Here is a 1153433-nt window from a genome sequence, read left to right as displayed (position 1 = left end):
GTATTTGCATGAGTATATAAGGCTAATAACTTCATGCCTACGTCTATATTATTATAACGTGTTTTTTTTTTTTTTTCTGATTTTCCCTAAGGGCATTAAAAAGTGCATAGAATAAGAACAATTTCATATGTCTGGAGGCCACTATATCATCCATGATACCCAGTAGCACCATACATGGATCAGGCTGTAGAGACCATTTACAGAGTGCATTGAGAGCCTCAAGCACCGACTCCTAATAGGTCCAAATAACAAGATACTGCCAAAATAAGTGGAAAAAGGATCCAGTAGAGGAAAAGCAACATGTACAGACCAAACTAACCTGCGGGTAAATGACCGATAATCTTTGTTGGGTGTAGTAAGCCCTATAAAGGAACTTCAACTGAATAAATCTGTCTCTAGCTGAAATCATATTTGTGATGTATGATCCCATACAGTCCTCTTAATCATCAGTAGTGATGTCTCATTTTCCATTTATCAAAAGAGTTTTTCGTCGTTTGGGCATATGCGACCGAGAGCCTAAGGTAGAGGGAAGATAAGGGTTTTTCTAATAGTCTGGAAATTAGCAATGTTTCAATCTGATCCGGTTCCAGTGTGATCAGTTCTTGGAGCTGGGCCCGAAGAGCATGGGGTAATCAAAAGAAACAGAAGGACATAGATGGAGGCAGAGAGAATTTATCTTGGTAGAGATGATCCTGTCTGTAATCACATGCTTTAGGGCCACAACTCCCTTTGCCGCCCACAACTGAGGTTCCGGGATCCAAGTGAGATGCTTTAACTTGGGGTTACCCCATAACGGGATATGGGGTGAATAGGTGGCATCTTTCCAAAAAACACCCCTTGCCTGCCAAGTAGGGTGTACGCATGGGCATGATGACCTGTGAGTGGGCCCTAGGACCACAATAGTCTAAATTAGTCAATGCAGTGTATGATCCAGGAAGGGCAGCCACCACCGTGCTGTCACTAGCACTGCTGCCCAGTAATACAACTGTAGGTTAGGCATGGCCACGCCTCCCTGACTAAGGGGCAATTGAAGGGTGGTCCTATGCAATCCAGGGGTCCTTCCTGCCCAGATGAAAGTAAAAAATCATATTGTCCAATTTCACAAAGGTCTCTTTAGAGACCGGGACTGGGGTGTTCCTGAAGAAATAAAGACATTTTGGTACATAGATCATTTTGATCAGGTTCACCCTACCCACTGGAGACAACAGAAGAGTTTGCCAGGACTGGCCTTTACAGGCAGATTGGAAGATGAGAAGGGGCCAGGTTATCCTCAATGTAAGCGCTCAGATTAGCCAGAATCCTGACACCCAGATATATGAATTTGTCTACCCATTGTAACAGCGTGTGCGTCACTCCACCCAAACTTGAGGGATGAAGGGAAAAGAGGACCGATTTCTCCCAGCTGATGCAAACCTCTGAGAAATGACCAAACTGATTTATAATGTCCAGTGCAGAGTATAAAGATGAATCCGCATCCTTGAGATAAAGCAACGCATTGTCTACATAGAGTGAAAGTTGGGGTCCCATCTGAATTCCTTCATCCTGGGGTCCCCGCGCAAGGCCAAACAGCCCACTGGGAAAGGTGGAAAGTTTTGTCTTTAGTTATTCAGTATTTTAAAGGATAAGATCGCTTTAAAAAAAATTGCACATTTTTTTGCCGGTAAAGAAAAATGTGCGTGTATTATTTTTTGATGCAGAAGCCCGTAAAGCATTGCACCAGTGATCAGAAGATCACTGGTGCCATGCAGGTCTGCTGCAGACTTGTCAGTGTATCGGCTTGCTCACACCTCATACGAGGATGCCAATACATGCTGACAGGAAGAACTCATGACGCTGTGGCAGTTCATTGAAAACTACAAGCCGACAGCTGCAAAAGTTGCCGGACCTTGTAGGTTTCCATTCACAGAGCGATGTAAATGAGCGATGTGGCCAGGTGGGCAGAGCCCCACTTGGCCGCGTTTTTGTAAAATTGTGACAGCTAGCGGGGGGGGGGGGGTTAGATCCCAGTTAGCTGTCAGATGGGGGATCAGGGGAGGGATGCTGGGCAATGTGGCCAACCATCAGTATTTTTACTGGCAGCCAGGAGAAAACAAGCACTTTTCTCCTGCCAGTAAATGCCAGTGACAGGTAAAGGTTGCCAGTAACAAATATGGCTGTGACACTTGGCCAAGACTATCAAAGCAACTGCTACAGTGTGTTCTGGCAGCGCCGGCAGAGGGGGGTGTGGCAGAGGCGGTGCCTGAGTGTGTTGTGTTATGTCATGTCATGATTCGAGGGAGCTGAACGGAGCGGCCAGAGCCTCATGTGTGGGTCTTGGGGATGGGAGCGAGGCAAGCCAGGAACGGGACTGTGAGTGCTGTTTGAATTGAAGTGGACTGAAGGGACCATCTGGCGTGTAAAGAGACTGTCACTGTGACTCAGGAGGGACGTGTCATGTTGGTAAGATGTCATCAACATCATGTGTGCTGCTGCACACTACTGCCAGTGTCACTGTGAGAGTAAATATCATGTGTGTGTGCGCCTGCTCATTCTAATTTCTCACCCTCCTGAGTCCTGTCCCTGAGCTACTTACTTACTGTATTGAAAATAAAATAAGAAATATGTTTTTTGCCCTAATATTTACCTTAAATCAGGTTTCTAATTGCATCATGTACTTGTTTGTAGCCTAAATACTGAAATTTGCACCTAAAACTGTAATTTTGTAACTTTTGTAAATGCCAATAAAAAAACTGTGCCAGTAAATTTTGGGTGTCGTGTCAGTAAATTTCAATCTGGTAGGTTTGCAACACTGGTGCGGAAGGGCGGTCCATTCGTAACATGTTACATGTTACACCCCGAATATGAAAGGTGAATTTATCCTTTAGGTTGAAGATATATTTACATTTTTCAACAAAATTCTGGGTCAATCTAATGAAGATCGGGTTCTTTTTTCAAGATTCTTTTTTTTCATGCATTTCCTTTGGGAACTTGAAATTTTGCAGATTACATTTAACAACCTCAGTAATAGTTTGGAACCTTGCCGTGCGCATTTAGAGTTAATGTTTTGCTAATTAAATGTGCACTTGGGCCTGGACACAATTGGCATTTCCATATATTCTCAAGCTGTCTAGATTTATGGAGAAACTATTTAGACTGAAGCCAAGGAAGGTAAACTTTTTTTTTTTTTTTTTACAAATAAATTTTTCTTTTATTAAACGTATAAACAGAACAAATAATTACAGCTACAATACATTACTCTGCACAAAAAAAAAAAAAAAAATATTTTGGGAGAGGAAGGGAAGGGGAATACCAACAAAACAATTTAAGGGCTGAAAAGGAGAAGAAAAAAAAAAAAGGGGGAAAAAAGAGAAAAAAAAAAAAAAAAAATTTTTAATAAGTTCCTGCTTCTATCATTATGGAACAGGTGACATTGGCACGTCTACAGCATCAATCCAGGCTGACCACACTTTATCAAATTTTTTTGGGCAATTCCTACTACCGTATGTAAAACGGTAGAATGGAAGTGTCTTAGTAACGGCAGCTATCCAGGTTTATCGGGTGGGAGGTTCGGGTAACTTCCATCGCAAAAGGATTTCTCTCCTAGCATAAAACAGGGTATACATAATGCACATTTTATCATATTTATCCCCACCCACTTCTGTAAGGTTACTCAATAGAGTTACCTTTGGGTCCAAAGGAATCATAATGTCAAAAATTTCCCCAATAGTATCCGTCACCGCCTTCCAAAAGGTTGCCAACTCAGGACACGACCAAACAACATGTATAAAGGTACCAATTTCATGCCCACATCTGGCGCACAAGGGATCCTTCATAGGATATATCCTAGCAAGACGTTGCGGCGTATAGTATGCTCTATGTAAGAATTTGAGTTGTATAAATCTATCCCTAGCCGCTATCATTGAGGGAATATAATTATTAACCGAATCCTCCCAATCTTCAACCGTCAGATCTGGGATGTCATCCTTCCATTTATTATAGGTTTTCTCAAGAGACTGACTATGATCTGTTGAAAGTATAAAATATATAGCAGAGAGAGTTTTCCCTATTACCTTGAACGTTAGCATTTTCTCCAAAGGGTCTGATTCCAAGACAACAGGGCCTTGGAACTGAGCCCGCATAGCATGACTAAGCTGGCGGTAACGAAAACCCATAGTGGGAGGCAATGAGTGGGTAAACTGGAGAGCATCAAACCCTAGAAGTCTTCCATCTTTAATAACATGTTTCATGGTCACAATCCCTCTGGCAGCCCATACCTGGGGATCAGGAAGTTGGTACAAATGTAATAGATTAGGATTACCCCACAACGGAGTGTGGGGGGATATATGTAGAGGTGTGTTATATATCACCCGCGCCCGAGTCCATATCCGCAGCACCGTCTTCATCAGACTGGTTATTTGAGGATGTGCCCGTTCACCCCGGAAAACCAGATTACTAAGGGCCGCATAGGAACCCAGCCATGCTGCTTCTAGTGTAACTGCGGAGTTAGTTTTGGGTTGGGAGAACCACCACCGGACCGTCACCAGTACAGCCGCCCAAAAGTACAGCTTAAAGTTAGGAAACGCTAAACCCCCTCTTGCAAGTGGAAGATATAACGTACGCTTTGCGACTCGTGGAGTACGCCCGGCCCATACAAAAGTTGTTACCATACTATCTAATCTCGAAAAAAAGGTTTTAGTCATATCAATAGGGGAATTACGAAAAAAATACAGAAATTTCGGAAGATAACTCATTTTTAATAAATTGATTCTGCCAACCGGGGATAAGGGAAGCATGCGCCATGACGCACACCTTTTATTTAATTGTAAAACTAAAGGGTCGATGTTATTTTGCTGGTACACATCCAATGTTGGACCCACTTTGATACCCAAGTACACCATATCCTGTAGCCATTTCAACGGTGTCTGAGTATCAATTAAAGGTACCGATGGATGTAGTGGAAAGAGGACAGACTTAGACCAGTTAATACATATACCTGAAAAACGACCAAAGATGTCGAATAATTGTAGGGCCCTATGTAATGAGGTGGAAGCATCAGCCAAATAAATCAAGGTGTCGTCTGCATACAAGGACAACTTCTCTTCAATGACACCCACTTTAATGCCTCGGACTTGTGGGTCCGCCCGCAACATAATCGCGAGCGGCTCCAGAGCCAAGGCAAACAAAGCCGGAGATAACGGACATCCCTGCCGGGTACCCCTCAATAGAGGGAATTTATCCGACAGCGATGAGTTAGTGCGGACCCTAGCCGTGGGGTTCCCATAAAGAAGCTTAATCCATGACACAAAGTTAGGGCCAAACCCGAAGCTGGCTAGGATCTTCCAAAGAAATGGCCACTCAACAGAATCAAATGCTTTCTCGGCGTCGAGGGAGGCGACCACACCTGCTCCCTCCCCCGACGCCAAGGCCATATGTGTGAACAATCTCCGGATATTGATATCCGTGCCCCGTTCAGGTATAAATCCGGTTTGGTCCGGATGAATCAAGTCTATAATAACACTATTAAGTCGAGTGGCCAAAATCTTTGAAAGAATCTTCCCATCTACATTTAATAAAGAGATAGGTCTATATGATGAACATAAAGATGGATCCTTCCCTAATTTAGGGATCACGACGATAACCGCTTCGCTCATTGTTTTAGGGAGTTCCCCGTCGTTTAGAGATCCTACAAGAGTGGCTAATAGATGCGGGCCCAAGAGGTCCATATGGGCCTTATAGAATTCGACGGGAATTCCATCCGGTCCTGGTGTTTTATCCGGTTGTAAGGAAGCCACTACTTCCTGGATCTCCAAAAGAGTAATAGGGGCATCTAATTTGGCCCTATATTTATCGGTTAAGACCAAAAGTCCACTACCTGCAAATAGTGATCCAATTCATCTCCTGAATAATTGACCCTAGTATTATATAGGGCCTGATAATAATCAGAGAAATTGTGATTGATGGTTTCTGGATTAGAATGAAGAGTGCCTGATTGATCCTGAATGTGTGCTATACTATACCCAATTGTCTGTTCCCTAGAAATTTGCGCAAGCATTTTACCGTTATACTCTCCTTGTACGAAAATACGTTGGGATTGAGAAAGGAGTTTTTTCTGTGTAAAAACTGTACGTATTCCCATTACCTCCCTGGTCAAAGATTGAAATTGTATATAATGAGTGGGATCTCTAGTTTGAATATACAAATTTTCCATGTCTCTAGCCTCTTTTTCTTTTTGCAGTAAATTTGTTCGCCTATATCGTTGGATCTTCCCAATAGCTGTCTGATAATACCCCCGGGTGCAAACCTTAAAGGCATCCCAGACCATAGCCACTGATGCCGTGCCCGGGTTTATCTCCCAAAAGGCCGCTATTTGGGGCGCCACTAGAGGGTTTATATCAGGATCAGAAATCCAATATCTGGATAATCGCCATAATCTATCAGAGGGGTTGCCAGATAGTTCCATATTTAGGAGAAGTGGAGCATGGTCAGAGATCACACGAGGAAGAACCCGAATCTCCCGCACCCGAGATAGGAGTGAACCACCTGCAAACATTAAATCAATTCGAGAAAAGGATTTATAAGTGGCGGAATGGCAAGTATATTCCCTAGAGTGGGGATGGTGCCAACGCCATAGATCCGACAACCCATAAGTCTCAGCCCATTCGGCAAGATCCGATCTGGTGGAAGAATCTCCAGTCATTCTATCCATTTTCGGGTCTGGAACCATATTAAAATCACCCACAATAAGTATGTTATCATTCTCGTATTTTGCAATTTCTTTCAAGATTTTATGCAGCAGCCTGACTGAAGCCGGCGGGGGTATATATAACCCTACCAGCAATAAAATAAAAGATGATATCTGCAGATTGAGCAAAACAAATCGTCCATCCGGGTCTAGGGAAAGATCCAGTAGTCTAAACGGAAGAGACTTATGGATAAGAACGCTGACTCCACGAGCATACGTAGAAAACGTGGAGTGGTAATGATGCCCAACCCATGGTTTCTTGAGAGCCAGAGTTCGGGTACCCAGCAAGTGGGTCTCCTGAAGGACACATATATGGGGATTAAAAGATTTTAAATATTGGAACACTAAGGAGCGTTTCTGCGGGGAATTCAAACCCCTAGTGTTCCAAGAGATCACCCTTAAAGAATCCATATCCACTCATAAAACAGTATATTAAGGATAATGAATGAGTAATAAATATTACAGTATTCCCCAGGACCCGGGTGGAGGCTGCTCCATTTGGTATTCATCTGCATTCTTAGTAGCAGTTTTGGTATGTATAGATTTGTGTGCCAATGCAAAAAACAAAAAAAAAAAAAAAAAAAGGAAAAAATTGACTAATAAATACAATAACAGAGTAATGTTCAAACATCCCCATCCCCCCCACCCCACCCGTCTCCCCAAAATTGGAGAGGGTTTGTATCCCACCCACCCTAGAGGGTAAAAAAGGCACTATATTACCCCCCCCCCCTTAGGAAAAAAAAAAAAAGGGAGAGGGGAGAAGACTCCGGCGTTCAAAAAGGACAAAAGTAGTTATATATCGAATCACCCAAATATCGGATAAAATTTGGGAAAGTAAACTGTGAGAAGAAAAAAAAAAAAAAAAAACATGTACATATATATTATCACTAATCATATATATATATTATAAATTATCACAATTTATCATGCATTACAGTTTTCCAGGAAGTCCCAAAAAAAAAAAAATCCTTTAGGTTGAAGATATATTTACATTTTTAAACGAAATTCTGGGTCAATCTAATGAAGATTGGGTTCTTTTTTCAAGATTCTTCTTTTTCATGCATTTCCTTTGGGAACTTGAAATTTCGCAGATTACATTTAACAACCTCAGTAATAGTTTGGAACCTTGCCGTGCGCATTTAGAGTTAATGTTTTGCTAATTAAATGTGCACTTGGGCCTGGACACAATTGGCATTTCCATATATTCTCAAGCTGTCAAGATTTATGGAGAAACTATTTAGACTGAAGCCAAGGAAGGTAAACTTTAGCCTAATACTGATTCTATTGTTTAATTGTTTTAATAGGTTTTTTTTTTTTCTTCAGAAAATAGATTAGGAAATTACCATGCCTATTTAAAGCATCTACGTGTATCAAATTCTGTTACCTCGAAGATCTGCATGCATTGAGCTAATAAAAGAAGTAGCTCATAAATGAAAGTAGTTGTGAACATACAATGTTATAGACACGTTCTAATACAGTTCCAACTACTGTATGCAGGTACCATTACCAATATAGCTTAGTTTCAGAAACTATCTTTATTACTTACAAGATTTAAAGTTCTGCCATGTGGCCATGCATCTCTTCTTCCTGGCAGTAGGGGGGGGGGGGGCAAGGTAACAGGACAGTGCCTGTCTGTTTAACCCAAAGCAAGGCTGAATGCAGTCTATGCTTAAAGGGTAACTCCACTTTTGTGGGTTAAAAAATCAGCAAATAAAGAAAAAAACAATATAGTGTATACAATTGTGACATCATATTATCATTAAATGCTATTAAACATTACCTTTTCTTTTCAATCTGCAGCTGTTGTAATTTTCTAAAAAAAAGCAATGCAATATGGCTACCTGGATCTGTTCTGCACACAGAATGTGTACTGACAACACCCCAGAAACATAATTTCCTGCTTGTCTGATTGGCTCCCCAATCTTCCCAGAAGTCTGCACTAAGTCAGATTTCGGGCATCCCCTGCAACAAAAATGTAATTTTTGGTGAGATACTCGCAATAGGAACACATCTAAAGGGATGCAGGCCCAGCAGCTTTCCTCATTAGTGCCCTGCAGCTGCCACAGCTGATAGATAATTATGAAACCACTCCCATTCGGCCCACTCAGCACAGAGGCACAGAGGAACAAACAGTGATTTCTTTAGAATAACAAATGGTAAGAATCTGCAACAACGTTTGTTAAAATCCCTTTAATGTACATAGATCACCCAGAGGGGAATGTTTTTTTCTCAACAAAAGTAGAGTTACGCTTTAAGAAGGGGGAGTGTTCAAAAGGGAAAATGTGATTGGGAGGGGGTGTGTGCCAGAGGCAGGCAGTGATTGGTCAGGGGATGTGGTGACTGAACAAATTACCAAATGCAGGCATGCTGTGTTTCTGCACAGTGTCCTGCACCTCTGAATGGCTAGGCAAAGGATGAAAATTGACTACACAAGAACAGATGAACTTCTGTGCTTTTTGTGGTCAGTTTAGAACAAGGAAAAAAGGTTCCTGACTGGATTAACCAGATACTTTAGATGGAAGAAGGTCAAGACTATGATTTATAAAATATACATACACTATATTACCAAAAGTCTGCCTTTACACGCACATTAACTCTAATGGCACCCCAGTCTTAGTGAGTAGGGTTCAGTAATGTGTTGGCCCACCCTTTGGAGATATAACAGCTTCAACTCTTCTAGGAAGTCGGTCCACAAGGTTTAGGAGTGTGTGTTTGGTAATGTTTGACCATTCTTCCAGACGTGCATTTGTGAGGTCAGGCACTGATGTTGGACAAGGAGGCCTTGCTCGCAGTTTCTGCTCTAATTCATACCAATTCATCCCAAAGGTGTTCAATCGAGTTGAGGTCAGGACTCTGTGCAGGCCAGTCAAGTTCCTCCACCCCAAACTCTCTCATCCATGTCTTTATGACCTTGCTTTGTACATTGGTGCGCAGTCATGTTGGAACAGAAAGGGGCCATCCCCAAACTGTTCCCACAAACTTGGGAGCATGAAATTGTCCAAAATGTCCTGGTATGATGACACCTTAAGAGTTCCTGTCACTGGAACTAAGGAGCCAGCCCCAACCTCTGAAAACAACCCCACACCATAATCCCCCTCCACCAAATGATTTGGACTGGTGCACAAATCAAGGTCCATAAAGAAATGGATAAGGGAGTTTGGGGTGGAGAAACTTGACTTGCCTGCACACTCCTAAAACTTGTGGACAGCATTCCCAGAAGAGTTGAAGCTGTTATGGCTGCAAAGGGTGAGCCAACTCAATATTGAACCCTATGGACTGGGGTGCCATTAACCACTTACAGACCGCCCACCGCAGTTTTACGTCGTTACTTTGACGTTAGATACTGGGGTTGTGGCAGCAGATAGCTGCCATAACCCCAGTATTTTTTTAAACTGCGGATGGTCTGCTATAACATAAGGGTGGTCCCAGTGGCGGATTTGCCGCTCATTTTCCCCACCACACGTCGCTTCCTAGCAACGGATTTAAAGAGCCCATTTTTTTCATCATGAAAAAAACTGACTTTTTTTTTTTTCTTTTTAAGTGTAGATGTGAGATCTGAGATCTTTTTGACCCCAGATCTCACATTAAAGAGCTTATGTCATGCTTATTTCTATTACAAGGGATGTTTACATTCAGGAATAAAGGTGATCAAATTTTTTTATTTTTTTTTTATAAAAACAGTGTAAAAATTAAAAATAAAATAAATAGGAAAACAAATTTAAAGCACCCCATCCCCGTTAGCTCGCGCCCACATATGTAAACGGTGTTAAACCACACATGTGAAGTATTGCCATGATCATTAGAGCAATAATTTGAGCCCTAGACCTCCGCTGTAACTCTAAACTGGTATCTTGTAGAATTTTTTAAAATGTCGCCTATGGGGATTTTTAAGTACCAATCTTTGTCGCCATTCCAAGAGCGTTCGCAATTTTGAAGCATGACGTGTTTGCTATCTATTTACTCAGCGTAACATTATCTTTCACATTATAGAAAAAAATTTAGTTAACTTTACTGTTTTTTTATTTTTTCATTTAAAAAAAATTGAATTTTTTTCCCAAAAAATTGCGTTTGTAAGACCGCTGCGCAAATACGTTGTGATAATAAATATTGCAATGATCTCTGTTTTATTTTATAGGGACCCTGCTAAAAAATATATATAATGTTTAGGGATTCTAAGTAACTTTCTAGCGAAAAAACTGATTTTAACTTGTAAACAACAAGTGTCAGAAAAAGGCCCGGTCCAGAAGTGGTTAAAGATCATGTGTGTGGAAAGGCAGGTGTCCCAATACTTTTGGTCATTTAGTGAATATTCCCACACCCTTTCTTCTATATTTAACCTGATTTCTTTTTTTTTTGTCTTTGAAGAAAAAAAAAAGTTAGAGAGTAAAGCCCCGTACACACGTACCGATTGTCGGCCGTAAATATTCGGCCGCCGAACGATCGGCCGATTGTCGGCTTGTTAGTATGATGCGTCCGACAACCGACATCGACTTTTCGGCCGAACATGAATCGGGTGTGCATGCTATAAAATTTTTGTTAGCCGTCACCAGAACGGCCGATTGTTCGCCAGTCAGTACAGAATTCGGCCGACAAACAGCAGATTAGCAAGACTGGGCATGCTCAGAAAAGAAAAAAGACAAGGAAAGTTAACCATCACATGACATCACTTCTGCAGTCGGCTGTTGTTGGCCAACAAAATTCGTGTGCAGTCTTTTGCAGTTTTCAACAGACACGACAGCCCTGGACAAAAGACGGCCGATCGTTTGGCCGACGATCGGTACGTGTGTACGGGGCTTTACTCCACTTTTGTTGAAAAAAAAAAAAACATTCCCCTCTGGGTGATCTCTGTACATTACAAGGATTATAACAACCTTTGTTGCAGATTCCTTCCTTTTGTTATTCTGAAGAAATCCTGCTGTGTCCATGTGGGAAAGTTAAACTAATGGGAGAGGTTTCATAATTATCAATCAGCTGTGGCAGCTGCAAGGCACTAATGAGAAAAGCTGCTGGGCCTGAATCCCTTTAGACATGTTCCTATTGGGAATATTTCACCAAAAATGAATTTTTTGTTGCAGGGGATGCCAAGATATCTGACTTGTATCTTAGGAAGACTTCTGGGAAATATGGTGAGCCAATCACACAAGCAGGAAATTATGTTTTTGGGGTGTGGTCAGTACACATTCTGTGTATAGAGCAACTCCAAGTAGCCATATTGCATTGCATTTTCAGAAAATGACAACGGCTGCAGATTGAAAAGGAAAAGTGATTTTTAAAAACATTTAAGCATAATATTATTTTTGTCCCAATTGTATACAATTGTTTTTTCTTTATTTGCTATTTTTTTCCCCACGAAAGTGGAGCTACCCTTTAAGATTTTATTATTTTGTAGTATGTGGTTAAATTATATAAGATGTATAGAATTGTGCTACCACAAATATCTTTTTTATGTTATTAACACCTAAGGCTAAGAAGAGACTGATAACAAATCCAGCCCTGTACAATATTATGTGCATCAGTCTAGAAATATGTGTGTACGCAAACCCACAAAAATGTGGTTTAAAAAATTAACCGATTTTTAAAATGTAAATTAAAATTAAAGTATTTTGTGTGAGCTTAATACAAAAAAAACATGATTACCACTTATTTTGTTTTATTGCTGACACATAAAATACAGATTAAAACATATCTCTTGCCAACAAAAAGCCATATAAAAAGATAAGCATTTTGTCAAATAGACACTAAGTAAATAAAACTTTTTCATTTCATAAACAAGCTGTAAACATGCCGTCTGCAGCTTTCTTTCCTGCGTACCCTAGTACTGCTTCAAATTTGGCAGCAACATCCACATACTGGCTCAGATATATACTACCTAGAAGCATCTTTTTCTATTGCTTGGCTGGGTTGTAAAAGCTCTACAAACATCTACTCTACAACAGATGTCATCAGCATATGGCAGAAGTGTCACTAAGGAAGCACAGTCAGCATGCACTCAACAGCTAAATGACTAGTGCACCAACTTGTGTTTCCTAAAATCATGGTAATAAAAAAGTAACATAGGCTCCCACTAGTTTTTATTTTTTTTTTTTATTATTTGCATGGATATCGCACAACATTTTAGAAACAGGAGGTGGCCACATAGTGACGATAGCTCCCCTTTATCTGAATTCTAGTAGTTTCGTGGTAGCAGGCATGGCAAGACCTACTGACCTCAATGCCAAAACAATTCTAGTGATGTTCATGGTGACCATTCAGGACTGTATAAAGCCATAATTTAATAAGTCCCAAATGATAAGTAAGCAAAACTGAAAAGTACACATAAACACAAAGACTGACTGGTTCTTTGTAACCGATGTGCCTAAGGCATGAGAGAGCCACATTAGGAGGGACTGTTGATGCATTTGAAGCATACTGTATGTGTGTATGTGAAAATAACACAGATCAATCACTGTATTTTTAAGCACTTGACCTACAGAAGGTTTTACCCCTTTCACGACCAGGCCATTTTTTGCTATTTAGCACTGGTCTACTTTAACTGGTAATTGCACAGTCATGCAAAGCTGTGCCCAAATAAAATCTATGTCATTTTTTTCACACAAATAAAGCTTTCTTTTGTGGTATTTGATCACCACTAGGTTTTATGTTTATATAAATGAAAAAAGACTGAAAATGTAAAAAAAGAAAAACGACAGTAAACCCCCCTCCATTGCGGGGGTTACGTTCCGGACCCAGCCGTGAAAAGTGAAAATCCGCAAAATAGAAAAACCCTATTAAAATGCACTGTAGGCATGTTTTTTTTTACTGTCACTGTACGTGTAAAAGCATTTTAAGGTCTTTAAACACACTTTTAAAACAATAGAAACTCATTTAAACACATAAAAGATACTAAGAGACAGAGCAAGAGCTATGGAAAACACAAAAATATTTCATTTTTAATGATTTATATAGTAAAATAACATTACAAAAAAAACCGCAATATACCGGGACCGCAAAAACTGAACTGCGATGGAGCGGGGGTTTACTGTATATTGTTTTACTTTCTGTTATAAAATATATCCAATAAAAAAAAAAAAACTAATACATTTAGGCCAAGATGTATTCTACCACATGTCTATGGTAAAAAAAAAAAAAAAAAAAATCCCAATAAGTGTATATTGATCTGTTTGTGTGAAAATTATAGTGTCTACAAACTATGGTATAAATACTGGAATTTTTACTTATTTATTTATTTTACTAGTAATGACGGTGATCAGTGACTTATAGTGTGACTGTGATAGTGCGCCAGGCAATCTGACACTAACTGACATTTGCTGGGAGGTACACTAACTGACACTGACATCACCAGTGACACTAATACAGTAATCAATGATATAACTATACAATGCCATTGTTGTATTGACACTGGCTGGGAAGAGGTTACCATCTCTATATCTATCTAATCAAGGGTTTAGGTGCGCACCTAACAAGTGTTAATGTCTGTAATATGTACTGCTTATTATTAAATATCTGTTTGTTCCTTCTCCCTAATTTTCAGGGAGACAAAAAAAAAAAACACAATGTCCACTGTGTACAGAACCCTGTGTGTTTGTCAACAGAGGGCTCTGGGCTGTGATTGGACACAGGTGATCAGCAGGTCTCAGCCATTAGCTGAATCATTATCTGATGCCTATTTTCAAAATCCAGCTGTGTCCAATCACAGAGGGAGTAGAATGGCGGAGAAAAAGCTCAATTTCTTTAATAAAAAACATACTTACAAACATGCAATAGTCTTGGGCATTAAAACAGAGTATTCAAAATGGCAGCAGCTTGTAGCATGCTTGCATCATGTGTCAGGTCCTGGCTAATGCGTTTCATCATCATATGACATCATCAGAGGGTCATTAGGTCGCTCCAACAAAATTTTGCAACGGGGACCCCACAATCTGCAGTTATGCCTCTGCCCAGCTGTAATAGCACACAAACTGCAGTAGGTTAAAGCAGAATTTAACCGTATCTGAGTACCACAAACTTAAAGCGCAATGTTTTTTTCTTTATTATTCAAAGTAAAGTCACCTGTCCATCCATGTCCCCATGGTTTATTTTGTTGAGAACTCACTTTGAAAAACACTCTAACATTTATAGCTGCAGCCATCTTGAATACGGGCAGATGATTCATGTAGGATTTACTTCCCTGAACCCATCTGCATTTAGCTCAGGCATGCAGGCAGGAGGGAATGCTTGGCTCAGAAAGTGCCTCACACCAATCCAGAAAACTCCTGGGATTTTTGGCCTAGGCCAGAAACCAGGAAGCAACTGAAGAAATGCAAATAAAAAGTTTAAGCCGTGCTTACTTTGAACACCAAGTCATGTGCAGATGACATAACTAAACAAACAGGAATTCTTTTTTTTCAGTGACTGGATAATTGAAGTGAAGATTCTCAATGTCCTTAGTAGATCAGCCTCAATGTAACAAACGCAGCAAGCAAAAAGGCAAGCTTGCCCTCAAGCACTGCTATCGATGCAAAGAAGTTGCATATAGGCTGGACAAATGTATGATTCCATTCCTTGCATTCTGGATCTTCCTCTTATAGAGGTTAATGCTCTACTTTAACCAGGTTAGCCCCGGAGTATTTTGCTGCTTAATGACAAGGCCCTATTTTGCGATTCGGCACTGCGTTACTTTAACGGACAATTGCGCGGTCATGCGACGCTATACCCAAATACAATTGATGTCCTTTTTCTCCCACAAATAGAGCTTTCTTTTCGTCTATTTATTTTCTATTTGATCACCAGTGCGATTTTTATTTTTTGCGCTATAAACAAAATAAGAGAGCCAGTTTTTTTAAAAAAAACAAATTTTTAACATTGTAGGCCAATCTGTTTTCTGCTACATATTTTTGGTAAAAAAAAATCGCAAAAGGCGTGTTTTGATTGGTTTGCGCAACAGTTATTGCGTCTACTAACTACGGGAAAGATTTATTTCATTTTTATTGTTTTTTTTTTTTTTTTTTTTTACTAAATCTGCAATTTTTTGTGGGACTGCGACATTGCGGCGGACAGATTGGACCCCTAACTGACATTTTTGACACTTTTGGGGGTACCAGTGACATTACTACAGTAATCAGTGCTAAAAATATGCACTGTTACTGTAATACTGGCAGGGAAGGGGTTAATACTATTAGTGATCAAGGGGTTAAATGTAAGCCTAGGGGAATGAATCTAACTATGGGGGGTTGGGCTTGTGAGATCATCACAGAGACATGTGATCCTATATAGCAGGATCACATAGCCTCTGTGATCACTTCAGGGAGGATGACAGACGGCTGTGTTTACATCAGCCATCTGTCCTTCTCTGTCAGCGGGGGGGAAATTTTAAGTGGCCGGCGGCCATCGGAGCCGCCTGTCACACGCACTGGCTCTCCGGCTGAGGAGCGGGGGTGGGAACGTGCCGCCGGCAGCGTGTGCTCGCCCCTAGAGTCTCCTGAGCAAGTGACGTAGTACTACGTCGGTTTGCCCAGGAGCGGCCGCCTGCCGCAGTAAATCTACGGTGGGCAGTCGTCAAGTGGTTAAAAATCCACCAATACAACAATGTTTGGTGACAGAATTGGTTTCTGTAAGAAGTAGGATATCTAAAATAGACTGAAAGCAAGCTGACAGTTGCCTGACACTCTTTGGCAAGTATAATAAAGTGTAGAGTGTGATGGAAAACTGCAGTAGGTGTCTACAGAATTTTTGTAATGGGTATGGTCTATCAATGGCACCATGGTCTATCAATGGTGTTTTTAGTAGGAAGTGACATGTTATCTTTTTGGTGAAAATAAGTGGAGGAACGGCGCTCTTATATCATAAAATACATATCACCATCACCATAGTGAGTAAACAATAGTAAATAAACAAATAAATAAATACATCTTCATTTAAATTATAGAAAATAATAAGAAAAGGGGTGCTTCATGAACCCCACTTCTTTATGGGATGGTGGTAAGGGTATTTAAATAACTTGGCAGTAGAATATTAAAAATTTTCTAGTCAGGGCCTGGTCAATTATTCCTATAGTATAGGTATAGTGAGAGGTTGAACTTTTGACCCAGGTCAGTGGTTTTTTGAGCTTCCCGCCTGTTTTCAAAGCTGTATCCAGGCAGTTTTTAGCCTTCCCGCTTTTTTGTAGTTATCTCTGGGCAGTTTAGCGCGTGGAGAGTTATCTCCCGCTCAATTATCCCGCTCTTTTTACAGAAATCCAGTTTTTTCTGGCTTCAGTAGGACTATATAAACAGGTGGCCGCGGGGCTCCGGGTCACTTTCCTTACCTCAAGACCTTCTAGCAAGATCCCTGGAGTCGTCTCTTCATGAGTCTGCTACGTCAACTGATCGAGAGAGCTGGCGGAGCCAGAGGCGAAGAGTGGGTGCGGAGATGTCTCGACCTGCCCATCCAGGAAGATCCGCCGTCGCTGTCAACATCTTCGGAGCCGGGTGTTCAAGCCTCAGTGGAGTCGGAGATCGTTCCACCGGAGGACCCGAGCGCTGGAGAAGATGTGTCATTCCCGGTGGAAGCCGTCCATAGAAGATCCGGGTCAGCGCACATGCGCAGTGTGGTCTCTACCGTCATGTCCGGTCCGGAAGACGTCACGGCAAAACGGAGAAGACAGCCCCGGAAGAGGTACTCGCCGGTCACCGGAAGGGCTCCGCGGTTGGCTACACCTCAAGGATCGCCCGGAAGAAGACGGAGAGGTCGGAGGTCGTCACCTTACCGCGCGGAGACACCTACAGAGAGGAATCCTTCCCCTGGGCGCAGGGCAGCATCTGTCGGAGCTGGAGCGGAACGGCAAGGAGCAGCAGCCACAGCCAGAAGCGGACCGGACGCATCCTATCGAGAGGAAGCTACAGCGCCTCAGATCCCGGGTGAGTCCTCTGCCCCGGAGTCCATGGTCCTCATGATGGCAAATATTCTAAAAGAGTTCAAGTCCCTTACCAGTCAGTTTAGGAAGGAACCTGCAGTTAGAGACGCAGCGGAGGTATGGGTGGCCCCTACAGTGGAGGATCCCCAATTCAGTCAGCCCGTAGCTTTTGAATTGGCACAAAGCCAGAATTTGCCTGAAACCTGTCTAAAAGAATCAATGGTTTGTGAAATTTCTCCCCTCAGTTTTCACATTTCAGATACCATTAGGGACAAAATATGGCAGGGAGCATTTATAGATATTCTTTCCCTGCTCCCATCTGCCAAAGAATTCATATGTAAGGCTGACAAAAAAGAGGATGATGACAGGAAAAGACCTATAACTAAGTCTTTTACTAATTGGCTTCAGGCATTTTTAATATACTCTAGTATTATATGTGAAAAATTCCCACAAAAAAGTGTAGGTTTATTACAGCACATTGACATTGTGCTGGAAGCCTATAGAAATTTCGGGGGTACTGCCTGGTACTCATATGACGTTGCTTTTAGGCAAAAATTAGCGGTTCAGCCTTCCTTAAAATGGGGGGTTAAGGAGGTGAGCTTATGGCTTGACTTATTTTTGCCTCAACGATCCTTTCAGCCCAGGCAGGCTAGCAACCCTCAACAAGCTAACTTGCAGTCCTTTCGGAAAGGCATTTGTTTCAACTATAATGAAACAGTCTGCAAGTGGCCAGGCACGTGCAAGTTCAAGCACGAATGTGCGTTCTGCTCAGGAGCACATCCGCTTTTTAAATGTTTTAAGAGGATGTCAATCTCACAGCAACCTGGAGGTCTGCAAAAAGGCACCCACGTCAGTGAAATTAGCAGAAATGCTCCCGTGGCTACTCCAATATCCAAACCAGGAGAAGGCCCGCTTGTTAATTGACGGCTTCGCTTTTGGCTTTCTATTACCTTCTTTTCAAGGTAAGGGTTGTGTTATTCACAAAAATCTAAAATCTGTTGAAGGTTTAAAAGAAATTGTAGCGGAGAAAATTAAATCTGAACTGGAATTAGGTAGGTTTGCTGGCCCTTTTTCTGAACCCCCTTTTAACAATCTTAGAATATCTCCATTAGGCATAATACAGAAAAAAGAGCCCAATACATATAGATTGATTCACCATCTGTCATACCCTATTGATAATTCACTTAACGATGACATCAGTGACAAAATGTCGTCTGTTAGCTATGCCACATTTGAAGACGCTTTAGATAAGCTAAGGTCGGCAGGGAAAGGAGCGCTTTTGGCTAAAGCTGACATTAAATCAGCATTTAGACTTCTGCCTATACACCCCAGTTCGTTCAATTCGTTAGGTTTTTATTTTGACAACAAATTTTATTTTGACAAATGTCTCCCAATGGGATGCTCCCTGTCTTGTTCTCTTTTTGAGAGCTTTTCCACATTTTTGGAATGGGTGGTGTCTCAGCTGACAGATTCTTCTTCCATAGTGCACTATTTGGATGATTTTTTATTTATCGGTCCTCCTTCTTCTTCTTTATGTTTATTCTTGTTGAACACATTTATGCAAGTTTGTAACCTTTTTGGGGTCCCCCTGGCCCTAGACAAAACTGTTTTTCCTTCCACCTCATTGGTTTTCCTAGGTATAACAATCGATACAGTAAGGATGGAATTTTGGCTTCCTGAGGACAAGTTGGATAAACTGCGCAGATCCTTTTTAACTACAATCCGATGGAGGAAGGTTTGCCTAAAAGATCTGCAATCCTTGTTAGGTCTGTTAGCCTTTGCTTCCAGGATAATCCCCATGGGTAAAGTATTCTCCAGAAGAATTTACACCGCAATTTCAGGTTTGAAGTCTCCTTCCTCACATGTGCGTATTACTGCAGATCTGAGGGAGGACTTGTTAGTTTGGTCCCAATTCCTGCTTTATTTTAACGGAGCCTCCGTGTGGCGGGAACAGTTTATCTTGGATGAAGAGTTCTTGCTATTTACGGATGCAGCTGGTTCACAGGGTTTTGCGTCCATTTGGGGCAATCATTGGTGCGCTGCTCCATGGTGTACCAAATGGGTAAAAGCAGGTTTTGTCCGTAACATAGTATTGCTGGAGCTATTCCCCATTGTAGTGGCTTTAGAAATATGGGGACAACAATTTGTAAACAAAAGCATAATGGTGAGGACTGACAACAAAGGCGTGCTGTTTGCAATCAACTGCTTGTCTTCCAAGTCACTGCCTGTTACCATTATGCTTAGATACATGGTAGCCAAATGTTTACATTACAATATCTGGTTAAAGGCTTCTTTTGTGCCTGGGAAGTCTAATACTCTGGCAGATTGTCTGTCTCGATTCCAGATGCAACGTTTTTTCCACCTGTTGCCGGAAGCAGACAAGACTGGACATCCTTGCCCTGCACATCTTTGGGATTTGATATGACTGGAATAGTTGAAAACATTGAAAGGTCTCTGGCGCCATCGACTCTAGCTGGATACCGATCAGCTTGGTGGCAATGGTTACAACACCTTAACGGTTTTAACTTGCAGTCAGATGGTTTTTCTGAGGGTGTACTTTTATCTTTCTTGGACTCATTGTTCAAGAAAAATTTATCTTGGTCACACATCAGCAAGACCTTGGCCGGTGTTTCCTTTTTTAACAGGGTCAAGGGCTATCCGAGTTGTTTATCCTATTTCTCTGTGCGCCAAGCGCTAAAGGGTTATAGGAAACGCAATTTCAGGAGGGATGACAGGCAACCCATATCATTAGATCTGCTAGTAAATTTGTGTGCAGTTTTAAAGGATGTATGCTTCTCAGCTTATGAGGTAACTTTATTTAAAGCTGCATTTTCACTGATGTTTTTCGCAGCTTTCAGGATTTCTGAGCTGCTGCCAGACAAAAAACTGGGTTTTTCAGGTTTGAAATATCGGGACATTGTTTTTTCAGCCAAAAGCGTTTCCATTTTTTTATCCCGTTCTAAAACGGATCAGCTAGGTGTGGGAACGAGAATTTTATTACACGAATTTAAAAATTCAGATATATGCCCAGTCAAGCTTTTACAAGATTTTGTGGCTAAAAGACCACTTTTGAATGAGGCTTTATTTATTCATGCTTCAGGAAAGGAGTTGACCCGTTATCAATTTAGTGCAGTGCTTAGTATGTGTTTGAAAGTTTTGAATCTGGATGCTCAAAAAATAACCACTCATTCATTCCGCATCGGAGCAGCATCTGAAGCTTCTAGATTAGGTTTAGATGTTAATGCGATAAAGCACATTGGTAGATGGGCATCTGACTCATATAAATCTTATATTCGCCCTAATCCTTTTGTTTGAATTTCAGGTCAACGTTTCGTAATTTGGATCTTAGGCCACTCCTTCATACACTGGGCTCAATTGAGGGCGAAGATGAGAGTGTATACAGAAAACCTAGGATTGGAGGAACAAGCATATAAGGTTTTTTGGTTTAGTAAACGCAGTATGCTCTGGGCGGAATTGATCCCTTTTATTTCCCAGCTAAGAGATTTTAATCCATCCCCAAATATGATCATTATTCACTTAGGTGGTAATGACATAGGAAAGTTCAAAACGCTGGATTTGATTTTTAGATTTAGGGATGATCTGGTTATCATCCAGTCATTTTTTCCAGCAGCGCAGCTAGTTTTCTCAGAGGTGATACCACGTCTAATTTGTTTTAAATATCATAGCTTGAGACAAATGGAGAAAATGAGAAAACGCCTGAACAGGGGGCTTTCCAAATTGCTTGCGGTTTTGGGAATCTTCCCCTACAGACATTTGGAATTGGAGGGTGGTCTAGCTGGTCTATATAGGAGAGACGGTGTGCATTTATCAGACATCGGGCTGGATATTTTTAACAATAATTTAGGTTCCTGCATAGAATTGGCCGCGAGTGGGGTGTGTGGGGACAGGCGAAAAAATTCTGCCTGTCTTGTGGATAATGGCTATTAAAAGTTTGAGTCAGTTTTGTCAACCCGAGTCGTAGGACTGGGTTGTTTATTTATGTAATCTGAAGTTTTAATGTCAACAAAGTCTGAAGTTTATTTATATGTTTTAAAGCCATTAATTAAAGCCGCCGCGGCCTTTTATATCCAACCGATGTCTGGTGTTTTTTATTTAATTTATTTATTTATTTATATATTTATTATAGGTAGTATTTAAATTATTAAGGTATTACATCTTGCCTACCATTCCATAATAAGAAAAGGGGTGCTTCATGAACCCCACTTCTTTATGGGATGGTGGTAAGGGTATTTAAATAACTTGGCAGTAGAATATTAAAAATTTTCTAGTCAGGGCCTGGTCAATTATTCCTATAGTATAGGTATAGTGAGAGGTTGAACTTTTGACCCAGGTCAGTGGTTTTTTGAGCTTCCCGCCTGTTTTCAAAGCTGTATCCAGGCAGTTTTTAGCCTTCCCGCTTTTTTGTAGTTATCTCTGGGCAGTTTAGCGCGTGGAGAGTTATCTCCCGCTCAATTATCCCGCTCTTTTTACAGAAATCCAGTTTTTTCTGGCTTCAGTAGGACTATATAAACAGGTGGCCGCGGGGCTCCGAGTCACTTTCCTTACCTCAAGACCTTCTAGCAAGATCCCCCGCCCTCCCTCCCCTTTTGGTCGTCGCGGCCGGCTATTAATTATTTGGTTAATGAGATCGCCATAGCACAGTGCTAAGGTGGATTAAAGTTATTGTCAATTTAAGTTTCAAGTATTGTGGATAATGGCTATTAAAAGTTTGAGTCAGTTTTGTCAACCCGAGTCGTAGGACTGGGTTGTTTATTTATGTAATCTGAAGTTTTAATGTCAACAAAGTCTGAAGTTTATTTATATGTTTTAAAGCCATTAATTAAAGCCGCCGCGGCCTTTTATATCCAACCGATGTCTGGTGTTTTTTATTTAATTTATTTATTTATTTATATATTTATTATAGGTAGTATTTAAATTATTAAGGTATTACATCTTGCCTACCATTCCATACATAAAAGTTGGGAAGTCCATGTCTAAATCCCACACATGAATAATGTCCTCAGTGAGTATAGGAAAGGTTACTCTCCACCAGCATGCAGACAAACTAGTCACTCACCAGACTTAATTGACCTCTATTACAGGGAGTCAAATTACGCATATGGAAAAATCCAAAATGTCATACATGAGGTCACAGGAATGAATTCAAATGGTTGCTGTCATCCATTATATATATATATATATATATATATATATATATATATATATATACATATATAAAATTAGTGTATTCAAAGCTCCAGTGTTGCCATATAGAGAAGGAGAGGAAGGAACACTTTCATGGTACAATATTTCAAATCATTGATTTAAAAAAGAAGGTTGTGTTGCACACATCAAACAAGACAGGGATCAGCATGTATCATATGGGAATCACCGATTTGCGCCCCACCTGTGTTCCAGCTGACAGAAAATTATGTATCTCAAACACCACCCTTCGCCGTTTCCTTAGCCTAGGACAGTGATGGCTAACCTTGGCACCCCAGAAGTTTTGGAACTACATTTTTCAAGATGCTCATGCACTCTGCAGTATGACTAAGCATCATGGGAAATGTAGTTCCAAAACATCTGGGGGGCCAAGATTTTCCATCACTGGCCCAGGACATTCCTATACAATACATGCTGATCCCGGTCTTCTTTGATGTAAGTGCAATACAACCTTCTTTTTTTAATAAATTATTTGAAATACTGCACCATGACAGTGTTCTTTCCTCTGCCTCTCTATATAGCAACACTGGAGCTTTGAATACGCTATATATATATATATATATATACTGTATATATATATATATATATATATATATATATATATATATATATATAAAATGGATGACAGCAGCGGTTTGAATTAATTCCTGTGACCTCATGTATGACATCTTGTATCTTCCCATATGCGTAAATTGACTCCCTGTAAAAAGGGTCAATAAAGTTTGGTGTGTGCATAGTGTGTCTGCATGCTGGTGGAGAGGAACCTTTCCTATACTCACTGAAGACATTATTTACGTGTGGGATTTATACATGGACTTCAACTTTTATATATTTTCTAAAATTTAAATGAAGATGTATTCTTTTATTTGTTTATTCACTATTGTTTACTCACTATGGTGATATGTATTTTATGATATAAGAACACAGTTCCTCTGTTTCTTTTTACAGTATAGGTATTTTTACACTTCACAACATGCAGCTCTTTATTGTAGTTTATTTGTTTTTGATTATTGATTTGTATGGCTTTTGAACCTATTGGTTCCTATATTTTCTTTTATTATCTTTTTGGTGACTGGTGTGTTAAATATTCATCATCTTGAATAGCTTCAGGTACTACAGTTATCTGACAAATCCACCAGGAACTGGGGTTCCTCTTGCCAACCACTACACCACTACTGTGTTCTGTCACCAGCAGAAACCACAGACCCTAGTGGGGAAAACGCACACCCAGAATTGTGAGATAGTAGTGAACTGTAGATAGCAAAGTTTTAACATACCACTTGTCAGAAAGCTATGTTTTTTTTTGTATAGTAACAGGGTTGCTTTTAATGGACACTATTAGATTATTGTTTTAAATGTTATTATTTAATCAACGCATTTTCAATAGTTGAAAATAACATTAAAACCTGTATCTAAAAAAATGTTTTTACCTATATAGTGTTCAAAATGTATTTTAGTGTTTAATATAATTATCTCATTGGGTACATTTTCTCTTCCTTTCTGTCTTTGTGATGCCTGTACAGCAAATTAAGGATGCACTTGTCACTGGAACTGGAATGCACAAACAGGAATACAAACATTGGCAGAAATTAAAAAATGTCCTTGTTGTGTTAAAAATGCATTTATGATTGTTACTAATTTGAAGAGACTTTATTTCCTGTCCTGACATAAAGGGGGGAAACATCCCCCTGGTAGGAACATAGATAGCAATAAGAACCTGGCAGAGGCCCTCAACCTTCCTTTCTTTATGTAAGTAAAAAAACAACAACAACTTGGCTGGAGTTGAGCTTTAAAGCTTTAACCACTTGCTGACTGCCTAACGCCGATCTACGTCGGCAGTCAGCCCCTCACAGGCAAAGTGACGTAGGGCTACGTCACTAGCTTGTGAGGGTCTAGGGAGCGAGCGCGCGCCCCCGGAGGCGCGCTCCCGCGTAGTCACGGACCCCCCCGCGCGTGTGACCGGCATAAACCTCCTGAGGGGCAATTTTTAAACAAAAATTTAAGGAGTAAATAGCATTTTAAGCAACAATTTAGATGTTATTCTAACAAAATGATTGTATTTTTGAATATTTTTTCATTTATCTATAAATCAGTAATAATGAAAGAACATCTAATGTGTGCATATCATCTTGGCGGTAAACCAGAGCCATTAATGTGACATTACGCTGTAAGTATTTTGCACAATAATATTTATAGTATATGGCATGAAATTCATATGTCCCCTGCTACCCATATATGATCTTTATTGCTCAATTTCTACACCAAGACATTTTTAGTTTAGGCAGTTTCTTTATTTCTGTTTTGCATTCACTTTTGTTAAAATCATTTTGATGCAACAGAAATCCATATCTGTCTTGCTCAAATACAATAAGAGTATAATGCATATTATTTTTATGGACTGTTACAAATTAAATATATCTTTCCTATCCTTCTTTGTAATAAGGTGCTTCACAGTTTTATTATTGCATATTCCACAAATTGGATCTCTTATCTGTAGCAGTTTTCAATTAACGTCCATAAAGTTAAATAGAGGTTTGCTGGGATTCCACAACTCATCTATCTTTTATCTTTGAATTAATGTCATTGAAGCTGGTTAAAAAGGCAGAATCTTCCCCTACTTGTATTAAAGCTTTGTTGAAATAATAGCCATTACCTTTCCTTATAGTCATCTTTTGTTAAAATTGCTATGACAAAAAAGTTCTCTTTGGTTTAGTAATATTGAAGATTTATTGTAAGTAAACCTGTCATGAGAGAAATACATCACAAAGTTGGGAGAAGAAAGAACCAAGATTTTGTTAAAAAATAGGTTGTATGAAAACAGGTGACACATTTCAAAGGTTGCATGATTCCCCTATATCAGAACTTGACAATGCTGGACTGAAAAAGAAGGTCTGAAAGTTGTAATTTTTGAAAACAGCCTATGGTCAGCTCCGGTCAATGGTTAAGTAGCCTGAGAGAAACACAAGTACTACCATTGCTTACTTCATTCTGACTATGCTAGTTGCCTGGCTGCTATACTGACCCACTTGCTTCAATACTTTGACTTACTGACCCAGAACAAATATGGAGACCAGGAGAGTCAGGCATAAGTCAGAAGACTTTTTATGTATGCTTATTCTGGCTTAGCGACTCAATTAATTAAAACATAAGTGTTAAGATGGTAGCCAGACATCTAGCAATTGCAGAAGTAAAAGTTAATGGCAGCTTCAATAATTGTCCCCGGACATGTATATTCTGTCCAAACTGAGAATTAAGTGTTGAAATGCAAACAGGAGTCACAATCAAGCAAACAAAAATTCCTGCGAGCAACCTACCTAAATCAGATTTTAAATGCCGCAAACACCTCACTTCTCATGCAAGTGTAAAAGACAAATAAATAATATAATAGTGTTGCGCAAATAAAAATCTATAAAGATGTGTATAAAGAATAAAATATGAAATATAGAAAAAAGGTGTATATAAATATCAACCAACAAGCAAAAAATATTCTGAATGTAAAAATATGACAATATAGTATTAATAAAATTCAGTGCTAAAAGACAAAAAAGTGCAAGGTGCAAATTATTAATAATTATTGCAACAAGTCCCAGTGATTAAAATATATATCAATCCATGCAATATGTAAAATAAAATGATGAGTTATCCAAAAGGTCTTTAGTGATGATCAGTGCAAAGTGGTAAAAAATCTTCTATAGGTGCTCAAGCCACCTGGATGTGGCTGGTGTTTCCCAAACAAAGTGAGTGACCAAGGTGTCACAGCTCAATCATAACCATGCATCCCCTTGTGAGTGGGTGCTCACCTTAGAACTGATACAGTTAGGCTCAAATGCCTTTCTTTCTTCAAGTGATTTTCTTCCTTTCCTAATGTCGGCCTGTCCATATACCTTTTTGATAGGTAGATGGTCCAGTTCAGTAGTAACCAATTTTTTGAACATGTCAACACACTTGTTATCCGTGATTTTAGGGTTAAAAACAGATCTGTTCCTTAATAAGGAGTGAGAATTGGTTATATTGGAACGTTCATAGGGATTCAATTCATAGTATTATCTAATGTTAATTTGTCTTATGAATTTTTGGATACCTACATAGGTCTCAAACTTGTTCAACCCTTTATTAGGGGCAAATTTGATGCCTTTATCTAGAGTGGCCAACTCTTCTTGAGTGAGAGTTGCCCCACTCAGATTATAGATCCCTTCTCCTATTGGTACCTTCTTCTTTTTCTGCTGTAATCTCCTCCCTGATCTACATCCTCTCCTTCGTCCTTTCTTCCCTCCCTGGTGGGTGCGCCCCACCACGTCCCTAAAAAAGGAGGGCTATCTTCTAAATTGTTCCGTTCCTCATTCCTTAAAGGGGAATACCTGTTATTTGTTGGGATAGAAAAGGGAACCTGATCCGGTTTGCATGGGTTCATCCTCTGAGGCTTAGGGGTATAAAAGCCCTCATCGGGGTCTTCTCTGTTAGGGCCTTGGGCTGAATCTACACAGCAGAAAGGACACAGCTGCAGCGTCTCCCACTACGCCACCACGGTATTCTTATGGTTGTCAAACCTATTTTATATGGTGGTCTAAAGGTGCATGGATGCACCGTTACATGTGAGTGCATTACCTTATGTTTTTTATATGAATTAAAGGTTTTAAAGGTATAAGCACTATTGTAAGCTTCTTTATTCACATGATGCGTTGGCTGTTACGTTGAGATTTGCTGATATTGGGATAGGATCACCCGGAAGTGTCGCCCATAGGACATCCTGCATTTGAGCCTAACTGTATCAGTTCTAAGGTGAGCACCCACTCACAAGGGGGTGCACGGTTATGATTGAGCTGTGACACCTTGGTCACTCACTTTGTTTGGGAAACACCAGCCACCTCCAGGTGGCTTGAGCACCTATAGATTTTTTACCACTTTGCACTGATCATCACTAAAGACCTTTTGGATAACTCATCATCATTTTATTTTACATATTGCATGGATTGATATATATTTTAATCACTGGGACTTGTTGCAATAATTATTAATAATTTGCACCTTGCACTTTTTTGTCTTTTAGCACTGAATTTTATTAATACTACGTATATTGTCATATTTTTACATTCAGAATATTTTTTGCTTGTTGGTTGATATTTATATACACCTTTTTTCTATATTTTATATTTTATTCTTTATACACATCTTTATAGATTTTTATTTGCGCAACACTATTATATTATTTTGGAGTCACAATCAACTTTCTTTGGACTTCAGCATTTTATCTAGGCCCGCTGTTTTGACCATTCCAGCCTATTTAATTTTCTTAGTAAACAGGTAGCCCTGTTTGCTTAGCTAGTTTGTAATGCAGGAGAAATATGTTCAACCATTCCAACTGGATTCTCGCTGTAGGTCAGCATACCAAGACATTTTGGAAAATATAATGCTCCCAACTTTGTGGGAACAGTTTGGATGGCTCCTTCCTGTTCCAACGTGATTGTGCACCTGTGCACAAAGCAAGGTCCATAAATGAGCTAGTTTGGGGTAGAAGAACATGACTGGCTTGCACAGAGTCCTGGCCTCAACCCCATAGAACACCTTTGGGATGAATTTGAACGGAGACTGCAAGCCAGGCCTTCTCGTCCTACACCAGTGCCTGACCTCACAAATGCACTTCTGGAAGAATGGTCAAACATTCCCATAGACACACTCCTAAACCTTGTGGACAGTCCTTCCCAGAAGAGTTGAAGCTGTTATAGCTGCAAAGCGTGAGCCAACATAATGTTGAACCCTACGGACTAAGACTGGGATGCCATTAAAGTTCATGTGTGTAAAGGCAGGCGTCCCAATACTTTTGGTAATATTGTGTATGTGTGGTTCATAAAGTGTTGCTAAACAAAACTAGGCAGTGATAATGTAAGCACAGTCTGTGTAGGAAAATTTCAGCCCCAGCTGATCATTTTACATTTGCAAAAAAGATATATTAAAAAATAAGTGTGGATCTTCATCCTCTTTTAAGCAAAAGCAACATAAATTATATGAAAAAACAGCAGTCAAAATTGTAAAGCACATGCTCAAGGGGGCCATTCAGAATATGTAACAATCAACAATGTATTCAACCAGGGAGAAACCTCTGTGACTTAGGCTGGCCCATATCGTTCTTTATTTGTTACAATAAAAGGTTCTTCAGAAGAATGACAGCCAACCCGTTTATAGATTTTTAAAATATTTTATACACAATTAATATCTATGTCTGGAAAGCTATCTGTGGCTTGGCAATCAGTTTAGTTAAAAGCAAATCTTCGCTGTATCTGAGCACCATAAACCAAAAACGCTATTTAATTCATTTTTAGTATTTAAAGCAAACTCCCCCATCCATCCATGTTTCTATGCTTTATTTTGTTGAGAATTCACTTTGAAAACACCCCCCTAGCATTTATGGCTGTCGCCATATTGAGTAAGGGAAAATGATTCATGTAGCATTTACTTCCTGGAATCAACCTACCCTGAGCTCAGCTTGTATGCAGGAGAGTGTGCTTACCTGAGAGAAGCTCTCCTCTCCTGAAGACCCTGGGATGTATGACATCATTTGCCTAGACATGAAACCAGGAAGTAACTGAAGAAATGTAAAAAAAAAAAAAAAGAAGTTAATTAAACAAGTAAATATAATATACTTTCCTATCAATTTACTAATGCTAGGAGCATGAGAATTAAAAATTGTCAATGTTGATTGGGAGAGTGAAGTTCCAATTTAACATACAAAAGTTGAATATCATGAGGACCCTGGTAAAGAGTATCCTCCAGGCACTGGAGAATTAAACTGATAAAAATGTATCCTATTAGATTTAATCCTTTATTTGCCCAGGACTCTAGTGCTTCACTACTCTAACCTCAGAATATACTCTGAAGGACAACAGACTGGTTTAGTTTAAAAAGCTTTAACACAAGAATAAGGCTCTTTATTTTAGTTACCAAATATCCCTGGACTCAATACAAAATACATTTAATTTTGTAAAAATAAGTATCCTTTTTCTAGTGCATTAGCTATGCGAATTAAAGTGTATCTCTAGCCAAAACGTAATTTTGTTTTTGATAGAGTGGGTGAGTTAGAACTGCTGTCAAGTTGAACTGATTCGGTAGTACTGTCTGGTAGTAAGGGTATCCCCCAGGAGACAAGGAATGAAGGAAACTTTCTCTAAGAGCAAAACAAACAGAGGTAATTTGTTTTTAATTTAAAGTGTTACTAAACCCCTTACCTGCATTCACTATATCTGGTTTCCCACAGTACACAGAACATGGAAATGTAATTATTTTGGTAAATATAAACTACTAAATCATCATCAGCGGTTAGAGCAGTCTTGTGACTTCTATCATTGTCCAGCCAAGCACTGGTTAAAGCTTGTAGGAGGAGCTTTCTGACTGACCTATGAGACTGCAAGACTCCTGACCTTCTGTCTGGACAGTGCTGATTGGCCCTGTGTTGATCACATGCACCCTCCCAAGGAAAACAAATCTCTCTAGCAATACACACCAAACTGAGCATGTGCAGCCTGACTCCATAGGCTCTTTGTTATCAGGAAATTATTAAGAGCCAGTGGAAGGAGGGGAGGATCAGAGAAGACAGGATCAAACAGCCTTTTTGCACAAAGCAGAGGATTCACCCCTTAGGTTCCACAGTGAGTATAACAAGCATGCTTTACTGCATATACACACTGATTTTACTGGTGTGGGTTTAGTAACACTTTAAGTATGGGGGATGCTAGAACATGTGTCAGCTTTTTACTGTTACACAAAAATCCATTCCACACCATACATTTCAATGCCTTGGGAAGGTGCACAGTCAAAAGTGATCCTGTGGAAGCACAAACACAAAGTAGCCAGTACACCAATAGGTGACAACCTTGAATCTTTATTGAGGTCTCTATTGCAAAAAAAGCATACAAACCACTAACATTTTGTTTTTAGTTTTTTTTATTGTTGTCTGCCTTCCTGGTGCAGATTTTTCCTAAATTACTCTCTGGACAAATTGTCAGTGGGTCAAAAAGTGAGGGGAGATCTCTCTAACAGTAAAACATGGGTTCTAACCTTTTTCCATTCTGTCCAAAAAAAAAAAGAAAAGGGGTAAAGATACGCTTTTAATATTACTGCCCAATGCCAAGGAAACGAAAAGTCATATGTGACTTACATATCACCTTGAATATCAGACATTTTTATTAGTATAAGCATAGGCGGCTCTCTAATTAGGCAAATTAGGCGGTCGCCTAAGGCCTCGCACCTACAGGGGCCTCGTGGCCAGTGGCGGAGCGACAACATTTAGAAGGGCGCAGTCAGGGAAATCTCCCAAGTAAAGATTGTTTTAAATCCTCGGATATAAAAGTTGCAGCAGTGTGCTGCAGTCCCTTCACTGCGGCTTCCAGGTATCTGTTGTCCGCTGACACTTACCCCACCTTCTCTGCCTGGGGATTGGCCGTCTGATCATGTAATCCTAATATGTGGAGGAAATATGTGGGCGTGTACCTGCATCAGTAGGAAGTGACTGCCCGTTCAGCTCACTCTGCTATCATCGGTTGTTGCTCTGGGAGGAGAGCTCTGCCCTGGCCCAGGAACATACAGGTAACCAGGCCCCGACTTGTCACTCTGCAGGCTGGTCATAGATTTGTGGTGTCTACTACGCAAAGGGGGTGAGTAGCCCCAGGGAAGTTGGAAGAGTCTTAGAATGGTTGGTGGAGGAGAAGAAGAAGGCCCTGGGTGGCTGGGGGAGTAGAGGGTGGCTGGAAGAGAAGGAGAGGGTCCCTGGGTGGCTAGGGGAAAAGGAGAGGGTCCCTGGGTGGCTAGGGGAAAAGGAGAGGGCCCCTGGGTGGCTAGGGGAAAAGGAGAGGGCCCCTGGGTGGCTAGGGGAAAAGGAGAGGGCCCCTGGGTGGCTAGGGGAAAAGGAGAGGGCCCCTGGGTGGCTAGGGGAAAAGGAAAGGGCCCCTGGGTGGCTAGGGGAAAAGGAAAGGGCCCCTGGGTGGCTAGGGGAAAAGGAAAGGGCCCTTGGGTGGCTAGGGGAAAAGGAGAGGACCCCTGGGTGGCTAGGGGAAAAGGAGAGGGCCCCTTGGTGGCTAGGGGAAGAGGAAAGAGCCCCTGGGTGGCTGAAGGAGAAGGAGATGGCACCTGGGTGGCTGAGGGAGAAGGAGAGGGCCCCTGGGTGGCTGAGGGAGGAGGAGAGGGCTCCTGGGTGGCTGGGGGAGAAGGAGATGGCCCCTGGGTGGCTGGGGGAGAAGGAGATGGCCCTTGGTGGCTGGGGAAGAAGAAGATGGCCCCTGGGTGGCTGGGGGAGAAGGAGAGGGCCCCTGGGTAGCTGGGGGAGAAGGAGAGGGCCCCTGGGTAGCTGGGGGAGAAGGAGAGGGCCCCTGGGTAGCTGGGGGAGAAGGAGAGGGCCCCTGGATGGCTGGGGGAGAAGGAGAGGGCCCCTGGGTGGCTGGGGGAGAAGGAGAGGGCCCCTGGGTGGCTGGAGAAGCAGAGGGCCCCTGGGTGGCTGGAGGAGAAGGAGTGGGCCCTGAGGTGGCTGGAGGAGGAGAAGGAGAGGGACCCTGGGTGACTGGAGGAGGAGAAGGAGAGGGACCCTGGGTGGCTGGAGGAGAAGGAGAGGGCCCCTGGGTGGCTAGGGGAAAAGGAGAGGGCCCCTTGGTGGCTAGGGGAAGAGGAAAGAGCCCCTGGGTGGCTGAAGGAGAAGGAGATGGCACCTGGGTGGCTGAGGGAGAAGGAGAGGGCCCCTGGGTGGCTGAGGGAGGAGGAGAGGGCTCCTGGGTGGCTGGGGGAGAAGGAGATGGCCCCTGGGTGGCTGGGGGAGAAGGAGATGGCCCTTGGTGGCTGGGGAAGAAGAAGATGGCCCCTGGGTGGCTGGGGGAGAAGGAGAGGGCCCCTGGGTAGCTGGGGGAGAAGGAGAGGGCCCCTGGGTAGCTGGGGGAGAAGGAGAGGGCCCCTGGGTAGCTGGGGGAGAAGGAGAGGGCCCCTGGGTAGCTGGGGGAGAAGGAGAGGGCCCCTGGATGGCTGGGGGAGAAGGAGAGGGCCCCTGGGTGGCTGGGGGAGAAGGAGAGGGCCCCTGGGTGGCTGGAGAAGCAGAGGGCCCCTGGGTGGCTGGAGGAGAAGGAGTGGGCCCTGAGGTGGCTGGAGGAGGAGAAGGAGAGGGACCCTGGGTGACTGGAGGAGGAGAAGGAGAGGGACCCTGGGTGGCTGGAGGAGAAGGAGAGGGACCCTGGGTGACTGGATGAGGAGAAGGAGAGGGACCCTGGGTGGCTGGAGGAGGAGAAGGAGAGGGACCCTGGGTGGCTGGAGGAAAAGAAGGAGAGGGCCCCTGGGTGGCTGGAGGAGAAGAAGGAGAGGGCCCCTGGGTGGCTGGAGGAAAAGGAGAGGGGCCCCTGCGTGGCTGGGGAATAAGAAGTGGGCCCCTGGGTGGCTGGGGGAGAAGGAGAGTGCCCCTGGGTGGCTGGGGGAGGAGGAGAGGCCCCCCATGATGCCAGAGTCAGTTGCCAGGGAAGAGAGTGGAGCTGAGCCAGTCCTGCATATCTGACATCAAAGCCAAACATGGTGGAGCTGGAGCCCTTTGCCCTACACAATGACAGCACCCGAGGTGGAAGGTGAGGGGTAGCGGGGCTGTGACATGTATGGCATATGGACGCTGTACATTATTGGTAGTTTTGGTTGGAGTTGTACTTTGTTTTTTCCCCAGCTGTGAGGGACTGAGGAATGACAGCCTACTATGCTGGGACTTAAAGTGCCCTAGAATGTGGAGGACTGAGGAATCCTCAGTCCCTCACAGAGGGCACTACAAGTTCCAGAATAGCAGGCTGCCATGCCTTAGTCCCCACAGAGGGCACTACAAGTCTTAGCATAGCAGGCAGTAGTTCCTCAGTCCCTTACAGAAAGCAGTACAAGTCCAAGCATAGCAGGCTTCCATTCCTCAGGGAGGAATGGCAGTGCACTATACTGAAATTTACAGTGCCCTCTGTGGGGATTCGGGTATGGCAGCCTTCTGCAGTGGGACTTGTCATGCTCTAGACTGTGGTGGACTGAGGAAGGGGAAGTGTAAGGGGGGTCTCTGGAAACTTTCATGCAAGGGGGAGCTTTGGTGACCACAGAGTTCCCTTTTACACCAGAGTCCCCAGGTTTCCCCCTCAAATTAGGGTTCCCAGAACTCCCCTTACTTCAAAGTCCCCAACATTCCCCCTAAATCAGGGTTCCCAGAACTCCTCTTACATCAGATTCTTCAGAGTTCCCTCTGACAGTGTAAGGGGGAAACTCTGGAGACTCTGATGTAAAGGGGCCTCTGTGAAATTTGATTTAAGAGGGGGACTCTAATGTAAAGAGGAATTCTGTGGACTCGGATGTAAGGGGGAGATGCTGGGGGAATCTGATTTAAAAGAGAACTCTTATGTAAGGGGGGACACTGAACTCTGATGTAAGGAGGGACTCAGGGAATCGTGACCTATAGGGAAATGCTGGGGACTGTGATGTAAGAGCAGACATATATATATAGATACATACCCGATGTTTAATGATCTTTCATTAAAGAAGAATTGGTTAGAGAAAATTCTAGAAACTGTGAATTCATAGTACAAAGGTTAAGACTCTTAATATATGCAATTTATACAGTTAATTTTTATCGCTTGAATTATTTTTCCCATTATGGGCGTGAGTGGGGCCTCATGTCCAAGGTTTGCCTTAGGCCTCACAAAGCCTAGAGCCGCCTCTGAGTATAAGCTTCCTGAAGGTGGCCAGTGCATTAAGTGAACCAGATTAAAAAAAACCTGGAAGCTATAAGAATTACAGTCTAAGGCCCATGTACAGGGGACGCTGGAAATGGCAGTTTAGGAGCAGTTGGGCGTTTTTTTTTTAGAAGCCCCTGAACCCATCTACATTTTATCTTATCTGTCCATGTACACCAGGTTGTTTACAGTCATTTGCAGGCAGTTGAGTTCAGGGACGCTTTTTAGAACGCAATTATTTGCGTTCGAACGTGTGTTTCCCGGTGTTTCAAACGCAGAAACGCGGCTGAACATGACCAAACGTGACTGAACGTTATGAACATATGTTCAGCCACGTTATACGTTTTTTCTGCCTCCATTGAAAATCAATGGTTCCCTATGGGAGCCTATTGATTTGAATGGAATTCGCACCACAAGTCGGATCAGGATGATCCGACTCGCGGTGCGACGTGCGCTGTGAGAATCTTGAGGGGGAACTCCACGCCAAAAATGGGAAAAAAACTGCGTGGGAGTCCCCCCCAGGTTCCAAACCAGGCCCTTCGTGTCCGGTATGGAATTTGAGGGTAGCCCCACGCCGAAAAAACAGCGTGGGGTCCCCCCAAAATCCATACCAGACCCTTATCCGAGCATTCAGCCCGGCAGGCCAGGAAAGGGGAGGGGACGAGCGAGCAGCCCCACCCCCCCTGGACCATACCAGGCCACATCCCCTCAACATCTTCCCCACAACCCTGGACGGTGGTTGTGGGGGTCTGCATGCAGGGGGCTCATCGGAATCTGGAAGCCCCCTTTAACAAGGGTGGCCCCCCAGATACTGGACCCCCTCCCTATGTGAATGGATATGGGGTACACTGTAACCCTACCCATTCACCCCATAAAAGGCAGTGTATGTAAATAATGACAGGAGACGTTTTGGAAATTTTATTAAAAATCTTCATCTGGACTTCTCTGCTCCGGTCTTCTCCTCTCAGCTCTTCTTGTCTTCTGCTCTTTTGCTTTCCAATCTTCTGCTCTTTTGCTGTCCAATCTTCTGCTGTCCAATCTTCTGCTCTTTTGCTGTCCAATCTTCTGCTCTTTTGCTTTTTCTTGAGCAGAATCTACTGAGTGCTGAAACTATACTGCCAGAGCACATTTATGGGGGGCAATGTTAGTCCTAGACCAACTGGATAGGCATTGTCCAAAAGAATAGAAGGATGGTAGTAGAGAGGGCAGGGGAACAATGGGGACTTGCCGAATAATTTTTATGGGGGAGGCAGTCCTTTGAGATGTTCTTCTGCCAGCTGTCATTAGGGCCATCTTTGCACCTAAAAACAGTCCCAGTTAACCTGCACGCAGTATAGGTACAGTATGGGTAAGGCATAGTCTCAGCACATGTGCAAGGTAGATGTGATTCAGATGGAATAAAGGTTCAGTATAATGCAGTATATGGTTGGTATTTTGCAGTCCAGGTTTGGAAAGGTGCAATGTAAAGTGCAGAAAATATAAATACAAAGTACAGCGCCAACATAAAAAACACAATTGCTGGGGATTTCAGTATGATGAAAAGTCCAACAAATGCAGGTAATAAAGGTCCAAGGTTGAAGGTTATAGTCCAACACCACAGAATGTAAACAATGAAGCTGGAAAAATGATCAGCGCGTGCACCAAATGGAAGGGGTGTCTGCTTACCAGAACCTCATGACCCCCGGTTAGGGTGGGTCAAATGAGCATGTAGTGAAGATATCCAATGGGATCCTCTGGGATAGATGGAACCAATCCAATGGGATCCCCCCGAAACAGGCAAGCCTCCAATATTCAAACAGAGCAGTGCAGTGGTGACAGCCTTGGTATGCCATATACCTCAAAATAAAGAGGAAAACTCCAATGGCATAGTAACCAAATCTTTAATGGGTAAATACATAAAATTGGCAACTCACAAGTTCGTCCAAATCAATGCGCATGGAAAAGTAGGGAGCCTGGATCAGCGTGTCAGCGTGCGGGCATGCCTGACGTTTCGTCCTACTCAGGACATTCTCAAAGGCAAAGCCTGCACATGCCATACACACTATTTAAATGATACTAACCAGAAATCGTCACACGGGGTCCCGGAAGTCCGCTGCTGTATCTCAGCCAATCAGGAGAGAGAGTAGCAGACAGCCGAGGGACTCGTGTACATGGCTGGACAGAGAGGGGGCACAGGTAAGTATTAGGGGGTGTTGGGGAGGCTGCTACACACAGAAGGCTTTTTATTCTAATGCATAGAATGCATTAAGATAAAAAAAACCTTCCTGCCTTTAAAACTCCTTTAATAAAAATCATCCCTCCATACCTCCTAGTGCACAGTGCATATTGGGTCCTGTAGCATAACCATTATAGTGTAGCCATTATACAGGTGCTGTCTCACACTACCATTCCCGGGATTTTCAGCACTTTGCATAGATGTCTATAGGCTTGCTTGGCTTTAGTTCTCCACCTGCTGGTCAGAGAATGATGGTGCAGCATAACATCAATATCTCAGTAGAGGGAGAGAAGAATAAAGGGCAACGGCTCCATCTCCATTTTGCTGTAGACCAACAACTGGCAATATAATAAATACATTAAAAAAGAAGAATAGCGCGCAAATGCAAAAGAAATAACTACCAAATCTGAAGACAATCCATAAATAAAAATGGGGGTTTGGTCCCACCATATGGCCATATCGTGCTCAAGCCCACTACTGCGTCAAAGTACCCCATTATCAGTGGGTCCTACACTATCCATGAAAAAGAGATGAATCCAGCCTTTCTTACCGTTGGAGATAATACTCCTTGCTGGGAAGGATGTGCAAATGCACTACAGGGGACTCCTCCTATATCCACTTGATGGTGGACACTGATTGAGTACAGGTGTGTGTGGGGGGTGGGGAGGGTTGCTCAACCTCGATAGTCTGGTCAGACCGAATACATAATAAACAGGCAAAAAATTTGGGGGAGCATACCCTGTCCAATATAATAAATACATCCCTAGAAAAAAATGAAAGTAAGGAACCTAAAAAGAAGCCTGAAAATGTCCTGTACATTGGTTACTAAGCAGCAGACTTTATCATTGGCAGGTTCTTATAGTGTGTGTGCATAATTCAATACTTTTTTTAAGCAACTACAAACACATGCTTTTTACTTAGACTGCCTTGTGCATGTCTCTACATTGTTAAATATATAGTATGTTTCCAACTTTGTGTCAACTCATGCAGCTATTGTAAAGCTAAAAGGCTGCATTTTTTGGGGGGGGGGGGGATTTATGCATCTGAGTACAAGGGATCGTACTATAAAAATGTTATACCTTGTATTTTTGCTATTTAAGTAGGCCTCCAGGGTTTTGCCTTTTGCCCTTGGACTACCTGCTCTGATTCACTGTAGCACTTTCCCAGAGGCTGAACTGGCTTCCTGTATTTATGGATTCTACTGTGGGAGAAAGGGGAACCTTCCCAGTGTGCTGGGGTGCATCCGGATACCAGCTAAGTGGTGCTCTGCAGCTCTCTTGAGTCAGCGGCTCCCCACTGACTATGTGCACCTACTAAATTTCCTTCTTTTGACATTTTGAAAATGAGATATTCCCTTCCAGAAAGATACTTGATGTGGTATATTCAATTGCAAAATGCTTTCTCTGCTCAGTATAATTTAGCCTCTTTTAACTTAGGGTCAAAAAGTATAGAATCTCTTCTGAGAACTGAGTCCTTAACCAAGGTTCATTTAACTGTGTATAAGGCTATTCCACAGCCTACATCGTGGGGCCTGGTTAAATGTAGAGAAAATGGGCCCTAGATCCTGTCACTTGGGATAATATCTTGGACGATCCGTTCAGTTCTTTGATTTTGGCTAGAGATCGTTCTACTGTGTAAAATTGTCCATTGTTATTACCTTACCCCAGCCAGGACAGGGAGATTTTTGGCTTCCCTGTCTACAGAGTGCTGGAGGTGCTCTGCTGTCAGTGCAGAATTCCTCCATATCTTCTTTACTTGTCCAGCTATTGTTGACTATTGGACATAGGTCCTGCACTCCATTAATATGGTCACAGCTGTCAGGGTGCCCCTGGAGAATACATATTGTTTGTTGGACCTTGTAGATTCCTTGGCTGCTGGGAGAGCAACCAGAACCTTGCTTAGAACTTTGCTTTTTTACAGCAGGAAAGCAATTGTCCTTCACTGGAAATCCCTTCCCTTACCGACTTTAGACAAATGGAAATTGATAGGGAATATTGTTCTTCCGTTGTATAAAGCCACATACAACAGCAGAGGATTGCCCTTTGAATTTGAAAAGGTATGATCCCTATGGCTTGAAAGCCCTAAAACTGTGATTATGACTTGACTTCCCCTGCTGTTGGGCTGCTTGATGTTTGTCCTGTGGAATTACTTTCTCTGTGGGTTTACAACATGCTGCCTAGTCTATCTAGCTCTATGTTTTATATGATGTATGGGGGAGTAATAAATCATCTCTTACCTTGTCGATGATCCTGACGAGGGTACAGAGGGATGGAGTACAATTTTTCTTTGCTACTTTCTCTGTCTTTTGTAGATAGTTTTGTATTGAATCTTTAATGTGCTATTTCTCTGAAAACTCAATAAAAAAGAATTTTTAAAAATTGCCACTATTACAAAAGTAATGTTTTTTCATTATATTAATGTGTTTTATAAACACATTAAAAATACTGCTAAAATCTCTGAAAATTCCCTTTTTATTAAATTGCTTCATTTTTCCTCTCATTGGCACTTCCCAGCTGAAAAGTGATAGCAACAGAGAGAATGTACTATGTGGGCACAGTGAGTTGTGACAACACTTAAAATAGAAGAATCTTTTTTTATTTGTATTTATTTTCTATTCTGTGTTAGTTTGATGCTGAGGTCTTCTCAGGCCTAATTATGGCATTGTCTTCACTGGCTCTATAAGGGCCTACTATTTGTCATAAGTCAAGTAAATTATCTACAGGTTTTCATTGTGTGATGTATAGTCACTAGGGTTGAGCGAACACGGACTGTATTATTCGTGTTCGTACCGAATAATTGGATTTTTGTTACCCGAACACGGACCCGAAAACTTTACTGTATATTCGGGTAAAAATCCGTGTTCGGTTGTTTTATTTCCGGGTTTTGCATGCATTGGCGCGCTTTTCATGGCGGGCTTTCAACAGCCAATCAACAAGCGTTTAACTGGTGTGCCTAAGCCATCCCAGCCATGCCTACAAATGTATTAGTAGCTGTGATTGGCCGTCTGAAGCATGTGACCCAGTCTTTATAAGTTCGAGGCAGCGCTGCTGCGGTGTCATTCTGCTGTTTAGTTCAGGGACAGAGCACACATCAACGTGCTGGTTGCTGATTAGGGACAGACAGGAAAAAAAAAAACATTTGTGTCCGGATAGAATTGAGGGACAGGTCGGAGTGTGTTAGGCAGGGCGAGTTGTAGGCATTTTAGGGCGAGGCTGCTGCTGATTTTTAGGGTCAGTGTGTTCTACAAACTACAATCGATATTGCTGTGTGGGGTGGGGTTTGCAGTCACCCGATCTACGATCATCATCTTATCAATCCTTTTAGGGAGAGAGTCTGCTGATTTTTAGGGTCAGACAGTGTGTTCTACAAACTACAATCGATATTGCTGTGTGGGGTGGGGTTTGCAGTCACCCGATCTACGATCATCATCTTATCAATCCTTTTAGGGAGAGAGTCTGCTGATTTTTAGGGTCAGACAGTGTGTTCTACAAACTACAATCGATATTGCTGTGTGGGGTGGGGTTTGCAGTCACCCGATCTACGATCATCATCTTATCAATCCTTTTAGGGAGAGAGTCTGCTGATTTTTAGGGTCAGACAGTGTGTTCTACAAACTACAATCGATATTGCTGTGTGGGGGGGGGGGGGGGTTTGCAGTCACCCGATCTACGATCTTATCAATCCTTTTAGGGAGAGAGTCTGCTGATTTTTAGGGTCAGACAGTGTGTTCTACAAACTACAATCGATATTGCTGTGTGGGGTGGGATAGGAGATAGGCGGGTGTCAGTGGTCCACATCTATTTTGCTGTGTGTGGGGTGCAGTGAACACAATCTTTTTGGGGTGCAGTGAACACAATCTTTTTGGGGTGCAGTGAACACAATCTTTTTTGCCCACTGAGGAGGAGGGAGAAAAGTATTTTTCTATCAGTCACTGTGTGCAGCATTTTTCCTTCAGCTGTGCTGTGCTGACTGATCATACACTGCTGTGTTCAGTTCACATGTGCTATTATTGAGTGGTTTCAAAAATCATACACTTTTTTTCTATTCCACTATTCAATATACAGCCTTGGGTTAAAAAAAATTAAATTGTGGCCTGCAGCAGAGCTGAATGATATTTGGGGTTTTTGGGGTTCATCTCATATTTCTGAAGATTTGAGGGTGCTGCCTGTTCCAAACTCCTCCTACTCCTCATCCAGCCTTTTAGGGGTACAAACAATAGTAATTGGGGCCTAGTGTGCTTCTGTACGTGTGAGATACATACACTTTTTTTGATCATATTTTCTATTCCGCTATTCAATAAAAACCTTTGGGGATCAGTTAAATTGTGGGATAGTCTTTGTTGGTACGTGTGAGATCCACCTTTCCAAGTTTTTGGGGTTCATCTCATACTTCTGAAGATTTGAGGGTGCTGCCTGTTCCATACTCCTCCTACTCCTCATCCAGCCTTTTAGGGGTACAAACAATAGTAATTGGGGCCTAGTGTGCTTTTGTACGTGTGAGATACATACACTTTTTTTGATCATATTTTCTATTCCGCTATTCAATAAAAACCTTTGGGGATCAGTTAAATTGCGGGATAGTCTGTGTTGGTACGTGTGAGATCCACCTTTCCAAGTTTTTGGGGTTCATCTCATACTTCTGAAGATTTGAGGGTGCTGCCTGTTCCAAACTCCTCCTACTCCTCATCCTGCCTTTAGGGGTACAAACAATAGTAATTGGGGCCTAGTGTGCTTCTGTACATGTGAGATACATACACTTTTTTTGATCATATTTTCTATTCTGCTATTCAATAAAAACCTTTGGGGATCAGTTAAATTGCGGGATAGTCTGTGTTGGTACGTGTGAGATCCACCTTTCCAAGTTTTTGGGGTTCATCTCATACTTCTGAAGATTTGAGGGTGCTGTCTGTTCCATACTCCTCCTACTCCTCATCCAGCCTTTTAGGGGTACAAACAATAGTAATTGGGGCCTAGTGTGCTTTTGTACGTGTGAGATACATACACTTTTTTTGATCATATTTTCTATTCCGCTATTCAATAAAAACCTTTGGGGATCAGTTAAATTGTGAGATAGTCTGTGTTGGTACGTGTGAGATCCACCTTTCCAAGTTTTTGGGGTTCATCTCATACTTCTGAAGATTTGAGGGTGCTGCCTGTTCCATACTCCTCCTACTCCTCATCCAGCCTTTTAGGGGTACAAACAATAGTAATTGGGGCCTAGTGTGCTTTTGTACGTGTGAGATACATACACTTTTTTTGATCATATTTTCTATTCCGCTATTCAATAAAAACCTTTGGGGATCAGTTAAATTGCGGGATAGTCTGTGTTGGTACGTGTGAGATCCACCTTTCCAAGTTTTTGGGGTTCATCTCATACTTCTGAAGATTTGAGGGTGCTGCCTGTTCCAAACTCCTCCTACTCCTCATCCTGCCTTTAGGGGTACAAACAATAGTAATTGGGGCCTAGTGTGGTTCTGTACGTGTGAGATACATACACTTTTTTTGATCATATTTTCTATTCCGCTATTTAATCAAAACCTTTGGGTATAAACAATTAAATTGCGGGATAGTCTGTGTCGGTACGTGTGAGATACACCTTTCCAATTTTTGGGGCGCATCTCATACTGCCGAGGATTTGAGGGTGCTTCAGTCTGCCTCCTACCTGTTCCGAACTCCTCCTACTCCTCATCCTGCCTTTAGGGTACAAAAAATTGTAATCGGGGCCTAGATTGTGTTTGTACGTGTGAGATACACCGTTTTGTAAAATTTGTCCTATTCCGCTATTCAATATACACCCTGTTTGAGTGTAAAAAATTAAATTGCGGGATAGTCTGTATCGGTACATGTGAGATACACCTTTTTAAGTTTGTTTGGCGCATCTCCTTCTACCGCCGAGGATTGCAGGGCGCTTCAGTTTGCCTCCTGTTCCCAACTCCTCCTACTCCTCTTCCTCATCCTGCCTTTAGGGTACAAAAAATTCTAATCGGGGCCTAGTTTGTGTTTTTACATGTGAGATACACCGTTTTATAAAATTTGTCCTATTCCGCTATTCAATATACACCCTGTTTGAGTGTAAAAAATTAAATTGCGGGATAGTCTGTATCGGTACATGTGAGATACACCTTTTTAAATTTGTTTGGCGCATCTCCTTCTACCGCCGAGGATTGCAGGGTGCTTCAGTTTGCCTCCTGTTCCCAACTCCTCCTACTCCTCTTCCTCATCTTGCCTTTAGGGTACAAAAAATTTTTAATCGGGGCCTAGTCTGTGTTTGTACGTGTGAGATACACCGTATTATAAAATTTTCCTATTCCGCTATTCAATATACACCCTTTTGGAGTGTAAAAAAATTAAATTACGGCATAGTCTGTATCGGTACGTGTGAGATACACCTTTTAAATTTGTTGGCACATCTCCTTCCCCCGCCAAGGATTGCAGGGCACTTCAGTTTGCTTCCTGTTCCCAACTCCTCTTACTCCTCTTCCTCATCCTGCCTTTAGGGTACAAAAAATTTTAATCGGGGCCTAGTCTGTGTTTGTACGTGTGAGATACACCGTATTATAAAATTTTTCCTATTCCGCTATTCAATATAAACCCTTTTGGAGTGTAAAAAAATTAAATTACGGCATAGTCTGTATCGGTACGTGTGAGATACACCTTTTAAATTTGTTTGGCGCATCTCCTTCCCCCGTCAAGGATTGCAGGGCGCTTCAGTTTGCCTCCTGTTCCCAACTCCTCCTACTCCTCTTCCTCATCCTCCCTTTAGGGTACAAAAAATTTTAATCGGGGCCTAGTCTGAGTTTGTACGTATGAGATACACCGTTTTTTATCCTATTCCGCTATTCAATATACACCCTTTTGGGGTAAAAAACATTAAATTGCGGCATAGTTTGCATATTTGACTGTGAGATACACCCGTGCGATACTGTTGTTGTTTTGTTCCGCTATTCAATAAACACCTTTCTAGGGCAAGATCTTAAATTAAAGAAATATGAGGAGACCGTCAAATTGGGGCCGTGGCCTGGGTCGTGGTGCTGCTGGTAGAGCTCCTGTTGCAAGGAGAGGATGTGGTCGATCTGTGCCAGCTACACGCACAAGTGAAACACCTTCCTCAAGTGTTAGTAGGCGACAGAACCTGCATCAGTATTTGGTAGGGCAGTATTTGGAAGATGATGTGGAGGACGATGAGGTCCTCGACCCCACATGGAATGAACGTCATGCAGGTGACCTGAGTAGTTTTGAGGAAGAGGCGGTGGTCGCACAGAGCCACCAGCACAGCAGAAGAGGGAGCAGGGTGCAGAAGCAGAGCGGCCGTGCCCTAGACACTACGCCTGCCACTGCCCAACGCAGCAAGGGAATGAGCGCACCAAAGTCAGCTCAAAGGAGTTCTCTAGCGTGGAAGTTCTTTAGAAAATGTGCTGATGATAGGACACGAGTGGTTTGCACCCTGTGCAATCAGAGCCTGAAGCGAGGCATAAACCTTCTCAACCTGAGCACAACCTGCATGATCAGGCATCTAAGTGCAAAGCACGAGCTGCAGTGGAGTAGACACCTTCAAAACCAAGAAACGTCTCTGGCTCATCCTGCTTCCTCTTCTGCTGCAGTCTCGGCCGCTCCAGCCACATCTGTAGTGATACTGGCACCTGCCACCCCGCAAACAGAGGATCTGTCAGCAACACCACCACCTTGGTCACCAACCATCTCCACAATGTCCCGTGGAAGCGTTCAGCTTTCCATCTCCCAAACACTTGAGAGGAAGAGGAAGTACCCCCCTACCCACCCGCGATCCCTGGCCCTGAATGCCAGCATTTCAAAATGATTGGCCTTTGAAATGCTGTCATTCCGTCTGGTGGAGACGCACAGTTTTAAAAACCTTATGTCGGTGGCTGTCCCACAGTACGTCGTGCCCAGCCGCCACTACTTTTCCAGGCAAGCCATCCCTTCCCTGCACAACCAAGTGGGGGAAAAATCAGGTGTGCACTGTGCAACGCCATCTGTGGCAAGGTCCACCTAACTACCGATACGTGGACCAGTAAGCACGGTCAGGGGCGTTATATCTCCCTAACAGCACACTGGGTAAATGCAGTGGTGGATGGGCCTGAGGCGGATAGCAATTTGGCGCATGTCCTTCCACCACCGAGGATTGCAGGGCGCTTCAGTTTGCCTCCTGTTCCTAACTCCTCCTACTCTGCTTCCTCATCCTCTACCGCCTCCTCATCCGGACAGCGTAACACCTTCACCACCAACTTCAGCACGGCCAGGGGTAAACGACAGCAGGCAGTTTTAAAACGTGTATATTAAAAAAGAATAGCGCGCAAATGCAAAAGAAATAACTACCAAATCTGAAGACAATCCATAAATAAAAATGGGGGTTTGGTCCCACCATATGGCCATATCGTGCTCAAGCCCACTACTGCGTCAAAGTACCCCATTATCAGTGGGTCCTACACTATCCATGAAAAAGAGATGAATCCAGCCTAACCCTTGGAGATAATACTCCTTGCTGGGAAGGATGTGCAAATGCACTACAGGGGACTCCTCCTATATCCACTTGATGGTGGACACTGATTGAGTACAGGTGTGTGTGGGGGGGTGGGGAGGGTTGCTCAACCTCGATAGTCTGGTCAGACCGAATACATAATAAACAGGCAAACAATTTTGGGGGAGCATACCCATGTATTTCTAAAGCTGCTGCAGCTATGAACCAAAAGACATGTATATTAAAAAAGAATAGCGCGCAAATGCAAAAGAAATAACTACCAAATCTGAAGACAATCCATAAATAAAAATGGGGGTTTGGTCCCACCATATGGCCATATCGTGCTCAAGCCCACTACTGCGTCAAAGTACCCCATTATCAGTGGGTCCTACACTATCCATGAAAAAGAGATGAATCCAGCCTAACCCTTGGAGATAATACTCCTTGCTGGGAAGGATGTGCAAATGCACTACAGGGGACTCCTCCTATATCCACTTGATGGTGGACACTGATTGAGTACAGGTGTGTGTGGGGGGGTGGGGAGGGTTGCTCAACCTCGATAGTCTGGTCAGACCGAATACATAATAAACAGGCAAACAATTTTGGGGGAGCATACCCATGTATTTCTAAAGCTGCTGCAGCTATGAACCAAAAGACATGTATATTAAAAAAGAATAGCGCGCAAATGCAAAAGAAATAACTACCAAATCTGAAGACAATCCATAAATAAAAATGGGGGTTTGGTCCCACCATATGGCCATATCGTGCTCAAGCCCACTACTGCGTCAAAGTACCCCATTATCAGTGGGTCCTACACTATCCATGAAAAAGAGATGAATCCAGCCTAACCCTTGGAGATAATACTCCTTGCTGGGAAGGATGTGCAAATGCACTACAGGGGACTCCTATATCCACTTGATGGTGGACACTGATTGAGTACAGGTGTGTGTGGGGGGGTGGGGAGGGTTGCTCAACCTCGATAGTCTGGTCAGACCGAATACATAATAAACAGACAAACAATTTTGGGGGAGCATACCCATGTATTTCTAAAGCTGCTGCAGCTATGAACCAAAAGACATGTATATTAAAACCAAACCCCCATTTTTATTTATGGATTGTCTTCAGATTTGGTAGTTATTTCTTTTGCATTTGCGTGCTATTCTTTTTTAATATACATGTCTTTTGGTTCATAGCTGCAGCAGCTTTAGAAATACATGGGTATGCTCCCCCAAAATTGTTTGCCTGTTTATTATGTATTCGGTCTGACCAGACTATCGAGGTTGAGCAACCTTCCCCACCCCCCCACACACACCTGTACTCAATCAGTGTCCACCATCAAGTGGATATAGGAGGAGTCCCCTGTAGTGCATTTGCACATCCTTCCCAGCAAGGAGTATTATCTCCAAGGGTTAGGCTGGATTCATCTCTTTTTCATGGATAGTGTAGGACCCACTGATAATGGGGTACTTTGACGCAGTAGTGGGCTTGAGCACGATATGGCCATATGGTGGGACCAAACCCCCATTTTTATTTATGGATTGTCTTCAGATTTGGTAGTTATTTCTTTTGCATTTGCGCGCTATTCTTTTTTAATATACATGTCTTTTGGTTCATAGCTGCAGCAGCTTTAGAAATACATGGGTATGCTCCCCCAAAATTGTTTGCCTGTTTATTATGTATTCGGTCTGACCAGACTATCGAGGTTGAGGAACCCTCCCCACCCCCCCACACACACCTGTACTCAATCAGTGTCCACCATCAAGTGGATATAGGAGGAGTCCCCTGTAGTGCATTTGCACATCCTTCCCAGCAAGGAGTATTATCTCCAAGGGTTAGGCTGGATTCATCTCTTTTTCATGGATAGTGTAGGACCCACTGATAATGGGGTACTTTGACGCAGTAGTGGGCTTGAGCACGATATGGCCATATGGTGGGACCAAACCCCCATTTTTATTTATGGATTGTCTTCAGATTTGGTAGTTATTTCTTTTGCATTTGCGCGCTATTCTTTTTTAATATACATGTCTTTTGGTTCATAGCTGCAGCAGCTTTAGAAATACATGGGTATGCTCCCCCAAAATTGTTTGCCAGTTTTAAAACGTGCCTGTTTGGGGGACAAACCACACACCGCGCAGGAGTTGTGGAGGAGCATGGTAGTAGTTATTTGGTTCCTCGGACCAGTGGGTGGGACTTTGAGGCAAAAAATGAGAAAACAAGAGTAATATGCGTTTTGACGTTTATCATAAAACAATGTTTATCGTAAAGCAATATTTAGCATGTACAAGACATGAAATGTAAAGTGCTGGATGGGTAAGAGGCCCATCCGTGATGGTGCACGAAAGAAAAAAGAGAGTGACACTGTGATAATTGGTGACTTTTTAGAGACGCAAGATCCTGTCATCCATTGATGTTGGATGTTGCAGGATGCGTTTCCATCCAACGCGTTTCGGCTGTGCCTTTTTCAAGGATTTTCACCATATCTATATAAAGATATTTAGTCTTTATTAGTGTCAATTGAAGATTTTTGAGCAATTTTATTAGTATAGTTTGAGGTCTTAGCTTACATTGAATTTTTTTGTGTGCAGTTACTGGATCGGTTATGGAGGAGCCCCCTCTTGTTTCCCAAAGCAACCACAAGATCCCAAAGGGGGAGAGGAATGGCGGTAACGTTTTGGTTCTGAAAGTACAAAAAATTATAAAGGGCATATAGTGTAAAAAAGTGTACAGCCCTTTGGGTTTACAAAGTTATACTCACAGGGTCCAGGTGTTACTGGTTTTCCAAACGTGAGTGCCCTTGGTTATGTAGGCTGTCCCTGGAATTTTATAGATATTTTGATTAACTATATGTGTCCAGATGTTTAGGAATTTTTTGGGCCGCTAATGCTTGGGTAATAAAATACCTGATGAGCGTCTTGTTTTGTCAGATGGTCTCTCTGTGAGAAAGAACACCTGCGATGCTTCTTGGTTGCCAGCCGTTCTCACTATCTAGAAAGGACATGTACCATTGTGACAGAACTATGGGAATTCCATGTGCCTGAATTTGGGTGTAAGGTAATGTAAAGAAGTTTACCTTGTGATGCTGCAATAAAAAAAAAAAAAATGGTTGTTTTGACTGCAGAACATAAGCCTGTAGCAGGGTGACCTTTCTGTTGCAGGATGATCTCTCCTGTGGAAGGATACATCATTGTAGCAACAAAAGATAAATAAAGAAAGGAGTCCTGTATTATGCAGGGCTATATGGAATTCTCAGGAGGCTGTATTTGGTACCTGTGTCCAGTAGAGGGAGTCCTGTCTAAAAGTAAGGATGGTCCGCCGTCCTCCAGGAGGTGCTTTCACTCCACGGTCTGGAGATGAATGGCACACTGCTGGGATCCCCGGCACCTTAAGTATAGGCCGCGCATGCGCAGTGGAGGAGCATGGCACAGCAGACAAATGAGTGGTTGCTGCCAGCGAGCCTCAAGCCCGGCCTGGTGGTGTGCGAATAACGGGTGAAATCTCATAGCAGCTCTGGGCCTAGCCGGTTTGACGCACATCCCTTGCCTGGCGCATGTGCTGAATTTGGTGGTGCAGAGGTTCCTTAAAAACGACCCCGATATGTCAGAGCTGCTGCAGAAAGTGCGGGCCGTCTGTGCGCACTTTCGGCGTTCTCACCCTGCTGCTGCTCGCCTGTCAGCGCTGCAGCATAACTTCGGCCTTCCCGCTCACAGCCTCATATGTGACGTGCCCACAAGGTGGAACTCCACCTTGCACATGCTGAAAAGACTGTGCGAGCAGCAGCAGGCCATAGTGGAGTTTCAGCTGCAGCACGCACGCGTGAGTCGCTCTGCGGAACAGCACCACTTCACCACCAATAACTGGGCCTCCATGCGAGACCTGTGTGCCTTGTTGCGCTGTTTTGAGTACTCCACCAACATGGCCAGTGCTGATGACGCCGTTCTCAGCTTAACTATCCCACTTCTATGCCTCCTTGAAAAAACAATTCGGGCGATGATGGAAGAGGATGTGGCACAGGATGAGGAGGAGGATGAAGAGGTAACATTTCCAAGGCTTTCAGGGCAGTCATTTGCAAGGGGCTCCGAGGGTGGGTTCCTGCACACACAAACGCCAGGGACACAATTGTCCAGCAGGGGCACAGTTCTGGAGGATGAGGAGGATGAGGAGGAGGAGCTGGAGGAGGAGATCGAAGCATGTTCACAGCAGGGTGGCACCCAGGCCAGCTCATGGCCATCACTGGTGCGTGGCTGGGGGGATACAGAGGACACGGACGATACACCTCCCACAGAGGACAGCCTTTCGTTGCCTCTGGGCAGCCTGGCACACATGAGCGATTACATGCTGCAGTGTCTCCACAACGACCGCCGAGTTGCCCACATTCTAGCTGATTACTGGGTGGCCACGCTGCTGGATCCCGTTTACAAGGACAACGTACCGTCCTTAATTCACTCACTGGAGCGCGATCACAAGATGCGCGAGTACAAGCGCACGCTGGTAGACGCGATGCTGCTGGCATTCCCACCTGACAGCGGGGCCACAGTGGAAGCACAAGGTAGAGGAGGAGGAGGATGAGGAGGAGGCAGAGGAAGAGGTTGCCAATGAAACCAGGGCACCGCCAGCACCTCAGAAGGCAGGGTTAGCATGGCCGAAATGTGGAAAAGCTTTGTCAGCACGCCACAACAAACAGCAGCACCAGCAGCTCATATGGAACGTCTTAGCAGGAGGCAGCATTTCATGAACATGGTGGAGCAGTATGTGTGCACACGCCTAGACGTACTGAATGAGGGGTCTGCCCCCTTCAACTTCTGGGTCTCCAAGTTGGGCACATGGCCTGAGCTTGCCCTTTACGCCTTGGAGGTGCTGGCGTGCCCTGCAGCTAATGTATTATCTGAACGGGTATTTAGCACGGCTGGGGGCGTTATCACAGACAAGCGCAGCCGCCTGTCCAGAGACAATGTGGACAAGCTCACGTTCATTAAAATGAACCAGGCATGGATCCCACGGGACTTTTCCGTACCTTGTGCAGAATAGCGATAGATACCGACCTTACCCAGCCATTGTTCCATTTTTGCTCTTTCTCACTCTTTTGGGGTGTACCCTCATTTAAAATTTGTGAAAAGAAGCAGTGTTGGCTACCTCGTCCTCCTCAGGGCCAGATTAACGTAGGGGCTATTGGAGCTGCAGCTCCAGGCCCCTACCTTTATATAGGCCCCGGGTTGGCCATATTCACTGTTACCGCTCTTCTGTCACTTGTAAACACAGAAGTCTGGCTTCTATGCTCGCATCCCCAGGCAGCTCCCTCAGAACCTCCCCACACAGCACGAAGGCCGGACAAGGAGGGACAGTTGCCGATGCATGGATGTGTTTATGGGCTTCAGAGACAGCATCCAATGTTGAATTAGGCAGGCATGGCTGCACCCTTCCTCCTCTGGGTGCATGCCAAGGCACGGCCCTTAAGGCCCTTCAAAATCCTCAGCACCAAGCCCATGATGCTCTTAATCCGGCCCTGGTCCTCCTCCACCGCCGCTTCCACCTACACCGCCCATAGGTGTGCGCAGTCTATTGCATTAGGGTGTGCACCCCAAAGTTGAAATACACATGCATGTGTTTGCCTACATGTACATGGCCCCGATACATTACTCTCCCTGCTGGCAAAGAGAAATAGAGCAGGGAAGGTCCGAGGGAGATCTTTCCCATCTCCTCACTGGCAAACAGAGCGATAATGCTATGTGCCCTAGGTGATTAGGGTGTGCCCAGGCACATCCGGCACACCCTGTGCGCACGCCTATGAGACCGCCACATCCACCACCACCTCAACCTCCCTCCTACTCCATATGGGCCTCGTCCTTCAGAGATGAAGAACATTGTTTTATTTTTCTGTTTTTTTTTTTGTTGTTTTAAGTTATTTCCCTATCCACATTTGTTTGCAGAGCACTTGCCATGCTCTTAACAACGTTTTGCTGCCATTTGCAGCACTCTAGCCCTTTCCATTGGTGTTTTAGAGCCATTTTAGTGCCTGAAAGTTCGGGTCCCCATTGACTTCAATGGGGTTCAGTGTCCAGGAAAATTTCGGAAAAAGTCCGGGACACGGACCCGGACTTTTTTTTAAAGTTCGGCCGAACCCGCCGAACACGGACATCCAGGTGTCCGCTCAACTCTAATAGTCACACATGAACTTTAATTCTAAGCACAAAAAAAAACTATCACTTTGTGGGTGGGACCTATTCCCCTGCACGCAGGGGTACCTTTGGTGCAGAGCGCAGTCATCAATGGCTGGGACCAGGTGGAGACTGCGGTCATGTTAAAAATCTAACATTAGGGTAGTTCCCTGACTTAGAGATGAGCTTCCACACTGTGTGCAGTAAAATACAGATGTAGCAGATTTTCCAGGCATTGGACCTGATGTGGGTCTGCCATTGTTATCGGTGACACCTTTGGCCCATTTAAGCTGAATACCCAAGTGTGAGATTGTAGACAATTGATAATAGGGATGGGAGAAGGGAATGAGTGGGATACTCCTCTGGCTCAACTAGGTACAACTGGGACACTTTGAAGAAAAATGCCTGTTAGCGCTGTCCTGACGCCAGCTGGATGCCGACCAACGCTTGCTGGCACTTGAAAAATACTGGCTTGCTGAACTGTGCATGAACTTGACTTTTGCAACCCTGGTTAGCTCAAAAGTCCTGTAAACAGCTCCCTCCAGCCCTTCACTGACTGAGGTAGCTCTTTGTAACTGCTGTGCTGCTGCAACTCTCAACACTGTACACTACACATTGCACGCTGTACACTTTAACTCTTTAGGGCCCAAATGCTGGTGCCCCCTTTACACTTCAGGGTCCTCTCACTAGGCACCCCCTCTGAACTTCAGGGTCCACTTACTAGGCACCCCCTCTACACTTCAGGGTCCTCTCACTAGGCACCCCCTTTACACTTCAGGGTCAACACTGGCACACCCTTTACAGCTAGCTGGCTCCTAGATCCCTTGGAGCTTTACCGTAGTGTTCCCCTCTGCGAGGCAGACCCCCAGGGGCAGTTTACAGTACTCACAAACTGGGAATGCTTTCCTGAAACAGGACCCCCTCTGCTCTGCTGGTCCTTGGCACACCGGATCCTCTCTGCAGCTCAGCTCACTCCGTCCCCTCAGGCAAGCTGCCCAGGACACCCGATATTGCTGACAGGAGGAGAGACAGCCATACTCTCCCTCCTGGGACTCTGCTTCCCACCAAAGATGCTGTGTCATGCGCTCCCCTCAAACTTATACCCACTTCCAGAATCTTGTGCGGCACAATCTGCCTTTCTGAGGTAGATACAGGCCTGAATGTGCCATTGGCTGGGTTTCCTCCACTGCCCAATGAGAGCCCTCCCATGGAGCACAGTGGGGAAACTCCCCAGTCTCAACAGCTACACCTGGGAGACAGGACATAGCAGCTGAAAATCATGGCCCTGCTGTTAGGCAGCTAAGGCCCACTATACTTTGCCTAGCACCTACCTTGCAGGGTGCTACACAGAGTTCCTCTATGAAGTGTCTTGTCTCATGTCACTAAACAATTTAACTTCATGTATGTTGCATTAGGAGGGACGTGCTGAGCCTTTGCCCTCTCCACTAGTCCAGCGTACCTCTGTTACCTCACTCCCAGTAACAGAATGGGGTCCCGTAGAGCACATAGCGCCGACCTCATGCCTGCTTATTATTAACTCTGTCAATTCCCGTACCTATGTGACCAGGCCATGGATCTCATATCATGGGCTGGGATCCGGTTGCTATTGGATACTGACCACTAGGGAGGGAGCCAGCCAACGACCCTCTCGCTACTACAAGACCTGTCACCTTACCAGGTACCAGGATTTTTGACTGATTTCTTGGTGTCTTGAGCTTGTGCTTGGCTACTCTTAGCAACCACACTCCTCTTCTTTGTCTTGCTGGGTAACCTTTTTTTTTAAGTGGTGTTACCTCATACCCCTTTTGTGCTTTACAGGCCCTGGTTTTTGAGATACACCAGAACTGACATAAACCCCTTTGAATAACTTTAGACCAGGCTTTGAACAGTTAATGTAACTTTACTGGAGAGATTTCAACATTACAGTCCAATATGAACAAGTCCCATTCCTATTCCTAACTACAGTTGTGTGGCTGCCCAGTGATACATTCATGAGGTTGTAGCCCACGCTGGTATCCTCCATGGCTTGAATTTCCCCTAGAAAACTCAGTGCCTGCAGCAGACTGCAAGATACAACAGTCCCAGTATCTTGAGCCAAGAGCAGGAATAGAACCCACCAAGACCCCTGGACCTCAGCTTTCCCCCTTTTTTTTACCACAAGTGGGCTAGATGGGACCAAAAAACTTGGGATCTGGGCACACATAACTTAACCCTTTCCCCAAGCCTGGGCCAGCCACTAGCTTACTGAACCAACATTGACACAGTCTGCTTACAACTTTGTAACTCCAATATAAGCATTGAAGAATCAGTTCTTTTATTATGACATGGCTACCCATTGTATTGCTTTTTTCGTGGCATTAATTAGGAAATTCCTTGCTTCTCATCTCGTTTGAAACAATCTGGGTTATCCACAGCTCTTCTTAAGCAATGTTTAGTAGGCAGAAAAGTCAAAAGTTGGACTTTTTGGTTGACAAATACATCATTATACTTGAAGAAAACATAGAGGTTGATTTACTAAAGGCAAATAGACTGTGCACTCTGCATTTGCACTCTGCACCTGCAGTTTCTGCAGAGCTTAGTAAATGAACAGAAGCTTTGCTGACTTGCATCACGCAATCATGTGCTATCAAAAATGCTATCGTGTGCTATCAAAAATAGCAACCAATAAGGGCCATGGTGGACCAGGGAGATCAACACTCTCGGGGGAGTTGGCTTCCCTGAATTCTACTGAATAGAGCTATGTTTGGCTGCCAAGAAAGTGGGAGAGGAAAGTAGTTAAGGAGGAGCTTCACTATGTTTTTAAAAATAAAAAATAAAAGTTAGCAGCTAAATCACTATAGCTGGAAAAATAACAAGGGGAATTGTGGGACTTTTGTAGGTGCCTGGCTAATGCAACAATTATACGATAAAACAGACTTTATTATATTAAAGTAAAAAGATTATTTTATTATATATCAAAAAGTAAAAAAAAAAAAAAAAAACACTTATACATAGAATAAAACTATGGGCTGAACAGGATCATTATTACGTAAATTGGTCCATTACACTTTACAAATTGACCAGTTTCGCCAGAGAGGCTTCTTCAGAAATTGAGCGTGAATATGGATCCCACTATTGAATAAACATACATAATCAATGTAAATAGTTTCACAAATGGAAAACATCATCATGTATACATATAATAATATATATTAAATAATGCCACTGCACACTAATGTTAACTGCTCTGCAAACTCTGAAAAAATGGAGAGGAACTGGTCCATACCTGTGGTGTGGAACATATATTGTAAGGCAGGGAAGTATGAGCCCAGACCAGGGAGCTGAAGGCACCCGATGAGTGCACCAGCCTCGCCGCGTAGTGTCTCCTTCCGATCAATGTGCTGGAGTTCAGGGCGACCAACCCCTGTCTGCTCCTTGGCCGTCTCAGCTGCACGGTCTCCCGTTTCCGGGTGCAGTCCGATATTGCCATGGTTTTGGCTTACTTCGATCATCATGGGGGCACCTGGAGTGCCCGGGCGGCCACGGAGGTGGCCAAGATTCCGCCTTGGGCCGCGGCGCATGTTCGAGCTCTCTCTGCTGTTCACATTCCTGGAGTGGAGAACTGGCAGGCGGACTATCTGAGTCATCAGTCCTTGGATCATGGGAATGGTCCCTGCATATGGAGGTCTTTCGTCTCCTGTGTGCCCGGTGGGGGACTCCGGACGTGGATCTGTTCGCGTCTCGTCTCCACAGTAAAGTGGAAAGGTTCATGGCCAGGGCTTGAGATCCTCTGGCAGATGCCATGGACGTGTTGGTGGTGCCTTGGCACCAGTGTCAACTGATCTTTGCCTTGGCTGGTTGGTGTTGGAACAGGTACGGATGTTTTTGGTGGCCCCAGCCCGGCCTTGCCGGTCCTGGTTCGCAGACCTCGTGAAAATGGTCGTTGAACCTCCCTGGCGGCTACCCCTGAGGTTAGATCTGCTGTCTCATGGGTCGATCTTCCATCCTGCCTTACGGTCTCTAGCTTTCACGGCTTGGCGGTTGAAGGCCAGGTGTTGAGAGACAAAGGTCTCTCCGATGCTGTCATTCCTACCTGGCTGAGAGCTCAGAAGGCTACCTCCAGGAAGATTTCTCGTCGTACCTGGAAGGTATACATTGCCTGGTGGGGTCGCCAGGGTTGCATCCTCGCTCCTTTTTGGTGGCGAGGGTCTCGGCCTTCTTACAGGAAGGTGTGGCACAACGTCTGGCACTGGGTACGATTGAAGGTCAGGTGTCGGCCTTGGCCTTTTTCTTCCAGCGTCCCTTGGTGACTACTTCCCTGATTCACCCCTTTATTCTAGGAGTGCGTCACCTGGCTCCCCCGCGGAGGGCTTCTTTGTCTCCGTGGGAATTTGGTTTTGTCCATTTTGCGGCCTTCCTTGGAACATACCAGAGAACTTGGCCGCAAAGTTTTACATGCTGCGGTTTGTTGAAGAGACATGTTTTTTTCTCTTCTTGGGGTGAATTTTTGTCCTGGGGTTAGCTCCTGTTGGTTGAGCTTTGGTTGCCCTGTTGGCCACGTTTTGTTTTCTGGCCTTGTTGGCATGTTACCGTTCTGTTGGTTGCGTCTTTTGCCACCCCTCACACCTGCACTGCTTTGGGACATCCCAATAGTGAAGAATACTTGGAAGGGGTGCATCTGTCAGAGGACGTAAGAGAAAATAGAATTTTTGTAAGAACTTAAAATTATTTTCTCTGAGTCCTCTGACATACGCAGCCCCCGCCCTTCTATCTTGGGGTTGGTTGTCTTCCTGTACTGCTTGCTACGAAACTGAATAGTAGCTCTGAGGGTAAAGTCTAGAGGGACAGCCCCTAAGGTGTGTCTAAGTAAAAGCTTTTAATGAAGTTTTCACTACCTAGCCTGCTCCTTTAGAGGGCGCCATTACCAAATAGTGAAGAATACTTGAAAGGGCTGCATCTGTCAGAGGACTCAGAGAAAATAATTTTATGGTAAGTTCTTACAAAAATTATATTATTTTTGTTGGTCATCAGGATCAGTATACACTGATCAGACATAACCTTATGACCACTGACAAGATAAGTAAACAACATTAATTATCTCATTATAATGGCATCTGAACATCAGTGGGATATATTAGGCAGCAAGTATACATGTTGTACTTGAAACTGATGTGTTGAAAGCAGAAAATTGGCTTTGCTTTTTGCTGTGTTTGGGACTGCATAGCTACAGACTGGTCAGGGTAACCATGCTGACTGAGGTCCTTAGCCTAATGTACCTACAATAGTCATGTAAGCATCAGACCTGGACTACAGAGTAATGGAAGAAGGTGGCCCGGTCAGATGAATCACATTTTCTTTTACATCATGTTGATGACCGACTTCATGTGCATCGCTTACCTGGGGAGGAAGGCAAGCCAGCGGAGACAGTGTTATGCTTTGGGCAATGTTCTACTGGGAATCCTTGTGTCCTGCCATTCATGTGGATGTTACTTGACACGTACCACCTACCTAAACATTTTTGCTGACCAAGTACACCCATCCATATTCCCTGATGGCAATGGCCTTATTCAGCAGGATAATGCACCCTGCCACACTGCAAAAATGGTTCAAGAATGGTTAAGGAATACAATAATTAGCTTGAGGTGTTGACTTGGCCCCTAAATTCTCCAAATCTCAATCTAGTCGAGCATCTGTGGGATGTGCAAAAAAACAACTCCAATCCATGGAGACCCCACCTCACAACTTACAGGATTTAAAGGATCTGTTAATAATGGCTTTGTCACAGCCTACATTCAGAAGTCTAGTGTAGAGATCGACCGATTATCAGCAACACCGATATATCGGGGGCTGATATGCACTTTCCCTGATATATTTGTGAAGTCATTGTGTATGTTGCATGCACACGTTCGGCCTTCTACCACCGCCTCCCACGCCTGCGCGGCCCATACATGACACCATTTCACCGCGCGCTGCACACATTCTCTGCCTTAAGACCACCTCCCATGCCTCAGACAGCCTCGTGCACAGCCAGATGCAGTCCAGTCCGGTCACAGTGCCAGCCATCCATCCATCCTTCACCCACAGGCCCTGGCCTCAGCCACCCACCATAGGGTGCCAGCTGCCAGCCATCTGACCTACAACAACAGAAAAGGCCAGGGTGAGTGAGTGACACCAAACCAGCCACCCACACAACAGGGTGAACCCAAGCCAGCCACCCCACCACAGTGTTCCAGTAAGCCAGCCATAACAGGGTGACACAAAGCCAGCCAGCCACCCATAACAGGGTGAGACCAACCCAGCCAACCACCACAGTGTTCCTGCAAGCCAGCCAGCCAGCCACCACAGTGTTCCTGCAAGCCAGCCACCCATAACAGGGTGACACCAAGCCAGCCACTACAGTGTTCCTGCAAGTCAGCCACCCATAACAGGGTGACACCAAGCCAGCCACCACAGTGTTCCTGCAAGCCAGCCACCCATAAATGGGAGACACCAACCCAGCCAGTCACCACAGTGTTCCTGCAAGCCAGCCACCTATAACAGGGTGACACCAAGCCAGCCAGCCAGCCACCACAGTGTTCCTGCAAGTCAGCCACCCATAACAGGGTGACACCAAGCCAGCCACCACAGTGTTCCTGCAAGCCAGCCACCCATAAATGGGAGACACCAACCCTGCCAGTCACCACAGTGTTCCTGCAAGCCAGCCAGCCACCACAGTGTTCCTGCAAGCCAGCCACCCATAACAGGGTGACACCAACCCAGCCACCCACCACAGTGTTCCTGCAAGCCAGCCACTCATAACAGGGTGACATCAACCTAGCCAGCCAGCCACCACAGTGTTCCGGCAAGCAATCCACCAACAACAAGGTGCCAGCAAGCAACCCACACTGCCAGGTGTCAGCCACAAACCCACACCAGGGTGCCAGCAAGCAACCCACACTGCCAGACATCAGCAACAAACCCACAACAGGGTGCCAGCAAGCAACCCACACTGCCAGGCATTAGCCACAAACCCACAACAGGGTGCCAGCAAGCAACCCACACTGCCGGTAATCAGCCACCAACCCACAACAGGGTGCCAGCAAGCAACCACACTGCCAGGCGTCAGCCACCAACCCACAACAGGGTGCCAGCAAGCAACCACCCACACTGCCAGGTGTCAGCCACCAACCCACAACAGGGTGCCAGCAAGCAACCGACACTGCCAGGCGTCAGCCACCAACCCACAACAGGGTGCCAGCAAGCAACCGACACTGCCAGGCGTCAGCCACCAACCCACAAGAGGGTGCCAGCAAGCAACCCACACTGCCAGGCATCAGCCACCAACCGACAACAGGATGCCCGCAGCAGCAGCAACTTCAGAAAGCCCTTTTTTAAAATCTTTTTTGTGTCTTTCAAATTTAAATGGAGATGGCTGAGGAGAGAACAATTTAAAGTGTGGTCTGGGTCTATTTTTTGTCTCAACCTTCTCCAGGAAAAGCAGCAGGGTGCAAAACATGTACAAACAACAAAAAAAGGAACATGGGATCAGTAACTGCAAAAAACAAAAATATGTCAAATCTTTGGGCCCATCTAAGAGTTCATCGTATTGAATTGTATCATGCAGCACAGAAAAAAACAAAATGAATATCAATGTGATTTTGATTCAATACCTCCTCCACTATCCCAGGCAACAATAACAGATATGTTTGTGAAAAAAAAACACATGTCACTGTCTAGATTCAGATGGAAGATCCCAACTGCTGGACAGAGTAATAACAGAGATGATTGTCACTGATAACCAGCCATTTACAATGGTGTCTGACTCAGGATTTCAGCGGTTGATGTCCATACTTGAGCCAAGCTATACACTGAAAGGTGAGCAGTATTATCGAACTGAAATGCTGGCAAAGCTTCACTAAAAGGTCGTTGACAAAGTAAAGGCTATGCTGCAACCAGAGAATGCTGGCAACTCACTCTCATTCATGATGGACTGCTGGTCACAAACAGAGTCAGAGTCACTAATGATTCTTACATGCCACTTCATTGACAGTGGATGGACAAAAAGGCAATTGGCGTTAAATACAAAGGTGATGCAAGGATCCCACACTGAGTACAGTAGAGAAATGTTTCTAGGCATGTTTGAAGAATGGGGAATCAACAAGACTGAGTGATCCTTGTGCAACTTCGAGACAGTGGAGCAAACATGCGGAAAGGAATAAGGCTTGCTGATACTGTATGTCAGACCTCTGTGTCATGGCACACAACACCCTCCAACTTTCAAATGATGGTCTGTCAAGCCAAAGAGCTTTGATTGATATATGTTTTGAGAAGCATGAAGAGATTAAAAATGTTGTGCTTGCAAGTCTTTTGAATCCTCGATGCAAGAACAATGCTTTCTCTTCTGATGATGTATTGGCTAAGGTGAAACAATGGCTGACAGAAGATATTCAACAGGAGGTGTAGGAGGTTCCTGCTAAAAAGACAAGTCCAGAACACTATTTTTATGCAGAGCAGCATGTAACAAAAACAAGAAAATGTCCAAAAATACGTCAACGAACTGAAGAGAATCTTCTTCATCATTGTCGAATATATCAGTGTTTTATTGGGGCCTCATGCGGAGGATTCAATTTCTTCTGAATCTGCAACTATGAGCCTGGATGATGAACTTCCTCTCTATTTGAAAGAAGCAGTAATTGACAGAATAAGTGATCCTCTTCAGTGGTGGAAAGAAAATGAGGCACGCTACAAAAGACTTGCTTCCCATGCTAGAAGATACCTCTCTCTCTCTGCTCCTCTGTCCTTCACTCCTCCTGAGCATGTTTATGAAGTGGGAGAATTGTATGAACAAAACAGAAGACCTTTAACAGGTGACCATGGACATGCTGAAATGTTCTGCTTTCTGCATTATAATATTGTTCTACTTAACTGGGAGTATTGAAAAGAGTAGTGTCCACTCCAATCCACTGTAGAGCTTTTGTCTAGCTTTTTTTCTAGCAGTTTTGCACTGACTGCTGTAGTTGCAGTGAGTGCCCTACTGCAAAGAGTCCAATTCAATCCAATCCAATGTCTGGCTGTTGCCTAGCTTTTTTTTTCTAGCAGTTTTGCACTGACTGCTGCAGTTGCAGTGAGTGCTCTACTGCAGAGGTAGTCAATTGAGTGACTACTCCAATCCAATCCACTGTCTATCTGTTGCCTATCTTTTTTTCTAGCAGTTTTGCACTGACTGCAGTAGTTGCAGTGAGTGCCATACTGCAAAGGTAGTCCACTGAGTGACTCCAATCCAATCCACTGTCTAGCTGTTGCCTAGCTTTTTTTCAAGCAGTATTGCACGGACTGCAGTAGTTGCAGTGAGTGCCCTACTGCAGAGGTAGGACACTGGCCCCAGTCAAATCCACTGTGTAGCTTTTGCCTAACTTTTTTTCTAGCAGTTTTGCACTGACTGCAGTTGTTGCAGTGAGTGCCCTACTGCAAAGAGTCCAATCCAATCCAATGTCTAGCTGTTGCCTACCTTTTTTTCTAGCAGTTTTGCACTGACTGCTGCAGTTGCAGTGAGTGCCCTACTGCAGAGGCAGTCCACTGACTCCAGTCCAATCCACTGCAAAACTGTTGTCTAGCTGTTGTCTTGTCTAGCTTTTTTTTTCTAGCAGTTTGGCACTGACTGCACTGCAGTAGTGATTTATTTCAGTGAGTGAGTGCAGTACTGCAGCAGTTTATTTATCCATTAATGCACAATCAGATGATGTGAAACTGATGTCCCTGCAAGTGCACGTTTCCTATGAGTTTTTATGCAGTTAAGAATGTTAAAAATGTTATTAAATAAAGATTAACATGTTTATTAACAGTTTTTTGTCGAAATTTGTGTTTATTTTGCAAAATTTTAAATGTGTGAAAGTATCGGCCAATATCGGCCGATACCGATATGTGATCAGCAATAAATCAGTATCGGCAACGAAAAACCGATATCGGTCGATCACTAGTCTAGTGGAGTCCATGCTTCAATAGGTCAGGGCAAGAGAAAAAGGAAAAGAGAATGTTTAGGTGAAAAAAGGGGGTCCTACCTAATAATATGGCTGTTCAGTGTATTTGTATATCTAAGAATCCACCTCAAATGTTGGAAAATGTTAATATTGTTTTGGCTTTATTTTTTGATTGTTTGTCACATATGGAATGACCTTCATGGTATGCTGAAATTAGTAATTTTCTTATACAATTACATTTGGTAGTTTGGGGTAAGCTGTTAAATTTCCATTTTAAAAAAATATACTGCTTGCTCCTGTTTATGGGAACAGCATGACCAGTGTGTGTGTGACAATGATCCAAGCATTGGAACAAAGAGGACCGAGGAAGTGACAGTGATATATTTTTACTGCAACAGAGGTTACTCTTACCTCTGCTTCATCTCCTCAGACCAAGATTTTCTTCTATATATTTTTTTTTTTACAGTTTAGTTCTTTATCAAAATATGTATTGCTTTACAGTAACTGTGTCATGCATTAGTTACAGTATATTAGTATGCCATTGACATTCTGATAATAGATTATATCATTATAAATAAACAGAAATTACTGTTCTGCTACAAAGATGCAAGGGATCATTAATAGAATGGCTATTTACAAAAGTATTTAGAAAATTATTTTTTTAATATTTTTTTTTAATCAGATTTATTTTATAACATTGAATATATTAATGTTATATTTAGAAAATTAATTGTTTTAATATTTTTTTTAATTTAGATTTTATTTTTTAACATTGAATATATTTATGTTGATTTGGAAGCTATGAAATACAACTTTTTGAGTGAATAAGGGAATAACCTTATCTATTCTGAAGACACAGTCAATGAGAAAGCAATGTAACTAAATATAAGTGAAGTACAATTTAATCATGATGCACAATATGTGCAATAGTTATGAGACTTCCTTTTGACAGGCTTCACCCAATATGACAGGCATCTCAAAACAATTATTGGAATAAACTGCATTAAATGTACTTGCTGTTTTCAAATGTATTTTTTCATAGAACCAAAAAACAAAAAAAGTACTTACTATGCTAGAATAATAATGGAATATTCAACATATACATATAATGAATTCATATTATACATAACAGGAATATACCCCTGTTAGTCTTGCACTTTTTATTATGTTGTTATACCATTACTAATACAGTATAGCTGAGGCAGGTTCGCATATAATTTAATACATGTGCCTCTTTACCAAGACTGGAGAGTACACAAAATAATAAGGGTGGCCTATACTGTGCTATATTAATACATTTTTTAGCCCATCGGGCCGATTTGACATGCGATTTGACATGATTTGTGTTTCATCTGCTGCACCAAGTTTTCAAGGCCAGCCACTGAAGTTTTACATTCTCAGTGCTGCTTCTTTATTTATGTTTCTGCTACAGAATGTGGACAGTACATCTGGAAACACCTATTTCCCTTGAAAATGTCTGCCTGTGAGAGACCTTATTACTTTGAACATTATTACTTTGCTCTTTTAGGGGGTTTCTTTTCTTCTTTTTTCTCTTTTTGGCCGAGTTTACACATGTCTGACTATGGTTTGCAGTCCGGTGTCTGGTGCTTTTCTGTTCACCGGTTCAGGTGCGATTCAGATGCAAATTTTCCCTGAATTCGCACATGAAACGGACCCAAAATTGCACCACAGCCACCCTAGACTTGTGTGAACTGGCTTCATTGAAAGCAGGTCACCCTTACATGTTATGCAAATTGGATGCGGTTAAATGCATCCAATTTACATATATGTGAACCCAGCCTAAAAAATTAAACAAAAGTCCTTCGATCTACATACACTTCCATTTGGTAGGTTTTCCTTTTCAGTTTAACAATCTATTGAGAATCCCCTCCCCTTTTGGTCACTGAGCATTTTTGATTTTTTATTCCTATGGGCATTTATATATTGTTCAATCAGATTTCAATGGGGAAAAATATCATGCTGGATTATTTGCTGATATGGACTGGTTAATGTGTTAGGAACGAAAGGATGCCACAATGTTTAAAGGAATGATCAACCTACACAGGGCTGAATTCAAAGACACCCTGAAATTTAAAGTGAAAAAATTATGCAGCAGGCTAGTGCATTTTGTTGAAATTCCATTGCAGCAACTCAAAATGGTACTCAGTAGTTTGTATGGCCCCCACATGCTTGTATGCATGCCTGAAAACACTGGGGCATGCCCCTAATGAGACAACAGATGGTGTCCTGGGGTTTTTCCTCCCAGATCTGACCCAGGGCATCACTGAGCTCCCAAACAGACTGAGGTGCAACCTGGTGGCGTCAGATGGACCAAAACATAATGTCACAGAGGTGTTCTATAGGATTTAGGTCAGGCAAGCGCGGGGGCCATTCAATGGTATCAATGCCTTCATCCTCCAGGAACTGGCTGCATACTCTCGCCACATGAGGCTAGGCATTGTCGTGCAACAGGAGGGATCCAGATCCCACTGCACCAGTGTAGGGTCTGATAATGGGTCCAAAGATTTCATCCCAATACCTAATGGCAGTCGGGTGCCCATGTCTAGCCTGTAGAGGTCTGTGTGTCCCTTCATGGATATGCCTCCCCAGACCATCACTGACCCACCACCAAACCGGTCGTGTTGAACAATGTTATAGGCAGCATAACAGTCTCCATGGCTTGTCCAGACCCTCTTACGTCTGTCACATGTGTTCAAGGTGAACCTGCTCTCATCTGCGAAAAGCACAGGGACAGGGCGCCAGTGGCAGACCTGACAATTCTGGTGTTCAATGGCAAAGGCCAATCAAACTCAACGGTGCTGGGCAGTAAGCACAGTGCCCACTAGAGGACATTGGGCCCTCAGGCCACCCTCATAGAGTCTGTTTCTGATTGTTTGGTCAGAGACATTCACACCAGTAGCCTGCTGGACGTCATTTTGTATGACTCTGGCAGTGCTCATCCTGTTGCTTCTTGCACAGAGGAGCAGAGTCCAGTCCTGCTAATGGGTTAAGGACTTTCTTTGGCCCTGTCCAGCTCTCCTAGATTAACTTCCTGGAATCTCCTCCATGCTCTTGAGACTGTGCTGGGAGACACAGCAAACCTTCTGCCAATGGCAACGTATTGATGTGCCATCCTGGAGGAGTTGGACTGTGCCTGTGCAACCTCTGTAGGGTCCAGGTATCGCCTAATGCTACCAGTAGTGACACTGACCCTAACCAAATGCAAAACTAGTGAAAAACAGAAAAGATTAGTATGCAAAAAAGTTTCAGTGGTCTCCACCTGAAAAACCATTCTGTTTTGGAGGTTGTCTCATCGTTGCCCATCTAGTGCCCCTGTTGTTCATTTCATTAACACCAAAGCAGCTTAAACTGATTAACAACCCCCTCTGCTACTTAACTGACCAGATCAATATCCCAGGAGTTTAATTGACTTGATGCTATACTCTGATTAAAAAGTGTTCCTTTAACATTTTTGAGCAGCTTACTATACAGATATGTAGGGGACTTTTTGGTTGACCTGTGCCCCTCTTATTGTTCACTAATACTTACCCATGGGGCGATGCTTGGATGTACAGTGGATGGTTAATAGTTGCCTTTGTTGATACAATTTCACATCAAGATTCCTGGCAAGATAACTAACTATAAGGTCCATGATATTTCATTATGTATGTCTTTTATTATAATGTTTATATTTAATGATTTTCATGATCATTACGATATTATATATTTCATTAATATGTTTGTATCTTACATTTTGTTTCCGTTTTTTCATTTCAGTGGTATAATATGTAGTATTCATAAATCTCCTGAAGAAGCCAGTGATTAGCAAACATGAAGAGTGAAAGTAACTACATACAGTATCTCACAAAAGTGAGTACACCCCTTACGTTATTGTAAATATTTTATTATACCTTTTCATGTGACAACACTGAAGAAATGACACTTTGCTACAAAGTAACAGTGTAAATTTGCTGTCCCCTCAAAATAACTCAACACACAGCCATTATTGTCTAAACCCCTGGCAACAAAAGTGAGTACACCCCTAAGTGAAAATGTCCAAATTGGGCCCAATTAGCCATTTTCCCTCCCCGGTGTCATGTGACTCATTAGTGTTACAAGGTCTCAGGTGTGAATGGTGTGGAGCAGGTGTGGTCAATTTGGTGTTATCGCTCTCACTCTCTCATACTGATCACTGGAAGTCAGAGATGTATAGTAACTAAGTAGAACTACTTCACTACTGTACTTAAGTACCGAAAGGCGGTATCTGTACTTTCCTAGAGTAGAATTTTTTTCTCCTACTTCCACTTTTACTTCACTACATTTTTTCGATGATTTCAATACTCCTACTCCGATATTTTTTTTTTGTGCTGCATAGTTACTCGTTACTATTATAAAAATGACCACTGCCAGAACAGTAGATGGCAGGTTTCATGAAGCTCAAAACATGTGTATTATCAGCGCATACGAAAATAAATGCTACTGTATGTATAAATAAAAGCTGCATTTTAAATAATAAAAAACAATATGATGTTCAAACTTTTGACTTCTTTCTTTAATACCTACATAACACAGTACTTGTACTTTTACTTTCAGTACTTGAGTATCAATTTTTTTTCAAAACTACTGGTACTTTTACTTTCTGTACTTGAGTAGCAAAATGTTTAAAAAAACTACTTGCAATACTTAAGTACAAAAAATGTTGAATACTTTAGTACTTCTACTCAAGTCACTTTTTGATTGAGCACTTCCACTTCTACTCAAGTCACTTTTTGATCGAGCACTTGTACTTTTACTCAAGTATGGGTTTCGAGTACTTTATACAACTATGCTGGAAGTTCTGCATGGCACCTCATGGCAAAGAACTCTCTGAGAATCTTTGCTCTACATAAAGATGGCCTAGGCTATAAGAAGATTTCCAAGATCCTGAAACTGAGCTGCAGCACCATGGCCAAGACCATACAGCGGTTTAACAGGACAAGTTCCGATCAGAACAGGCCTCGCCATGGTCGACCAAAGAGGTTGAGTGCACTTGCTCAGCATCATATCATGTGTGAGTGTCATGGCCTGGGGCTGCATGAGTGCTGCCGACACTGGGGAGCTACAGTTCGTTGAGGAAACCATGAATGCCAATGTGTACTGTGACATACTGAAGCAGAGCATGATCCCCTCTGGGCCACAGGGCAGTATTCCAACATGATAATGACCTCAAACACACCTCCAAGATGACTACTGCCTTGCTAAATAAGCTGAGGGTAAAGTTAATGGACTGGCCAAGCATGTCTCCAGATCTAAACCCTATTGAGCATCTGTGGGACATCCTCATGCTGGGTTGCGTGTTCATGTGAATAGACACCATTGAAAATAATGTGACTTCCATTGTCATGCGACTCTGTGTGACTCAAGTCACATCCACAATTGCACTTCTGTGAATGAAGCCTAACTGTGTGCAAGTGTACCTGGAAGAATTGATTCTGTTTCATAGGCAAAGAGTAGATGCATCCAATTTTAATTTTATGCTTTGTAGGTTGTAAATTGATAAAGACATTTTTTTCAATGCATTATTTTTGAAAGTAGCCTTTACTTTACAGCCTAAAACGTTTTCACAGTTCTGCATCTTATGTCTATAACGTGTATTTTTGGTAGAGGCCTGTTTGGTAGCTGTTCTGGAATTAGGCATCAGAGATCTGATAATATTGTAGCACTGGCAATATGGCACTAGGGATGAATGAAAATGATCTTCATTTCTCCAAAATTTTGGAGAATTAGGCTATTTAATGGATATTTTGCTATATCACCAAAATGGACTGAAGTCCGTAATATAAAGTTAAGGTGATTTTAAATGGCAAAATTAAATGGTGCCTGATTGGGTGATGACATCATGATCTACAACTTGGCCACTCAGGGGAAGCTTTGTATTCACTGATGGAATACAAAGCTGCCTAAGAATGTCTGAGTGCCACCCAGTTCGACACTATTATATTCCGGGTGTGACACAGAAAGGTCTCATCTCACACCTGGAACACAGTGCTGTATACTGTACATAGCTGAGGATACATACAGTTTATTTAGCATGCGCAGCGGTGCACAGAAGGAAATATTTTGCTTGGGCCAGCTTGGCCCAAATTAACTATTTGGCCCCATGCACACGGGGCGTTTTAACGCTGCTGTAAGCAGCGTCAGGCGTTTTCTTTTTGCAGCCTAAAAACGCCCCTCCATGTTATTTTATGGCCTCATGCACACTCAGACGTTTTTGAGCTGTAAGTGGCCTAGGCGTTTTTAAGCTGCAACAAGAACCCACGACCTGCGCGTTCTGAGGACCAGTGTTACAGCTGTAAAAACGTCTGATGCTGCTAAAAGCTGAATAACGTTGCTATAACGTTGCTTAACGTGCGTTAAGCCACATTATACGTTTTTTCTTCTTCCATTCAAAATCAATGCTTCCCTATGGGAGCCTATTGATTTGAATGGAGGTCGCACCGCAACACCGCAAGTCGGATCCGACTTGCGGGGTGACTTGCGCTGTGGGAATCTTGAGGGGGAACTCCACACCAAAATGGGAAAAAAACGGCGTGGGGGTCCCCCCCAAGGTTCCAAACCAGGCCCTTCGGGTCTGGTATGGAATTTGAGGGTAGCCCCATGCCGAAAAAAACGGCGTGGGGTCCCCCCCCAAAATCCATAGCAGACCCTTATCCGAGCATGCAGCCCGGCAGGCCAGGAAAGGGGAGGGGATGAGCAAGCGGCTCCACCCCCCCTGGACCACACCAGGCCACATGCCCTCAACATGGGGGGTGTTGGTGCTTTGGGGCAGGGGGAGCTCTGCACCCCCCAACTCAAAGCACCTTGCCCCCATGTTGATGAGGACAAGGGCCTCATCCCCACAACCCTGGCCGGTGGTTGTGGGCAGACTTGTATAAAGTACTAAAAATTTCTACTTGAGTAAAAGTACAAGTGCTCGATCAAAAAGTGACTTGAGTAGAAGTGGAAGTGCTCGCAGAAAAAGTTACTTAAGTAGAAGTACTAAAGTATTCAACATTTTTTTTACTTAAGTATTGCAAGTAGTTTTTTCAAAAATTTGCTACTTAAGTACTAAAAGTAAAAAGTACCAGTAGTTTTGAAAAAACATTTCTACTCAAGTACTGAAAGTAGAAGTACAAGTACTGTGTTATGTAGTTATTAAAGAAAGAAGTCAAAAGTTTGAACATCATATTGTTTTTTATTATTTCAAATGATTTATTAAGTGATTAACCTGTGTTTGTTAGTAGTTTCTTGATGCACTTTAAGGGCTGTAGCACCATTTATTTGTTTGTTTCATATTTTCTTTTTATTGGAAAGATTTGGTATAGCAGCTTTTATTATACACAGCCTTTATTTTCGTATGCGCTGATTTACAAATGACATTATACACATTTTTTTGAGCTTTATGCAACCTGCCATCTACTGTTCTGGCAGTGGTAATTTTTTTAAAAGTAACGAGTAACTATGCAGCACAAAAAAAAAAAATATCGGAGTAGAAGTATCAAAATCATCGAAAAAATGTAGTGAAGTAAAAGTAGAAGTAGGAGAAAAAAATTATACTCTAGGAAAGTACAGATACCGCATTTGGGTACTTAAGTTGTTAAAGGGGGCTTCCAGATTCCGATGAGCCCCCTGCCCGCAGACTCCCACAACCACCGGCTAGGGTTGTGGGGATGAGGCCCTTGTCCTCATCAACATGGGGGCAAGGTGCTTTGAGGTGGGGGGTGCAGAGCTCCCCCTGCCCCAAAGCACCAACACCCCCCCCCCCATGTTGAGGGCATGTGGCCTAGTATGGTCCAGGGGGGTGGGGCCGCTCGCTCGTCCCCTCCCCTTTCCTGGCCTTCCGGGCTGCATGCTCGGATAAGGGTCTGATATGGATTTTGGGGGGGACCCCACGCCGTTTTTTCGGCATGGGGCTACCCTCAAATTCCATACCAGGCCCAAAGGGCCTGGTTTGGAACCTTGGGGGGACCCCCACGCCGTTTTTTTTCCCATTTTGGCGTGGAGTTCCCCCTCAAGATTCTCACAGCGCAAGTCGCCCCGCAAGTCGGATCCGACTTGCGGTGTTGCGGTGCGACCTCCATTCAAATCAATAGGCTTCCATAGGGAACCATTGATTTTGAATGGAAGGAAAAAAAACGCTGCTAAAAGCAACGTGGCAAAACGTGCAATAACGCCAATGGAAAAAGCTACTGAAAGCACGTTTTTACAGCTGCTTTTTCCGGCGTCAGAACTAACTTTGAGGTACGTTTTTTCTAACGCCCCGTGTGCATGGGGCCTTTAACTACTTCAGTATTGCGCACCTTCACTCCCTTCCTGCCCAGGTCAATTTTCAGCTTTTAGCGCTGTCACACTTTGAAAAAAAATTGCACGGCCATGCAACACTGTACCTATATCAAATTTTTAGCATATTATTTTACACAAATAGAGCTTTATTTTGGTGGTAAACTAATGTTTTTTTTTTATTTTTTTGCTAACCGGAAATTTGGAAAAAAAATAAGCATTTTTCTATGTTTATGTTATAAAGTTCTGCAAATAAATAATTGCTCTTCATAAATTTAGGCCAAAATGTATTCTGCTACATTTCTTTATGAAAATCTGCTAAATTAGTGTTTATTATTTAGACTGTATGAATGTTTTAGAGTCCTTAAACTATGCTATATATATCTCTGAAAATCAATCAATCCTGATGTACTGACGGCCAATAAATCTCTTAAGGCCCAAAAATACCAGGACATTACAAATATCCCCCAATTGACCCCTTTTTGGAAAGTAGACAATCTAAGGTATTTAGTAAGAGGCATGGTGAAGTTTTTAAAGTTGTAATTTTTTTGATACAATTTAAAGCGGTTGTATCCCGCTTTTTGACACTTTTACCTACAGGTAAGCCTATAATTAGGCTTACCTGTAGGTACAAATAATATCTCCTAAACCGGCACGGTTTAGGAGATATTTACAGTGCATGCAGCCGCTTGCGCGAGCGAGCGGCGCATGCGCTCTGAAGGTCCGGGGGGACCTTCAATTAACTTGGCAGCGCCCGCATCGATGTCCGGGGGTCCGTGTCGGGGCTTCGTTTTAAGGTAAGTTAAACATAATGGGCTAGTATGCGATGCATACTAGCTCATTATGCCTTTGTCTTGCAGGGTTTTTTTTAATTTTTTTTTATAGGGTTTACAACCGCTTTAATGGAAAATTAAGCCATTTTACAAAATTATTTTTTTCACAATTTTTTTTTTTTTTACAGACTATCACCAGTGCAGTACAGCCCCATCATATAACTGTTGTGGCAGTGATCAGGAACACTGACTGGTGACAGTATGTAAAAAAATATATATTATTTTTTTTTACAGTTTTTTTTAAGTAACACTGTACTACTCCAGGGAGGTGATCAGGATAAACAACAATTTTTACTGAGTGAAATAGATTCATTCAGTGTTTACTATTGTGACTAGCTAATCACATGGTACAAATTGGCTGTGTATGCAAGTATGTATACAGTGATCAACACAATAGTGCACAATAAATGGCATGCATGGAAGCCATCAGTTGTGTACAATTGTCATTTGATCTGCTGTGATTGGTCACATTGCTCACATGGTACCTGTAGTGGGCTGGTACACTGATCTGTCATCTGTCTGGTGGATCATGCCTTAGCGTGGGCCGTGGGTAGTCATTGTACTATAGGCCGGGCTGGAACTGGTTAAAGTGAAAGTAAACCTGAACATCAGCTTTAAAAGATAACTAAAGGCAAAACTTCTTTTTTGTTGTGGACAGAGATAGATTAGAATACCTGTCAGGTTTTTATTGGTACCTGTGTTCCATTAGGGAGATTTACCCTTTCTATCTGTCCTGTTTATAATTATCATTGACAGTTAAAGTGAAACAAAATCACAATTTTGGATTGTCCCCAGAACAGTAATAGAGGGCAAATTTTCCAATTGGGACACTAGTGTCACACTAGGATTACCTCACTTTGGGGGGATTTCTTGTCACTTCCTATTGTAGCAAAGGGACATACAGTGAAGGAAAATCCCATCAATGGAAAACAGGTGGTCAAAAAAAAAAAAAAAAAAAAACAAGGGTAGTAGCCCTCCCTTACTCTATCCAAAATAAAAATAAAAAAAGTTTTGCCTACAGTTCTACTTTAAGCCTATATCATATAGCTGTATAGGGAATACAGCACAAATAGAAGCAGTCGTTTGACAAGGAATTTATGTCTGGTGGTAACAGGACACTGGTACAGGGCTTTGGTGCCATGACAATTTTACTGTGGAGACACATATATGTGTGGTTTAATTCTTCACGTTTTGATGATCAGGTTCTTGCATCTGAGAAAATTGTAAAGACCAATATCATTATCATGGTATGTATATTACAGTGAAAACGCAAAGTCGAGTAAAGTATATAACGTAGATTGAATTATTGTTTTTCCTAGTTTTACTGCAACGTTTTGCTTTGAGCTTCATTGTTCTATTGCAGAGACACATCATAAAGCTGGAGAGTACATGGCTTGACTGGATCAATCAATTTAACAATTGATTTTGAAAGTGCATTAAGCATTTAATTAAAGCACAAAACAGTAGCTATTAAATTAAGATGGTGTTACATTTAATAATCAATTGTAACAGCATATATTGCTGGGGCTAGCATTTTAACAACAGATAAGAAGTAGCTTATGTCCATTATCACTCATTATATACCTTTAACTAATTTGACAGTATTATATGTGATAGAGGTAGGAGCACACAGTCACTCTGGCGTGTGCGGTGGATGGGGAAGGGTGGCCTGGAACCATAAGCTGTCCAAGATATACTTAAAGCCCAACTACAGGAAACTATAGAATTATAGTTAAATATATGTATAATAGAATTTTAGTTATATATAGAATTTATAATTTTAGCTATAGACTCTGCACAGCTGTAATGTAACCAATAGATGCCTTACTCTACAGATCCCAAAAGGCACGAATGGAAAAGAAGAATGGAGAGATGATTTTTATTCAATTGTCTAAGAACGTTCTTCATCTTGGCACCAAAGGAGTTAGAGAAAGCGAGCACCTCTGTCTGGATGTTCACCGACCTGTAAGAGACCATACCATTGCACATCCGAGCCTAAGACTGGGAGTGAGGACACCCAAGGGTGGTGTAATGTTGATTACTGGAGGATTTAGGGAGAGACCGGGGGGACCTCCATTGTACTGCAAAAAGTCACCGCAGCATCCCAGGGACTAGTGAGAGGGCTATTCGCCCATTACTGATACTACTAGCAGGGACTGAGCCACTGAAAGCAGTACCCAATCGATACTGCACTCATACTGCACCCTGTGCTGCACTTATTCTAAATCTAGTCTGCCCCTATACCAACCCTATACCACATTATACAACTGGTTCAAAAGGGCTGGTAAATAGGAAGTGATGTTGGCAGAAAATGAGGGAGGAAGGAGATTAGATCACACAACCATGTTCCTGACACACAGAGCTGGACACTGGAAGAATAGGACCAGATATGCTTGTAATGATTTCATGTACTGGACACACTAAAAGCTGTAGCAAGTGGCCATGTTGTTCAGTTATCATAGTTTAGCCATGACAGTCTTGCAGAACAGTTACACATTGCCACAGCGATTACCCCCTCTCTCCTCCTTTAATTCGAGGAATGCATAGGTTTTTACACTTCAAAAGAGCCGTTATCTCAACTCAGAGACATCAGAAACCAGTCAGAGCTGCAAACAGCTAATTGAGTTCTGGCAGGATGTCTGTTTCTGCTGTCTAGGCATATCCTAAAACTATGACCAAATCCATTAGGGATAACCAGAACTAATGGGGATCGTAAAAGGCAATCATAGAGCTCTGCCCAATTCAAAATGTAACAAATTCACACACAATTCAAAAACTCAGACAAGAACATGATACATTAATAATATGTATATATTTAAATGAGAAATATTGTACTGAATGAAATATGGTCATGCATGACCACATTAGCACATACAGAAGGGAAGATAGCTGTCAGATATTCTCTGGGTGACAAGTTTATCTGCGCTACCCTATGTTTAGTATCCCTGGACATGAAATTCAATGCTAAACAATAATCTATCAGTTTCAAGAATGCAACTGGTACATATTGGAAGATATGAATAGTGGTATAAAACTGTCTGCAGAGGAGGGATCTGATTGTGTCAAGAACCCAAGACACTCTGTTTTATTAGTCATTGGCATCTGTTAACACTCCTTTGATCCCAGAAGAAAAGGAAGATGCCTAACCAGTTGAGAGTGTTCTCATGGTACCATCAAAGCAGCAACATCTGTCAAGTTTGAGAACCGATAACACCTGGCTCATCGGCTAAACTCTGATAACACCCAGGACATTGACTGCAAGTACTCTTCCTCCTCAATTCTACCTTATCTCTCTATTGCTGAATTATGTCTCTATTTCTTTGAAACACTTTTTTTCTGTAAATATTTTATTTGCACCAACTTTGACCTTTTCATTATTAAAAACCATATAAAGTGTTAACCTTGTCCCTAAGCTCTTAATGCAAGCTAACAAAGAACCTGTCTCTTGAAGAGTGCTACTGTATAAGATAAATCCTACGAACATACCTATCTGTGGTGACAGTGTGTGTTACAGCCGATTATTCTAAAATCATAATAGGTATTGCTAAAATTACGAGTTTCCCTGAGCAAGTGGTGGCAGTTAAAGGGTTAATTGCTTAATTAGCCCAGTGACATTCGCTCTCAGACTGCTGGCACTTAGATTGTGGTCACGCGAGCTGGAAAATCTTTATGCAGGGTGCAGCTGAGAGTGTAATTGTTACATAAGTGACAGCGCGGTGTGAGATTGGCCAGTTTTACGAATTAGTGAGGAGGGCAGGGACCTGATACCCGCATCCGTCACAATGCTCCCTGAGTAATCAAAGACATCCTAATCATCGCAAAACCAAAAACCATCAGAACTGATTGTAAATAAATGGCAGCACCAAAAATAATAAAATGAATCCTTATACCATTACATAATTAAATAAATCTTCAGTGCTGAAAATAAATTCACTATGAGATATCCTGCAGTGCACATAATGAAATACATACATATAAACTAAAAAAAAAAATAAAAAGTCAATCATTAAAAAAAATTAATAAATTAAGTGCAATAATGAAATAATAAATAAATAATAAACACAATATTCACAATCAATAATCTTCCTCCATGCCTTTTATAAAATGAAGAAATAAGTGTCAACCATAAGGAAAATACACAAGTTCAGTGATCCCAACACCAAATGTAGATAATATGTTTATCAAACATAAAGTGGCTGATCGCAGGTGTGTGACTGATCCTTACAGACACAGATGCACAGTCTAGAGGTGAAAGTTCTCATCTAGCCTCTGGGACATGTGTGTATTTTACTTTTTCAACATTTAAAAACCCTTAACTTCAAAACTGTACAGTTCACAATTACAAAACTTTACGCAAGCGCCGGGTTTTACAGAAACAAAATAATCTCAAAAGGTGCCAGATTTATTGAAAAATTTGGAAGAGCTATTCATATTTGCAACCTTGGTACTGATTCTGATAGGTATTAAATGTCTGTGTTTGGTATCTACGCATAGAAGAACAGCTGAAACCAGCATGCTTATTTTCAGATTTGGTATTTATAAAACACAGTTAAATTTATCACCGGTGGTACCTGACAACCTACAGGCTCTCTAAAATCTATCCCTCCTCCAGCAAGCTTTGCTGGAGACATTGCAGTCAAATAGGGAATCTATACCATATCCATTGGGACTGTACTGCTATTCAACCATTCTGGAAGGTTGTTGGGAACTTAATTGGGGAAATTATGGGCACAAGTATCTGCATCCAGCATTTCCGGGCTCTATTAAATGTGGGAATCGATTCTATTCCTAGAAGATACTGTACGGTGGTGTTACATATATTATTTGCTGCTAGACTCACTATCACCCATCATTGGAAGTCAACAGCACCCCCTACCATAAAGGAACTTATAACACAGGTCAATACCCAATGTCAGTTTGAAAAACTATAAGCCATTAAAGACTATAAAGTATCTATCTTTAGATCGACATGGGCTCACTGGATTTTGCATCCTAGAGCTGCCAACAACCTCTGGATCTGTTAGATTGTCTTGCCTTATAACCAAAGAGTATCTCCTTATCATTGTCTGCAATTGCCACATATGTTGGCCTGAATTTCTATCCCCCCCATATACTTGGAGCTCCGCTGGCTCTTATCTTATGGAGGGGCCTCTCCCCACCAAACACAGTTTTAACCCATTGGGGTGTCCAGATGGGATAGTAGAGGGCCTGTTAGAGTGCAGAATCAAGCGGCTCCATACTATGGGTGATTGTACCACATTTATACTTACAAATAGTAAGCACTTCTTTACATGACTGTACCTAGATTCAGTAGTTACGTTGTTTGACTGCACCACTGTACCATATGCTATGTTTTTGCAATATATTTTTTCCTTTGTTGTTATTATTTTCTTTGTTTTCGCGTCCTTGTTTGTCAGTTTTTGAAAAACCTTCAACAAAAAGATTTAAAATAAACACAGTTATAAGTATTTGAATATTTGACCAGAATACTGCCTTTGCTAATTAGCTAAGAATCAATGGCCAGCTTAGTCCTTCATATTAGATAGAGTGAATGTGTGGCAACTCACTTTCATCTCCAAAGTGTTAAAATGGATATTTGCAATCAAATCTTTGTAATTTCTCAGGGGTCCCATCCACCTTAGGGGTATGGTCCACATCTTTTATTCAACCCCACGTGCAGGATTAACACTTTCACTGTAAGTTTTATTGTTTTTTTTTTCTCTGTTTGCTTATGCGTGCCTCAACTTTTGTTTTTGTAATGTTTTTGCAGCCTTTTCTATGGACTGCCTGCCTATGGATATTTAATATAAAATTAACAAACTATTTTTTCATTACTGTAGAGAAAACACAAATCTAAAGAGACTGTTGTGTGTGTAGTTGTGTAGTTCAGTGCCTATAAGCTCAGTCAATATCCAATCATGTGCAACAGAATAAATAAAATAAAAACAAGAGACACGTATATGCTTCTTTGGATGATTGACACCAAGCCCATTTTTTTCTGGGGACTAAGTGGAAAAATATTTTAGTACATCACTTCCATTGTCATTTAAATATAATTGTGAGTATGACTGCATGGGCAAATGACACTTGTATGCTCTCTGTTGTAAAATATGTAAAATCATATTTGCTGTAGTTAAAGAAACTGATACCAGCTTTAAAGAACCTATTAAATACAAATTCACATCTGTAACAAATTGAGTTTTGTACATTACATGTAATTAGCTTATTTTCTAACATTCCAGTAAAGAAAGATTTTACATAGTATTAGGGTCAGCTAAAGTAAAAGCATCAATATGAAATAATATGATGTTTACTTGTGAAGAGCAGACTCTGGCAATTAAAGCAATCATTTGCATGAAACCTATTCCTTGCTATCTATTGATTGCAAATTACTTGTGGCATGTGTTCAGTAAAATGTCAAGAGAGAAGGCTGACCAGTAGAGCTTATTACAGCTATGCTATGTCTCTTCTGTTTCACAGAGCTTTGAAGTGGTCTCTGATTCCCAGAATCCGAATATTAAAGCTTTTAAAGTATTACTGAAATTCAACCTAATTTCAAGGAACTGAATATGTATTACACATAATTAAACATGATAATAGATGCATGCAATCATTTTAAATAGGTAATTTTCCAGAAATGCACAATCTTCACATTATTTGCTGAATTGAAAACTTGTAACAGAGCATTCCACGTTTCTTCAAATAATTCAATGGATAAAAAAAAAAAAGCCTATTATTCAGTGGGTGCACCAAATTATGGAGTATAAAGATATCAGCAATATTCAGATTATCCAGAATGTATTAGAAAAGCTATTCACTGTTTTTTTGATGCCACACACACCATTCAAATAGTAGGGCAAAAAATAAACGAATGTACCTCTAGTACTCACTAAATGTCTTCTAGAAGTGTTCAAAGTATGATGTTTATTATGAGTATGTAGCACCAATTGATATCCTTTTTGAAAGTGTTGTGGTAATTCATGATTTATGGAGTTTTTAATTGATTATAAAGCAATAGACATAATTGAAAAGTTTATGTGTTTCAGATATGCAATCTATTCCCTGAAGAAGTAATTGACAAAACACATTGCTGTTGTCTCACACAATGCTAATGTTATATACTGTACAGGATCTGTTGATGTTCTGCTGATGTGTTGTGGAAAAAGAGTGTTAAAATATACACCATCCTTATTTTGCGGGGAGCGCGTGGCTCTGAGACCCCAATTCCCTGCTGTACCATTATAGCCGGGTTAGGGAGGTCGTGATGGACAGAATGCACTACCCTTTGCTACACACCTTCACTCCCCTGTGGCATAACGTGGTCCTGGCGGAGTTTTGTTCACTACCGGATTCTGCGATGTGGAGTAGCAGGGGAATCTATTACTTCTCACACCTCCTGCGGGGGACTGCCCTGGCCACGTTCGATGCTCTGTGTACAACCTTCTCTCTACCTGACCATATGCTCTTCCGATATTATCAGGTTAGACATGCATTTTGGACCCAGTTCCTATCTGCCCCCCCCCCCCCCTCAGATTGAGCCCATCCCTATACTGGAGTTACGTAAAAGCACTGACCTGCACCACCTTATCTCTATCCTATACGCAGAACTACATACGGCCCCTTCCACTGTCATAGCCTACACTGTTAAGACTCGCTGGGAATCCAACGTGGGTGTCATGGAGGATGAAGACTGGAGTGAGGCCCTTGAGACGTGTCAATGGGTATCCTCTAAGTTATCTGATCGTCTCACCCAGCTGTTTATTTTACACCGGTCCTTTCTCACTCCTCTTGGCCTGGAGCGATATCGATCCGGTGTCCCTCCAGATTGCCCAATGTGCCGCTCGGCCCCGGGCACGTTCTTCCACTTGCTCTGGCGGTTCCCACTGATACAGGGATATTAGAAACAAATTGTGACCTTCCTGTATGACAAGATGGGGACTCCCATCCAGCTGGACCCCAAACAGAGTCTGCTGGGTGTATACCCAGATGAAGACATGGACAAGTTCCTGACCACTTTTCTACAAGTCACACTTTTCCTGGCACGTAAATTGATTGCTAGGCAGTGGATGCAGGAGCATCCTCCCGCGTTCGCTGCGTGGCTAACGGAGGTATATAATGTTCTTCGATATCACAAGCTCATGTATAAGCAAAGAGGTTGTCTGGCTAAGTTCAACTGGGATAGATGGCTTCAGATTTCAGATACCTGCAATTAATGTAGCATGGGTGTCTCCCTGTATCTGTTCCTTGTAGATGTGGAGATCTCCTGCCTGTGTTGTCTTCTGCTATAGTAATTTATCATGTCCTGCATGTAAGCGCTAATTGTTCTTTTATAAGCACAGTCTTGGTTATTGTTTTGTATTATGCTGACGTTTTTAAATAAAAATCTCTGTTTTAAAAAAAAATATATATATATATATATACACCATCCTGCATGAGGATTGAGTCTCTTGTCAGCCTTCAATCTTATATGCTTTTATTGATTCATTGTACAATAAAATGTGTATATTTAGATACATATAATATTGGTATGTTGGAGATATGAGTTGCATGTAATGGTGCTTAAAAATCCTTCCACACAATTTCTTTGAGTTATTATAATATTTTTGGGTTGTTAACACATTCTTCTATATACAGTATGTGAGGTTTAATATAGATAGAGATTTAGTTGACCTTTGCATTGCACGGATAGTCTGTGAGGAAATACTACAGGATGAAATGTCCCAAGGCATCTAGACAAAACTAGTCTTGTTTTTATTTTAATGTCAGCTTGCAGTTAGTTGTCCCTTTTATGTTGATATATGTACATTTATGCACATGCATGCTTCATACTTTCTAGGAGGAGAACAGCTGGGGAGTCAATGGTCTAGAAGGATCTAAATATTCTGGTAGATCAAAGGCTTAAACAAAAATTGTATGTTAGACCAGTGTTTCTCAACTCCAGTCCTCAGGGTTACACTAACAGGCCAGATTTTAAGTATTACCTTGAGGAGATGCAGACTAGAATACTGCAATCACTGAGCTGCTAATGATATCACATGTGATGTATTTCAATTTTCTTGCAAACCTGGACTGTTAGTGTGCCCTGAGGACCGGAGTTGAGAAACACTGTGTTAGACATAAACAGAAATGTAATATATAATGCAACTTAACAATCCTTAAACATGGTGGCTGCATTTATTTCCTTTTTTTTAGGCTTCTTTAACCTTTATTTCATGTAGCGACATTCCTAACACTTCTTGTCTTAGGGTGTCTGTATTCTGGTAGAAGTAGTAAAGCAGATATAAGAGAAAAAGAGCTGCAGGCTCAGTGCCACAATAAGTCATAAGACTCCCTGCCACATCCCTAATACAATTGGAAAACAAAAATAGGACTTCCCCATGGGACTTTGAAGGCAGCAAACAAAGAGGTATAAAATGTATAGAAAGTTTATTGAATATAAATCATGTAAAAGTGATAAACATCTTAATATAATAAAGAGCAATGGGTGAATCATACAAAACATGTATATAAATGCTACTTAACATCCACAGAGGTCAGAGCCCTACTGGTTCTCACAGTAAGGAGACCTATAGAGTAGTAGGGTTCACAACAATTCATTCAATTAATGAGTTCATCATTATGTCACTTGAATACATCCTTCATCACAATATATTCACCTTCAATGGCTCCCATTTGCTCCAGGTGAAGGGCGTGGCTATGGGGACTTGTTGTGCCCTGGCTTACACCAATCTGTACCTGGGGGAATGGAAGCATTTATTATTCACTGATGATGATTTTTCTGTGTACGCGGGCCACATTCTTATGTGCTATAGCTACATAGATGACATTCCTGTCCAATGGGACGGCCCTGAAGACGTACTCCCAACATGTCTTGATGTGTTGAATCATAACTTTAATTTGGGATTCACTATGTCCCACAATACATCCAGTTTGACATTCCTGGATGTGACCATCTCAAAGAATATCAATAATTCTCTCACATGTGAACTATTTCGCAAATCAACAGAAGGTAACAATATTCTGCATGCCACAAGCTTCCATCTGGAACCATTGGTGGCATCCATCCCCTATAGCCAGAATCTATGCATTAGAGGAAACTGTTCAAATGAGGAGGCCTACCTGAGAGAGGCTAACTCTTTGCGGGATCATCTACTTGCAAGAGGATACAGTCATAAATGCTTGAAAAATGAATTTGAAAAAGCTAATTTAAATTCGAGACATGATCTCCTTTTTGTTAAAAAGAATAAACCTGAACAATCTATAAGCACTAGAATTATTACTAAATATTCCACTAAACACATGGAGGTCAAAATATCCTCAACAGATACTGGCACCTACTTACGTCAGACCCCATTGTGGGTCCATTTGTCCCTCCCACTCTGTTGGTCACCTACAGACGAGTTTCCTCTGTGGGTGACCAACTGACACAAAGTGAATATCGAGGGGACCAACGGGAAGATAGGTGCAAACTGCTTGGTACATTTCCTTGTGGCTCATGCCCCTACTGTCGATTTATCGACAGAAGAGACATGATTTATTTACCGGATAGTCAAGTATTTCACCCTAGATACTTTTCTAACTGTCAGACAACAGGGGTTATTTTTTTACTAAGTTACAAATGCGGCTGCTTCTATGTGGGCAAAAGTGTCCAAAAATTCTGTAAATGGATGTAGACACATAGTATGCGGAAAAGTGACCCTGAACTCCCTTTGGGCAGACATGCGGCATCTGTTCATGCAGGTCGATTCCCCTCCATATCTTTTCATTGTTTGACCAAATCCACCCCAGTTCCCGGGGAGGAGATTATAATAAAGCTCTCCTCCAGCATAAATTGCATTGGAGTTCAGACCTTAATGTCACCAAACCCCCAGGCCATAACAAAGCCTTTAACTTTAAGCCATTTTTACAAGGCTTCACTTCTGGAGGGTTTGAGAAAGATCTATGACCTCCTTTAGCAGATCTTATTACAACATCCTTTACTTACCTATGGTCCTGTTCTGGGCTTTTTCCTTCTTGATTTTTCCATCTGAAAGTTCTCTCTTTGCTATTGTGTGCTTCATACAACCTTTTTTGAATATTGTTTTGGTTGGTTTTATCACTGTACTATAATTGTAAACCTAGATTATCATTGTAAACTTAGACCACCATTGATGGATATTTATTATATCTACAATGATGTCATGTATACATTACTGTGTTTTATGCCTGTTTTTTATATGTCCCCTCACATTCGTTCTTATTGTGACCACTGGGTGCCGCTGTGGTCCCCACTGGGACTCCCCGAGCACATGTAGGCCTTTAGCCTCTCATTACACTTTGGGCCTGTCATTAGGGCTGCCTGGTCCGCCTGGCCAACCGGCTTCTCTGGATTGCGCACGCGCAACTCTCCCTTACCATCCAATGTTGTTGCGGCCTTTCACTTCTGTGTCAGCGGTCCTTTGACCACTGTTGTGGCTGTGCAGCCAGACCGAACGCCACGGGGACCAGGGGATCTTGGATGCACAAACTAATTTGTGGACTGTAGTCCACTGGCTTGGGAGGTTCTTTGATGCATGGACTTCAGGGCTTATACCTGGTCTCTTATGAATAAGATATACTTTGCTTCTTTACACTCCCCTTCTATAGTTTATACTTAACCTATTTACCAGCATATACATATAGAGGGCTTGGTCACTGGTCAGACTGGGATCAGTCCACCTGTGAACCATTGTATCTCCTTCCGCGCAGCCATTTAATATATGTAAGTGCTTACTATTGTTTTGGCATATAACGCTATACTTATATGTGTTATGTATGCCCCCCATGTATACTGTTCTTCTCCCCCATTTTACTAGATAGGGGGGGTTTTGAATTCAAAAAGAGAAGCACCCATATTCCATTTGTTACCGTGCGCCCCTTTAATCCTTTGCAAGTTCCTTTATGTGGTCCTCAGACTTACATCCGACTACCACCCACTTCCTCCCATTTTCCATCTGCCCCAGTCCTCTGGTTGGCCCTTGAGAAGTTCTGTATGCAAGGAGACATGTTTCGTTCAGGTGTGCGCTTCATACCACTGAGCAGTGTTATACAATGTGAGTATATGTTTTTCCATGATCTTTAATAAATGTATCTATAAATGTCAACACACTATTGAAATACCTTGCATACTAATCTGCTGATTTATTATGCGTATAGATTAAAGTATTGTGCTTTCATCCTACTCCCTTATGAAGAAGGAATGATATATGGGATGGCAGACATGACTTGTTATTAGCTTGACTTAATACTAATTAAATAAAGAGACCTTACACAGCTGTGGAATTTAAAGGCTGCGGCCGTTTAATGCTTGTTAAAATTATCATTAACAAATTCATAAATCAGAATTGACCTGATTACCAAAATCCGGGTCAAACAAATCCAACTTAACTTTTTAGAAATTATCCACATCAAAATTCAATATTAAAACATACACAAGTATCGTCCACCTTTGCATTACACACAGGTGACCAAAACAGGCATAAACTGACCGCGACAAAAGGAAGAAAAGTGGGAGGGGGGGGAGGGAGACAAAACTTGAACTTGACACGGCGATCTCTTCTGAGGTAATTGAAGACTTGTGTGAATGAGCCCCCCTTTTATAACATAGGCAGGCTCTAAAGGCGGGATAAAAAACAGGTTAAAACCAGAATTAAACCTAAACTCCCTAGCTACACATATCCCTTAATATGATTGGGGGTTATCTGACCAAACAAACACCTGAATCCTTAATCTGACCTAGCAACAGTTTAAAACTATAGACTGTCCTCTAACTGCCTTGTTAAAACTTAAATTGGCCTGTCACCATCCCATCTGCAAAAAGGGGCTTATTCAAAACCCCTTTTTCCTTACATGGGATGTCAGACAGGACTTGTTATTAGCTTGACTTAATACTAATTAAATAAAGAGACCTTACACAGCTGTGGAATTTAAAGGCCGCGGCCGTTTAATGCTTGTTAAAATTATCATTAACAAATTCATAAATCAGAATTGACCTGATTACCAAAATCCGGGTCAAACAAATCCAACTTAACTTTTTAGAAATTATCCATAAGACAGGAGGCTCACGCCCTCCTGTCACCACCCCACCACGCGGCCTTTTCTATACATGTACCCAGGTTAGCATTAAAAACATCTATACCCAGATCCGACAGGTGTACATCGTCAGACCTGTAAAAATCGGGGGTCCCACCTTCCAGCTCTAAGTGTCTGAAAGAGAAGACACCGATCCCGCTTAATAATTTAGATACGGCGCGGTTGATTCTCCTCCTGACTCTTTCAAGGGGCTTGAACTGACCATGTTTAAACCATAAGAGTCTGGGTATAATTTAGGAAAATACAAACCGTATACCTGGATAGACAGACCTCAAATAGTTAAAATCGTCACGAATTTTGAAAACAAGGTCCAGAGTCCTAAACTTCCCGATGTCGTTCCCCCCCAGATGAATTAACATCACATCCGGGGGAGGAAGGACTCCAAGCAGCCTAGAAATTTCCGGTAAAAACTCATGCCAGAGCATGCCCCGCTTACTAAACCATTGAATACGATCCTTCCGTGGATCCAAGCCAATGTTTTCGGTATAACAGCGTCTCCTGGCCCTTGCGCGTGCCCAGTGTACGAACGAGTGGCCGATGATCCAAATCGATAAACATTGATACCCTGAAAATATCAACAAGACACATTAGGACGAACATGCGTACGAAATGCATCCGATTTCCATCTACCAATATTTTTTAACATTTGAACGTTAACTCCTAATCTGGCGGCCTCCGTGGCAGCGCCAATCCTGAAAGAATGAGAAGAGATACAACAGTGATCTAATCTCAGGTATTTCAAACATTTTTTCAGCACCGCGTCAAACTGATACTTGGTCAAACTCCTACCAGTTTGATGAACAAACAAGGAACCACTGCAGGGTAACCTCACAGACAAAAAACGCTTCAAAAGCAAAACTGGACATACATCTGAATTCACGTATTGGTTAAGATGAATCCATTTGCCGACACCTAGCTGGTCAGTTTTGGAGGATCGCAGTAAAATACTGATAGAGGACGCAGAAGTTTTAACATCCGAAAATCGCAAACCGGAATCGCTATGAACATCGTGTATTAGCTCGGAAATTCTCAGCACCGCAAAAAACATAAGCGAAAACGCCGCCTGAAACATATCCGACTCGTACTCGGAAAAACAAACATGCCCAGTTGCACGACACAACCGCTCCAAAAGGCGGGGGGGTAACCGCCTCCCTGCGATCAGGGTGCCAATTCGACCTCCTATAATCTTTTAGTTCCTGACGCACGGAAAAAAACGACGAACAAGGTGGATGATTATCCAATTTCACAAAAAAGGAAATACCCGCCAACAATTTGTTAATATGCGACCAAGAGTAATGTTTAGAGAACAAAAAATTTAAAAATGAAAGAACCAAAGACTCGGAAAAGGAATCATGAGAGTGAAATGTGATTTCCAGACCTGCCAGGCCGATAGATATCCGGCCAGTGTAGACGGGGCGAGCGAAAGTGCAATATTATGCGACACCAAGTCTAAACTATGTCCCAAAGCCGATCTGGATAAAGGCAGCTGGTCCGGTCCGCTTCTGGAAACAGCTGAAAAAACCGCTCCATCTGCAGACGAGATAAAGAATCTGCCATACAGTTGTCTTTACCAGGCACATAAGAAGCCTTGATCCATATGTTCAACCGCAGACATCTGGAAACAAGGTATCGCAACAACCTAATGACAGGTGGGGATCTGGAGGAAAGACAGTTGATAGCAAACATCACTCCCCTATTATCTGTCCTTACCATTAAACGTTTATTCCTAAAATGGGTTCCCCAAACTTCCAGTGCAACCACAATTGGAAATAGCTCCAACAAAACGCTGTTCCGAGTATAACCCAACTGCAGCCATCTGTCCGGCCAGGAATCCGCGCACCAGTGGGTTCGCCAAATAGCGGCAAAACCCACTGAGCCCGCAGAGTCCGTGAAAAGACAAAAGTCCTTGTCAATAACAAAATCTTCTTGCCATATTGTCTTACCATTAAAATAAAACAAAAACTGCAACCAGACCAGCATATCTTCCTTAACTTCAGAAGACAGCCTAACATGGGATGAGGGAGATTTCAGACCAGAGATAATACTGTACAACTTACGGGAAAACAACTTACCTAGCGGTATGATCCTGGAAGCAAATGCCTAGCAACGATTGCATTTCTTTTAGCGTCGTCTTTTTCCTGCGAATCATCTGCAGCAAGCTATCTTGTAACTTTTCAACTTTTTCAAGTGGTAGACTAAATTCCATGAGTTCGGTATCAATAGTAATACCTAAAAATTGAACCCTAGTAGAAGGCCATTCCGTTTTTTCATGAGCCAAAGGAACCCCAAACTGCTCGCATACCTCAAAAAATGTTTGAAGCAAATGCAAACAATCAGTGGAATTCGCCTGACCCATAAACAAAAAATCGTCCAGATAACGAACGATATCATCGAGACCAGCCCTGAATGAAACTACCCACTCTAAAAAAGTAGAAAAGCATTCAAAATAAAAACACGACAAGGAACAACCCTTAGGGAGACATTTGTCGAAAAAATAATGATTCAAAAAGAAAAAAACGAGAGAGTTAAAAGAATCAGGATGAACCGGTAAAAGGCGAAACGCGGATTTAATATCGGTCTTCGCTAAAAAAGCCCCCTTTCCCAACCTCCTCAAAACCACCAGAGCATCCTCAAAAGAAGAGTATTGAACCGAAGCTTCATCCTCGCCAATCTCATCATTCAGCGACCCCCCAAAGGGAAACGACAAATGATGGATAAGGCGATAAGTATTAGGTTCCTTCTTCTGCACAATGCCCAACGGAGATATACGGAAATTGGGAAAAGGGGGGGAAAGAAAAGGACCTGCAAACCTACCCGCAGAAATTTCCTTACCTATTTTTTCTATCACTATGTCCTCAAGGTGATCAACCGACTTGAGGTTCTTAACAATTGTGCAACCATAACTCGAAAAGGAAGGCAAATAGAACCCGTCAGAAAAACCATCAGTTACCAGAGTGGCTTTCTCCCGGTCTGGGTACAGCTGCAGCCACGGTAACATTGCGCGAAGTTTCACCGGGGTTATGGCCTTTAGAAAAATTACTGGATTGTTGTGAACTGTGCATCTTTTTGAAGCACTTGGCGATGGGGTGGGAACCTGCGCAAAAGGAACATTCGTGTTTATATTTGCAGGTTCCCGGCCACTTACACTGGGAGTCATTGTATGAAAAACAAACTCCTTTACGAAAAGAGTGGGGGGCGGGCTGCTGCTGAGCCCCCGGGATGGCCTGTCTACCGAAATTGGATTTGGGCAAAAACAGATCCAGCCAAAGGCTGACATCCTTCACACCCCATTTTAAATGCTGTTGTACGGACAACTTCTGGCGGAAGGCTACGTCATAAGAAAACCAAGCCGTTCCGCCAAAGTTTTTATAAGCCTCCAAAATTATATCTAAGTGTTGAAACAAACCAACACTCTTACCCGGGTGCTTCTCACATAATACAGCAGCATAAATAAAAAATGCCTGTAACCAATTGTTGAAAGTCTTAGTAACAGGCCGCCTCCTGTCGTCCTCATCTTTCTTATCCCTCTTTGATACAAACTCCCTGACTGATGGCAGAAGAGAGAGGAGATCGATAAACTTACCATTCCATATCTTCTCCTTTATACCATCAGAAAGGTGATAACCCAATGGGGACAACTCGCACGGCAGAGCCTCCCTAAGACATGTCTCTGGGAGATTCTGTGACTTGGCTAGGGCAATAGAAGCAGGAGGAACCGGAGGAGAAGCAATGCTGGGGGTCGGGTGACCCACCGGAGATTGCACATTTACAGCTAAAAGCCCGCCAGATGGTGCCCAAACGTCCAAAGGGGAAGGTTCATGTACCGCAGTCAACACAGGTGTGGAGGATACAGGAAAGTTGTGAAGACTAGAAGCTACAGGCACAGCTGCTACTGCAGCCGCAGAGGACACAGGCATAGGTGAAGAAATAGGCATAGCAGCAGAGGAGAGTGAGTGTGAAGGATTGACATCGGTAGATGAAGCAGGCAAAGGATTGGTGGACTGTAGAATAGCCTGGAAAGAGCTTAAAAACCCCTTCATTAATTCTGACAGTGCCTCCGCTGTGTTGGGCCCGGTAATAGGCCCCCCTGGAGCCCCCTCTACCCTGCTGATCGCATCGGGAAGGGGGGGGCAAGCGGACCCTCCTATCGCTGATCGGGGAACAGCAGTTGAACTCCGAGCAAGTGAGGGTGATGTAAAAGCTGGGCCCTCCATCAGGGCCTGAGAAGTGGAAGCTGGTGTGGTAGAGGGGCTCTGAGACCCTTGTAGCGCAGCAAGCGCGGTACCCTGGGACCCTTGTACCATGGCAATTGTGGCACCCTGAGACCCCTGTAGCGTGGCTCGAGAGGTGTAGGCAGTAGTAATCTCACCTGGCCCTCGGACGGGCGGACGTTCCCGGAACCCTCAGGCGACGATCCTCTTCTGGTGCAGGAACCGAAGAACTCCCGGCGGAACGAGGAGTAGGCCCGCTCCTCTCCGATGTTCGCGAAGGTGGACGTGCCGACTGCACCCGTCCGGCGTCGGTGGGTGGCGAGAAGCGTCGTCGCGGAGCCCGTCTCCTCTTCGCCGGGGCGGCATCCTTCGCTGCAGGTCCTCTCGATCCTCTTCTGCGCAGGTCCGCGCTCCGGACGTCAGGATTCTGCGCCGGAGACCTCCGTCCCTCACCGATGACGACATCCGACACCCGACTTGACCCGGCGACCGGCTCCGTCACAACCGCGGGACGAACGACCTCTTCCGGTGACGTGCCTTGACTCGCGGCGGACGGCATCTCCAGGCAACGTCGGATCCACTCCTCGGCTCCCGCTTCGCCGGCCCGCTCGATGAGGCGCCGCAGAAGACTCATGTTGCTAGACGACCGGAACCGGTAAATTGACCCGAAGCTCCAATGCTATCCAGGGAAACGAAACTTGACCCGAAGCTCTTCCTTCTTCAGCGGTACCGGGGCCTTGACCTGAAGTCTTCCTCCCGACAGAAACACCGGCAGCTTGACCCGAAGCTCCAGGAACACCAGCACGGCAGTTGACGCGAAGAAGCTGCAGACACCGGAGGCAAGAAAGCCCGACAGCCCGTGAGAAAAGGTCAGTCAGACAAAACTTGAACTTGACACGGCGATCTCTTCTGAGGTAATTGAAGACTTGTGTGAATGAGCCCCCCTTTTATAACATAGGCAGGCTCTAAAGGCGGGATAAAAAACAGGTTAAAACCAGAATTAAACCTAAACTCCCTAGCTACACATATCCCTTAATATGATTGGGGGTTATCTGACCAAACAAACACCTGAATCCTTAATCTGACCTAGCAACAGTTTAAAACTATAGACTGTCCTCTAACTGCCTTGTTAAAACTTAAATTGGCCTGTCACCATCCCATCTGCAAAAAGGGGCTTATTCAAAACCCCTTTGTCCTTACATTCCGAAACATGTTGGGAATTGTTTTGAACCCTACTACTCTATAGGTTTCCTTACTGTGAGAACCAGTAGGGCTCTGACCTCTGTGGATGTTATGTAGCATTTATATACATGTTTTGTATGATTCACCTATTGCTCTTTATTTTATTGTGATGTTTATCACTTTTACATGATTTATATTCAATAAACATTCTATAATTTTTATACCTCTTTAATTGTTTGCTGCCTTCAAAGTCCCATGAGGAAGTCCTATTTCTGTTTTCCAGAAGTAGTAAAGCAGACATCTTTGGACAGCAGCATTGTTAGTCTGGGGAGATGGCAATGTTAGACTAGCAAATTTTGATGGACTTGAATAACAAACTAAAACCGAACTCCAGCTAACACTTTATGAGCAGTTACACAAACTTTTTTTTAGTTTGGGATAAGGGTTTTACATAAATGAATAAATGTAGACCATCGTAAACATCCATGTTAGTGTTAAATGGTTTGTCTCAACCTAACTGCTACTGTTGCTAGACTGCTTGGTCTGTTAAAGAATGTTGAAAAATAACAGACTAACTGGATCAACAAGTGAAGAGAAGGCCCTTTTCACACTTGTGCGACTTGTCATGTGATTTGGGACTGCAAAATCGCATGACAAGTCGTTCTCCATTATTTCCAATGAGTACCATTCATATCTGTGCGACTTGAAGTCGCACCGACTTCAAAGTAGTCCCTGCACTACTTTGGCACGATTTTGAAGCGTTTTAAGACCAAAGACATTCAAGCCCAGTCAAACTCGCATCAAAATCGCAGCAACAAAGTCGCGGCAAAATCGCGGTAAAATTGCGCGCCTTTGAAGTCACACAAGTGTGAAAGGAGCCTAAAGGAAAAAATACTTAAAAAAGAAAACAAATAAAGGTACCACTTCTAAGAATCGGTAAGCTGCAATTTATTACATTTTTGTTTTGGGGTTTAATGCCGCTTTAATAATAGCATGCAATGCCCAGCTGCATTTCTACAGCTAGCAAAATACTTACTTGTATTAAAAGAGGTGTATACTCTAGAGAGAGAAACAGAGACATAATTTTGCCCTGTATAGAGCATCAGTAAGACCTCATCTGGAATATGTAGTTCAGTTTTGGGCACCAGTTCACATAAAGGATATCGGGGAACTGGAGAAAGTGCAGATAAGAGCAACCAAACTTAGAAGAGGCATGGCAGAGCTCAGCTATGAGAATAGATTAGAGCAGGGTTTCCCAATTAATTTTTCTCTTGCAACCCTTTGACATGATATAGCAAAACTTTGGAACCCCAACAAAAAATTGTGCCATAGAGTAGCGTGGCGCTGCATGGCACGGCTCAGCGCAAACCTTTCAATGAGCAGAGTGTAATGTTCTCTTTTGCTGGCAAATTCTTGTTATATCTGGTTTAATTGTTGACAAATGTATTTGCATGTCTACAGTTGCGTTAAGTCAATTTCGATACTTTGTTTTTGTTGCAGAGTAAAGCGAGAATCCAGTTTCACATAAGTATGTGCTGGCAAATGGCAACAGAACTTTGATTGCCCGTTCGGACAATTCTGGGTATTCTTTGCGTAAATCATCCCAAAAAGCAATAAGAGAAACTTCTTCAAATGTTTGGCTTAGTTGACTGTCAGAAGTTATATCGATCAGATTCTAAAAAATCTACATCAGAAAAATTGTCTGGCTTGTCTATTATGAATGGATTTCGAACCCAGTCATTATTGTTTTCATTCAAGAATGGAACATACTGATTAATAGATGTGATTAAATGGCGAAGAGGATCTACAATGTCATTGTGAATTTCATCCTCAAGTTCAATTTCTGATTCTTCAAGAAAATCCTTAAGTGTTGACAAAGAGTTCAAATTATTTGGCTCAACAGATGAGGTCCAAAACTGCAGCTTACTAGACAGTAAAAATATATTATCTCTTGCATTAAAAATATAAGTGTTTTTTCCTTGGAGTGATAAACATACGTCATTTAATTTTGTGAATATGTCTGCAAGATACGCTACTTTGGATAGCCACAGAGTGTTTGTTAACCACTTGCCGACCGCCGCACGATTATATACGGCGGCGGTCAGCCCCTCCTGGGCAAAGTGACGTACCGGTATGTCATTTGCCCACGAGCCTCTAGGGGGCAAGCGCACGCCGCCAGAGGCGCGCTCCCGCCCCCGCTCATTCCCTGACACCCCCGCGCGAGTGACCGGCGGCTCTGATATCCGCCGGCCACTCGCGATCTCCCGCTGGAGAGGGAGAAAGGCAGACGGCTGATGTAAACACAGCCGTCTGTCATTCTCCCTGATGTAACCTGCTATGTAGGATCGTATGTCTCTGTGGTTACATCACTAGCCACGCTCCCCACATTTAGAAACACGCCCCTAGGGATACATTTAACCCACTGATCACCAATAAAGTTAACCCCTTCCCTGCCAGTGTAATTTTTACAGTAACAGTGCATATGTATAGCACTGATTACTGTAGTAATGTCACTGGTACCCCCCAAAGTGTCAAAAATGTCAGTCAAGGGTCCGATCTGTCCGCCGCAATGTCACAGTCCCACAAACAAAAATGCAGATCGCCGCCATTACTAGTTAAAAAAAAACAATAGAAATGACATAAATCTTTCCCGCAGTTAGTAAATGCAATAACTTTTGCGCAAACCAATCCAAAAATGCTTATTGCGATTTTGTTTACCAAAAATATGTAGCAAAAAACAAATTGGCCTAAAATGAAAAAAAAATAGATTTTTTACATTTTTTTTGGGGGGGGGGGGAATTTCATATAAATAATTTGAAAAATATTGTTATTTTTTCAAAATTGTCGCTCTTTTTTTGTTTATAGCGCAAAAAGTAAAAATCGCACAGGTGATCAAATACCACCAAAAGAAAGCTCTGTTTGTGGGGAAAAAAGGACGTTAATTTAATTTGGGTACAGCGTCGCACGACCGCGCAATTGTCCGTTAAATTCATGCAGTGCCGAATCGCAAAATAGGCCCTGGTCTTTGAGCAGCCAAATCCTTCGGCTGGTCTTTGAGCAGCCAAATCCTTCTGCAGTATTTGCATGTATTTGCAAATGTGTGCAACTAAACCCATGTTTTTAATGCATACTGTTAGACAGGTTAATTTGGCTGGTTGCTGGCTGGTTGGTAAGTAGTGACTGGAAATCCCTTCGTTTTTGATCTGCGTTTGCCCTTCCAGTGCTCCTTACTATCTAGATCAGTTATAGATGGAGGAGGTGACCACTTTTTGCAATATCGTATAACGTTTATATTGGTCAGGCAACGCACTGACACCTTCGCTGCCATTGTGCTATGTGCTGGGTGTTCAGTGTGACCCTGCGCCTTTAAGGAGGGGTGGGCTCCCTCCAGTCACCTGTCCTCCATCTATCTCATCAGAATGCATGTGCTCCCATTGTGGAGACTCTTTAAAGGTAGAGTTAGGGACTGCAGATATCAGGGTGCCTTGGCGGCGCGTGCGCGGTGACATGTATGCGACGGGCGGCGCCATTTTTAAAGCTTAAGCCCGTCGGAGCCGCCAGGGACGTTTTTTTTTCCTTGACTCGAGTATGAGCCGAGGGGGACGTTTTCAGCACAAAAAAATGTGCTGAAAAACTCGGCTTATACTCGAGTATATACGGTAAGTGGTTAATCGATCAGATAATCCAAATTTATGATCCTGGAAATATGCAAACAACTCTTGACGCAGTTCAAACATTCTAACACGGACTTTACCTTGTGATAGCCAACAGACTTCTAAATGCAAAAGCAGAGTGGTGACTACCCATATCTTCACATATAATTTTAAATATTCGTGACTGTAATGGTCGACTTTTTATAAAATGAATAATCTGGACCGATTCGTCTAGCACAGTTTTAAGGGAGATTGAAATATTTTTAGCTACCAGTGCCTGTCTGTGAAGAACATAGTGAGAACTGGTGCTGTTTTTTGCTACATTTCTTATTCGTGTCACAGCACCTGCCACTTTCCCAACCACTGCTTTGGCACCATCACTGCACACATCTACACATTTGTCCCAATTTATACTGTGTGTGTTCATGAACTTCTGGATACAGTTAAATATGTTCTCACCAGTGGTATGAGTTTTCAAAGTTTCACACAGAAGCAAGTCTTCTTCAATCTGTTTGTCAAAATTATATCTAACAAAAACCAACAAAATTGAAAGTCCAGCAACCTCTGTGGATTTGTCTAATTGCAGTGAGTACCCATCACATTGATGCATTTGAGAAATTAGTTCAATATGGATGTCATCAGCAAGATCATGAATTCGGTGCAAAACTGTGTTGTTGGAAAGTGGCACAGCTTAAATTTTTTTATTCAACTTCTCACTTAAAATACATCACACTATTTATTTTGCACATGGTTTTATTAGTGACTCCACAATTGTGTGTGCTTCTCCTGCAAGTGCTATGCGGTAACTCACTCTGTAAGAAGCCTCTGTGGCTTTTTCATTAGCATTTTGAATTTTTTTTTGCTCATAAATTGTTTAAAATTAAATAAACAACTGCGCTAAACCAACCAAATAAATGTGAAGCTGCAACTTCAAGTGTGACTGTCACCTTAAAAGAAATATATATATATAAGTTGCGCTATAAAGTGAAAAACATATGTGATAATGTAATAAAGTCCAAAATAGAGTCCAATATGGGTAAAACAGCACGTCTGACGAAATATTCTGTACAGGTACCGCTTACCAAAGGTGAATAGTATGTAGGCCCAATGTACTTCAAAGGATCCACAGGAACCAGATATCAATCGGACTCCGTATTTATAAATGGATCTCCTCAGTGTTGGGTATTCATGTGGAATAAATGAAAAACGCCATAGCGTAAAACCACAATAAATTAAATAAACACCCCGAGTGATTGGAATATCAGGAAAGTGCTGAAGTAGTGTAGATAGAAGACACAACACCTCCAATCTTGTGAAAATACTCCTTACCAGAGTAATAAATTGTGCAGAGAAAATAGAAAGAGACCTCCCCCAGTAGGACTGCAGCTTACCAAAAACAAACCATATTAAGCATATAGGTCCCAATCGTGTCACCAAAGAGGGCTGACATATAAATGCCCTTACCAGCTCCAGAAATTGAAAGGCAGAAAAGATCCAAAATCCGACTGAGTACTTCAACTGATGGCACAGCTCCAGATATATGTCAAAAGCACTCCAGATCAGATCAAACACCTCCAATGGGAACGCTAGTAGAGGCTCAGCATACAGGGGGTATCAGCCATAAATAAAAGAGAGGTAGACCATAACGTAAAACCCCACAAACAAATTTATTAAAGAAAGGGCAAACACTTACAAACATGAAGATCACAATAGTCGAAAGAGGAAGGTAAATAAGCCGCCGGCCGGACGGCTCCACTCGCCCGTTCCTTCGTGAGACTGTAGCGTATGGGTGACGTCAGCACGGCGTGACCTTTTTTTGCTCATAAATTGTTTGCTCTTCTGATACTCCTTTGTTCTCTGTGTGGCTTTGCTCAAAATGACAACGTAATGTAGCAGGAGCTAATGAAATGTTTGGCAATATTTCATTGCAAAGTACGCATTGTGCTTCAGGACAACCTTAATTTCTGGCACTTATGAATGCAAATGACAAGTAGCTATCATATTTCTTTTATTTGTTTAAGAAGAAGATTGGCTAGCCTTGTGTGCTTTTCTTTTTTTTTTTTTTGACTTGTCACGTGTCTCTGCTATTTGAGGAACAGTGAATACAACTATTTCAGGCGTGTTTTCTGGATTTTTAGTTGTATCTTCTTTCTCAATTTCTATAAGTGCTGAACAGGTTGAAGTAGTAATAATTTTTCTCTAAAGAGTTCCCTGCTTTAACCAGATTCCAAATTCATGGTTGTTTATTGGTAAAAAAAAATAAAAACACATCTTACAAACTGACTGAAAAGGATACTGATTTTTATAACACTCTTAAAAAGAACTGAACTTAAGCAAGATTTTTGAGTTAGACGTGAAGCAAAAAGATTTGAACACTGAAAAACACAGTTAACACTTTTTTGCCGTTCACTGAGTCATTCAATGTCCCTGCCAGAGTCTTTCCTTTCAATGCCCTTCACAGAATCTTTTTTTTTAATGAATCTGTATTTAGTTTTAACAAGAAAACAGATAAAAATGAGACAACAACGTCAAAGGTGTGGGGGAGGGGTGTTAGCCAAACAGTGCCACAACCCAGGGGGTACAAAAGTGCAATGTGGTACATAACACAATGAAAAAGGAGCAGCAAATGTCAACATAGTACAATGTAAAAACCGTCATTCCGCAGACAATAGAGGGCGGCCTTCCGGAGGCCATAAGCCAAAGTCAGCCATTAACATCCTCAAGTCTCCAGGAGGCATGGGACGCAGCCCAGGGGAGCCCCATGCCCAGGCACACTGCAGGGGGAGGGGGGCCAACAGCCTCCATCAGACCACCCCCAGCGCGGCGCCCCCGCCCGTTGCCCCCCCCCCGGCACACCCAACCACCCAAAGCGGGGGGAGGGGGGGGGGTACGTGGCAACAGATCAGGACCCCACAGGAGAACAGCACAACCCTCAGGCCAGCTCAATGGCCTTAAGGGGCCAGAGGAGAGGGAGAAACAACATAGCTAACTCCAGCAGTCTGCCCAATTCATTCGCAAAGTCGCCCACCAGAGCTAGATTGGGCTGTATGTGGGGAGAGAAAACAAATAGGGGAGACAAAGAGAAGGGGGAAACCGAGAAGGGAAAGAGAAAAGGAGAATGAGGAAGTAGGAGAGATACCTAGGGAAGGAAAAAAAGAAAGGAAGGTCATACCTGCTGGAATCTGGAGCACCTCCAGCACCACGCCTCCAGGAGGTCCTCCCGTCCACCTGAAAGTCAAAGACACCCTACGGAAAAGGGCCTAAGGGTTGGACAGGGGGAGGGCTGCCATGATCCTAATACAAAAATCAATCAGCGCAGACAGATGATGAAAAATTATATAAAATATTGCAGCTGAACACAAAAGATAAATCACTGTTATCTCATAAAATATTCCATAAACAATAAAGTGCAGCGCAAGATAAAAAGATAAAAAGATAGTCCATAGACAGCAAGATCCCAATCCAATTAGGGTTGTGCAGGAAATAAGGAAAACTCAGTCACCTCCACCAGTGAATACACCGCGTTCACCTGAAAATGAAATGAATAGCGCTTTCCCCAAGGGGTTAATCACCAGGAACACTCCTCAGTAACCACTGCTCAGGCAAGGGATTCTATCAGCTGCTCAAATCCAGACTCATCAATGTGCATACCATATATAAAAGAGAGAAGTGCTCTCTGTAACACACTTTATTTTTAAACATAAAAGCAGGTATTGCACTTACATACAGCTTGAAATAAAAGTATATTAGAGCATAGTGTTCTCTTCATGTCACCATGCCTCTAGACCGGAGAGACACGGTGCCGATGCATACAGCACAGCTTCAAGATGCAGCTGATCCAAAGGATGGCGGCAGGTGACGAGTGGCTCCACTTCCCGTACACGTATCGTCCAATAAGGGGACTTCATCAGCGGGAAGCGGAGCTCGTCACCCGCCGCCATCCTTTGGATCAGCTGTATCTTGAAGCTGTGCTGTATGCATTGGCACCATGTCTCTCCGGTCTAGAGGCACAGTGACATGAAGAGAACACTATGCTCTAATATACTTTTATTTCAAGCTGTATGTAAGTGCAATACCTGCTTTTATGTTTAAAAATAAAGTATGTTACAGAGAGCACTTAGAGTATCTCTCTCTTTTATATATGGTATGCACATTGATGAGTCCGGATTGGAGCAGCTGATAGAATCCAATCCCTTGCCTGAGCAGTGGTTACTGAGGAGTGTTCCTGGTGATTAACCCCTTGGGGAAAGTGCTATTCATTTCATTTTCAGGTGAGCGTGGTGTATTCACTGGTGGAGGGGACTGAGTTGTTTCCTTATTTCCTGCACAACCCGAATTGGATTGGGATCTTGCTGTGTATGGACTATCTTTTCATCTTGCGCTGCACTTTATTGTTTATGGAGGGCTGCCATGGACGGGTCAGCCAACATTAACAGGGCATGACCAAGGATGGGAGATGGGAGTGTCCTGGGTGAACAGACGTTCAAAAGGCTTAAGAGAGGCCTGGGGGCGGATGGCAGGGCCATGAACAGCAAAGAAATGGTGGAGCTGCCTATATTTCCAAAAATTCATAGGGGACCCGCCGTGGCGTGCTTTCAATGTGTTATAAGACAGGAACTTACCTCGTTCCATCAATTTCCCGCAACTGGGGTTGCCATCATCCACCCATGGGTCAAAAAAAGTCATCTGTTCCCCCGGAGGGAACCAAAGGTAGCCCCCAAGGGGGGCCAACGGGGAGACAGGGGGTGCCAGATCCAGGAGCTTGTTCACCCGGTCCCACACAGCAAGCGCATGGACCGAAAGGGGAGAGACATGTCTGACAGCCCCCGGTACTCTCGGGAAAGCCAAGGGGCATAGGATAGATTCCTACCTGCCATAAACTTTTCGAGCGGGACCCAAAGTTTAGAGTGGGTATGGAAGCACCAGTTGAGGATGCGCTGAAGGACAATTGAGCGATAGTAGCGTTGAACGTCCGGAAGGCCGAGACCTCCCAAGTGTTTAGGGCACTTTAGGGTAGCCAGGGCAATGCGGGGGCGTTTACCATTCCAGACGAAGCCCGTAATCAGGCCGTCCAGAAGTCGGAAAAAACTACGAGGCAAGGGGATAGGTAGCATCTGCAGGTAGAACAACACCCTGGGGAGGACATTCATCTTAATGATGTAAACTCTCCCTAACCAAGTAAAGGCCGTCTTGGTCCAATGCAAGGGGTCCTGTTTGATGTCTGCTAAGAGGTGGGGATAGTTGGCCGCATAAAGTGTGTCGAAACGGTCCGTAAGTTGTACTCCGAGGTATGTCAGGGAGGAGGTGGTCCATGTGAAGGGGAAGGCAGCCCGCAGGGAACCAGACAAGGAAGCAGGCACACAGATTGGGAGTATCTCGGATTTGCCAAGATTAATCTTGAAGTTGGAGACGTGGCTAAAGCGCTCAAGCTCTCACATCAGGACCGGCAAAGAAAGCAGGGGGTCGGTAAGATGGAACAAGATGTCGTCGGCATAAGCCGAGAGTTTATGTTCCGTCATACCGACTCGCACACCTCTAATGTTGCCATTCGCCCTGACCTTAGCCAAAAAGGGCTCTAAGACCAGGGCGAAGAGAAGGGGCGAAAGAGGGCATCCCTGTCTGGTACTGTTCCGGATCCGGAACCTGGCGGAAAGGCATCCATTAACACGGACCCTAGCGCTAGGGTCTCTGTACAGTGCCATGATCCAGGTTAGCATGTGTAGACCTAGTCCCAGCGACTCCAGATCCGGAACCTGGCGGAAAGGCATCCATTAACACGGACCCTAGCGCTAGGGTCTCTGTACAGTGCCATGATCCAGGTTAGCATGTGTAGACCTAGTCCCAGCGACTCCAAAACACCCCGCAGATAAGTCCAGTCCACCTGATCAAACGCCTTTTTGGCGTCGGTCGAGAGGATCAGGTATGGCGGCGAGTCAGGACGGGTGGTGGCCCAATAGATTAACTGTATTGCCCGAATGGCATTATCCCGAGCCTCTCTGCCGGAAATAAAACCGGTCTGATTGAGGTGGATAACCTGGGGCATAAGGTGTTTCAGGCGATTTGCAAGGAGCTTAGCCAGAATTTTGATATCCACGTTAAGCAATGAGATGGGACGGTAGCTTTGTGGTACCATTGGATCTTTATTGGCCTTCGGAATCACCGTAATATGGGCCATCAAGGCTTCCGAGGGTATCTCCCCATCTGTGGCCAACAAGTTAAAATAGTCACACATGGGTTGCTGTAAGAGAGGGAGGAACGTTTTGTAATAGGCCTTTGTGTATCCGTCAGGGCCAGGGCTTTTGCCTTTGGGCAGGGAGAGTATCATGCGTTCCAGTTCGTCTAGCGTAATGGGAGAGTCTAGTTCAGAGCGCTGGTCCGTGGACAAGGAGGGGAAGACATGGTCAGAGAGATAGTCTCTGATTGCCGTCAACTTAGCAGTTTGGGAGTCCGCCGTGGTGGAACCTGACAGTTCGTAAAGGTCAGCATAATAGGTGCGAAACTGGTCAGCGATCTCCGAGGGCTTAAAAACCGGACCGCCTGAAGGGGAGCGCAGCTTGTGCACACACATCTGTGCACGTTTCCGATGCAGGGCCTGGGCAAGAATGCGGCCACATTTATTGCCCTGTTCATAAAACTTGTGAGATACGTGGCGCAAGCGAGCACGGGTATGTCTGTCCAAGAGACGGGAAAAAAGGAGGCGCAAGTCGACCAGTCTTGTCAGTGCGTCAGGGGCACCAGTCTGCTTGTGGGAAAGTTCAGCCTGTTGTAAAGAGGTCAGCACGCGGTGGAAGTCCGCCTGGCACTCATGTTTAAGCTTAGCCCCCAGGGAGATGAGCTCCCCCTGCACGACCGCTTTATGCGCTTCCCATATCAGTCCCCCACCCAGATCCTCAGACGCATTCTCCACAAAGTAGTACCACAAGACCTCTGAGACCCTGGAGACCACCTGCGAGTCGTCCAACAAGTTTTCATTCAGCCTCAAGGTCCAGGACCTAGAGGAGCCAGGAGGCAAGGCAAGCTCCAACACAATTGGAGCATGATTGGAGATCGTGATATTACAGATGGACGACCGCATGAGGAACTCCAGGGTGGGGTGATCAATGTAGATGACGTCAATCCTCGTATACACCTCATGCATTGAAGAGAAATAACTAAAGTCCTTTTCCTGGGGATGTAAAATCCGCCAGGAGTCTACAAGGAGATGGGACTGGAGAGTTTTACAGTAGTGTTTTAGGAAGGAGAATGAGTGGGAGGAGCGACCGTGAGAGGTATCAAGGAGGGGATCAAAACAGACATTGAAGTCGCCACCAACGATCAGGGAGCCTTCCCTGAACGAAGCCATGCGCTCAAGGGTCACATCTATAAAAGTAAACTGACCTGTGTTGGGGGCATAAACAGAAGCGAACGTGTACATTTTACCCATGATCGTGCCTTTCAGGAACATGTAGCGGCCATGGGGGTCCACCAAGTGATCTGCAGGCTGAAAAGGACATGTTCTGTGGATAGCTATAGCCATGCCCCGCGATTTACTGATCGGGGAGGGACTGTGGAACCACTGAGTGAACAGGTGGGTGGGGAGCTTGGGGAGAGACTGAGGGGTAAAGTGGGTTTCCTGCAAGAGGACCACCTGTGCTTTGATCTTTTTCAGCTCCCACCACAGCCGGTTACGTTTATGAGGAGAGCACAAGCCATGGACATTGTAAGATATTACTTTAAATGATGCCATCAGCAGACAGGTGGGGGGGGGAGGATCCGCAGGAGGCGGCAGGCTCGACAGGGCTGATCGTCGGATGCATCCAGACCAGCAGGCACGACAGGAGTCAGAAAGGGAAAGAGCAAAAGCAATAAGAGGTTAGGATATGGAAACAAATGTGCATAACATAGAAAATATACATAAGCCACAATAAGTGGCAAACAGGGCTCACCATCAGGTGAAAAAATATCTAAGGTTTCGGCCAGGGGTGCACCCCCAAGGGGGGACACATCCCAGGTTGGAGCCATTGTCCAACAAAGGAGACTAAAGAACCCGTAAAGGTAGGGCCTACTGGGGGGTATTGTGGGCTAACCACAGGGGGGGAGTCATGGCTCCCAAAGATAGAAGAGGGGAACAAGGGGGGACACACACTCTGCACCCGCCAGCCTAGCCCAAGGAAAAAGTGCAGCCAAACCCAGGAACCTTAGGAAGAGCCCAGGCCAACCAGACCAAAGTCCCAACCAGTCCCCCCCAGCATCAGTCCAAGGCACCAGAAACAGGGGTCATAAAAGGGGTGGGGGCAGGGGGGGGACCAGCAGGGACAAAGAGCCTCGGTCACAACTGAGGGGCAGAGGGAAAAGTGCAGAGGGCCAACAGTTCTATCAGTCAGGGATCCTCGGCCGGGGCTGCTGATGTTGGTGCACCCGAAGAGCGTGGACGATTCCGCTTGCGGTGTTTGCGCGAGACGGACTGCCAGGGTTGAGGAAGAGTCATTGCAGGAAGATCAGAAATGGTTCTCCAGTCGGGAAAATCCACAGGGTCCAGGTCCAGGGTAGACAGGAACTCGTGGAGATCATCTTTGGTAAGAAGGGTAGCGGAAACCCCATTCCTAGAAGCCTGAAGATAGAAAGGGAAACCCCAGGTAGGTGAGGTCAGCAGCATGGAGGGATTCCAGGAGGGGGCACAGGGCCCTGCGCTGCATCAGCATACGGCATGATAGATCTTGGTAGAAATACAAGCGGGCACCATCAAATTAAAAAAAATGTTTATTGCGCATTTTCAGCATGATGCTGTCCTTGAGAGTGAACTTGTGGAGCTTGCAAATGATATCACGTGGGTTTTCCACATCCTGTGATGGAGGCTGCAGGGCCCTATGAGCCCTGTCAATTTCTATCAGGGCAGTGGCAGGGAGTTCCAGGATGGCCCGGAAGACATCAACCAGGGTGTGAATGATGTCTTTCGGTGCTGTGGCCTCGGGAAAACCGCAAATGCGGATATTACTGTGCCTGCTGCGATTCTCAAAGTCATCAAGCTGACATAATAGGGCCTCAATCCTCCTGTCTTGGTCCACACACCGGGCCTGGAGCTGAGAAATAACAGGGATAGTCTCATCCCTGTTCTAGGGTTTCCATGCGGGACCCCAAGTGGGAAGTATCAGTTTTGAGCTGTGCAATGTTCTCCTTAAATGCAGTTTCCACCCTGGTAATGAACCTGTCTAAATCAGCCTTAGTAGGCAAGGCCCAAATCTGCTTCCTCAAATCTCCATCTCCCAGAATGTCAGCGACATCAGAGCCCCCCTCCCGGGACTCTGAGGAGGGGGGGATGTGAAAGGGGATCGGTGTACTCACGGATCGTTGCGGGGAGAGTCCTGGGTCAGTGCTCCACGATGGGCTCGCCTCATGGTGTGGAGAGGCCGGCATGGCCGGCGCCATCTTGGATGTCCTGGCCTCCCTGCCGCGGGTCTCCGGAAAGAAGGAGGGAAGGCGCCCCTGTTTAGATCGGTCGGGCCGCGGTGGTTGCGAGGCAGTCCAGCGGTGCTGGGACATCTCTGGGTAGGTGCTAAGAGCCGGGGAATCCCGGGTTACTGTGAGTTAGAGGCGGCGGGAGCAGAGCTGGAGCACTGTGCGTCCTCACTCCTTAACAGCCAGGCCACGCCCCTTCACAGAATCTTTTAATGTCCCTTACAGAGCCTTTTAATATCCCTAACAGAGAATTGCAATGCCCAAGACAGAGCCTTTTAATGTGTCTTACAGAGCCTTTTAATGTCCCTAGCAGAGAGTTTCAATGCCCCTAACAGAGTCTTTCAATGCCCCTCAAAGAGTTTTTCAGTGCCCCTGACAGAACCTTTTAATGGCCCTAGCAGAGAATAGCAATGCCTCTGACAGAGTCTTTCTATGCCCCTGACTGGGCCTTTTAATGTCCCTTACATAGCCTTTTAATGTCCCTAACAGAGCCTTTAAATGTTCCTTAACAGAGAATTTCAATGCCCCTATGAGAGAATTTCAATGTCCCTGACAAAGCCTTTCAATGTCCCTAACAGAGCCTTTTAATGTCCCTGACAGAGTATTTCAATGCCCCTCAAAGAGTCTTTCAATGCCCCTGACAGAGTATTTCATTGCCCCTCAAAGAGTCTTTTAATGTCCCTAACCGAGAATTTCAATGTTCCCGACAGAGCCTTTCAATGTCCCTAACAGAGCCTTTCAATGTCACTAACAGAGAATTTCAATGTCCCTGACAGAGCCTTTCAGTGTGCCTAACAGAGAATGTCAATGTCCCTAACAGAGAATTTCAATGTTCCAGACAGGGCCTTTCAATGTCTCTAACAGAGAATTTCAGTGTCCCTAACAGAGAATTTCAATGTCCGTGACAGAGCCTTTCAATGTCTCTAACAGATAATTTCAATGTCCCTGACAGAGCCTTTCAATGTCCCTAACAGAGAATTTCAATGTCGTTAACAGAGAATTTCAATATCCCTTACAGAGAATTTCAGTGTCCCAGACAGAGCCTTTCAATGTCCCTAACAGAGCCTTTCAATGTCCCTGACAGATTATTTCAATGTCCCTAACAGAGCCTTTCAATGTCCCTAACAGAGAATTTCAATGTCCCTGACAGAGCCTTTCAATGTCCCTAACAGAGAATTTCAATGTCGTTAACAGAGAATTTCAATGTCCCTTACAGAAAACTTCAGTGTCTCTGACAGAGCCTTTCAATGTCCCTGACAAAGCCTTTCAATGTCCCTAACAGAGAATTTCAATGTCCCTGACAGAGCCTTTCAACGTCCCTAAGAAAGAATTTCAATGTCCCTGACAGAGCCTTTCAATGTCCCAAACAGAGAATTTCAATATCTCTGACAGAGCCTTTCAATGTCCCTAACAGAGAATGGCAATGTCCCTGACAGAGCCTTTCAATGTCCCTAACAGAGCCGTTCAATGTCCCTAACAGAGAATTTCAATGTCCCTTACAAAGAATTTCAATGTCCCTGACAGAGCCTTTCAATGTCCCTAACAGAGAATTTCAATGTCCCTAACAGAGAATTTCAACCTCCCTAACAGGGAATTTCAATGTCCCTAACAGAGCCTTTCAATGTCCCTAACAGAGAATTTCAATGTCCCTGACCGTGCCTTTCAATGTCCCTAACAGAGCCTTTTAATGTCCCTAATAGAGAATTTCAACGTCCCTAACAGAGAATTTCAATGTCCCTAACAGAGAATTTCAATGTCCCTGACAGAGCCTTTCAATGTCCCTAACAGAGAATTTCAATGTCCCTGACAGAGCCTTTCAATGTCTCTAACAGAGAATTTAAATGTCCCTAACAGAGAATTTCAATGTCCCTGACAGAGCCTTTCAATGTCCCTAGCAGAGAATTTCAATGTCCCTGACAGAGCCTTTCAATGTCTCTAACAGAGAATTTAAATGTCCCTAACAGAGAATTTCAATGTCCCTGACAGAGCCTTTCAATGTCCCTAACAGAGAATTTCAATGTCGTTAACAGAGAATTTTAATGTCCCTTACAGAGAACTTCAGTGTCTCTGACAGAGCCTTTCAATGTCCCTAACAGAGAATTTCAATGTCCCTGACAGAGAATTTCAATGTCCCTGACAAAGTCTTTCAATGTCCCTTACAGAGAATTTCAATGTCCCTGACAGAGCCTTTCAATGTCCCTAACAGAGAATTTCAATGTCCCTGACAGAGCCTTTCAATGTCCCTAACAGAGAATTTCAATATAACTGACAGAGCCTTTCAATGTCCCTAACAGAGAATGGCAATGTCCCTGACAGAGCCTTTCACTGTCCCTAACAGAGCCGTCCAATGTCCCTAACAGAGAATTTCAACGTCCCTAACAGAGAATTTCAACGTCCCTAACAGAGAATTTCAATGTCCCTGACAGAACCTTTCAATGTCCCTAACAGAGAATTTCAATGTCCCTGACAGAGCCTTTCAATGTCTCTAACAGAGAATTTAAGTGTCCCTAACAGAGAATTTCAATGTCGCCGATAAAGCCTTTCTATCTGACAATAACGGAGCTAACTGAGCTTTAGCAATGAACTCCACTCTCTATGAGTGATAGAGTGATAGAAAATGGCCGATGGCAGGGCTGGCTGACTGCTGGGTGGGTTCTCTCATGGACGAGCTTTCTAAGTGGCTGGCTGATAATGGCAGGGCTGGCTCGCTGACTGCTGGACGGGCTCTCTCATGGACGAGCTTTGTAGGTGGCGGCAGGGTGTGTACTAGGGCAGGCTGGCTGAATGGGCTGGCTGAATGCAAGGATGACGTCACGACCGGATTAAGATCCCGCTCCCGCAATCTCATAAGAGATCGCGGGAGCGGGATCGTAATCCGGCTCGGAAACAGCAATCTCTGCTGTTTCCAACCTTCCGGTATACAACCTTCTTGTATGTGGCAAACCACTACGGAACCCCAATTTTGTTCTCTCTGAACCCCAGAGTTCCGCGGAACACCAATTGGGAAAAAGCTGGATTAGAGGAACTGAATTTATTCTCTCTTGAGATGAAAATAATAAGGAGGGATATATTCAACGTGTATAAAAACATAAGTGGACCATATAGTTAACTTGGTGTAAAGTTAATAACTTTAAGGTCATCGCAAAGGACAAGGGAGCATTCTGTATATCTGGAACAAAAAAGATTTAAACTCCATATATTGAAAGGCTCTTTTACAGTAAGAGCTAAAAAAAAGTGGTACTCAGTAGTTTGTATGGCCCCTACGTGCTTGTATGCCTGACAACGTTGGGCCATGCTCCTAATGAGACGACTGATGGTGTCCTGGGGTATTTCCTCACAGATCTGGACCAGGGCATCACTGAGCTCCTGAATAGACTGGTGGCGTTGGATGAACATAATGTCCCAGAGGTGTTCTATTGGATTTAGGTCAGGCAAGCATGGGAACTATTCAATGGAATCCATTACTTCAACCTCTAGGAACTCACTACATACTCTCGTTACATGAGACTGGGCATTGTTGTGCACCAGGAGTAACCCAGGAACCACTGCACCAGCCTAACGTCTGACAATAAGTCCAAGGATTTCATCCCAATACCTAATGGCAGTCAGGGTGCCATTGTCTAGCTTGTAGAAGTCTGTGCATCCCTCCATGGATATGCCTCCCCAGACAATCACTGCCTCACCATTAAACCAGTCATGCTGAATGATGTTACAGGCAGCATAACGTTCTCCATGGTTTCTCCAGACCTTTCACGTCTGTCACATGTGCTCAGGGTGAACCTGCTCTCATCTGTGAAAAGCACAGGGTGCCTGTGGCAGACATGCCAATTCTGGTGTTCAATGGAAAATGCCAATCGAGCTTCGCAGTGCCGGGCAGTGAGCACAGGGCCCACTAGGGGACGTTGGGCCCTCAGGCCATCCTCATGAAATCTGGTTCTGTTTGGTCACAGACATTTACACCGGTGGCCTGCTGGAGGTAATTTTGTAGAGCTCTGGCAGTGCTCATTCTCTTTCTCCTTCCATAAAGGATCAGATACTGGTCCTGCTGATGGGTTAAGGACCTTCTACGACCCTGTCCAGCTCTCCTAGAGTAACTGCCTGTCCCCTGGAATCTCCTCCATCAGAAAAGATGAGTAGGAAAAATGTCAGTGGCCTTCACCTGAAAAAACAATTCCTATTTTGGAGGTCATCTTGTTGTTGCCCATCTAGTGCACCTGTTGTTAATTTCATTAACACCAAAGCAGCTGAAACTGATTAAAAATCCCCTCTTCTACTTAACTGACCAGATCAATATCGCAGGAGTTTAATTGACCTGATGCTATACTCTGATTAAAAAGTGTTCCTTTAATTCTTTTGAGCAGTGTATGTTTGCATACCTGTGAATAATTGGTGGAGGCCAAGGTTTTGTGGGTGTGATTAGAAATGGGCTTGGTTATTAGGATGTCCCTGGATTTCATTTTGAAAATTTGGTTACCCTACTTTATTACATGTATTATAATATTGTCTGATTTTAATAATGAGCATGCCTTATGGAAGAAAAATATTACTTACTAAAATGATGAAGTCTGGCTGTAAGAAGATTAATGATAAGTGAAATTCACCTGCCATGCTAAGGAAACTAATAAATATATACTTGGGACCCCTTGTGAGTTCACTCAATGAGTGCCAGTTATGTCAAAGGGACCAAATTCTTCTTCACAAGAGGAATCCCAACAAAATTTCACAAGGAATCCCTACTGAATTTCACACATTGAGCTCATTAAGCATATCCGTTGTTATGGTAAATGGGGGATCCACAACGAACATTTGTTTGCAGCAAATTCATTTTATCTTCAGCAATTCCCAGTTTAGATGATTTGTCCCAATCAACAGTACACCTTTCGGTTTCTTTGTAGTCATTGTATCAGGTATCTATTCCACACAATTAGGGTTGAGCGGACACCTAGATGTCCGTGTTCGACGGGTTCGGCCGAACTTTAAAAAAAAGTCCGGGTCCGTGTCCCGGACTTTTACCGAACTTTTCCCGGACACCGAACCCCATTGAAGTCAATGGGGACCCGAACTTTAAGGCACTAAAATGGCTCTAAAACACCAAAGGAAAGGGCTAGAGTGCTGCAAATGGCAGCAAAACGTAATTAAGAGCATGGCAAGTGCTCTGCAAACAAATGTGGATAGGGAAATAACTTAAAACAACAAAAAAAAACAGAAAAATAAAACAATGTTCTTCTTCATCTCTGAAGGACGAGGCCCATATGGAGTAGGAGGGAGGTTGAGGTGGTGGTGGATGTGGCGGTGACATAGGCGTGCGCACAGGGTGTGCTGGGTGTGCCTGGGCACACCCTAATCACCTAGGGCACATAGCATTGCCAGTGAGGAGATGGGAAAGATCTCCCTGGGACCTGCTCTGCTCTATTTCTCCTTGCCTACAGGTACATGGCCCCGATACATTACTCTCCCTGCTGGCAAACACATGCATGTGTATTTCAACTTTGGGGTGCACACCTTAATGCAATAGGCTGCGCACACCTATGGGCGGTGTAGGTGGAAGCGGCGGTGGAGGAGGACCAGGGCCGGATTAACAGCATCATGGGCTTGGTGCTGAGGATTTTGAAGGGCCTTAAGGGCCGTGCCTTGCCATGCACCCAGAGGAGGAAGGGTGCAGCCATGCATGCCTAATTCAACATGGGATGCTGTCTCTGAAGCCCATAAACACATCCATGCATCGCCAACTGTCCCTCCTTGTCCGGCCTTCACGCTGTGTGGGGAGGTTCTGAGGGTGCTGCCTGGGGAAGCGAGCATAGAAGCCAGACTTCTGTGTTTACAAGTGACAGAAGAGCGGTAACAGTGAATATGGCCAACCCGGGGCCTATATAAAAGGTAGGGGCCTGGAGCTGCAGCTCCAATAGCCCCTACATTAATCTGGCCCTGAGGAGGAGGACGAGGTAGCCAACACTGCTTCTTTTCAAAAATTTTAAATGAGGGTACACCCCAAAAGAGTGAGAAAGAGCAAAAATGGAACAATGGGTGGGTAAGGTCGGTATCCATTGCTATTCTGCATAAGGTACGGAAAAGTCCCGTGGGATCCATGCCTGGTTCATTTTAATGAACGTGAGCTTGTCCACATTGTCTCTGGACAGGCGGCTGCGCTTGTCTGTTATAACGCCCCCAGCCGTGCTAAATACCCGTTCAGATAATACACTGGCTGCAGGGCACGCCAGCACCTCCAAGGCGTAAAGGGCAAGCTCAGGCCATGTGCCCAATTTGGAGACCCAGAAGTTGAAGGGGGCAGACCCGTCATTCACTACATGTAGGCGTGTGCACACATACTGCTCCACCATGTTGGTAAAATGCTGCCTCCTGCTAAGACGTTCCATCTGAGCTGCTGGTGCTGCTGTTTGTTGTGGCGTGCTGACAAAGCTTTTCCACATTTCGGCCATGCTAACCCTGCCTTCTGAGGTGCTGGCGGTGCCCTGGTTGCGTTGGCGACCTCCTCCTCCTCCTCCTCTGCCTTGTGCTTCCACTGTGGCCCCGCTGTCAGATGGGAATGCCAGCAGCATGGCGTCTACCAGCGTGCGCTTGTACTCGCGCATCTTGCGATCGCGCTCCAGTGAGTGAATTAAGGACGGTACGTTGTCCTTGTAACGGGGATCCAGCAGCGTGGCCACCCAGTAATCAGCACAAGTTAGAATGTGGGCAACTCGGCGGTCGTTGTGGAGACACTGCAGCATGTAATCGCTCATGTGTGCCAGGCTGCCCAGAGGCAACGAAAGGCTGTCCTCTGTGGGAGGTGTATCGTCCGTGTCCTCTGTATCCCCCCAGCCACGCACCAGTGATGGCCATGAGCTGGCCTGGGTGCCACCCTGCTGTGAACATGGTTCCATCTCCTCCTCCAGCTCCTCCTCCTCCTCATCCTCCTCATCCTCCAGAACTGTGCCCCTGCTGGACAATTGCGTCCCTGGCGTTTGCGTGTGCAGGAACCCACCCTCGGAGCCCCTTGCGAATGACTGCCCTGAAAGCCTTGGAAATGTTACCTCTTCATCCTCCTCCTCCTCCTCATCCTGTGCCACATCCTCTTCCATCATCGCCCGAATTGTTTTTTTTAAGGAGGCATAGAAGTGGGATAGTTAAGCTGAGAACGGCGTCATTGCCACTGGCCATGTTGGTGGAGTACTCAAAACAGCGCAACAAGGCACACAGGTCTCGCATGGAGGCCCAGTTAAATTAAATAGCGGAATAGAAAATATGATCCAAAAAAAGTGTATGTATATCACACGTACACAACCACACTGGGCCCCAATTACTATTGTTTGTACCCCTAAAAGGCTAGATGAGGAGTAGGGGGAGTATGGAACAGGCAGCACCCTCAAACCTTCAGAAGTATGAGATGAACCCCAACAACTTGGAAAGGTGGATCTCTCTCACACGTACCAACACAGACTATCCCCCAATTTAACTGATCCCCAAAGGTTTTTGATTAAATAGCGGAATAGAAAATATGATCCAAAAAAAGTGTATGTATATCACACGTACACAACCACACTAGGCCCCAATTACTATTGTTTGTACCCCTAAAAGGCTAGATGAGGAGTAGGGGGGGTATGGAACAGGCAGCACCCTCAAACCTTCAGAAGTATGAGATGAACCCCAACAACTTGGAAAGGTGGATCTCTCTCACACGTACCAACACAGACTATCCCCCAATTTAACTGATCCCCAAAGGTTTTTGATTAAATAGCGGAATAGAAAATATGATCCAAAAAAAGTGTATGTATATCACACGTACACAACCACACTGGGCCCCAATTACTATTGTTTGTACCCCTAAAAGGCTAGATGAGGAGTAGGGGGAGTATGGAACAGGCAGCACCCTCAAACCTTCAGAAGTATGAGATGAACCCCAACAACTTGGAAAGGTGGATCTCTCTCACACGTACCAACACAGACTATCCCCCAATTTAACTGATCCCCAAAGGTTTTTGATTAAATAGCGGAATAGAAAATATGATCCAAAAAAAGTGTATGTATATCACACGTACACAACCACACTAGGCCCCAATTACTATTGTTTGTACCCCTAAAAGGCTAGGAGTAGGGGGAGTATGGAACAGGCAGCACCCTCAAACCTTCAGAAGTATGAGATGAACCCCAACAACTTGGAAAGGTGGATCTCTCTCACACGTACCAACACAGACTATCCCCCAATTTAACTGATCCCCAAAGGTTTTTGATTAAATAGCGGAATAGAAAATATGATCCAAAAAAAGTGTATGTATATCACACGTACACAACCACACTAGGCCCCAATTACTATTGTTTGTACCCCTAAAAGGCTAGATGAGGAGTAGGGGGGGTATGGAACAGGCAGCACCCTCAAATCTTCAGAAGTATGAGATGAACCCCAAAAACTTGGAAAGGTGGATCTCTCTCACACGTACCAACACAGACTATCCCCCAATTTAACTGATCCCCAAAGGTTTTTGATTAAATAGCGGAATAGAAAATATGATCCAAACAAAGTGTATGTATATCACACGTACACAACCACACTAGGCCCCAATTACTATTGTTTGTACCCCTAAAAGGCTAGATGAGGAGTAGGGGGAGTATGGAACAGGCAGCACCCTCAAACCTTCAGAAGTATGAGATGAACCCCAACAACTTGGAAAGGTGGATCTCTCTCACACGTACCAACACAGACTATCCCCCAATTTAACTGATCCCCAAAGGTTTTTGATTAAATAGCGGAATAGAAAATATGATCCAAAAAAAGTGTATGTATATCACACGTACACAACCACACTAGGCCCCAATTACTATTGTTTGTACCCCTAAAAGGCTAGATGAGGAGTAGGGGGGGTATGGAACAGGCAGCACCCTCAAACCTTCAGAAGTATGAGATGAACCCCAACAACTTGGAAAGGTGGATCTCTCTCACACGTACCAACACAGACTATCCCCCAATTTAACTGATCCCCAAAGGTTTTTGATTAAATAGCGGAATAGAAAATATGATCCAAAAAAAGTGTATGTATATCACACGTACACAACCACACTGGGCCCCAATTACTATTGTTTGTACCCCTAAAAGGCTAGATGAGGAGTAGGGGGGGTATGGAACAGGCAGCACCCTCAAACCTTCAGAAGTATGAGATGAACCCCAACAACTTGGAAAGGTGGATCTCTCTCACACGTACCAACACAGACTATCCCCCAATTTAACTGATCCCCAAAGGTTTTTGATTAAATAGCGGAATAGAAAATATGATCCAAAAAAAGTGTATGTATATCACACGTACACAACCACACTAGGCCCCAATTACTATTGTTTGTACCCCTAAAAGGCTAGATGAGGAGTAGGGGGGGTATGGAACAGGCAGCACCCTCAAACCTTCAGAAGTATGAGATGAACCCCAACAACTTGGAAAGGTGGATCTCTCTCACACGTACCAACACAGACTATCCCCCAATTTAACTGATCCCCAAAGGTTTTTGATTAAATAGCGGAATAGAAAATATGATCCAAAAAAAGTGTATGTATATCACACGTACACAACCACACTAGGCCCCAATTACTATTGTTTGTACCCCTAAAAGGCTAGGAGTAGGGGGAGTATGGAACAGGCAGCACCCTCAAACCTTCAGAAGTATGAGATGAACCCCAACAACTTGGAAAGGTGGATCTCTCTCACACGTACCAACACAGACTATCCCCCAATTTAACTGATCCCCAAAGGTTTTTGATTAAATAGCGGAATAGAAAATATGATCCAAAAAAAGTGTATGTATATCACACGTACACAACCACACTAGGCCCCAATTACTATTGTTTGTACCCCTAAAAGGCTAGATGAGGAGTAGGGGGAGTATGGAACAGGCAGCACCCTCAAATCTTCAGAAGTATGAGATTGTGTTCACTGTACCCCACAAAGATTGAGTTCACTGCACCCCACAATGATTGTGTTCACTGCACCCCACAAAGATTGTGTTCACTGCACCTCACAAAGATTGTGTTCACTGTACCCCCCAAAGATTGTGTTCACTGCACCCCACAAAGATTCTGTTCACTGTACCCCACAAAGATTGTGTTCACTGCACCCTAAAAGGATGTTGTTCACTGCACCCCACAAAGATTGTGTTCACTGCACCCTAAAAGGATGTTGTTCACTGCACCCCAAAAAGATTGTGTTCACTGTACCCCCCCAAAGATTGTGTTCACTGCACCCCACAAAGATTGTGTTCACTGCACCCCAAAAAGATTGTGTTCACTGTACCCCCCAAAGATTGTGTTCACTGCACCCCAAAAAGATTGTGTTCACTGTACCCCCCAAAGATTGTGTTCACTGCACCCCACAAAGATTCTGTTCACTGTACCCCACAAAGATTGTGTTCACTGCACCCCAAAAAGATTGTGTTCACTGTACCCCCCCAAAGATTGTGTTCACTGCACCCCACAAAGATTCTGTTCACTGCACCCCACAAAGGATTTTGTTCACTGCACCCCAAAAAGATTGTGTTCACTGCACCCCAAAAAGGATTTTGATCACTGCACCCCAAAAAGGATGTTGTTCACTGCACCCCAAAAATGATTTTGTTCACTCCACCCCAAAAAGATTGTGTTCACTGCACCCCACAAAGATTGTGTTCACTGCACCCCAAAAAGATTGTGTTCACTGTACCCCCCAAAGATTGTGTTCACTGCACCCCACAAAGATTCTGTTCACTGTACCCCACAAAGATTGTGTTCACTGCACCCCAAAAAGATTGTGTTCACTGCACCCCAAAAAGGATGTTGTTCACTGCACCCCAAAAAGGATGTTGTTCACTCCACCCCAAAAAGATTGTGTTCACTGCACCCCACAAAGATTGTGTTCACTGCACCCCAAAAAGATTGTGTTCACTGCACCCCAAAAATGATTTTGTTCACTGCACCCCAAAAAGGATTTTGTTCACTGCACCCCAAAAAGGATGTTGTTCACTCCACCCCAAAAAGATTGTGTTCACTGCACCCCAAAAAGATTGTGTTCACTGCACCCCACAAAGGATTTTGTTCACTGCACCCCAAAAAGATTGTGTTCACTGCACCCCAAAAAGGATGTTGTTCACTGCACCCCAAAAAGGATTTTGTTCACTGCACCCCAAAAAGATTGTGTTCACTGCACCCCACAAAGGATTTTGTTCACTGCACCCCACAAAGATTGTGTTCACTGCACACCAAAAAGGATTGTGTTCACTGCACCCCAAAAAGATTTTGTTCACTGCACCCCAAAAAGATTGTGTTCACTGCAGCCCAAAAAGATTGTGTTCACTGCAGCCCAAAAAGATTGTGTTCACTGCAGCCCAAAAAGATTGTGTTCACTGCAGCCCAAAAAGATTGTGTTCACTGCAGCTCACACACAGAAAAATGGATGTGGATCACTGACACCTGCCTATCTCCAATCCCACACCACACAGCAATATCGATTGTAGTTTGTAGAACACAGTTTCCCTAAAATTCAGCAGACTCTGTCCCTAACAGGATTGAGAAGAGATCGTAGATCAGGATTGAGTGCAGATTCACCCCACCCCCCACACAGCAATATCGATTGTAGTTTGTAGAAGACACTGACCCTATAATTCAGCAGACTCTATCCCTAAAATGCCTACAACTCGCCCTGCCTAAACACTCCGACCTGTCCCTCAATTCTATCCGGACACAAATGGTTTTTTCCTGCCTATCTTTCCCTAATCAGCAGCCAGCACATTGATGTGTGCTCTGTCCCTTAGCTAAGCAGCAGAATGACGCTGCTGCGGCGGCTGCCTCGAACTTATAAAGACTTGGTCACATGCTTCAGACGGCCAATCACAGCTACTAAGACATTTGCAGGCATGGCTGGGATGGCTTAAGGCACACCAGTTAAACGATTGTTGATTGGCTGTTGAAAGCCCGCCATGAAAAGAGCGCCAAAGCATGCAAAACCCGGAAATAAAACGACCGAACACGGATTTTTACCCGAACATACAGTAAAGTGTCCGTGTCCGTGTTCGGGTAAAAAAAATCCAATTATTCGGTACGAACACGAATAATACAGTCCGTGTTCGCTCAACACTACACACAATATACAGTACATTCATATTAAATGTTTACTAGGTTTGATGTGTTCTGTGATTATTAAAAAAATGCTTTTGCTGTATTTTCCTCTTTTCCTGTGATAACATTGGCATTTTATTCCAAAATATACTGACATGCCATCTAATTTGAACACAGAAACTAAAGCTTGAATCTGAGCAGCCTGTACTAGTATAAAATTGAGGTTTTTCTAATGGGCCATACACACTATAAGATTTTCTGAAGACTTTTTTCTTTAGATTTACCAAAACCATATAATAAGAGTTTAAACATAAACACTTTCAATTTGTATGCAATCTGGCAGGCCCTTGCACTACATAGAAAAGGTAAATCTGAAGGAAAAAGTCTTCAGAAAATCTTATAGTGTGTATGGCCCTTTAGACAGCTGCACATACCCTGAGTGAATTAACCACCAAAGCATTGTGCATTTGTCTCAGATCTAAAGCCCCGTACACACGTAGCGATCGTCGGCCGAACGATCGGCCGTCTTTTGTCCAGGGCTGTCGTGTCTGTTGAAAACTGCAAAAGACTGCACACGAATTTTGTCGGCCAACAACAGCCGACTGCAGAAGTGATGTCATGTGATGGTTAACTTTCCTTGTCTTTTTTCTTCTCTGAGCATGCCCAGTCTTGCAAATCTCCTGTCTGTCGGCCGAAATCTGTACTGACTGGCAAACAATCGGCCGTTCTGGTGTTGGCCAACAAAAATTTTAATGCTTGCACGACAGATTCTGTTCGGCCGAAAATGCGCTGTCGGCTGTCGGAAGCATCATACTAACAAGCCTACAATCGGCCGATCGTTCGGCAGCCGAATATTTACGGCCGACAATCGCTATGTGTGTACGGGGCTTAATCCACCCTACCACCACCAAAAAAAACACTGACACTTTCATTAAAGCCTATAGAAAAGTGATCTAATTGGGGGATTTACTGAAAATAATGAAGCATATTGCCTTGACCTTGTTATACTAGATTCAAGTATGATTCTAGCCCAAATGTTTTTTTTTTCTGGTTTGTTATAAAGCAGGGAAGGGTCAAAAGCTTTTTCAGGTTTTAAAAGTAAAGCCCTGTACACACGTACCGATCGTCGGCCGAAAATATTCGCCCGACGACCGATCGGCCGATTGTATGTTTGTTAGTATGATGCTGCGGACAGCGCATTTTCGGCCGAACAGAATCTGTCGTGCAGGCATTAAAATTTTTGTTGGCCAACACCAGAACGGCCGATTGTTCGCCAGTCAGTACAGATTTCGGCCGACAGACAGCAGATTTGCAAGACTGGGCATGCTCAGTTGTTGGCCGACAAAATTCGTGTGCAGTCTTTTGCAGTTTTCAACAGACACGACAGCCCTGGACAAAAGACGGCCGATCGTTCGGCCGACGATCGGTACGTGTGTACGGGGCTTATCCTTGGAGAGGCTTCCCTTTGTTTCCTCAGAATTAATGGATAGCCTGAAACAGATAAAGAGCTGTAGGTTTACAATATAGTATTCTTCAGGAGCTGATACCTCTGGAAATAAAAAGTGTTTGTAAGACCATTTGTCAAAACAGCAAGACTCTTTAGTTTATTAACACTTCTTTCATATCAAAGTGTGACTTATGAAAGTGGTACAGGCTTTTTGACTGACATAGTCCAGATCCTAGTACTAAAACAATATACGCTACATACACAGCTTTTCTCCAGACTAATGTGATTGGATCCCAAGTCAAGGTTATTTCTGTTCCTGAGGATCATACACATCAGAAACATAGCACATAGTGGAATTTGTAATCTGGTTGCCTATCATTATAGAGGTAATCTCCAAGGCAACCAAAGAGATCTTATGTAGTCTCCACTTGAACTCTCAGAGATTCAAACCAACACCAAAAAGGTCCCCATGAGTGACACCAAGATCGCCATGAGTAAGCTCCGGTAGTTGGAGTGAAATGCATTGGGGGCGTGGCCTGGCGGGGGTCCAGTCTGAGACTGCCATTCACTATCACACAGCAGGCTTTGACTTAATGTTTCTGTCTTTATCTGTGGTAGACAGTCTTGCTTGTTTTATAGTCTTGTTAGCTTAAACATTATATGTGCTTCAGTGTTTTCCTAAAGCTCCTATCACTTTCATGTAATTGTCCTCTATACCAATGACTTTATTTTACCGACAAACTTTATACATTTTTCTTGCCTATTACATTTAGCGTAAATTGTTGTTGTGGATCAGTGGTACTATGAAGACCTTACTGGATAGTATACAGTATCATCAATATAATATATTCCTAGCAACCCTTATAACCTTGATCAGACCACACATTGTTAGAATTTTATGTTTTGAGCTGACACTTTACATAATTCTTGTTGTATATACAGTATGGTATATATACATGTGCATATTATAAAATTAGAATATCATCATAAAGTTAATTTATTTCAGTAATTAAATTCAAAAAGTGAATACATATTTTTTTAGATGCATTACACACAGAGTGATACATTTCAAGCATGTCTTTCTTTTAATTTTGATGATTAATGCTTATTGCTAGTGAAAACCCAAAATTCGGTATTTCAGGAAAATTAGAATATTACATAAGACCAATAAGAAAAAGATTTTCAATACAGAAATGCTGGCTTACTGAACAGTATGCCCATGTACAGTATATTATGCACTTAACACTTGGTCGGGGGTCCTTTTCAATGAATTACTGCATCAATGTGGCGTGGCATGGAGGTGATCAGCCTGTGGCACTGTGTTATAGAAGCCTGGGTTGCTTTGAATAGCATCTTTCAGCTCATCTGCATTGTTTGGTCTGGTGTCTCTCATCTTCCTCTAGACAATAACCCACAGATTCTCTATGGGGTCTAGGTCAGGCAAGTTTACTGGCCAATCAAGCACAGTGATACCATGATCATTAAACCAGGTCATGGTACTTTTGGCAGTGTGGGCAGGTGTGAAGTCCTGCTGGAAAATGAAGTCAGCATCTCCATAAAGCTGGTCAGCAGAGGGAAGCATGAAGTGTTCTAGAATTTCCTGGTAGAGGGCTGCTCTGACTTTAGACATGGCTTCCCAAATCATCACTGACTGTGGAAGCTTCACACTGAACCTCATGCAACTTGTATTCTGGGACTCTCCACACTTCCTCCAGACTCCGGGACCTTGATTTGATGAATGAAATGAAATGCCAAATTTTCCACAGTTCGCGATCATTTGGGGAGCTATGTCATCTGCTGGTGTTGGTCCACTGTGTTTTATCAAGTCTAAAGTCAGCGCAGCCTTCTACCGGGAAATTCTAGAGCACTTCTTGCTTCCCTCTGCCCACACTGCCAAAAGTACCAACACCTGGTTTAATGCTGATGGGGTATTGTCAAGAGTAAGATGAGAGACACCAGACCCAACAATGCAGATGAGCTAATAGTGCAGCGCAAAGAAATATATCATCAGCAGAACATGAGCAAACGTCTCAAAAAAAGGTAATAATGTAGCCCAAAAGTCCCTTACAGATAACACCCAGATCCAGCTGGTTAGTGCAGAAAGATGTAAAAACCCCAGGTGATAGGTCCCTTCATCCACAGCAATACACCGCTCTCACCCCATCCAAAGTCCCCTGAATTACCAGTGGGTCATAAGCACTTTTTACCTTGATTAGGATCACAGTGTGAGCAGTAGCGATAGTTTCAAGTTCCTTTCAGGTGGATAAAGGTGGCAGGGCCTCCTAGACATCGCTCATGCACGTGTGAACATGAAAGAACATATCTAAGTGCTCTCTGCTTGTAAAAGTAAACAGTAGTTTATTGTAATAAAACTCACAAGAACATCCTCTTGACAAACAGCGTTTAAGAGATGTCATAATGCTGGTTACACGTGTCGGCCGAGTAGGATAGCAGCAGGTGATGTGTAGCGCTACGACATCTCCTCCTCCCATATGCGTTACATCCTACGGCACTTCATCAGCGGGGGTGGAGTCACACATTCACCCTTCTCTCTCATATACACGGTGGGCTACCATGGAAACCATGGATTATGCTGAGCCCGTTATGACCTCTAGTGGTAGGATATGGGGATCACAGATTACTACAGATTACTCTCATATCCACAATGTCAGAGCGCAGCAACAGGCTATTATATTCCCCTATACAGCTCCAATAAGGCCAGTGCAACCTCTAGTGGCAGCAAAACGGAGCGACGCTCTCTCATATATAACACTTTAAAAACCCAATGCAAAAAAATAAAAATTACCCAAAAGGAATAAAAGTTTACCGCTAACAACCAAATATGCACCTGCGGCTATCCTTTACACAATCTCTTACATCAATAATAAACAGTAAATTAAAAAATATATATAAAATACAAATTATCTATCAGATATAAAACAATTAAGATCAAATTCAACATTAAGCCCTGAGGGTACAAGTACTCCTGTCTCATAAATCAAGAATGATTCTCTTTGGCTAAGTTGCCTAATAAAATTCCCACCCCTCCAATGCTTGCTTACTCTTTCTGTTCCTGAAAATCGTAATCCTTTCGGATCCCTATTGTGGTGGTATCTAATGGGATTTGGAGCCTATTGTTCACATGTTCCCCTATGCGTATATATAATGCCCTTGAAGTTCTCCCAACATATTGGAGTCCGCAACGGCATTCCAACATATAGAACACTCCCTTAGTACCACATGTAATCTGATCCTTAATTGCATAGTTCTTACCTGTCCCTGAAGCAGAAAACTCTTTCCGTTTTTTAATATTAGATTTTGAATGTTTACAAGATGAACACCTACCACACGCATAGAAACCTGATAGGAAAGAGAATAATTTACTCTACTTCTGAAGTTCTGAACAGGAGGGTCAACAACCCCCGGGGCAATCTTATCCATCAGGGAAAGTGCCCTTCTATAGATAAAAGGTGGGCAGGTCGGCAGAACAGGACCCAAAATTCTATCCTTCTGCAGAATACCCCAATGTGTGGAGATGATCCTTTCAACCTTTTTGAAATGGACATTATAATCTAGGACAAATTTTAATTTCTTGCCTGTTTCAGCCTGGAGGCTGGTCATATTTGCCCCCAGTGTAGCAAACCTTTTCATGGCCCACTGGGAGGAGGAGGTAGTTTTTCTGTCCAAATACAAAAAATGGGCAATTTGGGACTTTATGTGAGAACTGGCGAGCACTGCTCAGTGTCTCCATCCCTGTGAATAGTCAATTGAAAAGCAAGATGGGATAAATGAAGGTGTGTGAAAAACAGCCGGTCCCTAGTTGTCCAGTCCCAGCTGTTTTTCACACACCTTCATTTATCCCATCTTGCTTTTCAATTGGTAGTTTTTCTGTCATCCCCCAGAACAATGTCTTTGTTACCAAAGGTAAATTGAAGATTTGTTTAGGGTGTGTGTGTGTGTGGGGGGGGGGAGGGGGGGATATGACCAGCCTCCAATCCTTTATGGACAGTCTTAATTCCAATAACAAGAACATAGTGTTCATCAGGAATAGGGATCTGGAGAGAATGGTTTTCCTGGATCTTGAGATTTTTAGAACTCACAATTATTTTAAGCCCACAGACAGGAATGGAAAAAGTTAAAAGCAGGAGTTTAGTTAACACATATTTGCAAATGCATGCGGAAGCTGCAAGGCCAACGACAAGGCATCCTGCGTTACCTGCAGAACCTAACACTAAATAACACTACTCAACCTGAGTGTCCAAGTGTCTTCACAAAGGGAAGTACATGCTTGCTAATATATGGATGGGAAACAGATGAGATTGGAGACCGCCCAATCCTCCCCCACCTGCTCCAATCCATGACTGGCAATGAAAAACACATGGCTATATAAAAAACCATGGGGTGCAAACTAAATGTGATCAGCTGGGAGACACACACCCCCATCCCTTTAGTAAAGATGTTATAGGCAAATGGGGACTTTGAGTGAGACACCCGCCTGTAAAGCAAGCGTCTCCATCCCTAGTAAGATACAAAAAATGGGCAATTTGGGACTTTATGTGAGAACTGGCGAGCACTGCTCAGTGTCTCCATCCCTGTGAATAGTCAATTGAAAAGCAAGATGGGATAAATGAAGGTGTGTGAAAAACAGCCGGTCCCTAGTTTGAAATACTTACCCACCAGTCTGCTAACAAACCAAAATAAACCTGTCTAACAATATAAGTTAAAAGCAGGAGTTTAGTTAACACATATTTGCAAATGCATGCGGAAGCTGCAAGGCCAACGACAAGGCATCCTGCGTTACTTGCAGAACCTAACACTAAATAACACTACTCAACCTGAGTGTCCAAGTGTCTTCACAAAGGGAAGTACATGCTTGCTAATAGATGGATGGGAAACAGATGGGATTGGAGACCGCCCAATCCTCCCCCACCTGCTCCAATCCATGACTGGCAATGAAAAACGCATGGCTATATAAAAAACCATGGGGTGCAAACTAAATGTGATCAGCTGGGAGACACACACCCCCATCCCTTTAGTAAAGATGTTATAGGCAAATGGGGACTTTGAGTGAGACACCCTCCTGTAAAGCAAGCGTCTCCATCCCTAGTAAGATACAAAAAATGGGCAATTTGGGACTTTATGTGAGAACTGGCGAGCACTGCTCAGTGTCTCCATCCCTGTGAATAGTCAATTGAAAAGCAAGATGGGATAAATGAAGGTGTGTGAAAAACAGCCGGTCCCTAGTTTGAAATACTTACCCACCAGTCTGCTAACAAACCAAAATAAACCTGTCTAACAATATAAGTTAAAAGCAGGAGTTTAGTTAACACATATTTGCAAATGCATGCGGAAGCTGCAAGGCCAACGACAAGGCATCCTGCGTTACTTGCAGAACCTAACACTAAATAACACTACTCAACCTGAGTGTCCAAGTGTCTTCACAAAGGGAAGTACATGCTTGCTAATAGATGGATGGGAAACAGATGGGATTGGAGACCGCCCAATCCACCCCCACCTGCTCCAATCCATGACTGGCAATGAAAGACACATGGCTATATAAAAAACCATGGGGTGCAAACTAAATGTGATCAGCTGGGAGACGCACACCCCCATCCTTTTAGTAAAGATGTTATAGGCAAATGGGGACTTTGAGTGAGACACCCGCCTGTAAAGCAAGCGTCTCCATCCCTAGTAAGATACAAAAAATGGGCAATTTGGGACTTTATGTGAGAACTGGCGAGCACTGCTCAGTGTCTCCATCCCTGTGAATAGTCAATTGAAAAGCAAGATGGGATAAATGAAGGTGTGTGAAAAACAGCCGGTCCCTAGTTGTCCAGTCCCAGCTGTTTTTTACACACCTTCATTTATCCCATCTTGCTTTTCAATTGGTAGTTTTTCTGTCATCCCCCAGAACAACGTCTTTGTTACCAAAGGTAAATTGAAGATTTGTTTAGGGTGTGTGTGTGTGGGGGGGGGGGGGAGGGGGGGATATGACCAGCCTCCAATCCTTTATGGACAGTCTTAATTCCAATAACAAGAACATAGTGTTCATCAGGAATAGGGATCTGGAGAGAATGGTTTTCCTGGATCTTGAGATTTTTAGAACTCACAATTATTTTAAGCCCACAGACAGGAATGGAAAAAGTTAAAAGCAGGAGTTTAGTTAACACATATTTGCAAATGCATGCGGAAGCTGCAAGGCCAACGACAAGGCATCCTGCGTTACCTGCAGAACCTAACACTAAATAACACTACTCAACCTGAGTGTCCAAGTGTCTTCACAAAGGGAAGTACATGCTTGCTAATATATGGATGGGAAACAGATGAGATTGGAGACCGCCCAATCCTCCCCCACCTGCTCCAATCCATGACTGGCAATGAAAAACACATGGCTATATAAAAAACCATGGGGTGCAAACTAAATGTGATCAGCTGGGAGACACACACCCCCATCCCTTTAGTAAAGATGTTATAGGCAAATGGGGACTTTGAGTGAGACACCCGCCTGTAAAGCAAGCGTCTCCATCCCTAGTAAGATACAAAAAATGGGCAATTTGGGACTTTATGTGAGAACTACATCCCCCTAGATAGTTGCCATCACCATTCATGGCTGTGTAATATCCCCAGAGGGCAGTTTATTTGTTTAAAAAGGAATTGCTCTTCTGAAGTTGATTATATATCGCAATCATATATCCTTACGGAAAGGTATCCAAAAAGGTTACAAACAAGAGGAATGGCAGACGGAGATACAGTGCCTTGCGAAAGTATTCTGCCCCCTTGAACTTTTCGACCTTTTGCCACATTTCAGGCTTCAAACATAAAGATATAAAACTGTAATTTTTTGTGAAGAATCAACAACAAGTGGGACACAATCATGAAGTGGAACTAAATTTATTGGATATTTCAAACTTTTTTAACAAATAAAAAACTGAAAAATTGGGCGTGCAAAATTATTCAGCCCCCTTACGTTAATACTTTGTAGTGCCACCTTTTGCTGCGATTACAGCTGTAAGTCACTTAGGGTATGTCTCTATCAGTTTTGCACATCGAGAGACTGAAATTTTTGCCCATTCCTCCTTGCAAAACAGCTCAAGCTTAGTGAGGTTGGATGGAGAGCGTTTGTGAACAGCAGTTTTCAGTTCTTTCCACATATTCTCTATTGGATTCAGGTCTGGACTTTGACTTGGCCATTCTAACACCTGGATATGTTTATTTGTGAACCATTTCATTGTAGATTTTGCTTTATGTTTTGGATCATTGTCTTGTTGGAAGACAAATCTCCGTCCCAGTCTCAGGTCTTTTGCAGACTCCATTAGGTTTTCTGCCAGAATGGTCCTATATTTGGCTCCATCCATCTTCCTATCAATTTTAACCATCTTCCCTATCTCTGCTGAAGAAAAGCAGGCCCAAACCATGATGCTGCCACCACCATGTTTGACAGTGGGGATGGTGTGTTCAGGGTGATGAGCTGTGTTGCTTTTACGCCAAACATAACGTTTTGCATTGTTGCCAAAAAGTTTGATTTTGGTTTCATCTGACCAGAGCACCTTCTTCCACATGTTTGGTGTCTCCCAGGTGGCTTGTGGCAAACTTTAAACAACACTTTTTATGGATATCTTTAAGAAATGGCTTTCTTCTTGCCACTCTTCCATAAAGGCCAGATTTGTGCAGTATACGACTGATTGTTGTCCTATGGACAGAGTCTCCCACCTCAGCTGTAGATCTCTGCAGTTCATCCAGAGTGATCATGGGCCTCTTGGCTGCATCTCTGATCAGTCTTCTCCTTGTATGAGCTGAAAGTTTAGAGGGACGGCCAGGTCTTCGTAGATTTGCAGTGGTCTGATACTCCTTCCATTTCAATATTATCGCTTGCACAGTGCTCCTTGGGATGTTTAAAGCTTGGGAAATATTTTTGTATCCAAATCCGGCTTTAAACTTCTCCACAACAGTATCTCGGACCTGCCTGGTGTGTTCCTTGTTCTTCATGATGCTCTCTGCGCTTTAAACGGACCTCTGAGACTATCACAGTGCAGGTGCATTTATACGGAGACTTGATTACACACAGGTGGATTCTATTTATCATCATTAGTCATTTGGGTCAACATTGGATCATTCAGAGATCTTCACTGAACTTCTGGAGAGAGTTTGCTGCACTGAAAGTAAAGGGGCTGAATAATTTTGCACGCCCAATTTTTCAGTTTTTTATTTGTTAACAAAGTTTAAAAATATCCAATAAATTTCGTTCCACTTCATGATTGTGTCCCACTTGTTGTTGATTCTTCACAAAAAATTACAGTTTTATATCTTTATGTTTGGAGCCTGAAATGTGGCAAAAGGTCGAAAAGTTCAAGGGGGCCGAATACTTTTGCAAGGCACTGTAGAGAAGGTTAGAAATTTGGATAGGGAAGATTTCATCTTGGGCCCTAAGATCGCCAGGGAAAGCAGACAAGAATTTAAAATTGTCCTAGATTATAATATCCATTTCAAAAAGGTTGAAAGGATCATCTCAAGACATTGGGGGTATTCTGCTGAAGGATAGAATTTTGGGTCCTGTTCTGCCGACCTGCCCACGTTTTATCTATAGAAGGGCACTTTCCCTGAGGGATAAGATTGCCCCGGGTTTGTTGACACTCCTGTTCAGAAGGAGAGTAAATTATTATCTTTTAAATCAGGTTTCTATGTGTGTGGTAGGTGTTCGGCTTGTAAACATTAAAAATCTAATATTAAAAAACGGAAAGAGTTTTCTGCTTCAGGGACAGGTAAGAACTATGCAACTAAGGATCTGATTACATGTGGTACCAGGGAGTCTACATGTTGGAGTGCAGTTGCGGACTCCAATATCTTGGGAGAACTTCAAGGGCATTACATATACGCATAGGAACACGTGAACAATTTCCAAAAAGGCTCCAAATCCCATAACGTGTCCAAACACTTTAGATACCACCACAATAGGAATCCAAAAGGATTACAATTTTGGGGAATAGAAAGAGTAAACAAGCATTGGATGGGTGGGAATTTTATTAGGCAACTTAGCCAAAGAGAATCCTTCTGGATATATGAGAGAAGAGCACTTGTACCCTCAGGGCTTAATGTTGAATTTGATTTTAATTGTTTTTATATCTGATAGATAATTAGTATTATATATATATATACATATTTTAATTTACTGTTATAGCCGCGGGTGCATATTTGGTTGTCAGAGGGACACTTTTATTCCTTTTGGGTCATTTTTATTTTTTTGTATTAGGTTTTTAAAGTGTTATATATGAGAGAGCGTCGCTCCGTTTTGCTGCAACTAGAGGTTGCACTGGCCTTATTGGAGCTGTATAGGGGAATATGGTAGCCCGTTGCTGCCCTCTGACATTGTAGATATGAGAGTAATCTGTGATCCCCATATGCCACCACTAGAGGTCATAACAGGCTCAGCGTGATCCATGGTTTGCATGGTAGCCAGCCGTGTATATGAGAGAGAAGGGTGAATGTGTGACTCCACCCCCGCCGACGAAGTCCCGTAGGATGTAACGCATATGGGAGGAGGAGGTGTCATAGTGCTACACATCACCCGCTGCTATCCTACTCGGCCGACACATGTAACCAGCATTGTGACATCTCTTAAACGCTGTTCGACAAGAGGATATTCTTGTGAGTTTTATTACAATAAACTACTGTTTACTTTTACAAGCAGAGAGCACTTAGATATGTTCTTATTTCATGTTCACACGTGCATGAGCGGATGTCTAGGATGCCCTATCAACTTTATCCACCTGACAGGAATCTGAAACTATCGCTGCTACTCACGCCGTGATCCTAATCAAGGTAAAAAGTGCTTATGACCCACTGATAATACAGGGGTCTTTGGATGAAGTGAGATTGGTGTGTTGCTGTGGGTGAAGGAACCTATCATCTTGAGTTTTTACTTCTTTCTGCACTGACCATCTGGATCTGGGTGTTGGATTTAAGGGACTTTTGGGCTACATTATTACCTTTTTTGAGAAGTTTGCTCATGTTCTGTTTATGATATATTTCTTTGCGCTGCGCTATTTGTTTTTATTGTAATCTTTAGTTTAGTGATGTGCCATTAGTGTTCAGCATGCATTACTTTTCATAGAGTTCAACCGTCTGTGCTCACTGTCTTTCTGTATAATCCAGATGAGCTGAAGGCCATTATCAAAGTAACCTGGGCTTCCACAACACCTCAGGAGTGCAACAGGCTGATCACCTCCATGCCACGCAGTAGTGATGTAGTAATTCATACAAAAGGAGTCCCGACCAAGTATTAGTATAGTGCATACTATACTATACATGGGCATACTTTTCACTAAGCCAACATTTCTGTATTAAAATTCCTAATTTTTATTGGTCTTATAGAATATTCAAATGTTCTGGGATACTGAATTTTGGGTTTTCACTAGCCGTAAGCCATAATCATCAAAATTAAAAGAAAGACATGCTTGAAATATATCACACTTTGTGTAATGCTGCCAAGCATCTATTTAAAATATATCAGTTTCACTTTTTGAATTGAATTACAGAAATTAATGAACTTTTTGATGACATTCTAATTTTATGAGATGCACCTGTATATAATAAACTACTGCTTGCTGATTTATACTTTTGTTGAGCTTTCTTTCTGACTCCTGGTAAGTGAAATAATACATACAGTGCTGAGAATATTAAGTAGATGGTACAACACATTAATACATGTGTCAATTAAACCTAAATTGCTATCTGCAAAAACCTGATTTAATTATCCACTTAAGATACATACATTTTTGATTACATCTCTCATTCTGCCAATAACACTGCCAATTGATTTCTTTCTATGCAATTTGTCATTATTTCCCAGACATAATTTTGCACAATATTCCTTGGTGATTTGATTTAAAGGACACAGCCTTCCTACTAAATATTGCTCACATAGCAGTATTTTTAAAGTTTGATATTTCTTCTTTGTACATGAGTGAGATTAAGCAGTAGTAATAGGTTATTATTTTTATTTTTAGCATTTGATATACAATGAGATTTATTCTGCCTGTATTTTATAGAAGTGAAAATGAACTAAATGTACTTATAAACCAATAACCACAAGTGTTCTTTGGAAAAGCATTCTGTAAGATTCATTGCTTAGTGTTTCTATTGTTCGTGCACCTCATAGATTGTTAGCTAGCACAGGTAGGACCCATTCCTTACGTGTTACATCTTTGTGTTTGCTTTTTCCTGAAGTCTGTAATTCACTATTTTAACAGTGCTACATAATATGAATGTATTACAAAGGACAATTTTTACATTCAAATATGTATAAGTGTAGGGTTCATTTATCAATGTGAATTCATTGTGTTCATTGTGAAAATCAAAAATGAATCAACTTTCAAAGCATTTATTCACAAATATCAATTGATCCACAAGAAGCACTTATCCTTTATATCTTTTTGTAGTCATTTTTTAAAACTTTTAAATACATAAAGGGAATCAACTCGGTAAAGGAGGAGAGCATATTTAAAAGAAGAAAAACTACCACAAGAGGACACTGTTTTAAATTTGAGGCGCAAAGGTTTAAAAGTAATATGAGGAAGTATTACTTTACTGAGAGAGTAGTGGATGCATGGAATAACCTTCCTGCAGAATTGGTAGCTGCAAATACAGTGAAGGAGTTTAAGCATGCATGGGATAGGCATAAGGCTATCCTTCATATAAGATAGGGCCAGGGACTAATCATAGGATTCAGATATATTGGGCAGACTAGATGGGCCAAATGGTTCTTATCTGCCGACACATTCTATGTTTCTATGTTTCTAAAACAAATAAGCATCCCCATATCCTATCAAATTATTACCATCCTGGCATATCAAACAAATAGATTGTCATATAAGATTTCCTTTACCTGGGAAATTCTATGCGACATTGCAGTTCTTCACAGTAAGCATTCTGAAATGATTTGCTTGTTAAATGTTTACAGACTTGTTTTTAGCAGCCCTGGTTTGAACATATAGAACAGATGGAGAGTGGCTTTGCAGTTGCATATAGATGTTAAGTTGTGGCATACAGGGTAGATACATTATCCATGTACTGACTGCCCAATAGCAGATTTACTGCTACAAGGCGGCTCTCCTGTGTAGAATCACGTATATATATTTGTATATATATACGTGATTCTACACTTCCGCCTGCAGAGGGCATGTGCGTCGTTGGTGGGCCTCTTCTGCTGTCATTATTCACAGCAGAAGCCGATCTGCAGTCGCCGGGCACTGGATATCCTCTGGCACCCGCTAATTGTTGGTGAAACACACAGAATGTAGTTCAGCCTATGTAAACAAGGCAGATCTCTGTTCTATCTAAAATCCATTTCTTCCCTTAGTAAAAGCCGCACATATTGTACAGTAAAACACTGGCTAGGCACACAGTAAACCCTTTGATCGCCCTAAATGTTTACCCCTTCCCAGCCAGTGTCATTAGCATAGTGACAGTGCATATTTTTAGCACTGATTGCTGTGTCGATATCACTGGTTCCCGCAAAGTGTCAGTGTTCGTCACAATCTCGCAGTCCCATTATAAGTCGCTGATCGCCACCATTACTAGTATAAAAAAAAAGAAATCAATAAAAATTCCAGTATATATCCCATGGTTTGGAGACGCTATAACTTATGAACAAACCAACAATTATACGCTTATTGGGATTTTTATTACCAAAAATATGTAGCAAAATACATATTGGCCTAAATTTATAAAGAAATTCGATTTTTACATTTCTTTTTTTGCATATGTCTTATAGCGGAAAGTAAAAAATATTGTGTTTTTTTTTTAAAAAAAAAATTGTCAGTATTTTTTTGTTTATAGCGCAAAAATAGAAAATGCCGGGGTGATCAAATACCACCAAAACAAAGCTCTATTTGTGGGGGAAAAAAAAGACATACATTTTATTTGAGTATAGCATTGCATGACAGTGCAATTGTCAGGTAAAGTAAAGCAAGTGTTGCCTGGTCATGAAGGGTGGTAAATCTTCTGGAGGTCGAGTGGTTATTGTATTTTTATAAACAAAAAAACTAGGGTTGAGCGGACACCTAGATGTCCGTGTTCGACGGGTTCGGCCGAACTTTAAAAAAAAGTCCGGGTCCGTGTCCCGGACTTTTACCGAACTTTTCCCGGACACCGAACCCCATTGAAGTCAATGGGGACCCGAACTTTAAGGCACTAAAATGGCTCTAAAACACCAAAGGAAAGGGCTAGAGTGCTGCAAATGGCAGCAAAACGTAATTAAGAGCATGGCAAGTGCTCTGCAAACAAATGTGGATAGGGAAATAACTTAAAACAACAAAAAAAAACAGAAAAATAAAACAATGTTCTTCTTCATCTCTGAAGGACGAGGCCCATATGGAGTAGGAGGGAGGTTGAGGTGGTGGTGGATGTGGCGGTGACATAGGCGTGCGCACAGGGTGTGCTGGGTGTGCCTGGGCACACCCTAATCACCTAGGGCACATAGCATTGCCAGTGAGGAGATGGGAAAGATCTCCCTGGGACCTGCTCTGCTCTATTTCTCCTTGCCTACAGGTACATGGCCCCGATACATTACTCTCCCTGCTGGCAAACACATGCATGTGTATTTCAACTTTGGGGTGCACACCTTAATGCAATAGGCTGCGCACACCTATGGGCGGTGTAGGTGGAAGCGGCGGTGGAGGAGGACCAGGGCCGGATTAACAGCATCATGGGCTTGGTGCTGAGGATTTTGAAGGGCCTTAGGGCCGTGCCTTGCCATGCACCCAGAGGAGGAAGGGTGCAGCCATGCATGCCTAATTCAACATGGGATGCTGTCTCTGAAGCCCATAAACACATCCATGCATCGCCAACTGTCCCTCCTTGTCCGGCCTTCACGCTGTGTGGGGAGGTTCTGAGGGTGCTGCCTGGGGAAGCGAGCATAGAAGCCAGACTTCTGTGTTTACAAGTGACAGAAGAGCGGTAACAGTGAATATGGCCAACCCGGGGCCTATATAAAAGGTAGGGGCCTGGAGCTGCAGCTCCAATAGCCCCTACATTAATCTGGCCCTGAGGAGGAGGACGAGGTAGCCAACACTGCTTCTTTTCACAAATTTTAAATGAGGGTACACCCCAAAAGAGTGAGAAAGAGCAAAAATGGAACAATGGGTGGGTAAGGTCGGTATCCATTGCTATTCTGCATAAGGTACGGAAAAGTCCCGTGGGATCCATGCCTGGTTCATTTTAATGAACGTGAGCTTGTCCACATTGTCTCTGGACAGGCGGCTGCGCTTGTCTGTTATAACGCCCCCAGCCGTGCTAAATACCCGTTCAGATAATACACTGGCTGCAGGGCACGCCAGCACCTCCAAGGCGTAAAGGGCAAGCTCAGGCCATGTGCCCAATTTGGAGACCCAGAAGTTGAAGGGGGCAGACCCGTCATTCACTACATGTAGGCGTGTGCACACATACTGCTCCACCATGTTGGTAAAATGCTGCCTCCTGCTAAGACGTTCCATCTGAGCTGCTGGTGCTGCTGTTTGTTGTGGCGTGCTGACAAAGCTTTTCCACATTTCGGCCATGCTAACCCTGCCTTCTGAGGTGCTGGCGGTGCCCTGGTTGCGTTGGCGACCTCCTCCTCCTCCTCCTCTGCCTTGTGCTTCCACTGTGGCCCCGCTGTCAGATGGGAATGCCAGCAGCATGGCGTCTACCAGCGTGCGCTTGTACTCGCGCATCTTGCGATCGCGCTCCAGTGAGTGAATTAAGGACGGTACGTTGTCCTTGTAACGGGGATCCAGCAGCGTGGCCACCCAGTAATCAGCACAAGTTAGAATGTGGGCAACTCGGCGGTCGTTGTGGAGACACTGCAGCATGTAATCGCTCATGTGTGCCAGGCTGCCCAGAGGCAACGAAAGGCTGTCCTCTGTGGGAGGTGTATGGTCCGTGTCCTCTGTATCCCCCCAGCCACGCACCAGTGATGGCCATGAGCTGGCCTGGGTGCCACCCTGCTGTGAACATGGTTCCATCTCCTCCTCCAGCTCCTCCTCCTCCTCATCCTCCTCATCCTCCAGAACTGTGCCCCTGCTGGACAATTGCGTCCCTGGCATTTGCGTGTGCAGGAACCCACCCTCGGAGCCCCTTGCGAATGACTGCCCTGAAAGCCTTGGAAATGTTACCTCTTCATCCTCCTCCTCCTCCTCATCCTGTGCCACATCCTCTTCCATCATCGCCCGAATTGTTTTTTCAAGGAGGCATAGAAGTGGGATAGTTAAGCTGAGAACGGCGTCATTGCCACTGGCCATGTTGGTGGAGTACTCAAAACAGCGCAACAAGGCACACAGGTCTCGCATGGAGGCCCAGTTATTGGTGGTGAAGTGGTGCTGTTCCGCAGAGCGACTCACGCGTGCGTGCTGCAGCTGAAACTCCACTATGGCCTGCTGCTGCTCGCACAGTCTTTCCAGCATGTGCAAGGTGGAGTTCCACCTTGTGGGCACGTCACATATGAGGCGGTGAGCGGGAAGGCCGAAGTTACGCTGCAGCGCTGCCAGGCGAGCAGCAGCAGGGTGAGAACGCCGAAAGTGCGCACAAACGGCCCGCACTTTCTGCAGCAGCTCTGACATATCGGGGTAGTTTTTAAGGAACCTCTGCACCACCAAATTCAGCACATGCGCCAGGCAAGGGATGTGCGTCAAACCGGCTAGGCCCAGAGCTGCTATGAGATTTCGCCCGTTATCGCACACCACCAGGCCGGGCTTGAGGCTCGCTGGCAGCAACCACTCATTTGTCTGCTGTTCCATGCTCCTCCACAACTCCTGCGCGGTGTGTGGTTTGTCCCCCAAACAGGCAAGTTGTAAAACTGCCTGCTGTCGTTTACCCCTGGCCGTGCTGAAGTTGGTGGTGAAGGTGTTACGCTGTCCGGATGAGGAGGCGGTAGAGGATGAGGAAGCGGAGTAGGAGGAGTTAGGAACAGGAGGCAAACTGAAGCGCCCTGCAATCCTCGGTGGTGGAAGGACATGCGCCAAATTGCTATCCGCCTCAGGCCCATCCGCCACTGCATTTACCCAGTGTGCCGTTAGGGAGATATAACGCCCCTGACCGTGCTTACTGGTCCACGTATCCGTAGTTAGGTGGACCTTGGCACAGATGGCGTTGCGCAGTGCACACCTGATTTTTTCCCCCACTTGGTTGTGCAGGGAAGGGATGGCTTGCCTGGAAAAGTAGTGGCGGCTGGGCACGACGTACTGTGGGACAGCCACCGACATAAGGTTTTTAAAACTGTGCGTCTCCACCAGACGGAATGACAGCATTTCAAAGGCCAATAATTTTGAAATGCTGGCATTCAGGGCCAGGGATCGCGGGTGGGTAGGGGGGTACTTCCTCTTCCTCTCAAGTGTTTGGGAGATGGAAAGCTGAACGCTTCCACGGGACATTGTGGAGATGGTTGTTGGTGACCCAGGTGGTGGTGTTGCTGACAGATCGTCTGTTTGCGGGGTGGCAGGTGCCGGTATCACTACAGATGTGGCTGGAGCGGCCGAGACTGCAGCAGAAGAGGAAGCAGGATGAGCCAGAGACGTTTCTTGGTTTTGAAGGTGTGTACTCCACTGCAGCTCGTGCTTTGCACTTAGATGCCTGATCATGCAGGTTGTGCTCAGGTTGAGAAGGTTCATGCCTCGCTTCAAGCTCTGATTGCACAGGGTGCAAACCACTCGTGTCCTGTCATCAGCACATTTTCTAAAGAACTTCCACGCTAGAGAACTCCTTTGAGCTGACTTTGGTGCGCTCGTTCCCTTGCTGCGTTGGGCAGTAGCGGGCGTAGTGTCTAGGGCACGGCCGCTCCGCTTCTGCACCCTGCTCCCTCTTCTGCTGTGCTGGTGGCTCTGTGCGACCACCGCCTCTTCCTCCAAACTACTCAGTTCACCTGAATGACGTTCATTCCATGTGGGGTCGAGGACCTCATCGTCCTCCACATCATCTTCCACCCAGTCTTCACCCCTGCCCTCCTTGTCGGTCTCCACAATGCTGAACACCGCAGCAGTTGGCACCTGCGTTTCGTCATCATCGGAGACGTGCTGCGATGATCCTTGCATGTACTCATCTTGAGAAATAAGTGGTTGGGCATCGCTGCACTCAATCTCTTCCACTTCTGGGGCAGGGCTAGGTGGATGGCCCTGGGAAACCCTGCTGACAGAGTCCTCAAAAAGAATAAGAGACTGCTGTATGGCTTGGGGCTCAGACTGCTGGCCTGATTTGCAAGGGGGTGAGGTGAAAGACGGTTGGACATTGGCTGCAGGTGCCAACTCTGACCTTTCTGCAGTAGACTGGGTGGGAGACAATGTGAAGGAACTGGAGGCACTGTCAGCAGCAAACCAATCTACTATCGCCTCAACTTGTTCTGGCCTCATCACTTCTAGGGGCGTTTGATGCCCTACCAAATACTGATGCAGGTTCTGTCGCCTACTCACACTTGAGGAAGGTGTTTCACTTGTGCGTGTAGCTGGCACAGATCGACCATGTCCTCTCCTTGCAACAGGAGCTCTACCAGCAGCACCACGACCCAGGCCACGGCCCTTATTTGACGGTCTCCTCATATTTCTGTAATTTAAGATCTTGCCCTAGAAAGGTTTTTATTGAATAGCGGAATAGAAAATATGATCCAAAAAAAGTGTATGTATATCACACGTACACAACCACACTAGGCCCCAATTACTATTGTTTGTACCCCTAAAAGGCTAGATGAGGAGTAGGGGGAGTATGGAACAGGCAGCACCCTCAAACCTTCAGAAGTATGAGATGAACCCCAACAACTTGGAAAGGTGGATCTCTCTCACACGTACCGACACAGACTATCCCGCAATTCAATTGATCCTCAAAGGTTTTTATTGAATAGCGGAATAGGAAATATGATCAAAAAAAGTGTATGTATCTCGCACGTACACAACCACACTAGGCCCCAATTACTATTGTTTGTACCCCTAAAAGGCTAGATGAGGAGTAGGGGGGGTATGGAACAGGCAGCACCCTCAAACCTTCAGAAGTATGAGATGAACCCCAACAACTTGGAAAGGTGGATCTCTCTCACACGTACCGACACAGACTATCCCGCAATTCAATTGATCCTCAAAGGTTTTTATTGAATAGCGGAATAGGAAATATGATCAAAAAAAGTGTATGTATCTCGCACGTACACAACCACACTAGGCCCCAATTACTATTGTTTGTACCCCTAAAAGGCTAGATGAGGAGTAGGGGGGGTATGGAACAGGCAGCACCCTCAAACCTTCAGAAGTATGAGATGAACCCCAACAACTTGGAAAGGTGGATCTCTCTCACACGTACCGACACAGACTATCCCGCAATTCAATTGATCCTCAAAGGTTTTTATTGAATAGCGGAATAGGAAATATGATCAAAAAAAGTGTATGTATCTCGCACGTACACAACCACACTAGGCCCCAATTACTATTGTTTGTACCCCTAAAAGGCTAGATGAGGAGTAGGGGGGGTATGGAACAGGCAGCACCCTCAAACCTTCAGAAGTATGAGATGAACCCCAACAACTTGGAAAGGTGGATCTCTCTCACACGTACCGACACAGACTATCCCGCAATTCAATTGATCCTCAAAGGTTTTTATTGAATAGCGGAATAGGAAATATGATCAAAAAAAGTGTATGTATCTCGCACGTACACAACCACACTAGGCCCCAATTACTATTGTTTGTACCCCTAAAAGGCTAGATGAGGAGTAGGGGGGGTATGGAACAGGCAGCACCCTCAAACCTTCAGAAGTATGAGATGAACCCCAACAACTTGGAAAGGTGGATCTCTCTCACACGTACCGACACAGACTATCCCGCAATTCAATTGATCCTCAAAGGTTTTTATTGAATAGCGGAATAGGAAATATGATCAAAAAAAGTGTATGTATCTCGCACGTACACAACCACACTAGGCCCCAATTACTATTGTTTGTACCCCTAAAAGGCTAGATGAGGAGTAGGGGGGGTATGGAACAGGCAGCACCCTCAAACCTTCAGAAGTATGAGATGAACCCCAACAACTTGGAAAGGTGGATCTCTCTCACACGTACCGACACAGACTATCCCGCAATTCAATTGATCCTCAAAGGTTTTTATTGAATAGCGGAATAGGAAATATGATCAAAAAAAGTGTATGTATCTCGCACGTACACAACCACACTAGGCCCCAATTACTATTGTTTGTACCCCTAAAAGGCTAGATGAGGAGTAGGGGGGGTATGGAACAGGCAGCACCCTCAAACCTTCAGAAGTATGAGATGAACCCCAACAACTTGGAAAGGTGGATCTCTCTCACACGTACCGACACAGACTATCCCGCAATTCAATTGATCCTCAAAGGTTTTTATTGAATAGCGGAATAGGAAATATGATCAAAAAAAGTGTATGTATCTCGCACGTACACAACCACACTAGGCCCCAATTACTATTGTTTGTACCCCTAAAAGGCTAGATGAGGAGTAGGGGGGGTATGGAACAGGCAGCACCCTCAAACCTTCAGAAGTATGAGATGAACCCCAACAACTTGGAAAGGTGGATCTCTCTCACACGTACCGACACAGACTATCCCGCAATTCAATTGATCCTCAAAGGTTTTTATTGAATAGCGGAATAGGAAATATGATCAAAAAAAGTGTATGTATCTCGCACGTACACAACCACACTAGGCCCCAATTACTATTGTTTGTACCCCTAAAAGGCTAGATGAGGAGTAGGGGGGGTATGGAACAGGCAGCACCCTCAAACCTTCAGAAGTATGAGATGAACCCCAACAACTTGGAAAGGTGGATCTCTCTCACACGTACCAACACAGACTATCCCCCAATTTAACTGATCCCCAAAGGTTTTTGATTAAATAGCGGAATAGAAAATATGATCCCAAAAAAGTGTATGTATATCACACGTACACAACCACACTAGGCCCCAATTACTATTGTTTGTACCCCTAAAAGGCTAGGAGTAGGGGGAGTATGGAACAGGCAGCACCCTCAAACCTTCAGAAGTATGAGATGAACCTCAACAACTTGGAAAGGTGGATCTCTCTCACACGTACCAACACAGACTATCCCCCAATTTAACTGATCCCCAAAGGTTTTTGATTAAATAGCGGAATAGAAAATATGATCCCAAAAAAGTGTATGTATATCACACGTACACAACCACACTAGGCCCCAATTACTATTGTTTGTACCCCTAAAAGGCTAGGAGTAGGGGGAGTATGGAACAGGCAGCACCCTCAAACCTTCAGAAGTATGAGATGAACCCCAACAACTTGGAAAGGTGGATCTCTCTCACACGTACCAACACAGACTATCCCCCAATTTAACTGATCCCCAAAGGTTTTTGATTAAATAGCGGAATAGAAAATATGATCCCAAAAAAGTGTATGTATATCACACGTACACAACCACACTAGGCCCCAATTACTATTGTTTGTACCCCTAAAAGGCTAGGAGTAGGGGGAGTATGGAACAGGCAGCACCCTCAAACCTTCAGAAGTATGAGATGAACCCCAACAACTTGGAAAGGTGGATCTCTCTCACACGTACCAACACAGACTATCCCCCAATTTAACTGATCCCCAAAGGTTTTTGATTAAATAGCGGAATAGAAAATATGATCCCAAAAAAGTGTATGTATATCACACGTACACAACCACACTAGGCCCCAATTACTATTGTTTGTACCCCTAAAAGGCTAGGAGTAGGGGGAGTATGGAACAGGCAGCACCCTCAAACCTTCAGAAGTATGAGATGAACCCCAACAACTTGGAAAGGTGGATCTCTCTCACACGTACCAACACAGACTATCCCCCAATTTAACTGATCCCCAAAGGTTTTTGATTAAATAGCGGAATAGAAAATATGATCCCAAAAAAGTGTATGTATATCACACGTACACAACCACACTAGGCCCCAATTACTATTGTTTGTACCCCTAAAAGGCTAGGAGTAGGGGGAGTATGGAACAGGCAGCACCCTCAAACCTTCAGAAGTATGAGATGAACCCCAACAACTTGGAAAGGTGGATCTCTCTCACACGTACCAACACAGACTATCCCCCAATTTAACTGATCCCCAAAGGTTTTTGATTAAATAGCGGAATAGAAAATATGATCCCAAAAAAGTGTATGTATATCACACGTACACAACCACACTAGGCCCCAATTACTATTGTTTGTACCCCTAAAAGGCTAGGAGTAGGGGGAGTATGGAACAGGCAGCACCCTCAAACCTTCAGAAGTATGAGATGAACCCCAACAACTTGGAAAGGTGGATCTCTCTCACACGTACCAACACAGACTATCCCCCAATTTAACTGATCCCCAAAGGTTTTTGATTAAATAGCGGAATAGAAAATATGATCCCAAAAAAGTGTATGTATATCACACGTACACAACCACACTAGGCCCCAATTACTATTGTTTGTACCCCTAAAAGGCTAGATGAGGAGTAGGGGGAGTATGGAACAGGCAGCACCCTCAAACCTTCAGTATGAGATTGTGTTCACTGTACCCCACAAAGATTGAGTTCACTGCACCCCACAATGATTGTGTTCACTGCACCCCACAAAGATTGTGTTCACTGCACCTCACAAAGATTGTGTTCACTGTACCCCCCAAAGATTGTGTTCACTGCACCCCACAAAGATTCTGTTCACTGTACCCCACAAAGATTGTGTTCACTGCACCCCAAAAAGATTGTGTTCACTGCACCCCAAAAAGGATGTTGTTCACTGCACCCCAAAAAGGATGTTGTTCACTCCACCCCAAAAAGATTGTGTTCACTGCACCCCACAAAGATTGTGTTCACTGCACCCCAAAAAGATTGTGTTCACTGCACCCCAAAAATGATTTTGTTCACTGCACCCCAAAAAGGATTTTGTTCACTGCACCCCAAAAAGGATGTTGTTCACTCCACCCCAAAAAGATTGTGTTCACTGCACCCCAAAAAGATTGTGTTCACTGCACCCCACAAAGGATTTTGTTCACTGCACCCCAAAAAGATTGTGTTCACTGCACCCCAAAAAGGATGTTGTTCACTGCACCCCAAAAAGGATTTTGTTCACTGCACCCCAAAAAGATTGTGTTCACTGCACCCCACAAAGGATTTTGTTCACTGCACCCCACAAAGATTGTGTTCACTGCACACCAAAAAGGATTGTGTTCACTGCACCCCAAAAAGATTTTGTTCACTGCACCCCAAAAAGATTGTGTTCACTGCAGCCCAAAAAGATTGTGTTCACTGCAGCCCAAAAAGATTGTGTTCACTGCAGCCCAAAAAGATTGTGTTCACTGCAGCCCAAAAAGATTGTGTTCACTGCAGCCCAAAAAGATTGTGTTCACTGCAGCTCACACACAGAAAAATGGATGTGGATCACTGACACCTGCCTATCTCCAATCCCACACCACACAGCAATATCGATTGTAGTTTGTAGAACACAGTTTCCCTAAAATTCAGCAGACTCTGTCCCTAACAGGATTGAGAAGAGATCGTAGATCAGGATTGAGTGCAGACCCCACCCCCCACACAGCAATATCGATTGTAGTTTGTAGAAGACACTGACCCTATATAATTCAGCAGACTCTATCCCTAAAATGCCTACAACTCGCCCTGCCTAAACACTCCGACCTGTCCCTCAATTCTATCCGGACACAAATGGTTTTTTCCTGCCTATCTTTCCCTAATCAGCAGCCAGCACGTTGATGTGTGCTCTGTCCCTGAATCTAAGCAGCATAATGACGCCGCTGCGGCTGCCTCGAACTTATAAAGACTTGGTCACATGCTTCAGACGGCCAATCACAGCTACTGAGACATTTGCAGGCATGGCTGGGATGGCTTAAGGCACACCAGTTAAACGATTGTTGATTGGCTGTTGAAAGCCCGCCATGAAAAGAGCGCCAAAGCATGCAAAACCCGGAAATAAAACGACCGAACACGGATTTTTACCCGAACATACAGTAAAGTGTCCGTGTCCGTGTTCGGGTACAAAAAATCCAATTATTCGGTACGAACACGAATAATACAGTCCGTGTTCGCTCAACACTAAAAAAAACCCAAAAAACAAAAAGAGGTAATCCCTATAATAGGTTAGCTGCAGTAGAAATCATAAAAAGTTTTCAGGGCAAAGGGCCTCTTCTTCTGGTTGATTACTAGCACTGCTCTATACAAATAGGACACAAAGATTATCAAAGTTTAGTATTTGACAGAAAAAGAATTAGAAAACGATCATGGTCTTTTCTTACACAATTAATTAAAACAAATATTCTTTAAATGAAAAACGCATCTTTCCATTGAATGTTAGACCTTTATCTATAACCCATTACAATGTCACAGTTTCTGAAGCTGGTAACACTACTAATATGCAAATTAGCTCAATTCCTGAATCAGTGATACAGTATAAATTGTTGAAATCTTTGGGAGCCAAATGGGAGGCACGTCATTATTTGCTATACCGTGCTGTGAACGATAAAGACTAGAAGATCCTTTTTTGTGAAGTTTTCCCATATTCATGGCTGTTAGAAGCAATAGCCATATGACTGTTTTTTTTTTTAATTTTTTTTTTTAAGAGGTTAGATTAGTTTAGCTGCAAATAGTCTTTAGTGGAGTTTTACTTTAAAACCAAGCAACAAAGAGTGGGCACATCTTATACCTTTAAAGTCTCAACCATTAGGTTTTCACGAACTGTAAATTCCATAATCTATTCCATTCTATGTTAATAACCAAAACAAAAAACGTGGCTATAGAAGTGAAGAAAATAGAGTTTCACAGGCCTGCATGAGACACAATATAGTTTCACTACTCTTAAAGCCACAAAATGTCTTGAAAACATAAATGAATAAGGATTAGGACGTTAAATTATTTTTTGGGAAAGATTTAATTAACCAAGTCATACCACCCAATGCCAGTTCTTCATCTGTATTCATTTCACTATTGGATGCATTATTGTTTTGTGTTTCTACCCCTCTTGCTTTGAAACTATAATTTTTCTTGCATATACCCCCCCCCCCCATCCTCATTATGGTCCGAACTGTGACTGTCATATTTTACTTAAAAAAAACTAACTTAGAATTCTGCCAAACAAGACATTGTTTTGTGCATCCTTAAATGGACTAAGAACTTTGTCTATTTAGGGCACTGTGACAAAGTCACTTTAAAGTATTTTTATGTGTGCCAGGGGCGGGCTGGGCCGGGGGGCAGGGTGAGAATTTCCCCCCAGGCCGCCTAATCTATAATCAAAACGGCCGCTGTCACGGCCGCTGTCTGCTGACATATTTTTTATTTTTTTGTGAAGGAAGTTAGCCATGGCTGCCACCGATTGGCTGGGTTACTGCCGCACTGCATTCTGGGAGTTGTAGTCACAGCCGTGCTTAAGTTTCTGGTGGTAGCGGGTGGAGAAAACAAAGCAGGGGCGCACAGCAAGAAACTACATTTCCCGGAGACGGAGTCTTCAGGAGCAGGCAAAGACAGGGTACGTGGCGTGTCAGGGGACAGGTAACGCACATCACATGACCCACTCGGGCTGGGCACTGGATGGCTGCAACAGTGAGTGAGTGAGAGCAGCTTACTCTCGCACCTCCCCAGGAGGCCATGCAAGGACCTGCTGAGCTGCCATCAGCATCGCTGAGGTGAGAGACCCTGACACCTCCAGCTGACCCCCACATCCCAACCCCCATACATCCCATTTACCCTGCCCACCCAGTAACCTCAAAAAAGGAAATAGCCCTCAACACTGTCTGGATGTAAGGTCCTGTGCTGGCCCTGGCCTGTTGGTCCTCCTGGCCACGGCCTGTTGGCCCTGCTGGCAATGGCCTGTGGGCCCTGCTGGGAGCTGGCCATGGCCTGTGGGCCCTGCGGGAAGCTGGCCATGGCCTGTTGGTCTTGGTGGTCTTGGCCAGTTGATCCTGCTGGCCATGGCCTGGAGGTCCTGCTGGCCATGGTCTGTGGGACCTGCTGGGAGCTGGCCATGGCCTGTGGGTCTTGCTGGGAGCTGGCAATGTCCGGTGGGTCCTGCTGGCCTGTAGGTCCTGCTGGGAGCTGGCTTTGGCCTGTGGCCCACAGGCCATGGCCAGCTCTCAGCAGAACCTACAGGCCAGTGGCCAGCAGGACCCACAGACCATGGCCAGCTCCCAGCAGAACCTACAGGCCCCACAGTGATGGGCACTGGTGAGGCTGAGCTGATGGGCACTGACAAGGCTGCATTCGTGGGCACTGGTGAGGTTGTATTGATGGGCACTGATGAGGCTGCACTAAGGGGCACTGATCAGGCTGCATTCATATACACTGCTGAGGCTGCGCTGATGGGCACTGATAAGGCTGCACTGATGGGCACTGACCAGGCTGCACTGATGAGGCTAAGCTAATGGGCACTGATGAGGCTGAGCTGATGGGCGCTGGAGAGGCTGCATTGATGAGCACTGGTGAGGTTGCATTGATGGACACTGGTGAGGCTGCATTGATGGGCACTGGTGAGGCTCCATTGATGGGTACTGGTGAGGCTGCATTGATGGGCACTGGTGAGGCTGCATTGATGATGGGCACTGGTGAGGCTGTGCTGATAGACACTGGTGAGGCTGCACTGACGGACACTGGTGAGGCTGCATTAATGCAGTATTTTTGTTAAACCTCCTTTGTTGCTATTAACATTAAATTATGTTACCACATTGTTTTATATTTGTCTTGATTCATAACATTAATATCCGGTATAAACCATGTGGGCATGGATGGTGAGCTGGGCCACTTGACTGGACTTGCCCCCCAGGCCTAAGGCTGTCAGCCCCCCCCTGGTGTGTACCCAGTGCTGTCTAACCATAAGGTGCTTAATATGTGTATCTATTTATTATTTGTGCAGAAACATAATATTTAAATCACAATACATAATACTTTTTTAAAAAAAATTAAAGTGCAATCAGTGCAAAAAATGTGCATGAACAATAAGTCCTTGAAAGTGCTGGTTATCCTATTCTTCCAGTGCCAGTATGTTCCAACAAGTGCCGTTCTGCTCCCCTACCTTATGTGCCCTTACTCACCGACTAGTGATGGGTTAAACGCCTGTGTTTCAAAAATAAATCTTCCAGTGGCAAAACATTTTTTTTTTCTTTCTTTTGTGATTTCGGCAGGTAGGTCCAAGAACCTCATATGAGTGTAGGGAGATAGAATCAGGGAAAATCCATAGTGTAATTCTATTTTTATTGTTAAAAAAAACATATAACAGCCAATTGTGTACTTACAAAACTCTCCTCTTGCATGTGAGCAAGTAAGGACGCCGCTCTGGAATTTAAAAGTCGGGGTTTGCGTTCCAAAGAGCGGACGTGACATAACCAGAAGTATTCGCCTGCTTAATGCATTTCCCTCCACCCAGGAAGCGTCCTCAGAAGCTGGGGGATCCTGGTATCTGATTCTCTATTTATATGGTTAGCACCTCCTACTACATCCATACCTACTTCCTCCTTTACCTATTACACCCATACTTACTCCTTCCTATTTGCTCGATTATTTCCCTCCCACCTGCAGTCCCTTACTCTCCACACTGCGTGACTATATTGTATGGATTTTCTTTTGTGTCACTATAAGTTATTTCTATGACTGTACCTTTCTATCTTTTTCCCACTTACTTTGTATGTAATCTGTTTCAGAGCGGCATCACACATCTCCACATTCACATTATTAGAATCATAATTAACATAATTAATGTGCAAAAATACAAACAACAATGAAAAGGAAATAAAATAGAAATAAAAATTTAAAATAAAAATATGTTTTTAAATATATTAAAAAATTATTTGTCATAAAAATTTTGTTTAGAAAAAAAAAAAAAAAAAAAATGTTGATATGTTACAATCAGTTTTCTCTCTTCCTTTTTTTCTTTCTTTTCCTTTCCTTCTTCCTCTTTTTCCTTCCTTCCCTCTTCCCTTTTATATCAATGAAAACATAATTGTACATATGAATATGCACGTGAGTCTTAGAACTTTTCCCTGTAAAAATATATAAACCCTCCCCTTGTTTATCCATTGTTCTATACTACTTTTAAATGTTTGTATATGTTATATTTCATATTTCTTATTATGAATTGTGGTTTCTATTGCCTAATAATTGTGTATGAAACAATTTATATCTATTTCAACGTTTATAGTATTGAGCCTGTGGATCCAAAATGTTTCATTTTGTGAAATGGCCTGTTTTTTTATGAACCTGTATTTAAAACCTTATGTGTTCTCTTAACCACTTAAGCCCCGGAAGGTTTTACCCCCATTCCGACCAGGGGGTATTTTGCGATTCAGCACTGCGTGACTTTAACGGACAATTGCGCGGTCGTGCGACGCTGTACCTAAACGAATTTGGCGTCCTTTTTTTCCCACAAACAGAGCTTTCTTTTGGTGGTATTTGATCACCTGTGCGATTTTTTGATCACGCGCTATAAACAAAAAAAGAGCATCAATTTTGCAAAAATAGCAATATTTTTCACATTTTTTTATATGAAATTCCCCAAAAAAAAAATGTAAAAATCAACATTTTTTAACTTTTTCGGCCAATTTGTTTTATGCTACCTATGTTTGGTAAAAAAAATCGCAAAAAGCGTATTTTGATTGGTTTGCGCAAAAGTTATCGCGTTTACTAACAAAGGGAAAGATTTTTGTCATTTTTGTTGTTTTTTTTTTTAACGTGTAATGGCGGCGATCTGCGATTTTTTTTGCAGTACTGCGACATTGGGGCGGACAGATCGGACCCTTGACTGACATTTTTGACACTTTTGGGGTTACCAGTGACATTTCTACAGTAATCAGTGCTATATATATGCACTGTTACTGTAAAAATACACTGGTAGTGAAGGGGTTAACTTTATTTGGGAGGGAGGGGCTGTGTGTATCCCTAGGGGCGTGCTTTCTACTGTGATTGGCTGTGGCTTCAGCTGTAAGGACACTGATCAACGGATCTACATACTAGATCAGTTTCTTAACAGCAAGGAGAATGACAGGTGGCTTGTTTACACAAGCTGCCTGACATTCTCCCTTTCCCCCGCCGATCGCCGAGTGACCGGCGGACATCGGGTCCGCCGGTCACACGCGCGGGGGGGGGTCCGTGACCACGCGGGAGCGGGAGCGCGCCTCCGGGGGCGCGCGCTCGCTCCCTAGACCCTCACAAGCTAGTGACGTAGCCCTACGTCACTTTGCCTGTGAGGGGCTGACTGCCGACGTAGATCGGCGTTAGGCAGTCGGCAAGTGGTTAATGTGACTCTCAATTCTCGGGTAGTTCTACCGACGTACTGTAACCCGCATGTACATTCTAATAGATAGGTGACGTGTGTAGTACAGCATGTGATTTTTTTTTTTTAATCTCAAATGTCTCTCCTGTATTAACCGCTTGCCGACTGCTCACAGTATATTTACTGCGGCAGTCAGCCCCTCACAGGCAGAGTGACGTAGGTCTACGTCGCTCACCTGTGAGGCTCTGGGGAGCGAGCGCGCGCCCGCGGAGGCGCGCTCCCGCTCCCGCGCGGTCACGGACCCCCCGCGCGTGTGACCAGCGGACCCGATGTCCGCCGGTCACTCGGCGATCGGCGGGGGAGAGGGAGAATGTCAGGCAGCTTGTGTAAACAAGCCACCTGTCATTCTCCTCGCTGTAAAAACACTGATCACTCGGATCTAGTATGTAGATCCGTTGATCAGTGTCCTTACAGCTCAAGCCACAGCCAATCACAGTAGAAAGCACGTCCCTAGGGATACACACAGCCCCTCCCTCCCAAATAAAGTTAACCCCTTCACTACCAGTGTATTTTTACAGTAACAGTGCATATGTATAGCACTGATTACTGTAGAAATGTCACTGGTAGCCCCAAAAGTGTCAAAAATGTCAGTCAAGGGTCCGATCTGTCCGCCGCAATGTCGCAGTACCGCAAAAAAAATCGCAGATCGCCGCCATTACGCGTTAAAAAAAAAACAACAAAAATGACAAAAATCTTTCCCTTTGTTAGTAAACGCGATAACTTTTGCGCAAACCAATCAAAATACGCTTTTTGCGATTTTTTTTACCAAACATATGTAGCATAAAACAAATTGGCCGAAAATGTTAAAAAATTTTAATTTTTACATTTTTTTGGGGGGGAATTTCATATAAAAAAATGTGAAAAATATTGTTATTTTTGCAAAATGTACGCTCTTTTTTTGTTTATAGCGCAAAAAGTAAAAATCGCACGGGTGATCAAATACCACCAAAAGAAAGCTCTGTTTGTGGGAAAAAAAGGACGTCAAATTCGTTTAGGTACAGCGTCGCACGACCGCGCAATTGTCCGTTAAAGTTACGCAGTGCCGAATCGCAAAATACCCCCTGGTCGTTTAGCAGGAAAATCCTCCGGGGCTTAAGTGGTTAATAGATTTAAACTGTGTGTTTTTTCTGTTGTTATTTTTGCATGGCCTACATGCCATGTATCACATTTGTAAAAACCAATCTGATCTAAAAATGGAACGGTTTTGCGTGGTGGGTCCGGGATACTTTTGACCAGTTTATTCTTTAATATTGATGGTCTTTTATATATGAATTTGGGGCCTTTAGGGAGGATTTTCTGGAGTATAGGTTCTCTACATAGTATTCGCCAATGTTTTTTAAAAGCCTTTTCTATCTGTTTGTACTGTCTATTAAATTCTGTATTAAATGCTATGCTATCATCCTTTGCTTGTTTTTGTTTGGGTTGTAACAATTGTTCTGTGTTTATGTTTTGTACTTATTGGTTTATTTTTTCCAATTCCTGTGCCATATATCCTTTATCTATGAATTGATTTATAATTGTATCTGCTTGAGATTCAAAATCACTTTGTCTTGCACAATTCCTTTTTATTTAAAGTCATTTAAAGTCCATCCACCCATCCAGTTATACTAACATTGCCTGTACTCACATGTTGCTCTGTTGCTTTGTCAGAACCGTGGTGAAAACACATTTTCTTCCAGTATGCTGGAGTACATGACCCTTTCCATGATGCAGTACTTGAGTCCAAGTAGCCAGGGAGGATGTGGCATCATTAACCACTTTACCACCGGAGGATTTTGCTGTCCTACGTCCAGGCCACTTTTTACGATTCGGCACTGTGCGACTTTAACTGACAATTGCGCGGTCATGCAACGCCATACCCAAACTAAATTTACGTCCTTTTTTTCCCCACAAACAGAGCTTTCTTTTGGTGGTATTTGATCACCTCTGCACTTTTTATTTTTTGCGATATTAATAAAAAAATTTGAAAAAATAACAATATTTTTCTACTTTGACAGTTAAAAAATATCCAATATATTCAATTTTTGTCATATATTTAGGCCAAAATGTATTTCCTGACCAGGCCATATTTTGCGATTCGGCACTGCATTATTTTAATGGACAATTGCGCCATCGTGCGATGCTGTACCCAAATTAAATGTATGTCCTTGTTTTCCCCACAAATAGAGCTTTCTTTTGGTGGTATTTGATAACCTGTGCGATTTTTACTTTTTTTACTTTTACAAAAAAAGAGCAACAATTTTGAAAAAATAACAATATTTTTCACATTTTTTTATATGAAATTCCCCCCCAAAAAATGTAAAAATCTAATTTTTTTTACTTTTTTTGCCAATATGTTTTCTGCTACATATTTTTGGTAAAAAAAATTGCAATAAGCGTATTTTGATTGGTTTGCGCAAAAGTTATCGCAGCTACTAACTACGGGAAATTTATGTAATTTTTATTGTTTTTTTTTTTTAACTAGTAATGGTGGCGATCTGGCGGCGATCTGCGATTTTTTTTGCGGGACTGCGACATTTACGCAAGCAGGCGGATCTCCACACTCGATCCCCGATGATCGGTGGAAGAGCAGCGGTGATCACGCCACTCCTCCCCTGGCCCTACTCCCACTGTGTCTGAATACAGCAGGAGCGAGCCTCCGGCGGCACGCGTGTGCTGCCCACAAGGGGAGGAGTCCAACGACGTAGGTCTACGTCGCAGGACGGAATCGAACCACTTTGCCGCTGTACCACCAATGTGAGCGGTCGGCAAGTGGTTAACCTTGTGTAAGCTCCACAGCTTATGCAGGGTTTCATTCCTAGATCCAATTGAGACACAGAACAGTGCAAAAGCTATTACATGTGGGTTGAGGTGGACAAGCAAAACAGACTCTCTGTCACAATGCCTTAACCACTTTAGGACCGGAGGATTTTCCTGCTTAACGTCCAGGCCACTTTTTTCAACTTGGCACTGCGCAAATTTAACTGACAATTGCGAGGTCATGCAATGCGGTACCCAAACTAAATTTATGTCCTTTTTTTTCACACACAGAGCTTTCTTTTGGTGGTATTTGATCACCTCTGCACTTTTCATTTTTTGCGATATTAATAAAAAAAGTGCAAAAATGTTGCGAAAAAATTGACATTTTCTACTTTGACAGTTAAAAAATATCCAATATATTCAATTTTTGTCATATATTTAGGCCAAAATGTATTTAGCTACATGTCTTTGACAAAAAAATTCTCAATGAGGTATTTTTAACCACTTTAAGACCGGAAGATTTTACCCAATTTCTGACCAGGCTATATTTTGCGATTCGGCACTGCGTTACTTTAACGGACAATTGTGCAGTTGTGTGACGCTGTACCCAAATTTAATTTATGTCCTTTTTTCCCCCACAAATAGAGCTTTCTTTTGGTGGTATTTGATCACCTGTGCGATTTTTAATTTTTGAAAAAAAAACAAAATTTTTCACATTCTGATATATAACATTCCCCAAAAAAATTATAAATCAAAATGTTTTAACATTTTAGGTCAATTTGTTTTCTGCTACATATTTTTGGTAAAAAAAATCACAATAAGCGTAATTTGATTGGTTTGCGCAAAAGTTATTGCGTTTACTAACTACGGAAAAGATTTCTCATTTTTATTGTTTATTTATTTTTTACTAGTAATGGCGGCGATCTGTGATTTTTTTTGCGGGACTGCGACATTGCGGCGGACAGATCGGACCCCTAACTGACATTTTTGACACTTTTGGGGGGGACCAGTGACATTACTACAGTAATCAGTGCTATAAATATGCACTGTTACTGTAATAATGACACTGGCAGGGAAGGGGTTAACACTGTTGGTGATCAAAGGGTTAAATGTGTGCCTCATGCTTACTGATGTGTGTTGGGGGAGGGGATTGTGTGACACAGACACAGAATCTTGTGATCTGTCCCTGCCTGTCACAGAGGAAATCCGCCTGCTTTGTTTACACAAGCGGGCGGATTTCCTCACTCTTCTCCAGACGATCACCGCCTCTCCTCCCCTGGCCCGTTTCCTGCTGTGTCTGAATACAGTGGGAGCGAGCCTCCAGGCGGCACGCGCGCGCCGCCGAGAGGGGGAGGAATCCAGCAATGTAGGTCCCAGCCGAGCCGCTCTGCTGCAGTAGCAGCAACGTGAGCGGTCGGCAAGTGGTTAAATCATCAAACTGACTCAAATACCTATACTCAAGTGGGGGTGTGGTCAGGTAATGGCGCCGTGAGGACGCAGATAGCCGGAGCTCTGTGAATCAGAGCGGTGCTCGTACCTCTGCAGCCAGCGATCCGGACCCCGTATGCGCTGCCTACATGCCTGCAATTGAATCCTCAGTACTGTCGGGCGGAATTGAGAAACGATCAGACATCACCTCATACTTTCTTAGACGCTCTGCTGCCCCACAAGGTATTGCAGCTTCTAAGATGGCGCCGACGCGATCCCCGGCTACCGGCCCTGCAGGCTCTGCTTCACAAAAAAAGGCATCTAAAACGAACACAGGCCAGATAGGAGATTCCCTCCTCTCCATACAGGGCTCCCCTCCTTATGATCCAGCAACGGAAGAACAAGGGGCAATACAGGCCCCACATACCTCATCATCCCAATATCTTCCTGTCACAGAATGGAAGGAGTTAGTGTCCCGCATCCCAACTAAACAGGACATCAGTGACATGGCGACTACAATCGTGAGTAACCTAAAAGGTGAAATTAACTCTATTAAGCTAAAAGTGGATCAGGTGGATGACAGGGTAGGTTTGGTGGAGGAGGCACAATCCCTATCCGACCCTAGAATTCAAGAGTTAGAACACTCACAGATACTACTACAAAAACAGATCACTATATTACAGCTCAAGCAAGACGATAACGAAAATCGTAATCGCAGAAACAACATCAGACTTAGGGGTCTATCGGAGTCTATTTTGGGCCCTGATCTTAAGGGGTGCGTGGTGAGGATTATTAATGGACTAATGGATCGGCCTCTTACTGAGCCTATCGAAATAGATAGAGTTCATAGGGTTAAAGCCCCACGCAGTACAGGAGCAGACCATCCATGTGATGTCTTAATTAGAATTCATTTTTTTGCTTTCAAGGAGGAGATCATGAGGCGCGCCTGGAACCATGGCCCATTAGACTTTGAGGGAACTTAATTGCAATTTTGCCAAGTCTCTCCCACAGCACTCTGAGGATGAGGGCTATGTTGAAACCCCTGTTAGAGGAGATCTGCAGGGCAAAGGCCACTTACCACTGGGGCCATCCGTTTCACTTAGTGGTGGTGCGAGATGAAAAGTCGTTTGTGTTAAGATGGTATGACCAACTTCCTGATTTATTTTCCTTTCTTGGGATTTCTCCAATTCCTGTTCATGACTGGTTGGGTGCCCACGGAGGTCGGGGTCTTGGAGGACTTTTATCAACCCGCTCTCAACGCCGTCGGAGAATTCGATCAGGGACAGTAACAGAGGAAGCCCCTAATGTATCTCAGGACCTGCAAGGACCTCCGGCCCTTAGAGAAGCTGGGCCCTAGCAGGGGAGATAAACCCAGGGCCCTTTTTGACTTTTTTTTTGTGGTTGCTAAACATATTGGATTGCTGCTGTATAGAGGCTCATGATCTCTCCCCCCCTTTTTTTTTTTTAGAGGGGGACGGAGAGTCAAACTGAAAGGTCATGGGGTGAATTCGGCTGGGCAATACTGGGGTGCCGACATAAGAGGGGGGGGACAGGGAGGGGGGAGTGAGAGGGGGGGAGTGAGGATCGTTTTTTTTTTTTTTCTGTTCCCTTCTCTCTCTCTCTCTTCCCCCTCTCCTCTTCTCCTGCCTTCTATAGTGGTGGGGGAAGAGGAGGGGGGAGGGGAATTCTTCCCTTTTTCCTTCTTTCTTTATATGAGAGGTGGGCCCTCTCTGGTCACGGCTCCGTGCATATAGTTTGTGACTTTTTTCTTTTCCCAATTTTTGGTTCTTTTTTTTTTTGGATCTTATTCCTCATGGATCCTGCCAGCCACATTTACCCCATAGTAGGCCAGGCCTGGTTGCGCGTAGTTAAGGTAAACTTTTCTTTTTTAGCCTGATTGTACATATAAGGGTAGGGAAGAAGGAGGGGGTATAGATTTTCTCTTTTTTTTTTCTCTCTCTTTTTTTTCCTTTTTTTTTTTTTTTTTGTGTTTAAGGCTTAAGTTGGGCCTGAGAGAGGGGGAGGAGGGGAAGAGAGGAGGGGGAGGGGGAGGGGAGAAAATAAAAATGTCTATAATATCCTCATAGACGAACAGCTGCTGGCTGTAAGATCTCCACATTTAATGTCAGAGGCTTGTCTACTCCACAGAAATGTACACGTCTTTTGCAGGACTTAAAACGTAGTCATACTCAAATAGCATTCCTACAGGAAACATATTTTAGGAAGGATTTTTTACCCAAACTTTACAATAGAGACTTCCCCTGGGCATATCATGCCCCCTCTCCTATCACTAAATCCAAGGGGGATAGTATCCTCATTTCTAAAGTGATTCCTTGGACTTTTAAGGAGGAACTTGCAGACCCTATGGGTAGATACAGTGCCTTGCGAAAGTATTCGGCCCCCTTGAACTTTGCGACCTTTTGCCACATTTCAGGCTTCAAACATAAAGATATAAAACTGTAATTTTTTGTGAAGAATCAACAACAAGTGGGACACAATCATGAAGTGGAACGAAATTTATTGGATATTTCAAACTTTGTTGACAAATAAAAAACTGAAAATTTGTGCGTGCAAAATTATTCAGCCCCTTTACTTTCAGTGAAGCAAACTCTCTCCAGAAGTTCAGTGAGGATCTCTGAATGATCCAATGTTGACCTAAATGATAAATGATGATAAATAGAATCCACCTGTGTGTAATCAAGTCTCTGTATAAATGCACCTGCATTGTGATAGCCTCAGAGGTCCGTTTAAAGCACAGAGAGCATCATGAAGAACAAGGAACATACCAGGCAGGTCCGAGATACTGTGGTGGGGAAGTTTAAAACCGAATTTGGATACAAAAAGATTTCCCAAGCTTTAAACATCCCAAGGAGCACTGTGCAAGCGATAATATTGAAATGGAAGGAGTATCAGACCACTGCAAATCGAAGACCTGGCCGTCCCTCTAAACTTTCAGCTGATACAAGGAGAAGACTGATCAGAGATGCAGCCAAGAGGCCCATGATCACTCTGGATGAACTGCAGAGATCTACAGCTGAGGTGGGAGACTCTGTCCATAGGACAACAATCAGTCGTATACTGCACAAATCTGGCCTTTATGGAAGAGTGGCGAGAAGAAAGCCATTTCTTAAAGATATCCATAAAAAAGTGTTGTTTAAAGTTTGCCACAAGCCACCTGGGAGACACACCAAACATGTGGAAGAAGGTGCTCTGGTCAGATGAAACCAAAATCAAACTTTTTGGCAACAATGCAAAACGTTATGTTTGGCGTAAAAGCAACACAGCTCATCACCCTGAACACACCATCTCCAATGTCAAACATGGTGGTGGCAGCATCATGGTTTGGGCCTGCTTTTCTTCAGCAGGGACAGGGAAGATGGTTAAAATTGATGGGAAGATGGATGGAGCCAAATACAGGACCATTCTGGAAGAAAACCTGATGGAGTCTGCAAAAGACCTGAGACTGGGACGGAGATTTGTCTTCCAACAAGACAATGATCCAAAACATAAAGCAAAATCTACAATGGAATGGTTCGCAAATAAACATATCCAGGTGTTAGAATGGCCAAGTCAAAGTCCAGACCTGAATCCAATCGAGAATCTGTGGAAAGAACTGAAAACTGCTGTTCACAAACGCTCTCCATCCAACCTCACTAAGCTCAAGCTGTTTTGCAAGGAGGAATGGGCAAAAATTTCAGTCTCTCGTTGTGCAAAACTGATAGAGACATACCCCAAGCGACTTACAGCTGTAATCGCAGCAAAAGGTGGCGCTACAAAGTATTAACTTAAGGGGGCTGAATAATTTTGCACGCCCAATTTTTTAGTTTTTTATTTGTTAAAAAAGTTTGAAATATCCAATAAATTTTGTTCCACTTCATGATTGTGTCCCACTTGTTGATTCTTCACAAAAAATTACAGTTTTATATCTTTATGTTTGAAGCCTGAAATGTGGCAAAGGGTCGCAAAGTTAAAGGGGGCCGAATACTTTCGCAAGGCACTGTATTTGCTAGTGAAAGGGAGTATTGGCCATACAGAGCTCACACTGGTAAATGTATACCTACCTAATTCAGATCACCTGACATTCCTACAGCAGTTAACACCAGTCATTTTGGGATTCCGGGAAGGTCATCTAGTGATGGGGGGAGACTTTAACTTTGTCCCCGAACCCCTCATAGATACCTCAAAGAAGACCTCATGCACATCGTACGTTCGGCTGCGGCGCCTACAGCGAGAACTTTCTCTCCTGGACTTCGTCGACCCCTGACGGGTAATGCACCCGAGCGAACGAGATTTCACTTATTACTCTCCGATCCACAACGCCTACACCCTAATTGATCGTATTCTGATCTCTCAGTCAGACCTACCGCTAGTTCTTTCATCCTGCATTGACAATTTTTCCATGTCAGACCACGCTCCTGCACATGTGTGCATGGATTAGGACTCTAGACCACCTAGACCTGCTACGTGGCATCTGAATGAGTCACTATTACAGTCACCAGAGACTAGGGCAACAATAGATGAGGCGTTAGTCAATTATTTTTTGGAAAATAAGGATAAATCTATGTCTCCCTCAACAATTTGGGAGGCACATAAATGTGTTGTTCGTGGGGTTATAATGCGATTGGCATCTCAACGCAAAAAAGCCCATGAGAACAAGGTAAATGAGCTGCTTTCTCAAATCGAATATCTTAGTAAACAGCACAAAAGATCATTGGCAGTTGAACATCTAGCCCCTCTCACTCGAGCTAGAGAGGAGCTAAACTGCCTTCTTTTCCAAAAGACAATTCGGAGACTGATATGGTCTAGAAGACATTTTTATGAATTTGCAAACAAACCAGGGGTGATGTTGGCACGGGCACTAAGGGGTCCGAGAAAACAAACACACATCTCCCGTATAAAGACAGCGGGTGGTGAGGAGGTGCATACCTCGTCGGCTATTGCAGGCAAGTTCTGCTCATTTTACCACTCCCTGTATAACCTACATACCTCAGGGGGGGAAAAAATGAATCTTGGAAAAAAATTAGAACGGATAGAAACCTATCTTCGAGACTCCGGAATGCCCATATTATCTACGGAACAAACATTAGCTATGGAAGAGAAAGAACTAGATCTTGCTATATCACAGGCCAAAACACATAAAGCCCCTGGCCCTGATGGGCTTACACTACCTTATTATCAATGAAAAAGGAACTCCATGATACAAAACAAGTTTGCTCAGGGAGATAAAGGTTTAGTGGACTTTAAAGGCACATATTAAGTAGGCAAAAGACTACCATAAGTATAAAAAACATATATTCTTTTATTTAACCAAAGTTTTTTTTTTTTTTTTTTTTTTTTTTTAAAAAATAGAACAAAAGTTCAAGAAGCAAAACTATACAATGACATACATATTATTTGAAATAAGAACATTCATCATATCTATAGGTCAAAATATTGGATACACAGATATTGTAGTAGTTACACTTTGTGAGTATTAGGATCGTGGTCTGAAGAGGTCGACGCGTTTCGCCTTAGCTTCTTCTGGACCTCAGACGCTAATATACAATTTTAGCTCTTTTAGTAGAAACAGAAACATGCAATTAGTACAAAGCATTTTATGTTACATTTTATTCCTATATCTTTTATTAATTTGTTAATCAAAACAACACACCTCTCAAAATGCAGAAAAACCGTGTGATCCGTGGTCATCAGTATCAGTATATCATATTGATCATAGAGTAGTAAAAAATAGGCGGGAAGTGAAGAGGGAGAAAAAGGCCCAAAAACTGGTGGAATGGGCCACCTATATATATGGGGCAAAGGGGAAACATATAAATCTCAAAAAGGTATTTCAATATCCTCAAATATTAGTAATGATTTATGTTATATTTACCTCAAATTCCCACACTGGAATCTATCGAGGATTCAGGTCGGGATCAGAGTAGTGATATGGAGGCTGCTATTGGCTGTATCACATGAAGGTCTAGTAAAAGAAGTAGTGTATATATTTATTTGTTTCCATCTCATCCATTCAATAGAAATGGAGAGACAAAAAACATAAAACCACAGGGTTCTATACTTATAAATATATCTCCAAATTAATTCATTTTACCTTTGTATCCTTCTGTCTAATCTTAGACCATATTGGGACCCAGTCCCCTTATAGCAGTAGATATTGATGTCTTGTAACGTTAGATGGAAAAGGTCCCCCCAGATTTGTAGTGTATCCGCTAGGGTGTAATAAGATAGTAGTAGATTATATTCACAAAAAGGGGGTATATATCTCAATTTAAATCCCTTATGTTAATGTATATATTCATATATACATATATTTTATTACTTACATAGTAGAGTATATTCCAGTGTAAAACAATGGTATTATGGATATTGCAGCTGAAATTGCTTGTGAATATAGTTCCCAGGGATAGAAAAGGTATAGTCATCTGGTTCAAAAGGGGGCGACCTAAGACAATTTCAATAGAAAAGCATGTCTAGATTAGTTGGACTATATTGCCAAGATTGGGGTAGGTAGTTTTAAAAAAGCTCAAAAAACTTACTGCGCCAAGAGCCTCCATCAGCCTGTTCGTATCCCGCCATGTCCTAGGTGTGTGTGTGTGTCGCATATATACCTGATCATTACCTGATGAATTGTGATCTGGTGTTTGTTTGTTGTCTCCGCGCACCGGAAGTGCGTCACTTTCCCGCCTTTGTCTCTTACCTTAGGACGCAACCGGAAGTGCGTCCTTTGTTTACATCCGGTCATGACGCTCGGCGGAAAGAGCACCCGCCGGAAGCGTCAATGAAGCCAGGAATGATCTGCGGAAGTGACGTGCGCTCACCAACAACCTCGTAAGAGGGTGGGTCATCGCCGCCCTGTCACTAAACGCAGATAGGTCCTTGCTGGCTCAGAGTGCAAAATAAGATCGCTGTGACCAGTATAACAACGGCTTCTGCATAAAAGAGAGGGGTCAAATTATCATTATGTCATTTGCACTTTTATTGCATATTATAATCTATATATCCACTCTATTGAGAGAACATTTTATATTTGTTTGTTCTGAGGCATATATAGTACTTTTAGTTATAACTTGCATATACATCATATATCAACATTTGAATTAATATTCTTTGAAAGGTATTTTTACATTATGAATATGGCTTGTATCTAGGACTCTTTACAGGAAGTCAAGGAGAAAGTCATTGCTACAAATACATCGTATAGTAAAAAACAATGAGAGGAAAGGAGAAAAAGGGAAATAAAAGAGATCGGATAACATCATAATTATTATGTCTCTTATCACCCCAAAAATCACTTTAGAAAAAGTTGTTTTTTTGGGGGTTATTTTATTTTATCTGTGAAGAAGGATTCCACATATGAGGGGGGGGGGGGTTTATTATTATTTCCTCAGGGGGGCCCTTCTAGAGAAGCCCCTCAAAGGAAAGGTTTGAAACTTAGTGCCTCATTTAGTCCTGGACTTATTGTAGCTTTTAACAAATAAATCCAACGTGCTTCGCGCTGTAGTATAATTTTATCAAATTCCCCCCCTCTCGGGTTTTCCAATATACGTTCTAAGGCTGCGAATTTCACTACTTTTGTATTATTTTTGTGATACACCCCCAGATGTCTTCCAATGGGTGTAGACAAAAGATTATTTTTTCCGTATCCTATATGGTCCTTGATACGGCGCCAGAAATTTCGTTTTGTTTTTCCTATATAGTATGCGCCACAGTCGCAGAACATAATATATACTATGCCTATTGTTTGACAGTCAACATAATGTTTTATAGAATGAAGTTGTCCATTAGGTAGATATAATGATTGGTTTTTGTAGATCCATTCGCAAAATTTGCACTTCCCACAGCGCCATGTACCTGGTATATCCTCGACTGGTTTATCTCTTTTATCATCAAAATGACTTCTGATGACTCTATCCCTGATTGACTTAACTTTTTTAAAAGTAATCTCTGGGTAATCGTTCACATATTTACTTAAAATACTATCATTTTTGAGCAGGTACCAATGTTGCTGTAGGATATTGCGAACTAAGTGATGTTGACGATGATATGGAGTGATAATACGTACCCTTCCCTCTTGATTTTTATCTTTTTTGTAAAAGAGAGTTTCCTCTCTCGTTTTTTGGAATGCCCTGTTATACGCTTTTCGTAATGTTGTGGTTGTATATCCCCTTGCTCGCAACCTGTTTCTAAGTTTGTTTGCTTCCAGACGAAACTGATCATCATTTGAGCATATTCGTCGAAGTCGCAGGTACTGCGAGTACGGTATACTTTGTACCAGTGATTTTGGATGGAAGCTATGTGCATGGAGCACAGTGTTTCCAGCTGTTGGTTTACGGTACAGAGTTGTCTCTACTTTTCCTGTTTCTGTGATGGATATTGTGATATCAAGAAAGGGAATAGATTTGTGACTCCATTGATTAGTAAATTTCAAGTTGAATTGGTTATTGTTTAAAGATTTGAGGAATTTCCGCAGGTCCTCCTCCGGCCCCGACCACAACATGAACACGTCATCTATGTAGCGGAGCCAGAGGAGGACATGCGGAAAAAATTGGGCTAGGCCTTCGTCTGAGAAAAGGGTTCGCTCCCACCCCCCCAGGTACAGGTTGGCATACGATGGGGCACAGGAGGTCCCCATCGCCACCCCCTGCACCTGGAGGTAGTGGGAGCGATCAAAGACGAAGGCGTTCCCTGTCAAAATAAAGGCCAAGGCCTCCAGAATGAAATCAATATAGCCCCTCTGTTTGAGGGGACGTTCATACAGAAATTCCTCTATCACAGACAGACCCCTGGTATGCGGTATGCTACTATATAAGGCCTCAATATCAACAGCCACCAAGACCGTGCCCGGTGGTACCACTAGGCCTTCTAAACGTTTGAGAAGGTCCGGAGTATCTTTTATGTATGATGGCAGAGAAGTAACATGTTCTCTAAGAATTAGATCTATGTACTGGCTGGTTGGCTCTGTGTATGATCCTATTCCTGATATTATCGGTCTACCCGGGGGTGATCTTAAATTTTTATGCGTTTTCGGTAACGCATAAAAAGTTGGAACTTTAGGATTTTTAACATATATCGCCTGGTAAGTATCCTTATCTATAAGGCCTCCAAATTGTGCTCTGAAGAGTAACTGAGCAAAATCTTTTTGTAGTGTATTTATCATTTCTGATTCTATCAGCTTGTACCATTCCCTGTTATGTAGAATATTCAAGCACATGTCTCTGTACTGTTCCACATCCATTACGACAATGTTGCCGCCTTTGTCGGCAGGTTTCACCACAATTTTGTCGTTGGTACTCAGAGACAACAGGGCTTGTTTTTGCTGTTGGGTAAGATTGTTTTTACTGTTTTTTGGTATCTGAATAGCCTCAATTTGTTTTGTCACCTGCGTTATGAATGCTGCAATATTGGGATTCGTCTGTAGAGAGGGGAATTTTTCTGATTTCTTTTTCACTTTGTGAATTGGCAAATCTTTTCCTTTTAGGGTAGGTGTCTCAGTTGTATTGTCATTAGATGTTCTCATATTAGGGAGTTCTATTCCACTTGCTTGTGAGGACAAATCAGCGGTCTCATTTTCCTCAAGGAGATCCATGAGGTCTTTGAGAGCCCTGAAGTCCCTTACTTTGAAATCCTTCCACTGTTCTTTTAATATGTGGTCCTGTTTCCTCTTTTTTCTTTCCTCATCAAATAAATATTTGTAAGTTAATTTCCTTCCAAAAAGGTTTAGATCTTTGACAATTTCAAAGAGGTTCATCTCCTGAATTGGGCAGAAAGTAAGACCTAAGGAAAGAACTTCCTTTTCATTTTTCGTAAGGACATAAGATGATATATTTATTATATCTAGGCCTGTAGTTGGTTCAGTTTGATTGTGAATCTGTCTATCGTGCTTTGGTTTAATGTGAGATCTGTTTGTGGTTTGGATAGATCCAATTGACTGTTCATTAGATCTAAAAAACCATCATCCTCTAGTGGTTCGGCTGTGTGATTGTGTGTGTTGGGTGTAGTGGACATCGTTTTGGGGCGTACCGACCCATCCCCGTGAAGTACGTGCATTAAGGTAGATGGAATTTGTGCATTTTGTGAAATAGGTGTAGCTTTTTTATTTGCATGTTCCATAGTGCGTTTTTTACCGCCGCCTTGTGTATTACCATCACCCGATTTTGAGCGTTTACGTGTCTGTCGATATTTCCAGTGGTTACCGTGCGAAAAATGTGAATTGTGAGACATATTAGACGTGTTTGATGAGTCAGATTCATGGCCTCCTTTTTCAAAATCTCTATTTCTTATGTTTTGTTTAAACGTCCTAGGTCGTCTAAAACCCCCTACTGGCCACCTATATGCTATGTTGTTGTTAAAGGCTAGTTTGTCCCGGAGATACTTTTGTTCCTTTCTATCTACAATCTCTCCATTATATTTCTCCAAGAAAGTCTGGAGCGCATTATTGCGCACCAAATATTCTGGGAGTAACCGAATATCCTGGTTTTTGGAATAGATCGTTTTAATTTCATCATTTAACTCTAGCATTTCAGCCCTATATTGTTCCAATAATTGGGTAATCATCTGTTTTGAACATAATTTAAGGGTATTTTCCCAGTTTTGTCTAAATTCAGGTGATATTATTCTAAGGTTTGGAAAGATCTGCACTCTTAAGCCTATGGGGTTTAATCCCTCCTCATTATAGCGCTCAAAATATTTGATGTGCCAGTGGAGGTTTGATTTTTTGATCAAGTATTTTTTTAGTTTGAAAAAGAAGTCATTGATGTCTATATTACTCAGGCCTTCCTCCTTAGTACCTTTTTGTGCCTTCTGCATCAGTCCTTCCCAAGATGTGCCTAGATAGTCCGCCATTATATATGTGTGTGTATATAGTTTACACCCACATATATAGAATATGTATATATATATACTTTTTGAGATTTCTTCACAATATATCTTTTTTACAACAAAGGTCTTCTCCGTTCTTATCAAGAAAGAAACAGAGTTGAAATAAGTGGGAAAGCTCTTGAAAAAATGGGTGGGTAACACCCTATGTCTACTATAGAAAAGAGGGGGGTTTTTGGTTGAGCTGACCCTTGTGTGCCATAATCCTATTAATTAGAGAAAAAGGAACTCCATGATACAAAACAAGTTTGCTCAGGGAGATAAAGGTTTAGTGGACTTTAAAGGCACATATTAAGTAGGCAAAAGACTACCATAAGTATAAAAAACATATATTCTTTTATTTAACCAAAGTTTTTTTTTTTTTTTTTTTTTTTTTTTAAATACAACAAAAGTTCAAGAAGCAAAACTATACAATGACATACATATTATTTGAAATAAGAACATTCATCATATCTATAGGTCAAAATATTGGATACACAGATATTGTAGTAGTTACACTTTGTGAGTATTAGGATCGTGGTCTGAAGAGGTCGACGCGTTTCGCCTTAGCTTCTTCTGGACCTCAGACGCTAATATACAATTTTAGCTCTTTTAGTAGAAACAGAAACATGCAATTAGTACAAAGCATTTTATGTTACATTTTATTCCTATATCTTTTATTAATTTGTTAATCAAAACAACACACCTCTCAAAATGCAGAAAAACCGTGTGATCCGTGGTCATCAGTATCAGTATATCATATTGATCATAGAGTAGTAAAAAATAGGCGGGAAGTGAAGAGGGAGAAAAAGGCCCAAAAACTGGTGGAATGGGCCACCTATATATATGGGGCAAAGGGGAAACATATAAATCTCAAAAAGGTATTTCAATATCCTCAAATATTAGTAATGATTTATGTTATATTTACCTCAAATTCCCACACTGGAATCTATCGAGGATTCAGGTCGGGATCAGAGTAGTGATATGGAGGCTGCTATTGGCTGTATCACATGAAGGTCTAGTAAAAGAAGTAGTGTATATATTTATTTGTTTCCATCTCATCCATTCAATAGAAATGGAGAGACAAAAAACATAAAACCACAGGGTTCTATACTTATAAATATATCTCCAAATTAATTCATTTTACCTTTGTATCCTTCTGTCTAATCTTAGACCATATTGGGACCCAGTCCCCTTATAGCAGTAGATATTGATGTCTTGTAACGTTAGATGGAAAAGGTCCCCCCAGATTTGTAGTGTATCCGCTAGGGTGTAATAAGATAGTAGTAGATTATATTCACAAAAAGGGGGTATATATCTCAATTTAAATCCCTTATGTTAATGTATATATTCATATATACATATATTTTATTACTTACATAGTAGAGTATATTCCAGTGTAAAACAATGGTATTATGGATATTGCAGCTGAAATTGCTTGTGAATATAGTTCCCAGGGATAGAAAAGGTATAGTCATCTGGTTCAAAAGGGGGCGACCTAAGACAATTTCAATAGAAAAGCATGTCTAGATTAGTTGGACTATATTGCCAAGATTGGGGTAGATAGTTTTAAAAAAGCTCAAAAAACTTACTGCGCCAAGAGCCTCCATCAGCCTGTTCGTATCCCGCCATGTCCTAGGTGTGTGTGTGTGTCGCATATACAGTGGGTACGGAAAGTATTCAGACCCCCTTAAATTTTTCACTCTTTGTTATATTGCAGCCATTTGCTAAAATCATTTAGGTTCATTCTTCTTCCTCATGAATGTACACATAGCACCCCATACTGACAGAAAAACACAGAATTGTTGACATTGTTGCAGATTTATTAAAAAAGAAAAACTGAAATATCACATGGACCTAAGTATTCAGACCCTTTGCTCAGTATTTAGTAGAAGCCCCCTTTTGATCTAATACAGCCAGGAGTCTTTTTGGGAAAGATGCAACAAGTCTTTCACACCTGGATTTGGGGATCCTCTGCCATTCCTCCTTGCAGATCCTCTCCAGTTCTGTCAGGTTGGATGGTAAACATTGGTGGACAGCCATTTTTAGGTCTCTCCAGAGATGCTCAATTGGGTTTAAGTCAGGGCTCTGGCTGGGCCATTCAAGAACAGTCACGGAGTTGTTGTGAAGCCACTCCTTCGTTATTTTAGCTGTGTGCTTAGGGTCATTGTCTTGTTGGAAGGTAAACCTTCGGCCCAGTCTGAGGTCCAGAGCACTCTGGAGAAGGTTTTTGTCCAGGATATCCCTGTACTTGGCCGCATTCATCTTTCCCTCGATTGCAACCAGTCGTCCTGTCCCTGCAGCTGAAAAACACCCCCACAGCATGATGCTGCCACCACCATGCTTCACTGTTGGGAATGTATTGGACAGGTGATGAGCAGTGCCTGGTTTTCTCCACACATACCGCTTAGAATTAAGGCCAAAAAGTTCTATTTTGGTCTCATCAGACCAGAGAATCTTATTTCTCACCATCTTGGAGTCCTTCAGGTGTTTTTTAGCAAACTCCATGCAGGCTTTTATGTGTCTTACACTGAGGAGAGGCTTCCGTCGGGCCACTCTGCCATAAAGCCCCGACTGGTGGAGGGCTGCAGTGATGGTTGACTTTCTACAACTTTCTCCCATCTCCTGACTGCATCTCTGGAGCTCAGCCACAGTGATCTTTGGGTTCTTCTTTACCTCTCTCACCAAGGCTCTTCTCCCCGATAGCTCAGTTTGGCCGGACGGCCAGCTCTAGGAAGGGTTCTGGTGGTCTAAAACGTCTTCCATTTGAGCATTATGGAGGCCACTGTGCTCTTAGGAACCTTAAGTGCACCAGAAATCTTTTTGTAACCTTGGCCAGATCTGTTCCTTGCCACAATTCTGTCTCTGAGCTCTTCAGGCAGTTCCTTTGACCTCATGATTCTCATTTGCTCTGACATGCATTGTGATCTGGAAGGTCTTATATAGACAGGTGTGTGGCTTTCCTAATCAAGTCCAATCAGTATAATCAAACACAGCTGGACTCAAATGAAGGTGTAGAACCATCTCAAGGATGATCAGAAGAAATGGAAAGCACCTGAGTTAAATATATGAGTGTCACAGCAAAGGGTCTGAATACTTAGGACCATGTGATATTTCAGTTTTTCTTTTTTAATAAATCTGCAACAATGTCAACAATTCTGTGTTTTTCTGTCAGTATGGGGTGCTATGTGTACATTCATGAGGAAGAAGAATTAACTTAAATGATTTTAGCAAATGGCTGCAATATAACATAGAGTGAAAAATTTAAGGGGGTCTGAATACTTTCCGTACCCACTGTATACCTGATCATTACCTGATGAATTGTGATCTGGTGTTTGTTTGTTGTCTCCGCGCACCGGAAGTGCGTCACTTTCCCGCCTTTGTCTCTTACCTTAGGACGCAACCGGAAGTGCGTCCTTTGTTTACATCCGGTCATGACGCTCGGCGGAAAGAGCACCCGCCGGAAGCGTCAATGAAGCCAGGAATGATCTGCGGAAGTGACGTGCGCTCACCAACAACCTCGTAAGAGGGTGGGTCATCGCCGCCCTGTCACTAAACGCAGATAGGTCCTTGCTGGCTCAGAGTGCAAAATAAGATCGCTGTGACCAGTATAACAACGGCTTCTGCATAAAAGAGAGGGGTCAAATTATCATTATGTCATTTGCACTTTTATTGCATATTATAATCTATATATCCACTCTATTGAGAGAACATTTTATATTTGTTTGTTCTGAGGCATATATAGTACTTTTAGTTATAACTTGCATATACATCATATATCAACATTTGAATTAATATTCTTTGAAAGGTATTTTTACATTATGAATATGGCTTGTATCTAGGACTCTTTACAGGAAGTCAAGGAGAAAGTCATTGCTACAAATACATCGTATAGTAAAAAACAATGAGAGGAAAGGAGAAAAAGGGAAATAAAAGAGATCGGATAACATCATAATTATTATGTCTCTTATCACCCCAAAAATCACTTTAGAAAAAGTTGTTTTTTTGGGGGTTATTTTATTTTATCTGTGAAGAAGGATTCCACATATGAGGGGGGGGGGGGGGTTTATTATTATTTCCTCAGGGGGGCCCTTCTAGAGAAGCCCCTCAAAGGAAAGGTTTGAAACTTAGTGCCTCATTTAGTCCTGGACTTATTGTAGCTTTTAACAAATAAATCCAACGTGCTTCGCGCTGTAGTATAATTTTATCAAATTCCCCCCCTCTCGGGTTTTCCAATATACGTTCTAAGGCTGCGAATTTCACTACTTTTGTATTATTTTTGTGATACACCCCCAGATGTCTTCCAATGGGTGTAGACAAAAGATTATTTTTTCCGTATCCTATATGGTCCTTGATACGGCGCCAGAAATTTCGTTTTGTTTTTCCTATATAGTATGCGCCACAGTCGCAGAACATAATATATACTATGCCTATTGTTTGACAGTCAACATAATGTTTTATAGAATGAAGTTGTCCATTAGGTAGATATAATGATTGGTTTTCGTAGATCCATTCGCAAAATTTGCACTTCCCACAGCGCCATGTACCTGGTATATCCTCGACTGGTTTATCTCTTTTATCATCAAAATGACTTCTGATGACTCTATCCCTGATTGACTTAACTTTTTTAAAAGTAATCTCTGGGTAATCGTTCACATATTTACTTAAAATACTATCATTTTTGAGCAGGTACCAATGTTGCTGTAGGATATTGCGAACTAAGTGATGTTGACGATGATATGGAGTGATAATACGTACCCTTCCCTCTTGATTTTTATCTTTTTTGTAAAAGAGAGTTTCCTCTCTCGTTTTTTGGAATGCCCTGTTATACGCTTTTCGTAATGTTGTGGTTGTATATCCCCTTGCTCGCAACCTGTTTCTAAGTTTGTTTGCTTCCAGACGAAACTGATCATCATTTGAGCATATTCGTCGAAGTCGCAGGTACTGCGAGTACGGTATACTTTGTACCAGTGATTTTGGATGGAAGCTATGTGCATGGAGCACAGTGTTTCCAGCTGTTGGTTTACGGTACAGAGTTGTCTCTACTTTTCCTGTTTCTGTGATGGATATTGTGATATCAAGAAAGGGAATAGATTTGTGACTCCATTGATTAGTAAATTTCAAGTTGAATTGGTTATTGTTTAAAGATTTGAGGAATTTCCGCAGGTCCTCCTCCGGCCCCGACCACAACATGAACACGTCATCTATGTAGCGGAGCCAGAGGAGGACATGCGGAAAAAATTGGGCTAGGCCTTCGTCTGAGTAAAGGGTTCGCTCCCACCCCCCCAGGTACAGGTTGGCATACGATGGGGCACAGGAGGTCCCCATCGCCACCCCCTGCACCTGGAGGTAGTGGGAGCGATCAAAGACGAAGGCGTTCCCTGTCAAAATAAAGGCCAAGGCCTCCAGAATGAAATCAATATAGCCCCTCTGTTTGAGGGGACGTTCATACAGAAATTCCTCTATCACAGACAGACCCCTGGTATGCGGTATGCTACTATATAAGGCCTCAATATCAACAGCCACCAAGACCGTGCCCGGTGGTACCACTAGGCCTTCTAAACGTTTGAGAAGGTCCGGAGTATCTTTTATGTATGATGGCAGAGAAGTAACATGTTCTCTAAGAATTAGATCTATGTACTGGCTGGTTGGCTCTGTGTATGATCCTATTCCTGATATTATCGGTCTACCCGGGGGTGATCTTAAATTTTTATGCGTTTTCGGTAACGCATAAAAAGTTGGAACTTTAGGATTTTTAACATATATCGCCTGGTAAGTATCCTTATCTATAAGGCCTCCAAATTGTGCTCTGAAGAGTAACTGAGCAAAATCTTTTTGTAGTGTATTTATCATTTCTGATTCTATCAGCTTGTACCATTCCCTGTTATTTAGAATATTCAAGCACATGTCTCTGTACTGTTCCACATCCATTACGACAATGTTGCCGCCTTTGTCGGCAGGTTTCACCACAATTTTGTCGTTGGTACTCAGAGACAACAGGGCTTGTTTTTGCTGTTGGGTAAGATTGTTTTTACTGTTTTTTGGTATCTGAATAGCCTCAATTTGTTTTGTCACCTGCGTTATGAATGCTGCAATATTGGGATTCGTCTGTAGAGAGGGGAATTTTTCTGATTTCTTTTTCACTTTGTGAATTGGCAAATCTTTTCCTTTTAGGGTAGGTGTCTCAGTTGTATTGTCATTAGATGTTCTCATATTAGGGAGTTCTATTCCACTTGCTTGTGAGGACAAATCAGCGGTCTCATTTTCCTCAAGGAGATCCATGAGGTCTTTGAGAGCCCTGAAGTCCCTTACTTTGAAATCCTTCCACTGTTCTTTTAATATGTGGTCCTGTTTCCTCTTTTTTCTTTCCTCATCAAATAAATATTTGTAAGTTAATTTCCTTCCAAAAAGGTTTAGATCTTTGACAATTTCAAAGAGGTTCATCTCCTGAATTGGGCAGAAAGTAAGACCTAAGGAAAGAACTTCCTTTTCATTTTTCGTAAGGACATAAGATGATATATTTATTATATCTAGGCCTGTAGTTGGTTCAGTTTGATTGTGAATCTGTCTATCGTGCTTTGGTTTAATGTGAGATCTGTTTGTGGTTTGGATAGATCCAATTGACTGTTCATTAGATCTAAAAAACCATCATCCTCTAGTGGTTCGGCTGTGTGATTGTGTGTGTTGGGTGTAGTGGACATCGTTTTGGGGCGTACCGACCCATCCCCGTGAAGTACGTGCATTAAGGTAGATGGAATTTGTGCATTTTGTGAAATAGGTGTAGCTTTTTTATTTGCATGTTCCATAGTGCGTTTTTTACCGCCGCCTTGTGTATTACCATCACCCGATTTTGAGCGTTTACGTGTCTGTCGATATTTCCAGTGGTTACCGTGCGAAAAATGTGAATTGTGAGACATATTAGACGTGTTTGATGAGTCAGATTCATGGCCTCCTTTTTCAAAATCTCTATTTCTTATGTTTTGTTTAAACGTCCTAGGTCGTCTAAAACCCCCTACTGGCCACCTATATGCTATGTTGTTGTTAAAGGCTAGTTTGTCCCGGAGATACTTTTGTTCCTTTCTATCTACAATCTCTCCATTATATTTCTCCAAGAAAGTCTGGAGCGCATTATTGCGCACCAAATATTCTGGGAGTAACCGAATATCCTGGTTTTTGGAATAGATCGTTTTAATTTCATCATTTAACTCTAGCATTTCAGCCCTATATTGTTCCAATAATTGGGTAATCATCTGTTTTGAACATAATTTAAGGGTATTTTCCCAGTTTTGTCTAAATTCAGGTGATATTATTCTAAGGTTTGGAAAGATCTGCACTCTTAAGCCTATGGGGTTTAATCCCTCCTCATTATAGCGCTCAAAATATTTGATGTGCCAGTGGAGGTTTGATTTTTTGATCAAGTATTTTTTTAGTTTGAAAAAGAAGTCATTGATGTCTATATTACTCAGGCCTTCCTCCTTAGTACCTTTTTGTGCCTTCTGCATCAGTCCTTCCCAAGATGTGCCTAGATAGTCCGCCATTATATATGTGTGTGTATATAGTTTACACCCACATATATAGAATATGTATATATATATACTTTTTGAGATTTCTTCACAATATATCTTTTTTACAACAAAGGTCTTCTCCGTTCTTATCAAGAAAGAAACAGAGTTGAAATAAGTGGGAAAGCTCTTGAAAAAATGGGTGGGTAACACCCTATGTCTACTATAGAAAAGAGGGGGGTTTTTGGTTGAGCTGACCCTTGTGTGCCATAATCCTATTAATTAGAGAAAAAGGAACTCCATGATACAAAACAAGTTTGCTCAGGGAGATAAAGGTTTAGTGGACTTTAAAGGCACATATTAAGTAGGCAAAAGACTACCATAAGTATAAAAAACATATATTCTTTTATTTAACCAAAGTTTTTTTTTTTTTTTTTTTTTTTTTAAAATAGAACAAAAGTTCAAGAAGCAAAACTATACAATGACATACATATTATTTGAAATAAGAACATTCATCATATCTATAGGTCAAAATATTGGATACACAGATATTGTAGTAGTTACACTTTGTGAGTATTAGGATCGTGGTCTGAAGAGGTCGACGCGTTTCGCCTTAGCTTCTTCTGGACCTCAGACGCTAATATACAATTTTAGCTCTTTTAGTAGAAACAGAAACATGCAATTAGTACAAAGCATTTTATGTTACATTTTATTCCTATATCTTTTATTAATTTGTTAATCAAAACAACACACCTCTCAAAATGCAGAAAAACCGTGTGATCCGTGGTCATCAGTATCAGTATATCATATTGATCATAGAGTAGTAAAAAATAGGCGGGAAGTGAAGAGGGAGAAAAAGGCCCAAAAACTGGTGGAATGGGCCACCTATATATATGGGGCAAAGGGGAAACATATAAATCTCAAAAAGGTATTTCAATATCCTCAAATATTAGTAATGATTTATGTTATATTTACCTCAAATTCCCACACTGGAATCTATCGAGGATTCAGGTCGGGATCAGAGTAGTGATATGGAGGCTGCTATTGGCTGTATCACATGAAGGTCTAGTAAAAGAAGTAGTGTATATATTTATTTGTTTCCATCTCATCCATTCAATAGAAATGGAGAGACAAAAAACATAAAACCACAGGGTTCTATACTTATAAATATATCTCCAAATTAATTCATTTTACCTTTGTATCCTTCTGTCTAATCTTAGACCATATTGGGACCCAGTCCCCTTATAGCAGTAGATATTGATGTCTTGTAACGTTAGATGGAAAAGGTCCCCCCAGATTTGTAGTGTATCCGCTAGGGTGTAATAAGATAGTAGTAGATTATATTCACAAAAAGGGGGTATATATCTCAATTTAAATCCCTTATGTTAATGTATATATTCATATATACATATATTTTATTACCCACCTTATTATCAATATTTCAAGACACGTTTAACTCAACCCCTTTTAAGGCATATGAATTCAGTTCAGGATGGTACGGTGCTGCCCACAGACTCACTAAGGGCTTATATTACCCTTATACTCAAGGAGGGGAAAGACCATCTATTATGTGGCAGCTACCGGCCCCGTCTCACTTCTAAACTTTGACACCAAACTTTTTGCAAAAATACTCGCAAATCGTCTCTTGCCTCACATTCCCCACTTAATTTATTTTGATCAGGTAGGTTTCCGTCACGGGAGGCAAGGGACAACACGACGCGGGTAATAGATATTATTCATGCGGCCCATGAATCCCATAATAGAATCGTGTTACTGTCAACAGATGCGGAAAAGGCTTTTGACAGGGTGGCCTGCAGTTTTATCGAGGCCACCCTGTCATATATCGGATTAGGCCCACAGATGCTGACATAAAGTATATCCTATCATTATATGCTAAACCTTCAGCAGCAGTACATGCCAATGATTGGAGATCAGATTATTTTTTCATTTCGAACGGGACTAGGCAGGGATGCCCATTATCGCCTCTCATTTTCATCTTAACACTTGAGCCTTTGCTATGCTCAATTCGCAGATCACCTGATATTGCAGGGATGTGGGTCGCTGGCGAACAACACAAGGTGGCCGCTTTTGCGGACGACCATGTGTTCTTCGTCACCAATCCAACTATATCACTCCCAAACATCTTGGAGGCACTTCGAGTATATGGAGCATTAGCCAATTATAAGATCAATCTTACTAAGTCGGCGGCGCTGAGTATTTCTATGTTATTACAGGAGGAACTCCAACTACGTGCATCTTTCCCGTTTCACTGGGTTGAGGGTTCATTAAAATACCTGGGGATTCAAATTACAGCGGATCCTCTGGATCTGTATAGAAAAAATTTTCTTCCTCTATTAGGGAAGATCAAAACCGACCTGAGGATATGGCAGCCACTAACCCTAACCTGGTTTGGTAGGTGCAATGCACTTAAAATTAATATCTTACCTCGGATTTTATATGTATTGCAGGCCCTACCAATCGCAATCCCCCTTTCTTTTTTTCATCGGATTAGGGCAATGTTTCGCTCTTTTATTTGGGTCCAGAGGTCTCCGCGGATCTGGTTACAGATACTATCTCTAACAAAATCACAGGGGGGGATAGATCTGCCAGACGTATTTCGATACTACAGGGCTATACATTTGACACGGGTAGTGGACTGGAACTGTAATATGGCTGATAAACGTTGGGTTGGATTGGAGGTCTGTGAGGCAGGCCAACCAACCCCCCCCCCCCGGCAACAGGGTCGATTTATCGGTTAAGATTATTTTGCACCCTACTATAGGGGAGACAATACGAGAAACTCAACACATTCAGCAGTATCCCAAAATAGCTCCAGTCCCTTCCCCTTTAACACCAATCTTGAGTAACCCGGAATTTCCTCCAAGATGTATGAATGCTAAAATACGAAGCCTGGCACAGGTTGGTAAAACCTGTATATTATTTATTTTTTTAATTAAGGGTTTGAGATAAGTCTGTACAACAAAAGTATACATTATAATCATGTAATTTAACAATGTAGGAAAAAGTAGGGTTCTTACATAATTTTTAATATAAATATATAGCAATCACAATCTCTTATCCCAATTTATCTGCATTACCCTACTTCTATTCCTATACAGCCAACTTGTCTTCATGATAAAGCTACACATAGTACAGTCTCTTCCCACCCCAATTTTCCTTCTTTTATACCTACATAAACAACCCTCAAAACCCCAAAAAAAAAAAAACCCCAGAGGGGAAGGAAAGAGGGGAAAGGGAAAAAAAAAGAAAAAAGGGGGGGGGGGAAGGATATTGATCCCTTCCATTTCCTGGCGGGCAAATGTTACCTCTACCCAAAGAAAAATACTCAACGCTTACATCATACTTCCATTCAATTTTTCAATCTAGTAGTGCTATACCTTCTCTCGATAAGATAAATAGATTCCATGCTCCCCACGTCTCTATATATTTTTCCCTCTTATGTTGAGCTGTCATTACTAAATCCTCCATTTTGTTTATTTCCTCTATTTTCCAAACCCAACCTGCTATTGTTGGAGATGTTTGTTTTTTTCCAGTTAAGGGGTATACAAAGTCTGGCCGCATTTGCAAGATGACATGTTACTGATTCTCTATATTTCCTCATTGATGAGTTATTTAGTTGTAGAAGAAAAAAAGCCGGATCTTCCGGAATCTCAACTTCTGTAAACTTTTGCATGATCACTCTAACCTTTTTCCAAAAGTCCGTCAATTTGGGGCAAGACCAAAAATTATGGATTAACGTGCCCTCCTCTACCGAGCAGCGCCAGCATCGATCCGAGTTATTAATCGAGATTTTGTGTAATTTATATGGAGTGTAAAACCACCTTGTCAATATTTTAAAATTTGTTTCTTGATATTTAGTACATATAGAGGATTTATGGACAAGGTTGATCATACTCTGACGCTGCTCCGGTGAGAAGGCACAAGACAACTCCCTCTCCCATTTGTCAAAATAAGAAAATTGATATTGCCTTTCAGGTGTATTTATCAGATCATATATTTTGGATATCACGTGATAAATATTTCCTGTATCTGAGCAGTATCTTTCAAAGGTTGTCAATTGACGGTTATAATTCTGAGGGTTAGGGATTGAGCGAAGAAAATGTGATAATTGAAGTGCGTTCCAGAAGTCTAAAAACATCCATCTCATTCATTAATGTCTCCAGAGAAGGCCATTTATCTTCCCTTAAGAAATGTACGGCTTGGAAATGACCCGTCATACTGAGAGATCTAAAAGATTGTGCCTCCATGCCTATGGGAAATTTTGGGTTCCCAATATTGGGAGTAATGGCGAATCATATGTAGATAAAGAGTCCTGGAAGCATAGTTGTGAGCAAATTTGTAACGTTGTACCAATTAACTGATGTGATTTCAACTCTGTTGGTAATTCATCGTAGCACCATAGTGCTCTATTAAGTGGAATAAGTGTAAAGATGCTCCTCCCGATCTTTTAGACAGCGTTAGTAACTGTCTTGAGAGACAGGGTTTCTTATTTGCCCAAACAAATTTGATAAATATTGAATTTATTTGTTTGAAATAATAAGCTGAGACCTTAATGGGTAGTGTTTGGAAAAGGTATAAAAATCTAGGTAGTATAGTCATCTTTTGCAAATTACACCTACCAAACCATGTATGTAAACCTGTGTTCCATTTCTCCAACTGAAGGCGGGTTTCGGTTAAAAGAGGGATAAAATTAAGTTCAAAAACTTGAGAGGGATTAACCGGTATAATAGTACCTAAATATCTTAATGCCCTATTTGTCCATTTGAATTTAAAGTTCTGTTTTAAATTCTGTAAAGTTCTACTAGGTAAGTATATTCCCATGGCTTCTGATTAGTTAAAGTTTATCTTCAAGTTGGAGATGGTACCATACTGTTCAAATTCTCTGATAAGGTTTGGTAGTGAAATCAATGGGTTAGCGATTGAAAAAAGAAGATCATCTGCATAGGCAGAAATTTTATATTGTTTCTTCCCCACTGGGATGCCCTCAACATCTTCATTTTGTCTTATTTTACATAAAAATGGTTCCAGGGAAAGAGCAAAGAGTATGGGTGATAGGGGACACCCCTGTCTCGTCCCATTCTTAATCAGAAAAGGTTCAGAGAGAATCCCATTAACCTTAACTTGGGCTGATGGAGCAGAGTATATGGAAGATATCCATTGTAACATAGTGTTTCCTAAGCCAATATGCTTAAGTGTAGATAGCATAAATTTCCAGTTAACTCTATCAAATGCTTTTTCTGCATCAGTTCCTAAAAAGACACATGGAAATTGGATTTTGTCTGCGGCATATAAAAAGTTCAATGCTTTTGTAGTGTTGTCTCTCACTTCTCTGTTTGTTATGAATCCTTCTTGGTCTAAATTAATTAGGGAATGTAAATGTTGCGTCAGTCGGGTTGCTAATATCTTAGTGAAAAGTTTTAAATCTATATTGAGCAATGATATTGGCCTGTGACTCCCGCATAACATTATGTCTTTATCCTCCTTGGGTATAACTACAATGTGTGCTCTCTACAAAATATAGTATTCGATCCTACACCATTAAACAGATTCAGTAAATATGGTCCCAGAATCGGGAATAAAAACCTTATAGTATTGGAGAGTAAAGCCATCTGGCCCTGGAGCTTTCCCAGCTTTCATCGCATTCAGAGCTTGTTGAATTTCTGTCAATTTTATTGGTGAATCTAATTCTTTACAGATTTCCGCTGATAATTTAGGAAGTTGAGATAATTTAATATAGTCTTCCATCTGGGCTGCCGAAGAAAATTGATCTGGAAGGTTATATAAATCAGAATAGAAGTCTCGAAATGTCTGAGCAATTTGTTTGGGTAGTGATAGTTTTTTTCCTTTAGGAAATAAGATTTGAGGGATATATGTAGCTGCTTTGATATCTTTTACCGCTCTAGCAAGGAGTCTCCCGCATTTATTACCAGATTCATATCCAATTTTACGGCTCCTTTGTAAGGAAGCTTTAGCCTTATAACTTAGAAGATCAGTAATTTGTTTCCGCACAGAAATCATCTCTATCTCAGTGTTAACTGATCTTTTATGTTTAATCTCCATCTCATGTAGTAGAGAGAGCAACGATGCCAATTTTTTCTCTCGTTCTCTTTTAACCCTGGAACCATGTTTAATCAATACACCCCTGATTACTGTTTTGTGTGCTTCCCATAGTATGCCTGGATCTCCTTCTGGGGACTCGTTTATTTGAAAATATTGTTGTATTTCTTCTGTTATATCTTTGAGGATCTCCGGAGTCTGTAATAAGCTCTCATTTAATCTCCAAAATCTATTTGTAAATGATAAAGTATCAGAAAGTGAATAAAGTAAAGTATTTGGGGCATGGTCGGACCAGATTATACTTCCAATTTAAATTTTTTGTTTGCATGTAACTGTCTATGAGGAATTAAAAAATAGTCTATTCTTGTATAGCTCCCATACCGAGGAAAAATATGTGTAGTCTTTTTCTCCAGGGTGTATTAAGCGCCATGCATCTACAAGTTGATGTTTATGTAATTCTTGCATTACGCGTTTGCTTATTCGTAAAGGAATAGAAGAAGATCCTAATGAAGTGTCTATTGTAGGCATTATAGGGACGTTTAAGTCTCCTCCCGTTATCAGTTGACCTTCTGAAAAATTCAACAGGTTATCTAGAGCGTGTGTCAGAAAGGTATCTTGTTTGTAGTTTGGTTCATATACAGTTGCTAAAGTCACTCTCACCCCTCCTAATGAACCCTTTACAAAGGCATATCGTCCCTCAGGATCCAGTTGCGCTTCCTGTAGAGTCCATGGGATTCTATTGGAAATAAGTATGGAGACACCCTTCGACTTGAACTCTGTATTAGTCGAATGGTATCCCAATGGATAGTTTTTATTCCTCAGTATGGGTAGTTTACTTTCCTTAAAGTGTGTCTCTTGAATTAATGCTACGTCTATCTGAGAGCGTTTTAAATCATTTAACCCTCGGTGTACAGAATGCCTCCAGAGACTTCTCATCCTTATTTCTTGCTTGATTGGCTCATTGATTTCCTCAAAAGTTCTTACAAGTTAAAAGTAAACTTTCAGGCACCCCTTGAAATCGCAATTTCATTTTTGGTGATACTCCCTAAGGGTTGACTACTTCTATAGGGATGAAAACACTGCAACTTTTCTCATTTGAACATGATGAAACAAACAGCAATCTCTTCAGAACAGAAAAAAATAGGATTTTTGTACTCACCGTAAAATCCTTTTCTCTGGGTTTATTGACAGACACATCTCCATAATCTTTACCATAGGGTTATGCTGCCCTCTACAGGAGTAGGACTAGGCAGACAACAGAAAAGCTTGGCTATGCCCTGTAGGCCGTCCTCAGCTGGCATAATCCCCCTCTCTACTTAGAGATATTCAGTTTTGTAACAAGCAGTAACAGAAGCAAAAGTATTTTACAGTGAGTACAAAAATCCTATTTTCTCTTCTGTTCGTTGACAGACACAGCTCCATATTCTTTACCATAGGGACGTCCCATAGCAGTGCCAAACATGAGGAATGGGAACAACAAGCCTAAGGTTAAACACAAGCCAATCCAGGCAATAGTAGCCAAACTAGAACAACAGCCTGCAACACTTTGCAGCCAAATGAGGCAACTGCAAATGCCAAAACATCCACTTTGTAAAACTTTGAAAAAGTATGCACCACCGACCAAGTGGACACCTGAGTCACTGACGTCTGATGACAGAAGGCCCAAGAAGGGGGGAACCCAACCCTTAAGCCAATAAGCCTTGGCTGCCCTCTGTCTGATCTATCTGGAAATGGTAGCAGAGGAAGCAGAAATCCCCTTCCGCGGCCCGTTCATAATCACAAAGATTGAGTCTGGCCTCCGAAAGGCCTCGGTGGCTGCCAAATAAACCCAAAAAGCTCAAACAACATCCCGAGTATTCAAGGCAAATTTCCTGGGATGAGCTAGCCTGGGACACAAGAACGGCAACACAATATCCTCACTTAAGTGGAAATCAGAGACAACCGTCGGGAGGAGACTGTGGAAGGAAGGTACTCTTATTCTCGTCAGACTCCTAATGATGTCATCAAGGGTAGCCCTGAACAGGCGCTTGCCCTAAAAAAGGAAATTCAATCAGGGCCTTCTTGGAAATTTGATCCGCTGTCCAACACTTCAGCCACAAAATGCGCCTAAGCACCACTGCCGAGAGAGATAGCTTAGTGACTCATGGGAACTGTATCCAAAGATGCATCGCAGACAAACTGCAGACCCTGGACCAACCGATTAGCCAGTTTGCCGTAGGTGGGACAAACTGGCCACCCCCCATGGCCAGACACAAAAGCGTCGCCCACACCGTCAGTGTCAGAGATAACCAGAGCGGAGGCCAAAACAGGCCACAAATAAGGCACCAGCCATAGTAGACATGTAATGGGTCTTAGAGATTCTGCCCAACTGTAAGCCGGATTTCCACCACCGGAAACATGTTTGCCTTAGTCAACCTGGAAATAGGGGAACCCACAGCCGATGGGACTGTCCACTTCCTATGAAAGGACTCCTTAAAGGGATACCAGAGAGCAAAGCGTCTTGGCACTATCAAGGGTTGTATTGGACGCACCCAGCACCTATAGACACAATTGGCAAAATAAACTGGATAAGAGAACACCATAACCGCACGGGATGGCTTGTGGGTGACAAACGGAACAGATATGTCCGCAGCAGCCTCAGCTGCATCCTTAAACATAAATGGCTTCTGCACTGACGCAATCAGTGCATCTACCAGCGCCTTTGTGGCACAGCAGCCATAGAGGAATCACCCTCACTGTCTGATGGGTCAGGGAAACGTAGACTCAGACCCCGTAGGGTGGTCCCATCCTCGACGACCAAACCAGATGCAGGATCTGATGAGACAGGAGAGAGTGGGAGGTGCATTTGCTAAGCCAGCGCCCAATGCCCTCCTTACTCCTCACAGGGAGGTCGATGACTCAAGCCCCCCCACAGGTGGCGCTCACTGAGGCCTGCAAAGGAGGGGCAACAAACAGGACCCGTGGCTGCCCTTCCAAGAATGCCCACAGGAGGCCGCCCGCCGCTGATGCAGGAAGTCCTGCAGACAGGCTACCCCCACAGTGGCACTAGGCAAGGTGGATGCCCCACAGTACCATGGCAGCTAAACCTGCCTAGGACCCTGTTCTCTACCCCCCCAGAGCCGTCCTACCAGAAGGGGTCAGCCTAATAGGCCGCAAAGCTGTGGCCTAAATTTTCAGCCACCCAGCCGCAGAAGCGAGATCTGCAGAGAACCTGTGACCAGCCAGGGGAGCAAAGGGGAAGCAGATGTCCCAGGGTACAATGGTGGCTTCAGCAGCCGCAACTGGGGCCATCCCATACAAGGTCCAGCTAGTAGGCTGCAAAGACATGGCCTAAATTTTCGGCCTGCCCGACCGCTTAGTACTCAGACCCACAGATACCACGCCACCGAGGGCGACAGGGGGACAGCGCACCCGCAGATACCAAGGCCAGGGGCAACCACAGCCTGGGCACCAGCCACCCCCCCCATAAGCACTGGCAGGCAAGTCAGCTCAATGCCACCCAGGGAGGGGGAAGGAGGGGGAGAGGGGGGGGAAACCCCGGAGGGATCGACCACCCCAGGGAGTACCCGCGCCCCACACTGCATCCAGGGAAGGAGAGGAGGGGGCCCTTGCCGATCCAGCGAAGCATGTAGGTAACACTCTCAAGACAGAAACCTACTAGCCACCGAAGTTGGGGAGCTGTCGGCCAGAAGGAGCGCTGCGAATCAGGCTGAGACCCGGTTGTATGCGACCTTGTGAGGACTTTATGCGTCCAGTGGGGCTATGTCGTGGCCGAGTGAGCGCAGAGCTACGGTCTGCATGCACTCGCTGGCGGGGATCACTGGAACTTCAAAAGTCCAGCTTGTCGCTTAGCCTGGCAATTGCTAGAAGATCTCCACAGGAAAAAATCCAAATACAAACAGCAAAAAATAGACAAAAATGGCAGGACATAGGGTCCAGCAGGGAGACTAGGTCCTACTCCTAAACTAGGCAAACAAAGAGTATCTCTAAGCAGAGGGGGATTATGCCAGCTGAGGACTGCCCATGGGGTGTAGACAAGCTTTTGTGTTGTCTGCCTAGTTCTTTTTTTTTTTAACGAGTAATGGCGGCGATCTGCGACATTGCGGCGGACAGATCGGACCCCTGACTAACATTTTTGACACTTTTGGGGGTACCAGTGACATTACTACAGTAATCAGTGCTATACATATGCACTGTTACTGTAAAAATGACACTGGCAGGGAAGGTGTTAACTTTATTAGTGATCAAGGGGTTAAGTGTGTCCCTAGGGGCGTGATTCTAACTGTAAAGGGGCATGGCTTGTGATGTAACCACAGAGACATATTATCCTACATAGCAGGATCGTATGATCTTTGCAGTTACACCAGGGAGAATGACAGGCGACTTTGTTTACATCAGCCGCCTGCCTTTCTCCCTTTCCAGTGGGAGATCGCGAGTGGCCGGGCACATTGGAGCCGCCGGTCACACGCGCGGTGATGCAGGGGAACGAGCGGGGCGGGAGCTCGCCCTCCTGCAGGCTCCTGGGCGGGCGACGTAGTACTACGTCGCTTTGCCCAGGAGGGGCTGACTGCTGCAGTAAATATACTGTGGGCGGTCGGCAAGTGGTTAAAACAGTGAAATTGTGAACATCGGTAGGTTGAGAGAAGTCACGTGTCAAATCTGTTAGATTGGTTGCCATGTTTTGTGTACTCTTGGTAGGCTATTAATCATATTCTTGAAGTCATTGGTTTTGATTACCTTGATATTCTGTAATAATATTCTTTGATTACATTTTTCACATTATCTGTGTGATACATCTTATTGTATTTTATTCCACATTTTGTGTTTATCACCAATTATATTTTTGACATTTTATTCTGCACTGAAGTATTTAAAAAATATACAGTATATATTTTTGCACAAAATTGTGTTCTTCTTATCTTCAGGTTAGTGCCACTTTAAACGATCTCGTATTTTTGCTGATTTATGGAAATGAGTTAAGAATCTTGATTTATGGAAATAAGTTAAGAATCTCCTTACACACAGATCTTTGCTTATTTGCGTAAATAGACACTGTTTATCAGAGCGGCATAAACATTCTGACAGATCACACAGTTTGAATTTTTTTTTCCAACCAAAGTGGAGTTATGGGTGTTTTGGTCTTGTCCTTTTTGCCAATACATCATCCATTTGAGTTCATTAACCACACATGAACCCAACAAGGTACAGATGAGCACATTTGTTATTTGCTCCTTTACACCTACAAGCATTCTAGAACACCTAAAACCAGTTCATTAAGGATAGCTGGAATGTAAGCCACCCTCTTGTAAGATCCTTCTCTTAGGCCCCATCTCCTGAGTGCCAAAGATCTAGGTCTCTGTCAAAATGAAGCACTAGTGAATTAGGAAATGTCACTTTTTTTGACCCGCTTAAAGCACCCCTCCAGTGCTGAAGGGATTTGGAACATGGGTGTTGGAATCAACATTGCACATTTGCTGCACCATCGCTATTGGGATACCAGTACACGTCTGGCATACCAGGTTGATATATTTAAGTAGTGTGGAATGCACAATTTCACATTTGATTGATAGTACTGCTATAATTCAATAACTATTTGTTAGAAGCCATGGAACCACTATGCCTAAAAGGTGAAAGCATGCACCGTGCAAGAGGTGCATGGCAGTGGTTGTGGTCTGCAAGCTTCTGAATATTGTTGCTGTGCAATGCACAGATTTTCAAAGTCCTTCCTGTTCACAGTAATGCTGCTAATTCAGATGAATTCCTCTGCTATAAGTCACTGCCTTATGTAGCAGTCTGTATGTTGGCAGGTGCAGTTAGCTTGCTTGCCGCTGGGTGGCTCTGTTCCCAATATAGTATAGAAAAGGGAAGATTGGAATTAGATGTTAGGTCCCCTTTCAAAAGGCCTTCTAGGCCAGACCAAAGTCCTCCGATGTGAGTAGTGGTGAAGTCTTAGTGTGCCCGGCTGGGCAGAACTATGGAAGGGGCATACAGTTGGGCTCATAAGTTTACATACCCTGGCAGAATTTTATTTCTTGGCCATTTTTCAGAGAATATGAATAACACAATAAACTTTCCTTTCACTCGTGGTTAGTGTTTGGCTGGAGCTATTTATTATCAACCAACTGTGTTTACTCTTTAAATCATAAAGACAACAGAAACTACCCAAATTACCCTGATCAAAAGTTTACACACCCCTGGTGATTTTGACCTGATAACATGCACACAAGTTGACTCAAAGGGGTTTGAATGGCTATTAAAGGTAGCCATCCTCACCTGTGATGTTTGCTTGTAATTAGTGTGTGTGTATAAAAGGTCAATGAGTTTCTGGACTCCTGACAGACCCTTGCATCTTTCATCCAGTTCTGTACTGATATCCAAGGAATTGAGAATGCCAATCAGCAGTGTTAAAACTCTAATCAAGAAGTGGAAAATAAGGGGTTCTGTTGAAACCAAACTACGGTCAGGTAGACCAACTATAATTTCAGGCACAAAATTGTTCGGAATGCAAAGAAAAACCCACAAATAACTTCAGATGAAATACAGGATTCTCTTAAAACATGTGGTGTTGCTGTTTCAAGATGCACAATAAGGAGGCACTTGAAGAAAGATGAGCTGCATGGTTGAGTCGCCAGATGAAAGCCATTACTACGCAAATGCCACAAAGTATCCCGTTTACAATACGCTAAACACAACAGCACAGAGACAAGCCTCAAACCTTCTGGCACAAAGTCATTTGGAGTGATGAGATCAAAATTTAGCTTTTTGCAACAACCATAAACTCTACAAGTGGAGAGGAGTCTACAAAGCATATGATGAAAGGTACACAATTCCTACTGTGAAACACAGAGGTGGATCGCTGATGTTTTGGGGATGTGTGAGCTACAGGGGCACAGGAAATTTGGGCAGAACTGATAGCAAGATGAATGCAGAATGTTATAAAAAATTACTGGAGGAAAATGTGCATTCATCAGCCCGGAAGCTGCACATGGGATGTACTTGGACATTCCAACATGACAATGATCCTAAACACAAGGCCAAGTCGACCTGTCATTGGCTACAGCAGAATAAAGTGAAGGTTCTGGAGTGGCCATCTCAGTCTCCTGACCTCAATATCATTGAGCCACTCTGGGGAGATCTCAAAACGACAGCCCAAGAATTTACAGGAACTGGAGGCTTTTTGCCAGGAAGAATGGGGCAGCGTTACCATCTGAGAAGATAAAGAGCCTCATCCACAAATACCACAAAAGACCTCAAGCTGTCATTGATGTTAAAGGGGGCAATACACGGTATTAAGAACTGGGGTATGTAAACTTTTGATCAGGGTCATTTGGGTAGTTTCTGTTGTCACTATGATTTAAAAAGAGCAAACACAGTTGACTGATAATTAGGGTTGAGCGGACACCTAGATGTCCGTGTTCGACGGGTTCGGCCGAACTTTAAAAAAAAGTCCGGGTCCGTGTCCCGGACTTTTACCGAACTTTTCCCGGACACCGAACCCCATTGAAGTCAATGGGGACCCGAACTTTAAGGCACTAAAATGGCTCTAAAACACCAATGGAAAGGGCTAGAGTGCTGCAAATGGCAGCAAAACGTAGTTAAGAGCATGGCAAGTGCTCTGCAAACAAATGTGGATAGGGAAATAACTTAAAACAACAAAAAAAAAAACAGAAAAATAAAACAATGTTCTTCATCTCTGAAGGACGAGGCCCATATGGAGTAGGAGGGAGGTTGAGGTGGTGGTGGATGTGGCGGTGTCATAGGCGTGCGCACAGGGTGTGCCTGGTGTACCTGGGCACACCCTAATCACCTAGGGCACATAGCATTATCGCTCTGTTTGCAAGTGAGGAGATGGGAAAGATCTCCCTCGCACCTGCTCTGCTCTATTTCTCTTTGCCAGCAGGGAGAGTAATGTATCGGGGCCATGTACATGTAGGCAAACACATGCATGTGTATTTCAACTTTGGGGTGCACACCCTAATGCAATAGGCTGCGCACACCGGGTGTAGGTGGAAGCGGCGGTGGAGGAGGACCAGGGCCGGATTAAGAGCATCATGGTCTTGGTGCTGAGGATTTTGAAGGGCCTTAAGGGCCATGCCTTGGCATGCACCCAGAGGAGGAAGGGTGCAGCCATGCATGCCTAATTCAACATGGGATGCTGTCTCTGAAGCCCATAAACACATCCATGCATCGGCAACTGTCCCTCCTTGTCCGGCCTTCGCACTGTGTGGGGAGGTTCTGAGGGTGCTGCCTGGGGAAGCGAGCATAGAAGCCAGACTTCTGTGTTTACAAGTGACAGAAGAGCGATCACAGTGAATATGGCCAACCCGGGGCCTATATAAAAGGTAGGGGCCTGCATGGAGCTGCAGCTCCAATAGCCCCTACGTTAATCTGGCCCTGAGGAGGAGGACGAGGTAGCCAACACTGCTTCTTTTCACAAATTTTAAATGAGGGTACACCCCAAAAGAGTGAGAAAGAGCAAAAATGGAACAATGGCTGGGTAAGGTCGGTATCCATTGCTATTCTGCACAAGGTACGGAAAAGTCCCGTGGGATCCATGCCTGGTTCATTTTAATGAACGTGAGCTTGTCCACATTGTCTCTGGACAGGCGGCTGCGCTTGTCTGTTATAACACCCCCAGCCGTGCTAAATACCCGTTCAGATAATACACTGGCTGCAGGGCACGCCAGCACCTCCAAGGCGTAAAGGGCAAGCTCAGGCCATGTGCCCAATTTGGAGACCCAGAAGTTGAAGGGGGCAGACCCCTCATTCACTACATGTAGGCGTGTGCACACATACTGCTCCACCATGTTGGTAAAATGCTGCCTCCTTCTAAGACGTTCCATCTGAGCTGCTGGTGCTGCTGTTTGTTGTGGCGTGCTGACAAAGCTTTTCCACATTTCGGCCATGCTAACCCTGCCTTCTGAGGTGCTGGCGGTGCCCTGGTTGAGTTGGCGACCTCCTCCTCCTCCTCCTCTGCCTTGTGCTTCCACTGTGGCCCCGCTGTCAGATGGGAATGCCAGCAGCATCGCGTCTACCAGCGTGCGCTTGTACTCGCGCATCTTGCGATCGCACTCCAGTGAGTGAATTAAGGACGGTACGTTGTCCTTGTAACGGGGATCCAGCAGCGTGGCCACCCAGTAATCAGCACAAGTTAGAATGTGGGCAACTCGGCGGTCGTTGTGGAAACACTGCAGCATGTAATCGCTCATGTGTGCCAGGCTGCCCAGAGGCGACGAAAGGCTGTCCTCTGTGGGAGGTGTATTGTCCGTGTCCTCTGTATCCCCCCAGCCACGCACCAGTGATGGCCATGAGTTGGCCTGGGTGCCACCCTGCTGTGAACATGGTTCCATCTCCTCCTCATCCTCCTCATCCTCCAGAACTGTGCCCCTGCTGGACAATTGTGTCCCTGGCGTTTGTGTGTGCAGGAACCCACCCTCGGAGCCCCTTGCGAATGACTGCCCTGAAAGCCTTGGAAATGTTACCTCTTCATCCTCCTCCTCCTCCTCATCCTGTGCCACATCCTCTTCCATCATCGCCCGAATTGTTTTTTCAAGGAGGCATAGAAGTGGGATAGTTAAGCTGAGAACGGCGTCATTGCCACTGGCCATGTTGGTGGAGTACTCAAAACAGCGCAACAAGGCACACAGGTCTCGCATGGAGGCCCAGTTATTGGTGGTGAAGTGGTGCTGTTCCGCAGAGCGACTCACGCGTGCGTGCTGCAGCTGAAACTCCACTATGGCCTGCTGCTGCTCGCACAGTCTTTCCAGCATGTGCAAGGTGGAGTTCCACCTTGTGGGCACGTCACATATGAGGCGGTGAGCGGGAAGGCCGAAGTTACGCTGCAGCGCTGCCAGGCGAGCAGCAGCAGGGTGAGAACGCCGAAAGTGCGCACAAACGGCCCGCACTTTCTGCAGCAGCTCTGACATATCGGGGTAGTTTTTAAGGAACCTCTGCACCACCAAATTCAGCACATGCGCCAGGCAAGGGATGTGCGTCAAACCGGCTAGGCCCAGAGCTGCTATGAGATTTCTCCCGTTATCGCACACCACCAGGCCGGGCTTGAGGCTCGCTGGCAGCAACCACTCATTTGTCTGCTGTTCCATGCTCCTCCACAACTCCTGCGCGGTGTGTGGTTTGTCCCCCAAACAGGCAAGTTGTAAAACTGCCTGCTGTCGTTTACCCCTGGCCGTGCTGAAGTTGGTGGTGAAGGTGTTACGCTGTCCGGATGAGGAGGCGGTAGAGGATGAGGAAGCGGAGTAGGAGGAGTTAGGAACAGGAGGCAAACTGAAGCGCCCTGCAATCCTCGGTGGTGGAAGGACATGCGCCAAATTGCTATCCGCCTCAGGCCCATCCGCCACTGCATTTACCCAGTGTGCCGTTAGGGAGATATAACGCCCCTGACCGTGCTTACTGGTCCACGTATCGGTAGTTAGGTGGACCTTGGCACAGATGGCGTTGCGCAGTGCACACCTGATTTTTTCCCCCACTTGGTTGTGCAGGGAAGGGATGGCTTGCCTGGAAAAGTAGTGGCGGCTGGGCACGACGTACTGTGGGACAGCCACCGACATAAGGTTTTTAAAACTATGCGTCTCCACCAGACGGAATGACAGCATTTCAAAGGCCAATAATTTTGAAATGCTGGCATTCAGGGCCAGGGATCGCGGGTGGGTAGGGGGGTACTTCCTCTTCCTCTCAAGTGTTTGGGAGATGGAAAGCTGAACGCTTCCACGGGACATTGTGGAGATGGTTGTTGGTGACCCAGGTGGTGGTGTTGCTGACAGATCGTCTGTTTGCGGGGTGGCAGGTGCCGGTATCACTACAGATGTGGCTGGAGTGGCCGAGACTGCAGCAGAAGAGGAAGCAGGATGAGCCAGAGACGTTTCTTGGTTTTGAAGGTGTGTACTCCACTGCAGCTCGTGCCTTGCACTTAGATGCCTGATCATGCAGGTTGTGCTCAGGTTGAGAAGGTTTATGCCTCGCTTCAAGCTCTGATTGCACAGGGTGCAAACCACTCGTGTCCTGTCATCAGCACATTTTCTAAAGAACTTCCACGCTAGAGAACTCCTTTGAGCTGACTTTGGTGCGCTCGTTCTCTTGCTGCGTTGGGCAGTAGCGGGCGTAGTGTCTAGGGCACGGCCGCTCCGCTTCTGCACCCTGCTCCCTCTTCTGCTGTGCTGGTGGCTCTGTGCGACCACCGCCTCTTCTTCCAAACTACTCAGGTCACCTGCATGACGTTCATTCCATGTGGGGTCGAGGACCTCATCATCCTCCACATCATCTTCCACCCAGTCTTCACCCCTGCCCTCCTTGTCGGTCTCCACAATGCTGAACGCCGCAGCAGTTGGCACCTGCGTTTCGTCATCATCGGAGACGTGCTGCGATGATCCTTGCATGTACTCATCTTGAGAAATAAGTGGTTGGGCATCGCTGCACTCAATCTCTTCCACTTCTGGGGCAGGGCTAGGTGGATGGCCCTGGGAAACCCTGCTGACAGAGTCATCAAAAAGAAGAAGAGACTGCTGTATGGCTTGGGGCTCAGACTGCTTGCCTGATTTGCAAGGGGGTGAGGTGAAAGACGGTTGGACATCGGCTGCAGGTGCCAACTGTGACCTTTCTGCAGTAGACTGGGTGGGAGACAATGTGAAGGAACTGGAGGCACTGTCAGCAGCAAACCAATCTACTATCGCCTCCACTTGTTCTGGCCTCATCACTTCTAGGGGCGTATGATGCCCTACCAAATACTGATGCAGGTTCTGTCGCCTACTCACACTTGAGGAAGGTGTTTCACTTGTGCGTGTAGCTGGCACAGATCGACCACGTCCTCTCCTTGCAACAGGAGCTCTAGCAGCAGCACCACCACGACCCAGGCCACGGCCCCTATTTGACGCTCTCCTCATATTTCTGAAATTTAAGATCTTGCCCTAGAAAGGTCTTTATTGAATAGCGGAACAAAAGAACAACAGTATCGCACGGGTGTATCTCACAGTCAAATATGCAAACTATGCCGCAATTTAATGTTTTTTACACCAAAAGGGAATAGCGGAATAGGATAAAAAACTGTGTATCTCACACGTACAAACACAGACTAGGCCCGATTAAATTTTTTCCTACCCTAAAGGGAGGATGAGGAAGAGGAGTATGGAACAGGCAGCACCCTCAAATCTTCAGAAGTATGAGATGAACCCCAAAAACTTGGAAAGGTGGATCTCACACGTACCGACACAGACTATTCCGCAATTTAATTGAGCCCCAAAGGTTTTTATTGAATAGCGGAATAGGAAATATGATCAAAAAAAAGTGTATGTTTTTCACACGTACAGAAGCACACTAGGCCCCAATTACTATTGTTTGTACACCTAAAAGGATGGATGAGGAAGAGGAGGAGTATAGAACAGGCAGCACCCTCAAAGCTTCAGAAGTATGAGATGAACCCCAAAAACTTGGAAAGGTGGATCTCACACGTACCGACACAGACTATTCCGCAATTTAATTGAGCCCCAAAGGTTTTTATTGAATAGCGGAATAGGAAATATGATCAAAAAAAAGTGTATGTTTTTCACACGTACAGAAGCACACTAGGCCCCAATTACTATTGTTTGTACACCTAAAAGGATGGATGAGGAGGAGGAGGAGGAGTATAGAACAGGCAGCACCCTCAAAGCTTCAGAAGTATGAGATGAACCCAAAAAACTTGGAAAGGTGGATCTCACACGTACCGACACAGACTATTCCGCAATTTAATTGAGCCCCAAAGGTTTTTATTGAATAGCGGAATAGGAAATATGATAAAAAAAAAGTGTATGTTTTTCACACGTACAGAAGAACACTAGGCCCCAATTACTATTGTTTGTACACCTAAAAGGATGGATGAGGAGGAGGAGGAGGAGGAGTATAGAACAGGCAGCACCCTCAAAGCTTCAGAAGTATGAGATGAACCCCAAAAACTTGGAAAGGTGGATCTCACACGTACCGACACAGACTATTCCGCAATTTAATTGAGCCCCAAAGGTTTTTATTGAATAGCGGAATAGGAAATATGATCAAAAAAAAGTGTATGTTTTTCACACGTACAGAAGCACACTAGGCCCCAATTACTATTGTTTGTACACCTAAAAGGATGGATGAGGAAGAGGAGGAGTATAGAACAGGCAGCACCCTCAAAGCTTCAGAAGTATGAGATGAACCCCAAAAACTTGGAAAGGTGGATCTCACACGTACCGACACAGACTATTCCGCAATTTAATTGAGCCCCAAAGGTTTTTATTGAATAGCGGAATAGGAAATATGATCAAAAATAAGTGTATGTTTTTCACACGTACAGAAGCACACTAGGCCCCAATTACTATTGTTTGTACACCTAAAAGGATGGATGAGGAGGAGGAGGAGGAGTATAGAACAGGCAGCACCCTCAAAGCTTCAGAAGTATGAGATGAACCCCAAAAACTTGGAAAGGTGGATCTCACACGTACCGACACAGACTATTCCGCAATTTAATTGAGCCCCAAAGGTTTTTATTGAATAACGGAATAGGAAATATGATCAAAAAAAGTGTATGTTTTTCACACGTACAGAAGCACACTAGGCCCCAATTACTATTGTTTGTACACCTAAAAGGATGGATGAGGAGGAGGAGGAGGAGGAGTATAGAACAGGCAGCACCCTCAAAGCTTCAGAAGTATGAAATGAACCCCAAAAACTTGGAAAGGTGGATCTCACACGTACCGACACAGACTATTCCACAATTTAATTGAGCCCCAAAGGTTTTTATTGAATAGCGGAATAGGAAATATGATCAAAAAAAAGTGTATGTTTTTCACACGTACAGAAGCACACTAGGCCCCAATTACTATTGTTTGTACACCTAAAAGGATGGATGAGGAAGAGGAGGAGGAGGAGTATAGAACAGGCAGCACCCTCAAAGCTTCAGAAGTATGAGATGAACCCCAAAAACTTGGAAAGGTGGATCTCACACGTACCGACACAGACTATTCCGCAATTTAATTGAGCCCCAAAGGTTTTTATTGAATAGCGGAATAGGAAATATGATCAAAAAAAGTGTATGTTTTTCACACGTACAGAAGCACACTAGGCCCCAATTACTATTGTTTGTACACCTAAAAGGATGGATGAGGAGGAGGAGGAGGAGGAGGAGGAGGAGTATAGAACAGGCAGCCCCCTCAAAGCTTCAGAAGTATGAGATTGTGTTCACTGTACCCCACAAAGATTGTGTTCACTGTACCCCACAAAGATTGTGTTCACTGTACCCCACAAAGGTTTTGTTCACTGCACCCCACAAAGATTGTGTTCACTGTACCCCACAAAGGTTTTGTTCACTGCACCCCACAAAGATTGTGTTCACTGTACCCCACAAAGATTGTGTTCACTGCACCCCAAAAGGATTGTCTTCTCTGCACCCCACAAAGATTGTGTTCACTGTACCCCACAAAGGTTTTGTTCACTGTACCCCACAAAGATTGTGTTCACTGCACTCCAAAAGGATTGTCTTCACTGCACCCCACAAAGATTGTGTTCACTGTACCCCACAAAGGTTTTGTTCACTGCACCCCACAAAGATTGTGTTCACTGTACCCCACAAAGGTTTTGTTCACTGCACCCCACAAAGATTGTGTTCACTGTACCCCCCAAAGATTTTGTTCACTGCACCCCACAAGGATTGTCTTCACTGCACCCCGCAAGGATTGTCTTCACTGCACCCCACAAAGATTGTGTTCACTGTACCCCACAAAGATTGTGTTCACTGTACCCCCCAAAGATTTTGTTCACTGCACCCCACAAGGATTGTCTTCACTGCACCCCACAAGGATTGTCTTCACTGCACCCCACAAAGATTGTGTTCACTGTACCCCACAAAGATTTTGTTCACTGCACCCCACAAAGATTGTGTTCACTGTACCCCACAAAGATTTTGTTCACTGCACTCCAAAAGGATTGTCTTCACTGCACCCCACAAAGATTGTGTTCACTGTACCCCACAAAGGTTTTGTTCACTGCACCCCAAAAAGATTGTGTTCACTGTACCCCACAAAGGTTTTGTTCACTGCACCCCACAAAGATTGTGTTCACTGTACCCCACAAAGATTGTGTTCACTGTACCCCACAAAGGTTTTGTTCACTGCACCCCACAAAGATTGTGTTCACTGTACCCCACAAAGGTTGTGTTCACTGCACCCCACAAAGATTGTGTTCACTGCACCCCACAAAGATTGTGTTCACTGTACCCCACAAAGGTTTTGTTCACTGCACCCCACAAAGATTGTGTTCACTGTACCCCACAAAGATTGTGTTCACTGCACTCCAAAAGGATTGTCTTCACTGCACCCCACAAAGATTGTGTTCACTGTACCCCACAAAGGTTTTGTTCACTGCACCCCACAAAGATTGTGTTCACTGTACCCCACAAAGGTTTTGTTCACTGCACCCCACAAAGATTGTGTTCACTGTACCCCCCAAAGATTTTGTTCACTGCACCCCACAAGGATTGTCTTCACTGCACCCCACAAGGATTGTCTTCACTGCACCCCACAAAGATTGTGTTCACTGTACCCCACAAAGATTTTGTTCACTGCACCCCACAAAGATTGTGTTCACTGTACCCCACAAAGATTTTGTTCACTGCACTCCAAAAGGATTGTCTTCACTGCACCCCACAAAGATTGTGTTCACTGTACCCCACAAAGGTTTTGTTCACTGCACCCCACAAAGATTGTGTTCACTGCACCCCACAAAGATTGTGTTCACTGTACCCCACAAAGGTTTTGTTCACTGCACCCCACAAAGATTGTGTTCACTGTACCCCACAAAGATTGTGTTCACTGCACTCCAAAAGGATTGTCTTCACTGCACCCCACAAAGATTGTGTTCACTGTACCCCACAAAGGTTTTGTTCACTGCACCCCACAAAGATTGTGTTCACTGTACCCCACAAAGGTTTTGTTCACTGCGCCCCACAAAGATTGTGTTCACTGTACCCCCCAAAGATTTTGTTCACTGCACCCCACAAGGATTGTCTTCACTGCACCCCACAAGGATTGTCTTCACTGCACCCCACAAAGATTGTGTTCACTGTACCCCACAAAGATTTTGTTCACTGCACCCCACAAAGATTGTGTTCACTGTACCCCACAAAGATTTTGTTCACTGCACTCCAAAAGGAATGTCTTCACTGCACCCCACAAAGATTGTGTTCACTGTACCCCACAAAGGTTTTGTTCACTGCACCCCACAAAGATTGTGTTCACTGTACCCCACAAAGGTTTTGTTCACTGCACCCCACAAAGATTGTGTTCACTGTACCCCACAAAGATTGTGTTCACTGTACCCCACAAAGATTGTGTTCACTGCACTCCAAAAGGATTGTCTTCACTGCACCCCACAAAGATTGTGTTCACTGTACCCCACAAAGGTTTTGTTCACTGCACCCCACAAAGATTGTGTTCACTGTACCCCACAAAGGTTTTGTTCACTGCGCCCCACAAAGATTGTGTTCACTGTACCCCCCAAAGATTTTGTTCACTGCACCCCACAAGGATTGTCTTCACTGCACCCCACAAGGATTGTCTTCACTGCACCCCACAAAGATTGTGTTCACTGTACCCCACAAAGATTTTGTTCACTGCACCCCACAAAGATTGTGTTCACTGTACCCCACAAAGATTTTGTTCACTGCACTCCAAAAGGATTGTCTTCACTGCACCCCACAAAGATTGTGTTCACTGTACCCCACAAAGGTTTTGTTCACTGCACCCCACAAAGATTGTGTTCACTGTACCCCACAAAGGTTTTGTTCACTGCACCCCACAAAGATTGTGTTCACTGTACCCCACAAAGATTGTGTTCACTGTACCCCACAAAGGTTTTGTTCACTGCACCCCACAAAGATTGTGTTCACTGTACCCCACAAAGGTTGTGTTCACTGCACCCCACAAAGGTTTTGTTCACTGCACCCCACAAAGATTGTGTTCACTGCACCCCACAAAGATTGTGTTCACTGTACCCCACAAAGGTTTTGTTCACTGCACCCCACAAAGATTGTGTTCACTGTACCCCACAAAGATTGTGTTCACTGCACTCGAAAAGGATTGTCTTCACTGCACCCCACAAAGATTGTGTTCACTGTACCCCAAAAAGGTTTTGTTCACTGCACCCCACAAAGATTGTGTTCACTGTACCCCACAAAGGTTTTGTTCACTGCACCCCACAAAGATTGTGTTCACTGTACCCCACAAAGATTTTGTTCACTGCACCCCACAAAGATTGTGTTCACTGTACCCCCCAAAGATTTTGTTCACTGCACCTCACAAGGATTGTCTTCACTGCACCCCACAAGGATTGTCTTCACTGCACCCCACAAGGATTGTCTTCACTGCACCCCACAAAGATTGTGTTCACTGCACCCCACAAAGGTTTTGTTCACTGCACCCCACAAAGATTGTGTTCACTGTACCCCCCCAAAGATTTTGTTCACTGCACCCCACAAGGATTGTCTTCTCTGCACCCCACAAAGATTGTGTTCACTGTACCCCCCAAAGATTTTGTTCACTGCACCCCACAAGGATTGTCTTCACTGCACCCCACAAGGATTGTCTTCACTGCACCCCACAAAGATTGTGTTCACTGTACCCCCACAAAGGTTTTGTTCACTGCACCCCACAAAGATTTTGTTCACTGCACTCCAAAAGGATTGTGTTCACTGCACCCCAAAAAGATTGTGTTCACTGCAGCCCACACACAGAAAAATGGATGTGGATCACTGACACCTGCCTATCTCCTATCCCACACCACACAGCAATATCGATTGTAGTTTGTAGAACACACTTTCCCTAAAATTCAGCAGACTCTGTCCCTAACAGGATTGAGAAGAGATTGTAGATCAGGAGAACTAAGTGCAGACCCCACCCCACACAGCAATATCGATTGTAGTTTGTAGAACACACTGACCCTATAATTCAGCAGACTCTATCCCTAAAATGCCTACAACTCGCCCTGCCTAAACACTCCGACCTGTCCCTCAATTCTATCCGGACACAAATGGTTTTTTCCTGCCTATCTTTCCCTAATCAGCAGCCAGCACGTTGATGTGTGCTCTGTCCCTGATCTAAGCAGCATAATGACGCCGCTGCGGCTGCCTCGAACTTATAAAGACTTGGTCACATGCTTCAGACGGCCAATCACAGCTACTGAGAAATTTGCAGGCATGGCTGGAATGGCTTAAGGCACACCAGTTAAACGATTGTTGATTGGCTGTTGAAAGCCCGCCATGAAAAGAGCGCCAAAGCATGCAAAACCCGGAAATAAAACGACCGAACACGGATTTTTACCCGAATATACAGTAAAGTGTCCGTGTTCGTGTTCGGGTAACAAAAATCCAATTATTCGGTACGAACACGAATGATACAGTCCGTGTTCGCTCAACACTACTGATAATAAATGGTTTCAGCCAAACACTAACCATGAGTGAAAGAACAGTTTTTGTGTTATTCATATTTTCTGCAAAATGGCCAAGAAATCATAAATTCTGCCAGGGTATGTAAACTGTTGAGCAAAACTGTAGTATTTAAAGTCCAACCTAACTTGCATTTTATATAATCAAAATACATTCCAAAAAAAAAAAAAAGACTCTCAGTTTATTTTGTTTAGTAAGCAGCCACAGCTTGAGTAGCACAGCTGGTCCCCTGCCAGCATGCTGCAGGGAAGGATTCCTGCTCTCTGAGTGAAAACAGAGGTCACTCTACAGAGGTCCAACACACCTCTGATGAGTTAGGTTTAGGACTTATCAATAGGGTTGAGCGAACACGGACTGTATTATTCGTGTTCGTACCGAATAATTGGATTTTTGTTACCCGAACACGGACACGAACACTTTACTGTATATTCGGGTAAAAATCCGTGTTCGGACGTTTTATTTCCGGGTTTTGCATGCTTTGGCGCGCTTTTTATGGCGGGCTTTCAACAGCCAATCAACAAGCGTTTAACTGGTGTGCCTAAGCCATCCCAGCCATGCCTACAAATGTTTCAGTAGCTGTGATTGGCCGTCACATCAACGTGCTGGCTGCTGATTAGGGACAGACAGGAAAAAAAAAACATTCATGTCCGGATAGAATTGAGGGACAGGTCGGAGTGTGTTAGGCAGGGCGAGTTGTAGGCATTTTAGGGAGAGAGTCTGCTGATTTTTAGGGAAAGTGTGTTCTACAAACTACAATCGACATTGCTGTGTGGGGTGGGGTTTGCAGTCACCCGATCTACGATCTCTTATCAATCCTGTTAGGGAGAGAGTCTGCTGATTTTTAGGGAAAGTGTGTTCTACAAACTACAATCGATTTTGCTGTGTGGGGTGGGGTTTGCTGTCACCCGATCTACGATCTTATCAATCCTGTTAGGGATAGAGTCTGCTGATTTTTAGGGAAAGTGTATTCTACAAACTACAATCGATATTGCTGTGTGGGGTGGGGTCTGCAGTCCCGATCTACGATCTTATAAATCCTGTTAGGGATAGAGTCTGCTGATTTTTAGGGAAAGTGTGTTCTACAAACTAAAATCGATATTGCTGTGTGGGGTGGGGTCTGCAGTCCCGATCTACGATCTTATAAATCCTGTTAGGGAGAGAGTCTGCTGATTTTTAGGGAAAGTGTGTTCTACAAACTACAATCGATATTGCTGTGTGGTGTGGGATAGGAGATAGGAAGGTGTCAGTGATCCACATCCATTTTGCTGTGTGTGGGCTGCAGTGAACACAATCTTTTTGGGGTGCAGTGAACACAATCCTTTTGGGGTACAGTGAACACAATCTTTGTGGGGTGCAGTGAACACAATCTTTTTGGGGTGCAGTGAACACAATCTTTGTGGGGTGCAGTCAACACAATCTTTTTGGGGTGCAGTGAACACAATCTTTGTGGGGTACAGTGAACACAATCTCATACTTCTGAAGATTTGAGGGTGCTGCCTGTTCCATACTCCCCCTACTCCTCATCCAGCCTTTTAGGGGTACAAACAATAGTAATTGGGGCCTAGTGTGGTTGTGTACGTGTGATATACATACACTTTTTTGGATCATATTTTCTATTCCGCTATTTAATCAAAAACCTTTGGGGATCAGTTAAATTGGGGGATAGTCTGTGTTGGTACGTGTTAGATCCACCTTTCCAAGTTTTTGGGGTTCATCTCATACTTCTGAAGATTTGAGGGTGCTGCCTGTTCCATACTCCCCCTACTCCTCATCCAGCCTTTTAGGGGTACAAACAATAGTAATTGGGGCCTAGTGTGGTTGTGTACGTGTGATATACATACACTTTTGTTGGATCATATTTTCTATTCCGCTATTTAATCAAAAACCTTTGGGGATCAGTTAAATTGGGGGATAGTCTGTGTTGGTACGTGTTAGATCCACCTTTCCAAGTTTTTGGGGTTCATCTCATACTTCTGAAGATTTGAGGGTGCTGCCTGTTCCATACTCCCCCTACTCCTCATCCAGCCTTTTAGGGGTACAAACAATAGTAATTGGGGCCTAGTGTAGTTGTGTACGTGTGATATACATACACTTTTGTTGGATCATATTTTCTATTCCGCTATTTAATCAAAAACCTTTGGGGATCAGTTAAATTAGGGGATAGTCTGTGTTGGTACGTGTGAGATCCACCTTTCCAAGTTTTTGGGGTTCATCTCATACTTCTGAAGATTTGAGGGTGCTGCCTGTTCCATACTCCTCCTACTCCTCATCCATCCTTTTAGGGGTACAAACAATAGTAATTGGGGCCTAGTGTGGTTGTGTACGTGTGAGATACATAACACTTTTTTTGATCATATTTTCTATTCCGCTATTTAATCAAAAACCTTTGGGGATCAGTTAAATTGGGGGATAATCTGTGTTGGTAGGTGTGAGATCCACCTTTCCAAGTTTTTGGGGTTCATCTCATACTTCTGAAGATTTGAGGGTGCTGCCTGTTCCATACTCCTCCTACTCCTCATCCATCCTTTTAGGGGTACAAACAATAGTAATTGGGGCCTAGTGTGCTTCTGTACGTGTGAGATACATACACTTTTTTTGATCATATTTTCTATTCCGCTATTTAATCAAAAACCTTTGGGGATCGGTTAAATTGGGGGATAGTCTGTGTTGGTACGTGTGAGATCCACCTTTCCAAGTTTTTGGGGTTCATCTCATACTTCTGAAGATTTGAGGGTGCTGCCTGTTCCATACTCCTCATCCATCCTTTTAGGGGTACAAACAATAGTAATTGGGGCCTAGTGTGCTTCTGTACGTGTGAGATACATACACTTTTTTTGATCATATTTCCTATTCCGCTATTCAATAAAAACCTTTGGGGATCAATTAAATTGCGGGATAGTCTGTATTGGTACGTGTGAGATCCACCTTTCCAAGTTTTTGAGGTTCATCTCATACTTCTGAAGATTTGAGGGTGCTGCCTGTTCCATACTCCTCCTACTCCTCATCCTGCCTTTAGGGGTACAAACAATAGTAATTGGGGCCTAGTGTGCTTCTGTACGTGTGAGATACATACACTTTTTTTGATCATATTTCCTAATCCGCTATTCAATAAAAACCTTTGGGGATCAATTAAATTGCGGGATAGTCTGTGTTGGTACGTGTGAGATCCACCTTTCCAAGTTTTTGGGGTTCATCTCATACTTCTGAAGATTTGAGGGTGCTGCCTGTTCCATACTCCTCCTACTCCTCATCCTGCCTTTAGGGGTACAAACAATAGTAATTGGGGCCTAGTGTGGTTGTGTACGTGTGATATACATACACTTTTTTTTATCATATTTTCTATTCCGCTATTTAATAAAAACCTTTGGGTATAAACAATTAAATTGCGTGATAGTCTGTGTAGGTACGTGTGAGATACACCTTTCCAATTTTTGGGGCGCATCTCATACTGCCGAGGATTTGAGGGTGCTTCAGTCTGCCTCCTGCCTGCTCCTCCTACTCCTCTTCCTCATCCTGCATTTAGGGTACAAAAAATTGTAATCGGGGCGTAGTTTGTGTTTGTACGTGTGGGATACACCATTTTGTAAAATTTGTCCTATTCCGCTATTCAATATACACCCTCTTTGAGTGTAAAAAATAAATTGCGGGATAGTCTGTATCGGTACATGTGAGATACACCTTTTTTAATTTGTTTGGCGCATCTCCTTCTACCGCCGAGGATTGCAGGGCGCTTCAGTTTGCCTCCTGTTCCCAACTCCTCCTACTCCTCTTCCTCATCCTGCCTTTAGGGTACAAAAAATTGTAATCGGGCCTAGTCTGTGTTTGTACGTGTGAGATACACCGTATTATAAATTTTTTCCTATTCCGCTATTCAATATACACCCTTTTGGAGTGTAAAAAACTTAAATTACGGCATAGTCTGTATCGGTACGTGTGAGATACACCTTTTAAATTTGTTTGGCGCATCTCCTTCCCCCGCCAAGGATTGCAGGGCGCTTCAGTTTGCCTCCTGTTCCCAACTCCTCCTACTCCTCTTCCTCATCCTGCCTTTAGGGTACAAAAAATTGTAATCGGGGCCTAGTTTGTGTTTGTACGTGTGAGATACACCATTTTGTAAAATTTGTCCTATTCCGCTATTCAATATACACCCTCTTTGAGTGTAAAAAATTAAATTGCGGGATAGTCTGTATCGGTACATGTGAGATACACCTTTTTAAATTTGTTTGGCGCATCTCCTTCTACCGCCGCGGATTGCAGGGCGCTTCAGTTTGCCTCCTGTTCCCAACTCCTCCTACTCCTCTTCCTCATCCTGCCTTTAGGGTACAAAAAATTGTAATCGGGCCTAGTCTGTGTTTGTACGTGTGAGATACACCGTATTATAAATTTTTTCCTATTCCGCTATTCAATATACACCCTTTTGGAGTGTAAAAAATTAAATTACGGCATAGTCTGTATCGGTACGTGTGAGATACACCTTTTAAATTTGCTTGGCGCATCTCCTTCCCCCGCCAAGGATTGCAGGGCGCTTCAGTTTGCCTCCTGTTCCCAACTCCTCCTACTCCTCTTCCTCATCCTGCCTTTAGGGTACAAAAAATTGTAATCGGGGCCTAGTTTGTGTTTGTACGTGTGAGATACACCGTATTATAAAATTTTTTCTATTCCGCTATTCAATATACACCCTTTTGGAGTGTAAAAAATTAAATTACGGCATAGTCTGTATCGGTACGTGTGAGATACACCTTTTAAATTAGTTTGGCGCATCTCCTTCCCCCGCCAAGGATTGCAGGGCGCTTCAGTTTGCCTCCTGTTCCCAACTCCTCCTACTCCTCTTCCTCATCCTCCCTTTAGGGTACAAAAAAATTTAATCGGGCCTAGTCTGTGTTTGTACGTGTGTACACAGTTTTTTATCCTATTCCGCTATTCAATATACACCCTTTTGGTGTAAAAAACATTAAATTGCGGCATAGTTTGCATATTTGACTGTGAGATACACCCGTACGATACTGTTGTTCTTTTGTTCCACTATTCAATAAACACCTTTCTAGGGCAAGATCTTAAATTACAGAAATATGAGGAGACCGTCAAATAGGGGCCGTGGCCTGGGTCGTGGTGCTGCTGGTAGAGCTCCTGTTGCAAGGAGAGGACGTGGTCGATCTGTGCCAGCTACACGCACAAGTGAAACACCTTCCTCAAGTGTGAGTAGGCGACAGAACCTGCATCAGTATTTGGTAGGGCATCATACGCCTCTAGAAGTGATGAGGCCAGAACACAGAGAGGCGATAGTAGATTGGTTTGCTGCTGACAGTGCCTCTAGTTCCTTCACATTGTCTCCCACCCAGTCTACTGCAGAAAGGTCAGAGTTGGCACCTACAGCCGATGTCCAACCGTCTTTCACCTCACCCCCTTGCAAATCAGGCAAGCAGTCTGAGCCCCAAGCCATACAGCAGTCTCTTCTTCTTTTTGATGACTCTGTCAGCAGGGTTTCCCAGGGCCATCCACCTAGCCCTGCCCCAGAAGTGGAAGCGATTGAGTGCAGCGATGCCCAACCACTTATTTCTCAAGATGAGTACATGCCAGGACCATCGCAGCACGTCTCCGATGATGACGAAACGCAGGTGCCAACTGCTGCGGCGTTCAGCATTGTGGAGACCGACAAGGAGGGCAGGGGTGAAGACTGGGTGGAAGATGATGTGGAGGACGATGAGGTCCTCGACCCCACATGGAATGAACGTCATGCAGGTGACCTGAGTAGTTTGGAGGAAGAGGCGGTGGTCGCACAGAGCCACCAGCACAGCAGAAGAGGGAGCAGGGTGCAGAAGCGGAGCGGCCGTGCCCTGACACAAAGTCAGCTCAAAGGAGTTCTCTAGCGTGGAAGTTCTTTAGAAAATGTGCTGATGACAGGACACAAGTGGTTTGCACCCTGTGCAATCAGAGCCTGAAGCGAGGCATAAACCTTCTCAACCTGAGCACAACCTGCATGATCAGGCATCTAAGTGCAAAGCACGAGCTGCAGTGGAGTACACACCTTCAAAACCAAGAAACGTCTCTGGCTCATCCTGCTTCCTCTTCTGCTGCAGTCTCGGCCGCTCCAGCCACATCTGTAGTGATACCGGCACCTGCCACCCCGCAAACAGACGATCTGTCAGCAACACCACCACCTGGGTCACCAACCATCTCCACAATGTCCCGTGGAAGCGTTCAGCTTTCCATCTCCCAAACACTTGAGAGAGATCACCCGCGATCCCTGGCCCTGAATGCCAGCATTTCAAAATTATTGGCCTTTGAAATGCTGTCATTCCGTCTGGTGGAGACGCACAGTTTTAAAAACCTAATGTCGGTGGCTGTCCCACAGTACGTCGTGCCCAGCCGCCACTACTTTTCCAGGCAAGCCATCCCTTCCCTGCACAACCAAGTGGGGGAAAAAATCAGGTGTGCACTGCGCAACGCCATCTGTGCCAAGGTCCACCTAACTACCGATACGTGGACCAGTAAGCACGGTCAGGGGCGTTATATCTCCCTAACGGCACACTGGGTAAATGCAGTGGCGGATGGGCCTGAGGCGGATAGCAATTTGGCGCATGTCCTTCCACCACCGAGGATTGCAGGGCGCTTCAGTTTGCCTCCTGTTCCTAACTCCTCCTACTCCGCTTCCTCATCCTCTACCGCCTCCTCGTCCGCACAGCATAACACCTTCACCACCAACTTCAGCACGGCCAGGGGTAAACGACAGCAGGCAGTTTTACAACTTGCCTGTTTTGGGGACAAACCACACACCGCGCAGGAGTTGTGGAGGAGCATGGAACAGCAGACAAATGAGTGGTTGCTGCCAGCGAGCCTCAAGCCCGGCCTGGTGGTGTGCGATAACGGGCGAAATCTCATAGCAGCTCTGGGCCTAGCCGGTTTGACACACATCCCTTGCCTGGCGCATGTGCTGAATTTGGTGGTGCAGAGGTTCCTTAAAAACTACCCCGATATGTCAGAGCTGCTGCAGAAAGTGCGGGCCGTCTGTGCGCACTTTCGGCGTTCTCATCCTGCTGCTGCTCGCCTGTCAGCATAACTTCGGCCTTCCCGCTCACCGCCTCATATGTGACGTGCCCACAAGGTGGAACTCCACCTTGCACATGCTGCAAAGACTGTGCGAGCAGCAGCAGGCCATAGTGGAGTTTCAGCTGCAGCACGCACGCGTGAGTCGCTCTGCGGAACAGCACCACTTCACCACCAATAACTGGGCCTCCATGCGAGACCTGTGTGCCTTGTTGCGCTGTTTTGAGTACTCCACCAACATGGCCAGTGGCGATGACGCCGTTCTCAGCTTAACTATCCCACTTCTATGCCTCCTTAAAAAAACAATTCTGGCGATGATGGAAGAGGATGTGGCACAGGATGAGGAGGAGGAGGAGGATGAAGAGGTAACATTTCCAAGGCTTTCAGGGCAGTCATTCGCAAGGGGCTCCGAGGGTGGGTTCCTGCACACACAAACGCCAGGGACACAATTGTCCAGCAGGGGCACAGTTCTGGAGGATGAGGAGCTGGAGGAGGAGATGGAACCATGTTCACAGCAGGGTGGCACCCAGGCCAGCTCATGGCCATCACTGGTGCGTGGCTGGGGGGATACAGAGGACACGGACGATACACCTCCCACAGAGGACAGCCTTTCGTTGCCTCTGGGCAGCCTGGCACACATGAGCGATTACATGCTGCAGTGTCTCCACAACGACCGCCGAGTTGCCCACATTCTAACTTGTGCTGATTACTGGGTGGCCACGCTGCTGGATCCCCGTTACAAGGACAACGTACCGTTCTTAATTCACTCACTGGAGCGCGATCGCAAGATGCGTGAGTACAAGCGCACGCTGGTAGACGCGATGCTGCTGGCATTCCCACCTGACAGCGGGGCCACAGTGGAAGCACAAGGCAGAGGAGGAGGAGGAAGAGGTCGCCAATGCAACCAGGGCACCGCCAGCACCTCAGAAGGCAGGGTTAGCATGGCCGAAATGTGGAAAAGCTTTGTCAGCACGCCACAACAAACAGCAGCACCAGCAGCTCAGATGGAACGTCTTAGCAGGAGGCAGCATTTTACCAACGTGGTGGAGCAGTATGTGTGCACACGCCTACATGTAGTGAATGACGGGTCTGCCCCCTTCAACTTCTGGGTCTCCAAATTGGGCACATGGCCTGAGCTTGCCCTTTACGCCTTGGAGGTGCTGGCGTGCCCTGCAGCCAGTGTATTATCTGAACGGGTATTTAGCACGGCTGGGGGCGTTAGAACAGACAAGCGCAGCCGCCTGTCCAGAGACAATGTGGACAAGCTCACGTTCATTAAAATGAACCAGGCATGGATCCCACGGGACTTTTCCGTACCTTGTGCAGAATAGCGATGGATACCGACCTTACCCACCCATTGTTCCATTTTTGCTCTCTCACTCTTTTGGGGTGTACCCTCATTTAAAATTTGTGAAAAGAAGCAGTGTTGGCTACCTCGTCCTCCTCCTCAAGGCCAGATTAATGTAGGGGCTATTGGAGCTGCAGCTCCATGCAGGCCCCTACCTTTTATATAGGCCCCGGGTTGGCCATATTCACTGTTACCGCTCTTCTGTCACTTGTAAACACAGAAGTCTGGCTTCTATGCTCGCTTCCCCAGGCGGCTCCCTCAGAACCTCCCCACACAGCACGAAGGCCGGACAAGGAGGGACAGTTGCCGATGCATGGATGTGTTTATGGGCTTCAGAGACAGCATCCCATGTTGAATTAGGCATGCATGGCTGCACCCTTCCTCCTCTGGGTGCATGCCAAGGCACGGCCCTTAAGGCCCTTCAAAATCCTCAGCACCAAGCCCATGATGCTCTTAATCCGGCCCTGGTCCTCCTCCACCGCCGCTTCTACCTACACCGCCCATAGGTGTGCGCAGCCTATTGCATTAGGGTGTGCACCCCAAAGTTGAAATACACATGCGTTTGCCTACATGTACATGGCCCCGATACATTACTCTCCCTGCTGGCAAAGAGAAATAGAGCAGAGCAGGTCCGAGGGAGATCTTTCCCATCTCCTCACTGGCAAACAGAGTGATAATGCTATGTGCCCTAGGCGATTAGGGTGTGCCCAGGCACATCCGGCACACCCTGTGCGCACGCCTATGAGACCGCCACATCCACCACCACCTCAACCTCCCTCCTACTCCATATGGGCCTCGTCCTTCAGAGATGAACATTGTTTTATTTTTCTGTTTTTTTTTTTGTTGTTTTAAGTTATTTCCCTATCCACATTTGTTTTCAGAGCACTTGCCATGCTCTTAATTACGTTTTGCTGCCATTTGCAGCACTCTAGCCCTTTCCTTTGGTGTTTTAGAGCCATTTTAGTGCCTGAAAGTTCGGGTCCCCATTGACTTCAATGGGGTTCGGTGTCCGGGAAAAGTTCGGCAAAAGTCCGGGACACCCGCCGAACACGGACATCCAGGTGTCCGCTCAACTCTACTTATCAAAGCTCAAACTCACTGTAAAGCAGGGGGTACTGGACCTCTAGAAAGACTACTACTTCCCCCCAGAGAGCAAAGGTCCTTTTCTGCAGCTTGCTGGCAGGGGACAAGCTTTTTTAATCAGGATGTGGCTGCTTTCTAAAGAAAACATAAGATTTTACATACCTTAAGTTTTTATGCACCTGGAATATATTTAACTCATGCAAGCTTAAAGATCAGTTGGGCTTTAAGATAAAAACATATTTTGATTTCACTATAGACAAAGAAATACAGCTTACTACATTCATAAAACTGAAAAAGAATGTAGACATTTTTTTTTAGCAAACCATATTCAACTGAGATAAAAAATTAAAATACTCATATGATCCCTAAGCTACTTTGGGTCATGATAAGCCTGATCATTGGAAGAAAAAAAACATTAATAGCACCCATAGCATAATGCATAGCGGCATTAGAGGTTGCAGTACTCCATGCAAGTGCAAATATTCTGCTTTTTCAAGGAGATCATTTACTAAAAGGTTAGAATAGATTCTTTTTTATTTGACTAGACATCCGACATGAAGATAATAAAGGATATTTTTTTATGATAAATCTTCAGTAAAACATTTTTACCTCACCTAAATATCTACTTTTTTATGCATGTATGTGTAGTATATTTATATTTATAATAAAAACACAGGAAACAATGCAAATGAAATACATTTGTTTTATTTCTTGCTAAAGTTTGTACATATACATATGTCATATACACACTTTTTTAATTTAGATCCTTCATTAATTTGGATGATTTACAGTACATAAAAATTTTTTTTTGATGCTGTAAAGTTGTTTTCATTTCCTTTTTTTTAAAGCAACAATATCCCAACTTATAAAAACACAAAGAAACTGAATATTTAAAGACCATTTACACAATAGAGAAATGTACTATATCACAGCTTCTATAAATATGAGGGGTGTTGTTATTTAATTTACAACAAATTGGAATGAGTAGGTTGCAGGTAAAATGTACATACATATAAGAAGTAAACCAAATACAAATGTAAACGTAATAAAACATAGGATGCCTCTAAAGCGATCCTATTTGAATCTATTATTATTATCATTATTATTATTATTATTTTTTAATAAAAAGTGCTCCATACAGTATTGTTTTTGCACTCGTGTCATATCCTCACTTAACTAGAACTCGATATTTTGAAACAAAATTCAGGCTTATATTTTCATGTCTCACAAGGCCAGTCAAAGCAATCAGCCACCACAAAACTGTCAGCTGTGATGTATTGAAAGAAGTGTGAAAATTACTTTCTCCTGCTACCTTCAATCTAATGCAATCTTTTATTAGAAGTACAATTATACACCAAAGCTCCATTGCGGGAAACTATTCCTTGAAAAGATGATTTGAAACTCTAAGGGCTTTCCATTTTTAAAGGAAACTTGTTGTAGTTCTTGCTAGGCTAACAAATACAAGTAAATGTACAGTATCTCCCGGGAATTGGAATAGGTGCTTTGCAAAGCAGTGTTTTTCAACTCCAGTCCCTAAGTACCCATAATACACAATGCTTTGAGAATTATTCTCAGTGGGAACAGATTTGACAATTACTGATCTTTGGAAACTGATAAAATCTCAGTGAGCAGTAGATCCTTTTTCCTGTAAACGTTCAGCTTGGTTTCTCTCCTTCTCCACCTTCTAGCCTCCCTATTGCTTTTTAATGTGATAGGTGACTTTGCTGACCAACAGGGAGTTAGAAATGGGTGTGGCCAAGCTTGCTTTTACAGGACAAATTTAGATTTGCATATAACATCAGCAGTCTATAGCTCTAGATTTTCTGATCCTTTCAAAGTTTGGTTTTCTCTAAAGGTTACCTCTGCTTATTCAATTATCATCAGATGCCTACTCAAGTTTGTGACATATTAAAGTACACAATGATAAATATTAAATGTAACTTCTAGCTAAAACTACCAATTCTGTTTTAGGCAAAATTAGGATACTCATCTCTGCGATGCTAATATGAAGATAGAAGGTTGTGAAGTTCCACTGCTACCTTTTCCTTGCTGCACTGTCAGTGCCCTATTCATTTGAATCTGAATATTGAAATATATAGTCATTGGTAGATAAATGTGGAGCTGATAAAGGAAGAGTTGTATTGTGCTGGATGTTCGTATTTTGTCTAAGGATAATTTAAAACACTGTCTGTGCCCATAACAATCCACCTGGAACAAATTAATTGTTTTAGGTGAATATCCAATTTTTAGTAGTAAACAATCTTCTTTTAATTACAAAACATATTTTTGTGTAATTATCCCAAAACTGTTATGTATCTTTGGGAGGGCAGTAATGAAAAATGAATCTCTACTAAAATATTTTTGGTCTTCTGCAATGTAAAATAGAATGTACAACAGTCTTGATTTGCAAGACAGATGAGAAATAAATACTGAAAGGGTGACAAAAATGTGTGACAGTTATAGAAGCAAATCCACTAAGAGACTTAGTTTGTTAAATCTTTTAATAAAACAACAGCTATCTTGTAAATTGACTGTGTGACCTGTTAAGATTCTCACTTTCTCACTTTTAGACACAATGCAGTTAATAGGGGTTTACTTGCAATCACCAAGGGGACTTAGAATATCTTATCGGGATAGACAAGCAACAAGCTTCTAGCTCTTCAGAGACATGACTTATTTAAAGCTTAAGCAGTCACCTTCTTTTGAATGTTTAGAGCTGTAAGTCTGCACAACATTAATAGGCCCTTTCAACTGGACCTGTCTTGACAAAATATGTTGTCTAAGGCAAGAAAAGATTCGGCTAATCTGTGTAATATTTTATTTTTTATATCGCTCTGTATGCTTTCAGCCTTTGCCAGTAAAAAGTATCACGCCAGTCCTACTGTCACTAAATATATGATGATTTCCGACACATAACTAACTCTAGCCTCTGTGGTCAGTCAATTTTTTATTGCCATCTCTGATACTTGGAATATATATTTAAATTTCTGCTGTCTAGATGTTGGCAGCTGAAGCCTGTGATCTTGAACATTGGTCAATGTCTCAGCTAATTCTAATCTACCTAGTGATGACTGAGCTGAAACCTCTAATGAAGGCTGTAGGGAAGGCAAGGCTCCTTGTAATCACTTTGCCTTTGGCACTAGAGCTACAGCTGCCAATTTCAAGTCCCTACTCATTGAACAGTGACAAGCAAAATGTTCTGCTTGTTGGGTCCTTACCAGCTTTTGGGGCCTAGAGTGACTGCCTTAAGGCCGGTGTCAGTCAACTTTGGGCTTTATGTCAATGTCATCAACTTGACATCAGTTTGAAATTCTTCTGAGATTATTAAGTGTTCATTGACAGGTGCGTTTGACCTGCAAGTGACCTTCTCCTGACCTGCTTCAAGTGGGTTTTGCATTTTGCAAAGACTTGTATGGGAAAGCAAAACCCCTTTTAAGCAATCAAAAGCCAGTCAACACAGGCTCTTAGTCACTTTGGCCTTAGGGTGGCCCTATTTTTAAATGCGGTACATGGGTATAGGTGATTGTACTCCAAATAAATCAGGTCATTTAAAGCCTTGTATTTATTTTCAAAGCTGTTCTATAAAATTAAAATATAAACGGCTGCTCTAATGCACAAAGCATTTAAGCATTTCACACACTACTAAATACTAACTATTTGATGTGATATCAGCAGACACATTTGGCCTCATTCTATCCACAGCAAAAGTAATGCTCCCATTACTACAATTCTTAGTTCAATTCAAGGCCATGTTTACTGCATGGGTCCAGCAAATCTAAATAACAACTGTTTTATATAAAAGAGCAATACATATAATTTATAAACTGTAAAATACCATAAAGTTTTATGCTATCTAAACTAAAGCTAAAGGAGGTGCATTTTATTTTCTTTGTATTGATCCCATAGAAGGACAGTTGTATGCCTCCACTAGCCTCTAATAATCTTAAAACATATTACAATAACCTACCCCCCAGCAAATCTATACATATAAATAAGGTCAGTTATTTCAAGATCTGCAACAAGCAAATGAGAATTTTATGAATTTTGTGAGCTAAACACCATTTACTGAAACCACCACAATCCTCTAAAGGTCTAGTGCTCATTTACTTGTACCTGGGTGCCTTTTCAAAGTCCCATTGAATGTCTCTGTATTTAATGCCTATTTACTTGACCGACATATAGTATTGGTCATGTAACCTGTGTAGATCTTGAGGGACTGATAACAGAAAACTGTTCAGATGACTCTTCAGACTTATTAACTGCCCTGGTCTACCGGAAAGCAGGCCCCAAGAAAGTGACCAATAGCTCTCAATCTTCACAAAATGCAATTTTTTCATAAAAGATGTGCTTTTCTCATATGATACAGTTGGGATTGTACAGTATATGTGGCTTTTATTCATACCAAATATCTAAAGTGATAAGGGGTGTTTTGCATAAAGGTGGCTTTTTTTCTGTTAACTGATCCCTTAATATTTATAGTGTGGACAAGGTACAAGGTACAGAAGAAATTTGTTTTTAACATTCAGAAACCACCAATACCAACACATCGGTTTGAACGGGGTATGACAGTTCTGCATATTAGAAAGCATTATGACGTAAACACTTGACTCTGCTCTGTGTACCTTCATTTTGGTTCTATGGATTGTATACTCATCCAACAATTTACAGCTTTCTGTTAACATATCAGTACTGATGCTTAGCTTTACCCAACAAAATTCAAATATTTATTCCCAAGCTAGTCTGGTAAAAAAAGGCATCATGTTTTGTTCTCCACAAAGAAAAAAAAAAATGTTTACCAATTTTTAACATCTGAGAAGTGTGAATGTTGCTAAATGGACTTTTCCCGTGAAGTGCAGCAGGGATGTATCTGTCAGACGGAATATGACCTGCAATAGCCTCTAAACTTTTAAAGATGGATAGACCGTGTTTAGTTCAGCATTCTACATTTTTAAACAAATAATCCCACTACATTAAGGAGTCTATTTATAAATGTTTTACCCATGATTCACCCAATATTTACCCAGGATCAAATAGAAAATTGTTTATATCTTGGGTAACCAGTTGTACGATATATTGGTATATTTGTAATTCACAGACATTAGTCTCATCACCCAGTACTATCAAATTAATTGTGATAAAAAATGAGGTGCGCAAACAAATAAAGGAGTTTCCAGCAGCAACCGAAACTCTATAAAGGAAAAGGAATTGGCAGCACTCCGGGTTGAGTCAAAATCCAGATTTATTGACTGGACATCCAAATAATGACAATCGTGACAAGGTAGACGCGTTTCACACACTGACTGTGTGCTTAATCATTACCGTAATGATTAAGCACACAGTCAGTGTGTGAAACGCGTCTACATTGTCACGATTGTCATTATTTGGATGTCCAGTCAATAAATCTGGATTTTGACTCAACCCGGAGTGCTGCCAATTCCTTTTCCTTTATCAAGTTTTCACGGAGGCGAGCCGGGGCATGCACCTGTGTGAGTCATCAGGCAATTACACCACCTTGAGCAGTGAGTCCTTGTCTGTTCAACCGAAATTCTAACCTGGGTAGAGTGAAATGTGTAATGGTGATAAATAGGTGCGCTAGATAAGATCAGTGTATAACCAAAAAGAAAACACTGAATAAATGAAATGTTACCTTTTGTGGATGTGAAAAAACAAGAAATATTCACAAAGTATAACAAAAAAACAATGCAAACATTTATGAAATGTGAAGCAAATAAATATATAAGTCCCAAAAGTCCATCAACAAAAAAAAGCTGGAGTCTTCTTAAAGGTGAGTTGTGAATGAGAATAAGGCTGTGCCAACACAAAGTCCCTCTCAGCACCAACGTGTAGAAATAAAGAGGTAATGCCCTACCAACTAGAAGATATCATGCACTTAGTAGATGATAACACCCAATGTGATGTAACAGAAGAACTTCCCAACCTTTCACTCTTCCACCCGATGTGAGGTATGCAAAGATTCTTACCAGAGGTAAGTATATCACAGATCAGATGGGGAGTGATGGTGACCTCCAGATTTCCAGGAAATATGTTCCCTTGTAAATCCTGCTTTGACTCCTATTGCTGTGTGGAGGTGCACTCCTTTCTTGGACCCCTCACAGACACAGTCGCAGACAAGTATCCACATATAAAAGTAAAAACGTGCAATAGTGCATTACCTCTTAAAATAATTTTATTGAAAGGTAGAGCACTTACATGTAAGCTGGATTTGAAAGGCGGGTATACTCTAGATCGTGGCCGCTCTGCAGCGCGGACCACAGATAGTAACAGCGCAGGCTTCTACTCTCTGGGAGAAGCAAGGCTAATGAAATGTAATCAAGGAGGAAGCATCCTTTCAAGCCATCCTAATTTTAAATATTCAAGCTATCCCAATTTTAAATATTTAAATTTAAAAGAAATTAGTCAAATCAATGCAATAAATGTATCGGGTATTTAGCAAACTGGCAAATTAAAGGGTATGAGAAGTCTGAAGCATTAACAAAGTCAACATTTCAGGTTATTTCTTTTTTTTCTGTGTACAAAGCAACTGTGCTGCATGGACAACTATATATCAGAGAGACGTCTGTTCTCTTTTTACAAACTTAAATTAGGAGTGCATATAGTCTTGAGAGGTTTTAAAACTTGTTTGAAACTTGTAAAAAGATCATCTTAAAAATTCTGTATGAAACAAGAATGAAAGAATAAATGTAAGTACCTTAGGAACCCCAGCTTAGTGAAGCCAGGAGCACTAATCTCTCAAATGTGCCATGTACTGAACCATTTCAATCCAGCACAGTCTCTAGATTAAATTTGAAATGTACACCTATTACATTTAGTGTGCGCTTAGCTATCATAGATTGTCATGAAATAGAAATGCTACTGTAGAAAAAAAGAGCAATTTTCTTTGCTGCAAGCTGGCATTTTTAGAACATCTAGAACAGCCACACATAGTGTACATTAATCTTAAAAAAGTGAATTACCAAGCCAGCCCATTAATCCTATCAAATTAGACAAGAAGACATGAGCTAACACATATTTTAAGAAAGCAGCAGTGAGACTAAAATGTGACTTACTACTTCACATCTGACCTGTCTTAGTGCTGTTATTTTCATGCTGTAAATAAGAGCACTGACAGTTCCCTTAAAGTATATCTGAACCCAAAATCAAAAATGTAACTTATTGCAGCTTACTAAATCTTGAAGTGGTGGATACATTAACTTTTTTTTTAGGCATCTTTCCTTTCATTTTCCGTGCTTGTCTGGCGAAGTCTGCATTAGAGGGGTTAGACAAACCATCTAACACTGGCAGGGGTGCGTATAACATTTAGCTTTTTTTTTTCTTTTAGTTAAAACTTTTATCGCAAAAAAGAAAAACTTTTTTCTGTAGCTGCTTAACGAGTTAGCTGTAGCTAGGATATAATTTATTAGTCACTTATGTGAAGCCCATCCAAATCTAATAATCAATACAAAACTGCATTCTCCACAGGTTGACAATGTTGCTGTCCAAATGTGGCCATGCTGCTCCTCTAGAGATAAAGTGAAGTACAGGGTTTAGCCACCCTAAGAAAGATGTGTGTTTCTGGCTGAATCACCAAATAAAGATAAAGGAAAAAAGGGCAGAAAAGCAAACGCAACTAACAGCATTTACAGACTAGTAAGCTGCAATATATATATATATATTTTTTTTTGGGGGAGGAGGAGTTAAGATACATTTTTAAGTACATTTGAGGGTCCTTTTTGTCAGGTTGGTAAGCATGAATATGTAATGCAAACTGCCCTGTTAAAGTAGTGAAAAATATTGGTTTTGTGCCAAGTTTATTGGATCCACAATTTGCCTGAAAGTCAGCTGCTGCCAGATAGTTAGGGAGAGGTGTGAGGGATTGAACAGTGCTTGAATGTAATTTGTCCATGATGTGCAAGCATATCCTGAAAATAAATCAACCACAAACCTGTAGCCAACCAGCGTAGATGGTGAAGTGCTAACTCGAGGGGGCTTCTGGTTCAAAACGCATATTTTATGGCTCATCCTCATACTTCCTGAAGTATTAAGAAAACAGAGTTTTCCATTGGTGTCTTCTCCCTCTGAAAATGCTAGCTGCCTCGCTGTCATGCTCACCCACTGGGTCTTATACTTTCTAAGTGACTAACCCAGAACAAGTATGTAGATTCAACTTTCTGACTTCATTTGATGGACTCTTGTTCCAGGACAGTCACTCAAAAAGTAAGGGCTATCAGGTAAGAAGCAATGGCAGCCTTCATATTACTCTTTGTACAGGCTTCTTGTAAGGGGCAATTGAACTAAAGCATTAGCATTCAAAATAGAGTGGAGTGTGATGTGGAAATATCATTAACCCATATAACCTTAACACTGCTAATGTAAGCCCCATGAACATCATTCGACAATCTGTTGCTACCTTTACGTAGATGAATCAGATTTCCCCTAGAGTTCTATGGTCTCAGCATGCTGAGCATACCTGAAAACACCTGCAGCAGTAGTCTAAACCTATCAAAGAGGGCTATGGGGTAGAGTAATATTCACACTACACACACAGGCCTTCTCCATACACATTAGTGTCAGCATATAAATTGTATGTACTCCTGCCCTTATTGACCAAAATAAAAACTGTTCTTGTTTCTAATAGAAAACATGAATTACTTCTTTTGCGCTTATAGTCTCCTTTTAAAGAGTAACAAGGAAAAAATAACTGGTTGACATGGGAACCATTTTCTTATTATAAAGCCAGTTTAATACATGCAAGCTGCCAGTACGGGATGGGCTTTTGCAACTACAACATATTTCAATCATATTTACATTAAGATGTCTACGTCTTAATAGAAATGTGTAATTCTGTAGTCATGGATTAAGCAGGCCATTTTATTTGTTCATATGGAACATGGGGTCAATCTAAATGCAAAAACTTCTTTAAAAGTAATAGACTTCTATAGTGCACCTTCCAATAATAAAATATTTTAAAATATGAGTTTTTGAGGCACATTGTTTATGTACTTCATGTATATATCATCTTTTGATATAGATTTTATGCTGTTTGCTATATGAATAAATATTGTAGCTGGTCATAGAAACATCACACTGTATACAATCTATCAAATGATGATCTTAATGCAATCTGCTGTTTGCCTACATGGTACTGAGATGATAAATTGCACCAAGAAAGTAATTTTAAGTTTAAAGAAATGATTGCAACTATGTGTCAGCTTTTTTAAATGAATGTAATATCTTATTTGCATTAGTAGTAGTTTGACATGGCAGACAGTTTCTATGGTGTTGTTTTACAGTATGGGAAATGCAGACAAGTACCATCTGTGCCTAAGAAGTTTTTTTTTTTTTTTTTATATAAAAAAGTTAATGCAGGAGCAGGCAATTGTGAACAATGATATGTAATGTTTTTGCCATCTTTGTGACTGCTCTTACTTCTGTTCATATTCCAATGAGAGGGGAATACAACAAAAAAACTAGATTTCTCTTTATGAAATCATATATCAAATATTTATTGGTAACTCTGTATCTGTAGGATGTACACCAAATAGCTAAGTCTGGTCAATATACTGTATTATCAATACATCTGCAATACCAACGCTGTTTGCTACAGAATCTTATTTGATACAGTACTTGAGACATGACAGAATCATAACCGAGTGGAAAGGAAATTCACCAAAACATTCAAAGCTGTACTTCATAACAATACATACTGTATTATCCTAATAACATTTTATTTCATTTAAAATAAAATATTAAAAACCATAAAATATTAAGAACCATCTATTACACATGAGCTTAAAACACTTCTTAAATATCAACTTGCAAACTCCTTAGTCTGCTGCACTTTACTGGAAAGCCTCTTGCCTGAACTTCCACAGTACCCTTCTTAAAATGTCCTACTGCCTAATGTGAGAATATAATAGCGGGACAAGCATTGCTTCTGTTCATAGCTTTTACATATAATCAGGCTTATTAAATAAAACAGTCACAGAGCAAAGAACATTACAGCCCATTCAGACTGGCGCGATCCGACTTCGAGGGGCGACCTGTGCACCGGGACTTGCAGGGACTTCACATAATGGAAGTCAATGCAAGTCGCCCCAAAGTAGTACAGGATCCTTTTTCTAAGTCGGAGCGACTTGTGTCGCTCCTATTAGAACGGGTCCTGTGCTAATCAATGGCGAGCGACCGAGCGCGACTTGTCAGGCTGACAAGTCGCGCTAGTCTGAATGGGGTCTTAGTCAAGTAATAATTCTATCCAAATCTTTCTAGTATTGGTTCAGCGTTGGTAAAATTGATTGCCAGAGATTGGGCACATTGCACTGTCTATTAAAAAAGACAGTAATTGTAATGAGAAAACTTCCTGTATCTAGTAAATTTGTCGTTGCATATATTTTGCAGTTTTACACATTTGAAAACAGACTAAGACCAAGATGAATAACTATGTGATCAGATAGAATCTGACGCTAATAAGCGATTTAACCTTTAGTTGGTAATCATGCTAAAATTAATGAGCTGCAAATTCTATTACTACCATGCTAGTGGGTATATTACTCACTAGCATTTTTCAACTGCCACTGAAGCTTAGACCTGTATCTAGGTCTAAATTATTGCATGTCATCGCTGCAATAGACGTATCAAGGGTTACAATTCCCAGTCAAAATGCATTAGATATGTCAAAACCTGACTCCACATTTTGAAACAAATTGATAGAAAGCAGTCGTCATTGTCATTGCCTATTGCTTGTACCAAATTCCTGATGTATCCACAGTACTAGCTGGGAAATTCAGGGTCACTGATGAGCTACAACACGCTTACCATGTTAATGGGAATCATTTCTAAATTCCCAACAGCTGCTTTTGCTCACAGTTAGGTCTTGAATATTGTGGCCTGGCCAGAAAAAAATAAAGTGAACATTTCTCACTGGACACTGGAGAATTTGCATAAGTATCAAACAATAGGATACATAGCAAATAATATTGCATGGCCCCATCTTACAGAAGAAGAGACATTGGAGAGGTTTGCCCTTGCATTCTCAAATCTGTTCACCTGTTGCAGTAACTATGGCGGTTTCCAACTCTCCCTGTGTGATTTTTACCTTATTTTAAACTAATGTGGAATGCAACAGAAAGTAAAAATGCCTGGCAGTTCTTCTGTTATATCAGCTTCCAAGATGGACAGAGCACAGCAGGGAACTTTGACAGTGGTTAGACTACACAGGGGCCACAAAAGCCTGCCACACAACTTTAACTGAAATTACTTGGGATGGACTGATCTTAAGTGCAATATAGAGTGAAACACCAGTCTAGAATGATAATTTTAGATAATTTTCAATAATAAAGCACTGTTTTCACTGAAGGAGTATTAAGTTTGAATTCCTACAGAAAAAAATAAAAAGTAATTAAAAAACTATAGGTTATATGAAAATGAAGAGAAAAATGAAAATGAAGCTGCATATGTATTGTATATACATCACAGTATAAAATAAGAAGTATAAAATCAGGAAAATAAGTACCATGTAAACAATATATAAACCCCAATGTAAAACTATTGAGGGATTGTACCTTTCAAAAAAGTAAATAATCATCACAAACAACACTTATGCTTTACATGTATCCACATCACCGTCTATACATAGTACAGATTGTCACAATGAATAGAATGAGTCCTTCACCTAATTCCTATGGGTTATAGATCATAAACTAGCTGTACTGGTAATTTAGGTTATTCATATATATATATATAAATATGTACCTTGGTAAAGTTCAATTATATACAAGATAAAAAAATAAACAGGAGGAATGATGTTTTGTCTTTGATGAAAAATGTGCCATATTTTTACAGGTCTTTGCACCAACAGTTCTCTTATATATACACATCAGCCTCCAATGTAAAATCTTGGACAATGTAATTGAAAGGGAAATGGTGGTGTAGCAATAATATTAAACTCTAAAAAGGTGTTAACTCTATCTATACAATACAACATTTAGTAACTGTCCAAGTTATGAGATGCCATTAAAATTGAACTAGCTTATAAGATCAGTCAAGTATAACCCCCCCCCCCCCCCCCCACCATTGTCACTAAGCATATTTTTTGAACTAGCACCAATACTTTCACTATCCAGGCTTTTTATATTACGTTGTTAATACTACAAAATACTAATATAATTTCCTAGTTTCGCTTTTCTCTCATCTGTACTGAAGGTATCAAAATCTGTTGTTTCTTGTGGGCTACAATTAATACAACATGACCCTACAACCTGCCTAAAGTGGATCTTCACCCTCAGATTTAAGTTCCCTCCTCTCCATAAAGAGCACACTTTTGTATTATGCCTGCTGTGCTTCCTGGGATATGCTCGTCACATATACCAGGACGCATAGTCCTTCATTGAGAAAGGAGGAGGGGGATTGGCTTAGTAGCACATCACTAGTAGGACTGGCGTCTGAACCCGAGGATGTCATACAAAAAATGGTGTATCTGAAATGTTCAGAACCCACAAAAATGTATGCAGGGGTTTGAAAATAAAAATAAATGGGGGGGGTGGAGATCCACTTTAAACTAAATACAGAATTGTATTTATTTTCTCCCCGCATTAAAGTATTGATGTTCACTGTTCAATATTACTGGAAATTCTAGAAGGCCTGCACAGTGAGACCATGAATCATGTCAACATTGTAAAAGGATTGCTAGAGTATAGAGCAGACACCTCCAAGTATATGCATAAATGTTTCGTTTATTTCCATAGTGTCCTAGCAGGCCCAACCCCCAGAGCACTATATTATGAAGATTGTGACCAGAGATTGTATAGTCTTGCTCTGACTATTGCATCTGTTCCCCTTTACTCTCCTATTGGCAACAGTGGTATTAACCAACAGGAAGGCACATGTGGCAGGAGGGTAAATGCTATTGGAGCTCATGGGACACTCTAAAAAGTAATTAAACATGCATGGAGATGCCTAAAATACACTTCACCAGTCAATTTACCATACTGAACCAAACCACAGGTTGGCTTTATTATCATAGCTTGAAGTTGATCAAAATGTGTATAATAAAGAAGTCATGCTTTTTACATCATCAGTACCTTTCACACACCTACAGTACATAAATTGCGGAACATTGAATGCTAACATTTGGTACACACGCCAGGCACTCTCAGCAAGTCTAGAACTTCCTTGTGCTGCCATACCTTTAAGGAGATATGAATATCTACTCTCAATTTCTTTTTTACTTTATGCATCTCAGTATAAGTGTTCCTGTAGACTAGAATATGATTACACTTTCTAGAGGCATCCTAATGTAATTTGTGGTGCTCACATATACTTCTAAATGTATGAAACTGAGACCTCTGCTTATATGGGTCTTAATTAGGATCCCTTTCCGATTAGTAAGTCCACATGCTAGGGAATTTTGTCTCATGCAAAAGTAGTGTACTGTCCTTCCCACGTGCAACTGTTTCCTAGTTATAAGCTAAGCTGCTTGCCATACTTTACATTTATTGATATTAGTACACATATAAGATGGTTTTCAGCTGCCCTGGGCAAGTCTGGAGTTGGTTAGGGTACAAGCACAATGTGCAGAAGAACCTTGACATGGTATGTGGATTTCACATATGTCTATAGATGTACACAACCAATATCTGTTTTTACAATAAAAAAATAAGTTTGAATTAATTCTACTTTGTTGGGTTCTTTAAGTAGAAAAAAAAGTCATAGGCTTCCCCACACCCAAAACAACCACCTATTTATTTTCCTACCTGGTGGCTTTTATAAGATGTTGCAGGGGATGGGTGATTAAGACGGCCAAAGGCCCGGTACCTGGAAAAAGCTGGGCAGATGTCTGTGACGGAGCTTGCAGGTGTCACAATCCTGGAGTGGAGGTGAGTATTAGAGGACTTTTATTTCACTGTAAACTTTTTAATCAGCCCAAGTAGTTAAATATGGTATTACCTTGACTACATCCTAAACCCTCATTTCCTCAGATGTATTTATTTTCTCTTTACCCAAGAATAAAAAATACTTAATGCAGCTCAGGGCTGCAATTTTAACAGTTTGTTTTCTTTGTGCTCTCAGAAACAAAAAAAAAAGCAGTTAGCTAAGCTGCTGAGCAAGAAAAGACGGTTTCATTAATTAAATAGCCAGTACCCTTGGCTCTGGGCTGAGGAGTAATATATATTACAGGCTGCAGAAATTCAATAGATGTATAATTTTCTTAATGTGTTTTTTGGAAAGTTTAAAATTTGAGTGCTTTTTGTTTGTAGAATGCGATTTTACAAAGATCTTGCATTTTCTTAAAGTAATAATCAGTTCTGTCCTGACCCTTCTACTACACTACATACACAAATGATAAGGAGGCCTTGCAATACCTATCCTGAAAAAAAATGCTATTTCAGGCTATCACAATAGCTGGTCAGGTATTCTGACCCAAAGGTGCTTAGTGATTCAAGTGAGTCTGCTGTTGTGCCTGAATTCTGACTCTCCCTTTCTGGTACAAGGTTTTGCTGGGATGAAAACTAACAGCAAGGCTGAAATACTTACTAATCCTGAAAAAAAAATGTGTTTTTATGTACCAGGTTTCCTTGAGTGCTGATCCTATAATGAAAGCCTAGGCATCTGATCACGTCTTGATTTCAGCAAATCTGAGATCGCATAACCTAGTTCCTGAGGTTTTTGTTATTTGAGCAGAGCTGGAGGAAACCAGGAACAGAATTTTCTGCAGGAAAGATAATTATTCCCTTTTATTAAGCTCAATTTAATTATTATCAGAGAAGTTAACAGAGTAGTGACTAACTTTAGGTGGTAGGCAGTTATCCCTTTATTGCAAGGTTTACTAAAGGGCAAAACTACAAAGCTGATAGTAACTACTCACATTTTACTTAAAAAGGAAAATGCATATTTAATTAATAAGCTCAACTAGATCTCCACTATTTGGTTAATTACATATTCTAGCTCTGCAGATTTCTTATGTTGGTATAGTGACATGTACATTTTTACTGACCTCTCTCTAAACTGGACAGCAAACAGTGTAACATTGTACCAAGGTCTGGGTCAAGGGTTTGAAGACATTCCAATGTACTGCTGTAGCTAGTGAAAATGCTAAGTACATATCAAAATGTGATTTGAAACCTACCAATGGTCAAGAGCCTATCAATCTGAAGACTCTCGATAAGACTTCTTTGAGACTGGTAATCCACTTTAGACTTAAATTTTCCTTGGGTTACGTAAGGCTATCAACACTAAGGATGATCTAATTATGCTTAGTTATGCAATATTTGTAAGCCATATCTTGTAAACAGTAAATTTCTTCATACATTTGTAGGTATATGACTTCTGCATATAAATGTAGCTTTTGAAATGGCTTTCAAAATGTACAAGCATTTGCACAAAAAAGTACCTAAATGACAACAAAAAACTGCTGTGTAGGGAAGCTGTATAATGCAAAGAATCACTTTGTTGCACATCATTTCAAAATAATCAACTAAAGTGATGGCAGTCTTGGCCTCTCATCTGTTATCCTTCTCTGAAATTCCCATAGCTATTAAAAAAAACAAGATGTTATGTTCCAGTCTTTTGTGATCCATCAGTAATTATACCCTTTAGATTCCTACATCCTTCATTTTGAATGAACTACAACGCTTTAAGCTAGTGAAAAAAATAGAAAAAAATAAAAGAAAATACATGCCTGTAAATGAAGGCTTCATTTATAACCTGTGCTAGATATACAGTATGTCTATCATAGAACATTATGAGCAGAAGTGCAAATAAAATGCACTATAAATAGAAGTAGAATTGTTTAATTATTTTTAAAGCAAATTACTATTTCAATTGTCTTGTATTGATGGTATTCCGCAGAATCTTCTGCTGTTTGTATAGTCCTTCAATTATGAAAGAATATAAAGTCTACCAACTTTATTCAGCAAAGCAGTGATACAGTAGATGACAACAACAAATCAGATTTCAGTTTACTGAGAAAATACTCAGTAAATAACTGAGAAGTAAATACTTCTGATAGGTTGTTATGGGCAACTGCACTTGACACACTGCTTTCTTACTTGCTGAATAAGCCTCACAATGGCAGAGATTTATTATATGCCTAAATTTCCTTTAAAAAAAATACCTTGACAAACGTAAGCGAATAGCTGCTGGTCTGATTTGCAACTGACAAAAAAATGTATTCAAGAAATAAAATTGTGTATACTGCTTTCCTAATGATTGAGATGAAAACTGTACAGTACATTCATAAATTGATTGGCCTGGAATAATGTTTAACACACATGAAAATCCTTGTGCAGATTGAAATTGGATGTGTTATCCTCATCCAGTTTTGGGTAGACAGCATAGAACGGCATAGACTAAAAAAATAATAACACAAGTCCTGCAGCAAATAAATGGCCTGCTCTGTTCAGGCTCAAATGTGAATTTGTCTAAATGTCTAACGTCAGTAAAGTTGGTGCATTAAAGATACCAGAACTTGCACTGGCCCCCATTTTACCACCAATTCCCTCTATAATTCCAGCAAAAACTTGTGTCTACAAATAATTTATATCTGGGTTTACAATAAATTAGTTAAAAAAAAAAAAAAAAAAAAGAAAGGTCAATTACAGTAAACCAATATCTGTTGTATAAATTAGGTTAAAAAATATAACTTAAAAATATTTGACGTGAAGGTGAACAACAGTGGACTCTGGGATAGGCACAACATTTTGTTGTCCAGATAAATATCCCCTATGAATATAGGCGCATTACTTGCTATACCTTTCAGCGCTGGACTGAATCTGCAGTGCATGAGGTGTTATAAGCCAAACTACCACACTCTGCAGATTGGGAACAAAGACATCTACAACATAGTGAGCAGTCAACAGCAAGAAGGAATGTGCAATAGAAAATGCTATCAAGCTCCAGTCAGTCACAGACTCATTTTGTTGTTTGAATGAACCACAGATAGTAACAATTGTGACAGACAATATATTTTGCTGCTCTTGCTGACTGACTTCCAGCTTATTGTCATCCCATGCCTCTTAAGTAACCTTCTGCTTGATGCTGGGTGTCTCTGGCCGGTAATCTTTCCTCTCCGAAACATTACGCTTAACCTTGGCACTGGCTGGTGATGAATCTTGAGTAAGAGATGGGCTTGAATGCGATTTCTTCAGGCCAGAGTTGTCATTTTCACCACTGCTCAGAAGCTCTTTGCCTCCTTCCTTCAGAAGTTTCACATAAACTTCATAACGGGTTTTCTATAAAAGGGAATCAACATCAAATATTTAGCAGCAGAATATAAAGATAATTAAGCAGCTGCAACTGATTAATAAAAGGGGAATCGTCAAAAGGATGAACAAAGACAATACCATTTAACTATAAACATTCCTTACTAAAAGAGTGCAAAGAACAAGGATGTGCAAATGCAGTAACAAATTGCAAATCATATTCTCAGCAGATCAGCACACATCACGCAGTCAACTGCAATCTGATTATTGCTTTGGGCTACTTTACAATTTATTTTACCGCTCTTTGTATTGCCTTAATGTTTAAGCCCAATAATTGCTAAAGACAACCAAAAAAAGTGTAAAGGTACCACTCAACAAAAATGTGCTAAAGCTGGATACACACTATACAACTTTTGTTGTTAGATTTCCATTAGATTTACCTTCAACTATGTAGTGCAGGGGCCTGCCTGATTGCATACAAATTGAAAGTGTTTAGATTTGACCTCATATTATATGGTTTTGGTAAATCTAAAGGAAAAAATCTAAAGAAAATTATATAGTGTGTATGGCCCATAACAGGGAAAACTATTGTTGCCCACAACAACCAATTCACTCCTCATTTAGGTCTTCTAGTCTAAAAGTCAAATAAGAATACTGATTGATTTCTAAGAGAAAAAAAAAAAGAAATTATTAGTATTTTTATGTGAAACTGTTTCAGTCTTCAGATCTCATACCCAATTCAGAGGAAAACTAATGACAAAGGGCTGTGAAAGATGCATGGCCCTGAATTATTTACTTTACAGTGCTATGGCAAAACAGAAAAAAATAAAATTGTAACTAACAGGGAAGGCCTTTGTTATATTTTCCTGGTTGCCACAGTGAAAAAAATAGGTTTCTTTAGTGCTTTTATTTAAATTTGCAATTATATACAGTGCCTTGAAAAAGTATTCATACCCCTTGACATTTTGTCATGTTACAACCAAAAACAAACTTATTTTATTGGGATTTTATGTGATAGACCAACACAAAGTGGCACATAATTGTGAAGTGGAAGGAAATCGATAAATGGTTTTCAAAATTTGTGAAGTGTGGTGTGCAGTTTTATTCAGCCCCCAATACTTTTTAGAGCCACCTTTCACCGCAATTACAGCTGCAAGTCTTTTTGGGTATGTCTCTACCAGCTTTGCACATCTAAAGTGTGAAATTTTTGCCCATTTTTTGCAAAATAGCTCAAGCTCTGTCAGATTGGATGGGGAGCGTCTGTGAACAGCAATTTTCAAGTCTTGCCACAGATTCTCAATTGGATTTAGGTCTGACTTTGACTGGGCCATTCTAGCCCATAAATAGGCTTTGATCTAAACCATTCCATTGTAGCTCGGGCTGTAGGTTTAGGGTTGTTGTCCTGCTTGAAGGTTAACCTCCGCCTCAGTCTCTTGTGAGAGGGATGAGAGGGTCCCACAGCAGACTGGGGTCTCTACAATCTCTCACAAGGTAATGGGACTTTGGAGGCTAAGAGTGGGTATTGATCCTGATGAAAATAAATACACCAATAATATAAAAAATATATTTATTTATAAAGACATAAAAAGATTCGTATCACAAAAGCGTATATACAAATGACAAATAATGCATGTGCATAAGACAATACAGGTTAAACCACTGGATCCCAAAAAGCCACTTAGAGCAAAGGCAATTGATGTAAAACATCTAATGAGTCATGATATGATCATGATACCAGTATATAATGGTATGGGATACATCAGTGGAAACTATGTATAGCGTTTAGCTTTTAGGTCAAAAAGTTACATTTTGGTCTCATCTGACCAGAGCACCTTCCTCCACATGTTTGCTGTAACATGGCTTCTCGCAAACTACAAATGAGACTTCTAATGGCTTTCTTTCAACAATGGCTTTCTTTTTGCCACTCTTCCATAAAGGCCAGATTTGTGGAGTACACGACTAATTGGTTTCCTGTGGATAGATTCCCCCACCTGAGCTGTGGATCTCTGAAGCTCCTCCAGAGTTACGATAGGCCTCTTCACTGCTTCTCTGAATAATGCTCTCCTTGCCCGGCCTGTCAGTTTAGGGTGGACAGCCATGTCTTGGCAGGTTTGCAGTTGTGCCATACTCTTTCCTGGATGATGGATTGTAGAGTGCTCCGTGAGATGTTCAAAGCTTGGGATATTTTTTTATAACCTAACCCTGCTTTAAACTTCTCCACAACTTTATCCCTGACCTGTCTGGTGTTTTCCTTGGCCTTCATGATGCTGTTTGTTCACGAAGGTTCTCTAACAAACCTCTTTGGGCTTTGCAGAACAGCTGTATTTATACTGAGATTAAATTACACACATGTGAACTCTATTTACTAATTAAGTGACTTCTCTAGTCTATCACATAAAGCCCCAATAAAATAAATTTACGTTTTTGGTTGTAACATGACAAAATGTGGAAATTTCAAGGGTAATGAATACCTTTTCAAGGCACTGGAAATACTGATAGAAGCAAGTATTAATACAGAATGCAGATTAACCATCATCTATGTGATATTCCAAGGCTGGTATCAGTCTGATAGGGTAGGTGGATGCTTGTTTTAAAAAATGACTGTAGCAAAAGAAATAAATCACTTCGAATCAGGCCCTACTTTGTGTCTAGATACCCAAAAATAATTCAGTATAACAATCATCCCTTATGCCAAGTCCTATCTTGTTCACAACCTAATGATGGTGTCACCTGCGTCTCTTACTTTTCAAAATCCTATTGGAGTTAAAAACAGCAGATATTGGATAATACATTGCCTTTCAGTATCATGAGACCATCTCTTGTGTTTTCCAGTGCACACAGCAAGACTAAACATTCCTGTAACTACAATGCTCACACTAACCCTAACCTACATAAACTGAATCCCTCATTTGCATACTCACCTGTTCGCTCCAGGATTTTTTTTTGCGCTAAAGACCAATCCTATTCCCAAGACTGGAATCCACTGAATTAGATTACAGAACATGAAGCGCATTTGAAAAATTAGAAATACTGGTTTATTCTGTGCAGGAAATGACACGAGCAGCCAGTTGATAAATAATGCCCCCCAATGTTCAGGAGAAGATACTCAGCGATACAATCACTGAGTAGTAAAATGCCATCCCCACTCTTCATCAACAATAGCATAATGATTATATCAGGTGGGTTGGTGGGTTAACAAATAAACAGACACCTTTAATTCTGATACATGCTTGGTTGAAATAGAATTGCAGATTCCCTAAATCCATAAAGACTGCTTTCCTGCTGTCCAAATAAAGCAAAATAGTTAACTTATAAGTCCGCTTTGTGCAAAAGTATCTTTATTGCTTACTGTTATGTTCAAGTTGTGGCCCTGTGACTTCTTTTCTTTTTCTTACAAGAACAAAGAGATGCAGAAGAACAATCATATTTAAATGCACTTAGTTTCATGGGGTTTAAGAACAGTCATCACAGCTAGAGATACCTGGAAAAGCTTTATAGCTGTAGTTGGTGCACTTTACTGCACTGCCAATGAATGCCTGTGCGTGCATTCAATCATAATTTTTAATACAAAGGTGCTCTGCAGCAGCTAATCTTTCTCTATTCATATGTGTGAGACTGAAAGTTCCGTCCATAAAATACATGAGTGGAGGATTCAGCAGGGAGCAGTGAGGGGGCGCGTTTCAAATGTTTTGCAAAAAAATTTTATATAACCTTTTCGTTGTATTGGATGGTAAAATTTCTGAAAGCTGTCGTGTACAGACAAAAAAATACAGAAAGGTCTAAGCAATTGAAATTTTTATACACCTCTTTCATTTAGAGTTTACAAAAAAGCCAAAGATAGCAATGTATTAGAAGTCAGTAATTTTGATATCAAAAGGTTGCAAAAAAAGAAAAATAGATTAGTACATCCCCTCTCCTATGCACTGAACTCAAGTCACAGACTGCAACAAGAAAGGAAACTGAAAAGAAAAAGCCATTAGGGGATATGGTGAAATAAAGGTGTCTAAAAGCGTTCCATTAATTAGAATGCAATTTTAAAGAATGGAGATTCCCTTATTTAAGGAGCTGTGGCTTATTTTCACATGACTATATGTATAAGCATAATATAGCTTTTTGTCAGTTGATTTTGCTGTAAGGCAAATCAATGAACTAATGAACCGCTGACAAATACTTGTGAATGACTGTAAAAAATGACCTTCTGGCAAACTTTCTATTGCTGTCCTAAGTCGTTTTATCTACTGCCCTTCTTTTCTCCCATAATAAGAGTGCCCTTTTCCCACCCTATAACTAAATACTGATTCTGCAGCAATTTCAGGCACCTGAAAATTATATCCTGTTCAAGAATAGAGAGCAAAAGTAATGTTTCAATAAGGAACCATTGTCATTTCAAACATCATGCTCCATCAGTCCAGCCTTTGGATAGAATTACAGAATGATGCTGGCAAGCAGCCCAAAAGAGATTTCTAACAAGCACTTTAAGAAGCAGTTTATTTTTTTGGTACCTTTTCACTTTTGTTTTTTATTTTACTCATTTATAAATTCTGTAGTGAGTTTGCTAAACTCACAGACACACTTGTCATCTAGCAGTTCATCATTAATCAGTTTATGTTCATGGAGTCTGGGAGGGGTTTGCAAAAAGATAACGGGATATGTAATTTTTTTTTATATTGGCGGTTCTGTGGTTTTGAAATATTGTAACTACATGTCAACCTAACACCTGCCTATATACGCCACCATTGCGGGACAGGACGATTTCTGATTGTTCCTTTCAGTTCTGGAGGGGATGTCAGTTACTGGACCACCAGAGTACTTCCAGCCAGTTTACCACAGTTTGCACAGAATGTGAGAAATCTAAATATTAATCTGCTCGAAATAATGAGATCTTAAAGCGGAGTTCCAGCCATTTACTCACCTGTCCAACGGTCCAGCGATGCGGCCGCCGGAAGCCTCGATCCTCTCCCACGGCGCCGGCATCACTGCTGTGGGCACCCGGCTGTTACAGTTTGCGGCTTCACAGCCGGGTGCCCACTGCGCATGCGCGAGTCGCGCTGCGCGCCGTGATTGGCCGGCAATCTTCTGGGACCTCTGACGTGTCCCAGAAGATTGCAGGGAGGGAGGGGGAGAGGAGAACTTCCGCTCAGGGCGCCGTGGCGCTCCGAGTGGAAGTGGGAGCGGGTACCTGTCAAAACTAGGTACCCGCTCCCCCCCCCAAAAAATGACATGCCAAATGTGGCATGTCGGGGGGTCAGGACTCCCTAAAGCGGAAGTTCCACTTTTGGGTGGAACTCCGCTTTAAGTATGAGTGGATTGATCCAGTGTCATGCTAACAGAATTTTACATATGCATGCCCTAATAGTCCAGAAAAAACCTAGATAATCCAAAACATATTAAATTTTTGTTAGGGAGTGGAAAGTCATTTTAGGACTTAGGCAGCAAAAAGGATAGATTTACCTCTGGCTAAACCATGAACATTGATCTTTGATCCTGTAGGAGCATAAAACTGAATGTCCCCATCACAGTCTTAGGCTCTTCTACATGGGGCAGGCTCAGTTGAAGTCAGTGTAATCTGTCTGCTGAACTCCGTTGAGCAGGTGGATAGCTGGTCCATGTGCACTCTGTTTATGCAGAGCGGACACAGACACAGCCCTGACTGCCATCTGATCAGCCACATGGATGGGAAACCCCCCATCTGTCTGTTTTAGGCAGATTGGATGTAAACAGACACCCACCGATCATAGAGGAGACTGGAGGGTCCGATCTGAAAAACTGACATAGGATGTTGGGGAACTAGAGAAAGTGAAAAGAAGGGCAACCAAACTGATAAGAAGCATGGAGGAGCTAATCTATGAGGAAAGATTAGAGGAAGTTAATTTATTCTCTCTTGAGAAGAGGAGATTCGGGATGGGGGGTGGGGGTATGTTTAACATATATAAATACATAAGTTGTCCACATAGTGAACCTGCTGTTGAGTTATTGACGTTAAGGTCAACACAGAGGACAAGGGGGCAATCTATACGTCTAGAGAAAGAGATTTCATCTCCAAATATGGAAAGGTTTCTGCAAAGTAATGACTGTGAAAATGTGTAGTAGACTCCCTCAAGAGCTGGTAGTGTCCAGCTCAGAAGATTGCTTTAAAAAAAGGCCTGGATTCTTTCCTAAATGTACAATATAACTGGATACCAACGTTTATAGGTAAAGTTGATCCAGGGAATATCCAATTGCATTTTGGGGATCAAGAAGAAATTTTTTCCCCTGGTGGAGCAAATTGGATCATGCTTTGCTGGGTTATTTTTTTTGCCTTCCTCTGGATCAACTGTGGGTAAAGAATTGTGTATATAGACTTGGATATTTTTTCCCTACTTTTATTGGTTGAACTTGGATGGACGCGTGTCTTTTTTCAACCAGACTAACTATATGTAACTATATGTGAAATGGGCCTTACAGAATAGGGGCAATCCGTGTAGAAACAAATTAACCAAATAGCAGTATGTTTATGAATTCTGAGAAGAAACTGCAGTCTGGATGCAAACTCAGGGAAAACCAAGAAAAACTATGCAGGCAGCGGAGTTGATTTACTGAAGGTGAACAAACTGTGCACTTTGCAAGTGCAGTTACACTCATTTTTCCCAGAACTAAGTGAATGTAGTGAAGACCTGCTGATTTCCATGATCCAATCATGTTCATGCAAAAATGCATTTTTTTCTTCTTTTCCTTACACCTGCTTGTGTTTTCTTTACAAAGTGAAGATTCCCCACATTCACTAAGCTTTGGGGAAAATGAGTTTCCATCTATGTGCCTTTAGTATATCAACCCCAGTGTCTGTATCATAGCTCAGGTGGGTGACCACAATCCAAGCACTCCTCAGCTCACCCCTAGTTTTTTCCTCTTCCAAGCATCACAATAATTAACTAGATTTTTTTAAATGTTATCCCTGCAATTTACCTAAAAAAAGCTAAATATCAATTATTGACTATACTACTTCTCTAACCTAAACAAACATCTAGGTATGTTCATGTAGAAACACAAACCAGAATCATAATTATGATCCAGAGAAAGCAAGAATGTCATTTTAGGGCATAGTGCTATAACAAAGAAAATCTTTTTAAATGTGACTTGGCAGTCTCCACATGCAAGGCTTACTGATATGGTCATGAATGCTCTGTATCCTCCCTGCCTGTACCCTGGATGCAGACAGATAACTGACCCATGATCAAACCAGCTTCTTGGGACACATAATGTTTGCACCAGCACCCACATAAGTATTGTTCAAAATATTCAAATCTAATAAATGCAAAAAACAATTATCTTATTTGAAATTTGACAAAGATACCATACCAAATGCCATGAGCCAAATAAAGTCTGATATTCGATCTTTGAACCAGCAGTGAGAACAATAAACCTGGTTTACTGGTTCTTTTTACAGACAGATACATATTACCAGCACAGTTTTACCTGTGAATAGAAAGGGGAAAAAAATAACTCCCTTCCTAAATAAGCTCTTACAGAAAGCACTTCTTTGCTAAGATTCAATCTTTTGTTCTACTATTACCAGTAGTGTTGCCAACCATCATTTCTTGCTCATTTCTCAACCAGAGGAGCCTTTACACATTTCCAATGTTCTGCTGAGTTGTAATAGTTTTATTGATTTGCACTTTCTCTTTATATAGAAAACAGCTGCAGTTTTCAAAATTGACTAAGGTAATATGATGATTTGATTCCACGGTTGCTTTCAAGGGGAGCATTTAAACCACTTCACATCCATGAAAGGATGCAAATAAAAGGTGAAAATGTGTTGTTATTCTGCAACTAAATTAAGATTTTGAGAGAAAATAGGATATACATTTTATAAAGCATCCCTACTAATTAAAGTGTATGCCTTCATACCCCCCCCCCCAACCAATCCAGATTCAGCGGGACTTTCCAAGGATTTAAAAATATTCCTGAGGTCCCACAGATTTGGCCCTTTGTATCAGGGCCAACTGCTGGATTAATTGTTCGACTTCCAGCACTCGGCTCTGTTCCTCAACAATATCGCTGCTGGGTGGAGTGACCTCCTGGCCCACAGAAGCTGCACAGTCCTAGCAATGAAGTCATTGCACAGTGGCGTGGGACACAGATCTCCAGCTTAGGTAGGTAATTCCTACTCAATTTAATACTAATATGTTAGAATTTGAAGATACATTTACTGCCAAATTAATTCACAACTGTTCTATCCTTTTCAGCCAAGGTTGTTGCAATCTTTGCCTCTTTTTACTCTGAAGCTGCGATGGTGCTGCACATGTGATCAGTTATGACACCAGCCAGTTGAGGGTTTGACAGTTTGGTTGAGAGTAAATGTGACAATTAGCATTCCTGGCATGCCTGGAATATAACTGTTTTTTGAAACCGTTAAATTGATTGGTTTAGTTTAAGGAAGAAAAAGAAAAAAAAAAAGTGTCATATGAAATGCATAATAGTGAACTTTGGTCTTCTTTAACCACTTGCCGACCGCCACAAGTACATATACTGCGGCGGTCAGCCCCGTGCAGGCAAAGTGACGTATGGGTACGTCACTCGCCTGTAAACCAATAGGGGGCGAGCGCACACCGCCGGAGGCGTGCTCCCGTTCGTTTACAGGCATCCCCGCGCGAGTGACCGGTGGCTCCGATGTCTGTCGGTCACTCGCAATCTCCCGTTGGAGAGGGAGAAAGGCAGGCGGCTGATGTAAACAAAGCCGCCTGTCATTCTCCCTGATGTAACAGCAGAGATCATATGATCCTGCTATGTAGGATCATATGTCTCTGTGGTTACATCAAAAGCCACACCCCTTTTCAGTTAGAAGCACGCCCCTACCTAGAGACACACTTAACCCCTTGCTCTCTAATAAAGTTAACCCCTTCCCTGCCAATGTCATTTTTACAGTAATAGTGCATATGTATAGCACTGATTACTGTAGTAATGTCACTGGTACCCCCAAAAGTGTCAAAAATGTCAGTCAAGGGTCTGATCTGTCCGCCACAAAGTCGCAGTCCCACAAAAAAAAAAAATCGCAGATCGCCGCCATTACTAGTTAATAAAAAAAAATCAATAAAAATGATATAAATCTTTCCCATAGTTAGTAAACGCAATAAAATTGGCCTAAGATGTTAAAAAATTTAGATTTTTACATTTTTTTGGGGGGGAATCTCATAAAAAAATGTGAAAAATATTGTTATTTTTTCAAAATTGTTGCTCTTTTTTTGTTTATAGCACAAAAAGTAAAAATTGCACAGGTGTTTAAATACCACCAAAAGAAAGCGGTTTGTGGGAAAAAAGGACATCAATTTAATTTGGGTACAGCGTCGCACGACCGCGCAATTGTCCGTTAAAGTCACGCAGTGCCGAATCGCAAAATAGGGCCTGGTCTTTGAGCTGCCAAATCTTCTGGGGCTTAAGTGGTTAAAGCAGTTGTGAACAACGCAGTTTTAAACAGTGTGTTTGATTTTTTCTACCAAATATATGAACTTCAGAACACTTCCTTTATGCTTAGATTTATTATTGCATATTGATCATGTTATAATTTTGACTTTCTATCCTTTTTCATAGTACTGCTTTCTAGTGGCTATAATCTACCCTTCATTCATCCCAGCATCCACGGGACTGTCCCAGGAAAAGATCTTTAAAAATAAAGCTTTTGCCAAAAAAATGTTTTAAAAATATTTAGAAAAAATATATTTTTCACCAATTAATGCGCTGATCAGCAATGCTACAATGTTGGCTGATGAGTAGTCCTCCTTTGACCAAAGGTTCACTTTGTAAAAGTCTGGTTGTTGCAGCTCTCCTCAATTCCACTGGGTGGCGGACAAGTGTTCTATACAGGAAAGGCAAAGGAGACACAAGCACACAGCCGACCTCGCCTGATACATTTTTATTAAAAAATCAGACGTAAAATACAGATGCACTCACATGTATACAGACGTTTCTGGGCACGTACAGACACCCATCTCCTTCATGACCCCTTCAAGTTCAGCACAGATCTCGATCACCATTCCTGCACTATCGACGATGGAACCCCAACGGTCCTCTTCGTCGTATACATGTGAGTGCATCTGTATTTTACGTCTGATTGTTTAATAAAACTGTATCACGCGATGTCGGCTGTGCGCTTGTGTCACCTTTGCTTTTCTTGTTTAAAAATATTTACCCTGCTCCAGCTACCATCGCTTCTGGGAAGCACAAATGATACCACCATGTCCCACCACTGCCTCCTAGGAAAGCCAGGCACTCAGAATCCCACAAGAATGAGCTCCAACCCATTGCAAAATGAAGCACATTTTCAAAGAAAGAATGTGAATATTTTTAAACTTTATTTTCAAGGGTTTTCATTTAATGTTACCTATTTGTAACTGGGGAGGCAGGAGGTAAGATAGGATTCTGGCAGTAAAGTGGCAGCAAAAACTTAAAAGAGCAAAATGAACAGCTCAACGAATTATTAATAATAGATCACTAAAAAATGATAAAAATATTAAAGCTGTGAGTATATCAATTAGAGTCTTTCCTGTTACATGAAAAGTAATTTTTGATCATATTGATATTTATAGGAAAAATATAGAATACTACTGGGAAACGATTTCCAGAGAATCCACAATAAAGGTAAAAGTAAATGTTATGAAGAACCTTGTAAATATCAAACAAAATAAACTATGAACCCCCCTCGCATTATGATCAAGGTTTACCCTACCAAGTAACAACAGATCTTAACTGCCATGCAAAAAAGGATGAAAGGTTGGAAATAAACTACTTTGGAACCATAAGGAGAATAAGACAAAAATAAAAGGAATGCAAACTTTGTGAGTTACCTGGAAAGACGCGCTTGTTTTAGTGTGTGCTCAGGGTTAGCATCAGTGATTAGCACTTACGCCTTGCAGCTTTTGGATCATTGGTTCATATTCCAACCATAACACTAGCTGCATGGCATTTGCATGTTTTTCCATGTACTTGCCTGGGTTTCCTTCTGAGAACACCGATTTCCTTCCACTCTCTGAAGACATGCTAGCAGGTTAATTTACTCCAGTCTAAATTGTCCTAGTATGTATGCATGTGAAGTAGGGACATTAGATTGTAAGCTCCTTGAGGGTAGAGACTGATGTGAATGTACAATTTATACTGTATGTAAAGTGTTGCTTAAATTGCCAGTGCTATATCATTGTTGCCAACAGTCCTGCTTTTAGACAGCTGTCTAGTTACTGCTTTATCCTGGGATCCCAGCCAGCTGTAGTGAGTATCCCTGTCAATGCAACTAAATATACTGGGGTTGCAATCCAATCAGCATGGAGGCTGTTTTAGCTCCCCCTCTCCTCCCACCACTACATACATCTCACTGACCACTCTGTCCTTACATACTGCTCACTAGTATGTGTATGTGTATGTGTGAATGTTAGTTAGGGACCTTAGATTGTAAGTTCCTTGAGGGTAGGGACTGATGTGAATGTACAATGTATATGTGAATTGATGCGTAAATTGACGGCGCTATATAGGTACTTGAAATAAATAAGTATAGTCTGTAAAAAAAAATCATGATCAACTCCCTAGAATCGTACAGTGTTATTATGGTAACACTGTATTGCTCTGGTCACGGTATGTAAAAAAAAAAAAATATATATATAAAAATTATAAAATATAAATATAAAATATATAAATATAAAATATATATATATATTTTTTTTTTTTACATACTGTCACCAGTGTCCCTGGTCACCGCCACACCAGATATATGATGATGCTGTACTGCACAGGTGACAGGATGTAAAAAAAAAATTAAAATGTGAAATCAACTATTTTTTCTTCATTTTAAATAAAAAAAGTGACAAAAAAATTACAACTTAAAAAAAATACACTATGACTCTTACTAAATACCTCAGACTGTCTACTTTACAAAAAGGTCATTTGGGGGTATTTGTACTCTCCTGGCTTTTTTGGACCTTATATATATACACACACATACGCAATTATGTTGCCAGTGGTTTAAACAATAATGGCTGTGTGTTGAGTTATTTTGAGGGGACAGCAAATTTACACTATTATACAAGCTGTACACTCACTACTTTACATTGTAGCAAAGTGTCATTTCATCAGTGTTGTCACATGAAAAGATATGATAAAATATTTACAAAAATGTGAGGGGTGTACTCACTTTTGTGAAATACTGTATATATACCATAGATTGTAAACGCTATAACTTTCCTACAGACTTAATAATATACACTAATTTGGGTTATTTTCACCAAAGAAATGTAGCAGAATACCATTTGGCCTACATTTATGAAGAAAGATTATTTGCAAAATTTTATAACAAACTAAAACACGTTTTTCCCAAGATTTTTGGGCCTTTTTTTTTTGTTTATTTAGCAAAAAATAAAAAACCCAGTGGTGAATAAATACAATGAAAAGAAAGCTTTATTTGTGTGCAAAAAAAAAAAAAAAAACAATAAAAATTTCTTATGGGTACAGTGTAGCATCACCGCACAGACTCTGGGCTGTGCACATGTAAGACCAATTTATTTTTACAAATTTGATAATTTCTAACATTCTAGGAAATAAAACAACCTTCTATCCCAAATAAATAGAAAAGGAGTTAAAAATGTTGCAAAGTAGTATTACAGATGTGGTTGCCCTCTCTTTAATCCATAGGTTCAAAGAAGGATTCCTCATTAATCTTCCTCCAGTCCAATTATGGATGACAGGTTAAATCACCTTAGTAAGCACAGTAAGGAACTGAAGACTTGAGATACTTACTGAATATAACTATTCTTTCATTAGGATACATTTGCTTGATATAAAACATTTACTCCATGTGCTAATGTTGTCATTGAATAATCGGGCATAAGAAATTAAAAATCAACATGCAGACTACTTGGCTTTAGGACACATTTTAGGTTAAATTTTGGATAATTTTATCAGTAATGAGTGATTCTGGATAATTTTACCAGTAATGAGTGATTTAGGGAAATTACTACTTTTTTTCCACTAATCATTACAAGAATATAATTTACAAGTAAAATATTATGACAAACTTTCAACCCTTCCTAACCACTTGCTCACTGGGCCCTTATACCCCCTTGATGACAAGGTAACATTTTTCAGTTTTTAGTGCTCTCACACTTCGAATGACAATTGCGCGGTTATGCAACACTGTACCCATTTTTTTTTCACACAAATAGAGCTTTCTTTTGGTGGTATTTATTCACTACTGGGTTTTTTATTTTTTGGTAACAAAAAAGACCGGAAATGTTAAAAGTTTTGCAAACATGCATTTTTTTCTTCTTTAGTGATGGGCATTGATGAGGCGGCACTGATGGGCTGCACTGACGGGCACTGATCAGTGGCACTGATGGGGACTGATGAGGTGGCACTGCTGGGAACTGATAGGTGGCACTAATGGGCACTGGTAGATGGCACTAATGGGCACTAATAGATGGCACTGGTAGGCAGCACAGAGAGGGGGCACTGATGGGCATTGATCGGTGGCACTGATAGTCAGCACTGATAGGTGGCACTGGTGGGCACTGATTAGCAGGACTGGAGGGCACTGATTACCAGCACTGGTGGGCACTAAGGGGACTGATGTCCCACTAACAGAAGCCGGTTAACGGTTTTCTTCTTTTCTTCACGGTGACAGTGTGAGGGGAAAAAAAAGTAGATAATCGGCTTCTGTTTACCTCTGTAAACAAAACTGGACAGAGTGGGACTCGGCTACTAACACATGGGAGTCAGTGTGCACCAGCATATGGTTATCCTTTCCAGCAGCCCGTACAGCCTGATGAACATTACCTTGTATATAGCAGTGTATGAAGATCGTTTCCAGCAGCCTATACAGTTTGGTGTGCATTAAAGAGGTTGTAAACCCATACAACTTTTTTTTTTGCAACCTGTAAGAGAAACACATAATGAGCTAGTATGCATCGCATACTAGCTCATTATGAAATACTTACCTTAGAACGAGCCCCCGCCGTGCCGCCCGCTTACCTTTATGACGGGCGACATGTCCAGTCGCCTGTCTTCCAGGATCGCGGCATCCGGCCATCTGATTGGCTGGAGCCGCGGTGACGTCACTCCCGCGCACACGCGTGGGAGCCGACAGTCACGGCACGGGGCTCTGAAGAAACTGCACCAGCGGCCGTTCCTTCAGAGCGCATGCACCAGTGACGTCACTGGCTGCATTTAATGTAAATATCTCCTAAACGGTACATGATTAGGAGATATTTACAGTACCTATAGGTAAGCCTTATCATAGGCTTACCTATAGGTAAAAGTGTCAGAGGAGGGTTTACTTCCTCTTTAACTTGTAATTAGAGGTGAGCGGCTATTGTCTGGATTGAGCACTTGATTGCACCATTTGTTTGGAATTTCACCGTGACCACAGCATGGCACACTTTTATACAGAATTTGGAACATCCTGCCCCCAACAACCGCTTTCCTATTGGTCAATTGTAAAGTACCTGCAGTTTCCATTCAGGTCCTCTCCAGACATGCAATTGAGGGCTTGAAAATGAGTCAGTAGTGATTGGTCAGATAGCTTGACCAGGAAATGCAAATGAGGACTTGAAAATGAGTCAGTAGTGATTGGTCAGATAGCTTGACCAGGAAATGCAAATGAGGACTTGAAAATGAGTCCACAGGGATTGGTCAGATAGCTTTGACCAATGCAAGAAGACAGAAGCCCCAGGGGGCAATCAATGTACATAATAGTCAGTCACAGAACAATGGTTCCCTAACGAGCCCTCAATACACATTACTCTGTGTCAATACCTCCCTTAGCAGACAACAGGTGCGGTCATTAGCACACCTGACAACAGCTGAATGGGGAGCCACCTTAGACAGTCCGGCTCCTCAGAACTTCCTGGGATGATCATATTAGGAGTGGGCTTCCTGCTCAGAAACCTCATGGCAAAGGGAACAATTGACCTTGCTGACAAAATGAAGCAATTCAACCCCTCACCCATCTGTCCTTAAATTCCAGTGATGGTGAACACCATCACACTATACCTTTGCGGTAATTTCATGTGAAATTGGAACTACCACTATTTTATTCTGTAGGGAGTCTGCTTTCAGAAAATATATAATATTTTGGTAATTTTATGCAATCTTCAGGTTTAAAATTGTTTTTTAAACATGTGGCAGCGAAAGGGATAAAGGCAGATCATTTTTTATGATTAGACACTGGTGCATTCAATTATCTGTTAGCTTGTAAAAATGTTCAATAATTTGAGAGAGATCATTTTATCAACATGCCACCAAAATCTGGGTCTCTGCCTCTTACCGTCATATATCTAGTTTGGATTTATGTTGCATAATATTCATTTTTCAGAAAAAAGAGAAAAGATTCCACCAGGGTTTTTTTTGGCAGCAAAAAACTATTTAAAGACAAATTTTATAGAAAATAATTACATTTTATTTAAACACGTTGTTACAAAATTAGTTCCACGTAGAAATAAAATATGAGCTCTGCTTACAGTGTTTAAAACCATCCAATATAGCAGGGGTGGGGAACCTATGGTCGGGGGGCCGTATGCGGCCCTCGAAGTCATTTGGTCCGGCCCCCCGTGCAGCTGAGTCTCTGTCTCTCAGCTGATCTGTCAGAATGGAGCCGATTCCTCCTGTATAGTTTCGGCTCTGTTCTGACAGTCTGAGTGAGTCACAGGCAAAGTGATATCAAATGCACTCCGCCTGTGACCAATACAGGAAACATCACCTCTTCCTCCAGCGCGGCCCCGCTGCTAGCCAGCATTTCCCACCAGCAGCACACACAGCAGTACCAGCCAGAGCCAGCAGTACTCACAGCAGTACCAGCCAGCTGTACCCACGAGCAGTACCAGCCAGCTATACCCACCAGCAGTACCCGCCAGCAGTTCTTTTCAAAACTTACCACCACAAAGAGTCGACTGCACTCCAGACTAACCGACTCAAACCTGGAAAACCAGTTGCGAGTAGCAACATCATCAATACCAGCTAACATCATACACCTCACCAAAGAAAAGCAGTTGCAGCCATCACATTAGGGGTGAGTTAATTAAATGTTTGACCAAATATAGCAGGCACATTTTTAAGTTGATAATTTTGTACGGCCCCCGAATGATTTTATAAATACCCAAATGGCCCTTGGCAGAAAAAAGGTTCCCCACCCCTGCAATATAGCAACAAGGAAAATAATTAAACAAATGCATAGGTGGTTACATAAATCACTACCAAAAAATGGTTTCCCCAGACCTGTTTCGATCTATTGGGGTTGTGGTCTTCAAGGAAATTGTGATATCTACAAGATACATTATTACATTAAAAATTGCAGTACATAGGTCATGTCAGTGTATCCATTATATTGCACATATATTTATCATTGGTAAACGAAGGAACACCTTGCAACCAGAGATTTTGCTTGCCCAGATTGATCCTTGAGTTGCCCCTAGAGCTCTAAGGAACTGGCTTACAGAGGATCACGCTTAGGGCAACATATGAGGCAGGGAAGAGCATACCTGCAAGCATATTCCCCATCATAGAACAAGTATATCATATGTAAAAAAAATGGTTTAAAGAAGAATCTTTTTTTCATGTTTGATGGTTCCCACTACCTCCAGGTTGTGCCCCATGTTACACTAATTTGTACCTGGGGGAGTGGGAACGTTATTTCCTCTCAGATGTAGAGCTCGTCAAGTACACGAGTCACATATCCATGTGGCTCAGGTACAGTGAGGACATTTTCATCATCTGGGAGGGACCAGAGGATATGCTTACTGACCGTCTCCAACAAATTAATGTCCTATGACAAAACCAACATCACATTGCTGGATGTCTGGATAAAACGGGACCTTGATGGTCGATTATGCAGCACTTTGTTCAGCAAACGCACTGCTGGGAACACAGTGCTGCATGCCAAAAGCTTCCACCTTAGACCTCTTATAAGCTCAATTACTTTTGGCCAATACCTCAGTTTACAGAGGAATTGCTCGAAATATATTCTATTTAGGGAGGAAGCGAGTAAACTTTAAATCAGGCTATTAGAGGCTACAGCCGCTCGTGCCTACGAAAGGCATATAATAGAGCTATTCAAAAATCACGTCATGATTTATTGTTCAAAAAACAAAAATAGAATAACCCAGATCCCTCCAGAATCATTATGCATTACTCTAGGCAACACATACAAATTAGGAATATTATCTAAAAGCATTGGTCCACACTAACGGATGATCCTAAGGTGAAACATTTTGTGTCTTCAACCCTGCTAATTACCTTTAGGAGAGCAAGATCTCCTAAAGACAAATTAGTTCAACGTGAATATCGAGGCAAACCCAGGGGGAAACATTGCCCATTGGCAGGATCTTTTCTATGTGGACATTGTTCATATTGTCCCCTCATTGATAAAAGGAGAACACTTAAACTTTAGTCCAAAGAACTTTGCAAATTGCCAAATGCGAGGTATTGTGTATTTAATGGTCTGTGAATGTGGAGCCATTTACGTTGGGCAAACCCCCAACCGCTAAAGACGTCAGCACGCCTGACGAAACGTGCGTCGGGAGCGTGAGACCGTAGAGTTCCGGTGTGGTGGAGCGCAGATGCGGAAGCGGCGTCCCATCCACCTGACCAGCCGAGTGTATTGTACTTTAAGGCGTTTTCATACCGCTATGGAGTAAGTGCAATCTTTTATATTAAACCCACATTATCTGACGGTATTACACTATTGGAGTTTCCTTTATTTTTGCATTGTGATGTCCGGAGCCCCGGAGCTTCCTATGGCAACTGGTTTATTATCTGCATGAGGTGGAGACAGTGTTGAGGATAACCCATAGCTTCTGCGGAGACATATGCTGGTTACGACCCCCTGTAATTTAAGGGGTCAACTTCTTCTGGTAAGAAGTATTTAATCTGAGCACTGGGTGGAGGTGAATGGTGAAGGCTTTTCTCATCAAGTCTAAAGTCTGCTGCTGAGACATCAGTTTGCACTGAGCACTTTAAGGACTGTATATATTTATTAAATTACCATATAAAGGACTTTATTAATCATTTAAATAATTCATTGATGTACTGAGTAGGTTTGCTTATAAATGCAGTTTCTATTTGTGATACATCATCACCTGAATGCACTATAGCACCTTACTGTGAGATTTGATTGTTGAGCGCAATACCCACTTTCATATCACAACGAAAGTGAGGGCAGCGGTTGGGGGTTTGCCTTCTGGAACCCCGGGAGGGTCACAAGGAGGCTGCCATGCACGGCCCCAGGCACCAAAAAAAAAAAAGGATTGGAGGGCACCTGCATCTAATTCCCCATGATGATCTCAATAATTACCTATGGGTGACTATATAAACCACTTCCTATAGTACACATTTGAAAACCCTTCTTGGATTCAGTGCAAGGAGGCTGCAATCGATGCTATCTGTGGTGGTCCGCGTAAGTAGGAACTCTCATATACTTCCTTAATTCTTCTATCTCACTTTATGGCATTTAGGGCTTCTCCATTTTTAAAAATATGAATTGGGGTTTATGCCCAAATAGCCAGTCTATAGTAACAGTAATATATACTGTATACACATCACTATTGCAATCATTATTATCACCCTAATTCATTATTTCTTTTTTTTTTCACCTCAACCATTTTCATTTTTTACTATTTCATCCATTTACTAATATTTCTATTTAGTATAATTTTTTTTCTAGTGTGCGCTGGCTTGCACCTTATTGCTACATGTAGATTCTTGATATCACAATTATTGACAACACATCCTTTTGGCATTGTCAGTCAAGTCATTGTGATTCACATCCCAGGTAATATTGTCACTTTATTTTAATCCTCCCCTTTTTTCCCTCAATAGTCACTTTCTATTTTCATACCTTTTGTGTACTTATTCACTTCACACTTTTTATTTTTTTGTTGCTTGGCTTTATGGGATGACCTCCCTAGATGCATCTGTCTAACCACCCTGTTTGATAATCACCTTGTGCTTTGAGTAATTTTTTATACATATGTTCTATGATGGGGAATGTGCTTGCAGGTATGCTCTTCACTGTCTCATATGTTGCCCTAAGCGTGATCCTCTTTAAGCCAGTCCTTTCTTGAATCTGACCTGGGAGCTCTAGGATCAATCTGGTCAAACAAAACCTCTGGTTGCAAGGTGTTCCTCCGTTTACCAACGGTAAATATATGTGCAATATAATGGATAAGCTGACATGACCAATATACTGCAATTTCTAATGTAATAATGTATCTTGTAGATATCACAATCCCCCTGAAGATGACCACAACCACAATAGGTCGAAACGCGTTCGGGTAACATTTATTGGTAGTGATTATGTAACCACCTATGCATTTGTTTAATTATTTTCCTTGTTGCTATATTGGATGATTTTAAACACTGTAACCAGAGCTCATATAGTTACATAGTTACATAGTTAATGAGGTTGAAAAAAGACATCAGTCCATCCAGTTCAACCTATGATGTGTGTGTGTGTTTGCTGTTAACCGTACATTGTATACCCCTGTATGTTGTGGTCTTTAAGGTGCCCATCTAATCGTTTTTTGAAACTATCAATGCTCCCTGCTGATACCACTGTTTGCGGAAGAGAATTCCACATCCTTACTGCTCTCGCAGTGAAGAACCCCCTGCGTATTTTAAGGTTAAACTGCCTTTCCTCTAGTTTTAGTGAGTGGCCACGTGTCTTATTGTATTTCCTTTCTCTGAATAGGTTTTTCCATATGCTAGGGTTGCCAGTACAATATTTGTACAATGATATCATATCCCCCCTCAATCGTCTCTTCTCCAGAGAGAATAAGTTCAGTGCTTGTAGTCTTTCCTCATAGCTGATGTCCTCCATTCCCCTAATTATTTTTGTTGCCCTTCTCTGGACTTTCTCCAGTTCCAGCACATCCTTCCTGAGGACCGGTGCCCAGAACTGGACAGCATACTCCAGATGTGGCCAGACCAGAGTCTTGTAGAGTGGGAGAATAATCTCTTTATTTCTGGAGTGAATCCCCTTTTTTATACATCCCAGTATTCTGTTGGCTTTGCTTGCAGCGGCTTGGCATTGCATGCCACTGCCAAGCCTGTTGTCTACCAGTACCCCCAGGTCCTTTTCTCTCCAAGACTCACCCAGAGGTCCCCCCCCCCCCCCAGTGAGTAGCTTGCTTTCTGGTTTCTGGCACCCAGGTGCATTACTTACCATTTTTCAACATTAAACCTCATCTGCCATGTAGTTGCCCACCCCATAATTTTGTTCAGGTCCGCTTGTAAGGTTTCCACATCCTGCCCAGAAGATATTGGCCCTGCTTAGTTTAGTATTATCCGCAAATACTGAGATTTTACTCGATATCCCTTCCTCTAGATCATTTATGAATAAATTAAATAGGATTGGCCCCTGGACAGAACCCTGGGGGACCCCGCTTTCCACACCCACACAATATGAGTACTCTCCATTAATCACCACCCTTTGCAACCTCCCCTGGAGCCAGTTCTCTATCCAGGTACCCACCTTATGGTCCATACCTACCTTCCTTAGTTTGAACAGTAAGCGTTTGTGGGGAACGGTGTCAAAGGCCTTTGCAAAGTCCAGGTACACCACATCCACATGCTTACCTTTATCTAGGTGGCAGCTCACTTCATCATAGAAGGTTAATAGATTGGTTTGGCAAGAACGATTTTTCATGAATCCATGCTGATTACTACTAATAATACCATTTTCATTACTAAAGTCTTGTATGTGGTCCCTTAACATCCCCTCCAAAATCTTGCAGACTACTGATGTTAGGCTGACCGGCCTATAGTTACCCGGGATATATCTAGGCCCCTTTTTAAATATTGGTACCACGTTGGCTTTTTTCCAATCAGCTGGCACCATACCTGTCTGTAAACTATCCTTAAAGATCAAGAATAATGGTCTGGCAATCACCTGGCTGAGCTCTTTAAGAACCCTCGGGTGCAAGCTATCTGGTCCCGGTGATTTATTTATGTTAAGTTGCTCTAGTTTAGTTCTAAGTCTATCTTCTGTTAGCCATAGCGGTATTTACTGAGGTGTGTTGTTTAGTTTGGCCTTACAAGCTGGGTTAGTGTAGCCCCCCCCAATTCTTTTGTGAAGACTGAAGAGAAGAAATTATTTAACACTACCGCCTTTTCCCTGTCCTCTGTGGCCAAAACTCCCTTATCATCTTTTATGGGGCCAATGTGTTCTGGCCTCGCTTTCTTACTGTTTATATACTTAAAGCTCATATTTTAATCCTATGTGGAACTAATTTTTTAAAAACTTGTTTAAATAAAATTGAATTATTCCCTTTAAAATTTGTCTTTAAATAGTTATTTGCTGCCAAAAAAAACCCTGGGGGAATCTTTTCTCTTTTTTCTGAACATTGATTTGGGGTGTGCAGTCCTCTCCTTTCTTTATGTGTTTTCCCATTTTTTGCATGATATTTATTTTTCCTCTACCCGAGTCTTTATTTACCCATATGAAGAATCTAGTACTGGAGGGTGACAACACTTTTAGCTTAAGACCTTACCAAGTATATTACCATCATGGTAAGGGCAATGGCAAAGCTTTCGTCACAAATCCTTACAAGCCAACTAATAATCACACCTGACAAAGTCCACCAAACTATATGACAAGATTCCTATGAGTGTAACCTTTAAAAAGATGCCCTTGGCTGTACATGTAAAACCAGAAAATAAACTAGCGCATCCAATTAGTTCTGATGACTGATATTTGAGATATCAATTTCAGAAAAATGGAAGCTTCAAGTTACATTTCAACATTTGATAAATTGGCTTGCCATTAGAAAATTACAGACTATCAGCTACTATCTACTAAATAAGAATAAACTATAATGAATAACGTTATTTATCTGTAAACACAGTCACATTAATTTACCATCTTCTACCAAGGCAAGAAAATTAGTTGCAGCAAAGAGTTTTTGCACAACCAAAACAATGTTGGCACAGCTACAAAATAATCAGTAAATAGAAGGTGTTAACAAATCAAAGCCAACCCTCTGAGCAACAGAACCATCCTACACAGTGCAAACTGATTTTACACAACTGCACAATACAGCCTATGAAGAATTTGCCCAATTTACACTAAACATCATATAGGAACATGGGGTCAGAATCAGATTTTCTGAGGATCACATCATTACTACAGGAATATATCTGAAGAATTTATTTTGTTCTACTTCTAAAAAACGTATACATTTATAATAATTCCAGCGATAGTTTTTGTTTATTTGTAGCATAAACTTTTGCTAAACAAAAGGTACAGTAGATTTCTATGTCTCCAGTTTGTTTGTAGCATAAACTTTTGCTAAACAAAGGTACAGTAGATTTCTATGTCTCCAGCTTTAAAGGGAGATTGCATTTGTTCTTTATGTAAAGAAACTATAATGGTCTTCGATCAATTTGACTTTTTTTTTTTTTTTTACATCTATATTCAATCCCTGTTCTGCAAATAAACACTTTTTTCACAACAATGGATACCCAGTGCAGTGTAGCTTAGCTGAAGTCGCAAAAGGTGTAAAAAAGGGTGCAGTGCTAAATCGTGTAAGAGGGGTGCCCAAGTGATCAGCGTAAGGGGGTGCAGAAGAGATACCCAGGAAATTTCCACTGATCTGGAAGAAAGGGCACATACAAGCGCAAGAGGAGTTTTGTACCAAGATTTTAAGCTCCAGCAATCAAATTTCATGATGGAAGACTTGGAAAAAGTGTCTCTTGGGAGGTCCTGAGGAGAGCACAAATATGGAATCTGTCTGCCTGATCGAAACTGTATCTTTGAGGTAGACTCTAATGGCTCTGACAATGTCCAGGCAATAAAGAGAGATTTCCTTGGGATGCTTTAGAGAAGGGCAAAAGATTGGTGGGACTATGTCCTCATTAGGGTGGAAGACTGATACCACCTTAGTAAGAAAGAATGGACTTGGGCATAAGACAACCTTGTCTTGAAGTATGAATAATGGCTCTTTACAAGAGAGACATAATAGCAACCATAATGACTACTTTCCAGGAGAGGTAATCTAAGAGAATATTTCTGATTTAAAGGGCTGATGGATCCCCAAGAAGCACAGGGTGTTGCAACAGGGGCTTAACGTGAAATATACCTTGCAGAAAAGTTTCTACAATAGAGAAAAAAGCCAGTGGTGTTTAAAAAAGAATGGACAAGACTGAAATCTGTCCTTGCAAGGTGCTTTAAGCCATGTTGTGGTCACAATCTGATTGTAGAAAGGCCAGAATGTGAGGCACAGAGTAATCTCTGGGACTGAAGTGTCTGTGTTCACACCAGGCAAAGAAGGATTTTCAGGTGCAATAATAAATCTTTCTGAAATTGGCTTTTCTGGATTTCAGCACGGTAGAGGATCGGAAGACCCCGCTATCTTTTAGGACCTGGGCTTCAATAGCCATGGCAATAAAGCCAGAGATTAAGACGCAGGATAGAAAAGAGGGCCCTGAGACAACATATCTGGCAGATGTTCCCAACAGGCCAGGGGTCATCTGCTAGAAGTCTGTGTATGTGTGTCTACCAGCTTCTTTGGGGACAGTTCAGTGAAATGAGAATCACAGTTTTCCTCTCTGTTATCTTTTTAAGCAGATGAGGCAGAATTTGCACTGAAGGGAATGCTCAGATTAGCCCTAACTGATAACAGGGAATTATTAAGGCATCCGGGGAATTATTAAGGCATCTAAGGCCAGTGCTAGAGATTCTATGGTCCTGACTACAAAAAGAGGTAGTTTTTTAAAACTGGAGGCTAGGATGTCTACATCCGAAGTCCCTAATTTCTTACAAATAAGATTGAAGATGTTTGGGTTTAGGGCCCAATCCCCTTGATCCAGGCAAACAGTGACTGAGGTAGTCTGCTTTCCAGTTTTCCACTACTGAGATATCGATGGCAGAGAACACTGGACAGCAAGTTTCTATCCAGGAGATTATCTGGTTTGCTTCCTTCACGGAAGCATAACTCCGGGTGCATCTCTAGTGGTTGATGTAGCCACAGCTGTGTCACTGTCTGACTGCACTGATTGGGTGAGTTTACAGAAGTGTTGCAGAGCAATCTGAACTACTCTGAGCTATTGTTAATGGGGTGCTTGGCTTCCACAGGTGACCATGTTCCTTAGACAGTGAGGGACTGGAACACTCTTCCCCAGCCTGAAAGATTGGTATTTGTTATCTTTTTACATTAATTGCTAAAGCTCAGCTGGAATCCACTTTGTTAGGACATTCCCTGCATGGCACACCTAGAACATGGGTAGGTCAAGAGAAGGACCATACTTGTTACAGGTTGAAAAGATGTTGTATTGGAGGGGTCTTTAAAGAAATTGGGAAAATGGTACAGCCTTGAAGGAGGCTACCATGAGGTCTAGAACTCCCATGGAGAATCTAATTTTTGAATGTCTCTTTCAATTCTTGAGTGTGGGATCTGTTTTTAATCTGGTAACCTGCTGGGGTACCCAATGGAGGTTTGCCTTTTCTGTTGTGAGCAGCCCAGCATAAGCCAGTGAGCTCTTTGAATATGTTTGTCCTCTCCTGATGTTGTATGAACTTACATCAAAGTTCCAGCACCTGAATGCTTTTTTTCTTCACTGGAGTCAAATGAGAGTCTGCCTTGTCTAGGGCAGGCTAAGGTAGAGAAATGGGAGTAGGAGAAGAGATGTGGTATTTTTGAGCTTGGGGTAACGATGGCTGTATTAATGTAATTATTTGTACAAGGAATTGTGACATAGATGCAAAAAAGTCTGCTTCTGTCAGGATAGCCTCTTGTTGCATGCCTGAAATGGTGCTAAAATCAGATACAGACAGTGTTCCAGCTTCAGTACATTAAGGGCGCATCGTCACTCTGAGATTGAGTGCTGCGCGGGCCTTCGGCAGAGTGAATTTTAACCTGCGATTTTACAATGGTTCCCTTTTACCTGGTCTCCACCATAGCTTTATGTGAGAGGATTTCCTTGTGAGGTATGGATTATAGGGAAAGAGCATCTAGAAGGAGAGCACAGCATATCATCTTATGGTTAAAGGGCAGGAGAAAACCCCTGAGTATAAGGGCTCTGGCAGAAGTGGCAGTAAAATGTGTGACCTGTGAAATGATGTCACAAGTAGTGATCCACCAGAGACTAAGCTCTCAGTGGTTGAGTTTTAGCTCCAAATTTGAAAAGTTTACACTGTACTGAATACATTTAAAATACAGCTCTAGTCTTTTGCAGTAACATTTAGGAACATACAGAGTGACCCGGTCTTACCTGTCCACAACACTGGACTGTATATAAAGTCCAGGTGTTATTCATATTAGTAGACATAGCCCCGAAAGGGTCTTCAGGGACTACCGGTAGGTTCTACAGGGATAGACCTTGGACTTGTATAGCACCTTGTGGCTGACTACACGCATTGCACTAAGTGCCAAGGTGAGCACCCATGCAGGATTCAGTACCTAGAGCAACATTACAGGCTCCCCCCACAGCCTGGGTCTGGGTCCAGCTCCCAAGTTTTTTTACTGAGATTGCGCCGATCCAGATGCACTGCTTCTATTTGCGGCATTAGACAGCGGTGAGTTGATCGAAGAATCCTTAGATAAAATAATAAATAAAAAATAGTTCAGTAATGAGTGATTTTTCCACGAAAGGAGAAAAGGTCCGTCACCTTAGCACACTAGCACAAAACTGAGGATTCTGGGAGTGGGGAAGGCTTATAGGGGAAGTATCAAGTGAGTGTTTCCTTAAAAGCCTGTGAGTATCAAGTCAGCTGAAAGTATGAGCCTATAACCCAGGATCTATAAATACTTTGCTTGTGTCCTGTACTATACACTTTAGATCTTTTAACATGAAAATAAATTCAAATCACACTAGCAAATCCACCAAGGAATGGTTAAGAAGAAAGAAATCAAAAGTTAGGGACTGGCCTAGCCAAGGCTCTGATTAACTTCCCACTGGAATGTTTTGGATAGATTTGAAATGGGTACCTCATGCAAGGAAACCTGCAAACATCCTGCAACTGAAGGCATTTTGCATGAAAGAGTGATCAAAAAATTGATGTTAAGAGACTGGTGGCCAGTAATGTAAAATGTCTACAAGAAGTTATTTCTGCCATAGGGGTAGTACCAACTTTTGAGGCCAAGCGTGTGCTTATATTTTCCAAAGTACACTTTATATTTTCTAACATCTATTGACATATATGAATAAGTAATTGAAAAGGCAAATTTAGTGAATATCAATTCCATTTGCAAGAACGTTTGAGAAAAGATATAATGTTTGCCTGTTTAAATATGTTGAAATAGTCAACAATTGTTATGGGTGTAACTGTGTATATATATATATATATATATATATACATATTATTTATTTTTTATATATATATATACCCCGCCACACACTTTTTTTTTAATCTTTGTGTGGATAATAGTCTTAGTATGAAATACTTGCACTGAAAAATTTGAACAAATGTGCTGCCTCCAAACTAAACAGCGATTCACTTTTTTATCTGAAATTATTGAGGGCTGACAAGTGTCCTGCAAGTACATAATGTACACAATGAACAAAATAAATGACCCAGAAGGTACGTCCCTGGAAGTTATTTTTAAATCCTGCCAACTATGATTACCACCTAGGACATCAGGCTATTGTAATCCACCTGCTAAGTGAAGACTGCTAGCATTCACAATCAGAGCAATCCAAGCCAACACACACTTATAATGATAGAGTGCAGCATCATGTAGAGCACCCCACAGCTCAATAAGTATACAAATCAAAGCACAAAAAATGTACAGCTGCTCACACAGCTATGCAAATTATGAAATATAGACTTTAATTAAAATGCAAAGGCTACCTACAGTAAAATATTTCTGATGAGCTCAGATTTCTTCAGCTACAGTATGTATAAAAAAATGATATATATATATGTATATACAGTGCCTTGCGATAGTATTCTGCCCCCTTGAACTTTTCGACCTTTTGCCACATTTCAGGCTTCAAACATAAAGATATAAAACTGTAATTTTTTGTTAAGAATCAACAACAAGTGGGACACAATCATGAAGTGGAACGAAATTTATTGCATATTTAAAAACTTTTTTAACAAATAAAAAACTGAAAAATTGGGCGTGCAAAATTATTCAGCCCCCTTAAGTTAATACTTTGTAGCGCCACCTTTTGCTGCGATTACAGCTGTAAGTCGCTTGGGGTATGTCTCTATCAGTTTTGAACATCGAGAGACTGAAATTTTTGCCCATTCCTCCTTGCAAAACAGCTCGAGCTCAGTGAGGTTGGATGGAGAGCGTTTGTGAACAGCAGTTTTCAGTTCTTTCCACAGATTCTCGATTGGATTCAGGTCTGGACTTTGACTTGGCCATTCTAACACCTGGATATGTTTATTTGTGAACCATTCCATTGTAGATTTTGCTTTATGTTTTGGATCATTGTCTTGTTGGAAGACAAATCTCCGTCCCAGTCTCAAGTCTTTTGCAGACTCCATCAGGTTTTCTTTCAGAATGTTCCTGTATTTGGCTCCATCCATCTTCCCATCAATTTTAACCATCTTCCCTGTCCCTGCTGAAGAAAAGCAGGCCCAAACCATGATGCTGCAACCACCATGTTTGACAGTGGGGATGGTGTGTTCAGGGTGATGAGCTGTGTTGCTTTTACGCCAAACATAACGTTTTGCATTGTTGCCAAAAAGTTAGATTTTGGTTTCATCTGACCGGAGCACCTTCTTCCACATGTTTGGTGTGTCTCCCAGGTGGCTTGTGGCAAACTTTAAACAACACTTTTTATGGATATCTTTAAGAAATGGCTTTCTTCTTGCCATTCTTCCATAAAGGCCAGATTTGTGCAGTATACGACTGATTGTTGTCCTATGGACAGAGTCTCCCACCTCAGCTGTAGATCTCTGCAGTTCATCAAGAGTGATCATGGGCCTCTTGGCTGCATCTCTGATCAGTCTTCTCCTTGTATGAGCTGAAAGTTTAGAGGGACGGCCAGGTCTTTTCGTAGATTTGCAGTGGTCTGATACTCCTTTCATTTCAATATTATCGCTTGCACAGTGCTCCTTGGGATGTTTAAAGCTTGGGAAATCGTTTTGTATCCAAATCCAGCTTTAAACTTCTCCACAACAGTATCTCGGACCTGCCTGGTGTGTTCCTTGTTCTTCATGATGCTTTCTGCGCTTTAAACGGACCTCTGAGACTATCACAGTGCAGGTGCATTTATACGGAGACTTGATTACACACAGGTGGATTCTATTTATCATCATTAGTCATTTAGGTCAACATTGGATCATTCAGAGATACTCACTGAACTTCTGGAGAGAGTTTGCTGCACTGAAAGTAAAGGGGCTGAATAATTTTGCACGCCCAATTTTTCAGTTTTTTATTTGTTAACTAAGTTTGAAATGTCCAATAAACTTCGTTTCACTTCATGATTGTGTCCCACTTGTTGTTGATTCTTCACAAAAAATTACAGTTTTATATCTTTATGTTTGAAGCCTGAAATGTGGCAAAAGGTTGCAAAGTTCAAGGGGGCCGAATACTTTCGCAAGGCACTGTATATACACACACATATACACACACACACACACACAATCTCACCAAAGTGAGTACACCCCTCACATTTTTGTAAATATTTTTATTATATCTTTTCATGTGACAACACTGAAGAAATGTCACTTTGCTACAATGTAAACTAAAGTAGTGAGTGTACAGCTTGTACAACAGTGTACATTTGCTGTCCCCTCAAAATAACTCAACACACAGCCATTAATGTCTAAACTGCTGGCAACAAAAGTGAGTACACCCCTAAGTTAAAATGTCCAAATTGGGCCCAAATGTCAATATTTTGTGTGGCCGCCATTATTTTCCAGCACTACCTCAACCCTTTTGGGCATGGAGTTCACCAGAGCTTCACAGGTTATCACTAGAGTCCTCTTCCACTCCTCCATGATGACATCACGAAGCTGGTGGATGTTAGCGACCTAGTGCTCCTCCACCTTCCGTTTGAGAATGCCCCACAGATGTTCAATAAGGTTTAGGTCTGGAGACATGGCTTGGCCAGTCCATCACATTTGCCCTTAGCTTCTTTAGCAAGGCAGTGGTCGTTTTGGAGGTGTGCGGCCCAGTCTCCAAAGGGAGGGGATCATGCTCTGCTTCAGTATGTCACAGTACATGCTGGCATTCATGGTTCCCTCAAAGAATTGTAGCTCCCCAGTGCCGGCAGCACACATGCAGCCCCAGACCATGACACTCCCACCACCATGCTTGACAGTAGGCAAGACACACTTTTCTTTGTACTTCCCACCTGGTTGCCGCCACACATGCTTGACACCATCTGAATCAAAAAAGTTTATCTTGGTCTCATCAGACCACAGGACATGGTTCCAGTAATGCATATCCTTAGTCTGTTTGTCTTCAGCAAACTGTTAGCGGGCTTTCTTGTGCATCATCTTTAGAAGAGGCTTCCTTCTGGGATGACAGCCATGCAGACCAATTTGATGCAGTGTGCGGCGTATGGTCTGAGCACTGAGAGGCTGACCCCCCACCCCTTCAACCCCTGCAATGCTGGCAGCACTCATATGTCTATTTCCCAAAGACAACCTCTGTATATGACTCTGAGCACGTGCACTCAACTTCTTTGGTCGACCATCTTCCCATCTTCTCTACCCTGACCTGCTTTTTGTTTCGGTCTCTTTCTGGTTTCACCTTCTTCTTCATCACCTCACTTTCACATTTCCACAGTAGTTTCAGCACTGGCCAATATTTATATCACTTGGAGACTATTTTGATGTTTTTTCGCCTCCTGATCTTGGTATCCAATTATAGTTTGACTATACTATATAGGTAATTATATATAATTCCTGTACCTTATATACAATTAATACTCCTTATAGAATTTTATTTGGACGGCCAGGCGAGGCTTTACCATTTTCTTCATCGAGATGGCATTTGTCTTTGTACCCCCTTTGGACCATCCTCATGTGTGTAGATAAAGCTCCCACAGTTCCCGTACAGACACTCTCAGCATACCCATACACTCAATCTCTTGGGGCCATTCTTTGTATTTAATTGTCAGTACTACCCATGATGGGCACTGTGTTTGCTACATGTATATTTATGTACTATTACTTTTATACCTGTATATGTTTTATAGATTTGTGAATTGCACCCGCTCCTGAATAAGTGAAATGTCACGAAACGCGTAGAGAAATTTGGATGCAATTACTGTGATTTTTTGATTACTACCATATCTCTGTACATGTATTCATCCTTTGTATTCATCATGTATGTCTATATGCATCCATTATTTTGGTTTCCTATTGTCACGGCTCCACTTTATCATTAATGTACCAAGTTGTTACATCATACGCCCAAGTATGTTTTTATTTTTCCTACAACATAATAAATTACAGTTTTTACATACGGTTGTACATTTTACTCTGTTTATTTTGTTATTTATTACACTCATGGTACCAGGCACACCTCATTTAAAGTCTCACGTCTTCCTTTTTCCTTCTTTGGGCGACCATGGGGAGGCCTGTTCTGAGCGGAATCTGTTCTGTTAAACCACTGTATGGTTTTGGCCACCGTGCTGCAGCTCAGTTTCAGGGTATTGGCAATCCTCTTATAGCCTAGGCCATCTTTATGTAGAACAACAATTCTTTTTTCCAGATCCTCCGAGAGTTCTTTGCCATGAGGTGCCATGTTGAACTTCCAGTGACCAGTATGGGAGAGTGAGAGCAATAACACCAAATTTAACACACCTGCTCCCCATTCACACCTGAGACCACATGACACCGGGGGAGGGAAAATTGCTAACTGGGCCCAATTTGGGCATTTTCGCTTAGGGGTGTACTCACTTTTGTTGCCAGTGGATTAGATATTAATGGCTGTGTGTCACGTTATTTTGGGGGGACAGCAAATTTACACTGTTATACAAGCTGTACACTCACTACTTTACTTTGTAGCAAAGAGTCATTTCTTCAGTGTTGTCACATGAAATGATGTAAAAATGTCTTTACAAAAATGTGAGAGGTATACTCACCTTTGTGAGATACTGTATATATACAGTTACGTGAAAAATAGGTACACCTATAACAATTGGCTTAAAATCTTGTAATTTATTCAAACAGAAAAGACTCAGTTCACCCAAGACTAAATTGCAATGTTTGGCAGATATTAGTTGGTTAAACCACTCACTAGTGCTTTTTCTCTCTCCGGATTTCAGATGGTTAGATCTCTACATTCATAACGATTGCAAGTCTACCAAAATATTCAGTTATTAGGTGGTTTCACGCTCACCTTTAAATGATTCTCTGGTTTTAAACAAGACTCATTTGTAGTAATGGGAGCCTGCATTAATACATGTTCTGGAGCTTCAGGCAAGCAATTGCCCCTACACACAGACACCCAATGTCTACTTGAAAAAGGAATCTGAAAGATTTATGCTATGCATCTCATGCAGGCAGTACGAAGCATTGCCCCAAGGTCTACAATGTACCTTTGTTTCACCCCAAATGTTGGAAGCAGCGGCAAAGGGAGTGATCAGTGTGAGAGAACATGTGCACACACAATCAGGATAAAGGCTCTAGGAGCACAGGATTTACATGGCTGTGTCATCTGAGCTACATCGTAGTTTAGGGAAGTAGATGCTGACGTCTGAACAAAGATGGTAAAAGTCTTTGGGAGAGAAAGGAAGATGTATGCATTTTCAAAAGGAATATTGTACCAGAATTCCAAAAACAACATAAAACACAATGCAATGATTTGCAAATTTCCTAAACTCATATTTTATTCTCAATAGAAAACATACCAAACATTTAAACTGAGATAATGTACCATTTTAAGAAACAAATTGGGTAATTTTGAAAATAATGGCAGCAATACAGCCCAAAAAAGTCAGGACAGGGCATTAAAAATCTGGCAAAGCAAGTGGTACTAATAAGGAAGAGCTAGAAGAACATTTTGCAACAGGCCAGTTACATAGTTGGGTATAAAAGGAGCATCTTAGAGAATCAGAGTGTCTCAGAAGTAAAGAGGGGCAGAGCTTCACCAATCTGATTTTAAAAATTGTCAAACGATTTCAGAATAATATTCCTCAATGTAAAAGCATCAAGACTTTAAATATGTCATCATTTATAGTACATATCATCATCAAAAGAGTCTAAGAATTTGCAAAAATCTCTGTGTGCAAGGGTCAAGGCTGAAACACTTTAAATGCCATCAGGAGGCACTGCATTAAAATGAAAATCACTGCATGGGCTCCGGGATACTTTCAAAAAACACAATTCGAAGTGGCATCCAAATATTCAAGATAAGGCACATCTGAAGCTGGGTCAAAGATAATTTAAAATGGTCTGTTGCGAAGTGGGAAACTGTTCTTTGGTCAGACAAATTTGATATTTTTTGGCAACCATGGACACAGCATTCTTCCCACTAAAGAAAAAGAGGGACCTTCAGGCTTTTTATCAGTGCTCAGTTAAAAAGACTGCATCTCCTATGGTATGGGGGCACACTAGTGCATCGGGAATGAGCAGCTTGCATATCTGGAAAGGCACTATCAATACTGAAAGATATATCCAGGTTTTAAAACAGCATATGCTCCCATCCAGATGACATCTTTTAAGGGAAGGTATTGCATATTTCACCAGGACAATGCTAAACCACATACTACATCTATAATAACAGCATGGCTTTGTAGTAGAAGAGTCTGGGTTCTTAATTGGTCTGCCTACAATCCAGACCTTTAGCCAACTGAAAATATTTGTTGTATCTTGAAACGAAAAATAAAACAAAGAAGACTCAGGACTGTTGAGCAGTTGGAATCCTGTATCAGGCAAGAAAGGGGCAATGATCCTTTCCCAAAACCCCAGCAACTGGTCTCCTCAATTCCCAGATGTGTACAGAAAAAGGGATGCTACACCATGGTAAACAGGGCCCTGTCCCAACTTTTTTGAGACATGTTGCTGCCATCAATTTCAAATTACAATTGTATATTTTCTCAGTTTAAACATTTGATATGTTTTGTATTTTCTATTGTGAATAAAATATGGGTTTATGAGATTTACATATTATTGCATTCTGTTTTTAATATAGATTTTACACAGCGTCCCACCTTTTTTGCAATTGGCTGCAGGTGCAACACATACATTTTAACTTAGCATGCATGCATTTTACATGAGATATATCTAAGATTAGGTCCCCTTTAACAGAAACACAGATATCAAATATATTTACCAGTTTAAGTCTTTCTGTTGCCTAAATCTAGTCCTAAACATATCTAATTTTAATGTTCTCCAAGCAACTATCTTTACAACATTGGCAGCAATATAAAGCAACCACGAGCAATTGGATGTACTGGGACCTTTCTAAAGTTGTTGCACCTGAGATGGATGTGAAAGGTGGTGCGAAGGGATGGGCTTTCAGTGTAGCTTAGAACACTGTACAGAAATAAGGCAATGGTTTAACAATGGTGTGTGTGGTTCACCGTGGTCAAATATTGCGATCACAGTACTGTGGTGTGATAGTGAAAGGCCACCAGGGGATTACATTGTATAGTGTAGCACAAGGTACAAGGGTGGTTTACACCAGATTTTGGGAGAAGCAACCACATCAATTGCTCAGGTGTGTACTGGCTTCATAATAGAGGGCTCCACCCTACTGAGGGAAGTTAAAAAGTGTGATGGGAGCTGTGTGAGATGCTGCTGTGCATCAAAGTCAAGTTGGGACAGAGGAAGGCCCAAGTCTAAAAGAGGAGTTCAAGAGGGACAAGCGCAGTTAGGGAGCTGCAATGAAAGACACAGAGCTAAAGTACAGCATCTGCACATAACCCTGGGATGTATTTAATGGTCAGGAAGACCAAAAGGTGTTTGATGGTCAGAAAGACCCTGCAGAGGTACTCAAAGCAGTAAAGATACCACAAAAGAGCCAGGAGGCTGAATGTTATGTCTTTGCAGTGATGGTGAGAACCCTCTGCCTGGAAAGAGCTATCTGTATAAACTTTAACTTGCTTTTAAATAAAAGTTGGCTGCCATGCCCTTAAAAATTGGATTTTTGACTTACCGTAAAATTAATTTCACTGATGTTCATTGACAGACACAGCTCCTGATCTTCATAACCATTGAGTTATACTGCCCCCTACAGGAGTAGGACACTAGGCACAAAAAGAATTTGACTGCGCCTATGGGCAGTCCCAGGAGGTATTCTTCCTCTCTCTGCTTTAGGTACTCAATTTAGTTACAAGCAGTGTCAGGAGAATTACAACTCCACAGAGGGGTGGGTGCTGTGTCTGTCAATGAACATCAGAGAAATGGATTTTACGATAAGTCAAAAATCCCATTTTCTCTTTTGTTCATTGACGGACACAGCTCCTGATCTTCATAACCATTGGGACGTCCCAAAGCAGTGTTAAACATGAGGGGTGGGAACAACAAAAAAAATTAGCAAGGCTAAAAAGTAGCCAACCAGGCAACAGGAGCTCAACCAAATCAACTGGTGCCCATCTGAAAAAAAAAATACACCCTCAAAGAGGGTCAGGTCCTAAAAAAAGCAGCCTGTAAAACCTTGAGGCCAAAAGAAGCATTCGCAGATGCCAACACATCTACTTTATAAAACTTTGTGAAAGTGTGCATCGATGACCAGGTGACCGCCTTGCAAACCTGTGTCACTGACACCTGATGACGGAAGGCCCAGGAGGAATTAAGCCCCCTAGCAGAGTGCGCCTTGACAGGGAAAGGAGGAACCTGGCCCCTGAAGGAATAGGCCTGAATAACCATCTGCCTGATCCATCTGAAAATGGTCGCAGAGAAAGCGAACAACCCTTTCCGAGGCCCATCTGTGAGCACAAATAGGGAGTCTGACTTCCTAAAAGACTCCGTAGCTTCCAAGTACACCCTAATTGCCCGAACCATATCCAAGGCTTGCAAGGCAATACCCTTCAGATGTATAGGCCTGGGACACAGGGAAGGCAACACAATGTCTTCATTCAAATGAAAATCAGAGACAATGTAAGCAAGGGAATCTCCCGAAGATTCTCAAAGGGAGACTTCTGGAGGACCGAAAGCACCAAATTGAGCTCCCAAGGTGGCAACAGAGACCGCACTGGAGGAACCAAATGTCAGACACCCTGAAGAAAAGTACTTACCAGGGAGTGTGTGGCCAAGGGTCATTGAAAGAAGGCCGCCAAAGCCGATACCTGGCCCTTGATGATACTCAATGCCAATTTCTGTTCAATCTCCCGTTGAAGGAAGGTCAAGATCCGAGCCACCGAGAAGGAGCAAGGATGAACTCCAAGAGACTCACACCATGCAATGAACGTCTTCCACATACGATAATAGATCTTCCTAGAAGTAGATTTCCTAGCTTTAAACAGTGTAGGTATCACCAACTCAGATAAACCTTTATCCTTCAGCACCTGGCGTTCAATAGCCAAGTCATCAAAGCCAGCGACTGTAAAGCACGATGGAGGATTGGTTCTTAGGACAGCAGATCCTCCCAGAGAGGAAGCCTCCAAGGAATGTCGGCGACCAGCCACACCAGATCGGCGTACAAAGCCTGGTAAGGCCAGTTCTGGAGCCACTAAGATGGCTGGAATCCCTTCTGCCTCGATCCTGCGTAGAATTCCTGGCAGAAGTTTGAGAGGAGGGAAGACGTAAAGCAGATGATACTGACCCCACGGGGCCACCAGAGTGTCTGTGGTGTCTGCCAGAGGATATTGTGACCGAACCACAAACTTCTGCATCTTTCTGTTGAGCCGAGAGGCCAACAAATCCACCTCGGGGATACCCCACCGGTGACAAAACTGACGAAACACCTCCGGATGAAGGGTCCACCCCCCCCTTGTTCCAACGCCTGCCGATTGAAGTAATCCGCCTGCCAGTGTACTATGTGTGCACGGCGGAGAGGGCTGGAACTAACTGTTCTGCCCACCTTAGAATGTAGGCTGCCTCCAGAGCCGCCAGGACACACAGGTTTGAGTAAAAACCCTGAAAACGTTACGAAGTTGGAACAATCACCCCTTGAATCAATAGGTCTTGTACCGCCCCGAAACAGACCCTGTAAGTGCTCAAGGGAAAGGCGCAAGTTAGAAGGAAAGAACCTTGCCAGGGGACAAGAGAGAAACATGATCTTGAGGCTGAACTGGATGACTTCATAGATCCACTTGTCTTGTTCCGGGAACCAGGGAAGACCCCCCCCACCCCAATAAGGGTGAGGGAGCATCTTCATGCAGAAGGAGCCTTGTCTGCGGATCTGGAGAAGCCGCTCTCGGCTTGCCAGATCAGGTTCATTTGGATCCTCCAGAGGAGGCCCTAAAAGGCTATGAGCCCTTGTCAGTCGAACTTGAGGGACGAAAAAACGTCTTATGAGCCGACAAGGAGGGCCCACGTCTACAATGAGGTTCCTTGCCCTTGGTAGCCTGCGGAAGAAAGGTACTCTCCCCCCCCTTAGGACCTATAATTAGGTCATCCAGGGTAGCTCCAAACAGGCGATCTCCTTGAAAGTAAAGATCAGTTAGGGCTTTTTTAGAAGTCTGGTCTGCAGACCAGCATTTGAGCCAAAAGACACGTCAAAAGACCACTGCCGAAACAGAGAGCCGAGCCACTAGGTGAGCCTCATTCAAAGAAGCATCAAAGATAAACTGCAGCCCCTGGACCAGCTGGTCTGCCAGCTCAGCAAAGGCTCAGCAAAGGGAGGGGGGAGCTGTTCTCCCTCCAGGTCATGGCGTAAATGCTTAGCCCACTCGGTCAGAGTTTGCGACACCAGGGCAATGGTGAATACTGGCCTTAGTGCCGAACCAGCCAGAGTGCACATATTGCAGGCCACAGCCTCTGCCTTCCTGTTAGCCAGATCCTTAAAGGCCGGGGACTCTTCAACCCGAATAAAGGTCGCCTTGTTCAATCTGGATCGGAGGGTCCACACCGGATCAACAGTCCACTTCTTAATAAGGGACTCCTTATAGGGGTAATCCCTAGAAAATCACTCAGGGACCCCCAAAGGAAACACCTTTGCCACTCACCTTTACCCCTGTGACCATCTCCATTTAGATAAAATGTGTCAGCGTGACTATTTGCAACTGATGTCCCTGCAGCTGTGCAATTCCGGGTCGCCAGCAGCAATTTATGTGAGTGTTATGTGACTTGCTTTTGTTTTGTCCTGGTTTTATGGTTGTTTTTAATAAACGTACTACAATATGATTGTACCTTCTGGCTCTGGCTGAGCTGCTTCATTCCAGTTGGATACTTGTGTGGTGATTCAGCGGAGGTCTCTCTTCCATCCCATATCCAGGTCATGTACGTTTGAGGCATTCCAGCTACTGTAATAGTAGCCATATCATCTGGTGAGTGTCCAACTTATCTGGTGATGGCGGTGACTCATGAATGATATACATTACTGCACCTTGAAGTGATTATTGTCACACATACTACTGCACCTTGAAGTGATAATAATCACATTTAAGATCTTCGCTTCGGACACCTGATTGCTTGGACTTTTTATGAGCATTTATTTGTACTTATCTAGTGTGCTACACTGTTTTTATTCTTGTATTACTTTATGTTGGTTGGGTACGCCACACCTAATCCTAGCACACTGCGCAGAAATGTTATTATGGTATTTAGTAAGTAAATATGATATACTTTCCTATCTATTTACTAATGCTAGCAGCATGAGGATTACAAATAATCAATGTTGATTGGGAGAGTGAAGTTCTACTTTAAGTGCTAGTCATTAAACTTAACCTACCAGAGCTCAGAAATACATACCTACCCATCAGGTGGCTGAAACAGAATAGACACATCCCAAGGTCAAAATATCCAATAATCTCCAGTATAAACAGTGGGAACTCACTCATTCCAATCTCAGCTTCTAATGACTGCATATATGGGATTCCAAAAATGACATTAAGTTATGATCTATACATTTAACTCAAAGGAGCATCTATGATCTTTTCTAATGTACATAAGATATTAATACCAATATTTTAGAAAGAGATTACCCAAACTGTACAATGTATAAGCCAACAAGCAAAATGTGTGATTCTGCAATGTTTTTAAGCTTGCAGAGCAGATTGTAGCTTTAATGCAATGTCAATAAGCTTTGCTAAGTGGGAATGGTGATTTAAACCACGGCATATCTGTCTTCTGCTGTAACAAAGAGATTATCGCAGTTGAAAGCACTGTGGGTACAGCAACTGAAAGATCGGAATCTGTGAAACTGTATTTTGTCTTCAAAGCTCTGCTGATAGAAAATGCTTCAAAAGATCTCTATGTCTAAATTAATGAAAACAAAGTAATAAAAAGAAGTAATGCTACAAGAGCAGTTGAATATTGTTTTAACCCGACGCACCAGTGTTTTGGAACTACATTAATCATTCGGCTCCCTAATCTTTGGTCTTCAGCCTATGCTTTATCTTTCAATTAAATGCACTCAGGATTCTCAGTTGTCTCAGGTAATAATATATTATTTAGTAGGAGAATTTGTTTTTAAGTATTACTTGGTCATGTGTTCTTTTTGCAAGGCCAGGGTTGAAAAGAAAGCAGATATATTAAAAATGAATGAAGCACAGTTAATACTTTCTATCAAATTTATGGTTAAACAAATGCATTAATGATTACAACTGTATAAACAGGAAGGGGTGTTTTCACCTCCTATTGACTCAAACACGTAGTCTGTGTACATTGTGGCAATAGGCAGCAAAGAGGGGGGCTTTTAGGCTTTTATGGTAATCAGCCACACATTTTTCTCATTACCAGTAAAAAAAACTGTGATTTCCTATAAGTGCAAAGCTGAATTCTGGGAGAACCAACTATTGTCACAAGAGATGTGTATTTTTACTTAAAGTGTCACTAAACCAATAACCTGCATTCAATATACCTGGTCTCCCACAGTACACAGAACATGGAAATGCAATTATTTTAGTAAATATATACTGCTAAATACTTTTCCTTATCAGGATATAGCAGCCATGTCACTTGTATCAGTTCCTAGTAAAGCTTGTAGGATGAGTTTTCATTCTCCCCTGATCCTCTGTCTGGAAAGCACTGATTGGCCCTGTGCTGATCACATGCACCCTCGCAGGAAAAAAAGAAAAACTCTCTAGCAATACACACCAAACATACCCTTAAAACTTAGAGACGTGATCAATATGACCCAACTCCATCATACCTATGAACTCCTAACAGCGGATAATCGTCCGTTGTTACAGGAAAAAAAAGCATTGTCTCTCCGGTCTGAATGGTACGACAATTTTTTTTGAGTGATTTCCCACTAACTTATTACACACTGTTGATATAAAAATATGTAATTTATGCTTTAGATCTCAATCACTGCAGATGATTGGATGGAAAAAGTATGTAGCTCCTTGGATTTCCCATCCCTGTTAGTTTACTGTAAAACCAATTACTATTTATCCATTTCAAGTAGCTACAGTGCTTTGCGAAAATATTCGGCCCCCTTGAACTTTTCGACCTTTTGCCACATTTCAGGCTTCAAAAATAAAGATATAAAACTGTAATTTTTTGTGAAGAATCAACAAGTGGGACACAATCATGAAGTGGAACGAAATTTATTGGATATTTCAAACTTTTTTTAACAAGTAAAAAACTTAAAAATTGGGCGTGCAAAATTATTCAGCCCCCTTAAGTTAATACTTTGTAGCGCCACCTTTTACTGCGATTACAGCTGTAAGTCGCTTGGGGTATGTCTCTATCAGTTTTGCACATCGAGAGACTGAAATTTTTGCCCATTCCTCCTTGAAAAACAGCTCGAGCTCAATGAGGTTGGATGGAGAGCGTTTGTGAACAGCAGTTTCAGTTCTTTCCACAGATTCTCGATTGGATTCAGGTCTGGACTTTGACTTGGCCATTTTAACACCTGGATATGTTTATTTGTGAACGATTCCATTGTAGATTTTGCTTTATGTTTTGGATCATTGTCTTGTTGGAAGACAAATCTCCGTCCCAGTCTCAGTTCTTTTGCAGACCCCATCAGGTTTTCTTCAAGAATGGTCCTGTATTTGGCTCCATCCATCTTCCCGTCAATTTGAACCATCTTCCCTGTCCCTGCTGAAAAAAAGCAGGCCCAAACCATGATGCTGCCACCACCATGTTTGACAGTGGGGATGGTGTGTTCAGGGTGATGAGCTGTGTTGCTTTTAAGCCAAACATAACGTTTTGCATTGTTGCCAAAAAGTTCGATTTTGGTTTCATCTGACCAGAGCACCTTCTTCCACATGTTTGGTGTGTCTCCCAGGTAACTTGTGGCCAACTTTAAACAACACTTTTTATGGATATCTTTAAGAAATGGCTTTCTTCTTGACACTCTTCCATAAAGGCCAGATTTGTGCAGTATACGACTGATTGTTGTCCTATGGACAGAGTCTCCCACCTCAGCTGTAGATCTCTGCAGTTCATCCAGAGTGATCATGGGCCTCTTGGCTGCATCTCTGATCAGTCTTCTCCTTGTATGAGCTGAAAGTTTAGTGGGACGACCAGGTCTTCGTAGATTTTCAGTGGTCTGATACTCCTTCCATTTCAATATTATCGCTTGCACAGTGCTCCTTGGGATGTTTAATGCTTGGGAAATCTTTTTGTATCCAAATCCGGCTTTAAACTTCACAACAGTATCTCGGACCTGCCTGGTGTGTTCCTTGTTCTTCATGATGCTCTCTGCACTTTAAACGGACCTCTGAGACTATCACAGTGCAGGTGCATTTATATGGAGACTTGATTACACACAGGTGGATTTTATTTATCATCATTAGTCATTTAGGTCAACATTGGATCATTCAGAGATCCTCACTGAACTTCTGGAGAGAGTTTGCGGCACTGAAAGTAAAGGGGCTGAATAATTTTGCATGCCCAATTTTTCAGTTTTTTATTTGTTAACAAAGTTTGAAATTACCAATACATTTCATTCCACTTCATGATTGTGTCCCACTTGTTGTTGATTCTTCACAAAAAATTACAGTTTTATATCTTTATGTTTGAAGCCTGAAATGTGGCAAAAGGTCGCAAAGTTCAAGGGGGCCGAATACTTTCGCAAGGCACTGTAAATAGCGCCGTCAATTTACGCAGCAGTTTACATATACATTGTATATTTACATCAGTCCCTGCCCTCAAGGAGCTTACAATGTAAGATACCTAACTCACATTCAGACAAGTATGTCTTTGGAATGTGGGAGGAAATCGGAGTATCCGGAGGAAACCCACGCAGGCACAGGGAGAACATGTAAACTCAAGGCAGGTAATGTTGTGGTTGGGGTTTGAAACAGCGACCCTTTTCCTGCTAGGCGAAAGTGCTAACCACTACACCACTGTGCTGCCCACTCATATGCTTATCACGTAGCCTAGCTACTATGCATTGTTTTGACTTGTGATTAAAAATGTTCAATAAAAATCTACAGAGAAAAGAAAAACACACCAAACTGAGCATGTGCAGCCTGACTCCTCTGCTTTATCACCAGATGGATTGGAGTCAGCTAAAGAAGAGGAGGATCAAAGAGACAGGATCACACAGCCTTTATACACAATGCCTTTAACCCATTTGGTTCCACAGTGAGTATAAAAAGCATGCTTTACTGCATATATAGAATGATTTTACTATTGTGGATTTAGTAACACTTTAAATCTTGGTGTGCTTTGTGTATTTCTTCCAGATTCGTGAAGGAGCTTCCTGTAATAAAGACCAGTCACTGCTCCTCTCTCTCCTTGTGCAGCATGGCTGGTCTTGTACCTGCCCCCTCCTGTATATTTCTGTAGAGGGTGGGGCTTGCTTTGTCCCTCCCACAGCTCAGCTCCCCAAACAGGCTATGTGCAGCCCAATAATGAGGTCATCACTACTTTACCAAGGTAATAAATGGCCTTGCAAAAGCATGTGGTGCACACAAAGTAGATGTCCTTTCCTTTGTAGCTATTGAGGAATATATATTTAAGTACATTTTATTTTAGTAATTTTCTGTGCCCAGAGTTCGGCTTTCGTTAAACAATGTCATCATAACTGTGCTAGACCCAACTGGGACAGGGGCTGGGGGTTTTATAATTTTTCATTAGATGTACTGTTACATGTACTGAATATATTACTGTTTACAGTTTGCATTGTTTAGGGTAATGCGATCAAGCTGATTTTATGTGGTTTATATTCTGTGTGAGTTTACAATAAAGTGAGTTCCTGTTTGCACCTGAGCTAGTGTTGTCTATTTGTTGGGTGCAATGCTCAGCTATAATATCTGATTCCTAGTTCTACAGTGGAGGAATCTGTATCTTAGAGGAAGCACCCAGGTGGTGTGCCAGGCAGTCCGTCACAATAACATTCTAAGCCATGTTAGTTCCAGATAAATAAGCAAATGCTTTCTGTGAAAAGGTGATCCTAACACAGGGAGGCAAAGGTTGTGTACCTAACAGGCTCCAGAAAGACAGTCATCCCTGACTAATTCAATAGAAGCACAATGAAGTATATGAGCTGTTCGTAAAAGACCCTTCCAGTAAAACAGCATTAGTACTTACAGTTTGCCCCACTTGTTTCCTAATCCACTCTTTCTTCTTATAGTTACACATACTGTCGTTTTCATATGAATTTGACATTTTTAGAAGTGCTGGATACAAATCTCTTTCGGGGGCCCTCTCTGCCATCCCCATCCTTCTACATCATCTGGTTTCATTAGCAGCTATCAGCACAGCCCTGTGTATTGGCAAAATTGATACTAACTACAGAATTGTCAAGTCCTCAGACCATGTCAGTGCTTTAATTATTTTGGATCACTTTTTGTGATTATGTGGTGCACTGAAAAGTACAAGGGCAAAAGGTATGACAACTCTGTATCCTCTGAGGTAGCTGACATCTTGTCCAAGATGGTGTTGTACCCAACCAAGGGTCTAAGAGCAGACGCCTGAAAATTTCACCTATTTAACATGGGAAGGCAAAGATACTTTAATGAATACACAAGGAAAACGATTATGATAAACTGGTGAAACATACATTTTATAGTAAAAAAAAATATCTGGGGAAAGGTTGCTTGAAAGAATGGAGTGTAATATTCCCTGAACTAAGGCTAACAATAAAAACTGTGTGATGATATTTAAAAGTAGAGCTCATGGAGGGTAGCAATCTCTTTAATGGAAGCCTGTTTACATACAAAAATGGGAGCTGCCTTTTTTCAAGCAGTAAGCTCACAGCTGTCAGCATCACCTTTGCTTTCTTCATGCAGAAAAGCTCCCTGAAGGGGGAGAAATTTCAGCACCTGCAATTTAAAATACATTTTACAGAATAATGTACTTTTCTAGATGTAGCGTGTCCTATTTAGTTACATTGGTTTTTTCTTATATTGCTATCAGCAGAGATCCATTTTTAATGTGTCTGAAAGCATGCATTGTTATAGAAGCATTATCCTTGCTGACCCCATACTCCCTGTACTAAAATGGCCCTGGTATTTAAAAATTACGCAAAGACTTTCGACTTCACTGGCTCAATGATTCAAATAAGCAGTGAAGATAGTGGCTAAGTGGTTAGCACATTTGCCTGACAGCACTAGGGTTGTTGATTCGAATCCCAACCACGGCACTACATGCAACATTTTGGGTTCAAGGCCAGAAAACTCAGACCTTAATCCCATTGAGAACTTGGTCAATCCTCAAGAAGCGGGTGGAAAAAAACCCCACAATTTCTGACAAACTCCAAGCATTGATTATGCAAGAACAAGCTGGAATCAGTCAGGATATGGTCCAGAAGTTGATTGACAGCATGCCAGGGCACATTGACGAGCTCTTGAAAAAGAAGGGTCAACACTGCAAATATTGACTCTTTGCATAAACTCAATGTAATTGTCAATAAAATCCTTAGTTACTTATAAAATGCTAGTAATTCTATTTCATACTATAGTAACATGACAAAAAAGATCTAAAAACAAAGCAACAGACTTTGAAAATTAACATATGTGTCATTCTCAAAACTTTTGGCCAGGGTTGTATAAATATTCTTTCTTCCCTCTTAAATTATTTGTCAAAACACTGCAGCTTCTTAGAAGTCTATAGCTACCTGCTTGGATGCCACTTGTGTCTCTTTGCTCAGGTGCATTTCTATAAAATGTAGAGAGATGAAAATCTGCAGTGGCCATTGGTACAACACACAGCTCTCTTTAAAAAAAAAAAAAAAAACACAGATTGCCCATCCCTACAGATCACAATCTTAACAGAGAAGAAGTGTAAAAAAAAAAAAAAAAAACTATATGCTGAGCTTTTCAATGACAGTTCTTTGTTTCTTGTACTTCAGAAGATCAGAAGGGACAGGGAATCCAGTTTTACATTTACAAAAAGTATTTTGTCCTGTCTCTTAACTGTCTCTAAACCATTCTAACTTTTATTTTTGAAAAAAAGCAGAGGTGCAGGAGAGTTTGTCTAAACCATGTCAACATGCCCAAAGATTGAATAGTTTCCTGCCATTCTTTCTATACAAAACTAGGCTACCATTTTTGGGTAAAACCCCCTCAGCTTTGTCAACATCAAGAATATATAAACGACTTTGTATTTTGCAAATGAAGACACTCATAAAAAGTCTTGCCACTAGCTGCATATCACACACATCTCATATATCCATGTATGTACTATGTATGCCCTAAGACATGACATTATATCTATCTATGGTTCGTTATAACTTTCTAACATATTATGAAGATCATATATAAAGTTACTTTCATCATGTATATAGAAATACACACAAGAGGGATGGATGCTTTTCTTTACTGAATACACCATAACATTTGTAACCCATCCCCATGTAAAGTAGAACTTCGATTAGAGTAAGCTATAACCTCAGTCAGTTTATTTCTCTTTTGCCATTTGTGTCTCATAGCCAAAACTGGAAGTTAGTGGAAATCCCTCCAAAGTGAGGGAATCCCGGGGTGCCTACATAATCACCAGATATAGTGTCCCCATTGGAAGATTTCCCCTCTATTCCTGTTTTAGTGTGAACCCAAAATGTGGGACTTTGTTTTACTTTCACTTTCGACGATAACGGTAAAAATCACAATCAGAGAATCTACCTAATGGGGGCACAGACAGCAATAAAACCTGTAAAAGTGTTTAGATTTTATTCCTCTCCACTCTATCCAAAACTTAAACTTGTTTTTAGTTAGGTTTTAAAAAATATCAGCTTCACCTGCATTAAAATATTGCTCAAAAAAAAAAAAAAAAACTTTAATCCATATCATTTCACATACACTAAAAGGCTTTTAACATTTTTAAAGCAATGGATGGAGCAGCAAAGAATCCTTAGCAACAGTAAATTTTCATGATTATCAACTATGGCCTCTTTCACACGGAGCGGACCGTATTGCGATCCGCTCTGGCACTTTTATTTTTTTTTACGGACACGGATGACATTTGTGTTATCCGGTCCGTATGTCCGCATATCATCCCATACGTTTGCGAATGATATACGGACATAATGTATGTCTATGGGATTGGGGATGTCAGCGGATGACACTGCTGACATCAGATTTTGCGTCCTGTTTTTTAACCACTTGCCGACCGCCGCACGACTATTTACTGCGGCGGTCAGCCCCGTACAGGCAAAGTGACGTAGTACTATTTCGCTAGCCTTAAAGCCTCTAGGGGGCAAACGCGCGCCTGCCGGAGGCGCGCTCCCGCCCCCGCTCGTTCCCCAACATGTCCGCGCGTGTGACCGGCGGACCCGATATCCGCCGGTCACTCGCAATCTCCTGGTGGAGAGGGAGAAAGGCAGGCGGCTGATGTAAACAAAGCCGTCTGTCATTCTCCCTGATCTAACTGCAGAGATCATACGATCCTGTGGTTACATCACTAGCCACACCCCTTTACAGTTAGAAGCACGCCCCTAGGGACACACTTAACCCCTTCATCACCAATAAAGTTAACCCCTTCCCTGCCAGTGTAATTTTTACAGTAACAGTGCATATGTATAGCACTGATTACTGTAGTAATGTCACTGGTACCCCCAAAAGTGTCAAAAATTTCAGTCAAGGGTCCGATCTGTCTGCCGCAATCCCGCAAAAAAACCGCAGATCGCCGCCATTACTCGTTAAATAAAAAACACCAAAAATGACAGAAATCTTTCCCTTAGATAGTAAACGCAATATCTTTTGCGCAAACCAATCAAAATAAGCTTATTGCGATTTTTTTTACCAAACATATGTAGCAGAAAACAAATTGGCCTAAAATGTTAAAAAATTTTGATTTTTACATTTTTTTGGGGGGAATTTCATATAAAAAATGTGAAAAATACTGTTATTTTTTCAAAATTGTTGCTCATTTTTTGTTTATAGCGCAAAAAGTAAAAATCGCACAGGTAATCAAATACCACCAAAAGAAAGCTCTGTTTGTGGGAAAAAAAGGACGTCAATTTAATTTGGGTACAGCGTCGCACGACCGCGCAATTGTCCGTTAAAGTCACGCAGTGCCGAATCGCAAAAAAGGGCCTGGTCAGGAATGGGGTAAAATCTTCCGGGGCTTAAGTGGTTAAACAGAAGAAAAAATAGGGTTCTGTTCCGTTCCAAAAAACGGAACAGAACTGAAAGGATGCAAATCGGATGTCAGCAGATGGTCATCCGCTGACATCCACAATCCCATTGACATGCATTATGTCAGTATATCACCCGCAAACGGATGGGGTGATATACGGACATACGGAACGCCCGTGTGAAAGAAGCCTTACTGTATCTCAGCATGAACAAGAAAAGAATTCAATTCCATGGTATGTTAACACTGAAAAAAAAAAAAAACTATTTGTGTGCATGCATATGACAGATCACTGGTTTAAATATAAAATACTCAACAAAAAGCTATGAAAACACTTAAAGTGGTAGTAAACCACATAAATAAAAAAAAACAAAAAACAAAAAGGCACCAGGCAGTTTAAGTCATTATGTGCTAGTATGTATGGGCTTCAGCAATATGGATGGCTGGGCTGGTGATGACGACATGCACCTATAGATAAGCCTTATTATAGGCTAACCGATAGGTAAAAAACCATATAGGGGGTTTACTCCCATTTTAATAGGCAAACGTGTGTGGACACCTGGCCATCACACCTAAATGAGCTTGTTTAACCACGGGCAAAACCATTACAAAACCATGGGCAATAATTTGAAGTCCTCTCCTTTGAAGCTATAACTGTCTCCACTCTTAAGTTGGCCATACACTAGTAAAATCTTGTTTGAAAATGCTCATGTTAAGAACGTTCATTTGATTTTCTGATCATTTGTGGGGTCAAATCAATGTTTGTTATTATTTGGTAAAGTCCATTCATTCCAAAATCGAATGTTAAAAGGAAACAACATTTTGAAATACTTTGAAAGGACATTCATTAGGTCATCAAATACACTAGGAATTTTCATACAAATATTTGTATGAATAGTTGTACAAAAGCTCTTTCAAAAATCTACTAGTATATGGACAGCTTTAGGTTGGACCTTCCACAAGATTTTGGAAAGTGTCTGGTGAAATTTTGACCAATCAGCCATAAGTATTTTTAAAGTTAGGTCCTGATGTGGGGCAAGAACACCTGGCTCACAATTAGCACTCTATTTCAACCCAAAGGAGTTCAATATTGTTAGGATCAGGCCTATGTGCACAACAACCATGTCAAACTATGTTTTTATAGACCTGGCATTATGCACATTGGTACAGTAATACGCAGGAATAGGCCCTTCCCACAATGTTACCAGATTGGAAGCAACATTTTCTAAAATATAATGTAGCATTAACTGTGCCCTTCCTTGGAAACGCCTAACCCAACCTATTTTGAGGGCCTGGGATGGTCACGCGTCTACAAAACCATCGAGACCATTGTGTAAATATACTGTATGCTTGATGCAACTACAGACTAAACTCCATTAGTGTTCTTTTGAGATTCATGTATTAAAACAAGTGTTTTTATGCACCATTTTAAATTGTCTTTGCACGTTTCACCCAATTCTCCTAAGTATGAGGGATTACAGGAGGCTGATATCAAGGTATAGTATAGATCAAGGTGAGTATAGATCTGTGTTTGTCCCAAGCCTGTTTGTATCCATGTACTGTTGGCTGACTTCCTGGCTCTGCTGGAAGTCTATTCCAAGCATCAACTACTCTTTCTGTAAAATATTACATTCTAAGGTTAGTTTTGAACTTTCTTCTTGCTAGATTCAGGTCATGCCCCATGTGACAAGTCTTCCTAGCAGATTCATAGACATCCTATCCAAATCTTTAAGAAATGTTAATGTTTTTGCTATCTTTTAGAGTTCAGCTCTAATGCTCTTTAAATCAGTTTAATGAACTGGTATCATATCAATACAGCACCAATGCTATGGGGAAGATAAAGAACATACCACAAAATGAAATATTCAAATACAATAAGGGCTCTTTCAAATGAGCGATTAAGCCTATCCTCCACACAGAGCTGCTGACAGATACATGTGCATTCCTCTAGAACAGTGGTTCTCAACTCCGGTCCTCGGGACCCACCAAAAAGCCAGGTTTGCAAGATAACCAAATTACATCACAGGTGATCCCATTTGCTGTTCAGTGATTGCAGTATTCTAGTCTGCATCTCCCCAAGGTAATACTTAAAATCTGGCCTGTTAGCAGGTTCCGAGGACCGGAGTTGAGAACCACTGCTCTAGAAGCTGCGTGTGGGCAGCCCATAGAAATGGATGCACATGCTGTGGCTGCATAGAAACCATCTCATGTCAAAGTTTGACACGAGGTCAGGAGCAGGTGCACTGATCCAAACACAGAGCCTTTAACTGGCTCAGTTGCCCACCTGAATGAGTCCTTAAAGAGAAAATCAAAAGTCCAATCAACCCAATTCCAGGTTCTGCAGAGCATGCTGGAACACACGGTTAACAGAACCCTATAAGTGCTGCATATGGTGACGTGCATTTTAAGATTTTCCCATTTCAGAACACATACCTCAAATTCCAAGTAGTGATCTTTCATCTTGTACTCATCTATTTCCTTGGCTTTTACTTTCTTGTCAGGTGGATAGGATCGATGCTCAGCCAGCTCAGTGGAGATCTGTTTGAGCTTTGTTTCATGTGATTTCAGCTGTTCCTCCTGAAAAGCAGATGAATGACATCTAGTTTAATGCTTCAGGACTTGCGGAGATATATTAAATCAGAAATTTCCCTGAAATTTCATTGCAGACAACTTAATATACTGTAGCAGAATGACTTCACACTGTAATATATGTGGGACAATCTGACTAGTACAGAAGATTGATTTATTTGATGAGCTCATTATTGAGAAATAATGTATACTAGCAGTGAGAAAATGCAGCTCCTGCCTTGCGGCACACGTCCAAAGGTCAAAGTATGCCATCAGAGCAGAAGCAGTTATAAGAGAGGAAAAAATACTTTTTTTTTTATACACTTTTAAAAATATTTTCACAAAATATTTAAACAACTACACACTTAGGCCCCATTAATGGTCCATTCAGACTAGCGCGACTTGTCAGGCGACTTGTCAGCCTGACAAGTCGCAATCGGTCGCACGCCATTGATTAGCACAGGACCCGTTCTAATAGGAGCGACACAAGTCGCTCTGACTTAGAAAAAGGGTCCTGTACTACTTTGGGGCAACCTGGAGGCGACTTGCATTGACTTCAATTATATGAAGTCCGTGCAAGTCGCGCCGAAGTCGCGGTGCACGCTGTGCACCGCGACTTCACAGGTCGCCCCACAAAGTCGGATCGCGCCAGTCTGAATGGGCTGTAACACTTTGGAATTGCGGGTGAAATCAGTGGGATTCCAAATCACGTGGTAATCACTAAAAAATGCGTGTTTGGGTGCCATTCATTCTAAACATTATGCCAAACTGTGCAATTTTGTACAGCAATTGCGGCACAACGCGCCCTTAAAAATCACATGAAGCTTGTCACCCAAAAATAAGCAGGAGCTTCTTTGGGGCAACAAATGCACATACGGCAGCTCATTGGAGTTCCCGCTACACGTAAAGTGAATGGGGCCTAACAATGCATCTAGTAAGTCAAGGCATGCAACATGTTACAAAAGGGAATCGAGTTGCTTTTAACGGCAACATATTTTAATTTTACATTACATATATAAATACATTAATTCCTAATAGTGTACAAATGAAATTCAAAACAACATATGCAAAGTGAGAGCTAGAAATTAGAACAGCAGCTAGCACCAAAAAGGTGAATATATAACCTCCAAGAGACTCTATAATATAAAAAATGGGTGTTAGTTTTTATATGTACAAATGAAAGTGCAGAGTTCCATAGCACCATATGTTTATTCCTGGGGCTGCTCTAACCTGATAAAAAGTGAGCAGTGCTTGCTGTGGGTTTCCATACTTTGCACAATATCATTTCTTTTTGCACTACCGAGTTAAAGTGACGATATCCTTATTCTCCAAAAATAATCCATACACATGCACTACCTAATGACCCTGTATGAGATCTTCAATTAAACTGTTTCTGTGTGTAGCACTGCCCCCTAGAGGACTGCTGAAAATTGCACTTTCTGGGTTCCCCTGGGTTACCCATAGCAACAGTCTGTAGAATCGTATCACTTTAGATGCTTGGCTCAGACAATGAACAGTCCAGGGGATTTGGTTTTTGTGTTTTATTTAGAACTGGGATAGGAGAAGGGATGAGTGGAATACTCCAATTATGAACTATGCACAAATCTTGAGGACAACTAGCTGTAGTGTGTGACAAGGCCGCTGCTTCACCTTGTCACTTAAGTGAAGCTAAAGAATATGATCCTGTTATAGTTTCTCTTCAGGGTCCTAACTTGGCACCGCCTTTCTCACTTGCTGTGTATGCTAGCCCCTGTCCACTGACTCTCCACTGGAGTGGCCCCCTTCCTGGGCAGACCCCTGGCAAGCTTCCCAGTACACACGGACACTGTTTTTCCCAAGGTTGTTCTGCCTCCAACTCCACTTGTCAGCATTCACTGGACCTCCTGGCTCAGCACCACACTTTTGGCTCACTGGGCCGACAGCCTGTGACCACCTTCCATACAGACAGGAGGAGCGAAAGCTGTCACCCTCCTCCTGGGACCTGGCTTCCCGCCCAAAGATACCCTGTCACATGTGCCCTTGGCTTTTATAATGTATCCCAGGATGCCCCACTGTTTGTGCCAATCCACTGGGATAGTTACAAAGCCTGTGTGTCACTGGCTGGGTTTCCTCCACTGTCCAACATGCCCCCCAATTGGATACAGCCCAGATGAATCACACATGGGCACATGCAACAGGCATAACTATTGATCAGGCTCCCCTGTTAAGCAGATGGAGCAGGCTATATTTTACCTGCTACTCCCCTGTTAAGCAGGCAGAGCAAACTACTCTCATTCCTAGCACCTATCTAGGAGTGTGCTACATGTGTTTTTCTGCCTCCTTGTAAGATCCTCTGTGAGCGCCCGATCCTCTCCTTTTTCCCTTCACTGCTGTTTGTTTGGGATGAGCGATGCATGATAGTTGTGGTCTTGTGCAATGTCCATAGTCCCTAATCCATCTTGAGAGCAAGCAAAAGAGAGTGGCTGAAAGAGTAGTCAGCCTATGAATGAAAGTCAGATCACAACAGAAAAAAGAAATCTGGAGATTTGGAGAAAGCGGAGAGCAATAGAAGGTACTTTTTTGAGCTAAGAATACATACTTGTATAGAATTTTGTTTTTTAGGTCAGAGATTAGTGTCACTTTAGGACCACAACAGTTATATTCAATAATGCAGATTTCCACACTAAATGAACCAGCATTAACCACTTCCCTACTGGGACATACATGTTAAAATCAGCATTTTGCTGAAAACTTCTTCCAAAAATTAAATTCTGAAACGTATATTTTCTGACAGCAGAGACCCTAGAGAATAAAGTGGTAACCGTTGCAGTTTTTTATCACACGATATTTGCGCAGCCATTTATCAAATGCTAATTTTTAGGAAAAAACATGTTGCATATAAACACAATATAGAATCAATGGTGATTCTAACCTAATGAACAAACTATTCAGTCTCAGGGAGTGTAAGAAGACACGGGGCCAGTGGTTTAACCTTAAACTGTGTAGGGGTTTTTTCACTGTTAGGGTGGTAAGGGTGTGGAACTCACTTCCACAAAAAGTGGTGTCAGTGGGAAGTATTGATAGTTTAAAAAACTCTTAGATGGGCATCTTAGCGAGCACAATATGCAGGGATATGAGACAGGGTAAACTGGATGGACTGGTGTTTTTATTCAACCATACCAACTATGTAATACCATATTTTTTGGAAAACATAAAACATGATGGTGCATCGAGTAAATTGATACCAAACATGTCAAGATTTAAAATTTCACATACCGGTTTATTTAGATGCTTCTTGGCTATAACAGGCAGAGAGTACTGAAATCAGAAGTGACAAAATCTTTGTAGGCAAGGTCATGGGCCCCTGCAGTGGAATGGGGGAGCCCAGTAAAAGCAGTGGGCAGCAGCAGAGGAGGGGGCTCGGTTTACATTGGTGCGATGCGGGGAACCCTGTGAATCCGCTGCGGGTTTCTGCATTGCACCCAACTCGCAGGCAGTTCACACTGCCATATGCTAACCACTGGGAGTGTCAATACAAAGTTATTGACACCGCCAGATCAGTTTGCATATCGCAGTGCGAATGGTCAATTCGGACAGGAAACGGATTGAATCAGTGTGAACACCTATGCGATCCAATTCTGGTGCAGACCAAAAAAAGGGGTCCTGCAGAAGTTTGGTCCGAATGCGATGCAAATTTAGCCATACAATCTAATCTGTATGGCTGAATTTGCATCGCACAGACATCGCATGTGATTTGCACAGCAGTCTTCATGAATCACATGCGATGTCTTCCATCTCACCAATGTGAACCCAGCCTAAGGAAGCTTAAATGTATTCATCAATGAACTTGGTAAAACCTACCTAACAAAAACAAGGTTTAGGCCCATACTGCAAAAATATTTACATAACCTTCAGAGAGCGAAGCTGTTGGAGTTGCTTAGATTCCAGGCACATTACATACATAAACCCAAATGGTGAAAATTTCTACATTTGAAAAAGAACACTTTTCTATGCAACGAGTGGTAGGATGCTCTTTTTAAGCAAATATGTTTTGTATAATTCAATTCTAATGCTGAATTGTACCCTAGGGACAAATAAAATAAACAACTGCGTGAAGCTAATTCTCTAGCATTCCCATATGGAAAAAAACAGTCACAATATTCCTCAACGACCTTCTCATGATTAATCTAATTAATAAAGGAGGTAAAACTGATTATTATAGAAGAAAAAAGTCGAAATTATTGTATAAGTGTAACTAATCACATATTTTAAAGTGGTTTTAAAGGCTGGAATTAAAATAAAATAAAAAACAAACAAAAAAACAAACATTATTACAGCTCTGTGTAATGGTTTTGCACAGAGCAGCCCTGAGCCTCTTCTTTTTGGGTCCCCAACTGATGGTCCTGGCCCCTCCCCCCTGCTGAGTGCCCCCAATCGTTGCCACGTGCTACAGGGGCACTTGAGCAGGCTTGCTCCCAAGCCACGCTCCTGTGAGTGGACATTATCCATTCACACACGGAGCACGGCTTGACCGCCACTCTCTCCTCATTGGCTCACTGGCTGTGATTGACAATGTAAGGAGACAGGGACCTGGGAGAGACCCTACTCTTACAGACATCGCTGGATTGAGATGGGGCTCAGGTAAGTATAGGGGGGGCTGCATCCAGAATATTTTTCCCCCTAATGCATAGAATGCATTAAGGTAAAAAACCTTCTGCCTTTAGAACCACTTTACTGAGGTTTTACTAATCTGGCTATGGTGTTTGAAAGGGCTCCTTCAAAGTTATAGACCCTCTTAATGTGGACAAACCAACAATCTAATATAGGGCATTATTTAAACACATTTTATATTGGTTAGGTATAGTAAAACCAAGACCTTTGAGTTGTAAAGGCCTCCTAAGCGGGGGTGATATAAAACCTACAGCATACGTATCTGTTTTCTGATCCAGAGACCTTCATGTGTAAACTTTGGCAGTACAGTTCCACTTAATAGTGTTCTATAGGGCTGACAACTAATTCTGGCTGCCAGCAGTGCAGCACATTGGGGGAAACATGTCAGGTGCTGAGTTTTACACATAAAGATCTTTAGATTGAGGGGATGGAGATAAATGTAATATATTTAATTATACTATACCTCATACTAGAGTCCCTTACAACCTAGGTCTCCTAATTAAATGAGTAGGGACATCTTAACTTAGACAAACAACAAAAGGGTTGGGGCAAATTAGACCCACGTGTTTTTTTTTCCTTTTTTCCCTTTTTTAAAAATCACACATTTTACTACTATCTTTCAAAAACCCGTTTCCTTTATGAGTTTATTAGGCTATAGATGGGCAGATATTTCTCTAAAAAATGTGGAAAGGCAGCTGCTCTACCCTTAAAGCAATTTGCATGAATGCTACGGCTTGCCCTAACATTCATTGAATAATGATGAGAATGGCACACGTGCAGTACTTTGATCCTTTTTCTTATGAAATCAGGAGATTTTTCAACAAAATAGACAATCCCCCTACACAAAAAAAACTGCTCCTTCAAATGCCAGAAACATTTGTAATTATACTCTTGTGGTCAAAACTCCACTAATCATGAATGCTGCCTAAAACTGTTTCCATCACTTGTTCTTATCAGCCTGTCTGTGGCCAAACAAAGTTTGAGGCTAATCTGTGTTGTGGCAGTCATTGGCTAAAATACATAGTATCAGTAAAAGGCGGTCATTTTTTTACAATTCTATAAAGCTGCAATGAATTCTATTATTCCATAAGCTTTACATTTATCAGTAGCTTGCATTCTTGTGGCAGTACAACAGGAAAAAGTTTCTTCCAATATTCTAGCGTTTTTTTTGTTGAGAAGACCTTTGGGCAGACTGCAACCTACTCTACGCAATTTCGTGAGAGTGGAGGAACAAAGCGAGAATAGTCTAAGCTTCTGATCCAATATTTTCCAATCCAATATTAAGAAAAGCAAGCTTGAAATAGGGGTCGAATTATAAATCCAGAAGCCTTGCCAACAGAAACTATTTAGATTTCCATTTTACCAGTTTTCATAAATTAGCCCAAGCATTCTCTGCTACAGAAGAGTGGTGTTACCAACCTTAGACAGTTTAGTGGTGGTGGCAGGGAGTAATGGGCGGCTGAATTTTTTCTGGGATCCAATAGCTGCTGGGAAAGGTGGAGCAGAAAACACTGCGGCCACACAGTTAATTTTATTAATCCACGACTCCATCTCCTCAGTGCTCCTATAAGACAAAAAAGATCCTTATAACACAACCATACACACTTACTAGCTCAAATTTAAAAACTGCAGGTTTCCTAACCAAGTTTAAGGCTGGATTACAATGTTCCCTGTGCATGCCACGGGTATCGTAATAGACACGTGTAGATGTGGGCTCACAGATTTTCCATTCATCTTTCACACTAAGCTACAGCACATTGATGTAAATCAACCAGGATTTTACCTTGACATGCAATTTCATGGGGCTGCATCAAAACAGAAATGTGTAAATAGGTCCTTAAAGGGTAATTCCACTTTTGCAATTAATTTTGAAGAACCCCACTATTTTCTTATTAATATTCAGGATTTATATAGCGCCAACATTTTGCGCAGTGCTTTACAACTGGATCTTTTGTTTGTATGTCTTTATAATCATTATCCACTTGCCTTCCGGGCCAATTTTGACATTTCTCACATACCTGTTAAGATTACTTAGAACCCCCACACATTATATATTTTGGTAAGCTATAAAAAAATATGTTGCACTGAGTAAATAGATACCAAACATGTCATGATTTAAAATTGTGTACACCAGTGAAATGTCGACAACCTACAGTACCAAAAAATCTCTATAGGTGCCGCTTTAAAAGCCTTTGCTGGTAACCAGTTTAGAGTTAAATGTGAGCTCTGGTGCTAAAATTATTGCTCTTATGATGATGCTTGTGGTGATACCTAGAATGTGGGGTGCAGTCACTGTTTACATATGCATTCGGGACCTATGTGCCCATTTGCACATGTGCCATGGGGGATGGGAGTGATTACAAGGGATGAACAACATTCCTTATCATAACTTGGGCAGTGACAGGTACTTTGAGAAACTATTTTTGAGAAATAAGGGGTCTAGAAGATTCCTGATCCCTCCTCTGCACACCAAGGCAACCAATCAAACATAGATTTGGTTTATTTGGCTGCTTTCCTGGCCAGTACCAGCCAGATAAGCAAAGAACTGATACCAGAAGCGGAAAAATCCTTGTTGCTTCCTGCTTTATTTGTCACAGAGGGGGAGGAATGGGACGGAAGAGCCTAGGAATGATGGCAGACAGTGGCGGGGGGAATGCACCTTCCGAGCATTGTAAAAGTGATCAGGCAGCTGTACAGCTGCTGAGATCACTTTTACCTGAAAGCCAGTCACCGGCTGGAAAATTTGACACCAGCTGCAGCCATCCTGGTATAACCACTTGATTCTGAGGCCAAATATATATATATATATATATATACATACCGCCAAAGAATGGCAAGTGGTTAAAAATCAAAAACTCTGCACAATTTTGAAGTGGGAGAGGAGGGACAAAGTGAGGACAGTCTAAGTTCCCCTTTATTAACAAACAATGCAAAACCCCCAACCCTTGGATTATTTAACCCAGTTTTTAAATCTAGTTTACAGCTGATGAGATATGCCAACACAGCACAGACGGGGTTAATTATAGTCCACAGCCCCCTCCTTAGCAACACATAACAGGGGAAAATGTAAGTTTTTGGAGTTTTTAGAAAATATCAAGAAAAAATGTAGGCGGCCATTTTTATAATTTTTCTTTTTAATTACACTATGTGAATAGGAACACATAACAAATTCAAAATTGTGTTATTCAAATGTGGTTGCAAAAATGAATTACACTTAGTAATACTTGCTATGGGTTACTGCTTCCAGCACATCACCCAAGCCCTTAGTACTTGGCATCAATATTACAAAATGATTATGTGCACAGCTGTAATCGTGTGTCATTTCTAGTATTTCTTTTTTATAAATTAAAATTTTTATGTTTTTTTTGTATAAGACAATACACAGTATACATTTGAAAAAACAATCAACGGATGTCCGCTCATGGTCAGGTAATGCTACATCTTGACGACAACCAATAATGCCATACAATATAGTATAGTACAGCACAGCATAGAAGTCAGTATTGTATACATTTTGACAAACAATATGAACAACATAGTGTAGGAGGAATCTGTACCAAGTGTACCGTACTCTATATTGCAACCAATAAATCTATGCTAAGAATATGACAGTTTCTAGTAGGTTTGCTTCATTTAACAAACATAAAGCATCATGCAAGTATTTTTCATATTTTTATACATAATTGAACACGTATTTATTCACATTTTCTCTACCCGGAAGCTGCAGCATGCCTCAATTGGCCCCGCATACGATGTATATTGGCGTCCTTTCTGTTGTAGCGTGCTTCCTTACAGTTTTACAGGGCAACTGTATTTCTCATCCCACCCTCCAGGAGTGAAGCCTTGGTTCTCCCACCTGCATCCCTTTAAGACCATGCATTTATCTGCCCGTGTCTGTAAATCTAGTGCTTTTGTAGCTGATGTGAAAAAAACGATGGTTACACAACAACTGGCTTAACTGCTAGAGGTGGCAAGGGGGTGAGGGACAGGGATCCTGCACTGTGACTCTCCATTTCCCATTGGCAATACAGCAGAAATGACAAGACATGACACCCCATCGAAAGGGTTACACTGCCAACATAAACTAGCACATGTCCGAAATGTTGTGTGATATCATCTGACATTTACAATACAAAATATTTCTAGGGATTCAAACACAAAGCAGATACAATTTTCACTCAACAGGGATTTGTGCGATTAGCATAATTATTAAACTTACTGTGCTTGAAAGAGGAAAACTCTCCAGTCTGCTGTCTTCAGTTTGAGGACATTGGGTCTCTTCTCATAATCTGTCGCCTTTGAGGCCAAGGCGTGATGCACACTTACAGCATTCTTTAAATCATCTTCAGAAAGAGCCTTCTCTGGCTTGTATTCATCCTGTGTTTTAAAAAGATGGAAGATGTTTCTTAAGCAAATAAGAAGTGAACTGTTGCTATTAAATACACAGTGACTACAAAATATATTTATATAAACTATTCACCTTAAAGTTGGCATGAAACAAAACCAGATTTTTCATTTTTGTTCTTGCAGCAAATTAAAAAAGTAACCAGTTGCTGTAGCAATACAACGCACTTCCTTTTTTTTTTTTTTTTATATATATATATAAATGCCCCCTGTCTTTTTTTCTGAAATACACTATATTACCAAAATTATTGGGACGCCTGCCTTTACACACACATGAACTTTATTGGCATCCCAGTCTTAGTTCGTAGGGTTCAATATTGAGTTGGCCCACCCTTTGGAGCTATAACAGCTTCAACTCTTCTAGGAAGGCTGTCCACAAGGTTTAGGAGTGTGTCTATGGGAATGTTTGACCATTCTTCCAGAAGCGCATTTGTGAAGTCAGGCATTGATGTTGGACCAGAAGGCCTGACTCACAGTCTCCACTCTAATTCACCCAAGAGGTGTTCTATTGGGTTGAGGTCAGGACAGTCAAGTTCCTCCATCCCAAATTTGGTCATCCATGTCTTTATGGACCTTGCTTTGTTTTCTGGTGCACAGTCATGTTGGAACAGGAAGGGGCCATCCCCAGACTGTTCACACAAAGTTGGGAGCATGAAATTGTCCAAAATGTCTTGGTATGCTGATGCTTTAAGAGTTCCCTTCAAGGGAGCTAAGGGGCCAGGCCCAACCCCTGAAAAACAACCGCAAACCATTATCAGCCCTCCACCAAATGATTTGGACCAGTGAACAAAGCAAGGTCCATAAAGACATGGATGAGTGAGTTTGGGGTGGATTCTGTGGGGAAAAAAAAAAAAACACAGTGGACCAACACCAGCAGATGACATGGTTTCCCAAAACATCACGGACTGTGGAAAATGTTGAATTTAATTTGGAAATCAAGGTCCCAGAGTCTGGAGGAAGAGTGGAGAGGTACAGAATCCAAGTTGCATGAGGTCCAGTGTGAAGTTTCCACAGTTCGTGATGATTTGGGGAGCCATGTCATCTGCTGGTATTGGTCCAATGTGTTTTATCAAGTCCAAAGTCAGTGCAGCCCTCTACCAGGAAAATCTAGAGCATATCATGCTTCCCTCTGCTGACAAGCTTTATGGAGATGCTGATTTCATTTTCCAGCAGGACTTGACACCTGCCCACACTGCCAAAAGTATCAATACTTGGTTTATTGATCATGGTATCACTGTGCTTGACTGGCCAGCAAACTAACCTGACCTAAACCCCATAGAGAATCTGTGGGGTATTGTCAAGAGAAAGATTAGAGACAACAGACCAAACAATGTAGATGAGCTAAAGGCCGCTATCAAAGAATCCTGGGCTTCCATAACACCTCTGCAGTGCCACAGGCAGTTCGCCTCCATGCCACACCACATTGATGCAGTCATTCATGCAAAAGGAGCCCTGACCAATATTGAGTGCATACTGTACTGTACATGGACATACCTTTCAGTAAGCCAGCATTTCTGTATTAAAAACCTTTTTTATTGGTCTTATGTAATATTCTAATATTCTGAGATACTGAATTTTGGGTTTTCACTAGCTGTAAGCCATAATCATCACAATTAAAAGAAAAAAATGCTTGAAATATATCACTCTTTATGTAACGCATCTATATAAAATATTGGAGTTTCATTTTTTTAAATTAAATTACTGAAATAAATTGATGATATTCTATGAGATACGCCTGTGTATATATATATATATATATATATATATATATACATACATACATACACACACACATACACACTCTCTTACTGTTATGGTCATTATAAACAATGGGTTTGGGCAGATTCATAATAGTGTATGAAACTGGTAATGCACATGCGTTAATAGATCCGTCTATCCAAAACAAATATTTACATATAGGTTAAACAGCTTCTAAAATAGTGAACTATTCATCAACAGGGATTGGCAAGCACATGCTACATTATCAATGTTTAAAATAATTATGTATTTAAACATCCCTTTTTCACTGTATGTAACATAAAGCATTCAGCATCTGCACAATCAGCCCTGCAGAAGATAATAAGAGATGTACATCAAATGCCAGCTCAGGTTTAAGACCTCTAACAGATGTGTTGACATTCCCTATGAAGCAGGGCAATAATATATATATGGAAGTATGCAAGATTACAACACAAGATGACATCTTAGCAAAGAAAAAGATAAAAAAAAAATCTGCTAGCCCTGTCTGTCTGCCCTTTCTGGATAATAGAACAATAATATACTCCACATTTCTGCACAAGATTTTCAGTAACCCTCTGAGGTTTGCTATAAAAAGCTTAAATTGAAATAAAGGTTCACTGTAATCTAGTACAGCAAGAAAGGCTTTAGAACAATTTACCTATATGAATTTGATGCAAAATACATCTTTAAAACATATACTGTATTTCATACATGTGCCACTGAGAAGTGTGGTAGGAAAGATCAAGACACAGGTCAATGATTTATTGACCATATTTACTTTGTCCTTTACAACACTGACCCATCTCACCTTTCACCTATGAAAGAGGTTTATTTTGTTTAGTCTGTCATGTGCCTGGACCAATAAATCACCATCTTTTGCCTTGAATTCCCAAGAGTTTGCTCATCCTTCTATTTAGAGGGTACTATTGAAAGCCCTACATAAGCATTCACATAGAATCTGTTTATCCTTTTTAACTCTAAAGATCATTTAAAGGGCAGTGTGTTTAGAACCTGTACAGCTATTATTTGTCATGTGCCTAGCTAGTGGGGAATTATTCTCATTGCATTAACCTTCTCATCTATCTAAAAAGCATTTCTAGTGGGAGAAATTAGATTTGATATGTTTACAGGTATTTTCAGTGTAAAATGTCAAAAGTCCAAAAGAATCAAAGAAAAAATAAAATGAAATAGCTGTATTTTTAGGAGAAAAGGGGAAAATAATTTAATTATATCTTGACTGTTAATGATTGTACTTATTACTGGTTTATCAGACCTCAAATGATCAGACCAGCACAAGATAATTTTCTATTGTCAATACACATATAGCATGCAGCTATTTACACCTTCAAAAGTGATAGACTATCAACCTTGGCAGGATTCTAATCTTTGTACTGTCCTTCAGGGCAGAACTCCAGCCCATTTTTGAGTTTTTCACAGAGTGTGAAAGGGTGAGAACCTTTGTCTGGCTTTTATTTTATGGCTGGACTAGGGTGACTTTCCTTCACTTGCTGTCTCAAACACACAACCGGAAGCAGTGAAAATGTGAGGGGAAATCACACTTTTGACAACTGTCAACAGAATAGGTAATCCCAACGTAAGATGCCATCTAAACAAATAGGGTAAATTTGTAACAGTAAAAAAAAATAGCGCTAACGAGCAGGGCCCTCTGATTTCCTCCTGCATCAAATTGTATTGTAACTGTACTGTCTCCCCCCATGTTGTAAAGCTCTGCGCAATCTGTTGGGGCTATATAAATACTGTATACTAATAATAACCTTTGCACACTAACCAGAAGTAGAAGAAAAATCTGTTTTGGGTGCAGTTATACTTTAAAAAATATTGGGAAAACGTCCTTTACTTTTTTCGGACACTACCACTCCTTCCAGACAACTTAGCCAAAATTCAGCGATCTCTCAACCCCTTTTTTTGGACAGCTCTTAGACCCCAACTGAAAGCTTCAACTCTAAGCACACCCACGGCCTGTGTGGACCTAGGAGCCCCCAATGTTAAAGCATACTATAAGGCAGTCATCTTGGACCAAGCAAAACACTGGTGGACTATACACTCAAACACCCCATGGCTTCAACTTGAATCTACAGCAGCAACCTGCACCCTGAACCTGCTACTTGTTGCAACTTGGATGAACACACACACACACTGTTTTTTTTTACCCACATTGAATGCCACTAATAAAACATGGAAGGCTATCTGTCAGACATCTCGAGAGATACATGTCGAAGCACTTCAATGCCTCCCTTTACTTTCCCTGCAACTCCTTTCTCCGGACCTACCAGTTTAACACTGGCACACAGCCGGAATCACAACAATTGGGGACCTATTCCATCTCCAAAGTATCAGGAGCTTCCAAAAAATTCCTTGACCTATTGACTTCCTAGTAAGGACTTTTACATATACCTAACAACTGACATCCTCTCATCCCTACAGATATTTACGAAAACGGCTATCAAGGAAGTGCTTTCATTTTATGCCAAAACCTTGAATAAACCTAAGAGAATATCCCTTCTCTACAATATTTTAACCCGTCCCTCTGCCACAGACAAACCTGCCACTATGACCCTCTGGGAACGCAAATTGCAAATCTCCCACTCCTATGAAGTATGGTATCGCACCCTTCGACTGCCACTTACTCTATCTAAAAATGTCTCCCACTGGGAAAACCTTATGAAAATATACCATAAATGGTATTACACACTGGACAGACTAGCGAACATTTAATCCTCCTACTCTCGAAATGTTGGAGGAATTGCAACGCAACCGGAGATATCTTCCATATCTGGTGGGAATGCCCAATGATACTCCCCTTCTGGAAAGGAGTATCAGCCCTTATTTCTAGTGTGACTAAGTGCATGCAATGTCTTAATCCACAACTGGCTCTCTTTGGTCTAAACCCCCTGCCATGGCCCAAAATCTGCCCTCAAATTACTCATCATATTCTAATCTCAGCACGCATAGTACTAGCTAGGGCATGGAAAAACCCCTCTCTGCCAACCATCACTGCACTAGTTAATACTATTAATGAGCATTGCAATATGGAATACCTCTTCTCCAGAGCACACTTAATAGAAGATAAATTCCACAAACACTGGTCATGGTTAACCCACCCCAGGAGCATTAAACTCTGACAACTATTATAACATTTCCTACTGATACCCCTGGAATTACTAATTATTAAACCCCAACTTTAAGACCAAAGGGAGTTAGAGTGGAGCACATGTCTATGTCAAAATCAGCTGTTTGCTCATATACGATCATTTGACCTCCGACAAAATGCACAATCTCTTTATTCTCTCATCCTACATTCAAACTCTTCATCACTTTCAACTTTTTAGCTTTCTTATACTCTTTCTAGACGGGCATTGTCGCCTTACCCTCCTGGGATGGGTGTTGAATATTATACCTACCACAAAGTTGTTACGTTACAGTTGGTATAATCGTTATTCGCAAGTTCTGACCTTGACTATTGGTTGCTATTGTTTTTGTAACTTTGAAAGTAACAGTCTGTTAATTCTTAAATATGTACATACGTTACTTTGTACTGCTTGCTTTTACTTCTTGTATTAGTGAAAAGAAAACAATAAAAAGGTTTAAAAATGTTTTATTTATTTATTTATTATTATTCAGCACTAGAGACCGTAGCTGGATGCTCTCTAAGGCTCCATGTACACGGGATGCTGGAAATGGCCGTTTAGGAGCAGTTGGGCGTTTTTTTCAGAAGCCCCTGAACCCATCTACATTTTATCTTATCTGTCCATGTACACCAGGTCGTTTACAGTCGTTTGCAGGCAGTTGCGTTCAGGGACTTTTTTTAGAACGCAATTATTTGCGTTCGAACATGTGTTTCCCGGCGTTTCAAATGCAAAAACGCGTCCGAACGCAATGACCCGCGTTTAGCGTTCGCGTTTTTCCATTTTAAAGGGGAATCATTTTTTTGACCTCTAGGAACGGTTCTAAACGCAAACGCCCGCTAAACGCGGGTGCAAACGTGACCTAACGGACGTTTCAAACGTCCTAAAAATTCCAGCATTCAAAGGGACTTTTAACAACGTCCCGTGTACATGGAGCCTAGCAGGATGTACTACTACAGGGATTCCTTTAGTACAGTGAAAATTGAGGTCTCTTCCTGGATGTTATTTCATGTGACAATGTGAGTTTATAAAGAACATTTGTGAGTATGAGATTTTACTATTAATAATAAAGGTTTTATGAAGATCTCACAGAGTAATTATGTGCTTTTTGTTCTATACTGGTGCATCTCAAAACATTAGAATAGCATCTTAAAGTTAATTTATTTCAGTAATGCAATTCAAAAAGTGAAAATCTTATTTTTTAGATTCATTACACACAGAGTAATATATTTCAAGCATTTCTTTCTTTTAATTTTGATGAATACGGCTTACAGCTAGTGAAAGCCCAAAATTCAGTATCTCAGAAAATTAAAATATTGTGAAAAAGTTAAATATTGTAGACTCATGGTGTCACACGCTAATCAGCGAATTAACTCAAAGCACCTGTAAAGATTTCCTGAGCCTTTAAATAGTCTCCCAGTTTGTTTCAGTAGGTTACACAATCATGGGCAAGACTGCTGACTTGACAGTTGTCTAGAAGACAGTCATTGACACTCTCCATAAGAAGGGTAAATCACAAAGTTCATTGCTAATGAAGCTGGCTGTTCACAGAGTGCTGTATCCAAGTATATTAATAGGAAGTTGAGTATAAGGAAAAGGTGTTGTAGAAAAAGATGCACAAGCAACAGGGATAACCGTAGCCTTGAGAGGATTGTGAAGCAAAGGTCGTTCAGGAATTTGGGGGGGGGGGGATTCGCAAGGAGTGGACTACAGCTGGTGTCAGTGCTTCAAGAGCCACCACACACAGACATATCCAGGACATGGGCTACAACTGTCGTATTCCTGGTGTCAAGCCACTCCTCAACCAAAGAATGTCGGAAGCGTCTTACCTAAGCTATTGAGAAAAAGGACTGGACTGTTGCTCACTGGTCAAAAGTCCTCTTATCAGATGAAAGTAACTTTTGAATTTTTTTGGAAATCAAGGTCTCAGAGTCTGAAGGAAGAGTGGTACAGAATCCAAGTTGCAAGAAGTCAAGTGTGAAGTTTCCACAGTTCGTGATGATTTGGGGAGCCATGTCATCTGCTGGTATTGGTCCAACGCAGCCCTCTAACAGGAAATTCTAGAGCAGTGTTTTTCAACTCCGGTCCTCAGGGCACACTAACAGGCCAGGTTTGCAAGAAAACTGAAATACATCCCAGGTAATATCATTTGCTGCTCAGTGATTGCAGTATTCTAGTCTGCATCTCCCCAAGGTAATACTTAAAATCTGGCCTGTTAGTGTGCCCTGAGGACCAGAGTTGGGAAACACTGTTCTAGAGTACTTCATGCTTTCCTCTCCTGACCAGCTTTATGGAGATTCTGAGTTCATATTCCAGCAGAACTTGGCACCTGCCCAAACTGTTAAAAGTACCAATACCAGGTTTAATGATCATGATATCACTATGTTGATTGGCCAGTAAATTCTGGAAGTGACGCCATGTGTGTTTAGGAAGACGGACGGTGTAGTGGCTGTGGAGGAGTGCTGGCTGCAGAAGGGGCCAGCCTGAAGTTATCAAGTAGGACTTCACTTTTTGACTAAAGTTCCACTTCTGTTGTGGGCTGTGTCCTCCGCATCCGCCTTAACAGGAAAGCCACCGTTGACAGCTCGGTGTGGGACCAGACCGGCTTCAAAATAGACCGAATCCGTGAGTCCATGAGGGATATTGATCTGGCAAGAGGTATCTATTGATCTGAGCTCACCCTGATTGAGGATTCATTGCCTGTATATCATCTCAGTGAGGTGAGAGGCCATCTTGTGGCTAGATGGTGGTGGTGTTACGAGCACTTTTGTTTCATTGAGACACCTATCAAGCACCTTATATTTATTCCTTTTCACGGCTTGATCCATCTGTGGATTGGACTTTATGCACATTTATATTGAATGCACTTTATGGACACTTTATATATGCACTTTATGGAATATCTTGTTGTATATACTTGAAGCACCTTGTCACTTTAGATTTTTATCCAGCACTCTTGGTTTTATATAGCGCTGTATATATCTATTTATTACAGTAAATTCGCCTGACCTAAACCCCATAGAGAATCTGTGGGGTATAGTCAAGATGAACATGAGAGACACCAGACCCAACAATGCAGATCAGTTGAAGGTCGCTATCAAAGCAACCCGGGCTTCCATAAAACCTCAGCAGTGCCACAGGCTGATCACCTCTATGCCACGCCACAGTAATTCATGCAAAACGAGCCCCGACCAAGTATTGAGTGCATTCTATATTGTACCTGGACATACTTTTCAGTAAGTCAACATTTCTATAATAAAAATCCTTTTTTAAAATGTTCTTATGTAGTTTTCTTGGATACTGATATTTGGGTTTTTGCTAGCTGTAAACCATAATCATCAAAATTAAATTAACCACTTCAATATCAGGCACTTTTCCCCTTCCCGCCAAGGCCAATTTATAGCTTTTAGCGCTGTTGCAATTTGAATGACAATTGCGTGGTCATGCAACACTGTACCCAAACCAAATGTATGTCATTTTTTTCCCACAAATAGAGCTTTCTTTTGATGGTATTTGATCACCGCAAGGTTTTTTCTTTTTTGCTAAACAAATTAAAAAAGACTGAAAAGTTTGAAAAAAAAAAAGTTTTTTTATGTTATACAATTTTGTAAATAGATACGTTTTTTTCCTGCACTGATGAGCACTGATGAGGCCACACTGATGGGGTGGCACTAATATGAGGCACTGATAGGAAGCACTGATAGGCACTGATATGTGGCACTGATAGGTAGCACTGATATGCAGCATTGGTGGGCACTGATACGTGGCACTGCTGGGCACTGATAGGCGGCATTGATGGGCACTGGTAGGCGGCACGGATAGACGGCACTGATAGGTCGCACTGATGGGCACTGATAGGCAGCACTGGTGGGCAATGGGCACTGGTGGGTGGCACTGATAGATGGCAATGATGGGCACTGGTGGGCAGCACTGATGGGGAGGGCACCCTGAGCCCTGATTGCCATCCCTGGTGGCCATCCCTGGAGTCATGGGTGGGCATCCCTGATGGTTCTAGTGGCACCCCCCACCCCCCCAAGGGTCTGCACTGGTAATAAATGCTCTGTCAGGCACGGACTGAGGAAAGCCGGTCAATGGCACTTCCTATTTACTAAGTAACCTGCTGTGATTGGACACAGCTGGTCACATGGTAAAGAGCCTACATCAGCGTGACACACCGCAGCACCGATCGCCGATCTGCGTAGCCACCGGGGGCACGCATAGCGCATTATCCTGCCGCCGTCATATGACGTCCGGTCAGGATAATGCAACCACCTTCCCGCCGTCATTTGCCTACAGGGCGGGCGGGAAGTGGTTAAAGAAATGCTTTAAATATATCACTCTGTGTGTAAGTTTCTGAGTTTCACTTTTTGAATGGACCTACTGAAATAAATTAACTTTTTGCTGATATTCTAATTTTTTGAGATGCACTTGTAGTGTTTTTTTAAAGATTCCCAGTCTGAAGAAAGCAGCATAGTTGTGGATAATGTGTATTGCAATCACAATTCAGAAGACAACTTTCAAAAGACATATTCCAAAGTTTCCCTGCGGCAAGATTGTATATTTTTTCCACCTTAACACCAACTGTTTGTATTTAATACACCTGGTGAGGCTTAGAGAATGTTTAAACAGAGGATCAGGTGGCAGCCTTGCAAATCAGAGAAACAGTTCCCTGATGCCTAAGGGCCCAATCACATGAGCATTCCGATCATGTCTGCATGCCAGTTTTTCAGGTGGACATGATTGGAAGATTAATGCAGCCCTATGGACAGATGTACAGTATCTCACAAGAGTGAGTACACCCCTCACATTTTTTTAAATATTTTATTATATATTTTCATGTGACAACACTGAAGAAATGACACTTTGCTACAAAGTAAATTAGTGAGTGTACAGCTTGTAGAACAATGTAAATTTGCTGTCCTCTCAAAATAACTCAACACACAGCCCTTAATGTCTAAACCGCTGGCAACAAAAATGAGTACACCCCTAAGTGCAAATATCCAAATTGAACTCAAAGTGTCAATATTTTGTGTGACCACCATTTTTTTCCAGCACTGCCTTAACCCTTTTGGGCATGGAGTTCACCAGAGCTTCCTCTTCCACTCTTTCATGATGACATCATGGAGCTGGAGGATGTTAGAGACTTTGCTCTCCTCCACCTTCCGTTTGAAGATGCCCCACAGATGCTTAGTAGGGTTTAAGTCTGGAGACATGCCTGGCCAGTCCATCACCTTTATTCTCAGCTTCTTTAGCAAAGCAGTGGTTGTCTTGGAGGTGTATTTGAGGTCGGTATCATGTTGGAATACTGCCCTGCGGCCCAGTCTCTGAAGGGAGGGGATCATGCTCTGCTTTAGTATGTCACAGTACATGTTGGCATTCATGGTTCCCTCAATGAACTGTAGCTTCTTAGTGGCCGCAGCACTCATCCAGCCCCAAACCATGACACGCCCACCACCATGCTTGACTGTAAGCATGACACACTTATCTTTATACTCCTCAACTGGATGCCACCACGCAAGCTTGACACCATCTGGACCCAATACGTTTATCTTGGTCTCATCAGACCACAGGACATGGTTCCAGTAATCCATTTCCTTTAAAAGAGGCTTCCTTCTGGAACCACAGCCATGCAGACCAATTTGATGCAGGTTGCAGCATATGGTCTGAGCACTGACAGGCTGACCCCCCACCCCTTCAACCTCTGCAGCAATGCTAGCAGCACTCATACATCTATTTCCCAAAGACAACCTCTGAATATGACACTGAGCATGTGCACTCAACTTCTTTGGTCGACCATGGCGAGGCCTGTTCTGAGTGGATCCTGTCCTGTTAAACCGCTGTATGGTCTTGGCCACCGTGCTGCAGCTCAGTTTCAGGGTCTTGGCAATCTTCTTATAGCCTACGCTATCTTTATGTAGAGCAACAATTCTTTTTTTCAGATCCTCAGAGTTCGTTGCAATGAGGTGCCATGTTAAACTTCCAGTGACCAGTAAGAGAATGAGAGCGATAACACCAAATCTAACACACCTGCTCCCCATTCACACCTGAGACCTTGTAACACTAACGAGTCACATGACACTGGGGAGGGGAAATGGCTAATTGGGCCAAATTTGGACATTTTCACTTAGGGGTGTACTCACTTTGGTTGCCAGCGGTTTAGACATTAACTGTGTGTTGAGCTATTTTGAGGGACAGCAAATTTACACTGTTATACAAGCTTTACACTCACTACTTTACATTGTAGCAAAATGTAATTTCTTCAGTGTTGTCACATGAAAAGATATAATAAAATATTTACAAAAATGTGAGGGGTGTACTCACTTTTGTGAGATACTGTATGTAAGCTTCCTTGTGTCTGTTTAAATACTGCCTACCTTTGAATCCGTCCAGGTCCAGAATCTAAATCTGATGGATGGGAAGTAACTTTATATAAACAGACAGCTGAGTTTACATAGAGCTTTCATGGGTCTGCCAAGCACAAAATAAATGGGCAAGAAGGTAAAAAAAAAAAAAAAAAGACATCCGTCCCATTGAGCAGATCAGCTCACAGATCTGCTCGAGCCACTAAAAAAGGCTTCAACATTTAAAAGAGATTTTTCTCTAAAAGAAGAAAAAGACAAAACAGTTCCACCTATCACTACTAATCCTATCTCCCCCCCCCCATCACTACTAAACCTATTCCCCCCCCCGCTCTGTTGTTTTTAAGTTTAAAACAGATATCATAGATACTCTTGATACACTGTCCATAGATGATGGTTCCCTGAGCCTGTTCACACAACATATACCCACCTCCCCATCCATCGTTCACACATCTCTTAAACCCAAGTCCATTTTATACCCATCACACGTTAAAGGTCAATACCTACAGAGTTTTTACAGAGTAGTCTATGCTGACTTTCTTAAACTATGTCGACATCCTTCCACCTCTACTCCCAGAAACAATAACCTATCAAAATTGGAGATGAAAGCTCTCAATCTCTTAATGTACAATGAAGATATTATCATTAGGCATGCTGATAAAGGTGGAGGGATAGTCATTCAAAACAAAATTGATTACATGGCTGAGGCCCATAGACTTTTGTCTGACCACACTGTATATCTTAAACTTAATAAAGACCCCATCACTGACTTCTCCAAGGAAGCAAAGTTACTGGTAAAATCAGCAGTAGAGAATTAAATATTAAACAAATCCGAGGCTTCATTTTTTCATAAGGATTTTTATCAGACCCCATATTTTTACCATCTCCCAAAAATTCACACGAACCAAACCACCCCTCCAGGGAGACCTGTAGTAGCAGCCATGGACAGTATCACTACCAGCTTCAGTCAATATATTGACCAATATTTACAGCCACTGGTCCATCAACTCCAGTTTTATATCAGAGACGTTTTACATCTTTTGGAGATATTGTCCCCTTACTGGTGGGAAACCACATACACATGGCTGTCCTTGGATGTCAACTCCCTTTACACCTCTATCCCCCACCAATTGGGCCTACAGCTTCAACGAACAGCTATGGGAGCAAATTTTGCACCCTCATATGCAAACTTAGCCATGGGTTTTTGGGAAACCAATTACATCTGGCAAAACAATCCCTTTTCGGCCAACATTGTCTTCTTCGGAAGATATATTGATGATATTATCATTATTTAGGAGGGACCCACTGACTATATCCATCCCTTTGTAGAGCATTGCAATAACAACCCCTTATGTACTCGGAAACGACACCTTGGCCTTTCTAGATCTCGAACTGGACCACTCTGATGCTACAATATATGCCAAAAACTACACCAAGCCTACTGCTGGCAATTGCTTCTTACATCATAATAGTTGTCACTACCCCAAATGGATTTGGAATATTCCTAAAGGACAGTTTTATAGACTGCGACAAAATTATACCAGAGACAGATTATATTGAACAGAGTAATATTCTTAAATGAAAGTTCCTTGATAAAGACTACCCTGAATCTCTAGTCAATCAAGCCGATGAGTTTTATCTCAAAGGAAAAACACCTAAAAAAAGCAACAAATTCCTGGACCATTCCACCAGATTCACCACTACCTTCCATTTTCAACACAAAAAATTGAAGGAATTTTAGCTAAACATTGGAATATTCTACTAGAGGACCCACACCTTAAGACCATAATCCAAAACCATCCTAGAATCCCTTATCGTAGGGCGCCAAACCTCAAAAACAAAATAGCTCCCAGCAAACTCAAGCCCCCTAACTCTGGCCACCAGTCAACTTGTCCTTATACCATTGGTAGGAATGTATCAATGCCGCAAAGCTCTCTGCAAAATGTGTTCATTCATCAATCATGGACAAAAAATCATCCAAATCAAAGATAGAATCTTTACCTTAGATAATTTTTACAACTGTTCCTCTGAATTTGTGACTCTCCTGCCCCTGTGGATTAATATATGTAGACGACCCATTCGCGCCATCAGGCAGCGCTTCGGTGAACACAGATGTTTCATCGAATTGGGTAAAGATAAAAACAGCGTCCCGCGCCACTTTGCCGAATTTCATCAAAAATGCACTGCTGGACTCCAAATATGGGTTATAGAACAAATACCCAGAACACTCCCAGGGGCTGAACGATATGAGAGATTATGTGCCAGAGAAACCTTCTGGATTTATTCCCTTGATACCCTCTCGCCAGGGGGCCTTAATGAAGGGATATAAATTGCTGCTATCCTCTAACTACATTCTCCTTCCATTCACTTCATCATCATCTCCATCCCTTCCCTTTTTCCCTTCCCTACAATCATCACCACTTTGCACATGTTAACGTGTGTTTTTTTTTTGCCTCTCCCCAGGCAAAAGTTTTCTTCCTCTGGTCATCATGGGGGGAGGAGGGTATTCCTTACCAGTGAGTATCTTTTCCCTCTCCTCTCCCCCTTTCCCCTCTACTCTTCCCCCCTCCCCCCCCATTTTTTCCTACTTTTCTTCCTAGTTTTTTCCCTTCCCCTCCATCTTTCCATTCTTCCCCCCCCCCCCCCTTTTCTTTGATATCCAACAAATATTGCTTTCTCTACTATACAATGTTGGCCCAAGAACAACTTCACTATACAGGTATACCCCATATACTATAGGCATATTATTTCCTTTTATGCACAACACATATGATGTATCTATATACATACCGTAGTAAGTTCAGAAGGTTATAGGACTCATGGATTTTATATACATTTATTTTAAACTTATATTATCAATTCTCAGACCTACGCTGTCACTAGAATGAAAATTACAGTCGTATCTTTTTTAAAAAAATGTTTTACTTCATTGATTTTATCTTATTCCATGAGCATTATTATTTTTTTTACAAACAAGTGTATTTTAATTCAATTTCCACTTTTACTATTCATCATTATTAAGTATTATTGGTATTATTGCTCCTTCATGTTATATATAATTCCTTAATCCCTTTTTACCTAGTGCAAGCACAGGAAAAAGAAGCTATATGGTAGACAAAAAAATATTCAGAGGGAAGTACCCTTAAAATTAAAGACTTTTATTAATGCAACAATGAGCAAAATGCAAGATGTCCTGGCTGCAGAACAATAAATGTACTGACACATATAAGAGAGGCAACCTAATGCACATAAAACAAAAAAGACAAAAAACAAACAAGTATACCAACGCGTCCAGACGGAAGGTGCTTCTTGCAATTGGATGGAATTCCAACGGCACTGCCGTGTCAATCAATGTATCAATGCAATTTCTTACTTGGAATACCTCCGATGGCAAGCCCCTGGGAGCTTGAGCTGGGGTTAGGGTGGAAAGGGGGTGCACAGGAGATGGAAGAAAAGGAGGATGGGGAATGGAGATGTGACCTATGGGAATGAGATATCAATTGTGGGTCATCTTCAGTCTAACCGATTAAGGAAATCCAGTCCTATGTGATATTATGAACTGCCAGCATACCGGTGATGTCGCGATCCCCCGCCACCAAAGCCATCAGTGTCTCAAGCCTCATTTTGGTTTGATCCACATCCACCGTTCAGCCAGCTTTCCAACAGTGATCAGCGAGGCTGCATGAATTATACATCTTTCTGCAGGACGCCGCCAGCGCATGGGAAGTGACCCCCCACCGAGGACCACTTGATTCTATCACAGATGTGCATGATTTTATTCACCTCATTGTGAGGTACAAATAGTTTTTTACTACATTAAACTGTCAAAGTCTGCACTTAGAGGCTCCTCTCTCTTTTATCTTATTGCTGGCAGAGCAAGTGCCTGAAGGGCCCAATTCTAGTAATGTCCCACAATCTTTGGTCCAGTGAGGTCTGGGTACGGCTTCCAAGGCATCGAAGAAATGCCAATCAGGGTAGCTGAATATAAAGCCCATCTCACCAGCATATAGATGAGGTCTTCATTGAACAAAATGTATTGTTAGGAAGAAATTATATGTCTATTTAAAAGGGCAAACTTTTCTCAGTAAAGAAAATAAATCAATCCTATTTTGACACTAGGAAAAAAAAGAGAATACTGGGAGTAGGAGGGGTTATACCTGGTTGGACAACAGTTTTTTTTTTGGTTTGCCAGTGTTCCAGTTCTCTTGCTTATTGGGAAATTTTGTGACAGATCTAGTACAATACCTTGGTTAAGTGCCTAAATAAAGCACTTTAAAAAATAATGGGTCTCTAGAATTTAAAATATTTTATCAATTGCAGCTCTATCAGATGGACTCTATTTAAACTATATTCACTGCATCTTTATAGAACTATAATGCTATGTAAAAGGAAAAAAAAATCCTAAAGAGGCTAATCGTAAATGCCAAATAGAATTCATGCTTTTTCTCACTCAAGCAGCACTAACACATCTGCTTCTGTTCTCAGACAGAGCACTAGACCACTTACAGAGCAAAACTTGGCTTCTATACAGAGGCCGAGGGATCGGCATCATAAAACAACTGTGTGTGAAGGTGAGAGGAAATGATATTTGAAAAGTAAGTCTACTAAAGGAAAAGTTTAATTTGTGTTTTTCAAGTACAACCAAGCTGAAATGATGGGGAGAAACCGAGAAAAGGACAATGTGACACGTTGTTTAAATTTACAAAGCAGAATACATTTCTTACAGTAAAAAAAAACTATTTTAGATTCTGTTAAGAGGTATTCAAATATATTATAAGGAGCAAAAATATAAAATTAATCAAGATATCAATTAATTGTATCTATGGATTCAAAAACATAAAGCTGGGCAATAAGCAAAAAGTGAGGATATTATGAAAAATATCATAAGCAAGGGTCACCTTCAGTGAAAACCACTTATCAAAAATATGAACTTGGCCCTGCCCCCTTTCACCTGTTTTTGAATGTCACGGAGAGCACCACTAACCGACACGGAGGCTTGGAAGGCGTAAGGGATGAGGCCAAACACTAATTTTACAAAGTCAAGAGCCACATACAACTGCAGCTACCTATATCTCTGGAATGTATTATTTTCACATGCAGTTTTCAAAGGTAAGCACTTCAGCATAAGTGTGTACCGAGGTTTGTGAAAATGACCTTAAATCAAGTCTGACATTTTTTAAAATGGTTTGCTTAAAAAGTAGAGCTGCACAATTCTGGATAAAATGAGAATCACAATTTGTTAGCTTAAAATAAAGATCACGATTCTCTCAGGATTCTGAAGAACTTTTTTATTTTAAAGATTTACAACCCCCTAACTTTAGGGTATCAAACAAGATGTCAATAAAATAAGACATAATACTCTTTGCTTTAATTAAATTTAAATACATATAATGAAAAATAATGTAATGTGTAAAGAAATAAAAAAATTACCATTAAGTTTCATTAGGTTTTTTATTTTTTTTAGTACTCGCCAATATACCAATTACCGATACCTACTGCAACTTTTTTGTTTAAAGTTCAGCTGTCAGGAATGGTACAAAGCATTGAAAAGTTATTTTACAAATGAAATACATTTATTTGTTTTTAATCTTGTGCTTTTTTCAATGTGAAACGTGTAAAAAAACATTTTTTTTTAACTTGATAAGGATGCTTTAAACTGACTTAATTTGCAGACTGAAGTTTATCCCTTTGATCTGTAAACGGACAGAAAGATCTCCCTTCCAGCACTGAGCAATGTTGTTGATAAACATTGCCGGCTGCTTTTTTTTGACAGCTGTGAGCACTTTTTACATGAATCATGGAAATGCTGGATTAAGATCGTGTGGGGGGTTGAATCAAGATCGCGATCTTTTAACAATAAATCGTGCAGCTCTACTTAAAAGTACAGTACATTAATTGTGTTCTTTATGGCTCCTAAGTGGACTGAGAACTGATCGGTTATGTGATCACTCAGGCTTAGAGGCAGGGGACAGCTGCAGCACCATGCCAATGCTGCAGCATGGAGGGGAGCATAGATGCTGGGTTTATTTTTTAAACTCCAATTTTCTCCTTTAAATAACGGAATTTTTGTAAAATCTTACCGTAAAATTCCTTTCTCTGAGTCCTCCGACAGTCGCCGCCACTTCATAATCTTCACTAATGGGGTAATTGACCTTTGCTCCGCAGGAGTAGCTAGGCAACAAGATTTGTTAATATCAAAGCTTTTAGCATATCACACCCCTAGGGGGTGGTCCCCTCAGTCAATACCTCCCTGCTTCCAGCATTCTCAACTCAGTTTCAGTAGCATAGCAGTAGAGTACATAAACAAACCCCAAAAGAGGGCGGGGGCGGCGACTGTCGGAGGACTCAGAGAAAGGAATTTTACGGTAAGATTTTACAAAAATTCAGTTTTCTCTTACGTCCTCCGACAGTCGCCGCCACTTCATAATCTTCACTAATGGGGACGTCCAAAAGCAGTGTAGACATGAGGGGTGGGAAAAAAAAAAAACGCAGCCGCGCATAAAGCAACGCAGTACCCACATCAGAGAAAGGAACCTTACCAAAGTAAGAGAACCAACCTGGCAACAGGAAAACGTGCTCAACAGGAGCAACAACCCAGGAAGAACAAGTAACCCAGGGGTTAAAACACCCCAACAGCCAAGGGCCCAAACAAGGGACCCTAAGGCACTGCCGCACTAAGAACTTTACGGCCAAAGGAAGCATCTGCCGATGCCTGAACATCCACTTTGTAAAATTTTGAGAAGGTGTGAACGGACGACCAAGTCCCCGCCTTACACACCTGGGCCACAGAAGCCTGATGACGATAGGCTCAAGACGTACTCAGAGATCTGGTAGAGTGCGCCTTCACAGGGAAAGGAGAAACCTTCCCCCTCAAAGCATAGGCTTGCACAATCGCCTGTCTGATCCATTTGGCGATGGTAGCAGCCGACGCCGCCATGCCCTTCCGAGGTCCCTCTGGAAGGACGAATAGGGAATCCGACTTGCGAAAGGACTTAGTCGACGACAGGTAAACCCTGATCGCCCGAACAACATCCAAGGCATGCAAAGCCACCTCCTTCGGATGCTTAGGCTTTGCGCAAAGCGAAGGCAGGACAATGTCCTCATTCAGGTGAAACTCCAAGATCCGTTTCGGAAGAAAAGATGGGTTAGGTCGCAAGACCACCTTATCCAAGTGAATCACCAAGTAGGGAGAGCTGCAGGACAAAGCCGCCAGCTCCGACACCCTGTGAGCCGAAGTGATCGCCACCAAAAAGGCAACCATTTTGGACAACAGAGACAACAAGATCTCCCTGATCTTTTCAAAGGGAGCCCGTTGTAACACGGACAGAACCAAGTTCAAGTCCCATGGAGGCAAAGGTTCCCTCCTAGGAGGGGCCAAATGTCGCACCCCCTGAACAAAGGTGCTAATCAATGAATTAGACACCACTGGGTGCTGAAAAAGAACGGCCAGCGCAGAAATCTGACCCTTAATTGTGGCCAGCGCCAAGTTTGGAGGAAAGCCAATACTCTCGACACCGAGTTTGAGCGAGGGGAATACCCCCTGGACTTACACCAGGCAAAGTACGCTTTCCAAGTACGGTAGTAAATTTTTCCCGAAGAGGCTTTTCTAGCCTTGATCAAAGTGGGAATGACCTCAGGGGAAGAGACCCCTATCCTTCAGGACCTGGCTTTCAACAGCCAGGCCGTTAAAGCCAGCGACTGTAAAGCAGGATGGAATATCGGCCCTTGAGACAGAAGGTCGTCCCGAAGCGGCAGATGCCACGGAGCGTCGACTGCCAGATTTACTGCGTACCAAGACCGGCGAGGCCAGTCCGGTGCCACCAGAACCACCGCGTGCGGTTCCGAGGCCAATCTGCGAAGCAGCCTGGACAGCAGCTGAATCGGTGGAAAGGCATACATCAGACGATACTGACGCCAGGGCGCCACTAACGCGTCTGAGGCGTCTGCCCGAGGATCACGCGTCCTTGCTACGAACCTTTCCACCTTGTTGTTCAGACGAGACGAGAACAGGTCCACATCCGGAAGACCCCACTTCTCGCACAACATCTGGAAGACATCCGGGTGAAGGGACCATTCCCCCTGGTCCAGGGTCTGGCGACTCAGATAGTCCGCCTGCCAGTTCTCCACCCCCGGAATGTGCACAGCCGTTATCCCGGGACGTGCGTCTCGGCCCACGACAGAATGCTGTTTACTTCCCGAGCAGCACGGGCACTCCTGGTGCCCCCTTGATGGTTGATGTAGGCCACCGCTGTGGCATTGTCCGTCTGAAAACGAACCGGACGGCCCTGAAGCCGTTCCGACCAATGCAGAAGGCAAAGTTTTATCGCTCGCAATTCCAGAATGATGATCGGAAGGGAGGATTCCTCCTCCGACCAAGTTCCCTGGGCGGACAGAACGCCCAGAACACCACCCCAGCCCGACAGGCTGGCATCCGTGGTGATCACCATCCACGACAAGGGACGAAAGGACTTGCCCCCCGACACCGCCGGGGACTGGAGCCACCACAAAAGACCCCTTCGGGTGTGGCGGCTCAACGAAAGCTGCCGATCCAGAGATTGTGGACGCCCGTCCCACTTGGCCAAGATCTCTGCCTGAAGACCCCGCGTGTGAAACTGGGCGAAGGGAATCGCCTCGAAACTCGAGACCATTAGACCTAGACATCTCATACATGTCCGGAGGGACGAGCACTGAGTGTCCCTGAGGGACCTGACCTCGTCCTGAAGTGTCCGGAGCTTGTCTTTCGGCAGGAAGACCTTCGCTTGAGCAGAGTCCAGGATCATCCCCAGGTAGGGAAGACGAACCGACGGACACAACGTCGATTTTGGAAAATTTATCGTCCAACCAAACTCCTGCAGAGCCTGCATCGTGGTGGACAGGTCGTTCACCAGGCCCTGACTGGTCGCAGACCGAAGCAAGATATCGTCCAGATATCCCAAGACAGAGACGCCCTAGGCTCTCAATAAAGCCAGGAGCGGCGCAAGCACCTTGGTGAAAACCCGCGGAGCCGAAGCGAGACCGAAGGGTAACGCCACGAATTGGTAATGATCCTCCGCAATGGCGAATCGAAGGTACCTCTGGTGACCCTCGAAAATGGGGATGTGAAGGTACGCATCCTTCAGATCGATGGAGGCCATGAATTCCCCCGGACTCAGGGCAGCCACCACTGAGCGCAGGGATTCCATGCGGAACTTGCGAACCCGCACAAAGCGGTTCAGAGCTTTCAAGTCCAGAATCGGACGCACTTTGCCCTCCTTTCTGGGCACAGTTAACAGATTGGAGTAGAACCCCCGAAACCTGTCCCGATGAGGCACCGGAACCACCAGTCCCTGGGCCCGCAGGTCCCGCACCACCAGGTGCAGATCCTGCAAGCGCTCCGGAGACAGCTGAAGATTTGAGGGAAAAAATCTGCTCGCCGGCCGAGAGAGAAACTCGATCTTGTATCCAGATCGAACGATTTCCTGAACCCACCTGTCCCGAATGCGGGCCAGCCAGGGTTGAAGAAAACCGAGCAAACGTCCCCCCACCCCAGAACCGGGTGAGGGCGCCCCTTCAGGCCGAATTGGTATGGGCAGCGGACCCGGACTGGCCGGACTTCTGCTTACCCGCCCACGGCTTCTTCTGGGAGCCTTGGCCCTTGAAGGGCTTGCCCTTGTATTGCGACTGAAAGGCACGAAAGGACCCCTGAGAGGGCCTAAACAAGGTATTCTTCTTACCGCGAACAAACTTATTCTTGTGAGTTTGGGGTAAGAGAGTGCTCTTACCCCCGGAAATTCCCTTTATCAGAGAATCCAAAGACTCGCCAAAAAGGCGAGATCCCGCGTAGGGAAGATTAGCTAGAGTCTTGCGAGAAGATTGGTCAACTGACCAACATTTCAGCCATATCAGGCGACGGTTCAACACCGCTACACTGGAGAGGCGTGCAGCCAAAGGGACTAAATCCAAGTCCACATCGCACAAATACATGACACCCTGATGAATTTGATCTACCATAGCCAACGTTGTCGGCAGAGCAGAGTCAGCCACCAGGGTGCGCCTGAGCACCTGCGTTCAATCTGCAATAGCTTGGGCTGCCATAATGGAAGCAAAAATAGGCTTCAGCATAGAACCAGCAACCAAATAAGTATGACGGGCCAGAGACTCCAATCTCCTGTCCATAGGGTCCCGGAACACCGGGGTATCCTCAGCAGGAATCGCAGTAGATTTATTCAAAACTGTCACCGCGTGATCCACCTGAGGCGGCACACACCAACGCTCATCAGTGGTGGGTGTAAATGGATAACGCAGCTTGAACTTACTTGGCACAGAAAAAGGCTTCTTTAAATTGTGCCATTGCTCATCAACCGCGCGCTGAAATTCCGCAGGGCAGGGAAAAACCTGCGCTGATTTGCGTTTCCTTTTCGTCCCATAAGAGGACATCAAAGCAGGACGACACGGTTCATCCTGCAGATGCAGTGTTTCCTTGATAGAAGTAATCAACTCATCCATGAGTGCAAGCTCTTCAGGCGAGCCGGGGGGAGAAGTATCAACTCCTTCTACCTCAGCCTCTCCCTCAGACCCCACAAGGTCCAGAGATGAACGAGACCCTGAGAAGGGCACTCCAGCCATAGCAGCCCCATCGCCCTCTGAATCAGAGGAAATAGATAACCTGGGCCGTTTTGCGGATCGATCAGCCATTAGCATCTGCACCTGAGAAGCCAAGTTCGCTACAACAGCAGCCAGATCAGCCCCCTCGGGGGATACAGCAGCCCCTTGGCCCCCCACCAAGGTGGGAGGAAACTTGCAATCCTGAGAATCCATGCCCCAGTATCAACTGAAAATAAAGTACTGCCCCTTTAAGACCGCGGCGAGCGCAGCCCACCGCACACTACTGTATGTACCGACCCCCGCAGGGATAAGGAGCACTGAGCAAGGAAATACAGGATAAGGAAGGCAAAAACCTGGAGAGAGCACACAGCTGCTGCCACCGTTCGCTGTTCCAGTGAAAAAGGAAGTGATGCAATGACTGACCGCCCTATATAGCCTATGAAGGCTTCACAAACATGGCCGCTCGGCTGAGGGAATCAAGGCAATAAGAAAATGGCGCCGACATGTGCTTGCAGGAGCGATCGCCGCCAAAATGGCGGCGTTTGGCGCCAAAACACCGCGCTGTAACACACAGGGCCGGTCACCACAGTTTGCCGAGAAAAATGGCAGGCCGCATCAGCGGTCGCCGCATAGCATGTCTGAGCCCAGCCTGCCCCATACATCTCACACAGCAGAGCGGGAGAGCCCCCCCCCGCAGCCCACAGAAAGGCAGCTATTCCACACAGGAATCTGACAGGGAGCTCAGCACTTACACACACATGCAGGGTCACACAGTCACAGACTGACACCCAAACAGACAGGTTCCCACATAGAAATTTACTTACCAGTCCGGATGGCGTGGGGAGCCTTCTCTAGCGACCAAACCGCTGTACTGAGGACAGGGAGTGTCGCAGCCAGGACGCAGTGGACTGCGGTGCGAAACCGCAAATGGCGTCTGGTGAGGTAGCCACCTCACAGGCAGCATCCCTGCAGCGAACAGGGATGGGTCGTTCAATATGCCAGGGAAACCTGAGCTGAACGCTCTATGGCAGGCTGGGGAAACCCCTGGCTCTCAGCCCTGGGATCCAGGGCGGCCAGACCGAGACCCAGCTCCGCATGATCATCTTCATCCGAAGAAAACTAAACTAATGCTGAGAAAAAAACAGCTAAGTAAAAGAAAGAGAAAAAACACTTGAAATAAAATCAAAAAGAGAATAGAAGGCTGAGACTGAAAGCCCCAGCACAGGAACAGCCAGCTACTCCTAAGCTAGGCAATTGAAAACGGAGTTGAGAATGCTGGAAGCAGGGAGGTATTGACTGAGGGGACCACCCCCTAGGGGTGTGAAATGCTAAAAGCTTTGATATTAACAAATCTTGTTGCCTAGCTACTCCTGCGGAGAAAAGGTCAATTACCCCATTAGTGAAGATTATGAAGTGGCGGCGACTGTCGGAGGACGTAAGAGAAAAAAATGGTTTTCACTGGATTTGAAATTTAAAGAAAAGTTTACTGTCTCTCCCAACATAAATAATTTCAACCTGTTTATAGAAAATAAAAGCAGTGAAAGGCAGACCAGCCTCATTTCATGAAAAGATCCCCATATCTCTAGTAGTATAAATAAATTTCTGTATAAACAAATACATCATAGCAGACAACATTTATAATGGTTTGGTTACATGTCACATTGTAGTCACTGTCTGTAGTGTCTAATACATTACTTACAGGAAGAGATGAAAGATGACTAACAAATTAAATAGTTACACCAGTTCCAAAAGCTATTATTCAATGGATGTATTTAAATGATTAATTCTGCCATAACTGCAAGCAAGGGGTGTTTTTTTAGATTGCCAGCTTTGTAAAATCTGTGCTGTTAAGGGAAATGAATACAGACATTGTTTAAACACATGACACTCGGCATTAAATCAATGGTCTTCAACGTAGAGTTCTAATTCAATTCGGATGGTACAGCAATTCAAGGCAATGGTCTGCATTAGGCCAATTAATGCATGGGACATCATTCATCGCCTATTCATTATAAAGGAACAAAAATCAAACTCGCTGGATTCTTTACATTAGATATTCAACACTGACATACACAAGATAATGGCCTGTCTATGCATTGTGGTCAAATATATTTAGCTAAATGATTTGGAACAAGCTAAATATCTGTATTATATAAAAATGTGAAATAATTAAGACCGTGCATCCAAACTATCATATTGCTTTGTATAAACAGAAACAGTATGGAGCATTTAACTCTTTGTGACTGACTACGTTGTGCTCTAACCATGGAAAGGGAATAAAGTCCCACTCCAGTCAAAATTACAAAATTAGAAATTAAGCCTTGAGAAACATACAGTAGGCATTTCCTGCCTGTCTAGTGTCCTTGCTACTCTACCAAATGAGCACACAGAGAAGTACATGCTTCAGAAAGTAGACTTTCAGTGAACCTCTGTAAAGCTGCATAAAGTTTGGGTACATTGAGTTAAAGATACAATAAAGCCCAACTCTGGGCTCCCCTCTAGTTGCCTCACCATCCTCATCCCTCAGAGGCCCCCCTGGTAGCAATTTTTGCCTTTTTTTTAAGTCTTACCTTTTTACATCTAGTCATGGGATACAGTGGGTTCTCTTCATTTTTGGATCTTCTCCAGCACTGAGCAGTTCTCAATAATGCAGAGACTGCTCTTTGCATTATTGTGAGTGCAGGGTGCTGTGGTAATGCCCCTTCATAGGATGTCTTCGCTCTGCTGGGTCAAATGATACTGAGCTAACTACTGTTAACCACTGTAACCATACTAAAATCCCAAGCTGGAGAGTGTGTTGGGGAATTTTTGTATTGTTCAATGTCTTGTTCTGCCCATATTTACAGTTCCTTTTGCTAGTTTTAAAATGATCCAAGCGGCTGCCATTTTTGCTTTGCTGGATTTGGTAGAGATCAGCAGGTGGGGGTTCCTTGAGCGAGTATGGGCTTTTGGTGTGTTGCTGTAACTTTAACCCTTTTACTCAATATGTATAGTATAGTATATATATAGAGTATATACTAAGCTAAGGTATGGGAATAAGGGGAGCTTGTATTTACTTTTAAGTGCCAGGTGTGCTTTGTGTAGTATAAAAGATTTGGGCACATCCCAATCATTGCATTGGAAGAACCTGAAATGCTTAGCTCTGAGCGCTTCAAAGTTTAGAGCTGTCAGTCCCTAACCAGAATAGCTGAGTAAATATATTGGGAACTCTCAGTCTTGGATCTGGTTGGGTACAGAGGAGGTATTAGGGGTCTTAAAGACTCTTGATGCCTCTATAAAGAAGACCTGCCATGGCCATTTGAGGCTTGACATATTTGGCATCTATTTACTGTACTTTACATAGTCTTGCCTTTTATATGTAACAGAATATATTATGTTTGTGCACATTAAAATTAATTTTAGAATATGTTTTACTAATTTTGGATTTCATGGAACATTTAGCAGTTTTAAGTAGGTTTTCATGTAAAAAATGAGCATTTAACAATGCATGTGAAAACTAGTTAACCACCTCCCACCCGGCCACTGTACATATACGGCCGGGTGGGAGTCTCGTCCTTCTGATCGGATGTTCCAGAACATCCTGCAGAAGGAGCGAGATTGCGCCGCCGCGGGCACGCACAGGGGCGCAATCTCGATGTGCCTGTGTACCTCGGACACATAGCAACAAGTTTTGGCAGGAGGGCCCTGTGATTGGCCCTCCTGATCACATGACGGCTGTGTCCAATCACAGCCGTCATGTAATGTAAATACAGCCGTTGTAACGACCTTGATCTCTTCTTCTCCTCACACAGATCCTGTCAGTGAGGAGAAGAAGAAACGATCTGTGCTGCAGCCAGGGGATCAGTGAGTTTTAAGCATTATTTTTGCTAATTACTCACTGATCACAGGGGGGGTCTGTGTTGGTAATCAGAACATTGATTACCAGTGCAGCCCTGGGGGGATGCCACTAGAGCCACCAGGGATGCCCACCCATGACCACCAGGGATGCCCACCATGGCCACCAGGGATGGCAATCAGGGCTCAGAGAGCCTGCCAGTGGTGCCCTCCCCATCAGTGCCATCTATCAGTGCTGCCCACTAGTGCCCATTGCCATCTATCAGTGCTGCCCACCAGTGCCCATTATTGCCCACCAGTGCTGCCTATCAGTGCCCATCAGTGCCACCCCATCAGTGCCTCCTCATCAGTGCCTGTGAGTGTGGCCTCATCAGTGCTCATCAGTGCAGGAAAAAACGTATCTTTTTTCAAAATTTTATAACATAAACAAAAAAAACTTTTTTTTCAAACTTTTTGGTCTTTTTTTAAAAAAGCTGAAAATTGGCCTGGGCAGGAAGGGGGTGTAACTGCCCTGTATTGAAGTGGTTAAGCAGAATGGTTTAAGTAAAATAAGTATAAGAACCTCCAGGTAAGACTGCTCTCACAAATGATACATTCCTGCAAATTTGTCCTTAATGCGGGAACTCTGGGAGTTTTGAGATAGGGAACACACCTTATAGGGGTGTTTTGATGCGGCAGTTTCATATGCATTTGCAAATGTATGCAACTAAAATCCCCATTTTTAACCTAAATGTTGAAACTTTTTACATACTAACGGAAGAATGTTTTTCATTCCTATTTTAATCAGAAAGAAAAAAAATATCAGCACAAAGCATACATTGCTAACATAGTTACAACAAAACCAGTCCACAGTTATTACAACATAGGAATACACAGAGCTGAAATATATCCCAGCCACTGAGTCAGTATACATCCAGTAATACAGAGTGTAAAGCAGTGGGGCCCTGACAGAGTAAATAGAAAGAAGGTGGGCAGAGATACAGAGCATACCAAAATCCAGTAAACAGCAATAAGAAACACAATGTAGGAATACACATTATCAAAACAATCTGTCCATTAAAAGGGCCAATGGGTGATAAACCTGGTACAGTTAGCCACTCTCCGGAACCTCTATGCTGGTAAATAAGTTTTTCTAAGTGAAGCGTGTGCCCCCCCATATGATCATTTCATTCTCCATGGGTTGGGGCCTGGTCATATCTACAGTACTGAAAGATAAGCTTTCGACCCTGAAATCGTGCTCAATTTAAGACTGCCTGTTGACATTCAGTAAAGTTATGATCATGCAGAACAAGGGGTCTCCACAAAGGGCCAGTGTACTGTCATTCAGACTTTAGAGGGGCCGGACTGTGGCCTTTGGGAGTAGAAAATGTCCTGGTGTCAGTGGGAAATAAGGGAGTAAACAATGCAATTGTTGGTGTCAGTTGGAAGAATAGTGCCCCATTGTTGGTTTCATTGGGAGGAATAGTGCCCCTCATTGGAGTCAGTTGGAGGAATAGTGCCCCATTATTGGTTTCTTTGGGAGGAATAATGCCCCTCATTGGTGTCAGTGGGTGGAATGGTGCTGCTCATTGGAATCAGTGGGAAGAATAGGGCCCCATTGTTCATTTCTTTGGGGGGAACAATGCCCCTCATTGGTGACAGTGGGAGGAAAAGTGGCCCAAGGGCCAGATAAAGGCGGGCAAAGGGCCACATCTGGCCACCAGGCCACAGTTTGGAGACCACCAATCTAGAACCCCCTGCACACAGCACTTGGGATCCAAGGAGATGGTGCTTTGAAACACCATGTAAATAGTGTCTACAAGGTCATAACAGTAGCAGTGTAACTTATGACAATGCCCTATCAAATGGATGAGATCACCCTAGGCAGTTGCACACTTACAAAACAATTTCAATGGGGCATAATGCGCCCTAATAACGATAAAAAGCTGGAAGAGTCACTGTGTGGAATTTAGGGAGCTAGCTGGCACAGATTTTAAGACATTCTTCCATTGGTTTTATGCAAAAAATGTGCATCCTGTTGTAATGTTCTGGTAATGTTCTGAAGACTGCATTCAGAACCAGATACGGATTGTTCGAATATCTTGTAATGCCATTTGGGCTATGCAACGACCCTGCAGTTTTTCAACGATTTATAAACGATATTTTCAGAGACTTACTAGATGTCTGTGTTGTGGTATATCTGGACGATATACTTATATATTCACGATCCCTGTCTGAACACATAAGACATGTAAGACTAGTATTATCGAGATTGCTTGCAGTCAGATGAAGCAAATAAAGCTTTTCACCTGTTAAAGACAAGGTTTACTTCTGCTCCCATATTACGCCATCCAGACCCATCCCTCCAATACATTCTGGAAGTAGATGCGTCAAACATGGCAGTAGGAGCAATACTCTCCCAACGACCAACTCACACTTCACCACTTCATCCAGTCGCCTTTTTTTCTAAATCCCTAAGCAGTCCCGAGATAAATTACCCCGTGGGTGAAAAGGAACTGCTTGCTATAAAATTGGCTCTGGAGAATTGGCGACATCTACTCGAAGGCACCCAATTACCAATACTTATATACACGGACCATAAAAATCTCCAATATCTTCAGACTAACAAAACTCTCTCGCACCGACAGGTACGATGGTCACTATTCTTTTTAAGGTTTAACTTCCTAGTGACCTACACACCTGCAGATAAGAACAAAAAGGCGGATGCACTATCACGACTAACTGAAGAAAACTACTTTGAAATCCCTTCCGTTCCTATAATACCTCACAAACGCATTATTGGAGTTGTCCGTTCCTTGAAGGAAGAGGTTTTGCATGGTATAGGTTTGGATTCACCCCCACCACAACTAAATACTGATGCAGAAGGCTTCCTCTACTACAACGACAAACTTTACATACCACCTACCATACGCACCAAGATCTTGGAATTATCGCATGATGTGCCTATGGCAGGACATATGGCTATGACAAAGACTCTTAATCTGATTACCAGGCAATTCTGGTGGCCTGACATGAAAACATCTATACAAAAATTCGTCTCTTCATGCAATGTCTGTGCCAGGTCCAAAATTGACACTACGAGACCATCCGGTCTACTATGCAGTCTACCAATACCCCAAACTCCATGGGAAGTTGTGTCCTTGGACTTTATAGTGGAATTGCCTCCTTCCAAAGGATTTAATACCATCTTAGTGTCAGTGGACCATCTGACAAAAATGGCACATTTCATTGCTATTCGCAGACTACCTTCGTCCAAACAAACGGCAGAACTCCTGATGAAACATGTCTTTAAGTTACATGGTATCCCAAAAACTCTTCTGTCTGACCGTGGATCACAATTTATTTTCAAGTTCTGGCAAGAACTATGTCACATACTACGGATCGAGCGGAAGCTCACTTCTCCTTACCATCCGCAGACCAACGGACAGACTGAAAGAGTCAACCAATGCATCGAGCAATATTTACGTTGTTACACTTCTTACCAACAGGATGATTGGGTGGATCTTCTCCCTCTGGCAGAATTTGCCTACAACAACGCAACCCACAGTACGACCAAGCAGAGTCCGTTCTACTTGAACTATGGGTTTCATCCCTCTATTCTTCCACCACGCATCCTTCCTTCAAATAACCCAGTAGCTTCAGACTATCTTACCCAAATAAAGGACTCTCTGGGTTTGCTTAATACTACCATTGCACACGCTCATAGTCAACAAAAGAAGTACTATGATCTTCGCAGAAGACCTTCTCCTCAGTACGCTATCGGGGACCTCGTTTGGCTCTCAACAAAAAATTTAAGACTGAAAATCCCTAGCAAAAAGCTTGGACCTCTGTTCTTGGGACCTTTCCCAATCAAGAAACTTATTGGAAAAGCTGCAGTACAGCTTACATTGCCAATAGACCTCAAAATACATCCCATTTTCCATGTGTCGCTACTGAAGCCCCATGTTCCTGACCAAGGAATAAGGCCTACTATCCCACCTCCTCCTCCTGTACAAGTTGAAGGTGGAGAAGAATACGAGATAAAAGAGATTCTGGATTCTCGTATCCACAGAGGAAGACTTCAGTACTTGGTTCGATGGAAGAACTATGGGCCCCAAGACGACACCTGGCTAAACACCTCTGACATACATGCCTCTAGATTAAGCCGCAATTTTCATGCGAAGCACCCAGACAAACCAGCTCCAGAGGCCTTCAGGAACCGGCCTTAAGGGGGGGGTACTGTAATGTTCTGGTACCTTTGGGTACCCTAATTACTCTTTCATAAGTGTATGCGCCCCACCATTCTCTTTTGGTAAGGTGCGCATACACCTTTAAGACTGATGCTGTCATCACTGAGCGCCGGACTGGATGGCTATTTAGATCGCCGGCTCTCACTCACATGTGTTCGTTCAAACTGCTTTGTGCCTTGATGCTAACCTGTCTTGAAGCTCTCATGCTTGCAAGCATACCTCGCTGTCGGAACCACGCTGCGCTGATCCCTGTATCCCGCTACCGGATCATCCGCTCTTGCCGAACCTCTCCTCTACTACATTGCTATTAGTGATAAGTACCCCACAGGGGAAACCTCTATAACTTTCATACTAAAGCTTACACTATCTAGCTCTGCATACTAAGGACTATTACTACATCTGCATTATCTAAGATTGCTAGCTCTTGAGCCTACTACCACCTGTTCTTGCACTGGGTTAATCTCTCTTGTATGTCCACCTGCTACTCTGTCATCTGCTACCATACATGATTGCTAAACCTATCTGCATCCCATCTGCTACTATCTTACTTTCAAGAACATTTCCTTTCAAGTGTCTGTCATCTACCATCTCTACCCAACCTGTCTCTTCAGCCTATCATCACTGTGTTACTATATACATAAGTCACTCTAGGAAACATCTTATTGAGTGTGTGTATTTACTTGCTGAATTGAGATCATCCACACATGATGAGTCATTGAGAGTTGGGATTGGTGTCTCAGCGTTTCTCTACATGACTACTGAAGTGGAATATTTCTGCAGCTGAAAATCCACATCATACATAAAACGCAGGAGCGTTACACCTGTTCCCATTTTTCTTTAGCAATACAAGGGCAGTCCTTCCAGTCAGAAAGGAGGAGCATAGAGTAACAGCGGGAGATGAATCCCTTGATTGTATACCAAGCTTTGCCACGTAGCATAGCCCTGTCTGACAAAGCAGGAGCTACTTTCTTTCTGTTGCAAATCCCTACTACTTACAGGTGTCCCCCCACTCCCAGTTCGTGACAGGACAGTGAAACGAGAAGCAGGATACTGAGGAGCTTGTCTTACTGACATGCTACTCTCTCCTCCTATTAGCATGTCCCTTGCACTTCCAGCACAACTGATCGGCTCCTTGTGCTTATTTTCCTTCCCCCAGTCTAAACCCTGCTTTATTTGTTCTAACTTTTTTCCTCATAGGTATATTTTTCCATTACTATTATGCTGCAATTTTTACATTTTTAAAGTGCAACTAAAGGCAAATTTTTTAGTTTTAGATAGAGTTGTGAGGGATTAGAACACCTGCCAGTTTTTTACTGCTGTCTCTGCCCCTGTTAGGGAGATTCAGCCTCTCTATTTGTCCTGTTTACCATTATCATTGAACATGAATGTAAAAAAAATAAAAAAAAAACAAATAAATACTATATTTTCACACCGATAAATACAAGTAACACAATATTAGCAGTAAACGCTCTCCACACTAAAATTATACACACAGCAGAGTTACAAGTCAGAAAGTTATGACCCTCAAATTATTGGAGCACATAGTTAGCAATACATTTTCTTTGTCTCCAAAACAGATATTCATCTATCTTTGAGCTTAATTTTAAATTAAAAACCTTTTGAGGTCTATACCAAAACGTCCCATATTGCTCTAGAAGGCTAGATTTATGACATATGCAAGGGCAATGCTCAATAAAGTGACCTTATGGTACACAAAAAGTAACTATTGATATTTTTGTTTTCATTTTGTTGTGTATTTTGCAGAAGTGAACTGTTTACGTCTCACTCCTGAAAGTGTTTATAATTTAATGACTATACCATGCACTTTGGAGTGTGAAAAAAAACGAAAATAATTGAGCAAAATGTTTGGCATAGGCTTTAAAAAGTGTATATGACAAATCGTAGAATGTAACTCAGAATCTGACTATACAACATATTTTGTCTTAACAACCTGCACCCATGTTATATTCATTGGTAAATTCACAGAGCAACAAGGAAAAACTGTTGTGCATTAACACTATATACTGTATAAATTGCTATTTATTCGGAAAGGATCTTATACACAAACAAAACTGTTCTTTGGTAATTCTATAACTTATTAAAATGGCTATAATTCCTGTGATAGTATATCGTATACAATATTGATTAAAGTATAAAAAGTGAGGCATACTTGTTGGCATAGATTTTTTAAGATTTTACCTTTTGCAAGTAAAGAACAGTTCCCTTTAAAATGGCATAAAACGTTTTCCATCCTCGTTTTCCCCTTGGAGCTGCAAGTAAAAAAAAACAAAAAAACATAAATATAAGTCCTCATTTCCTCTGTTGTATTTTTTAAATTGTATTGAATCAAACAGACTGCCTTGGAAAATGATCCTAAATAGCACAATATATTATATAAATTGCATCTAAATAAAATAAAAATGATGAAACAATAAAAAATGTTGCATTGGCACTACATGGATACCATCACAGCACAACAACAATCTCCCCCTCCTTCTGTATAAAGCCACTAGCACAAAATATTTAACTGCATAGCTCAGTCAAAATATAGAGCCTTGGCCTTGAAAGCCTACTCAGAAGCAGTAGATCTGTTTGTCATAGTATGACTCATTTCTGCTATTTGCGTAAAAAAAATGTACTTGACAAATCAGTAAAAGAATAATCTATAGATATTTTTTTTTGTAATGAGCCGATATTAAAACTATCCTAGCTTATGGTTTAAAAAAAAAAAAAAAAAAAAAAGATACTACTACTGACTATTCCCTCTACAAATACTAGCTCCCTGGCTGTCATGCTAATCCAATGGTTTACACAGTTTCTAAGTCACTGACTTAAAACAAATATGCAGATACGGACATCACTCTGACTTTCCTGTCTTGCATGCTTCTTCCAGGTCAGCATGTTAAGGCACTGAAGCTAGAGACAAGCAAGTAACTAACTTAACCACTTGCCTACAGGGCACTTAAACCCCCCTCCTGCGCAGGCCAATTCTCAGCTTTCAGCGCTGTCGTACTTTGAATGACAATTGCGCCGTCATGCAACACTGTATACAAATGACATTTTTATCATTTTTTTTCAAAACAAATAGAGCTTTCTTTTGGTGGTTTTTAATCACTAATGGGGATTTTATTTTATTGCTGAACAAAAAAAAAACGAAAATTTTGAAAAAAACTGTTTGTTATAAAATTTTGCAAACAGGAAATTTTTCTCCTTCATTGATGTGCGCTGATGATGCGGCACTGATGGGTCTGATAGGCTGCACTGTTGGGCACTGATAGGCTGCACTGGTGGGCACTGATAAGGCAGCACTGATAGGTGGCACTGCAGGGCACTGGTAGGTGGTGCTGAAGGGTACTAATAGGCAGCACTCATGGGTACTGATGGGCACTAATAGGTGGCACTGATGGGCAATGATAGGCACTGGTAGGTGACACTTATAGGGCACTGACTGGCACTGATAGGAGGCACTAGTAAGCACTGATATATGGCACTGGTAGGTGGCGTTGGACACTGGTAGGTGGCACTAGTGGCCACTGGCAGATGGCACTGGTGGGCACTGGTAGGTGGCGCAGGTGGACACTGGTAAGTGGCACTGGTGTGTGACACAGGTGGGCACAATTTGCCCACTCTTCTTCGGGACCGATGTCCCTCTGACAGCAGCCGGCGATCGTTTTTTTTTACTCCTTACACTGACAGTGTGAGGATAAAAAAACAGCTGATCGCTGGCTACTGTTTACTTCACATGATCAGCTGTCATTGGCTGATAGCTGATCCCGTGGTAAGGGGGCGGGACCACTACCTTACTCCGATCTGTGATCAGGCGAGTCTCAGACTCCCTGATCACAGAGCGAGCTGGGGGCCCTCCGCAGGGAGCATGCAGGCCGCTTGTGCACAGGACGACATCAATGTACACCCTCTCTGCAATTAAGGTCCACGTTGTAGCCGTCTTTCGGCTATAGCGCGGGCGGGAAGTAGTTAAAGTGGTAATATTCAAAAACTCTCTCTCTCATTACAAGTTTCCTTCAAGAAGAATATCTCTATACAAATTTCATTTTTTTTTCTTTGCAGCAGCATATTACCTATTTACAAATATTAAAGTAATAAAAAAAAAAAAAAAAAAAAAAGAATAACTACAATTAATATACTTTTTTTTATTGATAATCTGTAGTCGTATAGTAATACACTACTGGCAAGACATTATATAGAAAAATGACGCTCTTTCTATATTAACCCATTGTATATTTTACACTCCGATCTACATGTGAGATATGCACTATCACTATATTACCAAAGATATGGAGATGCCTGACTTTACACGCACAAACTTTAATGGCATCCCAGTCTTAGTCCGTAGGTTTCAATATTGAGTTGGCCCACCTTTTGCAGCTATAACAGCTATAATTCTTCTGGGAAGGCTGTCCCCAAGATTTAGGAGTGTGTCTATGGGAGAGTTTGACGATTTTTCCAGAAGCGCATTTGTAAGGTCAGGCACTGATGTTGGACAAGAAGGCCTGACCCGCAGTTGCTGCTCTAATTCATTACAAAAGTATCGGTTGAGACCAAGACTGGACCTTTGCAGGCCAGTCAAGTTCCTCCACCCCAAACTTGCTCATCCATGTCTTTATAGACCTTGCTTCATGCATTGGTATGTAGTCATGCTGGAACAGGAAGGGTCCATCCCGAAACTGTTCCCACAAAGTTGGGAGCATGAAATTGTCCAAAATGTCTTGGTATGCTGACACCTTAAGAGTTCCCTTCACTGGAACTAAGGGGCCAAGCCCAACCCCTGAAAAACAAACCCACACCATAATCCCCCCTCCACCAAATGATTTAGACCAGTGTACAAAGCAAGGTCTATAAAGACATGGATGAGCCAGTTTGGGGTGGAGGAACTTGACTGACCTGCACATAGTCCTGACCTCAACTCAATAGAACACCTTTGGCATGAATTAGAGCGGAGACTGCAAGCCAGGCCTTTTCGTCCAACATTAGTGCCAGACCTCACTAATGCGCTTCTAGAAGAATGGTCAAACATTCCCATAGACACACTCCTAAACCTTGTGGACAGCCTTCCCAGAAGAGTTAAAGCTGTTTTAGCTGCAAAGGGTGGGCCAACTCAATATTGAACCTATGGACTAAGGCTGGGATTGCATTAAAGTTAATGTGCATGTAAAGGCGGACGTGCCAAAACCTTTGGTAATATAGTGTGTATATTTATACCAATGGTGTGTGTGTGTGTGTGTGTATATATATAAATAAACAACACTCACAATCCCATACAAATATCCTTGGTTCAGACAACATGGAAACAGGTTGTTTGCATTCCTCACTATACACACAAAAATAAAAAAAAGCTCCTTAGATTCAACTGGCACAATGCCCAGACAATGCTCTGATAGTGATGCCCATTTAGAAAACTTAAAAAAGGTCAGTTTACTAAATCTTAACGCATGAGCTGTTTTGTTACTATAGACTCAATTCAAAAAGTTATTACACCAAGATAAGGATTCTTTTTTTTTTTTGTTTTTTTTTTTTTTTAAAGTGACAGATTTATTAAGTCTGAGGTCATTTGAAAATCACAGTAAAAAAAAAAACAAATTAAATGTGTCCTTGTGTTAAAGCTTTGTGAACTGAATGCATACATCTAACTTTCACAATAAATTTTTTGCAATAGTCTTTCAGATCCATGATTATACCGTGGATGTTTCCAGGATTTACATACTGAGTATACACGTTAAATTATCCCAAGCTATTGAAAGGTGTACACATAGGTGGCATGGGGTGGCACTTTGGGATAATAAAAGAAAGGTGCACAGAGACGGTTACATGTTCTACATGTTGGTACAAGATTTTATTTTGTGCAGCAAATGTATTTAAGACTTCAGAGATTGTGAAAATATACGTTTTATCTGGTACAGCAATAGAAAATACCTTAACAAGTAACTAGAGCTTTTACAGAGAGACAATAGTGATGTCTCCTGCATAATCATTTAGGACATAAAAGAGGTAAAAATATATTAAGAGTTTTCTTTTGTATAATCCTAATTTTACAAGGTTATAAAAATAAAAAAGGCTTAGCTTTGAAATCAATTGAATGACCTTGTAATTTACAGTTCAGTAGCACACCTGTGCACAAGTGTATCACACACACATAGGTGTTAATTTGTCTATCTATCCCCTAGATGGATTGAAATTCAGTCATTTCAGCAGGGACCAGCTGAATTTTGATTAGTGTGTTGCTTTCTGCTATTGAAGGAATATGTTGTAAATCTTTTATCGTTCAGCGGCTGGAGCCAGTCAGCTGCAGCTGATCAGTGTATTCTGACAGCAGCAAGTCTTGCTCTCAGAATACAATGTCCCTGGGGTGGAGAATCCACTTCCCTTTTTGGATAGAAGGATCTGTTAGTTTAATTTTTTATTTGTTTTCATTCAGTGCTATGGCCAACAATGAATGGCCAGCATTAGTCTTTAAGGCATTGTTCACACAGGGTTTATGAACCGGCTCCATGCATCCCTGTGCCGGCAGTCCCATAGCTTTAAATTGGGACACAGCAGATTCATCTCACCCTAACCTGCACGGATGGGAGCAGCCGCTAAGTCCCAGTTGACAGATATGGGACTAGCCATATAAAAGATAAAAACTTTGATCACAAGGCCCCACATAAGGTGAGGGACCAGCATAACAAATAATATGTGATTTTTTAACAAAATAAATTGTTTATAAACATGTCTTAGATGAAGTGACTGTCTCATCTGTACCAGTAAAGTCCTATTATAGAATTTTGGTTTTGACCAGTAGGATATCACCCAATAAGCTACAGATCTGCTGGTCAAAATGTTCTGAGCCAGAGAACACAATACAAACTTTCCATAGGACAAAATAGAGAATGCACAGCTTATGTACAGACTCAGCTCAAAAGAGGACAATGGATGTGGCTTTGTGGGTAATACCTCACTGAATTGGGAGCAGATAAGTATAAGGCTGGCAGAGGAGCTGGAACACAGCAAGTTGAAAAATATATAAATACAGGTATGTCTATTAGCATTGTACATGTCCCCACCAATAGGATCCCCCATACTACTTTTTGAGTGCTCTGACCAGCACCTAGTTAGTTTAGTAGAAATTAAATTAGATCTGTGAGAGCCACAAATCAATGTCTGTAAAATATGTGTCAGAATAACCCACTCAATGTACAAATTCTAGAGAGAATAAGACTTGAAAGTAAAGTGATAACTGAGGCCACAGAGTCCAGAACTAGAGGGACTGCTAATATAAAGTTATTGTAAATTGTGCTACAATGAACCATGTCCTTAATAAAATCCTTGGAATTATGAATTCATGCTAAAAATGTACCAGGAAAAGACTAAAACATGGTTTAATTTTTAAAACCTACTCCAGGTAATAAATGAAAAGACAGTAAAGGTTACTTGGGATGACAACAGATATAGTGATTTGGTTTGTAGGCCTTCAGCAACAAACTGCAGCACAGCAGTGGGTGGTATTGAAATATCTGACTCTTTCAAATAGTGTAGTTGCTTTTTCAAGAAAACTAAGTAAATGGCAAAAAAGTGATTTCCTGCACTGGGATAGCCCTGCTGCAGGAACAGTTGTGGAAAACGATGTTCCCAATTTTGTATACAGTTAAAAACGTTAGTTTAGTTTTACAGTAATGAGGCTTTCAATATGCTTTGTAAAGTTCTGCCCACCTCAATAATATAAAGGCACGTCCACCAAATGGGTATTATTTTTTATAACCCTAAATTGTTCTGAATTTTTACAAGTTTGTCTGATTATAGGTACTTAAAGAAAGAAAAAGGACTAGTGTTTGAACAAAAAAACAAAAACATGAATGCATGACATATTTCCAACACATGCACGTTTCCCTATGCTTAACCCTTCTAAAAATGCTGCAAATACAGAAAAAGAGCTGGTAATATTGCCAGAAATTCAATGAGCGAACTAATGAAGTACACCTGTTGATCTCTACTCCCAACAGATGCCCTTGCAGAAAATTTACAAGGCTGATGTGGACATAACAGGGAGTAATAAAATATGTTTATTGGCACAGAAACAGGGTAAAAGAAGGAAAAACCTAATGCTAGGGGTGTGCTCTACAAAGTGAGAGCAAGGTTTAGGGGGTAATTTTTGAGCATGCCTGGAGATCAGCTTTAACTTCTTATATTGTGAAAAATGCAATGCCCAATAATAGAAATAAATATAACAGTGTTTTACTGTGATGAAGCAAGGACATAGGGTTCCACTGTGGTTAATCATTTAGCAAGCACACATTGTAAATAAATGGGGAAATGTCAAGAACATTTGGGATTAACATCCCAGCAATTTCCGCAGGGCTACTTTAGGTACCTTGAATCATAAATCTACAGGACCACCCACAACAACTCGACCAGGCATCAGATACAGCAGCAGCAGGGAGCCATGCAAATCTACTAAGCTACCCCTTGGCTCTGATGTGCCATATGAGACAGCTTGAAGGGAAACTTGGGAGGACCTCTCCCAGCCAGGTGTGCTGTATCTGTGGTCTGGTGAGTGTTTTGATAGAAGAATGGAGGAAACATCTGCTGGACGGGATTTCCTGGAAAAAAGTGTGTGTGTGTGTGTGTGGGGGGGGGGGGGATCTCTTAAAGGTGGGAATATTTTTGCTGATGAGCAGTTTTATTCTGGATGAAGGTTTTGCTGGGAGAGGGAGGAGTTTTGTTAGTGGGGTGGATAAGTTCTAGGGAAGAGGCGGACTATGGCTGGGGAGGAAGGATTTTTTTTGGTGATGGGGTTGAGGATTTTGTGGCTTTATATTTTCACAATTGCCTGTCTGTTGCTCACATATTGCCACAATTGCCTTTTGTAGTCTGAATGTTGTCACAGTTGCCATTTTGTTGTCTAAATATTGTCATTTGTGTACATGATTATATTAAACTTTCAGATAAAGAAAATCTTCCTTGTTTTCATTTTTTTTAACATTATTGGTATTTATTGCATGATTACTATAATATTTATAAACACTACCTGTCAGGAAAGAGCTCACCTGCTAGTGGCACTGTAGCTCCCAGATCCATAGGCTGCAGTTCCAGTGTCCACCAGCGGGTGTCTCTCAGTAGTCAGAAGCAAACATCTCATGCAATCAGTCATCACCTGATGCTGGTTGCAGGAAGTATATTTAAACCCTGTGTATGCTTCTCCTCACTGCCTTGGTATTGTCTCCATGTGCACCTGGCCTGCATTCCTGTGGCCCTGCATCCTGATCCTGGACTCTGATCCTGACCCTGCAGCCTGATTCCTTCCTTCCTGCTTGCTTACTCCGTCTCCTGTAACCCTCTCTCTGTTCTGTCTTGTTCCCAGCTCCCTCTGCTTGATCTCCCGTGTATGACCCCGACTCTGTTACAATTACTATTCATTTCTCCTGTTTTTGTATATATTTGGTTTGAGCAGTTGTTTGCTGTGTGTCACTATTGTTTGGTTATCTGGTTGGATTTACACAGTTATAGTTTTCTGGAGGTGCGTTTACATTTGTGTTATTCACTTATTTTTAAATAAATTATATTCTTTACACCTTAATTATGTGTAATATTCTCTGTGTCAGTCCACACATTTCTGGTCACACCTGTTGCTGACACTACCGTTCCAAAGTTTGGGGTCACCCAGACAATTTCATATTTTCCATGAAAACTCCCACTTTTATTCCTCAAATGAGTTGCAAAGTGAATAGAAAATATAGTCAAAACATTGACGAGGTTAGAAATAATGATTTTTATTTGAAATAATAATTTTGTTCTTCAAACTTAGTTCTTGCATAGTTTGGAGGTGTGTTTGGAGTCATTGTCCTGTTGTAGGAGGAAATTGGCTCCAATCAAGTGCTGTCCACAGGGTATGGCATGATGTTGCAAAATGGAGTGATAGCCTTCCTTATTCAAAATCCATTTTCCCTTGTACATATCTCCCACTTTACTAGCACCAAAGCAGCTCGAGACCATCACATTACCTCCACCATGCTCGACAAATGACGTCAGGCACTTCTTCAGCATCTGTTCACTTGTTCTGCATATCACAAATGTTCTTCTGTGATCCAAACACCTCAAACTTAGATTCAGCTGTCCATAACACTTTTTTCCAATCTTCCTCTGTCCAATGCCTGTGTTCTTTTGCCCAACTTAATCTTTTCCTTTCATTAGCCAGTCTCAGATATGGCTTTTTCTTTGCCACTCTGCCTAGAAGGCCAGCATTCCGGAGTCGCCTCTTCACTGTGGATATTGAGACTGGCGTTTGGCGGGTACCATTTAGTGCCGGTTCACACTTGTGCGATGCGGGAAGGCTGCGAATTTGCAGCCTGTTCCCGCATTGCAACCGCACAAGAGGCAGTTCACACTGCCATATGCGATACGCAGGGGGTGTCAATTAAATGTTAACGACACCCCCAGTTTTATTGCATATCGCAGTGCGATCCGACAGTTCGCACAGGATCGGATCGCACAAGTGTGAACCACTGTGCGATCTGATCCTGATGCGGCTGAAAAAAAGGGTCCTGTGCGTCTTTTGTGCGGGTGCAGTGCGAATTTCAGCCATACAAAGTGTATGGCTGAATTCGCATCCGCACAGGAGATCGCATGTAATGAAGGAGCAGTGCGCTCCGAATTACATGCGATCAGCGCACCCGCAGTAGTGTGAACTGGCACTTAATGAAGCTGCCAGTTGAAGACCTGTGAGGCGTCCATTTCTCAAACCAGAGATTCGAATGTACTTGTCCTCTTGCTCAGTTATGCATCGGGGCCTGCCACTTCTCTTTCTATTCTGGTTAGAGCCCATTTGTGCTGTTCTCTGAAGGGAGTAGTACACACCATTGTAGGAAATCTTCAGTGTCTTGGCAATTTCTTGCATGGAATAGCTTTCATTTCTCAGAACAGGAATAGAATGTTAAGTTTCAGAAGAAAGTTCTCTTTTTCTGGCCATTTTGAGAGTATGATCAAACCCACAAATGTTCATGCTCCAGATACTCAACTAGCTCAAAGGAAGGCCAGTTTTTTAGCTTCTCTAATCAGCACAACAGTTTTCAGCTGTGCTAACATAATTGCACAAGGGTTTTGTAATCATCAATTAGCCTTTTAACACTATTAGCTAACACAATGTACCATTAGAACACAGGAGTGATGGTTGCTGGAAATGGGCCGTAGATGAGTGTAGATATTCCATTAAAAATCAGCCGTTTCCAGCTAGAATAGTAATTTATCACTTTAACAATGTATAGACTGTATTTCTGATTAATTTATTGTTATCTTCACTGAAAAAAACAGTGCTTTTCTTTCAAAAATAAGGACATTTCTAAGTAACGCCAAACTTTTTAACGGTAGTGTATATAAGAGATAGGGGGGGTTAACACAAATAATTCTAACATGGGTGTCAACTATGGTAGCTCATGAATCTCTCTAATAAACACATTTCAAATTAGCTAACAGTTTTCAGAGTAAGACCACCCACCATAATGTTGGGCCAGTGGAAAAGGTGAAAGGCAGGCCAGCTCCAAACACTATTTGAAATATTAAATATTCTATATTTGACAGCCCTTATAGTTCAAGCTTTCCGACCTTTAAGAAAGTGTCCGATTTACTATGCATTTTAGGGTCCTGCATTTTATTCCTAGAGTGCACTTTAAATTTAACTTGTGGGTTCACCTTAACTTCTAAGGTGGCCTTGCATCCATATAGTGGGCTTTATCTAATGAAACATAGAAACATAGAATGTGTCGGCAGATAAGAACCATTTGGCCCATCTAGTCTGCCCAATATATCTGAATCCTATGAATAGTCCCTGGCCCTATCTTATATGAAGGATAGCCTCATGCCTATCCCATACATGCTTAAACTCCTTCACTGTATTTGCAGCTACCACTTCTGCAGGAAGGTTATTCCATGCATCCACTACTCTCTCAGTAAAGTAATACTTCCTCATATTACTTTTAAACCTTTGCCCCTCTAATTTAAAACTGTGTCCTCTTGTGGTAGTTTTTCTTCTTTTAAATATGCTCTCCTCCTTTACCGAGTTGATTCCCTTTATGTATTTAAAAGTTTCTATCATATCCCCTCTGTCTCTTCTTTCTTCCAAGCTATACATGTTAAGGTCCTTTAACCTTTCCTGGTAAGTTTTTTCCTGCAATCCATGTACTAGTTTAGTAGCTCTTCTCTGAACTCTCTCTAGAGTATCTATATCCTTCTGGAGATATGGCCTCCAGTACTGCGCACAATACTCCAAGTGAGGTCTCACCAGTGTTCTGTACAGCGGCATAAGAACTTCTCTCTTTCTACTGCTTATACCTCTCCCTATACATCCAAGCATTCTGCTGGCATTTCGTGCTGCTCTATTACATTGTCTTCCCACCTTTAAGTCTTCTGAAATAATTACTCCTAAATCCCTTTCCTCAGATACTGAGGTCAGGACTGTGTCAAATATTCTATATTCTGCCCTTGGGTTTTTACGCCCCAGGTGCATTATCTTGCACTTATCCACATTAAATTTCAGTTGCCAGAGTTCTGACCATTCTTCTAGTTTTCCTAAATCCTTTTCCATTTGGCGTTTCCCTCCAGGAACATCAACCCTGTTACATATCTTTGTGTCATCAGCAAAAAGACAAACCTTACCATCGAGGCCTTTTGCAATATCACTTATGAAGATATTAAACAAAATTGGTCCCAGTACAGACCCCTGAGGTACCCCACTGGTAACATGACCTTGTTCTGAATGTTCTCCATTGACTACAACCCTCTGTTGTCTGCCACTCAGCCACTGCCTAATCCACTCAACAATATGGGAGTCCATGCTCAATGACTGCAGTTTATTGATAAGTCTTCTATGTGGGACAGTGTCAAAAGCCTTACGAAAATCTAGATATGCAATGTCTACTGCACCTCCATCTATTATTTTAGTCACCCAGTCAAAAAAATCTATAAGATTTGTTTGACATGATCTCCCTGAAGTAAACCCATGTTGTTTTCATCTTGCAATCCATGGTATTTAAAGCAGAGTTCCACCCAAAAATGGAACTTCCGCTTTAGGCATTCTAACCCCCTGACATGCCACATTTGGCATGTCATTTTTTTTGGGGGGAGCGGGTACCTAGTTTTGACAGGTACCCGCTCCCACTTCCGCTCGGAGCGCCGCGGCGCCCTGAACGGAAGTTCTCCTCTCCCCCTTCCTCCCTGCAATCTTCTGGGACATGTCAGAGGTCCCAGAAGATTGCCGGCCAATCAAGACGCGCAGCGCGACTCGCGCATGCGCAGTGGGTACCCGGCTGTGGAGCCGCAAAGTGTCACAGCCGGGTGCCCACAGCAGTGATATCGGCGCCGAGGGAGAGAATCGAGGCTTCGGGTGGCCACATCGCTGGACCGTTGGACAGGTGAGTGAAATGGCTGGAACTCCGCTTTAAGATTTTCCACAATCCTATCCTTTAATAGGGTTTCCATTAATTTGCCTACTATTGATGTCAGACTCACTGGTCTATAGTTGCTTGATTCCTCCCTACTACCTTTCTTGTGAATGGGCACGACATTTGCCAATTTCCAATCTTCCGGGACGACTCCTGTTACTAATGATTGGTTAAATAAATCTGTTAATGGTTTTGCCAGCTCACCACTAAGCTCTTTTAATAATTTTGGGTGTATCTCATCAGGACCCTGTGACTTATTTGTCTTCACTTCAGACAGCAATCTTAGAACGTCTTCCTCTGTAAAGACACATGCATCAAACAATTCATTAGTCATCCTTTCAAGTGGAGGTCCTTCTCCTTCTTTTTCTTCTGTAAAAACTGAACAGAAGTATTCATTAAGGCAGTCGGCTAGCCCTTTATTCTCTTCTACATACCTTCCGTCCTTTGTTTTTAATTTAGTTATTCCTTGTTTTAATTTCCTTTTTTCATTTATATATCTGAAGAATGTCTTATCCCCCTTTTTCATAGACTGAGCTAGTTTTTCTTCTGCCTGCGCTTTAGAAGTTCTTATAACTTGCTTGGCCTCTTTCTGCCTAAATCTTGTAGATTTCCTTATCTTCATTGCTCTGGGTTTTTTTATAATTACAAAATGCTAGCTTTTTATTTTTAATGATTTGGGCCACTTCTGCTGAGTACCACAGTGGTCTCTTCCTTTTTTTGCTTTTACTGACAAGTCTAATGCAATTTTCTGTTGCCTTCAATAATGCACCTTTTAAGTAGTCCCATTTCTCCTGGACTCCATGTAATCCGTTCCAGTCTGATAAGGACTCATTTATGACTAATTTCATTTTTGAAAAGTCTGTTTTTCTAAAATCTAAAACTTTTGTTTTTGTGTGGTGTGACTCTTTTACAGTTCTTATATTAAACCACACTGACTGGTGATCACTAGATCCCAAGGTTTCGCCTACAATGACATCATATACCGAATCCCCATTTGTGAATACCAAATCCGAAATGGCCTCCCTCTGGGTTGGCTCCTCAACCACTTGTTGCAGAGACAACTCCAGTAGGGAATTTAGAATATCTGTACTCCTGGTAGAACTTGCTATTTTGGTTTTCCAGTTTATATCTGGAAGATTGAAATCTCCCATAATGATAACTTCTCCTTTCATTGTCATTTTAGCTATTTCCTCAACTAGTAGATCATCTAGTTCTTTAACTTTAACAGGTGGTCTATATATCACACCTATACAAGTTACTGCATGATTAGCAAACTGCAACGTAACCCAAACTGACTCTATGTTGGCCTCACCAACTTGTATTAGGTTAGATTTAATGCTATATTTCACATACAGGGCCACTCCTCCTCCTTTCTTGCCTTCTCTGTCTCTTCTGTATAAAGAGTACCCTGGTATGGTTATGTCCCAGTCATTTCTTTCATTAAACCATGTCTCCGTAACAGCCACTAAATCTACATTCTCAGATGCCATTATTGACCCAAGTTCATTGATTTTTTTACCTAAACAGCGAGCATTTGTAGACAGGACTCTGAGCTTATCATTTCTTAACCTCTGTGCTTCTGACCTGTTCTGGCATTGTTTTGGGGGGCAATTGGACTCTTGTATTTCCACTCTTTTGCCCCCCCTTCCTAGTTTAAATACTCTTTCGCAAATTCTTGGAGTTGTTCACTAAGTACATTTGTTCCTTTGAGAGAAAGATGCAAACCATCTTTTTTGTACAGTTCCTTTCTATTCCAAGTAGAGCTATCATGAGAAACAAAGCCAAATCCTTGCTCTTGACAACATTTACTAAGCCATATGTTGAACTCCTTCATGCGCCTCTGCATATCATTCTGAACATTATGCACAGGCAGAACTTGAAATGAAATGGTGGATGCAAAATCCTGTACGTCATTACCAAGTGTGATAAAAGATTTTTTCACCTCTGACACTTCATTGCAAGCCAGGTCATTTGTCCCTAGATGGACAAGAACATCCACGTCCCCTTCCTGCTTTGCTTGCTTAACAATATTAATAATACGTCTTCTATCTCGTCTAGCAGTAGCACCAGGGAGACATCTCACAAAACCATTTTCTTTAAGCTCCACACTTCTTATGATTGAATCACCCAGCAACAGCTGCTTCCTTTGAGACTTCACTTTATCTTTTTTGTCCTTGGCTGCAGTCTTGCATACATTAGACATAGGAGTCGATGGTGTCTCACCCTCTGTGCTTGAGTCCATATCCATGTTGTCCTTACATTCTGAGAGTGCTGCAAATGAATTTTGGAGAACCACCGACTGTGGGACATGTCTTCTATCCACCTCTCTAAGTCTTCCAGAACCTTAGAGAGGTGCTCAAATTCTCAGTTTATCTTCAGCGTACCTGTTTTTAAATGGCTAGGTGCTTTATTATGCAATTATTGAACACAGCTTTTATGATTGATATCTGGTCTGCATCCCCCCTCTGTAACCAAAGCTCAACAATGGAAACAGTGGTTGATAGAAACATAACAGAATATTGCATTTTAAGGATTGCTAAGTGCTGTGAAGATAATCCAAGCAAGTGGGAAGCCACCTAGGGGTGTCTTGAATATGAATCTTGAGCTACTTTAGAAAGTGAACCCACATGTTTATACATATGTTGAAAGGCACATATGCACAAATATGTAAAGGTGTTCAATTTGCAGTGCTACAACAGATAGTTAAATATTTCTAAAGAATGCATTACAACATACAGTGGCAGAGTAGGAAGAATTTATAAACAGACCCCATTGACATGGACTGCTTATAAACTGGCCTCTATAAAGAAGACCATCTGGTTAGAAAATAGAAAAGCTTTAGGGAAGAGTTGCTTAACATCTAAGGCTGTCACACTGTTTTTCTCCTTTCTTCCTGCTGTATCCTTCCAACAGTATATTACCAAGACTGCTTTGTATCTATTGGACAAAAGAGCTAGCACAGAAGAACATTGAGTAGTTTGTTTTTCTTTACTCCATATAATGACACCTATTATTTTGAACAAGCAAGTAGTACAGTATGTATCCACTTTTAAGGAAAAGGGGAAGCGGTCTATCTGGGAGAATTTTATTTTGTACTACGAACATACAGACGCATGCCTTCCTTTGGATAGTAACACATGTACTCCATAGATGGTCCTAATTGAGAATGATCCCTTTCCTGACACTTTTTACACCATTTATGAAAGATGGAAAATGATGCAAGAATAAATCTTGCATTGACTGTTAATACAGGAAACCCTAGAGAAAATGCTGTGGAATGTTAAGCTAGAACTGGTTGAAATCAAGCCATCAGACATGAATACTAACTACAATGTGGGGTCCATTTCCAAATATATTGCTATCAAATATTAGCTGGTAAAGTATAATCATGCCCTTGAATTACAAAGCAGTGATTTAAAACTGAATGCATGTAAATGTAATCTATTCAATTGCACAGAATGCTTAATGGAGTCCCCGAGATGTAAAATGGATCAACTTGAAGAATTTTAAAATGTTCATTAATATTTATCTTTGATTACTTAAATGCTGTCCCCTCATCAGCCTTCTGCTTGGAAAGTACGCTGTAATACCCACTTCAGTATGAGGAAAATAGGACATAAATTCTTGTTTTATGCTGCTGTGTAAGTCAAACACATCATGCATATCCAAATTGTAAATAAAAACATTAATTAAAAAAAAAGAAAAAACAGAACTTGATGGTATCATTACCACGATTAAGCAGCTTGATGGTTTGAAAACACATCCTTTGTAGACAAGTTTATTCTGTATTTTAATTCCTTCAATGTTATGGTACGGCTCATTTTGGAGGGCTAAGCCACGCGCTAACTAATCACTTTTTACATACTTAAAAGTTTACCAAGTAGTGAAAATACTTGAATTTAAATCTGCTGCAAAAATACCAAGTTCATTTGAAATAAATTGAATGCAAGACAATGTAAAAAATTTAAATACATGACACTGTAAATAGGCAACATACAGTACTTAGAAACTGTTTCTACCTCACCTTTTTGTATTATATTAAAAAATGGTCTTAAAAATTTCTTAACCTTTAAGTGTCATTAAACCCGGACATAGAAGCCCCTCCCAAAGTTATTTCCCTGTAGGAGCCAAAAAACAGGGAAAGATCATGTGACCATGCAACAGGGCTGCAGGAATAAGGTAGAGGATTACAAGTAATCAAATACAGTGATATGATATATAATGATTTATGTGAAAGAATTATGGCAATTAACGCTTCTCTGTTTAGTATCACTTTACCATATGTTGCTATACATGTTTGGAGTAATATTGGTAAATTTTCCATACGTAAAAGAGAAGGCGCATATACAGTTGGCAAAGGAATAGAGACTTTACAGTTATATCCATGAAGTCAGAACCATAGTGAAACAATGTACATTCAGTGATGAACTGTAGGTAAAACTATGGAAACAAAAACAAGTCAGAGAAACAAACCATACTGCACATAAAAAATGTGTATACAGTATATGTACAGTATGGATAACATATTTGATCGCATATTCATGCTCTAGACTCAAACATTTGGCCGCAGCCCATTAGAAAGGAATCCATGGTCGATGCTAGCTTAGAGAGGAGACCAATGTATTTCACACTGTCAACATAAGATTAAATGCCTCTTCAGTACCCCTTTCCCGAGAGACCATTTATTCCATATGGCAGATAGAATCCAATTCACACCCACTCAGATAAAGGTGGAGAATGGGGTTTACACTAGTATCTAGAGATAACAGTCCTTGCTGAGGTTAGGAAATGGCACAGAAATTCATGTTAATGTGTATAAAAGAACCAGGTATCAGAGAGAGTACAGTGATTTAAGGGGCATTAGGTACATTATTGCCCACAAGCTTATTAAATAATTGTTATAATTGAAAAAATGTATCCCAGAAAGAAACAATTAGTGGGCACATATCCCAGATATGGATAATTGTGCCTGGAGCCGGAAGGCATTTCCAAAATCATTTCAGTACAGAAGGGTCAGTGTTATATAACAAAAAAAGGGCATTTGATACCACCTGGAAATATTTTATAATTATGCCCCTGCATTTTCAATGATATTGAAGCTTTATGGGTAAAGATTTTGTCCCACTCCAATTCATCTGATGCAGCACAACCCACTTGGAAAAGAAGTGTGGCATGGCTGGGAAGGATTCCCTCATAAGAAGCTGATAAAGGTAGTGAGTGCTCCGGCTTGTGTTGTTGTGTGAGCATAGCTTCAAAGTCTGAATATGGTTTTGAAGGTGGGCCTGGTGGCAATGCAGTCTAGAGATAGTGTTTTTTAATACATTTAGCATGATGTGATATGATCCTTTTAACCACTTGCCACCCATGATATAGCCAAATGACGGCTACAGCACGGGCTTAGTTTGCCTATTGACGTCCTCCTGTGATTTCGCTTCCCGTGCACCCCCTGCGACCGAAGATCACAGATCAGGGGAAAAGAGCCAATCACAGCTGCCCTTCACCCCCTGATCAGCTGTGTCCAATGACAGCTGATCACGGATGTCAACACAAGCCAGTTATCGCTGTTTTTCTCTTTCAGCATGAGGAAGGAAGAACAAAGCTGATAACCGGCTTGTGATAAAGGGACATGAGTGTAGTGAATATCAATTAAGTCCCAACAGTGCCACACCAGTGCTGCCAAAAAGTGCTATCAATTAGTGCCTCTTCATCAGCCTCACCTCTCAGTGCTGCCTATCAGTACCGCCCATCACTGCCATTTATCAGTGCCACCTATCAATGCCGCCTCATTAGTGAACATCACTTTTTTTTTTTTTTTAATTATCAACCTTTTTTAGTTTGTTTAGCAAAAAAAACCCCAGTGGTGATCAAATATCCCCAAAAGAAAGCTCTTTTTGTGTGAAAAAATTATAAATATTTGTTTTGGTGGAGTTTACACTGTAGCCAAACACATTTTTTATGTAATTTGATATAACTGTGTTAGGGATAAATAGAAAAAAAAGAAAAGAAAAATGGGTTTTGATTTTTATAATGAAAGTAAATGTGTCATGAGAGACGTATAGAACGGTCATTAACCACTTCCTGCCTGCCCGCCAACTAATGACGGCAGAGAGGTGCGGCTCTTATTCTGGGACGACGCCATATGATAGCTCCCAGTTTAGCCGCAGGCACTCTGTGTTCCTGGGAGATGGCACAATCCCAATCTCGGCAAAGAGCCGTGGCCACAGCTCTTTACTCATATGGTCCAATCACAGTCGATCACTTGTAAACAAGGAAGTGCCATTTATTGGCTTTTCCCATCTCACACTGACTGCACCATGCCCGAAGCCCCTGTTTTTGGTCTCGTGGTGGTCCAGTAGCTGCTGCATTTCCCACCCTAGGGTTATACTCGAGTCAATACGTTTTCCCAGTTTTTTAGTGGTAAAATTAGGTGCCTCGGCTTATATTCGGGTCGGTTTATACTCGAGTGTATACGGTAGATAAAAAATTAATTTAGGTACAGTATTGTATGACCACGCAATTGTCATTCAAAGTGCGACAGCATTGAAAGCTGAAATTTGGCCTAGGCAGGAAGGGAGTAAAAGTGCCCAGTATTGAAGTGGTTAATGACTTCTTTCAGAAAATGCCAATTAGCTGGCTTTCATAATGATATAAACAAAGTAAATCTATTACGATAGAATTACAACTGCCATTGATGATCTCTTTGTGAAAATGCTAGCTCGCTGCCTTTCATACTGATCATTTTACTTCAGTGCTTTTACTCACTGACCCTGAATAAATATCCAGAAAAAAAGTCAGAACTTCTTATCTGGATAGTTACCCAGACATTTTACTGAAAGGACTGAAGCTAGAAGGATATCATAATAGCCAAGTACAGGCGGTCCCCAGGTTACAAACAAGAAAGGGACTGTGGGTTTGTTCTTAACCACTTAAGCCCCGGAAGATTTTACCCCCATTCCGACCAGGGGGTTTTTTGCGATTCAGCACTGCCTGAATTTAACGGACAATTGCGCGGTCGTGCAATGCTGTACCTTAAGGAATTTGACGTCCTTTTTTTCCCCACAAACAGAGCTTTCTTTTGGTGGTATTTAATCACCTGTGCGATTTTTACTTTTTGCGCTATAAACAAAAAAAGAGCGTCAATTTTGCAAAAATAACAATATTTTTCATATTTTTTATATGAAATTCCCCAAAAAATATTTTTGGCCAATTTGTTTTCTGCTACATATTTTTGGTAAAAAAAAAAAAAAAAAAAAAAAAAATCGCAAAAAGCGTATTTTGATTGGTTTGCGCAAAAGTTATTGCGTTTACTAACTAAGGGAAAGATTTCTGTAATTTTTGGTGTTTTTTTTTAACGCGTAATGGCGGCGATCTGCGATTTTTTTGCGGTACTGCGACATTGTGGCGGACAGATTGGACCCTTGACTGACTTTTTTGACACTTTTGGGGTTACCAGTGACATTACTGCAGTAATCAGTGCTATACATATGCACTGTTACTGCAAAATGACACTGGCAGGGAAGGGGTTAACTTTATTGGGGAAGGAGGGGTTAAGTGTGTCCCTAGGGGCATGCTTCTTACTGTGATTGGACATGGCTACTAGTGTAGGAACAGTGATCAACGGTCCTACATAGTAGAACCGTATGATCACCTTTCCTACACAGGGGAGAATGACAGGCGGCTTGTTTACATCAGCCGCCTGCCTTTCTCCCTTCATGGAGGATGATCGCGAGTGATCACACGCACGAACTTCCCAGGGAACGAGCCGGGACGGGCGCGCGCTCGCCCGCTATTGGCTCACAAGCAACTGACAGACTAGTGACGTAAATATACGTCACTTTGCCTGGCCGGGGCTGACCGCCGCAGTATATGTACTTGCGGCGGTCGGCAACCGGTTAAGTTGAAATTGTTTGTAAGTCAGAACAGGTCCATTTTTTTTTTTTAAGTGTAGCCCCAGCCAAAAAAATGTTTTAGGTTTTTTTGGATAGCATAGGGAAGGGTTAACACCCCTGTAACATTTGTTTTGCTGTCTGTGCCCCTTTTCAGAAGATTTCACTTCACTTTCTGTCCTTGTGATAATTCCATTTTAAAAATGTTGGGTTGTTGTGGAAAGAAGGATTAGTGATAAAGCTTTAGTGGAGACACCTTTTTCCCATGAGGACTCTTACAGGAGTGCATTTCCCTTCCTAGGGGGTGATTTCCTCTTACTTCCTGTTGTCTCCCTCCATTTGGAAGTAGGAGTCATTTGTAAGTCGGCTGTTTGTAACCCGGGGACCGCCTGTATCTGCCATTTTCAGAAAGAAATAATGCAGGCAAGTAGAACATTCTTGTTGATTTGATGATGAGTAATACCAGAGAAGAATATGACAAATGGAAGTGAAACTTAGGCACACATTGTCTCTCCAGCTGCTAAGGAGCTAAATGTCTCAGTATGTTCTTACACTCCGCAAACATAAAGGCAAAATGAGTCATTTAATACTACATGGTCTGGGAGAAACAGTGCTTCTATATAAATAGAACTGCGGCCAAGTAAAAGATTAGCATTACCTAGAAAATACATCAGCGAGGGAGAAGACACTCCAGTGGGGGATAAGTGAAGTAGGAGTCAAGGGGATGTTGTTATATTTTCCTGATTAAACATCTAAACCATTATCGTAATACCGACCTGAAAGTAATTTTTTATTTTCAAGCTTAATTTTCCATATTTGAATAACTGAATTTCGTAATAGGATTTGTAAATGCTCTCTTAGTGATTTTCTGTATAAAAGTGTTTAAGCATATACAAAGCCAACAATGAACTTCTATGCTCTCCTTTTTTACTCTTTTAAATATACAATTGAAAGCGTTTTGTTATATCTGTTTGCTAAGTGCAAAAAAGAGGTTTTTTAATCCTGCCAGAAATCTCACGAGATGACAACTTCCTGTGCTCTCTGCCTGTTTTGCACTCTTCTCACAAATGAGGTTTCTATATAGATAGAGTACAGTGAGTGAGCTTTGTCATTCTATTCCACAAAATGTGTTACTCGCATAATCAACAAATGAAGATGTAGCAAGGTTTCCAGGCCTATGGCCTGATGTGGGTCTGCCATTAGTACCGGTAATCTCTCCAGCCCATGTGAGCTGTGACCCTGGGTGTGATAACTGAAGCAGCGACAACTCTGGCATCTTTGTTTGTGGTTTTTATTGGAATTAGGGATGGGAGAAGGGAATGAGTGGGATACTCCTTGAGGCTTAAACTAATTACAATTGGGACATTTACTTCTGAAATGCCCGTTGGCGCATCCTTGACGCCAGCCGGCTCCAGCCAATGCTCACTGACACTGAGAATATTCTGTAAAACATAAGAACAGTGTTGAATCCTCGACTTATAGTCCAGAAGATCCAAGACTGAGAACTGTAGAACTCCAGACACTGTTGCACTGTGAAAGTCACTGAATACTTCCCCCCCCCCCCCCCCCGCCTGGCACAGCTTGAGGTAGTATATAATAGAACTCTGTATAACTGTCACTGTAACTGGCATGCTATGTACAATTCAGGGCCCAGACTGCAGGTGCCCCCTTTAACTTCAAACTCTTCAGGGTCCACTGACTATGTACCCCCTCTGTAGCTTCAAGGTCCTCAACCTAGGTACCCCCTTTACAGCTAGCTGACACTGGATCCCAGAACCTCTTCCGGAGTGGTCTCCTCTAACTTCAGGCAGACCCCCAGGGGCAATCCTCAGTACTCACGACCTGTGTAGGCTTTCCTGGGACTGGACACCTCTCTCTCTCCGCAGGCTCTCGGCACACCGGATTGCCTCAGCTCAACTCCGCACTCTCTGGACACTCAGGCAACACCCTGAGTCAGCCGCCTTCCTCAGACAGGAGGAGAGACAGCCGCACTCTCCCTCTTGGGACTCTGCTCCCGCCAAAGACACAGTGCCATGCACTTCCCCCCAAACGTATACCCACTCCCAGAAACCTTTGCAGCATAATCTGCCTTCTGGGGTAGTTACAAGCTGGGATGTGTCCCCTGATTGGGCTTCCCACACTGCCCTATGAGAAGCCTCTCACAAGAGCCAGTGGGGATACTTCTCCCCTCAGCAGGCACATCTGGAAGCCCTGACACCCTATCTAAACAGATCACAGCCCTGCTGTTAGGCAGACAAGGCCCACTATACATTTACCTAGCACCTACCTGTAGGGTGCTACAAAGATAAAAGAGAAAAAAGCCTGGAAAAAGAAAACAGATGAAGATAAAAGAGAAAAAAGCCTGCAAAAAGAAAACAAATGCTCAACCACATATAAGAAATGGTAAGCTGCAAAATATAGCATTTTTTGTTCTTGCGTTTAGGGTTTATTTTATCATAATAGAGACATTGCATGTTTGCCTGCTCCTGTTTTTTTTTTTTTTAAATCCGACTTTAGTTCCAGTTTAACAAGCAGTTTAAAAAATTCCAGAGTTCATCTTTAAAGTGGAACTGCACGGTATCTGAGCAGCACAAACCAAAAACGCTATTTAATTCATTTTTTAAATTGAAACCAATCTCCCCCATCCATCCAAGTCTCCGTGCTTTATCTTGGTGATAAATCATTTTCAGACTACACTGGACGAAGGGTGCGTTCCCTTACGTACCTTTTGCCATAGGTATTAAAATATTACTTTTTTAATTTCAATAAAACATAATCTGGACTGTATATGTACATAAAGGGAGGGTGTATTTTTTTGGTTGGCCAACAATGTACTAGTGATTATTACATACGTATTGAAAAATAGAATGAGAGCAGAAAAGGTACAAAAACTCCCCTTCTATACAATCCAGCGATTTAGTAGCTGCAAGTCTCAACTTACTGTTCCTGCTGACCAGATCTAAAGGCTGCAAAAACCACAATCTCTCTAACTTCTATTCAAAGTATCCTCTCTACACCTGATTGTCTGCCAGTAAGGCTGGGTTCACACAGGGGTGGCTTCAAAGTCATCCGACTCTGAAGCCGCCCCATGCAGCGTGACTTCAGCGCGGATTGCAAATTACTTCTCTAATAGAAGTCAATACAAGTCATCCCCAAAGTAGTGCAGGAACCTTTTTCTAAGTCAGAGCGACTTGAGTTACTCCGGTTAGAACTGTTCTATTGCACTAAATGGAGTGTGACTTATCAGGTGGCTAAGTCACCTGACAAGTTGCCCCAGTGTGAACCAGGACTTACTGATGTCTGCGTGTAAATACTGCATGCCAAGTAATTCTTGGGCGGTGTGAGAATATATCTCACCTGACCCAAAAGGCTATACTGGTCAATGAAAACCTGCCCAAGGCCCCTTTCACACGGGCTTTCCGATCAGGTCAGCCTGTCAGTTTTTCAGGATGGGATGCTCCATGCAGCCCTATGGAGCAGCGGATGTCAGCGGTGACATGTCTGCTAACACTCGCTGCTATCCTATCCGATCCTGTCCATGAAATCCAGACGGATGGAAACCATGTTTTCATCCGATCTCCCATAGAGGAGAGTGTTAATCTGACAGGTCTGTCTTAGCAAAGAAAGCGGAGGCAGACCTGTCATCCCCCTGCTCAGTGGATCGATCCCCACTAAGCATAATGGAGTCTGCCGGGCTGAAAGCCCCTGTGAAAGGACCCTTATTGAAGCTCTCTCTCTATCAAACTCTATCTCAAATGATGTGGCCGATCTGTTTCTAAATGACCACGGCCTACACACTTGGCTGGCTGATCTTGTTCTTAAAGCCTCCTACCATACTAGCAATATCCAAATGGAATGGCTGGCTAGCAACTAAACTGATATGCCAAATTATCCTGCCTATTGAATTCTGAAGGCTGAAATAGCTACTCAGGCCTGCCTCATCAAAATGCTAAGGCCCTTAGCACTTCTCCCAAACTAGAACTATTCAAAAATAGCTGACTAGCAGCTAAACTGACATAACAAATTGTCCTGCCTAATGAAGGTTAGAAAGGTACTCAGGCCTGCCTCATGAAAATGCTAAAGCCCTGAGTACTAACATTGCCTGCCAACCCTCCAAAAACACCCTCCCCACAAACCATGCTTAACCCCAAATCATAAAGGTGCTCCCATAAATTCTACATATTTCGCTTAACCACTTCTGGACCGGAAGGATTTGCCCCTTTAATGACCAGGCTATTTTTTGCGACCCGGCACTGCGTTAATTTAACCGACAATTGCACGGGCGTGCAAGGCTGTACCCAAATAAAATTGATGTCCTTTTTTTTTCTCACAAATGGAGCTTTCTTTTGGTGGTATTTGATCCCCTGTGCGATTTTTTTTTTTTGCGCTAGTAACAAAAAAAAAGCGACAATTCTTAAAAAAAAAAAAAAAAAAACAATATTCTACATTCTGCTATATAACATGCATAAAAAAATAAATAAAAATAAAATTTTTTCATCCTTTTAGGCCAGTTTGTATTCTGCTACTTTTTTTTTGGTAAAAAAACAAAAATCGCAATAAGCATATTTTGATTGGTTTGTGCAAAATGTATCATGTCTACAAACTAGGGGAAAGATTTATGTCATATTTATTTATTTTTTACTAGCAATGGCGGCGATCTGAGATTTTTATGCGGGATTGCGACATTGCGGCCGACAGTTTGGACACCTAACTGACATTTTTGACACTTTTAGGGGGATCAGTGACATTACTACAGTAATCAGTGCTAAAAATATGCACTGTTACTGTAATATTGACACTGGCAGGGAAGGGGTTAACCCGGTGGTGATCAAAGGGTTAAGTGTGAGCCTAGGGGAGTGTTTTCTAACTGTATGGGGGAGGGACTTGTGAAATAAACACAGAGACCTGTAATTCTATATAAGAGGCTCACAGGTGCTCTGTGATAATTTCAGAAAGAACAACGGTCTGCTGTGTTTACAACAGCTGACCGTTGTTCTCTCTCAGCGGGGATTCCAACCACATGGTTGGAATCAAAAAAGGATAAATCATTTTGAAAAACACCCCCTGGCATTTATAGCAGTGGCCATCTTGAGTAAGGGAAGATGATTCAAGTATCATTTAGGCTGAGCTGAGAACCCTCCCTCCCCTCCTGAAGACTCCTGGGACGTATGACATCATTTGCCTAGGCATGGAAACCAGGAAGTAACTGAAGAAATGTTAAAATAAAGTTTGAAACAAGTGTATACAATATACTTTCTTATCTATTTACTAATGCTAACAGTATAAGGATTAAAAATAGCCCATGTTGATTTAGAGAGTGAAGTTCCACATCAACCACTTCAGCTCCGAAAGATTTAGGCTCCATGTACACGGGACGTTGTTAAAAGTCCCTTTGAATGCTGGAATTTTTAGGACGTTTGAAACGTCCGTTCAGTCGCGTTTTTACCCGCGTTTAGCGGGCGTTTAGGGGCGTTTGCGTTTAGAACCGTTCCTAGAGGTCAAAAAAATCATTCCCCTTTAAAATGGAAAAACGCGAACGCTAAACGCGAGTCATCGCGTTCGGACACGTTTGTGCGTTTGAAACGCCGGGAAACACACGTTCGAACGCAAATAATTGCGTTCTAAAAAAAGTCCCTGAACGCAACTGCCTGCAAATGACTGTAAACGACCTGGTGTACATGGACAGATAAGATAAAATGTAGATGGGTTCAGGGGCTTCTGAAAAAAACGCCCAACTGCTCCTAAATGGCCATTTCCAGTGTCCCGTGTACATGGAGCCTTAAACTCCTTCCTGACTAGGCCATTTTTTGCTACACGGCCCTGTGTTACTTTAACTGACTTGCGCAACTGAATTGCGTGGGCGTGCGACGCTGTACCCAAAAACATTTTTTTTGCCTTTTTTTTCCCACAAATAGAGCTTTATTTTGGTTGTATTTGATCGCCTCTGCGTTTTTTATTTATTGCACTATAAACAAAAAAAGACTGACAATTTTGAAAAAAAAAAAAAAAACAATATTTTTTACTTTCTGCTTTAAAACATATCCAATAAAAAAAAAAATGTCTTTATCAATTTAGGCCAATATGTATTCTGCTAAATATTTTTGGTAAAAAAAATCCCAATAAGGGTATATTGATTGCTTTGAGCAAAAGTTATACAAAGCAGGAGAGCACAGCATGGTCAGTTTTCTAGCTATGCTGGGAATTCAGGCTGCTCTCCTCCAATGATCAGACTTGCCCTGACACACCCCGCTGCACAGCCTTTCACTGGAAAGATCAGTGTGCTGCTCCTTCTCCTCCCCCAGCTCTTATGCAGCTGAGAACAGAGGATATGTGACCACTTATAAAAAGGGGGAAAAAAAGGTATTTATAATGTTTTTTATATCTATAAAAAAATGTTTTTTGCTTTTCAGTTTTATTTTAAACTGGATGGGTTGTTTAACAAGGGTTATGGGTGTTAATTATTTCATTAGCGCAAGCATAGGTTTCTGCTACTTTCACACCTATATAAGTGTATGTGTATATACACATACGTGTGTGTGTGTATATATACCCCTACACAGAAGTACAGATGTTATGCCTGCCTCCAAAGACGCCCAAAAATGCCCAAAAAAACGCCAGCTACAAAAACGCCCAGGTGTGTATTTGCAGCAGGCGTTTTTTTGGGCATTTTTTGGAGGTCTTTGGAGGCAGGCAAAACATCTGAAATTCTGTATAGGGGTATATATACACACACACTTATATGTATTTATACAAATACACATATATAGGTGTTATAGCAGAGAAGTCATATGGGTGTTAATTATTTAATTAGCGCAAGCATAGGTTTCTGCTACTTTCACACCTATATATATGTGTGTGTATATATACATACATGTGTGTGTGTATATATACACCCCTACACAGAAGTACAGATGTTATGCCTGCCTCCAAAGATGCCCAAAAATGCCCAAAAAACGCCAGCTACAAAAACGCCCAGGTGTGTTTTGGCAGCAGGCGTTTTTTTTGGGCATTTTTTGGGGGTCTTTGGAGGCAGGCAAAACATCTGAAATTCTGTATAGGGGTATATATACACACACACTTATATGTATTTATACACATACACACCTATAGGTGTGAAAGGAGAGAAGCCATATGGGTGTTAATTATTTCATTAGCGCAAGCATAGTGTTCTGCTACTTTCACACCTATATATGTGTATGTGTATATATACATACATGTGTGTGTGTGTGTGTATATACCCCTACACAGAAGTTCTGATGTTATGCCTGCCTCCAAAGACCCCCAAAAAATGCCCAAAAAAATGCCTGCTACAAAACCGGCAAGGTGTGAAAATAGCGGAGCCACTATCCTGTTCTATTGCAATTCTAATACAAAACAAACTTTTTTTTCTGGTTCTGGACATGCTACAGAGCTGAAACTTCACAGGTACATTTTTTAGACCCCCCAGACACTAAATCCAAAGAAATCTCTTTTTTTTTTTTCAATAATTGTCTCTCTATCAAAAATGACAATTTTTAAGAACGTTTTTTGTGTGATTAATAGTCCCTGGGGCATGACCCAGAACCCTAGGCACTTTTAGGGGCATTTATTGGGTTTTAGGGCTTCAAAATGGTGTTTTTTGATTACTGAAGTTCGGGTCCCATTGATTTCAATGGAGTTCTGAAATCCGGGCCGAACTTTCGGGAAGTTCGGGTGTTCTGGTCGAACCGAACTTTTGAAAAGTTCCATCATCCCTACCCATTGGAGGGGGAAAAACATGAGGATTGCGGTATCACGCAATGAATCAAAATGGATTTATCAATTATCTACATTACATCTGAAAGGAATGAATATAGATATGGACATAAACTGCTTTATATCAAATCCTTAGAAAAAAAAAAAAATTTTTAATATATAATTTTAGTAATTTTAATTAAAGGCACCCCCCCCATATAACAATTATATATTTATTAATGTAACATCATTGATTTTAATAGTTACTGTTCTAAATACATTTTATACATTTTATTATATAATATTATAATTACTGGTTTATTTATTTTTAATGTTACAGAGTAAATAGTATTTTACATTAAAACTGCATATTTATATATTAATTCTAAAAATAAATATTGCATCTTCATTAATAAATTGCTAATAGGGGACATAGTTATTGAATTGTTTAAAAATATTTTAAAAAGAGTCTAATAATGTAGTTGGGCGGCTATGATTTAAATCATGAACTTGGGGTATAATATATATCCATTTTAAATTTACCCATTTAACCTATATTTCTTTTTTGCAAATTACAGCCTAATTCATTGATTTTAATATATCGCAAATGTATGTGTTATATAGTGTGTCATTACATGTATGTAATGTGTGGCTGCATGATCACTCATATAAGGAAATGTATACTTGGGGCTTATTTGAAGAAGAAATTGGCTTCCTATAAGAGAATTAATACTATGGGGACACTTCCGCAATATCTTCTCCTTCCGGCTTCTTAATTTGCATAGTTGCAGGAGGGAGTAGGGGCGGAGCTCTTAATATTTATGTGTCTTGCTATGCATTCCAAGCTCTGAGGACGTAAGGAAAGTGACGAAACGTGTCAGTTTGGAACGCATAGCGTCGTTCCGTTACGTTGGTGGAGCGCAAGCCGGAAGCCAGCTCCGTGAGGAGGACGTGCAGCCCGCACCAGTGACCACTAATGCTATTGTCTACATACTTTTAAATGCTTTAACCCACAAATTGGGAAAATAAACTGCCTTTTAAACCTAATACTACACCATTTGTAGCATTCTTTCTCCCTCCCTATTGGATCTGACCGTACATATTGGAGCCTAGGGAGCCGTTGCCAGCCCACGGGATAACGTCCAGAGGGGATCCATTTAGCCCAGGGGGCTTACAAAGTTCGTTTGGTCCTGGTGCCGTATGGCATTTAGGACCCACTACATTTGGTAAGTGACCCAACCTATTACCCACTTGGGATCAGAAACAGCTGAGACTATATCAATCAAGCCTGAGCACGAGCACTTTTGTTTGAACTTTGAAAAATCACCTTCACTAAGGACATTTGTATATTTATATCTGAGCACCAAAAGTCACTGTTTTATTCTGAATTTCTTAATTTATTATTGCTTGTGATTTATTTAAATATTAATTTTAATCTAACACTGATGCACTTTATAATCACTGAAAACTGATGATTTATAAGATTTATACTATTTGTTTTAATTTATATATTCAATCACAGTTTATTTGATACTAGTATACATATTAATTATCACAGCAAGCGCTGTATTTGGTCCTCTAGACCAATCACTTGCAGCATGTGGTGATACCAGGACCCTATAAAGTTTGCACAGGCAGTCCAACTCCTCCAGGATGGCACATCAATATGTGCCACTGCCAGAAGGTTTTCTGCGTCTCCTAGCACAGTCTGAAGAGCTTTGAAGAGACAGGCAGATACTCTAGGAGAGCTGGACAGGGCCATAGAAGGTCTTTAACCCATCAGCAGGACAGGTATCTGGTCCTTTGTGCAAGGAGGAACAGGGTGAGCACTGCCAAAACCCTACAAAATGACCTCCAGCAGGCCACTGGTGTTTTTTTATGACCAAACAATCAGAAACAGACTTCATGGGAGGCCAGAGGGCCTGACGTTTTCTAGTGGGCCCTGTGCTCCCTGCCCGGCACCGTGGATCTCGATTGGCATTTGCCATGGAACACCAAAGTTAGCAGGTCCACCACTGGAGCCCTGTGCTTTTCACAGATGGGAGCAGGTTCACCCTGAGCACATGTGACAGACGTGAAAGGGTCTGGAGAAGCCGTGGAGAATGTTATGCTGCCTGTAACATCGTTCAGCATGACAGGTTTGGTGGTGGGTTACTGATGGTCTTGGGAGGCATATCCATGGAGGGTTGCACAGACCTCTACAAGCTAGACAACAGCACCCTGACTGCTATGAGTTCTCAGGATGAAATCCTTGGACCCATTGTCAGACCCTATGCTAGGCGTGGGTCCTTAGCTGTAGCATTTTGAGTACTCTGGGCTCTATACCACTCCCAGACTGCTTAGGGAGGATGCTCCACCCTGGAACCAGATTTCTGTGCTGGGCAGACTGGGGGGCATCCATTTGCTTGTATGGCGTGAGTAAGTATGTGTGACTATGGGCTCTCAATTGTTTGAGTTTGAGGAAGTGGTGTGACATCCAAGCTCATATGTCTGTAAATTTGTGATACATGAAGAGACTGAAGGACTGAAATATAGTAATTCTTTTGATTACATCTCTTTTTTTTTTTTTGCGAAGTATGCCATTCTACTCATCAATTCTCCTAGGGTATGTGGTTAATATTATTTTATTTTTGGGTTACAGTTTTTGAAATACAATCATGGGAATAAGGATATTTTTTTGTACAATATTGGCTTTTGGTTTTGTGTTTTTTTTTAGGTTACTGTGGGACATTTTAAGCTCTTCACATACAGGTGCATCTCAAAAAAATTTGAATATAATCAAAAAGTTAATTATATAGATTCATTACACACAGAGTGATATATTTCAAGCATTGCTTTCTTTTAAATTGAATGACTTACAGCTAGTGAAAACCCCAAATTCAGTATCTCAGAAAATTAGAACATTAAGAGCATTAAAAAAGGATTCTTAATACAGAAATGTTGGCTTACAATATAGTATGCACGCAATACATGGTCGGGGCTCCTTTTTCATGAAATACTGCATCAATGCGGCATAGTATGGAGGCGATCAGCCTGTGGCACTGCTGAGGTGTGCCCAGGTTGCTTTGATAGCGGCCTTCAACTTGTTTGCATTGTTGGGTCTGGTGTCTTTCATCTTCCTCTTGACAATACCCCACAGATTCTCTATGGGGTTTAGGTCAGGCGAGTGTTTGCTGGGCAATCAAGTACAGTGATACCATGATCATTAAACCAGGTATTGGTACTTTTGGCAGTGTGGGCAGGTGCCAAGTCATGCTTAAAAATTTAATTAGCATCTCCATAAAGCTGGTCAGCAGAGGGAAGCATGAAGTGCTCTAGAATTTCCTGCTAGAGGGCTGTGCTGATTTTGGACTTGATAAAACACAGTGGACAAACACCAGCAGATGACACGGCTCCCCAAAATATCACAGACTGTGGAAACGTCACACTGGACCTCATGCAATTTGGATTCTGTGTCTTTTCACTCTTCATCCAGACTCTGGGACCTTGATTTCCAAATGCAAAATTTACTTTCATCCGAAAAGAGGACTTTGGACCACTGAGCAACAATCCAGTCCTTTTTTCGCCTTAGCTCAGGTAAGACACTTCTGACTTGTCACTGGTTCAGGAGTGGCTTGACACAGAGAAAGCCACAGTTGTAGCCCATGTCCTGGATACATCTGTGCATGGTGGCTCTTGGAAGTATTGACATCAGCTGTAGTCCACGCCTTGTAAATCTCCCCCAAATTCTTGAATGGCCATAACTTTATAATCCTCTCAAGGCTGCGGTTATCCCTGCTGCTTGTGCACCTTTTTCTACCACACTTTTTCCTTCCACTCAACTGTCTATTAATATGCTTGGATACAGCACTCTGAGCAGCCAGTTTCTTTAGCAATGACTTTTTGTGACTTACCCTCCTTATGGAGGATGTCAATGACTGTCTTCTGGACAACTGTCGAGTCAGCAGTCTTCCCCATGCTTGTGTGACCTACTGAACCATACTGAGAGACCATTTAAAGGCTCAGGAAACCTTTACAGGTGTTTTGAGTTAATAACCTGTCAAAAATACTGAACCTTTTCACAATATTTAAATTTTCTGAGATACTGCATTTTGTGTTTTCACTAGCTGTAAGCCATAATCCTCAAAATTAAGGGGAAAAAAAGTGAAATATATCTCGCTGTGTGTGTAATGAATCTATATAATATATGAGTTTCACTTTTTGAATTGAATTACTGAAATAAATTAACGGTTTGATGATATCCTAATTTATGGAGATGCACCTGTATTATTACTTCCACTCTTTCATAAGCATCCCACAATAAAGTTTTACTATTCTTGGAAAACATATTATATATGTTATAAAACGTGGGTATTCATTAGGCATTTTATATGATTTCCATAATCTGAATGAATTCCATAACCCACGTGTATATATTATATAATATTCTTATACAGTACAAATTGATACTATATTGCATTACAACCGATCGATGATAAAATCAAATTAGCAAATACGTTCTTTGTTCTCTAATAACTTTCTTTTTATCGTATAAAAAATGTAATTCTACCATATTCTTAAATTTTCTTTTTCTTCAATAAAATTTCTATTGAAAAAAAAAATTGCTTGGTCTAAATATATAGCTAACAAAACATATTTATTGTAAAAAAATAAAAATAAATAAATAAAGCTACATAAAAGAGCAAGATATTGTGAAAAAAAAAAACTAATGAATTTATAAGTTTACACTTTACCTATATTCCTGGCAGAGCATCTACAATATAAATGATATGCCTTATATACTCATATGCTCATATTTTACATGCTAGCAAGAGGGAGGAACTAAAATTCAAACTTGTACACATGTATTTGGCAGTTTACGGAATTCTAGCATCATATAAACTATGGATAATTTTGGTAATTAAAAAACAAATATTTTCAATTACACAGAAGTTGGACAAAAGTATGTGGCCACTTAAAAAGAACAAACTGTTATAAAATGCCCGCAGTAAAAAGAGGAAAAAAGAAAAATACAGTGTTTATGAATAAAAGCAAAGGAATAGAAGCTGCATGGTACTTAACAGCATAGCACAGTGATAAGAAACCCTAGTCAAACTGAGAAGAAAAAATTACGGAGTTAGTGCCTTTATTCAACTTGTTCTCTTTTGGAAATAGATATAGCTACACAGCTAAATACAGCAACCTTAGCACACAGCCTTGCTAGGGCTGCAATTAAAGCACAATTACTATTCAGAATGAAAGTACAGTAGACCGTTCAGGGCTTTTATTCAGTGCACATCATCTAGTTTGGAACAGAGAAAGAAAAGTGCATTTAATGTAAACATTATTCATTGCAATACAATTTAGGAGCTGAAGGGCATCAAAAACAAACTGCGTGACTAAGCAAAAATGTCAAAAGCAATTATGAGAAGTAAACATAATTCAAAAGTCATGAAATGAAAGAACACTGGTACATATTGGATTTGAGATGGGAAAAAAATGAATTGGAATTATAATCCCATGAAAGGACAGCTTTTCAGTGCAAGGCTCTCAGCGCTGGGAACCAATAATAATATAAACTGGCAAGTATCTTACCTCCAAACTAAAGCAGCTACCTAATGTTTAATCATACCTGCCTACACACATAACCATGACCAAAGCTTAAAGTGGAGCTCAAGTCAAAATGTTCTTTATGGTTTTGAATGTGAAATGGCTAGAATCTGTCTGTAGCTTACTACTCAGTTATTAAATATTAATGTCCCCGAGCTACGGTATGTATACTATTGTTGGAAAATAGATTGCTGCTGTGGTGGAAGGTTCTGTGCCCTTTTAAAATTAAGGTATGTGTGCCCAGCACTGTCTACTAAAAATCCTGTGCAAAAAAAACATATTAAATAATACATTTGCATGGAGTGATTATATGTCATTTTTTGCACAGGAGTTTTAGTAGACAGCGCTGGGCACACATACTTTAATTTGTATCTTACTACTGCTTGTGTCCCTTTGGGAGGATCCTTACTAATTGATATGGTGACCATCATCTCAGAATACTTAGTTAGGGAAAATACAAAGTATTTGCAGTTGTCACTGGAACAAATGTAGAGGGGATACTTTCCAATGAGAACACGGGTCAGAGTGACAGTTAAAGGTGGTATTCTCCCTCGCTTCACAGACATTTCCACTCATTTCCCCACACTTATGAAACACTGGGGTCCTAATCACATTTTCTCTGGCCAATTGCAGAGATCAGCCTTTGGGAGCTTCTCCGACAGCACTTTCTCAGGAACCAACTTGTTAAAGCGGAGTTCCGGCCAAATTTTACACTGCCTATCATGCATAACTTTTTTACATGCTAAAAACGACTTGGCTATTTTTTTTTTTCGGTTCCTTTACATTATTTTTGCTGTAAAATCTCTTCACTTCCAACTTATTGCGTTGCGGCCACCTATGTAATTTCCTGCTTTGCATCGACTCCTGGGAGATGAGTGTCATTATTCCCAGGAGTCAATGGGCATCGCCGGCTCATAGCAAGCTGTGGGACTGGCTTGCGCGGCACTGAGCATGTGCGAGTAAAGGAGGCGCATGCTGGGTATCCAGCATGCACGTAATCCCGGAAGAAGAACAGTGCGGCTTCAGATGGCCAGACTGCAGATGGCCGCGCTGTACAGGAGAAGAATAAAGTAAGTGAGACACGCTGCACAAAAACAAAACGGGACAGTTTACAGGATGACTTAGTGTAAATACACGAACCCTAACTATACTATGGGTTTTTTTTAAAAATAAAATTCGGCCGGAACTCCGATTTAAGATACAGAACAGGACCAGTAGTGTGAGCAAGCACAGGAGTATGAATTTATGAACTTGGGCAGCCTACAACTACTCACTGACATGGACACTTCACAGATTTGGTTGCATTGATTGTTAATGGAACTCCAAATACATTTTGCAAAGGTGACAAGTTTGCAGCCATCAAACCGCATGGTGCAACACAATTTGCAAAAGTAGTCCTTTCATTACCTTTTGTGTGTTCCCATGCATTTGACAGTCTATTAAAATGAATGGGCTGTTGAAACCAAAACACAAGAAAAAACAATACAAAAACAAATTAAAGGAGAAGTATCATTAAAAGTGCTGCGCAGTAAGTGATATACTAATTAAAATACCCAGTGATAAATAAATTCATAAGATATATAAAACACACACATGATAAATCATCATAAACAAAGATAAAAATAAAAAGTGATAGCGGTATCAATAAAAAAAAATAGTGAATGATTATAAAAATTGATGAGAAGGTGATATATGAATCCAATCATCAGTGCTGTGAAACTAGTTGAAACAATATGACAGCTTGTCAGCTCCACTCTTGTGACCCCCCTAACGCAGGGATCCTCAAACTATGGCCCTCCAGCTGTTGCAGAACTACACATCCCATGAGGCATTGTAAAACACTGACATTCACAGACATGACTAGGCATGATGGGAATTGTAATTCCTTAACAACTGGAGGGCCATAGTTTGAAGACCCCTGCCCTAATGGGTGGGTTTTCACCTCACTGAATATGACTTCGCAATTAAGCTTGGTCTGAAAAAGCTGGTATACCCTCACAGGGTAATGGTGGATGGTTTCCTTTATTCCTCTTTTAGTCCAAGCTCCCAGTCTTAGATATATAATTCCAGCAGCTCTCTCACATATGGGGAGAAACATAAAACCATGGTGCAATTTGGTAAAATCAACTTTTATTAAAAAACAAATTCACTCACATGCAGTTAGTGCTTGAGCGCATCAATCTATCCCAGCAGGAATTAAAAGAGGAATAAAGGAAACCATCCACCATTACCCTGTGAGGGTATACCAGAGCTTTCAGACCAAGCTTAATTGCTAGGTCACATTCAATGAGGTGAAAACTCACCCATTAGAGCAGGGGTCTTCAAACTATGGCCCTCCAGTTGTTCAGGAATTACATATCCTATCATGACTAGTCTTGTCTGTAAATGTCAGAGTTTTACAATGCCTCAATGGATGTGTAGTTGTGCAACAGCTGCAGGGCCATAGTTTGAGGATCCCCGCATAAGGGGGGTCACAAGAGTGGAGGTGACACATCTGACAAGCGGTCATACTGTTTCAACTATTTTCACAGCACTGGTGATGGGATCATATATCACATTCTCATCAATTTTTATAATCATTCACTATTTATTTTTATTGATATCGCTATCACTTTTTATTTTTATATTTGTTTATGATGTTTTTATATATCTTATGAATTTATTTATCACTGGATATTTTAATTAGTATAGCACTTACTGCGCAGCACTTTTAATGATTACCATTTGTTTTTCACACTAATTGATTGGGAAGTGATTAGTGCAGGCTGCAGTTTTAAGACATAGTAGCTCACAGGATCACTCTTATAAAAAAGAAGTGTCGCCAAAGCTTTTTTGGTCATACTTCTCATGTGGGCCACTGATGGCTGACGTCACAGAGCCGGTCCAGCCTGCAGGGATCCCGACAATAATGTCAAGATCCACCAGGATGCCTGACCAGCAGCTGACTTAGCCTCTTAGTGTGCCACTGAGAGTCTGAGCCAGCCGCTTCTGCTCCCTCCACATCGCCCTTTGTGAAAACCAAGCAATCATGTGATCATTCTTATTCTTAGAGCCGCCAGGGGCAACAGAATGATACTGCAGCCACATAGGTGATTATGACTGTTTGATTCGTTTTTTTAAATTCCACACTTCTCTTTTAAATCACAGCACATCAGTTCTGAAATGTGATGAGTGACAGCACTAGTTTTCTTTTTTTTTTTTACTCCCTTTATTTTAATCTGGTGATTCAGCCAGTAAGTCTATTATTTTTTAACCATTCAGACCATGCTGTTAGAGGGTTGAGACAAACAATTTAACACTGACAGGGGCGCTTACAATGGTAAGCTTTTATTCATTTATGTGAAATCTTTTTCCCAAAAGGAAAAAAAAATACCCGTTTGATGTACCTGCTTATAAATGTTAGCTGGAGCTCAGTTTCAATTTGTTAGTCAAGTCCACCAAAATCTGCCAGTACATCTAATACTACCCTCCCCCCCTACTGACAATGCCGCTTTTCCGAAAGGTGTCTGTTTTCCTTCTTCATCCAGAATGAAGAAATTTGATTTTTTTGTTTGATACGTTTTTTACAGATAGTAATATATATATATATATATATATACACATATATTATATATATATACATATACAGTGCCTTGCGAAAGTATTCGGCCCCCTTGAACTTTTCAACCTTTTGCCACATTTCAGGCTTCAAACATAAAGATATAAAACTAATTTTTTGTGAAGAATCAACAAGTGGGACACAATCATGAAGTGGAACAAAATTTATTGGATATTTCAAACTTTTTTAACAAATAAAAAAACTGAAAAATTGGGCGTGCAGAATTATTCAGCCCCCTTAATTAATACTTTGTAGCGCCACCTTTTGCTGCGATTACAGCTAAAAGTCGCTTGGGGTATGTCTCTATCAGTTTTGCACATCGAGAGACTGAAATTTTTGCCCATTCCTCCTTGCAAAACAGATCAAGCTCAGTGAGGTTGGATGAAGAGCGTTTGTGAACAGCAGTTCTTTCCACAGATTCTCGATTGGATTCAGGTCTGGACTTTGACTTGGCCATTCTAACACCTGGATATGTTTATTTGTGAACCATTCCATTGTAGATTTTGCTTTATGTTTTGGATCATTGTCTTGTTGGAAGACAAATCTCCGTCCCAGTCTCAGGTCTTTTGCAGACTCCATCAGTTTTTCTTCCAGAATGGTCCTGTATTTGGCTCCATTCATCTTCCCATCAATTTTAACCATCTTCCCTGTCCCTGCTGAAGAAAAGCAGGCCCAAATCATGATGCTGCCACCACCATGTTTGTCAGTGGGGATGGTGTGTTCAGGGTGATGAGCTGTGTTGCTTTTACGCCAAACATAACGATTTGCCTTGTTGCCAAAAAGTTCGATTTTGGTTTCATCTGACCAGAGCACCTTCTTCCACATGTTTGGTGTGTCTCCCAGGTGGCGTGTGGCAAACTTTAAACAACACTTTTTATGGATATCTTTAAGAAATGGCTTTCTTCTTTCCACTCTTCCATAAAGGCCAGATTTGTGCAGTATACGACTGATTGTTGTCCTGTTTGGGTACAGTATTGCATGGCCGTGCAATTACCAATTAAAGTAGCACAGTGCCAAATAGCAAAAAATGGCCTGGTCATGAATAGGGTAAAATCTTCTGGAGCTCAAGTGGTTAAAAAGCATAAGAGCCCTTTCACACTGGGCGCCTCAGTTTGATGGAATCCGCTTGCTCGGCGGGTATCGATCCGCTGAGCAGGCGGATGACAGGTCGGTCTCAGCTCACTGTGCTGAGACTGACTTGTCAGAGTCCCCCTCTCCTCTATGGGGAGATTGGATGAAAACAAACTGCCTGCCCGTTTTTATCCAATCCTATCTAATCTGATCCTTGAGATGGATGGAAAATAGGGTCACCATCTGTCTGGATTTGGTGGACTGGATCGGATAGCGGTGGGTATCAGCAGACGTCACCGCTGACATCTGCTGCTCCTTAATGAATGGAGGGAAAAACCGACCCTTATATAGTTCTAAAGAATTAGCAGGATGCCCCAGTCTACAATAATTAATTCAAGAACAATGCAAAAAGAATAATGAATACAAATTAAAATCGGTTTATGGGGTTATTGTGATTTATACAAATTCCCACAGTACACAGGAATGTCATTTCTAATTACAGTGTATGTATAGGCAAATCTTTTTTGTTTTTGAATAAAGAATAAAATGGTTCAAATTTGCTAGCTTATTTCTGCCATCTGTGTCCCATTGGGAAAAATTCCCTTTATTTTATTTTCCAAAAATGCACAAGAGAATATATTTTTACAAAAAAGCAAATTTTCAATCCAGTCAGTTGTTACTGGAACAGATGTTCCAACTGGAAGATTTTCATTCAACTCTTGTTCTGAATATTTGGGTTTCTAATCATTTATGTTTTGGGTTTCTAATCATTGATGTTGAAAGCTAACAAACAGGGTGAGTCTACCTAGCAGGGACACAGACCGCAATAAAACAATGATCAAGGTTTCAACATTTTCTCATTTATAAAGACTAGAAAAAAAAAAGGTTTTGACTATAGATATACTTCAAGCAATTATTTTCCTGGTTGAGAAATCCAGCTTTCTTTGTCACCTTTTGGTTCCAATCTGCTCATTGGACACTGAAACTGGGGCTTTGTCCAATGAGCAGGGAGCTGACACAAAAAGTGGTGAAACTAACCCAGGAACCAATCAATTTTAAGATTCGACAGGTAAAACAGTAATCATGTATGTAACATTTTAACCACGTAATTAGCTGTTTGCCTGAAGTTCCACTTCTAAATAAACAGTGCTATGGGTAACGCAGGCACTTTTTTCCACTATTTATAAATCACCTTTTATAATGTGCCATCAAAAATGTAGAGAACAATTTCAAAATGGTAAGCCGAGATTAAATAAAGGCCTATATTTCATTATATGCACCAACCACGTCCTCATAAGGATGAAGATCATTATGATGCATAGACTTAGGAATCAGTCACTGATTATAATCTAGATGAATTCATCCATGAATACAAGTAAGCGCCCACGGTTAATTTAATTTTGTAGAGCTGTCAGTTGAAAATAGCTTTTTCATTTGTGGTACATTGAAGAAAAGCTTTTTGGCTTGTTCTTGCTTCACTGCTTTGTTGTGGGTGAATAATATAAATGTCAAATCTCCAAAAATATTGCTCAAGGGTACCCGATGCTAGCACTGGTGACTGTAAAGTTTCAGTGGTCAAATATGCGATCTTCTGCTTATAATCTTAGCTTCATAGGTTTACAGTAAGTAAGCAGCATTCACTATCATGCAAATAATATGTGAAGTAGATATGAATCCGAAATTTTTATTAAGATCGAATGTGTTTTTAAAATTTTGTATGAATGCAGCTTTTATTAAAAAAATGTGTTCAGGCATTTGCTATTATGGGGTGACAACTTTCCTCCTGCATTGTCACTCTTTCACATTCACCCTGGTTAAGACTACAATTAGCCGTGCCAACACACCTGTATGGTCCACCATGGTTAGGGTTTGTGTTGACTTTGACATTTTTCCTTTGAATGCAGGCTTTGATGGGAAAAAGTATCAAAGTTATGAGAGACACTTCTAAGAGCATTCAGATTAAGTGCAGCTAACTCACATTTGACTTTTTTTTTTTTTTTCATTCCCATACACTTGTATGGAAAAGAAGCAGTTGTGTAATGATCAAATTCCCATTGACACTGACCCTTACTATACTAAGTAAATGGGTCCATAGAAATAATGTAGAGTGTGCACACAGACAGAAGGTAGCTGAGAAAGGTTGGAGGGGATCAAAGACTAAAGCTGGGCATAGATAAATCGAAATTCGGCTGGTTGAGCAGGGAGCGACAGAATTTCGATCCACGTGTTACAGTTCCTGCTTGACAGAAGTCAGTGTAAGAATTGACGTCTCCTAAAATGGCTTGTTGTAAATTTTCTGTTGATCAGAGGCTGCAGCCACTGTTCAATGTATTCTGACAGCAGAGAGTCCACACTGTCAGAATGCAATGAGGCTGATTTACTAAAACTGGAGAGTAAAAAATCTGGTGTGACTGTGCATTGTAGCCAGTCATCTTCTAACTTCAGCTTGTTCAACTAAAAAGTGTCATTAAACCCACAGCATTAAAAAAATTCAATAAATACTGTTCATACTCAGCCACTATGAGATTCATAGTAACGGTATAGTTCCCCTTCTTGTGGACAGCCTTCCCAGAAGAGTTGAAGCTGTTATAGCTGCAAAGGGTGGGCCAACTCAATATTGAACCCTACGGACCAAGACAGGGATGCCATTAAAGTTAATGTATGTGTAAAGGCAGGCGGCTCAATATTTTTGGTAATATAGTGTTCTTGTGTGTGTGCTAAGAGTGTGCTGCACAACAGCTTCGGGTCTCCTACTAAGGATCGGGAACCGAAAGTCTCAGTTTCTGATCACTGTAATAGTCTCTGATTGACAACCCCATTGCTCAGTCACTGTGCAGTCTGCCCCTGTTTTCTTTTTTTTTTCTCTGAATACATTGTAAAAAAAATAAAAAATAAAATACAAATAAAAAAATAGCTTTGATCTAAGTCATCGTCAGAGTCAGAGTAATTTAGGTAGGATTTAAAAATATAAAATGCAATTTTTCAAATTTAGTATCAGTATCAGTGTGTTTTAGGTAGGATAAAGAAAAAAGCAAAATGCGCACCACTGTTTATGGGACCTACTATGAGTACAAACAACAAATGCATCCACATATGTAATATTGATGTGGTCGTCAGGAGCAGGGTCATTTATTTAAGGTTGTTCTTTGGTGAGAAGTTATGGTAATAGCAAGAAATATACAGCTAAAATATATATAATGTTTTACTATTTTGGATCAGTTTTCCATTATTCCCACCAAATGAAAGCTCTGTTTGTCCTTAAAAAAAGCATAATCAACCTGGATACATTAAGTAGCTGCGATGATATGTACAGTTGTACTAACACTTGTCAAAATTGCAAAAATTGGTTTGGTTGTTAAGGTTTGTTTTACCCTACATCATGAAGGGCTTAAGGGAACTACCACCAGAAAACTGTTGTAGGCACCATTTTGAATTCCCCTGAATGATCCTCATTTACTAAAGAAATGTAACATGTTCACTTTGCAAGATTAATTTTCCCTAAGCTTAGCGAATGTGGAATGTAAGGAAGATGTGCTGGTTTTAATTACCAAATCATGTGCAACCATAAATACTCTTTTTTCTTTATTTTCCCTGCACACGATTGGGAATTCTGTGCAAAGAAAATTTTCACTTTGTCACTTGGCTAAGTGAAAACTCCATTGCAAAGTGAAAATGCTCAATTTTTTTAGTAAATCAGGGTCACACTGACAAGCATCCAGTAAAACAGTGAATGCTGTATGCTTCAGATTAATCCAGTACTCAGGTGTACATGGCCCAAAAATGAGGACTGTGTTTTCAATATGAACCAAGAAAAAACTGTTTTTTAATAAACTGTTTTTTAATAAACAAACACAGATATATTTCTTTAAAGAGGCTTGATATGAAACTGTTCCCCATAAGCTGTGCGTAGTATAACTTTAAAGCTCCAAGGGTAATTAATGTAATTCACTGCTTATATGTGCTTGTATGCTTTTTGTTAATTATATATTTTTATCTACGTTTTTATAGCAAATTTAATTTGTTTATTATTGCACTTACAGTTTCAGAAGTTGACTGTGAAAAAGAATCACAAAAAAGTGCATTGCAAATGCAGTGCTGAAATTTGCCCCAAAAACACACTTGAAATAAATTCTAATATACATTTCTATGTTTACTTGATGGCCATTAAAACATTTTTGACTTAGTGTTTACGTTGAAATATCTGTACTATTAGCCCAAGTCTGCATAATCATGCAAATCAACAGACTCAGAAGTAATACATAGAAAATAAAGTCATTATGTGGCTTACTTTTTTTCCCATCCATATCTGCATGGAGTTTGCGTGCAAGGAAACCAGCCTTGTACACTGCTGCATTTGGATCATGGGGAATATCCAGGAATGGATTGCTGCTGCTGCCGATCCGACTAACGCTCTTTGACTGAGTACCATTGGCTTTTTCATCAGCACTGTCTGATGGGGATTTCTTCATTGCATCAACATCATCTCTGTTGAGAGAAAAAAAACATTTATATTTTTAATAACAGTTAAAAAATCTAAGCTAAGTGAAATAACTTTAATTTCTTCACATCATCATTAGTCAGCCTGTCCTTTGCCCCAGCAGCTCACACAGAGGCCCTTTGCTCAGCCTGCATACAACTCCTTTCAGGTACAAGGAAAGAAGCGAGGAAACCCTTGTAAGCTCCAAGTCATGACAATGCTATCTCCACCCCAATGTGACAGTGCTGGACCAAGTACCAATGCTGCTACTAGAAGAGAGTGAGTAAAAAAGCTTGACCTGACCTGAATGTACTGGGCATTCTCTTTGTTTGCAGCAGCTGAACAAAGTGTTGGGGGAGGGGAGGGAAGGAAAGGTGGGTTTGTGCGTCTGGGGAGAATTGAAGTTAAAGTGATACTAAAGGATATAATTAATTGTTTAAAATAAAAAAGACAGTTAACTTACCTACTCTGTGCAAAAAAATCCCTTACCTTCTCCTCTGGCAGTCCCCCACTATGCCTGTCCACTCCTACGGCTACCTCTTTAGCAAGCCGGGTGCTAAGGAGACACCTGTGCGTGCACACTCCCAAGCCAAGATGTGTGTGTCTATAAATCAACACAGAACTGGTAAACCACGCCCCTGCTCCTTTCTCACAGGAGTTTGACTGAAAGCACAATGACCCTTTGGCTCTTATGTGAGACCAGGAAGTGAGACAAGCTGTGCTGGAGCCGAGACAAGGCTGGAACGGTGACAAGAGCAAGATGTTGGTAGGCCAGGTAGGGGGGATGTTTTTTTACCTTAATACAGAGAATGCTTTAAGGTCAAAAAACTTTAGACTTAAGAACATTTAAAAAAAAAATAAAAAATGTCTGAGTGCAGCCCCCCCTCTTATACTTACTGAGCTCAATCTGGATTTAACTATGTGCACAAGAGCAGCAGCTCTCTTGGCTTGCTTCCTCTTCATAGGATCAGAGACAGCCATTGGCTCCTGCTGCTGTCGATCACAGCCAGTGAGGAGGTAATGGAGAGCAGGGCTGAGCCATGCTGCGTGTCTCTATGGACACACAGAACCAGCTTGGGAGTGAGCCTGCATGAGTCTCCCCATAGCAAGCAGCTTGCTATGGTAATTATTCAGCGGGGGAAGGGGGGGAGCCAGGTATGCTGGGTGCAGAATAGGTAAGTACAGCGATTTTTGCTTCACAGGGTTAGATAGATTAGGGTTAGAACGTGGCACAGAGCAGATTTAGCATTAGTTAGGTTTTGCCCAGAATTATCCTTTAAAAAATGGGATTTTTGACTTATCGTGAAATCAATTTCTTTGTTCTTCAGCTCCTGATCTTCTTAAACATTGGGTTATACTGCCCCCTACAGAAGTAGGACACTAGGAAGAAAAAAAGTCTGGCTACGCCTATGGGCAGTCCCAGGGGGTATACTCCCTCTCTCTGCTATAGGTACTCAGTTTTGTTACAAGCAGTGTCAGAAGAAATACACCTCCACAGAGGGGTGGGTGCTGTGTCCATCAATGAACATCAGAGAAATGGATTTTGAGGTAAGTCAAAAATCCAGATTTCTGTTTCGTTAATTGATGGACACAGCTCCTGATCTTCTTAACCATTGAGACATCCAAAAGCAGTGTTAAAAATGAGCGGTGGGAACAGCAAAATATTCCCAAGGCTAAACCGTAGCCAACCAGGCAACAGGAGCTTGCAAAAACAGCTAGAGCCAACCTGAAAAGAACAATACACCCTCAAAGAGGACCAAGTTCTCTAAACAGCAGCCTGCAAAACCTTTGCGGCCAAAGGAAGCATCCGCAGATGCCAACACATCGACTTTATAGAACTTTGTGAAAGTGTGCACCGACGACCAGGTGGCCACCTTGCAAACCTGTGTCACTGCCCAATTAAAGTGTGCCTTGACAGGGGCCTTGACTCCTTATGAAATAGACCTGAATCATCATCTGTCTGATCTATCTGGAAATGCTGGAAATGGTTGCAGAGGAAGCCGACAACCCTTTCCGAGGCCCATCTGTGAGCACAAAAAAAGTGAGTCTGACTATCTAAAAGACACCGTAGCTGCGAGGTACACCCTAATTGCCTGGACCACATCCAAGGCATGCAAAGCAATTTCCTTTGGATGTTTTGGCCTGGGATACAGGGAAAGCAACACAATGTCTTCATTCAAATGAAAATCAGAAACAACCTGAGTAGGGAACAACAGACAGGGTTGAAAAACCATCTTATCACTGTGAACCACCAAGTAAGGTAAAAGACAGGATAATGCCGCCAATTCTGACACCCTTTGCACAGAGGTGAAAGCCACCAAAAAGGCCACCTTCTGGGACAGCGTAAGCAGGGGAATCTCCCGAAGATTCTCAAAAGGAGGCTTCTGGAGGACTGAGCACCAAAATGAGGTCCCAAGGCTGAAACAGAGACGGCACTGGAGGGGTCAAGTGCCTAACTCCCTGAAGAAAGGTACACACCAGGAAGTATAAAGAAAAGAAGAAAGATCCGCGCTTAGGATAAACTATCTATAAAATAGTGCGTAAAATTTCTATAAATAAAACACTAATGGCTGCTGCCCACTCCAAGAGATGCACCCCCAATGGGGGAGCGTCAGGTGTAAATGTCAAAAAGGGGAGTGATTGGCGCTGCCAGGAAGTTAGGTTAATGTGAAATCTGGGTTAGGCTCCTATAGTTCAAGACCAAGTTCAACACATGCAAATGCACATAGAATGTATGTGGGAATGAGAACTATATAAGTAATAGGATATAAAAACACAATGGGTTTGTAATATGTGTGTAAAATTAACACTATGTGCTGATACCAAATCAATAAATAAATAAATGTGTTCAATACCTAATACGCTTATTGAGACTCAACATAAATATGCAAATATATGTAAATGTAGGTATACAAATATAAAAGCATATAAAGATAGTATTAATAAATTATGGTGATATAGAGAGTTAGTGTGCAAAAGTGCTAAAAAATAAATATAGTGCACTAATCAAACTAAATAAGGTGCATTCCGAATAGTCATAACCATCTATTCAATAAAGTGCAACTGCATACTCATAAGCAATGAAAATAAATAAGTGGGTGAACTATGTGCATCCCACACTGGTGACAATATAAACACTAGTAAATAAATAAGTGCAGCCGTGCAAATAACTATATAAATTATGAAAGTGAGAACCATATAAATTCAAAGGCTCAAAAAGCAGGTTCTGTGTATTTTAAAATTGTCCAAAAATAGTGCAATCAGAGTTGGTACAGAAATCATAAAGTTCTATAGTCCATATAAGGATGGAGTAAGGTGCTCTTTTTTTCTATGAAGCCGGGAGTGCAGTGAGTGATTGGAAGATAGGGTGCTCCCCCTCTCCTGGGGTCCTGTGCTTACCGGATGTCCGTACCCCTACAGGGGTAAATGGCGGGTCGATAACAGGGATCGCTCCCATACACCGGCTTCTCCAGATGACGTCAGTGTGACGAAACGCGTCGAGAACGTGACCACATCACTTCCGTCTGAACGATCCCGAGGCTAGGAACGCACGCTGATCCCAGGCGAGCACCGCGAACGAGGTAGTTGCGGACCCTATGCCATACGGATGCGCTGCATGTTGATTTTATGTGAGTACATGTCTTTTTTGGAATCTAAATAAAAGTTTTAAAGGCAATCCTGCACTATCGGAGGCTTCTGTTTTTCCCCTTTTTCATATACCCGGGAATTGTACTGGAGCTCTCTCCCTGATGCTTTAACCCCTATGTGTACCGGAGCAAGGAGTGGATACGAGTGGTAATAGGAAGGATAGGACGGAACCAGATTGCCGGTGTATGGGAGCGATCCCTGTTATCGACCCGCCATTTACCCCTGTAGGGGTACGGACATCCGGTAAGCACAGGACCCCAGGAGAGGGGGAGCACCCTATCTTCCAATCACTCACTGCACTCCCGGCTTCATAGAAAAAAAGAGCACCTTACTCCATCCTTATATGGACTATAGAACTTTATGATTTCTGTACCAACTCTGATTGCACTATTTTTGGACAATTTTAAAATACACAGAACCTGCTTTTTGAGCCTTTGAATTTATATGGTTCTCACTTTCATAATTTATATAGTTATTTGCACAGCTGCACTTATTTATTTACTAGTGTTTATATTGTCACCAGTGTGGGATGCACATAGTTCACCCACTTATTTATTTTCATTGCTTATGAGTATGCAGTTGCACTTTATTGAATAGATGGTTAGGACTATTTGGAATGCACCTTATTTAGTTTGATTAGTGCACTATATTTATTTTTTAGCACTTTTGCACACTAACTCTCTAGATCACCATAATTTATTAATACTATCTTTATATGCTTTTATATTTTTATACCTACATTTACATATATTTGCATATTTATGTTGAGTCTCAATAAGCGTGTTAGGTATTGAACACATTTATTTATTTATTGATTTGGTATCAGCACATAGTGTTAATTTTACACACATTACACACCCATTGTGTTTTTATATCCTATTACTTATATAGTTCTCATTCCCACATACATTCTATGTGCATTTGCATGTGTTGAACTTGGTCTTGAACTATAGGAGCCTAACCCAGATTTCCCATTAACCTAACTTCCTGGCAGCGCCAATCACTCCCCTTTTTGACATTTACACCAGGAAGTATGTTGCCAAGGGCCGTTGAAAGTTGAAAGAAGACCGCTAAGGCCGACACCTGACCCTTGATAGTACTCAAGGCCAGTTTATGCTTAACCCCCCATTGAAAAAACGTCAAGATCAGAGCTACCGAAAAAGAGCGAGGATGAACCCCAAGAGACTCACACCATGCAATGTACGATTTTGTGGTAAAAATTACTGTGCTAACAAAAATAGTGAACAAATAGCCACTGTCACTCCAACAGACTGTGATGGCAACCAAATATAAACATAAATTGTGCAACGCTCAAATGTAAAACTGAGTACAATAGGATACACACTAAAATGCAAAAATAAAGTCCAATATTCAAAATTAGACAAAAAAGGAAGGTGACCAGTCCCACATAGAAGAGTGAATACTTGTGATAAATCCCACACCAAAAAGAATATAATTCGCTCACCAGATGGCATGGACCCAAATTACCTTACAGCAATTGGGTCATGCAGGCTGAAAGTGATGATCTCCTTGGAACAGATGGCAGAGGCTTCCACAAATTCTCCTCCAAATGGTGGATAGAGGAAGGTCACTCAAGGATGGTACACGTATGGATATCTGGAAATCCCCACTCAGAAAGGTGTATGTGGGATAAATCGAAAAGACACCATAGCGTGATACCGTTTAAATGGTTTATTAAAGCAAAGAAAGTAATGCACTTACAATGGGTCAGATGGTAGGAAGCATTCAATACAATTCGGCACTCTTGACAAATCGAACGCGTTTCATTACACATAACATTTTCAAAGGAATTAGCCTGGTGCCTGAATCAACATACTTTGTATTTATAGAGGTGTATAGGAGCAGCTGATAGAAATCAGAAAATGATGACAAACCGGACCATTCCAATATGGCGTCGGAATGTAAATCAAGCCTCCTTTTAGTGCACCAATTAGGAGGTATCTTCATTATTAAGAACCAATCCAAATGGGCATTGTTTCAATATCTCACATTGTTGTGGCCATGCCACATTGGCTTGCGGTTCAAGCCTCCCTATGAATTCAATCAAAGGGGCCGTTCCGTCGCCAGGAAATGACACTCTTAAAAGTAAACATGTCCAATTGGTTGGAAAACACTAAGCATCATCAGAAAGTGACACTGTCAGCTTCTCTCATTGGCCAAACAGTGATTGTGTACATCTAGCATCACTTCCTGTGGCGCCAGGAAATGACGCAATCATGTACCTGGAAGTGACCCTAGGATGCACCCAAGCCTCCATCTCATAACAGGAAGTGACCATAAACCATGATAAGGAAGCCATAGATCAACAGCAATTCACCAACAATGGCTGGTGATAAATTAAGTTATTAAAAACATTGAAATGGGGAACAATAGATTACATAGTAAAAATCTCATAGAATATACATAAAAATTGTGCCAATAGGTCACATAAATAATCGTATAAAACCGCATAAAATTACATAATCCCATGGAGAGGAGGGTCTGGTAAACGGGGAGTTTTCCGCCTTGAAACCTACTGGATTTATACCTTGCAGACTTATGTGCCCTATGGCTTAAATGTTGAGTTGGACATCAACGCTTTTATTAGTACCTCTTAAGTTTTGATGTTCCCACCCACATTTGTCCTGGGATTGGACACATATTTGTACACAATTTATTTTAATTAACCTTTAATATTATGGTCCTTTGTCGGCGTTGCTTTTTAATGTACCTTTTAGATTAATATTTTATAACAAATCCAGAGGGGTTCTATATGCTTTTACATGGTTTTATCATTCTATTTATGGAGTTTTTATAAATCTATTTATGCGGTTTTATACGATTATTTATGTGACCTATTGGCACAATTTTTATGTATATTCTATGAGATTTTTATTATGTAATCTATTGTTCCCCATTTCAATGTTTTTAATAACTTAATTTATCACCAGCCATTGTTGGTGAATTGCTGTTGATCTATGGCTTCCTTATTATGGTTTATGGTCACTTCCTGGCCTGAGATGGAGGCTTTGGTGCATCCTAGGGTCTCTTCCGGGTACGTGATTGCGTCATTTCCTGGCGCCACAGGAAGTGATACTAGATGTACACAATCACCGTTTGGCCAATGAGAGAAGCTGACAGTGTCACTTTCTGATGACGCTTAGTGTTTTCCAACCAATTGGACATGTTTACTTTGAAGAGTGTCATTTCCTGGTGACGGAACGGCCCCTTTGATTGAATTCACAATGTAAGATATTGAAACAATGCCCATTTGGATTGGTTCTTAATAATGAAGATACCTCCTAATTGGTGCACTAAAAGGAGGATTGATTTACATGCCAGCGCCATATTGGAATGGTCCGGTTTGTCATCATTTTCTGATTTCTATCAGCTGCTCCTATACACCTCTATAAATACAAGGTATGTTGATTCAGGCACCAGGCTAATTCCTTTGAAAATGTTATGTGTAATGAAACGCGTTAGTTTGTCAAGAGTGCCGAATTGTATTGAATGCTTCCTACCATCTGACCCATTGTAAGTGCATTACTTTCTTTGCTTTAATAAACCATTTAAACTGTATCACGCTATGGTGTCTTTTCGATTTATCCCACATACACCTTTCTGAGTGGGGATTTCCAGATATCCATACGTGTACCATCCTTGAGTGACCTTCCTATATCCACCATTTGGAGGAGAATTCGTGGAAGCCTCTGCCATCTGTTCCAAGGAGATTATCACTTTCAGCCTGCATGACCCAATTGCTGTAAGGTACTTTGGGTCCATGCCATCTGGTGAGCGAATTATATTCTCTTTTTGGTGTGGGATTTATCACAACTATTCACTCTTCTATGTGGGACTGGTCACCTTCCTTTTTTGTCTAATTTTGAATATTGGACTTTATTTTTGCATTTTAGTGTGTATCCTATTGTACTCACTTTTACATTTGAGCGCTGCACAATTTTTGTTTATATGCAATGTACGATGGTAGATCTTCCTAGAAGTGTATTTCTTAGCTTTTAACAGTGGAATCTCTGACTCAGGCAAACATCTATCCATCAGTATAGAAAAAATATACTATGTATATTAGCGCGCCAAGAAGATTTGTATCAGAAACCTGGTATGAATAAATATATGTGTAAATAAATAAATACTGTGATTAATAAATTAAGATGGGCGGAGTGTAGAGCGGCAGCTCCGGCATATAAGATCTGGGCTAGACGTGAGACTCCACCTCTGAAGACGTCTAACCAATGACGAAACGCGTTAGATGGAACGCACGTCGTGACGTCATATGAGCTCGGGTGGAACGCAAGCCGGAACTACCGCTCTCCACTGCCTAAGCTCACGTGTATGACGGTCCCGTCCGTTTGTCTGATACTGCTTGGATTTTATCAGGTTTTTGCCTCACCTTTGCTGTATTTTGAACTTTGGATGTGCATGTCACCTATTTTTATTCACCTATTGGAACTTTTTATGGCTTTGTACCGTTGAAGTGTGCGGGGTGTGTGAAATAAATATATTGGAAAACAATACCACACTATCCGTTTATTCCCCCATCACGGTTTGTGATTGGAGGTGATTTACAGGGGAAGCACATCCCAGGAATTGGATCGTGGTTGAAGGAGACACATCCTATGGTTGAAGTCTAATCGTAGTATATTGGCACTGCAGAGGAACAGCTGTTTACACCCAGGGAGAGTGAATCCGAACCTGGAAAGGATTTCCTATTAAGCACGAATGGTTCTAATGTCGTAAGGCATATAGGACCCACAGTATCTGGTGAGTGGGCAATTCATTTATTTTCACAGTGAAGGGAGCACCAAAGAAGTCAAGGAAGAAGCACCAGCACACTAGTCCTCTAAGTTGTGTTTGGACTGTATACTACAATTAATATTTTAGCAATTGATCACTTTATCACCATACACTGGATGGACATTTATTCATGAATGGTTTATTAATTTATTTATTATTCATATTTATCAGTGCAATTGATTTATTTATTTTTAGCATTATATATTTAGCACTATTGTGATCTATTAATTTTTCAGAACACAGCAAGCGCTATAGGTATCACTGTTGTGATTACTTTTCTTTCATCATCTATCCATCAGTACCTGGCATTCAACAGCCAAGCCGTCAAAGCCAGCGACTGTAAAGCAGAATAGAAGATTGGTCCTAGGAGCGCGCAAGCTCGCTGGGAGCTTGGCGCATGCTTTGAAACGCGTTGTTTTCCATTTGACTTTGGTGATGTCACGCGGCTTCACGCTGCGTTCCAGCCCGACACGCGGAAGTACCGGATCCCGGATGACAACAGCCGGCTTAGTTTGTCCTCCTGCCGTATCCATCAGCTTCCATTTGCACTCCATCTTCGGCCACTGGATTCCACTACTATCTGACATCACCATCCTTTGAGCCTTGTATTACTGTACCCCATGTGAGTTTTTAAATCGTATGTGTAACCTTGGATTAAAACATACTGCACTTAGAGGCACTCCGTCTCTCTCTTCTTATCCAGAGAGGGGATCAGGTGGGGAGATGTGCTCCAAAGACTCCATGAGTCACAAGGAGGACCCCACAAAAAAGTGTATAACACTGCTAAGGGACAACCCCCGCCGCTCTGGCAGCACCCCCAGATTGCCAGTCACAAAGCACCCATTGATCCTCAGCAGAGAGGGAGAGGACCCACAAGACTCGCCACCCCGCAGAAACCAGACACCGCAGGCACCAGGAGAATCTGCACTGCACGAGTGGCGATCAGGAAACAAAAGGATCCAGTAGATGAGGAGGGGCTCCCACCACCAAAATCGCCACCCAGAAGGCTCCACAGACATGGCTGCCACTGTTTTCTATGGCAGACCACCGCAAAATGACCACCGGACTACACAAACATGGTTACCGTGCATTGCAGCACAAGGCTACAATAAAATGGTGGCACCACAAGGCTCCCAGGGACCCAGGAGGGATCCTTAGGTCTCAAGAACAGGCCCAGGCAGGACGGGGGGCCCTGGCAGGAGCCCCCCACTGCACAGCCAATCGTCAGGTCACCGGCCGCCCCCATCGCCAGCCTAGCGCCCTTCCCCCACCCCAGGAGGTGGACCAGACCACCCACACAGCCCAAGCATAAGTGGAGGGGACAGATGAAGGGGAGTGCCGACGGGAAGGAGGGGAACCCAGGGGATCAACCATCCAATGGAGGGGCCCACGTCCACCTCCAAAGCCCTCCAGGGGAGAGGGGGGAAAGCTACTCACCATACCAGGAACCAGGCAGGCACCGCTCCTTCGAAATGGGGGGCTGTTGGCCAGGAGGAGCGATGCATTTCCGACCTCATGAGGTGTTGAACTCACAGGCCAGCCCTCATCCGGTGGGGCTATGTCGCTGCCGACCTAGTGCAGAGCTGAGGTCTGCACGTGCGTGCTCGCTGGCCAGGCTGGGGTGACCACTGGATCTAGATTATCCAGCCCATTGCCCAGTTCGGCAGTTAATTGTAGATCTCACACGAAAGAACCAGGAAAAAAAAAATCTATCTAAAAAGAAAAATTTGCCAGGACCAGAGATCCCAGCAAGGAACTAGGTCCTTACTCCTGATCAGGCAGAAAAAAAAAAACAGAGTACCTATAGCAGAGAGGGGGAGTATACCCCCTGGGACTGCCCATAGACGTAGCCAGACTTTTTTTTGCCTAGTGTCCTACTCCTGTAGTGGGCAGTATAACCCAATTGTTAAGAAGATCAAGAGCTGTGTCCGTCAATGAACGAAAGAGAAAACACATTTCTGTAACATTAGACCTTCCTTTGCTGGTGGGGTTTAGATGTTTTTAAACTACTGAATAACAAAGCTTTTCTTAATACTAAATAAGCCAGGTTTGGGCAAACAAGTTTATTTATATTACGTAAGGACATGTAGGGTGAATTCAGCTTCTTATCCAGTCACTGTTGGTGAGTTATGCATGTTACAGTCAGCAAATTACTTAATCACCTGGTTCCTAAGGTTGACATGTCTGTAAAGAAGGCCCTTTATGCTTGCTTCACACATAGTGTTTTGCCTACCTTTGTGCCCTATACAATCTAATTGCACAGGAGAAAAGCAATGTTATTAGCAAACTCAATTGACTTGTTAATTAAACATGCCATTCATGGCAACCAACAGCACTACAATCGTTAATTCCCTAAAAAAAAAATATACAAAAAAAAAACCCCTCAAAAGAATTGCTTTTCTTTAATTACTAAAACACTACTACATACAGAATCAGGGCCCTTTCACACTTATGGACATTAAATGATGCACATTTGCGCTCACCAACATGCATTTTTAAGGATACAAGTGCACAAAATTTTTGATCCCTTTATTATTCATTTTAGTAGGCTGGCTTAACATGCATAATCAAAGACAAAATGCTGTATTCTGAAATTGAAACAAAATGTATGTCAATTTACAAAAAAAAAAAAAAAAAAAAAACAGTAACCTCGTGAGGAATGAACTGCCTGCAAAAGTCAGTTCATAAACGCAGTCCATCAGAGCTGGTTTTTAAAAATATCCTATTCTGTGAACATTCCTTGAAGCATTGTTAAGTCTATAATGGAAAGCACAACTGCAACTCAAAGAGTAGGAAAAATGATATTTGCTAGGGAAGCAACCATGGAGTCAATGGTTATCCTGAAGAAGCTGCAGTGATCAACAGCTGAGATGGTAGAATTAATCAATGGGAAAACTATAACCCCAACAGACCAAAAACTAGGTGGAACATTTATTAAAACTGGAGCAGCCAAAATTTGGAGAAGATGTGCAATAACAAATAATCAGGTTCTATCCTTCATTTTTCAAACCTAAACAAGCTGAAGATAGAAGCTGATTGGTTGCAATGTCTAGCTGCTCCTCATTCTGTCTGCTCCTGTTTTGATAAATTCACTCTTATGTGTTAATAAAGGGACAAGAGAAAAATTAGTTCATATTAAAAAAAAGGCTGTTTGGAATTTTCCAGAATACAAACATTGTTTTTATTGGTATGGACTAAAAAACTGCTCAGGACCAAGATCATGATGGAGTAATGGAACAAAATACAGGACAATTTTAGTTGATTCAGTCTGCAAAATAAGACTGGACCCTCCAACAGCACAGTGACCACAAAGCACAGCCAAAGCTACTGTGTACAGGAGTGGTTTAAAACCTATAGCATGAATGTTTACAGTCAAAGCCCAGGCATCAACCTAACTGCAAATCTCTGATAAGACTGCTGTTCCCCAAGTGATTCCATCTACCCTGACAGATCTAAAGCAATGTTTCCATAAAGCATGGGCAAACATTTGGGTTAATTACTACCAGGAGTAAGGCTATAAAATCATCATCCGCTGGTATTGCACCTCGAGCAAACTTCACACAATGTAGCCTAACTTTCCCCACAGCATGCTGGTGGTGTGGTCAGGGTACTGGGGACATGTTACATATCTTCTTGTCATATCCTGTACTAGACTCTTTTTGGTCCAAAGTCCATGAAATAAACTAAATAAAAAATGTATGGACAGACACATTCCAAAGTTACCGAGATTTTACCCAGTACACATTACACACTACACTATCACAACTCCATACCCACTAAGGCATACCGAAACTCTATTCTTAGACATCTTGTCAACGAGGTTCGCTCATGAATTCCTTCATTGTGGAAATCCTCCTGACCCCCGACAATTTCCCAATGGATAAGAGGGATGGAGGACATCAGGAAGATGGAGAGTCTAACAAGCTCTCTAAAAGACACAAATTTGCAATACACTGCTGCATGATTTTACTTGATTGACATCATCTATACCAGGGGTGTCAAACTCAATTTAATCACGGGCCGCATCAGCATTATGATTGCCCTGAACAGGGCCGGTTGTATCTGTTAGACTAGATATCCAGAGCATTCTCTACCCTTACATAAGACGTCAGGAGCCTCTCCACCATCAGAAGTTGAGTCCCCCACTCTCCCTTACATCACAGTGCACCCCCATTGCCTTGTGCTGATGCTTGGAAGAAGCTGGAGGCAATGCTGGAAAGCAGAAGGTACAGGATCTAGAGGAGGGCTGGAGCTCTTCTGCAGCTGCAGGAGAGGTGTGAGGGCCACATTAAATGGCCTGGAGGGCCGGATTCGGCCCGCGGGCCTTGTGTTTGACACATTTTATCCAAGATGATTTCAAATATTTGCTGAGTGACTGACACTGGCCCTCTTTATCACTGTACAGTCAGCTTGGACCCATCTTGGTAGATGCCCCTTGCCTGGCTCGCCCCCATCCCTGTCCCCCTCCCCCTTCTCCCGTCTTTTCTTTTCTTCAACTTCCTTCCTTTTCTTTTTCATCTGCCCATCCTCCCTCTTCTAAGTTGTCCCTCTCTTCCTGTATCCTATGTAAAAATCATCATCCTAACTACAGTGTCTGTCTCTTTTTTGCCTTTTGCACACTATTCACTGCCGTGACATTATATTTTGGACCTTCTTGAATTGATACATCATATAAGTCCTAAGAATAATGAAAAGGTTTGATTGTTAAACATTTTTTTGTTCCATTTACGTTCCCCTCCAAGAAACCGTTTACATTCAGCCTGATTTATACTGTTGTGTCCATTCTTGGAATTATCAAAATTACTGTGACCTTATGTGTAACATTATGTGATACATAATAAAAAAGAATGCATTAATAAAATGCAAACATAGAAGATCCATCATTATACTTTTTTTGTTAAAGTTCTGTTCCTTATGGGACAAAGTACCTAACAGTACTTTGTCCCATGTTGCGAAGTGCTTTATAACCATAGTTATAAGTTCTGAGATATCACCCTCTCCTCCCGCTGCAGCTGGTCCAACAATAGCATTGAAGAAGATGGCATATTCATAAGTGCTGCTTGTCCTAGCTGTGGACACTTTCCAAGAAGCAGCAAAAGGAATGCAGAAATAGGTAGGATGTGTCAGGTCCTGCATTCCTCTTGCCGTTGCTTGTTAAAGCTATTGTCAGGTTGGCCGTGTCCATAGAGGAGGGGGACGGGTCAGACCTCATAACTATGGTTAGAGAGCACTTAGCAGCATAGGACAAAGTACTACATGTACTTTTCCCTATAGCAGACAAAAACATTTTGAGGATAGATCTTTATTAATTCCAGGCTGTAATACTGCCAACATCCATAGGGAATGGTACTTACGCAAAGTAATGTATCTTTCTTTTAAGCAAGCATAAGGGCAAATACTGAATCCAAAGAATGACTGCAAGGGCAAACGGAGCTTTTTACATGACTTAAAGTGGAACTTCACTCTCTTAATCAGCACTGACTATTTTAATCCCATAATTACTAATGCTACCCTCTACTGCTAGCATTAGTAAAAAGACAGGAAAATATAACATATTAACTTGTTTTAAACGTTTTTGTTACATTTCTGCAGTTACCTCCTGGCTTCCAGACCTAGGCAAATGATGTCATACATTCCAGGAGTCTTCAGGAGTGGAGGAGGGGTTTTCTCAGCTAAGAAAACCCTCCTGCTTACATGCATGAGCTAAGTAAGGGCAGATGGATTTCAGAAAGCAAAAGCTACATGAATAATCTGCCGTTACTTAAGATAGCCACAGCCAGAAATGCTAGAGGGTGTTTTTAAAGTGATTTACCAGCAAAATAAAGCATGGAGACATGGATGGATGGATGAGTTTGCTTTGAATAGTAAAAATGAATTCAATCACGCATTTACCCACAGTAATTGCCTCTACCGATCGGATGATTCAATTACGATATTTACACTAGACATATACCCTTGCACATCTATGGGGCTCTGCGTTGTTTGAGGGTACCTTCTTTCACATGCTTTGGAAATCATCCAAGGTGAGGTCATATATGGTCTCAGGTAACAGGGTTCATAGCTGACACCTTTGGCTTCCCTAATAAATGTTAACCCCCTTAACTGTCTGGGGAAAAAGGTTGACCCCAGGATAAGAAATGAGGCGATCTCTCTTGAACAGCAACAAAGTAAAAACACAGTTTAAACTTAAGTAGTCTAGAAACCCTGTCAACTTTTTATTGTTGATGGCTTTCCTGTTGCAGAAGTGTCATTCCTTCCTGTAAGGTAACAAGTTGTCCCCAAATAGAAAGTGAAGGGAAATCTCCCTAGATAGAAAAATACCTGATAGGGATCCTAACTTTTCTCAATGTTCAGCAAAACTAAAAAAATTGTGGGGAAATATGGACTCTAAAGCTGAACCACAGGAAAATTAGAAATCCTCCCTTGGGACTGCACCCACAGTGCTCCTTTATGTCTAGGGGACATGGAAGAGAGGTGTACTTATCGGTTTATCCTCTCCCCCAGACTCTGCCATGCTGCTAGAGGGGACCCTGCAGCTTCTTCCCTGCACAATGGCAATCAGATATCCTCCGACTTCATCAAAATTGATGCAGGGCCCATAGCCAACACTGGAGCACGTGGGAGAACTGTCTGCTGGGGTAGTAGAGGTTCAATAAAGTAAAATTGATTTACCCGCCCCCTAAATATAAATAAGTCTTTATTCCTCACACTGCAGGCTTAGCCCCACTGCAAGGGAATGTTTTTACTGTTACTAAAGTCGGGCTTTAAGGACATTCCTCTCTCATTTAATTTTGCATTGCCCTTTCAAAAGCCCTTTCATGCCTCTAAAGAAATCAGTGCCTGGCTAAAAAGATTGCCAAGCCTAGCCTTATAGCGCAGTTTATTTGCTTTCTCAATATTGATTTTAACTAAGTAGATGTTGTACATAAACCAATGTTGTCCGAATATATAATAAATAATGCACTTCACCATAATTTGTGGTTGTCTTTTTTATTATTAGCGAGGTTATATAAAATACAACCAAACCAGAAATTTTTATCAGTATATTAACATCAAAGCAAACCAAATCACAAGACTAACGCAGCAGCTGTCAGATTAGTGTATACAGTCAAGGCAATGTAATTAGCTGTCTGTAGCAGTTTTCTCTAGGCTCCTTTCACACGGCATTTCCGATCAGGTCCGCCTGTCAGTTTTTTCAGGCGGACCTGATCAGATGCTCCATGCACCTCTATGGAGCAGCGGATGTCAGCAGTGACATGTCCGCTGACACCCGCTGCTATCCGATCTGATCCTGTCTGTGAAATCCAGACGGATGGAAACTCTATTTTCCATCTGTCTGGAAGTTTGGATCAGATAGGATTGGATGAAAATGGACAGACGGTCCATTTTCATCTGATCTCCCATAGAGGAAAGCAGGGATCTGACAGCTCCGTCTCTGCAAAGTAAGCAGAGACAGACTGGTCGTCCGCCTGCTCAGCGGGGATCGGTGGATCGATCCCCGCTGAGCAAAACGGAGTCCACCGGACAGAAAGCCCATGTGATAGGGACCCTTAATGTTCTTTAGCAATTCCCCCTTTACTAGAGGCTCTACCTATAAAGTGTCCCTACATGCAAAGCTACACATGCTTTGCACATTAGAGTCTTCACTAATGTGGGCAAAAGACACTCAGAGTAACATGCTCCTGGTATAAAAAAATCATAGGCGGAGGTGTCAATCTGATCATGGATTTGCCATCATATCACTGAAAGCTGGCTTGGACAATTGTAAGCTGTACAGGGCTGATTTTACATTTAATTATACACTAAATGTGGCTCCCTTAATTTTCACAATGGGTTATAAACGTTGAGCTGCCAACTCTGACCTCATCAATTGGAAAATGGACTATGAATGGAATATGAATTATTTTGCTCCATAATGAATTGGTTATCTCCGTTTTGCTCCATAATGAATTGGTTATCTTTTGTATTAGAAAACATGATGGGGCAGTGTAAAGGGAATACTGTAGCAATATGACAGTATGTACCTGCCTTATATATTTTATGATGACATTTTAATGAATAATAAATATATGCATTTTAAGAAATCTTTTGTGTAATGGTAGTGGTACCTGTAAAGTCCCATGTTTAGTTATAGACTCTATCACACACAGCAATAGGATTAATATGCAAGATCTAAAATGAAAATTACATACGAGGGGTCTTCAAAAAGTCTTCACACTTCTATATTTTCGTTGGAAACGATGAGGGCAGGAATAGTAGTAGTTGGTCGTGTCGGACAGTGTCATGTGACTAGTCTGTCCAGAAAGCCAGCTAACCTTGCAGTTTAGTATAAGAGTTATTATGCTGTAGTGAAGATGGCTGCAAAACACCTAGTAGGTTTCTGCTATTTTCTGTGTATTATATTCAATACTAAAAAAAAACAGTTATCATAAAAACTAGGGTACTCTTTAGATAAGCTTGACAAATTTAGTAAATTCTTGTGCGCCTTATTGCTAGTACTCTTAAATGGAAAATATTATGGTCTTTGGTCCATTTTATTTATTTTGTTTTTTATGGTATAATTAAAGGCAGCATGTGTATTTTTAATAAGTTGCATTAACCCCCCTGAATGTTCCCCATATATCAAATTTTCATTAAAATATATGTAAATCAGAACAAGTTGTAAAATGCTGCGAGGTAGTTCCTTAAATCACAAACGTATCCTTGGCAGTGAAAAAGCGAAATAATGTGATCATCCACAGGTGGTTCAAGAGCTTTAAATTAAAAGTCATTAGCAGCAACAACAAGAAGGGACTCGTGGTTTAAATGTTTTTTAAGGCACAATGTATAAACAATAAAGATTCATTTTATTCATAAGTGATCGGTTTTTAAACATACCGGAGCACAGGGAAATCATTTCACTGCCAGCTATAAAGCACAAAGGCACTTTATTTAATCTCTTTCTGTAATCAACATAAATAAGTAGAAATGCTTCAAAAGCATATTTACAATTTCAAGCAGTAAATTATAATCAAATACCACTTACAATCCCAACTTTAAATCCATGGAGGCACAGCACATAACACATTTTAAAAAGTCTTAGGCTCAGTTCACACTCCTGCAACTTAGGATCGAACTTGTGAGACCCAAATTTGCAGCATCTCTATGAGAGTTGTTTCAATTGACACTACTGAGGTAGCCGTGACTACTTTTACCCGACTTTCACACGACTTAAAATTGCCAGAGAGTGTAAAGCCAGGTACACAGGAATGTTCGGAGACATTTGACAGTTTAAAAAAAAACAAAAAAAAACAGCCGACATTCAGCCCATGTGTAAAAATGCATTAACATTAGTGGAAACCACGTATCAAAAAGATATGTAGATCCAGATACACATGAGATTGTATCCAAACAGTGACCTCTTCTGTCAACGTATAATAAAAAAGTCTATTGAAGCTTAGCCCCACTCCTCCTACTATCTAAACCTGATTATTTGTCTTTTGGTTTAATGAGTGGTCTCACTGACCAATACTGAAACTTGGGAGGTGGGAAGGGTGGGGCCATGCTGATCTTTTGATAAAAAGTAATGATTTGCATATACATGTATCTGCCTATATCTGATTGATTTAACTGGTTTGACAGACAGGTTTACCACTTAGCCACTTTTTCCGCATGCATTAATTTCAAATATAAACTCAATACTTTTGCACTGTGTTTATATTTGAAATGACATCACATGGGACGTCACAGCAGTTCTTCCTTGTACAGAACCCCAGGTAGAACTAAAGCAGCCCTTACTTGCATCTTCTTGCAGCAGCTCACTCCTATAGTGATCTGTTGTTGTCTGAACACACAGAAGCTGGTTAGGGGCGAGACAAGTATGTTTTAGCAAGAGGCAAATGGACACACCCCATTAAGTATCCACAGGATGGGTTTGAAACACCACTCAGGTGCGAATGGGACAGAGCAGTGCAGAAACACTAGTGAGCAGAATTAAAACAACAAGAGGGAAGCAAATAGAGTAGTGTATAGATGGCCAGCACAGAGGTAGGAGCAATTCAAAGTTTGCCACTAAACCATGTTCAACCATTGCCTGCAGCCAGGTCATTCATCAGTTTTCCTGACTGAAAAAAGTATGTCCGGGTCACAAAGGGTACCAGTTTCTCCAAATATAAATATATAATGGACTGGTGTTTCATGGCCATTTTCAGAAGCAAATAGTGATTTGCAGATTTGACTGTATATTAAGTTTTACAGTTTTCTAACATAATCCTGACACAAAAGTTCTACCTAACAACGAATTGCACTGATCCACTTGATTCAAACTAGAATCCCTTAACTAGACCAGGCTTTGTACTTACTTACCACCTAGCTAGGTAGTGCATGTGCCTATCCTATTTATAGACAAAATGGCACACAAATAAACAATACTGTATACAAAAAACACTATTCCAACATATAGACCTACTATTCCAACTAATAAGTAAATCAATTATGTGTTTAATAACTGCTTGCCAACCAGCATTTTAACTATTAACGCTGGCCAGCGACTTTGTTGTTCCCCCACAACGTACCCGTACGTCGCATGGGAACTTCATGGTTTACAGGTGCGTGCACTTCCTGCTCGGTTGGATGCAGTACATGTTTGTCAGCAGGCTCACAGCCAATCATTTTGGCTGTGAACCTGCTGATGGCTGTGGCCAATTACAGCACAGATCTGTGTGTGCTAGTAAACACAACTCAAACTGACTGTTTTTTTCTCCCTGATTTCACTTACTGTTCAAAGCTAAAGTCAGGAAGAAAAGCCAGCCAGCCAGTCTGAGTAAAATTAACACACATACACTTGTTAGGCACACAGGTAACCCATCGATTGCCCTCCTGATCACCCGTCACCCACCCAGTGCCATTAGTACAGTTACAGTATTATCACTAACCACTGTATTAGTGTCACTAACGATGTCAGATACTGTCAGTTAGCATCCTTCCCAGTCAGTGTCAGCTAGTGCCAGTCCCGGATTGCCCACCACACTATCATAGTAACACTATAAGTCGCTGATCACCGCCATTACTAGTGTCCCCCAATAATATAATGTCCCCAAAAATGCAGTGTTGGCATGATATTTATATGATAAAAAAAACCCATTGGTGATCAAATGCAAGCAAATTAAATCTCTGTTTGTGTGAAAAAAGGATATACATTTCATTTGGGTACAGTGTTGCATTACTCAGCAATTGCCAGTTAAAGTAGCACAGTGCTAAATAATGAAAAATGGTCTGGTCATGAAGAGGGTAAAACTTTCCAGAGGTCAGTTGGTTAATAAAATACTCAGCAATAACCCATATTTACCAAAGACTAAACAAAAACCATTCTGCATTAGTGAAACTGGGCTGTAAAATTTTGCATGGTTGAAAACAAACCGTTAGTAAAACATTGTGCCTATGGCTTTCTTAGATATAACATCTTACTTCCAGACTCTATTGCTATGTTTGTTTTAATATCATTTGTTGCCATATGAGTTAGGCGTAATCTCCCTTACCGTGTTGTGATGATGAGGAGATTATGTATAAATCTCCATTTTAGAGATTGTAAATATTTATGTAAATATATATATGTACGAGATATTGAGTTTTGATTTTACATTTAGTTGAGATATGATTGTCACTTATATGAAGTTGTGTGATTTTCAGTCGGCAGTCAGTCCTAGGAACCTGATTAACCAGTCCATTTAAAATGCATGCCTGAGCTACCAGGGGGCAACTGCTATTTACATGTAAACACATACTGATAGTATCATCCTGTAACTACATCTCTGGAAGCCAGACTTTCTGGAGCCAAGGCACCACAGGTAGGAGTAAACCCCCCAACAGAAAGGAGTGGTTAGAAAGAGGCGTAACTATGGGAGGGGGAAATGGTCCTATCCTGAACGAGATACGCCCAGAGGAAGGGACAGAGCAAGATAGCTGAACCAATCACTATAGCCCTATACAAGGCAATGCAAGATGGCTCTATATTAGCCAAGGTGAGATAGAGTGACTTCCTGTTTGGCATGGGAGAGCGAGAGGAATCACTAAGGGTAATTATGAAGGAGTAAGGGTTACATTGTATATTCTCTTTGAAGGGTCATAGTGTGTTTGTATATGAGTATACACTCTATGCATTGTATTTGTTCAGTTAAACTAGGAATATTTTACATTTTGTAGTATGTACAATAGTTAGATTGTTGTAAATTAAGTAGGCTTTTCAACCTATATACAAATAAATAATTGCTGTGTTAAAGTTTTTATTCACAGTCATAGAACTCTCATTATTAACCCAAATATTGTCTGAGATAAATTAACTCTCATATTGTTCGGGTAACACATTAAATCTCTTCAATTGTGAATTCCTTCTAGGCAAAGGAGATCATTTACAGAAAAAGTCCTCAAAGACAGAGAGAAAACACCCTTTTCTAGTAAAACACAATGTAAACTGGCAGCAAAACAAAAGGATACCATAATGTAAAATAACTTGCATACACATTTCTCATTAATATGTCATTCTTCATGCCAGAGATACTGAACTCCCTTGGCAGGCAGACTTACTATTAGGGAGAAGCTTAAGTTATTTTCACTGAAATGCAATGCTCCAAATTTGTACCCATTTACACGTAACATTAGTAACAAATGTATTCATTAAATTATACCAATGTATTAATACTTTGTATATTGCGAACATGCACAAAAAACTTTGTCTATTAGTATCTTTGCCCAGAAGAGCCATACTGTATGCATACGAACCAGAATTATTTCTCAATGTTTTATGGGGTACAGAAAAAAGTATATGTTCTATCATGTTGGAACAGGAAGGGGCCATCCCAAAACTGTTCCCGCAAAGTTGGGAGCATGAAATTGTCCAAACTGTCTTAGTATGCTGAGGCCTTAAGAGTTCCCTTCACTGGAACTAAAGGGCCAAGCCCAACGTCTGAAAAACAACCCCACATCATAACCCCCCTCCACAAAATGATTTGGACCAGCGCACAAAGCAAGGTCTATAAAGACATGGATGAGCAAGTTTGGGGTGGAGGAAGGTGACTGGCCTGCACAGAATCCTGGCCTCAAATAGAACACCTATGGGATGAATTAGAGTGGAGACTGCGAGCCAGGCCTTCTCATCCAACTCAAAAAAGAAGGGAGACATCAGGAAGTGAGAGGAAATCTATCCCTTGGAAGGGAAATTCACTCCTGTGAGAGTTATCATGGGAAAAAAGTGACTTCACTGAAGCTTTATCACCCATCCTTCTTTCCACAGCAACCCCAAATTTTCAAAATCCAATTGTCATAGAGACAGGAAGTGAGATGAAATCTTCTGAACAGGGGCACAGACAGCGAAGCAATCATTATAGGGGTGGTAACCCTTCCTTATGCTATCCAAAAAACGTAAAAATAATTTTTTTGGCTGGAGCTACACTTAAAAAATGTAACTGTTCCGACTTACAAACAAATTCAACTTAAGATAAAACCTACAGACCCGATCTTGTGTGTAACCCGGGAACCGCCTGTATACATGTATATATATATATATATATATATATATATATATATATATATATATATATATATATATATAGTTCATGTGTTCAGCAACAGTGCAAAACATTTAGGTCAAACTTGTATTCTACTGCATGTTTTTGGAAAAAAAAAATCCCAATAAGCGCATATTGATTGGTTTGCGTAAAAGTTATAGCGTCTACAAACTATGGAGTATTTTTATGGAATTTTTATTTATTTATTTTTACTGGTAATGGTGGCGATCAGCGACTTATATTGGGTCTGTGACATTGCAGAGGACAAATTGGACACTAAATTACACTTTTAACATTTTTTGGGGACCAGTGACACCAAAACAGTAATCAGTGCCAAAAAATATGCACTGTCACTGTACTGACACTGGCAGGGAAGGGGTTAACATCAGGGTTAAATGTGTTCCTAGGGAGTGCTTTCTATTTGTGTGGGGGTGCTTTAACTGTGGGAAGACAGAGGTTTGTGTTCCTGCTTAGCAGAAACACAGGATCTCTATCTTCCCTTGTCACAGAATGGCAATCGGCCCTGTTTACATAGGCAGACCGCCGTTCTGCCTCTCTCTGGAATGATCAGCGGGTCCCGGTGGACATTGGGTTCGCTGGACCCGCTGGTTGGCTCCAGCTGTGCCCAATCATAGTGGGAGCAGGTTGGCGGCAGCAAGCCCAGACCCAGAAGTGTAGAATCACGTACAGAACCTGCCACTCCACAGTAAATAAATAGGGATTAAATACATAAAAAACACATTTAATTTTACCAGAGCAGAATAGTTGCTTCATTATAAATTATGTTTAGTTTAATTAAAATGGGTGTGTAACTACATATTAGTCATATAAACATTAAATGTGGAAAGGGGGCATCCCCCCAAAAAAAGAAAAACTTCTTTATAATGAAAACTGACACATTACTGTGCTCTCGTGAAAATATACAGAAACTGGAGGATGTGTTGAGGTAATTAACTAAAGACAAATAGGCTGTTCCCTTTGCAAGGGAACTTTCCCCAGAGCTTAGTAAATGAGGTGACGCTCTGCTAACATCTATCCTCCAAACATGTGCAATCAAACATGCTTTCCTTTTTTTTTCTTGCAAGGGATTGAGTATTCTTTGCAAAGTGAAATTTCACCACATTCACTAAGCTCTTAAAAAAACCCGCTTGCAATGTGCAAAAGCCAATTTGTCTTTAATAAATCAAGCCCATTTTAGCAAATCAGCCACACGGCAAGGTAATTCTAAACTGGAGCAATGTGGCTGATTAAAGCGGATTTCCGGCCACAGAATCGTTTTTTTTTTTTTAAATACTTCCCAAACAGTGATCCACCTCCCTTCATACATCAGCTAATCCGGTGATATACAGTGTAATAATAGATTTGCAATCATAAATTCTTACTTTATATAATGTTTGCAGAGCACCGCCATCTTTGTCTGGGTTTCCCGAAGCCGCAGTATGGAAATGTCTGCCCTGTGTCCTTGCTGTAGAGGAAGGAGGCCGGTGAATGCAGTGCGAAATCTCGCGCATGCTCAGTACTATGCGATCGGCATAGTATAGGGACGCCTATCATCGCGTTATTTCCTGTTTGCAAATAACGCGATGAGAGGAGCGGCCGGCCGCCTTCGTCACTGCCCATTGCATCCTGGGAGTGATGAGTAAGAGCTCCCAGGACGCATTGCGGGACAGGAAGTGACGGCGCGGGCCGCAGCCGAGGAGGGAGGAAGTAGAAGGAAAGGTGAGTATATTTTCTACAGAAACAAGGTAAGTAAAAAAAAAAAAGAAAATGCAGGAATATCCAATACTGTTACAGGTGACAATAAGGAAGCGGATGCCACAAAATCTATTGTAACGATTTTGTGGCCAGAACTCCGCTTTAACTATAAAGAATACAGTTTACAGTACTCTTGTAATAATATAAAACCCACCCCTGTCCACTTCCTAAATGTGCTCTAATTGAATATATGTCTTAGTGCTATAAATTTTGCGGGTCCTTGCAAAACTGTTGGTCTCAGTTGGTTGCCCAAAATTCCAGACACAAGGGCTGCAATACAGAAAAATCTGTTGCACATGGGATGGCAGCCTGAATTGTGTGTCTAAGTTTGTCACTAATTATTTATACAAGAAAAACATTGTCCATTAAAGAATAATTCCAGGATTGGAATAATTGACCTCACCGCCTATTCTCCCCACCTTGACCAATCAGAGAACGCTTTGCAAAGCATTCTCTGAATGATGCCCATACTGAGTGGCCGACCATCCTGTATTAACAGTGCATCAAGCCAGCTGCTCAGGACTGGACCCGGAGGCAAGTGGAGATCACTGAAGTAGCGAGTAGTCGACCAGATATGTTATATACATAAAGCTGGATACACACTATACAACTTTTGTTGATAGATTTCCATTAGATTTACCTTCAACTATGTAGTGCAAGGGCCTGCCTGATTGCATACAAATTGAAAGTGTTTAGATCTGACCTCATTTTATATGGTTTTGGTAAGTCTAAAGGAAAAAATCTAAAGAAAATTGTATAGTGTGTATCCAGCTTTACTGTCCCCAGACAGACCAAAAAGGCAGCCAAAATGGCAGGTCTTTCTTAAGATTCTGACTTTCAGACAGTTTATTTGACAAGGTTGTAATGGAAACAAACAGTAAAAAATACTTGACATCCAGTTCTTTCTCTTACAGAGCGATTTTGTAATGCAACTCTCTTCGGTAGCTTCCTGGGCCCTAGGCCGTAGCTCCCTCAAGTTCCAGCCCTTCCTTATTTATTCCACCTGAAGGTCAAATGTGTGACACTCAAATTACACACTGCCAATGTGACTTGGAAAACCCAGACTGAATTCCACCTTGGTTTCCCACGTATGAAAGCATGTGAGGTGAAGTACACCATCCCTCAACCACTTTGGCTTTTATTATGTCTTTAAGGGGTTTAGGATCCCGGGAGACAGGGCAGGGTTTATAAACATGTGACTGCCTTGATTGGCTGTCACGGCAGTCACAGGAAGGGAAAGCTCCCGATCAGGAGCTTTCCGTTAGCTGCTGGTTACTGTGCCAGTAGCGCGCAGGGTACACACTCTTGGTACAGCTGTATTTACACTTATTCACGCAAATATGCGGCCGCTCGGCACCAAGGCCCACCCACCGAGAGGCCGCATAATTGCCTGGGCCTGGAGCCATTACTATTACTTAGACACTTCCCTTAAAAAAGTGACAATGCTTGTCCTTTTGCAGAGAAATCACAGCAGTGTTTCACCCTTGATGCTGCCAAAGATATTTAGCTGTTGGCAGGATTATGGATTGTTGCACTTTTAAAATTTACTACAAATGTTTTATTGTTTTGTTCTTTGTTCACTACACCTTTAAAAACAATTGAAGGATGTAATAAATTGGCAGGTATAAGATTTCAATTTGTTGAAAATGCAGCTATAAGTACAAGATGAACAAATCAAATAGGTTTATGTTTATTTGATTCCAACTTTTTCCTAGGTCACAATAATTGGAAAGACGAACATCAGACAGAAGTACCAACAGAGATGCTGCACATCTTCTATACTAAAGAAGTATTGAATCCCAAAAACTAGAATTAACAGACATAAAGAGACAAGGCAACAGTATTGGTTTAAGGGATATGACATACAGGACAAATATGGGGATAATAATGAGGAGGACACATTAATAAATACTGAAAGCATAGTTTCTGCTAAGAATAGGAAACTGACAAGATAACCCATGTGGTCATATATTTCTGCAAACCGTTTTAAGTCCAGGTACATTTTTCAACTAACTAGGGGTCAAAAAATCTGTGAATCTATTATGGAGAGGTAGAGGTTTGTCTTTCACTTTTCTTATATTTCTGAATATAGATGAATAAAAAACATCATAACTCCCGAAAGAAGGTTTTTTTTATAAATACATTCTTATATAAATGTATTTACATAGAAATTACATTTCTTTACAAGCAAATATATTTCTATTTCAGAAGAGTGGGAAGCAAAAGGATTCTAGAATGACAGATTTAAGGCCTCACACACATGGGCATATGAATCTATGCTCCAAATATGCTGCATTTTTCTTCCAGATATTGGCAGAAAAAATGCCTCTGTTGTCACATATGTACAGGGGTTTAGATATGTATGGTGATAATCATAAATGTAGACTTAATTTGTTCTGGACAATGGAATACTTACATTACGCTAAATTATGCTTGTAAGCATAAGGGAAGGGAGGGTTATAATCCCTGTCAGATTTTTTTTTTTGCCATCTGTGTCCCATTGCCGAGATTTCCCCTCACTTCCTGTTCCATAGCCAAACGGAAATTGAGAGGAAATACCTGCAAATTAAGGGAATTCCTTGGGGAACCCCAAGTCACCAAATCTAGTGTCCCCCTTGGAAGATTTCCCCTCTATTACTTTTCTGGGGACAATCCAAAATTTGGGATTTTCTTTTACTTTCACTTTCAATGGTAAATAGAACAAGTAGAGAGGGTGAATCTCCTTAACGGAGCACAGACAGCAATAAAAACTGACAAACGTAATCCATCCACCCTATCCAAAATGAAAGAAAAAAAAAAAGTTTGCCTTTTAGTTAGCTGTGAAAGCAGCATTTTTTTTTTTTTTTTTTTGCCTAAATGCATATATATATATATCACCCTGTCTTCTGTCCTCTCCCAATTACTGCTCCTACCAACTCTTGCTAATTTTACATCCATATACTGAGAAAACCTCCAGGAATCTGGGGCATGTCCCTTCATATAAATCACACTCCCACATTACCTCCCTCCTGCTTCTCCTTACCTCTGGCGACATATCCCCAAACCCTGGGCCTCCATTTGGCTTTGCCCGATGCTCCAATCACCCTACACCCTCTGGTAGTAGCCACAACCCACAGAACTTAGTCTCCATTCCTCTTCTTCCCAAACCCAGCCTCCCCTTCTCCTGTGCCCTCTGGAATGCACGCTCTGTCTGTAACAAACTCCCCTCCCTCCAAGACCTCTTCATTACAAATTTCTTTAACCTACTAGCAGTTACCGAAACCTGGCTTCATGATTCCCATACTACTTCCCCTGCTTCCCTCTCCCATGGTGGCATTCTCTGGACTTACTCCACCAGACCAAGTGGATGGAAGGGAGGTGGAGTGGAAATCCCTATAGCCCGATGCAGCACCTATCAGGTACTTCAACCACCTCCCTCTCTGACATTCTTCTCTTTTGAGGTGCATTGTATTCTCTCCTGTATTGTATTCTCTCCTGCTTCTCTAAGAATTGCTGTCATCTACTGGCCCCCTGGACCGGTATCGACCTTCCTTGGTGACTTCTCTGTCTGGCTACCCTTCTTTCTCTCTTCTGAAATCCCCACAATCATTCTCGGTGACTTCAACATCCCTGTTAATGCTAAAACTTCTCAGTCTAACCTCATCTCTTGACCTCAAGCAAAGGATACAGGTTCTTACACACTCAAATGGCAACACCACTGACCTTGTCTTCTCCTATCTATCCATTCCATGCAACCTCTCCAATAATCCTCTCCCCCTCTCTGATCACCAACTTATTGGTTTCACTCTCTCCCTGCCTCCCACCTCCTCTCCCTTCAACCGCCTAACAGTTACCCATAGAAAGCTTTGCCACCTCAAGCCTTCTATTCTCTACTCTGCTACTGACCATCTATTTGACAAAATCACACCCCTGTCATGCCCCAACCTAGCCACTTCAATCTAGAACAGCTCACTGTCATCCTCCCTAGTCAAGCTTGCTCCCCTCAATACACGCAGAATCTAGCCCCGACCGCTACAACCCTGGCAAACAAACAACACCAGAAGTCTCAGAAAACAAGGCTGCGCTCTTGAGCGCCAGTAGCATAGGACTAAGTCCCAGGAAGACCTCAACCAATATAAATCTGCCCTCCTAAAATACTATTCCTGCCTCCTCACTGCCAAGCAAACCTATTTTATCATGTTCATTAACACTCTCATCTAGGCCCCGTCAACTCTTCTCTACCTTTAACTCTCTACTCTGTCCGCCACCAACTCCACCCACTAACTCACTCACTTCCCACAAATCACTTCAAAAATAGGATTGATCCAATTTGCAAGGAGATCTCCAATGTGCAGATACCTTCTCCACTTAACAACTTATGTCCACGGGTGCAATCATTACTTCCCTCGTTCAACCCTACTAGTATTAACGAGATTGTTGGACTTTTTTCTAACACCCATCTAACCACCTGCCCCCTGGATCCTGCTCCCTTGCAATTGTTACGCTCACCATCTGACTCATTCTATGCTCTCTAACTCATATCTTCAACCTCGCCATCCCTTCTGGCATCTTCCCCAACTTTCTAAAACATTCGCTAGTCACACTAATGCTTAAAAAGCCCTCACTGGAGCCCACCAATCATCACAATCTATGTCCCATCTCCTTACTCCCCTTCTCCTCCAAACTCCTTGAAATACTGGTCTATAACCGACTGAGTGATCATCTGACTAACAACAACCGTCTTGATCCCCTTCAGTCCAGATTTTGCCCTCAACACTCCACAGAAACTGCTCTCCTTAAACTCAGAAATTACCAATGGCTAACAGCAACGGACACTATTCTGTACTACTCTTCCTGGATCTCTCTGCTGCCTTTGACACAGTGGACCACCCCATCCTCCTCGAAAAACTCCACTCCCTTGGTTTCCGTGACTGTACTCTTCACTGGTTCTCATCCTACCTATCCCAACACACCTTCAGTGCTACTTACAACTTTACTACCGCCTCTCCTCTTCCTTTCTCCGTCAGGGTCCCCCAAGGTTCTGTTCTTGGACCTCTCCTTTTCTCAATCTACACCTCCTCCCTGGGTCAGCTGATTGCCTCCCATGGCTTTCAATATCATCTCTACGCTGACGACACCCAAATCTATCTCTCCACCCCTCAGCTCACTCCATCAGTCTCCTAACACATCACCAACTTACTAAAAGACATTTCAGCCTGGATGTCACATTACTTCCTCAAACTAAACCTATCCAAAACGGTGCTCATGATCTTTCCTCCCCCACATTCCTCTTCCTCTGATTTCTCTGTCAAAATCAATGACTCAACTATCAACCCATCCCCTCATGTCAAGGTCCTAGGTGTAATCTTGGAGTCTGAACTATCCTTTAAGCCCCACCTCTAGCCACTGTCCAAAGCTTGCTGCCTCAACCTCCGCAACATCTCCAAGATACACCCCTTCCTAACCGACCACACCACAAAGCTTCTAATCCACTCTCTGGTCATCTCTCATCTTGATTATTGCAGCTCCCTCCTCATTGGTCTACCTTTAAATAGGCTATTCCCCCTTCAATCCATCAGGAACGCTGCTGCAAGGCTCATCCACCTTACAAACCACTTGGTCTGTGCTACCCCTCATTGCCAATGCCTCCATTGGCTGCCACTCAACCTACGAGTTAAATTCAAAGCCATCCATAACCTGGCCCCCAGCTACATCACTGACCTGGTGTTAAAATACCAACCAAATTGTTCTCTTTGTTCCTCCTAGGACCTCCTGCTCCTTAACTCCCTTGTCACCTCTCCCCAAGTTCGCCTCCAGGACGTCTCCTGAGCCTCTTCCACCCTCTGAAATGCTCTACCCAAACCTGTCCGACTATCTCCTACTTTGTCCACTTTTGGACAATCCCTGAAAACAGATCTCTTCAGTAAAGCCTATGAACCCCCTATCTACCAACTGTACATTTATTTTCTCCATCAGCACATCCCCCCATAATTAAATACCTTGTGTATTCTGGGGTGCATATAGACTGGAAGTGGTTGCAAGGAGGCTGCAGGGGATCAGTAAAACAAATATGGGTCAATAAGGTTTAAACCAGGGGTGCTCAACATTTTGATAAGTGAGGGTCACTTAAGTGATTTGGTTGAAGCACACAATAAAAGGTTTCAGATTTTTTTTTCCATTTTCAATAGCATAATGAAGATTTTAAACAGAGTCATCCTTCTCCGTAAAACCAATCCCTGTTGGATGTTTACCCACTGCTTAATTATAATCACAAAAGTCAAATTGTTTATTAACCAGATAACCATTAAACCCACTCTCACGCTCAGGTGTGACCAACCAAAAAAGAAGATCTAAACCAGTGTTGCAGCCTTCACTACATCAGGGTCTGTGCAGCCATCCCTTGCATTGCCTAAACAAGGACTGTGGACAATCTAAACAAAAACAGCAGACCAGGAAGGTGATGGAGGCGCATGCCCTAGTAGTGCAATAAACTTCTTTATTAAGCAAAGATAAAATGACATATAATGCAATCACTTGCTCCCAGAATGACACCAAGCTCATTACACAACTGTGAGAATCCATCTGTATGGATGCCACTAGATGTAATCCACTCAGTTAAAGGCTCCTCTTCATTGTCCCCATTTGCAGTATAAAGGAAGGGAAAATAAATTCTACATAGTTTTGAAGGCTGTTTAAAAAAATTAAAATAAATGTGTATAAATCCAGAGATAAGCTTTTTACAAACTCTGTTTTTACAACTTGTGGATGTTTAACTACAGATATCTTAATTTGATGACGCTAGCTTGATTTTATACAAAAATACGGTTATATGAATATTAAAAATAATAATTACTGCTTGATATAAACCAAGCTAAGTGAGCAGTATGAAATATTCACAAAATATGAAATGGTCTGTACAGTGTTTTCACACACATTTTTTCTGTTTACTTATTATGCTCAGGATTAAAATTTAAAAGAACATTTAAAAAGCATATACATATGATTTTCTTCTAGTCAGGTAAATATGGGTATTATTTATGAATATCTGCGACTTGCAGCAATCAGCAGTTGCATTCTTGTCAGGTCTCCACCACCTTTGCTGAGTCATTTTACCGTTCTGCTGTAAACAGGCTGTGCTTTGTTCTGCTACTGTATGCTCTCTATGTAAAGGTGAGCTGCCACTGCTGGGTTTTCTTACTGGGAAGTCCAACATGTTCTGCAGACGCTGTATTGCAAAATCTCTTTTAAATATTTTTGAACAAAGCATGACAATCTATTACTATTTATTTTCTAAAGACTTCTACTGAACATCTTTATTAATTATTGATAAAAGCTTAGGTGATTGAGGTAACTAAGAATCTCTCTCTGGTTTTGAACCATGTATGCAGCCTGTAAAAGAGAATTTAATTTAAAATTTAATTTTGTATAAAAAAAAATCTCTTTCACAGGCTGTATACATGGTTCATAAAACATTTATGTAAAAGGAGCGAAAAAGGACATTTTAGAATTCAGGCAGAAAATCTTCTGATATGAGAGAATATGCTTATGACTTAAATGTCAATACTGGTTTTCAGCCATGATGTCTGAATATTGAAAAAAAAAAAAAAAAAACAATTTATCAGGGGATAGTTTATTACTTCCCAACAATTGTTTTCTTTGGTTGGGTGTAAATCTAGTAAAATATTCACAGAATGTTTACACACCTGTAGCACTACTCCCATGGGAGCTGCTGAAAGCGGGTTCCCCTGGATTACCCATAGCAACGACTTGTACATCCTTATAACTTTAAGTCCTTGGCTCAGTCAGTAAACAGTCCAGAGGATTTGGTTTTTGTTGTTTATTATTGTAGAACTTGGAATGGGAGAAGGGATGAGTGGGATACTCCAACTGAATGTACTATGCACAACGTGAGGACTTCTAGCTATATTGAGTGTGGCAAGGCCGCTGCTTCACCTTGCCACTGTAGTGAAGTACTGGATAAATGAACTGTATAGTGAATTACTCTTCAGGGCCCCGCTTGGTACCCCCTGTTTTCCTTACTCTTCAGGGTTCTACTCGGCACCCCCTTTACTCTTGCTTACTGTGTGAGCTGACTGTCTCTGACCTACTGGAGTGGTCCCCTTTCCTGGGCAGACCCCTTGGCAAGCCCCCTGGTACTCATGGACACCGTTTTTCCCAGTTGACTTCTGCCAGCAGCTCCAGTCAGATTTCCAGGACTCTCAGGGTTCAGCTCCACACTTGGCTCATCAGGCCGACCGCCCATGACCACTTTCCTCAGGCTGCAGGAGGAGAGACAGCCGTCACCCTCCGCCTGGGACTCTGCTTCCCACCAAAGACACCCTGTCACATGTGCCCTTGGCTTTTATGGTCAATCCAAGGATGCACTGCAGTGGTGCACTCCCACTGGGACTGCCACAAAAGCCTGTTTGCCACTGGCCAGGTTTCCTTCATAGGCTGCCCTATTGGATACAGTGGGGACACTCCCTCAGACCAAGTGACTCACACCTGGACACATGTAAGAGGCATAACTAACAGATCAGGCTCCCCTGATAAGCAGATGGAGCATAACAATGCTTTGAACCTAGCACCTATCTAGGAGGGTGGTACACACCTTATTACCAAACTAGAAGAAAACAGACCTGCGTTAAGGTAAAAATAGTCTCAGTATTTGGATCGTTCTCTCACTTCCCTAAATACTTATGAGTCCTACTTCAATCCAGTGCTGTTCTCTCGTCCTCTCCTCACAGGACACAGTGAGAGCAGGGGGATGCTGCTGCCAATCAAATACTCTCAGGGAGTGAGGGGTGGGGCCAAAGAACATTGTGTGTATCTATGCAAACAGCCCAGCTCAGGAACAAGCCCACAGGTGTGCCCCATAGGAAGTGGCTTTCTCTGGAGGCACATGGAGAAGTGGAGGAGCCTAAAGCACCAGTGTGGACCACAGAAGAGAAGGTTTGGGGCCAATTAGTGCAAAAGTTAGGAATAACATGTTATTTTAGAATAGAAAATGTTAAGCTGTACCACTGCTTGATGAAAATGGGACATGGTTTTATAACAAATTATACTTTTTGTATAAGCTGTCATTCTACCTAAAGACAAATTTGCTTAGCTACCAGTACAGGTAGTAAATTTATGTATGTATACATTTGCATAACTATGCTCCAGCCCCCAACTATAAAATAATTATCATCTGCATATAGATAAACAGATACAGTATGTAGGAAAGTGCCAAATTTTTTTTGCCACTAATCCCCAGTTCAGACTATAACCTTTATGAAAGCTACACAAACATAGACCCTTCACAGCAATGTGAAGACATTGCTGTGAAGGGTATATGTTTGTGCAGTTTTCATAATCGATTATGTATTACTCTTTAGTGTATGCATGCTCTTTGTTATTATGAACCTATTTTACATTATTGCTTCTAACCTTGCACCTGCTCAGTAAACTGTATGTTACAGTTAATCCATGTCTGATCATTTGACCGATTACCTATTTTGTTAAGCAAGCAGCTGGAAAAAATGGATTTTTGTAAAATCTTACCGTAAAATCCTTTTCTCTTAGCTCATTGACAGACGTAGTCCTCGGTGATTCAACACCCTCGGGTTATGCTGCCCTCTACAGGAGTAGGACTAGACAGGAAAGAAAACGTTCTGGCCACACCCTAGGGGCAGTCCCATAGGGTATATCCTCTCACTTCCTGCTCTAGCAAATCAGTTATGTCACAAAGCAGTGTTTAGAGAATTTAACCCAACCCAACTCAAAAACAGAGGGGCGGGTACTATGTCTGTCAATGAGCTAAGAGAAAAGGATTTTACGGTAAGATTTTACAAAAATCCATTTTTCTCTATCGCTCATTGACAGACGTAGTCCTCGGTGATTCAACACCCTCGGGACGTCCCAAAGCAGTACCACAAATGAGGGGTGGGAAAATGGAAATCAAAACCAATCTAGAAGGCCCAACCGGTGCCAACTAGAAGTTTACAATGCTCATCCTCAATGATGAGACTCAACAGAAATTTTTCAACAGAAAAAAACCCCCGAGGTAGACCACCGGTCTCCTCAAATTGCGGCCTGCAAAACCTTGCGGCCAAATGAGGCATCCGCCGATGCCATCACATCAATCTTATAACATTTTGTAAAGGTATGTACCGACGACCAGGTGGCCGCCTTACATACCTGGACCACTGACGCCTGATGGCGATAGGCCCAGGAAGTACTGAGCGCTCGAGTGAAGTGCGCCCTAACAGGGAACGGAGGATTCCGACCCTTAATAGAATAAGCCTGTACCACCGTCTGACTGATCCATGTAGATATGGTCGCGGCAGACACAGGCAATCCCCTACAAGGGCTATCCGTGATCACAAAAAGTGAGTCCGTCTTACGAAAACAAGTTCGTAGTAGTCAAGTGTATCCTTCTGAACCCCATCCAAGGAGTGTAATGCAAACTCTTAGGACACGGGGAAGGTAACACAATACTTTTATTCAGATGAAAAACTCTGAAAACCACTTTAAGAAGGAAGGATGGATTCGGAAGAAGAACCACCTTATCCCTATGAACCACCAGATATGGGGAACGACAAGATAATGCGGCCAGTTCTGACACCCTGCGTGCAGAAGTAATGGCCACCAAGAAGGCCACCTTCTGGGATAATGTAAGCAAGGGAATCTCCCTAATATCTTCAAAGAGAAGTTTCTGAAGAACCGACCACACTAAATTAAGATCCCAGGCGGTAAGGGTGTGCGCACTGGCGGAGCCAGATGTCGCACCCCCTGGATGAAATTCCGCACCAAGGAATGATTAGCCAAAGGTTTCTTGAAAGAAGATTGCTAACGCCGAAAACCTGACCCTTGATCGTGCTCAAGGATAGTTTCTGCTCAACCCCTTGTTGCAGACAGACCAAAATTCGGGTCACCGAATAGGTATGTGGGGGAAATCCAATAGATTCACACCATGCAATATAAGACTTCCATGTGCTGGAAGTCGCTTTCCTTGCTTCAACTGGAGGTAGGAATAACTGAAGCTGACACTCCCTTGTCCTTCAGTACCTGGGTCTCAATGGCCAGGCCATTAAGCCAGCGACTGTAAAGCAAGATGGAAGATCGGTCCCTGAGACCGCAAATCCTCCCTGAGAGGAAGTCTCCAAGGAGCGTCCGAGACTAGCCTCACCAAGTCGGCGTACCAGGCTCGACGAGGTCAGTCCGGAATTTCCAGAATAACTGGAATTCCCTCCACCTCTATCCTGCGAAGAAGTTCCCGCAGCAACTTGAGAGGATGGAAGGCATGCCGTAGCTGATACTGCCCCCACGGGGCGATCAGCATTTCTGCTGCGTCCGCTAGAGGATCGCGGCGCGAGCTACAAACCTCCGCACCTTCCTGTTAAGCCAAGGTGCCAACAGATCCACATCCGGGATGTCCCAATGAAGGGACAGCTAGTGAAAAACCTCTGGATGAAGAGGCCATATGCGATTGGATCCGAATCGGGCTGCTCTAGAGCTGCTCGATCCAGTAAATCAGACAAAATCTGATCGCTCTCAGTTCCGATACCCTTATTGGTAATCTGGATACTATCGGAAGAAAATGACTTCCCCTGGTTGAGCATCGGAGACTTCCTGGTCCGCTCGCTCAACCGGATCCGATTGTCCAGGGAATCGGAATTCTGATTCCATTAAAAAAGAATCTCCTTCAGGAGAATTCGGGTATGAGACTGGGTATACGGTACTGCCTCTAAGAAGGCTACCATCAGTCCCAGCCAATTGACGGACAGCAACATCCGAATCGTTGACTGAACCTTCTGGAGTTTCTCCGCAAGGAGAAACTCTCTTGCCCAGGATGTATCCAACCTTAGGCCCAGATAGTTCAGTCTCCTGGTGGGAACCAGGGATGATCTTTGGGAAAGCGAAAAAACGCTGATGTCCTGCGATGATGGGGATATAAAGATAGGCCTCCTAAATGTCTATGGACGCCAGGAAATCCCCCTGATGCAGGGAGGCCACCACTGTACGGATGGACTCTATTTCTTCCCAAGTCTAGATTTGGACGCACCTTGCCCTCTTTCCTGGGCATTGTGAATAGGTTTGAATAGAACCCCTGAAACCGTTCAATGTCAGAAGGGAAGAATCGCACCGGTGGAAGTGATCGAAACTCGATCCTGTGTCCTCCAGAAACCGGTGAAGACATCCCCCCCACCCCAGAGATGGGTAGGGGCGCATCAGGCTGTATCTTCAGGCTTGGCTGAGCCGGACTTTTTGTTTAGCCGACCAGCGCCCTTTGAAACCCCTCTAAAGGGGCTTTGGAGGGTTTCGCCTTATCGCCCGCCCTCGCGGAACGGATAGCACCCAGCCATGCGTTTGGAAATAACAGGGGTTCGTTTCAAAACGACCCCATTTGGGTAAAGGAAAATCCTTCGCCCTTTTGGTAGGCTAACAAGTACCAAAAAGGAGTCTCAGTCTCAGCTACCTCTGCCGGTGTAACCTCAAGACTAAAGGTTTCCCGGACGGACACAACTAGTGCATCCACTACTCTTGTGCTATGGCGGAGGCAGAAACGTTCTCCTCACTGCTGAGGAGATATTACCTGAGACAACAGCCCCTGAAGTATCTGATAAACAATAGGGGTAGGCGGGGGTAGCTTCTTGACCCCCGTCCCTGACAGGCCACCTCCACCCGGGATACCAAAGACTCCAAAACTGCCGATAATGCATTAAAAACAAGTGGGGTACTGGAGGGTCCTGCGGCCACCTTGAGGGGATCAGGTGGGGATACCTATGCGACAGGGTCAATGATTATACAAGACACTTGCCAGCGACAAAAAATGACAAAGTAAAAAACTTTTTTTTTTTTTTTTGTGTCCCCCAGTCGCAACAGCGCCCCTCAGTGTTACCTGCCTTTTTGGACCCCACAGAGAGAGAGACCCCAAGGCTCATCCCTGATGCACAGAAGTTTTCATCAGCTTGCTCAGTGCTTGTCTTGTTACAGACAGGAAGTCTTTGGCCCTATTTCCTGGGTAAAGGAGGCGGCTCCGCCCCTTAACACGCCTGCCGGCGCCTCCCCATGGCTCCATGAGGTGTTTGAGTCACCTCAAACATGGCCGCCCCCATGCTGGAGACACGAGGCTACACCAAAATGGCGGCCTCGTGCGATCTACCAGACAATGGCGGCGGCCTGCACAGAATAGCGGCATGTCTGCAGAAGGATCTCGGCCTCACAACCCTTCACCCTCATGGTGGTCAGCGTGGTCGGCGGTACCGGACCCTGGCGGGCCGTATGCGGTCCGTGGCCGTCGGGAGGCATCTGCTTAGCTGGAGGAATGATCTGGAATGCAGTATACATGTATAGACATCGCCCTGTGGCTTCTGACAGGTAGGATACCTTATACTATCACAGTCAAGTTCTAGTACTGCCACTGACTACAATCATTTTCACATTTTTACAATTAGATTGTCAGCTCCCAAACCAAGCCTTCTGGCTTCTTGTACACAAAAATCACACTCAATTAGGGGGATCTGTGACATGTTATAGGATAGAGGGGAACCCATCCTTACCATTACAGAGAGGGGCCCGCGTTCACCACAAGACCCGTCAGGGGGAAAGGGGGAACATACTACTCACCATACCGGAACCAGGCGGGCGCCAACTCCTGACAGTACCCCTCTCCACCGAGGTAGGAGGGCTGTCGACCAATACGGACGCCGTGACTCATGGTCTTTGGCGTTTCAGCGAGACGTTTAACTCGCAGGGTCAGTCCCCGTCCAGTGGGACTATGTCGCGGCCGACCCAGCGCGGAGCTATGGCCTGCACGCGCTCGTAGGCTGAACTGGGGTGACCACTGGATCTCAACATCCAGCCCGTCGCCCAGTTCAGCTTTCTTGCTTGAAGATCTCACAGGAACACTGGAGAAAAAAAGCTGTCTAAAAAATCTTTTCTAAGAAAAAAATCCTGCCAGGACCGAAGATCCCAGCAAGGTATCTAGGTCCTTACTCCTAACTAGACAGAAAAAAACTGATTTGCTAGAGCAGGAAGTGAGAGGATATACCCTCTGGGACTGCCCCTAGGGTGTGGCCAGAACGTTTTCTTTCCTGTCTAGTCCTACTCCTGTAGAGGGCAGCATAACCCGAGGGTGTTGAATCACCGAGGACTACCTCTGTCAATGAGCGATAGAGAAAATTATTTTAGCCCCCTGGATAATACAAAAAAACTGAATTTTTGTAAAATCTTACCGTAAAATTCCTTTCTCTGAGTCCTCCGACAGTCGCCGCCACTTCATAATCTTCACGAATGGGGTAATTGACCTTTGCTCCGCAGGAGTAGCTAGGCAACAAGATTTGTTAATATCAAAGCTTTTAGCATATCACACCCCTAGGGGGTGGTCCCCTCAGTCAATACCTCCCTGCTTCCTGCATTCTCAACTCAGTTTCAGTAGCATAGCAGTAGAGTACATAAACAAACCCCAAAAGAGGGGCGGGGGCGGCGACTGTCGGAGGACTCAGAGAAAGGAATTTTACGGTAAGATTTTACAAAAATTCAGTTTTCTCTTACGTCCTCCGACAGTCGCCGCCACTTCATAATCTTCACTAATGGGGATGTCCCAGAGCAGTGTAGACATGAGGGGTGGGAAAAACGCAGCCGCGCCTAAAGCAACGCAGTACCCACATCAGAAAAAAGAACCTTACCAAAGTAAGAGAACCAACTGGGCAACAGGAAAAACGTGCTCAACAGGAGCAACAACCCAGGAAGAACAAGTAACCTAGGGGTAAAAACACCCCAACAGCCAAGGACCCAAACAAGGGACCCTAAGGCACTGCCGCACTAAGAACTTTACGGCCAAAGGAAGCATCTGCCGATGCCTGAACATCCACCTTGTAAAATTTTGAGAAGGTGTGAACGGACGACCAAGTCGCCGCCTTACACACCTGGGCCACAGAAGCCTGATGACGATAGGCCCAAGACGTACTCAGAGACCTGGTAGAGTGCGCCTTCACAGGGAAAGGAGGAACCTTCCCCTTCAAAGCATAGGCTTGCACAATGGTCTGTCTGATCCATTTGGCGATGGTCGCAGCCGACGCCGCCATGCCCTTCCGAGGACCCTCTGGAAGGACAAATAGAGAATCCGACTTGCGAAAGGATTTCGTCGATGACAGGTAAACTCTGATCGCCCGGACAACATCCAAGGCATGCAAAGCCACCTCCTTTGGATGCTTAGGCTTTGCGCAAAGCGAAGGTAAGACAATGTCCTCATTGAGGTGAAATTCCGAGATCCTCTTCGGAAGAAAAGAAGGGTTAGGCCGTAAGACCACCTTATCCAAGTGAATCACCAAGTAGGGAGAGCTGCAGGACAAGGCCGCCAGCTCCGATACCCTGCGAGCCGAAGTGATCGCCACAAAAAAGGCAACCTTCTTGGACAACAGAGACAGCAAGATCTCCCTAATCTTCTCAAAGGGAGCATGCTGCAACACGGACAGAACAAGGTTCAAGTCCCATGGAGGTAAAGGGTCCCTCCGAGGAGGGGCCAAGTGTCGCACCCGTTGAACAAAGGTGCTAACCAAAGAATTAGACGCCACAGGGCGTTCAAAGAGAACGGCCAGCGCAGAAATCTGACCCTTAATCGTGGCCAGCGCCAAACGCTGGTCCACGCCCGTTTGAAGGAAAGCCAACACCCTCGATACCGAGTACGAGCGAGGGGAATACCCCCTGGACTCACACCAGGCAAAATACGCCTTCCAAGTACGGTAGTAAATCTTCCCCGAAGAGGCTTTTCTAGCCTTGATCAAAGTGGGAATGACCTCAGGGGAGAGATCCCTATCCTTCAGGACCTGGCTTTCAACAGCCAGGCCGTTAAAGCCAGCGACTGTAAAGCAGGATGGAATATCGGTCCTTGAGACAGGAGATCTTCTCGAAGAGGCAGACGCCACGGAGCGTCGACCGCCAGATTCACGAGGTCTGCGTACCAAGACCGGCGAGGCCAGTCTGGCGCCACCAGAATCACCGTGTGCGGTTCCGAGGCCAACCTGCGAAGGAGCCTGGACAGCAGCTGAATCGGTGGAAAGGCATACATCAGACGATACTGATGCCAGGGCACCACTAACGTGTCTGAGGCGTCTGCCCGAGGATTGCGCGTCCTTGCCACGAACCTTTCCACCTTGTTGTTTAGACGAGACGCGAACAGGTCCACATCTGGGGAACCCCACTTCGCGCACAACATCTGAAAGACATCCGGGTGAAGGGACCATTCCCCCTGGTCCAGGGTCTGGCGATTCAGAAAATCCGCCTGCCAGTTCTCCACCCCCGGAATGTGAACTGCAGATATCGCCGGGACGTGCGTCGCGGCCCAAGCCAGAATGTCGGCTACTTCCCGAGCCGCTCGGGTACTCCTGGTGCCCCCTTGGTGGTTGATGCAGGCCACCGCTGTGGCATTGTCCGTCTGCACCCGAACCGGACGGCCCTGAAACCTGTCCGTCCAACGCAGAAGGCAGAGAGTTATCGCTCGCAATTCCAGAATGTTGATCGGAAGGGAGGATTCCTCCTCCGACCAAGTTCCCTGGGCGGACAGAACGCCCAGAACACCACCCCAGCCCGACAGGCTGGCATCCGTGGTGATCACCATCCATGACAAAGGACGAAAGGACTTGCCCCCCGACACCGCCACGGACTGGAGCCACCACAAAAGACCCCTTCGGGTGAGGCGGCTCAACGAAATCCGCAGATCCAGAGATTGCGGACGCCCGTCCCACTTGGCCAGGATCTCCGCCTGAAGATCCAGCGTGTGAAACTGGGCGAAGGGAATCGCCTCGAAAGCCGAGACCATCAATCCCAGACACCTCATACACGTCCGGAGGGACGAGCACTGATTGTCCCTGAGGGACCTGACTGCGTCCTGAAGTGTCCGGAGCTTGTCTTCCGGCAGGAAGACCTTCGCTTGAACAGAGTCCAGGATCATCCCCAGGTAGGGAAGACGACCCGACGGACACAGCGTTGACTTTGGAAAATTTATCGTCCAACCGAACTCCTGCAGAGTCTGCATCGTGATGGACAGGTCGTTCACCAGGCCCTGACTGGTCGCAGACCGAATCAAAATATCGTCCAGATACCCCAAGACAGAGATGCCCTGGGCTCTCAATAAAGCCAGGACCGGCGCAAGCACCTTGGTGAAAACCCGCGGAGCCGAAGCGAGACCAAAGGGTAACGCCACGAATTGGTAATGATCCTCCGCAATGGCGAATCGAAGGTACCTCTGGTGACCCTCGAAAATGGGGATGTGAAGGTACGCATCCTTCAAGTCGATGGAGGCCATGAATTCCCCCGGAACCAGGGCAGCCACCACCGAGAGCAAGGATTCCATGCGGAACTTGCGAACCCACACAAAGCGGTTCAGAGCTTTTAAGTCCAAAATCGGATGTACCTTGCCCTCCTTTCTGGGCACAGTGAACAGATTGGAATAGAACCCCCGAAATCTGTCCCGATGAGGCACCGGAACCACCACTCCCTGGGCCCGCAGGTCCCGCACCGCCAGGTGCAGGTCCTGCAAGCGCTCCAGAGACAGCTGAAGATTTGAGGGAAAAAATCTGCTCGCCGGCCGAGAGAGAAACTTGATCTTGTATCCAGATCGAACGATTTCCTGAACCCACCTGTCCCGAATGCGGGCCAGCCAGGGTTGAAGAAAACTGAGCAAACGTCCCCCCCACCCCAGAACCGGGTGAGGGCGCCCCTTCAGGCCGAATTGGTATGGGCAGCGGACCCGGACTGGCCGGACTTCTGCTTACCTGCCCACGGCTTCTTCTGGGAGCCTTGGCCCTTGAAGGGCTTGCCCTTATATTGCGACCGAAAGGCACGAAAGGACCCCTGAGAGGGCCTAAACGAGGTATTCCTCTTACCGCGAACAAACTTATTCTTGTGAGTTTGGGGTAAGAGAGTGCTCTTACCCCCGGAAATTCCCTTTATCAGAGTTCCAAAGACTCGCCAAAAAGGCGAGATCCCGCGTAGGGCAAATTAGCTAAAGTCTTGCGAGATGATTGGTCAACCGACCAACATTTCAGCCATATCAGGCGACGGTTCAATATCGCCACACTTGAGAGGCGTGCAGCCAAAGGGACTAAATCCAAGTCCGCATCACACAAATACATGACACCCTGATGAATTTGATCCACCATAGCCAAAGTTGTCGGTGGAGCAGAGTCAGCCACCAGGGTGCGCCTGAGCACCTACGCCCAATCCGCAATAGCCTGGGCTGCCAAAATGGAAGCAAAAATAGGCTTCAGCATAGAACCAGCAACCGTATAAGCATGACGGGCAAGAGACTCCAATCTCCTGTCCGTAGGGTCCCGAAACACCAGGGTATCCTCAGCAGGGATCACAGTAGATTTATTCAAAACCGCCACCGCGTGATCCACCTGAGGCGGCACACACCAACGCTCATCAGTGGTGGGTGTAAAGGGATAACGCAGCTTGAACTTACTTGGCACAGTAAAGGGCTTCTTTAAATTGCGTCATTGCTCATCAACAGCGCGCTGAAATTCCGCAGGGCAGGGAAAAACCTGCGCTGTTTTGCGTTTCCTTTGCGTCCCATAAGAGGACATCAAAGCAGGAGGACACGGTTCATCCAGCAAACGCAGTGTTTCCTTGATAGAAGCAACCAACTCATCCATGAGTGCAAGCTCTTCAGGCAAGCCAGGGGGAGAATTATCAACCCCTTCTACCTCAGCCTCCCCCTCAGACCCCCCAAGGTCCAGAGATGAGCAAGAAGGGCACTCCAGCCATAGCAGCCCCATCGTCCTCTGAATCAGAGGAAATAGACAATCTGGGCCGTTTTGCGGATCGATCAGCCATTAGCATCTGCACCTGAGAAGCCAAGTTCGCCACAATAGCAGCCAGATCAGCCCCCTGGGGGGATGCAGCAGCCCCTTAGCCCCTTGGCCCCCCACCAAGGTGGGAGGAAACTTGCAATCCTGAGAATCCATGTCCCGGCAATAATTGAAAAAGGAGGACTGCCCCTTTAAGACCGCGGCGAGCGTAGCCCACCGCACACTACTGTATGTACCGACCCCCACAGGGATAAGGACACTAAGCAAGGAAATACAGGAAAAGGAAAGGTAAAAACCTGGAGAGACCACACAGGCTGCTGCCACCGATCGCTGTTCCAGAGCAAAAGGAAGTGATGCAATGACTGACTGCCCTATAAAGCCTATGCAGGTTACACAAACATGGCCGCTTGGCTGAGGCATTTCAGGCAATGAGAGAATGGCGCCAACATGTGGCTGTATGATCGATCGCCGCCAAAATGGCAGCGTTTGGTGCCAAAACACTGCGCCGTACCACACAGGGCCGGTCACCATAATTTGCCGCAAAAAATGGCGGGCCGCAGTAGCGGCCGCCGCACAGCATGTCCAAGCCCAGTCTGCCCCATACTCTCACATAGCAGAGCGGGAGAGCCCCCCCGCAGCCAACAGAAAGGCAGCTATTCCACACAGGAATCTGACAGGGAGCTCAGCACATACACAGACATGCAGGGTCACACAGTCACAGACTGACACCCAAAACAGACAGGTCCCCACATAGAATTGCACTTACCAGTCCGGATGGCGTGGGGAGCCTTCTCCAGCGACCAAACCGCTGCACTGAGGACAGGGAGTGTCGCAGCCAGGACGCAGTGGAACTGCGGTGCGAAACCGCAAACGGCGTCCGGTGAGGTAGCCACCTCACAGGCAGCATCCCTGCAGCGAACAGGGATGGGTCGTTCAATATGCCAGGAAAACCTGAGCTGAATGCTCGATGGCAGGCTGGGAAGCCCCTGGCTCTCAGCCCTGGGATCCAGGGTGGCCAGTCCGAGACCCAGCTCCGCATGATCATCTTCATCCGAAGAAACTAAACTAATGCTGAGAAAAAGAACAGCTAAGTAAAAGAAAGAGAAAAATACTCCAAATAAAATCAAAAAGAGGATAGAAGGCTGAGACTGAAAGCCCCAGCACAGGATCAGCCAGCTACTCCTAAGCTAGGCATTAGAAACTGAGTTGAGAATGCAGGAAGCAGGGAGGTATTGACTGAGGGGACCACCCCCTAGGGGTGTGATATGCTAAAAGCTTTGATATTAACAAATCTTGTTGCCTAGCTACTCCTGTGGAGAAAAGGTCAATTACCCCATTAGTGAAGATTATGAAGTGGCGGCGACTGTCGGAGGACGTTAGAGAAAATTATCTTTCCAATATTGGAAAGAGAAATTTTTGTATTATCCTGAAGTGATCAAACCTGCTCCCATATTAAAGGGTTTATGGGTTCAGAGGTTTTTCAATGCAGATGTTTACCATCACACTGTAAAACAATCTAAATATATTATAACTTACACTCATTGAAAACTATTCTTTACATCAAAATAAACGGTTGCACATAAAAATGCTTAATAAATTCATAAATTTGTTAGCTCGTAATAAATCAATAGACATTATATTAAAAAAAACAAGTTTAAACTGGGAGATGATATTCTTATCTTTCACTACACTTTTAAGTTTACAGTTCACTAGTTTACTGTTAGCATCTTGGATGCAGAAATCCCAATGTGCTAAAACAGGCTTTAAGATCAAAAATGCATTATTACTCAAAAGCTTGAGCAGTTTATCACACTAAAAAATGTATCAACCTTAATTATGCACAGCCTGTCACTACCCATTTAACACAAAATATAAATTTTACATTATTGAACAACCATATACATTTTTCAGGTATTGACTAAAGCTGGAATATAATTGAAACCTAATTTCTAAAGGGATCTGAAAAAGCAACATTAAAGGATAAGTGTACCTTTAAGATAAAAATAAAAAATTATTTTGTTTTTCATGGCCTATTAATTCAGTGCAAAAAGCAAAAGAATAATTTCTATAGACAATACCAGGCAATTTATGAAAACAGGAAGAGGCACACACTGGTCTTTAACACCGGTATTACAGAGTGGACACAGTCTCACCATTGGCACTTCGTGAGGCAGCGATGGTCACTGTGTACTTAAAGTGTCATTAAATACACATCATTAAAAACTATCAATAAATGGTGGTATTACATGCTGTTCATATTCAGTCACTATGGGATTTGTTTTCTGTATTCTGCAAAAAACCTGGTTGATCCTGCTGCTATCTGTCTCCCCTCCTGTCCATGTCCCCAATAGTGCTAGTATTTACTCCCTATCACACTTGAGCAGCCCAGACTATAGAGTCATTCATTAAGGTGTACACACAGTAGTAAATGGCAGCCCACTCCCTCCTCTTCCATGCTCACTAACCAGCTAAATACAATGGGCGTGGGATATTATATCTTAACTGATGGAAGCTTCACCTCCCTGTTATTCCAAGATAGGCTGGAGAGGCATGATGCACCCTGTGACTGTCAGAAATCCGTCCACACCATGTTATTGCCAAAAAATAATAAAGATTTAATTTCAAATGTATATTTCTATGACAATTTTAAACAACTTATTGATAAAAATGTATTTCTTCTCTGCAACTGTTTATCTACAAAAAGGCCTGGAAAGAGCTGGGTCATGTGACAGCTGTATATCGATTAGGAAAGAATGTACTTAGAGGTTCTTTTTTTTTTAATTAAAAAAATAACAGTACCATTATCCATATACAGAAAGAGAAAGGATAATTAATAAATTAACTAGTGTTTATTTAGTATCACTTTAAGCTTTGACAAAAAACCTGGAATCTGATTGGATTTTATGGTCACTTTTCGTAACATATTACAACCATATTCAGGGCTTAATGTGTAACATGATACAGATGCAGCAGCCCCCACACTCCCCTGATCCCCCATTGTGACAGTGAGCATGGGGATCTTCTCCCTGCATTCGCTAGTATAATTAAAATAAAGAAAAAAAAGTCTGTGCGTTGATTCACCCACCCATTCACGTCATTCATTCACAGAGTTCTGTGAATGTAAGAACTACAACTACCGACAGCCTTTCCATCTGTTGGCTTGAAGTTCTTAATGAACTACCAGAGCACTGTTGAGTAGCTAATTCTAAGTAGCTCATTGATGGTTCCTGTCAGTGTATAACCATAAGAGGTACGAGTAAACAGCTGACAGTCTGCAAGAGCCTTGCATTGCAACTGTGATCTGCTGATTCCGGATGCAATGCTTTGCAGGCTTCTAGTAAAAAAAAAAAAAAATATGTGGAAATTTTTTTTTTACCTGCAAAAAGATGTGCATTTATTTCTTTTTGACAAAGGTGAACTTTTTCTTTAAACAGTGTGTGTTTAGCCCAGTTCACACTGATGAGATTCAGGAAACACAGCAATTCCTGTGCATTTTCCGCACCCCAAAGCAATCGCACAGTGTTCATGCGATCTGCTGCAAGGGTCAATTAAAAGCTAATGGCACCCAGAAGCAGCTCCCAAAACACAGTGAGTTTGCCTGAACTGGCCTGCATGGATAGGAACACTCATGCATTCTGGTTCCAATGCGAACAAAAAAAAAGCTGCCTGCACCTCTTTCATATGGATGCCTTGCGATTTGAGACATTCAAAATGAATGGGATCAAATCATACTGCACAGAATTGCATGTGATTTGCACAAGAATGCAGTTTGATTCCTGTGCGAATCACATGTGACAATGTTAACTAGGGCTAAATGTCACTGTAGGCTAGGCTATACTAAGGTTCACATTTACTAGAGTCTACTGCAGAAAAAGCTGAATATTTTACATACTATGGTCCAACACTTGCCATTAAAGAATTATTTGACCTCTAGTGGTAGGCTGTCCCTCTGTTCACAGCTTGCAGGCCACCTATTATTGTAAGCCTTACCATTCAAAAAATAAAAAACACAGTCGGAGAGATATCTTCCAGTCTTCTCAAGGAGATAATGCATGCACCCAACAGGTATAGGCTCCTCTTGCATGTGAAATATCAGGAGCACTGCTTGTTTTACCAAAGCCAGCTATGTTCAACTTAAGGGTGGACAATTCTACTGGACTCCTACAGTAGAAAGTACATTAGTAGTGGAATGCTACATACAGAAAGAAGGTGGAACCACTGCGGTTCTCTGAGAACAAGTTCACTCAATTTGCATCTGACTGCAGCTCCTGCCTCCCATTCCATCTATATTCTGGGGCCCAAAAGTGATTAAGACCCTTAATAGCTCGAACATTACAGTAAAAGTGAAATTATATTCAAAGCAAGGTTTTAGGCACTAACATTTTTGTTCATTTTTAATAAGAAGAAAGTACACTTACGCTGCCCATTCCAACTTTTCATTTTTGATGGAGTTGTACAGAGCCTAAAAAAAAGAGAAATAAAACATTACTCATTTTTTTAAATACATACAATCTGATTTAAAAAAATAATACATTTTTTTTTTCTTTTTAGTTTAACAATTCAGACAGAGACTATGCAATAATTGCTTTTAGATTAGCCTTTCATGTCTGCTTGACACCGAAGATATGAAATGTCCCTATCATTGTGCTTCTTTCTACTCATCATACACCAAGTGTGAGTAAAGGTCAAAATATCCTGTGGAAGTGCAAATGTACACATAGCTGTTCTTAATGTACTTGCCTTTTAACAGTTACCACTCTCTAAAATATAATTTACAGGTTTCCTATTTATACAATGCACTATATTATCAAATGAGATTTTAATAATGATGAAACAAAACTTAAAATGATATACTATTATATAGCTTGCATTTGAATATTGTGCAATCAATTTTCCAGAGTTAATGAATACAGTGTATGAAAACATTTGAAGATCAGATTATATTTTAAATTTACATAATTTCCCTTGCTAAGGCTATACAAAGCCTTTACTTGCAGTGCAACTATCCCAGCTGAAGCTGCCATGAGTGAAATACAGGAGTTGTCACTGCTGTCTCTTTTTGAATATACTAAGTACCTGACTTATGTGCTGTGCCACTAGCTTTAATAGATTCTGAATCACTTACGCAGAACAAGTACACTGATCAGAAAATAAAAAAAAATCCTTATCTGCATGCATATCCTGGGTAAGTAACTCAAAGTACTGAAGCAAAAGGGTCAGCGGGACAGCTAGACATTTAAAAAATTTAAAAGTAGATGTCAGTAACAATCGCCTCCAGGTCACTCTTTTAAAAAAAATGTATTTCAATAAATGAGAGGGTAAGACAAAAGTACTCTGAATCAGTCTTTGAAAACTGACATATAGGAAAATTTCTGACAGAATAAAGCTCAATCCCAGCTAAAACATTTTTTGAAGTGGTTGTAAAAGCTCAAAGTGTTTTATCTTCATGCATTCTATGACGGAAAAGGGAAAAAAAACCTTCTGTGTGCAGCAGCCCCTCCAGCCCCCTTAATACTTACCTGAGCCCCATCACAATCCAGTGATGTGCACGAGAGCCTCGTCACTGGGGATTCCCCCTCCTCATTGGCCGAGACAGTAGCGGAAGCCAGTGAGCCAATAAGAAGAGGGAGGAAGCAGGGCAGAGCCGTGGCTCTGTGTGTAAATAAACACACAGAGCAGCAGCTTAGGAAGGAGTCTGCTTGGGTGTGGGGGGCACTTGGCAGGAGGGAGGGGCCAGGAGTGCCAGCGGAGGACCTGAGAAGAGAAGGATTGGGGCTGCTCTGCGCAAAACTACTGCACAGAGCAGGTAAGTATACCATGTTTGTTATTTTTTTTAAAAAATATTGCCTTGAATATCACTTTAAGTTCCTAATGGTTTTGGAATGGTAAATACTTCTAGTTTTGGTTCCTACCCATAACCCTGTTGAGTAGATTTCACCTGTCTCTTCACGACATGTAACAGCAGAACAAGAAATAAGAGGTCCATAATATTTAAAGACAGGAAAAAACCAACAGTAATAATGATGATTTTCTCTGTTCTATGTAAAAACGTGTTTTGCTGCAGGCTGTACCTTCATTAGAGAGATTTCACATACTTTCCTGTCCTAGCTGGTACAGGGAAATCTACCCAATAGGGTCACAGACAACAGTAAAAATCTAGCAAGGGTTCCATCTCTACTTCACTTTGTTCAAAATGTTTTTTAAAACTTGGTTGGTCATTAACTTCTTGCCATCCGCGCTATAGCCGAAGTACGGCTACAGCGCGGACTCGAATTTCCGGGAGGCCATCTTTATACGGCCTCCCAGAGACAGTCTCCCCGCGCGCTCCCGCGAGCGCGCATTGGGGAAAATCTGTGTTGGCCGTGTCCCTTGGACACAGCCAATCACAGATCGTGGTAAATGGCCAATCACAGCGGCCATTTACCACGTGATCGGCCCATGCAATGAGAGATGATCTCATATGTAAACATATGAGATCATCTCTCATCGCCAGCGCTCCTTCCTCACACGGAGACTGCAGTGTGAGGAAGGAGGAGAGCCGATCAGCCGTCGGGGACACAGATGAATGTAATCAGGGCACTGATCACCAGTGCCCTGATTACTACAGAGGTAAAAAAAAAAACAATTTGCCCACCATCAGTGCCCACAATCAGTGCCCATAGTGCTGCCAGTCAGTGCCCATCAGTGCCTGCTCATCTAGGCACTGATGAGCACTGACTGGCAGCACTATGGGCATTGAGTGTGGGCACTGTTGGTGCTGCCCATCAGTGCTCATCAGTGCCGCCCATCAGTGCTCATCAGTGTCACCCGTCAGTGTCCATCAGTGCCACCCGCCAGTGCCCATCAGTGCCGCCTATCAGTGCCCATCAGTGCCGCCCGTCAGTGCCGCCTCTCAGTGCCCAGCAGTGCCACTTCTGTGCCCAGCAGTGCCACCTCTCAGTGCCCAGCAGTGCCACCTATCAGTGCTCATCAGTGCCGCCTATCAGTGCTCATCAGTGCCGCCTATCAGTGCTCATCAGTGGGGCATATTAGTACCTCTTTATCAGTGCCACCTCATCAGTGCCCATAAGTGCCACCTCATCAGTGCCCATCAGTTCAGCCTATCAGCGCACATCAGTCAAGGAGAAAAATGTATTTATTTTCAAAATTTACTCGCAGAAAATAAGAAAAACTTTTTTTGTTTTTCAAAATTTTCTGTATTTTTTTCTTTTTTTTTTGTAAAAAATAAAAAACCCAGAGATGATTAAATACCACCAAAAGCTCTATTTGTGTTAAAAAAATGATAAAAATGTCATATGGGTACAGTGTAGCATGACCGCGCAATTGTCATTCAAAGCGTGAGAGCACTGAAAGCTAAAAATTGGCCTGGATGGGAAGGGGGTGAAAGTGCCCGGTAGGCAAGTGGTTAAGGAATGTTCTTTCCCCCCCACAGAGCAGGAAAGATCTCTCAGATTCCCCAATTATGGTTTCCTCGACAGTTAGAAAACCACTTCAAATGTTAATATAATTATTTTACCTCCTATTTTTTGTAATGTGTTAAACAAAAAATACATGTTTATAAAAAAACGTTATTCCCTATTTGTATATGGCTGCCTTTGTTTTTGCAGCTGTATGTAAGAAATCAATTTCCACATTCAAAAATGACATACTCTGTTATCTGAAAAATACTGGACACATGTATTAAGTTAAAATGTCTGTATTTAAGGCCCTGCAATTACTCCAACAGATTCTCACATTTTAGGGTACATAAGCAAAAAAAATAAAAATGCTGACAGCCCCTTCCTCCATCTACACATTGCTATACGTGTTGCCAACAATTGCAGGTCATTCCTAATCATCATCTGATTATCTAATGTATATGTCACATTTCAAAATAAATAGGTTACCAACAGGTTTATTGTGCATGACAAGTTCATTAAGACTGAGCCACAGTAAGACAAGAAAATTAAAAAAAAAAAAAATCTGCTGGAAGCAACTCAGATGCGTTCTGTAAAATAACACATATACATGCAAATTATATCTGACTTTTTTTGGAATGACCTGTGACACTCTGAAACACTATGCCAACTCTTTACACTGAACTATAAAAATATATATATTTTGTTTTAAGAAAATATAGTGGGTATTGATACATTTAAAGCTGCTCTCTGATTTTTGTCATGTGAATGCATCAATCTATTTTATTACTTTATTACTATAAAAATTTATAGAAAAATGATAACATAATCTACACAAAAATGCCACTTTGTCACATTTTTATTTAAAGCAAAAACTATGTTTTTTCTTATGTAACACTGTGTTTAATAAAAAAAATGTGCTGTTTTCAAAAATATTTAAATCTTGTGTTGTGGAATCTCTATATTTACAGGAGCAACAACCAACTGCCCAATGAGGGCAAGTCTGGCTTATTATTGGTCTGAGATTTTGTAATTAGTAGCTGTTTGGTTTACAGCAAACTATTAGCCAGGTTATAAATATGAAAATGACAACTAAGTATTGCAAGGAAGTCAGAATTAAAGTAACAAATTTTAACATTTAATGAAGGCGCCAAATAAATTTCTTTCACCAATAAATTAACAAATTAGTAAAAGGGTACAATATAATATCCAAGTGTTTAGATGTTTCAATGGATGCCACTGAATCGGTTTCAGGGAGTAAACGATATATCATATCACCCAGGTAAAAGCTTCAGAGGGAAACAATCACTTTGAAGGAGCTGATACTAGCACATATCAACCATGTAATAAGTATTGGAAAGTCACACAGAATAGTTACAGAAAGCAGACCCAGACACCAAATATAAAAGTTTTACTGCAACTGGTGGTATGATTGCTGGAGAGCAGTGCCAGTTCCCCGACTGGGTTCTCATGTTCCCTGGCACTGCTCATTAAATACCAATGCAAACAGTTGCTTTTTCCTAAACAGCATCACCTTAAAAATAAAGAATTGCTAAACTGTTTTATATTTTTTTAGGGAATATGTACAGTCTAAGAAGATCAGCTTGCTTTGATGCTCTCTTTGTTTGAATGAAACTTCAGACTGAGCTATCTGATTAGGGATGAGCCATTGATATGATGACATCTAAATTCAGTAAACAATAGACTTTTTTTTAAAAAAAAAAGCTAAGACTGCTACAATGATTTACACATGAAAAGAAAGAAAGAAGACTAGAGCTACACCTGCTGGCTGGATGGAAATTCACAATTTAAATATGCAATATTCCATATTTACCTGACTCAATATTTTTCAAAATTCAACTATTTTTAATCCTCAGTATACAGTAATATAGAAAAAATATACAATCTCTTTACATTGAAATATCAGGGAAGGGCCCCCATCCTGATCTTTATTTTTCTCCCGAGAAGTGCGGGATTTGAAAAAATAAACATTCATACTCACTTAGATGGCTGAAGCATCAATCCGATGCTGCAGCTGTCCCCTGCTGGTCCTAAGACTGAGAACTGAGTGAACACGTGATGACCACTATCAGTCAGTGGCTCTCCGTATATATAGGATTGTAGAATTTTATTTCCCTTCTATTGGTTGAACTGGGTGGACTGGTGTCTTTTTTCGTGAAGGAAAAGAGAGGGGGCAGGCACCAACTAAGTGTACTATTAAAGTGATCTTTTAATATCAAAGGATAAAAAAACTGGCCTAGAAGGAGCTGTGGGCTCTGAGCACGTAGCCTTGTCTGATACAGCCCATACTTCCAGTTTTCTGTTGATGTCGCTTCCATCCGTGCATTCCACGCTGTCCAGCATGAGACTCCCACTGTCACAGGGGATACTCGTCTTCTTCCATCCACCGCCCAGCATTCAGCAAGCCATCGGTGTAGCCTGCAGGACGGATCCAAACCCCGGGCTGAGTATATGACTTTGTTTCTTGTAAGTGTTTGTAATCCTGTGATATTAAAAGACCACTTCAATACTACACTCAGTTGGCGCCTCCCCCCTCTCTTTTCCTTCATGTCTTTTCAGAGTTGGACACACTCTTAGGACGGCTACTGCTGTTTTTTGGTTTATTACCCTGGGACTTTATTTTATTTTATGAACTCATGGACTGAATTTTTTTTTACTTTCTTGTTTTAAGTATTATCAGAAATTCCCCTTCCAATAGTTGCATATACCCTCCATATAAATACCTGGACTTTTTATATAGCGCTGCTTTTCAATTTTATACTGTTTTTATGTTTTATCCAGCATATGTGCAGCAGCTGTTTTTTATTTAATAGACCCAAGCGCAGTTTTTTGTGTCATTTTTTATATACCCTCCACATGCCAGAACTCTCACGCATTTCTTGTGCCTTTTCTTCAACCAGACTAACTATGTAGCTATATATGCTCTGTCCCTCCAGCGATCATTGGAGCACCAGGCAGAAGGGGCGGGAGCAGCTCGCTCAGGATCTGAGAGTAGTGCGCACAGATCCTGAGCCGCCTGCCGGTCAGGCATCTGGGCGAATCCTGAAAATTGTCCGAATCCCTGCAGAACCTGGACCAGCTCTGCGACGTCAGCCCTACAGCAGGCTTTAGAATGCTGTTGGCTGAATCTGGGTCACAGGAGTGCAGAAATGAGGACACTTTTATGCCCCACATGAGAAGCATGGGCATAACAGCTTTGGCCATACTTTTTTAAAAACAAACGTTAGATTTCCAATTAGCAAAACCCATCTGATACATGCAGGTTGCCTCAAAACACCTACAAGGTGGTTCTGTACCCCTCCCTACTTCATTTCTCCTTTTTGTATTTGCAGAAAGAGTGCTTATGGCAGTGGTTCTTAACCTGGGTTCGATCAAACCCCAGGGGTTCGGTGAGTCAGTCTCAGGGGTTCGGCGGGGGGCAACAGGGCAAGTGCTCCCCCAAGAAAATATTACTGATTGTGAGGCCAACCCCCCCCCCCCCCCCGGGAAATCAGAGCTGCGGTCGGGACGACTCACAGCCATTACACATAGACACTTGACACTCTGCCCCCTGTACCTCCCCCAGCAGGTTTCCAGCCTATCTCCTGCAGGCTGCTTGCTGCTTGAGTGGGCGAGAACGGGATGTACCTGACCACGGAAATCGCGCCTGCCTGGAAGAGCCGAGTAAATGTTCCTGGAGGTAGGCTCAGCTAGCTGTACATGGTGGATTAGTTTACAAGCGACTCTATGCTAAGTCTGCTGAGTTACTGCAGCTTAGCATAGAGGTGCTGTTAGCTGACAAATGGAAATACATGTCCTTTTCATTTAGCTCAATAAGCATTGTGAATGCCCCCTGGTGTGTGCCCTCCTGATACCCCATGGTATGCCCTCCCAACACCTCCCCCCAGTGTGTTCCCTCTTGACACCCCATGGTACGTCCTCCCAACCCCCCCAGTGTGTGCCCTCCTGACACCCCATGGTATGCCCTCCCAACCCCCCACCCCAGTGTGTGCCCTCCCAACCCCCCACCCCAGTGTGTGCCCTCCTGACACCCCACGGTATGCCCTCCCAACCCCCCCCAAGTGTGTGCCCCCCTGACACCCCATGGTATGCCCTCCCAACCCCACCCCAGTGTGCCCTCCTGACACCCCATGGTATGCCCTCCCACCCCCCCCCAGTGTGTGCCCTCCTGATACCCCATGGTATGCCTTCCCAACCCCCCCCCCTGTGTGTGCCCTCCCAACCACTGATGTGTGCCCTCCTGACACCCAGTGTGTGGCCTCCTGACTCTCCACTGGTGTGTGCCCTCACTACCCTCCCCCACAGTGTGTGTCCTCCTGACCCTCCCCCCTGTGTATCCCCTTCCACCCCCCTGGTGTGTGCCCTCATAACCCCCCGGTGTGTGCCCTCCTGACCCCCCCAGTGTGTGCCCTCCTGACCCTCCCCTGGTGTGTGCCCTCCCAGCCCCCTGGTGTGTGGCTTTACTGATCCCTGTACACTGTCCTATCCTCTGTCCTGTCAACTCCTGTCCTCTGCCCTATTCTCTGTACACCGTCCTACAGCCTACTGACCACTCTATCCTTCCCTACAATCAACTGACCCATATACACTGCCCTACATGCTACTGGCCTATGTACACTGCCCTACATCCTACTGACCTTTCTACACCACCCTAAAAACTACTGACCCCTATACACTGCCCTACATGCTACTGACCTCGCTACACTGCCCTACAAACTACTGACCACTGCACACTGCCCTACAAACTACTCACTACTGCACACTGCCCTACAGCCTACTGACCTCTGTACGCTGCCCTACAGCCTACTGACCTCTGTACGCTGCCCTACAGCCTACTGACCTCTGTACACTGCCCTACAGCCTACTGACCTCTGTACGCTGCCCTACAGCCTACTGACCTCTGTACACTGCCCTACATACTACTGACCTCTGTACATTTTACTTTGTATGATACGTTTAATTCAGTTCTGTAAACAACACCTTATTTTCTGGCAGTGCCCCTCCCGAGACTAGACTCATAAAATCATATTTTATTTTTCCAATTAAGAAGGGTTCGGTGAATGCGCATATGAAGCTGGTGGGGTTCAGTACCTCCAACAAGGTTAAGAACCACTGGCTTATGGGCTGCTTTGTGTGCTTACAGGAATTATCACTGTAAGCTCTTTTTTTCTGTTCTATTTATATGTGTGATTTCTTGTAATGATTTTTACGGAACCATTTCATTCATGTTATCCTACTTGATGACTGGTTTATCATCTCTGAATACTTGTGCCTGTTTTATTTATCAGCAGCTCCTGTGCAAGCGTGGACTTACTGTTTGGTTACACAGCTATGTTTATTTGCATGCTGAGTCACTTTGGCATGTTACGTTCTTGTTAACTGTTACAATTGTTAACCATTCTTGTTTAATATTTTTTAAATATAACTGCTAATGAAATATTTTGGTGCCAGAAATAAAATGGATAATTATTTCACACTGTAAAATGAGAGAATGCTCAAAAACAGGCATATATATTGTATATTAATTTAGTTTCATGAAAAATAACATGCCCAAGAGAAAAGTGCTCCAAATTAGTCATGATATTAAAATCTAACTGATTAAAATAAATGTGAACAGTGTACCACTGCTCTCTGAAACACTGGCAAAAGTGATCTATATTGCCTTGTAAGATTATATGAGACAATTATTTTTTCCACCAGAAATGCACTATTTGCATTGAACAATTGTAGAATCTGGGCATATGATCAAGGCAGGATCAAAAAAGGTGAATTAACATTTAAAAGAGTTCTTCGAAAATGCTGTGCCATAACCCATTCTGTTCTCTAATGAAAAGGAATAAAGTAAAAGCTGGCAAATTTGTAGAAAAAGAAATTCTATAAAAGCAATGTATAGCTTCCGAGAAACATCCATCACAAAGTTAATTTTCTTTCAACAGCATGTTATTAAAGCAGGCAAATGTAAGCTGACTCACCAAGAATGACAACTAATATAAACAATTTTGCTTTTAACCATGAAATACAACATCGGTCTATTAGAAAATAGTGTTTTTTTTTTTTTTTTCTTGCTAACACAGGCATGCCTGTTAGGGGACAAAAGTGATCAGGAGGGCGTAACTACATTTCTATCATATGTAATTTTAAAGCATATCTATGGTCAAAATTTAAAATATTATTTATTTTCATATTGAATTTCAATTATTTTAGCCTACGCCTATACATCGTAATGATCTTGAAGTTTGTTAAGTTATTTTCTGAAGAACCCCACACATTAATTTCCGTAAATTCTGCAACACATTCATTATGCCTTATGACTAGGCACTGCTGTGTCACACATTTTACAGAGCTTGCTGTGTGAACTACAGATGATTGGAGAGGTTTTAGAAAGCAGAGTCAGCTCAGGAATTACTGATGAAAACATCAAGGTAGTGTGGGATATGTAGTTCTTAGAAATCCAAGGTAAACAGCAGAGATGAATCTGCAAAGCATGCAGGGAACCCAGGAAATTGTGGAAAGAGATGGTCAGCAGCAGGGAGCAATCACAACATGAACGGAGATTTTCCTAGTAAGCTTATATTAGTTTGCTAGTAACTATAGTTTCTATTGTTATTACAATATTGATGTTAGAACATGAATATGTATGCTGTGACCCCAGAGTTACTTAAAATATCACTCTGAAGAAACACTACTATATAAATAGGAAGTCCAGGCTCTTCACATTTGCTTTATGTCCAATAAGACAAAACCACAAACTTATTTCACAAAAAGTGCTCAATTCTATCATACATTTCTTGAAAAAACACTTGGTCACCCCCTCTAATTTAAATTGTTTAGGCACAGGGGTGGATCTTGCGAGTAGGGGAATAACATCACAATGTGACAATGCAGCAGGACCCAGGGCTACCTGTCCTAGCAAGCCTTGAACCTGGGCTTTGACCTTGGCATATAAAATCAGAGGAGGATTGAGACTGGGCATTCTAAAGCCTTTTGTAGATCCCTTCTGTTGGAAGGCGCAACATGGTTAATTAATATCAGACATTTCTGAATGTTTACTCTCAGGTTATCACCAACCCAGGTGGCCTGCTGGAGGTAAGCTTGAAACACTTGACAAATCAGTTTACGCAGCAGGGTGTTTGTACCAAGGGGTCGCAAATGTGATTTAATCTCCTGAGGGATGTTCTGGCATAGGCCTCCTGATGTGATATATGGGGGGTGGTGGTGTTGGTAGAGGAGCATCATCTCAGACCTCCTGGTGAGGAGAAAATGAAGATGACTGATTTCCTGACTTGCATCAACATCAAAGGAGCCAGATGTGGACTGGAATGTTGACCTGGGTCAAGACAGTTGTTCACAGAGTAATGATGCCCCCTTGTGGAAGACAGCAACATCCTTCCTGGAGGAAGTTTGGGGTAATAACATACAAGTGCATCTCATAAAATTAGAATATCATCAAAAAGTTATTTTATTTCAGTAATTCAATTCAAAGAGTGATATATTTTAAGAATTTTTTTTTTCATTTTAATAATTATGGCTTACAGCTAGTGAAAACCCAAAATTCAGTATCTCCGAAAATCACATTACATAAGACCAATAAAAAAAAAGGATTTTTAATACAGAAATGTTGGCTTAATGAAAAGTATGTTCATGTACAGTATAGTATGCACTCAATACTTGGTCGGAGCTCCTTTTGCATGAATTACTGCACCAATGCGGCATGGCATAGAGGTGATCAGCCTGTGGCACTACTGAGGTGTTATGGAAGCCCAGGTTGCTTTGATAGCAGCCTTCAGCTTGTCTGCATTGTTGGGACTGGTGTCTCTCATCTTCCTCTTGATAATTTCCCACAGATTCTTTATGGGGTTTAGGTAAGAAGAGTTTGCTGGCCGATCAAGCATAGTGATATCATGATTATTAAACCAGGTATTGGCACTTTTACTTTTGGCAGTGTGGGCAGGTGTCAAGTCCTGCTGGAAAAAAAGAAAGCAGCATCTCCATAAAGCTGGTGAGCAGAGGGAAGCATGACATGCTCTAGACCAACAGCAGCAGATGACATGGCTCCCCAAATCATCATGGACTGTGTAAAATTTTACATTTCATTTGAAAATCAAGGTCCCAGAGTCTGGAGGAAGAGTGGAGAAGCACAGAAACCAAGTTGTACGAGGTCCAGTGTGACGTTTCCACATTCAGTGATGATTTGGGGAGCCATGTCATCTGCTGGTGTTGGTCCACTGTGATTTATCAAGTTCAACGCAGTCCTCTACAAGGAAATTCTAGAGCACTTCATGCTTCCCTCTGCTGACCAGCTTTATGGAGATGCTGATTTCATTTTTCAGCAGGACTTGGCACCTGCCCACACTGCCAAAAGTAACAATACCTGGTTTAATGATCATGTTATCACTGTGCTTGATTGGCCAGCAAACTCACCTGATCTAAACCTCAGAGAATCTGTTGGGTATTGTCAAGGGGAAGACGACAGACGCCAGACCCAACAATGCAGACAAGCTGAAGGCCACTAAGCCATAATCATCTAAAATAAAATAAAGAAATGCTGGAATATATCACTCTGTGTGTAGTGAATCTATATGAGTTTCCCTTTTTTAATTGAACTACTGAAATAATTAACTTTTTGGTGATATTCTAATTTTATGAGATGCACCTGTACTTCCTGGTGATTGGGAAGGAAGCCACTTATAGCTTCTCATTGGACAGAGGAGTACACGAGCGGGCAGAAGGTGTTTGTGTGGGTTGTGTCTGAGTGCATTAAAATGTTGATGAAGGCCCCTTTTTCTCATTGAGCCCAGCTCAGAGACACAGATCACTGGGGAAGGAGTCTGCTCTTTTATTTTACTCTGTATTATTCTTTAAGGTTTTCTATGTTCGTATTCTACTTTCTTTGTGAATGAATAAGATCTTTGCTTCTTTGAGCATTGTGTTTATTTTTTATAGCTAATATTGTGGTTATATTATAACCATTAACATTATCAGAGCTTTGTTATTATTAGCTAATTATAGGAAAAGCTAATATATATGAATAATTTTAATAAGAATCCAAAAACCACCCCTATTTATTTCACCCTCCCCCTTTTTATTCACAGTAAATAAATGTTGTGCACCTTCATATACTCCAGTACAGACCAAACAGTTTAACAGGACACACGGACAATTGACATACTTTAAAGCCCTGATCTGGAGCCTGATACTTCTCACACAGCTGTGACACTCATCTTGCCTCTACCCTTGCATGTTGACCCCTCTAGTCATCTGAAATCTTTTTCTGTGTTTCCTTTTCTTTAAAAACACTTTCTGATTGTTGTACGGACAATATTTGCCACCAAACATATAGTCTAAGCTGTTCATTTAGTTTGACCTCTCCTTTTTCAATATGTTACTATGCCCTCTTAGAGATGGCACACATTGGAGTTATAAAAAATGGAGTGCATTCTCCATTCTGCAATCTGGTGCAGCTGTGCATGGTAGCCAATCAGCTTCTAACTTCAGCTTGTTCAATTAAGCTTTGACCATAAAACCTGGAAGATGATTAATTTTTAAGCAGAGCTTTACCAGATTTTGCACTCCCCAGTTTTATTAAATCAACCCCATTATATCTCTACATTTATATTTTCTTTTTTTCAATAAAAAAAATGTGTATTAAAAAAAATAAAAACACATATGCTGGTCACAGTTAATCAATAGACAAAAATGGGAAACAATGAAATACCTTGCATTCTCAGGACCCTAAACTTGCTGTTGATCTAAGGGAAGGCAAAACCCTTTTAGAGTTTCATCCAATGAGCTCTTAAAGAGGTTGTAAACCCATACAACTTTTTTTTTTTTTTTTGCAACCTGTAAGAGAAACACATAATGAGCTAGTATGCATCGCATACTAGCTCATTATGAAATACTTACCTTAGAACGAGCCCCCGCCGTGCCGCCCGCTTACCTGTATGATAGGCAACATGTCCAGTCGCCCGTCTTCCGGGATCGCGGCATCCGGCCATCTGATTGGCCGGAGCTGCGGTGACGTCTCTCCCGCGCACGCGCGCGGGAGCCGACAATCACGGAACGGGGCTCTGAAGAAACGGCACCAGCAGCCATTCCTTCAGAGCACATGCGCCAGTGATGTCACTGGCTGCATGTAAGGTAAATATCTCCTAAACGGTACATGTTTAGGAGATATTTACAGTACCTATAGGTAAGCCTCATCATAGGCTTACCTATAGGTAAAAGTGTCAGAGGAGGGTTTACTTCCTCTTTAAAGGGTAAAAAATCCTTCTGGATACTAAAACAACTAGATACACCTTGGAGGAACATTCCAGGGTTCTATTCAGTGTTCATTTTTTATACTTATTAATAGCCATTTACTGACCACCAGCCAACTGACCACGCTGCTCAGACTCAAACAGGAAAGCAGGAGAACTGGCAGAATAATTAGGGATTTCAGATGAAGGAAGCAATACAAAAAGAACAGGACACTTTTTAACACAAGTAATAGTACAACAGACACATCAGGAATCTGAAATATTGGGGAAACAAACACTAAGGTTGGAGGTCCCTTGCAATCTTCAATAATAAGTGTGCTCATTGAAAAAGAACTATGAAAACAACATTTAGGCAACAACCTTCTGAAATATTTCCTTCACATTTAACCAGCCTTAGTTTAATTCTAAGCTTTAACAAATGCCTAGATCTAAAGAAGTTGAAAAGCTTTTTTTTTTGGTGCATATATGCCAGGTTTAGTAGGACTGCACCTGTATGGTTATACATTTTACGGCTACAAAACAGAGGTCCTTGGAATTTTAACAGGTAGGCATGAAAATGTTAAGTGTTTGTATTAGTATTCTTTTTATTGTTTATCAAGCTACAGATAACATCTATACTCCAGTGTTAATTTTGGCAGCAAATTTCAATTTAGTTTTAGTCTTAGTCTTAGGACTAAAATGGCATTTTAGTTTTAGTCCCATTTTAGTCTTCTGCAAGAGTTTTAGTTTTAGTCGTATTTAGTCGACTAAAACTCCAGTACATTTTAGTCGACTAAAACGTCCTACATTTTAGTCAACTAAAACTCATTTTAGTCATCTATAATCAAATGGGTGTAGTTCAATTGTAATTTGTAATGCATTATTTAAGTATTTCTCTACAATTTCCAAACTCATTATATACTACTGCTGGTCCTGGAGTGAAAAATCTAATATGTTATTATTTATGGTATTAAGCTTTGAGCATGCACCAGTGTTAATTTTGGCAGCAAATTTCGATTTAGTTTTAGTTATAGTCTTTTGACTAAAATGCCATTTTAGTTTTAGTCGTATTTTAGTCTTAAGACTAAAATGCCATTTTAGTTTTAGTTATATTTTAGTCATCTGAATTGTTTTAGTTTTAGTCGTATTTTAGTAGACTAAAATAGTGTTAATTTAGTCGACGAAAACGTTTTAGTCAGTTTTAGTCGACGAAATTAACACTGCTATACTCCTTAATCACCTACTGCATATATTTCTACCACTACTTACTATCACTCACGTTTACTGTGGGAAGACAATTTCCTTTACAGTCCTGTTCTATTTATTATAAAATATGTCAATACACTTTTTAAACTGCTGTTTAACATAACTACATATGTGCTCATGCTGCATGTCCTAGACATTAAGTGATTCTGTGCTTTGCAATTTATGTTGGAAAGGTAGGCTTGTTAACAACAACAGATGAAATCAATGTCTCTCTCTTTCTTCTGTATTCCTATAGGAGATATCTGTCTCCTATGATGAATATATTAGATATTCTAACCCTGGATATACAAAAAAAAATATTTATTTTACCTCCAGAGTCTTTTTTTCTTTTTTGAGCATCAACTAAATAAAAAAAGTCAGATGTAGCCAGTGTAAAGGAGGTTTCTATACTATAAATGACCAGGTATTCATATATATCTATTAAAATATATATCTAGGATGTAAAAAGTTCCATCCATATGTTGTAGATTAATATTTTAGCATTACCAAAGTAGCTTTCGTGTTATAGAAGTCTTTTTAAAACAAAAGGCATTCGTATTACTACTTCTCTACAACTTCATGTGAAAAAAGATTTATTGGTCATTTTAGGATCTGTGGGTAGTGCCCCTGCAGTTTGCTGTAGCTTTCAAATGCACAGCACATACATAGCCAAAATACAAAGCCATTATCCAGCTGTTCACAACCAAAGTTTTCTTAAATGGCAGGCTAAATCTCTCTTTTCCCTTAGATTTTAAGGGCCTATGCTATTTACTTTCAGATGAGGACATTTTGGTTTTTATTAGTCTACCTTCCAGAAACCTTAATGTTCGTTCTGTCACATAATTTACAATTTTCAATTATCACACTTCCTAACTGCAACAACACTAGAAGAACCTTCTATATCACAAAATTAGAAAAAGTATTATATATAAGAATATATGTGTACTCACAGTTACTGATATGTAAATGCATTTGTAGGTCAGCATTGTAAAGTTCCAGTGGCAGTGTATGATATCAAAATCCAGTAATGCTTTGCTTAGTTTACCTTTAACATGTTTCCTCTACAGTTTCCCTAGGTCTTAATACAGTAATAAGGTATCTCTTTCAAGGAATGGCAAAGCGGGGGGGGGGGGGGGTTTCATGGCTTGCAGCTCATGAAATAACATGTGCAGTACGCTCTCTGCAGGTGATCAAAACATTTAGCCTGCCAATCTGCTCCTGTGCTTGCCACTTCGGACTCCCATCTACCTACCGATGATCCCTGGTGCTATACCTCCCTTTCTGGCTCATTCCCAGGAAAATAATGTTGTGGCGAGGCAAGGAGCTCCAGATGGCAGCAGACCGTGTGGGACAAGATGGCGGCTGCCCGCCATGCTCTACCAGGGAGGCAGCAATGAAGCTTTTTGCCAAATCCACTTGCATTGATACCCCCACCAAAATATACCTTGAGGAGCCTGGTAACTCTACATCCATGCTGACCGAGCTGGAGGATACCTAGCCTGAGGATAGTGCTGATTCTCCAGCATGGGACACTTTGAGTAATGCAGCCCCTGCAGCCCCAGACACTGAACATGGAGAACACAATATCCCTGCCCCTGAATCTTCACTGCAGGACATCCTTACTGCAGTCACAACCTCTAATACAGCTATCACTCATTTAACTTCAGAAATAAAAGAGGTGAAGTACGACGGCCCTAGAGGATAAAATAAGAACTGTGGAAGATGAGATGGCGCCACTACAGTGTGACCTGCATCATGTCCAGTCCCTTACTTCAGGCCATGCTGCCCGCTTGGAAGACATGGAGAACAGATTAAGACACAATAACATCAGGGTAGTGGGAATTTCTGAGAAGACAGAGGGGAAAAACCTGTTTACTGAAATTAAAAAATGCCTGCTGTGTTTTGCAGTCACATATGCCATGCTCTATCTAGGTTCGCTCCGAGTGGTGGCTAATTATGAGACTCAATTTTTTGATTTTTACCTGTATTGGAATTGGGTTGACACCGATCTCCTAGTTCACCCCTGTTTGTGGACTATACACAGACTGTTCATTATATAGAAGCGTTGCACCTATTGCTGTTATTTATTGTATCCGTTATTCAGGACTTGTGCTAGCTGCTTTTGTGCTGTTTATTCATTGGGATTGGCGTAGCATATAACCCTTATTACTCAATTTTTTGATAGCCTTGTTGCTGCATCTAACTTGCTGGACAGAGTGAAGCAAACCCTTGAAAAAGCAGCTGCATCTTCGGTCTGAGTACCGATTTCTCTTCAATGTGCCTATTTGAAAGCCAGGTGGAATACCTCCTATGCGCTATTGTTTACCGCAGATGGTTTCTCCTTTAGGGCGGTTGAACTTACATGGAGCAAATAAGTCAAAGTCACGTTCCTTCAAACAACATTTACTGCAAGTTCCTTCAGGACACAGGAAAGTACTGCAATGTTGCCCCCCCCCCCCCCCCGATACCCTGTCCCACATGGACACACATTGAGGAACTTCTGTCTCTTCCTCCCTCACGTTGAGGACCATTTTTTTGTTGCCGTTTTTTTTTGTTTTGGACTTTTTGGGTCCTTGTCGGTTGTAAGGGCCAAGGTTTGCAACCTGCCTGTCATTCTGGAATGCTTCTGTTCACTCTTTCTACTCACCTGTGCAAATTTTTTTCTTATGAGTACCTCATTGCACTTGATAACAACAGGCCTCCCTATACCTCCGGAGGGGGCACTGGGACTGTTGTTATATACATATATAATTTTTTATTTGGCTTTTTTACCTTGTGGCCTACTATTATTTTGTCTTATATGGTATTTGAAACTCCTGCAATTGATATAGTTCCTGTACTATTGTCTTCTGGAATGTTAAGGGGCTGAGTGATGGAGTGAAGCACATGGCACTATTCTCCACTTTGAAAAAATATAACCCTGCGTTGGTGTGTCCACAGGAAACGTATCTGCAACCTACAACGACATCCATGCTTAGACACCATAGTTATCACACTCAGTTTCACTCCACCCACTCAGCTCATTCTAGAGGAGTTAGTGTATTAATCTCAAACAAGTGTGCCTTTTCAGTTTTTTGTCCTCTCTTGTAGATGATCAGGGACGATATATTTTCCTGTTGTGCAAGCTGGCTGGAATGCTTTGTATCTTGGCGCACATATATGTACCTCCACTGTTCTCTTCTGCTAGTTTAAATAACCTAGCACAATTCATAGGCCCGTATTCCAACATCCCTATTTTGGCAATAGGGGACTTTAATAACGTTTTGGATAAAAAATTTGATAGATTCTCACAAAGTACCCCAGCTGCTTCTGGTGGTCCAACTCCCTTTGCCCGAATAATAAAATAAATTGGTCTGAGTAATGTGTGGAGAGACAAACACCCTAATTTACAATGCCTTTCCTGCTACTCAGCTGCTTATAAACGTTTATCTAGCATTGATTTTGGTTTGGGAAATAGTGTCGCCCAATCTATGGTTTTCTCTGTAACCATGCACCCCGAAACATCTCAGATCATTCCCTTATGATTGTAACACTTGATGTTCCCATACACTTGGGAACAATGTATACCAGAAGGGGTTACCCTTCCATATTTAACCTGAGCCCTGAACCTGTATTGCAGGCACTATAGGAGTATCTGCGGTATAATCGGTGTACGGCATCACCATCAGTGGTCTGGGATACTTTAAAAGCTCATCTTGCAGGTTTATTATCAGACAAATATCAGCTGTTAAAATTAAAACGAAGGAGTGGGAAAACGTAGTACTTAATGCAGTGGGCAGAGCAGAAGAGACTTGCATTGCTAACCCTACAGGGGACTCTAAGCGTAGATAATTGGAGGCTCAGGCTCTTTAATCAGCAAGTTTCCATAACGGCAGCTGAGAATAAAAGATTTTTTGTTCAGCAACGCTATTTTGATGAAGGAGAAAATACAGGCCACTTAATAGCAGTAATTGCTAAATCCCAACAAGGTGCGACACATGTGGATGCTATCCACACCCCCCCCAGGTGAGACGGTTCATAGTCAATCCCATGTCTCTGATGTCTTCTCCCATTTTTTCAGAGACTTCTACACCTCTAAAATTCACCCTACAGAGGAAAACCTAGAAAGCGTTTTAGATCAATGCTCTCTTCCACGGAAGAAGGGTATCCACATGTTAAATTCTCCTCTTACACTGGAGGAGCTTTCACTGGCTGCGGCTCAGATGGCTAACAGCAAGTCACCAGGGGCAGATGGTCTCCCAGCCGAAACTTATAAAAACTATGGCAAAATACTTTTACCTGCTTTGCTTTACTTACAACGCTGAATTATGTGAATTTCCAGAATCTATTAAGGAGGCAACAGTTTTGGTCATCCCCAAGCCTGGTAAAGACCCTCTACAAACTGATTATTACAGGCCTATCTCACTGCTTAACTCAGATGTTAAAATATTGGTTAGAGTTCTGGCTAATAGACTGGCGAGGGTCATCACTGGACTGGTGCATGTTGACCAGTCTGGGTTCATCCTGGCCAGGTCTACTGCACTGAACATAAGAAGAGTGTTCTTAAATATCAAACTCCCAGTGGATAACCCTGGAAACAATGCCATTTTCTCCCTCGATGCTGCCAAAGCTTTTGACAGAATCGAGAGCCGATACCTATGGGCAGTGTTATGCAAATTTGGGCTAGGCACCACGTTTAAAACCTGGGTACGTCTATATTATAATGACCTTAGAGCACGTATTAAAATAAATGACTCCCTTTCAGAGCCCTTCCACTTACACAGAAGGGGTGCACTTTGTCGCCCCTGCTCTTCGCCTTAGCAGTGGAGCCACTAGCGGCAAGGATTAGAAACCCACCTTCTATTGTAGGATTTAAGCGAAGAACTAGGGAAGCTAAAATCTCGCTCTATGCCGATGACGCCTTTTGGTATCTGGGAGATACAACAGGCTCTTTGTCAGAAATAATGTGACTTATTGAACAATTTGGGGAGTACCCAGTTTAGCCATTAGCTGGCATGAGACGGTTCTTCTTCCCTTAGACCCACTTAGCGTGGCCTTATCAAATGATTTGTTTCTTCTTTTACGTAATTAGGCATAACGGTGTCAAGTGACCCAAAAGATTTGCAACTCTTTAAATCTTAAACCCATCTTACATAAATTAAAAAATAAATGTGACAGCTGGTGTAAAGTACCGCTTATGGTTACCGGACATATTAATCTAAAACTAAACTAAAACTATATGGGCACCCCAACTACTCTACATTCTCCAGAATTCACCCGTGTGGATACGTAACTATTGGTTCCGTAGAATAGACTCACAGTTCCGAGCCCTCATTCGGAAGAAGGGAATAGCCTGGATAAAACTTGACATTTTATAATACCATAAAGATAAGGGTGGAATGGCTGTCCCACATTCACAAACATATTTTTTAGCTGCTAAATTACAGCACTTTACAGGTTGGGACCTGCCTTCCTCTGTAGATCCCTTTAATTGACTACTGCTAAACCCATATACTGATTACTCAACATTATCACACATGGAAATGGGATTCCCTGACATCCCTTCCCACTGCCCTACACTTGACTTTTGATAAAGCTGTGGAAATCTGTTAGACAGAGATTGGGTCTCACAGGCTATCTTTCTCATAAGCCAATATGGAATAGCCGACTTTATATAGAACTGGAGAGGCTTGGAAATTTCCCCACATGAATACATGCTGGAGTCAAATATATATCCCAGCTGTATGATTGCTCCAGAGTAAAATCACTTAATAAGTTAATGATGGAATTCCCACTGCTTAGACATTGTCGCTACCAATATATACAACTGTGCCATGCTTTAAATAGTCAGAATAGACAAACTCCCTTGCAGTTAGCATCTAAAAAATCCACTTTTTTAGAATCTATCCTTACAGACAGGGAAAAAAAGTGCATTATGTCTAGAATTTATGTAACTCTATCGTCTTATTTACAAGCCCCAGATCTTCCCTGTAGAGAGAAATGGGAACGAGATGTTGGACCCATTAATGGAGAACAATGGGAAGAAATCTTGGCAACTGGCCCCCTAGTGTCAGTGTCTGCTGCTCATAAATTGTCCCATCCATTTGTTTAACACGGCACTTATAGGACTCCAACTCAGCTGCATGCCTGGGGTAGACGGAAGTCACCTATTTTTCCCAAATGTCAAATACATTCTGGTGATTTTTTTCATATGTTATGGAAATGTCCTAAACTAGTGAGATATTGGAGAACTGTAGTTTCCACTATTAATAGTGTATACCAGGTGAAACTGACAATGGATCCATTGACATGTTTGTTGAGAAGTCTAAATGAGGAATTATATCACCGGCACATTTATATAGCTCTAATTTGCTTGTTATACCTGGCCAAGAAACTGATTTGTGGCTTTCTCCGCAGTTCCCTATGCATGCACAATGGATCCAGTCAGTGAATAACATTCTTGCTCGAGAAAATAACACTCATCATAGGAAATCCCATAAAAAATTTGGAAATATTTAGCGGTGTTGGTTAGACACACCAGGTATAGCACCTACACAGCTTGTTCTGGATAGATTGCTACAGCTTTGAAACATAGTCTACTAACAGATTAAAACTATGTTTTTTTTCCCCCTTATTTAAATGCAATAACAAAAAAGGTGAATATAATTATTTGTATTGGTATTCCAAGTTTGCCAGTATTTTGGACAGTCTTTTGTTTAATTGAGTTATGTTTGTTCTGAATCGTTATATTGTCTCTTTAAGGTACCTGATGATATGATAGATATGTCATACACAGACTATATTCACATATGTATAGAGACTCCAGGTTTGACGCTAATATGGTGTCTATTGCAATGACATTTAATAAGATGTATATTTTGCTTACTATCCGATTCAGGTATAACGTCACGAAACGCGTTGACGTCATACGCTTGGCCCCTTCCATCCACCAAGCCACGCCTGAGCTGATCATCTCTGCGGACATTGGCATTTCATCACGGGGTCGCGAGCAGGAAGTGATGCGGTACTGAGAGACGGCGTCCTTAGCACGGTCTCTGAGTGCATGAGGCGGCAGGATATTGCAGGATACCACAGCTGCATACCCGGAACAGCAGTGACAGAGGCATGGGACTGTGCGGTAGAAGCATCAGCAGAAGCATCCGCTGTAAACTGAGGGGTTGGTAAGAGAGACTTAAGCCCGGTGAAGGCTCTACATTCATGGTAATTAACTGTGTTGTCACCCAAGCCATTGCCCACAATACCACCCCTTCTCTCTCCGCCCTCTACATCCCAGTTGTTCCAACCTCTGCCACATTGTCCACAGCTACCAGAGCCGCTCCATTAGCTGTCTGCTGACCCAGCCATTCATTATCATCATATCCCTGGTCTTACCTGCCTATGTTATAAGGACTTCTTCTCCATCTTCAAGAGGACATTTATGGGTCTCTTATATAGTGACCTAGGGATATATATCAGCACATTTCCTTCGAGGTTTTGCATTAATGTCAATGAGCCCTTAGTTACTGGGTGAAATGCCCTATCACTTGCATCATTGCAGTTCTCAATCCAACTCTGTCATATGGACTTTCTTTTCTTCATACAGGAGGGATAGGGCGTATTTAATTATTGTGCTTCATGTTTAGATGGCTGATTTATACAACATTTATGCTTCCTCCATGCTGCCCTATATGTCCTACTTTCATGAAGACATTGTCCTTTATCCGTATCAATTTGAGATCTCAGCTATTGGCATAGACTGCACCAAGAGTCCATTTTTGGGAAGCTGTACTACACCGCATGTCACTAGGACAAGCTTCTGCAATTTAAGGGATCTGGTGTGAGTGGTGTTGAGTGGATGGATGGGGCCCTCTGACGTGTGTGTATGTGTGTGAGCGTGTGTGTATTTTGCTGCAACAGCAGTTTGTCAGGTCTACATCATCTGCTACATTTTAGCATATGTTTTTTCTATTGTCTTTTATTGCACTACCAATAAAGTTTTCTTTTCTTTTTGATGTTCACTCCCACACCACCCTCCTCTCTTTCCTTTCAGTTTGGTGACAACATCAGATGTGTATTATGTTACCTTGCATCTTCTCAATAAAACATTATTTTATAAAAAAAAAGGAATGGCAAAGCAGTCCATAGGTGATGGACCAACACAACCGCAGGTCTATGCAACTATGCAGGATTGCCTGATTGTTGACAGAGTCAGGAAGTTTCCTCTCTCTTTGGCACATGGACGTAATTTGGGACACACAATACATTTTCAAGTCTATCCATGGCACTCTACCACTGTTCCCACCCACAGTTCTCAAACACTGGGATTGAATCATTAAAACTTGAGAGTGCAAAATCTGGTGTTGCTGTGCATGGTAGCCAATCATCTAACTTCAGCTTATTCAATTAAGCTTTGACACAAAAAAAAAAAATGGAAGCTGATTGGTTTCTATGCAGATATGCATCATTCACTCCAAAAATCAAATGTTTTTATGCGTAATCTCCATTACCAACTGTAAATGGATATATATATTTTGATATGCAGAGAAAATAGCCATCTGCATAATTTTGCTCAGGATATGACCTTGCATACCTAATACCCCATTCAAGAGAATGGTTTGACCTGGCATAATTAATTTTGTGCTAGTGAGGGGTTTAGTTTTGCTAAATCTAGGGGATGGGGAAATTGTTCAATCCTGGATGAGATACGCCCAGATGTAGGAGAGGGGTGAGATAGTTACACCAATCGGGATGGCCCAATGCAAGTCTATGAGAGATAGATGTATATCAGGTTAGGTCTTGGGAGAGAGCGGAGGAGATGATCCCACCACTACAGAGGCCCCCATGCTACATCCCTGTTAAATATCAGAACATCACCCTAGCACTTTTATGTATACATGCTTGTCCTATGTGTTGTCTGTCTTGCTGTTTGTATATTAATATTTTGAGTATTATATTCAAAATTCCTTCATTTAATCCATGATTCTTTCCCCTTTTCTGTACAATAGATAGATTGCTGTGTATTAGTTTAGACCTTCTTAATACTTACCAATACATTTTTGTTGTTGTGTTAAAGCTTTCACTCATGGTCAAAGAACTCTTATTAACCCAAATCATATCTGAGAATATTTGTACAAATGTTCATGCAAATGTTTGTTCCAAAAACCGACTAGTGAATGGCTTTTTTTTACTAGTGTATTCGCTTCCAGCCATTTTCAATCAGCCTTATAAGATGCCACAGGAGAATTAGAGGGGAGAGTAACACGGGGGGGTACATATTATCAATTCTCACACAGCAAGGCAATCCTACACAGGATCAGTGACACACACTGTGTGACAGATTTACTACAGGGTTACAGTTACAAATTCCTGATTTGGCTGCTCTAAATTTGTAATGAGACCAAATCCTGACCCTGACCACTTATTAATTATGCACCTGTTTCATCTTCAGTAATAAATCTGTCACAGAATTCTGCAAACTGCCACACTTGTCTGACCAGGAATACAGACACAAATCTGTCACAGAATCTTGCCTGAAGGAGAAGCCGCTTGATTTGCAAATACCTGGCTTAATAAATGTCCCCCATGGAGTTTAGAACAGAGCAGATGCAGTTGCTTCTAGTAACCATTATCACAAAATCTTTTATTGTAATATGTGGGTGTAAAAAAGGAAACTAACTTTGCAATTTGATACTATAGGCAGCTACATATGTTCTGTTCGAAATACGTTTTGGTAGTTCTTAAGCAGTGTGTTTCTACCCACTCCCTCCCAAGTACTTGAACTAAAAGAGAAAGTAGAAAGGTGGGTGGAACAAAACAGAAGCTGTGCTGTAACGAGTGAGGCAGTGTGCAGTAAGACATTGCATCCATCATGGGATATGTAGTTTCTCTGTAGGTCCTGCCATTTCCCTTGATGCTACAGGAAACAAGGGGCTTAGCAAGCATTTTTTAAAATCCAGAACAAAGGAGGTACAGGTTCAAGGCTGCAATGGATGATGGCATATCAGAGTCAAATATGCCAATTTCTCAAAGACCACCTGTGGATCTGACGCTGAGCACATGCATTCAACTTCTCTGGTCGACCATGGAGAGGCCTGTTCTGAGTAGAACCTGTCCTGTTAAATTGCTGTATGGTCTTGGCCACGGTGCTGTAGATCAGCTTCAGGGTCTTGGCAATCTTCTTATAGCCTAGGCCAGGGATCCTCAAACTACGGCCCTCCAGCTGTTGCGGAACTACATCTCCCATGAGGCATTGTAAAACTCTGACATTCATATACATAACTAGGCATGATGGGAATTGTAGTTCCTGAACAACTGGAGGGCCATAGTTTGAAGACCCCTGGCCTAGGCCATCTTTATGTAGAGTAACAGTTCTTTTTTTCAGATCCTCAGAGAGTTCTTTGCCATGAGGTGCAATGTTGAACTTCCAGTGACCAGTATGAGCGAGTGAGAGCGATGACACCAAATTTACCACACCTGCTCCCCATTCACAACTGAGACCTTGTAACACTAACGAGTCACATGACACCGGGGAGGGAAAATGGCTAATTGGGCCCAATTTAGACATTTAGAATTAGAGGTGTACTCACTTTTGTTGCCAGTGGTTTAGACATTAATGGCTGTGTATTTACACTGTTATGCAAGCTGTACACTCACTACTTTACATTGTAGCAAAGTGTCATTTCTTCAGTGTTGTCACATGAAAAGATAAAATAAAATATTTACAAAAATGTGAGGGGTGTACTCACTTTTGTGAGATACTGTAAGTCATCTGCCTTTTATAAAATAGCCCAAAATGAAAGCAGAGGCTAGAGACAAAGTAAAGAGAAATCAAAGTTGTGCAGAATACTTAAATACATTTTTTCTCATACACATTTGATTTACAGTAAGTAGGCCTCTAACAGCTAAACACAACCCACACATTAGTAGAAATGTAGCATTGATAAATACACTTGCAAATTTAAAATCTAGCATGACAATCGTTATTAATCTATGCAAGGCTGCTTACGTTCTATAAAATAAGCTACTGCTACGATAAGATTCCTTAGCAAAGGGCATCTTTTGTCTCCTTGCTATGCTTTTGAATCCTGTGGATTCAAATGGTTTAGTGTTCAGGGCAAATAGGCTAGTGACAATTAAGCATATCAAATTACTAATGATTTATATTTAAATTTATTGGGGTCTTGTATGCATAAGAATATGAAAAGTCATTATTAGCACTGTGGTCTATGCATTAATTTTCCTTTATTCGCCTAATGCAAACTTCATGCTGTGCCAGTTTCTCTGCTCATTGCCCAGATTGCCTAGTCCTGCTGTGCCGATCTCTGCTTTTTGTATTTTGCATAATTGCACTAAGCACAAATGCTCACTGATTTCAAATAGAAATCATTGGAAAACCACCATTGATATATTTTGTTTCTATATTGTGTTTAGTTTATCATTATTCATCAATCATTTATCAACAGTCTGCTCAATTAACAGAGTAATGGGAGATATATATTTTAAAGGCTTGTAGAGAAGAGATATCTATTGCCTTAAATTGTTATTAAACCCAGGGCCCTGCATTCACTATATCTGGTCTCCCACAGTACACAGAACATGGAAATGCAATTATTTTAATAAATATATACTAAATACCTTTTCTCATCAGCAATATATAGCAGAAGCCTTGTGACTTCTATCAGTGTCCTGCCAAGCACTGGTTAAAGCTTGTAGGAGCAGCTTTCTGACTTTCCTATGAGAATGCAAGATCCCTGAACATCTCTCTGGACAGTGCTGACTGGCCCTGTGCTGATCACATGCACTCTCCCAAGAAAAAAAAACTTTTCTAGCAATACACACCAAACTGAGCATGTGCAGCCTGACCCCATAGACTCTGTTATCAGGAAATATTTAGAGGACAGTGGAATGAGGGTAAGATCAGAGAACACAGGATCAAACAGCCTTTTTACACAATGCAGAGGATTAACCTCTAAGGTCCCACAGTGAGTACACCAATAATGCTTTACTGCATAAACAGACTAATTTACTGTTGTGGGTTTAGTAACACTTTAAGCCCCACTTATAAACTTACGCTCTTAACAATATTTATATTTTTAAAGCCCCTTCATGGTGTCCCATTAATAATGAAAAAAGTCTGTGAAATTCTATCATCATTCTCAGCTTTCCTAATAACCAGTGTTGAACCACACATGCCCTTAAAAACTTAATCAAAATACTTAGGGTATGTGTTGTATGCCCTCATCTGCTTTCTCTTCTGTAGCTCCCTAGATGTATTTATTGCATTAATGCATACCTGCACCACAAAGATGCATTCATTTTAAACAAGAACATTTCTAGCCAATGTACAGCACTGCAAAGAATTTGGTGCAGAGCAGCATAACTAATACTATTCTTTTGGCCGTTACCATAAAGACCACCAACTGAAGCCTTACCCTCCAATTTCTTTTTTGGAAACAATACAGAAATCAGAGAAGGTAGTTTAACACACATTAGTTACGTTGGAACCGTTTCTATATGAAAGCTCTGTAATTACAACTTGGAGCCTCTACTGCCATGTATGTTCTTCTTCAGAACTTCTACCACTATGTGGCTGCTGGTTTAAAAAAAAAAAAATCTCCCAGGGAGTAGACCGCTCAACTCCCCCCCCCCCCCCCAAAAAAAAAACATGCAAGACAATAGCATAATGTGGTACTAGCAGCTCCCAGTCACCGCTGAGGGAGCTGACATGTTCCCTCTGTGTCTCTTCCAGGTTTGCGGGCCCCCAGAGCTGTAAGTAGCCGGAGCCACAATGACGTCACTCCCGCGCATGCGTGCGGGAGCCCTCCACTCTGGCAAGGAGCTCGGAAGTTCCGGCACCATACGCCGGACCTTTAGAGCGCATGCACCGCTGATGTCAGCGGCTGCATGCGGGGTTAATATCTCCTAAACTGTGCAGGTTTAGTAGATATTCATTTTACCTACAGGTAAGCCTTATTATAGGCTTATCTGTTGGTAAAAATCACCAAGCAGGGTATACAACCGCTTTAATTTTTAACATTGAATGGAATGATTTAGAACAGAATAGTTACTTTTATATAGTTTACTTTCATAAATACAGGGAATGATGAAGCATGCTGTAGACATTTTTTGGGAACTGCAGAACAAGACAAAGTACCCCTGCATTAGCCAATACCAGAAATATGATTGACTGTCAAAAAACAAAAAAGAAAGTAAAAAAAATTAGTTAACGTACAATATACCTTTTAAATTAAGTCAGTTCTTTGATTACGGAAGGACAGGGATCCTTTAGAATTATATTTGTCAATTGTTTTTATAAAGGATAATGACAATAACTTTATCAAAAGAAAATCTTATAAACTACTTGTTGCATCTTAATTTCATGTTTTAAAGGATAAATTCACTTTGAGGAACATTTTTAGGGTGGAACATGTAACATGTTCCCGATCTAGCAGCCGTTCCCCGATCTCCCCGTGACAGCAGGTCAGGAATCTTCTCCCTGTACTTGCTGTCACTATTTGAAAAGAGTGTGGCTGTGCGGGGCTCTGCCCACATGGCCGTGTAATTTATTCACAGAGTTCTGTGAATGAATGAACTACAAGTACCGACATCCTGTACGGCTGTCAGCTTGTAGTTTTGAATGAATTACCAGGGTTCTGTTGAGTGCTCTCAAAATAGAGTATGGCACAACTGCAAATCTACCAAGACATAGCTGTCCACCTAAACTGACAGGCCGGGCAAGGAGAGCATTAATAAGAGAAGTAGCCAAGAGGCCCATGGTAACTCTGGAGGAGCTGCAGAGATCCACAGGTCAGGTGGGAAAAATCTGTCCACAGGACAACTATTAGTCGTGCACTACACAAATCTGGCCTTTATGGAAGAATGTCAAGAAAGCAATTTTTGGAAGAAAGCCATAAGAAGTCCCCTTTGCAGTTTGGGAGAAGCCATGTGGGGACACAGCAAGCATGTGGAAGAAGGTGCTCTGGTCAAATGAGACCAAAATGGAACTTTTTGACCTAAAAGCAAAATGATATGTGTGGTGGAAAACTAACACTGCACATTACCCTGAACACACCCACCGTGAAACATGGTCGTGGCAGCATTATGTTGTGGGGATGCTTTTCTACAGCAGGGACAAGGAAGCTGGTCAGACTTGATGGAGCTTAATACAGGGCAATCTTTGAAAAAAACCTGTTAAGTGTCTGCAAAAGACTTAAATGCCGTTTCCCACTAGTGCAATGCCAGACATCACATGTGATTCGCACCGTATTGCTGTGCAGATCACATGTGCGATGCACTGGAATCGGATCGCATGGGTGTTCACATCTATGCGATTCGATGCATGCACCATTGCACAGTTCACACTGCGATCTGCGAACCAATCTGGGGGTGTCATTAACTTTACACTGACACCCGCAGCGATTTGCAGATCTCAGTGTGAACCACTGTGCGATTCTGCTGCAATGCGGGAACCAGCACTGATTCGCAAGGTTTCCTGCATTGCACCAGTGTGAACCGGGACTAAGACTGGGGCAGAGGTTCACCTTACAAAAGGTCAACGACCCTAAACATAAAGCCAGAGCTACAATGTAATGATTTTAACCAAAGCATATTCATGTGTTAGAATGGCCCAGTCAAAGTCCAGACCTAAATCCAATTAAGAATCTGTGGCAAGACATAAAAATTGCTATTCACAGATGCTCTCCATCCAATCTGACAAAGCTTGAGCTATTTTGCGAAGAAGAATGGGCAATAATTTCACTATCTATATGTGCAAAGCTGGTGGACCCACACCTAAAATGACTTGCAGCTGTAATTGCAGGAAAGGTGGTTCTTCAAAGCACTGACTCAGGGGGGCAAAATACAAATACACGCCACACTTTTCAGATATTTGTAAAAAAAAAAAAATTATAATTTCCCTTCCACTTCACAATTATGTGCCACTTTGTGTTGGTCTATCACATAAAATCCCAATAAAAAAAGAATTACGTTTTTGTTTATAACATGACAAAATGTGGAAAATTTTAAGTGGTATGAAGACTTTTTTTAGGGCACTGTACATTGGTCCAAGCTGGACATAAATATCTATACATAAATTCAACTTGAAAGATAAATGATATATGGTCAAAATGTGTAAAAACATGCCTTTTTTTGGAAATAACAGGTTACACAGCACTCTGGTTTGAGGACATACCCTAAATTATGATGCCAGAAGAGCCTACAGTAAAAGCCAACAAATACCCTTCTGATGCACTGATGCTTCTAATTAGGGACGGCTGCTTCTGATGTGACTAAGAACCTCCAATAGTCCCTCACTATCTCAGTATTTTTTTCTTTAGAACCTCCAATGGTCCCTCACTATCTCAGTATTTTTTTCTTTAGAACCTCCAATGGTCCCTCACTATCTCAGTAACTTTCTAAAGGAGGACTAAACTTTTAATTTAGGTCCATTTTTATTGTCAATCCTAACTTAAGTAACTGGTAGATGTGGAAGAGAAATCATTCAAAGGATAAGTTCACTTTTGGGAACCCGTTACATGTTCCACCTATTTTTAGGGTGGAACATGTAACATGTTCCCAATGCTGCAGCCTCTCTGCCCAATCCTTCCCCATGACAGCAGTACTGTGAAGCACCATGGTAGTTCATTGATTCTTCCTGTCAGATTGTATCTACTTGCCCATGGCGCAAAGCTTCCATTGTGTGCAATCAGGCACAGCCTACATGAGAGTGTTAATCTGCTCTGAATTCACTGTTGTGGCAACACCATTAGGGCTCATTCACATGGGAGGTGCGCCCGATGGAGCCCGTTCTGCTCAGCGGGGGATTGATCTGCCCATCCCCGCTGAGCAGGCGGATGACAGCTTCGTCTCTTCTCTGTGTGCGGAGACGGAGCTGTGAGATCCCTGCTGTCCTCTATGGGGAGATCGGATGAAAACTGACCGCCTGTCCATTCTCATCCGATCCCATCCGATCCGATCCTCCAGACGGATGGAAAATAGGGTTTCCAGCCGCCTGGATTTCACGGACAGGATCGGAATCGGATAGCAGCGGGTGTCAGCGGAGATGTCCATAGGGATGCATGGAGCATCCGATCAAGTCCGCCTGAAAAAATGACAGGCGGATCGAATCGCCCGTGTGAAAGGTGCCTTAAACTAAGGTTTACTAGCAGAATCAAAAGGTATTTCTGGAACTTTACAGGTAGATTAAGGCCTCATTCACACTGGAAATGTTCTAAATGCAAAAGAAGTCATATGGGAATTATAACAACTTATATGCCTCACAGACCATTTTTTTTTCTCTGTGTTTAAATGTTCCTGCTTTAAAGCTGGTTTAGCCACATTCAGGCACGTTTACAGTTTTTAATGTGATCCTAGCCATGACAAGAATTTTTTTTTCCGTCAAAGCAACTAAACTGATTGCACCTAAACACAGGTAAAAGATCAGTGTGAATTGCACCATTGAAAAATAATTACATGCATTTATATGCTTTTCAAAATGTCCTGCAAGTGTATGATGAGGATAAGGCCAGATAAATAAAAAGACACTGCAGCAAAAAAAAAAAAAAAAAAGACACTGCACCAAAAACCAAAAAAAAAAAAAAAAAAAAAGGTTTGAGAAGTTAGGTAAAGCCTTTGCAATAAAGAAAAATCTTTATAATGCAAACAATGTTAAAAATCAATAGCCAATAAGCCACAGATGACAGATAATGTCAAGAGCTACAAATCAATAAGAAACAGCAAAACGACCCAATATTTCTCATGCTGGCAATACTTAAAACCCATCTCCGCAAGGAAGACAATTCCACTGAACAGGAGAATGTTTAAATGAAATTGTAATTGTTTGTGGCTTCAACATGGCTAAAAAACAGTGCGAGGTAAATCAGAAAACAATGAAGAGAGAGGTGAATTTGTGAAGGTCAGAAGACAGCAGCACTCATAATTATCCAATAAATTTTAGAACAACATCCTGCATGCTTTATCAGACCCACCTCTGTACCTCTGTTGTGAATCACAGTGCCATTTACTGCAGCCTGGATTTATCTTTTCTTTACTAGGAAAGCTGGCAATTTATTGGCTGTGCACAATGCTGCAGTCATCTCCAGAGTGTGAATGGACTCTTCAATAAAAAAAGAGCTCTTTGCAGATATCGCATGGCTTAGGTTTACCAAAAATCTAATTTTTGTTTTAGTTTAACTATTTAAATTCTAATTTTGAGGTTTTCATACTTTCCTATCTGGTGTGTGTTCTTTCATTACATTATAATCCATTTTTCCTCTCTTTTCCGCATTTCTGACTCCTAATATGCCTTTAACTTTGCTTACTGTCATGATAATTTTTAATAACAGGGTATCATCACTGTGCAAAGCAACATTTGCCGAAAAACATTAGACTTCATCCACAAGCACATTTAAACATAGGGAAATTTATCTTAAAAGTATATAAGTTCCCAGATCAATTTCTTTGCATTTAAGTAACCAAATGCAGAAGGCTTGTGTGAATGTGGTCTTGGACCTGGTTCAAGCCTTTGTGTTTCTGTTCTGTTGTTAACACATTTTTCAATGCACGTTGCTGCACATTTTGCTTACGCTGATATGCATTTTCATGCGTTTCTCATGTTGGTCAACCAGGGGCTGAAAATGCACACAAAATGCATGATACATGCATTTTCATATATTACTAGTGACTTGTATGAGCCTCAAAATTCAACAAAGTGAATGATAAACACAAACCAGAGCAAATTAAAAATGATATGCACAGATTTGCACAGGCTCTGTATCTATAAATTTAGTAGCACATGTGGGTCAAGGTGTATACCAAGGCTGGCCGTACATCTTCATTTTTCTTGTACAGTTTTCTGTTAGATTTACCACAAACCACATAATAGGAGATCAAAGCTAAACAACACTTTCACTTGTATCCAATTAGGTAGGCCTTTGTACTGAGGATTGACCGATTATCGGCGGCCGATATGCACTTTGCCCGATATATCGGAATCGGCCCCTGAGGTTACCGATATTTCGGGAAAGTTCTGTACCGGAGTGATGTCTGCAGCTAGAGGAATCACCCGGTACCAGCGTCCACAGCCGACAGTCAGCTGTCTTGTAATGACAACCGATGCGGCTGAGAAGCCACTCCGCTGTCATTACAAGGAGCAGGAGACCTGGGCATCCTACCTGCACGGCTGCCGAAGACCCGATCAAAGTTGCATTCGGCTCTGATCGGGTTCTCCATGTAAAAACCCGGAAGTGATGTCATGACATCACTTCCGGGTACTCAGCGGCAAATTCAAAAAAATGTGAGCATTCAAAACAGCCAAACTTGGCGTTTTGAATGCTTTTAAGTGCAGAGGAGGGGTTTGGAGTCTTTTAGACCCCCAGATCCCTCCACCAGAGTACCTGTGGAAGAAAAATAAATGTTTTTGTAAATGTCAGAAAATATCAGCCAATACCGATATCCGATGACCAAAATATCGGTATCGGCAATACAAAAACAATATCGGTCGATCACTACTTTATAGTTGAAGGTAAATTTTAAGAAAATTGTAAAAAAATTGTATAATGTATGGCCAGTCTTAGTCTGCTTGCCACTAAAGATTATTACAGTGCTGCTCACAACAGCTGATACAGAAAGCCTCCATAGATGTACACAGAAGTGCTATCTTGGGTGCGGGGGGTGGGGGGGGGGTTGCATAGGTGTGCAATAGCCAAAAAATTCTGCTAGTTCCTCAACTTGGATGATCTCAGTGCTTCTGTTTACATTTTAATTGCTCCAAAGTGCTTGCAGCTACAGGGTTCAGTGAGTACTTGTTTAGCTCATTTATGTCTTTTTAATAATGTGTAAATATTTGAATGTGCAAAGCTTGGCCAAACGTTCACTTTAACATGGAATTTTAAAACTGTAATAGTAAATAATTATACATGCATAACACATTCATAACTCTACTAATAAAACCCTCTGGAAGTAGTACCATAAATCATGATGATTCTTATTAGGGCGAAGAAAATGCCAATATATTGATTAAGCCTGATACTAGTTAAATGAGTCTTCCTGATAGGTATGTCAATAGTCTAAAAATAGCTAGTTTTATTGCCATTCTCCCGGTACTTTCAGGAGGATCATTTTTTTAAGTCCCATTTCCCCAGAGCAACTTAAAAATGGTTATTATAAAAATGATACCCTTTTGGAGGTGAAGAAAAATTAAGTCTCTACACCATTCTGGATTTTTCGTTGCTCTTGTTTTTTTTTGGACTGGAAAGGTTTGTTTATCCCGCTGTTACTGTAAATACAATGCCTGCAAATGTTTCAGTTCCACTGAAGAATCACATTAACCTACAATTTGTCAAGAGCAAAGCAACAGATCGATCAGGCAGGAGCACTGCTGCTTTTGTGTTTATACAGATTTCTGTTTAATGTGGAGACCTTTTTCAGTGGTAGACCACAATCTAATATTTATTACGTGTTTTTTTTAACATGAAGGGAAAATAAAGAAGTTTTGAGTAGGTTAAGGTTATATGAATAGTAACATGCATAATTCATGAGGCAAAATGAGACCCTATATGTACAGACCAATGAATCCCATTATACTGAACAGAAGGACATTATATATTTCTTGAAGAACACTTATTAACATAATGATGAAAATGTTACCATTGAACTTTTGGGTAGTTGCTGAACACATTTAAGTAATTATGAAGAGCACAGTAAAATGAAAACCGCAGCATTAAAATGCAACTAAAGGCAGCATGTACTGTTTACACACATGCCGGTAAATCCCACGAAAGTCCCATGAAAATGTAACCTGCCATAACCCTCTCTTACTTCCACTACACAGTCCTCACATTGGTTATTTGACAGTCAAGCAGAGTTGGAATGTAATTTCCAAGGTCTCTGCTAGCTGCTGCCTGAATTATGTCTTTCATGATTCAGTTCAGCACATTCATCTATAGGCGCATTTGTCGATTTAGCCTGAATTCGGGGCATAGGCATGCCTAGAACCTGATTAACAGCCTAGGATGTCAATGCTAGGTACACTTATAACCATGTCCACTGTGACGTACACCAGTTATTCTCTAGTCTCAGCTCAAACAGTGCACTGCAGTGGGTAATAACGTACTACTAGACTTTTTCCATTCTACTCAGCGGGTTAAACGACTAAAACTGTCAGCTCAGGTTGGAGCTGCTGTACTAATGATCCGATGTTAGTAGAGTGATCTCCCTTGCTGAGCTGTTGTGTTCTGACAGGGGAAAACCCCCCCCCCCTGCTAGAACATTCCGATCAGCGCTCTCAGAGAGGTTTTCCAGCATGTATGGCCAAGAGATGCTGGCCAAACGGCTGGCTCCTGGTGGTCCGCCTGGCTTACACACCGACTGAATGTCAGCCCTTTTTTTTTATAAATGGGCGATGTCAGCTGGCATTCAGCCCATGTGTACAGGGCTTAAGGCTGACCATACATTATACAATTTCCTTTAGATTTACCTTCACTTTGCAGTGCAAGGGCCTGCCTGATTGCATACAAATTGAAAGGGTTTAGGTTTGATTTCATATTATATGGTTTTGGTAAATCTAAATGAAAATTGTACAATGTATGGCCAGCCTTAGATATTTGGGAAGCCTTCCATTTAGATTGAGCATAGCAGTAACCCTTCTTCTGCTGAGGTCTAAGGTACATTTCAGACATTGCGGAGACACAAGGAGGAGGAGAGTGACAAAACAGTAAAGAAGGAGATAAGCAATTATCTTTAATTAAAATGTTTCAGTAACGGTGGTATTATAACGATTGGAGCAGGGTTTGCTTTAGTAAGTGTCTGAAAAAAAACACCAAAAGGTGAATGTTTCCATCCCATGAAATGTGCAAAATTAGTATAAATATATTTCTGAATTTAGGCTTTACCCCCTCAAGAGACCTGAAGACTGCTCACATCTTAGTTTAAAATCTTTATTCATCATTTCACTAATAAATGTTTCATCAAACCATAGGAACAACATGCACTTACTGCTTACTGCAGCAATCTTTATGCATATAATAAAACAAACACTGGTTTAGGTTAGCTACTGCACTACTGCACCTACAAACTTATTTTCACATTTTAAGTATTATCTACTCTGATCTATTTTATAAAATGGGAAAATAGCGCTCATATTGATATTACCAACCATAGTAGAACATATTTTTATATATTTTTACAAAAACTTTTAAAAGCATCAAAATGCCCTTGAAGTGACAAAGCCTTCCTGTACTTAGTAATCTAGTAAGGTTACATTAGCAGGCCCCTACTGAAGGAATCAAACTAAAAGTGGGTATCAAAAGTTAGTTAAAGTTTTAAGATGATAAATGTCGGCAAATGCCTCAATGTAGACCTATTACGTAAAATTGTCAATTATCATTCTGCTTTTTGGCAGGCTTATTTGAGATATGTAACAGGAAATTGGTTTTTACTATTTATGAAAATGTATGTTGTACACTGATGAAACCAACTGAATTCTAAACATCACAATTTAACATCTTTTAAAATGGCCCCTTTAGAAGCTGTTCTCTGCTATAGTGATTTTTTAATGCTTGAATATAGACGGGTATGAAAGGTTCTAATCTGACATCATCTTGATTTCCTTCAGCCCTGGTTACAATCTTGGAGCAGGGCAGAATAGATCAAGCTCCGTCCTGCTTCCGTCTGCAGAAATTGTTCTCTGCAATAGTGATCTATTGCTTGCAGATTGTTAAAACGAATAAAGTGAAATACTTCTCTCCCCCAAAAAAACCTAGGTCTTAAAAATCAAGATGAATGCTTTGAGCGACATATGTGGTTACTGTTCTAGTGTCAAATGTTTAAATAACTGTGAGCAATGTTATCCAGCAAATTTGCAATCATAAGCCTGAAATATAGGGTTGCCAAACAAATTTCATTTTAGATATAGGAGGGTCATAACCCCCAGTAAGGGTTGTTTTTGCCATCTGTGTCCAATTCAGAAGATTTCCCATTACTTCCTGTCCCATCGCCAAAACAGGAAGTGAGATAAAATATCTGAGGGATTCCCAAGTGAAGGCATCTTTTGTTGTCACCAGGGTCCCCATAACTAGTGTCCCCATTGGAAGATTACCTTTTGTTATTATTCTGGGGACAACCCAAAATTTGGGATTTTCTTTTACTTTTGGTGATAAAGGTAAACAGGACAAATGGAGAGGGTTAGTCTCCCTAAAAGGGGGCACAGATCGCAATAAAAACTGACAGGTGTTCTATTCCCTCTCCATTATCCAAAACTAAAAAAAAATAAAAGTTTTGTCTTTAGTTATACTTTAACTTAGGCTTTAACAACAAACCTGTGTGGTATTATTTTTTACTTGTGTGATAATTATTTGAGGTCTGTATTATATTTTATATCTTCAGATAGATTATGCACCATTACTTAAAAGGTACTATTAGTATCACCCTGTCATGAAAATGAGGTTGTGTATCACATTGTTTCTAATATGCACCGTTCTTTCACTGGTATGCCTTTTTTTAAAAAACATGTCCCAAGTAATTTTTTTACTTCTGTATGCAATGCACCTCCTGCTAGTTTAATAAAATATGAAAATGAATTGCCAGAGCAATCTTAAGAATGCTTCTAAAGACAAGAATATTCCTTTTAAGTGCACAATAGCTTCTAAATTCCTTAAGTTAATATATCAGGTGGTTTTACTAACCTAAGTAAAGAAAATGTTTAAGGTTTAGAATACCTGGTTGAAATGCTGAGTTTAATCCGCTTTGGCTTGAACAAAGCAGAATATTGATAAATACCCATATAAATAATGAAGGTCTTATCTCCATCATAATCCGAAATACAAAATTGCATCTGTCTTTGGAAACACTGGCTGGGAACTGATTGAATCATTATATTGTCCTTGTGTGCTTTTTTCTTTCAATATTCTCGTTATTTCTAAAACAAGGACGAGTAGAGACAGCAATCTATCCCAAGCCCAAGTTTATTATTTCATGACAAGCATTTGTTATAACCTGTTCTGTATAATGGCCAGTCAATCTGTCTAAGTCAGTTAGCAAGCTTGCTGCCCTATGCCTTGCCTAATTAAATGTCAATTACATTGTATCCCAGTTTAGAAAATACATTTTCTTTGGGTCACATGATTCAAAGCATCCACTATAAGCCTCTATAGTGAGCCCATTAGTGTTTTACATTTCCCAAAGAATCCATTTGTAAGTTCCCCTCACGAGAGGTCCAAGTGTTCTCCACAGCACTCACTGGTTTACCCACTGACCTCTAAGCCACTACTGTGTCCTGTAGTAATGTGAAGATCAGCAGGAGGAACTAATGAACACTGCCAGGGACTCAGCAGATCAACACTCCAAGAAGTATTGGCTTCCTAACAGACTTCAAGGTTGAATCTTTAATTACAGATAGGCATTTGATTGTACAGGCAGCAAGAGAGTTAAAGTGTAAGTCCACCCTAAAACTAAAATCCCTGCATCTATAGACATCCACTATCTAACACTAACCTATCTAGCCCTGTAAAGAAGAAATCAAGTTTACACACCTTTTTTGAAGCCAATCCGTTCTCCAGCAGCGGAAGCTCTGCAGAGGACACAGCCAACAACAGCTGTGAAATGAATGGGGAGTGAAGTCACCCATAGACTTATTATGGAGCTTCCATTGTCAGATGTGTCCTCTGCCCAAGCCTCACCAGCGAAGACACGGCTGACAGCTCTACGGGGGGTCGGGTCAATTCAGCTTCAATAAAGGTATGTATACTGATTTCTTCATTACAGGGCTAGATAGGTTAGTGTTTGATCATGGATGTCTGTAGATGCAGGGATTTTAGCGTTAAGGTGAACTTCTACTTTAAGTATTTACACTTTTCATATGCAGGCAAATCATTTTGGCCGGTTTAATAATAACGGCAGAGTTGCTTCAAACCTTAAAATTAATTCACAAATACCCAACATAAAACAAAGTGAAACCTTAACAGTTACCATTAGAGCGTCTCTGTGCTCATCTGGGTACTTGTACCTATGGGCTGTAGTGGTAGTTCTGCAATAAAATAACAGTAATCCTGCAATGGGTACTTTTCATTACTCAAAATAATCATGTGATTTGGTGATATCATCTGAAATTAGAGTTTTATTGATAGGTTCAACTTAAGAAACATGCTTTGGATATTCTTCACCAGCAGGAAGGATAATTCAATATTGTGGTTTCAGTGGGTTTGCAGTAACATGTTCCATTTGTTTATTATTATATACCAAACATTCCTCAAAGAGGTCATAAGCTCCGAAGAAAGCCTAGTAAAGATCAACCTAGCAGTTTACAGTACTAGCTTTTTTTTTTTTTTCTATAGGCCTTAACTGTGACTCTGAAATTAAAGTTATGCATACTAGTAATTGTATACTCATTGTGCTTCTTGGTCTACTCACAGAGATATTAGTGCAAAACTATTAGAGCCCTTATTACGCTAGTAAAATGTATCTTTTCAACTCTGCATGTATCCTTAAATGCTTTAATGCCCAGAATACTAATGTCTAATCTCCCTCACTGGCTCAGTTATGACTGAAAATATGTACTGCTGAGAGGCCAGCCGCTACAGCGGATATCTTAAGTCATTTGAACAGCTGAAGAGGCAGAGTGCAGCTGGAAAGGTGGCTCTCACTAACCAACTATGACAATGTTTTAGCCCCAGAAGCCTAATTTACATCTGGTACACTTCCTAAAAGTGTCCTTTGCTGCAATAGGAAATTCTCCTGCCTGAATTTAATTTTGTGATCAGTTTATAGTTCATGTCAAAACCAGATGTTCTTTGGGGATCATTTTTAAAATGAAAAGGCAAAAAATAAATAGCAACTAGGCAGTTGTTTCATTTTCTAAATGGTAATGAGTAGATATTTTGGAAAACACAACTCTTTAATATATATTTTATTTTATTTTCTACCATTACGTCATTAACACCTGCAGCAAATGCATTACAATGTATTACGTTGCAAATGCACAGGCTTTGTATACCTGTAAGGCAAAGGTTAAAATGCATCCTTTATTTAGGTTGGCCCATTTCTAATGTTTCATCAAACTTAACATTTATACTGGATATTAAGAATACGTAAAGGATGATAACCCAAACGTTTTTGCTAAAATTTAGTTTAGGATTCCCAAAAAAGGAGAAAAAAATCTGCTCAGAGCAGCCTTTCTTAACCGCTTGCCGCCCGCCCGCCGTCATATGACGGCGGAGCGGAGCGACCATTATCCTGGGCCGCCGTCATATGACGGCGGCACTTTAAGCAGGGCAGGCGCGCGATCGCGTGCACGCCGCCCTGCACTGTCGGTGTCGGGGTGTCCCCGGGACACCCCCCGTCACCGGCAGGGGGGAAACAGCCAATGGGCGTGGCTGTTTCCCACGTGATCGGCTGTGTTCCAATGACACAGCCGATCACAATGAAGGCGCCCACCAGATGACCGCGCATGCGCGATCGGGAGCGCGCAGCGCGGTCGTGTCGGTGGCACTGTGTTCCGTAGGAACACAGCTGTCACCGGCGGTAGTAAACAGTCACTGACAGTGACTGTTTACTATGTGATCGGCTGTGAATCCATTCACAGCCGATCACAAAATGTAAACAAAGAGCAGTAACTGACTGTTACTAGCTCTTCTCTCCTCATACAGTTTCCAGTATGAGGGGAGCAGAGCTAGAAATAGTGAGTTACTGCTCTGTACACCTGTAAAAAGTAAAAATCACACTAATAAAGGTCCCCACACAGTCCTCAGTCCCCCCCCCCCCCCCAATATCACCTGTCACCCAACAGTCACCTCATCAGTGCCCAGAAATTGACACCCATAACGTTCACATTTGAGCGCAGCGATCGCAGGCAAAATCACTGCGATTCTGCCCGCGATCCGGAAATCATTGCAAATCGCGGGACGCCTGTGCGTTGCCCGTGATTTGCAATAGCACCCCAAACGCTGTGCGATGTTGCCGCCATTTCCGCCTGCCGAATCGCGGTAACATCGCGCAAACATCGCATGACGCCCAAAAAAGGTACAAGAGTTTCTTTGGAGCGTCATGCGTTGTTTGCGTGATGTTACCGCGATTCGGCAGGCGGAAATGGCGGCAACATCGCACAGCGTTTGGGGTGCTATTGCAAATCACGGGCAACGCACAGGCGCCCCGCAATTTGCAATGATTTCTGGATCACGGGCAGAATCGCAGTGATTCTGCCCGTGATCGCTACGCTCACATGTGAACGTAGCCTAAAATTCACCGGTCACCAGAGACTGCCATCAGTACCGCCGTGCACCATCGCCCGTCACCTGTCACCCATCAGTGACCATCGCCCGTCACCTGTCACCCCATCAATCACCGTCACCTGTCACCCCATCAATCACCGTCACCTGTCACCCCATCAGTCATCGTCACCTGTCACCCCATCAGTCATCGTCACTTGACACCCCATCAGTGATCGTCACTTGTCACCCCATCAATCATCGTCACATGTCACCCCGTCAGTGACTGTCATCTGTCACCCCATCAATCATCGTCATCTGTCACCCCATCAATCATCATCACCTGTCACCTCATCAATCATCGTCACCTTTCACCCCATCAATCATCGTCACCTGTCACCTCATCAATCATCATCACCTGTCACCTCATCAATCATCGTCACCTGTCACCCCATCAGTCATCGTCACCTGTCACCCCATCAGTCATCGTCACCTGTCACCCCGTCAGTCATCGTCACCGGTTTGCCATATACATGCAATCACTTACTGACCGCCTAACGACTATATGCGTTGGCCATTAAAAGCTAAATACTGGGGTTATGGCAGCAGATAGCCCCCATAACCCCGGTATTTTTTGAAACGGCGGGCGGTCGGCTTTCAGATAAGGGTGGTCCCAGTGGCGGATTCGCCGCGGAATTACCCTTACGGTGCAGGGGAAGAGGTGCCCCCCCCCCTCCTGCCGCGTCCCAGACGTTTTCCCAGCTTACCGGACCCGCCGGCAGCGGGGAAAACTATCCGGTCCCGGATCCTCAGAGACAGGAAGTCGAGTGAGGGCAAGATGGCCCTCACTCAACTCTATGGTCTTGGAGGACCGGAGCTACGTCAAAAGACGTTGCCTAGCAACCGGTTTAAAGGGCCGCTTTTTTTTTTTTGCTTTTTTTTTTTCCTCTTTCAACAATTTTTTTTTTTTTTTTTCTTTTTTAGTGTAGTTGTGAGGTGTGAGGTCTTTTTGACCCCAGATCTCACAATAAAGAGGACCTGTCATGCCTATTTCTATTACAAGGGATGTTTACATTCCTTGTAATAGGAATAAAAATGATCAAAACATTTTTTTTTTTTTTAACTGTGTAAAAATAAAAAAATAATAAATAAAATAAATAGGAAAAAAAAAAAAAAAAAAAAATTAAAGCGCCCTGTCCCCGTTAGCTCACGCGCAGAAGCAAACGCATACGCAAGTCCCGCCCACATATGTAAACGGTGTTCAAACCATACATGTGAGGTATCGCCGCGATCGTTAGAGCAAGTGCAATAATTTGAGCCCTAGACCTCCTCTGTAACTCTAAGCTAGTAACCTGCAGAAATTTTTAAAATGTTGCCTATGGGGATTTTTAAGTACCAATGTTTGGCGCCATTCTGTGAGCATGCGCAATTTTGAAGCATGACATGTTGGGTATCTAATTACTCGGCGTAACATTATCTTTCACATTATGGAAAAAAATTGGGCTAAATTTACTGTTTTCTTATTTTTTAGTTCAAAAAAGTGAATTTTTTTCAAAAAAATCGCATTTGGAAGACTGCTGCGCAAATATGGTGTGATAAAAAATATTGCAACGATCTCCATTTTATTCTCTAGGGTCTCTGCTAAAAAAAAATATATAATGTTTGGGGGTTCAAAGTAGTTTTCTAGCAAAAAAAATGATTTTAGCTTGTAAACACCAAGTGTCAAAAATAGGCCCAGTCTTAAAGTGGATAAATGGACAACTTTGTGTAAAGCGCTACTTGGATGTGAGGCCTATGTATGTGGCCAGGCTGTGAAAAAGTGTTACACATGTGGTATCGCCATACTCAGGAGGAGTAGCAGAATGTATTTTGGGGTGCAAGTTTTGCTATGTACATGCGATGTGTTAGAAATATTGCATAAATGGACAGCTTTGTGTAAAAAAAATGTGTTTTCATTTTCTTTCCACATTTTCCAAAAACTTGTGGAAAAAAATGACATACTCAAAAGACTCATTATGCCTCAAAAATTATACGTTGGGCTGTTTGCTTTCCAAAATGGGGTCATTTTATGGGGGTTTCCATTGTCCTGGTGCTCCAGGGCCTTCAAAAGTGCGATAGGTTGTCAGGAAATGATATGTGTAATTTGTGCTCCTAGAATGCCGGACGCTGCTACTCGGATGTTAGGCCTCTGTATGTGGCCAGGCTGTGAAAAAGTCTCACACATGTGGTATCGCCATACTCAGGAGGAGTAGTAGAATGTGTTTTGGGGTGTAGTTGAAAGTATACATGTGCTGTGTGAGAGAAATAACCTGTTAATACGGCAATTTGTAAAAAAATAAAAATAAAAAAAAATAAATCTTCATTTTGCAAAGCATTGTGGGAAAAAATTACAACTTCAAAAAACTCATCATGCCCCTTATTAAATACCTTGGAATGTCTACTTTCCAAAAAGGGGTCATTTGGGGGGTATTTGTACTTTCCTGACCTTTTAGTGTCTCAAGAAATGAGATAGGCCTTCAGTACATCAGGTGTGATCAAGTGTGATCAATTTTCAATGAATAGCACCATAACTTGTGGACTCTATAACTTTCACAAAGACCAAATAATATACACTTATTTGTGTTTTTTTTACCAAAGATAAGTAGCAGTATAAATTTTGGCCAAAATTTGTGAAGAAAAATGACTAATTTGCAAAATTTTATGACAGAAACAAAGAAAAATGCGTTTTTTCACGATATTTTCAGTCTTTTTTTATTTATAGCACAAAAAATAAAAAACCCAGTATTGATCAAATACCATCAAAAGAAAGCTCTATTTGTGTGAAAAAAAGGACACAATTTTTGTATGGGTACAGTGTTGCATGACTGAGTAATTCTCAGTCAAAGTGTGAGAGCGCTGAAAGCTGAAAATCGGTCTGGGCAGGAAGGGGGTGAAAGTGCACTGTAGGCAAGTGGTTAAGCAGAGTTTTGTGGAGGGATTCCTAGAGCAAGCAGCAATTTCTGCCTCCCAAATAAGTTCCCATTGATGATAATGATTTTTGTTATCGGTAGGAGGGGGATTCCCTTATCTGTATGAGGGAGACACTGACCACAAATGTAAGGAGCAGTCTTCCCAAAGACCACCCCACAAATGCACAGTGAGCTGTAGATACAGTACTTATTAGCAGGACCATAAAATTATTTCATGGGATCTGTTTTCATAATAAATTTAACCAATGTGAAAATGGATGTAACTATTGCCTTAGTATGACATTTCTAACAAAAGAATCATGGGTATTCATGGTCTATAATAGAAAGATTTAGTCTTTGACGAGGTTTGAACCACATGGCTGAACCCCATTTACAACTGCTGTTAAAAAAGCTTTATATCAGAGATAATAAATTCAAATTAATGATGGTAAAATCAGCAAAATCTTCTTCCAGCAGGGGTCTAAATCTCATGTTTGTGCTTCATGATTCAGATCCTTTAAATCTTAGTCCCCCTCCTCCCTTTACATCAGTACCCCTTCACATCACAGCTCCTCCTTTTAAATCATAGGTCCCCTCTTTACATCAGTGTCATCAGTTCCCCCCTCACATAACAGTTCCTCCATTTTATATCACAGTCCCGGTCCCCTATACATCAGTGTCATAAGTCCAGTTCTATGGCATCACTGGACACTTTACATCACAGCTCCCCTACATCACACAGTCTCCCATTCATCACAGCCCCCCCCCTTTATGTCACAGCCCTAATTCACATTACACTGCCTTTTACATCGCAGTCCTTCTTTACATTACTCCCCCTCCCTTTTACTAATAATACTAATAGTTAGAAGTGTCATCATATGATAGATCTGTACTCTGTGGTATACATCCTCAAATATAGTGAAAAACGATATGCCTCGAATATGGATTGTCTTTAAAATATCTCTAATTTCCCTAATGTGTTTTTTAATTTAACTGTTTCATACCAGGCAGGGCATATCAGGCATTTTTTAAGAATAATCGTAGCATCTATCAACTGCTCTGTCATGAATTCTGCGGCAATAAAGTTTCTCTCGAATGTAAAAAATTATTTTGTACGTTTGCCCATTAGCTAAAAGACCATTAGCAGTGAAGCTGGAATGTAAGCTTTACTAATCAAAAGGGTGTGGATTGTAGCCATTTGCTCATAATGATTTTTTTTTATACCTGACACATAGAAGTGTTTCTATTTTGATAGGTGTATATGTTATTCATTATCTGGATAATCTACAGCGTGGAATAAACACAGCTGCAGAGTTCGGATTCTATTGCTTAATACATTAGCCCTCAAACACATGGGCAATTTTGCCCATGTATGTCAAATCCCAGCATTTTTGGCACCTAGGAGCTCCACTAACTGCTGCCTGTCAAAATCTATGCCAGGATGAAACATGCACCAGCTGGACGCTGTACTAAACAGAATTTAGGGACTCATGCCCTGAACCCAGAACTCCTGCAAACCTGTCATACATCAACACATATGACCCTGTGGCCCTAAACTGCTTGGTACACCAATCGCATTCAGCCACCACATATATCACCCTTTCATAGATTTTGACAGACTGTGGCAATGGGGCTGGATGCTGCAATTGTGCCTCTCGGGCACCCAAACAGTCATGATTTGATGCATATGGGCCAAACCACCTTTGTGCATGTAGCTTTAACAGATAAATAAGTTTGCATGATAGTTATAGCAAACTTCTGTAAAATTACTGGAAATACATTTTCAACAGATTGGTGCTTTGCATTAAAGGGTTTTTTTTTAAATTAGCTTGTATCCTTCACATTTTCCTCATCTGCCTAAAAAATAGATTGTTTTTTTTAAAAAAAATCAAAATTAGATTTGGGTTTAAGGAATAAAAACCTAAAGGACAGCTCTATATTCATTGATGCATTATTAAATGCATTATGAAACATTTTTTTAATGCAAGCAGTGTAATTTGCCTCTTTTAGTGCCTGTTTAGCAAAGCTTAGATTGGGAGAGAAACAGCACATGCTTGTTTTCCAAGAAGAGTCAAGCTGATAGGAGAAGAAAGAAGAGTTACTGAAGATGTGCTCTTTAGAGTGCTGCTTCTCCTTTCATTGTCTAGTCACAGGCTAAAGGATGGGCAAAACCTGTAAGTGCAACTTAATTGCCACAGAGTAAAATCAGGTCTCCTGCCATTCCAAACAGGACTGTGTTGTGGGGCAGAGCTATGCAAGCCTCAGACTGGAGGGATAGCAATACAAATCATTTGGCAGGTAAAACTGTTACCTTATTTGTATTTCATCCTTGAATTTAGTGGTTTGCCCGGACAAAAAAAGTTTTATGCTATTATTTTACTTTCTCAATTTAAGTTACACATTTTTAGTATGTATTTTCCATTGGATAACATGCAATCTATTATAGATTGTTTTAAAGAAGCCCCCCACAATAAATTGAGTAAATGGTTAATACCATTATCTATGGAATTACTAAAAAATTAGGTTAACCGGTATGTTCGTAATAACAAAAACCTGAGTTTGTGAAAATGGAAATTTCCAGCTCTATGAGGTCTGCAGAATGTAGTCTAGAAAAGACTAGGACATGATTTGCAATTATAATGGATGCTACTGGTGCACTAATTATTTGAGTAAACATTTGATCTGATATTTAAAATGTTATGTAAATTGTTGATGTGTCCTAGAATAAAATGAATTCTTAAGTATTAAAGTGTAGCTGGCCTAGCCTACAAAGTGCCTAAGTTAACAGTGCTGAAGGCATCTTGGGATTCTTGTATTAGACTAACTTACTGTAAAGTTCCTTGGATCCTAGGTTTAGGCTGTACACATGAAATCGACTTATGACCTATCTGATGATAGGTCCCACCCCTCTCAATCAAATGTCAAATACAGATAGAAAATGTATTTTACAGATATTCAATCATTAAGGTTACCAGAGGGAGAACAACATAACCTTTCACTATGCAAACACTAAATGAGCCTAAAATAACATCAATAACTGTTGAACTATTAATTTCTTAAAGCAAATCTGTAATTTAGTAAAACAAACTGAAAAAAAGATTTATCTATGCAGTAACACCCTAAGGTGTCTTATCCTACCTCAACATTAACAGGCTGTTAACCTCATGTGTTGCTGCAGTGCATTGAAATATCCTGGGTATAAGCCCAGGCACATTTTTTAATCACCAGATCTGAGCACTATCCTGTAAATTCTAAGGAGTACAGCTACTACTGTAGTAAAAGTCAGCAAATCCTTACTTTGAGAAAGTTAGTGCAAATCCACTGGAGAAACAATCTTGCAATTTTTGAGTTTCCACTGTCATCAATAGGCGCTATTTTATGCATCAATAGATAACAAAAATGGACAATGAGCATCATCACATCACACAAATGTGAACTAGCGCAACCTATGACAAGACAAACCTATGTACATGCATTGATGTGCATTAAAAGGAGTTTGGTTTACCTTGGGATGCCTGCTATATAGCTGTAGCCTTACTGCAATTTTTTTTTTTTTAATGAGTTACTATTAATATCAATATCAATGTTAAAGATTTGATATAGGTCCATATCTGTGACTTTGCCACAACTTTGAGCCTGCAAAGATACAAAATTCCAGAGTTCCACTCCTTTCTATACTTCACGAAGGTATTTGTGTTCTTTGTAAGGTTGGTTTAGGGAAGCCAAAGCTTCTTCTTTATAAATGTAGGAAAGAGAATGAATAGTTGGATTAACTGTTCTAACAAAGAAGTGATATTTGTTAATCAGATGTTCAATCATCATGACCAGATTCCCAAACTACGTATCAGAACTTGTTTTTACCAATCCAAGATAACTACTTTTGAAATACACTACTGAGAATCAAATTTTCTGGATTTAGAAAAAACTGACATGGACCACCAGGTCTCAACATCAGAACTCTTGCTTCTGATATATCGTTTGAGCAACATTTATAAATCTTTGTTTTTCACAGTAGTACAGACATTATATAAAGAACAATATACGGTAGTAAGAAAAACTAAACTGTAAATCTGGAAGTGATTCAGTTATAATTAAAGCATTTTGCAATTTAAAAGAATCACTACTTCCAAACAATCCTTTCAGTACAGTCCATGCTACACAAGTCAGGTTTTATTATACTGCAGTGGTACAGCACATAACCAATTCGCTACTATGGACAGATCAAGCGTTTGCCTAGAGATGCCATGATCTCTGGCAATGCTTTAGAGCAATAAAAGAACCCAAATTCTGGCACCATGCTAGCAACATTAAATGTCTTTGATTCTGGGCACACAGCTAATATTCTGTAACAAAAGCTTTGGGGCTGTTGGCAGTCTAGTGTTTACAGCCAAATTATTATTCTGTTACATTTGCATTGCTAAAGAAAAGACAACGTGTTATGTTGAGTTTATTTCATTGTCATGCATTCTGTGTTAACAGACAATGAAAATAAAAATTTTCATTTCAATCAAACGACCTGCTCATTTGAAGTTGGTTAGATGACATGCGGACACGGACTTGTCATTCGCCAGCTCAATAGAGATCAGTGGACAGATCCCCTGCTAAGCAAGCGGATCACAGCAACAGTCCGCCCCATGTGAAAGGGGCCTTAGTTAGGTTTACAGTTCTCTTTGCCCCCCTCATCTTGTAAGGACAAGAAAGGATGGAACATTTCCAATGGACTGCGAAGCCTGTACTCCAAAGAGCATCTTAACTTCAAGATTCTTAGTATAGTGGAAAGTTTTTTGTTTTTTAAATCTTATCCAGCTCCTGAAAGTCTTGTCAGCATATGCCTTCCTCTAGATCAGTGGTTCTTAACTCCTGTCCTCAGGACCAACTAACAGGCCAGGTTTGCAAGATAACTGAAATGCATCACAGGTGATATGATTTGCTGCTCAGTGATTGCAGTACTCTAGTCTGCATCTCCCCAAGGTAATACTTAAAATCTGGCCTGTTAGTGGGTCCTGAGCACTGGAGTTGGGAACCACTGCTCTAGACCAACTGGGGGTAAAGGATTGCGTATATATGAAGATTTTCTATTTGTTTATATTTTATTGGTTGAACTAGATGGACTTGTATAGTTTTGCAAACTATGTAGTTACAGTTGTGTTCAAAATTATTCAACCCCCAATGCTGTAAAGGGTTTTAGGGAATTTAGTGTACATTTGTAATTGTATTCAGAATGAAATCCTACAAGGACTTCTTAAGGAACCATATGCAACTAAAATGACATCAATTGGTTTTGTAATACAGTAGTAAATGTTTCTTTTGTGAATTCTTCATTGACACAATTATTCAACCCCTTAAAGACTACCACTCTGAAGAACAGAGGTTCATTGAAGTGTTTTCAATCAGGTATTGAAAACACCTGTGGATGTCAGGGAGCAGCAATAAAGCCTAATAAGCACCAATTAGGCAGCTTTAAAATGACTGTGATACTCAGCTCCTTCTAGACATTTACTGGTGTGGTTACAAACATGGTGAAGTCAAGAGAATGGTCCAGGAAGACAAGAGAAGAGGTGATTACTCTTCACAGGAAGGGCAATGGCTATAAGAAGATTGCAAAGATGTTAAACATACCAAGAGACACCATAGGAAGCATCATTCGCAAATTCAAGGCAAAGGGCACTGTTGAAACTCTACCTGGTCGTGGCAGAAAGAAGATGCTGACTTCGACTGCTGTGCGCTACCTGATGCGTAGAGTGGAGAAAAGTCCCCGTGTGACTGCTGAGGAACTGAGAAAAGATTTGTCAGATGTGGGTACTGAAGTTTCTGCTCAGACAATACGGCGCACACTGCGTAATGAAGGCCTCCATGCCAGAACTCTCAGGCGCACCCCCTTGCTGTCTCCAAAGAATAAGAAGAGTCGACTGCAGTATGCCAAAAGTCATGTGGACAAACCACAGAAGTTTTGGGATAGGGTTCTGTGGACTGCAGAAACAAAATTAGAACTGTTTGGGCCCATGGATCAACGCTATGTTTGGAGGAGGAAGAACAAGGCCTATGAAGAAAAGAACACCTTGCCTACTGTGAAGCATGGCAGGGGGTCAATCATGCTTTGGGGCTGTTTTGCTTCTGCAGGTACAGGGAAGCTTCAGCGTGTGCAAGGTACCATTAAGTTCAGTTCCAGGAGATATTGTATGACAATGTGATGCAGTCCGTCACAAACTTGAGGCTTGGGAGATGTTGGACCTTTCAACAGGACAATGATCCCAAGCATACCTCCAAGTCCATACCTCCTAGAACATGGTTGCAGATTAAAGGCTGGAACATTTTGGAGTGGCCATCACAGTCACCAGACTTAAATCCGATTGAGAACCTCTGGTGGGACTTAAAGAAAGCAGTTGCAGTGCACAAGCCTAAGAATGTGACTGAACTGGAGGCTTTTGCCCATGACGAATGGGCGAAGATACCCGTAGATCGCTGCAAGACACTTGTGTCAAGCTATGCTTCACGTTTAAAAGCCGTTATAACTGTAAAAGGATGTTGTACTAAGTACTAAGATTGAATGTCACTTGGGGGTTGAATAAAACTGATAATGATGTGAGCACAGAAAAGACATTTGTGGTTATTTCATTATAAATGTTATGTTATATTTGTCTGACCTACACGTGCCTCTTTGATTTAATTGTAAGCAGGATGACTGAATGATCAAAATTGATGTCAAACTGGCCAAAACAATCAATTTCAGTGGGGGTTGAATAATTTTGAACACAACTTTTTGTAACTAAGAAGGCAACCCTACTATTCAATTATAATGTCTGCTCTACTTTCCAGATATTTTATCTGAAGCAAACTGCTCAAGCTTTACACCTCATGCACACAGGCTCGTGAAAATAAGCAGCATTTTTTTCTGCCAGAATTTGACAGAAAAATGTTTGTAATGTGAGTTTAACGTAAATTAATTCAACTGGCCAGATTATTATTTTATTCTAGCCACTGGAATACTTTTACTTGCATACAAGCACATTTAGGCACGTTTTTCCTTCTTAAAAGCTCCTCATAGAACCTGGCTTTGGTGCGCTTTTTTTTCTGCCTGTAAACACTCCTTTTCAAATCCACCAGTAAATGTCTATGAGTGCATGGCCACACAGACTAACAAACAAGAGGTGCTTTTAAAGGCATTCTGTATAAGTGGTGTTTTTTTAAGCTCTCTGCATGAGACCTTTGACTTGCCACTAGGCTGCATTACTGTTCTTGTAATTTTAAATACTTGGTTCTTTGTTACAATGGATACAATGCATGTCAGGTATTTTTTTAAATCACTTGCATCTTTGAGAGCTGCCTGGCATGATGTGGGTGTTACTGAGACATTTGGGGGAATCCCTGTAGGCTTTATCTACTAGTGCCAGTCCACAATGTTTTCATTGATGGAAAGATTTGTTTACATTATTTCAAACAAGGTTACATTTAAAATGTTGTAAAAAATGGATTTTTGTAAAATCTTACCGTAAAATCCTTTTTTCTTAGCTCATTGACAGACGTAGTCCTCGGTGATACACCACCTTCGGGTTATGTTGCCTCCACAGGAGCAGGACTAGACAGGAAATTAAAAAGCTCTGGCCACACCCCAGGGGCAGTCCCAGAGGGTATATCCTCTCTCTCTCTGCCTCAGCAAATCAGTTATGTGAAAAAGCAGTCTTTAGAGATTTTAACCCAACTCAAAAAAACAGAGGGGCGGGGACTACGTCTGTCAATGAGCTAAGAGAAAAGGATTTTACGGTAAGATTTTACAAAAATCCATTTTTCTCTAGCGCTCATTGACAGACGTAGTCCTCGGTGATACACCACCTTCGGGACGTCCCAGAGCAGTATCACAACTGAGGGGTGGGAAAATGGAAATCAAATCCCAATCTAGAAGGCCCAACCGGTGCCAACTAGAAGTTTACAATGCTCATCCTTAATGATGAGACTCAACAAAAAAAGAGAAAACAATTTTTTTTTCTTTTTTTTTTTTTTTTTTAAACAGAAAAAAACCCTCGAGGTAGACCACCGGTCTCCTCAAATTGCGGCCTGCAAAACCTTGCGGCCAAATGAGGCATCCGCCGATGCCGTCACATCAATTTTATAGAATTTTGTAAAGGTATGTACTGACGACCAGGTGGCCGCCTTACATACCTGGACCACTGACGCCTGATGGCGAAAGGCCCAGGAAGTACTGAGCGCTCGAGTGGAGTGCGCCCTAACAGGGAACGGAGGACTCTGACCCTTAATAGAATAAGCCTGTACCACCGTTTGTCTAATCCATTTGGCAATGGTCGCGGCAGATGCAGGCAAACCCTTTGTGGGGCCATCCGTGATCACAAAAAGTGAATCCGTCTTACGGAATGATTCCGTAGCTTTCAGGTATACCCTGATTGCCCGAACCACATCTAAGGAATGCAACGCATGTTCCCGATGATGCTTGGGCTGAGGACACAAGGAAGGTAGTACAATATCTTCATTCAAATGAAAATCTGAAACCACCTTGGGAAGAAAAGATGGCTTAGGATGAAGTACTACCTTATCCCTATGAATCACTAGGTATGGGGACTGGCATGATAATGCAGCCAGTTCTGACACCCTGCGAACAGAAGTAATAGCCACCAAGAAGGCCACTTTCTGGGATAAAGTAAGCAAGGGAATCTCCCTGATGTTTTCAAAAGGAGGTTTCTGTAGAACCGACAAAACCAAATTAAGATCCCAAGGCGGTAAGGGCGCGCGGACTGGAGGAGCCAGGTGCCGCACCCCCTGGATGAAATTCCGCACCAAGGATTTGGTAGCTAAAGGCTTCTGAAAGAAGATTGCTAATGCTGAAACTTGACCCTTGATGGTGCTCAAGGCTAGCTTCTGCTCAACCCCTTGTTGCAAAAAGGCCAATATTCGAGACACCGAATAGGTACGTGGAGGAAATCCTAAAGATTCGCACCACGCAATATAAGTTTTCCATGTGTGATAATAGACTTTGCTGGAAGTCGCTTTCCTTGCTTTAATAAGGGTAGGAATGACTGAAGCTGACAAACCTCTGTCCTTCAGTACTTGGGTCTCAATGGCCAAGCCATTAAACCCAGCGACTGTAAAGCATGATGGTAAATTGGTCCTTGAGACCACAGACACTCCCTGAGACGAAGTTCCCACGGAACGTCTACGACTAACATGTCCAAGTCGGCCAGGCCGGCTTGAGGAGGCCAGTCTAGAATTTCTAGGACCACTGGCGCTGATTGGATCTGAACCAGGCGTCCCTAGAGGTATCTGGCCCCGACCATCCGAGAAAGTCTGGTCGTTTTCTGTTCCCACACATTTATCAGATACCTGATAGTTATCAGGAAAGGTGATCTTTTCTGGTTGAACCTCAGGGACCGAAGTCACCCGACTAGAGGCTACTTGGCCTATCTGGTCAACCAGATCCGATTCCTGTGAGGTATCGGGACTAATCTTAGGAAAAGGTAAAGGAAAAGATCTATTCAGGGAACGGTAATTACCGCTTCCTGTAGTACTTAAATGTTGGAAGGGAAGAATCGCACCGGTAGTAGTGGTTGATGCTCGATCTAATGTCCTGAATACCGGTGAAAACGTCCCCCCACCCTGAAACCGGGTGGGGGCGCACCTTCAGGCTGTGTACTCCTTTGCTTCGGGTTTGGCTGGGTTGGTCCTTTGCTTGTCCGACCAGCCCTTCTTGAACCCTCCTGGAGGAGTCTTGCCTTTCCCGCTAGTACCAGCCGGGCGCCCTTTATGGGCGGTAAAGAAAGGTCCTCGCTTGTTGCGAGGTCCCTTAGCTTTAGCAGCCTGTGGCAAAAAAGTGCTCTTGCCCCCAGTGGCATCCTTAATGATTTCATCTAGGTTGGCCCCAAATAGACGATTCCCCTGAAAGGGGAGATTTGTCAAGGTCTTCTTGGAACGTAGGTCAGCTGACCAGCATTTTAACCACAGCACACGTCTGAGGATCACCGCTGTCTTAGATGCATGCCCTAATAAGGGAGTAGTGTCCAAGGCTGCGTCACAGATAAACTGTAGCCCTTGTATAATCTGTTCCATCAAATCAGATGTCTCCTGGGGAATATCTTTTCCCCTAAGATCTTGGCGTACCATTTTCGCCCATTCCGTAAGTGTCTGGGAAACTAGACCAATAACAATTACTGGTCTAAAAGCTGACCCTATCAGAGAGAAGATGGTGCGGGACTCTGCTTCCATCTTTCGATCCACCGGATCCTTAAAGGACGAAGTGTCCTCCACTGGAATAACCGTGGCTTTATTCAGCCTGGAAATAGGCGGATCCACGACTGGTGGTACCGTCCATTTCTTAATGATGGATTCCTCAAACGGATAGCGTCTAGCAATACGCTTGGAAATAGTAAAGGTACGTTTAGAATGCTCCCATTCTCCTTTAATCTGATTACCGAAACATTTAGGTACAGGAAAAGCCTTCATCGTCTTGATGGGCTTATTAGTACCAAAAGGAATCTCTGTTTCAGTTGCCTCTGCCGGTAAAGCCTCAAGTTTTAAGGTTTCCTGCACTGCCACAACTAGTGCGTCCACCAATGCTTCTTCCTGAATAATAGCAGGAGAAGAAGCGTCCTCCTCACTGTCTGAGGGGGCTTTACCTGGGATAACAGCCCTTGCAGAGGAACCTGCAACTGCCATGACCACCTCTGAATCTGAGTCAGAGGTGTCAGATGGTATAGGGGTAGGCGGGGGTCGCTTCCTTGACCTCCGTCCTTGACAGGCCGCCTCCACCCGAGCCACCATAGACTCCAAAATTGCTGTAAATGACTCTATACTCTGTGCACCGGCGGGTCCCGTGGCCCCCTCGAGGGAAACAGGTGGGGGAATATGTGTGGCAGGGTCCATGATAACTCCAGTTACTTCCTGGATAATATAATTCAAAAATAAAACTTTTCTTTTTTTTTTTTTTTTTTTTCGACCCCCAGCGCCACAAAAGCCCCTTAGTGTTACCTGCTAGGGATCCCTATCGATCGAGAGAGAGAGAGAGATAGACCCCCAGGCTCACCACTTGATGCTCAGAGTTTAACTGCAACAGGTTACAGCGCTGTCTTAACAAACAGGAAGTTGCCCAGGAAGAAAGGAGGCGGCTCCGCCCCTCTGTACGCCTTCCGGCGCCTCCCCCAAGCTCCACGAGGTGTTTGGATCACCTCAAACATGGCCGCCCCCATGCTGGAGACACGAGGCTACGCCAAAATGGCGGCTCGTGCGATCCAGCAAAAAAAATGGCGGCGGCCCGTACTGAATAGCGGTGTGCTGCAGGGCACACAACACGCTCACTGCATGGGGATATGGCGTGGTTGGCTGTACCGGCCCTGGCGGACCGCATGGCCGTTCGGGAGGCCTGCTAATAGCTGGAGATCTGATTAGGAAGGCAGTCTACATGTCCGTGGCTTCTGACTGGTAGGTAGCTTATTCTTAACCCATAAGATTCCCAGAATGCCACAGATTACATCTTTAAAACATGTATACAATTAGATTGTTAGCTCCCAAACCAAGCCTCCTGGCTTTTTGCACACATAAAATCACACTCAAAGTAGGAGGATCTGTGTCATGTTGTAGGATAGAAAGGGACTCTATCTTACCATACAGAGAGGGGCCCGCGTTCACCACAAAACCCGTCAGGGGGAAAGGGGGAACATACTACTCACCATACCGGAACCAGGCGGGCACCAACTCCTGACAGTACCCCTCTCCACCGGGGCGGGAGGGCTGTCGACCGATACGGACGCCATGACTCATGGTCTTTGGCGTTTCAGCGAGCGTTTAACTCGCGTGGACAGTCCTTTAATGGGACTTTGTCGCGGCCGACCCAGCGCGGAGCTATGGCCTGCACGCGCTCGTAGGCTGAACTGGGGTGACCACCGGATCTCAACATCCAGCCCGTCGCCCAGTTCAGCTTTCTTGCTTGAAGATCTCACAGGAACACTGGAGAAAAAAGCTGTCTAAAAAAATCCTTTAAGAAAAAATTCTTGCCAGGACCTAAGATCCCAGCAAGGTATCTAGGTCCTTACTCCTAACTAGACAGAAAATAACTGATTTTCTGAGGCAGAGAGAGAGAGGATATACCCTCTGGGACTGCCCCTGGGGTGTGGCCAGAGCTTTTTAATTTCCTGTCTAGTCCTGCTCCTGTGGAGGCAACATAACCCGAAGGTGGTGTATCACCGAGGACTACGTCTGTCAATGAGCGCTAGAGAAATCTAATTTAAAAAGTAATGAAGTCTTAAAAATAGCCAAAGAAAAAAATCAATACCAATAAGCATGAACATAAATGCTAGAAAATGCATTATAAAATGAAAATACAGTATTCTTTTTGAGGTTGTGCAAGATGTTTAAACCAGTGTTTCTCAACCTTTAAATCAGCCGAGGCACCCTTTAAAATTATAGACGATCTCAAGGCACTCTTTAAAAGTATAAACCATCTCAAGGCACCCTTTAAAATTATGGACAGCCTCGAGGCACCCCATTTTAAAATGTAAAATATTATTAGCCAAGAGCTTTACACAATGCAGCAATGTCCACACGTAGGACACCCAACGCTAGATATGATTTATTCTTCCAAAGCAAATACACGTTTGCACTCTGGTACTGACTAGTATTCCAATGTTTCTCTTACCCCTATATTTCTCTCCATCAGTCAGCTAATGTTATACTATTTACCAATACATTTCTGTTGTTGTGTTAAAGCTTTCACTCATGGTCAAATAACTCTTCTTATTAACCCAAATCATATCTGAGATATATTAAATCTCAAATTATAACTTATGGGTAACACCACTGTTTGCCTTTCCAGGACTAAAGAGAATTGCCATTTTGGCAGCAAAAGTAAATGTTCTTTTGCCATATCACTATATGTACTCCAAATAGAATAACCTATATGTAATTAAAGCGGAGTTCCGGGCACAGAAAAAAATTTTCAGTGAACATACCCTCGGGACAGTCAGGGCTAGTACATTCCACAATGGCTAGCCTCTGATCTGTCCCGGTTCGCACTTACCTGCCAGAAGAAATACTCACTTATAAAATTTCTTCCACAGCGTTGCCATCTCTCTTGTGGGCAGCTGAAGCCGGCGCGATCCTCTCCTGCGTCTTCTTCCGCGTCCTCTTCTCCCAGAATGCGCCTGCACCGGCCCCTCTCGTCACTTCCGGTGCGGCACCGCATTCCTCCACAGCTTCTGGGCATGCCCAGAAGCTGTTTAGCAGGGAATGCGGCGTCGCCCCGGAAGTGACGAGCGGGGCCGGTGCCGTCGCATTGATTCCTGGGAGCGATGACGTTCAGCTCCCAGGAATCAGTGCAAGTCAGGAAGTGACGGCGGAGCCGCGGCGCAGAGGGAGGAAGTGAAGAATAGGTGAGTATATTCGATCTCCAATTATAAGGTGAGTAAAAAAAAAAAAAAAAACTGAATGAGAACAAGCGGACGGGCACAAAAAAAAAAAGATTGATTTTGTGCCCGGAACTCCGCTTTAATTAATACAAACCTATATAAGACTCCAAAATGTAGAACAATTGTCAATTCACACTTTAATGACTTATGGTCTCAAAAAACAAACTAATGTCACGTGTATGCTCAGATTATAATACTATTATTAAAACTGAATAACAAGGCTATTTGGTTACTTCTTTCTAAGCCCCGGTTCACACTTGTGCGAGTGCGGGGTTCGCATGTAATGTCGGAGCGCACTGCTCCTTCATTACATGCGATCGGCTGTGCGCTGCAAGTTTAGCCATACACTTTGTATGGCTAAATTCGCAACGCACCCGCAGCAAACACGCACAGGGACCCTTTTTGGCAGCCGCATCAGGATCGGATCGCACAGCGGTTCACACTTGTGCGATCCGATCCTGTGCGAACTGCAAGATCGCACTGCGATATGCGATCAAACTGGGGGTGTCGTTAAGATTACATTGACACCCCCAGTGTATCGCATATGCCAGTGTGAACTTCCGGGGGTGCGTGTGCGATGCGGGAACAGGCTGCGGATTCGCAGCCTTCCCGCATCGCATAAGTGTGAACCGGACCTCAATAGACATAAAAGATGATGAAAGTAATCAAGCTACAGTGCCCAGTGCTCAAAAAGCTAAACTCATCCAAGTTATTCATAGATGTGCAAAACCTAACTGCACAGAAATCTAGCGACTTAGTGGTTTGGATAACATTGGTGGATTTACAAAAAAAAAAGTTAGCTAATTACACTAAGGAACATGCAGAGAAACAGTGAGAGAGAGTAAATAAGAAAGAGAGAAAGAGTGGAAAAAGTATGCATATTTATAGGAGTAGAACAATAATATGTTTATTTTATTCATTTTGTCAAAGGTGGTAAAGTGTTTTTTTCTGTGGGAACTGTGTGTTACAAGGCAAATTAGTTGTTTCACACTTTAAACATGCATGTCTTCACTGCCAACGAAAAAAAGAAAAAGAAACATAATTGGAAAATATAGCTACTCAACCTTTTTTGTGGTTGGCTGGTGATGGTACAGTATCTCACAAAAATGAGTACACCCCTCACATTTTTGTAAATATTTTATTATATCTTTCATGTGACAACACTGAAGAAATTACACTTTGCTACAATGTAAAGTAGTGAGTATACGGCTTATTTAACAGTGCAAATTTTCTGTCCCCTCTAAAAAACTCAACAAACAGCCATTAATGTCTAAACCGCAGGCAACAACAGTGAGTACACCCCTAAGTGGAAATGTCTAAATTGGGCCCAAAGGGTCAATATTTTGTGTGGCCACCATTATTTTTCAGCACTGCCTTAACCCTCTTGGGCATGGAGGTCACCAGAGCTTTACAGGTTGCCACTGGAGTCCTCTTCCACTCCTCCAAGACGACATCATGGAGCTGGTGGATGTTAGAGACCTTGCGCTCCTCCACCTTCCATTTGAGGAGTCCCCACAGATGCTCAATAGGGTTTAGGTCTGGAGATATGCTTGGACAGTCCATCACCTTTACCCTCAGCTTCTTTAGCAAGGTAGTGGTTGTCTTGGAGGTGTGTTTGGGGTCGTTATGTTGGAATACTGCTCTGTGGCCCAGTCTCCGAAGGGAGGGGATCATGCTCTGCTTCAGTATGTCACAGTACATGTTGGCATTCATGGTTCTCTTAATGAACTGCAGCTCCTCAGTGCCGGCAGCACTCATGCAGCCCCAGACCATGACACTCCAACCACTATGCTTGACTGTAGGCAAGATTCTTGTATTTGTACTCCTCACCTGGTCGCTGCCAGACAGGCTTGGCACCATCTGAACCAAATAAGTTTATCTTGGTCTCATCAGACCACAGGGCATGGTTCCAGTAATCCATGTCCTTAGTCTGCTTGTCTTCAGCAAACTGTTTGCGGGCTTTCTTGTGCATCAACTTTAGAAGAGGCTTCCTTCTGGGACAACAGCCAGGAAGAAGAAATTGATGCAGTGTGCGGCGTATGGCCTAAGCACTGACAGGCTGAATTCCCACCCCTTCAACCTCTGCAGGTATGCTGGCAGCACTCATACATCTTTTTCCCAAAGACAACCTCTAGATATGACACTGAGCACATGCACTCAACTTCTTAGGTCGACCATGGCGAGGCCTGTTCTGAGTGGAACCTGTCCTGTTTAACCACTTTATGGTTTTGGCCACCATGCTGCAGCTCGGTTTCAGGGTCTTGGCAATCTCCTTATAGCCTAGGCCATTTTATATAGAGCAACAATTCTTTTTTTCAGATCCTCAGAGAGTTCTTTGCCATGAGGTGCCATGTTGAACTTCCAGTGACCAATATTAGAGAGTGAGAGTGATAACACCAAATTTAGCACACCTGCTCCCTCATTCAAACCTGAGACCTTGTAACACTACCGAGTCACATGACACCAGGGAGGGAAAATGGCTAATTGGGTCCAATTTGGACATGTTCACTTAGGGGTGTACTCACTTTTGTTGCCAGCAGTTTAGACATTAATGGCTATGTTGAGTTATTTTGAGGGGACAACAAATTTACACTGTTATACAAGCTGTACACTAATTACTTTACATTGTAGCAAAGTGTCATTCCTCCAGTGTTGTTACATGAAATGATATAATAAAATATTTACAAAAATGTGAGGGGTGTACTCACTTGTGTGAGATACTGTATATTTGTCTATATGTTAACAGATAATTGAATGGGCATCTGTACACAGTTTTCTTTTTGCCCCCCCACAAATACCTGGCGGGCCTGTCGATGAAGCCTCCCTTATGCAGCTTTCTGTGATAATGTTGCACTGCTCCTGAATTTAGAGCAGGTTTGCCACTCTCATGTAGGCTGGGTCTACTTGCAGTACAGTGGAATGGAAAAACATTGCAGGGAGTGTGGCTATCAGCATTATCACTGCTGGTTCACAAGTCTGTAGTGTGACCATCACCACCAGGCCACAGCCAGTCCTGCCCACTTTTTTTCTGGATTGGCAGCCCTGTTAAAATACTCCCCACTGTGAAGTGCAGTGTCTGGAAGTGGGAGTGTGTGAGACACAAATGAAAGAGGATTCCACTCATTCAGGGAAACTAAAGAAAGTTTTTTTTTTTTTTTTTTTATTTCACGAAGCTTGTGCATCACATAATTTGTACTTGTTTAGATTGTCATCTGAAGCCTTTATTGTGCTATGATAAGTAGGGAACGGGGAGTAGGAAATGTATAGTTGGTGAGGGGGGTTGGTAAAAAAAAAAACTTACTTTTTAGGTATACCACTCATCATAAGAGCTTTGTGTAGAGGTAATGCTTTCATCAGTATTCAAATCGTAGCAATTAAAGAAATAATTTTCTAAAGTGTAAAATCCTGCCATTTCATACATGATAATGAGAAACGCTATGTGCCAAAAGTTAAAATAAGCCTTTGAAAGATCTTCACTGTTTCAATGTTATTATTTTATAAAATAATTGAGAGTATAAAAGTAGATTGTAATGTCAACTAAAAGAACTTTTAAGAATACAATATTTATAGGAGTGCTGAATAAATACATGCCTAATAAAAAAACATTTCTCTAGAGCAGATCATATTTTCTACACGCATTAAATGGCAGTGTGTGGCTTCAAGGTCACCATCATAGAGCACAAGTATTAATGGTACCCCCGTCTAGAAGCAGCAGAAGGATTAATCACATGAGGATTTTACCTGGCTAAAAAATAGTGCTAGTCTTGGTGGATTCAACACCACTAAACATTATGCTGTCTTTTCCGGGATACAAGATAGATTATACTCATGCCCTTAAAAAAAAAAAAACTTTTTTGTAAGAAAAGTAGTTAACAGTATTAGTTACCCAGTAACAAATAAACCAGTCTGCATCTGACAACTGAAAATAGGTAGAAAGCTGGAGATCTACTGACAATACAGAGGCCTGCAGTGACATCTTATGGCAAATAATCCTACTGCATCTGCTCTTTTTCATATTTGTAAAACAGAAAAACCTGGGTTTTTGCCATTCTTCTACTTTTGTAGTTAAATATGAAAAATGCATTTTAGAAAACTCCAAACTGTATAAATTATAATGACATATTTTGAATAGTTTTGTTTACCTAAAGCTTATGTAAACCCAAAACAAAGAAAGAAAAATATATTGTAGTTTACAAGCCCTTGGAAGTGTTGGCTTCATTAGTTTTATTTTTCCAAGATTTGTCCCAATATTCTCACCTGGTAATCCTACAAATAACACACTTTGTGACCCTGGGTGGCTATGCTCACTCCTCCACTGCATCAATGAGGAAGCAGTGGTTGCCACCTCGGCTACACTACAACCATGTCAGCCTTTGTTCATCTCCATTAATTGGGGGTAGAGTAGATTAATAATTTACAGAAGATATTTTCTACCAAATCAGTTCACACGTGACAAGGACACCGCATGTTTGGCAAAATTAACAGCTGTTTTCTGTATTTACTGAAAATGTTATTATCCTGAAAAAAAACCAATGTAGCCTCCACGCCAAAGGGCTGGTCATCTGCAATTTATTTAAAGCTGCATTCCAGGTATGGAAATTTTTACACTGGTCCAGCTTGAATCAATGTAATTATATATACTATGTCCGACCAATCCTCCTGGAAGCTGAAAATGATGGTGTTAGGCACAGTTACTAAAGTGATCCCCACTAGCTTTCAAGTCCCATAAAGAGTGGCTGCACTGCTGCTTACTGATAAGAGGAGGTCACCTGTTCTCTGATTGGAGAAGATGACGATTGTGATGTCACTGCCTACCTCAACTAATCAGAGCATTCTTTACACTCACTGAGAAATCGCAAAGCGTTATTTGAATTGCTCCCATACTGAGTGGGCAACCTCCAGTGTTCACAATGCAGCAGGAGGGCCACTGGGCATGAGACCCAGAAGCTAGTGGAGATCAATATAGTAATGGTACTTACTACATTGATTTTCAACTCTCAGGGGAATTAGACAAGTATGGTACATGCAAAGATATATTAGTAAAATCTGGACCAATGTAACTATATAAAAATAAACATACATGGAATTCATCTTTAAATGGTTAGTTATCTTTACCAAAAAACTGTCTGTGCAGGGTAGTCTATAGAAACTGTGCAGCTTTGACTGAAATTGAATAATGCTCCTGCGTTAAGTGTAGGCCATTTACGTACTTCATGAAGCCTGACCTGAAAACTCACAGAAGGTTGCTAGAATGTTGCTAAGCGAGACCCAGCTATTACTGTTCACCTTCACCATCACAGGAGTGAGCTCTCAAGCTCTGAGCTCAGAGCTACTGCATCAGGGGAGAGAAAGAGCACGTGAGGAGGCTTGAATCACTTACTCCTGTGATGATGAAGGTGAACAGTAATAGCTGGGCCTCTCTTAGCAATGTCCAGGGAGTTTTCAGGTCACTGTATGTAAATGACCTACTCCTATAAGCAAGGGCAATATTCAGTTTTGGTCAAAGCTGCACAGTTTGTTTTTATCTACAGATATCACTTATCTGCACTTGCAGTTTTTTTTGGTAAAGATGAATTAACACTTTAATTTTCATTCTTGGGTTTATTTATCCTTATGGTTAGGTTCACACTATTGTGAATTGGATGCGGGTTTTCTTGCATCCAATTCGCATGTCAGGACATTGTGATCGGATCTATATGGAGTCGGTTCTCATATCTCCAGAGCCGCTCCAGTGCAAATTGCATAAGATTCCTGTGCATCTTCTGGTCCATTTCAGGTCCAAATTCAGCCAAAAATTCAGACTGAAATCGGATCTGAACTGGTGAATAGGGACGCACTGGACCCGTGCTGTGCGCCACTCTGTGCGGCAGTGTGAACCCAGCCTTTATGTACCCATACATGAGAGATAGGACTGCCATTTTGAGTTATCGTATATAAAATCCTGCCCTTATGCAGGTCTTACCTCTAGGGACTAATGGCAAGAAGCCAGAAAATCCTTTTCTCGAAATCTAGTAAAAAATTGCAGAGATCGCAGACTACCAAAATACACAGTACAGTTTCATGATCTGAGTGACTAGAAGAATTGGGAAAGAATCACATCATGTCTATGGGCAGGTCAATTTATACCATAAAGGGGCAGATTTCTTAGGACTCGTGCATATGGGCAGTTTGGCCTGTAAAGTGTAAAAACCAGGAGTTTTTGGGTGCCCAGAAGGCACAGGTGCAGTGCAAAGGCCCCTGGCAGCAGCCTGTCAAAATCAATGGCAGGCTGAAATAAAAAGCACTATAAGACATTCTGAACAGGATCGTATGCCTCAAACACAGAGTGTATGCATTCAATGATATGTCTCTGTAAGCCTATGGTCCAGAGTACAACTACCACACAGACCAGCAAGAAGGCACGTTCAGGCACAGTGTATTCTAACCTATCATTGACTTTGATTACGCTGCACCTGTGCCTCACCCAAATATGTGTGGTTTTTATGTTGTACAGGCCAAATTGATTATGTACATGAGTCCTTGTGAAAGCAAGAAAGAAAGCAGGCTCAAATATATGCTTTTCTTGGTTTAACAATGCTGATGAGACTCAATTTTTCTCTCTGATCTGGCAGGGGAAAATGCAGTATTTGAATGGACATAAACCTTGCTGTTTTTCTAACAATGAAAAGTGAACAACTGTCATTTAGTCACAGAAATCTTTGGTAAATCTCTATATGTGGATTTATTACCGTTTCCCTAGATGTCTACATATAACAAATTACACTTCCGAAAATGTGAAACAATTGTCAATGAGCTTTTGTAGGCTTCAAATGATTGTTGCAACCATTGATTGAACTAATTGCATGTTTACAGTACTAGGACAACATTCAGAATATACAGTGAATTGATACAATCAATTGTCTTTGGAACACTATTTCAGATATGACCCTTCAACTATAACAGCAGATGGCTCAATCTTCCAAAAGTTTTGATTTTATAATTATGTACAAAGCTTGGTGACACAATGTCCGCACAATGCCCAGCAAGGTTCATTTAAAATAAACCCGTTCCCAGATCACGCACAATTATTTATAGATTCTAAACAAACAGTAAAAGCTCTTTAAAACAAGCCCCTTTACATGTGTATCTTTAACCACTGTGAAGAACTGAATTATGATGCTCAGTTCCCGTATGGGAGACTTAAAGCACTTTTCTAGACGCACTTCAACGATCAACATGAGGATTCCTATTGTATCCTATTGTGCCGTTCACATTTAAGCATCATGCCACTTAAAGCTCAAAAAAGTCCACGAGCTTCTTTGGTGGAGAATCAAACATTTTGGATCCCTTAATGGGAGTGCCTGGAAAATACATATGACGTTTGCACCAATGCACATAAAAAAATGCCCCAAACATGCTTGAGGAAGCTCAAGTTTGAACCTAGCCTTAAAATTCACAACATAAGCACTGTGTTTTTCCATACGAGCCAATTGAGTACTGTCCTTGATAGTTTTTTAATTTGCACTAACATACAATTTTTTACGACAAGCTTTTGGGGTGCGTCCCAAACACCTCAAGCAAGATGGTTTCTATGAGAGCAAAATCTTGGCCGGCTTCCAGCTCTCTTGAAGTGGAACTAAGCCCTCCTCTCCTTTACAGCCAAAGAAGCTGCCATCTTAAACTCTCTTTCATTTGCAGCTGTCATGGTACAAGCAATTGTGACAGTTATCATTCATGGTATGCCCTAAATATAACTGTTTTAGGAAAGAATAAAATCAATGGGTTTATTTACGATTTATGTAAATACCCAGAAGACGTTATTGGAACCCTTTTTGTAACCTTTTTGCTGTGATCTTAGAGAATGAATAACTTCACATTAAAAGCAGCTAGAAAAGTGAGTAAGGGCTTGCTTTAAGTTTCTATATATAAAGAGTTTATAATTCATAGCCTGGGCACAGGTACATTTGAAAATCAACACATTGTAGGAATAGTATTTCCAGCAAAACTGTAGTTCCCAGGAACCAAATGCACAGGATTACAATTTAATAATGTTTACTGTGTAAAATAAATCTTCTGTTTATAGCAAGTGTTATTAACAAACACATAATACCATGTCTGATTATGAACAATCTAAAGCTACACATAACAGGCAGGTTGAGCTTCTGGAGATTTTTCCTTTCTTTGTAATCCAGAGTTATGGGCAAATCTGACATATATTTGTGACCTAAACAGGCAAAGGCTGTCAATATTTTATAGAAAACATAAGAAATATATAGTTGTAGAGAAGTGTAACAGGTAATTAACCTATCAACTGTCTACAATTAGTGCCAAACTATAAAAGTCTGTGACAAAAACATTATCTAGATGTTCAGATCAGGCCAACCAAGATATCACCTTTTCAGCGATGGGTAGCCCTATCTATGGTAATGACAGACAAATATGGGCTGCTCTAGCTTTTACATAACGTTTATATACCTGCCATATTATAAAGGTAACAAAAGACAGTTAAGAGTAGCATTTACTGATAGGTACGATAATCAAACATATCTTCAATGACATCCAAACTATGTACATCCAATTTAAAATTGGGAATTGCCAACTATCTTCAGAAAAATCAAAGAGCCATTTCCTGTTTGTAATCTGGGCACAGGAGCCATTTCCTGCTTGTAATCTGGGCACATATGGGAACCTTAACTGGAAGTGTATACCTTTTAAAAATAGATTCAACAAGTTTCACTTTCTTCATATTAGTTTACCCAGATATTCTGTATTGATCATTAAAATATACTCTAGATTTTTTTTAGAGACCAAATCTATTGAAAATAATATATGTATCTCTATCATCAAAGATTACAAGCACCCAGACTCATTAAATAAAAAAATAATTAGTACCAGCCAGGATCTATTACATTTACCTAAAAGTACGAAATAAAGGTGCATAAATTCTTTCTGATTAACAGTATTTCTGCCTTCTTCCTTCTCTTACTAAAGTTGAGAGGATATCTGAAAATTTCCACAAATTAAAATTTAAGTCCTAAACATCTGCACATAGCAGTCAATGACAGTACTCAGGCTGACATTCAGAAGATAGAGTACTGCATAAAGACATCCAGTAGGAATTCTATAATGATTAGTGTAAGGCAATACCACTGAACCTTCCTAAGTTGCAAAGAACCATAATGTGGAATCTATTGACCCACAGGTATTTCTTATATTTGATAAAATATGTGTTCATGAGTCCAACTTAATAAGAAAGGCTGAGAATGGCTAAGATTAGATTACCTAATAAAGTTGCTGTATTTATGTTATTTGACTAGAAATTGGAAATCAAGAAAATTCCAAGGGTCCGAAAATATTTTCAGGATTTGTACATAAAACATGCATCTCAATTCAAAGTTTTTACTTGACAGCAAGCAAAAAAAATAAAAAAATTCTCAGTTCCATTACATGAGTAGGGCACAGAACCAATTCTAGCATTTTACAGTCTGTCATCTCCAGCTGGGCCACAGATCGCTAAGTGTTTTCATTATACAAAATCTAAAATCTACCATTTATATCACAGTCACATTTATATCATAGTCATTAAATACAAGCTCTATATGAGGAAATTATAATTGACCCCATTACTCTCTAAAAAACAAAATTAACAGGTATATGTCTTCTTTATTGGGTAAAAAAAGAAAAATACATCCATTTTAAAAAAGGAAATTAGACCTTGTTAATTTATGGCCAGCTCTTCAGCAGTGTTACTACGAAAGTGGAAAACATCTTGGGAACTGTAGTTGTAAGGTTGTATGTTTTTTCTTTTATTTAGGATCCGGGATCTGGAATATCTTGGATGAAACAAATGGGCCAGATATATATATATTATACATACACACACATCTCCCACTCTACATGTTGTGAACAGCAAGCAGGGTCATTTTCTTTGCATGGCATGCTGGTAGAAAAGCAGAGGTCATATGACGCAAAGGCCTTTATAGAAGGACAAGGAGTCTATGGAGAATAACTGAGGTGCAGTGAGGAAGGTGCAGCAGATGAGACTGCAGTGCACAAGCTTTTGGAAAAGACTTGTATCTAGCTTAGATACTTCAGAAAGTGAACTAGATTGTTTTGATGTAACTTGTACCATTAAAAACCATTAGAGAATTGGGAGGGTTATATTAAGGTAAAGCACAAAACCTAGAAAAAAAAACATTAATGTTTGTCATCTATTATCTTAAACATCACTGTAGAACCTTCACGTATTATAAGCATATTGTTGTCATTACAAAAAAGTTCAAATTTTTGCTTTGTTACACCTTAGTGTTCTTGTCATTCAAGATCTGTAGAAAGGTGTGTTTAGAACATGTGTGTCAATGTCTCAATAAAACTTGAAAGGTGCACTTGTAAAAAAAAAAAAAATATATCGGTTTTAGAAAGATTTGTATACTGCCCCAGTAGTAATACCAGCATAAAAATAATATTTCTTATACATATATTACTGGGATTTAAACATGTTTAGGAATCATGGCTATAATGAAAAAGGGCCAGGGGGTCCTGCTATTACAGTATATTAAATGATATTACATTATGAGATAGATGTCTTGGGAAAATATGAAGAATTAGCAGAGTGGTAAAGCTTATTGCTTTCTATTTGTTATAAATTACGTTTTTATCTATTTAACAAGGTTCCATTGATCCTATCCTACTTTGCCAGCTTATCACGGCTTCACTAATCCTATGAGATACTAGTTTCCTCCTTAGAGTACACAACATATACTGAAAAAAAAAAAAGGCTGGGTAAAGGATGAAAAGAATACCATTTGTTTGCCACCTGTGGTGGCAGAATAACAAGGCACATCCCAGCAAACAAGCATCACAATTAAAGGAGTTGTCACTATTGAGAATACGGTTAAGGCAGCTGTCAATTAAGTCAGTTCTTTGCCTATATGATAACTGAAATATAACAAAAATATATTATGAAATCAGATATGTTTTTTGAAAACGGTGTACTTACATGTAAAATTTTTATTCAATGTCAAGTAGTGTATACGGTCACATAAAATACCCATAGCCAGATGTATACTATCTATACTCCAATAAACCGTCACAAATTGAAAACAAATTGGCATTGCTAGTAATGAATAATTTGATTATTTGATCATTTGCAAATTGATAAAGAGCACAAAGTTAAGCATGGTATAGCAAATAAAGTACATGTGTAGTTGGGTGCACAGGGTTCATTTATTTTAAGCAACAACGTGGAAAAATTGAAACCAAATGTATGCACAACCAGGAATTTTTGTTACGGCAGTTCCAAGAGCAGTGATGATGCACAAAGTACATTGACTAGGAGCAGCCAATCAGATGCCATCATTGAACAGCCTAAAAGATTATTACTGGTTATTGCACCTTACTTTTGCCTTATAAAAAAAAAAAAAAACTCAATTACATGTCTCACAAACTGTATGCGCAAAATAAACTATGAGCTACTAGCTGAGATCTTGACTTCATCGAACAATATGACAACTCTCTCATGGTGCGTTCTTGTTGACATTATGTATAAAACAGGTAGATCAGTATCTTCTATGTCGTATGTCCACATTCTAGAGATGTTTCTATTTTGCCATGTGACACACAGAGCCATGTGGTTGCCAGAAGGAAGCAACAATAAAGCTTTATGATTCACTGACAATAATGCTTTTAACTAAATGCCAGAATTGCACCATGCCCAATGGCCATTTTATTTCCATGGTGTCTAATAAAAGGGGACACTGCTGACCTTTACAAAAAAACATGTTTTAACAAAGATAACAACCTAAGGGTAGGCGAGACAAAGCATTATCTGTTAAGCTCACGCAATTCTATTCACTATACGAATGCCTTCTAATAAAATGATACGGAATGCAATTATATTTATCAACATCTATGTTTATGTTTGATAAAATATAATTCTGCAACCAATAAAAAAGGAAAATGCATTAATCTGCATTACAGTTATTAAATAACTGTGTCTGGTTTTATCATGTATAGCTATAGTTTTTAAATAAACTGTAGGGAGGAGCTCTGGTTTGCATGCATTGACACCCAATAATGATTTTATATTTCATCTCATTATTTTAAGTCTTCCCTTTATCCCCTAATATACATGACTCTAGATTGCTGAGAAACCCTAATTATAGCAGCATTCCTGCTTGTTAACATGACCAGCAATTATTCCGTGAGCAGACGTAACCAGAACAGATTCAAGACTGTTCAAACACCCCTGTGAAAGAAAGATTCACCATTCTGTCTGCACATGCAGCATCTACACACGGAGGAGAGCCCCCGTCCATCCCCCTGCAGTGCTGGGTGTCTTTCTATTAACAAATCTCCTATTCATTTATATTTTTTTCATCTCTTCTAGGGGATATTTCTCTGCTCATATCTACAATGTACCATAATTATCTTCCCAAAGCTGTGACATCTACTAATTAGTAAATCTCTAGTTAAACTAATGCACCTGGCTTTGGGGAGACAACACACACACACACACAGACACAAGATTTGTAGACTCTCACACCAGCACAATGGACAAACGTGGGGAGAAAGCAAAAGATGTTATTCATTCAGATAATTCTAACGTAGCAAGCTGTAGCATGAGGGATGGAAACAAACCTGTTTGTACATTGCAATAAACAGGAAAACGCTGAAAGCTTTAAGATCTTTAAATATAAGAACATAAATTATATAAAAAAAATCTACAAGTGAAAAAAGATGCTGATACTATATATATATATATATATATATATATATATATATATATATATACATATATATAAAATATAAATATATATATATAAAATAATGCAATGCCTGCAGGCAAGTTACCGTACCTTGCTCTCTTTGACATGTCCAGTTGAAAAATCTGAAGAATGGGAGATTTTGAGAGATTTTGACCTGTGGGACTGGCGGCGGGCAGATTCCTCCCGGGCATATTTCACGGAGCCTGTGGCTCTCACCCGCACCTTGCTGGCGCTTTGGACGCTGTTAACTCCAATCATTTCCAAAGGTGCAGTTTAGGAATTGAAGAGAACAGGTGCAGTGAACCAAGGAAAATAAGAGGTGCGAAAAGGCACTATTTCCTCCTTTGCAAACTGCTTACAATTGATGACCCCTTAAATGAACACTACTTGTACAGCTTGCAATACAGAACTGATCAGCACTTGCTTAGGATGCACCAGGCTGCTTGTGCCAGCATCTTCAAATCTACTGTTTTCATTCTGCCTGATCGTTCCAGGCATATCTCACGTCACTAGCAGTAAGTTAGAAAAAAAAAATGAAATCCAGCCTCTTCTCCACTCCCCCTCTTTTGTCTCTTACACATACACACACACACACACACACACCTAAATCTACATACAGCAAGCAGAGGCAGTTATCCAGGCAAGTAATTAATTGCTTTCCAAATAACACTACTATAACTCCTATGCTGCCAGCTCAGTTTCTGCATTCAGATATCACAAATACAGTTGCTAAGAAGACTGCCAATCTCTATTCAATCTAAAGCAGAATGGAAAGCAGGGAAGCTCTAAATTCCTTTCCACGTTATATATGATTCCAAAAGGTTAGCTGGATTAGCTGAAAATGTGACTTAATAAAAATGCACGCTGAACTGCCCCTTCACCTTTTAGATTTGCTCAATGTGCATATATGATAGGCACTTTGTTTCTCTGTATTTTAAATTATCAACCTTATACTTCCTCATATCTAGAGCTATGTAACATAATGGGACTGAGTTACAAAAACTAAAATACAGGAAAATGAAATCCATTAATGGCAACTGTCTAAAACCTAGATGCATCTTGGAAGTGAATCTTGGCTGCTATGGATAAATATCCAACGTTTTGCTCCATTTTTTTGTAACCCAGTGGCAATATATTGTGATCTGGGGTTATAAACGCAGTAGTATTGATTCTTTTTTTAAAGTGACTATGGCAGTCAGAAAGTCCATTTTAGGGCTTATTGGGCCACTTTTTTCTAGATTTTGGCACAGCCAAAATAATGCAGAACCACATGGCGCTGTCTTTTCAGCAGTGCCGCTGACTAGGCCCCATACCTTGGTCTTTGGCGTTTAATTAGTTCCTCAGACTGTCTCACACAGCTCTAATGCTGAATGGTCCCACGCCCTGGACTCTCAACATGGGATCTCTTGGCACCTGTCTGAAGCCCTCCTGTCTCCTAGCCTAAAGCCTCAAACACACTACTATCTTTTTGGTTCAGAGGGTTGATGAAAAAAAACCTGACAGCTCAGGTCGGAGCCGCTGTACTAACAATCCGATGAAATTACAGCAATCTCCCCTGGTGTTCTCTTGTGTTCTGACTGGGGGACCGCCCCCTCGCCAGTACACCCCGGTCAGAGTTCTCCCCCATTGCTTGAGAGCGCTGATTGGGAGTCCATCGGCAGACCTTTTTTGGTCAGGACCCTTCGACAGAAGCAGGACTGGCTGCTGTACACACAGGCCGAATGTCGTCTGGTTTCTATTAAACCGGCCAATCCTGTCCGACATTCACCTTGTGTGTACTAGGCTTAAGACCTCCTGGCTTTCAGGAGGAGCACACTTGTCCCCCTCAAAAGAACAGACCTGTGTTCGGGAATGTCAAAATGCAGAGAAAGCTGTAAAAACTTTTTTTTTCTGATCATAATTGGTCCTCTGGAGTCCCGCATTCTGCAGACAAGTGAACTGTGTGTCCTTTTCACAACCATTTTCACAGTGGCAGGGCCTCACACTGTCAGAGTGGGGATGGAAAAATATCTGGGGGCCCTAGTTGATGACAGACTCAGCAATAACATGCAATTAAAAGTGGTATTTACTCAAGAGATACAATTATATTTCTACCACTGTACAAAACTCTGGTTCGATCGCATCTTGAGTGAGCGAGTCCAGAGAAGGACAACACAATAACAAGGGGACCGGAGGACCTCAGTTAATTGGAATGATTACAAACATTAAACTTATTCTCCCTGTAGAAGAGACGCTTAAGAGGGGATATGATAGCAATATACAAATATCCTAATGGTGATTCCAACCCTAGGAGGAAACTATTAAGTCTCAGGTCATTCAAGACAGATGGCCACTCAAAGTTGGATGAGAAGCGGATTAACCTTAAACTGTGTAAGGGGTTCTTTACTGTTAGAGTAGTAAGGATATGGTACTGCTTTCCACAATATGTGGTTTCAACGGGAGTGTCGTTAATTTAAAAAAAAACGTTTAGATTGGTATCCTTTTGAACACAATATACAAGGATATGGGAAGTGGTAGAGACAGAAAAACACAAACACACACAGGTTGAACTAGATGGCTGTTGGGCTGTTGCTGTGACTATTTTTACATAATTTGACATTTAATAGCACCACAATGAAAACAAACAAGTAACTGGCTCTTCCCTCTGCCATCAGTGTTTGACAGAGAGAGCACTTGCACATCATACGGTAAAGTAGTGCTGGTGTTCCCCTTGTCAAATTCATTATGAAAAGTCCTGGCACACAGCCCACATGTAGAAGGGTTTCCACTCAATGCACAGCAAGTATACAAGAGAACCAAAGAAAAATGTAAAAGTAAGCATGTGGAGATGAAACAAAACGCAGGGTAGAAAAAAGATTTAGTTTGGTAGGCATATCAAGTTTCAGTTAACCACCTTTTTAAATGCACAATAAACTCATAAACAGAAATAAACAGAAGTTTATATGTTGTAGCTCCAGCTTTGGGTACTTATCACCAGCAGGCCTCAAAAATAGCTATCATCAACCGCACAATTTTTGTTGGTTAGAGGGTTTTTACCTTTGTATACATCTGGAATTAATATTATTGTTATCACAAGCAGGTTGATAAGAAAACATGGTGGAGTGATTGGTATTATAGCATTAAAGAAATTATTACATTAAGAAGTATTGGATATTCATGGTATCCATCATACCTGTTTCGGATGCTCCTTTTCTTGCGTTCTAGTGATCCTTCCATCTACACTTCCTTATTCCCTCTCCCTTTTACCTACACTGCTCCTCATCTCTTGTTAGCATTCTCTTTCTGGACTGCTACTGGATCTGCTACTGGACCCCAGGTGAGCAACCTGGGGTCCAGTAGCAGATTAAGCAGGTAAGGATCAAACAGAAGCGTAGTCCGTAAACAAGCCAAATGGTCAGTAATGACTAGTTGCAGGTTAGGATGAGATAGAAGCGTAGTCAAGGAACAAGCCTAGGGTCAATAACGAGTGGTAGCAAAATATGGACGGCAGCAGGTAATACCAGAACAAGATACTGGCTGAGAGAGCACAATAATATGGCAAACAGGAAGTGCAGAGACATGGCTTAAATCAGGAAGTTCATGGAAGGAGCGTAAGTTCAAGGTTCAGCAGAAGTCAAGGTACAAGGCAGGGTTGTCCAATGGATCAGACAGGGTGCTGTCCAGCCTCTCAGGTAGCTCAGTGAGAAGAGTTACTGCCAGACACAGCAGAGGTCCGGGTTCAAGTACAAGCCCTGACAGAGGCAGGAAGAGAGTGCAGGAAGAGTAAAGGTGCTAAGAGAGTGCTGGTTAGAGGGAGTATAAGAGTGGGGAAGAAGTAAGGGAGGAATGAGAGTGCTGAAAGGGTGATGAAGGAAGAGAGTGGTGGAGTGGAGATAGAGGAAGAAATTAGTGGAGTGGTAAGAGAAGGAGGATAGTGGTATAGATGAAGGGCAGAGAGAGAAAGGAGTTACTGCAGTGCAGTGTCCTATCATGGTGTAAAAAGGCAGTCGGGAACATGTTTTGCAGAGAACTGACACACTGATGATGCAGGTGTGTGCTGGGTGCTTAGGGTAATCCGAATTGGGGTTCAGGGCTCCACCCTCCCGAGGAGTCCCAAGGGATCAGCCAGAGAGGTGTACATGTCTTCATGGTGCAGTCTGGAATAAGACAGACAGAGGCCCAAGCCGGAGCAGCAGGGAGCTGAAGGGAAGAGAGAGCTGACAGAAGCACAGCATTTGTGTACGAGTACTTGGATGCTGTGTTAGATGGTCAAGAGGACCAAAGCATGATGTCTGAGAAGTAGGGCTGCCAAAGAGAGCCAGCAGGCTGAATTTGGTTAATTTCATATTGATGGTGTAAACCCCCTGCGTGTGTTTCAATAAAAGTTGGTCTACAAGTCCTAAAAAGGCATATCTGGCCAGGACTGAACTCAATGTTGAGCACTAAAAATTAGGACATCCAAAGTCATTAATTCACACCACCTATCTTTCATAGTTAAGACTATACTAAACATATCTTAGCTTTCTCAAAATGGGTCTACCACTTTTCTCACAATGGTGTCACTAAATTACTTAATATATTTATATAAACTTTGTTGGAAAACATTATCATCAGTTCAGTATAGGAAAATGTTTTTCTTTTGCTTATCTCATGAAACTTATATATCTTCATTGAAATTATTGCACCACTTTGCGCCATGCAGTACAGGTATACTTTTATAATGATTTTTTTGGACTGCGCACTCTTTAACCACTTAAGCCACGGAAGATTTTACCCCCTTCCTGACCAGGGCCTATTTTGCGATTCGGCACTGCGTTATTTTAACGGACAATTGCGCAGTCGTGCGACGCTGTACCTAAACAAATTTGACGTCCTTTTTTTCCCACAAACAGAGCTATCTTTTGGTGGTATTTGATCAACTGTGCGAATTTTTGATCATGCGCTATAAACAAAAAAAGAGCGTCAATTTTGCAAAAATAACAATATTTTTCACATTTTTTATATGAAATTCCCCAAAAAAATATAAAACAAATTGGCCTAAAATATAAAATTTTGATTTTTACGCTACATATGTTTGGTAAAAAAAAAAAAAAATGCAAAAAGCGTATTTTTATTGGTTTGCACAAAAGTTATTGCGTTTACTAACTAAGGGAAAGATTTTTGTCATTTTTGTTGTTTTTTTTTTTTAACGAGTAATGTTGGCGATCTGCGATTTTTTTTGCAGGACTGCGACATTGCGGCGGACAGATCGGACCCTTGACTGACATTTTTGACACTTTTGGGGTTACCAGTGACATTACTACAGTAATCAGTGCTATACATATGCACTGTTACTGTAAAAATGACACTGGCGGGGAAGGAACTTTATTTGAGGAGGGGTTAAGTGTGTCTCTAGGGGTGTGGTTCTAACTGTGATTGGATGTGGCTTGAGGTGTAAGAACAGAGATCAACGGTCCTACATAGCAGAACCGTATTATCTCAATTCTTACACAGGGGAGAATGACAGGCGGCTGTGTTTACATTAGCCGCCTGCCTTTCTCCCGCTGTAACGGACCATCACGAGTGCCCGGCGGACATCGGGTCCACCGGGCACACACGCGGAGGGTCCGTGAGCGAGCGGGAGCGTGCCTCCAGCGGCGCGCTCGCTCCCTAAAGCCTCACAGGCTAACGACGTAGACCTACGTCACTTTGCCTGTGAGGGGCTGACTGCCAACGTAAATCGTCGTTAGGCAGTCGGCAAGTGGTTAAATGATTTTGGCCACACACATTTTTACAGATAGCACAAATCTCTCCTATACCTGAGTGGGCAGTCCTGGCTATACTCAGAGGTAGGGATAGACGGATATGTTTTTTTCAGGGCCGATACCGATATTTTGGCCATTGCATATCGGTATCGGCCGATATTTTGTACATTTAAAGTTTTGAAAAATAAAGACAATTTTTGACACAAATCTGGTACTGAACATGTTAATTTTTTTAATGCTTAATGGCTGGCTTGCTGGTACCCTGTGGTGGGTGGCTGGCTGTCTGTCTGGCACCCTGTGGTGGATGGCTGGCTGGCACCCTGTGGTGGGTAGCACCCTGTGGTGGGTGGCTGGCTGGCACTCTGTGGTGGGTAGCTGGCTGGCACAGGGGCTGTGGGTGGCTGGCTGGTACAGGGCCTGTGGCTGCCTGGTACAGAGCCTGTGGGTGGCTAGCTGTCTGGCAACCTGTGTGTGGCTGGCTGTCTGGCACCCTGTGGTGGGTGGCTGGCTGTCTGGCACCCTGTGGTGGGTGGCTGGCTGTCTGGCACCCTGTGGTGGGTGGCTGGCTGGAACCCTGTGGTGGGTGGGTGGTTGGCTGGCACAGGGGCTGTGCGTGGCTGGCTGGTACAGGGCCTGTGGGTGGCTGGCTGGTACAGTGCCTGGTACAGGGCCTGTGGGTGGCTGGCTGGCTGGTACAGGGCCTGTGGGTGGCTGGCTCGCTGATACAGTGCCTGTAGCTGGCTGGCTGGCACTGGGCTGCTGTGGGTGGGTGATGGCTGTGATACACTCCCGCGAGACTAGTCCCAACTCCAGGTGAGGCTGTCCAAGATGAGGGTTGTGGCCTAAGAAGGCAGAATGACGTCACAAAAATATCGGCAATATTGGCCAGTTCCGGGGCCGATACCGATATATCGGGGGAAGTGCATATCGTCCCTCGATATATTGGCCTTGCTGATAATTGGTCTATCCCTAATTAGAGGTTTTCCAAAGGGACCAAATACTTATCCTTCTACTATCTGCGGTTGGCAGGAAGACAATTCTTCAATCATTGATCTCAGCTGTTGCCCCTACTACTCACCAATTCCTACTAAAACAGTATGTACTCAAAATGTATTGGAATCATACTAAACTTCCAAACGAGACCCTGACAAAATGTTTTTGAGACCTAGGAAAGCTTAAATACTCTGAACACACATACTAAACCGCAACTACATCAATGCATTAAATCCACAACATGGTATTTAGAGAAGCTTAGTAATAAAGAACCCCTAATCACTTCACCTTGTCGCACAATTGGTACTTCTCCAAGACTGGTGTGGCATCGTTATATATGTTACATACTTTTTAGATGTGGGATTTAACTTGTTTGATGCGAGTAATGTTTTCCTTTTAATTCTTCTTCTGCCGTTTCTTTTTTCTATTCTTTTTCTCATTTATTTTTTTAAAATTTGCTCTTAAAGTAGAATTTCACGCTAAAACTAAAATCCATGCATCTATAGACCTCCATGATGGAACACTAACCTATCTAGCCCTGCAAAGAAGAAATCCTTATACAAACCTTTTTTAAAGCCGATCCGACCCAATCCCACGCTGAGCTGTTGAGGTGGGTGTAGAGGAAGCCCCATAGTACAGTATCTCACAAAAGTTTGTACAACCATCACATTTTTAAAAATATTTTATTATATTGTTTTCTTTTGACAACACTGAAGGAATGACACTTTGCTACAATGTAAAGTAGTGAGTGTGCAGCTTGTATAACAGTGTACATTTGCTGTCCCCTCAAAATAACTCAACACACAGCCATTAATGTCTAAACCGCAGGCAACACCATCTGAACCAAATAAGTTTATCTTGGTCTCATCAGACCACAGGGCATGGTTCCAGTAATTCATGTCCTTAGTCTGCTGGTCTTCAGCAAACTGTTTGCAGGCTTTCTTGTGCATCATCTTTAGAAGAGGCTTCCTTCTGGGATGACAGCCATGCAGACCAATTTGATGCAGTGAGGTGTGGCGTATGCTCTGAGCACTGACAGGCTGACCCCCCACCCCTTTAACCTCTGCAGCAATGCTGGCAGCACTTATACGTCTATTTCCCAAAGACAACCTCTAGATATGATGCTGAGCACATGCACTCAACTTCTTTGGTTGACCATGGTGAGGCCTATTCTGAGTGGAACCTGTCTTACTTACCGCTGCAAGGTCTTGGCCACCGTGCTGCAGCTCAGTTTCAGGGTCTTTGCAATCTTCTTATAGCCTAGGCCATCTTTATGTAGAGCAACAATTCTTTTTTTCAGATCATCAGGGAGTTCTTTGCATTGAGGTGCCATGTTGAACTTCCAGTGACCAGTATGAGAGAGTGAGAGCGATAACACCAAATTTAACACACCTGCTCCCCATTCACACCTGAGACCTTGTAACACTAACAAGTCAAATGACACCAGGGAGGAAATATGGCTAATTGGGCCCAATTTGGACATGTTCACTTAGGGGTGTATTCTGTTTTGTTGCCAGCGGTTTAGACAGTAATGGCTGTGTGTTGAGTTATTTTGAGGGACAGCAAATTTACACTGTTATACAAGCTGTACACTCACTACTTTACATTGTAGCAAATTGTAATTTCTTTAGTGTTGTCACATGAAAAGATATAATAAAATATTTTAAAAAGATGTGAGGGGTGTACTCACTTTTATGAGATACTGTAAGTCTATGGTTGACATTACTCCCTATTCATTTCACAGCCGTTGTCGTCCGTGTCCTCTGCAGAGCTTCAGCAGCTGGAGACCGGACCATATCGGCTTTATTAAAGGTATGTATACTGATATCTTCTTTACAGGGCTAGATAGGTTAGTGTTAGATTTTGGAAATCTATAGATGCAGGGATTTTAGTTTTAGGGTGGACCTATTCTTTACATTTTTACACACAGACAATCATTCCTCAACTGTCAAACAATATGTACTAAAATTGTTAAATATGTCCATAATTTTTGATTTGTGGTCTCTACTTTTATATTGTCTATATCTTTGGCCTTGTTTACATTTGCAGCTGGGGGGGGGTAGTAAAAAGTGGTAATTAATTCATGTTTTTAACACCCCTGAATTACCCCCCTTAACCTAACATTGTGGGCAGAGGGGCTGATTAACATGCTTCTGGAAAAAATTATACCACAGGCTATGTTCGGGTAGCAGTACTGCTATCAAACGGGACCTATTCCAAGTGCTGTGGCTTTCAAAGCTTATAACAGGTGTCCAGAAAGAGATGTATCAACTCTAAGCTGCCTGCAGAGATGTATAGTAACAAAGTAGAACTACTTAAGTACTGTACTTAAGTACCGAAATGCAGTATCTGTACTTTCCTAGAGTAGAATTTTTTTCTCCTACTTCTACTTTTACTTCACTACATTTTTTCGATGATTTCGATACTTCTACTCAAGTATTTTTTTTTTGTGCTGCATAGTTACTCGTTACTTTTAAAAAAATTACCACTGCCAGAACAGTAGATGGCAGGTTGCATAAAAATGTGTATAATGTCATTTGTAAATCAGCGCATACGAAAATAAATGCTGTGTATAATAAAAGCTGCTATACCAAATCTTTCCAATAAAAAGAAAATATGAAACAAACAAATAAATGGTGCTACAGCGCTTAAAGTGTATCAAGAAACTACTAACAAACACAGGTTAATCATTTGAATAAATCATTTGAAATAATATGATGTTCAAGCTTTTGACTTCTTTCTTTAATAACTACATAACACAGTACTTGTACTTCTACTTTCAGTACTTGAGTAGAAATTTTTTTTCAAAACTACTGGTACTTTTTACTTTTAGTACTTAAGTAGCAAATTTTTTGAAAAAACTACTTGCAATACTTAAGTAAAAAAAATATTGAATACTTTAGTACTTCTACTTAAGTAACTTTTTCTGCGAGCACTTCCACTTCTACTCAAGTCACTTTTTGATCGAGCACTTGTACTTTTACTCAAGTAGAAATTTCGAGTACTTTATACAAGTCTGGCTGCCTGTCAAATGCCTCTGAAAAGGAGCGACATTGACAGCCACATGTGTAAACAAGTCCATTATAACAAAGGAAGGAAAAAATGGAAGGAAAAAAAAAAATAATATATATATATATATATATATATATATATTTATATATAGTCAATATATAAAAATGCACCACAACGCCATCTAGGGCTATTGTAGATCAGGTATGATGCAAAAATTTAGAAATGTAAGTAAAGTCTTGATCAACAGAAATATAGAAATAGAGGGAGAAAAGTGATTTTTAACCCTTTTTTTTCCTGATATGTCAAACAGTATGCATCAAATAAAAACATTTATTTTTAAACTTAAATAGGACTTATGCATGCAATATGCTATGATATACCCTTGGGAACCACCATCTAAAAAGCCCACCTACTTTTTTCTCCCTCTATTTCTATGTTTTTCAGGCTGGCGCTTTCCGATGAGGTTTTTTGTCCTTTTGGACATAGTTTGTCCATACTGCTCACTATAACCTCACTTCACAAAATCTTGATCCACTCGACCCTGGAGTCACATCCCCCTTCCCTCCTTCAATATTAAGGGCAGCAAAATAAATTGATGCATTACAGGCTAAAGCTTCTATGGCTGTTCTTCAGTAAAGGATAAGAAATGGTGATATGAACTTGTATACATTATTACTGTATTTCCAAGATGAGTCATTGCAGTATGTTGTATGTGCAACAATCTAAGCTGTATTTTTTTATTTTTTTGCAGAAAGGAAGAATAGTACTATATCTAGATATTTCAAGAGATGTATTTAGATTTATTTAACAAAACAGCTATAAAAACGAGCATTCGATATTGTATTACCTAATTTCAGTGGTATTGTGCATCTTGATTTGACTAGTAAGACTTGATATACATGAATGAATGAATGTCTATGTACACATAAATGCAATTATGCTCAAGTATTTGAAAAACTTCATCGGTCAATTTTTACAGCATAGTGTTTGCAATGCATTTCCACCATTGATGGCTTTTAACATTGTTAAAATTAATCTTCATGGAAGTGGGGCTTTCTACAGTGGCTCTATACTTAGGAGTAAAACTACATTCCAAGATCATTAAATTTGCAAATTATACTTCAGGTTTTCTGCACAGTTTCAGCTCTATGGCTTATAACTAGTTGCAATTACTACTCAGGATGACAGGTCTTAACACTGATATGTTAGGTGCTGTTGGTCATTAAACCCTTGGCTCAGGCCGCGCACAAATATGCAGCCTCTTGGCGCCTGGTACCGAAGGGCCGTATATTCGCATGAATTGCTGCCCAAACAGCTGTGCCGAGAACACGCGTGCGGCGCGCTGCCGACCCAGTTACCGTCGCTTAACCAAAAACTCCCGATCGCAAGTTTTCGGATCACGTGACCGCCGTGACAGCCAGTCATGTGCTCTTAAGTCCCAGCGTCATAAACCTTTAAAGGTCTGGGAGGCGCCAGTGTGAAAAGGTTAAAGGCCCACAATAGTGAAAAATATTGTATTCTTGTAACTATATGTGGTTAATACATGTAATGATAGTATTCAGTATATGAATTCCTTTTTTTTTTTTTTATTTCACATGGCTTTATTTATATTTTTCTCCAAATTTTCATACAGACCAGATCAAAAATAAAAACAGAAAAAATAGTGACCAGTACCTTGCGTTGTACAAAAATGCAAGGCAACAACCCCCTTTGCCAGCACAGAATGAACAGCCGCCTGTACACTAGGATGGATCAGTTCAGCAAACAGGCTAGTGCCCTTGGTGTGTGCATATAGTTTAAACCTTTCAAAAAAAAAAAAAAAAAAACGGGTTTTGTAACTGCCTAAAGTGGTTGTAAACCTTTACATATACATTAGGTTTTACTTGTTTTTCTGCAGTCTTCTCCTCTCTACACCCCCCTGTCAGGAGCACAGGGGAGAGGGCGGAGAGACTGCAGTTACAGTGTGTGAGAGCTGATTGGAGAAAAGGAACACACAGCAGAAGAACTGTGTTGTGAATAGACAAGCTCCATTCTGAGCTCTCTTCCCCCCTCCCCACCCCCCAACGCAAATATATCTCATGTGTCAGGAAAACTTCTCAGAAGTGACTCATGCTGATAACAGAGGAACAAAGCACCAGAGAGAAACAACACTTAGAGCTTTATAGAGAGATAAGTAAACACTACAGATATATGTGCTTTGCTCAGATTACATGACTGGGGTTCATAGACACTTTTAAATTGTTAGCTGTAGTTAGGCTTTAGTTGTTTATTTACTTTAAGTCAATTTTAAACCTGCATGTCCATCTTGGACTACCCAGGCTATTGGGTGACAAGAATGCACAGTATTGTCATCTTGTAAAAGATTAATTTTCTCAATGAATGCAAAGTGTACTCTGTTTGGATGGGATAGAGAGGCAGGTGACGTCACAATATCCACCTCGTCCAATCAGAGAATGCTTTGCAGAAAATTCAAAGCGTTCTGTGAATGATACCTGTGCAGAGCGAACGACATCCGTAATCACTAAAAAGCAGGGTAGCAGCTCAGCATGGAACCCAGAAGTGAGTGCCTTCTACAGTGATTTCCAGCTTCCACAGGGATCAGCCAGTATGGTACATGAACATTTACATTAGTCTAGGCAGGATCAATGTAACAATGCAGATTATCTATACCTAAACTACAGCTTTAAGGCTGCATTGAGCTGAGCATCTTTGGTCATTTTTACAAGGCGTATTTGAGAATTCTTTGCTTGAGCAATTTTTTATTTTATACACACATATATATATATATATATATATATATATATATATATATATAAAAACAAAATGGATCCAATCTGCAGCACCTTGGATCAATTTTGTTTTTCCATATACTGGAGTCTGGGTGGTCTCCGCAGCCTGCTCTGCACCTGAGGTATCAAGCTAGATACTGGGTGTGTGCAGTTCTGACCTGTTTGTGCATTTTATATATATATATATATATATATATATATATATATATATATATATATATATATATATATATATATATATAAATACATATTATATATATACACACACACACATATTTAGGTAATGGAAACCTAGTTACAAGGGGAAAAAAATTGCAATTCTTTGCATGTTTTTCACGCATTCCCACTAAAGTTTATTAAGGTAAAAGAATGCTTGACGCTTTTAGCTCAAAATAAGTACTTTTTTGAGCTACAAGAGACACTACATTAAAGTGTGAACAGGTACAATTAAACACCACAGGATTTTGGATGTTGGGCATTTTGAAGCTCTGAGACAGAAAAGTGCTACGTTGTAAATGGGGGGCCTAAAGGAAATGGAAAATCAATCTATTCACTGGTAGGATCAATAGGTAATAAAATGATGGGAGACTCCGAAAAACAAAAAAATTATATATATTTGTGTTCAACAAGACGCAATATACATAGCAAGTATGGTTGCTGGCATGATTTGTTAGGTGTCTGATGGATTTTTATGCCTCCACTAGAACTTTAAAGTATGTGAAAAAAAAACACCACTATTTATTAATATTTTCCAGATGTTACATGAGTGGCTAGAGATTTTCGGAGAGGCAATGCAAGCTATTAATCACCTGTCTGGCTTTATATTACTTCAGCTCTAGAGCTAAGCCTTTTGCCCACCGGCACCTTTTTTGCGCATTAACTGTCCACATTATCACACACTATCGAAGCATTTTATAAAGCTGCTGGGGAAAGTAAAAGGGCATGCAATGACCAGTTTCCTAAATGAAAAGAAAAATCAGACTGCCTAATAGAACACAATAGACATTTGTGCTCAGCAAAATACAAAAGGAGTAAGTGTTTCGTGTGATTCACATGAAAAGTGCAGATAGAGAGGATCATATATTCATAAATCATTAAAACATAGTATTCTTTTTGCTAGGCTGTATGAAATGTATTTACTACATAATGATTTTTACGGACTGGTGACACTGTTAATGATCTCCCACATGTGTGATTTATAACTGTTGTCAGAAGGCTGCTCAACGTAAATTACTATTTAATTCTGCTACCTAATTGGAAGGTTCTGTACATGGCTCGGTATTCTGCTACAAGGATAGGCATGGCTGGAAGCATTATCTGTAATAGAACACCGAAAATGGTCCAGGGAAGAAAGCAGTATTACAAAAGGTAGCAATAAGGTAAACAGTGTAGAAGAAATTGAAGATAGGTGAAAACATGCTACAAGCTAGTTAGTTCTGTCATGTAATAGACCGATACACATCTGTCTTTTTTTCTATCCTTTTGCAAGAAAAATGTACCAGAATGTGCTGCAGAACAATCCTGTTTTGAGCCATGATAGTGCTAAATGGTTCAAGGCAAAGCTACTGGATGTAGCAAAGAAATAAGAACAATTAATTATTATATTTATTACAGGCATTTACATAGTGGTGACAATGCATGCAGCGCTTTACATACCGTACATTCACCTCGATCCCTTACAATCTAAAATCCCTACATGCATGCATACATACATAGGCCAATTTAGACCAATTACGCTATCAGCATATTTCTGGGGTGTAAACCAATGATAGCATATGTAAACTCTATGCAGGGAGTGTCCTGATTGAGTTGTTTTTGAATCACCTTTAACCACTTGACCTCCGGAAGATTTACCCCCATCATGAACAGGCCTTTTTTTGTGATACGGCACTGCGTTACTTTACCTGACAATAACGCGGTCGTGCGACGCTGTATCCAAATAAAATTATTGTCCTTTTTCCCCACAAATAGAGCTTCCTTTGGTGGTATTTGATTACCTTTGCAGTTTATTTTTTGCGCTATAAACACTTTTTTGGAGAAAAAAAAAAAAACAACAATATTTTTTACTTTCTGCTATAAACATATCCAACATAAAAATGTAAAAAAAAAAAATCAAATTTCGTCATCAATTTAGACCAATATGTATTCTGCTACAGATTTGTGGTAAAAAAAGAAAACAAAATCCCAATAAGCGTATATTGATTGGTTGGCGCAAAAGTTATAGAGTTTACAAACTGTTTTTTTTTTTATTTTTTTTACTAGTAATGGGGGCGATCAGCAACTTGTAGCAGGACTGTGATATTGCGGTTGATAGTCGGACACCAACTGACACTTTTGATACCTTTTGGGGACAAGTGACACTATTACAGTGATCAGTGCTAAAAGTATGCATTGTCACTGTACTAATGGCACTGGCTGGGAAGGGGTTAAACATCAGGGGCGACCATAGGGTTAGCTGTGTGCTTAGTCAATGTTTTAGTGTACTGTGGGAGGTGCTTTTACTAGGAGAAGGCATGGATCCTGTGTCCCTGCTTTGCAGGAACACAGGATCCATGTTTCCCCTACTGACAGAGCGACGATCTGCCTTGTTTACATAGGCCGATTGCCGTTCTGCCTCTGTGCTGGATGATCGGCGGGCACCAGCATACAAATCCACCGTACCCACAGATCAGCTCCCACTGTGTATAATCACAGCAGGAGCAGGCTGCCGGCAGCGCACAGACCCAGAAGGGTCAGATCTTTTTTTTTTTCTAGAAAATTACTTGGAACCCCCAAACGTTATATATATATATATATATATATATATATATATTTTTAAGAGAGCCCCTAGGGCAGTGATGGCGAACCTATGGCACGCGTGCAACAGCTGGCACACAGAGCCCTCTCTGTGGGCACTTGAGCAGTCTGGTGATCGCAGGTAGAGGGAGATCCATTAAGAGTCCAGGTTCGTGGGGGCGTGAGCGTGGCAGCAAACAGCGGCAAGGGCAAGGTATGGGAATCTATCTGCACAAGGCGGGTGAGTTGGCGGTCTCGCAGCCTCCACTGGGTAGGTAAAGAGATAGGCCGGGGAGCCTGAGAGGGATAAAAAAAGCTTCACTACCTCCTTGACCCCCGAAGAGGAGCAGCGGGTGCAGCATTCCAGGGCCCCCCAGAGCCAGAACTCCTCAAACCTCCCCTCTGCTAAAACACCAACTGTGAGGCCAGGAGAACAGGCAGAATGGAGGCCTGTAAGACTAAGACGGGCAAGAGGCGCAGGCTACAAGGGAGCCGCTAGAAGCGACAGAGCAGAGAGCACACGGAAACTGGCATGAAAAGTACCAGACATGATCATACACAGACCTACCTGCAGACAGAGACTGGGAAAGGGGGGCAGAGCAGCAACTGCAAATAGGGACAGAGCTAAGAGTCTTTCTCTCTCATCTCCCTCCTCACTCTCATCTTTCTCTCAGCCCCTCCTGTATCTCTCAGCACCCCCCCCTACATTTCTCTCAACCTCCTCTCTCTCTCAACCCCCCATCTCTCAGTCCCCTTCTCTCTTACATCCCTCTCTCTCAGTCCCCCCTCTCTTTCGTATACATCTCTCTCTCTCAGTCCCCCCTCTCTCTCTTACACCGCTCTCTCACAGTCCCCCCCTCTTTCTTACACCTCTCTCTCAGCCCCCCCCCTCTCTTCCACCCCTCTCTCACAATCCTGCTTCTCTCTCTTACACCCCTCTCTCTCAGTCCCCCCTCTCTCACAACCCCTGAGCAGTGCTGGGTGTCACTGCTGCCCCTGGAGGATGGGGATTGCAAAGTGCACAGGTGAGAGGGGAGCGGGCACTGCACCTGCCGGGGAAGGCGGGGACTCCTAGAGGGGCCATTACTGTAGCAAGCCATGTGTGATGTCCTCCCGGGGATCAGACATATTGTGGGGTGAGCTGTATCCCTCCCCTGGATGCAGTCACATGACCTCTGACACGCTGCTCTTGCACCTGTTGCAGTTTGGGCACTCAGGCTCAAAAAGATTCGCCATCACTGCCCTAGGAAATAAAATGGCGCTTGTTGCAACTTTTTTCGTCACACGGTATTTGCGCAGCAATTTTTCAAACACATTTTTTTTTTTGGAACAAAACAGCTTCGTGAATAAAAAAAAAAAATAAAAAATAAGGTCAGCCTAACTTTTTATTTATTGTGAAAGATGATGTTACGCCGAGTAAATTGATACCCAACACGTAACGTTGTGCACACTCGTGGAATAGAGCCAAACTTATACCTAATCTCCAAAGACGACGCTTCAAAATTTTTTACAGGTTATCAGTTTAGAGTTACAGAGGAGGTCTGGTGCAATATGTGAGCATGCGGGGACAGGGGCGCTTTAATTTAATTATTTTTTTTTTATTTGCATATTTTTACACTTACCTTTGAAATGTATGTATTTTTGATCACTTTTATTCTTATTACAAGGAATGTAAACATCCCTTGTAATAAGAATAGGGCATGACAGGTCCTCTTTATGAAGAGATGTGGGGTCTATAAGTCCCCACATCTCTCCTCTAGGCAGGAAAGAGATGAAAAAAAAAAACATCTTAGCCTTTCCAGCCGAGATCTCGGCAGTATTTACAACTGCCAGGCCAGACGTGACGTCATAAAGTCGCACCCGGGTTCCGAGAGTCGTAGAGACTGCTGCCTGTATGAATGATAAAGTGGCTGAACTGCCGCTATGATTCTTCTTAGGGTGAATGGAATCGTCAGATGCAAAAGATGATATCTGAATGATGCCTGCATGTGCAGGCATCATTCACATATCCCCACTCAAAGTCCAGGACGTCATATGACGTCCTTGGGATGGAAGTGGTTAAAGTGGCAAATGAACATTCAACATTTACAAACTGGTGCTGAATAGTACATAAAAAGCTTCAATGAAGCTTGCTTTAAGCTCTGTGAATGCTTTGTCCAAGCTTGCTGTTCACACTACTCTTACAGAAGTTGAAGCCCATGTTAAACAGGTAGACTGAAACTGCAGGGACCGCTATTTTAACAGAGGCTAACCACTCTACATGAAGGTTACGACAAGGCATGCTATAAACAAAAACCCAGGCCCTTTACCAGTCTAAAATAGATTCAAATTACTGCTGTGTCTGTGTGCCACTTTACTTTTAACAACCTTCGAATTCCAGCTGGATTTTTTGTTTACTCCCTCTCCTAACTTTATTCAACTTATCGGACTATGATCTTGCATTGTGATTTTCTATTATTTTGACATTATATATATATATATATATATATATATATATATATATATATACATACAGTTGTGCTCATAAGTTTACATACCCTGGCAGAATTTATGATTTCTTGGCCATTTTTCCGAGAATATGAATGATAACACAAATACTTTTCTTTCACTGATGGTTAGTGTTTGGCTGAAGCCATTTATTATCAATCAACTGTGTTTACTCTTTTTAAATCATAATGACTATGATCCTAAACACAAGGCCAAGTTGACCTGTCATTGGCTACAGCAGAATAAAGTGAAGGTTCTGGAGTGGCCATCTCAGTCTCCAGACCTCAATATCATTGAGCCCCTCTGGGAGATCTCAAACCTGCAGTTCAGGCAAGACAGCCCAAAAATGTACAGGAACTGGAGGCTTTTTGCCAGGAAGAATGGGCAGCATTACCATCTGAGAAGATAAAGAGCCTCATCCACAAATACGACAAAGGACTTCAAGCTGTCATTGATGTTAACCGGTTGCCGACCGCCGCACGACTATATACTGCGGCGGTCAGCCCCGGCCAGGCAGAGTGACGTATCGGTACGTCACTCGCCTGTCACTGACTTGCGAGCCTATCGCGGGCGGGCGCGCGCCCGCCGAGGCGCGCGCCCGCCGCGGCTCGTTCACAGGCAAGTCAGTGCGTGTGACCGGCGGACTCGATGTCCGCCAGTCACACTGCGATCGCTCCTGTGAAGGGAGAAAGACAGAGCAGCTTGTGTAAACAAGCTGCCTGTCAGTTATCCCTGTGTAAAAGTGAAGATCTGACCGTTCTACTATGTAGAACGGTTGATCTTTGCTTTTACACCAATAGGAATGTCCCTACACAGTAGAAAGCACGCCCCTAGGACACACTTAACCCCTCCCTGTCCAATAAAGTTAACCCCTTCCCTGCCAGTGTCATTTTTGCAGTAACAGTGCATATGTATAGCACTGATTACTGCAGTAATGTCACTGGTAACCCCAAAAGTGTCAAAAATGTCAGTCAAGGGTCCGATCTGTCCGCCGCAATGTCGCAGTACCGAAAAAAAAATCGCAGATCGCCGCCATTACGCGTTAAAAAAAAAAACACCAAAAATGACAAAAATCTTTCTCTTTGTTAGTAAACGCGATAACTTTTGCGCAAACCAATCAAAATACGCTTTTTGCGATTTTTTTTACCAAACATAGGTAGCATAAAACAAATTGGCCGAAAAATGTTAAAAAATTTTGATTTTTACTTTTTTTTTTGGGGAATTTCATATAAAAAAATGTGAAAAATATTGTTATTTTTGCAAAATTTACGCTCTTTTTTTGTTTATAGCGCGTGATCAAAAAATCGCACAGGTGATCAAATACCACCAAAAGAAAGCTCTGTTTGTGGGAAAAAAAGGACGTCAAATTCGTTTAGGTACAGCGTCGCACGACCGCGCAATTGTCCGTTAAAGTCACACAGTAAAAAATCGCAAAAAAACCCCTGGTCCTTTAGCAGCCAAATCCTCCGGGGCTTAAGTGGTTAAAGGGGGCAATACACAGTATTAAAAACTGGGGTGTGTAAACTTTTGATCAGGGTAATTTGGGTAGTTTCTGTTGTCATTATGATTTAAAAAGAGTAAACACAGTTGACCGATAATAAATGGCTTCAGCCAAACACTACCCATGAGTGAAAGAAAGGTTTTTCTGTTATCATTCATATTCTCTGAAAAATGGCCAAGAAATCATAAATTCTGCCAGGGTATGTACTTATGAGCACAACTGTATACACACACACACACACTTTTATTTGGACACACTTTGTGACAATAATATGTAAATTGAATGTAATTAAAGCCGTATTAAATCCAAAATGTAATATATTGCAGCTTACCAATCATTAGATGTGGTGGCTATATTAATTTTAATGGTTTAGGCCTGCTGTGTTTACCTGGTGATATGGACAGTAATACACTTCCTTTATTCGAACGCCTATATTCTGGATGAAGGAGCAACACAGAAACCTTTGGACAGCAGCATTGTCAGTCTTGGGGGAGGGGAATGTTAGATGTACTAGCAGATTCAAATACATTAACACATTGAAGACAAATTCCAGCTAACACTTCATAAGCAGTTATAGCAAACAATTGTTTTTCCTTTTGGGATAAAAAGTATACATAAATAAAAGCTGATCATTGTAAGCATCCCTTTCAGTGTTATATGGCTTGTCTTAACCCTCTAACTGCTACAATTGCTGGTCAACTTGTTCTGTTTAAAAACAACAGATGTACTGGCCAGATCAACAGGTAGAAATAAAAGAAAAAAGCCTAAAGAAGAAAATAAATGCAGCCATCACATCTAAAAAGTTTGAAGCTGCTTTAAAAAAAAAAAGTTTGCTTTTGGGTTTAATATCACTTAAACTCCTTCCCGCTGTTGCCTCTCGGCCCTTTAGGAGCTTCTAAATGCTGGGAGGAGGAGACGTGCATTCAGGTCACGTGACTGCCGTGATTGGCTGTGACAGCGGCCACATGATTGGAAAGTCCCCAAGTATGCATCGTGAGTTTTCAGGTCCCTGCCAGTAGCTGTGCTGGGAGGGCGCAGGGCAGGCACTCTTGGCACAGAAAAGTGTTTACATAGGGCAGCACCAGGGGCGGACTGATCATTCGGGCAGTCGGGCACTGCCCGAGGGCCCGTGGCCAAGGGGGGGCCCTATGAGAGGCTCAGCAGTCTGTCCCGGGAGGTGCCTACGGAGCTTGCACTGCAGAATGGAGGAATGGAGGCTCCAGTGAGGCAGTGAAGAATGCATCATTGCCGGCCGTGGATGCGGCTATAGGAGAGGAGCCAGGTGCTGGCTGGGATCAGAATGATTTAATGGAGCTTTGGGGATGATAAAGCAACAGGCGCTCGGGCCACCTCAGAATTCAGCTGAGGGGCGGGACCACATGTTCCCGCCGCGGGGGGCAGCCAGGAGATCGTCGCATGCTGCAGTGGTAGACTGCAGTGTGAAGAAGAGAGGAAGACTCTGACTCGGTCACTCAGAGGAGCGAGCAAGCCAGACACCCACCGACCCACCCTGACTGAGGGTCCCTGTGTGTGTGAGTTCGGAAAGGAGAGTCCCAGGTAACCTCTTTCCCGGGAAGAGGAGAGCGGAGCCCGCTGCCCGGCTCAGCCTTCCCTCCTTCACATCAACAGATGAGACTGAGCCATGAAATGAGTGGAGGAACTAGGCTTGTCACTGATTGTACGGCACTCTGTGTGCTGTCACTGGCCAATGATGTATGTAGTTAAAAGTTCCGATCCTGGTTTCTGTCTCCCCCTTCCCCCGTAGTGTCCTGACCTGCACTTGCTGTGTGATCTCTGAGCTTCAGATCCCCGCCCCCCCTCCGATCTTCAGTGCTGCTGTGTAATGAGAAAATCAGGAGGCAGAGCACACTGCAGGAAGGGGGAGAGGTGAACTGAATTGTTGTGGGGGAAGTCTGGAGGTAAGCTGCAAAGTTTCTGCAGTGAAGGGTCCTAAGTGACAAGGAGAAGACTGTGTGTGTCTGTCTAAGACAGCAGCCCGCCCCCCCCCCCCCCCCCCTCAGCAGAGCTGACCGACATTTCCCAAACTGACACACAGCCCTATCTATACAAACTTACTCCAATCCCTCTGTCCAGTTAATGTGCATTTCATTTATGACCATCATATTATCTTATTTAACCCTGTGTCAACCAAACTCTGTACAATCAAAAACTCACCACCTAACTAAACACTCCATGTGTGTGTGTATGTGTGTGTGTGGGGGGGGGGGGGGGGGGGTACGATTCTCAAAAACCTGGTTTTGCCAACATCCCATATATATGCATATTTTTGAAGGGGGTTTGGTGCCTCAGGCCAAAGGTACTTGGGACTTCATGGGCTAATAACAAGAATTTTTAAATAAGGAATATATAACAATTTATGAAATACAGAAAACATAGAAATATTACACACAATGGTGGTGTATTGGGTTATAGACCCATTAGTGAGGGTGAGTACGTTTAGAAATTGGTGACTTTGGAATATTGCTCTCTGCTGTTCCATGCTTGTTAGCCAGCTTGGAGTATGCAGAGAAGGAATATCCTGAATTCCAAAGCATATCACTCTGTCACCAATTTCTAAACGTACTCACCCTCACTAATGGGTCTATAACCCAATACACCACCATTGTGTGTAATATTTCCATTTTTTCTTCATTTCATAAATTGTTATATATTCCTTATGTAAAAATTCTTGTTATTAGCCCATAAAGTCCCAATTACCTTTGGCCTGAGGCACCAAACCCCCTTCAAAAAAAAAAAAAAAAAAACTAAACACTCCATAGATTCTGCCACACAGGCGTATCGTGGACTCAGTTTTGCTCAGTGGTGATCAATCCGCTGATCCCCGCCAAGCAGGTGGATGACAGGTCCATCTCCGCTCACTGTGCAGAGACGGAGCTGTCAGATCTCCGTTCTCCTCTATGGGAGATCTAATGAAATCAGACCATCTGTCCCCATCCGATCCGATCCTCTATGGATGAAAAATAGGATTTCACGGAAAGGATCGGATCGTAGAGCAGTGGGTGTCAGTGGATATGTCACCGCTGACATCCACTGCTCCTTAGAGGTGCATGGAGCATCCAATCAGGTCTGCCTGAAAAACTAAGAGGCAGACCTGATCAGAAAGTCCGTGTGAAAGGGTCATAATCAAAAATAACAGTCCTTAAAGTGGAGTTCCACCCAAAAGTGGAAGCTTCACTTGTCTGCTTCCTCCCCCACATTTGACACCTTTCAGGGGGGTACCAGTCCCCACTTCCGGGAGACGGCGCCGTGGTGACGTCCTTTGGAAGTTCAGCCCCCCCTCCTCCTTCCTCCGCCGAGAGGCCAGTTGGAAAGCGCAGCCAGCTTCGCCCATTCGCAGTAGGGAACTGGCTGTGAAGCCGAAAGGCTTCACTGCTGGTTTCCCTCACCGCAAATGGTGGCGGGAGCACCCGAGAGCCAATACAAAAATCAACTGGGGTGTCGACATTGCGAGATCCCTGGACAGGTAAGTGTCCTAATATTAAAAGTCAGGAGCTACAGTAATTTTCCCATGGGGGGGGGGGGGCAGAACTCCGTTTTACCACTTTCCGCTGGCCGTACGCATATAAGTGACCTCTTGACGGGTAAGCTTTAACACCGAGAGGCCACATATATGCGTCCTAAATGTAAAGAGTGTGTACCCTTCACGCTTCCAGCACAATTATCGGTGAGAGCCAAAACACTCCCAATGCTTCCTTCCAAACATCTCTCCCTGGTCACCCCTCAGACATTGCCTCTAAAAGAAATATCTCCCCAACTAAAAGATATCCCCCCACACCTGTCTTCATGCTATCTGCACTTCTCTCCTGCACATACGATTTGCCATCATATCTTCTGCACTTCTCTTCTGAACACAGTCCTACATTCCCCACTAATCTCCTGCACACAATATCCACCAGTATACCCTCCACACTCCTCTCCTGTACATACTGCCCATTGTTATAACCTCCACACTCCTCTCCTGTACATGCTGCTCACTGTCATACCTCCACACTCCTCTCCTGTACATACCGCCCACTGTCATACCCTCCACACTCCTCTCCTGTACATACCGCCCACTGTCATACCCTCCACACTCCTCTCCTGTACATACTGCCCATTGTTATAACCTCCACACTCCTCTCCTGTACATGCTGCTCACTGTCATACCTCCACACTCCTCTCCTGTACATACCGCCCACTGTCATACCCTCCACACTCCTCTCCTGTACATACTGTCCACTGCCATACCCTCCACACTCCACTCCTGTACATACGACCCACTGTCATACCCTCCACACTCCTCTCCTGTACATACTGCTCACTGTCATACCCTCCACACTCCTCTCCTGTACATACCGCCCACTGTCATACCCTCCACACTCCTCTCCTGTACATACTGCCCACTGTCATACCCTCCACACTCCTCTCCTGTACATACTGCCCACTGTCATACCCTCCACACTCCTCTCCTGTACATACTGCCCTCTGTCATACCCTCCACACTCCTCTCCTGTACATACTGCCCACTGTCATACCCTCCACACTCCTCACCTGTACATACTGCCCACTGTCATACCCTCCACACTCCTCTCCTGTACATACTGCCCACTGTCATACCCTCCACACTCCTCTCCTGTACATACTGCCCTCTGTCATACCCCCCCACACTCCTCTCCTGTACATACTGCCCACTGTCATACCCTCCACACTCCTCTCCTGTACATACTGCTCACTGTCATACCCTCCACACTCCTCTCCTGTACACACTGCCCTCTGTCATACCCTTCACACTCCTCTCCTGCACATACTGCCCACTGTCATACCCTCCACACTCCTCTCCTGTACATACTGCCCTCTGTCATACCCTCCACACTCCTCTCCTGTACATACTGCCCACTGTCATACCCTCCACACTCCTCTCCTGTACATACTGCCCTCTGTCATACCCTCCACACTCCTCTCCTGTACATACTGCCCACTGTCATACCCTCCACACTCCTCTCCTGTACATACTGCCCACTGTCATACCCTCCACACTCCTCTCCTGTACATACTGCCCTCTGTCATACCCTCCACACTCCTCTCCTGTACATACTGCCCACTGTCATACCCTCCACACTCCTCTCCTGTACATACTGCCCACTGTCATACCCTCCACACTCCTCTCCTGTACATACTGCCCACTGTCATACCCTCCACACTCCTCTCCTGTACATACTGCCCTCTGTCATACCATCCACACTCCTCTCCTGTACATACTGCTCACTGTCATACCCTCCACACTCCTCTCCTGTACATACTGCCCTCTGTCATACCCTTCACACTCCTCTCCTGCACATACTGCCCACTGTCATACCCTCCACACTCCTCTCCTGTACATACTGCCCTCTGTCATACCCTCCACACTCCTCTCCTGTACATACTGCCCACTGTCATACCCTCCACACTCCTCTCCTGTACTTACTGCCCACTGTCATATCCTCCACACTCCTCTCCTGTACATACTGCCCACTGTCATACCCTCCACACTCCTCTCCTGTACATACTGCCCCCTGTCATACCCTCCACACCCCTCATGCACACAATACCAACCAGCATACCCTCCTTAGCATGTGTCCTTAGTCCCTTTCTCTGTATCAAATGTGAGACTTCAGGGGTCTGTTTATCTTGCCAAAGCGCCCACCAAAAATCAATAAATTAAAATGAAAAAAAATAAAATAAAAAATGGAAAAAAAATAAAAAATGGAAAAAAAATAAATCACACTAAAATGCCACACCCAATATGTGGCATAATTTATCCACACCCACTGTGTGCCGCAAAGCTCTGTGCACACCGCTGGTCACCCTGCTAAGGGTCCCAGTGCAATACTTTGCCCAGGGGCCCATGATGCTAGTAAGGTGGCATTGACCATGAGAGGCTCCTTGTTTCTTTATTGGGTCGCCAGCTTTAAGTCTTCTGCCTGTCTGCATGTTCATGACCTTCATGTCCTTCCACTTAGGCCTAATGCATTATTGTTGCATCATGAAGTGTGGCAGCCATCTTTAAACCTGGGGGCCCCATGATTTCCTATTGCCCGGGGGCCCCATGAGTCATCAGTCCGCCCCTGGGCAGCACATATGCAGACTCTTAGCCCACTCACTGAGAGGCCGCATATATGTATACGGTCGTCAGAAAAGGTAAAGAACTTGGTTCTGGTAGTCTTCCACCTATCAAATGAGCATTTCAGAAGCTTGATACCCATGAGGAACAACTCAGTTATTCTACTATATAACTTTAAAGAGATTTTGTTAAAGATGCTGTATAAGAGCCGGTTCACATAGGAGCGACCCGACTTGCCGGAGCGACCTGTGAAGTCGCGGTGCACAGCGCGCACCGCGACCTCGGAGCGGCATGCACAGACTTCATATCATTGAAGTCAATGCAGGTCGCCCCAAAGTAGTACAGGACCCTTTTTCTAAGTCGGAGCGACTTGTGTCGCTCCTATTAGAACGGGTCCTGTGCTAATCTATGGCAGGCGACTTGTCAGGTGACCAGGTCGCCTGACAAGTCGCCCCAGTGTGAACCGTGTCTTAGAGTCACTTCTAAATGTATTGTGAAAAGCTTTCACAAAAAAAACAAAAACAAATGGATCGAAGTCTGATTTGTTAGAATCACTAGAAAAACTCTCACTGAATGTGCCCATGTGAGGGATTCTGGAAACAGCCTGATTGCAGCTGTCATGACATTACCCACTTCAATACCGGGCACTTATACCCCCTTCCTGCCCCGGCCAATTTTCAGCTTTGTCACGCTTTGAATGACAATTGTGCAGTCATGACACATTATAACCCAAAGAAAATCATATTTTTTTTTACACAAATAGAGCTTTCTTTTGGTGGTATATAATCCACACTGGTTCTTTTCTCTAAATAAATAAAGACCCAAAATTTTGAAAAAAAAAAAAAACCTCAAACGTTTGTTATAAAGTTTTGCAAACAGGTAATTTTTCTCCTTCACTGATGTGTGCTGATGAGGCTGCCCTGATAGGCACTGAAAGGGTTCACTGATTGGCACTAATAAAGCAGCAATGATAGGTAGCACTGGTGGGCAGTGATAGGTGGCAAAGATAGGCAGCACTGATGAGGCTGTACTGATAGGCAGCACTGATAGGCACAGATTGGCAGTAATGGTGGGCACTGTTGGGACTGCACTGATAATCAGGACATTGATAATCAGTTCCCCGATCATCAGTGTACATGTCCCTTTTGAAGAGGCCAGTTATTGGCTCTCTTCTTTTCGGTAAGGAGTGCAGAAAACCATCTTCTGTTTACATTCGTGATCAGCTGTGATTGAGTACAGCTGATCACATGGTAAAGAGCCGCTGATGGGGTCTTTACCTCAATCTGTGATCAGAGGTGTCCTCTGCACACTGCGATCACAGAGCACGCCGGGCACGATCATAGCATGCCGTCATATGAAGGCATCCTAGAACTAGCCGGCTGCGCTGTAGTCATCATTCGGCTATAGCATGGTCGGCAAATGGTTAATAATAATAATCTGAGGGCCTCTCCACATTGTGTCTGCAATATCAAGGTCTCCAGTGCCCAGTGGTAATAACAGAGTTCATAGGAAGTGTTCCTCTATACAGGTACAGAACTGAAGCTTTCCAAAACATTTCCCAAATGCTTTCCCACTTTTACTGTATTACATTCTCTTAATGTGTGAAGTTTTCAGGATTCTTTTTCCAACATTACAAAAACAGACTTTTGATAAGAAAAAAAATCATCCCCCACCATTTTGTAGGTCCAAACAAATCTGAATACTGTATATTTAAAAGACATGGGCCACAGTTTCACCCGACAATTTCCTTTGTTATACATCAATAAAAAAAGAGATCCATATATTTATACACACAAAAATGCACCTCGTCTTTCAACAGTGTACATGTTAGCACCTGTCATTGTTAAAGTATGCAGAAAATTGTAACCATAGTTACAAATTTTCAGGAAAGAGAGGTTTAAATTATACACAACTAGGTGAAATTAACTATAAAATGGCCTGCAGGCTAGAGGCAGAAAATATTTTGTACAGTCCAAAGAATAGAGAAGCTTTTTTGCTAGCATTACTTGGAAATGTGTCTTTGCCTTAAATTTTCACCCAGTCAGCAATTTATCTTTCCCCGTGATAGCAAAATAGAAAATGTCTAGCTGGTTAATAAATGTATGTGTGTGTCCCTACATTTTATTGTAGGTATATGGGGGTGTAGTACTTCTGGGCAAAAGGCCCAATATCCTGTGGATCTCCATGGCCACTATCCAAAGATTGTGTAAGACAATTTGGAAGCAAAGGGAGCTGGAAGACAACGAGATCTGGAAGCACACAAGCTCAGTTGATGAATCATAGATTGAGTCTCTTATAGTCCAGTTCCAACGCTGTCATTCTTAATAACTTCATTCATTATGAAATATGATGAAAAAAAAAACAGTGTTTCATTATGAGATATGGAATGTGGGAATGTCATAGAAGAACTCCTTCACAAAGTTTTTAAAGCAAAGAAGAAGTGACCATAAAGTCAGTCGATAACTGTAGAACTCCTTGAATTTATTTCCATTTCCAATGAAGTGGGAACATTTTTTCTTTCAAACTGAATTGGTATTAGGAAGCACAGAGCAGCCATAACTTTATTACCACCAACCTAATAATGAGTAGGAGCCCCATTTGCCACCAAAACAGTCTGACCCATCGCGGCATGGACACTACTAGACCTCTGAAGGTATGCCGTTTTTTACTGACAGTAACAAAATGAACTTGTTCTTGTGTTCTTTAAACCGTTCTTGAATCTTATATTTTTGTAGTGTAGCAGGGTCCATTATCCTGCCTCCAGGGAATACCATTTCCATGAAGGGATGTACTTTGTCAGCAACAATGTTTGGGTAGGTGGTACATGTCAAGTAACAGCCACATGATCGGCAGGACCCAAGATTTCCCAGCAGATTATTTGCCTATAGCATCACACTGTCTTTTTCCCATACTGCATCCTGGTGCCATCTCTTCCCCACCTAAGCAACGCACCCACTCATCCACATGATGTAAAAGAAAATGTGATTCATCAGACCGATCCAGTTCTGATGTTCACATGCTCATTGTAAGGGCTTTTGGCTCTGGACACAGGGCAGCCTGGGCACCCTGCCCAGTTTGTGGCTCCACAGACCCATATGCAACAAATTGTGATGCACATTTTTTCTGCTTTCAACACATCAACATCACGGACAACATGTTTACTTATGGCACTTTTCCACTGCAAGTACCGGCTCGTACCGGCTCGGCTCTTCTCGGCCCGGTTTGCTTTTCTACTGTTGGTACCGCATGGTATAGTGTCGGAACGGTTCGGTACGGTACGGTATAGGTTTGCTTTTCCACTAAAGTAGTACTAAGTTAAGTGGGTGGGATAACAACGGGGTGGGTGGGATTCTCTGACCAATCAGTGGCTAGTAGTGACTGCATGCAAAGGATTGTGGGATATGGTACCAGTTTGGTACCTGTTGGAACCACAATCGAGTAGGTACTGTTTTTTCAGAGCCGTTCCGTACCGTACCGTTCGGTTCCATGCAGTGGAAAAGCAAACCTATAACGTACCGTACCAAACCGTTCCGACACTATACCATGCGGTACCAGCAGTGGAAAAGCACAAAAGCATGCCGAACTGGTACGGTTCCATGCAGTGGAAAAGCGCCATTACTGCCTAGTATATCCCACTGACCTTCAGATGCCCTTGTAATGAGATAATGTTATTCACTTTACCTGTCAGCGATCCTAATGCTATGTCTGTTCGGTGTATTTTATAGTTATCTTGATCTGTACAGAACATTAATTCAGGTTATGGAATGGCTGACATGCGTTTGTAGTTCAAATGCAGCATGAACAAATAATGCTGAACATACTGCTGTTCAAAATTGAGTGTGCAAAAATTAAAGTGTGCCTACGGTCAAAATGTAAAATCATACACTCATTTCTACATTGTGTTTTTCTAGTCTACCCCTGTTAACCACTGAATGACCAGGCCTATTTCTGACATTTGTTGTTTACAAGTTAAAATCAGTATTTTTTGATAGAAAATAACTTAGAAACCAGAAAACATTATATATTTTTTTTTAGCAGAGACCCTAGAGAATAAAATGGAGATACTTGCAAAACTTTATGTCACAACATATTTGCGCAGCGGTCTTACAAACGCAATTTTAAAAAAAAAAAAATACACTTTTTTGAATTTAAAAAATAAGAAAACAGTAAAGTTAGCCATATGTTTCTCTAGAATAAGAAAGATAATATTATGAGTAAATAGATACACAACATGTGATGCTTCAAATTGCGCACGCTCATGAAATGGCGATAAACATTGGTACTTAAAAAATCTCAAAAGGGGACGCTTTAAAAATTGCTACAGGTTACTAGTTTAGAGTTACAGAGGAGGTCTAGGGCTAGAATAATTGCTCTCGATCTAACGATCGCGGCGATACCTCACATGTGTGGTTTGAACACCGTTTACATATATGGGCACGACTTGCGTACCTCGTTCTAATGATCGCAGCAATACCTCACATGTGTGGTTTGAACACCGTTTACATATGTGGGCGCGACTAGCGTATGCCTTCGTTTCTGCGCGCAAGCTCGGAGGGACGTGTCGCTTTAAAGTTTTTTTTTTTCTTATTTATTTTACCTTTGTTTTTTTTTTTTTAATTTTACACTGTCCCTTTCAAAAAAATGTTTTTGGTCACTTTTATTCCTATTACAAGGAAGGTAAATATTCCTTGTAATAGAAATAAGCAGGACAGGCCCTCTTTAATGTGAGATCTGGGGTCAAAAAAAACTCAGATCTCACATCTACCCAGCATGAAAAAAAAATGGGCCCTTTAAGGCCGTTGGGAGGAAGTGACGTGCGATGTCGCTCCGGTCCTCCAAGGTCATAGAGTCGAGTGGAGCCATCTTGCCCTCACTCGACTTCCGCCTGGGGCATGGATGGACCGGATCGTTTTCCCCACTACCGACGGCTCCGGTAAGCGGGGAAAACAACTGGGAAGCGGCGGGAGGGGGGGGGGGCACCTCTTCCGCTACCCATAAAAGTGATCCCGTGGTGAATCCGCAGCTGGGACCACTTTATGTGAAAGAGGTCTGTCCGCCCTGTAAGAAAATACCAGGGTTTTGGCAGCTATCTGCTGCCATAACACTAGTATTTAACGTCAAAATAATGAGGTAAAACTAGGGAGGGTGGTCCGGAAGTGGTTAATATGAACAATCTTGAAGTTTGTAACCTTACTTTGTGAAGAATCCTACACATTTACATTCGGTGAACCTATTCACTATGCATGTAAGCACTGCTGTGTCACACATTTCACCGAGCCTCCCTTCTGAGCTACAGAGAGGAGAAGTTTTAGGAAGTGGAGTCAGTACAGGAATTACGGCTTACAGGAAGTAAGGTACCATTGGATATGTAGTCTTTCAAAATTGAAAGTGAACAGCAGAGGGGACGTTGCAAAGCATGCAGCGAATCCAGGAAGTTGTGGGAGAGAGGGCCAGCAGACGGGCAGAGCTCACAACATAAAATCAGATTTATTGTATTTTCAAAAATAACTAGTGTTTGTTTTTCTATTACAATGCTGACGTTATAAAGTGAAAGTGTATTCTGTGACTAAGTGACCATTCATCTGCTTTAAAAGCACATAGATGAAAGACACATATACTCTCTACCTTTGCCATTTCTTGAAGGATTTTGCTACTCTGTACTGCCAAGCTAGACCTTTAGATTCTACCCACCCCCCACCTCCAGCATAAGCATTAGCCCATTTTTAACTAACTGCTATAGCAGTTTCCTAGCAGTTCTCAAAGACTCCAAGTAGACATAGAAAGCAGTTGAGGAGATGATGAGTTGAGGTAAAAATTATTTATTGTTATTTCAGAGACAAAATTGCGCCTTTGCTCTATAATAAAGGCCAACTACCTGTGGCTCGATTCACACTACATGCGGTGCAAATTCACAGTGAATTCGCTGCGGATTATGCACCGCATCAAAATCGCAACCTGTTCATGCAAACTGATTGTGGAGTATATGTTGGGTCGACAGCCCGCAATCGGTTTGCAAAACGCAGTTCAATTTTCAGAATGTGATCACATGAGTGTGAACACCCATGCGATCCAATTCTGGTGTGGACAAAAAAAGGGTCCTGTATGAGTTTTTTGTGAATGCGGTGCGATTTAAACCATGAAAATCAATGGTGCAAATCGCAACCCAGAGAAACCTCATGTAATTTGCACAAGAATGTCCTGCGATTCCTGTGTGAATTACATGCGGTATTCGCACCGTATCAGTGTGAACCCGGTTTAAGTATGACATTTCGATACATGGCAAGATACAGTTAACATTATGGGCATGATTTACTAAAACTGAAGACTGCAAAATCTGGTGCAGCTGTGCATGGTAGCCAATCAGCTTCTAACTTCAGCTTGTTCGATAATAGTCCTTTTACACTGGCTTTCCGCCCAGCGGACTCTGTTTTGCTCAGTGGGGATCGATCCACCGATTCCCACTGAGCAGGCGGATGACAGGTCCGTCTCCGCTCACTGTGCAGAGACGGACCTGTCAGATCCCCGGTCTCCTCTATGGGAGATCGGATGAAAACAGACAGCATAGGGTTTCCATCCGTCTGGATTTCACGGACAGGATCGGATAGCAGCGGGTGTCAGCAGACATGTCACCGCTGACATCCACTGCTCTATAGGGGTGCATCGACTGTCTGATCAGTTCCACCTGAAAAACTGACAGACAGACCTGATCGGAAAGCCCGTGTGAAAGGGGTCTTAAGCTTTAACAAAAAAACCTGCAACCTGACTGGTTTCTATGCAGAACTGTACCAAATTTTGCAATCCCCAATTTTAGTAAATCAACCCCTATATGTTAGGAAAAATAACATTTTGGTGGAACTAAAGTGTCGTAAAAATAAAGTTTTAAGTTGTTGGTGAAGTGGTGGTATATCAGTATTACTCATACAGTCATGTACTGCAGTACTTTCATGTACAAATTATCACTTTGGTGGAACTGCATTAAAAGAATACAAGGATTACAATTGTGTAACAAATAATGAAAAAAGAAAAGTAGAAGCAAACATTAATTAACTGCTTCCCGCAAACTGACGTACCGGTACGCTGGCTTTCAGAAGTGGTTGTACTGGGAGTGATGCCTGTAGCTAGAGGCAGCACCCCGGTACCATTTATTAGAGTCGGCAGCTGGCTTTCTGCTTATAACAACCGATGAGCCTTAGCAGGTGCTTGGCTGTTATCACAAGGAGCAGGAAGGGACGTACGCCCCCCCCCCTACCTTCCGCTGCTCTACACAGGTCTCCGCCGGCTGGTCAGAGTCCCGAACAAAGCCGGATTCGGCTTCAATCGGGTCTCCGATGAAGTAACCTAGAAGAGACGTCACAACGTCACTTCAGATTTACTCAGCTGCCAATGGTGCAGATTAAAAAAAAAAAAAAAGACAGTATTCAAAAACACTGATTTTGAATACTTTAAGTGTAAAGGAGGGATTTGGGGGCTTTTAGACCCCAGATCCCTCCACAAAGAGTACCTGTCACTGCCTATTACTGTCACAAGGGATGTTTACATTCCTCGTGACAGCAAAAAAAGTGATCAGATTTTTTTTTTTTAAAGGAATAGTGAAAAAAGTTAAATAAATAAACTAAATAGGAAAAAAAACATTTTAAATCGCCCCCGTCCCCGTGTGCTCACCTACCAAAGAAAACGCATAAGTAAGTCGTGCCTGCAAATGTAAATGGTGTTCAAATTACACATGTGAAGTATTGCTGTGATTGTCAGAGTGAGAGCAATATTTCTAGCAAAAGACCTCGTCTGTAACTCTAAACTGATAACCATTAAAACTTTTTAAAGAGTCACCTTTTTAAGATTTTAAGTACCATAGTTTGTCGCCATTCCATGAGTGTGTGCAATTTTAAACCATAACATGTTAGGTATTTACTCGATGTGACATCATCTTTCACAATATACAAAAAAATTGGGATAACTTTACTTTTTCACTTTTTTTTTTATTCAGTGAAGTGTTTTTTTCCCCAAAAATTATTTTTGGAAGACTGCTGCGCAAATACCATTTGACATAAAATATTGCAACGACCACCACTTTATTCTCCAGAGTCTTTGCTAAAAAAAAATGTATATAATGTTTGGGGGTTCAAAGTAATTTTCTAGGAAAAAATACTTATTTTAACTTGTAAGCAACATGTGTCAGAAATAGGCTTGATCCTTAAGTGGTTAATACAACATTGTGGCCAGAGTTTAAAAGTTTTTTTTTTTTTCTGATGGGAATAAAGAACCACCATCTAGAGCAGGGGTCCTCAAACTTTGGCCCTCCATTTGTTCAGGAACTACAATTCCCATCATGCCTAGTTATGTCTGTGAATGTCAGAGTTTTACAATGCCTCTTGGCAGTGGCGGCTGGTGCTCCATGGGCCTGGGGGGGAGGGCGGCAGGCAGAACAAACCATACCCCCCTCCTGACCACACCAGCTCGCACACCACCACCCCCCCATCGCCGGCTCACTTACATTAAAGCGCTAAAGATGCCCTGTAACACTCCTGCTTGGCCCCATTATAAGCCTCCCATCAGCTTCATCTCCGGCGGCAGCTTCCCCTGGCAGCGACGGCGGCGGTTTCCCTGGTGTCTCCTCCCTCCTCCTCCTCATTAGCCAATAGCATGGCCTCTCCTTTTGGCCAATCGGGAAACAGGTCTCATGACCCGCTTCCTGATTGGCCAGGAGGGGGATCCCTGTGAAAATTGTCACACAACTGGGTGGGCTCGGGGCACAGTGATCTGCGCCCCAAGCCCACCCCTTTTTTTTTTTTAGCCTGTGAGAGTCTCTGGCTCTAATCACATGGTTAAAAAAAATAAAAAATCCCCATTGAACTCCATGCGTCCGGCGCCCCGCATGTAGATTAGGGGGCCCCTGCGCCTTATGTACATCAGCTGCCACTGCCTCTTGGGATGTGTAGTTCCACAACAGCTGGAGGGCTGTAGTTTGAGGATTCCTGATCTAGAGTAGGGATCCTCAAACTACGGCCGTCCAGCTGTTGCGGAACTAAACATTCCATGAAGCATTGTAAAACTCTGACATTCACACACATGACTAGGCATGGTGGGAATTGTAGTTCCTGAAAAATTGTTTGAAGACCCCTGATCTTGAATGTCACTTGTGTTAATAAATGGAGCATTAGTTTCTAAATGACAAAGTTGAAAATCATTTTAAAACTGGGATAACGGTGCCATGAGCAGATGGCAAAATGTACATGTAAAGTTGGCATCAACTCCACCTCCATATTTAAAATTACACTGCAGCACTGATTTTGGCTTTCCTTTAAACATTTGTAGTTTTGCAATATCACATTAGCGTATAGCAGCCAATTACTACTACTCTGCAAATGGGAATCTCACCTGTATCGTTTAAGCAGATGGAAATGTACCAACTATAGTTCCTTTTCAATATTTGTTTCTTTATCCCTGTAAAAACCTGTCCAACGTGTATATTCCTGCTGAATATGTTTGCAGCAGTGGTTTAGAAGAAAAACCTTAACAGAGCACACATCACACACAGTGGAGTATACACCAAGAGTCAAAATGCAGTGAAACAAATGGAAATATTTTAACAATTTATATTAGAAGCAACTGTACATTATCCATATAGGATGACAGGATTAGAAAGAATATGTCAATTCCCATGCTGCAGGCAGGGGACACACAACAAAGAACAAGTTTTATGTGTTACCCACTATAAATTGTTTCATTTATTTATTTATTTGCAAAAATAAAAGGAGAGGAAGCACTTAGCAACAAAAAACCTGGTGGGCCCTGCATAATATAATACTCGAAACTGTAAAAGACTAACAAATATTAATTTTAGAAGTATGTTTTCAATGATACCCAAATGAAACTAAGCTTCACAAGCACAGTTATAAACATAACCATTGTGCAATACTTCATATTATGGCAATATTTCTAACAATACTATGAAGTGATTTACAATGTGTCTAATAAAATACTGCAATGTGTACCTAAATGTCATTTCCCTTAAAACTGCAGCCATTTGTCCTTTGTTCCAAGTCTGTAAAAACCCTGCCAATATATAGTTACCAACATTTCAAAAAATAAAAAATAAATTCCAGGGACACCTTTGTTTTGCTGTGCATCATCTAGCAAGCCATTGTAGGAGGAAAATGTACATTAATAGGAACTACAGACCCAAATTACTATGTTTTACTGTCCAGGAGGACTGAAGTGCACTACAATCCCATCCTGAGATTTTTACAGGGTTGTTTTTTTCTTTTTTTATTTCTAGCAACTTACAAAAGAACATTCACAAAATTCATGTATAAACACATCCATAAAATATTCAATGTAACTTTTGAAAAAGGGGTGGACAATTTAAAACACCTATGACAAAAGTAAGTATTTTACCCACGGCAAAAAAAACTATGTTGTTTCGGAAGTACTGTGCTGGGTGAGAGTTATCTTTGCACCCCTCTTTCATCACTGCTCACCTCAGCTCACATTTGCACCCCTCATCCACCACTGCTCACCTGACCTCAGCTCACATCTGCATCCCTCATCCACCACTGCTTACCTCTACACTCCCTGACCTCAGCTCACATCTGCACCCCTCATCCACCACTGCTCACCTCTACACTCCCTGACCTCAGCTCACATCTGCACCCATCATCCACCACTGCTCACCTCTGTACTCCCTGACCTCATATCACATCTGCACCCCTCATCCACCACTGCTCACCTCTACACTCCCTGACCTCAGCTCACATCTGCACCCATCATCCACCACTGCTCACCTCTGTACTCCCTGACCTCATATCACATCTGCACCCTTCATACACCACTGCTCACCTCTGCACTCCCTGACCACGGCTCACATCTGCACCCCTTATTCACCACTGCTCACCTCTGCACTCCCTGGCCTCAGCTCACACCTGCACCCCTTATCCACCACTGCTCAGCTCTGCACTCCCTGACCTCGGCTCACATCTGCACCCTTCATCCACCACTGCTCCCCCCTGTACTCCCTGACCTCAGCTCACATTTGCACCCAACATCCACCACTGCTCACCTCTGCAATCCCCTTACATTGCTTCTACCACTCCAACCTACACCCACCAAAATACTTCTGTTTCATCATTGCATCCCCTGAACACCTGTTTCACCACGGTACCCCAATTGCAGACCTGTTTCACTACTGTACTCTTATTGCATACCTGTTTCACCTCTGTACTCCCACCGTACATGTTAGACCAATGCATCCCTTGAAAACCTGTTCCACTACTGTACCCCCAGTACACACCTGTTCCACCACTGTACCCCCACTGTACATCTGTTCCCCTAATGCATCTCCTGCACCCCTGTTCCACCACTGAACCCACACTGCACACCTGTTCCACCACTGTATCCCCAAACATCTGGATCATCACTATGCCCACATTGCACATCTGTTTCACCACTGCACCCTTCCTGCACCACCACAGAACTCTTATTCCACCACTGCTCCCCCATTGTACACCTGTTCCACCAATGCATCCCATGCATAATTGTTCCCCCACTGCACCCCCTGCATGCCTGTTCCACTACTGCAACCCCTCCTGAACATCTGCTCTACCACTGCTCCCCTCCTTTTGCTACACAATCAAACTGAGCCACCCCTGAGCTTAGCCAAATCTCCATCTGTGCACTAGGGATGTAACGATATCAAAATCTCAAGGTACGATACAATTTCGATATTGACCTCACGGTACGATATTTATTGCGATATTGTGGAAAAGCTCATGGTATTGTTAAATAGCTCATGATAGTGTTTGTGATGATAATAGCGAAAAAATACCGACATTTATTCTGCTTTTGCCAGTCAACAGGCAATTTATTGTTGTATTTATGGATGACAACATAAAACACTGAACGCGTCTGAACGCGATGACCCGCGTTTAGCGTTAGCGTTTTTCCATTTTAAAGGGGAAAAATTTTTATGACCTCTAGGAACGCTTCTGCCCGCAAACGCTGCTAAACGCCCGCTAAACGCGGGTACAAACGCGACTGAACGGACGTTTCAAACGTCCTAAAAATTCCAGCATTCAAAGGGACTTTTAACAACGTCCCGTGTACATGGAGCCTAAGAAGCAGCTAGAACAATTGTAAACAAACAATAGGCAATTCCCTTTAAGTGCAAACAAAGATCAAGTTAAGTCAGGTTTAAATGTGCAAGGCAAATAAAGGCAGCCTTTTAAAACTGGTATTTAGGAACATAACTTAAACTTAAATAAAATAGTCAGTCAAAAAGCCTTTAAAAAAACACTGACCTATCATTTAGCTTATGTTCACGTTTTTCATCAGAAAGATCAAAATATCTACATTGCAAGAAAAAAAAAACAGTAAAAAAAATCCTTAAACTCTGGTCTATGTAGTTAACAATGATTTGTTCCGCGGGACTGTGTTTATTCCTCTTGCTTTTTGACGGACACCTGTCCTTTTAATATTGTAACCCAACCATGACGATATCGAGACACGACCACGACGATATCTAGACGACCACGACGATTCGATATTGCGATATCTTCGATATCGTTACATCCCTACTGTGCACACTAGTGGTAAATATGATTGTGCAGATTCTGTACCACAGAATTCATTATTTCTCTATGCAATTTCCTTGTGTCTATAAATAAAATATGGATTTTATATAAATTTGGTAGTCCAACTTACCTCTAAAGTCAGACTAAGTGGTCATATTCTTTTTGCTTTTTCTATGCACTCAAACAAAACGAAGCGTGAGGCCAGGGGAGAAAAGCTTGTTTTATACCACTGCTATGAGTCAACAACATAGCTATATTTTATAATAGACCTAGTACTGGCTATGAAATCCATCAACACCATATCCAGCACTGTCTGGCAACATAATGGTTTATGTATTCGTCAACAGGGAATTTAGAAAATAATTTGTTTTATATATATATATATATTACTGTATATTATGCAGCTGAGTGAACTCAGTGTGATTTCTATGAACTATTGGTATGTTTCATGGCAATATTTAAAAATGTCGCCGGTCTCAGTAGCAGGGCTGCTTTTAAGAACAAGCTCATACTGTACATTCAGAAAGCATGATAATCATTTTGCTATGGGGTCCCATTAAACCTCGTGGAAGACAGAACTGATAATAACAAATACAGAAAAATCAAGAGCAAGATCCTCATATACATGGTACAAACACAACCCCATTTGCCACCACACTTCCCCTACAATAGAACTGATTGTCAGTAATGTATTATGAACATCGTCTGCAGCTCACAGAAACATTGAAAATAAATGGATTGCTTGGTCTCGTTTTTTAATGCAATTAATTTAGCACCCCTCACTGAAACATATGTAAGTTGGTTAAAAATCCATTCTGACATATAGGTGTCATGCTTCTAGTACCTGTCATACAATAAATAGTGTTAGCAGAATATGAAGCAGGATGCCTAGCATATGACAGTCTCTCTTGTGTTCTAGCTGCAAAGTAAGATAAGCTTCTGCTGACCTATAAAGCAAGCTCTCCAGAAAAATACATAACCATGCTCTTTATTTCATTACAAATCATTTAAATAGTCAACGGTTCTCAAATGGCTGTTGCCTGCAGACCTATAACTGGAGCATGATTTAAATCAATTTTCTAGCTGCAGAATAACAGAACTTCAAAGCACAAATATACAAGTTGGTAAGTAATTACATGCAGGTCATAAACTGGCAAAGCATGTGTGTTCAGATACATATTGGAGGCATAATTAAAAAAGCATTTCAATTTATTGATGTCAAGCAAGAAATCTATTGCTAGATGAGAATGGAACTTATAAGTAAAAGGCCTAATGGAGTCCCAATACTGCCTTATCATCTAAGAAGATGGCTGCCTCTACAAAAAAGCAGCTAGTATTTTCATATAATATTGCATAGATATTATTATATGTAGTCTTCTATAAAGCCAGAGATCAGTTTCACGATAAAATGTATCAGACTAAAGATTAGTCAGTCCAATGCCCCTTCCTTTATAAGAAGGCTCAGTATAAAAAGTTGTTAAGAAACAGCTGTCTAAAAGGGAGCTGCTTCTGCTGTTCTGTCTCTTTAGATTAATGCTTAGTGCTTTGTACATGCTCATATATGAAAAGTTCATTTGTATCTCCCTCTCGCCCTTTCCTTAAGGCTTGTTTCTTATCCCTTATGTATTTAACCATAGATATTTTATTACGTTTCAAAGTGTTCATACGTAGAAGTAGAGATACATTTCGTACATGTCTTACAGTTTCGAAAATAACTTGGGTATAAACAGCGCTTATGCTTATGAATGCAGCCTAAAAGTGTAATGGTGAGTAACCTCAAGAGGTTAAGCCTGTCACTCCATCTGGGTACACACTGTGAGCAGGCTTGAATTTTAATTTGAATAGGAGCCCAGGAGTGACCCTAATGAGGGTCCCTTGGATTGAGTAGCTTGGCTTGTCAAAGAACATAAAAGTAAGCAACTGAATGAATTACATACTGCATAGAAAAATAAAACAAGGATCACAATAAAAAACATCAAAGCAACTGTTAACATCATTTGCTACCAAATATTTCTTGGTAACAAATACGCCAGCTTTAAGATCTACCACTAGAGGGCAAGCAGCTAGTGTTAATAATTTAAATCCCTTATGTTTTGAAATGGTGCTCTCTTAGCTTTAGCACTAGTTTCCGAGCCCACAAAACTGGTGTGTGGGTATAGGAATTCAACTTTGTGGGGGGCCCTCTATTATAATGTAGCTTTGCAATGGACTGTGGCATGTAGCTTTTTGAGACTGACATTAGATCTTTGATGTTTACCTGACCTCCTTTGGTCTCATTATACTGAGATATATAAAGACTAACATTTGTTGACTGTACTGATACAGTATTTAAAATTCTGATCTAAACACCTGATGGGCCATATAGGCTAGAATAGAAAAAAAACATACAGTATCTCACAAAAGTGAGTGCACCCCTCACATTTTTGTAAATATTTTATTATATCTTTTCATGTGACAACACTGAAGAAATGACACTTTGCTACAATGTAAAGTAGTGAGTGTAAAGCTTGAATAACAGTGTAAATGTGCTGTCCCCTCAAAATAACTCAACAGACAGCCATTCAGGTCTAAACCGCTGGCAACAAAAGTGAGTACACCCTAGTGAAAATGTCGGAATTGGGCCCAAAGTATCAATATTTTCACACTTATTTTGACTTTTGTGAGATACTGTGTATATACATATAGCTGCCACCAGATTTTTTTGGATGTGTTAGTACCTGCATACAGCTTACATTTATAGATACACAGCAAGTTGTAAGTCGGTGTAACAGCACTTCTCAGCAAAGTAATCAACCATGTCCCTGTTCACTGCTTTTATTTTAGAGATATATGTAAGCTAAGTGCATGAAATAGGGAAATAGCCATGTGTACAAGTATAAGCCACATAGTTTGAATCATCTGCTATCCCTTCCAGCTACTTCACTGGCAGCAGCTTATGAGATATGTAACTGCCTACAGAGCAGTAGAATGTATATTTTTTCCTGCTGATTTCTTTTCAAAGCTGTTAAGTTCATATATATAAGTTTTAATAAAGATTTTCGAAAAATCACTGGAAAAATTACTACCTAATGTGGTAGAGTGTAAAGGGAAGGTGTAATTTGGCACATATTTGCTTTGGGCTACTGTTCCTGTTTTCCATCTGAATTTGTGTTCTAAAAAGGCTGTTCACAAAGCAAGGTCCATAAAGACATGGATGAGTGAGTTTGGGATGGAGGAACTTGACTGGCCTGCACAGAGTCCTGACCTCAGCCCGATAGAACACCTTTGGGATGAATTAGAGCAGAGACTGGGAGCCAGGCCTTCTCGCTTACATCAGTCCCTGACCTCACAAATGGGCTTCTGGAAAAATGGTCAAACATTCTCATAGACACATTTCTAAACCTTGTGGACAGCCTTCCCAGGAGAGTTGAAACTGTTATAGCTGCAAAGTGTGGGCGAACTCCATATTGAGTCCTACGGACTAAAACTGGGTTGCCATTAATGTTCATATGCGTGTAAAGGCAGGCATCCCAATACTTTTGGTAACATAATGTCATGTCTCTCATCAATTAAACTGATGACCAATCTGCTAACCAAAAGTTTCAAAAAACATTTAATTTTGGCCATACTTGTCTTATATCAGCAGTCTCCACCACAAAGTATTTTCGATATTTACATAGCAGACAGCAACACATTTCAATTATACTTCCCCATAAGCCCCTTTTATTGTACCACTACCACCCTAATGACCCAATTTTATGGCAGGGAAGTCTTTGACATAAAAAAATAAGTGCTATTTTCATGAAAATAAATCTTAGTTTCTTTCTGAAACATCAAACAATAAAAAATAGGGCAGCCTGTAACCCATTGAAATCTTGCAACCCTAGAGGAGTTCCTTTCCACAAATCTGAGGATGCTGATATAATACTAGTGCATAAACACAATTTTTCTTTTAAAATTTACAAAGTATAAACCTGTTTTACTCTTCTCCTTTTTTGAACGTGAATCTCACAATCATGTTTGATAAAACCAAAGCATGGCTATAGGCAATTACAGAGGAAGCTTTTTTGGGCTATGCACTGTTGCCAGCAGCTAAAGGATACAAAAACAATTTGTTATTTTTAAATAAATTTAAATTCTAGGATATGAACAGGGAATGAAATGGCAGTTGATGATTTTGCATCCTCACCCCCCCCCCCCCCTCTATTTCTTCTACTTCTGTATAAAGCTACTGTATCTCAGACTTGACAGCCGCTATCCCATGTTTCTCTATAAATAATATCTTCCCTCCATAACTGTAGCCAATGTGACTACTTTAAAGGAAACCTGTCACAAACTTGGGAAATTCAAACCGAGTTTATGATGAAAAACCACATAAGCAGAGGTTGACTTCGATGATAACCACATGTCAAAACAATCAGTAGAGCCAGAGATGTAGACCGTTGAGGGTAAATACATATATATACAGTACTTGTGCTGAATAAATCAAGCTTGGCCATGTCCCCTTCCTATCTTGTTAACTAGCACATGTACCTTTGAATCTGATATGTGGCCTTGTTGACCAGTAAGAATGTTTAGGAGACAAAAGGGAACGGTGACAAGCATTCTAGATCTACTGACTGTTTTGACATACGGGTTTCACTAAAGGTAACCTCTGCGAAGGCACATTTTTCATATTTTCTTTCAAACTGCTCAGATTTGGGAGAGGTAGCCAATCACGAATACAATACTAAAAGGTAACAAACTGACAGGAGGAAAGAGTTGAGTAAGATGAGACAATCTCACCTTTGTAATCAGCAAAGAAAGGTCAGGCTACAAGGCTGGATTGTTGCAAAGCTGTGTAAATCTCAAGACTTTATGGGATGAAATTCAAATCCTTTTGCAGGTAAAACAGCTCTTATAATTGTAGTTCAGCTGTGTAATTAACCATTTGCCTTGAAGCAAATCAACACCATTTAACCAGTTATGTATTAATTACAGAAAGTCATTAACCAAGGCCTATATAAAAACCCTAATTCTATCTTCATTTCTTGTTTCATTTAACCACTTTCCGCCTAACTGGGAACTAACCACCTAATGGGAATCATACGCTTGATGTTTAATACTGGACTTATGGCTGCAGCTAGATGCCATAACCCCAGTATTACATTTTCCCTCAAGTGCTGGTTTTTCTGATAAAAGTCATCTCAGAGGCTAATTAGCTGCTGGATCACCACTTTCCAGTGATTCTGGGGCTTATCTGGCCAGCCCAGGAAGCAATCTGGTGCTGGCGGTGGCTGGTTACAGAGATGAGCGGAAGAAGGATGTCCTCCACTCATCTCTATGGTCTGGAGTGATGCCATGATGTCATTTCTGGTTCCAGTCCAACGTAAACAGGGCCATTTTTTTTTTTCTTGCATTGATCTATTTTTTTTATTCAATGCCTGTCACTCCTTATTCTATCCTATCTCAAGGGATGTTTACATTTCTTGTAATAGGAAAAAAACTGTAAAAAAAAAAAGGGGGGGGGGCAGTGAACAGTAATCAAATAAATAATAAAAAAAAAAGGGCCCCATCCCTCCAGTGCAGTGGTGAAGGCACATGTAAGTCACACAGCACCCACATATATAAACAGTGTTTGCACCACACATGAGTTATCACCGTGAACTTCACAGCAAGAGCAATAATCCTAGTGCTAGAATCAAGGGGAGGGGATACTGCGCTTCTGGGACGTTATTAATAAATCTACTATAAATATACTCAAGTTAAGGTGTGTAAAACTGTGGATAGGACAAAAAAAATTATATAAATATGTGTTCAAGCGGTTGAATAATAAATAAAGTGTGCAGGGTGTAAAAATGTCCGTCCTTCAATCACATATGTGCAAACAATATATCACATCAATAAATCAATCAAAGTGCTAAAAATACAAAAGACTCTAAAAAAATCTACATTAAAAGGTGGAGAAATATAAATAAATAAATTAAGTTATGCAACACCGCTTAAAGTGCCTAAGATACAATCGGTGACAGGTAAAGTGCTGGGTGCATACACTAGTGCATAAATAAATACTGAATAACTAAAGTGTCCTCTGTGTTCCAAACAATTAAAGCGGAGTTCCACCCAGGATTTTTTTTTTTTTTTTTTAATACCCCCGGGACAGTCAGGGCTAGTGCATTCCACAATGGCTAGCCTCTGATCTGTCCCGGGTTGCACTTACCTGCAAGACGAAATACTTACCTTGCAAACGTCTTGTCCAGCGCTGCCATCTCAGATGTGGGCAGCTTGAAGCCAGCGCGTCCTCTTCGGCGTCTTCTTCCGCCTTCTGTGGTCCCACGATGCTCTGCGCCGGCCCCGACGTCACTTCCGGGTCGCGCGCGTCACCCCTCCACAGCTTCTGGGCATGCCCAGAAGCTGTTTAGAAGGGGATGACGCGCGCGACCCGGAACTGACGTCGGGGCCGGTGCAGGCGCAATGATTCCTGGGAGCTATGACGTTCAGCTCCCAGGAATCATTGCAGAGCCAGGAAGTGACGACGGGCCGCGGCCGAGGAAGGAGGAAGAAGGAAGTAAGGTAAGTATATTTTCTTCGCTACAAGGTAAGTAAAAAAAAAAAAAATATGCGATTATCCATTTCTTTTTCAGGTGACCCGGAGCGAGAAGATGGAGGTAAGTATAAAAATAGGGTGGAACTCCACTTTAAGGAGATTGAGTAAATAGTCCAAAAATTGTGTATCCAGGTGGAAGAATTTCAGAGGTGATGCTCCTTCACCGAACACCGTGCTTAAAGTGATGGGGTGCTTCTCCTAAACCCCTCTATGTGTGCTAGCCGCTCACCTCAAGGTCTAAGAATATAGGCCTTAACGGATATCCAGGGGGCTCCTCTCCACTCCTGCTCTGCTTCCCAATAGGGCGTGTTGTGTGGGCTGCTAAGGATGGGTCGGCTTCCTATCCCTCTCCAGGTCCCCAGCGGTCCCCAGCGGATCTCAAATTAAAGAGGCTCGAAATAGTGCAATATTGTCACAAATAAAGGTGCTTTTATTATCATCAAGTTAAAAACTTACATTTGCCAAGAATTACATGCGCAAGGTAAGTATTCCGAGTGGGATCGCGGTCCTCACTTCCGCGTGTGTGCGTCACTTCCGGTCTAGCGTCCCTACGTGTTACGCCACTTCCGCATCACGTGGCTTCTTCAGTGCTAGACCTCCTCTAACTCTAAACTGCTAATCTGTGGAAATGTTTAAAGTGCCGCCTATGGAGATTTTTTAAGTACCGTAGTGGGCGCCATTCTATGAGCATGTGCAATTTTAAAGCAGGATATTTTAGGCATTTATTTACTCTGTGTAACATCTTCTTTCATATTTTACAAAAATTGGGTTATACATTGTGTTTTAAATCATTAAAATGTATTTTTTCAGCAAAAAATTGCGTTTAAAAAAAACGCTGCGCAAAAACTGTGCGACATAAAAAATTGCAATGACCGTCATTTAATTCTCTAGAGCCTCTGTTAAAAAAAAATATATATAGTGTACAATTCGTTTTTTAGCGAAAAATACAGACACAAAAAAGCGTCAGAAAAAGGCCTGGTCCTGAAGTGGGTAATCTTCTGTACAGCGGTACTCATACTGATGAGCCAGTCTATTTCTATTGCCAAGGATGCATGGATCACAACTAATTAAAAAGAATCAAAAATATGGCAGGAAAGACATCCACATATGTGTATTTTGGTTGTGTATTTAGCGTGTTGTCTGGAGTTCTGTTGCATCTTATCTGCAAAATGCATGTCTACACTTAAATATAGACGGAAAACATATGCTTCATGCATAATTACACATGCATTATCATTTTTTAACCTAATAATTTAGAATTTATGAATTTGAACAGGCTCATTCTAAAAAATAACTAGTAAATACACCCACAGACACATCTGTGCAGGTGAAAGTAAAAGCTCTGACCATATGCATGTTAACAGATATAATGATAGGTAATTTCTGTTAGGATAAAATGATAAGATATGAATAAATAGGACTATTGCTGGGCACCTAATCTCACCACCAGTTAATGAGGTTGTCTGAATAAAAACCTGCACACACCTGACCTGCTGTGGTGGGTGTTCTTATTCAGTATATAAATACATTGATTACAGAGTTGTGATATCTGCCATAAATCGAGAAATACAATTCTAATTACCAAACACACAAATTGTAGATTTTCTTTTTCAAATATATGCAGTTCTTTAAACGCATTTTCAGGAATCACTAGAAAGGCTGCAAGAGCAAGTTTTACTAAATTCATTATTTGTATTCAGTGCAACTACAGACTCTTAATTTATCACAGTTTTGATGGAGTGCTAAACGTGATCATAATTTTGGTGTTTTTAACCTTTTTGATGTCAAGGTAATTTTTAAAAAATTTTGCTCAAAAATATTTATCACAGGCATTTAAAGAGTAACAAATTAGTGCAGAACGTTACATGCTGCACATTCACATGAGTCCATGCCCTCCTGGATCTTACAATCTCTTACAAATCCCTACACTCCAGGTTTCTCTATGGCATGCATGCATACGCATACTGGGGTCAAATTAGGCAGGAGTCAATTAACTTAGCAGCATGTTTTTGGAGTGTGGGAGCAAACCAGAGTACCCTGAACAATACATGAAAATGCACTTAAAAAACCAAATCCTTATTTATTTTCTGAAAGCAGAGACCCTGCAGAACAAAATGGTGGTATTTGCAAATTTGTATGTCACATGATATTTGTGTTTGTGTTTATTAAATCTAAATGTTCAGTAAAAAATACACCTGAATTAGGTTCTGTGCACACAAACACAATATAATCCCTATTTTGTTGGTAAAATATAAAAGATGAGATTGTTTTGAGAAAGTAGATATCAAATATGTCAGAAGCTCAGAATTGTGCATGTCCGTAAAATGGGAAAACTTTTTTTGTTTTCTGTAACCACTTCAGCCTTGCAAGGTTTATCCCCCTTAATGACCAGACCATTTTTTGCGATGCGGCACTGCGATACTTTAACTGACAATTGTGCGGTCGTGCGACGCTGTATCCAAATAAAATTGATGTCCTTTTTTTTCCCCAGAAATAGAGCTTTCGTTTGGTGGTATTTTATCACCTCTGCGGTTTTATTTTATGCGTAAAAAAAAAAAAAAAAAAAAAAAGAAAAACAATAGTTTTTACTTTCTGCTATAAAACACATCCAATAAAAAATTTCAAAAAAAAAATCTAATTTCTGCATCAATTTAGGCTATTATGTATTCTGCTACATGTTTTTAGTAAAACAAATCCCAATGAGTGTATATCGATTGGTTTGCACAAAAGGTATAGCGTCCAAAAACGATGGGATATTATTATGGATTTTTTATTTATTTTATTTTTTTACTAGTAATAGCAGCGATCCGCAACCTATAGCGGGACTCCGACATTGTGGCAGATGAATTTGACTCTAAGTGACACTTTTTTGCAGACCAGTGACACTAATACAGTGATCAGTGCTAAAAAATATGCACTGTCACTGTACGGACACTGGCAGGAAAGGGGTTAATATCACGGGCAATTAAAGGGTTAAATGTGTTCCCTGGGAGTTCTTGCTAACTGTGTGGGGGGTGCTTTGACTGAGGGAAGACAGAGATCCGTGTTCCTGCTTAGCAGAAACACAGGATCTTCATCTTCCCCTCTCACAGAACGGCGATCTGCCTTGTTTAGATAGGCAGACCGCCATTCTGCCTCTCTCTGAAATGATCGCCGGGTGCCAGCGAGCATCGTGTCTGCCGGACCCGCTGATTGGCCCCTGCTGTGTCCAATCACACTATAAGTGGGTCACCCTCAGCGTGCAGTACTTGTATGTAGGGCAGTTTCAGAAGCAGTTAACATAACTTTATTGCTATCACAAGGAGGCTGACATGCGACAGCATAGTGCAGGTAACAGGTTCTCTTCATGAAAACAAGGGCCTGTCAGACCCCTAGGTTCCTGCTGTTCTACCTTCTGACACTCACCATGGGATGTCCAAGGCACCCCAGAGGGACACTTAAGCCTGGGACACATGATGAGGAGCAGCACCTTCCCAGTATTGTAAAGCCCCAAAAAAGGCAACAATTGGGACTAAACAGGTAAACTCTCACTTGCTATATCAGAAATTTTCAGTTCAATAAATTTTATGTACAAAAGCCTCAGTATGTGACTATACCAGATGTTGACTCAATATATCTAAATGTATAACAAGGGTAACCCAACAATTAAAACATAATATCTTACACTAAAGGTGGAAAAGCTGGAATGTAAGATACAAAAACTTTGGTGTTCACAGAGTTCAAAACTAAAACCTTTAAAAACAAATGAACCCCATTATTAGCACACATTTACCATCAAGAGTGAATATGCATCCAAGTTATAAGTACCACTACAAATACTTTAACATTTTTATTTCTCAGCACCAATCTATAACATACATACAGTATATCACAAAAGTGAGTATACCCCTCACATTTTTGTAACTATGACAACACTGAAGAAATGACACTTTGCTACAATGTAAAGTAGTGAGTGTACAGCTTGTATAACAGTGTAAATTTGCTGTCCTCTCAAAATAACTCAACACACAGCCATTAATGTCTAAACCGCTGGCAACAAATGTGAGTACACCCCTAAGTGAAAATGTCCAAATTGGACCCAATTAGCCATTTTCCCTCCCCAGTGTCTCGTTAATGTTACAAGGTCTCAGGTGTGAATGGGGAGAAGGTGTGTTAAATTTGGTGTTATCGCTCTCACTCTCTTATACTGATCACTGGAAGTTCAACATGCTAAAGACAAGCAGACTAGGGATTACTGGAACTATGTCCTGTGGTCTGATGAGCCCAAGATAAACATATTTGGTTCAGATGGTGTCAAGCGTGTGTGGTGGCAACCAGGTGAGGAGTACAAAGACAAATGTGTCTTGCCTACAGTCAAGCATGGTGGTGGGAGTGTCATGGTCTGGGGCTGGCCAAAGACCTAAACAAAGCCAGAATCGGCTCTAATCGGGTCTCCGATGTAGTAATCCGCAACCAATGTCATGACATCCCTTCTGGTTACTGAAGCCTTAAAGGCGCCAGATTTTTAAAAAATTATAGTATTCAAAACAGCCAAACTTGGCGTTTTGAATACTTTTAAGGGCAGAGGATTGGTTTGGGATCTTATAGACCCCAGATCACTGCATAAAGAGTACCTGTCACTGCCTAATACTGTCACAAAGGATGTTTACATTCCTTGTGACAGCAATAAAAGTGATCAAATTTTTATTTTAAAAAGGTCAGTGTAAAAATAAAAACGTTAAATGTACAGAATATCGGTTATCGGCCTAAAGGGTAGCCAGAAAATCAGTATCGGCCCTGAAAAATCTATCGGTTGATTCCTAGTTTAAACTGTTCACATCTCTGTGTTTTTAAAAAAAATCCTTGCTGCATCTTTGCTGCCATGTTTAAAAAACACACCTTCCATTACAGTCAATGGAAATGCCCCAAAACACACTGTCTTTTTTGTATGCTGTGTGTTTTTAAAATGTGCTATCAGGCCCTTAGCTGGAGTTCAGGTTCAATTTGTCAGTCAAGTCCATTTATATCTGAAAGTCTAAAACTACTCTCTCCTCAGACTTACTGCTGTTGTCCAAAGGTGTCTGCTTTACTACATCTGCTTTGTCTACATCCAGAATGAAGACACCCTACGACAAGAAGTGTGTTACTGGCTGGATCCCCAGGTGAAATAAATGGAAAAAAAAAAAACTGAATACAGCCACTGCATCTAGGGATTGGTAAGCTGCAATATATTATTTGTTTTTGGGTTTATTACCACTTCATCAAGCTGAATCCCACAGGTGAAAAATCTGTACCCTTGCAGTGGCCCCACCCTCCCCATTGAAAGGGTTAGCTGCTTGTTTTGCTTAGGGGGATGATAAATAAAGTAGTATATTTACCTTATTTCTCCCTCCCCTGCCCACCAGTAGTCTTCTTTGAGGTCTGCCTGGGTTGTGCTTTGGCGCTCAGCGTCCACCCATAAAATGCCAAGTTCCTTCTGCTTTTGCTGGGGAAATGGTTTCCGGCGGTTCTGGGATCCCCAGAGGAATGGGAGAGCATGGGAACCACAGTGTTGGGGGGGGGGGGCAACCTTTGAGAGCCCCATAAAAGTGATCAGGTGGCTTTAGAGCCACCTGATCACTTTTATCAGAAAGGTTTTTGCCGTCTTGCAGCAGCTGTGAGCCTGATTTAACTACTTGTCTATGTTGGCATTTATGAATGTACCTTGGTAGGCAAGTGTTTAAAAAGAAAAGGTAATTGTTACTAACGTTAAAATTACAATATAAAAGTAGCTTGTGTAGCAATTGTACGTGCTAAAAATATTTTTTTCATTTTTTACTATTTTGTTATTTACTTTTTTCCTTGGAAGTTACCTTTTAATTTTTTTGCTTTTTGGAACTCTTTCTAGCTCAAGGACATCCTTTCTATGGGTTGATGAACAAAACAGAACTGATTATTCACGAGAAGGCTGAACGAATGTTTTTAAAGGGTTATAATTATGGTGGGTCTGTTGTTATAGCAGAGTCTAAAGAGAATGCTAGCTAGCATGTAAGTGTTAAAGGAGATGTACTGCCAAAGTTTGTCTCCTGTGACCTGTTTTTACTGAAGTCTGCTCTCTGCTGACATCACAGATGTCGGTCCAGTAACCGCGTCATCACGACCATAGAGGCGGGATCCACCAGGTACCTGGACCGACACCCGGCTCAGCCTCTCAGCGAGCTGCTGAGGGTCTGAGCAGACCAGACCCCGCCCCTCCACAGCCCAGTGCTCCAATAAGTGAGGAAGGGGTAGAGCAGAGAGAGAGCTGCTGACTGACAGGCAGGGAGCTGTCACACCTGGGTGATTGGCAATGTTCGATCGCTCAGTTTTCAGTGTAGAGTCTCTAGGGGACAGATGCAACATAGGGCCAATGCTGCATCCACCTAGGTAAGTATACATGGGGAAAAATCAAACCCCATACTTCTCTTTTAAGAGGAAAAAAAAAAAACACATACGTTGATTTGACAATATTCAGCTTCTTATTGACATGTACTTTATGCCTCAAAGCCGCACTATGAGATTGTGTTTTAACAGCAAATAAATCATTTTTTTCAGCATCTTTATATTGTGAACCAACATGTTGCAGATTGCATATTAATAATAAAAAATAACTTTTATGTGAAGTAGTCTTTTATATCTTAAATGCTTGAGCTATGCAGTTTCCATAGAAACAAACATTTTGGATTTAAAACTGTACTGTTGCCTACCGTGAGACATGTACATGAACTCTGAACACAAAGCAGCATTAGAAAAACATATACCTTTTTTTTTTAAATGATAGGTATTTCTCTTTCAATCAACAGACTGTTTAGAATTGATTTATGTTGCCGAGAGAATGTTCTGTTCTCTATAATTTTGGTTTGGTTTGCATACAGTACAAAGTTGTGAGGAAGGCACGAGACCTGGGCTACACTGTTTAGGGGTATGATGATAATGGAATGGAGAACTTAGAAGTCTTTTTCTATTTCCTGACTTTTTCTGAATGTCTTTCTTATTATGGCTGATATACATTATTTACCAGTAGCAGTTAAAATAGCATACCTCCCAACTTTTCGAGATGGGAACTAAGAACACCGGTTACCATAAGTATGTAGGCATAGGACACACCCCTCTAACATGCCCTCTTTAAAGAAGAATTAAACAAAAAAAAGTTATTAGTTAAACCCACAAGTGCTTTTTTTTTAATTTTTTTTTTTACCAATATTCCTTTATATTGGCTTTTGAAATTTAGAATTTAGATGAAAGATTTAGCACCATGAAACACTTTTTGAAAGATAAATAGTACAACTTACATATAACTACAGTAAAACCTTCAATTAAGAGTAACTTTGTTTGAGAGCGTTTGGCAAGACCAGCAATTTTTTTTTATAAATTTTGACTTGATAAACAAGCGATGTCTTGATATACAAGTAGCGTCAAGTCACAACTGAGTATAAAAGAAAAGGGAGGTGCCTCTAGGTGTAGCAATACGGTTACATTTAATGAAGATGCAACTCACATGGTTAATGATTAAAACAGGCACATCGAAGTATGCAGGCATCCGGGGGAAAAGCTGTCCACTCCACATAGACCATCCTCTGCACCTCCATCGACGTCATCCCTTCCACACTGCGCTCCACCAGCGCTTCAAGCCTCGCTTTCAAATCACTCTACTGCAGGGTAGTCTTCCTGGTCACGAATGCAGACAGACGGCAGTGAGAGCCGTCAGTGAGGAAAATGGTTTATGTGGACAGCTTTACCCCGGATACCTGCATACCTTCTTTTAATCATTACCATGTGAATTGCTAAATGTTGAACCTTCATTAAATGTAACCATATTGCTACATTTAGAGGTGCCTCTCTTCTCTTTTCTACTCTGTAGCTCCTGCTGGATTTTGCTTCTAATCCTCCTGTGGAGGCTGCCATTTGTGGATTGACATTTTATGGTTGCACACCCTATCACATTGCTATAATCTTTTTAGATGGACTATAAACTGAAGGACTTATGAAAAAATGGTTGTGGAAGGAATCATCTGAGTTTCCATTATTTCTTATGGGGAAATTTGCTTTGATATAAGAGAGCTTTGGATTACGAGCATGTTTCCAGAACAAATTATGCTCCCAATCCAAAATAAGGGACAATCGAGGAGGAAAGAGGGACTTTTTTTTTTTCTTGTTCTGAATCAGAGACAGTCCCTCGAAATCAGGGACAGTTGGGAGCAAAGGAATAGGGAACACAATAGAAAACTTGGCCTTGTCTATTTGTAAATAATTTTGAACAATGCTTTAGTTACAGCCATGAATCAGAAAGTGTGTTACAGGGCACTGGTTTCTCTTGGCCAATTTTACAGAACATAACACACATTATATATACTATATTCAAATCAAAACAGCTATTTTAGATTTAGGTAGATAATAGTGAGCTAAAACTCACACTGGATTGCTATAAAACTGTATGAAGAGCGGGGCTTGTTGCTTAGTAGGGATCGACCGATATCAGTTTTTCGTTGCTGATACCAATATTTTGGCCATTGCATATCGGTTTCAGCCGATATTTTCAACATTTAAAGTTTTGCAAAATAAACACAATTTTTGACACAAATCTGTTACTGGCTGGCACCCTGTGGTAGTTGGCTGTCTGGCTAATTGGCTGGCAACCTGTGGTGGGTGGCTGGCTGGCACCCTGTGGTGACTGGCTGGCACCCTGTGGTGACTGGCTGGCACCCTGTGGTGGGTGGCTGGCACCCTGTGGTGGGTGGCTGGCTGGCTCCCTGTGATGGGTGGCTGGCACCCTTTGGTGGGTGGCTGGCTGGCACCCTGTGTGGAGGGTGGCTGGCTGGTACAGGCCCAGGACCTGTGGTTGGCTAGCTGGTACAGGCAGGTAAACTCTGTGGGTGTGTGGGTGGCTGGCTGGCAGCTGTGGGTGGGTGTATGTATGGCAGTTGTATTAAACACAGTGTTCACTGTACACTGCATTGTACACTCACTGTCCCGAGACTCCCCGACTCCAGACGAGGCTGAGGGAGGCTGAGGGAGGCGGCCTATGAAGGCAGAAGCTGTCCCAGTACGCGGAGTGTGGCGTAACATACGCAAAGACGTCACAAAAATATTGGCAATATCTGTAACCTCCGGGGCTGATTCCGATATATCGGGGAAAGTGCATATCAGCCCTTGATATATCAGCCTTGCCGATAATCGGTCGATCCCTATTGCTTAGTAACTGGCGGCAGAACATTTAAAAGCAGCAGGTACGTAGTGAGGCTCCACCTACTGATGAAGTCCACACCCAGGACGCAACGCGTATGGGGATTGGAGCCTGCTTTTTGACGTCACCCTGTGGCAATCCTGAGTTACACAGCGGCAAGCGGATGTGGTTATATGAGCCTTTACAGCTAGCATGGCTATGTGCCATTTATGTGAGTGCATATCTGTTTATTTTATATTGGATGTTTTATTTGCATATATTGCTATCCTCTATTTGCACCTGTGAATTGTGGAGTTAAGCAAGGACAACGAAATACAGATCTGAATATATCCCTTAAAGGGAACAGCTTGCTATGACTCACTGGTAAAACAGGGGTCTTAGCGGGAAGTGAGCGGCCAGTAAGCACTGGTGGATTGCACTGAAACTTTATGTATATTTGCTTTATTAGAATCACTTTGTCAAGCACAGAGGTGTAAGAGCGTCATTTATGGACTTCAATGTGATTCTTTGATTTTTTTTTTTGAGTTATATGAACATTTGCACGAACGTTATAATTTCACCGATTTGATATTGATGTTGATTAAATTTTTGTTGCAAAAGCACTTTACATCGATTTTATTTTATGTTGCACTGGCCACATGACCCCTACGATCCAGCCTTATACTATATCTTCTTTTTGCCAAGCTGTGTACAACAGTGGTTCAAACCTTTGAACTTTCCTTGCTTTTAGTCTTCAATCTAGTGAGTACCAGTGATGTCTCAGTGTATGTGTGGTGGGTCTGTATGCGTAGTCATATTTTTTGATTTGTACTGATTTTCATATTATTAGGCTCCTATCCCTTTAGCTATTTATTGGCACACGGGCACCTGGATGTCTCCTGGCGGGTTATAAGATGCTCAATCTCCTATTAATCTTTGTAAGTTATAACTATGAAATCTTTACAAACTATATTTAACCATTTGTGTTCATTCCTTGTATGTATATTCTGTATTTCCTATGTGTGGTTATATTTTAGTTCTAGAACCCACTACTAATACTGTCCACCAGAACCCCCTGAGGAAGTCTTTACAATTTGAAATGCGTAGGGGTTACCACTGGGCCTTGTTGCCTTTGTGGCAGATTTAGAGCACTATATGGCAGGTTCTCCTACACTGAATGTGTTTTTTTACCACTTTTGATGTTTTAACCTATGCTTAAATAAAATGTTCTATTTTTTATATATTGTCATGGTCACTGGTGCCTACAAAGTCCCGTCCATAGTGCTGTTCTCTTGTATGCTTTAAGAAACTTTTTAAGCTCTGTCTGTCATTTATCAGAAGACTTATTGTACACAAGAATATGTGTACAGATACTCAAACTGTGTAAAAACTTAGATGCATTGTGGTAATCCTGTCACACATACTTATGTTACTGTACACAACTTCATATTCATTTGTAGACTGTTATATACAGTAAATGCAGAGACCTGTGTTTTTGAAATTTAGATTACTTTGATCCAAGCCATGGATACAATGGACTACCTATGTTTGCTTCTTACCCAAAACAGAAGGGGTTCTCCCCCCAGGCTTGATACCTTGCTTTCCAAGGGTGCCTTACCATAGTTACATTTTACTTTGTCACTCTTTGTCTACTTTTTATTTAGGATTTTACAATTGTTATGTTCTTCTATTTTATCCTTCCCAATTTATTTTTATTTGTTTTTATCTAAACTCATGGTGTAGACAACTATGTTCCAAAGGCTTCAGCTAGTCAAGGCCATTTCCCTTCTGCTTTGTGTCGTTTCCACCTTTATAAATTTTTTAGCCATGCAAATGTTGCCCATTCTTTCTAATTCTTAGAATATGGAAAATAGCCCCAAAAACTTGATGCCCTTATTGTCCCCCCCCCCATCCCTAGAGTTTTTACCTATTAGAATGATATTCCTTGCTATTGACGACAGAGCGAAATTAAGTATTTTTCTCTCAATGGCAGTGCCAGAGGCAATGGTTTCAAATAACATACCAACTTACTGCTCATTACCATTAGCAGCACATCCTAAATCAGGGTTTATGAAGGTGCCTGGGAGGTCTGCACAGTGCATGCGCCCATCCCAGATAGCAAGCAATTGAGTTGCAAGTTTGAAAATGATTTGCTAAGATATTGCTAGACATTTCAAGCTTTACAAATTTGTTGCACAATTGCAGCAAGTTCGCATTGCATGACTCCAGATCAGCTTTCTTTGCAATAATTCTGAAAAGCCTGCTGCAAGTTCTGGTTCACTTATGTTGTGCAATAGTCATCCCACCACAGGGGTCACTGTTACTTTACAGGCTCTTGATGTAGACTCACCACTGAAACTTCAGTCTTGCTCGAGACTTGCTATGCAGATTTGCTACAAATTGGAAAAGTGTCAACTAGAACTTGTGCTTCAAGTGCTCTGCAAGTGTACAACTTGCCAGTGAAAATGTGCAGCAAGGTAATATGACTTACAATTCAACACTGCCACAAATGTGTGGCAAGTTATCCTTGCTATCTGGGATGTGGCACTGTTTGAGAGACATTACAATTTGTTTGATATTTAGTCTGCCTTTCATAGGTGGATAGTGCTTTGGTACAGTATATATAAATGGAAATCATTATTCTTTGTAATCGCAGAAACAGCTTGCAAATGTTTCTCGTTTGTGGCTCAGAGCGCTACTTAAGCTAAAAATCTCTGTGCGCTTTCTCTAGAAGTGTCTTTCTACTGGGACGGACAGCGTGGTAAGTGCACAGCATGACACCCTAGTTGTCAGTGTCATGTGTGATAGTACAGTATTGGGTAAAAAAGAAATCTTAAATAATCATAATGTAGCTGTGCTACTGGGCTAAAACATATTTGAGATCCCTACATTGCTAAGCAACTACAGACTGCGTGATTGCTGCCTGGATACAATGATGGGCTCTGATTAAATGTTCATTTGTACTATTGCAGTGAGCACACACATGTATCGTTCAGTATTAAGACCTAAAAATATGTTATGCTCACTGAACAAATGTCTTTTAAAGTATGTTCAGTTGCTAACATAGGAATATAATTATCAAGGGTACTTCTGATATTCAAGCGTCTTGTGGTGCACAATTTAAAGGGGCGGTAAGAGTTAACTACGGTTTTATTCATATACATCAGCTAATACCTATAAACATTACCAGTTATAAAGCAAGCTTTTTCAGAAGCTCTCCAAAATAAAACCTTATTCTAGTTGCAGATATTTTCCTATTCAGCTGGTTTTATAATAACCTGTTGAAGGATACTGTAGTAATGCTCTTTTTAAGTGCAGGCTAGAAATAACTATGCTTTAAACTGCTCCCACTCCCCTTCTAACTCCTATAGAAACTACTCTATAAAAGGAAGATGCAAATTCTTACCTATTCTCGTAGTGTTCTTGTCCGGTCACAGTATCTCCCTGGTAGTCAGCTTCAGGGGAAAGGGGAGAGCACTGACAGGTGATGATGTCACTCATAGGCTTACAATGAGGCATCCGTTGACGGCTGTCCCTCCTCTCATCTGAAGCCGGCCACTGAGGAGATCATGTGGCTGGACCAGGAAGACCTGAGAATAAGTTAGTATAAGCATCTTGTTTCTACAGGGTAGTTTCTATAGGTGTTAGAAGGTGGCCCGTAGCAGTTTTAAGCCTAGTTACTTCTAGCCCGGACTTTACCTTTAACTTCTACTGTCTAATAGTAATTTTTGCTCAAAAGTTGGACATCACCTACACACCTCAGTGTGTTACCTATATGCATTAGGCTGCACATTGTTGAGGTATGATTGAGGTATAACCAGACATTTGGTAATTTTTATAATACAATATATATATACCCACACACAGTATCTCACAAAAGTGAGAAGTATATCTTTTCATGTGACAACACTGAAGAAATGACACTTTGCTACAATGTAAAGTAGTGAGTGTACAGCTTGCATAACAGTGTAAATTTGCTGTATCCTCAAAATAACTCAACACACAGTCATTAATGTCTAAACCGCTGGTAACAAAAGTGAGTACACCCCTGTACAAATGTCCAAATTGGGCCCAAAGTGTCAATATTTTGTGTGGCCAGAATTATTTTCCAGCAATGTCCTAACCCTCTTGGGTATGGAGTTCACCAGAGCTTCACAGGTTGCCACTGGAGTCCTCTTCCACTCCTCCATGACAACATCACGGAGCTGGTGGAGGTTAGAGACCTTGCACTCCTCTACCTTCTGTTCGAGGATGCCCCACGGATGCTCAATAGGGTTTAGGTCTGGATACAGACTTGGCCAGTCCATCACCTTTACCCTCAGCTTCTTTAGCATGGCAGTGGTCGTAGAGGTATGTTTGGGGTTGTTATGTTGGAAAACTGCCCTAGGGCCCAGTCTCCAAATGGAGGGGATCATGCTCTGCGTAAGTATGTCACAGTACATGTTGGCATTCATGGTTCCCTCAATGAACTGTAGCTCCCCAGTGCCGGCAGCACTCATGCAGCCCCAGACCATAACACTCCCACCACCATGCTTGACTGTAGGCAAGACACACTTGTCTTTGTACTCCTCACCTGGTTGCTGCCACACATACTTGACACCATCTAAACCAAATACGTTTATCTTGGTCTCATCAGACCACAGGACATGGTTCCAATAATCCATGTCCTTAGTCTGCTTGTCTTCAGCAAACTGATTGCGGGCTTTCTTGTGCATCAACTTTAGAAGGGGGCTTCCTTCTGGGACAACAGCCAGGAAGAAGAAATTGATGCAGTGTACGGCGTATGGCCTGAGCACTGACAGGCTGACCCCCCACCCCTTCAACCTCTGCAGCTATGCTGGCAGCACTCATACATCTTTTTCCCAAAGACAACCTCTAGATATGACACTGAGCACATGCACTCAACTTCTTAGGTTGACCATGGCGAGGCCTGTTCTGAGTGGAACCTGTCCTGTGTAACCACTTTATGGTTTTGGCCACCATGCTGCAGCTCAGTTTCAGGGTCTTGGCAATCTCCTTATAGCCTAGGCCATTTTATATAGAGCAACAATTCTTTTTTTCGGATCCTCAGAGAGTTCTTTGCCATGAGGTGCCATGAACTTCCAGTGACCAATATTAGAGAGTGAGAGTGATAACACCAAATTTAGCACACCTGCTCCCCCATTCACACCTGAGACCTTGTAACACTACCGAGTCACATGACACCAGGGAGGGAAAATGGCTAATTGGGTCCAATTTGGACATGTTCACTTAGGGGTGTACTCACTTTTGTTGCCAGTAGTTTAGACATTAATGGCTGTGTTGAGTTATTTTGAGGGGACAACAAATTTACCCTGTTATACAAGCTGTACACTAATTACTTTACATTGTAGCAGTGTCATTCCTCCAGTGTTGTTACATGAAATGATATAATAAAATATTTACAAAAATGTGAGGGGTGTACTCACTTGTGTGAGATACTGTATATTTGTCTATATGTTAACAGATAATTGAAAGGGCATCTGTACACAGTTTTCTTTTTGCCCCCCCACAAATACCTGGCGGGCCTGCCGATGAAGTCTCCCTTATGCAGCTTTCTGTGATAATGTTGCACTGCTCCTGAATTTAGAGCAGGTTTGCCACTCTCATGTAGGCTGGGTCTACTTGCAGTACAGTGGAATGGAAAAACATTGCAGGGAGTGTGGCTATCAGCATTATCACTGCTGGTTCACAAGTCTGTAGTGTGACCATCACCACCAGGCCACAGCCAGTCCTGCCCACTTTTTTTCTGGATTGGCAGCCCTGTTAAAATACTCCCCACTATGAAGTGCAGTGTCTGGAAGTGGGAGTGTGTGAGACACAAATGAAAGAGGATTTCACTCATTCAGGGAAACTAAAGAAAGTTTTTTTTTTTTTTTTATTATTTATTTCACGAAGCTTGTGCATCACATAATTTTTACTTGTTTAGCTTGTCATCTGGAGCCTTTATTGTGCTATGATAAGTAGGGAACGGGGAGTAGGAAATGTATAGTTGGTGAGGGGGGGGGTTGGTAAAAAAAACTTACTTTTTAGGTATACCACTCATCATAAGAGCTTTTTGTAGAGGTAATGCTTTCATCAGTATTCAAATCGTAGTAATTAAAGAAATAATTTTCTAAAGTGTAAAATCCTGCCATTTCATACATGATAATGAGAAATGCTATGTGCCAAAAGTTAAAATAAGCCTTTGAAAGATCTTCACTGTTTCAATTTTATTATTTTATAAAATAATTGAGAGTATAAAAGCAGATTGTAATGTCAACTAAAATAACTTTTAAGAATACAATATTTATAGGAGTGCTGAATAAATACATGCCTAATAAAAAAACATTTCTCTAGAGCAGATCATATTTTCTACACGCATTAAATGGCAGTGTGTGGCTTCAAGGTCACCATCATAGAGCACAAGTATTAATGGTACCCCCGTCTAGAAGCAGCAGAAGGATTAATCACATGAGGATTTTACCTGGCTAAAAAATAGTGCTAGTCTTGGTGGATTCAACACCACTATACATGATGCTGTCTTTTTCGGGATACAAGATACATGGTTCCAGTAATCCATGTCCTTAGTCTGCTTGTCTTCAGCAAACTGTTTCCGGGCTTTCTTGTGCTTCATCTTTAGAAGAGGCTTCCTTCTGGGATGACAGCCATGCAGACCAATTTGATGCAGTGTGCGGCGTATGGTCTAAGCACTGACAGGATACCCACTCCCCCACCCCTTCAACCTTTGCAGGAATGCTGGCAGCACTCATAGGTCTATTTCCCAAAGACAACCTCTGTATCTGACGCTGAGCATGTGCACTCAACTTCATTGGTCGACCATGCTGAGGCCTTTTTGAGTGGAACCTGTGCTGTTAAAGCTCTATATGGTTTGGCCACTGTGCTGCAGCACAGTTTCGGGGTCTTGGCGATCCTCTTATAGCCTAGGCCATCTTTATGTAGAGCAACAATTCTTTTTTCAGATCCTCAGGAGTTCTTTGCCATGAGGTGCCATGTTGAACTTCCAGTGACCAGTATGGGAATATGAGAGCGATAAAACCAAATTTAACACACCTGCTCCCCATTCACACCTTAGAACTTGTAACACTAACGAGTCACATGACCCCGGGGAGAGAAAATGGCTAATTATGCCCAATTTGGACATTGTCACTTAGGGGTGTACTCACTTTTGTTGCCAGCTGTTTAGACATTAATGGCTGTGTGTGGAGTTATTTGAGGGGACAGCAAATTTACACTTATACAAGCTGTACACTCACTACTTTAAATTGTAGCAAAGTGTCACTTCTTCAGTGTTGTCACATTAAGAGATATAATAAAAGATATAATAAAATATTTACAAAAAAAATGGTGAGGGGTGTACTGTTGGGAGATACTATATATATATATATATATATATAAAGTAATACCTCAAATTCACGTGAAAACAGACACTTGGACAGATATACAATTTATTTCACTTGATTTTCTTTACATGAAATGAAATGTAAAGACTGAAGATTTTTTTACTTTCATGCATTCTATGCATAAAGGTAAAAAAACCTTCAGTGTGCTGCTCCCCCCACAGCCTCCCTAGAAATCGCCAGAGCCCCCTCTCAATCCAAGGAGCCTCAGCTGTCACTGGACTCCCTCTCCTTATTGGCTGAAACAGCAGCAGGAACCATTGGCTCCACTTCTATCAATAACAGTCAGAGAGCCAATGAGGAGAGAGCAGGGGTGGGGCTGAATCGCTGCTCTATGTGTCTTATGAACGCATAGAGCAGGGCTCGGGAACAAGCATGCACCAGTGCCTCCATAAGAAACGGCTTGCGATTGGGGGCACTGGCAAAGGGGGAGGAGCCAGAAGTGCCGGCATGGGACCCGAGAAGAGAAGGATCGGGGCTACTCTGTAAAAAAAAAAACATTGCATAGAGCAGGTAAGTATGACATGTATGTTATTTAAAAAAGAAAGAAGCCAAACCTTTAATATCACTCAAAGTATAATATATTGTATGTCAATTTTTGTTATACGCACATATAAGGTTTACTAGTGCTCTTAAAAACACAATAAGATACCACTAGAAGGAAGTATAGATTAAAAAAGGGTTAACATATTAGTACTAATCTCGGATATTCTAGATAAATACAGCAGTGAACAAAGGTCATATTGTGCTAATTGTACAGTATCTTCATAGCTTGGTTACAATCATCTAGAAATCCATGGAAACCAAGCAGTAAAAATAATCTTCTTTGTGTATATATGTATTTCCCATCCTGTTTGGAAAGACAAGATGTTTTTTTTTTTTCTTCTAAGCGGCTGTACGTCACATGGAATTCCCAAATATATTTTTTTTCTTTTTGGTACAAAAAGTAAAAATACACATCCAAATAATTTGGGCAACAGAAAGGATAATGAACAGATTATAAGGGGGTTGCTAACCACTTGCCAATAGCTGTTCAGATGAGACAGTTTTTTTTTTTTTTTTTATAATGAACTTGAAAGAAAGGATTTTTTTCCATCTCAAATTACTTCATTTAAAGCAGAGAACTCAGTTTCAGGATACAAATATATTTAAATAATTATGTTTTTTAACATATTCCTTAGAAATCAATAATATAAAAGTTATAAGAGTAGAAAAACAATCGTTGCAGTATTCTCTGTACAATTCTTTTCAATAAACATGATCTTCTAAAATACTATTTTTTTGGTCACATACTTATGTTGGAATGGTATCTGACAAATCTCCTTTCAGGTTTCTCCTCCCACAACCTTCCTACATTGTGCCTTTGCAGTTTCCCTTCTGCCATTTACTTTCAATTTCTAAGGACTACATATCCCATGGAACCTCATTGCCTGCAAGCAGTGATTCCTGTACTGACTTCGTCTGCTGAAACTTCTCCTCTCAGGACCTGTAGTTCAGAAGACAGACTCTGTGAAATGTGTGACACAGCAGTGCCTACTCACATGGCAAAGGGAACATATGTCCCTGAATTCAGGAATGTAAATGTGTTGGGTCCTTCACATACTAGGCTTACCTATTACAAGAGTGTACAAATTAATAGTAGACTAGAAATAATCAAAATACACTGTGGAAATGAATATATAATTTAATTTTTATTTTATTTTTTACCTTACTTTAAAATTTAATTCAAATCACATATCTCTAAAGGAAGTCATAACTGCACTAACATTTAAAGTGGAGTTCTGTCCTTGGAAAAGTTTTTTTAGAAAAAAATACCCGCGGGACAGTCAGGGCTAGTGCATTCCACAATGGATAGCCTCTCAACTGTCCCAGGTTGCACTTACCTTTTAGAAGAAATACTTACCTAAATTTCTTGCCCAGCGCTGCCATCTCAGGTGTGGGCAGCTGAAGCCAGGGCGTCCTCTTCGGTGTCCCCTTCCGTGTCTTCTTCATCCCAGAATGCCCTGCACCGGCCCCGCTCGTCACTTCTGGGGCAGGCGCGTCATCCCTCTACAGCTTCTGGGCATGCCCAGAAGTTGTTTAGCAGGGAATGACGCGCCTGCACCGGGACTGACGAGCGGGGCCAGTGCAGGCGCATTGACTCCTGGGAGCGATGAAGTTCAGCTCCCAGGAGTAATCGCAAGCAGGAAGTGACAGCACGCGCCGTGGACGCAGAGGGAGGAAGTAGAAGGAAGGTAAGTATACTTTCTTCAAAAACAAGGTAAGCAAACAAAAAAAAAAAAAAATCGGGACTATCCATTTCTTTTTCAGGTTAATGTCACCAAGCAGATGGCCCAAAGTAATTTTTGAAGCCGGAACTCCGCTTTAACTGACTAAGGCTTGGTTCACACCTACAGGTGAGATTAATCACTTCTGGACCAGAAAATTTTGCTCCCTTAATGACCACGCCATTTTTTGTGATTTGGCACTGCGTTATTTTAACTGACAATTGCGCAGTCGTGCGACGCTGTACCCTAATAAAATTGATGTCCTTTTTTCCTACAAATAGAGTTTTCTTTTGGTGGTATTTGATCACCTGTGTGATTTTTATTTTTTGCGCTAAAAACAAAAAAGGAGGACAATTTTGAAAAAAAAAAAAAAATGTTTCCACTTTATCTAGTATTTTCATCCTTTTAGGCAAATTTGTATTCTGCTACAGATTTTTGGTAAAAAAAATCCCAATAAGCGTATTTTGATTGGTTTGTGCAAAAGTTATCGCGTCTACAAACTAGGGGAAACATGTCATTCTTATTTATTTTTTTACTAGTAATGGCGGCGATCTGCGATTTTTAGCAGGACTGCGACATTGCGGCGGACAGATCCGACCCCTAACTGACATTTTTGACACTTTTGGGGGGGGACCAGTGACATTACTACAGTAATCCGTGCTAAAAAAATTGCACTGTTACTGTAATAGTAACAGTGGCAGGGAAAGGGTTAACCCAGGGGTGAGCAAAGGGTTAGGTGTTAGCCAAGGGGAGTGTTTTCTAACTGTATGGGGGAGGGACTTTTGGAATCAACACAGAGACCTGTGATCCTATGAGGATCACAGGCGCTCTGTTTTCATTCCAGAGAGAACAATGGTCTGCTGTGTTTAAAACAGCAGACCGTTGTTCTCTTTCAACGGGGAGCGATCGCGGGTGCCCGCGGCATTCGCGGATGCCGGCTTCATGGATCAGCTTCTCTGTTTAATGGAGGCATGCGCATGCTCCTGCAAACCGCTGTACAGGTACAGCTGTTTGCGCAGCCGAGCCAGCCTGCCGCAGTATATCTGCGGCGGCCGGTCGGCAAGTGGTTAAGCCAGTGGTTCTCAACTCTGGTCCTCGGGACCCACTAACATGCCAGATTTTAGGTATTACCTTGGGGAGATGCAGACTAGAATACTGCAATCACTGAGCAGCAAATTAGATCACCTGTGATGTAATTTAGTTATCTAGCAAACCTAGCCTGTTACTGGGTCCCAAGGACCGGAGTTGAAAACCACTGGGTTAAGCGCATCTTGTGTAAGGCAGCCCATTCATTTTAATGGGCTGCCTCCAAATATGAAACGCGTAAAAGAAGTCCCTGACTTGTTGCCAAAAACACACCACGCCGACTTTCATGGCCATTGTGGGGGCTATTAGCAATTAATGGCACAGCTACATGTTTTTCTGCATGTCAAGAAAGCGTGTGTTTTCACACACGTCTTCCCAACACGCAAAGGTCTGAGCCTAGCGTAAAAAATTACTGTAAATACATGGTTGAAAAACACTCGCAGAAGTCTGAAACATAAAGCAATATAAAATATTGAGCAGATGGGACAGAAGAGACTGTACAATCCATAAAGCCATTTAGAAGAAGGAAAGCCCCAAACCCGAAGAAAACAAAAGCAAAGAAATTCTAGCAGACCCTCAGTCACATTTATTAATCCTTATTTAGTTAAAAAAAGAACTCTTGTTTCAGATCTACTGTATTCCAGCTGTCATTGTAAATAGCATGTAGGTGGAAAGCAAAGCTTATTGTTCTAAATGCTGAAGCATTAATGTCAGTCACATTCAAACATCAATTTCATAATCTTGGCAACCCCCCCAGCCTTGCTTTACAAAGTAACTGATAGTAATCCAGAACTGATACAAGATAAATGGACAAAGAGCCATGATTATACATTTAGGATGTAAACGTCTGCTAGAAAAAAAAAATGTAAGCCATATGTAGTTGGTATGCTAGTCTTTTATGAGTGAAATATCTGGCTACCTTTAGCTGTCAACTGATTATCTAAGATCTAATATGTTTTCGGTTTTCATTTTTACTTTCCTAAAACATCATTCTTTACCTTTCCTCTTGCTTAATTTTTCATTCATATAAATAAAGGGACAGTCACCTTAGAGAGGGGGCGGGACTCAGTGCTGGCTGTACCTCCCCCCATAATTTGGGCTTAGGAATGGGGTGGCGTTACAGCTAGAAAAGAGGGGATCCTAATTCCCAACTGGGTCACTGATAAAAATGGGACCAAGTACTATTTTCTCTCAGTACTTTAGGATTAAATAAAAGTTTTTAAAAAAAGTGGATTAAATAAAAGTTTTTAAAAAAAGTGTATTATTTCTTCTGCAAACCCTTCAAAGATGACAACAAAGAATCTACTCTGTTTGGTTTCAGATGGCTTCTAACAGTTTAGAAACACCCACTGGTTGCATAATCAGGGCACAGGTTCACTAAAAAAGGTACATTTTTGGCTTTAGATACCTTTTAAAGTGCTTTACTGCAATCACATTTTCCATTCTCATAATGTCATTTACAGCTCCCACCCACCATGCCAGTATGAAAAAACATAAGATTTGAAATGCCTTAGGATAGTTTAGAGTGTTAGCATGAGAAAATACACTCACCGGCCACTTTATTAGGTACACTTGTTCAATTGCTTGGTAACACAAATTGCTAATCAGCCAATCACATGGCAACTGAATGCATTTAGGAATCTAGACGTGGTAAGATGACTTTCTGAAGTTTAAACCGAGCATCAGAATAGGGAAGAAATGTGATTTAAGTGACTTTGAACGTGGCATGGTTGTTGGTGCCAGACAGGCTGATCTGAGTATTGCAGAAACTGCTGATCTACTGGAATTTTAACACACAACTATCTCTAGGGTTTACAGAGAATGGTCCAAAAAAGAGAAAATATCCAGTGAGTGGCAGTTGTGTGGACAAAAATGCCTTGTTGATGTCAGAGATCAGAGGAGAATGGGCAGACTGGTTCAAGATAATAGAAAGGCAACAGTAACTCAAATAACCACTCGTTACAATCAAGGTATGTAGAATACCATCTCAGAACACACAAAACTTTGAACCTTGAAGCAAATGGGCTACAACAGCAGAACACCACACTGGTTGCCACTCCTGTCAGTCAAGAACAGGAAACCGAGGCTATAATTTGCACAGGCTCCCCAAAATTGGACAATAAAAAATGTGAAAAACGTTGCATGGTCTATTTAGTCTCAATTTCAGCTGCGACATTCAGATGGAAGGGTCAGAATTTGGCGTAAACTTGAAAACGGGGTATATTTTCTTGGCACACTTTGGGCCCCTTAGCACCAATTGAACACTGTTTAAATGCCACAGCCTACCTGAGTATTGTTGCTGACCATGTCCATCCCTTTATGACTAGAGTGTCCCCATCTTCTGATGGCTACTTCAAGCAGGATAAAACACCATGTCACAAAGCTCGAATCATTATAAAACAGTTTTTTGAAGATGAATTCACTGTACTCCAATGGCCTCCACAGTCACCAGATCTCATCCAATAGAGCACCTTTGGCATGTGGCGGAATGGGAGATTTGCATCATGGATCTGCAGCCAACAAATCTGCAGCAACTGTGTGATGGTATCATGTCAGTATAGACCAAAATCTGTGAGGAATGTTTCAAACACCTTTTTGAATCTATGCCACAAAGAATCAAGGCATTTCTGAAGGCAAAAGGGGGTTCAACCCGAAAAAAGAAAGGTGTTCCTAATAAAGTGGCCAGTAAGTGTATATTAAAAAGTGCTTTTGGGTGGAAGCAATGGAGCCAGGTTATCTTGAAAGAAAAGCTACTTTTTCTGAATGAGTTATAATATCTTCATATATTTTATCTTTAATCATATCCTATTGGATTTGTTTTGTGTTGCATTACCATCAAAAAAAGAGGCAAGAGTCTTGTGTTATGACAACACCAGCAAAAAATGTGTTTAAGTTAAATAGAGACAGGAACGTAGAAGGACCACAATACTGCCCAGATAGCTATTCAAAATTACTTGCGCTTGACAAGATAATGAAAATGTGTGTTCGTATGTTCGCTTTTTCCCATTCTTCTGGTGAGATTAACTCCTTCCTCCATTGTAAAATGGTATGTTCTGAACAGTAGATCTTGAAAGATGAAATATCAGTAAGAAATGGCATATCTATGTGTCTCAACTGGATACAAGGCTCTTCTAAGGTTGTGGCAGGTCTAGAAGTCTGTGAGATAGAAAGATTGTAGAAATTCTGGTGTTGTCTACATACGTACATTGCTGAATAAAGGATATGTTTGCTGAAGGTGTTGTGGATCCTTGGCATGATTTTTAAAGAATACGTGCCCAACCTATCCCTTCATAGATGCATACTTACCATTACTGGTTTACAATTAGCATTAAAGCCCCACTGACTTATATGGAGCAGTCTTTCTTTCTCTCTGGCCTCAGGAAGAAGCCACATAGACACTTATTGAGCTGTAATGTGCAGCAGTTGCCAGGACAATGCAATTTGTAGCAATAGATGTAAACAAACACCAGACACCAAAGACTTTAGATCCAGGTAAGTATGCGACTGTGGAATAGGGAGGTGGGTTAGGTTAGGTTAGGTCAGGGCAAAAAGGCAGAAAGGATAAGTGTACATTGTCCTAAATGGCAGTTAATCTTAAAAAAAAAAAAAAAAATATTCAGGGCTTAAACGCTCTGTCCTATCACAATTAAGAGTGAGCAAGCCAGGAGGAAATTGTGGGTTACTTATGTAGCGGTGTTTAATATGCCTGAAAGATGATTGTTTGACATTTGAGAGGAACTCTGCTCCATCTAGTGGCCAAAACGACACACTGCAGCTACTATGGAATTTCTTGTGATGTGATTTTCCTTTCAGGAAGTTGAGAGACTTCATCATCCATAGTGCTCTTGGACTACCAGGATGCACTGCTTCACCGCACAGCCTTCTGGGGGAAGCTTTATAAAGGAAGGGAGGAGCCAGGCTCAGTCTCTTGGGAGAGACACAGTGAGACAAGCAGGAAGCCAGCGCTGTGGGCTGATGCTGCATGCTAGGCCGAAGCCTCTGGGCCTGAAGTGACGACGCTGAAACGTTCCATGCAAAGCAAGAGACCCTTCCCAGAGGTCCCATCGCTGTTTGCAGAGACCGGAGCCATCCACCCCAAACACCTCGCGCGGCTGGGGACAGAGAACAGAGACTAAAACAGCCGTGGAGAGTTCTAAGGGAAAATCCTGTTGGTGAGAGGGCACTTGCCCAAACCTGACTTTATCTACCAAAAGAAGTAACGTTATCCACAGATAGCTATAGTGTAACAGAAGGTGATAAACCCCGGGGTAGATCAGCATACTCTCTCAGGAGATTCATAGACAAACAATAATATCTGTAAAGGAGTCGCCAGAGGCCCATCTCTCTCACAGAAGTTATTGCTCAGCTACACAGATACCCTGTGGTGACAACCAACAGCTCACTGCTCTTTTTCTCTCTCTTGATCTTCATTCCTAATGCGGATTACAAATATATCTGCGCAGTTATCTTGCTAGCGAAGATTCAAGAAGAAGAAAGAAGAGGACTTTGGGGAAGGGACTCAGATAGGCCTATCTATCTTGTACTGTGTCTAGCATCAATGAGGGAGTAGTGTGGGATATTTCTTTTATCTTTTTAAAGCCAATTTAAGTAACCCTTTAAAATAACCGTATTTCATTGTATCTCACTTGCTTAATTTGATATACAGTAAATTAAGCTTTGGTTAATTACAATCCTGTGTGCTGTTCCATTGTGTCACCCAGAAAGACTACCATTGAAGAAGGTAATAAGTCACTGTTGCATATTGAAGTATTGTAGTCCAATCTGTGTATCCATTTGAAGGTCCAGTCCTATTCTGGTCAGTTGTGCCTGAGGAGGGATCGAGCCAGTTCTATAGGGTTGTTAGGCAGGGTGTAGACCCAATAACATAATCAGCAGCTCCTGCGGGGGTGGTGCTACACGTGGGGGCTCGTCCGGGATCTCTACAGTCCTGCAACACAACCCTCTCAGCCACAGAATCCCCCTCAACGCAGAAATGGATCCTACCGCTGCAGCCGAGTGGTGCAGGGAAGAGAATGTCGTAGTGGAAAATGGCCTGGTGGTTGAAATCAAGGGAGAGGTCTGGACTGAGGAAAAACTCCTCCCAGTTTTAAGGGCACTGTCCACAGACAGGAAATTCTGGGTGACTGACATAAAGAGAGACACCACCGTTCCACACACGTATGCATTGTGTGAGTGGAGGAAGGGGGTCCCCGATTACTTTAAGGGAACCAGTGTAAAGACTGAGCAAACAGAACTTTTTTTAATACATCCAGAAGTCCTTACTGAAGGTCCCTCATCCACCACTCCTGGGGGATCCAGCAAAGAAAAAGGTGTCCAAGAAGGAAGTCCAGAGTCACCACCTTTGTCTACCTTTAGCTCAGAACTGTGTGCTGTTCTCGGGGAAATCGTAGCAAAATGTAGTAAGGACTCCCCAAACTATCTGATGACTGGATATAGGAAGCTCAGGACATTCTCTGGGAAACAGCCTGTGCCTTCAACAGAAGATGGGTTTGAAGAGTGGTTAGATACCGCCACTCAGGCTTTGGAAGAGTGGGAGGTACCAGAACAGCATAAGAAACAGAGAATCACAGAAAGTTTAAGGGGACCTGCACTAGAGGCCGTACGTAATCTCAAGCTAAGCAAAAAGAACTGTACTGCACAGGATTATCTAGACATTCTACAAGATGTATTTGGTCGGACGGAGAACGTGGCTGAACTTCTTTACCAGTTAGACCACTGTTACCAAGAAGAGGAAGAGAAGTTGTCCGAATTTATTAGACGCCTGGATAAGATCATCCACCAGATCCTGTTAAAGAAAGGGATAGACCCCCGGAAGGTAGATGAGACTCGTGCACGGCAGGTGCTGAGAGGGGCTCAACCTTTAGATCCCATTGCCATACTGTTGCGAACTCGTCAAGACGGTGGCATTCTAGAATACCCTGACCTGATTCGAATGGTCAGAGAGGAAGAGGTCATGTTGGACAACAAAAAGAAGAGTCGGCAGTTTGACTCAACTGCTCGAGTCAGAGTGATAAGTGTAGAAGAAGGTGATTCGCAAGTTGAACTCCTAAAGACCCAGGTGTCCCAGTTGATAGAAATGGTGTCTATCCTGACTAGTCAGGCATCCACTCTACCTAATGGGAACATATCAGAGAAGCCAGATGAACCTGCTAACCTTAGAGCAGATCCGGAACCGAGACCTACAAGATTGTTAACTTGTTTCAACTGTGGGGGAGTAGGTCATGTTAGAGGAGTATGTCCCAGCCCAGGAAAGGTTGTCTCAAAACCTCGCAAGCCAGCGGAAAACTTCAGAGGGCCCCCGGTGAAGGAGTCAACCGGGTGCCCGCCAGTTTCAAGGGACTCCAGGAGGCTCACTGGTTCAGGGAAACTGAGTCAGGGAGTAAGATCTAGGTACAACGCCCCTCGTTCTATACTCCAGGCTACTGGGGGGAGGAAAATCAATGCACACCGTGCCCAGCGGGGACTGAATCCAAGAAAAAAAAAAAGAAAGAAGAAAAGAGCTTGGGTGCAGAGAACTGAATCAGACAACAAGGCCACTTCAAGAGAATTCCCAACTAACTTGGTCGGGCCTTCCCCTGTAGTCTCCGTCCAGGTAGAAGGAATTTACACAAGAGCCCTCCTCGACACTGGGGCCCAAGTGACTCTTCTGTATAGAGACTTCTATGATAAACACCTTACCCATCTACCTCTGCAGAAGTTGGAAGATCTGGAGATATGGGGTATCGGGACTCAAAGTTTTCCCTATGACGGGTATCTGCCAATCAAGTTGACCTTTGACCCATCAGTGGCTGGTGAAGCTGAAACCTTTGACACCCTAGCGGTGGTCTGTCCTCGTCCGCCAGGGGCCAACAAAAGCTCTCTCATTGTAGGGACCAACACTGACCTAGTAAGGCGCCTCCTGACACAACTGGTCCAGGGACAGGATTCTCCAGCGCCAAGGATTCACCCCATGCTACGGCAGGCCTATCGACGACTAGTATTGGAGCAAGAGACTCCTGCAGAAGGAGTTGGAAGACTCTGGAAGTTGGACAGAACAGAAAAGGTCTTGCAGCCAGGAGAGGTGGCTTGTCTGAAAGCTTCAGTTAAACTCACATGGAAACAGCCTGGCCCTTTTATCATCTTTGAATCAGGTCCACAGGAAGAGGAGAGAGGGATAGAAGTAATCCCTGAAGTGATCCCTTTGAAGGTGTTACAGAAAAACCGTGGAAGGGTTTTAGTGAGTGTCAGAAACACCTCTACTACACCGGTGAAGGTACCGGCCAGATTGCTGTTGGGCCAAGTTAACCCGGCTACCCCAGTTGTCCCATCTGATCTTAAAGAGGAGGAAAGTGGTGAAGTTGTCATAGAAGAGCTCTGCTCTGGAAGCGCTGCCCTCCCACTGGAATGGGTGAAGAGGGCCAAGGCACAACTTGCTCGATGGCGAGGAATATTTTCTAAGGATGAGTTCGACGTGGGCTGCGCCAGGAGTGCCACTCATAAGATCCGCCTGAGTGAGGACAAACCTTTCCGAGAAAGAGTCCGGCGAGTTCCCTTGGGTGACTTAGAAGATCTACGTCAGCAGCTGGCGGAACTCAAGAAGACTGGGGTTATTCGAGAATCCAGGAGCCCATATGCTTCTCCGATAGTGGTAGTCCGGAAGAAAAACGGATCTTTGAGGCTTTGTATCGACTACCGAACACTGAACAGAAGAACCATCCCAGACCAGTATACCACTCCTCGAATTGAAGACGCCCTACAGAGCCTGTCAGGGGCGAAGTGGTTCAGTGTGATGGACTTAAAGAGTGGGTACTATCAGATCCCCATGCACCCTGAAGACCGGGAGAAGACAGCCTTCATAACCCCCGTGGGGTTCTTTGAGTTCAATCGCATGCCGCAGGGGTTGTCAGGAGCCCCTGCTACTTTCCAGAGGCTGATGGAAAGGACTGTTGGGGATATGAATTTGATAGAGGTACTGGTATACTTGGATGATGTTATCGTGTTTGGCAGGACTTTGGAAGAACACGAGGAGAGGTTGGAAAAGGTCCTGAAGAGGCTACACGAAGAAGGCCTAAAACTTTCTCCTGAGAAGTGTCAGTTCTATCAATCCTCGGTCCATTACCTGGGCCACATCGTGTCTGCAGAAGGGGTAGCCACCGACCCGGACAAGCTGGATGCTGTCTCCTCCTGGCCGAGACCTACAAATGTGACCGAACTTCGGTCGTTCCTGGGCTTTTGCTCCTATTACAGGAGGTTTGTGGAGGGGTTCGCCAAGATTGCCCGACCCCTCAATGAGCTACTAAAGAACGAGGAAGATGACGTTCCTGAACTGGTCAAGCCGACGAAGTCCACCATGGGACCCCGGAAGGCTAAGGAATCCATCCAGGATCAGTGGACCCCAGAATGTGAAGGGGCTTTCATTCAGCTGAAAAAGAATCTAACCACTGCCCCTGTGTTGGCCTATGCAGACCCCATGAAACCATATGAACTGCATGTCGACGCCAGCCGAGATGGGCTGGGTGGGGTACTCTACCAGGAACATGAGGGTCACTTGCGACCTGTCGCCTACGTGAGCAGGAGTCTACTACCTGCTGAAAGGAATTATCCTACCCACAAACTTGAATTCTTGGCCTTGAAGTGGGCAGTGGTTGACAAATTGAAAGATTACCTGTACGGAGCTGAATTCATTGTCAAGACGGATAATAATCCCCTTACCTATCTGTTGACTACAGCCAAGCTGGATGCCACAGGACACAGATGGTTGGCTGCCCTCTCTAGCTTCAACTTCAGCCTGAAGTATCGGCCAGGAATCGGGAACAGGGATGCAGATGCCCTATCCAGAAGGTTGCATGCACCACACGAACCTGATGAAGAATGGACCCATTTGGCTCCAGAAGGGGTGCGTGCCCTATATCAGGGAACTGAACTTCGATCCAGAGGAGGATCAAGAGCCGAAGAGATTGGGGTTTCGGCTGTCGGGGTACCCAAATACTATTGCAGGGGGACCCAGGTTGAAGGGGAAGATTTACCCCGGCTATCCAAAAGGGACTTGAGGAAGGAGCAGCTGGAAGACCCTCTGGGAAAACTTCTTTTGGAAGCCTTGGAGATCCAGCGCCCTGAGTTGCTTCTAACCGATTCTCCTCAGGGGGCCCGCCTGTTGCATAGAGAGTGGACCCGGTTACAGATCCGAGAAGGGGTGGCCTACCGAAGAGGCCCATCTGAAGATCTGGAGGAGAAGTGGCAACTGTTCTTACCAGCTAAATACAGGGAGAGAGTTCTGGCTGCTCTTCATGATAATCATGGCCATCTGGGACCTGAAAGAACTTTTCAGCTTGTCAGAGACAGGTTCTACTGGCCCTGTATGAGGGCCGAAGTTGAAGGATACTGTCATTCTTGTGTCCGATGTATACAAAGGAAGACTCTGCCACGTCAAGCAGCCCCAATGGGCCATCTGCAAAGCCAGGGACCCATGGAACTGGTGTGCATTGATTTCCTTTGCCTAGAGCCTGATCTGAGTGGCCAAGGGAATGTCCTTGTGATAACAGACCATTTTACCAGATACGCCCAAGCATTCCCAACAAAGGATCAGAAGGCCTCAACGGTAGCCAAAGTTCTTGTAGAAAAGTTCTTTGTACACTATGGGTTACCACAACGCCTCCATTCAGATCAGGGAAGAGACTTTGAAAGCAGACTGATCAAGAGACTGTTAGATCTGTTAGGCATCCAAAAGACTAGAACTACTCCCTACCATCCACAAGGGGATGCCCAGCCGGAAAGATTTAACAGGACTCTTTTGGACATGTTGGGGACTTTGAGCTCAGAGAAGAAACAGCATTGGGGCAAACATGTAGCTGCCATTGTGCATGCCTACAACAGTACTGTCAGTGATGCTACTGGATATTCCCCTTATCGTCTAATGTTTGGACGAGAGGCTCGGTTGCCAGTGGATTTGGCCTTTGGCATCTCGCCCGATCACACCTCTTCAGCATCGCACAAGGGATATGTGGACCGACTGCGGAAGAGTCTGAAATCGGCCTATGATAAAGCTCAGGCCACATCTGATCAACGTGGACTGAGGAATAAAAGGAATTTCGACTTAAAAGTTCGGATCCAAGACTTGCAACCCGGGGACAGGGTATTGTTGAGGAACTTGGGTGTCCCGGGAAAACACAAGTTGGCAGACCGCTGGAAATCCCAACCTTATGTTATCTGCAAGCAACTACCAAACCTCCCTGTGTATCAAATTCGGCCTGAAGGAAGTGTGGGCCCATTGAAGACTTGGCATAGGAACCATCTACTGCCTCTCTCTGAAGCAGTTCGCATGCCTCCTGTCGTAGATTCGCCAGATACCCCTTCGACCTCCCGCCTATCCAGACCAGTCACCAGATCTCAGTCGACACTCCCAGATGTGAGGGAGGGAAATTCTTCATCTGAAGATCTGGAAGATGAAGAGGAGGTACCTGACTGGATGTGGTCATCTCAGTTACCAGAACCCACACCTGCCTCCCTGTCTTCATCCGAATTGGCTGAAAGAGGAACCCTTCGGGCAGAAGCCCCCGAATTCATACCTTTTCACATGCTTCCAGAAGAAGTAGTTGATGATGAAGATCCTGAGGAGGAGGTTGCACCTTTCTCTGAAGAAGAACTGACCGCTCTTGAAACATCAGATTCCTGTGTGTTGGAACATGAGGAGGAGGACATTGAAGAATCCCCAGAAGTGGCTGGTCCTAGTACCTCTGAGATCGTGCCTCCCAAAGAACAGAGGGACAGGAGAGTCATTCACCCACCCAAAAGACTGACCTATGACCAATTGGGTGAATGCTCGGAAGAAGCTATCTTTACTTCCAAACGATCTCTTGATCAGCCTAGTTCTTCCACCGCAGATTTGGTGGAGGACAACCCTAGCTCACCCCCAGGCACATCTGTACAAGCCACCCAAGTGTCGGGGGTCTGTGAACAGAATTACCTTCCCTCCCCTGACAATTGGTGGGAGGTTCCTATGTCGAACCTGTGTTGTAATATGCAGTTGTTGAGTTTGAATTCTGCTTATGAAAAGGAAGATAATTCCCTGTTATGCATACGTTAATGTTTTTGTTGTGTACTGCCAACATATGCACTGGAGTACATGCTGTTGTCCTCTTTGGGGACCAAAGTTTCTTAAGTGGGGGGAGTGTGTAGCGGTGTTTAATATGCCTGAAAGATGATTGTTTGACATTTGAGAGGAACTCTGCTCCATCTAGTGGCCAAAACGACACACTGCAGCTACTATGGAATTTCTTGTGATGTGATTTTCCTTTCAGGAAGTTGAGAGACTTCATCATCCATAGTGCTCTTGGACTACCAGGATGCACTGCTTCACCGCACAGCCTTCTGGGGGAAGCTTTATAAAGGAAGGGAGGAGCCAGGCTCAGTCTCTTGGGAGAGACACAGTGAGACAAGCAGGAAGCCAGCGCTGTGGGCTGATGCTGCATGCTAGGCCGAAGCCTCTGGGCCTGAAGTGACGACGCTGAAACGTTCCATGCAAAGCAAGAGACCCTTCCCAGAGGTCCCATCGCTGTTTGCAGAGACCGGAGCCATCCACCCCAAACACCTCGCGCGGCTGGGGACAGAGAACAGAGACTAAAACAGCCGTGGAGAGTTCTAAGGGAAAATCCTGTTGGTGAGAGGGCACTTGCCCAAACCTGACTTTATCTACCAAAAGAAGTAACGTTATCCACAGATAGCTATAGTGTAACAGAAGGTGATAAACCCCGGGGTAGATCAGCATACTCTCTCAGGAGATTCATAGACAAACAATAATATCTGTAAAGGAGTCGCCAGAGGCCCATCTCTCTCACAGAAGTTATTGCTCAGCTACACAGATACCCTGTGGTGACAACCAACAGCTCACTGCTCTTTTTCTCTCTCTTGATCTTCATTCCTAATGCGGATTACAAATATATCTGCGCAGTTATCTTGCTAGCGAAGATTCAAGAAGAAGAAAGAAGAGGACTTTGGGGAAGGGACTCAGATAGGCCTATCTATCTTGTACTGTGTCTAGCATCAATGAGGGAGTAGTGTGGGATATTTCTTTTATCTTTTTAAAGCCAATTTAAGTAACCCTTTAAAATAACCGTATTTCATTGTATCTCACTTGCTTAATTTGATATACAGTAAATTAAGCTTTGGTTAATTACAATCCTGTGTGCTGTTCCATTGTGTCACCCAGAAAGACTACCATTGAAGAAGGTAATAAGTCACTGTTGCATATTGAAGTATTGTAGTCCAATCTGTGTATCCATTTGAAGGTCCAGTCCTATTCTGGTCAGTTGTGCCTGAGGAGGGATCGAGCCAGTTCTATAGGGTTGTTAGGCAGGGTGTAGACCCAATAACATAATCAGCAGCTCCTGCGGGGGTGGTGCTACACTTATAATTGGTGTTAACGGAGAGGAGGTCAATGAAATCTGTAAGGAATGGCATGTTTTAAACTAGCCATGGTTAAAATATGCAGCAGTGAGGATCGGGGGTATGCAGGGTCAGCGCTCCCGCTAGACGAACTAGGCAGCTGCCTAGGGTGCACTGCTGCCTAGAGGACTAACTTCCCTAGTAGCCTGGCTGGGGAACACAAGGGAAGAGAAAGCAGCAGCCATGGAGGTCCTCTGTCACGGCTGTGGAGGAAGCTGCGATAGAGGTCAGCAGCAGCTTAGCTTGTGAAGAGGGCATCACCGAGCCAGCTCCCAGGAGTCAGAGGACAGCTGGGGTTGCGGAGGAGGCAGGCACCATGTCTCAGGATGGAGAAGAAGCTGCCCCGAGTGCGTGATCGGCCTGTGTGTGTGATCTGTCCCCCCCTGTGCCTGTGCTCTGTGAGCCATTGTAAATAATGATCTACGGGCTGTACAGTTGTCTGTGTGATCACTCTGTCCTGGTCCGCTCAGCATCTGACAACCAGCAGTTCGGCACCCACGCCCTAGGCAGGAATATCACCACACCACCTGGGGGGGGAGGGATTGAGGTTAGCCTTGCCTAGGGTGCGCAATAGTCAAGCACCTGTCCTGGGGGTAAGTGATCCTATTTGTTTATTCGATAAGAGGAAACATTCAATTGAGTTTACAGTGCAAGTACATGAAAACAATTGTGCAATTGTTAACTGTGAGAATAAAATGTGATCGGTTAGTAAATATTCTGAATTGTAATAATAAAAATAATTTTGTAGGTTAGTGGCCCTGGTTGTAGGACAAAAATGAACCTGCATGCTAAAGTCATTACTACCAAAAAGCCACAATAAAGAAAGAACCATGTGACCCTGGTCCTGGTAATTGCTATTGATGCCTGTGCTTCTTTCAAACACAAACTATTAGATCAATGACAATGCCCATGTTCAGCATACAAAGAACACAAGCAAAGCACACACAGGTTCAGCCGAGGAACATCATACTAGTCATTCACCTGATGTTTGGATCTGGGGCTCATGTGTTTGATAAGCTTGTAGAAGCATTATTGTAATGCATGTATGCATTATGAGTCTTACCCAAAGTGATTTTTTTCTCAGCTGAAATGCCTTTGGACATCACGTGAAAGAAAATATATGCCATTAAATAACAGTTCATCTACTGTGTCAAGACAATGACAGATTTTTTACAAATGATTCGAACTGTCAGCCTGACAAATGCACGTATTTCCTTTCCACATGTGATGTTTAAACAGATCATTATGCATGCTGGTGTCAAAAATCTTTCTTATAATAATGACTAGGAAGAAAAATAAGCGGTCGATTTTCATTCAGCATGATCATATGAGTCTGGTCTGTGAAAAGAAATTATTTCCTACTGGTAACATTTACAGCTAATGTATACGGTAATTTTTGCACAAATCAAATGTTGCCAAACAGCATATGGAGGTCAAACACGATGAACAAATAAGTTACTGGATTAATATTGTCAGAAGCTGGTTTGTCAAATTGTTGATTGTTGTCCGGAGAAAACACTCACATCATGTGCTAAACTAAGTGTACAGTGACACTAAGCTGTTTCTGTTTGCGGTTCTGTCAGCAGACATCCCAAGTCTCCCGCAAGGTGCAGGAGTCTCCTGCATGTGGGTTGCAGCTCCCTGACACCCAAAAGTGCCATGTGATATCCCTGCTCTGGGCTGTCAGAATGGAGCCGATGCTTCCTGTATAGTTCTGGCTCCGTACTGTCACATGCGGAGTGATATCAAATGCACTCCACCTGTGAGAGGAGAGATACAGGAATCAGCTCTGCATGCTTCCTCCAGCTCCTCACACTCCGTTGATATCTCTCAGAGGAGCCAGCAGTAACCACCAGCAGTAACCACCAGCAGTACCCACCAGCAGTAACCACCAGCAATAACTGCTGTTGTGGAAATGTTATTAATATTTTTTGTGGACATTTTACAGGAAGTGTTTTATTTAACCGTTTCCATACAGAGCAGTTAGACCCCCTTCCTGCCCAGACCAATTTTCAGCTTTCAGCACTCTCACACTTTGAATGACAATTGCTCAGTCATGCTACACTGTAACCAAACAAAATTTTTATCATTTTTTCACACAAATAGAGCTTTCTTTTGGTGGTATTTGATCACAACTGGGGTTTTTTTTTTTTCGTGATATAAGCAAAAAGAGCAAAAATTTTGAAAAAAAAAAAAAACACTTTTTTTTAGTTTCTATTATAAAATTTTGCAAAAAAATTAATTTTTCTTCATACATTTGGGCCAAAATTTATACTGCTACATATCTCTGGTAAAATTAACCCAAATTAGTGTATATTATTTAGTCTGTGTGAAAGTTATTGAGTCTAGAAGCTATGGTACCAATTACTGAAAATTGATCACACCAGATGTACTGATGGCCTATCTCCTTTCTTGAGGCCCTGAAATGTCAGGACAGTACAAATACCCCCCAAATGACCCCTTTTTGTAAAGTAGACAGTCCAAGGTATTTAGTAAGAGGCATGGTGAGTTTTTTGAAGTTATAATTTGTTCCCACAATTCTTGGGAAAATTAAGAAAACATTTTTTTTTCTTTTTTTTCCCAAAACGTTGTCAATTTATAAGCAATTTCTAACACATGGCATGTACACAGCAAAAATGACACCCCAAAATTCATTCTGCTACTCCTTCTGAGTATGGTGATACCATATGTGTGAGACTTTTACACAGCCTGGCCACAAAAAGAGACTCCAAGTACCACCATAAGGCGTTTTAGGAGCATAAATACACATAAAACCTTCTTACTACCTATCACACTTTTCAAGGCCCTAGAGCACCAATACAATGGAAAAGTCCACAAAATGACCCCATTTTGGAAAGCAAACACTCCAACGTATATTCTATGAGGCATTATGGGTCCTTTGAACATGTCATTTTTTTCCACAAGTTTTTGGAAAATGTGGGAAAAAAATAAAAACTTTTTTTTTTACACAAAGTTGTCAATTTATAGGATATTCCTAACACATAGCATGTACATAGCAAAAATGACACCCCAAAATACATTCTGCCACTCCTCCTGAGTATGGCAATACCACATGTGTGAGACTTTTTCACAGCCTAGCCATATAGAGGGGCCCAACATCCAAGGAGCACCATCATGCATCCTAGCCACTTGCCTAGGCCTATTTTTGACATTTGGTGTTTACAAGCTAAAATCAGTTGTTTTTGCTAGAAAACTACTTAGAACCCCAAAACATTATATATTTTTTTTTAGCAGAGACCCTAGAGAATAAAATGGAGATTATTGCAATATTTTTTATCACACCGTATTTGCGCAGCGGTCTTTCAAACGCAATTTTTTTGGAAAAAATTCACTTTTTTGAATTAAAAAATAAGAAACCAGTAAAGTTAGCCCAATTGTTTTCCATAATGTGAAAAATAATGTTACGCCGAGTAAATAGATACCCAACATGTCATGCTTCAAAATTGCGCACGCTCACAGGATGGTGACAAACTTTGGTACTTAAAAATCCCCATAGGCGACATTTTAAAAAATTGTACAGGTTGCTATCTTAGAGTTACAGAGGAGATCTAGGGCTCAAATTATTGCTCTTGCTCTAACGATCGCGGCGATACCTCACATGTGTAGTTTGAACACTGTTTACATATGTGGGCGGGGTTTCCGTATGCGTTCGCTTCTGCGCGCGAGCTCACGGGGACAGGGCGCTTTAATTTTTTTTTTTTACTATTTATTTTATTTATTATTTTTTATTTTTAAACTGTTTTTTAAAAAAAATAAATTGATCATTTTTATTTCTATTACAAGAAATGTAAACATTACTTAATATGTAATAGAAAAAGGCACGACAGGACCTCTTTTTTGTGAGATCTGGGGTCAAAAAGTCCTCAGATCTCACAAGTACACTAAAAGATAGAACAAAAAAAAAAAATTAAATAGAATGAAAAAAAAAAAAGGGACCTTTAAACTGGTTGCTAGGCAACGACGTTTGCCGTAGCTCCGGTCCTCCAAGACCATAGAGTCGAGTGAGGGCAAGCATGCCCTCACTCGACATCCTGTCTGTGAGGATCCGGGACCGGATCGTTTTCCCCGCTGCCGACGGGTCCGGTAAGCGGGGAAAAGGACCAGAATGCGGCGGGAGGCACCTCTTCCGCCACCCCGGAAGGGTGATCCCGCGGTGAATCCACCGCTGGGACCACCCTTATCGGAAAGCCAACCGTCCACCGTTTAAAAAAATACCAGGGTTATGGCAGCTATCTGCTGCCATAACACCGGTATTTAGGTTTAAACGGAGGACGTATATAAACCTTTTTAGACTTAGACATGGTGGCTGTATGAAGGGTGACAGGTACTTGGGTACTTTTTTCTGGGCAGGTGACAGGTACTCATGTACTGATGAGCAAGTGGCAGGTACTCGAGTACTCCAATAGGCAGGTGACAGGTACTCGGGTACTCTTATGGGCAGGTGACAGGCAGGTGATAGGTACTGATGAGTAGTACTGATACTGATAGGTGATACTGATACTGTACTGATGGGTACGGATGATCAGTACTGATACTGATAGGTGATAGGTACTGATGAGTACTGATGAGTAGTGATGGGTACTGATGAGCAGGTGGCAAGTACTCGGGTACTTCAGGTGTAAGGTACTCTGACGAGCAGGTGGAAGGTACTCGGGTACTCTGATGGGTAGGTGACAGGTACTCGGGTACTCTGTTGGGTAGGTGACAGGTACTCGGGTACTCCGATGACGGGTACTCGGGTACTCCGATGACGGGTACTCGGGTACTCCGGTGACGGGTACTCAAAGTACCCGAGTACCTGTCATCAGAGTACCCGAGTACCTGTCATCAGAGTACCCGAGTACCTGTCACCAGCCCATCAGAGTACCCGAGTACCTGTCATCAGCCCATCAGAGTACCTGAGTACCTGTCATCAGAGTACCCGAGTACCTGTCATCAGAGTACCCGAGTACCTGTCATCAGAGTACCCGAGTACCTGTCATCAGAGTACCTGATGGGCTGGTGACAGGTACTCGGGTACTTTGATGGGCTAGTGACAGGTGCTTTTTATTGGGGGGGGGGGCAATCAGTGTGGTTGGGGTAGAGTGTAATTGGTAACTAGCTGTTACCACAATCTCCTCCTCACACAGGATCAGTGTGTGAGGAGGAGAACACGGTGACAGCTAGTTACCGTGTTCTCTGTTGACATTTGTGACCGGCTGTGATTGGACAGCCGGTTACGTGGTAAAAAGCCAATTTCATTGGCTGTTTACCTTGATCGGGGTTGGGCTCAGTCCGAGGGACGAGCCTCATCCCCGATCGCCGCGCTGCGCACCCCCAGGGGCGCGCAGTAGCGGTGAGACCGGGCGGACGTCATATGACGGCCGCCCGGATCGAGAAAGGATTCCTGACGTCATTTTATAATGGCGCGGTATGGAAGGGGTTAAATTGCCATAATGTCTCCCGCTGTCAGTTTACCGGTAATCGCTAAGCACAGTGAATATGGCTTTAACTGGCATTGAGGAAAGAAACTTTCCATTAAATGGAGACTGCATACCACTCACCTGACCTCCCGAACGGCGGGCGCTCTGAGCGGCTACCACTGGAGCGAACGCTGGTCTGGATCTATGGCAGTGTGATGCAAACTGATGCATATCAGCCAGCCGGGGGCCCTGGTATTCACTGGCGGAGATATGTTTGTGATGTGGAATTATTATCGTTTTGAGAAATATCTGCCCTTTAGCTGGAATAATGGCGGTTGCTTTTTATTATGCTTGATCCGCATGATTGAAATACTGCTGCTATTTCCTTTTGCAGATTTAGTCCCATTTACTGGAATAATAACATAAATCACTATCAAATATGGTTTTTATGAACTATTACACTCCAACAGATTATGACGGGAGTGCATGCTTATGAATTGGCATAGCCGAGTCCATGAGAATCCACGATAGTGTTTGGCAGGCATTTTTAGTCATTGTTTCGCTTTCACTTGACAGTTGGAAATTCATGCACACAGCCGTGTTTGTCCATAAACATACACTCACCTTTCCTACTGTATTTTTGAAAGTATACATGTCTGTGATTGGTTGTGTTGACGCCCCCTCCCCTGTAAACCCCCTTTTGTTCTCTGACTATAAAACAAACAAGAGCGCTGCCTTAGGCAGGACTGCTCCTATGGACATTGACCGTGATACAGCGTGTGCCTGTCTCTATCTTTGTCGCCGAGCGCGCTTGGATTTCTTTATACAAAAGAGCTGTACATTGTACTTTTCAGTACAAGGGATTATTGGCGCTTGGCATGTATTAATATCCTCAAGTGCACTTTTTAACCGAGCAAAGCTTTCAGTGCACCAAGCGAATTTCTATGCTCCAAACTCCATTAAGTTCCATAACACCACCAGCAGTACCAGCCAGCAGTAACCACCAGCAGTATCAGCCAGCAGTACCTGCCAGCAGTAAGTCACATGTGCTAGGGGTGCAACTAGCCCCCAGCACATAATTGTAAATATCCCAGCATGTGCAGTGTTTCTGACTCCTACCACCAAGACCACATCAAATCACTGAAGTGGCCATGGTGCTTAGAGTGTTCCCTTATTATCTCTCAGAAAAAGTAAACTTCTGTATACAGATTGCATTTCATTTGATCATCCTCTAGTTGTGTTAAATTGGTGGGGGTACAGGGGGCACGGAGTACCACCTCCCTGAAATTAGCTTTTGCAGGTTGGGATGTCTGCATCAGTCACAGGCACTCTGACATCATCCTACAAGACTGAAATGTAATGCAAGTCTAGCAGTCCTTCATTTTAAGTGAGGGCGCCAAAGGCCAAAGTTAGGAAAAAAGCATGCTGGCTGCTGGAGGAGCAAGGGATGTTGAAAGAATAGTTGTTTTTTCTGTTCCTCTAGACCAGGGATCTCCAAACTTTCTAAACAAAGGGCCAGTTTACTGTCCTTCAGACTTGGGGGAGGTGGACTAGGGCCATTGGGAGTAGAAAATGTCCTGCCATGCAGTGGGAGGCCTAGTGTCCCATGGTTCGTGTCAATGGAAGGAACTGTGCCGAATCGCTGGTGTCAATGGAAGGAATTGTGCCCCATTGTTGGTATCATTAGAACGGATTGTATCCCATTGTTGGCGTCAATGGAAGGAATTTTGCCCCATTGTTTGGGTTAATGGAAGGAATTGTGCTCCGTCGTAGGTGTTAGTGGGAGGAATTGTGCCCTATCATTGGCGTCAATGAAAGGAATTGTGCCCTTTTGATGGTGTTAATGGGAGGAATAGTGCCCCATTGTTGGTGTCAGTGACAGGAATTGTGCCTGCTTGTTGGTGTCAATGGATTTAATAGTGCTCCAAGGGCTGGATAAAGGCAAGCAAAGGGACGCATCTGGCCCAGGGACCGCAGTTTGGACCCCTGCTCTAGACAAAATAATCATTTAACCCTTTTAGTTTTGAGGCAGGTCCTACTACAAGAGCCATTGTTTTCCCCAAAGTTCAGCTTTAGAGTGTATCCATGCTCAGAATATGGACATTGATAAAAAGCTTTAAAACAAGCCTAACCTCTCTAGGTGCTTTTATTATAAAGTTATTTGTTTCACAAATATCTCTTTAATCCACTCTGGTGATCCTGACCGTAATCACAGATCCTGTTTTGGGGTGATGCACTGTATCAGCATTGTCGCCCTAGGCTATATCCTCGTGATTTGGACTATGGAAAAACCCCCTTGTCTAAAAACATAGCACAGGGAACTGTTCTGTTGTACAGGTGGAGAACTGCTCAGTGAGATTGCAGTGCAGAAGCAAAATGCACAGGAAGTTAAATGCCCACTGCATTTCTGGTAGGATCAACAGGCATCTGTACTGGTATAGTTTTAAAAAAAGATAAAACATGAGAAAATGTGCTTGTATTGCATTGACTAGGTTTCTTATATTCTGCCAAGCCATAAAAGTTAGGAATTGTGTAAAATGGAACACTATTTACAACAATGTGAATAAAAGGAAGCTATGACCTCAGATAACAAAGGTAAAACATAACACTGATAGTTAAGATTTAGGCTAAGCTTTGCTTTGTAGTGTTTTTTTCCTATTAATGTGACTCCGTATACTGCATTATTTAAAGAACATCATTCTCAAATATGTTCTGTTACTAAGAACTCACATAAATAGGTATCCAATTTAAACAGTAAAGGAACGTGATAAAACGTGAAATCATTCAATTTTGGCAACAGAAGAGCATTTAAAATACATTTTTGTAAATGTTCAAAACAGTGCAAACACAGCCCACACAAAACTGGTTCATGAAACTTCAACTAATACATAAAGAAAACATGCATATTGAAATTGTGGTTCTGGGACAAAATAAAAGGTTCAAAAACATCTGTGCTTATAAATAAGTAAAGCAAACATTGTTCGCTTAGGGTTTTATCAAATAATTACAGTATAGCTGTTATTTTACACTAAAAAGAGAGAAAATTCCCCTATGGGTGGGACTTTTTAGGCACTAGATTACCACATACACAAATTATGTTTAATGATATTTATTGAAAAAAGTTAATACATAAAGTTAAAAGAATGGCAAGCTGTGTAAAACATCACATAAAACAGATGGATATTAACCACAAGGCCCCAGGGTAAATACCCGTCGCGTTTCGGAGTGTCACTGTATACTCCTTCCTAAGGGGTGCCCTTGGAGAGTGGTATCATCCACTGTAGTGATTACAAACAGAAAACCTGCCCAAATATTAAAAAAAGGTAATCAACATGCTTTTGTCAAACATCAGGCATGCCGTTTATAGGAAAACAGATTTTGAGATTAAGCAAAGTCCTGGATGTATGATCTCGGTATTGCGTGCTGACCAGCCACTATATAGGCTGGGTAGGGACAGCTGAAACCCAAAATTGTGGCAGTCCTTGTTTGTGTTCAGCTTAAGCAAAAATGTAGATCCTTCAGCATCCTGTGTTCACAGCAAATGAGCTCTTGCTGTGAACACAGGATGCTGAAGGATCTACATTTTCGCTTAAGCTGAACACAAACAAGGACTGCCACAATTTTGGGTTTCAGCTGTCCCTACCCAGCCTATATAGTGGCTGGTCAGCATGCAATACCGAGATCATACATCCAGGACTTTGCTTAATCTCAAAATCTGTTTTCCTATAAACGGCATCCCTGATGTTCGACAAAAGCATGTTGATTACCTGTTTTTAATATTTGGGCAGGCTTTATGTTTGTAATCACTACAGTGGATGATACCACTCTCCAAGGGCACCCCTGAGGAAGGAGTATACAGTGACACTCCGAAACGCGTTGGGTATTTACCCTGGGGCCTTGTGGTTAATATCCATCTGTTTTATGTGATGTTTTACACAGCTTGCCATTCTTGTAACTTTATGTATTAACTTTTTTCAATAAATATCATTAAACGTAATTTGTGTATGTGGTAATCTAGTGCCTAAAAAGTCCCACCCATAGGGGAATTTTCTCTCCTTTTGCTATATATTTGGGATGTGGCACGTCTGGGAACATTCAACATGAACACAACTTGATTATTCTACACTAGAAGTAACAGTCTTCACTCATCGGGCAAAAACCTACCTCACGATGTAGGTACGTGGGGAAATCTTGGTCTCATTATTTACAATGGCACAACTATCTATTTTCAGCAGTATAGGGTGTTTATAGCATGTTTACTATATTTGTGGTGCAGTTTCCATTAAATGTCTCTTCCATAGTAATTAAAGATTCTCATTTTGGATATATTAAGGGAGGGTTACAACCCCTGTCAGTTTTTGCAATCTGTGCCCAATTGGGGAGAGTTCCCTTCAATTCCTGCAGCAAAGCTAAAACAGAACGTGAGAGAAATCCCCCAAAAAGAGAGGAAATCCCTGGTAGTCATCAGGGTCACCAGAACTAATGTCCCCACTGGGAGATTTCCCCTTTATTCCTATTCTGGGATTTTCTTTCACTTTCACTCTCTGTGATGGCAGGAAATGTGACAAATAGAGAGGGGAATTTTCCCTAATGGGGGTGCAGACAATCATACCTGACAGGTGTTCTAAACCCTCTTTTTTTTCAAATATTTTTAGTGAAAAATGTTAAAGGTAAAAACATACGGTAGTATAAATACTTATCCTAGTCATAGACCGACATGGCATACTGATATTAACCTCTTGCCACACGACTATATATACGGCAGCGGTCAGCCCCTCACAGGCAAAGTGACGTATGGGTACGTCACTAGCCTGTAAGCTTCCGCCCCCGCTCGTTCCCTAAGCAGTGTCACTCGCGATCGTCGGTTACAGCGGGAGAAAGGAAGGCGGCTAATATAAACAAAGCCGCCTGTCATTCTCCCCTGTGTAAGAACAGAGATCATACAGTCCTGCTATGCAGGATTGTATTTCTCTGTTGTTACACAAACAGCCACATCCCTGCACAGTTAGAAGCACGCCCCTAGGGACACACTTAACCCCTCACTCTCCAATAAAGTCAACCTCTTCCCTGCCAGTGTCATTTTTACAGTAACAGTGCATATTTATAGCACTGATTACTGTAGTAATGTCACTGGTACTCCCAAAAGTGTCAAAAATGTCAGTCAAGGGTCCGATCTGTCCGCCGCAATGTCGCAGTCCCGCAAAAAAAAAAAAAGGCAGATCGCCGCCATTACTCGTTAAAAAAAAATAAATAAAAATGACAAAAATCTTTCCCTTAGTTAGTAAACGCAATAACTTTTGCGCAAACCAATCAAAATACGCTTATTGCGTTTTTTTTTACCAAACATATGTAGCAGAAAACAAATTGGCCAAAATTTTAAAAAATTTTGATTTTTACCTTTTTGTTTGTGGAATTTCATATAAAAAAATTTGAAAAATATTGTTATTTTTGCAAAATTGTTCTTTTTTTGTTTATAGCGCATGATCAAAAAATCGCACAGTTGCTCAAATACCACCAAAAGAAAGCCCTGTTTGTGGGGGAAAAAAGGACGTCAATTTCATTTGGGTACAGCGTCGCACGACCGTGCAATTGTCCGTTAAATTCACGCAAAATCGCAAAATAGGCCCTGGTCAGGAAGGGGGTAAAATCTTCCGGGGCTTAAGTGGTTAAGATATATATGGTATCAAAAACAACATGATGGTTAGTAGTCTCGCATGGTTCAGAAAGAGAAGACCAACATATAGTTTGGATGACTCTGAACTGGTCGGTATTGTGTTTTAAACTTGTGAAATACTAATCAGTAGACTTTTTCACAGTTGCCAGTATAATCAAAGTTTCTACATGAACTAAGTTAAGCATCGGTAACGAAGTACAATGGGGATGGCCCGCCCCAAAGGAACACAGGTTTAGCAGATGGAACAAGAGTGTGTGCAACATGGGTAGATACCGTAGGTTAAAATAACAGATCAGAGAGCCGCGGTCTTCAATTTGCCCAGGGAGTGGGGTCAAAGAGGCCTTAAGATACTATGCTGTTTTGAAAGGGTGTCATTAATGCCGTTATTTCAGATGGAGAGAAGGTGTATTCAACGTAGGAGCATCACCTTATAAAAAACTTTCTGGTGGCAGCATAGTCCAGGTTTTTAGGATGGTTTTCCTTGCAGCTGCATCACCTTTTAAAAAACTTTTTGGTGGCAGCATAGTCCAGGCTTTTAGGATGGTTTTCCTTGCAGCTAGGATATAGAGATGTACCCATTGTGGGGTAGCATTGCTTGTAAACCCTCTTCACACATTACATGATGGTTCACACCACAATTTCTGCATTTCAGATGAGTTTCTGCATGCACATTTTTGATGCATTCTAGTGCATTTCTTCCTTTTTTTTTGTCTTTATCTAAATTGAGGACATGTGCATTCCATGTGCTTTTGATGCATTTTGTCACATTTCAGATGCATTCCATACAGAAAAAATGCAAAATGTGTTGACTGCACTGAAACGCACAGCATTGGTGTGCGCTAGGGACATTGAAATCCATGTTAAACCATGTCCATGTATTTTTGATGTGGAATAAAAATGCATTGAACTGCATCTAGCATGAACCAGGCCTCAAAACAAACAAAAATGTGGTTGTTAACCTCTGAAAGCAAAAATGAACAAAGCATATAGTATGTTACTGCCTTGATCCAAAGCAGGTCTGTCTGCTCTGTCATTCCTCTGCTATCTGCATAAGTCACTTCTGAAGAGTCTATGCCAACACCAGACAATCCCAAGAGATGGCTGCCCCACCCCCTCACCCCCCCCCCCCCCCCTCTAGCAAACAGAAGGTGAATGACAGCCTCAGCTGTGCATGTTTCTTTATAAGATTGTGTAGAGGTAGTGTGTTCATTCCCTCTACTCAGGTCTCAAATTACACTCAGCTCCCTGTTACAGGCTGTGCAGTGTGTGACATCAGACCCCTATAGAGGAGAGAGGGTGCATATAAACAGATATACCTGTGGGAGAATTTCTTTAATCTCTGTGCATCACCTGAGGGTGATCACTTCACTTATTATATGTAAGGGTTTACAACCACTTTAACAGTGCATATAATATACACTATTCATGCATTTTATACATACAGCTCACAGGTATAAAGTGCTGGCATCTTAGATGTGTCTCTACATATGAATTTCCAGGCTTTTCTGGTTGGATATAACTTCAACACTTCATGATAATGTCAAAGATTGCTTTCTTCCTTCCTATTGGCCCATCACATTGGCAGGCTTCCTTCCTGACAGACAGAAATGTATATAAGGCATGATGGGGAGGACAAGCCTTGACACTACCAGATAGTGCCATGGCTTTACCACAATAGAAGGGTCCAGCTGTTTTGGTGTAGTGCTGGGACTGCACCACTAGGTGCCTACATTGTACTAATTTTTTTTAAAGCAACAGTAACTTAAAGAATGTCTGCAAATGGTTCTCAAAATACATTGGATGTAGTGGCAAGGTTGAGTTAATATTTCTGGAACTGAAAAAAATACACAGTCGGTACCATGTACTTAATTACTGATTGTGTATTGACTTGAGTTCTCCTTAAAGAGACATTCATGGAAACAATCATGTCCTGGTTGATACAACATACAACAAAACAGGATTGACAGAATCCACTTGTTTTAATTATGCATTATGAAATCATGTCTCTTTATGCTCCTCCACATGACGCCAAACCCTAACATGTTGGTATATCCGTCTGCTCCATAACATAGCAACAAATTGGCTTTCAATTATGTATTTGTAACAGAAGCTTCCACTGTGTCTTTTGCCAAAAAAGCTATATTTTCTACACTCCGCACATTTATCGAACAATAAAGATGCCATAGCGTATCCACCAATGATGGCTTTCTTTTTTAGTAGAATGTGGCCATCTATGTAGTTCTATCTGACAACATGACTTGCATACAAATATATTTACAGCCTTTTAAATGTGGCCAAATCATCATAACATAAAAAAAAAAAAAAAAAAATTCACACTTAAAGTTATAAAAAAATTTCCTTTCAGAGGCTGAGATCAAGGCAAGGTCTTGCGAACAGATGGAGATTGGCATTCTAGCCTTAATTTTAATTATGAGCAGTAGCCACAGAAGTGATCGTGTCCCGCTGAAGGCTAAAAGCATTAAAAAAAAAAAAGGTGTTCTGTGAAATATCAAGGGCCACGGTAATGTGAGAACAGCCTGATTGAATAGATTAGGCCTGCGTCTTCAACCTGTTACTACAAGGTTTCCTTAATATATACAATGCTATCCATTTCACCAAATAGAGTCTCTCTTGTCCACATTCATTTAAAATGCCATTGTCTACTATATGTTACTAAAAAATTAAATACCAATTAGAAAGTCTAGTCAGCAGACATCTGCTTTTACTCCAGCATCCCCTGAACTGCTGTTTACCATTACCGATGTGTAGTTGTAATGCCAGCCTACATTTAGGCAACAAGGCAAGAAGTGCCTCTCCAGCTGTTGGCATACTTTCATGGTCCATGCATGTCTTACAAACAGCAATGCTTGCCATACAAGCACACTTCAAAAGAGCAAAATACTATTTAAAGTTAATACTCACCACACTTAATTACCAAGAAATGTATATATGCACAACATTTAAAAAATAAAACCATTTAATCATATAAGAAGTATTAAAATATAATGTATGTAAACAAGGATCAGTTGTGCTTTCCTCTGAAGACATGTGCATTTGCCAAGTTCCAGACTGAAATGGCAAAGTAAAGGAAAAGAAGACTTCTACTACAAACTTCTCTTTCATAAACAGAGAACTTCATCCCCTCCATTCCACTCTGCTTCCAGACAAAACCTGCCGCCACATACTCTCTCACTCCTGAAATGAAAAGCTCTATAATCCCAGGGGTCTTCAAACTTTCTAAACAAAGGGTCAGTTTTACTGTGCTTCAGACTTTAGGGGGGCTGGACTGTGGCCTTTGGCAGTAGAAAATGTCTTGGTGTCAGTGGTAGTAAAAGATGCCATCGTTGGCGTCAGTGGGAATAGTGCCCTATTGTTGGTGTCAGTGGAAGAAATAGTGCCCCTCACAGGTGTCAGTGAGAGGAATAGTGTCCCACTGTTGTTGTCAATGAGAGGAGTAGTGACCAATAATTGGTGTCAGTGGATGGCATAGGGGCCCAAGGGCTGGACAAAGGCAAGCAAAGGGCCACATCCAACCCCCATGCCGTTGTTTGGAGACCACTGCTCAATTCCATTCTTCTTTTTGAAACAACATTCACAGAAGCACTACTCTTGAACTTGTTAAGAGTCCTTTCTGGACAGTGGTTGTAAAGGCTCAAGGATTTTTATCTTCATGCTGTGTGCAGCGGTGCCCACAGCCCCCCTAAAACTTCCCCAAGGCCCCATCTCGATCAAGTGATGTACATGAGAACCTTGGCTTAACCTGGTCTCATTCTCCTCAATGGTTGAGAAGGCAGGGATAGCCATTGGCTTTCACTACTTTCAATCACAACCAATGAGCCAATGAGGACAAAGTGGGGGCAGGGTCGAGCCGCACTCTGTGTATAATTAGACACATAGAGCAGTGACTCAGGAACCAGCCTGCGCGGGTGACCTTATAAAAAGCTGCTTGCTATGGGGGCAATAGGCAGGAGAGAGGTGCCTGGAGTGCTGGCAAGGGACCCCAGAAAAGAAGGAGGATCAGGGCTGCTCTGTGCAAAACCACTGCACAGAGCAGGTAAGACATTTATTTAAAAAAAAAAAAAAAAACCTTTAAATGACACTGTAAACAAGACAGATTAGAGGTAGCCTGATGTGAAAGGAGACAAGTCCATTTAAATCCAGGAGCCCACAGATCAACCTTGGGTCCTCTAATGGCGAAATTTCAAATGGCAAAATGCAGACAAAAAAACGAATTGGGCACAGATGTCACAAAAGTGACATCCATCCTGTTTTGCTCCAAATAAGCAGGGGATCTGTTCATGGATCCCCTTCTTAACAGAGCAGGGCACTCCTGTGTGAAAGGACCCTTACAGGAAAAAAAAAAAACAGTTGCAGAAGAAAAAGCTTTCTGGCAATACTGTGTTAAAAAATAAAACAGTAGTCAAAGTTAAGAGTTTTCTTCTAAAGCAACTCTGTGTTGAAGTCACCTTGAGTTATTTGAAGATTTTAGAGACATAGGTGAGAGACAAGGAACTTGGGCATCCTTGATGAGCACTCCAACAAGTTGGGAATGCAGACAGACCAAATCAACTTTTTTTAGGCCCAGGTGCTGCTGGCAAAATTTGAGCCACATATGGTAGCCTTTAGACAATCTCAAACAGCAGAGATGCAGCTTACAGGCACAGGAGTACATAAACACTGTCATCAAGTCAGGTAGTGTGCTGCTGCTTATCAGAAATAATTAGGTAAAAATTGGATTTTTGACTTACCGTAAAAAACATTTCTTTAATGTTCATTGATGGACACAGCTTCTGATCCTCTTAACCATTGGGTATTACTACCCCCTATAGGAGTAGGACACTAGGCAGGAAAAAAGTCTGGCTACGCCTATGGGCAGTCCCAGGGGGTATACTCCCTCTCTCTGCTTTAGGTACTCAGTTTTGTTACAAGCATTGTCAGAAGAATTACAACTCCACAGATGGGTGGGTGCTAGGTCCGTCAAACATCAGAGAAATGGATTTTACGATAAGTCAAAAATCCCATTTTCGCTTTTGTACATTGACGGACACAGCTCCTGATCTTCTTAACCTTTGGGATGTCCCAAAGCAGTGTTAAACATGAGGGGTGGGAACAGCGAAAAATAAATTCCCAAGGCTAACTATAGCCAACCAGGTAAACAGGAGCTCAACCAAAACAACTGGAGCACACCTGAAAAAACAATACACCCTCAAAGAGGACCAGGTCCTCTAAACAGCAGCCTGCAAAACCTTGCGGCCAAAGGAAGCATCCGCAGATGCCAACACATCCACTTTGTAGAACTTTGTAAACTTTGATGACCAGGTGGCTGCCTTGCAAACCTGCGTCACTGATGCCTGATGACGAAAGGCCAAGGAGGCACTGAGCATCCGAGTAGAATGCGCCTTGACAGGGAAAGGAGGAACTTGACCTTTGATGGAATAGGCTTGAATCACTGCCTGTCTGATCTATCTGGAAATGGACGCAGAGGAAGCGGACAACCCTTTCCGAGGCCCATTGGTAAGCACAAATAGTGAGTCTGATTTCCTAAAAGACTCCTTAGCTGCCAGGTACACCCTAATCACCCGGACCCCATACAAGGCATGCAAAGCAATTTCCTTTGGATTTTTTGGCCTGGGACACAGGGAAGGTAACACAATGTCTTCATTCAAATGAAAATCTGAGATAACCTGAGGAAGGAACGACAGACAGGGGCGAATAACCACCAAGTAAGGTGAACGACATGGTAACACCGCCAATTCCGACACTCTGAGAGAAGAGGTGAAAGCCCCCATATAGGCCACCTTCTGGGACAGCGTAAGCAGGGGAATCTCCCAAAGATTCTCAAAAGGAGGCTTCTGGAGGACTGAGAGCACCAAATTGAGGTCCCAAGTAGGTCTAGTGTCCTACTCCTGTAGGGGGCAGTATAAATGGTTAAGAAGATCAGAAGCAGTGTCCATCAATGAACGAAAGAGAAATGTGGATTTTTCAGGGTAATGCTTAACTTCAATTAACCTTTCTAGACACACTCCATTAGGCAGCAAATCTTTACTTTCCGAGTACAGGCCAAGCTCTTTAAAGTGGAATTCAACCTAAAAAAAAAAAAAAAAAAAAACATGTAGACAGCTAGGTGCACAAGTGCCTGCCTGTCAGCATTTATGTACACTGAGCCATGCATGGGCAGTTCAGTGTTCTTTTAAGGCACGGCTCTGTGCTGTGATTATGTGACTCCCGTTTGCATGCATGGAAGTGGTGATTGCAACCCAGGCAATCAAGTGGCCAGACAGTCCGAACCCGTAAGGAAGACCAGGTGAGGTTGGAAGTGCCCGTGATCAGTGGGAGTGAGGACAGTGCAGGGCTAGAAGGTATCGTTTGACAGGTAAGTCTGCCATAAAGTGATAATTTGCGGTTTCCCATTTAATTAAAAAAAAAGAAAAAAGAAACTAACAGACTTTAATTTTACTTTAAAGTGGGAGTAAAGGCAAAAATCTAACTATATCTAAATCTACTCTTAGCCACATTCTAAGCCTAATCTATCTAGCCCTGTAAAGAAAAAATCACTATACTTAACTGCTGCCGCTCTGGTCCGGTCCTAGGCTGAGCTGTCAGCGGTGGCTTCAGTGTGTAGGAGAGAGTGCCGACAATGGAAGCCCCATAGTAACTTTAAGGGTGATGTCACTTTCCAGGTATTTTTCTGCTGTTGTAGACTTTCTCCTGTACACAGAGGCACAGCTGGAGACGGAACCAGAGAGGCTGTCGAACAGGTAAGTATAGCAATATTTTCTTTACCCGGTTCGATAGATTAGGCTTAGGATGTGGCTAAGAGTAGGTTTAAAGTTAGTTAGGTTTTGACTGTCCTTACACTTTAAGTTTGTTTCTGGTTTTTAAAGCGGTTAAAAAATATTTTTTTTCCTAAATGAAACAAGTTAAACTTGCCTGCTTTATGCAATTGTTTTGCACAGAGCGACCCTGAACCTCATCTTGCAGGGTCCCTCACTGGCGCTTTAGGCTTCCCCTCTATTGCACATGCCGCCATAGCAACCTACTTGCTAAGGGGGCACCCACGAGGGGTCACTCCCGAGCCGGGCCTTGTGCGTCCATATACACACAGCATGGCTCAACCTCACCCTTGCTCCCTCCTCACAGGATTTGACTGACAGCAGCAGGAGTCAATGGCTCGCACTGATACCTCTGTGTCCTCCAATGAGAGGAACAGAGAGAAGAGCTGCTGCAGATGGGTACAGTGCTGGATCGAGACAGGGTAAGTATTTAGGGGGTGAGGGAGCAAAAGAAGTACTGGGACATTTTTTACCTTAATGCAGGGTAAAAAATGTCTTGGCTTTGTAACCAATTTAACCACTTCTGGACCGGAAGGATTTGCCCCCTTAACCACTTCCCGCCCGCCCTATAGGCAATTGACGGCGGGAATGTGGTTGTATTATCCTGACCGGACGTCATATGACGGCGGCAGGATAATACAGCTCTGGGCGCTACCCGGGGGCGCGCAGAGCGGCGATCAATGATGCGAGGTGTCAGCCTGACACCCTGCATCTCCGATCTCGGTAAAGAGACTACTGACGTAGCTCTTTACCATGTAATCAGCCATGTCCAATCACGGCTGGTCACATAGTAAATAGAAACAGCCGTTGATCAGCTTTCCTTAGTTTGTGCCTGACAGGCACGAGATTATTGCCCACCAGTGCCGCCTATCAGTGCCCATTAGTGCCCATCAGTGCCGCCCATCAGTGCCGATCAGTGCCGCCCACCAGTGCTGCCTATCAGTGCCACCTATAAGTGCCCGACAGTGCCACCTATCAGTGCCCATCAATGCCACCTAGCAGTGCCGCCTATCAGTGCCCACCAATGCTGGGTATCTGTACTACCTATCAGTGCCACATATCAGTGCCGCCCATCAGTGCCTATCAGTGCCGCCCCATCAGTGCCCCCCCATCAGTGCCTGTCAGTGCAGTCTCATCAGTGCAGGAAAAAACTTATTTATTTACAAAATTGTATAACAAAAAAAAAAAAACTTTTTTTTTTTTCAAACTTTTCGGTCTTTTTTTATTTGTTTAGCAAAAAGGAAAAAACCCAGAGGTGATCAAATGCCACCAAAAGAAAGCTCTATTTGTGGGAGGAAAATTACATAAATTTGGTGTAGGTACAGTGTTGCATGACCGTGCAATTGTCATTCAAAATGCAACAGTGCTAAAAGGGGAAAATTGGCCTGGGCAGGAAGGGAGGAAAGTGCCCTGTATTAAAGTGGTTAAAGACCAGACCATATTTTGCGATTCGGCACTGCATTACTTTAACGGACAACTCGCGGTCGTGCGACGCTGTACCTAAAAAAATGGATGTCCTGTTTTTCCCGAAAATAGAGCTTTCATTTGGTGGTATTTGATCACCTGTCCCATTTTTATTTTTTGCGCTATATACAAAAAAAAGAGCGACAATTCTGAAAAAAAAAAAATATATATATATTTTTCGCATTCTGCTATATAACATTCTAAAAAAAATTAAAAATCAAAATTTTTTAACATTTTAGGCCACATCTGCTACATATGTTTGGTAAAAAAAATCCCAATAAGCGTATTTTGATTGGTTTGCGCAAAAGTTATTGCGTTTACTAACTACGGGAAAGATTTATGTCATTTTTATTGTTTTTTTTTTAAACTAGTAATGGCGGCGATCTGTGATTTTTTTTGCGGACTGCGACATTGCGGCGGACAGATCGGACCCCTGACTGACATTTTTGACACTTTTGGGGGGGACCAGTAACATTACTACAGTAATCAGTGCCAGAGGCGTAACTAGAACCTTCAGGGCCCCGATGCAAGAAACCATGAAGGGCCCCCCAGACCCCTGGCCGGGGCCCTTCCCTTCAAGCCCGGGGCTCTTCCCACTAATCCTGGGGCTCTTTACTCTCATTGCATGGCCTTTTATTATGGTCCCGCATCAGGATCCTTTCACAAGTTCTGCAGTGGGCCCCCTTCCTGCAATCTTGGGGCCTCCCCTCAGTGGTGAAATGCCAGGGCCCGGTCGCAAGTGTGACCTTTGAGATCCTAGAAGTTCACCCACTGGTTTGCTACCGGGCCCCCTGGAGCATGGGGCCCGGTAGCGATTGCAACCCCTGCAACCCCTGTAGTTACGCCCCTGATCAGTGCTAAAAATATGCACTGTTATTGTAATAATGACACTGGCAGGGAAGGGGTAATACAGAAAGTGATCAAGGGGCGCGGTTTGTGAAATGATCACAGAGATCTGTGATCCTATATAGAAGGATCACAGGGGCTCTGTGATCATTCCGAAGAGAAGAACGGTCAGCTGTGTTTACAACAGCTGCCTGTCCTTCTCTCTCAGCGGGGAACGATCGCGGGTGTCAGGCGGCAATCTGAGCCGCCTGCCCCGTGTATCAGGATCTCCGCTAACGAGCGGGGGCAGGAGCACGCCGCCTGTGGCGCGCGCTTGCCCCCTAGCTTCAGGCGTGTGACTGACGTATACCTACGGCGGTTCGCACAAGAACGGCGGGCGGTCGTTAAGCAGTTAATTATGTGACATGTTTGCTTTAAGTTTCTTTTTGTCTTTTATAACCACTTTAATATAGTTAATAGTAGCCAAGCACAACTTCGAAACATATGTTAACAAAGGCTTCATCGTGCATACTTCTAAACCTCCTCCTAAATCTCTGACTGTAAATAACTTCTCTAATAGACCCCGGAGATATGACAGAATGTAGAGGTTAAATGAGCTTAGATCTTCTAAGCCACGATGGGGTCAATAAAAAAGTAAAAAAAAGTATGTGAAAGCAGAAAGGCTTTTATTTCCTTGACAACTACTCTGTCTTTACTGAGCTAGGTAATGCTAATATACACTAATTCTAACAGCACATGAAATCTTTCAGAAATGTTTAATCTGAGAGAAACAAATAGTTAGGTCGTATTCTCAAAGAGACCCTGTCTCCATATCTTTGATTTCAACAACAATAGTACTTTACACGGGTAGTGGAGTTGATTTACCTAATCTGGAGAGTTCAATTTCTGGTGTAATTCTGCATAGAAAACAATCAGCTCCCGGGTTTTTTTTTTTTTTGTCAAAGCTTAACCACTTGCCGACTGCCCACCGCAGACATACTGCGGCAGGCTGGCTCGGCTGTGCGAACCGCCATACCTGTACTTCCAGGTTCCAAAAGTTCTCTCTGAAATGAACACAGACCGCCTGTGATCCTCCTATTTAGGATCACAGGTCTCTATGTTGATTCCAAAAGTCCCTCCCCCATACAGTTAGAAAGAACCCCCTAGGCTCACACTTAAGCCTTTGATCAGTCCTGGGTTAACCCCTTCCCTTCCAATGTCATTATTACAGTAACAGTGCATATTTTTAGCACTGATTACTGTAGTAATGTCACTGGTTCCCCAAAAGTGTAAAAAATGTCAGCTAGGTGTCCGATCTGTCCGCCGCTAAAACTCACAGATCACCGCCATTACTAGTAAAAAATAAATAAATAAATAAAAATGACGTAAATCTTTCCCCTAGTTTATAGATGCAATAACTTTTGCGCAAACCAATCAAAATACGCTCACTGGGATTTTTTTTTTTTTTTTTACCAAAAATTTGTAGCAGAATATAAATTGGCCTGAAAGGATGAAAAAATTAGATTTTGACATTTTTTGGGGGAATGTTATATAGCAGTAAGTGAAAAATATTGTTTTTTTTCAGAATTGTTGCTCTTTTTGTTTATAGCGCAAAAAATAAAAATCGCACAGGTAATCAAATACCACCAAAAGAAAGCTCTATTTGTGGGGAAAAAAAGGACATCAATTTTATTTGGGTACATCGTCACATGACCGCGCAATTGTCAGTTAAAGTAATGCAGTGCAGAATCGCAAAAAATGGCCTGGTCGTTAAGGGGGCAAATCCTTCCAGTCCAGAAGTGATTAATTGAACAAGCTGAAGTTAGAAGCAGATTGGCTACCATGTACAGCTGCAGCAGATTTTGCACTCTCCAGTTTTAGTAAATCAAACCCATTGTGTATACATTGGGGGATATCCATCAAGTTCCTACCTCCCAACTTTTGAAATGAGAATGAGGAACACCTATTAGCAAAAGCATGTGGGCATAGGACACACCCCATGCCATGCCCCCTTAAAGGAGAATTATACAAAATAAAATATTAGTTAAATCCACAAGTGCTTTTATTTTTACCACTTCTCTTCCTTTATACTGTCTTTTGACATTTACAAATGTGGAAATTTAGAAAATGGATGAAACGTTTAGCACTGGGAAACACTTTTTGAAAGATAAATAGTGCATTTTATACACAACTATATAGATAAGAGCAAAATGAGGGACAAATGAGGAGGAAAGAGGGACAGAGGGACTTTTTTCCAAATCAGGGACAGTCCCTAAAAATCAGAGACAGTTGGGAGCTATGATCAATTGTGTTGAACAGCAAGGCAATACTAAACAGGAACAGTATTATATTGTGAAAAAGACGATTTAAAGTGAGGTACAAGTAGCTGGTTTCCATTAAAGTGATTGTAAACGATCACCTTGTAAAATAGCCCATTCAGCTTTCAAACTGAAATAAAAGGCAAAACGTGTGTATAGATTTAAAAAAACAATATAAATACTTTTTTTTTCTTCCTTTTTTATAAGTGATCACATAATCCCTGTTCTCAGCTGCATAATTGCTGGGGGAGGAGAAGCAACAGCACACTGAATTCTCCAGGGAATGGCTGTGTGGGGGGAAAGGGCAAGTCTGATCATTGGAGGAGCGATGGCTGAGTTCCCAGCACAGCTAGAGAACAGACTGACCACGGGTGTGCTCTCCTGCTTAGTGTGGTAAGTTTCTAAAAGCAAAGCAAAGGAACTGGCAGGAAAACCAGGAATTTCACACAAAGAAACAACATAAAGAGAACATGATACTTTTCCATACAAGTACATGGTACACCAGGCACATATCAGGAATATAAAATGCTGGGGTAACAATCACTTGAATTGAAATGCTCCATTTGATATATTCAGCAGACTCGGTTGATATGAACATGAAAAAAGGCATAACATTTTTTTAGGCTTATATTTGCCTTGTATAAATATTTGCCTACCCCTTGTATAACCAAATAATGTGGATATAGAAAGAGGAGTTAAGGTGGATATTAAGTTAAAGTATAATTTCTAGATTTCAAAGTATCCTGTCCAAGTATCGCTTCTAGAAATCAAAGTATCGTGTCAAAGTATTGTTTCTAGAAAGCAAAGTATTGTGTCAAAGTATCGTTTCTAGAAATCAAATTATGGTGTCAAAGTATTGTTTATAGAAATCAAGAAAGGCTGTCCAACTGAAGAGTGGGCAACAGTCCCTGACTCATTTGGGATGTGTCTAACCAGTAGCCATCTGCATCCAGAAAGACAAATAACTGAATCTAATCCAGAAAAGGTAAAGTTCTGTATAGGACAAGCAAACTGCCAAAGACCTGGGGGAGTTCACACAGAATCAACCTGATGCTCAAACCATGATCAGAGCAGTGTTCATTTTGGTTTAGTTTTAGTTATAGTCTTTTGACTAAAATGCCATTTTAGTTTTAGTTGTATTTTAGTCTTTTGACTAAAATGCTATTTTAGTTTTAGTTGTATTTTAGTCATCTAAATTGTTTTAGTCATATTGTAATCGACTAAAATCTCCAGTATATTTTAGTCAACTACAAATAAAATAGGTTTAGGTTAATTGTAATGCATTATTTAAACATTTCTCTAGAATTTCCAAACAAATTATATACTCCTGGAGTAAAAATCTATAATATGTTAAAATTTATGGTATTAGGCTCCGTTCACATGTAGGCGTTTTGGGGCGTTTTTGGGGAGTTTTTCTGCTCTAGGATCAGCTCTCAAAACGCCCAACAAGACAAATCCTATTCATTTCAATGGCCCCTGTTCACATCTGAGCGTTTTGTGTGAGCAAAATGCCCAACGCTCAAAAAAGTACATGAGCTTCTTTTTGGGCAGATTACAGGCGTTTTCCATTGGTCTCTATTCAATCTAAAAACGCCTGCACAAAAAACACCTGTAAAGACGCCTGTAATTCGCGGTAAAAATCGTGGTAAAAATTGCGGTAAAATCGCGGTAAAAAACGTGCGAAAACGCTACGCTCAGGTGTGAATGTAGCCTTAGCCTCGGTTTCCACTAGTGCGGCTACGAAGTCGTGCTACTTCTAGCATGACTTCGTAGCAAAAGTAAACCGCGGCTTCAGTTAGACTTGTCCCTCATATATAGAGGGAAGTGGCGCTCAAAAGTAGTACACGATTTACTTTTGAGGTCGCGGCAACTGAAGCCGCGGCAGTGGAAACGGCCCCATTGAAAACAATGGGTTTTGACTTGCTGTGCGACTTGACATGTGTCAAGTCGCACCGCAAGTCGCACTAGTGGAAACCGAGCCTTAAGGTTTGAACACGCACTGCAGACACGCATTGTGATATATAACGTCTTTATAAATAAAACCAAGTTTCATAAACAAACAAAAATATTGCTTTTTGACAAACAGAAGTACAACTAAAAAATAAAAAAAAAAACTGTAAATGCTATTGGCTGTAATGTCATTGCACATATTACCTGAATATATTACCAACATTAAATATTAAGAAAAAATATAAGAAAAGGCCTTTTCTTATTTTTTTTTCTCTTTCAGCAGCTTAGTAGATGCCCCTTACTTATGCTTATGCGGTGGTGCAATACATGTTTAAACTTTAATGTGCTATTATTACAGGCTCTGGATGGAATTGCTTTCCCGATTTAGAAATGGCCAGCAGAGTAGTGGTAATTTTGATGTAAATTTTCAATTTAGTTTTAGTTATAGTCTTATGACTAAAATGCCATTTTAGTTTTAGTCGTATTTTGGTCATCTGAATTGTTTTAGTTTTAGTCATATTTTAGTCTACTAAAATTGTGTAAATCTAGTCGCCGAAAACATTTTAGTCGATGAAATTAACACTGGATCAGAGTTACTGCTAAAGAGAGTGTTTACCTCAAGAGACACTGGGTATTATTTACTAAATCTGGAGCATGCATAAGCTGGTGCAGTTTTGCATTGAAACCAATCAGCTTTCAGGTTTAATTGCCAAAACTTAACTGAACAAGATGAAGTTGGAAGCTGACTGGCTACCATGCACAGCTGCTAAGGATTCTGAGTGCACCAGTTTTAGTAAATCCCCCACTGAGTCCACACTAGCTAAAGCTTTGAGCCAAGGCATCCAATAACATTTAACTACCAAGAAAAGGGAAACACTAGGAGGTTCGCTAGCTTCAAAACAGATCTGTAAGGGATAACTGGACAACAGGTCCGCAATGGAAGACAAGCCAGTCCAGGGATGACAAAAAGTCCAAACCTTCAATGTCCAACCCTGGGCATGAGTGAAGAAAGGTTACAAGAAGGGGTAGCGATTACCAAGGCTGACAATACACTATACATTCTGATTGTACAATCTCCTTTAGATGTACTATCAACTGTGTAGCACGCGGATATGGCCAATTTGATAACTGAATGGACTGTTTAGGTCTGTCCTCATATTACATAGATATAGTAAAGTACAGAGATTGTACAATCCTACTGTATAGTGCATAGCCAGCTTAATACAGACATTCAATTTTGTATAAGATAAACAAAATAAAAAATGATCTGGAAAAATGCCCCAAGAGGATTTTCAAGCATCTTAGGAGTTGGAGAAAACCCTAAAAGGAACCACCTTAAGTCAAAATGACAAAGGGAAAAAGGGGGGGGGGGCAAGAAGTACCCTCCACCAAAACAGAAAGGGGTGAGAAGACAACCACCCTACCACCCTATACTGGTGCAGAAACACCATGAAACATCAGGACGAGCAGACCTGTGTACAAGGAAACCCAGCAATGTCACTAAAACCTGACAGGAAATAAACCAACTGCAGAGCTTACCTGATCTAGGACATGGGACTATAAGTCTGACCCACCCCAACAAAGTAAAGCATCCAAAGCCATGGAACTAGGGGAAGGAACCTTAGCCAGCAAGTTAAGAATGATTCCTGATTAAGTACAGAAGCAGGGAAGATATTATGAGGAAATTCCCCTAGAGGCTATGAATCAGCCAGAGTTGGAGGGTCTGACTCCAAATAATTGGAACTCACGAGGACCCGCAGACACATGCTATTATGTTATCTCCCATAGGAAGCGTCCTCAGTAGAGTTACAGTGTGAGCTGTCTGCTGACAATCCAGGGGTAAACCAAGCCCTCCAGTGATGGTTTCTTCCTGTCGTGCAGGAAGTAAAGCACAAATCTATGTCCCCAAAATGGAGACTACAGGATGGAAGACCCCAAAAAGCAAAATAAAGCTTGCCTTTTTACTGCGGCAATGTGGCTCTGCTGCACGAATCGACGTAGACCTAGGTCGGTCGCACGCCGTCAGCTAGGGGGGCGAGCATGCGCCGCAGGCGGAGCGCTCCCACCCCAAATCAGCAGCAGGGAAGCCAATGCACGGATGAGGTGGCTCTGATTGCCGTCTGACACCCGTGATTGTTCCCTGCTGAGAGAGAACAACAGACAGCTGTTGTAAACACAGCTGACCGTTCTTCTCACTGGAGTGATCATAGAGCCCCTGTGATCCTTCTATATAGCCTCTATGATCATTTCACAATCCACCCCCCCCCCCCCCCACAGTTAGAATCACTCCCCTAGGCTCACATTCAACCCATTGATCACCCACAATGTTAACCCCTTCCCTGCCAGTATCAATATTACAGTAAATGCGCATATTTTTAGTACTGATTACTGTAATAATGTCACTGCCCCCCCCAAAAGGTGTCAAAACTGTCAGTTAGGGGTCTGATCTGTCCGCCGCAATGTCGAAGTCCCATTAAAAATTGCATTACTAGTATAAAAAAAAAAAACAAACAATAAAAATGACATATGTAGCAGAAAACAAATTCGCCTAAAATGTAAAAAAAAATGATTTTTAATTTTTTTTTTCAGAATGTTATATAGCAGAATGTGAAATATATATATATATTTTTTTTTTTTTCAGAATTGTCGTTGTTTTTGGTTTATATCGCAAACAAAATTTGCACAGGTGATCAAATACCACCAAAAGAAAGCTCTATTTGTGGGGGAAAAAAAAGGATATCAATTTTATTGAGGTACAGCGTCGCACGACCACGTAATTGTCCGGTAAAAAAAACGCAGTGCCGAATCGCAAAATATGGCCTGGTCTTTAAGGGGGGAAATCTTCCAGTCCAGAAGTGGTTAAAAGCTTCTGTAACAGTTTTCCCCACAGTCCCTTTAGAAACTGCAGCTCTGCAATAAACAGCCCGGAACAAACCGTTTATAAAAAAGTGCTGGCGGACAAGGCTTTTTAAGGTAGACGCTTCTACTTCTCGATGTTGTTACTGATGGGAAGCGATTGTAGTCTATAAGACAAAGGTGCAGCTGCCTTTCAGATATTGTTTTGAGTGAATGAATGTAGGTATAATGGCTGAAAATACTGAAACAAGTACAGAACAAAATGTGTTTTGTAGTTTTAGCTACTGTAGAATGTCTAATTCTCTTTTCACACTACAGCAGTGTAGGAACTTAATCACTGAGCAGATAAGTGGGTGGAAGATGAAAGAAGATTTTTTTTTTTTTTTTTTTTTCTAACATTTAACTCTGCCCACACAGTGGGAGTAATATGTCACATGGACTAAACAGAATGTGGCAATGTATTAGGCATTTTCCTTGTAGAAGACGATTCAGAAGCTTAAGTTTTTAAAGCAACAAGTATGTTTGCCTTTCATCTGCAATTTAAATGAAAGGCTCCAAAATGACATGTTTATACGTCTACCTCAGCAACAAAGGCATTCGCTAAGGAGCGCAATTCTTAATCTCCTTTCCTGCATAATAGATTGTATGTATATGAGAAAGAGCACATAGCTGGGATTTAAATTATTAGTAATTATAAAACATTTTTTTCAAAGGCAGCATACCCACAGAGAAAATGTGATAAAGTATTTGAATGAATAAGCTTTAATTTGGGCAAAATGACTTGAGTACAAACCTGTCAAATATGTATGCTTGTATTCAGGAGATCCTGCATAGCAATGCAGCACCACTACAAAGAATTTCAACATACATAAATATTAATGCTTTGGATGCAATCTCTTGTCATTTAAGGCTTGTCAACTAGCATCAAAAATCAGTACAGAACAGGAAATTGGTGAACATGAGATAGCAAAACTCCTCAGGAAGTTAACCTGTAAGTGCCGTGAGCGGAAATGCAATTTAGATTGGGATTCAGTTCCCTCCAGCAATATAATGCAATTACCAACCCACTGGACCAATATGCTTTCTGAGTTATAGACAGACACCGCACCCAATTCCATTGAACAGATCAATAATAAAATGGTAGCCCAAAAGTTTGAAATATGCATGAGCTGTATCTAGTTTAACAACTTATACTGTATGGACGTGCCTGGCACATCCTGAGCTCAGTTGGGTCAAAACAAGCTTACAGCAGCACAGCAGCTATGAGCTTGTTTCAGTTTTTATCAGCTGGCTTTTGGCTTTCCTGTAAATATAATCTAGGCAGCTGTGGAGCCGCCTGCTTGCTTTTACAGGACTCCTGGTATCACCCCCCTCCCCCCCCCCCCAGGCTGGTTCTCCCACTTGCCCCAGGGGCCTCGAATCACAAAAAAGTGCTTTATTATAGGGAGCAGGAGGAGATCAGGGAACATTCCTTTTCGGAGTGTGAATCCTGAAGCATTTAGATTTGAGAATTTCCAGGTTAAAACTAGCCTGAAAAGTCCTGTGCTTAATTCACTCGGAGGGCTGGAGAGACATTAGGGGCCTAATAGACCCCTAATGTCTCCGTAAATAGCACCTGTCACCTGCCCAATTCTATCACATTGGGAGGCTTGTTAGCCCTCTTGTGATAGCAATAAAAGTTAAAGTGATTGAAATGATCATCTTGTAAAACAACCCATTCAGTTTAAAAAAGAAACGAAAAGCAAAACATTTGTTTATAGATTTAAATAAAAAAAAAAAAATATATATATATATATATATATATATATATATATATATATATATATACAGGGAGTGCAGAATTATTAGGCAAATGAGTATTGTGACCACATCATCCTCTTTATGCATGTTGTCTTACTCCAAGCTGTATAGGCTCGAAAGCCTACTACCAATTAAGCATATTAGGTGATGTGCATCTCTGTAATGAGAAGGGGTGTGGTCTAATGACATCAACACCCTATATCAGGTGTGCATAATTATTAGGCAACTTCCTTTCCTTGGGCAAAATGGGTCAAAAGAAGGACTTAACAGGCTCAGAAAAGTCAAAATTAGTGAGATATCTTGCAGAGGGATGCAGCACTCTTAAAATTGCAAAGCTTCTGAAGCGTGATCATCGAACAATCAAGCATTTCATTCAAAATAGTCAACAGGGTCGCAAGAAGCGTGTGGAAAAACCAAGCAGCAAAATAAAAGCCCATGAACTGAGAAAAGTCAAGCGTGCAGCTGTCAAGATGCCGTTTGCCACCAGTTTGGCCATATTTCAGAGCTGCAACATCACTGGAGTGCCCAAAAGCACAAGGTGTGCAATACTCAGAGACATGGCCAAGGTAAGAAAGGCTGAAAGACAACTACCACTGAACAAGACACACAAGCTGAAACGTCAAGACTGGGCCAAGAAATATCTCAAGACTGATTTTTCAAAGGTTTTATGGACTGATGAAATGAGAGTGAGTCTTGATGGGCCAGATGGAAGGGCCCGTGGCTGGATTGGTAAAGGGCAGAGAACTCCAGTCCGACTCAGACGCCAGCAAGGTGGAGGTAGAGTACTGGTTTGGGCTGGTATCATCAAAGCTTGTGGGGCCTTTTCGGGTTGAGGATGGAGTCAAGCTCAACTCCCAGTCCTACTGCCAGTTTCTGGAAGACACCTTCTTCAAGCAGTGGTACAGGAAGAAGTCTGCATCCTTCAAGAAAAACATGATTTTCATGCAGGACAATGCTCCATCACATGCGTCCAAGTACTCCACAGCGTGGCTGGCAAGAAAGGGTATAAAAGAAGAAAAGCTAATGACATGGCCTCCTTGTTCACCTGATCTGAACCCCATTGAGAACCTGTGGTCCATCATCCAATGTGAGATTTACAAGGAGGGAAAACAGTACACCTCTCTAAACAGTGTCTGGGAGGCTGTGGTTGCTGCTGCACGCAATGTTGATGGTGAACAGATCAAAACACTGACAGAATCCATGGATGGCAGGCTTTTGAGTGTCCTTGCAAAGAAAGGTGGCTATATTGGTCACTGATTTGTTTTTGTTTTGTTTTTGAATGCCAGAAATGTATATTTGTGAATGTTGAAATGTTATATTGGTTTCACTGGTAAAAATAAATAATTGAAATGGGTATACTGTATATTTGATTTTTGTTAAGTTGCCTAATAATTATGCACAGTAATAGTCACCTGCACACACAGATATCCCCCTAAAATAGCTAAAACTAAAAACAAACTAAAAACTACTTCCAAAAATAGTCAGCTTTGATATTAATGAGTTTTTTGGGTTCATTGAGAACATGGTTGTTGTTCAATAATAAAATTAATCCTCAAAAATACTCATTTGCCTAATAATTCTGCACTCCCTGTATATATATATATATATATATATATATATATATATATATATATATATATATATAATAAATAGACACATACACTTTTTTTCCCTTTTGGAAGTGATTACATTCCCTTTGTTCTCAGCTACTTAAGAGTAGAGGGAGGAAAAGCAGGACGACACTGAGCTTCCCAGTGAATGGCTGTGCAGCAGGGGCGTGCCTGGACAAGTCTGCCCATTGGAGGAGAGTACACCAAGTTCCCAACATAGCTAGAGAACTGACCACTGTGTGCTCTCCTGTGGTCAGTTTAATAGGAAAGCAAGGAGACTGGCAGGAACACCAGGAATTTCACACAAAGGAAGCAATATAAAGAGAACAGGATACATTCTCATACAAGTAAATGGTACAGCAGGCACATATCAGGAATGTGAAGTGTTGGGGTAACAAAGGCTTTAATTGTTAAAAAATGAAATAAAACAAATAAAAATACATTTAAAAAATGTCAAGGCACCCTATGCACACAAATGCAAAAGGCAGGTAGGGCGTGCTTGTGTATGTAACCGATTGCACATAATATACTGGGTATTGTGCTGCATGCTAAAATAAGAGAAATAATTCCAGGCTCCTGATTTATGGTTAACACTAAGCTGATGAGGCATTTAAAGCCTCGTCTATCCATACATTTGGGTAACATACTGTTTGCTGTTTCGTGGGCACACACAGGTTAGAGGCCTAACAAATTTGGTATCTACTTAATTGACACAACCTCAAGGTTTATATTGTGTTTGGGTGCACTAAAAGTGATTTTTGTGTATTTTCTACAACACTGTATGTTTTGAGGGTTTTTAGTAACTTCCTAGCACAAAATGCAGACTTTAACATTTCGCCAAAATAGAAACATTGCTTCAGATGGGAATTGGTTAAAATAGTTACAGTATGTGCATGTTTATTGGTTAAAAATTCATGCATGCTGCGACAAACCCCATTTCCCTGCTCATAGAATAATCTGAGCTAAATCTAGCATAGAAAGTGAAGGGCCAAGGCATTTAGAATGGTGCATGTAGACAATAATGCCAATATACACTTAACCAACTCAACTCAATTCCTCAGCTGATTATTTAGTGGAATTCTCAAGTTTAGTATACCTGTTTTCTTATGATCTATATGCAATCTATATGCAAGGAAGGTCCTGGGATCCCTATTGTTTTTACTTTCACATAAAATCGAAAAATAGTGACTGGGACTAGGTTAATGATAATGGTACATGTTTAAAGGAAGCCTATCATGGGAGAAAAATGCATGATGCCCATTGCTGTCCTCCTTCAGATACTGCATACTTTGGATGTCTAGCTCTGAATACTTTCCCCAATCCACGACAAGTATGCACCTAACCTGTAACAATAAAGCTTCAGAACTGCATTTAAGCTCCAGGGTATGCATAACAGCCAGCTGACAAGCATTTTTATGGAGATATGTTAGCAATGGCAGCCCCGTAGTTCTTTTATGACAGTTTTTTATGTTTTTAATGTTAAATCAGTATTAAACGCAAAATCAAAAATGTAACATACAGTGCCTTGAAAAAGTATTCATACCCCTTTAAGTTTTCTGCATTTTGTCATGTTACAGCCAAAACGTAAATGTATTTTATTGGGATTTTATGTAATAGACCAAACACAAAGCGGCACATAAAAGTGGAAGGAAAATCATAAATAGTTTTCAAAGTGTTCACACCAGGAACACACCAGTAAAGTTGTGGAGAAGTTTAAAGCAGGGTCAGGTTCTAATAAAAAATATCCCAAGCTTTAAATATCTCACGGAGCACTGTTCAATCCATCATCCAACAATGGAAAGAGTATGGCACAACTGCAAACCTACCAAGACATGGCCGTCCACCTAAACTGACAGGCCGGGCAAGGAGAGCATTAATCAGATTAGCAGCCAAGAGGCCCATGATAAGTCTGGAAGAGCTGCAGAGATCCACAGCTCAGGTGGAAGAATCTGTCCATAGGACAAATAGTTGTGCACTTCAAAAAGCTGGCCTTTATGGAAGAGTGGCAAGAAGAAAGCCATTGTTGAAAGAAAGCCTTAAGAAGTCAAGTTTGCAGTTTGCAAGAAGCCATGTGGGGACACAGCAAGCATGTGGAAGAAGGTGCTCTGGTCAGATTAGACCGAAATTGAACTTTTTGGCCTAAAAGCAAAAAGGTTTGAGGCAGAAAACTAGCACTGCCCATCACCCTAAACACTGTGAAACATGGTGGTGGCAGCATCATGCTGTGGGGATGTTTTTCTTCAGCAGGGACAGCGAAGCTAGTCAGAGTTGATGGTAAGATGAATGGAGCCAAATACAGAGCAATATTAGAAGAAAACCTGTTAGAGTCTGCAAAAGACTTAAGACTAGGATGGCAGTTCACCTTTCAGCAGGGCAATGACCCTAAACATACAGATAGAGCTACACAGAAATGGTTTAGATCAAAGCATATTCATGTGTTTGAATGGCCCAGTCAAAAGCCAGACCTAAATCCAATTGAGAATCTGCGGCAAGACTTGAAAATTGCTGTTGACAGTCGCTCTCCATCCAATCTGACAGAGCTTGAGCTATTTTGCAAAGAAGAATGGGCAAAAATGTAATTCTCTATATGTGCAAAGCTGCTAGAGACATCCCCAAAAAGACTTGCAGCTGTAATTGCAGGAAAGCTGGTTCTACAAAGTATAGACTCAGGGGGGCTGAATACAAAGGCACGCCAGACTTTTCAGATATTTGAAAAAAAAAAATTGAAAACCATTTATTATTTTCCTTCCACTTCACAATTATGTGCCACTTTGTGTTGGTCCATCACAAAAAACCCCAATAAAATACATTTACCTTTTTTAGGTTGTAACATGACAAAATGTGGAAAATTTCAAAGGGTATGAATACTTTTTCAAGCACTATATTGCAGCCTACTAATCATTAAATTTGATGGCTGCACTGTTTTCTTTTTTTTTTAAGCTCTGTTTTCACCTGGTGATCCGGCCAGTAAAACACCTCCTGTATTAGTGAGACACAGCTCTGGATGAATGAGCACAGGGGCACATTTGGACAGCAGCATTATCAGACTGGGGGGGGGTTGTTCGATGCACTAGCAGATTTAAACACCGTAACAAATGGAAGCTGAACTGTGGCTAATACTTTATAATCAGTTACATCAAATAGTTTTGTTCCTTTTGAGATAAAGGTTTAAAATAAATAAATAAAAGCTGATCATTTTAAGCACCACTGCCAGTAGTAAATAGTCCATCTCATTCCTGTAACTGCAAGAGACCTTTTCTTTTGAAAAACAACAGACTTACTGGTTGGCTCACCAGATGAAAACAAAAGAAAGCAAGCGTAAATAAAGATTTGCTTTTGGGTTCAATACTGCTTTACCATGCGTGTTGCCCCATGCTGACAGAACATTAACCTATGGTTTACTGTGGAACCAGGAGCCAAGAGCAGTGAGGATTTATAGTTCAGAGGCCATAATGCTACTGACAGTTCTAGTCTCACAACGGAAACTGCGCTGATCACCATGACAGCCAATCACAGTTAAGTTTGTTTACCAAAAAAACAAAAAAACTTGTCGACTCAGCTGTCCTTGCACCTTACATAGGGATAGACATAGTAACAGCTAAAGGGGGCAGACTACAGCACTTACAGGGGAATACAGGCAGTAGAAAGAAAAATACATTGCAAGGAGTTTAAGGCTCGGTTCACACTTGTGTGATGCGGGAAGGCTGCAAATTCAGCCATACAAAGTGTATGGCTGAATTCGCATCCGCAAATGAGCTCGCATGTAATGAAGGAGCAGTGAGCTCCGAATTACATGCGATCGCCGCAGCCGCAATAATGTGAACCGGCACTAAAAATATTAAAAGATGCATTTTTGTTTAAATGTTTTGCAATTTTTTAGCTTCTAATAAAAAAAATAAGCAGCAAATTTATTAACAGTGTACCAAATTGTATGTTCTCTTAAAACAATGTACAGCATGTTAGATAGGGGGAGAAGTCACAGTAAAGTTATCCAGTGCATACCAACATGGATACATTTCATTTAAGCATAAGGCTCGTTTCACACTGCCACGACTTGGGATCCAACTTGTGAGACATGTAAAATCCCATGTTAGTCAATGAAAGCGGCCTTAATTAACACTACTGAAGTCACTCCGACTTCAGAAAAGGTTCCTGTACTACTTCAAGGAGACTTCTATCCAGCTTTTATTCTCTTCTATTCTATACTTTTATCAAAGTAATACTCAAGTCGCCTGGCAAAGTCAAATTGCAAGTCGCACGACTTTCAGGTCGCAGCAGTGTGAACCGAGCCTCAAGGTTTCAATCGCATCCAGGTATGAAAAAAGGAATCTAGAGCAGGAGTCAAACTGTTCCCTTTAACAAATGATCAGGTTTCATCTTCCATGTGACAAAAATAAAATGATTACTTTGGTTACTGTAGCTTTCTTTGCTCTGATATCCATAAATTAGCCTCATTGTCTGTATAACAGGCCAAGCTAAAAGCTTTGTCTATTCAGACATGGGTTTCATGGGAAGTTTGAGTGCTGATGACCAGGGCTGCTGTTAGAAATCGCGGGGCCCCGTACAGACTACCTGGCAGGCCCCCCCCAAGAAAATATTAAAGACATATTTAACTAGAGTTACAACAAAATCACTATTAGCAGACACAAATACAACATAACTCACATAATTCCTGCTAAATCAAAAAGAATAAAAATATGTTAATAAATAAAAATGAAGATGAGATGAACAAAATATACAGGCTGGGCATTTGGAGCTCCAGGATCAGAGAGACAGAGGGAGAGAAACAAAGTTACAGATAAACTCCTGAGTAGAGATAACATTAGAGCCAGTGCTGTGAGGGGGATTAGTGAGGGACGTCTGTCTCTTTTTCAGCAGATAAAAGCTGATAGCAAGGAGAGGGACAGATCAGATTCAGGTGCTGGAGGAATATTTCTGTATTAATTGTCCATCACTAATCCCCCTCTCTGTGTGGGCCTCCCTGTGTGCTCGGGCCCCCTACAAGAGGGCTGGTGGTCCCCCCCTATCAGCGGCCCTGCTGATGACAGGTCTATTTGAATCAGTCCCCACAACAACACAGCTCTTAGATGCAGCACTGAGCTGTCCACAAGTCAGTGCTGATTACTTGTCACACAAAGCAGCTTGAGCCGCTTGTTTAAAAATGTGGGTCAAAAGTGAAGTCAGAGTAGGATTGAACATGCTACGAACAATAAGTGGCAAGTCTGCTGTCCTTTTCTTAATTAACAATAAAGTTGAGAGTGGCTTAAAATGTGTAATGCTTACAGTACTTTTTGGTGGAATGCTTTCATCTAGGCAGGCAAGGAAAATTGCAGCCTTTTTCTGGTATGTGTGAGTAGATCAGTATTGTCTATCACTTATTTCTGAATAATCAGGGGTGTGTGCATAATGAGAATATTACTTTACTTGGGTGTACATAATTAAGCAAGATGTCAAATCTCATATGCTGTAACCTTTAACAGGTTTATGTAATTTTAAAAGTCATTTTTAATAATTTTCAATCTTTTTACCAATTGCCTACTAGGCACCTTTACCCCCTTCCTGCCCAGGCCAATTTTTCAGCTTTCAGCGCTGTTGCACTTTGAATGACAATTGCGCTGTAATGCAGCACTGTACTCATATGAAATTTTTATCATTTTTTTTTTCACACAAATTTCACACAGGTATTTGTGGTGGTGGTATTTAATCACCACTGGGTTTTTTATTTTTTGCTAAACAAACAAAAAAAGGCCATCAATTTTGAAAAACAAATTGTTCCTAGTTGGTATTAACATTTTGCAAACAGGTCATTTTGCTCACTGATGCCTGCTGATGAGGCTGCACTGATGGGCACTAGGGATCGACCTATTATCGGCACCACCGATATATCGGGGGCCAATATGCACTTTGCCCGGTATATCAGAATCGGCCCCTGAGGTTACCGATATTGCTGATATTTCAGGAAAGTGCTGTTCTGCTAGAGGCATCCCCCCAGTACCTGCGTCCATAGCTGACGGTCAGCTGTCTTGTAAAGACAACCGATGTGGCTGAGAAGCTGCTCAGCTGTCATTACAAGGAGCAGGAGGGGAGGCCCCCCCCCCCTCCCGCCGCCATCCGCAGCTCGCCCGGGTCTCCTGTCCCACCCGGAGACCAAGGCATCCTACCTGCACGGCCGCCGAAGACCCAAACAAAGCCATATTCGGCTCTGATCGGGTCTCCATGTAAAAAAAATGGAAGTGATGTCATTACTTCCGGGTACTCAGCGCCAGATTAAAAAAACTGACAGCATTCAAAACAGCCAAACTTGGCGTTTTGAATGCTTTTCAGTGCCAAGGAGGGGTTTGGGGTCTTTTAGACCCCCAGATCCCTCCACAAGAAGTGCCTGTGAAAAAAAAAATAACGTCCTATATCGATATCCGATGACCAAAATATTGGTATCTGCATTAAATAAAACGATATTGGTCGATCACTAATGGGCACTGACAGGCTGTACTGATGGGCATGGATAATGGGAAAGGGAGGAGGCTGCACTGATGAGAACTGACAGGCGGCACTGATTGGCATTGCTGTTGGGGCTGCACTGATCATCAGGACGCTGATGATCAGTGCAGATGTCCCCAATTCTACACTAACCGGTTACCGCCTTTCTCCTCTTCTCATGCTGGGATTGTGTGAGGAAATGAATGCCAAAAACCAGCAAGTGTGTACACATGTGATTAGCTGTGATTGGACACAGCTGATCATGAGTTAAAGAGCCGCTGTGATTGGCTCTTTACCCTGATCTGTGATTAGCTGTGTCCCTGACATGATAGTGCTTTGTCAATAACTTCCTGTTTGGGGTGTCTCCTTTTGCTTTTCCATAGAAACATAGAAGAGTGATGGCAGAAAAAGACAGAGTAGTCTATCGAGTGTGCATATTTTTGTTTTTTTTTAAACATGTTTTGTATTCATTTTTTTTTTTGTTTTTAAACAGCTCAGAGGACCCCAAAAGATTATGAACATTGGATGAGCATTTAAACATATTATACAATAAATTATCAGTGCAACCAACTAGTGAAAGCCCAAAAATAAATGGATGATAAAAATAAAAAACAAAATAATTGAAGCAGCAAATCAATGCTGGTGCAAATAAGTGTACAATCAATAGTGCAATAATCAAATAATATGCAAATACCTATAAAAGTGCTGCGCCAGAAATACTTAATCAATATGTAACAAGGTGATATTAATGGTGTAATAAATATCAAAAGTATCTAAAATTAAATAAGCCAATAGACCCCTACTGAAGAAGTCGAAGGCTATTGGCTAGCGCTGACGCAATGCGTATAGGGGCGGAGCCTGCGTACCTGACGTCGTACTTTCCCTTTGTCCCAGCTGATCGTTGTCTGTCTGCATAGCGTGCACCGCTGAGTGCCGCTAAATGTGAGTAATCTGTACTATACCTAATAAAGATAATAGTATTCAGACGGAGAGTACTATATATGTCCCCGTTGTTTTATATACACATCGATCTCTGAGTTTTGATTGAAGTTCATCCATCCCCACTTGACTGATCTATATTGGGCTGACTGAGAGAGCTATGAGAGGATATCTCCAGGCTTCTGCAGTTGATACATGCGATCTTTGACCCTTTATGGGTCTGTGGTTGAGGTGAGAGACCAATCTAGCCGGTGGTGGGATATATGCACAGCGGTGTTTGTGAAGTACCGGTATTTCTTCCTAGGATTTCTTCACCATTTTGTTGGGAGCTTCATCTTATCACTTCTAATTGGACACTTATGGACTTTATTTTAGATACTTTTGATATTTATTACACCATTAATATCACCTGGTTACATATTGATTAAGTATTTCTGGCGCAGCACTTTTATAGGTATTAGCATTTAAACATAGCCTAAATGTAAAAATATATAAGGTAAAACCTTGCGCTTATGGTAATTAGATTAAATATGTGATAAGTAGCTGCTTGCTGCAAATTAAAGTGCTGGTGCCTTTCAAAGTGGTTAAAACATAGTGTTGCAGCGCTGCTTTTACTAATATGCTAACTAGTGCAAATAATATCAATGTGCAACATAATATAGTGATATACTAAAATGTACAAAGTAGGCAGCGTACCTTGACGTCATTTCCGGCCGGTTAAGCGCACGCCGCGGGAGCCGCGTACCACCGAGCCGCGCTCTATCTGCCTAGAGTTTTTTTTGTGTTTGTAAGTAAGTTTCTTTAAGAATAAATTCTTTACTCATACGTACTTCACCATGGATGGCTCTTCATTTTCCCTATGAGGAAATTTGCAATAGAAGAAGTACCAGTTACAAGGATCTCTCCCACAGAAGTGTGTATCCCAAGCTGTGACCGGAAAAGATTGTTACCCCACTACAGGATTTACACTGAATGCCTGCATACCTTACGCTTTGTGGTAAGTAGAAAACCACAGGGGGAGCACCCCATTCGGGTATATTAGTGAAGCACAGAAGCACTTTTTTTTCTGCACTGGATGGACACTTTAATGATTATATGGACAATTTTTTAGTATTTAATTATTTATGAAATCACCTGAATAGACTGCTATTCGGATTGTCATATTTGCACATTGGTATATTTTGCACAAATTCAGCCTACTTTGTACGTTTTAGTATATCACTATATTATGTTGCACATTGATATTATTTGCACTAGTTAGCATATTAGTAAGAGCAGCGCTGCAACACTATGTTTTAACTAAATGTAAAAATAGTCTTCCACTATGGGAAATAAAAAGATGGTTGCTATATGAGATCAAAGCTTTACCAGAATACTTCAAACATCTAGCTAACATTGTTAGCGGCAAGATCAAGAGCCAAGGATAGGATTGGTTCACCATTCTCGGTTTCACAAAGAGCAACATTCTTTGTTTCAGGCATTGTGAATCATCAGTCAAAGCACAAAAGAAAGCAATAGTATTGCTAAAGGTATCAAGAATATTTAAGCTCTCAAGCCAAATAAAGGAATTATAAATAGGATCAAATAGAACAAATAATTTTGGGGCTGTAGCAGGACAAACTACGAGCTTACATATAATACAGTACTTTTTGTACCAGTAATCACTCCAGAGTTCTAAAATAACATTTTTATTTTTAAATACCAGCTAACCAATAGCTTACAGTAAATGTCAAGTTCTATTTAATGTGCATCTCAACCCAAGAACAAAATGTTACTGTATTGTAGCTTACAGGTCCTTCGATGTGTAGGCTGCATTCATTTTCTTTTTCACAATTTTCTTTCCTTTTTTTAAACCTTGTAAACCTGTCATTAACTCACTTCCTTTTCTAGGGTGACAACCATACTGAGCAGCTTTGTCACCCAAGGACAGGAAGTGTGTTAGGACTACATAACACCGTCATTCCTTCTACATACCAAGGGAAGGTGTTGTGTAATCCACAGAGATAGCAGGGAATTATGCTAATTGATACAGAAAGTTAACAGACTCACAAGATTTCTGTACGCATGTCTCCTGTCCTGCTGCAGGCTTACTAATCCCTTTACTCCTACAAAGAGTGCAAGCTTTCATATGCAAAAAGAGAGGACCCTCTCCATTAAGAACCTTGTGTACATTTATTGAAATATTATAAGCACAAGCGGATCCATCTGCCCCACAAAGTTTTTTTAGTGGAGAATGGCTTCTTTTCTTGTGGATCACAAGATTTTTGGTTAAATTAATAGCAACTTTTTTGCACTTGTTAAACAGCTATAATGAAATGCTTTCAATGGTATATTCATCAGTCCAAAGAGAAGGAGCAAATAAGAGAAATGTATTATTCGAGTGTACATACACTTTAACAATAACAATATACACAAACAAATTCAACTTAAGAACAAACCTACAGTGCCTCTCTTGTTTGTAACCCTGGGACCGCCTGTATCTAGATGCCTAATAGCCTCTGATGCAGCTGGCGGGTGCCGGCTAAACCGGTCAGGCAGCCCTTTATCTCAACTACAATTGACCTATTGGACTGATAATTATCTATATACAGTGGGTACGAAAAGTATTCAGACCCCCTTAAATTGTTCACTCTTTGTTATATTGCAGCCATTTGCTAAAATAATTTAAGTTCATTCTTCTTCCTCATGAATGTACACATAGCACCCCATACTGACAGAAAAACACAGAATTGTTGACATTGTTGCAGATTTATTAAAAAATAAAAACTGAAATATCTCATGGTCCTAAGTATTCAGACCCTTTGCTCAGTATTTAGTAGAAGCCCCCTTTTGATCTAATACAGCCAGGAGTCTTTTTGGGAAAGATGCAACAAGTCTTTCACACCTGGATTTGGGGATCCTCTGCCATTCCTCCTTGCAGATCCTCTCCAGTTCTGTCAGGTTGGATGGTAAACGTTGGTGGACAGACATTTTTAGGTCTCTCCAGAGATGCTCAATTGGGTTTAAGTCAGGGCTCTGGCTGGGCCATTCAAGAACAGTCACGGAGTTGTTGTGAAGCCACTCCTTCGTTATTTTAGCTGTGTGCTTAGGGTCATTGTCTTGTTGGAAGATAAACCTTCGGCCCAGTCTGAGGTCCAGAGCACTCTGGAGAAGATCTTTGTCCAGGATATCCCTGTACTTGGCCGCATTCATCTTTCCCTCGATTGCAACCAGTCGTCCTGTCCCTGCAGCTGAAAAACACCCCCCACAGCATGGTGCTGCCACCACCATGCTTCACTGTTGGGACTGTATTGGACAGGTGATGAGCAGTGCCTCTCCACACATACCGCTTAGAATTAAAGGCCAAAAAGTTCTATTTTGGTCTCATCAGACCAGAGAATCTTATTTCTCACCATCTTATAGTCCTTCAGGTGTTTTTTAGCAAACTCCATGCGGACTTTAATGTGTCTTACACTGAGGAGAGGCTTCCGTCGGGCCACTCTGCCATAAAGCCCCGACTGGTGGAGGGCCGCAGTGATGATTGACTTTCTACAACTTTCTCCCATCTCCTGACTGCATCTCTGGAGCTCAGCCACAGTGATCTTTGGGTTCTTCTTTACCTCTCTCACCAAGGCTCTTCTCCCCCGATAGCTCAGTTTGGCCAGCTCTAGGAAGGGTTCTGGTCCTCCCAAATGTCTTCCATTTGAGGATTATGGAGGCCACTGTGCTCTTAGGAACCTTAAGTGCAGCAGAAATATTTTTGTAACCTTGGCCAGATCTGTGCCTTGCCACAATTCTGTCTCTGAGCTCTTCAGGCAGTTCCTTTGACCTCATGATTCTCATTTGCTCTGACATGCATTGTGATCTGGAAGGTCTTATATAGACAGGTGTGTGGCTTTCCTAATCAAGTCCAATCAGTATAATCAAACACAGCTGGACTCAAATGAAGGTGTAGAACCATCTCAAGGATGATCAGAAGAAATGGAAAGCACCTGAGTTAAATATACGAGTGTCACAGCAAAGGGTCTGAATACTTAGGACCATGTGATATTTCAGTTTTTCTTTTTTAATAAATCTGCAACAATGTCAACAATTCTGTGTTTTTCTGTCAGTATGGGGTGCTATGTGTACATTCATGAGGAAGAAGAATGAACCTAAATTATTTTAGCAAATGGCTGCAATATAACAAAGAGTGTAAAATTTAAGGGGGTCTGAATACTTTCCGTACCCACTGTATATATATATATATATATATATATATATATATCCTACAAGTCCACAAAAGACTCCTATACCTCTTTGCAATGGCTTATGATGCAGCACTATATCTGGGCTGAACATTATATATGATCTTACTGGAGTAAGTTTATGCTTTAATATGGCTACCTGTGTTTGGATTATCTGCTTACTGTGACTTGAGTGTAGTTGCTAGTTTGTTGCTAGAGAGGTCAAGCCAACTCATCCTGCATTATATTGGTCTCCTAAACTGTGGAATACTACCTGCTAATACTGAGGGTTAGAGTTTGAGCATATCTGCACTCCACTGTACGAGATACTACATACAAAATACCTCATTTGCTTCTGGAGGACTTTTATCCTATTTGCTCCTTGGGAATTCACTAGAGTACACTACAGCCCATTTTGGCACTTTACACTGGACATTTCCAACCCTTGCACAGAACTTTTTGGAATATTGCGCCCTGAGGCTTTAGCTTTTAAATAAAATAGTATTTCAGGTTGCCCTATTTGACGGGTCACATTACTTTGACTGCTACGCCTGTAAAAAGCCAAAGTCTGGGTTTATGTATAGAGTACAATACCTAGATGGACAAATTTAGATAGCGGAGATTGTATATTTTATGTATATGTATTTTAATTAGAATGGGCTTCTGCCCCACTGGTTGTTTCCTTTCTGTTATTTGATTTTTTTTTATTAATAAAAAAAATGCAAGATGAAAAGTGACAGCTGCAAAGTGTAGCTACCCAGAGTAAAATGTACCTAAATTAGACCAGTACGATATGGTTTTAGCTCAGTAATCCATTTTGTATTAATGCTTGGCAAACATGTCAGTATTAGTTCTGCTAAAGATACATTTAAACCAGTTTAAAAACAAAAAAAAAAAATCTGAGCACTCCATTAATTTCAATATAGTGGAGGTTTGCTAAAATTGCACAGAAGTGGAGTGCCTTCATGCACTTTTCCTGGGCATCAATAATACCATTTTGCCTGACTATTAACTGACATCTTTCATTAAGCAGCTGCGGGTTTAGGACTATATTGCCTCTTCTGCTAATCCTCTAGAACTGGCCTTCCTTTGGCAATATATAATTGAGAATCTGTCAGCTAACATTATTTGGAAGCAGGAAGCAAACAATCCATGAAACTTCCAAGTATTGCATGCTAGCATGTCCAAGCTTTAAGCACAATGGCATTGTACTAGAAGTTCCTCTGTATTCCTAACACAAAAAGTGAACGAATACTAGAAAGGTGCTGAACTTAGAAATGTTAAGAAAAAAAATACATTGTTTTCCTAACAAAGCCATTTTTTAGTCTTTTCTATCTTTCCTTTGGAATCAAGGGAATAGAAGATGATATTTCAGAACAGGATTATAGTCAGTAAGCCCCGAATAAAAGAGATTTAAACAGGCTGGAAAAAAATGCCCTAAAATGTACTATTGATTGAACTTTTTCTGGTGCTAATCTTTCCGTCTAGCTCCAGCAGAAATCTGATTTATTTAATACAAGATGCAATAAAACAATTAGTAAAAGCTTTAAATTTTACTTGTTTATTAGTATGATTACTGAAGTTTCTTGTCTGGAGTAGATTTCTACATCATAATTAACAACCATTTACAGGGATTTAAAAAAAAAAACGGCTATTGAATGACCTGACCCAAATCTATTTCCACCTTCTAGTTGTACAATTCTCCCTAAAAACTATAAATATTCCTGCTATTTAAAATGGTTGGCAACTAGGTTGTATCTGGTTTACTTGATGCTTGGTTGGCTTAAAGTGATTGTAAACAATCACTTAGTAAACAATGATTTAGTTTAAAATAGAAAGGCAAAACATTTGTGTATAGATTTAAAAAATATTATAAAATACCTTTTTTTAAAAGTGATCACATTCCCTCTGTTCTCAGCTGCATAAAAGCTGGGGGAGAAGAAGCAACAGAACACTAATCTTCCCAGTGAATGGCTGTGCAGAATTGGGGGGAGGGGGTGTCAGAACAAGTCTTATCATAGGAGTAGAGCATACAGAGTTCTCAGCATAGCTAGAGAACTGACCTGCTTGGTGTGGTCAGTTTTTATTAGGAAAGCAGCGGGCTGACTGGGACACCAGGGATTTCACACAAAGGAAGCAATATAAAGAGTTTTCATCACTGTTTTTTGTGCATGCTTGGAATTGTCCATTTAATTGCACCCATTAGTAGCGCACCAGACTTTTTTACCCATTTATTTATACATTTATTTATACACCTTTGGTAGCAGCACACTTATATTTATCAGCGCACTTTTTCATACAAATATAAAGAGAACCCGATACTTTTTCATACAAATACATAGTACACAGGCACATATGAATATGAAATGTTGGGTTTATATTCTTTGATTAAGGCAAAAACATGGTTTCACTTTTTTTTTTTTTTAATAACTAATAAAGCTGTGGCTCACTTCCTTCGTGTTTGTAGTCCAGGGTCTGAGTGGCTAAACATATATAAAATTATTGATAATGAATGATTTTTACAGCCCGATATGGTTAGCTATGTTTTCTGTGGTTAAAATTTTACAATTAACATTTAGAAAATGAGCAACATGTAAATATGTTCCTCAGACTTTATAGACCTTTTACATTATATTAACAAGCGTTCTTATGCTAGTCTGTCCTATCAGCCAACTGAAGCTGAAAATGGCCTAGGAGAGGCTTTCTGGAGTACCTCTCAACAGGACTACAAGAACAGAAAGCTAGCTGTGTAATCAAAATACCCCTCTCAACAGTATTAATGTTATCTGAAATATCTTTCCAATCAGTAGTAGTAGCTTTAAAAGTTTCTGTACTCAAAGAGGACAAATCATAATGGGGTCAGTGTACTTATGTAGCAATATAGAGCTGATAGACCTTATTACTTCTCTCTGCAGTCCTGAAGTACACGGATCTCATTTCTTCATTCAGTAGAGTGAGGATCATGACTGTTTGGACTTCTATGAGGTCAGTGCTTCCATGAATATACCAGACAATACCTGCTAGTAATGTCGGTCTTACAGACAAAAATAAAAATCTGGGCAGTCTCACATGCATACATCCTGTGAAAGCTCTTCAAATTGACCGTACATCCACACAAACAGAAGGTACTGTATTTTTCGGACCATAAGGCGCACCGGATTATAAGGCACAGCATCAGTTAACAGTACATTTTCAAACTATTTCCATATATAAGGCGCACCGGATTATAAGGCGCACTTTTTTTGTGCAACGTTGATCCACACAGGGTTTACTGGCAGGTGCTCAATTTGCAAACATTCTTCATGGATCGGCGTAGCCTTTAAACGCAGCCTAAAAAGAATCAAAACACTAAAAAAAATACAGAGAAAATTCACTCACGTTTATTAAACTTTTAAAAAGCTTTATTTTACAGTCGGCTCTATTCATCTTCCATGAAACCTTCGAACTCTTCATCCTCCGTATCGGAGTTCATCAATCAATGTGAAACAGAAATTGTTTTGAGATCCCTTCAATACTCAAGGTTCCTATATCAGGCGCACTGGATTATAAGGCGCACTGCTGGTTTTTGATCAAATTTTAGGATTTTCAGTGCGCCTTATAGTCTGAAAAATACAGTATATATGATATTGCCTACAAATATCCAACCAGGCAGAAGGAAACTTTGGCTCAAATCTGTTTTTTCATAAACTTCTAAAAAAAAATTGTCTGAGAAAGGTCCTTTCCCCAGTGCAAAAATGAACAAGCTGAATACATTTTTTCGAATAGACAGCTCAACTATGACTGCATTATCCACTATCTGCACTGAACAAAATTATAATCTGCTAGAACACATCCTAGAATAGAAACATTGCAAGTAACTGATCTAGTAGGAGACTTCAAGGTGGTGTTTTCATCCCAGCTGTTTGAGGAATCTATTCAGCTTTTATATCTTGACTAGAAAAGAAAAGGCTTCTATTGAAACTCAACCCTAAAGTGGTTGTAAACCATGGTATGAAATATGAAGAAAGACGATTGCTGCCTGTCTCACAATTACATCTAATTGGAAAACTATGGCCCCAAATCTCTTAGATGTCATATATAGAGTACGAATGCAATATAAGTACGAAAAGTTTTTTGCGCATACCTCTCAAAACTTCTCTAGGTTTCAGGTCAAATGGAGTATGTGGGTTTCAGTGCCTCCTGATGTAACCTCTTGACCTAAGTTAGGGGTCAGCAACCTTTTTCCACTTAAAGGCCAGATTCAATGTATGTGAATGCATGGAGGGCCGCATTCACCTGCTAGTAAATTAAGATAATAAAAATCCTAACATAGTAATAACAACAATACATGTTTACCTCGCTTTGAGTTGTTTCACTAATACAAAGCCAGTTCATCCTGAGGGAGCATGCAGGTTCACTCAGTGTCTCCCTCCCAACCCCCCCCTTCCCTTACATTACACAGCCCCACACCTCTGGTTCCCTTTACATTACACAGCCCCACACCCCTGGTTCCTTTTACATTACCCAGGCCCCACACCTCTGGACCCCTTTACATTACACAGGCTCCACACCTCTGGACCCCTTTACATTACACAGCCTCCTACACCTCTGGACCCCTTTATATTACACAGACCACACCTCTGGTTCCCTTTACATTACACAGCCCCTGCACCTCTAGACCACTTTACATTACAAAGGCCCCACACCCCTGGACCCTTTACATTACACAGCCCCACACCTCTGGTTCCCCTTTACATTACACAGCCCCCTGAACCTCTGGACCCCTTTACATTACACAGCCCCGCACCTCTGGTTCCCCTTTACATTACACAGCCCCCTGCACTTCTGGACCCCTTTACCTTACACAGCCCCCCTACCTCCGGACCCCTTTTCATTACACTGGACCCCTTTTCATTACACAGCCCCCCCTGCATATTATGCAGTCCCCTCTGCACATCACTCAGCCCCCCCCCCTGCATATTACACAGCCCCTCCACAGCTCTGCCCTTTCCTACCTTGGCCCATGCAGAGAGGGAGATAGAGCAAAGCAGGAAGCTGAATGAGAACATGGAAGAGACACACAGCAGCACTGATAAGACAGTGGGAGCTTCCAGAGGTAATTTTTCATATTAACAAGCTGATGAGTGTTTGCTAGGACCTAGCAACCAATCACCTGGAAAGTTAACTCTGAAAGTTCCCGCTGTCTTATCAGCGCTGCTGTATGTCTCTCCTGTGTTCTCATTCAGCTTCCTGCTCTGCCCTTACTTAAATGTACGCAGGCCAGGTGCGCATGAATTCATCATGTGCACTGACGGGCCAGAGATTTGGCCCGTGGGCCATAGGTTACCGACCCCTGATCTAAATGGTGGGATCATCTTTGGTACTGAGGAGTAGTTATAATCTTGAGGAGTGTCCGTGCTTTTTCTTTTGTTTTTGTTATTACTGTAAAAAATGTTTTATGTTCTTTTTGTTTAAAAGATAAGCCTTCTTTTGAGTAGTCAATATTCAAGGCAGATAGATGTTAATATTCAACAAGTTAAAGTTTGCATCATGGCTATGTTTGTTTTAGAACTACCTTGTAAAAGTTGAGAATATTATGCTTATGTCTATTTGCATATTTCCATAAAAAACGTTCAAAATAACTTAGAACAAAGCATATCCCCCTATAGTGTGTAGATGTCAGGGGAGGGAGCTCTAGCACACAGCCTGTGATTGACAACCTCAGTTATATTATTGTATGATGTGTGTAGGCTCTCATCACTGAGATTTGCAGAGTGTATCTTCAGCTTCCTGTCCCAGCTTTCTCAAAGCTCAGGCAAGCTGTATAAATGATGCATTTTTAACAGCTGTAGAGGAGAGGGTGCAGCAGACAAACAGGTGCAACTTACTAGGCTAGTCAGCTCAGTGGGCATATGTATGGGTTTACAACCACTTTCAAAAATATCTGTTAAAAATGAACTTCCAACACACACACATGCACAAACACTGGGGTTTATTTACTAAAGCAGTGTTTCAGGGCACACTAACAGGCCAGATTTTAAGTTTTACCTTGGGGAGATGCAGACTAGAATACTGCACTTACTGCACAGCAAATGATATCACCTGTGATGTATTTCAGTTTTCTTGCAAACCTGGCCTGTTAGTGTAAAATAAGATAATCCGCAATATATGGGGGCTTTTAATGTGAGGTGAATCGCCGCACTTCCGGGTTTGCGGAAGCCATTATGTCCCCTGCTGTGTCCTGTTGTTATATAGAGGCGGCGCCTGGTGACTACGTCCTGTTTCTGGGCAAATATGATGTCACGACCACAGATAAGATGGTTGTGAGGGCGAAAGGGATGCTCTGCCCATAATATTTAAGGATCTAGGGGAAATGGAATCAGTGCACAGGAGCCCTTGGAAGAATGGCTGTAGCCGGAAACATGTCGGGCAAAGCCGCCCACTGATGAACTGTGACTGCACCGCTAGCTGGGAGTAGCAGAGTGTTTTTCAATGTGAGTGGCTATTACTTTGTGCTTTTACTACTGAATAAATGTCGTTTCCATTTTACTTTGCATTGATGATTATTGACTTCTGAGAGATTGGGAGAAGACCCTGCGGTGCTGACTTGCTGTATCCTCCAAGTGCATGTGAATCATCCCATCAAACCTGTATTGTAAGTGCATTTGCTGTCGATTTGAAGGGGACATGCAGGGAAAATAAAAAACAGCATTTTGGTTTGCACATGATTGGATGATAGAAGACAAAAGAGCTCCCCCCTCATTTCAGAGCGTCCCTCTCATTCCAGAGCTTCCCTCTCATTCCAGAGCTTCCCTCTCATTCCAGAGCTTAGCCTCAGATCTAGAGCAAGTGCACTTACAGTGCACAGTGGATTAGCCTTTAGTAAATAAACCCCACTGTGTGCTAGGCCTCTGATGCCTAAACATAACACCATTGCCCATGCCATTCTAACCCTCAAAGTAATTACCAACAACACTGAGTAATCAGTGCCTATATAACCTTTAGCATTTCCGTATGTAAAGGTGCTTGGCCTGATGACTGACTTCCCAAAAGCAAACAGCACTGTTTTGTGGGAATGGATGGGCCGTGTACGTGATCCTCCATGCCCCGAGGTAATAGGTTTATTATTAAAAGCACTCATTGCATACTTGACTTTGTGTGCAATGTAAGAAGAGTATGAGTGTCGACTCAATACTGTGTCTACACTTGTGTTCCAAATAATTAATCTCTGTATTTGTTGTTTAACATGCCAGCATGCAGTTGGTTAGGAGATATAAGTATTTAGGCACTAGAATAATTACCCACCCCACACTAAAAGCATCAGCTTAGTGAGGCGTTATACAATACACTGGATTCAGCTTTTACTTATAGCATTATTGTCGGCTCTCATCACATTTTCCTTGTTTGTATTTCAGATGACAAGATTGATGCCGGTATCCTTGAAACCCCTATTATATAACCCTGCAATCTTATTGCAGGATTTTTAAAAAGATATTTAATTAAAGGTAGTGGTCATCACCCAATATTTCTTCATTTTCTGATTAAATAGCTTCCTATTCTTCAGCCCCAGCCTCATCAAACTTCGCTCTAAAGGAAAATATATTATTGAGTTATATGCTATGTATGTATGCCTAGGGAGCTTCCTGCCACGTAAAATAGATTTTAACAACAATTTAAATATTAATGCAGGACATAACATCTCAAGGTTCCGGTTCATGTTAAGGACACAAGTGAAATGTGCCTGACATAGTTGAAATTAATATATTTCTCTTTCCAAATACTAGGACAACGGATAGAGACCTCTACACAACAAAGCCCCGAAGACATTATTAAGCATTTCAACAAAAGAGGAGCATCTACAGGCAGATCAAAACTGCAAATGCTAATATCTTGAAGACTTTCATTATTTTTTAGAATATACACAAAAAATGAGGTCACTCATTGTTTTGTTTTTGGTTTAAAATTAAATGTAATTCTTGCAAAAGGACACTTGCCTAATATATATTTTGTGTTAAAGAGAAAATTAAAGTGGCTTTTATTAAATGTCTTCGTCTACATTGAAATTTATAGCGGCTTTTGGCCAGTGATCTGTACGAGATTACATACGTCGGTATTTGTTTACCTGATCTGTTCCCTGTATTGTGTTGTGGCTATACCTAATGTGTACTCTATAATGTTGTACATCAGTTTTAGATTGACTAACATACTTTTGCATTGCTATGGTAATATCCACGGCTATGTTTAAATGAGCATTTGTAATTGTGTTACAAATGCTTTTGAAAAAGAATAAAAATGGTCGGAAATAAAATGTTTTTTTTTTTTTTTTTATTAAAGCTAGAATCAAGGAAACAAAAGGAAACGTTTTTTCCTCCCTGTCACTTTCTGAGTCAATGCAGAGTGCCAGCGATAGTAGCAGCTTTTGGCCACGTAGCAGCTGGAAGTCACAGGACTATTCAGTGTGGACATGCATGGTTTACAATTACTGTGAATGGCGTTGCCCACCACCATATTGTTAAGGACACCACGTTCCCCGACACCCACTGCGTCTGTGTGCATCTCTAGCAGCTGCAGCTGTAGAGATGCAAACGTCTTCACTGACTGCCAACGTCATAGCAAAAACAGCATACTTTTCCAATGAACATTTCTGACAGCTACTGCAATTACTCACTTTATCATTGAAGGGTAATGCACCTGTGCACTTCACCACTGTCCCTTCACACTACACTCACTACCAATGCACCTATGTACTTCTACACTTCCTGAGACTACAACTACATGCTTCTCCACTGACTGCGACTATATCCCCACAATCCTCCACTGATTGCTAATACATTTACAGACTTCTCCACTGAATACCACTGAACCCTCACCATTCTCCACTGGCCATCACCGCAACCGTAAACTTCTAATACTGACTGAAACTGCACCTACACACTTCCTCCACTGAATTTAACTGTGAAAGTTGCAATTTTTTTTTACTGTGTTCAACTGTGCCTACACAACTCTAACTGACTTCAACCTCACCTAAACACTTCTCCATTGACTGCCACTGCACCTATATACCTTTCCACTGATCACCACCTCAGCCTTTTATACTGACCACCACTGCATACACACACTTACATGAACTCTCAAACCTTTCATCATATTATTCTGACTTAAAGCAGAGGGGGAAAATAGTAAGCAAGTGGGAAATGTGCTTGGTAGTTAGAGATACAAAGACACCAAGGAGCAATGTATTTTCTTCAGGTGAAATACATTTTACAAGGTAATGCTGTATGAAAAAAAGCCTTAAAAAAGAATAAGGGGTCCCGTAGGGAAATAATTCCCAGTGTTTCCAACTACAGCATATGTTCACAGACTCGCCACTAGTTATAGGTGTGGTCCTGGTACTCCAAAGACATATCAAAAACAAACAGGCAAGTAGAAGACAAAAGATAAAGGGGTTGCTTTAAAAGACCAAGCGGTTTGACCTATAATGCAAACCAAGATATGTGTGTGAGCCGCTCAGGCTGTATGGGAATAAAGTCCTGTGCCCACCGCTGTGAATGCTGGCCAGGAAGGGAACTCGTTTATGCTCCAGGCAATGGTAGAGAGTGATAGGTGTCCTGGAAGCAACACATCAAGTCAAAGCCTGCGGTGTGATAAGGAATGGCAGTCTCAGCCTGGGCCCCCACCAGGCTATGCCTCCAAGGTGTTTCACTTCACCCAACAGAACTTACTCATGTGGATGGTTTGACCCATAAAGCTTTGTAATCAAAAAGGTATCCACATTTACAAAAACAGAAGACTTCCTCCGTCTCACACCTTTTAATTGGTGTGAGGTATAGAAGGTCATCTATTTTTGTTATTTTTGATACCTTTATGATAATAAAGCATTATGAGTCAAACCGCTTGGTCTTGTAAAAAAAACCCTTTATCTTTGGGCTTCTACTTGGCCGTTTTTGTTCAGTATGAACACAGGGCTTACTAGTAATCTCTACAATGAGAAAGGCTAAGAGAGACAAATCGTTATGAATTCTAAGGTATGACTAACAGGATGAACATGTTAGTAATAGCTAACTTGACATAGGTACTTTTATGTGGCTATTAAGGGTTCTATAAAGGAAAGTGATGCATCTGATTGTAAGCCTCACTACTGAAGCAAAGCTCTGCAAGCACCTATGTAGAAGAAGGAGGAAGCAACATACTACATGTGCACCCCTGTCACTGTCTGTTGAGAATTGTAAGGGCAACACAGTGGCTAAGTGTATAGCGCTCCTGCCTTGCAGCACTTGGGTTGTTGGTTCGAATCCCAACCACGACAATACCTATCTGGAGTTTGCATGTTCTCCCTGTGCCTGCATGGGTTTCCTTCAGGTACTCTGGGTTCCTCCCACACTCCAAAGACACGTGGTAGGTTAATAAGCTCTGGTCTAAATTACACCTAGTATGTGTATTTATGAGTGGGAGTTAGGGACATTAGATTCTAAGCTCTTTGAGGGCAGGGACTGATGTGAATGTACAATAAATATGTAAAGCACTGTGTGAAGTGATGACACTATATAAGTACCTGAAATAAAATAGAATAAAATAAATAATCTGTCCCAGCACTGGTGGCATAATTGACAATGGGCAGATTTCCCCACCCACTACTTGCCCATCAATGGCCATCTTAAGAATTAAAACACCATATGATAGCTTAGCTGCTTTCCTAATGCCCCTGATTTGTAAAAAAAAAAAAAAAAAAAGTACCACAGTGTTAAGCATTTAAGTGTTAAGCATTTGATCAACTTGTGGGCGAAAATGTAGAAAAAAAAAAAAGTGATCAAGCCATCAGGACCTTGTCAGGTTAGGAAAACAGTAATGGTGCTTTCTTACCTGAATCTAAAAAAAGCATTTTGTTTCCTAAAGGACTTATCAAGTGATGTCTCTATTACCGCGAACACCATCCAGTATACTAAACTGTAATTTGACGTGGTGCACCATGGCCCCTTATTAACAATTAATGTACACAACGTGCAAGTTTAATGTCAAGATCAAAAGATACTATACGGTAATGTGCAGTCCTACCACTGTCATCATTTACCATGGATATGGGTGATCTGATAATACTATTCCCCTCCTAATGTAGAAAGCATACTCTAAATGACATGATGATAAATAATTCACTTCAACCATATGTTTTATTTTTCTTGTTCAGAGCAACAAATCATTCCATACGTGCATGCTTTAAGACGTTTAAACAGAAGGATGTTATTCCTGGCACAGTTTGCAAGTATTATGAGATAGCAACACTAATCTATGTTTTTTTATCTATAGCTCCACTAACAGAAGGCATTACTCATTAACACATTCTAAAATCCTGCTGATAGTGCATAACAGTACAGGGTTTTCAAACCTGGTGTATGAACTGCTAAGCGTTTGGGCATTAAACCCTGCACTGTACGCACAAGATTTTCTGAAACACAGCGACCCAGGGAGATAGGAATAAGTGTGGAGAGGAAGGAATAGAGTAGAGTAATAATAACTGCTGGGCTTTGCATGAAAGTCTATGAGAAAAGAATATTCACAGAAAGTCTGTGCTCATGTACAGCAAAGAAATCAAATATTTATTTTTCATCTTTACTGATGCAATTGAAGTGATGGGTGACAGATTGTCTGCGGCAATTCTTTCCCAAGACACTGAGACCTGGGCACAACAGTTTTCCTAATCTTTTCATAGACATACTCCCCAAACTACAAACAAATGGCATCCACCCCAACCTGTAACTGGCCTTTGCAGCAAGGAGAACACCAGACACCCAGCAACAGCATAAAAAAAAAAACAACAAAGAAAAAAAACAAGCTCACTTACCAGCCAGCCTTCAACAAACCAAATTGTGCTCCTTGCACAGTTACAGTACAGGTTTGGGTGGATGCCATTTGTTTTTACTTTTGGTTAATTGGTAGGGGGGCACTCTGGATACCTTCACTGCCACTGTGCTATTGCTGGGTGTCCGATGCATTGAGGGGTGGGCTTCCTCCAGGCATACCTGCCCCTAATCTGTCTATTATTATATACAGCGGGTAAAATAAGCATTAAACACCTCACCATTTTTCCAGGTAAATATATTTCTAAAGGTTCTTCTGATATTACATTTTCACCACATGTCAGTAACAACCCAGGCAATCCATACATACAAAGAAACCAAAACAAATCAGTTTAGAAATTAAATTATGTGCAATAAAATGGAATGACATAGGGAAAACATATTGGACCACGCTAACTGAAATTTATTTAATACTTTGTACAAAATACTTTGACAGCTTCCAGACATCTCCTGTAATAAGAAACTAGTCAGATCCATTGCTCGGGTGTGATTTTGGCCCACTCTTCCACACAGTCTTCAAATCTTAAAGGTTCAGTGGGCCTCTTCCCTGAACTGTGATCTTTAGTTCTTTCCATAGATTTTCTATTGAATTCAAGTCAGGGAATTAGCTGGGCCATTCTAGCAGCTTTTTTTTTTTTTTTTTTAAACAAGTTAGGAGTTTCCCTGACTTTGTGTTTGGGATCATTGTCTTGCTGAAATGTCCACCCTCGTTTTATCTTACATGGCAGGAGATTTCTATCAAGAATGTCTTGATACATTTTTCCAATCATCCTTCCTTTAATGATATGAAGTTTGTGCTCCAACAAATGGTGACGTATTTAAAACTTTTTTTTTTCCCCCGCTGTATGTGCTCCAACTTTGGAGACTCTCAAAATTTATAGAGTTAGGAGTGCAGTACACTATGGTGCTGTGATGTGGCCCTGCAGCTTACGCATATATTTGCAAATGTGTGTAAACTAAATCCCTGGTTTTAAAGTGAACTGTTAGAGAGTGCAATTCCATTTGTTGCGGGCTGGCTGGTAGATGAGGTAAGAATTTTTTCTTTGTTGTTTTTTGACATATTCCCCAAACTTCTACATACTTTAGGAGCTGTAACAAATGTTAGTACTAAAACTATACTCTGGGCAATAAAAACTTCCTCAATAGCCACAAAGGATATAAATGCACATGTGCACCAAATGTCTTTAAACATCTAGATAGCATCTTGTAAAAGTAGTCACACCTTGCACAAGGAGAGAGAGCAGCAGTGACCAGTCTTTATTACAGGAAGATCCTGCACAAAGACAAAGGGGTTTGTGTACTAAAGACAAATAGACTGTGCACTTTTGCAAGTGAAAATGCACTCTGCAAGTGCTGTTGCCCCAGAGCTTAGTAAATGAGGTAGAGCTCTGCTGACTTCCATCATCCAATTGTGTGCAAGAAAAAAATGCTGTTTCTGGTGAACTGGCAAACACCAGCGGCCTAGTACATCCTGATTGTAGTCAAACCAGCACTGCAGTAACACTTGGAGACGTGGCAAGTCCCATAAGTGCAGTTCAAGCTGGTGCGGTGGCTAGCACAAGTAGTGTCCTGCAACCACCAAGAATTTGAAGACAGGCCTGTAGAGTCCATAGTGTCCTTCCTGATGCGCTTGCTAATTCTGATTGGGAGCCCACCACTTCTGCAGCACCCGTACTTCCCCAATTCACTGGCCAACCCGGAATTCAGGTGGAAAAAGCTGATTTTACTCCCCTTGATTTTTATGAGCTGTTTTTCACAGAAGATCTGTACAGATCTATTGTGGCCCAAATCAATTTATATGCCGATCAATTTATCGCCGCAAATTCAATGTTGACCCTTGCCAGAGAATTTGCATGGAAATGTATCACTGTTTCATGGGCATTACTAAAAAGTGTGAGTTGCGGTCATATTGAGTAGAAGACAAAGGTGACCAGCGCTATGGAGTATGAGGTGGAACAGTGAAGAGTGGAATAAAGTAGGTGTAAGCAGCCAACAACCAAACCCCGAAGGGTTAAGAATAAAGTAAATGTGTAAAGGGGTTGAGACGGAGCTACCTAAAGTGATCAAGTGCTGATTAAAGTGCAATAGTGTGCAAAAAACCCCTGATGAAGAGGGGTGACACCGGCTGATTTTAAATTATAATTTCCAAAGGTTTAAGAAGCAAAAAAAAAAACACAATTCCGTGTCAATAAACATCAACCGATTTGATCTGTCAATGTATGGTGGATATTTGTCTATAAATAATAATTGTGCAACAAAAGAACAAATCTTATAGTGAATTTATTCCAATAAAGTGGTACAGTGCAAAGCTAATCAGACTAATAAATAATACATATAAATAAGAAATCCCTGGTGGTGAAGTGGTGAATATATATAAAAAAAGTAAATCCTGAAGTGATGTATTCCCCAAAGGTTTAGGTGCTGTATTACCCTAAGTGACCACTAGGTGTAGCATATACGACCTGTTCCAATGGAGTGGTCCCAAATGGGGTAGATCTCAGGGTTCCTCTCTTGATCCAGCAAGGCACCGGCTGGTGGTCTCACAAAAAGAAAAGAGAGGGGAGCCCCATGAAGTAGTATGTAATGGTACGCCAATACAGAAAATAATATCGACTCACGGTGAAGCTGCCTCGGATCAGTGTAGAGCAAACGACGGGAAGCTTCCGCGTTCAACGGCTGCAAAGTCCGAGACCAGAAGTGACGCAATGACGCAATGCACTGTACCACTTTATTGGAATAAATTCACTATAAGATTTGTTCTTTTGTTGCACAATTATTATTTATAGACAAATATCCACCATACATTGACAGATCGAATCGGTTGATGTTTATTGAGACGGAATTGTGTTTTTTTTTGCTTCTTAAACCTTTGGGAATTATAATTTAAAATCAGCCGGTGTCACCCCTCTTCATCAGGGGTTTTTTGCACACTATTGCACTTTAATCAGCACTTGATCACTTTAGGTAGCGCCGTCTCAACCCCTTTGCACATTTACTGCAGTCATATTGGTCCACTGACCCAATTCATCATATGTCCGTGTTCTCTGCTGCCATGGCCAGGACTAGATACGAGCAAATCTTGTGGTTCATGCATTTTAATGACAATGAACTCTGTCATCCTCGGGGTGATCCTGGATACGACCGGCTGCACAAAATTCGGCCCCTCGTAAATAACTTCAACCAAAAGTTTGCAGTCTTGTATACGCCCCAACATGCTGTCTGCATTGATGAGTCCCTGATTACATTTTCTGGCCGCCTTGTTTTCAAACAGTTTCTCCCCAGCAAGCATGCCAGATATGGGGTCAAGATGTATAAGCTCTGTGACAGGGAAACAGGCTATACATGTAGTTTTCCGGATTTATGAGGGAAAATATAGCAATGTGGAGCCCCCTAACTGCCCAGACTACATAGGGAGCAGAGGCAAGATTGTTTGGGACTTGGTATCACCCTTTTTCGGAAAGGGGTACCATTTTTACGTGGACAATTATTAGGCACTTTTTAGTCACCTCCCTGGTACCCCTACCCAAAGAACACTGTAGAAAACGTGTATATAGACATGACACCTGCTTTTTTTTGTCCCTCCGCTGTATACTATTATATTGTAATGTTTCAATGTTACTGTGTTTTATTGTAAACCATTGTTGGCTTTGCAGGTAAGCCCATCAGCTGCAGCACTGATTTGTTTATTCTGACAGCAACAGTGTAATGATTAATGAATAAATCAATGATTGCAGCGCTGTAGGAGGTGATTTCACCATCGCAGTTAAAAAAAAGAGCATATATGGGGTGGACACAGAGGGCAGATCTCCCCTATGCTTTACCATATATTTTTTAACACTTTTCTTGGCAGAGATTTCTTCATCTATATATATATATATATATATATATATATATATAAATGCAAATGGAGGAATCTGAGGAATCTGCTATGTTCAAAAAAAAGAACTTGCCATGTATGCCCATCATTAGAAGTGGGTGGATGCTGGGAGGTCTAATGGTGGGCGAACCACACACTTTCTGGCAGAAATGTATTCATTCACATCGATTGATGTGAATGGAGGAATCTGTTAGGTTCTCTTTTTTTGCTCAGTGCACAGGCTGCATGAAAAAAAGATTTAGGCATCATCTTGGTATAATTTATTACAGTCATCGGTCGGCTTTCATGTAAAAGCAATCCTAGCGGCTAATTAGCTGCTAGACTGCTTTTACAAGCAGTGGGACTCCCCCTCCCTCCGCACTCCACGTTTTTTTGGGCTCCCCTGTCCCACCAGGTAACCCAAGACTGCAGTTGGGGATTCCATCAGCTGACCATAGAGCTGATTGGAGACCAGAATGGCTCCAATCATCTCTATGGCCTAAGATATCGGAACCTACGAGCATTTATTGGCTTCGGTTTTGCCAGATATATACAGCGCCATTGAGAAATTGGGAAAGCATCACCCTAATCTTGCCCTGCCATTTTAGCACTTCAAGAAATGAGGTAGGCAGTCAGAAAGTAAAAGCTGCGTAAATTCTAGTATATACACCATAGTTTGTAGACGCTATAACTTTTGCGCAAACCAATAAATATACGCTTATTGAGATTTTTTTATCAAACACATGTAGCTAAATACATTTTGGCCTAAATGTATGACAAAAAATTTGTTTATTGGATATTTTTTATAAGAAAAAGTAGAAAATGTTAGTTTTTCTCAAAATTTTTGGTCTTTTTTCGTTTATATCACAAAAAATAAAAAACGCAGAGGTGATCAAATACAATCAAAAGAAAGCTCTATTTGTGGGAAAAAAGGACATAAATTTAGTTTGAGTACAGAGTTGCATCACTGCGCAATTACTAGTTAAAATCACGCAGTGCCAAATTGCGGTTAAACATTGCATGTCAACTTTTGTCACATATGCCATACTCAACCAATTAGGATGTGCCAGTCTGTTTTGTTTTTAAGCTGGACTTGTATTTCATAGATCAGCTTTTGTAACATGCAATTTATAGCTTGTTAGAGCTGAGAGATATACATTTCAGCATGAGAAGAAATACAACAAGCCAAGAGTATAAAGTACATTCTTAATGACATGGACTATAAACCAGCCAACATAAATCTCAGTTTCGTAGTGCATACAAAACAAGCTTGCAAAAACATTCACAAAATGATAGTTAAAGTGTTTCTGTAGACATGATTTAGCCATCTCTGTATGGTCAAATTATGCCTCTAAAGCATGTAATACCGGCAAATATATTTTGTGTAAAACCCACTATAAATAATTTCCTTACAAACTGTTCTTTTTATATACAAGTATTCAAATTATCATTTTGTACGTTGTGCTATTATGCTATCCTGTGTTACAGGTATTACAGCAAAGCCATAACCAAAAGGTCTGTCTCTTCAACCACATGAGGTAGTCATCAGAAAGTACCGTATTTACAGATATCCTTTTTACAGGATGAAGAAGAATCTGAAGACATATCTGCCTACAGAAAGAAGGTGGAACTTTAAGCTAACAGCTTAATACAAAGTTGGGAAAAAATATATATATATATATATATTATATATACACACACACACTGTATTATATATGTGCATATACATATAATATTTATTTTCAATTATTTTGGAGGAAGAAAAATGCTAACTACATGCATCCCTCCAGTCAAGCACGAAGGTGGAAACATGATGCTTTTTGGGCTGTTTTTCTGCTACAGATACAGGCTGACTTTGACACACTGAGGGGCCAATGAGCAATGGACGGGGCCATGTATTTTAAAATCTTAGATGAGAACCCCAGCCAAAACACTGAAGATGGGTTGTGGATGGGTCTTCCAGCATGACAAGGACACAAAACATACCGCCAAGGCAACAAAGGAGTGGCTAAAGTGGAAGCACATTAAAAGAGAAGTATGGGATTCAGTGATTTTCCCCAGGTATAAGTTACCTAAGTGGATACAGCATCCGTCCCTCAGCGTCTCTACACTGAGAACCGAGCGATCGAAAAACCGCCGATCGCTCAGTTCTGACAGCTCCCTGAGCAGAGAGCTGCTGCCTGTCAGTCAGTAGCTTTTCTGCTCTGCCCTCTCCTCGCTCATTGGAGCCCTGAGCTGTGGAGGGGTGGGGAGCAGCCGGCTCAGGCTCTCAGCAGCTTGCTGAGAGGCTGAGCCAGGTGCCAGTCCAGGCACCTGGTGGATCCCAATGACGCGATGCCTGGACTGACATTTGTGACGTCAGCAGAGAGCGGACTTCAGACCGCTCTCTGGTGAAAACAGGTCCCAGGAGTGCAGAACGAAACGCACTCCTGTGATCCATAGAAGATGTACAGCCAAATGAGATTTGGCTGTACATTTCTCCTTTAGGGTCATGGAGTCAACTAGTCAGTCTCCAGACCTTAATCCTATAGAAAACTTATGGAAGGAGCAGAAACTTTGAGTTTCCAAGAGACAGCCAAGAAACCTTAAGATCTGTAAAGAAGAGTGGACCAAAATCCCTTCTGAGATGAGTGTAAAACTGGTCACTAACTACAAGAAACGCCTTACCTCTGTGCTTGCCAACAAGGGTTTCTCCACCAGGTCCTAAGTCATGTTTTGCTTGGGGATCAAATACTTATTTTACTCACTGAACTGCAACTAAATTTATAGCATTTGTTTTATGTGTTTTTTCTGGATTTTTGGTTGATATGCTACCATTTAAAATACATCGATGATAAGAATAATAGACCCTTCATTTCTTTGTAAGTGGGCAAACTTACAAATTCTGCAGGGGATGAAATAATTATTTTCCCCATTGTATGTATGACCAAGAACTGTATATTGTAGCTTAGTAATAAGGTCAATGGACATTCAGAATGTTCTCGGATGTAGAAATAGAAGGGAGTATCTGAAATCTTCCAAATAACATTTTAATGTAAAAGTTGTTTGTCATGCTCCAGATATCATATAGATATAAAAAAACGAAAGAAGATGTTAACTGAAAAGTGTCATGAACATTCATTGCAATGGGGTTAATTTACTAAAACTGAAGAGTGTATAATCTGGTGCAGCTCTGCATAGAAACCAATCAGCTTCCAAGTTTTTCGTCAGAGCTTAATTGAACAAGCTGAAGTTAGAAACTGATTGGCTACCATGTACAGCTGCACCAGATCACCAATGTGATGCTCAACTGGGAGATCAAATAAAAAGCACAGCAGGTTTAGGGATGGAACATCACTAATGCCAGTTCCTAAATGCTTACAGCTGGACCAGCAAGGTATACCGATACAATCTTATAGCTTGCTATATCTGACAGTCACATAGTTTAGGCAATATACAGTATATTGAAAATATTCTGGAATCCTTAATTTCCTGCCTGACACAATTTGTTTTTAATTTCCCCTTTTTGCAAGCTCACTGGCGCTTGCTGAATCTAGCAAGGAACAATACAGACACTTGATGAGTTAACACTGCACAGCTCCTGCAGCATTAGCTCTGACAGAATTACTGAAGGTCTGCTCATTCCATTGTGACCTTGGCTAAGGATTTTCAAATCTCCCTCTAAATATAAGCACCTTAATATTAAAACAATTTATAACCTGTACTACATAAGCTTTTCAAGAATACAACAGTTATGTAACCTGAAGATTGCTATCAAAATTCAAAAGTAGTTTAACCCCCTTCAGTTCTCTGGATTCTTGTCCTTATAAGACTTCCATGTCAAACCTCTTGTCTTAGATCTCCAGGGAATTACCCCCTTAAAAGGGGATGTGTTTTAAAGCACATAGTCTTACAGATACAACCGGCCCTTTGAGGGAAACCATAATGTTGAGGGGGCCCGTGATGAATTTGACATCCCTGATATAAAGGGATTCTACCCTACTTTATGAAGAATAAATAGATGAACTAAGATGGGTATTTCTCTAGAGAAGGAGGCATTTAAATCTTGAAGGAAGTGTAGTTGTTGGATTTCATATAAAAACAAAAAATATTACCCATCCTGCATAGGTCAGTCCCCACTTAGTATTCCTATATTGACACCACAGAAAACTCTACACCTCCCCTCATTTCTCTCCCTCGTCTCCCATGCACATTATGTGTGATGTGCGCTATGCACTCCCTTCCCTTCTTCCTGTGCATGTATAAAATGGTTGCAAGCTGAACTCCAGGCAGATATAAAATACACAAGTTAATTCAACTCTATAATCCCTAATGTAGGTTTTCTTTCAAATATAAAGCAGTGATCCCAAAACTGCAGCCCGTGGGCCAAATGCGGCCCTTGGGACACTGTTCCTCCCACTGATATGAGGCACTCTTCCCCTCACGGACACCAACGATGAAGCACCATTCCTTTCACTGACACCAACAGTGAGGCAGTAATACTTCCACTGACACCAACAATACAGCATTATTCCTTCTATTGACACCAATGATGGGACATGATTCCTTTCATTGTCATCAAAGGTTAGGCACTATTTCTCCCACTGATGTAAATGATTGTGCACTTTTCTTCCATTGACAACAATGATGGGACACTATTCCTTTCACTGATAATGTCAGTGGGGTAGTATTCATCCCACTGACACCCGCAATGGAGCATTATTTCTTCCACTGACATCAGTGATGGAGCATTATTCCTTCCACTGATACCAGCAATGGGGCATCTTCTACTGACACCATTAATGGGCACTTTTTCTCCCACCAAGATAAAATCATTTTCATGTCACCGGGCTAAGTTATTAATCTCTAGTTCATGGCACATTTGGGTGGTCAGTAATTTGTCAATATAATAAAACATAAAGAATATAGTTTGTAGTATGTAGTTTGTAAAATGGTATCTGTAAGAGTCATGGAATGAGACAAAAAATAATATTGGCCAGAAAAGAAACACCAACTCCCTTGTGCCTTTTATATTGGTAGTCAGTGGAAAAGTGCCTTCTTTTATTGGTAGTTGGGGTAGTGGTCCCATACATTAGTGGCCATCAAGAAAAGGACACTCTTACATTTTTGAACTGCCCCCTTGCGCACAGCTAAAGAAGCTAATTGATATCAGTGGTTACTGGAAGCAAGAAACTCTTCATTGCTTAAATAACGCCTTGTAACCTCTGGAGGAACCCCAGAGTTTCACAGAACCCTGGTTTGAAACCTTGTATAATGAATCATTAAAACAGGATTTTTGACTTACTATAAAATCTTTTTTTCTCACTTGTAAATAAAGGCACACAGGATAATGTAATTAATGTACATTGGGCTAGGCTGCTGCCTTCAAGAGATCTGTATCAGCAAAACAAAGCTGCAAAGTCAGCCCAGTCAGTATAACCCCTCTGACTCCAAGCATGCCTAATTTTTTTGCAAACGTCTTCTTTCCTCTACATCATCTGGATCTTCAATCTCATGAGCTAGTTTGCCATCCTGCTTCTCAGCCGAGCTATTCAAGCTTAGGTCCTGAGAGGCTGGGTCCTATCCGATTCAGTCATCGCTACATGCCTAAGAGCTAGAAAATCTACTTCTCGAAAATCAAAAATTTAAAGCATGATTTAGACATTTTTTTTTTTTCGTAATCTGTATTTCCTTATTAATAAAGCAGAAGAGAAACAGAAAAGAAAAACAGAAAAGAAAAATGAAAAAGAATACAGAAAAAAAAAAAAAAAAGATACAGAAATACAGTATTTTCTTTTAATGCAAGCTGTGTAAGTACGTGTCTTAAACTGAGTTGGTATGCAGTCTACTGTACAGGCTTTACAGAAGAGCTCAGATGAGGGAAGGAAAAGCAGCAAAAGGAGTTAATCAGGTTTGCTGCAGTGCAAAAAGTATACCAACAGTAGGAATGAGCATACTGACATATGCATCCCGATAGTAGGAATGAGCACACATCAGTTTAAGGATTCTCTTTTTCAACATAAATTATATGGTGGGGGTAAGAAGGAGATCTGTAGAGGGAAAGTGAGAGTTCAGCAGAGAAAGATCAGGTTCTCTACTCTGCTAGACACCACAATGTTGAATGGTGCAGAGCGATGGAAATCTGAAGACTGGACTCCAAAAACTTGCAGTTAAAACATCTCATATATTTAACTTTTTACATGGAGTTTAGCTTTCACACTGTGCTGCCTCTCAAAGCCCCCCTCCTCTGCTCTAATGTATGACTGTAAGAGGGCTTCCTTCTACCATTGACATTAAAATTTCAATTTGGGATACAGCAAGGAAGGTTTGGAGCCTTTCTCAGGTTTTTATTGCTGTCTGTGCCCCTATTTCAGGGTAAACTGATGAGAAATATTTCCAAAAGAAACAAAGACTACAACATAAAATGTTTTAGAAGAGTAAAGGTTAGCAGTTGTGACATTATTTTTATTGCTACTGTATGTGCGCCTCCATGTTCTAGTGATGTCTGTATCCACAAGGACAGGGAGGCAAAAAATACATTTCTACCCTTCCCCTCTTTATCCAAAACCAAACATGTGGCTGGAGACAGGCTTTAAAGCCTAACTTATTCACTCTCTCGTTATCTCTCGCCTAGACTATTGTAGGTTCCTCTTTTTTGGCCTATCTCTTCGCAGGCTATGCTCTCTTCAGGCTATTATGAACGCTACTGCCAGACTCATTCACCTTACCAACTATTCAGTGTCCACCAATCCCTCTAATAGTTTCCCATTGCCCAATGAATAAAAATCAAAACATTAACAATAACATACAAAGCCGAAAGATGTATCCCAGGTCTCCCCAAGGGGGAGGGGGGGGGAGACACTGGGAAATGGGCAAAAGTTGTGGTTAACGGCGTCCATAGGGTCATCCCTGTCCCAGGTCCAGAAGATGGCGATGGTATTGAGGGTTTATCTACCTGGCACCTGGTGCCTCCTTAGGGATTACTTCTTGTAATTCTAACATTTTTGTATGAAATCATAAAGTAACATTGACTTGATTGACTCTCCTGTGGTGCGCGCCCCCACTGGCTATTTCATGAAACGAGGTACAGGTAAGTTGTTTCGCTCAATAGAGCCGACCTGCCGCAGTAAAGGTGCAGTGGCTGGTCAGCAAGTGGTAACAACAAGCCATTTACAACTCTGCACCAAGCTACATCACCAATCTTGTCCCCAAATATCCCAAGATCTCCTGCTCTCTAGTTCCCTTGTTTCCTCCTCCCATGCTCGTCTCCAGGACTTCTCAAAAGCCTCTCCAATCCTCTGGAACTCCCTACCGCAATCTGTCTGGCTATCTCCTACTATGTTCACATTTAGGCGATCCCTGAAAACTCTTAGCCTATCCTGCCTTCAGCTAAAAAACAAATCATCTTTTTCGCCCATCAGTTCATCCCTCACAGTTATTACCTTTTTTTCCACCAGCCCCTCCCTATTAGATTGTACGCTTCCAGGTGCAGGGCCCTCCTAACCCTCTCATTGTGAATTGTATAGTTGCTGTATTGCCTCCCTTCATATTGTAAAGTGTTGTGCAAACTATTGGCGCTATATAAATCCTGTATTATAATAATAAAATATTACTCCAGAAAAATGTTAAATTATTCTTTGAAGTGGGGCTGCTCCCACGCTGCAAAGGTTTATAGCTTGCTTTGTCTAGGGGAGAAGCTAAACTGTTTTAGTTACCTGATTTGCTGTCCCCCTGGCAGATTGCGCCCCCCAAAGTGGACTGTCCCTTGGCATTTTCACTTCCAGTGCAGGGCTTTGGGCCTTGCTTTGGTCTTGAAGGAATCAAGAATCCTAGACAGGTGGAGCATGGGGGAGAAGAAACTGTGGGGACCGATCTAGCTGTGGGGAGCAGTAGTGGATTGGCTTAGTAAATGTTTTTTTGTTCCCTTAGACCAAAATAAGCACCCAACCCTTTGCAGTGCAAGCACATTCCCAATGCAAGGAACAATTTTATAGTTGCCCAGAGTTTGGCTTTAACTCTTCTATAACTGGCGAAATACTGGGGTCAGTGCACAGGGATCAGCAGGGAAGTGTACACACATTTCTTATTATTTTTATCATTCTGTGAATCTTACATACATCCTACTCAAAAAGTGGATCTAACATAATATTTAATTTTCATGCATGCTAATTAAATTGGAAGTGTATTAATTACAGGTATTTATTATCCATCACACACATCAAAGGATTTCCTTTGGCAATGCTCCTTCTGCTCATCTCCCCAGAAAGAGAGTGCCATCTAAGTTTAGGGCATCATGCACAGTGAGCATCTAGTTTCGCTGAAATGCTGGATCAGGGGTGTCTGTACAGTTCTTGGCCGTATTTAAACATGTCAGACACAGATCAGCTCTTGCTGCAGCCTTCCTGATACTTGAAACGAGGTTACAATGTTGCAGTCTGATCACTGGGGAGTGGGCACTGAAAAGATTTTTTCCCCTTGAACACAGTAGACTGATGGCATCATTTCATTCTAGGAAAAGCCATTGGACTAAAGCTCAAGGACTAGTTTTTAATAATAAAAAGGTAGAGCTTTTCTGAAAAATTGTACTGGAGCTATATATTGTCACTTGTCAAGAATTTATTCATGCAGACTTGTAGAGTTACTAAAAGGTCAACTTTAACAGAGGCAGACTTCTGATCTTTCTACAAAACCTGAATTCCTTTTTCTGGGAACTGCACATTGCTTCACCTATACCCCTCTCTTCAGCCCTGCTTCCTCTTGTCCCCATTGCACTTACTGACACAATGGCGCTCTGTTTCCATGTGATTCCCCCTACAGGCACTACAAACCCTTCTGCAAAATGTAATATGTTGCAGTTTATCAGGTTTTAGTTGTATGGAGTAGTTTGCACATTAGGCTTTTTTTTTGTTTTTTTTTTTAACTGATATTCCTGTGAATACCATGCTTTTCTCTTCACTATATTAAAAAAGGAGCCATGGTTGTCACACAGGCTGGACTTCAAACATGTCTGCCTTTGTTGACTTCCTTTACATAGTGGATTGGTGGGATTAGTAGTTTACACAAAAAAATGAGGCATTCTTTTAAGCTGACAAAAAGGGATAAAAACACTGCATTTATGGAAAAACCAACAGGTATTTGGTGTACTTGCTAAAATGTCCTTAGCCTGCAAAAATAAATAAATGCAGCCAAAACATCTAAGGACTGGTAAACTGCAATTTATTAGGTTTTGGGCTTAATATTGTTTTAATAGAAGGATCAGGTACCCAGTTCTCCTACATTAGCAGCTGAGAAGCTCTTCCCTACCCATCAGCAGCTCTTAGATGTGTTTGCATAGCATCTCCAGCACGATGAAGTGAGAGGGAGAACATAGGAGGTTGGAATTACTAAGAGCTATGCTGAAGGAGGGGCTGATCAGCAAGGTTTGCCTGTAAACTTCGGCTAGAATTCACAGTCAGTGTTATCCCAGCAATACAGTTTACACATTGCATTGTTACTGCATATACTGTCCAGAAATACATAACAGCATTGTCCTTTGAAGTTATTTCAAATTCTTGGCAATAAAATAATACAATTGCTGTCATTAAACAAGCATAATATTAATTATGCAAATAATAGTGTCAAGTGCAGTAGGCGGATGTATGGCTTTGTAATTGAACCCTCGGAATGAGAGTAACGCTATTTTAGAATGCTGGAGAAATTCGTTCGCACCAAAGTGTACCACACCTGGAAAAATACCGATCCACTATAAGGAAAAGTGGCAGTGCTATTAGATGTAAAACACTTGCCTGATCTTTTCTATTATTCAAAGATCTTTCTGTGTAATCCAGGTTTATCAAATTTCCATGCCTCTCAACTGTCCAATACTCAAGTGCTGTCCTGCATTTGATATTCTACAAGTATTGCACCCCCACCCCCAGCAATATTCTCCACTTGCTTTTGCTAACTGTATGGTATTCTTTATAGGGTAAAAAGTGATACTAAACACACACTGCTTAATTGACATTATCCCTTCTCTTTCTGTATGTGGATGATGGCACTGTAATTTTAACTTTAATTAAAAAAAATATGTAAGCACCTTTTCCTAATTGATATACAGCTCTTACATGACCCAGCTGTTTCCCAGCCTGTCTGCAAGGAAACATAAGCAGGAGGAACTTCTAATTCTCTGCTGCTGGTCACATGTTTAATAAAAAACACAGCTTTTGGAATACAAAGTAAAAATAAATAATTACTATCAATAAAACGTTTTAAATCATCATACAAATATATATTTGAAATAAAAGCTTTACTTTAACAATAACATGGTGTGGGTGGATTTCTGCCAGTCATAGGCTGTGGCTTAGAATAAAAAGGAGGAGAAGACTCCATTAATCAAGATGTAATATCCCACTCCCATTGTGTTTAGCTGGTTAGTGGACTTGGAGGAGGGGGTAGGGAGTGGGCTGTCATTTACCACTGTATGCCCACATATGACTCTATAGTCACATGGGCTGCCCAGATGTAATAGGGAGGAAATGCTCAGGGTAGAAAATACACTGAAAACTGAGCATGTGCAGAAGCTGCCCTCTCTGCTCTGCAAAATCCCTAACTGCATTGGGGATGTGACCAAAATGGGGAGACAGAGAACAACAGGATCAACCAGGATTTTTGCAGAATACATAAAGCAAATCTCATAGTAGAGGGAATATGAACAGCATGTAATACACCACTTCTTGATAGTGTTTTTTATTATGTGAGTTTAGTGACACATTAAGGTTTCTTTATTAGATACGGCTATATCCAGTGACTGGCCATTTATTTATTTTTTTATAAGGTAAAATAGATGACATGAGAAAGACAAGCTGATTTTCCACTGCGGAGTCTATGACAGTAATGACAATGGCTCCTTGGTGTATTTAGTGACAATTACCACTCAACCTTTTTGCAGAGTTCCTCTAATAAGATAGATGCAGCTCATACTGCTCTCCATAGGTACTGTATATCATGTCTTGAAATAAATGGAGGTGTTTCTTTCACAGTGGATTTAAAAATTTGATTTGATTATTTAGTTACACCCCCTCAATATCTCAGGTAGCCAAAGGGGGGGGGCACTTTTGCCTCTTAAAATAATATGTATGACATAATAGTTGGAATATATATTTTAGCTTAACAATGCAGATAATTCTTCAGAAGCTCAAATGAACAATGTCACTGCACGAATACTCACATGTCTTTACGTCGCAGCATCAGCACATAGCCAGTTTTGTCTTTACAGCAAATCCAGCAAGGTAGTGAGGCTTTGCACAGTAACGGTGGCCATCAGCATGTTATGAAAGTAAATACACATCACTGGCTTGCCTAGGTCAAAATTCTATTCCAATTGGCCACTATAGCAGTGCAGGTAAAAGCAATAACTGGGCAGCTTTTCTGTTATTGCTATTAAATCAGAGTCCTATGATGCTAGAAGAACACAGAATACCTAGGAATTATCACATACTGTATGCAGATGTGTACTGCTGCTTTTAATTAAAGATGCAAAAGGCACATCTCTGTCGACAGCCAAGCTTTAGATCTTAAGCAGAGGTCCGCTTTAATCCTATCCAACTATACCCCTTTCCCCCAAAGCCACATTTTGCCCTCTACAGTCCAGATTCTACAGCCCCTTCCAACCATATTCTCCCACACAATCATATTTGAGCAAAAAATGTTTGATTTGCTGTTCATGACGAAGTTAAGCCATACCAAAGTCCTTACTATGTGTCATATAAAAATATAGCTCAAATTTCCACTGAGCTAAACATTCTAGTGCATATGGCCATTAACCTTACTCATTATGACTACTATCTGGCTTACAGTATTAGTTTAAACAATCTGATACAAATATATTTCAAGACTGAAACAGATAATTGAGACTGGATTATGGAATATTATATAAACGCCTAATATAGAATCATTATACACTATGTACGTGTGCAATAGTTCAGGAATAAACGACACAATGATCTATGTCATGCAGTACTACAACTGAAAAGGACTGTATAGTAAAACTGACCTTGAGAAGCCCTCGGGGAAAATCGCCGCCTTCATTCACCCCTTGGAGATTGGCAATGAATTCCTGACAGCTCATTTTCTTTCCAATATTCTGAAAGATAGAAGGCCAGGCATTACAATGATATATTTGCTCCTACCTGCATTAATTAAAAAAGACACCTGCCATGTGGTGTTAAACTCATGCGACTGATGAGGTTTTCTGATTCCTCACTACAAAGGCTTTCAAAAACAAAAAACGCATGCTGTTAACCAAACATATTCACCATGCTATAAGACAACTGGATTATTAAAAGCACAGTGCATCAATGCCTAAACACACCATAGTGAGATCACAACAACAAATAAATTCATTTAAAAAAATAAAATTTGATAAATATTACATTTTTATATACACAACAAATAAGTGTAAAAGCCAATTAATACACTATAAGGCCCCATGCACACAGGGTTTTTTTGCAGCTGCTTTTAGGAGTGTCAGACATTTTTTTTTGCAGCTTAAAAACGCCCCTCTATGTTATTCTATGGCCTCATGCACACACAGGCTCTTAGGAGCTCCAAGTGGCATAGGCATTTTTAAGCTGCAAAAAAAAAACCCAGGGCCTGTGTGTTCTGAGGACTAGCGTCAGAGCTGTAAAAACGTCTGACGCTGCTAAAGGCTGAATAACATTGCTTATACAGCGTTAAGCCACGTTATACCTTTTTTTTTTTTTTTTGTGAAAATCAATGGTTCCCTATAGGAGCCCATTGATTCGAATGGAAGTCGCATCACAAGTCCGATCAGGATGATCTGATTTGTGGTTCGACTTGCGCTCTAAGGATCTTGAGGGGGAACTCCGCGCCAAAATGGGAAAAAATATGGCGTGGGCCCCCCCCCCCCCAGGTTCCAAACCAGGCCCTTCAGGTCTGGTATGGATTTTGGGGGGGGGGGGGGGCATGCCATTTTGTTTGGAGTGGGGCTCCCCTCAAAATCCATACCAGATGCGAAGGGCCTGGTTTGGAACATGGGGGGGACCCCCACGCCGTTTTTTTACCTATTTTGGCGTGGAGTTCCCCCCTTAAGATTCTGAGAACGCAAGTCGCACCACGGGTCAGATCATCCTGATCCGACTTGTGACGTGACTTCCATTCAAATCAATGGGCTGAAAGCCATATCAAAGACGGCTCCTAGGCAACCATTGATTTTGAATGGAGGCAGAAAAAATGCTGCTAAAAGCCAATGTGGCCAAACGTGCAATAATGCCAATGGAAAAAGCTACTAAAAGCACGTTTTTACAGCTGCTTTTTCCTGGCGTTAGAAGTGGGTCTGCAGCTTGTTTTTTTTTTTTTTTTTTTTTTTTTTGACGCCCTGTGTAAATGGGGCCTAATAATATAAAAAAAAAATATCTGCTTAAACAATCCTCCAGCAATAAAAATGAATATTAACATAGTGATAACCAATAGCAACTGTTAAAAGTCAGATCATATGTACAATCCATGCCACTGTCAATCCTTATATACTCAACAGTGAATAATACAAACAAGGTGAAAAAAAAAGCTCAGTGGTAACCAGTAGCAACCAATAAAATCATTATTATTATACAGGATTTATATAGTGGCAACAGTTTGTGCAGCGCTTTACAACATGAGGGCAGACAGTACAATACAATTTAATACAGAAGGATTCAGAGGGCCTTGCGCGTTAGAGCTTACAACCTGTGTCTAATCATTTTAAAAATGCCAGTTTCAATCACAGTGATAGTGTGATAGTAGAAACCAGACTAACTGAACCAGATAGGACTGTCTGTGCTAGTGAGTTGTCTCAAAGAAGGGGGAAGCACACTGAAGTACAATGCAGCATCGGGCAAATGCAGCATCTTTTTGACATCTGGTTAAGATGATTCTGAGAGAATTTTGAAATCACGGAAGGTGCGTGTGACTTTCTTCAGTTGTTTTTTGCATTCCCATAGCTCTGAATTCAACAAAAGCCCAGTGACACAGGTCTTATTCCTTTCCTGGCCAATCCCTGTGGAAAAGCAGAATCACTGTAGCAGCCACCGCTACTTCAGTGATCCTTGCTGGCTTCCAGGTCCCATGCCGAGTGGCTGTCCTACTGTATAGTAAAGTAAAGGGTCATATGGCCATATCCTTCCAATTGCCATTCCACTGTCCGATAAGACTTCTCTAGCCAGGTGGGACACTCTCATTGGACAACGTTTGGAGGTTGGTAGAGCTTAGCCAAGAATTCAAGGAAAGTCAGGTCCCAGTATCAAAGTGAGTCAGAGAAGCACAACGAGGAGAGTGCTCTGGTTAATAAAGATATTAGGCATTGTGTGATGCCTTCTCTTAGGCAGGACTTTTCGTTTTAGCACTGTAAAGTTAAGCACGGGTTCATGTAAAAACCATAAAAACGAGTCTACATTCTACTGCTTGCTGAAGACCTCTCTGAGAGTTGGCTCCAATATAAATTAACAGACCATATTATGTGATGGTTGTTCTGAAAAAGACAAATTACCTGTCCTTGACTAATCAAACCTTTGCCTGTGATAAATCATTACATATATTTATGCACTGTGACATCTGCCAAATACTATAACTAGTGTCTAGAAAGAACATCTATCAAAAATAAAATGCAATCAAGCACAAAAATAATGTATGGCTATGTTGGCACCCTTGCTTTGCAAGGGAGTTTAGCTTAAGGTGCAGCATTAATGTCCTGAATCAGATATCCAGGGTTATAGGGGGAGGTTTACTAAAACTGATGCAAGGAGCATGCTTTAATTCAGTGCAACAGTGTGAAAAGGGCCAAACGGGGATTGTGTCTTTAGTAATGCTTGCTATAAAATCCAGACCTGTAATTGGGCTATAGAAGCATTTTTGCCAATGGCATAAATTAAAGGTACTTGTTACTTTAACTTTTCGTTAATTATAATTCAGTAATCAAAACAAGAATGGCAAAAATATATTTACTTTTTTTTTGCTGTCATATTTTGGAGTTTCAAGCCTGAACAAAACTCACTGACACTTGGCTCCTTGCCACTTAAACGTTGAGTCAGCTTTTATCTCCCATCATAAACCAACTGCATTGATTTCAAGTGGTTTTATGCATGAATAGACTGTGTAAATATATTCAGAAGCTTCTAAGAATATGGCTGTGTAAAATTCCAATTGTTATCATTTAAAGTGATCCTGACATAGCCATAACATTATTTTGGGCACCTTATGGTACCAGCGTTAGCCTACAAATTAATTTATGTGTCCTTGTGAATCCCCTAGGATTAGGTCCAAAATATAGAAATATTGTTCACTTCCGGACAAGTTGGAATCAACCAATTGACCACCGGAAGCTTTTACCCCCCCCCCTTCATGACCAGGCCAATTTTTGCTATTCTGCACTGTGCTACTTTAACTGGCAACACTGTACGCCCATAACATTTTCATATATTTATCACACAAATACAGCTTTCTTTTGGTGGAATTTGATCACCACAAGGTTTTTTATTTAAACAAAAAAAAAAAAGACAATTTTAAAAAGAAAATATAGATATATTTTTTCATTTCTGTTATTAAACATATCTATTAAAATTCAAGTACACAGATCTCTGTGTGCGATTAGATACAGCCAATCAGCTGCCAAACCTGCTGTGTCCAATCACAGCACGGGTCAGCAGGGGGGGCACACGTGCACACCGCTGAACCCGGAAGAACACCGGTACGGAATTGCGCCTGCTGGCTGCTCACAGTACATTTAAAATTATGTCATACATCCCAGGAGTCTTCATGGGCATTTTTTTTTTCTTTCATCTGGAGGAGGAAACGAGGGGCTTTCTCAGCTAAGCACACCCTTCTGCCTGTACTAAGGGCAGATGGATTCCAGGTAGTAACTGCTGTATGAATCATCTGCCCCTACGCAAGATCGTCACAGCTAGAATTGTAGGAGGTGATTTTCAAAATAGTTTTTTCGCAAAATAAAGCATGAAGACATGGATGGATGGGCGAGTTTGTTCTGACTTTCAAAAATGAATTAACCACTTCAGCTCTGTAAGGGTTTAGACCATTAATGACCAGGCCATTTTTTGCAATACGGCACTGTGTTGTTTTAACTGACAATTGCGAGGATGTGCGACACTGTACCCAAATACAATTGATGTCCTTTTTCCCCACAAATAGAGCTTTCTTTTGGTGGCATTTGATCACCTCTGTGGTTTTTATTTTTTTCGCTATAAACAAAAAAATAACCACCATTTAAAAAAAAAAAACAATATTTTTTTACTTTCTGCTATAAAACATTCCCAATAAAGAAACTTAAAAAAATCAAATTTTTTCATCAATTTAGGCCAATATGTAGTCTGTTACATATTTTTGGTAAAAAAACATCCTAGTAAGCGTATATTGATTGGTTTACGCAAAATTTATAGCGTGTACAAACTATGGGATACATTTATGGACTTTTTATTTGTTTTATTGTTTTTCCTAGTAATGGCAGCGATCAGGGATTTTTAGCGGGACTGCGACATTGCGGCGGGCAAATCTGACACTAAGTGACACTTTTGGGGGACCAGTGACACCAATACCGTGACCAGTGCTACAAATATGCACTGTTACTGTATAAATGGCACTGGCAGGGAAAGGGTTAAAACTAGGGGGTAATCAAGGGGTTAAGTGTGCTCCTAGGGAATGCTTTCTAACTGTGGGAGGACTGGATTTACTAGAGGAAAAGAGAGATCTGTGTTTAAGCTTAGCTAAAACACAAGATATCTCTCTTCCTCTGTGACAGAACAGCGGTCTGCCTTGTTCACATAGGCAAACCACCGTTCTGTCACTCCACCGAATGATCAGCGGGTGGCAGCGGCCATAGCAGCCGCTAGACCCACTGATTAGCACCCGCTGTGTCCAATCACAGGAGGAGCAGTGCCCTGGCAGCGCCCATGCGCCCCCCGGAAATCCCCTGCACAAAATCATGTACATGTACGCTATTTTGCACGGCTGGGCCGCCCTGCCACAGTATATATGCGGTGAGTGGTCCAGAAGTGGTTAAACAGTGTTTTCAGTTTGTGGTGCTCAGATACAGTTAAGTTCTACTTTAAGCAAACACAGGGATTGTTTTGAAGACCAGCATTGATTACTTGCAGGCAACACAATTTGCCTGCATACTCAGCGCTGTTACCTTAGAAACATTTTAGGGCAGGGCAGAAAAAATTTGATCACCGCATCTCTATGCTTGGATCTAATTTCTTTATAAATTTAAATGAAAAATGCTGATAAGGTTACTCCACAGTCAAACATAAATATTAGGTAAATAATTTAATTAGTCACAGTTTGTGGAAAAGGCTGTAATGTTCAGTTCTCACAGCAACAAGATTTAACTAGTTAAAGATTTAATTAAAAGTATGTAGATCAGGTAATGCTGGTTTGCTGCTGGTAGCACATCACAAGGCACAAAATATAGAAGCAGAACACATATGATAAAGTTAACTATTCCTTCTTTCCATTATCCAGTAGCATGATCCAAAGTGATATTGTAAGTGTAGATGGACACTGCTGGGCATTCCGCCTCTGGCTTCTACAGGATATGTTTGATACTGCAACAGTGAGATCTTCCTGCCAAAATCCCTCTCTGTTCCTATCCACCTGGGTGTTCTGGTTGTTTCTGCTCATCATTGAGTATCACAGGGTTTCTTGTTGTTTTTTTTTCATAATATGAGAGAACAAAAACATCAAATAATGGCTCACTTAGGGCCTGTTTACTCCTTCAGCTTTGGTAGCAAGTGTGTTACCATTACCATAATGAAAGATATCGCACCTTATGTGCGCTGGTGTAGTGCGAAAGTATTCATTCTGGAAGACAGCACAATGTACCTCCCAGGGCCCTTGTACTGCAGCACAGAAACACAAAGATGCACTTTGTTGTGCACTGCCTATAATGCTGCATGCATGGTTTCTGGTCAGTTGTGGTACATTAGGTAGCCCGTTCAAATGAATGGGTTGCCTTAACACAATGCACAACAATGGATGAAGCAATATGTGTTTAGGTGCGACTAATGCACTGCAGCAGACTTGGCTGGTGCTAATAGGCCCAAAGATAGCTATAGTCAACTATCAGGCAGGGGGTGGAATGACCAGGAGTATTAGATTAGGAACAGCACCATTTGAATTAGGTTGCTTGTGGAAGGCTGAGCGATTTGTTTCCTCCTCGTCTCCTGCCTTGGTTAGATGCCTGTTTTGGGCGGGCCTCCCCTCCCTCCAGGCGCAGATTCACTCTACCTTGATCATTGGGAGACCACCTGACCGAACTGAAGCGAGTACCTATAACTCCCTCTGAGATTACAATTGCATTTTGTAAGTTACAATAATCGTGAATGTTAAGTGCACTGTGTATCATACAGAAATGTATTTTGTATTAGTGTATTTTTTTCTTTTTGTCTTTGTAGAAACCCACTTGAACCTTCGTTACAAACACCCTGAAGAAGCCAAAAGGGAAAACGCATCGGGAGGAGTTTTTCCATCCTCTTCACATTCTGGTTTTACTGTAATAGACAGCAGATTCGGAAGGGGAGGGGGGGGGTGGGGACCTCATTTAGTTTGTAGGTGGTGTTATCATGAGTTACCCATTATGATATGTAATATCATTTTTGGATTTGATTTTACGTCATGTAGTCTACGACCAAATTTCTTTTAAACATTTTTATGTTTGTATTTGAATAAAGCAATATTTTTTATGACGTAATTGCCTATTTTGAGTCTTACTGAAGGGGGAGGCCAACACCGTAAAAATCCCGCTGTCTCCTATTTTTTCATGTTTCAACAGTTACCAGAGGACCAGACAAGTCATAGCCAGGAGCATACAAGAAGATGCATTTAGAGTGGTAAATCAGAATATTATAGACACCTTTGTTTAGACCAGGCATGTCCAACCTGCGGCCCCCTGTCCCCTGCCAATTTTTTAAAATTTTTTTGCTGTTTTTTTGCTGAGGAGGAAGGAAGTCGAGTCGGGGGCACAGCCACAGAGGCATCCTCGGAGGGGATCATCCACTAGATGTGTTAAATTAGTGCTTGGGGGGGCGGCAGCATGGGAAGGGGGGGCGGCGGAGTTTTATTACTTAAATACCTTAACTAATAGTATATATTTTATATGCGGCCCGAGAAAATTTCTCTACACTCAATGTGGCCCAGAGAAGCCAAAAGGTTGGACACCCATGGTTTAGACACACTAAATCTAAAGCCTGATGATATCAGTGATCCATTACAGCATCAAATATCTGGCAGTAGATGACACAGGGCAAATACGAACTGCCTAAATACTCCACCAATAGATCAATCAGAATAGGAAGAAGAGTGGCAAATCACTGATGGGTTGCAAGGCATGTGCAGCCTGCAGTGTCTTGTATATGTGTCCAAATTTAAGTTTTTTAATGGATATAAAAAAAAAAAGATTACACACCCCTGTAAAAATGACAGGTTTTTGAGATGTAATGTCGGTCCATGTTTTCTCCACTTGGTAATGACCATCTTCGTTGTGCCCTGTGGTATATCTAACGCTTTGGAAATCTGTTCTTCTCCTGACTGATACCTTCCAACAATGAGATCCCTTTGATGCTTTGTAAGATCTTTGCAGAAAATGGCATTTGCTGCAGACCATGGCTTTTGCTGTAGGAGGCAACTCAGTAATACGTCAGAAAAATCCTACTTCACTAGCCAAACTTTATATGGGCTCAGTCAGAGTCACTTTCATTGATGGCAGGTCTGTACTGACTACTCTTTAACATCAGTTTGAATGTGACTGGTTAATTCTGAACATTTTTTAAGAGGGATTATTTTCTAAGAGGGATTATTTTATTTTTTTATACCTCATATTTACTCAAATGAAAATTTTTGTAAATACATTTACATATATAACATTGACATTGGCGGTCCTCATACATGGACTCATGTTTTATTTGTCAAGGTGATTTGGTCTACCGTATCTTTCAAATTGCTATGACATGTTTTAATGGAATTGGCAAAGTCCATGTGGAATTGTCATAGATGGAACAAAATTTCCGGTGTCAACTCATTACCTGGAGAGGACACCGTTACTAATGTAACATGACACTCTCCCTACAGTTCAACACAGATTTCTGATGAGAGTGAAAATCAAGCAACTTTTTTCACGTTGAATTTTCAGCTGGCCCGATCCAGCCCTGAATATGTGTAACGGATCTGGCAATACACTCAGGTTTTGAAAGCAGCAATTAAAAATAAAAAAGAAAAGAGCAGGAGTTACAGTATTCACTTTACTATTGATTTAATTACTCACTCTTGAATGTATGATTAGATGCACAGCTTTTAAAACGAATCTTTCACAGACCAAGGCAATTCAAACTGAGCATATGATAAAAAATGTATAATAAAAGAGGTTATCTTCAGAGAAAACCTCATGTAAAACATTTAGCAGATTCAAAGACATAATGTGGTGAAGTTATTTACTCATTTCAAATTCTCCTTAAAACATCAAGCTTGGACAACAAAATCACACTTTTTGCAGATAATGGACTTTTTACTATTACCTCCCTCTTATATTTTCTTGCTCTGCCTTTCTTGTACCCTCTCTAAATGTGGATTTTTTTCAGGGCTTCAAGTGATCCAATTGTCTTACACATTCTTCTTTATCGCATTGAGGACAGTTTTTTGTTTTGGATGGTCCACTTGACTGCCATACCTTGGAGTTCACCACACACCCACATATTCCACCCTTTATGCTCCGTAAATTTACTTCACAATTGCCAACTTGGAAGTTAATGCCAAATATCCTTGTTTGGAAGCCTCAAAGCTATTAAAATGACCTTTCTTCCTAAACTACTCTACTCCCTTTTTATGGTGTCAAACCTTTTGAATACTTCCAAGAGCCTCACGTGTCTCCTAATTGTGAGCTATATCAATATAAAAATAAGAATTTTTTTTCTTGCTCGTTGCAAAAGACTATTGACCTTGTCTTAACAGCCTTTGAAAACAAATGCCACTCCCACACCCACCTTCAAGGCCTTATTTATTTGATACAGGCCTCCAGCCATTCCTCTAAATCAGGGATCCTCAAACTACGCCCCTCCAGCTGTTGCGGAACTACACATCCCATGAAGCATTGTAAAACTCTGACATTCATAGACATGACTAGGCATGATGGGAATTGGAGTTCCTGAACAACTGGAGGGCCATAGATTGAAGACCCTTGCTCTAAATCCTATCTTCAAACATATTACATGCTCCGTTGGGAAGAGAAACTTTGTAAATCCTTACCGGAGGAGGACTGGACGAAATATGGAGTTTTTAAATGCAAAAGCAAATTTTGGACTTGGAAAACTCACAGAAAATTATTTTCAACTGATACCTTACCTCCTCCAGAACAGTCAAGTTTGTACCCCAATGCTCCCCTTGTTTTCATACCTGAGAGCAGGAAAACATGATGTTGCCTATGTGATGAACATGCCCCAAGGCTCACAGGTAAAGGAGAAATGTACAGGTGTTTATACATTGATATATAGAATTCTGGGCAGTAATTTACATAAGAACCCAGTAGAAGCTTTAATGAACAAGCAACCCCTTCTCCCCCAAATGTCCCACACTCAGTAGCAAAAGAATTACTTTTTTGCCACCAAACTATAGCTTACTCTTGGAAGTCGCCAGTATTAAACTCCTCCAAGGTTATTTCTTGCTTAAATTGGACTATGACTAATAAACAATGAACAATTATCAGCCACAAGAAATTATTTAAAAGGTGGTCCCTGTTAATATTCTATGGGTAGGATACCATGGGTAGCTGGGCGACCCATGGAAGAGGAGAATTTATCGTCCCTCCCCCACTCACCCTTACTTCTCTCTTTCCATGTTACTGCCCTCTCTCCTCTTTTGCTCTTCTTCTGTCTTTGCTTCCCATTTTTTTAACACTTCCTAATCTTATAACTCATTTAATGCACCAATTTCTTAGAGCCCTCCAGAAATTATGCCCTATTTACTTATTAGGATTTAATCCTAAATCTTCACTTTAATTAAGATACTATACACATATATCCCTGCAATGCAATCAGTGCAATACATAACCCAAAGAGTAAAGCTCCACTCATTTTACCTCCTCAAGAATTTCCATGATAACTGTGTGTGTTGCCTTATAGTCCAAAAATGCATGTACATTTATCTATATTCACAATAAATATATAATATAAATAAAACCAGACGGTACTATTATACTATATCCTCTGCGCACAAATCAAAATAAATAAATAAATAAATATGTATGTCTCGTTCAGAGAAATATCGCAGCTACTTCAAAGATCAAACATGTAAAAAAATCACTCTAAATATAAAGTCCATAAATGGAGTCATACACAAAGCAATAGCAGCGCTGATATTTTGTATCAATCAAAGCATGCAAGGAATTGCTAAGGTGCACTAGTCATTTCTCATTAAATGTCCATCATTGTATCAGTCTTTTTCACCAATTTGGGGTCACCAGTGAATATTTATGGGGTCACCCAACATTCAATCCTCCACCGTTGTGATACAGGTAAAAGGTGGCAACTCACCAGACCAACTGGCCTTCCTATTCTCATAGAGAAGGCAAACAAGCGTAAACACTGTGGTCTTTACTGGATCGGCTGCAGCTGTTAGAAACACACCTCTCTCCAAAGAAATCAACGTCCCCTTTGCTCACGAGTCACTCACCAACCGGTTAAGGAAAACATAAAGAAAGGACCGCACTAGTGTGATATTGTAAAAAATCTCTCCACACTTTATTAAATAATCCCCAATCAAAATGCACTCACAAACGCAATCAAGTAGTAAGCCTTCTATTATATCATATAAGGAAGTCACAGGGATGCATCGGCAGGCGATGTTGGCCGGTTCACCCTCTCCACGCTGATGTTCCTAGCCTCCAGTACCTCCGAATGTGTCACCCGAGAACTTCCGGTCGCCGCGAGGTTCACGACCTGATGCGTTTCGTCATTTCCGACTTCTTCGCCTGCCGATGCATCCCTGTGACTTCCTTATATGATATAATAGAAGGCTTACTACTTGATTGCGTTTGTGAGTGCATTTTGATTGGGGATTATTTAATAAAGTGTGGAGAAATTTTTTACAATATCACACTAGTGCGGTCCTTTCTTTATGTTTTCCTTAACCGGTTGGTGAGTGACTCGTGAGCAAAGGGGACGTTGTTTTCTTTGGAGAGAGGTGTGTTTCTAACAGCTGCAGCCGATCCAGTAAAGACCACAGTGTTTACGCTTGTTTGCCTTCTCTATGAGAATAGGAAGGCCAGTTGGTCTGGTGAGTTGCCACCTTTTACCTGTGTAGTTGTCTATTCAGGTGTGTCTGAGGGCCGCAACTTAGAAGCCGTAAACAGCAAAACCCATCACCCCTTGCAGGATGCTCTGATGAATACCAGGCAGCTCCTTAGACCTTGTGCCTTTGTCCTTTAAAGGGCTCTCACCTTCATTGAGTGAATAGGTGCACAACAGCCTATCTCTGGTGTCAACAAGGGATCTGCCTCCCTAGCATCTATTGTTTCTTTGTGGCTCTATGTTGTACTCTGTGGCCTATGCCACCACCCAGCCCCAGCTGCTACTAACCGGTCTTCATCAGCCAGTCTGTCCCTAGTGGGAACGGACTTCCTCTGTGACATTTTGGCATTCTAATAGTCATTTTATCATTACCACTGGCTTAGCAATTATCACGATTGTTTCATTTGATGAATATAGTACAATTATTATGCTATTGAGCTATGTAGAACAGTATTAAACCATTCCTGTATAACGTATACATTTCAGCAGTTAAAGCACTAAGGTAGTTAATGATATGTTAAAAGTGTAACTCCACTTTTGTTGAGGAAATAAATATTCCCCTCTGGGTGATTTATGTACATTGCAAGGATGTTAAACTTTGTTGCAGATTCCTACCTTCTGAAGAAATCACTGTTTGTTCCTCTGTGCCCCTGCACAGAGTGAGTCTAATGGGAGTGGTTTCATAATTATCAATCAGCTGTGCAGCTGCAGGGCACTAGTGAGGAAAGCTGCTGGGCCTGCATCTCTTTAGACTTGTTCCTATCGAGTGTATATCAAAAAAACTACATTTTTGTTGCAGAGGATGCCTGAAATCTGACTTGCATGTTAGTGCAGACTTCTGGGAAGATCAGTGACCCAATCACACAAGCAGGAAATTATGTTTCTGGGGGGCGTTCTGTACACATTCTGCGTATATAATTTTTATCTTTATTTGCAATTTTTTTCCCCACAAAAGTGGAGTTACCCTTTAAGTCAGTAAAAGTAGACATGTTATCCACACCAGCGAATCACAATGCATGTTTAATTCTCTTACTGCAAGTCAGAGGGTGAAACCAATACCCGACTGATCGGTAAAAGAGTGATCGTTTTTTTTCCCTTTCCTCTAATATTTACGATTCAATTTCAGTGTAAGTTCAAGCAGCAGGAACAAGTATGGCTTTGTTTATAAAACCGCAGGCCCAAATACAATGCAATGATAGTTGAATTAGTTATGCATCGTTAAAAAGAAGATGCATATTTGTGCTCTATATTTTAAACATTGTCTAATAGGCATTCACTTTTAATTTTTGTCAGTTAACAAAGCTATTTTTTTTTTTTTTTCATTTCAGGCCAGGCAGCAGGGTTCTTGTCTCATCTTTTACTTAAATCATCTAGTATGTCATTCGTATTTTCAGGTAATCTCTAATTATTTTCTCTCAGGATGGGCTAGCCAAGTTGCTTTAGAAGGCATTTTGATGATTTGTTTTGTTATTACTGCATGACTTGTGTTCTCAAGGCGCCTATAATTAAACCTGTTGGATAACAGCTGAGTTTTCACTGCAAGAAAATTCACATTTTCACTAATAACTGTAAAAGATTGAACCGGGTGTAAAAAAAAAAAAAAAAATGACAAATATTTTCAATGGAATTTGTGCTTAATTTGATACAGTGTTAAAAAAAAAAATCTCTTTTGGTTTTAGAGAATATATTACTTACTTAAGTGTAGCATTACTTTCTGGGATCATAAAAAAACAAACATTCAACCCAGTTTCCTATAGCATTCCATTTATAAGCCCCTCAACCCCTTACTGGGTATCAGACCCCATGCCGTATTTTGCCTAGTACACACAATGAGAAAATTCAGATGAAAAATACCGCTTTCAGAGCGATTGTCCGATAATCTGATCATTAGTACACAGCTTTTGAGAATAAAGCCCAACAGTTCATGTAATATTATACCAAGGGACAAGCATAAAAAAATCATGTGACCAAGACCACCATGCCCAGAAACAAAAGAATATATTACAATCACTTCTGAAGTTGTATTCTGTCTTACGAGAATTTTTTGAATTTTAGTAACCTATTGGTTTTTTAAATGAGAATAGCATGCAAAAACAAAAATTGACAGAATTTCTTATCATGTGTACTAGACATAAGTCTTCCATGCAGTTTTAAAATGTAAACTAGCTGTGTAGGGGGTTACTATGAGCTATTAGTTGTGTGCTTTCTCAGTTACAGTAATGATCTGAGCGATATGAGTAGTGAGAAAGAGTCAGAAGAAACCTAAATCATAAACCACAGTGAAAAAAGAATGGTAGGATGCCACGCATAGACAGAATCCCGACTGACAACAAATTTATCTTCGAATAATCTGCGGAATTAACTCACTAATAAACTCACTGTCAGAAGTGGTCAGAGATGTATAGTAACTAAGTAGAACTACTTCACTACTGTACTTAAGTACCGAAAGGCAGTATCTGTACTTTCCTAGAGTAGAATTTTTTTCTCCTACTTCCACTTTTACTTCACTACATTTTTTCGATGATTTCAATACTTCTACTCCAATTTTTTTTTTTGTGCTGCATAGTTACTCGTTACAATTATAAAAATTACCACTGCCAGAACAGTAGATGACAGGTTTCATGACGCTCAAAACATGTGTATTATCAGCGCATACGAAAATAAAAGCTACTGTATGCATAAATAAAAGCTGCATTTGAAATAATAAAAAACAATATGATGTTCAAACTTTTGACTTCTTTCTTTAATAACTACATAACACAGTACTTGCACTTTTACTTTCAGTACTTGAGTAGCAATTTTTTTTTTCAAAACTACTGGTACTTTTACTTTCAGTACTTGAGTAGCAAAATTAAAAAAAAAAACTACTTGCAATACTTAAGTACAAAAATGTTGATTACTTTAGTACTTCTACTCAAGTCACTTTTTGATCGAGCACTTCCACTTCTACTCAAGTCACTTTTTGATCGAGCACTTGTACTTTTACTCAAGTATGGGTTTCGAGTACTTTATACAACTCTGGAAGTGGTTAACTAAGCAGATAGACATGTTTCAGGACTATCTGCGCCACCAGTGCCAATGTCAGAGTGAAATAACTAGTGTCAGTCTGCACCTAAATATCCCAGAAAATGTGGCGGCTTTCCATGTATAAAACAAGCACAAATTCCTGCCAGGTGTGACCTTGTCGTACAGTATTTGAGCGGTCAGCAGACAGACCACTTACATCCCTCTCTGCCCGTGCAGTGACTACACCACACAAGCAGAGCATGCATGGTTAACAAACCTCCTCCTCCCTTCCAGTCTGAGCTGAGATGGGATGGCAGAGAGATCAGAGAATACAGCTTCAGTTCTAAGTTTTTTTGTGCTGCCTGTCACAGTCACAGCAGACCAAAGAACTCATCACTCCTAACAAATCTTTGTTATTTAGGGGCAGCATCTCTTCCAACTTTATTAGAAGAGCAGTGCAAGCATTGTGCTTGCATCATTTTTTTGTCATTTCCATTCAATTTCAAATTGTCAGTCAGTACTCACTCTGAGTATGAATAGCTCTACTGGCCCATTTGCCCCAGGTGCAATTGGACTGCACTTGCCAGCCTTTCCCAACACAAGACAAGGCAAGAAGCCTTGCTCTCTTTCATGCCAGTTCACACTGCCATGCTAAGACGTTGTGCACTGAAAAAGAGTACTACATGCAGGACTTTTTTTTCAGTGCAGTGTGGTGCAATGCAATTCACTGCATTGTACTGTGGCCAAAAGAACTGAATGAAACGTGTCACTTTGTAGCATTTCAATTAAGTTTGCAAAAAATAAAAGGAGGGGTGGTTTAAAAAGTGCAATGCATGGGGATCGATCGCTGCATTGGCACAGTTCCTCCCAGTGCTGCTGCTGGTGTGAACGAGCCCTAACAATTAGTGCACTGCCACCAAAATTGTATCCAAAAGTTTATTTTTACCTGTGCTTGTATCTTTCCATCACTGTATTCATAATCCCCAACATCAAAAGCGTAAAACATGGGTTGTTATACATGGTAAACATGGATTATTCTAATATTGCACATTTAATACATCTACTCAATTGCTCTATACATGCAGAATTTATTTTCGGACATTTTTTGCAAGCTTGCAATGATGAAATGGAAGGGAATTTATTTTTTGAAGTCACTATAAGGTAACCCAAACTGACTTTCACTAGCTGCAGGTTTGTTCAGGAAAGCAGCAATCAGGTATCTAGAAAGGTGTCAGCAGCTACAGACTGTATTTATCTCAGTAAATGTATCTTTTATGGAATCAAAACCTAGGGGTAGAAGTGAAAAAGTAAAATTGGCCAGTCAAGCCCATCAAGCCATACCTAAGAAATGCGGTCCTGATATTAGATCTAAATAAGAGACAAATTACAATTCCAAGAAGCCTGCTCAGTTCATTTACCAGTGAGCTGAACACAAGGCTTATACCACGAATGTGATCGTTTTAACAAAAAGTTTGACAAAAGACTTAAAAATAAAATTGGCATTTGTCAAGACACAGTGATATAATCAAATGAGAATGAGTGCTAAAAAAAAAAAACTTTCAAACAAAATAAAAGTGATATGCACAGGAAGCAGGACATACAAGTACAAGTGTACTAATTAAAAGTGTATGACACAAGGACAAGTGCTTGTACAGTCAAGTAGTGTTGCCATACATAATTAAAGGAGAAGAATCTCTTAAAACACTGAAAGAGAATGAGGTCAATTTACTAAAAACTGGAGCACTCAGCTCAGAATCTGGTGCAGCTGTGCATGGTAGCCAATCAGCTTCTAACTTCAGCTTGTTTAATTAAGCTTTGGTAATAAAACCTGGAAGCTGATTGGTTTCTATGCCTGATTTTGCACTCTCCAGCTTTAGTAAACAAACTCCAACGTGTTCAGCGAATACTGAAAGGGGGAAATAAGTAAAATGCTATATTTTTATGTATAGGTCAAATGTATACCTTTCGCAAATCACATGTACTGTGACCTGGTACAGTGATTGGCATAATTCAAATTGGAAAAAAAAAAAATATGACATTACAGCTTTTTTCTCTTGCAGCTAACCAATTCTTAGATATGATGACTGTATTAGACGCCTTTTTTTAGGCTTTCTTCCTTCTATTTTTATCTGGCGATCCAGCCAACAAGTCTGTTGTTTTTCACAAGCGCATAATGTATCAGTTCACATGGATGAGATAAACCACCTAACACTAGCATGGGTAATTAAACGATCAGCTTTAATTTTTTTATGCAAAGCCTTTATCCCAAAAGAAAAAAACTGTTTGCGGTAACTAATTATAAAGTATTAGCTGGAGTTTGGCTAATACAATGGTGAAGAAGGATTTGGGTGTTCCGGTAGATCATAAGCTTAATAGAATGCAATGCCAAGCTGTGGTTTCCAAAGAAACAAAATCCTTTTTTATATTAAAAGAGGTACGGACTCCAGAGAGAGAGATATCATTTTGCTCCTGTACAAATCATTATTAAGACCTCATCTGGAATATGCAGTTCAGTTTTGGGCACCAGTTAACAAAAAGGATATTGGGGAACTGGAGAAAGTGCAGAGAAGGGCAACCAAACTGATGAGGCATGGAGGAGCTCAGCTATGAAAAAAGATTAGAGGAACTGAATTTATTCTCTCTTGAGAAGAGGAGATTAATGGGGGGAAATGATCAAAATGTACACTGCTCAAAAAAATTAAAAGGAACAGAGTATAGCATCAAGTCAATTAAACTCCTGGGATATTGATCTGGTCAATTTTTTCCCTACTCATCTTTTCTGTTTTTCACTAGTTTTGCATTTGGTTAGGGTCAGTGTCACTACTGGTAGCATGATGAGATACCTGGACCCTATAGAGGTTGCACAGGCAGTCCAACTCCTCCAGGATGGCAAATCAATACATGCCGTTGCTTGAAGATTTACTGTGTCTCCCACCACAGTCTCAAGAGCATAGAGGAAATTCCAGGAGACAGGCAGGTACTCTAGGAGAGCTGGAATGGTCCTTTACCCATCAACAGGACCGGTATCTGCTCCTTTGTGTAAGGAGGAACAGGATTATGCCACTGGTGTGAATGTCTCTGAACAAAAAATCTGAAACCGACTTCATGATGGTGGCCTGAGGGCCCGATGTCCTCTAGTGGAGCCTCTCTTTACTGCCCAGCACGTGGAGCTTGATTGGCATTTGCCATTGAAAACCAGAGTTGACAGGTCCGCCACTGGTGTCTTGTGGTTTTCACAGATGAGAGCAGATTCATATTGAGCACATGTGACAGACGTGAATGGGTCTGGAGAAGCCATGAAAAACGTTATGCTGCCTGTAACATCGTCCAATGTGACTGGTTTGGTGGTGGGTCAGTGATGATCTGGGGAGGCATATCCATGGAGGGACGCACATACCTCTACAGGCTAGACAATGGCACCCTGACTGCCATTATGTATCGGGATAAAATCCTTGGATCCATTGTCGGATCCTACACTGGTTGCATGGGTTCTGGGTTCCTCCTGGTGCACGACAATGCCCGGCTTCATGTGGTGAAAGTATGCAGCCAGTTCCTGAAGGATGAAGGAATTGATACCACTAAATGGCCCCCACACTCGCCTGACCTAAATTCAATAGAACACCTCCGGGACATTATGATTCGGTCCATCCGACGCTGTCAGGTTGCACCTCAGTCTGTTCAGGAGCTCAGTGAGGCCCTGGTCCAGATCTGGGAGGAAATATTCAAGGACACCATCCATTGTCTCATTAGGAGCATGCCCCGATGTTGTCAGGCATGAATACAAGCCCATGGGAGACATACAATTTACTGAGTACCATTTTGAGTTGCTGCAATTAAATTTCAGCAAAATGGACCAGCCTGCTGCATCATTTTTTCACTTTGTTTTTCGGGGTGTCTTTGAAAGCAGCCCTCTAATAGGTTGATCATTTTCATTTACTTCATACAATGTGGCATCCTTTCGTTCCTAACACATTACCCAGTCCATATCAGTATAGATTATCCAGCATGATATTTTTCCCCATTTAGATCCTATGTGTTTTCAAAGTGTTTAATCTCCAAATACGGAAAAGCTTCCTCACAGTAAGAGACTCTCCCAAGAGCTGGTTCTAGCCAGCTCAGTAGATGGTTTTTAAAAAAGGCCTGTATTCTTTTCTAAATGCGCATAAGATAACTGGCTACAAATATTTATAGGTAAAAGTTGATCCAAGTAATATCCAGTTGCCTCTCAGGGGATCAGGAAGGAATTTATTTTTCCTCTGCTGGAACAAATTGGATCATGCTTCATTGAGGGTTTTTGTGCCTTCCTCTGTGTGTGTTTTGCTACTTTTTCTCTCTTGGTTGAAATGGATGGACTTTTTTCAACCGGATTAACTATGCAACTATTTAATACTATCCCCCCTCCCCCAGACTGACAATACTGCTGCCTCCTGTGCTCATTCCTCCAGATATGTGTAAAACTAATACATGATGTGTGCTACTGACCTGATCACCAGATGAAAACAGAGAGAAAAAAGCCAAAAGAAAAGAAAACCGATGAAGCTACCACATCTAATGACTGGTAAGCTGTGATATAATACATTTTTGGTTTTGGGACATACCCCTTTAAAGTGGCCATAATTTACTGAATCCACAAGCAGTCCTCGTGGTAAATTATAATGATGTTGATTAAAAAGGACTTAAACTAAAAATAAATAAAAAATGAAACAAATCCCAGAAAAGTTGGAATGACATTTTTTATATTTTAAAAATAAATGCCTGGTCTAAGTTCAGACTCCACAAAATGCCTGCAACTTCCTTTATAAACCAATGAAAATAATAGCAGCACCTTGTGATGTCTGCTTTTAAACTGCAATTCCAAGTCAAAGTAACCGATGAGATAGAAACGCCATGCAAGAAACACAGCATTTGTGCTAAAGTCACGGATGTATATTCGTATAAACTGGAATATTGAAGAGCGGGAAACCAGGGAAATAGCATAAAAGGTCAGTACAAAAATGAACACGGGCTGTGAAAGTCCAGCATTTCTAACTGACAGCCCAAGACCTAAATAAAAAGTAATAGGAATGTGCATTAAATAGTCTTCAATCCATCACCTTCATTTGTTAAAGGGTAACTCCACTTTCGTGGGGAAATAAAATAGCAAATAAAGAAAAAACAATATAGCATATACATTTTCGACACAAATCATATTGTAGTTGAATGTTATTAAAATGTACCTTTCCTTTTCAATCTGCAGCTGTTGTAATTTTCTGAAAATGCAATACAATATGGCTACCTGGAGGTGTTCTGTACACAGAATGTGTCCCGACCACACCCCAGAAAAATAATTTCCTGCTTGTGTGATTGGCTCGCCGATTTTTCCCAGAAGTCTGCCTAAGATACAAGTGAGATTTCTGGCATCCCCTGCAACAAAAATGTCATTTTTGGTGAGATACTCTCAAAGGAAATCACGTCTAAAGGGATGCAGGCCCAGCAGATTTCCTCATTAGTGCTCTGCAGGTGCACAGCTGATTGATAATTATGAAACCACTCCCATTAGACCCACTCAGCACAGAGGAACAAACAATGATTTCTTCAGAATAACAAAAGGTAGGAATCTGCAACAAAGATTGTTATAATCCTTGTAATGTACAAAGATCACCCAGAGGGGAATGTTTTTTTCTCAACAAAAGTGGAGTTACACTTTAAAGTGGAATAATCCCATAAAGAGGTGATAAGTATGTTGATAGCCAGTTTTACAGGGCACCTCATCCAGAAATATGAGAGATCATGCAAAGCAGTACAAACATGAACACAAACAAGCCTTCTATTAGATGAACTTCAGAAAGCCTATAAAATCCTCACTTACAAAGTGATAGTGACAGTAAACAATATCCTTATTCTCTAAAAAGAAATCTATACATATTGACTACTTAATGGCCCTGTAATCTATTTTTTATAAAACTGTTTCCAACTGTGTTTTTCTGCCTCTTTGTAACAACCTCCATGAGCTTTCGAACCTCTCCTTTGCCCCTTAATTCCTTTGGTTTGGAAAGAGGAGATCATGTTAATTGCAGTCATGTGCACTGCTTTATACCAGCAGTCGCCAACCAGTGGTCCGTGGAGTCCACAAGATTGTGGTGGTCCCCAGGGGTTCTGCTGCAAATCAACATTGTAGCGGATGTATACCAACCAATCTTGTTTCTAGTGTTGCTCTCAATGCGTGCAGACAGTCAATACTGTCAGCGCGCATTGATACCCAATGCCTCCTCTGTAGTTCTGGCTCCTGTGAACTCAGGGGGAGGCGCTAGGGGTAGTGCAGAGAGCACAGGATGAAGGAGGAGGGGACTTCCAATGGCATCACTGATCACAGACTGAGGAGCTCAAGCACATGGTTGGATAAGGAGGTAAGATCCAATGATGAGTCTGTTTAACCACATCCTACCCGCCCACCGTTAAGACGGCAGAGCGGTGCACTTATTGTTCTGGGATGCTGTCATATGACGGCGCACCAGAACAGCCTCTCTTGCGCGCCTGCGGGGCTGCGCAGAGCGGCGATTGTGGCTGCGCGGTGTTGCTAGGACACGGCGCGACCCCGATCTCGGTAAAGAGTCAATGACATTACTCTTTACCCATGTGATCGGCTGTGTCCAATCACAGCTGGTCACATATAAATGAGGAAGTGCCGTTATTCGGCTCTCCTTGCCTCACACTGTCAGAGTGTGAGGCGAGAAGAGCCGATCAGCGGCTCTTCCTCACAGGGGAGACGAGCACATGTAATCAGGGCATTGATCATGAGTGCCCTGATTACAGAAAAGTGCAATAGAGTGCAAATCAGTGCCCACCATCAATGCCCACAGTGCCCACAATCAGTGCCCATAGTGCTGCCAGTCAGTGTCCATCAGTGCCTGATCATCTAGGCACTGATGGGCACTGACTGGCAGCACTATGGGCACTGATTGTGGGCACTGATGGTGCTGCCCATCAGTGCTCATCAGTGCTGCCCGTCAGTGCCCATCAGTGCCACCTCTCAGTGCCCATCAGGGCCGCCTTTCAGTGCTCATCAGTGCGGCATATTAGTATCTCCTCATTAGTGCCACCTCATCCATGCCCATAAGTGCCACCTCATCAGTGCCCATAATTTCCACCTTATCAGTGCCCATCAGTGCAGCCCATCAGTGCCGCCTCATCAGCGCACATCAGTGAAGGAGAAAAATGGATTTTTGTAAAATCTTACCGTAAAATCCTTTTCTCTTAGCTCATTGACAGACGTAGTCCTCGGTGATACAGCACCTTCGGGTTATGTTGCCTCCACAGGAGTAGGACTAGACAGGAAATAAAATGCTCTGGCCACACCCTAGGGGCAGTCCCCGAGGGTATATCCTCTCTCTCTCTGCCACAGCAAATCAGTTATGTCACAAAAGCAGTGTTTAGAGAATTTAACCCAACCCAACTCCAAAACAGAGGGGCGGGTACTACGTCTGTCAATGAGCTAAGAGAAAAGGATTTTACGGTAAGATTTTACAAAAATCCATTTTTCTCTATCGCTCATTGACAGACGTAGTCCTCGGTGATACAGCACCTTCGGGACGTCCCAGAGCAGTATCACAAATGAGGGGTGGGAAAATGGAAATCAAATCCAAATCTAGAAGGCCCAACCGGTGCCAACTAGAAGTTTACAATGCTCATCCTTAATGATGAGACTCAACAAAAAAATTTTCAAACAGAAAAAAACCCTCGAGGTAGACCACCGGTCTCCTCAAATTGCGGCCTGCAAAACCTTGCGCCAAATGAGGCATCCGCCGATGCCATGACATCAATTTTATAAAATTTTGTAAAGGTATGTACCGACGACCAGGTGGCCGCCTTACATACCTGGACCACTGACGCCTGATGGCGAAAGGCCCAGGAAGTACTGAGCGCTCGAGTGGAGTGCGCCCTAACAGGCAAGGTATCTAGGTCCTTACTCCTGACTAGACAGAAAAAAACTGATTTGCTGTGGCAGAGAGAGAGAGGATATACCCTCGGGGACTGCCCCTAGGGTGTGGCCAGAGCATTTTATTTCCTGTCTAGTCCTACTCCTGTGGAGGCAACATAACCCGAAGGTGCTGTATCACCGAGGACTACGTCTGTCAATGAGCGATAGAGAAAAATTATTTATTTTCAAAATGTCCTCACAGAAAATAAGAAAAACTGTTTTTTTTTTTTTAATTTTTTTCTTTTTTTTTGTAAGAAATAAAAAACCCAGTGGTGATTAAATACCACCAAAAGAACGCTCTAATTGTGTGAAAAAATGATACAAATCTCATATGGGTACAGTGTAGCATGATCGCGCAATTGTCATTCAAATTGTGAGAGCGCTGGAAGCTGAAAATTGGCCTGGGCAGGAAGGGGGTGAAAGTGCACTGTATTGAAATGGTTAAGGAAGCAGTGTGATGCAGAGTGGGGGGGGGGGGCAGAGAGATGGAGCATCATGTGTATAAGGCAGCAGTGTGATCTAGGGGGAGGGGAGAAGAGAGCTGGAGCATTGAGTGTATAAGGCAGCAGTGTGATCTAGGGGAGGGGAGCAGAGAGCTGGAGCATTATGTGCATAAAGCAGCAGTGTGATCTAGGGGGAGGAGAGCAAAGAGCTGGAGGGTTGTGTTTATAAGGCAGCAGTGTGATCTAGGGGAGGGGAGCAGAGAGCTGGAGCATTGTGTGCATAAAGCAGCAGTGTGATCTAGGGGGAGGAGAGCAGAGAGCTGGAGCGTTGTGTGTATAAGGCAGCATTGTGATCTAGGGGGAGGAGAGCAGAGAGCTGGAGCATTGTGTGTATAAGGCAGCATTGTGATCTAGGGGGAGGGGAGCAAAGAGCTGGAGCATTGTGTGTACAAGGCATGCATAATTCATGTTAGGCGTCTGCAGGATTCAATATTGTGGATTTAGTGGTCCATGAGGGTGACTACATTCCTACAGTGGGATCATAGAGAATGAATGCAGCCAACCTCTAACAGGAAGTCAGATCACAGCAGCAAAAAAAAAAAAAAGTATTTTGGAAAAATTGGAGGCTAAAGGTAATAGATGTACTTTTTTACGTAAAACAGCATACTTAGGCTCCATGTACACGGGACGTTGTTAAAAGTCCCTTTGAATGCTGGAATTTTTAGGACGTTTGAAACGTCCGTTCGGTCGCGTTTGTACCCGCGTTTAGAGGGCGTTTGCGGGCGTTTGCGTTTAGAACCGTTCCTAGAGGTTAAAAACGGAATTTTTGTAAAATCTTACCTGTAAAATTCCTTTCTCTGAGTCCTCCGACAGTCGCCGCCTCTTCATATTCGTCACATATGGGGTATTAGACTTTGCTCCGAAGGAGTAGCTAGGCAACAGAATATGTTAACAATAAAGCTTTAACATATCCCACCCTCAAGGGGTGGTCCCCTCAGTCAATACCCTCCTACTTCCTGCAACCATATCTCAGTTTTAGTGGAATAGCAGTAGAGTATACATTCAAACCCCAAAAGAGGGGCGGGGGCGGCGACTGTCGGAGGACTCAGAGAAAGGAATTTTACAGGTAAGATTTTACAAAAATTCCGTTTTCTCTTACGTCCTCCGACAGTCGCCGCCTCTTCATATTCGTCACATATGGGGACGTCCCAAAGCAGTGCAAACATGAGGGGTGGGAAACGCATCCGCGCCGAAAGGCAACGCAGTCTCCACATCAAAGAAAGGAACCTTACCAAAGGAAGGAAACCAGCTGGGCAACAGCAAAAATAAGTGCTCAACAGGAGCAACAACCCAGGAAAAGACAAAAAACCAGGGGATACAAAACTTATCCCAACAGCCAGGAGTCCCCAACAAGGGACCCTAGGGAACAGCCGCACTAAGAACCTTGCGGCCAAAGGAAGCATCCGCCGATGCCTGAACATCTACTTTGTAGAATTTTGTGAAAGTGTGTACGGTCGACCAAGTCGCCGCCTTACACACCTGGGCTACAGAAGCCCCATGACGACAGGCCCAAGACGTACTCAGAGATCTAGTAGAGTGCGCCTTCACAGGCACAGGGGGAACCTTCCCCTGCAAGGCATAGGCCTGTTCAATGGTCTGCCTGATCCATTTGGCAATGGTAGAGGCGGAAGCCGCCATGCCCTTCCGAGGACCCTCTGGAAGAACAAACAAGGAGTCCGTCTTTCGAAAAGACTCAGTCGATTTAAGGTAAACCCTAATCGCCCGAACAACATCCAGAGAATGCAATCTCACCTCCTTTGGATGTTTAGGCTTCGTGCACAACGAAGGCAAAACAATATCCTCGTTAAGATGGAATTCCGAAACTCGTTTCGGCAGAAAAGAAGGATTAGGTCGCAAGACCACCTTATCCAAATGAACAACCAGGTACGGAGACTTGCCGGACAAAGCCGCCAGTTCCGACACTCTGCGAGCCGAAGTGATCGCCACCAAAAAGGCGACCTTTTTGGACAACATAGACAACGAGATCTCCCTGATCTGTTCAAAAGGAGCACGTTGTAACACAGACAGGACTAGATTCAAGTCCCAAGGGGGCAAGGGATCCCTCCTAGGAGGAACCAGATGCCGCACACCCTGAATAAAAGTGCCAACCAAGGAGTTGGAAGCCACGGGACGTTGAAACAGAACGGCCAGCGCAGACACCTGACCCTTTATCGTAGCCAGCGCCAAACGCTGATCGACACCCGTCTGAAGGAAAGACAGCACACGGGAAACCGAGTACGTGCGGGGTGAAAACCCCCTGGACTCACACCAGGCAAAATAGGCCTTCCAAGTACGGTAATAAACCTTTCCCGAGGAAGACTTCCTCGCGTTGATCAAGGTATGAACAACCTCTGGAGAGAGACCCTTCTCCTTCAGGACCTCGGTCTCAACAGCCAGGCCGTCAAAGCCAGCGACTGTAAAGCAGGATGGTAAATCGGTCCTTGAGACAGTAGATCGTCCCGAAGAGGCAGACGCCAGGGGGCGTCGACCGCCAGATTCACGAGGTCTGCGTACCAGGACCGGCGAGGCCAGTCCGGTGCCACAAGAATCACCGTGCTGCGTTCCGAGTGTAACCTGCGAAGGAACCGGGACAGCAACTGAATCGGTGGAAACGCGTACATCAGCCTGTACTGATGCCACGGGGCCACTAACGCGTCCGACGCGTCTGCCCGAGGGTCGCGCGTCCTTGCCACGAACCTCTTCACCTTGTAGTTGAGGCGAGACGCGAACAGGTCCACATCTGGAAGACCCCACTTCGCGCACAACATCTGGAAGACAGCCGGGTGGAGAGACCATTCCCCCTGATCCAGGGTCTGGCGACTCAGATAGTCCGCCTGCCAGTTCTCCACTCCCGGAATGTGAACCGCCGTTATCGCCGGGACATGAGTCTCGGCCCAAGACAGAATGTCGGCCACTTCTCGAGCCGCTCGGGCACTCCTGGTGCCCCCTTGGTGGTTGATGTAGGCCACCGCCGTGGCATTGTCCGTCTGCACCCGAACCGGGCAGCCCTGCAGCCGGTCCGTCCAGCGATGAAGACAGAGCCTTATCGCACGCAATTCCAGAATGTTGATCGGGAGGGAAGACTCCCCCTCCGACCAGGTCCCCTGGGCGGACAGAACGCCCAGGACACCACCCCAGCCCGACAGGCTGGCATCCGTGGTGATTATCGTCCACGAGATCGGACGAAACGACTTGCCCCCGGACACCAACGGGGACTGGAGCCACCACAGAAGGTTTTCCCTGGTGCGATGACTCAACGAGATCTGAAGATCCAGAGACTGAGGTCGCCCGTCCCACTTGGACAAGATCTCCGCCTGGAGACCCCGCGTGTGAAACTGCGCGAAAGGAATCGCCTCGAAAGCCGAGACCATCAATCCCAGACATCTCCCTCGATCGGTGCTTCCAGGAGAGAGGAAGTGATGCTGCCAGGGCGCTCTATGTAAGCCTATGGAAGCTACAAGAAAATGGCCGCCGTGCATGTAAACCATGCGGCCGGAGCGGGCGCCGGTAAAATGGCGCCGTTTGGCGCCGAAATCGCCGCTCCACAGTGCATAAAATCACACACAAAATTATCCCAAAATATGGATACATGTTAGATCGCCGCAGCGATCGCTGTATATGCCCCAGCATGCCATTAAAAAACATGCCCCACAGCACACAGCTCCTCACACTGCCCAGCCTGACATACTCAGTGTCATACAGCTCCCCCCCCCCCTTGCAGCCCACAGCATGCAGCCGAGATATAGGGAGACAAGCAGTGTGATTAAAGGCAGGTTACACAGTCCCAGACTGAGACCCCCCCCAGACAGACAGGTCCCCACATAGATACACTTACCTCACATGGCGTGGGGAACCCGCACAGGCGAACAAGCCGCTGCACATGAGGCAGGGAGAGTCGCAAATCAAGACGCACACAATGGCGGTTCAGAAACCGCACAGCGTCCGGTGAGGTAGCCACCTCACCAATCATCCCTGCACCGAACAGGGATGGGTCGTTCACCGTGCCAGGAGCGTTACCTGGCTGAACGCTCGATGGCAGACTGGGAAGCCACTGACCCACGACCTGCGACCAGGGGGATCAGCCCGAGACCCAGTCCGCATGATCCTCTTCGTCCGAAGAACTAACTAATGCTGACAAAAATAACAGCTAAGTAAAGGTAGAGAGAAAACTCAAACAAAAATCAAAAAGAAGAAAGAGTCTGGGACAAAAAGTCCCAGCACAGAGAGAGCCAGCCACTCCTGACAAGCTAGACATTAAAACTGAGATATGGTTGCAGGAAGTAGGAGGGTATTGACTGAGGGGACCACCCCTTGAGGGTGGGATATGTTAAAGCTTTATTGTTAACATATTCTGTTGCCTAGCTACTCCTTCGGAGCAAAGTCTAATACCCCATATGTGACGAATATGAAGAGGCGGCGACTGTCGGAGGACGTAAGAGAAAAAATGATTCCCCTTTAAAATGGAAAAACGCGAACGCTAAACGCGGGTCATCGCGTTCGGATGCGTTCAGACGCGTTCGGACGCGTTTGTGCGTTTGAAACGCCGGGAAACACACGTTCGAACGCAAATAATTGCGTTCTAAAAACAGTCCCTGAACGCAACTGCCTGCAAATGACTGTAAACGACCCTGTGTACATGGACAGATAAGATAAAATGTAGATGGGTTCAGGGGCTTCTGAAAAAAACGCCCAACTGCTCCTAAACGGCCATTTCCAGCATCCCGTGTACATGGAGCCTTATATACATTTTTTTCTTTAACCAGAGATTAATGTTAGTTAAATTGCATGTTCCATTCCAGCAGGCTCCTCTGCACTTCCTGACCATTCCCTGGAGCCTTTTCTCCCCTATGCTCCAGTAGTCTAGGGTCCTCTACCATCATTAGGACTGATGAATGCATGGACATGAGGTCACTGAGGAAAAGTCCACTGATGGAGCGTGGGAGGAGCCCTGCATGCCAGGGGAGAGCAGGACCAGGTAAGTAAAACTGCCTTTCTATCCCTAGACATAAAGGAGTGGTTAACCTTTGCAGTGCAGGTACATCTCCACTGCAGGAGAGTATTATTAGGTTTTCTGGATTGAGCTTAAAAGATACAAATGAACAATGCAGTGGAGTAAATAATAAAAGCCTTTCAGAAATCAGCATTCCAGAGTCGCATCGTTTTTATAGCATTTATGCACTGGCACATTTTGGTGAAAAATGTATATGTGAACTCTATAGAATTTTCCACTCAATCACTTGCTAGCCTTTGCAGTACATGTTGTTGTCAGCAGAGATTTTCCAGTTTAAAAATGTCTTCAGCCCTTTCTGCAGGGAAAAAGATAGAGGTTGATTTACTAAAACTAGAAAGAGCAAAATCAGATGTGGCTCTGCAGAGAAACCAATCAGCTTCCAGGTTTTCTTGTCAAAGCTTAATTGAACAAGCTGAAGTTAGAAGCCCCACCAGAGTTTGCACTCTCCAGTTTTAGTAAATCAACCCCATAGAGTTTAATTTACCGTGTATGTGTAGCTTTGCTTTTAAGGTTTGTAATTAAGATTGAAAATGTGGTCAAAGATATAAAAATATTCTGTAGGTGTTCAGGAGGCGCTACCCCCTGATGGCTTTTTTTTTTTCATTTATTCTTTTTAATTGCCATAAATTTGGCTCATGGTTACTGGGCAACCCCACTGCTCTCAATGGGTGAGTTTGACAGCCAGTGCAATCTGGTAAACTCTGCTGCTGTGACTGCAAAGCAAATTATCAGGCTGTGTTGTTAGATTTGCAGTGGGAGACCAAGAGGAAGCCGTCTGTTTTTACCATCCCCTGCCGCCGGTGTGAAAGAGCCTGAAAACCGGCTATAAATACAATAAAAGACAAAAATCAAATGTATTTGAATCAAAATTAGATGTACATGTGTTGCAAGCCAGGCTGTAGTTTATTTAGCAAAGTGTATGCTGTAGTTTTTGTGTATTTGCAATGTCTGCAATCCTAGGCAACCAACTCCAGACAGTTCTCCAAAGGTGCGGGTGGGAAGACACAAGAACACACTCCAGTCCTGCTGGGGGCATCCTGTTAAAGTATATATAGGGGTTCCACCTGCTGTGGCAGGACGGTGCACCAAGCTGCATACATTTTTAGGGCAGTATATCCTTAGGGATAAATGCCCAGAATGCAGACTGCTTGTATTCTGGGCGTTCGTCACTGGCAGCACAATGTCATAAATGTTAGTACCACTCAGAGCTCCGTCCAGCCGCATCCAGCCACAGGAGGTCTCAGCCATTCATAGACTTACAGGTTGACGCCAGCAAGACTGGATGAAGTGCCTGTGCATTTCCCCAGCACCTAAATTATGGAGTCCCATGCACCGGGGCTAAACTCTCAGTGTGCATGAGACCTAAATAATGGAAAGAAAGAGAGATTGATAGGCGCTCCTGCTAGGAGATAAGTCTTCAATTCAAAAACAGTCTTGATAGGTGAAATGCAGCCAGACTGGTGGTAAATGCACAGATGCAGCGCTATCATCAAGGGCAGCTCTTAGAGGGCCGAAGCAAAAGTCCCACAAACAGGCGGAAGAGAAGAAAAGGTGCCATTCAGTGAAGCAGGTGTAACATGTTTTAATGACACACTTTTATGTAAAAACTTACATAAAAGCAAAAGTCTATCGTCATGGCCCGGTGTCCTTCCAGATCCATGTTGTACCTATCCTCAAAGCTGCCAGTAGCCGGGGGATGACCATTGGAACAGACCAATCAAAAGAACTAGGTCAAACTGAGGCCGCAGTGAACCGCATACCTTACTAGGAGACCGTACGGCCATGATGACATAAATAGGCGGTAACCGGTTTCAGAGCATGCAGACAACTGCTCCTTCTTCAGACCAATGCAAACATGGCTGCAAGACACTTAAACAGCGCTGGCTATGGCATTTGCTGACATGGCTTTGCTGACATGGCATTTCCGGCCAGCGCTGTTTAAGTGTCTTGCGTCTGGCCATGTTTCCATTGGTCTGAAGAAGGAGCATTTTTCCGCATGCTACGAAACCGGTTACCGCTCATTTACATCATCACGGCTGTACGGTCTCCTAGTGAGGTATACGGTTTTGATTGGTCTGTTCCAAGGGTCATCCCCCGGCTGCTGGCAGCTTTGAGGACGGGTACATCGTGGATCTGGAAGGAAGCGGGCCATGACGATAGACTTTTGCTTTTATGTAAGTTTTTATGTGTGTCATTAAAACATGTTACACCTGCTTCACTGAGTAGCGCATTTTCTTCTCTTCCATGAGGCCGAAATAAGACAGATTTTAATAGCAGTGAGAAAAAAAAAAAAGTATTCAAGAGGTGCTGGGACTTTGATGTGAGTTCATACAAAGTAGAGAGAGAACAAAAACATTTGGAGAGCTCACTAGCTCAGGTTAGGCTGCTCACAACAAACAGAACTACCTTCCTGGGGGAACCCAATAGGTTACCAGAAAAACATGCACCTATGGAGGAGCACCAAACCAAAGGACAAAAGAGTCCAAATGTATTTATTGATTTGCATTTCGGGGGCTAGAAAATACTCCCCCTTCATCAGGGCTTCAGGTAAAAGAAGAAGCTTAGAATGGTCTCAAAATAGGGCTTTGCTGTTTGAATCTATCTGAGGAAGCTATTTGCAGAATTAGGAAAGTTACTAGCCAGCAGCATCAGTGTGAGCAATCAAGATAAGGCATATTAACAATTAAGGCTGACCACAGAGGGTTCAACTCATGGCAGGTTCAGCAGGGATTCAAACCATGTATGGGCAGGCTTATTGTACCAAGTTGATCGATCAACTTGGGTACAACCACCCTGCTGTGTCTTACATGTGATCATCGCTAGTGGCTGGTATAGTTTCTAGCAATAGTCACTGCCTTCTCCCGGTGGGACCGCTTTCCCCCACCCCATCGTGAGAATACAATGACTCAGCAGAAGGGATTCCCCTGTCAACACTGTCTGTGTTGATGGGGGATTTGAGCAAATTTGCATTGTGTATGCCTAGCTTGAGAGGGGCTGTTTTTTTTTTTTTTTTTGCTGTGGTACTATAGAGCAGCTGAGGAAGAAATTCATGAAAAAAAGCTGCAATCTAATGGTAAACCATTCTCAATCTATCTCACTGCTCCTGTTTCGCACTGCCTTGCTGTGCAACGGAATTGACAAAGCTCTATTGCATATGCTAGCTTTACCAAAAAGAATCTATAACACACGCAAAATGTTCCAAAGACTTCTGCAACATATTCTTAAATACAATGTTTATGATTCAACAGTGTATTATAATTGCTTCTGTTAAAATCTCCTGAATCCTAATAAAAAACAGTATCTTGTCTTAATTCTATTTTTTTTTATTGACCTAACCACTGGTACAGATACAGTGCATTGCTGCCCTCCAGTGGTTAAATGTTCAAAGTGAAGCAAAACAATTAAAGTCTGAAATAGCTGACATTTCGCTATTTGAGAAATTAAATCTTTGTTCAGACTTAATTGTCAGAAGTCAAACACAAGTATTGTCCTTAGATATTTTTCTTCTAATCAAAGAGGGAACCTTCCCTGCAGATTTACTACATGTGTTGACATTGATAGTTAATATGTAGTGTTAGCAATGGGTATTTATTATATCTCCCTGGCCAGTCTCATCTATATAATACAAATAAAATAATCAAACTCCTTGCTGGGAGCTCTAGCTAAACAATAACTGGTGAAATGACAAAGCCTTTTCAAACATTATTAAAGAAAGAACACCACCAACAAGAATTGTGCTCTACTTCTTTCACCAACAGCAGGTTACTACCTTAATTATCTTACACCTTTCCACGATCATCTGCACATAATGAGCATGCTGCAAGCAACTCTTCGCTCATGTTACTAACAAACAAGACGGCATAATAATGATGCTGCTGAGAGGCCATATAATCTCTAGAAATAAAAGATTTACAAGGACTATTACATATCTAGGGTGTCACATAAAATAGGCAGAACATTGTTTTTGCAGTCAAAACCTTCTACTGCTATTAATTTAAAAGGAAAAAAAGAAGCTGACAGGTTCCTCCTTAGGGAATAGATCATCTCAAAACTATAATTCAACTATACAACACGGAAAAATTAAACATATGAACATAAATACATTGTCTAAATTGTCAAGGCACCCTTCAGAATTATGTACAATCTTGGGACACACCAAATGTAGTGGCAGGGCAGTCAGTGAGCAGTATGTGGTGGTAAGGCAGTAAGTGAGCAGTATTCATTGGTAAGGCAGTCAGTGAGCAGTATGTATTGGTAGAGCCCTCAGTGAGCAGTATGTGGTGATAAGGCAGTCAGTGAGCATCATGTATTGGTAAGGCAGTCAGTGAGCAGTATGTGGTGGTAAGACAGTCAGTGAGCAGTATGTATTATTAGGGCAGTCAGAGAGCAGTATGTGGTGATAAGGCCGTCAGTGAGCAGTATGTGGTGGTAAGGCCGTCAGTGAGCATCATGTATTGGTAAGGCAGTCAGTGAGCAGTATGTGGTGGTAAGACAGTCAGTGAGCAGTATGTATTATTAGGGCAGTCAGAGAGCAGTATGTGGTGATAAGGCCGTCAGTGAGCAGTATGTGGTGGTAAGGCCGTCAGTGAGCATTATGTAGTGGTAGAGCAGTCAGTGAGCAGTATGTATTGGCAGGGCAGTCAGTGAGCAGTATGTATTAGAAGGGCAGTCAGTGAGCAGTATGTATTGGTAGGGCAGTCAGTGAGCAGTATGTATTGGTAGGGCAGTCAGTGAGCAGTATGTGGTGGTAAGGCAGTCAATGAGCAGTAAGTATTAGTATGGCTGTCAGTGAGAAGTATGTATTAGTAGGCAGTCAGTGAGCAGTCTGTTATGATAGGGCAGTCAGTGAGCAGTATGTAGTAGTAAAGCAGTTAGTGAGCAGTATAAATTGGTGGGGCAGTCAGTGAGCAGTATAAATTGGTGGGGCAGTCAGTGAGCAGTATAAATTGGTGGGGCAGTCAGTGAGCAGTATGTATTGGTAGGGCAGTCAGTGAGCAGTATGTATTGGTAGGGCAGTCAGTGAGCAGTATGTATTGGTAGGGTAGTCAGTGAGCAGTATGTGGTGGCAAAGCAGTCAGTAAGTGGTATGTAGTGGCAGGATACAGAAGTATGTAGTGGCCAAGCAGTCAGCGCGCAGTATGTAGTGGCAAAGCAGTCAGTGAGCAGTATCTAGTGGCAGGGTGGTGAGTGAGCAGTATGTAGTGGCAGGGTGGTGAGTGAGCAGTATGTAGTGGCAGTTTGTGAGCAGACATATGAAATCCCTGCCTCTTCCCATCATGCAGTGTAAGATTATACTAGTGGCAATAAAAAGTTGAAGATGTGCTGAATTGTAACTCAAAAGCCATTTTTTGTTTTGTTTTTAATTTTGGATCCAGTAGGAAAGTGTCAGAACCTCTGGTGTCTGTGTCGCCTCTGGGGGGATTTTCTTTTTCTGTTTGTCTTGGAAACCATTGTCATTGGGAAATGCTACATTCTACAGCTGTTAGCATAACAGGGAAAGAGGTAAAAATCTTTCAAAGGGAACACTTTGATCACAAGGGAAAGAGGTAAAAATCTTTCAAAGGGGACACTTTGATGACAACAGTTTGATAGGAGATTTCCTTTCACTTCCTGTTGTGTCACAGTTGCAGTTACAGAGTGAGAGGAAATATGCCCCAAAGGGGTAAAGTCAGCAATAAAAAAAAGTGTAGCGCATCTTAACCTTCCCACTGGAAAATTCTTATTGCTGCCCGTGCTCTTTCTTGGAGGGATTTGCCCTCAATCTCTGCTCTGTATCTATCAAATAGATTGGAAATGGTTTACAGTATAACCATTTATAAAAAGTTAACACTTTTTGTTCTAACACCTAGCAAATAGGATATATGGAAACATTTCCAAATTGGGGACACAAAAAACTGACAGAGGTTACAAACTTTTAACATTACCCAAAGCTAATAAAAAAAAACAAAAACGTTTTGGATAGAGTAAGGCAGCCTATAGATGAGTTTTCCCACCAGCAGGTTGAGTGAAACCCAACCTGGACAGGGCATATATCAATCGCTTGAGCGTTAGGATCCAATCACATAATCCATATGGGCATATACTCCACGGTGTAGACGTAAGGAAACAATAGAGCAATCATTGCGCAGATATCTTTAAAAAATGTATTAAACAAACAAAAATATGGATATATGGATTATGTGATTGGATCCTAACGCTCAAGTGATTGATATATGCCCTGCCTGACCTAATCCAAATGTCCAAGTGTTTGACATGTGATTTATCTGATTAATGTTTAACCTGGGTCATCTGGTAAGAGGCTGTATGTTTTTGCTCTCCTGGTGGTGGACATACCGGTGTTTTACCTTCACAGTGTTCATATTTATCTCAATGGGGGACTACTTGGAATTTACACTTTTGAGCACTGCTATTTACTTGATTACACATATATTCAGGGTCAACCCTACCATGGGTCACACTGGGTCTATTGGACCCAGGCGGCACTTTGAGAGGGGCAGCAAATTGATGCCCAAAAACATTTTTTGTGATGAGGGGAGTCTGTGATAAAAATGGTCTGTAAGGAGGGGAGTCTGTGATGGGGGGGGGGGATCTGTAATGTGATGGTCTGTGATGAGGGGAGTCTGAGTCTGTGATATGGAGTTTGTGGTTTGGAATTTAACGTAATGGTATGTCATATAATTTTGCATATAGACAAGGTGCTGTTGCATGTAAATCTGACTTCCTGATAAATTTAATTTTAGTTTTTAATTATCACAATATAAAATAATGTATGTAGGGGCCTTTTGGTGGGTGTGGATTTTTTTTTTTGGGGGGGGGGGGGCAGCATTTCACTTTTGGACCCAGGCAGCACAAATGTCTTGGGCCAGCCCTGCATATATATTTATTACATATAAACTGCACTGCCAACTGAATGAACTGAGAAATGCTAAAAATCCAATATATGTGACCAATCAAAAGTCCAATACAAATTACAAGTGGAAACAGTCAAAAAAAAGAAAGAAAGAAACCAAATAATAATTAAATGTGCAGGTTCCTGGGTTCGCCCACAGCAGTGTGAATGATGGTGTAATGAAACACTCCAAACAATCTTGTGCCCTCCACCACAAATGAGCCTCTTACCAGATGCTATGGATCTCCAATAACAGAGATCAATCAAGCATGTGCCATACCAGGTGCCTCTAGATACCCCTTGGTGGTCCTCATCCAAATAGAATGGATGGGAGAGCATTCAAAGCAGACACAACTGTGCCAAGTAAATGGGCACAATGAAATGTGAGTGTAAACCTTTTTAAAGTTTTTTGGAAAATACATTTTATATCAATGGTTTTACGCTATGTGTCCTCCCCCATATACCACCTTCTGAGTGGTGACTGTACATCTATGTGGGGCACCTTGAGAACGGTTGGAGTCAAGCACTGGAAAATTGTTCATAGAGCACTAGCACTTTACCACGGGATTGAACAATTGAATTAAGTTGATTACAAATGGACTAGGATGTAGTATATTGAGTATTGACATACTGACCACAGTGTCTTTCTGTATTCATAAAATGTATTTATATTTTGCGTACAACTACACTGCAGATATTACTACATATTTGAGCTCATATACACATATATTTTGTGATACCAGTTATCTTCCTTTGCCCCAAAAGTTGTTTTTTTAATTTAAAAAACAAACGAATGTGAACAATCCAAAGGTTCAAAATAGATTAAATAAAAAGTGCACTGCCAACTGAATGATTTGATAAGTGCTTAAAAATCAAACATATGTGACCAATCAAAAGTCCACTAAAATAATTAAATAAAAGTCCATCCACCAAATATTAATGGAACGTACAGGTATCTGGGTTCGCCCACAGCAGCGTGAATGATTGTGTAAGGAAACTCTCCAAACAATCTTGTGCCCTCCATCACAAATGAGCCTCTTACCGGATGCTATGGAACAGAGATCAATCAAGCATGTGCCATAACAGATGCCTCTAGATACTCGTGGTGGTCCTCATCCAAATGGAATGGATGGGAGAGTATTCAAAGCAGCCTGGGAGAGCCCCCCCCCCCTCCAAAAAAAATCACGAACAACTAAAAATGGCACAGACCCCCAAAGGGTTGCAAGCATCTACATGTAATAATTTAGCATGACTTGATTTGAATACTCATTGGTGTTAGCTGGTTTGATCCCCCCTAGTGTATACAAATACACAGCAATTACAGCACTGCTAACTCATTTCATTTCTATAATGACTTAGTAATAATAATCTATATAGCAGGGCGCACACAATGCACCAGGGGAACATCCTGATTTATATCCATGCATTCTTGATTGCAGGCACAGTGGGCACTTTCGTATACATACAGTATGTGGTTACCACAGAAATTCAACTGGATACAGTTACCAAGGCTATTGTCTTTAAGAAAACACACTGAACACCTCACTGCTTCAAATGCATTGATGTCATAGATATAAATACACAGGAAAACATTAACATGTATGTGTCTTGCTAGACCACAAAGACTAAGAATTGAATACAAATGTTTTTAAAAATCCACTTTTAAAAAAATAATTACATACAGTAAATGCTACACAAGTCATCTTGTAATGTTATCGTAAATGTTTTGTCCTTTTTATCCACAGTCAGCTTTGATTTTCTGAAATAGTATAAAAAATTAAAATTCCATACATTGAGCAGCGCTAAAAAATATTAAAATGATTCCAAATAAGTATACAATATTAATAATTTGTACATAGAATATATAAAATACAAAAAAAAAAATGTATATGAAAGTAAACGTGATGAGAAGAGTTCTCTATTACGCGTTCATATCAAAAATCATAATGCCGGGACAGATGTCCACCATCAATGCATTTGGGAATCAAACCACCAACTTATTGGTAAAAATGCAAGCTTACCAGCTATGAAGGACTCTCTAGCTAAAGAGAGGTCACAAAGAGCCCATGAGTAAAAGATGGAATCAAGATAACCACATATCTGCTGGGCACTCTTCCAAGGTAAAAGAAATCCTTATAAAGATCCTCCACCCATCACCATTTCAATAGCGTTCATAAAGAAATACAGAAGCAGACAGTCTACATAATGTACAATCTTCTTAACAGGATTTATTAGTACTAAAAATTGCACCTACATCAACATTTAAAAAAACTGAGCAATAAAAACCTTTCTTAGCTTGCAAACACAGTGATCCACATGCACTTCCGGGAACATGGGAACATGATGACGTCAGCACAAAACTCCGCCTGGAGTTTCGTACTGACATCATTATGTTCCTGTGTGATGATGCTTTGTTTGCCAGATGAGAAAAGTTTTCATTGTGCAATATTTTAAATGTTGATGTAAGTGCAGTATTTGGTATTAAATAAATCCTGTTAAGAAGATTTTCGAGAAAGAATTCACTGGAATGAAGGTGTCACAGAGCAGGACAAGGGAAGGGTCTACAAAGGAGCTTGAAAAAAATCTTTGCAGTATAAGCAAACAGAGATCCTTACACCACACAAGCACCAGTCCATCTCTTGATGTATATTGCTATTTCACGGTATATAGATAGCACCTTCATATAAAAGATGACAGAAAGGATCATGATAAAATAATGGCAACACTCTAACAATATACTTTGCATTGTGTTACTTCAATTGCCAAGAATGCTTTCTATAGTTCTAAAATTAAAGAAAACCACTGAACAATCAATTCTACAAACCAGGGTTTGCCAAAACGATCCCAATTGTAATTATCATACTACAGAATTTACACTTTGCTATGTTTCCATACAAGTACACTACATAGAAGTTAAAAAAAAAAAAATCTATCTGAGGCACTAGAAATAAGTATGGAAAAGCTTGCCCTATAATATACCCATTTTTTTAATCTGTAATTACTAAACCTCAGAACTATCACTGCATTTTATGCACAGTACACTTAGGGAACATAAAACTATATTTGATCCCTCTTTGCAATGTACCACTAAACACTTTGGTTCATTGTCAGCATCCTCAGTGCCATTGTAGATATAACTGCAGGTGCTGGCTAGTACAGAGGCAAAGCGCACAGTGGACACCAATCATAAGAATGCACTGTAAGTGCCATTTTGCTGATGGTTTAAAGTGGTCCATGGGCCACATAGGTTTGAGAATGGCTTCCCCAGTGCAATGTCACACTAAGCTGTCCATAGATGGACTGAAATTCGGCCAGTTCAACAAGAACCAGACATGTTTGGGTGTCCCAGTTTGACAGAATTTGATCGTTAGATTGACTTCTGTCAAACGGGTATGTTGGAAAATGTTTGGCTGCAGTTGCCGATCAGTTTATTACTACAGCTGGGAGTCCCGTCAGCGGAGGGGGTTGGGGGAAGGATTTCTCCATCCATCTGGCTTGTGTGGATGGGGGGGGGGGGTGGAATCTGAGCAAAAAACAACCCATCTATGGCCAGCTTAGGTGACAATCTGGGATAAACAAAAAACAAAAGTTAAGGTGTTGGGGATAGAAACATTTTGACAGAATAAGAAAGGCCCAACAAATAGGACAGCCGAGAGCTATGTGTTGATTTACAGATAATGTATTGATATTAAAGTTACAATTTAAAGAGGAAGTGTGGTGCTTTCACTGTAAGCAACAAATGAGGATGTTACCATTAAAAGCCTAATCTGAAATTTCAGTTAATTTTCCAAACATAATGATCATTTACTATAGCAAATGATTATAGATTGTACATTGTGCAAGATGCACGTTGAAAAACAGCCACAGATGATGGAATGTCAGATGGATGAAATGTTAATCAGTTCCAGGTGCAGATATAGTTTTCCCTCAAAATCCATTTAATGAAATGGATAAGAAATCCCACACACTATGGGTTGTTTGACGTGGGCTTCAGCGTGTATAAGGGCCAGTTCACACCATAGAAACACGATCCAGATGTGTTCCGGATGCTTTTCTGCATGCACATTTTTGGTGCTTTCCAGTGCGTTTTTGATGCGTTCCAGTGCATTTCCCCCCTCTTTTTTTCTTAACCTTAAATAAGGACATCTGTGTTCCAGTGCATTTTTCTGCAATCCAGTACCGTCCAGTGTAGAAAAAAATGCAGCATGACCTACTTTTATTCTGGAACTGGAACGCACTGGAACTGACTGCGCTGTTGTGAACTATGCCATTGAAAACCATATGACTTACTATCTATCTGTTTTTGATGCAGGAAAAAAAACACACTGGACTACATGTGGTGTGAACTGGCCCTAAGAGCAGTATGAACAACAGGCTTTGACAAAGCATTTGCAGAGCTTTCAGAAAGCTTTGTTGAAGCTTTGTAAGTACTATTTAGCTCCAGTTAGTAAATGTTAAACACAGATCTTAATGGGAGTGTGGATTAAGAAAGCGGATAGTAGGCTTCCAACAAGCTTATTTTCCATCCGTCTGGAGGATCGGATCAGATGAAAACGGACAGGCGGTCCGTTTTCATCCGACCCCCTATAGAGTTGACAGGTCCGTCTCAGCACAGAGAGCAGAGACTGAGCTGTCACCCACCTGCTCAGCGGGGATCGGCAGATCGATCCCCGCTGAGTAAAACGGAGTCCGCTGGACACAAAGCCTGTGTGAAAGGACACCCTAAGGAAGTGATGAAGCCTGCTAGCAGCTTGTTTAAAGTGGCAATCAACACTCCCATTAGGATCTGTGCTTAACATTTACAAACTGGTGCTGAATAGTACTTTAAAAGCTTCAACAAAGTTTGCTGAAAGCTCTGCACATACTTTGTCAAATCTTGCTGTTCACACTGCTCTTATACAAGTTGAAGCCTGTGTGAAACAAGCCAATGTGGCAGAGTAAAGCTATTACCTAGGGAGACATATGGCTATCATTTTATAAGCATTATGAGTTAAATTTGTTGTGCTTCATCACACATGAAAGTTTACAAAAACTGGAATGTCCTTTGAAAGGAAACCTGTAGGGCTGCTATTGCTGGAGTCTTGGACTGGTACAAGCATGTAGATCGTGACTTCTAATTTCATTGGCTGCATGTTTGCTTTTTGGCCAAGAAAGATATTAAAGCCAAACACATCAAGACAACAAGCATTTACAGGGGAGGTCACTAATGGCAACTGGTATTGTTCTCTCAGTACAGGTTTCCTAGAAGGTCCAGGGTCATGTGTTGTGAAATGAAATGAACTAGCGCATTCACGGTGTTATGCATGGAAAACACACATAAGATATAAAAGTAATCAACTTACCACCTAGAGATTATGAGTAACAAAGACATCCAATAAGACATCCAAAAGAATGAAGAAAAAAAAATTAGGATACCAGGTCAGTTTTTGTTATCTTTTTAATATAGCTTATTATATCAAGCATTGACTGCAGTAATGCTGCAACACAGTAGCACAAGCTGCCAGATATAATATTCCCAAGTCAAGCTGACAAAATAGGTTGCTGACTACATTCAGTTGAGAACTCATGGTCATATAATCTACTCATCAACGAACAATTATTTCGCCAATAGGCAACACTACTCTTCAATGCATACTATAATTAATCCCATCACAATCACACGGCCCCAGCACTATACTTACTAGGCTCAGGATAGTGGCTCTAATATTCACACAAAGGAAAACGCTACAATGTGTGTGTGTGTGTGTATATATATATATATATATATATATATATATATATTTATGCAGTGATAAATGCATTCTATATCAAAGGTGCTCATTGAACTTGAGACAAGGAGGTTCAAGAGGAAAAAAAAAACAATAGACAGCCAAAATTTCTGTGCAACACAGTCCATCATTCCCAAGACGTGCCTTCTTATGCCAAGTCCAGTGAGTGCCCACATCATTTCATGTATACAGTATCTCACAAAAGTGAGTAGACCCCTAACATTTTTGTAAATATTTTATTATATCTTTTCATGTGAACACTGAAGAAATAACACTTTGCTACACAATGTAAAGTAGTGAGTGTACAGCTTGTATAACAGTGTAAATTTGCTGTCTCCTCAGTCTGTCACCTTTACCCTTAGCTTCTTTAGCAAGGCAGTGGTGGTCTTGGAGGTGTGTTTGGGGTCATTATCATGTTGGAATAAACTGTGGCTGAGTCTCCTAAGGGAAGGCATCATGCTCTGTTTCAGTATGTCACAGTACATGTTGGCATTCATGGTTCCCCCATTGATCTGTAGCTCCCCAGGGCCAGCAGCACTCATGCCGCCCCAGACCATGACACTCCCACCACCATGCTTGACTGTAGGCAAGACACACTTGTCTTTGTATTCCTTACCTGGTTGCCGCCACACACGCTTGACACCATCTGAACCAAATACGTTTATCTTGGTCTCATCAGACCACAGGACATAGTTCCAGTAATCCATGTACTTGTGTTCAGCAAACTGTTTGCAGGCTTTCTGGTGCACCATCTTTAGAAGAGGCTTCCTTCTGGGACGGCAGCCATGTGGACCAATTTGATGCAGTGTGCGGCGTATGGTCTGAGCACTGACAGGCTGGCCCCCCCAACCCTTTAACCTCTGCAGTAATGCTGGCAGCACTCATACATCTATTTCCCAAAGACAACCTGTGGATATGACTGAGCACATGCACTTAACTTCTTTGGTCGACCATGGCAAGGCCTGTTCTGAGTGGAACCTGTCCTGTTAAACCGCTGTATGGTCTTGGCCACCATGCTGTAGCTGAGTTTCAGGGTCTTGACAATCTTATTATAGCCTAGACCATCTTTATGTAGAGCAACAATTCTTTTTTTTCAGATCCTCAGAGTCTTCTTTGCCATGAGGTGCCATGTTGAACTTCCAGTGACCAGTATGAGAGAGTGAGAGTGATAACACCAAATTTACCACACCTGCTCTCTATTCACACCTGAGATCTTGTAACACTAACGAGTCACATGACACAGAGGATGGAAAATGGCTTATTGGGCCCAATTTGGGCATTTTAACTTAGGGGTATACTCACTTTTGCTGCCAGTGGTTTAGACATTATTGGCTGTGTGTTGAGTTATTTTGAGGAGACAGCAAATTTACACTGTTATACAAGCTGTACACTCACTACTTTACATTGTAGAAAAGTGTAATTTCTTCAGTGTTGTCACATGAAAGGATATAATAAAATGTTTACAAAAATGTGAGGGGTGTACTCACTTTTGTGAGATACTGTGTGTGTATATATATATATATATATATATATATATATATATATATATATATATATATATATACAGTGCCTTTACGAAAGTATTCGGCCCCCTTGAACTTTGCGACCTTTTGTCACATTTCAGGCTTCAAACATAAAGATTTAAAACCTTTAATTTTTTGTGAAGAATCAACAAGTGGGACACAATCATGAAGTGGAACGAAATTTATTGGATATTTCAAACTTTGTTAACAAATAAAAAACTGAAAAATTGGGCGTGCAAAATTATTCAGCCCCTTTACTTTCAGTGCAGCAAACTCTTTCCAGAAGTTCAGTGAGGATCTCTGAATGATCCAATGTTGACCTAAATGACTAATGATGATAAATAGAATCCACCTGTGTGTAATCAAGTCTCCGTATAAATGCACCTGCATAGTCTCAGAGGTCCGTTCAAAGCGCAGAGAGCATCATGAAGAACAAGGAACACACCAGGCAGGTCAGAGATACTGTTGTGGAGAAGTTTAAAGCCAGATTTGGATACAAAAAGATTTCCCAAGCTTTAACCACTTTACCTCCGCCCACAGTAATATTACTGCGGCAGAGTGGCTCGTTATCGTCTGACGACGTAGTACTACGTCGTCAGACACTCCCCCTTCTTGCGCGCCGCCGGAGGCTCGCTCCCGCTGTTTTCGGTCACAGCGGGAGTCGGGCCAGGGGAAGAGCAGCGGCGATCGCCGCCGCTCATCCCCGATCGTCGGGGATCTAGTGTGGAGATCAGCCCGCCTGTGTAAACACAAGCGGGCGGATCTCCCAAGTGACAGGGAGTGACAGGGAGTGACAGATCGGAGTGTTCAGCATAGCTGGACATCCGATCTGTCCCTGGCTCACTCAGTCACCTCCCCCTCCACACGTCAGTAAGCACCAGGCATACATTAACCCCTCCCTCTCCAATAAAATTAACCCCTTCACTGCCAGTGTCATTTTTACAGTAACAGTGCATATATATAGCACTGATTACTGCAGTAATGTCACTGGTACCCCCAAAAGTGTCAAAAATGTCAGTCAAGGGTCCGATCTGTCCGCCGCAATGTCGCAGTACCGCAAAAAAAAATTGCAGATCGCCGCCATTACGCGTTAAAAAAAACACCAAAAATTACAGAAATCTTTCCCTTTGTTAGTAAACGCAATAACTTTTGCGCAAACCAATCAAAATACGCTTATTGTGATTTTTTTTACCAAACATGGGTAGCAGAAAACAAATTGGCCAAAAATGTAAAAAAAAAATTGTTTTTTACATCTTTTTTGGGGGGAATTTCATATAAAAAAATGTTAAAAATATTGTTATTTTTTCAAAATAAACGCTCTTTTTTTGTTTATAGCGCAAAAAGTAAAAATCGCACAGGTTATCAAATACCACCAAAAGAAAGCTCTGTTTGTGGGAAAAAAAGGACGTAAATTTCGCTTGGGTACGGCGTCGCATGACCGCGCAATTGTCAGTTAAAGTTGCACAGCGCCGAATCGCAAAAAGTGGCCTGGACGTAAGACAGCAAAATCCTCCGGTGGTAAAGTGGTTAAACATCCCAAGGAGCACTGTGCAAGCGATAATATTGAAATGGAAGGCGTATCAGACCACTGCAAATCTACGAAGACCTGGCCGTCCCTCTAAACTTTCAGCTTATACAAGGAGAAGACTGATCAGAGATGCAGCCAAGAGGCCCATGATCACTCTGGATGAACTGCAGAGATCTACAGCTGAGGTGGGAGACTCTGTCCATAGGACAACAATCAGTCGTATACTGCACAATTCTGGCCTTTATGGAAGAGTGGAAAGAAGAAAGCCATTTCTTAAAGATATCCATAAAAAGTGTTGTTTAAAGTTTGCCACAAGCCACATGGGAGACACACCAAACATGTGGAAGAAGGTGCTCTGGTCAGATGAAACCAAAATCGAACTTTTTGGCAACAATGCAAAACGTTATATTTGGCGTAAAAGCAACACAGCTCATCACCCTGAACACACCATCCCCACTGACAAACATGGTGGTGGCAGCATCATGGTTTGGGCCTGCTTTTCTTCAGCAGGGACAAGGAAGATGGTTAAATTTGATGGGAAGGTGGATGGAGCCAAATACAGGACCATTCTGGAAGAAAACCTGATGGGAGTCTGCAAAAGACCTGAGACTGGGACGGAGATTTGTCTTCCAACAAGACAATGATCCAAAACATAAAGCAAAATCTACAATGGAATGGTTCACAAATAAACATATCCAGGTGTTAGAATGGCCAAGTCAAAGTCCAGACCTGAATCCAATCGAGAATCTGTGGAAAGAACTGAAAACTGCTGTTCACAAACGCTCTCCATCCAACCTCACTGAGCTCGAGCTGTTTTGCATGGAGGAATGGGAAAAAAATCAGCCTCTCGATGTGCAAAACTGATAGAGACATACCCCAAACGACTTACAGCTGTAATCGCAGCAAAAGGTGGCGCTACAAAGTATTAACTTGGGGGCTGAATAATGTTGCACGCCCAATTTTTCAGTTTTTTATTTGTTAAAAAAGTTTGAAATATCCAATAAATAATTGGATATTTGGATAAACAAAAAATTACAGTTTTATATCTTTATGTTTGAAGCCTGAAATGTGGCAAAAGGTTGCAAAGTTCAAGGGGGCTGAATACTTTCGCAAGGCACTGTATATATACACACATACATACACACACACATACAAAGAAAAACTCTGTTTCACAATCATTTTATACATGACAAAGGATCGTCATAGCACTTTGGGTTAGCTAAGGAGAGAACACAGGGAAGGCTGCAAAGCTTGTGAAAATAAGCTCACACTGCTGGTTGAGGGCATAAATATGCAGTTATCCTGTGCAAGATTTCTATTTCACCAGACTATAAATTAATTTTTTATTTTTTTTAGCCCTAAACAAATTAAAGAAAATATGCATAAAACTCTATACATTTCTGCAGGATAGGCGCTTTGGCGCTAAACCAGATTCCAAGTATACTATGGAAATTAGGGCATCCAGTGAAAATAAAAAGAGGGGGCAGGTCCATGGGAAGGTTGGGCACATGACAAGAGGAGTACTGGAGGGTCACTTTTTGGGCCAGTAGCATATCACCCAGTTATTACAAAAATCAGCCTACTCTAGTTTGCAGTCCAAGCTCAACAGATGATTCTTGAACACAGGTGGATTACAAAGCATTAAAAAAAAAATAATAATTAGGCTCTCGCATAAATTATTCTTTTCTTCAGTTTAAGAAAAGAAGATCAATATTGGCAGCATAAGGTGTGGAGGGACAATAACGTGGTAGAAGGTCAAAGTATATTCTAGTAGAATACATTTGGAATAAGCTTATTGCTATCCTAAAACCTAACCAAAGCAAGGAGGATCTGTGGTTCACAATGAAAGAAGAAACTGTAGAGTATCTAAAAAACTGGATAATGATTAATCTGGTTGTTTAGCATTAGGGCCAGAACAACTAATCGATTAATCGACAATCGATTATGAAAATAGTTGTCAACTATTTTCATAGTCGAATAGTTGGCCTGCATACAGAATTCATGATTTGTTAACATATCAGCAAATACAGTGCATCACACATACAGCTTAGTACACTGCCCATACAAAAATGCAAATCGCAGCAAAATCACATGTAAAAAAAACGCACAGCAAAAAGAACTGCAGAAACAGATCAAAAGCAAACTGCATAGATGTGAACCGAGCCTCATGCTGGTCATATCGATTTCCAGACCAGAATATTCATATGAAAAATCTTTGTACATTCACTGAATGAAAGAATATTGTTTGAAAATTTCACTTGCTTTTAACATTTGGTTTTAAAATGAATGTAATTTCTGAACGAAAACCACATACATTGTCTTAAAACTCCTTTGACCAAGAAGTTTTCTATTCTGCTCCTTTGAATTTACCCATTACCGTGGTTGGAAACAAACGTCGATTTGACCCCACTAATGATTAGAAAATCGAACTAACGTTCTTAAAATGAAAATTTTTAAGGCCAGTATAAGTAACAACAGGCGCAGGTAGCTTTTATCAAGTCACCTGCATATGACAAGGGATTCTGTCATACATACTATATTACAGTTCTGTAAAAGTTCTGTAAAAAAAAAAAATTGATAAAAAACTTTGTCTTTTTTTTTTTTCTTTAAATAAACAATATGATCTCTGAGTATTATGATAATAATCAGATTGAACCTCTAATAGCATATACACTGTATATATCTCTTCTGTCTGTTATTCTCAGGGTGGATTAGAGATTTTGCTCCCCAACCATATAGTTGGTTATTTATATGTATCACTGCATATAGATATTTAAGAATAAATTGCCCTTTTTTTAAAACTTTACATATTACCTAAATTATACACCACACTTTTTTTAAGGTTATTATTCGATTAGTCATAACAATCGGCTAACTAATCGATTATGAAAATAATATAGCCCTATTTAGCATACTGATGAAATGGTTTACTCAAACCCAATTCTCTTTCCCAGTTTATGGCCTGTACACACGATCCACAAATCGGACTACAGATCGTATATATCGAAAATGGAGAAGATGCTAAAGTTACAAAAATTCTCATAAGTTTAGCTATCTTAGCTCTGTCTGACTGTTTTTCTCCCCTCTTGCTGCTGACCCTAGCCCTTTCCTTTCCCTTATCTTCCCCCTCCTCACCCCCTTACCCTTCACCCCTTTCCTTCCCCTTTGCACTTGCAGGCCCTTACCTCTACTCTCATACTTTATTTCTTCCCTTCCGCCCCTTATTTCCAGAATATACATTCTTTTGATGGTTTCTGGCAGGTTAGACACCAAAATTTTGGAGTTAGCACTAGGATACCCTTGAGAAATGTAGCACTTTATTTACGGTTTTCATTTTGCATTGTGTTATGTGTGTTGTCATGTCCTTTCTTACTTACAGAGCCTTGCTTGAAATTGCGGTGTTGCTTCTGATCAGATCGGTCTTTTGTCAACCTCCTCCAGCGGATGTCCATGACAATCAGCTATTGTTTTTCTTGGAGACTCTGACTGCGGTGACCCATGTCTCCCCTCTCTCATTGGACTAGGATACCCCGCAATAGTATGTGGTGTCCCTAGGAACCAATGCCTGTCACTAATGCTACCCAGCGTTGTGCAAACATGAAATCGTGTAGGTTTCAGACCTGTGATCTATTTTCCTTTTTATTATTTGCCCTGTTTTCTCTAGCAATGTAACAACTCTGGAAAGCTCCTTCAAAGTTCCGTCCCGCTGGTTTTTTACCCTAGCTAGAATGCCAAATGCCAACCCACCTGTTCTTCTACATGCTTTAGGGGATGCTCAGACCTAGGTGACAAGAAACATATATGGTGGACATGCCCTAAAGTCAAACGTGGATAAAGGTCTATAAGATGTTCCATTTGGTTTTACATATACATTTGCAATCCCAGGGTGGCGCTCCTGCACCAACCGATAGAAGGCACTACCAAGTGAGAACACACTCTTCTGACTCACATATTTTCAGTTACTCAACAGACAATTGCAAAAGAGTGGAAAGACGCAGATTCTCAGCTTTGACTAAGTGAAAAGTCAGGTGAATTGTACCCTGGTGAACAAAACACGGACGGCAATACTGACACGCATGATAAATTCCTGTGCACTTGGCAGCCCTGGCTAGATTATTTCCCATCTACACAACTGCCTTCGTGTTTTCTTGAACTGAAATCGAATGTGGCATCTTAATATACCGGTAGCGTACCCCCAGGACAGAGATCGCCCCCCCCCTTTTTTTTTTGTTCTTTTTGCTATTCTCCTACTTCTTTATCTGTCTCTTTTGACACACTCTGCCTTGGAATTGTCTTTTTGTCCACATGTAAGAGCAGTATCTATTTTTTGGTCTATTGATGACTGCATTGCTTTTCATGTTTCATGGTCCCCAGTTCAAGGGCCTTTTTGGAATAGGAGTACATCGCAATTTCAGGCATTGCTCTGCTAACTGATCGCCTAACACCCCATGCTGCTTTGATCAGTCATCCTTCTTTTCTGCACAACTGCTTAATGATTAATTTGCGGCGATAACCTCCTTTTGAAATAGAGCCGGTTCACACTACCGCGACCAGAAAGTCGCCCCATGAAGGAGCAACTTTTTAGCGCGACTTTGAAGAGACTTTGAAGAGACCTAAATGATAGGCAACTTTGTCTGTGGGGAATGCCTGGGTAATCTTTTTCTTCTTCCTGGAAAGTCTGATCACAGTTGCTTGAAAATAGATAAGGATCCGACTTAGAGGCGACTCCCATTGAAGTCTATGTGCACAAGTCGGATAGAGGTCGCCTTGAAGTAGTACAGGAACCTTTTCTGAAGTTGGAGCGACTTCAGTAGTGCATATTAAGATGGCTCTCATTCAATTTCATTGAATTTGCAATGACAAGCGACTTGAGGTCGCACAAGTCGCATCCCAAATCAGAGTAGTGTGAACCGGGTCTTAGTTCTCTGTTGTTTATGTTATTGCATAGTATCTTTGTGCTATGTAACTTTCCATTTTTCTTTTTGTTTCTAAGAGCCGGTTCACACTGAGGTGATCCGACTTTGGGGGGCGACCTGTGAAGTCGCGTGCACCGCTGTGCACCGCGACTTCGGCACGACTTGCAGAGACTTCACATAATGACTCCCAGGTCGTCCCAAAGTAGTACAGGACCCTTTTTCTAAGTCGGAGCGACTTGTGTCGCTCCTATTAGAACGGGTCCTGTACTACTCAATGGACCTGACAAGTCGCGCTAGTCTGAATGGGCTCTAATAAAATTTAAGTGAAAGAAATGTTTTACTCAAGGACTGAAAAATATTATGGTATAAGAAAAGGCTGGCATAAATGTATTCTTATAGTAAAAAAAAATACAGTTAAAAAAAAAAAAAAAAAAGTTGTAAACAAGCATACAAGCCCCAATCTTTTGTTAACGGTTGTCCTCACAGATGCATGATAATTTCCTCACGTCTGCTGTGTTTTTCCAAGGATTTTGTTTACATTTATGTTTGTATTATCCTAGTCTTCAGGAAACATGTGCTAGCAGTGTATATTGCATTCTAGGAAGTCTTAAATTAAGCTTATTTTTTTATTTACCTTTTTTTCTTTATTTGATTTCCCTGCACCCCCCAATCCACCTGAATTCTGACATTGGCGACAATGACCTATAATCACGTTCCTGCAACGTTCTCAGATATCCATGTCACAAATCCCCAGGAGGTATCCACTTTCACCCAGCACTGGAGGAAGGATCTGGTGTTGTATCACCAGGAGGCAGCTTGACGAAAGGAAGGAAGATGGTGGTGGGGAAGCAGGCATGCCGCTATGTAGCGGGTGGATTATAAAACAACAGTGCTGAATTTGCTGGGCTTGTAACTATGTTAATTGAGCTGAACCCAGCAAAAAAAAATGTGAAAAAGGTGGACATTCCTCTTTAATTGAAGAGTTGTATTAACACAGAAGGTTTTCATAACATAAATACTTACATGTCCATGTAGGTCAGTGTTGAGAAGCATAATTGCGCAGGTAAGACAATGCACTCCATCTAAAACACAGATTAATACATACATAAGAACGTGCTACTATTTTACAATGTTTTTCTAAGATGGAAATACCTATAATATCCTCCATCTGTATTCTTTCATTGTTCTGCACTAATGTAACAACTGGCAAGGTCATTAATAAAAGCAACCATGGCATTATTTATCATGTCTCTGATAAACACTGCCTTTACAGACACCATAGCAACCAGCTGCAAGCTTTCAATTTTCTAATGTCATTTTACAATGCAGGTTTGAACCTAACGGTTAGCTTTGGAACACCTGACCACAATGCTAGGATCTTTCCTTTAAAACAGAACATTTTCTTATTTTACAGGCCTAATCTGTCTTAGAATACAATAAAGGTTTTTTTTTTTTTTTTTTTTTTTTAAAAAAGCTTAAAGCAGAACTGAACTCAGAAACTAAAAACAAATGTGAACAGGCAGGCTCTTTTCTGCAGAAGAGACGTGCAACAGACATCTACAGAGCGAAATAAATCGTTTTTGTTTTGCTTCGTTATTTAAATCATGTTGTTTAGTTAAATTAATTCAAGAATAATTTTTAATTTGGTTTATTCATTTTCAAATTCAATTTGAATCGGCATTCAAATTATATTCAAATCAGCAATTAAATGTATTCTATTCAAAATTTGAATTTCGGAAGACAGTTATATTTTATTCTATTCTATTTTTTTTTCTATTCTATTCAAATCTATACCAATTAGAGTTAATTCTATTTGAAAATCGAATTTTGGAATACAATTATATTCCATTTTATTCAATTCTATTGTTTTTTTTTCTATTCTATTCTCTTATTTTTTATTATTTTCTATTTGAACTCACATTTATTCTATTCGAAATTTGAATTTTGGAAGAAAGTTATATTTTATTTAATCTACTCTATTCTTATAGGCTATTGAATTATATTTCATTGTTTTTTTCTATTCTATTTGTCTATATTCTTTTTGAATCGAATTTGAATTTATTCTATTCAAAATTCAAATTTCAGAAGACAGTTGTATTCATTCTATTTTATTCTATAATTCTATTCTAGTCTATTGTTTTTTTCTATTATTTTCTATTCTATTTGAATTTATTCTATTCAAAATTCAAAACTTCCAAAGATGGTTATACTCTTCCTACTTTATTATATTCTATTAAATTTTCTTCTCTATTCTTTTCAAATTTATTGTATTTGAAATTCGAATTTCAGAAGACAGTTCTATTCTATTGTTTTTATTATTTTCTATTCTATTATTCTCTATTCTAATCTATTCAAATTCTATACGAAATTCAAATTTTGAAAGACAGTTATATTATTTCTATTTTATTCTATTTTTGTCTTTTGTTTTTTTTTTTCTATTCTTTTCACATTTATTCTAATCCAATTTATTCCATTAGCAATTCAAATTTTTGAGGACAGTTATATTCTATTTTATTCTATTCTAGTCTATTGTTTTTTTTCTATTCTATTCTATTTTGAATTGATTCTATTCGAATTTTGGAAGATGGTTATATTCTAATTTATTCTATTCTACTAAATGCTATTGCATTGTTTTTCTATTATTTTCTATTTTATTCTATTATTCTGTATTCTATTCTAATCTATTATATTTAATTTTTTTTCTAGTCTATTGTTTTTTTTTTTCTATTCTAGTCTATTATTTTCTATTCTATTCAAATTTATTCTATTCGAAATTTGAATTTCGGAAGACAGCTACATTCTATTTTATTCTATTCTATTGTTTTTTCTATTCTTGTCTTCTATTTTCCATTCTATTTGTTTCTGTTATTTGCTCTATTCTTTGCTTTCTATTCTATTTTAATCGATTCTATTCAAATTTATTCTATTAAAAATTTGAATTTAGGAAGATGGTTATTTTCTATTCAAATGTATTCTATTTGAAATGTAAATTTCAGAAGAGAGTTATATTCTATTCTATTCTCTTATTTTTCTTTCTAGTAATTATCTTTTCTATTTCATTCTAATCTACTCTATTCAAGTTCCAATTTATTCTTTTCGAAATTCGATTTTCGGAAGATGGTTATATTCATTTTTATTATTTTCTATTGAATTCTATTCTATTGCTTTTCTATTCTATTCAATTAAAATTCATTCTATTCCAAATTCGAATTTCGGAAGATGTTTATATTCTATTTTATTCTATTGTTTTTTTTCTATTCCTTTCTATTCTATTCTGTTCCTTTAATTTATATTCTTTTTTACTTTTATTTTCTATCCTATTCAATTATTTTATTTTCAATTCTATTTTTTTCTATTCTATATTTTCTATTCTATTGGTATGTTTTACTCTGTTTTTCTATTTCTGTATTTCTCTATTCTGTTTTTTTTTTTCTATTCTATTTCATTCTATTCTTGTTTTCAAATTTGATTTCAAAAATTAGTTTTAGAATCTGAATACAATTTTGGCTGTATTTAATACCATTATTAAGATCTATTTTATTCTACTCGTTTTCAAATTTGATTTCAAAAATTAGTTTTAGAATCCGAATACAATTTTGGCTGTATTTAATTCCATTATTTCAGATTCGTTCAAATTCTTCATTATTGTAATTTGGAAATTCAGATACATTCGAATTAACAAATGACAAAAAATGTGTTTAAAATTTAGATTCAGAACAAAATGAACTGCACAGGTCCACTTACCTGCCTGTTTGCAATCCTCCCCAAATTGTAAAACAGAGGTGCACATGCGCAGCTCCATTTATATTTCTGGCATAGTGCCAGTGTGCCAGGATGAATGACTCCCACACAAACCACAAACACGGGTAATGCTGGCCAAGCAAGGTAGCTAAAGACTGGCACCCCAAAGAAACCTGGGGGAAAATGTCGTCGCTGGAGCACAGGTAAGTGTTTGTGCCTTTAGTTCCATTTTACAAACAAGCACCTAAAAAGTATACAGGGACTATTCTATCTATTGGTACTGTTCTTTATGTTATGTTACAGTGTTTAGTGTGTAAACCATTTTTCTGAACAATTTTAGACTTTCCGATACATGAAAAAATATAAAATCAACAGCATTTAAATTTTTAACTTATTGTTATATCAATATCTCATCTACATGTATCTTAAAGGAAAGGATATGCAGAGAGAAGACATATGTGATATTTTACAGTGAGAGTTTAATGCTGTAAACTGGTGTGCTGACTTATAACTGCATATAATTGAGAATGACCATTATCTGTGTTATGGAAAAGTTATTGTTGTTGTGTAGGATACTAGATCTTTCATTACAAAACTATACAAACAACAATTTTTGTAAAGCTTTAATACTTATTGATGACATTAACGAGTGGATCTCATTTACTTGTCCTATCTTGTATACTATATTGAATAGGTTCCACTCCCATTTTGTCATACATGTCATTGGGAGATAGCTAAACAGAGCGCGCTGCAACGGTGTGCATTGCATATGGTTATGGGGCGCTGGCAGAGCAGTGCCATTCACTTAAATAGGTCACATTGGAAAGAGGGTAGAATTCCTGCTACAGCTAAAGAAATTAGCGGTTGGAGAACAGTAAAAGCGTAGCTCAACTATGGAGTTTTACTGCCCCCCAACCATACATGTGAACAAGCCCTAAGGACTCAATCACACAGCTATTCAGGCTGTGTGAATTAATGTTTTTTTCTTGCAGCTGGAGCCACCTGTTACTCCATGAGGACACAGCAGCTGTACAAACACGTCACAGGTCCTAAAATGACAGGTGTGCAGGTGTTGGTGAGTGGTACCGAATGCATACGGTCTGTGTTCGGGGGCCTGTTAAATTAGACTCCAGTTCTTTTTCCATATACACATACTGCCCAATTGTCATACCATCTGTGCACCTCTCCTCCACATACTGCTCACTAGGACAACTTTTTAGCAATGTTTGTAATATCTTTAAAGAGGAGCTCCAGTCATTTTACTGAAGATTAAAAGTCAGCGACTACAAAACTGTAGCTGCTGTCTTTTAATAAACAGACGCTCACCTGTCCCAGGATCCAGAAGTTGTGCTCCCCCGTGGACTGTCTTCGGCATCTTAACCACTTACCGACCGCCCACCGGCATTATACGTCGGTACTTTGACGCTAAATACAGGGGTTATGGCAGCAGATAGCTGCCATAACCCCGGTATTTTTAAAAAATCTGCTTTCAGATAAGGGTGGCCCCGCGGCAGATTGGGCGCGGGATCACCCTTACGGTGCGGCAGAAGAGGTGACCCCCCCCCCTCCCACCACGTCCCCGCCGTTTACCCCACTTACCGGACCCGGCGGCAGCTTGGAAAACGATCCGGTCCCTGATCTGCTGAGACAGGAAGTCGAGTGAGGGCAAGATGGCCCTCATCCAACTCTATGGTCTTGGAGGACCGGAGCGATGGCAAACGGCGTTGCCTAGCAACCGGTTTAAAGAGCCGATTTTTTTTCAACGTTTTTTTTTTTTCCTTTTTTAGTGTAGTTGTGAGGTCTGAGGACTTTTTGACCCCAGATCTCACAATAAAGAGGACCTGTCATGCCTACTTCTATTTAACCGCTTGCCGACCGCCGCAAGTAAATTTACTGCGGCGGTCAGCCCCTGCCAGGCAGAGTGACGTTAATTAACGTCACTAGCCTGGGAGGGTCTGGGGAGCGAGTGCGCGCCTGCGGAGGCGCGCTCCCGCGTGGTCACGAGCCCCCCCGCGCGTGTGACTGGCGGACCCGATGTCCGCCGGTCACTCGGCGATCATCGGGGGAGAGGGAGAAAGTCAGGCGGCTTGTGTAAACAAGCCACCTGCAATTCTCCTCGGTGTAAAAACACTGATCAGACGGATCTACTATGTAGATCCGTTGATCAGTGTCCTTACACCTCAAGCCACAGCCAATCACAGTAGAAAGCACGCCCCTAGGGACACACACAGCCCCTCCCTCCCAAATAAAGTTAACCCCTTCACTACCAGTGTATTTTTACAGTAACAGTGCATATATATAGCACTGATTAGTGTAGAAATGTCACTGGTACCCCCAAAAGTGTCAAAAATGTCAGTCAAGGGTCCGATCTGTCCGCCGCAATGTCGCAAAAAAAAAATCGCAGATCGCCGCCATTACGCGTTAAAAAAAAAAAACAACAAAAATGACAAAAATCTTTCCCTTTGTTAGTAAACGCGATAACTTTTGCGCAAATCAATAAAAATACGCTTTTTGCGATTTTTTTTTACCAAACATAGGTAGGATAAAACAAATTGCCGAAAATTTTAAAAAATTTTGATTTTTACATTTTTTTGGGGGGGAATTTCATATAAAAAAATGTGAAAAATATTGTTATTTTTGCAAAATTTATGCTCTTTTTTTGTTTATAGCGCAAAAGTAAAAAGCGCACAGGTGATCAAATACCACCAAAAGAAAGCTCTGTTTGTGGGAAAAAAAGGACGTCAAATTCGTTTAGGTACAGCGTTGCACGACTGCGCAATTGTCCGTTAAAGTCACGCAGTGCCGAATCGCAAAATACCCCCTGGTCGTTTAGCAGGAAAATCCTCCGGGGCTGAAGTGGTTAAAGGGATGTTTCCATTCCTTGTAATAGGAATAAAAATGATCCAATTTTTTTTTTTTTAAACGTCGTAAAAATAAAAAATAATAAATAAAATAAATAGGGCAAAAAAAAATGTAAGCGTTCTGCCCCCGTTAGCTTGCGAGCAGAAGCGAACGCATACGGAAGTCTCGCCCACATATGCAAATGGTGTTCAAACCACATATGTGAGGTATCGCCGTGATCATTCGATCGAGAGCAATAATTTGAGCCCTAGACCTCCTCTGTAACTCTAAGCTGGTAACCTGTAGAAATTTTTAAAATGTCGCCTATGGGATTTTTAAGCACCAAAGTTTGTCGCCATTCCGCGAGTGTGCGCAATTTTGAAGCATGACATGTTGGGTATCTATTTACCCAGCATAACATTATCTTTCACATTATGTGAAAAAATTGGGCTAACTTTACTGTTTTCTTATTTTTTTCCCAAAAAATTGCGTTTGGAAGACCGCTGCGCGAATACGGTGTGATAAAAAATATTGCAACGATCTCCATTTTATTCTCTAGGGTCTCTGCTAAAAACAAATATATAATGTTTTGGGGTTCTAAGTAGTTTTCTAGCAAAAAAAAAAATGATTTTAGCTTGTAAGCACCAAGTGTCAAAAATAGGCCTGGTCTTAAAGTGGTTAACTGTGGGCACCCAGCTGTGACAGCTTTCCGCTTCACAGCTGGATGCCCATTCTGCATGCGCGAGCATTGTGAATGGTTCTGCAGTCTTCTGTGACCTGTCCCTGAAGACTGTGGGTGAGGGGAGGAGAACTAGGCGATCCAAGTGGAAGTGAAGTGGGAGCAGGTACGAAACCCCCCATCCCCAAAAAAAGGTTGCCACATCACCTTTTGGGTGAAGTTCCACTTTAACTATGCCCTTTATAAACTGGAGACGCTTTTGCTAGTATATCTAAAAAATGTAAAATACTACTAATTTTCTTTAATAAGACAATCATTTGAATAATGCCATAACCCAAACAAACCAAAACTTTCATTGTTCTGACTGCTCTATGCTGCTTAAAGGTAAAATCTGAATGGTTACTACGTATTGATTTTTGTATTACCATCATCAATCGGCCTGAATCTGTTGACTGAAACAGATCCACTAAACACCTACACCAAATGCATCAGAGAACCTTGGGTCATTTCAGTGTATGTGTTAAAGATCCTAAGGTAAAGCCATTTGATTATATTTTTAAACACAATTAAAAGCCCACAGATGGAAATACATATGATAAATGATGAACACAAACATAGATATACTGTACCTGGAGAACACATGCTGTTTGGGTTGCACTGAAAATATCGGTTAGAGAAGTGAATTAAAACTCTTTCCCTTTCCTGAGTTTCTCCAGCTAGTGAGAAGGCTTTAAAGAAGCTCCTGTTAAAAAAACATTTATGAACAATTAACAATTTAAAAAAAATATCATCTTAAAAAAAAAAAAAAAAAAAGAAAGCTGCTAGGAGACAAAGTCCACAAAAAAATCCCTCATGCTCACAAACAGTCCAACTGGCCCATTGCTAAATTCAGTTATACCCAGATAGCTTTCTCTCAGCCTGCAGGCTAAACGAAAAAAAAAAAAAATTCTAACAGGTTCCTCCAGCCACACTTTACAGCCCAGATAGATCCATCTGCAGTACCACCTATTGCATTCTGACAGCCAGTGCTAGAGGTTGTCAGAATACCCAATCAGTGGCTGCATCCAATAGGAGAGAGCAGCTGTTCGGCTGACAATTTTCCACCAGGCTCCTTAGATTTTGCAACTAAAGGATCTTGAACAGTAGGGTGCCAACAGGGCCACCCATAAACTGAAATGTGCTCAGCATATGGCCAGGCTGACCCAATGGCCAATAGGAATGGGAAGCAGGTGGAGGATGGCAAGCCCTGACATTACCAGGAAATGTGGGAATGTTGCCAGATAACAGCTGGCCATTCAGGCATTGAGGGTCCTGGGAAGACTGCCAGAGGTATGTGTACACACTTCTTGGTGCCCACACTTCATACCTCCAAGCAGCTTCATTTTGTTTTAAAGAGACAGAATTACTCTTTAGTTAACCAGCGAAGCGTTTAAAAACACTGTTAATTAAACAGCAAAACAATACTACATACATTATATTATAAGATTTACTTTCTACTTGTATTAAGCTACTAAAAAGAATAGTCTTTAAAGCTGAATTCCAGGTATGCCAAGTTTTACTTAGTCACACTGGTCCCTCTATATATCCATGTGTCCTGGAAGCTGGAAATCACTTTGAAAGGTACCACTACTACAGTGATTGCCGTAAGCTTTTCACCCTTGTCCAATCAGAGAACACTTTGCATTCATTGGGAAAGTGTCTTCTTCAGTTCTGAGATCACTAAACAGGCAAAGGCCTGAGCCATCAGCAGTCAAGTACAGTGCTTTGAAAAAGTATTCATACCCCTTTAAATTTTCCACATTTTGTCATGTTACAACCCAAAACAAATTAATTTTATTGGGATTTCATGTGATAGACCAACACAAAGTGGCACATAATTGTGAAGTGGAAGGAAAAGGATAAATAGTTTAAATTTTTTTACAAATACCGTATTTATCGGCGTATAACACGCACCGGCGTATAACACGCACCTCAATATTTGGAGAGAAATTTCAGGAAAAAAGCTTAAATTTAAAATAAACAGCTTTGAACTCAGAACATTTTTTTTTCTTTTAATCAAATGACATCTCACCAGTGCCCATGAATGCATCCTCATCAGCAGTGTCCCTATATGCATCCTCATCAGCAGTGTCCCTATATGCAGCCTCATCAGCAGTGTCTGTCCCTATATGCAGCCTCATCAGCAGTGTCTGTCCCTATATGCAGCCTCATCAGCAGTGTCTGTCCCTATATTATGCAGCCTCAACAGCAGTGTCTGTCCCTATATTATGCAGCCTCATCAGCAGTGAACTATCCGAATAGGTTTTTAAAAAAAGCCGAGAAGCAGCGCCGAGAGCAGAAGAGGCGGGCCGGCCGAGGAGAAGGAAGGGCGAGCTGTCATAACAGCAGAAGGGGCGGGCCGGGCCGAGGAGAAAGGAGAACGAGCGCGCGCGTTATCGGAAGACTTTCGACAGACGTGTGACGTCTGTCATAGGCGGGACTTCCAATGACGCGCTCGCTCGTTCTCCCTTCTCCTCGGCCCGGCCCGCCCCCTTCTGCTCTTATGACAGCTCGTCCTTCGTTCTCCTCGGCCGGCCCGCCCCTTCTGCTCTCGGCGCTGCTTGCTGGACTTTTTTTTTTTTTTCATATCGGCGTATAACACGCACTGCTGCTTTTTCCTCCATTTTTAGGAGGAAAAAGTGTGTGTTATACGCCGATAAATACGGTAAATATGTGAAAAGTGAGACGTGCATTTGTATTCACCCCCCATGAGTCAATAGTTTGTAGAACCACCTTTCGATGAAATTACAGCTGAAAGTATTTTTTGGTACGTCTGTACCAGCTTTGCACATCTAGAGAATGACATATTGCCCATTCTTCTTTGCAAAATAGTTCAAGCTCTGTCAGATTGGATGGGGAGCATCTGTGAACAGCAATTTGCAAGTCTTACCACAGATTCCCAATTGGATTTAGGTCTGGACATTGACTTGGCCATTCTAACACCTGAATATGCTTTGATCTAAACCATTCCATTGTTGCTCTGGCTGTATGTTTAGGATCGTTGTCCTGCTGGAAGGTAAACCTCCACCCCAGTCTCAAGTCTTTTGCAGACAGGTTTTCTTCTAAGATTGCCCTGTATTTGGCTCTATCCATCTTCCCATCAACTCTGACCAGCTTCCTTGTCCCTGCTGAAGAAAAGCATCCCACAACATGATGCTGCCACCACCATGTTTCATGGTGGTGATGGTGTGTTCGGGGTGAAGTGCAGTGTTAGTTTTCCGCCACACATAGTATTTTGCTTTTAGGCCAAAAAGTTACATTTCGGTCTCATCTGACCAGAGAGCACCATGTTCCACATGTTTCCTGTGTCCCCCCACATGGTTTTTCGCAAACTGCAGACAGGACTTCTTATGGCTTTCTTTAAACAAAGTCTTTCTTCTTGCCACTTCCATCATTTTTGGAGTGCACGACTAATAGTTGTCCTGTGAACAGATTTTTCCCATCTGAGCTGTGGATCTCTGCAGCTCCTCCAGAGTTACCATGGGCCTCTTGGCTGCTTCTCTGATTAATGCCCTCCTTGCCCAGCCTGTCAATTTAGGTGGATGGCCATGTCTTGGTAGGTTTGCAGTTATGCCATACTCTTTCAATTTTCAGATGATGGATTGAACAGTGCTCCGTAAGATGTCCAAAGCGTGGGATGTTTTTTTTATTACCTAACCCAGCTCTAAACTTCTCCACAACTTTATCCCTGACCTGTCTGGCGTGTTCCTTGGCCTTCATGATGCTGTTTGTTCACTAAGGTTCTCTAACAAACCTCTGAGGGCTTCACAGAACAGCTATTTACTAATTAGGTGACTTCTGAAGGCACCTGGTTCCAGTAGATTTTAGTTAGGGGTATCAGAGTAAAGGGGGCTGAATACAAATGCATGCCACACTTTTCCGATATTTATTTTAAAAAAAAATTTAGAAAATCATTTATTTTCTTTCCACTTCACAATTACGTGCCACTTTGTGTTGGTCTATCACATAAAATCCCAATAAAATACATTTACGTTTTTGGTTGTAACATGACAAAATGTAGAAAATTGAATACTTTTTCAAGGCACTGTACATTACTACAAAACCTTTTTGGCATACGTGGTGGCATTGCTGAGGATTCCCAGACTTCCTAATAAACAGAAGATCCCAAGTATTCACATACAGTGTTATTAAAAACATTTAAATCCTTTAATTCTAGACAAATTTCTCAGTCATCCACAATTTGTTTAATCATTTCTTAACCACTTGCCGACTGCCGCACGACTATTTACTTCGGCAGTCAGCCCCTCAACAGGCAAAGCGACGTAGGGCTACGTTACTAGCCTGTAAGGGTTTTGGGAGCGAGCGAGCGCGCGCCGCCGGATGCGCGCTCCCGCTTGGTCATGGACCCCATGTCCGCCGGGCACTCGCGATCGTCCTTGACAGCGGGAGAAAGGCAGGCGGCTAGTGTAAACAAAGCCGTCTGTCATTCTCCCCTGTGTAAGAATGGTGGTCAAATGGTTCTACTATGTAGGACTGTTGATCACTGTTCTTACACATCAAGCCACAGCCAATCACAGTTAGAAACACGCTTAACCCCTTCCCTCTCCAATACAGTTAACTCCTTCACTGCAAAAAAAAAATCGCATATCGCCGCCATTACGCGTTAAAAAACAACAACAAAAATAGACAAAAATCTTTCCCTTTGTTAGTAAACGCAATAACTTTTGCGCAAACCAATCAAAATACGCTTTTGCGATTTTTTTACCAAACATATGGTAAAAAAAAAAATTGGCCTAAAATGTTAAAAAATTTTGATTTTTAAATTTTTTTGGGGGAAATATTGTTATTTTTGCAAAATTGACGCTCTTTTTTTGTTTATAGCGCATGATCCAAAAATCGCACAGGTGATCAAATACCACCAACAGAAAGCTCTGTTTGTGGAAAAAAAAAGGACGCCAAATTAGTTTAGGTACAGCGTCGCACGACAGCGCAATTGTCCGTTAAAGTCACGCAATGCCAAATCGCAAAATAGGCCCTGGTCAGGAAGGGGGTAAAATCTTCCGGGGCTTAAGTGGTTAAACAATATTTTAGAGCAGAGAATATTCTCTTATAAAAGTCCAGAACCTAAAATGTATTTCCTCCTTAAATCAATAGGTGGCACTCTTGATAGTCTTATCTACAGAGCGTGAAAGTAACATTTATGAACTACAATCTGTTTCTAAATATATCGCATACTGAGAAGGTTAGAATGTCACTGTTGCAATTGTGTCTGCATCCTTTGTCCACTTGTCATGTTCTTTCTTTTCTATTTTTTTTTTAAGGCAATGTGTCACTACAGCTGTTCCCTTTCATAGCGAAGGCTCCCTTGTGTAGCTAGAGTCTGCCCGTTTCAAGTCAGGTCCAAGTTCTGGGACTGGCACATCACCGTGCTTCATGCTGCACCTTTGTGCAACTACCCTAAACCACAATGGCTTCCAGGAGTCAACAATGGCAACAATCCTGGATGGAGTGCATCAGCTGTCTGCAAAAACAGCTGCAGGAACAGGCTCCTTTTAACAATGAAATAATCCATGAAGGGTGCCTCATCCATATAGTGAGTTAACTGCTGCCCCTTTAACCACTTCTGGACCGGAAGATTTTCCCCCTTAATGACCAGGCCATATTTTGGGATTCGGCACTGCGCTAATTTAAAGGACAATTGCGCTGTCGTGCGACGCTGTACCCAAATAAAATTGATGTCCTTTTTTTCCCACAAATAGAGCTTTCTTTTGGTGGTATTTGATTACCTCTGCGATTTTTATTTTTTGCACTATAAAAACAAAAAAAAGACAATTCTGGAAAAAAAACAATATTTTTCCATTTCTGCTATATAACATTCTCAAAAAAAAATTAAAAAATCAGAATGTTTTAACATTTTAGGCCAATTTGCTGTCTGCTATATATTTTTGGTAAAAAAAAAAAAAAAAAAAAAAAAAATCGCAATAAGCGCATTTTGATTGGTTTGCGCAAAAGTTATCGCATCTACTGACTACGGGAATTAAACTATATCCTTTTTATTGTTTTTTTCTACTAGTAATGGCGGCGATCTGCTATTTTTAGCAGGACTGCGACATTGCGGCGGACAGATCAGCCCCTAACTGACATCTTTGACACTTTTGGGGGGACCAGTGACATTACTACAGTAATCGGTGCAAAAAAATTTGCACTGTTACTGTAATAATGACACTAGCAGGGAAGGGGTTGACACTCTGGGTGATCAAGGGGTTAAATGTGAGCCTAGGGGAGTGATTCTAACTGTGTGAAATGATCATAGAGACCTGTGATCCTATATAAAAGGATTACAGGAGCTCTGTGATCATTCCAGAGAGAAGAACGGCCAGCTGTGTTTAAAACAGCTGACCGTTCTTCTCTCTCAGCGAGGAGCGATCGTGGGTGGCAGGCGGCAATCGGAGCTGCCTGCCCCATGAATCGGATTCCCCGCTGCCGAGTGGGGGCATGAGCGTGCGCTTGCCCCCTAGCTGCAGACGCGTGACTAACGTAGGTCTACCTCGTTTCGCGCAGGAGGGCCAGCCTGCCGCAGTAAATGTGCGGTGGGCGGTCCGGAACCGGTTAAGTGAAAAACACTAAAAACAAAAATAATACATATAAAGCAGGTGCTGTTAAGTGATAACTAATGTAGATATAATGGAAAATAACATACAAATGTGCCAATAGTGGGAACACAACAATACACTATTGCTATATAACCAGCAGAAATTAATAAATATGAAGCATTCACAGTCCATTAACAAAGAAGTCTTCTTAGGTGGAATAAATTAGTGCTCAATAAATGCTGTCACCCACACCTTGCCTTCTTATTTAGATTCAAGCGCTCAACCTTGTGATAAGACTCATAAATCTGCTCACCAGAAGCCCCAGGTCCCAGGGACCATACAGCCTTATCAGCAATCAGGTCCTGGATAGGTCTTCACCACTCTATTCCCTCTCGGATGGCCGATGTTGATTATATAGAGGTAAAACAGACACCCATAATAGTGCAATACTGTTTTATTAAATAGTAAAATGCCACCACACACACATCAATAGTTAGGCTTGCATAAAATGTTCCCTGACCGGCACCAGCTCAGACTGCATATCAATTGCATCCCCTTTCCTCAACCATGTAATGGAGTCACCCCTCTCTAAACGCTCCGAGAAGCCAGCCGGCGTGCGTTCCACGGAGACACCGGAAGTGACATCACTGGTTAGTAAGGAAGTGTAGACAGGCGGACATCTATGCATTTTGCCGTATGGTGTCTTCGGGAAATCCGGTCTCTGCCTATTATAGAGGAATTAATTTACCTGCAACAAGACTCTGATTGGACTGGGGCCTCTGGTGAGCAGATTTAGGAGTCTCATCACGAGGTGGAGCACTTGAATCAAAAAAGAAAGGCACAGTGTGGGTAACAGCATTTATTGAGTGTGACGAGACCCTTGCTCGCTCGCTTCCGCTCTCCCGACACTCCACTCTATTTCTAGTGAGTCAGCTTGCAGATCGCAACGTCTGATGGTTCAGTCAACCAAGGATTCAGGATCCGAACTACAGCTATGTGCCATCCGGAATCCATTAGAACAAACACCAAGCAAGCTGTATGTAAGTTCAAACAGGAAGACCATTTATTGGAAGAACACAGCACACTTTTATACAGAATTTGGAACATCCTGCCCCCAACAACCGCCCTCCCATTGGTCAATTGCAAAGTACCTGCAGTTCCCATTCAGGTCCTCTTTTAGCCATGCAAATGAGGACTTGAAAATGAGTCAATAGGGATTGGTCAGATAGCTTGACCAATGCAAGGAGACAGAAGCCCCAGGGGGCAATCAATGTACACAATAGTCAGACACAGAACAATGGTTCCCTAACGAGCCCTCAATACACATTACTCTGAGTGTCAATACATCCCTTAGCAGACAACAGGTGAGGTCATTAGCACACCTGACAATAGGTGAATGGAAAGCCACCTCAGACAAAAAGCAACATTGTTAGACAGCCCGTCTCCCCATTGAACTTCCTGGAATGACCATATTAGGAGTGGACTTCCTGCTCAGAGACCTCATGGCAAAGGGAACAATTGACCTTGCTGACAAATATGAAGCAATTCAACCCATCACCCATCTGTCCTTAAATTCCAGTGATGGTGAACACCATCACATATCTTCCCCCGGGGAAACAGTCCAACAGCCACAGTGGGACCCCGAACGGGTCAACTCGAGGATGTTGGAAAAGTAGTCTTAAGGTTCTAGGTCTGTCTGCCGGGATAACCCCTCCGCATTCCCATGTATATTCCTGGTGTAGGGGTGTGGGGCCTTTGTGTAATTGAGAAATCTACACGTATGTGTCTTCCATCAAGTTCCATTCCATTTGCACGTTCTTTTGCCTCCTTTGCGTCTTCAACATTTTCAAAGCAGACAAACGCGAAACCCCTGGAATGTCAAGACTGCCGATCATACACAATGGATACATCAGCCATTGGACCATATTTTGAAAATACTTCTCTTAGATCTCGCTCCGTTGTGTAAAGACTTAGGCCAAACACCCCCAAACAGCAGTTAGGATCAGGATTTGCCGGACTTACTCTACTTCCTATAAGCCGCCTGTGGCTGTGACGTCTGGTGGTCCCGGCCATGGCGGCCTCTGGGGCATAAGAGGAAGTTAAATGGCCCAAATCGTTCCCCAAAAGTACTTCTGCGGGTAACTCGCGTAGTAATCCCACTCGCACATATCGCTCCCCTGAGCCCCAATCCATGAGGACTTGGGCGGTGGATAAACATAGCACCTTGCCCCCTGCTACCCTGACTGCAACAGTCTGGCCAGTCCGGGCTGACTGGGAAATCATGTGAGGCTGGATGAGGGTAATCGTAGCCCCAGAATCGCGGAGTCCCTGGGCCGGCTGCCCATTAACCCATACTGCCTGGCGATGGTGCTGCCGATTATCTCCGGCAGCAGCTTGGATAGGATCCGCTTCGAAAAGTTCGCCCCACTCTTCCTGAACATCTCAATGGTTGGGCTCATTCTGGAAGCAATGAGCCGCTGGTCTGGATGGATGATTAGTCTTTCAATAGAATAAAAATGTAGTAGCGCCAAAACACTATAAAAATGTATAACATTCACATAAAGTCCCAAAAGTCCATAAAGAGTGGAGGAGATAGTGTAGACCAGTTCACAAACTCCAACTGTGCAGAAATGGAAAGCCGACACCCAGACGTGGAATCACACCAGCTGCTTACCAGATAATATGTAATTATGAGCGATGGATAGGACACAAATACGGCATCAATCAAAGGATCAATCTCGCCTTATGGTCACATCAGCCCCATTCAAATAAACAGCCACAATGTTGGGATAACGATATGGGTAGGGTCAAACCACCAGATGGAGTATATGGTCACATCAACTCCGATTTACCTCGATAAAAAAGGCAGGACGATAGTGCAGACCGTATGGATAGTTTATTCATTCATAAAATAAAATAATACTCACATTGAAGTGGATAGGTAAAAGCATTTAAATGAACCGCGGTATAGGATGGCGTGCTGCTCGTGTGTCGGGTCGCCTGACGCGTGTCGTCAAAACCATGACATCATCAGAGGCGGACCCGACTCCAGACGGCAGCACGCTTAAAAGTACCTCAGCCGGAAATGGCGTAGGCGGAAACTAGCCGCCGTTTGCGTTCCACTCGATCACAAAGCGGAACCGGAAGTGACGCGGGCGGAACAATCCGTCCCTGCGTCCTATCAGGCCCCATGTTAAAACCGGAAGAAGCACAGAGGAGACTTAATAGGTCGTAACTATCCGAAAGGTAGTTAGTTAGTCTCCCCCGGCAAAAGCAACTGATTGACTCAGATCGCTATTCAACCGATAATCATAAGATAACATACCAAGAACGGGTGGAATGCAAATAAAACATAATATTCATGCTAAAAAACATAATATCAATGTGATGTTAACTAAGGCTACAAATTTAACCACTTAAGGTCAAAGAGGAGCCCATACACAATTAGACAATTAAAACGAAAAAAACAAAAACAAGACAAGTGTTAATGATGTCACAATTGACGGAAAAATTGTGTACACATCATACACACAAGTCCTCTTGATGATACACTCTGAAAACATTATAAAAACATATTCCATATGACATAAAAAGGAATATAAAAAAAATTGATACAAAAAATGTAACATAAAGGCCTGCTTTAGCTATTGTTGATATAACAGTTCACATCCCACTCGACGTTCAACCCCCATGGGGCATAGGTTTTCATATTAAAAATCCAACGAGTTTCCAAACGGGAAATCTCCCGATGGATATGATAGGACGCAGGGACGGATTGTTCCGCCCGCGTCACTTCCGGTTCCGCTTTGTGATCGAGTGGAACGCAAACGGCGGCTAGTTTCCGCCTACGCCATTTCCGGCTGAGGTACTTTTAAGCGTGCTGCCGTCTGGAGTCGGGTCCGCCTCTGATGATGTCATGGTTTTGACGACACGCGTCAGGCGACCCGACACACGAGCAGCACGCCATCCTATACCGCGGTTCATTTAAATGCTTTTACCTATCCACTTCAATGTGAGTATTATTTTATTTTATGAATGAATAAACTATCCATACGGTCTGCACTATCGTCCTGCCTTTTTTATCGAGGTAAATCGGAGTTGATGTGACCATATACTCCATCTGGTGGTTTGACCCTACCCATATCGTTATCCCAACATTGTGGCTGTTTATTTGAATGGGGCTGATGTGACCATAAGGCGAGATTGATCCTTTGATTGATGCCGTATTTGTGTCCTATCCATCGCTCATAATTACATATTATCTGGTAAGCAGCTGGTGTGATTCCACGTCTGGGTGTCGGCTTTCCATTTCTGCACAGTTGGAGTTTGTGAACTGGTCTACACTATCTCCTCCACTCTTTATGGACTTTTGGGACTTTATGTGAATGTTATACATTTTTATAGTGTTTTGGCGCTACTACATTTTTATTCTATGCCTATTTTAGCCTGTAATCTGCTATTTAGTTGGCTGCCTACACTTATTGCTTTGTTTGGACTTCAATGTTCTTGATCTAGCTGTCTGAGCGCAGATTCTTCCACATTTTTTTTCATTAGTCTTTCAATACCTCGTGGATTGGCTAGGGCAATATCGTTGCAGATGACCAGTTCGGTTACAGGTATAGCACTTAGGTCCGGTAGGAGGGTTGGGTCGGGCTGGGGGTCTAAAGGTGGACCACTGAGGTACTGAAGTCGGCTTAGAGGCTGGTAAATTGGGCTGAGATAGTGGATAGCGCTCGTTTTCGCCTGACCTTCGAGAGTCCAGATATTCATCGGCCAGAGTAGCCGCTTGCTGTACCGTCTGTGGTTGTTTATCTCTCACCCAATCCCGTACTACCGGAGGGGTGTGGTTAAAGAACTGTTCTAATAGTACTAGCTGGGTGATGTCCTCTATGGTATGAGCGTGGCTTCCCTGGAACCAGCTCTTAAGGTTCCGCTGCAGACAATGTGCCCACTCCACGTATGTTGTGTTGGTTTGTTTCCGGGATTCTCGAAACTTAATCTGGCTGGCTTCGGGTGTAATGGCAAATCGGGCTAGCAAAGCTTCTTTTACCCGGTCGTAGTCTTTAGCGTCTTCGTCCTCCAGGGCCCGATATGCATCCGCCGCTCTGCCAGTTAAATTACTCGCCAGTAAGACAACCCAATCTTGGGACAGTACTTCATGTATCTGGCATAGTCTCTTAAAGTCCTGCAGGAATGCGTCAATTTCCTCCTCTCCTTCCTTAAATAGTTTGAACACCCGAAAGGACAACTTACGGAAAGTCGCTGCATCTTTAGGCGTTTTCTCCGATTGCCGTATTTCTGCCATTCTCTGCTCATGTTGCCGCTCTCGTTCCCTCTCTTGCCGTTCTAGTTCTTTCTCTTGTCGCTCATCCTGCAGCTGGATGTCTCTAATGGCATTCTGTATGGTGGTCTCTGATGGGTTAGCACCATATAATGCCAACCGCTCCCGAACTCGTTGCTGAAACAAGTCTTCAACTGACCGGGGTCCTGCATCACCCTCCCTCTTATCCATCTCGGATAGCTCACTGATCAGGGTGGCCTTGTTCTTTGTCCCACCGGTCCCTCCGCGGCTCTCAAGTAAGTCTTTCAGCGTGGCTCTCCTGCATGCTGCATAGCTGGTCATTGACTGTGGTGGTTTGGAGTGTCCCGGTAACTGGAGAGCAAATCCCACCGCTGCCAACCAATGTGACGAGACCCTTGCTCGCTCGCTTCCGCTCTCCGGACACTCCTCTATTTCTAGTGAGTCAGCTTGCAGATCGCAACGTCTGATGGTACGGTCAACCAAGGATCCGGGATCCGAACTACAGCTATGTGCCGTCCAGAATCCATTAGAACAAACACCAAGCAAGCTGTATGTAAGTTCAAACAGGAAGACCATTTATTGGAAGAACACAGCACACTTTTATACAGAATTTGGAACATCCTGCCCCCAACAACCGACCTCCCATTGGTCAATTGCAAAGTACCTGCAGTTCCCATTCAGGTCCTCTTTTAGCCATGCAAATGAGGAATTGAAAATGAGTCAGCAGTGATTGGTCAAATAGCTTGACCAGAAGGACTGCCATGCAAATGAGGACTTGAAAATGAGTCAACAGGGATTGGTCAGATAGCTTGACCAATGCAAGGAGACAGAAGCCCCAGGGGGCAATCAATGTACACAATAGTCAGACACAGAACAATGGTTCCCTAACGAGCCCTCAATACACATTACTCTGAGTGTCAATACATCCCTTAGCAGACAACAGGTGAGGTCATTAGCACACCTGACAATAGGTGAATGGAAAGCCACCTCAGACAAAAAGCAACATTGTTAGCCAGCCCGTCTCCCCGTTGAACTTCCTGGAATGACCATATTAGGAGTGGACTTCCTGCTCAGAGACCTCATGGCAAAGGGAACAATTGACCTTGCTGACAAATATGAAGCAATTCAACCCATCACCCATCTGTCCTTAAATTCCAGTGATGGTGAACACCATCACATATCTTCCCCCGGGGAAACAGTCCAACAGCCACAGTGGGACCCCGAACGGGTCAACTCGAGGATGTTGGAAAAGTAGTCTTAAGGTTCTAGGTCTGTCTGCCGGGATAACCCCTCCGCATTCCCATGTATATTCCTGGTGTAGGGGTGTGGGGCCTTTGTGTAATTGAGAAATCTACACGTATGTGTCTTCCATCAAGTTTCATTCCATTTGCACGTTCTTTTGCCTCCTTTGCGTCTTCAACATTTTCAAAGCAGACAAACGCGAAACCCCTGGAATGTCAAGACTGCCGATCATACACAATGGATACATCAGCCATTGGACCATATTTTGAAAATACTTCTCTTAGATCTCGCTCCGTTGTGTAAAGACTTAGGCCAAACACGCCCAAACAGCAGTTAGGATCAGGATTTGCCGGACTTACTCTACTTCCTATAAGCCGCCTGTGGCTGTGACGTCTGGTGGTCCCGGCCATGGCGGCCTCTGGAGCATAAGAGGAAGTTAAATGGCCCAAATCGTTCCCCAAAAGTACTTCTGCGGGTAACTCGCGTAGTAATCCCACTCGCACATATCGCTCCCCTGAGCCCCAATCCATGAGGACTTGGGCGGTGGATAAACATAGCACCTTGCCCCCTGCTACCCTGACTGCAACAGTCTGGCCAGTCCGGGCTGACTGGGAAATCATGTGAGGCTGGATGAGGGTAATCGTAGCCCCAGAATCGCGGAGTCCCTGGGCCGGCTGCCCATTAACCCATACTGCCTGGCGATGGTGCTGCCGATTATCTCCGGCAGCAGCTTGGATAGGATCCGCTTCGAAAAGTTCGCCCCACTCTTCCTGAACATCTCAATGGTTGGGCTCATTCTGGAAGCAATGAGCCGCTGGTCTGGATGGATGATTAGTCTTTCAATACCTCGTGGATTGGCTAGGGCAATATCGTTGCAGATGACCAGTTCGGTTACAGGTATAGCACTTAGGTCCGGTAGGAGGGTTGGGTCGGGCTGGGGGTCTAAAGGTGGACCACTGAGGTACTGAAGTCGGCTTAGAGGCTGGTAAATTGGGCTGAGATAGTGGATAGCGCTCGTTTTCGCCTGACCTTCGAGAGTCCAGATATTCATCGGCCAGAGTAGCCGCTTGCTGTACCGTCTGTGGTTGTTTATCTCGCACCCAATCCCGTACTACCGGAGGGGTGTGGTTAAAGAACTGTTCTAATAGTACTAGCTGGGTGATGTCCTCTATGGTATGAGCGTGGCTTCCCTGGAACCAGCTCTTAAGGTTCCGCTGCAGACAATGTGCCCACTCCACGTATGTTGTGTTGGTTTGTTTCCGGGATTCTCGAAACTTAATCCGGCTGGCTTCGGGTGTAATGGCAAATCGGGCTAGCAAAGCTTCTTTTACCCGGTCGTAGTCTTTAGCGTCTTCGTCCTCCAGGGCCCGATATGCATCCGCCGCTCTGCCAGTTAAATTACTCGCCAGTAAGACGACCCAATCTTGGGACAGTACTTCATGTATCTGGCATAGTCTCTTAAAGTCCTGCAGGAATGCGTCAATTTCCTCCTCTCCTTCCTTAAATAGTTTGAACACCCGAAAGGACAACTTACGGAAAGTCGCTGCATCTTTAGGCGTTTTCTCCGATTGCCGTATTTCTGCCATTCTCTGCTCATGTTGCCGCTCTCGTTCCCTCTCTTGCCGTTCTAGTTCTTTCTCTTGTCGCTCATCCTGCAGCTGGATGTCTCTAATGGCATTCTGTATGGTGGTCTCTGATGGGTTAGCACCATATAATGCCAACCGCTCCCGAACTCGTTGCTGAAACAAGTCTTCAACTGACCGGGGTCCTGCATCACCCTCCCTCTTATCCATCTCGGATAGCTCACTGATCAGGGTGGCCTTGTTCTTTGTCCCACCGGTCCCTCCGCGGCTCTCAAGTAAGTCTTTCAGCGTGGCTCTCCTGCATGCTGCATAGCTGGTCATTGACTGTGGTGGTTTGGAGTGTCCCGGTAACTGGAGAGCAAATCCCACCGCTGCCAACCAATGTGACGAGACCCTTGCTCGCTCGCTTCCGCTCTCCGGACACTCCTCTATTTCTAGTGAGTCAGCTTGCAGATCGCAACGTCTGATGGTTCGGTCAACCAAGGATCCGGGATCCGAACTACAGCTATGTGCCGTCCAGAATCCATTAGAACAAACACCAAGCAAGCTGTATGTAAGTTCAAACAGGAAGACCATTTATTGGAAGAACACAGCACACTTTTATACAGAATTTGGAACATCCTGCCCCCAACAACCGCCCTCCCATTGGTCAATTGCAAAGTACCTGCAGTTCCCATTCAGGTCCTCTTTTAGCCATGCAAATGAGGAATTGAAAATGAGTCAGCAGTGATTGGTCAAATAGCTTGACCAGAAGGACTGCCATGCAAATGAGGACTTGAAAATGAGTCAACAGGGATTGGTCAGATAGCTTGACCAATGCAAGGAGACAGAAGCCCCAGGGGGCAATCAATGTACACAATAGTCAGACACAGAACAATGGTTCCCTAACGAGCCCTCAATACACAATACTCCGAGTGTCAATACATCCCTTAGCAGACAACAGGTGAGGTCATTAGCACACCTGACAATAGGTGAATGGAAAGCCACCTCAGACAAAAAGCAACATTGTTAGCCAGCCCGTCTCCCCGTTGAACTTCCTGGAATGACCATATTAGGAGTGGACTTCCTGCTCAGAGACCTCATGGCAAAGGGAACAATTGACCTTGCTGACAAATATGAAGCAATTCAACCCATCACCCATCTGTCCTTAAATTCCAGTGATGGTGAACACCATCACATTGAGCACTAATTTTTTCCACTTAAGACGACTTCTTTGTATATGGACTGTGAAGGTTCCATTTAAGGTTTAAAGCTTTACTCAGGGAAAGTCTTCCCACGCAGTGGGGTTGCCCCCGCACTACAAAGCTTATCTACTCTATGTCTAGGGCAGTTTTGATTACGCTGATCCACCACACTGCTAGACCAGTCCCTTCAGTCTCTTCTCCCCTGCTCTCCAGCAGTCAGATGCCCTCTGACATCATAAAGACCCCAATGCAGGAACCACAGTCCTGAATAGGATGTAATGACGTTGAGGACAATCTACTGATAAAGCATTGGAAATAGTGGTGCACCGAAATGAAAATTCTGGACCGAAACCGAAAATTCAGGATGCACTTGGGCGAAAACAGAAACTAAAATAGACAGTTTTTAGAAAAAATATATTTTTTTTATATACAATTGTACTATATTTAACATTTTAATTCATAACATGAATTTAAATAAATATGAATTTATTTTCGGCACCTTATTGGCTAACAGGCTGCTTTCACACTGATCAGTTTTGGAAGCACATTTGTTATAAAAAATAAAAGAGCAAGAAAAGCTCAAGAAAAATGTATCCCTTTAAATTCTATGTATGTCTTTACACTGGTCCATTGATGGGGTGTTAAAAACCCTGCTTGCTGCATTTTTGGTGCATTTTGGGTCAGTCATAAAAACCGCAACAAAAACGCACTCCCCCCCACCATAGCTTGTGGAATTTGGGAAGTATATCAAATGATTCTTCAGAATTTCCAATGGAGCTATGTGCCAGAAAGAGACATCAGAATCGTCGCTGTCATCACTTTCCGTACCTGATGATGAATTTTCCCACTAATCGCTATTGCTCAGTTCTTCAAGTAACTCAGTTTCGCTGTCACTGTTTTCCAGTTCGTCTAAAAGCGATTTTGCGCAAAAATAATGCTTTTTGGACACCATGATCGTTCTCTATTTTCCAGGCACAAAGAACTGGAAAAGCACAGGCAGGGCACTGGAAAAGTCACCAGGTGAAATCCTGTGGTGAAATGGCATGATATAGTGTAATCCATTAGGATCACAACTTGGTATAATGTCATATGTGTATTTACACTTTTGAATTTGCCGCTGGTTCCCCCTCCCTGCATCGCAATGCTCGCAGGGAAGGGAACAGGAAGACAGGTGTCGGCATCGGCCGAGCACACAGCGGGAGGACAGGGGGAGGACGGCGGGGGGAGGACACAGGGGATTGCAGGGGAAGGTGAGTTTTAAAATGTAAAACAACAGATTTCTATATAAAAAACAATGTACCGCTTTCAGCACCTAAAATCTGAAATAATCAGACGGCGAGGGAGGTTAAATTGCTTTAACTGTCCCCTATATTTACCAAGCAATTAACCCTTGCAGTGTAGATACAGCCCCACTGCAAGGGAGGACTTTTTCTTTTCCTAGAATGGAAGGCCGGGTAAGTAAAACTGCTTTTACCGTCCCCTATATTCAACTAAAATGTAACCTTTGCAGTGTGGGTGCAACCTCACTGCTAGGGAGGACTTTTCATTTTTCCTGGTACTCCAAGGAATTTACAGTTAAGTTAAAATTCATGTTATCTTAATCATACAGTACATGACACACAATTTGTATTCTTAGACCAGGGGACGTACCTAAGCAAAAAACTGAGGAGTGGACAAGATAGCAAACAAAGAAAAACACTTCTCCAGTGGAGAAGAGGTCAATCAGCTGAGGACACTAGAAAATGGAGTCGCAAAAAGTGGACGGGGATATATGGTGTGCACTGGGGGCAATCCAAGCATGTTTTTTTGCCAGTGTATAATCAGCTAAAGGTAGCAGCATATAATCAATGGCCTAAAAATACAGTCCAGTTCTGGATTGTATGATTAAATTATAAATTCACCTTTACAAAAAAAAAAAAAATAATAATAATAATAAATGCACATTTTTTGCAGGTAGCTGTAAGGCATTGCACCCATGATCAGCAGATTCATCAGGGCTCATCAGCGCACTGGCAGTTCTCTGAGAACTACATGCCATTAGCCGCAAAGGCTGATGGTAGTTATAGTTCATTGAAACACAGGGATCTGTGAATGAAAGACACAGCCTTGCACGGTAGTGCTCTTTTAGAATTGTGACAGCAGGAAGAGAAGATCTCTAGCCGACTGTCACAAGGGTGAAGGGGGGGGGGGTTATTGGTAGGAGAGGGGGCAGATGCTAAACATGTTACACTCTAAATATGGGTGTAACATGTTCACACCTTACAGATAATACATGTTTTTGGTGCTGACTGTAAAATCCTTTTCTCTGCATTCACTGGAGATCATCACCTACCGGGTATAGTGCCACCTGCAGAAGTGGGACTCTAGGCACAACAAACAAAGGGACAACCCAGGGGTGGCCCCTGCTGGTGGTCAAAACTCTTCCAATGTGGAACAAGCTTAAATAAATGACACAGCAGTGCAAATACATAATATTTAAACACAAGGAAAGCAAAACGCAGAGGGGTGCTGTGTCATCCAATGAACCCAGACAAAAGGATTTTACAGTAGGTACCAAAAAAAAAACAGTTTTGTATTTACCATAAAACCCTTTTCTCTTAGTTCATTGAGGCTGTACAGACGTGAAACACAAACGCCTGATGACGAAAAAAACAGAACCACTCACTGCCTTAGTGGAGCGGGCGCTAATGTGAATAGAGACACAATCACAACTCATATGGCTGCGCAGCTAAGAAAAAATGGATCTGCAAGCTGAGGAGGTCTGGAAGATGACGGCAACAGGGGAGTAACAGAACTAAGTGCCTGTCACAGGCTCTCATTAAGATTGCCCAAACAAGCCTGCCCTTTCTGCCCAGATACGTCATTCATAGAAGCAGTACTACAGCTTCTATGAATGAAACACGATCTATGAATGTCGGATGGGTGGATGATTGATAGGTCCAGCAATGAAATCTTGAGATTTAAAGACTATAGATGGTCAAAGTTGGGTGAAATTCCAGGCATCTTCCCTGGTAACTGCAGGACACCACTGGCCACAGCCATCACATTACAACACAGTTCTGTTCATCAAACCTGCATTATGATTTAATGGTCCACATCGCAAGCTACTGCACTCAAAGTACTGCATGCATACTTTTTTTAGTGCATATCCCAGGTTGGGGCTGATCAGCTGCCAGCATAGCCCCAATGCATCTGGTGTGAACAATCACATCAATTTATTAAAAATAGAATATTCTTCAAGTAATGCAATATTGATTTCATATTTGCATTTTTATTAAAAGCTTATATGAGAAATAAAAATAAATAAAAGTCAGTCCACAGGTTCTTAACATGTTTCAACCTCAGACCCTTGCATTTCTGGCCTTTCCATGAATCTGGGCGGGGATGAATGCAAAAGTAAAAAAAATAATAATAATATGCAATAAAATTAAATAGACCATTACCATACATTTCACATACCTGAGTGACTGATCTAAGGCCATACCCGTGAAATCAAAAAATTTAAGATATTCTTCTGCCACAAGCTTGCTAAATTCATTGCTGTAAGACAAAAAATAAAACAATTTCAGTGTGTTATGCAATACAATTGTTTAATTAGAAAACTGCTAATTTTGACGGCAGTAATTAGAGTGCCTAAAGTGCTTCCTTAAAAGCATACTCATGGGTCCCAGTTATAATTATTCATGCGTTAAAAATTACAGAGCAACATATTGTACACAAAAAGGGAAATTACAAATGCGACAAAATAAATTATAATGGATGAATGAGTCATACAATTTAAAAGTATTTAAATGCCTCAATTCAAATGCAGCCTCTTAATTGGCCTAACAATCAACAGCAAATCTCTGTAAAATGTAAAATGGTATGCACTAAAGAATTCTGGGAATCAAGTTCTACAAAGAACACAATAAGCATTAGAAAAGCAACATTTGACCTATCCAGATTATCGGATATGTTCGCATTTTATTTCAGATATGAATTGTGAAAATGAAACAATAAGGTTACAATTATGCACCGAAAACAAAGTAAAGAACAAATAATATGAGACACGTTTACGGTACTGCAACAGTAATTTAGCATAATCCACTGTCCTGCATATTGTATGCACAATAGAAGTTTTATTCCATTTGGAAAATACTGTTGTGTTTATAGAATAACTCCACCAATGGATATTTTTTACATAGTTGCATTGGTCCAGCTTGAAGCAAAGTAGCTATGTATATACCATAACCTGGCCGATGTCCCTGAATGTTGGGAATCACTGAATTAGACAACGCTACATCAGTGATTTCAACTTGCATCTTGGTCCCATGCCAAGGGGCTGCCCTGCTGCATTCTAAACACAGAAGTTAGGCTGCTCAGCACAGGCTCTATTCAGAGAATGTTTAGTATTTCCTGAATAAATTCAAAGCGATCTCTGATTAGACCAGGTAGACAGTCAGGGCGGTGACGTCACACACTCTACACCTGGTCCAATAAGAGAACGCTTTGAATTCATTTAAAAAATGCACAGCATTCTCGAAATGCAGAAGAGAAAACCTGGAAGCAAGTGGAGATCAGTGGAGTAGCATTGTCTAGGTATGGTACATACAAAGTTACGTTGGGCCAAGCTGGACCAATGTAAATATGTATAAACTATTGATACCTGGAATTCCTCTTTAATTCTCATGGGACAAAGCTGCCAGGAACTGTTGTTTTGAATATTGTAATGTATTTCAGCAACTAGGATGACCATGTATGTTGATAGGGATTCTACCTTGTGTTTTTGGTGTTCTTGGTACTGAACAAAATGATGCTGGCATGTGGGCACGGTGACTCGGTTTTGTAAGTACAGTAGCCCTTGGATCTTATAGGTTGGCTGAATGTTGTATATGAATTTCTTGACATGTAATGTAATTCAAATAGGTTTTATAATAATACTATAATAATTTATTATACAGGTGTAGCACCCTCCGAGGTAGGTGCTAGGAAAAGTATATGGGTGGCCCTGTCTGCTTATCAGGGGGGCCTTGATTGTTCAGCTAGGCTGTAATGTGTTCCCAGGTGTGCCTGTTGAGATTGTTCAGCTAGGCTGTCATGTGTTCCCAGGTGTGCCTGTTGAGCTTGGGGAGTCTCCCCACTGTGTCCAATGGGGGCTCTCATTGAACAGTGGAGGAAACCTGACAAATCGCACACCAGGGCTTGTATCTATTCCAGAGGGCAGAATATGCCGCAATGCATCCTGGGATGGGGTATAAGTCTGAGGGGAGCACATGACAGAGCGTCTTTGGCGGGAAGCCCCAGGAGGAGGGTGACATCTGTCTCTCCTCCTGTCAGCGTCAGGAAAGGTGTCCTTGTCGGTTGGCCTAGAGGACAGAGGGTTGAGCTGAGCTGCAGAGAGGGCTCTAGCGTGCTGAGGACCCAGTGGAGCTGCTGGGGCAGAAGTTTCAGGGAAAGCACAGTCGTGAGTACTGTAAACTGCCCAGGGGTCTGCCTAGGATAGGGGACCACTCCAGAAGGTCAGAAGGATCCAGGAGCCAGCTAACCAGGAGGAAGCTTAGAAAGGGGGTGCCTGAGTCTAAGCCCTGAAGAGAAGTGTGTGTGTAAAGAGGGTGCCGGTGCGGGCCATGAAGTGTTAAGCGTTGCAGCAGATGTACAAGTAGCTACCTCACAGGAAAGGGAGCTTTTACAAGGACTTTGTGCCACAAGAAAGTGACAGGAGTCAGTACAGTGCTAGCATTCATTAGCGCCAACCGGCGTTGACTGGCATTCAGCCAGTGCCAAGTCAGTGTCAGCAGGCATTTTTTAAGTTGTTCCCCTAGAATTGTGCATAGTTGAGCCAGAAGAGTATCCCACTCATCCCTTCTCTCATCCAAGTTCTCAATAAACCTAAAAACCCAAAGATACTGGACTTATTCTTGTCTCAGTGCTCACACTTGGAGAATATGCCTAATTGTGCTGCTGTTGCTAGCCGTAACCCTGGCGGACCCATATCCAGCAAAATGGCTGGGAATCCTGCTATATAGCACCAACAGTTTGCGCAGCGTTTTAGAACATGAAAGTAGACAGTACAGTTACAAAAAAATGAGATACAGGAGAAATCAGAGGGCCTTGCTATTATAACTACATCCGCATGCTTTTTAAATGAACCTTTACTTCATTTTCACACCTAGCAGCAGACAGAATAAGATGTCTGTTCTATGTGTGAAACAGATTCCATTCCCCTCTCTGATTTAGCTTCACTTCATTACTGGGGTTCTATTTAAAGTTATTGTGAAGTCTTGTTTTAAACAACAAACATGTTATACTTACCTGCTCTGTGCAGTTGGTTTTGCACAAAGTGTCCTGAATCCTCCTCTTCTCGGGTCCCTCTTCTGTGTTCCTGGCCCCTCCCTCCTGTTGAGTGCCCCACAGCAAGCAGCAGCACTGTTGAGTGCCAAGTCCCAGCTCCCTGCGTCCATTCAGACACAGAGCCGCAACCTGGCCCCTATCTCTCCTGATTGTCTGACTGACTTTGATTGACAGCAGCGGGAGCCAATCACGCCGAGCTGCTGTCTCAAGATAAATTAAAAAAAAACGTCTGCCTTTGCAATCCCTTCAACAGCTAAGCCCTATAATTTGTGCCTTCATTGTCCAAGATGGATAGACAGTACTTGGCTTAGCCATGAAGTCAGACCCTTGAATCTATACTAGAAAACAAAATAGACTTTTTGTCTAATAAGTAATAACAGGTATCTTATGGCATTTCCAATAAACAGGAGTTTTACTTTAGAAGTCTAAAATAGAGTACAAAGTCATTGTAAGGCCTCTTGCACACAGTAGTGATGTTTGAGCACCAGCATTTCTGGAAGTAATTTTAGGCATTAGTGTTACGCGTACATTACATACATTCAGGCATGACTTAATGAAGGGGTCCTGCGTGGCTCCGAAACTTTGCTATTTTTCTGTAAACTATGTGATCCCTGAATAAAGCTTTGGACCCATTTTGGAGCTTTTGGGGTTCTGGTGTCAACTCTCTCTCTCGGATTATTCCAGCTGATGGTAGCTTCGGCACCCACTTACATTTACAGCCATCTCTACGGATGTGGGTTGGGAATAGAACGTTAAAGGAGGAGTGGGCTCCCTCCAGGCAAACATGCTTCAATTTTCCCACTGCTATCTGTGCTCCAACTTGGAGACACTCAAAAATATAGAGCTAGGACTGCTTTAAACAGAAAAGCCTTGACTTGCCACTATGGTTTCCACATATATTTGCAAATGTGGGCAACTAAAAACTGTGAATTGTTAGACAGGTCAATTTGTTTTGATTTAATGTGCAGTGCCCTTCCATGTGTACTTTACTGCAAAGGCTAGTTATAAATTGGGAAGGTTGCCATCTTTGTGTATAGCTTGTCTAGTGTGAATGAGGCCTTAAGCCTGGTACACACTATAATTTTTTTCCGTTTAAACCCAGCAGGTCGAACTAAAAAAAAAACCTGTCAGTTCTGGTCAGAGCTGCTGTATTTACTATGTGAAGGGTGTACAGCGATCTCCCCCTCTGAGCTATTGGGTTCTGACTAGGGGACGGCTCCCCCACCAGAACACTCAGATCAGCACTCTCTGCCATTGGCTGAGAGCACTGATTTGGAGTCAGTCGGCTGCTGGTTTTCCAGCATGCTCGTCCGACAGAAGCCGACCAAATGGGCCAAATGTGGGCCATTTTTTTTTTTTAACGGGAAAATGTCTAACATTCGACCGGTGTGTACCCTTCTTAAGAAGGAAATCTCCCAAAAGCTCTGGTTATTGTGTGAGGATAAAAGCTTTCAGAGAACCTGACAATTGCCTTCTCAAACATACCAGAGCAGCCCCAAAAACAAATTAGCATTAAAAAAAATCTAGAATGTGGGCGTTTTGAAAATTTGTTTAAAATCTACCCCATCTTTAAATCTGCATTAAGCATGCAAATAATCAATCTGTGGGGATATCTACCAATCTTAATTTTTTGGAAGTTCCAAGAATAGTTCTTGCCTACCAAACACTACCTGATACAGATACATAAACAGTTCCCTGCTATTTATTTTGCCCACAAAATCAGTCGAAGCAGACTAGGCAATCAGCTTTTATTGAGTGGGACCTGTCATGTAGGGACGAAGTGAAAAGGTTGAGCTGTTGCATATTGGCCAGACTTTGTTTTAGATCAATCATCTCCATAAAGTGGTATCCTTGAAAACTACCATTTGTAGCAGGAAAAATTAAAAACATGAATCAATCCGAATAAGATATTCTAAAATTAACAGATTATCTTTAAACCCCAACCATTACATCTGCAAATATTGTAAAGATATTATTGATGTCTGCACCAGCACGTACAGCCTGTTACTATATAGCATGAAGGTAAATTACATACTTTTTTCCTAAATGCTTTGCGACATCAGAGCGTTTAAATCCATCCAGCTGGTAGAGACGCTTGGCCAGTCGTTTTGCAGCTTGTACGTTACTATTGGTCCCATTGCTGAGGTTTTCAGTGCTTCCTTTTTGAAGGATTTCAGTGCTGCCCATGTCATATGAGGCCTCTAGCGGTTTGGTGCTTGGTCCTGCATCACTAGAAAAAAAAAAAAAGCAAACACAAATCAATTTTTTTTTTTATAGACAACAAACATTTAGAACTTTTTTATTTTTTTTCCTTAGCAGGAAAGTGTTTTTATTGGATATCTTTTGCACAGAAAAATACATAACAAAACTCTATGTTTATTTATGCCAGTGCTACGAACAATTTCAGTAGTCACCGTTAACTAACCAGAAGTCATATGAAACGCATGAGAAATATAAATGAACCACTTGGCACAACTTAATGGAATTAATCTTGTAGGAGGGCGTAGTGTATCCCTTAAAAGGAGCACCTCTTTTGGTATCTATAGTAACAATTGTAGTTTACTACTTTCTGTACCAGAGAAAGAAGCTATAAAAATAATAAATATTGAGCAGCAAAAATATATATGGAAGTATGGCTTTTGTTAATTGGAGAAAAGCTGGGCCCGCTTTCATTAAAAAATGTTTTAAACCACTGAGGGTTTCAAAGGAGTTAGATAGCTGCATGTGCCCACAAACACCAATATGACATGCTTGGTATATGCTTGGTATATTGGTTTGTTATTTGGGAGAACACAATTATAAATTTTACAATTTTGGGATGGTTCATATGCGCCGGGCCAGTTTCCCTGTGTTTTTTCATAGGAGTCCGGTGCAGTTTTTTTCACCAGTTCAGGTGCGATTCAGGTGCAAATTTTTACTTGAAATCACACCTAAACCCAACTGAAAATTACACAGGATTCTTTTTAAAAATGCACCGCAGCTGGCCCGTAGATCTGTGAACCGGCTCCATAGAGAAGGCTTCTGGTTCACATGTCATGCGAATTGGATGCATTTCAAAACGCATCCAATTAGCAGATATGTGAACGGAGCCTAAGGAGCACCTGCAACATTTAGAACAAAGTTTACAACAGGCTCACATTCGGATACTTAAGCTGGATACAAACTATACAACTTTTGTTGGTAGATTTCCTTTAAATTTACCTTCAACTATGTAGTGCAAGGGCCTGCATTATTGCATACAAATTGAAAGGGTTTAGGTTTGACCTCATATTATATGGTTTTGGTAAATCTAAAGGAAAGAATCTAAAGACAATTGTATGGTGTGTATCCAGCTTTAGGCACAAAAACATTTCAACTCTAAGATGCTCCGGTTTACCACCTCTTCAAACCCAGGTACTGGGGGTTAAGCAAGCTATCCCTGCTCACAGTGTTAAAAAGAAAGCCACCAAAGGATTAATGGTATCCACATTTACTACAAGCTTGACATTGAAAACCCCCATCTGGGACTGCCCCTCTAACACATACAACCCACAGGGCTTAGTCATAGAGAAAGGGTAAAGCAGCATTTGCCAAAGCTGCCTACACTGGTTGCATGGGATAAACCATAAGCTATCGAAAAATGTCCAGCATAGAAAAAAAAAAGAGTAACCAAAGAAACATCTTTGTACGGTTAATCTGAATTAGGTCACCAACCCTCACCAGAAAAGTATTATAGTTAGCCATACAACAAGACCTGAAATAGTTACAGTATAAAAAAAAATTTAATAAGGAATGGGAAATCCGGCTAGATATCATACAGAATTTTGAGTTCACAATACCCTGAAAAGCCCAAGTATGCTGCATTCTCTTTTGCAGCAGTCACCATCCAGTGGTCCGTGGACCACTGATAGTCCACCAGAAAATGTAGGTGGTTCCCAAGGGTTCTGCTGCAAATCAACATTGTGGCAGAAGTATACCGCCCAATGTTGTTTCCAGACTGTGGGTGGGAGCACGGAGCTTAAGCACATGGCTGGATAAGGAGGTGAGATCCAGTAATGAGTCTGTGTAAGGCAGCAGAAGTCAGAATATGTATTCAATGACGTCCAGTGTAATGTGAAAAAGGCAGACTGCGCCTATTTTTTTTTTTTTTTTCATCCAATGAATTGCATGCATTTTGAATGGGCTGCTTAACACCACAATAAAAAGCACACTGTGTTGTGGTGTCAACAGCTCTCAGAGAGCTCGTTATCTCTCGTTATCAGTAAATTTAGTTTTTCTGGCTCCCTACAGAAATATTCCACAGTTCTGTATAGAGTGTACAGTCTGTGGGAAATTCAGCTGCATTAATCACCAAGCACAGCTTGTGCACACTTTTATCTGTGACTTTACTTTTACATGGACTATTACATATGAATGTAAATTCAAACTCCTTCACACACCAGCAAGTAGGGATGAAATAGTCCTAATTACTCTTGCTAACTTGGGTGAGCAGCAGGCTTGCTAGTCATTAATCTTTAGCCTTTAAATGAACCTGTTTCGGCGGTGAAAAAATCATTATGGATGTATGCTAAAAGGTTTGAAAAGGTTCAATAACTTTTTTTTTGCTTTAAGGTATAGTGTAAGGTCATTTTTTTTTCTTTTTGTAGAAATATGGTTTTGCACCACTATTTGCAGGGATACTAATTGCTGAAATGTCAAAATTCTGATATTATCATGTAATTGTCATTGTAACTATGAATTTATATAACATTAGCACAAAAAAATAAAAAAGTGAACTCCCTGAACATTGGGGTTAATTTAGTAACACTGGAGAGTGCAAAATCTGCTGCAGCTCTGCATAGAAACCAGTTTCCAGGTTTTTTTTTTTTTCCCATAAAAATTTAAGCCCCGGTTCACACTAGGGCGACCTGTGAGGCGACCTGGTCGCCTCACAGGTCGCCTCCCATAGGAAAGCTGCGGACCCGTTCTAATAGGAGCGACACAAGTCGCTCCGACCTAGAAAAAGGGTCCGGAGCTTCTTTGGGGCGACCAGGAGGCGACCGCCATAGACTTCAATGTTATGAAGTCCGTGGCGGCCACTCCGAGGTCGCGGCGCGCTGCTCGCACCGCGATCTCGGAGGTCGCCCCTGAAAGTAGCGTCGCTCCTATGTGAACCGGCGCTTATTGAAGATAGAACAGATGTACAAAAATCACAAATCACACATTTGGATACAAAAGAGTTACATATTGAGTAATACATTGCATTTGGAGCATCTCAACAACAATCATTTTACCTTTTAGAAAGACAACAAACGTGCTAGGTAGACCACCTGGGCACTTGAGAACCAAACTTATGCACCACTGTTGTACACTTGTCAGGTAGGGTTAGCCAGGATAATCAGTCTCGCTCTCTCAGGTCAGGTGGAGCAGGTTTTTTTTTGTCAAAGCCCAACAACCTGAAGCTCATTGGCTACCATGCACAGTTGCACCAGATTTTTCACTGTCCAGTTTTAGTAAATCAACCCCATGTTGTCCAACCCTGGAGACAAGTGCAATAAGGATAGTGCTAGCCTAACCAGCCTGTTTGTAAGAGTGCAGAATAGTTTACTAGCACACAAGTAAAACACAACTCTCTTTCCTTCACCTAAAAATGTGCAAAGTTTGTGCCAGTTTTCCCATCTTGTTCCTTTTCACTGGATTTTTTTTTTAAAAAGGCTGCTACTCAATATTCAAAAGCAACTTTATCGTTTTATATTGTTTGATGGCCTGTAGATCACCATTTTGAAAATATCAAATAGTGGACAGTTCAGCAAGATGTCCATTAAATCATGAAATTGCAATTTAGCTCTTTACAAAACAGGCTCATAAAAAGGTTTTTGAAAATGGTACAAGGTCTTTAAAATTTTAGCAAGTAATAGAAAAAAAGTGTGCCAGTTCCATAATAGGCAAGGTTGGGGATGGAGCTGAGGTGGTGGCAAGTGCAGTGGGGACAGAGGGTTGGGGGGGGGGGGGGTTACAGGTACGGTAGTGGGTTTAGGGTTTAAAATTTGCAGCGAGGGAAAAAAAAGAAAAGAGCAGGAAAGCTTGATTAAAGGCAGGGATGAGTAATAAGGGCAGGGAAGAATGATAAGGGCAGGGAAGAGCGACAAGGGCAGGGAAGAGCGACAAGGGCAGGGAAGAGCGACGAGGGCAGGGAAGAGCGACGAGGGCAGGGAAGAGCGACGAGGGCAGGGAAGAGCGACAAGGGCAGGGAAGAGCAACAAAGGTGGGGAAGAAGGATAAGGGCAGGGAATAGTGACAAAGGCAGGGAAGAGTGATAAGGGCAGAGAATAGTGACAAAAGCAGGGAAGAGTGACAAAGGAAGGGAAGAGTGAAAAGGTGGGTGGTAAAGAAGAGGGGTGAAAGTCTGTGTACAGCAGGGGTTGTGTGGCAGACGGATGAGAGAGGGGTGCAAGGTTAAGTAGTGGGAACAGGGATGGGTGGGTGGCAGAGTTGGAAGGAAGGAGTCTCAGGGTGAAGGTGGGTGGTAAAGAAGAGGGGTGAAAGTCTGTGTACAGCAGGGGTTGTGTGGCAGACGGATGAGAGAGGGGTGCAAGGTTAAGTAGTGGGAACAGGGACGGGTGGGTGGCAGAGTTGGAAGGAAGGAGGCTCAGGGTGTGTGGGAGTGAGTGTATGGGAGTGTTCACAACAGGAGTGGTGGTAGAGTGTTAAGACTGTGGGGGGGGGGCAACAGAGAAGTGAGGAGAGAAAGAATGGAGAGAGCAAGGGTAGGCAGACGGGCATGTGGCTCAGTAGTAGTGGGTGGGCAGAGTTTTCAAGGTGGGGGGCAGAGTGGTGAATGGTGTAGTAGAGTGGTGTCAGTGGGGGGGAATACACTTTCAAAGCCCAAAAGAAATGCCCATGCAAGCACAGTTTAAAAACATTTGGTCACGTATCAGCACTGAGTCTATATCAGGAGCACCCATTAATCAATTACCATTGTGAAGACGCTTGTGCAATTTTGTTGCACGGTGTGCTTATGCATGTGTGTGATCTGGTGCCAGTATACTATTACGCATGCTTGGGATTTCACCCTCATATTTATTCACTATGTTCATTTTGGTCATGATTACTGCTCCATCTCAGGAGTGGGAGAGGCAGGGTGGCTACGCCCTGTGACGGACTTCAGACACCCCGACGGGGTATCTTTGCCAAGAAGCTGCTTCCTAAGCTCTGAAACACGAGATTAGTGAATCTGGCTATAGTTACCCCAAGAACTCGACAGTACAAGTTTTGGAGTCAACCAGAATGAACTATTTATTGAAACACAGGCACAAAGAGATATACACTGTGGGACAACCCCTCTCCCCCTTAGCAACCAATCCACATAAACATATACATCCCATAATAACTTGATCTTAAGGCAGACAGAAACAATAGAATAATGGGATACAAGTACTTAACAATAACAAACCCCACCCCACCTCACTATCTAGTAAGGGTCTATGAGACACTCCTTCAATATTCTAGCAATCTGAAAAGTCAAACCGTTCATCCTTATATATTTCCTGAGGGACACTTTCAGAAATATTATTGTTCCAAGTGAAAGAGCCCCTCACTCTTTCAACACAAACCACTCATATAGAACCCAGGATAACCAGGGTAACACAAAATGTGGTGTGGTTGTACAGCGAGTCTGATTAGTGCAGACCCGACTGGGGTTCTTGATCACCCTGTGCCCCTAATAGACACGGGGTGACTTACACATAAGAGGGGCCAGTGAAGCTATACAAGGAGTTTCCTGACCTCTCCAAAGTAATCTGGGTTCCACGAGCCCCCCAGCCAAAGTGACTCCTGTCACACGCCCCTACATACAATGGGACAATGCATAATGAGCGTATATACCCTCTACAAGAAGTCAGATACCAGAGTTTAAACAAGAGTTTAGTGTCACTTTAAATTCATGTTGAACATCACCTGCTAATAGCAAAATGTTATGCAAGCATCAGTACAGATGTGTGTTTACCATACAAATCTTACATAATTTGCCGAAGTCTTAAACACAAAGGCATCAAGCCAATCACAGCTTATAACCCAATACAATGCGTGTCTTGCTTTTACAGCTGTCTGCAATGTTGAAAACTTCAATTCATCTCCATGGGGAGCAGGGGCCACTAAAAACATACTGAAAACTTGTACTAGACACAGTTACGTACTTTCCATGGCCAATGAGTTGTGTTCTCTTCTTGCAATGTCTTTATAAGGAAACCTCTGTTTTCTAAAGGCACCAATTGAACTATTCTTGCTACATAAAATGGTAGTAAGGTAGGGCTCGATATTCATGACATCTACTCTGCACATAAGCTCCACTTTTTACAGTTATCTTAACAGTTTTGTGATATAGGTTTCTGATATATAAAGAGTAATAGAGTGGTTAAAATATTTATGTTTTCTAAAGAAAATTCTCCTCTAAGCTCCCTCTAACGTTTATTCAATCAAAACAATATGATATATTATATATATATATATATATATATATACACACACACACATACACAAACATACAGTATCTCACAAAAGTGAACAAAAGTGCGTTGCCTAAGTGAAAATGTCCACATTGGGCCCAGTTAGCCATTTTCCCGCATGACACTGGGGAGGGAAAGATTTCAGATGTGAATGGGGAGCAGGTGTGTTAAATTTGGTTTGATCGCTCTCACATTCTCATACTGGTCACTGGAAGTTCAACATGGCAAAAAACTCTCTGAGGATCTAAAAAAAAAAAGAATTGTTGCTCTACATTAAGATGGCCTACGCTATAAGAAGATTGTCAAGACCCAGAAACTGAGCTGCAGCACAGTGGCCAAGACCATACTGCAGTTTATTTGGGCAAGTTCCACTCAGAACAGGCCTCGCCATGGTCGATCAAAGAAGTTGAGTGCACATGCTCAGCATCATATCCAGAGGTTGTCTTTGGGAAACAGACGTATGAGTGCTGCCAGCATTGCTGTAGAAGTTGAAGGGGTGGGGGGTCAGCCTGTCAGTGCTCAGACCATAAGTCGCACACTGCATCAAATTGGTCTGCATGGCTGTCGTCCCAGAAGGAAGCCTCTTCTAAAGATGCGGCACCAGAAAGCCCGCAAAGAGTTTGCTGAAGACAAGCAGACTAAGGACATGGATTACTGGAACCATGTCCTATGGTCTGATGAGACCTAGATAAACTTATTTGGTTCAGATGGTGTCAAGTGTGTGTGGTGGCAACCAGGCGAGGAATGCAAAGACAAGTGTGTGCTGCCTACAGTCAAGCATGGTGGTGGGAGTGTCATGGTCTGAGGCTGCATAAGTGCTGCTGGCACTGGGGAGCGACAGTTCATTGAGGGAACCATGAATGCCAACATTTACTGTGACATACTGAAGCAGAGCATGATCCCCTCCCTTTGGAAACAGGGCAGTATTCCAACATGACGATGACCCCAAACAGACCACTGCCTTGCTAAAGAAGCTGAGGGTAAAGGTGATTGACTGGCCAAGCATGTCTTCAGACCTAAACCCTATTAAGCATCTGTGGGGCATCTTTAAATAGAAGGTGGAGGAGCGCAAGGTCTCTAGCATCCACCAGGAGGAGTGGAAGAGGACTCCAGTGGCAACCTGTGAAGCTCTAGCGAACTCCATGCCCAAGAGGGGTTAAGGCAGTGCTGGAAATTAATTGTGGCCACACAAAATATTGACACTTTGGACCCAATTTGGACATTTTAACTTAGGTGTGTACTCACTTTTGCTGCATGCGGTTTGGACATTAATGGCTGTGTGTTAAATTATTTTGAAGGGACAGCAAATTTACACTGTTACACAAGCTGTACATTCACTATTTTACATTGTAGCAAAGTATCATTTCTTTAGTATTGTCACATGAAGAGATAATAAAGTATTTACATTTTTTAGTATTATTTACAAAAAATGTGAGGGGGTGTACTCACTTTTCTGAGATACTGTATATATATATATATATATATATATATATATATATATATATATATATATATATATATATATATATATATATTTATATATTATTTTTTAATATATGTTTTCATGTGCATGATACTTGATGTGATAACAATGTTCTGTATATCCATCGTGTGAGTGAACCAAGAGATGAGGCTCGTGGGCATTTATGGTTCAGGTTATTTTGATTCATGTTATACACCCGCCCATGGATGGGAGGATCCATGTTCTGCACACTCTCATGTAATTCTCCCAGACCACTATATAATGACCAGCTATGCATGTTCCAAATTCAGCTCTGAGGAAGACAGAATCTTCTGAAGAAGGATTTTTTGGAAATCCATCTCACATTTGGGACTTGCCTAGAGGACTAGGGTGGTTGGAGCACCGTCTGGACTTTGTCATGCCCAACTGATGTTATTGTTTGTGAGTATATAGTAATATTCTATTTTATTAATAAATTGTTGCAAAGGTAATGTATTAGGCTGGTGCATCCTCTGTTCCTTATCGATTTCAGTTTTCCTTCTCGATTCCCCCGGCCTGTTATGAAGGGCAGCCTAACCTGTGCGGAAGTCAGATCAGCTGAAGATCCCAGACGGTCCTTTGCCGCACACTTTTCTCAAGCACAGGAGAGTTTGTTTCCCTCTAACGCTGGTCATGTCTCTGAACACCTAGGCATTGGGTTATAAGTACTCAGTTATAGGGGAAGATCAGAGTTGAGCTTGGCTTGGCCTACCTTCAACAGATGTCATGTGACCAAACAAGTGATCATGCAACCATCGATTGAAGGAGCTGGGGTTAGCATTTTCTCTTTACTCATCTCCAGTTTTGCTAACTATTTCTCCATCCATGCTTTAGTATATCAAAAAGCCAATTTTCCTGTTTTTATATAATTCAGGAGCACAGTGCAGGCCAAAATTTAAACCAAGTAAAGTTCTCCTTAAAGCGGAGTTCCACTCAAAAGTGGAACTTACACTTTAAGTGGTCCTGACCCCATGACATGCCACATTTGGCATGTCATTTTTTTTTGGGGGGGAGCGGGTACCTAGATTTGACAGGTACCCACTCCCACTTCTGCTCAGGCCGCCTAGGCGGCTCGGGTGGCAGTTCTACTCTTCACCTCCCCCCTGCAATCTTCTGGGACACGTCAGAGGTCCCAGAAGATTGCCTGTCCATTCAGCACACGCCGCGTGACTTGCGTATGAGCAGTGCGCACCCGGCTGTGAAGCCGCAAGCTGTCACAGCCGGGTGCCCAGAGATGCCGGCGCCGTGTGGAGAAGATGGAGAGAATCGAGGCTCTGCCAAATCCACCCCCCGGCCGCATCGCTGGACCGTGGGACAGGTGAGTATGTGTTTATTAAAAGTCATCAGCTACACTTTTTGTAGTTGCTGACTTTTAACCGCTTACCGACTGCCGCACGACTATTTACTGCGGCGGTCAGCCCCTCACAGGCAGAGTGACGTAGTACTACGTCGCTAGCCTGTGAGGGTCTAGGGAGCGAGCGCGCGCGCCCCCGGAGGCGCGCTCCCGCGCGGTCATGGACCGGATGTCCGCCGGTCACTCGGCGATCGTCGGGGGAGAGGGAGAAAGGCAGGCGGCTAATGTAAACAAGCCGCCTGTCATTCTCCCCTATGTAGAAACAGTGATCATACGGTTCTACTATGTAGGACCGTTGATCACTGTTCCTACAGCTCAAGCCACAGCCAATCACAGTTAGAATCACGCCCCTAGGGACACACCACCCCTCCCTCTCAAAAAAAGTTAACCCCTTCACTGCCAGTGTAATTTTACAGTAACAGTGCATATGTATAGCACTGATTACTGTAGCAATGTCACTGGTAACCCCAAAAGTGTCAAAAATGTCAGTCAAGGGTCCAATCTGTCCGCCGCAATGTCGCAGTACCGCAAAAAAAAAAAAAAAATCGCAGATCGCCGCCATTACGAGTAAAAAAAAAAACCACAAAAATGTAAAAAATCTTTCCCTTTGTTAGTAAACGCGATAACTTTTGCGCAAATCAATTAAAATACGCTTTTTGCGATTTTTTTTACCAAACATATGTAGCATAAAACAAATTGGCCGAAAATGTTAAAAAATTTTGATTTTTAAATTTTTTTGGGGGGGAATTTCATATAAAAAAATGTGAAAAATATTGTTATTTTTGCAAAATTGACGCTCTTTTTTTGTTTATAGCGCATGATCAAAAAATCGCACAGGTGATCAAATACCACCAAAAGAAAGCTCTGTTTGTGGGACAAAAAGGACGTCAAATTCGTTTAGGTACAGCGTCGCACGACCGCGCAATTGTCCGTTAAATTCACGCAGTGTCGAATCTCAAAAAAAACCCTGGTCGGAATGGGGGTAAAATTTTCCGGGGCTTAAGTGGTTAATAAACACGAAAACGGCAGGAACTCTGCTTTAAAAAAGACCATTCTCTAACAAAAAATCTGAGCCCTGTTCTGTAAGGATCCTTGTGGAGGACTGATGGAGCTCTGGCCTAAGCCATGAGTTTTAGGTAATTGTTTTATGCTAGAGTCAAAGAGCTGGAAGAGAGAAACAGAAGAACCTCCAGTTTTAAGGGCTGACCTGCTTCAGTGGAAGCTCTGTGCTCCTGGTTGGTTAGACCCCTTGAGCAACTGCTAGCGAGAGAAGCTGTATGAACCTTGAAAGAGATTTGTGTACTGTAGGGCCATTAACCGAATTCATCCAGACATAATTCAAAAAAATACTACCCGACCCCAATATGATCTCGAACCCTGATCAACCAACCACCATGACTCCCCTTACCTGGAAACTATGAGGCTGTCAATCACACTCTCACCCTCCAACACCAACCCCTTCTAAAACTCTGGATCTGGTTCCCTGCCTTTTATGGGGGTCACACCTCATATGGCCCCTTTCGCCCCCTCTTACATTAGCCCTCCTTCCCTTTTACTCATATTGCTGTAACACATTATTACATGACCATAATTATATGTAATTCACTCATTAATCAGAATGACTTTGTTGTCATTTCCTTTTGTATTTTGTATTTTTGCTCCATTTATCTTTATTTTCCTTTTTGTATGCCTGTGTTGTAAGAATCCTAAGCCTGATCTTTTAAGCACGCCCGGCACAGGTGACCCCGGTGTCCATATTACTGGGGGCTCTATGAGAATCGGAGGACAGCATATCCTCCGCAACGATCTCCTAGCAGGGGATCTCTCTCTATATCTGTGTCGGCGGCTACTGACAACCAATCATCCTATCTCCGTACATAGGGTGCGCGCGCAGCCTAGGCTGACGCACGTCACGCCGACAGACCCGGAAAGTCGGGTCTGCATACGCGACACTCCGATGCGCATATCTGCGCATGCGTGGGATGGTTTAAAAGCCGGGGAATAGAAACAGGGCGCCACTTCCCTCTTGATGAGGGAACGGGATGGATGCCCAGGATCCGCTGCCTCTGGATATCCAGCCGTGGACCAACATTTACCAACAGTGAGTTTGCCAAGCAAGTCCACAATGCTATACTTTATGCATTGATGGCTTTTTCTTCAAATAAAATACCGTATTTTCCGGCGTATAAGACGACTGGGCGTATAAGACGACCCCCCTATTACATGATCTACCGGTAATACTTATACTTAGGTTACCTTGGAAATATTATACTCGGCGTATAAGACGACCTCCCATTTTTGGGGGATTTTTTTGAGGTTCAAAAGTAGTCTTATACGCCAGAAAATACAGTAAGGTCTTATATACAAATGGCTCATTTTCATTCTCACCATTACCAGGGCAAACCGGAAACTGACCGGGATTGACCCCCTACTGGTGTGCATAAGCAACTACACTGACTGTAAGTAATTGATGCTACACTTACATATATATAACTCCAAGATTAAAGCAATCATTTTCTTCAAATAAAAAACAGGTGTTTGATACATAATTGGCTTATTTCAACCCCACCACTCAAGGTAAACTGGAAACTGACCGGGATCCATCCCCCATTGGTGTGTACAAGCAACTACACTGATTGTAAGTAATTGATGCTGACTCACATACATACAAGTCCAAGGCTAAATCAACTACCTAATATATTTACCATGTTATATACCACAGCAGCAGTATCCATACCAATTCCTGTGTGATTAACTTAAAAGACGCAAGGTTCCAGGATCAGACACATATGTTACAAGTATGTATTAAATTATGCAACCAATGGAAACCATCCACAGGAAGCATAATATATTTTGATTGTTTACCTACTATATTTTCAGATATGGTGGACAAACTTTCCCTAACAAAGGCAACGTATTGTATATGCCGAAACGTGTAGGAAACTCAAGATATTCTCTCTCTGCAGACCCCATGCTGTATCTACAAGCACGGACTGACAGAGAGACATATTTACATTGTCACCATATCATCTTGTCACTACTTCTCTTACTTAATTCACCATCACCTATGGGTCTGTAACCCATACACATGATTAAGTGTTTTTACAACGACTTCATGTTTTATCTTCAATAAATTGTTAAATATTCTTACACATTTGTCTTACTAAGCCCATAAAGTCCCACCCCCCTTGGCCTGAGGCACCAACTCTGTTCAAGAGATTTGTGTATTCTACTTTTTCCTGTTACCTGCTGTCAAATACTGCATCAAATGTTTGAAACACTTTCAAGGACTGGACCTGAATTTATTGCAGTAAGTGTAACTGCTGGATGCAAGGTGTTCTAAAGTGGAATTCCTAATAGTGAACCCAAGGCCCTTCGAAGTGGAGGATCTGTAAACAGAAAGAGTATTGGGACAGTTCACAACCTCCCACTTATCGGAGATCTGTTCTCTTAGTTTGGAGTGAGTAAATGTAATATTAAAAGGTGATGCACATTTCCCATGAATACTCACTACCCCAAAAAAACTTAAATAATGAAAAAATATATAAAAGATCACTTGCTAAACACCTAAACATTCAAATATTGGCCAAAATTTTATCACGTTAAATTTATCCTCACAGTCATTGCCACACAGACAACACTGCAACACTAGCCCGCAGAATAATTTAGCAGAAAGCCATTTATGCAATTTCTGGTCATCGGGAGTGAAGATGACTGTGCATGTCATACTGTCCATTCGACACACACATGCTGCTAAAATGAGGGTATGAGAAAAAGATTGGCCTGAAAGGTCTTCACAGAACTGCCTGCCTGTCTTGCTATCTAAGAAATAAAATCAGCAATGAATGAACCTGACTGTGCCATGTGAGCATAAGGTACAGATGGAGTAGCACAATACTGCAGCTCACAGAATCCACCAGATATTTACTATATTTTTCCATATGTGAGGCCAGTGAACAGAAAGGGCTTTAGTAGCGACTTGTGGTGTATGATAAAAAATTAAATACTGAACAATTGCTCAGATATAAAATAGTCTGAATAGACATTTCCTGGTATTTTTTTCTTGCAGGGTCTTATGTTGCAATAAAAAATGAAAATATTATAGAGGTTTCAACTTGTTCATACACTCTAAATACAGAAATATCAGTTTTAAGTGGGTTGTCTCTTTAACCACCTCTCGCCTGGCCAACACTAATATCACAGCTGGGTGGGAGCACTGCTATTCTGGGTGGATGTCAGATGACGTCCTCCCAGTCATGCACCTCGTGCGCCCCCTAAGGGCCATGCAGCAACGTAATTTTACACAGAAGAACACAAATAGCCCTGGTACCATGTGAAAACTGTAACCAATCACAGCAATTAAACGTCCGCTGTAAACAAACAATAGCTTGTCATCATAGCCACTGCGTACTACTGCATTCTCTGTCATTGGTCACAATGATCACATAGTGCAGGGCCAATAACAGTAGATCTGTTGTACCATGTGATAGCTATGACCAATTACAGCTATCACAATAGTACACAATGGCACATAATGGGATGCCGTTCACAAAGTAAAAATGATTGCTTATACAGTGACCTTCACTGTAATAAGCAATCAGTGTTAAAAAAAAAAAAAGTCCTGATCATCTCCGCAGAGCAGTACAGTTTCACTATGGTGACAATGTACTGCTCTAGTACCAGTATGTAAAAAAAAAAAAAATAATTAAAAAATATATATTTATTCAAAAATTAAATAATGTGTTATTTTGGGGGGTATTTGTACTGTCCTGGCATTTTAGGGCCTCAAAAAAATGAGTCAGGCCATCAGTACATCAGGAGTAAATAATAAACACTGATTTGGATTATTTTCACCAAAGAAATGTAGCAGAAGAAGATAGGTAGATTATTTATTTGCAAAATTTTATAACAGAAAGAAAAAACTTTTTTTTCAAAATGTTCAGTATTTTTTTATTTATATAGCAAAAAATGTAAAACCCAGTGGTGATTGACCATCTGCCAAACGCCAATAGCGGGCGGCAGGTACATGTACGTTATCGAACTTCTTCTAGGTTTGAGGCGCGCATGCCTGTTGGCACATACTGTGATTGGACTAGTTTAGCAGCTGATTTCGGCCAATGAAATCAGGTGATCGGCTGTGTCCAACCAGACAGAGTTCTGTGTTTATAAATGCCCAGAGCTCAGAAAACAGAAAAAAATCAGATTGTGAAGCAAAAGCAGCACACATTACACATTCTTAGGCACACAGTTAACTCCTTGCTTGCCCGTAGATGTTAACCCCTTCCTAGCCAGTGTCATTAGCACAGTGTCACTGTATTATCACTGTATTGATGTCACTAGTGATGTCAGTGTCAGTTAATAACTCTCCCAAATAGTGTCTGTTAGTGCCAGATTGCACACCACGCTATCACAGTCCCACTATAAGTCGCTGATCACCGCCTTTGCCAGTATATCATCATAGCTGCGTAAATTCATGTATGCAGTATATACCATAGTTTGTAGACGCTATAACCTTTGCACAAACAAAATTAATACAGACTTTTTAGTAGCAGAATACATTTTTTGCCTACATTTTTGAAGAAATTTGAATTTTTTTATATATATATATTTTTAACAGTAAGTAGTAAATATCGGGCTTTTCTTTTTTTATGATGTAGCACCCTACAACAGTGGTCCTCAACCCTGGTCCTCAGGGCCCACTAACAGGCCAGATTTGCAAGATAACTGAAATACATCCCAGGTGATATAATTTGCTGCTCAGTGATTGCAGTACTCTGCATCTAGTCTGCATCTCCCCAAGGTAATACTTAAAATCTGGCCTGTTAGTGGGCCCTGAGGACCGGAGTTGAGGACCACTGCCCTACAAGGTAGGTGCTAGGCAAAGTATAGTGGGCCTTGGCTGCCTAACAGCAGGGCCATGATTTTCAGCTGGGCTGTCATGTTTCCCCAGGTGTTGCTGTTGAGACTGGGGAGTCTCCCCACTGGCTCCATGAAAAGGGTTCTCATTGGGCAGTGGAGGAAACCCAATCAGTGGCACATTCAGGCCTGTATCTTCCCCAGAAAGGCAGATTCTGCCGCACAGGATTCTGGGAGTGGGTATAAGTTTGAGGGGAACGTATGATGCAGCGTCTTTGGCAGGAAGCAGAGTCACAGGAGGGAGAGTACGGCTGTCTCTCCGCCTGTCAGAAGGATCGGGTGTCTTGGGCGGCTTGCCTGAGGGTACAAAGAGAGCTGAGCTGCAGAGAGGATCCGGTGTGCCGAGGACCAGCAGAGTTGAGGGGGGGCCCAGTTTCAGGAAAGCATTCCAAGTTCGTGAGTACTGTAACTGCCCTTGGGGGTCTGCCTAGCTGGGAGGGGACCGCTCCGGTGAAGGTCCAAGGGATCCAGCAGCTAGCTAGCGGTAAAGGGGGTGCCTAGTGAGAGGACCCTGAAGTGTCAGAGGGGGTGCCTAGTGAGAGGACCCTGAAGTGTCAGAGGGGGTGCCTAGTGAGAGGACCCTGAAGTGCAGGGGGGTGCCTAGTAGAGGACCCTGAAAGTGTAAAGGGGGCACCAGCGGTTGGGCCCTGAAGAGTTAATGTGTACAGTGTGCAGTGTATAGTGTTGAGAGTTGCAGTTACAAGGAGCTATCTAAGTCAGTGAAGGGCTGGAGGGAGCTGTTCACAGGACTTTTGAGTTTAACAAAGTGTCAAGAGTCAAGTCTCACTACAGTCCAGGATTTTTTGTGTTAACCAGAGGGTTACAAGTCAAGTTCTAGCACAGTTCAGTAATAAATCATTTTTCAAGCGTCAGTAAGCGTTGGTCGGCATCCAGCTGGCGTCAAGACAGCGCTAACAGGCATTTTTCTGCAAAGTGTCCCAGTTGTACCTAGTTGAGCCAGAGGAGTATCCCACTCATTCCCTTCTCCCATCCCCATTTTCAAATAAATAAAACAAACATGGTCATTGTCTCAACTCTCACACTTGCGTATTCAGCTTAAATGGGCTGAAGGTGTCACCGGTAACAATGGCAAACCCATATCAGGCCCAATGCCTGGAAAACCTGCTACAACAATTTTCTTTTCTTTTTTTTTTGTCGTTCATATAATAAAAAAAACAGTGGTGATCAAATACCACCAAACGAAAGCTATATTTGTGTGGAAACAAAATTTATATAAATTTAATTTTCATACAGTGTTGCATGCCCACGCAATTGCCAGTTAAAGTAACACAGTGCTGAATAGCAAAAAAGGTCTCGGTCATGAAGAGGGTAAAACCTTCCAGAGGGCAAGTGGTTAAATACCACCAAAAGAAAGCTCAATCTAACATCTATCTATATGTAAAATGACTGAGTAATTGCCATTCAAAATGTGACAGCCTTTGAAACTGAGGCCTGTGCCGGAAGGGGGTAAAAGTATCCAGTAATTAACTGGTTAATGCCTGTTAAAAAAGCTTTATGCACACTGGTAGAGATGTCGCAAACCTAAAATTTGCCATTCGCGAACGGCGAACGTGAACCTCCACAAATGTTCGCGAACGGGCGAACCGCCATAGACTTCAATAGGCAGGCGAATTATAAAACCCACAGGGACTCTTTCTGGCCACAATAGTGATGGAAAAGTTATTTCAAGGGGACTAACACCTGGACTGTGGCATGCCGGAGGGGGATCCATGGCAAAACTCCCATGGAAAATTACGTAGTTGACGCAGAGTCGGGTTTTAATCCATAAAGGGCATAAATCACCTAACATTCCTAAATTGTTTGGAATAACGTGTTTTAAAACATCCAGTGTGTGTATACGATCAGGTATGATGTTTTATCAATCAGGTAGTGTAAGGGTTACGCCCGCTTCACAGTGACAGACCAAACTCTGACAGACCAAACTCCCCGTTTAACGCACCGCAAACAACCGCAAACAGTCCATTTGCAGTGCGTACAGTACAGTCTGTGGACCTGACACTCACTGGCAGGCCAGGCAACTGCAATTATAAAAAATATATTTTTTTTAATTTGCAAGGTGCTGTGCCACCATATATATGAGTGGTGGGCACTGCAGTGGGCACAGTACACTCTGTGGACCTGACACTTACTGGCAGGCCAGGCAACTGCAATTATAAAAAATATTTTTTTTTTTAATTTGCAAGGTGCTGTGCCACCGTATAAATCAGTGGTGGGCAGTGCAGTGGGCACAGTACACTCTGTGGACCTGACACTCACTGGCAGCCGGCAGGCAACTGCAATTATGACAGAGGAAAAAAAAAAAAATTTTTAAACTGCAAGGTACTGTGCCACCCGATATGAGTGTGGTGTGCACACAGTACAGTCTGTGGTGGGTCTGTGGCTCTCTCACACAGCGGGCAGGCAACTGCACAATAGATATATATATATATATATAATATATATATATAAAAAAATTGACTGAAAAAGGGTTTCTTGGGGTGCTGTCCTTACAGCAGGAGTGGACCGAGAACACTATCTAACAACTGTCCCTATTAACAGCAGCAGCACTCTCCCTGCTCTCACTAACACACTGCTTCAGAATGATCCAAGATGGATGCTGCCCTTGCTTTTTTATAGGAGGTGGGAGGGTGTGGGAGGGAGGTATGCTGATTGGCTGGAATGTGTCTGTTGACTGTGAGGTACAGGGTCAAAGTTTGCCTCGATGATGAAGTATAGGGGGCAGACTGAACATCGCATATGTTCGCCCGCAGCGGCGGACACGAACAAGCGATGTTCGCCGGGAACTGTTCGGGACATCTCTACACACTAGATGCTACAAAAATGCCAGTAGCTTTAGCTGTAGAATGCCGTGGTAACGTTTTGCCACATTTTGTGTAATTTGGGTAAATATAGATCCTGTTAAGAAAAAAAAAAAAAAACTTTGTAGGACAGTTTTTGGTATAATAGATTCCACAGATGTGATGTTGCACTTTCCAAAACAAATGGTCTTTAGATAGACATTCAGGTTCAACATTGGCAAGCACTGTAGTAAATTTTTTTTTTTTAAACCTAACTCAAACCAAAATGCTTAAAATTTGTTTTAAATAGCAAAAGTAAGAGTTAAAATTTCTGTCACATTTATATTTCAGTTTATTATCACATTAGAAAGACTTTCCCTTACTTCCTCTCTCTCTGTGACACCAAAAAAAAAAAAAAAAAAAACATTGATGTAACCTCTAATGCTACTAAAATGAGTTTTGTTTTTCTCTAGGTCCCATTGGAAAGATTACCCATCTGTTCATGTGTAGAGAGGAATTTAGGCCTCGTTCAAACAGGGAATACTACAGCATAGTACTGTATTATCTGTTGCCCCTGGAAGACCTCCCCGTTGGACGAAACGTACGTGGAGCAGAGCTTTGCGATATGCTCTTTGATATTGCTTTGCTTGTAGGAACCCATCAATTTTAATAATAGATTAACTGTACTTCACTATGGGATTCCTTGCTTCTAACTATGGGGAAGATTTACTAAAACTGAAGAGTGCAAAATCTGGTGCAGCTCTCCATAGAAACCAATCAGCTTTCAGGTTTCTTTTGTCAAAGCTTTATTGAACAAGCTGAAGTTAGAAGCTGATTGGCTGCCATGCACATCTGCACCAGATTTTGCACTCTCTGGTTTTAGTAAATCAACCCCTGTGTGTTATTGTAGCTGAGGCATTTTCATGTGAAGCGATCCAGTGGCTGTGTGGGGTTGTCGTTCTGAGGTATGAGGCACATCCAACTGTTAAAGAGGGCGCTGGAGCCGTCCATCCATCCAGGCGGCACCCATCATTCTAAAGTGCTGTTAGACCTCCTGAGATGTAGGGTCTAAATGTTGGGTTTATTTGTATAGGGTGGCCGGTGCACATTTGTTGTGAAGAGTCTGTAGTCACAGTGAACTACCTGAATTTTTCACTGGACTCTAATTTATCAATATTATGATTTATGCACTTATTATGATTTAAGTGACATCGCAACACTAAATATATAATATATATCTGTTATTGCACTTCTAAATGCTATTGTACAGATCTGGTTGTTTTCTAGTGTGGGTTACCTTTGTATTTTAGACGACAGCATACGCCATGAATGGGCGTATGCTGTCGTCTAAAATACAAAGGTAACCCACACTAGAAAACAACCAGATCTGTACAATAGCAGGTTACCGTGTTCTGTGCATCCCCATTCAGGAAGTCCAATTGATGTCAATTGGGACCCAGCGGCCACAGAGACACCACCGCTGCTCCCAATTTGCGAGGGCCTTGCTTACTCAAACGGGGTTGCAGAGGTGCAGCTGCTACACGGACGCAATAGGGTTGATTTACTTAAACCAGAGAGTGCAAAAATCAGCTTCCAGGTTCTTTTGTCATAGCACAATTGAACAAGCTAAAGTTAAAAGCTGATTGGCTACAACTGCACCAGATTTTGCACTCTCATTTTAGTAATTCAACCCCAATGTGTGCTCGGGGCCATGCACCTGCAAGAATGACAAATTGGAAGTAGCGACACCTGTGCAGCCCTGTAACGGTAAACACGACCTTGCATGGGCATACGCATTGATACATCCTATGTGAACGTGGCCATAGACTCCATCCCACGCCCATGTGACAGGATGACACCACAGGAGCTTAGCTAGGAGTCAGAGAGAGATTTGTTACACTATAAAATAAAGTGCCTGAACCAATATGGCAGGATTACCCAAAATTATTTTAATGAAAGTTGAAGATTTAACAACTTTAAATTATGTTTTGAAACTGCATGATCATGTTAATCTTTTACAAACAATAGTGCTTGTCTCTCTGAATGATTAAATAAACATGTTTAAAAACAAATGAAATCACATTATATAAACATATCACCTAAATGAATAAAATGTGCAAATACAGTGCAAATTTTGAAGTGGTAAAAAATATTATAAAAAATAAATTCACACAACATAAATCCTATTCCAAAGGTTGTAAAGTGCAATAATAGTCAGTTTGTGGATTATATGGTGAAACAAGGTGCTTGCTGTGCAATCACTTTCCAAAGTGCAGAGTGCTCAGAGGTGCTCCTTAAAAAAGTTGTCTGCTTACCCCACAGAGTGGATCCCAAATTAGGGGGATCATAAGAGCCTATATTCCATACGATACTGGGTGTCACCAATATCAGTGGATATCCCGGATCACAAACTCCGTTATAAAGAAATTGTCCTAAACCTGATAATCCCACATGACGCCATTTTTTGGGGAAACGCACCGGTATGCCCCCCTAATAATTACCTAAGCCCATCTCTATCCAGCGATGTTGCAGGAGCGTCTCGGCTGCCTGACACTTTCCCTCATGATTGGCTCAAACGGCAGTGTGGCGCCATTGGCTCCAGCTGCTGTCATTTAAATTGAGTGAGCCAATCAGGAGAGAGGGGGGGCAGGGCTGGGCCATGGCTCCGTGTCTGAATAGACACAGGGAGCTGCGGCTCAGCTCGGGTGCCCCATAGCAAGCTGTTTGCTCTGGGGGCACTCAACGGGAGGGAAGGGCCAGGAGCACCGAAGGAGGACCCTGAGAAGAGGAAAATCTAGGCCACTCTGTGCAAAACCACTTAACAGCACAGGTATGTATAACATGATTGTTATTTTTAACCCCAAAAAAACGGAATTTTTGTAAAATCTTACCTGTAAAATTCCTTTCTCTGAGTCCTCCGACAGTCGCCGCCTCTTCATATTCGTCACATATGGGGTATTAGACTTTGCTCCGAAGGAGTAGCTAGGCAACAGAATATGTTAACAATAAAGCTTTAACATATCCCACCCTCAAGGGGTGGTCCCCTCAGTCAATACCCTCCTACTTCCTGCAACCATATCTCAGTTTTAGTGGAATAGCAGTAGAGTATACAATCAAACCCCAAAAGAGGGGCGGGGGCGGCGACTGTCGGAGGACTCAGAGAAAGGAATTTTACAGGTAAGATTTTACAAAAATTCCGTTTTCTCTTACGTCCTCCGACAGTCGCCGCCTCTTCATATTCGTCACATATGGGGACGTCCCAAAGCAGTGCAAACATGAGGGGTGGGAAACGCATCCGCGCCGAAAGGCAACGCAGTCTCCACATCAAAGAAAGGAACCTTACCAAAGGAAGGAAACCAGCTGGGCAACAGCAAAAACAAGTGCTCAACAGGAGCAACAACCCAGGAAAAGACAAAAAAACCAGGGGATACAAAACTTATCCCAACAGCCAGGAGTCCCCAACAAGGGACCCTAGGGAACAGCCGCACTAAGAACCTTGCGGCCAAAGGAAGCATCCGCCGATGCCTGAACATCCACTTTGTAGAATTTTGTGAAAGTGTGCGCGGTCGACCAAGTCGCCGCCTTACACACCTGGGCTACAGAAGCCCCATGACGACAGGCCCAAGACGTACTCAGAGATCTAGTAGAGTGCGCCTTCACAGGCACAGGGGGAACCTTCCCCTGCAAAGCATAGGCCTGTTCAATGGTCTGCCTGATCCATTTGGCGATGGTAGAGGCCGAAGCCGCCATGCCCTTCCGAGGACCCTCTGGAAGAACAAACAAGGAGTCCGTCTTTCGAAAAGACTCAGTCGATTTAAGATAAACCCTTATCGCCCGAACAACATCCAGAGAGTGCAATCTCACCTCCTTTGGATGTTTAGGCTTCGTGCACAACGAAGGCAAGACAATATCCTCATTAAGATGGAAATCCGAAACTCGTTTCGGCAGAAAAGAAGGATTAGGTCGCAAGACCACCTTATCCAAATGAATAACCAGGTACGGAGACTTGCAGGACAAAGCCGCCAGTTCCGACACTCTGCGAGCCGAAGTGATCGCCACCAAAAAGGCGACCTTTTTGGACAACATAGACAACGAGATCTCCCTGATCTGTTCAAAAGGAGCACGTTGTAACACAGAGAGAACAAGATTCAAGTCCCAAGGGGGCAGAGGATCCCGCCTCGGGGGAACCAGATGCCGCACACCCTGAACAAAGGTGCCAACCAAAGGATTGGAAGCCACGGGACGTTGAAACAGAACGGCCAGAGCAGACACCTGACCCTTTATCGTAGCCAGCGCCAAACGCTGATCAACACCCGTTTGAAGGAAAGACAGCACACGGGACACCGAGTACGTGCGGGGTGAAAACCCCCTGGACTCACACCAGGCAAAATAGGCCTTCCAAGTACGGTAATAAACCTTCCCCGAGGAAGACTTCCTCGCGTTGATTAAAGTATGAACGACCTCCGGAGAGAGACCCCTCTCCTTCAGGACCTCGGTTTCAACAGCCAGGCCGTCAAAGCCAGCGACTGTAAAGCAGGATGGTATATCGGTCCTTGAGACAGTAGATCGTCTCGAAGAGGCAGACGCCACGGGGCGTCGACCGCCAGATTCACGAGGTCTGCGTACCAGGACCGGCGAGGCCAGTCCGGTGCCACAAGAATCACCGTGTTGCGTTCCGAGTGTAACCTGCGAAGGAACCTGGACAGCAACTGAATCGGTGGAAACGCGTACATCAGCCTGTACTGATGCCACGAGGCCACTAACGCGTCCGACGCGTCTGCCCGAGGGTCGCGCGTCCTTGCCACGAACCTCTTCACCTTGTTGTTGAGGCGAGACGCGAACAGGTCCACTTCTGGAAGACCCCACTTCGCGCACAACGTCTGGAAGACAGCCGGATGGAGAGACCATTCCCCCTGATCCAGGGTCTGGCGACTCAGATAGTCCGCCTGCCAGTTCTCCACTCCCGGAATGTGAACCGCCGTTATCGCCGGGACATGAGTCTCGGCCCAAAACAGAATGTCGGCCACTTCTCGAGCCGCTCGGGCACTCCTGGTGCCCCCTTGGTGGTTGATGTAGGCCACCGCCGTGGCATTGTCCGTCTGCACCCGAACCGGGCAACCCTGCAGCCGGTCCGTCCAGCGATGAAGACAGAGCCTTATCGCACGCAATTCCAGAATGTTGATCGGAAGGGAAGACTCCCCCTCCGACCAAGTCCCCTGAGCGGACAGAACGCCCAGAACTCCACCCCAGCCCGACAGGCTGGCATCCGTGGTGATCACCGTCCACGAGATCGGACGAAACGACTTGCCCCCGGACACCAACGGGGACTGGAGCCACCACAGAAGGTTTTCCCTGGTGCGAAGACTCAACGAGATTTGAAGATCCAGAGATTGAGGTCGCCCGTCCCACCTGGACAGGATCTCCGCTTGGAGACCCCGCGTGTGAAACTGTGCGAAAGGAATCGCCTCGAAGGCCGAGACCATCAATCCCAGACATCTCATACACGTCCGCAGAGACGAGTTCGGAACGTCCCTGAGGGACCTGACTTCCTCCCGGAGAGTCCTGAGTTTGTCTTCCGGCAGGAAGACCTTCGCCTGCACCGAGTCCAGTATCATTCCCAGATAGGGGAGACGAACCGACGGACTCAGTGTCGATTTTGGAAAATTTATCGTCCAACCAAACTCCTGCAGAGTTTGCATTGTGACAGACAGGTCCTCCTCCAGACCTTGTCTGGTCGCAGACCGAACCAGAATGTCGTCCAGATACCCCAGGACAGAAATGCCCTGGGCCCTCAATAATGCCAGAACCGGTGCAAGCACCTTGGTGAAGACCCGCGGAGCCGAGGCGAGACCAAAGGGCAACGCCACGAACTGGTAGTGATCCTCCGCAATGGCAAAACGAAGGTACCTCTGATGACCCTCGAATATGGGGATGTGAAGGTACGCATCCTTCAAATCGATGGAGGCCATGAATTCCCCCGGAACCAGGGCAGCCACCACCGACCGCAGGGATTCCATGCGGAACTTGCGAACCCGCACAGAGCGGTTCAGAGCCTTCAAGTCCAGAATCGGACGAACCTTGCCCTCCTTTCTGGGCACGGTGAACAGATTGGAATAAAACCCCCGAAACCTGTCCCGATGAGGCACCGGGACCACCACTCCCTGAGCCCTCAGGTCCCGCACCGCCAGGTGCAGATCCCGCAGGCGCTCTGGAGACAGTTGAAGATTTGAGGGAAAAAATCTGCTCTCCGGCCGAGAGAGAAACTCGATCTTGTAACCAGATCGAACGATTTCCAGAACCCATCTGTCCCGCACACGGGCCAACCAGGGCTGAAGAAAACCGAGCAAGCGTCCCCCCACCCCAAAACTGGGTGAGGGCGCCCCTTCAGGCCGAACTGTTATGGGCTGCAGGTCCGGATTGGCCGGACTTCTGTTTCCCAGACCAGGGCTTCTTCTGAGAGCCTTGACCTTTGAACGGTTTGCCCTTGTAGTGCGGCCGAAAGGCACGAAAGGACCCCTGAGGGGGCCGAAAATTTGCATGCTTCTTCCCAGAAGCCCCCTTAGCCTTGGGGGAAATGGGGCAAGAGAGTGCTCTTACCCCCGGTGATCCCCTTAATCAGCACATCCAGGGACTCCCCAAAAAGGCGAGACCCATCATAAGGCAGATTGGCTAAGGTCTTACGTGAAGATTGGTCCACCGACCAACATTTTAACCAAACCAGGCGGCGAGACAACACCGCCACGCTGTGCACACGTGCAGCCAACGGAATCAAGTCCAGGTCCGCATCACACAGATACATGACACCCTGGTGGATCTGATCCACCATATCCAGGGTCGCCGCCGAGGCCGAATCGGCCACTAGGACGCGCCTAAGCATCTGCGTCCAACTTGCGATAGCCTGGGCCGCCATGAGAGAAGCAAACAGAGCCTTAAGCATAGAACCCGTAACAGAATAAGTATGACGGGCAAGAGACTCCAGTCTCCTATCCGTGGCATCACGGAAAACAGGGGAACCCTCTGCAGGAATCGCAGTGGCTTTGTTCAAAACCGCAATTGCATGATCCACTGGTGGAGGCACACACCACCGTTCATCAGTGGCAGGTGAAAAAGGATAACGCAGCTTGAATTTACTTGGTACCGCAAAAGGTTTGCGCAGATCGCGCCATTGATCCTTAACGGCGCGCTGAAAATCAGCATTGCAGGGAAAAACCTGCGGCGTCCTGCGTTTTCTCTGCGTCCCATAAGCCGCCAAGGCAGCGGGGGGACACACTTCGTCCTGCAAACGCAGCGTTTGCTTAATGGAAGCAATCAACTCATCCATGATTGCAAGCTCTTCAGGCGAGCCAGGGGGAGAATTATCGACCCCCTCAACTTCAGCCTCCACCTCAGACCCCACTAGATCAAGAGAGGAGCGGGACCCCGATAAGGAGGCCCCTGCCAGAACAGCCCCATCACCTTCACCCTCAGAATCAGAGGACAGAGCAACTCTGGGCCGTTTAGTAGATTGAGCAGCCACCAGCATTTGCACCTGAGCAGCAAGGCCAGCCACAATAGTGGCTAAATCCCCCCCTGGGGGGGAAACAGCGGTCCCCTGGCTTTCCACCAATACTGTAGGAAATTTGCCCTCCTGAGAATCCATTGCCCCTGTAATGCCAGACAACCAAGGGTTAACTGCCCCTTTTTTGCAAGCGCGGCAAGCGCAGCCCACCGCACCACACTCAAGCACAATGAGACCCCCACAGGGAATATGCAAACTGAACACAGGCAATGGATAGCAAGAACAGAAGGATAAAACCTGAGGAGACCCTCGCCGCTGCTGCTGCCTCGATCGGTGTTCCTGGAAAGAGGAAGTGATGCTGCCAGGGCGCTCTATGTAAGCCTATGGAGGCTACAAGAAAATGGCCGCCATGCATGTAAACCATGCGGCCGGAGCGGGTGCAGGCAGAATGGCGTCGTTTGGCGCCGAAAACGCCGCTCCACAGTGCATTAAAACACATATTACAATCCAATATAAGGATACATGTTAGATCGCCGCAGCGATCGCTGTATATGCCCAAACATGCCAAGAAAAAACATGCCCCACAGCACACAGCTCTCACACTGCCCAGCCTGACACACACAGTGTCATACAGCTCCCCCCCCCCCTTGCAGCCCACAGCATGCAGCCGAGAGATAGGGAGACAAGCAGTGTGAATAGAGGCAGTTTACACAGTCCCAGACTGACACCCCCCCAGACAGACAGGTCCCCACATAAATACACTTACCTCACATGGCGTGGGGGACCCGCACAGGCGAACAAGCCGCTGCACATGAGGCAGGGAGAGTCGCAATTCAAGACGCACAAAATGGGGGTTAAGAAACCGCACAGCGTCCAGTGAGGTAGCCACCTCACCAATCATCCCTGCACCGAACAGGGATGGGTCGTTCACTATGCCAGGAGCGTTACCTGGCTGAACGCTCGATGGCAGACTGGGAAGCCACTGACCCACGACCTGCGACCAGGGGGATCAGCCCGAGACCCAGTCCGCATGATCCTCTTCGTCCGAAGAACTAACTAACGCTGACAAATTAACAGCTATTAAAAGGTAGAGAGAAAAACTCAAACAAAATATTAAAAAGAAGAAAGAGTCTGGGACAGAAAGTCCCAGCACAGAGAGAGCCAGCCACTCCTGACAAGCTAGACATTAAAACTGAGATATGGTTGCAGGAAGTAGGAGGGTATTGACTGAGGGGACCACCCCTTGAGGGTGGGATATGTTAAAGCTTTATTGTTAACATATTCTGTTGCCTAGCTACTCCTTCGGAGCAAAGTCTAATACCCCATATGTGACGAATATGAAGAGGCGGCGACTGTCGGAGGACGTAAGAGAAAACAAGACTTTACAATCACTTTAACAACCTCATGTACAGCATGCTACATGTTTTTGGTTCTTCTGGTTGTTTTCTAGGATGTTACTGTTTAAGAGTGGGTAGCTGGACATATAGTTGTGGAGCACTGGACTTACTGGCTCATATGATGAACTATATCCATGGATCCGTTTAGAATCCCTTCTTCTGTATGTCTTATTGAAAAATACAAATAATTAAGGCTGCATTCACGTGTCAGCGTATTGATCGCGGGCAGAATCGCCGCGTTTCCGCCCGCGATCCGGAAATCATTGCAAATCGCGGGATGCATGTGCGTTGCCCGTGATTTGCAATAGCACCCCAAACGCTGTGCGATGTTGCCGCGATTTCTGCCTGCCGAATCGCAGTAACATCACACAAAAAAAATTGCGGGACGCATTACGCCCAATAGAGAACAAGAGCTTCTTTGGAGCGTAATGCGTCCCGCGATTAGGCGGAAATCGCAGCAACATCGCACGGCGTTTGGGGTGCTATTGCAAATCACGGGCAACGCACATGCGTCCCGCGATTTGCAATGATTTCCGGATCGCGGGCGTAATCGCAGCGATTCTGCCCGCGATCAATACGCTGACATGTGAATGCAGCATAAAAAAAGAATAATAATATGATTCCAACAAAAAGATTGGGGCTCCCTTGGAACTGTCCTGTAATATTTCGTTTTAGAAATTCAAACAGATCTTACCACCAGGGTCCCTGAGATACATAAAATGATGCCTCCAGCTTCTTCTAAAAACTGAAATATCAATTTTAAATGAACTGCCCTTTTAAGGACTGAAAGTGCAGCATTAACACAAAAGCTTTCTGATGTCACAAGGGAAATGCACTTCCCTCTCATTTCTGGCTGGAAGTTTAAAACACTACTATTTCTGGTGTACAAATCGTTTTATGTGTATGCAAAGTCTGAGTCTGCTACCTAACCATTTAAAAATATGAAGGTATTTTTAAGCAATGAATACATTCTAGGTTACAGCGCTGTAAAGGTTTAAATGGATTCACATTTCTTCTAATAGAGAATATGTTTATAAATGCTCAAAGCAATATCATATCATCAGGTTTTTTTTTAAATGTTATTGAATTTTGCAGATGTTATGCACTTGGGAACTTTTACACACAAGTCAGTGATAGTAGACAGAATATTAAAAGAGGCCAGGATGCAGATTAAATTTGAAACTATAAAGATATATATATGCAGATGAGAGGAAAGGAATTTAACAGCACCACATCCCAAAAATCAATATAAAAGATAAACATTGAGGAGGATAGGGATTAGAAATCAGTAAGCCAATTTTAGCAGATAAAATCAGTAACATTTAACATTTATTATAAATACATGTAAAAAAAACTATAATGAATACATGAGAAACATTTTTTTAATATGTTTTTATGTATTCAATATGGATTTTAACATAGATTTGTGATAAATGTTATTGGTTTTATCTGCTAAGTTTGGTTTACTGATTCAGCACCTATAAAATCCCCACCCTATTTAATATTTATCTCTATGAAATTTGAAAATCGAAACTTTTCAGTGGATTTTTATTGGGTTATACTTAAATACAGATAGTACTGACGTAAATTCAGAAGCATAAACTAGATTTGACAACTTGAGCAATGCACATAGTACATCATAACTGGTAACAGATCGGAAAGAACACAGTATATTTAACCACTTAAGCCCCGGAAGAGTTTACCCCCTTCCTGACCAGGGGGTATTTTGTGATTCGGCACTGCGTGATTTTAATGGACAATTGCACGGTCGTGCGACGCTGTACCTAAACGAATTTGACGTCCTTTTTTCCCCGTAAACAGAGCTTTCTTTTGGTGGTATTTGATCACCTGTGCGATTTTTTGATCATGCGCTATAAACAAAAAAAGAGCGTCAATTTTGCAAAAATAACAATATTTTTCACATTTTTTTATATGAAATTCCCAAAAAAAAAATGTAAAAATCTAAATGTTTTAACATTTTAGGCCAATTTGTTTTATGCTACATATTTTTGGTAAAAAAAAAAAAAAAATGGCAAAAAGCGTATTTTGATTGGTTTGCGCAAAAGTTATTGCGTTTACTAACTAAGGGAAAGATTTTTGTAATTTTTGTTGTTTTTTTTTTTTAACGCGTAATGGCGGCGATCTGCGATTTTTTTGCGGGGCTGCGACATTGCGGTGGACAGATCGGACCCTTGACTGACATTTTTGACACTTTTGGGGTTACCAGTGACATTACTACAGTAATCAGTGCTATACATATGCACTGTTACTGTAAAATGACACTGGTAGTGAAGGGGTTAACTTTATTTGAGAGGGAGGGGTGGTGTGTGTCCCTAGGGGCGTGATTCTTACTGTGATTGGCTGTGGCTTGAGGTGTAGGAACAGTGATCAACGGTCCTACATAGTAGAACCGTATGATCACTGTTCTTACACAGGGATGAATGACAGGCGGCTTGTTATTCCGTCTGTCATTCATCTTAATCATAGGAAGCTTAAAGATATACAATATCAGAGATACAATACTAGTCCTACTACTTAGCCCAGGGTAACCACAGTTGCCATGCTTTCTCAAATTTGCCCATCATACCTCCACGCATTTTTTCATACTCATAAGTTAGGTTTCCAGACATAACCACTTTAGTTAAGTTAGGAGCTTTATCTAATTTTCAACACCTAGTTATCATTATTCTAGATGCTAGCAGTATGTGAGCTACTACCAAGTAAAATTGGGGTAAAAAATTCCAAATCTCTAGATTTAGTAGGGCCAGAGCAGGATTAGGTGGGATCAGAATGCCTATACTAGAAGAGATCAGACCAATGACTTGGTTCCAGAAATTTGTAAGGCTCTTACAGGACCATGTTTTACACCAACACAATTACACCAACATAGAGGTAAACGGGCAGGATAAAATTTTGCAACTCTATATGGTTAGGTACCACCGTTTTTTTTTTTTTGTTTTTTTTTTAGAGCGTTCCCAATGGTTAATACATCTTGAAATACCATATGTAAATTTGAATGCCTGGATCCATTGTGCTTGTGTGTAGGCTTTCTTTATATCTACTTCCCATCGTAGGATGGGGCTAGATTTACAGAATGTTGTTTTCCAGTGTAGGGCATTATATAAGAGAGATATACCTCTGGGGCCTGGTAGTGGGGACTCATAATAAGAGATCATCGATGATGGAAGTTTTATTGTTGGAATAGAATTATTCCTCAGAACCCATATGGCTTTTTGTATCCACAGCTACAGTGGGTTATCGTAAACTACTGCAAAATGTCAGAAGCATGGATGAGCCCAATGGTTACATGGCAAGAAAAAGTCATAAAGTCAGAATCTCAAGGTGCCCAAGGTAAAACATGTTGCCTTATGACAGGTATGTCCAAAGTCCGGCCCGCGGGCCAATTGAGGCCCCCAGGCCGCTTTAATACGGCCCCACAGGTAATTTGGAAAAGTCTATTGTTGTGGCCCCTGTGAATCCCAGAGCGCTGCTCAGGACCACTGGGATCTCTGGATCTTTCAATGCCCATCTTACTTGTGAATACACTAATGTTAACACCCACCACCCGTCCCCACCAGCTTTATATCCCTTGCTCAATATGGCCTCAGACTTAGCCTGAAAAGGGAGCACTAAAAAACACAAATAAATTTGGTGCTAGTATGACAGGACCAGCGCCCTCTCCATAACTGGCATAACACCTGTTTAGATTTGTCATCCATGTGACGAAATAGAAAAGTATGCCATTTGCAATAAACTTTGCATAAAATAGGTAATTTGCATTTAATTTTAATGGTCCAAAGAATGTCAGGCAAAATGGTCGGCCCTCACGCATGTTCACCTAATCAAATCTGGCCCTCTTTGAAAAAAGTTTGGACACCCCTGCCTTATAAGGATGTTATGTGTAATCTCCATTAGCAACTGTAAATAGATGTGTGTGTGTATGTATATATATATATATATATATATATATATTATATATATATACACACATATATGTATAAACACACACACTTATGAGATGTTGATGAGATTTTGGGTTTTGGTTTTTTGATATAGTTAGATGTACCAATTTGTGTGAACACAGTTCCCATAGGGGGGCCACTGCACTCCTTCTGTACGGTATCTACATTTGTTCATGCAAGATGGCCTCCTTCTGAAACATATCTGTTTTGTTATGACAATGACTACTGCCTTGTAAGCCTTTGGGGGTGGGTCTTCATCCTGCCCCCTATGTCCAGCCTACTTATCTGTTCTGATTGAGTTTTATGTTTTTTTATTTACTGTATCTTTTGTTATTTGCTTATATAAACAATAAAAAAATTATTAAAAAAAAAGAAATAATTGATTTACCAATTAATTTTTGAAGTGCAGGAATGGTAGGTTGGGCAAGACATGTTTGTGTCCCTAAAAATGTTACCCGCCGTAAACTTGTATGCGAGAAAGGACAACACCCTAATTAAGTTCCTTATCACAGACTTTACAGGGTCGAGCTAATAATTTAGACCAGGTCATTTCACTTGCTTCATTATCTCTGCCTCCACTTCAAAGAAGCTCTCCTTAGTTATCCAATGAAGGTGGCCATCTGTTCAGAAATGGACTATTTTCCCAAGATATGACCTTGCATATCTAATGCCCCATTCAAAAGAAAAAGTTACTTGGCATTAATATTTCCTCAGAGAAGAGGTGCTAGGGGCTGAGTTATGCTTAAGCTAGGGGATTGGGAAATTGTCCAATCCTGGATGAGATATGCCCGGAGGGAGGGAGGGAGGAGAGGGAAATCAGGATGGCCCTATGCAAGTCTATGAGAGATAAATTAATATAAACCTAGGTCTTGGAAGAGAGAACTCCCTGAAATACCAGACTAGAGGGGGGTCCTCATGTGCATGGTAATTATGGAATATACCTCTTGCACTTCTATCTAAATGTTTGTCTTATGTCTTTTCTCTCTTTTTGTTTGTATTTAGTAATATGTTTGAGCTCTCTTAACAATGTTTCCTGTATGCAACTAGATAGATTGGTTTTTGTTAGACTTCCTTACTATTTACCAATACATTTCTGTTGTTGTGTTAAAGCTTTCATTCATGGTCAAAGAACTCTCATTTGCCAAATCATATCAGGAAAATATGAAATAACACAATATATAGATTTGGGTAACACACGTCTCTCATATGTATAAATTTAGTGCAAAAAAGATTAAAAAGAGGTAGGGTGAAAAGTAATTTGGGAACAATAACAGGTAAACCCGTAGTTTAAGGGTCAATAACTGTTTAGAGGAAAGGATAATAAGTGTCAAAAACTGCCTTATGAAAATATCTGTAGGATACAGTGGCGGCCCGTGCATAGGGGGCGCCAGGGCGCCGCCCCCCCTAAAAAAAAAGAAGAAAAAAAAAAAAAAGACAAAAAGAACAATAAAGTTCGGAAAAAAAAAAATCGGTTCGCCGGCCAATGTGGTGGCTAAAGGGGGGGTGGGGGTTACGACCCAGAAGAGGCGCCGATTAGTGGCCTTCTGGGGGCGTAACCTGGGCGCAGGAAACAGCGCTTGGCCACCCCCACCTTCGTGATATCCTGGCTGTGATTGGTCCAGTCTCCAGCCTGGACCAATCATCATCCAGGATATCGCTGACGTCGAATGGGGGCGGTGCCGGTGCGTGCGTCAATCACTCACCGTCACCGCCGCTCAGAGAAGAGGAGAGGCCGCCCGCCGGTTCCCGCCGCGAGACGAGGGAGAAGGACCCGCCGCAGAAGAGGAGGAAGAAGCTGAGCCGCGCCGCCGCCAGGTAAGTTTGAAGGGAGCACGCACGCTGCACTCTGCATCGATTGGGGTACACTGCTGGCACTCTGCAATCATTGGGGGACAATGCTGTGGCACTCTGCAATCATTGGGGTACAATGCTGGCACTCTGCAATCATTGGGGGACAATGCTGTGGCGCTCTGCAATAATTGGGGTACAATGCTGGCACTCTGCAATAATTGGGGTACAATGCTGTGGGCACTCTGCAATAATTGGAGGACAATGCTGTGGCGCTCTGCAATTATTGGGGGACAATGCTGTGGCGCTCTGCAATCATTGGGGGACAATGCTGTGGCGCTCTGCAATCATTGGGGTACAATGCTGTGGCGCTCTGCAATCATTGGGGGGCAATGCTGTGGCGCTCTGCAATCATTGGGGGGCAATGCTGTGGCGCTCTGCAATCATTGGGGGACAATGCTGTGGCGCTCTGCAATTATTGGGGGACAATGCTGTGGCGCTCTGCAATCATTGGGGGACAATGCTGTGGCGCTCTGCAATCATTGGGGGACAATGCTGTGGCGCTCTGCAATCATTGGGGTACAATGCTGTGGCACTCTGCAGTGATTGGGGTACAATGCTGTGGTGCTCTGCAATCATTGGGGGACAATGCTGTGGCGCTCTGCAATCATTGGGGGACAATGCTGTGGCGCTCTGCAATCATTGGGGGACAATGCTGTGGCGCTCTGCAATCATTGGGGTACAATGCTGTGGCGCTCTGCAATCATTGGGGTACAATGCTGTGGCGCTCTGCAATCATTGGGGTACAATGCTGTGGCGCTCTGCAATCATTGGGGGACAATGCTGTGGCGCTCTGCAATTATTGGGGGACAATGCTGTGGCGCTCTGCAATTATTGGGGGACAATGCTGTGGCGCTCTGCAATCATTGGGGGACAATGCTGTGGCGCTCTGCAATTATTGGGGGACAATGCTGTGGTGCTCTGCAATTATTGGGGGACAATGCTGTGGCGCTCTGCAATTATTGGGGGACAATGCTGTGGCGCTCTGCAATCATTGGGGGACAATGCTGTGGCACTCTGCAGTGATTGGGGTACAATGCTGTGGCGCTCTGCAATCATTGGGGTACAATGCTGTGGCGCTCTGCAACCATTGGGGTACAACGCTGTGGGCGCTCTGCAATCATTGGGGGACAATCCTGTGGCGCTCTGCAATTATTGGGGGACAATGCTGTGGCGCTTTGCAATTATTGGGGGACAATGCTGTGGCGCTCTGCAATTATTGGGGGACAATGCTGTGGCGCTCTGCAATTATTGGGGGACAATGCTGTGGCGCTCTGCAATCATTGGGGGACAATGCTGTGGCGCTCTGCAATCATTGGGGGACAATGCTGTGGCGCTCTGCAATCATTGGGGGACAATGCTGTGGCGCTCTGCAATCATTGGGGAACAATGCTGTGGCGCTCTGCAATCATTGGGGGACAATGCTGTGGCACTCTGCAGTGATTGGGGGACAATGCTGTGGCTCTTTGCAATCATTGGGGTACAATGCTGTGGCGCACTCTGCAATCATTGGGGTACAATGCTGTGGCGCACTCTGCAATCATTGGGGTACAATGCTGTGGCGCACTCTGCAATCATTGGGGACAATGCTGTGGCGCTCTGCAATTATTGGGGGACAATGCTGTGGCGCTCTGCATTGAAAGGGGCATGCACGCTGAACTCTGCATTGAAGGGGGCACAGCACAGTGTTTATTGCATTGAAGGGGGCACAGCACATTGTTCATTGCATTGAAGGGGGCACGCACGCTGAACTCTGCATTGTGGGGGCACAGCACAGTGTTCATTGCATTGAAGGGGGCACAGCACAGTTGCATTGAAGGGGGCATGCACGCTGAACTCTGCATTGTGGGGGCACAGCACAGTGTTCATTGCATTGAAGGGGGCACAGCACAGTGTTTATTGCATTGAAGGGGGCATAGCACAGTGTTCATTGCATTGAAGGGGGCACAGCACAGTTGCATTGAAGGGGGCAGGCACGCTGAACTCTGCATTGTGGGGGCACAGCACAGTGTTCATTGCATTGAAGGGGGCACAGCACAGTTGCATTGAAGGGGGCATGCACGCTGAACTCTGCATTGTGGGGGCACAGCACAGTGTTCATTGCATTGAAGGGGGCACAGCACAGTGTTTATTGCATTGAAGGGGGCATAGCACAGTGTTCATTGCATTGAAGGGGGCACAGCACAGTTGCATTGAAGGGGGCATGCACGCTGAACTCTGCATTGTTGGGGCACAGCACAGAGTTCATTGCATTGAAGGGGGCACAGCACAGTGTTTATTGCATTGAAGGGGGCACAGCACAGTGTTTATTGCATTGAAGGGGGCACAGCACAGTGTTTATTGCATTGAAGGGGGCACAGCACAGTGTTCATTGCATTGTGGGGGCACAGCACAGTGTTCATTGCATTGAAGGGGGCACAGCACAGTGTTTATTGCATTGAAGGGGGCATAGCACAGTGTTCATTGCATTGAAGGGGGCACAGCACAGTGTTTATTGCATTGAAGGGGGCACAGCACAGTGTTTATTGCATTGAAGGGGGCACAGCACAGTGTTTATTGCATTGAAGGGGGCACAGCACAGTTTTTATTGCATTGAAGGGGGCATAGCACAGTGTTCATTGCATTGAAGGGGGCACAGCACATTGTTCATTGCATTGTGGGAGCACAGCACAGTTGCATTGAAGGGGGCATGCACGCTGAACTCTGCATTGTTGGGGCACAGCACAGAGTTCATTGCATTGAAGGGGGCACAGCACAGTGTTTATTGCATTGAAGGGGGCACAGCACAGTGTTCATTGCATTGAAGGGGGCATAGCACAGTGTTCATTGCATTGAAGGGGGCACAGCACAGTGTTTATTGCATTGAAGGGGGCACAGCACAGTGTTTATTGCATTGAAGGGGGCACAGCACAGTGTTTATTGCATTGAAGGGGGCACAGCACAGTGTTTATTGCATTGAAGGGGGCATAGCACAGTGTTCATTGCATTGAAGGGGGCACAGAACAGTGTTTATTGCATTGAAGGGGGCACAGCACAGTGTTTATTGCATTGAAGGGGGCCCAGCACAGTGTTTATTGCATTGAAGGGGGCACAGCACAGTGTTTATTGCATTGAAGGGGGCATGCACGCTGAACTCTGCATTGTTGGGGCACAGCACAGTGTTCATTGCATTGAAGGGGGCACAGAACAGTGTTTATTGCATTGAAGGGGGCACAGCACATTGTTCATTGCATTGAAGGGGGCACAGCACAGTGTTTATTGCATTGAAGGGGGTACAGCACAGTGTTTATTGCATTGAAGGGGGCACAGCACAGTGTTCATTGCATTGTGGGGGCACAGCACAGTGTTCATTGCATTGAAGGGGGCACAGCACAGTGTTTATTGCATTGAAGGGGGCATAGCACAGTGTTCATTGCATTGAAGGGGGCACAGCACAGTGTTTATTGCATTGAAGGGGGCACAGCACAGTGTTTATTGCATTGAAGGGGGCATAGCACAGTGTTCATTGCATTGAAGGGGGCACAGCACAGTGTTCATTGCATTGAAGGGGGCATGTACGCTGGTCTCTGCATTGAAAGGGGGCATGTACCATCTCCTGTACCATGACCTGTGACATGCTTATACCATATCTGTGCCATGCCTATACCATCTCCTGTACCATCACCTGTGCCATGCCTGTACCATGACTTCAAAGTCACGCAATTTTTTACTGCGTTTTTTGACGCGAAGCAATACCGATTACATTTTTCTTTTTGCGCCCCCCAAAAATTTTTAGCACCAGCCGCCACTGGTAGGATATGATCCCATAACAGGTGAACAAAGTTGTCCTAGGGGGTTAAGGTGTCCTTTTATGAACGGGTGAATTTTTTTCTCCATTGGCTTCTCTACAGTTCTCCGGGGAAAATGATCACATCTGGCACCCCTTTTATGAATGGGAGAACTTCATTTCGCCCAGGGTGATCAGAGGAGAACGGTTTTCTCGGAGATCTGTGTAGAAGTCAATGGAGCGTCTGTAATCTCGTGAGACAAAGCGAGATTACAGTAGTATGAAAATCCCTCGCGCGCTTTAACAAGCAGAGATAAATTATCACTGCTGAGTACACGAGGTTATAAATAATAGTCCCCTTACATAAATATGTATATATATACACTGAATACACACACACATACATTGTATATATATATACACATTAAATATATATCTACATGTATGTGTGTATATATATACATGTATATATATACATAAATATGGCAGGGGGACATGATTACTGTGTTGGGGGGTCTGAACGAGGAAGAAGGAAGTCCATAATCTTCCTTTTTCCCCCTCAGTTCTCCCCCGATTCTGTCTTCACTCCCCGCTTCACAAGCTCCAGGCTGGTGAACCCGGGAGTGTGAATTCTGGCACAGATCGCCAGTGAAGTGCTGGGATCGCAGCTTCATAGCCTGGCCATTTCTGTGTCTGTCAATGACAGATTCCCATGTGAAGAGATGATCAGCGGAGAACATGTTCTCCTGCGATCATTTCTGTTTCATAAACTGAGAATGATCGGAAATGAGCTGTGATCAGCAGGATCACTGCTCATCTCCATTTCATAAAAGGACACCTAAGGGTGAAGCAGGATTAACTTGTAGGATGTCATGGTTTTAAGCACCAGGCTTCTATAGAAGAGGTAGAGAGAGACAAAGCGGAAAAAATTCTGACCAAAGATTGACCCTGCTAAGAAAATGAACTTAATTGCTCATGCTGTACTTTGCATCTAAACATTTCTATGTATTGGTTATCCTGATTTATCCTGCCTAATGGTCCATAGTGCTTCTGTGATTTTTTTAGATTCCACATCTTGAACATTTTTTTATATTTTAAAATAAAAAACACATATTAATGTGATTTTTTTTCACATAAAGAGGAAAAGAGATTACAAAAATAATTTTCATAATAATAAGCATACAAATATTAATTGATTGGATTTATAGCTGCAAACTCAGTTTTCCTTTAAATGTTAAGTGTCATTATCATGGCAAGTGTATAGGGAAGAAAAGAAAGTGTATAGGTACCGAAAATCAGAAAGAAAACATTTACTGGAATTCACTGCCAGATTAAAAATTGAGTCCGGTACTTGCACACAGGAATTTTCTGTCTCGGGTTTATGAATTTTTACTGGATGTTTGGTATAGTTTTTAATTAACAGTTGTTGACAGGAGCTGGTTATCTTCCAACTGTTCATAAGCTTTCCTTGCTTGTGTGCCAGCCTTCTATGAATATTCATAAAAATGATGAGACCAAAATGTTAGCTTTAGTTTCTATGTTAAAATTCACCCTGTAGTCGATAGTTGTGACACCAGAGTCAACAGGAGAATCCACAGTGCCCAACAGGGGACAGGCTATCCGACACACCAGGAAGTGTCAAATGGTAGCAATACCCAGAGCTCTTCAAACAAGTAAAGATGTAACTCAATCTCCGACAAACAAGTATAAAGTTTATTGTTTTACAGGGTGTTTCCTATTTTCTTTTTATGGGCGTTTCATTTTCAGTTCACTTTGTTTTAACAGGTGGTTTCAATGACCAACTAGAAGAATTAGGACGTAAATGGCAGTGGGGCCAAAAGCTCAGATTAGCATGTAACTTCAGTTCTCCATATTTCAGAAACTACTGATTGAATTGACCTGAGGTTTTAACTGACGAGTACTGCTGCTTTTGCATGTTTCTATTAGTTACTTTGTTCCAATTGCCCATGTCTTGTGACAGGTTGTCGTTAAAGATTGGACTGAAATCTGCTTGATTGCCACTTCAAGAAAAGCATAGTAGACATTTTCAATAAAGTAGTGTTAAACCCTCAGCATTTGTTCAATGTTTCTCTATAGATTTACTTTGTTTGCTGAACTTAAATTTGTAATTTTTTTTATGTCTTTACACATTGACCACTGTTCTGTATCTCTCTGATCCACTTCCCTGAATTTCTGCAGTGAGTGTTAGGTTAAAAGAAAGCAATGGGTCAAAAAAATGTACATCATTAGACGAATGATGAGTCAACAGAATGACAAAAAGTGATAGAAACTGCCTAGCTACTCTAAAATTTTGCACTTTCCAGTTTTAGTAAGTCAACCTCAATGTACGGGATGCTAGTCTTACAGGATTTAGGGTGATCTTTGTTACTCTTACTACCATGCTATAGAGAAAGCCTTGCCTGAGGATCTTTACTGCATGCGTCTTCTTCCTTCTACTTATTCATTTTGTGGATCTTTGATGTCTGCACCTCTCCTGCTGCTTCTTAACTACTTGCTGCTAAATCATGCACCTGTACATCATTTGAGTTCAAGTGGTTGTACGGGATGATGCCTTCAGCTGCAGGTATCATCCGGTACCATTTTTTTAGAGTCGACAGTCGGCTCTCTTGTAATAGCAATCGGAGTGGATAACTAGCCACTCCATTGCTATTACAAGCAGCAGGAGAGAACGACCTCCCTCCCAACACCTTTTCGCTGCTTTCTCAGGCTCTCCCGTCCCACTGGAAGAACTGAGCTACTAGCCGGCATGTCCGCTGGCTAGTCGGAGACCCACACAAAGCCAAAATCATCTTTGATCGGGTCTCCGTTATGGTAACCTGGAAGTGATGACATGACATCACTGCCAGTTTACCTGGCTGTCAACGGCGCCATTTTTTGAGAATTAAAAGTATTCAAAAATGCTGATCTTGATGTTTTGAATGCTTTCAAGTACAAAGGAGGGATATGGGATCCTATTGACCCGCGATCCCTTCATAAAGAGTACCTGTCACGTGCCTATTGCTGTCACAAGGATGTTTACATTCCTTGTGACAGCAATAAAAGTGATAGAAAAACAAAACATTTAAAGAAACAGTGTAAAAAAAATAATAAAATAAAAATAAAAAATATTTAAAAAAAAAAAAAATGTAAAGTGCCCCCATCTAGCGCACAAAGACAAACACGCACATCAGTCCTGCACACACACAGCGATTATCCCACATATGTGATGTATCGCTGCAAATGTCCGATCATGGGCAATAGTTCTAGCACTGGTCCTCCTCTGTGGATATAAAGTGGTAATCTGTAAAGGCTTTTAAAGCATCGCCTATGGATAGTAAAATTCATGTCGTTTGTCACCATTAAGTGGTCGTGCACAAATCTAAGCCCCCTGTGAGCCAGGGCTTCTCTCCAACATCATTGCCTGATCTCACAAATGCACTTCTGGAAGAATAATCAAACATTCCCATAGACACACTCCTAAACCTTGTGGACAGCCTTCCCAGAAGAGTTGAAACTGTTACAGCTGCAAAGGATGGGCCAACCCAATTTTGAACCCTACGGACTTCATGCGTATGTAAAGGCAGGCGTCCCAATACTTTTGGTAATATAGTGTATCACTCTGTAGCGGCTTCAGGCTACTAAAGGAGCTGGTCACGTGACAGATAATGTAGCCATTTTGTCACTAGATTTCAGTTGAAAGGAGATCAGAATTCAGATACGTTGAGCTGCCCCTTTATTCCAAGGCTTCTGGTCATGTAAGGGATCTTGAAGCATCATTTTGTCAAAGACGGCTATTTTAGCCTTCCTATTACTCTTTATTGATCCGTCCCAGAAACAGTGTCAACAGAAGTACATTTGAGTACAAGTCTATTTGAAAAGCAGTTTAAGTTGCATATGTTATTTTAGGTTTAATTATGTGTTTAGAAAAAACTAAAAGATTTAAAAAAAAAAAGTTGCATTTTTAATTAAGGCTTTAAAAGAAATTGGGACTGTAGAGAACCCTTTTAAATTAATTTAAATTAATTTAAATTTACTTAGATGTCTACAAAATTTTAGTATTAAGTTTTTCAAAAAACGCAACACCACAGCAGAGATGGTCATTTGCCAATTAACCCTTTCGCTGCCAGGCACTGTGCTCCAGTTTTAAACTCGGGTGGCCAGACCATTTTTGAAATTTTTCCAATTCTTTTTAACTTTTCACTTACAGCTTTCAGAGTTTGTAATAGACCCCCAAAACCACATGACCAGTAGAATAAAAAGGAGGGTGCTACTGATTTTTAGGGCCTCATGATATTTGCACAAATGTTTCTCAAAACAGTATTTTTGCTAAAAATATACAAAAATCAAAATTGCAGATACAAACACAGCACATTTAAAAAATTCCTACTAAATATAAAAGTTTAACCTGTATTAAGTTATTAACAAATATTTGTAAGTTTTAAATTGTGTCTTTTTACTAAATGGTGAAAATCGAACGTTTAGAGACTTGGAAGAGACTTGGAAGAGACTTGTGCACTACTTTGAAGAGACAGGCGACTTTGTCTGTGGGGAATGCCTGGCTAATCTCTTTCTTCTTTCTGGAAAGTCTGATAACAAGTCGCTTCAATTAAGATAAGGAGGCGACTCCCATTGAAGTATATGGGACAGTCGGATCACAGGTCGCCTCAAAGTAGTACAGGACCCTTTTCTGAAGTCGGAGCGACTTCAGTAGTGCCAATTAAGACGGCACTGATTGATTAACATTGCTTTTGTTATGTCAAGCTACCTGGGGCTACACAAGTCGCCTCACAAGTCGTGCTAGTGTGAATGGGCTCTTACTCTTCCTGGCATTTGGATTGATACTAAACACATTTTGTTTACTTAATCTAATTAAAGTTATTGGTATTCTTGTGCACATGAAGACTCCACAAGCGAACATAACCCCAAGCAAAAAATAACACATCAAAAATGTCAAAGTAACAACTAAAACAGTAGATTAAGAGAATAAAACTAGGAAAAGAAATATCAGTAGACTGACTAATTACAGTACATGCAAGATAATGTCTATTGTCTATTTAAGGATTTATTCAAAATGTATTACTAAAAGAATAAGGCTATCTGCACATAAACATATTAACCACTTCTGCCCCAGAAGGTTTTACCCCCTCAATGACCAGGCCATTTTTTGCAATACGGCACTGCATTATTTTATCTGACAATAGCGCGGTCATGCAACCCTATACCCAAATAAAATTGATGTCCTTTTTTTCCCACAAATAGAGCTTTCTTTTTGTGGTATTTGATCACCTCTGCAGTTTTTAATTTTTAGCTATAAACAAAAAAAAAAGAGCAACAGTTTAAAAAAATAAATAGATAAAGTTTTTTACTTTTTGCTATAAAACATATCCAATAAAAAAAAATGTTAGGCTCGGTTCACATTTGTGCGATGTGGGAACGCTGCGAATATGCAGCGTGATCCCGCATCGCATCCGCACATCTGGCAATTCACACTGCCATATGCGATACGCAGGGGGTGTCAATTAAATGTTAACGACACCCCCAGTTTGATCGCATATCGCAGTGCGATCTGCAAGTTTGCACAGAATCGGATTGCACAAGTGTGAACCACTGTGCGATCCGATTCTGAGGCGGCTCAAAAAATGCCTCATGTGCGAGTTTGCTGCGGATGCGCTGCGAATTCAGCCATACAAAGTGTATGGCTGAACTCGCATCCGCACAGGAGATCGCATGTAATGAAGGAGCAGTGCGCTCCGAATTACATGCGATCAGCGAATCCGCACAAGTGTGAACCGGCACTTAAAAAAAAAAAAAATTGAATTTCTTCATCAATTTAGGCCAGTATGTATTCTGCTACATATTTTTGGTGAAAAAAATCCCAATAACCAATAAGATTGATTGGTTTATGCAAAAGTTATTGCGTCTACAAACTATGGGCAATATATTTATTCTTTTCTTTTTTTTTTTTTTTTTACTAGTAATGACGGCGATCAGCGATTTTTAGCGGGATTGCAACATTGCGGCAGTCAAATCGGACACCTGACATTTTTGACACTTTTTTGGGAACCAGTGACATTATTACAGTGATCAGTGCTAAACATATGCACTGTTACTGTACTGACATTGGCAGGGAAGAAGTTAACATCAGGGGGGATCAAAGGGTTAAGTGTGCTCCTAGCTGGTGCTTGCTAACTGTGTGGGGGGGGGGAATATTCTGAATGGATGAAGACTGAAAACGTTGTTCATGCTTAGCCCTCTTCTTCCCTGTCAGAATGGCGATCTGCCTTGTTTACATAGGCAGATCGCCATTCTGCCTCTCTGGGGACCGATCACGGGGTGGCCGGCAGACATCGGGTCCGCCGGATCTGTTGATTGATATCCCATTTAGCGATCGTGCCATCTAGTGGCTACTGCACAAAATGACGTACAGGTACATAATTTTGCGCAATAGAGTCGACCTGCCACAGTAAATGTACTTTAGGCGGTCGGCAAGTGGTTAAATGAACTCATTTATGCTGGAATTTTCTGCCAGGAGCAGACAGAAAAATAAAATACAACACATTACATCACTTTCAAATTTGTAGTCTTGCGTACGACTTTAGTAGCCTGTTAATTTTCGATATGAGACTAGCATGCAAAAAAGAAAAAAAATGGACAATCATTTGTCCAATAATCTCAACGTGTGTACCAGACATTAGACATATGGCTCTTAAAGCGGAGTTCCAGCCTAACCGCCCACTCACCTGTCCCACGGTCCAGCGATGCGCCGTCTTCTCCCTTTCTGCTCTGCGGCGCCGGCATCACTGATGTGGGCACCCGGCTGTGACAGTTTGCGGCTTCACAGCTGGGTACGCACTGCGCATGCGCGAGTTGCGCTATGCGTCGTGATTGGCTGGCAATCTTCTGGGACCTCTGACATGTCCCAGAAGATTGCAGAGAGGGAGGGAGAGAGGAGAACTTCCGTTCAGGGCGCCGCGGCGCTCCGAGCGGAAGTTGGAGCGGGTACATATCAAAACTAGGTACCCCCCCCAAAAATGACATGCCAAATGTGGCATGTCAGGGGGTTAGGACTATTTAAAGCGGAAGTTCCACTTTTGGGTGGAACTCCGCTTTAAAGGCCTATGCTCATAATTTAATTCTAGCAGCTAGACTCATTTGTTTTAGCCATAAATGATGGTAGTACGCTTCTCTCTGAATGCAGGTTTGGGCATTTCCATTTTCTTTATGCCCTAACTGCTGCTCTATAGTATGAATCAAAACACCACAATGTGCATGGGCACAATGGCTAATATAAAGCTGCATTCCGAGACATGAAACAAAGTTAAATGCTTTTAAAATAACTTTTTTCTGTTCATGTGCATGTGGCCTAATTAACTATATACAGTATATAGAGAGTATGTCAAACACTTCTCTATACAACCCTCAATCCATTCCACTATACAGACAAGCAAGCTGCTTGCCCTGGCAGACATTGTGGACACAAATTCCTTTCTGTATGGAATGCAGCTACATTCCACGATTAATAGATCAAAACCTCCAAATACCATTTTTATCAAGAAGACACACAGGGACTTGAATGGCCTATAATTAATAAACCTTAAAAAAGGAAATTTGACGTAACTAGAATAATCCTAAAAAAAAAAAAAAAAATACTGGCTATAAATGTACAGGGGTGCATCCATATAAAGCCTACGCAAATAAAGAGGGATTTAAGGGCAGGTAATTCCATAGAGCAGGTAAAAAGTAGTAGAAAATTGATAGTAGAATCCCCGTGCCCACACAATTTCTCTATGCAGGACAATGGTCAACACCAAGAAAGTGGCAGTTTTAAAACATGCCTGTTCATACCTGAGCACTCAATTTATTGTAGCTCAAGACCTGATGCTCAAAAAAAGTGCACACGCTTTTTTTCAGACACAATCAAGAGATTTTGGCCCCAAAGAAGCTCCTGTATGGCACATCACTACTAAAAACACGCAAAACACACGCGCAAAAAAAAAAATATCTGAGTCGGTTAAATACACTATATAATGCACTATGAATAAGGGCAGAAACTGTCTTTGAATGGAAGGCCACCACTTAAAGCCCTAGGACAATGACTCCCTCCTGTTGGTGTTAGTCTGTTGTCGACGAGACCCTGCTGTTTTAGTATGCTGACAATAAGGGCCTTTATTTTATGTTCCTGAGAAGAAAAGAAACTAAGTCGGTTTGCCACTAAAATAATGGTTTTGTTGCCTTTTTTAGTGCTCCAATGTAGGCAAGTATTGGTATAGCTAGGATAAGCCAAATGATTTTTGAACACGGACAATAAAAAAGGATGGTGTACCTGGTGTATGTGGTGGGTTAAGCTCGCCCATGCTCTGGAACCCTTAGAGAGAGAGAGAGAGAGAGAGAGCAGGTGCTGAGGAATATGTAGATGAACCTGCCATGAGGAGACTCTGGCTCAGCAGCAACAGGTCCTAGCGAGGGCAGCAACAGGTCAGCAAGAGAGTGCCCTTTTGTTAATAGCTCACTGAGATCCCACACAGACACGTGACCCTATTGCAAGAGGCATTGTAGCAGCTCTCTGAGGAAAGTGAATGAATGGCTGTTGCCCCTAGTAACCAGTCAACTGTAAAGACCAGCAACTACCTGCAAAAGCTGACTTGCCTTGTGCTTTTACTGTGAAGTTAAAGAGGACGTATAGTCAAAGTTTTTTTTGGCTGTACTTTTCCTATGGATCAAAGGAATGCAAACATCGGGCTAAAGCCCACTCAAGGCTGACGTCACAGAGCCAGTCCAGGCTCTGAAAAGATCCTGACCATATGGTCAGGATCCACCCAGATGCCTGGACCAGCAGCCTCTCAGCAAGTCATTAAGAGCCTGAACCAACCACTGCCGCCCCCTCCACCACCCCCTCCACAGCCTGGCACTACAGTGAGCATTGGAGGGGCAGAGCAGAGAGCCAGTGACTGACAGTCACCACTGTGTGCTCACTGAAGACTGAGAGCTGAGCAATCAGCAGTGTTTGATGGCTCAGTTCTCGGTCTTAGAGGTGGCGGAGGACAGATTGTATTTATTTATTTTTTTTACCTAAACCCATATTTTTTGTTTAATAATTTTCAAAGATTTTCCAAAAATCACAAAAAAAAACACCCTAGAGTTGGTTTCAGGTAGTTTTTAGAGGTTCCTTTCACATGGGGCAAATTCCATTGCGAACAGCAGGGGATCTGTGAGCTGATCCCTTGCTGATCACAACAGAGTAGACAGATGATAGGTCTGTGTCCATTCAGTATCTGCAGAGTGGACACTGATACAGCCTGCTTTGCTCTTTGGGTGACCTGGTGTAAACAGACTCAGCTGTCTGTTTACACCTGGCTATCTCCGATCTGCTGTGCCTTAACGGAAGAGGACAGAGTCCTCTCCTGTTTCTTTTTTACTGGGTCGGATCGGACCCAATGGTAGGCAGGTATACACGGACGCTTATCTGAAAGGGCTCAACAGCTAAGAAACACCTGCTGGTGGTTTAATATAGAGGGCCAGCAGGATGCCACAGGAAGTAATAGGGAGAGCGTTAAGGGGTGGTTCAAAATTCCTGCGAGGTAAAACGTTTAATTTTACTAGGGAAGAAGTGCCAATTCTGGCTGATGCAGCTTTGCATATTTAAAGAACAGAGCTCATGTTTATTTTTTTAGGCTTGACTTTCATTCATTACTATACACCACAGATCAAATGCAGAGGAAAACAGAGCTGCAGTATGGAACAGAAAAAATGTTGCAGATTTCTGTACAACCGCAGCCCTCAGGTGAGCTGCTGTGTGAAGTGTGAACAGGGAACATGAAAAACAATTGTGGTCTGTGTGCCCTTGCAGAGATTGCCAGTTTCCCAGTGTAGAAAAATGATAATCTCTGCACAAGTGGCAATGAACCATACATTTTCAAAAACTGTGTAGTGAACTTTAAACATTAAGGCCCAACTCTGGGTAAAACAAGAACCCCCTCCTATCCCTCTCTAACTGATCACGTATAATACATGTTATTTTTACTTACCTAGAGCTTGACGTTTGAGTTCCAAGCTTTCTCTGCTCTTCTATTTACATCCAGCAGGGTCCTTCTTTGGGTGTCCATTGTTACTGCCTGCAATCGGTGGACACTTTCTTTTGGTGGCAGCAACAATTCCAAAGTCTGGGTCCTCTCATAGGCATGAGAACTACAAGTGGGGTGGTGAGGGGAGCAGTCCCCACAAAGATAACAAGCATGGAAAAGTGCCAGGTCCTAAATTAGGACAATTTAGGGTCCTTATGTCGCATGCTTCAATCATGCACTAACATACTGGGGCCAGCTGTCAGATTTGAAATTGGTGAAGCTGTGCATGACTCCACCCACACAGCCGCATCATTCATTCACAGAGATCTATGAATAAATAAACTACACGTCTCTAAGTCCTGTCTGCCTCAGTGGAAGATGTATTTGTATTTGTCAATACAACACAAGTGCAGTAATTACTGCATTCAAAGTTCATGGACACCAGCTCTCTGACCTAAAGCAGAACTTAACCCAAAAGGAGAGTTCTGCTCGTTTGCATCCCCCCCCCCTCCACTGCCACATTTTGGGGGGAGCAGGGACCTGGTTTAACCGGTTGCCGACTGCGCACAGTATATTTACTGCGGCAGTCAGCCCCGGCCAAGCAGAGTGACGTAGATCTACGTCGCTCGCCTGTCACTAGGTTTTGAGCCAATAGCGGGCGAGTGCGCGCCCGCTGAGGCGCGCGCCCGCTGAGGCTCGTTCACGGAGGAGTGCGGGCGTGTGACCGGCGGACCCGATGTCCGCCGGTCACACTACGATCGTCGGTAGAGCGGGAGAAAGGCAGAGCGGCTTATGTAAACAAGCCGCCTGTCATTCTCCCCTGTGTAAAAATGGAGATCAGACGGTTCTACTATGTAGAACCGTTGATCTCTGTTTTTACACTAGTAGTCATGTCCCACTACAGTTAGAATCACGCCCCTAGGACACACTTAACCCCTCCCTGTCCGATACAGTTAACCCCTTCCCTGCCAGTGTAATTTTTACAGTAACAGTGCATATGTATAGCACTGATTACTACAGTAATGTCACTGGTACCCTCAAAAGTGTCAAAAATGTCAGTCAAGGGTCCGATCTGTCCGCCGCAATGTCGCAGTACCGCAAAAAAAAAAAAAAAACGCAGATCGCCGCCATTACTCGTTAAAAAAAAAAAAACACCAAAAATGACAAAATCTTTCCCTTTGTTAGTAAACGCGATAACTTTTGCGCAAACCAATCAAAATACGCTTTTTGCAATTTTTTTTACCAAACATATGTAGCATAAAACAAATTGATTTTTACATTTTTTTGGGGGGGAATTTCATATAAAAAAAAGTGAAAAATATTGTTATTTTTGCAAAATTTATGCTCTTTTTTTTGTTTATAGTGCATGATCAAAAATTCACACAGGTGATCAAATACCACCAAAAGAAAGCTCTGTTTGTGGGAAAAAAAGGACGTGAAATTCGTTTAGGTACAGTGTCACACGACCGCGCAATTGTCAGTTAAAGTCATGCAGTAAAAAAAAATCGCAAAAAACCCCCTGGTCAGGAAGGGGGTAAAATCTTCCGGGGCTTAAGTGGTTAAAAGGTCCCCGCTCCCAGTTCTAGTCAGATTGCTGCAGCAATCTGTGAGAAACTTTGCCCCCTTCTCTCCCAACTTCCCCCTCCAGCAACCTTCTGGGACACATCACAGGTCCCAGAAGACTGTGGAACCATTCACAAAGTGCAGCGCAGCGTGTAGGTAGGAAACGGACTGTGAAGCCGGAAGGCTTTACTGCCGGTTTCCCTTACCTAAGATGCTGGCGCCTGCACTTAAACCCGATTGAAGAATCAGCTCGGGTGAGGATATTGCTGGATCCCTGCACAGGTAAGTGTCCTTTTATTAAAAGTTGACAGCTACAGTATTTGTATCTTTAAATTTTTGGGGGGCAGACTGGAGCTCCTCTTCAAAGTCCATACCTTGCTATGGGCAAGTAGCTGAAGGAAGAGTATGTGCTTTGCACCAACGATCATGGTTGCAATTACTTTGAAAAAAAAAATCAAAAAATAATTATAAATGCACATTTTGTTTCTGCAAATTAGGATTACTTTATTATTTATTGCAAAAGATGGACTTTAACCACTTAGGGGTCAAGCCTATTTCTGGCATGTTGTTTACAAGTTCAAATCAGTATTTTTAGTTAGAAAATGACTTAGAACCCGCAAACATTATATATATGCTTTTTAGCAAAGACTTTGGAGAACAAAATGGCGGTCGTTGCAATATTTTTTTATCACACGGTATTTGCTCAGCGGTTTTTCAAATGCAATTTTTTGGTAAAAAAAAAAATTTCACTGCATTAAAAAAAAAACTAAAAACAGTAAAGAATGATCAATTTTTTTGTATACTGTGAAAGGTGATGTCACGGCGAGTAAAAAGACACCGAACATGTTACGGTTTCAAATTGCGCACACACTTGTGGAATGGCGACAAACAGTACTTCAAAATCTCCATAGGTGACATTTTAAAGTTACAAGTTTAGAGTTACAGAGTAGGTCTTTTTCTAGAATCATTGCTCTCGCTCTGGCAATCGCGCCAATACCTCAAATGGGTGGTTTGAACACCGTTTTCATTTGCGGGCGTGACTCACGTATGCGTTTTCTTTAGTGTGCAAGCTCACGGTGTCGGGGGCGCTTTAAATATTTTTTCTTTTTTTCCAATTTTAATACATTTTTTATTTTTAGCACAGTTTAAAAATAAAAAATCGGATCGCTTTTAGTGCAGTCACAAGGAATGTAAACATCCCTTGTGACAGTAATAGGTAGTGACATGTACTCTTTATGGAGGAATTGGGGCTCTAAAAGACCCCAGACCCATCCACTGCACTTAAAAGTATTCAAAATGCCGAAATCTGCATTTTTGAATACTGACAGTTTTTTTTAAATATGGCGCTGTTATCCACCAAGTAAACCGGAAGTGACGTCACAATGCCGCTTCCGGGTTACTACATCGGAGACCCGATCAAAGCAGAATCCGACTTTGTTTGGGACTCCAACCAGCTGGGGGATGTGCTGGCTGGTTGCTCGAGTCTCCCAGTAGAACGGGAGACCCGGGCAGAGCTGCGGAAGGCGGTGGGAGGGGGGGGGGGCGACGTCCCTTCCCGCTCGCTGGATAACAGCCGGTGGCGCCGAGCCGCATCGGCTGTTATCGTCTGAAAGCCGACTACCGGCTCTAAAGAACAGTACTAGGTTGATGCCTGCAGCTATCATCCTGGTATAACCACTTTTCCGAACCGATGTACAGGTACATCGATTTGCAGCAAGTGGTTAAGCACATGGTGAGATTGGTACTATTGTTTTCAATAATATGAATTACGTTTATGCAGTGCTACCAGGCTGCAGCTTAGGGGTGGTAAACTGGATATATGGTAATGCATGTGATACATATGGTATTTTGCAGTTTCAGACCTCATTCACAAGGCAGTACAGGTGTTTTGTGCATCCACTCAGGCAGTCCTATTCATGTCTATTGGGAGGCAGTGGCTGTATGGACACAGTTGCTGGTCCCAATTCGACAGCTGTGCAGGTGCACCGTTGAAACACAGACAGTGTGCTTTCGGGGGCCACACCCAGACAGCTGTCAAATTGGAATCAGCAACTGTGTCTGTACAGCCACTGCAAAATACTGGATGAACCCTGCTATACCCTTTCTAACAAACTTTGCAATAAAAAAAAATAGGGATATTTAGTTCACATATTGCAATACATGTTTAAGCTGGCCATCTGCGTCATAGTAATCCCTCTTTAGGCAGTTCTACTCAGCTGTGCCAAGCAAATGCTACTGTAGACACATTACCAACCAGGGGAAAATAGACACAAAATGGGGGGAGAGCTATATGGTTTAGGTCTGGCTACTGACCTGCAATACAATAGAAACAAGATTTATGCATGTACACGCGCTTGGGGTCTGGGCACAGGTATATGTTGTTTCTATTGTACAGCCCCTGCATCCCAACATTAATGAATGTGACTGCCTGCATGTGGATGCACTGAACACGTGTGCATCCTGCACAGGTGAGGACGGCTTTTCGCATGAGTGTACATATTGGTACACCCGTGTGAGTGAGGCGTTATGCCGGCCAAACGTGTCAAATTCCAAACAAATTTTCTTTCGAAAATGGTAATTAAGAATTTTTCCTACCATTAGTGGGCCTCAGCAACAGGCGATTTTCATGTGGCCATTGTATAGGATTGATCGGGAATGTTGACATTTTTGGAAAAACAAATTAATTTCTAATCAATGATGGGAGAATTATGTGAGAAATCGAATAGAAAAAGAAATGAGCAAGAGCTGTGACATGAAAAGAAAAGAAGATCCCTGGCCACGAAAATTATTTTCTGTAGCAACATGAGGTGAAACTGAAGGCTTAGTTGGTCAAATTTCTAAATCAATGGTGGCACCATTGGATCACAAAATGCCCAACATTTTTGATTTTCCAAAGAATATTTGTTCAGAATTTGACCCATTTATGGCCTCACACATTTTTAAGAAATACTCTTCAACTTGTTACTAATTTGTATGAAATTCATACTATAACACATGCTCTTTTTATGTATGTCATTTACTGCTGGATTTTTAAGTGAAAATGACTTCACATTTGTTAACAAGAGGCAACACTGATTACTAGTGACAGATCGTGGTGCACTGAATCAGATTAATTTCTAGCATGCATTTGGTTTTACTGTATAACACACTCATTTAACCCATAAATATAGGACAAACAAATCAAAATACTCTAGAATACAAATATGTGAACAGCCATCCCTGACAAAATATTTGTTATTCTGTTTTGCCACTCTAGTGAATCCTAACCTGCAATGCCAGCAGGGTGACACCGTTTTAGCTACCGTATACAGCTTCCGTAATCAACTGCCTGCTAGCTAGAAGGGTTTGTTCACCCCTATGGGGCCCATCTATAAAGCAACAGAAAGCCTTTCAGAGAAAATAGAAGAAGAATTTCTCATTTAACATTCAGTATCAGTAAAAGCTGAACCCTATTGTACACAAGCATTTTAAAAAGATGTCAGTTCTATATGTTCGCTTCTTCTGTATATACCAGGGGCCTCCAAACTTTTGAAACAAGGGGTCAGTGTACTGCCCCTAAGACTTTAGGGTGGCCAGACTGTGACCAGAGGGAGTAGAAAATGTCGTCAGTGAAAGAAATAGTGCCCCATCTTGGGTGTCAGCTGAGATGAATAGAACTTGATTGTTGGTATCAGCTGGAGGAATTGTCCCTTATCAATAATGTCACTGAGAGGAATAGTGCCCCATCATTGGAAGGAATAGTCCTTCCTCGTTTGTGTCAGTGGGAGGAATAGTCCCTCAGCCTTGGTGTCATTGGGAGAAATAGTCCCTCATCATTAGCGTCAGTGGGAGGAATAGTCCCTCACCATTGGTGTCAGAGAGAGGAACAGTCCCTCATCATTGGTGTCAGTAGGAGGAATAGTCCCTCATCATTGGTGTCAGTAGGAGGAATAGTCCCTCATCATTAGTGTTAATGGGAGGAATAGTCCCTCATCATTAGTGTCAGTGGGAAGAATAGTCCCTTTCCGTTTGTGTCAGTGGGAAGAATAGTCCCTCATCCATGGTGTCAGTGGGTGAAATAGTCCCTCATCATTAGTGTCAGTGGGAGGAATAGTCCCTCACCATTGGTTTCAGTGGGAGGAATAGTCCCTCATCATTGGTGTCAATGGGAGGAATAGTCCCTCATCATTGGTGTCAGTGGGAGGAATAGTCCCTCACCATTAGTGTCAGTGGGAGGAATAGTCCCTCACCATTGGTGTCAGTGGGAGGAATAGTCCCTCATCATTGGTGTCAATGGGAGGAATAGTCCCTCATCATTGGTGTCAGTGGGAGGAATAGTCCCTCACCATTAGTGTCAGTGGGAGGAATAGCCCCTCACCATTGGGGTCAGTGGGAGGAATAGTCCCTCATCATTGGTGTCAGTGGGAGGAATAGTCCCTCATCATTGGTGTCAGTGGGAGAAAAAGTCCCTAATCATTGGTGTCAGAGGGAGGAACAGCCCCTCATCGTGGGTGTCCGGGGGGGGGGATAGTGCATTGAGGGGCAGATAAAGGCAAACAAAGAGCCACATGCAGCCCAAGGGCTGCAGTTTGGAGACCACTAGTATACACCATTGAGTGTGCCAAAATCCACTACATTAAATTGTGTTACTAGTCAGTGAGAGGCAAAATATATTCTATGTACTAAAAGTGTTTTAAACCATGCCAAGACAGGGCCCCCAGGCATAATCCAAGCAGGTTTTCCCTGCACCTTCTGGCTACGTTTACACCTAAGCTTCATATTTACAAGCATTTGTTTTAAGCGTTTTTGAGTGTTTGCAGCTTTCGTCAGGAGTTTTCAACTAAAAAGCATGGAGTGCTGCTGAAAAATGAGCAGAGAGCAGCTGTTTGAGCTAAAATGCACAACAAAATCCTTCTTAAAAAGCTCAAAAAAAGTTTATATTGTGCTTTTCAGGCGGTTCCATTGAAGTCAATGGGGGGGGGGGGGCAAAAACACAAAATTCTGCCTAAAACGTGGCTCATGTACTTTTTAGAGTGACAGGCATTTTGCTACAAGCGATAGTACACTCAGATGTGAATAAACGCTATTAGAAACAATTGTTTTTTGCTTGTTAAGCATTTCTTGGCTTCGAGCTATAAAACACGAGTGTGAACAGGCCTCAGGTCCGATTCACGTCAAAAACCAGGAGCTTTTGATGCACTTACACTTGTGTTTTTACATGCGTTCGCAATGTATTTTTTTTTTGCCCCTAGTTACGTTTATGTGCACTGAATTGCTTTTATGCACATTTATGTACGCTTGCATAGCAAAAGAATGCAGCTTGCTGTACTTATTTCACTGCACTGCAATGGCATGGCATGAACTATGCCCATTAGCTAACATGGATTTTAGACTGTCTATGCAGTTGGAACATGTTAAAAAAATACTGTCTGATCCCTGCTTTACCAGCCAAATTTTTAACCATGTGAGGCCGTCTCAACAGGGTGCTCCCTAAAGGGTTCCTCAAAACAAACAAGCAGGTACCTTTTAGTATTCGGTCAGTACTCAGCCTTTTCACCCAGCGGCAGCCTCTAATTGCAGAAAGAGTGAGAAGGGAGCCCTGAGCATCATTTAGCTCACCTACATAAATGCCTGTGGACTAATAATGAGGTCTGCCTACAAGTAAGAAGTGGACCTAGGAATGGAAGCGCATTACCACCAAAAACTCCACAAAGCCTCTGGGCTCCAGGATACAGTACAGGACTTACTTAAGTGGTTGTTTTTTTACCTGAATGCATGATATCCATTATCCACCTCCCACCCGGGCCATTGTAGATATACGGCCGGGCGGGAGTCTTGTCCTTCTGAATGGACGTTCCGGAATGTCCTTCAGAAGGAGAGAGATCGTGCCGCCGCGGGCACGCGCATCGGCGCGATCTCGATGTGCCTGTGTTCCTCGGACACAGAGCAACATCATTCGGCAGGAGGGCCCTGTGATTGGCCAATCACAGCCGTCATGTAATGTACATAGAGCCGTTGTAATGGCTTCGATCTCTTCTCCTCCTGACAGATCCTGTCAGTGAGGAGAAGAGGGATGATCGGTGCTGCTGCGGGGGTGATCAGTGAGTATTTCTAATTACTCACTGATCACAGGGGGGGTCTGTGCTGGTAATCAGAACATTAATTACCAGTGCAGCCCTGGGGGGGGGGGGGGAGGGGTGCCACTAAGCCACCAGGGATGCCCACCCATGACCACCAGGGATGCCCACCATGGCCACCAGGGATGGCAAGCCCCCAGTGCCCTCCCTATCAGTGTTGCCCACCAATGCCATCTATCAGTGCTGCCCACCAGTGCCGTTATTGCCATCTATCAGTGCCGCCCACCAGTGCCCATTATTGCCCACCAGTGCTGCCTATCAGTGCCCCCGATCAGTGCCGATCATTGCCACCCAACAGTGCCACCTATCAGTGCCCATCAGTGCCGCCAATCAGTGCCCATCAGTGCTGCCTTTCAGTGCCCACCAATGCTGCATATCAGTGCTATCTATCAGTGCCACATATCAGTGCCCATCAGTGCTGCATATCAGTGCTACCTATCAGTGCCCATCAGTGCTGCATATCAGTGCCACCCCATCAGTGTCTCCTCATCAGTGCCTGTCAGTGCGGCATCATCAGTCCTCATCAGTGCAGGAAAAACCATATCTATTTACAAAATTTTATAACCTAAACAAAAAAATTTTTTTTTTTTTTTTTCAAACTTTTAGGTCTTTTTTTATTTGTGCACCAAAAAAGAAAAAACCTGATGGTGATCAAATACCACCAAAAGAAAGCTCTATTTGTGGGGAAAATGACACAAATTTGGTTTAGGTACAGTGTTGCATGACCGTGCAATTGTCATTCAAATTGCAACAGCGCTAAAAGCTGAAAATTGGTCTGGGAAGGAAGGGGGTTTAAGTGCCCTGTATTGAGGTGGTTAAAGCAGGGCTTTACCCAAAGGGGGAAGTTCCACTTTAATTCCTCCTCCCTCCCTCCTCTACCTAATTTAGCACATAATTTTTGCAGGTTGGGAGGGGGGAGGTGGAGCAGGTACCTTGTTTTGACAGGTATCCGCTCCCACTTCCACTAAGCTATTCAAAGCGGAAGTTCTCCTCTCCCCCTCCCTCCCCCGCAGTCTTCTGGGACATTTCACAGGTTCCAGAAGACTGTGGGACTATGCACAAAAGTGCAATGCAGCTTACGCATGAGCAGCGGGCAGCCGGCTGTAAAGCCGCAAGCCGTCACAGCCGGCTGCCCACACTTAAGATGCTGGTGTCGGGAACCCGAAGGCTAGTGAAAAACTAGCCAGGGTGAGGATGGCGCTGAATCCATGGACAGGCAAGCGTCCTGATATTAAAACTTAGCAGCTGAATGATTTAGAGCTGATTTTTTTTTTTTTTTTTTTTTTACAGGCTGGCGAACAGCTTTAAGGTTAACAACCTTCTGTAGGCATCTCTCCGCCACCCCCCTCCCCGCCCCTATATTTACCTGAGCCCGATCTCGATCCAGAGCTGTGCACAAGAGCAGAGGCTCTCTCCCTCCTCCTTGGCTCTGAGACAGCAGTGGAAGCCATTAGCAGTGAGTGACAAGGGACCGAGCCCCACTCTGTGTGTCTATGATCAAACACAGCTGGCTCAGAAGCAAGCCTGCATGAATGCTCCCATAGAAAGTGCTTGCTATGGCATTCGGCAAAGGGAGAAGGAACCAGGATCACCAGGGGGGACCCCAGAAAAGGAGGATTAGGGCTGCTCTGTGCAAAACTATTGCACATCAATATACTATATATTTTTTTTTATATACGCTCGCTTTATTGACAAAATTACTCTGTAATTCAAGGGTGTAGTAAGATGTCTGCATGGATGGGTGTTCTATCTGATTACTGCTACCCGTCAGCGTATGGAACACATAGCGCCGTGGAAAGCATGTTAGAAACGCATAGCGCATGCGCAGTATTTTTTGTCGGGACATCACTTCCGTTACACAATCTAATTGGTAGCGGTGATCTGACAGTACGCCAGCAACCGCTGATCGGCTTGTGCGGTGTACAATCACAGCCCTAGCGTGCTTGCAACCTACCCGGGAGTGCCGGATCACGTACTAGGTACTAATGGCGCTTTTCCACTGCATGGAACCGAACGTTCAGCTCGCTTTTGCGCTTTCCCACTGCATGGTACCGCATGGTATGGTGTTGGAACGGTTCGGTATGGTACGGTAAGGCAGCGCTTTTCCACTACATGGAACCGAACAGTACGGCTCGCTTAAAGCGGAGTTTCAGCCACAAAATCGACATAATCGATTTTGTGGCCATCCGCTTGCTTTTCCTCACCTGAAAAGGAAATGGATAGTTACGATTTTTTTTTTTTTACTTACCTTGTTATTCTAGAAAAATATACTCACCTTTCTTCCACTTCCTCCCTCGGCGGCCACGGTCCGCGCCGTCACTTCCGGTTTGCAATGATTCCTGGGAGCTGAACGTCATCGCTCCCAGGAATCAATGTGACGGCACCGACCCCGATTGGTCACTTCCGGTGCGATGCAGCATTCCCCGCTAAACAGCTTCTGGGCATGCCCAGAAGCTGTGGAGGAATGTGGCGCTGCACCGGAAGTGACGAGAGGGGCCGGTGCAGGCGCATTCTGGGAGAAGAGGACACGGAAGAGGACACAGAAGAGGATCGCGCTGGCTTCAGCTGCCCACATCAGAGATGGCAACGCTGGAGAAGAAATTTTAAAAGTGAGTATTTCTACTTGCAGGTAAGTGCGAACCGGGACAGATCAGAGACTAGCTATTGTGGAATGTACTAGCCCTGACTGTCCCGGGGGTATTTTCATTGAAAATATTTTTTTGTGGCCGGAACTCCACTTTAAACAGTACCACCTCGGTTGTGGTTCCAAGAGGGCTGTAACCATACCATATCTCACAATCCTTTGCATGCAGCCTTGACTGTTTGTCACTACTAGCCACTGATTGGTCAGAGAATCGCTTGTCACTACTAGCCACTGATTGGTCAGAGAATCGTTGTTATCCCACCCACTTATTAGACGCAAAACCTGGAGCCCCTCATCATGTGAGAAAGCTAGGTGACACATAAATAGTATACTGTCCACAATCCTGCCAGCCAGTACCGCACAATATACATTCACGTCTTTGCAGATTTCTTGAAAAAAGTTGGATATGAAACAGTCTACATTTGATGATTAAAGGAATCCACATGTAGAGGTGGGTCTACAATAAACCAGTAAGTTAAACATGCTTCACTGGATGTGGTGGTATGCAGCCAAGACTATATCAGCACTTTTGGCAGAAAACTCTGGGTTTTTTTTCGTTCGTCTGAACCTCCTCAAATAACAATGAACAGACAGAGAGGCCTGGGAGTAGAATGAGTATATTTATTGTACGTTTTATAGAGTACAGGAAACACATACACTAAATCAGATGCCCAGTAAACTGCAGTGATGTGTCAGGCAGATGGGCTTCAATGCTACACTGAAATCCTCTTTATGAAATCTTGCAATTTCAGCAAATTATTTTTCCGTAAATTGGGCCTTTTATCTGCCAATGGTTTTCTGCATTCCTAATTTTTCCATATTTTTTGGCCCACCACTAAGCAGAAGTAAATGAGACAGTATAGCTGGTGACAAATGTGGCTAGAGCAACAACACTCAGGCGAGAAATTCAAATGTGTCCCCATCAGTTTCTTAGCTGGTCCATGCCTCTGCGGTCAGACTAATGCTGGCCATACACTAGCCGAAATATCGGGCAAACTCATTTTCGAAAAACGAAAAATCGGCAGTGAGAGCAGACGATCGTGCCATCATGTAATGACCGAATTTCGAACAATAAATCGTTCAATGGACATAAAAGAATTCAGTTTGTCACATATACCTAGTGCAAACAGGTCAGCCAAGAAACACATTAACCTTTTATTTATCGTTCGTTTATCGTTCGGCCGGCAGATTTTCAAAACTTTTCCTTCGATTTTTTGGCTCTGAAAAGTTGAAAAAGATTTTCCATTTGTGCCAATTAACTGAACGAAAAATGGACGATCGGACCAGTTGACAGATTTTCAAAAATTTTTCGGCATGTGTATGGCCAGCTTAACCACTTAAGCCCCGGAAGATTTTACCCCCTTCCTGACCAGGGCCTATTTTGCGATTCGGCACTGCGTGACTTTAACGGAAAATTGCGCGGTCGTGCGACGCTGTACCTAAACAAATTTGACGTCCTTTTTTTCCCACAAACAGAGCTTTCTTTTGGTGGTATTTGATCACCTGTGCGATTTTTTGATCATGCGCTATAAACAAAAAAAAGCGTCAATTTTGCAAAAATAACAATATTTTTCACGCGTAATGGCGGCGATCTGTGATTTTTTTTGCGGTACTGCGACATTGCGGAGGACAGATCGGACCCTTGACTGACATTTTTTGACACTTTTGGGGTTAACAGTGACATTTCTACAGTAATCAGTGCTATACATATGCACTGTTACTGTAAAATTACACTGACAGTGAAGGGGTTAACTTTTTTTGAGAGGGAGGGGTGTTGTGTGTCCCTAGGGGCGTGACTCTAACTGTGATTGGCTGTGGCTTAAGGTGTAGGAACAGTGATCAACGGTCCTACATAGTAGAACCGTATGATCACTGTTTCTACACAGAGGAGAATGACAGGCGGTTTGTTTACATCAGCCGCCTGCCTTTCTCCCTCTGCACCGACGATCGCCGAGTGACCGACGGACATCGGGTCCGCCGGCACACGCGCGCGGGGGGGGGGTCTGTGACCGCGCGGGGCGCGCGCTCGCTCCCTAGACCCTCACAGGCTAGCGACGTAATACTACGTCGCTTTGCCTGTGAGGGGCTGACCGCCGCAGTAAATAGTCGTGTGGCGGTCGGCAAGCGGTTAAGGGCCAGTGCATCCCATAAAAATGCAGTCCGGATGTATAATCACAGCGGTAGTGGGCCGTCTGTGGCACACATGCGCGCCCCCAACCTGGAAGTGTGTTGCACCTTGCCGCTGTATATGTAAGTTATACAGTCAGCAAGTGATTAAGCTTTTACGAAAAAAAAAAAAAACTGGAAGCTGATTGGTTTCTATGGAGAGCTGCACCGGATTCTGCACTCTCCAGTTTTAGTAAATCAACCCCCTTGTGTCCATTAATCCCTAAATTAAGTGGGATCTGCACAACCTCATAGCCAACATTGCTGAAAGCAGAAAAAAAACAGAGCTGATCCAAAAATGGGTGCACTGTGAATTCCTTTCCACTCCACCATTAGCGGTGTAAATACAGAACAGGCAGTCTATAATTATATCCTGTAAATGCAGCTTACAGTATAAAAAAGAAAGGCATGAATCAAGGCAGATTCCGTTATTATATGGCAACATGATAAAAATGCATTTCTGTTTCTATTGCTAGTAAGCAAATTCGGATGGATACCACTTTAAAGGGACCACACTGCTTTTTTTTTTTTTTTAAATTACAATACTAGTGCATGCGTTGGAAAAAATATGTCTGTCATAAAAAAAAAAAGAAAATGTAAAACTATTTCAGTGACAAAAGCAAGGAAGCAATCACTCACCTGACCCGATACTAGTTGTAGCATGTATATGTGGCAGCCTCAGCAAGCGCTATGCCCTCTGATGCGTTTTACCCCACCCAGCAGGGCTTAGTCAAAGACCTCTATGACTAAGCCCCAATGGATGGGGGTGAAATGCATTAGCTGGCATAGCACTGGCTGAGGCTGCCACATATACATGCTACAACTAGTATCATGTTGGGTGAGCAGTGGCTTCCTTGCTTTAATCCAGGGACCGCCAAACTATGTCCCTCCACCTGTTGCAGAACTACACATCCCATAAAGCATTGCAAAACTGACATTCACAGACATAACTAGGCATGATGGGAATTGTAGTTCCTGAACAATTGGAGGGCCATAGTTTGGAGACCCCTGCTTTAATCCATGGGTGCTCAACCTGTGTCCCACTAGTTGTTGTGGAACTACAAGTACCATGAGGCATTTCAAGGCTGACATTTACAAGCATGGCTCCCAAAAGCAGAGGCATGGTGATGGTGGGACTTGTAGTAGGCCACAGATTGAGCACAAATGCTTTATTTAATTACATTACTGGATGAGTGATATCCAGTACCGGCTACCCTACTCCGAAGTACAAGTTGGACAGTATACGTTTGTTTGGAACGGCACCATAAGGTTCAAATGTATTCCAGCAACAAGCTCCAGAATCAGCACCTTGTGTAAAGTAGTATTAGGTCTCTTTCACACAGGTAAAATACCACCTTCTGAAAAGCAATCTGCAGTGGATCTTTATTCAGAGGGTGATAGAACCGAAGAGGACAATCATTCAGGAGACACGCTGCTGTCTCCTTAACACCGGTTTTTATTATATGTTTAAATTTAAAATTGCCATACAGCAGTTTTACATTGAGGGACCTCGCTGCAACAGTGAGCCGTGCATTCGGCTTGTGGTTGTGGTCCTATTGAACTCTATAGACGAGTTTGACGGACATTGCCGCCTGTTGAACTCTGCACCTTGAGTTGAAAATGTTGCGTCTGCAAAACAGAGCATCTCGGCTGCGGCATTTGTGCAGTCCTGTCTATGCTGTATGGTTAGCATCCCAGGGGGCAGTAAAACCACAGCCTGTTTCTACTACTGCATGTCCACCTGAGAGATAGATCCCAAGTTGGTATTATTAACCACTTTACCACCGGAGGATTTTGCTGTCTTACGTCCAGGCCACTTTTTGCGATTCGGCACTGTGAGATTTTAACTGACAAATGCGCGGTCATGCAACGCTGTACCCAAACTAAATTTCTTCCTTTTTTTCCCACAAACAGAGCTTTCTTTTGGTGGTATTTGATCACCTGTGAGATTTTTACTTTTTGCGCTATAAACAAAAAAAGAGTGAAAATTTTGAAAAAATAACAATATTTTTCACATTTTTTTTTATATGAAATTCCCCCCCCAAAAAATGTAAATGCGTTTACTAACTAAGGGAAAGATTTCTAAGGGAAGGACGCTGTGCACCGCGACCTCGGCGCGACTTGCACGGACTTCATTCACAGGTCGCCCCACCAAGTCGTGTCGCCCCTGTCTGAACAGGGTCTTATACAAGCTGTACACACACTACTTTACATTGTAGCAAAGTGTCATTTCTTCAGTGTTGTCACATGAAAAGATATAATAAAATATTTACAAAAATGTGAGGGGTGTACTCACTATATATATATATATATATATATATATATATATATATATATATAGTGCCAGAGCAAATTAAATCCATAAACAAACACATAATGCAAAAAAGGCCAATGTAATAAATAATAAAGCTTCTTATAGATTGTGCAATCAAAAAAGTCTTTATTTGATAAGGTGCTTCATCGAGATGACACAACAGTGTAAACGCCAAATTTCCCACTCCTGCTCTCTTCACCATGTGAAGTGCAAGCTCACTTCCATTATAGACCCTTGAGTGCACATATGCAATGTCAGACATCGCATGTGATTTGGAGTGCACTGCTCTGCAAATCACACGCGTTGTCTGTGTGATGCAAATTCAGCCATACAGATTGTATGGCTGAATTTGTAATGAATTTGGACCAAAGTTGCACAGGACCCTTTTTTTGGTCTGCACCAGAATTAGATTGCATGGGTATTCACACCTATGCAATCCGATTCCTGTCCGAAATGACAGTTCGCACTGCGATATGCAAACTGATCTGGGGAAGTCATTAACTTTGTATTGACACCTCCAGCAGTTCGCATAGGACAGTGTGAACTGCCTGCGAGTTGGGTGCGATGTGGAACCCGCAGTGGATTTGCAGGGTTCCCGCATTGCATCAATGTGAACTGGCACTAATGCCCCATACACACGTGCAGATTATCTGCAGACTTTTGTCTGCAGACTTACCTTTTCTATGTAGTACAAGGGCCTGCCGGATTGCATACAAATTGAAAGTGTTTAGGTTTGACCTCATATTATATGGTTTTGGTAAGTCTCCAGACAAAAGTCTTCAGATAATCTGCACGTGTGTATGGGGCATAAGGTTCAGCAAAGTATAAACGCAGATCAATCTGATGGACCCTTATGCCAGTTCACATTTGTGTCTCATGCTAGTAGTTTATTTCAGGTACTTATATAGCGCTGTCAATTTACGCAGCACATTGTACATTCACATCAGTCCCTACCCTCAAGGAGCTTACAATCTAAGGTCTCTAACTCACATTCATACATACCCATACTAGGGCCAATTTAGACAGGAGCCAACTAACCTACCAGAATGTCTTTGGAGTGTGGGAGGAATCAAGAGCACCCGGAGGAAACCAAAGCAGGCACAGGGAACATGAAAACTTCATAACTCCAAGCAGGCAGTATTGTAGTTTGGATTCAAACTGACAATCCCAGAGCTTACAATCTAAGGTCCCTTACTCACATTATTATTATTATACAGGATTTATATATCGCTAACAGTTTGCGCAGCGCTTTACAATTTGAGGGAAGACAATACAGTTAGACCCGGTTCACATTACTCCGACTTGTCAGGCGACTTGGTTGCCTGACAATTAGCGCTCCATTCTGTGCAATGGAACCGTTCTAAATCAGAGTGACTCAAGTCGCTCCGACTTAGAAAAAGGTTCCTGCACTACTTCTGGGCGAAGTCGGAGCGACTTACATTGACTTCTATTATGAGAATTTGTTTGCAAGCCACGATGAAGTCTTGCTACACGGGCGACTTTGAGTCGCCCCGGTGTGAACTGACTCTTACAATACAATTCAATATAAGAGGAATTAGAGGGCCCTGCTACATACACGTAGTAGTTAATAATAGAAGTTTATTACGAATATTATTATTTTTTAGGTATAGATGACCAAACTAGGTGCCATCATGCCACGGCATCACTGATGTAGAGGAAAGAAAGACTTTTCTGTTAAGGACAAGGACGCAGACAAGAACAGCCAAGTATTCATTTCTTTGAAAGTTGAAGGGCTTCTTTGTGATCGTATCTTAATCAAACAGCCACCAGTCCTTAGAAAATAAACATATTAGCAGACGGATTAACAGAACGACCTGTCCTTACAACTACACGCACGCTGAATTTGTAATCCGCAGTACCGCCGTGTTTATTAATCGCATCAGTCATTTAAATATTTTGATATTCCTGCGATGATTAATACAAACCCCAATTTAAAATCAGTAGAAAAATAAATTGCGTGTATGTCGGGCAGACAAGAGGAAGTAGCTAGATATCTAGAAAAAAATAAAAATAAAAGAGATAGCTAAAAAGAAGAAGTAACAAAAACGGATTACCTTTTGTTAGAAATCTGCATTCATCCCATGTTACAGCGACTTTGTAGGCAAACTTTGTGCTGGGGTTAGGAGACACTTCATGGTGCTGCTATTGTCTGAATGGCATAGACAGTGAGAGGCAGGATCTGCTCTGACATTTTCTCTGAATGCACCAGCAGTACTCAGAGCAAGGATCACATACACAACACACACACACACAAAAAGTTCAACAACTTCCCTTCTATCCACTCCCAAACAGTCCCACCCTCCTCCTCATTCCAGCGCCCTGCTGACCTCCAGCTATCTGGGTCCTGGCTGCACTGACTGCAGGGAAAAGTGAAAGGCACATGACTGTTTGACTTCATTGTGCATCTTGGAATGGTTCAGATCCTGATACAGGCTGGTGAACACAGAGCATGCTTCACCAAATTAACTCCTTCACTTACAGCACCAAGCAAGTACCCTCTGCACATAGATTTCATCATATTACAATTGGTGTGTTTAGATTTGCATACTAAAGAAACAACCTACAGTATTTAAAATAAGATGCACTACAAAGCGACATTAAGAGCGGAGAATAAAAACTGATCGCCCGTGTGAAAGAGCCCTAACCCCCCATTTGATAAATGCTGCAAAGGGTTTGATTCCACTATTTTGGCAAAAAAATTAGACACCGACACTCGGAGATTGGATAAGAAGAGTGGAAAAAACAAGAATATTAGAATATTTAAATGAGAAGACGAGAATTTGGACCCGGACAATATATGGGAAGATTGGATAAAATTAAAAAAAAACAAGGGGATATACACAATGGATTGTGGAACAGGAAGATAGATAAATAAGAGCGTTGGGGCAGTAGTTGGGGTTGGGGTGGGAAGGGAATGTGTAGAGGAGGGGGGATAAAACACAAGGGAGAGAGACATACGGTTTTTGTATTGTATTTCCATTTTAATAAGATGGTGTTTTGTATATGGAAAATAATAAATAAATAAAAATAAATAAAAAAATAAAATAAGATGCACTTTCCGTAGCGACTTTAGGATGCATTAATGCATTTCATCGCAACCAACATGCATGTTGTTGTACTGGTCAAGTTTGCCTTTTGTTGTCGGGTGTTGACAGACCATGGGATAGTAGGCAGGATATTTAATTGTTTTAACTTTAAATAAATACCATAAATTTAATACAGTAAACCCCCCTCCATTGCGGGGGTTACGTTCCGGACCCAGCCGCGAAAAGTGAAAATCCGCGAAATAGAAAAACCCTATTAAAATGCATTGTAAGCATGTTTTTTTTACTGTCACTGTACGTGTAGAAGCATTTTAAGGTCTTTAAACACACTTTTAAAACAATAGAAACTCATTTAAACACATAAAAGATACTGAGAGACATAGCAAGAGCTATGGAAAACGCAAAAATATTTCATTTTTAATGATTTATATAGTAAAATAACATTACAAAAAAAACGCAATATACCGGGACCACAAAAACTGAACCGCGATGGAGCGGGGGTTTACTGTACATGAATTAAATAAAAAGCAGACACCAATTTTGGAATAATTTGGCCACGGCCATTTATTACTCTTTTTAAACCAATTTAAATATTTTTTCAATAAATAGCAATAAATAAACATACTTAAAAACAGCCCAGCCACTACGGCTCAGGCTTTATCAATAAATAAAATCCATCAAACCTCAAATAAAAATTCCAACATCATAAATATACCATTTGTCCCCCTTTGTAAACAAAGGTGACCCACCACGTAATAACAGCCGCAAAAACAGGGGAGGGGGGGTTGGGTATTACCTCAGCTTGCTGCTTTCTGAGGCGAATGAGCCCCACTGAACGGAGCTCCTAATTTATAGTCAAACTTCCCGCCCAATTTCTCCACAGAATTGCATGTGCCATTGCAGGTGCAGCTTAGTCACCTGCAGTTAGACGTGACTACCTCAATACCTGTTACCTCAGGCACCTCATCCCGCCTTTTTTCCCTGAGGAAAAAGCCCGCCTAATTTAAACTTGACCTAACCAGTTTGAACTTCCCACCACTTCTCCCATGAGGAAAAGGTGGCATATAGAAATGCCTACCCTTTTCCTGTCATTCTAATTGAATGGGCTACCTAATGCTGGCCATACACTATATGAAAAATCGGCCGAAATGTGGTCATTTGGACAGTTTGTTCTTCGGTCAGTTAACCACTTGCCGACCGCCCCACGCAGATTTACTGTGGCAGGGCGGCTTGGCTGCGCATACCCACATAGATCTAGCTTTTTCAACCAGGGTGCCTTGAGGTTTATTCAGGGGTGCCTTTGCAAAATGCCTAAAAATTGCACAAAAATTGTATACAAGTCAGTGTGTGGATTAAGCCTGCCTTTTGGTTACACAAAGTCACAGGTTTCCATTGTGCACCATTACAACTTTCTAGCAATGGCATCATGTCTATCGTCTGCATAGCATCCTTGTTTGACCCTCCCCTGCCTCTCTCCATCAGCGTTGGGGTCACAATACCTTGAGTGATGGAGAAAAACTGAGGGAGAAGAGAAACAATGGAATACCAGTTTGCAAAATTGCATTTGCTTTGGAAGAATAAATAACCTCTCTAATTTTGGGTGTCCTACTTGTGAGGATGTTGCTGCATTATGTAACACTATTAAAATCATTTTTACATTTTAGAATGGGGTGCCTCAAGACTGTCTATAGTTTTTAAAGGGTGCCTCAAGATTATCCATAGTTTTTAAAGGGTGCCTTGACTGAAAAAAGGTTGAGAAACACTGATCTAGGTGATTATGTGCACGCAGTTTTGCTGCCACGCGCACGCCGCCGGAGTCGCTCTCCCTCTGCGATTAGACACAGCGACCCTGGCGGGAGACCCTGGCCTCCCGCAATCTTTGGCAAAACTGACAGGAGAGCCGCCTGCCTATGTAAACAATGTAAGACGGCTCTCCAGTCAGAGAGGCAGGGAAAGATCGTGTGATTCAGCTAAGCCGAATCACTGATCTCTCTCTGCCTCTGTTCAATCCATCCCCAAACCAGTTAGGCTCCATTCACACCTGTCTGGTTAATGTGACTGCTCCGAAACTACAGCGGAGTCCTTTCATCCTCGTGTCGGCTGATTTCCGGCTTTGTGCACACACCGCTCAGTGGTCCTGGGAGACTGGTCTCCTCGCACTTGTGTTGCTTGCTTCCAGGTGCCCTTGTCCACTCCAGCCCAGGGGGATGTAAGCATGTTATTTACTTTGTTTTCCGGTGATCAATACCAATAAACTGTTAACCCTTTCTATACTGGATGTTCACCGGACTCCTTAATCCACTGCATCCCGGTGTGGTTCATGCGCTGGCTTTCTCATGTACTTTTGTCCAATTTACAATACAGTTCAATACAAAAGGAATAGGAAGGCCCTGCTCATGGAGCTTACAATCTAAAGGAAGAGGGAGGCGGTAAAAAAGGTACTGGCTGCGGGGGGATGATCTGATGGAGGGGACTCAAGTACAGATCCTAGGTGGAGGTGGAGTAGGCTTACCGGAATAAGTGTGTTTTCAAGTATCGCCTAAAGGAGGACAGGGTAGGAGCTGACCGGACATACTGGGGCAGGGAGTTCCAGAGGATGGGAGAGGCTCTGGAGAGGTCATGGAGGTGAGCGTGGGAGGAGGTAACAAGGGAGCTAGAGAGCAGGAGGTCTTCGAAGGAACGGAGAGGACGATTTGGGCGATATCGGCAGATGCGGTTGGTGATGCACCTGGGGGTGATGTTGTGTATGGTCTTGTATGTTGTGGTTAGTATTTTGAATTTTATACGAAGGGGTAGGGGAAGCCAGTGAAGAGATGCAGAGAGGAGAAGCAGTCATGGATCGGAATGGAAGAACATGTATAAATATAATCATAAAATTTCTGCTTGGAGAAGTGGAAAAAGTACCAGTTGATTGTGGCAGAAATCTTGTGAGCTGATAACTTCCAACACTCTCTGCCTGTGCACAAGGAGGGGTTATGGAGATAGGGAGAGGTCTGTGTTCTTTTGAATTAATCAGAAATGAAGTAGGCAGGGCTGACACCACACAGTAATTCATATATGTGTTGTCATTTAGGAAGTGAAATCAGGAGCACGCTATATATATATATATATATATATATATATATATATATATTTTTGCAATACAACTTAAAGAGGAAGTAAACCCACCATAAAAGAAATGGAAATAAAACCCTGTAAAACAAAGGCATAATGAGCTAGTATGCATTGCATACTAGCTCATTATGAAATACTTACCATAGAACGAAGCCCCCGCAGTGCCGCACGCTCAGCGACAGAACGGCCCACATGTTGGGCCATCCCGCTTCCTGGTTCACATCCTCCGGCCATCTGATTGGCCGCAGGCGTGATGACATGCGCGTGGGAGCCGCCGTTAACGGCACGGGTGGCCATTCCTTCAGAGCGCATGCGCCGATGACGTCATCGGCTGCATACAATGTAAGTATCTCCTAAACGGTGCAAGTTTAGGAGATATTTACAGTACCTATAGGTAAGCCTTATTAAAGGCTTACCTATAGGTACAAGTTATAAGAGAGGGTTTACAACCACTTTAACACAACTCACATAAGCACATGCACATACATGTAGCAATGCACCACAGCAAAGCAGCATAGTGTGAACGGCTCCTGACGCTTTCTGACACATTCTTTTGTTTACTCTACTTTAAATATTAGAACTAAATAAGGAAATTGTGTAGCAGTGGTCAAACAAGTATTTCACCATGCAGAAAAGCTTATATCTGACATGCTTGAAACTTCTTCTGTAAAAGGGGGGCTAGCATTGTCACTAAGGTTAGCTTATCTGTACATAAAGGATGTTCATGCTGGATGAAAAACACCTGTGCCATTAAATGGTACATGCAAGCTGACTGCTTAAATGCTGGTTCACACTGCCGCTACCACTAAAGTAGCGTCGCTTCCAGCGCGACTTTGACGCGATTTTGACGCGACTTTGGCGCGACTTTGACGCGACTTTGGCGCGACTTAGCGCGACTTAGCGCGACTTTGACGCGACCTAATCGCGAGGCAACTTTTTATTTGGCCAATCACAGAGCTGAAAATTGACAGGTACACTTAGACCCCCCAGACACTAAATACAAAAAAATGACATGCCTGCCTAAAAAAATGCCCGCTAAATGCCTGCAAGAAAAAAAGACAGCTGGTAAGACACTACAAAAAATTATAAGAAAAATGATTTTTTTTAAGGGGTTCTGGACATGCTACATAGCTGAAACTTGACAGGGACCCTTTTTGACCCCCCAGACACTAAATCCAGAAAATGATATGCCTGCCTAAAAAAATGCCCGCTAAATGCCTGCAAGAAAAAAAGCCAGCCGCAGAGAAGCCGTATCCCTGAAAATATAGTAAAAATGCTGTTTTTTAGGGGTTCTGGACATGCTACAGAGCTGAAAATTGACAGGTACACTTTTTAGACCCCCCAGACACTAAATACAAAAAAATGACATGCCTGCCTAAAAAAATGCCCGCTAAATGCCTGCAAGAATAAAAGACAGCTGGTAAAACACTACAAAAAATTAAAAGAAAAATGATTTTTTTTTAGGGGTTCTGGACATGCTACATAGCTGAAACTTGACAGGGACACTTTTTTGACCCCCCAGACACTAAATCCAGAAAATGACATGCCTGCCTAAAAAAATACCCGCTAAATGCCTGCAAGAAAAAAAGCCAGCCGCAGAGAAGCCGTATCCCTGAAAATATAGTAAAAATGATGTTTTTTAGGGGTTCTGGACATGCTACAGAGCTGAAAATTGACAGGTACACTTTTTAGACCCCCCAGACACTAAATACAAAAAAATGACATGCCTGCCTAAAAAAATGCCCGCTAAATGCCTGCAAGAATAAAAGACAGCTGGTAAAACACTACAAAAAATTAAAAGAAAAATGATTTTTTTTAGGGGTTCTGGACATGCTACATAGCTGAAACTTGACAGGGACACTTTTTTGACCCCCCAGACACTAAATCCAGAAAATGACATGCCTGCCTAAAAAAATGCCCGCTAAATGCCTGCAAGAAAAAAAGCCAGCCGCAGAGAAGCCGTATCCCTGAAAATATAGTAAAAATGCTGTTTTTTAGGGGTTCTGGACATGCTACAGAGCTGAAAATTGACAGGTACACTTTTTAGACCCCCCAGACACTAAATACAAAAAAATGACATGCCTGCCTAAAAAAATGCCCGCTAAATGCCTGCAAGAATAAAAGACAGCTGGTAAAACACTACAAAAAATTAAAAGAAAAATGTTTTTTTTTAGGGGTTCTGGACATGCTACATAGCTGAAACTTGACAGGGACACTTTTTTGACCCCCCAGACACTAAATCCAGAAAATGACATGCCTGCCTAAAAAAATGCCCGCTAAATGCCTGCAAGAAAAAAAGCCAGCCGCAGAGAAGCCGTATCCCTGAAAATATAGTAAAAATGATGTTTTTTAGGGGTTCTGGACATGCTACAGAGCTGAAAATTGACAGGTACACTTTTTAGACCCCCCAGACACTAAATACAAAAAAATGACATGCCTGCCTAAAAAAATGCCCGCTAAATGCCTGCAAGAATAAAAGACAGCTGGTAAAACACTACAAAAAATTAAAAGAAAAATGTTTTTTTTTAGGGGTTCTGGACATGCTACAGAGCTGAAACTTGACAGGGACACTTTTTAGACCCCCCAGAAACGAAATCCAAAAAATGACATGCCTGCCTAAAAAAAATGCCCGCTAAATGCCTGCAAGAAAAAAAGACAGCTGGTAAGACACTACAAAAAATTAAAAGAAAAATTATTTTTTTTTAGGGGTTCTGGACATGCTACAGAGCTGAAACTTGACAGAGACACTTTTTAGACCCCCCAGAAACGAAATCCAAAAAATGACATGCCTGCCTAAAAAAATGACCACTCATGAATGCCAGCAAGAATAAAAGACAGCTGGTAAAGACACTACAAAAAATTAAAAGAAAAATGATTTTTTTTTAGGGGTTCTGGACATGCTACAGAGCTGAAACTTGACAGGGACACTTTTTAGACCCCCCAGAAACGAAATCCAAAAAATGACATGCCTGCCTAAAAAAATGACCGCTAATGCCTGCAAGAAAATTATGCTCTTTTCTTGTTCACTACCATTTTTTAGCAAAGTCGGATGACAAGTCGGATTACAGGTCGCTTCAATTAAGATAAGGAGGCGACTCCCATTGAAGTATATGGGACAGGTCGGATCACTGGTCGCCTGAAAGTAGTACAGGACCCTTTTCTGAAGTCGGAGCGACCTTAATAGCGGCAATTAAGACGGCACTGATTCATTTACATTGGTTTGGTCATGTCAAGCGACCTGGGGCGACCTGGGGCGACACAAGTCGCCTCGTGAGTCGCCCTAGTGTGAATGGGGGCTAATAGGTCAAACACATAAATGGTCATATACGGTCATCATGTAAGCGTTTGACGGGTGCCTTTCTCAACCAGGATTCCTCCAGAGGTTGAAAGTGGTTCATTCAGAAGAAAAGAAGAATGGCAGAATTATCATCTGCCTACGCTGACCACCAAAGTAAGGGGTCACAACAATTTTCACTGTCTGGCAGTTATTATTACTCATTTTATTTCAGGATTTTTGCTAAAGGAATTTTTTTCATACAGTTGGATGGCAGGGGGGTGGTTTAGAATTGACAGCCTGTCAAAACTATTAACATTTTTTTTTTTAGTCCACCTTGTAATAAAGTTTACATTACCTGCTGATTCCTGTTACTTTTAAACTTCTTTTCACAGGGTAACAACTGCAGTAGCATGGTCATCCTGTGGATAGGGTAGTCTTCGTTGGACTATTTACCTATTTTCAGGCAGCTCCGGTCCAGTTGTGCAATTAAACATCTATACTAACTAACCGATTTAAAAAGATGCATATACCTACCTATCTTCTGGCCCACTCCTGTCCAGTCACATGCTCCGGGTTCCCCTGTGTCAGCCAGCTACAGCTGCAGGGGAAAGGAGAGAGTGTCCAACAATGGCTGTAAAAGCCAGAAGCAATGACATCACCCATAGGCTCCCCTGTGTCAGCCAGCTACAGCTGCAGGGGAAAGGAGAGAGTGTCCAACAATGGCTGTAAAAGCCAGGAGCAATGACATCACCCATAGGCTCCCCTGTGTCAGCCAGCTACAGCTGCAGGGGGAAGGAGAGAGTGTCCAACAATGGCTGTAAAAGCCAGGAGCAATGACATCACCCATAGGCTCCCCTGTGTCAGCCAGCTACAGCTGCGGGGGAAAGGAGAGATTGTCCAACAATGGCTGTAAAAGCCAGATGCAATGACATCACTCATAGGCTCCCCTGTGTCAGCCAGCTACAGCTGCAGGGGAAAGGAGAGAGTGCCCAACAATGGCTGTAAAAGCCAGAAGCAATGACATCACCCATAGGCTCCCCTGTGTCAGCCAGCTACAGCTGCTGGGGAAAGGAGAGAGTGCCCAACAATGGCTATAAATGCCAGGAGCAATGACATCACCCATAGGCTCCCCTGTGTCAGACAGCTACAGCTGCGGGGGAAAGGAGAGAGTGTCCAACAATGGCTGTAAAAGGCAGGAGCAATGACATCACCCATAGGCTCCCATGGTGCAGCTGTTGTCGGCTGTCCCTCCTCTCCCCTGCAGCTGCCGCTGGATGACACAGGAGAGCTGGAGCACGTGACCAGACAGGAGTAAGCCAGAAGAAAGGTAGATATATGCATCTTTTTAAATAGGTTAGTCAGTATAGATGTTAGGAGGGGGAGGGAGCGGTTTTAATACTAGTTAGCCTTTAGCTTGAATTCTACTTTAACCCCTATATAGTTACTAGAGTTAAATGTTTTTTGCTATAGTGGTCATTTAGGGGAATATTGTAAAGATTTATCTGTAAAACTGTTTATTTTATTTTTTTTAACTAATGTTTTTAGATATGTTTTTATTGATGAAATAAAATATTAATTTTACAAATATAATACAGGTTACATACAGAGTGAATTTGCGTAGCATTATGGGTTTTCTAATGAGAGAGCACACAACCTTAGGCTTTTTCTCTCTTTATGAAATTTTGTATGTAGCACAAAGTAGGAAGAATGGGAAGTTGTCACTATTCTGGCTCTTCTTATGTGAAATTCAACTTGAGCTTTTGAGCTGAACTCTGCTGACTTCCATCATCCAATCATATGCAAGCAGAAGTGCTTATTTTTTTTCCACGTGATTGGGTATTCTGTGTAAAGCAAAGCTTTACCTCATTTACGAAGTTCTGGAGCAACTGCACTTACAAAGTGCAGTCTTTTTGCCTTTAGTAAATGAACCCCAATATGGTTGCAGACTATGAATTGGCAGTTATTGTTTGACATCTGTGTAAAACATTTAGGCAAACATTCTTTATGGTTCGGTTAGTGGGAAAAGGCAGAGCACAGATAGCAAACTCTTTGTTACATTTTCTTAGTGCTCGTCAAACCAAAATTATCCAACAAGTTAGATAATACCTTTTATGCAATAGCAAGCGCTTCAAGAAGTTCTTGTTATTTTTCCAGAGAAGTTGCACACTGATCCAAATCTGCCACAGGTAGTATTCAACTTGGGTCAGGATTGGTCTGTGCATAGCCACTGGCCAACATTAAAGTGCTACAAAACCCACAACAGTAAAATCAGTCTGTATATGCTGTACAGCATGCTTGTTATACTCACTGTGGAACCTAAGGGGTTAATCCTGTGCATTGTGTAAGGCTGTTTGATCCTGTCATTTCTGATCCTCCCCTTCTTTTTCTGTCCCTAATCCATCTGCTGATAGTAAAGAGCCTTGAAGGCACTCTGCACATGCTCAGTTTGGTGTGTATTGCTAGAGGTTTTTTTTTATTGGGGAGGGTGCATATGATTGGCCAAGAGCCAAGTAGCACTGTCCAGACAGAGGGTCAGGGTCCTGCAGCCTCATAGGGCAGTCAGAGGAGAATGGAAACTCCCCCTTCAAGCTTTAACCAGTGCTCGGGGCAGAGACTAATAGAAGTCACAAGGCTGCTTTATACTGCTGATGAGAAAAGGTATTTAGCAGTTTATATTTACTAAAATAATTGCATTTCCATGTTCTGTGTACTGTGGAGACCAGATATAGTTAATGCAGGGTCCTGGGTTAAGTAACAAGTTAAGTTATATCCACTCAATAAACTCACATATTGCTTATTGCTGGGTCACGACAGAACATACTATCTCCTTAAAGCATTCTTGGGAGTCCAGTGTAGACTTCCTACCACCAGAAACACTTTTATCATTTTTCTGGTTGCCCAAACTGTACAGAGGAGAATGACATGGTGAATCCAAGCTCCATAATGGTACATATGAGATTCAGGCCTGGGCCTCATCCGCTAGAAAAATTAGGTGGTCAGAGACTGACCGCCCATAAAGTAGTGGACCAACCCCGGTACAACCAGTCATTAGCTTTATGAAAGTCCCAAAAATTGAGGCCTGATCCTTATCCAGGTTTACTCACTGGAGCACAACTCCTGAATGCCTGTTTTTTTTGCCAAACTGCAATTTACAATGGGGCTAATGCACCGCAACCACAAGGCTAGCACTTGGCTTGTGGTTGCAGCATGGACCCATTGACTTGAATAGCCAATGTGAACAGGTGCTTCCAATTTTATTTTAGACTTTAGGTGGGCGGTCATGGGGCAGTAAAACCATGCTTGTTTTTTCAACCCCCCCCCCCCCTAGCCACCTGAGCAAAAGAGGTCTAACAGCTGTGCATGGTTAATACAGTATAATCTCTACTTAGCAGACTTTATTGTAGGAGCTCCTTATGTAACAGGGCACCAGCATTTCCTAATAATTGCATAATACGGTAACAACTTGTGTGTAGTAATTAAAGGGTTACGAATACACACATTTGTTCCCTGACAGATAAGCCCATTCATTACAAAACAGATCTCTATTGCAGGGGATACATATTATTCATTTGAGAATATATGTCAGCACCAGCACATTTAATAATTTTGTGATGCAGATTGACTGATGGCGATTAAACTATCTATAAATCTTTCCATGAGTGGGATGACGGCATAGAATCCTAATCAGGTATGCCTGAAAATATATTATCTTGGAAGTCCTTTATTCTGTCTCTGATATTTACATAATTAATAGGGTGGAAAAATGATTTATGTTCGTCAAGTTGAACTTCTCATAACTCCTGAGCCAGAGGAGGGCAAAACAAAACCACAAGGGCAACTATTGCCAATTATGCCCCAAAGGTGGTTGGATCAATTGGATCAGAAGCTTTGATAACTGCAAAACAAGTAGCAAAAAGTCAATATTTCCAACTCCAGCCAAAACTCTTCTTTTTGTTATGAAGGGTAAAAATAACAAATTGCTATGTATATACAGTGGGTACGGAAAGTATTCAGACCCCCTTAAATTTTTCACTCTTTGTTATATTGCAGCCATTTGCTAAAATCATTTAAGTTCATTCTTCTTCCTCATGAATGTACACATAGCACCCCATACTGACAGAAAAACACAGAATTGTTGACATTGTTGCAGATTTATTAAAAAAGAAAAACTGAAATATCACATGGTCCTAAGTATTCAGACCCTTTGCTCAGTATTTATTAGAAGCCCCCTTTTGATCTAATACAGCCAGGAGTCTTTTTGGGAAAGATGCAACAAGTCTTTCACACCTGGATTTGGGGATCCTCTGCCATTCCTCCTTGCAGATCCTCTCCAGTTCTGTCAGGTTGGATGGTAAACGTTGGTGGACAGCCATTTCTAGGTCTCTCCAGAGATGCTCAATTGGGTTTAAGTCAGGCCTCTGGCTGGGCCATTCAAGAACAGTCACGGAGTTGTTGTGAAGCCACTCCTTCGTTATTTTAGCTGTGTGCTTAGGGTCATTGTCTTGTTGGAAGGTAAACCTTCGGCCCAGTCTGAGGTCCAGAGCACTCTGGAGAAGGTTTTTGTCCAGGATATCCCTGTACTTGGCCGCATTCATCTTTCCCTCGATTGCAACCAGTCGTCCTGTCCCTGCAGCTGAAAAACACCCCCACAGCATGATGCTGCCACCACCATGCTTCACTGTTGGGACTGTATTGGACAGGTGATGAGCAGTGCCTGGTTTTCTCCACACATACCGCTTAGAATTAAGGCCAAAAAGTTCTATTTTGGTCTCATCAGACCAGAGAATCTTATTTCTCACCATCTTGGAGTCCTTCAGGTGTTTTTTAGCAAACTCCATGCGGGCTTTCATGTGTCTTACACTGAGGAGAGGCTTCTGTCTGGCCACTCTGCCATAAAGCCCCGACTGGTGGAGGGCTGCAGTGATGGTTGACTTTCTACAACTTTCTCCCATCTCCTGACTGCATCTCTGGAGCTCAGCCACAGTGATCTTTGGGTTCTTCTTTACCTCTCTCACCAAGGCTCTTCTCCCCCGATAGCTCAGTTTGGCCGGACGGCCAGCTCTAGGAAGGGTTCTGGTCGTCCCAAACGTCTTCTAATTGAGGATTATGGAGGCCACTGTGCTCTTAGGAACCTTAAGTGCAGCAGAAATCTTTTTGTAACCTTGGCCAGATCTGGGCCTTGCCACAATTCTGTCTCTGAGCTCTTCAGGCAGTTCCTTTGACCTCATGATTCTCATTTGCTCTGACATGCATTGTGATCTGGAAGGTCTTATATAGACAGGTGTGTGGCTTTCCTAATCAAGTCCAATCAGTATAATCAAACACAGCTGGACTCAAATGAAGGCGTAGAACCATCTCAATGATAATCAGAAGAAATGGAAAGCACCTGAGTTAAATATATGAGTGTCACAGCAAAGGGTCTGAATACTTAGGACCATGTGATATTTCAGTTTTTCTTTTTTAATAAATCTGCAACAATGTCAACAATTCTGTGTTTTTCTGTCAGTATGGGGTGCTATGTGTACATTCATGAGGAAGAAGAATGAACTTAAATGATTTTAGCAAATGGCTGCAATATAACAAAGAGTGAAAAATTTAAGGGGGTCTGAATACTTTCCGTACCCACTGTATATATATATATATATATATATATATATATATATTTTTTTTTTTTTTTTTTTTTTTTAAGGGGATGTCTTCTCCCTTCCTATTCCTGGAAAAAGGGGTTAGCAGGACAGGACGTGATGGGAAATTCTTCCAATGAGGACAGAGACAGCAACAAATACATCATTTCTAGTGTTTTGTTTATATTGATGTAGCATCCTACAAGGTAGGTGCTAGGTAAAGTGTAGTAGGCCTTGTCTGCTTATCAGCAGGGCCATGATTTTCAGCTAGGCTGTCATGGTTCCCAGGTGTGGCTGTTGAGACTGGGGTGTCTCCCCACTGTACTCAATGAGGGCACTCATTGGGCAGTGGAGGAAACCCAGCCAATGGCACACCCAGGCTTGTATCTACCACAGAAAGGCAGATTCTGCCGCACAGCATTCTGGGAGTGGGTATAAGTTTGAGGGGAGCACATGACGCAGCGTCTTTGGTGGGAAGCAGAGTCCCAGGAGGGAGAGTACGGCTGTCTCTCCTCCTGTCAAGAAGAATCTGGTGTCCCAGGCCAGGCAGCTTGTCTGAAGGGACAGAGGGCTGAGCTGAGCTGCAGAGAGGATGGGGGGGGGGGTGCTGAGGATCAGCGGAGCTGAGAGGGGTCGAGTTTCAGGAAAGCATTCCCAGTCATGAGTACTGCAAACTGCCCCTGGGGGCCTGCCTAGTGAGAGGGGACCACTCTGGAGAAGGTCAGAGGGATCCGGGAGATAGCTAGCCGGTGCAGGAAGAGTAAAACGGGGTGCCAGTGTTGACCCTAAAGAGTAAAGTGGGTGCCAGTGTTGACCCTGAAGAGTAAAGGGGGTGCCAGTGTTGACCCTGAAGAGTAAAGGGGGTGCCAGTGGTTGGGCCCTGAAGTATTCAGTGTACAGTGGAAGTGTACAGCATGTAGTGTACAGTGTTGAGAGTTGCAGCAGCAGCAGTGTTACTAAAGGCTACCTCAGTCAGGAAGGACTGGAGGGATCAGTGTCAAGGACTTTTGAGCTAACCAGAGTGTCAGAGGTCAGTCTTCAGTACAGTACAAGCAAGTCAGTGAATTCAAGCGCCAGCAAGCGTTGGTCGGCATTCAGCTGGCATCAAGTCAGCGCTGAAAGGCATTTTTCACAAAGTGTCCCGATTTATACCTAGTTGAGCCAGAGGAGTATCCCACTCATGCCATTCTCCCATCCCCATATAAAATAAACAAAACAAAACGATGCCGGACTGTTCATTGTCTCAGATCTCGCACTTGGGCATTCAGCTTAGGTTTCCGGTGACCATGGCAGACCCACAGCAGGCCCAATGCCTGGAAATATTGCTACATTTATTTTTTTATTGTTGTCTGTGCTTCCCTCTGTGGTGGTGACCCAGTCCTTCATTTTGGTCTCCTGTACACTATCACTCTGCTTTCAGCTTTTCTAAGTTATATAGATTATAATGCAAAGACCCATCTAGTTCAGCCTATGTGTGTGTATGATTTGTATTCTCTAACAATTCCCCTAGGCCTGTATATTCTGCTTCCCGAGGCAGAACATTTTATCTGGGAGGTATAAACAACTTTTATGCCTCCCAGACAATGACAACTTTTTTTATGCTTTTATGCGTTCCTGTTTGAAAGCAGGATTAAACACATTTGGATGTTTACAGCCATTCAGCTACGTCTAACTGCGTGAATCCAACACTCAGGCCTCATGCACACTGAGCATTTAGCCCAAGGCGGAAGACACAGGTATCCCTGCTGCCAGCAGCCTTGTCAAACTCTATGAGAGGCTGACAGCTGCTTTAGCTAGACTGGTGTTACAGATTACACATAAACTCATAAGGCAACACTGGTTACCTAGCGATATGGACGTTTAGGGGAGTATGCACCCAGGAGCGAATACCCTGAACTTAGACTCCTTGCGTTTTGGGTAAGAGTCCCTAGGAGCATACCGCTCTAAACATTTGTGCCGCTATGTGCCCTGTCCAGCCGCAGCAGCTGTCACCCTCTCATAGAGACACCTGCACCCTCTTTCTGCAGCTAAATGCCCCAAGCACGAGTCTAAAAGCCCAGTGTGGATGGGGACTAAACGCTGAGCTTGTAACCACTGATTCTGAACATCTAGTGTACAAATATATATAGAAAACCATAGGATGCATTCAGACCCATTCAAGAAGGGTTGGTTTGTGGAGCTAATGGTCTGTTTTTGATGCCAATGTGCATGAGGCCTTCTTATCCCTGTGTCAATGGGGCACAGAATTGAGAAGATCTCCTCACTGGACTCAGACAGCAATTAAAACCCAGAAATTCCAACACTTCCCCCACAATCTCTCAAAATAAAAAATAAATAAAAAAGTAAGAAGGAGCTGGGCTTTAAGCCAATTCTATATTTTTTTTCTCCAACATGGTTTTTAAAAAGACAGAGTGCTACAGAAGATATGAGGTAGGAGACAGGGGCCACCAGAGCTCTTCTACTGCAGAGTACCTTCCTTTATGATTTTTAGTTTTTTGCCTGACAAGGCCCATAGTAATCGGTCAGTCAGTTTAGGCCCCTTTCACACTTATGCAACCTAAAAGTAGAACTATTTTACAGCAGTTTTGACTGGACTTCAAGCAATGCCTATGTCTTTGGACCTCAAAATGCATTAAAATCATCCCAAAGTAGTGCAGGGACTACTTTGAAGTCATTGAAACTTGAAGTCGTACAGATATGAACAATACTAATTGAAAATCATGGAGTACAACTTGTCAGGCGACTTTGCAGTCCCAAATCGCAGGACAAGTCACACAAGTGTGAAAGTGGCCTCAGTGATAAATCAGATTCCTAGATTGTCATTGAGAATGAAAGGGCAAGTAAAAGTCATAGCTCACAGATTAAAAACTATGTGCTGAGGAGTGTACAGTATATGCATCATGGGAGGAATGAAAATTACATCATCGAAAAATCACCGTCCTAGTATAAATAAGGGGAAATAATAACTTCCACATTCTACTCTTTGCCAATCACTAGCTGTTGTGTATAATATATACTCTATATATATATAATATTATATATATACATACACACTCATATACATATACACACACACACACAATCTCACAAAAGTGAGTACACACCTCACATTTTTATAAATATTTTATTATATCTTTTTATGTGACAACACTGAAGAAATGACACTTTGCTACAATCTTGTATAACAGTGTATATTTGCTGTCCCCTCAAAATAACTCAACACACAGCCATTAATGTCTAAACCGCGGGCAACAAAAGTGAGTACACCCCTAAGTGGAAATGTCCAAATTGGGCCCAAAGTGTCAATATTTTGTGTGGCCACCATTATTTTCCAGCACTGCCCTAACTGTCCTGGGCATGGAGTTCACCAGAGCTTCCGAGGTTGCCACTGGAGTCCTCTTCCACTCCTCCATGATGTAATCACAGAGCTGGTGGATGTTAGAGACCTTGCTCTCCTCCACCTTTCATTTGAGGATGCCCCATAGATGGTCAATAGGGTTTAGGTCTAGAGACATTCTTGGCCATTCCATCAACTTTACCCTCAGCTTCTTTAGCAAGGCAGTGGTCGTCTTAAAGGTGTGTTTGGGGTCGTTATCATGTTGGAATACTGCCCTGCTGCCCCGTCTTCTGAAGGTAGGAGATCATGCTCTGCTTCAATATGTCACAGTACATGTTGGCATTCGTGGTTCCCTCAATGAACTGTAGATCTCCAGTGCCGGTAGCACTCATGCAGCCCCAGACCATGACACTCCCACCACAATGCTTGACTGTAGGCAAGGACACACTTGTCTTTGTACTCCTCACCTGGTTGCCGCCACGCACGCTTGACACCATCTGAACCAAATAAGTTTATCTTGGTCTCATCAGACCACAGAACATGGTTCCAGTAATCCATATCCTTAGTCTGCTTGTCTTCAGCAAACTGTTTGCGGGCTTTCTTGTGCATCATCTTTGGAAGGGGCTTCCTTCTTGGACGACAGCTATGCAAACCAATTTGATGCAGTGTGTGGTATATGGTTTGAGCACTAACATGCTGACCCCCACCCCTTCAACCTCTGCATCAATGCTGGCAGCACTCATACGTCTATTTCCCAAAGACAACCTCTGGATATGATGCTGAGCATGTGCACTCAACCTCTTTGGCTGACCATGACGAGGCCTGTTCTGAGTGGAACCTGTCCTGTTAAACCGCTGTATGGTCTTGGCCACTGTACTGCAGCTCAGTTTCAGGGTCTTGGCACTCTTCTTACGGCCTAGGCCAAAGAGCAATAATGCTTTTTTTCAGATCCTCAGAGAGTTCTTTGCCATGAGGTGCCATTTTGAACTTTCAGTGATCAGTATGAGAGAGTGAGAGCGATAACACCATTTTAAACACACCTGCTCCCCATTCACACCTGAGACCCTGTAACACTAAAAAGTCACATGAGGAGGGAAAATGTCTATATGGGCCCAATTTTGAGATGTTCACTTAGGGGAGTACTCACTTTTGTTGCCAGCGGTTTAGACATTAATGGTGTGTTGAGTTATTTTGAGGGGACAGAAAATTTACACTGTTATACAAGCTGTACACTCACTACTTTACATTGTAGCAAAGTGTCATTTTTTTCAGTGTTGTCACATGAAAAGATATAATAAAATAGTTACAAAAATCTACATAAAGTATATATCACAACTCACTGGACTGTAAAAAATTCTCATTTAATTAATCACTCAAAAATATAAACAAAAGTGAATAACTACAAATTGTATAACAAAATAAAATGGTACCAATACCCACATCATACACACCTAAAAACATAGATTTGTGAATATAACCTCCCTTGCACACCAATAAATGGTCAGGTTAACCGGAAGTCCTAAAAGTTATTGAATGAGACCTGAAGGTCAAATGATCAGTGGATGTTCCCATAGATGCATGCATGATAGCATACTTATTATGTATACTTATCCATCCAGTATACTTATTCTGTATACTTATCCATCCACTGGTTGGTGGGAATAAAAGTCCATAGTTCCCATACAAGGGAATGTCCTCCCTGGATGCGCATTGTCATGCACAGATGGATCACCATGGTGCAGAGAGAGAGGGTGGACGCCAGATACGCCTGACCAGTCTGGCCGGGCACAGGACCACTGCTTTAGAGGCAGCCAGACGTAAAACAGACTTGTGTCTATTTACATCAGGCTACCTCCAATCCATCATGCTTAGGTCTGGAAAATCGGAAAAAAAGGACGCAGTCCTCTTCTGTTTTTTTACCAGATCAGGGCAGACTCAGAGGTAGGTGGGAATAAACAGGCCCAGAGGTAGGTGGGAATAAACAGGCCCAAGTTTGTTAATGTCAGCCTGGCCACAGAGCTCCATTAAGCCTCCAATCAGGTCCGCAGGAAAAAATTCCATGCAGACCTGATCAGAAAGCCCGTGTGAAAGGGCCCGACTGCTAAATACCAAAACACAAACCAGATGCGCCAAAATATCAAGGGATAAAAAAAAAAAAAAAAAGGTAACATCAACTGTCTATTAAGTATAAACACAGATGTGCGTATTAAATCCCAAACTATTTCAACCAAACAAAAGTTACAATAAATATCACTTTATAATGTGAAAATAAACTGCCCTGGTCTTCAACAAGGCGTGCCAAAATATTTCACCATGTTAGAACAGATTTAAAGCTGAAATCCGGGGATCATATATTTGCATACTTACTTTGGGCCAGCTTGGCTCACTGTCAGTATGCATATCTGATTGGCCTCTGTGGAAGCTGTAAACCACTGTAGTAGCCCGAGCACCCAATTTGTTCTGTTTTTGACGGTTGATATAACCCTCTATCCAAATACAAATAAATAGGTTTTGCCTTAAGTTCTACTTTAATGGATTTTGAGGTTACCTTTTAGTCCCGCTTTATATCGACTGTTGGTTGGTTTTTATAATTTAGGTGTACTTTTGATACAAGGGAGATAGAAAAGTGCTGTATTTATTGTTTGCACTGTATTTTTTGATGTGACCCTTGTTGTATAGTCCACATGGCTCTTTTGTTTCACCTCAGCACTCATTACTCCATACAGAGAATTGTAATAATAAACCCAAAAATGTAATATATTACAGCTTACCAAATATTAGATGTGGTGGTTTTCTTTTTTTAGGTTTTTTTCACCTGGTGATCTTGGCCAGTAACACATCTCATGAAGGAACACAGAAGACACATTTGAACAGCAGCATTGTCAGTCTGGTTGGATGTTCTAACAGATTTAACAAATTCATACAGGGCACTTTCACCCCGTTCCTGCCCAGGCCAATTTCAGGCTTTCAGAGCTGTCGCACTTTGAATGACAATTGCGCAGTCATGAAACACTGTACCCATATGACATGTTTATCATTTTTTTGAGACAGATAGAGCTTTCTTTTGGTGGTATTTATTCACCGCTCGGTTTTTTTATTTTTTGCAAAAAAAAAATAAAATAAAAAAATAAAAAAGTTTTTTAGTTTCGGTTATAAAATGTTGCAAAGTATTTTTGCAAGTATTTTTTCTTCCTCACTAATGTACACTGATAGGCTTCACTGGTGGGTACTGACGAGGCTCTGTTCACCCTGGCCACTGATCATTTCCCTGATTATCAGTGGAAACAACAGTCTTGCTGGGTATCTGATTTCCTTTCTTCATAGAGGGAGGAAAGGACTGACAATAACCAACAAGTCTGTTTACATTGTAATCAGCTGTGATTGGACACTTGGTCAAGGACTGATGTGATTGGCCCCTTACCCTGATCAGCTGTGTCCGAATGTCTATAGACACCCTCTCAGAACTGGACAACTGTACTGTAGCTATCTTTCTGCTATAGCGAGGTCAAGAAGTGTTTAAATATACAGTGATGGAAAAAAGTATTTGATCCCCTGCTGATTTTGTATGTTTACCCACTGACAAAGAAATGATCAGATTATAATTGTAATGGTAGGTTTATTTTACCAGTGAGAGACAGAAAAACAACAAAAATATCCAGAAAAACGCAATTCAAAAAGTTATAAATTGATTTGCATTTTAATGAGTGAAAGAAGTATTTGATCCCCTATCAATCAGCAAGATTCCTGGCTCCCAGGTGTCTTCTATACAGGTAACTAGCTGAGATTAGGAGTACCCCCTTTAAGAGAGTGCTCCTAATCTCAGCTTGTTACCTGTATTAAAGACACATGTCCACAGAAGCAATCAATCCATCAGATTCCAATCTCTCCACTATGGCCAAGACCAAAGAGTTGTCCAAAGATGTCAGGGACAAGATTGTAGACCTACACAAGTCTGGATTGGACTACAAAACTATCACCAAGCAGCTTGGTGAGAGGGTGACAACAGTTAATGCAATTATTCACAAATGTCAGAAACACAAAATAACTGTCAATCTCCCTCAGTCTGGGGCTCCATGCAAGATATTCCCTCGTGGAGTTTCAATGATCATTGACAACAGGGAGGAATCAAACCAGAACTACACAGTAAAATCTTGTCAACGATCTCAAGGTAACTGGGACTATAGTAACCAAGAAAACAATTGGTAACACACCATAAAGTACTGAAATCCTGCAGCACCTGCAAGGTCCCCCTGCTCAAGAACATACACAGGCCTGTCTGAAGTTTGCTAATGAACTGAATGATTCAGAGGAGAATTGGGTGAAAGTGTTTTTGTCAGATGAGACTAAAATCAAGCTCTTTGGCATCAACTCAAGGAGGAAAAATGCTGCCTATGACCCCAAGAACACCATCAAACATGGAGGTGGAAACATGCTTTGGGGGTGTTTTTCTGCTAAGGTGACAGGACAACTTCACCGCACCAAAGGGATGATGGATGGGACCATGTACCATCAATTCTTGGATGAGAACCTTCTTCCCTCAGCTAGGGTATTGAAAATGGGTCATGGGTGGTTATTCCAACATGACAATGACCCAAAACACACTGCCAAGGTAACAAAGGAGTGACTCAATGAGAAGCACATTAAAGTGGAGTTCCACCCTAATTTTATACTTACCTCCATCTTCTCGCTCCGGGTCACTTGAAAAAGAAATGGATAATCACATTTTTTTTTTTTTTTTTACTTACCTCGTAGCGAAGAAAATATACTTACCTTACTTCCTTCTTCCTCCTTCCTCGGCCGCGGCCCGTCGTCACTTCCTGGCTCTGCAATGATTCCTGGGAGCTGAACGTCATCGCTCCCAGGAATCATTGTGCCTGCACCGGCCCCGACGTCAGTTCCGGGGCGAGCGCGTCATCCCCTTCTAAACAGCTTCTGGGCATGCCCAGAAGCTGTGGAGGGATGACGCGCGCCACCCGGAAGTGACGGCGGGGCCGGCGCAGGGCATCGTGGGACCGAAGAAGGCGGAAGAGGACGCCGAAGAGGATCTCGCTGGCTTCAAGCTGCCCACATCTGAGATGGCAGCGCTGGACAAGACGTTTTCAAGGTAAGTATTTGTCCTAACAGGTAAGTGAAACTCGGGACAGATCAGAGGCTAGCCATTGTGGAATGCACTAGCCCTGACTGTCCCGGGGGTATTTAAAAAAAAAAAAAAAATTCCAGGGTGGAACTCCGCTTTAAGGTCCTGGAGTGGCCTAGCCAGTCTCCAGACCTTAATCCCATAGAAAATATGTGGAGGGAGCTGAAGGTTCGAGTTACCAAATGTCAGCCTCAAAACCTTAATGACTTGACCTTAATAAGAGGAGTGGGACAAAATCCTTCCTGAAATGTGTGCAAACCTGATGGCCAACTACACGAAACGTCTTACCTCTGTGATTGCCAAAAAGAGTTTTGCCACTGAGTACTAAGTCATGTTTTGCGAAGGGCTTATTAAAATGCAAATCAATTTATAACTTATTTGAAATGTGTTTTTCTGGATATTTTTGTTGTTTTTCTGTCTCTCACTGTTAAAATAAACCTACCATTAAAATTAAAGACTGATCATTTCTTTGTCAGTGAGCAAACGTACAAAATCAGCAGGGGATCAAATACTTTTTTCCCTCACTGCACTAACAAATTGAACCCAAACTCCACCTAAGGGCTCTTTCACACAGGCGATCCGATCAGATCCGCCTGTCAGTTTTTTAGGTGGATCTGATCGGATCCTCCATGCAGCTCTATGGAGCAGCGGGTGTCAGCGGAGACACCTCCGCTGACACCCGCTGCCATCCGCATCCGATCCTGTGCGTGAAATCTGGACGGATGGAAACCCTATTTTTCCATCCGTTCAGTAATCGGAGCGGATCTGATGAGAGCGGACAAGCGGTCTGCTCTCATCCGATCCCCCATAGAGGGCAGCGGGTGCTGAGACACCTCCCTCTCCGCTCTGCAAGCGGAGACGGAACTGTCATCCGCCAGCTCAGCGGGGATCGCGGATCGATCCCCGCTGAGCAACACGGATCCGCCTACGGAGGCGGACCGTGTGAAAGAGCCCTAACTCTTTATAAGCAGTAACAGCAAAACAGAATTTGTTCCTTTTAGGATAAAGGTCTTACATAAACAAATAAAACTGAACAGTGTAAGCACCCTTGTCAGTGGTAAATGGTTTGTCTCATCCCTGTAACTGATACATCTGTAAGAGCTTGGAAAAAAAAATGGTTGCGGTGCTATAACCCTTATAGCTCGTACACACGATCCGAAAATCCCAAGCGATCTTACCATAAGCCGATCAGGACATTTCATCCGATATTATCTGATCGGACATGCACAAACATTTTTCTCGTATGATATTGTCATCTGATTTTCAGATCGTGTGTATGGGCCATTACTCTGTACTCAAAGGATACAGTACATGGCCAGGACATATGTTGTACATGCCATCAATAACCATCCTGCCAGTAAGTCTGTTGTTTTTCAAAAGAAAAAGTAAACATTTAATATAGTGTAGCTTACCATTTCTTGAATGCGATGGCTGTATTAGTTTTCTTTTTTAAAGTGGAGTTCTTCCCAAAAGTTGAACTTCCACTCATCTGCTTGCAATATGCAATGCAATATGGCTACCTGGAGGTGTTCTGTACACAGAATGTATACTGACCACACCCCAGAAACATAATTCCCTCCTTGTGTGATTGGCTCACAGATTTTGCCAGAAGTCTGCCTAAGATACAAGTCAGATTTCTGGCATCCCCTGCAATAAAAGTTTCATTTTTGGTCAGATACTCCCAATAGAAACACGTCTAAAGGGATGCTGGCCCAGCAGCTTTCCTCATTAGAGCCCTGCAGCTGCCACAGCTGATAGATCATTTTGAAACCACTCCCATTAGACCCATTTAGCACAGAGGAACAAACAATGATTTCTTCAGAATAACAAAAGGTAGGAATCTGCAACAAAGTTTGTTATAATCCTTGCAATGTACAGAGATCACCCAGAGGGGAATGTTTTTTTCTCAACAAAAGTGGAGTTACGCTTTAAGGCCCCCCCCCCCCCTATTTTCACATGTTTTTCAAAAGAAAAAAGCTCTTTTGCAGGTATAAGAGAATAGAAGTCCGGCACTGACACACTTTGGAATTAAATTGTTGTAGACTTCATTCATTATCCATCAAGATAATTAAAGAATCCATAGCATATTATACTATGGATTATTTCATTGTCTTGATGGATAAAGGAATAAAGTCTACAACAATTTTATTCCAAGGTGTGTCAGTGCCGGACTTCCATTCTCTTATACCTGCAAAAGAGCTTTTTCTTTTGAAAAACAACAGACTTACTGGCAGGGTCACCAGGTTAAGATAGGAGGGGAAAAAAAGCCTTAAAAAAGAAAATGAATACAGCCATCACATTTAAGAATTGGTAAGCTACACTATAATAAATGTTTGCTTTTCAATTTAATAACACTTTCAGATGAAAACTGTCATGTCATAAACATTCAGTTTATATTTGGCTGCGTTATGTAGATTGTAAGTGGTCTATATGCAGATCCAGCCACAGGAACAAACACATATGCATGTATTAACATTTTTATCAGACACATTGACAGCTTGAAGATACAGCTGCAGGCCACAATCCAATAGCGTTTGAAATACATTTTTCTGTACAGACATTACTTGTGTGTGAATGTACAAGATGGAGGTGTATTGCTGTCATGCAGCTCATAGATCATACAGGAAAACAGGCTGTTCCCCATTTCACAATGATCGGTTACCACGCATGAAGCTGCTTCTTCTTTTCTATATGCTCCTACAATGTGCAATACACACTTCACCTTCCACTATGCTCACAGCTCTCTTTATGGAAATGTACTTTCACAATTCTGTCTAGGTTCTAGAGGCAGTGATGACCCCTTACTTCCTGTACCAATGACCACCGTCCCTGGGGGAGATGGAGATACAGACAGCAGTAATAGCCTTCCCCACTCTCATTCCTTTCAGCCATGTGGTTATGATTTACAGTTCTTACAGCTGAAGACAATGATCATTATAGTAAATATCAAATCTGCTGTCTCCTCTGTGTGTTTAATGCCTTGTACACACAATCAGATAATCAAACGACTTATCGTTCGCATTTTGTTGCATTATACTAGTATCGAACTCAACAATGTGTACTAAGCATATGATTTTTTTTCATACGGTTCTGGAAAAGCTTCCTGGTTGCGTAGCTACGTATCGGATAGTGCAAAACAAAAACAACGGCGGCCAGGCTTTTTCCGGGCTATTTTCCTGTTTCTGATCATGCGTGGTCTTTGTCTATTGATTTTTAGCATACAGTACTGATTAAACTATTTTCCTGATCCCAGTATCGTTTTCTTTCTGCTAGTCATTCTCTTTCTAGTAAAAGTAATCCAATCGGCTACACAGCTGCTGAATTACATTTATAGGCACTGGAAGGGGGTTCCCCTCCTCCTCCCGCTGCCTTTACCATCTGGTTCTGGGCACACAATGACAGGAACTGATGTTGTTCCTCCTACTGTGTGATGTCACAAACTGGCAGCGACAAGGATTTTGTCACTTCTGGTTTCAGTTTTACGTAAACAAACCATCACCAGCTTGTAAAAACATTGGATCAAACCGATCTTGGTTTGATCTGATGTTTTGGGGACCAGAAAAGAGGTCCGTTCAATAGACCCCAGATCACTCCATAAAGAGGACCTGTCACAACCCATGCTAGAATGATGTTTTTCATACCTTGTGATAGCAATAAAGTTGATAAAAAATAAAAATACAGTGTTAAAGAAAAAAATAATAAGATTAGAAAAAAAAGGCTTTAAAGAGTCGCCTATGGACATTTTTAGGTACCATAGTTTGGCACCATTTCATGAGTTGGGCTTACACAAATTTTAAAGTGTGACATGTTTGGTACTGTATCTATTTAGTCGGCATAACATCATCTTTTATATTTTACCAAACACGTGGGTATTATGTTGTGTTTTTTGTGCATTAAAATTCATTATACAAGTGTATTTTTTCCCCCAAAAAATTCAGTTTGAAAAACCGCTGCACAAATATTGTGTGACATAAAAATATGTAACACTCACCATTTTATTCTATAGGGCCTCTGCTTAAAAATATATATATGTTTGGGGGTTCTAAGTAGTTTTATAACAAAACTATTTTGATTTTTACATGGAGGGGGGGAATATCAGAATTGGGCTGGACTGGAAGTGGTTAAGTATAACCTACATGGTGGCAACAAAAACTTTCAACTGTCAAAAATGCCTGTTACTACACACAAAGAAATTCAACTTGCTGAAAAATGTCCTGCAGTGGGGCTCATTGAGAAGAGACATGGGTGCCATCGGCTGAGTCACAAGGTATTGCCTGGCAAACCGCTGTTACGTAATATGTTTTTAACCAATATGATTTTTATAAAGACAATTCATGTTGTATTTTTTTGAAACAAAACTATATTCATATCATGTCAGCAACTATTAATAGCAGTAAAGTAGTCTCATTTACAGCATAGCACTGTACTACTGTACTGTATGCAGCTGTGATCCAAGAAACAAGCAGCATATTCTATTCATGGACACTGCGTCCTCTTATAATTAGACAGTATTTAATGTATATAAATTGGTCTAATAGAGCAGTGTACTGAAAATGGAAACATTATTATAGCTATGGGCTAAAGCAGGAGACTCAAAAAAAAAATAAAATTATCTGAAAAGATACAGTAATACAGGACCGGGCAAAAATCCAAGTCCGTTTTCTAACATCCTACACAATGTTCATCTTTATATACCTATTTGTTCTATTGACATATATTTATTATTAGATTACTTGAGGTCCCCCATCCACCTCTGACGGAGATCCGGCCTGTTTGGGGTGACTCCCCTGGCATTTGGTACGTGTGGCCCATGTGGACAGAAACCTATCATTATTCACTCTGGTTGTAGCCCTACCACTAGGTGCAACATTTGGAGGTAGGGAGCATTTTGGGGGAACGGATGTCTGAGGGGTGCAGCCTCCCGATCAGTTTTGTGCTGTTTTTTTTTTTTTTTTCATTTTATGTATGCTATGGAGCTTTAATATGAATGTATTATACTTTGTTTACTATTGATTTAGTTTTTTTTGCCTTTTCAGTGAACTCATCACGCTTTCCTTTGAAGAAGCCGAAAACGACGAAACATGTTGGAACTATATTGTGGTGTTGATCAAATGCTACGTGTATCTGAGTAATGATACCAAATGGTTGTACAAATGGTTTTGATATAAATTTGTTCAAATAAATATTTTTTTTTAAAATCTAATAAATCTTTTTGTGTTATGTGATTGAGCAGCCATAAAGTCCTATATCACTTCTACGTTTGAAATTTCTAAAAATTGGTATGTTGATGCCATGATTAATGTGCTTTTGGTCATATCCACATCATTTTTTTGAGAATCTTTCTGTACCACTTTACAACTTGCATAAAATGATTGCGAATTTCAAAGATTTGACTTCTATATACACAGGTCTTACTGCTGCCCTCTCTGTGGCTGCTGTGTAATAAACCATGGTACTGCTGTCAACCCAGAGGCAGCAACCCTAAAACTTACTATGTGCATTATAGTAGGGCCACAAGTAAAGTATTTTTTATTTGGGGTCTACAAGTATAGTACGTACAGAATCCTGTGATCTTTCAAGATCCACATAGAATTTAATTAAACACTACTTCTCAGCTCACATTAATAATGTAATAATTTACCCACAGAAAGTGCAAACACAGGCAAACTAATATGTACAGAGCCCTTAGGGCTTGTCTACACTGCAATCCCTATGTGTGTGTGTGTGTGTGCGCAATTTTGCATGTGCATTTATATGCATTTATAATGCGTTTGGGCTACATTCGCCATGCATTTTTTAGGCATTCATGTTTGTTTCAGTACCTTGCAAGAAAAAAATTACATATTGCTGTAGTTGAAAACGCACATGAAAGCACCACAATGAAACATTTGTGTGAAACAAATGATCTAAATTTTGTTTGTGTACAGCCAGTAAAATTAGTGCAGTGCTGAATAGCAGAGAAATGGCCTGGTCATGAAGAGGGGGAAAATCTACTGGAGCTGAAGTGGTTAATAGTCTCTGCATCAAAACCTTAAGGCTGGATTAGTTGTGAATTCAAGGTCTAAAGCAGGCATGTCCAACCTGCGGCCCGGGAGCCGCATGCAGCCCAGAACCTCAGGCCATGCGGCCCACTGCCCCTGACAATTTTTTTTTTCTTTGCTGGGGAGGAAGGAAGTCGAGTCAGGGGCACGGCCACAGAGGCAGCCTTGGAGGGGATCATACACTAGTTGTGTTAAATTAGTGCTGGGGGTGGTGGGCGCGGCAGCACGGGAAGGGCGCGGCGGTTTTTTATTACTTATATACCTTAACTATAGTATATATTTTATATGCGGCCCGAGAAAATTTCTCTATACTCAATGTGGCCCAGAGAAGCCAAAAGGTTGGACACCCATGGTCTAAAGCAGGGGTGGGGAACCTCCGGCCCGCGGGCCGCATGCGGCCCGCACCATCCTTCTGGCCGGGCCGCACAATCATTGCGATCCGCCCCCCCCCCCCCCTGTGCCGCTGTGTCAGAAGGAGCCGATGGCTCCGTTCTGACACTGTGAATCTCCGAAAAGGGTGGACCCGAGGTGCAGAGCAGTGCGCCTCGAGCCCGCCCATTTGTGTGACAATAGCGAATGAAAATTCGCTACTGTCTCACGGATCCGCCTCCTCCTCGGCCAATGTCATTGGCCAAGGAGGAGGCGGGAGGCGGGACGCGGGAGGACTCGAAGAGACGAAGAGAGGAAGCCGCCAGCCGCTACAACAGGTAAGTCAAGTGCACTGGGGCTTGGCACGCTGGTCACTCTGCATTGTGGTCAATCCCTCCGCATTGAAAGGGGGCACACTGTGGGCACTCCGCATTGAAAGGGGGCACGCTGTGGGCACTCCGCATTGAAAGGGGGCACGCTGTGGGCACTCCGCATTGAAAGGGGGCACGCCGTGGGCACTCCGCATTGAAAAGGGGCACGCCGTGGGCACTCCGCATTGAAAGGGGGCACGCCGTGGGCACTCTGCATTGAAAGGGGGCACGCTCTGGGCACTCCGCATTGAAAGGGGGCACGCTCTGGGCACTCCGCATTGAAAGGGGGCACGCTCTGGGCACTCCGCATTGAAAGGGGGCACGCTCTGGGCACTCCGCATTGAAAGGGGGCACGCTCTGGGCACTCCGCATTGAAAGGGGGCACGCTCTGGGCACTCCGCATTGAAAGGGGGCACGCTCTGGGCACTCCGCATTGAAAGGGGGCACGCTCTGGGCACAACGCATTGAAAGGGGGCACGCTCTGGGCACTCCGCATTGAAAGGGGGCACGCTCTGGGCACTCCGCATTGAAAGGGGGCACGCTCTGGGCACTCTGCATTGAAAGGGGGCACGCTCTGGGCACTCTGCATTGAAAGGGGGCACGCTCTGGGCACTCTGCATTGAAAGGGGGCACGCTCTGGGCACTCCGCATTGAAAGGGGGCACTCCGCATTGAAAGGGGGCACGCTGTGGTCACTCCGCATTGAAAGGGGGCACGCTGTGGTCACTCCGCATTGAAAGGGGGCACGCTGTGGTCACTCCGCATTGAAAGGGGGGCACGCTGTTTTCACTCAGCATTGAAAGGGGGCACGCTGTGGTCACTCCGCATTGAAAGGGGGCACACTGGGGTCACTCCGCATTGAAAGGGGGCACGCTGTGGTCAGTCTGCATTGAAAGGGGGAATGCTGTGGTCACTCTGCATTGAAAGGGGGGCACACTGTGGTCAATCTGCATTGAAAGGGGGCACACTATACCTTAATTACTGAAGGCCCCTTTCACACTTTTGTGACCTCAAAGTCCCGCAATTTTTTACAGCGTTTTTTTGCCGCAAATCAATGCCTATTACATTTATGCATACATTTTGTACGGCCCTCGAATGATGTTACAAAAATCCAAATGGCCCTTGGCAGAAAAAAGGTTCCCCACCCCTGGTCTAAAGGGTAGGCACGTGACAGCACTAATAAACGATCTCAGGGAACAATCAATCAGGCATGTGAAAGAACTCTGCCATATTGCTCCAAGTTGCAATTGAAACTCTCAATTACCCAATGTGATAGTGCTTTTTGTCTGAGTGACCAATTACCAAGCACCAGTGCTGTCACGCTGCTGGGCGGAAGGGGAGCAAGTAATATGCTCCAAAATACCTGGAGGCCCCATGTATTATACAATGCTTCCTTAGTCAACTAAGGAAGCCTGCTCTGCTGCCACATCCACGCAGACTACTGGACTGATTAGAGGCACTCATACCTCGCCATGCTCCAGTAGCCCCCGAGCAGGAGCTGTACAAGAGGCCTTCCTCTGCAAGTCAGGCTCACTGACAGGAACATTACACGGACATCTAGCTCTTAGAAGAGTCCTGGTTGTGTCAAACGTCTTCCATTTAAGAATCATGAAGGCCACTGTGCTATTGGGAACCTTCAGTTCATCAGAAATGTTTTTGTAGCCTTCTGCAGATCCGTGCCTTGCAATAATCCTGTCTCTGAGATCTGCAGGCAGTTCCTTTGACCTTGACCTAGCTTTTGCGCTCATACAGTATGCACAGTCTTTTAGAACAAGCCTTTCCAAATTTAATTTACCACAGGTCAACTCCAATCAAGATGTAGAAACATCTCATCAATGAACAAGAGAAAAAGGAGGCACCTGAGCTAAATATCACGTCTTGTTGCAAAGGCTCTGAGCCTAGGTTCACAATGAGGCGGGTTTGAAATCGTGCAAGTTCAGCTGAACTCGAATGATTTCAATTTGACATTTCAGTCCGACTTGGGGGGCGATTTCACAGACATCTGTGTGGGTTCCCTCACAGAGATCTATTGAAATTGCCCCCCCCCCCTTGAAAAACGTAGTACAGAAACGACTTTAGGGAATCAGTGTGGCACTGCAAAGTTGGCGTCGCACTGATTCGGACAGTGCCATTCCCGGCAATTGCCTCCGATTTGACATGTCAAATCGCACGTCAAATGGGACCAATGTGAACATGGGCTCAATACTTATGCCAGTGACAAGTGGGCATGTTATCAGGGCCCACTACATGGGCTTGTGGCTGCCTTAAATTATTAAATCAATTATTTGCTAAATTAGGACAGATCGTATTAAAAAAAAAAAATGTTCTTCTTAGAGAAGGTTAGTGCAGCTTGCTAAGGAGGCAAGGAGCTGGTCACGGGGAGTTGTTATGGCGGGGAAAACTTGACTTTCTAGAAGGTCTGTCATGTGTCAGGGGCTATATAAGAAGATGCGTGACTGGATTTTCTTCAGTCTGTCCTGGATCGACTAAGCGAGCTCTTCTCCCTCCCACCCCTGTCGTGGCAACATTATGTGGTTTTGTCACCTTTGCATCAAGGGGGGACTTTGTTAAATTAAGTATTTATTTAGCGCTCAAGTTCTATGACTGAGCGAATTTCTAAGGCTTGAATTTTAAAATTTATTATATATATATATATTTATTCTTATTTATGTTTTTAACCGGTTGCCGAGCGCCCGCCGCAGTTATACTACGGCAGGCAGCTGGTCCTGCGTAAACCAACGTAGGTATACGTCGGTCACGCGCCTGCAGCTAGGGGGCTCTTAAGTGGGGACTCTGATGCATGGGGCAGGTGGCTCCGATTGCCACCTGACACCCTCGATCGTTCCCAGCTGAGAGAAAAGAACGGTCAGCTGTTGTAAACACAGCTGACCGTTCTTCCCCCTGGAATGATCACAGAGCGCCTGTGATCCTTCTATGTAGGAACACAGATCTCTGTGATCATTTCACAAGCCACGCCCCCCCATAGTTAGAAACACGCCCCTAGGTACACATTTAACCCCTTGATCACCCACAGTGTTAACCCCTTCCCTGACAGTGTCATTATTACAGTAACAGTACATATTTTTAGCACTGATTACTGTAGTAATGTCACTGGTCCCCCCAAAAGTGTCAAAAATGTCAGTCAGGGGTCTGATCTGTCCCAGTCACGCAAAAAATCGCAGATCGCTGCCATTACTAGTAAAAAAAAAACAATAAAAATTACATAAATCTTTCCCGTAGTTAGTAGACACGATAACCTTTGCACAAAGCAATCAAAATATTGCAATTTTTTTTAACCAAAAAATATGTAGCAGAAAACAAATTGGCCTAAAATGTTAAAGAATTTTTATTTTTTAATTTTTTTTGGTAATGTTATATAGCAGAATGTGAAAAATATTGTTTTTGTTTTTCAGAATGGTCTCTCTTTTTTTGTTTATAGCGCAAAAAATAAAAATCGCACAGGTGATCAAATACCACCAAAAGAAAGCTCTATTTGTGGGAAAAAAAGGACATCAATTTTATATGGGTACAGCGTCGCACGACCGCGCAATTGTCCGTTAAATTAGCTCAGTGCCAAATTGCAAAATATGGCCTGGTCATTAAGGGGGTAAATCCTTCCGGTCCAGAAGTGGTTGATAAATTTTATTGATTAAAGCGGAGTTCCGGCCACAAAATCGACATAGTCGATTTTGGGCCATCCGCTTGCTCTAGCTCACCTGAAAATGAAATGGATAGTTAGTGTTTTTTTTTTTTTTTTACTTACCTTGTAACTGCAGAAAGAAAATACTCACCTCTCTTCCACTTCCTCCCTTGGCCGCACGGCCCGCGCCGTCACTTCCTGGCTTTGCAATGATTCCTGGGAGCTGAACGTCATCGCTCCCAGGAATCAATGCGCCTGCAACGGCCCGACGTCAGTTCCGGTGCAGGCGCGTCATACCTTGCTAAACAGCTTCTGGGCATGCCCAGAAGCTGTGCAGGGATGACGCTGCAGACCCGGAAGTGAAGGCGGGGCCGGCGCAGTGCATCGTGGGACCGAAGAGGACGCGGAAGAGGATCGCGCTGGCTTCAAGCTGCCCACACCTGAGATGGCAGCACTGGAGAAGAAATTTTAAAAGTAAGTATTTCATCTAAAAGATAAGTGCGAACCGGGACAGATCAGAGGCTATCCATTGTGGAATGTACTAGCCCTGACTGTCCCGGGGGTATGTTCATTGAAAAACATTTTTTGTGGCCGGAACTCCGCTTTAATGAATTTATACCAATAAAGGTGCCGCGGCCATTTCAATACCAAAATGTCTTTGTGTCTGGTTATTTCATTATTGTTGAATAAATATATATTGACATGAAGGTGCAGCCTACAATCCCATGTGACATTTCATTTGTTTCTTTTTAACAAAATCACAGACATTTCTAAAATTCTGTTTGCGCTTTGTCATTATGGAGTACTGGGTGTAAATTAATGAGAAAAAAAATAAATCTAAACAACTGTAGTATCAGGCTGCAACATAACAAAATACTTTACGAATGCACTTTGCATAGCAGTGCACAAGCTTCAGTGTGAACAGCAGCACTGCCTCTGATTTCGTGCACTTTCCCCACACTATCATCTTAGATAAATCATTTTAGCAGTGCTGCATTCTGCCTGAAAAACACATGAATCTCAGAACAGTTTTGGAACAACCGACATCTAGGCCTCATACCAAATCCCAAACTGAGTATTTGATTTCTATGTCCCCAGGTAATAAATACTTCCATATACAAAAAAGTCTGGCGTGCTGAGATAGTGCAACAGCAAAGCCCAATGTGAAGAAAACAACTTAAGATTTTAACTACATGACATGATTAAGTCTTGCAGGTTAACAGCAGTGTTGATGTTTGAGTCCATGTACGGCACTGATCACAGCTGTTATAGTGAAGAAAGGCTGGGAGCAGCTTGGAACTTACTTATTAAGTGGATTGTCCTGGCATGGCAGTACACTGAAAGGAAAGCATGCCGACACGCTTGAGCCCATAGGAACAGGTGGAGGTAGATGTCATTCTCTCTTCCACTTTGAGTCAATTTCGTTGCAGAGAGCAGAATAGAAACTCACCCTCCCCTGGAATAATAGAGACACCGCTGTGTCTCTCTTCCTGCTACTTCTTTCAAATACTGTAATTTACAACATTATTCCAGTCCATTTGAAGCTGCAATACAAACCACGGTCTGATCAATGGTTAGGTTCCCAGCGGTGAAAGCGCAGAGTAAAATTTAACCCTTGCGTCAGCCATTAGTTGCTACACCAAGGGCACTGGTTTCTCAGGTGTGCTGGAATAACAGTATTATCAGAGAAATAGGAACTCGAGCTTTCACAAAAGAAAAAAAAAAAAAAGAAGTTTGATTACAGTTCTGTTTATACCACTGAGCACTACCACACCTAAAATTTCACCTAAAGGACACGGCCAGTTCTGTAACATTATTTTTAAAGTGACACTAAACAAAAAAAAAAAAAGCTTGACTTTATAGTTTACGTTTCTATATTATTGTATGCCTTTTAATTAATTTTGGATTAAAATACATTTTGATCCTGAACATAATCTGCATCACACCAAGAAAAATCAAGGCTGTAATTGCTGCCAAAGGTGCTTCAACAAAGTACAGCACTGACCTGTTCTTGTGATTGGTGGTGGCAACGATCTGCAGGGTCATCTACCCTTCGCAGCGTTGCCACCTCATGGGCATATCCCCCAAATGTTATGTCTACATCTTACTGTGCCTTTGCTCTATTTAGGTACAAAAAGCCAAGGTGGTGGGTGTGACCAGTCTGCCCCGCCGTGAATACTTTTGACAGAAGGAGCCGCTGTCAAACATTCTTACCCGCCCTGTCAGGTGGTGCTGCTGGTGACGCAGGTAGCTAGGAGCTGGACGGGGCAGGTAAGAGTGACTGACAGCAGCTCTTCTGGTCATTGTCTGTCTCAGCAGGGCAGACTGGCCCTGCCCACACCATTCAACTCTAAATAGATTTAAGTCTTGTACACAAGCAACGAATTTCCGCCGACCGGTCGTCCGTATTTTTGTCCAGAGTGGTGTCTGTTGGTTGGAATGTGCTCTAGGACTGCACACGAATTTTCCCGTACGACAGAATTCTACTTCAGAAGTGATGTCATGTGTTGGATTTCTTTCTATGTGTTCTTTCATCTCTGAACATGCCTAGTCTTGCTCATAAGATTTTTCCCTGTCGAAATCTGTACTAATGAGACGAAAATCGGACGTGTTTTGACGGTCGACAAAAATTATATAGCCTGCACACCAGGATTTTTTCAGCCGAAACGTCGGAGTCGGTTGTCAGTAGCACCATACTAACAAGCCGAAAATCGGCAGATCAGTCGCCGGACGAAATTTCCTGGCCGAATTTCTACTCGTGTGTACGGGGCTTTAGTTGCAGGTCATATGACCTGCAACTAAAGGAAAGAAGAAAGTTATTTCCGAAGCTTTTTTAAAGAATAAGTCTACCCTAAAATTAAAAACCTGTTTTGAAGCCGATCCGGTCTCCAGCGTTGGAAGCTCTGCAAAGGACACAACCGACACCGGCTGTGAAATGAATTGGAAGTGACGTCACCCATAGACTTGCTAAGGGGGGTTTTTTGTCGGTTGTGTATTCTGCACCCGCCTCCACAGCAAAGCCGTGGCTGACCGCTCAGCGTGGGATCGGTTCGGATCGGCTTCAAAAAAGGTTTGTATAATGATTTCTTCTTTACAGGGCTATACAGGTTAGTGTTAGATCGTGGAGGTTTATAGATGCAGGGATTTTAGTGTTAGGGTGGACTTATCCTTTAATACTTTGCTTTCTCATTTTTTTTTGGAAGTCAATTCTCATCCCCAGTTTGCAAAAATGGTGATTTAGGTTTACAACCACTTTAACCAGTTCCCGACCGGCCGCCGACTATTTACTGCGGCAATGTGGCACTGCTGTGCAAACTGACGTAAATGTACTTCGGTCACTAGCAGGCAGCTAGGGGGGAACGCGCGCCGGTAGCGGGGAAACGGATGGTCAGACGGCTCCTATTGCCACCTGACACCCGCGATCGTTCCCCACTGAGCGAGAAGAACGGTCAGCTGTTATAAACACAGCTGACCGTCCTTCTCCCTGGAATGATCATAGAGCCCCTGTGTTCCTTCTATATAGGATCACAGGTCCCTATGATCATTTCAAAAGCCACGCCCCCTCCCCCCCCCCACAGTTAGAATCACTCCCCTAGGCTCACATTTAACCCCTTGATCACCCATGTAAACCCCTTCCCTGCCAGTGTCATTATTACAGTAACAGAGCATATTTTTACCACTGATTACTGTAGCAATGTCACTGGTCCCCCCAAAAGTGTCAAAAATGTCAGTTAGGGGTGCGATCTGTCCGCTGCAATGTCGCAGTCCTGCTAAAAATCGCAGATCGTCGCCATTACTAGTTAAAAAAAAAAAAAAACAATAAAAATTACATAAATCTTTCCCGTAGTTCGTAGACGCGATAACTTTTGCGCAAACCACACAAAATACACTTATTGCGATTTTTTTTACCAAAAATATGTACCAGAAAACAAATTGGCCTAAAACGTTAAAAAATTTAGATTTTTAATTTTTTTTTTTTTTTTTGAGAATGTTATATGACAGAATGTGAAAAATATTGTCTTTTTTTCAGAATTGTCGCTCTTTTTCTGTTTATAGCGTAAAAAAAAAAAATTAGGAGGTGATCAAATACCACCAAAAGAAAGCTCTATTTGTAGGAAAGAAATTACATCAATTTTTTTTAAGTATAGTGTCGCACGACCGCGCAATTGTCTGTTAAAATAATGTAGTGCCGAATTGCAAAATATGGCCTCATCATTAAGGGGGAAAAGGAGTAGTTTCTCACTTAATTTTCGGGCCAATTTTGACACTTCACTCTTACATTTAAAAATCTATTTCTTTTTTAAATTACTTAGAACCCCCAAAAATGATATACATTTGTTTTTTGGTTTTTGTCACCCGGTATTTGCGCAGTGGTTTTTCAAATGCAATTTTTGGGAAAAAATAAACTTTAATGAATTAAAAAAAAAAACATTGTATAATGTGAAAGATGATGTTACGCCGCATAAATAGATACCTAACATGTCACGCTATAAAGTTACATCTGCCTGTGGAATAGCGGTAAACTACGGTGCTTAAAATTCTCCATAGGCGACGCTTTAAACGCCTTTTCAGGTTACCAGTTTGGAGTCACATAGGAGGTCTGTGGTGGAATTATTTCTCTCACTCGGACGTTCGCGACATTACCTCACATGTGTCGTGCGATCGCCATTTACATATGCGTGCGGGAGTAAAGTATTGGTTTGCATTTGCGCATAATCACGCGTTGACTGGGGTGCTTTATTTATTTATTTGGATTAACTTTATTGCTATCACAAGGGATGCACAACATCCTTTGTGACAGCATGGGCTATGATAGAACCTCTTTATGGAGAGATAAGGGGTCTATTAGACCCCAAATCTCTCCTCTGGTCTCCAAAGCAGCCGATTAGACACAGATCGGTCTGATTGGCTGCTTTCCTGGCCGCTAACAGCCAGGTAAACAAAGAGGTAGAACCAGAAGTGACGAGATACTCATCGCTCCCGGTTTCCGGGGTCATAGAAGAACTTTGTCAGTCCCTCTCTCTCGCTGCAGGCCGCATTACTCCCAGACTCCATGATCGGACAGCAGAGCCCAGGAAAGGCAATGACAGGGGGGTGAGACTCCCTTTCACCACCCACAGAAGTAATCGAGTGGCTATTTAGCCTCTCAAATCACTTCTGCTAGAAAAGGAATTTCGGGCTGAAAAATGTCACACCAGGATGATGCCTGTAGGTGCAGGCATCATCTCGGTATAACCGCTGCAACCGGAGGACGTCCATGGACGTCCTACTGGTGGGAACTATGGTTGCCACCTCATCCCTTTAAAATCGAACACATATTAATTACACGGGTTCTGTGGCTAAAGAAAACAAAAAGCACAAGGTAAATTTATTTACCACCCTAATCAGCCACAGAACCTGTGTAATGTGTTCGGTTTTAAAGATATGAGGTGGCAACCCTAGCAGGAACAAGTTAAAGTGTCTCTAAAGGCAAAACTTTTTTTTTTTACGTTTGAATGTGGAGAGGGATTAGAATGCTTGTCAGTTTTTATTGCTGTCTGTGACGCTGTGAAGGAGATTCCTCTCCAATTGTCCTGTTTACCATTATGAATAAAAGTTAAAGTAAAAAAAAAAAAAAATCAAAATTTTGGGATGTCCTCAGAAAAGTAAGAGAGGGGAACTCTTCCAGTGGGGACACTTGTTCTCGTGACCTGGGGGGGGGGGGTCCCCAAGGAGTTCCCCTATTTTGAAAATATTTATGTTTAGCTATGGGGCAGGAAGTGAGGGGACATTTCCATAATAGGACACAGTTGGCAGAAAAAAAATCTGACAGGAGTTTTTATCCAAAATATTATAAATGATAAAGCCTTTACCTATGTTTTAAAAAAAAAATCCTGCTTCATTTAATTTACCTGCAGTTTTCAGAAGTATACCTGCATTAGCATGAATGACATTGTACATACAAAGCACTACATATTTTATGTGCATCTTGCCGCACAAGGCCTAAAAGCAGGGGGTGTTGCTGGAGCCTAGAACCTGAGTACTGACCCCAGGTCTCTAGCTAAGTGCTAACAACAAGAGAGGGAGGGACATACCGACCTAGTGAAACCACTAAACTACTAAAAATGTTTATTAAAATCCAAAAGCGAAATAGATTATACTCAAAAACAAATGTAGATAGCACACATGTAAACAAGATCAGACAAATCATCTCCAAAAGTAGCCAAGGCACTCCTACGGTGCTGGATGATGTGCTGGTGTCCGAACGAATCTGGTTAGGCCGACGCGTTTCGAGGGAGAACCCTCTTCCTCAGAGCCAAAGATTTTACCTCTCTTGTTGTTGTCTTTTAGTGTTTTTGGATACCCTTGGTCCTGAGGGGGCGGCAAGACCACAAGTGATGCCAACAAAGACCATCTAAAATTATTCATCCTTTGTCACATACCACTCGAGCGCAGGAGAATTATTAGGTTTTGACCTGTTTACACGCCTGCAGCTTTTATTTCCTATAAAAGGATCAGAGTGTCAACCGCTCCTTTATTACTAAATACACACCAAAATGTGCTTCCTGTGTGTGCCCACACAATACTGCCCTGGGAGCCCCAAAGCCCAAGACTCCTATTATACAAATACTGACTGCACTTGAGATATCAATAGCCCCCCTCCTCACCTCCTGTGCAGTGTTGCCAAATGTCAGTATTTTTACTGGCAGCCAGTAAAAAAAGGGGCGTTTTTCTCCTGCCAGTAAATGCCAGTGGCAGGAAAAGGTTGCCAGTAAAAAATATGGCTGTGACACTCAGATCAGAACTGCGCATGCACAGTTATGATTTGTAGCCAGCCGAGTGCCTGCTACAGGGGGTTCAGGTAGCACTGGTTGGGGGTAGGTCTGGCAGAGGCAGTGAGCATGTTGTGTGATGTCATAGTGCACGGGAGCCGACCGGAGCTACCGGAGCCTTGTCTGCGGGTCTGTGGGACGGGACCAAGGCAAGCCGGAAGATGGACTGTAAGCGCTGTTTGGACTGGAGTGGACTGAAGGGACCACCTGGCGCCGAGAGAGACTATCACTTTGACTCAGGAGGGGACGTGTCACGTCCGTGATATGTGCTGCTGTCAGTTGCACTATAAGAGTCAATTAAATGTGCCTGCTCATTCTAATTTCTCGTCCTCCTGAGTCCTGTCCCTGAGCTACTAACTATATTGAAAATAAAATAAGAAATATGTTTTTTGCCCTAATATTTACCATAAATCACATTGCTAATTGTATATGGTACTTGTTTGTAGCTTAAATACTGAAATTTGCACTTAAAACTGTAATTTTTTAGCTTTTTGAAATGCAAGCGAAAACGTGGCTTTGCCAGTAAATATTGGGTGCCATGTCAGTGAATTTCAGTCAAGTAGGTTGGCAATACTGCTCCTGTGCCTCAACAATTACATAATTTACAGGTTGATTGAGAGTCAAAATGGGGCAGGGCCAGATTCTCAATCACAAAACACCCAGAGTGGGTTGGGCTTCTGAGGTGCTGTACAGAGCATATGAGCACAAATGCAGGCATCTCTGGGTGCCTGATGTCCTTTTAGTAACTTTTATGTGTATATAAACTAAAACTACTTGTAGTGCCTGCAAGTATCTACACTTATCTTCAAATATGTTTCATTTTTTATTTTTTGGAAAAAGCCATAGATTCTGCACCTGCACTACAAGGGTAAGCTCTTGTTTACACCTATGGGGACCAGGTGAAGGAGTTTTACTTATCCAATCCTTTGCTCTTGTAAGCTCCTCTGCACTGCTAGACCGGCCCATGCACTCGCTTTTCCCCTGCACTCCTCTAGGGGTCTAAGGCCCTCTGAAGTAATCAAAACCAATGACGGTGGGAAGAGACAGTCCACTTCTAGAGCACCTTCCTCAGTGGAGCATCAATCAAAAAAGTAAAGCTGATTTTATCCTCCCCTACACATAAAAGACGATAATAGACGTTGCTGTTAAAGTGCTGCACTCAATATGCCAACAAATTTGGAAAACTCAACAATGGCCACAGGACTGGAAGAGGTCCATTTACATTCCGATACTAAAGAAGGGCAGTGCCAAAGTATGTTCAAACTACTGTACGATCAAACTCATCTCACGCTAGGAAGGTTATGCTGAGAATATTACAAGCTAGGCTTCAGCAGAATGTGAACCGAGAGCTACCACAAGTATAAACTGGATTTCGAAGAGGCAGAGGAACTAGAGTTCAAATTGCCAACTTACGCTGGATCATGGAGAAAACAAGGAGTTCCAGAAGAATGTCCACTTCTGCTTTTTTGACTACAGTAAAGCCTTTGATTGTGTGGATCACAACAAGATGTGGCACATACTGAAAGAAATGGGAATACCAGACCACCTCTCCTGTCTTCTGAAAAATCCATATGCAAGTCAAGAAGCAACAGTTATAACAGGATATGGAACAACTGACTGGTTCAAAATTGAGAAAGGAGTGTGGCAAGGATTTATATTGTCACCCTACTCATTTACCCTATATGCAGAGTACATCATGCAAAATGCCAGGATCGACGAATCACAAGCCGAAATTAAAATTGCAGGGAGAAATATCAACAACTTGAAATATGCAGACGATGCCACACTAATGGCAGAAAGTGAAGAAGAACTAAAGAGTCTCTTAATGAGGGTGAAAGCGGAGAGCGCAAAAGCTGGCCTGAAATTAAACATTAAGAAAACAAAATCTTTGGGAACCAGTTCCATAACTTCTAGGCAAATAGAAGGAGTAGAAATGAAAACCATGATAGATTTTATCTTCCTAGGCTCCAAGATCACAGCAGACGGTGAATATAGCCATGAATTTAAGAGACGCTTGCTTCTTAGGAGGAAAGCAATGGCAAACCTAAACGACATTATACAAAGCAAAGAAGTTACCCTACTGAAAAAGTGCCATATAGTAAAAGCTATGGTATTCCCAGTAGTAACCTATGGCTGTGAAAGTTGGACTATCGAAGAAAGGCTGAATACTGAAGAATTGATACTTTTGAACTATGGTGTTGGAGAAGACTCTTGAAATTCCCTTGGACAGCAAGAAGATCAAACCAGTCAATCCTGCAGGAAATTAACCCTGAATATTGACTGGAAGGACAGATCCTGAAGCTAAAACTCACATACTCAAAAGTGAGTACACCTCTAAGTGAAAATGTCCAAATTGGGCTCAATTAGCCATTTTCCCTCTCTGGGGTCATGTGACTCATTAGCGCTACAAGGTCTCAGGTGTGAATGTGACGCGGGTGTGTAAAATTTGGTGTTATCGCTCACTCTCGTACTGGTCACTGGAAGCTCAACATGGCACCTCATGGCAAAGAACTCTCTGAGGATTTGAAAAAACAGAATTGTTGCTCTACATAAAGATGGCCTAGGCTATAAGAAGTTTGCCAGGACCCTGAAGCATGGTGGCCAAGACCATACAGTGGTTTAGCAGGACAGGTTCCACTCAGAACGGGCCTCGCCATGGTCGACCAAAGAAGTTGAGTGCAGGTACTCATCGTCATATCCAGAGGTTGTCTTTGGGAAATAGACATACGAGTGCTGCCAGCATTGCTGCAGAGGTTGAAGGGGTGGTGGCTCAGCCTGTCAGTGCCATACACTGCATCAAATTGGTCTGCATGGTTGTTGTCCCAGAAGGAAGCCTCTTCTAAAGATGATGCACAAGAAAGCCTGCAAACAGCTTGCTGAAAACAAGCAGACTAAGGACATGGATTACTGGAACAATGTCCTGTGGTCTGATTAGACCAAGATAAACTTATTTGTTTCAGATGGTGTCAAGCCTGTGTGGCAGAAACCAAGTGAGGAGTACAAAGACAAGTGTGTCTTGCCTACAGTCAAGCATGGTAGTGAGAGTGTCATGGTCTGGGGCTGCATAAGTGCTGCCGGCACTGGGGAGCCAAGTTCATTGAAGGAACTATGAATGCCACCATGTACTGTGACATACTGAAGCAGAGCATGATTCCCTCACTACAAAGAATGGGCCGCAGGGCAGTATTCCAACATGATAAAGACCCCAAACACACCTCCTAGACGACCACTGCCTTGCTAAAGAAGCTGAGGGTAAAGGTGATGGACTGGCCAAGCATGTCTCCAGACCTAAACCCTACTGAGCATCTGTGGGGCATCCTCAAATGGAAGGTGGAGGAGCACAAGGTCTCTAACATCCACCAGCTCGGTGATGTTGTCATAGAGGAGTGGAAGAGGACTTCAGTGGCAACCTGGGAAGCTCTGGGGAACTCCATACCCAAGAGGTTTAAGGCAGTGCTGGAAAATATTGACACTTTAGGCCCAATTTGAACATTTTCACTTAGTACTCACTTTTGTTGCCAGCGGTTTAGACATTAATGGCTGTGTGTTGAGTTATTTTGAGGGGACAGAAAATGTACACTGTTATACAAGCTGTACACTCACTACATTACATTGTAGCAAAGTGTCATTTCTTCAGTGTTGTCACATGAAAAGATATGATAAAATATTTACAAAAATGTGAGGGGTGTACTCACTTTTGTGAGATACTCTGTGTGTGTGTATATATATATATCTATATCTATATATATCTATCTATTTATCTATCTATCTATATATATATATATATATATATATATAGATATATATGACAAACCTATCATTTAGACATGAACCATTGAATAAGAAGATTGGGGCTTTAACCACTCTACTACCGCTCACGGTAATAGTACTGCGGCAGAGTGGCTCGTTCCCGTCCAGTCACGTAGTATTAACGTGACTGGACTCCTCCCGTTCTGGGCGGCGCTTGCGCGCCGCCGGAGGCTCGCTCCCGCTGTTTTCATTCACAGCGGGAGTCGGGCCAGGGGAGGAGCAGCGGCGATCGCCGCTGCTCTTACCCGATCGTCGGGGATCGAGTCTGGAGATCCGCCCGCTGTGTGTAAACACAGCGGGCGGATCTCCATAGTGACAGATCGGACTGTTCAGCATAGCTGGACATCCGATCTGTCCATGAATCACATAGTCACCTCCCCCCCTACACGTCAGTAAGCACCAGGCATACATTAACCCCTCCCTCTCCAATAAAATTAACCCCTTCCCTGCCAGTGTCATTTTTACAGTAACAGTGCATATATATAGCACTGATTACTGCAGTAATGTCACTGGTACCCCCAAAAGTGTCAAAAATGTCAGTCAGGGGTCCGGTCTGTCCGCCGCAATGTCGCAGTCCCGCAAAAAAAATCGCAGATCGCCGCCATTACGCGTTAAAAAAAAAAACACCAAAAATGACAGAAATCTTTCCCTTTGTTAGTAAACGCAATAACTTTTGCGCAAACCAATCAAAATACGCTTATTGCGATTTTTTTTACCAAACATATGTAGCATAAAACAAATTGGCCAAAAACTTTTAAAAAAATTGGTTTTTACATCTTTTTTGGGGGGAATTTCATATAAAAAAATGTGAAAAATATTGTTATTTTTTCAAAATAAACGCTCTTTTTTTGTTTATAGCGCAAAAAGTAAAAATCGCACAGGTGATCAAATACCACCAAAAGAAAGCTCTGTTTGTGGGAAAAAAAGGACGTAAATTTCGTTTGGGTACGGCGTCGCACGACCGCGCAATTGTCAGTTGAAGTCGCACAGCGCCGAATCGCAAAAAGTGGCCTGGACGGAAGACAGCAAAATCCTCCGGTTGTAAAGTGGTTAAATGGTGCAAAAGCAGACAAAATAAAATATGTAAAAATAGTAAACTTTATTGATATAGATTTGTAAAAACATTAATAAAAAAGACTTTTTACATATGGTTAAGCAGTTGATCCAATACACTCAACATGTTTCTCTATTAAATATTAGCTTCTTCAGGAGATAGTTGGATACTACATATGTAAAATATCGCAGGTCACCCAGAGACAATCATATAGCAAAAATGATTAAGCAAGTTGAAATTAAAGATGTTCTTAAGGAAGACAATACTTAGGCTTTTTCTCAACTCCTGCCTGCGGAGGGACATCAGCAGTCATAAGGGAAGGTAGCAGACCACAAACAATCCTTCACTTTAATTGTAAGGTAGTAGGGACCAAAATGTGATGCCCGAGATCAACCAAATCTGTAGGGACTGGCCACAGGAATTCCTATTGAGTCACTAAGTGTCTCTCTTGTCAATGATCCTCCTCCATGAGTGTTACCATATTAGTATATGCAAACATATCAATTACTTTAGAACAAGGTGCTTTGGGTGGAGTGCATTCACAAATACTTTGTACTTTGATTTCCCTTTCCCAATCCAAGCACCATTCTGTCAAAAGCATGGCATTCTTTTCATAGTGGGGGGATCTTCAGTGGGCTGCAGAAAGAGTGCCAGGGAGCCACATGTTAGAAATCTCTTATAGATGTTTAAATTGAACTAGTAATGAAGGAACTGCTAAACTCTCCTAATGTTTTCCCCCTGGCTGTTATGCTCAGAGTCGGTTCACACTGGGGCAGCACGACTCTGTACTACTTCGGGGGCGACTTGTGCATTACCATGCACCACGACTTCGGAGCGACTTGCAGGGACTTCACATAATGGAAGTCTAGGCAAGTCGCTCCGAGGTTGCCCCGAAGTAGTACAGGACCCTTTTTCTAAGTCGGAGCGACTTGTGTCGCTCCTATTAAAACGGTTCCTGTAGCAGTCAATGGACCGCGAGGGAGCGCGACTTGTCAGGCTGACAAGTTGCCTGACAAGTCGCGCTAGTGTAGACCGAGTCTAAGGGCCGGTTCACATTTCTGCGAGTGCGCCGATCGCATGTAATTCGGAGCACACTGCTCCTTCATTACATGCGATCTGATGTGTGGATGCGAATTCAGCCATACACTTTGTATGGCTGAAATTCGCACTGCACCCACACAAAACACGCACATGACCCTTTTTTCCAGCCGCATCAGGATCGCACAGTGGTTCACACTTGTGCGATCCGATCCTGTGCGAACTGTCAGATCGCACTGCGATATGCGATCAAACTGGGGGTGTCGTTAACATTTCATTGACACCCCCTGCGTATCGCATATGGCAGTGTGAACTGCCAGATGTGCGTTTGCGATGCGGGAACAGGCTGCAAATTCGCAGCCTTCCCGCATCGCACAAGTGTGACCTGGGACTAAAGGAGAAGTTTGCGGTTTGTAAAAAAATAAACAAATACTCACCTCTATGCTGCAGCATTGGTGTAATGTTGCAGCTGTCCCACATTGGCTCTAAGCCAGAGAACTAATGCCTCGTTTCCACTGAGCGGAACAGTTCCGGTCGGTACAGTTTGGAAGGGTTAGAATGGTCCGGCCTATTCAGGTGAGCGTTTCCACTGCAAGTGGGACCGCCAGGGGCCATGCAGGGTTCACACCAAACGTGGTGTTTGTTTTGTGCTTTTGTTTGACGTGAGCATTGACGTTTTCCTGTCCACCAATCAGTGGAACGATGATTGAGAACAATCCATGACACTGGCAGGTCTCAGCCTTGCAAAGGGGGCAGTGCATGCTATAAATTCTGCAGGGTGCCCAAACTTTTGCAGATGCCATTTTTTTGTTTTCTGTTATTTTGAAAGTGTAAATGATGGAAATAAAATCTAACTTTTGTTGACATATTAGAAGAATGTCTAATCTGTAATTTGATGCCTTTTGGAGATTTTTCCATCTTTCCTTGGCTTCTTTATGCACATTAATCCACATTTTTACCTGGGGTGCCCAAACTTTCTATCACCAATGTATGAATCTAACATTTTGGATAAACTGCTCACACTGTAGACCCTTGCCTCAACAAACACTGACAGCTTCCAGCCTCTGCACAACACCTATCCCCCAAAAAAACCTTACAGCTCACTGCTGTCAATTGTCACAGCCTCCAACAATGACTCATTGAATATATCACTGCTGTGGTTTTTTTTTTTTTTTATTTTATTGTTAGCTAGTAAGTATATCGCAAGAATTGGGGCATTTTTCTAGGTTTGGTTGTCAGTTTTTAGAAATACAACCACAGTAAACATGATAAGCAAAGATAATCTATCATCTTCAAAGAATAAACAAATATGTGGGTGTGAAGTATTGGAAAATATTAGGAATCGCAGTGTACAAGACACATGACTTGTATCACCAGATAGCCTTTTTATCACAATTACGTGCTGTACTTATGACTGGTGGCAGGCACCTGGACATAGATAGGTTATTGTTTAACCACTTGCCGACCAGTCACTGGGACTGTACTGCGGCAAAGTGGCTTGATTCCGTCCAGCAACGTAGACCTACGTCGCTGGACTCCTCCCCTTGTGGGCGGCGCTCGCGCGCCACCGGAGGCTTGCTCCCGCTGTTTTCAGTCACAGCGGGAGTCGGGCCAGGGGAGGAGCAGCGGCAATCGCCGCCGCTCTTCCCCGATCGTCGGGGAATCGAGTCTGGAGATCCGCCCACTTGTGTAAACAAAGCGGGCGGATCTCCTAAGTGACAAACAGTGACAGATTGCAGGGTTCAGCAAGGCTGAACATGCGATCTGTCCCTGTGTCACTCAGTCACCTCCCCCCACACACGTTAGTAAGCACCAGGCATACATTAACCCCTCCCTCTCCAATAAAATTAACCCCTTCCCTGCCAGTGTCATTTTTACAGTAACAGTGCATATTTATAGCACTGATTACTGTAGTAATGTCACTGGTACCCCCAAAAGTGTCAAAAATGTCAGTCAAGGGTCCGATCTGTCCTCCGCAATGTCGCAGTCCCGCAAAAAAAAAAAATTGCAGATCGCTGCCATTACTCGTTAAATAAAAAAACACCAAAAATCTTTCCCTTAGTTAGTAAACGCAATAACTTTTGCGCAAACCAATCAAAATACGCTCATTGTGATTTTTTTCACCAAACATAGGTAGCAGAAAACAAATTGGCCAAAAATGTAAAAAAATTTAGATTTTTACATTTTTTGGGGGGAATTTCATATAAAAAAAAGTTAAAAATATTGTTATTTTTTGCAAAATTTACGCTTTTTTTGTTTATAGCGCAAAAAGTCAAAATCGCACAGGTGATCAAATACCACCAAAAGAAAGCTCTGTTTGTGGAGAAAAAAGGACGTAAATTTCGTTTGGGTACGGCGTCGCACGACCGCGCAATTGTCAGTTAAAGTCGCACAGTGCCGAATCGCAAAAAGTGGCCTGGACGTAAGGCTCCATGTACACGGGACGCTGGAAATAGCCGTTTAGGAGCAGTTGGGCTTTTTTTTTTTTGGCCCCTGAACCCATCTACATTTTATCTTATCTGTCCATGTACACCAGGTTGTTTGCGGTCATTTGCGGGCCGTTGCGTTCAGGGACTTTTTTTAGAACGCAATTATTTGCGTTCGAACGTGTGTTTCCCGGCGTTTCAAACGCAAAAACGCGACCGAACGCGTCCGAACGCGACTGAAAGCGATGACCCGCGTTTGTCGTTCGCGTTTTTCCATTTTAAAGGGGATTAATTTTTTGGACCTCTAGGAACGGTTCTAAACGCAAACGCCCGCTAAACGCCCGCTAAACGCGGGTGCAAACGCGACCGAACGGACGTTTCAAACGTCCTAAAAATTCCAGCATTCAAAGGGACTTTTAACAACGTCCCGTGTACATGGAGCCTAAGACAGCAAAATCCTCCGGTGGTAAAGTGGTTAACATATTGTCATTATAAATACTTTGTGGTACATCTTTCCTCTGTATGCAAGACACTAACTATGCTATAGCATTGCTAAACATGATACAGGCATTTATAATTTTACATTAGACTGATACATTTTACTCTATATAGGCATACAAGACACTATTTACCATACAATACTTGATTTATGGCTTTGACAAGTGCACTTGTTTACCTCTTTTCTGTAATAAAGCTGATTAAAAAAAAGTCACATTGTACATGTTCTATGATCCTGTAATAATAGAACTGTTTCATCTGTATGCCTGTAAATCCATGGTAACCACAACACTTCAAAAAATAAATATATTAAAAAAATTGAACATAAAAGGAAACATAACATGAAGCACACTAGACGCAAATAGAAATATTACACTACCTCAATCCCATACGACTACAGCACAGAGCACTTTAACTCCCTACAAACATGGTCTGCTTAAACTAAATAGTTGGATTGATTACGCAATGTGTTTCAAATGTAGCACCCTACAAGGTAGGTGTTAGGCAAAAGTATATTGGGCCTTGGCTGCCTAACAGCAGGGCCATGATTTGCAGCTGGGCTGTCATGTCTCCCAGGTGTGGCTGCTGAGAGGGGAGTCTCCCCACTGGCTCCATGAGAGGATTCTCATTGGGCAGTGGAGGAAACCCAATCAGAGGCACATTCAGGCTTGTATCTACCCCAGAAGGCAGATTCTACCGCAGAGTATTCTGGGAGTGGGTAAAAGTTTGGGGGGGAATACATGACGCGGCATCTTTGGCGGGAAGCAGAGTCCCAGGAGGGAGAGTACGGCTGTCTCTCCTCCTGTCAGAAGGATCGGGTGTCTGGGGTGGTTGCCTGAGAGTACAGAGAGAGCCGAGCTGAGCTGCAGAGAGGATCCGGTGTGCCGAGGACCAGTGGAGATAGAGGGGTTCAGTTCCAGGAAAGCACTCCAAGGTCGGGAGTACTGTGAATTGCCCCTGAGGGTCTACCTAGTGTAGAGGGGACCACTCCGGTGAAGGTCCCAGGGATCCAGGAGCCAGTTAGTGTCAGAGGGGGTGCCTAGTTAGAGGACCCTGAAGTGTCAGAGGGGGTGCCTAGTGAGAGGACCCTGAAAGTGTCAGAGAGGGTGCCTAGTGAAAGGACCCTGAAAGTGTCAGAGAGGGTGCCTAGTGAAAGGACCCTGAAAGTGTAGAGGGGGTATCAGCGGTTGGGCCCTGAAAAGTCAAGTGTACAGTGTTAAGGGTTGCAGCAGCACAAGCAGTTACAAGGAGCTACCTCAGTCAGTGAAGAGCTGGAGGGAGCCATCCGCAGGACTTTTGAGCTAGACAGAGGGCCAAGAGTCAAGAAGTGTTACTACAGTCCTGGATCTTCTGAGTTAACCAAGGAGTTAAAGTCAAAGTTTCAGCACATTTCAGCAAAACATTATTTTCAAGCGCCCGGGAGCGTTGGTCGGCATTCAGCTAGCATCGGGACAGCGCTAACAGGCATTTTTCTACAAAGTGTCCCAGTTAAACCTAGTTAACCCAGAGGAGTATCCCACTCATTCCCTTCTCCCATCCCCAATATAAAATAAACAAACCAAACCAAAGATGCCGGAATGGTAATTGTCTCAGCTCTCACACTTGGGGTTTCAACTTAAATGTGTTGGAAGTGTTACCGGTAACAATGGCAGACCCATATCAGGCCCAATGCCTGGAAATCCTGCTACACAAATATTAAGAAAAGAATGGCCAAATCTGCTTCTAAGTGACTATGATTGTTCACACTGCATCGCAGTTCACTCATCTCTAAATTTTCTCAACATAAATGTGCACTTGTTGTGCAAGGACTCTAAAACAGATATGATGTTGGCCTAAATCAGCCATGATAGTGGCCAGTGGTATTGAAAACATTTTTACTTTCCCCAACAACTATTGTGCAGAGTGGGACATTTGCAAAGTGACGTTCTGTGATAGCCTAGGGATATATGAAAAACTAATAAATTATAGGATTATTTGTAAAGATACAATTAAAGATATGCTTTGCAGATGTGATGGCTTCCATACCATTTTGTATTGTTATTCCTTAATCAGGTTCAAGGTCCAAGGTTTCCAAATTATCTTTTGATTATTAATACAAAAGCAGTGTCTTACCTTCCTGAGAGCTCCATCTCTTCATTAGATTTTTTTAATTCCACACTGGTAATATTATCCAACCTATTTATGACATCATTGCAGAACCCCATTGTTATTCCATTGCCTGGGTCAACTTTCAGGATCTCTTGCTCAACCTCAACTGTGTTCTTCTCCACGTAATGACTACTTTCCTTGATTCGCTGTTGAATCATAGGCGTGAGTGGCATCTCAAAACTGAAAAAACTATCTGGTTCATAGTATAAGGTGTCAAGTGATTCCACACTATAATATAAGGAAGTGTTGTCCAGTATGTTCTCAAACTGTGAGCTATACAAGTCCGTGGAGTCTTCAGAACATCTTTTAGATCTAAACGTGTCTTCAAGTTGGTCATCTGTTACAATCCTAGGGCTTAAAAAAATGTTTCAGTTAGCTATTTTTAACGGTTTAAAAAAAACATTTTTTGAATATTATTTAAAAAAAAGTAATATTATAATTTATTAATATTACAAAAGTTTTAAAATATTATTTAAAGCCAACACTTTTTTTTTTTTTTTTTTGATAGAGCGGGGATGTTTTACAACATATGTCAAATTTTTATTTCTGTCTGTGACCATTTTTGGGACGATTCACCCGGGTGATCATTGTCACCAACACACAAAGTGATGGGAAATACAAAATCATATACAGTGCTGTGATAAAGTATTTGCCTCCTTCCTGAGTTTTTATTTTTTGCATATTTGTCACACTTAAATGATTTAGATCATCAAACACATTTTAACATTACACAAAGATAACCTGAGTTAATCCAAAATTCAGTTTTTAAATGAGAATTTAATTTATCAAGGGAAAAAAGCTGTCCAAACCCGCCTGGCTTTATTTGAAAAAATAATTGCTCCCTAAACCTAATAACCCTTGGCGGCAACAACTGCAATCAAGTGTTTGCGATAACTAGCGATGAGTCTTTCACATCGCTGTGGAGCAATTTTTTCCTCACTCCTCTTTGCAGAATTGTTTTTAATTCAGCCACACTAGAGGGTTTTCGAGCATGAATGGACAGTTTAACCACTTAAGCCCCGGAAGATTTTACCCCCCTCCTGACCAGGGCCTATTTTGCGATTCGGCACTGCGTGACTTTAACGGACAATTGCGTGGTCGTGCGATGCTGTACCTAAACGAATTTGATGTCCTTTTTTCCCCACAAACAGAGCTTTCTTTTGGTGGTATTTGATCACCTGTGCGATTTTTTGATCATGCGCTATAAACAAAAATAACAATATTTTTCACATTTTTTTATATGAAATTCCCAAAAACAAAATGTAAAAATCACATTTTTTTTAACATTTTAGGCCAATTTGTTTTATGCTACATATTTTTGGTAAAAAAAAAAAAAATTGCAAAAAGCGTATTTTAATTGGTTTGCGCAAAAGTTATTGCGTTTACTAAGGGAAAGATTTTTGTCATTTTTGTTGTTTTTTTTTTTAACGCGTAATGGCGGCGATCTGCAATTTTTTTTGCGGGACTGCGACATTGCGGTGGACAGATCGGACCCTTGACTGACATTTTTGACACTTTTGGGGTTACCAGTGACATTACTAAAGTAGTCAGTGCTATACATATGCACTGTTACTGTAAAATGACACTGGCAGTGAAGGGGTTAACTTTTTTTTTGAGAGGGAGGGGTTGTGCGTGTCCCTAGGGGCGTGATTCTAACTGTGATTGGCTGTGGCTTGAGGTGTAGGAACAGTGATCAACGGTCCTACATAGTAGAACCGTATGATCACTATTCTTACACAGGGGAGAATGACAGGCGGCTTGTTTACATCAGCCGCCTGCCTTTCTCCCGCTTGAACGGACGCACACGCGCGGGGGGGGTCCGTGACCGAGCGGGAGCGCCCCTCCAGCGGCGCGCGCTCGCTCCCCAGAGCCTCACAGGCTAGTGACGTACCCATACGTCACTTTGCCTGTGAGGGGCTGACTGCCACAGTATATGTACTTGTGGCGGCCGGCAAGTGGTTAAGGTCATGCCACAGCATTTCAATCGGATTTTAGTCAGGACTTTGATTAGGCTACTCCAAAACCCCTTTTTTTCTTTTTTGAGCCATTCAGAGGTGGACTTGCTGGTGTGTTTCAGATCATTGTCCTGCTGCCTAACCCAAGTGCGCTTGAGCTCACAAACTGATGGCTGGACAGAATTCGTAGTTCCATTATTATGGAAAGGTGTCCAGGTCCTGCAGCTGCAAAGCAGCCCCAGACTATCACACTACCACCAGCATGTTTGACTACTGGTATGATGTTCTTTTTGTGAAAGGCTTTGTTAGTTTTACGCCAAATATAAAACACCTTGCAAGAAGTTCAACTATTGTCTCATTAGTCCACAGAATATTTGCCCAAAAGTCTTGGGGATAATCAAGATGTTTTTGTCAAATGTGAGATGAGCCATTGTTATCTCTTTGGTGAGCAGTGACTTTTGCATTGGAACTCTCCCATAGATGCCATTTTTGCCCAGTCTCTTTCTTATTGAATCATAAACACTGGCCTTAACTGAGGCCTGCAGTTCTTTAGATGTTGTTTTGGGTTCTTTCATGAACTCCTGGATGAGTCATTATCGTGCTCATGGAGTAATTTTGGTCGGCCAGCCACTCTTGGAAAGGTTCATCACTGTTCCAAGATTTCTCCATTTGTGGATAATGGCTCTCACTGTGGTTCGCTGGCGTCCCAAAGCCTTATAAATAGCTTTTTAACCCTTTCCAGTTTAGTATGCTTCACTTTGTCAGACAGCTTCTATTTAGGTGATTTCTTGATTCAACAGGTCTGGCAGTAATCAGGCCTGGGTGTGGCAAGTAAAATTGAACTCCGGTTTCCAAAATATGTGGTTAATCACAAGTCAATTATGATTATTCAAAAGGGGGAGGGGGCAATTACTATTTCACATAGGGCCAGGCAGGATTGGACAGCTTTTTTCCCTTAATAAATTAACTTGTTGTCAGGGTCCGGACTGGCGGCAGATGACTGCACTAGAGCTGTGTCAGTGAGGGATTGGCGTGGACCGTACTAGAGGACTGGTTCTAAGTTACTACCGGTTTTCACCAGAGCCCGCCGCAAGGCGGGATGGACTTGCTGCGGCGGTAGCAACCAGGTCGTGTCCCCCGGTAACGGCTCAACCTCACTGGCAGCTGATACAGGCGTGGTACAATAGGACAAGGCAAAGGCAAGGTCAGACGTAGCAGAAGGTCAGGGCAGGTGGCAAAGGTTCGAAGTCAGAGGTCAATGGCAGAAGGACAGATACACTGGCAAGGCAAACACAAATCGCTTTCTCAAGGCACTAAGGCAACAAGATCCGGCAAGGACAGGAAGGGGGAGTGGGTTTATATAAGAACAGGAAACAGGTCACAGGAAACAGGAAGGGAGGTTTGGACCAGGCACCAATTACTGGTGCACAGGCCCCTTAAATTTCAAACAACCGGCGCGCGCGCGCCCTATGATGCAGGGGCGCACGCGCCGGGAACCACGTGAGCGGGGAGCGGAGGAGGGAGCCGGAGCGGGCACAGGTGAGTGGATCTGGAATGAACGCGTTAGAGTACCCCCCCTTTGGTCTCCCCCTCTTTCTGGTACCCAGAAACCTGTGGATGAGCTCCTTGTCGAGGATATTGGACTCAGGCTCCCATGACCTCTCCTCAGGACCACAATTCTCCCAGTCAACCAGAAATTTTTTTTTACCTCTGACGACCTTGGAGGCGAGGATCTCTTTCACTGAGAAGACATCAGAGGACCCAGAGACAGGAGCAGGAACGGTGACCTTGGGGGAAAATCGGTTAAGAATGAGGGGTTTGAGAAGGGATACATGAAAGGAGTTAGGAATACGGAGAGAGGGAGGAAGATGGAGTTTGTAAGAGACAGCATTAATTTGGCTTTTGATTTTAAAAGGCCCGAGATAACGCGGACCCAGTTTGTAGCTGGGGACCCGAAACCGGATGTATTTGGCAGACAGCCACACTCTGTCCCCAGGGGCAAAGACAGGAGGAGTTCTTTTTTTATCTGCATGTCTCTTCATACGAGAAGCGGCCAGGGTGAGCGACTTTTGAGTTTCTTTCCAGATGGAGGAGAAGTCCAGGGTCAAGTCATCAACGGCAGGAACTCCAGAAGAGGTGGGAATGGGGAGGGGGGGGCAGCGGGTGACGGCCGTACACCACAAAAAACGGAGATTTGGTGGATGACTCAGTCTCTAAAGTTATAGGAGAATTCGGCCCAGGGCAACTGGTCGACCCAATCATCCTGACGGGAGGAGACGAAGTGTCGTAGATAGTCACCAAGGATCTGGTTAACCCTCTCCACTTGTCCATTGGACTGAGGGTGGTAGGCGGAAGAAAAGTTCAATTTGATTTTTAATTGGGTGCAGAGTGCTCTCCAAAATTTTGAGATAAATTGAACACCTCTATCGGAGACGATATGTGTTGGGAGACCATGGAGACGAAATATGTGTAAAAAGAATTGCTTCACCAGCTGTGGCGCAGAAGGGAGACCAGGAAGCGGGACAAAATGTGCCATTTTGGAAAATCTGTCAACAACCACCCATATGACTGTGTTGCCATGGGATACAGGAAGGTCAGTGACGAAGTCCATCGCTATGTGGGACCAAGGCTGTTCGGGCACTGGCAGAGGGAGGAGAAGACCTGCAGGCCTCTGGCGGGGAGTTTTGTCACGTGCACAGACAGTACAGGCCCGAACGAACTCCTTTACATCTTTCTCAAAGGAAGGCCACCAATAGTGTCTGGCAATTAGCTGAGTCATCCTTTTAATTCCAGCGTGACCCGCCAGGTGACCCTCCAGGAGTCTGGAGGCGAAGACGTGGAGGAACATACGTTTTCCCTGGAGGAACTGGTACCAGTGAAGCAGGGGCGGTTGAAATAAGACACTCAGGAGGAATGATGTGTTGAGGGACGGTTTCGTCTTCGGAGGCATCGGTGGAGCGTGATAGGGCATCCGCCTTAATGTTCTTATCAGCAGGACAAAAATGGATCTGGAAAGTGTATCGGGCAAAGAACAATGACCACCTGGCCTGGCGCGGATTAAGGCGCTGGGCAGACTGAAGATACGAGAGTTTTTTGTGGTCAGTGTAGATGGTGATAGGATGAAGGGATCCTTCCAGGAGATGTCTCCATTCCTCTAGTGCCAACTTAATGGCTAGTAGTTCACGGTCTCCAATGGCATAGTTCTTTTCTGGAGGGGAAAAAGTTTTAGAAGCCGGTGACATTTCTTCCTTTAGCGGACTTGTGAAGAAGAACCGCTCCGGCTCCCACAGAGGAGACATCTACTTCCAGGAAGAATGGTTTCAGCGGATCGGGCCTAGACAAGACTGGAGCGGAGGCGAAGGCGGTCTTAAGGTAAGTAAAGGCTTCTTCCGCTTGGGGAGGCCAGGATCTCGGATTCGCTCCCTTCTTGGTTAGTGCCACAATAGGCGCCACCATAGTGGAGAAGTGGGGGATGAACTGGCGGTAGTAATTGGCGAATCCGAGGAAGCGCTGGATAGAGCGAAGTCCCGAGGGGCGTAGCCAATTCAAGACTGCGGAGAGCTTGTCGGGGTCCATTTGAAGACCTTGTCCAGAAACTAGGTATCCCAGAAACGGAAGGCAGCTACGTTCAAAGAGGCATTTTTCAATTTTGAAAATTTTCTTTACCGTGATTTTGTTGAGACCGCGATAATCAATACAAGGGCGTAGTGACTCATCTTTTTTGGCAACAAAAAAGAATCCTGCTCCGGCAGGAGAGGAAGACTTCCTGATGAAACCTTTCTTGAGATTCTCCTGAATGTACTCCGACATGGCCTTGGTTTCAGGAGCGGAGAGAGGGTAAATCCTGCCACGAGGTGGTGTGGTACCAGGAAGTAAGTCAATGGGGCAGTCGAAGGGTCTATGTGGTGGTAAGACCTCTGCCTGTTTCTTGCAAAAGACGTCAGCAAAGTCTTGATAGGCTTTAGGAAGAACAGGAAACAGGAAACAGGTCACAGGAAACAGGAAACAGGTCACAGGAAACAGGAAGGGAGGTTTGGACCAGGCACCAATTACTGGTGCACAGGCCCCTAAAATTTCAAACAACCGGCGCGCGCGCGCCCTATGGTGCAGGGGCGCACACGCCGGGAACCACGTGAGCGGGGAGCGGAGGAGGGAGCCGGAGCGGGCACAGGTGAGTGGATCTGGAACGAACGCGTTACACTTGTCAGGGTATCTTTGTGTATTATTTACATTTTTTGATGATCTGAATCATTTAAATGTGACAAATATGCAAAAAAATAAATCAGGAAGGGGGCAAATACTTTTTCACAGCACTGTAGTTGTCAGCAGAACAACAGGTCAGGGAAAATCTTCCAATGGTGACACCTGTTCTGGTGACAAATGTCTAAGTGGCAATTTCTTCCCAGTTCCTTTTGCATCTCTAGGACAAAATGTAAGGGAAAATCTATCCAACTAAGGACAAACAGTATAAAATAAAACAGACAGGCATTTTACCGTTAAAAAAATAAATAAATACAATTAAAAAGCCTCAGTGTTTTTTTTTTTTTAATTAAAATAATAAGCATGTCATACTAACCTGCTCTGTGCAATGGTATTTCACAGAGCAGTCCAAAACCTCCTCTTTTTTTAGCAATACAAACAACCTGTGGTACAATCACCATTGAGATGCTGTTCTGCGACACAACTTACATGACTACAATATAATTCTTATTTAGGTTCAAAAGGATCAATTAAGTTATTCTGTCTGGGAAGCCTGAGGCAGACAACAGAAAGTAGCAGAATATATACACTTTACAGTAGAGTGTGTACAATGGAGAAATGTACATTATGTATCATACAGCATAGTGTGCAAAAGTATGCAGTATAATGTTCAGGTACATCTGCTTGAGTATGTGACATCTGGATGAGAAGGCACATATAATGAGTTATTCACTGTCCTCTCCATAGATTTCATAGTCTTAAATATCGAGCAGCTTGTTGTACCAGTTGCCATGTAGGTGGTCACAGATAATTTGACAAACCCATAGCCATCACTCTCAGTCCAGTCCATACTTCTTACTTGCTTTGTGCCAAGTAGCTGTGGTTAATACTGTTACTGAGCCAGGTCTACTTCAAAGTCATGGAACCAAGAACCAAAGCACTCCCTTACCCCTTCCATCCTATATATTTCTGTAAGCCTTGCTATCTTTCCAGTCCACTCTATAAGCACTGCCCTCATCCAAGCCAAAAAGCATTTCCATTTTAACAATAGAATGTGTAAGGCGTTTGGGGCACTCTAGTCTCAGCTGGATGTACACTTTTGCATGTGATGTGCGTGCTAAAACACATACAAAACACATCCATCAAAATGTGTGTTAACAAGCAACAGTGTGAAACCATGGGTCTTGCAGTTATACACATTAAGCATTGAGGCTGAATGCACACTGTTGAAATATAAAGTGTTTTGTCATGTCTTAGTGCACCATTTCTGCTTTTTATAATCTTTTTGTCTGGCTAAAATGCAGGAAACACAAAATAAAGTGTGCTAAAATTGCAGGATTTTGATAAAACAGTGTGAGGCACATATGTGATTCCCTAAAGCTTAATCTGACTCCCATTTAAAAAAAATGACAATTTATATTACTTCCACTGATGTTTGAAAGTCCCATTTTTTGCACCAGACACTACTACAGATGTGGAGTTTATTGTAAGCTTTTTGCTAAACGGACTTGGGCACATCAGTGCATTAACCTGATATGTAATTTAACCTGGAGATCCTGGAACTGTGAAGTGCGGTCATCAGACTGTATGTTGCTGCAACAGTCCCGTGTACAGGACTTCCTAAGAATATACCAACTGAAGGGAGAGAAGAACATGAAGGGGGGATGTGAGGCAGACAGTGGTTGATTTACTAAAGGAAAATAGACTGTACACCTTGCAAGTGCAGTTGTACTCATTTTCCCCAGAGCTTAGTGAATGTGGTGAAGCTCTTCTGATGTGCTAACTAGGGATGATCGAACGGTTCGGGTCGACCATCGGTTCGACCCGAACATTGACTGTTCGAGGTTCGGCCGAATTTAGAACTTTTTGCTGAAAAAGTTCGAAATTCGGTAACCAGAACTGTCCAAAATGCAATGGGACAGGAACTGGGCTTTAAAAGCCCGTGATTGGACCAGAACCATCAGTAAAAGCCAATTGAGAGGGCAGGAGAATGCTAAGAATTTGATTGGAGTGACTAGGGGGTCCAGAGGCCAATCATTCGTGAATACGCCCCCCAGTATATAACATAGCCCCCGCCAAATTCCTAGCATTGTAATACAGGGACGTGGAAGAGAGTGGAAGCAGTTCTGTTACTTCTGCTTCAAAAGTGTCATTTAGCAATTATTAGTGTGAGGAAAGGGATATCTAGTGTAGTTAGGGTGCTGTTTTCCACTTTAGTTAGATTCAAAAATCTAGTTTCTGTAGGGAAAGTGTTAAGTGCCAGGGTGACCGTAGTGTAGTGTAGGGTGAACTGACACTGACTGCTATGGCAGGGTGACCAAACCCTTCCATTTCAGGGTGACCGCTATAGAGAAAAGATCGTTTCTCTTAGGTGACTTACAGAGCAGCGATATGGCTTCTCGCCTGTCAGCCTGCTTTTTGCTGCAGGCGTTTATAGGGCTTTTTTGAGGACATGTTTGGAGTCAGGCATGACATCTGAACTTCTGTGTAGGGGTATATATACACACACACACATCTGTATACATACACATACACATATATAAGTGTGAAAATAGCAGAACACTATGCTTGCGCTAATGATATAATTAACAGGCATGTGGCTCCGCTCCTATCACAACCTATATATGTGTATGTGTATAAATACATATAGGTGTGTGTGTATATATACCCCTATACAGATGTTCAGATGTTTTGCCTGCCTCCAAAGACCCCAAAAAAATGCCTGCGCCAAAAAAAACCGCCAGGTGTGTTATTGCAGGCGGTTTTTTTTGGGCATTTTTTTGGGGTCTTTGGAGGCAGGCAAAACATATGAACTTCTGTATAGGGGTATATATACACACACACTTATATGTATATATACACATACACATATATAGGTGTGAAAGTAGCAGAACACTATACTTACGCTAATGAAATAATTAACAGGCATATGGCTCCGCTCCTATCACACCTATATATGTGTATGTGTATAAATACATATAAGTGTGTGTGTATATATACCCCTATACAGAAGTTTAGATGTTTTGCCGGCCTCCAAAGACCCACAAAAAATGCCCAAAAAAACGCCTGCGCCAAGAAAAAAAACGCCCAGGTGTGTTATTGCAGGCGTTTTTTTGGGGAATTTTTTGTGGGTCTTTGGAGGCAGGCCAAACATCTGAACTTCTGTATAGGGGTATATATACGGTATATATACACACACACTTATATGTATTTATACACATACACACATATAGGTGTGAAAGGAGAGAAGCCATATGGGTGTTAATTATTTCATTAGCGCAAGTATAGTGTTCTGCTACTTTCACACCTATATATGTGTAGTGTGTGTGTGTATATATACCCCTACACAGAAGTTCTGATGTTATGCCTGCCTCCAATAACCCCCCAAAAATGCCCAAAAAAACGCTTGCTACAAAACCGGCAAGGTGTGAAAATAGCGGAGCCATATCCCTGTTCTATAAGTGTTCTAATACAAATGATCTTTTTTTTCTGGTTCTTGACATGCCACAGAGCTGAATCTTCACAGGTACACTTTTTAGACCCCCCCAGACACTAAATCCAAAGAAATCTCTTTTTTTTTTTTCAATAATTTTTTCAATAATTGGCTCTCTATCAAAAATGACAATTTTTAAGAACTTTTTTGTGTGTGATTAATAGTCTCTGGGGCATGACCCAGAACCCTATGCACTTTTTAGGGGCATTTATTGGGTTTTAGGGCTTCAAAATGGGGTTTTTTGATTACCGAAGTTCGGGTCCCATTGATTTCAATGGAGTTCTGAAATCCGGGCCGAACTTTCTGGAAGTTCTGGACGAAACAAACTTTTGAAAAGTTCGATCATCCCTAGTGCTAACATTAGGTGACCTAAACCAGCGGTCTCCAAAGTGCAGCCTGGGAGCCAGATGTGGCCCTTGCTTGCTTTTATCTGGTTCTTGGGAAAATATCCCCCCCTACTTTCAGCAACAGTGGGCCATAGTTCCTGCCATTCTATTCCTTCTACTGACACCAATGGTGGAGCACTAGTCCTCTCACTGTCACTAACGATGGGGCACTAGTCCTACCACTGACACCAATAATGGGCACTATTCTTCCCACTGACACCAATGATGGGGAACTTTTCCTACCACTGACACCAATGATAGGCACTATTCTACCCACTGTCACTTTGCTCCCACTAAAGCCTAGTACACACAATGAGATTATCTGATGAATAATCGTCCATTCTTTTTTTTTTGCATGCTAGTCTCTATATCGAAAACAGATAGGTTACTAAAGTACAAAAATTCTTGTGCGACAGAATAAAATTTTGGAAGTGATGTAATGTATTTGCATAATATTTTCTAACAAAAAGTGTACTGATTAAAATTGTACGACCTGGTGTCCTACGAGTAAAATTTTCATGTTTGTCCCTTCAGAAAATTTTGGACGAGAGCTGTGTACTAACGATCAGATTGTTGTACGATTGCTTCCAAAGCGGTAATTTTTGCACAATATTCTGATTGTGTGTACGGGGCTTAACACCAACAGTGGGGCACTATTCCTACCACTCACACCAATGATGGGAAACTATTCCTTCCACTAAAAATACTGGATGAACCCTCTGCACACTGCTTTACCCTTTCAAGAAAACTTTAGGGAAAAAAAAAGGGATGTTTAGTGCACATATATTGCAATGCATGTTTAAGCTGACCAATTACATCAAAGTAATCCCTCTTCAGCCAGTGCTACACTGCAAATGCTACTGTGGACATTATGCCAGCATGGGGCAAAAAAGACACAAAAAGGGAGAGAGCTACATGGTTTAGGTCTGGCCACTGACCTGCAATATAATAGAACCAATATATACCTGTGCTCAGATCCCAATAGCTTGTCATGCAAAGAAACTACCAGCTGCACAAGGGAGCAGCTGGTAGTTTACTTACATGATAAGCCATTGGGATATGAGCACAGTTACCGTATTTTCCGGCGTATAAGACGACCCCCCTAATTTTCAAGTTAAAACATAGGTTTTGGGCTATACTCGCCATATAAGACTACCCCCCTTCCGAAGCAAGGCAACACCATTGAAAAACATCAGATTTATCATAGATCTCCAAGGTACCCTAGTACTGTAATACATGTAATCTCTCATAATATCTCCAAGATACCCTAAGTATTACCAGTAGATGTAATCTCAAGACGCTGGCTGTGCGAGAATCCTGGGTATATCGGTACAGTATTCCCACACAGCCAGCGTCTTGAGAGATTACATCTACCAGTAATACTTATACTTAGGTTACCTTGGAGATATTCTACTCGACGTATAAGACGACCCCCCATTTTTGGGGGATTTTTTTGAGGTTTAAAAGTAGACTTATACGCCAGAAAATACAGTATATCTTGTTCTATTCCTTCCACTGACCCCAACAATGGGCCACTATTCCTCCCACTGACACCAGTGATGGAGCACGAATCCTCCCGCTGACACCAGTAATGGGGTACTATTCCTCCCACCGACACCAACAATGGGGTACTATTCCTCCCACCAAGTACTGAGCCATTGTTCACTCCCACTGACAACAGGCCATTTTCTACTCCACTAGCCACAGTCTGGCCCCCCTAAAGTAAACCGTAAACTGGCCCTTTTTTAGGATGTTTGGAGACCCCTTGCCTTAACTTTTGAGAGCATGTCAAGGGAATAACAAGTCTGTTGTGTGAAAAATTGTGCTTGGCGCATGCAGAAGAAAACAATCTAGTAATATTTTATTGTGTTGGAACCACAAAGTCACAATTCCTAATGAGGAAGAACAAATATCTACTGGATGAAAACTCAACTGATAGAATTTTATGGATGTCAGGAATCATCAGTAAATACAAACATTCTATATATACTGACATTTGCCATGCATCTTAACACCTCACCTCTTAAATGATTGAACATGCTCCACATGATCTTCACCAAGATCAGGATCCTTTACGAAAACGTCATTGTCTACACCATCCTGATACTGACAAGTGTCAGAAACACTTCTAGGCCTCTGAATTACTGATGAAATAGTTGCTCCCATTATGGCACTAGTCCTCTCAAGGTTTGGAATGTAGCTATTTGTTCCTGCAGCTATGAGGGACGTTGTATCATTTTGCTTTTCATCAGCTGTAGTCGGTGAAGTGTCCCCCCACCCAACCACCATTTGTGTTTGTACCGTTGCTGTACCAGTACCATTAAAAGCAGCATTTTCTACACATATTAGCATAGTAGACTGTGACTGAGCTGAGCCATTATTATCTTCTTTATTTACTCCGCTTATCACAGTGCTTTCTAGTTCGACATTGCTGTTATCCATGATAGTTGATGTTGAGGAGGAAATATTACTATGTTGGGATCTTGGATAGTCAGCAATCTCTGTGATTTGTGATAGTGAGGATTCTGAGAGCGTTTCCTCTTCGGAGATTGCTGCCAACTCTCTCTGAATATATAAATAAGACTTTTTATCCTGAGGAACAGGTGCTATAGGAGTGTATGGGGTGTCCTCCTGACCTGTAACCATCACTTTTTCAACTTGTTCTGCTGTCTGAGGACTTGAAACAATAGGATTATCCACAACATTCTCTATATTGACAGCCAAAGTACATCCAGTCTGTGTGTTAAGCTCTTGCGTTGATGAACAGTTGCTGTCTGCACCATCTGTTAAATGTCGGGGCTCACTGTTTAATTTGTCATGTAAACATTGTTCAGATTGTTCAGTTAAATGGTCATTATGTACTACAGGGTCGGCCGTGTGAAGGTCTCTTTTTTCTTGTATACATTGTATTGGTTCAATTAAATGTCCTTGATTGGCTATGAATGTATCATTTTCTCTAGGTTCTGTTGTCCCGTACTCAGGAAATTCATTGATGACGCTAGTAGCTTGTGGAAGCAATCTTGTGTTTCCAGGGTCATCTGTGGAAAACAAAGCAATGGTAACATTATTCCAGATTCAAACAATATGCCTGCAAAAAAAAAATAACAATAATCGAAGGTTGGAGAATCTAGAATACATTGCTAGTTTCCAGAAAGTCATCATAGCTCAGAAGCTACAGCTTGGTAAATTTGACTAAGGTTAATAAAAATCATGAAAATAGATCCCATTCTTACCCCCTTTTACCTGCTTTTTTTAGAAGTGAATCTGGAGATGAAATCAGGACCTGACATAGGTACAATTTACAGGCATTAACCATGCCATTACATATTGCACAGGTTAACGCAAGCAAGGCCGGGACAAGGTCATCCAGCACACAGGGCAAAGATGCCAAACTTCGCCCCCCTTCCCTTTGGGTTAGGGTCAAGGCGCCCCCCCATCCCTGCAATAAACCATTGCGCCCAGGGCAACCGTCCCTCCTGCCCACCCCTTGTCCCTGCCCTGAACGCAAGGGTATATCTCTATGTAACTAAGCATACACGTTGTCTTCCATACATATCTTACAAAGGACCAGTCACCAACAAGTATTTGTAATATTCTAAATATCTACTACTAAATTGTTATACTAGTGTAGCCTTACTCCCTAGAAATGTTTTAAATTGTGGCCCAAGCTCAAGCAGAAACCAGCCAAGTCTCCATCAAGCCTTATAGCCTGACTCTGGTCTGATATTTTTGTTCTAGGAGAATACAACTTTCCTGAAAGGTAAGTTTGCATTGCTACAAAAAATTTTTATTTACAAAAAGGCTAATTTCTAACTGGTTCACTTTAACCGGTTGCCGACCGCCGCACGACTATATACTGCGGCGGTCAGCCCCGGCCAGGCAGAGTGACATACCGATACATCACTTGCCTGTCAATAGCGGGCGGGCGCGCGCCCGCCACGGCACGTTCACAGGGAAGTTAGTGCGTGTGACCGGCGGACCCGATGTCCGCCGTTCACTCGCCGATCGTCGGTACAGAGGCAGAAAGTCAGGCGGCTGATGTAAACAAGCCGCCTGTCATTCTCCCTTGTGTAGAAACAGTGTTCAGACAGTTCTACTATGTAGGACCGTTGATCACTGTTCCTACACTAGTAGCCACAGCCAATCACAGTAGAAAGCACGCCCCTAGGGACACACTTAACCCCTCCCTCCCCAATAAAGTTAACCCCTTCCCTGCCAGTGTCATTTTGCAGTAACAGTGCATATGTATAGCACTGATTACTGTAGTAATGTCACTGGTAGCCCCAAAAGTGTCAAAAATGTCAGTAAAGGGTCCGATCTGTCCGCCGCAATGTCGCAGTACCGCAAAAAAAAAATTGCAGATCGCCGCCATTACGCATTAAAAAAAACACCAAAAATGACAGAAATCTTTCCCTTAGTTAGTAAACGCAATAACTTTTGCGCAAACCAATCAAAATACGCTTTTTGCGATTTTTTTACCAAACATATGTAGCAGAAAACAAATTGGCCAAAAATGTTAAAAAATTTTGATTTTTACATTTTTTTGGGGGGGAATTTCATATAAAAAAAAATGTGAAAAATATTGTTATTTTTGCAAAATTTACGCTTTTTTTTGTTTATAGCGCAAAAAGTAAAAATCGTACAGGTGATCAAATACCACCAAAAGAAAGCTCTGTTTGTGGGAAAAAAGGACGTCAAATTCGTTTACGTACAGTGTCGCACGACTGCGCAATTGTCCGTTAAAATCACGCAGTAAAAAAATCGCAAAAAAAACCCTGGTCGGAATGGGGGTAAAATCTTCCGGGGCTTAAGTGGTTAAAGAATTTCAGGAATAATTATCAATTTAATGATTGTTTTAAAGAATATGTAAATCCAGCATTTCAAATTCCTGATATGTGCCTGCTGCACCATGTACTTGTATGAAAAAGTATCCTGTTCTCTTTGTATTGCTTCCTTTATGTGAAATCCCTGGTGTCCTAGCCAGTCCCTCTGCTTTCCTATTAAAAACTGGCCAGGCTAAGCAGGAGAGCACAGTGTGGTCAGTTTTCTACCTGCTCTCCTCCAATGATTGGACTTGTCCTGACTCACCCCCACTGCATAGCCTTTTAATGTGAAGAACAGTGTACTGCTGTTTCTCTTCCCCCAGCTCTATGTTCTCAGCTGCATAAGGCACTTGAAGGGAATGTGATCACTTATAATAAAACATTATACTGTAAGTACCCTTTTCCCTTGTTTTATATCTATACAGAGATGCTTTGCCTTTCATTTCTATTTTAAACTGAATGGATTATTTAAGAAGGTGTTTTTTTTTTACAATCTCTTTAAATGTTTTAATATAGTAACAAAAAGAGATTTAGCTGCAAAAACCTACACTGTTTCATGAGCACCTCCTATATGCAAAAAGTCAGCACTGTGCAATGCCCCATCTAAAATGCAATACAAGATTTCGGCTATTGAGAAGCACCCTGCAATACTTTGCCGCGTGTTTCTCAGTGCTATTATCTTTATGAAGATGCATCACCAGGGTATCCTTCACTACTGGATTGTAAATTTATTGCACCTGGCACTGCTTATGCCAAGTCTTAATTTAAAATGGTTAAGCTGGGTACATGCTGGCCAGAAATTGTCTGATTAAGCAAGAACCGAACGACTTTCGTCAGCGTGTACAGGTGTCTGTCCGACAGCTTTGTTGAAGAGGCATGCTGGAGAACCAGCATCCAATCAGCATTTGCACCCAATGGCTGCAAACACTGATCTGTGAATTGTGGAGGGGGGGGGCGTTAGAGCCTCCCCGCTTTCAGAATTTAATAGAGCAGCAGGGGAGATTGCCGCACAATAACATCACTTATGTGTTACAGCGTTCGGTCAGGTATTTTTTTTCATTGAACCAGCCATCAGCTTTAGTTGTGCTTTCGACAAAGTAGTTACAGGTTGACTTTAATAACATTATCACCATTTAGGCTCCATTCACACTTGTACTACTCCAAAGTTGCACCAGCTTTGGAGTGCAACTTTGATGCAATTTTGACCTAACATTGGATGGGTGCCACTTGGATACAACTTTGGCTTTGACCAGTGATTATGGACAACTGTTGCATTATATAACATTCAGGTATGACTTTTAATGCAACTTTTGAGAGTTAACACTGAAGTTTATGGCCCTCAAGTTGCATAAAACTCAGACCAAAGTAGGACATGAACTGTTTTGAAGTCGCTGCAACTCTAATTTGCACATATATGAATGGTTATCATTCGAAAACATGGGGAACGACTTGTCATGTGACTATGATGACCAAAGTTGCATGACAAGACGCACAAGTGTAATTAGAGCCTTACAGAAGACACCCATTGATCTTGCAAGAAAGTCAGTGACCTTGTTATTTTTTGAGAGCTGAAAAAAGCACATCTATAATTATCTTTCTTAGAAAGGTATTAGTGCCAATTATCAACCAAGTAGTGTTGATGAACATTAGCTCTGAGGAAAGGAGCGTGACTACCGAAACGCGTCAGCGGTCCAATTACAGGGACATGTTCATTTCCACATGTGGTGGACTTTCTATATGCAAATTTTACTCTTCATGTGTGTGACTATGTTTTTGGCATTTTTATAAACTTTTTAAAAGGTGTCCACGGGTAATGCACTAGGTGTTTGCGCCTCCTATTCTCTTTCATGTCATTATTATTATTATTATACAGGATTTATATAGCACCAACAGTTTGCGCAGCACTTTACAATATGAGGGAAGACAATACAGTTACAATACAATTCAATACAGGAGGAATTAGAGGGCCCTGCTCGTTGGAGCTTACAATCTAGAAGGGAGGGTCAAGTGAAACAGAAGGCAATACCTGTGAGGGAAGAAAATGGAAGTACGGTTGTTAGGTGTGGGTAGGATAGGCTTTTCTGAAGAGGAGGGTTTTCAGGGATCGTCTAAAAGCTAATAGAGTGTATGATAATAGGACAGATTGGGGTAAGGAATTCCATAGGATTGGAGAGGCTCTGGTAAAGTCCTGGAAGCGAGCATGGGAGGAGGTGATGAGTGAGCTAGAAAGTAGGAGGTTTTGAGAGGAACAAAGAGAGAGATTAGGTTGGTATTTTGAGACTAGGCTAGTGATGTAGCTGGGGGCTAAATTGTGGATGGCTTTGTAAGATGTTGTTAGTATTTTGACAGCTTGTGTAACAACCATGGCTCATTCCATAGATGCAATGGAGAAATAAATAGAAATGCAATGGTGGGGGAAAAAAAAGGAAAAGGGGCTTAAAAGAAAACTAAGGCACCAACTGTATTAAAGATACAGTTGTTCTTCTGTCACTCAGCATAACACAAGCAAAGTAAGCGGAATTGTTCAAATAAAGTGAAGATAATCAGCGCAATCCTCAAAATAAAGTGAAAAACACAAAGCTGCAAGCAATCAGTGCCAAACACAAAACACCCTTAGTAATCAATAAAGTAATATTGCTGCGCTAAGTGAATAAAAATATCGCTTAAATATGTGACAAATAATGCTGTGATACTGGTAAATCAATAACACTTGAATAAGATAACAAATAATATTGTGATAATCATAAATCACTTGAATAAAGTGTCCCAATAAGTGAGCAGTGACTTTAAATAATATAACAAAAGTCCCAATAAACAGTGCAGTTTCAGTGATATAAAGATAAACAAATCTTCATCTGTGCAGAATGTGCTGCATGCTTCACTCTCAGTGCTCCAGTGACAGATAGTGAGATTAGCAGCTCACCTCAAATGGAGACTCAAATGAGTCAAGTCAGGCACATAAAGCAGTATTCACAATCGCCTGGTGATCACCTCTGCCTTCACCTCCAACCAATCTCTCAAACTCCAGGGATGTGGTGGATGAAAAACAAATAAAGGAGATCTAATGCTCTCTGTGTTGATTGGGGGGTTATTTATTATCAGTATATATATTGCACTTACATAGACGGGCACTTCAGCCGTGCCAGCTAGCAATTGCCTCCAAACACTTCCTGGTACCTCCGGACCGGCGTAATGACGTGCAGGCTCCTCCCCCGTACGCGTTGCGTCATCGACTTCGTCAGCGGGGTCGAAGTCGATGACCCCCCAATCAACACAGAGAGCATTAGATCTCCTTTATTTGTTTTTCATCCACCACATCCCTGGAGTTTGAGAGATTGGTTGGAGGTGAAGGCAGAGGTGATCACCAGGCGATTGTGAATACTGCTTCATGTGCCTGACTTGACTCATTTGAGTCTCCATTTGAGGTGAGCTGCTAATCTCACTATCTGTCACTGGAGCACTGAGAGTGAAGCATGCAGCACATTCTGCACAGATGAAGATTTGTTTATCTTTATATCACTGAAACTGCACTGTTTATTGGGACTTTTGTTATATTATTTAAAGTCACTGCTCACTTATTGGGACACTTTATTCAAGTGATTTATGATTATCACAATATTATTTGTTATCTTATTCAAGTGTTATTGATTTACCAGTATCACAGCATTATTTGTCACATATTTAAGCGATATTTTTATTCACTTAGCGCAGCAATATTACTTTATTGAAGCGGAATTGTTTTCCCCAAAAAATATATTTAATACCTCCAATTAAATAAAATATTAAGCACAGTTATATATATATATACTATGTATTCCTAAAACACAAATTATAATGAACCATTGGATTTAAAAAACACGACTCTATATTTGATAATTGACCTGCTGCTGCGACTTGTGTCTAATTTGATTGTCTCCGATTTAGGGTGATAAGATAGATGATTTTAAACACAGGATTCTTCTTAATGGAAAAGAACTGTTCATCTTCTCTTGCTGAGATGCTGTGGATCCGCTTAGGAATAAATAGGGATTTCTGCCTTTGTGACATCAGCACGAGGGAGAGTAATTAACTTACAAAACTGCTAAATTGGATGGAAAAGAGCAATTGCTATTATTTTCCTGTCCTGCAATAATGCTGTTCATAAGAGGAAACATGCAAACACCCAGCTGACCTCGCCCCGAGACTTCCTCCTGGAAATTATTGTCAATGAAAGTTTTTTTTTTTTCACATTGGCCAAGTGCACAGCGTCATCTGAGCTGATTAACATTCCTTGGCTATATATAATATTTAGAAATGTATTATTAGGCAATTAAATAAATGAAAATTCTATATAATTAAAGGAATTCCCCCAAAACAAAATTGTGCAGCTAAATTGAATTACATTCTGGGGAATTTAATAAGTCATAATGACACTTTTCTGGTGAAGATACCATTTATAACTACCTGCGCTTAATCTAGGCAAGCATCTGTACCAGTTTCGGTAATATTACTGACACAGGCGACACATTGCTGCCAGGTTCCAGATTAGGAAACTGGTAATAATTATGTGACCACTTCCCACATAGGGCTCTAATTCCTGGTCCCATTCCGCTATTAGCTGGGAGATTCCCCAACTCAAAATTGAAACAAAGGTGCCGGGGAAACAGGTAATGCCATTACCCAAATACGGCAATGGCTTGAGTATCTGAAAAACTAGTTCCCAATCAGGTCTGCCTGACTTTTGATTGACAGTGGATGGCTTTAGGTGAATTTGAAATAAATAATGGCTATGGATCCTCCTACTCCCATGTCTGTCAATCAACACAATGATGCACCTGACTTGAAAGTATTTTTTCAGTTACCCATCACCCCCCCCCCCCCCTGCTAAAAAAACGCATCGGTTATGTGCCTGTCTCTGTGACAAGTGCAGCGGCGAGGAAGGAAGCACACAAAGGAAGGAGTGTCCAGTCTTGACACGTCAAAAGTGTTAATTTTGACGTCAACTTTTGATTTAGTTTAAGTTATTGTCTTTTGACTAAAACGCCATTTTTGTTTTAGTGAAAAGTTAGTCATCTGAATTGTTTTAGTTTTTGTCGTATTTATTTGACCAAAATCTGCAGTACATTTTAGTTGACTAAATTCTCTACATTTTAGTGGTCGCCTTAAATTGAATGTTTAGATTAGTTAAATTGTAATGCATTATTTAAGCATTACCCTAGAATTTCCAAACTTATTACATTATATACTCCTGTAATACACACAGTTCTCCGGAGAGTGGTCTGAGGAGGCCTGTAATGGCACACACAGTGCTCTGGACAGTGATCTGAGGAGGCCTGTAATGCACAGAGTGCTCTGGATGGTGGTCTGAGGAGGCCTGTAAAGCACAGTGCTCTGGACAGTGGCCTGAGGAGTGGAGGCCTGTAATGCACACAGTGCTCTGGACAGCCGGGAGTCCTGTAAGGCACACAGTGCTCTAGACAGTCATCTGAGGAGGCCTGTATTGGCACACACAGTGCTCTGGATGGTGGTCTGAGGGCGCCTATAATGCACAGTGCTCTAGACGGTGGCCTGAGGAGCAGAGGCCTGTAATGCACACAGTGCTCTGGATGGCCGGGAGGCCTGTAAATGCTGCACAGTGGTCTGAGAAGGCTAATGCACACAGTGCTCTAGACGGTGGTCTGAGGAGGCCTGTAATGACACACTCAGTGCTCTGGATGGTGGCCCGAGGAGGCCATAATGCACTCAGTCCTCTGGATGGTGGTCTGAGGAGGCCTGTAATGCACGGTGCTCTGGATGAGATAATTCTATAAATTCCCCCCTAGCTGTCTTGAAGAGCAGCCTAGAATGCCTTGTTTCCACTAGTTGCCACATCTATTACAGTAGTTTCAGAAATGCCACAAATGATTCTCAGTAATGTAGACATTCGAATGAGCCTTCAAGAGATAGCCGAAGCTGCTGTGTGCCTCAATCCACTCAAATCCACCCTAAATGGAAATGTGTTCAGGGTGGAGTTGGCCTTTAATGCAACCAAGCAGCTATTTTTAATCTCTAAACAATTATCAGAAAATATTTTTATAGTTGTAAAAAAAAAACATTCAGTTATGAACGATCATGTACGAAACACGCCAATAAGATTGGCACAACAAGGTTTGCTCTGATAAACTACAATTATTTTCAGCAATAGCCAATGAAGGTCACAAATAACAGCCATATGGTTAGAAATAATGGAATTTTTGTAAAACCTTACCGTAAAATTCCTTTCTCTGAGTCCTCCGACAGTCGCCGCCCACTCATACAGTCTTCACCAATGGGTATAAACACCCATTAAATGTAGTAAATTGTGCCCATTTTTACATATTCAGCTTCCCTAGCTAATAACCATGAGATAAGTAAGGGGAAAAATGCAAGTTTGGCTATTTTGTTTAAGTGGTTGTAAAGGCAGAAGGTTTTATACCCAACCAGTAAGCCAATGAGGAGAGAGTGGGGTGGGCAAGCTGCACTTCGTGTGGGAATGGATACTCAGAGCAGTGGCTCAGGGGATAGCCTGCTTGGGTGCCCCCATAGCAAGCTGCTTGCTTTTGAGAGCACTGGGCAGAGCGGAGAGGCTAGGAGTCATGGCGTGGGTCCCGAGAAGAGGAGGATCAGGGCTGCTCTACGTAAAACCACTGTACAGAGCAGGTAAGTATCAAATGTTTTTTTTTTTTTTTTTATTGGAGATCCAAACACTAAAGCTGGATTACACACTATACAATTTTCTTTAGATTTTTCCTTTAGATTTACCAAAACCCTATAATATGAGGTCAGACCTAAACACTTTCAATTTTGTATGCAATCGGGCAGGCCCTTGCACTACATAGTTAAAGGGAAATCTAAGTAAAGATGGCTATACACTATTGACTAGTGATCTACCGATATCGTTTTTTCATTGCCGATATTTTGGCCATCGCGTATCAGTATTGGCCGATATGGTCCGATATTTTCGTACATTTAAAAAAAAAATTTAACATTTTATTTTACTTGACAGGTACTCTTGTGGAGGGATCTGGGGGTCTAAAAGACCCCAAACCCCTCCTCTGCACTTAAAAGCATTCAAAACGCCAAGTTTGGCTGTTTTGAATGCTGTAATTTTTTTTAATCTGGTGACAGTACCTGGAAGTGATGTCATGTCCGGGTTTTTGCATGGAGACCCGATCATAGCCGAATGCGGCTTTGAATGGGTCTTCGGCGGCCGTGCAGGCTGGTTGCCTGGGTCTCCCGGCGGAAGGCGTCAGGAGGGGGGGGGGGGGAGGCAATCCCATTTGTGATAAAACCATGACTCAACTGTGCCTTCCCCCCATTGGCCGCAATTATAAAGGAGCCCTCACAGTCAGCTCCTGCTTTATTTATGCTAGCCATACATTAACCAATTTTCTTTCCTTCAAACACATGTTGAAGGAAAGAAAATTGCTTGATTCCCCCCATCAACACAATCATGTTGATGGGGAACTACCCTCATGTGCTGTGGAGCTTTTTCATTCTAACAGCAGAAGATTTCTCTGCTATCAGAATACAATGATCACTGCCAGGGCTGCACATGTAGGGGGCCCGGGCCCCAGAAGCTCCACCACCTCTGACCCCTTGCTTGCTGCGCACTGCTGTCACTTGTAAATGTGGGAGTGACAGCCCTGTTCTCCCGGCGGTACACAGAATCCTACCTGTCCTGCATATCCCCATAACAGCAGAGGATAGGACGGGCAGTAGCGTTGGTACATCAATCCAGGAGGCGCTTACTTCTGACCTCTTCTGACCCTGGAATGTTGGGGGGGTAGGCCTAAAGCTGTGTAAGGGGCCCCAAAATTTCTGATGGCTGCCCTGATCACTGCTGCCGGCAAAGATCGCATGACCCATGGAATTTTAATCTGTCTCTGCCAGCTTTACAGTTACCTGTACTAAAGCCTAGTACACATGATGAGAACATCGGAGGAACGATCGTCCATTTTTTCTCGCATGCTAGTCTCATTTTGAAAACCAATAGGTTACTAAAGTTACGAAAATTCTCATTAAGACAGAATACAACTTTGGAAGTGATGTAATGCATTGTATTGTATTCTTTAGTTTCTGAGCATGATTGGTCTTGGTCACACGATTTTTTTCATACAAATACTATACTAATTACATGAAAATTGTTTGTTCTGTTATCTTACAGGTAAAATGTCCCTTTGAATATTTTTGTATGAACTGTCGTGATCGGCTCTCGATAAGCTGTTTACTAACTAATAGATTATCGGAAGCTTGCTCCGAATGCTTTTTTTTTGTCTGATATTCTCATCGTGTGCACAGGCGCCTTTCCCGAAAATTACCCCCGCATCAAAATCACAACCTGTTCATGCAAACTGCGAAGTGTATGTTAAGTTAACAACATCCCACAAACAGTTTTCAAAACGCAGCACGATTTGCAGAATCAGATCACATTGGTGTGAACAGCCAAGCGATCCGATTCTGGTGCGGATAAAAAAGGGTCCCGCACGAGCTTGGTCCAAATGCAATGCTAATTCAGCCACACAGACATCGCACAACAATGCGGTGCGAATCACATGTGATGTCTGCCATCGCACTAGTGTGAACCGGCCCTTAGCGTTATCCTCCAACTGGCACTTCTGTACTATAGGTACAGACACCGATAATAAATCACAGGTCTTATCTAAAATCCTAATGTTTGCTAAAAAGCTGAGCAGGTTCCTGCTCTCACTCTACATAGCAGCAGGCGGAGAGGGAAGGAGCCGGCTCCGTCTCTGACAGGAACTGATACTTTCAGGAAGTAGTCATATCCCTACGTAATTACATTGGTTACAACATTGAAAAAAAATAATGGGGAAACATGCAAGGGCTTATATCCTTTAATGATGCCTTTTCAAAAAGATCTGATGACAGGAACTCTGCCATTAGACCTAACAGAACTAACATTTAAAATACTAATTTCTTTTTCTATTGCAAGTCGTATGAAGTTAGTTTAGGTAAAAAAAAAAAAATAATAATTTTTAAACTTAGTGAGGGCTGGAAAAAATTAGACTGGTTACTCCCTTCTCTTCTGGAAAGTAAAGTATAAAGTCCAAAACAATACTAAGAAATTCACCTCCAATAAAAACACTGCAGAAGCCAAATGAAAAATTCTAGTACCTAGACAGGCTATTTGAAGACTGGAATGAAAACACATCAAAACATAACACAACTTAAGTATTGTAACATATGTGATGTCAATTTTAACTGAGTCAGTTAAAAAAAAAAAAGAAATCAATTGAATTTAAAACCTAAACATTTTTCTTAGTATGCGTGTATCATGCCTCACTGTATACATTTCACTTAAAGTAGACCTTTACCCGACACTTCCATTTTCTCTCCTTCCCCTCTTAACCCCCTTTTTTCACATAATCAGATATTTTTGAAATTTTTTTTTAGGGAAAAAATCCCTGCACTACCTGGGTTCAACTAGGCGAGAATGACACAGTGGATATAAAAAGCCTACCCACCCCTGTTAAAATTTCACTTTTCTAGGTCAGGGGGGACCCCTCGGAGTTTGAGGCTATCCTCCTACAGGATGTTCCACCTACACATACTGTGTCACTCTTGTATTCCTTACTCCTGCGGGCCCTTCGCCCTGAAACCCCGACCTATACTGCTACCTGGGAGAGAGATCTGGGACGGACCTTCTCCCCTAATGACTGGCACAAATGTTTTGCTCTGACCCATTCACTGTCCCCGGCGACACGGGTACAGGAGAAGGGGTTTAAATTGCTCAGCAGGTGGTACAGATACCTTCCATCTGCCACCCATATTGACCCTCTCCAGTCGGATAGGTGCTGGAGGTGCATGTCGGGCATCGGCCAAGGGTACGCTTATTCATACCTGGTGTGAATGCCCACAAATTCACGGCTTGTGGATTGATATTATAGACTTATATTGCAGGCTAAAGGCGACTACTGTCCCCCCGACCCCGGAACTGGCTTTTATCCTTGTTGCCCAGGTTCTTTCCGGTCAATTAAGAACGATGTCCTGAGGTTCTTCTTGGCAGCTGCTAGGATGGTGATCGCTAGACACTGGAAAACCAGGCGCATACTTTCCAAACTTGAATGGGCTCTTGAACTGGATGGCCTTAGAGACTTGGAGAGCTTATTGGCTCAGGAGACAGGTAGAGAGGAGCTCTCTTCTGCTCTCTGGAGATCCTGGAACATTTTCCGCTATTCGGACGACTTTAAATCATGGCTTGGGACTCCGGGTCAACCAGGTGACAGAGGGCAGTAGTGGGACGCAGGCGGTCTCTTTTACTCCTTCCTTCTCACCATTCTATCCTTCTGAATTCCTGTGATATCTCTTTCTCTCTGATCAATACAAGTAAATATTGCATACTGGGTTCCTTATCCACATATACTACCAACTTCTTTGTTTACTGATGGATATATCACCTTATGAGTATTAGCAAGGTTCCCATTACCCTGTATAATATCCGTTAACCATTAATGTATGCTTCTGGTAGAAATATATTTAAGATACTCATTTATCTAAGTCCTGTCTTTGCTCCTTCTCTGGTTATGCAGGCTACGTTGATATGGGTTGCTTTATGCTGAGCCAACTCCAAAGACACCATATAAATGCTGAGCAGTATAACACGCATATGCGATTTTGTTGTGCAGATTGCTGTTCACTTTTTCTATACATACCAATGTTTTACACCTTAAAACTTTTAACATTACTACAGTTAGGCTACTGTTTGTGATTTGTAACAAGGTGGGAGCTGTGCTGACCCCAGGGTCTGTGACCGCCCCCCCCCCCCCCCACTTACACTGATGTGATGTGTTACTACTGCATATCAAAATTAAGTGTCATTGCTGAGATTTTGTAACCCTACATGTTCAACTGGACCTGTGTATGCTTTGATATGACCTTATCCTCCTTCTCATTCCTTGTAAATCTCTCTTTATATTTTTCTCATTAAAAAAAGACTGAACTAAAATTTCACTTATCTGTGATATGAAAAAAAAGAGACAAAGATAAATCATTTCAGAAGTTTTCCACCTTTTATGTGACCTATAAACTGTACAACTCAATTGAAAAACAAACTGAATTTTTTTAGGGGGGGTTGGAGTAAAAATAAAAAAATAAAATAATGTGGTTGCACACGCTCTTATAACTGGGGATGTAGCTGTGTTCAGAATTAAGCAATCACATTCAAACATGTTACAGTTTGTTTTTTTTTTGCCCTCAGCCTCTTGGGATACCTAAGCCATGCATCCCAGGAAGCCGGGGTACTCTATTGCGCATGCTCCACATTATCAAATGGGGTGGCTGTCTCTTCCTGGTTTTTGAGTTTGGCCCCCTGATATTGTTTTGCTGCAAGAACACAAAAGACACAGTTGGTGGAGGCATGGGATTGGTGTGTAGTAACGGATCCCTACAGAACGCCATCTGATTGGCCGGAGCAGCGGTGACGTCACTCCCGCGTGCGCGCGCGGGAGCCGACAGTCACGGGACTCTGAAGGAACAGCACCAGCGGCCGTTCCTTCAGAGCGCATGCGCCAGTGACATCACTGGCTGCATGTAAGGTAAATATCTCCAAAACAGTAAATGTTTAGGAGATATTTACAGTACCTATAGGTAAGCCTTATCATAGGCTTACCTATAGGTACAGATTACAGAGGAGGGTTTACTTCCACTTTAAAGGGGACTGATTACAGTGCCTCTTTACAATGCAGTCTCCTTTATATCACAGTGCCCCTTTACAATACAGTGCCCCAGCAATCAAGGCCCTACATTCGGCAGGGCGGAGGCAGGATTCACACCAGAGCCACTGATAAGGGGGGAACCACCAGTCCTCCTGTTGAGGGCCCAGGTACACAGGGGGGCCCCAACACACACAGAATCGGTGCGGTCGCGCAGTGGGGCAATTACAGGAGGAAGCCCTGTGCGGCACTCTGCAGACAGCAGCTGAAAGCCAGTTTCTCCCCTTCCTGACAGCTTTCAGCAGCTGCAGGGAGAGACACAGGGACAGGGCATCACTCTTGTTATTTCTTCTCTGACACCAATCCTCTACCCTATTCTGTCTGCTGTGTGCTGCAGGCTTCCCTGTCCTGTAAAAAAATTCCAAATTTAAAAAAAATAATAATAATAATAATAATTAAACATCGTAATAAATAATAAAAAAAATTATCATTTAAAAAAAAAAAATGTATTCATTTATTTTTTAATGTAAAAAAACAATTAAAAAAGACAATTTAAAAACGGGCTAATTCACACAGGTTATTTGTTACGTTTGTGTCCACTAATAATGATTTTAGCATATTTTTAGGGGAAATATTGTCTTGATATAATTGGGGGGGGGAGGGGGAGCCCTAATCGGATCGCTAGTGCAATCCGATTCCGTGCGAACTTGCAGATCGCACTGCGATCGCAACTGGGGGTGTGGTTAACTGTTTATTGACACCCCCTGGGTATCGCATATGGCAGTGTGAACTGCCAGAGGTGCGGATGGGATGCGGGATCACGCTGCATATTCGCAGCGTTACCGCATCGCACAAATGTGAACCGGCACTAAAGCTGGCAATATACTAGTAGATTTTCAAACGAATATGTGTACGATTATTCATGTGAACATTCTTTGTACATTCAATGACTGGACAAGAGTCATAAAGTACTTCAACATTTTTTTTTTTCAGTCATTTTTATTACTACTTTAGTTTGCTTTTTTGTTTCATTTCAATTTTGGAAGTCATGTAATTTTAAGAATGAAAACCATATTCAAATGTTAAAAATGTGTTCAAGAAAAATCTTCCATCCTGCTACTTTGAATTTTCTCGTCACTGTAGTCAAAAACGAACATCGATTTGACTCCACTAATGATTAGGAAATCAAACTTAAAGGAGAAGAAGGGCCAAAGTTCTTTCTACTTTTAGATATGCTCTTGCAATTCATTTTATACATCAATTTTCTCTGTGGTTAAGCACCCCTTTCTATGATGTTTACTACTTTTTCTTTTTTTGTATCTTTTAACCAGATCTTTATCCAAATACAACTCATCAAAGTGTTCTTATCAGGACCTACACAAGGAATGGCAGACTTCTTGTAACTAGATCCAAAAGTAGCTCAATGCTGCCCTCTGTAGTAAGAGCCATCTTCACAAGGTCTTGGCATAAATGGTTTATTTGGATCTGCTTCCAAGTTGAGCTGCCACAGTTGCTTTGCATTCACATTGACTAGTATGGGAAACAAAAGCAAAAAGAAATGCAAATGCAATTCGAAAGAGTGTGTTTTTTATTTTTTATAAGATCTATTTATCATGCTCAATGGTACATAAAAACTATTAACACAGCCTTTACCTATTCGTCTGCAATATAAAAATATCATCAATCAATTCAAAAAAGGACTTCCTCCACTGCAGTGTGTATATGGCTCCACCTTAACTGAATTTAGTAGAGAACTGTTGTGTATCACCTCCAAAATGGGAACCGCAGCATGCAGCTTACCAAAATCTTTGGCCCCATAAAGCAAGAGGTCTGATAGCCCTTTAGGGACACATAAACAGGGTCCATGCAAAGGCTACCAGTAATTGCTTCCTCGGCCAGTTTGTATCTTTTCCCAAACAACTGCTTGGTTTTGGCCCACCTGCTTTAACCACTTCAGCTCCGAAAGGTTTAGCCAGGCCATTTTTTGCGATTCGGCACTGCGTTATTTTAACGAAAAATTGCACGGTCGGGCGACGCAGTACCCAAATACAATTGATGTATTTCCCCCCCCCCCCCACAAATAGAGCTTTCTTTTGGTGGTATTTGATTACCTCTGCGTTTTTTAGATTTTGCGCTATAAACAAAAAAAGAGCGACAATTTTGAAAAAAAAAAAAATGCCATATTTTTTTACTTTCTGCTATAAAACATTCCCAATAAAAAATTTTTAAAAATCGAATTTTTTTTATCAGTTTAGGCCAATTTGTATTCTGCTACATTTTTTGTGTTAGATTTTTGGAATTTTAATTTATTTTTTTGTTTTTATTAGTAATGGCGGCGATCAGCATTTTTTAGCGGGACTGCGACATTGCGGCAGACATATCGGACCCCTAACTGACATTGTTTGACACTTTTTGGGGACCAGTGACATTAATACAGTAATCAGTGCTAAATAATATGCACTGTTACTGTATAAATGACACTGGCAGGGAAGGGGTTAACACTGGGGGTGATCAAAGTGGTTAATGTATGCCTAATAGGGCTTACTCACTGTGTGGAGAAATGGTTCTGTGACAGGCACAGATAGATTGAAGTTTTAGCTTAGCTGAAACTTCTCATCTCTCCCTGCCTGTCTGACAGAAGACTTGCCTGCTTTGTTTACATAAGCAGGCGGGTCTTCTGCCAGTTTCTCTGACGATTGTGGGAGGTCGGCAGCAATCGCTGTCTAAACACAGCGGAAGCGCGGCTCCGGCGGCGAGCGCATGCAGCCGAGACCTCGTGCACAAAAATCATGTAGGTCTACGTGATTTTGCGCAGCCGAGCCGCCCTGCCGCAGTAATACTACGGTGGGAGATCGGCAAGAGGTTAAAGTGATTGTAAAGTCTTTTTCTTTTTTTTTTTAAAACCAAACATGTTATCCTTACCTCCTCTGTGCAGTTGGTATTGCACAGTGCAGCCCGGATCCTGCTCTATGTCCAATAGGGGCTGACCGCCGTAGTAAATAGTCATGCGGCAGTCGGCAAGTGGTTAAAATGTAATTAAACTCACAATATAAAAAAAAAAACACACAATAGAAGAAAAACTCATTACATGCTAAAGTACGCATACTCGCAAAGCCACTAAAGCATTTTGTGTAGAGTAAAATAGATCTGGTTGATCCTGCCTTCAGTTGTCCCTCCCATCTTCTCTGTGTCCTCATTGCAGTCAAAGATTTCACTGTCCAGCTGGTGGCTTCTACTGAGCATGCTCGATTTCAGTTCCCTTCTAAGCTCTTAATTTCCTCCTTTTACTTGTCTGTGCAGCCCACATAACTAAAGAGTCACACATGTGGGGGTATACACAGTAGTAAATTACACTCCCCTCCCTCCTCCCCAATGTCCTCCTATTGCTAAACACTAGTGGGGTAGGATATAGTATGCTGATTAATTACATTTACTAAAAAACTCAAACACTTTGTTTTGATATAAATCAGTATTAAATATATCTAATGTAATTGTTAATACCTGTAAAGGTAAAACAAGAGCTTTGGATGCAGATGCCGTCTGAACAAAATTAAAGCTAGTTTCAGTCATCTCTGACTCCACCTACATCATATTATTGCACAAAGAATACACATCTGATGTTCAAAAGAGGTTTATTTGGAGCTGTGAACCCATTTTTTTTATATTTAGGCTCCATGTACACGGGACGTTGTTAAAAGTCCCTTTGAATGCTGGAATTTTTAGGACGTTTGAAACGTCCGTTCGGTCACGTTTGTACCCGCGTTTAGCGGGCGTTTGCGTTTAGAACCGTTCCTAGAGGTCAAAAAATTATTCCCCTTTAAAATGGAAAAACGCGAACGCTAAACGCGGGTCATCGCGTTCGGTCGCGTTTTTGCGTTTGAAACGCCGGGAAACACACGTTCGAACGCAAATAATTGCGTTCTAAAAAAAGTCCCTGAACGCAACTGCCTGCAAATGACTGTAAACGACCTGGTGTACATGGACAGATAAGATAAAATGTAGATGGGTTCAGGGGCTTCTAAAAAAAACGCCCAACTGCTCCTAAACGGCCATTTCCAGCGTCCCGTGTACATGGAGCCTTATAGTTAAATTGTAATTGTTTTTATGAAACCGTTTTTTTTTTTTTTTTCCTGTAGTCATGTGACTGCCACAGAACCAATAAGTGCTGGCAAGACACAAACTCACCCTGTAGAGAGCATAGAGTAATAGAAGCCCCTCCCAAAGATCTTGCCCTGCAGATTCCAAAGAACAGAGAAAAGAGCATGTGACCACACAACAGCGCTGCAGGAATAAGGTACTTAAAGGATTTTAAAAAAAATAATATATAGAGTCATGATATATTTACCGTATGTAAATGAATTGTGTTTGAGGAATAGAATATCTGATAAACCAACTATTCTTTATAGAAGAGGTAACATCCTAAAAGTGGAAATAAACTATAAAAAAACGTTGTTTTCTACAATCTTCTTTAGAATGTATGCCGAGTTGCATATGCGCAGCTCAGTGTACAGACTTGGCACACCTCTGTGCAAGAATTAATGAATTCCTATGCAAATGTGCAGGAGTTACGACAATTCCCAGTGGCCAATCAAGAAAGCCATAGACCCTACACTTGGGAGAAGCTGAGAAGAAGATGTCAACCCCAAGAACGAGCAGCCCCAAATTTCCAAACTAGAGACTAGATAGATCTTTCAATTAGGCACAATTTACTTAACAATTTACCAATTTATTGCTAATAATTGATTATTTTAATGCTGCAACAATTCATGTTTTGATATTGTGTATCAAATTGATTTTATATTTATAATGTAAGATGTATTTTAAATCTTTATGGATGTATTTTAATGTCTTCTCTATTTATGGTTGCAGATGGGCCCCCACTGAGTGGTTGGTATTTGGGAAAGAAAACGGACCAGCCAAGGAAACAAGTACTGGTGGGCTTTGTGTGGACCCTGTTAAAGCACTATCAGACCTCTTGAATCATGAAGGTCAAAGATTTTGGTAAGCTTCATGATGACAACTGTTTTGGAGGTGATGCACAATGGTTCTCTACTAAAAACAGTTATGGGTGGAGGCATATGCACACTGAAGTGGAGGAAGTCCTTCTTTAAAGCCATTGATGATACGGTTGTATTGCAGACAATTAGGTTGAAGTATATATTATTTTTAATTGACTGTAATTCCCAAAGGACAATGTTGTGTGACAATCAAGCAAAACTGTTCCTGATATGCTCTGTTTGCTGCACCCTGCTCCTTCAAGCTCTTGCAGTTGAGCACAGCTACTTCTGGCATGCTCTATTAGACAAACTCTGCTCCACGGGGCCTTTGCAGCTGCGCACATCTGATAATCTCTCTGTGGTGGTATCACCAGTTTTCTCACTAGAGCCATGTTCCTGCTATATCTGGCTGTATCTGAAGAAACAACCTGGGTGATGGACACAGCTGAGTTAAAAAAAAAAAACCTGTGAGGGGGGTCCCTGTTGAATAGAATCTGTCCCCTAAGGCTGCACTCTTTGGCAAACCCAACTGCAGTTGGAGTAGAATTCGGTTCACTCAGTTCTGCTCAGTTTGTGATGGAAGAGGGATTAGAACTGACCTCAGAAAATATTATTTTACTGAAACAGTACTGGATGCTTGAAAAAGAATTCCAGCAGAGGTAGTAAGTCAAACAAATGCAAGATAATTTAAAAATGCATTGAATAAACATAAGAGTAGCAATGTCCAGGGAAAAAGTTAAATCTAAGAACATTTTTAGCAAGTATAGAAAAATCCTGTTGATCTTGCCGGAAATGCAGTGTACATTTACATTGTTGCAAGCTGAAAAGAAAGCATATAAGAACCATATCCTCCTTTTTTAAACTACTAATCACATCAAACCATCATGTAATTGAGATGAACACAGACAGCTATGTTTGAAGTTCAGCTCATGTGACGACCATGACTGCCCCCATCGATACATTGGAGAAGTTAGTGTAGCAATAAAAAAAAACACACGCACATGTAGGACATACTCAATGGACCATTTGGTTTTTTCAGCGGACAATCTTCTATATTTCTATTAAGTCATAAAAGTGGAATTACTGAGCATGAACTTCATGGTACACAACCCATTCAGAGTATGATCTCAACTCAAGTGTTCAGCTTAAAGTGATTGTAAACAATCACCTTGTAAAACAACTCATTCAGTTCAAAATAGAAATGAAAGGCAAACATTTGTGTATAGATATAACAATACATTATAATACCTTTTTAACTTTTTTATAAGTGATCACAGTCCCTCTGCTCTCAGCTGCATAAGAGCTGGGGGAGAGGAGAAGCAGCAGCACACTGACCCAGTAAATGGTTGTGCAGTGGGGGGGTGTCAGGACAAGTCTGATCATTGGAGGAGAGCACACTGAGTTCCTGTAAGATCCTGGTACTCTCAGTGCCTTTCTATCACCTCACTTCCGGGTTGCGTTCCACCACTCAGGTAGGTGGAACGCATATAGGTGTGTATTCCTTTAACAGGGCTGACATCATCATCAGGCGCCGCACTGAGTGGCTATTTCAACTGACGGTCTGCACTCACACATTGTTCGTGCAACCGCTCCTGATACCTGCCTAACCTGACGCTGCCGAATCTTCCAGCTACATACCCTATACCTGGATTGACCGGAGCTCCGCTACCTTGTCCTATACTTGCTTACTTCTCGCTATTGATAAGTACCCCACAGGGGACCCCCTCTTATCAACAACGCTTGCTATCTAAAACCTGCAGTATTGAACTGTTACTAGCTCTAGTATATCTTGCTCCCTAGTATCTATCACCTGCATTACTAAACTAGATTGCTAGCTCTTGTGCTTACTGCTTACAACCTGTATTACTGAACTAGATTACTAGCTCTTGTGCTTACTGCTTACAACCTGTATTACTGAACTAGATTGCTAGCTCTTGTACATACTGCTCACCACTACCTAAAACCTGCATTGCTGAACTTGCTTGTACATCTTGCCTGCTATTACCTACTACCTGTTGAGTGTACTAGATTGCTAGCTCTTGTCATTACTACCTATCAACAACTACTATCACTCCTCAAAAGCCTATCCGATTCTCACATCGGTTACCAGCCTATCCGATTCTCACATCGGTTACCAGCCTATCCGATTCTCACATCGGTTACCAGCCTATCCGATTCTCACATCGGTTACCAGCCTAGCTGATTCTCACATCAGTTACCAGCCCTATCCGATTCTCACATCGGTTACCAACTATATCTGATTCTCGCATCAGTTACCAAACTACCTCCACACACCTACAAAGAGACTAACATACCTGTGTAATTATTACTTCTACCTATCATCATCTACTATCACTCCTCAAAGCCTATACCTTCAGTGTATCATACCACTGCTACTTGCATAACTACTTATCACTCCTACAACATCACTATCTGAGTGTTTGTATATGTGCATACTGAATCAGGCTGAACCACTGTGATGAGTCAAGAGTGTTGGATCAGGTGATTTAACATATCTCTACAAGACTACTGAGTGGAATTCTGCAGCTGTAGATCCAGCCCCATTAAATTAAAAACCCAGAGCGTTACAGTTCCCAGCACAGCTAGAGAACTGACCACTGTGTTCTTAGTTTGTTCAGTTTTTTTCATTTTTGAAAATGTGTTAATTGAGGTTTCCTGCACATAAACAAGAGAACAAAAAACACAACTAAAATAAACAAAACAAAATATAAGAAGCATGTGCTACCACGCAGGGGTACTGGATCAACCGTAACACATAAGTGGCTAATGTATGCACAAGTAGCACATGGATTAATAAGGTGTAGTCAACAGAAGGATAATAACATTGAGTAGGAATGTAGAATGCAAAATAACACTGTCCCCTAGTATGAACTAACACTACGTGAGAGGCCCGGTCCTAGTTTGGGAAGGAGGAACTCAAGATAAACGTGACCATGATAGCCAGAAGTCAGGGTGATGCTGTAGAGCAGGGATCTCCAAACTGTGGCCCTCCATTTTTTCAGGAACTACAATTCCAATCATGCCTAGTCATGTCTGTCAATGTTACAATTTTTACAATGCCTCATGGGACCTGTAGTTCCGCAACAGCTGGAGGGCCGTAGTTTGGAGACCCCTGCTGTAGAGGGATCAGCTAACCATTTAGACCAAACCCTTTTATATTTCTTAGGACAACCTCTACTCACATAGGTATCCTTATAGAGCGAGATGGAGGATGGGAGTGACACATGGTATGTAGTCTGAAGGGTGTAAAGTAGGCCCTGTGGACAATTTTACCTTGTTTAAGTTTGTCCCTGGAGGAAATCAGACGTACAGAATGGGAGATTCCAAATATCATCCCAAAATATCATCGTCCAGGTGTTGGATATCCTGCTGCCACTTGGCTCTAAGACCAGTCAGGGTGGGAAGAGATGTTGTAATTGATAGGCTTATAGGTGTGAAGTGTTTTTTCCGTACAGTCGCACTCGTTCGAGGGCTGATTTGATAACTACATGGGAGGCTTGAGGAAATTGGCTGAGAAAGGCATGGGAGAGCTGTAGATATCTAAACAAATAGGATGGGGGAATATTGAAATTTGAGGACAAGGGTGACAGGGATTTTAGTGCGCCACTTAATGGGATGTAGTGTGGTCAGTTTTTAATAGGAAAGCAAGGGGACTGGCAGGAACACCGGCGATTTCACATAAAGGAAGCATACAAAGAACAGGATACTTTCTCATACAAGTACATTGTACAGTAGGCATATGAAGTTTTGGGGTAGCAAACGCTTTAAGGCCTAGTTCAAACTGGTGTACTGCAGCGTATGCCCATTTAACACCCGTAAGTTTGCACAGCCCCGAATGCAGACTCAAATTAGGAGCAGTGTGTCCATGCAGCCGATGTGTCCCATCTGACATGAATTGGACTACTGCCTTTGCATCTCTAGGTCTCGTTTACACTGGCGTACTACCACATGCACGTGTACAAAGGCCATGTTCACATGCACAAACACTTCTGCATAAAATGAACTCTTTAAATTGTTTGTAGGCTAAATAGTTTTACGTACACTGAATCAAAATGTTTTTGGCCATAAACGCAGTCACTAGAGTTCAGGTCTGCAATGGGTTACGTATCTGTGGGTACCTCAGTGTACACCAAATACAGAAAACATTAAAGTGGTTCTAAACCCCAGACATGAAATATTAACAAGGAATATGCCCATATGGTGTGTATTTGTCTCAATTAGGAAAACTAAGTGTAATTTCTGTCTGCTGCTTAGTTCCTCTGCTATCAGCATACAAGTTCTCCTAACACCAAGAAAACAAATGTGACAGGGGAGGGACCTCCAGCTGATTGATAGCCTCAGCTCTGTTCCTGTGTACTGTGTGGAGGGGGGGTGTGTCCCTTCCCTCCATTCAGCTCTCTGAGCTCTCCTCACTGAGCTCTGCAGAGTGTAACTTCAGCTATCCGTCCTGTTTTTTTCTGAACTCTCAGCTTTTAAATTCAGCACTTTGAACAGATGTAGAGAAGAGAGGGCTTAAAAATAGTAAAAACACTGCTTGCAAAAATAAAGAGTTACACCATTGATTATTTTTGCAAGCACTGTTTTTTGCGTATTATACTTCCCGAGTTTTTACTTGGTGAACAGCAGCTGCAAAAAAGATCTCTTATTAAATTTGTATTTACATTTATTTCTGTTCCAGCGCGGGTTTAAATTATTTGTTATCTTAAAAATAGTCCGCTAGAACTTATGTAGGAGGATTTGTTTCATCTCTGTGTATCACCAGAGATCAGTCATTTCAATGGGTATACCACTTTAAGGCCTCATGCACAATGGCCTTAAAAAAAAAAAACGAAAAAAAATGTTTTTCCACTGGATTGTGGATTCTTAGAGTGGCGTTTTTGTGGCTCCTCTATCTGTTGCACCTTATTTTTTTCTGACTTTTTGATACCAACATGTATTATATTGCCATTTTTACAGGCGTTTGGCACATTTTTTTCCTGCCTGTAAACGCGCTTTTATGTAAGTCTATGTTGTCCATGCACACATAGATGTTTACAGCCAGAAAAGAGGGGGAGCGTTTACTGGCAGAAAAAAAAAAATCACCACCAGCATGTTCAGGAGGGGAGTTTCTGGGCAAAAGAAAATGAAGAATGTGCCTAAACACTAGACACATTTAGGCGCATTTGTGTGTTAATGCATTCTAATGCACAGAATAAATGAATGCGTATTAAAAAAGCAGAACTTGCTTCTTTGGGTACACATGTACCAAGGACAGCATTTATAACTCTGTTCTCTATGCAGAATATAAAAACGTGTTGGCTGGAATGCCAATTCAAGGTGGTCAACAGAGAAGAGTGAGTTGAATTGCAACAGGTGGATATTTAGAATGACATTACCCGACCCATTGGCCAATCGCCAGATCCAGTCCACCAGCTTTATTATCAGTTATAAAGACATAAAAGGCTGGTATAGGCGGTCCCCGGGTTACAAACATCCGACTTACAAACTACTCCTACTTCCAAACCAAGGGAGACAACAGGAAGTGAGAGGAAATCTAGCTCTAGGAAGGGAAAAAGGTGTCTCCACTGAACCTTATCCACTAATTCTTGTTTCCACAACAACCCAAAATTTTCAAAATCCAATTGTCACAGGGACAGAAAGTGAGGTGACATCTTCTGAATAGGGGTAGAGACAGCAAAACAAATCATGCTGGGGTATAAACCCTTCCCTAAACTATCCAAAAACATAAAAATTATTATTTTGGCTGGGGCTACACTTAAAAAATTTACCTGTTCCGACTTACAAACAAATTTGACTTAAGAACAAACCTACTGTCCCTATCGTGTTTGTAACCCGGGGGCTGCTTGTATAACCATGGCTGAAAGGCCTGAAATAGATCACCAGTTTGGAAAGCAGGAGTGCATTTTAAATCATCTCTAGTTTTTAGTTAAAGTGACTCTCTTGCTAAAGTAAAACTCTTCAATAAACTGTTCCCTGAAAAGAAGATACTGAATACTCACCTCTCCTGCTTCAAGTGCTGCCATTCTCTAATGTAATGAATAAGCTTATGAACTTCCTAATATTCCACTGTGTGCTGTGGTTCCTTCCAATAAAGGGATTGTAAAGGCAGAAGGTTTTTTTATCCTAATGCATTCTAGCCATTAAGATAAAAAAAAAAAAAACCTGTGTGCAGCAGCCCCCCAAATACTTACCTGAGCCCATCTTTATCCAGCGATGTAGCAGGAGTTTCTCAGCTGCCCTCCTCATTAGCTGAGAGAGCAGCGCGACATGATTGGCTCCCGCTGCTGTCAAAGTCAGTCAGCCAAACAGGAGAGAGGGGGGGGGGCGAGTCGCGGCTCCGTGTCCAAATAGACACAGGGCGCTGTGACTCGGCTCAGGTGCCCCTATAGCAAGCTGCTTGCTGTGGGGGCACGAAAAAAGAAGGGGGCTTACTGAGGGGTCTGTACTGGGAGGGGGGCTTACTGAGGGGTCTGTACTGGGAGGGGGCTTACTGGGGGGTCTGTACTGGGAGGGGGGCTTACTAAGGGGTCTGTACTGGGAGGGGGCTTACTGAGGGGTCTGTACTGAGAGGGGGGCTTGCTGAGGGGTCTGTACTGGGAGGGGGGCTTGCTGAGGGGTCTGTACTGGGAGGGGGGCTTGCTGAGGGGTCTGTACTGGGAGGGGGTCTGTACTGGGAGGGGGGCTTACTGGGGGTCTGTACTGAGAGGGGGGCTTGCTGATGGGTCTGTACTGGGAGGGGGCTTGCTGAGGGGTCTGTACTGGGAGGGGGCTTGCTGAGGGGTCTGTACTGGGAGGGGGGCTTGCTGAGGGGTCTGTACTGGGAGGGGGGCTTGCTGAGGGGTCTGTACTGGGAGGGGGGCTTGCTGGGGGGTCTGTACTGGGAGGGGGGCTTACTGAGGGGTCTGTACTGGGAGGGGGGCTTACTGAGGGGTCTGTACTGGGAGGGTAGCTTACTAAGGGGTCTGTATTTTATTAGGGATAGGGGGAAACAGCATTGTATTAGGGGGAGGGGGGGGTCAGCATTTTATAAGGGGGAGGGGCCAGGGGAACAGCATTGTATTAGGGGGAGGGAGGGTCAGCATTGTATTAGGGGGATCAGCATTGTATTAGGGGGAGGGAGGTTGTGCTGAAAATGACGTTGCGCTGGTATAATGACGCAATGCTATGGGGCTGGTATGTCATTTTTTCCAGGGCTGGTTTTCATACCCAGTCTGGCCCTGCCGACCGCTCAGTTCGCCCCTGTGCACAGGCCCACATCCTGCCAGCCAGCCAGTAAGCCTGCCAGTGCCAGCCACAGGCCCACAGCTAGCAAGCCACAGCCTGCCAGCCAGCCAGCAAGCCTGCCAGTGCCAGCCACAGGCCCACAGCCAGCAAGCCACAGCCTGCCAGCCAGCCAGTAAGCCACAGCCTGCAACCCACAGGCCCACAGCCAGCCAGTGCCAGCCACAGGCCCACAGACAGCAAGCCACAGCCTGCCTGCCAGCCTGCAAGCCACAGCCTGCCAGCCAGCCAGTGCCAGCCACAGGCTCACAGCCAGGAAGCCCCAACCTGCCAGCCAGCCAGGAAGCCACAACCTGCCAGCCACCCAGAAAGCCTGCCAGTGCCAGCCACAGCCAGCCAGCAAGCCTTCCAGTGCCAGCCACAGGCCCAAAGCCTGCCAGCGGTAGCCAGCAAGACCAAAGCCTGCCAGCGGTAGCCAGCAAGACCACAGCCAGCCAGCCATAGCCAGCAGAACCACAGCCTGCCAGCCAGCAACTGTATTTAAGGTAAGAATAGCCAACTTGGCCTAGGTATCAGAGAGCTATGTTGTGTTGTTTTATTGTGGGTGTGGCTGGAGGTGGGCATGGGTGTGGATAGAGGCGTGGCAAGGGTGTGGATGGAGGTGGAACATGGGTGGGGCCTGGAAGGTGCCCTTGATTGATTTTGCCTGGGGGCCCTGATGCCTACATCACTAAAGAACACAGAAGTGATGTAAGTGCCAACAGGTCATACTAGTAAATGCAGAGGGGAACTGGGAATGTGACACACCAGGAAGTTTCAGATTCCTTATATTCAGCCAGCCGTTACTCATGGATTTTTGATCATGTCTAGTTTTCAGTTAAAACGATGTTCTTGCCAAAATTAAACTCTACAATAAACTGTTTCCGGCAAAGAAGATATGGAAACTCCTTTTTCTTGCTACCAGTGCCACCGATCTCTGCAGTAGTATAGAATAAGCCTGACAGATTCCTAATCCCCTACTGTGTTCTGTGGTTCCTCCCATTGATCCCTACATTACTACCGGACACAGTAATGATGTAGGGGCTAGTAGACCAAACTACTGTGTGCAGAGGGGGAACAGGAATCTGACACACCGGGAAATTTTGGATTCTTTAACTTCAGCCATCCATTACTCTTGGATTTTCAGTCATCTCTAGTTTTCAGTTAAAGTGGCTTTCAGGCTAAAATAAAAAAACTCTACAATAAATAGTTTCCTGTAAAGAAGACATTGAAACTCCTTTCTCCAGTTATTGGTGACACCAACTTCTGCAGTCATGCATAGACCTGACACATTCCTAATCCCTTGCTGTGTGCTATGTTTTCTCTCGTTGATCCCTACATTACTGCCAGACACAGTAATAATGTAGGGGGCTAGCGGGCAGGGCGGTGCTACCACTAGGTAAACTAGGTAGCCACCTAGGGCTCACTGCCACCAAGGGTGAAGCCATGACCGCTGGTTTCCCTCCATTCCGCCGGCTTCCCAACACTCCACTGGCTTCCCCACACAGTCCACTGTAAGGCTGCATCCTGCTGCTCACTGCTGTTGGGCACACCTCCTTGAGCTCCTCACAAGGGGCTGAAGGCCCACACACCACCACACCTGCACCCACTGTGGCGGTTCCTTAGTAGGTAGGGCAGACGGCTCGACCTCCGATGGTCCTAGAGAACCACTAACCTATGTTGGGTGTGCTGCTGTAGGTGGCGGTGCCTCAATCGCCTCCAAAGATGGTAGCTCTGATGCAGGCTCTTGACAGAGCTCGACCCCACTTGCACTGAGGGAGCACTCAACCCCTTGGTCTATGGAGGAGCCCTGGTGGCTGCTATTCCCCTCCACCAGGTCTGGAAAGCCCAGGTGTTGCACTGCAGATGATGTGGCCACGGTGGTGACCTTAGCACCAATGGTCCATAGTGCATTTTGTTTTGGCAGGGTACCAGATAGTTACAGGGAGCCTCCCTACTGGAAACACCTCATAGAGGAAGGCTCGGCATTCACCACAACAGGACAAGGATGTGAGAGCCAATATCAGTGCTCTGCACTCATACAGAGACCAAGGTTTCTGTGATCCCAGTGCAGCACACCAAAAGACCCCTTCTGGGCATGACTCAAAGTGCAGTGTCCAGAGAAACATTACGGGTATCAGATGATATAAAGCAGGACGAAGCCACCTGATCTACAAGCTGTTTTAATATTTTCTACTGTTTTTAAAAATGTTGCAGCTTGGGGGGTTGGGTGCTAGTAGTTGGTCTTGCCTAAGGTGCAAAATAGTCTAGCACTGACCCTGCTAGCGGGTCAAACCACTGAGTGCAGAGGGGGACAAAAGTGCATCCCCTTATTCCTTCAGGTCCTTGCTGCAGTTGTGTTCTATGCACCCTGTTCTTCCTCTGGTTCTTTCCTCTATGGTGACAACAGCATCAAATTACTTTAGTACATTTTTAATTTACTATCCCATAGTAACTTATCCCAACAATGAAATTTCATATCTATGCAGTAGGCCTAGCCCAATCATCCCACACACACTGGTGATCAGAATAAAACCCATTGGCTATTGCTAGTAGCTGGTCTTGCCTAAGGTGCAAAATAGTCTAGCACCGGCCCTGCTAGCGGGTCAAACCACTGAGTGCAGAGGAGGACAATAGTGCATCCCTCATTCCTTCAGGTCCCGGCTGCAATTGTGTTCTATGCATCCTGTTTTTCCTCTGGTTCTTTACTCTATGGTGACAACAGCATCAAATTACTTTAGTACATTTTTAAGTTACTATCCCATAGTAACTTACCCCGACAATGGAATTTCATATCTATGCAGTAGGCCTAGCCCAAAAATCCCACACATACTGGTAATCAGAATTCTGCTAAATAAAACCCATTGGCTATGAACTGTCACCGCTGTTAATAATAGAGTCACTTGAGCCAGCAAATCAAACATGCCATTACAAGTGTTGTTTGTAATCCTGACATTCTTGTCTAGAACAGCAAAAGCGCGAAAACGACTCTGGTGTTCCTGAGGTTAATATAGAACTCCAGGCTTAACTCATCCAAGTGCAACCCTGAAATAGTCTGCAAAATTCATCAGTGCTTATGTCCGGTGAAACATCTGAAAAGAATCACCACCGAACGCAGGAAAGTCAATACATTATGTGTCCACGTGGAATGTATGCCTGACTCCTTTTTGTCTGAAACGCAGACGATTGTTTCTTTACTGATTTTTTCCTTTTCTTTTTTTTTTGTTCTGATAACATATGCTGCCACTTAACAGACAGAGAAGCAAGACATCCGCATGACATGCAGTAAGCATAGAGGAATCCACCCAAGCCAACACAGCCTGATCCTTTACAATAAGGTACTAGTGCTGCAACCGTATAGCAGAGTGCCCTTTAATGCAGACTCCTCCCATTCTGACTGTGTTTTCTCTGCAAAAAGCAAAGAAGGAAAGCTGTCCTGGAATATATTTGAGAGGTCATCTTGGATCTGATATCCAGTGGGTAAAGGACAATTTAGTGAATCCGTCCATGGGCGGTTACACGTAGCAGGTAAGTTCATGCAGCCAGCATCTGTTTAGTCCATGCAGTACAGTACAGGCTTTGTGTAGGAATAGAGCTGACACTGCATTTTATAGGGATGCAGAGAAAGACATAATGAAATCATCCATCGTTTCTCTTCTACATTGACTTAGCTGCAGATTTTCCTTTGCATATACAGAATCACCATGTAAATCTTGGCACATATAAGCCTTACAGAAACACATAACACACATCTCCGGGAGGTGGGGGCAGCATCTGATTATTGATGAGATTACACATTTTAGAAGCTAGCTGTAGAGATTACTTACAGTGACAGTGGCAGCTGCAGCAGTTACCCATCGATCAATGAGATTGCATGGGGTCATCAGTGTATCGCTTCAATAAAGTTCTCTAAAAGGAGACGCTGCTAATTCATGCTCCGCGATTCCACATAACTGGATGCATACTAGTTTCAAATTTCCTGGCACTCTCCTGTCCAGCGCTGCACACAGTGATGTAAATGGCAGCATTATGGGAGCGAGGAGGGAGCTGCAGACTCATTCTGTCCAACCTTAAAGCAGGAGGAAAAAAATCCTTGCAAACGGACTGGAGCTTTTAATGTATAACACAGATTTGGAAATACTGCTCACTGCTAATGTGGAAGCTATTGTTTGTACAAAGGGAGCTGGTACAAAAAGGTTTAAAATTAACTTGCGCATTTATAACGGTTTCCATCTTTATGAACATTTGTAAAATAAAAAAAAAAGGCAACACTGGAAAAGTTGTTTTATTAGCATTTTTTATGCTTTGCCTATTTTATAGTGAAAGACACTTTATGCTGTAGTAAATCGTATTTCTGTCTTTGCCCTAGTTCCCGTTGTTAGAAATACACACTGAAAAAGCTTTCTAGGGATTTGGAAAGTGTTTGGCCAAATGTTTGTATAGCATGAATATTATTTGGTATATATTGAAGCATATTAACATTGTCATTCGATGTTCTAAGCACTGTTGTATCATGCATGGGTAGCGTTAAACATAAAAGCGTGGCCAAACACATAAAAGATTAGGCAGGCCCAAGCCATTCTCAACTCAATGTGGATTGTTGAAAATTTTCAGCGAAAGAAAACATTTTGGTCCTACACTATCCATGTAGATGTGTCCTAAAATTTGACTGCATAACTGTTCCAATTGTCAGTCTGTGTATGGGCATCCTTGGAATGGTAGGTACCATACAATAGTGCGGCCCTATTTCACCTCAGCTGGCTTATATGCGGTTATATCATGCAAAGGTAGCCACGCACATAAAAGATTAGGCAGGCCAAAGCCATTCTCAACCTAATGTGAATTGTTCACTGTGTCCAACCAACAAAATCATTTGGGTGCTACAATATCCATGTAGATGTGTGTGACATTTTTAACAATATGGAGGCCCTATTTCACCTCAGCTGGCTTATATGCTGTCCATGTAGATGTGTGTGAATCTTAGAAGTTGACTGCATTACCAATCCAATTATCAGTCTGTGTATGGGCACCTTAGAATGGTAGGTACCACACATTATTGCGGCCCTATTTCACCTCAGCTGGCTTATATGCTGTCCATGTAGATGTGTGTGAATCTTAGAAGTTGACTGCATTACCAATCCAATTATCAGTCTGTGTATGGGCACCTTAGAATGGTAGGTACCACACATTATTGCAGCCTGAAATCACCTCAGCTGGCTTATATGCTGTCATATCATGCAAAGGTAGCCACACACATAAAAGATTAGGCAGGCCAAAGCCATTCTCAACTTAATGTGAATGGTTCAATGTGTCCAGCCAACGAAATCATTTGGGTGCTACAATATCCATGTAGATGTGTGTGACATCTTTAACAATATTGCGGCCCTATTTCACCTCAGCTGGCTTTTATGCTGCCGTGTCATGCAAAGGTAGCCAGACACATAAAAGATTAGGCAGGCCATTCTCAACTTAATGTGAATTGTTCAATGTTTCCAGCCAATGAAAACATTTGGGTGCTACAATATCCAGGTAGATGTGTGTGACATTTTTAACAATATGGAGGCCCTATTTCACCTCAGCTGGCTTATATGCTGTCGTATTATGCAAGGGTAGCCACACACATAAAAAAGTTGCCATATACACAAAAGATTAGGCAAGCCCAACCATTCTCAACTCAATGTGGATTGTCCAAAAATGTTCAGCCAAAGAAAAAACTTTGGTGTCTTAATATCCATGTAGATGCCCCTTAAAAGTTGACTGCATTACCGTTCCAATATTCAGTCTGTATATGGGCACCCTGGGAATGGTAGATAGCACAAAATATGGAGGCCCTATTTCACTTCAGCTGGCTTATATGCTGTTGTATTATGCAAAGATAACCATGCTGATTTTGCCCATGTCATGTGGTTGTGCCCTGTTATTGCTAGATATTGGCAGCAAGTGGTTGATGTACTATCTGCTAATTTATCTGTTATTTTGCCATGTATCCCATGGATATGCTTGCTGAGTGTTCTGGATGAGGAGCAGTGGCCAAGATATACCAGAATCATGCTGAGGGAAACACTATTCTTAGCCCGCAAAGCTATATCGCCTAAATGGATTAAATCTGCTCCCCATTCTGTCCACAAATGGATACAGATGGTGAATCAAATATTGCCATGTGAAAAGCTCATTTTTGAGCATCGGTGTTTCCCTATAAAATATCGTAAAGTGTAAGATTCTTGGTGTTCCTCCTCTCTAACCATAATAAATACTTGAGATGTACGTTAAAAATACTTGACACTCAAACCTGAGAGAGTGTAATTTTGAACAATATGTTTGTATTCATTATCTGTCTGTCTATAGTTATAGTGATTTTGGGAGGGTAGTTGGTCAGCAACCATTATCAAGACTGTTATGCTATATTTTACATATGCAAATATGGACAGCCAAAGAAAATACTTTGGTGCTACAATATCCATGTAGATGTGTCTTCAAAGTTGACTCCATAACAGTTCCAATTACCAGTCTGTGTATGGGCACCCTTAGAATGCTATGTACCATACAGTACAATATGGAGGCCCTATTTCCCTTCAGCTGGCGTATATGTTGTTGTATCATGCAAAGGTAGCCACACACATAAAAGATTAGGCAGTCTCAAGCCATTCTCAATATTCATCTCACAATATCCATGTAGATGTGTGTGAATCCTAAAAGTTGACTGCATAACCATTCCAATTATCAATCTGTGTATGGGCACCTTAGAATGGTAGGTACCACACAATATCGCGGCCCTATTTCACCTCAGCTGGGTTATATGTTGTCATATAATGCAAAGGTAGCCAGACACATAAAAGATTAGGCAGGCCAAATCCATTCTCAACTTAATGTGGATTGTTCAATGTGTGCAGCCAATGAAAACATTTGGGTGCTACAATATCAATGTAGATGTGTGTGAATCTTAAAAGTTGACTGCATAACCATTCCAATTATCAGTCTGTGTATGGGCACCCTTAGAATGGTATTTACCACACAATATGGAGGTCATATTTCACTTCAGCTTGTTATATGCTGCTGTATCATGCAAGGGTAGCCACACACATAAAAGGGTAGCTATACACATAAAAGATTAGGCAGGCCCAAGCCATTCTCAACTCAGTGTAGATTGTTAAAATTGTTAAGCCAAAGAAAGATTTGGGTGCTACAATAGCCATGTAGATGTGTAAGAGTCCTACTAGTTGACTGCATTACCGTTCCAATTATCAGTCTGTATATGGGCACCCTGGGAATGGTAGATAGCACAAAATATGGAGGCCCTATTTCACTTCAGCTGGCTTATATGCTGTTGTACTATGCAAAGATAAACACACCCATAACTGTTCACGTGCTGATTTTGCCCATGTCATGTGGTTGTGCCCTGTTATTGCTAGATACTGGCAGCAAGTGGTTAATGTACTACCTGCTATTCTATCTTATTTTGCCATGTATCCCGTGGATATGCTTGCTGAGTGTTCTGGATGAGGAGCAGTGGCCGAGATATACCAGAATCATGCTGAGGGAAACACTATTCTTAGCCCGCAAAGCTACATCGCCTAAATGGATTTTATCTGCTCCCCCTTCTGTCCAAAAATGGATAGAGATAATGAATCAAATATTGCCATATGAAAAGTTCATTTTTGAGCATCTGTGTTTCCCTAAAAAATAAAGTAAAGTGTGAGATTCTTGGTGTTCCTCCTCTCTCACCACCATAAATACTTGAGATGTACGATAAACATACTTGACACTTAAACCTGAGAGAGTTTCATTTTAAACATTTTGTTTGTGGTCATTATCTGTCTGTCTATAGTTTAAGTGATTTCGGGAGGGTAGTTGATCAGCGACCTTTATCAGGACTGTTATTCTATATTCTACATATACAAATATGGAGTTGACTTCATGTCTGTGTACTGAACTCTGTATCTCAATATGTTCATGTTGAGCATTTTGGTTTTTGCACCAATGTTTTGTATCTTCGTCATTGAAAAGAGTTAAAAAATAAAATAAATAAAAAAAGATAGCCACACACATAAAAGGGTGGCCATACACATAAAAAATCAGGCAGGACCAAGCCATTCTCAACTCAATGTGGATTGTTGAAAATGTTCAGATAAAGAAAACATTTTGGCACAATATGGAGGCCCTATTTCACTTCAGCTGGCTTATATGCGGTTGTACCATGCAAAGGTAGCCACACACATAAAAGATTAGACAGGCCAAAGCCATTCTCAACTCAATGTGGATGGTTCAATGTGTCCAGCCAACGAAATCATTAGGGTGCTACAATATCCATGTAGAAGTGTATACATCTTAAAAGTTGACTGCATAACCGTTCCAATTATTAGTCTGTTTATGGGCACCTTAGAATGGTAGGTACCACACAATATGGAGGCCCTTTTTAACCTCAGCTGGCTTATATGCTGTCGTGTAAGTAGAAAAGAAAGTGGCACTTCCAGACCCAGGAACTTGGAAACTTTAGTTTTATGCTTCAAATCAAAAGGTACAACATCAGACAGGAACACAAGACAAACTGGACAGCAGACGCGTTTCACACCTTGTGCTTATTCATTATATGCTGTCGTATCATGCAAGGGTAGCCACACATAAAAAGTAAGCCATGCACATGAAAGATTAGGCAGAACCAACCATTCTCTACTCAATGTGGATTGTTAAAAATGTTCAGCCAAAGAAAATACTTTGGTGCTACAATATCCATGTAGATGTGTCTTTAAAGTTGACTGCATAACCGTGAAAATTACTAGTCTGTGAATGGGCACCCTTAGAATGGTATGTACAATTTCAGTATACTATGGAGGCTTTATTTCACTTCAGCTGGCGTATATATTGTTGTATCATGCAAAGATAGCCACGGACATAAAAGATTAGGCAGTCCAGAGTCATTTTCAACTCAATGTGGATTGTTCAACGTGTCCAGCCAATGAAAACATTTGGGTGCTATAATATCCATATAGATGAGTCTTAAAAGTTGACTGCATAAATGTTCAATTATCAGTCTGTGTATGGGCACCCTTAGAATGGTAGGTACTACACAATATTGAAGCTTTTTTCACTTCAGCCGGTCATTCTATCATGCAAGGGTAGCCATACACATTAAAGATAAGGCAGGCCCAAGACATTCTCAAATCAGTGTGGATTGTGTTCGCTCAAAGATAACATTTTGATGCTAAAATATCCCTGTAGATGTGTATGAGTTTTAAAAGTTGACTGCATGACCTATCCTTTTCAGTTATCAGTCTGTATATGGGCACCTTTAGATTGGTAGGTACCACACCAATATGGAGCCCTTTTACACTTCTCACATGGCTTATATGCACATTTCAATGAATAACTTCCATTTACTGCTTTAAGCTGGTCAAAACAATAGTCAGTCAGGCTTACAAATGTGACAGCCTTGGTGACCATATAAATATGGTAATCATATTTTTAGTGGCAGGTTCTTTATTAAGCTTAGCCATTAATGTAAACCTATGCATACTGATCACTTCTGACATCCCTTGGGCATATTAAAGCAGAAATGTGAACACACAGTTTTAAATACCCTATAACTCAGAAAGGTTCATCAATCACATAACTGTCTATTCCTGACAGTGCCTAATCACTACTATCCGGCATTAAAGCCTATTCTCCTAGATGCTTAAAGGGTAATTCCAATCCGTGGGGAAAAAAATAGCAAATAAAAAAACAACAACAATATAGCGTATATAATTGCGACACAAATCATATTGTACTTGAATGTTATTAAACATTACCTTTCCTTTTCAATCTGCAGCTGTTGTAATTTTCTGAAAATGCAATGCAATATGGCTACCTGGAGCTGTTCTGTACACAGAATGTGCACTGACCACACCCCAAAAACATCATTTCCTGCTTGTGTGATTGGCTCACCAATTTTCCCAGAAGTCTGCCTAAGATACAAGTCAGATTCCAGGCATCCACTGCAAGAGAAATGTCATTTTTGGTGAGATACTCCAATAGGAGCACGCCTAAAGGGATGCAGGCCCAGCAAATTTCCTCAGTAGTGTTCTGCAGCTGCCACAGCTGATAGATAATTATGAAACCACTCCCATTAGACCCATTCAGCACAGAGGCACAGAGAAACAAACAATGATTTCCTCAGAATAACAAAAGGTAGGAATCTGCAACAAATTTTGTTAAAATCCCTGCAACGTACAGAGATCACCCAGAGAGTTTTTTCTCAACAAAAGTGGAGTTATGCGTTAAAGTATTAAACTTCAGTAGAGAGAAAACTGGACTGGCTCCTTAATTATGCCTGGAAGGGGCTAGTGGGCAAGTGATAGTACACTAAAACAGGGAGCAAAGAGGGTTTAACGGGTAAAAGAAGGTAAAAACAAAATGGCATGACAAAGACTGACATTGCGGCGGACAGATCGGACCCCTAACTGACATTTTTTACACTTTTGGGGGGACCAGTGACATTACTACAGTAATCAGTGCTAAAAATATGCACTGTTACTGTAATAATGACACTGACAGGGAAGGGGTTAACCAAGGGGTGATCAAATGGTTAAATGTGAGCCTAGGGGGTGTTTTCTAACTGTGAGAGGGATGGGCTTATTGGATCAACACAGGGACCTGAGTTCCTAAACAGGAGGAACCCAGGAGCCCTGTGATGATCCCTGACAGAACGGCGGTCGCTGTGTTTACAATGGCAGACTGCTGTTCTGTCTTCCCGGGGAGTGATTGCGGGGGCCAGACGGCAATCGCGGCCGCCGGCCCCGCAGATCAGCTTCCTGTTTCGGGAATCACCGCATGCGCATGCCCCCAATGCTCGCTCCGAGGAAGCCTGCCGCAGTATATCTGCGGAGGGCGGTCAGCAAGTGGTTAAAGCTCCCTTCAAGTGGGGCTAAAAACTGTCCCATAAGTTATTATTAAAAAAAAAAAAAATAAATAAAATGGTACAGACGTTAGGATAAACCAGATTCCCAGTGTTTTCAATGAAAAGTATGTACCTTATAAAGGTCATTTTAAAAAAACCAAATCGTTTTTTTTACGTGCTCATTACTCATCCCATCAAAAAATAAATATTGCATTGAATTGAATGAACACTGGCCCCATTTCTCGATACCTAAACAACAACTGTACAGACTTGGGTGCAAGATAAAATAATGTGAATTGGATTGGTAATTATGGTTAGTACAACTGCTATCACGTGAATGGGTCTAGATAAATATGCATTGACTCACAATATATCACAGTGGAGTGACATTTGATGCATTTTCTTTGTTTTAGCACTGGATTTTTTGAGCGCTGCAATTGAATCTTTTGTTATCTTTAGCTGGTTGTCTAGAGTTCTACTTTAAGCGCTACCTGGCCATCCACAGTAGCTTGTAATCTCCCTCCAGCAAGGCCATGAAAGAAGGCCAAAACTCTAGCAAAGAGAAGAGTAAAAGTTCATGTCAAGGCATTTTATACACACGGGAGGAGATGGAGAATATTACAGCTGACATTTACCTTAAAAAGGATGCGTGGCAGTAATTATACACTATTAGGATGTAATATTAATAGATTTGATTTTTAATAAATGGTTCATTTTAATTGCTTTTCGTTATAAAAAATGAAGAAGAGTATCACAATATATAGTCATTAGCACCAAGAATAGCGCAATTTTATATACGTTGGTCAATGGAGATACTTGGGAAAAGGTCTGACATATCTCAAATGATGCACAGGCTTGTTCATATGTTTGCTTCAATAAACTATACTTCAAAGTGCACCGCTGGGAACAAAACTTTCAATATTAATATTGTCTTTAGTTACTTAGCTGTAAAGTAATTACTTGGAGACTTTCTTCATTCTACTGAAAAACATCTCTTGTAGTTTTTCAGAGAAGTACAGCTCCTGCTGTACTCTTAACCCACTCTGAACATAAATGGGAAACTGACCTCAGAATCACATTGACACCAGAGTATTGGACTACAATATGGTCAAATATTAAATCTTCAAAATACTGTCGCCCTGGAGGCAGACTACAAAGTTTTGACTCGCTGGTATTTGGTCTCCGCCAGGATATCCAGATATATCCCTTCCGTCATGCTTCTGCAACTGTGGGGGGGCTTGGGCACTCACCACCATACTTGGTGGTCCTGTCCCATTGTTTGCATGTTTTGGATAGACTTTTTTTTATTTCCATCCACACTGCTCTTGACACCACTCACTCCCGACCCTCTAATAGCTCTATTGCACCGCAGACCGGAAAATATTTTGACAGCCCAATTTAAAGGAGTTGTAGAGGCAGAAGGTTTTTTATCTTAATGCGTTCTAAAGCCTTCTGTGTGTATCAGCGGCCCCAGCACCCCCTAATACCTACCTGAGCCCCATCTATATCCAGCGATGTCCACAATTCCTCTTAATTGGCTGAGACAAAGCAGCAGCGTCATTGGCTCCCGCTGCTGTCATTTAAAGTCAGCCAATCAAGAGAGAGAGGGAACGGGGCCAAACGGCAGCTCCGTGTCTAAATGGATACACGAAGATGCAGCTCGGCTTGGGTGCCCCCATAGCAAGCTGCTTGCTGCAGGGGCACTCGAGAGGAGGGAGGGGCCAGGAACACCGAAGAGGGACCCGAGAAGGGGAGGATTGGGGCTGCTCTGTGCAAAACTATTGCACAAATTAGATCACAAACACAAGACTTTACAATCACTTATTACAGCAGTTTCTAACAGCAGCCAAACAAACTATAGCGAAAATGTGGAAATCCCCCCGCTGATAGAAATTAAGAATAGAGTGATGCAAGCCATGATTCATGCCAAAATTGAGGCAATATTGCATGACAGAGTCACCAAATACACTTAAGTTTGGCAGCCATGGGTGGACCACTATCTCCACCCTACTTTGACACTTCACTCTTGCTCCCCAACTGACGACTTTGGCCCCCTTAAAGAGGAAGTAAACTTCCCTCTAATGTTTGTACCTATAGGTAAGCCTATAATATCAGTATTCCACTCATCCCTTCTCCTATACAAGTTCCGGTTTTGGGGCGTGAAGTCACCAGCTCCTCCCAATGCGTTGCGTCATTACCTCATGTGACTTTCTCTGGGGTGGGATGCCCTTACAGTTTTCTTTGTCACTGTCCAATCTCCTGAGGGTAGTTGCATAACCCATGCAGGGACACATTCATGACATAAGAGACCAATAGGGTATCTTCGATCTTAAAAACCCTACCTGTCAGCAAGTTTTAAGAAAGCTCTATTTGGACCTATTGGGCTATAAGAATGAATAGAGAAATAACAAGCTAAGCTGTATTTGAAGTTCTTGTTTAAAGTTTAGTGAAAAAAAAAGCACCTGTGTGTGTGGCTTGCCTCATGTATAAAAATGTGTTTTTTCACCTGAACCACACAGGTTGTTTCTTAGCAATCTATTTTTAGATAATTCCCTACAATGGAACATGTTTTTCCTTGGCACTCAATAGCAGCTTCAGCAACACTGCTCTCCCTCCTCCCACACAATTTCACTACCAGAAGACCTGAATTGGATCTTGTGCCTTACACATTTTGTGCATTCATTTTCTCATCAAAAACAGTTTACCTTCCATTACTTGGAGTTCACAGAGATAAACAGGGACATTTTTTCAACAGAATCGATTGTATACCATATTTATTTTTCAGAAAACATATGTGAAACGGATCAGCTTAAGATGAAATCCAGTTAGCAGAAAAATATTACTGACATCTCCCAGATAGAAAGGTTTAAAAATAAGGAGAAATAAAAACATTTGTACTCACCTAGGTGGATGCAGCCATCAATTTGATGCTGCATCTCTCCCCCACTGGCTCTGCACTGAGAACTAAGTGATCAAAGACCACTGATCGCTCAGTTCTCCCCTCCGCTCCTGAGCAGAGCTGTGTGTGTCGCCAGATCTCTGCTCTGCCCCTTCATCGCATACTGGAGCGCCAGGCTGCAGAGGGGCGGGAAGGGTCGGGTCCAGGAGTTGCCTGAGCCGAGTGCCAATCCAGGGTTCTGGGTAGATCCCAACCATATGGTTAGGAGCTTTTCAGAGCCTGGACCAGCTGAGTGACGTCAGCCAACAGAGGACTTTGGCCCACTGTCTGCTGAAAACAGGCCACAAGAGTTTAGAACTAAGTGCATTCCTGTGATCTACAGGATAAGTTTAGCAAAAATAGCTTTGGCTATACTTCTTCTTTAATTACTATTTTGTCCAGGGGGATTGATGTGTAGAGGAATTCTTGCCTTAGAGAGAAAACCTGCTGGAGTGAGGAATAAGGTAAGTATTCTTCTACTCTAGACTAGGATCTCTTTCACACTGGAGGCTGGGGGTAAATAAACACAGGTGGTTAAGTCGAGCTTGAACTGCCCCCCCCCCCCCTCCCCCGGCCAACCTAATTCCTACCATACAGCCTTATTGGGCTGTTCGCAGTACAAGGCACAGATGTGATGCTTTGCATTGCAGCATATTTAATGCGGTATGTCAAATTGACAGGCAGCATTGCTTGTCAAACTTGCCTATTCAAGAGCTAGGGGCCATGCCACTGGCTTTTGGCTTGAGGTTGTGGTGCATTAGTCTTGTGCAGCAAAAGATAAAAAGCATTCAGGGGGCAGCAGGCATGCTTTCTGAATGCCTGACAGTGACTGGTTAGCTGCACTCTGAAAAGCGATTTGCAGTGGGGGAATAGGCTCGCAGCTATGTCCAAACTATGGCCCTCCAGATGTTCAGGAACTACAATTCCCATCATGCCTAGTTATGTTTGTGAATGTCAGAGATTTACAATGCCTCATGGGAATTGTAGTTCCTGAACAGCTGGAGGGCTGTAGTTTGGACACCCCTGCGCGGCGCTAGTGAGAACCTAGCCTAAATGCGCTCATATCTGTGCCATCTGGGGGGGGGGGGGGAAGCACATGATATTTTAAAAACCTTGTTTCAATGGACACATTGTAATTATATATGTATATAGGGGCAGCCATTTGTGTTCTTACAGTACATTATGTTTAGCTGATGGTTGTGCTTTACTGTTCTTCCTCACAATGCAAGAATATCAGTCAGCTGACTCACTGACAGCAATCTACCTTATGCTATTTTATATCTTTTCTCAGCACAGAGGCAGAGAGATTCATCTGAAAGCTCCCTCTAGTGGCTAAAGTGGACATTTTTCAGTATTGAATAGAAGAACAAAACTATGGAAAAACAAACTTGCAAAAATGTGGAGGAACTAAAAAATACTGCACAGAATGATATAGAAAAAAAAGGCAAAGAATTATATAGAAATGTATTACATATGCTTTAATTTTTAGATTTAATGACACTTTAATTCGGATGACAGAATTTGGCAAGTGATACCATTAGCCAAATGACAACTGCAGTAAAATTGTGGTAGTTCATTTTAAAATCCTTGTTTGGCTGTGATAAAAAAAAAAAAAAAAAAAAAAAAAAAACAACATTTAGGAGGCACCAATGTCCCCTTCTGAATGCCTGTAAACTGCTGCTTAAAAGCAATTTACTGTGCATTGATTTGTTTTTTTGTTTTTTTATATAGAGAGAAATACTGCCACCAGTGAACCTAATCTGGGTCCCGAAAAACACATTATTTAGAACATATAGGACTTAATTGCTTTTTATGGTGAAGTGGTTGGAAACCCAAAACCTCAAAACACACTTATTTAGCAAAGTTTAGTAGATAATGTTGTTATAACCTAAATAAAATTGTGTGTACCTCTTAAAAAATCATCATTCTTCTAAAATGTGCCAATGTGTCGATGTGGCATAGTATTAAGGCTCCATGTACACGGGACGCTGGAAATGGCCGTTTAGGAGCAGTTGGGCGTTTTTTTTAGAAGCCCCTGAACCCATCTACATTTTATCTTATCTGTCCATGTACACAGGGTCGTTTACAGTCATTTGCAGGCAGTTGTGTTCAGGGACTGTTTTTAGAACGCAATTATTTGCGTTCGAACGCGTGTTTCCCGGCGTTTCAAACGCACAAATGCGTCTGAACGCGTCCGAACGCGTCTGAACGCGTCTGAACGCGATGACCCGCGTTTAGCGTTCGCGTTTTTCCATTTTAATGGGGAAATAATTTTTATGACCTCTAGGAACGTTTCTAAACGCAAACGCCCGCAAACGCTGCTAAACGCCCGCTAAACGCCAGTACAAACGCGACTGAACGGACGTTTCAAACGTCCTAAAAATTCCAGCATTCAAAGGGACTTTTAACAACGTCCCGTGTACATGGAGCCTAAAGCACATCTGCCGATTTGTGGGCATGGGATAGCACCAAAGCAGTAGGGGGGGGGGTGTTGAGACCTAATATTACACTATTCCGCTCCTACCTATACACTCTCTGTATTTTCTGCTGTCTCACCCTCTATGTCTCTCTCTCTTTCTTTATGATGTCTCTCTCTCTCTTTCTGGTGGTTCTCTCTCTCTTTCTGATGCCTCTCTCTCTTTCTGATGCCTCTCTCTCTTTCTGATGCCTCTCTCTCTTTCTGATGCCTCTCTCTTGCTCTCTCACTCTCTGATGCCTCTCTGATGTCTCTCTCTGTTTCTGATGCCACTTTCTTGCTCTCTCTCTCTCTCTGATGCCTCTCTCTTTCTCCCTGATGCCTCTCTCTCTCGCTCTCTCTTTCTGATGCCTCTCTCTTGCTCTCTCTCTCTGATGCCTCTCTCTCTTTCTGATGCCTCTCTCTCTCTCTGATGTCTCCCTCTCTGATGCCTCTCTCTCTTTCTGATGCCTCTCTCTTGCTCTCTCACTCTCTGATGCCTCTCTGATGTCTCTCTCTGTTTCTGATGCCTCTCTCTTGCTCTCTCTCTCTGATGCCTTTTTTTGATATAAATGCCTTGATTATTCATCCTTTTGTAATATTTGTATAAATAGGTGACCACACTGTTGCACAGTGTACCACCTTAAGATATGCCTTTTTTACAATACTGGTTATCCACTTTCCTTTTTTCCTCATACCAGGACCCCAGGAGCTCCCGGCACGGAAAGCCCCGAATCCTCCCTGGATCGGGGCACTCTGAAACCGATTGGTTGGTCCTGCACCCTCCTTCATCCCTATAAGGGATCTCAGCTTCTATTCCGTGTCGGCGGCCGCACAGGCACGTCCGCACCGTTACAAGGGATGCAGCTTCTGCCGCACGCAGGCGCACCTCTTGCCATACCACGGACCCTGCCCATCGGCGTCACGCAGCGCACCACTGCGCATGCGCGACAGCCTTTAAAGGCCGGGGAACACTCCTAGTCCTGCAGTCTCTCCCGGATCGAGGGAAAAACCGGACCTGGAGTCAACATGCTGTTACACCATACTGAAACTCTTTTCACAAAACGTAAGTGTAGGCTTGGAGGAGATTCTTATTCATCTCCCTTACTAAGTCTAACCCTTTACTTCTACTTAAACCATCCAAAGTTTTTTATGATGTACTTCACTTTTTATAATGTACTTCACTCGTATACTTCACCACCTTACAGTAGCCCATTATACACCCTATCATTGTAGATGATCTCTATCAATGTGGAAGTCTGTAACCACAACCACATTGGATCCTTCGACCAGAAAACGCTGCCCAAGAAGTAAATATTATTAATTATTTGATGAGAACCTCTCAATTCCCTCATTTCAAACAATTAGCCAAATTACTCTCTTTCACCCAATACAGCACACTGTTCCTGCAGCACCTGGAGAAACTCTGGGGAGGCACTATCTCAGGAAGTGGACAAAAAATATGTATGTTAAACCACATTCTGTGTATATCAAAATCTGAATTACAGTACATACTGCTATGATTGACAATTTACTTTGATTATTCTTAGAATCGGTGACATATCCTTGATAAAGGCCGCAACAGGCCGAAACATGTCGGATTACCGATCAGGCCCTTTCTCTGCATCTATCCCTGTCCTTTGATACGAGGAACAGCAGAGCAGGACCACCTACAACCTATGTTCAAGTCACTTACTTATCACGTGTAACACACTCTATTACTTCCTCTTCACTGGCACAATGGGACTCTACCCATTAGTTCACTCAATCTTTGTATATAACTTATACATGTAAATAAATTTTACCTATTTTGCACTATTATTGCCTACCTCTCTTACTCCTGCCCTTAAAATCCCATACCTGACTTGAGGCACCACAACCTACAAACTGATGCCTCTCTCTTTCTCTCTGATGCCTCTCTCTCTCGCTCTCTCTCTCTCTTTCCGATGCCTCTCTGATGTCTCTCTCTCTCTTTCTGATGCCTCTCTCTTTCTCTCTGATGTCTCTCTCTCTCTCTCTTCCTGATGTCTTGCTCTCTCTCCCAGCATGCTCTATACCTGGATCTCCGGAAGAGAGGAGAGAGGAAAGTGAATGAAAGCTTGGCTCTGATCTCAGTCACAGCTTAGAGCGAGGTACAGACTGCAGAAGACACGCCCACCTCACACAGGTTAATGCGTCATATTACATAGGCTGCCAATCATAGGAGAAGAGGAGTGACGCCACCATTTTTTTCATGGTGTCGAGTTTTTTTTTTAAATCATTATAGCAGGGAGGATAACAGATAACAGGCTGTTCTCCTAGCAGCCATATAATACACAAATGATGTGTGCCCTGTTCTTCATTAGAGTAAGTTGTCCGTTTGTATTTGACCTTCCAGGTTTACAACCACTGTAGCCCTTTAACGTTCTGCTCCACCGTTTTTGTTAAAAATATTTGTTCTGTTTTGTGAGGATCCCCGAGGTCTAAATGTCGACCAGCGACATGAAAGTTTATTATATTAATGGCACAACAATGGATACATCAATTTTAGTTTTAAAGTAGTAGTCAAGTACAAACCCATCAAGGCTACTTTCACACGGGTTCGCATCAAAACTGCCTGCAAAATGTGTAAACGAAACGTTTTTGCTGCGCGATATTTAAAGAACATGCTGCACAAAAAAATGCTTGGCGTGTGCATTTTTGAGGCGGTTCCAATTCATTTTAATGGGGAGGAGCGTTTTTGATGCATTTTTCTTGTTAACTCCCCAAACATGCTTCAAAAATGCGGAAATGCTTCAAGCAGGAGTCTTTGCAATGGAAGCGCACTGCCCCAGTAGTACATAGAATTTAAAGGGAAACAATTTTCTTGAGATTTTCAGAGTTCTTTTTTTTTTTTTTTTTTAACGCAAAAGGGCGTTTTTAAAAACTCCTTAGTGTGAAAGCAGTCTAAGTATACAATGGTAATTTCCAATACGTTACAAAAAAATATCAGTAGTGCTCTTCACAAAAAACAACAGAATTACAGAAAAAAGTTAAATACCAGCAAATCTGAAATGGTGAAATCTACCAACAAGGTCTGGCTGGTCCAGTAGTCCAGCTTGATGTTGGTGTATACCCCCCTGATGTACCAAGGCATTTCCATTCTGTTTTTGATACATGTTTGACATAAGCGGAAAGCAGTGTTTGAACTCTGAATTGGACCATATAGAGCTGTGCATACTTGTGTTTATTGCTGTGTTTGTAATGCATTTTAGTGGCTTCATTTCCTCCAAAGTCAATGTGATTGCATCTGAAACACATCCTAAACTGAGCTCACACTGATCGCAAACTAATTTAACATTCATTGTTTTTTTCTGCATTTGACTTGCTTCTAAATCTGAAGCCTGTGTGCACCAGTTTTTAAACAGACCCTGTCATCAGATTACATTTCTAAATGTAAAGCCTTTCTTCAATGCTGTGAAAATTGTAAACAGATATGGACCTTCTAAAATGCAGTGCCAATTAAATGCCATACTCCTTATCAACCAATCATAATCCATCTCGTACTGTCATACTGGTCTGAATTCAGAAGAATCAGCTAATTTTGATTGACTACTATAGATTACTGAACCTAAAAATTTGGACCAGACACCACAGATGTCAAAGTGTCTTGTAACAAAACCTGTCAGTTTACCAAAATACCAAACACGTCCTCTAAGCCCCCGTTCACATTAGGTCGCTCCTATTAGAACCGGTCCTGTACTACTCAATGGACCCGACGGGGCGCGACTTGCCAGGCTGACCAAGGCGCCTGGCTAGTCGTAATAGTGTGAACCGGCTCTAAGTGCCGGTTCACACGAATGCGGCACGACTTCGGGGGCGACCTGTGAAGTCGCGTGCACAGCGACTTCGGCGCGACTTGCATGGACTTCATATAATGAATGTCTATGCAAGTCGCCCCGAAGTAGTACAGGAACCTTTTTCTAAGTCTGTCACTCCTATTAGAACCGTTCCTGTAGCACACAATGGACCACGACTTGTCAGGCTAACAAGGCGCCTGACAAGTCGCGGTAGTGTGAATGGACACTTAGAGCCTGTTCACACTACTCCGACTTGGGGCGCGACTTGTGCGCCCTCAAGTCGCTTGTCATTACAAATTCAATGTAAATGAATGAGAGCCGTCTTAATATGCACTACTGAAGTTGCTCCGACTTCAGAAAAGGTTCCTGGGGGCGACTTTCTGGTCGTGGTAATGTGAACCAGCTGTAATACTTGGCTAGTATATCTTATTCTGATTGCGTAGTAAATTAGGCAATATGAAAATCAACATATCTGCAAGTCTTTAAAAAGTGTTCTTTTTCTTTCCCCTTCTTTTTTTTTCCCCCAAAACTATGTAACTACTACTAAAAATGTTATTCTGCGCTAAAACCTGCAAACTTTTAAAAAAACTTTTAAAAAACTATCTCCTAATAACCTTGTTTGCTTTTTTCTTAATTCTTTATTTAAAGCGACAGATTAAAAAATACAGAACCATGAATTTTTTCATATACCCCAATACATAGTAAATCCACAGATTCTCAAGATGCCCTTATGTATTACATGTCAGAAACTTCTAAATATTAGCAATACAGATCAAATATGGAATTTATTGCATTTATCCACTACGTCTACTTGGTTCTGTGCTTCTTTTTTTTTATAAAGGAGAGGGGGAAAAAAAAAAATGACCACCTATTCAGAGATATTCTATATAGTACCAATAATAAATGTATGTCAATTTTGGGGATACATTGCAGAGCCCAAACAGTTTTATTTTTTTATTTTGACATTTTTTTATTTTGACAGAATTTTAGGGGGAAAAAAAAAAAGTGTTTCTTAGCACTTTGAAGTTTTGCAAAAGTTTTGGGGTTGAATTTTATCACTAAATAAGTGCTCTCAGTTGGAGCACAACAGAGCAAAGGGGTGGACAGTCTCTATTTGGCCACATAATTCGGTAAAAATAGTTTTGATTGAAAAACAAATCCAAGGATTAAAGCTAACATATTTGTGTGTAAATTGCACATGCAAACTGTTGATCTGAGACTCAATTGGGTCAATCAATGTTCCCCTCTGTTATTAGAATTAGGTCAGAGAGCTCCCAGGGCAGCAACAGTCTGACTTCAGGGGAATGCTGACTCTTGGCTCTTAAAGAGAGTTATCAAAAGATCCTTATGGCCCATACACACAATCCGAAAAACTGACAGAAAATACCACTTTTGACAGCAATTGTACGATAATCGGATCGTTAGTACACAGCTTTTGAGAGCCGATCACGACAGTTCATCCGATATTATCTGATCGGACAAGCACAAAAATGTTTCTCATATGATTTTTGTTTAAGTACAGTTGTCGCCCAAAAATACAACACAAATACACTACAACACATTAAATGACTTCCCAATTTTTATCCTGTCGTATGAGAATTTTCAGAACTTCTCCATTTTCAATGTGCGACTAGCATGCGAAAAAAAAAAAGACGACGATCTGTCGTCCGATTTCCGGATCCTGTGTACGGGCCATTAGTGCCTCAAAATAATGAACAAGTTGGCGCACAGTCTAAAGCAGAACTAAACTTCCACTGTAAGTAACAGCAAGGCAGGCAGGCTTTTATTGCAGAAGAGACATGTACTGTCTCTTCTGCAATAAAATGGCCCTACTTGCCAGCTCGCTGTCTTCTCCAGCACTGTAAACTGAGCTAGGCATGCGCAGCCCAGCTTCCAGCGCCGTGTATGTGCAGGAGTGATGTCATGCCCCCAGGCAAATGAAGCCTGAAGACCAGCACTCAGAAGATGCCGGCGCCGACATGGGACCATTAAATAGGCAAGTATTCACTCTTTAGTTCCACTTTACAGTGCTGCTAGTGTACACAATGTAGGATTTCTCTCATTCAGCCCTGCTCCTTCAATGTTGAAAAATTTTGGGCAAGAGGGAGCCAGCAGAGCCACCTACAACTCAAATTTTGGCTGGTTCATCAGGAACCAAAATTCACTCTTTTTAAAAAAAAAAAAAAAATAACAAACATGTTATACTTACCTGCTCTGTGTAGTGGTTTTTGCACAGAGCAGCCCGGAACCTTCTCTTCTCGGGTCCCCCGCCGACACTCCTGGCCTCTCCCTCCTGCTAGGTGCCCCCACAGCAAGCAGCTTGCTATGGGGGCACCCAAGCAGGTTCACTCCCGATCCACGGCTCTGTGTGTCCATTTACACACAGAGACACGGCTCGGCCCCTCCCCATCCGTCTCCTGATTGGCTGGATTGAGAGGGGGCTCAGGTAAGTATTGGGGTAAGGGGGTGTAGAATACATGAAGATAACAAACCTTCTGCCTTTACAATCACTATAAGGGCCCTTTCACATGAATGTGTTTTTGCTGCATCTTTCCTTTGCTAAGGGACAGTTCACACCACATAAAGAAAACAAAAACACATGGATATTAGGTTATTTGGTTTTCAATGGCATAGTTCACACCAGTGCAGTCAGTTCCAGTGCGTTTCAGTTCCATTAAAGAAAAGTAGAACATGCTGCATTTTTCTGCACTGGACTGTACTGGAATGTGGTAAAATGGCACAGTGGTGTAGTGGTTAGCACTTTAACCGAGCAACAAGAGGGTCGCTGGTTCGGATCCCAACCACGACACTACCTGCTTGGAGTTTGCATGTTCTCCCTGTGCCTGCGTGGGTTTCCTCCGGGTACTTCGGTTTCCTCCCACACTCCAAAGACATGCTGGTAGGTTAATTGGATCCTGTATAAAAAAAAAAATTGGCCCTACTGTGTATGTATGAATGCGAGTTAGGGACCTTAGATTGTAAGCTCCTTGAGGGCAGGGACTGATGTGAATGTACAATGTATATGTAAAGCGCTGCGTAAATTGACAGCGCTATATAAGTACCTGAAATAAATTTAAAAAAAAATAATAAAAATGCAACGGAACACTTTTGTCCTCATTTAGGTTTAAGAAAAAGAGGGGGAAAATGCACTGGATCAAATCAAAAATGCACTGCTCATACATGCTTCCCCTATAAATGAATAATTTGGTAATAGTTACCTATTTACATATATGTTAATGTGATTAAAACTGCATGATATCAATGCAGTAAAACATTGGTAGTGTGTTAGATCCAGCCTATGTAAATCTACCCCTTTCTGAGGCTTGTAAATTGCAAAATTTAAAAAAAACATATTTGAGGGAAAAAAAAATGCACTGGAACACATCAAAATCGCGCATGCAGAAAAGCATCCAGAACGCAGCCGGACGTTTCTATAGTGTGAACTGGCCGTAAAAGAAAAAAAAAATCCCGTTAAATCTTATGGAACTCTTCACGCCACTGCGCTGCGGGTGTGGTGCGTTTCGAAAAGCCCTGCCTGATGCATCCCTCTGCGCTTTTTTAAAACCGCACAAAAAAACGCAGCTCCCCATTGAACTGAATGGAATCGGAGTCAAAAACACCCCACGGTAGTGTTTTTTGAGTCACATGTTCCTGTTTCACAGTAACATGCCAAGCAGTAAAAGCAGTGAAAATGCATCAAAAACCACTTGGAGGCCCAGTCGCACTTCTGGAATTAAAAATGCATGTAATGGTAGTATGTATATAAATTCTGTTTTTTTATTTCACATGCCTTTATTAAGATAAGACTGCTTATACATTTTTTATCATATGCTCAGGAAGAACTGTCCAGGATTTTAGGCTCCATGTACACGGGACGCTGGAAATGGCTGTTTAGGAGCAGTTGGGCGTTTTTTTCAGAAGCCCCTGAACCCATCTACATTTTATCTTATCTGTCCATGTACACCAGGTCGTTTACAGTCATTTGCAGGCAGTTGCGTTCAGGGACTTTTTTTAGAACGCAATTATTTGCGTTCGAACGTGTGTTTCCCGGCGTTTCAAACTCACAAACGCGTCCAAACGCATCTGAACGCGTCCGAACGCGATGACCCGCGTTTAGCGTTCTCGTTTTTTCATTTTAAAGGGGAATAATTTTTTTGACCTATAGGGAACAGTTCTAAACGCAATCGCCCGCAAATGCCGCTAAACGCGGGTACAAACGCGACCGAACGGACGTTTCAAACGTCCTAAAAATTCCAGCATTCAAAGGGACTTTTAACAACGTCCCGTGTACATGGAGCCTAACAGGTTTACTTTAAAAGTTAATGTAAAATGCAGGCATAGTGTTTTGTAAAGCATTTTACATAAGGTCCTATCTCCATAGCAGATGTGCTTACTTTAAAATGCATGTAAAAGGCATGTACTGTGGTTTTTTTTAATGCATTTTACACGCAACTCTATTCATCTCCATAACAGATACATTTATGTCAAAAATGACTTTTAAAGCATAGATAAAAACATTATCACTGAATTTACTATAAGTAGGATCTAGTCACGCATTTTATGTGTAGCATCTGGTGTGTTTAGATGTAGCAAAAAAATGAAAAAGTGTGAAGATGCCCTAAACACAACCATTACAATAATGATCAAAAAAAAAAAAAATAATAATAATTCACACTTAAAATAAAATTAAAATAAAATACACTTACAATCGCAAGACTCATCTCTTATTGCACCCACCTCCTCTCAACCAGGGGAGGATTGGGCCAGGGAGCAGGGGGGCAATTGCCCCCCTGGGCTGCTCTGATGCCCCGTAAAAGGGCTGCACCGCTTCTGCCACAGACATTTCTAAGGGATTCCTGGTGAAAAGAAGTAAAAGTCCCCACCGCTGACCTACTGAGTGTGGGATGAAGACAAGGACAGAGCACAGACCTCCCCCCAGCATGGATGGTGTAAACTGTGTCTGAGCAGAGGCCGGTTCCATGTCCCACTGGAGACTCTCCTTTCCATGGTGAACCCCCGGCTGAGCTGTCCCAGCTCCCCCCAACCCCCCTTGGTAGCCAGGTCAGGAACCCGGATTCGGCCAGTGAGTAGAGAGTACCTGGAGCGAGCTTCAGCCTGGAATGGGGGTCAGGAGGAGGGAGAGAGGGAGGAGAGCCGAGTCGCTGCACCATGGGCCTCCGGTTTGTACTTGCCCCCTAGGCCGAAAGTTACCAGTCAGCTCCTGCCTAGGTCTCCTTGTGTCTTCTCGATTCTTATTTCTCCTGACTTTCATCTTCCTTCCTTCTTCTTTCTCCTCTCTTCTTGGACCCCTTGTTGTCCCCTTTCAATACTCATGATACTGTCTTTGTTGATGTAATATCAACGGTGACCAATACTCCTCTGCATCGATCAGGAGGAGTACCTTACGAATGCCTTGTTACGTAACACAATCTGTAGCAGTACCGAGAACTGCAATCTGCGCTCCTATGCATTTTTGGGTTCCAGTTAATGGTTTTTGGTATTCAATTTAGGCCTGTTATCGTGTGCCTGTATTGTTATAATTAAAATCTTATGTTCTGGAATTTTACTACGTGTGTTTCCCTTGACAATGTGATATTGTTGCCATGTGGCTGTTTTTTTCTATGCTGTCATGAATAAAAAAATGTTGAACGTAAAAATAAAATACACTACAGTGCCCCTTTAAGAAATAGGGCAGCCACAATTATAATTTTAGGATAATCTCTAATCAGTTTGTTGCCCATATTAACTCTGCAGTAGAGTCCTACTGGAAATCTGTCCTAATTAAATCTTGAAATAGAAATCTGTGTAAATGCCACTTGATGTATTCATATGGGAATGCAAAGGGTTAAGGCTCCTGTTAGAGATAGTTCCATACTTTCCTGTGCAGATAATTAATGGGGGTGAAATGTGTGGCTACCCAGGTATTATACTTTATCATTTGGAATTCATGAGCACACTGTAAAGGGACTTAGGGATCATTCTAGTTATACTTCACGTTCATTCCGTTGCCTGATCGGACTGAACCATGATTAATAGAAACCAAAGTAAAGATGCAGCACCAAGGGAGAAATGGGCTCCAGGATTAGCAGTAGAGGTACATAAGATTAAAGTTAAAGTTAAAAAAAAAAAAAAAGCTTTTACAGGAGAAAAACAGCTTGTTCACACAGGTGGCCATGGGGCAGTAAAAGCAGGCACTTAATCCTCAGTTTTACCACCCCTGAGCACCCACCTTAAAAAGGGAATGCAACCGCTTAAGGCTGTACACATACCATGGCAAAAATGTTGCCGCTGCCCAACAGGACCCGTTAAAAATGTATAAGGCTGTGCAGTAACCACCCTGAAACTGTATGCAATGCTAGCAGTTGCAGTGCAATGATCCAGCCCTCTTGGGGTAGACCAGGTGGTGGGAATGTGTCATTTTACCTCCTTACAATCTTGTTGATTGCCTCCCACTGCCTCAGCAATGTCTGTGGGAACAGAGAGAGCTGCTACAGGCCGGCACACTGCTGGATTTAGTGAGGGGGGGGGGGTCAATACTGTAACCTAAACATTTTTTACTTTAAACCCTTCCCGCTGACCCCCTACCAGCTCTTTAGGAGTTCTAAAAGCCAGGAAGTGGAGGAAGGCATTCGGGTCATGGGACCGCTGTGATTGGCTGTAATATGATCGGAAAGTTCCCAATCGCAAGTATGCATTGGGAGCTTACCGATCCCCACTGGCTACCGTGCTGGGAATGCACAGGCAGCGGCCACTCAGCGTCAAGGACCACCCGCTGAGAGGCTGCATATTTGCATATGGCCGGCGCCAAGGGGACACAGCTGTCATGTGATCAGGAGGGCCAATCACAGAGCCCTCCTGCCGAGCGGTGTTGCGCTGTATCCTGGGGACACAGGCTTACCCCTCCTTCTGAAGGACGTTCAGGAATGTCCACTCAGAAGGAGGAACCCGGGTAGGAGGAGGTTAAACATCCCTTGTAATAGGAATAGTGCATGACAGGTCCTCTTTATGGAGAGATCTGGGGTCAGTAAGACCTCAGATCTCTCCTACAGGCTGGAAACCATGAAATAAAAAAAATAAATAAATAAAAATAACGATCTCAGCTTTCCACCTGAGATCACGGCAGTATTTACAACTACCATTATGTCGTCACGCCCGGGCCTACGGAAGTCAGAGGCTGCCAGGGACCATCTGGTCCTCGGTATTCTCTATGGTGTACTTCCGCCGCCAGCAGATTCTTTCGCGAGCTTGCCAATCGCATGGGCAAGCTGGCATCCCCTCCCACCGCCTGCAAGAACAATCAAGTGGCTGAACAGCCGCTATGATTGTTCTTATGGTAAAGGGAATCGCCAGCTAAAAAAATTGATATCTGAATGATGCCTGCAGCTGCACCCATCATTGAGATATCCCCACTCAAAGCCCAGAAAGTCATATGACGTACTGCGGTATGGAAGTGGTTAAAGTGTTACTAAACCAAGAACCCTGCATTCATTATATCTGGTCTCCCACAGTAGACAGAACATGGAGATGTAATTATTTTAGTAAATATAAACTCCTCAGCAGTATATAGCAGTCCTGCGACTTCTATCAGTATCTGGTCAAAGCTTGTAGGAGTTTTTATTCTGCTCTGCACAGACTCTCCTATGAGGCTGCAGGAGCCCTGACCCTCTCTCTGGACAATGCTAATTGGCCCTATGCTAATCACATCCTCCCCTCTGGATGGTGCTAATTGGCCCTATGCTAATCACATCCTCCCCTCTGGACGGTGCTAATTGGCCCTATGCTAATCCCATCCTCACCTCTGGACGGTGCTAATTGGCCCTATGCTAATCATATCCTCCCCTCTGGACGGTGCTTATTGGCCCTATGCTAATCACATCCTCCCCTCTGGACGGTGCTAATTGGCCCTATGCTAATCACATCCCCCCCCCCCACACACACACACACACACCAAGAAAATAAAACTCTCTAGCGATCCACACAAAACTGAGCATTAGCAAAGTGCTTCCAAGGCTCTGTGCTATCATGAGATAAGATGGGTTGCGGACTGTGGAAGAAGGAGAGGATCAGAGAAGACAGGATCAATCAGCCTTTTTACACAGTGCACCGGATTAACCCCTTGGGTCCCACAGTGATTATAACAAGTATGCTTTACTGCATATATAGTCAGGTTGAATAAAGATACAATTCCATCTAGCGCAACCAACGAAAAACAGACTGATTTTACTGTTGTGAGTATAGTAACACTTTAAAACTAACGCTTAACTTCTTGTCCTCCCTCCAGCAGATGGAGCGACGGCGGTGGGACTTTCCTATCAGCAAAACAGAGCAGTAGGAGAGCAAAGGGAAGGTAAGTAAGTATGAGATGCAGCTGGGGCCAAATTGAAAACTCAGCTTTAGCTAAGCACAAGAGATGGTACTTACTTTTTTGAGCCACGTCTCTTGTGCTGATGGATTGACTCTGTCTTAGCTGAAATCCCCCCCAGCGGCAGCAATGTTCCAATGCTATGGGGGTTAATACAGCCACTGCACCTGCCATAGGCATTCATTAAGAGTGCAGACTTTACCCGCCCTTTTTGCCCCCCTCCTATATTCATATAATCTATACTATAGCTTCTATCAATGAAAACTGCTCTATGAATGGAGGATGAGCAGATTAATAAAATGTCTGCCTCCCTCCATTCATAGAAAGCTTTTTATTAATGTAAGCTTAATTCAAAATAAATAAGAGAAGCATACATAGTCAGCACTTATGACGAGTGCCTGTGACAAGTCCAGTGGCTGTATTAACCTCCGCAGCACCAAAAGATTACTGCTGTGGGGGTATGAGGGGAAGGGAGACAGGACTTTGAACTAAGAGCGCAGCCACCAGTACACTGGTCATCTCTCATAGGCACAGGTGTGCACAGCCTATTGCATTAGGGTGTGCATCCTAAAGCTCAAACAAACATGTGTGCGTGTGTCTACATATACGTATATAAAATAAATCAAGAAGAAATATGCTCACAAACATAAAAATGTAAAAAGCATATCTATCCACAATGGACCCAAAGTGATCAGGTCAGGAGGACAGTGTCCAGCACACCTGAGGACCTTTCAAATGGCTGACGCGTTTCAAGGGGGGATCCCTCTTCTTCAGAGCCCAGAGCTCTGAAGAGAGGCTCCCCCTCGAAACGCGTCAGCCATATGGAAGGTCCTTCGGCGTGCTAAACACTAACCTGATGACCTGGTCACTTTGGGTCCATTGTGGATCGATATGCTTATTACCATTTTATTTTTGGGAGTATATTTCTTCTTAATTTATTTTAATAAACTCCATTTGGGTAATGCACAAGGTCGGTGCGGCCTCATTTTATTCTTTACACAGTGTTCCCATCGGGTTTCCCCTGACCCTAGGAGGGCAGCAAAATCTGTGCTTATACTCGTAGATTTTGAGACCTACCACCGCCACATCTTTGTCGAGCGCAGGAGATTTCGTCTATTTGTTCACATATACGTATTTGACCCTGGCACATTGATCTCCCTGCCATCACAGTTAAAGAGAAGAATGTAAACACTTCTTTTGTGGCAAAGCCGGTAAGAGTGAGATATTTCCCATCTTCCTGCTGGAACACAAAGCAATAATACTAATGAGCATGGGGTGATTAGGGTGTGCTCAGGCACACTGGCACACCCTGTGCGCACGCCTATGCTCACGGGCAGGGCCGGTGCTTCCACTAGGCAAACTAGGCAGCCGCCGAGGGCGCATTGCAACCTAGGGGCGCAGCCATGAGTCAGCACTCTCTGTCCATCATGAATGATCCTTGTGAGCTGAGGGGAGGGGGCAGCAGTGGGGGAGGAAGAATGGACAGAGGAAGATGCCAGGTGTCTGGGGCAGTGGCTGAACTACCAGGCCCTGGCTTTCCACCACTGTTGGGGGGGGGCCCCAAGAGGCAGGAAGGGAGCCCACAGGAGTGCTGCCTGCATGATGATCCTCTTTGGCTGGAGCTGAGTGGTGTAAACCCCGGGCAGGAAGTGACTCTCTGCACTGAGCTGGTGGGCAGACGTTCATTTCCCTGGGTCAGTATTAAGCAGAGAGAGGAGGAGAGCTAAACCTGACCCCAAGCTTGACACTGGAGGGCGGCACCTTTACTGGAGCAGAAACGACGAGGCACCGGAATGGTCTGAGGAGGTTGGGGATTAGGGACTGCTGCTTCTCCCTTCACCAGGAGCCAGTTGGAGCTGTGGTGAGCACTGTGGTCCAGAAGAGGAGCATCCTAGGAGAAGGAATCAGCAGGATCACGGTGAAGGAGGGCAGAGAGCGGCCAACTCTCTTCATACAGCCCAGTGAGTGTCCCCAGAACAGGGGACCAGGGTCCCTGGGTGTGACATGGAGGTTCCCTGGTGTATAAGGGAATCAGGGTCACCAGATGTGCCATGGGGCATAGGGGTCACTGGGTGTAACAGGGTTTCGGGGGTCACCAGGTGTGCCATGAGGAATTGGGGTCCCTGGGTGTGCCATGGGGGATTGAGGTCCCCAGGTGTGACATGGAAAAACATCAGGGTCTCTGGGTATGACATGGAGGTACATCAGGTGCCCCTGGTGTGACATGGAGGATCATCAGGGTCCCTTGGTGTGGCATAGAGGGACATTAGGGTCCCCAGGTGTGACATGGAGGAATATGGGGGTCACTGGGTATGACAGCATAACATAGAGGAGCCATCAGATCAGGGTCACTGGGTATGACATAAAGGAGTTTTTAACCCCTTCCCTTTTTATTTTATTTTTTTGGAGGCGGGGGAGCAAGTAGCTGGTCTTGCCTAGGGCATGAAATAGTCTAGCACCGGCCCTGCTCACGGGGCACACTCTCAAAGCAAAATTTAGAAAGAATTATTCAGTTATAGTTGCAGGTTTTCTAGAAAGGAGCTTCTTCTAGCAAAATTGCTTTGTTTTTCTTAGAACTGTCACATAAGAGAAAACGAATGCGTTTCATATTCTTATGTTCAAGATTCTCCAAATCATCATCTGCATTTAATTAGCCAAGGTTAGACATTTGTGAAAGTCTGAATCCAAATGAAGCAGAAGGTGTGTTACACTGCATGAATGTGCATGTGTGAAATTCTGATAAATTAGATCATTAAACATAAAAGATAAAGTGCTAGAAATTCACCGCAACTTCTCTATGCTTGTCAGGAATGTTTTCTCTTAGCTCAATTAGCTTTGCCGTGCTATAATTCTCTTTCAGTTTCAATTAAACTAACCCAGGGAAACCATTTGCTGACAGAAATATGAGGTCTCCTATTATCGACTTCTCGTTCTGTATATTCTAGTTGCCTGGCTATCGTGCTGGCCCTCTTGAGCAAGACAATAGGGTCATGTAAAAAGCTCTAATAACATTCAATAAAGATGGCTTGAGACCAAAGGGAGAAAGATTTAGAGATAGGATGTACAGCGAGTATAGAAAATAATCACCCCCTTGTAAAATAATCACATTTTGTTGCTTTGCAGCCTAAAATGAAGACAGAAACCATTTTTGTTTTATCCAACTGTATTTACTAGGGCAACTTATAACATCCAAGTGAAAGATAGAACACCAACATGTCAAAAAAAATAAATAAAAAAAATAAACAGAATCGCCGAGTTGGAAAAAGGATCACCCTCCTTATGTCAGTATTTTGTTGGACCACATTTTCCTTTATTTACAACCTTTAGTCTGTTGGGATATGTCTCTACTAACTTTGCACATCTAAACTTTGCAATATTTGCCCAATCTTCTTTGCAGAACTGCTCAAGTTCGGTTAAATTTGATCGTTTGTGGTCTGTTTCCAAGATAGAAGGAAAAATGGATGGGGCAAAATATCATCAAATTCTGCTGCCCTCTTCCAGGAAGTTGTCAATAGGAAGAAGGTTTACCTTCCAACAAGACAATGACCCAAAGCACACAGCAAAAAGGACAACACAGTGTTTAAAGGATAAAAGGTGAATGTCCTTGCATGGCTTAGTCAGAGCCCAGACATAAACCCCATTGAAAATCCGTGGGATGACTTGAAGGCTGCAGACTACAAACGGTCACCATCAAATGTAACTGAACTTGAGCAGTTCTGCAAATAAGAGTGGGCAAATATTGCATAGTCTAGATGTGCAAAGTTAGTAGAGAGATATCCCAACAGACTAAAGGCTGTAATTAAAACAAAAGGTAGTTCAACAAAATACTGACATAAGGGGAGGGGGGATCCTTTTTCCAACTCAGTCATTCTGTTTTTGACTTTTTTTCTGACATGTTGGTGTTATGTCTTTCACTTGAATGTTAGAAGTTGCACTAGTAAATACAGCCGGATAAAACAAAAACTGTGTCTGTTTTCATTTCAGGCTGCAAAGCAACAAAATGTGATTAATTTAAACGGGGGTGATTATTTTCTATACCCACTGTATATAGTATCTGATATAGAAGTATTAGAAGTACCGTGATTGGGGAAGTTGACATTGAGCTTTTACATTATCCAAATGTGAGGAACTTATTATTTTAGGACATGTTTACACATGCAGCCAGGGGTGGTAAAAATAGGCAGGTGAGCAAGTTAGCATTCAAATGAATAGAGCTGCACGCAACAGTGAGTCAAATTCTCGGCTTGCATACCCCTATGTGATCAAAAAAAAGTTACGACAAAAAAAAAAAATGTTAAATGGTACAATAGGAAGGAAAAAAAAAAAAAAAACACCCAAGCACCCCCCCCCCCAAAAAAAAAAGCAATTCTTGAGGCCGAGCTCCACAATATACACACACACATAAAAACATAAATGCACCCATCGGTCGGAGGTGCCTACGCACAAAAACATTAAATTATGATACGTATGTCATGTATAAGGTGAAGCATTGGGAAGACACATCTGTCCAGAAGCACTTTGCATATAACAAAATATTCCTTTTTTTTTTGGCTTTGGGTATTGTCACATTTGACTTTTATTTTCTGTATTGCATTTCTTGTCACATTATTTCACTTTTTGCATTATGCACATTTATTTTTGATACATACGATGTGTTGTGTAGATAACACTGGTTTATCACTAACCTATTGCAAAGATTTTTGTATGTTCATAAATCACTGTGAGCACCAACACCTTTACATATTGTCTTAAATTGATAAGTTGAGTTTTTCATTTTTAAAAGGGGCAGCTACACATTTTCCTTATACTTTTTCACTCAAGGGCGCCATTCCCAGTTTTAATGTCACATGTTATATATCGCCGGCTAGAGTGAAAGCAATGTTTCCAGCACCAAATTGCCTGCCTAACTCTAAACGGATGATCTGTAGGGAACTTTTAACCACTTAAGCCCCGGAGGATTTGGCTGCCCAAAGACCAGGCCCTATTTTGCGATTCGGCACTGCGTGACATTAACGGACAATTGCGCGGTCGTGCGACGCTGTACCCAAATGAAATTGACATCCTTTTTTTCCTACAGAGCTTTCTTTTGGTGGTATTTGATCACCTGTGCGATTTTTACTTTTTGCGCTATATACAAAAAAAGAGCGACAATTTTGAAAAAATAACAATATTTTTCACATTTTTTTTATATGAAATTCCCCCCAAAAAATGTAAAAATCAAATTTTTTTAACATTTTAGGCCAATTTGTTTTCTGCTACATATGTTTGGTAAAAAAAAATCGCAATAAGCGTATTTTGTTTGGTTTGCGCAAAAGTTATTGCGTTTACTAACTAAGGGAAAGATTTTTGTCATTTTTATTGTTTTTTTTTTTAACGAGTAATGGCGGTGATCTGCAATTTGTTTTGCGGGACTGCGACATTGCGGTGGACAGATCGGACTCTTGACTGACATTTTTGACACTTTTGGGAGTACCAGTGACATTACTACAGTAATCAGTGCTACACATATGCACTGTTACTGTAAAAATGACACTGGCAGGGAAGGGGTTAACTTTATTGGTGATGCAGGGGTTAAGTGTGTCCCTAGGGGCGTACTTCTAACTGTAAAGGGGTGTGGCTAGTGATGTAACCACAGAGACATACGATCCTACATAGCAGGATCGTATGATCTCTGCAGTTAGATCAGGGAGAATGACAGGTGGCTTTGTTTACATTAGCCGTCTGCCTTTCTCCCTCTGCACCGGGAGATTGCGAGTGACCGGCAGACATCGGGTCCGCCGGTCACACGCGCGGACATGTTAGGGAACGAGCGGGGGCGGGAGCGTGCACCCGGCAGCGCGCGCTCGCCCCCTAGAGGCCCTCAGGCTAGCGACATAGTACTACGTCACTTTGCCTGTACAGGGCTGACTGCCGCAGTAAATATACTGTGGGCGGTCAGCAAGTGATTAAAGCGGGCGGAGCCTTGAATCACTGCTGGGTCCTTGATTCTAATAGCTGTGACACCCGTACACTCACTTTCCTGTTCCTGGTAAGACCTGGACACAAGGTTAGAGGCTTCACCCTCCCAAAGCTCTTTGATTTATCTGGACTCCAGAACCCAATCTACGAGTTACAAAACCAGGAGAAAAAACGGAAAACCCAATTTTCTCTACTCAGAAATCAGAACAGGTATTTTGGAGCCCCTCAATCTGCATCTGAGAGAACCTTGTGAGCCATTTACCTCTTTTAGCTCTCTGGCAGGGCCTAAAACTATCATGCTTTATATATATATACACACACGCACCCATATTTTATTATACCTTTTCATGTGACAACACTGAAGAAATGACACTTTGCTACAATATAAAGTAGTGAGTGTACAGCTTGTATAACAGTGTACATTTGCTGTCCCCTCAAAATAACTCAATACCCAGCCATAAAGGTTTAAACCGCTGGAAACAAATGGGAGTACACCCAAATTGGGCCCAATTAGCCATTTTCCCTCCCCGGTGTCATATGACTCAGTGTTACATGGTCTGAGGTGTGAATGGGGAGCAGGTGTGGTCAATTTGGTGTTATCGCTCTCACTCTCCCATACTGGTCACTGGAAGTTCAACATGGCACCTCATGGCAAAGAACTCTCTGAGGATCTGAAAAAAAGTATTGTTGCCCTACATAAAGATGGCCTAGGCTATAAAAAGATTGCCAAGACCCTGAAACTGAGCTGCATAGTGGCCAAGACCATACATTGGTTAACCACTTTAATACAGGGCACTTCCCTCCCTTCCTGCCCAGGCCAATTTTCCCCTTTTAGCGCTGTTGCAATTTGAATGACAATTGCGCGGTCATGCAACACTGTACCTATACCAAATTTATGTCATTTTCCCCCCACAAATAGAGCTTTCTTTTGGTGGTATTTGATCACCTGTGCGATTTTTACTTTTTGCTAAACAAATAAAAAAAGACCGAAAAGTTTGAAAAAAAAACGTTTTTTTGTTTATGTTATGCAATTTTGTAAATAAATAAGTTTTTTCCTGCACTGATGAGCACTGATGAGACTGCACTGACAGGCACTGATGAGGAGGCACATACATATACATACATATATATACATATATATATATATATACACATATATATACACATATATATATATATATATATATATATATATATATATATACATACATATATATACATATATATATATATATATAAATATATATATATATATATATATATATATATATATATAACAAAAAATTCAATCAGGGATTGCTGCACTTGTATTGAAAGTCCATTGAAATACACAAAAATTACATAATATACTCCAAAGTACAATGCCCTTCTTCAGGCTGGAACATTGAATATACAATATATACACACACGCAATAGTTTTTTTTTGCAGATAAACATTCAATACATGACAAAAGTACAGCTTTGCAGCTCCCTTTTCTGATTAAAACCTCAAAATGTTTGATGTGTTACTGCTGTGGTGACTCATTTGAATTCTGTGCATAAAGGACTTCTTGCAGCAAAAAAAAAAAAACGAAATAGCTGCTTATGTGAAATGCATGGCTAGAGCTTCATCTACCGGCTGGACAGAAGACCACAACATAATATGACATTTTTCATGTTTAACCACACAAAATGCTCTTATTTTATTTTTAGTCCTGACCATAATACCCTAATCAATCCAAGGAGCTTACAGATTTTTACTTTATCCATATTTCCTGATGACGCCGGAAGAGCCATTCGGTGAGGTCTGACTAGTGGCGGAAATTCCAGGACCTTTACTGACGTCACGTCCGACTCGGTGGAACGCATGCTGGCTCGGAGAGACGAGCGCCGGCGTCGATTGTGTATTGATCAGGCTATACACAGCCGTTGCCGATTTGTGGCACATGAAAATGTGAGTGCATTGGCTTATACTTTTTACTCATTCCTTTTAATAAGTATATTGCACAATTATTGCGCTATTTTTCTCTCATACTGGATTATTCCTGCTGATGGCATGTAAGTACTAAGGAAGTGGATGTGAACTACATACCAAGCATAGGAGTGAGCATTAAACAGTGAGAGTCCCGGTGGCCCAAAGCCTTCTGGTGAGTGCCCCCCCTATATATTAGGTGGTGGAACACAGCATTTAAGCGAAGCACTTTAATATAAGGAGAGAACGCATCATTAGAACACGTGGTGGAATAAAGAAGTGGAATAGAAGATTTTATTGTTTTGAAATAATTTTTCTAATTTTCAGCACTTTCACATTGTTCATTTTTATATATGTTTTTTGGTGATTATTTCAGCAAAATTGTATTGGTTGCATGGATTTGCTTGTTTACACCTATTGCTATTGGATTATTTTCACATATACACTTGTATAAAGCTAGTGCCTCAACAAAAAATAATGTTTCACTTTTTTGCCTGAATGCTTGTGGGGGGGAGGGGGGGTTGTTTTCTTGGTTTTTTAAAGCGGAGTTCCACCCGAAAATGAAAGTTCGTTCCATCTTCTCGCTCTGAGTCACCTGAAAAACAAATGGATAATCGCAATTTTTTTTTTTTTTACTTACCTTGTTTAGAAGATAATATACTTACCTTACTTCCTCTTCCTCCCCTCGGCAGCCACGGCGAGTCGTCACCTCCTGGCTTGCAATGATTCCTGGGAGCTGAACGTTATCGCTCCCAGGAATCAATGCGCCTGCACCGGCCCCGACGTCAGCTCCAGTTCAGGCGCATCATACCTTGCCCAGAAGCTGTGCAGGGATGACGCGCGCGCACTGGAAGTGATGGCGGGGCCGGTGCAGAGCATCGTGGGACCGAAGAGCACGGAAGAGGACGCAGAAGAGGATCGCGCTGGCTTCAAGCTGCCCACACCTGAGATGGCAGCGCTGGACAATACATTTTCAAGGTAAGTATTTCTTCTAAAAGGTAAGTGCAACCTGGGACAGATCAGAGGCTATCCATTGTGGAATGCACTAGCCCTGACTGTCCCGGGGGTATTTTTATGTATTTTTTTGTTTTTTAGGTGGAACTCCGCTTTAAGGTTTCACTGAGTATGGGAAGATGTGGGGCTAGAAAATGGCATTTTCATGCAAGGTCCTCTTTAAAAGATCCAATAGCTTTTCAGCAGTTCTAGTCCGATGTATAAAATGTGCCATTATTTGTCTTTAAATATCAGCTGTAGTTGAACTGACCCTTTTATATGCCCACTCAGCACAACAATTAGGCTGGGTTAACATAAGGGGTGGGACACCACATGTGATTCAGATAGGAATCACACCACATTCCTATTGAAATCTCATGCGATGCTTCGCAGTGCGATTTAAAGCCATTCATTTTGTATGGCCTCAATTCACACCACTCCGCACAAAAAAGGTGCAGACATCTTTTTTTTTTTTTTTTTGCAGCACCAAAGTCGAATCCTTTCAATCGCACTGCAATTTGTAATCGGTGGCAGATCACATGAACAGAATGTGAGTTCAGTGCGGTGAGGAAAACACTCAGGATTCGCTGCTTTTCCAGCACCGCATATATGTGAATCGAAGCTTAGTCTAGATTCACTCATGTCTGGTGTTAATTTACCCTCCGTTTTCACTGCAAATTTCCTAAGCAGCTGTTCAGCTGCAATTTTAGATTCGGTTCAGATGCACATTTTTGGAACCGGTGGCCATCGGCATTATTAACATTAACTGCTTATTAAGGAGCGGACCGGAAAGTCGGCCACTGCATCCTTAACAACAGATGACTCATTAGCTGACAGCTAAATGTAAAATAAAAATCATTGCTTGCAATAAAAGAAATCATGAAAAAAAACAGCGTTGGGTCCTTCCCCCCAAGACATATCAGGCCTTTTCAGATCTAGTACGGATTTTAAGCCCAAAGCACCTTGACCCATGTTGATGGAGACAAGGGCCTCTTTTTCACAACCCTGGCAGGTGATTGTGGGGGTCTGTGGGCAGGGGGCTTATCAGAATCTGGAACCCCCGTTAACAAGGGGGTCCCCCCAGATCCCAGCCCCCTCCTATTCGAATCAGTATAAAAAACCTGAAAAAAACCCCCCAAAAAAACACTGAGTTGGTGACGTTGTGGGGGCGGTGCCACCAGGTGAATTTGCCAAGTGGCCCTGCCCCTTAACTATTTAAGAACTGTCACACGGCGGAGCAGGGAGACGTCAGGAGCCTTCAGCATACATTTTTTTTTTCTTTTTCGGGTCGGCGATGTGTGTGATTGACAATGCATCTACACTGGGGGACATTTTTTTTTTTTTTTTTTTTAAATAGGGGAATTGTCAAAAACTGTCTGTTTTTATTTATTTTTGACACTTTTTAGTGAATGAGTAGGGGTAAAATATACCCCATACTCATTCACATAGGTAGCGGCTGGGGGCCACCCCAAAGCACCCCGATATGTTGAGGGCATGTGGTCTGGTAAAGTTCGGGGTGGGGGTGGGGGGCTGCCAGACTGCATGCTCGGATGAGGGTCCAAAATGGATTTTGGGAGGGGATTTCCCTCAAAACCCTTACCAGACCTAAAAGGGCCTGGTGTGGATTAGGGAGGTTACGCTGTTTTTTTTTTTTTTTTTTTTGGGGGGGGGGGGGTCAAATTTGTGTTCAAAATGGAATTTGCATGTGAACTGCACCACAGTGCTCAAAAAACACACAGGACACTTTTTAAATTCACAGCAAACTCCCACTGCTGCTGCACCCAACATATGTGAACCGGCTCTATAGAAAGCTGGCTTGATTCACATGTCATGCGAATCTGATGCGGTTCAAAACGCATCCAATTCGCATATATGTGAACAAAGTGTTACTGTAAAATGCGTAAAGAAAAAGAAAAAAGCTCCTGAAATCACTACCACCTTCTAGTATGAGATATTGGGGTGTTACTGGTGCACACAGAATGTGGTGCAGCTGTGTATAGTATTTGATTGGCTTCTAGGTTTTATCTGCCGCGACTTGTCATACCACTTGAGAATTCAAAGTCGCATGACAAGTCGCACCCCATCAGCGGCAATGCAACTATTCTAAAAGGAGCAATTTGAGTAGTTCAGATTTCAAAAAAGGTTTCTGCACTACTTTTAGTCTAACTTCAATACGACTTGCGTTGACTTCTATTAAAGAAAGTCGTATGCAAGCTGCGATGAAGTCGTGCCGGCATGTCGGATTTAAATTTGCGGCAGTGTAATCTGGGGCTAATTGGGAAAGCTAAATTGAACAAGCTGAAGTTAGAAGCTGATCGGGTACTTTGCAAAGCTGCACAAGATTCTGTGAGCACCAGTTTTAGTAAATCTCCCCCAATGCGTCATTTCATCAGTGCACAAGCAATGGATTTAGACCCCTTTCACACTTATGAAACCTAAAAGTCACGCGATTTTGCAACGATTTTGAATGGACTTGAATTAACGCCTAGGGCTATAGACCTCAAAATGCATTAAAATCAGCCCACAGTAGTGCAGGGACTACTTTGATCTCGCACAGATATGAACAGTACTCTTTGGAAATCATGGAGTACAACTCATCATGCGACTTTTCAGTCCCAAGTTGCAGGACAAGACGCACAAGTGTGAAAGGGGCCATAAAAAGATTTTCTATTTTATACCTAAACACTGAGATCCGTACAAACATCACTTTTTTGAAAACATTTTCTAAAGCTGAACTCCAGGCAAACAGCCACTGATGAAATACATATGAAAGAGTCGTTATCTGCCCAAAGGATTTTTATTTCTGTCCAGTCTTGAGATTTACACAGCTCCGCCACATAGCACAGACATGTCTGGCAGGGAAGTGGACCTTATATTTCTCTCTATAAGTTCTGTCCCAAAATATATATATATAAATATATGTATATATATAAAACCACACAGTATATATATATATATAGGCTCAGTATATGTAAAAAATACATCATGCCCCCCTTTTTATAGAACAGGAATACTATATTAAAATTAGAATAGGAAAGCTATATGAAACCAAAAAATGTAAATTTATTGCAGCTTACTGATCCTTCAGACCCCGTTCACACTGGGGCGATCCGACTTGCCGGGGCGACCTCGGAGTGGCCGGCACGGACTTCATAACATTGAAGTCTATGCAGGTCGCTCCAGGTCGCCCCAAAGAAGCTCCGGACCCTTTTTCTAAGTCGGAGCGACTTGTGTCGCTCCTATTAGAACGGGTCCACAGCTTCTCTATGCCAGGCGACCTACGGCGACCTGTCAGGCGACCAGGTCGCCTGACAGGTCGCCCCAGTGTGAACGGGGTCCAAATGTGGTGCCTGTATTTATTTTGTTTTCTAGGCTCCTTTATATTCACCTGGTGATTTGGCCATTAACACACTACCTGTTTTAGGGTGTCTCCACTCTGGATGGAGGGGCAACAGACACACTGTACCTTTGGCCAGCAGCGCTGGTTCGATGGTAGTGTTGGATACACAAGCAGATTTAAATGAACTTGACTACCAAATTGAAGCCAAACTCCAGCTAACAATTGATAAACAGCTACAGCAATAGTCTTTTTTCTTTTAGAAAAGCTGACCAAAAGCTGACCATTAAGCACCCCTGTCAGTGCTAAATGGCTTGTCTCAACCTTCCAACTGCTACTTTGCATGGCAGCTTGGTCTGTTTAAAGGAATTTAAAAAATAAGAATTTGTAATATAATAAATGTTTTGTTTTTGGAGTTTATTACAGCTTTAAAACTTTTCCCAGGAAATGCTATTTGTGTCAATGGCAGGCAGCGTAAATCCATATCCTGCATTTGTCATACATCATCTCCAGCTCAGCCCCTTGTCCTCTGACTTGACTGTAGCCAAAGTAAGCACCCTTCATCCCAGACAGCAACTCAGATGCCTCAGCAACCTTCTAAGAGATGCCAGCCTTGTAAAATGCAATACTTTAGAAAACCTGGGTACACTGTTCAATGTCTGGCAAGTGGATGAAGAAAAATGAAGAAATATGCTGTAACTTTTAAAACTTGAATGACCATCACTACTGCTGGATCTTGCACTGACCATAAAATGCTCATAGCAAACATACTATTGCTCAGATTACACAACGCTACTCATAACAACTACACTATATCACCAAAAGTATTGGGACACCTCCCTTTACACGCACATGAACTTTAATGGCATCCCAGTCTTAATCCATAGGGTTCGGTACTGAGTTGGCCCACCCTTTGCAGCTATAACAGCTTCACCTCTTCTAGGAAGACTGTCCACAAGGTTTAGGAGTGTATCTATGGGAATTTTTGACCATTCTTCCAGAATCCCATTTGTGAGGTCAGGCACTGATGTTGGAAAGAAGGCCTGGCTCACAGTCTGTGCTCTAATTCATCCCAAAGCTATTCTATCGGGTTGAGGTCAGGACTCTGTGCAGGCCAGTCAAGTTTCTCCACTCCATGTCTTCATGGACCTTGCTTTGTGCACTGGTCCAAATCATTTGATGAATGGGGGATTATGGTGTGGGGTGTTTTTCAGGGATAGGGCTGGCCCCTTAGATCCAGTGAAGGAAACTCTTAAAACGTCAGCATACCAAGACATTTTGGACAATTTCATGCTTCCAACTTTGTGGGAATAGTCATGTTGACCCCTTCCTGTTCCAACATGACTGTTCACCAATGCACAAAGCAAGGTTCATAAAGACATGGATGAGCGAGTTTGAGGTGGAGGAACTTGACTGGTCTGCACAGAGTCCTAACCTCAACCTGATAGAACACCTTTGGGATGAGTTAGAGTGGAGACTGTGAGCCAGGCCTTCTCATCCAACACCAGTGCCTGACCTCACAAATGCACTTCTGGAAGAATGGTCAAACATTCCCATAGACACACTCCTAAACCTTGTGGACAGCCTTGCCAGAAGAGATGAAGCGGTTAAGGTGTACATTTAATAAACAGCCTCAGGATCACAACTGATCTCCCGTGTGTACCGGTTTAGGTAGCTGAGATGAAGAGCAGAGAACATGTTCTTCTCTTCTCATCACAGTACATGACCGTTCTGTCACAAACGGCCAGTTTAGAAAAGTGAGATCTGGAGATCTCACAGCCGTTACTCTGAAATATCTCCATTCCAGATTCTCCAGCTCAGAGGTGGAGAATCTGGGAGAGAAGCTGGTGCAAGTAAAGGAAGAAGACTTATTTCTTCCTATATATCAGCACCAGTGGGTTCAAAATTATACGTTTTTTTTTTATTATTATTATATATATATATATATATATATATATATATATATATATATATATACTGGTGTGTGTGTGTGTATGTATATGTGTATATATATATATATATATATATATATACTGGCATATATATATATATATATATACACATACACACACACGCACACACATACCCTGTATGTACTGGTATGTATGCATGTGTACGTGTGTGTGTGTGTGTGTGTTTATATATATATATATATATATACACACATACATACACACACACAGTATATTACATATATACAGTATATATATACATACAGTATAAATACATGTATATATATACTGTATATATGTAATATACTGTACGTGTGTGTGTGTGTGTACATATATAGATAGATAATCAGTTCGTTTTCACGTATCAAAAAAATTTAGTTTTCACGTATCAAAAAAATTAATTACGTGTTCTTTTAAACTTTGGTTTCACTTTTTAAACTTAGCGGCGCTGTAATCTCACAATATCTGGTGAGATTACAGGCAGTCCACCCAGTTATACACAGATCTCGGCCGTTTTCAGAGGAAAAACTTCTCCTCTGATCACCCTGTGAGAAGTGAAGTTCTCGACCTCCTAAACTGGGTGCCAGAGGAGATAATTTTTCTCTGAGAACTGCCGAGAAGTGAACTGAGAGAAAACTTCTCAGTTTATTAAATGTACACCTATATCTGCAAAGTGTGGGCCAACTTAATATTGAACCCTACGGACTAAATCTGGGATGCCATTAAAGTTCATGTGAATGTAAAGGCAGGCGTCCCAATACTTTAGACAATATAGTGAGTGTCCATGTTCAAAGTCATTGCATAGCAGTGCATACCATACAAAGTGCATTTATAAATGTTGTGGTTACAGAGGAATATACTTGAATAAAAGTTTTTGTGCCTTGAGTTTTCCTTTAACTGAGATTATCCTGGAATTATCTACATTACAGAAAACCTTTCTTTTTATAAGAAGTCACTTGTTTTCCAGAGGGCATAAAAATGATATCAGTTTGCAAGAACCTTGAATAACAGTCTATTAATGGCTCCCCCTGCCAAGTCTGGCAAAAACATGTTATGAGAAAGGCCCTTTTAAGATTACTGAAAAGAAATTGCTCATGGTTTGCATGTAAAACTATTTACTTACCCGTTTCTGGTGCCTTGTCCTCCTCGGTTGGCATTGACTCACCAAACAAGAACTTGTATTTCGCCTTGGCAACATTTTGGGAGTGAGCTGATGTGCTATTAACCCACACATACCTCTCTGCCTGTTGAGGAAAAAAATAAAAAAAGGTTCAATGCATCATTATATGTATTATATATTATACGGAATATCATATATGGTTTTCTTTCACATGTTTCCTATTAAAATAAATTGTGTCAAACAATCCCAGAGTCTATGGCTAAGTTTAGACATGCTGTAAAAATGCGTGGTCAGACCTTGTAGTTAGCAAATAAATATTCATTTGTCAAACCAATAATCAGGTAAAGAAATCCCCTATTATTTTTTCCCTGCATTGCAAGGGATACTTTTTTATTCACCTGGAGTAGGGGCTTTAACCACTTGACCTCCAAAACATTTACCCCCCTTAATGACCAGGCCATTTTTTGCGATACGGCACTGCGTTATTTAACCGACAATGGAGCGGTGGTGCAACGCTGTACCCAAATTAAATTTATATCCCTTTTTTCTCCACTATTTCTTTTGGTGGTATTTGATCACCTCTGTGTTTATTTTTTGCGCTATTAGCAAAAAAAGGCTGACAATTTTGAAAAAAAATATATACAGTGCCTTGCAAAAGTATTCGGCCCCCTTGAATTTTGCGACCTTTTGCCACATTTCAGGCTTCAAACATAAAGATGTAAAACTGTTATTTTTTGTGAAGAATCAACAACAACAAGTGGGACACAATCATGAAGTGGAACGAAATTTATTGGATATTTCAAACTTTTTTAACAAATAAAAAACTGAAAAATTGGACGTGCAAAATTATTCAGCCCCCTTAAGTTAATACTTTGTAGCGCCACCTTTTTCTGCGATTACAGCTATAAGTCGCTTGGGGTATGTCTCTATCAGTTTTGCACATCGAGAGACTGAAATGTTTGCCCATTCCTCCTTGCATAACAGCTCGAGCTCAGTGAGGTTAGATGGAGAGCGTTTGTGAACAGCATTTTTCAGTTCTTTCCACAGATTCTCGATTGGATTCAGGTCTGGACTTTGACTTGGCCATTCTAACACCTGGATATGTTTATTTGTGAACCATTCCATTGTAGATTTTGCTTTATGTTTTGGATCATTGTCTTGTTGGAAGACAAATCTCCATCCCAGTCTCAGGTCTTTTGCAGACTCCATCAGGTTTTCTTCCAGAATGGTCCTGTATTTGGCTCCATCCATCTTCCCATCAATTTTAACCATCTTCCCTGTCCCTGCTGAAGAAAAGCAGGCCCAAACCATGATGCTGCCACCACCATGTTTGACAGTGGGGATGGTGTGTTCAGGGTGATGAGCTGTGTTACTTTTACGCCAAACATAACGTTTTGCATTGTTGCCAAAAAGTTTGATTTTGGTTTCATCTGACCAGAGCACCTTCTTCCACATGTTTGGTGTGTCTCCCAGGTGGCTTGTGGCAAACTTTAAACAACACTTTTTATGATTATCTTTAAGAAATGGCTTTATTCTTGACACTCTTCCATAAAGGCCAGATTTGTGCAGAATAAAAAGAAAAGGGGACGAATGGCCTCTTTTATTTATGGGGAAGTGGCAGGTGAGGATAGCTTAGAGTAAGGAATAGGCTGAGTTAGTGTTTAGGCAGATTAGAGCCTGTCAGATGAGAAGAAAGCTGATTGGCTATAGGGGTTAGTTAGTTTACCCAGTATCCAGGGAGAATAAGTCCCTTACCAGTTTGAGCCGGGTTTTTTCCCGCCTAGATGAGTTGAATCTGATTGGTCAGAAGAGTTCAAGTGGTCCTATTTAACGGGCCTCCTCACAGATGAATCGTCACGTCGCCAGTCAACAGGAGAAGGAAGAAGTCAGCCCAGCGGTTCCCAGACGGAAGGAGCGGTCGGTGCAGCGGCGGTCTAGGAGGGTCATCGTCGGGTGTCAGCGACTTTCCCTTTCGTTGCGGTACCAGCCCAGCGTCATCGGGTGGAAGAACGGAAGCTTCCGGAGCGGTCCTGGCTGAAGACAGAAGAGGAGAAGACAGGCGTTTCAACTTACCTCAGGAGCGATGAGCCTCATGAGAAGACTGATCGAGCGGGCGGGTGAGGCTGGAGGCGAAGATTGGGTCCGGCGGTGTCTCGAGCTGCCGCTCGTCGCGGACTCCGGTAGAGCGGCGGGAGAAGATGGAGCGGGACCGGCATCGAGAGCGGCCGCCGGAAGTGAAGTCGGACGGGGATCGGCTGACGTAACGGTCCCGGACGGAAGAGCGTCATCCTCGGCGACGACGGGCGGAGAAGACGTCACGGGAAGCGGTGTGAGCAGGCGCGTCACACCCGGAAGAGCCGGCCAGGGGATCGGGCCGGTGAAGAGGCGGCGCAATCCGCGCCATCGTTTCTCCCCTCCGGTGGAGGTCCGAAGAGCCGGGAGGGGCAGCGGAGCATCGCCGAGGAGCGGCCAAGCGGGAAGACCTGCTCCGGGTGACGGAGCGAGGGCCCAGTCGGCGGTGGCAAGATCGGTCGGCGGGACGAGGAGCTCGGAGGGGATCGCGCCGGCAAGATCAGGTGAGGAGATCTTCGTGGAGAATGTGGTAGCCCCCTCCCTGGTCACTAGGCCCCCCCGAACATTACACACGGAACCGGAACACTCCACCAGGGGCGCTGTTGCTCAGGACAGCGCACCCCTGCCTGCCATGTCAGGATTATTACAGGCTTTCCTGAAGGACTTTAAGTCCTTATTAGAAACCAGCACAGGTGCTGGGTCGAGTACCCCTGCTACTGTGCTGCCATCCCCAGCTGCCATGTCTGCCCCCACTACTACTATATCGGGCGACATGGTGGCTCCCCAGCCTGCTCCTTCACCTAGGGATGTATGGATTCCCCCAATGGGCAATTTGGAGGTTGAACCTCATAGGCCCCAGAGTTTACATTCCGATATGTCAGCTTCTTACCTCCTAGCTAAAGCGCAGAATCTGCCGGAGACTTCCCTTAGGGAAACTCTCACCTGTGAGGTGTCCCCGTTAGGTTTCCACTTATCTGAGTCCGTTAAGGAGAGGATCTGGCAGGGACATTTTATGGATATGTTGTCACTATTACCTTCCGCTAAAGATTTTGTTGCTAGGGCAGATAAGAAGGACGATGATGAGAGGAGGCGCCCTATTTCCAAGTCTTTCAACAACTGGTTGCAGGGCTTTTTTATTTTTTCGTCGGTTATGTGCGAACGTTTCCCTGCTAAAAGCGTCGGGTTGTTTCAGCATGCCGATATTATACTGGAAGCGTACAAAAATTTCGGCGGAACCTCCTGGTTTCAGTACGACGTGGCGTTTCGCCAAAAGCTGGCGGTGCAGCCCGCTATGAAGTGGGGAGTAAAGGATGTCAGCCTTTGGCTGGACCTTTTTCTCCCACAAAGGTCAATTTTTCCCAGGCAGCCCTTTCCGAGCCAGCAGCCCCAAGCCTCCTCCTCAGGTTTGCAGTTTAGAAAAGGAGTGTGCTTTAACTTCAATGAATCCGTCTGCAAGTGGCCGGGTTCATGCAAGTACAGGCACGAATGCGCTTTTTGCTCTGGGGCCCACCCCATCGCAAAGTGCTTTAAGAGGCAAGGGGGTCAGGCCACGGGTGTTCTGCACAAAGGCGGTAACCCCAGTGAGCCTCACCGCCATGCTCCCGTGGCTTCAGCGTTACCCCGACAGGGCGAAAGCCAACCTCCTCACTGAGGGTTTTACAGATGGTTTTCCCCTGCCCAAGTTTTTCGGTCAGGGTTGTAGGTTGGTGGACAATCTTAGGTCTGTTGAGGGTTTGGAATCAGTCGTGGAGGAAAAGGTGAGTAAGGAAATTGAATTGGGTAGATTCGCTGGCCCTTTCTCGGTCCCCCCCTTTAGGAATTTTAGGATCTCCCCTTTGGGCATTGTCCAAAAGAAGGAGCCTAATACTTACAGGCTTATTCATCATTTGTCGTTTCCTTTCGGGGATTCTTTAAATGATGAGATAAGCGAGGATTTAGCTACGGTCCAGTATTCCTCATTTGACGATGCCCTAGTGAAATTAAGGGGCCTAGGGAGGGGGGTTTTGATGGCCAAGGCTGACATTAAATCGGCCTTTCGTCTGCTGCCGGTACACCCGGACGCATTTAATTCCCTGGGGTTTTTCTTTTCGGGCAATTTTTATTTTGACAGATGTCTCCCTATGGGATGTTCATTGTCATGTTTTTATTTCGAATGTTTCGCAACCTTTTTGGAATGGGTCGTTTCAACATTTTGTGATTCGACCGACATCGTTCACTATTTGGACGATTTTTTGTTCTTGGGGCGGGCGGGATCTACAGACTGCTTGCGCTTACTGGATGGTTTTGTACAGTTGTGCGAGCTTTTTGGGATCCCGTTGGCTCATGAGAAAACGGCGTTGCCGGCTACCTGCATTCAATTTTTAGGTATCACCATCGACTCAGAGGTAATGGAGTTTAGGCTCCCGCGAGAGAAAGTGTCTAAACTCAAACATTGTCTATTGTCTCTGATCCGGAGACGTAAGGTTCGTCTTAAGGAGATGCAGTCCTTGCTTGGTTTGCTGGCATTTGCTTCCAGGGTCATTCCCCTGGGTAAGCTATTTTCCAGGAAGCTGTATGCGACGATTGCGGGTCTCAAGTCGCCCAATTCTCATGTGAGGTTAACTCAGGAGGTCAGGGAAGATATGTTAGTGTGGTTCCAGTTTTTGTCGGATTTCAATGGCAAAAGTGTTTGGCAGGAGGAATTCATCCTGGACAAGGATTTTTGCCTTTTTACGGATTCAGCGGGTTCGGTTGGCTTCGCCGCCATTTGGCGCACACACTGGTGCGCCGACCGCTGGTGTCCGCGATGGGTTCAGTTGGGTTTCACACGTAACAGTGTTCTTCTGGAGCTCTTTCCAATTGTGGTGGCCCTGGAAGTCTGGGGCCATCACTTTCGGAACAGGAGATTGATGGTTAGGACGGATAACAGGGGGGTGATGTTTGCTATCAATTGTTTATCTTCAAAATCCCCTCCTGTTATTGCGTTATTGCGTTATCTTGTGTCTAAATGTTTGTCCTTTAATATTTGGATTAAGGCGACTTTCGTCCCGGGCAGAGATAATGGTTTGGCGGATGCTTTGTCTCGCTTACAGATGGAACGCTTTTTTACGCTGTTTCCGGAAGCGGACGAGCTGAGCTGTCATTACCCGAGCCACCTGTGGTACATAGTTTAGATTTGGTGGCAAGGAATGTATTGCGCTCTTTGGCTCCGTCGACCATGGCAGGATACCAATCTGCATGGTCTCTATGGGTGTCGCATCTTCAGTCATCGGGTGTATCCCCGGATAGTTTTTCGGAACATTTGGTGCTGTCATTTCTAAATTTATTGTTCCATAGAGGGTATGCGTGGTCTCACGTGAACAAAATTTTGGCCGGAGTATCGTTTTTTGTTAAGTTACGGAATTTCCCTTCATGTGTTTCATTTTTACGGTGCGTCAAGCCATGAAGGGATATCGAAAGGCGACTTTTTTGCCCGATTCCAGGAAGCCTGTCACTGTCTCACTTTTGGTGAATTTGTGTTCAATTACGTCGTCCGTTTGCTTTTCTTATTATGAGTCGGTCCTTTTTCAGGCGGCTTTTTCGTTGATGTTTTTTGCGGCACTAAGAATTTCTGAGCTAGTGCCGACTAATAGGACGTTTAGCTCCGGTCTTTTTGTCTCGGACGCAATTTTATCTGACATGGCCTGTAGCATTTTGATACGTTTCTCTAAGACGGATCAGTTGGGTGTTGGGAAGCGTGTCGAATTGCACAGGTTCCGCAACTCGTCAGTATGTCCGGTGCGTTTACTGCAAAAATTTTTGGCTATTAGAGCGGACGGTTCCGTATTCTTGTTCAATCATCAGGATGGTAGGCCATTAACTGGCTATCAATTTAATGCTGTTTTTAAGAAGTGTCTCGTTCAGTTGGGGCTGGATAAGGAAAGGTTGACTTCCCATTCCTTTCGTATCGGTGCCGCTACTGAAGCTGCGAGATTGGGTCTTGATGATCAATTTGTTAAAAAGTTGGGTAGATGGAAGTCGGATGTTTTTCAATCTTATATCCGCCCTGACACTGTTTGTTAAAATTTTCAGGACGATGCCTAACCATATGGATCATCGGACACTCTTTCGTGCACTGGGCTCGTGCACGAGCCAGAAGACGTTCCTACGGTGAAAACCTTGGCTTAGATCCCAATTTTTATAGGATTCAGTGGTTTAGCAAGAGAGGAATGCTGTGGTCGGAATTTCGTCCCGAAATTTTTAGACTTCTGCAGTTTCTTCCCCCCCCGGATATACTGGTAGTACACCTTGGGGGGAATGATGTAGGTAGAGCTAGGACTTTGGATCTGATTTTTGCAATCCGGGATGACCTACAATTGTTAAAGTTGTCGTTTCCTTTTATGACAGTGGTTTTTTCGGAGGTCATCCCGAGACTTGCCTGGTTCAAGCACTGTTACTTGAGACCATTTGAAAAAATTCGTAAGCGCGTCAACAGGGCTCTGGAAAAGCTGCTGCGGGTCGTCGGGATTTTATCTTTTAGGCATAGGGAGTTGGAGGGTGGTACTAGTGGGCTGTACAGGTTTGATGACACCCACTTATCAGATATTGGCCTTGATACTTTTAATGCCAACCTGAGTACTAGTATTGAAGAGGCCGCGTGTTGGGGGTGTGCCAGGCGGGTGTGAGCCGCCTGCCTGTTGGATGTTTTGATATATTTATTTGTTAATGGCAACCTGGGTCGTTGGGACCGGGTTGTTTTTCTATACTGCTGTTTTATTCAAGTTTAAAAAGATTTATCGATCTTTATGTGTGAAATAATAAACGGCCGCGGCCTCTTTAATTCCAAAGTTGAAGTCTGAAGGTGTCTTATTTAATATTTTAAGATAAGGTTAAGAAATCCTGCCTACTTCCCCATAAAAAGAAAAGGGGACGAATGGCCTCTTTTATTTATGGGGAAGTGGCAGGTGAGGATAGCTTAGAGTAAGGAATAGGCTGAGTTAGTGTTTAGGCAGATTAGAGCCTGTCAGATGAGAAGAAAGCTGATTGGCTATAGGGGTTAGTTAGTTTACCCAGTATCCAGGGAGAATAAGTCCCTTACCAGTTTGAGCCGGGTTTTTTCCCGCCTAGATGAGTTGAATCTGATTGGTCAGAAGAGTTCAAGTGGTCCTATTTAACGGGCCTCCTCACAGATGAATCGTCACGTCGCCAGTCAACAGGAGAAGGAAGAAGTCAGCCCAGCGGTTCCCCCCCCCACCCCCCCCTGTTTTTGTTTGTCGCGGTCAGTTTGTTATTTTAGGGTCACCTTCGGTCACAGCGAAGGGGGACGTTATTTTGTATTTGTGTTTGGATGTTTTGATATATTTATTTATTTGTTAATGGCAACCTGGGTCGTTGGGACCGGGTTGTTTTTCTATACTGCTGTTTTATTCAAGTTTAAAAAGATTTATCGATCTTTATGTGTGAAATAATAAACGGCCGCGGCCTCTTTAATTCCAAAGTTGAAGTCTGAAGGTGTCTTATTTAATATTTTAAGATAAGGTTAAGAAATCCTGCCTACTTCCCCATACGACTGATTGTTGTCCTATGGACAGAGTCTCCCCCCTCAGCTGTATATCTCAGCAGTTCATCCAGAGCGATCATGGGCCTCTTGGCTGCATCTCTGATCAGTCTTCTCCTTGTATGAGCTGAAAGTTTAGAGGGACGGCCAGGTCTTCGTAGATTTGCAGTGGTCTGATACTCCTTCCATTTCAATATGATCGCTTGCACAGTGCTCCTTGGGATGTTTATGCTTGGGAAATCTTTTTGTATCCAAATCCGGCTTTAAACTTCTCCACAACAGTATCTCGGACCTGCCTGGTGTTTTCCTTGTTCTTCATGATGCTCTCTGCGCTTTAAACAGACCTCTGAGACTATCACAGTGCAGGAGCATTTATACGGAGACTTGATTACACACAGGTGGATTTTATTTATCATCATTAGTCATTTAGGTCGACATTGGATCATTCAGAGATCCTCACTGAACTTGTGGAGAGAGTTTGCTGCACTGAAAGTAAAGGGGCTGAATAATTTTGCACGCCCAATTTTTCAGTTTTTTATTTGTTAACAAAGTTTGAAATATCCAATAAATTTCGTTCCACTTCATGATTGTGTCCCACTTGTTGTTGATACTTCACAAAAAATTACAGTTTTATATCTTTATGTTTGAAGCCTGAAATGTGGCAAAAGGTTGCAAAGTTCAAGGGGGCCGAATACTTTCGCAAGGCACTGTATATATTTTTACTTTCTGCTATAAAGCCATCTAAAAAAAAAAATCTAATTCCTTCATCAATTTAGGTCAATATGTATTCTACAATATGTATTCTACTACATATTCTGGGTAAAAAAAATCCCAATAAGCATATGTTGATTGGTTTTGCAAACGTTATAGCGTCTAAAAAATTATTATTTTTTCTATTTTTTTACTAGTAATGGCAGCGATCAGCAACTTATAGAGGGGCTGCGATATTACGGCGGACATTCTGACACTAACTGACACTTTTTGGGGACCAGTGATGCTGATACAGTGATCAGTGCTAGAAATATGCACTGTCACTGTACTAATGACACTAATTTACATCAGGGGCAATCAAAGGGTTAACTGTGTGTCTAACCAGTGTTTTACTATACTATGGGAGATGTTTTTACTAGGGGAAGAGATGGAATTTGTTACATGCTTTGCAGGAACACTAATTCCATTCCATTCCTCTTGTCAGAATGTCGATCTGCCTTGTTTACATAGGCAGATTGCAGTTCTGGCTCTCTGCCTAACGATCGGTGGGTGCCGGAGGACATCGGGTACCCAGCACCAGCTGTTCAGCTTCCGCTGTGTGTTATCATAGTGGAAGCGAACCACAGGTGGCGCTCATGTGCACTCCCTACCCAGAAGTGTGCCGCCTTGTAGCAGTAAAACTGCTATAGGGCGTACCTGAAGCAGTTAAAGTGTTACTAAACCCAGGATCCTGCATTCACTATATCTGGTCTCCACAGTACACAGAACATGGAAGTGCAATTATTTTAGTAAATATAAACTGCTAAATACCTTTTCTCATCAGCAGTATATAGCAGTCTTGTGACTTCTATCAGTTTTCCTGCCAAGCACTGGCTAAAGCTTGTAGGAGGAGTTTTCATTCTCCTCTGATTGTCCTATGAGGCTGCCGGACCCCTGACCCCCTGTCTAGACAATGCTGATTGGCCCTGTGCTGATGACATGCACCCTTCCAAGAAAAAAAAAACTCTCTAGCTATACACACCAAACTAAGCATGTGCAGAGTGTACTCAAGGCTCTGTTCAATAGGGAGATTGATTGGGGACTGTGAAAGCAGGGGAGGTTCTGTGCATACAGGATCAAACAGCCTTTTTACACAATGCGTAGGATTAACCCATTAGGTTCCACAGTGAGTATAACAAGCATGTATTACTGCATATACACACTGATTTTATGGTTGTGGGTTTAGTAACACTTTAAAAACATTTAGTTACGTGAAGAACTACTGTGTCTCCTAATCTGGTATGATAATCTGTCTCTCTCGTGTGATGTAACATCATTTGAAATGGTACAAATATGAGTCAGCCGTATGACACATTCAGCCCACAAACTGCTAACAGGAAATATAAAGCCAATGATCTGAGAGACACACAAATGTGTTTTTTCAGAATGGATCGGTTAATGTCATTTTTTTCTTCAAATAGCTGGAAAACAATGTTTTATATCCCTGATCGGTAAACAGCTTCAGTTTACTGAGCTCTAATAACGATAATGCACGCAATACTACAATCTGTCAGCGTTTAAGTTACAATAATGGGAAATACATGCAACTACATTATCAGAATGCTACAACATATTTCATAATAGACCATTTCTTTTCATTGTTTACAAAACCTACAGGCAGCCAGACAGATTTCAGCTGGTACTTTCCTAATATAGGTTATATACAAAATGTATGTGTGTATATATATATATATATATATATATACACACATACATACATACACACATATATACACACATATATACACACACATACACTACACTAAATTACAAAAAGTATTGGGACGCCTGCCATTACACGCACATGAACTTTAACCGGTTGCCGACTGCCGCACGACTATATACTGCGGCGGTCAGCCCCAGCCAGGCAGAGTGACGTACCGGTACGTCACTAGCCTGTCACTTCCTTGTGAGCCAATAGAGGGCGAACGCGCGCCCGCGAAGGCGCGCGCCCGCGGCGGCTCGTTCACAGGGATGTCCGCCGGTCACTCGCCGATCGTCGGTACAGAGGGAGAAAGTCAGGCGGCTGATGTAAACAAGCCGCCTGTCATTCTCCCCTGTGTAGAAAACAGTGATCAGACGGTTCTACTATGTAGGGCTGGTGATCACTGTTCCTACACTAGTAGCCACAGCCAATCACAGTAGAAAGCACGCCCCTAGGGACACACACAGCCCCTCCCTCTCAAATAAAGTTAACCCCTTCACTGCCAGTGTAATTTTACAGTAACAGTGCATATATATAGCACTGATTACTGTAGAAATGTCACTGGTAACCCCAAAAGTGTCAAAAATGTCAGTCAAGGGTCCGATCTGAATTAAAAAATATAAAGATCAGCGCTCAGCTTTTTAACAGGGGGACCACTAGATCTAGTATAAATGTATGTAGAAAAGACGTGCCTTAAAAGAATATTGAATGGTGATCAAATTAATAAATGTGTCAGTAAAAGTGTGTTCAAAAATGCTGAATATATAGAGTGATAATAGAATATGTAAATGTATACAAAATAAATCCAATCAACGATGCAGTGCTGAGTGACTGTTCAAGTAAACCAAACTCATGTGCGACTCTATACAAACAAATAAATCCAATTCATAAAAGTGTAGAAAATGAGTGACAGTGACAAAAGTAAAACAACTAAATATAGCAATATTTAAGATAAAGTGCTTCAATAGTCCATAAAGTGCGTATATTAATTTAACAAGTATTCATGATAGCAGTCCCACATGAAGTAAATAAAGTGCAGTGTGCCAAAAAAAAAAAAAAATAAATCTTTCTATATATGGTGATCTTTCCAATCAACTCAAAAAAGTGAAAGGTGCTCTTCAAACACAGCAAGGTGAGTGTATCCCAGTGAGCATACAATCCAGACACCGAGTGCAGTGGCCGCTCACCTCCACAACACTCAGATTGAGCGTTCGATATAACAATCCTGGCAACCCTTTTCAGCTTGTTCGCTAACAAGGGTCCGATCTGTCCGCCCCAATGTCGCAGTACCGCAAAAAAATCGCAGATCGACGCCATTACGCGTTAAAAAAAAAACAACAAAAATGACAAAAATCTTTCCCTTTGTTAGTAAACGCAATAACTTTTGCGCAAACCAATCAAAATACGTTTTTTGCGATTTTTTTTAGCAAACATATGTAGCATAAAACAAATTGGCCGAAAATGTTAAAAAATTTTGATTTTTACATTTTTTGGGGGGAATTTCATATAAAAAAATTTGAAAAATATTGTTATTTTTGCAAAATTGACGCTCTTTTTTTGTTTATAGCGCATGATCAAAAAATCGCACAGGTGATCAAATACCACCAAAAGAAAGCTCTGTTTGTGGGAAAAAAAGGACGTCAATTTCATTTGGGTACAGCGTCGCACAACCACGCAATTGTCCGTTAAATTTACGCAAAAAAAGGCACTGGTCTTTGAGCAGCCAAATCCTCCGGGGCTTAAGTGGTTAAAGGAGTTGTAAAGGTGGGGGTTTTTTTTAATCTTAATCCATTCTATGCATTAGGATAAAAAGCCTTCTGTGTGTAGCAGCCACCCTCAGCCCCCCAAATACTTACCTGAGCCCCCTCTCTATCCAGTGATGTCCACGAGTGCCTCAGCCGTCTCTCTCTCCTGATTGGCTAAGACACAGCAGCGGTGCCATTGGCTCCTCCTGCTGCCAATTAAAGTCAGTGAGCCAATCAGGAAAGCGATGGGGCCGGGCCGAATGGCAGCTCCGTGTCTGAATGGACACACAGAGCTGCAGCTCTGCTCGGGTGCCCCCATAGCAAGCTGCTTGCTGTGGGGGCAACTCAACAGGAGGGAGGGGTCAGGAGCAGCAAAGAGGAACCCGAGAAGAGGAGGATCCGGGCTGCTAGGTGCAAAATCACTGCACAGAGGAGGTAAGTATAACATGTTTATTTAAAAAAAAAAACATCAGACTTTACTATAACTTTAAGACTCCATTACATCTGAAGTCATCTCCCTTGTGGAGTCCTGAAAAAGCTTTGAAGACCCAGAAAAAAATTAAATTTTGTCTGTTTTAATTTGTGCTTCATCTAAATTTCCCATTTCATTTCAGTCAGACTGAGCAGGACTATCATGCTGCCCCTGAGCGGAACTGGAGCCCTTTGCAAGTCATTGTGTGCTGTACGACCTTCTCATCATGGAGGATGAATCATTTCCTAAAAGATACATTACTGAGAATGTTATTTCCCTGACTGTCATGCTAATTAGGGCTCATTCAGGGGGGTGCTGACACTTGTCCTGCATGCTGAGCCGCTGTCATCTTTGTCAGCATCTACCTCCTGTGTGAATACCAAATGTTACCATGCGGCTGTGTCCAAATGCAACTGCATCCACCTCTAAAGACCGCCTGTGTGCAGACCCAAGGTGGATGCCAGCGCGTAAAACAGCAGCTCAGCACACGTGTCAATGCCAATCTCGCTAAGCCCTAAAGGGCAACTTCACTTTTGTGGGGAAAAAAATGGCAAATAAAAGAGAAAATACAATTGCGACACAAGTCATATGCAATTGCAGTTGAATGTTATTGAAAATTACCTTTCCTTTTCTGAAAATGCAAAGCAATATGGCTACCTGGAGGTGTTCTGTACACAGAATGTATACTGACCACACCCCAGAAACATTTCCTGCTTGTGTGATTGGCTCACCAATTTTCCCAGAAGTCTGCACTAAGATACAAGTCAGATTTTAGGCATCTCCTGCAATAAAAATTTCATTTTTGGTGAGATACTTCCAATAGGAACACATCTAAAGGGATGCAGGCCCAGCAGATTTCCTCAATAGAGCCCTTCATGTGCACAGCCGATTGATAATTATGAAATCACTCCAATTAGATTCACTTTTCCACATGGATAAAGACAAACACGCAAAGATTTTTTCAGTATCACCCAGGGGGGGGAATGTTTTTTTCTCAACAAAAGTGGAGTTACGCTTTAACCACTTACCCACTGGGCACTTAAACCCCCTTCCTAACCAGACCAGTTTTCAGTGCTCTCACAGAAATACTCAGTCAGGCAACACTGTACCCACATGAAATGTTCGTCTTTCTTTTCACACAAACAGAGCTTTCTTTTGGTAGTATTTAATCATCATTGTTTTTTTGTTTGTTTTTTGTGCTATAAATGAAAAAAGACGAACAATTTTGTAAAAAAAATGCATTTTTCTTTGTTTCGGTTTTAAAATTTTGCAAATTTAGTAAATTTTCGATAAATTTTGGCCAAAATTTATACTGTTACATATCTTTACTAAAAATAACCCAAATAAGTATACATTTTTTGGTCTTTGTGAAGGTTATAGAGTCTACAAGCTATGGTACCAATCATTGAAAATTGATCACACCTGATGCACTGACGGCCTATCTCATTTCTTGAGACCCTAACAAGCCAGTAAATTACAAATACCCCCCAAATGACCCCTTTTTGGAAAGTAGACATTCCAAGGTATTTATAAAGAGGCATGGTGAGTTTTTTGAAGTTGTAATTTTTTTCAACGAATCTTTGAAAAATTAAGATTTTTTTTTTTCTTTTTTCACAAAATGACCATATTACCAAGTTATTTCTCACACACTGTATATGCATACTTGTAACTTTTCCCCCCAAAAATACATTCTGCTACTCCTCCTGAGTTTGTCGATACCACATGTGTGGGATTTTTCCACAGCCTGGCCACCTACAGAGGTCCAACATCCAAGTAGCACCCCCAGGTGTTCTAGGAGCAAAAATTACACATCTAATATCCTGACAACCTATCATACCTTTGAAGGCCCTGGAGCACCAGGACTATGGAAACGCCCTCAAAATGACCCCATTATGGAAAGAAAACACCCCAACACATAATCTAGGAAGCATAATGCGTCTTATGAACATGTCATTTTTTTCCACAAGTTTTTGGAAAATGTGGAAAGAAAATGAAAACCTATTTTTTTTTTTTTAACATAAATTTGTCCATTTATAAGATATTTCTAACACATAGCATGTACATGGAAAAAAATTACACCCCAAAATACATTCTGGTACTCCTCCTGAGTATGGCGATACCACATGTGTGACACTTTTCCTCAACCTAGCCACATACAGAGTCCCAAACTGCAGGGAGCACCGTAATTTCCTGACTTCCCATTACAATTTTGTGAGGCACTGTAGGGCACTGATAAGTACTGTAGTGGCATTGATGTGGCATGGATGTGGCATGGATAAGCAATGATGTGGCATGGATGTGGCACGAATGAGCACTGATGTGGCACGGATGAGCACTGACGTGGCATGGATGTGGCATGGATAAGCACTGATGTGGCATGGATGAGCACTGATGTGGCATGGATGAGCACTGACGTGGCATGGATGAGCACTGACGTGGCACGGATGACCACTGACATTGCATGGATGTGGTATGGATGAGCACTGACGTGGCATTGACGTGGCAAGGATGAGTACTGATGTGGCATGGATGATGCACGGTTGACCACTGACATGGCATGGATGTGGTATGGATGACCACTGACATGGTATGGATGTGGCACGGATGAGCACTGACGTGGCATGGATGAGCACTAATGTGGCATGGACGAGCACTGACGTGGTATGTATGAGCATTAATGTGGCACAGATGAGCCATGGATGAGCACTGAGATCGCATGGGTGTGGCACGGATGAGGCATAAATGTGGCATGGATGTGGCATAATTCAGGTATGGAGGAGGCAGAGGATGAGTGCAGCTCTGGTTTCTCTCCTCTCCTCGCACGCTGTACTGATTGGGGGGAAGGGGGGCGCACGGGAAGCGTGATTCTGGGAGGAGGTCATTGTACGCCCTCCCAGAATAAGCCGACCGCTCTGTAGCCGTCATTCCGCTAAAGTCTGGTCGGCAAGTGGTTAAATGCATGTATCATCCAACCCCAGAAGACTGAGGCAGAAAGGAATTTTTAGGGAGTGGATAGGGGAGTGCAGCGCTAGAGAGCATCTCTGGCTGCAATACAGGCGGGTATAATGAAAATAAATAGTTAGGCTCTTCGTTATTTTTAATAGTAAGTTAGAGTTTTAAAAGAGAAGTATGGGATGTTATTATTTCTTTTTTAAATCACAACTACTTATGTGGATGCAGCATTAGTCCAGCTCTCTGCTCTGCCCCCCCCCCCCCCCTCACTGGTGCGCTTGGCTGTCTGTTGAAAACGGGTCACGGGAGTGTAAAACAAAATGCACTCCTGTGATCCATAGGAGAAGTACAGCTTCACCTATAAACTGTGCAACTCAGTTGAACAACAAACTGAAATATTTTAAGTGGAGGGAAGTGAAAAAAAAAAAGTAAAATATTATGGTTGCATAAGTGTGCACACCATCTTATAAATGGGGATGTAGCTATATTCACAATTAAGCAATCACATTCAAACTCATGTAAAATAGGAGTCAGTACACACCTGCCATCATTTAAAGTGCCTATGATTAACCCCAAATAAAGTTCAGCTGTTCTAGTAGGTCTTTCCTGACATTTTCTTTGTCTCATCCTACAGCAAAAGCCATGGTCCGCAGAGAGCTTCCAAAGCATCAGAGGGATCTCATTCTTAAAAGGTATCAGTCAGTAAGAAGGGTAAAAAAGAATTTCCGAGGCATTAGATGTGCCATGGAACACAGTGAAGACAGTCATCATCAAATGGAGAAGATATAGAACAACAGTGACATTACCAAGAACTGGACGTCCCTCCAAAACTGATGAAAAGACGAGAAGAAAACTAGTCAGGGAGGCTGCTAAGAGGCCTACAGCAACATTAAAGGAGCTGCAGCAATATCTGGCAAGTACTGGCTGTGTGGTACATGTGACAACAATCTCCTGTATTCTTCATATGTCTGGGCTATGGGTCAGAGTGGCAAGACGAAAACCTTTTCTTACAAAGAAAAACATCCAAGCCCGGCTAAATTTTGCAAAAAAAACCATCTGAAGCCTCTTAAAAGCATGTGGGAAATGGGTTATGTTCGGATGAAACCAAAGATGGACTTTTTGATCATAATTACAAAAGATATGTTCGGTCGCAAAAACACTGCACATCACCAAAAGAACACCATACCCACAGTGAAGCATGGCGGTGGCAGTATCATGCTTTGGGTTGTTTTTCTTCAGCTGGGACAGGGACCTTAGTCAAGGTAGAGGGAATTATGAACAGTTCCAAATACCAGTCAATATTGGCACAAAAGCTTTAGGCTTCTGCTAGAAAGCTGAACATGAAGATTAACTTCATCTCTCAGCATGACAACGACCCAAAGCATACATCCAAATCAAGGAATGGCTTCACCAGAAGAAGATTAAAGTTTTGGAATGGCCCAGCCAGAGCCCATACCTCAATCTGCGGGGTGATCTGTTGAGGGCTGTGCACAGGAGATACCCTTGCAATGCCCTCGCAATCTGACAGATTTGGAGTGTTTTTGCAAAGAAGAGTGGGCAAATATTGCTAGGTCAAGATGTGCCATGCTGATAAACTCATCCCCAAAAAGACAGAGTGGTGAAATAAAATCAAAAGGTGCTTCAACAAAGTATTAGTTCAAGGGTGTGCACACTTACGCAACTATAATATTTTAGTTTTTTTATTTTTACTTTCCTCCCTACCGAAAAGATTTCATTTTGTTGTTCAACTGAGTTGTACAGTTTATAGGTCACATTAAATAAAGGTGGAGGAAGTTCTGAAATGATTTATCCAGGTCTCATTTTTTTTTAATCACAGAAACCTGACATTTTAACAGGGGTATGTAGACTTTTTATATCCACTGTATGTGTATATATATATATATATATATATATATATATATATGATGGTAAAGAACCTTGGATTTGGCGTTGATGACATGTATTGTGTTCTATTTGAGGCCACCAGATGGCAATACAAAGCAGAGTTTTGTCTGGCATACTGAAAAACGTCAGTTGGAGGAAATAAAGAAATAAGAAAACTGAACTTTGATCTATACTGGAAAGTATACACACATAAATTCACTTCATATGGCCGATGAAGTAAGCTTGCCTCTCCATGTTTATGGGAGGCACAATTCTTCATCTCATCTGAAAATGTAACTGCTCTTGCCAACACACAGCATTTAAAAACATCTGCAGGCATGTTGCAGGAAAATTTTATGAAGAATGTCAAAGAGCAAGTAGTGCCTAAGAACCAGACATCTTTTTATTCTACAATGTCCTTGCAGCAATATGAACAGCCATTATAAACCTTAGTTGTTAAATTTACTGTGGCAGGATGGGCTTAGGTGCAGCAATTTCCATTTAAAGAGAATTTGGTAATTCTAGGTTGGAAGTAGAACTTCCGGTGACGTTATCTGCAGCTAAGAATATGGTAACAAAATGCACTTGATATTTAGTAACTGGACCACAGCAGGGAGAGCGCCATGTGCACATATCTATGGTTTGCTGTGCCATATATGATTAGATTTAGGGATGCCAGTCCTGCTTTGTTGGCACACAGCATTTTCTACTCAATGTAGCTTATGCTAGCCATGCATGCTACATATTTTTGTTCAGCATGAATGGAGGAATCTTCCCTGACAGATAATGCATTCAGACGCATGATAGGATGCAATCACTGTTTGCCTGATAATTTTCCACCCAATCCATGTGACGTTGTATACAAAGTCCTTAAATAAAAAAAAAGTTCCACTATATAAAGAATTGCCAGTCACATCATCAAGTAATGCAGATCCATGTCAATCATGTTGTTTGACAGCCGGTGACCCGCTGAATGAAGAAAAAACACACTATCACGTAGGTCAATAAACGGTAAATGACATCAATGATGCTCCCTGGGGAAACCCACTCCTTTGCTTATGTTACAGTAGTGGGGACCGGGAGATGACATTCAGCGGGAGTCAAGTGGTGAGTTCGGACAAGTTAGTGGGTTTTTCTCAATTTAGTAAGCCAGCTGCCATCGGCATTATGATTGATGTGGATCTGCATTGCTGGATGACATGATTGATGGAGAATTTAAATCACCAAACATTTTTTTTTTAATTTAATTTGGTTTGACATGATTAAAAGGCAAGAATTTGATAAGCCCCCTGCCAACAGACCCCCACAGCCATCAGGCCAGGGTTGGGGGAAAGAGGCCCTTGTCCTCATTAACATGGGGACGAGGTGCATTGCCGGGTGGGACAAGGTGCATTGCCAGGTGGTACCCGCCCCCTTGGGAGACCCCCATGCTTTTTTCTTTGGTTTTTTTTTTTGGTTGGGAATGCCCCTTAATATCCATACCAGACATGAAATTTGGGAGGGACCCAGTCTTGTTTTTACCCAGCTGAAAGCTGAATGTGCCGGACAGGGATAAGTCACTGGTTGTGCGAGTGTTGGCTCCTTAACAACCGTAAGGAAACCATCACTTCACACTGTAGCTGGAGGTTGGCTCAGGTGAAATCCCACTGGTTTGGTAGTCCTCACAGGAATCTCAATAGACTGTACACAGTGGAGAGATATCCCTCATATTATTTCCCCTGTTGGTCAAATGTTCTTAGCCAATGGTGTTAGGCTATTTTCTAGCCAATGGTGTTAAGCTATTTTCTAGCCAATGGTGTTAGGCTAACACCATTGGCTAGAAAATAGCCTAACACCATTGGCTAGAAAATAGCCTAACACCATTGGCTAGAAAATAGCCTAACACCATTGGCTAGAAAATAGCCTAACACCATTGGAAAGAAAATAGCCTATTTTCTCTATCATTGAATATTAACGCTTGTGATCGAATGTTCTTAGGGTTATTTTTTTCTTAGGATCGAATGTTACATTCACCTGGTGAAAGGCAACAAGAAAACTATTCCACACATATTACAAACATTACAGGTATCATGTGTTATCATGTGCACAAATTCACAAAGCATTTATAAATAGGCCCTAAAGTGTTCACTATCTATAATCTGTTTTAAATTATTAAAATATTATATTATTAAAATGATCCTTTAGGATCTATCCGTAAGACGGTTGCTCATAGCACAGCAGTTACAGAGTATTTTGTGGGTACAAGTCAGCATTTAGCACAATGCAGTCATGGAACTTATTTGGCACATGCCACGTGCCTCACCTATTTTATTTTTTCTCCATGTGTCTGCCTTTTCTAAGTTCGAATATTGGAAGGTATGCAGGTTTGAAATCTAAACACCTAATTAAACATTCGGTCATTTTTTGTCATATGTTTTAACTTTTTAACTGTAAAGCAAGTACATTACTCAGAGATTGTTAACTTTTACACAATGATTGGGCCTCATGTATATAGATATATGATAAAATGCTCCAATTAGGCTGCTGAAGTTGGCAGAAAAACTGCCTTTAATGGCAAGTTTTTATGTATGTATACACGAGTCCATTATGTATGTGCGTATACCCGCATATGGGCATATTGCACTTAGATGAGTGTAAACTGATTCTATTGGCTGGAATAGTCATTTATTCTAGCCACTAGAATACATTTTTGCGCATAAGCACATGGTTAGGCATGTTTATACATGTTTACATGTTTAGAGGCGTAAATTACCATGGAAAACCTCTCTCCAAGTGCAGGTTTGGGGTATTTTTTTATGCCCCTAAATGCTGCTCTTACAGCGGAGCTCCCCCCAGAAGGCGAAGCTTTGCTTGTTCGCACCCTCCACTGCCACCTTTGGCACCTTTTTGGGGGGAGAGGGGGGCCCGTACCTTGTTTTGACAGGTACCTGTACCCACTTCCTGGTAAGATTACTGCACAGCGATCTACGACATGTCCAGGCCCCTCCTCCTTCCCCCCGCTGCCTTCTGGGACCGGTGTGTCTCCCAGAAGACATGGGGACCATTCAGAAAACACAGTGCGACTCCCACATGTGCCTAAAGGCTCACCTGCTGGTTTCCCTTACTTGCATTGCCAGCGCCTGCACCCGGAGCCGATGGACGAATCCGTTTGGAGTGCTGACACCATGGGATTCCTGGACAGGTAAGCGTCCTTATATTAAAAGTCAGCAGCTACAGTATTTGTTACTGCTGACTTTTAATATTTTTTTTCCCCCAGACTGGACTCTGCTTTAATGTGGTTCTAAAGGCAGGAGGTTTTTTTAACTTAACGCATTAAGGTAAAAAACCTTCTGGGTGCTGCTCCCCGCTACATCACCCATTTATTCTCACCTGAGCCCTATCTCAATCCAGCAATGTGCATGAGAGCAGCGGCTCTCCTGGGTCTCTCTCTCCTCTTGCTCACACACCACCCAATGGCTCCTGCTGCTGTCAATCAAAGCCAATGAGCTAATGGAGAGAGTGGGAGCGGGGCCGATCTGTGTTGTGTGTGTGAATGGACAATGTCCATTCATAGGAGCGCCGCTCGGGAGCGAGCCTGATCGAGTGCCCCCATAGCAAGAGGCTTGCTATTGGGGGCACTGGCCAGGGGGGAGGAGCCAGGAACATCAACGGAGAACCAAAAAGAAGAGTATTGGGGCTGCTCTGTGCAAAACCATTGCACAGAGCAGGTAAATATAACATGTTTTTTATTTTTTTAAATGATAACTTTTACAATCACTCCAAATACGCCTATAACTGATACAATATGCATATGCACATTAGATAACCTACAGTTTCTTTAAGAGGCCAGATGCCCCTAGCAGCGCCATTTGTTCTGCCCATGTTCATGAGGCCTTATACTGTTAAAACATTGCTTATTAAACTATTTAAAAGGAGTCAGTAAAAAAGTGCTCTCTCAGTAAAGTTTGAACATTTTTTCATTAAAAAAAGCTGTGGGAGGTCGGCATCCCTGATTACATTGAACATGAAACTGGTTATAATCACACTGACTGAACTGCAGACCTGCCTGATTTAACTGATTACTAATAAGTTCAAAAGACTTGAGTATCATAACTTTAGAAGCTTAAAGCAGAACTCCGGGATAAGCAATTATCATCTAAATACAAAAGGTGTGTGTAATTACACTTTTATTTTGGTGTCCTATTTTACTTCTTCCAGGTCTGTGCAGTAATCCTTTGAGCAAAACGGTATCACTGTACAGGAGCTTCCTGTAACACAGACCGGTCACTGCTGCCCTCTTTCCTTGTGCAGGGTGACTGGTCTTGTCGCCGCCCTCTCCTGCAGTTTTCTGCAGGCAACCTGTAGTGGGTGGGCCTGCTGGGCCCCTCTCACAGCTCTGCTCTCTGCCCAGACTAAGTGCAGCACCGCAATGAGGTCACAGCTGTTTTTACAAAGTAATATCATCATTTGTAAAGGTATTTGTTACAAACAAAGTAGATATAATCCTTTGTGGCTTCTGAGGAATAGATTTAATTAAATGTTTGTGCCCAGAGTTCACCTTTAAAGTGTAAGTGTTAACCACATCATCTAATGAGAAAATCTCTAATGTTTCAGTGCAGGTTAGAAAACTAAAGCGGTTATCTGGCTGTCGGAAACAATACCTATCTTTGACATTCTTGCTTTTCTTGTAGTGGCAACACAGCATTGAAATATTGAGCTACCACGAATTCTAGAAAAATGGTTATTTCTGATGCTGGGATTAACAATTTCCCTATGGGCATGGCCTCATAGATCTCGATGCAGGCACACCTTTGATGTTTGGACAAGCAAAATTTTGCTTTGACCCAGTTTGCATGAATGGTGCTCAGCTTGGAACAAAGCATTGTTAAATTCTGCCAAGCTGTTTGTCTGATCAAGGTCTAAATCTAAACTCAGTATTTTATAAAGGATGGGTAGTACTGTATTTATTATGGTCAGGGTATGTGTATGTATGTATGTATGTATATACATACATACATACATATATACATGTATGTATGCATGCTCGGATAAGGGTCTGGTATGGATTTTGGGGGGGAACCCACGCCGTTTTTTCAGCGTGTGGCTAGCCTCAAATTCCATACCAGACCCGAAGGGCCTGGTTTGGAACCTGGGGGGAACCTCCACGCAGTTATTTTCCCATTTTTGGCGTGGAGTTCCCCCTCAAGATTCTCACAGTGCAAGTCGCGCCGCAAGTCGGATCATCCTGATCCGACTTGCGGTGCGACTTCCATTCAAATCAATAGGCTCCCATAGGGAACCATTGATTTTGAATGGAGGCAGAAAAAAGGCTGCTAAAAGCAACGTGGCCAAACGTGCAATAACGCATATGGAAAAAGCTACTGAAAGCACGTTTAACAGCTGCTTTTTCCCGGCGTCAGAACTAGCTTTGCAGCACGTTTTTTCTAACGTCCCGTGTACATGGAGCCTAAAGCTGGGCACACATTGATTGGATTTCGAACAATGTGTGGCTATCCCTGCTCGACAAAGTTGATTATTTGATAGACTTCTGTTAAAAAGGCATGCTGTAAAATACTTCTGTTTCTATTGGCTGCAGCCACTGATCATGTATAACGACAGCTATCAGTGCAGCCATCAGAATAAAATGTCCTGGCGAGAAGGGATTCCTCCAATCACCTCGTTTGTGTGGATGGAGGAATCATTTTTTTTTTTTGTTCAGCCTGCTGGCCAAATGAAAAAAAAAAAACAACTAGCAGTATATGGCCAACTTTACAGAGCATGACTCTGGAAAAGGGATTCAAAGCTGAATAATCTCTTGAGATCTGACAGCTGCTGCTGTGTCACCTGTCTGACGTCGTCATGATTATACACACTGCCTTTCCAGTCCTGAGTGTACATTATAGTATCAAATAGGAAAGCTGCATAATTACTTTGGTTGATCCACTGGAGCTCAGTTGATTAATGTTATGTACACACAGGAGCTGGAATATAGCAAGCATTAATAAATTAGGGTCAAACAGTTGATAGGACAGCAACTGTCAGACCTCACGGGACCTCTCAGCTATGTCTGTCCACTGCATAGTTAATATTTGTGTACAAGTATCGCTATAAATAAGATTGTAAAATTATAATAATTTAAAAATGTACATGTAATCTCTTGCATTAGCTCTGTTGTGACTGGCTCTCATTAAAATGTCAGGTGACATAACCATAGAAGACCATTTACCTATAGGCTATGGCTTTTGGCATTGGGCCCTGCTAGCAGTACTTTGCTTTGATGATCGATAACCTGAATGCATTAGTTCTTCTCTATTCTTGCCAGTGGAAAAAACTGAAGAGTGCACAGAGCTTGTTGACATGTGATAAAACCAATACTTTCATGTTCACTGAACCACCTCTTTTGGAAAACAACATCTAATTATGCATTTAGCCATTTTTGAAGGTTTACAAATTGGTGGAGCGTCTAATTAGATGCAGCTTACCCTTTTATTTTTGTCAAGCTCTACAAACTTGGAATTATATAGTTTAGAGAGCTCTTTGTGCAGCTGTCCCATTTAAAACACTTGACTTTGAATTACATAAAACTATAGTGAAGAAGAAAATGGGGAGACAACAGTTCTTTCTTCAGAATTGTAAAGAATTTCCTGTTTGTAGCCCAACAGATTGGAAAGATCTATTAATGGTTGAAAGGACCTTCATCTGTCACAATATGGGCTTCAAGACCAGGAATCAGCTTGTTGCACACTGAGCTGGGACTGGTTAGGGAGTTTTGGAGAGAAAAACAGGAACCATTTGGGACTTTCACCGTCTGTCCTCCCGAGGTGATTTTCAGCAGTTAGATCTTTAATCAAGAACAGCTGTCCCACCCGCCCTGCCGTTAGTCGCGGCAATCCTTTGTTGGGGGTATTGTTGCCCACTAGGGATGGGCTCATCCGTGTTTGGATCGTGGTCCCAACACACTTGAGCAATCCCGCCAAGAAGCCCTCGCTGCACACCACGGTTCCTGACAGGATTGCTCAGGTAGATTGGGACTGGTGGTATTTGATCACCTGTACAATTTTTTTTTTTTTTTGCGCTATAAACAAAAAAGAGCGACAATTTTGAAAAAAAAAAAAAAACAATATTTTTCACATTCTGCTATAGAACATTCCCCAAACAAAAAAAAAAAAAATCTAAATTTTTTAACATTTTAGGCCAATTTGTTTTCTGCTACATATTTTTGTTAAAAAAAAAAATCGCAATAAGCGTATTTTGATTAGTTTGCCCAAAAGTTACTGCGTCTACTAACTACAGGAAAGATTGTTTTTTTTTACTAGTAATTCTCAAAAAAAAAAAATGTAAAAATCATTTTTGGCCAATTTGTTTTCTGCTACATATTTTTGGTAAAAAAAAAAAAAAAAAAAAAAAAAAAAAATCGCATTGCGGCGGACAGATCGGACCCGTGACTGACATTTTCGACACTTTTGGGGGTACCAGTGACAATACTACAGTAATCAGTGCTATACATATGCACTGTTACTGTAAAAATGACACTGGCAGTGAAAGGGTTAACTTTGAGAGGGAGGGGTTAAGTGTGTCCCTAGGGGCGTGTTTCTTACTGTGATTGGATGTGGCTTGATGTGTAAGAACAGAGATCAACTGTCCTGCATAGCAGAACCGTGTGATCTCCATTCTTACACAGGGAAGAATGACAGGCGGCTTTGTTTACATTAGCCGCCTGCCTTTCTTCCGGTGTAACAGACGATCGCGAGTGCCCGGCAGACATCGGGTCCGCCGGGCACGCGGGGGGGGGGGGTCCGTGACCGGGCGGGAGCGCTCCGGCTGCGCACACTCGCTCCCTAGAGCCTCACAGGCAAGCGACGTAGACCTACGTCGCTTTGCCTGTGGGGGGCTGACAGCCGCAGTAAATAGTCGTGCGGCGGTCGGCAAGTGGTTAAGTGGTTAATGGACTGTTATGTTCAGCTCGAGTCTTGGTGACTGAGCTTTGGTGTTTGAGATTTGTTTCAAATATTATTGGTTTATTTCTGGTTATTTAAATAAGTTCAAAGGAAATTAAAAAAAACAAAAATTATTTTTGAGCTTTTAACCCCAATAAAAAAGGGCCGCGGACTAATATTTTAGAAAGATATTTGTGTTTATTGTTTCATTTAATTACCACATTTCTGGAGATTTAGGCCCCTTTCAAACGGGCGCCTCTGCTAAGCAGGATCCGCTTGCTCTGTGGGGGATCTCTCCGCTGATCCCCGCTGAGCAGGCAGATGACAGGTCTGTGTCTGCTCTACTCTATGGGGCAATCGGATTAAAAACACGCCACCTGTTCGTTCCCATCCAATCCGATGGACAGATGGGGAATGGGACCACCATCCATCTGTTTTTAGCAGACAGGATCAGATCATATAGTGGCGGGTGTCAGTGGACAAATCAGCCGCACCATAGAAGAGACTGGAGGGTTCAATCAGGTCCACTTATAAAAACTGACAGGCTGACCTGATCAGACAGCCCGTGTGAAAGGGGCCTTTTTGAAAGAAGGGTGCTTTTGGGCTTTGCAATCCCATGTTGCAACAGGTTTCCAAGGGATGGACAGGAATCAAGCCTGGAGCCCAGGTGCAGTGGCGTACCAATGGGGGGGGCGGGGGTGCGGCCCGCCCCGGGTGCCACTCACTGGGGGGTGTCAGCCGGTGTCCTGCCCGGTGTGTTCAGAGTCAGACAGATCCCGCAGTGTGAAGGCAGCTGCAGTGGCTAGCAGCTCCTTCAGTCCGTGCTGCTAGTGGGGGGCGGAGCCACGGCGGGAATAAGGGGGCGGAGCCGCGGCGGGAATAAGGGGCGGAGCCTCGGCGGGAAGAAGGTGAGTGCCCATTGCCAAAGTGTGTGCTGGATAGGAGGGGGATGGGGCTGCTACATATAGAGGAATTCATCTTTCTCTATTCTTCCTGCAGCTTCCTGCTGAATAACTGATTCTCCTCCTCTCCCTCCTGCAGGAAGAATAGGGAAAGATCAATTCATCTATATGCAGCTGCCCCATCCCCCTCCTATACAACTTCTTTTGCTGGCCCCCCAAAGTTCTTAACCTCCTCCAGTGCTCCTAATCCCTCCCTCAGTGCTTTTAGCCCCTCTCCCCCCAGTGCACTAGACCCCCCCTGTTCTTTAGCCCCCCCCCATGCTCTTCAACTCCCCACAGTGCTTTCTCCCTCCCCCCTAAGTGCTCCCCGTCCCCCCAGTGCTCTCCACCCCCCTGATTTTCCCTGCTCGCCCCCCCAAGTGCTCCCTGTCCCCCCAGTGCTCTCCACCCCCCTGATTTTCCCTGCTCACCCCCCAAGTGCTCCCTGTCCCCCCAGTGCTCTCCACCCCCCTGATTTTCCCTGCTCACCCCCCAAGTGCTCCCTGTCCCCCCAGTGCTCTCCACCCCCCTGATTTTCCCTGCTCACCCCCCAAGTGCTCCCTGTCCCCCCAGTGCTCTCCACCCCCTGCACCTTCCAACCCCCCTACAATGCTTTCCAAACCCCCTCTTAATTCTCTCCAGTTCCCCCCCCCCCCCCACCGTGCCCTTCAACTCCTCCAGTGCTCTCTGCTTCGTCTGTGCTCTCCGGCCCCCCTAGTGCTCTTCTATCTTCTATCATGTCCTCAGTCTCTGACCATCCCTTGTATCACGTCTGCAGTCTCTGACCATCTTCTGTATCATGTCCTCAGTCTCTGACCATCTCCTGTATCATGTCCTCAGTCTCTGACCATCTCCTGTATCATGTCTGCAGTCTCTGACCATCTCCTGTATCATGTCTTCAGTCTCTGACCATCTACTGTATCATGTCCTCAGTCTCTGACCATCCCTTGTATCACGTCTGCAGTCTCTGACCATCTCCTGTATCATGTCCTCAGTCTCTGACCATCTCCTGTATCATGTCTACAGTCTCTGACCATCTCCTGTATCATGTCTGCAGTCTCTGACCATCTCCTGTATCATGTCTGCAGTCTCTGACCATCTCCTGTATCATGTCTACAGTCTCTGACCATCTCCTGTATCATGTCTGCAGTCTCTGACCATCTCCTGTATCATGTCCTCAGTCTCTGACCATCTCCTGTATCATGTCCTCAGTCTCTGACCATCTCCTGTATCATGTCTACAGTCTCTGACCATCTCCTGTATCATGTCTGCAGTCACTGACCATCTCCTGTATCACGTCTGCAGTCTCTGACCATCTCCTGTATCATGTCCTCAGTCTCTGACCATCTCCTGTATCATGTCTGTAGTCTCTGACCATCTCCTGTATCATGTCTGCAGTCTCTGACCATCTCCTGTATCATGTCTGCAGTCTCTGACCATCTCCTGTAGTTTGTCTGCAGTCTCTGACCATCTCCTGTATCATGTCTGCAGTCTCTGACCATCTCCTGTATCATGTCTGCAGTCTCTGACCATCTCCTGTATCACGTCTGCAGTCTCTGACCATCTACTGTATCATGTCTGTAGTCTCTGAATATCTCCTTTAGCAAGTCTCCAATCTCTTACTCAAACTTAAACACATTGCTAATATTAGCTATCTATCTATGCTGAAGGTAGGACTGTGCAGGGGAGGCAGAGAGTGCAAAAGGGGGAACTGCGATTAGATAGACGGAGGGCAGACTGCAAGGGGCACTGTGATGGGGGGCTGTGAAATTTGAGCAAAAAGTATTCTTGAAAACATTACATTTTTTTGTGGGTGTTTTTACATTTTAAAGTCGGGGGGGGGGGGGTGCCAGATATAGGATCCGCCCCGGGTGCCAAATGCTCTAGGTACGCCACTGCCCAGGTGAGAAACATCAGACTGATTCTGAAGAGACTCGGCTGAAACAGGAACAGCTGTGGATGGCAGTGCAGGTTGGTTCTGATGACAACGAGCTGTGACAGACATGCAGTATCAAGACTATTAAAAAAAATTGCCTGTATGAAGGTCTCTGTACTGACACATCAGGCGCAGATAACCAATGAACATTTACCATATAAGGTTAATGTAGGTCTAAAACCAACCATTTAGGCTCTGTTTACGCGCTCCTCTCTGAAGTCTCAAAACGCCCAACAAGCAAAATCCTATTCATTTCAATGGCCCCTGTTCACATATAAGCATTTTGTCTCCTGCAGCAAAATGCCTGAAGCTCAAAAATGTACACAAGCTTTTTTTTGGCAGATTACAAGCGTTTTTATTAGATGTCAATGCCTCCCTCCAAACACCTGTAAAAAAAAAAAAAAAAAAAAAGCCTGAAAAAAGCCCAAAAAAACACCTGAAAATGATACGCTCAGGTGTGAATGGAGCCTAAAATCTTACGTAACATGTTAAAGCATTGCTAAACCCACAGCAGTAAAACCAGTGTGTATATGCAGTAAAGCATGCTTGTTATACTCACTGTGGAACCTAAGGGGTTAATCATTTGCATTGTGTAAAAAGGCTGTTTAATCCTGTCTTCTCTGATCCTCCCCTTATTTTACTGTCCCCAATCCATCTGCTGATAGAACAGAGTATTGGATGCACTCTGCAAAATGCTCAGTTTGGTGTGTATTGCTATTGTTTTTTTTTTTCTAGGGAGGGTGCATGTGATAGGCACAGGGCCAATCAGCACTGTGCAGACATAGGGTCAGGGGTCATGCAGCCTCATAAGACAGTCAGAGCAGAACGAAACCTCCTCCTACAAGCTTTAACCAGACACTGATAGAAGTCACAAGGCTACTATATACTGCTGATTAGGGATGGGCAAACGGTTCGTCCCTCGCGTGACGTCAGATGGGGGCGGTGCCCTGCCCCTTGCCTATATAAGAAATGTCAAAGCACGAAGTGAGCATACAGCGGGAGGCCTCCCAGGAGGTGAGAGCTTTTTAATTTTTTCTATTTTTCGGTTCAGCGGGCGGTATGATTGACAAAGGATTTACATCGAAAGACACAATTTTGTCATTTTTTAATACAGGATTTGTCAAAAACTGTCTTGTTTGGTTATTACTTTTGTACACTTTTTGCTGAATGGGTAGGGGGCCTGCAGATGCCGACCACCACAACCCAGGGTGGTCGGGTAGAGGCCCTTGTCCCCATCATCATGAGGACAAGGTCCTTTGGGGTGGGGGGGCAGCAGAGCCGGGTGAATTGTAACCGTGAGTCATTTTAAATGGGATTTGATTTACTTTCTTTTCTTTAGAAATGTAATTTTTGCTGCAGCATGTTTTATGCATGCTACAGATGCGCCACTTTACAGGCACACTGAGGGGACCCCCAGGCACTATATTTAAAGGAATTTTCATTTTTTTTGTTGTACTAATATTAAAATCACTGCTTCTGGAAAAACAATCTTTTTTTTTTTTATACATGTCCCCCCCCAAGGCAGTACCCAGACCCCGATACCCGTTTTATGGACAATTACTTGCATATAAGCCTTTCAAATGGGCACCTTTGATTTTTTTTCTTTTTCGGATACCATAGACTTCAATAGGGTTTTCGCCGTACAGCTAACATTTCCGCTGTTCAGGAGTTCTGCTGCAAACTGAACAGGGGGGGGGGGTGTGCTTGGCCAATCCCTACTGCTGATGAGAAAAGGTATTTAGCAATTTATAATCACTAAAATGATTGCAATTCCATGTTCTGTGTACTGTAGGAGACCAGATATTGTAAATGCAGGGTCCTGGGTTTAGTAACACTTTAGGTTCGTTTTCAATCTATTAAATGTACAATTTTCATAAAAATAATAACTTGGGGATTCTGCCTTGAAGGTCCTTGTTCAGGTTCTTCTTGTTTTGGGATACCAACTGTCTTCAAATTGAGCTTTTGCATAGTCGTCTGGTCATTTGCAATGTTGGAGACTACAAGTAATTATATCAGCGCACATTATGTAGGTACGGTCACGTCACAAAGCTGGCCCTGAGCAATGATGTGCAGGCCACGATGGAATAAATGCATTCAGACAGTTAAATGCCTAAAAGGGCCATCATTTATCAAAAGCACAAAAAAAATGGAAAAAGCTGAAAACAGTGTTTTATGATAAAAAAACAAATGGCATTTTCTACTCTACAGAGTGCTTCGGTAAAATAAATGTCATCCAATAAATGTTTGCATTTACTGTAAGCAGCCCCCTCATTTATCCTTTATCAGCCTCATAAGGAGGCAGTGTCCTTGAAGTTCTAAGAAATAATTAGGTTAGAGTACCATCCCCTCTGATACTAAAGCAGCTGTCAAAATCAAGAAGATTTGTATTAACGATTTTAAAATGCCACAAGGCAGTTCAAGGTAGTTTTACTTGTTGTTGGACACAAGTGTCAACTTGTTGGTGAGACTTTTGAGGCAGTGTCTTTATGCCCTGTACAGGTTTGCTTTTTAAAGAAATGCTTTGAAATGACAGAGGTATATTGATTTATTTAAAGGCGAATGAAGAGAAGTCTGTATATTGTCTTGCACTGAAATGCCTATAAAGAAGCAGTTCTAAACGGGCTTGAGAATTACTTTCTAACTGCTATAAGAATACTGGTGGCTCTGTACTGTTGGCTCAAAGTGGATCCTCACCTTCCATCAGATGTTGCCTCCCCTCTACCCCTCTGTTGTGAAAAATGGTTCTCTCTCTTTTTTTTTTTTTAAAGAAAACCCCACTTTTGCCCACTGTCCCTCTTGGGATATGTATGTTACATATCCCAGGAGGCATAGCCCTTCAGAAAAGGAGGAGGAGAGGGGCCTAGTGACTCGTCTTTGGGCAACTTCCTGGTACACCAGGAAGAGCTGGCAGCTTCCCAATGACCTCACTGAAGAAGATGGTGGCATGGGACCGAGGAGGGGGCAGAAGAGAAGCGGATATCAGCAGGATATCGCTGGATCTGCTGGGTGGGTGAGTTCTTAAAATGTGCAGGACCCCCAACCAGTTAGTGATAGGTAAATTGGTAATAAACTCTCATTCCTTATTTTTACCTACAGGTAAGCCTAAAATAAAGTTTACCTGCAGGTAAAATGAATATCTCCTAAACATACACCATTTAGGAGATATTCTAGCCAGCAGCAGCAGCCGGTGACGTCACTGGGGCAGGCGCTCTGAAGGAATGGCATACGTGTGCCTTTCCTTCAGAGCTGTGTGCCACGGCTGAAAAATCTGCGCCCATTTGTGGGAGTGACGGAATCACGGCTCAAGCCAGTAAAGCGGCTTCTGCAGATGAACCCGAAAGGAAGACTGGGTGGAGATGGAAAATCCTACAGCAGTGACAGCGTGCCGCTGGAGGGCTTCGTTTTCAGGCATATCCTTCATAACGTGCTAGTATTATGGCGTTACCTTGCAGGGGGAAACTTTTTTTTTTTTTTTTAGAGTGCACTACCGCTTTAAAGAAAAAAATATATATTTTTATACAAGAGTGATGATTGGTGGAATATGTGTACATGAATAAGACTCTGGATGCAAGGAATAGAAGACATGCCTAGTCTGGCCTAGGCTTCTTAAAAACCTCCTGGATGCCCTTAGGTGAGCCTCACTGTAAACAGCTGATGAGCTAAGCAGTAGCCAAAGGGCCAGAGCTAATTTTCATGCAGCAAATAGTTTATAGAAACATAAAGGTCCTGGCACCCAGCCTTTTAATCATGCCAATGACGTCAGCACAGCTCCTCAAAATTCTAAAAACAATTCCCCCATAATGACAACGTGAAAGAAGTTTGTTTGAAATCTTTGCAAATTAATTTTAAAAAGGAAAAAAATTGCTTAATATTTTCTTGGAGCACCTTTTGCACCAATTACAGCCTCAAGTCTTTTTGAGTATGATGCTACAAGTTTGGCACACCTATTTTTGGGCAGCTTCTCCCATTCTTCTTTGGAGAACCTCTCAAGCTCCATCAGGTTGGATAGTGAAGGATTGGTGCACAACCATTTTCAGATCTCTCCAGAGATATTCAATCGGGTTCAAGTCTGGGCTCAGGCTGGGCCACTTAAGGACATTTACAGAGTTGTCCCATAGCCACTCCTTTGTTAGCTTGGCTGTGACCTTTGGTCCTGTTGGAAGATGAACCTTCGCCCTAGTCTGAGGTCCAGAGCAGGTTTTCGTCAAGGATATATTTTTAAACATTGCTGCATTTTCATCTTTCCCTCGATCCTGACTAGTCTCCCAGCTCTTGCCGCTGAAAAACATCCCCCACAGCATGATGCTGCCACCACCATGCTTCGCTGTAGGGATGATATTGGCCAGGTGAGTGGTGCCTGGTTTCCTTCAGACATGACGCTTGCCATTCAGGCCAAAGAGTTCAATCTTTGTTTCATCAGACCAGAGAATTTTGTTTTCTCATGGAAAATAATTTATTTAATTCATTTTGGAATAGGGCTGTAAAATAACAAAATGTGGAAAAAGTCAAGCGCTGTGAAGAACTTTTGTGCAGACACTATTCCAGTAAAGTAAAAGTGTAAGGGCCATTTAACAATGGTGCACTTAAAAATGCATATCACGCTTTTGGTGCATTTTCTGGATTCCTGATGTCCAGCATGCACTTGGACATGTGACTCAAAAAAACGCACCAAAAACACACTGAGTGCGTTTTTGATGCATTTTCCATTTATTTCAAAGGGAAGGTGCGCTTCTGGTGTGCTTTTTAAACATGCAACAAAAATGCAACATGCAGAACTTTTAAAAATGCACTGCACCCACAGCGCATTGGTGTGGAAAGTTCCAAAAGATTTAAAGTAATAAATTTTTAATGCATTTTGTTCCACTTTTTAAACACCAAAGCACATCAAAAATTGATCATTGTAAAAGGGTCCTTTCAGGTAAAAGGTTCGGGTGCTATCATTACTCTCAAAATAGTTCAGATGGTGAACAATGATTGTCTGTGATGGTGCCCCAGGTGGGACTGTAGAATAAATTCTACATGTACATCCACAAAAAAAGGCAACAGAAAAAAAAGATTAATAAGCCGAATAATAATATTATGAGTAATTCCAGGAGGACTTCTGGACTCGGTTTGTCCTTTTTGGTAATCCAAACTTTTTTGTAGCATTGTTTAATTTATGGACATCAGTCATCAGTAACAAGGAGTTGTCCACCTGGCTAATGCATGTTTTTGGACTTTGATACAAAGTTCCAGAGTCTGCAAGAGTTATTTTATTCTTTAAATTTAGTTGTTCATCTGGCTTGTAAAAAAAAATTAATCGGGCCATAGATTTAGTAAAAAACACACATAGCGATCTCACCAATATCATCATCATGGTCAGTGTTGGGGGTAACTAGTTACAAAGTAACTAATTACAGTAACTACATTACTTTTTTTGGTAACTATGTAAAGTAACTAGTTACAATACTAATATTGGTAACTACACTACTTTACTAGGCTATAGGAAGTAACTACACTACTTTACTAGGCTATAGGAGGTAACTACACTACTTTACTAGGCTATAGGAACGCGCTTTCCTGCGTTACCCAAGCCGTGCGATACAATCGTTATTTCGAAGAATAGAGAGGGATGAAGTTTATGACTTTTTGTTGCACTTTATGTTTTATTCTGTTTTTTCAGGTTTTGTTCTCATGTTTCCCAAAGCCTGTGTTTATACAATAAACTCTATGCAGAAAGAGTGTCATGTATCTTCTTCTACACGGTCAATTAAGAAAGAGGAAAGTAAAGTAATAAGTAGTGAAGTTACTTTTCAAATGCAGTAACTAGTAAAGTAATCTCATTACAATTTACAGAAGTAACTAGTAACTAGTTACATTTTTTGAGTAACTACCCCAACACTGATCATGGTCTTCCTTCATCTTGCTCTTCCTTGCATAACGTCTCCAACCTGTCAACGGTGAAACTAAGGCAGGCCATAGATGAGTCTGTTTTTTTTTTTTTTCTTTCAATCAGCAGGTTGAACGAAAAAAAACTGACTGGATTCCCACATCTACACAGTCAATAAGGATGGGGGAATCCTCCCCGTTTAGCTATTGTATTCTGACAGCAGAGAGACTTCCCAGCCAGCAAACTACATTGATCAGCGCTGTTGGCTATAACCTGCAGTGCTGATAGAGCGGGAAGAGTCCCAGAGGGCTTCTGTACAACCTCCCTGACCATACATGGATTGAAATTCGGTCAGTCCCTGCCAAATCAGCTGAATTTCCACCTATGTACAGTATAGCTGACCTAAAATACATATTTATATAACATAGAACTGTGTTAACCTTGACACCTCAGTGCTAAGAATGCATAGAGAAGTTGGCCTTAGAGTGTGCAAATGCAATGACCATTGTGCAACAGGGACTGGGTAATTATGGTGGTGCTGCCCTCTTCAAATCAGGGAATTTTGAACGGTACCAACAAGAAATGCACAAACGGAAGGGAAATGCCAAGTGCATTATGTACGGCAATTTACTAGAAGACAAAATGTACAACCCCCCTGATCATACATGGATTTAAATTCGACCAGTCCCTGCTAAACCGGCCAAATTTCCACCTGTGTACAGGGTGCAAACGCCAAGTGCATTATGTACGACATTTTACTAGAAGACAAAATGTACAACCCCCCTGATCATACATGGATTTAAATTCGACCAGTCCCTGCTAAACCGGCCAAATTTCCACCTGTGTACAGGGTGCAAACGCCAAGTGCATTATGTACGACATTTTTCTACAAGACAAAATGTACAACCCCCCTGATCATACATGGATTTAAATTCGAGCAGTCCCTGCTAAACCGGCCAAATTTCCACCTGTGTACAGGGTGAAAATGACAAGTGCATTATGTACGACATTTTACTAGAAGACAAAATGTACAACCTCCCTGATCATACATGGATTTAAATTCAGCCAGTTTCTGCTAAACCGGCCGAATTTCCACCTGTGTACAGTATGGCCTACTTAAAATACATATTTATATAACATAGAACTGTGTAACCTTGACACCTCAGCGCTAAGAATGCACAGAGAAGTTGGCCTTAGAGTGTGCAAATGCAATGACCATTGTGCAACAGGGACTGGGTAATTATGGCGGTGCTGCCCTCTTCAGAACAGGGAATCTTGAACTGTACCAACAAAAAAAACACAAAAGGGTCCAAACGCCTAGTGCATTATGTACGGCATTTAATTAGATGACAAAATGTACTCACAAAACAAAGTAGATAGATAGCATACAATGGATTCAGAAAACAAAAGTCCCCCTTCTAGCATTATTGGACCAAATGGTAGACAATACCAGCTAGTGTTTCAGGGGACTGGCCCCTTTCCTCAGAGCAAAGACAGAGCCTTGGCCCTGAAACACGTCAACTGGTATTGTCTACCATTTGGTCCGATGAGGCTACAGGGCGGACTTCAGCTTTCTGAATCCATGATATGCTATCTACTTTTCTTTGTGAGTACATTTTGTATCTTTTGTCTTATACTAAAGTTCTGTGGATAATGCACTAGGTGTTTGTGCCCTTTTGTGCGTTTTGTTGTACATATTTATATAACAATAGATTGTGTAGTATACAGCACTGTAATGCAAGCAGATTGTATATGATGGGAAGTAACAAGCAAGAATATTTAATTCATGACAAAGATGCAGGCAGGACAGTAGTAGAAACCACAGGATGGATGTCTCTCATCGAAACCACAGAACCAGCCATAAGGAGGATATTCTCATTCTATGACATTGAGCTCCGTAAACAACAAATAAGAGACCTAAAAAAATATCAAAATGTACCAACAGCTGACTGTTTGGGAAAATACAAAGTAATCATATGCAATATTTGGAACCTAAAAAGATTCTAAAATACATTGTTTTTAATCTTGATTGTATTAAATAAAATATATGTAAAATTATTTTAAATTCCCTAGAATTTTCTGTGTATTTACACATAGGTGGTGAAGAAGGCATATCCTTGCTGTCAAAGTGACACTTCCCCAGCTGCCACCTAAAATACACATAAGGATAGCCCCCTCCTCGAGTAAAGAATCTCAAGCATAAAAGCCTTTAATTTAGGAATCCCTAAATACAGGTAGCAATTATAAGCTTTGACATGTGTGTCAATGCAGGCCTGCTGCACCTGGGGCAGTTGTGACCCAGCACTGGCTGGTCAATTTGGGAACAAGGAACCGCTCCATGTGCTAGCAAGATAAATGACACCAAGATGGCTGCTGCATGTTCCTTTAAAACACTCCTCCTTCCAAACACATTCACAAATATAAAGAGAGAGGAAAAATATCAACTCAGCATTTTACTTTCGTAATTCTAATTACAGGAAACTATTTAAAAATTGCCGGAAAATACAAATGATGGTATTAATTAAAAAAACACGCATCTTACACAGGTTCTCATAAGAAATGCAAAAGAATCCTCCAAAGAGACAATTCCTCAAACACATAAATTACGAGCCTTTCTACTTTTGTGAAAATACAGACAGCTTGCACTCACTTAGGAAATATGATAATGAGCCAGATAGAAGCAAAGCATATGGTGAAGCCTCCGGGTATAATCAGACGGAACATGCAGTTTGCTAAACTGATTTTCATTGACATTTAGCAATACAGCACGGTATAATGGCAGACAATGCATCCTTAATTATATAACAGCTCTACTCTCAGCTGACCTTTCATGGTCACTTACTGGACTTTACAATCTGCAAATGTGAAGTCATATAAAGCTAATTACTAAAACACATTGGGGTTTCCTGCAACGTGCATACCCTGAGATAGAATACTTCTAACAAATACCCATTAAAAGCATATAGAAGAAATAGAATAATAAGAGATATGCTCGTACATTCTGAACACCAAATAACAAAAAATACAGATAGGCCCCTTTCACACGGGCGATCCGATCTGATCCGATCCTCCTGTCAGTTTTTCAGGCGGACCTGATCGGATGCTCCATGCATCCCTATGGGGCAGCGGGTGTCAGCGGAGACATCTCTGCTGACACCCGCTGCTATCCCATCCGATCCTGTCCATGAAATCCAGACGGATGGAAACCCTATTTTCCATCCGTCTGGAGGATCGGATCAGATGAGAACGGACAGGCGGTCTGTTCTCATCTGATCTCCCCATAGAGGACAGCGGGAATCTGACAGCTCCGTCCCTGCACACAGAGCGGAGACGGAGCTGCCATCCGCCTGCTCAGCGGGGATCAGCGGATCGATCCCCCTCCCCTGAGCAGAACAGACTCAGTCGGGCAGTGCGCCCGTGTGAAAGGGGCCAAAAGAACTTTCCTAGGAAGTACGAGAAATGGATCGTATCCGTGTCTCAGCTGTGTGCAATGCGGATTAATGAGAAAAGGTGATAGCTTTGTACACCCCAGTAGTGGAAAGAAATACGGAATCTGTGGTTTCTACACATGCCAGACATCCTATATGATTTACATACTGATCTGTCCATGTGGATTGATATATGTCAAGAGAGACAACCCAAAAAATCGGCCATCAATTAGGAAAAATCAGCCAGGTTTACCAGTTCCAAAACACTGCATGCAATATGGCCATAGAGATACAGATCTACAATTTATGATCTTAGAAGACATAAAGAAAAACAAAAGGGGAGGAGACAGGATCCTTAAACGTAGGCAGAGAGAAGTATGGTGGATAAAACAATTAAATTCTTTACATCTATACAGTTTGAACAAAGATTATGATCTATACTTGTTTCTGTAGGATAAGAAAACATTTTTTATAGTGACAATTATGGAGGAGTAGTGATTTTTTTTTCTTTCATATGTGTAATTTTTTTGTAGAAAAGGAAGAATCGAGAAATGCCCTGAAACATTATGCCGATCCTTTTCCAAATCAATATGGATTTTGATGCTGAGCAGTAGGGATTAATGCTTTGCAAATCCATATAAATCTATATAAATCTTTGCGATACTTTGTATTTTTATATTTGTTATGAGTTCCTTGTTACAATTGCTATTTAGTGTATATACAATAGGATGGAAGGTAGTTATATTATGCTTTAGATTTAATCAGAATAGGAGATGAAGTGAGAAAGTCGTATATGGACACATACGTAAATCTCTAGATACTGTGTCTTTGTGGAAGCAGGATTAGATAAGGATAGGTTAATTCAGGTATTCACAGAAGTAGTGGTGACCTGTTTATGCCTACATTCCTTGTGAGAGGGAAGATAAAAGGCAACCTAAATATAGAAATAAAAAATATAAATTTTAATTAATTTTTCTTAAATTTATAATGTGCATTGTTGTACTGTTAAAAGTTGTTGGTAAACTTTATTCTGATTTAAAAAAAAAAAAAATTATAATTATTTAAATTAACAGCTTACTTAACAGGTTTAAAAAAAAATCTTTGCTATATATATATATATATATACATACATACACACACACACATACATACATACATACACACACACAATTTTTTATATTTTTTTTAAGGAATTTCTCTCTTTTTTTTTTTGTATATATTGTTTGTTGCAGGTGCAGCCTTTGCATAGGAACAAATGGAGTTTCCCTTGGGCATGCACAGAAACAAGGTGAGCCCAGCTGGAAGACATTTCAGTGAAAAGGTATAAAACATGGAGGGTGGGGCACGTACTGAAAAGTAAACTGTCCTAAAAGCATAGTTATGAGTCATACTGTACAGAACAGGCCTTATCAACCTTTTACCCCAGAAGTACCGCTAAAATTATTTTCAGCTATCAGGTAACCCCTGCTAAAAGGTACGTTAGCAAGTTTTGTATACTGTAGATATAGTAACCTATAAATAAAAGAGTCATAAATGTGGCATACCTAATGTATTTGACACCCAAGGTGCATCATTTTTTTTTAACCACCCCCTTACCCCTTCCAATGATAAAATGATCTCTAGTAACATTTACAAAATTAAAAGTAATAGTAATGATCAAAAATAAAAATGCAGACAGACTCCTTTACATATAAAAGTGATCACAGAAAAAAAGGCAGAGTAGTCCATGTATTAAATGCCTTGCTGAAATCAAGATATACTTTGTCCACAGCACCACCCTGGGCCAAAACATTGTTAATATATTCAAAAAATGAAGTCAGATTAGTCTGAGATGATCTGCCCTCAGTAAAGCCTTACTGCTTGGGTTCAGCAAGTTGTGTATTTTTAAGTGATCGATGATCCTTTTTTTCAGGAGTGATTCTATGTACATTGGTGGTCTTTGGAGAAATGCCTCCTTAAATCATTGTTCAGTGATCTGGTGACTGAGATTTCCTCACTTTGGAGTTTTGGCTATGAGACAGGAAGTGAAGGGAAATCTCTAGGGTGTCACTGGGGTCACCGGAACTAGGGCCCCTGTAACGTTAAAAAACACTACCCCATGAAAATTCCCTACCCTCGTCACTTCCTCTGCACATATGTCATGGAACTGCTGAGCAGCTTCCCACTGTGCATGCTCACAGCTCCGGAGGGTAGGGAATTTTCACGGGGTAGTGTTTTGTAACGTTACACCGCATCAGCTGTTGCTGCGGGTACATTAAATCATCTCCGCTGCAACATTAAATCATCTCCGCTCTAACCCCTCTGACTTCCCTGATCTCGGCTACTAAATGTAAAAGCAACGGCGGGTCTATGAAAATATAAATCATGGAGATCTCTGCTCCGTGATTTATATTTTCATAGACCCACCGCCGCTTTTACATTTAGTAGCCGAGATCAGGGAAGTGACAGGGATAGGAGCGGAGATGATTCATGTTGCAGCGGAGATGTTTTAATGTAACTGCGGCAACAGCTGATGCGGTGTAACGTTCCAACACACTACTGTGAACATTCCCTACCCTCCGAGCATGCGCACTAGTAAGCTCCTCAGCTGTTCAATGATGTAGGTGCACCGGAAGTGACGAGGGTAGGGAATTTTCACGGGTAGGGTTTTTTCAACAACGGAACACCGCCTCTAATAGTACTCGGATGTCCACCTAAAATGTGGAATTTTCTTTTACTTTCAGTTTTGATAGTAATGGTAAACAGAACAAACAGACAGGGTGAATCCCCCTAATGGGGGCAGAGGCAGCAGTAAAAAACAGACAGGGGTTCTAATCCATCCCCACTACATCCAAAAGTAAGGAAAAAAAAAATGTTGCCTTTAGTTACACCTGAAGTTGAAGTTCAGTCTAAAGAATGGTCCAACTATTGGGGGGTCAGTGGTGACACTGCCACCCTTACACAGAGCTGTAAATACCCCTGGTGTCATGCCACCGGCTTTGCCAAGTGGTGTTGGCCCTGTAACTATACAGGCACCATCAGAAGGTAGCCACAATTCAAAGAACCCTACCATCCTCTGAAGGAACCCTGGTTGAAAATGACTGGTTTAGCAGACGAGAATATTGGCAATTCAAATTCCAATTGACTGTAGTCATACAAGATCTCATTTGACAATGAATGTGCCATGCTACATTTAGTACATGCACTTTACCTCTCATTGTTTACCCCATACGGACCAGGGCAATTTTCATAATTTAGCTTTGGGCTATTAATTCAGAATCAAAGTTGAATAACTTTGCTCTTTATACCTGAAGGAACACAATTATTTTTTTCTATAACAAACTATTGTGCAATATATATAAAAAAAATGTTATTTATTTACATTTGTGTACCTGGTTTGATGAAAAAAAAAAAAAAGCCACAAACATGAATGAATGAGACAAACAAAAGAAGATACCTTTACGGTAATTTTTTTCCAAACAAAAGCATACGTTACGTTTTATACCTTGTCTATGAAAAAAATAGATAGAGAAAAGGGTAAGAAGTAGTTAACTAGGAATAACCAAAGTCTCCAAGTGTATATTTTTTTTACCTGCCAATCCTATTGCTCCTGCACTATCAGTTTTTTTTTTTTTTTTTTTACCTTACTTCCCTCTAGTAACACTGTAATCCTTATTTTGGCTCCTGTGATTAGGTCAATATGGCCCCCAAGTTTTTAACTCCACTGGATCAAAAGGATACCTGGGATTTGTCCTCCTGGTGCATTTGTATTCTGCTGTGATTGTCAGACAACAACATTGACAACCATCCTACCCAGCATACATCAGGCCATCACTGCACTGGGTGACAATGCTGCCATTAATTCACTGCAGGTAAATACTGTTGTCAGTCTTCATAAGAAAAACCATAGTACATAGTCCCTCACTCCCCAAACACTGCACCTGTCCCACTGACAGGCCTATGACTGATTAGTGTGGTCAGCCGAATCTGATGAGAAACTGAGAGACTAGTTCCCAATCAGGACCATCTTGCGGCTGAATGACAGCTCACAGCAGTGCCGCATTCGCTGCCATCAGCTGTCAATCAGAAGTTAAGCAGATCTCATAGAGACCTAGTCTCCGTTCCCCATCAGGCTCCATCCCATCAAGTAATTTCACAAATACGGGCATTGCCATATTTGGGTTATGAGATCACTAGTATCCTGACCTCTTTGTTTATATTCAACTAGACCCACGTGGGGGAAGCTGTCTAATCCTGACAGCTTCCCAGCACAGATGGGCTCCACTCTGAGTACTGGCTTACCTCTGTATTCTAGCTCAGAGCTGGACTATTACAACCATTTTCCTAATTTGTTAACTAGTTGATGCCATAGCAATCGCTTCTTAAAGTGGCAGTAGTTAGAAGTACGGTTTGGCTATATTTAAAGTGATTGTAAATGATCACCTTGAACAACAACCTATTCAGTTTAAAGTAGAAATTAAAGACAAAACGTCTGTGTATAGATATACAAAAAAAAAAAAAAAAATGTTCCCCTTTTTGATAAGTGACCACATTTCCTCTTTTCTCAGCTGCATAAGTGCTTGAGATGGGGGAAACAGCAGCACACTAATCTTCCCAGTGAATTGCTGTGCGGGGGGGGGGGGGGGGGTCAGGGCAAGTCTGATAATCAGAGGAGAGCAGGCTGAGTTCCCAGCATGGCTAGAGAACTGACCATGGTGTGTTCTCCTGATTAGTGAGGTCAGTTTTTAAAAGGAAAGCAGAGGAACTGGCAGGGACAACAGGGATATCACACAAGGAAGCAATACAAAGAGAAAAGGATAGTTTGTCATACAAGTATATGGTACAGCAGGCACATATCAGGAATAAGAAATGTTGGGTTTACATACTCTTAAAGATTAACTGGGTGTTAACCACTTCCCGACCACCCGCCACCTTTTTACTGTGGCAGGGTGGCTCTCCTGCACGACGTAGACCTAAGTCGGTCGCGCGCGGGAAGCTATGGGGCGTGTTCCCGCCCCCACTCGGCAGCGGGGAAGCCATTGTACGGGTCAGGCGGCTTTGCTTGCCGCCTAACACCCACGATGGCTCCCCGCTGAGAGAGAAGGACGGGCAGCTGTTGTAAACACAGCTGACCGTTCTTCTCTCTGAAATGATCACAGAGCTCCTGTGATCCTTCTATATAGTATCACATGTCTCTATGGTCATTTCAGAAGTCACGCCCCCCCCCACAGTTAGAACCACTCCCCTAGGCTCACATTTAACCCACTGATCACCCACAATGTTAACCCCTTCCCTGTCAATGTCATTATTACAGTAACGGTGCATATTTTTAGCACTGATTACTGTAGTAATGTCACTGGTCCCCTCAAAAGTGTCAAAAATGTCAGGGGTCTGATCTGTCCGCCGCAATTTCGCAGTCCCAGAAAAAAAAAATAAAAAAATCGCAGATCGCCGCCATTACTAGTAAAAAAAAAAAAAAAAAACAATAAAAATGACATAAATCTTTCCCGTAGTTAGTAGACGCGATAACTTTTGGGCAAACTAAACAAAATATGCTGATTGCGATTTTTTTAACAAAAATATGTAGCCGAAAACAGATTGGCCTAAAATGTTAACAAATTGTGATTTTTAATTTTTTTTTTTTTTCAAAATTTTTGCTCTTTTTTTGTTTATAGAGCAAAAAAAAAATCGTACTGGTGATCAAATACCACCAAAAGAAAGCTCAATTTGTGGGGGAAAAAAGAACATCAATTTTATTTGGGTACAGCGCAGCACGACCGCGCAATTGTCCGTTAAAATAACGCAGTACCGAATCGCAAAATAGGGCTTGGTCAGGAAGGGGGCAAATCCTTCCGGTCTTAAAGTGGTTAAATAAGGGTTTTTTTTACTTTACAGATTTGCTGCAAATAAAATAACCAACAGATGACAGGAAAAGCACATCATCTGCTCATAACAGCTGCAGTTAATTATAGTGTAACCTAATAGTTACTATGAGCTCAATTCACTAAGTTAGGCTGGCCATACAATTTTTTTCTACAGTTTTCCCTTCGATTTACCAAAAACATATAATATGGAGGTTAAACCTAAACACTTTCAATTCATATGCAATCAGGCAGGCCCTTGCACTACATAGTTGAAGGTAAATTTAAAGAAAATGTGAGTATAATGTATGACCAGCCTTATATTGCATGTGTTATTTACCATGACAATTGTTATTTTCTACTGCGTGACTGTTATTTTCAGCTCTTTTTTACTGAAAATAATAATTATTAGAACATATGATAAGAAAACTTCCCACGGTGACTCCTGCACATAGACTAGGAATCAAAAAGACAATGGCTTCCTAGGAGGCATGAACAGTAGGTAAATGTCCATTGGGGACACACTAAGTATGTCTTCTGTGGCTAAAGCAGAACTCCGGCTTAAAATAATGTAAAAATGAATACCCCAATAAAATAACAAAACGAGTTTGGGTTATTGTTCGCTAATCTGGGAGTATTCTAACCTTTTTTCCCCAATGATGTGAATGCTTGTTGCTTACTATTCATATTCATGTAATATATTATGTACATCTGTTTTGTGGATGTGGGTGTGAACTGTGAAGTATTGTTTTTATACATTGTGAGGAATAGTATTGTAATCTCTTTGTCAATTTATTTTACAATGACAATAAATCTTATCCAATATATATCTGATCTTGAATTACTGCAATATTTACCTTCTTCTGTGATCCTGGCCCCTCCCTCCTGTTGAGTGCCCCCACAGCAAACAGCTTGCTATGGGGCACCTGAGCCGAGTAACAGCTCCCTGTGTTCATTCAGACTCGCAGCCACGACTCGTCCCCACCCCTTCGCTCTCTCCTGATTAGCTAAATTACTTTGATTTACAGCAGTGGGAGCCAATCGCGCCATGCTGCTGTCTTAGCCAATGAGGTGGGGAGTCCCGGGCATCTGAGACACTCCTGCAATATCGCTGGATAGAGATGGGGCCCTGGTAAGTACAATGCATTAAGATAAAAAAAAAAAAAAAAAAAAACTTCTGCCTTTACAATCCCTTTAAAGCCGGCCGCTGGGGAGATCATATGACTGGACCAGAGTGCTCTGAGAATAGGAAAGTATAAGCATCTTCCTTTTACAGGTTAGAAGGTGGCTGGGAGCATTTTTAAGGTTAGTTAGTTCTAGCCTGGAATTCCACTTTAAAATGGTTGTAGGGACTCAAGGTTTTTTACCTTCATGCATTCTATGTATATAGAAGGATCACAGGCGCTCTGTGATCATTACAGAGAGAAGAACGGTCAGCTGTGTTTACAACATCTGCCCCTCCTTCTCTCTCAGCAGGGAATGATCGTGGGTGCCTCCCCGGCAACCGGAGCCGCCAGCCCCATGCATCGGAGTCGCCGCTGCCGACGAGAGCGCGCCCCCTAGCAGCAGGCGCCGAACCGACGTACAGCTACGTCGGTTCACGCAGGAGGGGCTGCCTGCCACAGTAAATCTGCGGCGGGTGGTCCCTAAGTGGGTAATATAAGGACATTTACCTGTCCAGGGATCCCGCAATGTTGGCACCCCAAGCCAATCCGTCCTTCGGCTCCAGGTGCAAGCGCCGGCATCTTCACCAAGTAAAATAGGAAGAGAAGCCTTTGCAGCTTAACTTAGTTTAGTCAATAAAAATAGTATATAATAATCAAAAATTAAACCTCATAAACCCAAGTTCAAGAAGTTGGGTCTGCAAGTACAAGAAATTGGAAATAATTCTGCACATCACGTATATTTACAATTTTACTACCAGTGTGTGGGCTCACTAGTTGCACACCTACACAAACCCAGCAGACCTTTATACTGGCACAGGCCAAGTACAGACTGTTTTAACACATTGCGATCCTTTGTTAAATACCCTTAAAAGAATCCTATTTGTAAATGCGTTCTCCACATGCTGAGATATAATTAGGAATTGCCTGGGGAAACACTGGCACATTACACAGTTGACACACATGCCAACACGAGCTTACATAAACGTCTACACAAGAAACAGTTCTCTAATTGCAAAATCTATGGAAGAACTAGCCTTATGAACCATAGGGTGTGGAAACAGTGTAATGAACTGGGATGCAATGTAAAGCTATTTCCACTTAATTGAAGATAATAGCTTGTTCTGAAGTTTCTACATAGGAGCCTAATGTACTAAAGGTAAGAGAAACTAATTAGAAGGTATGACCTGAGAACTCCGAACAGGCAACACTATAAGCAAAGGCAGCTCCTTGAACAAACCAGGAATTGGTTAGAAGACAATTCATTTGAGAATAGTTGCATAGTTAGTCAGGTTGAAAAAAAGTCCATCTGGCTCAACCAATAATAAAACAAAAAACAGTAAAGAAAACACAACCATACAATCCCATATACACAATCCTATACCCGCAGTTGATCCAGAGGAAGGCGACAAACCCCAGTAAAGCATGATCCAATTTCCTACAGCAGGGGGAAAAAAATTCCTTCCTGATCCCGAGAGGCAATCGGATATTCCCTGGATCAACTTTACCTAAAAATATTAGTACCCAGTTATATTATTTACACCTAGGAAAGAATCCAGGCCCTTTGTTTAAAAAAAAAATAAAAAATCTAGTGAGCTGGCCAAAACCACTTCTGGAGGGAGTCTATTCTACATTTTCAAAGTTCTTACAGTGAAGAAACCTTTCCATTTTTGGATACAAAATCTCTTTTCCTCTAGACGTAAAGACTACCCCATTGTCCTCTGTGATGACCTTAAATTAAACAAGTCAACACCAAATTCACTACATGGACCCCTTACAGTCAGGTCCATAAATATTGGGACATGGACACAATTCCAATATTTTTGGCTCTATACACCACCACAATAGATTTGAAATGAAACAAACAAGATGTGCTTTAATTGCAGACTTTCAGCTTTAATTTGAGGGTATTTACATCCAAATCAGGTGAAAGGTGTAGGAATTACAACAGTTGTATATGTGCCTCACACTTTTTAAGGGACCAAAAGTAATGGCATAGAGTAACAATCATAAATCAAACTTTCACTGTTTAATACTTGGTTGCAAATCCTTTGCTGTCAATTACAGCCTGAAGTCTGGAACGCATAGACATCACCAGACGCTGGGTTTCATCCCTGGTGATGCTCTGCCAGGCCTCTACTTCAACTGTCTTCAGTTCCTGCTTGTTCTTGGGGCATTTTCCCTTCAGTTCTGTCTTCAGCAAGTGAAATGCATGATCAATCGGATTCAGGTCAGGTGATTGACTTGGCCATTGCATAACATTCCACTTCTTTCACTTAAAAAACTCTTTGGTTGCTTTCGCAGTATGCTTCGGTCATTGTCCATCTGCACTGTGAAGCTCCGTCCAATAAGTTGTGAAGCATTTGGCTGAATATGAGCAGATAATATTGAAACACTTCAGAATTCATCCTGCTGCTTTTGTCAGCAGTAACATCATCAATAAATACAAGAGAACCAGTTCCATTGGCAGCCATACATGCCCACGCCATGACACTACCACCGCCATGTTTCACTGATGAGGTGATATGCTTTGGATCATGAGCAGTTCTTTCCTTATCCATACTCTTCTCTTCCCATCACTCTGGTACAAGTTGATCTTGGTCTCATCTGTCCATAGGATGTTGTTCCAGAACTGTGAAGGCTTTTTTAGATGTTGTTTGGCAAACTCTAATCTGGCCTTCCTGTTTTTGAGGCTCACCAATGGTTTACATCTTGTGGTGAACCCTCTGTATTCACTCTGGTGAAGTCTTCTCTTGATTGTTGACTTTGACACACATACACCTACCTCCTGGAGAGTGTTCTTGATCTGGCCAACTGTTGTGAAGGGTGTTTTCTTCACCAGGGAAAGAATTCTTCGGTCATCCACCACAGTTGTTTTCCGTAGTCTTCCGGGTCTTTTGGTGTTGCTGAGCTCACCGGTGCGTTCTTTCTTTTTAAGTATGTTCCAAACTGTTGATTTGCCCATACCTAATGTTTTTGCTATCTCTCTGAGGGGTTTGTTTTGTTTTTTTCAGCCGAATGATGTCTTGCTTCACTGATCGTGACAGCTCCTTGGATCTCATATTGAGAGTTGACAGCAACAGATTCCAAATGCAAATAGCACACTTGAAATGAACTCTGGACCTTTTATCTGCTCCTTGTAAATGGAATAATGAGGGAATAACACACCTGGCCATGGAACAGCTGAGCAGCCAATTGTCCCATTACTTTTGGTCCCTTAAAAAGTGGGAGGCACATATACAAACTGTTTTAATTCCTACACCTTTCACCTGATTTGGATGTAAATACCCTCAAATTAAAGCTGAAAGTCTGCAGTTAAAACACATCTTGTTTGTTTCTTTTTAAATCCACTGTGGTGGTGTATAGAGCCAAAAAAGTTTAGAAATGTGTCCATGTCCCAATATTTTTGGACCTGACTATGTATTTATACATGTTGATCATATAATGAATACATTCAGTTCCTCCAATTGTACCTCATAGCGGAGCTCCTTCATGCCTCTTATCAGTTTAGTTGCCCTTCTCTGCACTTTCTCCAGTTCCCCGATATCCTTTTTTAGAACTGGTGCCCAAAATACACTATAAAAAGATTTAAAGGACAAATCATGCATTATCTTGCTCCACAGGGATTATGCAATTAATGTGTTCTATATTTTGTCTAATTATGGGTATGATTCTTTTTAGGTCATTCAGTTTAGTTCACTGTCCCTCAGAGTAAAGTTACAGTGAAAGAAAAGTCTAATTCTAAGGCCTTCACGCAGGGCATACTATAAAGCAATGTTTCTCAACCTTTTTTCAGGCAAGGCATCCTTTAAAATTATGTACAATCTCGAGGCACCCTCCAAAACTATGGACAGTTTTGAGGTGCCCCATTCTAAAGTGTAAAAACGATTCTGATAGTTTTACATAATACAGCAACATCAATACACATAGGACACCCAACGTTAAGAGTGATTTATACTTCCAAAACAAATACAATTTTGCTAACTGATACTGACTAGTTTTCCAATGTTTCTCTTCTCCCTCACTTAGCTAATGAGACCCCAAAGCTGATGAACAGAAGCAAACAAGGAGGATATGTAGGCAACCGACATCCTCCTTATCAACTGATGAGGTCATTGGTCGTAAGGAGGTGGCAGCTAGAAGGTTGTAATGTTGCACAATGAAAACCTGTGGCTGTGTGTAACTAAAAGGCAGGTTTCATCCAGCCCTTGGCTGGTATATAACTTTGGGGCAATTTTTAGGCATTTTGCCAAGGCACCCCTGATGAAACTCCAAGACACCCTAGTTGAAAAAGGCTGCTATCCAGTACCCCAGTGTGAGCGCCATGTTTACCAATACTGGGGTGCACAGCTGTTCCATGCATCCCCAAGCAGGCAGTCCCACTGATATCAATTGGGACACAACGGCTACACAGACATGGATGCTGTGTCCCAATATGACATCCATGTGGGTACGAAGTCCCTGAACTCACAACGTCTGTGTTCATTGTCTGTCTCACACTAAGACTCAGGGAGCAATAAAAAGACCATATGTCATGAGTAGTGGTTGTCTCTGGCAGGAGAACAGAGAATTTTTGAGGGTCTAATTGTTCAAATCACCATGTGTACAGCTAGAATAATTGTAAGGTACCTATACCCTGTTTTTAGGGTTGTTTAATGAGAATGTTTTCAATGAAAATCTTTAGTGCATAATGTGGACAAATGATTCATTGGACTCTGAAAAGGTTAATTTATTCATCATTCATCCTAGGGCCCTTTCACACTGAGGAGTTTTTCAAGCGCTTTTGATTAACCACTTCAATACAGGGCACTTTCCCCCCCTTCCTGCCCAGGCCAATTTTCACCTTTTAGCGCTGTTGCATTTTGAATGACAATTGCGCGATCATGCAACACTGTACCTAAACCAAATTTATGTACTTTTCCCCCCACAAATAGAGCTTTCTTTTGGTGGTATTTGATCACCACAAGGTTTTTTCTTTTTTGCTAAACAAATAAAAAAAATGACCGAAAAGTTTGAAAAAAAAAAAAAAAGTTTTTTGTTTATGTTATACAATTTTGTAAATCAATACGTTTTTTCCTGCACTGATGAGCACTGATGAGACTGCACTGACAGGCACTGATGAGGAGGCTCTGATGGGGTAGCACTGATAGGCGGCACTGATAGGTAGCACTGATATGCAGCATTGGTGGGCACTGATAGGCGGCACTGCTGGGCACTGATAGGCGGCACTGATGGGCACTGATAGGTGGCACTGATGGGCACTGATAGGCGGCACTGATAGGCGGCACTGGTGGGCACTGATAGGTGGCACTGATAGGTGGAACTGACGGGCGGCACTGATGGGCACTGATAGGTGGCACTGATGGGCACTGACAGGCGGCACTGGTGGGCACTGATAGGCACTGACGGGCGGCACTGATGGGCACTGACGGGCGGCACTGGTGGGCAATAATGGGCACTGGTGGGCGGCACTGATCGATGGCAATGATGGGCACTGGTGGGCAGCACTGATGGGGAGGGCAATGGGGGGCTCCCTGAGCCCTGATTGCCATTCCTGGTGGTCATAGTGGGCATCCCTGGGGTCATGGGTGGGCATCCCTGGGGTCATGGGTGGGCATCCCTGGTGGTTCTAGTGGCACCCCCCCGAGGGTCTGCACTGGTAATCAATGATCTGATTACCAGTGCCGACCCCCCCCCCATCAGAGGAGCCGCCGATCGGCGCTCCTTTACTCATTCCTGTCAGGCACATATACTGAGGAAAGCCGATCAACGGCTCTTCCTGTTTACTATGTGACCAGCCGTGATTTGACACGGCTGATCACATGGTAAAGAGCCTCTTTACCGAGATCGGAGATGCAGGGAGTCAGTGTGACCCGGGGGGCGCGCAGAGCGCATTATCCTGCCGCCATCATATGACGTCCGGTCAGGATAATGCAGCCACATTCCCACCGTCATTCTGCTATAGGGCGGGCGGGATGTGGTTTAAAAAAAAAAAAAAAGCACCTAAAAAGCTCAAGAAACATTTAAAATCAATTTTAAAAAATGTTTTAAAAAATTTAAAAATCAATTTAAAAATCAAATTTAAAACCCTTTAAAATCAATGAATGTGTTCACACTGGGGCAGTGCGCTTCTATTGCGGTAAACATGTCCTGCTTGAAGAATCTTTGAAACATGTTTGGGGAGCAGAAAAAAAAAAAAAAACACCAAAAAACGCTCCATGCCATTGAAATGAATGGGAACTGTCCAAAAAAACGCCCCTCCTAAGCTCTTTTGGTGCAATTTTTGAGTCACGTGTCCTTTCAAAACCGCACCGCAAACGCTGCAAAAGTGCAGCAAAAACGCTCCATTAACGAAGCGAACCAGTGTGCTCTTAGACTACTACAAAGTATGGAGATTTCTACTGAAAAGAATTAGCAAAAATAATTATTTTTTTTTACAAGTAGTTACATAAAGCTAAATATTGGGTATTATATATTACCATCAAACAGCAAAAATTCAAAATAAAGGAAAAAAAAATTGCTCCTATATTAGTCTATATATCAATAACAGCCACAAACCACCAAGTGTATTAAAGGTGATGTAAAAAAAACTCATGCATTATTCTATATTTCAGCAACATAGCCACAGAACTATACATTTATTTAAAACAATGTAAAGAAAGACATTATTCTTGACTGCTGAGGCGCATAGGCCTAAGCAAACCAAACTATTATTATAACACCTTCCCTCCCTTGTCCCGTCTAAGAAACCACACTTACAACCATTAGACCCCATGCACACTGGACGTTTTTACAGCTGCTGTTTTCGGTGTCAGACATTTTTTTCTACAGCCAGTAATCTCCCCAGCATGTTATCATATGTGTCCATGCACACATAGGCTGTTATCAGCAGTTTTTGGCAGGGGCAGTTTCTGGCTGTAAAAAAACCCTGAAAACGAGTGGATTTTCAGTGGCGTTTTTCAGCTGTAAAAACGTTCTAACCTCAATAAACGCTGATAAACTCTAAAAAAACGCTGCTAACTGGCATTTTTTTACTTTTTTGCTCCATTGCTTTTTTTAAGCCTGGGTTCTGTTTTGAGGTGTCGTTCATGGAACACAGCCTGGGTACACACTTTGCTGAACACTGTGTGCGCTTTGCACCAAAAACGCACCGCATTCCTGTGCACATCACAGGTGATGTCTGTGCGATGCAATTGAGCCATATATTTTGTATGGCTCTAATTGCATCACATTTGCACCAAAATGTTATAGGACCCTTTTTTTTCTCCACACCTAATTGCATTGCATAGGTGCGAACACCCTTGCGATGCGATTCTGGCAAGCACACTGCATTTTGCAATCTCTTTCGGGGTATCGTTCATGGAACATTGTGCCGATTTGGCATGCGATTTGTCATAGATCTATCCTAATACATGTTGTTATGCAATCTAAAGTGGTTCTAAAGGCTCGAGGTTTTCTACCTTCATGCATGAAGCAGCCCCCCCCCCCCCCCAATACTTACCTTAATCCCATCTCGATCCAGAGATGTGCACGATAACACCAGCGACTATTCCTTCTCATTGACCGAAAAGGCAGTGGAAGCCATTGAGCCAATGAGGAGAGACAGGGGACAAAGCTGAGCCATTAAGCAGAAGCAAGCCAACCTGGGTGCCCCTATTGCAAGCTGCTTGCTCTGGTGGCACTTGGCAGGAAGGAGGGGCCAGGAGTGATGGCGAGGGACCCGAGAAGAGGATGATCTGGGTCACTCTGTGCAAGCTTAGTGTACAAATTTCAGCAAATGCCCCCCCGGAATCTCAACTTCCCCTTTAAAGTGGTTGCTAAGCCACTTTATACCATTCTCTCTAGTCTGTTTAATAATCCTGTGTGCCCCTGTGTCTTCGTTTAAAAAAAATAAGGTGTTCTTTACCAGTTTTCAAAATGCCGAGCGCTGCTCACGTGACCCGTTGGCACTCTCCTCCCCCCAATCTTATAGCTGCCGGCAGCGGGTGGGGCCAAGGATTCCTTGCTGTCAGTCGGGAGGGGGAGAGGCGGCGGGTCACGTGAGCGGCGATTGGCGCTCTGAAAACTTGTAAAGAATGACTTATTTTAAAAAAAAAAACAGGCACGGGTACACAGGATTATTAAACAAACTGTAGACAGGATATGACATTTTCAATGAAACTACAGCAGCAGGGGGGGCACTGACACAGGAGCAGACAGGGAGGGAGGGGGGAGAGAGGACAGAGGAGGACAGGTGAGCTGCGGATGACGGAGACACGTAAACTGACCATGGTGTCAGGGCTCAGCAGCCATGGTATACCGTGGTCAGTTTACAGAGGGGAGGACATAGCCAGGCAGGATCAGCCAGGTATTTTATGTGATACGGTGGGGGGGGGCGGGCAAATTATGCAGCACAGGGAAACAGGATCAATTTTTTTTTTAAGGTTAACAAATGCTTTAAAAATAAATGCTGCCGTTTGCCCTTTAAAATAAATACTCCACATAAGTATAAGGACTAAGTCCCTCCCCTGTCATGACTTTGTTGAAAAGGGGCGGAGCATGGGTGACCTTAAAATGATGCCCCCCCCTGAAAAAAGTCCTGCAGACACCCATCATCATGGTGGCTGCAGCACTGAAGAAGTGGGGTTATTCGGAAGTGGGTCATATTGTGCAATACATATATATTATAGTAAAAAACCCTGGGTACTGGCAGACAAAATGAATTGCACTTTAAATCTACTTATTCCCCTGTACATCGGCTGTATGAGCCATACACAGATGGCAAACAGGGATACCAATAGAAAAGCACAGTTGTTAAAGAAAAAAAAAAATGACAGAATGAGATTTCCCATGACTGCTTTTTAGAAGGGTCTGCAGAGCAGCCTATAGGGAAAAGGACCAGATGCTCAAAGGAAATGACTTCCTGTGGATTCTACTAAAGTCTATCAGCTATTTATACAGTCATGCAGACAAACAAAACCTGATTATACAAGAATAACAAATTAGAACTTACAAAAGGCACCAATGCACACATCTCTGATTCGTGCCTGTCTTTTCTTTACAAAATAATTACAAGCCATTTTTGGCTATTCTGAAAAGACCAAATAAACAGAAAACTCCAAAGACATGCTGGTAGGTTAATTGACTCCTGTCTACATTGGCCCTACTATGTGTATGTATGGATGTGAGTTAGGGACCTTAGGTTGTAAGCTCCTTGAGGGTAGGGAATGATTTGAATGTACAATGAATATGTAAAGCGCTGTGTAAATTGACGCCACTATAGAAGTACCTGAAATAAATAAAAAATAAATAACTGTTTTTTTTCCAGACACTCTTTCCTTTGATTTATTTATTCATTTATTTTTCCCTTTCTCCTCTCTCCTTTTTTATTTTTTTCATACACTCTTTCATTGAAATGGTGGTGCTCATCGCCTATTTTTTTCCTTTGATTTATTTTTTCATTTATTTTTCCCTTTTCTCCTCTCTCCTTTTTCATTTTTTTCAGACACTCTTTCCTTGAAATGGTGGTGGACAACACCTTTTTTTTTCTGTTATTTATTTATTCATTCATTCATTTAATTTTCCCATTCTCTGCTCTCCTTTTTCTTTTATGTTGTCTTTCTTTTGATTGATTACTAGAAATAAAACAGCGCTTGCACTAACAAGGATGAATTAAAAATCATAAAATAATATAATAAAGTGTTCATGAGCAGAAATATGTAACAACAATTAAGTGCAAAAAAATATATATTTATATAAGTGCAATAGTGCTCCGAAATGTCCACAAGGTGTGCAAAAGTGCTTGATGATAAAGAAAGTGCTGGAGTGCTTCAAACAAATCAAGCGGTACGGGTGTTTCACTCCCCTCCTCAATCCCCACTCACCAGAAACAATGGACCCTCAGCTATTTCAGTCTGGGGGTCAAAAAGGCTTGAAACTGGTGAGATAAAACATTGATCCACCTGCTCGATGCTACCACTCTGTCACTGGGCATCGCCTTACAAAGGGTCTTTGGGGCTCAAAAAAAAGTAGACCGCCAACATAGTGAAGTCCATTTGGAAAAGTTTAATTGCGCATAAAAAATATTACTCACATTTTAAAGTGCAAAGTGACGGGGCGTGGCTTGCCGGGAACTGAGATGACCACTTAGCTGCATAGCTCCTGCTCAATACATATCTCCAGCGGCCCGCACAGCACACCCAGCTGCCTGATTCGCCCGCAAACAGTGCGATCTGGTCCCCCCACACTTCAGGGACCATGACCAGGAAAAGAAAGGATGATGTCCGGCAGCAGAAACTGACTGCTTTTTTCGTCCAGCAGCCGCATGGAGCCAGGCAAGATGGCGCCGGCTCCTCTCCTCCTGCACCCGCTCGCTCTCCACAGCCTGTGACAGGACATTCACAACACGGGTATGCTGACCCTGCAGCTCAGTCTCCACAGGCCTATCACTCTAACCCTATGTCTGGCAGCCCTACAAAGGCCAGATTTAGGCTGGATGGGGAGCATGGAGGAGGAGGGGGGAGCCCTAACAGAGAGGCTGAGGAGGTTACCAGGGACTTACCTGACTCAATTGAGGAGTTACCTACTGCTAACAGACCTGTGATGGACACTGTCCTCAAGGACATGCTAGTTTCACTGCGGAGCTCCCTTCAATCTGATATGGCGTCCTACGTGAATAAGGTGGGCAGAGACCTCCAGTCAGTTTCAGATAGAGTGGATCATGTGGAAAAAAATGGGGGAATTCGCCACCACGATTAATGATCTGGTAGACGCACACAATAGGAAGGAGGATGAGATGGAGTGGGTTCATTCTAAACTTGCGGACATTGAGGACAGGTCAAAGAGGAATAATCTTAAAATCAGGGGGATCCCTGAATATATCCATAAAGATAGCCTGCTCGCATATGCCTCCTCCCTGTTCAAGGTGCTTCTCCCAGACCTATCAGTGCTGGATGTGATGATTGATCGTATACACCGTCTGCCCAAACCTTCCTACCTTCCGGATACGGTCCATAGGGATGTGATTCTAAGACTCCATTTTTACCATGTCAAGGACCGCATCATGAAAGCATCCCGGGGAAACCAACAACTACCTCCACCTTACTCAGGCCTCCAATTCTTTGCTGACCTGTCTCAGCATACGCTGCAGAAACGCAAAAGCCTCAACACCATAACCAAGCCTCTGAGGAATCACAATATTACTTACAAGTGGGGGTACCCATCTAAGCTCACAGTTACATGAGGGTTCTACACATGTCAGACTCCCTGGAAAAGGGTCTTGCGCTCCTCAAGACGTGGAATATATTCCCATCGTCACAATTTTCCTATACCTGCCTTTGCTCTAGTGCAGATGCAGGTCAAAAATATTACTCACAAGAAATTGCATGCAGAAACAGCATGTAGAAATAGACACAGCTCTTCCGAGAACACCGTCTAGTGTGCGTTCCACAGAGGACAGGAAGTGACGTCAATGTTTTTGGCGTAACCTGAAATCCGTCAACGCGAATCATTCATCTATGTAAACAGGAGGTACCGGACATTATTAGCTAATTTAAATATTCAGTTAACACACCAGTGATTGGTGCTTTAGATAATGGGAAGTTACCCCTGGGCCGTATAAATATATCAAGCTGGCGTACCGGAAGTGATGTACTTTGACGACGCCCTGGAAGGTGGAGCGAAACCCGTTGACGTATTTCTAGTTACGCCAATACCATTGACGTCACTTCCTGTCCTCCGTGGAATGCACGCTAGATGGTGTTCCCGGAAGAGCTGTGTCTATCTCTACATGCTGTTTCTGCACGCAATTTCTTATGAGTAATATTTTTTTTGTGCAATTAAACTTTTTCAAATGGACTTCATTATGTTGGCTGTCTACTTTTTTTTGAGCCCCAAAGACCCTTTGTAAGGCGATGTAGCATCATTGACAGAGTGATAGCATCGAGCAGGTGGATCAACATTTCATCTCTCCGGTTTCAAGCCTTTTTGACCCCCAGACTGAAAAAGCTGAGGGTCCATTGTTTCTGGGGAGTGGGGATTGAGGAGGGGAGTGAAACACCCGTACCATTTGATTGGTTTGAAGCACTCCAGCACTTTCTTTATCATCAAGCACTTTTGCACACCTTGTGGACGTTTTGGAGCACTATTGCACTTATATAAATATATATATATATATATATATATATATATATTTTTTTTGCATCCTTGTTAGTGCAAGCGCTGTTTTATTGCTAGTAATTTATTTCTGAGTTTTATACTTGGTGAACAGCAGCTGCACATTTCATCACATTTATCTTATTTTAATGCTTATACCTAGCACGGGTTTATTTTAATAATACTTTCTTTTGATTGAGGTTGGTTTATTTAATAAATATAAAAAAAATGTTCATGGGGCCCGGCAATGCAGCCTTGCAAGTGACATATATTTGTGGTCATTTTTTCTTTTGTTCATTATTATCTTTTTTTCGCCTTAAGGCCCCATGCACACAGGGCGTTTTTGCAGCTGCTGTTAGGAGCGTCAGACTTTTTTTTTTTTTTGCAGCTTAAAAACGCCCCTCCATGTTATTCTATGGCCTCATGCACACACATGCTTTTAGGAGCTCCAAGTGGCATAGCTGTAGAAAAAAAAAAAGGCCAGTGTGTTCAGGAGCAGCAGCGTTAAGCTGTAAAAACGCCCAACGCTGCTAAACGCGGCTTAACGATGTATATCGGCTTTTAGCAGCGCCGGGCGTTTTTTAAAATGTGAAAAATGAAAAATGTGATTGGTCTCAAATAGAAGAGGGTTGTGTTTTTTTAAAAAAGCTGCTAAGCGCCGTCGCGCCTAAATGCTGCTAAAGGCATGTTTTTGACGCCGTTTTTTCCTGGCGTCAGAAATAGCTCTGCAGCTCGTTTTTTCTGACGCCCTGTGTGCATGTGGCCTAATGGTCTTGAGCCGAGCAGATCCATCAACTATATGTATGAATTTTTTATTTTCCTGCTTTAACATGCAAGTACCATAGGATACAAGCTTCAGAAATATATAATCTATTAAGGCTCAAAAAAAAGAATATGTAAAAAAAAGTATTTTGTTCAATATTTAGCGAAGACTGAATCTAAATTATATGCCAATACAGTTTAGGGTGTCACCTGTTCAAAGTGACAGCCATGTATTGATTATTTCTTTCACCAGAATGACCACAGCAGGGGGAGATCACACTCCAAATAAGTTTTAAAGAGCATACCTCCTATCCATGATCCTGCACTCTAAAGTATTTTCATATTCTGAACAAACAGAAAAAGCCCTTTATAACAGTCATCATCAATCTCTTTATCTTTAAGCATTGAAAAGAAATTCATTTTTCAAAAGCTCAACACAGGCCATGGGTTTTTCAGAAGAGAATTTGAGTCAGCCTGCCATTGTTAATGTAAGCAACCAGCAGGTGTCTCTTATGCCTCGTTTCCACTGAGTGGTACGGTACGCTTCGGTTCGATACGCAATTTTTTCTGTTTCCATTGTCAAAAGTTGTAAATGGCACCCTAATTCCGAACCGTACAGTACCACTTTTTTGGTACCCTTTCGTTGGGGTACCAAGCACATTAGTACCGTACCAACAGGGTGGAGCAATACTGTTGAGGTATTGTTGAGCTTAGGTACTGTTGGCAGTGGAAACGCAAGCCTGATCAAGGTGTACCCTACCGAACCGTACTGAACTGTACCAAACTGTACCAAACTGTACCGTACCGCTCAGTGGAAATGAGGCATAAGGTCTCATTCAAATGTGAAACAGCCCTTGCTGCCCCTCTGAAAAGTGATCCATGGTGGATCTCTTTTCTGAGAATGTTTCACAAGTGGTGAGGTGCGCTATATAGGCGCTTTTCCACTGCATGGAACCGAACGGTTCGGCTCGCTTTTGTGCTTTTCCACTGCTGGTACCGCATGGTATGGTGTAGGAACGGTTCGGTACGGTACGGCGGCGCTTTTCCACTGCATGGAACCGAACGGTACGGCTCTCAAAAACAGTACCACCTCGATTGTGGTTCCAAGAGGTACCATACCCGGTACCATATCCCACAATCCTTTGCATGCAGTCACTACTAGCCACTGATTGGTCAACGAATCCCACCCACCCCGTTGTTATCCCACCCACTTAACTTTAGTACTACTTTAGTGGAAAAGCAAACCATACCGTACCGTACCGAACCGTTCCAACACCGTACCATGCGGTACCAGCAGTGGAAAAGCAAACCGGGCCAAGCAGGGCCGAGTAAAGCCGAGCCGGTACTTGCAGTGGAAAAGTGCCATAAGCCACCTTCTCACCATCAGGATCTTGGAGAAGGAATAACTTCACAATTAAAGCACTAAAGGGTCAAGAATGGCTTGGTTTAAACCATTTTGTTGCCACTGTGAGGCTTATGTCAGTGGCAAGACCATCATGTAGAGAGACTGCTGCCTGCGAAAGCAATTGGGAGCCGTTGGCTTATGTGTTATACAGTGAATCACTTTCACATATTCTGTACCGTGCCCTCCCCCAACAAGTGTCCTGGGCTCTCCCTTGGATGTCCAGGACCATCATGGTTGTGATCTCACCTCTTAAGAATGACATTAAAAGTAATTAGCTCTGATAATATCTGGGTTTAAAGCTGTCGATTAGCTTTGAAAAAGTGCAGCGATGACATTTAAGGTTTAACTAAAACTAATATACCTGTCATCTGCACTATGCTATCACATAGGGGGCTTATCCGAATCCTTGCAATAGCAATAATAGCTGCCCTGGAGCATTTTTTTTTAACAAATGGTTATATCAGTATATTTTTTTAATTACTTAAAATCCCCAGAGCATTATCTATTTTCTAAATGCAGAGGTCCTGTAGAAAAAAAGGATGGATGTTGCAATTTTTGTAAAGCGTGATTTATGTTAAACTTTTTATCAAATCTATATTTTTTCATCAAAAAAAATATTAAAAATAATAATATATTATTATTCCGTTTTGTAGACAATAAAAGACAAGGTACTGTAAATGGATACCAATTATGTCAAACCTCAAAACCTTTAAAGCTTTAAGCAGTTACATGCGAATACCAACCCTGGAGGCAGCCAGGGTTGGTATTCCCAGTTATGGCTGCACACAAACAGGCCGCAGGTAATTGGTTTGTTTCTATGCGGCCATAGCACGGTGTTACTGGGTCCAGAGGCAGTGAATGCAGCACACTAGCCACACATACTCAACCATGTAAACTTCGATTTGTGAAGTATATGTGTGTGGTGATGTGGCAAACATTTTCCACTCTCCCACACACAAATCAATTTTAAAGCAGAACTAAAGCTAAAACTAAACTAAAACTAAAACTAAAGCAAACCTGCATCCGAGCACCACAAACTGAAAACGTTACTTCATTCATTTTCAATATTCAAAGCAAACTCCCCCATTCAGCTATGTCATTATGGAGCTTTATTGTGCTGAAAAATCACTTTGAAAAACACCCTCTTGCATTTCAGGCCACATCCAACTTGAGTAAGGGCAGATGATTCATGTAGCATTTACTTCCTGGAATCCATCCGCCCTTAGCTAAGGTAGGAGGGTGTGCTTAGCTGAGAAAGCCACTCCTCCCCTCCTGAAGACTCCTGGGATATACGATATAATTTGCCTAGGCCAGAAACCAGGAAGTAACTGAAGAAATTAAAAAAAAATGTTTAGAACAAATAAATATGATATACTTCCCTATCTATTTACTAATGCTAACATCATAAGGAACAAAAAAAGTCGTTGATTGAAAATGCTTTGTTCAACCTTAAACATATATTTTATCCCGATGTCAAAAGTAACAATATGAAACATTTGTTGCCTCAATGTTCAGTCTCTCAGTATGCCTCTTATTGCACATATCTCTATCTGCTCTGATTAAAGGTAGAAGTTTCACTTAAAGTCAGGTTAGAGCAAAGTTCTCAGTTCATTGCCAAATTTCTATACTGTATTACAAGGGTCTTCGAAACTACGGCCCTCCAGTTGTTCAGGAACTACAATTCCCATCATGCCTAGTCTTGTCTGTGAATGTCAGAGTTTTTCACAGCCTCATGGGATGTGTAGTTCCGCAACAACTGGAGGGCCGTAGTTTGAGGATCCCTGCTGTATTATAAAAGCAACCAACAGCAATGTTCACAGCCTCTGAAGACCGCTTCCGTACATCTTTAGGTTTTCAATCACTTATTCCTCCTGCCACTGCCGATGGCATGCTGGCTCAGCATCACTGTTCCCCATCAAGGCGATCTGTAGGGGAGGTGGATGTGCGTTGTCTCATAGGTATTTGCCATTATACCAATGACAAGAAATAAGCACAGCCCCCTTCCCTAATAATGAACCTAACAGGGAACTTGGATTTCTCTATTAGCAAGTTAGGACCCCGTTACATCATTTACAGGGTGGAGTCCTAAAATGAAAACAGAGAAATCCGCTAAAGAGGCCTGGCCACTATGGTGGCCCTTACTGGCACCATTGATTCCTAGGAGGTTGGTGGACCCCCACTCTCTAATAACCAATTAAACTGTTCAGCCATCAGCGTCCTAGGAACAAGTGAATCAGGGGTAAATATCTTGAACTGGAGGTAAATAAGAACAACACAACATGGGCTTTATTTACCTACAATTTTCTTTACTCATATATACTGCTGATTTTGAATTACTTTGTCACAGACAGAATTTTAAGTGTCACAAATAAGAAACTAAATTAATTTGACACACTTCGGAACATAGAATGAAAGATCGAAAGAGTTTACGTGTGCTTATAGGAATTTGGCCCAAATCTTTCTATTGCGGCAGTACAACCAGAAACCTCTCGCAAACACTTTATGGAATTGCCCCTGTAAACGTTTAGGGGGTTTTAAGTAATCTTCAGGCCTAAAATGTACATTTTATAAAGTATGCAAAAAATGACCTTGCCAGGAAAGGGGTTAAACATCTTTTACTGATTGTTAAGAACATGTAAATCAAGTAATGTCTGTAGTCTGGGCACATGTGCACTTTTAGGTCAAAGCAACAGGTTTGCTTTAATCTATCTTCCCCAGCAGCAAAATGTAACCCCCCACCCATTCACAGTACTTCCAGGAATGGAGAAGCTAAATGGGTCAAATCTCGGCCGTTTCAGGAGGGAACGGTCAAGATTCGGACCATGTATGAGCATGGTCCGATCAACTTGGGTACAACCAGCCTGACGGCTTTTACATATGAGAGAATACAATGGCTCTGTTGGAGGAATTTCCCCACCAACACTGACTGTGTTGAGGGGGGAAATCAAGTGATTTTCTTTAATGCAACCGGTGATTGCAGGAAAGAAAATAACTCTGTCTAGGGCCGTGTTTAGTCATTTTACCAGTGTTAAAGTTGTTACAAAAGCAACCTCTCATCATGGAGGCTTTCATCTATATCCATTGATCTGCTTGATTACATGCCAGGATTACATAAACTCTTGCCACACTTCCGGGATGCTCAGATCTGCAAAATGAAGCCTGGGGCTGTGTGTTTTGTAAATGGCCTAGAGGAAAGGGGGGTGGAGAGCCCATCCTGTTGATGGGGTCTATAGGACCTGCAGCACCTATATCCATGTGGCTTGGAAGTACAGCAGCTGCTATACTAATTCCAGCACCTAAAAGAGTAGATTTGCCAGATGAAGAAGAAAGCCTGCATGATGGGAGGTTTCTTTAAAGGAACGGAATGTACACTATATTACCAAAAGTATTGAGGCGCCTGCCTTTACACCCACATAAACTTTAATGGCATCTGAGTCTTAGTTCGTAGGGTTCAATATTGAGTTGGCCCACCCTTTGCAGCTATAACAGCTTCAACTCTTCTGGGAAGGCTGTCCACAAGGTTTAGGAGTGTGTCTATGGGAATGTTTGACCATTCTTCCAGAAGCGCATTTGTGAAGTAAAGCACAGAAGTGGACAAGAAGGTCTGGCAGCCAGTCTCTGCTCTAATTCATCCCAATAGTGTTCAATTGGGTTGAGGCCAGGATTGGTGCAGGCCTGTCAAGTTTCTCCACCCCAAACTTGCTCATCCATGTCTTTATGGACCTTGCTTTGTGCACTGGTACAAATTATTTGCTGAAGGGGGATTATGGTGTGGGGTTGTTTTTTCAGGCGTTGGGCATGGCCCCTTAGATCCAGTGAAGGGAACTAAGGCATTAGCATACCAAGACATTTTGTGGGAACAGTTAAGGGATGACCCCTTCCTGTTCCAACATGACTGCGCACCAGTGCACAAACAAGGTCCATAAAGACATGGAAGAGTAAGTTTGGGGTGGAGGATCTTGACTGGACTGCCCGAGTCCTTACCTCATCCTGATAGAACACCTTTGGGATGAATTAGAACGGGGACTGCAAGCCAGGCCTTCTCGTCCAAAATTAGTGCCTGACCTCACAAATGCGCTTCTGGAAGAATGGTCAAACATTTCCATAGACACACTCCTAAACCCTGTGGGCAGCCTTCCCAGAAGAGTTGAAGCTGTTATAGCTGCAAAAGGTGGGCCAGCTCAATATTGAACCCTACGGACTAAGACTGGGATGCCATTAAAATTCAGGCGGGTGTAAAGGCTGGCGTCTCAATACTTTTAATAAAATAGTGTATACCAGCTTTAACCTTGGTAAGACTGTTGTGCCCACAGCTAAGCTTTAATAACTAAATTCCTTAACAAACATAACCTAACACAGCAAATTTTGGCATAGCATTACAAGCAGAATAATGGCATTGATTTAATCCAAGAGTTAGTCATGCACTTCAGTCTGAAGTACTTTATCGTAACTAATCTCTACAATCAATACAGGCTAAACTGGTTTGGTGTGTATGTCAAAAGTGCAGAGAGGTTATCTGTTTGAGGTTAATATGTGAACCTTTTACTCCTTCAATGTAGTCACCTATGAGGTACTGCTCCACGTTTTATGCCATATATAGAATAGGGCTGCAACTAACGATTATTTTCATAATCGATTAGTTGGCCGATTATTGCTTCGATTAATCGACTAATCGGATAAAAACCTAAAAAAAAAAATAAAAAAAGTGTATAATTTAGTTAATATTCTTGAATATCTATATGTAGTGGTAAATATAACTATCCAGCTATATAGTTGGATATTTAATCCACTCTGAAACCGATATATGTATTATTAGAGGTTTAAATGTGGTACATATCAGACTCCGAGATCAATATTTTTAAAAGACCTAAAACACTGTTTTGCAAATTTTTCAGACCGGATTTGTATATAATCATGATAGACTCCCTTATTAATAGGCAGGTAGTTTGATACAAGCTCCCTGTGCCTGTAATACACAAACTAAATTTTCTTTAGAAAATTTTTAAAAACATTCATCCGATTTTTCTAACCATTAGTGTATATTGGTGTTCGTTGTCAACCACAGTGACAGGAAAATTTGAAGGAGCAGAATAGAAAACTTCTCGATCAAACAAATCTTCAAATAGTGTATGTGGTTTTTGCTCAGAAGTTTTATTCATTTTAAAATTTATTGTTAAAAGCAAGTGGAATTTACAAACAACACTCGTCCATTCAACAAATATATAAATCATTTTTGAACAAATATAGATGCAAATATTTTTGTCCAAAAATCCAATACATGTATGGGAAGCAGAAGACCTTTAGTCCCCGTACACACTAGGGCGACCTGTGAGGCGACCTGGTCGCCTCACAGGTCGCCTTCCATAGGGAAGCTGCGGACCCGTTCTAATAGGAGCGACACAAGTCGCTCCGACTTAGAAAATGGGTCCCGAGCTTCTTTGGGGCGACCTGGAGGCGACCGCCATAAACTTCAGTGTTATGAAGTCCGTGCCGGCCGCTCCGAGGTCGGGGCGCGCTGCTCGCACCTCGACCTCGGAGGTCGCCCCTGGAAGTCGGATCGCCCCAGTGTGAACGGGGCCTTAGTAGCAGCAGCATGCTTTTTTTTTCATGTGTATGTATATAAAAAAAATATGCCCAGAAGTTGGATATGCAGGATATTTTAACTGGGAGTCAGACATGAAGGTATATGAAGGGTGGAGGGGAGAAAATAACATTTATATATTAAAGTAGTACTAAAAGCTGAGACTTTTTTTTTTTTCATGGATATAATCATTTTAAATACAGTATAATGCACAATACTAATAAACTTTTACTTTAAATGTAATTGTGATGCCTTATATCACCTCTAGTCTATCGGCCTCCACCTTCTCTGGGTTCAGATGCTGATCTTCCCAGCACAGAGCCCTTACAGTGATTGTAAATGTTGGATTTTTTCTTTTTAACAACAATCTTGTCATACTTTTCCTCGCTGTGTAATGATTTTTCACAGAGCAGCACTGATTCTCCTCTTCTGCCCCCCCCATGGCACTTCCAGCCCCTTCTGCCTTCAAAGTGCCCCTATAGGAAGCAGCAAAGTATAGTACTGTACAGAGTGTCCCTATAGCAAAAAACCTCTGCCTTTAGAATCACTTGATTCCTTCTCTTGCCCAGGACTATATTTCCCATGAGGCATTGCTCCTCACACATTCACAAGTTCTCTGTCATCTACTGACATGTATGGATGGTTTACTGAGCTGTATGTGTGTTGCACTGTATTTTCTGATATGTAAACAAATAATGCATTCTGTATGAAGGACAACTAATCGGCTGACGATTAATCGATTACGAAAATAGTTGACAACTATTTTCATAATCGATTAGTTGACGATTATAATCGATTAATCGATTAGTTGTTTCAGCCCTAATATAGAATATCAGAAAATTAAATACAAGGCTACATTACTTGCACATTTACAATGACTACCATTTATTACTTCTAGTTAAAAAGAGAAAATTAATTTCTGTATTCATGGAAAAAGTAAATATACACTCACCGTCAGCCACCAGATAAGAGGTTCCTAAACTAGGACCCACTGACCCCCGAAGGCTCCATTCACACCTGAGCGTTCTGCAGCAACACCTGCTGCACTTCTTTTATTATTTAGGTGTTTTTTGGCACGTTTTTGGAGCGGCACCATTTATTTGAATGGGCCTCCCTCCGCTCCAAAAAATGTGGCATAGAATTTTGGAACAGAGCCAGGTGTGTTTGGGCATTGCCGATTTTGCAGCGATTTTAAGGCATTTTTTGCACGACAATTGCGGAAATATTGTACTGCATTGAGGGTCCCCCACAAAGAAGAAATAATTGCATTGCGAATGCGTCCCGTGTTTTCCCGTGATTCTGCCAGTGATTCCAGTACGTTCAGGTGTGAATGGAGCCCAAGTGCTCCATGGATGGGTTTGGGTGGGTCAGATAAAATAATAGCATTTACATTCACAGAAATAAACTAGATAATGAGAGAGTGAGAAGAAGAAGCAGTAGCAGTAGATTTGAGTAGAATTAAATTTGTTTTGCTTAATTTGCACAAGATTGGTGTTTCCTTCCAACTTCCAACCACCGCTTTCTCAAACAAAAAAAGGAGTTGAAAGATGGCTCAGCACACCAGACTCTACCTACAATAAAATATCCTATCTGGGTGAAATGTTCCCCAGGCTTCTCATTGAATTCAAATGTTTTGGTCATGTGTGCAGGTTTATGTTAAATTGGTATGTTGTGGTTTGTTCCTTTAGATGTTCTTTTCGGCCTCTGGAGCGAAATGAATGGCAGGAGATGGGTTTTCTCATCATGTGACCACTGACCTAAGCTGTCATAGTGGTACACGATCCCACCCCATCCCATCAGCTCTGTATCATAAACAGTGAACGGGGGCTGTAGGAAGCACACTCACAGCCCAACACCAGTTTCCCATAGGCATTACTCAACCAAAAAAAAAAAATAATAATAATTATCCATATATTACATCTTTTTCGGCTCTTCTCTGTAATACCAACGTCAGACAGCATATTCAAAAAAATCCTTTAAAAAGCTCCTTGGTTGCCGTTTCCTTTCTGAAGGTGGCATCATTTGTTTTACATGGTCCCAATATGTATGGGAATGTACCCACCCTCCTTCGCTAGCTCCAAACATGTACTGCAATCATACGTGCCATCGCAGCCTGCATTGGTTCACTTTTTAATAATCATCACTCCCATTCATACCATCTCTGCCCACACAGCACTGCACAGGGAACAGCACTGCCCCCCCAGGGTTCAGAGTAAGAGCGGGACCAGGATACATTGACACATGCAGAGTAGGACCACCAATGTAATGTGCAATGGGAATTGGAGTTTGACTACAGAGGGGCGCTGCTCATGCGCCTTTACTAGAAAGGGATGTAAAACAGGCTCAGTAGGGAGCACGCGGAGGAGAAAAGATGCAGGAAAAAATGTGAGCACAGAATAAAGCCCAACTCCAAGGAAAATGGAAAAGTACAAGGAAAATTATCCTTTGCAGTGGGTTACAGGACTCTTTACTCTACTGGCAGACAGCACTCCCCCATACTCCAGTAGTGGACTGTTCCTTGGCATCCTTAATTTCATTACAGGGCTCTGGACCCTGCTTTGGTCTTGATGATGTCAAGGGGAGAAAAAGCTGGAGGCCGGTCAGGCTGTGAGGGGGGAGAGGAGAATAAGGTAGGTAAATCTTCTTTTATTGTTCCCCTGGACCAAAATGAGCAAACAACCCCTGCAGTGCAGTTACAGCCCCACTGTAAGGGGTCATTTTTATAATTGTCTGAAGTTGGGATGTATGGCTGAAACCCAGGCAAATATAGAAACCACTCCATTTAGCCCTGTGAATCATTTAAAGTAGTTGTAAAGTCAGAGATGGATTACTGCCAGCCCCTTATTTCAGATCACCTCTGTGCAGTGACGTGGCCTCCCACGCTCTCCTTCCCCGATCTAAGGGCTATAGCGGGAGGGGCTAAGCAGACAGCACAGTGGTCACATTACCTCCCAGCTGACGTCAGACAGGGATCTCAGCCCCTCCCGCTGTAGCCCTTAAAACAGGGGAGGAGAGCTGCGGGAGGTCACGTGACAGCGCAGAGCGCAGAGGGGATCTGAAAAAAGGTATTTATCAGCATCACCTTAAACAAACATTTACACTGTGTAGTATACCTTGGTATAACACAGGGGCTGGCAGTAATCCTACTTAAATTTTTCAACCACTTTAAAATTATTTTTAATCAGTGCATCGCTGAACTAAAATGGTATAGTTTTTATAGTAAGGTTTGTTTAGGATGATGGTATAGTTTTTATAGTTATGTTTGTTTAGGATGATGCCAATAAATACCTTATTTCAGATTGCCTCTGTGCGGTCACATGACCTCCTGCAGCTCTCCTCTCCTAAGGGCTACAGCGGGGGGGGGGGGGGCTGAGATCCCTCTCTGACGTCAGTCGGGTGATGTTGTGACTGCTGTGCTGTTTGCTTAGCCCCTCCCGCTGTGGCCCTTAGATCTGGGGAGGAAAGCGGTGGGAGGTCACGTGAACGCACAGAGGTGATCTGAAAGAAAGTATTTAGTGGCATAATTTTAAACAAACATTTACACTGTGTAGTATACCTTGGTAAAACAGAGGGGCTGGCAGTATTCCTACTCTGACTTTACTGCCAGCTACTAATAGTGGCAGGAGGGGAGGGGAGGGGCAGGGAGGAGATTGCTCACACACAGGAGTGAACAGGCAGGAAGGGGGGAGAGAGGGGAGAGCTGGGGGATGACAAAAGTATGTAAACTGACCACCATATCATGGATCAGCAGCTATGATTACCGTGGTCAGTTAGTATAGGGGCACACAGAAACAAGCAGGATCAACCAGGTTTAATACAACATAGAAAGGGACAGATTAGACAGCTCAAACACTTTGCTGTTTAACCTGCTTTAAAGGGTTTTTTTTAGGGTTACAACCTCTTTGGTATATCTAAAACCAAACATTTTCTTAAGATTGAAGTAGGAAATGGTTAAAACCTCTGTTACCTGTCTCCCTACTGGGGGGACAGGAAGTGGGGGGGGAAATAAGTGACACAGATGGCAATGACAGAGGCTCTAACCCTTTCTTGTGGTACAGAAAACAAAATAACACTTTGGTTGGATTAAGGCTGCCATAAAACTAACCCTATGAACAGGTGTAAAGGTAAGGAGAACACAGGGGATGACCTCACTGGTATACTTTTAGTCCTACCTTGTCCAATCACATTCTGTAACAGGCTGTATGCGATGTGTTTATAGGTCACAGACCTGGTTGTGTTGTTCAAAAAGTGTCTGTATTACAAAACTACAAATATTTCACACGTGTGTGTTTGCCTGTAGGTCAACTTTGAAAAAGAACCTCTTTATTGGGGAAAGAAAAAAAAAAACACATTTTGCATAGCACTACAGCAAAAAATAATGGTAATGGTTTATGCTAACCTTTATTCACTGGGGACTAATGAAGGCCACAAGAGATTTTCTCTACACGCGTTATGCTTGTACATTGTTCAGTGCACAGCAACTGGAACTACCAGAGACTATGCACAGCAACTTTGTATTGGTACGTATCATACAAAACAGTCAAACACTTCCAGCTTGATTAGACATGTGCAACTTGATTCAGTCCGAATATACATTCGGACACATTTTTGGTTATTCGGATGTATCAGAATCTCCGAATTAAATAGTAATGAATTTCCTTGAAATTCCTTTAATTCCATTTTGTATATTTGTTTTCTAACGAATTCCAGATTTTCGTAACAATTTGATTTCAGATCAGTCAAAAAACGAACAACCGATTCGAATTCTGTGTGAACTAAACTAAACTAATTCAGAAATGAATCAACAAAACTAAATCAGTAAACATAACAAATCTATCCGAAAACTAAACATATTTTTCCGTTCTTCACATGTCTACTTGATAAGTTTTTCATTTAGGGCTCGTTTGCACTAGGATTGGTGACTGGCTATTTCCTGCACCTGAAAACAACTGTTTTCTATGTGCCCTGTTCACAACGCAACAGAGCCCCTGGGTGCCAAGCAGCATATTGTATGCGTTTTTTCACAAGAGATTGCAGCTTACCAGAAGGCGCCATGTACTGTACATTTCTGTGCACTGCAGCTTAGCAAAGGTGCATAGAACTGAATAAAATATTGACATATTAATAAAGTTGGAAAAAAAAAGAAGTACACAATGCAATGTGCTTAACCGCTTGCCGACCGTCGTAAGTACATATACTGCGGCGGTCAGCCCCGTGCAGGCAAAGTGACGTATGGGTAAGTCACTCGCCTGCGAGCCAATAGGGGGCGAGCGCGCGCCACCGGATCCCGCCCCCGCTCGTTCACGGACAACCCCCGCGCGTGTGCCCGTCGGACCCGATGTGCGCTGGTCACTCGCGATCGTCCGTTACAGGCGAAGAAAGGCAGGCGGCTAATGTAAACAAAGCCGCCTGTCATTCTCCCCTGTGTAAGTGCAGAGATCATACGGTCCTGCTATGTAGGACCCTAGATCTCTGCTGTTACATGAACAGCCACATCCCTGCACAGTTAGAAACATGCCCCTAGGGACACACTTATGCCTCGTTTCCACTGAGCGGATCGGTTCGGGTCAGTACGGTACGCTAATTTGAGTGTTTCCATTATGAAAGTGGCCCATACAACCGAACCAAACCGCACCATTCCTGGTCCTGCTTCAGATGTAGGGCCATAGGAAATGGAACGGTACGGTTAGGGCGGAGCTACTAGCGTCACACGATAGATTCCACTGATTGGCGGACAGGAAAACTTCAATGCTCACGTCAAATGAAAGAGCAAAACAAACACCTCATTTGGTGTAAACCCCGCATGGTCCCTGGTGGCCCAACTTGCAGTGGAAACGCTCACCTGAATAGACCGGACCATTCTAACCCTTCCAAACTGTACCGACCCGAACCGCTCCGCTCAGTGGAAACGAGGCATTAACCCCTCCTTCTCCAATAAAGTTAACCCCTTCCCTGCCAGTGTCATTTTTACAGTAACAGTCATATGTATAGCACTGATTACTGTAGTAATGTCACTGGTACCCCCAAAAGTGTCAAAAATGTCAGTCAAGGGTCCGATCTGTCCACCGCAATGTCGCAGTCCCGCAAAAAAAAAAAAAAACGCAGATCGCCGCCATTACTCGTTAAAAAACAAACAACAAAAATGACAAAAATCTTTCCCGTAGTTAGTAAACGCAATAACTTTTGAGCAAACCAATCAAAATACACTTATTACGATTTTTTTTACCAAACATATGTAGCAGAAAACAAATTGGCCAAAAATGTTAAAAAATTTGGATTTTTACATTTTTTTTGGGGAATTTCATATAAATAAATGTGAAAAATATTGTTATTTTTTTCAAAATTTACGCTTTTTTTTTGTTTATAGCGCATGATCAAAAAAAAAAAAAAAAAAAAAAAAAAAAAAAAAAAATCGCACAGGTGATCAAATACCACCAAAAGAAAGCTCTGTTTGTGGGGAAAAAGGACATCAAATTCGTTTAGGTACAGCGTCGCACGACCGTGCAATTGTCCGTTAAAGTCACGCAGTGCCGAATCACAAAATAGAGTCTGGTCAGGAAGGGGGTAAAATCTTCTGGGGCTTAAGTGGTTAAACAGCGAGCTCCTGCTGCCACCACATGAGGAAAAGGGGTGCTAAAAGCTCCCCCTTTCCCCCCATTGTCGTCGGAGACAGACATAGGTGGGGGGGGGGGGGGGCGCTGAACATGACGCAGATCACTGTGCAGCGATCTTATCCGGAAGTTGGAGCTGGTACCTGTCAAAACCAGGTACCCGCTTCCCCCCAAAAAGTGCCAAATTTGGCAGTGAAGAGGGGGAGGGTGCAAACAAGTGGAGCTTCGCTTTAAATATGCATCACAGCACCCTTTACCAGACTTAACACTGACAACTGCTCGCACAGTGAAAACCCTGCGATTTTTCCGCGCAGGCCAATGTGAACAAGCTCTTAGCACTAGACTTCACAACGATTCCTAAATCCATCCAGCTGCAGAATATATGAGAGATTTTTATAACTGGTGAAATGGGCCTAGTCCCCTACAAGTGTATTGTGTCAGAATTCCACTGTAAGCAACCAAACAGTATAAAAGCACAAACTGTGCCGGACAGAATTTTACAGCGATTACATAATTCTGTGTGTCGAAAATAAAGAGCTTATGTTGTAAAAATAGACAATACATAAATCCGAGGGAGAAAAACACTAGCGTTAGGAGGAAAATTACACTTCACGGTTTTGTTTCGGCTACATTACATGACTGACACACTGATAGAGCACAGGGTTACTTTATCTGTCCTTGTAGATACATGGGATATTAGGGGTTTTACACTGGATTTCTACAGCAGCCTCATCTAATGCTTCTAGGCTTTTCACTGAGGCTAGAAAATGAAGTTCCTTTTTAGAATAAAGTCATTGTCTTGGGATTTAACCTAAAGGCCCTTTTCAGATGGAGCAGAATCTGTCCAAGAGGATCTGCCTGCTCAGCGGGGGATCTCTCTGCTGATCCCCACTGCGTCAAGGCCAGCGCTGGCTCTGTCTCTCTGGGTCCAAAAAAAAAGTCAAATTCCAGACGTTTAAAAGTTTTGGGACACCAGCCGTAACTCCGGACCCCGGGGCGACCTCCGCGTTTTACGTGGCCAGGGGGGCGGGAGAGCTCCCTGAAAAATTTGGGGTCCCTAGCTGGAAGCGGCGGGGGAGAGCCGACCGTGGACGCGAGGGCGGTCGAGGACGCCGCGAGCGGCGTGCCGCGATTTAGCCGCGGCCTCCCGCAGCCTCGGCGGATCGAACTTGCTGTTTTTACCGGTCGATATCTCTGGGACCGCGGGTGGCGGGGACTTGAAACTTGGCGGGCCGGGGGTCGAGGACCTCCTCTAGGGCTGGCAAAAGTTTGGGGTCTCTGGGTGCGACGGGCGGGGAGCGGTGGCCGCCTGAATGAGCCCCGCCGATCGGGTCACCTCGACACGGCGGAGGCGGATGACAGGTGCAAAGCAGAGCGGACAGGGACATAGCCCTCTGTTTTCTATGGGGTGGTCAGATGGAAATGAACTGCATATGTCTGTTTCTATCCAATCTGATCCACCGGATGGATGGGGATACATTCGCCATCTGTTTTTAGTGGACTGGATCGAATCGGATGCCGGCAGGTGACAGCGGACACATGTCCGCTGACATCCGCTGCCCCATGGAGAAAATTGGGTGGTCCGATCGGGTCCGCCTGAAAATCGAACATTCAAACCTGATCGGTCTGCTGGTGTGAAAGGGAAACCTCAAAGTTTCCCTTGCAGTGGGGCTCCACTTGCACTGCAGTAATTGCAGTAATAAGGTCATCCCCTGTGAGTAATTACACCAATATCAGTGCATCCCTATCCCCCATCTATGCCAAACATCAAAGATGGAAGAATTTCACCTGACATCTATTGTGTTCAGGCAGTTGCAGTGTTCCCTTACATTGGTGGTCTATTGAAAAGTGCCCCCTCACGCTGGTGGCAGCTAACCCAGGAAAGTTGCAGATGCACTGGGCTGCACACGCGGTGCAGATGAACTGCAGCACATGACTGTGAAAGCAGCCTTATAGGGGGCTCAGAACAGTAAGGGTTCATTTACATTTGTAGTTTGGGGGTTGGTAAAACCCCATAGTGAAGACATATTTTTACCACCCCTGCCCCAACCACAGCCCCTTTAGCTGAAGTGGCCAGGAGTGTACACATGTTCCAGCCGCAGCAAGACTTATATGCCCTTTCATTGTTGGTGGGTGTAGCACCTGCCAAGCATGACCCATTCAAGTGAATTAGGTCACTCTGCAAGTGCCCATCAAGCTTGTGCAGTACAGCAAACAAGGGGTTAAAGCAGGAAGCACAATGACGCTTTCTCCCCACCTGCTTTAATCCCTTGGACTTAACAGAAGCATACAGTTGTGGGGCGCTGGCAGAGTGGCCCAGGACCCTATATTCATTATATCTGGTCTCTCACAGTACACAGAACATGGAAATGCAATTAGTTTAGTAAAGATAAACTGCTAAATACCTTTTCTCATCAGCAGTATATAGCAGTCTTGTGACTTCTATCACTGGTTAAAGCTTGTAGGAGGAGGCTGCATAACCCCTGACCCTCTCTCTGGACAGTGCAGATTGGCCCCGGGCTGATCACATGCACCCTTCCAAGAAAAAAAAAAAACTCTAGCAATACACACCAAACTGAGCATGTGCAGGGTGCAGGGTGCAGGGTGCCCCCCCCCCCCCCCCCAGGCTCTGTACTAATCAGCAGATGGATTGGGGACTGTAGAAGAAGGAGAGGATCAGAAAAGATGGGATCAAACAGCCTTTTTACACAATGCGGAGGATTAACCCCTTAGGTTCCACAGTGAACACAAGCTTTCTTTTTTTCTGCCTATACAGACTGATTTTACTGTTGTGGGTTTAGTAACTCTTCAAAGACAGATTCCACCTTTTGCCAAAATTCAAAAATTAATTCAAATGAATTGTATTTTTTAACGTACGCGTGTGTGCTACTGATTTTCATTATATTCTTTTATGAGCGGAGCACAATATGCGCAGCATATTTAACCACCTCCCACCCGGGCCATTGTACATATACGGCCGGGTGGGAGTCTCGTCCTGATCGGACGTTCCGGAACGTCCTTCAGAAGGAGAGAGATCGCGCCGCCGCGGGCACGCGCAGCAGCGCGATCTCGATGTGCCTGTGTCCCCAGGACACAGAGCAACAAGACTCGGCAGGAGGGCCCTGTGATTGGCCCTCCTGATCACATGACGGCTGTGTCCAATCACAGCCGTCATGTAATGTCAATACAGCCGTTGTAACGGCTTTGATCTCTTCTCCTCCTGACAGATCCTGTCAGTGAGGAGAAGAGCAGAGGATCGATTCTGCAGCCGGGGTGATCAGTGAGTATTTCTAATTACTCACTGATCACAGGGGGGGTCTGTGCTGGTAATCAGATGATTGATTACCAGTGCAGCCCTGGGGGGAGGGGGTGCCACTAGAGCCACAAGGAATGCCCACCCATGACCCCCAGGGATGCCCACCATGGCCACCAGGGATGGCAAACAGGGCTCAGAGAGCCTGCCAGTGGTGCCCCCCTATCAGTGCTGCCCACCAATGCCATCTATCAGTGCTGCCCACCAGTGCCCGTTATTGCCATCTATAAGTGCCGCCCACCAGTGCCCATTATTGCCCACCAGTGCTACCTATCAGTGCCCATCAGTGCCCCCCATCAGTGCCGATCAGTGCCACCCATCAGTGCCACCTATCAGTGCCCATCAGTGCCGCCGATCAGTCCCCATCAGTGCTGCCTATCAGTGCCCATCAGTGCTGCCTATCAGTGCCCACCAATGCTGCATATCAGTGCTATCTATCAGTGCCACATATCAGTGCCCATCAGTGCTGCATATCAGTGCTACCTATCAGTGCCCATCAGTGCTGCATATCAGTGCCACCCCATCAGTGCCACCCCATCAGTGTCTCCTCATCAGTGCCTGTCAGTGCGGCGTCATCAATGCTCATCAGTGCAGGAAAAAACGTATCTATTTACAAAATTTTATAACCTAAACAAAAAAAAATTTTTTTTTTTCAAACTTTTCAGTCTTTTTTTATTTGTGCACCAAAAAAGAAAACACCTTGCAGTGATCAAATACCACCAAAAGAAAGCTCTATTTGTGGGGAAAAAATGACACAAATTTGGTTTAGGTACAGCGTTGCATGACCGAGCAATTGTCATTCAAAATGCAACAGCGCTAAAAGCTGAAAATTGGTCTGGGAAGGAAGGGGGTTTAAGTGCCCTGTATTGAGGTGGTTAAAGGAATTGAACACAGCACTGTTTAAAGACTGTCACACGATGAATGAATGAATAAAGAAACACGAGGATTTGAACTAACTTCATTTTTCTTTTTTAATGTACTTTTTTTCGATGTCTAATGTCTGCCTGATGTTTAATTTTCAATATTTCTATTTTCATACTAGTATTGTTAGGTGTATGGGATTGTTTATTTAGCAGACTAGGCAGTGCCTAAATTATTACATTTGGTTTAAAAGGTACAGTACATTATTAGAGCAGCAGCCGGTCACATATTGATCTCACATTGGTAGAGGCACTTTACTAGTTTTTTATACTTATCTGATCCTAAGCATGAGTGTATTAAAAAAAAAAAATAAATCAATACAAGATGGGACTTTAGCCTCTCCATTCACAACTTCACAGCTGGTTACCTACCGCGCACGTGTGAAGCCGGCGGCAGGGGAAGGAGGGGGCCTGAACTTCTGAGGGACCGCGTCGCAGGTAGGTCTCATGGAAGTGGGGACGGGTACCTGTCAAAAACAGGTACCCGCCCCCCTCCCCGAAAGGTGACAAATGTGGCAGCGGAAGGGAGGAGGAAACAAACCCCTTTTGGGTGGAACTCCGCTTGAAGCTTTCCGACATACAGGTTGTTCCACCTGGTTCACAGGAACTTCAATGCATTTCACTAACCAGAGCTTTTTTAATAGGGGAAGATCACATACTGTAGCTAGATACTCATGCTGTAGCCATCTAGGGAAACTCCCATGATGTAATCTCTACTTCCACAGGGAACACATAAAATTGAACAGTTGGTTAATTGCAATACACTATATATGTGATCACCTGTGAGGAATGCAGAGTACGATACATAGGCCATACAAAAAGGAGGTTATGTGACAGACTACTGGATCACTTGCAGAATAAAAAAAAGCAAAAATTTGCAAATGAACATAGCTACACATTTTATAAATGCACATGCAAAAAATATTGACTTCTTGAAGATACGTATCATTGAATGTATAGACAAATTTATCAGAGCAGGAGATAGTTTCTCCTGACTTTGGCATTGTGGATTTTTGCTTTGAATACCAGTTTACACGACGGCCTTAAAGCGGAGTTCCGGGCACAGAAATCATTTTTCAACAAACATACCCCCGGGACAGTCAGGGCTAGTACATACCACAATGGCTAGCCTCTGATCTGTCCCGGTTCGCACTTACCTTTTAGAAGAAATACTCACTTATAAAATTTCTTCCACAGCGTTTCCATCTCTCTTGTGGGCAGCTGAAGCCGGCGCGGTCCTCTTCTGCGTCTTCTTCCGCGTCTTCTTCTTCCAGAATGCGCCTGCACCGGCCCCTCTCGTCACTTCCGGTGCGGCGCCGCATTCCTCCGCTGTTTAGCAGGGGAATGCAGCGTCGCCCGGAAGTGACGAGCGGGGCCGGTGCCGTCGCATTGATTCCTGGGAGCGATGACGTTCAGCTCCCAGGAATCAGTGCAAGCCCGGAAGTGATGGCGGAGCCGCGGCACAGAGGGAGGAAGTGAAGACTAGGTGAGTATATTCTATCTTCAATTACAAGGTGAGTAAATAAAAATAAAAAAAACCTAACTATCCAATTCCTTTTCAGGTGAAGGGGAACAAGCGGACGGGCACAAAAAAAAAATATTGATTTTGTGCCCGGAACTCCGCTTTAATTTTGAGTGGGATTTTTCCCACTGTTAGAGATTTCCACCCCCCCACCCTATTTTTTCTTCTAGACCAGGGGTCTTCAAACTACGGCCCTCCAGTTGTTCAGGAACTACAATTTCCATCATGCCGAGTCATGACTGTAAAGGTCAGAGTTTTACAATGCCTCATGGGATGTGTAGTTCCGCAACAGCTGGAGGGCCGTAGTTTGAGGATCCCTGCTCTATACATTTATATACAGTACAGACCAAAAGTTTGGACACACCTCATTCAAAGAGTTTTCGTTATTTTCATGACTATGAAAATTGTAGAGTCACACTTCAAGAGGTAGTCACCTGAAATGGTCTTCCAACAGTCTTGAAGGAATTCCCAGAGATGCTTAGCACTTGTTGGCCCTTTTGCCTTCACTCTGCGGTCCAGCTCACCAAAACCATCTCGATTGGGTTCAGGTCCGGTGACTGTGGAGGCCAGGTCATCTGGCGCAGCACCACATCACTCTCCTTCTTGGTCAAATAGTCCTTACACAGCCTGGAGGTGTGTTTGGGGTCATTGTCCTGTTGAAAAATAAATGATGATCCAACTAAACGCAAACCGCATGGAATAGCATGCCGCTGCAAGATGCTGTGGTAGCCATGCTGGTTCAGTATGCCTTCAATTTTGAATAAATCCCCAACAGTGTCACCAGCAAAGCACCCCCACACCATCACACCTCCTCCTCCATGCTTCACGGTGGGAACCAGGCATGTAGAGTCCATCCGTTCACCTCTTCAAAGACACGGTGGTTGGAACCAAAGATCTCAAATTTGGACTCATCAGACCAAAGCACAGATTTCCACTGGTCTAATGTCCATTCCTTGTGTTCTTTAGCCCAAACAAGTCTCTTCTGCTTGTTGCCTTTCTTTAGCAGTGGTTTCCTAGCAGATATTCTACCATGAAGGCCTGATTCACACAGTCTCCTCTTAACAGTTGTTCTAGAGATGTGTCTGCTGTTAGAACTCCGTGTGCCATTGACCTGGTCTCTAATCTGAGCTGCTGTTAACCTGCGATTTCTGAGGCTGGTGACTCGGATGAACTTATCCTCTGCAGCAGAGGTGACTCTTGGTCTTCCTTTCCTGGGGCAGTCCACATGTGAGCCAGTTTCTTTGTAGCGCTTGATGGTTTTGGTGACTGCACTTGGGGACACTTTCAAAGTTTTCCCAATTTTTCGGACTGACTGACCTTCATTTCTTAAAGTAATGATGGCCACTCGTTTTCCTGTACTTAGCTGCTTTTTTGTTGCCATAATACAAATTCTAAGACCCTGTTCACATAGGGGTGACCCGACTTGCTGGGGCGACCTGTGAAGTCGCGGTGCACGGACTTCATATAATTGAAGTCAATGCAGGTCCCCTCCAGGTCGCCCCAAAGTAGTACAGGACCCTTTTTCTAAGTCGGAGCGACTTGTGTCGCTCCTATTAGAACGGGTCCTGTGCTAATCTATGGCAGGCGACCCACCGCGACTTGTCAGGCGACCAAGTCACCTGACAAGTCACGCTAGTGTGAATGGGCACTAACAGTCTATTCAGCTGTGTATCCACTTGACTTCTGCACAACATAACTGATGGTCCCAACCCCATTTATAAGGCAAGAAATTACATTTATTAAACCTGACAGGGCACACCTGTGAAGTGAAAACCATTTTAGGTGACTACCTCTTGAAGTGTGACTCTACAATTTTCATAGTCATGAAAATAAAGAAAACTCTTTGAATGAGAAGGTGTGTCCAAACTTTTGGTCTGTACTGTATATTCTAGTAAAACTGAATAAATTAGTAAGGGGTCTCCTATTTCATCTCAGTATTAGTTTGAAGCACATGAGATGATTTTATATAAATCAAAAATATATTGGTTTTAAATAATTTTTTTTTTTTTTTTTTATTATTGTTCTAATAAATAGGATGCTTTTAAATCATTTTGAGTGGGATGTTTCCCACTGTTAGAGATCCCCCCTCCACCCTATTTTTTCTCTATACATTTTTATATATCTAGTAAAATGGAATAAATTAGTACAGGGTCTCCTATTTTATCTCAGTCTTAGTTTGAAGCACATGAGATGATATTATAGAAATCAAAAAAATATATTTTTTTTTTTTGTTTTTTTATTATTGTTCTAATAAACATGACAATTTTAAGAGGATGGCTTCATGAATAGATAATCTGATCTGGGAATATGTAATTATTGAATTTAGAAAGACAGGTTCTCCTAATGCACTAAGATACAAGTACAGATACATTTTCACTAGGCTTCAAAATATTTGAAGAACCCCACCACAATAACAAGGCACGTTTGATACAATGTAGTCTCTCGTGAAAGTCTGTGATGTCTCAGGACATAAGGTAACAGTGTATCTTTGTTATCTAGTGAATCTGTGTGTGTATTACTGAAGTGTTTGACCTCATAAGGGGTTCCATAGAGTTAATTGATTGGCTTTGATGGTCATGGGTATGGGAGCCCTGATGTAAGGGTAGCGCTCAGCATGTGATCTTCACCCTATTGGTAAGCTCTGCTTAGAGTGAAATGCATTGGAGTTCCTGCAAACCAGGTGGAACAGTCTGTGATTCAAAGAGAAAGCTCCACCCAAAAGGGGAAGTTCTGCTTTACGGCCACCTCCCCTGCTCCTGGTACAGAAATTGCACTTTTGGGGAGCGGGGGGACAGGTCCCAGAAGACTATGGGACCATACACAAGGCGCAGCATGGCTTGCACATTTACAGTGGGCACCCAGCTGTCGCAACCTGTCACAGTTGGGTGCCCACAGTTAACATACTGGCACCGGGGACAGATGACAGAAGATGAGAACGGCTGGATCATGGGGCAGATGAGTGGCCGCTTATTTAAAATTTTACACAGGAGACTGGAGCTCCTCTTTAACCCACACATGCCTAAAGGCCCGTACACACGATAAGAAAATCTGAAGGGAAAATTTGTCCGATGACCGATCTGCTGATTTTCGGATTGTTAGTATGTTGCTTTCGACAGCCAACTCCGACTTTTCGGCTGACAAAATCCTGATGTGCAGGCTATAAAATTTTTGTTGTCCGTAATACATCTGATTTTCATCTCATTAGTACAGATTTCGACGGAAAGAAATCTTAAGAGCAAGCCTAGGCATGCTCTGAGAGAAAGAACACATACAAAGCAATCCAACACATGACATCACTTCTGAAGTAGAATTCTACTATTCTACTGAAAGTCGTACAGGAAAATTTATATGAAAATAACCTCTTTACTTTCCACGTCAGACTAGCATGCCACAAAAAACAGACAACAGATCGTTCGATAATCTTATCGTGTGTACGGGGCTTTAGCGTTTTTCTGACATTTGTTGCTTACAGTTAAAAATCAGTATTTTTTGCCAGAAAATTACTTAGAACCCCCAAACATTTTAAAGCGACACTTTAAAAAAAATGTTAATGGTTACCTGTTTAGAGTTAGGCTCCATGTACACAGGACGTTAGAAAAAACGTGCTGCAAAGCTAGTTCTGACGCTGGGAAAAAGCAGCTGTTAAACGTGCTTTCAGTAGCTTTTTCCATTGGCGTTATTGCACGTTTGGCCACGTTGCTTTTAGCAGCGTTTTTTCTGCCTCCATTCAAAATCAATGGTTCCCTATGACATGAGTGGGGCGTGGCCTCCCAATGACGTCATCGGGAGGCCATGCCCCTAATGGCTATATAACAAGCTGCAGAGACCGGAGACCGGCATAATCACCGGGGACAGCGTCGGAGAAGGACCGGAGGAAGAAGAAGAGCCGAGGGCAAAAGAGCAGAAGATTGGACAGAAGAAGAGCGGACAGCAAAAGAGCAGAAGACAAGAAGAGTGGAGAGGGAGAAGACCAGAGCGGAGAAGTCCGGATGAAGATTTTTAATAAACTTTCCTAAACGTCTCCTGTCGTTATTTACATACACTGCCTTTTATGGGGTGAATGAGTAGGGGTACAATGTACCCCATACCCATAGGGAGGGGGTCTGGGATCTGGGGGGCCACCCTTGTTAAAGGGGGCTTCCAGATTCCGATGAGCCCCCTGCCCGCAGAGCCCCCACAACCACTGGCCAGGGTTGTGGGGATGGGGGTAAGGTGCTTTGAGGTGGGGGGTGCAGAGCTCCCCCTGCCCCAAAGCACCAACACCCCCCCATGTTGAGGGCGTGTGGCCTGGTATGGTCCAGGGGGGGTGGGGCCGCTCGCTTGTCCCTTCCCCCTTTCTGCCCTGCCGGGCTGCGTGCCCGAATAAGGGACCCCACGCCGTTTTTTCGCCGTGGGGCTACCCTCAAATTCCATACCGGACCCAAAGGGCCTGGTTTGGAACCTGGAGGGGACCCCCACGCAGTTTTTTTCCCATTTTTGGCGTGAAGTTCCCCCTCAAGATTCTCACAGCGCAAGTCGACTTCCATTCAAATCAATAGGCTCCCATAAGGAACCATTGATTTTGAATGGAAGAAAAAAAAAAAAGTATAACGTGGCTGAACGTACTTCATCACGTTCGGTCCCGTTTTTGCGTTTGAAACGCCGGGAAACACACGTTCGAACGCAAATAATTGCGTTCCAAAAAACGTCCCTGAACTCAACTGCCTGCAAATGACTGTAAATGACCCTGTGTACATGGGCAGATAAGATAACATGCAGGTGGGTTCAGGAGCTTCTGAAAAAAATGCCCAACTGCTCCTAAACGGCCATTTACAATGTCCCGTGTACATGGAGCCTTACAGAGCTTGTGCTAGAATTATTGCTCTCACTCTAACGATCGCAGCAATACCTCACATGTGTGGTTTAAAAACCGTTTACATATTACGCGAGCACAGAGGGACACGGCACTTTGATTTTTTTTTTTTTTTTTTTGTACTGTTCCTTTAGAAAAAAAAAGTGATCACTTTTATTTGGTGTAACAAGGAATGTAAACATTCCTGGTGACAGTATTAGGCAGTTACAGGTACTCTTTACAGAGGGGTCTGGGGTCTAAAACCCCAGACCCCTCCTCTGCACTTAAAAGCATTCAAAACACCAAGTTTTGCTGTTTTGAATGCTGTCTTTTTCTTTTTTTATCTGGCGCCTTTTAGGCTCCAGTATCCTGAAGTGATGTCCGGGTTTTTACATCAGAGACCTGATTAGAGCCGAATCAGGCTTTGTTCGGGTCTTTGGCTAGCCAACGGACATGCCAGCTGGTTGCCTGGGTCTCCCAGTAGAACTCCCACTTCTGCTCCTTGTAATAAACACAGAGCGGCTGCTCAGCCGCATCGTTTGTTATTACATGAAAGGCGACCATTGGCGATAAACAACGCTACAGGGGTGATGCCTCTAGCTGCAGGCACCACCCCAATACAACCCCCTGAAGCTGAGGCTGCATATTTGCATTCCGTCAGCATGAAGGGGTTAATAAACTGCTTGTTTTGATCTAGGGGATTGGATAAAGCTTATACGCACCCAATCCTCTGCTCCACCTGCAAACAGCGCTCCCCCGCGATTCAACAGTGGACTATCGGTCCCGTTTTTGCATTTGAAACGCGGGGAAACACACGTTCGAGCGCAAATAATCCTCACATCTAGAGAGTCACAAGACCGCTAGGCCATGTGTGTGTGTGTGTGGGGGGGGGGGGGGGGGGGGTTAGGAGCCACAGGGAACAGTCTTGTGTGAGGAGGATTGGAGGATTAGGTAAGTATATCTCTGTTCTCCAATTCCATAGACAAAAGTACTGTTCTCCAATTCCATAGAAAAGTACTTCAAAATTTAGTTTGCTTTTAACATTTGATTTTGGACTGAATTCATTTTTTTCTGAGTTAAAACCACATTCACTGTTAACATTTTTTCATCCTGCTCCATTGAATTTTCTCACCACTGCAGTCGAAGACAAACATCGGTTTAACCCCACTAACTGTTTGAAAATTGAACGAACGCCCTTAAAACATAAAATTTCAATCAAAATTCTACTAGCGTATGGCCAGCCTAATGCAGATTTCTAATATGTTCTAATAGATTCCTCCATCTATGCCTCTATGCTAAACAGTGTCGCCAGTGTGCGACCAGCTAATTTTAATACATAATTTTATTATTATGTGCATGAGCAAGCTCCAACAGAGCTGATACCCATAGCAACCAGACATCAACTGACATTTCACAGGACCTGTAAAGGCTGCCATACCTGGTTTGAATTTCTGATGATTCCTGTTGAATTGGTCCAAAGTTGAACTGGGGGGGGGGGGGACCCTGTTGGCACCACCCTGCTCAAAAAGTCAATTCTTCAATTGACTGTTGCTGAAAGAGCTGGGTGGAAAATTGCTGGCCTGCATCTGGATTCAGTCACTGTTCGAGTATTCTGACAGCTGCAGGTGCTGGCTGTCAGAATACAATGTCCTGGTGGAGGGGATTCCTCCATCCACCTCGCTGTGGATGGAAGAATATGTCTCTTTTTTTTCCATTCACCCTACTACTTTAGTGTGGATGGAGGAATCTGTTGGATTTATTTTTGTTCCACCCACAGGCTGAATGAAATGTCTATACATGTATGGCCAGAGAGTAGAGATGCATCGAAATTTTGGCCGCCGAAACATATTGGCCGAATATGGCGCTATCGGCATTTTGGCGCAATTTTACCGCAAATTACCACGGTTATGGCTTGATTTTCATAGGTCATGTGACCACATCACAAACCACATCAAAAACGTAACACGAGTGCGTTATTAAGGCGTTCTTGCTGCATTTTCAATGCATTTCAACAACTATGTGCGTTTTTTATGCGTTTTTTTTTAACTGTCCAAAAATGCAGCAAGCAGGATTTTTAACATCACAACAGAAGCCCAACGGACCAGTGTAAAGACATACATAGAATTTAAAGGGATGCATTTTTCTTGAGCTTTTCCTGCGCTAAGGTTGCCAATAATGGTCGACAATAAATTCATATTTATTTAAATTCATGATATTAAACACTTGCTACCCGCCCGCCATCAAATGACGGCAGAGCGGTGCAGCTATTGTTCTGGGACGCCGTCATATGATTGCGCACCATAACAGCCTCTCTTACGTGCCCACAGGGGCGCGCGGAGCGGCGATCGTGGCCGCACCGTGTTGCTAGGACATGGCGCAACCTTGATCTCGGTAAAGAATCACTGACATGACTCTTTACCCACGTGATCGGCTGTGTCCAATCACAGCTGGTCACATGTAAATGAGGAAGTGCCGTTATTCGCCTCTCCTCGCCTCACACTGTCAGAGGCTCCTCCTCATAGGGGAGACAAGTACAAGTAATCAGGGTACTGATCATCAGTGCCCTGATTACACAAAATGTAAATAAAGTGCAAATTACTGCCCACCTTCAGTGCCCGTCATCAGTGCCCACAATCAGTGCCCATAGTGCTGCCAGTCAGTGCCCATCAGTGCCTGCTCATCTAGGCACTGATGGGCACTGATGGTGCTGCCCATCAGTGCCGCCCGTCAGTGCCCATCAGTACCACCGATCAGTGCCCCATCTCAGGGCCACCTATCAGTGCAGCATATTAGTACCTCCTCATCAGTGCCACCTCATCCGTGCCCATCAGTGCAGTCTATCAGTGCCGCCTCATCAGCGCACATCAGTGAAAGAGAAAAATTATTTATTTGCAAATTTTACTCACAGAAAATAAGAAAAACTTTTTTTTTTCAAAATTGTGTCTTTTTTCTTTATCTTTTTGTAAGAAATAAAAACCCAGAGGTGATTAAATACCACCAAAAGAAAGCTCTATTTGTGTGGAAAAATTATAAAAATGTCATATGGGTACAGTGTTGTATGACAATTGTCATTCAAAGTGTGAGAGCGCTGAAAGCTGAAAATTGTCCTGGGCAGGCAGGGGGTGAAAGTGCCCTGTAGGTAAGTGGTTAATTAAAAAGTCAAATATAATACAATCATGTATAAAATTATAAATCATTTTTAAAAACTGTCATTTTCAGTTTTCGGCCAAGTGCATCCTGTATTACTAAAATTTCCATGCGGTGCACCTATAGCTTGAAGTGACGCTAAATCCTTATACTACAAAATTAATCCACACACATCTACTTCCCATGGGCCCTGTAATCCAATTTTCATTAAACCATTTCTCGCTGTGTTTTTCTGCTTCCTTGCAACGTCCTCCGTGAGCTCCCAAACCTCTCCTTTTCCCTGTCACTTCTGCAGTTAGTTGTGGTCATGTGCATTGCTCTATGCACACTACAACATCCATAGTCCTTAGTCCATCTCAGGCTACTGAGCAAGAGAGGGTGGCTACCTCCCTACATACAGCAGGTCCATGAAGAATGAATGTAGCCAATAAAGGATGAGCTCAGGTGTGTTCAGAAAAGAGTCCAAACCAACCTAAGCTATTCTGCCAGGAAGTGGTCAAAGCTGACAGCTATCATAGGTGATGGAGGCATTTTCTGTCCTGCAGAGGTGTGTATATTTGCAGCTGCAAGGTGATGAATGTCTCCACCACCTATGATTGGCTGTCAGCTTTGACAGCTTCCTATTGGGATAGCTCAAGCAGGTTCAGACTTGTGTCTAAATCCCCCTGAGCTATCTTGCCAGTAAGCTGTCAAACCTGACAGGCAATTATAGGTGGTGGAGACATTTTCTGCCCTGCAGGGGTGTGTATATTTACAGCTTCAATTTGGAGAATGCCTCTGCCACCTATGACTGGCTGTCAGGTTTGACCACTTCCTGGCGAGATAGCTCAAGCAGGTTCAGACTCCTGTCCAAACCCACCTGAGCCATCTTGCCAGGAAGCGGTCAAAGCTGACAGCCAATCATAGGTGGTGGGAGCATTCTCTGCCCTCCACGGGTGTGTATATTTACAGCTTTAAGGTAGGGAAGGCCTCTGTCATCTATGATTGGCTGTCGGCTTTGACAGCTTCCTAGCGAATCAGCTTATGCAGGTTCAGACTCATGTCCAAACCCACCTGTGCTATCCTACCAGGAAGAAGTCAAAGCTGACAGCCAATCATAGGTAGTGGAGGCATTTTCTGCCCTGCAGGGGCATGTATGTTTGCGGCTGCGAGGTGGGGGAATGCCTCCCCCACCTATGATTGACTGTAGGCTTTGACAGCTTCCTAGAGGGATAGCTGAAGCAGGTTAAGACTCGTGTCCAAATCCACCTGAGCTATCTCGCAAGAAAGCTGTCAAACCAGACAGCTAACCATAGGTGGTGGAGGCATTCTTTGCCCAGTAGAGGTGTGTATATTTGCAGTTGCGAGGTGAGGAATGCCTCCGCCACCTATGATTTTCTTTCAGCTTTGACAACTTCCCAGCGGAATAGCTCAAGCAGGTTCAAACTCGTGTCCAAATCCACCTGAGCTATCCTGCCAGGAAGCTGTCAAACCTGGCGGCCAACCAAAGGTGGTGGAGGAATTCTCTGCCCAGCAGGGGTATGTAAATTTGCAGCTGTGAGGTGAGGAATGCCTCCACCACCTATGATTCGCTGTCAGCTTTGACAACTTCCTAGAGCAGTGATGGTGAACCTTGGCACTCCAGAAGTTTTGGAACTACATTTCCCATGATGCTTGTGCATTCTGCAGTGTATTGGTGCATCATGTAGTTCTAAAACATCTTGGGTGCCAAGGTTCGCCATCACTGTCCTAGAGGGATAGCTGAAGCAGGTTCAGGTTTGTGATTGAACACACCTAGTTTATCACTGGTAACCAAACACTTTTGGGTGGATTTACTAAAACTGGAGAGTGCAAAATGTAGTGCAGCTCTGCAAAGAAACCAATAAGCTTCCAGGTTATATTGTCAAAGCTTAAAGCGGAGTTCCAGCCTAACCGCACACTCACCTGTTCCATGGTCCAGCGATGCGCGGTCTTCTCCCTCTCTGCTCTGCGGCGCCGGCATCACTGATGTGGGCACACGGCTGTTCACAGCCGGGTACGCACTGCGCATGCGCTAGTTGCACTATGCGTCATGATTGGCCAGCAATCTTCTGGGACCTCTGACATGTCCCAGAAGATTGCAGGGAGGGAAGGAGAGAGGAGAACTTCCGCTCAGGGCGCCGCGGCGCTCTGAGCGGAAGTGGGAGCGGGTACCTGTCAAAAATAGGTACCCGCTCACCCCCCAAAAAAAATGACATGCCAAATGTGGCATGTCAGGGGGTTAGGACTATTTAAAGCGGAAGTTCCACTTTTAAAGACGTGTTCCAGCTGAGGAAAAAAAATAGAAGTCAGCAGCTACAAATACTGTATCTGCTGACTTTTAATATATAGACACTTACCTGTCCAGGGAGCCCGCGATGTCAGCGCCCCAGCCAATTTTTGGCTTGGCTTTCGGGTGCTGCCGCCACCGCCATTCGTTCTAGGGGAAACCGGCCTTTCAGCTTCACAGGCTGTTCCCTACTGCGCATGCACATTCTAATTGGCTCGGCAACGGGGGAAGTAGGAGGGGGCCGAACTTCCAAGGGACAGGGCCGTGGCTCTGTCTCATGGAAGCGGGGACGGGTACCTGTCAAAAACAGGTCTCCGTTCCCCCCTGCCCCCTTTAAGGTGCCAAATGTGGCACCGGAGGGGGGGGGGGAAGCAGATGAGCGGAAGTTCCACTTTTGGGTGGAACTCCGATTTAATTGTACAAGCTAAAGTTGGAAGCTGATTGGCTACCATACACAGCTGCCCCAGATTATGAACTCTCTGGTTTTAGTAAATGAATGCCAGGTCACTGCAGCAGCAAAAAAATTAATTTGGCTAGGAGCAATAGAAGGTACTTTTCTGAGTTAAGAATACATATGTGAATGGAATGGGGTTTTCCAGAGTTTAGTGTCACTTTAAGAAAATGACACAAATCCTCTTTGTTCCTGTGGTCAAATGTTATTTTCCATTTCCAGATTTTTTTTTTGTTTTGTTAATAAATTATAAATAAACCTAAAGGTTTACATACAAACACAACAACAATAAAGTGCATCTGATAAGACAACAATATACATCAGACAGAAGAAGGCAGAAGTTAGCAGCAAGGAGTAAACAGTGGCAGCCCTAGATGTGCAAGGAGATGACAATGACTTCCCCATAAGAAGTCAGGACACCCAGGAAGGGACACATGGGGGATGGGGTCTCCAATACAACTGTCACTATGACATAAAGGAGAGGCAGCCAAGCTGATGAAAGTAAAGTCAGCTCATGGTGATCCTATTATACTGATCACTCCAGGAGGAGGAGGAGATCTCCTACATGGATCCCACTCATACAGCTGACTGCAACTTTTCCTGCTGATCAGCCCATATGAATGAATGGACTGGGCAGTACAGGAGAAGCATGGATCTCAGAACACAATACAAACTTACACACAGCAATAGGGGGGTGATCGGTGTACAGCTGGGGGGACACACACTTACCCCACCATCTCCTTCTTCCATTTTCCATGTCTGAGATGTCGCCTGTACAAATAAGTCCTCTGCTCTCCTTTGTGTTTTCCTTTCGCTTGCTCTCACTCCTCCCCTTGTCTCCTGTGCTGCCGTCTATACACAGGCAGGTCTGCTGCTCCCCCTCTCTCTCCCTCCTGTGTGCAGTCTTTGTTGTCAGCCGTCAGTGCTGGGGCTCTCCGCCTACTCCCCCCTATAGAAGAGATCCTGCTTCCTGAGCACAGCACCGGTGTCACTGTGTACTGACTGAGCACTGACTGAGCACAGCATGGCCCGGACACACAGCACCTCCTCCTCTACTCTCTCCAATCACTGGCCTGCCTTCTGCCTACATACACGATCATGTCTGCTTCCTACTACACTCTACTCTGTCATGTCTGCTTCCTAGAACAGGTACAAAGGGTACGATCTCCTCTGCTGTCTCATCACCTCTGCTTCCTAGAACAGGTACAAAGGGTACGATCTCCTCTGCTGTCTCATCACCTCTGCTTCCTAGAACAGGTACAAAGGGTACGATCTCCTCTGCTGTCTCATCACCTCTGCTTCCTAGAACAGGTACAAAGGGTACGATCTCTGCTGTCTCATCATCTCTGCTTCCTAGAACAGGTACACTGGGCACCATCTCTGCTGTCTCATCATCTCTGCTTCCTATATACCAGGTACACTGGACACCATCTCTGCTGTCTCATCATCTCTGCTTCCTATATACCAGGTACACTGGGCACCATCTCTGCTGTCTCATCATCTCTGCTTCCTATACCAGTTACACTGGGCACCATCTCTGCTGTCTCATCATCTCTGCTTCCTATATACCAGGTACACTGGACACCATCTCTGCTGTATCATCATCTCTGCTTCCTATATACCAGGTACACTGGACACCATCTCTGCTGTCTCATCATCTCTGCTTCCTATATACCAGGTACACTGGGCACCATCTCTGCTGTCTCATCATCTCTGCTTCCTATACCAGTTACACTGGGCACCATCTCTGCTGTCTCATCATCTCTGCTTCCTAGAACAGGTACACTGGGCACCATCTCTGCTGTCTCATCATCTCTGCTTCCTATATACCAGGTACACTGGGCACCATCTCTGCTGTCTCATCATCTCTGCTTCCTATATACCAGGTACACTGGACACCATCTCTGCTGTCTCATCATCTCTGCTTCCTATATACCAGGTACACTGGACACCATCTCTGCTGTCTCATCATCTCTGCTTCCTATATACCAGGTACACTGGACACCATCTCTGCTGTCTCATCATCTCTGCTTCCTATATACCAGGTACACTGGGCACCATCTTTGCTGTCTCATCATCTCTGCTTCCTATATACCAGGTACACTGGACACCATCTCTGCTGTCTCATCATCTCTGCTTCCTATATACCAGGTACACTGGGCACCATCTCTGCTGTCTCATCATCTCTGCTTCCTATATACCAGGTACACTGGACAGGATCTCTGTTGTCTCATCATCTCTGCTCCCTATATACTAGGTACACTGGACACCATCTCTGCTGTCTCATCATCTCTGCTTCCTATATACCAGGTACACTGTGCATCATCTCCTATGTCTCATCATCTCTGCTTCCTATATACCAGGTACACTGGACAGGATCTTCTCGGTGTCCTCATCTCTGCTTTCTAGGGTAAGTACTAACTTTTTTTATGTGCAGAAATTAATATTGTCTTTGTATGTTCAGAAAGCCAAAACATCTGTATGTCCCTTTTATTTTGTATACAATTGATGCCCAAATGAATAAGGATATCCGTGCATTTTATTTTTTTTTTTCACTTTTTTTTTTTTTAATTATTAATTTTTATAAATTTTTTTCTGCCTTATTTTAAATAATTTAATAATTTAATGTTTAAACACTGATTTTGTTGGAGGTACCAATAAATATAGCCTTATCGATAATTGCCATTTTATTCCCGTGGGTGATTGTGTAGGCGGGGCCACAGTGCACTGCATTTCCCGGGGGCCAATAATGCTCTTAAGATGGCACTGCACCTATATACCAGGTACACTGGACACAGTCTCTGCTGTGTCGTCATCTCTGCTTCCTATATAGCAGGTACAGTGGACACAATCACTGCTGTCTCCTCATCTCTGCTGCCTATATACCAGGTACACTGAAAACAATCTCTGCTGTCTCATCATCTCTGCTTCCTATGTACCAGGTACACTGAACATGATCTCTGTGTCATCATCTCTGCTTCCTATATACTAGGTACACTTGACACGATCTCTGCTGTCTCATCATCTCTGCTTCCTATATACCAGGTACACTGGACACGATCTCTGCTGTCTCATCATCTCTGCTTCCTATATACCAGGTACACTGAACTTGATCTCCGTGTCATCATCTCTGCTTCCTATATGCTAGGCACACTGGAAAGGATCTCCTCTGCATCATCATCTCTGCTTCCTATACCAGGTACATTGGACAGAATCTCCTCTGTGTCATGTCTGCTTCCTATATAACAGGTACACTGGACAGGATCCCCTCTGTGTCATCATGTCTGCTTCCTATTCAAGGTACACTGGACAGGATCCCCTCTGTGTCATCATGTCTGCTTCCTATTCAAGGTACACTGGACAGGATCTCCTCTGTGTCATGTCTGCTTCCTATATAACCGGTACACTGGACAGGATCTCCTCTGTGTCATTATGTCTGCTTCCTATACTAGGTACACTGGCCTGGATCTCCTCTGTGTCATCATTTCTCCTTCCTATATACCAGGTACACTGTACAAGATGTACTCTGTGTCATCATCTCTGCTTCCTATACCAGGTACACTGTACACAATCTTCTCTGTGTCATCATCTCTGCTTCCTATATACCAATTACACTGGACAGGATCTCCACTGTGCCATCTCTGCTTCCTAAAGAAGGTACGCTGTACAGGATCTCCTCTGTGTCATGTCTGCTTCCTATACTAGGTACACTGTACAGGATCTCCTCTGTGTCATCATCTCTGCTTCCTAAACCAGGTACACTGTACAGAATCTCCTGTCTCATCATCTATCTTTCCTATATACCAGGTACACTGGACAGGATCTCCTCTGTGTCATGTCTGCTTCCTTTACCAGGTACACTGGACAGGGTCTCCTCTGTGTCATCATCTCTGCTTCCTATATACCAGGTACACTGGACAGGATCTCCTCTGTATCATCTCTCGTTCTTATATACCAGGTACACTGGACAGGGTCTCCTCTGTGTCATCATCTCTGCTTCCTATATACCAGGTACACTGGACAGGATCTCATCTGTGTCATCATCTCTGCTTCCTATATACCAGGTACACTGGACAGGATCTACTCTGTGTCATCATCTCTGCTTCCTATACACCAGGTACACTGTACAGGGTCTCCTGTGTGTAATGTCTCCTTCCTGTACACCAGGTACATTGAACAGGATATCTTTGCTTTCTGCCACCTTTGCTGTTTTGCCTTCTCCCTTTAGGAAGTTCAGGTGCCATCTCTTCCCCAGGTAAGAGGCGCACACGTACCCAGCCATCTACATGAAGGGAAAGAAAATGTGATTCATTACACCAGACCACCTTCTTCCATTGTTCTGTGGTCCGGTTATCATGCTTACATTCCCATTGTAGGTGCTTTCGGCTATGGCCATGAATCAGCATGGGCCCCCCTGACCGACCTGTGTCTACACAGCTCAATATACAACAAACTGAGATGCACATTTTTGTTCTGCTTTCAACACATCAACTTCGGGGACAACAACATGTTTATTTGCTACCTAATATAACCCATCAATTTTCAGATGCAATTGTAACAACATAATTAGCACACTCGTATAGCAGCATTAGAGTTGTCAGATTCAATCTCAACCATGGCACTACCTGCCTGTAGTTTGCATGTTCTCCCTGAGCCTGTGTGGGTTTCCTCCAGGTAATCCAGTCTCCTTCCACATTCCAAAGACAAGCTGGCAAGTTAATGGTCTCCTGTTTTAAAATTGGTCCTAGTATGTATGAATGTAAGTTAGGGACCTTAGACTGTAAGCTCCTTGAGCGCAAGGACTGATGTGAAAGTACAAAATATATGTAAAGCGCTGCATAAATTGTCAATGCTGTACAAAATACCTGTAATAAATGAATTTACTTTACTGGTCAGTGCTAAACTACATTTGTTAATTTCATTCCTGCAACTCATGGACTATAGCAAATTGGTCCTTTTCAAACCATCAATATACCTATATACTTCCTCACTGCTTTAGGGCAGCATTTGGCTATGATTGCTGATAGAGCCCTACATCTGGGATCCTCAAACTACGACCCTCCAGCTGTTGCAGAACTACACATCCCATGAGGTATTGTAAATCTCTGACATTTACAGACATGACTAGGTATGATGGGAATTGTAGTTCCTGAACAACTGGAGGGCCAAAGTTTGAAGACCCCTGCCCTACATGTTGGTTCATCTAGCAATCTATAGTAAGGATATGCCTTCAACAAATGTTTTGGCCTTTTCATTAGGTTAAACACTTTCTTTTTTTGGGGGGGGACGGTTTCTTTCCAAAAATAAACATTCTTTCAGGCTATAGGTCAAACCAGACATTATGGCATCAGCAACAGATCTGATTCAAACACCCCAGTAACAGACCTCTAGATGGGCACCAGCTTGCATACAGTATGCTTTCATTTGCATCTGTCCCCTATATCTTCTATTTGCAAATATTCACCAAGTATCATTCAGTTCAACTTTCAGAAGAATTACAGATTTTAGGAATTTCCTCAAAGTACAGCAGATTCAACTCAACATGTCTGTTATGCTCAAAACAGAGGTATAACTGGATGTCACGGAGTCACATAGCAAATTTCTGTCTTCTGCAGCACCTGGCAGTGTCAGCTGTGACAATAGTGTCATTGACCAAAGCACAAAGGAAGGCTGGCCATACACTTGTTAGTTTTATGTCATGAGGTTAGGTCACTAAAGCTATACAGAAGATTTTTTTGTGGCCAATATTCAGCTTTTAATTAAACTTGGAAGCCCACAAAAAGATGTATTATTTTACCATGGTTAAGGAAGCAACTCAAAATGACTGTGGCCATTATTTTATTCCCACTGTTTCCCCTTTAGAATTGTGCACAATCCCAGGCCACACCAGTCCTCAGGAGGTGTGTCTGAGCTTGCACGTCTTTTTGCGCATTCCCGCACGTCACATTTTTTAACCACTTGCCGACCGCCGCACGACTATTTACTGCGGCGGTCAGCCCCGTACAGGCAAAGTGACGTAGGGCTACTTCGCTACGAGCCTCTAGGGGGCGAGCGCGGGCCGCCGGAGGCGCGCTCCCGCCCCCGCTTGTTCCCTGACATGTCCGCGCGAGTGACCGACGGTTCGGATGTCCGCCGGTCACTCGCGATCTCTCCGTGCAGAGGGAGAAAGGCAGGCGGCTAATGTAAACAAAGCCGCCTGTCATTCTCCCTGATCTAACTGCAGAGATCATACGATCCTGCTATGTAGGATGGTATGTCTCTGTGGTTACATCACTAGCCATGCCCCTTTACAGTTAGAAGCACGCCCCTAGGGACACACTTAACCCCTTGATCACTAATAAAGTTAACCCCTTCCCTGCCAGTGTCATTTTTATAGTAACAGTACATATGTATAGCACTGATTACTGTAGTAATGTCACTGGTACCCCCAATAGTGTCAAAAATGTCAGTCAAAGGTCCGATCTGTCCGCCGCAATGTCGCAGTCCCGCAAAAAAAATCGCAGATCGCCGCCATTACTCGTTAAAAAAAAAAAACAATAAAAATGACAAAAATCTTTCCCTTAGTTAGAAAACGCAATAACTTTTGCGCAAACCAATCAAAATACGCTTATTGCGATTTTTTTTTTTTTTTTTTTTTTTTTTTACCAAACATATGTAGCAGAAAACAAATTGGCTTAAAATGTTAAAAAAATTTGATTTTTACATTTTTTTGGGGGGAATTTCATATAAAAAATGTGAAAAAATATTGTTATTTTTTCAAAATTGTCGCTCTTTTTTTGTTTATAGCGCATAAAATAAAAATCGCACAGGTGATCAAATACCACCAAAAGAAAGCTCTGTTTGTGGGAAAAAAGGGCATCAATTTCATTTGGGTACAGCGTCGCCCGACTGCGCAATTGTCCGTTAAAATCACGCAGTGCCGAATCGCAAAATAGGGCCTGGTCTTCGAGCAGCCAAATCCTCCGGGGCTTATGGGCTACTCTATGCGTGTGAAACACACACAATAAGGTATAGACTTGATTTTTAAATTGTGCAGCACTGCAGTACCATGCTTTTTAGCAAGCGCAAATTTACGCACATTTGCTAGATCCGTGGGGATGTCACTAAGAATTGATGGCACCAACGCGCATCTGCAAAAGGCAGCACATTTTTGTGGAGTACAGAAAATCGTGCAAGTTTGCATGTGCTTGTTTACACCTGGTGTTAACAAGCCCTAAATTGTAGTCTGTGAAGGAGAGTTCAATGATCTGTAAGTTGTAAATATTCTCCCTCCTAGCACAAACCACTTCCAAAGCAAATCCCCTGTTCCCAAATCCCTACTACTAGCACAACTCCCTGCCCAAAGCCCCCCCTCCTAGCACAAATTCTGTAAATCTTATCATTACAGGAGTAGTGACTAGGAGGAGAGAGCTGGGAGGAGGTGTAGGCTGTGCTCCTCCACCCCCAAGCAAGCTCTCAGATTCGACTGTACAGGGTTTGATGACCTCCCCATCCACAATTTCTGCCGCCTGGACAGGTTTAGTGTGGGGAGGACATTGGGGGAGGTAATCAACCCCTGTACAATTTGATCACAGAGGGATCCTGTGTTAACTCTTGTGTAGAGAGAGCAAGAGAGAGCCCAGCCCGCACCTCCTCCTGGCTCTCCTCCTCCTTGTTGCTATCTATACCATAGCTGGCAAAACAGAAAGCTGTGCGGGCCACCCAACATGTCCATGACAATGATGATATCTCAACTTTCTGTTTTTCAGATACCAACAGGGAGAAGGAGAGAGCCAGGAGAAGGTGCAGGCTGTGCTCTCTGTAAACAGGAGTTAAAACCATATCGTGCTTAGACTGGGCTGTTGCCATGGCACCCCTGAGGACTCGGTGCTCAAGTTGAAATAGCTGCCATATCTTCATTAGAACAAAAAGATTATGAGGATTTTTAAGAATGTAGAGATCAGGAGCCTACTTGCAATTTTCACCTGCTGCACATTCCCTATTTTTGAAAAAGGGAGGGGGAAGCAAGCTGTCGCAAACTGCAGCTTCTGCATAGGGACAGTGTGAGACAACTTACACCAAGCAAACAGCGTACACTTTCATGACTCCTGACAAAAAGGAAAAAGTAAGCATGCATTTTACAATCACACACACCAATATTTTTACTCTCTCATGATTGTAATTTCTTATTTCCTATTTAAAGTTTTACTAAAGACAAAACGTTTTCTTAGTTTTGGATAGAGTGGAGAGGGATTAGAACACCTGTTGGGTTTATATTGCTGTCTGTGCCCCCGTTCGGGAAATTCACCCTCTCTATTTGTCCTGTTTACCGTTATCAAAATTGAAAGTGAAAGAAAATCCCAAATTTTGGGTTGTCCCCAGAACAGTTATTCCAATGGGGCCACTTATTCTGGTGACATAGGGGGGCCCCAATAGATTGCCTTAACTCACAGGGATTTCATCTCCCTTCCAGTTCTGGCTATTGGACAGGAAGGGAAGTGAAGGTATATCTCCCCAATGGAACACAGATGTAAAAAAAAAAAAACTGACAGCGGTTATAACTCTCCCTTAGGCCCCTTTCACACACGCTGTCAGTTTGTCAGTTTTTCATCCATCCGTTGACGGATGAAAAACGGACATCAATGCATCTCTATGTAAAAACGGATGAAAGACGGATAACAACTGACGAAAAACTGATAACAACTGACGAAAAATGGATGACAACTGACGTAGTGTGAAAGGGGCCTTACTCTTTTCAAAATGAAAAAAGAAGAAAAACATTTTGCCTATAGTTCTACTTTAATATAGCTAAGCACTTTGTTGTGAACTGGTCTTTAAAAAGGTGGCTGTATATACAGTGGGTACGGAAAGTATTCAGACCCCCTTAAATTTTTCACTCTTTGTTATATTGCAGCCATTTGCTAAAATCATTTAAGTTCATTCTTCTTCCTCATGAATGTACACATAGCACCCCATACTGACAGAAAAACACAGAATTGTTGACATTGTTGCAGATTTATTAAAAAAGAAAAACTGAAATATCACATGGTCCTAAGTATTCAGACCCTTTGCTGTGACACTCATATATTTAACTCAGGTGCTTTCCATTTCTTCTGATCATCCTTGAGATGGTTCTACGCCTTCATTTGAGTCCAGCTGTGTTTGATTATACTGATTGGACTTGATTTGGAAAGCCACACACCTGTCTATATAAGACCTTCCAGATCACAATGCATGTCAGAGCAAATGAGAATCATGAGGTCAAAGGAACTGCCTGAAGAGCTCAGAGACAGAATTGTGGCAAGGCACAGATCTGGCCAAGGTTACAAAAAGATTTCTGCTGCACTTAAGGTTCCTAAGAGCACAGTGGCCTCTATAATCCTCAATGGAAGACATTTGGGATGACCGGAACCCTTCCTAGAGCTGGCCGTCCGGCCAAACTGAGCTATCGGGGGAGAAGAGCCTTGGTGAGAGAGGTAAAGAAGAACCCAAAGATCACTGTGGCTGATCTCCAGAGATGCAGTCAGGAGATGGGAGAAAGTTGTAGAAAGTCAACCATCACTGCAGCCCTCCACCAGTCGGGGCTTTATGGCAGAGTGGCCCGACGGAAGCCTCTGCTCAGTGTAAGACACATGAAAGCCCACATGGAGTTTGCTAAAAAAACACCTGAAGGACTCCAAGACGGTGAGAAATAAGATTCTCTGGTCTGATGAGACCAAAATAGAACTTTTTGGCCTTAATTCTAAGCGGTATGTGTGGAGAAAACCAGGCACTGCTCATCACCTGTCCAATACAGTCCCAACAGTGAAGCATGGTGGTGGCAGCATCATGCTGTGGGGGTGTTTTTCAGCTGCAGGGACAGGACGACTGGTTGCAATCGAGGGAAAGATGAATCCGTGTGCAGTTGGCCTTAGGGATATCACTAGTACTACGTTAAAATAAAGCTCATTTATAATGTTTGTGCAATCTGACAGAGGGTTAGTTAGTAGTTAGCAAGAGACACGGTAGAAGGATCTGTAACAGAGCATTAAAGAGGCACTCCACATTTACACAAACAGTCCTGTTAGGCCTTTTTAAACAGAGTTCAGTAAAACCTTGGATTGAGAGTAACTTGGTCTGAGAGTGCAAGCTATTTTTTTTTTATAAACTTTGACTTGATAAACAAGCGATGTCTTGATATACAAGTAGCGTTGTGTCACAACTGTGTATAAAAGGGAAGAGAGGCGCCTCTAAGTGTAGCAATATGGTTACATTTAATGAAGGTTCAACATTTAGCAACTCACATGGTTGATGAATAAAAGAGGCACATCCAAGTAGGCAGGCATCCGGGGTAAAGCTGTCCACATAGACCATCCTCCTCACCACCATCAACGTCATCCCTTCCATGTTGCGCTCCACCAGTGCTGCAAGCCTTGCTTTCAGATCGCTCTACTGCAGGATAGTCTTCCCGGTCACCACTGTAGAATGTCTAAATGTTGAACCTTCATTAAATATAACCATATTGCTACACTTAGAGGTGCCTCTCTTAACTTTTATACACTGTAGCTCCTACTGGATTTTGCTTATAATCTTCTTGTGGAGGCTGCCATTTGTGGATGGACATTTCATGGTTACACAACCTATCACATTGCTATAATTTTTTTATATGGACTATAAACTGAAGGACTTATGAATAAACGGTTGTGGAATATTATTGTGTGGATTCATTATTTCCTACGGGGAAATTCGCTTTGATGTAAGAGCGCTTTAGATTACTCCCAAAAAGTGTCAGTGCTTTAATTACAGGGACGTTTTCATTTCCACATGTGGTGGACTTTCTATATGCAAATTTTACTCTTCATTTCTATGAATATGTTTTTGGCATTTTAACAAACTTAGGTGTTTGCGTCTCCTTTTCTCTTTCATGAGCTTATGTTTGGAGTTCCCTGCCTGAGTAGAGCGGCACGCTTGTCATCCCCATTGGAGTGAACGCTTGGGTGATTCGGTTGTTTGCTTTAGATTACAAGCATGTTTCTGAAATTAATTAAGCTTGCGGTCCAATGTTTTACTGTACATGGCATCGCTAGTGGATTTTGGCTAATTCTTTACAAGAGTACACACAGAACTACAGGTTGAAATAATTTCTGGGTGACATGTCTTAGGAGTGCAGGGCTTTGGTCCACCTGTACCTATTGTTGTGCTGTGATGGGTGGGGATGTACCCAAACTGGTGTATCTGTGACACTAGAATCTGGAAGGTGGTTGCATACTCCGGCAGTGGCAGCACCTTCCAGATTATAGTGTCACAGACACACCACTTTGGGTACATCCCCACCCATCACAGCAGCAGCCCTGAGGAAGGGGGGGGGGGGGGGTTTCTGCACCCCCAAAACTCATTGGTTATATCAGGCTTTGGCACTTTCAATAAAATGTCTATTTATTCACCTCTATTTTTGGATACTGGGCGCTCCTTTTACCTACCCTCACAAGTACATGCGGAAACTACCTCGAGGCTGTACCCAGAGGTAGCAGCCCTAGTCCCTCAAAAGGGCTCACCGCCACCTTTCTGCCAAGGCGGGCCGGATACATCGAGAAGCAAGCTCTCCCCATACGCCCTCACTTTTACCCACTTAAAGACCCTCAACCGAGTTAGTCCAGCGCTGTCTCCTACCCAGAGGAGCTATTGACCAAATATGAACATAGTTACATTTGATCAGTGATGCTATGAAAAAGGATCTGGTATGATTTTTTGGGGAGGATCTCCTGCTTTATTTTCTTGATCTTTGCATAGGAATAGCCCTGTAGCACCCTCTATTGTGCTAGAAGTATACATAGATTTTCCTATTTCCTGTAGTGTAGGTACATTATTAGGCCTGGCTAATAGCCAAATCTGGGTTTTGAATCTGTGTCAGGTAGAGTTATCCAAGGAGGCTGGATGACTCATCAGGCAGCACCTCTGGTACCTTCCCCTACTTGTAGAACCTTGGAAAAGTTTCCAGAAGAATAGAAGGGAGGTTAGGAGGAGCTTCCTGGAGTACTAAGGACGGCTCCAGCCAATCTCCAGCAAAGCGGGCTGGTAGGGGGTAGGCCCCTCTTAAATACTCAAAGTCAGGCTAGCAGGGGCAGTGTGGAGTTTTGTTTGGAAGCTGGAGAGGCTGTAAGGGCCCTTGAGTGTAGCCCCCTAGTCTGGGGGGGGGGGGGGTGACCTCAGGCTTGGGGCTTGGGTGTTGGAGGGATCTTCTCATAAGAAGAAGTTCTGGTATGAGGCACAGGAGCAAGAGTGAGGACAGCAGGAGCCAGCAAGCATGCCTGGGAGATCACCAGATTGAAGACAACCGGGCGGTTGGTAAGTGTCGCAGTCTGAGAGGACTGTGGGAAGTAGCCAGGAGGGCTAGAGAAAGGGGCAAATGCAGCCAGATGGGCTGGCAGTGCCTGAAAAGAGGTGGTGCTGGGATCAGTAGCCACAGGAAGGTAGCTGGACACTAGGACTTTTTCCACACACCAAAGGGGCCTTAGCCTATAAGGCTAAGTGCCTTGCCAGATTCCCCAAACAGTGTTCCAGCTGGGTCTGTGCTGTTCTGCAAGCAAGTGATGTGCTGTAGGAAGAGGAGTGTATATAGAGAGTGTATATAGTTGAAGTGTCCCTGAAGAGACTTTGTTCCAGTCAAGTGGGCATCCCATATTACTCCTATTCTCATCTAAGTTTATTAACCCCTGTATAAAAAACAAAAAGTTGCCAGGACTGTTTTCTGTCCCCCATCGAGCCTGTGGAAATTAAAGTGTGCCTGGCTGTGCAGGATAGGGGTTCTCTATTCACCTACGGGGGATGCGTTACACACCTTAAATAGAGCTAATGTATCTGTACGAAATGTGGGGGCACTGTTGTTTTTGTATAGGTTTCTTCTCAAAACTCATACCAGAACTAAATGGTATTAAGTAATGGGGAGGAACCCCACACATTTTATTTTATTTTGCATGGAGTGTCCATCTTTGAGACCCCTATCTAGGATAGGGGTCTGGTATAGGCAAAGGGAATTCCCAGCTGATTTGCCCTCAAATAGAAGTAAGTGGCCCAATCTGAAAATTGATGGAAACTTAAATGCCATTTTATTAATTTGGAAATGTCAGTTTTGCTGTAGTAGGTTGTATACTTTCTACAGATGCACCACTTCAGAGGCAGGTTAATGTCATTTTAAGGAATGTTGCATTTTAATTTTTTCCCTTTAAGCTACAAGGGATTTGTTTTTTTAAAATGGTACATGTTCCACAGGGCAGCGCCAAGCGCCCCGTGTCATTTGTTTGACAATCCCTTGCCTTTTAGCCTGGAAAATGGGCAGAACTAATTTTTTACATTCGATTCCCGTTGACTTTAACGGGGTTCACATTCAGGACCCAAACTTCTGTAATGTTCACCGAACCTGCCTCGAATCAAACGTTTGGCTGATCCCTAGTCAATACTTTCAGAATGTGGCAGCCTTTAACCACTTGCCAACCGCCGCCCGACTATATACGGCGGCGGTCAGCCCCTCCCAGGCAAAGTGACGTACCGGGAGGTGCGCTCCTGCCCCCGCTCATACCCGAAGAAGCCGGCGCGTGTGACCGGCGGATCCGATGTCCGCCGGTCACTCGCGATCGTCAGGTAGAGAGGGAGAAAGGCAGGCGGCTAATGTAAACAAAGCCGCCTGTCATTCTCCCCTGTGTAAAAGCACAGATCACTCGGTCCTGCTATGTAGGACCGTTGATCTGTGCTGTTACACACACAGTCACATCCAATGACAGTAACACGCCCCTAGGGACACACTTAACCCCTCCCTCTCCAATAAAGTTAACCCCTTCACTGCCAGTGTCATTTTTACAGTAACAGTGCATATGTATAGTCACTGGTACCCCCAAAAGTGTCAAAAATGTCAGTCAAGGGTCCGATCTGTCCGCCGCAATGTCGCAGTACCGCAAAAAAAATCGCAGATCGCCGCCATTACTCGTTAAAAAAAAAAAAACAACAAAAATGACAAAAATCTTTCCCTTAGTTAGTAAATGCAATAACTTTTGCGCAAACCAATCAAAATACGCTTATTGTGATTTTGTTTTACCAAACATAGGTAGCAGAAAACAAATTGGCCAAAAATTTAAAAACATTTTGATTTTTTACATTTTTTGGGGGGGAATTTCATATAAAAAATGTGAAAAATATTATTTTTGCAAAATTGTTTTTTGTTTATAGCGCATGATCAAAAAATCGCACAGGTGATCAAATACCACCAAAAAAAGCTCTGTTTGTAGGAAAAAAAGGACGTCAAATTCATTTGGGTACAGCGTCGCACGACCGCGCAATTGTCCGTTAAAATCACGCAGTGCCGAATCGCAAAATACCCCCTGGTCAGGAAGGGGGTAAAATCTTCGGGGGGCTTAAGTGGTTAAACTCTCTTTCTCTATTCATTCAGTTGTCCCCTCTAGGTCATCCCTACATTTTTTTAGGCAGGTGCTGATTTTATTGAAGTATGAATAAAAGAGAACTTCTCGATTGTAGTAAAAAAAAAAAAAAAATGTCGTTCTGAAATAAATCGGTCTTCTTTTGAGTAAATATGCCAAGTTCTTCCTTTAGAACAGCTATTAGGATTCATATGCAGTTTTTCCACCTCTTACACTCCGCTCTTTGAATTATTTGTTGTTTTTATTTCTTTTCTCCAACAGAGAGTATCTCTTATCCCCAGCGGGAACACTGCAGATGTCACTGTTCCCCCAGGACAGGGAGCACCAAACAAGCTTTTTACAGTATATAACGGAATGATAAATCTGTCAAGGAACAAAAAGATATCTCTTCTTCTCTGAGGCACTAGCTAAAAGGATATCTAAATGGAAAAACTATGTGGGTAAAGGTTAAAACCCTTTATTATTCATGCTTCTGCCATTGAAATGTACTTTCTTCCTATCCTATAGACCAGGAGTTCCCAAACTGTGGGTCGGGACCCACTGGTGGGTCGCGAGCTGCGTTTGAGTGGGTCGCGCTGAGCCAGAAATCACTGAGAGCGGGCGTGCTTTAATTGTGCTGAGTGAGCCCACGCAAATTACAGAGAGCCAGAGCAGTCAAATTGCGATGGATTCAGGATCCCGCCCACGCAATTTAAGGAGGCTGGTCTGCATTTCCCACAAGGAGGATACTTGCATCAGTGAGTACGTATGTGGGCTGTTATGTAGGATATGTTCATGGGGTGCAGAGCCAGCTCCTCGGTCCTGCTGGTGGCAGCGGTTTTGGCTAGACTGACGGCGGGATTCTCTCAGCTATAGCGGGCAGAGACGGCAGCCTCAGTGTCATAGGAGAACCAGGCGGTGTCAGGAGTTCATGTCAGCTTCTGTGACCCCAGTAGAGGATCTGAAGGAGAAGAGCCAGGACACCAAGACCAGCATAGAGCTCCTCATCATGGAGACTCTGGGTGAGGTATGCTGGGCCCTGGTGAGGGCAAACGGGGGCTTCAACTTCACTGTGGACCGCTGAGAGAGGAAGGAGGGTGAGTGCCATGTAGCCTGCTGATCACTGTCCTGGGGTGGTTGATTTCTGTCCTCTGCCTGCCTTATACTGTCTATGAGGGTGCTAATTACTTACAACACATGCAGGGCCGGTGCTTCCACTAGGCAAACTAGGCAGCCGCCTAGGGCGCATGGCCACCTAGGGGCGCAGCCAGGAGTCGGCACTCTCTCTCCTTTATTAATGATCCTTGTGAGCTGAGGGGAGGGGCGGCAGTGGGGGAGGAAGAAGGGACAGAGGAAGATGCCAGGTGTCTGGGGCAGTGGCGGAACTACCAAGCCTTGGCTTTGGGGGGGCCCCAGAAGGAAGGAAGGCTGCCCACCGGAGTGCTGCCTGCATGATGATCCTCTTCAGCTGGAGCTGAGCGGCCTAAACCCCGGGCAGGAAGTGATTCTCTGCACTGAGCTGGTGGGCAGTCGTCATTTCCCTGGGTCGGTATTAAGAAGGGAGCGGAGGAGAGCTGAACCAGAGCCGGAGCTCGGCACTGGAGGGCGACACCTTTACTGGTGCAGAAGCAACGAGGCACCGGAATGGTCTGAGGAGGTTGGGGATGAAGGATGTGTGGAGCTCTCTGACTGCTGCTTCTTCCTCCACCAGGAGCCTGTTGGAGCTGTGGTGAGCACTGTGGTCCAGAAGAGGAGTGTCCTGGGAAAAGGAATCACAGTGAAGAAGAGGAGAGTGCAGGCCACTCTCTTCATACCGCCCAGTGAGTGTCCCCAGAACAGGGGATCCGGGTCCCTGGGTGTGACATGGAGGATCCCTGGTGTGAAATGGAATTGGGGTCACCAGGTGTGCCATGGGGAATCAGAGTCCCCAGGTGTGACATGGGGGATAGGGGTCACAGGGTGTAACAGGAGTTCGGGGTCACCAGGTGTGCCATGAGGAATTTGGGTCCCTGGGTGGGCCATGGGGGATTGAGGTCCCCAGGTGTGACATGGAGAAACATCAGGGTCCCCAGGTGTGGCATGGAAAAACATCAGGGTCTCTCCAGGTATGACATGGAGGAACATCAGGGGCCCCTGGGGTGACATATAGGAACATTAGGGTCACTGGGTATGACAGCATGACATGGAGGAACACGGGGGTCCCTGGGTGCCACATGGAGGAACATCGGGGTCAGTGGGTATGACAGCAAGACATGGAGGAATATTGGGGTCCCAGAATGTGACATGGAAAAACATCAGGGTCCCTGGGTGTGACATAGAGGGACATCAGGGTCCCCAGGTGTGACATGGAGGAATATGGGGGTTACTGGGTACGACAGCATAATATGGAGGAACCATCAGATCAGGGTTACTGGGTAGGACATAGAGAAGTTTTTAACCCCTTCCCTTTTTTTTTTTTTTTGGGGGGGGGGGGGGGGGCGCAAGTAGCTGGTCTTGCCTAGGGCGTAAAATAGTCTAGCACCGGCCCTGCTCACATGACCCCTTACTTAGAACATCTGGCAAGTGTATTCAATAATAAATTGAAAAGTAGTAAATTGATTTTTATAATTTAACATCCCCCTCCCTTTAAAATATGCATTATTATTATTTGCATTTATATAGCGCCAACAAATTCTGTAGCGCTTTACAATATTCAATTACAAGCAAGTGGGTCCCGAAAAATAACTGTATTCAGAAGTGGGTCTTGGCCCAAAAAAGTTTGGGAAGCCCTGTTATAGACATAACAGGAAGTGAGAGGAAACCTGTCTAAGGCCTGATTCACACTATTGCAGCTCTGCAGGCCGCGTTTGCGTAGGCATGGCAGCCTATTCATTTGCATGTGCTGCTGTGCCTGCGTTTTACACAGGAAAAGGGTTCCTGTACCCTTTTGGAAATGCAGCCGCCAGAAAATTGCCTGGTGCTTTTGCACCAGGCAATATCCCTACGGTTCTCGCACCCGCTGCATTTTTAGATGCATGGGGAGGTGCTATTAGGAATGAATGGCATCACTGCGTGTTTTTAAAGAGTAGAGCGTTGTGGTCGCAGGGGTGGCAACCACACACAATAGTGAGAACCAGGCCTAAAAATCAGTAAATCCTCTCTTAGTCTTTATCCACTTGCCGACCGCCAGCAGTACATACTGTATACTGTGGCAGGTCGGCTCTGTCCCACGAAACAATGTAACTGCACGTCGCTTTGCAGGACCGCAAATGGGTGCACGCGCGTGCCAATTCAACACGGGGGAAGCTGATCTGCGGGCCAGGCGGCCACGATTGCCACTGGGGACCCGCGATCGCTCCCCGTTGAGACAGAACGGCGGTCTTCTGTTGTAAACACAGCAGACCACTGTTCTGTCAGCAATGAACACAGGGCTCCTGTGTTCCTTCTATTTAGGTACACAGGTCTCTGTGTTCATTCCATGAGCCCATCCCCCACACAGTTAGAAAGCACCCCCTAGGGACATTTTTAACCCTTTGATCGCCCCTGGTATTAAACCCTTCCCTGCCAGTGTCATTAGTACAGTTTTATAGCAAAAAGTGAAAAATATTGTTTATTTTTTTCAAAATTGTCGCTCTTTTTTTGTTTATAACGCAAAAAATAAAAATCGCATAGGTGATCAAATACCACCAAAAGAAAGCTCTATTTGTGGGAAAAAAAAGGACGTCAATTTTATTTGGGTATAGCGTCGCACGACTGCGCAATTGTCTGTTAAATAATGCAGTGCTTATCTTTGATGTTCTATGGCTATAGTTACTAGCTCTTGCAATCTAGCAATGTTCTCTGTTTTTGAGTATATCCCAGTTTATCTTTATTGTTCTGGTAGTCTTGCACACCAATGTTGTATGCTCTCATGATTACTCTTTGTTTATTCTGTTAAAACCAATAAACACATTGAAATAAAAAATAATGCAGTGCCGAATCGCAAAATTGGGCCTGGTCATTAAGGGGGAAAATCTTCCGGTCCAGAACTGGTTAAAGGACCATTAGGCCTTGTTCAATTGCGTGTACTTAAGCATACATTGGTGTGAAGTGTCATGTTTGCCTGTACGGGATGCACAGGTGTTTCGTGCATCTGCATGCAGGCACTCCCATTCGTATCTATTGGGATGCACTGATTGCAAAGATACAGCTACTGTATACTGAAATGCATCTGCCCAGCTGTCAACTTGGTGGCCCTGCAGCTGCTGCATTCCAACAGACATGAATGGGACTACCTGCATGCGGATGCACAAAACCCCTGTGCATCTCATGCAGAGAAACACAGCCCTTCACATAGACGTACGTCTAAGTACGCCTGTGTTAACAAGGCCTTACTTGGCCGTAAAATAATCTTTTGCTGACAATGATTTTTCTTCTTAGCTCACACATTTCCTAGGGCAGTGCATGCTTATGACATCTGCTGGTTGAAGTCAGAAACTGCAGCACAGGCCCCTTTCAGTGTGAATATGACATTATTATCATTATTATTATTATACAAGATTTATTTAGCGCCAACAGTTTAGGCAGCGCTTTACAATAAAAAGGGGGACAGCACAATTTACAATACAGTTCAGTACAAAAGGAATAGGAGGGCCCTGCTCATGGAGCTTACAATTTATAGGGAGGAGGAGGTGGTAAAAAAGGTAGTAGCTGTGGGGGATAATCTGATTGAGGGGACTCAAGTACAGATCTTAGGTGGGGGTGGGGTAGGCTTCCCTGAATAAGTGTATTTTCAAATATTGCCTAAAAGCAGACAGGGTAGAAAATGACCGGACATACTGGGGCAGGGAGTTAGAGGATGGGAGAGGCTCTGGAGAAGTCCTGGAGGTGAGCGTGGGAGGAGGTAACAAGGGAGAGAATGATTTGGGCGATATCTGAAGATTAGGTTGGTGATGTAGCTGGGGGTGATGTTGTGTATGGCCTTGTATGTTGTGGTTAGTATTTTGAATTTTATACAATGGGGTAGGGGAAGCCAGTGAAGAGATTGGCAGAGAGGGGAAGCAATTGCTGAAGGGGGGATAGCCTGTGTAAAGGTAGGCCAGTGAGGAGGGAGTTGCAGTAGTTAAGGCGGGATTTAACCAAGAAGTGAATTCGTTGTTTTGTGGTGTTAGTTAGGAAGGGGCGAATTCTGGAGATGTCACGGAAGTTAGGGTGGAAAAATTAAGCCAGTAAATGGATCTGGGGGCTGATGGAGAGGTCAGAGTCTAGGATTACAACCAGCACCCTGGCATGTGTAGAAGGACCAATGGTTGTGCCATTGATCTCAATGAAAAAGTTATTTGGAGGGAATCGGGGAGGAGGAAATATTACAAGCTCAGTCTTAGAAAGGTTGAGTTTGACGAAGTGGTGTGACAGCCTCAAACTCTCACCACTTCCTCAAGTAAGTCACTCAGTTAATAAGTCACTCAATAAGTCACTCAATAAGTCACTCACTAAGTTTGTGATGCGTGAGGATATTGAGGCAGTGATTTGAGGAGTCGAGAGATAGATCTGGGTGTCGTCAGCATGTCAGCAGTTTATCAACTGGCCCAGGGAAGAGGCATAGAGAGAAAATAGGAGGGGCCCTAGGATAGAGCCTTGGGGTACCCCAACAGAAAGAGGAAGGGGAGCAGATGAGATGTTGTATGTGACGCTGAAAGTGCGCTGAGATAGGTAGGGGGAGACCCAGGAAAGAGCAGAGTTGCGGAGGCCAAGGGAGTGGAGTTTATTGAGAAGGAATGGGTGCATCTACACTCTTACACAAGTGAATTTGATCAAGTTCACTCAGCAGGCCCTATTGGGCAGGAAGGTGGATGCAGCCACTAGAGCGCAGAGGCAGCTCATTACGTTCATATTTACTGCAGCGAAAATAACGATAGCGAGATCCTGGGAGTCTCCTACTATACCATTCGAGCAGCTTAGGCACAAACTGAACTGGATCATGGTTAACGAGCGCTTATCGGCTCAATTGGAGGATAAAATGTGCGGGTTTGACAAGGTATGGGAATCGTGGATTAACTATTTCACTGGGGGTGCCGGAGGGATTCGGGTGGGTCTGGGGGTGGGGCGCGGGATCGGGTCCGATTCTACTTCTTCCTTCTTCTTTTATCTTTTCCTCCTTTCTTCTCTAGGCTCTCTTTCCATTTCTCTCTCTGTACTGCTGCGTACCACTGCTTACATGAGGTTTTCAGTGGTAACGTCACACAGCATCTTTGTTACTTCTGTTCCCGGCTTCAGGCTAGGACAGAAGTCTGCAGGGTCAATATTTTGCCACTAGCCCTGGGATTTGCATCAAGAGGGGCCAAATATTTGGGTTAGCAGGACCTATCTATCCATAGTAATGGTCTTAGGCTATAGACCTTTACCATGTTACTGTGTTGGCCTCCTAGGGCCGTGTTGGCTGTTGTTTGATACTGATGTACCACTGCTCGCAGTTATTTTGCACTGATTTTTATGTGTATTTTGTAAAATTTTCAATAAAAATCATTGAAAACGAGAAGGAATGGGTGGTCAACTGTGTCGAAGGCTGCAGAATTTAGGTCTAAGAGTATGAGTATGGAGTACTGGCCATTGGTTTTAGCAGTTAGTAGGTCGTTGGTGAGTTTTAGAAGGGCAGTTTTTGTCAAATGTTGTGGACAAAAGCCAGAGTGTAGGGTATCGAGAAAGTTGTTGTCAGTGAGGTAGCAACTTATACGGCTGTGGACATGGCGTTGGAGGCAAATGGGAGCAGGGAAATTGGTCTTACGTTTTCCAGACAGGTGGCGTCTAGTGAGGGTTTTTGTAACCAGTCCATCCACTACAAGTTCTATGCTGTGTGCTGTCAGCGTTTAAGTAATAGGTTTCTGCTGTAATTAGCACTTTGTTATCCAGTGTTCTCTATGTTAGCTCTGTTAATCATGTTAAGACTGTGGTTTGCAGTCTGATTTCTGTAACTTTTCTGTTTGCTGCAACGTAGCCTCCCCCCTCTGCCTGTGTTACAACCCTGCTGGAACAGGAACATCACCTTCTCTGACCACTTTTGGTTTTCATATTACTCTGTCACCTAATAATTTGGCACATTAGTTGTCTGTTGTTAGTGAGAAATACCTGTGACCTGGGAATACTATAAAAAACACAAACCAGGAATTGCTGGAGAAGAACAGACACTTACTGGACTAATACACTATATTACCAAAAGCAGGGCTCCTGTTAGAAATCAAGGGGCCCCGTGCAGCCTACCTAACAGGACCCAACCCACCGAATATATTGTAAGACAATATTTTTTCTAAAAATACACTAAAATTATTATTAGTGGACACATTCATAACAGAGAACCTGTGTGAATTAGCCCTTTTTATTTGTTTTTTACAATTAAAAAATAAATTTTTTTTTTGTTTACAACTATTTTATTTTACATTTTTTAAAAATGATTTATAACAATGTTTAATTATTATTTTTTTATATTTTTTTCCCAGGACAGGGGGAAACCTGCAGCTCTTTGGGGGGGTGGGTCACAGTAAAAAGGGGGCACATGGGGAGCGGGGGTCAGAAGCAGGCAGAACAGAGGGGGGGGGGGGGTCGGTGTTGGAGAAGAAATTACAGGAACGATGCCCTGTGTCTGCGTCTCTCCCTGCAGCAGCTGAAAGCTGGCAGGAGGGGGGAGAAAGTGCCTTTCAGCTGCTGCAGAGAGCCACACAGGGCTTCCTTTTGTAATTGCCCCTCTGCCCGACCGCACCAATTCCCCATACTGTTGTGTGCCCGGGCCCCCTACAGGAAGACTGGTGGTCCCCCCCATCAGCGGCCCTGACCAAAAGTATTGATACGTCTGCCTTCACACACACATAAACTTTAATGACATCCCAGTCTCGGTCCGTAGGGTTAGATTTTGGGTTGTCCTACCCTTTGCAGCTTCCACTACTCTGGGAATGCTGTCCACGAGGTTTAGGAGTGTGTCTATGGGAATGTTTGACCATTCTTGCAAAAGCACATTCTTCCAGGTCAGGCACTGGTCCAAATCATTTAGTGGAGGGGCATTATGGTGTGGGGTTGTTTTTCAGGGGTTGGTTTTGGCCCCTTAGTTCTAGTGAAGGGAACACTTAAGGCATCAGCTTACCAGGACATTTTGGACAATTTCATGCTTCCAACTTTGTGGGAACAGTTTGGGGATGGCCCCTTCCTGTTCCAACATGACTGTGCACCAATGTACAAAGCAAGGTCCGTAAAGGCATGGATGAGTGAGGTTGGGGTGTAGGAACTTCCTGCACAGAGTCCTGACCTCAACCCGAAAGAACACCTTTGGGATGAATTAGAGCACAGACTTTGAGCCAGACCTTCTCTACAACATCAGTGAGTGACCTCACAAATGCGCTTCTGGGTTAAACATTCCCATAGAGACACTCCTAAACCTTATGTACAGCCTTCCCAGAAGAGTTGAAGCTGTTAAAGCTGCAAAGGGTGGAGCAACTCAACATTGAACTCTATGGACTAAGACTGGGATGCCATTAAATTTCATGTGCGTGTAAATGTAGGTGTCCCAATGCTTTTAGTAATATAGTGTAGCTTGGTGCTCTGGTGTCAAATGGAATCCACTGGGACGTTGCCCTAATACAGTGCTGCAGCCAAGTCAAACGTTAATACAACATGTGTATCTAAAATCTGTTGCAGGTCTGGCTATTGACAGCCAAGAATTGTTCAGCAATCCAATCTACTCTTGAAGTGTAAGGTCCGCTTTACAAAAAAAAGTACACTATGTTGTCCCATGTGGTTACTGCAGCATAGTGAGATAAACCTCTCTTCTAGCCAAGGTTCCCTTTTTATTTAAATAATTTAATCTAAAACCACATAAAAAATAAGACTTTCTTGTACATCCTATGATGGCTCCATCTCGAGAGATTGTAGGAAAAGAGCAACCGTTGGGAGCAGTGTCCCCTAGTGCCAACCGGAGGAAGTGCAATCCCATTCTTCTAGGGCCAATTTACAACACATGCAGTGCAGTGTTTTTTTTTCTGCATCAAAAAAACATGGAAAGTAAGTTATATGGGTTCCAATATCATAGTTCACGTGAGCACAGTGCATTCCAGTGCTTATCAGTTCCAGAGAAAAAAAAAGTACAACATGCTGCTTTTTTCCTGCAGAGAACTGTACTGGAATGCAGAAAAAAGCATCAAAAAAGCACTGGACAGTGAAAACAAAACAGAAAAAAGAAGAAACAAAGCATCTGGAAAGCATCCATAAATGCATCAAAAACACGTAAAAAAAAGTACATACAGAAAAGCACCCAGAACAAATCTGGAGGACTTTTTTGTGGTGTGTACTGGCCCTTAGGCTGCACATTTGCAGTGTATACTCTCTCCGTTTGCAGCTGCTAAGCTAATTATAGGTGACAAGAGACAGTACACACTGTGCATGTGCAGCCCAAAAGTGTTGGGTGACGATCCTTTCTGTGGCACTTCAAATACTCTTCAACAAAATTAAGATATTATGAATTTGTATAGAAAGATTACACTTTAGGCCCCTTTCACACTGACGAAGTTCGCCAGTGGATTCGCCCATTTAGCAGAGGATCTCTACACTGATCCCCGCTAAGAAGGTGGGTGACGGATCCGTGTCCGCTCCACTGATGCAGGCAGATACAGACAAAGCCCGCTGTCCTCTATAGGCTGCCAGATGGAAATGGACCGCCTGTCTGTTTCCATCTGACTGTCATCCGATCCAATCTGTCAATTTTTAGTGGACAGGATCAGATCAGATGTCGAGGGCGTCAGCGGACACATGTCCGTTGATCTCCGCCGCTCCATAGAAAGCAATAGATGGCCCGACCGGGTCTGCCTGAAAAACTGACAGGTAGTCCAGATCGGTCTGTCAGTGTGAAAGGGGCCTTACTTTAATTGTTTCAAAACGTAATGTATATAACCTCCTACATAAGAAGATAAGAGAAAAATTATATTTTAACTAGGCATCTGTGCCAATACTAAGCATTTTCAGGAGTAATTGTACTCAAGCAAATGCTCTGAACTAAACCGATGCCTTCAGACTTGGTTCACATATGTGTGGGCCGGCTTGCAAATCGATTTCAAAGCCTGGTCCGGTGCGATTCCAATGCGAATTGTAGTGTATGAGATTAGAAATTGCACCTGAACCGGACTGAAATCGCACAGGACTCTTTTTCGCAATGCGGCTGGCCCGCACTTATGTGAACAAGCTGTAAAAACTCACTGAAACACGCATGAAAACTGATGTGAAACTGATGTCTCTGCAAGTGAAATCTGTGTGGTTTTCCCATAAGTTTTAATGCATGTATGGTGTAAACAAAAAAAAAAAAAAACCTGTCACATGTCAATAAAAAGAAGTATCGGTAGTTGGTATCAGAGGGTACTTGAGAAAATGTATCAGAACTAAATTACTTGGTCTTACAAAACTGGTATCAGTGCATCCCTAATTTTAACCTTTGTGGCTTTGGCTCTACAGAGCCAACAGATGCTCAAGGCCATTGTGATCAAGGGGTCAAGCCACCAGCATCTATCCTTTTGTCATGTGACCTTTTTTTCTAAAAAAAGAATGTATACAATACTATAAGAGCCAACTCATTAGCAAAAAGCTTGCATTTGCATTAGATTTTGACTTGAGCACAAGATTTTTGCAATAAATAACACTTACTAAATACAAAAGTTAGTTCAAATCAATTCACAGTCAATTAAAAAAAAAAATAATAATAATTATTATTTATTTAATGGTATAAGCACTAGATATTTTAGGAATATATAAAATAACAACAAGAACAATTCTTAGCTTGCCAGTACTATAACCAGAAAAGAAAACAATGTAACAATGTGAGTCAATGGGCTTGAATTATAACTTGTAACGTACGATACCACCTATCCCCAAGAAAGTAAGTATACATTGTTGCCAAGTATGAAACCGTTTGCCCAAAATTTCAAATAAACTGTGGCAGTCAAGGAAAGATTGTTATTGCAGGAGCCGAATGATGTGACCAGCAATGCAATGCCGTTAGCTTAGGAATGTAAATAAAGTGTCAAGGCCCGTACACACGTACCGATCGTCGGCATACAAACGTCGGTGGACGAAGGATCTGCCGATTGTACGCGTGTTAGTATGGTGCCTCCGACAGATGTCTGCGCACAATCCGCGGACAAAAGTCTTTCTTGCAAACATGAAAATATTTGTATGCCAACACCAGAACGGACGATTGTTCGCCTGTCAGTACACAATTCGGCCGACAGACCGCAGATTTGCAAGACTGGGCATGCTCAGAAAATAGAAAACACAGGGAAAGTTAACCATTACATGACATCACTTCTGCAGTCGGCGGACAAAATTCTTGTGCTGTCCTTGTGCTGTCTTTGCACTTTTCAGCAGACACCGACATCCCGGGGAGAAAAGAGGAACATTTGTATGCCGACCATCGGTACGTGTGTACGGGGCTTAAGACTGCACCAGAGGGAGATGATTGTGTGTGAATGAAAACACACTTTTATATGTTTCACCATGACTTCACTTTCTTGCACCTTCATTTACAGAATGATCTCCCTTTGGCACAGTGTTACAAAGAGTTGACATAAATATCAAAATCACCTGTGAAATTAAAAAAAAAAAAAAAAAAAAAAAAAAAAAGAGAAAACAACAGAAAAAAAGAATACTGAATTAAGTGCTAAATATTGCATAATAAAATATCGTAAAACAGAATAGATGTTGGTTAAATTCAGCATTTTGTTTTATTCAATATTTAACACTCAGTGAAATATCAGTCTGACGCTGATCTTGAAATGGGCAGATATTGTAAGTCAGTGGTCTCCAAACTGCTTCCCAAGGGCTGGATGATCCCACTGGCCCCCCTAAAGTTAGGAGGATAGTAAAGTAGCCCTTTTTTTAGAAAGGTTGGAGAGGACTGCTGTAAGTAACGAACCTTGCCAAACACTATGCCACAAGTTTCCAAACTTCCTAAACAAAGAGCCAGTTTACTGTCCTTCAAACTTCAAGGTGGCTAGACTATGACCAGTGGTAGTAGAAAAGTCCCAGTGTCAGTGGAAGTAGATGAAGTTTCAGGCTTGTTGGCCAGTGGAAATTAAAAAAAAATACATTTACATTTACAAAATTACATTACGCCGAATGCGGCCCTTTGTGTGCTTTTAACTAGCCCTTGGGGCATTATTCTTCTCATTGTCAGCAACAGTGGGGCATAGTTCCTGCCACTGACACCGACAATGGTTCACTAGTCCTCTCACTGACACCAACGATTGGACACTATTCTTCCCATTGATACCAATGATGGAGCAATATTCCTTCCACTCATACCAATGATGGGGCACTATTTCTCCCACTGGCAACCATAATTGGCACTATTCTTCCCACTGACCCCAATAAAGGGGCACTATTCTTCTTACTGTCACCAATTATGGGCATTGTGTACTCCCATTGACACCAGGGCACTTTCTTCTCCCACTGGACCCCCTAAAGTTGGTTGGATAGTAAAGTGGCCCTTTGTTTAGAAAGGTTGGAGACGACTGCTGTAAGTAACTAACCTTGCCAAACACTATGCCACAAGTTTCCAAACTTTCTAAACAAAGAGCCAGTTTACTGTCCTTCAAACTTCAAGGTGGCCATACTACTGGCCAGCGGTAGTAGAAAAGTCCCAGTATCAGTGGAAGTAGATGAAGTTTCAGGCTTGTTGGCCAGTGGAAATTAAAAAAAAAATACATTTACATTTACAAAATTACATTATGCTGGATGTGGCCCCTTGTGTGCCATTAACTGGCCCATGGGGCATTATTCCCCCCACTGTCAGCAACAGTGGGGATAGTTCCTGCCACTGACACCGACAATGGGGTACTAGTCCTCTCACTGACGCCAATGATGGGACACTATTCTTCCCATTGATACCAATGATGGGGCACTATTCCTCCCACTCATACCAATGATGGGGCACTATTTCTCCCACTGGCAACCAAAATGGGCACTATTCCTCCCACTGACACCAATAAAGGGGCACTATTCTTCTTACTAACACCAATTATGGGGCATTGTGTACTCCCATTGACATCAGGGCACTTTCTTCTCCAACTGGCCCCCCTAAAGTTGGGAGGATAGTAAAGTGGCCCTTTGTTTAGAAAAGTTGGAGACGACTGCTGTAAGTAACTAACCTTGCCAATCACTATGCCATGAGTTTCCAAACTTCCTAAACAAAGAGCCAGTTTACTGTCCTTCAAACTTCAAGGTGGCAAGACTATGGCCAGTGGTAGTAGAAAAGCCCCAGTGTCAGTGGAAGTAGAAGAAGTTTCAGGTTTGTTGCCAGTGGAATTAAAAAAAAAAAAAATACATTTACATTTACCAAATTACATTATGCCTGTGGTCAGTAGAAGGGGGAATAGTGCCCCAAAATTGGTGTCAGTGGTAAGAATACTCCTCAATAGTTTATATCCATGTGAGGAATAGTGACCCAATGTTGATGTCAATGAAGGAAATGGTGCCTCATCGTTAATGTCAGTGTGAGGTATAGTGATAAAGGCAAGCAATGGGCTACATCCTGGGCTGCAGTTTGGTGACTTCTGCACTGTAAACTGGTGAATATTCCCTCTGTGGGAGGTCCTAATGCCACGCTCCATTCTGACATTCCTTGAAGGACCCGGAAAAAACATTTTTTGATGTAAGCGCCTGCATTCAATCAGATGCAACTGATGTGTGGGTATTCTGACAGCTGTCAGAATACAATTAGTCACAGTAGGATATTCGTCCATCCACACTTTATATAGGTGTTGGATTTTTTTCCCCTCTCTTTTGGTGATTATTATTATTACCAAGAGTGAAAGTGAAAAAAATTTCAAAATTTTGAGCTGTCACCAGAACGGGACTACAGGGGAAAGTCTTCCAATGAGAACACTACTTCTGGAACCCTAGTGGCAAACAGAGACTCCCTGACTTTGGATGGATTTCTTCTCACTTCCTATTGTGGCTAGGGGACAGGAAGTGAAGAGAAATCTCCCCAAAGGGACACAAATGGCAAAAAATACAGGGGTTATAGCCCTTCCTTTCCCTAACTAAAATGAAAAAAAAAAAAAAAAAAATTTTGGCTTTAGTTCGGCTTAACCCATGTGCTGTTACTCTTTCATGGTGAAATCAGCAGGCTAGGGCTTGTTTTCTTGAGGATCCTTATGCGGAAGTTGAGCTGCTGACTTTCCTTGGATCATAAAGCAGATTTCATAGCTTTGTTTTTAGCTTTTTGCCTACGCCAATGTGAAAATTACAGATTTATGCTAGTTAGTGCCAATTTGAAAGTGAATTTCTACTTTGCGTAATGTTTCTGCTGTGTGGTCAATATGTTCTACAAACCTCTTAGACTTTAACCGCCTCCACCTTATGCAAATAAGGAAATCTTTTTTTTCTTTTTACGTAAAGGTGTTGCCTTATAGTAATCAGATAGCTCTACGGTTTTATCTTTGTTCAATCCTAATGACTCAGCTGATCTGCTCCTACTGTGATAGTCTTTTCAGCTGAGCGCTAGAATGAAACTGTGAATAGAAATAATAAGAGAAGTGACACATTCTACACTTATAGAATTTTACCTTTTTACTCTATATAATTGATGGAAATGAATCAACTTGTGTGCCAAAAAGAGCAGCAGGCAGCAAAGTACTGAGGCACAATAGGCCAGCATGATTTAAATTGTAGTTCAAAATGCACTGCCGCTGCGGTCCGCTCTCTGTAAATTAACTCTGCAGTATTAACCCTTTGAGGGTCCAGCCATATACTTTTCTTAAGCCAGCAGGCTGTCCAGTTAGAGTGTCACATCATATAAATTCTTCTTTCCCAGCATGACCTTTGAAGGTACTGTAAGGAAAGGGGCATGTTCAAGCACATCAGCTTAGAAATCAGAAACTCCAGCTGCCACTGCAGAAATTCTCCACACATAGCTATAAACTCCAAGATCACTCCTTACCCCCTCTACGATGAAGTCTACTTTTAAACCAGATGGATTTTTTAACAACTTTTGTAGTATGTTTCCTTATATAGACTTTGCTTTAAAGCAGTATTAAACCCAGATGCAAAAATTTATTATATTTGAGTTTATGGCTGCATTCGTTTTCTTTTTTTAGGTTTTCTTTCCCTTATTTTCACATGGTGATCTGACAAGTAAAGCTGGGATTACACTGTGCGTTTCCTTTTTTTTTTTTTTCCAAGCAGTGGGTTGAACGAAAAAGACACAGATCCCCACATTATCCTTATTATTATACAGTATATATTATATTATATTATATTATATTATATTATATTATATTATATTATATTATATTCAAAACCTGTATAAGAGAATAACCCTAAAGGGTGGCATAGTGGACTCAAAAGGCCATGAGTCCTCTGGGCCAAGAGAAGCAAAAACCAAGAAATACACAAATCAAGGAAATAAGAGGGGAATAAAGGACAAGAACAAGCCAACAGAGAACAACATGGAGAGAGACATCCAAATAGAAAAGACAAAAGCCAAGAGAAAGGGAGGGAAAAGAAGAAGAACAAGAGAATAAGGAGGGCTGGGAGGAACTTTAATGGTACCGTACTTATTGTGTCTATTCAAACATAGTACGAATGTATAAAAAATATAACAAATTTATTGATGTATTAAAATGAGAACACACAAACATAAATATAAATACATGGATGTGTTTTTGTACTGTTTTTTTTTTTATATACTGTTATATACTGTTTTGTATTGACATTATGTTTATATTCCTTTCAGGGAATCTAGGAACATACTGTTGCAGAGTATCTGCCCCTGAAGAAGCAGTTTTGTCAACTGCGAAAAATTGGGCGCAATTCTGGATACAGCCTGTTGGCACTCCAGACCTATACAGTATTGATGACTAGCTTTTTGTGATTTACTACATTCATGTATTTATATTTATGATTGTGTGTTTTCATTTTAACACATCAATAAATTTGTTATATTTTTTATACGTTCGTACTATGTTTGAATATACACAATAGGTACGGTACCATTAAAGTTCCTCCCAGCCCTCCTTATTCTCTTGTTTTTCTTCTTTTCCCTCTTTTTCTCTTGGCTTTTGTCTTTTCTGTTTTGATGAATCTCTCTATGTTGTTCTCTGTTGGCTTGTTCTTGTCCTTTATTCCCCCTCTTCTTTCCTCTATTTGTGTATTTCTTGGTTCTTGCTTCTCTTGGCCCAGAGGACTCATGGCCTTTTGAGTCCACTATGCCACCCTTTAGGGTTATTCCCTTATCAATGTTTTGAATATTTTTGGGATGTAGGTACCTTGATAGAGTATTAACCACAAACATGATCGACTCTCCATATATTATATTATATTATATTATATTATATTATATTATATTATATTATATTATATTATATTAATACAATTATATTGTATATAGCGCCAACAGTTTGCGCAGCACTTTACAATTCAATACAGGAGGAATCAAAGGGCTCTGCTAGTTAGAGCTTACCAAGTGTGTCTAAAAAGTTCAGTGAATGGGCAAAGGCAAATATCTCAATGGCAACATGGGCCAGGTGCATGCGCATGCACATGTCTTTCCAGAGACACGTCGAAAAGCGTCACCTGGCATAGAGTACACGTGGTCATCAGGGTAAACCTGCTGCGGGTAGTCGAACATGGTCAGTGTGAGAGTTAGGGCTCTTTCACACAGAGCGGACCATATTGCGATCCGCTCCGGCCATTTTTTTTTTCTTTTTTACGAACACGGATGACACTTGTGTCATCCGGTCCGTATGTCCGCATATCATCCCATCCGTTTGCGGATGATATACGGACATAATGTATGTCAATGCAATTGCGGATGTCAGCGGATGACACCGCTGACATCCGATTTACCGTCCTTTCCATTTTTTTTTAAACGGAAGAAAAATAGGGTTCTGTTCCGTTCCAAAAAACAGAACAGAACTGAAAGGACGAAAATCGGATGTCAGCGGATGGTCATCCGCTGACATCCGCAATCCCATTGACATGCATTATGTCCGTATTTCATCCCGTGTGAAAGAGCCCTTAGGGTCACAGTGCAATTTAAGCAATGAGTGAACATCAAGTTCTGCTACAAATTGGGAAAAACAGCGACAGAGATGCATGAAATGTTGGTGCAAGTGTACGGGACTGAAGCCGTGATCAGAAAATGTGTTTATGACTGATTCAAATGCTTTCACGGCGGGAAGGAAACGACACATTCGGGTCGGCCGTCGAAAAGCAGAACCCCAGACATGATGGAGCGAGTGCGACAAATGCTGGCACGAGACCAGTGACTGACTCTACAATTGATGGCGGAGGAATTGGACATTAGCAAGGACACGGTGGGCACCATTGTCAGCGAAAATTTGGGTAAGCGGAAGATCTGCTCTTGGTTTGTGCCGCACAAGCTGACAGACGAATAGAAAGCCAAAAGAATGGAAACCTCTGGAGAATTCATAACCATGTGTGACCAGGACCCATTCTTTCTGCAAACCATCTTCAAAGGGAATGACACCTGATGCTACCAGTTCGATCTGGAATCCAGGTGACAATCGTTGGAATAACGTTCACCATCTACCCATGATGCCTGCGGACTTCTTTCTGTTTCCCCGCCTCAAGAGCATCATGAAGGGTGCACACTTTGTGGATGTCACGGTAATCCAAGAATATGTGACAGTGGTTCAGAGATTGATTCCTAAAGAGACCTTTGCTGACAGTTTCCAGAAGCTTTATGAACGTTGCCAAACGTGTGTTGTGATGGCGATCATTTTGAAGGCCAATAAAGGTAATTTGTTTTCTGATACCATTCACCAAAGGTTTTAGACACACCTCATATTTATTTGTGTGAAACATTTATCCCAAAAGCAAGATTGTTTGCTGTAACTGATTATAAAGAGTTAGCTGGAGTTTGACTTCAATTTGTTAGTGTATTTAAACCTGCTATTACTTTCTAACACTCCCCTCCCACAGAATAACAATGCTGCTGTCCAAAGTTGCCCCCTGTGCTTCTTTACCCAGGATGAAGGCACTCTAATACAGGAGGTGTGTTACTGGCCAGATCACCAGATTGAAAATATTGTGGAAAAAACGTGGTACCCCCCCCCCCCCCAATCCATATTGGTATGCATTTTAAAAGGGAACCGCATGCCAATTTTTTAAAATGGCATGGGGCACCCTCCCAAAAACCATACCAGACCCTTATCCGAGCATGCAGCCCAGCAGGTCAGGAAATGAAGGGGGGCGAGCAAGTGCCCCCCCCTCGAACCAGAGCAGGCCACATGCCCTCAACATGGGGGGGGTGTTTTGGGGCAGGGGGTGCTGGGATATGGGGGCCGCCTTGTTATAGGGGCCTTTATATTCCGAATAAGCCCCTGCCTGCAGACCCCCACAAACACCGGCCAGGGCAGTGCCCCCCTCCCCTAAAGCACCCCCCATGTTGAGGGTTTGTGACCTGATATGGTTCGGGGGGGGCACTCGCTCACCCCCTCTCTTTCCTGACTTGCCAGGCTGAATGCTCTGATAAGGGTCTGGTATGGATTTTGGAGGGGTCCCCACACCATTTTAAAAAAAAAATTTGGTGTAGGGTTCCCCTAAAAATAAATACCAGAATATGGATTGGGAGAGGGACCCCACTCCATTTTTGTGCCAATTTTTTATTCCGGCAATTTTTATTTTTTTTTACATTCAGCTGTCTGCAGGGAACCCCGCTAACAGCTGATGACTCTTCGGTTGTTTAGGACATAGCAGTTGACTTCCCGGCCCACTCCTTAACAACCAGCTATACACAGTTTGTTGGAGAAAAAAAACGCAAAACGCATCAAAAACGTAACACGTGAGTTTTTGTTGCAGGTCCATTGGAGTCACATTCTGCTGTGAGAAAATAAGTTCCTGACCCTTTTCAAAACACACTGGGTGAAAAATGCATAGATGTGAAGGTGCGCCATAGGAAACCATGGTAAATGGACTGTAGTGCATTTCTGCAAACTGCAAAATGCACTAAAAAACATATACTTGTGAATCTAGGGTTAATCCTGAAAGGGGTTCTAACCTTTCCTCACTCGATTCTAAACTGGAAAAAAATAATCAGTTTTGGTTATAGATGTCCTTTAAGGATTCTATACAGAAGAAGTTTCTTTTGTGTAATGTTTTCATGCAGGAATAAAAAGGTACAAATAACAATGGATGCCTTTCTTTAAAGGGTATGTTTAGTTTCTTTTTTATTTATTTATTAGCCAGAACAATTTAAAAAATATATTGCATATTAATATTTTGTATTAATATGTCCAACTAGCATCTGGGAATGCTGTGCATATTCTACTTGATTGTTTATTCTCTCTTTGTAAGAGAGCTTATTGTGTGAAGCCTGTGAGGCCCCGTTCACATCGGGGCGACGCTACTTCGCACCGCGACCTCCGAGGTCGCGGTGCGAGCAGCGCGCCGCGACCTCGGAGCGGCCGCCACAGACTTCATAACATTGAAGTCTATGGCGGTCGCCTCCTGGTCGCCCCAAAGAAGCTCCGGACCCTTTTTCTAAGTCGGAGCGACTTGTGTCGCTCCTGTTAGAACGGGTCCGCAGCTTCCCTATGGGAGGCGACCTACGGCGACCTGTGAGGTGACCAGGTCGCCTCACAGGTTGCCTCAGTGTGAACCGGGGCTTAACCTTAGTTTTGTTCAATAAACTTTGTTTCTGATTTAAAAAAAAATAAATAAATATGTCCAACTAGCAGATAATTTCTTCTTAGCCTACTTTTTCAGAGCCCAGTAGCTCAGATGGAAAGTCAAAAACAAAGCAGTAAGGGCTCTTTCACACGGGCGTTCCGTATGTCCGTTTTTCATCCCATCCGTTTGCGGATGAAAAACGGACATAATGTATCTCTATGTAAATACGGATGTCATCGGATGATCATCCTCTGACATCCGTTTTTTGTCAGTTCAGTTCAGTTCAGTTCAGTTTTTTTGAACGGAGGAGAACCCTATTTTTTCTTCCTTTCAAAAAACGGAACTGAAGCAAAAACGGATGTCAGTGGTGTCATCCGCAGACATCCGTATTTACATAGACATGCATTATGTCAGTTTTTCATCCGCAAACGGATGGGATGAAAAACAAGTGTCATCCGTGTCCGTTACAAAAAAAAAAAAAAAAGGACCTGATCGGGCAAAAAAAAAGGAACGCCCGTGTGAAAGAGCCCTTACTCTTCTCCCTTACTCCCTCTCTGTCCCTTTTTATTTTTGTCTCTCTCTTTAGAAAGCCCATAGTGCTCTGGGAATCAACTGTCATGTAGTTCATTTGTAAAAGAAAAAAAAAAAAAAAATATATATATATATATAATAAATTTATTGAGGGCACCTGTGGATTCCCAATTAGGAACTAAACATCAAGTTTGGAGCCTTGGAAGACACTACAACTTGAGCATTATTTTAGGCCTGGATCGCACGAGTGCAATTTCAGATGGGCCTTGAATCGCAGTACGATGGAATTCACATTGTTTTCAATGGTATCTGTTCACACCAATGTGACTCAACATGGAGCAGTTTTGGAAAAAGTTTCCTGTACTACTTTGGTGCGATTCCAGTCTAAATTTGGCCTCATAGAATATGCAGACCTTATCCAAGTAGTATCCAAGTAGCACTACATAATCGCACTAAAAGTCAGATCAAATCTAGCCTAAACCCCCTACTGGACTAGACCCTGAGGACGTTTGTCAAAATAAATACATGTTTATAATGAGTTTAATTAAAAACCTAATTAAAAAGTACTGTCAAATAAAATTGACTGCAAACCATTAGGGATTTGTTCATGATCTAGCCCCATAGGCGTGTGCACAGGGTGTGCTAGGTGGGCCTGAGCGCACCCTAATCCCCCCATATTTCACCTGTTTAGACCCCTGATATTTCACCAAATAAAAAAAAGCCTCCTTTCTGCAAAAAAAATGTAAAAAATTATAAAAAATAAAATTGTAAAAACTATCCTACTGACATCAATCTAAGCTCTTATGACACCATCCACTACTCTATTGACACCATCAGTATATATACACATGCACACACGAATACAGTATATGTTTGAGCTTTGGTGTGCACACCCTAATGCAATAAGCCGTGCACACCTATGTCTTAAATAACCCAGTGACATGAGCCTAGGATGGTAGCACAAATATACAAACTGTGCAATGGATCCATTTGCAGCAGTGACACCCAGTTCCCTAGTTTATGGGAACAGTAGCTTTAGTGCAGTAGAAGGATTAGCTCTTCAGAGCTGCTATTGCTGTATTTTAAGTTCTTTAAATCCCATGGGGTGGTGACGATGACGCCACCAGAAATAAAAATGGGACTATAAAGTGGAGAGCAATGTAATTATGTGGCACAAAAATTAAATATCCTGTTAATACAGCTAAACTGATTTGTTTTAAAGAAAAAAGGAACTCTATTGGGGCCTCCATTTGGTAAACGTCCCTTATAATTTTTAATCGATATCTGGCCAAAGAAACATAGAAAAAACAAGCAGCTTTGCTAAACAGGTTTTAAATCTTCCTAAGACAAGCAGATATACTATAGCCTCAGGAAACTGACAATCCTACAAACAGGAAAATATAAGTAAAATTATACCTGAAACGCTAAAATTACAATTTATATTGAAAACTACACTCCAACTGCGACACTACACGCTGCCGGAGCCGGAAAAATTTAAGAAACCACTGACATATTTTGAAAAGCTATGTGAGAAAACAGGAGGTATAGACCGCCCATTATCTATTCTATATAGAATGTTGAACACTCCATTAGACCAACCGAATCTGAAATGGTTGGAAAAATGGAAAGCGGATCTAAATATAGATGTAACGGACACACAGAAGCAGAGGATGTTTAGGGCAATATTTAGACCAACTAAATGCACGAAAATGCAGGAAATAAATTATAAAATCCTGACTAGGTGGTATAATACACCAGACAAATTGCATAAGTGGTACATTCAAGAATCAGATGGGTGCTGGAGATGCGAAGAAGGGGAAGGCACAATATATCACATTTTCTGGAGCTGCCCAGAGATAAAGAAATTTTGGTCAGAGATTGGTGATATAGTCCAAAAAGTAACAGACTATAAAATCAAGGAAGAAGCTGCCTTTTGCCTCTTACAGATATGTACATGAGGAAGAAGAATGAACCTAAATGATTTTAGCAAATGGCTGCAATATAACAAAGAGTGAAAAATTTAAGGGGGTCTGAATACTTTCCGTACCCACTGTATATATATATATATACAGTGCCTTGCGAAAGTATTCGGCCCCCTTGAACTTTGCGACCTTTTGCCACATTTCAGGCTTCAAACATAAAGATATAATTTTTTGTGAAGAATCAACAAGTGGGACACAATCATGAAGTGGAACGAAATTTATTGGATATTTCAAACTTTTTTAACAAATAAAAAACTGAAAAATTGGGCGTGCAAAATTATTCAGCCCCCTTAAGTTAATACTTTGTAGCGCCACCTTTTGCTGCGATTACAGCTGTAAGTCGCTTGGGGTATGTCTCTATCAGTTTTGCACATCGAGAGACTGACATTTTTGCCCATTCCTCCTTGCAAAACAGCTCGAGCTCAGTGAGGTTGGATGGAGAGCGTTTGTGAACAGCAGTTTCCAGTTCTTTCCACAGATTCTCGATTGGATTCAGGTCTGGACTTTGACTTGGCCATTCTAACACCTGGATATGTTTATTTGTGAACCATTCCATTGTAGACTTTGCTTTATGTTTTGGATCATTGTCTTGTTGGAAGACAAATCTCCGTCCCAGTCTCAGGTCTTTTGCAGACTTCATCAGGTTTTCTTCCAGAATGGTCCTGTATTTGGCTCCATCCATCTTCCCATCAATTTTAAGCATCTTCCCTGTCCCTGCTGAAGAAAAGCAGGCCCAAACCATGATGCTGCCACCACCATGTTTGACAGTGGGGATGGTGTGTTCAGGGTGATGAGCTGTGTTGCTTTTAAGCCAAACATAACGTTTTGCATTGTTGCCAAAAAGTTTGATTTTGGTTTCATCTGACCAGAGCACCTTCTTCCACATGTTTGGTGTGTCTCCCAGGTGGCTTGTGGCAAACTTTAAACAACACTTTTTATGGATATCCTATGGACAGAGTCTCCCACCTCAGCTGTAGATCTCTGCAGTTCATCCAGAGTGATCATGGGCCTCTTGGCTGCATCTCTGATCAGTCTTCTCCTTGTATGAGCTGAAAGTTTAGAGGGACGTCCAGGTCTTCGTAGATTTGCAGTGGTCTGATACTCCATCCATTTCAATATTATTGCTTGCACAGTGCTCCTTGGGATGTTTAAAGCTTGGGAAATCTTTTTGTATCCAAATCCGGCTTTAAACTTCTCCACAACAGTATCTCAGACCTGCCTGGTGTGTTCCTTGTTCTTCATGATGCTCTCTGCGCTTTAAACGAACCTCTGAGACTATCGCAGTGCAGGTGCATTTATACGGAGACTTGATTAAACACAGGTGGATTCTATTTATCATCATTAGTCATTTAGGTCAACATTGGATCATTCAGAGATCCTCACTGAACTTCTGGAGAGAGTTTGCTGCACTGAAAGTAAAGGGGCTGAATAATTTTGCACGCCAAATTTTTCAGTTTTTTATTCGTTAACAAAGTTTTAAATATCCAATAAATTTCATTCCACTTCATGATTGTGTCCCACTTGTTGTTGATTCTTCAAAAAAAATTACAGTTTTATATCTTTATGTTTGAAGCCTGAAATGTGGCAAAAGGTCGCAAAGTTCAAGGGGGCCGAATACTTTCGCAAGGCACTGTATATATATATATATATATATATATATATATATATATATATATATAATTTTATTGATTTCTTTTACTTGTACATAATTGGGTATTTTTGCAAAGTGCATATTCACCATAATTGCTAAAGTAAGTGAAAATCCCCTACAAAGTGAATATGCTCTACTCTTTTTAGTAAATCCGTCACATTGCATATTTTTGCTAAATTCAGGTGCACGTTACCCTATATATCTCAACTGTAATCTGTCAAGACAGAGCTAGATTGCTATTTATTTATCTTTATGGAAGGCCATAGAGCATTTTCAGTGAGTACACATTGGAGATGTTATTGCAGTTTCACTATAGAAAAATTACTTTTATATTCTTTCATGTTCTTTGGCACAGTTTCACATTTTATGTCATATACAGATTTGTATATTTATTTTTTCATTACTTCTATTATATTATACAGCATATGCATAATTACCCAAAAAAAAAGTGTTCTGAGCTCTGATAACAGATAAGGCAAACATCAAATACAGTAGACTGGACACCTGACATAGCAGGAATGGTCTTTGACAGAGGGGATGTTTTTTGGTAAAGATGATCCCAACAAAGGAGAGGTATGTATGTAATCAAATGATTAATGTTTACATTAGGTAGCTGGTCATACACAGATTGAATTTCAGCTAGTTCCTGATGAAACAGAAAAAATTTAAGGAGATAGATGGCGAAATATCGGCTGCTGCATTCAATCAGATTCAGCCACTCAACCTTACATTGTTGGCCACCTTTACAAAAAGTGTTATTGTAAGAATTAGTGTTAGGGTTGCGCACTGCACAGTGCATTCTAAGCCCTGATTGGGCAAAGCTTTGCCCATTCAGGGCACAGTGAATAGCTGGTTGTTAAGGAGCAGGCCGGGATGCCTTACCAATGGATGAGTCATCAGCTGTCAAGGGGCTTCCCCGCTGACAGCTGAATGAAAAAAAAAAAAATTTTGCCGGCAATAGAAAAATGTGAAAATAGTGTGGCTGCCCCCACCCCCCCCCCCCCTTCCAATCCATACCAGGCCCTTTGGGTCTGGTATAAATTTTAAGGGGAGCCCCATGGCAAATTAAAAAAACAAAATGGGGTGGGTTACCCTTTAAAATCTAAACTAAACCCTGATATGAGCATGCAGCATGGCAGGCCAGGAAAGGGGGGGGGGCAAGCGAGCACCTCCCCACTCCTGAACCAACCCAGGCCCTCAAGATCCCATTTCCTGACCTACATGGATGCATGCTCAGGTAAGGGTCTGCTTTTGGATTTTGGGGGGGGACCCCATGCTGTTTTTTTAAATTTTGGTATGGGGGGGGGGGTTCTCCCCATGCCATTTATTTAATCATTTTTGTATTACCGGCAATCATATTGTATATACAGCACTTTAAATTTAATTATTTTTCTTTATAAATGTCAGTTTTGCTGCAGAAAATTCTATACACAGTACAGATGTGCCACTTTACAGGCAGACTACGGGGACCCCCAGGCACTATATTTAAAAGAATATTTCATTTTTATTGTTTCACTTTAAGCATCATTAACCACTTAGCCACTGGGCACTTATAAACCCCTTCCTAACTAGGCAAATTTTCAGCTTTCAGTACTCTCATATTTTGAATGACAATTAATCAGTCATGCAACACTGTACCCATATGATTTTTGTCTTTTTTTCACACAAATAGAGCTTTCTTTTGGTGGTATTTTCAGTTATAAAATGTTGCAACTTTAATCATTTTTCTTCATAAATTTTGGCCAAAAGTTATACTGCTACATATCTATGGTAAAAATAACCCAAATAAGTATATATTATTTGGTCTTTGTGAAGGTTATAGAGTCTACAAGTTATGGTGCCAATTATTGAAAATTGATCACACCTGATCACACATGATGTACTGACGGCCTATCTCATTTCTTGAGACACTAACAACCCGGGACAGTTCAAATACCCCCCAAATCAGGGTTAATCAGGGTACTGATTAACACTGTAGCAGCACAGATAAGCACTTATGTGACATGGATGTGGCACAAATGAGCACTAATGTGGTATGGATGTGGCACGGATGAACACTGACGTGGCATGGATGTGGCACGGATAGGTACTGATGTGGCACGGATAAGCACTGATGTAGCATGGATGTGGAACGGACAAGCACTGATGTGGCATGGATGTGGCACGTAAGATCACTGATGTGGCACGTATGAGCACTGATGTGGCATGGATGAGGCACGTATGAGCACTGATGTGGCACGTATGAGCACTGATGTGGCATGGATGAGTACTGATGTGGCACGGATGTGGCACAGGATGAGCACTGATGCGGCATGGATGTGGCATGGATGAGCACTGATGTGGCATGAATGAACATGATGTGGCATGGATGAGGCATGGATGAGCACTGATGTGGCATGGGTGAGCACGGATGAGACGTGGGTGGGCATGGATGAGGCATGTATGTGGCATGGATGGGCATGTATGAGGCACAGATGGCATGAATGAGGATCAGGTGATGCACAGATTGGCATGAATGAGGCATGATTGAGGCACGGATGAGGCACAGATGGGCATGATTGAGGCACAGATTGGCATGAATGAGGCATGGTTGAGGCACAGATGGGTATGATTGAGGCACGGATAAGGCATGACTAGGGCATGATTGAGGCACAGATGGGGCATGGGTGCGCAGTGCTATGGTCTCCCTCCTCTCCTCGCACGCTGTAAAGAACGATGTATACAGTGTGAGAGGAGAGGTGAGATCTAAATCAGACATGTGCCAGTTTGTTGACAACTGATCGTTCCGTCATTGGTAAAGGGTCGCTGTTATTGACCTTTTTACATGATCCGTGATGCACGGGGTCCGGTGAACCCGGTGAGCATGGACACTTTCGTGCGCGCACTCAATTCTGGGAGGACAGCATTGTACGCCCTCCCAGAATAAGCCGACCACTCTGTAGCCATCATTTGGCTATGCTCTGGTCGGCTAGTGGTTAAATTCACTGTTCCTTTAAAAAATTATCTTTTTTTGCATTCTTTTTTTTTTGCATTGGTATATATCCCCCAGGGCAGTACCTGGGCCCCCCTACCCTTTTTATGGCCAATAACTTGCATATAAGCCTTCAAAATGGGGACTTTTGATTTTTCAAATTCTTGTCCCATAGACTTCAAAAGGGTTTGGATCCAAACTTCTTCGATGTTCGAGAGTTCTGGCCCAAACCGGGGGTTGTTCAGCCCGACTCTAAAAGTTATACGTGATTTCTACAAATATTTGTAAGTATGAAAATGAAGCCTCTGTTTTTTTTTATTAAAATTATAGAAATAGGTTTTAATTTGTGCCTAATAGGGATAAATTCAGGAAAAAAAATCTGTTTTATGTACTTTAGACAAATAGGTTGTTCACTTTGCAAGAGAATTTTCCATTAGCTAGTGTATGTGGTGAAGCACTGCTGAATTCCATAATCCAATGATGTGCAAGTAAAAATAGTGCTCTGCGTTTCGTCAACATGTGGAGCAGGCCGCTCCTGATGACATCGTGCTGACGAAATGCATAGGGTGGAGCTTACAGCGTCGCTGCGTCACTTCCTGTTTGAAGCTGTGGAGTGCTTCCTGATTTTAAATGCTGTTTGATTACTGAGAAATTATAAGTACGTTTCCAACTGCATATATAGAATAAAAGTATACAAAACAGTATTAGGGCCCATGCACACGGGGCGTCAGAAAAAACGAGCTGCAGAGCCACTTCTAACGCCAGGAAAAAGCAGCTGTAAAAACGTGCTTTTAGTAGCTTTTTCCATTGGCGTTATTGCACGTTTGGCCACGTTGGCTTTTAGCAGCATTTTTTCTGCCTCCATTCAAAATAAATAGTTGCCTAGGAGCCGTCTTTGATACGGATTTCAGCCTATTGATTTGAATGGAAGTCGCATCACAAGACGGATCAAGATGATTCGACTTATGGTGCGACTTGCGCTCTGAGAATCTTGGGGGGAAACTCCACGCCAAACTGGGGAAAAAGCGGCGTGGGGTCCCCCCCTAAAATCCATACCAGACCCTTGTCCGAGCATGCAGGCAGGCAGGCCAGGAAAGGGGAGGGGACGAGCAAGCTGACGTCATCTGTGACATAAGGGTTGGGGTCTCCGGATGACGTCACCAAGAGGCCACGCCTCTAATGGCTATATAACCAGTTACATAGCCCGGAGTCGGCATAATCACCGGAGACATCGTCAGAGGAGGACAGGAGAAAGAAGAAGACCAAAGGGGAGAAGACAAGAGGAAGAAGACCAGAGGGGAGAAGAGCGGAGGGGAGAAGAGTGGAGGGGAGAAGACCAGAGCGGAGGGCAGAAGACCAGAGTGGAGGGGAGAAGAGCGGAGAAGACCAGATGAAGATTTTTAATAAACTTCTTAAAACATCTCCTGTCATCATTTACATACACTGCCTTTTATGGGGTGAATGGGTAGGGTTACAATGTACCCCATACCCATTCACATAGGGAGGGGGTCCGGGATCTGGGGGGCCCCCTTGTTGAAGGGGGCTTCCGGATTTCGATAAGCCGACCCCCACAACCACCGGTTGTCGGGAAGAGGCCCTTGTCCTCATCAACATGGGGGCAAGGTGCTTTGGGGTGGGGGGTGCAGAGCTCCCTCTTCCCCAAAGCACCAACCCTCCCAATGTTGAGGGTGTGTGGCCTGGTATAGTCCAGGGGAGGGTGGGGCCTCTCGCTCATCCCCTCCCCTTTCCTGACCTGCCGGGCTGCATACTCGGATAATCCTGATCCGACTTGTGATGCGACTTCCATTCAAATCAATGGACTCCCATAGGGAACCATTGATTTTAAAATAAAAAAAAAACGTTAATCAGCCTTTAGCAGCGTCAGACGTTTTTACAGCTTGACGCTGCAGCTCCAGAACGCACTGGTTCTGGTTTTTTTTTGCAGCTTAAAAACGCCTATGCCACTTGGAGCTCCTAAAAGCTCTATGTGTGCATGAGGCCATAGAATAACATGGAGGGGCGCTTTTAAGCTGCAAAAAAAAAGGCTGATGCTCCAAAGAGCAGCTGCAAAAAACGCCCTGTGTGCATGGGGCCTTTTGCTATGGGATGCAATCTTTTCTCTGCATGTGGCTGAAACAGAGGGGCTGAGCTTTTAAAAGAGGAAGGAGAGGAGAGTTATATTGTGGCGTGGATCTGGGATCTGCTACACAGTGGCATTTACTGTGAATGTAAGACACCCCCTTGAGGGGAGAACCTTTTGGTGAGTGCAGTACCATAGGGGGAGCATAAAAAGGAGCATCAGCACAAGCATGAATTTTGTGACAAACATGATTGAAGAGCACTTATCACTTTATTCACTGATCATTTAAATAAGGACTATTTATACATTTTATTAAGGTTTGATAATTTGTTTGTTTATATCAAAGATTAACAAATTGTATAACACAAAGAGCACCAATCACTTTATTTGCAAATATTGCACATTTAATTCTCACATATTTAAGGTCCATTTATTTGGGTTGTATTATTCATTTTTATTTGTTATTTTTATCCTCTCAATTTTATATTTTTCAAATATTTTTTCATTAGAGCAATGAATTTTTGGAATAGGAATTATAATACAAATAATGCCCAAATGAGGGTATGACATACTCATTTTTAGGAATAGAACAGCGCCACACCTACTACCCCAAACAATCCAGACTGTAAAAATGCTCTCCAATAAGAAACTTGGAAAAGTAACTGGCCCAATAAGGCCTCTTTCACAAGGGCGTTCCGTATGTCCGTATATCACCCCATCCGTTTGCGGATGATATACGGACATAATGCATGTCAATGGGATTGTGTATCTCAGCGGATGACCATCAGCTGACATCCGATTTGCGTCCTTTCAGTTCTGTTCCGTTTTTTGGGAAGGGAACAGAACGCTATCTTTCTTCCATTTAAAAAACGGAAAGGACGCAAAATCGGATGTCAGCGGTGTCATCCTCTGACATCCGCAATCATAGACATACATTATGTTCGTATATCATCTGCAAACAGATGGGATGATATGCGGACATATGGACCGGATGACACAAATGTCATCCGTGTCCGTGAAAAAAAAAAAAAAGTGCCGGAGCGGATCGCAATACAGTCCGCTCCGTGTCAAAGAGGTCTAAATCATGGTTCTCTTAAGAAATTTCTTCAGCACAAGCAGTAACAACTGCTACTTTCTACAAAATGGCTTTTCAAAAGGCAAAAAAGAATGAGAGAAAGAATGGCAATATATACTGAAATCAGGTAATGACGTGTTTTTGCTTTTTTTAAAATAATGTTTGCAATGGAAGGAATAGATAATGTGTGGGGAGGTGCATTGTGGTGCAGCAGCAGTAATTACATAGACTCGAGAACAGAACTTGTATTAACTTCCCTAGCGGTCTGATTATGTCAGTATTTTTGAATGTCAAAGCGGTACATTGTTTTGCATGGAAATCTGTTGTTTTATATAGTAGGCCTGTAATTCTTCAGGAAAAAAAACTGTAAAAGTGAATACAAATTATTATTAAATTATTAATAAATTAAATTACATTTATAAATTAATTATTAAATTAATAAATTATTATAAGAAAATATTAATTAAAAAAAAAGGAATAAAACAGTAAATGTGCAGGCAGGACACTGGACAAAGCACTAGGGACAAAGCTGAAGTGAAATGATTTGATACAGTAATGTAATCCTAACAGATTACAATGTCATGTTTTGTGTACTTTTTTAAATTTTACTGCCTGGTTCCACCTCCCTGCGTCCTGGCGCTTGCAGGGAAGGGAACCCGGAAGACGGATGCTGGTGTTCTATCAGAATACCGCTACCTATCCGATTCTGCAACCGGAAGTGACATTCGGACAAGAAAAACTTACTGCGCATGCGCCCTGCATTTCAACATGGCCGCTATGCGCTCCCATAGCTTTCCTAATGTAACAGAACATGAAGCAGCGGCGGACATCTTCTTACACCCACGCAAATCTTGAATTTTACATTTATTTTAGCAGTAAACTGACCTTATAGACTGAATAACAGTATTACATTTCTTTTATTATTGTAAGATAGTAAACGTAGTGAGTAACCTGCAGGTAGAAGGTGGCGACGTCCATCTTGGTACACCCCGCACTGCTCAGCGACAAACTGATTATATAGTGGAATAGACTATATTTTCAAGGGCATGAAAACTGCGGGGACTAAATGGTCCATATCCTATTCATCTGCCTGAACTTAATTAAGTCTTTTATCATTCTTCATTAAAACAATATCCTATATACTACACTATGGAGCCTTTATTTATTTATTTCCTATGAGTGAACCATCAAGGGATTAGTTACCTCCAAAACATTTGGCTGTCTACTTACAACTTCATACCAGCTGAGCCATCACTACCATTGGAGCTTCACAGAGGAATATTACTTCTATGATAAACGCCCTATTGATTTATTATTGAGGTGAGCGGCCATTGCACTCAATGTTGGATTCTGTGTTGGGATCTTTTCACATCGGTGACACTGGTTGATTGAGTGTCTACATCACGTTTTTAGATCACTATTTTTTTGTGTTTTTTACCAATAATAATATTTGTCTGCACATTCACATGGACTTCCTTATGGACTTTTTTAGATATACCATTACTTCATGAACATTTAAATAAGTGTGTTTTCAACTTTTTTCACATGGATTTTTTATGGATTTATATACACCAGTCGTTATTTTATATATATTTAATACGTGTGGTTTAAAATTTTTCTCACAGGGTTTATGATTGTTTTTTACATATTTATTATTGGAATTAGCGCCGGTTTGCACTTGGTTGTTTAGTTTTCATTTGTTTGTGGTGACACTACAGAAACTGGTCGCTTTTACAATTATTATTTTTTTATTGCTTAATCACTTTTAATTAATTTTATTTCTTAATTACTTTTATTCACTTCACTGGTAGCGCATTGTTTTTTTGCCTTTATGCTGAATGCCCTAATGCCAACGCTTCAAAGCCTGCCAATAGTGCCACTGATAGGGGGGACCACCAGTCCTCCTGTAGGGGGCCTGGGCACACAGGGGGGGGGGGCCCAACAGCACAGGGAATCTGTGTGGTCGGGAGGAGGGGCATTTACAGAAGGAAAATAAAATAAATCGTAAAAATTTTTAACATTAAAAAAAAAAAATGAATACATATAAAAAAATGTAAAAGACAATTAAAATAGGGCTAATTCACACGGGTTCTCTGTTATGTTTGTGGTTTGTGTCTACTAATAATGATTTCAGTGTATTTTTAGTAAAAATATTGTCTTTATAAATTTGTTGGGGGGGGGGGGGGGGCTGCCAGGTAGGCTGTACTGGGTCCCATGATTTCTAACAGCAGCCCTGCCTGCCAATGCCACTCAGCTCAAGCCAAGCCTGGCAGAAGTATTGTGGGTAAATATTGGTCTGTAAATATAGAAGATTTTTCCATCACCAAACTTTATCGGCAGGTTTAGAGCCTCAAAGAAAATAATACTTTACTCAAACATGATGTGCAGGTAATAAGAGAACATACATCTGTTTCAAATGCCAATATATGCAATAAATTTCCTCTTTAGATTCAATCTTTGTGGACAGTATGGTCACTTGATGACTTGGCATCATCCACAGGAAGTTTAGTATAAAAAAAGAATAATCAGCACAAGAGACAATACTTACTATCCATGCAATGTGTCGCTTGTACTGCTGGCTCCTGCTTTAGTTGAAATCTTCCTCCTCTGGTCCACCGTATCCCCTCCGCCGTAATCTTCTGGTACAGCAGAGGTTAATAGAGCCAAGGGACCTGTCAAAAGCATTCATCAAGAGTGCCGACTATGCTTACGCTTTCCAACCACCTCCTTACTTTTATACAAGTTGTGCTATAGCTTTTATGAAAGAACAGTGATGGAGGAGAAAGACCTTTCGGGAATTCTCCATTCATAGATAGTTTTTAATTCATAGAAGCTATAGCACAGCCTCCAGGAATGTATGAATGGAGGAGTGGGGCAGAAAGGGCAGAAGTAGTCATGACTCTTGATGACTGCATATGAAAGATCTCTCAGCTCTATTAACCACTGTCACAGTTGAATATTACAAGGGCTGGGGTAGGGGGGATCTGAGGAGGAAGTTTTCAACCACAATAGCAGCCAGCAGTACAAGGTACATATTGCATTGATAATAAGTAATGTCCCTTGAACTGATTTTTTTTTTTTTTTATAATAAACTCAGGCTTTACTTTGTAAGTAATACACATAAGTTGAATCCAATGTAGTTTTACTTCAGATAAGGGCAGTGCAGAGGATGTATTTTATTCATTTTTTTGAAGTGGAATGACAAGACAATTACTTTTCTAAGCCCTTCCTCTGCTTTGAAAGTGAAATCAGACTGAGCAGTGGATTTAGAGGCAGCGAGGGGTTAATTTACTAAAACTGGTTTGCAAAATCTGGGGCAGCTCTAACTTCAGCTTGATAAATTAAGACAAAAAAAACTGAAAGTTAATTGGTTTCTTTGCAGAGCTGCATCAGATTTTGCACTCACCAGTTTTAGTAAATCAACCCCTTAGCGTCTAGCTAGGGTATGTAACTAAAGACAAAAATGTGAAGGGGGACAAAGGAACATACCCAGCACTTGACAAAAAGGCAGGCTGCTGTGGCTATAAAACTTCTGCCCTAGAAGAGGATAAAGTTATACCATTGAAACAAGATGTGGCCATGCTATATTTTAAGAAAGACGTGATTGAGTGGAAAACTTAGAAGATAGGACTTTGAACTAACAGTCTCAGAGTTATTGGTATGTCTGAGCATGCATAGGGTACAAGTCTCGCTGAATTCATAGTGTCTTGGTTACGCACTATTTTTGTACTGAACATCTTTCAACACAGTTTGCTGACCCTTCCTTAAACCCTTCCAAGACCCTTCCATAAACTGGCAACTCCTGCAACAAGAACACCATCCTGCAACTTGCTAGAGAGGTCTCTGATTTGAATGTAAAAGTTTCTATTTTTTCTGATTTCTTCCCCACAGTACAAAAACAGAGAGCCAAGTTTATAGATGCTAAAAATTTTGCATATTCCTTACTCCATGCTATATCCCTCTCAATGTAGAGGGGTTGCCAATGGTGAAGTTGGTCAACAGCTATTAAACAGTGACTTCAGACCGAAGTTTTTTTTTTGTAAGAATCTTTATTCAAACCAATATGCGATACAATAAGAATGCAAGGGATAAGAATGAACATAATTTTTTTCCACTATTATTGTTAGGTAACAGACCGAAGTTTTAACAATAGGCTACAGTGCTCTGTTTATCTCTGGTCACAATAGGCTTCTGCCATAAAATTGCATATCTAGCTAAAACTTTTTTTTAAAATAGCGTGGGGAAGAGCTAGAACATCTGTCAGGTTTATTGCAGTCTGTTCTGAGTGTGACCATCTCCATCTGTCCTGGTGACCTTTGTCGCTGGAGAAGATAATGATGGGAAGTCCAAAATGTGTCTTCCAATTAGGACACCTGGTGACAACTGATTTCCTAAGAGAAATTCAATTCTTTCTATTGGGACCCAGACAGCAATCAAACAGGGATTTTTTCATTATCCTATCCAGTCTTTCTCAACCAGGATTCCTTCAGAAGTTAGTAGGGGTTCTAGAAATGATCAATTTCTGACTCGCAGGTAAGTAATTACTGACAACAGTGATATTGTTAGCTATCTGTAAGGCTGGCCATACATTTTACAATTTTCTTTTAGATTTACTAAAAGCATAAAATATGAGGTTAAACGTTAACACTTTCAATTTGTGTGCAATCAGGCAGGCCCTTGCACTACATAGTTGAAGGTAATTCCAAAGAAAATTGAACAAGAAAATTGTATAATGCAAGGCCCGCTAAAGCCTCGTACACACGCAACGAATTTCCGCCGACCGGTCGTCCGTCTTTTGTCCAGTGTTGAGTGGTGTCTGTTGGTTGGAATGTGCTCTAGACTGCACACGAATTTTCCTGTACGGCAGAATTCTACTTCAGAAGGGATGTCATGTGTTGGATTGCTTTGTATGTGTTCTTTCTCTCTGAGCATGCCTAGTTTTGCTCATAAGATTTTTCCCCATCGAAATCTGTACTAATGAGACGAAAATCGGACGTGTTTTGACGGAGGGCAAAAATTATATAGCCTGCACACCAGGATTTTTTCGGCCGAAAAGTCGGAGTCGGTTGTCGGAAGCACCATACTAACAAGCCGAAAATCGGCAGATCGGTCGGCTGATGAAATTTCCCGGCCGAATTTCTTCTCGTGTGTACGGGGCTTTAAGCTGGATACACACTATACAATTTTCTTTAGATTTTTTCCTTTAGACTAATGGGCCATACACACTATAATATTTTCTGAAGACTTTTTCCTTTAGATTTACCAAAACCATATAATATGAGGTCAAACCTAAACACTTTCAATTTGTATGCAATCTGGCAGGCCCTTGCACTACATAGAAAAGGTAAATCTGAAGGAAAAAGTCTTCAGAAAATCTTATAGTGTGTATGGCCCTTTAAGCTGGATACACACTATACAACTTTTGTTGTTAGATTTCCTTTAGATTTACCTTTACTATGTAGTGCAAGGGCCTGCAAGATTGCATACAAATTGAAAGTGTTTAGATTTGACCTCATATTATATTGTTTTGATAAATCTAAAGGAAAAAATCTAAAGACAATTGTATAGTGTGTATGGCCCATTACCAAAACCATATAAAATTAGGTCAGACCTAAACACTTTCAATTTGTATGCAATCAGGCAGGCCCTTGCACTACATAGTTGAAAGTAAAGCTGGATACACACTATCCAACTTTTGTGGTTAGATTTCCTTCAGATTTACCTTTTCTATGTAGTGCAAGGGCCTGCCAGATTGCATACAAATTGAAAGTGTTTAGGTTTGACCTCATATTATATGGTTTTTGGTAAGTCTAAAGCAAAAAGTCTTCAGAAAATCTTATAGTGTGTATGGCCCATTAATCTAAAGGAAATCTACCAACAAAAGTTGTATAGAGTATATCCAGCTTTAAGGGGGAATTCTTTCCAATGACCACAAATATGAGGAGTGTTCATTCCACTGTCAATCACACTGATATACTATGAGCTGAAAATATAATAATTATAAGTAGGGGTTCCCTGAGACCAGAAAATTTATTTAAATGTTCCTCCTAGGTAGAAAGGTTGAGAAAGGCTGGTCTATTCTAGCAAAACTAAACTAAAATGTGCCCAGAAGCAGTTGTACAATCTGCCATTTGCACCCTAGTTTAAAGCTGGCCATACAGTTTCTGAATAATCTGGCCAAAATTGACCCGTGAGTGGCTCTGTCAGCCAAACAGCATTTATATCCAATCAGATGCAGGTACTGTTTGGATATTTTGAAAGCTAACCCTGCCAGCTGTCAAAATATAATGGAGGCTGTTTAGCATGGATGGAGGTATCTTCTAGATTATGTTTGTTTAACCCAAAGGTTGAACGAAAAAAAATAAAAATCTACGTGTGTATGGTCAGCTTTAGATTTCTTCAACAAAGTAAAGCCTTGGCACAGATCAGCCTAATATTTATGGCTGTTGGGTCCACCAAAGTTTGAAAATTAATATTAAAGGGTTTGTGAAACTTTAAACAAAAATAGTTGATGTGATGCAACTAGCAAGTGTATAGCATAATGCACAATTTTGTATGTAGCGGGGTTTTTAATGTGATAAAGTTAATCTGATAAACACCTACAATTTTACCTGTCTATCACATTGCTTTCTGTTGTAGGGTGACAATGCTCATCCACTACCTTGCAATGAAGCACAGGTACTGTAATCCTGTACAGTGCACTCATTGATATGGACCACCAGCAGGTGTGGGTGCACCGGGTTGTCTGCATGTGTCATACTACATATCAGTGCCACTTTCAACCCATATCAGTGGAGAGGATGTATGGTAAAAAATTGCCATAATTAACCTTGTCTCTACTGTGCTGGCAGATCTACATTATCAGTTATGAACTAGATTTGACCACTATCTTTCCTAACAAAAAGTTCAAGATTTAGAAACTTGAAAAATGAGAGGGAGCTCATCCTGTCCCTAAACCCATCCATACATGAATCTAAATTTGGCCGTTTCGGTGGGGACTGAACAAAATTTTATCCATGTATGGGCAGAGTGGTTGTACAAAAGTCAACCTAGCAGATTTTATGCTGCTCAATCGACGCTGTCAGCTATAGCCGGTAGCGCTGATCAGTGTGTCTGATGGCAGGGAAGTCTCCCCGCTGTCAGAATACAGTAGTTCAGTGGGGAGGATTATGAGGGAGGAATCCAGACATTTTTTTTCTGTTCAACCCACTGATTGAATGAAAAAAACTGATTGATATATGGGCTGCTTAAGCATTTCTATTGGGACAGAACTACTCTAAACATGTTCAGAAATGCTTGCAGTCAGCCATGACCTCCTCTCCTAAGTAAATCTAAAAGGTGAGAAATATTTTTTAAACATTATTTTAGGTTCACTGTCTGAATGGGGACACAAAACAAACATGGGGGCTGATTTACTAAAACTGGAGAGGGGTAAATTTGGTGCAGCTGTGCGTGGTAGCCAATCAGCTTCTAATTTCAGCTCCTTCAATTAAGCTTTTAACTAAAACCTGGAAGCTGATTGGTTGCTATGCACAGCTGCACTAGATTTTGCACTCTCTAGTTTTAGTAAATCCCGCCATTGGTGTGGGAAGTTAGGCTTCTCAAATTTAACTACAAAAATAGAACTATACTTACTATTTGTTGAGAATTTTTAAATATTTTTAGCCTGGCAGAAAAACAGTCCAAAAAGTCAATAGCCTGGCCAAAATTCTATTTTATATATGTGTCATATAGATGGGTTTGTTTGAGTAAGAAAATGTTCGAAGTACACAGTTTAAAAAAAAAAATACTAATTTGAGAAATTTTTAAAATTATTTTGGCATTTTTGTATTATTTATGCATGTATATGCTTTGCTACCAGGAAACATGCTGCTAGATTAAATTTATTTACAGCATGTTACAGCTTTCATGAATCATTTTTACCAAGAGCCTTTACAGGAAAGAACAGACAAGCTAAACGTGGCCAGGATCGCCAGGCAACCTTATTAAGCACACAAACATAAAAAGGTACACAAATGAGAAACCAGATACATGAAATATTGTTATAATGAAAAGAAAAATAAATTGTGGATGTAAATAGTCTCTAAATGGCAATTCCAGTAAGTCATGAAAAATAAGACACTCCATTCCTTTGGTCATAAACTAGGATGCTCTATTCTTATGGTCACAAACTCAAACACTTCATTCTTATGATCACAAACTAAGACACTTTTCTCTTATGGTCACAAACTAAAACACATTCTTAATAGTCAGAAACTAAGAAACTTCATTCTCATGCTCAAAAACTAAAGCTCTTCATTCATGTTCATGAAAACAAGATAAAATATTGTTGTAATTAGGAGGAAATTAAATTGTTGTGGAGGTAGCTAGTCTCTGGATGGAAATTAAGGTTGAAAGACTAAAGCCTACTACATAACCCATATGAGGTCCAGGTGGACATAACGTACGTCAGGTTGGAGTGAGCTTATTTCTTAATACTGCGCCCATTTGAGATTACATGTGATCTTCATTTGAATGCCTGATATTTACATGGAAAAAGTGAGTTTTTTAATTTTAAATAAGCTTATCATTTTGGATGGTATTACACTATGTTTAGCTCTTTTGTGGAGCACCTGAGAGACTGGAGGAGAGACAGATATCCAGGGTCGTTTCAGCAAGGCTTTAACACCTAATGCTCAGATGACTCTTTGCCAATGGCATTAGAGTCCAATATCTCTCTGGTAAGCGCTCCTGCATTTTCCCTATTTGGTGATTGAAACACTGGCGGTGTATTTTTCTTTTTCCATTTTGAACCACAGAACACTTTTTCTTTTATATGGATTTCACTATTTAGATTTGAACACTTCAATATTCCAATTTTTTGCACTGTTGCACATTTCATCGAAAGGTGGAAGTTTAACTGGACTTATGTTCAAAGACTTTGCACAGCTGTGCACAATGCACTTTTGTTAATTTATCTTCAATATATATTATATATGGCCTATCTTGTTTTTAGTAGTACATACGGGCCAAATGTCAGGGGGCATTGGCTGGTTCAATAAAAACCGGCTGGCAGTCGGTCCAAAAGGAAGCCAAACGTTCGGCCGGCTTCTACCAAAGAAGCATGAAAGCATGACCGAAAAAGGTCTGCCGATTGGCTTCCGATCAGTGCTCTCAGCCAATGACCAGAGTGTTCTGGTGGGGGCTGCCCCCCCCTGTCGGAACACAATAGTAAAGCAGGGGAGATCGATGTGCTAACCTTAGATAGTTAGTACAGCTGCTTCTCCTAAGCTGTCAGTTTTTTTTTCACTTCTTCCTATGGTCAAAAACAACACTTCTTTTTTAAAGTCACAAACCAAGACACTTCTTTCTTATGGTCACATACTAAAACACTTCAGTCTTATGGTCAAAAACTAAGATATTTCATTCCTGTTCATTAAAAAAAGAGATAAAATTTCGTTTTAATTAAGAGGACATTACATTGCTGGGAACACAACTAGTCACTAAGGGGTTTATTTACTAAAGCTAGAGAGGGCAAAATTAGTCACAATTTTGCACAGAAACCAATCAGGTTTTTTGCCGAAGCTTAATTTAACAAGCTGAGGTTAGAAGCTGATTGGTTTTGATGCAGAAATACAACTACTTTTGCCCTCTTGCTTTAGTAAATAAACCCCTAATTGACTAATGAGGCCTAAAACTAAGACTACATTGTTATGGGCTAAAACTAAGACACCTTATTCTTATGGTTAAATGAAGACACTTAATTTATGAGCATAAAAACAAAGAAACTTAATTCTTGTGTCTGTGCCTACTGCAAGCTTACATCCTAAAAGTCCAGGTTTTCAGATCTGGCACTTTCATACATGGGGTGAAAAATAAGAACAGTGAAAATGGAGATGGACAGAGCATGGACTCTAATGATAAAGCAAAGATGGAAAGAAATTTAGGCAGAAGGAGCAAAGGGTACGGAGGAGGAACACTTAACAAAACAAAGGAGAAAGCACAGCAGTGCCAGGTTCCAAACCATACAAAATACATCAGTCTAGGCGTTTTGCGGGGTTGTCGCTTCATCAGGACTGTAAGTGGAGCTTTCCATTTGGTGTAATTTTTAAGCTACTGATTGCTTGAATATTGTTCTCTCTTTGATTCTTGGATTAATGCTGACCTCTCCTTCTAAAACTACCCATTGCCTGGCTGGCATGCCAATCCAATATTTTCATTGCTTACTGAGTCACTGACCTGGAACAGGTATGTAGATGAAAGTATGCAAAGTTGGATCTGACATCAGTTGCAGCATTCTTGTTCTGGGTTAGCTTTACTGTCATTTTTTAAGTGAAGGTCTACTTTAAGATAATAGGCATTATTGTATTTTTTTCTCCTTCAAGATGACCAGTGAAATGTTAATGCGCATGCCTGCAACTAAAAGTTTTAAAAACATAAAAATCAGTTATGCAGGGCTGATTATTAAACTTACAATGCAGTCATCTTGATAGACAGATGATGAAGATCATATCTATCAAGATAAGATAAAGGAGCTTTATATAGCTGTCCTGTTCTGTCTCTGAACTCCTATGTATGAACAAGATTTCAAGGTTACGTATATAACAATATTAACAGTAATCAGCATGATGGCTGAGAGTGACACCTGTGGCTTCAGAATTTCTCTGGGCTGGAAGAAGTCAACTGGGACAGAGGTGACCCCACTCAAGCAGGGTCAATTTCAAGAGAACAGTTAGCAATAAGTAAGCCAGAAGGTGGGATGGGATGGACCCCGTGCGAGGAACCAGCACCAAGGCTCAGACATCCGGAGTATTGCCATGCAGGGCTCGTCCCTCATCCGAGAAAAAAAACATATTCCAGCAGTCCCAGGTCTTAGTGTAGTGCTCCCTTCTGCCCTGCGAAGTCAACACCAGGTCCTCAAAATCATTAATAAGTTTGATCCTGGAGAGTGGGATCGAGGGAGGGGTCGTGTCCAACAAAGGCTAATGCACACCTTGGCCGCATTCAAGAGGTGGCGTAGGATGGAGCTCTTATATCGAGCGGGTGAGATAGATGAACAGTGTAGTAGGAAAAAAGCGGGGTCATCTGGGATGATATAGTCCGTCATCTTTTGAGAGATTCTCTTCACTTCCCCCCAGAAGTCTCTCAGCTTAGGGCAGCTCCAGAAAACATGGAGCAGGGAGCCCCGATCTTGCAGACACCTCCAGCATCGGATGTCTCGGGGAAGAACCTTGCGAGCCTCACTGGGGTGTAGTACCAATGTGTTAACAGTTTGTAGTTAGACTCTTGAAGACGGGTACATATCGAGGAGCGAAGGGAGAATCAGATGATATTTCTACGTTGGGTTGCAGTAAAGGTCCTCTGCAACTCCTTTTCCCACTTCAGCACCCCCCCGGCAGGACAAAGTCCAGTGGAGGCTCATAAAGTAAAGAGTAGAGCTGGGATAGCGCGTGAGGTAAGGGGGCAGTCCCCGAAATGAGATCCTCAAGGGGTGTCAGCGGTCTCTCAAAGAGTAAGCGGGGCCCCAGTTCTCGCAAGAAGTGAAGCAGCTGCAAGGCCTGCCAGCGAGAGAGGGCAAACGGGCCATCCGTCGCCGTTAGCTTCAGGAGGGAAGACAAATCATCAGCAGTGCCAAAGTGGGCCACCCGGAAACGTACCGCCTCCAAGAGATCTCGAAACCTACCTCTCTCACAGCCCCACGGGAAGGTCGGGTTCCCCACTATCAGAAACAAAGGCGAGTGTGAAGCCAAGGTGTCAAGGGTGGAAAGAATCGATGAGCAGATTCGGAGGGTCGGGCCAATAAGTGGGTGCTGTTTAACTACCTCCGGCAAGGCTCGAGCACACCATGGAGCACCCGGTGAAGTCCACTTTTCAATTTACAGTGTATACAGTGTACCATATTTTAATGCTTTGCATTTGTGCTCATTGAAAACTTGACTATGATTATCTAACAAGACATGGCAGTGCTTCCTCATTCTGCTCATTGTATAGGCAGAAAGCAATTAAGATGAAAGTTGGAATATTGCTGAGATATTTGGCTTACTCTTCTTAACATGGATGTCTATAAACAGTAGCTTATTTCAACACGCTTAATGTCTTTTTTTAGATTGCAATTCTAAAAGGAAATTGAATCATTTACAGCATAAAACCATCTGAAGTATTTGCAAGCTGGCAAATGCATCACAGATTTGCAGTTCCTGAACAGCTAATGATAAGAAATGAATCTATAAATAGAAAATTCTTTTTGATGACAACTGATTTGAAATGCACACAATAACTGATCTAAGAAACATGAAACACTAATCTTTCCTGTAAAATGACATTTAATTTTTAGTAGTAATACAGAGGAACCTACTTAAAGGTATACTGTAGTATACATTCTAGACTTAAATTCCAGGTATGGCACCACTACTTCAGTGATTGCCACTAGCCTCTGAGTTCCATACCAAGCAACTGTATTTCCTAATGAAATCAAAGCTTTCAATGACTGGACGAGATTGCTATCCGCTCAGCACAGGTCCTGGATACTAGTGGAGATAACTGTAGTAGTGAGGCCTACTACAATGATTTCCAGGTTCCACGCCAACTCACTGTGACCAAAACTAAACTAGGTAATGCAAGATGGCTTCAGCTCTGCTCTTCACCCGCAGGAGAAGTCAATCAGACGTGTTTTGCCCCTTAGTGGGCTTAATCATTGAGGTAGAAAATTGTAATAGCTAGAATTCATTTTTAATGTAGTTACCTGCTACCCCTGCTGCACTGTTTTCTGGTGTCCTCTTTATCAGTCCAGTCCCATTCCTTGATTACCAAAAGACTGGGCCCCACCAATAATCTTACCGAAGAGTGCCACTAAAACCAAAGAGTGAAGCTCTGACATGTCGCTACTTGGGGAGAGTTGATGTTTAAATGTGTGGCATAAACATTATTACCAAAATGGCAAGAAGATTGGACTTCCTACCTGCCAGACAAGTTAGTATTTACAGTAATATCTCCTTTTACAGAGTTGTCCTGTGTCATATTTTTTATCCTAGCACAGGGTCACCAAACCCCAGTCAATACTTTTTTTTTTTACTTTTTTTTTCTTTTTTGAACAGAGACTGGAAGAATTAGAAATCTTACATAGGTTTTTATTGTTGCCCCCTCACTTTCTGTTTATTTAATACCAGTATCAAATTTAAATTACAGGTATGTGTTTAAAGACAATGTAAGTTATACTTATGATTTGAACATGTTAAAATTCTAACTACACCTGTTGCAAGGAACAATTTTGCTAGTAATAGGAATATGTGATTTAATGGTCGTTCTGATAGTATCTACAGGTATGTGATCTGACAAATAATACATTATATTGTTTCTCTACCTGAAATAGCAATAAAAAATATTAAATACAAAAAAAATGTAATACCAGTATGAGAAATAAGGAGAACGCAAGTCACCATTAGACACAGTTAGCAATGAAACCTTACAAACATTTATCTCTGCCCCCTCAACTGCCATACATTTCTTTAAGCAGCTGAGGGAGCATCTGCTTTCTGCAAGAGAGATGTGACAGATGGGCCATTCAGCTTCTGCTCAGGCTGATCTTCCACTGGCATGAATTTACAGATTTCCTTAGATCTGTTAGATTAGAAACATTTACTATCATCTATGTAGCATGAAACGTTTTCTGATACTATATAAACCTAATGGCTTATTTAGAAAGTCACTCACACTTTGCTGTTCATAATTTTACAATTGTGCATTCACTTGCAACATCTGTGTCAAGCTTTAAGCTACGTCCCCTCTGAGGTTTCACCACACACAATACTTATGTTGGCTTGCTTGTATAATTAAATTTAAACTATGTTGCACTTTTATACTTTTAAAACTTAAAAAAAAAAAAAAAAAAAAAAATATATATATATATATATATATATATATATATATATATATATATATATATATATATATATATATATATATATATATATATATATTTTTATTTTTATTATTATTTTTTTTTTTTAAGTGACAATGGGTTTAGATAGTTCTACCGTAAAGTGATTTTTCCTTAAGGCTGGGTTTACACCCATGCGAATTGGATGCGGGTTTCCCTGCATCCAATTCGCATGACAGGAGATTGTGACCGGCTCTCAATGGAGCATGTTTACACATCTCTCTGATTGCAGCGGAGTGGATTGCACAGGGGTCCTGTGCGTCTTTGGCTCCGTTTCAGGTCCGAATTCAGCCAAAAATTTGGGGCTGATTCGTCCCTGAAATGGAGAACAGGGACTCACCGGACCCCTGCTTTAAGCCGCACCCAGATTAGGTGTGAACCCAGCCTCAAAGAGTCAAATCCATGACTGAAGACTAGTATGGATAGACCCTGTTCTGGTCCTAGGCTGCTACCTCTGTGATAGCGACAAAGGATGACGATTGACAGACAGTACATTTTTGGATGTTTAGAGGAGCGCCTGGTAAAAAGTTAAGCTCACTTAAAGGACTTTTTGAAATATTTAATGGTTAAGAGCATCAGATAAAGCCAATGTGTTTCAGGTGGAGGTGCCTCCCCCTTCTTCAGGGCTTGAGCAATTGATAAATAATATTAAAATCACAATATAATGCACAAAGGGACCTAGGTTAAGGTTTGATGAAGACTAGTGCCTTCACTGCATTATATGCAGCCAGCTGAGATCTTTACCATAAAGGACAACTATATCTAATTGTCCGTTACAGTGTATATCTGTAAGTGGGGCTGGCTGAAGATTAATACTAAGCACAGGTATATATTATTTATTTATTTAGAATTTAGTTCGTTTACTGTTGGACAAAAAAATAATTTAATACTGGGACTTCCTCCCAGACTGGGTGTCCTATTACATCTAAGACAGCTTGCCTCATTACATTTAAGGCACCCATTCCCCTTGTTTTTGCTGGAACCGGCTAGAGAGTGCTGGAGACAGGTATATTTGTGTTGGGATTTGGTGAAGTATTCTTTATATATTCTATTTCTGTGCTAACAGAGGATTCCCCTCCTTATTGTCTTTTTTCCATGTAGTACATTTGGTAACTGCGCCACCATTTTCCTGAACACTCGACTACCCATAGAAGGATAATGTGAGCACTCACCATAGGGTCACCGCCACTTTGCATGCAATATAGAAGCAATGTTTATGTGACAAAGATCATAACCCCAATTTTGTGTAATATTATGTAAAATATATGTATATTTACAGGGCTTTTTTTCTCAGAGAATAGGTGCAGGAACCTCCCCCCTTCTGAGCCACCCCTTGTCTCTGGCCGCTACTCACCTCTGAGCACAGTCTCTTGGTTTACTCCTAACCCACCTCCCAGTACCACCCCTTTTAGAGAATACAGAACCAAGTATCATTTTGTGGTGCTAAATAATTTGTATGGAATTTGTTAATGATAACAAAAAAAGCAGTAAAATAGATCCCCTGCTGCCAGCAGCATAGACCCCCAGCAACAGTAGATCCCCACACAACAAAAGACCACACCCAAGCAACAATAGACCCCCCACACAGCAACAATAGATCACCCACAACAAAACCCCACACCTAACAACAAAAGATCCACCCCAGCAACATTAGACCCCCAAGCAGCAACAACAGATCTCCCAGAAGCCAACATCAATAGACCAACCAGCCACATAAGACCCACCACCAACAATAGACTCTCACAAAAAAACAGATCCCCACCAGTGACAATAAATCCCCCAGCAGCCAACATCATCAATAGACCCTCCAGCACACCCCTTGCTATTACATACATTCAATGCTGGAGGTGCCGGAACTGCGTCCCCCCGCGTTCCTGCTGAAAAAAAGCCCTGTATATTCATTATATACGTTTTTCCAGTTATGCTATTCCTCTTTGCAACCAAGTTTATAGGGTCCTGAAGAAGCTACTTAATGTGAAACCTCTTGAGATGTAATTGGCAAAAACAATGTGAATAGTATACAGGGCATAAATTGCTATGGAGGGAATACAATCCCGTAAATTTTTAATGTGGTTTTAATTTCGTAATAAACTTCTTTGTATTGTTATACATACACGTGTCTGTCTGCTCTTGTACCAGTAAAGTCTAAAATGTGTTTTTTTATTTGTGGACAACTATATCTAATCTATAATTGTCCTTATTCTGTTTATCAGGGTGAAAAAAACATAGTCAGCACATTTCTGCAATACGTTCACACTCCCCTATGTTTTATCCCTATAAAGACCCCGCAAGTACAGCAACATAACTGTTGATATTGATATACCTGAAATTCACTCAGCTCCTAATTCCTGTTTGTGTGCTGAAAACACACAGCATTTTTGTGGACTGACTGGTGTCCGCCTTGCTCATTTGCATTGTCAAACTACTCAACCTTCCTATTCTCCTCACCTCTAAAACATAATTATTCTGTAGTCCAAGAAAAACAACTAGGAGGGCTAATTAGACTCCTTGAGATAGAACAGGAAGTATGCACAGGACAAAATAACAAATATTTTTTGCACTTACCACACACGTGTAACACTTTCCAGGGTATAGTTAACAGGTCAAAACAGCAAATAAGAGAAGTTCATTGTTAAACCCCTTTCACACGGGCTGTCAGTTTTTCAGGTGGACCTGATCGGATGCTCCATGCAGCCCTATAGAGCAGCGGATGTCAGTGGTGACATGTCCGCTGACACCCGCCGCTATCCGATCCGATCCTGTCTGTGAAATCCAGACCGATGGAAACCCTAATTTCCATCGGTCTGGAGGATCGGATTTGATTGGATCAGATAAAAATGGACGGGCGGTCTGTTTTCATCCGATCTCCCATAGAGGAGAGCAGGGATCTGACAGGTCCATCTCAGCACAGTGAGCGGGGATGTCATCTGCCTGCTCAGCGGGGATCGGCTGATTGATCCCCGCTGAGCAAAATGGAGTCTGCCGGGCGGAAAGCCCGTGTGAAAGGACCCTCAAGTTTACATACACATTAAACATAAACATTATAACAGTAGCTTGCGAGAGGTAGCGGGATCAATGCCCACATCCACCACCAAAAAAAAAAAAAAAAACATTATAACAGTAAAGTTTATCAAAATGGTAAAGCATCTGTATATAGCTGAAATGAATGTGCATTGTTCAATACTTCAGAAATGACTGGTTAGACCTATTAAAATTCAAGTGGGCTTTTGTTGTTTTTGGATTTGATATGTTGTTGTTTTGCTGGCATAGAGCTTGCGGAGAATATAATGCATCCATTGTGGTCAGTTACAAGCTTTGCAGTTGTAGAACGCCATGTATGTGTAAGCAGATGACTCAGTGCAGTTTAATACATGGTATAAATACTACCAGCTGTGTCCACTGAGTCTATGACCGTTACTTCTAAAACTTCATAAATGACCAAAATGAATAGTGTTCCTTTGTTGGCTATAAAATTCTTATGTGAGGGAAAAAAAGGGGAATAAGATGCATCTATGCAAAATAAATAACTAAAATCAATCAAATATTGCTAAAATCTGAATTCCAGAAATCATCTATTCTGCATTCACACCTGTGTGCGATTTACCGGTGTTATTATTTGGGAGCTTTTGAGCGTTTTTTAGAAGAGTATTACAAGCGTTTTATAAGCATAATACACGCATTTTACAGTTTCAGTCACACATTTTTGTTTATCCAATATAAAGCATTAGGAGGAGGAGAGGGAGAGGAAATTAGGGGTGGAGAGCTGTTGTTTGAGCAGAAAGCACGCGACAAAATGCTCAAACAATGCTCAAATCAGGCGTTTCTATTAAAGTCTATAAGGTCTGAAACGCTTGTAATCTGCCAAAAAGAAGCTCGTGTACTTTTTATGAGCAACAGGCGTTTTGCTTCAGGCGACAGAACACTCAGATGTGAACAGGGGCCATTAAAATGAATGGGATTAGGCTTGTTGAGAGTTTTAGAGCTTCAAGCAGAAAATCTCTCAGGTGTGAACGGGGCCTTATATTGGGCCAGTTTGTTAAGGTATCAATGTGTCACACCTGGAGGATCGCTGGAAACGCAAAAATTTACTTTAGTAGTCTGTGCTACATACAGTCAGTGATACAAGAAAACAACAAGAGAAGGGTGCATTACCACTTAAAAGTTTATTAAAATCAAAGAAGGGTAGCGTACAATGTACTCACAAACGTAACATATGAACAAGCATATAGGAAATGGGCACCGCTCGCTTCCAGGACACTTCTCTACTGCTGGATAGCGTGATGGCGTCCTCAAAACCTGATGTGGCTTACGTGTTTCGAGGGAGGACCCTCTTGCTCAGAGCCAAAATCGCCAGTCAGTGATACCTTGTCTGGGTACTGCTGAGTATACACTGAACAAACATGCTTGCTCCCAAACCACTACTTGGTTTGTAAGTAGGAGTCATGTGCTTCCTACATGCTATGCGACTGGTCCCCTTAAGCCTCATGTCGTCAGGTACAATGCATGGTTAACAGTCCTGAATGGTATGTGAGGCTATCGAGGGCCTGCCCACAATGCAAAGAGAAGAGGAGAGTGCCAGAGCCCGCTGGAGTGAAACGCAAGTAAATGAAGGAGGACGAGTGGGACAACCTTCTCCTGCCCATGCTTTCAGAATGACCTTCCATCAATAAACACAGCTTCTATCCCTGTGGGTCCTCCCAAACAATTGACCATCAATCTCCAATCAGTGGGGAGGTGGACTTCAGGATCACTATCCGTGTTTCCTCAACATAATAGAGGCCCTGGTGGGGTTACACCACAGGTATTGCTGACCTTTACAGGTCTCCTTGTTATGGTAAGAGGCCATCTTAACTTGGTGGAGGAAGTTCACTTTGGGTGATGATAATCACACATTTGTGGGAGGAATATGTTTGAAGATCCTCTTCACTTCACTGGTGTTTCACATTGATGAGCTATGGACATTTTTTTCACTATATCATCTATTGAATTTCACATTTTTAGGATTTGTATTTATTGATTTAGCGCAACTTTTCTTTTATTCTTAATGCTTGGTCCCATACCCATTCAGCAAGAGTTTTCTGGTGAATATAAGGCATTCTCTGAATGGACAAGATGGTAATCGTGGTTTCATCCATACCTCCTTGTCATACTGGTAGTTCTCTCCCAGCAACACCTGAAACAACCCAGTACTACTGTATGGAGAAAAGACTACTACAGTGAATTTCAATATCCCCAGCAGTATTCTTGTTGTGACACATAGACAATTAAGTGTAACCAAGCTGGCTCAATGCTAGATAGATAGATAATTCCTGGAGTTCACATTTAAAGGTACATTTGTCATATATTTTCTCTTTTTGGCTTTCTAGTGGTCTGTAGAAGGTATAGTGTAAACAGGGCCGTTGCAAGGATTTTTGCCACCCTAGGCAAAATAAAAATTTCCGCCCCCCTATATGCTCGGCCCAAGATGTGAGTGTGTAGCTAAACAGAACAGGTACTTTTTTCATGCACTAAAGTACATTCACAGCTCATTCACAATAAAAGAGCCACCTTAAAACAACATACCTCAACATACAAAAATGCATGCGGCAAAACATAGTGTGAATTGGGCCATAAAGGAAAATTAGTGGTAAAATAAGAGCCTTAGAGAGTTTAATTGTTTTTGTGCATGAATACTTTACAGTCAGACCATGTAACAGGGGGTGTGGCAGGTTTAATTTAGACTTAGGTGCTGCTCTCTCCCTCCCAGTGCTACCACCCCCCATCCCAAGTTGCTGAAGGGGTTAAAACCCCTTCAGTGACTTACCTCGGTGGAGTCAGCGCTGGGTCAGGCTCTCCTGCTCTCCTGTGTCACGCATGCGCATTAGATCTCCCCCGTTGGCTGTTGTCGGCAGGGAAAACCTAAAGCGCATGCGCGGCAATGGCCGCGCACGTGCATTAGACCTCCCCATAGGAAAGCATTATTCAGTGCTTTCCTATGAAGATTTCGACGCTGGAGCCCTCAGTCCTGAGCCCTCACAAACAACATGACTGCTCAGGCGGCACAGGCACAGCATGAGGAGTGCCGTCCGCACCCGCCGGTCCATATTGGTTCCGGGTGCAGCAGGCAGGAAGCTGGCGCCCCCTGCTGAGTTACGCCCTAGGCGGCTGCTTGAATCGCCTTACAGGTAGCGCCGGCCCTGAGTGTAAACAGTAATAGTACAGATTTTTTCAAGGACTCCATGGTTTTATTTGAATTGTAGACTTCATCACTATGTAAATTTTTATTTTACTATTCTAACTTCAATTTGTTTGACATCTCTGATAGAGCTCATTAGTCAATAATAAGCTATCTCTCTGAAACATGATTAAGCCAACTATATGTTCTAGATATTTTCCAAGAAAATATGAAATAATTTGAAGCTACACTCAGTAAGGGCCGGTTAACTTCACAGAAACGCAGCTTGGATGCATTTCTGCATGTGCGCATTTTTAATGCATTCTGATGCAGTTTTTCCTCTTTTTTTTCTCTTCATCTTAAAGAGGGACATGTGCGTTTTGGTGCGTTGAGGTGCATTCCAGTGTGTTCCGGTACATTTTTTATGCATTTTGCTGCATTTCAGTACAGTTCTGTGCAGAAAAAGCTTCATGGTCGACTTTTCTTTTTTTCCGCACTGTAACTGACTGCACTGGTGTGAATGATACCATTGGAACTCATATAACATTGGAACTCATATAACCTACTGTCCATGCATTTTTGATGCAGAAAACAAAAGTGCACTGGACTGTATCTGGTGTATGCTGGACCTTAACCACTTAAAGACCGCCCGCCACAGTTTTACTGCGGCAGGTCGGCTCTGTCCCGTGAAACAATGTAACTGTACATCGCTTCACAGGATCGCTAGTGGGGGCATGCGCCGCCCATTCACCACAGAGGAAGCTGAACAGCGGGTCCAGTGACCGCAATTGCCGCCGGGCACCCAGGATTGCTCCTCAAGGAGACAGAACGGCAGTCTGCAGTTGTAAACACGGCAGACCACTGTTCTGTCAGTTATGAAAACAAGGATCCTGTGTTCCTCTTATTTAAGAACACAGGTCTCTGTGTTCATGCAGAAAGCCCACCCCCCCCCCACAATAGAAAGCACCCCCCAGGCACACATTTAACCCTTTGATTGCCCCTGGTCTTAACCCCTTCCCTGCCAGTGTCATTAGTACAGTAACAGAGCATATTTTTAGCACTGATTACTGAAGTAATGTCACTGGTTCCCCCAAAAGTGTAAAAAATGTCAGATGTCCGATCTGTCGGCCGCAATGTCGCAGTCCCGCTAAAAATCGCTGATCGCCGCCATTATTAGTTAAAAAAAAAATATGACACAAATGTTTTCCTTAGTTTGTAGACACAATAACTTTTGCGCAAACCAATCAATATACACCTATTGGGGTTTTTTTTGTTACCAAAAATATGTGGCAGAATACAAATTGGCCTAAAATGATAAAAAAAATTTGATTTTTTTTTTTATTGGGAATGTTATATAGCAGAAAGTAAAAAAATTGTGTTTTTTTTTTTTTTTTTCAGAATTGTTGCTCTTTTTTTGTTTATAGCGCAAAAAATTAAAATTGCACAGGTGATCAAATATAACCAAAAGAAAGCTCTATTTGTGGGGAAAAAAGGTACAGCATTGCATGACCGCACAATTGTCAGTAAAAATAACGCAGTGCCGAATTGCAAAAAAATGGCCTGGTCATTAAGGGGGTAAATCCTTCCGGTCCAGAAGCATTTAATCATACACACTTACAAAATGTAAAAGAAAAAAAAAAAGAAAAAAGGATTGCAGCGCAATAAATGATGGTTACTATATCACAATAAAATGTCTGACATAAAATAACCAATAAATGGAGCGCTTCAATCTTTCACTTTGTGATATTGATTGGACACTTGAAGGACACTTCACTTAATTTGCCTTCTATGTTCTATTGAACATTTTTATATTTTTCACTATGTATGCATAGATATGGACTTTGGTGTATGCTTAATGGATACTCTTTTCTTATTATATTTATTTTATGTCGGACACTTTATTGTGATATATATTAACCGTCATTTATAGCGCTGCAATCCTTTTTTTTTTTCTTTTATATGTATTTTGACACTAAATGCACGCTGCTGTTACCCATATTGGGCGCTGACATTACTTTTTTATTCCAATTAAGTTTTTGCCTATTATTTATCTTGTGACAATGTATTTTCTGATAGAGAAGCATTGAATTTGACGGTTCACCTAGAGGCCCAGTAAAAATCCTACTGAATAGTAGGAAAGTAAAATTGACTTTCTGACTTCATAAAGTCATATCTTGATTTTTAAGGTTTATTACTTCATGGGCCTGCCCTTGCCAAAAAAAACCTCCTTTTCACCACTGATATACTGTATATACTTGTCAGTTAGCTCAGGGTCCATCCAGATTTCAGCACCTGCTGTCTTGTTGTCTGCTTCTGCCTGTTCATTACTGCTTTGTGCAAGGCAAAGTTTCTTATTGACTGTCCCTGCCTGGCCAGCAAATCAGTGCCTTTGCTTCATAAAGCAGATGAGGAGAAAGTAGCTAATGGGACTAATAACCCATGATGTCAGATCGGGTCTGGATTAAATACACCTCAAAGTATTAGGTATGCTGTGTAAACAACAATGTAAAGCTCCCAATTAAATCCATTCATCCAACTTTAGCTGCCTATAGCTCTGGAACAATTGTTTTGACATGCAGTTTTTACTGATTGTAGCCCCTGCTTATGCATGTTTTACCTTATATTCAACTTTAACTTTTTCACTGACAATACCATTTTGTGTTTTTTGCATGCATGTTTAAAAAATCATTTTAAGCTGACCATTGCTTAAGCCCCCCAAACATTACACAACCAAATGTTGTTGTTGAAAGCAGAGTCCATGCAGAATAAAATAGTGACATTTTACACTGTTTCAACAGTTTATCAAGTGCAAAATTTTTGTAAAAAATAAAGGCAGTTTTTGGGGGTGAAAAAATTGCTATGCATTACCCAATCTTTGGGAAAATATAACAGATGAGGTTGTTCAGAGTAAATAGATACCCAACATGTCAAGCTTTAAATTTACTCATAGAAACAAAATGACAACACATTTTGGTACCCTATATTTTCCAATGAAATCCATTTAAAAGCTCCTACAGGTCATCAGTTTAGAGCTAACTCTAAATAATGGCCCTGGAATTATTGCTCTTACTCTGATGTACAGTATCTCACAAAAGTGAGTACACCCCTCACATTTTTGTAAATATTTTATTATTATATTTTTTCATGTGACAACGCTGAAGAAATTACACTTTGCTACGATGTAAAGTAGTGAGTGTACAGCTTGTATAACAGTGTAAATTTGCTGTCCCCTCAAAATAACTCAACACACAGCCATTAATGTCTAAACAAAAACAAAAAAAAAAAAAAACAAAAACAAAAGTGAGCACACCCCTAAGTGACAATGTTCAAATTGGGCCCAAAGTGTCAATATTTTGTGTTGCCACCATTATTCCCCAGCACTGCCTTGACCCTGTTTGACATGGAGTTCACCAGAGCATCACAGGTTGCCACTGGAGTCTTCCTCCACTCCACCATGACGGCATCACAGGGCTGGTGGATGTTATAGACCTTGCGCTCCTCCTCCTTCTGTTTGAGGATGACCCACAGATGCTCAATAGGGTTTAGGTCTGGAGACATGCTTGGCCAGTCCATCACCTTTACCCTCAGCTTCTTTAGCAAGGCAGTGATCGTCTTGGAGGTGTGTTATCATGTTGGAATACTGCCCTGTCTCTGAAGGGAGGGTATCATGCTCTGCTTCAGAATGTCACAGTACATGTTGGCATTCATGGTTCCCTCAATGAACTGTAGCTCCCCAGTGCCGGCAGCCCCAGACCATGACACTCCCACCACCATGCTTGACTGTAGGCAAGACACACTTGTCTTTGTACTCCTCACCTGGTTGCCGCCACACACGCTTGACACCATCTGAACCAAATAAGTTTACCTTGGTTTCATCAGACCACAGGGCATGGTTCCAGTAATCCATGCCCCTAGTCTGCTTGTCTTCAGCAAACTGTTTGCGGGCTTTCTTGTGCATCATCTTCAGAAGGGGCTTCCTTTTGGGACGACAGTCATGCAGACCAATTTAATGCAGTGTGCGGCGTATGGTGTGAGCACTGACAGGCTGACCCCCCTCAACCCCTGCAGAAATGCTGGAAGCACTCATATGTCTATTTCACAAAGACAACTTCTGGATATGACGCTGAGCACGTGCTCTCAGTTTCTTTGGTTGACCATGGCGGGGCCTGTTCTGATTGGAACCTGTCTTGTTAAACCACTGTATGGTCTTGGCCACCATTCTGCAGCTCAGTTTCAGGGTATTGGCAATCCTCTTATAGCCTAGGCCATCTTTATGTAGAGCAACAATTCTTTTTTTAGATCCTCAAAGAGTTCTTTGCCATGAGGTGCCATGGTGAACTTCCAGTGACCAGTATGAGAGAGTGAGAGCGATAACACCAAATTGAACACACCTCCTCCCCATTCACACCTGAGACCTTGTAACACTAACAAGTCATATGACACCAGGGAGGGAAAATGGCTAAACAATTTGGGCCCAATTTGGGCATTGTCACTTAGGGGCGTACTCACTTTTGTTGCCAGCAGTTTAGACATTAATGGCTGTGAGTTATTTTGAGGGGACAGTAAACATACACTGTTATCCAAGCTGTACACTCACTACTTTACATTGTAGCAAAGTGTCATTTCTTCAGTGTTGTCACATGAAAAGATATAATAAAATATTTACACAAGTGTAAGGGGTGTACTCACTTTGATAAGATACTGTATATAAGGATAAGTAATATATGTATGTGGGGAGGTGCAGATTGGACGCCAGGAAACACTCAAAGAAAGTCCAGTTGCAGTTAAAAAGATGTATTGAAATTGCAGTCCATCAATACACAACAAGCCCATCAGGGAAGCTACCTGGACCGGCGCACTCTCAGGATGTACAGAAATGACTAGTAGAAGCAGGTCTCAGATTTGCCAACAGCATCTGTCTCGAATGCGGCCTGGTTGGTCTGTACCAAAGTAATATTAAAGGTTCGGCTTTTTAGAAAAAACAAAAAAACAAACATGTTATACTTACCGGCTCTGTGCAGTGGTTTTGCACAGAGCAGCCCCAATCCTCTTCTTGTCGGGTCCCCTACCAGCACTCCTGGCTCCTCCCCTTTGACAGGTGCCCCCAAAGCAATCCGTTTGCTATGGGGGCACTGGTACTTGCTCGCTCCCAAGCCCTGCTCTATGTGTCCATAGGGCATGTTTTTGTGTAATAGGACACATAGAGCCAAGACTTGGCCCCGCCCCCGCTCTCTCCTCATTGGCTCACTGGCTGTGACTGAAAGCAGTGGAAGCCAAGGAGAGGGAGTCCTCCCGGGACAGCAGAGACTTTCATGCACATCAATGGATCGAGATGGGGCTTAGGTAAGTATTAGGCTGGCTGTGGGGGGGGGGGGGGGAGCAGCACACAGAAGGTATTTTACATGAATGCATGAAGTTAAAAAATCTTCAGCCTTTACAACCACTTTAAATTTCCTTCCTCCCAGGCCTGCAGAACAGGAGACTATCACGTGCTCCCTCCCTAAGAGCACAAAAAACCCACATCTCTTTTCACAGGCGGGCATAAAGGCACCTAAGGCACCTTGCTGAAGTGCATGAAAAATCTCATGACAAAAATGCATGGTAACAAAGTGCCAGACAAAAAAAAAAGTTTTGGTGCGGCATTATTTAAAAAAAAGTAGGTGATGCACTTGTTTGGTGCGACTTATATGCAGTAGACAGCCCATTCAAGTGCATGGCTTGCCCTACTGAAACACACAAAACCCCCCCCCCCCCCCCCGCAAACCTAGCCATGTCAGATGTTGGATGCTGAATTTCAGCTTTCTCTATAAAAGCAACATGTTTGATCGGGAAGCAAATGCAAAAGCTCAAAAGCAGATTTTCCAGTATAAACAATATTTTACACACGTTTCAATAATCCAGTGGGACAGCTTCCTCTTGGGGCTTCATACAAAGATACACAAATATGTATACAGATGTACATGTATATCTCTTGTGTATTTGCAATGGGTGAGCTGTTTCCAAGGAAACCAAGAAAATCCCCCTGGCTCCTTCTTTGACTTTTCATAAGTAAAATACTCTGTGACTCATCAACGGTGAGTCATACAACACAAGCTTATTGGTGCTAATTCAACTGGTAACAAAACCATTAGGCAAAGTACATATGCAATTAGTTTCATCCAACCATGCTTTCTTATGGAACGCAGGATTCAGTTAACTTTCTCCATTCATTTTTCTAAGGAGTCATGTAATAAAGTTCCCCTATTGTACAGTATAGCAGATGCTATGGCTAGGATGCCATCTACTGGTACTTTTAATAAATGTTCGACATAATACTACAGCACTGATACTTTTCACTTATGTGACACTTGTCAGATTTATGCACTCTTTCAAAATTGACATCATTTTATGTAAAACATGTATTTGCACATTAACCTTTCAAGGTGAAGTTTAGTTAAACATGTTGTTTCTTGTGTAGCTAGATAGGTAGCATAGCTTTGGTTCTGGCTGCTTATCAGCAGAATGACAGGTTAAAGTTATGTGCTTCCTGCTTATCAGGGAACAGGATTTGTAGTTAGGCCTGTTGCATGTGTCCAGGGTGTGATTTATCTGGACTGAGGGAGTGTCCCCACTGTATCCAATGGGGGAGGCCTGTTGGACAGTGGAGGAAACCAAGCCAGTGACACACAGGCTTTCATGGCTATCCCAGTGGCAGTGGCGGCTGGTGCATTGGGGGCTCAGGGGCGCCACCCCCCCCATCCATGCATCTGGCCCCCTAATCTACATGCGGGGCACCGAATGCATTGACTTCAATGGGGCTTTTTTTTTTTTAGCCATGTGATTAGAGCCAGAGGCTCTAATGGTCTCAAAAAAAAGGGTGGGCTCGCTATTGTCACACGGATCCTCCTCCTGGCCAATCAGGAAGCGGGTCTTGAGACCCATTTCCTGATTGGCCTAAAGCAGAAGCCATGGCATTGGGCATGGAGGAGGAGGGAGGAGACGCAGAAGACAGGAGGAAGAAGCTGAAGCCGCTGACTGCTGCTGCAGATATCCAGGCAGGGTGAGTGAGAGGGGTGGGGGTCCTGTTCTCTGTCCTGTCCTGCTGTGGTCCTGGGGGGGGGGGGGGTATGGTGCGCGGCCTGGTGTGGTCCGGGGAGGGGTATGGTGTGGTCTGTCTGCCCCCCCCCCGGCTCATGGAGTACCAGCCGCCACTGATCAGTGGGTTGGCACAGGAAAGTGGTGCATGCTGGGATACGTCATAAAAGCAAAGGACGTTATAAAAGCCAAGGATACATGTGGCAGGGGGTCTTTGGGCGGGAAGCCAAGTCCCAGAAGGAGGGTGACAGCTGTCTCCTCTTCTGAAGCTGTGGAAGGTGGTCACGGGCAGTCGGCCTAGTGAACCAGAAAGTGTGGCTGAACCCAGAGGTCCAGTGGAAGCTGACTATTGGAGTTGGAGGCAACAGGGGTTCTGGAAAAACAGTGTCCGTGAGTACAGAAAAACTTACCCAGGGGTCTGCCAGGAAGGGGACCACCCCAGTGGCTAGAGTCAGTGGACGGGTGCCAGAACACAGGCAGTGAGAGTAAAAGTGGTGCTGAGTTTATAACCCTGAGGAAAATCTTCAAGCGGTAACATTTGATATATCTTCACTTCAGTGGCAGGGTGAAGCAGCGGCCTTGCCGCATTCTACAGTCAGTTGTCCTCAAGATTGTGCATAGTTACTAGTTGGAGTACTCCAATTATCCCTTCTACTATCCAAGTTCTCAATAAAACCACAAAAACAACATTCCCTGGACTGATTATTGACTGAGCCAAAAACTTTCATTGCTGTTTATCTGCTGTCAGTTGCTAAGGGTAACCCCCGGGGAATCCAGAAAGTGTAATTTTCAGCAGTCCCCTAGGGGGCAGTGCTACACTTGGATATAGATTCGGTAACATTATTTAACATTATTTACCTTGTGATTTCTCCTTAGTGTAGAAAATTACCTTTCCTGGTTCTAGGCAAAAAGAAGTATAGAATGCACTCCAACATTTGAAGGTGAAAAGTAGACTTTTATTGAGTTAAAACATCTCTTGACGGCAGTACAAACATCATGGATAGACAAAGGGACATCATGGATGGACATCAGGATAGACAAAGGGAAGAAGCAGTTGACATGTTTCACTAACTAAATTCACTTACTTATGAGTATATGAGTCGTTATGAGACTCCTTTCCTGGTTCTAACAATGACCACACTCTGTGTATAAGAAGGGGGGAATGAATGATAGGATCTTCTCCTCCACTCCCAGAATGTGTTGCATTTTGTGAAAAGAAATTGAGGACTTTTCTGAATAGACATGAGCTCAGATATCCTTTGAACTCATCCCTAACCAGAACTCTGAACTTCTGCTTCTTTACAGTTCCATGATATGGGCCTGGGTTAATCACATGTGAGCTAAGGGGTGGGGAAACTTCTGGCCCTCAGCTCACTGGGGTAAACAAAAAGCTGAAGTTTGGAGTTCTGATTAGAGATGAGTTCAAAGGTCATCTGAGCACAGCTCTATTTCTGAATGGAAGAGAGAACAGAAAGAGATCAGCCAGCCATCAGTGTAGTTCATTGTTAGATCTGGAAGTTTAACCATATGAGGACATATCATCACTACGGGTAACAATTTCTACACTAAGGAGCAATCATCTCCATCGGGACTACTTCAGTGTACTTCATAGTTAGAGCTGGAAGTTTAACCATATGAAGACCTGTCATCCCTATGGGTAACAATTTCTACACTAAGGAGCAATCAGCTCCATCGGGACTTCTTCAGTAGATTTCATTGTTAGAGCTGGAAGTTTACCATATGAGGACCTGTCATCACAATGGGTAACAATTTCAACACTAAGGAGCAATCAGCTCCATCGGGACTTCTTCAGTGTACTTCATTGTTAGAGCTGGAAGTTTAACCATATGAGGACCTGTCTTTACTACAGGTAACAATTTCTGCACTAAGGAGCAATCAGCTCCATCGGGACTTCTTCAGTGTACTTCATTGTTAGAGCTGGAAGTTTACCATATGAGGACCTGTCATCACTACAGGCAACAATTTCTACACTAAGGAGCAATCAGCTCCATCGGGACTTCTTCAGTGTACTTCATTGTTAGAGCTGGAAGTTCAACCATATGAGGACCTGTCATCACTAATGGTAACAATTTCTACACTAAGGAGCAATCAGCTCCATCGGGACTTCTTCAGTGTACTTCATTGTTAGAGCTGGCAGTTTAACCATATGATGGCCTGTCATCACTACTGGTAACAATTTCTACACTAAGGAGCAATCAGCTCCATCGGGACTTGTTCAGTGTACTTCATTGATAGAGCTGGAAGTTTACCATATGAGGACCTGTCATCACTACGGGTAACAATTTCTACACTAAGTAGCAATCATCTCCATCGGGACTACTTCAGTGTACTTCATAGTTAGAGCTGGAAGTTTAACCATATGAAGACCTGTCATCCCTATGGGTAACAATTTCTACACTAAGGAGCAATAAGCTCCATCGGGACTTCTTCAGTAGATTTCATTGTTAGAGCTGGAAGTTTACCATATGAGGACCTGTCATCACTATGGGTAACAATTTCTACACTAAGGAGCAATCAGCTCCATCAGGACTTCTTCAGTGTACTTCATAGTTAAAGCTGGAAGTTTAACCATATGAAGACCTGTCATCACTACGGGTAACATTTTCTACACTAAGGAGCAATCAGCTCCATCGTGACTTCTTCAGTGTACTTCATTTCTTAGAGCTGGAAGTTTAACCATATGAGGACCTGTCTTTACTACAGGTAACAATTTCTGCACTAAGGAGCAATCAGCTCCATCGGGACTTCTTCAGTGTACTTCATTGTTAGAGCTGGAAGTTTACCATATGAAGACCTGTCATCACTATGGGTAACAATTTCCACACTAAGGAGCAATCAGCTCCATCAGGACTTCTTCAGTGTACTTCATAGTTAAAGCTGGAAGTTTAAACATATGAAGACCTGTCATCACTACGGGTAACATTTTCTACACTAAGGAGCAATCAGCTCCATCGGGACTTCTTCAGTGTACTTCATTGTTAGAGCTGGAAGTTTAACCATATAAGGACCTGTCTTTACTACAGGTAACAATTTCTGCACTAAGGAGCAATCAGCTCCATCGGGACTTCTTCAGTTTACTTCATTGTTAGAGCTGGAAGTTCAACCATATGAGGACCTGTCATCACTACGGGTAACAATTTCTGCACTAAGGAGCAATCAGCTCCATCGGGACTTCTTCAGTGTACTTCATTGTTAGAGCTGGAAGTTCAACCATATGAGGACCTGTCAGGAGCAATCAGCAGAATGACTAAGCACCTAGCATTCAAACAGGGCTCCATGGGACAGTTTAAAGACCTCCTATTCTCTCTCCCTTCCCCTCCTCTCTTACAGGTTGCCAGGGGAGATGGCAGAGGTCTAGAGGGTTTAGCAACAGCGCCTTCATTGGCTAAATTGGGCAGGCTTATGCTGCACAGAGGGTATAAGAGCTGCATTATTCCCGCTCTTTCAGCTGCCTGAGGAGAGTCCGTTTTGAAGACAGAGTGCCACTGCTGCTCCCATCCACCCACCCTTCTTTCAATAATTTGTTATGGCGTTTTTTAGTGGGGGTTTGTCATCTAGTTCAGTTCTGGATCGACTATGTGACACTATTAGTAAATGAAATGAGTTATGGTCGTTATGTAACTTTTGGGTTAAAATTTATTGCTAAAGATTTATGGATTATTATAATTTGTTTAGGTGACCCTTAATAAACGCCGTGGCTATTATAGCGCATGAAATAGAAATGATGTTTGTCTCTTTATTTCAGGTTAACTTTAATCCTTTGTACTGTCCCATGGGGGATTCACGTCATTAGAGGTAACAAATGTTACTGAACCCATATCCTAGTTTTGAACGGACGGACTCCCCTGTGTGAAAGGGGCCTTAAATGTAAAATATGTACATATATGTTAAATGAGTAAAAATATTAACAAACAAACAAAAAAATATGTATTATTTAAAATAATAGAAACAAGTAAAAAAATCATCAGGAAAATAATAGTTTAGGAGAAAAGGAGACTAAGGAGTTATTGGGCGCTGATTAGAGTAAACTAAGGGTTAATAAGGGGTTAAACAGAGGAACATTTTAATTAAAAAACAAACAAATTTATTTTTACTTGTCAGGTTGCCTTAATTTGACATCATCTGCAGATGGAAGTTCATCGCTCTGATCTGCAGATGAATGAACAGAATCCAAAAATAATAATATGGTACTTTGTATAATCTGGGTCTGGAGAGCAGTGTCGTTATTATACACTTATTCAGACTGCTTTTTTGACAGCTAGCGCTGCTGACTTCTTCTCTGAGTATACTGTAATGCTGGTGTTCTGTAGATTAATGCAGATCATCGGATAGTGCCTCTGATGATCTGTGCATGCACAGCAGTGACGTCAACACTGCCCATGCGCAGATCATTGGAGGCATTATCTGGCGATTAGCAAAGTGTGGTGTTCTGTAGATTACTGCAGATCATCGGATAATGCCTCTGACGCCAGCTGGAGTGACGTCAACACTGCACATGCGCAGATCATCGGAGGCATTGGCATGATCACCAGATTCTACCTCGCTCTCTCTGCGCATGCTTGTTCTGTCGATTACTGCAGATCGTTGGACAATGCCTCTGACGATCTGCGCATGCGCACTTATGACTTCACTTTGGTTGATTGGCAGATCAACTGAAGTGATGTCACTACTGCGCATGCGCAGATCGTTAGAGGCCATATCCAAAAATCTGCAGTAACCAACAGAACACCGACTATGATTAATCATAGTTGACAATTACTGTACGCTTAAAAGCGGGGGGGGGGGGGGGTCTCATAAGCAGGACAGAGAGCCTGGATGTGCTACTGACATTTTTTTGGGCATGTGTAGCACGCCCAAAGTCTGCAACTTGTTAAAGTGACACTAAGAGTCCATTCAGACTAGCGCGACTTGTCAGGCGACTTGTCAGTCTGACAAGTCGCGCTTGGTCGCGGGCCATTGATGAGCACAGGACCCGTTCTAATAGGAGTGACACAAGTCGCTCCGACTTAGAAAAAGGGTCCTGTACTACTTTGGGGCGACCTGGGAGCGACTTGCATAGACTTCAATTATGTGAAGTCCCTGCAAGTCGCGCCAAAGTCACGGTGCACTTCACAGGTCGCCCCTCGGAGTCGGATCGCGCCAGTCTGAATGGGCTCTTAACGTTATCTTTATTTTCCATAAACAATACATAAACATCCACTACTTAATGGCCCTGTAATCTATTTTTCATAGTTACATAGTTTGTGAGGTTGAAAATAGACATCAGTCCAACCAGTTCAACCCATGATGTGTGTGTGTGTTTGCTGTTAACCATACTTTGTATACCCCTGTATGTTGTGGTCTTTAAGTTGCCTATCTAATAGTTTTTTTAAACTATCGTTGCTCCCTGCTGATACTACTGCTTGTGAAAGAGAATTCCACATCCTTACTGCTCTGACAGTAAAGAACCCTTTATGTATTTTAAGGTTAAACCGTTTTTCCTCTAGTTTTAGTGAGTGACAACGTGTCATATTGTATTCCCTTTCTCTGAATAGTTTGTTCCCTATGCTAGTGTCATCACCCCTAACCGTATTTGTACATTGATATCATATCCCTCCTCAAGTGTCTCTTCTCCAGAGAGAATACATTCAATGGCTGTAGTCTTTCCTCATAGCTGATGTCCACCATTCCCCTAATTATTTTTGTTGCCCTTCTCTGGACTCTCTCCAGCTACAGCACATCCCTTCTGAGGACCGGTCCCCAGAACTGGACGGAAAACTCCAGATGTGGCCGGACCAGAGTCTTGTAGAGTGGGAGAATAATCTCTTTATTTCTGTAGTGAATCTCCTTTTTTATACATGCCAGTATTTTGTTAGCTTTGCTTGCAGCGGCTTGGCATTGCATGCCACTGCCAAGCTTGTTGTCCACTAGTACCCCCAGGTCCTTTTCCATCTTAGATTCACCCAGAGGTCCCCCCCCCCCCTAGTGAGTAGCTTGCTTCGTGTTTCTGATGCCCAAGTGAATTACTTTACATTTTTCAACATCAAACCTCATCTGCCATATAGTTGCCCACCCCATTATTTTGTTCAGGTCTACTTGTAAGGTTTCCACACCCTGCATAGAAGAAATTGGCCTGCTTAGTTTGGTATTATCCGCAAATACTGAGATTGTGCTGGATATCCCCCCCTCTAGGTCATTTATGAATAAATTAAACAGGATTGGTCCCAGGACAGAACCTTGGGAGACCCCACTTCCCACACCCGCCAAATCCAAGTACTCCCCATTAATCACCACCCTCTGGACTCTCCCCTGGAGCCAGTTCTCTATCCAGGTATTCACCCTATGGTCCATACCTATGTACCTTAGTTTGTACAGTAAGCGTTTGTGGGGAACGGTGTCAAATGCCTTTGCAAAGTCCAGATACACCACATCCACAGGTCTTCCTTTATATAGATGGCAACTCACTTCATCGTAGGAGGTTAATAGATTGGTCTGGCAAGAACAATTTTTCATGAATCCGTGCTGATTACTACTAATAATACCGTTTTCATTACTAAAATCATTACTAAAATCCTGTATGTAGTCTCTTAACATCCCCTCCAAAATCTTGCAGACTACAGATGTTAGGCTGACAGGTCTATAGTTACCTGGGATATATCTCGGCCCTTTTTTAAATATTGGTTCCACTTTGGCTTTTTTCCAATCAGCTGGCACCATACCCATCTGTAGACTATCCTAAAGATCAAGAATAATGGTCTGGCTATCACCTAGCTGAGCTCTTTAAGAACCCTCGGGTGCAAGCCATCCCGGTGATTTATTTATGTTAAGTTTCTCTAGTTTAGTTCTAAGTCTATCCTCTGTTAGCCATGGTGGTACTTCCTGAGGTGTATTATTTAATTTAGCATTACAAGCTGGTTTAGTGTAGCCCCCCCGATTCTTTTGTGAAGACTGAAGAGAAGAAATTATTTAACACTTTCGCCTTCTCTCTGCCCTCTGTGGCCAGATTCCCTTCGTCGTCTTTTATGGGGCCAATGTGTTCTGGTCTCGCTTTCTTACTTATATACTTAAAGAATTTCTTGGGGTTTTTTTCCACTATATGTCTCTCGTGTTCTATTTTAGCCGCCTTGATTTCACCTTTACATTTCTTATTACACTCTTTGTAATGCTTGAATGCTGCCAATTACCCCTCAGCCTTGTATTTTTTGAAGGCCTTTTCTTTAGTATTAACATGCATTTTTATGTTGGAGTTTAGCCACCCAGGGTTTAGTTTTGCTCTTTTAAATTTATTTCCCTTTTAAATGCACTGGCCAATCCCTTTGTTTAAATGAAATTTGATATATATATATATATATATATATATATATATATATATATATATGATAAACACATATGCCACTAATATCAGTAGCGCAAGGATGGTGAGAACCCCTCACCACCAAACGAATGTTCATAAGTTTTTAAAAAGGCTGAGACCCACATATAACATTAAAATCATATATAGTGACCTTATAATAACAGTCCTCAGCTCAAACAGTTCATAAAGTCCACAAATTAAAATCCACATAAGTTGTTAACATAAGTAGTAGTGTCCGAGCTTATCATGATTTTTTAGGGAGTCACCCCACACTCCACCACCACAGATCAGGCTAAAAGGGCATAAACTCCAGTAAACACTGCTCCACCGGACCGCCACAAACACCAATTCAGACTGTATAGCTTCCGTACATGTAAAAAGAAATTCTCCACTAGTGTGATACCGTTTCAACTTAATTTATTCAGCTTAAAACTCACACAATGCACTCACTTGTTACAGGATGGTTATATACATAAATACTCCAACACTCCGCAGGAAAGATAGATACCCTTTGGACGCTTGAATTGGCTCCATGCCAAAAAGAAGGTGCCTCCGGATACTCCACTTCACCCGCTGTGTCGGTAGCTATGGATGCCGTAAGGTCACTCCCGACGCGTTTCGTCATATCCGCCTTCGACTGGGGACGTGTTGGGGTATTTATGTACTGTATATAACCATCCTGTAAAAATTGAGTGCATTGTGTGAGTTTTAAGCTGAATAAATTAAGCTGAAATGGTATCACACTTTAGAATGAGAATTTATTTTCAAATGTTCGGGAGCTATACAGTCTGAATTGGTGTTTGTGGCGGTCCTGTGGAGCAGTGTTTCCTGGAGTTTATGCCCTTTTAGCCTGATCCACGAGAGTGGTGAGGCATGGCCATTTGGTGAGTGTCCCGTTCAGCTATTTTTTCCTGTGGTGGTGGAGAGTGGGGAGACCCCCCTAAAAAATCACGATCATCTCGGACACTACTACTTATGTTAACAACTTAGGTGGATTTTAATTCATGGACTTTATGAACTATTTGAGCTGAGGACTGTTGTTATAAGGTCACTATATATATATATATGATTTTAATGTTATATGTGGGTCTTAGCCTTTTTAGAAACTTGTGAACATTAGTTTGGTGGTGAAGGGTTCTCACCATCCTTGCGCTACTGACATTTGTGGCATATGTGTTTTTTATATATATATATATAATATATATCTATCAAATTTAATTTATTCATTTGTAAATTTTAAGTAGCAGCATCAATTATTATTCTTCTATACTCCTAAGCGCATAGGGTTACTCCCTTTATCTTTTTGAGTTTAAGATTTATGAGTATCTTTCGTAATCCCTTTGTTTAGTATGCTCTTGAAGCACTCCCATTTTTCCTCTGTGTTCTTTGTTCCCAGGGTTCTATCCCATTTGATATTTTCTAGTAAAGAGCACAGTTTTGGGAAATTGCCTCTTTTGAAATTCAGTGTCCTTGTGTTTCCTATTACTATGATTAATACTGAAACAAATTAACCTATGGTCACTGTTTCCTAAGTTGCCCCATATTTCTATATCCGTGAGCAGGTCTGTATTGTTGGTATTCAGTAGGTCTAGTAACGCATTGTTTCTTGTCGGTGCGTTTAACATCTGACCCATGAAATTGTCCTGCAAAACATTTAGGAACTGCCGAGCCTTGGATGAATGCGCGGTTCCTTCTGCCCAGTCTATATCTGGATAATTAAAGTCCCCCATTATAATGACATTTCCCATCCTTGCTGCCAATCCAATCTGTAAAAGGAGGTCCGCCTCCCCCTCCTCCCTCTGGTTATGGGGCCTATAGCATACGCCCAATATTACCTTCCCCATAGTGCCTTCCCTTTGAAGTTCTAGCCATAGGGATTCAACCCATGTTCTTTTTGAAGGTGGGCTTGTGGGGGCATGGCAGTAAAAACACATCTGAACCGCCCGTTCTTATTGCCTGTGTGAACGAGACCTAAGGGTGAACTGAGGGTTCAAGAGTGGACTGACCCTTGAAATAGTTTAGCTGAAGTGCCAGCATAATAAAGACCTGCATTTGCTAAAATAGCAGATGAGGTGGAATATGTTGATGTGTTTAGCAATACCTGGAGTGCAAATGAGGAACAATGACAAAACAAAATTGTTTTCTAGACTGCTCAAGCTTGACATCATTTTCTAAGTAAATGGCAATTTTTAGAGTTTAGAAGTACCACAGTAATCGTGATTCCTCCAGTTTTTCTGGAATAGACATTCTTTAGCTGGCTAGGATGGCTAAGATGCAATTAATAAATGGTATTTAGAACTCTCCATTCGTTGCCTATGGCTTTCTACGTCCAATGGTGTGATTTAAAGTGTAACTTAAGTTAAAATGATTGTAAATGATCACCTTGTAAAATAACTCATTCGGTTTAAAATAGAAATAAAAGGGGAAACATGTTTTTTATAGATATAAAAATATATTATTAATATCTTTTCTCCCTTTTTTTTATAAGTGATCACATTCTCTCTGTTCTAAGCTGCTGGAGGAGGAGTAACAGCAGCACACTGAGCTTCCCAGTGAATGGCTGTGCAGTGGGGGCATGTCAGGACAAGTCTATTCATTGGAGGAGAGCACAATAATTTCCCAGCATAGATAGAGAACTGACCAAGGTGTGCTCTCCTGCTTAGGCTCCATGTACACGGGACGTTGTTAAAAGTCCCTTTCAATGCTGGATTTTTTAGGACGTTTGAAACGTCCGTTCGGTCGCGTTTGTACCCGCGTTTAGCGGGCGTTTGCGGGCGTTTAGAACCGTTCCTAGAGGTCAAAAAAATTATTCCTCTTTAAAATGGAAAAACGCGAACGCTAAACGTGGGTCATCGCATTCGGACGCGTTCGGACACGTTTGTGCGTTTGAAACGCCGGGAAACACATGTTCGAACGCAAATAATTGCGTTCTAAAAAAAGTCCCTGAACACAACTGCCTGCAAATGACTGTAAACGACCTGGTGTACATGGACAGATAAGATAAAATGTAGATGGGTTCAGGGGCTTCTGAAAAAAACGCCCAACTGCTCCTAAACGGCCATTTCCAGCGTCCCGTGTACATGGAGCCTTAGTGTGGTCAGTTTTTAATGGGAAAGAAAAGGGACAAGCAGGAACACCAGGGATTTCACAGGCACATATCAGGAATATTGGGGTAACTAATGCTACAAAAAAAAAAAAAAAATATGCATATGCTGCAGAATTATATTATCATTTCTTTTCTCCTGTTCCTTTAAAATGTTGTGTCTTTTTAGCACCCGTAAATACTCCTTTATCATGCCAAATAACTGCATCTGTATTTTTTTTTTTTTTTTTTTTAACTGCATCTGTATTGATTTTCTTTGCTACGTTGCAGCATTCCTTTTGAATATTTCCCTACGTAGCCACCCATTCATGTGAGTTAGACGATCTGAACCAAGCAGCACCATTCCAGACTCTGAGCTTCTCATCCACCGTGGACCAACTGGATGCCAGCAAAGGAGCCTGCCCATGCTCCTAAAACTGTAACAGAGTGTAGGCTGCACATCGATGACATCTCTACTTCAAAAAAAAAAAAAATATGATTAAGCACAGGGAAAGGAAAAAAATCTAGTTGGCTAAATCTCCTTTATTGAAGATGCTTACCTAAAATCACATATCCATAAACAAGGTAGAGGGCATTAGTAGAAAACTCTAACGTTTTTCACATGCATTCATCACTTATTCAGTGCTGACTAATGATCAAGCTCTATGCGGTGAAATGCATCAGAGAGGGTGGTTCTCAGGCAAGACCTGTATGCTGTTTGTAGTTGAATAAAGTTTTTGTTATGTAGTGCCATAATCGGTGTGTGGCCTGCACTTCGTTACACCCATTCAAAAGCACTGAAATCAGAGGCTACAAGTCTATCTGTCCATGTACACTGTTTGTAACATTATTACCTTGTTCACACGGGTATAATTAAGCATACACCTATGTGAGTTCTCTTAATGTTCAATTTCTGGCCAGCTTTTGCACTCTCCTCTTTCCCTTTCATTAACCACTTGCCGGCTGCCTAACGACGATTTACATCGGCAGTCAGCCCCTCACAGGCAAAGCAAGCAACGTAGGTCTACGTCGCTAGCCTGTGAGGCTCTAGGGAGCGCGCGCGCACTGCTGGAGGCCCGCTCCCGCTTGCTCACGGACCCCCCGCGTGTGTGCCCGGCGGACCCGATGTCAGCCGGGCACTCGCGATTGTCCGTTACAGCGGGAGAAAGGCAGGCGGCTAATGTAAACAAAGCCGCCTGTCATTCTCCCCTGTGTAAGAATTGAGATCATACGGTTCTGCTATGTAGGACCGTTGATCTCTGTTCTTACACCTCAAGCCACATCCAATCACAGTTTGAAGCACGCCCCTAGGGACACACTTAACCCCTCCCTCTCAAAAAAAGTTAACCCCTTCACTGCCAGTGTAATTTTTACAGTAACAGTGCATATGTATAGCACTGATTACTGTAGTAATGTCACTGGTAACCCCAAAAGTGTCAAAAATGTCAGTCAAGGGTCTGATCTGTCCACCGCAAGGTCGCAGTCCCGCAAAAAAAATCGCAGATCGCCGCCATTACTCGTTAAAAAAAAACAACAAAAATGACAAAAATCTTTCCCTTTGTTAGTAAACGCAATAACTTTTGCGCAAACTAATCAAAATACACTTTTTGCGATTTTTTTTACCAAACATATGTAGCATAAAACAAATTGGCCCAAAATGTTAAAAAATTTTGATTTTTACATTTTTTTGGGGAATTTCATATAAAAAAAATGTGAAAAATATTGTTATTTTTGCAAAATTGACGCTCTTTTTTTGTTTATAGCGCATGATCAAAAAATCGCACATGTGATCAAATACCACCAAAAGGAAGCTCTGTTTGTGGGAAAAAAAGGACCTCAAATTCGTTTAGGTACAGCGTTGCACGACAGCGCAATTGTCTGTTAAAGTCACGCAGTGCCGAATCGCAAAATAGGCCCTGGTCAGGAAGGGGGTAAAATCTTCCGGGGCTTAAGTGGTTAAGAGACTCTTTAGTTCTTCTTCACTTTCTGGCAGAAAGTGAAGAAGAACTAAAGAGTGTCCTATTGAAGAAAAAAGAGGAGAGCGCAAAAGCTGGCCTAAAATTGAACATTAAGAAAACTAAGATCATGGCAACCAGTCCCATCCCTACTTGGCAAATAGAAGGAGAGGAAATGGAAACAGTGATAGATTTTTTTTCTTCCTAGGCTTTAAGATCACGGCAGACGGTGACTGAATCCAAGAGATTAAGAGACGCTTGCTTCTTGGGAGGAAAGCAATGGCAAACCTAGACAGCATTATTAAAAGCAGAGACATCACCCTACCAACAGAGTGCCGTATAGTCAAAGCTATTGTATTCCCAGTAGCAAACTATGGCTGTGAAAGTTGGACCATACGGAAGGCTGAACCCCGAAGAATTAATGCTTTAGAACTGTGGTGTTGGAGAAGGCTCTTGAAAGTCCCTTGGATGGCAAAAGATCAAACCAGTCAATACTGAAAGAACCCTGAAGATTCACTGGAAGGACAGATCCTGAAGCTGAAACTCAAATACGTTGGCCAAATAATGCGAAGAGGGGACTCATTGGAAAAGGCCCTGATGCTGGTAAACATGGAAGGAAAAAGGGGAAGAGGACGACAGAAAACAAGATGGAAAGATAGAATCATCGAAACAATGAACATGAAGTTAAGCAACCTCCTGGAGGCAGTGGATAACAGAAAAGCCTGGCGCGCTATGGTCCATGAGGTCATGAAGAGTCAGACATGACTAAAGAACTGAACAATAATAATGTGAGTTCTGTGTTTGTCTGCATAGGAATGCACAGGTATTTCATGCGTCTCTGTGCAGGCAGTCCCACTGATGTCTATTGGGACACGGACACAGCTGCTGCTTCCATATCCCCTCGTAAAGGAGGAAGTATAGGAGATAGGAAGGCCCACTTTACAGCAAGGAGACGTGTCATGTAGTTTTGTGATGGGTAGGAAGATTTTGTATTAGTCACTCTGCTGTCAGATATGGAGAATCAGGAATAGTACAAGCCAGCGGCTGCAGCAACATAATCCCAAGGTCAATATAGGGATATTTTCATACTAAGAATAATTATTTTACAAATACGGATACAGCATTTTTCTTTGGTGAAAGATGGTCATTATTAATACTAAGGCCTCATCCTCATTACACACGCTTATAAGACATTCTTTCAGCCTGTAAACACCCCCAAAGTGACCATGAACACATAGGCATTAAAATGCAAATTAGAAGGAGAATTTAGATGCTGAAAGAAAAAAAAAAAATGCACCAGCAACGCAGTCAAGAGAAGAGCATTTGGGCATAAAAAATGCTGAACGCACCTAATCGCATCTAAATGCCCCAAAACTCTAGGGGCATTCATTCATTACAACTTTCAGAATAAATTAATATTCAGGGCTGGCTATGGAACCAGTGAACTCCCAAAGGCTTGACTCACCTAATCGCATTTAAACATGTCAAAATGTAGCTTTATGGAAAAAGGGGGTTCCCCATGGGTGCGGGACTTTAACGGCAAACACACTTCCACGAGTAGTAAAATCAAGTCATTTTATTGAGTAATAAAATGACTTAATTTTACTACTCGTGGAAGTGTGTTTGCCGTTAAAGTCCTGCACCCAGGGGGAACCCCCTTTTTCCATTTGGTTCAGTTCTCAGGGATGTTGGCAACCCACTTCCAGTTTTTCTCATAACTGGGGCACACAATTTCAAAATGTGGCTTTAGGCACATTATAAGCTGCTTTTGTCCTGCATGGAACGGAGGCATCCAGTGGAGAAAAAAAAAAATCTGTATGCACGAGGCCTAAATGACAGCACTGTAATTTTAGATCACCTTGAAGGCCAAGTCACACCTGTATTGCTCAGAAATGCATTCCACATTCCTGTGCGATTCCAGTGCAACTCAATGCAGTGAAATATTCAGCCCATTCACAGATTGCACCAAAAGTAGTGCATGTACTACTTTGCAAAAGCTTTCAGATGGCTCATCAGAGAGCATGTGACAGGCGGTGAGGAGGTGTTGTATCACCTCCTCACTGCCTGCTTTAACTATGTGAACCACCCCACTGCTGCACTGCAACTGCATGCATCCCTATTCAGTTAAATGGGTTGCATTCAGCAAGCGGTAAACTGGGGATCATTTTTGCTGCGCAACGTATGAACTTCCCCTATTGCTGCCTTTGCAGCATAAGAGGGAACAATTGGGAGGGGGTGGTAAAAATGCAGCACAGCCATGCATTTTTTTTTATCACCCCCCAAACACAAGTGTAAACAAGGCTTAAGGGGTCTTTAACACAGGCATTGAAAATAGGTGGTTGGGTGGCATTTGTACTGCTTCTCAACCCCCTATTAGCACCACTGAAAATTGTTGAAATAAGTTACGGATGGAGGTGTACACACCAGAGTGTTAAAGTTGCCATGATTTGTGGCAAGGCAAAAATAATACTGCCTGCAGAGTTCAGGTGTTGACACTTTGCAACCACCTCCATTCACTTCCATTGAAATGCACCACAAACGCACCATAAATACACTGTAAATGTGCCCCAATAGCAGCGCAGAAATCTCTCAAACTTTTATTAAAGCTCACAAAGAATTTAACCTTTCCTTGCTGTATCAATGCTTAAAAGATATGTTTTCGTTGGATTGGGGCTTTAAAAAAAACAGGTCTCTCAGTAGTCATCACAAACATCAATACATTGCGATAAATATAGAGTGATGATGTGATAACTCATCAAATTGTGCAGTAAAATTGTCCGCTCATCAGACTCAGCTGTGTCACATAAATTACGCTCTTCCAACTTGTTTAAACTTCAAGTGATGTTTTTCACAGTCAAGTTTTGCTTACTTTGGCATGATGAGCATGTGATGGATTTTATGAAGGTCCTCTATCACATTTTATCGTTAATTGAATACAATTAAACTGTTCTGCTTTATCTCATTAACATCCCCTTTAAAAGTGCTTAAATGTCAGGCCTTCGTAACATTTGCCAGATATGCAGTGCTTCATAAAAGCTCTCATGTACTTATCAGAAAACCTAATTTTCTTTCTGGAACATTTCCTCTTCATGTAGTATTGCTTAATAGAATGTGAAAAAAGATATACTACTCACACACTGATACTCCTATTAAATTGACTTGAAGTATATTCAAATCAAAATCTTTATTTCTTTTTTTGTTTAGAGTTGGAGTTAAAACTCCTGACAGTTTTCTTTTCTTAAGTCTGTTTCTCATTGAGGGGATTTCCTTCTACTTCCTGTCCAGGAGTCTCAACAGGAAATGAAAGGGTAAACACCCTCTTAGACACAACCAATGTCCCCATTGGAAGGGATTTCCCCTTTGTTGCTGTTCCAGTGATGGCAAAAAAATGTAAGCCCTTTTGTGTTCTAAAATAAAGTTATATTTGAAAAAAAAAAAAAAAATGTAAAATTGTTTATATTTTCTATCACTTTTTGTCACAGACAACAATATAATCTGACCTGTGTTTTTAACGCTTTCTACACTCCACCCAAAAGTATAATTATATTGGTTTAGATATTTTTGAACAGTTTGAGTTTCATATAAGTTTTATTTTGCATTTTAATTGTTACATAGTTACATAGTAGTTACATAGTAGTTGAGGTTGAATAAAGACAATAGTCCATCCAGTTCAACCTGTGTAGGTGTGTATGGCCGTAATCATTTCTCATACCCCTGAATGTTCTGATCATTGAGATTTACATCCAAGAGTCTTTTGAAAGTAGCCATACTTCCCGCAGAAACGACCTCTTGTGGTAGAGAATTCCACAATCTTATAGCCCTAACAGTAAAGAACCCCCCGCGAGGTTAAAACGCTTCTCCTTTAATCGCATTGTATGCCCTCGAGTCTTCATGCAATCCCTTCGACTGAATAGCTTAGTTTTATGTGTTTCCATTTATTTTGAGAATGTCTGTCTGTCCATATATGTATGTATATTAGCGGTCTGTTTGTCCATATACAGTATCTCACAAAGGTGAGTACACTCCTCAAATTTTTGTAAATATTTTATTATATCTTTTTGTGTGACAACACATAAGAAATGACACTTTGCTACAATGTAAATTAGTGAGTGTACTGTACAGCTTGTATAACAGTGTACATTTTCTGTCTCCTCAAAATAACTCAACATACAACCATTAATGTCTAAACTGCTGGCAACAAAAGTGAGTACACCCCTAGGTGAAATTGTCCAAATTGGGCCCAATAAGCCACCCCCCCGGTGTCATGTGACTTGTTAGTGTTACAAGTTCTCAGGTGTAAAAGGGGGACAGGTGTGTTAAATTTGGTGTTATCCCTCTCAATCTCTCATACTGGTCACTGGAAGTTCGACATGGCATCTCATGGCAAAGAACTCTCTGAAGATCTACATAAAGATGGCCTAGGCTATAAGAAGATTGCCAAGACACTGAAACTGAGTTGCAGCATGGTGGCCAAGACCATAAAGCGGTTTAACAGGACAGGTTCCACTCAGAACAGGCCTCACCATAGTTGGCCAAAGAAGTTGAGTGCACGTGCTCAGCATAATATCCAGAGGTTGTCTTTGGGAAATAGATGTATGAGTGCTGCCAGCATTTCTGCAGAGGTTGAAGGAGTGGGGGGGTCAGTCTGTCAGTGCTCAGACCATACGCCGCACACTGCATCAAATTGGTCTGCGTGGCCAGAAGGAAGCCTCTTCTAAAGATGATGCACTAGAAAGCCCGCAAACAGTTTACTGAAGACAAGCAGACTAAGGACATGGATTACTGGAACCATGTCCTTTGGTCAGATGAGACCAAGATAAATTTATTTGGTTCGGATGGTGTCAAGCATGTGTGGTGGCAACCAGGTGAGGAGTACAAAGACAAGTGTGCCTTGCCTACAGTCAAGCATGGTGGTGGGAGTGTCATGGTCTGGGGCTGCATGAGTGCTGCCGGCACTGGGGAACTACAGTTCATTGAGGGAACCATGAATGCCAACATGTACTGTGACATGCTGAAGCAGTGCATGATCCCCCTCCCTTCAGAGACTGGACTGCAGGGCAGTATTCCAACATAATAATGACCCCAAACACACCTGCAAGACGACCACTGCCTTGCTAAATAAATTGAGGGTAAAGGTGATGGACTGGCCAAGCATGTCTCCAGACCTAAACCCTAATTAGCAACTATGGGGCATCCTCAAATGGAAGGCGGAGGAGCGCAAGGTCTCCAACATCCACCAGCTCGGTGATGTCGTCATGGAGGAGTGGAAGAGGACTCCAGTGGCAACCTGTGAAGCTCTGGTGAACTCCATGCCCAAGAGGGTTAAGGCAATCCTGGAAAGTAATGGTGGCCACACAAAATATTGACACTTTAGGCCCAATTTAAACATTTTCACTTAGGGGTGTTCTCACTTTTGTTGCCAGCAGTTTAGACATTAATGGCTGTGTGTTGAGTTATTTTAAGAGGAAAGCAAATTTACACTGTTATACAAGCCTTACACTCACTACTTTACATTGTAGCAAAGTGTAATTTCTTCAGTGTTGTCACATGAAAAGATATAATAAAATATTTACAAAAATGTGAGGGGTGTACTCACTTTTGTGAGATTATGTATGTATGTATATCAGCGGTCTGTCTGTCCATATATGTATGTATCTCAGTGGTCTGTCTGTCCATATATGTATGTATATCAGCTGTCTCCAAACTGTGGCCCTTATCTTTATCTGGCCCTTGGGGCACTGTTCCTTCCACTGACACCAACAATGGGCCACTATTCCTCTCACAGACACCAACGAGGGGGCACTATTCCTGTCACAGACACAAACAACGGGGCACTATTCCCCCCAAGGTCACCAACAATGGGCCACTATTCCTCCTAAAGACACCAACCACGGGGCCCTATTCCTGTCACAGACACCAACCTTGGGGCACTATTCCTCCCACAGACACAAACCACAGGGCTCTATTCCTATCACAGACACCAACGACGGGGCACTATTTCTCCCAAGGACACCAACAATGGGCCACTATTCCTCCCAAAGACACCAACCACGGGGCCCTATTCCTGTCACAGACACCAACCTTGGGGCACTATTCCTCCCACAGACACAAACCACGGGGCACTATTCCTGTCACAGACACCAACGACGGGGCACTATTCCTCCACAGACACCAGCCACGGGGCACTATTCCTGTCACAGACACCAATGACGGGGCACTATTCCTCCCATGGATACCAGCAATGGCCCACTATTCCTCCTACAGACACCAACCACAGAGCACTATTCCTGTCACAGACACCAACGACCGGCACTATTCCTCCCATGGACACCAACAATGGGCCACTATTCCTCCCACAGAAACCAACAATGAGCACTATTCTTGTCATAGACACCAACGACGAGCACTACTTCTGCCACAGACACCAACGATGAGGCACTATTCCTTCTCCTATTGGCCTCAGGCACTACTGTATGTAATTTATTAATCCTGTTGACCACCAAGCCTGAGGTATTATCTATTCAAACTGGCCACATCCTGGCCCCCCTCAAGTCTTAGGTCTGAGGTCACACATATCTGGCTGCGGTTTGCATTCCAAAGTCCGGTGCGTTTCTGTTCACTAGTTCAGGTGAAATTCAGGTGCGGATTTTTACCAGAATTCACACCTGAACCGGACCCAAAAACACACAGGACCATTTTCCCGCGTGGACCCCCGCATGTGTGAACCAGCTACATTAAAATCCAGTCACATTCACATGTTATGCGAACTGGTTGCGGTTAAAAACTCATCCAATTCGCATATGTAGCACCCTCCTAGGTAGGTGCTAGAAGAGAGTTTCTGGTGTTTCTGCTTAACAGGAGGATCATTAGGTATATTTAGAATGCTCTCTGCCTACCAGGAAGCAGGATGTATTAGTGAAGTCTGCTCATGGTGTAGCTCAGCTTGTCTGAATGTTTCATACTGGTCCAATAGGGAGGCATATTGGACAGTGAGAGGAAACCTGACAAGTGAGGGCACAGTCATTGTTACAGACCTCGTGATTGGCAGAGAAAAAGGCCTCAATGCATGCTGGGTGACTGTATAAATGCCAGGGGCACATGTGCTCGGGGTCTTTGGCTGGAGTGCATTGTCCTGGAGGGAGGGAGCGGCTGCCCCTCCTCTGTAGAAGCTGCCATGTGGCCTTGGGTAGTCGACCTGAGGAATGGAAAGTGGGAGAGAAGCCTAACCCAGAGGTCCTGCAGAGCTGACTGGATGGGAAGGATCCGATTCTGCCTACTGTGAGTACAGATCTGTGTCATGGGGCCTGTCCTGTGAGGGCCATACCTTCAAGTAGAAGAGTCAGTGGAGGGGTGTCAGTAAAGGGGATGCTAGAAAGTGTTCTGAAGATTAAGTAGTTGCCTCAAGTTTGCTGCTAGAGAGAGCAAGAAGACTTAATTCTTCCATATAAGTGGCGTTATGGTAAAAGCAGTGTGTCTGCTTCCACAAATAATCTGGTGAGGCCAAGTGAGAGTTGTCCTTATCTACTGTGAATAGTTCAGTTGGAGTATTCCACTATTCCCTTCTCCCATCCAAGTTCCACAATAAATACAAAACCAAATACCCTGAACTGTTCATTGAGTACAGAGAAAACGAGAGTAAGGAGGGATATGTAAAAAAAAAAAACCCAGCAACTGTCTGCAGGTAATCAGAGGGAGGCCCAAGAAGTCAACACACAGCAAGCCCTACACGTGACAGTGCTACACATATATGGGAACCCAGCCTGAAGGACAGTAAACTGGCCCTTTGGTTAGAAAGTTTGGAGACCCCTGAGATATATTGACCCCTATTGAGGGGAATTTCAGGAGGAAGGGATTGGAGACATTCCTGTATGATATACTGTAAGTGAACAGTGTATGAAATATCTTGGTGGGGGTGTTTTTGGACATTGGCCACTCATTATTTACTCCAATTCTTCTGCAAAATGCGATTAAAGGAGACCTGTTGTCAAAGCGTACATTTCTCTTTATAACATAGCATTGTTATAACAATAAAAAAAATAGTTATTATTGACAATCCAATATAAGCTGACTTAAATCTTAAATCTCCTTTCATGTAGTGAGTTCTGCCTGTCTACTGGTCATCTCTTTCCACAACTTCCTGGATTCCCTGCATGCTTTGCAGCTTCTCCTCTGTTTACATATGTGTGGCGTGGGGGTGTTAAAGCCCGGCCTTTTGTCACCGCACATATGTGTTACTCGGATGGCAACAGGTTAAGGAAACTTAAACATGCATACAGCACTGAGCAATGACATACGATATGGTCTTTGTCTCCATGAATTAACCACTTGCCGACTGCCTAACGCCGATCTACGTCGGCAGTCAGCCCCTCACAGGCAAAGTGACGTAGGGCTACGTCACTAGCCTGTGAGGGTCTAGGGAGCGAGCGCGCGCCCCCGGAGGCGCGCTCCCGCTCCCGCGTGGTCACGGACCCCCCCGCGCGTGTGACCGGCGGACCCGATGTCCGCCGGTCACTCGGCGATCGGCGGGGGAGAGGGAGAATGTCAGGCAGCTTGTGTAAATAAGCCACCTGTCATTCTCCTTGCTGTTAGGATACTGATCACTCGGATCTAGTATGTAGATCCGTTGATCAGTGTCCATACAGCTCAAGCCCCAGCCAATCACAGTAGAAAGCACGCCCCTAGGGATACACACAGCCCCTCCCTCCCAAATAAAGTTAACCCCTTCACTACCAGTGTATTTTTACAGTAACAGTGCATATATATAGCACTGATTACTGTAGAAATGTCACTGGTAACCCCAAAAGTGTCAAAAATGTCAGTCAAGGGTCCGATCTGTCCGCCCCAATGTCGCAGTACCGCAAAAAAAATCGCAGATCGCCGCCATTACACGTTAAAAAAAAAAACAACAAAAATGACAGAAATCTTTCCCTTTGTTAGTAAACGCGATAACTTTTGCGCAAACCAATCAAAATACGCTTTTTGCGATTTTTTTTTACCAAACATAGGTAGCATAAAACAAATTGGCCGAAAAAGTAAAAAAATTTTGATTTTTAAATTTTTTTTTTGGGGGATTTCATATAAAAAAATGTGAAAAATAATGCTATTTTTGCAAAATTGACGCTCTTTTTTTGTTTATAGCGCGTGATCAAAAAATCGCACAGGTGATCAAATACCACCAAAAGAAAGCTCTGTTTGTGGGAAAAAAAGGACGCCAAATTCGTTTAGGTACAGCATCGCACGACCGCGCAATTGTCCGTTAAATTCACGCAGTGCCGAATCGCAAAATACCCCCTGGTCGGAATGGGGGTAAAATCTTCCGGGGCTTAAGTGGTTAATATGTATTCTTTTCTGGACATAGATTGATCATACAGCCTTTGGCGACATAGACCCATTTAAATTGCAGATTTGCTCAAAGAAATGCAATAGAAGTATAATTCATTATTCATAAGCCATCACTCAAGGCCGTTTAATCCTATGGAAGGTTGATGTTTTGCTCATAATACAGTGCTGGCATTCATGAAAAAGTCCACAACCAAGATTACAATAACTACGAACAGTAAGTTATGGGTTTAAGTGCCGGTTCACACTAACGCGGCACAACTTCGGGGGCGACCTGTGAAGTCGCGTGCACCGCGACATGCACGCGACTTGCACGGACTTCATATAATGAATGTCTATGCAAGTCGCTCCGAGGTTGCCCCGAAGTAGTACAGGACCCTTTTTCTAAGTCGGAGCGACTTGTGTCGCTCCTATTAGAACGGCTCCTGTACTACACAATGGGAGCGTGAGGACCGCGACTTGTCAGGCTGACAAGTCGCGGTCCAAGTCGGATCAGTGGGAACTGACACTAAGGGTATCAGAAAAGTCCTATTCCTTCGAAAACAAAGAAAGACATACTACATGGGATAGTAGGCAGGATCTTTCTGATAACTTAAAACTTTTATTAGCAAAAAATACACAAAGACTTGGGTTGGATGAAATAAGGCCGTGACTGTTTATTGTTGGTTTCAAACAAAGATGATAACTCATCATAAAATTTACAAACAGATCTACTTAGCTGAAAAACAACCTAGTCACTACAACTCAGGTTGTATGAAAACGCTTTATTAACTTACATTTTTTTCATTTTAAATAAATGCATACCAGCTGATGAAGGCTAACCGCCAACTACCTGCTTTGCCGATTGATAGCTCTTATATAGGTAAGGGGTGGGGGCCACTTGGCGACATCTCCTGGTGGCACCGCCTCCTTCTGACGTCACCGACCCAGCATGCATTGGGTCGTCTCATGTGAATGTGTGTTTTTACGACTTTTTGGTGAATAGGTACTAGTAGTATGTCACCCATACTCCCATATAAAGGGGGGGGGGCAGGATCTGGGGTCCCCTTGTTAAAGGAGGCTTCCATATTCCGATAAGCCCCCTGCCCACAGACCCCTACAACCACAACCCAGGGTTGTCGGGGAGAGGCACATGTCCCTATCAACATAGGGACAAAGTGCTTTGGGGTCCCCCGGCCCCAAAACACCCCCCACGTTGAGGGTATGTGGCCTGGTATGGTTCAGGGGCGGGTGCTTGCTCTTCCTTCCCCCTTTCCTGACCTGTCAGGCTGCCTGCACAGGTAAGAGTCTTGTAAGGATTGTGGGGAGGACCCCCTTTATTTTTCATTTTGGCGTGGGGTTCCCCTTAAAATCCATACCAGACCCAAAGGGCCCCCTCCCTTTTTTTTTACATTTTTGTATTGCTGGCAATGGTATTGTATTGTTGGCAATTTAAATGCCATTTTTTTCTTTATAAACGTCAGTTTTGCTGCAGCAGGTTCTTTACATGATACAGGTGCGCCGCTTTACAGGTAGACTACGGGATATGTTTAATCGTTCACTTTAAACATTATTAAAATCACTGCTCTTGTAAAAACAATCTTTTTAAAAAAAAGATTTTTGCATTGATACATGTCCCCCAGGGCAGTACCCGGGCCCCTATACCCTTTTTATGACCAATAGCATATAAGCCTTCAAAATGGGGACTTTGGATTTTTCAAATTTGGTCCCATAGACTTTACTAGTTCGAGTCCAAACTTTTTACATGTTCGAGAGTTCTGGTGCGGACCGAACAGGAGGGTGTTTGGCCCAACTCTAGTTTTTATGCACAATGTATATTAATAAAGTAGAAATTATTCATTAAATCATTAAAGGCAACACTTTTTATTTTTTTTATTTTTATTTTGGATAGAGTAGGGGAGGGTTATAACCCCTGTCAGCTTTTTGCTATCAGTGTCCCATTGGGGTGATTTACCTTTGCTCCAAAATGAAGGCATCCCTTGTTGTCACTAGGGATGATCGAACTTTTGAAAAGTTCGGTTCGGCCAGAACATCCGAACTACCCGAAAGTTCGGCCCGGATTTCAGAACCCCATTGAAATCAATGGACCCGAACTTCGGTAATCAAAAAACACAATTTTAAAGCCCTAAAACCCAATAAATGCCCCTAAAAAGTGCCTAGGGTTCTGGGTCATGCCCCAGGGACTATTAATCACACAAAAAAAGTTCTTAAAAATTGTCATTTTTTATAAAAAAAAAGCCAATTATTGAAAAAAAAAAAAAAAAAAAAAGGATATTTTGATTTTGACTTTGGATTTAGTATCTGGGGGTCTAAAAGTGTACCTGTGAAGTTTCAGCTCTGTAGCATGTCCAGAACCAAAAAAAAGATAATTTTTCATTAGAGCAGGGATGGTGGGACCCCACTTTTACACCTATATGATTTTTTGGGGGGGGTTCTGGACATGCTAAGGAGCTGAAACTTCACAGGTACACATTTTAGACCCCCCAGACACAAAATCACACAAAAAAAGTTCTTAAAAATTGTCATTTTTGATAGATTTTTGATAGAGAGACAATTATTGAAAAAATAAAAAAAAAATTAAAAAATAAAAAAAAATAAAAAATTTCTTTGGATTTAGTATCTGGGGGGGGGGGGGGTCTAAAAAGTGTACCTGTGAAGTTTCAGCTCTGTAGCATGTCCAGAACCATAAAAAAAAAGATTGTTTGTATTAGTGCAATTATAGATCTGGAATATGGCTTCTCGTTTTTCACACCTTGCCGGTTTAATAGCAGGCGTTTTCTTTTTGGGCATTTTTTTGGGTTCTTTGGAGTCAGGAAAAACATCTGAACTTGTGTATAGTGGTACTGTATACACAAGTTCAGATGTTTTGCCTGCCTCCAAAAACCCCCAAAAAATGCCTGCAACAACACACCTGGGCGTTTTTTTTTTTTGGCGCTAGCGTTTTTTTTGGGCAGTTTTTTGGGTTCTTTGGAGGCAGGCAAAACATCTGAACTTGTGTATTATTATATATTTATACAGTGTTCTTATACTACGCTTGAAAAATGTGCAAATGTCAGACTGGATATGACAGAATGGTCTATCAAGAAGCATGCGGATAGAAGGAGAGAGCAGGGGTGACAGAGAAATAAGCTTACCAGTCTGCTGCTTCTCCTTTCCCTGTCCAGTCACAGATTGGGGAAAGGGAGAAGTCCTGTAAGAGTAACTTAAGGCTCCATTAACACCTGAGCGTATCGTTTTCGGGGCGTTTTTGGGCATTTTTCATGCAATTAATTAGGCGTTTTTTGCAGGTGTTTGGAAACAGGCATTGACATCTAACAAAAATGCTTGTAATCTGCCAAAAAAGAAGCTCATGTACTTTTTTGAGCTTCAGGCGTTTTGCTTCAGGTGACAAAATGCTCATATGTAAGCAGGGGCCATGGAAATTAATGGGATTTTGCTTGTTGGGCGTTTTGAGACTTCAGAGATGAGCGTTTTACGACCTGAAAAACGCTCAGGTGTGAACTGGGCCTTAAGTGTATGTAAAGGCACCTTTTGTTAGTTCAGGACAGAGTTTTTCAAGCTGTTTGTGTGTCCCCATTGGGGTGATTTCCACCTCTCTTTTTCTGGTGACCATTGTCATTAAGATAGAAGGTAAGAAAGATTTTGAGCTGCCACCAGAGCAAAAGGTGAAGAAAAATATTTTAATGGGGAGAAACGCTGTGGCGAAGAAGGTTTAGTCTAAGTTCACAATGTTGGAGGAGAAGCAGTAAAACAAGCTGTCCACCTCCATGTTTCCCTGGTGACCAGAGGGGTGAATTTTAGTGCTGCAATTTCACCTCAGCATGTTGAGTTTGACAGGCGGCAACCTGCCAAACTTACCTATTAAAGTGAAAGTCACAGTATTCCACCACAAACTCACTCATCCATGTCTTTATGGACCTTGCTTTGTGCACTGGTCCAAATCATTTGGTGGAGGGAGGTTATGATGTGGGGTTGTTTTTCAGGGGTTGGGCTTGGCCCTGTAGTTCCAGTGAAGGGAACTCTTAAGGCATCAGCATACCAAGACATTTTGGACAATTTCATGCTTTGTGGGAACAGTTTGGGGATGACCCTTCCTGTTCTAACATGACTACACACCAGTGCACAAAGCAAGGTCCATAAAGACATGGATGAGCGAATTTGGAATGGAGGAACTTGACTGGGCTACACACAGTCCTGACCTAGACCCGATAGAACACCTTTGGGATAAATACAGTAAAAGCACAGACTGCAAGTCAGGTCTTCTCGTCCAACATCAGTGCCCGACCTCACAAATGCGCTTCTAGAAGTATAGTCAAACATTCCCATAGACACTTCGAAACCTTGTGGACAGCCTTCCCAGAAGAGTTGAAGCTGTTATAGCTGCAAAGTGTGGGCCAACTCAATATTGAACCCTACGGACTAAGACTGGGATGCCACTAAAGTTAATGTGCGTGAAATGGCCAGCGTCCCAATACTTTTGTCAATACAGTGTAAAAATTTCCCCCTGGGTTTGATCTAATAAGTGTACAGGAGGTGACAGTACTGTCTCTGCCTCATCTGTAAACTGAAGGTCTATGAAGTAATCCACCGCAGATCACTTTTTAGAGGGCGGTAAAGTCTGTCGTCAGTGTGAAAGAGGGCTATAAATTTATTTTATCTGTGTACTTACTGTAGCTGTGTGCCTGAAGCCCAACGTTTACAAAAGGCAAAATTAGGGGCTGATGCCATATTTTGGCTAATCATAGGGCATATTAGAAATGTTATTTGAGATTTAACACAAATCTCTGAGGAGATGGCATGGCTGCCACTATTAGGTACATACCACAATGGTTTGAATGGAGCTGACATGCATGGGAGAAGTGTGAACCACAATTAAATGTCAGCACTTGGCAGAATTATCGTTCTAAGCTGAACTCTAGGCAAATCGCTAAATATACAACTGAAATACAAGTGTGGACTGCTTTTACTGCCAGAGAATTTGTAATTCTTTTTTGCAAATTTGGTGATTCAGGCGTCTGACCGAGAGCACAATGAGGTTCCAACCCCTTCTCCAGACTATGCTGCAGTTCAGCAATACAGCCTGATCTAGGGTTTACTTCAGGCTGTGACAGGACAATAAAGGTCCAGAAACACACTGATTAATTCATCACTCCACTCTAACAACTTATCAGAAAGCTTGTAGTGTATACATTATTTTCTGTGTTCTTAAAGTGTTACTAAACCCACAACAGTAAAATCAGTGTGTATATGCAGTAAGGCATGCTTGTTATTCTCACTGTGGAACCTAAGGGGTTAATCCTGCACATTGTGTAAAAAGGATGCTTGATCCCGTCTTCCCTGATCCTCTCCTTCTTCCACAATCTCCAATCCATCTCCTGATAGTACAGAGCCTTGGGGGCACTCTGCACATACTCAGTTTGGTGTGTGTTGCTCAAGAGTTTTTGTTTTCTTGAGAAAAACAACACAGGGCCCATCAGCACAGTCCAGACAGACGGTGAGGGGTCCCGCAGCCTCATTGGACAGTGAGAGGAGAATGAAAACTCCTCCTACAAGCTTTAACCAGACACTGATAGAAGTCACAAGACTGCTATATACTACTAATGAGAAAAGGTATTTAGCAGTTTATATTTACTAAAATATTTGCCTTTCCATGTTCTGTGTACTGTGAAAGACCCGATATAGTGATTGCAGGGTCCTGGGTTTAGTAACACTTAAAGTGGATGTAAACCTGATTCATGAAATTTGACCTAGGCAGATCTATCTGTAGTGTTTACTTATCTCTCTTCAAAATCCTAAATCTAGTGGCTTTCTCCTGCTCAATTCTTCTGTTATCAGTATAATAACTTCCGGCAAGTTCTCTGTCGACTGAGATAAAACCAGGCTGAATTTTGTGTCGGGATGGGTGCTATAAATAGATTAGCAGAGAGCTAATCTGTTCACAAAACAGCTCTTCATGTTTCTGCCTATGTGGGGAGGGGGGTGTGTGCCTTTCCTCCAATCAGCTGTCCCACAGTGTATGGCTAAACTTCCCTCCCACAGGTGAATCAGGAAGAGAAAATTGTCAGTGGTCAAGAGAGAGGATACTAGGAGAGTGTTCTGAAGATAATCTAATACATCAATCTGAATTCGCTTAGTGGCAGGGTGAAACAGCAGCCTGGCTGCATTGTTAGAAGTAGGAGTTCTCCACATTGTGAATAGTTGATTTGGAGTATCCCACTATTCCCTTCTCCCATCCCTAATTTAAATAAAACACCAAAAAACAACTACAAACCCCTGGACTGATTATTGACGTAGCCAAAAAGTAAAGTGTTAAATTGTGGATGCTAGTGTTGCAAAAGGTAACCCAGGGGGACCTGAGAGTGTAATATCCAGCAGCCCTCAAGGGAGCAGTGCTACATTTGGGGGCTCGTCCGGGATACACCCCTGGGTTACCACAACAGTTACTAACGGCAACGGCCGAGAAATTCCCACCAAGTAACGTCATACTTTCCCAAGTAATGTACTGGAGTGTCAGTGAAGAGGATAATGTCTGCTTTACAGAGATCAGGGAAAGTGGGATGACAAGTCAAGTTTGCAATGATGGCTACTATGGACAACAAACTGACATTTCTCAACTCTTTCTCAACTCTTAACTTTCTATACTAGATGTAATTATTTTCCAAATATGTAAATAGATTTAATTCAGTCTAAAACATGGTTTAATATTTATGGTTATCTAAGGAGTAAATGGAAATTGAGCTTCTAAAAACAGAAGAATATAGCATGTGGCAGGGACTACAAAAGTGTACAAATTGCCTATGGAATTATAAGGCCACATGCACACTGAATATTTTTGCAATCTCTCCTAGATGCCTTTTCTCCTGTCAGTGGTGTTTTGGCAGAAAAACGCATGTAAGGTGTTTGGAAGTGTTTAGATGCGTCAAGTGCTTGGGCATCAATTTGTTTCATTGGCCAGAATATTAATTTATTCTGGCCATTGAAATGAATTAACACTCAAGCACTAAACACGCTTAGCATTAACTCGTATTTGGACAAGTTTAAACATAACAAGCGTTTTTCCTGCCAAAACGCTATTACAGTGGCAGTGGGGTTTTTTTTTCCTGCCTCTAAATACCCCTGCCTCTAAACTCCTTTAATGCCCATTTTTTGCAATGCGGCACTGAAACTTTAACTGACAATTGCGTGGTCGTGTGATGCTGTACCCAAATAAAATTGATGTCCTTTTTCCCACAAACAGAGCTTTCTTTTGGTGGTATTTGATCATCTCTGTGGTTTTTATTTTTTGCGCTATAAACAAAAAAAGGGCAACAATTCTGAAAAAAAAAAAAAACAATATTTATTACTTTTACTTTCTGCTATAAAACACAGCCAATAAAAAAATCTATTTTTTTTTTTCATCAATTTAAGCCAATATGTATTCTGCCACATATTTTTGCTTAAAAAAATCCCAATAAGTGTATACTAATTGGTTTGCCCATAAGTTATCGTGTCTACAAACTAGGGGATAGATACATTCATTTTTATTTATTTATTTTTTACTAGTAAAGGTGGCGATTAGTCTCCATTCACACTAATACGACTTGTCAGGCGACTGGTCAGCCTGACAAGTCGCGGTCCGTTGTGTGGTACGGGAACCGTTCTAATAGGAGCGACACAAGTCGCTCCGACTTAGAAAAAGGTTCCTGTATTACTTCGGGCGACCTGGAGAGACTTGCATAGACATTCATTCTGTGAAGTCCGTGCAAGTCGTGCCGAAGTCGCACTGCACGCGACTTCACAGGTCGCCCCCAAAGTCGTGCCGCTTCAGTGTGAATGCGGTGTTAGCGATTTTTAGCGGGACTGCAACGTTGCGGTGGACAGATGGGACACCTAACTGACACTTTTGACGCTTTTGAGGAGACCAGTGACATTACTACAATAATCAGTGCTAAGAATATGCACTGTCACTGTACTAATGACCCTGGCAGGGAAGGGGTTAACACCAGGGGCGATCAAAGGGTTAAGTGTGCTCCTAGGGAGTGCTTTCTAATTGTATGGGGCTTGTACTCACTGGATGAACACAGAGAAGTTAGTTCCAAAAAAGGAGGAACACTGGATCCCTGTGTTCATCTCTGACAGAACACCGGTCTGCCTTGTTTACATCGGCAGACAGCTGTTCTGTCTCTATGGGGAGCCATCGCGGATGCCCAGCGGACATTGCGACCACCAGACCCACTGATTTGCTCCTCCTCTGGCCAATCGGCGCGGCGGCACGAGCGCCCCCACTATCTGTTACACGAAGCAACGTACAGATAAGTAGTTTTGCGTAACAGAGCCTGACCTGCCGCAGTTAAACTACAGTGGCTGGTCGGCAAGTGGTTAAACACCTATGTGTGCATGGACATATAGGCCAACATAAAAACGCCCCTCACGAATATTTCAACAGTACAAACGAATGGCGACTGCCCTCACCTATAACTGGCCTTTGAAGCGAAGAGCACATGGAAGGGCAACGCATGCAAAACAAAACTAAACAAATTCCCAGCCCAACTTACCAACCAGCCTGCTAACCAAACAAATTATTTTGTATGTGTTAAAAACTAGGGTAACACATTTACAGATACAGTACATGTGTCAGCTACAAGGCCCGTCAAGTCTCCCAAGTTTTTTCTGTAGTCCTAACTCTAAATTTGAGAGCCTCCACAGTGGAAGCACATACATTATAATCGATAGGCAGAAGGCAAGTAAGCATGGAGGGAGCCCACCCCTCCTAAAAGGTACAGGGGCGCACTGAACACCCAGCACATACCAAAATGGCAGCAAAGGTGTCCAGTACGTCCCCTCACCAATATTTCAACAGTACAAACAAATGGCCACTGTCCTCACTTATAACTGTCCTTTGCAGCAAGGAGCTTATGGATGGGCAACGCATGATAAACAAAACCAAAGTAATTCCCAGCTAAACTCACCGACCAGCCTGCAACCAACTGAATTGTCCTGTCTAACAGTATGAGTTAAAAATGGGTGTTTAGTTTGCACACATTTGCAAATACATGCGTAAGCTTCCACGGTGGAGGCTCTCAAATTTCGAGTTAGTACTATAGAAAATACTGGGGTGCCTTGACGAGGCCTTGTAGCTCACACATATATTTGCAAATGTGTGCAAACTAAACCCCTGTTTTTAACGCATACTGTTAGACTGGACAATTCGGTTGGTTAGCAGGCTGGTCCGTAAGATGAGCTTGGAATTTCTTTGGTTTTGTTTAACATGAAAACGCATCAAGAGGCAAAAAAAAAAAAAGAAAAACCGCCAGACACGCCAAAAACATCCAGTGTGCATGAGGCCAAACCATGGGCAGTATAATTTCAAAAATGAATTGAAATGATCATGATTAAGTATGCAGAAACTCCGGGTGTTTTGTGTAAAATGCAAGCAGTTCAGGTGTTTGTGGTCTCTTTCACACTTATCCTCTTACAATGGTGTCTTTTATTAGCCCTTAGCTCATTTTATTTTGGTATAGGATGGTATTAGTCAGACATTCTGTCTCCATTTTCACTCAGTTTATTTTATGGTTCTAGCCTTGGCATAGGGATAAGATTTTAGTGGTGAAAAAAAACAGTTATATAAGACTATAACCATGTATTATTTGTTCTTACCTTTTTCTCTTTCTACACTGTATGTTCCTTAGAAATATCAATAGGGTGTGTGAGTATATGTGTATATATACTATATATATATAATGTTGGTTGTTTTTTTATACTCAAGACAGAAGCTAAACACCTTTGGGCATTGGAGCAAATTGTAAATGACAACAACCTCCCATTAATAAAATCAACAATCTCATACACGACTATCTTATGTGTAAGTGCTGGTACACCCTGGTATCGCAATTCCTGACCATTTCTGTGCAGTAAGTTTGTAAATGTAGTGTGAGTAGTGCTGTCAATAAAACTGCATGGGCTGCCATTAACAATACATTGGAACCCCCATGCAGATTGCAAGGTCATCCACCTGGGGTGGGGGAAATGTCCACGAAATGCACCTTTACCATTGCGTTCTACTATGAACTGGCCCTAAAACCACACAGTTTCCATGGCATTGTCTTCTTAAGCTGGCCATACACTAAAAAGATTTAAGCCAATTCTTGAGAATGCAGCCGCAATTAGTTTAGTGGGGGCAAAAATTGTCAGCCTGTTCAGGTATTATGACAGCAAGAAGGCACAGTGGAAGATTTGTCCATCTGCACTGTATGGTCAGCTTGTAAGAGTAGGCGGGTGGTACCTCCTCCATGTTCCCCTTCTCATTGGGTGCCAAGTGTGGGTCACATCTTATTCTTCTGGGCTATGCTAGGCACCTTAGATAGGGTCACTGCCTTACAGATAGGGTACTTTTGCTTGAACAGTCGACTAAAATCTAATGAATGCTCTTCATGTTAACGTACACCACTATGGCCACTGTTGCATTTAGAAGGGACATACAGAGCCGATGCCTCACAACCTGTCCAGCATATCTCCACTACCTCATTCCCAGTAATGAAATGGGGTCCAGCCTTGCACCTAGCACTGACTCCATGCGTGCACTCACTTAACTCTTCCTTTTTCATATCTGTACACAGGTTGAGAACCACTGTGGCGCTGATCTGCTCCCATTGCTCATGGAGAGAGTGCTGACAACAATCCCTCCTGCAAGAAGCTATCCCACCTGCCACAGACACACACTTAAGACAGGCTGCTAGAGAAACCTCAGTTACCCTTGGTAACCACTTGTGTCTTCATACCCTAATGTGTTTAACTGACCCGAGCTGCAGACTAGGTGAATTTGCACCCCTTTAGTAAGTTCAGACCAGGCAAGGATAACGTTTCAAAAGCTTTACTGAAATAACTTAGCATAACAGAAAAAAAAGATAACAGTCTTTCCCTAAACTAATCTCAAACTTAGGCTTCTGGCTGCCCCAGCATACCTGCATTAGTAAGAGTCTATAAATGGTTGAGTCCATGGTAGTAGCATCAAGGATTGGCATCTTCAGGGCATACTGCAGGTCCCATAAATCCGCCTATATTGAAGAAGCCTCCTGAAGCCAAATGTTTATTAGCGAGCACCCCAGGCTCGGCATAATACAGCGGGCTAGCAGGATGAACTCCAGCAACAGTAACCACTAATATGAACAACAAACAGCAAGCAGCAGCGATGGCTCTAACATCAGGACCCCTGCCCCTTTTATAATACACAGGAAAAGAGGGCCAGACCCAAAAAGCCTGTCAAGAAAGACCCAGGAAACGTAGTTAACTCCAACCCTCCCTGGGGCAGCACCTATCTAGGCTGAAATATAGGCAACCTGCCTAATAGCTTATCTGTAAAACATACTGTGACTGGAATTCCAAGGAGGGAAAACAGACCTTTATACATTATATTAGCTGCACTGGAGCTGTCTCCCACCAGGGCTATGGTCCTTGCAGTAGTGCTAAATTCTGCTCGGACTTTAAAGCAGAACTCCAGCTAAAAATAAATATAAAAATAAAAAAAAAAGATAAAAATGAATTTAAAGGTAAAATAAAGCCTGCTTTTGCTGTAATACTCAGCTTTAGAGATCTCCACATTAAAACATATTGTGTCACTAAATATTCTTTGCTAGATGGCCAGCATTATTCAACCTTCTCTCTGAGACCAGGTCATCTTGGACCTGCTCTGTAACTGGACCATGAAAAGAGAACCAGCACATGATGAGTTGTGCTCAGTGGTTCCTCCTACTTGCCCATACATTCCCACAGGACACAGTAGTGATGTACGGGGTGATGGATCAAATGCCTGAACGCAGTGGTGATTGGGAAATTGACACTTCCAGAAGTGTCAAAGTCTGCAGGATCTTCAGAGAACTGTTTATCTTTAATATTGCAGATGTTGGCTATGCAATCACGGGGTGAGATGCAATAATGCCTTCTTTACACAGTACACTTGATTTTAAGCTGAACTTGGAAAAACTCCAGCCCCACTACAAGGGTTAATCACACATTTAGTCTAGAAGACAGTGAAATGTGAAAAGTCACCTAATCCTCCAATCCTTTAGGCTCCTCAGTGGCACAAGACCAGTCCCTGGAGCCTCTTCTCCCCTGCAGCTTTCTAAGGTCCTCTTACGTTGTCAAAACCAATGCAGAGCCTGTAGCCCTGTACTGGACATGATGATGCTGAGGGACACTACCAGAGCAAAGGGGGGGGGGGGGTTAGTGCAATTTTCTTGGGGGGGGGGGGTTCTGAATAGTCCCCTAGACTAAACAAGCAGTTAACCCTTTGCAGTGCAGGCACAGCTTATTGAATATTACAATGTACATACAGTAGATGCACTTATTCACTAAGTGACTTGAATGTTCTAGGCAAAACTATTTTATATTTCGGACATAGAGCACCATTGGAAGTAACAGTCCAAAATAAAAAGGAACAACAAAAAGTATTTCAAAAGAAATAACTGAACAGAATAAAGAATAAAGAAGAAGAATAAAGGAGTAAAATCAGGCCAACCAGAAAAGAAGCAGAAAAGAGATCAGTTACGTATCATCCGAAATTCAGGATTATTCTTAGAGCAGACTATTTTTATTTATACGTGTCCTATTTAATAATGACACTACATTTAAAAGATCATGCTGCATTTAAAACTATTTCTCAAGTTTAATCTAGATTTCATCATTCTGATTTCCCAATCTCACAAATGTGGAGAGAAGTAATATCTGCACAACATTAAAAAATACTTACTCACCAAACATTTCATTGCAAAATATGCTGATATTGGTATTTGAAATCATTTTTTTTCTCTTTGTGGTGTTTTAGCGACCAGATGATAATTACTAGTTTTTTGTAATGTTAGTTGCAAAAAATAGTTAATTTTTAAAAACTGAGCATAGGGGTTGATATAAAAAAGGACATCAGCGTTTTCTAATAGCATACAAACCTCGGGGTGATTTACGAAAACTGGTGCACTCAGAATCTGGTGCAGCTGTGCATGGTCGCCAATCAGCTTCTAACTTTAGCTTTTTCAATTAAGCTTTGGCGATAAAAGCTAGAAGTTGATTGGTTTCTATGAAGAGTTGCACAAAATTTTGCACTCTTCAGTGTTAGTAAATAACCCTATCATTGCATACTTTAATAAAAAAAGCTAGAATCTGATTGGATGCTACATATTTTTGGTAAAAATAACTTTCCTCCAATTGGGCTTATAAAGACAAGGTTACTGGTTTAATAACTATAATGCCCACAGATAATTATTTCCAAGAATTTAACCGATTGCCAGCCGTATGACTTACATATACGGCGACAAAACTGCTCTCCTGTGCCAGAGCACGTACTAGGTACATGATCGGGCACTTCCGGTAGGGGACGAACACGCGTGCCCCCGGCGACCCAGCTGTGCTGTGATTATGCACAGCAGATGACTATCAGCAAGTGCCGGCCAATGGATGATCCCTCTGATTTTCAGGAAGACACACAGCACAGTGCCTTGCCTATGTAAACAATGCAGAGCTCTGTCCTGTCAGTGGGGAAATAATGGATTTTCTTTCCCTCAAAGAAGGGAAAAAAATCCATTACTTCCCATAGTAAAAGCACCACACACAGTACATCAAAATACTGGCTAGGCACATATTTAACCCTTTGATCACCCTAGATGTTTAACCACTTCCCAACCAGTATCTTTAGTACAGTGACAGTGCATATTTTTAGCACTGATCACTGTATTAGTGTCACTGGTTCCCAAAAAGTGTTATAAGTGTCAGTTTGGTTTTTTTCTTACTAAAGCTAAAGAGTGCAAAATCAGTCATACTTCTGCAGAGAAACCAATCAGCTTCCAGGAGATTAGAAGCTGATTGGTTTCTCTACAGAAGTGTGACTAATTTTGCACTCTCTAGCTTTAGTAAATAAACCCAATAGTGTTCGATTGTCCACCGCAATATCGCAGTCCTGTTAAGTTGCTGATCATCGCCATTAGTGATAAAAAAATAAATAAATAAAAATTTCAGCATATATCCCATAGTTTGTAGACACTGTAACTTTTACGCAAACCAATCAATATGTGCTTATTGGGATTTATTTTTACCAAAAATATGTAGCAGAATACATATTGGTCTAAATTCATAAAAAAAATATATTTTTTACATTTTAGGTTTTAAAGCAGTCAAAAATATATATATTTATTTTTTCAAAATTGTTGGTCTTTTTTGTTTGTAGCACAAAAAATAAAAAACGCAGGGGTGATCAAATACCACTAAACAAAAGCTCTATTTGTGGGAAAAACAGGACATAAATGTTATTTATGTACAACGTTGCATGACCGCGCAATTGTCAGCTACAATAACGCTGTGCAGTATTGAAAAAAATGGCCTGGTCATGAAGGGGGTAAATCTTTTGGTGGTAAAGTAGAACTATAGGCAAAACTTATATTTTTTCATTTTAGATAGATAACCCCTGTCAGTTTTTTTGCCACTTTCATCCCCATTGGGGAGATTTCCTTTTACTTCTTGTCACACAGCCTAAACAGAAACAGTGAGGAAATCCCTAGTTGTCTCCATTGAAAGGTTTCCTAAAATTTGGCCTTTTCTTTCACTCTCGGTGATCGGTGACAGTCACCAGGACAAATCGAAAGGGTGAATCTCTAATCCGGGCAAACTTCTCTCTATCCAAAATTGTAAAAAGTTTTGCCTTTAGTTAGATTTTTAGTTTGATGCATATATATAATAATCATTTTTGAATGTTGATGACCAATGAAAGGCTTACCTTTTCAAGTGTGACGGGGCTGGCAGTAGTCACCGACATGGTGTACTTGGTAGCTAGCATCTGTCCCTCTAACCGGTTCCCCACTGATCTGTCATTGAGTCCTGTTAACGTGGCTGATTTTTCCACAACAGCATCCCGGAAACGTTTACATTCAGGGCTTCTCCGAAGAATCGGTGTGTTGGCTAGGCTAGGCTTGTGTACCTCGACCTTCCACCACATCTTGTCTTCTTCTGGGCTGGGGAGTGGATCCATCACATTCCAACAGCTGGAAACATAACTGTCACTGGAGTATGTGCAGGAGTTCGAGGCATTCTGGTTTGTCACTGGGACTGTAGACTTGAAGGCTACGTTTTTGGGACACTCACCCTCCCCCTGATCATGAGTGAGCGCTCTTTCCCTGCTTTTGGCCAGCGTGTATGCTTGGGCAGTAGATGGGCTGATCTTGGTGCCATTGCTCATTGCTGTACAGATGTTTCTGCATGACACTCTCTTCTGGGCAGAGCTGCCTGCCTCTATCTTTAGCTGTGTGTCTTCTCTCACACAAGAATCTGGCCCCCTGGTGTCACATGCCTTTCTGCTTGCAGTTAGCAAACTTCCCTCTGCCAAACTGCACGCCTTCTGTGAACGCTGAGCAGATTTGCTCGGTGACTTCAGCTGGATAAAGAGGAAGGAAGTTTTCATCTGTTGCTGATCTGCCATTTCCTCGCCGTGAACTTGTCAAGAAATCATTGTGTATTCCACGGTGGAAAAGTACCGCACTTTTCCCAAGATCACCCTGAAATCTTCATCTTTTCTAGAACACATATCTAGGAGGGGGAAAAAAAAATGTGGTTATTGATTTAATACAAAGACCAACAGCTGCCAATTTTCAGCATTAACCACTGCAGCCCTTGCAAGATTTTACCCCCTAAATGACCAGGCCATTTTTTGCGATACGGCACTGCGTTACTTGAACTGACAATTGTGCGATCGTGTGACCCTGTACCCAAATAAAATTGATGTCCTATTTTTCCTACAAATAGAGCTTTCTTTTGGTGGTATTTGACCTGGTGGTATTATTTCACCTATGCGGTTTTTATTTTTTGCGCTATAAACAACAAAAGAGCAAAATTTTGTAAAAAAAAGAAAAACAATATTACTTCTGCTATAAAACATATCCATAAAAAAAATGTAAAAAATTGAATTTCTTCATAAATTTAGGCCAATATGTATTCTGCTACATAGTTTTGGTAAAAAACATCCCAATAGGCGTATATTGATCGGTTTGTGAAAAAGTTATAGCGTCTACAAACGATGTGATATTTTTATGAAATTTTTTCTTTTTTTTTTTTACTAGTAATGGTGGCGATCAGCGACTTATAGTGGGACTGCGGCATTACGGCGGACAAATTGAACACCTAACTGACATTTTTTACACTTTTTTGGGGACCAGTGATACTCTTAGGGCTCTTTCACACGGTCCGCCTCCGTAGGCGGATCCGTGCTGCTCAGCGGGGATCGATCCGCCGATCCCCGCTGAGCCAGCGGATGACAGCTCCGCCTCAGCTTGCAGTGCGGAGAGGGAGGTGTCACAGCTCTGGCTGCTCTCTATGGGGGGATTGGATGAGAGCGGACCGCCTGTCCGCTCTCATCCAATCTGATCCCTGAACGGATGGAAAAATAGGGTTTCCATCCGTCCGGATTTCACGGACAGGATCGGATACGGATGGCAGTGGGTGTCAGCGGAGGTGTCACCGCTGACATCCGCTGCCCCATAGAGCTGCATGGGGGATCCGATCAGATCCACCTAAAAAACTGACAGGCGGATCTGATCGGATCGCCCGTGTGAAAGAGCCCTTAGATTGTAAGCTCTAACGAGCAGGGCCCTCTGATTCCGACTGTGTGTATTGTATTTGTACTGTCTTTTTTTTTTTTTTTTAATAAATTTATTTGATTTTCCAAAAAGATTATATACAGACAAAAGCACAGAGAAAGAGAAGAAAAAAAAAAAAGGGGGGGGGGGAATAAAATGAAATGTATTTGTACTGTCTACCCTCAAGTTGTAAAGTGCTGCATAAACTGTTGGTGCTATATAAATCCTATATAATAATAATTACAGTGATCAGTGCTAAAAAATATGCACTGTTACTGTACTAATGACACATGCTAATGGCAGGGAAGGGGTTAACATCAGGGACGATCAAAGTGTTAAATATGTTCCCTGGGATTGCTTTCTAACTGTGGGTTGCTCTGACTGGGGAAGATAGAGATCGGTGTTCCTGCTTAGCAGGAACACTGATCTCTGTCTTCCTCCCTGTCAGAAAGGTGATCTGCTTTGATTACAATGGCAGACGGCTGTTCTGTGTCTCTCGGGATTGATTACGGGTGGCACGCAGACATCAGGTCCGCCAGACCCGCTGATTCACTCCCCCTGTAGCCAATTAGCAAGTGATCACGCCTCTGGCAGCGCATCCCCCTGGAGCCCCTGCACAAAATGACGTACAGGTACATGATTTCGGGCAGGGGAGCCGACTTGCCGCAGTAAAATTACATTAGACGGTCCGCAAGTGGTTAAAATTATGATGTCATGAGACAAACATGGAGGCTACTATTGCTTTTTTTTCTAAATATGCTACTGCTGTCATGGTGATCAACTTGCTTCAGTAGTGAACCGCTTCAATACTGGGCACTTTTACCCCCTTCCTGCCCAGGTCAATTTTCAGCTTTCAGCACTGTTTCACTTTGAATGACAATTGTACGGTCATGCAACACTGTACAAAAACAAAATTTTTATCATTTTGTTCACACAAATAGAGCTTTCTTTTAGTGGTATTTAATCACCATTGTTTTTTTTTGCTAAATAAATGAAAAAAAAAGACCGCAAATTTTGAAAAACAAAAAACCCGTTTTCATCGTTTCTGTAATAACATTTTGCAAATAAATAATTTTTCTTCAGAAATTTAGCCCAAAATTTATTATGATACAATTAAAGCGTAACTCCACTTTTGTTGAGAAAAAAACATTCCCCTCTGGGTGATCTATGTACATTACAAGGATTATAATTACCATTGTTGCAGATTCCTACCTTTTGTTATTCTGAAGAAATCACTGTTTGTTCCTCTGTGCCTTTGTGTTAAGTGAGTCTATCAGCTGTGCAGCTGCAGAACACTAATGAGGAAATCTGCTGGGCCTGAAATCCTTTATATGTGTTCCTGTTGGGAGTATCTCACCAAAAATGACATTTTTGTTGCAGGGGATGCCTGAAATCTGACTTGTATCTTAGGCAGACTTCTGGGGAAATTGGTGAGCCAATCACACAAGCAGGAAATTATGTTTCTGGGGTGTGGTCAGTATACATTCTGTGTATAGAACACCTCCAGGTAGCCATATTGCATTACATTTTCAGAAAATTACAAAAAACAGCTGCAGATTGAAAAGGAAAGGTCATTTTTAATAACATTCAATTACAATATGATTTGTGTCGCAATTATATAGGCTATATTGTTTTTTCTTTGTTTGCTATTTTTTCCCCAGGAAGGTGAAGTTACCCTTTAAGACCCCTTTCACACTTGTACAAACTGAAAGTCACGTGACTTTGTTGCGCGACTTTTACGAGACTTCGACGTGACTTGAAGCAATGCCCATGTAATGTTGAGTTCTATGGACTTCAAGTCGCATCAAAGTCAGACCAAAGTAGTTCAGGGACTACTTTGAAGTCGCTTCAACTTGAAGTCGCACAGATATGAACGGTACTGATTGGAAATCATGGAGTATGACTTGTCATGCAACTTTGCAGTCCAAATTCGCAGGACAAGTTGTACAAGTGTGAAAGGGGCCTAAAGAAAAAGGGGATAATGGATGGGATTTTAACCGCTACAAAAAATTACAAACATAAAAAATGTTAAAGTTCATTGTACATCATGGACTCAAGGGGGTCACATTGTGAGCCCACCAATATGGGCCTGTGGGTGCAGCTCATATTTTCAGATGTGATTGATTGTTTATTTTAAGCTCAGGTGTGTGTGTGTGTGTGTGTGTGGGGGGGGGGGGGGGCTTTTGCCCCCCTTTAATTAAATTCACCTTACCTGCACAGGTAACCTTGATTGGAGAGATCCCATCATATGCTATTTAGATCCTGGTATAAAATGCAGCCTATTTGGGATGTGCAGTGTGGCACCCTCTGGCAAGCAAGCACCCCCCACCCTCCCTTGTTGTAGGCGCTTCTATGTGGTTTGTCACCCTTGATTAAAGGGGGGACTGTTTTTGAGATTTACTGTCTGTAAGATTTATGGAACATTTGGCTTGAGACCTTTGACTAAGCTCTAGTTGTGGTACATTTTCTGGTATTTGCCTATTAAATTGAGTTAATCTGGAAGTGATGTGATTTGTTTTAAACTAATGAAGTGGCCAATTTTTTGCCATATCTGTGTCTGTGTGTATTTCAATTTAAATGTTATTTTTGGGGTGCGTGCAGCCTGCAATCCCATGATAAAAAGCAAATACAAAAATTTTAAAACATTTGAACCCCGTGTGCATTTGAGTCATTTGTGTATATACAATAGCCTGTATACCCCAAAAAAGCCACACTAAAGACAAAGTGCTTCAAATGTTTTTACATTTTTGTATTTGCATTTTATGTACAATAAACTTTTGCATTTTTATGGCTATCATTTTTTGGTGCTGTTAACATCTCATCCATTATCCCCTTTTTCTTTAATTGTGGATGTGGCACCAATTATAGGATACAGTTATCATGGTCTGACATAATTTATGTATTCTGTTACATTTGTTTGGTGAAAATAACCCAAACCGTTGTATATTATTTAGTCTCAATACCCAATATATACAGTATCTCACAAAAGTGAGTACACCCTTCACTTTTTTGTAAATATTTTATTATATCTTTTCATGTGACAGCACTGAAGAAATTACACTACAATGTAAAGTAGTGAGTGTGCAGCTTGTATAACAGTGTAAATTTGCTGACCCCTCAAAATAACTCAACACACAGCTATTAATGTCTAAACTGCTGGCAACAAAAGTGAGTACACCCCTAAGTGAAAATGTCCAAATTTGGCCCAATTAGCCATTTTCCCTCCCCGGTGTCATGTGACTCATTAGTGTTACAAGGTCTCAGGTGTGAATGGGGAGCAGGTGTGTTAAATTTAGTGTTATCGCTCTCACTCTCTCATACTGGTCATTGGAAGTTCAACATGGCACCTCATGGCAAAGAACTCTCTGAGGATCTGAACAAAATAATTTTTGCTCTACATGAAGATGGCCTAGGCCAGTGTTTCTCAACTCCGGTCCTCAGGGCACACTAACAGGCCAGATTTTAAGTATTACCTTGGGGAGATAGAGACTAGAGTACTGCAATCCCTGAACAGCAAATTATATCACCTGTGATGTATTTGAGTTTTCTTGCAAACCTGGCCTGTTAGTGTGCCCTGAGGACCGGAGTTGAGAAACACTGGCCTAGGCTATAAGAAGGGCAGCACCCGGCCCATGGAGCACCGGCTTTTTTTTATGTATACTTCAAGGGCAGCACAGAGGCTTAGTGGTTAGAACGTCTGGGGTCCTCATTTGAATGCTGGTCAGAACCCTATCTGCATGGAGTTTTCATGTGTTTGCATGGGTTTCCTCCAGGTACTCTGGTTTCCTCCAACACTCCATAGACATGCTTATGGGTAATTGGATCCTGGCTAAATTTGCCCTAGGATGTGTGTGTCTGTTTATATGCATCAGTAGCACTCTCCTAGTTGGGTGCTAGGCTGTCAGGTAAATTTAGTTATTTTTTGGCTCCTCTGTAATCAGTGGATCAGTTTTTGATAGCATGGCATTGCTCCCTCAGTTCCCGGGTTAGACGGTCTCAGAGTACCCTGCTTCATAAGCCCCATGTGGCGACAGTTTGAACCAATTTGTAAGTAGACCACCAATTGTGACAGACATTGCCATTGTTTAGTACTATTAGACACTTTGGCATATCTTTTGATATTTATATTATTCCTTGATAGATAAACGATTGTTTCTGCTCCTGACGGGTGTAGAAACACGAAACGCGTAGAGCATAACAGGACGCAGTCTTCATGAACAATACTCCTATACCTTTTACATATGTCTTTCTCAACCATTTTCTTATTTTCCTTTGGAATTCCAGCATTTAGATCATTGACACACTGTATACCTTCAATATGTCTTGGTCAGACTGTTATCATTCATGTATGTTATCTTGTATCTTTACATGTTTTAACATTGTCATCATTTGTTGTACCTAATAAAATGGATAATTATTTTTACTTTTTTGTCTTTGTTTTACAATCAGACTCAGTCTTATGCCTCACTCAAAGTCCCAACCCTCTCTTTTTGCTCTTATCCATATCAGTGCCTGACCTCACAAATGTACTTCTTTAAGAATGGTAAAACATTCCCATAGACACACTCCTAAACCTTGTGGACAGCCTTCCCAGAAGAGTTGAAGCTGTTATACGTAGCTGCAAAGGTTGGGCCAACCCAATATTGAACCCTACGGACTAAGACTGGGATGCCATTAAAGTTCATGTGTGTGTAAATGCAGGTGTCCCAATACTTTTGGTAATATAGTGTATGTCAGCTTCAGGATGTCTGTTTAACCCTTGAAAGGCTACCGCACCACACTGCCCTGCAAGCCCTACGTCCTGCCACACAGTGGTTGCAGAACGGCCCCATTCAATTGAATAGGTCATGTTTCCCAGCAATACTGCAGTACTCATTGAAATGCTACCTGTGACTAAGGCTTTCACAGGCTCAAACACATCTGTGCTTACTTGTATAATGGAAGTTTTTACTATGCATCCTCAAGTAAAGGAATTGTAATGCTGCATATTCAACAGATTTCCGACTTCACATTTTTCTGCTACCTGTGGTATAATGTTTGCTGCAAAGCATCGTAGCCACCACAAGAGTATCATCCTCTCCACTCACCATGGTAGAATAAAGAGGGAATGAAATATTAAAAAAAAATCTATTGATGATCAAAGCAAACAAATACGGTAACTTGTGCATCTAGTCCATACACAGTATGTTCTAGCACACATTCAGGACAAGTAAGATGGCAATAGCCACCTTAAAGTGTTACTAAACCCAGGACCCTGCATTCGCTATATCTAGTCTCCCACAGTCAGGGCCGCTGATAGGGAGGGACCACCAGTCCTCTTGTAGGGGGCCTGAGAAAACAGGGGGGCCCACACAGGAAGGGGCATTAGTTATGAATGCCATTTACAGAAATCTTCCTCCAGCACCTAAAAGCTGATCTCTCCCCCTCTCCCTGCTGCCAGCTTTTATCTGCTGAGAAAGACAGTTGTCCCTCATTAATCTCCCTTCCTATGTGGGCCCCCCTCCCAGCCCTGGCTCTAACGTTAGCTCTGCTCCTGAGTTTAGCTCTGTAAATTTGTTTCTCTCCCTGCAGTTCTTCTTATACTCCTTGTCCCAGCCTGTAAATTTTTTTTTTCATCCCTCTCCCCCATTGCTCTGTCTTCCTGACACAGTCACAGCTGATCAGCTGCATTCCCATGGGGTGAAGAATTTACTGTTACACCAGTTCCATAGCTGCCTGTTATCTTGTCCCAGTGCAGTTTAGTGTGCTTTATGTAGCTGGGCTTCCCACTCCTCTCCTCCAGACTGTTTCCCGATCTATGCAACTTTGCTTCCTCTCTTCTACACTGTCAGTTCCCTCTGCATCCATGTATCAACTCCTTCTATTTACCCATTTACTAACTAATCTGGCAGTAGTAAACTCCATTTTTTATCTTGTATCTACAGGTAAGCCTATAAAAGGACTTACATGTAGGTTCAGTGAATATCTCCTAAACGTAGCAGCCGGTAATAGCACCAGCACATGTGCACTGTGCTCTCAATGTATGACATACCATTCATTCAGAGAGCTGTGCTGTGACCATAACACCCACGCGCATGCGTGGGAGTTATATCATCGCAGTTTGGCCAAACGATTGGAGCCCGAGAAGACCAGATGAACATGGCCTGTCATTCCATGAGGAATTCCTCCTAAAGCTAAAAGATGAAACTGAGCTGATAAATAAATCTGTGTGTTGGGGCTCATGCACATGGGTGCTGGGGTCTGTACAGTGTGAATCAGTGGTTTATTGTTGTGGCTTGAGCCACCTGGAGCTGTAGGAACACAGCCGCAGGCCCTAATTTGACAGGTGTGCAGGTGAGTGGCCCCCAAATGCACACTGTCTGTGTTTGGGCTGTACACCTACACCCTCTTGCCTGTCAAATTAGGACCTCTCAGCTGTGTTCATACAGCTCCAGGTGGCTGAAGCCACATAAATGAACCACTGATTCACACTGTACAGACCCCAGCACCCATGTGCATGAGCCCCAACACCTCCCCCACACAAAGAGATTTATTTATCAACTCAGTTTCATCTTTTAGATTTAGCAGGAATTCTGCGAGTTTTGTTGTATTTGTGTCTGCTAATAATAATTTTATTGTAGTTTTATTGAAATGAAGCTTTAATGTTTTCTTGGGGGGGCCCTGTTAGGTAGTCTCTACGGGGCCCCGCAATTTCTATCAGCAGCCCTGCCTGCAGTACACAGAGCATGGAAATGCAATTATTTGACTTAATATAAACTGCTAAAGACCTTTTCTCATCAGCAGTATATGGCAGTCTTATGACGTCTGTCAGTGTCTGATTAAAGCTTGTTGGAGGAGTTTTTATTCCCCTCTGACTGTCCCATGAGGCTGCATGACCCCTGACCTTCTATCTGGACAGTGCTGATTGGCCCTGACATGTACTTTCCCCAAAAAACTAAAAAAAAAACCCTCTTGGTGTGCAATACACAGAGTAGAAGTAGAACTACTTCACTACTGCACTTAAGTACCGAAAGGCGGTATCTGTGCTTCCCTAGAGTAGAATTTTTTTATCCTACTTCCACTTTTACTTCACTACATTTTTTCAATGATTTCAATTCTTCTACTCCAATATTTTTTTTTTTTGTGCTGCATAGTTACTCGTTACTATTATAAAAATTACCACTGCCAGAACAGTAGATGGCAGGTTTCATGAAGCTCAAAACATGTGTATTATCAGCGCATACGAAAATAAATGCTACTGTATGTATAAATAAAAACTGCATTTGAAATAATAAAAAACAATATGATGTTCAGACTTTTGACTTCTTTCTTTAATAACTACATAACACAGTACTTGTACTTTTACTTTCAGTACTTGAGTAGCAATTTTTTTTCAAAACTACTGGTACTTTTACTTTCAGTACTTGAGTAGCAACATTTTTAAAAAAAACTACTTGCAATACTAAAGTACAAAAAATGTTGAATACTTTAGTACTTCTACTCAAATCACTTTTTGATCGAGCACTTCCAATTCTACTCAAGTCACTTTTTGATCGAGCACTTGTACTTTTACTCAAGTATGGGTTTCGAGTACTTTATACAACTCTGGCAATACACACCAAGCTAATCATGTGCAGAGTGCCTCCTAGGGCTATGTACTATCAGCAGATGATTTGGGGACAGCAGAAGAAGGGGAGGTTCAGAGAAGACAAGATCAAACAGGCTTTTTGCACAATGCAGAGGATTAACTTTGGAGGTCAGTGAGCACTGCAACCAGAGGTGGATTGGTGTTGTTTTTCCCTGGAGGACACATTAAAGCATGCTATTGTTTCTTGTGTTAAAGAGCAAGGACACCTCACTCACTGAACATTATGCGTATGAATATACAAATAATATGTGTACTATCGGCAGATGATTTGGGGACAGCAGATAAAGGGGAGGTTCAGAGAAGTCAAGATCAAAAAGCCTTTTTACACAATGCAGAGGATTAACCCCTTAGGTTCCACGGTGAGTATAACAAGCATGCTTTACTGCATATACAGATTTTACTGTAGTGGTAATAACACTTTAATATTCTTTTTATGAAAGTAATGTTTTTTTAATGTATTTATAGCGAGAAGTGACCCCTTTATAAAAGCCATTGTTTGCTAAGAAATGAATAGTTTGCTTTACCATGCCCCCAGTATATGACAAGTGTACATTATTTACTAGTACTCACTAATTGTGCATAAATGTTTTCTTACTAGCCTCCGGTACTTTTAAATAATTTACAATGCTTATTACTTTGGCCATCTTGTATATATATATAGTTTATTAATTGCTAAATTGCTGTTATGAAGGATTTACTGTAGAAAGCAGAAGTACCCCAGGGATTTGTACATACAACTGGCTGAGAACGTGTGAGCTAAACTACCCTTTGACTTATGTAAAATAATGTTTGCAGATATAAATAAATCTATGGTATGTAGGGAGAAAGTTTCCATTTCCACTTCTGTATAGCAAACCATTAACGGGAACTAAAGGCAGGCTAACTAGCCTAAATTGGCTGTTAACCTAAAACAATAATAACAATGTGAATGTTACGCAAATGTACAGTGAAAATGTTCACCCCACTGGACTGAAACTGGCCATATACGGTTAGATTTTCGTTTGAACGCTTGCTTGAAAATCCTGAAAAACCGTTCGTCAGAACAATCTTTCCTGCCATCGAGTCAACTAATTTCATCTGAAAACCCTTAAAATTTCACACATATCTGCTATTTGAATGGATATCCAGATATATTAACCACTTCTGGACTGGAAGGATTTGCCCCCTTAACGACCAGGCCATTTTTTGCGATTTGGCACTGCGTTATTTTAACAGAAAATTGCACAGTCGTGCGACACTGTACCAAAATAAAATTAATGTTCTTCCCCCCCCACAAATAGAGCTTTCTTTTGGTGGTATTTCATCATCTGTGCGATTTTTATTTTTTGCGCTATAAACAAAAGAAGAGCGACAATTCTGAAAAAAAAAAAACAATATTTTTTACATTTGGCTATAAAACATTCCCAAACAAAAATTGTAAAAATATAAATTTTTTATCCTTTTAGGCCAATTTGTATTATGCTACATATTTTTGGTAAAAAAAAATAATCTCAATAAGATTTTTTTATTGGTTTGCGCAAAAGTTATCGCGTCTAAAAACTAGGGGAAAGATTTATGTCATTTTTATTTATTTTCTTTACTAGTAATGGCGGAGATCAGCGATTTTTAGGGGGGAGAAGTGCAAAGGATGTGATGGTAAGTAGTATGTATAGGAGAGAAGTGTGCTGTCTACATTGTATGACATGGGGGAAGTATGAGCAAGAAAGAACTGTGGAGTTTATAATGTTATGTGTATGAAAGGAGTGTGGCGTATGTAGTGCATCCCACATAGGAGCCGCTGGTGAAAAGGGATCCTCCACCCTACACAGCCAGGCAGAAATCAATCCAATACTTTGTTTTTTTTTGTTTTTTGGTGAGGGGATAAAACTTGGATGGATGGGGGATTAGGGGTACTATGGGATGCCAACTTGACTTTGAAACAACTTCAGGGACAACTCCTAGTATAAACAGTCTTATATACAGCTCCTTTCCTTCCTCCAGCACTTCACTTGCTTGCAGAATTACCAGTGGTCTCACTATGTAAAATCTGTAGCACTGGCCTATCACAGGCAGGGATCGTGGGCCCCTATACTTGTAGGATTTAGGGTGACACCACTTACACATTTACTGCACTTCCTCCTGTAGTCACTGGTCCCAGTACCACCTCTTCATGCCCTGCCAGCCCTCCTTGCTGCAATAGGCCCTTTCACTAGCCCTCCTGGCTACTTCTCCACAGTCCTCCTGACTTACGCTCCCCAGTCCTCCAGACTGATCACTCACCAGCCCACCTGGCTGACTTCTCAGGAGATCTCCTGGACATGCTGACCTGCTCCTGCTGTCCTCTCATTGCTCCTGTGCCTCCAGAAAAAGATTCCTCTGTGTATTGTAGAGGGTCCCTCAAGCACCTGAGCCCCAGACCTTAGGTCACCCCCCCCCCCCTAGACTAGGGGGCACCCTCAAGGACCACTGACACCCTCCTCAGCACTCCATCTCCATCTTCCACCTGACTACCCTTGCTGGCATGACCCAAGAGTATTTAAGAGGTGCCAGCCCCCTGCCAGTCCACCTGCAGGGGATTGGCTGGGCCCCTCCTCAATATTTCAAGCAGCTCCTCCTAAACTCCACCCTCTACTTCTGGAAGCTTTTCCAGGGTTCCAGAGAGCAGGGGGAGTTACCAGAGGTGCTGCTTGATTAGTCATCTAGCCTCCCTGAATCACTTATTCCTGACCCAGATTCAACCCAGGCCTGGCTCTCAGCTCTCAATGTATAGTAAGTATATGACAGTATGTGTAGGAAATGAGTGCACAGTGTGTGGTGGTATGACAGTAGGTAGCATGTACAGTAGAGGAGTGAGGAGTGTGTAAAGGTGGCCAGTATATACAGGAGAGAAGTGTGGAGTATATGATGGCAGTTAGCATGTACAGGAGAGAAGTGCAGAGTGTATAATTTATATGTGCAGGAGGGGAGGGAGGATATGATGGTATGAGTATTAAAAGAGTGCGGAGTGTATGATAGTATGTGCAGAAAATAATTGCGGAGTGTATGATGGAATCTTCAGGAGATGAGTGTGCAGTGTAAATTAGTATGTGCAGAGTGTATGGCAGTGGGTATGTGCAGTAACAGTGTAATAGCGGCCAATAAATGCAGGAGTGATGTGTGTATTATGGTGTTTAGCATGTGCATAAAAGTTTTTGATGGCAGGTAGTATATGCAGTAGAGGTGTGCAGAGTTTATGACAGCATGTAGTTAGTACATAAGCTCTTTCACATGGATGGCTGGTGGGGGAGAGGGGGGGGGGGATCTGGGTGCCATGGCCACAATGTTATGCTTCGTGGCCACTGCATTTATTATCTCCAGTTGCAGAGTTTGACAGGCAGTACTCTCCGTTAGGTTCACTAGAACCATGCACCAAACACTTGATTTGCGATTGCAGCGAGATCTTTTTAATACAAAATTCTCCTTGATATTGGGGGGAAAAAAAGTGTAGTATCACCTCCTGTACGCCTGCCAACTGCTGCTATACCGCCCTATGAAAATCAATCCACCGCAGATAGCTTTTCAGAGGACAGTAAACACTGCCGCCTGCTTGAAAGATGCCAGATTCATTGCTCTATCACTGCAGAGGCCACTGAAGTGCACTGCAGATGGAGAAGTAGTGCTGAGGAGAGGCTGTCAGTGGCCCTTGAGGGACCCCTGCCAGGGAGGAGATTTACTTTGGGGTGGAGCTCAGGATAGCTGGCATGGAAGGATCCCCACTACTGGAGACAGTGGTAGACATTGTACTATCATAGACACAATGGTAGACATTGTACCAGCCATTAAAATGCAACAAAGGTATTTTATTCTTCAGGCTAGCTATTTGGTCAGGGTTCTGATCTAATGAATGATCAACTATAATGGCAATCTGCTTTTGATGGAGCATGCAGTCTAGGAAAGATTGCGCCTATATATCTTGACGCAACAGACTTAGAGGGTAATTTACTAAGACTGGAGCAGCCCAAATCTGGAGCAGGTGTGCATGGTAGCCAATCAGCTTCTAGCTTTCATTTTCAAATCCTAATGCAACAAGCTGAAACTAGAAGCTTATTAGTTACTATGCACAGCTTCTCCAGATTCTTTCTGCTCCAGTTTTAGTAAACCTTGCCCGAAGAGTTGCAACGGGCCTGTGATAACTTTTTTTATTCGTTTTTAATTTTTTGGCTACCTTTGCAAATTTTTGGCTAAATCCATCAAGATAATGGTAGAGGCAAGGTGGAGTCAGAATGCTCTTAATGGTTTGGCTTCGTTTACTGTACATTGGTGGTAAAAACAAACAAAGAACAATTTTTAATGGACAAATATGCCCAACTTTCAGAGCCCACTATATATAAAGAACCCAAAGCTGCAATGTTGAGATTCCTCCTACAATGACCGCATAAGACCCTGTTCAGACAGGGGCGACTTGCTGTGGCGACCTGTGAATTTGCGGTGCACAGCGTGCACCGCGACCTCCGCGCGACATGCACGGACTTCATATCATTGAAGTCAATGCAAGTCGCCTCCAGGTCTCCCCAAAGTAGTACAGGACGCTTTTTCTAAGTCGGAGCGACTTGTGTCGCTCCTATTAGAATGGGTCCTGTGCTAATCAATGGCAGGCGAACCACCGCGACTTGTCAGACGACCAAGTCACCTGACAAGTCGCGCTAGTGTGAATGGGGACTGAACCTATATAAATAGAAAACTGATAACTCCATACGTTGCTTTTTTCAGCAACGTGCATTGATACAAGGTATAGCATCATTTGTTAGTAAAATACAATTTCCAGGAAAAACTTTACTCCCCCAATCAACATTGATTATGTGTTATTATCATGCTGCTAGCATTAGTAAATAGACAGGAAAGTATATAATATTTACTTGTTTTAAACTTTTTTTGTACATTTCTTCAGTTACTTCCTGGTTTCTTGCCTAGGCAAATGATGTCATACATCCCAGGAGTCTTCAGGAGGGGAGGAGAGGAGGAGGGTTTTTCCCAGCCAAGCACACTCTCCTGCATGCATGCCTGGGCTAAGGGCAAATTGATTCCAGGATATGAATGCTACATGGATCATTTGGCCTTGTTTAAGATGGCCACAGCCAGAAATGATAAGGGGGTGTTTTTCAAAGTGATTTCTTACAAAATACAGCATGTGGACATGGTAAATGGGGGGTTTGCTTTGAATATTACACATTTATTAAATAGTGTTTTTGGTTTGTGGCGCTCAGATGCAGTGAAGTTCCAAATTAATCAGCATCAGTAGATGATACATCATTGTAAATTATTTGTCTTACCAACTTCTTCATGATCAGTGACAAGTAATCCCAAAGGATATGCTCAATAGGATGATTACACTGTAACTAACCAAGCACAGGAAGGAAGAGTTCAATGAAAAAAAATGATTGCAGGAAGAACAATTCATTCTAATTTGTTCTTCAGAGACTGAGTCCTGACAGCTGACATCATAATGTAAATATAAAAAAATGCTGAAAATATGAGTAATTGCAGACATACTAGCCAGTGATATCCAAATAAATGTATTATAAAACAGTATATGAAAATCTATGTGATGCTGATGTGTTATCCTTAGTGGTTGCTACAAATATGTATATTATTTCAACTCAATACACTAAGAAACAAAATTGAACCATACTCGTATTGTAAGTGGACCTGAACTAAAAATAAATTAAGATATGTTGTTATCCAAGGGTGCATTCATTTGGGCAAATGCACACTGTGATTCCAGCTGTGAGAACCTATGGATTCCATTGGCTGGAATGACAGGTGTGTGAAAAAAGCTGTAGCCAGTCAGCCCATACAATGCAATGACAAGCTGATGGTGGCCATAATTGTCGTTGACTGTTCCCACAGCCAGTGATTACCTGTGGTTAGAGGCAGATGATCATGGCTCCATGCAGCATAAATGTGTCCAGCCAGGATCATTGTAGGTAATTGCTGGCTGTATGAACTGTCACAGATAGCTGGCTGCCTGTCTTCAAAATCCATAGTTTCTTGCCGCTGGGTGCTGGCATTCAGTGTGTGATAATCGTTCCCTAAGGCCTCCTTCACACTACCATTTAGCTGCAGCCACTGGATTCCAGCAGCAAGCATCAGTGGATTCTTGTGGCTGGAATCACCGGCATGCAAAAAGCAGCTGCTGTCCAGTTCATGTAAACCAATGGAAGGCTGCATGCGGCCATGCGCAATAACATTTGTATCATTGGCTCGCCAAGGGGGTAGAGGGTAAGAATCCTACGGCCTTTGTGAATCTTTCCGAACCTTCTTCCCTGTGGCCCAGCTATCACCTCACTTTACTGTGGAGAGGGCCCATCGTATGACGCCACACCCCACTCGCAGGTGCCCCCACTCGCACATTTATTCTACGCCTGCTGAATTTCAGAGATAGAGTTGAGATCCTTAGATTGGCCCAGGTGGCTGGTGAGCTTCGCTATCAGAACAAGCGTTTGCCCCTCTTTCCAGACTACTCCGTGGAAACCCAGAAGCTTCGCAAGTTGTTTGATGCTGTCAAGGCTGCACTGAGAACCAGAGGGTTCAGGTATAGCATTCTTTTCCCTGCCAAGCTGAGGGTAGTGGATGGTTGGATTCCCTACCTCCCCAGGGATGAAGCTCAGTTGTCTAGGCCTTTGGAAGCTTTGTTTATTTTCTGGCTGCTGACTAGCGCAGGTTATCCACCTTGCGCTTATGAATGCTTGTACAGCGGTTCTACGTACTGATCCTGGCTTGGGGCCCAACAGTAAGTCTGGGTTTCTTTTTTTTTTCTTTTTTTTTTTAATTACTGGTCTAGCCAAGTGATCCTGTCCTTGCCTTGCTGTGGGTAGCAAGCTGCAAGCTGTGGCCTGCGGCTGTTCGATGAACATTTACATTGTTGACCACTGAGAAAATTGGATTGTTTTGCCACTCTGGCATCTCCAAATAAGTTTGTCAGAATGCTACTTTTACTTTATCATCTGACCTCCCTATGATGTCTAATTTAGGGGGTTTAGGGGGGACCTATGACACTTCCCAACTGACTACAAGCCTCCAAGTTTTTTTTTGCCTTTTGGCTGGTATTTGGGGACTCAAGAGTTCCCGCCCTATACGGGTTCTGCGGAGTGGGGGGAATGGGGAATCAGCCACTGTTGACTAGTTTGGGCTGCTTTTTGGTTTTGTTTTCTGTTCTTTTGTTAACCATTTTTATTACAGGTTCCTTTATGGCATTAACTTGAATTCGGTATATTGCTTGCTGCTGTCTGATGGCCCTGCTGTTCAGTGCAGGAGGGATGTTTCCTGCTGTGCGAGAGGGCTTGCTCATTTGGTAAGTCTGGGGGTGTTGGAGTATGTATCCTATGTCCTACCCTTCTCTCACATTATAACCTATTGTCTATGGCTACTGTCTCTATACTATCTTGGAATGTGCGGGGTCTTAACCTTGCTGTCAAAAGATCCCTAGTCTTCAATGTTCTCTGTAAGGTTTCGCCACAGATATGTGTCCTACAAGAAACTTGCCTCCTCGACTCTTGAGTCTTCAGCCTTAAGCGGGCCTTGGTTGGCTCTTACTATTATATTGCATACTCCAGCTACTCCAGAGGAGTCAGTATCTTGGTGCACAGGTCACTACCCTTTCAGCTCCTGGAGCTCAATACTGACCCTGGGGATGATACATTATTTTACATGCTTCTTTTGCCAATGTTAGCTTTGTTTTGGTGGGCATTTACTTTTCTCCTCCTGCTGATGTTTCCATACTCTCTACTATCATGGAATAGGCATTACACTTTGGAGTGGAGGACATTCTTCTATTCGGTGATTTTAATTTAGTCATGTGCCCAGACATGGACAGGCTCCACCCCTCTTCTCGGGGACCCTCTGGTTTGACTCAATGGGCGACTTCCTTTGAACTGGTGGATGTCTGGCGACGATTCTATCCATCGTCAAGGGAATCCCTGGATTCCCGAAAAGACATTTAACTCTGTCAAATGGGGATTCCTTTGGGAGGGGATACGTAGGTTCGGATTTGGCCCCAAGTTTCTTGCCTGGCTGGACATGATCTATAGAGCACCAAAGGCCCGCATTCGTACTAACTGTAACCTATCTGAATTATTTTAGTTGTAGAGAGGTACTTGACAGGGATGACCGTTGTCCCCTTTCCTATTTGCCCTAGCCTTGGAGCCCCTAGCCATCCGGATTCGGGGCTCCCGCTCAATTGAAGGGTTAAGGGTGGGCTCCTTGGAGGAAAAGATTTCACTTTATGCCGAATATACACTTCTTTACTTTCATGATGTTGATTTCTCCCTGCTGGCTGCCCTTGGGGTATTCGATGAGTTTGGTCAGTTTTCTAGGATCTAAATTAACTGGTCAAATTCTATTCTTTTGCCTCTGGACCCCCAGAGTCAGATTACTGCGATGGATACTCTGTTGAAATGTGTGGATCGGTTTCGATATTTGGGTATCCAGGTTGGGCAGGGACTCTCTAGATTCTATACACTTAATTTATACCCATTATTGCTCCAATCGAGGGATAGATGTACCTCATGGGCTACAGTGCCTCTGAATCTGACAAGGCAAATCAACAGTCTCAAAATGATATTCCTGACTAAATTTCTCAATTTTTTCCGCAATTGCCCCAAAAGGATACCTATTATCATCTTTAAGGAGATTGGTCTCTGTGTTGGATTATTTGCCTGGGAGGGTTTCATCCTGATTTGGCTAGGGCTACGTTGTGTCTTCTGGTGCGGTGTGGGGGGCTGGCATTGCCCGAATATAGAATCTATTCTGGGCAGCTCTTTTAGTCACTGTCAGTTGCGGGTGAACACAGGCCAATGCTGTGGTTTGCCTAGAGGCCGCACTGCTGGGTTCTCTTCAGGAGCTTGGCAACCTAGTCTATAGGGGAGCAAGGGCGTACCCCCTCCCACACCCCACTAGAACAACGCTGCAGGTCTGGGAGCTGGCGAGGAGGAGGTTCTGTTGACCTGATTGATCATCCCCATTTTGTCCCCTGTGGGACTCCAATCTCACACATGTTCATTTACTAACTGATCCCTATTTATGGGCCTGTTTTGGTGTAAAAGGGGGGGGGGGGGATCGTCCACAGTGTATATCTTTGTGTACACTGTATGGGAGTGTAAAACTCTGATTTCATGGGATTGTGAATGTAAGGGCCTGTTTTCAACAAGGTCCACCTGGGCGGTAACCTTGTGGGGGAAAACTGAATAAAAGTCTGTTTCTTCTTTAATAAAGTTTGAGTTATACTTCACCCTCAATCTAGAGTCCTGTCTCTCATTGGGGGTATATGCTACAAGGGATTGCTATGTCCTTCATACTCCCTTGGATAATCACTAAGCTCTTGTAAGAGCTTGTGTAAGAGCTTGTTTTTGTTCCTGCTTCACTCTCTGGGAAAAAAAGGGTCACCCACAGGAACCTGAAGCCTTGTCGTAGGTCAAGGGTGGGTAGGAGACGGCGAGACCCTAACCATGCTGCAGCGGTTCATGGGGTCTGAAGTGGTTACGGTGTCTGGTGGAGTGCTTGGAGCCCTCAGGAAGCACTAGGAGCATCCGTCAACGGATGTACCAGGTTGGGGTTCCGGTTGATCCGTTACACTACCTGATCCCCGTTTATGGGCCTGTTTTGGTGTAAAATCTCTGCGAGACATCTATGCTTCGGGTTCACTGATTCCCTTCTCTGATCTCCGACAGAAATTCGAACTGCCTTGGTGGATGTATTTCTGCTATTTCCAGTTGTGACATGCCTCCCCCAATTCCCAGGTACTCTAACTCTAGCCATTGACACCATTGAGGAACTCCTTGCAGAAGAGTCGTTTTCCAAACCTCTTTCATCCCTCTACTTGGATTTATTAAGTGTATACTCACCTAGGATGGATAGCCTGTGGGAGGCCTGGAGAGCAGACATACCTGATCTTAACAGAGAGGACTGGGAGGACTGTTTTGAAGATGAGACAAAACGAATGATATCTTCCAGAGTCAGGCGGATTCAGACTACACCCCCCAGAGTCTTCATAGGATATTCCCTCAGAGATCTCCAGATTGCCCCCACTGTCTGGCGGGTCCCTGTTCTTATCTCCATATGTTTTGGAGCTGCCTTAGGGTGGCATGGTTCTGGATGGAGGAGTTTGAGTTAGTTAACTACCATCTGCAGCTGACCCTCCCTATCTCCTCTACTTTGGTGTTGCTGGGTATCTCAGACAAACGAGCAGAGACCTAGATGTGTGAAACTGTTAATCTCCTATCTACTATTTTATGCCAGGAAGGCGATTATTCTAAAGTGGAATGCCCCCACTCCCCCCCCCCCTCTGTGGTCTAGTGGGAAAATTCAATTAATACCATCCTTCCACTGTATAGGTTGACATACATTGTTAGGAATTGCCCTTAAAAGATTGACAGGGTGTGGCAGCCATGGCACGGGGGTTCGGGTCCTTTTTTTTTTTTTGGTGGAAGGCCTTCCTTAGCCCTTGTATAGGACAGTGTAAATTCTGTTTTTCTTTAAGTGTACATTGTAATACAACCTTTTGTCATTTTATGTTCTTTTTCATGTTGTTGTATGTACATGACCCTTGTTATATGCCAGCGTTTTAATAAAGAAACAGTTTGATTTGTAAACTAATGACAGGCTGACAGCGACTGCCACTGTTCACATGTAGCTGCACTTAAAGCTCCTGTTCTGTAACCTTACAGATGTACTGTATATCTACCATGTGAGATATTCAAAGACACTGCTGCCCCTGACTGCTAATGGCAGGAGATTTGTGGATGCCATTACTGCCCTGATCACTGTACTCCTTGCTGGAGAGTAGGCTTTACCTGAAGACCTGCACTGTAAGAATCTCCCTGCTTCTGCTACATTCTTTAGGTGCCTCTGACTTTCTTCCACCTTTCCTGCTACTTTCTATATATTCCTCTTCTGCCACTCAGATCACTAGTGATCAGGGTGGCAGATTTGACATGAGGAAAACGGTGGCCTTTACATAGAGGCACTGTGAAACAAGAGAAGGTAAGTAATTAAATTGAACTCCAAGGAATGAAAATATGGTCTAAATACAAAAGGCATTTGACTTCTTGCATGAGTCTTGGTGTTCTTTGTGAATTTCTCAAGGATCTGTGCAGTAATACAGTGTAAAACCTTTCTCTTGTGCTCTTTCTTCTTGTACGGGATGATTAGTCTTGTGTCCGCCCATCTCAAATTTTCTACAGGCAGCCTGCAGTGGTTGGGGCATGCTGGGTCCCTCTAACAGCTATACTCTCTGCCCTGCCTCTGTATAGTACAATGATGATGTCTCAGCTATTATTACAAGCTAATACCTGGGTTTGCTAAGGTATTTGGTGCACCCAAAGTTGATTTATATTATTCTACTTCCCCTAGCCTTGCTGCATCTGAGGCCCGATTAGTGAACTTGTACAAAGGGATTTGTGCTGTGGACAATTTTAGCTTGGCTGGGTAGATTCTTGTAGTGGAAGGGAGTATTTTTGTTTGGGGGCGTGTGGGGGGGGGGGGTGGGTGTAGTTAATTCAGAGGCGTAACTAGAACCTTCAGGGCCCCGATGCAAGAAACCATGAAGGGCCCCCCAGACCCCTGGCCGGGGCCCTTCCCTTCAAGCCCGGGGCTCTTCCCACTAATCCTGGGGCTCTTTACTCTCATTGCATGGCCTTTTATTATGGTCCCGCATCAGGATCCTTTCACAAGTTCTGCAGTGGGCCTCCTTCCTGCAATCTTGGGGCCTCCCCACAGTGGTGAAATGCCAGGGCCCGGTCGCAAGTGTGACCTTTGAGATCCTAGAAGTTCATCCACTGTTTTGCTACCGGGCCCCCTGGAGCATGGGGCCCAGTAGTGATTGCAACCCCTGAAACCCCTGTAGTTACGCCCCTGAGTTAATTACTCCGTACTGTGTACTACTTACTACTGACACTTGCCATCTACTTATTCATAACCTCTGAATTCTGTCTTACTGCTAAACTCCTGCACTCTGCATTATTTACTTCTGACTCCTGCACTGTGCTTTACTTTCTCCTGACCCTTGTTCTGTGCATCACATATTATTGACCTCTGAACTTTTGGTTACTTTGTCCTGGCAGTTCTTCTTTTACATACTACTGCCCTCTGTGCCATGTGTTGCATAATACTGACTTCTGACCTCTGCATCACTTATTCCTGACACCTTTCAATTCTCCATTACACTCTACGGACCTCAAAACTTTGAGTTACCCACTATTGACCCCTGAACTCTATAACCCTCTTCCTTTTTAATGCAGCTTTGCTAGGCTGTCTCCTTAAAAAAGAAACATGCTGCAACCTGATGATATTTGATCTTTTTGGTGTTGTTTAGGTAGATCCCCACCTCCCCAAGTTTGCCTACCCCTAATTTAAATTAACTTGTTACTTTTTCATGAATAAACAAGGCACAGGTTTATGTTCCATTCTATCTAAAATTTGTTTCATTTAAAATAACGCGCGACTGGAAGTGACGTCACGCGCTATCCCTGAAGTGCCGCGGAGCCCCGGTCTTGCTAAGCAGTTGGGTGAGACGCTGAGGGGGGAACGGTCAGGCATAGAGGACCTTTGCATGGTCTTAATATATGACATGCCTTTGTTTTTAATTCTTTTTTTGAGTAGCATTTTGATCAAACAATTTTATTCATTTGTACGGAAATGCACTATTGGATTTCTTTATATCTGATATTTGAAGGACCATCGAATTGCAATACGAGTAATACCAATGTGCTGGATGGACATCTGAACGTGTGATCTAACAGAAGCAAATTTTGTCGATCATTTTTATGTGAGCAAAAATGATCTGGTGAGTGTAACTCACATGGGGGAATGGTGGAGGACTTTTGGTGGTCTATTTAAGTAAAAAATCTGCACTCTGGGTCTTTCTTCACATCATCTTCATCCTTACTTTTTTTAATGGATTGTTTGCCATTTATTATAATTTAGAGACACTTTAATATCCAAGCCTCTGAAATCTATGAAATGTAATGATTATTGTTTGACTTTTTTCATTTAATACCTGATTGTAAAAGCTCTGACCATGCTAACTATCAAGGAGGTAAAGTTTTTTAATTTTTCCAATGCTCTCCTTCCCAGGGTAGACAAGTCCACTTCACCCTGTCACAATAACATTTTTGACAAAACTAGAGAACCTATCTTATGAATCTAATTTTGACTGGTATACACTTGACATTAGTACACTATGCTTTTTAGTCCTTTATTATTTTATATTACAGCCCCCTCAATTCCATTTTTATAGTGAATGCTTCCCCTATGTAATGTGTTTTGAATGTCAGCATAATTGCGTTCTTTACTTTCTCTTTTTAATGAGGGCTGTAATCTATCAAAGTACAGAACTCTGGGCAGGGTGAAATTCTCTCCCTCCTTACCCAACCTCTACATCTGCTGAGATAGTAATATCATGCAGAGCAGAATATTTGGTACTGCAGATACTTAGATGACCTGCTTATCATTTAAAAAGGATCTCAGTAGGGTTTAGCTAATTTCATTATACATCTTTTGAATTTGACTCTGTCTTCCTGAACCAGTTGACATTTGTGTCATTTCCTCCTATTACAAATCATGCTTTAGCAATTATTTGCTTACAACTCACAGATGTCGCCTGAAAAATGTTATTACCTCGAATCTGCAAATCCACATCTTATCAAAGCTAAAAATAATTGCATGGTTGTATCTACATTTGTTCCCGAATGTATGAAAATCTATCTTTAAGCTGCTGTGGAGCCGCCTGAATAACTTTTACTAAATAGTTGACCGGTGGCTGTAAAAAAATGACATCAAGTTGCAGCTATGAGCTTGGTAAAAACACTTGCTAACAGGATGTATATTTAGGTCAGTAAATAGTGTGGCAGGACCAGGCCATGGCACTGTGTAAAATGGCAGTCTAGGGCAGGATTTGTAGAAAACAGGCACACTGATGGCACAGGTGTGTGCTAGGTTTATAGTGGTGTCAGAATCAGAGTTCAGCGATCCAACCTCCCACAAGTCAGTGTAAGTGCAAGGGAGAAGAGAGGTGCATGTCTGCACCATGCTGTCCAGGACAGGACAGATAGATGCTGTGACGTGAGTCACTTTGGTTGGGGGGCTTGTGGAACCCAAATTGCTTTAGGGAGCTTGGGAGACTTCTTGTACAGCTTCTCCAGCCCCTCTTATGTGTAAGTCACCCTGTGTCTATTAGGGGCACAGGGTGACCAAGAACCCCAGTCGGGTCTGCACAAATCAGACTCACTGTACAACCACACCGGACTCAGCATTTGGTATTACTCCGGTTATCCTATGTGTGGTTCGTGTTAAAAGAGTGAAGGGACTTGTCATAGACTAATGCCTCGTACACACAATCAGATAATCGGACGACTTATCATTCGCATTTTGTTGCATGATGCTAATATCGAATTCAACAATGCATATAAACGTAGGATTTTTTTTCGTACAAGTCCGGAAAAGCTTCCTGGCTGCTTAGCTACGTATTAGATGGCGCAAAACAAAAACAATGGCAGCCAGGCTTTTTTAGTGTTTCTGATCATGCGCGGTCTTTGTAGATCGATTTTTAGCGGATGCATACTGTACTGATTAAACGATTGTTGTTCGCTAGGCTATTGTATGACAGAAGTTTTAGTGTTTGTCCCTTTGGATTTTGTTGGACAAACTGTCGTGATCGGCTGTCGAAACTTGTGTACTAACGATCAGATTATCGTGCAATCAAGTCGAAAGCGATTATTTTCGTACGATTATCTGAACGTGTGTACGAGGCATTAGGAGGCTTTTGGGAGAGGACTGCAGGCTAGACTCCTGGCCACTGTCTGTGTGTAGCAATCCTTATTGGTAATCTTATCAACTCAAGCCACCTGTCTTTCACACAACAACCTATTATCTACTGTGGGGATGTGTTTACACTTTAATAATGTCTATTAATCTTTGGGAGCTTGATGCCGGTGGGTCTAACCTAGAATGAGATCCCTGATTGTTCAGGTGGTTAATTTTGTCATTTATTGTTTGCTTGCTAGCATTCTGTGCATTCTGCCTAGGCTGATTTAAGTGCTCAGTTAATTGGCATGTTAATGATATCATGGTCAGCCCTACATCGTTATCCAAACCATTGTGTGATGTTTTGGGTAAATATTTGACTGATCACTGACCTACTTACTTCTCAAGTGTATAAAAGTCTGTAAGTTGGTTCAATAAACAGTTCATTCTATTTTGATTCCAAAACTTGTACTGTCGAGTTCTTGGGGTAACTATAGCCAGATTCAGGGATCCCGTGTTCCAGAGCTTAGGAAGCAGATTATTGTCACAGAGGCCTGAGCCTGAGTGAAAGGTGGAGCATCAGGGAGCTGCAGAAAAAGGAAAGAAACAAGCTGACAGACATAGAGTGTACAAGCACTGGGATGTGTGTTTGATGATCAGGAGGACCAAGGCGTGAAAACCAAAGAGAGTGAGCTATGAGGCTGAAGTATTTTTTTTTTGCAAGTGACAATGATGGTAGAACCCCCTGCGTGGGCAACTGATGTCTTTGTTGAACTTTTCTTTGCTATTTTAAATAAAAGTGGGCATTAAAAGGCCTGAAAAGAGTTGCTGAAGTGGACTGAACTCACTGTTATACACTACAGTGCATCCGGAATATATTCACAGAGCTTTAGTTTTTCCACATTTTGTTGTTACAGCCTTATTCCAAAATGGATTAAACTCAATATTTTCCTCAAAACTCTACAAACAATACCCCATAATGACAATGTGGCCTCTATCATCCATAAATGGAAGACGTTTTGAACTCTTCCTAGAGCAGGCCGAATGATGTCTGAGTGATCGGGGAAGAAGGGCCTTAGTCAGGGAGATGACCAAGAACCCGATGGTCACTCTGACAGGGCTCCAGCTTTTTTCTGTGGAGAGAGGAGAACCTTCCAGAAGAACAACCATCTCTGCAGCACTCCACCAATCAGGCCTATATGGTAGAGTGGCCAGACGGAAGCCATTCCTCAGTAAAAGGCATATGACAGCCTGTCTGTAGTTTGCCAAAAGGCACCTGAAGGACTCTCAGACCATGAGAAACAAAATGTTCTGGTCTGATGAAACAAAGATTTAACACTTTGGCCTGAATGGTAAGAGTCATGTCTGGCGGAAAACTGGCACTACTCATCACCTGGCCAATACCATTCTACAGAGAAGCATGGTGGTGGCAGCATCATGCTGTGGGGATGTTTTTCAGTGGCAGGAACTGGGAAACTAATCAGGATTGAGGGAAAAATGAAAGCAGCAATGTACAGATACATCCTTGTTAAAAACCTGCTCCAGAGCTCTCTGGACCTCAGACTGGGGTGAAGGTTCATCTTCCAACAGGACAACGACCCTAAGCACACAGCCAAGATAACAAAGGAGTGGCTATGGGACAACTCTGTAAATGTCCTTGAGTGGCCCAGCCAGAGCCCAGACTTGAACCCAATTGAACATCTCTGGTGAGATCTGAAAATGGCTGTGCCCCAACGCTCCCCATCCAACTTGATGGTGCTTTAGAGGTCCTGCAAAGAAGAATGGGAGAAACTGCCCAAAAATAGGTTTGCCAAACTTGTAGCACCATACTCAAAAAGACTTCAACAAAGTATTAAGCAAAGGCTGTAAATACCTATGCACACGGGATTTTTTTTTTTTTTTTTTAATTTGAAAAGATTTCAAACAAACTTCTTTCATGTTGTCATTATGGGATATTGTTTGTAGAATTTTGAGGAAAACAATGAATTTAATCCATTTTGGATTAAGGCTGTAACATAACAAAATATGGAAAAAGTGAAGCGCTGTGAATACTTTCCAGATGCACTGTTCCTTTAATTTAAATAACCCCCAAGTTGTCACAAGGGTTAAAGAATATGAGAACTTTCAGACAAAGTACACTTTTTTTGCTCCTTTGCTCTAACCTAAATCTATCCCATCCTTCCCCTTCAGAGATACTTACATCCTGAGGTCCTGAGGAAGACGAGCTTGGGTCTCGTTGAAAAAAAACGTCTCGTTGAAAAAAAACGTTATTGTGCGTTTACCTTTCAAGACCCGTCAGTGCCGCTCTCTCTTTTGGTTTATATACTTACTGATGTCTGATAGCCACAGCCTCTGTTGTTTGCCTACATCCAGTGGGGAAAGGTTCCCTCTCCTGGCAGGGCTTGAACATGACAGCTCTATAGACTTTTATGGGGGAGTCAGGAAACAGAGGAAGATGAGCCCTATAGCAGTCTGAAAGTTCATTTTTCCTTAAGCTAAACAATGGTTATGGGACAGTGGCGGCTGGTCTATTTAGGGCGCCCCCCCCCCATCCATGCGTCTGGCCCCCTAATCTGCATGCAGGGGCGCCGGACGCAAGGAGTTCAGTGGGGATTACTTTTTTTTTGGCATCACCTGATTAGAGCCAGAGGCTCTAATAGGGTGATGCAAAGGGTGGACCCGGGGCGCAGAGCAGTGCATCCCGAGCCCACTAATTGTGTAACAATAGCGAATGAAAATTCGCTATTGTCACACCGATCCTCCTCTGTCCGATACGCGCTTCCTGATTGGCCGCAAGGCAAACCCCATGCCATTGGCCGAGGAGGAGGCAGGAGCGGAAGGACTGGAGGAGATGCGCCGCCGGTCACCGGGACTGAGGAGAAGCCACCTGCTGCCGCTGCTGCTCCAGGTAAGTAAGGGGGCATGCACGCTGATCTCTGCATTGGGGGCATGTATGCTGGTCACTACATTGGGGGAACGCACGCTGATCTCTGCATTGGGGGCATGTATGCTGGTCACTACATTGGGGGCACGCACGCTGATCTCTGCATTGGGGGTATGTATGCTGGTCACTACATTGGGGGCATGTACACTGGTCACTGCATTGGGGGCATGTACGCTGGTAACTGCATTGGGGGCATATACGCTGATCTCTGCATTGGGGACATGTATGCTGGTCACTACATTGGGGGGCGTGTACGCTGGTCACTGCATTGGGGTCATGTACGCTGGTCACTACATTGGGGGCATGTATGTTGGTCACTGCATTGGGGGCATGTATGCTGGTCACTACATTGGGGGCATGTACGCTGGTCACTACTTTGGGGGCATGTATGCTGGTCACTGCATTGGGGGCATGTACGCTGGTTACTGCATTGGGGGCATGTATGCTGGTCACTGCATTGGGGGCATGTACGCTGGTCACTGCATTGGGGGCATGTAGGCTGGTCACTACATTGGGGGAATGGTATGCTGGTCACTACATTGGGGGCATGTACGTTGGTCACTGCATTGGGGGCATGTATGCTGGACACTGCATTGGGGGCATGTACGCTGATCTCTGCATTGGGGGAATGGTATGCTGGTCACTGCATTGAAGGGGGCATGTATGCTGGTCTCTGCATTGGGGGCATGTACGCTGATCTCTGCATTGGGGGCATGTACGCTGATCTCTGCATTGAAGGGGGCATGTACGCTGGTCACTGCATTGAAGGGGGCATGTACGCTGGTCACTGCATTGAAGGGGGCATGTACACTGGTCACTGCATTGAAAGGGGGCACGCTGGTCACTGTGCATTTAAATGGGGCACGCTGGTCACTGTGCATTGAAAGGGGGCACGCTGGTCACTCTGCATTGAAAGGGGGCATGCTGGTCTCTCTGCATTGAAAGGGGGCACGCTGGTCTCTCTGCATTGAAAGGGGGCACACTATACCTAAATTACTGAAGGCCCCTTTCACACTTTTGCAACCTCAAAGTCACGCAATTTTTTACAGCGTTTTTTGCCACAAAGCAATGCCTATTACATTTTTCTGTTTGCGCCCCCCCCCCCCCAAATTTTGAGCACCAACCGCCACTGTTATGGGAGCATAGATACCCTAAATGATTAATCTTGTGTGTCAGGGATATATATATATATATATATATATATATATATATATATATAATTTTTTTTATTATTATTTCTGGCTGTGCCCACAATAGGGAGATTCATCCTCTCTGTTTGCACTGGTGACTATTGTCTCTGAGACAGAAAGTAGTGGCAGATCCAAACTTTTATATTTGTCACCAGAATAGAAGGTGAGGGAAAATCTCATGATGTTGGTGCCTCAGCCTGTACCTTGTGACACCTGTCTTTGGAGAGATGTCCACTCTCTTCCTGTTGTGTTTCTGAAACAGAGCATAGAGGGAAAGCATGCTGTTGGGACACAGAAAATCGAATAAAATAAAGTTTTGGTTTTAGGTACACGTTAAAATAGAAGTATGACAAAGCTTTTTTGACCATGCTTCTCTTGTGGGTCACAGGAGTACATTTACTTTTGTAATCCTATGACCCAGAGTCAGTTTATAGCAGGCTATTTTCGGCTATCAGCTGAACAGGCAGAGCTGTGCCAGGTTTGAGAAGGATCCCTACGATATTAGTGTGATCTACTCAGCTGCCCTAATTAACAGTGCTTGACTGCCCAACTGGACACCTGCCTTTTAGCTAGTGGCTGGGAGACAGGAGCCAGCTGTTATTACCCCTTCCCCTGCCCAGCACACCAGCAGAGGGGCAGAGCGAACAGCAGTGCCTGACAGTTATTGTCCACTTGAAGCATACTGAGAACTGAGTTTTCAGTGGTCATGTAATCACTCAATTGGTGTGGGACAGCTGCACAATGGAGTTGAGTATAGGTTTTTGTTTTTTTCAAATTCCATACTTCCCCTTTAAGGCTGAACTCTGGGCAGATATAAAAGATACAAATTAATGTATCTCTGGGAGAAGGGAGGACAGATGAGCCCACACCGTCCAGAGAGCGGACCCAGCAGATTGAGATGGTTGACACTTAATACCGGAGCTGTATATGAGCTTTACTGCTGCATTGTGTTGTACCTTTGGATGTCGAGATTGGTTACAAGTGCATTTGATCCATGTCCACATCCTATGTGTGTGGAGCCAAGAGTATATTCTGAGTGGTTTTACCATAGCCTTTGTGGCCTGTCCATTAAGTTGGGGGCCCACTTCCTCTGGTAAGCAGCCCTTTCTCATTTACCTACCACGGGTGTCTTCCTCCTGCTCACCATATCTTGGGACTCAATCTTTTGGATTACAACTTTCCATCTACTATCCATTTTTGGGATTCATGACCCCTATGGACTTTCTGTTTTTGGTCTTGTTTTCATCACTGCACTCATGACCAATGTGATATATTTATTATTTTAGTTCTTTTTAGCGCTATACTATTTTGATACACAATGTATCTCTGTAACCAATACATCAGTAAATATATTTTTTTTAAATGCCAGCCATGTGAGAATTTGAATTTGACCTGGCATTAGCCCCTATACAGCAAGACTATAGTATAGAAAAAGGAATCAGTATAAGAAACCTATGTGCTGACAGGAAGCATGCTAATAGGAAGAGAAAGTAGAGTGGCAGATAGATGAGTTCATCACTGTGCTGCTTCTCCTTCCACTGTCCTGTCACAGGGTGAAGGACCTAGGCTCAGAGGAAAGGGTTAACCTCTTCTGCACGAACCGACGTAGGTCTACAGCGGTTGCGCGCGGGAAGCTAGGGGGCAGCGGTGAAGCAAATGCACAGGTGAGACGGCTACGATTGCCGCCTGACACCCGTGATCGCTCCCCGCTGAGAAAGAAGGACGGTTGGCTGTTGTAAACACAGCTGACCATCCTTCTCCCTGCAATGACCATAGAGCCCATGTGATCCTTCTATATAGGATCACATGTCTCTATGGTCATTTCACAAGCCACACCCCCCCCCCCCCAGTTAGAATCACTCCCCTAGGCTTACATTTAACCCCTTGATCACCCACAGGGTTAACCCCTTCCCTGCCAGTTTTATTATTACAGTAACATTTTTAGCACTAATTACTGTAGTAATGTCACTGGTACCCCCAAAAGTGTAAAGAATGTCAGTTAGCGGTCCGATCTGTCCGCTGCAATGTCGCAGTCCCGCAAAAAACGCAGATCGCCACCATTACTAGTAAAAAAAAAAAAAAAACAATAAAAATAACATCAATCTTTCCCCTAGTTAGTAGACGCGATAACTTTTGCGCAAACCAATCAAAATACGCTTATTGCGATTTTTTTTACCAAAAATATGTAGCAGAAAACAAATTGGCCTAAGATGTTAAAAAATTTTGATTTTTAAATTATTTTTTTTTGAGAATGTCATATAGCAGAATGTGAAAAATATTGTTTTATTTTCAAAATTGTCGCTCTTTTTATGTTTATAGCGCAAAACATTTTAATTGCACAAGTGATCAAATGCCACCAAAAGAAAGTAATATTTGTGGGAAAAAAAGGACATCAATTTTATTTGGGTACAGCGTCGCGCGACTTGTCCAATTGTCCATTAAAGTAATGCAATCGCAAAATAGGGCTTGGTCATTAAGGGGGCAAATCCGGTCTCAAAGTGGTTAAATGATGCTTGTCATCAGACTGAGGACATTTAGCAGCAGAAAAAGTACTGGAGGGGAAATCTCTGAATTAAAGGTGAATATTGCACCAAAAGCTTATTTTGTTGATTTATTTCCTAATGGGCTATTCATTTTTATCCAAACAAAATTAATTGAAAACTTTTTTGTAATATACAATATAAAAATATGTAAACTAAGTAATTATACAGTAAATGCGTTATGCTGAACAGTAGTAGGAATAACACATATAATTTAAGTTGCCCCTTCAGTGGCTGTCCTTGTATGAAATAAAAAATGCAACATGTATCAATCATCTGACAGTGAACATCAAATAACTGGGCAAAGCCCAAACACGTAGATATATAAGAGGGCATTAGGAGAATTCTAGAAGAAAAAGGAAAATAAAAAAGGGGGGCGTTGAAAGATAGTTTACTGAGCATGTTTAGTCAAGGTAGGAGGGTTTGTCAAGGATTTACAAAATGGAAAAAGGAGAAAAAATACACTGGTTAATGGAACCCTCCTTTCTAGATCTGGATCGACTACCATAGAGGGAAAGGCAAAACAGGGAAGAGAGAAAACAAAAAGGCCCCACGGAGTGCATGATGGCTTCTTGGGTTTGTATGAATTAATAGAAGGGGAGGAAAGAGATAGGCAGGTAAGGGACATTTTGAGGATATGAAGGAAAGACAGATCATCACAAGACCTCTCCGATGGGTGGACCCCCTCCAGTCCCCACACCCTCCTTGGATAGGTATTACATATGGATCATATACCAGAACCTTCATTAACTCCCCCAAAAGGAGGGAAGGGAGAAGCTATAGAATCGGTTATGTGGATAATTTACTTATTGAGACATTAGACCTGGGAGCCAGCAAGGCTTTGGTAATGGTCAGTGGTGTGGTAATGGAACCAGCATGCCTTAGTGGATGTGAATTTAGAGGGGGATTCTATTGCTAGACTGATGAATTCTTCCATGCCAGTGATTTTTTGCAGGCGTGTGAACCATTTGGAGAGTGAGGGAGTGTGAGTCGTGTTCCAATGAGTCGGTATGCGCAATTTTGCTGCGTTCACCGTGTGCATGGCGAGCAATTTATGATAGGCTCTATGAGGAAGAGACGTGTGGTAAAGAAGAAATTATGCAGGTTAGTAATCCAAGGTATAGGTTGTCACGTGAGAGATTACAGGATCTACTCCAGTCCAACAGGGGCTGATCATTTTTATCTTGTTATTTTTAATTGAAGGTTTGTTTTACACTATTTCTTAAATACCGTAAGGGATATTTGCATTACTTCAAAAGACATTTGACAGCTGCTACACTTTCTTTGCACTAAGACAATATTTAGGTGGATGCATATAGGAACAAGATTCTGATTTATCAAAGCTGGAGCCCATCTGGCCAGGGTTTGCAAATACTTTCAATAAATACGTAATGGGGATATTTTTAGGAAACTAAAAGCTAATTTCTTGCTAAACACAGTGAGGATCTTTACTGTAATTAATTTAAAAAATGCATGGATCCTTACTGTAATTAATGTATTTATAGTTTGAAGCTATACATAGAAACAAGATTTTCAAAACACAGCCTTAGGTTACTTAAATTCTCAACTCAGAGAAGATCTCCGGTTTAATATTTTATTAAAAAATCAATTGCCCAAGTATGTTAAAGGTAATAAATGCAGCTTCACCTTGTCTCCAGTGCTGTCCCCCAAATAAACTCTGCAACCAGTCTTCTTTCAAGCTCAATGATAGCCAGTCTTATTCAATACACTTCCTAGGACCCCACATGTCCATTGCCACACCACCTGGGGTGCTTTACCAAGTAGGCCTGGGCTTACAATAGTAAGCCCTGCAGTATTGAAGGCTAATGTTGCTTGAATATTATTCTCTTTGATTCACAGGCAGTTAGCTAGTAAGCAGGCTAAAGCATTTAGTAGGTCCTATCCCGACTGTGAGGGATGGGGTTAATGCTTTATCAGTCTTTTAGTCTGGGTCCAGCCCACTTGCCCTGTGTAGTATAAATTGGGACAGTGGTCCGATTCAGAGAGTCACCCCAAGGGAGTCCAGGGAGCCGTCTTCGGCCTGGTACCATAGAGAGACGCAAGAGAGGGAGAAACTAAGGAGTTCCAGTGAAGCCTTGGGTTGCAAGACCTGGAAGGGATGGAGACAGGCAAAGAGACCCACAGGGGAAGGAGCATGCCACCCATCTTGGCTTATAGCAGAGATATTTAACTGAGGGTTCACCTTAAAGATACCAGTGCTGGATAAATGCCTCTGAAGGAATTTCAGGTATGCCAGGGCAGCACACAAGCCTGTAGCCATAGTTAGAGAGCTAGGTTGGACTGTTGCACTTTATCTAAGTAAAGCGTTTGAAAGTTTGCCCTTGCCTGGTCTTAGGTCATTAAAAGAGATGTATAGCTTTTGTTTTTTGTTATGGATCCTACTTACCTAGGTGGATGCAGCATGGGTCCGATCCTGCATCTGTCCCCCCGCGGCTCTAACAATGAGAACTGAGCAGTCTAACACCAAAGATCGCTCGCAGTCAGTCAGCAGCTCTCTGCTCTGCCCCCCCCCCCCCCCCCCTCCACGCTCACTGGAGCACTGGGCTGTGGAGGGCGGAGGGTGCAGAAGGAACTGCACTCTTGGGATCTACAGAAGAAGTACAGCCAAATGAGCCTTGCTTGTACTTCTCCTTTAAAGAGGTGTTTTTTAAGTAATCGACACACACCAAATTTACAGAGTGGGTCTTAACACATTGGGGTATAAAGATGTCAGCATGGAATGGAGTAATGTGAAGACACATGTAGTTGCCAAGAGTAATGGAAGTATAATAAACAGCCTGTCGATAATGTGTACCTGTTATAGGTGGAATGGACTTTAGCAGCGAGGAAGATGTTGTCGATACTCTTTACACCAGCAGTCTGTCTCCCATAGCAACTGGAGCGGATTGCACTACAGAGCTTCCCCATCCTGTACAGAGGTATGGAGGTTCAAGAGTTATGTTGAGTGCACATGTGGAGCCTGTGCAGAGTGTACAGGGGGGGGGGGGGGGCCCACTCCGCTACTTGGGAGTGGGTTTAGTAACACTTTAAATTAATCTTAATACTATTTCCAGCGCAACACTTCTATGCACTATAATCCCTCATTAATCATATGGGAAATTGTGTGTTATTTTCTATTATTAAACCATATTTCAAAAACACAAAGCAAATAACATAGAACATGATATGCATAAAATGCTATGTACCAAACCTAAATGAACACACTGTGCAGATCAGAACCTTAAACAGGGTAAGCTCCCGTTAGTGTGAACACTCATAACCTGTGTAGTCCATATACACTTTCCAACCACAATCTTCCCACTCTTTATTTCATAATAGCACTCCCATGTGTCACTTTAACCACTTCAGCTCTGGAAGGCTTTACCCTCTTAATGACCAGGCCATTTTTTTGCGATTCGGCACTACGTTACTTTAACAAAAAATTGCGCAGTCGTGCGACGCTGTACCCAAATACAATTGATGTCCTTTTTTTCCCACAAATAGCGCTTTCTTTTGGTGGTATTTGATTACCTCTGCGGTTTTTAGATTTTGCGCAATAAACAAAAAAAAAGTGACAATTTTGAAAAAAAAAACGCCATATTTTTTACTTTCTGCTATAAAACATTCCCAATAAAATTTTTTAAAAAATCTATTTTTTTTATCAATTTAAGCCAATTTGTATTCTGTTACATATTTTTGGTAAAAAAAAAATTTTTTAGAGGGACTGCAACATTGTGGCGGACAGATTGGGCCCCTAACTGACATTTTTGACACTTTTTGGGGACCAGTGACATTAATGCAGTAATCAGTGCTAAATAATATGCACTGTTACTGTATGAATGACACTGGAAGGGAAGGGGTTAACACTGGGGGTGATCAAAGGGGTTAATGTGTGCCTAAATATGCTTACTGACTGTGTAGGGGAATGGTTCTGTGACAGGCACAGAGAGATTGGGGTTTCAGCTTAAATTAAACTTCTGATCTCTCCCTGCCTGTCTGACAGAAGACTCGCCTGCTTTGTTTACATAAGCAGGTGGGTCTTCTGTCAGTTTATCTGATGGTCGCGGGAGGCCGGCGGCAATCGCCGCCGCTCCTCCCGCGGCCCGTCTCCCGCTTGGCGCACTGCCGAGACCTCATGTACGAAATCACCTAGTAATACTACGGAGGGCGGTCGGCAAGAGGCTAAATAAAACAAAGCTCATTTTGTGCATTTCCAGTGTGCTGAACCTTTACTCAAGGTATACTCTGACCTTAATTCTAGGACCCATTGAAACCAAGTCCAAAATCATTTTATCCACTTCAGGGGTTAGGTAGGTATTCCAGCTCCCTTTGGCAATAATTTATTTCACGTCCAGGATTTTTTTCTTCTTCTGTTCTGTAGAAAGTGATGTAGACCATGTCACTGCTGTCACACTGACTCCGTTTTCTTCCCTGATGTGTGCTCTTCAGCAGGACTTGTGCTGCTGACAGGTTTCTATCTCTTTCATCACACAGCGTACCAACATTTCTGGAGGCTCCAACAGCTATCTATAGCGGTCTATGGATGTTGTGATCCCTCTATGTGTCTATGTGTCATGCATCAGGACATTGTGATTGACAATAGATTTACAACAAAGGACTTTTCTGGGTATTTTAAAGACATTTTCAAATATTTCAGTTTCCTTATTTCTAGGTGATACATCTTTTTGTGAATGAGTAGGGGTACTGTGTACCCATTAGTCATTCGTGTGTGTGTGTGTGTGTGTGTTGGGCGTCAGTATCTGGGGAACCTCTATTTTTTTAAGAGGGCTTCCAGATTCTGATTAGCCTCCCTACCTGTAGACATCCACAACTACTTTGTAGTGTTGTGGGGAAAAGGCCCTTGTCTTCGTCAACATGGGGACCCCTGGCAAGACACCCCGACCCCATGTTGAGTGCTTGTTCGTTTGATGCTTGTTACCACCCCTTTTCCTGGCCAGACAGGCTGCTTACTCATATTTAAGTAATTGTGAACAGAGAATGGTATAGACACTTTCTAATAAAGTTATCACTATGCAGGAACCAAAACTGATTTTACTTAGTTTCAGAAATGATGTTCATGTAACCATGCATCACTTCTGCCTAATTTTGGGGAGTGGGGTTACAGGACACTGGGCAGACACACAGTGTGCCTGTATTCCATTGTCTATTCAGCATGGGGCAAGATGCAGGTTGTGATTTGGAGGGGTTGTGTGCCACAGGCAGGCTGTGATTGGTTGGAAATGTGTTGGTTAAACAAACTACCCAATAAAGGCATGCTGTACCTCTGAATGGCTAGCCAAAGCATGAAAACTGATCACAAAATCACAGATCAGCTTCTCTTTTTTGTGAGGTCAGTTTAAAACACATAGATACTTCAGTTGGAATAGGTACATGAAAACAATAGGGATTATCATTTATAAAATATACATATGTGAACACACAAATAGAAAAAAAATATTTAGGGTAACATATACTTTAAAGCAAAATGAAAGGCTGATTTTTTTATTTTTTTAAACATGTCATACTTACCCCCTCTGTGCAGTGGGTTTTGCACAGAGTGGTCTGCATTCTCCTCTTCTCGGGTCCCTCACTGGCTCTTCTGGCCCCTCACTACTACCGAGTGCCCCCACAGCAAGCAGCTTGCTATGGGGGCACCTGAGCAGGTTTGCTCCCGATCCACTGCTCTGCGTGTCCAATCACACACACAGAGCCGCTGCTCGTCCCACCCCCTCCCTCTCCTCATTGGCTCACTGCCTGTGATTGACACATTGATTGGGTTTGGCATCTTAAGTTCTTTGAAATTCGCTTAACCCTGCTTGAACCAAACCCAGGGCGGCTCAGGTCATGCGAGTTTGGGGTGGAGGAACTGGCCTCAACCTTGTGGACAGCCTTCCCAGAAGAGTTGAAGCTGTTATAGCTGCAAAGGGTGGGCAAACTTAATATTGAATCCTACGGACTAAGACTGGGATGTCATTAAAGTTCATGTGCGTGTAAAGGCAGGCGTCCCAATACTTTTGGAAATGTAGTGTATGTGTCTCTTGCCTCTACCATTTAAAACTGATCTTATATGGTCCACAACCAAAGTTTCTGGTTTCTGGCAAGTTTGACTGGAAATCTTTTGAGTGCAAAGCAGGGCCGGTGCAAGGATTTTTGGCGCCCTAGGCAAAATAAAAATTGCCGCCCCCCCACATATGCTCGTTAATGTGCGGCACAATGCACATTAGTACACATACACTTCCACAAGCCTAAAACGTTTTACTATTGCACTAAACTTCAGTCTGTTACCGTCAGACCATGTAGTGTAGTACACTACACATGCACTTCCATAACATGATGGTATGGAAGAGTATGTGTAGTGTACTGCACTTCATGGTCTGACTGTAACAGACTGAAGTTTAATGCAATAGTAAAACATTTTAGACCCCAACACATTACTAATGTGTTGGCCTAAAACAATTTACTATTGCATTAAACTTCAGTCTGTTACAGTCAGACCATGTAACAGGGGGTGTGTGGCAGACTGGCAGTTTAAATTTAAACTTGTGCCGGCGCCGCTCTCTCCCTCTCAGTGCTCCCACCCCCCCATCCCAAATTGCTAAAGGGGTTAAAACCCCTTCAGTGAGTGACTTACCTAGCTCGGCGGAGTCGACTCTGGGTCAGACTTTCCCGATCTCCTTTGTCGCGCATGCGCATTAGGTCTCCCCCCCGGCTGACGTCGTCGGCAGGGAAAACCTAATGCACATGCACGGCACCACCTCAATGCTTTCCTATGAAGATTTTGCCATTTAATAAAAAACTTTATTAAAAAAGAAACACACTTACATGGCAAAAGGTCCCAGCTGAAGCCTGATAAGGAGAAACGCGTCGGGGGGGGGGGGGGGAGTAGCCACGCCGTCACAACACACCACGTGTTCCGCACTGCAGGCGGTCATGATCGCTACACTTGGAACCATTGTTTATGCCCAGTTCCTTCCATTTGCCATGTAAGTGTGTTTCTTTTTAAATAAAGTTTTTTTAAAAGGATAATGCACTATTGCCACTTTATATCTTTTGTTATGGGGGAGCTACATTAGAGTACAGTATCGCCAGCCACATTGGTGAGTTGGATATGGTGGAGTGGAGAAACATTCAGCCCACGCATTGAAGCCGCCATTGGATACCTTCTATCTGGTGCATCCGTATAAACAACAGTGGTTTATGCCTACCCTCTACATACTTCTGGTAAGAAGTTTGCACTACCACCGAGGTGTCACTTGATTTCATTTGTTCACGTGTGGAAAGTGCTTATTCACCAATTAGGCTCACTGTTTAGTGTTATCTGGTAAGAGGCTATTTCTTCTATTTCACCCTCACATATCGGTCTAAGATTAGCAAGATTGAAGATCCACTATTGATGAAAGCTTGATCTTTGGCTATTTGAGATTATCTGGATCAATTGGAGGACTTTATATATACAGTATATTTTTTCACGATTGTTATAAATTATATGTTTTTGCATAAAGAATTTTGACATATGGTTTTTCACACTGTATGAAGATCACCATAATATTTGGGTCATCCCAGATGTCATATGTTTAATATTTATGATTGTGTTGAGCACACTATACCTTTTTTTCACAAATACTTTACAGTTAAATTGCATTTTGTTGGCCTTAAGCTCCATACACACTAGACGGGCAAAAGGTATCCCATATAGACCATGGGACAAGGAGGCTATGAAATCGGCTTTAAATTGGCAGAGAGAAAAAAATGTATCAGTAAAAAATATTTTCCATTGAATACATTTATTCATAAAATGTTGTCACACAAACACAACACATTGTTTCATAACTGCTGCAAAATAAAAGAGAAGACAAGACAAGACGTAACAATTACACAAATAAACTACCGGCCGGAATGCTGCTTGCTTTATAAAGGGTTAATCACAGCTTCGCCGTATGAACCACATGAGTGGAAAAGGTTTCCCTATAAAAAAAACAAGTACCCCAGAGGTTTGGGTTTTAAGATTTTAAGATTTGAAAATGAAAGGATATGTCCACTGTCTTATATGGATTGGGGATAACGGAGTGGAAAAAATTCACTTAGATGGTTTTGATATCTGGCACAAAAATGTCATTAATTGTGGAACGTTAAGCAGTTCCTTATCAAAGTCTACAAATAGCAGAATAACTTTCCTCATGGGAATTCTCGAGCAATAAAAGTTTTATATTCATCTTCCACTATAAGGCCCATTTCACACTTGTGCAACTTAAAAGTTGCGTGATTCTACCGCAAATTTGTTACCGCGATTTTGACTGGACTTGAAGCAATGCCTATGTCTTTGGACCTCAAAACGCATTCAAATCGGCCAAAAGTAGTGCAGGGACTACTTTGAAGTCGTTGCGACTTGAAGTCGTACAGATATGCACGATACTCATTGGAAATCATGGAGAACAACTTGTCATGCGACTTTGCAGCTTCAAATCGCTGGACAAGTTGCACAAGTGTGAAAGGAGCCTAATGGGCCATACACACTATAAGATTTTCTGAAGACTTTTTCCTTTAGACCACGGGTGTCCAACCTTTTGGCTTCTCTGGGCCACATTGAGTGTAGAGAAATTTTCTCGGGCCGCATATAAAATATATACTATAGTTAAGGTAGATAGGCAATAAAACGCTGCCGTGCCCTTCCCACGGCGCCGCGCCCCCCCCCCCCAGCACTAATTCAACACAACTAGAGGATGATCAAAAATGAAATGCAATAAGTATACAGAGGTTTACTTCTTCTGGGAGATATTAACCACTTGCCGGCTGCCACACGACTATTTACTGCGGCAGTCTGGCTCTCCTGGGCAAACCAACGTAAGGCTACTTCGCTCACCCAGGAGCCTCTAGGGGGCGAGCGCGCGCCACCGGAAGCGAGCGCTCCCGCCCCCGCTCGTTCCCGCACATCCCCGCGCGAGTGACCGGCGGCTCCGATGTCCGCTGGTCATTTGCAATCTCCCACTGGAGAGGGAGAAAGGCAGGCGGCTAATGAAAACAAAGCCGCCTGTCATTCTCCCTGGTGTAACTGCAGAGATCATACGATCCTACTATGTAGGATCGTATGTTTCTGTTGTTACATCACAAGCCACGCCCCTTTACAGTTAGAATCATGCCCCTAGGGACACACTTAACCCCTTGATCACTAATAAAGTTAACCCCTTCCCTGCCAGTGTCATTTTTACAGTAACAGTGCATATGTATAGCACTGATTACTGTAGTAATGTCACTGGTACCCCCAAAAGTGTCAAAAATGTTAGTCAGGGGTCTGATCTGTCCGTGACAATGTCGCAGTCCTGCAAAAAAAAAAAAAAAAGAAGATTGCCGCCATTACTAGTTAAAAAAAAAAAAACAATAAAAATTTGATAAATCTTTCCCTTAGTTAGTAAATGCAATAACTTTTGCGCAAACCAATCAAAATACAATATTATTGCAATTTTTTTTTTTTACCAAAAATATGTAGCAGAAAACAAATTGGCCTAAAATGTTAAGGAATTTTGATTTTTACATTTTTTTGGGGGAATTTCATATAAAAAAATGTGAAAAATATTGTTATTTTTTCAAAATTGTCGCTCTTTTTTTGTTTATAGCGCAAAAAGTAAAAATCACACAGGTGATCAAATACCACCAAAAGAAAGCTCTGTTTGTGGGAAAAAAAGGACGTCAATTTCATTTGGGTACAGCGTCACAGGACTGCGCAATTGTCCGTTAAATTCACGCAGTGCCGAATCGCAAAATAGGCCCTGCTCTTTGAGCAGGAAAATCCTCCGGGGCTAAAGGGGTTAAAGGAATACTCTAACCACCATTACTACTGCAGTGATTTGAAGTGGTCATGGTGGGAGGAGCCAGACACTGCACATACTGGGATAATTACAGTTATGTACTGGGGGATAGTTGCACCCCTAGCACATATGACTTAAACAGCCAGAAAATGTCATGTCCTTATTCATACATGTATGAACAAGGACATGACATATTATGACAAAACACAATTGGTTATTAAAAAACATATTGCAACAATTTACACACGCTAATGCACATACCTTTTTTTACTTATTTTGTAGACTGCTGGTGGGTACTGCTGGTCATGCGGGTACTGCCACTGCTTCCTGTATGGCTCCTGTCACAGGCGGAGTGCATTTCATATCATTCCACCTGTGACAGAGCCGGAACTATACAGGAAGCAGCGGCTCTGTCACTGACTGCAGACATCTTAAGTCTCCCGCAGTAGCCGGGAGATCGCATGGCACTTGCAGCCCAGTGCGTGCCCATCCAATGCAGCCTAAACAGTGCCCATCCAATGCAGCTTCACCAGTGCGTGCCCATCCAATGCAGCCTGATCAGTGCCCATCAAATGTAGCCTCACCAGTGCGTGCCCATCCAATGCAGCCTTACCAGTGCATGCCCATCCAATGCAGCCTGATCAGTGCCCATCAAATGTAGCCTCACCAGTGCAAGCTCATCCAATGCAGTCTGCAATGAAGAGAGAGGAGAGCCGCTTGATTACACAGAGCGGGGAAGTCCCGCTTACCCGGCGACCGCTGTCATACGAAGTCCTGCCTTCTGGACCAGCTCCTATGATAGACATCACCAATGTGCTGTCTATCACAGGAGCCAGTCAAGGAGGCAGGACTTCGTATGAGGAGGAGATCCCCCCCTCTGTTTGTAATCCAACGGCGCTCGCCCCCCCTCCTCCCCTCCCCACCAAGGTGGCCTCTGTCTACAGTTATTTGGAAACCGATGTGGCCGTGCCCCCGACTCGACTTCCTTCCACCCCAGCAAAAAAAAAAAAAATTGTCAGGGGGCCGCATTGCCTGCGGTTCTGGGCCGCATGCGGCCCCCGGGCCGCAGGTTGGACATGCCTTACCAAAACCATATAATATGAGGTCAAACCTAAACACTTTCAATTTGTATGCAATCTGGCAGGCCCTTGCACTACATAGAAAAGGTAAATATGAAGGAAATCTACCAACAAAAGTGTTTGGATAGTGTGTATCCAGCTTAAGTGCTGTTATAACAATTCTATGATAAATATCGTTGTTTGTAGCATAATAAACAGTTCCTTGTCCCAGTTCACAAATAGTGGAGAAAGTTGTTTCCTCCTCATAGGAAATCCCAAACAATAAGAAACTTATAAACACTTTCCACTATGGATGTATTGTAGCAATCATATGAATATGCACTTGGAATCTAGCAGCATTGCACCTGGGATCTAGCAGCGTGGTAATAGTTCATTTACTTGCAAGAAATTAAGCTGAAATAATTGGAACCACATCGGTACATAGATGCAATCTGTTGAGGCTTCCTTATATCGTTTAGTCAATAAATTACCTTCTGCTAGTGCTAGACGATGTTGCTGCCTTTTTCCCCCCTTCCAGTAAATGTGGACTTTTGAATTGGATTTCAGTGTTGTATACTCGTCATTCATTACCAATTTGTGAATGTCAGAGAGGTAATGTGAAACACTCAGCAGTCCGCCATCTGATGGGCATATGAGTTGCGGTGACGTCATATGGTGACGTCAACGTCTTTTGCAGGGGAATTGTTCATTCATTAGCCCCTTTTTTTGACACTTGATTTGTAACCATACACACTAGACACTCTGGCAAAGAAAAAAACATGAATAAAAAACACTAATATTACGTGTTATTTTGCCAGTGTTTTTGCAGTGTTTAGTAGCATTTTGAAGTGTTTAGCAGTAGTAGCGTTCTTGTTAAGGAGCGGGCGGCCACCGGCCTCCTTAACAACCAGTGAATAGCTGAATGTAAACTTTGGGACTGGTATGGATTTTAACGGGAGCCCCCACACCAAAATTAAAAAGAAAAATGGCATGGGGCCCCTCCTAAAAATCTATACCAGACCCTTATCTATGCATGCAGCCTGGCAGGTCAGGAAAGGGGGGGGTGAGTGACCCCCCTCCTGAACTATACTAGGCCACATGCCCTCAACATTGGAGGGTGTGGATGTTAATGAGGGAAAGAGCCCTGTGGTTGTCGGGGTGCAGGGGGTGACTTATGGAAATCTGGAAGCCCCCTTTAACAAGGGGGCTTCCAGATCCCACCCCCCATGCAAATTAGTATAAAACTGTTACGGATTTGGTGGGGATCCCGCAGTTTTTTTTTTTTTTTGGCATGGATTCCCCTTAAAATCTGTACCAGACCCGAAAGGACCAGGTATTGATTGTGGACCCCACACTGGGTTTTTTTTTCTCAATTTTTATTGCCAGCAATTCCTTGTTTACATTCAGCTTTCAGCTGATGAGTCATCTGTTGTTAAGGACACGGCTTTACATTGGTTGTTAAGAACACTGGGAGGCCACTGGCTAAGAAAAAAAGTGCTGGAAACTGGTGGTTAACAGTGTTTAGAAGCGTCTAGGAGCTGTCAGATTTTGGCAAAATTCTCCCAAAAACGCAAAAAAAAAAAATAGTTTTATGTTTCTAGAAGCTGAAGCTTAAAAACACTATTAGCCTAAAATAGTGTGCATGGACACATAGGATAACACTATTTGCTTCTAGGGCTATAAAACAAAAGCAGTTGCTAGGAGCTTAAAAAATATAAGCTATCGGGCATGGAGCCTTATTGTAACAAGATAGGTAGGTAACCCTCAGGTACTGATGGGACTTTAAGGGCAACTGAAGTCAAAAGGAGGTAAATACTGTGTTATATAAAACAGATATATTTTTTATTCGCTCATACATGAAAAAGGTGTATATATCACTAATATATAATAAAAACAAGTTGTGACACCTCAAGTTGTGGCACAGCGAATCTTCTTCATGCATCTTTGATTATATACACATGCTATTCCTAGGGATGAATGCAATACTCTATGTGACCTTCTCTAAAAAAAAACGCCCCTGAAGAAAGGGTTGAACCCTTCCTGAAACGTGCCGGTATACAGAGAAGACAGTGTCACTGTATTGCTCACACCCTTTTAAAGCGTAGCTCCACTTTTGTTGAGAAAAAAATATTCCCCTCTGGGTGATCTCTGTACATTGCATGGGTTTTAACAAACTTTGTTGCAGATTCTTACCATTTGTTATTCTGAAGAAATCCCTGTTTGTTCCTCTGTGCCTCTATTCTGAGTGGGTCAAATGGGAGTGGTTTTAATAATTATCCATCAACTGTGGCAACTGCAGGGCTCTAATGAGGAAATCTGCTGGGCCTGCATCCATTTAGATATATTCCTATTGGGAGTATCTCACCAAAAATGACATTTTTGCTGTAGAGGATGCCAGAAATCTGACTTGTATCTTAGTGCAGACTTCTGGAACAAGGAAATGGAAGTAAATGATGTTTCTGGGGTTTGGGCAGTACACATTCTGTGTACAGAACAGCTCCAGGTAGCCATATTGCATTGCATTTTCAGAAAATTTCAACAGCTGCAGATTGAAAAGGAAAGGTCATTTTTGATAACATTAAATTACAATATGATTTGTATAGCAATTGTATACGCTATATTGTTTTTTCTTTATTTGCTATTTTTTTCCCCACCGAAGTGGAGTTACCCTTTAAAGCAAGCTGTTTCATCATTGATGACTTGTTTTTTTTTATATATTGGTGATGTATGCACCTTTTTTCATGTATGCAAAAATAAAAACTATATGTTTTCTATAACACAGTTTACCTCCTTTTGACATTTGTTGCCCTTAAGGTCCCATCAGTACCTAGGGGTTACCTACCTACCTACTTTGCAACAATCTAGGGATGTGGGCAACAATTGATGACTTTCTATGGTGGTTTATTTTTTGTACTTATTGTAACAAGTGACACTGTGTACTGTTTGAGATTCCATTGGATAGACCAGCATTTGTTTACTTTTTATTGGTGAGTGTTTCTTTTATTCCATTTATTTTTGGTATGTGGTTTCCAATGTTTGGGGAACCTGGGGAGGTGGTAGGGGTAAAAGAGTGCTTTGTATATTTCCTTTTTATGTATGTGTAGAAAACTTTCAATACAAAACGATTTGATTAAAAAAAAAGTTCTCATGATAGTTGTAATACAGCATGATAATAGGAAACTCTACAGGTCATAGAGACAGAATGTTGGCTTGCTGTCAGTAAGAGCATCTAAGGATACTAATGATGTAATTGACTCACGCTCAAGTTTTGGCATATGACACAGCTTTAAAATGTTTCACATTAGACTCCACAGAAATAGATTATTTGTTGTCACAATTGCGTGATTCCCAAGAGACAATATTATTTTAAGTGAAACTATAGATATTTATAAATCAAACATAAAAATAGCAAGAAATGCAATTTGTGAACCATACGGTAAACTAATGCATATTTCATGCTGACGCTCAGGCCAACTACACGTCTCAAACTGTTCCAAAATGATTTCCTTTTTGTAACTGTTTGTGTTGTTTTACACTTTTATCATTATTCATATTACATTATTATACGTATTAACCCTGAATGTACTGCCCCAGCCCATTTAGGCAACCTAAGGGTACAATGTGTTACCACACAGCAGCTGGTTTTCAATGGGATGCCAGCAGTGCCAATTTGCCGATTGTGGGGCATCGCACTGTTCACATGTCACAAAGTGACATTTCATTAAGTTCTTTTGGCTGCCACATGGTGCGAGGGGGTAGATTGCCTAACATTGCCCTGCGCTGTGGTGTGAACTGGCCAGGTAGGAAACAAAAGCATTTTATCTTCTCTTGTTGTGGGACTACAGTGGGATTGTGCTGGAATAGCCATCCAACACAGTCCTACTGTACCTGTTGTGAATCTACCCTGAGTTTTTTTGCACCAAAGCATCAAAGTGCAAAACTGCAGTTTTGCAAATCAAGACACCACACTGTAACAACAAGGCAAAAATTATCCAGCACATTATCTAGTTACTCAGCACAATCATACCTATTTGAATAGTTGTACCATTTAGGTACACAACAGATATTTTTATTGCATACATGTACAAATAAATGTGAAGCCGCACTGCTTCGTCAAGGCATCTCTTCCGAATATTATTTGTGGATGAGACTCCAGTATTCAGGTGTGGGCGTAAGGCACAGGTGCACCGTCCAGCCTTGCTCCTGACAGCATGTAGCACAAGAGGCTGACAGCTGCTGTGGTTGGAGGCAGCTGAGTGGTGCACCTAGCAGTACTAATGTTTAGGGCAGTATGTGGTCAGAGATGAATGCTCAGAATGCAGACTGCTTGCATTCTGGGCTATTGTCCCTCAGGGCATATTGCCCTGAATACAAGTAGCATTTGGTGACCCATCCAGCCTCGCCAGCTGCAGTAGCTATTAGCCTCTCATAGAATTTTAAAGGCTGTCAGCAGCATGGCTGGATGGGTCATCTGTGCCTTCCACTAGCGCCTAAATGCCAGAGTCTTATGCAACTGGGGTAGTAGTAAACAATATGTCATTTCCTGGCATCATTGTTTACTGCTGTGTGATCTCTGTGATTGGTCCTTTACCTTGTGATCTCTGTGACAAATCACAGCAGCCCTGTACCATGAGATAGCTGTGGTCAATCACAGCTATCATAGTGGCTGAAGGAATGCAACCAGAGGGAGTAAAAAATGATTGCTTTTACATCCATCACTTTAGAGCTTTGTCCCTGCTTCTGTTTTAATCACCACCAAAAGAAAGCTCTATCTGTCACAAAAAATTATAAACATTTAAAACGGGTACTGTGTTGCATGGGTACTGTGTTGTAATTCTCATTCACAGTGTGACAGCATTAAGAAATGAAAAAAGGCCTGGACTGAAAGGGGGTGATTTGAAGTGGATACAATCCAAGAACTGACATCTTGAAAGCTCTTGTTTCTGTGCCTAGTGTCTCTTCTATTAACATTACAGGTTATACAAAGTGGAAAAGAGGACAGCTTCTATTGCATCGATGCATTAAAAACTGTTTTTTCTCCTGGTTCAGATCTGCTTCCCTGCAGTATACTAAGGAATAGTAATAGTCTCAAATAAATTATATATACCACTAGGCACCAACAGTACTAAAGTATGCGGCCTCTCGGTGGGTGGGCTTCGGTGCTGAGAGGCTGCATATTTGCATACCAACTTGCAGACACAGCTGTGCCAGGAGAGTGCGCCCTGCATGCTCCCAGCACAGTCACTGGTCGGCTAACAGAAAGCTTATGTGACCGTTGTGACAGCCAATTATGGCTATCACATAATCATAAACCCCACCTCTCGGCATCTGAAATCCCTTAAAGGGCCAGGAGGTGCCAGTGCAAAGGGATTAAACATATATTTTTGAAATTCTGCCTGTTATGGCATAAGGACGATGGCTGCTGTGTGGTGGTACCTAGGGTGTGTGTGCTCCAATTTCTTGTATGGTGCCTCAGGTGTCAAGACTGTGAACACCAAATTACTTTATTGTTGAACATTTTCTATTGTTGCCCATCTTATTTGCTATGTGAACCTATAACCCTCCTCCTCCCAGTTGCGTACATCTGCTATGTCCACGTGCATTTTTAAATGGTAAGGGAAGACCAGGTGTGTGTCTGCATGTCTGCTGCTTCCTCCAGCACCTCTGTGTTCCTGTCTAATGGGTCATACACACTATAAGATTTTCTGAAGACTTTTTCCTTTAGACTTACCAAAACCATATAATATGAGGTCAAACCTAAACACTTTCAATTTGTATGCAATCAGGCAGGCCCTTTCACTACATAGTTGAAGGTACTGTAAATCTAAGGGAAATCAAAGAACAAAAGTTGTATAGTGTGTATCCAGCTTTACACTGTAAGAGCTTGTTTATAGCAGCCTGCCCGGGATCTAAACCATATAACATGCGTTTGCTGGTGTTACAATGTGTAGGGCCTGCAATGTGTTGTTACAATGCATCACACTTTTTACGGCTTCAAACTTTGTTGAATTATTACACTATGTCACAAAAAATGTATTTAACTCTACACTGTGCATGCTGTGTTGCATTGAAAAGCTGCATACATGCTGCATTGTTACACAGTACGTGCCAACTGCACTTGTATGGTGTGCACAGAACACAGAAAAAGTTATTTTCTATATGCTCTTGCATTGATCTTTGCATATCTACGCAGCTCAATGGACAGTATGTAAATGAGCCCTACAGTGTTTTCTTTGCTTTCACAAAAGGTGTTTCCCAAAGCAGCCAATACACATGTACTCACAGAAGAGTACAGTCAGACAAGTGAAGTTGGAATAGGTCTGAAATTTTTTTTTTGTAGCAGAATGGGTTGTTCCCCTCTGGTTATATTAAAAGGTTTCATTGCGTAGAGGAGTCCTCTTTCTAAAATATACATAAAGCAACCAAATAAGCCTAAGTAAATCAATTCTCAAATATCAACACAGGTTTTATTAAATACTGAATTAAACATCTACTTGTGCTTTGTAAATGTCCCCGCATACATTCCATTTTAGTTAGCAAAATGGTGCAATTGTGTTAATGTTTTACATAAATGGTAAACACTTGTCACAGGCAAATTCTCCAGATAATGTCATGAAATATGTTAGGGTATTATATATATATATTATATATATTATATATTATATATATATATATATATATATATATATATATATATATATATATATATATTAGGGACCATGTCCCAATTTTGTTATATAAAGAGAACTGGCCCACCAGGTTATTCTCTGTCCTAGACACATCTGTCTGAAAAATGCCTTATGAAAGCAAACGAGTTATGATATATATATTTTTTAATTCTACTAGATAGAAAGGAAACATCCTTCCGTAACAAAGTAGATTTGGATGTGAAGCTCATCCTGTTGAATCCCTGAAGCAGCAATTCCATTTTTAGACAGAAGTGAGGTCTCCAACCTTTGTCAACTCCTACGGCACTGCTCTAACAAGTAGCACTGAAAGGTATCAAAAACATGTTGTTAATAGAGTTTAAAATTATCATGAAAACACAGAGAACATTTATAACTGGCTGTATGCTTATGGAAATTGTTCAATGTAGTAAATGTTTAAAGTATTAGGGCTCTTTCACACGGCAGCTCCGTGTGTCCGCAAATCATCCTATTTTTTTGCGGATGATTTGCGGACATAATGTAAGTCTATGGCATTGCGGATGTCAGCAGAATACCATCCGCTGACATCCGATTTTCCTCCTTTCAGTTCTGTTCCGTTTTTTAGAACGGAACAGAACCCTATTTTTCCTCCGTTCAAAAAACGGAAAGGAAGGAAAATCGGATGTCACCGGTGTCATCCGCTGACATCCGCAATGCCATAGACTTACATTATGTCCGCATATCATTCGCAAACGGATGGGATGATATGCGGACATACGGAGCGGATGACACAAATGTCATCCGCTCTGTGAAAAAAAAAAAAAGTCCCGCAGCGGAGCTTTCACACGGAGCGGCCGTGTGAAAGAGCCCTAAAGCTCCTGATGAGAAAGTAACACCAATGTAAAATAAGGGCCACATGCCTCTGGCACTGCACAGGGTCCACTATTTGATAGCAAAACAGCATAACTACAGCTGGACTATGATAGCCTCCTGTGCTGCCACACCTCATCACAGAACACGTTGGCTGATGCCTAATAACTGAAGAAATTAAAATCAGCACAAAATTGGAGATATCCATATTGGCCGATAAAAATTCTCAGCTCATTTTTCCATGTTGCTGTTGGCACCAATGCTAATTATGTAATTATTTTCTGTTTGCTCATTTCATTAATATTTCCACTGTCTTTTTCTTGGGTGAATTAGACTTTTTAGCTGAAACATCATCACCACCAGCAACTAGGACCTGGTGAGAGGCCTTATAATGAAGAGAGTAATTTAGACAAAAACACATACTTCTTTTTTCTATTCCTATTATTGCAAAGTGCAGCATTCAAACAAATGAATACGTCACACACTTTCAATTTTGGAACTAACAGGAATGCCAATAATGAATTACAGATGTTTGTCTATAATGTGCAGTCACTGCAAAGCACTTTGAAATTCCTGATTGATCAGTCATTTATCATTACATGTACAATCAGCAAAAATTCAGGCTGCAAGTACAGGTATTAGGGATACCTTAAGGCCCCTTTCACACATACGTACGGACCGTTCATTTCACCAGTTCAGTCACATTTTTTGTCATCAGTTTTTTTCAGCCAATTTCAGTTTTTCATCCGTTGTAATCAGTTTTTCATCCTTGGTCATAAGTTTTTCATCCTTTGTCATTCATTGTCATCCGTTTTCATCTGTTTTTCGTCCAAACCGTTTTTTTAACGGATGAAAAATAGGGCTTTAAAAAAAACGGATGTTGATCTCTTGGGCATTGAGTTCACCAGAGTTTCACAGGTTGCCACTGGAGTCCTCTTCTACTCCTCCATGAGGACATCACAGAGCTGGTGGATGTTAGAGACCTTGCGCTCTCCCACCTTCCGTTTGAGGATGCCCCACAGATGCTCAATAGGGTTTAGGTCTGGAGACATGCTTGGCCAGTCCATCACCTTTACCCTCAGCTTCTTTAGCAAGGCAGTGGTCATCTTGGAGGTGTGTTTTGGGTCATTATCATGTTGGAATACTGCCCTGCAGCCCAGTCTCTGAAGGGAGGGGATCATGCTCTGCTTCAGTATGTCACAGTACATGTTGGCATACGTGGTTCCCTCAATGAAATGTAGCTCCCCAGTGCCGGCAGCACTCATACAGCGCCAGATCATAACACTCCCACCACCATGCTTGACTGTAGGCAAGACACACTTGTGTTTGTACTCCTCACCTGGTTGCCGCCACACACGTTTGACACCATCTGAACCAAATAAGTTTATCTTGGTCTCATCAGACCACAGGACATGGTTCCAGTAATCCATGTCCTAAGTCTGCTTGTTTTCAGCAAACTATTTGCGGGCTTTCTTGTGCATCATCTTTAGAAGAGGCTTCCTTCTGGGATGACAGCCATGCAGACCAATTGGATGCAGTGTGCGGCGTATGGTTGGAGCACTGACAGGCTGACCCGCCCCACCCTTTCAACCTCTGCAGCAATGCTGGCAGCACTCATACGTCAATTTCCCAAAGACAACCTCAGGATAAGACGCTGAGCATGTGTATCAACTTCTTTGGTCGACCATGGCGAGGCCTGTTCTGAGTGAAACCTGTCTTGTTAAACTGCTGTATGGTCTTGGCCACTGTGCGGCAGCTCAGTTTCAGGGTCTTGGCAATTTTCTTCTAGCCTAGGCCATCTTTATGTAGAGCAGCAATTCTTTTTTTCAGATCCTCAGAGAGTTCTTTGCTATGAGGTGCCATGTTGAACTTCCAGTGACCAGTATGAGAGCGATAACACCAAATTTAACACACCTGCTCCCCATTCACACCTGAGACCCTGTAACACTAACAAATCGCATGACACCGGGGAGGGAAAATGGCTAATTGGGCCCAATTTGGACATTTGCACTTAGGGGTGTACTCACTTTTGTTGCCAGTGGTTTAGACAATAATGGCTGTGTGTTGAGTTATTTTGAGGGGACAGAAAATTTACATTGTTATACAAGCTGTACACTCACTACTTTACATTGTAGCAAAGTGTCATTTCTTCAGTGTTGTCACATGAAAAAATATAATAAAATATTTACAAAAATGTGAGGGATATTGTATATATTCAGTATCTCACAAAGTTAGTACACCCCTCATATTTTTGTAAATATTTTAGTATATCTTTTCCTGCAACAACACTGAAGAAACAAGCTATCTATCTATCTATCTATCTATCTATCTATCTATCTATCTATCTATCTATCTATCTATCTATCTATCTATCTATCTATCTATCTATCTATCTATCTATCTATCTATCTATCTATCTATCTATCTATATATATATATATAATTTGCTTATTCTAAATAAATCTAACTGCATTAATAAGAAAATGTAAGAGAGAGTATCATCACCGTAATCGCTCCACTAAATAGATAGTGCTTTTAGAAACTGAGGTCTTGGCATTCCCATCATATGATATAGAGTATGTGGTAAAATAGCATGAGCTGCCACCACTGTATATACAGTATGATTATACTGTAGGTTTGAGACTACCAATTTTATATAATTATATGTAATACCCACTATGAAACTAATATCTATTAAAATAATTCTAAATACATATGTGAAAAAAATTAAAGCAATGCATAAAAATTAAAATGCTTTAGGCACGTATGGCTTTTTTTAATCATAATACATTCCCTGCAATAAAGTAAAAAACTTCACCACTAACTGTTCCCTTACTTATATGACACCTTTTACTGCTCCAACGTTATCCCAGCTGCAGCCCCACTTTCCTCTCTTCCTGGTCCCACATGAGACACTGAGAGTAGTGGGAGCCATAGGTTCCTGCTGCTGTCAGTCAGTCCCCTGTGAGCGGGGACATGGCTTGCCGGCACTGTGTGTGTCTATGGATGCGCACAGTTAGAAAAGGAAACTTGAATGAAGCAAAATAATTCTTTATTCGTTCATGTCCAAGTACAAGGTACAGCAGAAGGGGAATGGTAAACACATTTCACACGGGCTCAGCGTGCGTGTTCACTACAAAGTATACATCAGAGAACCACAATTTAAATACAAACCCTGTAGGGCTCACACCCATACTTAATTGGTTGCCTGATTGTCTCTATACCCTAAAGGCTCACAGCTATACATATATTGTTCTTGTTTTTATCATGCAAATCTACATGTGTTAGTATTGAGACAATCAGGCAACCAATTAAGTATGGGTGTGAGCCCTACAGGTTGTGTATTTAAATAGTGGTTCCCTGATGTATACTTTGTAGTGAACACACACACTGAGCCCGTGTGAAAAACACATTATCATTCCCCTTCTGCTGTACCATGTACTTGGACATGTACGTACAAAGAATTATTTTGCTTCATTCAAGTTTCCTGGTGGTATGCTGCTGTTTCCTTTTCTAATTGGATTGTCTGCAGTGGCGAGCCGAGGCCAGGCATCCACAACGGATTGCGGATACAGACTCACCTGAGCGGTGTATACTTCTCTATGGATGCACACACCCAGGCTTGGAAGTGCACCCTCATTGGTGCCCCTTAGCACCAGGCTTGGTAGTGGGGCACTCAGAAGAAGAAGGAGAGACAGTGCTGGCATGGGACCAATAAAGGAAAGGGACCACTTTGTGCAATATCATTTCATAGAGCAGGTAAGTATAACATCTTTTTTGTTTTAGAAAAAAAATTCCTTTAGAATCACTTTAATTCTTCATCAAGAGATAGCTAGTATCAAGAAAGGGAGGCTACTTTTTGGAAAATAGATAAAATTTTGATGATTGGCTAATTATGCTTTGCTTCAAGTTTTCTGATGTGGATAATTTGTCACATTTTCACCAATGATTTAACTGCGTAATATTTTTGATATATGACAGAATGTTTACCATATGTATAAGCTTAACACCCTCTAGTGTATGCTAGATTTAAATAGGTTTGTTATTGTGGAAAAATTGAATCTGGGTCAGAGCTGAGTGACTCAAGGAGGCTGGATGCCTCAGCAAGCAGCATCTCTGGTGACTCCCCCTGCTTTCTGGAACCTTGAAGAAACTTCCAGAAGTAGAGAGTAGAGTCTAGGAGGAGCTGCATGGAGTATTCATGAGGGCCCCAGCCAATCCCCAGAGAAATGAGCTGGCAAGGAGCAGGCCACCTCATAAGTATTATGGGTCCTGCCAGCAGGGGCAGTCGGTTGGAATATGGAGATGGAGTGCTGAGGAGGCTGTCAGTGGCTCTTGGGGATGCCCCCTAGTCTGAGGGGGGGGGGCATTGGGCCTGGGGCTTGGGTGCTAGAGGGGCCCTCTACAACACAAGGAGGACTCCTATCCCAAAGTCACAGGAGCTAGGAAAGGACAGCGAAAGAAGGTCAGTACATCTGGAAGACCTCCTGAGTGTCAGTCTGGAGGACTGGGGAGCGTCATTCAGGAGGACTGTGGAGAAGTGGCCAGTAGGGCTATTGAAAGAGCCTGCTAAAGCCAGGATGGCTGGCAGGGCCTGAAGAGGTGGCACTGGGACCAGTGACCAGGGGAGAAAGTGCAGTAAATGTGCTAGTGGTATCACTCTACATTCCACAAGTATAAGGGCCTGTGGTCCCTGCCTGTAATGGGCCGTTGCTACACTGCTGGATATTCTGAAAGCAAGTGAAGTGCTGGAAGAAGGAAAGGAGCTGTATACAGGACAGTATATACTAGGAGTTGTCCCTGAAGTTTGCTTTGAAGTCAAGCGGGCTTCCCATAATACCCCTATGCCTTACCCTCTACATTCCTCTTGTGAACATACTGCCTGCTAAAACGCTTCTTGAATACAGTTGATTTTACATACAGGATATATATATATATATATATATATATATATATATATATATATATATATATTTATTTTTTTTTTCTATTTGTGACAGGGCTTCATTGTATCATGATGCAGAGAATACTTGGTGTCACCCAGGTTTCTCAGCCATGCAGGGTGAGGGGCTTCAGGATGAGCAACGCATTAGGAGAAATTTGGCCCTGCAGTTTCGTCCAGGATTGAACCAAAAAATAAGACAGATTCTTCCTGCCACCTCCTTATATACTGATCATTATCTACAGCTGATAAACAAAAGTTTTCCAGCTCATCCGTTTGACAGAAGTTGATCTAAGGATCGACTCCCTTCTAAACCATTCAAATTTTGATCTGTCTATGGCCACCTTAGGTATGCTTCACTTGGTCAACTTCTAATAGTGTTGTTTTATCAATGAAGGACAGTGAACATTTTAAATGGGAAAGACAGTTATTTTCTCTGAAACTGCCCTAGTTAGAAACCTATTAAAAATGTACATGTTGGACTAATTACTTTACCAATTAACAGAAGTTATTTTCTCTTTGTAATTGGGGACATTAGAACTTGCTCTATATAAAAGTTGTGGTACGTAGTTAAAGGTAGTTTTAATAGGCAGCAATGTAGTTTGGAAATACAAGCAAATGCACTCAGATCAAAGTCAGTTTTGAAGTTGGGCATGCAGTAATTTGACCAGCTTGTTACTGAATCTTTGTCACCCAAAGACTCTATACAGTAAACCCCCCTCCATTGCGGGGGTTACGTTCCGGACTCAGCCACGAAAACTTTACACACTACTTGCAAGGGGGTGAACAGTGCACCTGTGCTATCTGCCCACATGAATATGCTGGGATTTCATGCTCAGGGTGCATGAAGTCTAATGGCTAGCTAGTGGGCTATGTGACGCTGAATAAGGTCTTCAAACCGAAACTAGTAAATCTGCAGTGATAGCTGTATGCTTCTATAGTGGATCAGGTAGCTAAAAAGGACTGAAATCAGTCAGGGTGCTGGAACAGGTATATTTTGCTGCATAACTTTAAAGTCCATTTTTCTAATCAAACTGCCACTAATATTATTCTTCAAAAAGAGGACAATTTGCAATTAAGCTGATATGTACAGACAATTTTCAGTAACAAAGCAGAGGTACAGAGCAATGCAAGAAATAAGGATCCATGCACACTGGCATGAAAAAAAAAGCCAATGCTCTTGGCAGAAAAAAACACTAATTTTGAGCATTTTTTTGTACTAGCGTTTAGGCACGTTTTGCTTGAAAACTGCTCCTAAAAAAACACAAAACAGAAGGGTGTTTTATTTCCTCCTCTAAGTATTGAGCCTAAAATTTGCCTCTAAACGTCCTAATGTGCATGGACACATAGGATAATATTAGCTGCTTCTACAGGCAAAATGCTAAACTCCTCTAGTTTTTTTTTTTTTTATGAGATTGTGCATGGACCCTAACACTGACTCTGCTCGGCAAAAATCAATCATCGCTGCTGTGCATGCTAGTGGCACACACTTCTGGGTTATGAACAAAAAGGCAACGAGTCTTTATGTGAACCCGTATCAAAAAGGTTACAAGCCACAGGCATATAGGCGTCATCATTTTTTTTTTTTTAGGTATTATATAAGGAAAACACTTGTTCTAGATAAAAAAAATTGAATTTCTCATGGTAGTGTCATTATAGTAAGAAATATACTCCAAGTCTCTATTCACTTGTGCAATTAACTGTAGTGTTGTCTTGGGGGTCCCTAAGCATTTTTAGCACAATGTTTCTCCCAACGGTAATTATTCACTTCCAGCAGATATCCATGTTCAGTTGTTTCTCTAGAGGATACATGCAGAAGCTAGGTTAGCTTGGGTTTGCTTCATAACCATTACACTACTATAGGATATCTACAACAATGCTTTCAGTCAAATATACCGTTCCCTGGCTACATTTCAGCCAACCGCTTATATGTCTATCTATCTATCTATCTATCTATCTATCTATCTATCTATCTATCTATCTATCTATCTATCTATCTATCTATCTATCTATCTATCTATCTATCTACTTCCCACAATTCCTTGAATACCTGGACATGCCTAGAGAAGATATGGTCCTCAGCTTCCCTCTCTAAGCAGCTCAGAGTGGCCACACCTTACGAGGCAGAAGTAGCTGGGAAAGTGATCTGCAGAAAGGCAGAGTGGCCCTCTATTGTCAGAACTGGCGTGTGGGTAAGCGGGCAAGAATCTAATAGCGTAGATTCCCTGAAAGACCCAGCTACTGTGGGTAGATCCTTACCAATTGATACCAGAGTACTCCAGTTCAAGTGGGGTATTACCCTGACTTAGACACAGAGATATTGCTGTAAATAGTCCAAATCTGTACAGCTTTCATAGTCTATTTTTTTATTATTGTATGCATGCTCTTTTCCAATTTTGCTTCTAACTTTGCACATGTTTAGTATACTATAAGTTGGGGCTTGTTCTCATCAACCCGCCTCTGTTCAGTGGCAAAACTACAACCTTCAGAACCCCGGTAAAGAAACCATGAAGGGTCCCCTGACCCTGGCAGGGGCCTTTTCCACTGATCCTGGGGCCCTTTACTCCCATTGGGGGCCCTTTATTACAGTCCCACTGTGTAAGTCTTTCACATGTTCTGCAGCAGTCTCCCTTACTGCTATCTTGGGGCTCCCTCACAGTGGCAAAATACCATGGACCGGTCACAAGTGCAACCTTTGCGACCCTGGAAGTTCCACCACTGGTGTCAGTAGGACTGTGATTGGTGTCAGACAGTAGAGCAGTGGACAGTGTCAATACATCAGTGGACTTTGTCAGTAATGCAGTGGATGTGATCAGTAGGACAGTGGACGGGGTTAGTAGTTTTTAACTTTAAATTTATTTTTTATTATTTTTTTTAGAAGCCCCGTTGAGGGGGCTTTGGTGAGATATCAGGGGTCTAAACAGATCTCTGATGTTTCAGCTTTGAGGCAGAGAAAGGACATTTAGAACACAGCCCTCTCTGCAGCCTTAGCTGCACAGAATGAACAGACAGGAATAGCTCTGTACAGAACTTCTTATTCATTCACAAACTGAATTGTGACTTCTAGACCCAAAATAATACTCAGAGTTCCTGGGTAAATAACCTATAAAAAAAGAAAGAAAGAAAAGCAACATAATCTGATACAAACTGCATAAAAAATTAGGAGGAAAATGCATCATTAAACTATACTTTTATTAGAACAGACAAATAATAGAATTGATTATGAAACACCCAGCACTTACTGTAGGTGGCTATACAACTACCAAGATGATAACCTCACATAGATATCGATCAACAAGTGAAATGTGTGTATATATGTATATGTCTTTGTATTTTTCTCACTGTAAAGGAATGTGATGCAATCACTGATATGACATTAAAGTGGAAATTTAACCCATAACTTGATATAAAATCTTTAGCAAGGAACATACATTCCACATATAATAATAATTATAATGATAATAATTATGCTACCAAAATTACAAAATTACTGTGTGCTGTAAATTGTCCTGTATCTTCTTGCTGGAGGCTGCCATTTTGCTATAGCCCCTGAACAGCAGTAAACTATAAAACGGACACTAAACCAGTAGATTTAACGTTTTATAAAAAAACAGTTACATTCCTGAAATGCCGTCATTGCTAACTGTCACATTTGCTTGTTTCCTCAACCAAACTGCCAAACCATAAAATGGCTGGTGTCATAACTGATCACATCTGTAGCATCATGGCAGTTGCACATCAAACAGAAGCAACTTCCTTGGCTGTAAAGGATAGGAGGGTTTAATTCCCCTTTGGTTGTCAGCAGTTCGGCCTCTACAAACTGGATGCTGCCTAAACATAGAGAGTAACTGAGCATGTGCAGAGGCTCTTATTTTTTATGTTTTACATAGCTATACCTGCAAAAGGGTAAAGCCTGAAGTGTTCTAGCAGGACTGAATTTTCTGACTAATGTTCCTCTTTAAGAAAACATCCATATTAGTTTGTAGGCAGGTGCAGTCCATATTCTTCACTGCAGGTGGCGCTCGACTGCACTGGCAATGCAGATAACTGAGAAAGTTATGAGGAACTCAGTTCCTCTATAATTTCCTTGGTCACAGGGAGGCAGCGATTTGATTGGATGCTGACTCCACATGTGACTTTGGCGACCATCCGGGGTAGGGCAGAGCCTTTTGAAGACCCTGGCTCCTGGGCTTTGTGCGCATTTTGGGAGTGGTTAGTGTAGGGACAGGATACCCATCTGTCAGGTACAGTGCTTAGAATCATGAAAAGTTTCCAGAGGGGTAGGAAAAGTGCAGGGCAAGCCATCCTTTCTGGAAGCTTACCCTTTTGGGTATGGACCGGCCAGACTACATTCCACTCATTGTGGGATCTACTGGTCCTTAGGCAACTGTCACTTCGCTCTTACTCTCTGTAAGTGGCTCTGAGTGGGTGGCCTCCCTGCCAGGCCTGTTTGTGTTTTTCTAAACTTTCTACAATTTACTTTTTCTGCTCAACTTGGACTCTGTGTGCTTACTGCCTCACCACACTGCACCTACCCACAAGTCTTTCACTGTTTAGAATAATCAGATCTAATAAAACAGCAACTCATATATACACTGCCCAAAAAAATTAAAGGAACACTTTGAAAACACATCAGATCTCAATGGGGCAAAATATCATGCTGGATATCTATACTGATATGGGTGAGGTAATGCGTTAGTAGCGAAAGGATGCAACAGTGGTTGATGGAAATTAAAATTATCAACCTACAGAGGGCTGAATTCAAGGACCCCCCAAAAATCAGAGTGAAAAGATTATACAGCAGGCTAGTCCATTTTGAGGACATTTTATTGCAGCAACTCAAAATGGTACTTAGTAATTTGTATGGCCGCTTCTATACATGCCTGACAACATCGGGGCATGCTCCTAATGAGATGACTGATGGTGTCCTGGGGTATTTCCTCCCAGATCTGGACCAGGGCATTACTGAGCTCCTGAACAGACTGAGGTGCAACCTGGCAACGTTGGATACACCAAAACATAATGTCCCAGAGTTGTTCTTTTGGATTTAGGTCAGGAGAACGTGGGGGCCATTCAATGGTATAAATTCCTTCATCCTCCTGGAACTGGCTGCATACTCTTGCAGAATGAGGCCAGACATTGTCATGCACCAGGAGGAACCCAGGACTCACTGCACGAGCATAGGGTCTGACAATTGGTCCAAGCATTTCATCCTGATACCTAATTGCAGTCAGGGTGGCATTTTCTAGCCTGTAGAGGTCTGTGCGTCCCTTCATGGATATACCTCCTCAGACTGTCACTGACCCACCACCAAAACCGGTCATGCTGAACGATGTTACAGGCATCGTAACGTTCTCCACGGCTTCTCCAGACCCTTTCACGACTGTCACGTGTGCTCAGGGTGAACCTGCTCTCATCTGTGAAAAGCACAGGGCGCCAGTGGTGGATCTGCCAATTCTGGTGTTCAATGGCAAATGCCAATCGAGCTCCACGGTGCCAGGGAGTGAGCACAGGGCCCACTAGAGGATGCCTGGCCCTCAGACCACCGATATGAAGTCTGTTTTTGATTGTTTGGTCAGAGACAGTCCCACCAGTGGCCTGCTGGAGGTCATTTTGTAGGGCTCTGGCAGTGCTCATCCTGTTCCTTCTTGCACAAAGTAGCAGAGGCTTTTCCTGCTGATGGGTTAAGGACATTCTAGGGTCCTGTCCAGCTCTCCTTAAGTAACTGCCTGTCTCCTAGAATCTCCTCTATGCTCTTGAGACTGTGCTGGGAGACACAACAAACCTTCTGGCAATGGCACGTATTGATGTTGGACTGCCTGTGCAACCTCTATAGGGTCCAGATATTGCCTCATGCTACAAGTAGTGACACTGACCCTAGCCGAATGCAAAACTAGAGAAAAACAGTCAGAAAAGATGAGTAGGGAAAAAATTGTCAGTGGCCTTCCACCTGTAAAACCATTCCTGTTTTGGAGGTTGTCTCATTGTTGCCCACAGGGCCGCTGATAGGGGGGGACCACCAGTCCTCCTGAAGGGGGCCCAGGCACACAGGGGGGCCCGAACAGCAGAGGGAATCAGTGCGTTTGGATAGAGGGGCAATTACAGGATGCCCTGTGTGCCTCTGCTGCAGCTGAAAACTGATTTCTCTCCCGCTAGCTATCAGGTGCTGCAAGAAGAGACGCAGACACAGGGCCCCCCGTGGAAGCCGCTGGCTAACAAATTGTAAAAAAAAAATAAATAAAAAAAATGTAAAATAAAATAATTGTAAGACATTTAAATATTTTTTTAACATTATAAAATGTTTTTTTAAAAATGTAAAAAACAATTTAAAAAAGGGTTAATTCACACAGTTTCTTTGTTATCTTTGTGTCCCCTAAGAACGATTGTAGTATATTTTTTGTGAAAACGTTGTTTTGATATATTCGAGGGGGGCCCTGCTAGGTAGGTTGTAGGGGGCCCTGTGATTTCTATCAGCAGCCCTGGTTGCCCACCTAGTGCACCTGTTAATTGCATTAACACTAAAACCGCTGAAACGGTTTAACAACCCCCTCTGCTACTTAACGGACCAGATCAATGTCCCAGGAATTTAATTGACTTGATGCTATGCTCTGATTAAAAAATGTTCCTTTCATTTTTATGAGCAGTGTAATAAAAAATTGATGCATTTATCACAGCTGTTATAAAGCCCAAGTTCCCCAGATGGAAGATAAGCAGTTTGTAATCCTTAGTTTAAAAATTCTTGCTTGGATGCATATTTATGGTTGGGTGATGTTATACATAATATACACAAATCATGCAGAGTTTTTCCGTATTAAAAACAATGTAAAACCATCGATTAACAAAATGCCAGCGCAGCAGATATTCACATCCTTTAAACTTTGAATGTATTTACACAACTATCAATTGAATTCACTTGATCAGACATCAGAACATTCTTACCCATATGTGAGACACTGGGCAAGCATGATAAATATATATTCAGAAGCGATATACAGTAATTCAAGTGGAGACAATTTGCGGAAGTGAAATGCAGACAATCTATCTGTTGTGCAAGATAGATGCTGGACATTCATATGTCTACCAACTGTATATAAAGATGGCAACGATCATTTAGATCTGCTATAATTTCTCCCAATGTTTCAGAAATGTTCTAGAACACCCATAGCTTCTAAATGTCAAAATCATTTGTCTATCAATACAGAATTCATATACAGGCCAAGCATACCAAGTTATATTCAGATTCAGAAACCTTTTAATCTCAAAGTGAAATTATTAGTATTCATCTTATGCTAGAAGTGGTCATTGAGCTCTACAGTAGTTCCAATTCAAAGTCCAAAAAAGGCAGGTGTTGAACAAAAATAATTGTCACTGCATTAGAATACTCCATGCAAGCAGAATTTGTTTCTAGGTTTGTAAAACCTTGCAGATAGCCCTGGTGGATGTCAGGGGATAACTGTCCTCATGAAATGTCAATTATCATGTGGCATGGTAACCCCGACCGGATTCGTCAGTGTCATTACTGCTTCAGGTGATGGAGAAAGCAAGTGGACCAAAACAGGACCTTCTCTTAATCATTACAAATACATCGCTTCTGAAGATTTCTTGAAAAAAAAAAATGCAGTGAATTCTGGTTCCTATGGACAAATAGTCCTTTCTATGATATTCTGTGAGTTCAAACCCCACGTAGTCCAAAATCATAAAATGAGTTCCTCTGCAGAAAAAATAAGGTCTAAACAAAAAATACTTCAAAAGGTACAAAGTCCTCTTCAATAATTGAGTTCTGATATACAGAGCACAATCTGAAATCCAAGCCTACTGTTTCAGTCTTCTGTTTTCCAGTAGTTTTCATCCTGCAGGAAGATTTATTGCTGCTGGGAATATCTAATGTGGCTGCTGGGGGATATATTGTCTCTGGAAGAGATCTCGTTTTGCAGGGGGGTGTATTGTTGCTGGGGTGGGTCTTATGTTGCTGAGGGGTCAGTTGTTGCTGGGAGGGATCTACTGTTTAGGCAGCAGTCTATTGATGCTGGCTGCTGGGAGATCTGTTGTTGCTGCTGAGGGTCCATTGTTTCTGGCTGGATCTATTGTTGCTGGGGGGGTCTATTGTTGTTGGCTGCATGGGATCTATTTTACTGCTTTTTTGTTATCATTAACAAATTCCATACAAATTATTTAGTACCACAAATGTTACTTTGTTCTGTATTTTCTAAAAGGGATGGTACTGGGAGGTGGGTAGTGGGTGGAACCAAGGAACGGTACATGGAGGTAGATAGGGCAGAGATAAGGGGTAAGTCCAAAAGAGGGAGTTCCTGCACCTATTCTCTGAGAAAAAAAAGCCCTGCCTGTGGGTCAATACCTCAGGGCAGTGATGGTGAAGCTTGGCACCCAAGATGTTTTGGAACTACATTTCTCATGATGATCACGCAGTGTAGATGAGCATCATGGGAAACGTAGTTCCAAAACATCTGGGGTGCCATGGTTCACCATCACTGCCTCAGGGCATACAGGAACTTTTTGAAAGTGTAAGGTATTGAAGAGAAAATTAAATGTTTGCGTAATAGGTTCCAGGACAGAGGTTATAAACAGGGAAACCACGCAGGCGTATAACAGCGAAGGAGAGTTTACATGAGGCATTACTATATGTGGGTGCACAGAGTGAGAGTAGAAAGAAAAACATTTTATTGACAATACTGAATCTACAGTATGATCAGGCTTATTTTAGGGTTTGGGGACATTTCAAAAATTCTGGCATATGTTAACAGGTGACAAGGAACTAAGGGAATTTGTATCAAATACCCCCAAAATCTCTTACAACACAGCTGTCTCACTGAAGTAAAAACAAGTACACACTTCATTTGATTCGGATGGGATGTACAGGCTTCATTTTTCTAAGGGGGTACACATATGTGGCATATATACACATTGTCCTTGTATTTGGGAATATGACAGCGTACAGTTGTCTTTTGGAAGGCTCCTCACCTGCAAGCAGAGGGTGGACTGCTTAATTGTTGGTGCAGGGTCTTCTATGTGAGATAAACAAAGAGAGCACTGTGGTGCATAATGATTAATCAAGGATTCCGCACTATGGAATTCAGAAAAGGGCTGCTTTTACAACAAAAAATATTAAAATGTTATGATTCCCACCCTATGTAGTATGTGGAATGTGTTTACAAGACTGCTGCTAGATGTAAGGTGTATATTCCTCTCAGGTATTTTAATGTGTGTACCCAGCGTTGTCTAACCATAAAGTGCTTATTATGTATCTCTATTCATTATTTGTGCAGAAACATAATATTTAAATCACAATACATAATACTTTTTAAAAAAGTGCAATCGGTGCAAAAAATAGGCATGAACAAAAAGTCCTTTAACCACTTGCCGACCAGCCGCTGCCTATATACGGGGTCGGCAGGTTCCCGCAAATCCTGGGAGCGATCCTGGGGGCGTGCACGAGAGAGGATCTAGTCTAGCTTATATCTAAAGGTTCTTTACCCCTGCAGGGGTGCAACTCTGTGGTGAGTGCGGATCTGAGGGGGGAAGCACGAGTGGACTTCACTTATCCCCCACTAAATATCAAGGCACATGTCACTTTTTTTCACTTGTCACTTTTGGAGGAAGATGTATATATTTGTGATTGCCTATATTTAGTCAAAGGTTGATCTACACATTATAGCCTAACTCCACTTTGTTGAGAAAAAAACATTCCCCTCTGGGTGATCTCTGTACATTACAAGGATTTTAACAAACTTCGTTGCAGATTCTTATCTTTTGTTATTCTGAAGAAATCATTGTTTGTTCCTCTGTGCTGAGTGGGTCAAATGGGAGTGATTTCACAATTATTTATCAGCTGTGGCAGCTGCAGTGCTCTAATGAGGAAAGCTGCTGGGCCTGCATCCCTTTAGATATATTCCTATTGGGAGTATCTCACCAAAAATGACATTTTTGTTTCAGGGGATGCCAGAAATCTAACTTGTATCTTAGGCAGACTTCTGGGAAAATTGATGAGCCAATCACACAAGCAGGAATTGATGTTTCTGGGGTGTGGTCAGTATACATTCTGTGTACAGAACAGCTCCAGGTAGCCATATTGCATTGCATTTTCAGAAAATTACAACAGCTGCAGACTGAAAAGGAAAGGTCATTTTAATAACATTCCATTACATTATGATTTGTGTCGCAATTGTATACGCTATATTGTTTTTTCTTTATTTGCCATTTTTTCCCCCCATGAAAATGGAGTTACCCTTTAACCACTTAAGCCCCGGAGGATTTGGCTGCTAAAAGACCAGGGTTTTTTTAGCGATTTTTTTACTGCATGACTTTAACGGACAATTGCGCGGTCGTGCGACGCTGTACCTAAACTAATTTGACGTCCTTTTTTTCCCACAAACAGAGCTTTCTTTTGGTGGTATTTGATCACCTGTGCGATTTTTTGATCCTGCGCTATAAACAAAAAAAGAGCGTCAATTTTGCAAAAATAACAATATTTTTCACATTTTTTTATATGAAATCCCCCCCCCAAAAAAATGTAAAAATCAAAGTTTTTTAACATTTTCGGCCAATTTGTTTTATGCTACATATGTTTGGTAAAAAAAAAAAATCGCAAAAAGCTTATTTTGATTGGCTTGCGCAAAAGTTATAACGTTTACTAACAAAGGGAAAGATTTTTGTCATTTTTGGTGTTTTTTTTTAACGCGTAATGGCGGCGATCTGCGATTTTTTTGCGGTACTGCGACATTGCGGCGGACATATCGGACCCTTGACTGACATTTTTGACACTTTTGGGGTTACCAGTGACATTACTACAGTAATCAGTGCTATACATATGCACTGTTACTGCAAAAATGACACTGGCAGGGAAGGGGTTAACTGTATTGGAGAGGGAGGGGTTAAGTGTGTCCTAGGGGCGTGTTTCTAACTGTAAAGGGACATGGCTATTGGTGTAAAAACAAAGATCAACGGTCCTACATAGTAGAACCGTCTGATCTTCATTTTTACACAGGGAAGAATGACAGTCTGCTTGTTTACATAAGCCGTCCGCCTTTCTCCCTTCACCGGAGCGATCGTGAGTGACCGGCGGACGATCGGGTCCGCCGGTCACACGCACTGACTTGTCAGTGAACGAGCCAAGGCGGGCGCAAGCCCGCCCGCAATTGGCTCGCAAGTCAGTGACAGGCGAGTGACGTACCCCTACGTCACTCTGCCTGGCCGGGGCTGACCGCCGCAGTATATAGTCGTGCGGCGGTTCGGCAACCGGTTAAAGCGGATCTTCACTGCATCTGAACACCACAAATGCTATTTAATTAATTTGTTTTATTCAAAGCAATTCCCCCATCCATGCATGTCCCTTTGCTTTATTTTGCTGAGAAATCACTTTTGAAAATGATCCCCTAGCATTTCTTTGAGTAAGGGCATATGATTCACGTAGCATTTACTTCCGGCCCTTAGCTCAAGTATGCATACAAGAGAGTGTGCTTAAAACGGTAGTATACTCCGCTATCTGACTTTTACCTACAGGTAAGCCCATAATAAGGCTTACCTGTAGGAACAATTAATATCTCCTAAACCTGCACGGTTTAGGAGATATTCAACCTGCATGCAGCCGCTGATGTCAGCGGCGCATGCGCTCTGAAGGTCCGGGGGTCCTTCAGAGCTCCTTGCTTGCTTTTGCCGGAAAGTGAAACTCCTGCGCGCATGCATGTGCGGGAGTGTCGTCATGGCGGCTCCGGCCACTCACAGCGCAAACCAGCAAGAGGCGCCGAGGGAGCATATCGGCTCCCTCAGCATTGTCCAGACAACCATGTCGGGGCTTCGTTCTAAGGTAAGTATTTCATATTGAGCTAGTATGCGATGCATTCTAGCTCATTATGCCTATGTTATGTCCTGCAGGGTTTTTTTTTTTTCAGGAATATACAACCGCTTTAACTGAGAAAACCCCTCCTCCTCCCTTCCCCTCCTGAAGACTCCTGGGATGTATGACATAATTTGCCTAGGTAAGAAACCAGAAAGTAACTGAAGAAATGTAAAAAAAAAAAAAAAAAGTTAAAACAAGTAAATATGATTTACTTTCCTATCTATTTACTAACGCTAGCAGCATGGGGATTACAAATAATCAATCTTGATTGGGAGATAGAAGTTCCACTTTAACCACATAACGACCGCCCACAGCAGATATACTGCGACAGGCAGCCGCTGCTAGGCAAAGTGACGTAGGGGTACGTCACTCGCTCAGCCGCCTGTGGGGGGTTAGCACGCGCCTCCGGAGGTGCGCTCCCGCCCCCGCTCGTTCACTGAGATCCCCGCGCGTGTGACCGGCGGCTCCGATGTCCGCCGGTCACTCGCAATCTCCCGCTGGAGAGGGAGAAAGGCAGACGGCTGATGTAAACAAAGCCATCTGTCATTCTCCCTGATGTAAGCACAGAGGCTATACGATCCTGCTATGTAGGATCGTATGTCTCTGTGATTACATCACAAGCCCCCCCCCCCCACAGTTAGAATCACGCCCCTAGGGACACACTTAACCCCTTGATCACCAATAAAGTTAACCCCTTCCCTGCCAGTGTCATTTTGACAGTAACAGTGCATATTTATAGCACTGATTACTGCAGTAATGTCACTGGTACTCCCAAAAGTGTCAAAAATGTCAGTCAGGGGTCCAATCTGTCCGCCGCAATGTCGCAGTCCCGCAAAAAAAAAAAATCGAAGATCGCCGCCATTACTAGTAAAAAAAAAAAACAATAAAAATGACATAAATCTTTCCCGTAGTTAGTAAACGCAATAACTTTTGCGCAAACCAATCAAAATATGCTTATTGCGATTTTTTTTACCAAAAATATGTAGTGGAAAACAAATTGGCCTAAAATGTTAACAAATTTTGATTTTTACATTTTTTTTGAGAATTTCATATAAAAAAATGTGAAAAATATTGTTATTGTTGTCACTCTTTTTTTGTTTATAGTGCAAAAAATAAAAATCGCACAGGTGATCAAATACCACTAAAAGAAAGCTCTGTTTGTGGGGAAAAAAAGGACGTCAATTTTGTTTGGGTACAGTGTCGCATGACCGCGCAATTGTCCGTTAAATTCACGCAGTTCCGAATCGCAAAATAGGGCCTGGTCTTTGAGCAGCCAAATCTTCCTGGGCTAAAGTGGTTAAAATATACACTTTGGATTGTGGACTTTTTACTGTGCGCATTCATGATTTAAAAATATATATATATTTTATTTCTTAGCACATTTCCTATGTGTTTTTTACACTGATTGTGTTTCCTTGGTTCACAGGAGTGATTTTCAGGGATATTATTTGTTTGTTCATTCACAGGGTTTACATGATTTATCTTTATTGTAACTATTTTATTTGATTGATTTTTGCAAAGATTAAGCACAAATTTTTACGCTTTTGCACATATTGTAGGCAGCGCCACTTTTACCTCCCTGCAAATAAAGAAAGAAAAAAGAGGGCGCACCAGCCTAGCGCATTATCCTCAGCGGGTTTTTAATGACAAACTTTAAAATCAGCTACTCACAAACATTCGTGATATTCCAGCATCTCAATTCCATAGAGCAGTCTCTTTACAAAAGGAGGGTTGACGCGTTTCGAGGCCATGCCTCTTCCTCAGAGCCTCCCCCCTTTTCACCTTTACTCTGGTGTATAATATATAAAAAGACCCTGACAGTATATGGAGTGGCAATTTATGATCTCTAGTGGTTACATTTCACCATCAGGAGAGTTTTAGTGACCTGAGGTTTTGCTTCTTTGATGTGGTACAGACTACAGAGTAAACCTTTTGGAGGTGATTATGGTAAAAAGTTAAGCTGGCCATATATGGATGGTTTAGAAAATCATTAAAAAAAACAAAACAGTCAGGTTTCTAAAGATCTGTCAAACGTGCATGCGATAATGGCATCATTGTATCAATAGACATCACCCAATTATCGACATATTATCAATCAATAACATCATAAACATTTTTCGTTGATCGATTACACGATCCGGGGTTACATTTTAAGTGCCGGTTCACACTTAGGCGACAACGCAGCGCAAATCACATGCAATGTCTGTGCATTGTGAATTCAGCCATACAGATTGCATGGCTGGATTTACATTGCATTCAGGCCAAAGTCGCACAGGACCCTTTTTTTGGTTCGCACCAGAATCAGATCGCATGGGTGTTCACACCTATGCGATCCGATTCATATCCAATTTGACAGTTCGCACTGCGATATGCGAACTGATCTGTGGGTGTCGTTAACTTTGTATTGACACCCCCAGCGATTTGCATATGGCAGTGTGACACATGAGGCAAAAAGGCGTGTGCAACTCAGACCGGCCTAGATCACCTCCCCAAACCATACACACGAGAAACAAAGAAGAAAACGTCCCATGGGGATTTGAATGGACAATGCCGGTCATAGGGTATGTGGAGTAGGTGACAATAAAGAAAGTATAATAGAATAAAAACAATAATTTATTGATCAATAAAAATGTATGAATTCATAGAACATGGAACAAATCTAACAACTTCTCACAGTACAGTTTACACATAACACAATACCAAACCAAACCAAATCAAAATAATTGATCAGTTGTTTCACCTCTTGATACTGACCTTATGCCCCTGACCTGAGCAAAATCTACACCAGTTTGGTATTGTGTTATGTTACACTGTACTGTGAGACATTGTTAGATTTGTTGCATTTTCTATGAATTCATACATATTATTCTTGTTCAATAAATTATTGTTTTTATTCTATTATACTTTCTTTATTGTCACCTACTCCGCATACCCTCTGACCGGCCTTGTCCATTCAAATCCCCGTGGGACGTTTTCTTCTTTGTTTCTCACATATATGGCAGTGTGAACTGCCTGCAAATCTAGTGTGATGCGGAAACCCGCAGTGGTTCCCGTATCGCATATGTGTGAACAGGCACTAACATGTGCATGCACTGTAGATTTTTCGATCGATTCCACTACTAATGTTTCAAAACTCGTTAATTTTGGAGCCAAAATACCGACACGTTGGTTCTTTTTTTTTTTAAATAAAATTTTGCATTATTTAGCATTTTGATTATCGAAATTAGCCCACTAGTGTTTCGAAAGTCGAGCATATTGAATGCTTTTTCAAATGATTTTCTAACAGTGTATAGCCAGCTTAACTCATATTTGAAGAAAAATGGATTTGTGTACTTGATGGCTCATGTTCCTTATTTTTTTAATTTGGCACTACAAACACAAAGCAACGCATATCTAAAAATTGGAAAATCAGCAAAAAAAAAAAGAAGGGAATAAAGTCGTTTATAAAAGCAAATTCAGGTTCACAAAGGGTTAACACGTGATGATGTCAGCAAGGATAGACTATGAGAAATTGGGTTGAAAACTGCTCTGGCCAATTTCTCACAGTTAGGACAGTGCTACATATAAAAGCAGATACTATCTTGATCTTTGTCAGCTAACAGCACTTACGTCTATCTAAAAGTATAAAGATAGAAGTAAAAAAGCTGACAAAGATCAAGATGGTATCTGGTTTTTCATGTAGCACTGTCCTAACTGTGAGAAATTGGGCAGAGCAGTTTTCAACTCAATTTCTCACAGTCCAGTGGCTGAATAAAAAAAAAAAAAAAATACTGGCATTTACAGAGACATTTTTTATTTTATTTTTTTAACTTTTATAACAAATCATTGAGCAAGCAGG

At 42.3% G+C, this 1153433-nt stretch overlaps 1 protein-coding gene across 6 annotated transcripts; it reads right to left on the bottom strand.

The window, feature by feature from the left end:
* Positions 1-216921: 216921 nt before the first annotated feature.
* On the bottom strand, positions 216922-1084213 carry PSD3 (pleckstrin and Sec7 domain containing 3; the record flags this gene model as incomplete). 6 transcript variants are annotated; one of them, XM_082247748.1, is made up of 16 exons in its annotated part: positions 216922-217572; positions 266408-266551; positions 272612-272756; positions 275412-275569; positions 307688-307758; positions 349061-349257; positions 396200-396243; positions 612905-612994; positions 662316-662374; positions 669183-669295; positions 687917-687997; positions 692823-693017; positions 805878-806267; positions 817968-818985; positions 888481-888601; positions 1083515-1084213. In XM_082247748.1, 16 exons carry the CDS (start codon positions 1084211-1084213, stop codon positions 217357-217359), a joined length of 3741 nt encoding a protein of 1246 aa, XP_082103874.1. In that variant the 3' UTR covers positions 216922-217356. The 6 variants fall into 6 exon arrangements, with proteins under 6 accessions (XP_082103874.1, XP_082103875.1, XP_082103876.1 ...); XM_082247749.1 differs by lacking the exon at positions 1083515-1084213 and adding an exon at positions 976358-976585 and having other exon boundaries at positions 612905-612995; positions 662314-662374; XM_082247750.1 differs by lacking the exons at positions 888481-888601; positions 1083515-1084213 and adding an exon at positions 848548-848728 and having other exon boundaries at positions 612905-612995; positions 662314-662374.
* Between the last annotated feature and the right edge of the window lie 69220 nt (positions 1084214-1153433).

The sequence above is a fragment of the Pelophylax lessonae genome (genome assembly GCF_965119305.1).
Source record: "Pelophylax lessonae genome assembly, chromosome: 1".
NCBI lineage: Eukaryota > Metazoa > Chordata > Amphibia > Anura > Ranidae > Pelophylax > Pelophylax lessonae.
This window is presented reverse-complemented; position numbering and strand designations above follow the sequence as displayed.